This window comes from Scyliorhinus torazame, chromosome 3 (genome assembly GCF_047496885.1).
Source record: "Scyliorhinus torazame isolate Kashiwa2021f chromosome 3, sScyTor2.1, whole genome shotgun sequence".
In the NCBI taxonomy this organism is placed as follows: domain Eukaryota; kingdom Metazoa; phylum Chordata; class Chondrichthyes; order Carcharhiniformes; family Scyliorhinidae; genus Scyliorhinus; species Scyliorhinus torazame.
Genome location: NC_092709.1, coordinates 80,950,423 through 82,018,265, shown reverse-complemented (window position 1 = coordinate 82,018,265; position 1,067,843 = coordinate 80,950,423). Strand labels below are relative to the sequence as shown.

Genomic DNA, 1,067,843 nt, shown 5'->3' with positions numbered 1-1,067,843 from the left:
ATGTCTGGGAAGTAATTTCCCTTCCAAGATATTACAGATTTCAGGCTGTTTTTTCAAACTGTCTGACTCATAGTCAGAATGTGCTTGTTAGGAGCACTTGAATCAAGCATTGCAGTGGCTGCGTACAGCAATTACCCACCCTGCTTGCTTTTACCTACTTCACAAATGTTGCTTTTGCAGAAGCTGTTTAATCTAAGGAAGCTGAATAAACATCTACTTTATTTATTTCAAAAGCAACCACTATTGTTTGAATAATAAAAAGAGGAAAGGAGGCAATGTCCATCCCAAATGTTTTGAGATTAGTTTATACACATGACCTGATCGTTGCCAGTAATTTTTCTATTAGAAGAGGGATTATCAACTCATTGCCCCTCGGGGTGGCACAGTGGTTAGCACTGCTGCCTCACATGCCATGGACCTGGATTAAATTCCGGCCTCGAATGACTATGGAGTTTGCACTTTCTCCCCATGTCTGCATGGGGTTCCTCCCACAGTCCAAAGATGTGCAGGTTAGGTGGATTGGCTTTGCTAAATTGCCCCTTAGTGTGGAAAGGATAGGTGGGGTTACTGGGTTACAGATAACAGGGATAATAATAATAATCTTTATTAGTGTCACAAGGAGGCTTACATTAACACTGAAATTAAGTTACTGTGAAAAACCCCGAGTCGCCACACTCTGGCGCATGGGTACATGGAGGGAGAATTCGGAATGTCCAAATTACCGAAGAGAACGTCTTTCGGAACATGTGGGAGGAAACCGGAGCACCCGTTGGAAACACAGGCAGACACAGAGAAAACGTGTAGACTCCGCACAGACAGTGACCCAAACCGTATATCGAACCTGGGACCTGGCGCTGTGAAGCAACAGGATAGGGTGGGGGTGTGAGCCTAGGTAGGGTGCTCTTTCAGAGGGTCGGTGCAGACTCGATGGGCTGATTGGCCCCCTTCTGCACTGTAGGGATTCTAGGAAACACTCAATGAAAAAGTAATGGAAGCACAAGAGACTTGTCATCTGGTTCTGTGCCTGAAGTAAACACAGCCCTGCTGCACAAAAGTTAATTAAACCATGCTATTTACAGTCATGTTTCCTGGGAGTGGTCACTGGTCTAAATTACTCAGGACCCTGCCCCGTTGGAGGCGAACCCCCCTTATTTCCAACTTAGTTTCCCAACTTAATACTTACAATCATCCCTCAGTGGTCTTCTGTTGGTGTCTGTAGGCCTCGCAGTCGGATTGACCAAGCTCGAGCATCTTCCTTGACTGTCTGCAGGAACAGTAACGTAATTTCTGTTCATGTTTATACCACTCTTGCTACTGGCCTGCCCATCCCGCCACTAAATTTGGCAATGCTCCCAACCTTTAGTTGTGATTGGCAACTGCTGACCTTATCCTCAATTTAAAAATCTTTTGTGAAAGACACAAAATCACCTATTTTCTGCTGATAATCGATTTCAGGAAGGCCAGTCTTCCCACCTCTACCCCTGCGATTTGCACAGTACTTGAGCTGATCTCCCTCAGTGTTGATTTTTAAGGTCATTAGGTCTGAATTCCTTCCTCTATTGTGGTTGCAAGACATATATATGTATTACGCCTTTATTTCTCAACTGAGCCATGTGACTAGAATGGAGTCAGAGTAATAAGCCCATACCTTTCTGATTTACATTATCCCAATCAGACATAAACTATGATGTGGAAATGCCGGCGTTGGACTGGGGTGAGCACAGTAAGAAGTCTTACAACACCAGGTTAAAGTCCAACAGGTTTGTTTCGATGTCACTAGCTTTCGGAGCGCTGCTCCTTGCTCAGGTGAATGAAGAGGTATGTTCCAGAAACACGTATATAGACAAATTCAAAGATGCCAAACAATGCTAGGAATGCGAGCATTAGCAGGTGATTAAATCTTCACAGATCCAGAGATGGGGTAACCCCAGGTTAAAGAGGTGTGAATTGTCTCAAGCCAGGACAGTTGGTAGGATTTCGCAGGCCAGATGGTGGGGGATGAATGTAATGTGACATGAATCCCAGGTCCCGGTTGAGGCCGCACTCATGTGTGCGGAACTTGGCTATAAGTTTCTGCTCGGCGATTCTGCGTTGTCGCGGGTCCTGAAGGCCGCCTTGGAGAACGCTATTGTCCATAGGGGATGGCTTCTTTAATGTGTTTAGGGTGGAAGCTGGAGAAGTGGAGCATCATGAGGTTATCCGTGGGTTTGCGGTAAAGCGAAGTGCTGAGGTGACCGTCCTTGATGGAGACGAGTGTGTCCATCATAAACTAGTTAGTGGGAATACACAGGATGCCCAGCCCTATTGTCCTTTGGGACACTCTTATCTGACCAGCCATTAGCCCATTGAAGAGTCTGATGCCTTCTTTGCCCGTCAATGGGAGATTAATTGCATATCAATAGCATGGCTCTGTTCTTTTGTATAAATGGGAGTGGCCCATCAAACAGCCAAGATAACGATGATAGGTTCAAGTCTGGAAACCCCAGAGAATATTTGTTTGAGGGGCTAGTCGGAGATTAGAGCGAGAGAGAGAAAAATAAATCTGTTTTGAACAGGGAGAGGAGAAGGCTTTAGAAATCAACCGAGTGGCCATGAAAGTTGCCACTGAGGCAGACTTGGTAAAGGGTTCTAAACGAGTATCCCCCAGAGGAGAACAATTGCTTTGTAAATGTAAGTATCGCCTTTGCCTTCCTGTGTAGTGGTATGAGAGCTGCATGTCTGGTAAAGTGCTATTAAATGGGAACTACGGTTAAGATTAAGAAACTACATGTAATCTGTTATTGTTAGGGTTGAAGTTTAAAAATGTAAATAATATTTTATTTTCTTTTGTGTTAATAAAGTTTCTTCATAAAATAACCAATCTTATATTATCACTCCTGAAACGAATCAATCTTTCTGCCATCTTAAAACCTAAAAATGTTATGGGGCGGGATTCTCCCCTACCCAGCGGGGCGGGGGTTCCGGCATGACCCCGGCATGTCCCGGCAAGTCTCCGCACCTTTAGGGACCAAGTCCTCACCTTGAGGGGCTAGGCTCGCGCCGGAGTGGTTTCCGCTTCATCGGCTGGCGTGGAAGGCCTTTGGCGCCATGCCAGACAGGGCCGAAAGGACTTCGCCGGCCTGCGTAAGTCCACGCATGCGCGGGAGCGTCAGCGGCTGCTGTTTCGCGCCGTTTTTGGCGCCGGTCGGCGGACATCGTGCCGATTGCGGAGAATCCCGCCCCTTGTGTCCAACAGTCTATTTTTGCCCTGCAAAGATACCATACCAACCAATATCACTGGAGCCACAAGATGGCCCATTGGACGAGTGACCAACTTCTGCTGCACTGCTCGCAAGTTCCACTGAACGGCAAAGTGCTGCAGTGGAAGCTGAGACAGCTGGCATGGTGGTTATGATTTTCTCAGTTGAAAAGGCCTTGCAGAGTTCAAGCTGCCCAGATATCTGTCCTCCAGCAGACCACTCGACTGGCTGAAGACTGTGCTGAGGGATGTCCTAAGGGATATCCTCATGGAGTAGGAACTACTAGCCTCATTCTGGATGGCAAGATTCCTGCTCTCTCCCTGCCACTCCACCATTGCCCTTGTTATTGCCTGTCAGCCAGGTGGCCCAGAGTGCTGAAGCCCATGTTGAGATGCTACCATCTAAGGCACGGGCATCATGGCATAGAATCTCTAAGAAGAGATACAAGAGGACATCTGAACTATCTTCTTCAGTTTCTCAGCAAGCAGTGACCTTACATGCTGTTGTTACTTGGATGACAGTCATAGAAGCGCTTCTAGGATAGCCACTGAGGTTAAGCATCAGGTGAATAGATTAATAATTGAAAGTATTGTTGACTTGTTTATATTATTTATTTTTTCCCTAGATAAAGGCTGATGGATGGGAGTGAAATTGACTTTTCTTACAGTGTGTTCTTCATCGAGATAGGATTGGAGAGATTGAATGCAGATGAGAGGATGGACTTCCTGTTGGTTCCTCAGTCATGGAAGGTAAGGAATGTGGCCGCATGTGCTGAAATCTGATAGTGGCATAAGTTCTCTCCGGTTAGATTGTAGGGAGGTCCTCTCTCAGGCACAAATCCTCTGGTACTCACCCCATGTCTTCTACTTCCTCCTCAACTTTATCCTCCTGAACTCCTGCCTTCTCCTTTTCTACAACTCTTCTTCCTCCTGCCTCTCCTGACCATCTGCCATAATTTCTGTAAATACAGATTGACTCTCATAGTCGCCAGTTTATGGATTGTTAGGACACCCTGGGCTATGATGCGTTCAATTTAACCCCCTTAACCTGGAGTCACAACACAATTGAATTAACAAATAATTCTTAGAAAAATACCTGAGGTCTTTGGCCCATGACTGCCCAATGGTTACAGTCCCCAGGTCTGTAAGTTTATAAAAAGAGATAGAGGGAGAGGAGAGAGAGGTCTTTGTCCCTGTGTGTCCAGATGTCAACTCTGCTTTCCTTAAGTCTCTGGAAATTATTCAACTCAGGCAGGATCCAATCACCAACTGTTACCAGGCAGAATACAGTATTTTGACCAAATCATTGGCTACCAGCCAACCAATTGAATCAAATCCCATCCTATCTCTCGAGTGCCACAGAGTCTGGGTTTTGCTGTCCAAAGCTAGCAGCACAATATATTATGTTGCAACTTCTTGAATTCCTCATTCGCTCCACTGCTTGACTTAAAGATATCTGCCCATTAAGCATCCATGGAGTAAAAATAGTAACGGCAAAAATAAAGAAAGAGGAAATAAGGAAAGGACCCTTGTAAGATCATGCAGCACAAATCTGGAACCCTCCTCACCCTCCTGTCCCTCTCTCGTTCTCTCACCTCCAGCTTCTGGTGTTCTGTATGACCTCATCTCCTCATTTCCTCTTCCAGACCATGGTGGACCCCTGGAAAGATCCCTATAACCAACCATCTCATCATCTCCTGGCGACTTTCATAAGATCCCCAATAAGTTACAATAACACAGCACTTATCCTCTTCAAGTGAATTTATCAGGGAATTTGCAGAATCAATGTTGATAAAATGTTAGGGAAGCAGATTGATAACGTATGCCAGAAAATCTTCAGATGTGTCTCAGCTGTCTTCTTCACTGTATAGTCAGTCAACCTCAATCAGAAAGTGAACAGTGAAACTTGCCAATGGATTTAAATACCATTCACAACCTTCAGTAATGATCTCTTTACTTCTGTTTGTCTGGTGGGTCTTGGGAGGGGTCAGTAATCACAGTGCTAGTCGGCAAAATTATGTGCAGCCTCTTTAATGAGCACTTGGTTGCAACTTAATTGGTGATCAGAGGTTTAATCACCCCCTGATCAGTGTGACTGAATCTCTTTAGTAAGATAATGACTAACGGTAGGCTAACTTGGCATTGTTGCCCAAGGCCCTATATTGGTCACCTCGGAGATTCTGTCATGTTACAGTGGGAAAGGTAGCTCCAATGTTTTTTCACATTCACTGATATTAAACAAAGCAATAGTAACCAACACTTAATCATTGTATATATGGAAGACGGCTGAATTAAAATGTCAAAATGAAAATCACAAATGTATTTCAATGATTATTTGCTGCAAACAGTGCTTCACCCCAACATTCAGAGCATTGCTATTTATATTTTATCTAATCACTACTTCTATTCATCAACCCAGTTTATGCTGTCACTTACTTTAAGTGGGAAACATGACTCGTTTCAAACATTTCTAAAGGTCACAGTCTTGTTGCTAATAGATTGCAGCAGTGAGAGAAAACACCACTGCGGCGCGGAGAATGAACTCTGGTGCATATTATTATCTTATGTTTTGGTGCTCTCCATGTTTACAGTGGTGATCAAAATCATTGCTGAGCAAATTATAGATTTAACTCTACTTATTAGTAGCTCACCCATTTGTCTTTAAATAAAATAGGCAAATAACAGAGTCATGCAGAGTTGATTATAGCCCTAAAGGGATATCTCCTTCTGCCTATTAATTTATAGATAAAGTAAATATGAGAAAATGGGTAGGCAAGTGATAGTAGATTTTATGGTATTTATATTTTTGTAATAGATAAAAAATGCTCGTGGGAAACCTTTAAGGCTTCATTAATGGTCAATCAAGAAAAATCTCATGGGCAGTTACGAGAAGTTTGAAATGAAATGTTATTCCCAAACTCACCTGCACTCCAGTTGTCTCTCAGATATTCTCTCTGTGCCATTCCATTCTTGAATGGAAGGATTTCCTCTATGGACTGCGGCATAGTGGCACAGTGGTTATCAGTGTTGCCTCTCAGCACCAGGGACCTGGGTTCAATTCCGACCTTGGGTTACTGTCTATGTGAAGTTTGCACTTTCTCTCCGTGTCTGCGTGGGTTTCCTCCGGGTGCTCTGGTTTCCTCCCACAGTCCAACGATGTGCAGGTTAGGTGGCTTAGCCATGCTAAAATTGCCCCTTTGTGTCCAGAGATATGCAGATTAGGTGGGGTTACGGGGATAGGACGGGGGAGTAGGCTGAGTGGGTGCTCTTTCAGAGGGTCGGTGCAAACTCGATTGGCTGAATGGGCTCCTTTTGCACTATAGGGATTCTATGACAGACTGCTCCTGGACACTCTTTACTCTATTGCTCTGATCATCTTTCATCCAATCATGCCCTGATATTCCATCTTGTTGTCCAGCAATGTCAGGGATCCCCAGTGATGGGCTCTTCAAATGGAAGTCCTTCCCTATTCCATTGATATGTTGTAGAATTTTACAAATTCCGGACATTGAAGAAGGAGGCCATTCTTACCATCGAGTCTGCACCGGCCCTCTGATAAAGCATCCTTACCTCGGCCCACTACCCCGCCCTATCACCGTAACCCTATCTAACCCGCACATTTTTGGACTGAGGAATTGGTATGGACTGTCTTACACAGAGTAGTGTCATCCAATGGTCTTCAAGCAGAGTCACAGACTCTCAGGCTGTCTCGCCGTTCTGGCCTGGATAATCACGTATCTCTTGAGTATGAGAGGATCAGTCCCTCTTCCAACTTTTTTCTCTTCAATTTCTGGCTGCAACTTAAACATTTTGGTCATTCAATGCCGAAGCTAAAGGATAATTCAGAAATCTGGAGTGCATAGTTGACACAATCATAAGAATATTAGTGTGTGAAGGAAACTGGCTATTTCTAATAGATAAAAGGGTAATTGATTTAGCCATTTAAATGTAAACACTAAAGCCCAGTTTAAAATCCATTTTTAAATCGATTTCATCATATAACTTCAAGCATAATTTAGATTACAAATACACACACAGCTTGCAGAATTTGCAGTGGCAAAACACAGGGCCTGAAACATTCAAAGAAACTAGCTAGAGTGTATGCAACATTTTTACTGATATAAACTGACCATTGTTTTAAATAGCAAAAGCTATGCAGCATACCCAAAGTCGCCATGACTACATGAACACACCATTGTTCAGAATTCAGATAGAAGCACAGTCAGCAATAAACCAGCAAAAACTAGAATTGATTAAGAGGATATATCACATTCCAACACACACAAACATCTACAAATGCAACATATCCGAATATATGTTGCACATTGATGATTGACAACTAACCATCCAACCAAATGTATTTGAAACCCATCCAAGGCAATCAGCACATTGCATGGGTCGGGACAGATGGACTGATGACATTCTCCTTAACCATAGAGGTCTGGGCAGCCATTTCTCATCCAGGATCATTCTATACCTTTCACTAACTACTCGCTATCCTTATTTAGTATTTTCATATTTCCACTCTAACTCTTGAAGTTCGCGCAAGCTGTTTTGCTTTTAGCAAAGAACCATTACTGTATTTTGACAGTTAAAATCTGCTGTAAACCATTAAGCCAATTATTTCTCTTAAAGTCTTTTGCGGGCAAGGGCTTTTGGAAACATTTGATTTGTAACCACAAGAAGATCTTAGTCTCTCAATTATAATCGATAGACACAATAAAAGATTTCTATTTCGCATCCGAGAAGTGTAACTTAAATTCTACTGAGTTTTGAAGTGTATACGAGACTACACTTAAACAGCATGGTAGATTCCTACAATTGGCGCAGTCGGCAGAAGGGGAGGAGTGCTGAGTCGGAGGAAATCGGAAGACCGAAGTAAGATCAGAAGGACTGAAGACCCAAAGACATCTATCTGAAGAATGGCTAGACTGGGGTAAGAAAATCGTTTTTCACCCATTAAATGTCTTAAAGCCGCTGGATAATCACGTATCTCATGAGTATGAGAGGATCAGTCCCTCTTCCAACTTTGTTCTCTTCAATTCCTGGCTGCAACTTAAAATCTTTGGTCATTCTTCGACCCTTTAAGAAAGAGTTATTCAATCGGGTGCAGGCCGTACAACTAAATAAAACTCAACTGACTGAATAGTTGTGGACGTGTAATCTTCAAATTACACAAATTGTTTGCGACCAAAAAATTAGGTGTAAGGCTAGATTTATGACAGACAAAAATCCTAAAATAGATTCAGTTCCTTCAAAAGGTAGAGAACAACTTCCCACAACTTCAGGGGGAGGTCACGCTGTACCAGGTGTCTCTGTTGACGATATATTGGGAGACCTCAGATCTTCAATTAATAGATATTTTGGATTGTCTAAAGTAGCTACAAAAATTGAATCAAAATATGACACTCCTAAAGGACTCCCTTGATGACATCAAAAAAGTTTTGTGAAAAACCACACGATTGACCAAAAAGAAACGTATGAAATGGTCTTTTACAGTTATGACACAGCTCCATAAGCAGCAAGAAACAGTCACAAACACAAAACACAATTGCGAACTTAAAACTGCCAAAGAAAAACTAGTGGCAGTCATTGACCAATTGCAAGCTGCAAAATCTAAGCTCGAAAAATCTGATCAAACTGAAACACTATTGGCAGACTCAAAATGCAGAACTTAGCTTTTACTATTACAAATTGATGAACTCCAAAAGAGAAATACTGACTCAGAATCCAAACTTCAACAGTTAATATCAGAAAATTATGGTCTCAAAAGTCAAAATTGCCAGTTATTTGAGGAAAAATGTATTTTGGAAAGTGACATGGACACCATGAAATGTCATAACAAATTACTGACAGACAAATTAAGGGCTCAAAAGCCTTCAAATCTGTCTTTAAAAGCTCAGCTCAACTCTCCAAAACAAACAGCCCCACCAACGGCAAGAGTTCAAATGATTTTGGCTAAGGCCCGAGCTGCACCGTCAAGATCAGCTGCACTGTCTAGATCAGATCCTGCATTATTGCAAGCTGCTACTGACATGAAAACAATGAATACACTGATCGGAGTTCCACAGGGGGCATCTGGCCAAATGGAGTATCTGTCCGATCTGGGTTCAAGGACCCTCTTTTCCCAGAACAAACCGTTATCTCACTCTGAACCCGACCAAGAAATGCTGCTGGCCCCGATCCAAAAGCCTCTCATGGCAGCTTTAATAGACTCTGAGATTGTTAAACAAGAAAAGCCTGTTCAGTTGAACAACGAGCCTAGTGGAAAACAAAGTGTAATACAACTTAACCCATTAGGCACCAAAGAGCTTGGAGTTGAAGTGATAAAGACAACAGCCTGGGTTTTAAACCATTTAAAAGATCTCAAAAACTATGATGAAATATTTGAAACAGTTTGGAAGGAGTTTTCTGAAAAGCAACTCCAGCCAAAAGAGGAAAACTGTGAAATGAGTGCATTAAGATCATTTTAAACCCATTTTGTCACTGGTTTAAAACCAGAACTGTCTGCAGCTTTAAACTTGATCCTACCCAGACCTCAGTCCCAGTCCGAAACAGCAACTGCTAAAAATAGCACATCAATCGTTGCTTCTCCTCCTCCGTTAACAATAGATCCGACCCCTGTACTCACTCCGAAAAATAATTCCAGAAAAGATATGAAATTCCTTTCTCGTGTTGAAGACGGCCATTTTGCGAATTTTAGATTTCATGATTACAAAATGGACTCCTATGATGAAGACCCGCCTCCTGGCTACAGGGATACATCCCAAGTCACGTATCACCAAAAAGTTGCCAAGAACTGTTAACTTGAGAAAGAAAAACTGTCATTATTTTGAATGATGCTTATTAATTATTGTAAAAAAATGAACAAATCTTGTTAGATGTGTCTTTTTTTAAACAGATTAACAGCTGGCGAATTCATCTACGGAAAACCAAGTTCATTCAGCGCAAGATTGATTCAGTCATATATTCACTAAATTGTTGTGTTTGATATTTTAAAATAAATGTTTAAAATTAGCTTGGAAATTAAAACTTCAGACAACGTGGAAGCTGTTTTTAAAAAAAAAACTCTGATTAAAAGAAAATCCATGAAGAGAACACACCGTTCGAAGACAGTTGAGAAGAGGAATTTGGCAGCAATCCAACTTTTACTCCCAGTCCATTTGAGTGACATACATAAAAAAAACATTTGAGAAAGGTGAAAATGGCATCATTCCAAGCTATACGGCCCTTTGTTTCTGCAGGGAAATTAACCCTTTCAACAGACTTTTGTGTATAATCCAGAAGATGTCAAAGACTTGGCAATACACATCCAATACGAAGTTTTTAAAAAACTTGACCAACCCTTTGATTACTCTTTGGGGTTGGCTTTCTGGATGGTTGGGTGGCACAGGAATTAACATCATTCAGGGACTTTTCCTATTTTGCATATTTGGACTTATCATTTACGTACTAATGTTGCTGATCAGATACTTTGACTAATGCCAAAGTATTGGTGTCCCACCAATCCACATGGTTCATATTAATTCATATACTACTAGCCAATAACATCAAAATGGAAAGTTTCTGTTGAACTATTATTTACTGCATTATTATTCATTTATAGGTAATTATTATTCATAATTTTATTACTGAATTACATAATCAATTTTGATAATCATTTTACCAATTATTACTAAATCCTATACTCAACTTCAGTTATTTTGCTGAATAATCATTTTATTTGTATACATGAAATTATTATTATTAATCATTTATTACTGAATTATGTAATCATGATATCAATTTTTAATCAGTATATCAATGTTTTAAGCAATTAATCAATTTTTACTAAGTATTTCCCTCATTTCTCTTCTGTATCAGGACTACCCGCTCAAAGTAATAAACGTGCCCTCAGTGCACGAGACACAATCTATGCTAAAATTATTTCTTTTTATTGGGAAATAAGGGTGGCCAACGAATTAAATAAAATAAAAACCAGCATACAAGATGTAGCTGATTATACCGCCACTGCCCAAGATAAAATCTCTGATGAAATGCAAGCAATTCGAACCGTGGCACTACAAAATTGAATGGCACTTGATTATGTGCTAGCCAACAACAGTGGCACCTGCGCCCTGATTGGTGCGGAGTGTTGCACTTTTATTCCAGATAATGCAAAGGATGTTAAAGATCTAGCAGCACACATTCAAAAAGAAGTCAGAAAGCTTGGCAGCCCCTCAGATACCTCTGTCTGGGAGAAACTTTGCAGGTGGTTGCGACCCACAGGAATGTCCACAGTAAGGATAATCTTTTTCTTCTGTGTAGCAGGATTCATCATTTACATGACATTCCTGGTGATTAAATTTGTTAGCCAACTATTCACTAAACGCAAGGGCCCAACAATCAGAATGATTCACACTAACCTCACTGCATCACCATTAGATGAAATAGAACTTCAATATTACTGTTGAACAGTTACTAACCTATCAATTATTTAACTGTATTACTAACAAATTGCTAAAGAATTAATACTGAATCAGGAGAATCTAATTCAATTAATTGATTAATTGTTATATAATATTAATTTGTTAAGAATTTTAATAATTTTTGCTGTAATGCTTGAAATGCAATGCTTGCCTGCTCTATTGTTGAAGATTGTTTTCATACTAAGAAATCATCAAAGACAATGTTAACGAGTTCCTCTTCGCGCTTTTACCTAGCCTATCGCATTTCTCCTTTTTGTTTTATTATGATATATCTCACCTAATCTTTCAATTTATCAAAGGGTGGATTGAAGGAAATTGGCTATTTCTAATAGGTAAAAGGGTAATTGATTTAGCCATTTAAATGCAAATACTAAAGCCCAGTTTAAAATCCATTTTAAAATGGATTTCATCATATAACTTCAAGCATAATTTAGATTACAAATACACACCCAGCTTGCAGAATTAGCAGTGGCAAAACACAGAATCTGAAACATTCAAAGAAACTAGCTAGAGCTTATGCAACATTTTTACTGATATCATAAACTGACCATTGTATTAAATAGCAAAAGCTATGCAGCATACCCAAGGTCGCCATGACTACATGAGCACACCATTGTTCATAATTCAGATAGAAGCACAGTCAGCAATAAACCAGCAAAAACTAGAATTGATTAAGAAGATATATCACATTCCAACACACACAAACATCTACAAATGCAACATATCTGAATATATGTTGCACATTAATGATTGACAACTAACCATCCAACTAAATGTATTTGAAACCCATCCAAGCCAATCAGCACATTGCAGGGGTAGGGACAGATGGAGTTAGACTGATAACATTCTCCTTAAACATAGAGGTTCGGGAAGCCATTTTCCATCCAAGATCATTCTAGATCTAACTACTCACTATCTTTATTTCGTATTTTCATATTTCCACTCTAACTCTTGAAGTTCACGCAAGCTGTTTTGCTTTAATCAAAGAACCATTACTGTATTTTGAAAGTTAAAATCTGTTGTAAACTATTAAGCCAATTATTTCTCTTAAAGTCTTTTGCGGGCAAGGGCTTTTTGGGAACATTTGATTTGTAACCACAAGAAGATCTTAGTCTCTCATTTATAATCAATAGACACCATAAAAGATTTTTATTTCACATCCGAGAAGTGTAACTTAAATTCTACTGAGTTTTGAAATGTATACGAGACTACACTTAAACCACACGGTAGATTCCTACAGTGTGATAAGAACAGGAGCATGCCATTCAGTTCTTTGAACCTGCTGTGCCATTCAATATGATCATTGTTAATCTTCAGGTTTAACTCTACTCTCCCATTTGTTTCCTATACCCCAATAGCCCTTAGTATCCAAAGTATTTCGACATCTGGCTTGAATATATTCAATGACTCAACATTGGGGTAGAGAATTCTAATGATCCGCACCTTCTGAGTGAAGAAATTTGTCCTCATGCATGTCCTAAAAGACTAAAATTCTGAAACGAGGACCTTTGGCTTTAGTTTCCCCAGCCAGCGGAAAATTTCACCCTGTTTCTATCCTGTCAAATCCCACTGAAAAAGGTAAATGCTTTTATGAGATCACCTCTCATTCTTCTAAGAGGACATTGGGCTAATCTCATTAATATTTCCTCATTCAACTATCCTTTCAGCTCAGGACAGAGTCCGGTGAGCTTTCATTGCACTGTTTCGAAGGCAAGTATATCCATTCTCAGGTAAGGAGACCAAAACTCTTCATTAAAGTTTCACCAAGAACTTTGCAGTAAAACATCTTGATTGTTCTACTCAAACCCCTATGCAATAAAGCCGAACATGGCATTTTCCTTCATCTTGATATGAAAGTCATGATGTGGCGATGCCGGCATTGGACTGGGGTGAGCACAGTAAGAAGTCTTACAACACCAGGTTAAAGTCCAACAGGTTTGTTTTTATTCACTAGCTTTCGGAGCACTGCTCCATTCACCTGAGAAAGGAGCAGTGCTCCGAAAGCTAGTGATTCGAAACAAACCTGTTGGACTTTAACCTGGTGTTGTAAGTCTTCTTGATATGAAAGGTTAACCCTGGGCTGGAATCTCCCAAAATGGGGCTGTGTCCCCACGCCGGCGTGAAAATGCTGGCATTGCACTCCCAGTTTCCTGAGAAAAACAAAAGTCGATTCACTTACCCGCAGGGGGCAAGCAGGGACCTGGGGAGCTTCACGCAACTTTGGCAGCGGAAACGGGCCCCCGCACTTCCGGTTCAGGGTCCGCGCATGCGCACGGCGGTAGCCACGCTGAGCACCATGGTGGACTCGGACCGCGGAGGCAGCTCCGCAATATAGGTGCCCCCATCAGTCGCGCGCTGCTGCATCGGACTGGCCCGATCTGTGTCCCGGCTGCCCACAAGGCTCCCCCAGTGCCCAATCCTCCTGCCCACCACCCGGGCGGCCATGGACTGAGTCTGCAGCCACCACGCGAGAGTCCCGACCGGCCAGACCATGTTAGTTCCACGGGAACTCGGCCGGTTGGGAGTGGAGGATCACTGGGAGGACCTCTGGCAATGGCCCAGAGAATCGCTGAAGCGGCGCCGGACCCGATTCCGTCGAGAAAGTTGATTCTCCGCCCCCGTGCCAAACGCAATTTCGGTGCGGGACTGCGGAGAATCTAGCCCCCTGTTTTTCTCCACAGTTGTTGCTTGACCCGCTGACTACTTCCAGCACTTTTTGTTCTTATTCCCTTTCATGACTCTGCCTAATCATATTATGATTCTTCATGTGTTCTCTTACTACATTAGCAATTTAGCATTTTCCCTACTACTGATGTCAGACTGTCTGGTCTATCGTTCCCTGTTCATCTCTCTCTCTCTCCCCCCCTTTCTAAAAAAGCAGATACACATTACCTTCCACTCCATGATCCAGAATATAGGGTATTTGGGAAAATCAAAACAAATCCTAGAATTCGCTATCTGGAAAATTACTACTTTTAAAACATGGGACAGGGTTTTTCGGGCAGTGGTGTTTCGTGCCCTGCCACCCAAAGATTTGGAAGAGAACACATTCCTGTCAATACTGGCTGCTTTGCAGCCTTTTAACATTCTAAAGAGCATTAATCGGCTGGGGATGGGACTTCGCCTCTCACTTGGAAGGAAGTCTTACCTCAAACAGCTGCTGGCCAAACTGATTGGCTGGCAGCTCTGTAGTCACAACAGTTTCAGTGGCTGCAGTGACCAGGAATGGACTACAAACTGTCCCTAGATTCAAAGTTCCAGAGTCCAAGAGCAGATGAGTGCAGCTGCTCTCCGTGGGTGGGGGGGGGGGGCGGCTGCATAGGTGGCGGTGTGGGAAGGTGAGGCCCAAAGTGGTGAGGAAAGAATGGTGGGGACTGAATTGAGAGGCTGGGGTAGAATGCGGGGAGCAAACTGTGTGTTTGTGGGGCTGGGGGGGGGTGGGGGGGTGGATGTGAAAAGGAGTTTGTTGAGGGATTGCCCCCACTTCTCACCGAAGGCCCCAGCAGGGAAACTTGCCAGGCAACCCTCCACCCACGCTCCTGAACACCGCCTGCCAGCCTCAAAATCCAGGCCGGAGAGGAAATGGTCCTTAAGTGATCATTAGTTATCCATTTAAGGACCTCAATTGGAGTGAAGGCGGCCATAGATCTTGGCCAAATCCCATACAATTGGGAACAGGTTAGGACAGGTGGGGTGGCGGTAGGGAGACCATTTGGGGAATTTTACGGCTCTCCTGCCTGCAAACCACGTCCCCGTCCCCCAACCAGGAGACTGTAAAATTCTGCCTGGACAACAACCTTTTGATTTGATAAGTTTCTTTTTATTTTATTTAAAGTTTGGAGTTTACTATTTGCTATTTGTACTCCTTTTTAAAGTTAGCATTCTCTTAAGCTAATTTTGATTGATAACAGTATCATTCTAATTGCCGTTTTAAAGATGAGCCCAGCATTACCTTTTAACAGCAACTTAGAATGGACAGTAAATGTGGCTGTGCAATCACCACCCACTTCTGAACAAAAACCAATTTAGCTATTGAAGTCGCCTCTACCCAATATCTCAGTTCATCCTGTCTAACATCCATGTGCGTTTCGAATTTCACCCAAATATTTTTTTACCTGGGCAATGATTTAAACCATTCTTGCACTCACAATATTTTAAACATTTGCTGCAATTTCGATCCCTCAAAGCTCAATCCCTTCACAATTAGGTTCATCCATGTCACCCTTCTCTGCACCCATTCCAAATACCCTTTGCAAGTGTAGTGCCTCAAATTCTACAGAATTTTCCAAATTTAGCTACCTGCATCCCCTGTGTTAGCTGTGCAGGCCGAGTGGCCACGTGATGATGCGGCTACTAAATGGGTCATGTGACAGGAGTGCCGGAGTTCTCCCCAGGGCATGACCATGACCATTCTCCCCTGACCATGCAGAGCACAAGCATGGACTAGCTGCTCAGCTAGAGAATAAAGTATTGTTTGTTATAAGTCCTTGATCGCCAATCTTTGGAAAAGCAGAGCTTCCATATGGTGTCAGGAGTTGACAGTGTGGCACAAGAACTTCGCTGCATGGACCCGCTCATGTTCAACAGAAACATTGCGGACAGTTGGGCAAAGTTTCAAAAGAAGTTGCATATTTACTGTGGTGCCAGATTATCTGACAAATCAAAAAGGTACAAGCTTACATTTTGCTAAACGTAACAGTCCCTGAGACCATCGAGAAGTTTGTTTTGCAAATGGTGGAAGAGAAAGAGGACCCCAAAGTAATTCTAAAAAAGTTTGAAAACATTTGCCTTATGTGTTTAACTCAGTAAACTTAAGGGCAGATGAATCAATCCTATATGGCATCCTTGAAAATCTTAACGAAATACGTGCATTTGGCACACTTATTGATGAGTTTGTCAGGCATTGAACAGCATTCTTGTCCAGAAGCAACTTCTGCGAGAGAAAGGTTTAATGCTACAAACAGCCATCAGCATCGGCATGCTAAATGAAAAAAGCAGCAAATATTTTAGCTGGAGTTAGAAGGTTTTGCGATACAGGACACACCCTGCCGCAACTGCGGTGGCCATCACCCCCAGAACAGCATGTTCGGCGTACGGTAAACGCTGCAATAAATGTGGCAAGTGGAATCATTTTGCAAAGTGTTGCAAATCAAAATCACAGCAGCTTCCCTTTGCCACCAGCTGCATTGCAGCCAGTCAGTCCTCCAAGATTAGCAGCGTCAGCATGGTGAATGAACTGGAGCTCAGCCAAAGCAGCGAAACCACCGAGTCTCCAACAACACTCTACTGTGAGACTGTTGACACTGTTGTAGCGCTGCACCGTTCAGGTGCTCAGGATATCGCACGGCAGTGTGTGAACCCTGACCAATGGAGAAGAAACATGGAACCCTGGGAGCAGGGAATTGGGCTGTGTTAACCCCGGAGCTGGAGACTCAAGATGATGCCAGCGTTGCTCTGTGTCTGAATATAGTTGTCCTTGCCTACTGTTAATAAACCCCTTTTGCTGTCACTGGGCGTCTCCAGTGTATTGTCTCGAGATGATGAGGTAAACGGTTCGATTGTGAGTCTTCAGCAGTTCAGGATTTGAGGGGGGTGGGGGAGGTGGAAGAGGCCTCCAAAGACAGACTCAGGAACCACCGATGGTAGCACTCAAAATGTGAATGAAAATGTCGGTCAAAGCTAGAACCGTTCGACCAGTGCCTGAAGACTGGAGCCAGAACATTGAGAGGCTCCGCTATTTCTTCACAGTGAATGAATAGCAGGTGACAAGCAGAAGGTAATACCTTTGACAGTTTGTGGGCCTCAAACCTACAACCTGATAAGAACGTTTAGTGGTCCGGGCCTCTGACATCATGAATCTTGTGACGTAAAGCTTTGGAAGCGATTGCGCATGCGCATATTGCCGTTCCTGTACTTGGGGCCTTTTTCGCAATAGCCGCTCATGTGCAAACGGACCTTCCCGTTCTGTGCACTCTTCGCGCAACTACGCATGTGCAGCACTTTTCCCAAGATGGCTGCAATTCAAAACTGCCGTTCGTTGCTGCAAGCCCACCTCGCGGTGAGTTTTGGCGCCTCTTTTACCTTTTCTTCTTGTATGTTCCTTGCAGAATTCTTGGAATTTGTCCAGGACTGCCTGGAAGTCACTCTTGTTTTGCCCCTTAGAGTATTTGAAGGTCTGGAAGATTTCAGTTGCTTCTGGACCCGGGATGGTAAGTAGAAGCTTTATTTTTTCTGCATCTGCCACGCCATCTAAGTCGCATGCTACCAGATAGATCTCGAATCTCTGCCGGAACCAACGCCAGTTTGCACTGAGATTGCCTTGGTACTATAGCTGCTGTGGAATCGGAATCCCGAACATCATCTTGCCTGGCTTTTGTTACGGGTTGTCACTGTTCGCTGAGTTGAAACTATATGGATTTAACAGTCCACTTCTGGAACCACGTTTTGTTATGCTCTTGTCGTAGCATAAGCTGCTTCCTTGATGTGCACTCTGACAAAGGAAGGTTCAGACTTGGAGATAGCTTCAACACGTTTATTGAACTATTAACAATTCTCCGACTTGGATTCGACGCTACTGTTAATCTTGCAATAGCTACTCAGACTGACTAACCAGTCTGCTACAATCCACATGGTGGGAGTGATGTGTTTCAATCAACCCTGTGTCTGTGCTCACTGAGAGTCTCCACTGGAAAGAGGAAGATCTTGTGTGCAGTGTCCTTATATATGGGTTGGTGTAATGCCCCCCTGTGGCAGTGTCACCTCTGTGTGTATCGTGAATGCCCATTGGTCATGTCCTATCTTACTGACCTATTGGTTGACTGTCTGTGTGTCATGTCTCTGGTGTTCCCTCTAGTGTCTAGCTAGGTGTAGTGTATGTACATTAACCCTTTGTGTACTTACAGTGATGTATATCACCACAGGTAATACCTTTGACAGTTTGTGGACCTCAAACCTACAACCTGATAAGAACATTTACATTCCCCAGAGGCTCCCAACTCAAAAAATTTCAAGTTTGTCAAAGAACATTTTAACCCAGGCCCTCGATCATCCTGCAATGGTACAGATTCAACTCTGCTGTTGGGGACCCAGAAGAGTCCATCTTCGCCTTCGTAGCCAGGTGCTGTCAAATGGCCGAGTAACTTCCATCCAGCGATGTGCTGCGTGACTGTCAAGTGTGCTGGATTACCAACCTCAGCATCCAGAAAAAACTCTGGCCAAAACTAAAAGTACATTAAACAAAGCGATTGAGATAGCTCAGGCACTGAATAAAGGCGCATCTGAGCTCCAAAGCGTGCCAAAAGGGGAAGTGAATCAGTTGCGGGATGGTGATTAGCAATGTTTTTGGGCATATCCAAAACTCGAAGGTCATGAAATTAAAATGAAAGTGGATATGTGTGCTGATGTATCGTTAATATTTGATACAATTTATCAGCAAAAGCTGAGGCATCTGCCTTTTAAATTGTGATCCTAAGGGTATGCACGGAAGAGGCTGTGCCATTAAAAGGATGCATTATGGTGAAAGTAGAAGGACAGACAGCCTCTTTACGTTGTCCGTGGAAATGTTTCTGCTCCATTTGGCAAAGGATGGCTGGCAAAGATTAGGCTGAACTGGGAAGCAGTAAATCTACTAATGGATTCAAAGAGCAACTTGCAACAACTTGTGATAAAGTACGAGATGGTGTTCGAAGATTCTCTAGGTTCTCTGACAAGTTGAGGTTCACCTAAAAATCAAGCCAGACAGCATACCCAAATGTCTCAAAGCTAGAAGCATGCCATACACCATCGGGCCTAAAGTTGAAGAAGAACGAGAAAAACTAACACAAACCTGTCGCCACAAGTGATTAGGCAACACCAATACTTCCTGTGTTGAAACTGATCGAGGTGTTAAGATTCAAAACAGGTAAAAAAGCCAACATAAGTGTACTTTACCTGCATGCTCGTAGTATTCGGAATAAGGTAAATGAGTTGATGGCGCAAATCATCGTGAATGACAATGATTTAGTAGCCATTACTGAAACATGGTTAAAGGATGGTCACGACTGGGAGTTAAATATCCAAGGGTATCAAACTATTCGGAAGGACAGAGTGGATGGTAAGGGAGGTGGTGTAGCTCTGTTATTTAAGGATGACATCCGGGCAATAGTAAGGGATGACACGGTGCTATGGAGGATAAGGTTGAATCCATTTGGGTGGAAATCAGGAATAGTAAGATGAAAAAGTCACTGATAGGAGTAGTCGAGAGGCCACCAAATAGTAACATTATGGTGGGGCAGGCAACAAACAAAGAAAGAACAGATGCATGTAGAAATGGTACAGCAGTTATCATGGGGGATTTTAATCTACATGTCGATTGGTTTAAACAGGTTGAACAAGGCAGCCTTGAGGAGGAGTTTATAGAATGTATCCGCGATAGTTTGTAATGGAACCTACGAGGGAACAAGCGGTCCTCGATCTGGTCCTGTGTAATGAGACAGGATTGATTCATGATCTCACAGTTAGGGATCCTCTCGGAAGGAGCGATCACAATATGGTGGAATTTAAAATACAGATGGAGGGTGAGAAGGTAAAATCAAACACTAGTGTTTTGTGCTTAAACAAAGGAGACTACAATGGGGTGAGAGAAGAACGAGCTAAGCTAGACTGGGAGCAAAGACTTTATGGTGAAACAGTTGAGGAACAGTGGAGAACCTTCCAAGCGATTTTTCATAGTGCTCAGCAAAGGTTTATACCAACAAAAAGGAAGGACGGTAGAAAGAGGGAAAACCGACCATGGATATCTAAGGAAATAAGGGAGAGTATCAAATTGGAGGAAAAAGCATACAAAGTGGCAAAGATTAGTGGGAGACTAGAGGACTGGGAAATCTTTAGGAGCAACAGGAAGCTACTAAAAAAGCTATAAAGAAGAGTAACATAGATTATGAGAGTAAACTTGCTCAGAATATAAAAAGAGATAGTAAAACTTTCTACAAATATATGAAACAAAAAAGAGTGGCTAAAGTAAATATTGGTCCTTTAGAGGACGAGAACGGAGATTTAATAATGGGAGATGAGGAAATGGCTGAGGAATTGAACAGGTTTTTTGGGTCAGTCTTCACAGTGGAAGACACAAATAACATGCCAGCGGCTAATAGAAATGAGGCTATGACAGGTGAGGACCTTGAGAGGATTGTTATCACTAAGGAGGTAGTGATGGGCAAGCTAATGGGGCTAAAGGTAGACAAGTCTCCTGGCCCTAATGGAATGCATCCCAGAGTGCTAAAAGAGATGGCTAGGGAAATTGCAAATGCACTAGTGATAATTTACCAAAATTCACTAGACTTTGGGGTGGTCCCGGCGGATTGCAAATTAGCAAATGTGACACCACTGTTTAAAAAAGTGGGTAGGCAGAAAGCGGGCAATTATAGGCCAGTGAGCTTAACTTCGGTAGTAGGGAAGATGCTGGAATCTATCATCAAGGAAGAAATAGTGAGGCATCTGGATGGAAATTGTCCCATTGGGCAGACGCAGCATGGGTTTATAAAGGGCAGGTCGTGCCTAACTAATTTAGTGGAATTTTTTGAGGACATTACCAGTGCAGTAGATAACGGGAAGCCAATGGATGTGGTATATCTGGATTTCCAGAAAGCCTTTGACAAGGTGCCACACAAAAGGTTGCTGCATAAGATAAAGATGCATGGCATTAAGGGTAAAGTAGTAACATGGATAGAGGATTGGTTAATTAATAGAAAGCAAAGAGTGGGGATTAATGGGTGTTTCTCTGGTTGGCAATCAGTAGCTAGTGGTGTCCCTCAGGGATCAGAGTTGGGCCCACAATTGTTCACAATTTACATAGATGATTTGGAGTTGGGGACCAAGGGCAATGTGTCCAAGTTTGCAGACACTAAGATGAGTGGTAAAGCAAAAAGTGCAGAGGATACTGGAAGTCTGCAGAGTGATTTGGATAGGCGAAGTGAATGGGCTAGGGTCTGGCAGATGGAATACAATGTTGACAAATGTGAGGTCATCCATTTTGGTAGAAATAACAGCAAAAGGGATTATTATTTAAATATTAAAACATGCTGCTGTGCAGAGAGACCTGGGTGTGCTAGTGCATGAGTCGCAAACAGTTGGTTTGCAGGTGCAATTGGGGATTAAGAAGGCAAATGGAATGTTGTCCTTCATTGCTAGAGGGATGGAGTTTAAGACGAGGGAGGTTATGCTGCAATTGAATAAGGTGTTAGTGAGGCCACACCTGGAGTATTGTGTTCAGTTTTGGTCTCCTTACTTGAGAAAGGACGTACTGACACTGGCAGTGTGCAGAGGAGATTCACTAGGTTAATCCCAGATCTGAAGGGGTTGGATTACGAGGAGAGGTTGAGTAGACTGGGACTGTACTCATTGGAATTTAGAAGGATGAGGGGGGATCTTATAGAAACATATAAAATTATGATGGGAATAGATAGGATAGATGCGGGCAGGTTGTTTCCACTGGCGGGTGAAAGAAGAACTAGGGGGCATAGCCTCAAAATAAGGGGAAGTAGATTTAGGACTGAGTTTAGGAGGAACTTCTTCACCCAAAGGGTTGTGAATCTATTGAATTCCTTGCCCAGTGAAGCAGTCGAGGCTCCTTCATTAAATTTTTTTAAGATAAAGATAGATAGTTTTTTGAAGAATAAAGGGATTAAGGGTTATGGTGTTCGGACAAGAAAGTGGAGCTGAGTCCACTAAAGATCAGCCATGATCTCATTGAATGGTGGAGCAGGCTCGAGGGGCCAGATGGCCTACTCCTGCACCTAGTTCTTATGAAACATGATGGTTCATTGAGCATTTGTGGAGATTGTAAAGCAACTAATACACAGTATTGTGGGAACTTACGGTAGCTGACATGGAGTGAGTGGTCGCACACAGGGCAGCTCGTGCTCGAAGGCATTGGTTTTGGCACTTTGTTACCTGTTAGCGGGGTAGTTTCAGTAGAAAAGTGGAGCAGAAAGTGTTGGAGAAGAAGTTATCCCTTGGATTGGCATGTCTACTGGGTATCAGATCTGGCAGAAGACAGTGAAGGACCTGGCTAAAGAGTTGGGGAGACCTGTGGTGCAGCACCAATTGTGATAATGGCAGTGGAGAAAGGGTCTTTCATCGTTTGGAAAGCCTCTGATGGAGCAATTGATGAGCTTCAGCAAGGAGGAATTTCACCAGCAAAGGAAGGAGATGCACAGCGACAGGTTGAGGGCAATTGAGGGAGCAATGGCACCTCTTCGGAAGTCATTGGATCGGATGGAAAAGTGTCTCAAGACGCATGGGTTGACGATCCGTGAGGTGAAAAAAGTGATGTCCGGCCAGAGTGACCTTATTGTGTCATTGGAGGCAGAGGTAGGGATCCTGGGGACCTTTGCAAGTCACTGCGGTTGAAGGTGGACGAGCAGGAGGACAGGTCCAGACGACAGAACTTGTGGATTGTGGGTCTGCCAGACGGTGTGGAGGGAACAAGTGCCACAAAATACGTTTCGAGGATGCTGCCAGGTTGTTGGAGGAGAAGGTACTGGACAAGGCCCCAGAGGTGGATCATGCACACAGGTCCTTGAAGCAGAAGCCGAGAGCAGGGGAACTACCTCAGGAGGTGATTTTGCTATTGCACAAGTTTGTGGACAAGGAGAAGGTCCTGAGGTAGGCCAGGGCTAAGTGAGTCTGTGAATGGGACGGCAATCGAGTCCCGTTTACCAGGACATTGGTGCGGAGCTGGTAAAGAGGCGAGTGGGATTCAACAAAGCCAAGGCGGTGATGTACAGACAGATTTGTTTTGAGGTGCTGTGCTCGGCCAGACTCTGGATAACCTATGACGGCCGGGGAGTATTACTTTGAGATACCAGAGAAGGCAAATGACTTTATGAGGGACCATAAGTTGGGGGAGAACTGAGAGGCGGTGTGGGATGGAGAAGTTAAGTCTGCAAAAGGTGGGTGTTACTGCTGTTCAATATTCCCGAAAGGGGGGATTTTTAGAAGCTGTATGTTCGTCCGGGGGTGTGATCGCTCCTCCCCCTCCCATCTTTTGTTTTTTGGGAAGAGGTTGTTTGTGCATATTGGTGTTTTTTCCATGTTAGAGGTGTTCTTGATGGGCCCTTGGGTGGTGTCAATGGTTTTGTCATTATTCAGGGGGGCAGGGGCCGGTTACATGAGCTAAGGAGGGACTTCTCTGGGGAGGGGTGGGAGGGTGTGCAAGGGGTGCTTTCTAGCAGGAGTTGCCACACAAGCAAGCAATGCTAGTGAATGGAAGTGAGGTGGGGGAGGGGATTGTAAGGGATGGTCAGGTGGGGAGAATAGGGCGAGGGAGGGTGTTGTCAATCGGCACCAGAGTAATGTTGCCAATTAATAATGATGCTCTTTAGAGTCGCCAGGTATCAAATGATACCACCGGATCCAAGAGAGGCTGGCACAGGCCGGGTCCAAGAGAGACAGAAATCATGGCTGCATTGTCTTTTACCTGGCTTGAGTTTTCCCCGCCCCTTTTGTGGGCAGTTTCTGGGTCACTGTCAATCAATTCCTCAGGGCTCCACCCTCTGATTGGTCACATCCAATCAGGGGCTGCCACATCACTTCTGGGGTGGGCATCAGTGGCCAATCCTGGGAGGGCTCCGAGCAGGACCTCGGTGCCACCTAGTCTGGAAGATGATGCGATGGACCTGATGATGCCATTGTTATTTTAATCGCCTTGAATGGCCCATTTGCAGGTGTGAATTCCTGCATACTTCTGGGCTGCCGTTTGCAAAGATACAAGCTGCAGCTTGTCTGTGTCCCAAACCTGGCCATATTTCCCATCATTCTTTGCAGGTGGCCATCTCAGATGGCCAGAAGGGGAAGGAATGCGACATGGCAGGTTTGGAGGTTGAGCATGGTCATGGGCAGGGACGGTGGCCATCTTGGATGGGCACTGTTCAGAGTGGGATTAGGCGAGGCAGAACTGATGGGGACCATGGCGGATGATGGAGGGGCATGGAGGTTCCAGCCTCCAGTAAGAGTCATGACATGGAACATCCGGGGGTTAAATGAACCTGTCAAGAGGTCCTGGGTTTTACACACCTGAGGGATGTGAGAGGGGAGGTGATTTTCTTGCAGGAGATACATCTCCAGGTGAAGGATCTGGTTAGGCTGAGGAAGGGATGGGTGGGGCAAATGTTTCACTTGGGCTTTGATTCAAAGTTGAGGAGGGTGGCCATTTTGTTGAGCAAGAGAATGGGGTTTGTGGGGGCCAGAGAGGTGCAGGATCCGAGCTGGGCGGAGGTATGTGATAGTGAGTGGGGTGCTAGAAGGGACGCCGATAGTGTTAGGCAACATATACGCACCTAATTGGAACGATGTGGGGTTTGTAAAAAGGTCACAGGGGTACTCTGGGACTTAGATTTGCACTAGCTGATTATGGGCAGGGGAGTCAGCTGTGTAATGGAACAAAGGTGGACAGGTCAAGCTCCAAGCCAATGGGAAGGTCGAGGATGGCGAAGGAGCTGGGAGGGTTTTTTGAGCATGTGGGACTGGTGGATCAGTGGAGGTTCAGGAACCCGGGAGAGAGAGAATACTTCTTTTTACACTCGTATAAGGTCTATCTAGAATCAATTTGTTTTTGTGGTGAGTCGGGGAGCTGTTGGGGGTGGAATATATGGGAATGGTGATTTTGGACCATGCGCCACATTGGCTGGAGGTTAGGCTCAGTTCTGGGCAGGTGCAGCGGCCGGGGTGGAGGTTGGGGGCGGGATTCTCTGATCTGAGGCTAAGTGTTGACGCCGTCGTAAACGCCGTCGCGTATCCGGCGGCGTCAACATGGCCTCACAATCAGCAATTCTGGCCCCTGCAGGGGGCCAGCACGGCACTGGAGCGACCCACGCCGCTCCAGCTGCTGATCCCGGCGTCGACTGGGCACCGCGGCTTCCGCGCATGCGCAATGGCACCAGCACCAACGCGCTCATGCGCAGTGGCTCCCTTCTCCACGCCGGCCCCGACGCAACATGGCGTAGGGCTACAGAGGCCGGTGCGGAAGAAAGGAGGCCCCCAGCCCGAGAGGCTGGCCCGCCAATCGGTGGGCCCCGGTCACGGGCCAGGTCACAGCGGAGGCCCCCCCTCCCCCCCCTTCACTCCCCACAGGCCGCCCCCGGACCCTTCCACGCCGAGGTCCCGCCGGCTAAGAGCAGTTTAGAATGGCGCCGGCGGGACTCTGGTTTCTCGGTACGGCCATTCAGCCCACCCCGGGCGGAAAATTGCCGGGGGAGCCTCTGCAGAGAATCGCGTCGGGGTGATGTAGCGCAATTCGCGCCGGTCGCGGCGAATCTCCGGCATGGCCCCGGGCTGAGAGAATCCCACCCTGGATCTGCGACTTTTGGCAGATAAGGCGTTTTGTGAAAAGGCGAAACTGGCAATTGGGAATTATGTGGAGCTTAATCAGAATGGGGAGGTGTCGACGGCCACGTTTTGGGAAGCATTGACGATGGTGGTCTATGGTAAGATTATTTTGTTTAAGGCTCACAGGGATTGGAGGAGGAGGGAGGAGCACAGGCGGCTGTTAGACGAGATAGTTGAGGTAAATAGAAGATACTCAGTGGCCCCCATGAAGAATTGTTGGCGGAGAAGAAGAGGCTGCAGGGGCAGTTCGACAGGTTGACAAGGGCAAGGTCGTGAAGCAGCTGCGGAGGCCGAGGAGGGTGCAGTATGCCTATGGAGAAAAGGTGAGTCGTATATTGGACCACCGATTGTAGTGGCAGAAGGCAGCTAGGTAGATTTTAAAGGTGACGGCGGAAAAGGGGGAGATTGTGTCAGAGCCGGAAAAGATAAATAAGGTGCTCAGGGGGTATTACGAGAAGTTGTATAAGGCCAAACTTGGTGGAGAGGCAAAGGTTATGGGATGGTTTCTGAATGGGTTGGAGTTCCCAGAGCTGGAGGAGGGGAAGAGGCAGGCACTGGAGGAGCCGCTGCGGCTGGGGGAGGTGATAGATAGGTGTTAGGCTTTCGGGCAGAGTTTTACAAGCTGTTGGCGGAAGAGATGGCCCCCCTACCTGTTGGGGGTGTTCAGTGAGGTTGTGGTGAGGGGGGAGTTGCTAGCTGTCACAGGCGTCGATTTTGTTGATCCTGAGGAAGGGGAAGGATCCACTGGAGTGTGAGCCCCACCTCTTTATTAAAAACGTATGTGAAAGTACTGGCGAAGGTGTCGGCGGGTAAAATGGAGGGGTGAGTGCCAGAGGTGGTCTCTGAGGGTCAAATGGGCTTTGCAAAGGGTAGGCAGCTCTCTAGCAACATCAGGACACTGTTAAAAGTAGTTATGACTCCATGGGGGGGGGGGGTTATTGTAGATATAGATGGGGAAAAGGCCTTTGACTGGGTAGAGTGGAGGTACCTGTTCACAATTCTGGGTAGATTTGGGTTTGGGCCGAAGTTTGTGGCGTGGGTGCGTCTTTTGTATGCATTCTCGGTGGCAAGCGTGCGTACGGAACGAGATGAGTTCAGCATATTTCACGTTGCACAGGGGAATGAGGTAGGGGTGCCCGCAATCCACATTGCTATTTGCGATGGCAATCGAGTCCTTGGCGATGGCACTTTGGGGGTCGGCTGAGTGGTGAGGGATTGTGACGGGGGGGGTGGGGTGCAGGGATCACCAGGTGTCATTGTACTCAGACGACCTGCTGTTATTTGTGTCGGACCTGCTGGAGAGTATGGGCAGAATCATGGGCCTGCTGGAGAGGTTTGGGGCCTTCTCTGGGTATGAGCTGAATATAGGGAAGAGCAAGGAGTTTCCGGTGATTGCGACAGGGGGGGCGGACCAGTTTGTGGACACTACTGTTTAAGTGGCTAGAGAGAGGTTTAGGTATTTGGGGATTCAGGTAACTCATGAGTGGGCTGTGATGCACAGGTGGAACTTGACAGCGTAAGTGGAGGAGGTGAAGGGGGATCTCAAGAGGTGAGATACTTTACACTTGATGTTAGCAGGGAGGGTTCAGGTGGTAAAGATGAATGCGCTGCCAAGGATTTGGGTTTATTGTCACATGTACTGAGGTACAGTGAAAAGTATTGTTCTGCAAAAAGTCCAGACAGATTGTCCCATACATGAAAACACATAGGAGTACGATAGATACACAATGTAAATACATAGACACAGACACCGGGTGAAGCATACAGAGTGCAGTGCTACAACAGTAGAGACGCTGCATGGAGAGTACAGTTCAGTCCACAAGAGGGTCTTTCAGGAGTCTGGTAACAATGGGGACGAAGTTGTTTTTGAATCTATTAGTGCATGTCCTCAGACTTTTGTATTTCCTGCCCGATGGAAGAGGTTGGAAGAGAGGATAACTTGGGTGGGATGGATCTTTGATTATGTTGCCCGCTATCCCAAGGCAGCAGGAGGTGTAGACAGAGTCAATGGATGGGAGACGGGTTTGCGTGATGGGCTGGGCTGTGTTCACGACTCTCTCTAGTCTCTTATGGTTTTGGGCCGAGCAGTTACATACCAGACAGTGATGCAGCCAGATAGGATGCTTTCTATGGTGTATCTGTAAAAATTGGACATGTGGACATGCTGAATTTCTTTAGTTTCCTGAGAAAGTATAGGCGCTGTTGTGCTTTCTTGATTGTAGCTTCGACGTGGGTGGACCAGGCAGATTTTTGGTGATGTGCATACCTCGGAATTTGAAGTCGTCAACCATCTCCACCTCGGTACATTGATGCAGACAGGGGCGTGTATGATACTTCGCTTCCTGAAGTCAATGATCAGCTCTTTAGTTTTGCTGACATTGAGGGAGAGATTGTTGTTGTTACGCCACGCCACTCGGTTCTCTATCTCCCTCCTGTACCCTGACTCATCGTTGTTTGAGATCCCACCCACTACATTCGTGTCATCGGCAAACCTGCATATGGAGTTGGAACCAAATCTTTGCACACAGTCGTGTGTGTACAGGGAGTATAGTAGGGCGCTAAGTATGCAGCCTTGGGGGCCCTGGTATTGAGGACTATTTGGGGGAGGCGTTGTTGATTATCCTTACTGATTGTGGTTCCAGCCTGTCTTTCAGACACTCCAGATCCTTAAAACATTCAGGGTGACGGCACTGATCTCGGAGTTTATATGGGTGGGAAAGGTACTGAGGGTGAAGAGGGCTCTGAGGCAGAAACAGAAAGGGGTTGGTGCTCCCGAACCTGTTGTATTATTACTAGGCTGTGAATGTGGAGAAGGAGAGGTGATGGTGGGAGAGGGGTGGGTGGGTGCTGAGTGGATCAGGTTGGAGTCCTGTAGGGGGTCTAGTCTGAGGGCCCTGGTGGTGGCTCTGTTGCCGTTAGCCCCGGGGAAGTACACGGGGAGTCCGGTGGTGCAATCGACAATCAGGATATGGTACCAGTTAAGGAGGCATTTCAAGCTGGGAAGAATATCAGTGTTGACATCACTGTGTCAGAACCACAGGTTTCGGCTGGGGGAGGGGGGATGGATGCGATGTATGGGAAGTGGAATGGGATGGGGCTGGAGCGGGTTAGGGACATGGTCTTGGAGGGGAAGTTTGCCGGACTGGACGAGCTGCGGGATGGGTTTGAGTTACCAAGGAGAAGTGAGTTTAGGTATATGCAGGTATGGGACGTGGCGGACGTTCCCCCAGCTACCGGAGTACACGCTGTTGGTGTAACTCCTGCTTCCTTACGACTTGGGGGAGGGCAGGATTGAGGATATATATATGGGTGGTTGGGGGAGCAGGGTGGGACATAGCTAGAGAGGATAAGTCACAAGTGGGAGGAGGAATTGGGGAAGGAAATAGGTTGGGGTCTATGGAGGGAGGCAATGCTGTGGGTGAACTCAACCTCCTCCTGCCCGAGGGATGACCGATGGGTGTGAGAAGTGCGGGAGAGGGCTGTGAATTATGCTCATATGTTCTGGTGCTGCGAGAAGTTAGGGAGATTTTGTGAAGTGGTGTTTGGGACGCTATCCAGGATAGTGGGAGTGGAGGTTAAACCGGACCCTATGGTGGCAATCTTTGAGGTCTCAAGGAGCCGGGACTGCTGGAGGAGAAGGGGGCCGATGTTGAGGCCTTTGCCTCGCTGATTGCCCGGTGAAGGAGCCTGTTGAATTGGAGGCCAGGGGTGGTGGCCTAGCTGGGCGACCTGTATGACTTTCTCTGGCTGGAGAAGATTAAGTTTGAGTTGAGTTGAGGGGGGGTCACAGGAGGGTTTTGAGGTGCAGTGGAGGCTGTTCATGATGTTATTTGAGGAGTTGTTTAACGTGGGGGAGAGGGAATTAAATTAAATTTGATTATGCTTTGATGGACTGTGTATTTTGTTGATGTTTGTATGTTTGGAATAGAATGGGGCCGATTCTCCAAAATGGAGTCCAAGTGTTCGTGCCGTCGTGAACGCCGTCGCGTTTCATGACGGTGCAAACAGGGCCCGGGTACGACCGATTCTGGCCCCCACAAGGGGCTAGCACGGCGCTGGAGCGGTTCACGCCGCTCCAGCCTCTTTTCGCTGTGCCAAATGGGCGCCGCGCCAACCCCCGCATGCGCAGTTGGGACGCGCCAACCTGCGCATGTGCGGGGTTTTCTTCTGCGCGCCAGCTCCGACTCAACATGGGGTCGGTGTTCAGGGGCCGTCCGCGGCAGGAAGTAGGCCCGGGGGGCGGGGAGAGGCCAGCCCACTGATCGGTTGGCCCTGATCCCGGGCCAGATCCCATCGGAGGCCCCCCCGGTGAAGGAGGCCCACTCCCCCCCTACCGGCCGCCCCCCCCCGACCGTTCCCACAGAGTTCCCGCCGGCAGAGGTGAACGGCGCCAGCTGACTCTGTCGTATCGGCGCGGCCGCTCGGGCTGGAGAATCGGAGGCCCCGCCGGTTCCAGCGGCCCATGGCCGCGCCAAATGCGCAGGCGTAAATGGCGCCGATTCACCGCACCTCGGAGAATCGTGCGCCGGCGTCGGGGCATCGTGGCGCAGTCACGTCGATTCTCCGGGCTGGCGCGGGGCTCGGTGAATCGCCCCCAATATCTTTTTAAAGAAACACAGCATTGTGCGCAGATCATTATCGACAGCCTTTGATTGAAGACTCGTTTGCTGGACTTTCTGGAGGGCAGAAGTTTATTAAAATTGATTTTTCACATGTTGACCTGCAGATGAATATGGTTGCTGAATCACAGCCATTACTCACCATCGTGATACACAAAGGTCTGTTTCAGAATAGAAGACTTCCATTTAGAATACCATTTGCCTCTCCTTTTTCAAAGATCATTGGATCAAATTCAAAGTGGGTTGAATGGAGTGCAATGTTATTTAGATGGCATACTCGTCACCGGTTCAAGTGAACAGGATCACTTAGAAAATTTGGAACCTACCTTGAAGCGTTTATAGAGCCACAAACTGAGAGTTAAAAAGAAAAAGCGTGACTTTTTCAAGTCAATCTTAAATTAATTAGGTCATGTCATCGACAAAGATGGTTTACACAAGTAGCCAAGGTAAATGTCAGCAATCTTAGAAGCATCATGTCCTGAAAATATGGCACAATTAAGGTCGATTTTAGAATTGATCAATTATTATGGTAAATTCATGCCGAATTAAGCAAACCAATTGAAGCCTTTACACGCGTAGTTATGTGTCAAGTAGGCATAGCACTGGTTAGAAGAATGTGAAAATACATACAATGAGGTCAAAGAAGTTTTACAAAAGTCAGAGATGTTGCTTCATTATCATCCCAAGCTGAAGTTGTAACTTTTTTGCGATGCCTCACCCTCTGGGGTTGGTGCAGTCATCTCGCACATAATGGCTTCAGGAGAGGAACGGCCAATGGCATTTGCTTCATACACTCTTACTAGCACAAAAATGAGTTACATTCAGCTAGAAAAAGAAGTTTTAAGCATCATTTTCCGTGTCAGAAGGTACCACCATTACCTTTATGGATGTAATTTCACTCTTTTGATGGATCGTCAACCCTTGACAATAATCTTTGGGTTGTACAAAGGTATATCTTCTTTGGGAGCTAGTAGATTACAAAGATGCTCAATGATATTGTCGGCACACCTTGATGATATCCAATATCGGAAGTCAGAGCAGCATGCAAATGCTGATGCTTTGTATTGATTGATGTTACAAGTCAAACACAAGCCTGAAGAACATTTCGTCAGCATCATATATTTCTCGCGTGTGGATAATGTACCTGTGACTTATTGTCAAATTGAAAGATTAACAGAAACCAATCCAGTGATGAGGAAAGTGATGGACTTGATCCAAAAAGGAACACTGTCAGACATTCATGAGAAAAAGCCAGATCTCCTGCCCCCCATCTCATGAAGACTTGAGTTGACAGTGCAGAATTGAGTTCTATTATGGGGAATCCATGTGATTATTCCTCCGTGCTCGCCAGGAGTGATTCCACTGGCTAATAGCTATCTTTTATATTAAAACAAACTGTATTCTTAATTGAGGATTAAACACATCACAGAAAGTAGCTTTTCATGAATTAACAGTTAAACAATTCTGAAAATAAAAGAAAACCCCTTTTTACTCCTAACTTATACCTTCTCTATCTCCAACAAAGCTAAACCCATCACAGGTCACAAACCACCTATAAATAAAGTTAGTAAACACAGGGTTACTTGCTGTATACTTGTACAGAGATTTATCGGAAAGGCTGCTTGAAGAGAGAGACCCTTTCAAGAAACAGCTTGAAGATCCTTCAGTCTTTGTCAGACTACTGCTCAACCTGACCGCATTTGGTAAAACACTGCTACTCAACTTAAAACCCCTTGCAGACTCCTAAACCTAGATCAAACTGCAAAACTGCATGTTACAGATTTGGCTTCTCACATTAATTATATCATCTTTATCCCATTCAGATTCCATGACCTGCTTACCTAAATCTAAACACAATGAGTGTGATTTACTGGCCTCATTTCGCCTGACTCAAGGTGCTCATTAAATCTCTCAAGAGGCCCCTGATGAGATCTTGCGAGCACTCAATGGGTGGGATCCAGATTTGCATAATCAAGTAAGTAGTAGTCTCATTTAAATATGTCTAAGCCAGAGTCACCCAAGGCCTGGGATTGAACGGTTTCTTCTTGGAGATCTCCACAAATGTAGATCAGGTATAATAGCACTTGGGGGGTCTCCCAGATGATCAGGGCCTCCGGGTGGTTGGGTCCTGGGAAGGGTGGTATCCTGGCATCCCTGATGCCACCCAGGCACTATGGCCCTGCCAGACTGGCAGCTTGGCAGTGCCACCCAGGCACTCTGGCAGTGCCACCCTGGCAATGAGATGGGATGTGGGAGGCTCGAGGACCCCCTAACTGGTAAGTTGGGGCATTGGGGGTTCCAGAGGCCGTGGTGGAGGGGGTCGAGAGATTTAAATGGTGCCCCGATTTTTTTCCTGCATTGATGAGCTGAGCTCATTAGTGCAGGAAATGAGTCTAAATACAGCCTTGGTGGGGGGTTCCTCGCCGAGACCTGAAAAAGAAGACCTGTTTGATCACGGGGTCACCGAGAAACATCCCATTAAACACACCCAAAGCGAGACTCTGTTTTACATTAAACTGCACCCAATCTCTCAAATTATCTACTCTCAGGGAATCTCCAGTAATAATAACAAAATTCCATTAGGCCACTCCTTTTAAACAACCACCTGGTTGGAATGAATAATGATTTCACTTTTAAGACATCTTATTTGCACCTTTTGCAGGTACATTGCCTGCCTGTAGGTTAAACCAAGATTTGTTTTTAAATTACTGCAACAAATATATATATTTTAATCCAAGCTTTTAAGAACATTACTGAAACATATGTATATATATATAATACAATCTAGAGGGCCATCTGTTCTTAGTGAATGTGGATGCATACTCTAAATGATGATAATGAAGTCAATGGTGACTGAGCAGACCATTGAGAAACTAGACAAAATATTCACAAGATTTGGAACACTGCAGCAGATTGTTAGTAACAATGGTACTCAGTTTACTTTGAAGGAGTTTGACAATATTTGAAGGGAAATGATATGCGCCACATCAAGTCAGTTCCTTTTCATCCTGCAGTGAATAGATTGGCCGAATATTTTGTGAAAGCATTAAAGCATTCTGTCAAAGCATCGAAGAGGAGACATTTGCAAGTAGAGTAAAGAAATTCCTAATGTCTTACAGGAACACTGTACATGCTGCACACAAAGGCCACCGGCAATTCTGTTGTTCAAAAGGACACATCAAATACAATTTGATTTGTTACAAGTCCTTGTTCACCAGTCTTTGGGAACCAAACACATCTATAAACATCATCCGCTGTGTTAACTGCATCTGGTCCGCTGTGTTTTTTAAAAATAAATTTAGAGTACCCAATTACCTTTTTTTTTCAATTAAGGGGCAATTTAGCGTGTTCTTTGGGTTGTGGGGGCGAAACCCACGCAAACACAGAGAGAATGTGCAAACTCCACACTGACAGTGACCCAGAGCCGAGATCGAACCTGGGACCTCGGTGCCATGAGACTGCAGTGCTACCACTGCGCCACCGTGCTTCCCTTGGTCCGCTGTGTTAGCCATGTCCAATGTGTTAGCCACATCCCTTGTGTTAGCTGAAATAAAGGCAAAAAATGCTGGAAAATCTCAGCAGGTCTGGCAGTATCTGTGGAGAGAGAAACAGTTCACATTTTGAGTCCGTATAACTCTTCTCCAGAGCAGCCAGACACTGAATCCTGGATATCTTAATTAAATAACGCCTCCCACCCCCCAACACTATCATCCAGGAATTCTGCTCATGCACCATACTTAACTACCTACTTCTGTTTACTGATGTTTGAGTGCCCCAGGCTGAAATGCATCTGGCACCTGACAGGTGCAGTCATCCAACAGCTTCTTCATGGATCTTCTAATAAAATACTGCCCAGTCTATGTTCAAATCCTGTAAATAGCCCAGGCAATGGGCTTCGCAATGACCTGGGGCGGAATTTTCTGTTGGTTGACAGCAAAACCGTAAAACACGGTTGTGACGATTTGACGGCAAATCACAATTCTCCGTCGCCTTGACCTGGCATTAGTGCAGTCCGGAACACACGTACAATAAGCACCATTTGCATATCATTAGCAGGCCTGACCCGGTATTCTCCGGGGTCTCTGCGATGCTCAGCCTCCAATGGGCCCTTCTCGATGTCGCAGTACACTTGTGCTATTAAAAATCGTGAAACCGACATTGTGGTTGATGAGGGAGAGAGAGAGGGACCGGAAAGTGTCCAACATAGTTTGCTGACAGTTGTGCCGCTATCTGGGGGTGGGGGGGCTTCTGCGAGAGCTGGAGGGAGTAGCGGGGGTGGCCAGGAGGTGGGCTGTGGGGTCGGGGTGGCACGGAACACCATTGCCGCAGCCGGAATGGCAGCCATCCAACTGTGCAGGCTGCTGACAGCCCACTGTGCACTTCGGGCCGCGGGTCGTATACGAACCCCTCTGCCTACGCCCCTAGGTACCCTCTGGTCCCAGCCAACCCAACAGCTGTATGGGCGTTCTCCAACACAATCAGTGCCATTTTGTTAGCTGGGATGAGTGTGTGCAGGGATTGTAATGTGTATATGCGGCTGTAGCTTGTTAGTCTCCCGAGTCAATCACGGACCCGGCAAATCTCGCACCGTTTTTCATTGGAATTGATTGTGTTCCACGTGGCGCCGGTGCTAGCCCCTCCACAGTCACTGAATCTGTCCCGGTTCAGCGCCAATTTTGCTGTCGTGAAAGTCCACGAATCGTGTCCTGGTGTCAACACTTATTCTCAGGAACAGAGAACTCAGCCCCAAATGTTTTACCTGTGAAAATGAAATAATTATTTGGAGTTACTACTATTAATACCTCTTCCGCTTCCTCATGTTCTTTTTACTCTCACCAGGCTCACCTCCTCTCTGACCCCTTTTATAAGAGATTAGCAAACAACATTAGAACAATGGGATTGGGTAATATACTGTCCTAGATTGAGAGTTGGTTAAGAGACAGAAAACAGAGGGTAGAACAAAATGAGTCATTCTCATGTTGACAGGCTGTGACTTGTGGTGTCTGCAAGTGCTTAGGCCCCAGCTATTCACAATCTGTGCCAATGATTTGAATCTGGGGACCAAATATTGTATTTCCAAGGTTGCTGATGACACACAACTTGATGGGAATGTGAGTTGTGAAGAGATTGCAAAGAGACTGCAAACCGATGTGAGTCGGCAAGAACATGGCAGGTGCAACATAATGAAGAAAAATGTGAAATTATTGAATTTTGGAAGAAAAACAGAAATGCAGAGCATTTTTTAAATGGTGCAAGTTGGGAAGTGTTGTTCTCCAAAGGGACCTCGGTGCCCTTGTTCATGAGTCACTGAAAGCTAGCATGCAGGTGCCGCAAGCAGTTCGGAGGGCAAATGGTATATTGCAAGAGGATTTGAGTGCAGGAGTAAAGACATCTTACTGCAATTATATATTGTACATAGTTCTGGTCTTCTTATTTAATGAAGGATATACTTGCCAGCGACGACAGGTAATGGAAGTTCACCAGACTGACCCATGGGGTGGAAGGATTGTGTTAAGGGGAGAGATTGAGGAATCGGGCATATATTTTCCACAGATTAAAAAAATGAGAGGTAATCCCATTGAAGTGTACAAAATTCTTCCAGGGCTCGACAGGTTGATGCAGGAAGGATGTTTCCCTTGGCAAGGGGGGTCTGGAACCAGGGAATATAGCCTCAGAATACGAGGTAGGCCATTTAGGACTGAGATGAGGAAGAATTGCTCTGACTTAGAATGTGGTGAATCTTTGGAATTCTCAACCGCAGAGGATTGTGGATGTTCAGTCATTATATTCAAGACACAGTTCAGTAGATTTTTTATATATTAAAGGGACATTATATATTGAAGGGATATGGAGATAATTTGAGAAAATGGCATTGAGGTAGAAGATCAGCCATGGTCTAACTGAATGGTGTAGTAGGCTTTAAGGGGTAAATGTTCAACTCCTGCTCCTATTTCCTATGTTCCTCTGTTTCTACCATTTATCTCTCTCCATTCAACTCCTCACAACTGAATTAATTTCCTTTACTCTATTGCTCATGAATATTCTGAATAGCCATTTTCATTGTAGTATTCCCAGCCATTTTGCATTATCCCCCTCTTTTTTCTTTGATCTTTGCATGGTAGTTTACATGGTCGCCCACTCCAGCCCCCCTCTGTAATGAATCTCCATGGGGATGCTGATATGTTGATCCATTCCTACTTGTCCACAGAATTGGCTCTACCAAGAGATTTAAGAACAAAATAGATTTAACAATAAGATTTATTTCTTCCTAATGCTGCATAATTAGCACAAACTTGACAATCATCTGTACTTCAGTGAAGAACATTGTTTGCAGGGGGGGCTGCACTTCTGCAGTGATGTGCCCAGAACATAACAAACATCACATGTTACTTTTATATTAAGGGTAAGACCTAAGCAGGAGTAGAAAATTGAGTACTGCTGGTGCCGGGAAGGATCCAGTGTCCATGATATTACCTGTACTGTTCATTTTCCTTTCCATTGATAATGCCACTTGGATGATGTGACTCACTTGGCAGTTTAGCTGCCACCTTGCATCATTAATTTGACTCAGCATCCATTAACATTGTTGCTCATTGGTTGCCTGGTAGCAGCTAAATCTGTTGTCCATCCCCTATGCTCCCAAATCAAGGTCACTTTTTTTCTGCAGTTCCTCCTCTTCCGCCTCAATGCATTTTCCTTTACCAGACACTTCATTACAGCAAGTAAAAGGAGGTGGTAGGGCAATTAAAATGCTTAAATTTGAATATGCAATTGAATAATGATATTTAATTATATAAGATGAACATTCAGCATTTCAGATTGTTTGAAAATCTATTCTATTTAGCAAAATTTAAAATTCCGTGGGAAGAATTGCTAGCATTTTAAAGGCAACATTTGATTGACAGTATGGGCTGAATTTCCCAGGCGGAGGAGAGGATGTTGTTTGGGTGGAGTGGAGGGGAGAGTGGACAAGGGGCTAGTACTCTGGGGCAGCTGACCAGTTAACGGCTGGCAAATAGAGGAGGCATTCATTCAGTAGGGCACTGGTGGTGGCGTGAGGTCACAATGCATGGAGTGCTAGCACCATCTTTAAAGGGCTGCCAGTCCTTTGAGTCAATCTAGCAGCAATTGCTGGGAGGAACGGCAATGAAGGCAGGCCTTTCCAACAATGTCAGAGGCAAGACCCGAGATGGTCCCATGGTTTAGCAATGTCATCCTGCAGATTCTCACTGATAATAGTTATCTGTGTACTTGTAGGCAAAGACATCCTACAACATTTCGGATAGGATGAAGACTGGTAAAGGTGTCCCATATCTATAAATTACGATCCCCATGGAACTGGAGGCATTGCAACTTGGGTGGACAGCATGGGGCTATTCCTTTGCTGATGGTGAGGTGGGAATGGAGACACAAGACAGTGCATGGCCTAATGGATAGGCAAGCAAGTTTCTATCCGTCACAAGTCACATGGAGCTCTACTAAATACTCCATTAAGTATTTCTACTCGAAGGAAAGCAGTTTCTCTAGCCTCTCCACATAACTGAAGTTTTGCATCCCTGGTACACTTTGAGTGAATTTCCTCTGCAACCACTCTGAGGCCTATGCATTATTACTAAAGTGTGTCTCCCAGAATTGTACAAAGCCTTCCACAACAATAATTTATGGAGTTTACCACAACATCCTTATTTTTTTAACTTCATGCTTCCGTTTATAAAGTCACAGATTATTTAATTAGCCCAAACTACCAGTCCTGCCATCTGCTAAAATTTGTATCCATGTTCTCACAGGTCATTCTGTTGCTGCATCTGTTTTAAAATTGTGCAATTTAATTTATATTGCCTCTCTCTGCCTTGCTACCAAAATGCAAGCTGCACAGTTCTCTGCATTAAGATGCATCGGCCATGTATCTGCTCTTTTCAACAGCCTAAGTCCTCCTATGGTTTGCACGATCCTACATTTCCAATGGCATGCTGTCATCTTTTAATCCAAAACTTTCCAAGTGACAATTTTGTCACAGGTTATTACTTTGAGTGCTGGCAATCTTTTAAATACCTTCTCTTTATCTCTTTTTATTTTATTCAATTTCTCTACAAGCTCCACTTTTAACGTGATGTTGGCAGCACCTTCTTAATTCGTGACAGATGTGAAATATTTATAATCATCCTCCAGAAGATTTTCTTTTTCATCCCTAATCTGTCCAATATTTCCTTTGTCTACCTTTTCACTATGTTTAGAAAAAGGCCTTTGGATTCTGTGTTATATTACTCACTGATCTCTTTCCATAATCCACTAATTCTTTTCTTTTCATTTTTTCTCGCGTCTTTCTATTCAGGGTGGTTTTCGACTGAATTCTAAACCTGACATTTATCATAAGCCTCCTTTTATTTTTTTCATTTTAATTATTTAGTAATCGAGAGAGCTCTCGGTTTGGATCCCTTCCTCTCCCCCCCCCCCCCCCCCCCCCCCACCCTCCCGGCCTCCCACCACCCATATAAGAATATGTCTGCTCTCTATCATAAGTATCTCTTCTTTGGTATTGCTTGAAATGGAAGAGGCACACTGCTGAAGCTTTCCATCCTCCACTCATCAGACCAGTATTGCAAGAATGCCAGATCTCAAAGAGAACAACAATTTATACTTTGCTGAAAAGAAAAGACATGCTGTCAAAGCTTTTCAATTTGTACTCATCAGGACAGAATTGCAAGAATATTTCATTATTCAACCTGCCCCCACCACCCCTCACCCCACAGTGCTTGATCAATATTTTACTTGCCAATTAGTGCTCTAACATATAACTGAAGTGATAACATGGGTATTTCAAACCCATGACCTCTACCGCCTCTACGACAAGGGCAGCAAATGCATGGGGGCACCAAATTCCCCTCCAAGCCAAACATTATCCTGACTTGGAAATAAACTGTTGTTCCTGGGTCAGAATCCTGGAACTGCCTCCCTAACAGCACTGTGGATGTACCTATACTACATGGACTGCAGCACGGTAGCATAGTGGTTATCACAATTTCTTCACAGCTCCAGGGTCCCAGGTTCGATTCCCGGCTTGGGTCACTGTCTGCGCGGAGTCTGCACGTTCTCCCCATGTGTGCGTGGGTTTCCTCCGGGCGCTCCGGTTTCCTCCCACAGTCCAAAGATGTGCAGGTTAGGTGGATTGGCCATGCTAAATTGCCCTTAGTGTCCAAATTACCCTTAGTGTTGGGTGGGGTTACTGGGTTATGGGGATAGGGTGGAGGTGTTGACCTTGGGTAGGGTGGTACAGACTCGATGGGCCGAATGGCCTCCTTCTGCACTGTAAATTGGAATCAGGGATAGGTAATAAATGTTGGCCTAGCCAGCAGCGCCTACATTCCATGAAATAATTAATTTAAAAATGTCAATGTGTTTGTTCAGATAAAGAATTGTCAGTGAAATTATAATAAACAATAAATTTGAATTTAAAGTTCACCTGCAGCAATTAAGTTTGAACCATTCAGCAGGAACACCTGCACCTACACATGCTACAGTATATTTAAAGAATAACAATCCGGCATTAGAGTTTCTGAATCATCAAGGTCAATGATTCATTACAGGCTTTGCACAGCGCTGGAGGATTGAAGTTGTTCTTCAACAGGAGTGCCAAGTGGCCTCGTATTGAACCAGCAGCGCCTTTCTGCATTGTTAGAAAACTGGCCATTGAGTGACAACTTTTTGGACCTTTCGGAAGCAAGGGATATTTAGATCAGCCAAGAAAGTGGTGTTGAGGTTAAAGATGAATCATGATCCGATTAAATGGTGGCAGAGGCTTGAGAGGCCTGCTCCTGTTTCATGTTTTCTTGCAATGTAACAGCAGCTGTCAATTGGCTGAACCTATTTCATAACTGAAGTAGACTAATTTTACCCTTTTAACATTCTTGGAAAGCAATAGTGGCAAAGCCAAGACAAGAATTAACAATCCATTGTTGGGATAATTTATGTGGTAAGTAATTGTTGGCCGAATGTTTCATATTGTCAACTGTTTCTAAAAGAAGAGCACCCGCACTTGACGGGGCTGAATTTTCCCAGCCCATTGGAGGTGGACTGGGAGGTCAGAGGGATCACAATATTGGGCAAGAAAACATCAGTATGGAAACCCAAAGATATCATGGGTGATTTTGAGCCCGCATTAGTCGTCAGTGAGAACGTTGACGCTGAAGAATCATATGGACTCGAAACGTTAACTCTGTTTTTCTCTCCACAGATGTTGCCAGACCTGCTGAGAATTTTCTGTTTGTATTATTATGTGAGTACTAACTTGCCTTGACCAAGTACCATCAATCATATTAGGCTATGGGAGGAGACAAACAAGACCGAATGGTCCTCCAAATCAAAAGGCGAAAGTGGAATTGGATACGCCATACTTTGAGGAAGCCACAGACCAACATTACATGTCAAGCTCTTACATGGTTCCCGCAAGGAAAGGGAAAGCAAGGCAGGTCAAGAATCATATCGAGACAGGGTACAGAAAAGGAGATGAGAGCTGAAGGCTATACATATACAGCAATAACTGGAGAGTTTGGCCCAAGCCAAGATTAAATGGAGAGAATTTGTCCACGACCAATGCTCCGTTAAGGAGTAAAAATGCTCAGAAGAAGAACTTGCCTCGGCAGTGAGGATAGAACAACCTGGACATCAGGCTGGTCAGTCAGGAGATGGGAAAAAGGTGGCAGAGATACACGGGCATACCATAGTTGTGTACTTTCGAAGCTGGCAGTTCTATGGGTAAAGGAAAGGTAGAAAGAGGCCTCGGAGACTGAATGAATTTATATGTCTCGAGCATCAATCACCCAGGCTTCGGTTCCTCCAGTGAGGAGAAGCAATATACAGGGGTAGAGCTGTAGCAACAGGAAGTGGGGCAGCAGCAAGGAGAGGGGCAGTAGGAGCCTCAGGGGTGTGTTGGGTGATTTAGGGGAAAGGCACAGGAAGTGCATGCAACCAGAGCCACGTGTGGAGTCAAAATTTCTCACCAGATAGGCTCGACAGGCCATAGCTCAGTTACTCTATGAACCTATGAGTCCTCTGAAGCTTCCTCCTCCTCAGAGTTTGTTAGTTGTCTCCCGGCTTCTTGATCTATATGTTTTTCTCTTTGACCTGGATGAGAGGGAAAATGAATTTAGATGATAACGCACATTACATCGCATTCACTAGTCTTCAAAACCAGCGCAAATAAGGAGAAACTGGCCAGAATTCTCCGGCCGTTGCGATTCACTTTTTCTGCCGGCAGCGCACCCTGCCTGCAGGTTTTCTCGTGGTGTCGGGTCGATCCAATGGGAAATCCCATTGACAAGCAGCAGGAAGAGAGAATCCCACCGCCAGTGAATGGTGCGCCACCAAGAAACACGCGGCTGGGGAATCGGAGAACCCAGCCCACTGTTCCTAGTGGCAGAAGGGTGGTAACCTTTAAGGTGAAGCCGAGAAGAACCAGAGACAAAATGAGGATTTTGTTTTTATGCTGTGACTCATTGTGATGTGGAATGCACTACCTGAAAGGCTGTTGGTGGCAGATTGGATCATTACTTTCAAAGGGCAAGTGAATAAATACTTGAAAAGGGAAAGACTTGCAAGCCTCAAGGGGAGAGGAGTGGGACGCGTTTGAAATTTCTTTCAAAGAGATGACAGAGGCATAATGAACAACGTCTTCTTTCCAGACTGCATCATTCTGATTATTGTATTTCAAATCTATCTCACAGCATTTTATTCTATTGTAAATATTACAAATTGCTGTCAATATGAGAATACAAACACATAATGCATCTGCCTAACATTCTTCAATTCTGTATTTCATTGAAACACTAACCCTTTTTTGAAGATTGGAATAGTTACTGTCGCTGCTAAAATAATCAGCAGAGGAATGTCACAGTAAATTCATGGCTGATATCGTTAGGGTTAAGTGTAGTTTTCTGATTAATCATAGCTGGTGCCCTTACTGTACAAATACTTCTGATCATTACAAGTTACTTTCAGCCATGTTTTTGTTTCAAAGACCATGAATTATTGCTATTCTTGCTTGGAGGGGAACTAATGTGCGATTTCCATTGACACACTTATTTTTGGTATTAATATTAATTTTGGAAACTTGACAATTCAAAGTTTCCTGCGTGAATGCTGATTTCAAACTTTTCAAGCACTTTAGTTAACCCAGCTGTGGAAAGCTTAATTCCCTGACTGGTACATCTCAGCCATGTAATTGAAAAGCTTTCTGCAGATGGCTGTGTCTGAACTTTTGTATGAAAAGCTGAAATGCAGAGATAGCCTCTTTCTAATCTGTGGAAACTTGTCGCCACTGAAACCAGGGAGGAAGTTGCTGTGAAGGTAACTGTTCTGTGCATGAAAACCCTCCTCCTTCGCCCCCAGATCAGCGATACGTATGAGCCGAAGTTCAATGACCAGTGCAAAATTATGAATGTAAGTCAATTCAAATGCACAAATTAAGACAGCTGAATGGATGGTCTTTATCTTGATGACAGAAAAGATAAAGTCCTTGAACTTGCACTTGTTCAAGGTCCAAAGATGTGCAGGTTAGGTGGATTGGCCACGCTAAATCTCCCCTTCGTGTCAAAAGATGTGCAGGTTAGGTGGGGTTATGGGGTTACGGAGATAGGGCGGGTGAGTGCGTATAGGTCGGGTGCTCTTTCAGAGGGTTGATGCAGATTCAATGGGCCAAATGGCCTCCTTCTATACTGGAGGGTTTCTATGGATCTATACATGAGAGCGAAGGAGGTAATTTGTAACAAAAGTTTTCCTTTGCTGTCTTGGAATTATCCTAAAGGAGTAGACAGTTTAACGGAAGAGAAGGATGCCCACCAGAGTTTGCTGTGGTAAAGTGAAATAGTAATTATTTGCCGAAACAAGTTGTGCTCTACAAATGTCCATGTCTTGCATAGTGGACTTGAGAGAGCAAAGATGGATGTCAGTAGGGCGGGAATGTCTGAGATTGAAGACGATGAAGCACAAATGACTAGGGGCATGATCTAAACAAATTGCAACAGAGTCATCTGCTGGATCCGTTTAGCCAGGTGTTTCCCAGTGCTCGCAGCGCCAAGTGTAGCTACCTGGGATGGCCACTTCCAGAACACAAAATGGACGCACACAAAGAATGTAGGGAAATGTGGACAATGCTAGACAGCAAGCAGGCACAGTGCCTGAATGTATATTTGGGAAGCAGTCAGCAGACGGAATCGAAACTCTGGGTCGATTAGCATATTGATGGCCCATCTCCGAGAAACAAAGGACTAACACTCAGATAGTTGATACTGTACAGACATTCCAGCGTCAGAAAGACACAAACAAAGCAAGGCCAACGGCCACCTAGGACACGCCCAGCCATCAGGGCACCCACCCCTTTATTGGTCAAGATCGATAACAATGATCGAGAAGCTGCCCAATTAATTGGGACCAAGTTTAAGGCCCACCTAAAAGCGCACAAAGCCCCTCCAAGTATAAAAAGGAACCCCCACGAGAGATTCGCTCTCTTGGATTTGGCTCTCAAGTGGAGAGACCCATCCACCAGCATCACCAAAAGCAAGTAAGTTCAAGGTCAACGCTCGCTACCAGACGGACGACCTTAGTTGTTCTCCTATATCTCTTCGAACCCAACAGCCTCAGATTCGAACAACGGCCATTGTTCCTCTGACTAAGTGGGCACCCGAAGTTAAGTTTAGGCGTTAGCGTTAGAGATAGTTTAGTTTGTAGTGCTGTTGTGCATGAGTAGATCTGACTGTGTGTGTAAATAAATAGTATTGACTTTGAACTAACTAACTGGTGTATTGGCTCTTTGATCGGTATTCGGCAACTCTGAAAGTAGAAACATAATTAGGATTAAGGAAGGCGACCATATTGACCGTCATATTTATAACCAGATAAACAGAGCAACATTACTGGCGACATCTGACGGGGCTCGACCTAGAAGTGGCTTTGTCAATCCGAGAGAACCAAAATTTGAATTAGAAATCCAATTGGAAAAAGAAAAACCACAAGCGTAAGACCAATACCGATCAAACCTCCAAGATTCGGAAGTGTGTTACTGCATGCATACTAACAGGGATATAAGGTAAACCTGAGAGATTTTGTTGCGTAAAACTGTCGGGAGTTTTGTAGGCCGGAAAATAGTGTAAGCCGTGCCCGTGTTTACATCACCACTTTATTTCCCCCTGTTCCAAATTCGGTAGAAACCCCAGAGATAGCGATAGAAATGGCAATGAAGGCAATGAAACGCCTTATGAACCCCCAGGAATTCGAGGTCGCAGCGACCAGTAGAGTAGGACAGTGTCCCGTGTGGGAAGAGGAACAAAGAACAAAGAAAAGTACAGCACAGGAACAGGCCCTTCGGCCCTCCAAGCCCGTGCCAACCATGCTGCCCGTCCAAACTAAAACATGAAATCAGAAAATATCTCAAAGGGAAAGGATGGCCCCTTTGGAGTGAATTTTTGCGAACAATGAAACAGGTCCCGGAAGTATAGGGCATACTTGGTGGGAGAACCTGACAGAGATCCATAAGAAGAGCTTAGGGAAAGCTCGTAAGCCGATGGCAATCGTGTCCTGTTTGGCACAATTGCGAGGTACAGAGGAGGTTGTGAGGATGCTCCGCAGAGAGATTGAAGCGATAGAGAAGAATAGTGAGGGAGACGTGAGTGAGTACGAGAAAGTTAATAGGGAACTGAGAGAGCAAGGACAAGGAGATGGCGGATGTCAAACGGGCACACCAATCTTGTCTCGCCCATTTAAGCAGCTTTCAGACGCAATATGATAAGGCCTACCAAGACACGCAACGCGCGGTGTTGGTAAGAGAAGACACAGAACACCAAGTTGAGCAGTTACAGAAACAATGTAACGATTTAAAAGCAGTCCGACGAGCACTCCACAGTTCCACGACGGAACAAAGGCAGAGCTCGGTAGATCACGCCAAATGCCAAAAGCAAATTGCAGACCTGCAATCTCTGCTTTCTGTACAAAATGGATTCCAGAACACGTTTGGACCCCAATTCGACCAAGAAAATGGCCCCGATTGGCAGGAGTTAAATGAGACTGCCCATAGATATGTACATGGCTCATGTACTCAGGACAAACCACAGAAAATAAAAGCACCCCCACCCCCGACTGCTTAGGCAGAACTCGATGAACCCTGTCACCACACAGCTCAGGGCCACAACAGACGGAGACCCAGACTTTCTGTACACAACCCCATTAACCGTCACTCAATTAAGAGACGCGTGCGATAAAATAACACTGTTCCTATCCACATCGGACCCACAACATTATTTGGCAAGAGTAAAACAACCGGCGACCATGTACGGCCTGGATGAAAAAGAGCAAGTGACGCTCACAGTTTTGAGCCTCGACCGCTCAGTCATGGCAGCCCTTCCCGACCCACAAAATGTAGGAGGAGGCACCCTCCAAGAAATGCATGCAGCAATCCTAGATGCGATCGGCTACAACAAAGGAGACCGTAGAAGGCCTAAACAAATGTAGGCAGAAAAAGACAGAGCACCCCACAGCGTTTGCTGGACGCCTGTGGATTCATTTCACAGCGGTATTTGGAGAGTTAGCCAGCGGCCATTTGACCCCAGACAATATGGCCAAATGGACTTGAATCCTAGTCTCTCATGCGACAGAAGCAGGACAGAGAGCTTGCGCAAATTACGACCCTTCAGACGAGGCCCACAATGAGAAATGGGTACTAAAGAGATTGTCCCGAGCTTGGGAAGAGTCCATTCAGGGGAAGTCAGATTACGGAAAAGCAGATGAAGAGCAGGCAGATGCTAACATGCATCCAGTTAGGACACATCAGAACCCCGCATGGGTAAATGAGGGTAGAAAGAGCCCACAGCAGCCTAAATCCCAAGAATGTTACAATTGCGGACAATTAGGACATTACGCATGAGAATGTCAAGCTCCCCAGAAGGAGCAGTGCAACTAGCAGGCGGACACCCTGAATAAGAATAGGGCCAGGCCAATCCATCGTGTTAGCGCCCGTTCCGATAACGCAGATATGAACGGCACTTATTGACAGTGTTCAGACTCCCCAGCTTGGGTCTGCGACACCCTTTTGGACAAGTCCGGAAGACCGGTAGCGGCAGGCACAGTCCAGGGACACCCCGTAGAATTTCTTTGGGACACAGGAGGGTTCCGCACCACGCTCAACTCCTCCACAATGTTTCAACGAGACACATGGCCCACCACAGACACCATTACTCACAGCGGTTTTACAGGGCACTTGCAGCAGGGACACATCACAGCCCCTGTAGCGATTCAGATAGGGAACATTAAAACTAAACACCCCGTAGTTCTAGTCGATCTACCCCAGACAGCCGAACACATTTGAGGTATAGATTTTATGAGCTTCCACAATCTATCGTTCGACCCCGTAAACAAACGTGTGTGGAGAATGGCAAAGGCAGCACGAGCCCCCGCCACGCTCACAGTTGGAGACTACAAAAACAGAATTAGTGCAGTAGGAGACTTCTGGTTCGACCCTCGATCCATTAGTCAGGACAGAGAGGTTAGAGACGTTTTGCAGCGACACAAAGCAGCTTTTGCCCAACACAAGCACGACTGTGGCAAGATCGTTGGCTTAGTGAACATTACAGGTCCTGACCCCAAACCCCAAAAGCAGTACGGTTTTCCCCAAGAAGCAGAGGGAGAAATCTCAAAAGTTATCCAGAGTCTGCTTGACCAAGGCGTACTCCATTCAGTAGCCTCAACGAACAATGCCTCAATTTGGCTCGTCAGGAAACCCGATGGATCATGGCGACTGACCATCGATTACCGGGAACTAAACAAAGTAACCCCAGTAGCAGCCCCCACCGTAGCCACGGGTCCCGAGACAATGCTAAAACAGGGACTCCAGTCAAAAGTTTTTTCGATTTTGGACATTAGCAATGGCTTTTGGTCCATCCCATTGGATAAAGCGTGCCAATATAAATTTGCTTTCACCCTCCAGGGACATCAATACACGTGGACGTGCCTTCCACAAGGCTTCCACAACTCCCCCTCCATTTTCCACCGACAGCTGGCGAATGGTTTAGCCAAATTCTCCCGACCCGATTACCTTGTCCAGTATGTAGACGACTTGCTACTGCAGACGGACACTAAGGGAGAGCACATTTAGCTTCTTGCCGAACTATTAGGACTCCTTCAACAAACTGGATGTAAAGTGAACCCCAAAAAGGCCCAGATTCTACAAGAAAAGTAATTTATTGAGGAACAGTAATCACCCATGGCAAACGCGAGATCGAGCAGAAACGTATCGACTCCATTGTCAAATTACCCCGCCCCATAATGTCATAGCCCTCCTGTCATTTCTAGGATTAGTTGGTTACTGTAGGAATCACATCAATGGTTTTGCCACAAAGGCAGCGCCCCTCTCTGAACTCCTAAAGAAGCAAGCACCATGGGAATGGCTTCCACAGCAGACAGATGCATTAAAAAGAGCTCTCAGCACAGCCCCCACGTTACAGGTCCCAGATCCACTCTCCCCATATGCAATTGAGGTTGCAACCACCGAACGAACCCTTTCGGCTGTGCTCCTCCAAGAAAGAAACGATCGTTTAGGCCCCGTAGCATACGCCTCACAAGTACTTGATCCAGTTGAGCAAGGATTTTCTGCCTGCGAAAGGCACCGCTCGCAGTTTTTTGGGCAGTTCAATACTTCGCCTACATAACAGGACTCAACCCCATCACCATTTTAACTGAGCACAACCCACCCCAACTTCTCCTGGATGGTAGACTAAAGGACGGCACAGTCAACCAAATTCGCACCGCCTGATGGATCCTTCTCTTACAGGGACGGGACATAACAGTGAAGAGGACAAAAACACACACTTTCCTCGCAGACAATTTACACTACGCTGGCACCCCACATGAATGTGAAATCATCTCCACCAAACACAACACAGGACCCTTTGTACCAAAGTCAGCTCCCCCAAAACCAGGTACTCCACCCCAGATACCCCAGCCCACAGACATAGGCGCACCCCTAAAGATTTATGTGATGACTCCTCCACAGTTTTGAACGGTAAAAGGATTACCGGTTGGGTATATATGTAGAGGACGCGCAGGGACGCGCGTTTCGAGGAGATATCTTTGAAATTGCCCAGACATTTAGGCTCACAGGCAGCAGAACTGGCAGCCATAGCGTATATTGTACAGCACCCCGACTCGTCCCTGACCCCAGCCGACATATATTCCGCCAGTCTATATGTCTGTAATTGTTTAACAGAATTCCTGCCCCTGTGGGAATCTAGAGGTTTCGTTTCCACAGATGGAAAACCCCTGCCCTCAGCTCCATTACTCCAGCATATTCTAAGGACAGCTAAAGATCGGAAATATGGTATTATTAAAGTTCGTAGCCACCATTATTCTTCCCCCCCATGTAACGTTAAGGCAGACGCCCTAGCAAAGGCAGGTCCCAGACATTTGTAGCCAACTGGGTTGGCCAACTCCCGACATAAAATGGAGGATAGCAAAGGCTGAAGGGAAATTCAGCCAACACAGGCAGAAACTAGCAGGTGCAAGTTTACTGTGTATTAAACTCTGGAAAAGCCCAGACAGCATCGATACAAACAGCCATCTGCATAATAATGTAGCAGCCATCTACATACTAATGTGCGATTCCCGGGAACAATCAAAACATTTGGGATAAACAAGGCCAAGCCAGACTCCTCAGCGCCAGCGGGAGCCAACACAAAAGAGGTTAACGGACACCTCAAGACCGCCCATCGATCAGGGAACCGCTCCAGTATTGGAGAAATCGAACCAAGCGATTGGAACGAAGTACAGGGTCCGCCCCGAAAGACGGGAAGCCCCTGGGGACTATAAAGTTAAGCCCCCAAGTTCAAATCGTTCTTCTTGACCGGGTCACTCAGCAACGCAAACCAACCCTCGACAGTGACCGGTTCAGCTGCCACCAAAAGACCGTAAGTCTTAAGTCAACGCTCGCTCCGAGATAGGCGCTCTTAGCTACCAGTCAATACCAGCTTTTGAATCCCGCAGACTCAGAACCCGAACGAAAGGCCATTTGTTCCCCTGACCTGGTGGGCCAGTCCAAAGCTAAGTATAGGCCTGTTAGTTGTAGAAGTAGCTTAGACGTAGAATTTATGCATGAGTAGCGATTACTGTGTATAATAAATGTGGAGATGCCGGCGTTGGACTGGGGTGAGCACAGTACGAAGTCTTACAACACCAGGTTAAAGTCCAACAGGTTTGTTTCGATGTCACTAGCTTTCGGAGCGCTGCTCCTTCCTCAGGTGAATGAAGAGGTCTGTTCCAGAAACACATATATAGACAAATTCAAAGATGCCAAACAATGCTAGGAATGCGAGCATTAGCAGGTGATTAAATCTTTACAGATCCAGAGATGGGGTAACCCCAGGTTAAAGAGGTGTGAATTGTCTCAAGCCAGGACAGTTGGTAGGATTTCGCAGGCCAGAGGGTGGGGGATGAATGTAATGTGACATGAATCCCAGGTCCCGGTTGAGGCCGCACTCATGTGTGCGGAACTTGGCTATAAGCTTCTGCTCGGCGATTCTGCGTTGTCGCGGGTCCTGAAGGCCGCCTTGGAGAACGCTTACCCGGAGATCAGAGGCTGAATGCCCTTGACTGCTGAAGTGTTCCCCGACTGGAAGGGAACATTCCTGCCTGGTGATTGTTGCGCGATGTCCGTTCATTCGTTGTCGTAGCATCTGCATGGTCTCGCCAATGTACCACGCTTTGGGACATCTGCAGGAAAGGATGTCCCGAACGCAGAATCGCCGAGCAGAAACTTATAGCCAAGTTCCGCATACATGAGTGCGGCCTCAACCGGGACCTGGGATTCATGTCACATTCCATTCATCCCACACCATCTGGCCTGCGAAATCCTACCAACTGTCCTGGCTTGAGACAATTCACGCCTCTTTAACCTGGGGTTACCCCATCTCTGGATCTGTAAAGATTTAATCATCTGCTAATGCTCGCATTCCTAGCATTGTTTGGCATCTTTGAATTTGTCTATATATGTGTTTCTGGAATAGACCTCTTCATTCACCTGAGGAAGGAGCAGCGCTCCGAAAGCTAGTGACATCGAAACAAACCTGTTGGACTTTAACCTGGTGTTGTAAGACTTCGTACTATAATAAATGTGCTTTGATTTGAATCTTACTAATTGGTGCATTGAGTTATTGATCATTACTTGAACTTGAACCTCGTGGCGGTATCATCATAGAATTTTATCATAGAATTTACAGTGCAGAAGGAGGCCATTTGGCCCATCGAGTCTGCACCGGCTCTTGGAAAGAGCACCCTACCCAAGGTCAACACCGCCACCCTATCCCCATACCCAGTAACCCCACCCAACACTAAGGGCAATTTTGGACACTAAGGGCAATTTATCATGGCCAATCCGCCTAACCTGCACATTTTTGGACTGTGGGAGGAAACCGGAGCACCCGGAGGAAACCCACGCACACACGGAGAGGATGTGCAGACTCCACACAGACAGTGACCCAAGCCAGAATCGAACCTGGGACCCTGGAGCTGTGAAGCAATTGTGCTATCCACAAGGCTACCGTGCTGCCCATAAAGATACCTGGCGACTCGAGAGCAAAGGTTATAAAACAGAGCCAATTGAACCAACCAAAAGTTAGCAACATATTACTGGCGTCATCCTGACGGGATCCGATTTAGAAGTGGCTTAACAACTCAGGGGAACCAAAAAATTTGAATTAGAGATCCACTTGGGAACAGAAAACCACAAGTGTTCAAGCAGTTCTGATCAATCCTCCTAATTCGGAAGTGTGTTAAATGCATGCGTAACTAACAATTCTATAAGGTAAACTGATAGATTTTTTGTTGCGACAAAACTGTCGGGAGTTTGTATTCCAGAAAATAGCGAAAGCCGTACCCGTAATTACAGCACTGCCTTAGTACCCCTTGTTCCAAATTTTAAGGAAGCATTCAGATAGGAAAGGTGGCAATGCAGACAATGCAACGCCTCATGAACCCAGAAGAATTTGCGGTTGCAGCGACCAGCAGCAGTAGAGTAGGACAGTGTCCCGTTTGGGAAGAGGAAATCAGGAGGTACCTCAAAGGGAAAGGATGGCCCCTTTGGAGCGAATTCTGTAACAATGAGGAAACAGGTCCCGGGAGTATAGGACATACTTGGTGGGAGAACCTGAGCGAGATTCACAAGAAGAGCTTACGAAAAGCTCGCAAGCCGATGGCAATCGTGTCCTGCTTGGCACAATTGCGAGGCACAGAGGAGGTCGTTAGGATGCTCCAGAAAGAGATAGAAGGCATACACGAATGAGCATGGTCGATGTCAGCGAGGTAGAAAGAGAGAACGTAGAGTTAAGGAGGAAGTTGGCAGCATAGGACGGAGAGGTGGATGATACCAAGTGGGCAAACCAGTCTTGTCTGGCGCACTTAAGCAGCTTCCAGTCCCAGTACGAAAAGGCCTATCAGGACACGCAACGTGCAGTCCTGGTACGAGAGGAAACCGAGAAGCAGGTAGAGGCAGTGTAGTGACCTGAAGGCAGCGTTATGAGCACTCCATGCTGCCACCACGGAGCAAAGACAAAGCTCACTAGACCACGCAATGTGCCGGAAGCAGATTGCAGAACTGCAATCTCTGCTTTCAGTTCAAAAAGGATTCCAGGAAACCTTTGGATCCCAGTTAGATGAGGAAGACGGCCCTGATTGGGAAGAGTTAAATGAGACAGCGCAGAGATATGTTCAGGGAACATGTGCGCAGGGAAAGCCCCAAAAGCGAAAAGTGCCCCAACCCCCCACAGAGCAGATAGTTCAGGCTCCAATGAACCCTGTAACCGCTCACCGCACAGCCACATCGGACGACACGGAATTTCTGTACACCACCCCCTTAACAGTGACCCAATTACGGGACGCGTGCGAGAAAATCACACCGTTCCTCCCCACCTCAGACCCACACCACTTCTTTGCCAGAGTAAAGCAGCAGGTGACCATGTACGGCCTGGATGAGCGAGAGCATGTAAAGCTCACAGTTTTGGGTCGTAGCAGCCTTTCCCGACCCACAGAATGTAGGAGGAGGCAACCTTGCAGTACTGCATACCACGGTCCTAGACGCGATCGGGTATAACCGGGGTAACCCCGTAGATGACCTCAATAAGTGCAGGCAAAAGAAAACCGAGAACCCCACAGCGTTTGCTGGACGCCTGTGGATCCATTTTGCAGCAGTTTTTGGAGACTTAGACAGTGCCCATTTGTCCCCAGACAACATGGCCAAATGGACCCGCACCCTTATGTCCCATTCCACAGAAACAGGACAAAAAGCTTGCGCGAATTATAATCCCTCAGAGTAGGCTCATAATGAGAAATGGGTCATAAAAAGATTGTCCCGCGCCTGAGAGCAGTCTATACAAAACAAACCCGCAGTTAAAAATCCCAAAGAAAAGCAGGCAGAAGCAGGCATACAAGCGGTTAAAACATGCCAGAACCCCGCATGGGTAAATGAAGGCAAGAACAGCCCCCCACAAAAGTCACAGGAATGTTACAACTGTGGACAGTTGGGACACTTTGCAAGAGAATGCAATGCCCCACGAAAGCCACAGAGAGCCCAGCAGGCAGGCACCCTGAATAAGAGTAAGACAGAGCCCATACATAGTGTGAGCACCCATTCAGGTCAGACGGACCTGAACGGAACAGACTGACGGTGTTCAGGCTCCCCCATTTGGGTCTGCGACACCCTTTGGGATAGGTCCGGCCGACCGGTAGTTGCAGCAAAGATACGGGGACAGCCCATCGAGTTTCTCTGGGACACAGGAGGGTCCCGCACCACAATAAATTCCTCTACCATGTTTCAAAAGGACACGTGGCCCACTACAGCCACCATCACCCTCAGCGGCTTTACAGGCCACTCACAGCAGGGACACATCACAGCCCCTGTACCCATTCAAATCAGCAACATCACCACCAAGCATCCCATAGTTTTAGTCGATCTACCCCACACAACAGAACACATTTTGAGCATAGACTTTATGAATTCCCACAATCTATCCTTTGATCCAGTCAACCAATGTGTCTGGAAAATGGCAAAATCCGCAAGAGCCCCCGCAACGCTCACAATAGGTGAATACGCCAACAAAATTAGCGCAGTAGGCAAATTTTGGTTTAACCCGACTACAATTAGCACAGGTTAGGGCAGTGTTATAAAAGAACAGGACAGCAATTGCGACCCACAAACACGACTGTAGCCGGGTGACTGGTTCAGTACAAATCACAGGACCTGACCTGTAATTGATAATATGGAAAAATGTGTCATTTGAAACATGGAAGTCTGGCAATATCTGGTCTGAGAGAAACATGATAGGATACAGGGAAAGATCCCACAAAGGGTTAACAGCAGCTGCCAGGGAAGGATTGTAAAATGCAGATATCCTTGGTCAAGCAGGCTCAGCAAACAAGACAAGCAGAATTTTGAATGAAGCCAAAAACAATGGCTCACACCTTCATTGAAAGTAACTAACTTAGTAAGGATCTGGAAAAGAATGGATGAGGTTCTAGGTGTGAAAATTTGCCAATACCAAGGTTATCAGTCTACGAGAAACATAATTCAAAGCCAAAATCAAAGTCAAAATTGAGCTGAGGACACAATTGGAAAATAAAACTATAGAAATGACAGGAATTAAAAGTAACACCTATTGAAACCAAAGCATTTTGAACATCACAAAGGAAACAATGTAATCAGATCTATGAGATGAAGTCATGTCAAAATGTATACCTAGTTGGATTAAAAGGTTTAGATCAAAAGATACTTTTTACAATCAAAGAAAATAAGAGTTACTTTACAATAACATCAAAAACGTAATTGTTAGAAAGTAAATATAAACCTCGAGACCAGGGCAGGAACTGTCAGAATCAGAACCAGAACAACAACCTGAACTCAGAGAGAGACAGAGAGAGAGAGGGGAGAAGCAGCTAGAGACAGATTATAATCAGCTCGACCATGGGAAATGGACAGGGCATAGCAGCCGAGCTAAAATAGCTGATACATCTAAAGAAGACCAGACTTTAAAGAAGATTGATTGTCAAGTTGGGCCTGAAGGTCCCTTCAACCAACCAGAAGGATCCAGAAGCAAGATCTTTTTACTTTTCTGTAAAGACAGTGATTGCATCTTTTAAAAAGAGAAAAAATATAATAATAAAATAACTTAAAAGTTTTAACCTGAAACGGTGGTTATTAGTCTACTTTACTTACTTAGCAATGCGGGACCCAGGATCGATGCTACTAAGTGGTAAGTAGATGAAATCTTCGGTGAAGGTATGGATTATACCAGGGGATAACTTGAAAATATAGTTTGACCTGAATAGCACCCACTGAAGCTTGCATCGGAGTCGGGGAGTGAGAATCCCCGATCACCATTTAGAATGTCGGCCCTTTTTGGTATACATGATGTGGAGATGCCGGCGTTGGACTGGGGTGAGCACAGTATGAAGTCTTACAACACCAGGTTAAAGTCCAACAGGTTTGTTGGACATCGTGACATCGAAACAAACCTGTTGGACTTTAACCTGGTGCTGTAAGACTTCGTACTTTTTGGTATAGGGGGACTTCTAAGAATAGTGGTGAGTTTTCAAAAACAGACCCTAGACCCCAAAAGCAATATGGATTTCCCCAAGAGGCAGAGGGAGAAATCTCAAAGGTAATCAACAGCTTATTAGAGCAGGGCGTACTTAGATCAGTAGCCTCCACTAATAATGCCCCGATTTGGCCAGTGAGAAAGCCCGATGGATCATGGCGACTGACCATCGATTGCCGGGACAAAATCACCCCCGCAGCAGCCCCCACAGTAGCCACAAGTCCCGAGACCATGCTCAAGCAGGGACACAATTCCCGATACTTTCCGGTTTTGGATATCAGTAATGGATTCTGGTCCATTCCATTGGCAAAGGCGTGCCAGTATAAATTTGCCTTCACCTTTAAAAATCAACAGTACACGTGGACATGCCTTCCACAAGGATTCCACAACTCCCCCTCCATTTTCCACCGACAGCTGGCAAATGGTTTAGCCAAATTCTCTCGCCCCGAATGTCTGGTACGGTATGTAGACGACCTACTACTGCAGACAGACACCAAGGAAGAGCACATCGAGCTTCTGTCCGAACTCCTGGAACTCCTACAGAAAATTGGATGTAAAGTCAACCCCAAAAAGGCCCAGATTTTGGAAAACAAAGTGATATATTTGGGTACAATTATCACGCACGGTAAACGCGAGATCGAGCACTAAAGGATTGACTCGATTGCGAAATTGCCCCTTCCCCAGAATGTTTCAGCCCTCCGGTCATTTTTCGGACTGGTTGGCTACTGCCGAAACCACATTGACGGTTTCGCCAGCAAGGCAGTGCCCCTCTCAGACCTCCAAAAGAAAGGAGCCCCCTGGGAATGGCTTCCGCAGCATACGGATGCTGTGGACTCTTTGAAACAAGCACTCATAGCAGCCCCCGCACTACAAGTTGCAGACCCCCTTTCCCCCTGTACGGGAATTTTGGGCAAGAGATGCAGGAAGGTTTGAGGAAGATCTTTCTTCCGCAGCATGTGGTAATGATCTAGAACTCATTGCATACAAGGATGTGTTGTAAGCGGGGACAATCAATGATTTTGAAGGTAAATTGGATGAGCACGTGAGAGAAGTTAACTTGCAGGACCACATGGGCAGGGTGGGGAATGGAACTGACTGGATTGCTCTACAGTCGACATAGATGTGTTGAATGGCCTTCTTCTGTGCCATTATGGCTCTATGACTGTCAGGAATTGCTGACAAGTAGAGATGTTTATTGTTCTTTTAAAAGTGAAATGCATAGCAATTGTGGTGATGTGCATCACTGTAAATACACAAGGGTTAATGTGAATTGAGTCAAACTCAAGTAGGAGAATCGTTAACTGTTCAATAAATGTGTTAAACCTATCTCCAAGTCTGAATTTTCTTTTGTCAGAGTATACATCAAGGAAGCAGCTTATGCTACATGAAGAAGCATAACACAACATGGTACCAGTTAGTGCTTGTTAAATCTACATAGTTCAACTCAAAATCTGTGACTACCAGCAACAGCACCCAGGCAAGATATTCAAGATTTTGGTTCCACAGCAGCTCAGGTACCATGGCAATCTCAGTGCGTTCAGGCAGAGATTTGAGATCTACCTGGTAGTGTCCGACCTAGATGGCGTGGCGGATGCAGAGAAAATAAAGCTTCTGCTCACCATTGCAGGTGAAACTGCAGCAGAAATCTTCCAGACCTTCAAGTACGCCAAAGGACAAGACAAGAGAGACTGCCAGACAGTCCTGGACAAGTTTCAAAAATTCTGCGAGGAAAACACAAAAGAGAACGGTAAAAGAGGCGCCAATACTCACCACGAGGCGAAGGTAGGCCTGCAAATGCATTGATTAGCAGCCATCTTGGGAAAGGATCTGCGCATGCGCAGTTCCCCAAAAGAAGAGTACTGGCAAAACAGTGTTTTGCGCATGCGCAGCTTGCAAAGAGCGCACAGAGAAGGAAGGTCCGTTTACACATGCGCGAGAAACCGCGCACGCGCAGTTGCGAAAATGGCACAAAGTGAAGGAACAGTGATCTGCGCATGCGCAATCCATTCCTACGCTCTACGTCACAAGAGTCATGATGTCAGAGGCCCCAGACCACGCCCACTTAAAGGGGAAATGCCCGAAAATAAGAAAAAAATGTTTTAAAGCCGTAAAACACAATTCTTTCACCTGGAACGACAGCACAATGCCTGAACTTCGACCAGTAGCTGAAAGTAACCTCCGCAGAACCCTGCAACAAGCAGTTAGCACCGCCCTAAGAGATGATTGAAGACTACAACTCAGACGTTGATTACTTCTTTGGACATCGCGAGCACAATGACAGCTCCGACACAAAAAGTGATGATATGATCCTTGAAGACTACAACTCGGAAGATGATTTCATCATTGGACGTGGCGACCTCAGTACCAAGTCCGAACCGCAATGAGATGTGTTGTACAGTGAAGAATCCGACACAGGCATGGATGAGTTCTTTGGATTTGAGGATTCTCAGCCCAGCACAGACAACATCCTAACCCAGAAGTACAGGATTCTGCTGCAGCCTGACGCCAAGAGACAGAGAGCGGTACAAGCCCACAGAGAGCGGCCTGACGCCAAGAGACAGAGAGCGGCACAAGCCCACAGAGAGCGGCCTGACGCCAAGAGACAGAGAGCGGTACAAGCCCACAGAGAGCGGCCTGACACCAAGAGACACCTGACACCAAGAGACAGAGAGCGGTACAAGCCCACAGTGAGCGGCCTGGCGCCAAGAGGCAGAGAGAGGTCCAAGCCCACAGAGAGCGGCCTGACGCCACACCAGTGGTCCACGCACCACAAAGAGTCCCCGACTCCACACAGAGAGTGGTCCACGCACCACGAATAGTCCCCGACTCCGCACAGAAAGTGATGACAGACTCCCCAGCGAGACCACTACTCGTCTCCACACAGAGAACACAGAATGATTCCGCAGCAAGATCACTGCATGACTCCGTTGAGAGCGCACAGGTCAACTCCACAGCGAGACCACTGCATGACTCCACACAGGGAACGATGCCAGACTCCACAGAGAGAGTGATATAAGCCTCCACAGCGAGCTCGTTGACAGACTCCACGATGGAAGCAACGCAAGACTCCAGAGCGCAGTCCTTGCATGAACAAGACCTTGAAGGTCTAGCAACCTTAACTGAGCAACCAGCAGCAGTCGATACAAGTCTGCCACGCTCAAGTGAACAGCAAGAAGACTATGACAGTCTACCACGCTCACGTGAACAACAAAGTGACTATGACAGTCCACCCAGATTATTTGAGCCACCAGAAGAAGACTCTGACAGTCTACCCAGCTCAATTAACCAACAAGAAGACACAGAGGTTCTTCCCACTGTATGTGCAACAAGTGACAAAGGCTTCACAATTCCCATGCAAGATGTGCAACATGACAGCGAGACTGACTGTTCTCCGCTAGTATATACAGAGGCACTCGACGATCAAAGTGAGGTTACTAGTGACTCCAGTGACACCACGTTAATTCAAACCTCATCCACTTGTGCCTCTCCACAAGAAAATGCATTCTGAACATTTTGACTCCGGACGGGGAGCATCAAGACACCTCAGATGGTTCAAGTGACACCTCAGATGTTTCAAGTGAACCTGAAATGACTCCAGACGGGGAGTGTCGACAAGCCAAAGATGATTCCAGTGAACCGGACATGACTCCAGACGGGGAGCGCCGAGGAATCAGAGACGGCGCGCTCAGTGAAACAGCAGATGCCACAAAGGACACTGACACAAGTAACTTTGTGAGGGACTCGGATTCTCCACTCGGTGTGGTCATTGAGCGCAACAAACACAACATCACAACCTATGAAAACCACATCAAAGACAGTAATAAGAAGCGTACCATCGGCACCAACGTCAACAACAAGCATGACAAAGACAGCAACACTGGAACGACGACTGGTACGACATGATACAACTCTGCGCATGCAGGACAATGTAACAGCACAGCCCCTAGCACTGGCAAGAGTACAGCCATACCATGGCATGACAGCAAATCTCACCGATCCAAGTTTGCTCTACGACAAACAAGCAAACCAGCTTTCAAGGCAGATGAGTTTGCTCCACTATGAACAAGCAAACCAGCTTTCAAGGCAGCTGACATACTGCATCAATATCGCAATCACAAGAAACAGTCCAGGCCGGGTGACACAGATTACATACTACATCGCTACCACAAGCATAGAAAAAAAAATAGTCCAAATCAGACACAAAGTGATTTGACCACTTCTTGGTTCCTTAAGCACAGGGACACTGACAGCGTTCACAAAGCAATGACAACGTCGCCATCACCGCTTCAACAACAAAACAAGAAAGCTACTCAACCATATTAATTCATGAACTTTGGACTCATACATATTATTTGCTATTGTATAATCATCACTGTCATCATGACTTGTACATGTCATCACTTATCTACCGATTTTGTTCAATTTTCTTTAACACGGTGCAGAAAATATGTAACACGAAAAAAGGGGGATGTGGTGATATGCATCACTGTAAATACACAAGGTGTTAATGTGAATACACTAAGTCCAAGTAAACACTAGAGGGAACACCAGAGACATCATGACACACAGACATTCAACCAATAGGTCAGTAAGATAGGACACGACCAATGGGCAGTCAAGACACACCCAGAGGTGACACTACCACAAGGGGGCTACCCATATAAAAGGACAGGGCACACATGCTCTTTCTCTTTCCATAGGTGACACTCAGAGACACAGGGGCAGATCAGGAAGCATCACACCCACCGCATGGATTAGGGCAGACTGGTTAGTTAGATTGAGTTACTATAGTAAGATCAGCAGGAGAGTCAAACTCAAGTAGGAGAATTGTTAACTGTTCAATAAATGTGTTAAACCTATCTCCAAGTCTGAACCTTCCTTTGTCAGAGTATACATCAAGGAAGCAGCTTATGCTACATGAAGAAGCATAACATAACAGCAATAAACTGAATTATTATTGTCAAAGGTCAGTTTTCCCTCTCTCCCCTGCTCCTTGCTAAAGGATAGCTACATGTGGTGTGTCTAAAAATACAAGATTTACAATGAAGAGTTGTGGCCATTATGACACATACTGGCAGATCATATTAGGTGTATGCCTGCAGTTTACAGTAAAGTCAGCTACAAAAATAGCACTGCAGTGTTTGCAGGAGCTCAGAGTCTTGTCTAACCCACAATGCACCCATAAATAACGAGTGTATCCGTGATAGTATTGATGTTACAAAACTTTTTAATTTATTTTCTTGGTATTTGAGGTGTATATAGTCTGGCCAAATTTCTTCTGCTTGGCAGCCTTACACAGCCAGTTCCTGGGACTGAGGTGGATCTTGACCTCTGTAAGTATGGCCCATGGTGGATCTGCTCCAGGCTGCAACATTCTCATTAGTACTGGAGCCGTATTCTGGATGGTCAGGAATGAGTGACTAAATGCCAACAGCCAATGAAATAATTTTGAAGTGGAGTCACTTGTGAGATAAGAAATGGAGACTGTAATGGAGAGTAGAATATGAATATGGAAGAGTCACGTCTTGAAGTAACACAGGCATGCAGGTGGTTTCAGCTGTAGATGAACTGAGGCAAGAGTAAAGTCGAGTGATTTAAAAATAAAAAGGGATGTGGACTTCTCTGGCTAGGCCTACAGGCAATGGGTGACCTCCCAGTTCATGTGGTGCCAAATCTTGCATTCCCTGGGACAGACGTAGCCTTCTCCTTCACTGGACCTCTCACATTTAGAGGTGGGATGCTTTCCAACGGTAGCCCCGTGTCCAGTAGCGTCTCCTCAGAGCCCCCTCCACCTGTGGCCCTGCACCCGATAGATCAGTAGGCCCTGCTTCCCCATCCTCTGCAGGGCATTGGTCTCCCTATGTACAGCCACATGTTGATGTTGCTTTTGCTGAACCACAGCTATCAATAGAACTGCCAGCTCAACTGATTCCATTACTTCCTCGAGCCACAAACTGAAAGAAAGAGAACATAGATGTAAGCAAAGAAAAATTCTACCAATGCTGTGAGTCACAGCCCTCTCAGGGTCTGGGACATGCACCCACGTACATTCCCCTATGTGAGCACCTTTCCAAGACACCTCAATCCCTCCCCTCTTACACAATGGCCACTTCCCCACAGTTACCCCTGTCCACAGTTACTCCACCTGAATGAAACACCTCAACCCTTGAGAATCTCAGCAGTCCGTGTGACCACCCCCCCCCCCCCTCCCCCCCTAAGATGATGACTGAAGACAGTTGAGTGTAATCGATTGATCTGCATTCTAACCTCATGGGGAAAAGAGACACTGCCACCTGTGATGTCCTGAACAAGGTGACTAATGAGTTCTGGTACCTTTGGTTCTTGTATTGGGTATAACATCTGTATCACCTCTCTGTTATGGAGAGGTGAGTATAGGCCTTGGAGTTCAATGCTTGGGGGCTAAACTCCCAAGTGTAACCACTGGGTGACAATCAGTGGCACATTAATGCATTGCAATACTGACAAAATTGGCACAATTGACTTGTCAAGGAAGGGTCAGGAAGATGATTACACAACTGGCTTCTCCCTGTGGCAGGCAATGCACGTCTGAATCATGTTAAGTCCACAATTTGCAGTCAGCCTCATCCTTAGAGGGCGCCCTCATTCCCCTAACTCTCATGGGCTGTGGATTAAATGAGTCTCCTACCTGAATAGCCATAACTCATTATTGCATCCCTGATAGCCTAGCCTCCACAACATGTGCCTTTACATGTACAGCCAGCTCATGTCCTCAGGCTGCACCATGCAGTCTGAGGATGGTGATTCATTCTGACTGCACTCGCCCTCCCCCCATGTGATGGTCTTCTGCCCTCATAAAATTAGTAACCACTCCTTGCCAGAGACCACCACTCTGCCATGCAGCTTCATATTTCATGGGACCCTACCCAAGGACCTCACAGTGGCACCCTGTGAATTCAACTGCTCCCACCCACCCACTTTCAGCTGCCACTCCAGAAGGGCAATACCTCAGCAGACATATCACCACAAGTCCAGCATGGGTGACCCGAGAAGCACTATCTGCAGACCAGCCATTCGACCCCATGAGACATAGAACATACAGTGCAGAAGGAGTCCATTCGGCCCATCGAGTCTGCACCGACCCACCCAAGCCCTCACTTCCACTCCACCTCTGCAACCCCAACAACCCCCCCTTAACCTTCCTGGACACTAAAGGCAATTTACCATGGCCAATCCACCTAACCTGCACGTCTTTGGACTGTGGGAGGAAACCGGAGCACCCGGAGGAGACCCACGCAGACACAGGGAGAACGTGCAGACTCCACACAGACCGTGACCCAGCGGGGAATCGAATCTGGGACCCTGGCGCTGTGAAGCCACAGCACTAACCACTGTGCTACCGTGCTGCCTGTGGACCAAGAGGTCCACAGCAATGAAGGGCCACTATGGCCTGCAAGCGACCTCATCCCCCTCAAAATGCAGAGCCTGAAACCCCCCGACTCTGAATCTTACTGATCTGGGTCCCCTGCATGCTCCCCATGTCCCCCTCTCCATTTGACACCCTGGCGGATGAGAGAAACCTGAGCGCTCAACTCCGATATCCTCTTCAGAGGTGAGGTTGCCAGGTTCTCGTTTTTATATTGCTGTTATAAATCACACTCTCAGTGGCAGCATAGTGGTGCTGTGGTTAGCACTGTTGCTTCATGGCACCGAGGACCTCGGTTTGATCGCGGCCCTGGGTCACTGTCCGTGTCAAGTTTGCACATTCTCCCTGTGTCTGCGTGGGTCTCACCCCCACAACCCAAAAACACCACGCATCCCCTGTCGAGGGCGTCACAAAGGTGCAAAACAGCTTCAGGGCTAGGGTCCCAGGTTCGATTCCCCGCTGGGTCACAGTCTGTGCGGAGTCTGCACGTTCTCCCCGTGTCTGCGTGGGTTTCCTCCGGGTGCTCCGGTTTCCTCCCACAGTCCAAAGACGTGCAGGTTAGGTGGATTGACCATGATAAATCGCCCTTAGTGATCAAAAAAGGTTAGGAGGGGTTACTGGGTTACGGGGATAGGGTGGAAGTGAGTGCTTAAGTGGGTCGGTGCATACTCGATGGGCCGAATGGCCTCCTTCTGCACTGTGTGTTCTATGTAAAAAAAACACCTGTTCATGGTCAAAAGGCAGTCAAATCTTTGTGGGTGATTTTGTGTGAGGTGAATGGCAAAATCACTGATGGCAAAATCAAAGCCATTACCCTATCAAATATATGTGTAACCCTGGAACACTTACACCAATGATCACAGCAAACTGTGTCATCAGACTCTGTGTCTGGAGGAAGCCAACTGCAAATCTGCCATTGATTTGTGTTCGACATCTTTTCTTCCCATTATACACTTTAAAAGATAAAATAATTCCCCTTGAAGATCATTTAATTTGACAGCCTTTCAATCTGTGGATGCATACTGCTTTGTAATGTCACCGACCCTATCCCATTTTATGAGATTCTAGGATTAAGATGAATGTAAACCATTAACAATTCACTGTGAAACTGATTTTCCCTCGAATGCTCAAAGTCCGTTAGCAGGCCTAAAAAAAGACGTTCAACCTGCCAGGTGCAATGACGGATTTCCAGACCATTGTGCATTTCAAGCATTACTAAATATTCAACTATGGGAACATGCCACTTCACTGGCATGTGGCATCTGGTTCACCCACCCTGTCATGACAGCAACACTCCCTACCTTCAGCGCCAGATTTACTCAGCACCTCTGCACAGCATTCACATTCTTTTGAGCTTCGGACTTCTCCACAGAAGACCTGGCTCCCAAAGGCATGAAGCATGCGGTGCCCGAATTCAGCGACGCCTCACTGGAGAACCTGTTAGATGCAGTTGAGGCCCATCACAATGTTTTTTACCCCCCATTCTGCTCACAAGCGTTCCACAAAGGAAACCAATCTGGCTTGGGATGTGGTTCCAGTGGTGATCAGTGCAAACGTACTGCAGAAAAGGTTATCCACCAAGTGCAGGAAGAGGATCAATGGTCTCCTCCATTCCACCGGGGTAAATCAACCATCTCATCACTCTCAATTCACGCACTCACAAATGCGTCACACATTCATAAGGATATCCCTCGCTGCCACCGCAAGAGATATCACCACTCAATCTCACACATCCTCACATCTGCATCTGGCTTCATCTTCTCTGGAACTTGCATCCTTATACTGTCCAAGGTTTCACTCACGACCCCTGCATGTTAGGCATCCTTATCACCTACCCTTGCAAGAATCTTACGCACACTATGTCCTTCAGTCATCACACAGGACAAGCTGGCTCACGAGAAGGAGAGGTCCCGGGCCGATGGCAGAGCTCTTGAGATTAAAGTTCTCTGGGACTTTGAGAACAGAGCCATACAGCTGGCTGGAGAGGACAACAACTGTGCCGATGCTGATGGTGAAGTCAGCAGCACACATCCAAGTGAGGATCCTGTACTATAACATCCATTATATAAGAGTCACCTGCCATGCATTAATTGCCTCTCCTTTCTTTCTCAGGCATATCTGGGAAGCTGCCAAGGGTATCCATGAGCCATGCCCTCAACACCAGCCTCAATGACACCTTGGATGAGGATCCTGAGGACAGCACCTATGACGACCCATCATAGCGCTCACGCACACAGTCTCCACCAGCACAGAGACACACAGATCTAGACAATGTTCTGACTAGGATCTAGAGCAATCATGGGTCACAATCTGGTGAGTACATCACACAGTCTGATCCACAGCAGGCAGAGGCAGGGGCATCCAAAGTCACCAGCATCCGGAAGTTTGCTGGAATCCAGGAAACTGATGAGTCCAAGTCAGCTGATGAACCTTCGGGAGTCCATCTTCAATTATATGCTGGAACTGCAGAAGCAATCACTGGAACATCAGGAAAGGGCAGATAAAGAGAGATCGAGATGCTCCACAGCCCTTTCGTCCTGACACTGATGGATAGCACCAATGCCTGCAACAATGGAGTGTGGCCCCTGCAGCACTGAAGGACCCATGACCTGGACCAAGGTCTCCATGACAGCTGTCACCCTACCAGTGTTGGCATGCTGGCGCTATCACCTCAGACCGAAGGTGGACAGGCTAAATTGTGCCTGGGAATCTGAGGAGTGCAGCGGACATCCCTTCCAGATGTTCCCATGAATCTGAGGAGTGCAGCTGACATCCCTTCCAGATGTTCCCATGAATCTGAGGAGTGCAGCTGACATCCCTTCCCGATGTTCCCGTGAATCTGAGGAGTGCAGCTGACATCCCTTCCAGATGTTCCCGTGAGTGTTTACAGTGCAGGATCCCGGTTGATAGGTTAAAATTCAGGTTGTTTGGTCAGCAAGGCAGCACAGTGGCTAGGGAAGTTTTCTATTGCCCCAAAATCACCCAGAGCATATATTTGTTCTGAAATGTATTTTTACTGACTTTTCACATTTTAATAATTATCGCATCAAAAGAGAAGAATGTCATTGGCATCAATGCAAAATTGGTACAGGACATAACAGAAGTCATAAGGAGCACAGGAATAAATAAGATCGGATCACTTGTGGGCAAAATCCCCAACATGTCTCTCCACGGAACCAAGATCTGACTGCACCAAAGCATGATACAGTCATCGGCACAGAGCTACACCATACCCATAGCTTCAAAGAAAAATAACAGAGGTAAAAGAATACCCGAGAACCCCAGACATAAGGAGGAATTACTGATATCCACAAGGGTATCATCAGATCAAAGCCAGAAAGGGGGGGGGGAGACTCCATCTCAGAGAAGAGGGAGCCGTCAGGGTACCCCCCTGACGTTGAAGGGGGGTGGTTCAGCCCGTCTCTCCCCCAGCACCAGGAAACCCATGTTTAAGAGTAAGGTTAACTATGAGAAAAAAAAACATGGATGCTCTGATCCAAATTAAAAGAATAAAAGTAAGAAAAAAACTAAAACAGATTAGCTCTAACTGGGGATCCTTCCTCAATCACAGCGGGGACAAACTAACCTTACCAACTCCAACCCTTCACTTTTCACCCTGCTCCGACTCCACTCATTTTCCTTCAAAGCGAGACAGTGGGGAGACAATGAAAAGCACCCCCTCCCTCCACCACAAGGATTGTCAGACAATATAAGGGCCAAAAACATTTAGGATAAAGACTGTGCACAAATCACACATTTAACATTTGGCTGAACATGATATGAACTTTTAAATAAGGATAGCCAATGGTAAAGGCTGTCACAACTGACATAATTTACTTTGCTGTAAAAAGAAACAATTGACAACATCAAGCAGACAATATGATCAACAGAGAGCAAAGTCCAAGGTGTAGAACTGCAAGGCAGTCCTCAGGATAAAGAATTCTTCAGATGGCAAAAGCCAAAATCACGGATGAGGTATCATCAGGATCAATAAACACTCTTCAGGATCTCTCAAAGATTCCAACGATTGAAGCACGAGGCACCATTACTTCCATCAGCCGTATCACCAGAAGAAGGCGGTCAGCAACCCAGGCTCTGGCCGGGGGCTGACTCTACCGCTTCGGTCACCCCAACCACTCAAGACCAACATCTGGAACAGGATAACACAGGACCAGTGGTCAGAAGGCCACACCAACCAACAGCCTTGAAGATAGGATTCAATGTACTTCATCGAATTTCTCGAAAGCAAGACCCTCCTCATGTGCCTCCATAAAACACGATGCAACTGTTGGAATTGAGCCTTGACAACCTCTACCTCCGAGCCACGATCCTCAGACAAAACAGCATCTTCCTTGGAAGCCATCATCTGTCGATGCACTCCCAACCATCAGGATGGAAACGATGCCACTAAAGGCGGGGTCCCGCCCCAACTCCTTCCAGCCACCACAAGCAAGCAAGGACTTAAACATTCTAATTCAGCTCAAGCATGCAGAAACACTGACTAAGAATTCTCAGGATGTACTATAAACCATGCAAACCAAGAAAAGACAAAAATGAAGGGGGCGATTCTCCAATATTGAGGCCAAGTGTTCGCGCCGTCGTGAACGCCGTCGCATTTCATGATGGCGCAAACAGGGCCCGGGCATGACCTATTCTGGCCCCTATAGGGGGCCAGCACGGTGCTGGAGCGGTTCAGGCCGCTTCAGCGTCTTTACGGGGCATCAAATGGGCGCCACGCCAACCCGCGCATGCGCAGTTGGGGCAGCCCAATCCTGTACATGCGCAGTTGGGCCGCACCATCCTGCGCACGCGCGGGGAACGTCTTACGCACGCCGGCCCCTCACCAACATGGAGCCGGTGTTCTGGGGCTGTGCGCGGAAGGAGGTAGGCCCGGGGGGGGGGGGGGAGGGGAGAGAAGCCGGCCCACCGATCGGTGGGCCCCGATCGCGGGCCAGACCCCATCGGAGGCCACCCCGGTGAAGGAGCCCCCCTCCCTCCCCCGCAGACCGCCCCCCCCCCCCCCCCCCAGCGTTCCCGCAGAGTTCCCGCCGGCAGCGACCAGGGGTGGACGGCGCCAGCGGGAACCTTTCGTGTCGTAGCGGCCGCTTAGCCCATCCGGCCGGAGAATCGCCGCTCGCCGGTTCTCCGAGCGGCCCGGTGCGAATCGCGCGCCGCTGGTTTCTGGGGGGGTGGGAGAATCACGTGCGGGGGTCGGGGCGGCGTGGCGCGATTCGCGCGGCGCCCCGGCGATTCTCCCACCCGGCGTGGGGTGGGAGAATAGCACCCAAAATGTGCACAAAGACAAAGAGACATATTAAAAGTTGAGCAGAGCTGGAGTTCACGAAAACGCAGCCGCTCCCGTGCTCACATCACGTGACCCCCACCATACTCTTGAGATTAGTGTTGTGAGATATTGGAGGCAATTTTAACCTGCTCCTGCCTGGGCAGTAAATAATCAGGCCGAGCAGACAACCAGGCCATTGTAAAAGCTGTTTTCATTTTCATTCCAGAGATGAAAACTTGGTTTTCTACAATGGACAGGTGGTCGGCTGCCTACGTTTTCTGCCCAATGGGTAGAAGATGAAATTCACCCCGGTTATTCCAGCAGATTTCAAGAGCTTGCTTTTGCATCTTGCGAAAATATGCCTGCCATTCCTTTCGGCTGATACAGAAGCAAAATACTGCAAATGCTGGAAATCTGTCCAGAACTTTAAGATGTTCGGGCGGGCACCTGGCCAACCCAGAAGCACATGAAATTATGCAAGAGGTCATGAGCATGCGCACGATATTTCAGTTGGCTGGCACGTGTGAGAGACAGAAGTGCACCTGCAATAACTGAACAGGCAATTAATCCCATTAATGAGTCAATTTAAATTGATTTTACATGGCCACTCTACTTTTAGGGTTGGTGGGTGGGCCAATTGGCCAGGTGGCCTTAACTTTTTAGCTACAATCTCGATCCGGGGTAGGATGAAAGGTCTGGGGTGAAGTAAAATTTTTTTAATGTATCTGGGGACTGAGGCTTTCTGAGTTCTGGGGCGAAATTCTCCCGAAACGGCGCGATGTCCGCCGACTGGCGCCCAAAACGGCGCCAATCAGACGGGCATTGTGCCGCCCCAAAGGTGCGGAATGCTCCGCATCTTTGGGGGCCGCGCCCCAACATTGAGGGGCTAGGCCGGCGACGGAGGAATTTCCGCCCCGCCAGCTGGCGGAAACGGCCTTTGTTGCCCCACCAGCTGGCGCGGAAATGACATCCCCGGGCGGCGCATGCGCGGGAGCGTCAGCGGCCGCTGACAGTTTCCCACGCATGGCAGTGGAGGGAGTCTCTTCCGCCTCCGCCATGGTGGAGACCGTGGCGGAGGCGGAAGGGAAAGAGTGCCCCCACGGCACAGGCCCGCCCGCGAATCGGTGGGCCCGATCGCGGGCCAGGCCACCGTGGGGGCACCCCCCCAGGGCCAGATCGCCCCGCACCCCCCTCAGGACCCCAGAGCCCGCCCACGCCGCCTTGTCCCGCCGTTCAAAAGGTGGTTTAATCCACGCCGGCGGGACAGGCAATTTATCGGCGGGACTTCGGCCCATCCGGCCCGGAGAATCGAGCGGGGGGGCCCGCCAACCCGGCGGGGGGTCGGAGAATGATGGCCCTGTTGTCAGCCTAGACAAAGTTTGCTGCGCTTTTTTGTTGGGATTTAATTTGCCGAGGTCTGCAGCCCCCGGAGACAGCTAACACAGCAGTTGCCTGCCTTGAGAGCGCCCACTGGAAGCGCCAGCCCCCGCCTTCCCTTTTCTCCGTGCCTGCTCTCTTCCTGCGTTTCACACTAGCTGCCCATTATTTGGCGTTCCGGGGCCGATCCGCCTGGGAGTGCATTCCGTATCCATTTCTGAGCTCGCCGTGTACGAGCAAAACTCAGGTCTTGATTCTCCGATTTTAAGGCTATGTCCAGAGCATGTGTCTAGTTTGACAATGGAAAAGTCGGCGCCGCCCCTGCACCGATGCTCCGTCCGGTGGGGGGCTAGCAGCCGTGCCACATAAAACCCCCAGCGTTCCTGACAGAAACGACCGGTGAATTGCCGAGTCTGCGGCCATGCTTGTGCGCGGCGGCGACCTGCAACAGTAGCGCCGTACAACATGCGCCGGCCGCAGGCAGACCCGGCCTGTCAGATAGTTCCCCTCTTTAACCCCCCTCGCCACCCCCGGACACCCCCTACCAGTACCCCAAGCCCCCGCCGAAGCCCCCCCCGGCCAGCGGAACAGCACCCCCCCCCCCCCACCCCCAACTGTGGTGGCGCTGGACACAATCCGCAGCCACCCAGTGAGGTTGACGAAACCTCATACCACAAGTGATCCACGCCGTCTGGAAGTCGGCCCATCGGGGACGGGACATTGGCGGACGGCCTTCAGGTGATGTCCTGAGGCTGTCCCAACGGCGTGCTCACTGATGATGCTGTTTTGGAGGGGCGGAGCAGCCGAAGACAGGTATCGCCCCTGATTTCGGCGTGAAAAGGGATTCTTTGCCCAATTGCCGAATGCGATTTCGGAGTCGACAATCGGAGAATCCCGCCCTCAGGCTCTGAAATCAGGACTGAAGAAACAGCAAAGTACTCAGCGACATAGGCAGAATCTGGGGAGTGGGAAACAGAGTTAATGCTTCAGGAAGGTGACCAGTCGGCACCATTTTAATCGAGTTAACAACAGGATCACCTGTGAGCTCTGTCCCTCTTTCCACAGATGCTCCCTCACCTGCAGAGTCATTCCACTAGTCTTTGTTTTTATTCCTTTCGGCTGATACTGAATTGGATGCCAGAAGCTTGAAGGAGACAGAACAATCAGTGAATATATGAGTTCAAAATGAAATAAAACTATAATATCCAGGTCAATGTGAAATACGGTGACTGGCTTTCTGAGAGGAACAATTGCGACGATGTGACAGAATGAAAATATCTGTGAAGAATGATCGTCAGTACAGAGCCTTATATCAATGCTGCTACAGTTCAGCTCCAAATCTTTCTTCAGTTGTAACATTAGGGCAGAAATTGAAATCACAGGCACCCATTTTGGACATTTTTTCAGAAAATTGTACTCTGGTTTCCCACATGGTGTTTTGTGTCCAAACGAGTTGGATTTCTGTTGCCTGGTGACTAATCCCACAGCAAATGGGATTCCAAAACTGGAATAATTGCAACAAATCCTTTCTTGGCAGCCAGCTGAACAGAAATTAAACAGTTGTTGTTTCGTTTGCAATTTTATTTAATTTTAACATTGACATCCATGACATTCCTTTGAAAATAGCTTTTGATTGTTAAAAGGCTTGTGGCTTGTCCCAGGTACTGAGTGATTTTTAATCCAGCGTAATTAGGTACAATTCTGATTACATGATTATTTAGCATGGATGCAAATGGAATATCAAGTAAATTTAAATATATATATGTATATATAGACCGAAATGTTGCTTTTGAAGCTTAAAGCAGTTTAGACTTCCGGACCTGAAAATAGATTGTGCAAAACAACATGAATAATAAAAATAGGAGGTAATTGTTGGTGGAGTCCCATTAGGATAGTTACAATATTCAATGGACTGTCAGAAATTAATGTTAGGGAACCCGATACATTCCAATTTACATGATCCAGATTTCAGAAATCCAATGTAATTCCAGTTGTGACGATTCCAGTTGATGTTAGAACGGGATGGGAAGATCCCAGAATGGAATGCTGGCTCAAAACTTTTTTTTTAAATAAACCGTGGAGGAACAGAAGCACAATATCGCTAATTAGTCTTAACAACAAGGAAAAAAACATTTATTAAACGTGAAAAAATTGGATTATGATACATTACGCCTTTTCTCGCCCCTCAATTTAAAAATTACACATAGGTTTTAGGATTAACACGGATTACAAAGTACATCTTAATCTACAATGGTCTCAGTAAAATGACACTTTTACACAATGAATCCAGTCCAGGATTTTACACCAACCCTATTAGGATTGCTTTGTCTTGACGACTGTGCAAACTGCTCGCAATTGTTTAACTCTTGGTTCTAGATTGTATTATATTAAAATGGCATCAGGAATTTGTTTTACCTTTGGATACTGCTTCCCACTTTAAATCTGGTTACTGCAAGTATCTCTTCAGCTCAGAGCACTTTGATTACTCTTGAATTCTTCTGAACAATTCCTTGGTCTCTGGTCACTTAACTTCAGACTTCTTGGAAACAGCCCTTCATTTCTCTAGTTTTCTTCACAAGATAGACTTCAGACTACCGGCAAAGCTTTGACAAAGAGTCATTTGACTCGAAACGTTAGCTCTTTTCTCTCCCTGCAGATGCTGCCAGACCTGCTGAGATTTTCCAGCATTTTCTCTTTCTCTTCATAGTATGTTCCATCTTTAGCCTTCAAAACCCAACAGCTTTTAGAAGAGCTGCCTTCTCTCTCACAAGCTATCTCCAACTACAATCAAATTAGCTCCACTAAAACTTAAAAGCTTCCCCTCCTTATAAGACCTCAGTTGCTAAGCAACCACCAATTTGTTCTTCATGCTGTCGCCCTCACTAAACACAATAGAAACACAGGTGGAACTTCCACCACCACACATACAGATGCCTTTGTCCAGCGTGAATCTAACTATAGGGGTGCAATCTGTCATGTGAGAGTACTTTTAAGACATGGATGTTTAAGCAATGTACCTTTAAGAAAACAGTGATGACAGAGAGTGGGTGGGGCTGAGGTCAGGTCAGCCATTTTGCAGTTTAGTTTTATAGGTTTTTAGTTTCAGCTGGTTGAAAACAGCTGGTGTGTGTCTGTGTTTTGCAGTGAGCTGTGATGTCTGCCATAAAAGACCATCTCTGGATCATTTGGGTGATTTAAACTCATAATTGTAAAGCCTTTAACCTGATGTGATTTTGTTTAAAGGTGTTAAGTCTCTTGGAAGTTTGAAGGAACATTTTAAGGAATTATTTACTGTTACAATATTTTCTGAGTTATCTTTGAAGTACGGGGTATTAAGAGATCCAATGTTTATTTAAGATGTTAAGTTGAGTTCATGGAAGAAACAGTGTTTTGTGTTTAAAAACCCACATGTCCATAATTGAAATACCACACCGAGGGAACAAGCCTTGTGCAAGGAAAAGCAACAAATCCATTAAAGGGAGAGGTTGGTTCAACTCCATGATACATTTTGGGGTTCTGAAAAGCCTCGCCCATAACAATTGGGGGCTCGTCCAGGATAAAAGTCTATCTATTGGATTGGCTCTTGTGAACTTAAAGACAGTGAAGGATTGTTGCTTTTCCGGTGTGGTATTTTAGTTTAAGTGGGGAGAGTGGTGTGAACAATGGCTCTTTCAGAGGCTCAGAAGTTTTTGGGGGTGGAGAATGTCACATGTAGTACTTTACGGACAGAAACGTAAAGCAGTCTGTTAGATTTGGCAAGAACATTGCAGTTAACATTACCTGACAAAATGCGAAAAGGTGAGGTAATTATGGCGGTGGTTAAGCATTTAAAGTTGCCTGAGATAGAGTTTGACTCATTGGAAATGGCAAAAATTCAGTTGCTAATTAAACAAATGGAACATGAGAAAGAATTAAAGCAGTTGGCAAACGAGAGTGAGAGAGAGGAGAAAGAAAGAGAGAGGAAAAAGAAAGAGAAAGAGAGAGAGAGGAACTAGAAAGAGAAAGAGAGAGATGAAAAAGAAAAGGGGCGAGAAGAAAGGAGAAAAGAAAGAATAGCCCTAGCAGAACAAAAAGAAAAAGAAAGGGCGATACAGATCAGGGAACAAGATAAAGAGAGGGAGTTTGAACTTCAGAAAATGGCCATGAAACATGACAATCAGTTAAAATTGGCAGATGTAAAGGGAAACGTACAGTTGGATGATAGTGATGAGGATAGTGAGAAAGAGCGTCATAGTCGAAGGGTTGGTGGGAATCTATTTAAATATGTCCAAGCATTGCCAAGGTTTGACGAGAAGGAAGTGGAAGCCTTTTTCATTTCATTTAGAAGGTAGCTAAACAAATGAAATGGCCACAGGACATGTGGGTGTAACTGATTCAAACAAAGATGGTAGGTAGAGCTAGTGAAGTGTTTGCATCACTACCGGAGGAGGTATCTGGAACGTATGAGGAGGTGAAAAAATCCATCTTAAGTGCATATGAGCTCGTGCCTGAAGCTTACAGACAAAGGTTTAGACATTTCAGGAAATAATTTGGTCAAACATACATGGAGTTTGAAAGGCTCAAACAGAGTAATTTTGATAGGTGGATAAGGGCTTTGAAAATAGACCAAACGTATGAAGCTTTCAGAGAAAGTCTACTTTTGGAGGAGTTTAAAAATTCAATTCCTGATGTAGTGAGAACTCATGTGGAAGAACAGAGGGTTAAAACTGCGAGATTAGAAGCGGAAATGGCAGATGATTATGAATTAGTTCATAAATCAAAGATTGGTTTCCGACATCAGTTTCAGCCGGTGAGGGATAGAAACTGGGGACATGAGAAATACTCAAGTGGTAAAGGTAAAGGTGATCTGATGGGAGACAATAAAGAGAGTGTACCTCAGATTAAAAAAGAAATCCAGGATTATGGAAAATAAATGAAAAGTTTCGGATATTTCCACTGTAATAAACTAGGCCATGTAAAGTCACAGTGTTGATGGTTGAAGAAAAGCACTGGGAAGGCTGATGTGGTAAAACTGGATAAGACAGTGGGGTTTGTTAGAGTGGTAAAGGAAAGCCAAATGAAAGCGAAGGAGGTGCAAACGATTGTACAGCCTGTTCAAAAAGTAATTGTTAAGAAGGTGCTAGGTGTTTTTAAAGAATTTACTTGTGTGGGTAAAATTGGATTGGATTGGATTTGTTTATTGTCACGTGTACCGAGGTACAGTGAAAAGTATTTTTCTGCAAGCAGCTCAACAGATCATTAAGTACATGAGAAGAAAAGGGAATAAAAGAAAATACATAACAGGGCAACACAACATATACAATGTAACTACATAAGCACTGGCATCGGATGAAGCATACAGGGTGTAGTGTTAATGAAATCAGTCCATAAGAGGGTCATTTAGGAGTCTGGTGACAGTGGGGAAGAAGTTGTTTCTGAGTCTGTTCGTGTGTGTTTTCAGACTTCTGTATCTCCTGCCCGATGGAAGAAGTTGGAAAAGTGAGTAAGCCGGGTGGGAGGGATCTTTGATTATACTGCCCGCTTTCCCGAGGCAGCGGGAGGTGTAGATGGAGTCAATGGATGGGAGGCAGGTTCGTGTGATGGACTGGGCGGTGTTCACGACTCTCTGAAGTTTCTTGCGGTCCTGGGCCGAGCAGTTGCTATACCAGGCTGTGACGCAGCCTGATAGGATGCTTTCTGTGGTGCATCTGTAAAAGTTGGTAAGAGTCAATGTGGACATGCCGAATTTCCTTAGTTTCCTGAGGAAGTATAGGCGCTGTTGTGCTTTCTTGGTGGTAGCGTTGACGTGGGTGGACCAGGACAGATTTTTGGAGATGTGCACCCCTAGGAATTTGAAACTGCTAACCATCTCCACCTCGGCCCCGTTGATGCTGACACATGTGTATCAGGAAGAGCAGGTAAAGAAGTCACAATTTTAAGAGATACAGGGGATAGTCAATCTTTAATGGTAAGAGATGAGGAATTATGTAGTTTGGGAAGAATGTTGCCAGAAAATGTGGTGATATGTGGAATTCAGGGTGAGAGGAGTAGCATTCCATTATATAAGGTAAGGTTGGAAAGTCCAGTGAAGAGTGGTGAAGTGGTGGTAGGAGTAATAGATAAACTATCTTGTCCAGGAATACAGTTTATCTTGGGTAATGATATAGCTGGATCGCAGGTGGGAGTGATGCCTACTGTGGTTGATAAGCCATTGGAAAATCAGTCAACTGAAGTGTTGAAGGACGAATATCCTCGGATATTTCCGGATTGTGTCGTAATAAGGTTGCAAAGTCACAGGTTAAGACAAGAGGAGAAATCAAAGCGTGAAGATGAAGTTGAAGTGCAATTATCAGAAACGATTTTTGATCAGATGGTTGAAAAAGAACAAGAACAGGCGAAGGATGAGGTGGATATTTTTAGTTCAGGAAAATTGGCGGAGTTCCAACAGAAAGATGTAGAAATAAAACGGATATATCAGAAAGCATATACGGAAGAGGAATCTGAGAGTATACTAGAGTGTTATTACTGTAAAAATATGTCTTGATGAGAAAATGGAGACCTGTACATATGCAGGCGGATGAAAAGTGGGCAGAAGTTCATCAAGTAGTATTGCCGGTAGGGTATAGACAGGAGGTGTTGCAAGTTGCACATGAGGTACCAGTGCGAGGTCATTTGGGAATAAGGAAAACTCAAGCTAAAATCCAGAAACATTTTTATTGGCCTGGACTCCATAAAGATGTAGTTAAATTTTGTCAATCATGTCACACATGTCAAGTGATAGGGAAACCTCAAGCAGTGATAAAACCAGCCCCCTTAATACCCATTCCAGCAATGAGGAACCTTTTACAAGGGTCCTAATCGATTGTGTAGGACCGCTTCCTAAAACAAAAAGTGGGAATCAATATCTTTTGACTGTAATGGATATGTCTACTAGGGTTCCAGAGTCCATTCCAGTACGTAATATTGCAGCTAAAAGGATTGTGGAGGAGTTACTTAAATTCTTTAGTAGACATGGACTACCCACAGAAATTCAATCGGATCAAGGAACAAATTTTACTTCAAAGTTATTCAAAGAAGTTATGGATAGGTTAGGAATAAAACAATTTAAATCAACTGCATACCATCCAGAATCACAGGGAGTGTTAGAAAGGTAGCATCAGACCATTAAAGAGACTGTTGAGGGCGTATTGTCAAGATTATCTGGAGGATTGGGATAAAGGAATCCCATTCGTATTGTTTACAATTAGGGATGCATCTAATGAGTCAACCAAGTTCAGTCCTTTTGAACTAATTTTGGGTCATGAGGTAAGAGGACCACTTAAATTGATTAAGGAAAAATTGGTGGGTGAGAAATCGGAAATTACACTATTGGATTACGTGTCAAATTTTAGGGAACGATTAAATAGAGCAGGTGAATTGGCTAGACAACATTTGAAAGTTGCACAAAATGTGTTGAAACGGGTAGCGGACAAGAAATCCAAAGTTCGTAGTTTTGTCAATGGGGATAAAGTTTTAGTGTTGTTACCAGTGGTAGGGGAGCCTTTAAAAGCTAGGTTTTGTGGACCATATCGGATTGAAAGGAAATTAAGTGAGGTCAATTATGTGGTTAAAAACTCCAGATAGAAGGAACACTCACCGAGTGTGTCATGCGAATATGCTTAAAAGGTACTTTGAAAGGGAAGAAGGTTTTAAAAATTTTTTAAAGGAGGTTTTAATGATTCTAACTCAAAGTGATGAACCAAATCCAGATGACTGTGAATTTGACAGACCTCAAATTAAATTGGAAAATGAGGATGTTCTTAAAAATTGGGATGAATTGTTAAGTTACCTTCCAGAGGAAAAACGAACTGACCTGAAAGAGTTATTGATATCACATGGGCAAGTTTGTAGAGATAAATTGGGAAGTACTAAAATGGCTATACATGATGTACATGTGGGAAATGCTGTTCCTATCAAACAATATCCATATAGACTTAATCCATTAAAATTGGCACAGGTTAACAAAGAGATTGAGAGTATGCTTAAAAATGGCATAATTGAAGTGGGTTGCAGCCAATGGAGCTCACCCATAGTGACAGTACCTAGACCAGATGGTACCCAACGGTTGTGTGTGGCCCATAGAAAGGTGACTGCAGTTAGAAGAACGGACTCTTATCCTGTCTCACCATTGAAGGATTTCATGGAGAAAGTGGGACAATGTGCTTTTATTTCCAACTTCCAGACATGGAAAGAACTTTTAAACCATCGTATGGAGTTCTTCGATCGACTTCAGGTGGCGGGTTTGGTGATGAACCTAGCCGAAAGTGAATTTGGAGAAGCCTGAATCACTTTCCTTGAGGAGTTTCCGATACCCTCAAGACGAAGGGAGGCAATGCGATCTCTTAACATGAATGAATTTGATCGAACCTTTGTGCAAAGGTTTTGTGGCGTGATTACTCCCCTGATGGACTTGCTAAAGAAACCTAAAACATGTCAATGGACAGCGGACTTTCAACAGGCATTTGACTGCCTGAAAGCTGTGATCACCAATGTTCCTGTATTGGAGAATTGCAAGGGACTCTGTGGTCAGATTGAACTAAAGTATCTGATTCTAAAGAGAAATGCCGAGGAGTAGAAGAATTGATGGATCGTGCAGAGACTTTGTTCAAAGAGACTGTCAATCGAGAAGGATTTCGATTGGAGGAAGAAGAACAAAGAAAATGGACTATATTATTATACCTGTTTGCATGTGTTGTTTTTTAAAAAAACGAAAAGGTATATTTGCTGTGTACATTTCTTAGTGGACGGTGCAAAAGTGAAAAATGAAACCATCTTGAAGTTAATGGTTTATTTTTTTTTCTTGGGGGGAGGTATCATGTGAGAGTACTTTTAAGACATGGCTGTTTCAGCAATGTACCTTTAAGAAAAGTGTGATGTCAGAGAGTGGGTGGGGATGAGGTCAGATCAGCCATTTTGCGGTTTAGTTTTGCAGGCTTTTAATTTTCAGTTTTGAAAAGAGCTAGGGCGCGATTCTCCGACCCCCCACCAGGTCGGAGAATCGCTGGGGTGTGGCGTAAATCTCATCCCTGCCGCCCGCCGAATTCTCCGAAGGGTGAAAAGTCGGGGCGCCGTCAATCGCGCCGCCCGCCTCGGAGAATGGCAGGGGCGGGAGCGAGACAATGGACTCCGGGGCTGCCCATTTTCTCCCGTCCGGATGGGCCGAAGTAAATCAAAACACCTTTTGAACGGCGTCAACCAGTGCTGATGGTTGACGCCATCCAGCGTGGAGGTAGGTCACAGCCTAGGGGGTGGCCGCAGGAGAGGTGATGGCATGGCCACAGTCTGTGTGTGGGGGAGACGTGTGTGTGGCTGTGTGTGCGGCGGGGGGGTGGGCTTCGGGGGAGTGCCGGGGAGGGGGGTGAGTGCCGGGGATGGAGGTTGAGTGCCGGGGACGGTGGGGGTGCGTGCCGGGGGATGAGTGCCGGGGATGGTGGGGGTAGTACAAAAGATGAAGTCACACGGGATCAGGGGTGAGCTGGCAAGGTGGATACAGAACTGGCTAGGCCATAGAAGGCAGAGAGTAGCAATGGAGGGATGCTTTTCTAATTGGAGGGCTGTGACCAGTGGTGTTCCACAGGGATCAGTGCTGGGACCTTTGCTCTTTGTAGTATATATAAATGATTTGGAGGAAAATGTAACTGGTCTGATTAGTAAGTTTGCAGACGACACAAAGGTTGGTGGAATTGCGGATAGCGATGAGGACTGTCGGAGGATACAGCAGGATTTAGATTGTCTGGAGACTTGGGCGGAGAGATGGCGATGGAGTTTAATCCGGACAAATGTGAGATAATGCATTTTGGAAGGTCTAATGCAGGTAGGGAATATACAGTGAATGGTAGAACCCTCAAGAGTATTGAAAGTCAAAGAGATCTAGGAGTACAGGTCCACAGGTCATTGAAAGGGGCAACACAGGGGGAGAAGGTAGTCAAGAAGGCATACGGCATGCTTGCCTTCATTGGCCGGGGCATTGAGTATAAGAATTGGCAAGTCATGTTGCAGCTGTATAGAACCTTAGTTAGGCCACACTTGGAGTATAGTGTTCAATTCTCGTCGCCACACTACCAGAAGGATGTGGAGGCTTTAGAGAGGGTGCAGAAGAGATTTACCAGAATGTTGCCTGGTATGGAGGGCATTAGCTATGAGGAGCGATTGAATAAACTCGGTTTGTTCTCACTGGAACGAAGGAGGTTGAGGGGAGACCTGATAGAGGTATATAAAATTATGAGGGGCATAGACAGAGTGGATAGTCAGAGGCTTTTCCCCAGGGTAGAGGGGTCAATTACTAGGGGGCATAGGTTTAAGGTGAGAGGGGCAAGGTTTAGAGTAGATGTACGAGGCAAGTTTTTTACGCAGAGGGTAGTGGGTGCCTGGAACTCGCTACCGGAGGAGGTAGTGGAAGCAGGGACGATAGGGACATTTAAGGGGCATCTTCACAAATATATGAATAGGATGGGAATAGAAGGATACGGACCCAGGAAGTGTAGAAGATTGTAGTTTAGTCGGGCAGCATGGTCGGCACGGGCTTGGAGGGCTGAAGGGCCTGTTCCTGTGCTGTACATTTCTTTGTTCTTTGTTGTTCTTGGGTGCGTGCCGGGGATGGTGGGGGTGCATGCCGGGGAGGGGGACGGGGGGATGAGTGCTGGCGAGGGAGACGGGGTGGTGAGTGCTGGGGACGGTGGGGGTGAGTGTCGGGGGGGGGGGATGAGTGCCGGGGACGGGAGGGGGGGGGGGGGGGTGAGTGCTGGGGGGGAGGGGAGTGAGTGCCGGGAGAGGGGGTGAGTGCCGGGGATGGTGGGGGTGCATGCCAGGTAGGGGGACGGGGGGGGTGAGTGCCGGGGAGAGGGACGGGGGATGAGTGCCGGCGAGGGGGGGGTGAGTGTCGTGGATGGGAGGTGCGAGGGCAAGGGGGTTTGTCCGCCTGGACTGGTGCCATCCTCCAACAGTTGCGCCCATGTGGTCCATGCCACCTGGCTGGGGGGAGGGGGGGTACGGGCAATGATGACATGTCGTCATTTCCCCCCCCCCATCCGCAGGCCGTCATGTTTTCTGATCAGCCAGTGATGTTGGCCGCCATGGCGGCAGCCGCTATTCTCCATGTTGCCCTGGAGGAGGAGGAGGAGCGTGCCAGAGAGGCGGCGCAGGCTGCCGCAGAGGGGCAGGCGGCAGCCGCCCAGGCTGGAGGGACACCCGCCCGACAGGACAAGGAGGAGGAGGAGCACGTAGTGGAGGAGGAACACGAGGAGGGGGAGGAGAACGTCGCGGCACCACGGCAACGGGGGCACCCAAGGAGGCGCCGTCTGTACCGGCCCTGGCTATCGTACCAGGACCTCATGGACCGGGAATGCAGGAGGAGACTCCGGATGAGCCGGGAAACCGTGGCACACATCTGCCACCTGCTGGCACACCTGGCACCACATGGCACTGGGGGGTATGGGGATGGGCTGTCGGTGGCTCACCCTCTCCCCGTGTCCGTCAAGGTTACGGTGGCCCTGAACCTTTATGCCACAGGGTCATTCCAGGCGCCAGGTGGGGACCTGTGCGGCATCTCGCAGACATTGGTGCACCGGTGCATCCGGGCAGTGACAGATGCCCTATATGCCATGGCGCACCGCTACATCCGCTTCCCCGTGGACCGGGCCAGCCACGCTGCCCGGGCCGTGGGCTTCTCTGCCATGGCCGGATTTCCCATGGCCCAGGGTGCGATCGATGGGATGCACGTCGCTGTGTGGCCACCTGCAGATAACAGGGCCGTGATCAACAATAGGAAGGGGACCTATTCCATGAACATCCAGGTGGTCTGCGATCACCGCATGATTATCCTGCATGTCTGCACCCGGTACCCGGGAAGTGTACATCACTCATACATGTTGTCGCGGTCTTACATCCCCGGCATGTACAAGGGATGCCAACCCTGTCTGAGGGGCTGGTTGCTGGGCGACAGGGGTTACCCATTGCGGTCGTGGCTGATGACGCCTATACGGAGGCCACAGAATGACGCGGAGAACCGCTACAATGATGCCCATGCAGCGACAAGGGGAGTGATAGAGAGGCTTTGACGTGCTCAAAATGTGTTTCAGGTGCCTGGACCTCTCAGGGGGCGCCCTCCAGTTTCCGTCAGATAGGGTCGGCCGCATCATTGTGGTGTGCTGCGTCCTACACAACATAGCCCAGCAGAGGGGCCATGTTCCGCTGGCAGAGGAGGGCGGAGTGGAGGAGCAGCAGAAAGAGGCGCAGTCCTCCCCAGATGAGGGGGATGGGGGCAATGGTCAGGGCAGACGGGCTAGACATGGGCGGGTGGCTGTCCACCATTACCGGCTGGGCCAGCGGGCACAGGACAGACTGATAGCCGCCCGCTTCACTGACTAGGGGGCGTGGGAATCGGCAAGTATGGCCACATACCGCACACCATGGCAACACCCAAACACCCTCAACCCCCCACCCATCCACCCAGCACCCTCACCCCCCCCCACGCCCCCCCCACCCCCCAACCACACCCACCCGACCCGCATGCACACCACCCCTCCATTGCAGGTCCACCTGCGGCATAACAGCCGGGCTCACACAGTTGCCGGTGGACGCGTGTCTATTGCAGGCCATGGAGGATGATGACAACCCGCTCTGCGATGAGCTCTTGGCTCCACATCGTTGGACGATGTCTGACCTATGGCCACAGTACCACCATCCACCCGGACCATCCCTGCATGCGGCTGTGACACTGCAGCGCACGGTCCCGTCCTCTGCCCGGGGGGCTGGTGAGGGAGGCTCGGGGAAGACCACCCCTCACACACACACTTGCGCTCAACGTACATGACACCCCCGCACGCTTCGGACAGAGAACAAAGGCAGCTTCTGTAGGTGTAAAATTGATTTTAATAACAAAAACAATGCATCCACATGCCCTAGCCTCTAAAACTCATCTGTGCCCTGCACCCATGCCAACTTACTCAGTGTCTAATTGTTTGGCCTTACGGGCCCTTTGACTATGCCTAGGTGGTTCCCCAGATGGTACAGCAGAACTAGAGGTGGACTCCTGCGATTCCTGCCCTCAGACTCGGGATCCCTTTGGCGGCAGTTTCCTGGGGCGTCTTGGCCTAGATGGGCCAGGCTGCGGCCCGGGCGACTGGGATGGCGAGCTGCCAGCCTGTCCTGCCCATTGCCCACCCGATGCACCTGGGACGGATGCGGGGGGAGTCCGAGGTGTCGCGGTGTTCCGGGACCTCCCCTACAGGGGGACCCGGGATGGGCCCCAGAACCTTCTCCTCCCTTGGGGTGCCCGATTGCCCCTGGGCCTCTACATGGGTAGGGGATGCGAACGGACTGGCCATCCGACACCCCTCCGACACCTGGCGCTGCCAGTCCTGGAGGCCCGTGCTGGTCTCGACAAGGGTCTGCAGGTTTGCAGCCATGGAGCTCAGGGAGTTGCCCATCCCTGTCTGCGACTGTGCAACGCCGGCTAGAACATGGTCAATGACGCCGATGCCCTCAGCGATGGCCTGCTGAGACAGGGCCACGGCGTTGAGCGCCTCTGCCATCTGCCGCTGGGTCTGGCTCATGGCCTCCTGTGAGAGGGCAGCCATGTCCTGGGCCACACACACCGCCTTCACGGAAAGCCCCAGGCCTCGCAAACTGTTTCCCATGTCTGACACCATCGCACCCATTACCTCCACCGCGGACGCCACCCGTGCGGTGTCGGCCTGGGTGGCACGCATGACCGGCACCACTGCCAGCTCCTGGACGCGGGTGCACTCCTCCACCTGCGACTGCAAGCCGGCCGTCACCCTCTTCGCTCGTCCCAGGTTCGGTGGTTGCATCGGACCTATGGGTGGGTGTGGTAACTCCAGGAACCCGGGATCCATCTGCCCGGCCCCTCTGCTGCTCCTCCCTCCACCTGCTGTACCGGGACGGCTGTGTTGTGCGCACTAGTGAATGTTACATACGCCTCATCACTAAAGTGCCCAACCGAGGTGAGTGTCTCTGCGATGGCGGAAGGTGTTGGAGAAAGCAGTGGCATTGTGTCGTGTGCATCGTCCGACTCTGAGTCCATGGTACTTTGGGGTGGCGGTTCGTCTCCACCCATCCACTCTGAGTCACTGTCCGGTATTTCAGTTTCCTGGGTAGGGGTGTCCTGTGTAGGGGTCTCCTGGGTAGGGGTTTCCTGGGTCGGGCTGTCCTGGGTAGGGCTGTCCTGGGTTGTGGTTTCGTGGCACGGCTGCGATGGCCTGTGGCTGCTCCCCTCGTCGCTGGGTGGCACATGCCTGCGTCGCCGCACCCGCACGAGACGGGTGCGTCGTCTCCCTGTTGCTCCAGGTCTCTCCGTCTCCCGTGGTCGCTGTGGGGCATCCTGTGGGCGTTGCATGCCAGAGGGTCTGGGTCTCTCCGTCTCCCGTGGTCGCCGTGGGGAATCCTGCGGGCAGTCGGCATCTGCGGGGATGGGTGCCTCGACATTTGCTCCTGCGATACACAATGAAGCATGCATGGTTAGACACACAGGCGGTGATCAGGTGATATGGGGGAGGGGGATATGGGGGAGGGGTGATATGGGGGGTATGGGGGAGGGGGGATATGGGGAGGGGGGATATGGGGATATGGGGATGGGCTGTCGGTGGCTCACTTGCTGGTGGGCCCCCGACCTCTGCATCGGCAACCTCCCGGCCTTCAGGTCCGCCAGCCAGTTCCAGGGCACTTTCCTCATGAACGGTGAGTGGCCCCTCATCAGCGGGCCCTCCTCCAGTCCTCTCATGCTCCCTATTGTTGTGTGCGCGCTTCTCCTGTGGGGGGGGGGGGGGGGGCGGGTGGCAGGGGTAAAAGGCAATAGTGTTGGCCAGGTATATGAATGCACGCCATCGGTTGCGCGTATATTGCAGAGGTTAGGGTTAGGGTTGGTTTCACCTGGGGGATATGGGGGATGTGGGGATATGGGGAGGGGGGATATGGGGGAGGGGGATATGGGGGAGGGGGATATGGGGAAGGGGGGATATGGGGGAGGGGGGATATGGGGGAGGGGGGATATGGGGGAGGGGGATATGGGGGAGGGGGATATGGGGAAGGGGGGATATGGGGAAGGGGGGATATGGGGGAGGGGGGGATATGGGGGAGGGGGGGATATGGGGGAGGGGGGATATGGGGGAGGGGGGATATGGGGGAGGGGGGATATGGGGGAGGGGGGATATGGGGGAGGGGGGATATGGGGGAGGGGGGATATGGGGGAGGGGGGATATGGGGGAGGGGGGATATGGGGGAGGGGGGATATGGGGGATATGGGAGGGGGAAATGGGGGAGGGGATATGGGGAAGGGGGATAAGGGGGAGGGGGATATGGGGGAGGGGGATATGGGGAGGGGATATGGGGAGGGGGATATAGGGAGGGGGATATCGGGGAGGGGGATATGGGGGAGGGGGGTATGGGTGATATGGGGGAGGGGGATATGGGGGAGGGGGGATATGGGGGAGGGGGGATATAGGGGATCTGTGGGAGGGGGATATGGGGGAGGGAGATATGGGGAGGGGGATATGAAGGAGGGGGGATATGGGGAGGGGGGATATGGGGAGGGGGATATGGGGGATATGGGGAGGGGGGATATGGGGAGGGGGATATGGGGAGGGGGATATGGGGAGGGGGATATGGGGGAGGGGGATATGGGGGAGGGGGATGTGGGGAGGGGGATATGAGGGATATGGGGACGGGGGAAAAGGGGGAGGGGGGATATGGGGGAGGGGGGATATGGGGAGGGGGATATGGGGGATATGGATATCGGCCGGGGGGGGACTCACCCTGGCTGCCCTGACGAGATCGTTCACCTTCTTGTGGCACTGGGTGCCTGTCCGTGGTGTCAGAGCCACAGCGCTGACAGCCTCTGCCACGTCCCTCCACAGACCCCGGCTGAGGCATGGGCCGACCCTGCGGTCGTGTCCGGGGTACAGGGCCTCCCGTTTCTGCTCCACTGCGACCAGGAGCGCCTCGATGTCGCGATCCTGGAGCCTCGGGGCTGCGCGGCGGGTGGCCATCCAGTCGGGTCTTCTGGTCGGGTGGGGGAGCAGCGTGTGTTTTGAGCCATCACGCCATGCGGCGTGAATAACGCCGCAAGGCGTGACCGTCACGTCGGGTGAGCCATCGCGAATGGCGTCACGCCGCTGCTAGCCCATTTTTGGTGCCGGGTAACGGACATCGCGCCAGTTTGCGGAGAATCCCGCCCCGGTGTGTCTGTGTTTTGCAGCGAGCTGTGATGTCTGCCATAAAAGGCCATCTCTGGATAATTTGGGTGATGTAAACTCATAATTGTAAAGCCTTTAACCTGATGTGATTTTGTTTAAAAGTGTTAAGTCCCTTGGAAGTTTGAAGGAACATTTTAAGGAATTATTTACTGTTGCAATATTTTCTGAGTTATCTTTGAAGTAAGAGGTGTTAAGAGATCCAATGTTTATTTAAGATGTTAAGTTGAGTTCATGGAATAAACATTGTTTTGTGTTTAAAAACCCACGTGTCCATAATCGAAATCCCACACCTAGGGAACAAGCCGGGTGCTAGGAAAAGCAACAAATACATTAAAGGGAGAGGTTGGTTCAACTCCATGATACATTTTGGGGTTCTAAAAAGCCACGCCCATAACAAATCTAACAGCCCTGATGCACCCGACACGGATCCATGTGAGCCTGTTAGATTGTGGGAGAGTCAAAATTGGCATCCATGTTGGGTGCCAACCTGTTTCTGATCAAAGCCCGCTCTGTTTGCGGGTTCTGGATCCTGCCTAGATAGGGCGAGAAACTAATTAACACAAATTGAGGCCAATATCCATATCGTTAACGGGACAGACCCCCTTCTAACAGCCTCCCAGGGGTGGGTGGGACAGGCATGATCGGGTACGGATGGGCATCATTGTTGGGGGTTCGTCCTTGCCCTGTGGGGTGAGGGGCTCAGTACCTGTGGGTCCAACAGCCCATCCCCTGGATTCTGCATACCCATAGCAGGGGAAACCCCAGCTGCTGCCTGTCCATCCCACTGAACACCTCCAGGACAGAGCCCTGTCCGTGTTAATATGGTGAAAGTCACTTTAACTCCCCCTGAGATTGGCGGTCTCTGGCTGCACAGCTGAAGGCTATCACTAATAATGAATAGGCATGCCCGGAGGACCAGGGAGATCCACATCCTCGCTAGCTTCTCATAGGATGTGACTTTGTCTGTCATCTCACCTCCTCTCCGCTTCTTATCCATCCCCCCTCCAGACCGACCTCCTAACCCCCATGCACCTCCTTGAACAATCCCCCACCCGCCCATGCATTTCCCCCCCAACCAACCACCACCCTGTTCCACCCTTCCAGGTCTGTGCAATATTACTCCAGGGTGATGGGCCTGTGTCGGCAGTGTTAGCGGGTCAATGTACAAGGCTGGAGGGTGATGATAACCCGCTGGAAGGAAAGCTCTGATGCACCTCAATCTATGCCATAGTCTAGGCACTCATACCCATCACCTGTACGTGGTGTGCCTTAGGGGGGCCCCAGGTCCCGTCCCACTGAGCTGTTGACATAGACATAGAACATACTGTGCAGAAGGAGGCCATTCGGCCCATCGAGTCTGCACCGACCCACTTAAACCCTCACTTCCACCTTATCCCCGTAACCCAATAACCCCTCCTAACCTTTTTGGTCACTAAGGGCAATTTGCCATGGCCAATCCACCTAACCTGCACGTCTTTGGACTGTGGGAGGAAACCGGAGCACCCGGAGGAAACCCACGCAGACACGGAAACGTGCAGACTCCGCACAGACAGTGACCCAGCGGGGAATCGAACCTGGGACCCTGGCGCTGTGAAGCCACAATGCTATGCACTTGTGCTACCATGCTGCCCATGCTGTTGGGACAGCCATTTCCACCGTGGAGCATTACTACCGGCCCTAATTGACGTTAGATACCTGTCATGATCTCGCCGGGTCTGCTGTCGGGAAGCACTCAGCAAGTCTCGCCAGCTATCTCACGTAGTGCTTCTCCCGTTGGATTGTGCCCTAGGTTTTACCCTTCCAGTCACAGAAACATTAAATTAAACCCACTTAAAACCACTTGACCAATACAAATTTAAATCCCTTAAAACTACCGTTGTTTTCCTAACATTGTAAAATTTACAGCACCTTCCAAACTCATGACACCTACCACCTAAAAACACATCAGATATAAGGGAATGCCACTACATACAAGTTCCCCTCCAAGCCACACACCATTTTGACATGGAAGTATTTTGCTGTTCCATCACCGTCACGGGGTCGAACTCCGAGAGCCCTTCCCAACAGCACTGTGGGTGTATCTCCATCCCATGGACTGCAACTGTTCAAGAAGGCAGCTCACCACCACCTTCTCGGGGCAATTAGGGATGGGCAACAAATGATGGCCTAGCCAGTGACGCCCAAATCCTAAAAATAAATAATTAGGAAAAAATAATTATTATGAATGAATTATGGTGCAACTATAATGTTTGGATTGCATCTTTGGGAAACTGGAGTCTGCGTATACGTTCACGGACGGCTTGTCTGGGGCCTTCCCTTCTTTCTCTGGCTACTCCAAATAGAATCCCCACAGTAATTCCATTACCGTTGTACCAGCAAAAAAAAATTTCAATCGCCTGGAATTTGGAAGATTATCCATTTACATGTTGCTAGTGAAGGAGTCCCTCATGTGGGAGTGTCTAAAATAGGATATTAACAGAATCTGCTTGATCAAAAATGGGAGTTCATGCATCAGGTCAGTAATAGGGACTGGCTCTGCACACTTCTGTCACACACATGACATGACCTCTGCTCCTCATGGTCACTCATGCCACACCAGAGATGGCCAAAAGCATTCTCCCCACCATTGTTTCACTTCCAGACTACAGAGCCCAATTGCATGGCCATGTTGTTCCAATGATAACCTATGGAAAATTTCTCCGTGCCAGAAACTAAGTGCTGACACCGGGACTGAATCGGTGGTGTTTTATGGCAGCAAAATTGGTGCCGTTCCCTGATCAATCCACCGACCATTAATGGGCTAGCACTGGCGCCATGTGGAACACAACCGATTCCAATGAAAAATGGTGTCTGATTTGCCAGATTTGGGATGCAGCTGCAGCTGCAGAGAAGCATGCCACTCCCCACGCACGCTCATCTCAGCCAACAAGATGGCAGCAAGACAGGCGCCACCACGATTCACTGAAGCTGAAGTGGAGACCCTACAAGACGCAGTGGAGGAGAAGCAGGTCACCCTGTACCCCCCCCCACCCACCCCCAGGGTGGGGAGGCGGTTGGCACCCGCCGCCATGCACTGGGCCTGGGTGCATGTGGGAGCGGTCATGAACGTCATGGGCAACATCGCTGGGACCGGTCAGCAGTGTCGCAAAAAACTGCACAACATCCTTCAAGCGGCGAGGGTGAGTAGGCAGCACTGTGCCCCTGGTACAACTGTCATGGGAGTGGCCCTTTAAGAAATGTTTTTGTCTTATTACATGGCTTCAGTGATGTCATTGTGTGGGTGGAGCTGGGCTGTGGCTCTGTGAGTTTTTACTTTCGCTTTGAGTTTGAACTATTTTTGAACTGAACAGGTTGAAAGAAGGGTCTCTCTATGTTCATTTTAAAGCTGTTTCCAGACTGCTTGATAACTTAAAAGAGATAATTGCTTTCTGGAAGGAATTGCTGTTTGAAAAAGGGAACAGAGGATCAATAACAGGTCTTATAACAATAAGAATGCTGTGTTGGGCCAGGCCTTTGTAAAGGGGTTTCTTGTTTTACTTGGATTTTGTTATTGAATTGGATCAGTTAAGGGAGAATTCATTAAGGGGTATACATAGATTACTATAGCTGTGTGGGGTATTTATGGTTGTAGTTGATAAAAATTCTTCTGTGTGTTTTTATACAAATGTTAACTAAGTTCTTAGAATAAAGCTCGTTTTTTTGATTAAAAGTACCTAAGGCCTCTGTTGAATAACATCTGAATGGTAGGCCCTTGTGCTCATCGTAACCAAAATTAATGAACAGTTATAGGCCAGGTGAACTCCATAATATACTCTGGAGTTTTTAAAAACTCTGGCCATAACACTACTCCCGAACCCCCCCATCCCCAGATGGTGACCGAACCCCCACCCTGAATCACCTGTCAGCAACCATACCGGCCGCCACGGCCGGGTCCCCTTGCCACGAAGGCCATCAGCTACCTACCCCCGTGCTGCAAGCGTCTGACTGTCTAACACTGTGCTTGTTCTGTCTCCCCCCTCCCCAACCGCCAGATGAAGGCGGCGCACAACCGCCGGGAGCTGGGGAAGACCGGAGGGGGATCCCTCACTGCAGCAGAGCAATCGGCCCTGGACTTGATTAGCGGGCCCCGGGAGTGGGCAGTCGCTGAGGCGGAGATCATATCGGGGGAGAAAGTGAGACCCTGCTGAGTTGCGGTTCCCCATGGCATGTGTGTCACCACTCCCACAACCCCTACGCTGCCTCGCCCATCACCACCCGTCACCCCAACCCACGGTCCAATCATGCATCTTGTCTTGTGTCTTGCTGGATGACATGGGTGCCCCCCGACTTATGGTGCCCTCCGCCCCCGAACACAACCCCAACCCCAGGAGGAGAGCAGAGAGGAGGAGGACACGGACATGGAATGAAGCCCTTGACCCACAGCCGGAGACAAGCTAGAGCACTAGTCCGGGACGACACTGAGTTCCCTGCACAGCTGTATCCAACACTCACCACCATCCCAGACACTCACCTCGGTTGGGCAATTTAGCAAAGAGCCTCCTGGGACACTATCTGGTGCTCACCACACACGTGTCATGATGCATCAGGTGAGGGTAGGAACCCTCGAGGGGTGGACAGTCAGAGGGCGTCCCAACCCCAGGGACGAACTGGCGTCCAGATGGGTTTCGGGCTTCTGGAAAGGACAGTCCCATCTATTGTGTAGATGCAGTCACAGAACCAGGGACAACTTGAGGGGATGTCGGCAACCATCCAGTACCTGCAGGTGCAATTGGAGGTTTCAATCCACCTACAGGAGCAGGAGGTGGTGCCGGCCATTCGTGCCACCCAGGCCAAGACCACATGGGTAGCGTCCGCCGTGGAAGCCTTGGGGATGAAGGTGTCGGCCATGGGTCAAGATGTCCATGGCCTGGGGCAGTCTGTGCAGGCAGTGGCTGAGGCCCAGGACTGGGCTGCCCTCTCACAGCCAGCCATGTGTCAGGGCCACCTGGATATTGCAGCGGCACTCCTGAATGTGGCCAAGTCACAGTGGACCATAGGTGAGGGTGGCGGCAGCATTGCCCAGGCATTGGCCTATATGGCACAGACCCAGAAGGTGGTAGCACAGTCGCAGCATGATGTGGCATAGTCCTAGAGAGTGGTGGTCCACCCCTGGTGCACCATGGCCACGAGCATTGAAACCCTGGTCGGTATGGGTGTGGGCCTCCAGGATTATCAGCATCAGGTGGCACGGAGCCTCAGGGGCACTATCTGGTGCAACCACATCCTGTGGAGTAGTCCGGGGGCCACCGGGCACCCCGAGGGAAGATGAGGTGATGGAGCCCATGCCGGTGACTCCCGCAGGGGAGGTGCCGGGACAGCACCTCAAATTCCCCCCTCTTATCCCTGGCGCATCTGGTGGCAGCGGGAAGAAGAGGGCAGCACAATACCACCTGGGACACCAAAGCAGCAACCGGACCCACCCAGGCCCAGTCGCCCAGACGACGGTCTCCAAAGGGGACCCAGGTCACAGGGTGGGAATCGCAGCAGGCCGCCTGCTCTGCTGATGTACCACCTGGGGATTCCCCTAGATGGAACGTTAGGGTCCCTAAGGCCAGAAAAATAGACACCAGCTAAGTTGGCAGGGGTGCAGGGCACAGTATAGCATATGGGCCTAGGGTGCAAACCTTAATTTATTTGTTCACATTAAGCACCTGTCCACAATGTTAGAATCTACCTTGATGCTCTGTTCGAAGGATATGAGGGATGGGCTTGTCTGGGCTGGCTGCAGAGGGTGGGGGGGTGGGGGGGGGGGGGGGGGTAGGGAGGGGGCGATGGGAAGGAGCTGTGGGTGGACTTGGTCCACTGACTCCGGTTCAGACAGTGCTCTGGGGTTCCATCCCATCCCACACCCCTCGCAGCCCCCTCCACCATCCCCACCTCTGCCACCCCACGGATTAGATGAGACCGTAGATGGGATGGCCAGCTCGCCTGCAGGGATCACTCAATCCTGATGTAGGAAGGTGCTACCTTGGACAGGAGTCAGACGTTGTCAAACATTACAGAGCACCAGACTCATCTAAGAGCGGGTTGTCATTATCCTCCATCCCATGGACTAGACCCGCTATTACTGCCAACTCAGGACCAGCACCCCGTAGTGAGGAGGGGAGGGGGAGGTGGGGGTGGGATGGGATGTCTGTGCCACTGGCCAGTCCCCCTAGTCAGTGAAACTGGAGGCAATTAGAGCGTCCCATGTGTATCAGCCCTGGTGCACACATTGTGCCGCCTCCCGTGCCTGCCCAAGCCCCATGTCTTGTCCGTCCTCACCCTTCCCCGTATCCTCCTCGTCGGAGAGGACTGGTGTTCATCCTCCTCCTCCAGCATGTTGCCCCTCTGCTGCGCGTTGTTGTGGAGGACGCAGCAGGGCAACACGATGTGGGAGACCCTCCTAGCGCTATATTGGAGGGCTCCTCCAGAGCAGTTCAGGAACCTGAACCACATCTTCAAGATGCCAAATTACTGCTGGAACACTGTAACACACTGCTGTAGTGGGTCTCTGCGTCGGTCTGTGGCCCCCGGATAGGCCTCATCAGCCATGACCGCAGTGGATAACCCCTGGCCCAGGAGCCAACCCCTCAGCCGACGCTGGGGGGAGGGGGGGGGGGGCCTCGAAGAGGTTAGGAACTATCGTTGAGTGTGCCAGGATGAAGGCGTCGTGCACACTGCCCGGACATCAGACGTGCATGGAGTCTTCATCGGCATGCCTGGTCCGGCAGGTCCTCGGATGATAGGTGCTTCCGGTACACACAAGGTCTCACATGGCGCCTCCTTTGCACCTCCTCCTCCTTAGCCTGTTGGGCGGCCGGCTTGCCATTCCCACCGTTTGGCTGCTGTTCCTCTTGTGCAGGCTCCGCTGATTCAGCGTCCTCCTGGAGCAGCTTCAGCTCGAACAGCCTCAGTGCATCTCCGAGGGCTGCGGCGATTAGGATGAAGGCCACCATTCCTGGTTGAATTCTGAAGTCCATTGTCTGTCGGGGGTGAAAGGCAGACATGTTTGCAAGGGGCGTACCCCCCTGCCCAACCAGGTCCACCGGGCTACACAGTGGTCCCTGTCTCCACTGCAGCCCCTGCCCCCGCATGTCCCCCTCCCTCCCCCATCACCACACCCACCCCCAGCCTTTCCCTCTGACACTGCCCATCCCACACCTGGCACTGTTGGTGACTGACACCTTAGGGGCCTCTGGCTCTGGCGCCCATCCCTACTGCTCAGTGTTCCCTGTCCGGCACCCTCCTGTAGGGGCTACTGTGGGCGTTGCTCTTAGTGGTGACACCCATACGGCCGGTGACCCCCTGATGACCAGGGGCCACAGAGGGCAGTCAGAGGGGTGCGCAGCAAGGTGGCTGCCTTGGAGCCCACATCAATAGCGGTCCGTGCCTGGATGTCCCGGTCCCATGGGTGGTCACACTGACTCCACAACCCATCCCCTGGTCACCCTAGTCACCCCCCACTACCCACCCCGGGCTTGGCGGGGCCCTCCAGCACCACAACCCCGCCCCCCCCCCCAACCCCACCAGCCTTGCCAACAGCAAGACCAGCAACCAGTGCGTGTCCTACCTCCTTTCTCTCTCACGGCAGCCACGACGCTTGTTTCCCAATTTTTAAAAACACTAGTGACGCTTGCCGTCAGGAGTTAACCCCCGGCGGTGGCGGAGAGCATGGAGTCCCTAGAGAATACCGGATCAGGCCTGCTAATGATATGCAAATGCCGTTCCCTGTACATACGGAGTAGAACACATTGATGCTACTGTTAAGGCACTGGAAAATGAAACATTGGCGTGCGCCCACCGCCCTCCACGATTTCGGCTTCACAGCCGATTCTCCGCCCAATCACCTTTCCTGATTTTGGCCCACAATGAATCCTGCTGCTGGAGTTTACGAATTTGCTAATCAGTAGAAAGAAACTTTCATCAATTCCCCTTGAAAATTTTGAACACATATATTACCATCTATGTTCCAATTAAAGAAAACCCTAATTTTTCAAACGTTTGTTTAGAATTATTGAACTCACACTTCCTGATGCCATCCCAGTGAATCTTCACTGTACGTATTTTGAGAGTTCTCATATCCTTTCAAGAATAGCACGAAATATCCTGGCCTTAAGAAAATTATGTACACATTTAACATCCACTTTCTTGGAATATACATGAATCGCAGAATCATGTTTGCCTTTTTATTACCTTCTCTGCGTGTACTATCACGTTTCAATGCTATCTCTTTGATAGCCTGATTTCTGTGACTGTCATTATTATCAATGGTATACACTCTTCATCCATTTATTTTCCCACAAATAATTGATTTAATATTTCCCTGCTATTGATTTCCTACTCTACTGACCTGTATTCTTTTCTCAGTTTAATATGGCCCCCTCATTTGTTATCACCAGAAAGTTTCACGGTCATTCCTCTTCCGTTTCATAGAATTAACAGTGCAGAAGGAGGCCATTCGGCCCATCGAGTCTGCACCGGCTCTTGGAAAGAGCACCCTACCCAAGGTCCACACCTCCACCCTATCCCCGTAATCCAGTAACCCCACCCAACACTAAGGGCAATTTTAGACACTAAAGGCAATTTAGCATGGCCAATCTACCTAACCAGCAGATCTTTGGACTGTGGGAGGAAACCAGAGCACCCGGAATAAACCCACGCACACACGGGGAGAATGTGCAGACTCCGCACAGACAGTGACCCAAGCCGGGAATTGAACCTGGGACCCTGGAGCTGTGAAGCAATTGTGCTATCCACAATGCTACCGTGCTGCCCATGATACTGTTTATATCATGTCTGTGTGGATCTTGAGAGCTTGTGTTACAGTAAACCTTGTGTTATCTGGCACTGTACCAAGCAGAATTCTCTACCAATTGGAATTTTTGATATTCGCCTAATGTGAATTATCACTTTACCAACCAGAAACAATTCTGAAGTTATCCGTAACTCGTATCAGTTTTCTGTATTGTTTTATAGTTTACGTTTTAATGCACTGTTGGAGAATATTTTTTATTTGCTATTCCTTGTTGGTGAGGATTATTGTCTCCCAAGTGTCAAAAGGTGACTGATGAGACTGATTTGGGATCTGCAGACTTTATGGCATGGAGGATATTTATTGGCCTGGTTGTGTATTATTAGCTTGGGTCAAGGCATGTTCTTTTCACCAGTCTAACTTTTCCTCTGCATTTTGTTGTTGAAGTTGGCTCTCAAAATGCTGGGACGCCTCCCACAGACTGTTGCATCTGGTTCGCTCCAGGGTGACCATCTCCCTGGAGTTGATGTCAATTTTATATCCCTGTCGTGCTGATTCTGTCCTCCTCTGGTGTGTCTGCCCTGGCTGAGCTGAGAGAAGAAGACCTGACTGAAATCTGACATCTGACCCATGCGACCAACCCAATGAAGCTGATGGCAGATGATCACAGCCTCGAAGATTGTGGTGCCTGCCTGTGGGAGGACACTGATGTTGGAGCATCAGTCTTCCCACTTCATATGTAACATTTTCTACAGGCAGTATTCATGAGCACTCCAGGTGCTCCCTATATGTTGTCCATATTTCAGCCCCAGACAGTAAAGGAGGGTCCACATGGCAGAGCAAGAACCTGGGGCGAGATTCTCCGACCCCCCGCCGGGTCGGAGAATCGCCGGGGGCTGGCGTGAATCCCGCCCCCGCCGGTTGCCAAAGTCTCCGGCGCGATGCCCAACTGAATGGCGAAATTCTCCGGAAACAGCGCGATGTCCGCCGACTGGCGCCTAAAACGGCGCAAATCAGTCGGGCATCGCGCCGCCCCAAAGGTTCGGAATGCTCCGCATCTTTGGGGGCCGAGCCCCAACCTTAAGGGGCTAGGCCGGCGCCGGACGAATTTCCGCCCCGCCAGCTGGCGGAAAAGGCCTTTGGTGCCCCGCCAGCTGGCGCAGAAATGACATCTCCGGGCGGCGCATGCGTGGGAGCGTTAGCGGGCACTGACGGCATCCCCGCGCATGCGCTGTGGAGGGAGTTTCTTCCGCCTCCGCCATGGTGGAGACCATGGCGAAGGCGGAAGGGAAACAGTGCCCCCACGGCACAGGCCCGCCCGCGGATCGGTGGGTCCCGATCGCGGGCCAAGCCACCGTGGGGGCACCCCCCGGGGCCAGATTGCCCCGCGCCCCCCCCCCCAGGACCCCGGAGCCTGCCCGCGCCACCTTGTCCCGCCGGTAAGGTAGATGGTTTAATCCACGCCGGCGGGACAGGCATTTTAGCGGCGGGACTTCGGCCCATCCGGGCCGGAGAATCGCGGGGGGTGGCCCGCCAACTGGCGTGGCGCGATTCCCGCCCCCGCCGAATATCCGTTGGTGGAGAATTTGGCAACCGGCGGGGGCGGGATTCACGCCAGGCCCCGGCGATTCTCCGACCCGACGGGGGGTCGGAGAATCTCGCCCGATTTGCGCCGTTTTGGGCGCCAGTCGGCGGACATCACGCCGTTTCTGGAGAATTTCGCCCCAGGTTTAAGTTTTGGTGTCACAATCTTCAAACGCTCGCTTCCTTAGGTGACCCAAGGCTGCAAGCAGCAGATTTCAGGTGGCGCTGGATTTCCTTGTCAATCTCAACCTTCTGTGAAAGATAACTTCTGATGTACTGGAAATGTTCCACAGTTTCCAGGCACTCATCATGAATCCTAATTGATGGGGCGGGGACTGGGGCATTTCGGGCTTGCTGATGGAGGACTTTGATCTTCTGAATGTTGAGCGTAAGTCCCATTTTCTCATCTGCCTCAGTAAATATATCAACAATTTTCAGGAGATCAGTTTCTGACACAGTGCTTACTGCAGCATCTTCAGCCTATTGGAGCTCAGTGACTCAGGTCAGAGTGGACTTAGTTTTTGATTGGTGTCATCTGAGATGAAATAGTTTAACTGCAGAGGAGCATTACAGCTGAGCTCGATCCTGTTATCATCTGATATTTACATACTTGCAGCAGGGGTGAGAAAATAAATATGGAGCAAAGGCAGGGAAATGAAGTTGAAGTGTGGATCAGCTATGATCTAATTAAATGATAAGGCATGAAGCGCTTATGCGCCTACTCCTCTTACAATGTCAGTTGGATAGTGAGAGGGAACCCTTGTTTTCTTTTTGGTATTCCACCCCAAGAACATTGAGGCCACCATAGTGATCCTGGCGGTAGTTAACTTGATACAGATTTAAATCTGATGTCTTGCTGAGATCTGGGTGTGGTTCACTTACTCATTGGGTCAACTTGCAAAGCCATTGTTTGGTGATGGAACTTAGGCCATCAACACAAGATACCCCAAATTTGGAAAAAGGTAGGAAGAGAGATTCAATAAATCAAGAAGCTGAGTTTATGAGGTGGAGTTTTCTGTCCCAAATCGGGACATAACAGAGATGAGCCGGAGAAGAGAAATGGTTGGTGAGGAGCAGAAACAGTTTCGTTTGATTTCCACTTTGGCAAAGGGACAGATTGGCGTCCAATGCGAGGCCAATTCATATCATTCAGGCTTTAATTAAAGGTCTGACTTCAGGCCTGATAGAATTTTGTGATGGCAGCTGTGATTCTGGACCCCTCAGCTTCGTGCATGAACCTATGTGGTGCCCTCTCCAGACAGTCCTGCAATATGCCACAGAAGAGGTGGAGGGAGAGAGATCGTAGGCTGGATTCTCCGCCGTAGGCATGTTCCATTTTGCCGCCAGCCCGGGGGTTTCCCGACGGTGTGGGATTGCCCCACAATGGGAAACCCCATTGACCAGCCGGCGAAACGGAGCATCCCGCCGGCATGCTGAACCAGAATTGTGGCAAGGCGGGATGGAGAGTCCAGCCCTACATCTCTGCCTTTGCAATTGTGATGACTTGGCTTGTCTTCCTCATCTCAGAGGAACTCTTTAGGAGGTCTGCTAGGACATCCCTGCCAGAATTTCTGCAGTGTCAGCCCATATCACTGGGCTCTGCTCCACAGATTCTCTTCTCAGCGGAGCTGTGGAAGCTGAGGAGGATGAAGGTGCTGCGAGAGGTGTAGTCGCCTCATCCTCTTCAGGCACATCCTCAACCCTTGGTTGGCATTCTATGTGCTTTGAGGGAGGCTGGCTGTTGGTACTTAGCTGGTGTCCTTTCCATCCATCTCTGGGCCACCTGCACGACTAATCTATCTGGACTGTAGCTCACTTCCTGTATTCCCGGACGGCAGAACTCAGGTGCTGACCTGACTGGTCCAGGCTGCACCTGAGTTCTTTGCAAGATAGTGCATGGCTTCTTCTTGCATTCCAGGTGTTCCACATATGTCTATACATGAGATTTACAACCCTCCCATTGGTGGAGTTTATGTGCTCTGAGACATGGTTGAGCTGATTTGCTGCAAGGACTCCTCCATTCGCAGTCATTGAACCCGCACACCCTCAGTGAACTCCGACAGATGGCAACACCTCTGCGCCTGGTTCTCCAAGTATTGACCCCCAACCTGTGACTCGTGAGAGCCCTCACAATTGCTGAGCGGAGCTACACAGTGACTGTGTAGACCATCATGCATTGGTTGCCTGTGACCTGTGCTGATAGGTTGACCTCACTTTGCTCCTCACTCCCAAGGGATGGTGTGGAATCAGGAATGCGCAGGCATTGTTCATTCGGCGGCCTCACATCTTTAGGATGATCACATAGGGCTAATGGGCGAGGTTCATTTATTCAGGATCAAAGTGGCTGGTCTGCTCAATTGCACCACTTTGCTGGCACCTCATTCCAACCTGCACACATAGATAGCAGAGAAGAGAGAATGCTCAGGGTTTTGTATGTGTAAAAGGGGACCTGAGCCAGAAAAGTGAAGGTTCAAATAAATGGGCTTTTCAAAATCTTTAACAAATGATTTTCTGCTCTTTATGCAGAGGGTTTTATAAAAGGAGATCACAGAGAGAGGCTTTAGAACACATTTTTTGTCTTACCTGACGGTCCTTTGTCAGTACTGAAAGATTTGTGTGATAATTCAAGTGTAAAACTGGCGGTCAAGGTAGGCCTATTACGCTGTCCACTCTTGAGCCAGTCTGCCTTTATTTCCACGCAGTGCCAGCCTAATGGGATGGTAAAGCCATCCTGTACTTCATTAAGGCCCAACTAAGGGAAAATCACTGCAAACGAGGTGGGTTCACGACTTGGAATCGAGCACAACTTCCGATCTCCCATATCCCACCTCCTAGGGAACCTTCAGCTCCAGTGTTGCCAAGCCTAACATTTCAAAGTTTTCCATTCTTTTCACGTGGTCATCAATATGACAAACATCAGATCCAAAAGGTAACATTTCTACTTGGGCACTCATTGTCATCTTTGGTTCTATCAAAGAAAGTAAATCGCATGTCTGCTTCAAAAATCTGCCTCAAGCTCAAATTCAAAACACCAATTCACCAGGGTGTATTCTTGAACTTCACGCATCAGCTGTTCTAGGCACAAAATACAAATGTCAAACACCTTTCATTTAAAAAAAAATTGCTCATCCCTTCAGCAACATCAAGTTCAAGAAATTCAATGCTTCCTGAGGCCCACTTATCTTTTATGTTTTAACCTCACTTTCTCTGCTGTTGAAAAAATAGGTAAACTCCCAGAATTCCCTTTGGGGTTTTGGTGAAAAATGGGGACATTTTTGATTACTTTTCATGTAATCATTTTCATGTTACCTTTTGAAAAGAATAACCTGTCATTCCAAGTAATGTGCAAAATTACAGTTAGAAAGTGATCATTTTAATCAACATCCAGTTAAGTCGAAGCAGCTGTGTTTTATTTCTCCTTACATTGGGTTAAGAGATTCCACATGGATGAGAGTGCAACTCTTTTGATCTTGTAATCTGTGTTGGAAGCTTCCCGGATGGATGGCTAATCCTGTGAGTCATGTGTTCTGTAGCAGCCATCGTTTGGGTCAGCAAAAGTCCATTTGACAAGAGCAAAGAAAAATAATGTTTTGATGTACGCGGTTTTAATTTATTTTCATGTGTTATTGGCATGACATTTTGAATACCCATAGATTGTAGGGGGAAGTAAAAAATCGTTAAGACATGGACGGGGGTGCAGTGTGTATATTTTCATCCTCACCGCTCAGGCAGCAATCTGACAGTGCAGATGCCCACCAGTTACAGTTTTTTTAATGTGAAATCCATAGGATGCTACCTAGGAAGCACGGTAGCATTGTGGATAACACAACTGCTTCACAGCTCCAGGGTCCCAGGTTCGATTCCGGCTTGGGTCATTGTCTGTGCGGAGTCTGCACATCCTCCCAGTGTGTGTGTGGGTTTCCTTCGGGTGCTCCGGTTTCCTCCCACGGTCCAAAAATGTGCAGGTTAGGTGGATTGGCCATGCTAAATTGCCCTTAGTGTCCAAAATTGCCCTTAGTGTTGGGTGGGGTTACTGGGTTATGGGATAGGGTGGAGGTGTTGACCTTGGGTAGGGTGCTGTTTCCAAGAGCTGGTGCAGATTCGATGGGCCGAATGGCCTCCTTCTGCACTGTAAATTCTATGACTCTATGACTCTAGGCAAGTTCTACATCGGGAAGGAAATCTGACAAATTACTGCTCATGCATTGAAGATGGAAATTTATCCCAAGGAGCTCCATAGTAATAAAGAGTAAGTTAATAAAGGAGATATAGCAATAAACGTTTATTTCAGTGCAGTGAAAAGTGAGCAGAAAAAGGTTGAACATTTAAATATGTATCGATCTGTCAAGAGACCCCACTAATAGTACAAAAAACAATGAATAATATTACCAAAATCTATCAATCTCTTGATTCCAACCACATGAGGAATGATACATTTTTTTATATCGTTAATTAATAAATCAAAAAGATAAAATTCGAATACCTTTAAACACTTGTTTGAGCCAAACAAAAGGACTTGTAATAAAAATGTAGCAGCTAGCCCTTTAAGGGGCAATCTTCTGAAGGGGCATGTGACCCACTTGTCCAGTTGGTAGTTCGCACGTGGAATCTGCATGCAGAGTGTGGGTTTTAGCTCAATTCAATCCAGGAGGTAGACTGGCAGCATTGTGGTTGCATTACTTTGTACATTGTTGTGTAAATAAACGTTCATTGTTTGTACCTAACTGCTGGAGCCAAGTTATTAATTTTGGCGACGAGGTCAAAGAAAGCAGCAAGTGGGCTTCTAAGATAATCATAGAACATAGAACATAGAACATTACAGCGCAGTACAGGCCCTTCGGCCCTCGATGTTGCGCCGACCTGTGAAACCACTCTAAAGCCCATCTACACTATTCCCTTATCGTCCATATGTCTATCCAATGACCATTTGAATACCCTTAGTGTTGGCGAGTCCACTACTGTTGCAGGCAGGACATTCCACACCCTTACTACTCTCTGAGTAAAGAACCTAACTCTGACATCTGACTTATATCTATCACCCCTCAATTTAAAGCTATGTCCCCTCATGCTAGGCATCACCATCCGAGGAATAAGGCTCTCACTGTCCACCCTATCCAATCCTCTGATCATTTTGTATGCCTCAATTAAGTCACCTCTTAACCTTCTTCTCTCTAACGAAAACAGCCTCAAGTCCCTCAGCCTTTCCTCATAAGATCTTCCCTCCATACCAGGCAACATTCTGGTACATCTCCTCTGCACCCTTTCCAATGCTTCCACATCCTTCCTATAATGCAGCGACCAGAATTGCACGCAATACTCCAAATGCAGCCGCACCAGAGTGTTGTATAGCTGCAACATGACCTCATGGCTCCTAAACTCAATCCCTCTACCAATAAAAGCTAACACACCGTACGCCTTCTTAACAACCCTCTCAACCTGAGTGGCAACTTTCAGGGATCTATGTACATGGACACTGAGATCTCTCTGCTCATCCACACTGCCGAGAATCTTACCATTAGCCCAGTACTCTGTCTTCCTGCTGTTCCTTCCAAAATGAATCACCTTACTTTTCTGCATTAAACTCCATTTTCCACCTCTCAGCCCAGTGCTGCAGCTTTTCTATGTCCCTCTGTAACTTGTAACATCCTTCCGCACTGTCAGCTCAGAATCTGGTCCATTTGAAGTCAAAGTTGTGAAGTAGAAGATAGCTGCAGATGTACCTGTCTTCAGTAATGGATTCCTTTGATGCCGCTGTTGAAGATTCATAACAGTGTGTTGAGCGACTACAGTTTTTCTTCAAAGCAAATTGAATTGAGGTGGAGGGGAAGCAGGTGATATTGTTAAGCACATCCGGGATCCAAACAATTTAATTCATAACCTCACGTCCCCAAACATGCCTGATGCCGGCTCACTTATAGAGATCCTGAATTTAGTAAAAGGACACAACCACCAAAATCCTTCTGTGATTTTGCACTGATTCAAATTCAATTCCACGGGGAAAGCCCCATGGCAGACCATTGAAACCTACAGAGCTGGGCTTAGGAAAATTCCAGAAGACTGCGACTTTGGGACAACATTAAATGATATGCTGAGAGATCGCTTGGTTTGTGGAGTCAATGATGAGACCGTACAGAGGAGGTTGCTGGGAGAAATTGAGATTCATTTGAAATAAGTGTTGGAAATAGGGTTAGCAATGGAGATTGCTATGAAAGGTGCCCAAGAACTTCAAAGTGTGCAGAATGATGAGGTCCACCAGTTAGGGCAGGAATCTGCAAACAGCAGTGGCACCAAAAGCAAAGAGACCAGTTTAAATTGGGAAGCAAATAGCCGGTAGAGCTAGAAGATTCAGGAGAATGAATCAACAACTTTGGATCGGTACAGAGTGTTACAGATTTGGGGAAAATCATTCACCGGAGATTTTCAGATTCAAAGAAGCAGAATGCTTCGCGTGAGACTGGATGGGCCAGTTGAGGCACAGATGGAAGAGTAAGTGGAACATTCCTAATCATTACTTGGTGCCTGGAAAGACCGTAAAGGTTCAGGGCGACCGTCACCTTGGCAGGCACTGGGAGTGGGTGTCTTCCCCCATATCCCCGCACTTCCAGGTACGCCATGATCCAGAAGATATGTCATATGGTCCTCCTGCTCTGCCAGAGACGTTAACAGCATGCCCGGTTGCCAGGGCAGACCATTGAAAACTACAGAGCTAGGCTGAGGAGAATTGCAGAAAATGGCAGGTCCTCGAATGACAGGTGCAGCTGCTACACATAAGGCCTTATGCACCCCCTCCTTCACACCTCCTTCTCCTCAGCCTGCTGAGCTCTCCATCCTCACTGGCTGCCTCCTGTTCCTCTGGGACAGTCTCCACCGCTGCAGGGTCCTCCTCGAGCAGCTCCTGCTCGTAGTGCCTCAGTGCATCCCGGAGGGCTGCAACAGCCAGGATGAAGGCCACAATTCCTGGTCGGATTCCAAAGTCCATTGTCTTCAGGGGGTTTCTACTGTAGGCAGGCGCTCACTCAAAATGGTTCGAAGTACTTGAGATTGGTTCCACAAACAATCTGGGGCTGGTTTAGCACACTGGGCTAAATCGCTGGCTTTTAAAGACGACCCAGGCAGGCCAGCAACACGGTTCAATTCCCGTACCAGCCTCCCCGAACAGGCGCTGGAATGTGGCGACTGGGGGCTTTTCACAGTAACTTCATTGAAGCCTACTTGTGACAATAAGCGATTTTCATTTCATTTCATTTCAACTGCACATGCCACAGTCAAGAAGCGTTGCCAGTGCTTCGCGCTCCATGGATTATCAGAAGTACTCATGTCAGATTACAGAACAGCTTTTACAAGCATCGAATTTCAAAGTTTAATGACTTCCAATGGGTTAAAACACGCCAGAACTGCAATATGTCATCCCTCGTCTAATGGACTCACTGAGTGGGCAGTCCAAACTTTCAAGGCCAACTTAAAGAAATAGCCAGCTGCATCTTTGGAAAAGATGTTCTTCTTAGCATTCAGGACCACCCTGCATTCGACCACAGATTTATCTCCAGCAGAACTATTAATGAGTCGACATTTAAGGACCAGTCTAAGCCGCTCCGAATCGCTGGAAATCTTGGCGTCAACTGGAAGCTGTTTAAACAGCGCTTCCAACTCTTCCTAGAAGCCACAGACAGGGAGAATGCATCGGACACCAGGAAGATCGCCCTCCTCCTCTCCACGGCGGGGCAACACGCCATCCCCATCTACAACTCCCTGGCATTCGAGGAAGGCGAGGACAAGACGGTGCTTCTAAAATTAGCAGGGAGGGTGGAGGCAAGACTGTACAACCAAAAGAGAAACCATGATTCAACTAAAAATGCAAGATCTTTTGAAATAGATGGTCCAGTTTATATGAGAAATTTTGGGAGTTGTCCATCTGGGTTCGAGGATTTGTTGTAGCCAATATAGGACTGCTGTCTAACAGACTAAGTGTACAGGACAGGATTTTAAGAGGCAATCCAGGAGCCAGTGATATAGCCTGATTCATTCTTGCTAGCTGGAGATGCTGTTAGCTGCCCGAGAAGTGAAATGTCCAATCAGCCTGTGATAGGCGAGAGTATTGTTTTGACTGAAAAAGAGGAGGTTAAAGCCTCAGTTACAGAAGTGAGATCTAGTGTGACAGTGTCTACAGGAAATACCCCGACAGAAGTGTCATGATATCCACACCAGCATATCATGGTGCAATCACACACACACTGATGGACAGGTAATTGGACCAACCAACACACACACAACATCGCAGCCAATCACCAGTGAGAGCACACGCACTATAAAACAGGGAACACCACAGTTCCCGCTCATTCTACCAGGAGATAGCTCAGAGCACAGAGCTCACAGCGCGCCACTCAAACATAGACCATGTGCTGAGTGTCTCATCAAGATAGTGAAAGGGCTGGGTCCACAGGTTAGCTGGTGAAGCACGGACCTCAGCCAGCAGTTAGTAGTTGTTATTGTTTAAGATAATGAAACAGAGTTGTACCATCCACAGCCGTGTTGGATCATTTGTGCATCGGAACACCCAACACGACATGATACCAGTAGTGGAAGCTAACCAGCGACTGTGATACCTACCTGCACCCTTTCAGAAATCCGCCATCCTGCTCCATGGAAAACATCAGCCCGCCGCAGCCGCTCCGAATCGCTGGAAATCTTGGAGTCAACTGGAAGCTGTTTAAACAGCGCTTCCAGCTCTTCCTAGAAGCCACAGACAGGGAGAATGCATCGGACACCAGGAAAATCGCCCTCCTCCTCTCCACGGCGGGGCAACACGCCATCCACATCTACAACTCCCTGGCATTCGAGGAAGGCGAGGACAAGACAAAATACAAGACGGTGCTTCCAAAATTCGAGGAAGTCAATGAGAGCTTTGAGAGGTCCCTCTTCCAGCAGCGCCTGCAGGGTAAGGATGAGCCTTTCCAATCTTACTTGACACACCTCCGTATCCTCGCGCAGTCCTGCGGCTATGAGGCCACCTCCGATTCCATGATACGGGATCAGATAGTTTTTGGGGTTATCTCGGACACCCTGCGCCAGCAGCTCCACAAAATTAGGCGCCTCACCCTAGCGACTGCCATCGAGACCTGCGTCCTCCACAAGAACGCGACCAGCCGGTACTCCCAAATCCAGGTGGCCGAAATGGCACGGCATGGGTCCTACGAGGCGGAGGGGGTCCAGTTGATCGAGTTCCTCCCGGCCCGCGGCCCGGACTAGGGCAGCCATTTTGCGCGATTTCCGAGGCCTCCCGCGCTTGTACGCGCCAAAAGAGGGGACGTTGACGCAGAGGGAAGCGATGTGCAGGCACGCTCTACGCAAGACCGCACCGCGCATGCGCAATGGTGCAATGAACGCCATGACGTCACGACGTGCGGCAACTGTGGCTCCACCCACTTAAAGCGGCAATATTCGGCCAAAGCGCGACAATGCCTCCGCTGTGGCAGGATGGGCCACTACGCTGCCTGCTGTTGAGCAGCTCAACCTGCCAACTCTCAACAATTCCGCCAGCCTCGCAGGGACGTGCGGGCTATTCAGCCCCCATACACTGAGTCATATCCTGACAACATGCAGACCAATGATACTGAAGACAGGGAACCCTTCTGCGTTGCGGTAATCCACAAGAACCGGATGTCCCCAAGTCGGAACCACCAGTCGCTGCCAGTGCACAGCATTGATCCGAGCGATGAGTGGTGTGCCACTCTAACGGTCAACCCGAATTCGTCGCCCACCTGAGAGACTTGACTTATGAGCTTGTTAGAACATTGGACTCACTGAATTATTTTACAGCACTGCTAACGTGTTTCTTTCTTGTCATTTCAGAAGTTCTCTCTCGTCGTTTGCTGATTGCATTTGTTTTGTTATTGGTACAACCTTGTTGCTCTGTTGCACCTGACACCTTCCTCTGTATATAGTTTAGCCTCATGTACATGTTGTAAATATTGCACACACATACTCAGATGCACTCAGTACACATTTCTATTTATTAGCATGTAGGCACATATCCTTGTGAAAAGAGCAGCTGGCGTAGGGTGCCCGAGGTGACCCCAAAAACAATCTGGTCCCGAATCATTGAATCGGAGGTGGTGTTGTAACCGCAGGACTACGCGAGGATACGAAGGTGTGTAAAGAAAGATTGAAAGGGCCCATCCTTACTCTGCAGGCGCTGCTGGAAGAGATACCTCTCGAAACTCTAATTTACCTCGACGTTGAAGTGTTGGTCGAGTTTGAGAAGGACCGTCTTGTACTTGGTCTTGTCCTCACCTTCCGCGAACACCAGGGAGTTGTAGACATGGATGGCGTGTTGCCCTGCCGTGGAGAGGAGGAGGGCGATTTTTCTGGTGGCCGAGGCGCTCTCCCTTTCGGTGGCTTCCAGGAAGAACTGGAAGTGCTGTTTGAACAGCTCCAATTGACGCCGAGGTTTCCAGCGATTTGTAACGGCTACGGCGTGCTGACGGTGTCCATGGCACAGGATGGCGGATTTCTGAGGATTCGTAGGTAGGTCTCACAGTTACCGGGTTCCAATCCTGGTACTATGTCATGTTGGGTGCTCTGCTACACAGACAAATCAACACGGTTGCGGATGGTACAACTCAGTTTTATTACTAACAATATTTACAATGGTAAACTGGTTACTGTGGTTCGTTCATTACCCTTGAATCTGTGGACCTATCCCGAACACTATCTTGGAGTGGCACTCAGCACATGGTGGATGTCTGAGTGGCTTGCTGTGAGCTCTGTGCCCTGAGCTGTCTCCTGCTGGAATCCGCGGGAAGTGTCGTGTTCCCCGTTTTATAGTGTGTCTGCTCTTGCCTGTGATTGGCTGTGGTGTTGTGTGTGTATTGATTGGTCCATTGATCTGTCCATCAGTATGTATGTATGTTTTCACCATGATGTTTACCTGAATATCATGACAACATGTACCGCGGGACAGGGCATCAGGGGGCTCGTTGAGCTTCCCCGGTCGATACAAGATCTCATAATTATAGTGGAGAGCTCGATCCTCCACCTCAAGATCTTGTCATTTTTGATCGTGCCCCGCTGTGAATTATTAAACATGAAGGCAACCGACCATTGGTCAGTGAGGAGAGTGAATCTCCTGCCGGCCAGGTAATGCCTCCATTGTCGCACAGCTTCCACAATGGCTTGGGCCTCCTTTTCGACAGAGGAGTGGCGAATTTAGGAGGCAAGGAGGGTGCAGGAAAATAAGGCCACGGGTCTGCCCGCCTGGTTGAGGGTGGCGGCCAGAGCCACGTCCGATGCATCGCTCTCCACCTGAAAGGGGAAGGACTCGTCGACCGCGTGCATTGTGGCCTTGGCGATGTCCGCCTTGATGTGGTTGAAGGCCTGGCGGCCTCAGCCGTCAGGGGAAAAACTGTGGACTTGATGAGTGGGCGGGCCTTGTCCGCATAATTAGGGACCCACTGGGCGTAATACGAGAAAAACCCCAGGCATCGTTTCAGGGCCTTGGGGCTGTGGGGGAGAGGGAGTTCCAGGAGGGGGCGCATGCGGTCGGAGTCAGGCCCTAGGACTCCATTTTCCACTATGTAGCCAAGGATGGCTAAGCGGTTGGTGCGGAACACGCATTTCTCCTTATTGTATGTGAGGTTAAGGAGTTTGGCTGTGTGGAGGAATTTTTGGAGGCTTGCGTCGTGGTCCTGCTGATCGGGGGCGCAGATGTTGACATTATCTTGGTTCAGGAAGGAGGCCCGCAGCCCGTACTGGTCAACCATTTGGTCCATCTCGTGCTGGAAGACCGAGACCCAATTGGTGACGCTGAAGGGAACCCTAAGGAAGTGATAGATGTGGCTATCTGCTTCGAACGCAGTGTATTGGCGGTCCTCCGGGCGGATGGGGAGCTGGTGCTAGGCGGACTTCAAGTCAACTGTAGAGGAGACTTGATACTGCACTATCTGATTGACCATGTCAGAAATGAGTGGGAGGGGGTACGCATCGAGCTGCGTGTACTGGTTGACGATCTGATTGTAGACACTGACCATCCTGTGCTTCTCCCCAGTCTTCACTACCACTACTTGAGCTCTCCCGGGGCTGTTGCTGGCCTCAATGAACCCCTCCCGCAGAAGCCGTTGGACCTCCGACCTGATGAAGGTCCTGGCCTGGGCACTGTACCGTCTGCTCCTAGTGGCGACGGGTTTGCAGTCCGGGGTGAGGTTCGCAAACAGTGAAGGTGGATCGACCTTAAGGGTTGTGAGGCCACAGACTGGTGGGGCCCACGATGCCCACGAGGATGCTGCGCAGTCAGGGGTGTAGGACTCCAGGTTACGGGAAGCCACTTCTACTGAATTTGCAAGCTGCCTAGTCTCCGCAAGATCGATCTTACCCCCTTCCAGTAGTCGCTGGCGAACGTATGCCCGTGACATAAGCATCTCTGATTAAAGGTTTGGTGTGCTGGACTGCCGAAACTGCCTAGAGTCACAGTTCCTACCGAGGATCTGTAGGGCCCACAAGAAATCATCCAGAGTCTCCCCGGGGAGTTGCCGTCTCATGGCCAGGAGGTGCCTGGCGTACACTTGGTTCACCGGTTTAACGTAATGTCCCTTTAGGAGCGTCATCGCTTCTGAGTAGGTGGGCGCAACCCGGATGAGGGGGAAAATTTCAGGGCTCACAAACGAGTAGAAGACTTGGAGCTTCTGTGAGTCCGAGGGTTCTTCAGTGGCTGCTCTGAAGTAGCCTTTGAAGCAGGTTCGCCAGTGGTTGAAGGTGGACATGGCGTTGGCTGCGTGAGAGCTCAGCTGCAGGCGATCAGGCTTGATTAGGAAATCCATCTTTTAAAATCTTGTGCAATAAATTGATGCACCGTCAATTACCACGAGACGAGAATGGTGAAACAATCGAGGCTTTATTGCACAAGATGTTGTGCCTCCTGCAGCTGGAACCAGAATGGAATCAGCGCAGGAGAGCAGACACTTTTATACGCCAGGCAGGGATTTACCGTTGTACCTGTAATATACGGGCAGTGCCGGATTACATACAATATACCACTAGTGGTGTCTACCACACCTACCTGATTCCCAAGCTGCACTCCGGCTCCCTCTCTCTCTCCCGCTCCCAGAAATGAAGGCCGCTGGAACCTGGGGGTAAGTTTAAGCATCTATCTGATTCCCAAGCTGCACTCCGGCTCCCTATCTCTCTCCCGCTCCCGGAAAAATGCTACAGGAGGAGGAGGAGGTGGGACATGCGGCCTCATCTGAGGAGGTGGATCAGGAGGGGATGGTGGATGAGCCCAGGGAGGACCCACAGGAGAAGCCGGAGGATGGTGGTCAGGTAGTGGTGTGGGTTCGCCTTGGCCGGAGGCCCTCATCCTCACCCGATTCTCATGGGATGAGACTTTTTCTGCAGCTCCCCCCTCCCGCCCCCATTTACCTCCTCTCCTATCCTATTCCCCAACCCTATCAACCCCCCACCCCCTCCCGACTACCCTGTTCTACCCTCCTGAGGTCTGTGTAACGTTACCCCAGGGTGATGGGCCTCTGTTGGCACGGTCAACAATATAGAAAGCAGATGATCACTCGCTGTGAGATTAGCTCTGGTGCTCCTCAGTTTATACCAAAGCCTGACTCCTGTTTATCTGCTGACGGCATGTTCACACCCATCCTCTGATGGGGTCTGCATCGGGGCATTTGATCTTGAAGCACTCTGCCCGGGGAGGGGTGGGGGGAGTAGGGGAAATGGAGGGCAATGGGGTGTGGAGTTGCAGGCAGGCCCGCTGTGATGATTAACGTGACAGAGGCTTCATATGTATCAGGTATAACATGTTTTAAGAGTGAACATTAGATATTGCCATTTCCCCTAGCTACACATAGTTACGGCCCCTCCAGTGCCCACTCAGTGCTCCCAATCTTCTTGATCTTACGTTGTCCAGTGTTAAGTCCAGGTGTGTCCCCAGGATGCACATCAGAGGTGGAGGCAACCTGCTGATTTTCCCGCCCTGTGGCCTTTGATGCCCTTGCTGGATATCCTATGGAGGGCCTGGAGCTGGAGGCCCCAGCTGACGCACCCACTGGCTTCATTGTGCCACCCTGATCTGCCCCCTGCCCTTGGGATGCATTAGTGTCAGGAGGGGGGGGATTCGGAAGAACTAGAGACAGCCATTGTCTCCTTGGTGGCAGGCACCGGGTTGGACTTCAGTGCTTCCTCCTCCCTGATGGTGCCCGTCGGGGCTTGGGGTTCTCCATGGGACGGAGGGGCAGTTGGAATGACGCCAGTGCCCACTGCAACATCTGGCTCTGCCAGCCCTTGCACCTCCCCATTGTCTGCCCCATGGTGTTGATGTCCTCAGCAATGATCCTCAATAACTGCACCACACTCTGCAGTGCCCCAGCAATGTCCACCTGCGTCTGGGACACATCCCTCAGCGACTGGGACATACTCTTCAGTGCCTTGGTAATGTCCACCTGCGTATGGGACATGTCCCTCAGCAACTGGGACATGATGTCGAGGCTCTCAGCCATGATCATCACGGAGTGAGCCATGCCTTGGACACCACCACACAAGACGCTGACCCCCTACTGCATACTTTTTATGACAGTCGCCACTCTAGCTGTGTTGGCCTAGGTGCCACGCATTGTCGGCATCATCTCCCGTGACCATAGCATTGGGAACTCCTCCAATTAGATATGTTTCGCTGGAATGCCATTGACATCCCCTCTTGAATCTGCCGTGTCCTAGCAGCTGCATCAGCTCTGGAATGATCTTTCCAAAGGTTCAGCATCTGACTGGGACTCAGCAGATTCCTGGGATCCAACAGACCTCCAATTGCTGAATCCTTTTCTGCGTCCACTTGAAGTGCATCAGCAGCTGTGTGGTGCTCACCAGAATGTGTCCCAGAAGTCTGCCCCGAATTTCGTCCACTGAGGTGTGTCTCTGCACTGGTGGGAGGTGGGGAGGACAGTTGTGACACCTCAATGGTGTCTCTTTGGAGCTTTCCTCTGAGGTGGTCTCTTGTGTGCGGGGGGGGGGGGGGGGGGGGGGGGGGGGGGCTGCCACACAACCCCGCGATTTTCAGGACCTGTTCCTCATAGGGGGTGAGGACACTGATCTCTGGTGCGCCTCCCTCTTCACTAACCCCCCCCCGCTCCGTCTTGGCCCGTCTTGGGGGTTATGCTGGTGGGTGCCAGGGAGTGCTGAGGAAAAAGCAAGAAGATCGGATGTGGGGAGGGTAAGAGGTGTCAGCCAGTGATTTCTGGCCTGGGGGCGGGTTGGGAATTTGAGGGGTGGCAGGTGGAACTGATACCAGGAGAGAGATGGTAACTTACCCTTGCAGCTCGGTGGAGCTCATTGGTCTTCTTTCGTCATTGGAGACTGGTCCTCCTGGTTATGCTGCCTGCACCACAGCCGCTGCCACTGCCTCCCAGGCAGTATTGGTGACACTGCTGCTGGTCCTCCCAGCTCCTCATGGGAACAAGACCTCCCCTCTCACATCCACAGCATCGAGAAGCCTGTCCAGGTCAGCATCCTCAAAGCAAGGAGCAGGGCTGCGCGCAGCCATGTTTGTGTGTTGACTGGGAGTGAGTGGTGAGGTGGGTGAATATTTAAAAGCAGCTCCACTTTGTGTGGCGGCACTGAGGCGTGAGCCTGGTGAATGATGGCGAGACAGCCAGTGATGATGAGACGCTCATGGGGGTTCATTTTCAACACTAAGTGTCTTTGAATCCTGGCCGCGATCTTGCCAATGTGGCTGTTGAGAAATACCCTGTCGATTGCGCCCATAATGACACTTAGAAATGTGTCTGTTAAATTGCATCCAGTGGTTCTGACAGTCACTGAATGACTCTGCTTCCTCACTTAAGGCAATGTTCCAACCAAATAGCTCTTGCGACATCTCCTATAAACAAAATCAAGTCAAAGTGAAATATTCATTAAAATTCTGTGGTACCTGTGCAGCATAGTCACTGTGTATGTACATGTGAGAGTCTGTGTGCTTTGTATGGATAGATAATGTTCTTATACAACAGTGAATTTGCCTTATTTTCTCCTTTGCTGTGATGGAAGCTTCTCCTGATGCAAGAAACTGAAGTGTGAATTTCTGTCTGGATCCAAAATTATTATTTTCTACTCAGGCACAGTCACCCAAATTTAACAAGATGCAAATTAGCATTTGACACTGAAGCAGCATGTCACCAATGCTTGAAATATCTGACAGCTAATTGTTTCGTTTCATAGCAGGATGGAAATAGAATCCTTCAGCACTGTTTCCAGCTTCAAATGGAGGCCAATCCGTTCAATATAGAATCATAGAATCCCTACAGTGCAGAAGGAGGAGGCCATTCGGCCCATCATTTCACCGACCCTTCGAATGAGCACTCTACCCATATCCACCCTGCCCTATTCCCATAACCCCGTAACCTAACCTGCACATCCCTGGACATTAAGGGACAATTTATCATGGCCAATTCACCTAAGTTGCATATCTTTAGACAGTGGGAAAAAAATCAGAGCACCCGGAGGAAACCCATGCAGACATGGGAGAATGTACAAACTCCACACAGACAGTGAATATTGGGAAAGCGACAATACCATCAATGTATTGAAAGGAAACATACACTCATTAAATGGTAGAAAATAGTCCTAAGTCCAATGCAGGCAGCAAGGAATGCCAATATGGTTAATTTAGTCACTGATCATCTAATCAAGAGGAAGGTACAACATTAATCCAGGCTATTGTAGGTGCCAAGGCAATTCATGCATACAATTTATTTTCCTGCTATTAGAAGCATCTGTACTCACATAGTCGTCGCGAGATTCCTACAGATACAATAGAGGAAAATCATAAAGGGAAACAGTGCAAAGTTGACCATGGACTGTATTTCTCATAACTACATTCAGAGGGAGCTTACTAAATATTTAAATTTGGATAGTCCACTAAAAGTCAGGAAAAGCAAATTGACTTTGAAAGCAATTCTTCTTATTCAGTAACAGTTGGCACAGCAACCCCAAAATATCCATAATTCAATTGTTGCTCTTTTGAGCCACAATCCCAATGATCTTCTAATTCTCATTTGTTCAGCTGAAAAGTGACATATTTGGCCATAAAGAACATTGAGACTTGGAAGTTCCTGCAGTATGCACGGCCTGGTTATGTTCAATGAAACTTCATGGATGTTTAGAGATTCCAAATTACATGCGTAAGATGCAACGACCCCAACTTTTGCCAATGCCAACCTTTGTTGGAGATTTAAAGATCAACAATCAAATTGCCTTCAAAGCAAAATAGAAGAAATCAGCAGGATGTCTCAGCATGGGAATAATTGACTGGGGCAACATCATACAAGAGTGACTAAAGTATAACTTTAATGACTAAGATAATAAATATAGGTAGAGATGGCAATTAAACTGTACTGTAGGTGGATGTTTATGAAGATAAATTGGTTAATAAAATTACTCCTCAAAAGATCCAAGAACAGATGGGTCAGGAAGTCTTGTTTGAAGGACGTTTTCTTTGAAGAAGGCAACAAAGACTATTTATGAATGTAGACCGCTCTCAAAGGATTCAAGAGCAGATGAATCATGGCGTTCTCCCATTTTAGATGTTGGCAAACTGAATTTTCTTGCGTGTAATAATGTCGTTGGACGAGTACTCCAGAGGTCGAGCTGGGAACATGGGTTCAAATCCATTAGAAGAGACCAAAGCTGGAAACATTATAGCTGAGGCCTAACCAAGGTCTTGTGCAATGACTTACTGCTGTTCCTTGTTTCATACAGCGTTTTCCTCTAAATAACACCTAGAATTCTTGGGCGGGATTCTCCGGCGGCGGGATTCTCCATTTTGCCGGTGCCCAGGGGCTTCCCGACGGTGTGGGGCCACAATGGGAAATCCCATTGGCCGGCCGGTGTAACGGAGAATCCCGCCGGTGGGTCGAGGCAGAAAAGTGGCGCGGCGGGGCGGAGAATCTAGACCCTTCTTTTTAGCTTTAGCCTATGGCCTGTGACCTCTTTCCTGCATTTACTTGGTCTCTCCTCAAATATTTTTCCATGGACAATCAATTCATTTCACCCTATGTTTTCTGTTGCACTATTAATTTTGATCACAATTTTTAAGGCTTCTATTCATGAATATTCAATAACAGAATCATCTTTTACATCCAATTTAAATAATAGTTATCTATTAATGTAACTATCGCAAAAAATGATGTAACATTTTTCAATTCGTTTAGTCATGTTTCATATTTGAGTTTTAAATTTTCAATTTATGAATAATTATACATTTATAAATGTAGTTACTTTTTTATTCATGAATAGGATGTGGGCATCTTTGGGAAGGCCAGGATTTATTGCCTATTCCTAATTGCCCTGAGAAGGTGCTGGTAAGCTACCCTTTTGAACCACTAAATTCCATGTGGTGTAGATACACCCACACTGTTATTCGGGAGGGAGTTCCAAGATTTTGACCCAACGGCAAAGAAGGAACAGCGACATATTTCCAAATCAGGATGGCATGTTCCTGTTCTATCAAGTATGCTGCCCTTGCCTCCAAAGTGATAGCGATTATGGGTTTTGAAGGTGTCACGGAAACCTTGGTCAGCTGCTTAGGCACATAAACCATCATATGCACCAGTGATGGAGGGGGATTATAGTCGTGCATGAAGGACAACATGAGACCATCAGATGGCAAGCAAAGCAATGGAAACCAATGCCTCCTTAACTGCAACAGGAGACCAACTAAAAATGAATGATAAACTGTAGCCCCTGACTCTCTGTGACCAACACCCCAGAAGATGAACCAATATCTATAAAGTATATGAAGTAGGCAACTGTAGTTCCCTGTAGTTGGTGGCTTCATATTTGTTTGCCTGTGGAGATATGGGGCTTGGGAAATGTGACTTGGAGAGACAATAGTGCCAGCTAATGATGGGTGTACTGAAAAGCACTCATACTAATAAATCGAGACAGTTTAGTGTTTATATTACTTATACTAAGGGCAGAATTTTCCCTTTCAGGCTAAATCGTGTGACAGAGGCAGACCTCCACAGAGGATGGTGGGAATTCGCACAACCCTGACATAATTCATTATGCAGTCGGGGGTTTCCCAACTTTTTCACGACAGGGCCGGCTAGATGGCGCCATCGTTTCTGGATTGCATTTTTAACAGGTGCCCAGCCAGCAGCCTACACAATGCTGCTTGAGGACATGGCCAGAGGAGGACAGGGAGCCCTGGCACCTAAATTCAGGGATGCCTCTTTGGGCATCCTGCTCAACCAAGTGGAGGCCAGGAAGAACGTCCACTATCCACCAATACGGCTGAGGAGGCCAAGCAGGGAGACAAACTCTGAAAGGGAGCAAGTCTTCAGGGCAGTCAGTGTCCAGGGCATTCAGCAGAGGACTGCCCTGCAATGCTGAAAAAGATAAATGACCTCATCCGCACTGCCAGTGTAAGTGAATCCTCAATTTCTCACACTTCCCTCAATGAATGGTTCAGGGGCATGGGCCTCAGTGGCAATGTGACAAGGTGATGCCTTGTAGTGCCACTGCAGTCCATCCACTCTGCAGGTGGTGAGGCCATTGTGGGTCCCTTACCCTTCCACAGAGAAGCTCACATGCTGTCTGGGAGGGGGACGGGTGGAAGGGGATCAAGCGTTAAGGGCAAGAGTAAGCACTGCCAAAGACATGTCTCTCTGAGCCTTAGCCTTCAATCTGCATGGGCTCACTGCTCTGGAGGGCTCTGGCCCAGAGCCCTTCTGGACAACCTGCAGCGCATCAATCAGATGGCACACAATCCTGAGGGTTATTGGTAAGACTGGAGGCATGGCATAGATGCATGAAACCAATAGCTCTCAACCCCATCTTCTTTCTTGAGCTGGAGAAGTTATTCCATAACAGAAGAGAGAGGGAGAAGATGGGAGGGACTGGCCACATCTAAAAAACTGACTGACTTCAAGGGGTGGGCAGCCCAGTTGACGGGAATGGAATGGGACTGATCCATTAGAGGTGGAAAGATTACCTTGCGGCCTCCATACATAAGGATACATGCATGTCATAGAAACAAAAGGGTCAAGGATGCCCCGATGTTGGAGGCAGTTCATGCAGTCACTTGCACTCTCCTCTCTCACTTACAGGCGTCACTAGGTAGAGGGCAAGGACAGAAAAAGATAAGCCCCATCTAGCATGCATACAAGCCCGGAGAGGATTGAAGACGTCACGTATGAAAAAGGTGCACCTGTAGAGGTGACAACGCAGCCGCCAACACCCCCCTTCGGCCCAGATACACAAACCTTGGTTCCCATTAGTTATTTCCCCATAATCCTGTGTTTCTTTTCCCTTCAAGTATTTATCCAGTTCCTTTTTGAAAATTACTGGTAAATCTGCTTCCAGCGTCTTAGAATGGTAACATAATTGTCATTGTATTGGAATCCAGAGGCACGTACAAGCGCGGGAGGCCTCGGAAAGCACGCAAAATGGCTGCCCTCGTCCGGGCCGGGGGCCGGAAGGAACTCGATCAACTGGACTCGCTCCGCCTCGTGGGGCCCGTGCCTTGTCGTTTCGGCCGCCTGGATTTGGGAGTACCGGCTGGTCGCGTTCTCATGGAGGACGCAGGTCTCGATGGCAGTCGCTCGGGTGAGTCGCTTTAATTTAAGGAGCTGCTGGCGTAGGGTGTCCAAGATGACCCTAAAAACTATCTGATCCCGTATCATGGAGTCGGAGGTGGCCTCATAGCCGCAGGACTGCGCGAGGATACAGAGGTGTGTCAAGTAAGATTGGAAAGGCCCATCCTTACCCTGCAGGCGCTGCTGGAACAGGTACCTCTCGAAGCTCTCATTGACTTCCACGCTGAAGTGTTCCTCGAACTTCAGAAGCACCGTCTTATATTTTGTTTTGTCCTCGCCTTCCGCAAATGCCAGGGAGTTGTAGATGTGGATGGCGTGTTGCCCCGCCGTGGAGAGGAGGAGGGCGATTTTCCTGGTGTCTGATGCATTCTCCCTGTCTGTGGCTTCTAGGAAGAGCTGGAAGCGCTGTTTAAACAGCTTCCAGTTTATGCCAAGATTTCCAGCGATTCGGAGCAGTTGCGGTGGGCTGATGCTTTCCATGGAGCAGGATGGCGGATTTCTGAAAGGGTGCAGGTAGGTCTCACAGTCACTGGTTAGCTTCCACTACTGGTATCATGTCGTGTTGAGTGTTCTGATGCACAAATGATCCAACACGGCTGTGGATGGTACAACTCTGTTTTATTGTCTAAACAATAGTAACAACTAAATGGGTAGGGTGCTCTTTCCAAGAGCCGGTGCGGACTCGATGGGCCAAATGGCCTCCTTCTGCACTGTACATTCAATGATAATCTATGATTTCCTGGATGCAGACTTTAGGGCGCAGCTCCACTCACTCCTCGCGCACAACTAGGAGGTTTTCGAGGGCATGGGCACACTGCCCTACACGTACAAAATACGGCTCAAACTGGTGCCACCCCAGTCATTCGCGCACCTCGTAGGGTCCCAGCACCATTCAAGGACCGCCTCAAGCAGCAGCTGCAGGACCTGCAGGACCAAGGAGTGCTTTCCCGGGTCACGGAGCCAACGCCATGGGTCAGCTCCATGGTGTGCGTCAAGAAGCACTCCGGCGAGCTCCGGATCTGTATCGACCCAAAAGATTTGAATCACAACATTATGAGGGAACACTACCCCATACCCAAACGAGAAGAAATCACGAGCGAAATGGCTCGGGCAAAAATATTCACCATGCTTGATGCCTCAAAGGGCTTTTGGCAGATTCAATTGAATCAGTCCAGCAGGAAGCTGTGCACTTTCAACACTCCATTTGGCAGATACTGCTACAAATGGATGCCATTCGGCATCATCTCGGCCTCCGATGTGTTCCATCGCATCATGGAACAGATGATGGAGGGTATCGAAGGGGTACGTGTCTATGTATACGATGTTATCATCTGGTCCACCACACCACAGGAGCACATCAGTCGTCTCCAGCGTGTCTTTGCACGGATACGAGATAAGGGCCTGCGCCTTAACTGAGCCAAGTCTTTTGGCCAGTCTGAGCTGAAGTTTTTGGGGGACCACATCTCCCGGTCGGGTGTGCGGCCGGATGCCGACAAAGTGACAGCCATCGCAGCCATGCAGCAGCCGTCAGACAAGAAGGCAGTGCTGCGCTTTCTCGGGATGGTCAACTTCCTGGGGAAGTTCATTCCTAACATTGCTTCGCACACAACTGCTCTTCGCCACCTGGTCAAAAAGACAACGGAATTCCAGTGGCTGCCCGCACACAGGAGTGAATGGGAGGAGCTCAAGGTCAAGCTCACCACCGCCCCGGTACTGGCATTTTTCGATACCACACGGGAAACAAAGATCGCAACTGACGCCAGCCAGTCTGGTATTGGGGCGGTACTCTTGCAACGGGACGACACCGCATCATGGGCCCCGGTTGCCTATGCGTCGCGGGCAATGACCCCCACAGAACAGCGCTATGCGCAGATTGAAAAGGAGTGCCTAGGCCTGTTGACTGGCATCGACAAGTTTCATGATTATGTATATGGCCTTCCGCAGTTCACTGTGGAGACCGACCATCGCCCCCTGGCCGGCATCATTCAGAAGGACCTCAACGACATGACCCCTCGCCTCCAGCGCATTCTGCTCAAGCTCCAGAGGTACGACTTCCAACTTGTCTACACCCCAGGGAAGGATCTCATCCTCGCAGATGCTCTGTCCAGGGCGGTCAACACACCGCCCGACTCGGAGGGGTTCGTTTATCAGGTCGACGCACAAGTAGCCTTCACATCGGCCAATCTGCTGGCCACTGATGCACATCTGGCCCACATTCGCCGTGAGACTGCGGCTGACCCCCTTCTACAGCATGTGATGCGCCACATGATGGAAGGGTGGCTTAAGGGGCAGTGCCCACAATTTTACAACATCCGGGACGACTTGGCCGTCATTGATGGTGTCCTCTTGAAGTTGGACCGGATCGTGATCCCACACAGCATGCACCGGCTTGTCCTCGAACAACTGCACGAAGGCCATCTCGGAGTTGAAAAGTGCAGGCGGAGGGCCCGAGAGGCTGTGTACTGGCCGGGCATCAGCGACGACATCGCCAACATGGTGCTCAACTGCCCCACCTGCCAAAGGTTTCAGCCGGCGCAACCCCCTGAGACCCTTCAGCCCCATGAGTTGGTCACGTCCCCCTGCGCGAAGGTGGGCGTGAACCTCTTTCATGCGCTCGGCAGGGACTACATTATTCTGATTGACTACTTCTCATGTTGTCCGGAGGGCATACGCCTGCACGACACAACATCATCAGCTGTCATCCGGGCATACAAAGAAACCTTTGCTCGCCATGGAATTCTGCACACCGTCATGTCTGACAACAGGCCTTGCTTTGCGAGCCAAGAATGGTCTTCCTTTGCCACTTCATACAACTTCACACACGTGACGTCCAGTCCCTTGCATCCTCAGTCGAATGGCAAGGCGGAAAAGGGCGTCCACATTTGAAGCGGCTCCTCTGCAAGGCTGCTGATGCCGGATCTGACTTCTGTTTAGCCCTGCTGGCCTATCGCTCGGCCCCACTGTCCAGGGGCCTCTCGCCAGGCCAGCTGTTGATGGGTCGCACCCTCAGGACCATTGTGCCGTCCATTCATGTTCCGGACCTCGACCATGCTCCAGTGTTGCGAAGGATGCAACAACAGCGTACTCAGCAGAAGGTGGCACATGACTCTCGGGCGACTGATCTTCCTGCCCTGGCGCCTGGAGACAACGTCCGCATACACCTACCGGAGGGTGGCTGGTCGGCAACTGCCGAGGTTCTCCGCCACTTGGCTCCCCGCTCATTCCTGGTTCGCATGCCTGATGGCTCCATTCGCCGCCATAATCGGCGGGCCCATTGTCTGGTTCCGCGCTCGCTTCGAGATCATGCACCGGTGCCACGCCCTCCTGTTGTCCCTGATGCCGACTTTGTTGAGCTTCCTGCCACTCTGCCTCTTCCTCTCCCGCCCGTGGCCAGGCCCATTCCTCAGCCGGTGGATCCTGACCCACCCTTGAGGCGGTCAACCCGAATTCGTCGCCCACCTGAGAGACTTGACTTAAGAGCCTGTTAGCACATAGGACTCACTGAATTGTTTTACAGTACTGTTAACGAGTTTCTTTTTTTTGTCGTTCATTGTTCCAGAAGTTTTCTCTCGTCGTTTGTTGATTGCATTTGTTCTGTTATTGGTACAACCTCATTGTTCTGTTGCACCTGACACCTTCCTCTGTATATAGTTTAGCCTCATGTACATGTTGTAAATATTGGACACACATACTCAGATGCACTCAGTACACATTTCTATTTATTAGCATGTGGGCACATATCCTTTGTGAAAGGGGGGATGTCATGATATCCACATCAGCATATCATGGTGCAATCACACACACACTGATGGACAGGTAGTTGGACCAACCAGCACACACATAACATCGCAGCCAATCACCAGTGAGAGCACATGCACTATAAAGCAGGGAACACCACAGTTCCCGCTCATTCTACCAGGAGATAGCTCAGAGCACATAGCTCACAGCGCGCCACTCAGACATACACCATGTGCTGAGTGCCTCACTAAGATAGCGATAGGGCTGGGACCACAGGTTAGCTGGTGAAGCACGTACCCAAGCCAGCAGTTAGTTGTTACTATTGTTTAGAGAATAAAACAGATTTGTACCATCTACAGCCGTGTTGGATCATTTGTGCATCAGAACACCCAACAAGACATGGTTCATTATTGACCTTAAAGGACGGGAATCTGTTTTCCTTATCAATAATAAGGTAAATTCCAAGTTCAATAATGTATGTCACCACTATCTTCTTAAGGGATGAGCAATACCTTGCCATGTCCGTATCCCAGGACTGAATACAATACCTCAGTCCCAGGATATCTTTGCAGGAGATCCCTCAGGGCTGCATCCAAGACCCAGCCATCTACAGTTGCTTCAACAATTCCCTCCATCATAAGGTCAGAAGTGGGAATATTGGCTGATAATTTCAGAATCTAATTCATTCACACCTCCTTCGGCATGGAAGCAGTCATTGCCTACCCTACATGCAGCAAGACCTATACAACTTTCAGGCTTGAGCTGATAAGTGGCAAGCAGCATTTGTGCCACACAAGTGCCAGTTAATGAAATCATCAGTAAAAGAGTCCAAGCAGTTTCCCTTGAGAATAAATGGGATTAACCCTGCCAAATTCCACACTCACCAACATCCTAAGGGTCACCATTGACCAGAAACTTAACTGACCAGCCATATTGCTATTATGGCTACAAGAGAAGCTAAGAGGCCAGAAATAAATTCTGGGGTGAGTAACTCAAATGTTGATCTCCAAATCTTGTGCAAATAGTCAGCTTCCAAGCAGATCTAACTTATCGATGGCATGTGATCTTAAGGACGACAGAGAAAATGTTATGAGGAGAATTTGAAGGCCTTACTGAAAAATGGACAAATTTACATTGGTGCATCGGATGACCTTGCCGCACACCATGCCCTATGCCTAAGCTTCATCCAACAAGCCACAACGCGGTCAGAAACTGATTGGATGAACTCTGCTTCAGAGAACCGATGAAGGAGGAAAGAGAGAGAGATTAACCCTGGCTCGAGACCCCACCCTCTTCCCTCGGGAGAACTCTTCTCCTCTCTGCTCCTGGATTGGCCTGCTGGGTTCCCTGAAGAAACACAAATCATGGAGCCTGGCAGATGTCATTCTCGTTGAGGATGGCACAGCAATAACCTGCTCACTGATGCTGAGTTTGGGTTCCACTTGGGCCATTCAGTTTTAGACTCTTTTAGACTTCAATACAGCCATTGTGCAAACATGGACACAGAAAGTCAAAAGAGGATGTGAGAGTGATAGCACATCACATCAAGGCAGCATTTGTCTTGATGTGGCATCAAGGAGCCCTAGCAAAATTGAGCTCAATGGAAGTCAGAGGGAAAACTCCACTAGTTGGATTCATACCTGGCATGAAAGAAAATGATCATGTTGATGGAGGCCATTCATCTCAGCCCCAGGACATCACTGAAGGAGTTCCTCAGGGTAGTGCAATAGGCTCAACCACCTTCAACTTCTTTATCAATAACTTTCCTTACATCTTAAGGTTGGAAGTGGGGATGTCTGCTGATGACTTCACAGTGTTCAGCACCCTTTGCTACTCCTCAGATACTGAAACAGCTCATGTCCATATGCAGTAAGAGATGGGCGACATTCAGGCTTGGGTTGATAAGTAGCAAGCAACATTTATGCCACACAAGTGCCAGGCAATGAACATCTCCAACAAGAGAGAATATGACCATCTCCCCATGACATTCAGTGGCATTACTATCACTGAATCCCTCACGAGCAACACCGTGGGGGTCACCATTAACCAGAAACTGAACTGGACCAGCCATGTCAATGTTCTGGCTACAAGAGCAGGTTGGAACATAGAACATAGAACATACAGTGCAGAAGGAGGCTATTTGGCCCATCGAGTCTGCACCGACCCACTTAAGTCCTCACTTCCACCCTATCCCCCTAACCCAATAACTCCATCTAAACCTTTTGGTCACTAAGGGCAATTTAGCAAGACCAATCCACCTAACCTGCACGTCTTTGGACTGTGGGAGGAAACCGGAGCACCCGGAGGAAACCCACGCAGACACGGGGAGAACGTGCAGACTCCGCGCAGACAGTGACCCAGCGGGGAATCGAACCTGGGACCCTGGCGTTGTGAAGCCACAGTGCTATCCACTTGTGCTACTGTGCTGCCCACGGTAGTTGGGAACCCCTCCCCCTTCAACCCTCCAACTCTCGCTCCACCCCCCTCCCCCTTCAACACCACCCCCCCCCCCCCAACAACCTTCCCTCCACCCCCCCACCCCCCTCCTACGACTGTGAACCACACATGTGGCTAATGATACCCCCTCTGTGTCTCCTCAGGAAAAGCTGTCCCATAATTGTTGGAAGTGGAGCATGACTCACCTTCTGACTCCTCAAAACCTGTCCATGAATAAGGCACAAGTCAGGAGTATGATTGAATACTCTCCACTTGCTTGAATCTGTGCAGCTCCAACAATATTCAATAAGGTTAACACCATCCAGAACAAAGTAGCCTGATTAATTGTTACTCCGCTACATCGATTATATATGAATTCCCTCCAACACTGAAGGACAGTGGCAGCAGTGTGTACCAGCTACAAGATGCACTACAGCAACTCACCAAGGCTTCTTTGAAACCCTCAGCCTGACCACTTGAAAAAACAAGAGCAGCAAGTGCATGGGGACATCACTATGTTCAAGTTTCCCTCCATGTTGCACACTGAGCCGACTCGGAAATATATCCTCATTCCTTCACCATTGCTGAGTCAAAATCCTGCAACATACTCCCCAACAGCACTGTGAGAATACCTCCCCATTTGGATTAACAAACACTGACCTGTCAGTGCTGCCTCTATCCTGTGATGACTGTAAAAAAACAACATGCTTTCACGGAAGCAGAAACTTGGGGCGCGATTCACCGGAAACAATTCTAAGTGTGGTAGCGAGCAGGAATTGCCGCAAGCATCCCGGCGCTTGGTCCAGCAAGGCTGGCAACACTATTCAACATTAATTGATCCACTTAACGAGGCCTCACGGGCCTCTCGCCACAAACGAAGGCTCGCCAGCTGATTCGCGGGACCGTGCTCACCGGTCCCCAGCTAACAAGTCGAGTAGCTCTCTTGCTGCACTTGCTCAGCCAACCCCAGCCAGCTCGCAACAATGGCACCGAGGGGACCAGCCCCAAGGTTCGGGGATGCTGACCTGGGAGACTCGTAGATGAGGTGGAGGCCAGGAGGGATGTCCTGTTCCCCCCGAGGGTCCCAGAGGGTGAGCCATAGGGCAGCCTGTGCTTCCTGGGATGAGGTGGCGGTAGCTGTGAGCTCGGGGAGTGTGACCAGGAGAACTGGCCTCCAGTGCCAAAAAAAGGTCAGCGACCGGGCACCACAAGTGGACACTCCAAGGGGACACCCACCCCCCCATTCTCCCTCCAGCCCCTCCCCCTTCAGCTCTCCAACCCTCGCTCCATCCCCCTCCCCTTCAATACCCCCCCCCCCCGAAACCGTCCCTCCACACACACCCCTCCCACTACTGTGAACCACAGATGTGGCAAACGGTACTCCCTCTGTGTCTCCTTTGAAAAGCTCTCCCATAATCATTGGAAGAGGGCCCAGACTGGTGGAGGGGTGCTGGACTTAAAAATCCTCACCTCCTTCGAGGAGTATGCCCTGGGGATGACTGCTGTTGCCAAAGTCAAAGCGGTCACCCACGCGGAAGATGGCAGAAGCCGCAGAGGTGAGGAACCACCAGGCTCCACCTGGGGGACCTGTCAAATGTGAGTTGTTATTGCCTTACTGACTAACCCATCCCTTCACTGACCACATGTCCATTCTCCCACAGGTCCTCCAGCTAATGGTGCTGGTCCATCCTGGATGGCACCCTCTCCTGACTGCCACGAGACCACCTCGGAGGAGAGCTCCGAGGATGCAACCGTTCTAATCGCGGTACAGCTGTCATCCCCACCCTCCCCCAGTGCAGATACACACACCTTGGTGGGAAATGTTAGTGTATATTGGCTTCGGGTACAATCTGGTGATGTCATTGGGATGCTAGCCAATGATGCCCACATACTAAATGGCCCGCCCATCCACGGGAATCCACTTGGGATGTGTGAAGTGCTCACTTAACCATAATTGCCAATTCCCTGTCAGCAATAGCCTTCAGCCGCAAGGCGGGGGTTATGGCTGGTCGTTGGGGCAGATGGGCAGTGGCAAGGGTTGCCCCCGGAACGGGTACACACGATCCAGGGGTTGGCTTGCCGCAAGCGCCTCCCCCACCCTCCTATGGCGGCCCACCTCCGCAGAAGGTCCCCCACCCCCACAGCCAAAGTCCTCCAACCACCCACTGAGCACAGGGGCAGCAAGCCAAGCACCCCCGGGCTCTTTGCCTGTGCGCAAAGGTGGCTACTCACCTCCTCAGCTCACCACAGAAGCCCTTCCGCTAGGTTCACATTTTTAAAATGGAATACTAATCGGTGACCATTTGCTCGGGAGGCGGCTGAATGACAGGAGGCCCTTCGATGTGGGGTGGCTCTAGTTAATTGTATGGAAATGGGGCTTAAGTGGTGATAATTGGTTTCTCACCACGTTTCGATGAGATCCCGATTTCGCCTACAGGAGCGGGCCAGTTGCACCGCAAACTGTTTGGTGCCTTGCGCAGTTCTCGTTTTTGCCCTCTCCCACTATTCACCGGCCCCGTTTCGCTTGAGCGGGAGCACAACGAGGCCGGAGAATCACGCCCTAGTTCTTCCTATTTACTCTGACAAAACCATTCATGATTGTGAGTGCCTCTATCAAATTTCCTGTTAGCCTTCTTGATCTAAGGAAAACAATTCCTGCTTCTCTAGGTTTTCCACATTTCTAAAGTCGCTCAGCCCATGGTGCTATTCTAGTAAATTACTTCTGCATCAACTGTAACGCATTGACATCCTTCCTAAAGCATGGTGCCCAGTACTGAATTTCAAACTGAATGCCTGACTGGTGTTTTATAAAGATTTAGCATAACCTCATTGGGTGTGTAATTAATGCCTCTATTTATAAAGTCCAGGATCCTATGTGTTTTTTGAATAACTTTCTTAACTTGTCCTGCCACCTTCAATGATTTAAGTGTCTAAGTCGCAGCTCTCTCTATTCCTAGGTCACCTTTAAAATGAGAACCACAGAAAGGTTACGACACAGAAAGAAGTCATTCAGGCCACATTGTCAAATCAGAGAGAAAACAAAAGAAACTAACTGCTCATTTTAATCCCACTTTTCCAGCAGCTGGTCCATGTACTTGTAGGTTGCAGCTTCAGATGAAGGTCCAGGTACCTTTTAAATGAGTTGAGCCTTTCAGCCTTAACCTCCAATTCGGGCAGTGAATTCCAGACTGCCACCATCTCTGGGTGAAAATGTTTTTCCTCATTTCCCCCCTAATCCTTCTACCAATCTCCTTAAATCAATGCCCCCTGGTAATTGATCTCTCAGCTAGGGGAAACAAAATGTTTATATCGCCTCACCTCATTTCTCCTACGAAAATAGAAAAATTCACACTTCTCTACATGATATATTTTACCTCCTGTGTCTACTTATTTCAGTCTATGTCATCCTGAACCAAAACAGAGAATGATGGAAAAACTCAGCAGCTTTGGCAGCACCAGTAGAGAGAGAAAAGAGTTAACCTTTCAAGATGACTCTTCGTCGGATCTGAGAAAGAGGGAAAATGTGTGGGATATTAGACACCGTGTAAGAGGGGTAGGACAGCTGGAACAGTGATTAGTAGGGGCTGGGAGCGATTGCAACAAATATTTAACATAACCTAAGAAAAAGTGGCAGATGGTCCGGTGGGGGAGGTTGGGAAGGGAGGGTTTTTGCAATAAGACAAAAAATGTATGGAATAATTTTTTTAATGGTTAAGATGGAGGAGAAAGGCCAGTCTGAAGTTGTTGAGTTCAATGTTGGGTCCTGAGAGCTGAAATATGCCTAATCGGATTAGATGCTGCTCCTCCAGTTTGTGTTCGGCTTCACTGGAGCATTGCAGCAGGCCAAGGACGGATATGTGAGCATGTGAGCAAGATGCTGAGTTAAAATGGCAAGCAACAGGGAGGTTCGGGTCATGCTTGTGGGCTAAGCGAAGGTGTTCTGTAAAATGGTCGCCTAGTCTATGTTTAGACTCCCCCCAATGTGGAGAAGACCACATTTGGAACAGCGGATACAGTAGATCAAATTGAAGGAGTTGCAAGTGAAATGTTACTTCAACTGAAAGGAGTGTTTGAGGCCTTGAACAGTGAGGATGTAAGGGGTAAATGGTGTTACGTCTTCTGTGACTGCAAGGTAAGGGCCAGAGTTCCACAGAGGGACCGGTCCCTGTGGAATGCTGATGTGGGGTGAGGGGAAAATGTGTTTTGTGGTGGCATCATGCTGGAGTTGGCTCAAATGGTGGAACATGATCCTTTCAATGCGGAAGCTGGTCTAGTGGAAAGTGAGGACCAGGGCAACCCAATCATGGTTCTGGGAGGGAGGGGAAGGGGTGAGGGTAGAGATGCAGGTCGAAGCCACTCGATCACGGGGTAGGGGAACCTCAATTAAGGAAAAAGGCAGACATGTCGAAAGCACCATTTTCCAAGGTGTCACCATCAGAACCGATGTGTCAGAGGTGGAGAAACTGGGAGAATGGGACAGAGTCCTTACAGGAAGAAAGGTGTGAGGCGTTGTAGTCCACAAGACAATAAGATATTTGGGCAGAAGTAGGCAATTCGACCCATTATGTTTGCTCCGCCATTCAATGAGATCATGACTGCTCGGATGTGATAAACCTTCAACTGCACTTTCCTGCCTGATCCCCATAACACTTTGATTCCCTTACTGATTGGAAATCTGTCTAGCTCAGCATTGAACATAGTTAATGACAAGCCTCTACAGCCCTCTGCGGTAAAGTGTTCCACAGATTCACTATCCTCTGAAAGAAGAAATTACTCTTCTTCCCTGTCTTAAATGGGCGACCTCTTACTCTGTAATTTTGCCCTCCGATCCCAGACTCTCCCTCAAGGGGAAACAACCTTTCAGCATCACCCTGTTAAGCCCCCTGAGAATCCAATATGTCTCAATAGGTCAGCTCTCATTCTTCTAATTTTCAAAGAGTTCAATCCCGCCCTACTCAACCTCTCCTCATAAGAAGATCCCTCCATGCACATGATCGACATTAGTGAACTTTCACTAGCCTGCCCCCAATGCCAAGGTAGCTGTAGAAGTCAATGGGCTTGTAATATCATCCTAATATCTGTTACTATCCTCCTCTTTGTTTACTATGTGGTAGATTCTACGCTGCCCACCACCATTAGCGGACTTCTTTATCCAGCGGAGAATCGAGCATCAGCGGGAGCACCGGGCATCGATCCTGTTCTGATGCTCTGCATGAAAATGGGTGCAAATGACTCATTTTCATCTTCCCATCTGCGCAGGGCATCTAGTTTGCCGCCACTGATAGGAAATTCAAAAGGGTCATTTGCACCCATTTTCATCCAATTAACAAGCTGGAAGTCCAATTCTCCAGCCCCCCCTCCATGATGCTCCAGGTCTCTTAGCCAGGATTCATATGAGTGTGAATTGGTGCAGGTATTTTCAAGCATGGCTCGGACGTGGTGGACCCTGTGGTGGGTCAAGCGGGTCAGTGTATAATGGAGGTGCAAAAGCCGCTCCGTGTTTCCTGCTGTGGAAAAGAGGGAGTCAAAGCACTTAGCTGCTTTTGATCTGGTGAGGAGCTGTCAATCATAGCAAGAGTGTTTATAAACATTGTGGTTAGCATCAAAGCAGGGTAATGGAGATGCATTCAAGCGTGAACTGATAGATAAACAATCCTCCAAGCAGCTGTCCCTGGAGTAATAAAACTGTTAATCACTGGCTAATACAAAGTATTACTGTGAGAAATTGAATGGAAAGTTTGTATTTCAAGGGAATTCAAGCTCTTTGAAGTGTACTTGGCTTTAGAGGAACCTTTGACTCTTGTAACTGCTGCTGCTTTAAACACTTTTGTTTAAGGCAGCAGATGTTTTGAAAGAGTAAGTGAAAATGTAGTGATTTTTCACCCTACTGCTTGGATTATTCTTCAGCTATCATCAGCGGTCTCTGATGGGGATCTCTGTTGGGAGTCTGAAGGGAGATCTCTGTTGGTGGTCTCTGTTGGGAGGTCTGATGGGGGGGATCTGATGGTGGGATCTCTGTTTTCGGTGTGATGGGGGTCTCGTTGGGGGTTTCTGATGGGAGTCTGATGGGGGAGCTTCTGTTGGGTCTCTGTCGCGGTTCTGTTGGGGGGTCTGATTGTGGGGGTCTGACATGGGGTCAGTTGTGGGGTATTGGCTGACTCTCATGCATGCTGTAGGGGTTGACCCATTATTCCTGTGATGGGGGGGTGGGGGGGAGATGTCTCTACTCGTCAGTGGAGGGGGAGCAGGGTTTGTATTGTAGGTGGAGGGGGCCCGTTACTGGGATTCCGACAGTATATTTGCATGGAAAAGGAGAGGGAATCACATCTTTACACTGTTCCTAGCGCCAATGGAAACCAAGAGCGAGTCTGCCCTGGCGGGAGCACTTATCATCTGTAAACTTTGAAATTATGCCTTCTATATGCCTAAGTCCAGGCCATTAATATATATCAAAAAGTGCAGCGGTCCTAATATTGCTCCATGGGGAACATGACTGTATACTTCCCTGTAATCTGAAAAAACAACCATTCATCACAACTCTACTCTCTGTCCTTGAGCCAATTTTGTTATCTATGATGACTGTCCCTTTAGTCCTGTGGGTTTTAATTTTGCTAATGAGTCTATAATGTGGTACATTATTAAACACCTTTTGAAAGCCCATATAAATTTTTGACTTCCAGTAACTATGGCAACATGAATGTCTTCAAATAATAATCAGACCAATAATAGTCTGCTGTCAGAGTTCGGCAAATAAAAGTAAAGACATGGCCTGGTTTAGTCATAGGAAGCGACATTCATATTAATTCAGGTTCTGCGTTATTATGTGTTAAAAGGTGGAAAACTGGCTGATGTTGAAAAGTAGAAGTATTTGAGATTCAAACTCACACTCCATTAAAGGCATCACCTCAAATGGAAAAGACTATTCAAGACGGCTAATGGAATACGGTGTTCTGTGGCAAGAAACGTGTAATGCAGATATTGGGCTGTAATGATGAGCTGAAATAAAAGTTGAATAAGACCACAGTCAGAGTATTGTGTGCAGTTTGAGGCTCAGTATATGTAGGACATTGAGGCAGTGGTTGAAGCAAGGATGCTGCCTAATATGCGGAGATACAAATGTCAAAGAAGAAGCTGTTGTTATTAGAAAAGAGAAGTCTACAGCGTGGTTTGATAGAAGAGGTATAAGAATAAATGGAACAGATTAAGAATAGACAACCTTTGGCAAATGACAACCGCGCTTCACTCCACATGCACATACATGTACACACAGGTGCACACATGCACATATACGCACACAATCACCCACACCACACACACATATACACACATGCACACACACATGCCACACACATACACACCACACATACAGCACACACACACATGCATGTCACACACATGCATATCACACACACACCACACACACACCACGATTATACACACCACACAGCACATACACAAGTGCATACCACACACACACACCTACCATATACACACATACCACCTCTGCCCCCACAGCACCAATACAGGCCTTTAAACAGCTGGTCTCTGCACCCGCCAGTCCCCGTGACTATCTCTGAACTTTATCCCTGATGGCCTGGCCCGGCTTCAGCCAACATGTGCCTGTCACAGGATAAATCCTGAACTTGTAGCACGTTCTCCTGAGGCAGGTGTGCCAAACTCTGCTGCCCGTTTCAGGATGAAAATCCAGTCCATTTTCCCAGTGAATTTTCAGCATGGCTCTTTCTACAGGCTTGTTGGGCGGAATTCTTCGACCCCCCGCCGGGCCGGAGAATCGCTGGCGGGCCGCGCGAATCGCGCCATGCTGCCCCCATGCCAGGACACAATTCTCCGCAGAGCGGAGAATCGGTGCCACTGGAGCTGGCGTGGTTGGCACGGCGCCGGTCGGGGTATGCGGCGACTCTCCGGCCTGGGCCGGCACGGGCCGGCGGCCGCTTCTCTGGCCCGGAGGGGCCGAGCGGCCGTCAACAAAAAGCCGAGTCCTACCGGCGCCGTTCTAACATCCTCTGAGCCGGCGGGATCATGACGTTGAAGGGTCCGGGGCGGCCTGTGAGGGGGGGGGGAGAGGGTATCCGACCCCAGGGGGGGCCTCCGTAGTGGCCTGGCCCACGATCGGGGCCCATCGATCGGCGGGCCGGCCTCTCTGTTGGGGGGCCTCTTTTCCTCCGCGCCGGCTCCTGTAGCCCTGCGCCACTTGGCGTTGGGGCCTGCATGGCGCCGGGCCAACTGAGCTTGCACGGACCCCGCAGTGCCGGGTTCACACAGGGATCGGCAGTTGGAGCGGCGTGGGCCGCTCCAGTGCTGTGCTACCCCACTGTGGCCCGGAGAATCGGGTCTCCGAACAGGCGCCGACACCGGAGTTAAACACTCCTGTTCTTACAGCGGCGGCGGCACTTAGCCGCCCGAAGGGAGAATCCCGTCCGTTATATCTGCTACAGTAAGTCAATGGTCACAGGTAACTTCTGAACTAACCCAATCATTTAACTAAAATAGTACAGTCAGCATGATAAATGTCCTGATCTTAACATTTATTCTAGTCATTAACCTACTTCATAATGTGATACCACGAAAAGTGATTGATATCCTTCATATTTCTTTCTGATGGCATCACTAAATCAAAAGATCATGTCCATTAAAGAGACAGATCAAATTCGGGGAGGAATTCCAGAGCCTCCATTGACCATTGTCTTGCAGGATCTTCAACTGGTGAGATTCGGCCATTGGGAGTCGTACACCCCTGACACCCAAGAGAACACCTCAGAGGAGAGGTCCAAGCAGAACACCAGAGAGGAACCACAGCTATCACCCCCACTTTCCAACAACGCAGAGACACATATCCCGGTGGGTGACTTTAGTGGATGGCTTTTAGGACACAATCTGGTGAGCGCCACACAGTTGCTGATGCATATTAGGTGGAGGCAGGAACATCCAAAGGAGACAGCAGTTGGAGATGTGCTGGATCCCAGGACTCAGCTGGGTCCCAGTCAGATGACAAGTCTTTGGACAAGGTTCTCCCAAAGCTGATGCAGATGATAGGCCAGAGCCGTGACCTTCAGGAAGGGGTGTCAGGTACATTCCAGCGACTGCCCAACCGATTGGAGGAGTCTCAAAGGATTTAGTCGCAGGAGATGTTGTCGACCATGCGTGGCACCGAAGTCAACACTGATATGGTGGCGACCGCAGTGGAAAGCCTGGAGCATGAAGTCAGCACCTTGAGTGGTGGTATCCACGGCATGGCTCAGTCTGTGATGGTCATGGCTGAGGGCCTCAACATCAGGTCCCAGTCACTGATGGATGAATCCCTTTTACCGAGGCACTGCAGAGCATGGCCCAGTCGCTGAGAGATGTGTCCCAGATGCAGGTGGACATTCCTGAGGCACTCCAGATACTGTCACTGAGGAGCATCGCTGAAGGATGCCATGGTGCAAACAATGGTGAGCTCTCTGGGCTGGCAAACAGGATGACTCAGAAGCCTCTGGAGGGAAATGGAGGGAGGGATAGGGAGAAGGAGGCGAATGGGGGGAGGGTATGAGCTGATGGACATAACCTCATCCTATGTGAATCTGGTGTTGACGAGGGCCTCGCTGGTCCTCTGGGCTTGCCGGACCTTTGCTGCCATCTGTGCTCCATCCGCCGGCACCTGCTGGCCTGGACTCATCCTCCAGATCCTCTTGGTTCATCTCCTCCTCAAACAAGGACACATGTCCGTCTTCCTCCTTCTCCTCTTCCTCCAGCATGTTATCCTGCTGCTGTGCCAGGTTGTGGAGGGCAAAGCAGACCCCACAAAGCAGGAGACCCTTTGGGCACCACCAGAGCGGTCTAGGCATCAGAACAGCATTTTGAGGAGTCGGATGTACCGCTCAATGATAGCAATGGTGGCAACATGGGCCTTATTACATCGGTTCGCCCGCTTGCTCTCAGGCATCCACACTGGCATCAAGTGCCAGGACCTCAGCTGGTACCTCTTGTACGCCAAGAGGCAACCCGTCATCCTGGGGTGGTCCTCGAAGATGCCAGGGACCTCCGAGTGTCCCAAGATGTAACTGTCATGCACGCTCCCCAGGTAGCATGCAAATACCTGCATGATACAGAGGTGGTGGTCACACACAATCTGAACATTCAGGGAGCGGAACCCCTTGCTGTTAATGTAGGGCACTCCCTGATGCCCGGTGAGTGCAAGGCGACATGCGTGCCATGTATTGCCCCCTGGACCTGGGGTATCCTGGCGATGGTAGAGAATTCTGTAGCCCAGGCGTCTTGGTGGGTTTGGTCCAGGTTGAATGTTATATAGTTGGACGCCCGGGCATACAGAGCATTCGTGGCCGCTCAAATGTGGGCTGCAGCTTGAGAAATGTTGCACAGGTCCCTGATGAGCCCTCGAATGAGCCGGTTGTAGTGACCTTCATGGCCACCGGGAGCGGGGTGTCCTCCTTCTCCATGGGGTGCCAGGTCCACAAGGGCGTGGCACAGGTGCCACAATGTGTCTTTGTTGAAACTGAGTCTCCTGCGGCACATGCTGTCCGGTATCTGCTCAAAAGAACAAAGGCGCCTGTACACCTTGGGCTGTTGCTGGCCTCTCCCTCTGGGCTCCTCCATGGTCTGATAGGTAGTCGGGTATTCAGGGTGTGTGGTGGACCCCTTCCACCTCTCTAGCTTCTGCTTTCCTGGGTTGCCACCAGCAACACGAGGGCAGCCACTGCGGGATCCACAACAGCAAATATTTTTCAATCTGGAAGTAATTGGAGAAGGAGAAAGACCGAAAATCTGTTAGGCTTTCCATCCCAGGACATTCAAATCACTTAAGTCCCCCCTTCCCGTCCCCACCCTCCCACTGCCATCCTTACTATTACTCTCGTCCTGTCTCTCAGAGTTCCATCCACATATTCCACTGCCGCTCAAGGTGCTGTTGAACATCCTTGACTTCCAGCGTGTTTAACCGGGGGTGATGTGCCGCTCTCCCTGTGTCTGCATGGGTTTCCTTCAGGTGCTCCGGTTTTCTCCCACAAGTCCCGAAAGACTTGCTTGTTCGGTGAATTCCATTTGCCTTCCTTATTACCTGCTGAACCTGCATGTCAGTATCCTGCAATTCATGCACGAGGACACCCAGATCCCTCTGCATAGGGGTTTTGTGTGTCTTGCACAGCGGGTCACCATCAGCGAGACCTGAAGATCCTGCTGGCAGGAAGGGCTTCAAAATTCCACCCTGCATTTCATATAAAAGATCAACTGCGTGCAGCTTATGGAGAAACATTTGACAGTTGCGATGTGTCCTCACTGTTTGATTTTTCTTTCTCCGGAGTATCAAGACAACGCCTTACGTTCAAGTCAAAGGGAAATTAGCACTAAATTTTATGTCAAATTAGCAAATGACAAATACGGGGCGAAATTCTCCGGAAACGGCGCGATGTCCGGCGACTGGCCCCCAAAACGACGCAAATCAGTCAGGCATCGCGCCGCCCCAAAGGTGCGGAATGCTCCGCATCTTTGGGGCCCGAGCCCCAACCTTAAGGGGCTAGGCCCGCGCCGGACGAATTTCCGCCCCGCCAGCTGGCGGAAAAGGCCTTTGGTGCCCCGCCAGCTGGCGCGGAAATTACATCTCCAGGCGGCGCATGCGCGGGAGCGTCAGTGGCCGCTGACAGTATTCCCGCGCATGCGCAGTGGAGGGAGTCTCTTCCGCCTCCGCCATGGTGGAGACTGTGGCGGAGGCGGAAGGGAAAGAGTGCCCCCACGGCACAGGCCCGCCCGCGGATCGGTGGGCCCCGATCGCGGGCCAGGCCACCGTGGGGGCACCCCCCAGGGCCAGATCGCCCCCCCCCCCCCCAGGACCCCGGAGCCCGCCCATGCAGCCTTGTCCCGCCGGTAAGGTAGGTGGTTTAATCTACGCTGGCGGGACAGGCATTTTAGCGGCGTGACTTCGGCCCATCCGTGCCGGAGAATCGCGGGGGGGGGCCCGCCAACCGGCGCGGCACGATTCCCACCCCCGCCGAATATCCGGTGGTGGAGAACTCGGCAACCGGCGGGGGCGGGATTCACACCAGCTGACCCGCAAGTCCCGCGCGCGGTTGACGCGGCGCCGGTCGGGGACCGTTGGAACAGGCCCCCGCGGCGATTCTCCGTGTTCGACCGGCCGAACGTCCGCCGGCGTGGTTTACATGTGGTACCACCCGGCAGGAGCTGTGACCCACGACTGCGGTGGCGGTCCTGGTGGGGGGCGGGGGGAATCTGACTCCAGGGGGGCCTCAGCGGTGGCCAGGCCCGCGATCGGTGGCCACCAATCAGCGGGCCATCGCGATCTGGGAGGGACCTACCTTCCTCCGCCCGGGCCCGCTGTGTGGCTCCGCCATGTCGGTGGCGCCTGCGCTGAGGTGGGCCGCTGCGCGCATGCTCGGAACCGCCTGTGGCCGCACGGTCTGGCTTGCAGGGCCCTGCCGGCAGCCAGTGCTGTAGGACGCACGCCGGGGCTTTGCTTGCTCCCTGGAAAACGGAGAATCACCCCAGACCTTCGAGGAAACAGTCCGGAGTGATTCTCGACCGTTTTCCGGCAGGCGTGGGGACTTAGTCCCCAAAAAAGAGAATCCCGGCCCAGATCTCTAGTAAATAAAACTGAGTGTGCTTCAAAGGAAGGCATCGTGAAAGAAATGTTTGTCAGCTGGAAAGCCTGAGCATGGGTTCACTGCGACCTTAATAAGTATTATAGTGAAACAGAGACATGAATTAAACCATTGTTACAAATAATCTTAAAAACTGCAAATCCTGGAATCGTGAAACAAAGACAGAAAACACTAGAAACACAAAATAGATCAATCAATGCAATGTGACAAAATACATGGGCTACATTTTGGGATCACGTCTTCAAACGTGATTTAAATGGCTGCAGGTGTTTCTTAAAGGGTGTTGTTTAATGAAAATCGAGTTTATCCCAATATTATATACATCAATGGTAAGACCAATGAGATCATGGGTGCGACCACCACGTTGCGCCCGGCGTGAATTTGGGCGTGCTGGTTAAATAGCGGGCAAGGGCAAATTGAGATTTGCGCCGAGCACAAACCATTTTGCGATTCACCCAGCCCGCTCCCGATGGCAACTTCTGGATCTCATCCAAAAATGGCAAGCATATGATTAAGTCCAATTTGCATTAATTTCAATTTTGTTAGTGAGATTGAAGTCGAATGTAGCGTCCTCCCAGGAATTAACCGACTCCCCAGTGACAAATCACGCGGGCGTCATTCAATACTTCTTTTTAAAAAGGTGAAACTGGCGCAATGGCTACCGAGGGGAACTGAGGAGGTGAGCAGTAATTTCCATTTCTACCAGAGCTGCTGCCCCAGTTCTCGGGAAGGGATGGGTGGAGGACCACTCAGGGGGGTCAAGCTTGGTCAGGGGTGTCATGATATTCAAACACACATCACAACACACACATCATGATAGACAGACCAACAGACCAATTAGCACACATAACACGACAGCCTATCACAGACAAGAGCAGACACAGTATAAGACAAGAAACACGACACCTGGTGGCCAGTCCATCTGGAGACAGGACAAGGCCAGGACCTCATTAACAAGACACTCACACAGTCACCACGTGCTGAGTACCAAGACAGAAGTGTAAATAACTAGTTGGAATAAAACTGCGTTGTACCAATCGCAACTGTGTTGGTTCGTCTGTACCTCAGAGCACCCAACACCACATGGTACCAGTGAGTAAATCGATACTTACGGCAAATCTGCCATCCTGAGCCATGGACACCCACAACAAACCGCAGCCGTTGCAAGTCGCTGGGAACCTGGGCACAAATTGGAAGCTCTTCAAGCAGCGATTCGAGCTGTTCATGTGAGCCAACGTAAAACTGGGCGCCTCGGACGAAACAAAGATTGCCATGCTCCTCACCACCGCAGGTCAGCACGCCATCGATGTATACAACTCCTTGGTGTTCGCGGAAGGCGAGAACAAATCCAAATATGACACGGTCCTCCTCAAGCTCGACTAGCACTTCAACGTTGAGGTCAATGAAAGCTTTGAGAGGTATATCTTTCAGCAACGCCTACAAGGTAAGGATGAGCTCTTTCAGCCCTTCCTGACGCATCTCCGCATACTCGCGCAGTCCTGCGGTTACGGCACCACCTCAGAGTCCATGATCCGGGACCAGATCGTTTTTGCCGTTGCCTCCAGTGGCCTACGCCAGCAGCTTCTAAAAATTAAAGGCCTGACCTTAGCATCTGCAGTGGAAGCCTGTGTCCTGCATGAAAATGCGACCAGCCGCTTTGCCCAATTTTAGGCGGCCGAATCGGCATGGAGGGGGTCCCAAGCGATCGAATCGGCAAGCCAGGCCGCCCACGAGGCCGAACGAATCCAGGCAATCGAGTTTCTTCCGGCCCGCAGCCCGGACGAGGGCGGCCGTTTCGTGCGCTTTTTGAGGCCTCCCGCGTTTGTGCGCGCCAAAACCAACGGCAACATTGAGGGACGCACTGCGCAGGCCCGCCCGACGCAAGACCGAACTGCGCATGCGCAGTGGCGTAACGAACGCCATGACGTCATGACGTGCGGCAACTGTGGGACTGCACATTTAAAAGGGCAATGTCCTGCAAAAACCTGACAATGCCTACGCTGTGGCAAGATGGGCCACTACGCTGCCTACTGTCGAGCGGCTCAACCTGTGGATCTTCCACATCTCCGCCAACCTCGCAGACACGTGCGGACCATCCAGCCTCCACATCAGGACATCCAAACCAACGACACAGATGACCAAGATGCCTTCCGGGTTGCGGTCATTGATGTGAACCGGGTCAACACCATCAATCTGGCCGATGAATGGAGTGCCACCCTGACGGTCAACCGATCGCTGATCACTTTCCGCCTGGACACTGGCGCATCCGCCAACCTCATAACATGGTCAGCATTCTATGCCATGAAGGTCAGACCACCAATCCAGCCATCCCGGTGCAAGATGGTTGACTACAACGGGAACGTTATCCCGGCCATGGGATCCTGCCAGCTCCAGGTGACACACAAAACACACACGGCCACACTCTCGTTCGAGATAGTTGGCTCATCGAAGGACTCCCTGCTGGGCGCACAGGCATGTAAGGCTCTCCACCTTGTGCGACAAATTCTTTCTCTCTCTCCAGGCGGCACGTCTGACTTCCCGGATGCTGAGTTCAACGCACAGCTCCAATCGCTCCTCACCCACAACCAGGAGGCATTCGAAGGCATGGGAACACTGCCATACACCTACCAAATTTGCCTCAAACCGGACGCCATCCCGGTCATTCACGTTCCTTGCAGGGTTCCTGCACCACTTAAAGACCGCCTCAAGCTGCAGCTGCAGGATCTCCAGGACCAAGGCGTCCTATCCAGGGTCACGGAGCCCACGCCATGGGTCAGCTCCATGGTGTGTGTCAAGAAGCCCTCTGGCGAGCTCCGCATCTGTATAGACCCCAAAGACCTCAATAATAACATTATGCGGGAACATTATCCCATACCCAAACGGGAGGAGATCACCAGTGAAATGGCCCAAGCGAAGATATTCACGAAACTGGATGCTTCTAAAGGATTTTGGCAGATCCAACTGGACCCGCCCAGCCGAAAGCTATGTACCTTCAACACCCCTTTCGGCAGATTCTGCTACAACCGGATGCCATTTGGCATCATCTCGGCATCCGAGGTCTTCCACAGAATCATGGAGCAGATGATGGAAGGCATCGAAGGGGTGCGCGTATATGCGGACGGTGTCATCATCTGGTCCACCACACCGCAGGAGCACATATATCGTCTCCAACGCGTTTTTGCCCGCATACGGGAAAATGGCCTGCGCCTCAACCGAGCCAAGTGCGCCTTTGGCCAGACCGAATTGAAGTTCCTGGGGGACCACATCTCCCGGTCAGGTGTCCGTCCGGAAGCAGACAAGGTGAGCGCCATCACAGCCATGCCGCAGCCGGCCGACAAGAAGGCTGTCCTACGATTCCTTGGCATGGTCAACTTCCTAGGGAAATTCATTCCCAACCTTACCTCCCACACAACGGCTCTGCGCCACCTCGTCAAAAATTCTACAGAGTTCCAGTGGCAACACACACACCAGCTGGAATGAGAGGAGCTCAAACGCAAACTCACCACGGCACCCGTGTTGGCGTTCTTCGACACGTCTCGTCCCACCAAAATCTCAACTGATGCCAGCCAATCCGGCATTGGAGCAGTGCTCCTGCAGAGGGATGACACGTCGTCATGGGCCCCGGTTGCCTATGCATCACGGGCTATGACCCCCACAGAGCAGCGCTATGCGCAAATCGAAAAAGAATGCCTGGACTTGCTAACCGGTTTAGACAAGTTCCACGATTATGTCTATGGTCGTCCACGGTTCACGGTCGAAACTGACCACCGCCCCCTGGTCAGCATAACAAACAAGGACCTGAACGAGATGACCCCTCGCCTCCAGCGCATCCTACTTAAACTCAGGAGGTATGACTTCCAACTGGTCTACACTCCAGGGAAGGACCTCATCGTGGCGGATGCCCTATCCAGAGCAGTGAGCACGCCGCCAGATGCGACGGGTTTGTATGTCAGGTCGAGGCACAGGTGGCCTTGACAGCGGCAAATCTGCCGGCTGACGACTCCAGTCTGGCCCGCATACGCCGAGAGACAGCGGCCGACCCCCTTTTACAGCGCGTGATGCGCCACATGACGGGAGGATGGCTCAAAGGGAAGTGCCCGCAGTACTATAATGTACGAGACGACCGAGCCATCATTGATGGGATCCTTCTGAAACTGGACAGGATTGTCATTCCGCACAGTATGCGCCAGCTGGTTCTCGATCAAATACACAAAGGCAACTTGGGGGTCGAGAAGTGCAGACGGAGGGCTCGAGAGGCGGTATACTGGCCGGGTATCAGTGACGATATTGCCAACATGGTGATCAACTGTACAACCTGCCAAAGGTTTCAGCCGGCGCAACCTCCTGAGACGCTTCTGCCCCATGAGCTGGTGACATCCCCCTGGGCGAAGGTGGGTGTCGACCTATTTCACGCGCTTGGCATGGACTTTGTTATCATCATGGACTACTTCTCCAATTACCCAGAAGTCATACGCCTACACGATCTGACATTGTCTGCTGTCATCAGGGCCTGCAAAGACACCTTAGCTCGCCACGGCATTCCGATGACTGTCATGTCGGACAATGGGCCCTGTTTTGCCAGCCATGAATGGTCATCCTTTGCAGCCTCGTATGGCTTCACACACATGACGTCCAGCCCTCTGCATCCCCAGTCCAATGGAAAGGCGGAGAAGGGCGTTCACATTGCCAAGCGGCTCCTCTGCAAGGCTGCTGCTGCCGGATCGGACTTTCACCTCGCCCTGCTGGCCTATCGCTCGGCCCCACGAGCCACGGGTCTCTCGCCAGCACAGCTGCTGATGGGTCGCACCCTCAGAACCACTGTGCCTTCCATCCTGGCACCAACAATAGACCATGCTCAGGTACTGCATAGGATGCAACTGCAGCGCGATCGCAAGAAGAGATCGTACGACACAAGGGCAACTGATCTTCCCTCTCTGGCCCCTGGAGACAACGTTTGCATTCATCTACCAGACGGTGGCTGGTCAGCACCTGCCGAAGTTCTCCGACGCGTGCCTCCCCGCTCGTTCCTGGTACGCATGCCAGATGGATCCGTGCGTAGGCGAAATCGCTGAGCCCTTCGCCTACTTCCACGCTCGCAACGGAACCATACACAGACGCCGTGTCCTCCACTGGTTCCTGATAGCGACTTTGTGGAGCTGCCATATACCATGCCCCTTCCGTCGCCGCCCGTGGCCAGGCTCGCACCTCAGCCGGTGGTTCTCGACCCACCCTTGAGGCGGTCAACCCGAATTCGTCGCCCACCTACTAGACTGGACTTATGAGACTGTTCACACGTCAAGTTTTAGCAACTACTGTATTGTAACATGTCACTGTTTTATCGTTCCAGGTCTCATTTGATCGGACCACATTTCAACGTTCTTCTTCTTTTGTTATGGTACAACCTCGTTAGCATGACACACCTGACATCGCCCCTTGTATATAGTTACGCCACATGTACATGCTGTAAATATCACGCACACACACCTTTAGGTGCACTCAGGACACATTCATATTTATAACCACGTAGACACATAATCTTGTAAAAAAAGGGGGATGTCATGATATTCAAACACACATCACAACACACACATCATGATAGACAGACCAACAGACCAATTAGCACACATAACACGACAGCCAATCACAGACAAGAGCAGACACAGTATAAGACAAGAAACACGGCACCTGGTGGCCAGTCCATCTGGAGACAGGACAAGGCCAGGACCTCATTAACAAGATACTCACACAGTCACCACGTGCTGAGTACCAAGACAGAAGTGTAGTTGGAATAAAACTGCGTTGTACCAATCGCAACCATGTTGGTTCGTCTGTACCTCAGAGCACCCAACACCACAAGGGGGATGAAGCATTCCAGGTCGGGGGTCACCCCTGGGCCAGGAAGAGGGGGGTGAGGGGTTTTGAGTCTGTGAGGCCTTTAAGCCATCTTAAAATAATGTGGAGACCCATAAAGGGCAAGCTGCAGCTTCAGCCTGTCTGTCCTACTAAACACTTCCAGGCCAGAACCTTGCTGTGCCTTAGATGCTGAAATTCAATTTCACTGTGACCAGCCTCAAGCTTCACTGATGAAGGCTATCACAGATGATGAATTAGCCTTGTTAGTTGTGAGACCAGGTCACAGCTGCAGGCCGTGTTTGCAGCTTGTTCCTGCTGGTGGCTGCAGATGCCTAGAGGCCGCTGTTGCTGTTTCCTTCCTTTTCTGTAGCCAGAAAGAAGGACAATTCTTTCTAAGATACCTTGATCCTGGAACACCAGGCTCAGGGGAATGTTTGAGCCCAGAAGGCAATTCTATCTGAAGCAAGAAGATGTTGCAGGACCTGATGTGTGACATTGTTCCAAATGGGCCACCTGCTAATGACGTTGAAGAAATGCTTTTGCAGAGTGCTGATGCTTTTGTTGCTGGTGTGGTGAGTGCTTCATGTAATAATAATAATAATCCTTCACAAGTAGGCTTAAATTAACACTGCATTAAGTTATTGTGAAAAGCCCCTAGTTGCCACATTCCGGCACCTGTTCGGGCACACAGAGGGAAAATTCTGCATGTCCACATTACCTAACAACACGTCTTTCGGGATTTTGGGAGGAAACCGGATCACCCGGAGGAAACCCACACAGATATAGGGAGCACCTGCAGACTCCGCACAGACAGTGACCCAAGCCAAGAATCGAACCTGGGACCCTGGCGCTGTGAAGCCATAGTGTTAACCACTATGCTACTGTGCTGCCGGATTAATAAGTATGTAGAAGGTCACATGCCAAAGAAGGTAGTACATGCATTTCCCACCGGAAACTATGGTTTAATCATGAGATCCACTCTCTACTGAAGATCAGGTTTGAAGGGTGCAAGACAGGTGACACTGGTACGACATCCACAAAGCCACCAGAGATGCCAAGAGACAATACCAGACTAAGCTAACAACACGGATTCTTATGGTTGTGGTAAGGCTTAAACAATATAACAGGTTACAAAGCAAACCCAAGTACAATCTCTGACAACAGAGCACACTCCCTGATGAACTCAATGAATTCAATGCTCATTGCGGGCAGGAAAAAACAAACCGTTGTCAACTGCCCAACAGCCTCGGACACACCCATAACTATCGTCACAGCCTCCAAAGTGTTGGATCGGCCTTCCTGAAAGTGAACCCTCGGAAAGCAATGGATCCTGACAGAGTCCCTGGCCATGAACTCAGATCCTGGTGGGTGTGTTTGTGGACATCTTCAACCTCTCCCTATCCCATGCCGAGGTTCTCACCTGCTTTAAGAAGACCACCATCATACCGGTGCCAAAGAAGAACCAGGCAACGTGCCTCAATGACGACCGTCCGGTGGCCTTGACATCTATCATTATGAAGTGCTTCGAGAGGTTGGTCATGAGGCACATCAACGCCATACTCCCAGAATGCCTTGATCCACTGCAATTTGCACACCGCCACAACCGGTCCACAGCAGACGCTACCTCCCTGGTCCTACACTCATCCATGGAGCATCTTGACAGTGAGGAATCTTATGTCAGACTCCTATCCGTTGACTACAGCTCTGCCTTCAACCCCATAATCCCAGCCAATCTCATATCAAAGCTCCAAAACTTAGGACTTGGCTCCTCCCTCTGTAACTGGACCCTCGACTCCCTAACCAAAGACCACAATCAAAAGGATAAACAACAACACCTCCTCCACAATAGTCCTCAAAACTGGGGCCCTGCAAGTCTGCATCCTTAGCCCCCTACTATACTCCCTATACACACACGACTGTGTGCTGCAATGCAGCCTTATACTGTGCTATAATTCTGGGTCCAGAAAATGGTACAATTCTCTTGCAGTGTTTCCAGCGAAGTACATCCTCCTTCACAGTACTCTGAAATCAAATTGAGTTTGCTCTATTGTCAACAGCAGACATTTTGCTTTGGGCGGTATGTAGCACAATGGTTAGCACTGTTGCTTCACAGCTCCAGGGTCCAGGTTCGATTCCCAGCTTGGGTTACTGTCTGCGTGGAATCTGCATGTTCTCCTCGTGTCTTCGTGGGTTTCTTCCGGGTGCTCTGGTTTCCTCCCACAGTCCAAAGATGTGTAGGTTAGGTGGATTGGTCACGCTAAAATTGACTTTAGTGTCTAAAAAGGTTAGGTGGAGTTTCTGGGTTACGGGGATAGGGTGGAGGTGTGGGCTTAATTAGGGTGATCTTTCCCAGGGCTGTTGCAGACTCAATGGGCCGAATGGCCTCCCTCTGCACTGTAAATTTTATGATTCATGTCCTGGTGGTTGTATTTCTATGGGTAAAGTCATTTGCTACTTGTCGCAGGGAACTTAATGAGTTGCCCACTTAGAAGCATGCTGGGAAATGCTTGACTATAGTTTAACACTGCTTTTGAATGAAAATAAGTAGGACCGGTAACGTAAACAAAATACTGGTTAATTTTTTGAACTCAACCTTATTATGATAAGAAGTTGTTCTTCTGAAGGACAACAAAATGCATACTCGAGTTATTTTTAAACCAAGGGCAAAACATTTGTATTTCTTCTTGTGTATGTTCTAAGGTTTTATCTCTTCAAAGTTGTTTATTTCACACTATAAATATAATAGTTTTCAAGTGTATTACTCAGAGTACTGTGGAATGGCCACTAAGCCAGACTATGGGCCTCTCCGCAAATATTTGTGTCAAATAAATTCCCTGAATCGAAGCCTCGAAGAATTTGTCTTTATTATAATTTCCACGACACTACTTAACTTGCTTCTTCCAACATATTCAGAAGATTGGATTTCTAATGTTTAATGCTCAATACTTAATGTGCTGAAACCATTGATTAGATCCATTCTTGACTCGAGCCAGTTTCCTCCATTACTCGAAGACTAAGTTATATTGTAACATCATTGCATGATGTGCAGGCTAGGCTAAAATAATTTGCAGTGCATCTTACTAAGGAAGAAAAGGAATGCTAACACTGGCTCTGCCTATGACCAAGCATTAGATCTCTTTATTTCCAGGAGCAATGTGCAAAGCATGGTCAAGTGTCAACAATCACTTCATTAGCATGAACATGTAGAATTACTTGATAATGAAAATATGCTCCAATTCTAAAGCACAAGGCTATTTCAACATCTTGGAATAGTGTGTTCAGTACTGTACTGGAGCTGGTATTGGGGAATGAGCCCAGCCAGGTGGTAGAAGTTTCAGTAGGGGAGCATTTCGGGAACAGTGACCACAATTCAGTAAGTTTAAAAGTGCTGGTGGACAAGGATAAGAGTGGTCCTAGGGTGAATGTGCTAAATTGGGGGAAGGCTAATTATAACAATATTAGCCTTCAGGCGGGAACTGAAGAACCTAGATTGGGGCGGATGTTTGAGGGTAAATCAACATCTGACATGTGGGAGGCTTTCAAATGTCAGGTGAAAGGAATTCAGGACTGGCATGTTCCTGTGCAGAAGAAGGATAAATACGGCAAATTTCGGGAACCTTGGATAACGAGAGATATTGTAGGCCTCGTCAAAAAGAAAAATGAGGCATTTGTCAGGGCTAAAAGGCTGGGAACTGACGACGCCTGTGTGGAATATCAAGAAAGTAGGAAGGAACTTAAGCAAGGAGTCAGGAGGGCTAAAAGAGGTCACAAAAAGTCACTGGCAAATAGGGTTAAGGAAAATCCCAAGGCTTTTTACCCATACATAAAAAGCAAGAGGGTAGCCAGGGAAAGTGTTGGCCCACTGAAGGATAGGCAAGGAAATCTATGTGTGGAGCCAGAGGAAATGGGCGAGGTACTAAATGAATACTTTGCATCAGTATTCACCAAAGAGAAGGAATTAGTCAGCTTTAAAACCATCACCAAGACCTGTTACATTGACCCCCAGAATATCACAGGAATCTGCACCTTTTTCAATGCATCTGCTGTTGAAATCTTCATGCAAACTTTTGTTAACCTCGTACTCACCAATTCCAATGCTTCCCAATCACAACTATGCACAACTTTGAAGAAACATGCCATTTTCTTCAACGGTGATCTGGGAATCGTGAAGGATATTTCAGTCAAGCTGAAGATCAATGAAGAAAGTCAGATGAGATGCTTAAAGACTAGGTCAGTGCCTTATACAATCAGACTTAAGGTAGAGGCAAAATTAGAATGGCTGGTCAGAACAGGAGTCCCTGAACTTGTTAACATGAGTGATTTGGTATGACCACCTGTGATGAAAAAAGATGGATCTGTTCGGATTTGTGCTGATTTTAAACTGCTATTTATTCTGTTTTACTGTTGTAAAAAGGAAAACCTTTGTATTGTTTTGTTTGGCCAAATAAATTTTGAATAAAATATATATATATTTTTTTTAATGTTCCTTCAAACTTCCAAGGGACTTAACACCTTTAAACAAAATCACATCAGGTTAAAGGTTTTACAATTATAAGTTGAAATCACCCAAATGATCCAGAGATGGTCTTTTATGGCAGAGATCCAGCTCACTGCAAAACACAGACACACACCCAGCCACCCAGCTCTTTTCCTCCAAACTGCAAAACCAAACTGCAAAATAGCTGACGTGAGCTCAGCCCGACCCACTCTCTGACATCACTGTTTTCTTAAAGGTACATTGCTTAAACATCCATGTCTTAAAGGTACTCTCACATGACACCTCCCCTCAAGAAAAATAAATAAACCATCAACTTCAAGATGGTTTCATTTTTCACTTTTGCACCATCCACTAAGAAATGTACACAGTAAATATACATTTTCGTTTTTTTAAAAAAAACAACACACGCAAACAGGTATAATAATATAGTCCATTTTTCTTTGTTCTTCTTCCGTCAACAGAAATCCTTCTCGATTGACAGTCCCTTTGAATCTCTGCATGATCCATCCATTCCTCTACTCCTCGGTTTTTCTCTTTAGAATCAGGGGCGAAATCCTCCGGTATCGGCGCGATGTCCACCGACTGGCGCCCAAAATGGCGCAAATCAGTCGGGCATCGCGCCGCCCCAAAGGTGCGGAATGCTCCGCATCTTTAGGGGCCGAGCCCCAACCTTAAGGGGCTAGGCCCGCGCTGGATGAATTTCCGCCCCGCCAGCTGGCATAAAAGGCCTTTGGTGCCCCGCCAGCTGGCGCAGAAATGACATCTCAGGGCGGCGCATGCGCGGGAGCGTCAGCGGCCGCTAACGGCATTCCCGCGCATGTGCAGTGGATGGAGTCTCTTCCGCCTCCGCCATGGTGGAGACCATGGCGAAGGCGGAAGGGAAAGAGTGCCCGCACAGCACAGGCCCGCCCACGGATCGGTGGGCCCTGATCGCGGGCCAGGCCACCGTGGGGGCACCCCCTGGGGCCAGATTGCCCCGCGCCACCCCAGGACCCCGGAGCCCGCCCGCGCCACCTTGGCCCGCCGGTAAGGTAGGTGGTTTAATCTACGCCGGCGGGACAGGCATTTTAGCAGCGGGACTTCAGCCCATCCGGGCTGGAGAATCGCGGGGGGGGCCCGCCAACCAGCGCGGCGCGATTCCCGCCCCCGCCGAATATCCGGTGGTGGAGAATTCGGCAACCGGCGGGGGTGGGATTCACGCCAGCCCCCGGCGATTCTCCGACCCGGCGGGGGGTCGCAGAATCTCGCCCCAGATACTTTGGGCGAAATTCTCCGTTATCGGCGGAAAGTCCGCCGATCGGCGCAAAAAACGGCGCAAATCCGACTTGCGTCACGTCGGAAAAATGGGTCGATAGTCTCCGGCCCGAAATGGGCTAGCAGCGACGTAACGGGATTCGCGCTTGCGCAGTGGTTCACGCCGTGCAGCGTCATACGCGCTGCACGGCGTGACGGCTCATAAGGCGGCGCTGCTGCCCCCCACCCGACCGGTACACCCGACTGCAACACCCGACTGGATGGCTGGCCGTCGCTCAGCCCCGAGGTTCGAGTCACGCGATGTGGAGGCGCTCCTGGACGCGGTGGAGCAGAGGAGGGACACCCTGTATCCTGGGCACGGCCGCAGAGTTGCCCCACGCCACAGCCGGCGTCTGTGGAGGGAAGTGGCAGAGGCCGTCACCACTGTGGACCTGACACCACGGACAGGCACCCAGTGCCACAAGAAGGTGAACGACCTCGTCAGAGCAGGCAGGGTGAGCCCCCCCTCCCCCATATCCCCCCTCCCCCATATCCCCCCTCCCCCATATCCCCCATATCCCCCCTCCCCCATATCCCCCATATCCCCCCTCCCCCATATCCCCCCCTCCCCCATATCCCCCCTCCCCCATATCCCCCCCTCCCCCATATCCCCCATATCCCCAAGTGAATCCAGCCCTAACCTTAACCTCTGCAATGCACGCGCAACCGATGGCGTGCATTCATATACCTGCCTAACACTGTTGCCTTTTACCCCTGCCCCCCCACCCACAGGAGAAGCGCGCACACAACAATAGGGAGCATGTGAGGACTGGAGGAGGGCCCGCTGATGAGAGGCCACTGACCGTACACGAGGAAAGGGCCCTGGAACTGGCTGGTGGACCTGAGGACCGGGAGGTTGCTGATGCAGAGGTCGGGGGCGTACTAGCGAGTGAGCCACCGACAGCCCGTCCCCATATCCCCCCTCCCCTATATCCCCCTCCCCGTATCACCTGATCACTGCCTGATGTCTAACCATGCATGCTTCATTGTGTATCGCAGGACCAAACGTCCAGGCACCCATCCCCGCAGATGCAGACCGCCCGCAGGATGCCCCTCGGAGACCACGGGAGACGGAGAGACCCGCACCCTCCAGCATGCTACGCCCGCAGGATGCCCCTCGCACACCACAGGAGACAGAGAGACCCGCACCCTCCAGCATGCGACGCCCGCAGGATGCCCCTCGCACACCACGGGAGACGGAGAGACCCGGACCCTCCAGCATGCGACGCCCGCAGGATGCCCCTTGGAGACCACGGGAGACGGAGAGACCCGGACCCTCCAGCATGCGAAGCCCGCAGGATGCCCCTCGGAGACCACGGGAGACGGAGAGACCCGGACCCTCCAGCATGCGACGCCCGCAGGATGCCCCTCGCACACCACGGGAGACGGAGAGACCCGCACCCTCCAGCATGCGACGCCCGCAGGATGCCCCTCTGAAACCACGGGAGACGGAGAGACCCGCACCCTCCAGCATGCGATGCCCGCAGGATGCCCCTCAGAGACCACGGGAGACAGAGAGACCTGGAGCAACAGGGAGACGACACCCCCGTCACGTGCGGGAGCGACCACCCAGCGACGAGGGGGGCAGCCACAGGCCCCCGTCACATCCGAGCCAGGACACCACTACCCAGGACACCACTACCCAGGACACCACTACCCAGGACACCCCTACCCAGGACACCCCTCCTCGGGACACCCCTACCCGGGACAGTACTACCCAGGACACCCCTACCCGGGACAGCACTACCCAGGAAGACGAAATACCGGACAGTGACTCAGAGTGGATGGGTGGAGACGAACCCCCACCCCAAAGTGCCATGGACTCAGAGTGGGACGAAGAGCACGACACAACGTCACTGCTGTCACCAACACCCTCCACCATCGCAGAAACACTCACCACGGTTGGGCACTTTAGTGATGAGGCGTCTGGTACACTCACTGGTGCGCACAACACAGCCGTCCCGGTACAGCAGGTGGAGGTAGGAGCAGCAGAGGGACCGGGCGGTCGGAGGGCAGCCCAGGCCAAGCGAACATCTGCCGCCCAGATGGATCCCGGGTTCCTGCAGTTACCACACCCACACATAGATCCGATGCAACCACCGACCCGGAGACGAGCGAAGAGGGTGATGGGCGGCTTGCGGCGGCTGCGGTCGCAGGTGGAGGAGTCCACCCGCGTCCAGGAGCTGGGAGTGGTGCCGATCATGCGTGCCACCCAGGCCGACACCGCACGGGTGGCGTCCACGGTGGAGGCAATGGGTGCGACGGTGTCAGACATGGGGAACGGTTTGCGAGGCCTGGGGCCTTCCGTGCAGGTGGCGTCTGTGGCCCAGAAAATGGCTGCCCTCTCACAGGAGGCCATGAGCCAGTGCCAGCGCCAGATGGCAGAGGCGCTCAACGCCATAGCCCAGTCTCAGCAGGCCATGGCCCAGTCTCTGCAGGCCATGGCCCAGTCTCAGCAGGCCATGGCCCAGTCTCAGCAGGCCATGGCCCAGTCTCAGCAGGCCATGGCCCAGTCTCTGCAGGCCATCGCTGAGGGCATCGGCGCCAGTGGCCATGTGCGAGCCGGCGTCGCACTGTCACAAACAGGGTTTGCCAACCCCCTGGGCTCCATGGCTGCAAACCTGCAGACCCCTGTCGATACCAGCACGGGCCTCCAGGACTGGCAGCGCCAGATGTCGGGGGGCTTCGGATGGCCAGTCCGTTCGCATCCCCCACCCATGTAGAGGCCTGGGGGCCATCGGGCACCCCGAGGGAGGAGGAGGTGGTGTGGTCCGTCCCGGCTCCCTCTGTAGGGGAGGTCCCGGTACACCGCGACACCTCGGACTCCCCCCCTTCCGTCCCAGGTGCATCGGGTGGGCAACGGGCAGGACAGGCTGGCAGCTCGCCATCCCAGTCGCCCGGGCCGCAGCCTGGCCCATCTAGGCCAGGACGCCCCAGGAAACGGCCGCCAAAGGGATCCAGTGTCAGAGGGCAGGAATCACAGGAGTCAACCTCCAGTTCTACTGTACCGTCTGGGGAACCACGTAGACGTAGTCAAAGGGCCCGTAAGGCCAAACAATTAGACACTGAGTAAGTTGGCACGGGTGCAGGGCACAGATGGGTTTTAGGGGCTAGGGCACGTGCATGAACTCCTTTGGTTATTAAAGTCAATGTTACACCTACAGAAGCTGCCTTTGTGCTCTGTCCAAAGTGTGCGGGGGTGTCATGTACGGTGAGCGCAAGTGTGTGTGTGAGGGGTGGTCTTACCTCAGCCCCAGGTGAGTCTGCCCCCTTCCCCCTGGGCCGCCATCAACATCCCCCGGGCAGAGGACGGGACCGTGCGCTGCAGTGTCACAGCCGCATGCAGGGATGGTCCGGGTGGATGGTGGGACTGTGGCCATGGGTCAGACATAGTCCAACGATGTAGAGCCAGGAGCTCATCGCAGGACGGGTTGTCATCATCCTCCATGGCCTGCGATAGACACGCGTCCACCCGCAACTGTGTGAGCCCGGCCCGTTGTGCCGCAGGTGGATCGGCAATGGGGGGGGGTGTTGTGCATGCGGGTGGGGTGGGTGGGGTTGGGGAGGGGGGTGAGGGTGCTGGGTGGGTGGATGGGTGGGGGGTGTGGGTGGTCGGCTGTTGCCATGGTGTGCGGTCTGTGGCCATACTACCCGATTCCCACGCCCATCTAGTCAATGAAGCGGGCGTCTATCAGTCTGTCCCGTGCCCGCTGGGCCAGCCGGTAACGGTGGACAGCCACCCGCCTGTGTCTACCCCGTCTGCCCTGACCATTGTCCCCATCCCCCTCATCTGGGGAGGACTGGGCCTCTTCCTGCTGCTCCTCCACTCCGCCCTCCTCTGCCTGCGGCACATCGCCCCTCTGCTGGGCTATGTTGTGCAGGACGCAGCACACCACTATGACGCGGCCGACCCTATCTGACCGATACTGGAGGGCGCCCCCAGAGAGGTCCAGGCACCTGAAACGCATCTTCAGCACGCCAAAGCACCTCCCGATCACTCCCCTTGTCGCTACATGGGCATCATTGTAGCGGTTCTCCGCCTCATTGCGTGGCCTCCGTATAGGCGTCATCAGCCATGATCGCAATGGGTAGCCCCTGTCGCCCAGCAACCAGCCCCTCCTCCGGGGTTGGCGTCCCTCGTACATGCCCGGGATGGATGACCGCAACAACACGAATGAGTCGTGTACACTGCCTGGGTGACGGGCGCAGACGAGCAGGATCATCAGGCGGTGGTCGCAGACCACCTGTACGTTCATCGAATAGGTCCCCTTCCTATTAGTGAACACGGCCCTGTTATCTGCAGGTGGCCGCACGGCGACGTGCATCCCATCGATCGCGCCCTGGACCATGGGGAACCCGGCCACGGCAGAGAAGCCCACGGCCCGGGCATCTTGGCTGGCCCGGTCCACGGGGAAGCGGATGTAGCGGTGCGCCATGGCATATAGGGCATCTGTCACTGCCCGGATGCACCGGTGCACCGATGTCTGCGATATGCCGGACAGGTCCCCACTCGGTGCCTGGAATGACCCCGTTGCATAAACGTTCAGGGCCACCGTAACCTTGACGGACACGGGGAGAGGGTGTCCCCCGCCAGTGCCACGCGGTGACAGGTGTGCCAGCAGGTGGCAGATGTGTGCCATGGTTTCCTGGCTCATCCGGAGTCTCCTCCTGCATTCCCGGTCCGTGAGGTCCTGGTATGACTGCCGGGGCCGGTACACATGGGGCGCCCTCGGGTGCCTCCGTTGCCGTGGGGCCGCGACGTCCTCCTCTCCCTCCTCGTCCTGTCGGTCAGGTGTCCCTCCAGCCTGGGCGGCTGCCGCCTGCCCCTCTGCGGCAGCCTGCGCCGCCTCTCTGGCACGCTCCTCCTCCTCCTCCTCCTCCTCCTCCTCCTCCTCCTCATCCAGGGCAACATAGACATGAGCGGCTGCCACCACGGCGGCCAACATCGCTGGATGATCTGAAAACATGACGGCCTGGTGGGGGGGAGGGGAATGACAACATGTCATCATTGCCCATATCCGCTCCTCCCCCAGCCAGGTGGCATGGACCGCATGGGTCCAACTGTTGGACGCTGGCACCTGGCCAGGTGGACCAACTCACTTGCCCTCCCATCCCCCTCCTCGGCACAGACCCCCCCCCTAACCCCCAACCTCCACCCCGCACGGACCCCCCCCCCAACCTCCACCCCAGCACGGAACCCCCCCCCAACCTCCACCCCAGCACGGACCCCCCCCCCCAACCTCCACCCCACACGGACCCCCCCCAACCTCCACCCCAGCACGGACCCCCCCCCCAACCTCCACCCCGGCACGGACCCCCCCCAACCTCCACCCCAGCACGGACCCCCCCCCCAACCTCCACCCGGCACGGCACGGACCCCCCCCAACCTCCACCCCAGCACGGACCCCCCCCCAACCTCCACCCCAGCACGGACCCCCCCCAACTCCACCCCGGCACGTCACGGACCCCCCCCCCAACCTCCACCCCAGCACGGACCCCCCCCAACCTCCACCCCGGCACGGACCCCCCCCAACCTCCACCCCAGCACGGACCCCCACCCCCAACCTCCACCCGTCACGGCACGGACCCCCCCCCAACCTCCACCCCAGCACGGACCCCCCCCCAACCTCCACCCCAGCACGGACCCCCCCCAACCTCCACCCCGGCACGGCACGGACCCCCCCCCAACCTCCACCCCAGAACGGACCCCCCCCCAACCTCCACCCCAGCACGGCACGGACCCCCCCCCCAACCTCCACCCCAGCACGGACCCCCCCCCCAACCTCCACCCCAGCACGGACCCCCCCCAACCTCCACCCCAGCACGGACCCCCCCCAACCTCCACCCCGGCACGGCACGGACCCCCCCCAACCTCCACCCCAGCACGGACCCCCCCCCAACCTCCACCCCGGCACGGACCCCCCCCCCCAACCTCCACCCCGGCACGGACCCCCTCCCGGCACTCCCGGAGCCCAGCCTACTCTAACCACCCCCCCCCCCCGCCGCACACACACACACACTCAACCCGAGACACACCTCTCCTCACGCATTCAGACTGCCGCCACGCCATCGCCTGCCCAGAGCCAACCCCCCAGGCCGTCACTCTCCTCTACGCTGGTCGGCGTGACCCTGGAGCACCGGGTCACGCCGATGAAAAGGAGGTTTGATTCACGTCGACGTGAACGGTCATCACGTCGACGGGACATCGGCCCATCCGGAAGGGAGAATATCGGCAGGCCGAAAATCGTCTGCCTTGCGCAGACCCGTGACATTCTCCGCGGCAGCGGCGCCATTAACGCCCCGCCGACTTTTCTCCCTTCGGAGACTTCGGCAACCGGCGGGGGCGGGATTCGCGGCGGCCAATGGCCATTCTCCGAGCCTCTGGGGGGTCGGAGAATGACGCCCTTTAGTTCAATTTGACCACAGAGTCCCTTGCAATTCTCCAGTACAGGAACATTGGTGATCACGGGCGGGATTCTCCTACACCCCGCCGGGTCGGAGAATCGCCGGGGGCTGGTGTGAATCCCGCCCCCGCCGCGGTGTTGCCGAATTCTCCAGCACCGGATATTCGGCGGGGGAGGGAATCGCGCCGCGCCGGTTGGCGGACCCCACCCGGTGATTCTCCGGCCCGGATGGGCCGAAGTCCCGCTGCTGGAATGCCTGTCCCACCAGAGCGGGTGGGCTCCGGGGTCCTGGGTGGGGGTGCACGGGGCGATCTGGCCGCGGGGGGTGTCCCCACGGAGGCCTGGCACACGATCGGGGCCACCGATCGGCGGGCGAGCCTGTGCCGTGGGGGCACTCTTTTACTTCCGCCTTTGCCACGGTCTCCACCATGGCGGAGGCGGAAGAGACCCCCTCCACTGCGCATGCGTGGTGGTGCTGTGAACGGCCGCTGACGCTCCCGCGCATGCGCCGCCCGGAAAATCATTTCCGCGCCAGCTGGCGGGGCACCAAAGGCTTTTCCCACCAGCTGGCGGGGCGGAAATCAGTCCGGCGCGGGCCTAGCCCCTCAAGGTTAGGGCTCGGCCGCTCAAGGTGCCGAATGCCGGACTGATTTACGGCGTTTTTGGCGCCGGTCGGCGGACATGGCGCCGATTGCGGAGAATTCCGCCCCTGAACTTTCAGGCAGTCAAATGCCTGTTGAAAGTCTGCTGTCCATTGACATTTTTTAGGTTGCTTTAGAAAGTCCATCAGTGGAGTAATCACGCCACAAAACGTTTGCCCAAATGTTCGATCAAATCCATTCATGCTAAGAAATCGCCTTATTTCCCTTCGTCGTGAGGGTATCGGAAACATCTCAAGGAATGTGATTCAGGCTTCTCCAAATTCACTTTCGACGAGGTTCATCACCAAGCCCGCCTCCCGAAGTCGATCGAAGAACTCCATATGTTTTAAATGCTCTTTCCATGTCTGGAAGTTGGAAATAAAAGCAGATTGTCCCACTTGCTCAATGCAATCCTTCAAATGTAGGATAGGATAAGAGTCCGTTTTGTAACTGCATTCACCTTTCGATAGTCCACGCACAACTGTTGGGTACCATCTTGTTTAGGTACCATCACTATGGGTGAGCTCCATTGGCTGCAACCCACTTCAATTATGCCATTCTTCAGCATACTCTCAATCTCTCTGTTAACCTGTGCCAATTTTAAAGGATTAAGTCTCTATGGATGTTGTTTGATTGGAACAGCATTTCCCACATCTACATCATGCATAGCAATTTTAGTACTTCCCAATTTATCTCTACAAACTTGCCCATGTGATATCAATAACTCTTTCAGGTCAATTCGTTTTTTCTCTGGAAGGTAACTTAACAATTCATCCCAATTTTTACGAACATCCTCATTTTCCAATTTCATTTGAGGTATGTCAAATTCACAGTCATCTGGATTTGGGTCATCACTTTGAGTTAGAATCATTAAAACCTCCTTTTTCTCTCCTTCCCTTTCAAAGTACCTTTTAAGCAGATTCACATGACACACTCTGTGAGTCTTCCTTCTGTCTGGTGTTTTTACCACATAATTCACCTCACTTAATTTCCTTTCAATCTGATATGGTCCACAAAACCTTGCTTTTAAAGGCTCCCTTACCATTGGTAACAACACTAAAACTTTATCCCCACTGGCAAAACTACAAACTTTGGATTCCTTGTCCGCTACCCGTTTCATCACATTTTGTGCAACTTTCAAATGTTGTCGAGCCAATTCACCTGCTCTATTTAATCGTTCCCTAAAATTTGACACGTAATCCAATAGTGTAATTTCCGATTTCTCACCCACCAATTTTTCCTTAATCAATTTAAGTGGTCCTCTTACCTCATGACTAAAAGTTAGTTCAAAAGGACTAATTTGGTAGATTCATTAGGTGCATCCCTCATTGCAAACAATACGAATGGGATTCCTTTATCCCAATCCTCTGGATAATCTTGACAATACGCCCTCAACAGTGTCTTTAATGTCTGATGCCACCTTTCTAATGCTCCCTGCGATTCTGGATGGTACGCAGTTGATTTAAATTGTTTTATTCCTAAGCTATCCATAACTTCTTTGAATAACTTTAAAGTAAAATTCGTTCCTTGATCTGATTGAATTTCTGTGGGTAGTCCATATCTAGTAAAGAATTTAAGTAATTCCTCCACAATCCTTTTCACTGTAATCTTATGTACTGGAATGGTCTCTGGAAACCTCGTAGACACATCCATTATAGTCAAAAGATATTCATTCCCACTTTTTGTTTTAGGAAGCGGTCCTATACAATCAATTAGGACCCTTGTAAAAGGTTCCTCAAATGTTGGAATGGGTATTAAGGGCGCTGGTTTTATCACTACTTGAGGTTTCCCTATCACTTGACTTGTGTGACATGATTGACAAAATTTAACTACATCTTTGTGTAGTCCAGGCCAATAAAAATGTTTCTGGATTTTAGCTGGAGTTTTCCTTATTCCCAAATGACCTCCCATTGGTACCTCATGTGTAACTCGCAACACCTCCTTTCTACACCCTACTGACAATACTACTTGATGAAATTCTGCCCACTTTTCATCCGCCTGCATATGTACAGGTCTCCATTTTCTCATCAAGACATAATTTTTACGGTGATAACACTCTGGTATACTCTCAGATTCCTCTTCCGTATATGCTTTCTGATATATCCATTTTATTTCTCCATCTTTCTGTTGTAACTCTGCCAATTTTCCTGAACTAAAAATACCCGCCTCATCCTCCACCTGTTCTTGCTCTTTTTCAACCATCTGATCAAAAATCGTTTCTGATAGTTGTACTTCAACTTAATCTTCACTCTTTGATTTCTCCTCTTGTCTTAACCTGTGACTTTGCGACCTTATTACTACATAATCCGGAAAAATCCCAGGATATTCATCCTTCAACACATCAGTTGTCTGATTTTCCACTGGCTTATCAACCACAGTAGGCATCACTCCCACTTGAGATTACCCAAGATAAACTGTATTCCTGGACAAGATAGGTTATCTATTACTCCTACTACTGCTTCACCACTCTTCACTGGACTTTCCAACCTTACCTTATATAATGGAACGCTACTCCTCTCACCCTGAATTCCACATATCACCACCTTTTCTGGCAACATTCTTCCCAAACTACATAATTCCTCATCTCTTACCATTGAAGATTGACTAGCCCCTGTATCTCTTAAAATTGTGACTTCTTTATCTGCTCCTCCTGATACACATAAGTAAACTTTACCTACACAAGTAAATTCTTTAAATACATCTGGCACCTTCTTAACAATTACTTCTTGAACAGGCTGCACAATCGTTTTGCACCTCCTTCCCTTCCCTTGGGCTTTCCTTCAACCACCAACACTGTGACTTTACATGGCCTAGTTTATTACAGTGAAAACATTTGAAACGTTTCATTTCTTTTCCACCCGCCTGTATTTCTTTTTTATCTGAGGTACACTCTCTTTATTGTCTCCCATCAGATCACCTTTACCTTTATCACTTGAGTATTTCTCATGTCCCCAGTTTCTATCCCTCACCGGCTGAAACTGATGTCGGAAACCAATCTTTGATTTATGCACTAATTCATAATCATCTGCCATTTCTGCTGCTAATCTCGCAGTTTTAACCGTCTGTTCTTCCACATGAGTTCTCACTACATCAGGAATTGAATTTTTATACTCCTCCAAAAGTAGAATTTCTGTGAGAGCATCATACGTTTGGTTTATTTTCAAAGCCCTTATCCACCTATCAAAGTTAATCTGTTTGAGCCTTTCAAACTCCATGTCTGTTTGACCAAATTCTTTCCTTAAATTTCTAACCCTTTGTCTGTAAGCTTCAGGCACTAGCTCATATGCACTTAAGATGGATTTCTTCACCTCATCATACGTTCCAGATACCTCCTCTGGTAGTGATGTAAACACTTCACTAGCTCTACCTGCCAGCTTTACGTCTGCCAATTTTAACTGATTGTCATGTTTCATGGCCATTTTCTGAAGTTCAAACTCCCTCTCTTTATCTTTTTCCCTGATCTGTATCTCCCTTTCTTTTTCTTTTTGTTCTGCTAGGGCTATCCTTTCTTTTCTTCTTTCTTCTCTCTCCTTTTCTTTCTCCTCTCTCTCTCTTTCTCTTTCTTTTTCCTCTCTCTATCTTTCTCTTTCTTTTTCCTCTCTCTCTCTTTCTCTTTCTTTTTCCTCTCTCTCACTCTCGGATGCCAGCCTCTTTAATCCTTTCTCATGTTCCATTTCTTTAATTTGCAACTGAATTTTTGCCATTTCCTGTGAGTCAAACTCTATCTCAGGCAACATTAAATGCTTAACCACCGCCATAATTACCTCATCTTTTCGCATTTTGTCAGGTAATGTTAACTGCAATGTTCTTGCCAAATCTAACAGTCTGCTTTTCGTTTCTGTCCGTAAAGTACTACATGTGACATTCTCCACCCCCAAAAACTTCTGAGCCTCTGAAAGAGCCATTATTCACACCACTCTCCCCACTTAAACTAAAATACCACACCGGAAAAGCAACAATCATTCACTGTCTTTAAGTTCACAAAAGCCAATCCAATAGATAGACTTTTATCCCCCTCGAGCCCCCAATTGTTATGGGCGAGGCTTTTCAGAACCCCAAAATGTATCATAGAGTTCAACCAACCTCTCCCTTTAATGGATTTGTTGATTTTCTTAGAACGTTGCTTTTTTCCGAGGTGTGGGATTACAATTATGGACACGTGGGTTTTTAAACACAAACCATTGTTTATTCCATGAACTCAACTGAACATCTTAAATAAACATTGGATCTCAAAACACCCCTTACTTCAAAGATAACTCTGAAAATATTGCAACAGTAAATAATTCCTTATAATGTTCCTTCAAACTTCCAAGAGACTTAACACCTTTAAACAAAATCACATCAGGTTAAAGGTTTTACTGTTATAAGTTTAAATCACCCAAATGATCCAGAGATGGACTTTTATGGCAGAGATCCAGCTCACTGCAAAATACAGACACACACCCAGCCACCCAGCTCTTTTCCTCCAAACTGCAAAAGAAAACTGCAAAATGGCTGGCCTGAGCTCAGCCCCACCCACTCTCTGCCATTACTGTTTTCTTAAAGGTACATTGCTTAAACATCCATGTCTTAAAGGTACTCTCACATGACACAGTGTAGAAGCAGAAATATGGCATTCTCAAGTTGGCAGTCTGTGACTTGTGGAGTGCTGTAAGGATCAGTATTGGAGCCTCAGCTATTTACAAACTATGCTAATGATTTAGACAAATTGACAGAGAGAAATGTATCTAAATCCGCTGGCGATTCATAATTAAGTGGAAATGTGAAAATATAAATGTCGCCCTGAGGACCATAGGCTGCTCTCCCCTTTTGAGAGAGAGAGCTGAATTGGTGGTGATTTAATCTGAGGATCACTACCTCAGGAAAGGGGCAGGCTTAAGAAGGGAGGGCCTTCGTCAATAACCTCAATCTGTACAGGAATTGAACCCACGATGTTGGCGTCGCTCCGTATCGTGACTTGTTGATACATCTCTTGTTGTTCACTAATGAGGGGCGCGATTCTCCGACCCCCCCACCGGGTCGGAGAATCGCCGGGGGCTGGCGTGAATCCCGCCCCCGCTGTGTCCCGAATTCTCCGCCACCAGAGATTCGGCGGGGGCGGGAATCGCGCCACGCCGGTCGGCGGGAATCGCGCCGGTCGGCGGGCCCACCCCTGGCGATTCTCCGGCCCGCGATGGGCCGAAGTCCCGCCGCTGTCGACCCTCTCCAGCCGGCATGGATTAAACCACCTTGTGAACGGCGGGCAACGCGGTGCGGGCGGGCACCGGGGTCCTGGGGGGGGCGCGGGGTGATCTGGCCCCGGGTGGTGCCCCCGCGGTGGCCTGGCCCACGATCGGGGCCCACCAAACCGCGGGCGGGCCTGTGCCGTGGGCGCACTCTTTTTCTTCTGCCTTCGCCATGGTCTTCACTATGGCGGAGGCGGAAGAGACCCCCTCTCCTGCGCATGAGCGTAGATGCCGTGAGCGGCTGCTGACGCTCCCGCGCATGCGTCGCCCGGCGAAGACCTTTCGGCACCGGCTGGCGTTAGCCCAAAGGCCTATCCCGCCAGCCGGCCTTTCGTTCCATGACATCTTTGGTGCTTAATCCCCCCAATTCTCTCACCTATCCCTGGCCTTTCTCTTTGTCCCATCTAACTTCCCTACCCGCCCCCCCCCCCCCGCCCCCACCCCCGCAACCCCAGCACACAAACACACACTTTTGTAGCAGCATATGGTCCATCACATTTGTACCTCTCTGCAGTCAGAACCCGATTGGACTTGAAAAGTTTTTTTTTTTCTCTTTCCACAGATGCTGCCCAATCTGGTGAACTTTTCTAGCATTTTCAAAATTTATTTCTGATCACCACCTGCGGTATTTTGATTTTATATTACTATGCATAATCTATCCTATATTTCTGCTGCTGAAACTCCACATGACTTTGACACTTCCAGATTCCAATGCTCTCTTTGCGTGCACTTTGAACCCTTTTTGAGCTTGAGCTCATCCAGGTCGGCTGCTCATAACCGAACTTCCACCAAGCTCTGTCCATCCCTCGCTTGTGTTTTCTCAATACTACTTGGGACCCCAGCTGGCAATGTTTAGATTTAACCATTTTCATTCACCCATTGATGACCTTGGCCATCTCATCTCGGTAATGTCCTCCAGCCCGACAACTCTCTGAGAATTCTATGGTGCTACGATTTTAGCCTCTTGCTCATCTTGGTTTTCATTGCTCTCCCATTGGCAGCTACACCTTCTGCCGTGTGGACCCAAAGCCCGGAATTTCCTCTCTGAACCTCACTGCCTCTCTATTCTCCCTTGACATGCTCCTTGACCCTCGTGGCCAAATTTTGGATCATTTGTCCTAACTTCTCCTTGTGCTGTTTGAGAACACTCCCGTTTAAATTTTAGCATTACATAAGGATTGAGTTACCTAAAATCTATTTCCATAATATCAGAGAATTGAAGACTATAATTGAACATTGTACTTGAAGTTGGGTTTTACCTCTCGGGAACAGCATTAAACACAGATAATGATGTTTCAAGAAGTGAATAAGTCTATTTACAGCAATCTTTCTCCAAGCTGTCAAACCTGTTCGATTTGCCAGCAGTAATTTCTCATTGTGAAGAAGTCAGTCGGAAAATGTCAGGAATTCACTGGGGCCCATACCTGTCTTGTTATTCACCTGTGAAATAGTAATGGGATTCATCCCTGCTTATAATAGCTCTTTTTGACAAACAGAGCAACACGAAAAGGCTAAATTTACTTGTGACAATTTTGATGAAGGAATGAAGCAACACTGAAAGATAATCTAATGAATTGTATGGTGATAAATAGTTTAATATGCACTTCTTTGTTTCTTCCTGGCAGAATAATCAATTTCTTCTGGTGAGTATGATTATTTTTACCAAAACATGCCAAATTTTTGCTGCAACCTCAATCCAAATGGTAAGCTAGTACTTAACAACATGGCAATCAATTTGTTAAGTTCACTTCACCCAATTAGTCAGAACTAATAACAATATCTCAGACTCTGAGCAGCTGATAGAGGCAAATACTGCACCCTCTACCTGAAATAGTCATCTGTTTTTTGAGGGAAGCCCTGACAAACAGAATGCAGTGGGTCAAGTGATAATGGGAGTAAACATGATACACATAATAGAAATATCATATCAACAGGACAATTACCACAGAGTATGTGACATATATCCCAGAGGGTTCTAATGAATGGAGGGATTCAACAATTGTCGGACATGGACGAAAAACTACTGGCAAGTTTAAATATTGGTCGAATGTTCACGATGATGGCCAGAAAGTGAGGCCTGTGGACTGGCAGAATAGCAGGAAAGAGTGGAAAGTGCAGAGCAAGTACTGATAGTGGGCACAGAAGTGATTTGTTTGTCACAAGCTGTAGAATGTCCAATGGATAGTACAAGAGGAAGGGTTTAAAGTCTTATCATCCCCACAGTCATAAAAGTGAAAGTAGAGGTTGTAGCATGAATGCATTAACCAACAAAAAAATAAAGTCCATGGAACAGCGAAGAAACTTAACTCGAAGCAGATGTCCTTCTAACCGTCAGGTTTTAATGAATGCCAATAAACTTGAGGATAAACTAATAAGGGAGGCAAAACAAAAAGAGGTAAGTAGTTGGGGATAGTTTGGAGTTTGTTCTGACTATCAGATAAGAGTCAACATACTTTATCACATGGGTAGAGTTGTACTGAAAAAGTTGTTTCAGATTGGACTTACAAGGTTAAAGAAATATTAGTGTCTCGGGGTACTGAAGAGTGGTTGGACAATGCAGACATTAGAGTAGATGGTAAAGCAAGGGGCACCCCAAAATGAAGGGAAGGTAAAGCCTGCAAGCGACCCGTCTCCCTGAGATTTAGAGACTAACCCTAGTTGAATTTATCTGTGCCCCACCTTTCTCTCCTGTGCACCCTGAGCATTGAACACCCTAGGGATTCATGGATACCTGAGCGCTCACCTCCAATATCCATCTCGGAGGTGAGGCCACCAGGTTCACCTTTGTGTAAACCTGTTGTAAATGGTGCCTGCTGAATATTCAGTGAGAGGGGAAGACTCAGAGTGAGTGCTCGCTAATGACATGCTAATATATTAAAATGAGATTCCCGGGCTCCTGCAGTATGATTCGAGTTAGTCCATCGGTGAAGGGGGCAGTGAAAATCGCAAATCTCAATCACGCCCGAGGGAACTGCATCTTCCAATTCTCCCCATTGATGGCATTGACGGCTGGTGCAAACTCAAAACCACTGCCAACGATTTAGATATTAATTGAAGCATGCCTGGAATAGCTTTAAATCAGCAATTCTATTTAGCAAGTCTTGTACCACCCAAGTTACTCACATTGGTTATCACAGAAGAGTGATCTTACATCTAAAGAGAGGGAGCAATTGCAAAGCTTAATTGCTTTGTTAAACCAACTGTGCGCACAGATTAGGCAAGCACTAGTTTGGAATTAAGTACTGGAATGCAACACTCAAGTATGGGATATTTTAAGAGCAAATAAACATTGCAAATATTACATCTGGGAAAAATTAACAAATAAGTTCCCATCTGTAAAAAATATGAAGCTATATAGTCATTTTTTGGTGATGCTTCACATGATAGATTTCTTGATAGCAATAGGCTAGTTTCATAATATTTCTAATGGGTGAGAATGGGTATAGCTTGGGAAGTTGAGAAATTAAAAAAGGATGGTTCAAAGTACTCTGGCCAGGAAAACATTGGCTCTTGTGAAAGCAGTGGATGTGTGATTCAATTTGCCACATATTTTCAGTGAGTTTCTGTACAATGGATCTACTGACGAGAATATACCAATTGAATGTTGCGTAAATTATTGTTCATGGGGGGATAATGAACATTCAATGAAAAGGTGAGGAAAGGTTAAACATTGACCTTGCTGGCTAGAAACAAATGCTGGAGAGAAAGGAAATCTCTAAAATTAAGTGGATGGATTCAAGCCACAAATTATCTAACCAAAGGAAATGCACAGACAAAGAAATTGTTCGAGGACAGGCATCTCACAATGTAATGTTTGGAAGGAAAATTGAAGTCTTTTATTTATTTGGGGGGAAATGCGGTTGCGCACAGAGAGTGTAATTTTTAGTTGAAGGGAGACATAATAATAATAATAATCACTTATTGTCACAAGTAGGCTTCAAGGAAGATACTGTGAAAAGCCCCTAGTCCCCACATTCCAGCACCTGTTCGGGAGGCTGGTATGGGAGTTGAACCCGCTCTGCTGGTCTTGTTCTGCATTACAAGTCGGCTGTTTAGCCCACTGTGCTAAACCAACCCCTAAATAATCACTTATTCTCACAAGTACGCTTCAATGAAGTTACTGTGAAAAGCCCCTAGTCGCCACATTCCGGCGCCTGTTCGGGGAGACCGGTATGGGAATTGAACCCGCGCTGCTGGTCTTGTTCTGTTCAAAGTAAAGGCCACAACGTGGCTTCCAGCTCACAGATTCCAATCAAGACTATTGGAAGTGCCGGTCCCAATCTGGGCCACATTTACAAGCCTCAGCTGGGCGTGCCTCCACCCACTAGCGGGGGAGATCAAATTCTATGAGCCCATGACACTATAAAATGCAGGAGCAGAATTAGGCCATTCGGCCCATCAAGTGTTCTCCACCATTCGACCAAGGCCGATATGTTCTCATCCCCATTCCCCTGATTTCATCCTGTAACCTCTGATCCCCTTATTAATCAAGAACCTATCTATCTCTGTGTTAAAGACACCAAGTGACTTGGCCTCTACAGCCTTCTGCGACTATGAGTTCCATAGATTCACCACCCTCTGGCTGAATAAATTCCTCCTCATCTCATTTTTAAGAGATTGTCCCTTCAGTGTGAGGCTTTTCCTTCGGGTTCGAGTTTCTCCCACTAATGGAAACATCCTCTCGACATCCACTCTATCTAGGCCACTCAGTACATCCTTCCTTAGATACGGGGCACAAAACCGCTTACAGTACTCCAAATGTAATTTGACCAAAACCTCGTACAGCCTCAGAAGTACATCCTGCTCTTGTATTCTAGCCCTCTGGAAATGAATGCTAACATTGCATTTGCCTTCCTAACTCCAACTGAACCTGTAACCTTAAGAGAATCCTGAACTAAGACTCCTAAATCCATTTATACTTCAGATTATCGAAGCTTTTCCCCATTTAGAAAATAGTCTATGTCTCTATTCTTCCTACCAATGTGCATAACCTCACACTTTTGCACATTGTCTTCCATCTGCCACTTCTTTGCCGACTCTCATAGCCTGTCCAAGTCTGTCTGCAGCCTCGCCGCTTCCTCAACAGTACCGCTACATATCTTTGTATCACCTGCAAACTTAGCAACAATGCCCTCAGTTCCTTCTTCCAGATCATTAATGTATATTGTGAATAGTTGGGGTCCCAACACTTACCCCTGCAGAACACCACTGGTCACTTCCTGCCATCCTGAAAAAGATCCCTTTATCCCCAATCTCTGCCTTCTGCCAGTCAGCCAATCCTCTATTCGTGCCAGTACCTTGCCTCCCACATCATGGGCTCTTATCTTATTTAGCAGCCTCCTGAACCGCATCTTGTCAAAGGCCATCTGGAAATCCAAATAGATCATGTCCACGGGCTCTCCTTTGTCTAACTTCCTTATACCTCCTCAAAATATTCTAACAGATTTATCAAGCATTACCTCCCCTTGACAAAGCCATGCTGACTCAGTCCTATTTTACCATGCACTCCCAAGTTCTCCACATTCTCATCCTTCATTTTTAAAAATACATTAAGAGTACTGTGGTAGTATGTATTAGGGGTCATGTGGGACTGGAAGCCCTAATGTCATTGGCTGACAGATCCCGGGTCCTGGTTGGCCGTTGACCTCTAGCTCCGCCCTGAAGGCGGCGTATAAGAAGCCGGAGTCCTCCCCCGCAGGCCAGTCTACTACCGAGCTGCGGGGGAACAGACACGCTTAATAAAGCCTCATCGACTTCACTCTATTCGTCTCTCGGAGTCTTTGTGCGCTACAATTTATTAAGCATGCCTAAAAAGGACTATGGAGCTCAGGATCTGTAGTGCACAAAGACACCACTGGTCACTTCCTGCCATCCTGAAAAAGATCCCTTTATCCCCAATCTCTGCCTTCTGCCAGTCAGCCAATCCTCTATTCGTGCCAGTACCTTGCCTCCCACATCATGGGCTCTTATCTTATTTAGCAGCCTCCTGAACCGCATCTTGTCAAAGGCCATCTGGAAATCCAAATAGATCATGTCCACGGGCTCTCCTTTGTCTAACTTCCTTATACCTCCTCAAAATATTCTAACAGATTTATCAAGCATTACCTCCCCTTGACAAAGCCATGCTGACTCAGTCCTATTTTACCATGCACTCCCAAGTTCTCCACATTCTCATCCTTCATTTTTAAAAATACATTGAGAGTACTGTGGTAGTATGTATTAGGGGTCATGTGGGACTGGAAGCCCTAATGTCATTGGCTGACAGATCCCGGGTCCTGGTTGGCCGTTGACCTCTAGCTCCGCCCTGAAGGCGGCGTATAAGAAGCCGGAGTCCTCCCCCGCAGGCCAGTCTACTACCGAGCTGCAGGGGAACAGACACGCTTAATAAAGCCTCATCGACTTCACTCTATTCGTCTCTCGGAGTCTTTGTGCGCTACAAGCACCCAATCATTTTTTTCCAATTAAGGGACAATTTAGCTTGGCCAATCCACCTAACCTGCACATCTTTGGGTTGTGGGGGTGAAATCCACACAGACACTGGGAGAATATGCAAACTCCACACGGACAGTGGCCCAGGGCCGGGATCGAACCCGGGTCCTCAGCGTCGTAGGAAGCAGTGCTAACCACTGTGCCACCATGCCGCCTAATCTCATCCTTAATAATGGAGTTTAAAATCTTACCAACAACCAAAGTCAGGCTAACCAGCCTATAATTCCCCATCTACTGCCTCCCTCCCTTCTTCTAAAAAAAAATAATTTAGAGTATCCAATTTATTTTTTCCAATTAAGGGGCAATTTACCTTGGCCAATCCACTTACACTGCACATCTTTTGGATTGTGGGGGCGAAACCCATGCAAACACGGGGAGAATGTGCAAACTCCACACAGTCAGTGACCCAGAGCCGAGATGGAACCTGGGACCTCGGCGTCGTGAGGCAACTGTGCTAACCACTTGCGCCACCGTGCTGCCCTCTCCCTCCCTTCTTAAACAGGGGTGTTACATTAGCCATTTCCAGTCCTCTGGGACCCTCGCTGACTCCAGTGATTCCTGAAAGATCACCATCAATGTCTCCACTATCTCTTCAGCTATCTCCTTCAGAACCCTGGGGTGTAGTCCATCCGGTCCGGGTGATTTATCCACCTTAAGACCTGTCAACTTCCCCAGCACGTTCTCCTTAGTGATGACCACTGCACTCACCTCTGCCTCGTGACTCCTACGGGGAGATCAATCGACGTGTCCCAATGGGTCTTGTGAGGGTTATTATAGTTACCTTTTGAAAGTCAATGAATCTGAAGCTTTAACTTTGTTTCTTTCTCCACAGATGCTGCCTGGCCTGCTGAGTATTCCAGCATGGTTTGTTTTGTTACCGCTATACATGTCCTGGACAAGAGTGAACAGGAAATACAGAGTAAGTTACAGTACATATGGAGGAAAAAAACGTTTTTCATTGCTTTAAAGCAGTTGTCAAGCTTTATTCATTCATCATAGAAACTTCCACAGAATCCGTACAGGGCAGAACAAGGCCTTTTGGCCCACTGTGTCTACACTGTCCCTCTGAAAGTGCACCCCACCCAGGCCCACTCACCCAACCCAACCCACGCCCCTACCCAACAATGCACATCTTTTGACACTAAGAGACAATTTAACATGGTCAATCCACCCAACCTGCACATCTTTGGACTGTGGGAGGAAACCATAGCACCTGGACAAAATTCACCCCATCATTTGGGTGCCATCATTATAAGGACTTTAATGCTTCAAGAAGACCTACCACTATCTTCGCTGGGGAATTCAGAATGGATATAAAATTCATCCTTGATATTATTGGCCATTCTGAGGGATTATTTTTTTTAACAACAGCAAAGGATTCCAGTTTGGAACTCAACAATGTCGCAGTTCGCCTGTTGGTACAGATAGGAACATATTAGACAAGCCAGGTAACAACCATGGAAACCGAAGAGTGTTTAAGTTGAATGCTATTGTCCTCAAAATAATTAGCTTCAACAAGCAAGCTACATCTTTCCAACCGTAATCGGGCAGTGTGAGATAGGAGGATATGATAATTAGGGGTTAAATGTTCATCCTGTTCATGCCCGATATTTTTGTGATCTAACCTACAAATAGCACAGGCATTCATTGTAATACCAGCAGTCATTTCCAGCCTGCTGTGCTTATTATTTGTATAATGAAATTATGGAAGTAATTTGTTGACCTTATGCTCCCAGTGAGGAGCCTCCCCTGTTGAGATCCCATACTGGATGACCAGAAAATTGTGGGCAGTGCATGCTCACACTTACAATATATATCTTCACTGGGTGAGGCCTCCCATTGAGAGAATTAAGTTGCAAAATCTCCCCTAATAGGTTCACCCTGACAACTCAGTGGGGAAGAAGAGCCGAATTACGGTCAATTATGTTATGTGAACTGCAGAATTGCTGCACATATGACTTATTAAGTTATGAGTTGTGTTGTATCTTTTAGATAAAATTGTTAAGTACAAATATGATTGACCAAAGAGCTGAAAACCTGGCACTGAATCAAGTCATCTATAATAATTTACACAGGTTTTTGGATCTAGCGTGTGTTGAAAATGTTTATTTAGTAAAATAAGAATTAATGGAAACATTTAATTGAGGCATTAATAGTCCAGTTGTGGAAAAAGAATCTCCCTGCTATAACATGACACCAGAAGTAAACATGACAACTAACTTTGCCATTGCATGTTACCTAATTTTGTACATTTAAAATTACATGTTTAAATTTCTGGATGGGAATTTGCAGAAATTGTGACAAGGAAACAGGGAACAAGATTTTTAATGTGTGGTTAAGGACCCAATACCAGCTAGCTTAGTTGGCTGGACAGCCTCACACGCATCCGCACCTATGATGGACTTGTGTTCCGTGTCCACAATGGAAAATGGTATGATATGTCTTCTGTTGTGTACCCATGCTTCAAGTTCACATGCACCCAGTGTCACCATCTCAGTCTCATTGTAGTCTTTCAGTAGTATCGTTTGATTGATGGCTTTCAGTTTAACTCGCAGCCTGTTCAAATCAGACAAACTGAGAAGGTTAGACCTCGCTCCCTGGTCGAGTTTGCATTTGATCAATGTGTCATTCGGCATCACTGTATTTGCCCATCTGTCTTTGATGGTAACAGCATCACCATCAATATTGCAACTGGTCAGTAAGACTTCTTTACTCTGCATATTCGGACTCATCGTGTCCTTAATTGAAATGAGATCAACGAGAAACAGGTCTTCAATAGACATCTCTTCAATATCATTGACTGATCCCATTTGGTCCACTGCTGGACGCGAAAAACATTGCTTCACAAAATGATTTGTTCGGCCACACTTGAAACACACCTTCCCAAATGCTGGACATTGCCGTGGCCCTTGTCGATAGCCACATTGTTGGCATAAAATGGCAGATCCGATCGGCCCCTTAAAATGGCCGCCCACATTAAGACGTTTCATATTCAACTGTGTCACAGTGCTGATGGCGTTGGCGTCTTCTTCTAGATGTTGAGCGTACTGATCTGCTGTGCAGCTAATTCACTTGCATGGCAAATATTGATAGTTTTCTAATTTCAGCTCTTCTTCCCTCAATAACTTCTCACGCACCTTATCATTTGATATCCCGAACACTATCTGATCGTGGATCATCGATAACTTCAAAGTATTAAATTGCATGACTGTGCCTTCAACCGCAAGTCAGTTAAAAAGCAATCAAAAGATTTGCCTGCTTTTTGGGTACGCGTACAAAATATATAACGTTCAAACGTTTAATTTCTCTTCGGAGAATAAGCCGATCAAAGTACTTTATTACTTCATGGAAATTCTTGCTGCCCTCTTCGCAGTCAAACGCAAAGGTGTTGTATATTTCTATTGCTTGAGGACCTGCTCCTGTGAGCAGCAATGCAATAAACCTCTCGTCAGGCTGTGCCTGCAGGCCAAGGGCTGCAACGTAGAGTCTGAATTGCTGCTTGAAAACACACCAATTTTCATCTACATTGCCTATGACTTGAAATAGGTGCAGTGCCTTCAAACCTTCCATCTCTAACTTCACAGTCTTTCCGTGCGTTGAGTTCCAGTTGCCTGTAGTTTACCAGGTATGTGGAAGAATTTTCTTTTTTCGTTCATCAGCCTGTTTCGTCCGTCGTCCCGTTGCTATCTTTAATTGTTCAACACTCTTGGTACCCTGTAATGTTCTGTGTTGTGGCTGTAGTACAGGTGCACACAGGATATCTAGTTCTTTAACTAGTAGAATGATTTATTAACAAACAGGTGGAAAGATAACTAATGAACTATAATACAGATAGTAACAAAATAGATGAATTCAGTGAATTCTCCTGGAGCTACTCTTAGTGTGACTACCCTCTTGTGCAACTACAACTTACTACCGACTGGCGGGTGTCTCGAGTCACATAATAGATCTCTGCCACCGCCAGCAGGTTGGAGGTCGCATCACTAACTATATACAAAACTGTGCACAGGCATATCACCACAAGATGGACAGGAAGTCCAAATGTAGTAGATAATTGCCATGAGCGACAAGGTTAGGAGCAGCACCTGAGCTGGTGCTAGCAGTCTCCTTTGCTTTATTCTCAAGAAAAGCAACTTAATTGGGCCTCATGGCAAACCCGACTGCTGCACACTAACTTGAACAGATAGACCTCATAACAAACTCATTAAGAAGCTCAAGGTGTTGTTAATGGTGGTGAATGGGGTTTCCTGGGGCGTCATTCTCCGACCCCCCAGCGGGTCGGAGAATGGCCGTTGGCCGCCGTGAATCCCGCCCCCGCCGGTTGCCGAAGTCTCCGGTACCGGAGGTGTAAATTAAAGTAGGTATTTACCGGTGGGACAAGGCGGCGTGGGAGGGATCCGGGGTCCTGGGTGCGGCGCGGGGTGATCTGACCCCGGGGGGTGCCCCCACGGTGGCCTGGCCCGCGATCGGGGCCCACCGATCCGCGGGCGGGCCTGTGCCATGGGGGCACTCTTTCCCTTCCGCCTCCGCCACGGCCTCCACCATGGCGGAGGCGGAAGAGACTCTCCCCACTGCGCATGCGCGGGAAACTGTCAGCGGCCGCTGACACTCCCGCACATGCGCCGGCCGGGGATGTCATTTCCGCGCCAGCTGGCGGGGCAACAAAGGCCGTTTCCGCCAGCTGGCGGGGCGGAAATTCCTCCAGCGTCGGCCTAGCCCCTCAATGTTGGGGCTCGTCCCCCAAAGATGCGGAGCATTCCGCACCTCTGGGGCGGCGCGATGCTAACTCTGATTGGCGCCATTATGGGCGCCAGTCGGCGGACATCGCGCCGTTGGGGGAGAATTTCGCCCCTGCTTCCTCATCCTGCCAACCCTTAGAAAATTTAAAACTATCCTGGAGGTGTTGGGACCTCAAGACAATTTCTGGGACCACGGGTGGGATTCTCCGCAATCGGCGCGATGTCTGCCGACCGGCGCCAAAAAACGGCGCGAATAAATCCGGCATCGCACCGCCCCAAAGGTGCGGAATTCTCTGCATCTTGAGGGGCTGAGCCCTCACCTTGAGGGGCTAGGCCTGGCCGGACTGATTTCCGCCCCGCCAGCTGGCGGGAAAGGCCTTTGCTGCCCCGCTAGCTGGCGCGGAAATGACTTTGCCGTGCGGCGCAGGCGCGGGAGCGTCAGCGGCCGCTCACGGCATCCCCGCGCATGCACAGTGGAAGGGGTCTCTTCCCCCTCCGCCATAGTGGAGACCATGGCGAAGGCGGAAGGAAAAAAGTGCCCCCACGGCACAGGCCCGCCTGCGGATCGGTGGGCCCCGATTGCGGGCCAGGCCACCGTGGGGGCACCCCCCCGGGGCCAGATCGCCCTGCACCCCCCCAGGACCCCAGAGCCTGCCAGCGCCGCCTTGTCCCGCCGGTAAGAGAGGTGGTTTGATTCTCGCCAGCGGGACAGGCATTCCAGCGGGACTTCGGATGGAGAATCGCCGGGGGGGGGGGGGGGCGCCAACCGGCGTAGCGCGATTCCCACCCCCGCCGAATATCCGGTGCCGGAGAATTCGGCAACCGGCGGGGGCGGGATTCACGCCAGCCCCCGGCGATTCTCCGACCCGGCGGGGGGTCGGAGAATCCCACCCCACAATTTTGAATTCTGGCCCACACTTGGTCGCAATCCTGAAAAGGAAACCCAAGGTATCTGGGACCAGAGCAAACAGGACAAGCAAATGTGTTATCCCCTTAACCAATCAGGTTAATGGATTGTGAAATAAACAATGTAAGGACTGAGAAGGAAGGGTAAATTAAAGTGGCTGAATTCAATTTTAAGTCAGGTACAGAGAAAGAAATTGAAAGGAAAAAAAGGGATAGGAAGGAAAAATAAATGCTTACTTTTAGAACAGTTAGTCATTTAATACTTAAAAAATGAAACTGCACATTTGCAATGGTTAATTTTCAATGTCAGGGAAGTTTGTCAATAATCAACACATCATGTTGTGAAAAGCAAACTTTAACATGCTTTGAAATGGCAAACATTCCCCATCCAGCACCACCTGCCTTATCCAGTCGAACAATTTCTCCTTTAACTTGTCGCCCTGCATCCAAATAATAGGTCTGGCTTTGGGGACATGCCTGTCTTTTTGGATATGTGGAATATTCCTTCTTCCCGTCTTACTCAGGCTGCCCTCCCACAATTCTTTTTCCAGTACATTAATGACCACTTCCTGCTCTCATCCAGAACTGGAAAAATTAATAAATTTTGCTTCCAATTTCCACTCTTCTTCCACTTCCTATGGTCCAACTGTAGCCATCTGGGATGGCCACTTCCAGAATACAAAATGGATGCTCGCAATGAATGTGGGGACCTATGGACAATGTTAGGAAAGCAAGCAGGCACAGAGCCTGTATGCGTATTGGGAAGGCAGCTCCCAGGCGGGACTGAAACTGTAGGTCAATTAACATATTGACGGCCCATCTCCGGGAACAAAGGAAAGACACTCAAGCAACCGATCTCGCTCCAGGCATCCCGGCGCCAGTTCCCCAAACCGAAAGCGTAAACAAAGCAAGGCCAACGGCCACCTAGACACGCCCAGCCATCAGGACACCCACCCCTTTATTGGTCAAGGTCAATACGAGTGATCAAGATGCAGCCCAATTGATTGGGGCCAAGTTCAAGGCCCGCCCAAAAGCGCGAAGCCCCTCCGGGTATAAGAAGAAACCCCCGAGAGAGAATCACTCTCTTGGACTTGGCTCGCAAAGCAGAGAGACCCGTCCACCAGCTGCACCAGAGGCAAGTAAGTCCAAGGTCAACACTCGCTACCAGACGGGCGACCTTAGCTTTTCTCCTGTACCTCTTCGAACCCAACAACCTCAGATCCGAACAACGGCCATTGTTCCTCTGACTGAGTGGGCACCCAAAGCTAAGTATAGGCGTTAGCGTTAGAGATAGTTTAATTTGTAGTACTTTGTGCATGAGTAGATATTACTGTGTGTGTAAATAAACAGTATTGACTGTGAACTGACTAACTGGTGTATTGGCTCTTTGATCAGTATTCGGGTTTGAAACTTGTGGCGGTATCGCAAGATACCTGGCGACTCTAAGGCATAAACATAATTGGCATTAAGGAAGGCGACCATATTGACCACCATATTCATAACCAGAGAAACCGAGCAACATTCCTGGCGACCTCTGACGGGACTCGGCCTAGAAGTGGCCTAATCACTCCGAAAGAACCCAAAATTTGTATTAGAATCCAATTGGAAAAAGAAAAAAACCACAAGCGTAAGACCAATACTGATCAAACCTCCAAGATTCGGAAGTGTGTTATTTGCATGCGAACTGATAGGGATATAAGGTAAACCTGAGAGATTTTGTTGTGTAAAACTGTCAGGAATTTTGTAGAACGGAACATAGCGTAAGCCGTATCCATGTTTACATCACCACTTTTTCACCCCCTGTTCCAAATTCGGTAGAAACCCCAGAAATAGCGAGAGAAATGGCAATGAAGGCAATGGAACGCCTTATGAACCCCCAGGAATTTGAGGTCGTAGCGACCAGTAGAGTAGGATAGTGTCCCGTATGGGAAGAGGAGATCAGAAAATATCTCAAAGGGAAAGGATGGCCCCTTTGGAGCGAATTTTGTGCGAATGATGAAACAGGTCCCGGAAGTATAGGGCATACTTGGTGGGAGAACCTGACAGAGATCCATAGGAAGGGCTCAGGGAAAGCTCGCAAGCCAATGGCAATCGTGTCCTGCTTGGCACAATTGCGAGGCACAGAGGAGGCCGTGGGGACGCTCCATAGAGAGATTGAGGAGAGAGACAAGCATAGTGAAGGAGACGTGAGTGAATATGAGAAAGAGAACAGGGAACTGAGACAGCAGTTAGCGGCGAGGGACAAGGAGATGGCTGATGCCAAGCGGGCACACCAATCTTGTCTCGCCCATTTAAGCAGCTTTCAGTCGCAATACGACAAAGCCTACCAAGGCATGCAACGCCCGGTGTTAGTGAGAGAGGAAACAGAACACCAAGTTGAGCAGTTACAGAAACAGTGTAATGATTTAAAAGCAGCCCTACGAGCACTCCACACTTCCACGACGGAACAAAGGCAGAGCTCGGTAGATCATGCCAAATGCCGGAAGCAAATTGCAGAACTGCAATCTCTGCTTTCTGTCCAAAATGGGTTTCCTGGACACGTTTGGACCCCAATTAGACCAAGAAAATGGCCCCGATTGGCAGGAGTTAAACAAGACTGCCCACAGATATGTACATGGCACATGTACACAGGACAAACCAGAAAAGAGAAAAGCACCCCAACCCCCGACTTCAAGACCCAGATTTCCTATACACCACCCCATTAACCGCCACTCAATTAAGGGATGCATGCGACAAGATAACAACACCGTTCCTACCCACATCGGACCCCCACCATTACTTTGCAAGAGTAAAACAACAGGCGACCATGTACGGCCTGGATGAAAAAGAGCAAGTGACGCTCACTGTTCTGAGCCTCAACCCCTCAGTCGTGGAAGCCCTTCCCGACCCCACAAAATGTAGGAGGACGCACCCTCCAAGAAATGCACACAGCGATCCTCGATGCGATCGGCTATAACAAAGGAGACCGTAGAAGGCCTAAACACGTGTAGGCAGAAAAAGACTGAGCACCCCACAGCGTTTGCTGGACACTTGTGGATAAATTTTACAGCGGTGTTTGGAGAGTTAGCCCGCGCACATTTGACCTCAGACAATATGGCCAAATGGACCCGAATCCTAGCCTCTCATGCAACAGAGGCAGGACAGAGAGCTTGCGCATATTACGACCCCTCAGACGAGGCCCACAACGCGAAATGGGTTTTAAAGAGAGTGTCCCGCGTTTGGGAACAGTCCGTTCAAGGTAAAACAGCTTATGGTAAAGCAGAGGAAGAGCAGGCAGATGTGAACATGCATCGGGTTAGGACGCACCGGAACCCCGCATTGGTAAACAAGGGAAGAAACAGCCCACAGCAAACTAAATCCCAGGAGTGTTATAATTGCGGCCAATTAGGATATTACGCACGAGAATGTCAAGCGCCTCCGAAACAGCAACGGAATCAGCCCACCAATGCCCCCCCCCCCGAACCAGCAACGTCACCAACAGCCCCGACCCCCCACCCAGGGAACCATATCCAAGGAAGCAATACCCCAGAGAGCCTGCTTCACCTTACGTGCCCCAGGGGTCATGTTACAACTGTGGGGAGTCAGGACACTTCAGCCGAGATTGCAAGAGACCCCCACCACCAGCTAGACTAGCCCCCAGATATGAAACAGAACACCACCCACAGCAGCAGCAAGGTCCCAGCTGCCCCATGCAAACTGTGAGCGCTTACCCACCACTTCTCATGGCAGGGACACCTCAGCAATGTCACTTCATTTTTGTTTCTCTCCTCCTTCCTCTCTTCTTTGGTCACACTACACTGACTCCATATGCTAGTTACACCCCAAGCCAAATGTGATTTATGGTATTTACTCTGATGGAACCTGCACGATTTTTGTTATGTTTGTGTGTTACGTTAAATGTATGTTATTGTGAATGTTGAATGTTGTTTGTTCATTTGAAGTTTTTCATGGACCCATGTCACCACTCTTTTAACGCCTACTGACAGTTAAAGGAACAAGTTTGTCCGCAGACAACCGATCATAGCTACTCTTCTGCTTTGAAGGTAGAAGATAGCAACAATAGGCAACCCCCACGACGACCACAAATTCTTACCGTTCTTGCCGGTCGCTCAGGCAGTGGAGAAACGTCACTAATCCCCGCCGAGCCTGAGGACCCCCATCTGGTCAGCTACGCTCGGATAGAGCACATACGGCACTGGTCACCATCCTACCCAGGGATTCCACCCATTCTTACCCGCCGTGGCCCATACGCACCCCATTTGGAACTTTTGGTTCAAAACTCTTTTGTTTGTTTCATGGCGACCCTTAGGTTGCTTTCCATATGCTATTTACATCCTCAAGCACTGGGATGGTACACTCACCGCATCGCCCACACAGGCTGTGAGGCAGCTTGTGCTGTGTCAGTATTTTTTTCTCGGCTGTCTTGTCCCAAATATTTGGTTTTAAAAAAAAATGGGGGAGTCACAGATGGTGACCAATTATAATGGGTAATTGGCAATAAAAGAACAGACAGACATACGAGATCTTAAACAAGATAATAACAGAAATTATGCTTGTGTCCACAGAACTCCGGAACCACAGAAGCCACAGGAAGATTACGTAAGAAAGAAGAAGAACATGAAGACAACCATCATGCTCTACATTTGGATCTTCGCGGGATCACTACAGTTGCGCATGGACGCGACCCCCCTGACCCCTACCACACAGGCTGTGAATGTTTCCCATCCCTGCCATACACTGTACCCAGAGATAGAAACTGATACACTGACCTGGTGTGACAAGTTCATTACTTGGTATTCCCTGTCCTACGTTGTAGAAACACTATTAGTACTTGCAATACTCTGCAGTGTCGTTCAGACACTAAGGCTTAGGAAATGGCAGAGGAAAGCCTCCCACACTCCGGTATACACATTCAGATCCCCTATTTTCAGACTGCAACAAACCCCCCACCCCTTTTAAGTGAATTAAAGTGCATCAGTTTTTTTGTGTTTGTTTGTTCTAATAAAATAAATATAAACGTCTGTGCTTGACTGACAAGCCAGAGAGACCTGGGTTGCTGCTACTGTATAGTTTAAAATGTTGTACATGTTTCCATTGATTAAGGATAGTTTAGTTAAGGACAGTTAGAGGTTCAAGTTTTGTATTTTACTTTGTAATGCATGCCTGAATGTCATAGCTCCCCATAGAATTTTATAATGATGTGTGTACATAAAGTAATTTAGGTAAAAGCTCCAATCCATAAGACAGAGTAGCGTAGGGCCTATCCTTGCTTATGGGTGCCCAACTTAGGAGGAGAACGAAGAAAATGCAGTAATTTGATCCTTCACTCTTCGCGTTGAGGATCACAAGGAAGGAGTGTAGCCATCTGGGGTGGCCACTTTCAGAATACAAAATGGATGCTCGCAATGAATGTAGGGAACTATGGACAATGTTAGGAAAGCAAGCAGGCACAGAGCCTGTATGCGTATTGGGAAGGCAGCTCCCAGGCGGGACTGAAACTGTAGGTCAATTAACATATTGATGGCCCATCTCCGGGAACAAAGGAAAGACACTCAAGCAACCGATCTCGCTCCAGGCATCCCGACGCCAGTTCCCCAAACCGAAAGCGTAAACAAAGCAAGGCCAACGGCCACCTAAGACACGCCCAGCCATCAGGACACCCACCCCTTTATTGGTCAAGGTCAATACGAGTGATCAAGATGCAGCCCAATTAATTGGGGCCAAGTTTAAGGCCCACTCAAAAGCGCACGAAGCCCCTCTGGGTATAAGAAGAAACCCCCGAGAGAGAATCGCTCTCTTGGTCTTGGCTCTCAAAGCGGAGAGACCCGTCCACCAGCTGCACCAGAAGCAAGTAAGTCCAAGGTCAACACTCGCTACCAGACGGACGACCTTAGCTGTTCTCCTGTATACCTTAGAACCCAACAGCCTCAGATCCGAACAACGGCCATTGTTCCTCTGACTGAGTGGGCACCCAAAGCTAAGTATAGGCGTTAGCGTTAGAGATAGTTTAGTTTGTAGTACTTTGTGCATGAGTAGATTTACTGTGTGTGTAAATAAATAGTATTGACTTTGAACTAACTAACTGGTGTATTGGCTCTTTGATCAGTATTCGGGATTGACCCTAGTGGCGGTATCGAAAGATACCTGGCGACTCTAAGGCATAAACATAATTAGGATTAAGGAAGGCGACCATATTGAGCAACACAACGCCAACATTTCTCTCCACTTTCTTGACTTATCTGACTCCCTTTCTGGTGATAGACTGTCTACTAATACTCATTACAAGTATACCAACTCTCATAGCTACCTTAGCTACACCTCCTCACCCCCTACTACCTGTAAGGATGCCATACCATTCTCCCAGTTTCTCCATCTCCACTGCACCTATTCTGATGATGCTACTTTCACAATGGCACTTCCAACATGTCTTCCTCTTTCCTCTACTGAGGATTTCTCCCCTTTGTGGTTGACATGGCCCTCATCCATGTCCCACCCAATGCCTGAAAATCTTCCCTCACCCTTTCTCCTCCCCCGCAGAAGCATGAGAAGGTTCCCCTTGTTTCACCCCACCAACCTTTGTATTCAAAGGATCTCCCTCTGCTGTTTCCACCAAATCCAGCACGATGTCACCACCAAATATATCTTCTCCTCATCTCCCCTGTCAGCATATTGGATTCCTTTGCTGCTCAACCGGACCATCCTTGGGCAGGCTTGCTGCATTAACCGCGTGGTCAATAGAATAAATTCACCCTATTTGCAGAGGCTTATCGATTATCCAATATCTGACCGACTATGCCAAATTGACAACTATGACATATTCCAACTAACCACAGGAGACTCAGGGACATGTTACAATAGTTTATTTATGATTCAAGTATGGAGGGAACTACCACTGCGAAATCACTGGAGGAGCACCCTCCTCTGATACACCTCTAAAACATCTCGAACACAGCTCTTTAACACAGCAATCACAGGGACAGCATTCTAATACAACTCTCAGCTCCAATTCAAGTCCTTGAGGTATAAGCATTTGACTAGCATGTGCTCTTTACTCTAATGCAGAGTGTTAGATCTATCTTCATTTTTCTAAACCTATTTATTCACTCTTACAATTCCAGTACATTGTGCCACTGCATATGTTCCCATTAAGGTGCTCAATTACCTGAAGACAGCATATTGAAAGAAATTAGATCAAAAGGATTGTGTACCTCTAATGGAACCCAATGAGGCCAGAATTTTACTCCTGAGAGTAGTCTGGGAGTTTTGGGGAGGGGGTTAGGGAAGTGTAAAATTGTGCGATATGCCAGCAGTGCTGTGATATTTACTACTACCATGTAAATGGATGATAAGATTAATGCACTAAGTAATAACCACTCTTCATTTCCTAGACTGCTATTCTCTCATACATTTTTCTGGTGCATTTATCATTTCTACAACAGACACTTCATAGATTAAAGCAACAATCTAAAATGTTACAGTGTTTTTGTGGATTGTAAGTGTAGACTACCCCAGTGTGGGTGGCAATCATCAAAAGACATCTGAACCTTAACTGAAAATGTCTGTGTTAGGCTACAGTGATGTGATGCTGATATAGATTTTGCAGCAGAAGGATAATGAGCAGAATGTTTAAGCCTGTACAGGGCAGAGATACAAGAGAAATGTCAGCACAAAATGTTTGCTTTTTAGTTGTTACAGAATAGGTGCAAAAATTATATTTCTTCCTATCATACACTGTAGAATCACTGAGATTAGCCTGGAATTCTTATTAGGTTGTGCTGTTTAATGTCACCGCAATTCCCTTGACGTTTATCAATCCTGTGCAAAAGGTGGACAAATTTAATGCACGAATTCTATCCAGTGCAACTCAAGTTTCTGCGATTTTTGAACATTGACCAAGAAGCTGGTCCTGCCCAAAAAAGGCAGGACACTGACTCAGATTTATGACAGATCCGAATGTCTGTTAATTGAATTAATTTGCGCACCTTTGAAGAAGCTCTTAAAGATCTCGGTCCAAGTTTTCACAGTGATATAAGGGGTCCATGTCTTAGCAAAAGTGCTGTCTGAGCCTCGAATCCAGAAGTTTCTCTCATTCACGTTTCCAGCATCCACCATTTTTACTGTGGGGGCGGAGGGTGGGAGGAGATTGTGATTGGGATATATTTAGCACACACGTGATTCACAGAGTAAGCGGCATATTTCAAAATGCAGCTGCCTTCGCTCAACAACTATCAGCAGCGAGGTTTCTGAGACAAGTCTCATGAAAGTTATGAATTTGAGGAAAAAGTATGAACCTACCTGAGTTATTTGGAGAGGTCAGGTATCCTTTTGGGAGTTTTAAGAATAGATATTAATGTGTGTAAAATGTGGATAAATTCTCTGGAACTGTCATTCTGTTACATTATTTAAATCGCCTGCCTTTTAAATTTTGATAAAGATCAGCCTGCTGTGTTTTTCAGGTTATAAATACAATTTCAGGACTGTGTGCTGACATCAGTCTGAGAACTATCATTATAGTATGAGGACTGCTTGACTGTTTCCACAGCCTACCATTATCACAGTGGGGGAACCTGTATGCTCATTATTTGACTGATAACTGAGAGAACTTCTTAAAGGCTAAGCTGTCTTTGATTTGATCTAGGAATACAAATACTAATTTTTATAAGAAATTAATTACCTGAAATGTACTGAATGGACTTTATGAATGAGAGTGTTGTGCATACTGAAGCCTGTAATCGGATACTTTGAGCTTTATTTTATTTAATCTCAGCATGGCTCCTGAGGTCTGACCAAGATGGGTGAGTTAGCCTGTCAGGTGTAAGGGAAAAGGGTGATGAGTGGTGATCATGGGCTGGCATAAATTGGCACAAAGTTGATGGAGGAGCCTCTGTTTCCTGGGGCGGCAGGCAAGGTTCCAGTGCACACCCATTCACCCTGGAATGATAGCTGGCTGCTCAGGCAGGTTTCTCCTGAGTTGGGTTTGGAGCATCCGGAAAGTTCTTGATTCTGTGCACACCCGACTCGAGAGTGAAAATTTGAGTCATACTTTCTATGTGCAAGGGCACTAACAGCAGGTTTTAGAACTTTTAAATATTTAAAACTACTTAATTAAATTACTGAGAAGCTTACAAAAGTACATCAGTGAAACTTGTAATCGTTTATGTATAGTTTAGTAAAGTCACTTTCAGTTGTTTAAAGTTGGGTTACTCAAGATTGGGTGGACTAAATAATCTGATTAATGCCACTTATTTTTTTTGTTATTCTCATGAAATCAAGATCTTGACTAGAGTCAGAGGGGTCTAATTTGGCCGTCGTCATTGTGACAATCTTTGAGGTGCCTGCATTCTCAACCAAAGAAGGTTGTGCGCAGCCCATACTGCTCCTTCATTCTGATTCTAAACTTCTTTCTCCTTCCTTTTCTGACCACTGGTTGCAGACCCCTTGCTACTGAGGACTAACTCTCTGGATATCCATCTCTAATATTTCTGCCTTGGCACCACATTCCCCACCTTTGAAAACCTTCCCATGACCAAGCGTTTGCTCACAGTTCCTAATTCCTCCCTTTTGCCCTGTTTCTCCAATTTCTTTACATCTTGGCTGGAATTCACAGGTCGCCGGGATTCACATTTGTTGCTGGCAGCGTACCCCTGCCAATGAATTTCGCAGCGATGTGCAGTGGTTTCGATGGGAAATCCCATTGACAAGCGGCGGGAAGTTAGAACTTCGCCATCAGCAAATGCCGCGCGACCAAGAAACACATGACTGGGGGACCGAAGATTCCCGCCCTTTATCTGTGAAGCACCTCAGGATGTTTTCTTATATTAAAGATACCATGGGCGAAATTCTCCGTTATCGGCGGAAAGTCCGCCGATCGGCACAAAAAACGGCGCAAATCCGACTTGCGTCACGTCGGAAAAATGGGTCGAAAGTCTCCGGCCCGAAATGGGCTAGCAGCGATGTAACGGGATCCGCGTTTGCGCAGTGGTTCACGCCGTGCAGCGTCATACGCGCCGCACAGCGTGACGGCTCATAAGGCCGCACTGCTCCCCCCCACCCGACCGGAACACCCGACCGGAACACCCGACTGGATGGCTGGCTGCCGCTCAGCCCCGAGGTTCGAGTCACGGGATGTGGAGGCGCTCCTGGACGCGGTGGAGCAGAGGAGGGACGCCCTGTATCCCGGGCTCGGCCGCAGAGTTGCCCCACGCCACAGCCGGCGTCTGTGGAGGGAAGTGGCAGAGGCCGTCACCGCTGCGGCCCTGACACCACGGACAGGCACCCAGTGCCACAAGAAGGTGAACAACCTCGTCAGAGCAGGCAGGGTGAGCCTCCCCATATCCCTCCCCTCCCCCATATCCCCCTTCCCCATATCCCCCCTCCCCCATATCCCCCCTTCCCCCATATCCCCCCTTCCCCCATATCCCCCCTCCCCATATCCCCCCTTCCCCCATATCCCCCATATCCCCCTTCCCCCATATCCCCCCTCCACCATATCCCCCTTCCCCCATATCCCCCCTCCCCCATATCCCCCTCCCCCATATCCCCCCTCCCCCATATCCCCCCCCCATATCCCCACTTACCCCATATCCCCCCTCCCCCCTATCCCCTCTCCCCCATATCCCCCCTCCCCCAGATCCCCCCTTCCCCCATATCCCCCCTCCCCCATATCCCCCCTTCCCCCATATCCCCCCTCCCCATATCCCCCCTTCCCCATATCCCCCCCTCCCCCATATCCCCCATATCCCCAAGTGAATCCAGCCCTAACCTTAACCTCTGCAATGCACGCGCAACCAATGGCGTGCATTCATATACCTGCCTAACAGTGTTGCCTTTTACCCCTGCCACCCCCCCCTCCCCCACAGGATCAGCGTGCACACAACAATAGGGAGCATGTGAGGACTGGAGGAGGCCCCGCTGATGAGAGGCCACTGACCGAACACGAGGAAAGGGCCCCGGAACTGGCTGGCGGACCTGAGGACCGGGAGGTTGCTGATGCAGAGGTCGGGGGCGTACTAGCAAGTGAGCCACTGACAGCCCGTCCCCATATCCCCCCTCCCCTATATCCCCCTCCCCCATATCACCTGATCACTGCCTGATGTCTCACCATGCATGCTTCATTGTGTATCGCAGGACCAAACGTCCAGGCACCCATCCCCGCAGATGGAGACCGCCCGCAGGATGCCCCTCGGAGGCCACGGGAGACGGAGAGACCCGCACCCTCCAGCATGCGACGCCCGCAGGATGCCCCTCGCACACCACGGGAGACGGAGAGACCCGCACCCTCCAGCATGCGACGCCCGCAGGATGCCCCTCGGAGGCCACGGGAGACGGAGAGACCCGGACCCTCCAGCATGCGACGCCCGCAGGATGCCCCTCGCACACCACGGGAGACGGAGAGACCTGGAGCAGCAGGGAGACGACACCCCCATCAGGTGCGTGAGCGACCACCCAGCGACGAGGGGGGCAGCCACAGGCCCCCGTCACATCCGAGCCAGGACACCACTACCCAGGACACCACTACCCAGGACACCACTACCCAGGACACCACTACCCGGGACACCACTACCCGGGACAGCACTGCCCAGGACACCCCTACCCGGGACAGCACTGCCCAGGAAGACGAAATACCGGACAGTGACTCCGAGTGGATGGGTGGAGACGAACCCCCACCCCAAAGTGCCATGGACTCAGAGTGGGACGAAGAGCACGACACAACGCCACTGCTGTCACCAACACCCTCCACCATCGCAGAAACACTCACCTCGGTTGGGCACTTTAGTGATAAGGCGTCTGGTACACTCACTGGTGCGCACAACACAGCCGTCCCGGTACAGCAGGTGGAGGTAGGAGCAGCAGAGGGGCCGGGCGGTTGGAGGGCAGCCCAGCCCAAGCGAACATCTGCCGCCCAGATGGATCCCGGGTTCCTGGAGTTACCACACCCACACATAGATCCGATGCAACCACCGACCCGGAGACGAGCGAAGAGGGTGACGGCCGGCTTGCGGCGGCTGCAGTCGCAGGTGGAGGAGTCCACCAGTGTCCAGGAGCTGGGAGTGTTCCCGGTCATGCGTGCCACCCAGGCCGCCACCGCACGGGTGGCGTCCGCGGTGGAGGCAATGGGTGCGACGGTGTCAGACATGGGGAACGGTTTGCGAGGCCTGGGGCTTTCCGTGCAGGCGGCGTCTGTGGCCCAGGACAAGACTGCCCTCTCACAGGAGGCCATGAGCCAGTGCCAGCGCCAGATGGCAGAGGCGCTCAACGTCATAGCCCAGTCTCTGCAGGCCATGGCCCAGTCTCAGCAGGCCATGGCCCAGTCTCTGCAGGCCATCGCTGAGGGCATCGGCGCCAGTGGCCATGTGCGAGCCGGCATCGCACTGTCTCAGACAGGGTTTGCCAACCCCCTGGGCTCCATGGCTGCAAACCTGCAGACCCCTGTCGATACCAGCACGGGCCTCCAGGACTGGCAGCGCCAGATGTCGGGGGGGCGTCGGATGGCCAGTCCGTTCGCATCCCCCACCCATGTAGAGGCCTGGGGGCCATTGGGCACCCCGAGGGAGGAGGAGGTGGTGTGGTCCGTCCCGGCTCCCCCTGTAGGGGAGGTCCCGGTACACCGCGACACCTCGGACTCCCCCCACTTCGGTCCCAGGTGCATCGGGTGGGCAACGGGCAGGACAGGCTGGCAGCTCGCCATCCCAGTCGCCTGGGCCGCAGCCTGGCCCATCTAGGCCAGGACGCCCCAGGAAACGGCCGCCAAAGGGATCCAGTGTCAGAGGGCAGGAATCACAGGAGTCCACCTCCAGTTCTGCTGTACCGTCTGGGGAACCACGTAGACGTAGTCAAAGGGCCCGTAAGGCCAAACAATTAGACACTGAGTAAGTTGGCACGGGTGCAGGGCACAGATGAGTTTTAGGGGCTAGGGCACGTGCATGAACACCTTTGGTTATTAAAGTCAATGTTCCACCTACAGAAGCTGCCTTTGTGCTCTGTCCAAAGCGTGCGGGGGGTGTCATGTACATTGAGCGCAAGTGTGTGTGTGAGGGGTGGTCTTACCTCAGCCCCAGGTGAGTCTGCCCCCTTCCCCCTGGGCCGCCATCAACATCCCCCTGGCAGAGGACGGGACCGTGCGCTGCAGTGTCACAGCCGCATGCAGGGATGGTCCGGGTGGATGGTGGTACTGTGGCCATGGGTCAGACATAGTCCAACGATGTAGAGCCAGGAGCTCACCGCAGGGCGGGTTGTCATCATCCTCCATGGCCTGCAATAGACACGCGTCCACCCGCAACTGTGTGAGCCCGGCCCGTTGTGCCGCAGGTGGATCGGCAATGGGGGGGGGGGGGTGGTGTGCATGTGGGTGGGGTGGGTGGGGTTGGGGAGGGGGGTGAGGGTGCTGGGTGGGTGGGTGGATGGGTGGGGGGTATGGGTGGTCGGCTGTTGCCATGGTGTGCGGTCTGTGGCCATACTACCCGATTCCCACGCCCATCTAGTCAGTGAAGCGGGCGGCTATCAATCTATCCCGTGCCCGCTGGGCCAGCCGGTAACGGTGGACAGCCACCCGCCTGTGTCTACCCGGTCTGCCCTGACCATTACCCCCATCCCGCTCATCTGGGGAGGACTGCGCCTCTTCCTGCTGCTCCTCCACTCCGCCCTCCTCTGCCTGCGGCACATCGCCCCTCTGCTGGGCTATGTTGTGCAGGACGCAGCACACCACAATGATGCGGCCGACCCTATCTGACCGATACTGGAGGGCGCCCCCAGAGAGGTCCAGGCACCTGAACCGCATCTTCAGCACGCCAAAGCACCTCTCTATCACTCCCCTTGTCGCTACATGGGCATCATTGTAGCGGTTCTCCGCCTCATTGCGTGGCCTCCGTATAGGCGTCATCAGCCACGATCGCAATGGGTAGCCCCTGTCGCCCAGCAACCAGCCCCTCAGCCGGGGATGGCGTCCCTCGTACATGCCGGGGATGGATGATCGCGACAACACGTATGAGTCGTGTACACTGCCTGGGTAACGGGCACAGACGTGCAGGATCATCATGCGGTGGTCGCAGACCACCTGTATGTTCATCGAATAGGTCCCCTTCCTATTGGTGAACACGGCCCTGTTATCTGCAGGTGGCCGCACGGCGACGTGCATCCCATCGATCGCGCCCTGGACCATGGGGAACCCGGCCACGGCAGAGAAGCCCACGGCCCGGGCATCTTGGCTGGCCCGGTCCACGGGGAAGTGGATGTAGCGGTGCGCCATTGCATATAGGGCATCTGTCACTGCCCGGATGCACCGATGCACCGATGTCTGCGATATGCCGGACAGGTCCCCACTCGGTGCCTGGAATGACCCCGTTGCATACAAGTTCAGGGCCACCGTAACCTTGACGGACACGGGGAGAGGGTGTCCCCCGCCAGTGCCACGCGGTGACAGGTGTGCCAGCAGGTGGCAGATGTGTGCCACGGTTTCCCGCCTCATCCGGAGTCTCCTCCTGCATTCCCGGTCCGTGAGGTCCTGGTATGACTGCCGGGGCCGGTACACACGGGGCGCCCTCGGGTGCCTCCGTTGCCGTGGGGCCGCGACGTCCTCCTCCCCCTCCTCGTCCTGTCGGTCAGGTGTCCCTCCAGCCTGGGCGGCTGCCGCCTGTCCCTCTGCGACAGTCTGCGCCGCCTCTCTGGCACGCTCCTCCTCCTCCTCCTCCTCCTCCTCATCCAGGGCAACATAGACATTAGCGGCTGCCGCCACGGCGGCCAACATCGCTGTATGATCGGAAAACATGACGGCCTGGTGGGGGGAGGGGAACGACGACATGTCATCATTGCCCAAATCCCCTCCTCCCCCCAGCCAGGTGGCATGGACCGCATGGGTCCAACTGTTGGAGGCTGGCACCTGGCCAGGTGGACCAACTCACTTGCCCTCGCATCCCCCTCCCCGGCACGGACACCCCCCCAACCTCCACCCCGGCACGGACCCCCCCCCCCAACCTCCACCCCGACACGGACCACCCCCAACCTCCACCCCGGCACGGACCCCAACCTCCATCACGGCACGGACCCCCCATCCTCCTCCCCGGCACGGACCCCCCCCATCCTCCTCCCCGGCATGGACCCCCCCCCCATCCCCCACCCTGGCACGGACCCCCCCATCCCCCTCCCCGGCACGGACACCCCCCATTCCCCTCCCCGGCACGGACACCCCCCATTCCCCTCCCCGGCACGGACCCCCCGCATCCCCCTCCCCGGCACGGACCCCCCCATCCCCCTCCCCGGCACGGACCCCCCCATCCCCCTCCCCGGCACAGACACCCCCCCGTCCACCTCCCCGGCACGGACCCCCCATCCCCCTCCCCGGCACTGACCCCCTCCCCCATCCCCCTCCCCGGCACGGACCCACCCCAACCTCCACCCCGGCACGCCCCCCCCCAACCTCCACCCCAGCACGGACCCCCCCCCCCAACCTCCACCCCGGCACGGACCCCAACCTCCACCCCGGCACGGACCCCCCATCCCCCTCCCCGGCACGGACCCCCCCCACCCCCCTCCCCGGCACGGACCCCCCCCCAACCTCCACCCCGGCACGGACCCCACCCCAACCTCCACCCCGGCACGGACCCCAACCTCCACCCCAGCACGGACCCCCCATCCCCCTCCCCGGCACAGACCCCCCCCATCCCCCTCCCTGGCATGGACCCCCCACCCCCCTCCCCGGCACGGACCCCCCCCAACCTCCACCGCGGCACGGACCCCCCCCATCCCCCTCCCCGGCACAGACCCCCTCCCGGCACTCCCCCGGAGCCCAGCCCACTCTAACCACCCCCCCCCCCCGCCGCACACACACACACAACCCGAGACACACCTCTCCTCACGCATTCAGACTGCGGCCACGCCATCGCCTGCCCAGAGCCAACCCCCCAGGCCGTCACTCACCTCCACGCTGGTCGGCGTGAGCCTGGAGCACCGGGTCACGCCGATGAAAAGGAGGTTTAATTTACGTCGACCTGAACGGTTATCACGTTGACGGGACTTCGGCCCATCCGGAAGGGGGAATATCGGCAGGCCGAAAATCGGCTGCCTTGCGCAGACCCGTGCCATTCTCCGACGGCAGCGGCGACATTAACGCCCTGCCGACTTTTCTCCCTTCGGAGACTTCGGCAACCAGCGGGGGCGGGCTTCACGGCAGCCAACAGCCATTTTCCGACCCTCTGGGGGGTCGGAGAATGACGCCCCTGATCAGTGCAAGTTCTTTGTTTTTATTGTCCCCTCAACTGTCTCCATCACTCTTTACTAGGGCTTTGTTCTTCACCTTGTGCATCCTCAAACGCATCACCAACGTTTGGAAAATTCTTATATCTGACTTGGTGCCTCTCCCAGATAAGATTGTTGAATCCAATTGCTGTGGTGCACTTGATTTCCATCATGTAATAAACTGTATTCCCCCTGCGAAGAGAGGAGATGAAACACTATAGGGACCAAAGTTCTTCTGGTGGTTGTTGAAGGCAAATCATCTCAGCCTCATGACCTCACTGCAGGAGATCCTCAGGATGGTACCCTAGGCCCAACTATCTTCAACTGCTTGATCGATGACCTTCCTTCTGTCATTGAGGTCAAAAGTGGTGAAGTTCTCTGATTATTGTACAGTATTCAGTATTATTTGTGGCACCTCAGATACTGAAGCAGTCTGTGTCTGTACACAGCCACACATGATTAACATTTAGGCTTGATCTAATAAATGACAAGCAACATTTGCATCATGTGGGTTCCAAGCAATGACCATCTCCAACTGGAGTGAATCCAGCAATCTCCCTTTGATGTTCAATGCCTATATCCCAGAAACCCCCAACATCATCATCCTGTGCGTGTTAACATTGTGAGAAACTTAATTGGACCAGCGATATAAATACTGTGGCCACAAGAGCAGGTCAGAGATTGGGAATTCTGCAGTAACTGTCTCACTTCCTGACTCCCCTTGACATAGAAATGTAGGAACATAGAAAATAGGAGCAGGAGGAGGCCCTTCGGACCTTCGAGCCTGCTCCACCATTCATTGTGATCATGGCTGATTATCCAACTCAGTAGTCAAATCCGTTTTCCCCCATATCTTTTGATCCCTTTCACCCTATGTGCTATATCTAACTGCTTCTTGAACATTTGCAATGTTTTGGCCTCAACTTCCTGTGGTAACAAATTCCACAAGCCAACCACTCTCTGGGTGAAGAAATGTTTCCTCATCTCTGTCCTAAATGGTCTACCCCATATCCTCAGACTGTGACCCCTGGTTCTGGACACACCCACCATCGAGAACATCCTGCCTGCATCTACTCTGTCCAGTCCTGTTATGAGATCCCCCCCCTCAATCTTCTGAATTTGAGTGAAAACAATCATAACCAACTCAATCTCTCCTCATACATCAGTCTAGGAATCAGTCTGGTAAACCTTCCCTGAACTCCTTCTGAAGCAAGAACATCCATAAGGAGGCCAAAACTGCAAAGAATATTCCAGGTGTGGCCTCACCAAGGCCTTGTGTAATTGCAGCAAACAACCCTGCTTCTGAACTTGAATCCTCTCACAATGAAGGCCAACTTACCATTTGCCTTCTTTACCGCCTGAGGTACCTGCATGCTTACCTTCAGTGACTGGTGTATGAGGACACCCAGGTCTCATTGCACATTCCCCTCTCCTAATTTACGGCCATTCAGATATTAGTCTACCTTCTCGTTTTTGCGACTAAAGTGGATAACCTCGCATTTCTCCAAATTATACTGCATCTGCCATTCATTGTCCCACTCACTCAACTTGTCCAAATCACACTGAAGGATCTCTGTATCCTCCTCACAGCTCACCCTCCCACAAAACTTGGTGTCATCTGCAAATATGGAGACATTACATTTTGTTCCCTAATCTAAATCATTAATATATATTGCGAATAGCTGGGGTCCCCAGCACCGATCCCTGCGGTACCCCACTAGTCACTGCCTGTCAATTTGAAAAAGACCCGTTACTTCCTATCTTTTGTTTCCTGTCTGCCAACCAGCTTTCTACCCATCTTGATACACTACCCCTAATTCCATGTGCTTTAATTTTCTACACTACTCACATGTGGGACTTTGTCAAAAGCCTTCTGAAAGTCCAAATATACCACATCCACTGATTCCCCCTTATCAACTCCACTAGTTACATCCTCGAAGAATTCCAGTAGATTTGTCAAGCATGATTTCCCCTTCATGAAGCCATGCTGACTCTGTCCGATCCTGCCATTATTTTCTCAGTGGTCTGCTATAAAATCTTTAATAATGAATTCAAGAATTTTCCCCAGTACTGACATCAGGCTTATTGGTCTATAATTTCCTGTTTTCTCTCTGCCTCCCTTTTTAAATAGTGGAGTTACATTAGCTGCCTTCCAATCTGCAGGAATTGTTCCAGAGTCTATAGAATCTGGGAAGATGCCCACCAATGCATCCATTATTTCTAGAGTCACTTCCAAAGATTTGCTGGGATGTAGATTATCAGGCCCTGGGGATTTATCAGCCTTCAATCCCATCAATTTCACCAATATCGTTTCTCTACGAATATTGATCTCCTTCAGTTCCTCCCTCTCACTAAACCTAACATTTTGCGTGTCTGATTTGTGTCCTCATTTATGAAAACAGAACCAAAATATGTGTTTAGTTGCTCAGCCATTTCTTTGTCCCCTATTATACATTCCCCTGTTTCTGATGATAAGAGACCTACATTTGTCCTCACCAATCTTTTACGGTTCACATACCTATATGCTCCTTTTATGAGCATCTCAAAGACTTACCAGTGTTATTATAAGGCTTGTAATTTCTGTACATATTGGATAGTGGAGGAGTGGCTATGGGATGGGTACGGAGAGAATATGACAGTGAGGGGGTGGGTAGGACGTGAGGGTTCATGGAGGAGGTAATGTGCTGGAGGGGTATAGGTTAGAAGACCTCATGTTGATCTGTCAAACCGGGCTGATATCGATTGCGAATGAAACCGTGCCTTTTAACCGATACATCTTGGCATTCATCTGCCTCCATTTCTGCCTCGGGCCTCCTCCGAATGATAGGAGCACCAATGTCAGTCTGCCTCTGCCATTCCACCACAAAGATAGTGTGAACAGGATGGAGTTGGGGTCATGACGTCATTAAATGGCTCAACTCGTGATGAACACCTCTGAGATGAAAATTGAGCCCCTTATCTCTTACCACAGTCTCCAACAGCACACTATTGTTTCAGGGTACAATCAGGGCCACTGTTCTGTCAGAATGTCCTTAATTATGGATGTAATGGATAGAAATTACTGTCTGAAATGCTACAATAATCACACATAATATGCTCATGTCAAATGCTTATATTAAAATAGCATAGATTGATATGATTGCATAAAGTCTTCTATTCAGTTATCAATGGTGGGTAATAATTAGTCTATTCCTGTGCTATTCCAGGGAGAGTTAACTGACTTAAACAAAACCAGCTGGGTAATGTTAAAGGTAATTTGCTGGGATATAACTGCTTGCTGATGTTTGACACATCACTTTGGGGTCGTGAGGGTTAATTCCCTTTGTTCAGCACTCAGAATTATTTTATTCTCTCTAGAAACAAAACCACTTAATTTTATTTGATGGGAAATGTCAGAGTAGAGCGCCAAGGTGGCATGGCTGTGAAAGTACTGGTGTGCTTAATGGAGCATGCGATAAGCGGCCTGACTGTTCCTCCCACTGGAGACTGTGCGTGGGCGGACGTGGGCAGAGTGAGTGACAGATCGACCTTACAGCTGTCTCCCATGAGCAATGCTAATGTTTTGTCTGTAATCGCATCCGAAAAGAACAAGTGACTTAATTCAATTTTTTAAAGCTGCGCTGAATCTTTTGTCTCGCGGTGTCTTTGAGTTGTAAAACTGAGGTGATCTCCAGTGCTTGAGAGCTGTGGTCCTGGCTATACTTGTTTCCAATCAAGAAATGAAAATTGAATCCTAACTTATTTAAAGAAAACGCCAGCAATTCATTTTAACACGTTAAATGAATGAAGGAATCGTTCTGAGATTTTTGAGGTAGATGAGCTATATCACGTCGGCCACTTGTTCAGGTTAGCCTGATATTGGCTAGAATTCTCTTGTCGTTAGGATTCACTTTTACCGCTGACAACGCACCCCCGCATATGGGTTTCCAGGTGGCATGGATGGCTTCAATGAGAAATCCCATTGACATGTGGTGGGACTATAGAATGTCGCTGCCAGGGAACCGTGCGCCTCCGCGAAACACGCAGCTAGGGAACCGAGGAATCCAGACCATTGTGTACAGTTGTCCCGGTTTCAGCGTGCTGTCTGTGCATCATTAGCTGAAAATGGACCACAAAAAATTCTTACACCAGAATTTCTCTTTGCCCATATAAGAAAACATTGGCCTGGTAATTCCAACAGCCCTGCTCCAGTCGCATAAGTCTGACAGAGCAGGATTTATGCCCGAAGAAGTTAAGGAGCCTGATGCCATCAGAAATTCCAGAGACGGCCAGTTTAAATAAGATTGGGTGTCCCAGCAGAAGGAAGCTAGATATTCTCCTGGGAAATTCGAGAAGAGCTTAGAACTAGAACACATTTTTCCTATTCAAAGGGCTCCGCACAGCTAAAGGGTCAAGCAGACTCCAAGACTCTAGAAAGAAGGATTGAAATAGTTGAAGCTAATAAAGGAAAAAAGGAATCCTTCTAGTTTTCGGAGGCGGATGCAGGAATGCTGTTGGCCCACGTTGGAGAGTTGAGGGATGTCATTCATGAAGTGCCAGCTAAAAGCAGTTGCCAGCGCCATGTGGGAAGGGACATTTATGTTTGTGACTGGCTCTTCAAAAAAACCTAACAGCCTAGTCCCTTGCAAGGTCAATTAATTTAATGACCTCACTAGAATAGCAAAGATCCTTTCAAGTGAATAACGGAGTAGGAAACTGAATCACAGAGAAGCACATGGATATTTGCTGGAAACATTGACCTTTAGAATACCACCGGCCAGATTCACCATTCCTGAGACTAAGCTTTGATGCCGGGACACGATTCATGGAGTTCTACGACAGCAAAACTGGAGCCATACCTGGACCAATTCACCAACTGTTGAGGGGCTAGCACCAGCACCACGTGGAACACGATCAATTCCAATGAAAAACTGTGTTGGATTCACCGAGGTTGGAATGGCATTCGAGGGGCTGACAAGTTGCAGCCGCATATTCGCACTCCACTCCACACACACACTTATCCCAGCCAACGAGATGGCACTGGTTGCACTGGAGCACACCCATCCCTTTGATGGGTCGGCTAGGGACGGAGGGTATCTAGGGTTGCGGCCTAGGGGGGAGCACCCATACAACCTGTTGCAATAAGTTCACAGTGGGCAGTCAGCAGCGTGTGCAGATGCATGGTTGTCTAGGGGCTGAGGCAATGGTGTTTCATGCCTGTCCACCCCAACCCGACAGCCCACCTCCTGGCCACACCCAGATACTCCACCAGGCCCTGGCAGAAACCACCCCGGCCAGCAGCAGAACTGTCAGCAAACTACGGCGATGTTGGCCACTTTCCGTATCCCTTCTGTCCCCCTCGTCAGCCATGGTGCCTGTTCCACGATTTTTTGAAGCACAAGTGAACCTCACCGTCGGAATTCTGCCCGGTAGAGGCAGAGGATCGCGGAAGTCCCAGAGAGTACTGAGTCAGGCCTGATAATGATATGCTAATGGTGTTTACTGTACATGCGGAGTGGAACACATTGCCGCCGCTGTCAAGGCACAGGAGAATTGCGATTTAGCATGAACCCGGCACCCCACGATTTCGGCATCAAAACTGATTCTCTGCCTAATCGCGTTTCACGATTCCAGCATCGGCTGACAGAGAATCCCGCCCCGCATGTTTCTCATGAGGTAAAAGCATTTGCCAATGTTTTCATTCGATGTTTCACATTTTGTAATGCATTGCCAGCTCACCAAAATCTCACATCGTAAGTCCTTGGTCGTTGAATTGGACCTTGCTATCGATCCTTGGTCCTTGCCATCCAATCCTTGAACCTGGATTGATTATGACTGGAGGATGTGGAGAACAAAGCAATGCATGAATACTGTATGTTCCCCCTTGAGGAGAAGGCTGTACTCAAGGTTAAAGAACTTTGGGTACCTAACGAAGAAATGGAAAAATACATAGAAATATTAAAAACTACTTTCAGTGGGCAAGTGTGACAAAATCTTCAGGCCCAGACTAAGCTTTGCACAAGCTCTTATGCCCAAACAGAGAAACCTGAAGTTGTCCTGAAACTGGATTATAGGGTGATGCCAATTGGACCTCCACAAGCAGCTCCCACGTGAGAGAAATGAGTATCATGCAGCCAGCAGTAGCCCTCAGGTAAGACCCTCAAAGGGCTTGGGATGAAAGGGGTGAATGGGGTAGAGTGTGTGTGAGGGGGGTTGTGGGAGGGGGGCATTGACCTCTCGGACTGTGTAGTCTGTGTTGGATTCACCGAGGTTGGGATTGGCATTCGAGAGGCTGACAAGTTGCAGCCGCATATTCGCACTCCACTCTACACACACACTTATCCCAGCTAACGAGATGGAGCACACCCATCCCTTTGATGGGTCGGCTCCTCATGGCTCTATAGAAAGGTTACATATATTATTTTGTTGGTGACCACTGAAAAATACTTAGTAAGGCAGGTCTAACTGCCCAATTTCTGTCCCTCTTTGTAGTTGATTGTGATAGAATGCCATCTGAAGTTAACAGGGTTGATATCTTCCGGCAGAGGCCTGCAGGCCAGGAGCCAATGAAAACCATTTCTGAAAAGGAAGACCTTGTAGTCCGTGTTCCTGACAAGAGTTGACTGCTGCATCATTCACCCACATCTCCCTCGTACACTACAACCCAAGGTTGGGGAAATGACAACAATATTGTTGGAGCCCAGTGCCCTTCTGGAGTCTAACTCATTACAGGGCAGCCTGGAGAACGTGACAACTGCTGTGACATCTGCAAACCTAATCCCTCTTTATGAGAGATCTAGCCAAGTCACGTTAGCCAACTTATTCAATGAAGAATTGCAGTTCTCGAGGAGCCCATCCAGAGAGTTCATTGTTACGCTGGATCACAAACTGCACAGGTTTGAGACATGTTGTGTGAAATTGAAAATGTCAGCAGTGCAAAATAAGCTGATAGTGAATTGGCTGCAAGCTTTACATCCTTCCTGAATTATTTTCCATTGTGGAAAATGTCTTTCCAAATTATTTTTATGCAACACCCCAGGAAGCACTGACTCACCATGAGCACCGCCACAGAAGAACTGCTAGTTGTAATTAACATTCATTCAGTAGCTGAGAGCATTTAAATTGATTTCAAAATGAATAATCTTATCAGTGGGTGGCCAATCATTCTTTTGTGCCCTGAATATTTCAGGAGACTGGCTGTTTGATGGGTGTTTCCATTTCATTTTCTAAATGAGCTGAGTTTAAATATAGGACAGTAAAATATGCAGGGCAGCATTTTTAATCATCCTATTGGCATTTGCACTAATAGCTGTACATGGAAGATTTGCAGCTGAATTTTGTTTCGTTTATGGAATTGGGATCAAAGCATAAAGATGGGCATTTCTTAAATCTAATGTACATAACTTGTAATATTGAGGCAACAAAATATGGCTCTGCAGTGCCCATAGTTTTGGCATTATAGGGTACCATTGTGGTGTGGCCCATGTCGCATGCCATTTTGCTGAAGGCATTGCGTGGGCATTAAGAAAGAGCACCATAAATATGTGGAGTTGGCACACCATAAAATGCTGACTTAAGAGTAACCCTGCCATTATCTGCTCCAGTTAACAGCTTACCATGGGCCTCCCAACTCTCCTCCTCTGCTGCTATTGAAGCAGATCATCAACTACTCTTAGGTTAGTTGCTGATTGATTTCCACTGGCTCTTGCTGGGTTTGCAGAAGTACTGTAGATTTCCTGCTGCCCTCTAAAGATGGTGAAGTCTACAGGGAGTGGTGCTGGTCAGGGCCTTAGTTTGACAGCAATTGCTGTGGTCAGACCACTTGCTCAGCTGCAGGTGAGAGCAAAGGCAAAACAGGGGAGCACAAACTGTTCACAGGAGGAGTGGGAGAGGGAGAAAGACTTTTTGCAGGGGTCCTCCTGCACCCAGGGTCTTCGATCATGTGAACCCTGTGCACCACCATAAATTAAATAGTAAGAAGTCTTACAACACCAGGTTAAAGTCCAACAGGTTTGTTTGTAATCGCCAGCGTTCGGAGTGCATCTCCCTCCACACTCTGGCCCCCAACGCCCCTCCCAACCCCTCTTCCCACTTGAGTCTGATCTTCTCCCTCTTTATCAGCTCCCCATACATGTCCGCAACCCTGCGCTCCCCAGTTTCATCCTCAGAGAGAATCATAGTCTGCAGCACCAGAAGTGTCAGCGTCACAAATGATGGCACCTCCTTTCTTATAAAGCCCCGAACCTGCAGATAACCGAACCTATTCCCCTTTGGTAACTGGTACATCCCCTCCAACTCCTTCAGGTCATCCTTAAGCCCACGCCTCCACCCCATCCCCGTAACTTATTAACCCCACGTAACCTTTCGAACACTAAGGGACAATTTAGGATGGCCAACCACCTAACCTGCACATCTTTGGTCTGTGGGAGGAAACCGGAGTATCCAGAGGAAACCCACGCAGACACGGGGAGAAAGTGCAAATGCCACACAGTCACCCGAGGCCGGAATTGAACCCGGGTCCCTGAGATTGTGAGACAGCAGTGCTAACCACGATGCCACCGTGCCGCCCCAGTACAGTAGTAATTCAACAAGCTCGGCAATATTCACCCCACCACCGCCCCCCGCATGAACCCTCTCCAACAATTACCTCCAAACCCATGGAGTTTTCCCTGACCACACAAACCTCAAAATCATCCCACTAACCTTCCGAAAAAAAGGGCTTAGGAACAAAAATCGGGAGATTTTGGAATACAAACAAAATCTTCGGCAGCACCGTCAACTTCACCATCTGTAGTCGACCCAAAAAAGACAATGGCAGCATATCCCATCTCTTAAAATCCGCCTTCATTCCCTCCACCAACTGTGCCAATTTCAGTTTATACAGCTGGGCCCAACTCTGCGCCACCTGTATCCCAAGGTAGCAAAAACCCGCCCCACCAACCGAAGCGGGAATTCTCCCAGCCTCCTCTCCTGTCCCCATGCATCAATTGAGAAAACCTCACTTTTCCCCATATTTAGCTTGCACCTCGAAAAATGGGCAAACTCCCCATGATTCTATCGAAACATCCAACTGGGTGCGAAATATACAACACAAGGTCTTCTGTGTACAAGAAACTCGGTGCTCAACCTTTCACGCCCCCCCCCCACCCCGCTCAATCCCCCTCCACCCCCTAAGCACCATTGCCAATGACTCAATCGCTCAGACAAAGATGAGCGGAGAGAGCGGACACCTCTGCTCGTCACCCGGTGTAAACCAAAATAATTTGAGCTGACCTTATTCATCCGAACACTCGCCTTAGGCACCTTATACTGCAGCCACACCCAATCCACAAACTCCTACCCAAACCCGACCTAACACCTTGAACAGTTACGCCCATTCAACCCGACCAAACACCTTCTTCGAGTCCATTGCCACAACTACTTCCAATTCTCGGCCCTCCAACGGCATCATAATAACATTAAGCAGCCTCCGTACTTTCACCGACAACTGCCATCCCTTCCCAACCCAGTCTGGTCTTCACCTATCATCCCCGGCACACAATCGTCTATCCGCGTCACTAGCACCTTCTCCAATAACTTTGCATCTACGTTCAACAGCGAGATAGGGGAATACGATCCGCACTGCTCTGGGTCTTTGTCCTTCTTTATGATGAGCGATATCGAGTCCTGAGCTAACGTGAGGGGGAGCTCACCCCTCACCATTGGGAACCTATCTGCCCCGGGGCCTTCCCCACCTGCATCGACCCCTCACAGCCCATCACCTCCCTCAGCCCAATCAGGGCCCCCAGCTCTTGCACCTTTGCCTCCTCAACCCCTGGGAATACCAATCGATCTGAAAAACCGTCTCATCCCTTCTTTCCCCACTGAAGGCTCCGAGTTATACGGCCTGTGATAAAAGGCCTCAAAAACCACGTTCACCTGCTTCAGCTCCAGTACCACCGTGCCCCTCTCGTCACTCACTGACCTGATTAATATTACACTCCTGTATGCTTCATCCGATGCCGGTGTTTATGTATTTGCATTGTGTACCTTGTTTTGCCCTATTATGTATTTTCTTTTCTTTTCATGTACTAAATGATCTGTTTGAGCTGCACGCAGAAAAATACTTTTCACTGTACCTCGGTACACGTGACAATAAACAAATCCAATTCAATCCAATCTCTCTTGCCGCTGCCTGCTTCCTCAACTTCTCGCTCGCTTTGTTCCTGTACACAGATAGCGCCCTCTGGCTCTATGCAATTGTCCCACCACCTTTCTTGTGGCCACAAGCCCAAACTCCATCTGAAGCCTCACCTCTCCTTTAGTAATGCCTCCTCAGTCGCCACCGAATCTCTCCGGTCCACCCTCAGAATGTCCTCCACCAATCTCAGCCTCTTAGTCTGTTGTCTCCCTGTGCGCTGGAATCGATATAAATTGCCCCCTTACCACCGCTTTCAGCGCCTCCCACAGCGTGGACACAGAAGCCATCCCCGTATTATTCAGCTCTGTATAATTTTGGAATGCCGCCCTACCGAGGTGGTAGGACAAGCAGAGGCACGACCGTTGACAGCTGGTCATGCCACTGGCAGGGTGGGCTTTGGGGCGGGGTAGCTCTGTCAGGAGGAGCAGCAGGGGGTGACGGGGGTGACCAGTGGATGGGTGACAGGATCAGGGCATGTCGGCATGGGCTGCCATTGCCGCGGCACCCCTCTCCGTGATTCCGACCTGACTCTGCCCCAAGGAGTAGCCTGGGGACCATCGGGCACCCCGAGGGAGGAGAAGGTGATGGGGCCTGTGCCGGTGACTCCCGCAGGGGTGGTGCTGGAACACCACAGCAACTCAGACTCCCCCATGCCCTGCCACCATCTCTGGTGCATCTAATGGGCAGTGGGCAGAAAAGGGTGCCGCCTGGGACACCCGAGCAGCAGCCGGGTCCATCCAGGCCCGGCTGCCCCAGAAGAAGGCCACAAAAGGGGACCCATGTCACAGGGCGGGAATCACAGAAGGCCGCCTCCACTCCTGATATACCACCTAGGGATCCACTTAGACAAAGCGTTAGGGATGTAAGGCCAGAAAGGTAAACACCAGTTAAATTGGCATGGGTGTAACACACAACATAGAGTTTGGGGCTAGGGCACAAACCTGTATATATATGTTCACCGTTTCACAATAAACACCTGTTCACAATGTTCCAACCTACCTCGGTGCTCTGTCAGCAGGGTATGAGGGATGGGTTAGCCTGTCTGCAGAGGGGGGCACTGGGGGCACCGATAAGCCATGACCCCTCTTTAGCCAGCTCCTCCAGGCCCACGTCTCGCTCCTCCTCGGGCTCTCCTCAAGATGACCGCCGCCATCTCCTCTTCACCAAATGCGCCACATCAACTCCACCCATGTCAGCATCCCTCCCCTCCCTCCTCCCTCTCCCCCATAAACAAAGATGAAGAAAACCCAACCATCCCCCCCTCACCCCACCCACTCCCTCCACAGGTCGACCCCCACTTCACTCCCGTCAACTAACCAACCAGCTAGTTAACTCAAAGCCTTTGTCTATCCCCCTTCCCCCCAGCTGCCCTTCACTCAAAATTCCTCAAAAACAGTAAAAAAAGAACACACTCACCCTCTCTGCACCCATATTCATTAAATACAACATCGTGTAAACCCACTTTCCCCACTTCAGCATCTCCAAAGTTCAATGTCCTCACACACCTCCCACTCCATGGGCTCTCATAAATTCATTCGCCTCCTCCGGCATATCAAAATAAAACTCTTTGATTCAGACACACAGACGAACAGGACGACCAGAACACCCCAAACATCACCCCTTTCTTGTAGAGAGCAGCCTTGATTTGATTATAACCAGCCAGCCTCTTGGCCAACCCCACACCCAGGTCCTGGTAGATCCTCAGCATGTTTCCTTCCCAGGCACACTTTCTTGTTTGCTTCGCCCACCTCAGTTCCTTCTCTTTATCGAGAAAACTACCCCTTCGTACCACCATCGCCTTCGGCGGCTCCTCCTCCTCAGCACCCTGTGCACTCGATCCACCTCGGGAAGCCGATGAAAGACCCACTCCCCCACCAACTTCTCAACTTCCCGTACCAGCCTCCCCGAACAGGCGCCGGAATGTGGCGACTAGGGGCTTTTCACAGTAACTTCATTGAAGCCTACTCGTGACAATAAGCGATTTTCGTTTCATTTCATTTCAAACATGCTCACCACATACTTTGCGGCCTGCGTTCCCTCGGTCCCTTCAGGCAGTCCCACGATCCGGAAATTCTGCTTCCCAGAATGGATCGCGAGGTTCTCCACCTTCTCCCTCAACCTTTTATGGCTCTCCGCCATGAGCACCATCTCCACCTCCAGCGAGGCAGCTGGTCCTCATGCTCTCCCACCGACTCATCCACCTTCTGGAGTGCCAGACCCTGCACCTCCAGCCTCTGCTCCACTCTCTCGATAGTCACCCTTAGTGGCTTTAGTGGCTCCACCACCTTTGCCAGGTCTTCTGAGGCTTCCTGCCTCCGCTGCTGAAACTTTGCGTTCAAAAAGTCCACAAGTTGCTCAGTAGACCACTGGGCTGGCAATGACATCGCAGCCCCCACCGCCATCTTTTCCTGTGTCGCACCTTGAATAAACTCTCGCCCAGGCTGCTGCCTCTTACTCATTATACTCCTCGTCTGGTAAGCCATAAACCGGTCACAGTGATGGAGCACTTCTATTCCTCAGTGCTCATGCACCTTTCACAAGCAAACACCCCTTAAATCGGGTGAAAAAGGACATAGAAATTCCACCTCGAGAGGGTGCCACCAAATGTGAAACCATTCACTCCATTGCTGCCACCGGAAGTTGACAGGAGTTAGGCTTAATCAGAGCATGAGGAGCACCAGAGCATTCCTCACAGTAAGTGGTCATCACTCTTCTCTCTTGTATATTGACCCGCTGACAGTGCCAACGCAGGTCCATCATCCTGGAGTAATGTAACACAGACACTTGGAGGGGGGAGCAGGATGGTGGTGGAGGTGGCAGTGTGATTGGGGGGAGGGTGGGGATGAGAAGGGGGGATGTTGAACTGACGAACACAGCCTCGCCTCAAGAGAATCTGGAGATGCTGAGGGCCTTCGGACACTTGCCACTGCCTCCATCCTCTGGCTCCACCTCAGGCTCGTCCTCGGGCTCGTCCTCCAGCCCTTCATGTTCCACCTCCTCCTCCTCCTCAGACGAGGTCGCATGTTCCTCCTCTTCTTCCTCATCATCCAGCATGTCACCCCACTGCTGTGCCAAATTGTGGAGGGCACAGCCGACCACCACAAAGCAGGAGCCCCTCTGGGGCTGTGCTGTAGAACCCCGCCAGTGCCGTCCAGGCGGCGGAGCCGCACCCAGTGAACCAGTAGTGCTGGCAAACCTCGTTCTGCCCCCTCACTCCTGGTCAGATCAGCAATCCCTAGACTCCAACCTCTGCCAGCACCATTAGGGAGCTTGTGTTCAGCTGTCCTCTGCTTATCCAGACACTTACCCTTTGGCTACAAGAGGGTTTTCAGTGATGAGGCAGTGCTCTTTCGTGTTTGATTGTTGGCAGCTGCCTCTATGGTGCTGACCCCCCCTGGAGTACAGGCGCATTGTTCAGGCATCCAAGTCCGCTAATCATCCTCTCAGACAGGGCACGTGTTCCTTCAAGGAGGCACTTGAAAGTTCAGGAGCGTGAAGTGCTCTCGCAACTAACCCTTCCTTTGAAATAGTTTCAGCTGTGAAGCTAGAGGCTGCCCACAGTCATGAGAGAAGCTGCAGCATAGCTGGATTGGATTGGATGGTATTTATTTTAATGCAAGGAGTCTGACGAACAAGGCAGATGAGTTGAGGGTACAAATTTAAAAATGGGGGTATGATGTCCTTGCTGTCACTGAAACATGGTTGAGAGGGGCAAGATTTGTAATTTGTACGTGGAGCTGGAGGATATAGGTGGGGTTCTAAATGAATACTTTGTGTCGGTGTTCACCAGTGAAAAGGCCAGTATAGGTATAGAAATCAGGGAGAAGGATTGTGATAAAATTAAAGAAATTAACATAGACAGAGAGGAGGTTCTGAGTGGTCTGGCAGGCTTAAAAGTAGAAATATCTCCAGGGCCAGATGAAATGTATCCCAGGCTGCTGAGTGAGGCAAGTGAAGAAATAGGGGCACTGGCAATAATTTTCAATCCCTCTCTGGCCACAGGGGTGGTGCCGGAGGACTGGAGGATAGCCACGTGGTACTATTATTCAAGAAGGGAAGAAGGGATAAAACAGGAAACTACAGGCCAGTCAGTCTAACCTCAGTGGTGGGGAAACCATTGGAAGCAATTCTGAGAGACTGAATTAATCTGCATTTGGAGGGGTAGGGATTAATCAAGAACAGTCAGCATGGTTTTGTTAAGGGCAGGTCAGGTCTGAGTAACTTGACTGAATTTTTCAAAGATGTGACCAGGTTTGTAGATGAGGGAAATGCATTTATCGTCGTCTACCTGGACTTCAGCTAGGTTTTTGATAAGGTCCCACATGGGAGACTGATAGTGAAGGTAGAGCCCATGGGGTCCAAGGAAATTTGGTAAATTGAATCCAGAATTGGCTGAGTGGCAGGAAGCAGAGGGTAGAGGGGTGTTTTTCTGACTGGATGCCTGAGTCCAGTGGGGTCCGGGAGGGATCAGCGTTGGGCCCTTGCTGTTTGTTGTTTATATAAATGATTTAGATATGAATGAAGGAGGATTGATCTGTAACTTTGCAGATGTTATGAAAAATGGTGGGGTGGTAAATAATGAGGAGGATAGCCTTAGATTACAGGAGGATATAGACGGGCTGGTCAGGTGGCTGATCAGTGGCAAATGGAATTCAATCCGGATAAGTGTGACGTGATGCACCTGGGCGGAACAAACAAGGCAAGGGAATACAAATAAACGCAGGACCCTGGGAAACACTGAGGACCAGAGGGACATTGGTGTGCATGCACGTCGGCCCCTTAAGGCAGTAGAGCAGGTGGATACAGTGATTAAGAAGGCAAATGGCATACTTGGCTTCACTAGCCGAGGCATAGATTGAAGAGCAGGGATATTATGCTGGAACTGTATAAAACATTGGTTAGGCCACAGCTAGAGTATTGTGTGCAGTTCTGGAATCGACATGATAGGAGGGATGCAATAGCACTGGAAAGGATGCAGACAAGATTTACCAGGATGTTGCCTGGGCTGGAGAGTTTTAGCTGTGAAGAGAGAGTGGATAGACTGGAGTTGTATCCTTGGAGCAGAGGAGACTTAGGGGGACATGATTGAGATCGATAAAATTATGACGGGCATCGATAAAGTAGACAGGAAGAAACATTTTCCCTTATTGGCGGGATCCATGACTGGGGGCATAGATTTAAGGTAAGGAACAGGAGGCTTGGAGGGGATGTGAGGGAAAACATTTTACCTAGAGGGTGGTGGGAGTCTGGAACTTACTGCCTGAAAGGGTGGAGGAGGCAGAGACCCTCATTACATTTATAAAGTTGTTAGATGTGCACTTGCAATGCCAAGGCATACAATGGACCAAGTGCTGGAAAAAGGATCAGAATATTTAGGTGGCTGTTTTTAACCAGCTCTGTCGCTTTTGGATGAAAAGCCTTTTCTGTGCTGTGGACCTCTATGACTATGGCTATGTCCTGGAAGAGGTTGGTATGTAGCGGGTTCCTCCCTTGTTTTACTCCACTACTGGGCCGATATCTGGGGTTTGTATATCTGTGTGTGTCTCTCTCCAGCTGGCACTGAAACTTCAGAGACCAGGGGATGCCGCACTGGGACACCTCCACGGAAGAGAGCACTGAATCAAGCCTGCCGTTTATCCCTAACCGGAAGCCTGAGGCTTATATCGCACAGATATCCAGACCCCCACCAATGCCCAGGTGATTCTCTCTCTTGCCGGTGATAAAACACCCACCCGGCTCCTACTTCGCTGGAGTAGCTTTCCCAAGAGAGAGAATAGGACACTGCTGTTTATCACCTAACCAGCAGCCTGTCCTGAGTGAACGGATTCGAATCGTTCCAAGATTACCCTAGGTTCTCGACCCTGGAATTAGGGTGAGGAGCGTTTAAATGTGACTTGGTCAGAGATCGCTGGTGAGAGATTGAAGAATTGAAACGGACTCCAATTACAAACAAATCGAGGTTTATTGAAAAACCCAGGTCAAAATCACCAAACAGAAGAAAATACAATAAAAACCTTAAGCTCTAACAAAACTATGTCTATCAAGAAATTGCTATAACGGACACAACGTAAAATCTTATTGTTACACAATTTAACAATGGTACAAACAGAGTAAAAGAACACACAAAACAAGCCCCCTGTCCCAAAGCCTCAACCACTATCAAAGTCCCGGGAGTTTCGCACGCTGCTGCAGGGTACTTACAGTCCAAGGCTGCGGCTGGAGCAGGAGGTCAAGTTGAAGTTGGAGTGGTTAAGCTAAGAGCAGTCAGTCGAAAAAGAGCCCTCGATGACCGTTTGACCACCCCTTTTATACCCGTTTACCTGGTTTTTTTCCTGTGTCAGGCCAGCCCCTTTTGCATTGAATAGGCACAAGTTTAAAGTTCCCGCTGGTCCCGCCCCCTTTGAGCCAGGCAGTCTATTCTTTTAGATAACGAGGTTAAGCTCCATTATGAAGACTTTTCAAGGGCTTCCATCTGCTTCGGAGATCGCTGCTATCCTCACCTCGTTATGTTGATGGGACGTTGATGGGATTCCGCTCTGGTGGAGACAAAGTCATTTACATCTACATGGGGCTATGACCATCACATTGTCCTGCTTGCAGGCAGGCCCCTTACAGCATTATCATGCCCTTTGTCTCTGTTTTTAATCCCATTTAGTTGTCTGGCTTCTTCTTCCTTGTAGCTCCGTGGGGGGGGGGGGGGGGGGGGGGGGGGGGGGTTGTAAATACCCATGCACATACTCAGCTCAGCGGGCCAAGCCTGCTGGGAAATTTGGTTATGTTCCTTTGGCTGAAAAGTGTCCATTTTTACAGTCTCTGGATTTTATTCTTGAACACAGTCCAAAAAGGACCGAATTGCCCGAAAACCTTACAGGTAGGACAGAGATGCAGCTATAATTGTCCCTGTCATTGGTGTCCACAATATTTAAAGATGGTTTGAAGGCCTCACGGACCGCGCCCCCCACCTCCCGCCGGCTCAGGATCAACCCAGCGACCTGGACTCCTCCAGCCTCCCAAACAACCCAAAACCCCCTGAAGGGCCTCAGCAGCCCCCCCGCCCCCTATCCCACTACCCCCTCCCCCCCCTTATCCCCCCTCCCCCCCAACCCCTCCCCAGCACTGGGGCAGCGGCTCCAGTGGTAAATGGAAAGGGCTACTCACCTCCTCACTTCCCCTCGGTCGCCATTGCACCAGCTTCTCCTTTTTGAAGACGAGAACTAAATGGCGCCACCGCGACATCTCGCTGGGGAGTCGGATGACTCATGAGATTGAAATGAATGCAAATTAGGCTTAATGAGCTTCCCGTCATTTTGGGTCGAGATCCGGATCTCAGCATTGGGAGCGGGCCAGGTGAATTGCAAAATCGATCACGCCCGGCTCAAATCTCGATTTGGGCCTTTCCCGCAATTTATCTGGTCCGACCGGATCAGCGTCAGGTGCAACGCGGTGGGAAAATGACGCACTCCGAGTGCATGTTTTATCGGTTTTCTAAAGAGGTTCATAAAAGAAATAGCGAGTTGGAGAAAGCCCGGAATACTCCTTGGGATGGGGATGTGAGCGACCCTATCCCTTGGGGCTCCCCTCCATCTGCCGCTGCCAGTCCTGGAGGCCCACTCTCATCTCTACCAGGGTCTCAATTCTCACGGTCATGGGGCACAGGGACTGTGCCACATCCCTCAGTGACTGTCCAATGACCCTCTGCACCTGGCTCAGGTCAGCCAGCAGCAGGCCAATGCTCTCATCGCCCGCAGAAAGGTCCATGTGGCCCTAGTACATGGCTACTTTTGACATGGCTGCCCTATCCTAAGGCTCAGCAACCACCCACACACTGTGCCCAGGCCTTGGGCATCCTGACCCATGGCCGTGACCTTCGCTCATAAGGCATCAACACCGTGTTGTTGGCCTGGGTAACACGCATTGTCGGCAGATCCTCCTGCACCTGCATCTGGCACCCCCTCATCTAGTGCCCTGCTCTGCGCCTGACTCTCCAACATTGATGGAACTGCACTTTCCAGAATCGCAAGATGTGTCTGGATGACAACTAGTCCCTGGGGGCGGGCTGCCTTCAGACCATCTGCCCACTCAGGGATTCCTATCTCCACCTGATGTACTACTGCATGTGTGTGGTGCACACCGGATAATGTCCCTGGAGCCTCTTCACTAAAGTGCCTAACCAAGGTGAGTGTCTCTGGGATGATGGACTTTGCCGATGACAGCAGTGACAAGAAGTCGGTGTCGTCTGCGGACATGTACTCTGGGGTGTTGCAGGGTTGCAACTGGAGGAGAGAACCCCGGACAGGCCTTCGCCATGGCTACTTGTGACATGGCTGCCCTGTCCTGAGCCTCAGCCACCACCCACACACTGTGCCACAGGTGTTAGACATCCTGATCCATGGCCATGACTCTCGCACCCAAGGCTTCCACCGTGGATGCCACCTGTGCGGTGTTTGCTTATGTGGCATGCATTGTCGGCAGTGCCTGAATGACTGGGATGCACTTCCTGCATGGAATGCACTTACCTCTCTTTGATGTGGGCAATGTTTCCAAACATCCGGGTTTCACCCCTTAGGCCACTGAACCTTGAAGGGAGATGAATGAATCAAAGCTGCAGATGGTTTGTAGAAGCACTTTGTAGAAGTTTGTGGTTAGCACTGTTGTTTCACAGCGCCAGGGACCCAGGTTCAATTCCCGGCTTGGGTCACTGTCTGTATGAAGTCTGCATATTCTTCCCGTGTCTGCGTGGGTTCCCTCTGGGTGCTCCAGTTTCCCCTCACAAGTCCTGGAAGACGTGCTTGTTAGGTGAATTGGACATTCTGAATTCTCCCTCAGTGTACCCGACCAGGCGCCGGAGTTTGGCGACTAGGGGCTTTTCACAGTAACTTCATTGCAGTGTCAAAGTCAGCCTACTTGTGACACTAATAAAAATTATTATTGTTATGTATGGTTATTTGTAATGCAACTGATTTAAAACTTCTCTTCCTTGTTGTTAAATCTGCCCATGGCTTTGCCCCGTCTGTATCTGTAACCTCCTCCAGCCCAAAAGACCACTGAGGTCTTTACACTCCTATAATCTTGGTCTCTTGTACATTTCCAATGTTATTTGCTCCACTGTTAGCGCCATGCCTTCAATAGCAAAGCCCTGGTGTTCCCTCACTAACTCTACTTTTCTTTCCTCCTTGAAGACGCATCTTAGAATTTCCTTGTCCAAATGTCCCCTTATGCGGCCCAGCGACAAGTTGAGTTGCATTTCTGTAAAGCACGATGGGATGATTAACTCTGTTAAAAGTGCTGTACAAATTCAAGGAATGGTTGTCTGTTAGACTTAGGATAATAGTCAGACTGCTTTGTCTATGATTGATTGGGAGCCAGCACTTTTTGTGAGTCAGTAAATAGTATTTTACTGATTAAATGGATCAGAATGACATTCAGGAGCACAGCAGTTGCATAATATGCTAATATAGACCGGAATGGTAGAAGTGTAAAGGGAGGAGAGGGGAAAATGTTTCTGAAGCGTGTTCAGGAGAATTTTCTTGATTAGTGTGCCAGTGGCCCAATGAGGAAGGATGCATTGCTGGAGCTGGCATGGGGACTGAGGGGATTAAATTATTGTTATGAAATATACTTATGCACTTATACGCAGTAAGGGTAATTTTTCCACTTGTGTGGGGACCTAATTCACTGGAAGCATAAAGTGAAAGTTCAGGCTAATAAGATACACAATCTAACAACAGTTCGAAGGTCAACAGAGCAGAACAACCCTGCTTTCTTTTGGAGAGGGCACAGTGTGTGATTTGTGAATAATGGAACTCCAGGAGAACACAAAAGGTAAGGGGTTGAAAAATACATGTTTCAGTCAAAAATAAGCAGTTATATATTGCTGGCAAATTTTGAAACACCTACACAACTGTGCACTTGGCACTTTTGTTAAAAATAAAAAATATTGTCAGGAAAAATTCTGTCCGCATTCTGACACTCGCTCCGAACATGTACATCCAGGTGGCTTGTGTTGTAAAATGGAAGTACTGCAAATACTGGAAATCCATTTAAATATGCAACATGTCAGCTAGCATTTATAAATGGATAAGACAAACTATGCACATTGGGTGTACACACATGAATGAGTAACAACCGATACGTCAACATATCTTTTTTCATTTTATGATTTAGTGATAATGTGCATCAGGCAATAGCAGATATGCTACTTGTTTAAACACTTTCAACAATTTTAATGGATGCTAGTTAGGAAATGTTTTTAACAGGTGACAAAGCCAATATCTCAAGTTTTGCACTATCATCAAATTCCCCGACTGTGCATAAGCCTCACAACCAGAGTATTTACTTACGACAATTCACATGCAGAAGTTCAAATGTTTCCTATTTCGTGTAAAAGTACAAAGCTGCATGGACCATGCACAATCAAGTTAAATTTTTACAAATAGCTGAAGGCTATTTCATGTGCAATTCAAACTGGAGTGAGCAATACAACCAAGAAACATTAATATTTTAAATCTGTGCACCAACTCCATGTCAAGTTTAGAAATGCCTGAAATTATAGGAAATCACATAAGTGCTCAAGCACCAACCCACGCACTCAGCCCTCATTTGAAATGAAAAGTTCCAAGGATGCCATGTAAAATAAATAGTCAAACAGATTTGGTGGGAGGCCTTCCCCACCACAAGGGGACAATTTTATTGCAAGACCCACTGCATTGGTTCTGTAGACTTTTTTTTAATTATGCAAAATAAATACAGATTTTAGGGCGACCACTTTAACAGCTGGCACCATTGGCTAACCCACTCACAGCCCTGTTGTGTTGGGTGCTCTGGATCCGTGGAACATACAGGTAACCAACACTTGAAATAGTGCAACACTATTTTATTGAGTCATTAACTGTTTAACATACTCTCACTCTGGGTCAACACGGTACTAGCTTTAACTAAAGACCTTTGCCTTGTCCTAACCAGTCGATGCACTCAGCACATGGTGAATGTCTGTGCTGCAGGCTGTGAGCTCTGTCCTAGCAAGCTGCAGCTCGAATGAGCGGGAACTCTGATGCCCCCTGTCTTTATAGTGCGTGTGCTCTAACTGGTGATTGGCTGCAGTGTTGTGTGTGTTGATTGGTCCCACTGTGTGTCCATCAGTGTGTGTGTCTGCACCATGATATACTGGTGTATAGTATGACATCCCCCCTTTCATAAAAGAATGTACATGTGTGGCAATAAATAGTGTATGGTGAGAATGTCTCTAACTACTTGTGTGCGAAAGACATATTTACAGGACTATGAACATGAGAAGTAAACTATTTACATGGGAAGGTGCCCGGTGCAGAAAAGCAGTATGCATCAAGAATAACGAGATGAACACTATATACAAACCATGTAAACGATCAAACGGAAGAACAGAACAATTCAGAAAGTCTATAAGTCCACAAAGTTCACAAATTAAGTCTCTGAGGTGGGTGGCGAATTCTGGTTGACCGCCTCAAGGGTGGGTCGGGAGCCGCAGGCTGAGGAGCGGGCTGGACTGTGTCAGAATGGGGAGGATGCAGAGTGACAGGGATCTCTGCATGGTCCATGGCAGGGTCAGCAGGAGGACGAGGCGACAGTGGAGGATCACTGTGGACGAAGCGAGCGTGGAACAAGACGAAGGGCGTGTCGATTGCGGCGCAGATCCGTTAGACGAACCAGGAACGAGCGGGGGGCCACCTGCCGAAGGACAACAGCGGTTGCAGACCAGCCACCATCCGGAAGATGGATGCGGACGTTGTCATCTGGAGCCAGAGCAGGGAGATCAGCTGCACAGGGGTCATCATGAGCCGCCTTGTGCTGTGCACAAGATAGCTGCATCTGTCGAAGGACCGGAACGTGGTCGAGGTCTGGGACATGAATGGACGGCACCGTCGTCCTAAGGGTACGACCAATGAACAATTGGGCTGGCGACAGGCCAGTGGACAGTGGGGCGGAGCGATAGGCCAGCAAGGCGAGGTAGAAATCGTACCCAGCATCGGCAGCCTTGCAGAAGGGCCGTTTGATTATATGGACTCCCATCTCCGCTTTGCCGTTGGATTGGGGGTACAGGGGACTGGATGTCACATGGGCAAAATTGTACCGCGGGGCAAAGTTGGACCATTCCTGGCTTGCGAAGCAGGGGCCATTGTCCGACATAACCGTGAGTGGGATGCCGTGTCGAGCAAAGGTGTCCTTCCAGGCACTGATGACTGCAGACGATATGATATCGTGCAACCGTATCAGCTCTGGGTAATTTTAAAAGTAGTCCACGATTAGGACATAGTCTCTACCCAGGTGACGTGACCAACTCATGGGGCTGCAGGGTCTCACGTGGTTGGGCGGCTGGAAGAGCTGACAAGTGGGGCAGTTGAGCACTGTGTTGGCTATGTCTTCATTGATGCCGGGCCAGTACACTGCCTCTCGGGCCCGTCGGCGGCACTTTTCCACTCCAAGGTGGCCCTCGTGTAGCTGTTCCAGGACGAGCTGGCGCATGCTATGCGGGATGGCAATGTGGTCTAGTTTCAGAAGAAGCCCGTGTACTACCGCTAGATCATCTCTGACATTATAGAACTGAGGACATTGGCCCTTGAGCCACCTGTCTGTTAGGTGGCGCATGACACGCTGTAGCAAAGGGTCAGCCGCCATCTCGCGGTGAGTTTGGACGAGGTGTTCATCCGTGGCAGGTAGATTGGAGGCCACGAAGGCCACATGGGCGTCAACCTGGCAGATGAATCCCGCAGGGTCACATGGAGTGTTGACTGCCCTGGACAGAGCGCCGGCAATGATGAGGTCCTTGCCTGGGGTGTGTACCAGCTGGAAGTCATATCGCCGGAGCTTGAGAAGAATAGGCTGGAGGCAAGGCGTCATGTCGTTCATGTCTTTCTGTATTATATTGACCAGTGGGCGATGGTCGGTCTCGCCGGTGAATTGAGGAAGTCCGTACACATAATCGTGAAACTTAACCACACAGGTCAGAAGGCCCAGACACTCCTTTTCTATCTGCGCGTAGCGCTGCTCCGTAAGGGTCATGGCACGTGATGCATATGCAACGGGGGCTCATGATGAGGCCTCATCGCGTTGCAGGAGCACTGCCCCAATGCCGGATTGGCTGGCATCGGTCGAAATTTTGGTCTCTTTTGCTGGATCAAAGAAAGCTAAGACCGGGGCTGTGGTGAGTTTGGTTTTGAGTTCTCTCCATTTGCGCTCGTGGGCAGGGAGCCATTGGAAGTCTGTTGTCTTTCTGACCAGATTCCTGAGAGCTGTGGTATGAGAGGCGAGGTTAGGGATGAACTTCCCTAAAAAGTTGACCATGCCCAGAAATCGGAGGACCGCCTTCTTGTCCTCTGACGTTTTCATGGCTGTGTTGGCAGCTACCTTGTCCGCATCCGGCCGCACACCCAACTGGGAGATGTGGTCCCCGAGGAACTTGAGTTCCGTCTGACCAAAAGAGCATTTGGCCCTATTGAGGCTGAGGCCCTGCTCACGTATATGTTTGAATACGCGCTGGAGGCGTCTGACATGCTCCTGCGGGGTGGTGGACCAATTGATTATGTCGTTGACATAGACGCAAACACCTTCAATGCCTTCTATCATTTGTTCCATAATCCTATGAAACACTTGTGAAGCAAACCAAACAACATCTTGTTGTAACAATATCTGCCAAAGGGGGTATTAAATGTACAGGATTTCCTGCTGGATTTATCAAGCTGGATTTGCCAGAATCCTTTTGAGGCGTCGAGTTTGGTGAAGAGCTTGGCGCGAGCCATCTCGCATGTGATCTCTTCGCGCTTAGGAATTGGATAATGCTCCCTCATGATATTGCGATTTAGATCCTTGGGAACAATGCAAATTCTCAATTCGCCAGAAGGCTTTTTTACACACACCATGGAACTGACCCAGTTGGTTGGTTCCGTGACCCTGGAAATCACTCCTTGGTCCTGGAGCTCCTGCAGCTGCTGCTTGAGGCAGTCCTTAAGGGGAGCTGGGACCCTGCGAGGTGCGTGCACCACAGGTGTGGCATTCTGTTTCAATAAGATCTTGTAGGTATATGGGAGCGTGCCCATGCCTTCGAAGACGTTGTGGTGCTGGTTGATGATGGCGTCGGGTTGCGCCCTGAAGTCAGTGTCCTGGAAGGCAGACATGTCATCAGGAGAGAGAGTGAACTCTCTGAACTAGGTTCAACAGCTTGCATGTCTGCGTGCCAAGCAGGGAGGCTTTCAAGGAGCCCACGATTTCGAAAGGAAGGATGGCTTTGCGTGACCTGTGTGTCACTTCAAGTTGGCACGAGCCGCTGGCATCAATGGCATTGCCATTGTAATCCAATAGCTGGCAGGCTGAAGGAAGGATGGCTGGTTTGACATGAAGGCTTTGGAAGTCAGAGATCGGCGGAGGCACCAGTGTCCAGGCGGAATCGTATTTGGGACTGGTTGACCGTCAGGGTGGCACACCACTCATCGTCTGGATTGATGCTGTATAGCGACAGCGGCTGGTGTCTTTGCTTCAGGGACACCCTGTTTTTTGTCACGATACCGACTCGAAAAGGCGCCTTCGGGTCCTCGGTGTCACTGCTGAGTGGGAGGTCCTCATCGGACTCGGTGACCGTGGGTTGAATTGCCCGGACATTCCTGTGAGGCTGGCTGAAGCGATATGAATTGGCAGGCTGAGTTGCTCGGCATAAGGCAGCATAGTGGCCAAGTCTGCCACATCTTAGGCATTGTCGAGATTTGGCAGGGCATTGCCGTTTTAAATGGGCGGAACCATAGTCACCACACATCGTAGTGTCAGCACGTTCGCTGCGCCACTGCACATGCGTAGTGCGGTCATGCATGGCGCGGGCCTGCGCATTATGTTCTTCGATGTCGCCGTCCCCTCGTTTGGTGCGCATGAGCACGAGAGTCCGCGAAATGACCGCCCTCATCCAGGCTGAGGCCCTGGAGTTGCTCAATTGCTTGGACCCGTTCCGCCTCGTGGGGACCTTGCTGCGCCATTTCAGCCACTTGGATGTGGGAATACCGACTCGTGGCGTTTTCGTGGAGGACACAGGTCTCAATGGCGGTCGCTAGGGTGAGCTGCTTTACTTTAAGGAGCTGCTGTCGTAGGGGGTCCGACTGAACACCGAAAACGATCTGGTCGCGTATCATGGAGTCGGAGGTGGGCCCGTAGCTGCAAGACTGCGCAAGGATGCGGATGTGAGTGAGAAAGGATTGGAAAGGTTCAGCATTACCCTGCAAATGCTGTTGGAACACGTAGCGCTCGAAACTTTCATTCACCTCTACGCTGCAGTGAGTGTAAAACTTGAGGAGGAGAGACTTCCGGTGGCGATCGCGAACGGAGCGGCCGCAGCAAAGACGCTCCCGCACAGCCACGAAATCACGGCTTTTTTGGGGGGGTTTTCCCGGGAAATTTTCAAAAAAAAAAAAAATTCCTTAAGCCCTGCGAATTCGGCCCTGCCCAGGCACCAAAGCTCCGATCCACGGAGCTGGAGAGGGAGAGGGAAAAAAAAGGAGAGACTGGTCCCGGTGAGCTGCACGTGGAGGAGGAGTGGGGATCGCTCAGAAACGGCCTGAAAGTCGGAGCACCGAGAGGATCACAAGAACAAAATAAGAATTTTTTAATTCAACCTTCCTTGTTCCGCTCCTGCAAATTTAAAAAAAAGAGAAAAACTTTTTTTAAAAAAAAATCCCTTTTTATATTAAAAAAAATTGTTTTTAAAAGGAAGGCACAGACAGAAATATGCCTCCAAATAATAAATTGAGGGGACGGCGAGATGTAAGAAGGAACAGCAGCGAAGGTGAAGGAAAAAAGCAGGAGCTGCGGCTGCGCTGGCAGACAACCCCACGGGGCGAGGCGGAGGTTCAGGCGAATCAGGAAGCGGAAAAGCTGGCGAGCCGAGCAGCTGAGCAGGAACAGGACGCGGCGACCATCACCCCCCCCCCGCACAGGGGGAGGAATGGGGAAGCGTGCTGAAAACGGAAATAAACGCCATAACGGATGAGATAAAAACGGAGATAAACGCCATGAGGGAGGCACTCAGGACGGAGCTCCACACAATGATGAAGGAGATGCTGGCGGAGACAACAGAAAAAAATGCAGCGAACCATCAACGGCCTGGAAAGGAAGGTGGAGGTGCAGGAGAAAACTATTCAGGAGTTGGAGGGGGCCGCCTCGGACCAGAGCGACAGGATGGTAACTCAGGAAACCGAGGTGAAAAGGCTGGTAACGACCCAGGGGAGCCTAAGAGGGAAAGTGGAGGACCAGGAAAATAGGTCCAGATGGCAGAATGTTAAAATAGTGGGTCTGCCAGAGGGGATGGAGGGCAGAGATCCAACAGGCTACGTCACCCAAATGCTGGGCAAGGTACTGGGAAGGGAGAAGTTTCCAAACCCCTCTGAAATCGACAGGGCGCACAGGTCGCTCCGACCCAGGCCCAAAGCCGGGGAGCAGCCCAGAGCGATTATCGTGAAGCTGCACAGGTTCCAAGACAGGGAAAAAAATCCTAAAGTGGGCTCGGCAGACGAAAGCGAGCATGTGGGAAGGGAAGACCATAAGGGTGCACCAGGACATTGGGACGGACCTGGCCAAAAGAAGGGCTGAATTCAACAGGGCCAAATCAGCACTCGACAAAAGTAATGTGAAATTTGGGATGTTATTCCCGGCCAAACTCTGGGTAACATTTGAGGGGAAGGAGCTGTTTTTTAACACCCCAGCGGCAGCGGAGGAGTTCGTTAGAGCGAACAAACTGGGGGAGGGACAGCCACAACGGCCATCATGAAAGCGATGGGGATGGAAAAGAAAGGAAGAATCGGAACAAAGAGCAGCGGGCAGACCGCAAACAGAGACAATAAGATCACGAACTGTACACACGTGTTTGGTGCACTGTGCGGGACTGTGCTGACTCGTTCCCACGCTCGTACCATCTCTCAATGCAATGGGGGGAGCGAAGCAAGGTGAATGAGGGTGAAAAAGTCGGACAGGAGGGTGAGACAAGGGCTAGCAAAAGGAAGGTAAAACAGGACCAGAACAGGGCAAGTGCTGGCAGGGGGGCCACCGTGCTAGCGAGGAGGGCTAACACCGGAGGGCAGGAAGAAAGGAGGGCCGCGGCGCGCTTCTCAGGGGAGAGGGAGCGCCTGGCACAAAGAGAAGGGAGGGGCAGGGCAGAAGGGGGGGAAGAACACGGGGGGGGGGGGGAGGTGGGGGACAGAGGAACAGGGACTAAGAGGGGGGGGAGAGGAGTCGGGGGGAGAGCGCAGAACAAAAGAGAAGCAAAGAGAAGGATGAGGTAGATAAGCAGCACAAACACAGGCCTCGGCGGGCATGGAGCAGGGCGAGGAACCAAGACGGTACCACAAACAGCCACTCGGGAGGGCTTCAGGATGAAGGGAGACCCTGGAGTGCAGGGGCTAGGGACGCTAGGGAACCATCATTGGAGCAGGTGGATACAGTGGTGAAGAAGATATATGGTGCATTTCCCTTTCTTAGCTGAGGTTTAGAGTTTAAGACAAGGGAGATTATGCTGGTACTGTATAAATCGTTTGTTAGGCCACAACTAGAGTATTGTCTTCAGTTGTGCAATTCAGATTGCAGAAGAGATGTGATAGCACTGGAAAGGGTACAGAGGAGATTTACCAGAATGTTGCATGGACTGGAGAGTTTTAGTTATGAAGAGAGGTTGGATAAACTCTTGTTTTCCTTGGAGCAGAGGAGATTGAGGAGGACCATGATTGAAATGTATAAAATTATGAGGAGCATAGATAGAGTAGACAGGAAGAAACCTTTCCCCTTGGTAATGGAATCAATGACCGGGGACATAGATTTAAAATAAGAAGCAAGGGATTTAGAGGGGATCTGAGGAAAAGCTTTTTCACCCAGAGAGTGGGGGGAGTCTGGAACTCATTGTCTGAATGGGTGATGGAGGCAGAGACCCTCGTAACATTTAAGAATTATTTAAATGTGCACTTGCAATGCCAAGGCATACAAGGCTATGGCCAAGTGCTGTAAAATAGGATTAGAATAATGGGGTAGTTGTTTTTGACCGTTACGACATGATGGGCCGTGAGGCCTTTTCTGTGCTGTGGACCTCTATGACTCTATCTTTAACTGTGGCAATTTGATATCTCATCCATGTGCGGGGGCCAATGCAGCGGAGCCTTATCTCATTTTCAACTGACATCTAGATGCATGTATTTGCATCATGGGTTAATAAACAGTTGTTAGAGCACACCAACATGTTTCCTTCATTCCCGCACTTGAAATGTAATAAGTAGCTTTACTTCTATGTTGTCCTTGGGGCATGGGGCTTGACATAATATACACCAGTATATCATAGTGCAGACACACATACTGATGGACACACAGTGGGACCAATCAACACACACAACACCACAGCCAATCACCAGTTAGAGTACACGCACTATAAAGACAGGGGGCAGCAGAGTTCCCGCTCATTCAAGCTGCAGTTTGCTCGTAGTACAGAGCTCACAGCCTGCAGCACAGACATTCACCATGTGCTGAGTGCATCGACTGGTTAGGGCAAGTCAAAGGTCTTTAGTTGAAGCTATTATTGTGTTAACCCACAGTGAGAGTATGTTAAACAGTTAATGACTCAATAAAATAGTGTTGCACTACCCCCCCCCCCCCCCCCCCCCAATCCCCCCCGTCTTCGGCTGTGCTTTTATTTTATTTTCTGGACAGAGTGGAATCATCTCTCGTGGTTTCCCTGCATTCCTTCCGCCTCCCCCCCGGGTTGCGCAGTCTTTTGGTAACTCATCTATCTTGATGTTTTAGTAATTAGGTTACTCCTCGTTGTTGGCCTCGAACAGGTTTTGGAACAGACCGACAAACTGCCCCCAAGTATCCAGGAAGCCTTCCTCTGACCCTCGGGTGGCGTACTTAATCTTGTCCCGGTGGAGAAATTCCGAAAGGTCAGCGAGCCAGTCTGCAGCTGGAGGTGGTGCTGCCGATCGCCAGCCGAGCAGGATTCTCTGGCGTGCGATTAGGGAAGCGAAAGCGAGGGCGTTGGCCCCCTTCCCCATGTGTAACTCTGGCTGCTCCGATACCCCGAAGATTGCCACTGTTGGGCATGGCTTCACCCTCACCCCCACAACCTTGAACATTGCCTCGGAGAAGGCTGTCCAGAACCCAGCAAGCTTGGGGCAAGCCCAAAACATGAGGGTGTGGTTGGCCGGGCCCCTCTGGCACCGCTCACATTTGTCCTCCACCTCCGGGAAGAACCTGCTTCTTCGGGTCAGGTGCGCTCTGTGCACCACTTTGAGCTGCATTAGGCTTAGCCTTGTGCAGGAGGAGGTGGAGTTCACCCTGCTCAGTGCTTTGCTCCAGAGTCCCCATCCTACCTCTCTCCCCACTTCGTCCTCCCATTTTTGTCTGGTCCCGTCCAGTGGAGTCCGGGCTCTGTCCAGTAGCTGTCCGTATATTTTCCCACATAGCCCCCCTTCTCGTTGCTTGTGCCTATCAGGTCCTCTAGTAGTGTGCTTTCTGAGTATAAATATGTGTGCTCCCAGTACAGCAGCCATTTCGTAAGCTGTTGTAGGAGGCCACACATCTCAGTGTAATAAAGCCTCGATTACATCCTACTCTTGTCTTTGTGTAATTGATCGTGTATCAACCTGCTGAAAGTCCATCATTTTAAGAAAATCCTGAAATGACTTTGGTATCTGGCTGTGGCTATTGAATTCAGTTCAGAAGTGAAAATGTCTTCTTCATCAGACCTGCAATGTGTGTTTTCTAAACAAGACAGTCATGTGAATTATGAATTGTTATTTTGCTTACAACCTGCAAAATTGCACTATACTCTTCAACTCTACCTTCCTGGAGTGTTTTTGTGAGTGGGCTGTGTGAGTGAGTGACATAGCGTCAGATTTCAGGGTGGGTGTCAAAATAAACAATTCTCTTTATTTAATCTACGTTGGATGCACAAAAGACAAATCAGAATATTTTCTTCATGTTGAGGGATCAGGGACTGCGAAGGAGCATAGGGATTTAGGTGTCCATGTACACACATCACTAAAATGGTTAAATTATGAGGGTAGGTTACGATTGATAAAGGGATTTGTCGTACAGTCAAATTGTTCCCTTTGCTGAGGAGTCCAGAACAACAGAGCATTCAGAAGTGAGATCGGAAAGCACCTTTTCATAAAATGTATTGTGAAAATTTGGAACTCGCTCTCCCTAAGGGCTGTGGGTCATAGATTATCATAGAATTTACAGTGCTGTAGGAGGCCATTCGGCCCATCGAGTCTGCACCGGCTCTTGGAAAGAGCACCCTACCCAAGGTCAAAACCTCCACCCTATCCCCATAACCCAGTAACCCCACCCAACACTAAGGGTAATTTTGGACACTAAGGGCAATTTTAGCATGACCAATCCACCTAACCTGCACATCTTTGGAATGTGGGAGGAAACCGGAGCACACGGAGGAAACCCACGCACACACGGGGAGGATGTGCAGACTCCGCACAGACAGTGACCCAAGCCAGGAATCGAACCTGGGACCCTGGAGCTGTGAAGCAATTGTGCTATCCACAATGCTACCGTGCTGCCGATCCTTAGACCAATTAAAATTCCCAAGTTTGAGATCAATAGACTTTTGATTGGATAAGTGCATGAAGGAATATGGAACAAAGGTGGGAAATAGAGTTGTCTTGCACATCAGCTATGAACTAATTGAACAAGGAAACAAACTTGAGGGTCTAAATGGACTGAACTTCAACTTTTTTCCAATGTTCTAGCTCACGCTGTGAGCAATACCATGCTGAAAGGTTTCTCCTCAGAGTTTGAAATTGGGACAATTATATTCTAAAGAGCTCGTCATGGAGTGTGCTATTATCCAAAGAATACATTTTAATGCATGTTGTTAGCTGTGCTCAGTGAATCAAACAGATCTAAATAAATTCTGATCACATGGAAGGCTACTTTTAACCATGCTTGGCTTTATCTCAGAAAAATATAAAGCGTGGGTATTACTCAGACAAGAATATCCTCAGTTGGTAAAGGGAATTGAGAAAATGTAAATCCTAAATAAATTATTCCTTTAATTATCTTCCCCAGAGCTTGATTTCCCCCATTTCTCCTTTATTTTTCCTAAGCTATTTCATAATTTCCCTGTTCAAAAATGCCATTTAACTTTTAAGAGCCAATTTTAATCCACCTCCTGCCCATCATGAATAATTTGGATAAGGGAGATAAGATGGCATGAGTGGTGGGCCCTTGTGATGTGTTCTTACTGTCTCCCATCCCCCCACTACTGTTTTTATTGACTACTTCATAGAATTTACAGTGCAGAAGGAGGCCATTCGGGCCATCGAGTCTGCAACGGCCCTTGGAAAGAGCGCCCCATCCAAGCCCAGACCTCCAACCCATTCCTATAATCCAGCAACCCCACCTAAACTTTTTGGTCACTAAGGGCAATTTAGCATGGCAAATCCACCTAACCTGCACATCTTTGGACTGTGGGAGGAGGAAACCGGAGCACCCAGAGGAAACCCACGCAGACACGGAGAGAAAGTGCAAACTCCACACAGACAGTGACCCAAGCCGAGAATCGAACCGGGGTCCCTGGAGCTGTGAAGCAACTTTGCTAACCACTGTGCTACTGTGCCCCCCTTCAGGAATTAGGATACCACCTACCCCAAAGGAGCAGGACCGTAAATTAAATAGCTGTGCAATGTCCCATTGACATGATGAGGGTGCACATGTTATTTTAATGACAAGTCCAACATTGGTTCATGCAACCTTTGACCTGCATGGCCTGAAAACCAATCTGGTTGAAGGTTAGTGACCAGTAGCATGCTGAGGTTGATTTTATTTCAATACTTCAGGCAATTAAGAGCCTCCAAGGTGCCCAATGCTATTTTCACCCTCACTTAGCACAGGACGCCATTTTGGTAAAGGTGTTTGAACCAATGCTAGGAATGGCCTTCCAGAGGCTTAATGAACAACTGAATGTCACTTAAAAAGCCTGTCAGCACTCATTAAATAAGGCTGTGGGACATTCTATTGGCTTGTGCTTCAACTAACACCCTCTCCTCAAAGGGACCAGCTGTTGGAGAGTAATCATGGTGCTAATGTTGCCCACAATCTACTGTTCATTAACATTCTCTGAAGCAACATAGGAAATGTGGCAATCTCAGCAGAATTGTGAGGATATTTTTAAACTTCACCATCTGGTCAGTAACTTGGCGCAAAGGATTACCCATCCATTTCAGAACCTGTTTAATTGATATCCCATTGATACCGATGGAATGGAAAACAGGAAGGTTCTATAGATTATGCATTCCACCTTTATTTGAAGGGGAGGAGGAAGGGAAGGATGGTCTTGGGAAACCAAGGTTAATGACACTCTTATACCAGGCATGGAACTAAAACAGGACATTTATGCAGCAATACCCATGGTCAAACCAAACATGCCACTAAAATTTAAACAACATTTCAAAAGTGTCCACATGGCTGATGTTGCACATCTTAGTACGTCGCTAGGGATCCACAAATATCTGTCATTCTGTTGCGTGTGCCATCATTTTCTCCTGGAAAGAGGTCTATCTGCGGAAGCTAAAGAACAGAATGACAAATCCATGACTGAGCAAAAAGTGAAAATGATAAGGAGTCCAGAGCAGCAAGGAGGTGACAGAGCATTAAATCTTTCTCATCCCTTTAAAGCTGTCATCTTATCTTCAAGGTGTCAATATCCAAGCCATTGACATATTCCCTAATGATCCATAGAGTCATGGACTTTTATAGAAAGAGGCACTTCGGCCCATAGTGTCCATGTCAGCAATCAAGCACCTATCTCCTCTAATCTCGTTTTCCAGAACTTGGCCCGTACCCTTGTATTCTATGGCATGTCAAGTGTTCACCCAAATGCTTCTTAAATGTTGTGAGAGTTCCCGCCTCTACCACCCTTCCAGGCAGTGAGTTCCAGATTCCCACCACCCTCTGGGTGAAAGAATTGTTCCTCACATCCCCGCTAAATCTCTTGTCCCTTACCTTAGTCTGTGTCCCCTGGTGATTGACCCATCTGCTAAAGGGAAAAGTTCCTTCCTAACCGTCTTATCTATACTTCTCATAATTTTATACATCTCAATCAGGTCGCCCCTCAGCCTTCTCTGCTCCAAGGAAAACAACCCCAGCCTATCCAGTCTCTCTTGATAGTTGAAACACTCAAACTCAGGTGTCATCCTGGTGAATCTCCTCTGCATCCTCTATCGTGTAATTACTTCCTTCCTGTAGTTTGGCGACCAGAACTGTACACAGTACCCCAGCTGTGGCCTAATGAGCATTTTATACAGCTCCATCATAACCTCCCTGCTCTTACATTCTATCCCATATGCCTTCTTAATCACCTTCTCAACCTGTTCTGGTGTTTTCAAAGATCAATGGACATGCACACCAAGGTCCCTCTGATCCTCTGTACTTCCCAGGGTCCTCCTACACATTGCCTTGATAGTCCTCCTGAAATGCATTGCCTCAGACTTTTTAAGGGTTAAAGTCCATTTGCCACGGTTCTGTCCATTTAACCAGCCCATTTATATTGTCCTGTATTCTAAGTCCTTCCTCCTCACCATTTACCACACCACCAATTTCTGTTGCATCTGCAAACATACTGATCATACCTCCTACTTCCACATCCATATTATTAATATACACTACAAACAGAAAGGGGTGCAACACGACCGTACGGGCTTTCAGTCACAAAAACAACCTTTGACCATCACCCTCTGCCTCTTGCTACTAAGCCAATTTTGGATCCAATCTGCCAAATTGCCCAAGATCCCATGGCATCCTATTTTCTTGACCAGTCTCCCTTCGGAGATCTTGTCAAAAGCCTTGCTGAAGTCCATGTAGACTACATCAATTGCACTACACTCATCTACACAGCTAATCACCTCTTCGAAAATTTCAACCAAATTTGTAAGACATGGGGTGGGATTCTCCCATCCCCCAGCCATGTGTTTCTTGGCAGTGCGCCATTCGCTGGCAGCGGGATTCTACCTTCCTGCCACTTGTCAATGGGATTTCCCATTGAAACCATCCCATGCTGTCGGGGAAACCCACGGGCGGGGGTGCACTGCCAGCGGAATAGAGAATCCCAATGGGCAGAGAAATCCGACCATGATCTCCCTTTGACAAAGCCATGCTGACTGTCCCCAAGTGGAGATTAATTCTGTCCCTTAGAATTTTTTACAATAGTTTCCCTCCCACTGAAGTTAGACTCACTGGCCTGTAATTTCCTGGTTTATTCCTATCGTCCTTCTTGAATAATGGTAGCACATTAGCTGTCCCCCTGTCCTCTGGCACCTCTCCTGTGGCCAAAGAAGATTTTAAAATTATTGTCAGGTTCTCTGTAATCTCCTTCGTTGCCTCCTGCAGCAACCTGGGATACATCTCATCTGGGCCCTGGAATTTAGTCACTTTTAAGCCCGCTTAAACCATTAATAATAATAATAATCTTTATTAATGTCACAAGGAGGCTTACATTAACACTGCAATGAAGTTACTGTGAAAATCCCCAAGTCGCCACATTCTGGCACCTGTTCGGGTACACAGAGGGAGAATTCAGAATGTCCAATTCACCTAAAAGAACGTCTTTCAGGACTTGTGGGAGGAAACCAGAGCACCTGGAGGAAACCCACGCAGACACGAGAGAAGATGCAGAATCCACACAGAAAGTGACGCAAGCCAGTCACACAGTGCTACCATGCCGCCCTTAATACCTCCTCCCTCTCAATGTTAATTTGTTCAATACATAACAGTCTCCCTCCTGATTTCTATACCTTGGTCTCTAACAGACCCTACTTTTTTCCTGGTTATCCTCTTGCCCTTAATTTTTAAAAATAAATTTTGAGTACCCAATTATTTCTTCTCCAATTAAGGGGCAATTTCGAGTGGCCAATCCAACTAACCTGCACATCTTTGGGTTGTGGGGGTGAAACCCACGCAGACATGGGGAGAATGTGCAAACTCCACACGGACAGCGACCCAGGATCGGGATTCGAACCCGGGTCCTCAGCGCTGCAGTCCCAGCGCTAACCACTGCGCCACATGCCGCCCTTCTTTCCCTTAATACATTTACAAAACACCTTTGGATTTTCTTTTTTTTTTTACCTGAAGGTGTTTTTTCATACCAAAACCCAGAGCTCAAGTTGGTCAAACCAGTGTTGAGATCAGTTTATGAAAATTATAGGCCAAACTTGTCTTGAGCACATTATATTGCAGGGATATTGTAAATTTTCTGAACAGAAACCCTACCACACAGCAGTGTAATATCTAGGGCATACTGCATGCAACAAATAAAAAAGGCAGATTTGAGAGTTTTTGCTTTGCACAGAGATTGCTATCTGCACCACCAGTGTTGCAACCAGCGTGAACATTCCGGTAGCTCCACTTTGAAAAAGAACATTTCTTGCCAAGGCACCCTCATATTGTGTCCTTCTCTCACTCCCGAATGTGCCTGGTTCAGAGGCTTAAGTCCCTCTATCCACAATGTCCCATTCATCAATAATATTTAAGATAAGCATCTGCCTGGGTTCCCCTGCCCTAGTTCAAGGGTTAAGTATCTTATTATTGCAGCTCATAGTTGATAATCTGCTCGATCGATTTGGCTGCTTCATTAAAATTGGCCCTTAAATGTCTCCTTGTTTAATCTATTCTATCAACTACTGGCTTGTTCCTGAAGGCTTCCCTTCATGGCATTTATCATTTATTTTTCACTGTTTACCCACTTATATCAAGCGATAACAGCGTCATAAAAATGGTACTTAATTGCTCTTTACGTTATGAATAATTGAATAGCTGGGTCTAATCACTTGGAACTATCTAGACAGAATAAATGATTTCATTAAAAATACAGTACTCTATTAACCTATTGCATCCTTTCTTATCAAGGTTAACTCCCATGAGCACAAATTCACTTTTTAAAGTTCGATTTTTAATACACCATAACTGTATGGATGTATTTTTGGTAGAGTCTTTAAATTTATTTTGACTGCATTTGCAAAGTCCAGCTTGTCACTCAAAGTGCTCCACTCGCTGAGTGAAGAAAATTGTGCCGGTTTGTTAGGAAACCGGGCAGCCCTTTGTCAACAGATGCAGCTGCAAGAATGTGCCCCCTAACTGGACACTGAAGTAGGAGGTTACAAAGGCCAACTTCTAACCAGTTGCTGCACATCTCAGCACTCTCCATCCACACAAACTGGAAACTGGATAGTTAATTCTGTCACTACATGAACATGAAGCATATTCTTGTCACCTATTATGGCATCGAGAGATAACATCCAAATCGCTTAAAGAATAATACAAGGCATCGCAGAATGTTGCTGTGCACTGACCCACCCCCTCCAAAACAGTTAACTTACTGATTAATTTCTTGAATTTACTTTAGTGCATTCTTGCTAAGGTGTTCCTTGAAAGTCAGGCTATTGTGGAATGTAGTACAGATTTTGGGTCGTGCTCCATCATTTAGTAAGATATTGAGCTATCTCTTCGCCTTTGTGTGAATCTGAGCGAATCAGCTGGAGACTGTCTTTTTGACATTTGATTAAAGTCTCCCATCTTTAGCAATGTTGAAACATCAGAGGACTTCATCGAGGTGATTGAAATCCTGATTTACTGCCAGACTCGGGGGGGAGATTTTAATTCCCAAGATAGGGTGGTCTGAAAGAATGTTTGGGGGAGGGGGGGGGGGGGAGTGGGTGGTTTGGACCGGGAATGCAACCTGGGCCCAACATGCCCAGATTTAATGGAGGCAGTTCGGATGGCAGCAAGAAACCTATTTGTTGAAGTCATAAATGTAACCATTGCGAACCTGTAGGTGGCTATTTGTACAATTAAGATCATTAGGAGACATTAGTGAGGCTTTTGTAAATTGATTATAACTCTGCTCCAAATTTAGTATCTCCATCAGGGGTTTCCCGGGGCGAGAAAAACTGCGAGGGAAGCAGAGACAAGTTTGAACAGCAGTTCAGCTGGATATTTAAACTTGTCATCGCCCCATCAGAGTAAAACCTCATTTATTGCAGCTGGTGTCTCTTGACCTTCTGTTAAATGTTTATAGCGTAGTGCTCTTTATTTGAGAGTTTCTAAACGGCACTATCAGGAACGACAGTGATTATGTTATAGCACTAGTAATTCAAAGGTTTGAATAGATGATCGAAAAGGTATGAGTTCAAATCCCACTGTAACAGCTCAGAAATTCAAATCCAATTAATTAAATAAAATGAACTAAATCTGGGATATTGCTGAAAGGAGAGACATGTTGCTGAGGCTTTTCTTCTTGTACTCGTCAGGACAAATGCAAGAATGCCAAATTTCAAACAATCACAACAATTTACACTACAGGAGAAAAGGGTGCTGATTAGCTAGCAAGTCAACTATAATTGGCTAAAGCATTGCCATGGAGAAAGCAACAGAGAGCTAAACGCTCTCCAAGCCTACGGGGTTATTTAAAGGAGGCGCAAGGCCGGATCATATTTTTAGTAGTCATAGAAGGGTCAGGAAAGGGGAGTCTTAAAGATGGTTTATTTCCAAAAGGAAAGTATTTACAAGTAACAGTTCCACTCAGCACTTCTCAGCAGCTCGGCTCCTACCTGGACGGGCTTTAACGGTACTGAATTAACTCGCCCTCTGATCGGACTCTGTCCCTCAGTGGGGGAGCTCACACACCATGAGGTTCACTCTGAGATTAATCGGGTCATCCCCGTCGCCCTTGTGGGGTTAGAATATCCTTCATCCCCGAAGTTCCTAAGACCCCCGGAAGGGATGCGGCTGGAAGACGGTTCTTCTGATGGGGTGTGCCTTGCTCTGTCCTCCTGCTCCTGAGATGGTCAAGGTGTTTCCAAATCATCCGTTCACCTGGTATAAAACTGGTTCCGTCTAATGTACCACTGTCCCTGGAATCCAACAGGCACCATCCCCAAAGTTTCAGACGTGCATCATGTCATCATGTCCCCTGGTTTAGAAATCCTGGTCCATGTCCGCCTGCCTTGGCTTCACCTCTTCAGGTCCTGACCACATTGTACTCTCCCGGCAGTATCGGAGAACGTGAGGGTGAAGCGGGTCATGAGCCTCCGGCCCATCAACAATTCCGCCGGTGCTTTGCCGGTTACGGCATGGGGGGCGAAATTCTCCCGAAACGGCGCGATGTCCGCCGACTGGTGCCCCAAACGGCGCCAATCAGACGGGCATCGCGCCGCCCCAAAGGTGCGGAATGCTCCGCATCTTTGGGGGCCGAGCCCCAACATTGAGGAATGACGCCGACGCCGGAGGAATTTCCGCCCCGCCAGCTGGCGGAAACGGCCTTTGTTGCCCCGCCAGCTGGTGCGGAAATGACATCTCGGGGCGGCGCATGCGCGGGAGCGTCAGCGGCCGCTGTCAGTTTCCCACGCATGCGCAGTGGAGGGAGTCTCTTCCGCCTCCGCCATGGTGGAGACCGTGGCAGAGGCGGAAGGGAAAGAGTGCCTCCACGGCACAGGCCCGCCCGCGGATCGGTGGGCCCCGATCGCGGGCCAGGCCACCATGGGGGCACCCCCCGGGGCCAGATCGCCCCGCGCACCCCCCCCCCGAGGACACCGGAGCCCGCCCACGCCGCCTTGTCCCGCCGTTCAAAAGGTGGTTTAATCCACGCCGGCGGGACAGGCAATTTATCGGCGGGACTTCGGCCCATCCGGGCCGGAGAATCCAGCGGGGGGGCCCGCCAACCGGCGCCGCCCGATTCCCGCCCCCTCCGAATATCCGGTGCTGGAGACTTCGGCAACTGGCGGGGGCGGGATTCACGCCAGCCCCCGGCGATTCTCTGACCCGGCGGGGGGTCGGTGAATGACGCCCGTGGTGTGGTCCGAGAGCCAGACAAAAATCGTGCCAATTGCGTTTCCATGGACCCCATAGTCTGTTTCTCCATCTATCTCTTGAAGGTCTGCACTGCCAGCCCATTCAAAGGATGCTGCTATTCAGCCATGCAGATGTACCGCATCAGTACTGAAGGAGCGCTGCACTGTCAGAGGGTCAGTACTGAGGGAGTGACACATTGTCAGAGGGTCAGTACTGAGGGAATGCAGCACTGTCAGAGGGAGTGCTGCACTGTCAGAGGGTCAGTACTGAGGGAGTGCCGCACTGTCAGAGGGTCAGTACTGAGGGAGTGACGCATTGTCAGAGGGTCAGTACTGAGGGAGTGCTGTACTGTCAGACGGTCAGTACTGAGGGAGCGCCGCACTGTCAGAGGGTCAGTACTGAGGTAGGCATGGCTCATGTCAAGTTTGGAAAAGGAATGACCCTCAGCTAACTTTGCGTAAAGGTCTTCTATCTTTGACCCCTATATACAACAACCATCACACATCAAACCTCAAACATCCCCCCTACCCTCACAAACCCTCAGTTAGAGTCCAACTTTTCGGCTTGTACAAAGGTCCACGCCTCTTCAGGCGTTTCGAAGTAATAGTGTTGGCCCTTGAATGCGACCCACAGTCGCGCTGGCTGCAGCATTCCGAATTTCACTTCTTTCCGGTACAACGCCGCTTTGGCCCGGTTGAAACCCGCTCTCCGCTTTGCAATCTCCGTGCTCCAGTCCGGGTATATTCGGATCTCTGCATTGTCCCACTTACTGCTCCGCTCCTTCTTGGCCCATCTCAGGATCCACTGTCTGTCCGTGAACCGGTGAAACCTCACCACCATCGCCCTTGGCGGCTCATTTGCCTGGGGCTTCTTCGCCAGCACCCGATGTGCCCCGTCCAACTCCAGCGGCCTCGAAGGGGCCTTCGTGCCCATCATCGCCTCGAGCATCGTGCTCGCATATGCCCCGGCATCAGCCCCCTCCACTCCCTCAGGGAGACCCAGGATTTGCAGATTCTTTCTCCTCGACCTGTTCTCCAGGTCTTCGAGTCTTCCCGCCCACCTCTTGTGTAGCGCCTCGTTCTGCTCCACTCTCACCGCCAGGCCCACGAGCTCGTCCTCGTTCTGACTGACTCTTTTCTGTACCTCCTGGGTCTTAGCTTTGTGGGCCTTCTGGGTGATCCCGAGTCCTTCAATTGCCGAAAGCATAGGCGCCAACATCTCCTTGAGCAGCTCCTCGCGCTGCTCCTCGAAACAGCGCTTGGTGAACTCCTGCAGCTCCCCTTTGTCCCTGGCCGCCGCCATCGCCGCAACCGGAAGTCGAGAGGGAATCCTTTTGGCAGTGTTCGCTTCACCAGTCTACCCCAAAAAGTCTATGGAAACTCCTGAAAAAGGTCTGAGAGTCCGTTCCAGACGGGAGCTGCCGAATGCGCGACCTACTCCTCCATGGCCGCCACCGGAAGCCTCGTCCCTGCTTCTTCAATGGCCTTGGTAGATCTTTTCACAGTTATTCCCTCTGCTGCTAGAATTCACCTTTGATAGAGTCAAGTCAGATTGCAGCTTTAAGCTTGCCCTTCCCCCGCCTGCATGCTGGAAGAGGCCTTTGTCTATTCCTGCAGCTCAAGCCAAATCTTTTACTGTTTCTGCCGGGTCTGGTAGCCAAAAGACATAACATTCCTGGGGGACACTGTCAGGGGAATGCTGCAGTCTTCTTCCCACACCAGGAAATGTCAAACAAATGCTGTGGGGGCCCTGTAAAAGAGCCCAAAAGTCCGTTCCAAGCGGGAGCTTCCAAATATGCGACCTAGCTCTGCATAGCCACACCCGGAGGTCTGCGATGTTAAAGTTGTGCTTCAGGTGCTTTGATCGTATATTATCTTTTTTTTATTCACTTCCGGGATGTGGGCATCACTGGTTAGGCCAGCTTTTACTGCCCATCTCTAGTTGCCCTTCAGAAGGTGGTGGTGAGTTGCCTTCTTGATCCGCTGCAGTCCCTGCAGTAGGCGCATAACCTCCAGGTTCCCGAGCCTCACAATTAGGGGCTACCCCAAAGATGCACTGGGGAATCCCTCCAGGGGAGTCCCTGGTAAGGGTTTACCCAACAAGTACACAAAAGTGTTAACTTCCTCTGGGCACTTACGCAGGGCTGGGAATAACCGGCAACGCGATTTAAATCACAAACTTCAGATGGTTCTGCCTGTTTTACTCAGACTCAGCCTTGCACAGAACACCCGGCAACACACAATCACCCACCCCACTGCACTCCCTCCCCCCCCCCCACAAACATCCCGGCCTTTGCCGGCCTTACACCGGAACCCCTCAGACCTCCTCCTCCTTCTCCCTGCACGACCTTCCAGCCGCCACTATCTCCTGGTCTGGATCCCAAACCCTGCTCCCAGCCCTCCAACCAATCCAACATCCCCTCCCTCCCAGTCGGACCTCCTGTTTTGAATTCTCCCTCCGTTCAGACCTCCCCTGTTCCTGCCATGGCCCCTCCAGTCCGACCCTACACCCCGTTTCCTGGTCCAACCACCAGTCTCTCACCAGGTCTGACCCCTTCCTCATTTTCCCTGTCCGTCCTATCCCCCGTCTTCCTTTCCCGGTCCGACTAATTCCCCATTCTCCTTGTCTGTCACCAAGACCCCCTCTCCACAACGAGTCTTTCCCCATCATACTTGGGGTCTCCCACTCCTCCCAACCCCCCCCCCCCTCACCCCCTGGCTCCCCCACTATTTTGACTCCCCCACTGGGCCTCCCTTTCTCTACCAGGTTCTTACCCTGTAGCATTGTGGATAGCACAATTGCTTCACAGCTCCAGGGTCCCAGGTTTGATTCCGGACTTGGGTCACTGTCTGTGCGTGGGTTTCCTCCGGGTGCTCTGGTTTCCTCCCACAGTCCAAAGATGTGCAGGTTAGGTGGATTGGCCATGATAAATTGCCCTTAGTGTCCAAAATTTCCCTTAGTGTTGGGTGGGGTTACTGGGTTATGGGGTTAGGGTGGAGGTGTTGACCTTGGGTAGGGTGCTCTTTCCAAGAGCCAGTGCAGACTCGATGGGCCGAATGGCCTCCTTCTGCACTGTAAATTCTATGATAATCTATGATGCTTCAGCGCAAATCCCGTTATGGTCAGAAACTCTTACGAGTGCCATTCTGGGATTTGTGACTGGGGATCTCAGAATGAGATATTCCCGCCTCCCATCAGCGACTCAATCAGGTTCACGCCCAGCGACATTTTAATATACTTAAATATTAAAAATCGGCTTAACACTGAATCTTCCGGGAAGGTCAGATGTTCCCAATCACCGTCATGATGCAATGCCGATGGGAATCACTCCTGGTCTCCCAAAACAGAGACCACACGTGTTGACCATGTCGGTGGCTTGGCGACCAGTGTAGCCCCTGGGTGGTCAGGGAAATGGCAGGGCAGAGCCCTGGCACTGCCTCTTGGCACCCTGGCAGTGCTAACCTGGCAGTTGGCAGTGCCAACAGGCAGGTCCTAATGGGAGCAGTTTCTTTCCAAGCAGTTCAGAATTGTGTAGTTGGAAGGTGAGCTGAAACAAGCTGAGAAGCAGCTTCTGAAGAAATACAGCCGCAGTTTCTGCATGGTTCTGACAGGATTCCGTCTTTTCTTTAACGTAGTGTCAAAAGATCTCTCTTTCCAAAAGTAGAGTATCCGGACATCTCTGTACAGCAGGTATTCCTGAGTGCTGACTGTATTTAAAGATAGATTGGGATCTGAGATGTGTTTGTTGTTTGAATGGGAATAAAGATAGCAGTTAAGGGTTATGGTGTCACTGTATTGATTAGCATTCTTTAAGGGGTAATTGTAAGCTATTTTTCTTGTGTAATGTTAAAGATATTTTAATGCTGTGTTCATAATAAAGTTTGTCCTAATCTACCATATCTCTATTTTGTATGAAATCACTCCTGGAAGAAGGTATCCTTTCCTCCGTTTCACAAAAACAAAATGAAATATTGGGATTTCTGTCCAGTACCCTAGCCACTGTTGGGGGCTGGTCCGGTATCGAAATACAAGTCCCTCTATGATATCACAGGCTATTAAAGTTAACCCTTTGTGAGACTTAGTCCAACATATTCCATTATACTACATCTCCGCAAAGTCATGTACAAACATCAATGTTCTCTGATGTGCTTGAAAACACACTATATCAGTCTCCTGGTCATTCTGAACATTTCAGTGTTTGCAAGTCTCAGAGGAAATGTGGTTTATTTTTCTCTCTCAGGTAAATGTCATTTTTCTTTCCCTCTCCTTCCTCTGCCTTTTATGCTATTCTCCTTCTCTTACACTGTAAAGCTGTGTGGTGTTTTCATTAGTCTACCTTACCTGGTTTCTACTTTCATTTGTGTTGTCTACAGCTTTCTCATTCTGCTGTTGGTCCTTTGGACGCTGTTCAATATCTTCTTTTATTTCTGCAGATTGCGCGCTCTCAGGCTTCTGATTTTTGCTCTGTTTCTCAATCTCAATCAATGTCCTTACTGTGCCCTGTTCCATCCGGACAATGTAAGATCTCAGTTGTGGTGAATTCTCCTCCATTTCTCTAAATTAGTCTCTGATCCAAGCCTGTTCTCCCTATCAGGATCTACGATGGCTACCTTAGTGTTTCATCGGTTTACTTCAATACGTTTTCTCTCTTTCTTGTACTTACTCTAAGTCTGTGTCTTTGACCTGCGGCATCAATGTATATGGAAGGTAGGGGTCCGTATCTGCAACGTCCTCCCATGAGTAACTCGCATGGAGCGATGGATGAGGATCCATATTACCAGAGTGCTGAGAAAATCCTCATTCTTTTTCAGCAACACCTTCGCAGTTCCAATACCCCTCTCTACTTCTCTATTCGCCCGAGAAAACCTCAGTGAGCTTGTTGTGTGAGCAAATCTAAATTATTCTGTGAACTCTTGGTCGGGAGTCTCCATTGGCTGATGCCAAAATCGCGAAACGAGATTGGGCGGAGAATAGGTTCCAACACCAAAATCGCAGCGTGCGCCGATGCCGATTTGACGCCAAATCGCAATTCTCCATCACGTCGACAGCGGCATCAATGTGGTCCGGAATGCACGTACAGTAAACACTGTTTGCATGTCATTGGCGGGCCTGACTTGGTATTCTCGGGGGGCTTCATGATGCCCCGCCTCTGATAAACCGAGTTCCCGATGGCACGGTTCACTTGCGCACACCGCTGACAGTCCACTGTGAACTTAGGGCTACAGGTCATACAGATGTCTCTCCAGGCCACTCCCCGAGGTGCCCTCTGGCCCCAGCCGACCCATCAGCTGTATGGACATGCTCCAGCACAGCCAGTGCCATCTTGTTGGCTGAGATGAGTATGTGTGGGGACTATAATATATAAATGTGGCTGCAGCTTGTCAGCCTCCCGAGTGTCAATCACGGACCTGACAAATCCTGCACTGTTTTTCATTGGAATCGATTGTGTTCCATGTGGCGCCGGTGCTAGGCCCTCCACTGGCGCTGAAATGGCCCAGGTCCGGCGCCAGTTTTGCTGTCGTGAAAATCCACGAAGCCTGCGCCGGCATCAGCAATTGGGAATCCTGCCTCTTATGTTTGCGAATTGTGAACCATTACCTGATATCAGGAAACTGTTCACCAAACTAAATACCGTGCTCTGGTTCTGCACTTGGTTGTAGCTCAGTGACCTTGATGAAGGCATTTCTGGATCTCAATGCTCTTGGAATTACTATTCCATCACCGTATGCCAGTAAACCATTGATCACTATCAACTGTGCATTCTGCTTAAAATATGGTCTCACTTTAGGACTTTGTTTGTATGTATGTTGACCATCCTCTCATGCAAAATCCTCTCCACTGCTTACATTCCTCATTTGATTTTTGAATTGCTTTGATTTTAGTCAATCTTTGTGTGATTGTCAAATGTATGGACTCATTACAGCCAACTCCCCGATCTCTTCCACAAATACAATATCACATTTTCTGGATTCTCTGTTTCAATGCATTATAATGTGTCTGCTGTGCTGTTATTTCCCATGAACATACAATGTGTAAAAATCTAACCTCAACAATCTTAATTTGAACCTTTGAACTCTTGATGAGATCGCTGCAAGCTCTTTCGAATTCAATAGCCAGGCTAAAGGTTTATGGTCTGTTTCTATCCAAATATGAAGACCTGAGACTTAATCAGAACATTTCTCTCATGCCCATGGAGTTACTATTGCTTCCTTTTTGATTTCTGTGTTTTTACTCTCTGTATCTGTCAATGGATAGACTGGTTTTCGTCTTCCATCATTTTGTACCTGAAAATGTACTGCACCCACTTCTGTCGAGGATGTGTCCGCTACTATTATTAAAGGTAATTCCAGATTGTCTCATAACATCAACCTCTGCTTGATTTTTTCGAATTATTTCTGAGGTACTTCTTCCCAATACCATCCATTGTTGCCTTGGTTCAGCAACTGCGTTGCGGCGATGTGGGAGCTCAGGGACACGTCCACTGTCCCTGGCTCCTTCACGTGCAAGAAGTGTGTCCAGTTGCAGCTCCTGTTAGACCGCTTGACGGCTCTGGAGCTGCGGATGGACTCACTTTGGAGCATCCGCGATGCTGAGGACGTCGTGGATAGCACGTTTAGCGAGTTGGTCACACCGCAGGTGAAAGGTACTGAGGGAGATAGAAAATGGGTGACCAAAAGACAGAGCAAGAGTAGGAAGGCAGTGCAGGTGTCCCCTGTGATCATCTCCCTGCAAAACAGATATACCGCTTTGGATACTGTTGAGGGAGATGGCTCACCAGGGGAAGGCAGCAGCAGCCAGGTTCATGGCACCGTGGCTGGCTCTGCTGCGCAGCTGGGCAGGAAGAAGAATGGCAGGGCTATAGTGATAGGGGACTCAATTGTAAGAGGAATAGACAGGCGGTTCTGCGGACACAATCGAGACTCCGGGATGGTATGTTGCCTCCCTGGTACAAGGGTCAAGGATGTCTCGGAGCGGCTGCAGGACATTCTGGGGGGGGAGAGGGTGAACAGCCAGCTGTCGTGGTGCACATAGGCACCAACGATATAGGTAAAAAACAGGACGAGGTCCTACAAGCTGAATTTAGGGAGCTAGGAGTTAAACTAAAAAGTAGGACCTCAAAGGTAGTAATCTCAGGATTGCTACCAGTGCCTCGAGCTAGTCAGAGTAGGAATGTCAGGATATAGAGGATGAATACATGGCTCGAGAGATGGTGCAAGAGGGAGGGATTCAAATTCCTGGGACATTGGAACCGGTTCTGGGGGAGGTGGGACCAGTACAAACCGGACGGTCTGCACCTGGGCAGGACTGGAACCGATGTCCTAGAGCTGTTGGGGAGAGTTTAAACTAATGTGGCAGGGGGATGGGTGTTTGCTAGAGCTGTTGGGATGAGTTTAAACTAATGTGGCAGGGGGATGGGAACCGATGCAGGAAGTTGGAAGGTAGTAAAACAGGGACAGAAATAAAAGGCAGTAAGGGGGAAAGTGTAAGGCAGAGAAGCCATAGTCAAAAATCAAAAAGGGCGACAGTACAAGGTACAGTGACTGAGGGGAGCTCAGTGAATAGGACCAGGAATATTAAAAGAAATAAAACGGGAAGTGAAAACATGAATGGTAAGCGACGCGGCAGGTTGTTACATGAAGATATGGGTTCGACGACAAGGAAAATTAGGAGAAAGGTTAAGAGGAAATATAACTTAGGAGAGGTTACTGATCGAGTTGTTAAGATTCAGAACAGAGGTAAAAAAGCCAACATAAGTGTACTTTACCTGAATGCTCATAGTATTCGGAATAAGGTAAATGAGTTGATGGCGCAAATCATCGTGAATGACTATGATTTAGTGGCCATTACTGAAACATGGTTAAAGGATGGTCACGACTGGGAGTTAAATATCGGAGGGTATCAAACTTTTTGGAAGGACAGAGTGGATGGTAAGGGAGGTGGTGTAGCTCTGTTATTTAAGGATGACATCCGGGCAACAGTAAGGGATGACATCAGTGCTACGGAGGATAAGGTTGAATCCATTTGGGTGGAAATCAGGAATAGTCACTGATAGGAGTAATCTATAGGCCACCAAATAGTAACATTATGATGGGGCAGGCAATAAACAAAGAAATAACAGATGCATGTGGAAATGGTACAGCAGTTACCATGGGGAATTTTAATCTACATGTTGATTGGTTTAACCAGGTCGGTCAAGGCAGCCTTGAGGAGGAGTTTATAGAATGTATCCGCGATAGTTTCCTCGAACAGTATGTAATGGAACCTACGAGGGAACAAGCGGTCCTAGATCTGGTCCTGTGTAATGAGACAGGATTGATTCAGGATCTCATAGTTAGGGATATTCTCGGAAGGAGCGATCACAATATGGTGGAATTTAAAATACAGATGGAGGGTGAGAAGGTAAAATCAAGCACTAGTGTTTTGTGCTTAAACAAAGGAGATTACAATGGGATGAGAGAAGAACTAGCTAAGGTAGACTGGGAGCAAAGACTTTATGGCGAAACAGTTGAGGAACAGTGGAGAACCTTCCAAGTGATTTTTCACAGTGCTCAGCAAAGGTTTATACCAACAAAAAGGAAGGACGGTAAAAAGAGGGACAATCGACCCTGGATATCTAAGGAAATAAGGGAGAGTATCAAATTGAAGGAAAAAACATACAAAGTAGCAAAGATCAGTGGGAGACTAGAGGACTGGGAAATCTTTAGGGGACAACAGAAAGCTACTAAAAAAGCTATAAAGATGAGTAAGATAGATTATGAGAGTAAACTTGCTCAGAATATAAAAACAGATAGTAAAAGTTTCTACAAATACATAAAACAAAAAAGAGTGGCTAAGGTAAATATTGGTCCTTTAGAGGATGAGAAGGGAGATTTAATAATGGGAGATGAGGAAATGGCTGAGGAACTGAACAGGTTTTTTGGGTCGGTCTTCACAGTGGAAGACACAAATAACATGCCAGTGACTGATGGAAATGAGGCTATGACAGGTGAGGACCTTGAGAGGATTGTTATCACCAAGGAGGTAGTGATGGGCAAGCTAATGGGGCTAAAGGTAGACAAGTCAATTGTTCACAATGTACATCGATGATTTGGAGTTGGGGACCAAGGGCAGTGTGTCCAAGTTTGCAGACGACACTAAGATAAGTGGTAAAGCAAAAAGTGCAGAGGATACTGGAAGTCTGCAGAGGGATTTGGATAGGCTAAGTGAATGGGCTAGGGTCTGGCAGATGGAATACAATGTTGACAAATGTGAGGTTATCCATTTTGGTAGGAATAACAGCAAAAGGGATTATTATTTAAATGATAAAATATTAAAACATGCTGCTGTGCAGAGAGACCTGGGTGTGCTAGTGCATGAGTCGCAAAACGTTGGTTTTCAGGTGCAACAGGTGATTAAGAAGGCAAATGGAATTTTGTCCTTCATTGCTAGAGGAATGGAGTTTAAGACTAGGGAGGTTCTGCTGCAATTGTATAAGGTGTTAGTGAGGCCACACCTGGAGTATTGTGTTCAGTTTTGGTCTCCTTACTTGAGAAAGGACGTACTGGCACTGGAGGGTGTGCAGAGGAGATTCACTAGGTTAATCCCAGAGCTGAAGGGGTTGGATTACGAGGAGAGGTTGAGTAGACTGGGACTGTACTTGTTAGAATTTAGAAGGATGAGGGGGGATCTTATAGAAACATATCAGATTATGAAGGGAATAGATAGGATAGATGCGGGCAGGTTGTTTCCACTGGCAGGTGAAAGCAGAACTAGGGGGCATAGCCTCAAAATAAGGAGAAGTAGATTTAGGACTGAGTTTAGGAGGAACTTCTTCACCCAAAGGGTTGTGAATCTATGGAATTCCTTGCCCAGTGAAGCAGTAGAGGCTCCTTCATTAAATGTTTTTAAGATAAAGATAGATAGTTTTTTGAAGAGTAAAGGGATTAAGGGTTATGGTATTTGGGTCGGAAAGTGGAGCTGAGTCCACAAAAGATCAGCCATGATCTCATTGAATGGTGGAGCAGGCTCGAGGGGCCAGATGGCCTACTCCTGCTCCTAGTTCTTATGTTCTTATGTTCTTGCTGAACTCTGGTATATATTTTAGAAATTTCGCCACTTGATCCACCAATCGCATGAACCTTTACAACTCCATGATGCTCCTTGGAGCTGGAAATCTTCGGTGTATCAACCTTTATTCCAGATGCACTCACTGCATAACTGAGAAATCTCATTGATGACTGTGAAAATTGTACTTGCTCTTCAATGTCAATCCTGCCTCTTGTAGTCTTCTCAACACTGGTCACTCTCATGTTACACCCAGCTTGAGTGGCCCCATGCATCAACACAACATCCATGTGGAAAACAACTCTAGGTGCACCCTGTAAAATAGTTGACATTGTTCTTTGAAATATCTCTGGGACTGATGTTAGCCCAAAGGATAACCTGTTGAAACAGAATCTTGCAAACAGTGTTATAAAAATTATGAGATGCTTGTAATTTTTCATGGTATTTGTCAGAATCCTAGGTCTAACTCTTTCCTAATTTAGCCGAACTCTCACCTACTGACACCATTGGATGGACTTCTTTTTTCACAGCTTTATTGAGTTGTGTGAGATCAATACATATTCTTATGGAACCGTTTGGCTTTGGAAGGGATGCCATCCCTAAGTGCCAAAACTTTGGCACTTGAAATGATTCCTTTTCTCACCATTGAGACCATCTTTTTGTTACCTTTGAAAGAAGAGGGTATGGAATATTTCAGGGTGTGTATAAGCATATTGATTTCACCTCTGGGCTTAGTGTTATACAGTACGCTGCTTTAGCTCTCCCACTCCTGTAAATAACTTCATAAATTCTGCTTTTGAGCCTTCTGATTGACCTTCAGCATTCTATACTTCTATTCTGAGCATTTGATTAAATTCCATTCAAGTCTTTCTGTTTGACGGTGAACAACTCTGATCTTGAGTTACAAGTAGCTGTTAATTATCCCAGAACCACCAACTCTGTTCCTCCTGATCTGTGAAGCTTTTTGTAAGGTGGTTGAAGAGCTGTCTTGTTTAACCATGGTTCAGCGTCTGAAAGAGGTACAGCTGCTAATCCAGTATCCAATTCAAAGTGTGCCATGTGTCCTTCTACCAGGATTTCTGCACTCCAATAACTTTTACTTCATTGTATAATTTCTCCTCAGAAGGACATCTCAATGTCTTGCGATTCTTCAACTTCATGAATTCTATTTCCTCATAAACCCTTTACTTTTTTGAGTGTTCTGGCATTATTTTCCACTGTGACGTATTGTCTGAAAATGCCCCATGGTTTTGCACCAATTGCATTGTATGTCGTTGGCAGGACAATCACCGTCCCTATGTCTTTCTCTGCCAGACCACAACAGCTAATCTGGGCTGTCGCCATTAATTACTTTTCCTGCTGCACAACTCTCCTCCTCTCTATTTTTCCTTTTTTATGTCTGATGCATTCAACTGTACCTTCTACTTCAGGATTGAGGCTGTCTCTCTCCCCTCTGACTACCGATTGGTTTTTGACTCCTGATCTTGGCTTGTCTACTTAATTGAATTGTCTTCATCAGCATCAAGTCAACTTGGGGACTACACATTACCTGATCATAGATCATAGAATTTACAGTGCAGAAGGAGGCCATTCGGCCCATCGAGTCTGCACCGGCCCTTTCAAAGAGCACCCGACTCAAGCCCACGCATCTACCCTGTCCCCGTAACCCAGTAACCCCCACTTAACTTTTTTGGACACTAAGGACAATTTAGCTTGGCCAATCTACCTAACCCACACATCTTTGGACTGTGGGAGGAAACCGGAGCACCCGGAGGAAACCCACGCAGATATGGGGAGAACGTGCAGACTCCGCACAGACAGTGACCCAGCTGGGAATCGAACCTGGGACCCTGGAGCAACTGTGAAGCAACTATGCTAACCACTATGCTACCGTGCTGATAATACGTCATCCACCACTCCAACAACTCTTTAGCCACAAATCAGCTCCTCTTTCAGATGACCATATTCACAATCTTCTGCTCATCAATATAAAAAATAAATACATGGATTCTTTCCCCATGTCTCTGGGTACATTTATTTAATTTTGCTCATTCCATGATGGTATTCTTACAGAAATTGAAATATGTCTCCAATGTATCAATGACTTTGGCTTATTTGGCTTTACCCTCATCGATCCCCAGGGTAACCAGGATGCCATCTGCATAGTTACCCATTACGGATAAAATTGTACTCACCTGCTCAATGTCTGGCTTAACTTCGAAACCCATTGCGGTGTGAAACCGAGCGAATTTCACATCATTTTGGCCACTTTAAGCCTGATTTAGGCCTGCAACTTTCTCACAGCACCCTGGTAGAGGGGGAGATTTTTCTAGCACCACCCCTTTAATGCTTACCACCATATATTATTGTGTTATTGGGTTTGCGTAGTTTCAATAATTCCTGAAGATTGCCAGCAGCAAACACTGTAAATTGATTGAAACATTTTACAGTTATGGGAACACTCCACTACAATTTGGCTTTCTCCTAGACTCTCAGGTTACATAAAAATGTCCTTTCCTTCTATGATGTCACAGACTATGCGGCGGCACAGTAGCATAGTGGTTAGCACTGTTGTTTCACAGCGCCAGGGACCCAGGTTCGCTTCCCGGCTTGTGTCACTGTCTGTGCAGAGTCTGCACGTTCTCCCTGTGTATGCCTGGGTTTCATCCGGGCACTCCTGTTCCTTCCCATAAGTCATGAAAGATGTGCTTGTTAGGTAAATTGGGCATTCTAAATTCTCCCTCTGTGTACCCGAACAGGCGCCGTAGTGTGGCGACTGGGTCTTTTCAGTCACCTCATTGCAGTGTTAATGTAAGCCTACTTGTGACACTAATAAAGATTATTATTATACAGTTAACCCTTAGTGGAACTTAGTTTAACAGACTCCATTATACTACATGAAGGTTCCCTAATTATTCACCAGCTTGGGTGTCCAGAATAACAATGTTGTGCTGCATACTGCACAGTATTACAAGGACTGAAGTTGAAGGAGGAAGAAAGGATTCATCACACATCTTTGGATGAGGAGGAAATAGAGGAGACCACCCACTTACATTGTTGCCCAATCTTCCAGGGAACGTCCAGTATTGCGATGGTTCATCTAACATGAAAGGTAAGAAATTAAATTTGCTCCCACCACCAGGACTACCCCCCACCCATTTTGCATCCTGCCTTCTGCATCCTGTTGATTCCCATCATGTATTGACATTAATCATGGAACAAGTGAAATGACAAGTTGACCCTCAAGATTCAATAATGGACACACTATGCAAGTGGTTATTTTATATACTATTGCAAAAGAAACTAAATATCACAACATATCATTTTTATCAAACACCCGTCTGGATACCCTTGGTGGTTACAATTGGCTGGACGAAAATATATAAAAGAAGGATTAGCAGGTGGCTTATTTTAAAAAGCTGGGTTAAATATTATTTGGGCTGTGCCACTATTATTATTGCTTCTGAAACACGTATATAATGTCTGATCATTTCAATAAGCAATTGTACTTTATCTCAATTACTTTCTATAATGTAGCTTAACGGTCACTAACATGAAACTATCCTTCACTATAAGCTATACCATTTGTTTTGTTCATTTTCATTTGATATTAGCTACACAAATCTCTCTGTTACAAGTCCATGCTTGCAACCATTAATATATTCCCATCTCGAATGCATGATGATTAAATTTCCTTTCCTAATTCTATCAGAGATTATGTAAATGCTGATTGTAATATGAAGAGAATACAAATAATATTCAGAACGGTTTTAGTGCCAGATTACTGAGGTGTTCTGGCAAAGATTTGCAAGCTGGTCTGCAACTCATATTTTCATCTAGGAGTGATATGTTGTACTGGAGATTGTTACTTTTCAGGATTCATGTTTCTAAAGTGGATGGATTTAACATTTAAGCAGCAATTTGATTTTAATGTGAAGTTGAATTCAAGATTCTCAGAGGACTAAATTGAACAGCCTCTGAAAATGGAGCTCACGATGAACAATTAACTGGCACCTTACTTTAATTGACACGTTACTTTGTGCTGCATTCTCACTGTCATGATTGTAGAAACCAGTCAGCACTAACTGCACCGATGAGTGGTGCACAGTTCAGCAGGGAGTCTAAGATCATGAAAGGACTAGTACAAGTTAAAGCTGCACTGCTTAAAAACTGCCTGTTCTTAAACAGACGGTGCATAATGGCTAGAGCAGGCGATGGAAATCATTGTGGAAGCCAGTCTGACATGGTAAATCACTTAACAGTGGCACAACACAGGAGAGAGCCTTCTCAAAGACTCTGGAATGCTTCACTGGAGGCCTTGTTAAAGGAGGTGCAAAGGACTCTTACCTAACATTCATAGCTGGTGGCATGTCCTTCCTGCTGTTATAGACATGTCCCTTAATCAGCCACTGCAGCAGCAGCAAAAAGGATCCTTCACCGTGCTATTTAAAGGGTTCACACACCACTCACAGATTAGTTGCTGATCGATAGCTACTGGCTCTTGCAATGATTATATAAAGTGTGTGTTGCTTTCTACTGTTCATTGTAATTATCAAAGTCGAAAGGGAATGGTGTCGCCACTGCTGAAAGATTTTGCCCAGATTTCAAGAGTCCAGAACAAGCCAGTTTCTCCTGGACATGAAAACAGGAATAGACATTCCCTCTGGAATACAGAATGACTTGGAGAATGATCACAGAGCAGGTTGCTATTAGGGCCGGAGGGGAGAAGACCTCCTAGCAGGAACCCATATCTGCACAGGGTGTTCAGAGAGCAATTCTCATGTCTGAACTCAACAAGGGACAATGCTTGAGACGTCAATGTTTCAAGAACTTTCTCACTGAAATCTGCCGCAGCCATAACGAACCTCAGAGAAGGACAAGGATCACATTCCCAGTAGCTGCAAAGATGGTCATATCAAACATTTTTATACATCTGGCTTCTTCCGGCTTGGAGCTGGAGATTTTTTCAATATTTATCTATTCAGGGAATGTGGGCAAGGTCAGCATTTATAGCCCACCCCCGATTTCTCGAGAGAAGATGGTGGTGAACTGCCTTCCTAAACCACTATGACGAAGACTCTGCCCACTGTTAGGATGAGAGTCACAGGATTTTGACCCAGTGATCTCAATACAATTTCATTAATATTTGTATTTACAATATATATATTCCTTGTCTGGAATACAACTGAGGGGTCCTGCACAGTTTCTAGCCCCTTGGTGTACAAAAGCCTTCGACAGCGAGCTTTCCTGATTGTGCCACTGCTGAGCTGCCTCCAGCTTTTGTGTATCACGCAGCATGTAGCCCCAGACCTGGGAATGTCTGTAACACTTGGTCAAGGACATTTTAGTTTGCAGTGGAAAACGAGCAAATAAAAGGAAGTCCAAAGAACATTTTTCACCGGGTTGATGGTTCTCCAGCTGAATTTGATGCTTATCTCAATGTTCGTCCCTGGCAGCAGCCCACCAGAGTACAGAGAGTCCTGCATCACAATGCTGCCCATGATGAACCTCAACAAAAAGAGCTGCATCTCTCTCCAGGCCTTCTTTGCAAAGGCCCAAAAAGAGGTGGATAATGGTGCCTCCCTCACCACAACCACCTTGAGGGAAATGTGCAGAGATGGTGAGACTTTGGATTTGGACAAAGGATCTGACAGGGAGGGCCTTTCTCAACATGCGCCAAGCTGCTTCTTAATGCTTGTTTGAATATTCTGGCACTGAGGCATTTTGATGAATTATTTTGACAGACTGCACTGGGAACCATCCAGCAGGAACTACTATCTCCTTTTTCTGGGACACTATTGTCAGACCACTGCCTGATGGACTTGTTGTCAAAGGTGTTTTTCTGCATAAACGTTCCATTAGGCATAGGTGATACCATGATCCAACTACTTGGAGTGTTCTGCAACACATAGCCAGAAGGAAGGTCCCTGATGAAAGACCTGAAGATGGTTAGGCCAAGGACATCACCCTGAGGAACTCAGGACAGCCTGTGATTAGAACAAATGGCAAAGCAGATGATAAGCTTGCCTGCTTTCTGGGTATGCTGAGTAGACCTCTGTAAGCACTTGAGGACACGAGCTGCACAGGATGTGTGTGTATGAGAGAATCAGTGGTGATGTCCATGTCATGATATTCAAACACACACATCATGATGGACACACTAACAGGCAAATCAGAGTACACAACACCACAACCAATCACAGACAAGAACACCAACCACATAAAAAGCACGAGCACGACACCTGGTGGTCAGTAGGTCTGGGGAGAAGGGAACAAGAAAGAGCTGTTAAAACATCACAAGCAGGGAACCCCCACGTGCAGAGTGCAAAGACCAAACTGTAAATAGTAAGTTTAAATAAAATAGCGTTGTACCATATGCAACCGTGTTGGCTCATCTGTGTGTCAGAACACCCAACACCACATGGTACAGGAGTGGATCGATACCTGCCTACTAACCTGCCATTCTGGACATGGACCACACCGACAAACCGCAGCCGATGCAAGTCGCGGGGAACCTAGGTACCAACTGGAAGCTCTACAGGCAGCGATTTGACCTGTACATCCGTGCCACCGAAAAACAGAATGCCTCGGATGACACGAAGATTGCAATGCTCCTCTTCTACGCAGGTCGGCACACCACCGACGTCTTCAACTCACTGGTGTTCGAAGAAGGCGAAAACCAAGCCAAATATGACACGGTCATCCTCAAACTGGACCAGCACTTTCAAGTTGAAGTAAATGAAAGTTTTGAAAGATACCTCTTTCAGCAACGCCTGCAAGGTAAGGAGGAGCTTTTTCAACCCTTCTTGACGCACCTCCGGATTCTAGTGCAGTCCTGCGGTTACGGCACCACCACAGAGTCCATGATCAGGGACCAGATTGTTTTTGGCGTTGCCTCTAGTGGCCTACGCCAGCAGCTTCTTAAAATGAAAAGCCTCACCTTAGCGTCTGCTGTGGAAGCCTGTGTCCTCCACGAAAATGCTACCTGCCGTTTTGCCCGATTTCAGGCGTCCGAGTTGGCACGGAGGGGGTCCCCAGCCGTCGAATCGGCAAGCCAGGCCGCCCACGACGTCGAACGCATCCAGGCCGTCGATTACTTCCCGACCCACGGCCCGGACGACAGCGGCCGCTTCCTGCGCTTTTCGCGGTCTCCCGCGCAGGTGCGCGCCAAAAATAACGGCCACAACGAGGGACGCACTGCGCAGGCGCGCCCACCGCAAGATCGCACTGCGCATGCGCAGTGGCGCAACGAACGCCGTGACGTCATGACGTGCGGCAATTGTGGAGCTCTACATTTAAAAGGGCAATGTCCTGCAAAAAACCGACAGTGCCTCAGATGTGGCAAGATGGGCACTACGCAGCCCACTGTCGTTCGGCTCAACCCATGGATCCGGCGCATCCTCGACAATCTCGCAGACAAGTCAGGACCGTCCAGCCCACGCATCAAGACTTCCAGTTAAGTGATGCAGATGACCAGGATGCCTTCCGCGTTTCCGTCATTGATGTCAACAAGGTCAATGCCATCAATCCAGCCGATGAGTGGTGTGCCACCCTGACGGTCAACCCGAACTCGTCGCAAGCCCATTAGACTGGACTTATAATACCGTTCATATGTTTAACAAGTTGCACAATTTTACATGATAACCTGTTGTTGTTTATCGTTCCAGATGTCGTCTGACTGGACAACTGTTCAAGTTTTTTTTTCTTCTTCTCTCGTTCGCATTTATGTTATGTTATGGTACAACTTGGTTCATGTGACGCACCCGACATCGCCCCATGTACATAGTTCCGTCATATGCACATGCTGCACACGACACACACACACTCTTAGATGCACTCACGACACGATCATATTTATTACCACGTAGGCACATATCTTTGTAAAAAGGGGGGATGTCATGATATTCAAACACACACATCATGATGGACACACTAACAGGCAAATCAGAGTACACAACACCACAACCAATCACAGACAAGAACACCAACCACATAAAAAGCACGAGCACGACACCTGGTGGTCAGTAGGTCTGGGGAGAAGGGAACAAGAAAGAGCTGTTAAAACATCACAAGCAGGGAACCCCCACGTGCAGAGTGCAAAGACCAAACTGTAAATAGTAAGTTTAAATAAAATAGCGTTGTACCATATGCAACCGTGTTGGCTCATCTGTGTGTCAGAACACCCAACACCACAGTCCATTGTGCTGACAGTATGTGGCATCCCCATGGACTGTAACCCTATGAATACCTGATAGCCTTGTGAGAATGAGAGTTGAGATTGAGGAGAGGGTTGACTTACCCTGGCAGAGCAGATGAGATCATTCATCCTTTAACTGCACTGGATGGTGGTCCTTGTCTACATTGCATTGACACTGACCACAGCGGTGACCTCCAGCCAAGCCTTGTTGGTGAGGTTGGTGGGCCCTCAGCTCCCAACGCTGGGGGAAACATATCCCTTGCCAGTCCTCGACTGCCTCAAGGAGTGCCACCAGTGCGTTGTCGCTGAATTTCGGGGAAATCGGCTTCTTGCTTTTGGGGGCCAGCCAGGGCCAGGTGGACAAGTCCTGGGCAGCAGATATTGAACGTGTGCATGGCTCTTTTTAAATACGGCACTTGAAATATGATCTGTTGAGATCACGGTGGGAACCCATCCCGCTACGAAATATGAAGTGTTGCAAGTTTATGCATATATAGTGAGCTGAGACGCAAATGCTATGACGCAGAAACTCAACATGACAGTCAATGAGAAATGTGGCGCCTTTCCTGTCTGCTTCCACACTTAGCCTCTGAAGCAGAAAACTCTGCTGTCAGCTTTACAGTGAAGAGTCTTGGGACATTTCATTTCATTCAAGGTGTTATCTGAATATAAATTGTTGTTGTGCTCCTCCAAGCCCCAAATCAAGCCTTCCCCACTCTAGACTCCACCTCCTTTCCCACACTTACCTGAGTCCAGGCACTGGGCAAGCACTGACCAGTTGCCCGGGGGACTCACAGACACTTCCTATTTGGGGATTGTGACATGTTAATAATTGTTATAATCACCATGGTCTCATACTGCTACCTGCCGGCAGGAAACAAACTGAAAGTGGCTCCCTTCTGGTGCCCTAAAATGAGAGCACATTAGGTAAATAGAGCTCTAATTGGAACTCTTATGAGATATTTCTAATACATCTAAGGCCTGTGAACAGTGCATTTAAAAGTGAAGTGAACAGTACAGATCATGTAACCAACCGATCAGCAAGATCAGTAAATCCACTAATCTGAACCAACCATGGTAAGAAATCTACAGCCAATCAGCTGTTTTTATTTAGCAAACTTGTGCCCACATTAATGGGGATGAGCACTAATCTAAGGTAGCAATTTAAATTCAATGAAACCTGATCAGTTCAACTCATATTTCTTGTAAGATGAGAAAATACCTCATTGCATGAAATCCATACTGAAATCAACAAAACATTGGCACGGATCCATGGTTTAATTTGGGCTAGAGAAGCAAGCTAGCACATTGGTTAAAGTTACCGATATTGTACTGAAGTTCAGTACGAATTTCTTATAGAATCCACACCCAGGTATCTCATAATTTCCCATTTAGTTTTGGGAGTGGGAAAGTCCAACATGCATTGTATTTCAGTCTCTAACTGAACCAGTCTCCTTGGTTTTAATCAAGACGGATGTGGCTTTATTGGTTCAGAGTTTCTTGTGTCTACATCATGGTTAGCTAACAAAGTGCCCCCTGGCATTTCCCGACAACTTAATTCATCATCTTTCAGTATCTTTATTATATCTTCTCTCTGTTCTTCTTCCGTTGATAGGTTTGCATCTTTGGTTTTAGAACTCCCTATGATATCTTCAAACAGTGCCTTGTTTTCACTCTCATCTACAAAATCAGACAACATGCTCCCCTTTGTCAGGTTTATGACTGTCCAACTTCGAGAGAACCCCTGAAGGGTTTCTTCTGCATTTTTGTCTCTTTCTATCTCTCTAATATTGTCCAATGAACGCTTATCCAAATTTTGAAGAGCTTCTGCAGCCAAACTACAAGCTGAGGGAAATATTTAAAATGGGTCCCAGCACTGAATCCTGCAGTACCCCACTAGTCACTGCCTGCCACTCTGAATAGGACCTATTTATTTCCACTTTCTGTCTGCCAACCAGTTCTCTATCCATGTCAATACATTATCCCTAATACCATGAGCTTTAATTTTGTTCACTAATCTCTTGAGTGGGATCTTGTCAAAAGCCTTTCCAAAGTCCAGATACACAACATCCACTGTTTCACCCTTGTCCATTTTACTGGTCACATCCTCAAAAAAATTCCAGAAGATTTGTCAAGCATGATTTCCCTTTAGTGAATCCATGCTGACTTGGACCGATCCTGTCCCCACTTTCCAAATGCTCAACTATTTCATCCTTAATAATTGACTCCAGCATTTTCCCCAACACCAATGTCACGCTAACCAGTCTATAATTCCCCTTTTTCTCTCTCCCTCCATTTTTAAAAGGTGGGGTTACATTAGCTACCTTCCAATCCATTGGAACTCTTCAAGAGTCTTTAGAATGGTGGAAAATGATCACCAATGCATCCACTATTTCTAGAGCCACTTCCTTATGTACTCTGGGATGCAGAGCATCAGGCCCTGAGGACTTATTGGGTTTTAATTCCATTAATTCCATTAATTTCCCCAATACAATTTCCTGACTAATAAGGATTTCCTTCAGTTCCTCCTTCATGCTATACCCATTGTCTACTAGTATTTCTGGAAGGTTATTGTGTCCTCCTTAGTGAAGACAGATCTAAAGTAATTGTTCAACTGGCCTGCCATCTTTTTGTTGCCCATTATGAACTTGCCTGATTCTAACTGTAAGGGACCTACATTTGTCTTCACAAGTCTTTTTCTCTTCACATATCGATAGAAGCTTTTGCAGTCAGTTTTTATGTTTTCTGCAAGATTATTCTCGTATTCTATGTTCCGAATTTGTCCTCCTCTGCTGAATTTTAAATTTCTCCCAGTTCACAGGCTTGTTGCCTTTGCTTGCCAATTTATATGCCTCCTCTTTGACTTTAACTTTATCCCTTATTTCCCTTGTTAGCCATAGTTGAGTCACCTTCCCCGTCTTGCTCTTGTACCAGACAGGGATGTACAATTGTTGAAGTCCATCCATGTGTTCTTTAAATGTCTGCCATTGCCTATCCACCTTTAACCCCTTAAGTATCCGTTGCCAGCTTATCCTAGTCAATGCACGTCTCATACCATCAAAACATTTCTAATTTCTAACTTTGCAGGGTGGGTGACAGTTTGTGCCATGAGGAGGATGCAAGGACGCTCCAGGTTGACGTGGACAGGCTGGCTGAGTGAGCAAATATTTGACAAATGCAATATAATGTGGGGAAAGGTGAGGTTGTCCACTTTGGTTGCAAAAACAGGAAGCAGATTATTATCTGAATGGTGGCAGTTTAGGAAAAGGGGAAGTGTAATGAGACCTTGGTGTCATGGTGGAACAGTCACTGAAAGTTAGCATTGAAGGTACAGTAGGCAGTGAGGAAAACTGATGGTGATTGATTGACGATGATTGATATTTATTGTCACATGTACCGAGGTACAATGAAAAGTATTTTTCTACGGCCAAGGGAACGTATACAGTACATACATAGTAGACAAAAGAATAATCAACAGAGTACATTGACAAATGGTACATCAACAAATGGTGATTGGAGAGCAGCATAGGATATCGTGAATAGTGTTCTTACAGGGAACAGATCAGTCTGAGGGAGAGTCGTTGAGGAGTCTTGTGGCTGTGGGGAAGAAGCTGTTCCTATGTCTGGATGTGCGGGTCTTCAGACTTCTATATCTTCTGCCTGATGAAAGGGTCTGGAAGAGGTCAAAACCTGTGTGTGAGGGGTCTCTGACAATGCTGTCTGCCTTCCTGAGGCAGCGGGATGGGAGGCAGAATCAATGGGAGGGTGGCAAGCTTGTGTGATGCGTTGGGCTGAGTTCACCATATCTGCAGTTTCTTGCGATCTTGGACCGAGCAGTTGCCATACCAAGCTGTAATGCAGCTGGATAGGATGCTCTCTATGGCACATCTGTAGATGTTTGTGCGAGTCGATTCAAACATGCCAAATTTCTTTAGCTTCCGTAGGAAGCAGAGACGTTGTTGGGCTTTCTTGACTGCTACATCAACGCGAGTGGATCAAGACAGACTGTTGGTGATGGTGAACTTAAAGCTATCGGCCATCTCTACATCGGAGCCATTGATGTAGATAGGGGTGTGTGGCATGCTAGGCTTCTTGAAGTCGATAATCAGTACCTTGGTCTTTCCAACATTTATAAAAAGGCTGTTTTCGGTACACCAGGCAACCAAGTGATCTATCTCCCTTTTGTAGTCTGATTCTTCGTTGTTTCAAATACGACGCAAATGTATAGATCGAATTGGAGTTAAATCATGTCACACAGTCGTGAGTGTATAACGAGTACAGTAGAGGACTGAGCATGCAGCTGGCTTTTCACAACGAGAGGATTTGAGTAAAGGAGTAAGGATGGCTTGCTGCAGTTATACAGGGCCTTGGTGAGACCACACCTTGAGTATTGTATGCAGTTCTGGTCTCCTAGTTTGAGGAAGGACATTCTTGCTATTGAGGGTGTCCAGCGAAGGTTCACCAGACTACTTCCCGGGATGGCAGGACTGACATATGAAGAAAGACTTGATCGACTGGGCTTGTACTGGAGTTTAGAAGAATGAGAGGGGATCTTATAGAAACATATAAAATCCTGATGGGACTGGACAGGTTAAATGTGCAAAGAATGTTCCCCATGTTCGAAACGTTCAGAACGAGGGGTCACAGCCTAAGAATAAGGAGTAAGCCATTCAGGACTGAGATGAGGAAGAACATCTTCTCTCAGAGTTGTGAACTTGTGGAATTCTCTACCATAGAACGGTGTTGGGGCCAGTTCGTTGGAAATATTCAAGAGGGAGCTGGATGTGGTCTAATTAACACACAAAGTCCCTTTTAAGCACACAAGATGATTGTGGCGAGATGCACTCCAGTTTGAAGCAAGTGAATGTCTGTGAATTTCTCTCAAAATCCCCCCAGATGATTCTTGTACTGTGAGACACCTTGGGCTGGATTCTCCGTTTTGGGGAATATGTCCCCATGCCGTCATGAAAACTGTGGTCTTTTACGCCAGGAAAACTTGGGTCAAAAGCCCACAGATTCACTGTCTTGCAGGGGGCTAGCAGGCAGCTATCGTGGAGCTCACAGCTCCACCTGCCGATACGGCCCCCCCGCACTTCCGGGTCAGAGGCCGCACATGCGCACGGTGGCGGCGTCCAGCGGCCACGCCGTGTTCCATGGTGGATTCAGCCTGTGGACCTGGACTGCCGAAATAGTGCCCCCGATCAGCCGCTCGGCCTCCCCAGACCACCCACACACATAGCCCCCAGTCCCAAATGAAGCGCCCTCTGCCTTCCGATCGCCCCCCCCCCCCCCAACTGTGGCGGCCCCAGACTGAGTCTGCAGCCGCCACGCGAGGTTCCCGAACGGCAGGACCAGATTAAAACCATGCCATCAGGAATTCGGCCGGTCGGGGACGGAGAATAACAGGGTGGACTTCAGGCAATGGCCTGAGGCAGTGGATACTCGACGGGGCGAACTCCTTGAGTACGTCACTTTTCGGGGTGTAGAGAATAGTTGAACCGGTGCCAACGCGTCAGAGGGCGCCACGTGCTGGAAAACAGATTCTCTGCCCCGTCGCCGAACACAATTTCGGTGTCGGGGTGCGGAGAATCCAGCCCCTTGTCTCACTGAACTCCAGCTCCAACAGAATTAATTTCAGATTCTGCTTTCAAAAGTCACGCTTTCAAATCATCTTTCAAATTATGCTTCCCTCAGCTACTTCCGTCAGGTTTTCTTTAATATCTCACACTGGACCTATGGGGCAGGAATGATTATCATCGCTGTGGTCTGCGCAGAGTACGAGCTCCCCCGTAAGGGGCGGGAGAATTTAATGTATAAAAGGTTGGCCATTAAGACACTGATCAGACTGAGGCCCGGTAGGGTTCTCGAACTGTGTATACCTCATTGTGAATAAATCGAGTTCTTTACTTTACTCGGTATGGAGTCTCTCAAACATGTAATAATTTCTCACAAGCCTTAGCACTACTGCAGATAGCTTTCTGGCCTCTCATGATTCAATGCCTATTCAACTCTGTGTGACTTTACTGAACAATAACCCGTTCTAGTTTCCACTTTCCTCTGTTCCAATATCTCCAGACCTCTTGGGAACTTCTCTTCATTCTTCTAGTTTCTTTAACTGGCTGAACTTTAGGTTTCCGGCGCATGTTGTCTTGGCCATTACTCTATAGTATGGCTTTTCTACTAACAGGCCTGAGAAAGACGTTCCCTCTTTAGCCTTCTCAAACTAACTGCTTCTAGCAGAGCTGTGAGGGCTGCCATCTCTCTCACTACCTATCTCCAACTGCAATCAAATTAGTTAAAGTAAAACTTAAAAGCTTCTTGCCTTCAAGGCCCCAGTTAATAAGCAATGCCCACATAGCTCTGCTGGCCTATTTTTTCTTCATGCCATAACCCTCTCTAAGCACAGTAGGAAAACAGTCAGAATTGAAACCAACCCCTCACATTCAAACACCTTTGTCCAGCATGAATCTAACTATAGGTTTCACTCTTCCAGGCATAGAAACATTAAATTACATTGTCTAAAAGGTATACCTTATTTCTCATGTTTACCAATACAAATATAACCTTTTAAACCTACCTTTATATTTCTAACACCCTCTTGAATGCGTCGATTGAACCTACCTCCATCATACTTCCAGACAGTGCATTCCAGATCCGAACCACTCACATGAAAACGTTTTCTCTCACATCACATTTACTTTTTTTGTCTATCACTTTAAATCTGTATCCTCTCTTTCTTGCTACTTTTTGTGCCTACGTTGATTGTGTGGTTTTGTGAGGGTTTCTGTCGATTGAGCACAAGGGAGGCAATAAAACTGTGAGAGGCGAGGAAGGGTCAGTGTGGGACATTTGGCAGAAGCTGGACAGCAATTTGTTTGAAACTAATTTCTGATCTGTGAGAGCCTTTTGAGCATGTTTATTATGATCCAGTTGAAACTGTGCAATTTGCATGATATGCGAGTTTATATGGAGTGTGAACTGTAATTGTAACATATCGTCCCAGGCAAACCCACGTGTGCTTAGGAGCAAAGAGAAAGGTAGGAAACAATCTTAATAAGAGAAGCTACACTTGGAATATTCTGGGGAAGCAAATGGAGATGAGTTTGTCATGTATCCATACTCAAACCATAAAAATGTTCAGATTTGTTTTCAATATCTCAGCAAAACTGTTGAAAATGTCAGAAAAACTTGCATACTGTTAAAGTAAATCTAAAGTAACCATGTATGAGTTAGTGATGGCCCATGAAAGGTCTGCACCTCCGGGTGGCACAGTGGCGCAGTGGTTAGCATTGCTTCCTCATGGTGCTGAGGACCCGGGTTCGACCCCAGCTCCAAGTCACTGTCCGTGTGGAATTTGCGCATTCTCCCCGTGTCTGCGTGGGTCTGACCCCCACAACCCAAAGATGTGCAGGATAGGTGGATTGGCCCTTAATTTGAAACATTTTGAAAAAAGAATGATCTACATCAGCCAATTGTGCTTAATAATATAGTATTTTGGACTGTATTATATACTTTTACATATCAATTAGGAGCAGGACTAGGCTCTGCCATTCAATAAGATTATGACGGGTCCATGCCATCATGATATCAGCACAGACTCCCTGAGTCTGTCATGACACCTAAAAATTATATTTAATTGTCAGCTGGATGTGACACAAAACCAGTATTTCAGTTGCAGGAAAACATTTGGCAAACTTTTTAATGTACAAATGTATTCATGGGATGTGGACATCATTGCAGGGCCAGCATTTATTGCCCATCCCCGAGGGCATTAAAGAGTCATCCACGTTGCTGCTGAGTTACTGCAATGTGATTGATCTGGAGTCACATCCAGGCCAGACCAGGTAAGGATCACAGATTTCCTTCCCTAAAAGGCATCAGTGAAGAAGATGGGTTTTTACGGCAATGGTTTCATTAGACTTTTAATTCCAGATTTTTATTTCGCCATCTGCCACGGTGGGATTGAAACTCAGGTCCCTGGAGAATTACCCTGACTCCCTGGATTACTCGTTCAGTGACAATATCACTATGCCATGGCCTCACTTGTGTACAGCATAAGACATAAATTGCAGTCAAAAATTAAAAGTTGAAAAAGATTTTATAAAATCTCTCAATTAAAACTGTGCATTTCTCACAGGACCATGTGCTAAACTTAACAAAAAAGCTTGCAAAGTTAGTTGATTGCATACAAATTGATTCACATCCACCACCTCTCATGCTTCATCCATGAACTGTGAATCAGCTTTCTTTGATCACTATCTGCAGAGCTTATGGTGTGTATAGATTATGCTGGAAATTAGGTGCGGTTAGTCATTAAGAAAGTGGTTAATAAACTGTCCCTATCTTGGTGATTTACCAGAGGTGAGTAAGAAGGAAGCAGAGGAGGAGATTTAACAGTGGAGTAAAGAAGCTTTCCATGATTATCCTCAAGTAGAGTAAGAAGTCTTACAACACCAGGTTAAAGTCCAACAGGTTTGTTTGGAATCACTAGCTTTCGGAGCATTGCTCCTTCATCAGGTGAGTGAGCCTAAAGTGGTGAGCAGTTTTGGCTGGGAGATTGAGTCCAAGCAGGAACTTGTATGATCTAGCCAGATGTGGTGATCGGGGGCTAACTCAGTGATTTGTCAGGTATGCTGTAGTCCATGTCCTGTGGACCTGAGAGCACAGAAAAAGGGGCAAAACTGGGAAAACGATTCTGCTGGGAGACAAGAAAGTTTTGCTTGGGGCCAGAGATAACAAGATTTTTCTTTCTCCTGCAATAAGGAACAGGAAAAGTGAAACTAAGACAAACTCACATGACAAATTTCCCTTCGAGTGATGTCACGCAGCTGTCACTTAGAGACATATTACAACATCCCTCTTTCTTTTCCCTCTTCCTATACTAGTATAACTATTTACAATACGTTCCTATTTAATTACCATTACATAATTGCATAGAACTGATGAATCTATGAGTCTCTAAAATATTATGGGCCAGGGTTTAGAGAACCCCAAAATGTATCATGGAGTTCACCTGACCCACAACTTTTAATAGATTGTGGTTATTGGGAACACATGGGCCCACTCTGCAGGTGTGATGCAAACAGAAATCTACAGTACTTTTAAATAAAACAATGTTTATTTATGAAACCAGTTAACACTTTATAAACCCACAGTAAACATCTTAACAACTATGAACGCCAATAAATTCCCCAAAGAATACAGTACTCTCTCAGTAACTCTTAATATCTTTCCTTGCAACATCCATAAGACATAAGGAACCCTTTTTACAGAAAGACATCAGGTTTAATTTCACTACTGAGAACAGTTACAACTCTCACATGACAAAAAGTATAAAGGTAATCTGCTGGTATGCCCAGATTTTGTAATGGTGACCTTGTCTGGAGGTTTCTTTAATTGCTCACAGTAATCAGTGATATTGGCATTGTTGGGTGTGCTCCTGGTTGCATTTGGGATATTTTGTTAGAAGCAATAGAACTGTACAGTTGTTGAGGAACTGGAGTGGATCTGATTTTTCCTTGGTGGTGCCTCACCCTTATGCTTTACATGCAAAAGCATCTTAGGATCTTTGTTCCGAACAAATCCTTGTCCTCCTGACTGATTGCCACTGTTGTACCCTCAATGCAAACTTGTTGTCCTAACGGTAAACTTGGCAATACTGTACCTATTTTTCTATTGTGCACATTGGTCACTTTCTCTTGTAGTTTTAAAAGTTGTTCTCTATTCTGAGAGAATGGATAAGAGTGGGTAAATTGGTATACACTGCTCTGCCAAACAATGAGCTCTGCCAGCGATGGAATAGTTGCACTTAAAGGTGTCACCCTCAGGTGTAACACTGCAATGTGTAGATCTTACTTGTTTAGATTTGAGTATGAAGGGCGGTCCAGTGGTGCAGTGATTAGCACTGCTGCCCCATGGCGCCAAGGACCCGGGTTCGATCCCGGCTCTGGGTCACTGTCTGTTTGGAGTTTGCATGTTTTCCCCATGCCTGCGTGGGTCTCACCCCCACAACCCAAAAATGTGCAGGGTACATGGATTGGCCATGCTAAATTGCCCCTTAAATTGCTTCTCGGCCTTTTGGCTAAGATGAGTGTGAGGTCAGGTGTAATGCCTGGATCGGGTATGTCTGTCTTGTGGGGAACATGAATTGGATTCAATTTGAATTGGTTTTTGGAGCAAACATGGAGCTGAATTAGGGGTTTGCCCCTGCCCACACTCTGAGCTCTGGTTTTGTAACTTCGATAAAGTAATACAAAATAAATAAATTGCCCCTTAATTGGAAGTATTTTTATTAAAGATTTGAAAATTAGAGATTTCATTGTGTGGATAATTCTTTCAGCTGGACCATTACATCTAGGGTAATAATAATAAGAAATCAATATTGCACTTCACACACCAATCTTGAAATGCCAATAAATTGTAGACCGCTATCTGTAATGATCTCTCTTGGCACACCAAATAAACTGAAAATGAGTCAATTCATTCTGGAATGCACGTACAGTAAACACCATTTGCATGTCATTAGTGGGCCTGTCTCGGCACTCTCTGGAACTTTCACCATTCTCTGCCTCCGATGAGCCAAGTTCCCGATGACGCGATTCACTTGTGCTTTTAAAAATCGTGAAACCAGTGTCATGGCTGATGAGGGAGAGAGAGGAGGCGCGACTGTGGGCTGCCCGGCTGGACACTGGCTGGCTGGGGTAGGGGGGGTTTCCCTGCCAGGGCCGGGGGAGAGGGGTGTTGGGAGAACGGGCCGAATGAACGTGGCCTGCAAGACAGCCATCTTGCTATGCACCCCACTGACCACCGACCTTGGCCCCTGGTTCTGCAGAGTGACACCGACTGTATACGTGCCCCCACCACCCCCCCATCCTCAAACCCAACCCTCCGCCATATCCAGCTCATAACCTTGAATCTTCATGAAGAAACATTGCAATCTTGGCAGTGCACTTGTCGATGTTTTTTGCCAAATCATTTACAGTGGCTTGTGGTCAGTCTTTACCACAAACCTTTTGCAAAATAGATAAGTATGAAAACGCACAATTCCAAACACTGAAACTTAGATGCTTCCTACTCAATGTTGGAGTAGTTAGATTACATTACGGACAGAGACATTGAAATTTACCTTTTTGTAGTATGCATGCTTCCAAGATTTTTTGTGAGGCACCTATCTGCAGGGTACTTGTCTCCTTCGGATCATAAAGTTGCAATGTTGATAGTTCTGCTAATGAATGTTTCTGTACTTCAAAGAGCTATTGGTGGTTTTCGTGCCATAGGACAATTCGCTTAACAATGAATATTTTTGAGTGAAATTGGGAAGGTATGGAAACAAGGAATTAAAGAGACCTAGACAGCTTCAAATTCAAATTCTCTTCCTGCACCTAGTGGTGTGCTAAGGCAGACTTTCATCTGTTTCCATAGCGAGTAATTCCCGGAACAGGCTGCTCATCGGTCACAAGGGCTTATAGCTTGAGGGGCACCTTTTGTCATGGGAGTGTCCCTTTCAGAAATGTTTTTGTCTTATCACATGGCTTCAGTGATGTCATTGTGTGGGTGAAGCTGAGCTGTAGCTCTGTGAGTTTTTTACTTTCGCTTTGAGCTTGGACTGGTTTTGAACTGCACAGATTAAAATAAGTGTTTCTCTATCTTCATTTTAAAAGCTGTTTCCAGACTATTTGGTAACTTAAAAAAGATAATTGCTTTCTGGAAGGAATTCAAACCTGCTGTTTGAAAAGGGGAACAGAATATCAATAGCAAGTATAAACCAGTAAGAATGCCGTGTGCTGGGCCACACCTTTGAAAAGGTATTTCTGGTTTTACTTGGATTTTGTTATTGAATTGGAACAGTTAAGGGGGAATTCCTTAAGGTTTATACATAGATTACTGTAGCTGTGTGGGCTCTTTATGTTTGTAGTTGATAAAAATTCTTACTGTGTGTGCTTATACAAATGTTAACTAAATTCGTAGAATAAAGCTTGTTTTCATTTGATCAAAAGTGCCTAAGAACTCTGTTGCATAACACCTGAAAGGCAGGCTCTTGTGCTCATCTCAACCAAATTACATAAAAAGTTATAGGTCAGGTGGGCTCCAGAATATACTTTGGAGTTTTCTAAACTCTGGCCCATAACACTTTCCATATCAAACCATGGCTGACCATGAGTCCCTATCAATCTTACCGCCAGCCATTGGTTTGTTGGAAGGATTTGCAGTTTGACACATTCAGTCTGTTTGACCATGTTATGAACACATCTTCCATGGTCAAGTCCTGGGGTGGGACTCAAACCCAGATTTTCGGGCTCAGAGTCAGGGATGCTGCCCGCTGCACCAGAAGACCCCCACGGACATCTTCAAAGATCGTCTTTATCTTTGACGAGTTGGCATGGTTTAATATCCTCTATTTTACAAAGATCAGGACATATGACAGCACTGAAATCAGGGGAACATGGCATGGATTCTCCTCTGTTGAACAGATGGTAGCAAGGGCCCCGATGCGGCAGAGAATTGGGCGTTGGTGGGCGCCGATCCGATTGTGACACTCCAACCCCCACTGGTGGCGGAATCAGGATTTGGGATCACATGCCTGCGGAAGGATGTAATTGAATGCAAATAGGTCTTAATGATCCATTTGCATCCAATTAGCGGGCTGGGCACCCGATTTTCCGGCCTTCTGTGATTCTCCAATTCCCTAAGAACTCGCGGTGGGCCAAGGGGATAACCTCCTTTAGGGAGTTGCCCCCAAAGACCATCCAAGGTGTAAGGTTTTCGGGCAATTCACCCCTTTTTGGACTGCCCAAGAATAAAACCCAGAGACTGTAAACTGGACACTTTTCAGCCAAAGGAACGTAACCAAATTTCCCAGCAGGCTTGGTCCGCTGAGCTGAGTAGGGGCATAGGTATTTACAAACCCCCCCCCAGGAGCTACAAGGAAGAAGGAGCCAGACAACTAGATAAGATTAAACACAGAGACAAAGGGGCATGGTAATGCTGTAAGGGGCCTGCCTGCAAGCAGGACAATGGGATGGTCATAGCCCCATGCAGATGTAAATGACTTGGCCTCCACCAGAGCAGAATCCAATCAACACCCCATCAACATAGCAGCGATCTCCAGAGCAGATGGAAGACTTTGAAAATCTTCACAAGGGAGCTCAACCTCGTAATCTCAAAAAGCAGACTGGAGGCGGACCTAGGGGAGGTACTCCCATCTTGACAGGTCTGACCGGCTCAAAGGGGGCAGGACCAGCGGGAACTTTAAACCTTATGGATTCAATGCAAAAGGGGCTGGCCGAACACAGGAAAAAGCCAGGTAAAACGGATATAAAAGGGGCTGTGTTTCGATTGAGGGTCTCTTGGCTTGACCTCTCCACCTTTGACTTGACCTCCTGCAGCCTGTGACTGTAAGTACCCTGCAGCAGCTTGCGAAACTCCCTTGACTTTGATAGTGGTTGAGGCTTTGGGGAAGGGGACTTGATTTGTGTTCTGTGTCATTGCTAAAACTGTGTAACAATAAGATTTTACGTTGTGTCCGTTATAGTACTTTCTGAATAGACTTAGTTTGTGTTAGAGTTTAAGATTTTATTATAATTTCTTCTGTTTGATGATTTTGACCTGGGTTTTGCAATAAACCTTGATTTGCTGATAATTGGAGTCGTTTCAATTCTTCAATCTCTCACCAGCGATCTCTGACCAAGTCATTATTAAGATATTCCTCACCTTAATTCCGGGGTCGAGAATCTAGGGTCATCTTGAACGATTCACTCAGGACAGGCTGCTGGTTAGGTAATAAACAGCAGTGTCCTATTCTCTCTCTTGGGAAAGCTACTCCAGCGAAGTAGGAACCGGGTGGGTGTTGCACCACCGGCAAGAGAGAGAATCACCTGGGCATTGGTGGGGGTCTGGATATCTGTGTGATATAAGCCTCAGGCTTCCGGTTAGGGATAAACGGCAGGCTTGATTCAGTGCTCTCTTCCGTGGAGGTGTCCCAGTGCGGCATCCCCTGGCCTCTGAGGTTTCAGTGCCAGCTGGAGAGAGACACACACAGATACTCAAACCCCAGATATCGGCCCAGTAGTGGAGTAGCAGAGATGGAACCCTCTACAAAGGGTCACCCCCCCCCCCCCTCCCCGATGTGCACGACCTGCCCACCCCTCTTCTACCAGGTCCCCCCACAGCCTCCCAGAGACCCCTAAAAGGGGAGTACTCCCCAAGAGACTCATTAATAAGACCTCCCCCAGGGACTCCATAACTGAAGGAACCCCTCGCAGAGCACCCTAACTAGAGGGACCCCCCCCACTGAGACCCCCTAACTAGAGGGATCCCCCCATAGAGACCTCCTAACTAGAGGGACTCTCCGTAGGGTCCCCCAAAATAGATCGACCCCAGACCTGACCCCCCAGAAAAAAGACTCTTGTTTGGAAGCTAGAGAGCAATCCAGACAGGGGCAGTGATAAAAATGGCAATTGTAACTCTTACATTGGAAGCATGTCCATTCCTGGAAAGAGAACAGCTGTGGCCTGTAATTAAACCCTCAGATCTTGTATCTACAACCCATTCATTCATTTCTAATAGTGGCTGTGACTGACGGCTTCCACAAAGCAGCTGCAGCCTTGATTCATCTCCCTTCATGGGTGAGCGAATCTTAAGTGCAGAAACCCCAATGTTTACAAACATCAACCACATCAAAGAGTGATAGGTGCATTGCAATCACACGCTTGAGTGACTTGAATACACTTAGAGCTTGGGATGCACTTACCTCTCTTTGATGTGGTCAATGTTTACAAACATTGGGTTTCACCACTAAGGCCCTGAATTGTGAAGGGACTTGAATGAATCAAAGCTGCAGGTGGTTTGTAGAAGCTGTCAATCACAGACGACCACTAGAAAGCTATGAATGGTTTGCAGCTAATGGATCTGTCAGAACCAGGCGCAGGTCGCAGCTATGTTCCTTCCAGAAATGGACACATGGAGCTGCAAGGTAAGTATTACAGCTGTAACTCTTCTTACTGCCCCTGCCTGACTGCTCTGACCACCCTTCCGACACCCCGCCCCACCACCTCCCCACCACTTCCACAACGCCCTTCCACCACTTCCAGCCACCATCCAACCATGCGTCATGTCACCTGGTGACACTCATCTGGTGTCCCCCACTCTCAGCCACAATCCCAGGACACGTTGAGTGACGAGGTGGGATCGGACAGTGACGCGATCCCCCAAACGCCAGCCCGTGACACCCCAGAGTACCAGACACCCCAACCCCATGGTCAACCCCTGTGACTTCCCTCAGTCCCACCGGTCGCCCCAGGCCCCTCCCCAGCCAGCCCTGCCAGCAGCAGGACTGGCAGCCTATGGCGAGATCACCCTACCTCTGATCTCTCCCTCAGTTCTGAGGCTATGTCTGAAGCATAGGTCTATTATTATGACCAGAAAGTCGGGCCGCCCCCGCATCGATGCTCCGCCCAGTGGGGGGAACGCAGCTGCGCCACGTAAAGCCCCAGCTTGCCCTACAGATATGGATGGAGAATTGCCGTGTCCATGGCCGTGCAACGTACAACATGGCGCCGGCCACGCGTGCACCCGGCCTGCCAGATAGTGCTCCCCTGTCTCTCGCCACCCCCCACTAGCCCCCCAGCCTCCACCGAAACCTCCCTGGCCAGCGGAGCAGCTCATCCCCGACTGTGGCAGCGCTGAACACAGTCCGCAGCTGCCAAGCGAGGTTGACGAAACCTCAGACCACAAGTGATCCACACTGTCGGGAAGTCAGCACATTGGGGGGGAGCATCGGGGGAGGGCCTTCAGGTAACGTCCTGAGGGCGTCCCAACGGCGTACGGTGTACTCAGCGATGACGCCGGTTTGGAGGGGGCAGAGTATCCAAAAACAGGCGCCGCCCCCGATTTCGGCATCGGAAGGGATTCTCTGCCAATCACCGAATGCGGTTTTGGCGTCGGCACTTGGAGAATCCCGCCCTAAGTGTTGACGCCAGCGCAAGATTCGTGGACTTCCACGACAGCAAAACTGGCGGCGCACCTGGACCGATTCAGCGACCGTTGAGGGGCTAGCAAGGGGAAACGGTGTGGGATTCGCTGGACTCGCGATTGACACTCAGGAGGCTGACAAGCTGCAGCCACATATGCACACTGCGCTCCCCACACACATCATCCCAGCCAACAAGATGGCAGCAAGGAGAGCGGCCCCAAGATTCACGGACGCCGAGATGGAGACCCTCCTGGACACCATGGAGGAGAGGTGGGTGACCGTCCACCCCGGCCCAGGAAGGAGGCTGCCAGCTGCCACTATTCACTGTGCCTGGGAGCAGGTGGCAGAGGCAGTAAGCGCCGTCAGCAACACCATCTGGACCAGCCTGCTGTGCACGACCTCCTCAGGGCGGCCAGGGTGTGTAGGCAGCGCTGTGCCCCGAACACCAACCACTGTCTCACACACCTGTAATCTTAACACCCCCCCAATCAGGAGGTCAGCTGAACCCCCACCCTGCACCATATGCTGGCACCCATACCAGCCGCCATGGCCAGGTGCCCTGGCCACTGAAGCCACGAGCTACCCACCCGCTGGGCCGCATGCGTCGTACTTTCTAACACTGGCGTTTTCTGTTTCCCTCCACCAGGAGAAGACCGCCAATAACTGCCGGGAGCGGAAGAAGACTGGAGGGGGACCTCTGGACCTGCGCTGCGACCCCTCAATGTGGCAGAACAATGGACCCTGGAAATGGTCAGCGGGCCCGAGGAAAGGGCAATCGTCGGGGTGGAGATCGGCCTTGGTCGAGGAAGTGAGACCCTGTTGAGTTGCAGTTCCCTGTGGCACATGTGTCAACCTCCCAACACCACCCCCAGACCACCCTCACACCACCCTCAACCCCCTCACCACCCCCAAACCCATGCCACCCCCTCCCCACACCACATCAAAAACCATGCCACCCCCTCCCAACACACCCCCACCATCCCCCACTCTCCCCCGGACCGCGGTCTAATCATACGTCTTGTTTTGTGTCTTGCAGGAGTTGCTGGTGATGCGACAGCCCCTTCTGGTGTCCCCCGCCCCAGCCACTTCCAGAGCCAAAGTCCCGTGTGCCGAGCAGCGATGCGGATACCAACACGGACAGGAACCAGAGACCTAGGACATCCCGGAGCTGGAGTCCGAGGATGACACGGTTTTCCCATCCAACACTCTCCACCATCCCAGAGACACTCACTTCAGTTGGGCATGTTAGTTAAGAGACTCCTGGGGCACTATCTGGTGCTCAACACACACATGCTCCAGTACATCAGGAACTTCCGGGGGGTTGACGGTCGGAAGTTGAGCCGACCCCAGGGAGCAGCTGCCTTCTAGATGAGTTTTGGGCTTCTTAATCGGTCATGGAGATACAGTCCCAGAGCCAAGAACTACATGAGGGATTATCGGCGTAGGTCCAGCACCTGCAGGCACAGGTGGAAAAGTCTAACCACGTACAAGAGCAGGAGGTGGTGTCAGCCATGCATGGTCCCCAGCCAACGCCACACGGGTGACATCTGTAGTGGAGGCCTTTGGGGCGAGGATATCGGGGGTGGTGGAGTGGAGGGTGGGAGCTGAGGTGTGGGAGTGATGATGGGGTGGGGGGCACCCATACGGCCGGTATGACTCTGCTGTACTAGAGGCCAGGATGGGTGGTTTGTGGGGTGCGCAGCAAGATGGCTGTCTTGCAGGATGCGGCAATGGTGGTCCATGCCTGGACACACCGGTCCCGTAAGTGTCACCATGGCCCCAAGGCCATTTCTCCAATCACTGCCTCCCCTCCGCCCGTTGGGAATTCGGCCCAGTGGAGGCGGGAATGGCGGAAGCCCCGGAGAATACTGGGTCAGGCCCGCTAATGATATGCCAACGTCGTTTACTATACGCGCGGAGTGGAATACATTGACGCCGCTGTCAAGGAACCGGACAATTGCGATTTGGCGTAAAATCGGCTCCCCGCCACGAATTCAGTGTCAAAACTGATTCTCCGTCCAATTTCCTTTCCCGATTCCGGCATTGGCCGACGGAGAATTCCGCCCAGAGTATCTTCTGATTTGCTATGAGGAGGGTGACAGGAAATTTGACTCGTCTCAAAATAGTTTTAGGGCTATTCCGGTTTTTTTCTCTCAGGCCTATTTCCAAATCCGGGGCGAAATTCTCTATTATCGGCGGAAACTCCGCCGATCGGCGCAAAAAACGGCGCAAATCCCACTTGCGTCACGTCATAAAAATGGGCCGATAGTCTGCGGCCCGAAATGGGCTAGCAGCGACGTAACGGGATCCGCGCTTGCGCAGTGGTTCACGCCGTGCAGCGTCATACGCGCTGCACGGCGTGACGGCTCATAAGGCCGCGCTGCTCCCCCCCACCCGACTGGAACACCCGACCGCAACACCCGACTGGATGGCTGGCCGTCGCTCAGCCCCGAGGTTCGAGTCACGCGATGTGGAGGCGCTCCTGGACGCGGTGGAGCAGAGGAGGGACGCCCTGTATCCCGGGCACGGCCGCAGAGTTGCCCCACGCCACAGCCGGCGTCTGTGGAGGGAGGTGGCAGAGGCCGTCACCGCTGTGGCCCTAACACCACGGACAGGCACCCAGTGCCACAAGAAGGTGAACGACCTCGTCAGAGCAGGCAGGGTGAGCCTCCCCATATCCCCCATATCCCCCCCTCCACATATCCCCCATATCCCCCCTCCCCCATATCCCCCATATCCCCCCTCCCCATATCCCCCATATCCCCCCTCCCCATATCCCCCCTCCCCCATATCCCCCATATCCCCCCTCCCCCATATCCCCCCTCCCCCATATCCCCCCTCCCCCATATCCCCCCTCCCCCATATCCCCCATATCCCCCCTCCCCCATATCCCCCCTCCCCCATATCCCCCCTCCCCCATATCCCCCATATTCCCCCCTCCCCCATATTCCCCCCTCCCCCATATCCCCCATATTCCCCCCTCCCCCATATTCCCCCCTCCCCCATATCCCCCATATCCCCCCTCCCCATATCCCCCCTCCCCCATATCCCCCCTCCCCCATATCCCCCCTCCCCCATATCCCCCCTATCCCCCCTCCCCATATCCCCCCTCCCCCATATCCCCCATATCCACCCTCCCCATATCCCCCCTCCCCATATCCCCCATATCCCCCCTCCCCCATATCCCCCCTCCCCCATATCCCCCCTCCCCCATATCCCCCTCCCCATATCCCCCCTCCCCCATATCCCCCATATCCCACCTCCCCATATCCCCCCTCCCCCATATCCCCATATCCCACCTCCCCCATATCCCCCATACCCCCCTCCCCATATCCCCCCTCCCCATATCCCCATATCCCCCCTCCCCCATATCCCCCCTCCCCCATATCCCCCCTCCCCCATATCCCCCCTCCCCCATATCCCCCCTCCCCCATATCCCCCCTCCCCCATATCCCCAAGTGAATCCAGCCCTAACCTTAACCTCTGCAATGCACGCGCAACCGATGGCGTGCATTCATATACCTGCCTAACACTGTTGCCTTTTACCCCTGCCACCACCCTCCCCCCCACAGGAGAAGCGCGCACACAACAATAGGGAGCATGTGAGGACTGGAGGAGGGCCCGCTGATGAGAGGCCACTGACCGTACACGAGGAAAGGGCCCAGGAAATGGCTGGCGGACCTGAGGACCGGGAGGTTGCTGATGCAGAGGTCGGGGCCCCACGAGCAAGTGAGCCACCAACAGCCCGTCCCCATATCCCCCCTCCCCTATATCCCCCTCCCCCGTATCACCTGATCACTGCCTGATGTCTAACCATGCATGCTTCATTGTGTATCGCAGGACCAAACGTCCAGGCACCCATCCCCGCAGATGCAGACCGCCCGCAGGATGCCCCTCGGAGACCACAGGAGACGGAGAGACCCGCACCCTCCAGCATGCGACGCCCGCAGGATGCCCCTCGCACACCACGGGAGACGGAGAGACCTGGAGCAACAGGGAGACGACACCCCCGTCACTTGCGGGAGCGACCACCCAGCGATGAGGGGGGCAGCCACAGGCCCCCGTCACATCCGAGCCAGGACACCACTACCCAGGACACCACTATCCAGGACACCCCTACCCGGGACACCACTACCCAGGACACCCGTACCCGGGACAGCACTACCCGGGACAGCACTACCCGGGACAGCACTACCCAGGACAGCACTACACAGGACACCCCTACCCGGGAAGACGAAATACCGGACAGTGACTCAGAGTGGATGGGTGGAGACGAACCCCCCACCCCAAAGTGCCATGGACTCAGAGTGGGACGAAGAGCACGACACAACGCCACTGCTGTCACCAACACCCTCCACCATCGCAGAAACACTCACCACGGTTGGGCACTTTAGTGATGAGGCGTCTGGTACACTCACTGGTGTGCACAACACAGCCGTCCCGGTACAGCAGGTGGAGGTAGGAGCAGCAGAGGGACCGGGCGGTCGGAGAGCAGCCCAGGCCAAGCGAACATCTGCCGCCCAGATGGATCCCGGGTTCCTGCAGTTACCACACCCACACATAGATCCGATGCAACCACCGACACGGAGACGAGCGAATAGGGTGACGGGTGGCTTGCGGCGGCTGCGGTCGCAGGTGGAGGAGTCCACCCGCGTCCAGGAGCTGGGAGTGGTCCCGGTCATGCGTGCCACCCAGGCTGACATCGCACGGGTGGCGTCCGCGGTGGAGGCAATGGGTGCGACGGTGTCAGACATGGGGAACGGTTTGCGAGGCCTGGGGCCTTCCGTGCAGGCGGCGTCTGTGGCCCAGGAAATGGCTGCCCTCTCACAGGAGGCCATGAGCCAGTGCCAGCGCCAGATGGCAGAGGCGCTCAACGCCATAGCCCAGTCTCAGCAGGCCATGGCCCAGTCTCAGCAGGCCACGGCCCAGTCTCAGCAGGCCATAGCCCAGTCTCTGCAGGCCATGGCCCAGTCTCTGCAGGCCATGGCCCAGTCTCAGCAGGCCATCGCTGAGGGCATCGGCGCCAGTGGCCATGTGCGAGCTGGCGTCGCACTGTCGCAGACAGGGTTCGACAACCCCCTGGGCTCCATGGCTGCAAACCTGCAGACCCCTGTCGATACCAGCACGGGCCTCCAGAACTGGCAGCGCCAGATGTCGGGGGCGCGTCGGATGGCCAGTCCGTTCGCATCCCCCACCCATGTAGAGGCCTGGGGGCCATCGGGCACCCCGAGGGAGGAGGAGGTGGTGTGGTCCGTCCCGGCTCCCTCTGTAGGGGAGGTCCCGGTACACCGCGACACCTCGGACTCCCCCCCTTCCGTCCCAGGTGCATCGGGTGGGCAACGGGCAGGACAGGCTGGCAGCTCGCCATCCCAGTCGCCCGGGCCGCAGCCTGGCCCATCTAGGCCAGGACGCCCCAGGACACGGCCGCCAAAGGGATCCAGTGTCAGAGGGCAGGAATCACAGGAGTCCACCTCCAGTTCTGCTGTACCGTCTGGGGAACCACGTAGACGTAGTCAAAGGGCCCGTAAGGCCAAACAATTAGACACTGAGTAAGTTGGCACGGGTGCAGGGCACAGATGAGTTTTAGGGGCTAGGGCACGTGCATGAACTCCTTTGGTTATAAAAGTCAATGTTACACCTACCGAAGCTGCCTTTGTGCTCTGTCCAAAGTGTGCGGGCGTGTCATGTACGTTGAGCGCAAGTGTGTGTGTGACGGGTGGTCTTACCTCAGCCCCAGGTGAGTCTGCCTCCTTCCCCCTGGGCCGCCATCAACATCCCCCGGGCAGAGGACGGGACCGTGCGCTGCAGTGTCACAGCCGCATGCAGGGATGGTCCGGGTGGATGGTGGTCAGACATAGTCCAACGATGTAGAGCCAGGAACTCATCGGAGGCGGGTTGTCATCATCCTCCATGGCCTGCGATAGACACGCGTCCACCCGCAACTGGGTGAGCCCGGCCCGTTGTGCCGCCGGTGGATCGGCAATTGGGGGTGGGGGGGTGGTGTGCATGCGGGTGGGGTGTGTGGGGTTGGGGAGGGGGGTGAGGGTGCTGGGTGGGTGGATGGGTGGGGGGTGTGGGTGGTCGGCTGTTGTCATGGTGTGCGGTCTGTGGCCATACTACCCGATTCCCACGCCCATCTAGTCAGTGAGGCGGGCGTCTATCAGTCTGTCCCGTGCCCGCTGGGCCAGCCGGTAACGGTGGACAGCCACCCGCCTGTGTCTACCCCGTCTGCCCTGACCATTGCCCCCATCCCCCTCATCTGGGGAGGACTGGGCCTCTTCCTGCTGCTCCTCCACTCCGCCCTCCTCTGCCTGCGGCACATCGCCCCTCTGCTGGGCTATGTTGTGCAGGACGCAGCACACCACAATGATGCGGCCGACCCTATCTGACCGATACTGGAGGGCGCCCCCAGAGAGGTCCAGGCACCTGAAACGCATCTTCAGCACGCCAAAGCACCTCTCGATCACTCCCCTTGTCGCTACATGGGCATCATTGTAGCGGTTCTCCGCCTCATTGCGTGGCCTCCGTATAGGCGTCATCAGCCACGATCGCAATGGGTAGCCCCTGTCGCCCAGCAACCAGCCCCTCAGCCGGGGATGGCGTCCCTCGTACATGCCGGGGATGGATGACCGCGACAACACGAATGAGTCGTGTACACTGCCTGGGTGACGGGCGCAGACGTGCAGGATCATCATGCGGTGGTCGCAGACCACCTGTACGTTCATTGAATAGGTCCCCTTCCTATTAGTGAACACGGCCCTGTTCTCTGCAGGTGGCCGCACGGCGACGTGCATCCCATCGATCGCGCCCTGGACCATGGGGAACCCGGCAACGGCAGAGAAGCCCACGGCCCGGGCATCTTGGCTGGCCCGGTCCACGGGGAAGCGGATGTAGCGGTGCGCCATGGCATAAAGGGCATCTGTCACTGCCCGGATGCACCGATGCACCGATGTCTGCGATATGCCGGACAGGTCCCCACTCGGTGCCTGGAATGACCCCGTTGCATAAAAGTTCAGGGCCACCGTAACCTTGACGGACACGGGGAGAGGGTGTCCCCCGCCAGTGCCACGCGGTGACAGGTGTGCCAGCAGGTGGCAGATGTGTGCCACGGTTTCCCGGCTCATCCGGAGTCTCCTCCTGCATTCCCGGTCCGTGAGGTCCTGGTATGACTGCCGGGGCCGGTACACACGGGGCGCCCTCAGGTGCCTCCGTTGCCGTGGGGCCACGACGTCCTCCTCCCCCTCCTCGTCCTGTCGGTCAGGTGTCCCTCCAGCCTGGGCGGCTGCCGCCTGCCCCTCTGCGGCAGCCTGCGCCGCCTCACTGGCACGCTCCTCCTCCTCCTCCTCCTCCTCATCCAGGGCAACATAGACATGAGCGGCTGCCACCACGGCGGCCAACATCGCTGGATGGTCTGAAAACATGACGGCCTGGTGGCGGGGAGGGGAACGACGACATGTCATCATTGCCCATATCCCCTCCTCCCCCCAGCCAGGTGGCATGGACCGCATGGGTCCAACTGTTGGAGGCTGGCACCTGGCCAGGTGGACCAACTCATTTGCCCTCCCATCACCCACCCCGGCACGGACCCCCTCCCCAACCCCCAACCTCCACCCCAGCACGGACCCCCCCCCCAACCTCCACCCCGGCACGGACCCCCTCCCCAACCCCCAACCTCCACCCCAGCACGGACCCCCCCCAACCTCCACCCCGGCACGGACCCCCTCCCCAACCCCCAACCTCCACCCCGACACGGACCCCCTCCCCAACCTCCACCTCGGCACGGACCCCCTCCCCAACCCCGAACCTCCACCCCAGCACGGACCCCCCCCCCAACCTCCACCCCGGCACGGACCCCCTCCCCAACCCCCAACCTCCACCCCGACACGGACCCCCTCCCCAACCTCCACCTCGGCACGGACCCCCTCCCCAACCCCGAACCTCCACCCCAGCACGGACCCCCCCCAACCTCCACCCCGGCACGGACCCCCTCCACAACCCCCAACCTCCACCCCGGTACGGACCCCCTCCCGGCACTCCCCCGGAGCCCAGCCTACTCTAGCCACCCCCCCCCCCCCGCCGCACACACACACAAGCCGAGACACACCTCTCCTCACGCAATCAGTCTGCGGCCACGCCATTTCCTGCCCAGAGCCAACCCCCCAGGCCGTCACTCACCTCCTCGCTGGTCGGCGTGAGTCTGGAGCACCGGGTCACGCCGATGAAAAGGAGGTTTGATTGACGTCGACGTGAACGGTCATCACGTCGACGGGACTTCGGCCCATCCGGAAGGGAGAATATCGGCAGGCCGAAAATCGGCTGCCTTGCGCAGACCCGTGACATTCTCCGCGGCAGCGGCGCCATTAACGCCCCGCCGACTTTTCTCCCTTCGGCGACTTCGGCGGGGGCGGGGGCGGGATTCACGGCGGCAACGGCCATTCTCCGACCCGGCGGGGGGTCGGAGAATGACGCCCCCTGTCTCTCATTCAATTCTTATGCAGGCTCTATTCATGCTTCTGAGGCTTTGTTTTACCAGGCCTATATTTGCTTCTGGATAAACAACAGAAGTATCTGTCCATCTTTAGATTGAACCTGCGATGGAATATCCTGGAATTGAAATGTACCCTTCCTGAGTGATTTATCGGGTGGAAATGAGGAAAGATTTGTCAATCGTGATGCCAGTCAGACGGTAGGAATTTCAAAGTTTGTTCATCTAACTGTGAGCTCCGGTTTTTTGTTCAAAAATAACTGAAGAAGCTAACAGACGTTTCCACCATCCTGTAAAAGCTGTCAGCTGCAAATGTTTCGAGATCCATCTCTGTTAACGAAGTACTCTGCCTAACTCCCACAAATGAACTCATCTAACAGCCAGAAAGATATCTGTGCTGAGAACCACTTTTGTTCTTGCGTAATGTGCATTTTGTTTCTTTATTCTCCGAATGTAGGTGCCAGAGTCAAAGCTGGGTTTTCTATTAGCTATTCTTTGTTCTTTGTATTCCAGACTGTCAGCACCACCTCCTTCAAAGAATCAGACAGCAGTGAAAGTAGAGACCATCAGTCCATTGTGTCTGTGCCAGCCGCTCTGTGAAAGAGCTATCCAATTAGTCCCATTCCCCTGCTTCTTCCTCATGTACAGCCCTACAACATCTTTTTTTCTTTTTGAGTGATCTTTTATAAAAGTATTTTTCAAACTTTTTTGCCCGGGACCCATTTTTACCAACTGCCCATCCTTCGGGACCCACACCAGCCGACCTTCGCGACCCACAGCGGTCGACCTTTTCGACCCACGCCGCCAACTTTGCGACCCACCATTTCCACTTACCTTTAATGTGACAGGTGAGCCTGCTTGGTCCTCACAATCTCACTTGCTTTGTTATTCAATGTTAAATTTCTGATCATGACGTCAGCTGATAGAACATAGAACATAGAACATTACAGCGCAGTACAGGCCCTTCGGCCCTCGATGTTGCGCCAACCTGTGAAACCACTCTAAAGCCCATCTACACTCTTCCCTTATTGTCCATATGTCTATCCAATGACCATTTGAATGTCCTTAGTGTTGGCGAGTCCACTACTGTTGCAGGCAGGGCATTCCACGCCCTTACTACTCTCTGAGTAAAGAACCTCCCTCTGACATCTGTCTTATATCTATCTCCCCTCAATTTAAAGATATGTCCCCTCATGTTAGACATCACTATCTGAGGAAAAAGTCACTCACTGTCCACCCTATTCAATCCTTTGATCATCTTGTAATGATTTAAGTTCTCACTGCATCCGTTGAAAAAAATAGAGGTTTGTCCTCAAACTCGCCATGCTTAGTCTTCAAATGTCTTTCAAGTTTTGAGGGTTTTAAACTTTCATTTGCCAGTGCCTCTCTGCATATAACACACATGAACTTTGAATCCTGATTTGCAATGGCACAATTAATAAACCACGGTTCAAGTAATCATCTTTATGCTGCTTTGTTCCTGTTTTCAGCTTCTTCTTCATGGGTTGTTCACCAGAGGCCCAGAAGTTCACACCACCACTACAAGCTGCAAATGGAAGAATCTCTCTCACGCCCAGAACACGTGCCGTCAGCGTACTTGCGCTGCATGGCCTGCTCTCTGCCGCCGCTTCTGGTGGGAGGACTCCAATTGCTGAAAAAAACTGGCCCCGGAGAGCACGCTGATATCAGGAGGAGGCAGTCCTCCCCGCTAGTCTCCGGGCCTGCGCACTGTTTGATCCATCACACATGCGCAGCATTGCCGACAATCGTAAAGGTTCTTCGAGGCCGGCATTTTTAAAAGCCGGTCACGGCCGTTGGATGTCCTTGCCGCGTGGCCATGTCCAACACTAGACTGACCCCAGGTCATATGTTCTCTTACGTCACTGTGCTGGCAGTATTACACTCAATCCCATGTCAACGCTATATGTGCCAGACCCTTTCTTACACCTCTTCCCAAGTCTTTAACAAATGTATTTCAAGTTATTCTAATTTACCCCATGTACATAATTATTATTGCCCCATCTCCACCCTTCAAGGGCAAGGTTCTTAGGCCTCCCCATGGTATGTTTCTTGGTGGCGAGTGGCCGCCTGCCATTGTCTAACAGCAGGGCCTTCTGGTCCTGCCGCTGTCAATGGGATTTCTCATTGAATCCATCCCATGCTGCCGGGAAACCTGTGGTGGGGGTGCACTGTCAGCAGGACCGGAAGATCCCACTGGCGTGGGATCAACAGTTCATAGGTTCAGGTCATCGTGAAGCCTTATAAACCTTCTATATCTTGTTTGCACTACTGTCGGAGGAGTGGTAGGCTCTGCCATTGGAGGTGAATGCTGTTGATTTGGAGGTTACTCAGGTATCTGGGTATCTTCTATGATCTCTCTCACTGCATTGTGGGATTGGGAAGTTCAGGGATAAGGTGGAGATTCCTGTTTCTCCTGACTGTACCCTCTGGGGTGCCAACCAGATAGGACCAAGGTTGGCCATCATCCTTCCTGATAATAGTACCCTCTGTCTTTCAAGGTCCTTAATCCAGACCTTGTCGTCCTTTTGTGTTTGTGGCAAGTGTCTGGTGTTGTAGGCGGACGTCAGTGTCTGTTTGACGGATTGCTCTCTTTACCTTAGTTACCAACCCTAATATTAGTTTTTTCAGCAGGATTGGAGGTTGCATGCAGAGATTTCTTTCCATCGGGAAGCCGGATGGGGCCAGGCCGCACTGTAACCGGGCGAACCTGTAGGAGCATTGCTGTGAATAGGCCCTCGTTCTTTTTAGGGGAGGCTTTTACAATACGGGCGTCTCTTTTAGCCTAACTATTTGACAGTGGCTTTTGTAGGGAAATGGTGTGGTGGTGAAAGCCAGATGTGGTGATTAAGTGCTCTTTTGAAAATTGCGGACGTTATTTGGACACAATCTCGTCTGGAATTCCGTGACACATGAAGATCTCTTCCAGTGCCTTAATTATTGTCTTAGTGCTAATTGGATATAATTGCTTCACCTCCACCCATCTGGATAAGTAATCCACCACTGACGGGAACAATTAGCTGTTGAAGACAAGCAGGTTAGCGGCCAGCCTCTTCCAGAATTTGCAGGGAGGAGCTGTGTGAGGATGAGGGCCTGTCTTTGGTCCTGCCTATGCAGCACACACACTTGGCAGTTTGCTATGGTCTTCAATTGCCTCGGAAATGCCTGTCACCGGACAGCAGACTGGGCCTATGCCCTGCACTCAACGATACCCAGGTGGCTTTTTTTGAATGGTCACTTGCCGAAGAGAAAGTGGGATGACCAGCTGCTCATTGTAGACCAGGAGATCGTCAATGACAGCAAAGTGCTTTTATTCTTCGAACTGAGCTTTCATGGTACCACCGCTTGGTCTCGGTTGTGGTTTCCCTTATTGGCAGTAATGGCGGGTGGGGCATATTCCACATCACACATTTGTTTCTGGCAAATCTGCTGGAGTTTACTTGTGGCCACCAGAAGGTGTCTGTCAGCTGAGTGTGTGCTTCCAGCTCCCAATGAGATTGGTGTCCTGTTCTGTCACATGGTCTGTTGCGGCCCTGGAAAGTGAGACTGCAGTTGTTTTTTTAAGGTGGAGTTGGAACCTCTGGATGTTGGGAGGCACCTTCACTACCTCCTTCTCATCCAGTAGTGAGACTAATGGCTTATGGTCTGTTTCGAATGTGACCTTGAGGTTGATGGCATAATCTGAAAATGTCTTGCCTGCCCAGGTGACTGCGAGGGGTTCCTTTTAAATGATGCCATTTCTCATCTACATGTCCGGCAGCCCTGTGGACTTTTTGTACACCAGTCGGCACCCTCCATCCAATTGTTCCTGGAACAGGACTGCTCCAATGAAAGCCTGTTGATGAAGCGAATGCTGCCAAGGTGGTGGGAGAGGGTGTGTTATAGTGAGCCAGAATGTCAGTGAAGAGCAGCATTGTCTTGATGCAAGTGAGCACTTGCTCTTTAATTGATTCCCAGCACCATACCTGGTCTTTCTTTAGGGTTCTGTGACCTCAGCCAAATTGGGTAAACATTTAGCAAGCTGGGTCACCAACCCCAAGAATCACTGGAGGTTTGAAATTGAGGATGAGGATGGGAACTTGCTAATGGCTTTAATTTTCTGTGAGTCCGTCATGATGTCTTTATTGTTGCCGATGTGGTCCAGAATCCAATTGATGTTTGGGAGAACTTACGTTTCTCATTCAGTGTCAGCCCTGGTTCCTGCAGGCACTTTAAGACTGCTGCGAGTCTCCTGTTCTGTTTCTCCACTGTTGTACCATAAACCAAAGCATCATACATGTGGCAAATTACCCCCTTAATGCCCTGGAAAATGGCCTACGCAGTACATTGAAATAATTTTGGCACTGAAGTGATTCCAAACGGCAGATGGTTAAAGTCGGATCTGCTAAAGGTGGTAATAAATGCAATCAGTGGCCTGGACATTTCGCCAAGGGGAAGTTGCCAAAAGCCGCTGTTGGAGTCCACCTTTGAAAATACAGACGGATCCGTTCAGTTTTGGAACTGGGGCCATCCTGGAACATCATACGGTTGGTTGTGTGACTGGGGAGATAACTCCCATGTTTGTCGTCTCATCCAGCTGCTGCTGCACTTGTTTCCTGAGTGGGTGGGGAAGCTTTTGTGGTGTGAACAGGCACACGGGTTTGGCACGCTCCCTTCGTGTGATGTTGTAAGTGTTTTTCAGTCAAATCGGTCCTGGAAGGAGCTTCAGGAACTCACTTCTATACTTGGAGCCTGGCCTTTGTTGGTTGGCCTCCTCAACTTTTAAAGAAGGTTAAGTTCGACACAAGCTTTGCAGCTTCGTAGTGTAAAGTCCTGATTGTGGACCACAAATAGGGTCCCTGGGATTCTTTTATCTTTGTACATCAGTGTCGCCTGCAGAGTTCCTTTCACCTGGAGCTTTGTGCCTCCTGCTCCTCATAAGAGTGTGGTGTGTTGCATCATTAGCCATGGTTCTTTATTCAACAGGACTGTAACTCTGGCTCCCGTGTCCAAGTTAAAGTTTGTGAGATGGCTGTTAACTATCAGCATTCCAATAGGAAAATCCAAGATCTTGGATCTCAGACAAGAAGCATGGCTGTGTGTCCTCTTGGTGTGCAGTCTCAATCTCATGAATCATCTTTGGATCTTCTATGCATTTAGATGGTCTTGTGCAGTTTGTGTAAATGTCCAATTCTGTTACATTGAAAGCACTGGGGTGAAATTGCAGAACATTGATCTCATCTGTGGGGGCACTTTTTCTGCACAGCACTGGCATAATCACTCTACTGATTGGTTAGGGTATTGCTTCCCTTGGCCTGGAGTGTCCCTGGGCAAAATTCTCACACCCCCTATGGGCAGGAGTGGAGGATCCAGGAGGAGCCAAAGCGTCGGAAACCTACCAGCATAAAATCGCGTTGTGATTCTCCCAAAGGAGAGTTAATGACAGGTCGGTTTTCCTGTCGGCTAGTGCCATGAACACCATCTGCATTAATTTGCAATCTCATGAATGTTCAGTAAAATTGCTGCCCGCTGGTGTCCCATCAGGCCTTCCCACTTGCATCACACCAGTGGGAAACCACATTGGCATCAAACCCAATTGCTGAAGAGTGGCGAGCACATAGCGATCCTCGGTTGGCAAGAGGCTTCAAGGTGCGTGCAAGAAAACATTCTACCACAGTGTTGATGTAATGCTTACCACTCTGCCAGGACAGACCACTTGCTGCCCTCTCCGCACCGAGCTCGTCTTCATGAACAACACTTTGCTGCTGGACCCATGGATTCCGCTGCATCACTGAGCCTGGGGTTGGAGGGTAAAGGAGTCTCCTTCTCACCTGGTTCCACACACCAGTGTCTATCTTGACAAAGCTGTGCTGGGGGACTCGTGCAGCCATTGCAACAAAAGTCCAAAGTTCAACCTGGAATGGAGTGCAAGGTGAGGCCAGGGATGAGGGGGGGGGGGTGGCTTAATGAAGCCAAAGGAGGAAATGTGGAAGAAAGAGGGCTGTGCTAGGAGGGGAGTGGGGGGAAAGCTGAGGGCTCACGAGAGAATGCAGAGGGGAAAAGAGGTGGATAAGGAAGACGAACAATGGAAGACAGAGGGAAGACCAAAGGGAGGGAAGCTCGGCAGGGTTGCTGAAAGATCGCAAACAAGAGGATCAAAGGGATACCACATTGTTTACTGGAAGCAGATGGATGGAGATGCTGCATGCGGTGGGTAGAGGACCACGTGGTGCACGAGCGCCTCGCAGGTGTTGGGCTGACCGGGAGAGGGGGGGGAAGGTGACTGACTCGAGGAACAAACTTCTTCTTGAGGCTACTAGCCTTTTTCCTCGGGTTTGCTGTCATCCTGTATGGTCTTGTGAAAAGTGGGCTGGAGAGAGTGATATAAGTGAGCTGGACTGGTATTTAAATATGGTGCTGTGACCTTCAAACCCATCAGCATGAGGGGGGCAGACGAATCCGCTGCTGGCCCACCAGGAGAATCAGAGGGGAACTCGCCTATGCATAATTATTGAAGTTCCAGGGGGACAGGCACCGCCGGACTCAACCTCCATTACACTTTGTCTCAAAATGAGAGAATTCCATCCCCTGTTTCTGTGCTGTGTAACTAACTGGACTGCGGGGCTTCCTTTGATTCATGCTTTACATTCTACTCTTAAAATGGACCTGTGCTGCACATGGAGTTCCAACTTCCTAACAATCTGGATAGCTTCCTTGCGGGTTAGATCTTCCAACTCAGCATAATTCAGTTCTTCTGCAGTTGAATTATAAATCAGGGGCCAGCCCTCTTAGGGAACACCGCTGCAGCCACATGGATACTGTAGCAGCTTCACACTTCTCATTTCCTCTCTACGTTGCCATAACCGGAGGCGAGATCCCACTGGGTACTGTTAATAATGATAGGAGTCTGCCTTCATTCTGAAAATGAGATTTACCTCACAAAATTTGGCAGGATCACTCCACTGGGTGGAAGTTCTGTCTCAAAGCACTTTTGGCAAGAACTCGGCAAATTAGAAAATTCAGCCACTCGCTGTAATGAAGAATGAAGGAGACAGCAATAATCAGGTGCAATGTGGATACCTTTTCAATTGAAAGTCAGTGTTAATGTGCAGAGATGTATCACCCACTGACAATTTAGAACCAGTTTGAATGTTTTTCTATTCTCTTTATGGTGACGAGCATGAAAGGTACTCAGCCAATAAAGTGTAAAGCGTTATCCTTATACACATGCCAAATACCTCCCCAGGTCCTTTCAAAACACCGTGGAGTTATAACCTTAGTACCTTTCCAGAGCAGAATCACATTGTTTTCAATAACTACAAACAGTATTTTTCTGAATAAAAATACAAGTTGCAAAGTTTTGTGAAATGAATGGTGTATTTTTTGGAACCGTAATATTAAAAACACAGATCCGGCAGTGCTGGACTGTGATAAATTTAATTAAGTCGATTTTAAAAAGAGCTGTTGTTCATGCCTCACCTGGACATCAAATTGCTGATGTTTTGGCTGAATTAATTACAGCTTCCAGATCCTTTGATGTGATCAGCGTAAATTTTCTTTTCCACATGTTAACTATATTATTTGCATACAGAGATAAAGACAAGCGGCCAAAAATACATCAATGCATTATTGATAATTGCAATGCAAGTGTGAATTAAATTAGAATTGGTGTTATTCCTCAGTGCAGTCATTTGTGTCCTTTTTATGGAACAGTAATGAGCAGTGCACCCATTTTAAACGGTCTCGTTTAGTTTAAAAGAAAACTGTGCTGTGATTTCTGCTCTAGCTGTATCCAGGCATTGAATTTGCTAGCAATAATCTGAATGTATATTTAGCAAGAGCAGTGAGCCCATGTTTTCAGCAGACATTCTACCTGCCTGTCATTAGAAGTGCTGATGGGAAGGCGATAACACTGGAGCTCAGGAAAAGGGACAGGATAAGAAGGCATGTACTGGGAAAATATCTGATTCACTTACTTTGCAGTATCACTGATAGTTATCAAGTTAATGCACGTCAATTTAACACAAACACATGAGCATGCATAAATGGTGATTACCTATAACTCCCAGTTCATCCCCAATCATGGTAATGGCCTAGCATCCAGTGCCTGACAACAAAAGACCTTTTGTGTAATGAATATGTATCAATATAAAATAAAAGCTACTGGGAAGGATTTTGCGCCCCATTCACTTCCACAGAAACACTGAATTAAACCCACTTAAATCTATACCTTATTTCTAATATTTAATAATGCAAATATAGATCACTTAAAATCATCTCTGTTTTCCTGAAATCATTAATAATAATAACCTTTATTACTGTCACAAGTAGGCTTACATTAACACTGCAATGAAGTTCCCTTAGTCGCCACACTCGGGCGCCTGTTAGGGTACACGGAGGAAGAATTCAGAATGTCCAAATTACCATATAGGCAGGTGTAAGCGCATCGCCTGCATTTGCCCAATCATGTGGAAAAAAGACTAACCGGATGTCACACACAGCCCAATCAAGATGTGACACCAAGATACCAAAATTAGACAATACAGGTCCTGTCAATGCCTGCAAGTGTGAAACAAAAAGATGCACCCTGTGCTAACATTCTTTAAATGATCAGACACGAATGACAGGTAAATATGATTTGTGGAGTCTTTTCTAATGTAAAGTGTTTGGAAGTAGTTGCAGTGTATTTGGAAGTGTTTTTGTGAGCATGTGACTTTGTCAAAATGCTGGCCCATGCTCACTGGAATGACAGTTGCACATAAATGCTTCACCTAATATATGTGTGGTGTTGGGTGCTCTGGTGCACAGATGAGCCAACACAGTTGTATGTGGTACAACTCTATTTTATTATAACTCTTATAATACAGTTCGTTCTGGATACTCTGCACGTGCTGTCTCCCTGAGTGTCCCCGGCTATAGCCGTGTCCTGGTTCTCCTCTCCCGCTCTTACTGACCACCAGGGGTTGTGTCTGTGCTTTTATATCTTTCTGTCATTGGTTGTGGTGTTGTGTGTTCTGATTTGTCTGTTGGTGTGTCTATCATGATGTGTGTGTTTGAATATCATGACATCCCCCTTTTTTACAAAGACAAGTGCCTACGTGGTTATAAATACAATTGTGTCGTGAGTGCATCTAAGAGTGTGCGTTTGTGTTGTGTACAGCGTGTGTTCATGACGTAACTATTTACATGGGGCGATGTCGGGTGCGTCACACTAACAAGGTTGTACCATAACAAAACTTGGATACGAGAGAGAAAAAAAAAAACTTGAACATTGGTCCGGTCAGACGATATCTGGAACAATAAACAACAACAGGTTATAATACAGAAGTGTTTGACTTTTTTGAACGTATTAACAGCGTTAGAAGTCCAGTCTAATGGGTGACCGCCTCAAGAATGGGCTGGTCCTCAAGCCGGTTCAGCTGTGGAGATTTGGGGTCACACTGGTTCACCTTGGACTGTTGGAGGTGATGCTGTTGCCGAAGTCTCTACTTTACCATTTGTTGTACTTCCTGCAGTGCTTGGTCTTTTTCATTCTTGCAAATATAACATTCAACATCTTTGTTAGTGGTGCCCTGGCTGTGGTTTGGTTCTGGTGGCGATGGAAGGGGCATGATCCGTGGCATCTCCACGAAGTCATCCTTGGGAACCAGTGGAGGATCCGGCGTGTGCGTACGGTGCAGTTGCGAGCGTGGAAGGCGGCACAGAGCCCGCTGATTGCGCCTACGCACCAATCCATCCGCCCTGCATGCCAGGAACAAGGTGGAGTCTGTTTTCTTTTTATGTTTGTGGTGGACGGCATCTTGTAGCCGATGGGTCGTTGCCATTGAAGTAGCACCATCACTAATATCATGCAAGGCGATGACTGTGCCAGATGTGGAAGTTGGCCAAGACCGTGTACGCTGGTTCCGGCCACCTGCTGTGCCGGAAGGGCGACTCCGCAGAGAAACGTCGAAGCATGTCGCCTTGGATAGAGAATTGTTGCTCGCATCAACGTCTGGCGATGGCGCGAGTTGGTGTGTCCATCTTGGACCGCCGGTGCTGGTTGCCACTGCCGACCCAGTGGGACTGCCACGCGATCCATTCCCTGTTGCCGTGGCATCTGCCGTCACCCTGAGCGTGCCATCACCGAGGCCGCGACACCGCCCGTCCGGAGCAAGGTCTGGCGTGCGCAGATCAGAGTCGGCGCTTGGCTGCTCCCCATCTGGAGTCCGGTCTGCCTTCCTTCGATGCCCCCCGTCCGGAGTCCCAACAGGTTCACTGGAGGCAGCCGAGATTCCCTGAAGCTGCACTTCTGGAGTCGGAACATGCAGGAATGCACCAACCAGTGGAGAGGCTCGAGCCATCGAGGGTGGAAGCGGTGCGCCGCCACCGCAGTCGTCAGTGGTCCCACCGTGATCGTTGAGTGCCTTGGTACGCACTAGGCGAGGTCTGTCACCTTGCACCTTTTGCATGGGAAGTGGGATGCTGTCGTCACTCGTCTCACATCCCGTGGATAGATCGTCCTTAGCAGCTTGCTGTTCACTAGGGTTGGGTAAATTGTCAGAGTTTTCATCTGGTGGTGCACACCATGTCGGTGGACTGTCATTGTCTTGCCATTGTCCTTCATTTGGGCTTTTCTTCTTTGGAACTTTAAAATTTTCCCCAGACATTGCAGAACCTTGTTTATTACCCCCAAATTCTCCCATATGTATGGTCTCGAATATAGTATCCACTGTTTCTATCGACATTGTACCATTTTCCAAAGAACATTCCGTTTCACTTTTCTTCTCAGGTACCTCATATGTAACTTTGTTTGATGTACATGCCTTCATGGTCTCTGGGTCTGATTTTGCTGGGACTGGCATGGTCACAGTCTCCTTTTTACTGTTCTCAATTGCCCACATTATACTCCCCATACATAACTGCTTGAGCACTGGGGTTAGTGTGGTACAATGGATAATCGGTTCGACCTTATCTGCATCTTCATCATTAGTGGAAAGCACACTTGGTTCACTTGAAACTGCTGTGGGTGTTAAATTCGTTATCTGGCTACTCGATGTCGGTGTCCTCAGGATTCTTGCTCCAATGTTCTGCTCAATAATCAGTGGAGTGTGTATAGGTTCAATGCAATTAATGTTCCCCTCCAGGTTTGAAGAGTCATTACTGACTAACTGCTGGTCTCCGAAGTTGGGATTTTGCGGCATTGTGTTGAAGGGAGACATTTGTCCCTGCTGTAGATATGAGTCAGGTTGTGTTATTTCCATTACCTGAGGATCAATGTCTTGTCCTTGCACCGGCGACGATGAGGAGAAATTCAATTTTTTCCTTATCATCCAGGTCTTGGAGTTGAGCTGCCGCCAGGAACAATTCGAAATTTTGCCGGAATCGGCGCCAGTTTTCGTGGAGGTCGCCGTCGCACTGGAGCGCCTGCGGAACCGGGAGCTCGTACATCATTTTGCCTGGGCACTGCTGGTTGTCTGTGTACACTGATGTATGCCGGCAGGTATCGATCCACTCCTGTACCATGTGGTGTTGGGTGCTCTGGTGCACAGATGAGCCAACACAGTTGTATGTGGTACAACTCTATTTTATTATAACTCTTATAATACAGTTCGTTCTGGATACTCTGCACGTGCTGTCTCCCTGAGTGTCCCCGGCTATAGCCGTGTCCTGGTTCTCCTCTCCCGCTCTTACTGACCACCAGGGGTTGTGTCTGTGCTTTTATATCTTTCTGTCATTGGTTGTGGTGTTGTGTGTTCTGATTTGTCTGTTGGTGTGTCTATCATGATGTGTGTGTTTGAATATCATGACAATATGGACTGAGCGTGTCAATGCCTCCAGGTATGCTTCATGACAGAGGCTGCAGAGAAGTAAGTTCAGGCACCCCTACCTGCTGATTTATTGAGGCCCTCAACTGAATCCTCTGAAATGATGGTACTGATCTGCACCTCACTTCGGATGAGTGATGAATGAATCCTCATTTACCTGTGACCTGCTTGCAGCCTACTCACTTTCACTGATACCTCTAATTTCTCTTTGTTGTGTGCAATTGTTTGTTCCACTGCATGGTTGCTTTAAGATTGCTGCACATCCCTGCATGCATGCATCAGAAAGGAAATGTTGGTTTCGTTCAGCCTGTTTGTTTCATATTGCTGCATGGCCATACCTCCACAAAGATAAGAGTTAACTGCTGGTCATGTGCTGATGCCAAAAGGGCGGCACAGTGGCACAGTGATCAGCACTATTGCTTCACAGCGCCAGGGACATAGGTTCGATTCTCGGCCTGGGTCACTGTCTATGCGGAGTCTGCACGTTCTCTCCGTGTCTGTGTGGGTTTTTTCCTTGTGCTTTGGTTTCCTCCCGCAAGTCCCAAAGACGTGCTTGTTAGGTGAATTGGACATTCTGAATTCTCCCTCTGTGTACCCGAACAGGTGCCAGAGTGTGGCGACGAGGGGATTTTCACAGTAACTTCATTGCAGTGTTAATGTAAGTCTACTTGTGACACTAATAAAGATTATTATTAATACTATATTTATTAGCTTCTAAGATACACACAGCAGCAGTGCCTGAGCAGGTAGCTGCAATGTTATGGGGCCTTTTTATCAATGCTGTACTGTTGCTCTTTCCTGGGCTCCCATTGCTATGAAAACAGAATTTCTAGACAACCACATGTGCAGGAAGTTCTGCCAGCTGCAGAAACTTGAGCACAGTGTTTCAGTGATCAAGCAGCGGGTGGATTCGTTGTGGTGCATCCACAGGGTTAGGAGCTACATGAACATTCAGACATGTAGTCACACCGCAGCTTAAGGGCCTGGAGGCAAAGTGCGAATGGGTAACTCCAGGCAGTCCAAAAGAACTAGACAGGAAGTGCAAGAGTCCCCTGGGGTCCCGCTCAGAAATGGGTTTTACATTTTGGAAGCTGGTGAGGGTGCCATTTCTTCAGAGGAGTGCAATAAGAGCCAGGTTTGTTGCACCACGTGCGCTCAGTTGTACAGGAGGGGCGGAAGAAGAAGGGAAGAGCAATAGTGATTGAGGTTCATTATTTAGGGGAACAGATGGGTATTTCTGTGGCCATAGATGTGACTCCAGGATGATATGTTGCCTCCCTGATGCCAGCAGGAAGGGTGTCACAGAGCGGCTGCAGGACATTCTTCTGGGAAAGGGTGAATAGCCAGAGATCATGGTCAACATGGGTACCAATAACTTAGGTAGAATTTAGGGAGCTAGGTACAAAATTAGCAAACATGACCTCAAATGTAGTAATCTCTAAATTACACCCAATTCCTCATGAATGTGAGTGTGGAAATAGGAGGATTAGGCAGATGAATGCGTGACTGGAAAGATGGTGCAGGAGGGAGGGATTTCGATTCCTGGGACACTAGGTATGCTCTGGGGTGGAGGGCAGCAACACAAGCCAGATGGTTTGCACCTGAACAGAGTTGGGATTGAGTTCCTTCTGGGCATTTTGCTTGTGTTGAGGAGGGCCTCATACTAACTCGGTAAGCTGTGGAACCAAGAGGAAATATTAGAGAGGAATACCAGGGTGCACAAAATACTGGGAGGGACAGATAGAACTAGTTAGAGAATAGTAAGTGAATAGGTGAAGTTGGAGTAAGGGTAATTATGCCTAAATGAGGGTTACTGTCCATGTATGTGAATGCACTAAGCATAGTAAAGAACAAAGAACAAAGAACAAAGAAATGTACAGCACAGGAACAGGCCCTTCGGCCCTCAAAGATTGGAGATTTACAGGCACAGATTGCAATGTGGAAATATGGTGTTGTGGCAATAATACAGACCTGACTCAAAGAAGGGCAAGTCCTGGTGTGAAATATTCCTGGTTACAAAGTGTTCAGAAAAGATAGGAATGGAAGGAAAGGAGAAGGGGTGGTGATATTGGTCAAGGAGGGCACAGCAGTCCTGGAGAAAGAGGATGTTTCAGAAGGTTCAAGGGTAGAATCAATTTGATTAGAGTTAAGGAGCAGAAAGGCTGCAATTACATTGCTCGGTGTGGTTTAGAGACCACCCACGAGTGAGAAGGATGCAGAAGAACAAATTTGCCAGGAAATTATAGAACGATGCAAACATTATTCACTAATTATAATGGAGAACTATAATTACCCGAATGTAGACTGAGACAGTGGTAAAGGGTGGAGAGGGGCAAAGTTCCGAGATTGTTTTCAGGAACATTTTCCACAGCAGTATGTGTCGAGAAAGGATTTACTGTTGGACCTAGTTCTCCAGGTGGGACAAGTAAATCAAGTATCAGTGGAAGACATTTAGGAGATAGTGATCATTGTATTGTGAGGTTTAAGATGATGTTGGAAACGGGCAATGGAAAATCCAGAGTAAGAATAATTAACCGGGGGAGAGCCGACTTCAATGGGGCAAGAATGGAGCTGGGCCAGGCCAACTAGAACAAAAGGGTGGCGGGAAAAACTGTAGCTGCACAATGGGCTACCTTCAAAAAAGAAATGGTTTGGACACGGTCAAGGTGTATTCCCTCAGAAGGGAAAAGGTGAGACAAACAAATCAATCCAGAGCTCCCTAGATAAAAAAAGGAGATAGAAATTGAGATAAGGAAGAGAAAATGTGCTTTTAAAGGTGTCAGGTAGAAAATACAATTGAGAACCAAGAGGAATACAGAAGGATCAGAGTGTAGGTGAGAGAGCAATTCTCCAGTCCACTGGCACATCCCATGAGTCTAGCCAAAACTGAAAGGTTATGGTCAGCACCCTGCAATTTCCACTCTCACCTCTGGGAAACGAAGAGGGATTATGCGAAAAGACTGCAAGCCAACATAAAGGGGAATCCCAAAGCCTTCTACAGGCTTATAAATAGTAAAAGGGTGCTCAAAGGAGAAGTAAGGCTGATTAGAGCCTAAAAGGGAATTTACACATGAAGGCAGGGGGCATAGTTGAGGTACAAAATGAGTCCTTTGCATCCGTCTTTACCAAGGAGGTAGATGCTATTCATGCCATAGCAACAGACGAAAAAACTCTGACCCTAGAAAGATTCAAAATGATTAAGACTGTCAATATTTCAAGTTGTTAAGGCACCAGGACTGGGTGAGGTGCGTCCAAGGATACTGAAGGAAGTGAGAGTGGAAATTGCAGGGTGCTGACCATAACCTTTCAGTTTTGCCTTGACTCATGGGATGTGCCAGTGGACTGGAGAATTGCAAATATTATGCCCTGGTTCAAAAAAGGTTGTAAGGATAGTGCCAGCAATTACAGACAAGTCAGTTTAACATCAGTGTTGGGCAAGCACCCAGAAACAATTATTCAGGGTAGAAATAATAGTCATGTGGAAAAATGAAAGTCGATTTGGAAGAGCCAGCATGGATTTCTAATGGGGAAATCACATTTACTTAACTTGCTGGAGTTTATTGAGGAGGTAACAGAAAGGGTAAATGAGGATAATGCTGTTGATGTGGTGTACATGGACTTTCAAAAGGTAATCGATACAATGCCACAAACTTGAGAGAGAAGCTAAGATAATACATTTTGGTCAGAAGAACATGGAGAGACAATATAAAATAAGGGGTAAAATTCTTATGGGGCTGCAGGAACAGAGGGACCTGGGTGTATGCATGCACAGATCATTGAAGGTAGCAGGACACGTGGAGAGAGCACTAAAGCAGATAGTATTCTGGGCGTTATTAATAGGGGAATAGAGTATAAGAGCAAGGAAGTTAGGCAGGACCTATGCAAGTCACTAGTTAGACCTCAGCTGGAATACTGTGTTCAATTCTGGGCACCACGCTATAGGAAGGATGTGAACGCATTGGAGAGAGTACAGAAGAGGTTTACAAGAATGCTCCCAATGATGAGAAACATCAGTTGTGAGGATTTATTGGAGAAGTTGGGGCTTTTATCCTTGGAGAGAAGAAGGCTGAGAGAAAATTTGATGGAGATGTTCGAAATCATGAGGAGGCTGGTCAGAGTAGATAGGAAGAAATTGTTCCTGCTCATAAAAGGATCAAGGACAAGAGGGCACAGATTTTAAATGATTTGCAAAAGAAGTAAATGTGATGTGAGCCAAACTTCATCACACAACCAATGGTTTGGGTCTGGAATTCAGTGCCTGCGAATGTGGTGGAGGCAAGTTCAATTGAGGCATTCAAGAGGGCATTATATGTTCATTTGAATAGAAACAATGTGCAAGGATACAGGGATAAGGCAGGGGAATGGGGCTAAGCCATAACGTTTATTTGGAGAGCCAGTGCCGACACAATGGCTGAATGGCCTCCTTCTGTGCCTTATCAATTCTGTGATACCTCTTTCCAGCATCCATTACCGTTTCACCTGTCAACCTGCTTGCAGTTCCAGCAGCGTCCACTACTAAATTCTGGCACCATAATAAAATGCGTACCCATATTATTGCTGCGGGCTGGCCTTGTTCAATATGGGTCGGTTGACATTTCATCCAGGGATGTGAGCTATACGCATGCCCCCCCCCCCTTTAAAAATACATAATTGGATGAGACTTGCCCAGCAACAGGTGGACATCTGCCTAGCAACAGCAGTAGCCAATATCCAAAAGGCTGGATGAAATACATCTTTCCCAGCAACGAGATTAGAAGGACCTAGCTAAACTATCTGGTACGCACTCCAGATAGAGGCAAATTACACAGAGTGTATGAACATGTTAAAGAGATATTGGGTTAGAGGAGATTAGAACAAGTATGAGGTCTTGCTAGTAATACAGCAGGGTCAAATTCTGACAGTGACCTCCCTATAATGAATTTGGACAATGAGGAAGTACTGGAAAACTTAAACTATAGTTAACTCATCTCCCAGATAAGAGCCGGAGTGAACTGACAGAATTACTGCACTCCTATAACTGTATTTGCAGGAATAAACTAGGTAGAATGGGGTTAGCGACACTTGACATTGATGTAAGGGACACTGTTCCAATCAAACACCATCCACATAGGTTAAAGCCAGTTAAGTTATTGCAGGTACAGAAGGAAATTGAATATATTCCTGAGAATGAATTATTGAATTCAGTTCCAGTAATTGGAGCTCACCTATCGTCATGGTACCCAAACCAGATCGAACCCAGAGACTATGCATGGAATCCAAGAGGGTGAATGCCATAGCCAAGAGGGATTTGTTTCTTATCCCACCTTTGGAAGAGTGCATAAAAAGTGTTGGACGGTCAAAATGCATCACCAAAATATTAAAATAAAGGGCTATTGGCAAGTGCCTTTTACTGAAAGGACAAAGGAGATCTCTGCCCCAAGGACTCTATCAATTCAAAATTATGCTGTTTGGGATGAAGAGCGCCCCCTCCATTTTTCAGAGGCTCATAACAGAGTGAATAAAGGATTGAGTCATTGTTAATTTCTGGAGTTAAGGAATGTGAATGCGGAAGAGGTACAAATACACAGAAGGCAGAATCAAAGGAGAACAATGGTATAATTGCTAGCACCCTCAGAAGCATGTAAGGCCAGTTGACATCTAGCAGCCTCAGGAGCAGACAAGCCAGTTTCCAGCTGGCAGCCTGGAGGCCAAGTCTCACATCTAACAGCCTCCAAGTCTTAGAGCCAAGGCAGTGCACAAAACGTTTGTAAAGGCAGTTTAAATATCTTTGCTGGACCAGGATCAAGATATTTCCCAGACTTGATTATCGTCCCTGTATTGTGTGGTAACTATAAGCTAGTCTTTATTTTAAATATTTCTTTATTCTCCTTTTTCGCATTTTCTCCAAAAATTTACACCCACCAACAATAAACAATAATCAGTAACAAATATGACAATACACATATCGATAACAACGATCCCATCCTCCCACCAAACCCCAAACATTAGCCCGCATGTTCACATAAACAACTGACAAAAAGGAATCAGGAATCGCCCATAGCCACCATTAACACCCATCGCCCCCTCCCCCCCCAACCCTCCCACCCACACGCCCCAACTAATGTTCGATGTTATCCAGTTCTTGAAAGTGCATAATGAATAATGCCCATGAATTGTCGAACCCCTCCATCCTTCCCCTCAGTTCAAACTTAACCTTCTCAAGAGTCAAGACTTCCAACAGATCCTCCCGCCACGCCAGGGCACAGGGTGGAGAGGCTGCTCTCCAACCTATCAGGATCCGCCTTCGGGCGATCAATGAGGCGAAGGCTACAACATCTGTCTCCGCACCCGCTTCCAACCCTGGCTGGTCCGACACCCCGAATATGGCCTCCTGGGGGCCCGGGTCCAGTTTCACGTGCACCACTTTAGAAATTATCCTTAAAACCTCCTTCCAGTAATTCTCTAGCTTTGGACAGGACCAAAACATATGAACGTGGTTAGCGCCCCCCCCCCCCCCCAACGTTCACACACATCTTCTACTCCTTCAAAGAATCGGCTCATCCTCGCCCTCGTGAGCTGTGCTCTGTATACCTCCTTCAGTTGTATCAGCCCCAACCTCGTGCACGAGGTGGAGGCATTCATTCTCCGGAGCACCTCACACCAGAATCCCTCCTCCATAGCCTCTCCCAACTCTCCCTTCCACTTTGCTTTGATCCCTCCCAGCGGTGCCTTCTCCTCCTCCAAAATAGCTCCGTAGACCGCTGACACTACCCCCTTCTCCAGTCTCCCTGTCATCAGCACCTCCTCCAGCAATGTGGAGGCCTGCTCCTCAGGGAAGTTCTGTATCTCCTTTCTGGCAAAATCTCGAACCTGCATGAAACAAATCCGACCCCTAAGAAACAAATCCTTCAGTGTCTTAATCCCCTTCTGCTCCCATTTCCGAAAATTTCCATCCCACCTCCCTGGCTCAAATCTGTGGTTCCCCCGAATCGGCATTTCCCGTGACCCTGCCCCCAACCCGAAGTGTTGGCGAAACCGCCGCCAAATTCTCAATTAAGCTATTATTACCGGACTCCCTGAGTATTTCCCAGGGGCTATCGGGAGCGGCGCTGTTGCCAGTGCTTTCAATCCCGACCCCCTGCACTCTGATTCTGACCCACTGGGAATCAACCCCTCTTACCTAGCTCCGCACCTTCTCCACATTCATCGCCCAGTAGTAATACATCAGGTTCGGAAGACCCAAACCCCCTGCCTTCCCCTCTGTAGCAGCACCTTTCTAACTCTGTCCACCTTCCCTCCCCATATGAACAAAGTAATCCTTCCCTCAATCTCTCTGAAAAAAGCCTTTGGCAGGAAAATCGGCAGGCATTGAAAAATAAACAGAAATCGTGGCAGCACGTTCATTTTAACCGCCTGCACCCGACCCGCCAGTGACAGAGGGAGACCATCCCACCTTGCCAGATCAGCTTTCACTCTCCCCACCAAACTAAAAATGTTGGACCTGCGGAGCCCCCCCAATCCCGAGCAACCTGCATCCCCAGGTACCTAAAGTGAGTCCCTCCGCTACGGAATGGCAGGCCCCCCACCCCTGCCCCCACCCCCGGCCGAGATACCACAAAATTCTCACTCGTGTCTAGATTCAGCTTGTACCCCGAGAAAGACCCAAACACTCGAAGCAGCTCCAATATTCCCCCGATTGACACACTCGGTTCCGACACATATAACAGCAAGTCATCGACATACAAGGACACCCAATGCTCTATCCCACCCCGCACTATTCCTTTCCATACCCCCAAACTTCTTAATGTGATGGTCAACGGCTCAATCGCGAGTACAAACAGCAGGGGGGACATAGGACATCCCTGCCTAGTCCCACGGTGGAGAGAAAAGTATCTCGAGCTGATGTTGTTTGTGCGGACACTCGCCCTCAGCTCCTTATACAGTAGCTTAACCCAGTTCACAAATCTTGGTCCAATCCCAAACCGCTCCAGAACTGCCATCAAGTACCCCCATTCTACCCGGTCGGACGCCTTCTCAGCGTCCAATGCCACAACCACCTCTGTTTCCTTCCCCTCTGCCGGTGCCATAACGCCGTTCAATACCCGTCTAATGTTTGAAAAGAGCGGCCTCCCTCTCATGAACCCCGTCTGATCTTCACCTATCACCTTCGGGAGGCACTCCTCCAGCCTACCCGCCAGTACCTTCGCCAATACTTTTGCGTCCACATTCAGAAGTGATATGGGCCTATACGACCCACACTCCGTTGGATCCTTATCTTTTTTTAGCAACAAGGAAATCGATGCCTGCCCCAAGGTTTGTGGCAACATCCCTTTCCCTATCGCCTCTTCAAACACCCCCACCATCAGGGGTGCCAGCTTATCCTTGAATTTTTTATAATATTCCACCGGAAACCCATCCGGCCCTGCCACCTTCTCCGACTGCATCCTCCCAATCGCATCCTTTATCTCCTGCTCCACTATCGCTCCTTCTAATGTAGCCCTGTCCCCCTCCCCTAACCTCGGGTGCTCCAACCCATCCAGAAATTCCTGCATCTCACGATCTCCCCGGGTGGCTCTGACCTGTACAACCTCTCCTAAAATTCCTCAAAAACCTTGTTAATCAGATCCGGAGCCACTACCAACTTCCCTGCCCTTTCCCTCACCTGCACAATTTCCCTTACCGCTGCCTCCCTCCGGAGCTGGCCTGCTAACATACTTATCTCCATGTTCGTAAACTGCACCCCTTGCTCGTCTCAGTTGGCGCACCGCCTTCCTGGTAGATAGTCGGTCAAAGCTCGCCTGTAGTTCCTTCCTCTTTTCCAGCTTTGCTGAGTCCCCATCTTCTGCATAACTCCTATCTACATCCAACATCTCATCTATTACCCTCTGCCGCTCCAACCTCTCCTCTTTGTCCACCCTGGCCTTCAACGAGATCACCTCCCCCCTCACCACCGCCTTTAGAGCCTCCCAGACGACCGCCTTCGACACCTCATCCGTGCAGTTGAAACCTACATATTCCTTAATTACCTTTTCAATTTTGTCACAGAACACTTGGTCCCCCAAAAGCCCCACATCTAACTTGCACCCCGGCCTCTGCGCTACCCCCTTCTCCAGCACCATATCCACCCAATGCGGAGCATGATCTGACACTGCAATTGCCGAGTATTCCGACCCCTTAACCCCAGCCAACAAAGCCTTCCCCACCACAAAAAAGTTGACCCACGAATATACCTTATGGACAGCTGAGAAAAACGAATACTCACGCTCCCTCGGGTGCAGAAACCTCCAAAGGTCCACCCCCCCCGCCCCCCATTTCCACCATTAGACTATAAGCTAGTCTTAACTTATAAATCTATTTAATATAGATGTTGTTTGGGGAAAAGGGAAGTCTTAAGGAGTTCAGGGATCATATATACATTTTGGAATTGATGCACTATCAATTACAACAAAGACGAGAGTAGTGAATAATTGAGGCTTTATTGAGCAAAGATGTGTGGCCTCCTGTAGCTGCTACCAGAATGGGAGCAGCACCGGCGAGCACACACATTTATACGCCGCCTACTGGGCGGAGCCAGCAGGCAGGGATTTACCCATGTACCTCTAGTACAGAAGTCTTACCGTAATACATATAATATACAGTTAGTGGTGACTACCACATTCACCCCCTGTTAAAAAACGAGTCCGGCGGGGGTGGTGGAAAAATTTACAAGTTCAATCTGTCGGGGGCCTTGATCCTCCGCTGTGATCGCCTCGGTCCTGGTGGTGATGCCGCACCGACTTGGTCACCTGTGACTCTGGGAGCGTGTTGTCCTCGTCTTCATCGCCCCCGAGTGGAACCAGTGGGAGGACGCATCCTCCTGGGGCGGGGGCTGCAGCGAGGTGCGCTGGGGGGAGGGTGAATGGTGCAGGGGCAATCAGAGGGGGGGGGGTATCGGGTGGCGGGCTGTGGGTGGGAATCCAGCAGGTGCCAGGTTCCGGAGAGAGACTGTGTCCTGGTGCCCGTCGGGGTGTGCCACGTAGGCGTACTGCGGATCCGCGTGCAGTAGTTGGACTCTTTCAACCAACGGGTCTGATTTATGGGTCCGCACGTGTTTGCGAAGGAGGACGGGTCCAGGAGCTGCCAGCCAAGTTGGGAGTGAGACCCCGAAGGTGGACTTCCTGGGGAAGGCAAACAGACGTTCATGGGGGGTTTCGTTAGTTGCAGTGCAGAGGAGCGATCGGATGGAGTGGAGCGCGTCGGAGAGGACATCCTACCAGCGGGAGACCGGGAGATTCTTAGACCGTAGGGCCAGGACGGCCTTCCAGACCGTCCCGTTCTCCCTCTCCAACTGTCCGTTTCCCCAGGGGTTGTAGCTGGTCGTCCTGCTCGAGGCAATTCCCTTGCTGAGCAGGAACTGACGCAGCTCATCGCTCATAAAGGAGGATCCCCGATCGCTGTGGACGTAAGCGGGGAAACTGAACAGGGCGAAGATGCTGTGGAGGGCTTTAATGACCGTGGCAGAAGTCATACCGGGGCATGGAATGGCGAAGGGAAACCGGGAGTACTCGTCGACCACGTTCAGAAAGTACATGTTTCGGTCGGTGGAGAGGAGGGGCCCTTTGAAGTCCATGCTGAGGCGCTCAAAGGGGCGGGTGGCCTTCACCAGGTGCGCTCAATCTGGCCGGTAGAAGTGCGATTTGCACTCCGCACAGACCTGGCAGTCTCTGGTGACAGTCCTGACCTCCTCAATGGAGTAGGGCAAGTTGCGGGCCTTGATGAAGTGGAAGAACTGGGTGACCCCCAGGTGACAGAGGCCATCGTGGAGAGCCAGGAGTCAGTCCACTTGTGCGCTGGCACATGTACCTTGGGGTAGGGCATCGGGGGGCTCGCTGAGCTTACCGGGGCGATACAAAATCTCGTAATTATAGGTGGAGAGCTCGATCCTCCACCTCAAGATCTTATCGTTTTTGATCTTGCCCCGCTGTGTATTATTGAACATGAAGGCAACCGACCGTTGGTCAGTGAGGAGAGTGAATCTCCTGCCGGCAAGGTAATGCCACCAATGCCGCACAGCTTCCACGATGGATTGGGCCTCCTTTTCGACAGAGGAGTGCCGAATTTCGGAGGCATGGAGGGTGCGGGAAAAGAATGCCACAGGCCTGCCTGCCGGGTTGAGGATGGTGGCCAGAGCTACGTCCGATGCATCGCTCTTGACCTGAAAGGGGAGGGAATCGTCGACCGCGTGCATCGTGGCCTTGGTGATGTCTGCCTTGATGTGGTTATAGGCCTGGCGGGCCTCAGCCATCAGGGGAAAGACTGTGGACTGAATGAGTGGGCGGGCCTTGTCTGCATAACTGGGCATATTAGGAGGAGGACCCCATGAGGGGGCGCATGCGGTCGGGGTTGGGCCCTAGAACTCCATTTTCCACAACATAGCCAAGGATGGCGATACGGTTGGTGCGGAACACGCACTTTGTGTTCCCGACCGCATGCGCCCCTCATGGAACTCCCCCTCCCCCACTGCCCCAAGGCCCTGAAACGATGCCTGTGGTCCTCCTCCTATTATGCCCAGTTATGCAGCTGTTTTTGACCATCCTGTGTTTCTCCCCAGTCTTTACTACTACCACTTGGGCGCTCCAGGGGCTGTTGCTGGCCTCAATGATGCCTTCCCGCAGAAGCCGCTGGACCTCCAACCTGATGAAGGTCCTGTCATGGGCACTGTACCGTCTGCTCCTGGTGGCGATTGGGTTTGCAATCCGAGGTGAGGTTTGCAAACAAGGAAGGTGGGTCGACCTTAAGGGTCGTGAGGCCGCATATGGTGAGGGGGGGTAGGGGTCCGCCGAATTTTAAAGTTAAACTTTGGAGGTGGCACTGGAAGTCCAGGCCAAGTAACAGGGCAGCGCAGAGGTGGGGGAGGACGTAGAGCCGGAAGTTGCTAAACTCTACGCCCTGGACGGTGAGGGTCGCGATGCAGTACCCCGGATTTCCACGGAATGGGATCCGGAGGCCAGGGGGATTTTCTGGGTAACGGGGTGTACTGCGAGGGAGCAGCGTCTTACCGTAGTGGGGTGGATGAAGCTTTCCGTGCTCCCGGAGTCAAAAAGGCAGGAAGTCTTGTGCCCATCGATTTTCACCGTTGACATTGCGGTTGCGAGGTTGTGAGGCCGGGACTGGTCGAGGGTGATCGAGGCGAGCTGCGGCTGATGCTGGGAGGCCCCGGGCTGGTCAGCGGTGGTGGCAGGCGATGAGCGGCCAGACGAGCTTCCCGATGGGCAGGGGTCCTGAGGCGCCGTCCAAAATGGTGATGAAGGTGGCGACGCCCACGGGGCGCACATGGTGGGCGGCATTAAAGATGGCGGTGCCCACGGGCCGTACGTGGCCTGCAGAGAAGAAGATGGCGGCGCCCACAGGCTGCATATGGCCTGTGGAGAAGAAGATGGCGGCACTCACGGGCCGCACGTGGGGGGGTGTAGGAACGTTGGGCCTAGAAACAGCGGCGACCGACCGGGCCTGGCACACAGCAGCACTGCCAGGGGTGTTTGTTCTGCCCGCAGAAGTAGCATTTGGGCCCCCCGGGGTTGGCTGGCTGCCGTGCACGCAGGCTTGCAGTGGGCTGGGGATGGTAGCTGGTGAGGTCCACGAGGGTGCCGTGCGGTCGGGGGCGTACGGCTGGACGTTATGGGAGGCCACTGTTAGCAAGTTTGCGAGCTGCCTGGTCCCCACAAAGTCAAGCGTAACCCCTCCCAATAAGCGCTGGCGGATGTACCCCGACCCCATGCCCGTAACAAAAGCCGTCTCTGATTTAAAGTTCTGTATGCTCGACTGCCGAAACTGTCTGGCAGTCACAGTTCCTCGCCAAGATGTGCAGGGCAAGCCAGAAATCGTCTCGGGACTCACTGGGGAGTTGTTGTCTCATGGGCAGGGGGTGCCTGGCGTATAATTTGTTGACCGGCTGAACGTAATGTCCTTTCAGGAGCTCCATTGTTTCAGAGTAAGTGGACGCATCCCGGATGAGTGGAAAAATGTCAGGGCTCACCCGTGAATAAAGGACCTGGAGTTTCTGTGCGTCCGAGGGTTCTTCAGCGGATGTTCAGAGGTAGCTTTCGAAGCAGGCGTTGGCTGCTTGAGGACTCAGCTGTAGGCGATCAGGCTTGATGCGAAGTTCCATCGTTTTAAAATCTTTGCTCAATAAATTGATGCACTATCAATCACTACAAAGACGCTGCCTCACGGCGCTGAGGTCCCAGGTTCGATCCCGGCTCTGGGTCACTGTCCGTGTGGAGTTTGCACATTCTCCTCGTGTCTGCGTGGGTTTCTCCCCCACAACCCAAAAATGTACAGAGTAGGTGGATTGGCCACGCTAAATTGCCCCTTAATTGGAAAAAATAATTTTGTAATCTACATTTTTTTAAAAAGACTACAAAGATGAGAGTAGTGAATAATCGAGGGTTTATTGAGCAAAGATGTGTGGTCTCCTGTAGCTGCTAGCAGAATGGGAGCAGCACCGGCGATCACACACTTTTATACGCCGCCTACTGGGCGAGCCAGCAGGCAGGGATGTACCCATGTATCTCTAGTACAGGAGGCTTACCGTACTACATCTAATATACATCTGATACAGTTAGTGGTGACTACCACAGGAATATAAACTGTGCGTGTGTTTAGTAATTCATTTACTTAATTGTCTTAGAGTTGTATAGTCCTGTTCATGTGTATTTGCCTTGTCTTTAATTTATAAAATAGTCTTTAATAATTGTTACATGACTAGATTTCTTGGACGGGATTCTCCCAACGGGCGGCTAAGTGCCGACGCTGGAGTTCACTACCCTCTGGGAGAAGAAATTCCTCCTCATCTTTGTCTTAAATGGATGACCCCTTGCTCTGGGATTATGCCCTCTTGTACAAGGCACTCCGACAAGGGGAAACAATCTCACGCTAATACCATTTACCAGCACTTACCCCAAATCCTTGAATATGATGGTGTTTCAAGTTCTCATCCAAGTACATGTTGAAGGTTGTGAGGTTGCCAGTGTCCACTAGCTTCCCAGGCAGTGCATTCCGGACACTCACCACCCTCTGAGTGAATTTTCTTTATCTCAATTCCCTTCAGAATCTCCGGCCACTCATCCTAAAACTATGCCCCCTAGTGATTGACCCCCTCAACCAAGGTGCAGAAGGATTATTTCTGCTGGTTGGGGAGTATAGGACTTGGAGGCATGACCCAGATGTTAGAGCCAGAACTCTCACTAGTGAATTTAGGAAACATGACAACACTTTGGATCTCTTCTACAAATGGAAATTGATATGAGAATGATTCTTAATTTTGAATCCAGAATTGATAGATGTTTGTAACCAAAAGGTATTAAGAGTTATAGAAAGGTTTGTTGATGGAATTAAATCACAGACCAGCCATGATCTCATTGAATGGTGGAATAGGCTCATGGGCTAAATAGCCTCCTCTTGTTCTTACTTTCCTGTGTAACAAGCAATAGTGTAATGTAAAGAGAACAGAAGCAAATGCAATGAGCATAACAAAAGAGTGGGTGGTGAAAACACATCCTAAACTGTTAGAATAGAAAGGCATCCGCTGCAACAAGATGCCTTAGGTTACCACAAAAGCCTGCACAGAATATGACATGGACAAGCAAAATAACTAGGCCATAGAGAGGGTCAGACTTGTCATATTACACTAGATTACTGTTAATCACCAATTGATAGACCTCCCCATAGGAACAAATTTGAGGCCCCAAAATGTGCTCGAGCTAGAGCACATACATAAGATAACTCTGCATCTCTCAACAGGGAAATCAAGGTCACTGCCAGGCCAACTCCGGGATCAAAGTGTCAGAGAGACTGAAAGCAATTACAGTTGATTGTAGTTCATGGATAAAAGCAGGAGTTATCACTGAGTTCCTATTGTGTCAGCCATGGCTCAATCAGTAGCACTCTTGCCACTGAACAAAGGCAGTGGGTTCAAGTACCACTTCAGGACTTAAAGTAACATAATCTAGGCTAACACTGTCGTGCTGCCAGTGTTCGAAATGCCCTTCATCAGATAGGATGTTAAACTGAGGTACCCTCCACCTTTTCCGATAAACATAAAAGATCTAATGGTACCTACTTTAAAGAAGAGCAGGGTAGATATCTTTGGTTTTCCTGCCAATATTCATTTCTCAATTATTGTCACAAAAAACAGATTATTTGACATTATCACATTGACATATGTAGAGCTCCCTGTGGGCAAATTGGCGGCTGTGTTTTCTGTATTATAAAGGTGTCTTACACTTTAACAAACCTGTGAAACATTCAGCGATGTCCAGTGAGCCATGGAAGACTCTCTTTAAATGCATTTTTTTCTTTCAACCAAAAGTTAAGACGACCAATGAAAGGGGCACCTGAGATGCAATAAGAGATAAGATCAACGTTGTTGTACAGTGTGTGAGAAAGCAAGGCTGTTCATATCAATGTCTGTAAATTAACTTTTTTAGTTTCTGCAAGGTTTTGCACCCTTTCAAAGGTTTGAAAGAAATATACCAAACAACAGCACACGTGGTTGTAGCTTTTAATCTAACCCCAGTTATTAGTCAGCTTGCCACATCATCATCACTCATCTATTTTGTGAGCCCAATGTTTGAAAAGTCTAGGCTGCATTTTCAGTTTTTCTGATGTGAATTTCTTAAGAGAAAAAGCCTCAGGCCCCTTCAGAAAATGTCCTTTCAAATTTAAGCTTTATTCTAATCTGCGTGGAGAGGATGATATGTTCCTCTTTGTGCTTGGTGATTACATTTAAATAAAGAACTGAATTTGTGAAGAGTCTTAATATCAATAAATTTGCAGCAATAAAGAACAGCCCACTGTGAGTGCTTTACTAATTAGTACTTTGGGTAGCAGATACTCTGGAAATAACATGCAGAGAGGGCTAGAATACAAGACCAGGGATGTACGTCTGAGGCTATATAAGGCTCTGGTCAGACCCCATTTGGAGTATTGTGAGCACATTTGGGCCCTGTATCTAAGAAAGGATGTGCTGGCTTTGGAAAGGGTCCAGAGGAGGTTCACAAGAATGATTCTTGGAATGAAGAGCTTGTCGTATGAGGAATGGTTAAGGACTCTGGGTCTGTACTCATTGGAGTTTAGAAGGATGAGGGGGGATCTTATTGAAACATATAGGATACTGAGTGGCCTGGATAGAGTGGACGTGGAGAGAATGTTTCCACTTGTAGGAAAAACTAGAAGCAGAGGCCACAATCAAAGACTAAAGGGACGATCCTTTAAAACAGAGATGAGGAGGAATTTCTTCAGCCTGAGGGTGGTGAATCTGTGGAACTCTTTGCCGCAGAAGGCTGTGGAGGCCAAATCACTGAGTGTCTTTAAGACAGAGCTAGATAGGTTCTTGATGAATAAGGGGATCAGGGGTTATGGGGAGAAGACAGGAGAATGGAGATGAGAAAAATATCAGCCATGATTGAATGGCGGAGCAGACTCGATGGGCCGAGTGGCCTAATTCTGCTCCTATGCCTTATGGTCTTTTGGTCTTATAGCAAAAGGATCCCTTTTCCACAGTGTGGAATTTATTAAATGAGTTTTAAAACAGGATTGGTATCCCCTCTAGACAGCATCCCAAACGGGAGTCTTCATCTGAGGCAAGGCAGATTTGAACTCCCGGATCCTATTTAGGACCATGGGAACATGTAGGCCAATCAACCCCTCTAATCTGTTCATTAGATCAGGGTTTTTAAAGTGCGGGTCACGATCCGATGGTGAGTGGCGGGCAGGCGGTTGTCGGGAAGATCGCGGAGCAATCGGTCGCGAAGTTCCCACGGTGGTCCTGATCGCAGGAGAAGGGCCCAGCAGCAGCGACCGGCATTTTTATTGTGAATGACAGCTGCTGCTGCCTTTTAAATTAGAAGGAAATGAGTTTGTGTGAAGTCTTCCGGCCATAAGAGATGGCAGTGAGCAGATCACACACACTGCACGTACACTTGATGCCAAGTGCCCTCTATATACATGTTTTTGCCACCAAATCACGGAGGAGAGTTTCTTCCATTTTCTCACTCCTGGCAAGCAAGGAAAGAGGACTGTGAAGATGAATCGTTTTATTACAAGTAAGAGATAGACAGAGACAAAAATAGACAGTGTACCTACTGGCCAGGATATCACAACTGAATCTGCTGGAGAGAGTTGATCAAGAGAGTGCAGGGCAGGACAGAGCAGTGCTAGTGTTAATTCTGTACAGAACTCTGGGATCTCTGGTTAACAGCCTACAAAAAAGAAACTTAACTCGGGAACAAAGCAGGACAAAGATGATTTCTTGAGGTATGGTTTTGTGAATTGTGGCAATGCAAATAAGGATGCAAAGCCCATGTGTGTTATAGAATTTCGTAGGATTTACAGGCAGAAAGAGGCCATTCGGCCCATTGAGTCTGCACCCGCCCTTGGAAAGAGCACCCTACCCAAGCCCACAACTCCACCCTATCCCCATAACCCAGTAACCCCACCTAACCCTTTTGGACAATAAGGGCAATTTAGCATGACCAATCCACCTAACCTGCACATCTTTGGACTGTAGGAGGAAACCGGAGCAACCGGGGGAAACCCATGCAGACACGGAGAGAATGTACAGACTCCGCACAGACAGTGACCCAAGCTGGGAATCGAACCTGGAACCCTGGAGCTGTGAAGCAACTGTGCTAACCACTGTGCTACTGTCCTAAATGCAGGGAAGTATTGGTGGTCATTTTCCAAAATTCTTTGGACTCTGGAATGGTTCCTACAGATTGGAGGGTAGCGAATGTAACCCCATTATTCAAAAAGGGAGGTAGAGAGAAAGCAGGGAACTAAGATCAATGAATCTAATGTACCAGTTGCTGGAGTCAATTCTCAATGATTTCATTGCACAACATTTGGAAAGCAGTGGTGTAATCAGACAAAGTCAGCATTGATATACAATCGGAAAATCGTGCTTGACAAATCTACTAGAATTCTTTAAAGATGTAACTAGTAGAGCTGACTAGGGAGAACCAATGGACACAGCTTATTTAGAGTTTCAGAAGGCTTTCGACAAGGTCTCACATAGCAGATTAATATGTAAAGTTAAAGCGCTCGGGATTATGGCTAATAAATGGGTCTTTTTCTGATTGGCAAGCAGTGGGATACCACAGGTATCTGTGCTCAGACCCCAACTGTTCACATTATACATTAACGATTTGGATGAGGGAACTAAATGTATTATCTCCAAATTTGCAGATGATACAAAGTTGGGTGGGAGGGTGAGGTGGATGCAGAGATGCTTCAGCGGGATTTGGGCATGCTGAGTGAGTAGGCATATGCATGGCAGATACAGTATAATGCGGATAAGTATGATGTTATCCGCTTCGGTAAGAAAAAGAGGACGGCAGATTATTATTTGATTGGGTGTAAATTGAGGAAGGTGGATATTCAACGAGACCTTGGTGTCGTCGTGCATCAGTCGCTGAAAATAAGTGCACAGGTATAGCAGGCAGTAAAGAAGGAAAATGGTGTGTTGGCCTTCATAGTGAAAGGATTTGAATATCGGAATAGAGATATTTTACTGCAATTGTACAGGGCATTGGTGAGATCACACGTGGAGTATTGTGTGCAGTTTTGGTGTCCTTACCTGAGGAAGGATGTTCTTGCTGTGGAGGGAGTGCAGCGAAGGTTTACCAGGCCGATTCCGGGGATGACAGGACTGTCATATGAGGAGAGGCTAAATCGGTTAGGATTATATTCATTGGAGTTTAGAAGAGTGAGTGGATTTCATTATAACTTATAAAATTCAAACAGGATCAGACAGGATAGGTTCAGAAAGAATGTTCCCGATGGTGGGGGAGTCCAGAACTAGGGATCTTAGTTTGAGGATAGTTGTAAACCTTTTAGGACTGAGGTGAGGAGAACTTTCTTCACCCAGAGAGTGGTGTATCTGTGGAATTCGCTACCACAGAAAGTAGTTGAAGCCAAAATGTTGTATAATTTCAAGAAGGAATTAGATATAGCTCTCGGGGCTAAAGGGATCTAGGGATATGGAGGGAAGGCGGAATCAGGGTATTGAACTTAATGATCAGCCATGATCATAATGAATGGCGGAGCAGGCTCGAAGCACCAAATGGCCTCCTCCTACTTCTATTTTCTGTTTCTATGACTCTCCTTCGAACTGAACACTTTCAACTGCCTCCCTGAAAATCCTTTCTGTCCTGCTCAGATCAGACTGCCCTCCCCCGCAACTGTGAAACATTTTGGAATATTTTGCTGCATTAAAGGCATGATATAAATGTAATATGATGTTGAATTCTTGCAGTGAGTGGAATGGAATTGGAATGATTTTTTTACTCATTGAATGAATAAATTGAAAAGGAACAGCTGCCCTATTCCGTCCAAATCGCATTGATATTCTCCGCATCTCCAACCACAGGCCCTGTGCCTCTCTGAAATGAAACTACATACATACTGTTTTAATCCTTAACTTTTTAATACCCTCATGTTAACTGCAATATTGAAGCAGAGATAAGTGATTCATTCTAATCACACAATGGATGAAATTCTCCGCCTCACAACACCGCAAATGCGAACTGCGATCGGGCGGAGAATCGAGCGTCTGGCCAAAATTGAGGTCCGTGCCCAGTGCAGGCGCCATGCTCCAGTCTCTCGCTTGTGGCAACAATCAGGTTTGCACCCTGTGTTGGCGGTGGCACGCTAAACCGACATTTAAATTTGATTAGTGGGTTGGACACAGTGTGCTCCGCCCTTCCACGATGCTCCACTCCTCTCAAGCGGAGGTCTCGCGGGCCCGGTATTTACAAACGTGGACTGGGTGCCATGCCTGCGGAGGGGGAGCAGGAAGCTAAGAAAACACTGAAAAAACTATTGGGCTTGCTGAGAGATGGATGGCCGGGGGCAGTAGCGGGTAGTGACTGATGTGTTGGGTGTTCTGGATCACATACAGGTAACCAACACTTGAAATAGTGCAACACTATTTTATTGAACCATTAACTGTTTAAACATATTTAGACTGTGGGTTGATACGATACTAGCTTTAACTAAAGACCTTTGCCTTGTCCTAACCAGTTGATGCACTCAGCACATGGTGAATGTCTGTGTTGCAGGCTGTGAGCTCTGTCCTCCTAGCTAGCTGCTACTCGAATGAGCGGGCAGTCTGATGCCCCCTGTCTTTATAGTGTGTGTGCTCTCATTGGTGATTGGCTGCGGTGTTGTGTGTGTTGATTGGTCCCACTGTGTGTCCATCAGTGTGTGTCTGCACCATGATATACTGGTGTATATTATGACAGTGACTTGACGCCAAGGTGTCTTGGGGTGTCCCCTCGGGTGGCCTGGCTCAGACCACCATTGCTGCACTCTGTCTTTTAAATGAACCCCTTTGGTGCTATTTACAGGCTCCTGTCTGCTCACACTGCTGAGTGCTGCCTGGGTCCTTTAAATGCTCAGAAGGCCTCTGGTCATCTGGAGCCCACCCAGGCAGCCCCTCTGGATACCCCCATACACCAGCTGTATCATCAAGGGTCAAACTCAATCAGGAACACAGCAGGTGTTGGCACTCTTCAGAGTCGCTGCCCCATTGCAGAGAAAGCAGGGGAACAGCAGAACTCACCCCAACCAGAGGAAACCAACACCACAGCCTTTGGAACCCTCCCAGGTCGTCTGCCCCTCTCAGGGCAGATGCCTCACTCGTAAGCCTCACCCCTCTGGATCACCAGCTGTCTCCTCCTGGTGAGACTGGCAGTGTTGACTGCCTCTGCCACCACCTCCCAGGTCAGGTTTGAGTCTGCAGTCCACGCTGGGGAAGACGGTGACCCTCCACTCCTTCTGTGTCTCGGTGTCAAGCATTGTGAATCTTGGCACATATTGCCAGTTATGAGTGCAAGTTTTTGTTATTCTTTGAGAGAGACTTTTAAAGACAAAAAGCTTTAGGGTGGGAACACCAGAGCTTCGGTGGCTGATATCATGGCCAGCATCATTGGAAAGAGGAAACAAGTAGGCAGACTTGGAGAGGCCTGGAATATGCTGGTAGGGCTGCAGGAGGATACAGATAGGGGTTGGTGAAATCATGGAGGGAATGGACCACAATTTTAAAATGGAACCATTGGTGCAAATTAGCATACAGGCAGCAATTTTGGATGAGTTTATTTTCATGGAGGGTGTAAGATGGGAAATTGACATTAGAAATGGTGACCTAATGCCTTATAAAAGCAGATAATATCTAGCATTATAGAATAAAAACGATTTTTTTTCCTCCGGTCAAAGTCAGCAATCTGCTTCAGCTAACACAAGCCATGATGAATAGGGATTTTGCAATGAGAGCTTTATCTGAGCAAGGACATTGTGGAACTTAATGCCGCCCCCCCCCCCCCCCTCCCCCACCTACCCATCTTCCCTGGGCTGTAAAGTCTGGTGTGCCCATTGCCTACGTGCCAATGGGGGCGGAGCACGAATGAATCTCAGGGATATGGAGGCACCTCAGGGTCAATTAATGGCCAAATAAGGGTCTCTTCTTATCGCCTTCGGTATTTTACAGTGGCAGGAGATGGCCTTGTCACGTGGCAAGGCTACCAGGCCTTCGCAGGTTAAAGTTGAGGGGCGGGTGGGGTCCAGGGGCCCCTCCGCTTGGGTACTTTGTGCAGGAGGAGGCACCCCCACAGCACTCACTACCTATGTGTCCTCCACATCCAGGCGTTGACACTCTTCAGAGTCGCTGCCCCATTGCAGAGAAAGCAGGGGAACAGCAGAACTCACCCCAACCAGAGGAAACCAACACCGCAGCCTTGGGAACCCTCCCAGGTCGTCTGCCCCTCTCAGGACAGAAGCCTCACTAGTGAGCCCCACCCCTCCGGATCACCAGCTGTCCCCTCCTGGTGAGACTGGCAGTGCTCCACACCCCTTGATGGGGCCTGCCAGCCCGGCACCAATGTACCTTAGTATCGGGCTCCATGGCTCCTCTTCATTAGAAACTACCTATCGCCCCTAAAGCGGCCTTTGTTTCTGACGGTGCTGCTGGGAATGGAGATCTGTCAACCATTTTATCGTCCAGCAGTTGTCAGAGGTGAGACTTCCTCACTGATGCCATCAGAAGCTTCACCCTGAGCTGGCTAACATTTAGACCAACAGCCGTTAAATTGCTGCAGAGTGTTCTGGCCAAGCAGAGATAGGCTGAGGTACCCTCAATAACGACGCTCAGAGTATAAACGGTAAAGAAGGCTTTATTAGACTAAGAACTATGCTAGAGCTGAGACATGTGCTGACTGCTGCACAGCCCATGAGGCAGCCCTTTATATATGGCTCACAGATGGGTGGAGCCAGAGGCGGAGTCCCCAGGGTTCCAAGCCCGGTCTTAAATGGGACATCACCTTACATGATGATAAGGCAGTAACCGTTCATCACATACAGTTACCTGAGAATGCTGCAGTTCAAGTTCCCTCATACAGTGACTGGGGTAGCTCCCGCAGAACTCCTAATGGGCCGGAGACTTCGCACCCGCCTTAGTATGGTCTTCCCGGACATTGGCGCAAAAGTACGCCGCACACAAGAACGGCAGGGACCGGGATTGTCTCAGCATCGTCCGATTCGGCAGTTTGCGCCCGGTGACCCAGTATTCGTGCGGAATTTTGCTGGTAGTGCCCAATGGGTTCCTGGGGTAATCTTTCGCCAAACGGGCCCTATATCGTACCAAGTGCAAGCCCAGGGTCGTCTCCAGCGAAAACATGTAGACCACGTCCGGTCCAGAAGATCATCCCCGCAAAAGATTCCCCGCCCCCGGAGCTCAGTTCAACAGCGGCAAAGACCAGAAACAAGGGAAGGTAGTCCTCCAAATCTTCCACTGGTGCCTCACTCAAAGCCTGCGCAGGTCATGACGGGACCGAATGGGGACAGAGACGCTGACATGACGGAGGCAGCAGACTCTGACTCCGAGATGGAGACACAGGATGAATCAGAGGGGGAATCCTCGGGTCCACAGGCCGTGGATGTACAACCGCACCGTTCATCACGGAAGCGCCGGTCTCCGTCTCGTTATACGCCGCCTGATCCAGCGCCGCGTGCAAATGGCGTCCGGCCTGCGGCCAAACGAGTTCGACGCCTTCCTTCGCCAGGGCCTACGGTGGATTCCTTGGACTTTGGGGGGGAGGGATGTGATAACCTGCCTACTGACGATTGGCTGGGGACTAATGACTATCCCACAATCCTATGGGAGTATGAACTTCCCCAATGAGGGGGGCGGAGAAACTCCTACTATAAATAAGCTGGCCAGTCCAGGAACCAGGAGGAAGGAGAAGGTAGCAAGGGAAGTTACTGCTACTGCTATGTATATATTGTTATAGGAAATAAACTTTATTATTTTGTATCCTTAAAACTCGTGCTGGATTCTTCGGGGCCCTTACAAAAGGTACGTACCCCGCGGACTCTGCGAGCCCCCCCCCCGGACTTCCTCAGACTCAGCCATATTACAGGCCTGCGCCACGCGGTGACCCGCTCACCATGGGGGCACTTCTGCGGGCAGGGCCAGCACCCACACCCACGCTGCCCAGCCAGCTCCGCGATCTGCAGCGACTGCGGGAAGAAAGGGCATTTTGCGAGGATCTGCCTGGCCAGACCCAGGGGCCAGAAAAACAAAGAACAGCCGACCCAAAAATCAGGCTCTCAGGCCCGCAGGCCTCGCAATGCTGCTGCGCACCGACCTGACACGCCTCCTTCTAACGCGTCATCAGCCTCGTGCGAATCATGGGAGCGGCCATCTTGTCGGCGGTCATCTTCTCGACCCAACACGTGCGACCGACGGCGGCGGCCATTTTACGAGGCCGACTCGGCTGAGGACTCCGACTACCCACGAGTGGGTGCGATCACCCTCGACCAAACTCGGCCAAAACACCTGCAGAACTCTATGATGCAGGTCCAGGTCAACGGGCGCGACACTGCATGCCTCTTCGACTCCGGTTGCACAGAGAGCTTTATCCACCCTGAAACGGTAAGGCGCTGCTCCCTACGCACCCATCCCGCATCCCAAACCATAGCCTTCGCATCCGGGTCCCACTCGGTACAAATCAAGGGGTACTGTATTGCGGATCTCTCGATCCAGGGTGCCAAATACACCGGTTTCAAATTTTATATCCTCCCTCACCTCTGTGCCCCCCTGCTGCTCGGACTGGATTTCCAGTGCAGCCACCGAAGCCTGACACTGAAGTTCGGCGGACCCTTGCCCCTTCTCACGGTATGCTGCCTTGCGACACTGAAAGTCGTACCCCCCCTCGCTATTCGCGAACCTCACTCCCGACAGTAAGCCCGTCGCCACCAGGAGATTTGTTACAGTGCCCAAGATATGGCTTTTATCAAGTCAGAGGTCCAGCGCTTACTGGGAGAGGGGGTCATCGAGGCTAGCAACAGCCCTTGGAGAGCGCAAGTGGTGGTAGTCCAGTCCAGGGAGAAGAAACGGATGGTCGTGGATTCTAGCCAGACCATAAACCGATTCACGCAGCTTGATGCGTACCCCCTTCCTCGCATCGCGGAAATGGTAAATCGGATCGCCCAATACCGAGTCTTTTCCACGGTCGACCTCAAATCCGCTGACCACCAGCTCCCCATCCGACCAAAAGACCGCCTCTATACTGCCTTCGAAGCAGCCGGCCGGCTCTTCCACTTCCTCAGGTGTCACAAATGGGGTCTCCGTCTTTCAAAGGGCGATGGACCAAATGGTGGACCAGTACGGTTTGCGGGCTACATACCCGTACTTGGACAATGTCACCATCTGTGGCCATGACCAGCAGGACCTTGACGCAAACCTCGAAAAGTTCCTCCAGACCGCCCAAGCCCTTAACCTGACCTATAACGAGGACAAATGCATTTTCCACACCACCCGGCTAGCCATCCTCGGCTATGTCGTGGAAGACGGGGTCCTAGGTCCCGACCCCGACTGCATGCGCCCCCTTAAGGAACTCCCTCTCCCCCCAGCCTCAAGGCCCTCAAATGGTGCTTGGGGCTTTTCTCTTATTACGCCCAGTGGGTCCCCAAGCATGCAGACAAAGCCCGCCCACTCATAAATACCACCATTTTTCCCTGAGGCTCAATTGGCCTTCAACCGCATCAAGGCTGACATCATCAAGGAGGCTATGCACGCGGTGGACAAAACCATCCCTTTCCAGGTAGAGAGCGATGCATCAGACATCGCCCTGGCTGCTACCCTCAATCAAGGAGGCAGACCAGTAGCGTTCTTCTCCCGAACCCTCACAGCCTCCGAGGTTTGACACTCTGCAGTCGAAAAGGAGGCACAAGCCATTGTGGAGGCTGTGCGGCGCTGGAGACACTACCTCGCCGGTAGGAAGTTTACCCTCGTCACCGACCAACGGTCCGTCGCCTATATGTTCGATAACACGCAACGGGGCAAAATAAAAAACGATAAAATTTTGAGGTGGAGGATCGCACTCTCCACCTACACGTACGATATCAAGTATCGTCCAGGGGAGCTCAACGAGCCCCCAGATGCCCTGTCCCGCAGCACATGCGCCAACGCACAGGAGGACCGCCTGCAAGCCATCCACAATGACCTCTGCCACCCGGGGGTTACCCGGCTCATCCATTTTATCAAGTCCCGTAACCTACCTTACTCAACCAAGGAGGTCAAGGCCATGGTCAGGGCTTGCCAAGTCTGTGCGGAGTGCAAACCGCACTTCTACTGGCCAGACAAGGTTCGGCTCGTGAAGGCTTCGGGTCCCTTTGAGCGACTGAGCGTGGACTTCAAGGGCCCCTCCCGCCCACCAATCGTTATGCCTATTTCCTCACCGTGATCGATGAGTTCTCCCGTTACCCATTCGCCATTCCCTGCCCCGACATGACCTCAGCCACTGTGATTCAGGCACTGCACAGCATCTTCACCCTGTTCGGTTTCCCCGCTTATATCCACAGCGACCGGGGTACATCGTTCATGAGCGATGAACTGCGTCAGTATCTGCTCAGCAAAAGGCATCGCCTCGAGCAGAACGACCAGTTATAACCCGCGGGGAAACGGGCAGGTGGAGAGGGAGAATGCGACAGTGTGGAAGGCTGTCCTTCTGGCCCTGCGGTCAAGAAGTCTCCCAACCACCAGCTGGCAGGAGGTCCTACCCGATGCCCTACACTCCATTAGGTCACTCCTCTGCACGACCACGAATGAGACCCCTCACAACCGATTGTTTGTCTTCCCCAAGACGTCTACCTCCGGGGTCTCGCTTCCACCTTGGCTGATGGCTCCGGGACCTGTTCTTCTCCGGAGGCACGCAAGGAGCCATAAAACGGACCCCCTGGTCGAAAAGGTCCGACTGCTCCACGCCAACCCCAGTTACGCCTACGTTGAGTACCCTGACGGCAGGCAAGATACGGTTTCCCTCCGGGATCTGGCACCCGCTGGATCCCCCACCACAGACGCCCCTTCCCGCACCGCTTCCCTGCAGGACCCGGCGCCCCCTACAACACATCCCCTTCCGGCCCTACCCCCCGTTGGTGAGCACCTACCTACCCCTTGCGCCCCCCCTTTACACACCCCGCCGGCACCGGCACCGCAACGCCCGGCCCTGCCAAGTCCCCCTGCCCTGACCCGGACCGAAGCTCCGACCACTGTGCTCCCGGATGTGCCCTCAACAGGGACGTCCGTGCCCGCCGCACCATCGCCCGAATTGAGGAGGTCGATGAGGACGATCCGGCCACCGAGACGGATGGACCTATGATCGCACTTCACCCCCGCCGGACTCTTTTTAAACAGGGGGTGAATGTGATGAACGGTTACTGCCTTATCATCATGTAAGCTGATGTCCCCTTTAAGACCGGGCTTGGAACCCTGGGGACTCCGCCTCTGGCTCCGCCCATCTGTCATATAAAGGGCTGCCTCATGGGCTGTGCAGCAGTCAGCACATATCTCAGCTCGAGCATAGTTCTTAGTCTAATAAAGTCTTCTTTACTGTTTATACTCTAAGCGTCGTTATTGAGGGTACCTCACTGTAACTGTTGGATTATTTTGAATCTGCCACCCTTGATCAAATTGTACACTGGGCAGGAGGACATTGCAATAGTCCCTACTGTTTCATATTTAAAATAATTGCATATTAATTCAGCCTTTTAACCTGCCCATCTCCGTTTCACCTCAGGCCTGCTTCTGAAGGCAGCGACACAGACTCCTGACCATCTCCACTGCCCCACCGTGAGTGGCTGGACACAACTATGCAGGAGCAGGATTGTGACATCGAGAAATGATCCAATTCGCGATTCCCACCTCAAAATTAAAACTAAGTGTCGTGGGTACCTGCGGTGTCTTGCGCTATAATGTGAAGTTTGATTAGCTGCCTAATATTATGGTGCACGTGCTGCACCCAAAAAGTACCTTATCAACAAGCCCTAGGGGCTTTTCACAGTAACTTCATTGAAGCCTACTTGTGACAATAAGCGCTTACTATTATTATTATTTAATGAGGAGAATGGTTCATTCAAAGCTGAGGGTCACCTTCCATTCAGCAGCAGGGTTAGAGCAGCCTGAGTGGAGATGACAGAGAAATGCTCACAGTTGTGGGACCTGTTTTCTTAGCCATCGCTTTTCTCCAGCATTAGGTAGACATAATGCACCTAAAGTGAGCTACACCAGTCGAGGCCACACTGTGGCTGCAAATGTCAAATGGACCCTGTGACCTAGTCACAGTCTTGACACAGCAACCCCTTTACCAGAGAGTCAAACAGGGAAGGAAAAATAGGCACTGCTCCAAACCTCAAAGTCCTGCAGCAGCACCCGGGGCTGTTCATCTCAGAGCCTTCAACCAGAGAACATCATCAAAGACATGAAAATCACCTGGTTGCTGTAAAAGTAAATATTTGCAGCTACCTTGGGGTCTCTGCTTCAGCCAGGTCTGACCTTTCCTGGAAAATCCGGGGTTCTCCAATCCTGCGGCGAAGTTCTGATGCCGGCGTGAAAAGTGGCGCAAGCCACTCTGGCGTCAACGGGCCTCACCTGGCAGCTATCCACCCCTTCCGAGGGGGCTAGTACAGTGCCAGAGTGGACTCGGCAGCTCCGGCGACCGAAAGCCGGCGCACAACAGCCGGCGCGAGTCTGCGCAGACGCGCAATGGATGGCGCGACTTCGCGCATGCGCGCCACGAGTTAGCGCATGCGCGTGGGTTCCCGTCTCCGCATCGGCCCCCGGGCAATATGGCGGAGCCCTACAGGGGCCCGGCACGGAGGAACATAGGCCCCCACTGAAATAGCCCGCCCGCTGATCTGGAGGCCCCTCTCGCGGGCCAGGCCACCGTGGAGGCCCCCCCCAGGGTCGGGTCCCCCCACCAGGACGGCCCCGGAAGACAGAGCTCCGAGGTCCTGCCGTGTGGGACCATATGTAACCCATGCTGGCGGGACTTGACAAGCTGAGTGCCCGCCGAGGCCCGGAGAATCGCCGGGGGGGGGGGGCGCTTTTAACGGCCCCAACTGGCACGGCGGCAATCCCGCGGATGCCCGAAAATCGGCGATGGAGAATCAGTGAGCCGGCGTCGGGACGGCGTGGCACGATTTTCGCGCGGGGTCAGATAATCCCGACCATTGTCTCTGGGCCACCCTCGTTCACAGTGAGAGAAACTAAGGCAGGAGACTGAGGCACTCTGTGCTGTCACATTAACATCTCTGAACACTGGGCCTGTAGCTACACAAAGTGCAAAACCAGCTCTGCCTCACAATGTCCCAGATACGCCAACGGGAAGCAGTAGAGCCCCCTTTTTCCTATTCTTCCCAACAAGAGAATAAGAGCTCCCCATGGGGCAGGGGCCAGGAGGCTCCATCTCCTCGCCAAATTCTATAAATAACATCACTGAACTTGAATATTGATTGTTTCCCATTTTGTAGTGGAATCTGTAGCCACCTGGGTTGGCCAGTTCAAGACTTTAAAATGGAGATCCGCTAAGAATGCAGGGAAATTCAGTCAAACCAGGAAAAACAGCAGGTGCAAAGTTTCCTGTATATCAGAACTTGCAGGAGCCCAGACAGCACTGAAACTAACAACCATCTACATATTAATGAGCGATCCCCAGGAACAATTGGAAACAGTTAAGGTAAACAAGGCCAAGACAAAGGAAGGCCAACGGACACTTAGGAACCGCCCAGCGATCAGGGAACAGCTCCAGTATTGGAGAAATCGATCCAAGTGATCAGAACTTAGTCCAATCACTTGGAACCAGGTACAGGGTCTGCCCCAAATGGCGCGAAGCCCCTGGGGACTATAAAATAGAGTCCCCAAGTTCAATTTGTCCTTCTTGGCAGGATCTCTCAGCAACTTGAAACAACCCTTGACCGTGACCTGCCTAGTAGCTGCACCAACCAAGTAAGTCTCCAGTCAACGCACGCTACGAAATCGACGCTCCTAGCTACCAGTCCATACCAGCTTTGAAGCCTGCAGACTCAGAATCGAACAAAAGGCCATTTGTTCCCCTGACCTGGTGGGCCAGTTCCAAAGCTAAGTATAGGCCTTTTAGTGTTAGAGATAGTCTAGTAAGTAGAGTTTTATGCATGAGTAGTGATTGTCTGTGTATAATAAATGTGTTTTGATTTAAAACATACTAACTGGTGTATTGAGTTATTGATCAGCACTTGAACTTGAACCTCATGGTGGTATCATAAAGATACCTGGCGACTCTAGAGCAAAGGTTATAGAAACAGAGCAAGTTAAGTAAAGACACAACGAGCAACATTTAAGAGCCAACCAAAAGTTAGCAACATTTACTGGGGACATCTGACGGGACCAGACTTAGAAGTGGCCTAACCACTCCGGGAGAACCCAAAATTTGAATTGAGAGTCCAATTGGGAACAGAAACATTCACAAGTGTTCAAGCAGTTCTGATCAATCCTCATAATTCAGAAGCGTGTTAATGCATGCGTAACTGACAGGGCTATAAGGTAAAACTGATAGATTTTGTTGCAAAAAACTGTCGGGAGTTTGTATTCCGTAAAATAGCATACGCCATACCCGTGTTTACAGCACCGCCTTAGTACTCTCGTTCCAAATTTTAAAAGAGAGCATTCAGATAGGAAAAATGGCAATGAAGGCAATGGAACGCCTCAGGAACCCTCAAGAATTTGTGGTCGCAGCGACCAGCAGCAGAGTAGATCAGTGTCCCGTTTGGGAAGTTGAGATTAGAAGGTACCTCAAAGGGAAGGGATGGCCCCTTTGGAGTGACTTTTGTACAAATGAAGAAACAGGTCCCGGGAGTATAGGACATACTTGGTGGGAGAACCTGAGCGAAATCCATAAGAAGAGCTTCGGGAAAGCTCCCAAGCCGATGGTAATCATGTCCTGTCTGGCACAATTGCGAGGCACAGAGGAGGTTGTTTGGACACTCCGCAAAGAGATAGAAGAGAGACATCGAATGAGCAAGGTCGATGTTAGTGAGATTGAGAGAGAGAATGTAGAATTGAGAAGGAAGTTGGCAGCAAAGGACGGAGAGGTGGATGATGCCAAGTGGGCACGCCAGTCTTGTCCAGCGCATCTGAGCAGCTTGCAAACCCAATACGATAAGGCCTATCAGGACACGCAACGTGCAGTCCTGGTAAGAGAAGAGACAGAGAAACAGGTAGAGGCATTGTAAAGGCAGTGCAGCGATCTAAAAGCAGCGTTAAGAGCACTCCATGCTGCCACCACGGAGCACAGATAAAGCTCAGTGGATCATGCAAAATGCCGGAAGCAGGTTGCGGAACTGCAGTCTTTGCTTTCAGTGAAAAATGGGTTTCAAAGCACCTTTGGATCCCAATTAGATAAAGAAGACGGCCCTGATTGGCAAGGACTAAACAAAACCACGCATAGATATGTACAGGGAACATGTGCACAAGGAAAGCCCCAAAGGAGAAAAGCACCCCAACCCCCCACAGAGCAGATAGATCAGGCACCCATGAATCCAGTAGCTACCCACCGCACAGTCACATCGGACGGAGACACGGAATTCCTTTACACCACCCCCTTAACCGTGACCCAATTACGGGACGCGTGCGAAAAGATAACACCGTTCCTCCCACCTCAGACCCCCACTACTTCTTTGCTGGAGTGAAGCAGCAGGCGACCATGTACGGCCTGGATGAGCGTGAGCAAGTGAAGCTCACAGTTTTAAGCTTAGACCTTTCTGTTGTAGCAGCCCTTCCCGACCCACAGAATGTAGGAGGAGGCACCCTTGCAGAGCTGCACATGGCGATCCTAGACGCGATCGGTTTTAACAGAGGTGACCCAGTAGAAGGCCTGAATAAGTGCACGCAGAAGAAAACAGAACACCCCACAACGTTTGCTGGATGCCTGTGGATCCATTTTACAGCCGTTTTCGGAAATTTAGACCGTGCCCATTTGTCCCCAGACAACATGGCCAAATGGACCCGCACCCTTATCTCCCATGCCACAGAGGCAGGACAAAAAGCTTATACAAATTATGACCCCCTCGGAAGAAACACACAACGAAAAGTGGGTTTTAAAAATGTTGTCCCACTCCTGCGAGCAATCTGTCCACAACAAACCCACAATTAGAAAACCCGAAGAACAGCAGGCAGAGGCAGATATTCAAGCAGTTAAAGCGCACCAAAACCCCGCATGGGTGAATAAAGGCATGAACAGCCCCCCACAGAAGTGTTACAACTGTGGACAATTAGGTCACTTTGCACGAGAGTGCAATGCCCCACGAAAGCCACAGAGAGCCCAGCAGGCAGGCACTCTGAATAGAAACAGGACAAAGCCCATACATAGTGTAAGCACCCGTTCAGACCAGACAGACATGAACGGAACTGACTGACGGTGTTCGGGCTTCCCCACCTGGGTCTGCGATACCCTTTGGGATAGGTCCGGCCGACCAGTCGTTGCAGTGAAAATACGGGGACAGCCCATCGAATTTCTCTGGGACACAGGAGGGTCCCGCACCACAATTAATTCCTCCACCATGTTCCAAAAAGACACGTGGCCCACAACAGCCACAATCACCCTCAGCGGCTTCACAGGCCACTCACAACAGGGACACAACACAACCCCTGTACCCATTCAAATTGGCAACATTACAACAAAACACCCCATAGTTTTGGTCGATCTGCCCCACACAGCAGAACACATTTTGGGCGTCAATTTCATGAACTCCCACAACCTGTCATTTGACCCAGTAAATCAATGTGTCTGGAAAATGACAAAGTCAGCAAGAGCCCGCGCAATGCTCACAGTAGGTGAGTATGCTAATAAGATTAGCGCAGTCGGCGATTTTTGGTTTGACCCGACCACGATTAGCGCAGACAAACAGGTTAGGGCAGATATCCAGAAAAACAGGACCGCATTTGCAAGTCAGAAACATGACTGCGGCAGGATGGCTGGTTCGGTTCAAATAATAGGACCTGACCCTAGACCCCAGAAGCAATATGGATTTCCCCAACAGGCAGAGGGAGGAAGCTCAAAAGTTATTGATAGTTTATTAGAACAAGGCGTACTTAGATCAGTAGCCTCTACTAATAATGCCCCGATTTGGCCAGTGAGAAAGCCCGATGGATCATGGCGACAGACCATCGATTACCGAGAACTCAACAAAGTCACCCCCGCAGCAGCCCCCACGGTAGCCACAAGTCCCGAGACCATGCTCAAACAGGGACTCAACTCACGATATTTTACGGTTTTGGACATCAGTAATGGATTCTGGTCCATTCCATTGGCAAAAGCGTGCCAATACAAATTAGCCTTCACTTTTAAAGGTCAGCAGTACACGTGGACATGCCTTCCACAAAGATCCCACAACTCCCCCTCCATTTTTCACCGACAGCTGGCCAATGGTTTATCAAAATTTTCTCGCCCCGAATGTCTGGTCCAGTATGTAGATGACCTATTACTGCAGACAGGCACCAAGGCAGAGCACATCGCGCTTCTGTCTGAACCCCTGGAACTCCTACAGCGAATTGGATGTAAAGTGAACCCCAAGAAGGCCCAAATTTTGGAAAACAAAGTGGTATATTTGGGAACGATTATCACGCATTGTAAACGCGCGATCGAGCATAAAAGAATTGACTCGATTGTCAAATTGCCCCTTCCCCAGAATGTTTCCGCCCTCCGGTCGTTTTTAGGACTGGTTGGCTACTGCCAAAACCATATTGACGGGTTTGCCACCAAAGCAGCACCCCTCTCGGAACTCCTAAAGAAAGGAGCCCCTTGGGAATGGCTTCCACGGCACTAGGATGCTGTAGGTGCTTTAAAGCGCACACTCATTGCAGCCCCCGCACTACAGGTTCCAGACCCGCTTTCCCCCTATGCTATAGAGATAGCCAGCACAGATTCCCCCTATGCTATAGAGATAGCTAGCACAGATCGCACCGTTTCGGCCATGCTCCTCCAGGAACGGCACAAACAGTTAAGACCCATGGCTTACGCCGCCAGAGTTTTAGATCCTGTGGAGCAGGGAGTTTCGGCCTGTGAAAGGCACCTGCTCGTAGTTTTCAGGGCAGTCCAGTACTTTTCATATATCACCGGACTAAACCCCATCATAATCCTCACGGAACACACCCCCACCCAACTTTTACGAGACGGACGACTTAAGGACGGTACAGTAAGCCAGATCAGAGCTGCCAGATGAACCCTTCTTTTGCAGGGATGGTACATCACTGTTAAAAGGACCAAGACCCACACTTTCCTAGCCGACAACCTTCAGTACCCAGGCACCGCCCACGAATGTGAAATCAAATGGACATCTCACCGCACCACAACACAGGCCCCTTTTATCGCAAAAACACCCCCCAAAAAGAGATAGGTAGTTCACCCCAGAGCCCCCAGCACACAGACACGTGAGCACCCTTGAGAATATATGTGGATGGTTCTTCCACTATATTAAACGGGAAGCGCATTACAGGATGCGGCATCTATGTTGAGGACGCGCAGGGACGCGCCCTGGAAGAAATCTCGTTAAAACTGCCAGGACACTTAGGCGCACAGGCGGCAGAACCAGCAGCCATTGCATACATTATAGATCACCCAAATTCCTTCCCCAGCCCAGCAGACAAATACTCGGACAGCCTCTATGTCTGTAACAGCCTCACAGAATTCCTACCCATGTGGAAAGCAAGAGGATTTGTTTCTGCGGACGGAAAACCCGTCCCTTCAGCCCCATTGCTCCGGCACATTTTGGACAAAGCACAGGACAGGATATTTGCCACTTTTCAAGTATGAAGTCACCACCATTCCTCCCCACCTGGAAATGTAAAAACACTGGCTAAAGCAGGTTCCAGTCATGGATATTTTTGGAATCCCCCCGAAAGCGCCCCAGTGAATGCAGTCCAGGTCTCACAGACAAATATCGAAGATTTAGTGCAGGCCCAGAAGCAAGATAGTAATCTCAGGGAGATTTTAAAAGGAAAATTTCCAGCCCCATACGATAGGTTTAAAAATGCACTGACCACACATGGCGGTGTAGTCCTAAAAGACACCCTTTATGTGGTTCCTGAACAGGACAGCAATCAGCTTATTTGTTTGTTCCATGATAGTCATGGGCATCAGGGAATTGACCCCACTACAGCCCACCTCAGGCAGCTCTGTTGGTGGCCGGATTTAAAGGAAGACGTCACGCACTATGTAGAAAATTGCCTTATCTGTGCCCAAAACAATCCGGACAGATATGCAAAGAAAGCTCAGCTCAGCCACACCCGCCCCGTTAATGGCCCCTGGACTAACCTCCAGATTGATTTTATAGGACCATTGCCCCCTTGCAGGAATGGTCACAAGTATGTGTTAGTTGTTAGCGACACGTTTACAAAATGGGTAGAAGCATTCCCATCTAGAATAAACACGGCAAAGACTACAGCTCAGATTTTAACCCACCACATCCTTACGAGATGGGGACTCTCCCGCAGCATTGAATCCGACCAAGGTTCCCATTTTACGGGACGTGTCATGAAGAACGTCCTCACGATATTTGGCATTACCCAAAAATTCCACATCGCATACCACCCCCATTCAAGTGGTATCGTGGAACGAATGAATCAGACCCTAAAAGCAACCCTCAGAAAAATGGTCCAACAAAACAGCACCACTTGGGATTCAGTCCTCCCTTTTGCACTAATGTTTTTGCGTAACACTGTTATCCACAGGATACACCCCACACACTCTCATGACCGGACGCCCCATGAAAGGCACATTATTTTTATGAGGACTTGATTTGACCAGCCCCGAAGTGACGTCCCTCACACACGAGAACGCAGTGAAGCACTTAATTGAGAATGTAAAAACGGCTCAGCTAGCAGCCGCAGTAAAATTAGGCACCAGGAAGAAACAGAACAAGGCCTGTTTCGACAAGACAGCGCATGCGACTGAGTTTGATGTAGGACAGCAGGTCATGCTCTCCATTTACAACCCCAGCACGTTCCTGTCACCTAAGTATTCGGGTCCGTACTCCGTTGCGGACAAAGTAAACCCTCCGTTTATAAAATTAAGTACCCGTGGTTTCATATTAACCAGCTCAAGGCATATGACTCGCAGTTTTACCACGCACACCACGTCATGCTCGACCCAGCAGACCACGCCCCACCCACAGCCAATGTATCCCTACCCTCCCCCAACATGTCCACCCCATCCACGGACTCGACCCCACCCCCGAACTCTAGACTCCGCCCCGGAATGCCCACAGACAGCAGCAGCAGCGACAGCGACTGTGACACAGACGATAGCCACAGCACGCCTCCCCATGCAACAGGCCCCACACCCAACGAATCTGAACACGATTCGAGTGATCCCTTCCTGATCACATTCCTTAACAACCTCACCAAAGACCACCGTCCTACGATGACGACCCCGACTCCAACTCCACAGAATTAGACACGACTATTTGGCACCGTGACAATTCGTACAGGCTCGTCCGAAACGACGAGATGGACCCTAAGTCACACCATGCAGCTTTAGAAAGTTAAGTAAAGACACAACGAGCAACATTTAAGAGCCAACCAAAAGTTAGCAAAAAGTCCAATATTCCTGATGAGGTGTCATCCAGACTCGTAATGTCAGCTCTGTTCTCTCTCCACAGATGCTGTCAGACCAGCTGAGATTTTTCAGGGTTTCCTGTTTTTATTCCTGACACTTACCTGAACTGAGCTAATCTCCCTTCTTCCTCATGTCCGGCCTCGTGTTCTCGCGAGGTTGTGGTCTCCCTTCTGGTTGTGAAGTCAAATGCCACAAAAAGAACGAACAGACGATGCAAACTATTACGCTGTCAAAGTCAACTTGACATCTGACGAGCAAATTGAGACAATGTTATTTACCAGGCTCTCTTATGCAACCCGCTCACCTGAAATAGAGCAATGTCTTAGCTGAAGCTTTATGGCTCATTTGACAGCTTCTTCTCCCATCCCTCTGATTTCGGGAACCTAACATAGCCTCTAACAGTGTCATGATTATTTTAGTATATCAGAGAAGAATGATACATTTCTATACCTGACTCTTAAAATGTCGAACTTCAAGAATGTGGTAAAAGAGGTGCTGACTAATGACAAGTGGAGGACAGAAGATTCACTGTCAGCAGGCACACTTGATTTGCAATGTGCTTTCAACTGCTTGTGAAATATTACATTGATCTGCGTTTGTAACCCATTCTGTGCCTTCAGGCATGAGTAATGTGTGCCTTTCGATCATTTATCTTTCACAAAGGCCCAGGAACCAGCCAGTGAGTGATGTCGCTGGAAAGGAGGTGTTGAGTTGGCAGCTGCTGGATAGTGACACATTGAAAATAATTATACTGTCCCCGGCAGAGTCAGTTAATTAACTTCAGAATAAGTTGGTGCGCTTCATTCAAAACTGATTGAAAATAATCTCCCCTTCTCTCTGAAAAAGGGCCCGATTCTTTGACGGTGTTGTGCCCGGCGATAGAATGAGGTGAGCCAGGCGAAGAGCGGGAGAGGGCAAAATCGAGATTCGTGCTGGGCGGGGACCATTTTGCGATTCACCCCACCTGCTCCCGACGGCGAGTTCCAGGTCTCGCCCAAAAATGGTGAGGTAATGATTAACCCTCATTTGCATTCATTTCAATCTCATTAACTAGATTGAAGTCGAATGCAGTGGCCTCCCAGAAACTACTCGAGTCCCCAGAGGGAGGCATGCGGGTGTTGTTTAGTATTCCTTTTCAAAAACGTGAAGCTGGTGCAATAGCTTCTGAGATGAAGTGAGGAAGTGAGTAGTCATTTTCATTTTCCAATATGCAGGTCAAGGGCACAGAAGCTGTTGCCCCCAGTGCTCAGGAAGGAGGGATACCCTTCAGGGGTGTTGGGCTTGGTCGGGGGCCGAAGCGTTCCAGGTTGACCCTGGACCGGGGAGAAGTGAAGGGCTTTGCATCTATGAGACCTTCAAGCCATCTTTAAATATTGTGGAGACCCATAACAGGGGCAACCACAGTGCAGGCGGTATGTCCTACCAAACACTTCCAGGAGTGAGCCCTCCTACAGCTTCTCTCCTGAAAGTCAATTTCACTCCTTTTGACTGTGAGCAGCCTCTAGCTTCATAGCTGAAGGATACTTCAAATGAGGAATTAGCCTTGTTAGTTGTGAGAACACTTCACACTCCTTAACTCTTAAGTGCCTCCTCGAGTGCACAGATGCCATGTCTCAGTAGACGATTAGCGCACTGTATATATAGCAAACTTTGATGCCTGAACAGTGTGCCAGATCTCCAGGTGCATCAGCACTATAGAGGCAGCTGCCAACAATCAAACACTAAAGAGCTTCACCACCAAGGATCCTCTCGCAGCCAAAGTGTACTGTGTGGATGAGCGGAGGACAGCTGAGCACGGCCTCCCTAATGTTCCCGACAGAGGTCTGGGGTCTAGGGGCTCCTGATGTGGCCGGGGATGAGCGAGGTTTTCCAACACAACTGGTTCACTGGGTGGCACTCTGAGAGAAGGCGGGACATCATGCTATGGGTGAGAAGGCTTGGGGGAGCTGAGGCTCGCGGAATGGAAGACATAACTGATTCTCGGTCTCTTTCCTTCTCCAATTCCTTCCAGGTATAACAATGTTTGCTGGTGTTGATCCCAAGGAGGCTGCCCTCATGTTGCTGGTGGCAGCCTAGGCGGCCAGACGCCATAGAAGGCAGCAACATCAACTCAGGCTGGGAACAGCACCCATGTGCATGGGGCCACCGCGCACCCTGAAAACCTGCACCCATCAGGATGAGGAGAGACCCCAAAGGGGAGTCCAGAGACCGGCCAAGGTGTACAGGCATCGTTGATCATTCCATGAGTTAACATACGGTATGTGCCGCAGAAGACACCTTTTCAGCCGGGAGGCAGTTCAGTACCTGTGTCATGTCTTCGCAGACACTGCACCACATGGAGGAGGAGGAGATCCACTCCAAGTGGCTGTGAAGGTCACTGCTCTATGATTTTACGCCACCGGGTTATCCCAGGGCTCGAGTGCGGCATATCACAGACATACGCTGACATTTGCACCCATGAGATCGCTGATGCTCTGTATGCCCGGGCATCCGACTATATCACCTTCCAGCTGCACCAGGCACACCAATATATCTGGGTTGCAGAATTTTCCATCATCAGCGCGTTGCCACAGATCCAGGGGTCGATCAATGGCACGCATGTCACACTGCGAGCACTGGGGCGTCAGGGAGAGGCCTAAATTACTAGAAAAGGGTTCCACTCCCTGAATGTTCAGATGGTGTGTGACCACCACCTCAGAATCATGCACCTGTGTGCCAGCTACCCTGGATGTGTGCATGATAGCTACATCCTTGGACACTCAGAGATACCTGGTGTCTTCAAGAACCTCCCAGGATGACAGGTTGGCTTGTGGGGGACAAGAGATACCTGCTGAGGTCATGGCTGATGGTGCTAATGAGGAGGCCTGAGACTAAGGCGGCGACCATATACAATGAGGCCCACATTGACACCCGTGCTGTCATTGGGTGGTGCCTCAGGCTGCTCAAGACGCAATTCCAATGTGTGGACCGCTCTGGTGGTGCCCTCCACAACCTGGCACAGCAGCAGGGCGATGTGCTGGAGGAGGAGGAGGGACATGCAGCCTCATCTGAAGCAGAGGATGACGCACTCTGGGAGGGCCTGGAGGACGAGCCCACGGAGAGGTAGGAGAATGGAGGGCAGGAAGTGTCAAGGTTCCGACATGCCTGGTGGACCAGGTTCTCCAGATTCTCCTAGGATGAGGCTGTATCCCTCAACTCAAAGCCCCCTCCCATTTCCCTCCCCCAACTTCCCTGCCTCCTCCCATTCTCCTCCCCACCCACCCACTCATTTCCCCCCCCCCTAATTTCCCTCCCTGCCCCCATTGCCCCCACAGTTCACCCTCCCCCATTCCCCCCTCCATCTCTCCATCCCCAAGCATCCTGTTCCTCCCTCCAAGGGCCTGTGGTGCCACTGTCAGCGTGTCACCCTACAAGGCAGGAGAGTCATGATAACTCACTGTGAGGAAAGCTTTGGTGCTCCTCAGTTTTGGCCCAAGTCTGACCCGTCTTTCTGTTGATTGCGCGTTCACACACAGGAGCAGATGGCAACAGGAGGTGGGTGTGCGGGCAGGCCCATTGTGAAGTTTAAGATGACAGAGGCCTCACATGTATGAGGTGTGACAGACTGGAGTTGAGGGGCTGCAGCCAACTTACCAGTATCACTGGCGTCACCGTGCCACCCTGTTCTACCTGTGCCTTTGAGATGCAGCGGTGTGTGGCGGGGGATTCAGAAGAAATGGAGACAGTCTTAGTCTCCTTGGTGGCAGGTCCTGGGTTGGCCTCCAGCACTTCCTCCTCCCTGACGGTGCCCATAGGGGCCTGGGAGACTTCATGAAACAGAGAGATAACTGGAGTAAGCTCCACAGATCACTGAATAATCTGGCACTGCCAGTCCAGGAGACTCCCCATTGCCTGCATCATAGTGTCGACACTCTCAGCGATGCTTCTCAGTGACTGGGACATGCTCTGCAGTGCCTCAGAAATGTCTACCTGCTGCTGGGGCATGTCGCTCAGTAACTGCGACATGATGTCGAGGCCGTCAGCCATGGTCGTCACAGACTGAGCCATGCCTTGGACACCACCACAAGATGCGGACATTGTACTTCAGGGTTTCCACTGCGGTCACCACCCTAACAGTGTTGGCCTCAGTGCCACGCATTGTCGGCACCATCTCCTGCACCTGAAGCCTTTGGGACTCCCCCAATCGGCCGTGTAATCGCTGGAATATCGCTGATACCCTCTCCTGAATTTCACCGCTCTGGCCTATCATTTGCATAAGCTCAGGAAGAACTTTGTCCTGAGGCTTGGCATCTGGCTGGAACGCAGCTGTGTCCTGGGATCCAGCAGCACTCTGACTCCCTTGGATGTTCCTGCCTCCACCTGATGCATCAGCAACTGTGGGGTGCTCACCAGATTGTGCCTCAGAAGTCGGTCCACTAATTTCACCCACCGAGGTGTGTGTCTCTGTGCTGATGGAAGATGAGGGCGATAGCTGTGATGCCACGCCGGTGGTCTCCTCGCAGCTCTCGTCTGAGGTGTTCTCTTGGGTGGTGGGGGTTGGTGGAGTGCAGGGGTTTACAACTCCTGATGGGATCCTGGGAGACAATGGACATGTGGTCAGTGAGAGGGAAGGATCATTTTGTCTGACATAAATAACTCACTTGAGACTCAGCTGTCGTCTCCTGCGGGCACAAAGAGAGGGCATTGTGAGCCGCACGATTGATTGGTCAGGCGCGTCTATAACACGTGGCATTGTGGGCACTGCACCTGAATATGAAGGAGTTGTGCTGGTGGGTGTTAGGGGGCTCTAAGGAACAAGCACGAAGAAAGCAGAACTAGGGGGCATAGCCTCAAAATAAGGGGAAGTAGATTTAGGACCGAGTTTAGGAGGAACTTCTTCACCCAAAGGGTTGTGAATCTCTGGAATTCCTTGCCCAGTGAACCAGTTGAGGCTCCTTCTTTAAACGTTTTTAAGAAAAAGATAGATACCTTTCTAAAGAATAAAGGGATTCGGGGATATGGTGTACGGGCCGGAGAGTGGAGCTGAGTCCACAAAGATCAGCCATGATCTCATTGAATGGCGGAGCAGGCTCGAGGGGCCAGATGGCCTACTCCTGTTCCTAGTTCTTATGTTCTTATGAAGATCGGATGTGGGGAGGGTGCGAGTTGTCAGCCAGTGGATTGGGGGAGTTTGCGAGTTGGTAGGGGGGAAACCAATACCAGAAGACAGATGGTAACTTACCCTTGCAGCTCAGTGGAGGTTGCTGGTCATGCTACTCACAGACAGCCGTTCTTCCCAGGCGGCATTGCTGACCCTGCTGCTGGTCCTCCGACACCCTCGGGGGAACAGGGTGCCCTGCCTCCCATCCATAGCGTCGAGAATCCTGGTCAGGCCAGCATCCACAAAGCGAGGAGCAGGTCCGCGCACTGCCATGCTTGTTTGTTGACTGGGAGTGATTGTTGAGGGAGAGATAAAAGCAGTTTCTCCTTGTTGGCCGTGAGCAGCTGAGCACAAGGCAGGCAAATGAGATGGAGAGGGAGCCGGGAATGTCGGGAATCTCATGGGGGCTCATTTATGGAACTAAGCGCTGTTGAATATGGGCCACGATCTCGCCAATGAGGCCGACACAAAATTCCTTGCCAAATGTGTCCAAAACCAGACTTTAACTTTGGACCTGTGCAATCATTCGTCATAGTATCAGTAATCTATTCTGATACTTGTTCATTTTATTCAGGAGGAAAGCTGTTGAGCAACAATAAGAAACAGAGCAGCATTTGCATGAAAGTTGTTCTTGTGTCAGTCCCGAGAGTACATATTCACAGCTCGTATCCTTATAACAGGGTCTCTGCTCTTCATCTGACAGTTTCTACAAAGGTACAAACCCACAGTCAATGCCAAATGGCAATGACTTTGTTTGCAAAGGTGGTAAGAGGACATCATGGCAGGTGTGACCGATTGCTGGGCAATAATCATCCTAACATAACACATAAAACATGACAGGTATTGACTGGGGTATTTCTGAAGAACTCCCCAATATAATTGTTGTCAGGTCTTCACATTACAGACATCCAGGCCATGGTGACTGCTGCCACAATGCACGTTGGCACTTCCGGCCTCACTCCATACCAAGCATCTGCCAAAGTGATGTCTGCACTGCTCTGAGTGCACAGTTACCAGCAGATGGCCACAGATCACTCCCAGCCACCATGACCTGCCAGCACCACACATTAGGATCTCCCATATACTGAAAACCCATTGCTGTTGTCGGAAAAACAAATAAATGAAGTGCGGAACAGTTTCATAAGAATCCAAGTCCCACAAGAAAAAAAAGTTTCTGCGGTGCTTGCATTTAATTATTTACATTACTCATTTCCTGACAAACCCCAGGTCACCAGATATGATAGCACAATGGTTAGCACTGTTGCCTCACAGTGCAAGGACCCGGGTACAATTCCTGCCTTGGGTCACTGTCTGTGTGGAATTTGCATGTTCTTCTCTTGTCCGCGAGTGTTTCCTCTGGGTGCCCCGGTTTCCTCCCACAGTCCAACGATGTGCAGGTTAGTTGGATAGGCCATGCTAATTTGCCGCTTAGTGTCCAAAGGCGCGCTGAAGAAACCCCCGCGCATGCGTAGGTTGGTGCGGCCCAACTGCGCATGCGCAGGTTGGCACAGTGCCCATTTGGTGCCGGGAAGGGGGGCTGGAGCGGCGTGAACCACTCCAGAGCCATGCTGGCCCCCTGTGGGGGACAGAATCAATCATACCAGGGCCCGTTTCGTGCCGTCGTGAAATGCAACGTCGCTCACGATGGTGCAAACACTTTGTCTCCATTTTGGAGAATCGCCCCTAGTAAGTGAGATATTACCTCAAAGACACTCAGTGCCTGGTTGAGGAACTGAACATTGGGATGTGGGGGTGTGGGCACTGAGAGTCAGACCCCTGCCCTTGCTTCCAAATCTCCTGAATCCCTACTATTGTGACCCACACCCTGTGGATCCCCCCCTAGCACATTGTTTACTATTGTCCCGGTTCGCTCAGCAATCCTTTAAATATCAGGAAGGGTATTATTCTGGCAACACAGCAATGGTCTCCTCTGGGGCGCTACTGCGAACAGGAAGTGCAAGCCCTTGGATGGCCGGTGGCTCTCGCTAGGTGAGACTTGCGTCCCTTGGGACCTGATTCGAAGGGAAGGTTTCCACTGCCCTCACCACTGCCTGATTGGCATGCGGTTCGGTAGTCCATCCGGGAAAGAGGCAGCGTGGGTCTCACACTGGCTCTTCAGCTGGTAAGTGAGACCCCTCAATAAGATTTCACCCAACAATCAAAGTGGGTCGTGCTCAAAGGAGTGGTCAAAGCAATGAGTACAAAAATATTTTATTTGCTGATTATTTTAATCCACATTTGAGGGATTTAAGTGCATTACGTGCAAGGGTTACCTTTTATTTGAAATAATAAAATGCTATTCTAAATTATAGTCTGAAACATTGTAATTCTATTTCACTGTGTTATTTGCTTTTGTAATTATTTTAATTGAAATGTTTGTCGGAGTGCAGTAGCTCGCCTCATCAAACATTATAATATTACATAAATATGTTTTGTGCACCAAGAAAAGCTGCCATATTTTCCTGTGCTTCCTCCCAAAGCATAATTCTATGCACTCTTTCTGTTGACTTATAATCATCTTGAAACAAAGAACCTTCATTACATGCGCCAGATTCAGAGGTGACCCACAGTGCTATGGCAACAATGAGGGGTCACCATCTGGTACTGTGTGATGTGCATCTAAACAGCTGCAAAATTGTTTTTTGTTTTCAGAGCAGAGCTTTTATTCAAAGTCTCAGGTGGTGGTTCAAGGATGTTCTCAACTGAGCACCTTGACAAAGACCAATTATAACAAATTTGGATTCCTTACTATAAATAGTGTGCCTTGGTGTGATGAAACATTTAGAGAGGGAATAAGTGCATTGATTTTCAACTGGTGTGCCGTGAGAACTCTCCAAGTATGCGGTGAGGTTTTGACCTACGTCCTAGCAGTGCCCTCGGATTTATCCAATCAACTTTCACATAACTATTTCAAAATGTGCCTTTAAGAAAAAAATGTTGGAAAAGTATCCTCTCTGTGATTGGTCTGTTTTATCTCTTGCTTTAAAACACACACCCACACACACACACAAGCCTTTCGGCAGGTTGGTTTTGGAAAATAAAATCCTTGACTGGCAGCTTGAGCAGAGGATTATGTGTTCAGCAGTTTGTGTGTGATTTAAAACGGATTGTTGTGGGTTTATCCAGGGCAGCATGGTGGCACAGTGGTCAGCACTGCAGTCTCACAGATTTGATTTTGACCTTGGGTCACTGTCTGTGTGGAGGCTGCACGATCTCCCCGTTTCTGTGTGGGTTTCCTCCGGATTCTCCGGTTTCCTTCCACAGTCCAAAGATGTGCAGGTTAGGTGGATTGGTCATGTTAAATTGTCCCTTAGTGTCCAAAGATTAGACAGGGTTCTGGGAATAGGGCAGAGGAGTAGGCTTGGGTAGGGTTGTCTTTCGGAGGGCCGGTGCTACTGGATGGATTTGAATGGCTTCCTTCTGCAGTGTACGGATCCTATGATCCGATGACACTTTTTTTTTTTTTGTTTGTTTCATTTTTCCTCCTTCAGCATTTTGCCTCTTTGCCACTCAGTTCTTCCCTCGGTTTCGCTCTCAATTGCTAGTTCATCTCTTCTTCATCTTGCTGTCTGGCAGCCACATTATCTCCTGGCGCCGGCTCATTGCCCTCTTTCCGGACCCTCCCGCCAAGTCTCCGGACGCTGGTCGCTTCAGCACTTTCCCTCCGTCCACTGCCAACTCCATTCTTCCAAACGCTTCCTCCCAGCTTCTTTTTCTCCAGGCCGAGCTCCTCTTCATCCTCGCTCTGGGGCCAGCGGCCGCTCTCTGTTGCTGCCAGCTGCACCCTTCCTGGATAGAAACCCCTCATCCCTCCAAACCCCTCAACGTATGAACTGAATTGGTTGCTGGTTGAAGCTCGGAGCTAACAGCAGCCGAGTGATCGGAACGGCCCCACTCCATCATTGATCACTGGCACAGGAGAAGCTGGGCCGGTCCTGGAGAGCTCTGATTAGTAAGACTAGGCCGGTCCCCAAACATGCCCTGAGCTGTAGACACACCATCAGCTTCAGCTTGTCCCTGTTCTGCTGCGCTCACCCCACAGTCCTGTCTCAGGCAATAGGCCATTGGCTCTCTCAGCAAATTTATTTCACATCAGGATTATGGTCCGTCTGCTTCTGCGTGTTCAGATCTTCGCTCACCCCCGCGCGCGCGCGCCCCCCCCACCCACCCACACCGTATAAATATTTCTAATTTTCTCTGTCTTTTAGCTTTGACAAAGGGTCACCTGGACTCAAAACGTTAGCTCTTTTCTCTCCCTACAGAAGCTGGCAGACCTGCTGAGATTTTCCAGCAATTTCTCTTTGTTTTCAGATTCCAGCATCCGCAGTAATTTGCTTTGATCCCTTTTTGGAAATCCTCCTTTAAGGAATGTTGAATTTTCAATGCTTTGCACACGCGCCTCATTTCTCTTTGGAAATTACAGTTGATGATCATGCAATAAGCATATGACCGTAATTTGCAAACCTAAACAACATCACACATGTTCTGTGTTGGAGTCCGCATTGCCTACATAAAGTTGAACATTTGTGGAAATCAAGCAGCCGGCAGCTGAAGGTTTCCTCCATTGTCTTTATATTAAAAATCTGTCTGAAAGTCACCATAAAACTTGAAAAAGAAAATTTCATGAAACACCATTGAACATAAAAGGTCTGAAGGCTGTTAACAGACGTGCTATAAAACACATTTTACACTGAACCAAGATGTATTAGGAGAGATGGCTAAAAGCTTGGTAAAAGAGGTGGCTTTTAAGAAGCATCTCACAGAAGGAAAGGGAAGCAGAGTGGAGGATAGATTTCTGGAAAGGAGTTCTAGACCTCGATGCCTAAGCGGAGGCTGGAGCGGATTACAAACACATGGAACTATGGCCATGGAGTGATTTGAAAACAGGGTTGAGAATTGAACAAATTCAATAAAATAGATTATCCAATACGCATATTCAATAATCTCAAAGAAAGCCTTGGGTGGAATTCTCCCATTTTGAAGCTAAGTCCTGTTGTGGAGCGGGAACATGGTGTTATCCGCTGCGGAGGCTACTGGGAAAACCAAATCTTCCAGCCCCGACTTAACTAATTATGCACCAGTGTATTTCACGCTGTGTTCAGTGATGGAGAAGGCCTGGGTGGCACACAGTCCGCCATCGTGTTCGGATGCCATATTGAAAAGGCGCCCAACATCACTGGCCCACTATTGAAGAAAGAAGGTGGATCTCCTGAAAATGAAGATGGATAGCCGGTCGCGCTCAGAGACTGGAAAATGGACCTCCTGAGAAAGAAGATGGATCATAAGGAACATTCTGATTTTGGACGATGGACCCCCTTCAGCACACGGAATCTGGAAGGTCCACCTGCAATATACTCCCCCATCCTACTGCTGTGGCGTTCCAGGGTCCAGGGTTGAGGGTGGCCTCCATCGTAAACTCCGGAGGCAGCCCCAAGATGGGTCCTGACATCTGTTTGCCACATTGTATGAACGAATTTCAAGCCAGCGTGTTTTCTGCTGGCATCTTGGAGAATTTGGTGTGGTGGTTGGGAGCGGGGTGGGGAGGACGGGTGTTTGGGCCTTCATCGACATCCCATTTCTGAGATGTAAATGAGGTGGGTTTTCTGACCTGGCATGGTAGGCACTAGCAGAAGGTGCCAATGTAAATTCACGCTGATGTGAAACCACTTTCTGGCCGTCCCGCCATTCTCCCACTGTGATCGCCATCAAACACGCCGGAAGGGGCGCGGGAGAATTCCGCCCCATATAAAAATAAAACCTTCATTTTATCTATGAATTCTTCACGATTTTCTTATTTTAGCTGAAGGCAGATGTTCTCTCTTGAATATTACGTTACGTTAATCTGTGGAGTATCTCAATTTCCAATGTATTCCATGTTCTGTTTGACTCAGGGTTTTAATATCGCGTACGTTCCCAATGCTCAATCTTCACGTTTCCTTCACTGGATTTCCTATACCATATTTTAAAATAATTTTGTGTACAATCCGCACAGAGTGAACACATGTGGAACGAAAGGTAGGATGCAAAAATACTGGTTTATTGACAAATACACTTATTCTCTCCACTCCCCGAAGGGTCTCCCGCCCCGACCTACACTCGGGTCGGGGTTTTTATACTATGTGGGCTCCCCTTGTTAAAGGGGAAGCCCCGCCCTGTTACCAGGGAAGTCCGTGCTCTGTAGAGGTCACGGGGAACCGGATGAGCCACACCCTGTGACCTCCGTGGGGGTTGTAACAGTTCAGTTCTCTTATCTCTTCACAGAACTTCATAACTAATTAAATAGTATCCACGCTTTAACAAAGGAAATGGATTTGCACAAGTGTCAAGTTCGACTTACCAACCACCACTCTAAGTATATTGATAACATTAGAATACTTCCTGAAATAACAGCCATGGGCTTCCATCTGCCAAACCTGAGGAGAGGAAAAAGGAAATGTCTCATTATTTTATGTTGACAATGGAACATTTTTTAAAAATTGAAAATAAATTATTTATGCTCCAGAAACATTCATTCGCTGCTCAGAGAGGGCACTGAGGTAAAACATTTAATTTACACTTTGATTACTGCATGTTCAAATTTCTTTGCAGTTGGATTTTCCAGATCCTGCCCCATGCTGGGTTTTCCTGAGGCGGCTCAGCATTGGCTTCATGGGTTCCGCCAATGACTACGCTGTTGTGCGTGGCTCACTTATCCTGCCCCCAGCGAAATCGCCACGGGAGTCCCCTTCAGCAGGATCAGCAGATCCCGCCGGTGGGAAGAATCAGAAAATTCCACCCTTAGGGTTCATCTGGAAAGAAAGAAAATACTTGCATTTTTAAGGGAACTTTCACAAACTCAAGACATCCCATTCTGTTACAACCCCCATGGAGCTCACAGGGTGTGGACCATCCGATTCCCCGTGACTTCCACAGAATACAAACTTCCCCGGTAACAGGTCATGGCTTCCCCCTTAACGATGGGAGCCCTTCATAGTATACAAACCCTGGCCTGGGTGCAGGTCGGGAAGAGGGACCCTTTGAGGAGTGGAGAATATTTGTATATTGACAATTAACTAGTATGTGTTGTGTCCTACCTACCGTTCCAAGTGTGATCACTCTATCGGGCTTCGACAGCTTCATAAGCTGCTTGAGGACTAAATGTTGGTTTGAAAAACTTGGCTCTTCAAATAATGCTATGGAGTCCTTTACACCCACGTGAGACAACATATATGGCCTCAGTTTAACAGCACCTCAGAGTGTAGCACTGAAGTGGCAGGCTAGATATTGACTCAAATCTCCAGAACGGATTAGAATCCACAATTTCTGACTCAGAAGCAAGAGGGTGAGCAACCATCCAGACAAAGTTGTCATGGCTTCCAGAATCCTCGCTCAACTGCTTGGTAAAAAACTAATTTACGAGCATTGAATAGAAATTTTGTGTGGAAATCTTTTCATTCCTATCTGTTTGAAACAAAGCCTTCATTATTTCACTAATTATAGAGACAACTCTAGAATATTAGCTGTGCCGCTCTTGCCAGGCAGTCACCATATGTAAGATATATCACTAGAAATATTTATTGTCATTTTCCACCACATGTTTCTCTCTATCAAGGGGGAAAAATAGAATGAGAACCTACGGCTGTATATTGGCTTTCATGCCCTCATAACAATGCAAAGCACATCACAGCCAATGAAATACTATTGAAGTCCAGCAACTATTGAACTGTAGAGAAATGCAGCAACCAATTTACCGAGGTCCCATAAACAGCTCTGAGTTGGGGGACATGATACTTATCATTTCTATCATGGGAGAGTACCTTTAAGACATGGATGTTTAACCAATGTACCTTTAAGAAAACAGTGATGTCAGAGAGTGGGTGGAGCGGAGGTCAGGTCAGCCATTTTGCAGGTTTTTAGTTTCAGTTTGAAAAAGCAGCTTGTGTGTGTCTGTGTGTTTCCAGAGAGCTGCAGTTTCAGTTTTGAAAAGAGCTGATGTGTGTCTGTGTTTGCAGTGAGCTGGATCTCTGCCATAAAAGACCATCTCTGGATCATTTGGGTGATTTAAACTTATAATAGTGAAGCCTTTAACCTGATGTGATTTTGTTTAATGGTGTTAAGTATCTTGGAAGTTTGAAGGAACATTTTAGGGAATTATTTATTGTTGCAATATTTTCTGAGTTATCTTTGAAGTAAGGGGTGTTAAGAGACCAATGTTTATTTAAGATGTTAAGTTGAGTTCATGGAATAAGCAGTGTTTTGTGTTTAAAAACCCACGTGTCCATAATCGAAATACCACACCTAGGGAACAAGCTGGGTGCTAGGAAAAGCAACAAATACATTAAAGGGAGAGGTTGGTTGAACTCCATGATACATTTTGGGGTTCTGAAAATGCCTCGCCCATAACAATTTGGGGCTCGAGGGGGATAAAAGTACATCTATTGGATTGGCTTATGTGAACTTAGAGACAGTGAAGAATTGTTGCTGTTCCGGTGTGGTATTTTAGTTTAAGTGGGGAGAGTGTTGTGAACAATGGCTCTTTCAGAGGCTCAGAAGTTTGTGGGGGTGGAGAATGTCACACGTCGTACTTTACAGACAGAAACGAAAAGCGGACTGTTAGATTTGGCAAGAACATTGCAGTTAACATTACCAGACAAAATGCGAAAAGATGAGGTAATTATGGCGGTGGTTAAGCATTTAAAGTTGCCTGAGATAGAGTTTGACTCATTGGAAATGGCAAAAATTCAGTTGCAAATTAAACAAATGGAACATGAGAAAGAATTAAAGCGGCTGACATACGAGAGTGAGAGAGAGGAAAAAGAAAGAGAAAGAGAGAGAGAGGAAAAATAGAAAGAGAGAGAGAGGAAAATGAAAAGGAGAGAGAAGAAAGGAGAAAAAAAAGAATAGGCCTAGCAGAACAAAAAGAAAAAGAAAGGGAGATACAGATCAGGGAAAAAGATAAAGAGAGGGAGTTTGAACTTCAGAAAATGGCCGTGAAACATGACAATCAGTCAAAATTGGCAGACGTAAAGGGAAACGTCCAGTTGGATGATAGTGATGAGGATAGGGAGAAAGAGCGTCATAGTGGGAAGGCTTGGTGGGAATCTATTTAAATATGTCCAAGCATTGCCAAGGTTTGACGAGAAGGAAGTGGAAGCCTTTTTCATTTCATTTGAGAAGGTAGCTAAACAAATGAAATGGCCACAGGACATGTGGTTGTTACTGATTCAAACAAAGCTGGTAGGTAGAGCTAGTGAAATGTTTGCATCACTACCGGAGGAGGTATCTGGAATGTATGAGGAGGTGAAGAAATCCATCTTAAGTGCATATGAGCTAGTGCCTGAAGCTTACAGACAAAGGTTTAGAAATTTAAGGAAAGAATTTGGTCAAACATACATGGAGGACGAATATCCTGGGATTTTTCCGGATTGTGTAGTAACAAGGTCGCAAAGTCATAGGTTAAGACAAAAGGAGAAATCAAAGAGTGAAGATGAAGTTGAAGTGCAATTATCAGAAAAGATTTTTGATCAGATGGTTGAAAAAGATGGTGGACGATGAGGCAGATATTTTTAGTTCAGGAAAATTGGCAGAGTTACAACAGAAAGATGTAGAAATAAAACGGATATATCAGAAAGCATATACAGAAAAGGAATCTGAGCGTATACCAGAGTGTTATTATCGTAAAAATTATGTCTTGATGAGACAAGGAAGACCTGGACATATGCAGGCAAATGAAAAGTAGGCAGAAGTTTATCAAGTAGTATTGCCGGTAGGGTATAGAAAGGCGGTGCTGCGAGTTGCACATGAGGTACCAGTGGGAGGTCATTTGGGATTAAGGAAAACTCAAGCTAAAATCCAGAAACATTTTTATTGGCCTGGACTACATAAAGATGGAGTTAAATTTTGTCAATCATGTCACACATGTCAAGTGATAGTGAAACCTGAAGCAGTGATAAAACCAGCGCCCTTAATACCCATTCCAGCATTTGAGGAACCTTTTACAAGGGTCCTAATCGATTGTGTAGGACCGCTTCCTAAAACAAAAAGTGGGAATCAATATCTTATGACTGTAATGGATGTGTCTACTAGCTTTCCAGAGGCCATTCCAGTACGTAATATTACAGCTAAAAGGATTGTGGAGGAGTTACTTAAATTCTTTACTAGATATGGACTACCCACAGAATTCAATCGGGTCAAGGAACAAATTTTACTTCAAAGTTATTCAAAGAAGTTATGGATAGCTTAGGAATAAAACAATTTAAATCAACTGCGTACCATCCAGAATCGCAGGGAGCGTTAGAAAGGTGGCATCAGACATTAAAGACAATGTTGAGGGCGTATTGTCAAGATTATCCAGAGGATTGGGATAAAGGAATCCCATTCGTATTGTTTGCAATTAGGGATGCACCAAATGAGTCCACCAAATTTGGTCCTTTGGAACTAATTTTTGGTCATGAGGTAAGAGGACCACTTAAATTGATTAAGGAAAAACTGGTGGGTGAGAAATCGGAAATTACACTCTTGGATTACGTGTCAAATTTTAGGGAACAATTAAATAGAGCAGGTGAATTGGCTAGACAACATTTGAAAGTTGAACAAAATGTGGTGAAACGGGTAGCAGACAAGAAATCCAAAGTTCGTAGTTTTGCCAGTGGGGATAAAGTTTGAGTGTTGTTACCAGTGGTAGGGGAGCCTTTAAAAGCTAGGTTTTGTGGACCGTATCAGGTTGAAAGGAAATTAAGTGAGGTGAATTATGTGGTAAAAACACCAGATAGAAGGAAGAATCACCGAGTGTGTCATGTGAATATGCTTAAAAGGTACTTTGAAAGGGAAGGAGAGAAAAAGGAGGTTTTAATGATTCTAACTCAAAGTGACAAACCAAATCCAGATGACTGTGAATTTGACATACCTCAAATTAAATTGGAAAATGAGGATGTTCTTAAAAATTGGGATGAATTGTTAAGTTACCTTCCAGAGGAAAAACGAACTGACCTGAAAGAGTTATTGATATCACATGGACAAGTTTGTAGAGATAAATTGGGAAGTACTAAAATGGCTATACATGATGTTGATGTGGGAAATGCTGTTCCTATCAAACAACATCCATATAGACTTAATCCTTTAAAATTGACACAGGTTAACAGAGAGATTGAGAGTATGCTGAAGAATGGCATAATTGAAGTGGGTTGCAGCCAATGGGGCTCACCCATAATGATGGTACCTAAACCAGATGGTACCCAAAGGTTGTGTGTGGACTATCGAAAGTTGAATGCAGTTACAAGAACGGATTCTTATCCTATCCCACGTTTGAAGGATTGCATTGAGAAAGTGGGGCAATCTGCTTTTATTTCCAACTTCCAGACATGCAAAGAACATTTAAAACATCGTATGGAGTTCTTCGATCGACTACAGGAGGCGGGTTTGGTGATAAACGTAGCCAAAAGTGAATTTGGAGAAGCCCAAAATCACTTTCCTTGCGGAGTTGCCCTTATCCTCAAGACGAAGGGAAATAATGTGATTTCGTAGCATGAATGGCTTTGATCGAACAGTTGTGCAAACGTTTTATGGCGTGATTACTCCACTGATGGAATTGCTGAAGAAACGTAAAAAAATTCAATGGACAGCGGACTTTCAACAGGCATTTGACTGCCGAAAGCTGTGATCACCAATGTTCCTGTATTGGAGAATTGCAAGGGGCTCTGTGGTCAGATTGAACTAAAGTATCGGATTCTAAAGAAATCCGAGGAGTAGAGGAATGGATGGATCGTGCAGAGACTTTGTTCAAAGAGACTGTCAATCGAGAAGGATTTCGGTTGAAGGAAGAAGAGCAAAGAAAAATGGACTATATTATTATGCCTGTTTGCGTGTTTTTTTTTGTGAAAAGTCAAAGTATTTTTACTGTGTGCATTTCTTAGTGGATGGTGCAAAGTGAAAAATGAAACCATCTTGAAGTTGGTGGTTTATTTTTTTTCTTGGGGGGAGGTGTCATGGGAGAGTACCTTTAAGACATGGATGTTTAAGCATATGTACCTTTAAGAAAACAGTGATGTCAGAGAATGGGTGGAGCTGAGGTCAGGTCAGCCATTTTGCAGATTTTTAGTTTCAGTTTGAAAAAGCAGCTTGTGTGTGTCTGTGTGTTTCCAGAGAGCTGCAGTTTCAGTTTTGAAAAGAGCTGGTGTGTCTGTGTTTGCAGTGAGCTGGATCTCTGCCATAAAAGACCATCTCTGGATCATTTGGGTGATTTAAACTTATAATAGTGAAGCCTTTAACCTGATGTGATTTTATTTAAAAGTGTTAAATCTCTTGGAAGTTTGAAGGAACATTTTAGGGAATTATTTACTGTTGCAATATTTTCTGAGTTATCTTTGAAGTAAGGGGTGTTAAGAGATCCAATGTTTATTTAAGATGTTAAGTTGAGTTCATGGAATAAACAATGTTTTGTGTTTATAAACCCACGTGTCCATAATCGAAATACCACACCTCGGGAACAAGCCGTGTGCTAGGAAAAGCAACAAATACATTAAAGGGCGAGGTTAGTTGAACTCCATGATACATTTTGGGGTTCTGAAAATGCCTCGTCCATAACATTTCAGATCTAATGGGCTAGTCATGGGGCATGCATCCACTAAATAGAGAGATGTTACTGAATCTAATCAGCAAAGGGGTAAGTATCAGGTCTCTGCCAAGGGAGGGAGAAATAGAGGGTGGGGTGGGGATGAGTGTGAGGGGGAGGTGAGGGTGAAAAGAACCGTTTGTCTTTTCTATTCCAGAGGGTAGTTTTGCCAACCAAGAAAGCATAGACAAATTCACACATGTGATCACCACAATTTTCCAACCAATTTTTTTTTTTAATGGCTGGAAAGACCAAACAGTGCCCCTTCTCAAAGGTGTTCTCAGTGAATGAGATTTGCCAGCAATGGTATCAATTCAGAAAATGGCGCCACAATTTATTTTCCAAAACGAGCAACATTTGGCAAGTAGATGGTGTAATTAATTCTTATTGGTATGTAGTGTGCATCAGTTAACTGAAATGGAATGACCTACAATTTCCTGTCAGCTCTATTGATGTGGTCATTGGGATTGTCAGAGATGTATGCTGAATTCAAACAATTTCTCCCCTGTGGCAGAAAGATCTGGAAGAGGAAGTGATCAGCCATTTCCTACTTTTTAGGAACGTGCAGAGTTCCTTTCCCATTGGTTTTCCCCCTCAATTGTTTTGGAAACAGAAGCTAAATGAAAATCGTGCCCATGTGATATATGCATCCAGAATTGTGATGCAGTCAGTTTATACGCAATTCATTTAAACACCGTTATGATTTGAACCATCTTTCTCCATAGTACTTTTGTTTGTTTCTTTATGCCTTTTTGGCACCCGCATGGATGCACAGGTTCCTGCAAGACGAGTTGTCCTATTTTGGATTTGAGAGAGCAATGAAGGGTATTACACTATTCGTGTGGCACTGCGTAATGAGGCTCTGTATTATGTAAACCTGCTGGACCTGGCTATAAATGCACAAACAGACAACACACTTTAAGAAAGTGGCAAAGAAAGACTGCTCAATATGTATCTTGCAGACAGCGGAATATTGCATATCAAATGCATAACACCATAAGTCGTAGAAGCCGAGGTCAGCCATTTGCTCCATCTGAGTTTCCTTGGCTATTCAGTGAGATCATGACTGATCTGATGTGATAATCCTCAACTCCACTTTCCCGCCTTATCCCCATAACCCTTGATTCCCTCACTGATTCGAAATCTGTCTATCTCAGCCTTGAACATACTGATGCACTATCAATTATGACGAGATGAGAGTAGAATGTAATCAAGGCTTTATTACACAGAGATTTGTGGCCTCCTACAGCAGCTTACGAAATGGCTGCTGTTCGGAGGGCACACACATTTATACTCCACTTCCTGGGTGGAGCCAGCAGGCAGGGATCTACCCCCGTACCTGTAGTACAGGGGCCTTACCGTAATACCCATATATACAATATAATACAACAGTGGTGACAACCACACATACTAATGACCCAGCCTCTACAACTCTCTGCGGTAAATGGACGACGTCTTATTCTGAGATCATGTCCTCTGATTCTAGACCCTGCCACAAGGGGAAGCAGCATCGCAGCACCGACACTGTCAAGCCTACTGAAAATCCAATATGTCTTAATCAGGTCACCTCTCATTCTTTCAAACTCCAATGAGCACAGGCTCAACCTATTCAACCTCTCCTCACAATAAAACCCCTCCATATGCAGAATCAATTTAGTGAACCTTCTCTGGACTGCCTCCGATGCCAGCATATCTTTCCAAAGAAAAATACATGTTAACATCTTCTATGTGAAATGCTCACTCATCCCAAGCCCAGATACAACCTTCCAGCTGTTTAGTTGTACAATGCACATTATCCACATCTCATTCGGGCACTCCTCTAAAATGCAATATCTAATTGAAAATCTTGTCGTACTCACATTTTCCAGGGTTTTAACAGCTCAAACATTTGTAAAGCTGCATGATTCATTGTCTCTTAACAATAAAAAGCATTTCAAGTCCAATCTGACCAAAGATCATGCCACTAGTCTACTCTCAATCATCAGCAAAGTGATGGAATGTGTCATCGACAGTGCAATCAAATGACACTTACTCAGCAGTGCATCAGTGCTCAGTTAGGACCCACCAAGGTCCTGACCTCCTCATAGCCTTTCTCCTTACATGGACAAAAGAGCAGAATTTCATAGGTTAGGAGAGAGTGACAGACCTTGATATCAAGGCACCATTTGAGTGCGTGGCATCAAGGAACTGAACAAAGTTGAAGTCAATAGGAATTGGGGAAAATTCTTCATTGGTTGGAGGCCTACCTCGCCCAAAGGAGCTGGTTCAGATTGTTGGAGGCCAATCATCTAAGTCTCAGGTCATCATTGCAGGAGTTCCTCACAATAGTGTCCTGGACCTGCCCATCTTCAGTTGCTTCAATAATAGACGGGCTGCCTGCCTGATCCCTTCCCTGCCCAGCCTGAGAAGGTGGACTAGTTCGGGTGGGAATAAAGGTGGTAGTCTCACCAATCATTTTATTGTCTGAGAACCGTCCCCATCCTCTTCAAAAATGCTAGAGGAGCAGAAGGGGGTACATAAAATGCAAACCATAATGTTTCATCAGCCAGTGTCTCGAGGCCACTTTTCTGCCTCTACAACAAGATTGCATCTGGAGGACCCATCCAAAACTGGAGAAAGGCATATCTTTCAAAGGTCAGAAGAGTCCCCGACTCCACACAGAGAGTGGTCAGAACCAGATAGCAAAGGTACATCTGCTCTGACATGCCCTAATACACGTAAATCCCATTTTTACAAAATGTATCGGGATTGAGTTCATTCTGTAGATAAGGTTTTTCCTTAAAACAGGTATTGTGTTTCTGCGAGGGAACGCTTCAGCCTAATCGACTCAATCAGCAATCTGACCTATGTGGAAACTGTGCTGCAGGACTGATCAGCCCAGCACTGTCATGTTCAAACCTGCAGTTTCTCAGAAGAAATAGATTAGCACAAGTACTGCAGTGCTGACTGAGTTTGAAGATAATAAATAAGTGATGGAAAAGAGACAAAGAACCACAATCCAGTACACATCCGCAAGCCTGTCCCTGAAACCGGCATTTCGGGTAAATTGGCATCACATAAAAATGGGATTTACCTGTAGCTCTGGTCAAATATTTCGATAGAAAATGGCAGGTCTGTTTCTTGAGTACCCTGAGCACAAAAGGAATTGGAAGAGAATTGGCCATCTCACCTTTGCATGTTGCAGTGAAACTGAGAACTTTCCAGGAATTTCCACGGTGGCACTGTAGCACACAGGTTAGCTCTGTTGCTTCACAGCTCCAGGGTCCCAGGTTTGATTCCCGGCTTGGGTCACTGTCTGTGTGGAGTCTGCACACTTTCCTTGTGCCTGCGTGGGTTTCCTCCGGGTGCTCCCGTTTTCCCCCACAGCCCAAGGCTATGCAGGTTAGGTGGATTAGCCACGCTAAATTGCCCTTAGTGACTAGTGGGGTTGCAGGGATGGGATGGAGGTGTGGGCTAAAGTGGGGTGATCTTTTCAAGGGCCGGTGCGGACTCGATGGGTGGAATGGCCGCCTTCTGCACTGTAAATTCTATGTCTTGGCATGATGATGGACATGATTTATTCCTTAAAAATATAAGAGTTCACAGGTAATCTGGTTTCCCTTTAGACCACAAAGAAAGTATTTTGCTCTCTCAGTAGGCTTGTAAACAAAAAGGATTAATAGTATTTGAGCAATTTTTAAATTAAAAAAAAAATTTTGAGTACCCAATTATTTATTTTCCAATTAAGGGGCAATGGTGGTCAATTCACCTAGCCTGCACATCTTTGGGTTGTGGGGGTGAAACCCACGCAGACACGGGGAGAATGTGCAAACTCCACACAGACAGTGATCCAGAGCCGAGATTCGAACCCGGGTCCTCAATGCCGTAGGCAGCAATGCTAACCACTGTGCCACGTGCCACCTGGCCTCTTGCAAGATTCAATGGCCTCGCTGCTTCGTCAGGTCAGTCGCAATGAGGCCATTGAATCACACCCAGTACCTTTCACACAGTAAAATATCGAGAGTTGCTTCACAGAATCAGCATCAGGCAAACAGTGACCCTTAGCTAAAAAAGAAAATATTTGGACAGATGGACAAAACTTACTTGGTGAATAAGTTAGGTTTTTAAGTGTTTTATGGAGATAGAAGTATTCTGGCTGCTATTTCTCTATAACTTGGGCAAAATATAGGTACCCCTTAATTTACCTGACTAAGATTAACTAACTTAGCACACACCACAGGATGGTTAAACCTGGTACTTTCCCCAGACTGTCTGCCTCTGCGTTTCTCAATAAATTACCCTATCGGAGAAGTCAAGTACAATGATATTTTAAGAAAATCTAATCCTGTGGATGTAATCACTATGAAAAGGCAGCGTTCTTACATTTTCCAATTATAAGAACAAATAATGCATTCCACTCAAAGAGGTCATTTTAAACATAACCTTTCTTTGTGTTATCCTAGTAATACATGTACACGGAATTTAACATGGGAAGTATAATTATCCAGCTATCTGCCCAAATGTGACATTTATCATTAGCTAAGAAAGGATTAATGCTTATCTCAATGTAAGCACTTGCTACAATATTAAATTGAAAAATTAACATTTCCCCTTACTGCAATTTGATTTATTCAAAATAGTGCATAGTTTGTTCACGTAACATTGTTGTTACATTGCACAAATTCTCTTCAGTTTACTGCTTTCGAATGATAAACAGTGCGGCATAAATTTCAATCAGACCCAATAAAGAGAACTCCTCCCGTGCAGAACGAGGCCATTCGGGCCATTGAGTCCGCACCGACCCTCTGAAAGAGCACCATGCCCAAGTCCACTTCCGTGTCCTACCCTGCACATCTTGGACACTCAGGGGCAGTTTTACTATGGCCAATCCATCTAACCTGCACATCTTTGGACTGTAGGAGGAAACTGGAGCACCCGGAGGAAACCCACGCAGACAGAGGGAAAACGGGCAAACTCCACACAGTCGCCCAAAGCCGGAAATGAACCCGGGTCTTTGGCGCTGTGAGGCAGCAGTGCTAAACACTGTGCCACCCAAAAGGTGGAAGATGGGGAGGGCAGATTGTGATGTTCTATTAACCCGCAGCTTTGTTTAAGATGCAAGCAGGACACAAATCTTGTGCTGCCTGTTCATTTAAATGTTTGGAGCAAGCAGCCAGCACTCGGTACACTGTTGAGTGGAGGTGCTTTTTGGTAGAGCAGCTGCTGGAATTCACTTGGGAAAGCTCCATGATTGTTCAACATTACACTAATGCCTGGATGGGCTGAAGAGCTGTCAGCGAATCTGATTGGTTGACGGGTGTCCAAAATGGGGCTTCCTTCCAAGTGTAATCAGAAGCTCCACCTGCTGCCAATCAATGTTCATTAGAAATGGCACCGGGTCTGTCAGAGACACCGCCATCCAAAACGCTGAAATAAGATAATCTCTCATTCTTCTCAACTCCAAGAAATATAGGTGCAGCCTGCTCAACCTTTCCTCATAAAACAACCCCTTTGTCCCAGGAATCAACCTAGTGAACCTTCTCTCAACTGCTTCCAACGCAAGTATATCTCCTCTGAATGAAGAAGACCAAAACCTTCATCTTGACACACATAACACAATGCAAACCTCACTCTTACATCTCACATCTCACAGCATAATGAACTATTCAACTATGACAGCCAAATCAGCCACACACATTACATGACATTGAAAGACAAACTTGCCTCTGTCCTGCAGAACAAGAGGGTGTAGAACCAGAAGCAGCTAAAAGATGGGGAACGGACGAGCCTGCATGTCCTTGACCCCATGGAAGAAATGGCATTCACCATCATTGGGTAAGGCTGACTGTAAATCAGGAAGGATACAAAGGGTGTGGCTGAAGTGCCTATGGAAACAGAGTGCTGAAGGCAAACAGAGTGTATCTGAGTTTGGGTAAGGCTGAGTTCGGGTAAGAGGGGAGTGACAAAAAAAAAAAAAAAATCAAGTTAATTAAGTAAAGTAATTAACTAGTTAAGGGAATTTGGTGCTCACCTGAAGGAGGTGCAGAGAAGCAGACCTGTGAGGGAGTCTCTGGAGCAATTGCATCACAGCCAGCAGGTAAGTGATTGGCTTGTAACTGGTAAGTGATTTCTCTCTCTTTGACTTTCTCCTAGCTGTGTAGTGTAGTTCAAACTTAACTTCAGGTTTAAGTCATGGCAGGAGAGCTCAGACCCGTGTCATGCTCCTCTTGTGAGATGTGGCAAGTCAGGGACCCTTCTGGTGTCCCTGACTCCTTCATCTGCAAGAAGTGTGTCCAACTGCAGCTCCTGTTAGACCGCTTGACGGCTCTGGAGCTGCGGATGGACTCACTTTGGAGCATCCGCGATGCTGAGGAAGTTGTGGAAAGCACATTCAGTGAGTTGGTCACACCGCAGATTAAAATTACTGAGGCAGATAGGGAAAGGGTGACCAACAGACAGAGGAAGAGTAGGAAGGCAGTGCAGGGATCCCCTGCGGTCATCTCCCTCCAAAACAGATTTACCGTTTTGGAAACTGTTGGGGGAGATGGCTCACCAGGGGAAGGTGGCAGCAGCCAGGTTCATGGCACCGTGGCTGGCTCTGCTGCACAGAAGGGCGGGAAAAAGAGTGGCAGAGCTATAGTGATAGGGGATTCAATTGTAAGGGGAATAGACAGGCGTTTCTGCGGACGCAAACGAGAATCCAGGTTGGTATGTTGCCTCCCTGGTGCAAGGGTCAAGGATGTCTCGGAGCGGCTGCAGGGCATTCTGGAGGGGGAGGGTGAACAGCCAGCTGTCGTGGTGCATATAGGCACCAACGATATAGGTAAAAAACGGGATGAGGTCCTACAAGCTGAATTTAGGGAGTTAGGAGTTAAACTAAAAAGTAGGACCTCAAAGGTAGTAATCTCAGGATTGCTACCAGTGCCACGTGATAGTCAGAGTAGGAATGACAGGATAGCTAGGATGAATACGTGGCTTGAGAGATGGTGCAAGAGGGAGGGTTTCAAATTCCTGGGACATTGGGACCGGTTCTGGGGGAGGTGGGACCTGTACAAATCGGACGGTCTGCATCTGGGTGGGACCGGAACCAATGTTCTCGGGGGGGTGTTTGCTAGTGCAGTTGGGGAGGGTTTAAACTAATGTGCCAGGGGGATGGGAACCGATGTAGGAAGTCAGTGGGGACAGAAACAAAAGGCAGGAAGGGAGAGTGTGTAAAGCATGACCAGAGAAAGCAGGGCAGAGAGCAAGGAAGGTCTACATTAAACTGCATTTATTTCAATGCAAGGGGCCTGACGGGCAAAGCGGATGAACTCAGGGCATGGACGGGCACATGGGACTGGGATATTATAGCTATGACTGAAACATGGCTAAGGGAGGGGCAGGACTGGCAGCTCAATGTTCCGGGGTACAGATGCTATAGAAAGGATAGAACAGGAGGTAAGAGAGGAGGGGGAGTGGCGTTTTTGATTAGGGAGAACATCACGGCAGTACTTAGAGGGGATATATCCGAGGGTTCGCCCACTGAGTCTATATGGGTGGAACTGAAAAATAAGAAGGGAGAGATCACCTTGGTAGGACTGTACTACAGGCCCCCAAATAGTCAGCGGGAAATTGAGGAGCAAATATGTAAGGAGATTACAGATAGCTGCAAGAATAATAGGGTGGTAGTAGTAGGGGACTTTAACTTTCCCAACATTGACTGGGACAGCCATAGCATTAGGGGCTTGGATGGAGGGAAATTTGTTGAGTGTATTCAGGAGGAATTTCTCATTCAGTATGTGGATGGACCGACTAGAGAGGGGGCAAAACTTGACCTCGTCTTGGGAAATAAGGAAGGGCAAGTGACAGAAGTGCTAGTGAGGGATCACTTTGGGACAAGTGACCATAATTCCATTAGTTTTAAGATAGCTATGGAGAATGATAGGTCTGGCCCAAGAGTTAAAATTCTTAATTGGGGCAAGGCCAATTTTGATGGTATCAGACAGGAACTTGCAGAGGTAGATTGGGGGAGACTATTGGCAGACAAAGGGACGGCTGGTAAATGGGAGGCTTTTAAAAATGTGTTAACCAGGGTGCAGGGTAAGCACATTCCCTTTAGAGTGAAGGGCAAGGCTGGTAGAAGTAGGGAACCCTGGATGACTCGAGATATTGAGACTCTGGTCAAAAAGAAGAAGGAGGCATATGACGTACATAAGCAACTGGGATCAAGTGGATCCCTTGAAGAGTATAGAGATTGTCGAAATAGAGTTAAGAGGGAAATCAGGAGGGCAAAAAGGGGACATGAAATTGCTTTGGCAAATAATGCAAGGGAGAATCCAAAGAGATTCTACAGATACATAAAGGGGAAAAGAGTAACTAGGGACAGAGTAGGGCCTCTTAAGGATCAACAAGGGCATCTATGTGCAGAGCCACAAGAGTTGGGTGAGATCCTGAATGAATATTTCTCATCGGTATTCACGGTGGAGAAAGGCATGGATGTTAGGAAACTAAGGGAAATAAATAGTGATGTCTTGAGAAGTGTGCATATTACAGAGGAGGAGGTGCTGGAAGTCTTAAAGCGCATCAAGGTAGATAAATCCCCGGGACCTGATGAAATGTATCCCAGGATGTTGTGGGAGGCTAGGGAGGAAATTGCGGGTCCCCTAACCGAGATATTTGAATCATCGGCAGCCACAGGTGAGGTGCCTGAAGATTGGAGAGTGGCGAATGTTGTGCCCTTGTTTAAGAAGGGCAGCAGGGAAAAGCCTGGGAACTACAGACCGGTGAGCCTAACGTCTGTAGTAGGTAAGTTGCTAGAAGGTATTCTGATAGACAGGATCTACAAGCATTTAGAGAGGCAAGGACTGATTCGGGGCAGTCAGCATGGCTTTGTGCGTGGAAAATCATGTCTCACAAATTTGATTGAGTTTTTTGAGGGAGTGTCCAAGAAGGTAGATGAGGGTAGTGCAGTAGACGTTGTCTACATGGACTTTAGCAAAGCCTTTGACAAGGTACCGCATGGTAGGTTGTTGCAGAAGGTTAAAGCTCACGGGATCCAGGGTGAGGTTGCCAATTGGATTCAAAATTGGCTGGACGACAGAAGGCAGAGGGTGGTTGTAGAGGGTTGTTTTTCAAACTGGAGGCCTGTGACCAGTGGTGTGCCTCAGGGATCGGTGCTGGGTCCACTGTTATTTGTGATTTATATTAATGATTTGGATGAGAATTTAGGAGGCATGGTTAGTAAGTTTGCAGATGACACCAAGATTGGTGGCACAGTGGATAGTGAAGAAGGTTATCTAGGATTGCAACGGGATCTTGATCAATTAGGCCAGTGGGCCGACGAATGGCAGATGGAGTTTAATTTAGATAAATGTGAGGTGATGCATTTTGGCAGATCGAATCAGGCCAGGACCTACTCAGTTAATGGTATGGCGTTGGGGAGAGTTATAGAACAAAGAGATCTAGGAGTACAGGTTCATAGCTCCTTGAAGGTGGAGTCGCAGGTGGACAGGGTGGTGAAGAAGGCATTCGGCATGCTTGGTTTCATTGGTCAGAACATTGAATATAGGAGTTGGGACGTCTTGTTGAAGTTGTACAAGACATTGGTACGGCCACACTTGGAATACTGTGTGCAGTTCTGGTCACCCTATTATAGAAAGGATATTATTAAACTAGAAAGAGTGCAGAAAAGATTTACTAGGATGTTGCCGGGACTTGATGGTTTCAGTTATAAGGAGAGGCTGGATAGACTGGGACTTTTTTCCCTGGAGCGTAGGAGGCTTAGGGGTGATCTTATAGAGGTCTATAAAATAATGAGGGGCATAGATAAGGTAGATAGTCAACATCTTTTCCCAAAGGTAGGGGAGTCTAAAACTAGAGGGCATAGGTTTAAGGTGAGAGGGGAGAGATTCAGAAGGGCCCAGAGGGGCAATTTCTTCACTCAGAGGGTAGTGAGTGTCTGGAATGGGCTGCCAGAGGTAGTAGTAGAAGCGGGTACAATTGTGTCTTTCAAAAAGCATTTAGATGGTTACATGGGTAAGATGGGTATAGAGGGTTATGGGCCAAGTGCGGGCAACTGGGACTAGCTTAATGGTAAAAAACTGGGCGGCATGGACTGGTTGGGCCGAAGGGCCTGTTTCCATGCTGTAAACTTCTAGGATTCTATGATTACTGAGTCCCATGACCAGGAGCACAGCTGAAACCATTGAAATGATAGTTTGCTCATTTAAATTCTCACATCCCACTACTCCCACATCTCACAATCTCTTTTGATTGTCCAGCTGCAACTGATGTATACCTGCACCGCCATTACTCCTCCCCTCTAACCCCTCCCACCCTCACTCCCAGCAGTCCCCCAGCCCCACACAACCATGCTCATTCTCCTTTCTCTTTTCAGATTGCCGAGAGTGGCAATCCAACCAGACAGTGGTGGAAGAGAAAGGGGCAGAAAAATAGGAAGACAATGGGCTGGAATCTCCATCGGCCGATGTTGGTATCAGGGTCCATAAAGCGGCAGGAAATCGCAAAATCGGGATTGGCCCTGCGCATTGGCGAGAGCGGATCCGAACTCAATACACCCCTGCTGGCACCGGAATCGAGATTCTCGACCGTGCGCCAATGGGAGAATGTAAACAAATGCAAATGGTTCTTAATGACCTATTTGCATTCATTTAGCAGTCCCAGCACCCTGTGCTCCGGCCCTCCTTGGTGCTTCGATCACCGGGGCCGGCGTGGCATTGGTGTGGTGGACCTCATGGTGGGCCAAGGTATAACACCTGAGGGGAGTTGTTCCCAGAGTCCACCGAGGGCCAACCTTCCCCTGCCCACATCCCTACCCTATTAGACCCCACCCATGCCCCACTCCCCTACTCCCCCTGTGACCCCCCAGTGACCCCAGGAATAGAGAGACCCCGTCCCCCCATGAATAGGGAGACCCCCCCCCCAAGGGACTCGATGGATAAGGAGAAACCCCCCCCCCCTCCACCCCCCAAGGACCTCTGTAATACAGAGATCCCCCCAGGGACATCTGCTGCCCCACAGTTCCAGGGACCCAGGTTCAATTCTGGCCTCGGGTGACTGTGTGGAGTTTGCACTTTCTCTCCGTGTCTGCGTGGGTTTCCTCCGGGTGCTCCGGTTTCGTTCCGCAGTCCAAAGATGTGCAGGTTAGGTGGATTGGCCATGCTAAATTGAGGCACTGTAAGTTTCCTTACAAAGACTAGCACAACACTTTGTAAGGCGTTTGATAAGGTGCCCCATGGTCGGCTCATGCAGTAAGTAAGGAGGCATGGCATTTGGGAAATTTGGCCGATTGGATCAGTAACTGGCTATCACATAGAAGACAGAGGGTGGTGGTAGATGGTAAATTTTCATCCTGGAGCCCAGTCACCAGCGGTGTACCACAGGGATCAGTGCTGGGTCCTCTGCTATTTGTGATTTTTATCAATGACTTGGATAATGGAGTTGAAGGTTGGGTTAGTAAATTTGCTGATGACACCAAGATTGGTGGAGTAGTGGATAATGTGGAGGGCTGTTGTAGGCTGCAAAGCGACATTGATAGGATGCAGAGCTGGGCTGAAAAGTGGCAGAAGGCGTTTAACCCTGATAAGTGTGAGGTGATTCATTTTGGATGGACAAATTTGAATGCGGATTACAGGGTTAACGTCAAGGTTCTGAAGAATGTGGTGGAGCAGAGAGATCTCGGAGTTCATGTCCACAGATCTCTGAAAGTTGCCACCCAAGTGGATAGAGCCGTGAAGAAAGCCTATGTGGTAGTCGGTATTAGGGGTATTACGGTACCTCGGTTGAGGCTGTAAGATCATTGGTGTGGGAGGTACCTGAGACAGGAAGATCATTGGTGAAGCTTGCCTGCTGGTTCCACCCAGTAAGGCGGAGTATAAGAGCCTGTGTCTCCCTAGCAGCTGCATTCTGTACCTGCGCAGCTGGGGGAAACATCTAGTCCAATAAAGCCTTCAATTGTCGTATCTGCAACTCAGCCCCCACGCGGCAAACTCAGCGGCAACCTTCAAACACTGGCTGGCGTGCTTCAAAGGGTACCTCAGGATGGCCACGACTGCACCCACGGAGGACCAGAAACTGCAAGTTCTCCACTCAAGGGTGAGCCCAGAGATCTACACCCTCATCGAGGATGCGGACGACTTCGAGGTTGTGATGGCCCTGTTGAAAGGACACTACATTCACCCAGTAAACCAGGTTTATGCCCGACATCTGCTGGCAACAAGGCGACAAATCCCGGGGGAATCGCTGGATGAATTCTACCGCGCGCTCCTGGTACTGGGTAGGAACTGTGACTGCCCGCAAGTTTCAGCCAGCGACCACACAGAACTTTTAATCCGGGTCGCATTCGTTGCAGGTATGCTGTCCTCCCAAATCCGTCAGCGGCTGTTGGAGAAAGAGACACTAGGCCTCAAGGAGGCACAGGCCCTTGCTAGCTCCCTGGATGTGGCCTCCCGAAACGCCCGCGCGTACGTCCCCGATCACGCGGCAGCCCCTTGGGCAGCGTGGAACCGACCCGCAGCCGACCCCAATGCATCCCCCATTCCCCACAAGCTTGTGCCACGCGGCTACCAGGCAACCCCAGGGGGGCCTAGCTGTTATTTTTGCGGGCAAGCCAAGCAACCCCGTCAGCGCTGTCCGGCCCGTTCCTCCACCTGCAAAGGTTGTGGCAAAAAGGGCCATTTCATGGCGGTATGCCAGGCCCGGGCGGTCGCCGCTGTCTCCGGGGGCGAACCGGGGCCGCCACCACAACTCTCTCCACGGGCCACGTGCGGGCCACGGGCGCCGCCATCTTCATTTTACCTAGCCATGTGTGGGCCCTGGGCGCCGCCATCTTGTTCCCCAGGGGCCACGTGCGATGCGTGGGCGCCGCCATCTTGCCCACCCCCAGCCATGTGCGACCCGTGGGCGCCGCCATCTTGGCTGGAGTCTCAGGACCCCGATTCGGATGACCACACACCGCCCGAGGAAAATCTTCAACATTTTCCACGACTCGCCTCGGTGACCCTGGACCAGTCTCAGCCCCGAACGCTCTCGACCGCGACGATGACCGTGCTCATCAACGGGCGCAAAACACTCTGCCTGATCGACTCCGGGAGCACAGAGAGCTTCATACACTCCAACACGGTAAGGCACTGTTCTCTTCCCATACACCCAGTTAACCAAAGAATCTCCCTGGCCTCCGGGTCTCACTCTGTAGAGATCAAGAGTTCTGCATAGCGAACCTCACAGTCCAGGGAAGAGAATTTAAAAATTTCCGACTCTACGTCCTCCCTCACTTCTGCGCTGCCACGCTCCTGGGATTGTACTTCCAATGGAACCTCCAGAGCTTAACTTTTAAATACGGCGGCCCAATACCCCCCTCACTGTCTGCAGCCTCGCAACCTTCAAGGTCGACCCGCCTTCCCTTTTTGCGAACCTCACCCCGGATTGCAAACCCGTTGCCACCAGGAGCAGATGGTACAGTGCCCAGGACCAGACCTTCATGAGGTCGGAAGTCCAACGGCTACTAAAGGAAGGTATTATCGAGGCCCGTGGAGAACAGCCGCTGGAGAGCTCAAGTAGTGGTTGTAAAGATGGGGGAGAAGCACAGGATGGTCATCGATTATAGTCAGACCATCAACAGGTATACGCAGCTCGACGTGTACCCTCTCCCCCGCATATCTGTTTTGGTCAATCAGATGGCACAATACAAGGTCTTTTCCACGGTGGACCTCAAATCCGCCTACCAAGAGCTCCCCAGCCGCCTGGGCGACCGCAAGTACACTGCATTCGAAGCAGATGGGAGGCTCTACCACTTCCTAAGGGTTCCCTTCGGTGTCACAAATGGAGTCTCGGTCTTCCAACGGAAGATGGACCGAATGGTTGACCGGTACAGTTTGCGGACCACGTTTCCATACCTCGACAACGTCACCATTTGCGGCCACGACCAGCAGGACCATGACACCAACCTCCGCAAATTCCTCCATACCGCAAAAACCCTTAATGTAACCTACAAAAAGGACAAATGTGTGTTCAGCACCGACTGTCTAGCCATCCTCGGCTACGTAGTGCATGATGGAGTCATAGGCCCAGATCCCGAACGCATGCGCCCCCTCATGGAGTTTCCCCTCCTCCACTGCTCCAAGGCCCTGAAACGCTGCCTGGGATTTTTTTCATATTATACCCAGTGGGTCTCCAATTATGTGGACAAAGCCCACCCAGTAATCCAATCCTCGGTTTTCCCCCTGTCGGCAGAGGCCCGCCAGGCTTTCACCGCATAAAGGCGGACATCGCAAAGGTCACGATGCACGAAATCGATGAATCCCTTCCCTTCCAAGTCGAGAGCAACGCGTCCGACGTAGCTCTGGCGGTCACCCTCAACCAAACGGGCAGGCCCATGGTCTTCTTCTCACACACCCTCCATGCTTCATAAATCCGTCATTCCTCCGTTGAAAAGGAGGCCCAGGCCATTGTAGAAGCAGTGCGGCACTGGAGGCATTACCTGGCCGGCAGGAGATTCACGCTCCTCACTGACTAACGGTCGGTAGCTTTCATGTTCGATAATGCACAGCGGGGCAAGATAAAGAACGATACGATCTTACGGTGGAGGAACGAGCTCTCCACCTACAACTATGAGATCTTGTATCGTCCCGGGAAGCTAAATGAGCCTCCTGATGCCCTGTCCCGTGGCACATGTGCCAACGCACAAGTGGACCGACATGAGAACCTCTGCCACCCGGGGGTCACTCGATTTTTCCATGTCATCAAGACCTGCAACCTGCCCTACTCCCTCGAGGAGGTCAGGACCGCCACCAGGAACTGCCAAATCTGCGCGGAGTGCAAGCTGCACTTCTACAGGCCAGAGAAAGCGCACCTGATAAAGGCTTCCCGTCCCTTTGAACGCCGCAGTATGGACTTCAAAGGGCCCCTCCCCTCCACTGACTGCAACAAGTACTTCCTGAACCTGATCGACGAGTACTCCCGGTTCCCATTCGCCATCCCCTGCCCCGACATGACCGCAGCCACCGTCATAAAAGCTCTCCACAGTATCTTTACCCTGTTCGGTTTCCCCACCTACATCCACAGCGATAGGGGGTCCTCCTTCATGAGCGATGAACTGCGTCAATTCCTGCTCAGCAAGGGCATCGCCTCGAGCAGGACGACCAGTTATGACCCCCGGGGAAACGGACAGGTAGAGAGGGAGAACGGAACAGTCTGGAAGACCGTCCAACTGGCCCTACGGTCCAGGAATCTCCCAGTCTCCCACTGGCTGGAGGTCCTTCCCGATGCAGTCCACTCCATCCGATCACTGCTGTGTACCATGACAAATGAAACACCTCATGAACGTCTCCTTGTCTTCCCTAGGAAATCCACCTCCGGGACCTCGCTCCCAACCTGGCTTGCAGCTCCTGGACCCATTCTGCTCCGCAAACACGTGCGGGCGCACAAGTCGGACCCATTGGTAGAGAGGGTCCACCTCCTTCACGCTAACCCTCAGTACGCCTACGTGGAGTACCCCTATGGCCGGCAGGATACGGCCTCCCTACGGGACCTGGCGGTCGCTGGATCCCCACCCAAGGATGTGGAAGCATTGGAAAGGGTGCAAAGTAGATTTACCAGGATGCTGCCTGGATTGGAGGGTAGTTCTTATGAGGAAACGTTGAGGGAGCTAGGGCTTTTCTCATTTGAGCGAAGGAGGATGAGAGGTGACTTAATTGAGGTATATAAGATGATGAGAGAGCTAGATAGAGTGGACGTTCAGCGACTTTTGCCTCGGGTGGATGTAGCTGTTACAAGGGGGCATAACTATAAGGTTCATGGTGGAAGATATAGGAGGGTTGTCAGAGGTAGGTTCTTTACTCAGAGAGTGGTTGGGGCGTGGAACGCACTCCCAGCTATGGTAATGGAGTTGGACACTTTAGGAACTTTCAAGTGGTTATTGGATAGGCATATGGAGTGCGCTAGAATGATTGAGAGTAGGTTGATTTGATCTTAGTTTCAGACTAGTTCGGCATAACATCATGGGCCGAAGGGCCTGTACTGTGCTGTACAGTTCTATGTAACACTTATGCTGCTGGCAACCATTTGGCCCATGATGGTGGCTCTTGAATACCTCCTCCTTGCATCCGCTCTCCTGGGACGTGGTTGGGGTTGGGAGGGGGAGGGGAGCAAAGACACATGGCTGGTTGTCACCGAGGTGCCGACGTGCACCTGAAGGGATCTTCTCTGCCTCACCTCCTTGCCGTTACCTGGTTGGCCATACCCTCCCCTTGTTGTACACCAATGCACATTGCTGTATGAAAGTCCCAAAGAGGAGAACATAGACTCACTCTGACGGAGAAGGCTATTGACCCATTTATAGCACTACTCCCAGGATCAGGGGGTAGCCCCATGACTGCTGACCTGCTCTGTAATCTCCACCCAGGCTTGCTCAATCAGGCTGGCTCATCTTTTCTTCCCATCCGTTGGGAAGAAGACCTTCTCCCTTTCCCTTGTATTCTGGAAGAGAACTTGCAGGGAGGCATCACTAAACTTTGGGGCCGCCTGTTGTTTTTTTCCCCTCCAGCATCTTTGCTGCAGCCTCTGAGTGCCCTCCATATGTCTTTGATTGAGAGTGTAATGATCTTCAGGAATCTTGACTACAGCCACACAGCAATGAAAGAGGGCATACTGGAGGCAAATGGTCCTTCAGGACTGCTGCAGCGGCAGTCCAATTCAACAAGATAAGACTTCATGCAGGACTGTAGCACATTTACATTTTTACATGGTACAAAATGAAGCTTTGAGTCAGTTGAGGATAAAGGAAAAGGTGTTAGCAGATCATGAAACAGGATCCCTGACAAGATAACGCACACCAAAGGAATTTTTCCGAACATTCCTTTGGACAAGATTATTTAAGTGTAAGGCTTCAGACAATTTCAACCATTTCACTTTGTTATCAGTTGGGAAACAACCCGTCGACTGAATTCTTTGCTTCAATGGAAATTCCTGAACTCCTTTTTCGAAAGGAACTAAACACTACAAATAATCGAAGGGACGTTCTCCTGCCTCACCCCATTGCCTCTGCCTGGTGCCAAAAGATGTCTTAGCTGGTTGCAATCACGTATGTTGCTGTGAAACGTCCAGAGTCAGGAAATATTGCTTCTTGTGCAGTTAACCTGGGAAATTAATAATATTCAACAATTTTTGTCATGCTGACTTTTCTGAATGCGAATGACCATGAATGCTGTTTACAACTGATCCTTTGATTATGCTAACTCAATTGTGCCAGGTTTAAAATTAGGTCTTTTGTTCCAGGATAGGTTCCTTCCGCAAAGCTGCCAGAAATAATATGTTGTCTGTGCTTTGCACCACAACAGCGACCAGACTTCAAAAATGCTTCATTGGGACACCCTGAGGTTCGGAAAAGTATTTAAAGGCAAAGCTGTAGATTCTGGGTCACTTGAAATTTTTAACACTCAGAGCGATTGCTTTTTATTTGGTAACAGAGGGAAGGGTGATGGAACAAAGGCTGGATCAGCTAGAATCCAACTGAATGGCAGAACAGGCTCAAAGGGATGAATGGCGTACTCCTGTTCCAATGTAAAGAAAAACACATATGGCAACGTGTTCATTCCTTTTACCCTGTGCATTTCTGACAGAATTGTATGCAGGAAGATGTTGAATATACAGGAACATTTTGACCAACAAGGAGCTATAAGTCCTGTCCATTGAATGTTAATAATCATGTCACGTGATATCATGGGCTAGATTCTCTAATTAGGAGACTATGTCCCACGCCGGCGGAGGAACGGTGGGAAAACTGGCGCAAAACGGCCACCGATTCCCCATTTTGCTGGGGTTAGCAGGGAGGCGGCATAGAGCACTCAACACTAGCTGCTGATACAGCCTGGAGAATTTCTGGGACGCGGCCGCGCACGCGCACGGTGGCGTCCTGCAGCGGCTTCATGGCAGATGCCACTCGCGGACCGGACCCGCAAAATAGTCTCCCCCCTTCGGCCGGCTTATGCTCCCCGGACCGCCCCACCACAGTGCCCCAGCCCCGAATAATGTCCCCCTACCCGCGGATCGGCCCTCCCCCAACTGTGGCGGTGCTGGAGTGAGTCTGCAGCCACCACGCTGAGTTCCCGACGGGTGAGACCACATGTGACCCACGCCATTGGGAACTCAGCCGGTCAGGGCCGGAGCATCAGGGGGCAGGCCTCAGACAATGGCCTGTGGCCGTGGATACGTGGCGTGGCGTAATCTGCGAGTGCGCCGCTTTGGAGGGGGTGGAGCATCGCGGAAACGGCGCCGCCCCCAATTCTGTCGGGAATTTCGATTCTCGGCCCATCGCAGAACGCGAATTTGGCGTCGCCGACTGGAGAATCCAGCACCATGTCTCACCAACAATATAATTACTTAACAAAACAGCCAAACACATTTGGTTATGTATGAACGGACAATAATTGGCATCCTTCCACCTGTGACAGATGATGGGAATGCAGCCACAGAGGTTTGTTGAGGTTAAACCCTAGCTGCACTTCTTTGACAGCTGAACCAGCCGATTTTAGAATGGCAAAGTCTGCCACAAGGGCCTCATATGGTGGTGCAGGAATGATCGTTGCCGACACCTTGTTTGCAGTGTTGGCATCTGTTTTGGAGTTTCTGAAACCACCAGTCACCATAATGGCGATCTCCTGCCCACAACGGGTGTCACTATTTGCAGCAATCATTAGCTGGTTTCCCATTTGTTCTGATTGTTGTTGAGAGCTTTAGTGTCTCCTTTTACAGCATTGTTAAATCAGAGCTTTGGGCACCTAGCTCGCCTCTTGGCACATGCTACCTCCCAGTCGAGCTTATCCTTGAGGATTCAGCCATTCCATCCTGTGCACATTGCCAAGGCAGTGAAGCATTTTCCGCGCATCGGACAGAAGAAAATTTGGAAGTCATTTTGTGCTAGCTAAAATGAGATGGCACAAGGGCAAGGCCTGCCTTTAGGACTATGGTTGAATGTACCAGATTCTGCTGGGAAAGATGGCAGCAGCTGTATGATATTTTAATGACATTTTACAATCTTTATTTGCACATTCAATGAATAATAAAAACTGCATCTGAGAGCAGAACCCTGTTAGACGTTTAGCTGCTGTTGTATAACGAGTCAAAGGTTCTTCTCCTTTTCTCAAACACCTTTATTTCACTTTAACAGACTCTGCACAAAACTCTATCTTCACATCACCTGACACAAAGGCCACCTGAAGCCTCTTTGCATATCAGTGTCAATTATTGGATATTTCACATAAATGAGACAACTAATTAGAATGTCTCTTAACCCATTATTTAACAGTCTCCCTTTCCTTGGAGAAAAAAAAATAATAGGTGAAAACAAAATTACAAGAAACTCAAAAACACACACGCAATTTACCCCCGGCTCTTTTTTTTTCATTTTTGTTTTGGAAGTAAAAAAAACAGTCACAGAAACAGGCGCCCTTCATTAACAATATCCAAAAGTTTCTGTGAACTAGCCCCTCTTTTTGTAAAACAGTCTGACAATTGATAGCTACTGTCAACTCATTTAATTTTTGCTATTTCCCTTCTGTCCAACATCTGCTTCGAACTTGGGATGTCTATTCTTAGCCTTTTTTCATTAACACTTTTTGTAGGGTGTACATTTTCCCACAGGGATTTATAGTTAATGTGACATTAAATAAGTATATTACCCAAAACCCCTAATCCCCAAATGTCTGTCAATATCTGAGATATATAAAAGGCCATATCCACCGCCTCTACAAGGCTTAACGTCTCAGCAGCCAAAGTGCTTTTGACCACTCTCCTTAATTTCTTTGTTTCCCACACAAGAGGGCAACATTTACCATTGTTCCCCAAAAGGAAAATTATAAAACCTCCTGCGCTTGAAACCCCATCACATAAATTTGCATAGGACGCATCACTATAAACTATGAGTTTCAAGTGCCTACGGTCACCTAAAACCGGGAACCTCAATATACACTCCTGCATTTTTAGTTTGACCAACGCTTTATTTGCTCTTATTATGTCTTCCACTTTGGGATCATTCATTTTTGTACTCACCTCTAAGACATCAAAACTCAGTTCTGATCTAGTCTGTCTACCTAACCAATTCAGTTGCCCAATTCACAGTTGATGCTTTCCAAATAAGATTGCTGCCGTAAAGTTGCCCCTAACTTCATCTGTCCGATTTCCAGTTGCCCAATTAAACTTCACAGTTGCTCTTTTTCCATCTTTGAAACCATTGCGCCTTTTTGTGAAACCCGGCCACGACTAACTGCTATTGGGCTGATGCTTTCCAAATAAGATTGCTGACGTAAAGTTGCCCCTAACTTTGTCTGGCCGATTTCCAGTCCAATATATTTGAATGCACCGGAAGCCTGACTTCCAACCCTGAATTCTTTCCTCAAACCAGAGATTACAATAGCTTCAAAATCACTAGTCCCACCCCACAAAAAATCATCGACATGCATCATAAAGATACCAGAAAGATTTCCATTACAGTGCCAGTAAAACATTGCCAGACCTGCTTTCAACTGACAACAGCCTAACTACTGCTTGATCTATCCCTTCTGCTGTCGGATGTTCTTTCAATAGTTCTAGAACTTTTCCTGCGGACCTGTTCAATTTCCGATGTACTACCTGAACTGGCACTGCTTTTCTGTGCCCTACATTTTTGAATTTTGTGTTCCCAATCCATTGTCTTGACTCCCTCCTCTGAATGCTGTACATTCAACCAATGTTTATACTTTCCAGTGGCCTTCCCTGCTCTACTAATAATAGTTGCATCCTTCCATTGACTAGACCCTTCAGACAAGTATGTCACTTTTGTACCAACTTTTGGCAGTTGTCCTATCGGAAAAATGGTCTGTTCTAATTCATCAGAAGTGTTGCGTTCCTCTACAGAAACCCTGTCTATATCAGTTAACCGGTCCTCATAGTTCTGTAACATGTGCGTACCAGATGACTCTGGTTCCTCATCATGTATGTCTGCTCTGTCTAAATTTGAAAATTTGTCATCTGTACCCATTATCCTTGATGAATGTACCGTAACAGTTTGATTGCCATGTTGCAAAATAATTGTTTTGCCATCTATGCCCATGATCTTCCTTGGGCCTTTCCATTCATTAAAATTGTCTCTCTTGTAGTATACTATGTCTCCTTGCTGAAAAACGGTATCTGATGGCCGTACAATATGTCTTAAAGCTCTGCCAATTCTTTCAGAGACTTCTGCTTCCAAAAAAGCTTTTCTGCTGCTATGTAATACATTTAAATGCTCAGCAAAGGTAGAGCTAATTGTAGTCCCTTCCCAAGCTGGAGGCTGGTCATCGAAAATGGATGGAATTTTAGGATTTCTATCAACCACTAATTGATAGGGACTATAGCCCCCAACCATCTGCAATGAATTCTTTGCATGTACCGCCCATGCTAAAGCTGAATTTAGCTTGCAGTTTGGTCTATCTGCCAAAATGTTCCGGAGCATGTCATCTATTACCGCATGGTTTCGTTCACACACACCATTACTAAATGGGCTTTCAGCAGCCGTATTCATAACTGTGATATTCATGTTTTCACACATATCCCTAAACTCATCATTAGCAAATTCTCCCCCATTGTCCGTAAGGAATTTTGCCGGTGGGCCCATTCCTGTCCCTATCCATTTTTCCACGATTTGATCCAGAATTACTCTCTTTTCTTTACTTCGTACAATCGTTGATTGACTAAATCTGGTTGCTAAATCTACAAAATGCAAAATAAATATATTATTGGCTTTATCCCAGATCTTAAGGTCCATGGCCACAATGTTGTTAAAATCCCTGGCCAAAGGTAGGGTTGCTGTCGGTTGTGCTGGCGTCCATAAGACCATAAGACCATAAGACATAGGAGTGGAAGTAAGGCCATTCGGCCCATCGAGTCCACTCCACCATTCAATCATGGCTGATTTCAACTCCATTTACCCGCTCTCTCTCCATAGCCCTTAATTCCTCGAGAAATCAAGAATTTATCAACTTCTGTCTTAAAGACACTCAACGTCCCGGCCTCCACCGCCCTCTGTGGCAATGAATTCCACAGACCCACCACTCTCTGGCTGAAGAAATGTCTCCTCATCTCTGTTCTAAAGTGACTCCCTTTTCAGAAGGCATCCTTCTGTACTTCCTACAAACTTCACAGCGCTCACTAACCTGTTCTATCAGTTTAGTATAGTCTTCATCCCTTACCCCTGCATCCTTTAATATATCTTTCAGCCTCCGAGGAGACGGATGCACAAATTGCCTATGCAGTTTTAATACAACAAGCTTTTTATCAGCTAAAGTCCCATTTTCAACTGCCATTAACACATCCTTAACAACTTTACTTGAAATATTATTTGTCAGTAACGGAACACAATAGTGTCCCGACTGCGTAAATTGTAAGTCCACCGTTTTTCCCAAAACTGTTGACTTATCCTGTTTGATATCCAGTTTCATGTGTGCTTTCTTCATCGACGGTCTACTCAGAAGCAAAGGTATCTCACTTGATACAACAGCCGTGCTAATGAAATGATTCACTCCGGCAATATTGCAAGGGATCACCACTCTTTTCAGCGACTTCAGAGTATTGTCATCCCCAAACCTGAAACTTGTCGAACTTTCAAATTCCTTAACCTTGTTACGATTTTCAGCATTCAAGGAGTCCAGGTAACATTTTAACCAGTCAATTCCACACACAGTAGATGTGCAGCCACTGTCCAATACAGCACAATTGAAGGATTCTGCAACCAACACCCTCATTACCAGCGTAAAACTGGTTGTTAATAGGACAATGCCTTCTTTCTGGTCACTATCTTTTTCCTCTTCTGACTCTTCTGTGTCATGTGTCATTTCAAACACTCTATTATAAAGTGTTGGACAGTTGAAAGCATAATGGTATTGAGAGTCACATCGAAAACATCGATTTATCATACCCCGTGCATTTCTGGGGTTCATCTTCCTATTCTAACTGGGTTTCTGTCTTCATAATTCCCGGGTCCCGATCTCCTGCTATAGTCTTTGAACCTGTTTGTAGCCGTGCGATTTCGCCATCCTGTTAGTAGTGTATCTTCCATATTCTGCTTTATTGCAGACTGACCTATTTGGGTCATCAGAGCCATCGGAATCGAAAGTTTCCCCAGAAACTTTTTTAAAGCTTCTGTCACCTGATCGAATAAGGAGTCCTTATCCACAAACTGAACTCCTGTCAAAACCAGGAGCCTATCCATGTTTCTCACTCTAGCACAGTCAAGTAATTTAAAGGCCAACACAGACTGTGGAAATTCCAGGTTGAATTTCCACAGCTTTTTATATAGTCTGCCAAATTCCATTATGTAGTCTTCCATGGAGAATTCCTCTATTTTCCAGAACCTATCAAATTCCGACCGTGCTTCATACGCACTTAACAAGTCATCCTTTTTATAAATCTTATCCATATAACATAATAAAGTCTGCAGACCTTCTTCTCAGTCTAACTCTTCCAATTCCAGCTCAGAAAGCTCTTTGTTTTGGATTTTACTGCCATATGGTAGAGAAAGAGCCAATGCCATACCTTGTTTTCTCTTTCCCAAGGCAGTTACCTTAGTCCACATAAAAACTGCACTTCTCCATTGACCGTATGATCCCCTTTCAGAAAATAAGGGTGGGTAGTCATATCCGGCCATCTTTATCCTAGGTTCAGCCATATATCTTTTTTTTCTTCTCACTCACTCCTTGGTTTGGTCTGGAAAAGTTGTATCTTTCAACCTTTCACATTTGCACAGCAACCGTCCTCTGCCACCATTTGTTAGACATTTAGCTGCTGTTGCATAAAGAGTCAAAGGTTCTTCTCCTTTTCACAAACAGCTTTATTTCACTTTAACAGACTCTGCACGAAACTCTATCTTCACATCACCTGACACAAAGGCCACCTGAAGCAGCACGGTAGCATTGTGGATAGCACAATTGCTTCACAGCTCCAGGGTCCCAGGTTCGATTCCGGCTTGGGTCACTGTCTGTGCGGAGTCTGCACATCCTCCCCGTGTGTGCGTGGGTTTCATCCGGGTGCTCCGGTTTCCTCCCACAGTCCAAAGATGTGCAGGTTAGGTGGATTGGCCATGATAAATTGCCCTTAGTGTCCAAAATTGCCCTTAGTGTTGGGTGAGGTTACTGGGTTATGGGCATAGGGTGGAGGTGTTGACCTTGGGTGGGGTGCTCTTTCCGGGAGCCGGTGCATACTCGATGGGCCGAATGGCCTCCTTCTGCACTGTAAATTCTATGAAGCATCTTTCCATATTAGTGTCAATTATTGGATACTTAACATAGATGAGACAACTAATTGGAATGTCTCTTAACCCATTGCTTAACAAACCCCAAACATGATTGCAGCCTGATGTCCCAGCCTACACTGTTAATTCTCAGAACTCACAAGTTCTGTTTCCAAACCTAGGTGTGATCTATATTCCACTGTGAATTGCACTGCAACAAAAAATCAACACCATATTATTTTTTGTATTACTGCAAAGTCACAAGAGCTGGCTTCACTGTGACATCAAAAATAGGCATGAGAAATGGCCCTGATAATGACTACAAGGTTGGAAGGGAGAAAGGGAAGGGTTTGTGTTCAGGAAGCAAGCTTCCTATGCACCTACAATTGGGCTCCTTCCCACCAGAGGCCAACTAAATGCCCATCGACACTTGATTGGATGAGCAGAGACACTAGGGGCTAGAGTGAGAGGTCCCCTCAGATTCCATTCCACCTCACTCACCTTGCCGAGAAATGTAATATCCAACATGTTAACTCTGTTTCTCACTCCGCAGCTGCTGTCTGATCTGCTGAGTATTCGCAGCATTTCCGATTGCTATTTTAAATGTATTTTGCATATTTTCCCTGCAGCGTGTACCTCAGAAGCATACGATTGGTTGTATTAGTCCTCCATTCTGCTTGTCACATGAAAAGGTGGCAGTTGTAGGGCGGCACGGTGGAGCAGTAGTTAGCACTGCTGCCTCAAGACGCCGAAGACCTGTGTTCGATCCTGGCCCCAGGTCACTGTCCGTGTGGAGATTGCACATTCTCCCTGTATCTGAGTGGGTCTCACCCCACAACCCAAACATGTGCAGGGTAGGTGGATTGGCCACGCTAAATTGCCCCTTAATTGGAAACGTTAAAGGTTGGAGTTATATATCCCTAAAATTAGCAGGGAGAGTTCTTCATAAACCCACACGATAAAGAGCCTTCTACATCATCATCGTAGTGTAGGCTGTGTTACTATTACCCTTGACTGTTATTATTCCGTGAAATTAGGGGCAGTACGGTGGCAGGATGGTTAGCACTGCTGCCTCACTGCCTCGAGGACCCGGGTTCGATCTTGGCCCCGGGCCACTGTCCATGTGGAGTTTGCACATTCTCCCCGTGTCTGCTTGGGTCTCACCCCCACAACCCAAAAAGATGTACAGGGTATGCGGGTTGGCCACACTAGATTGTCCCTTAATTGGAAAAAAATGAATTGGGTACTTTACATTTATTTAATAAAAAGAAAAAAAAATATTATTCCATGCAATTAATACGTAAGGACTGAATTAGTTATTTTCCAGGGAAATACACTTCCTTCCTGAACAAGTGAAAATGAAAATCGCTTATTGTCACAAGTAGGCTTCAAATGAAGTTACTGTGAAAAGCCCCTAGTCGCCACATTCCGGTGCCTGTTCGGGGAGGCTGTTACGGGAAGTGGTGGTCATTTGTGACCCTCAGCATAAACACAAAATGAGACATAAAATACGGAGTGGTCAATGATAGTTCAGGCTGTTATTTCTTGGTGGACCCTCGGAGGTTCTTTCTGCTAGACAGACCAATTTCCAGTTGCCAGAGCAACTTGTGCTGGGCCATATTGTTCCCCTCCTTTATCAAAGCGATTACTGGGCCAGCTGCCTTGTGACAAACTTGCCTGCCAATTATTTCATAAAAAGCTATGCCTCTACTTACCCATAATCATGCATAGCAAAATCCGCGTGGCTTGTGCTGAAGTGGAAAGAAAAGTATAATAATTTTTCTGCAGGAGCCACCTGACGACACTGCAACAATGCTAGGACTAATGGAATTGGCCGTGTACTTATCAAGTTTCTGATGGCCCGCTGAGCTCGTAAGAAATGAAAGGTGCTGAATAGTACTGCTATAGAAAGAGAAAAGGTAAAAAATTAGTCCCATACTTGTATAAGATAGGCAATTATTTTCTTCTGGTGCTCAATCATGTGGTACGAAAATAATAACACGCTGTGGAAATAGTTTAAGGCATATGGGTTCGCTCGAACATTAAATCAAGGCTTGCCTTTCAGCAGGCAACCAACTAACAAATTGTACCAATTAAGTAGGACATCGCATTCATCTGTTTTCACGTTCAGTCAATAATCCTAGAAGCATTGGAGAAAATTCCTACAACAAGATGCATTTATGAAGTCTTAAGGAGACTCTTAAAGGAGAAGAAAGCGAAGAGGTGGGAGACCTTCCCATTCTACCCTCTCCTGCCATTAGTGGGATCACTGGCCATGCCCATCGTATGTAAAAAATGGGGCGAGGACAAAATCTGGGTTGCTGGTGGATTTCCCTACTGTCTGCCCCACTCACCACTCCTTCCTGGGCCTTGAGGTAAAGAGTGGCAGTAAGTTCTGAAAAGTGACCTTGATGGTCCTGAAGTCTCACCATAGGTTAAGAAGACCTTGTGGTGACCTTCTCGTCCTTCGTCCTAAATCTTACTTGCCTACTTGTCTATGCCTCAGTTTTTGAAGATCATCCCACCTCAGGAGATTTTGTCCCCTGCAGCAACCCACAGCATTTCAGTTTTGCTGCATCAGCACCTGGATTTCACAGTTGGAGAATGGTCAGAAACATTGAGTCATAGAGATCTACAGCACAGAATAAGCCCTTCGGCCCACCGCCTCTGTGCCTGTCAAAAACAAGCACCTAAGTATTTTAATCCCATTTTCCAACACTTGGCCCATAGCCTTGGTATCTCAAGTGCACATCTAAATACTTCTTAAGTGTTATGAGAGTCTCTGTCTCCATCCTTTCAGGCAGTGAGTTCCAGACTCCCAGCACTCTCTGCGTAAAATGGGTTTTCCTCATATCCCCTCTAAACCGGGTAAACAGCTGGCTTGTAATGCAGAACAATGCCAGCAGCGTGGGTTCAATTCCCGTAGCGGCCTCCCTGGACAGGCACCGAAATGTGGCGACTAGGGGCTTTTCACAGTAACTTCATTGAAGCCTACTTGTGACAATAAGCTATTATTATTATTATAAACCTCTTGCCCCTTATCTTAAATCTATGCGCTCCTGGTCATTGATCCCTCTACCCAGGGGAAAGGTTTCTTCCTGTCTACCCTATCTATGCCCTTCATAATTTTATACATCTCAATCATGACCCCCTCAGTCTCCTCTGCTCCAAGGAAATCAACTCCAGTCTCTCTGGTGAGCTCCCTTTTGGTGGCATGGACAACCTTCGTACCATGTGCAATTGAATAAGACCCTGAGTCAGTCAGAGGCCCTGCGCATATCTAATGAAAGGACACCTAGACAAAATGAATGGCTGGTGCCTGATTTATTTGTCCACTATTTTTATATTAACCATTGGAAAAATGCCTTTTCACAATCAAGCATGTGTAGATTTGACACCACCTATAGTGGGTAGTATCTAATAAAATGGAGGGGCTCCAAAACCAAACCTTTGCACTGGAGCCCCCACTGTACAAATGCCACCCCTGTTTGATGGTGGAAAATCCACTGGGGCCCGACCACTTGTTTATATGATGGGCCCTGACTGTGCTTTCTGCATTGGGCTCCGGGTAATGTGGGATGAATGTGTAGGAGATAGCACTACTGGGATAACAATCACAATTTTTGGCTGTCAGATCTTATGAGATACTTAGTGAAGCAAAATTGCCAAAGGACAACCATTTCCCCTCCGCAATTTTTCCAATTGAGGCTGCGTCACGAGTCTCCTCCAACTCTTTAGCCAGGGCTCATACTGTATTCTGTTGAGTTTTATACCCTGAGACATGCCCATCCATGGGAAAACTGATCTCTCTCCACTCTCCATACAACTTTTCCGCCAAAATTCCCCGAAATGCAGGTTAAAAAGGACCAAAACCAATGTCTCCAGGCAGGAGACACCCTTGTGCGACTACTCACTCCAAGGCTCGCATCAGAATGGCTTTATCATATTTACTGACATAACAACTGTGATGGCAGTTCACATTAATTCATTACATGAGGAAAACCTGGGGATATTTCTGAGTGGGGTTTTCAACTTTCTAGGGTTGGCCTGGAGTTTCAGGAAGCAACCCAGGAGAAAAGTCATGGGGACATCAAAAAACTGTTAGACACTTTTGTTGATTACTTATAAAAATGTTGGTGATGGGAAAGACAAGGCTGCTTAACTGGTAGTTAAAGATTGTCCAATCGGATAGTGCAACGTCAGCTTCTTTTTCCATTGGCATAAGAAGGTGTTGCTGAATAAATTAGAATAGACTGTTGAGCAGCCAATGGGAACTAGGGTGAGGACAGCGCAGTCAATGGAAGAGGTCATGTGATGAAGGTTCAGCAGATCTGGCAACCCTCTTTCTGAGCAATGTGATTCTTAAAAGTCGTAAATTTAAATCATTTATTTGCTAAAAGAAAGAAAGACTTGCATTTACATGGCACTTTTCCAGACCTCCAATGTCTTAAATTGCTTTACAGTGTCCCTTTGAAGTGTAGTCACTGTTGCAATGTAAGAAACACAACAGCTAATGTCTGCTCAGCAAGCTCCAACAAACAGCAGTTACACACAGTGCGGGGTGGAAGGTTTAGTTTAAACAGTCCTAATTTCTCCTCTAATCACCCATTATAATTATTATTATTAAAAAACAGAAAATTGTTTTTGATTGTTAATTTCTCCATTTTTAAGTGGTAGCATATTTTTCCCAACCCTTCACTTTTTGAGGCATCAAATCTTCTATTAATAACCTGTTACAACACCCTTGGCTAGTGCGCGGTCCATTCCAACCCCACAGACCCCAGAGTCCCAACACAAGTGAATTAACCAATAATTTGTATGAAATTTGCGGAATCTTTGGCCCCTTGACTGCTCAATAAGTTATATCCTCCAGGTTTGAAAGTTGAACACAATAACTTTATTTATAAAAGGAACAAAGTTGAAATATATAACTGTAACGAAATAGCGTCCAGCTAATTTATCGTCCCACCCTCTACTTAAACACACAAGACAGACACACACAGGGAAAGGGAAGGAGGTAAAATGTTGAGGATTAAATGGAAAAAGAGAGATGAGTGTCCTTGTTGCTGATATTGAAGTTGTTGTGGCCGGCTATCTTCCCAGGATGCGGACTGTTGAAACCACCAGTTGGATTGCAAATGAGGATCTTCTGGCAGCTGCATTCAGTGAAAACTCCCAGGCTGTAGGATTCCCTCTGGAAAGGCACGTTTATTTTTATTAATATGGGCCTTCACTCACAAGAACAGCCTCAGGCTTGTTTAATTCTTATTTGTTTCCAGTGGAATGACCAACAGCTTGTCTGAGATAGGAACAGAGTTCCCCACACGAGAGTTTAAAAGGGTTTTTTATGAACTGACCCAGCCTGCAGCTGATGGCTTGTCTGAATCTCCTTAAAATGTTCTTTGTCTCCCATCAAACACCATTCCCAGCCTGTACTTACTTGGCTTCCAGAATCACTAGAATGTCCTCAAGCTTTACTGAGGAGGACACAGAGTCTCCAAATGGGTGCCTGGAGAGATTTACCCACTCTGAGGAGAGAGAAACACAAAAAAAGCCTCCTTCAGCTCTGAGTGCAAAACTAAACTAAAAAGCCAGATGAAGCCTTCCTGCCCTTTGCAACATTCTGGTACAGTCAGCACCAATCAGAATAGACTATCAGCTAATAGCCTGGCAAAATAAACAATTCATTGGCCGACAGCCAAGTCCATCAAGATGAGTCATCACCGATGTCAGAATAAACATCACATTCAGCTGGATTCTTTTTTTAAAATTACAGGTGAAGTCAATCTTAAAGGGATAAGTGTCCATTAATTATCCAGATACAAAAATTATAAAAGCCAAAACAAAGGAAAATAAAAGGAATACACAGGGGAAACAGGCTTTAAAAGGAGAATCCTTACAAACCCCACAGCAAACTCGAGTAAGGGTAAAACCAGATGGTTGGTTAATTTTACACACTCAAAACACAGGAAGGGGGTGCACAATGTCCCCTCTTTTTACATTCATACAATAAAAAAGTGATTGAGGGAAAGAAAGATATTGGGCAAAGGGAAAGTGAGAATTATTGGTTCATGTGAGACCAGAGCCCAGAACCAAAAGTCGATTAGTGGTGAATTTCTTAAATGAGGTTAGCAGGCTGCAGCTGATACTGTGCGATCCCCAGTAACGTTGACATCCACGATGGGAGAAGCACATAGGAATGAACTAATCTTGTAGTAGGTGCTGATATAAAAGTGTAGATTAGGGTCAGGCAATTTAATCCTGAGCAAAGCTCTGGTTCTGCTGCTGTTTTGTTTGAAGGAAGATGGCAGACAATACAACACAATATTACAGGTTCTCGAAGCTTGTGGCGGGGAGGGGGGGCGGTACATTATAATGTGACATCACTTCCACTTCTTCCCCTTGGTTTGGACGAAGGATTCCTGGTCTGAAATCTTGAGATGTTTAATGTTTCAGCCATTAATAAATTTACCAAAGGGTTCAGGGTCCTTTGTCCTCACAGATGGTCCATCTTCATTGTCCAGGGCTTTGCCTCAGAAATGTAAAAGGACCTTTATGTATTCCCTTGGAATTTGATTTCCACAGTCACAGACGCAGATGTACATCTTTAGGGCTAGCGAGGTTGCCGTGGTTTTCTGAAAGCTCGAATTTCCTTTTATGTAAGTTGTAACCAGGTGTTGCTTGAATCATTGTAAAAGTGCTTATCCATTATAGTCTTTTAAAAATAATTTTAGAAAGTAGCCAGGATGATATTTTTTTTGATGTCTTCTGGGTATGATGCAGTCATGACCGGGTAAATTGTTTTTTTGGAAATTCGTAATTCTGGAATCAATTATTAGGGAGGCCTTAACAGTGCAATTAGTATTGCATGATTAGAACAAGTCAACACGGTTTTACCAAAGGAAGTCAAAGTTATTAGAGTTTTTTAGAGGATGTAACTAACAGGTCAGATAAAGGAGAACAGTAGATGTAATCTACCTGGATTTCCCGACGGCATTTGATAAAGTGGCACAGAAATGATAAAAAGGCAAAATAAGGGCTTACGGAGTTGGGGGCAAGATGGACAAAGGATTGGTTAGAATAGTAGTCAGAAACTGGGCATATGGAGAACATTTCCATGTTGGCAGACAGTAAATGTTCCATACCACAAGAATCAGTGCTAGGGTCTCGGCTATTTACATTTATATTATTACTTAGAAAAAGAGACAGAGTAACGTATGTGTGATAAACCTCACGAGGGCCACGGGGGGTCGCTGATTGATCATCCCGTGGGTTTCGTAGAATACAAGTTCCCATGGTGAGCGGGCGGAGGCCGGCCCCGCTGGGGATCGTTAGTGAGATCTTGTAACTGTAGCCCCCATACCCGGACTGACATTTCTTGATAATCCGGGTCTGGGACGATTGTTTTGTGCTGCGGTAGAGATTCTATTTTCAGTTTAAAATAAACCAGTTTGGCCTTGCATTCTTACTATCCTGGAATTATTACAATGTGCAAGTTTTCTGATGATACAAAGCTCAGTGGAAAGGTAAACTGTGAGGAGGGTATGGAAACTGTGCAAAGAGACATGGACAGGTTAATTGAGTGGGCAACAAGATAGCAGATGGAGTATCATTTGGAAAAGTGTCAAGTTATTTACTTCAGTTGTCAGAATAGAACAGTAATACATTTGTGAAGAGGTGAGGAACTTCTAAGTGTTGATTTTCATGGGGACTTGGGAGTGCTGGGGCAAGGACCACAGAAGGTTAGCATGGAAATGCAGCAAACAATTAGAAAGGCAAGAGGAATATTGGTCTTTGTTGCAAGGGAATTGGAGTCCAGGAATAAAAATTTGCAGGACTTTTATAGACCATGGGCTGGATTCTCCTCTGGCGGGGTGCTTCGTTCTGCTGACAGTCCGGGGGTTCACCGACGGCGTGGGGCTTCCCCACAATGGGAAACCCCATTGACCAGCCAGCGTAACGGAGCATCCCGTCGGCGGGGTGAAACAGAAGTGTGGCACGGCGGGCCGGAGAATCCAGCCCCACATCTGGAGTCCTGGGTGTAGTTCTAGATTGCACATTTAAGAAAGTGTGGAGACCGTATCACCCAAACACATCATTGTTACAATGCAGCAGACGTAGTCTACCTGGATTTCCAAATGGCATTTGATAAAGTGGCACAGAAATAGTAAAAACAAACAAGATTGTGGAGGGGCTCGATTTTGCGGATGCTGAGAAATTATCCAATATGAGCCATGATCGTATTGAATGGTGGAACAGAGTCAATGAGCCATGTGGAAAACGCCTGCTGTTATGTCCTGTGGAAGAGATGGATTTTTAAAAATTCATTCATGGGGCGTGGGCGTCACAGGCTGTGCCAGCATTTATTGCCCATCCCTAATTGCCCTTAAGGGGCAGTTAAGAGACAACCACGTTGCTGTGGGTCTGGAGTCACATATAGGCCAGGCGTGGTAAGGACGGCAGATTTTCTTCCCTTCCAAGCAAGAAGGCCATTTGGCCCATCATGTCTGCACAAGCTCTTGCAATGGGCATTTCAATTAATGCCATCCTCCTGCCCTCTCCCCATAACTGGCACATTGCTGCTTTTCAAATAACAATCCCTTTGATTGCCTCGTTTGAACCTGCATCACCACATTCTCAGACAATGCATTTCAGACCTTAACCACTCACTGCGGGGGAAAGGTTTTCTCATTATACTTGGATCTTGTAAAACTGTGAACCCTGTGCTATCTAAGTGAATTTTATTTGGATGTACTGAGGGTCTTGTGAATCCCTGGGATTTTCTCATCATACTTAGGTCACCAACAAAGTGTCAGTAAATTGGTCCTTGGGACGAGGGGATTGTTCTGTAATGCGAGTCTGAGTATATTGGGCCTGTATTCTCTGAGGTTTAGAAGCATGAGTGCAAAACATTGAAACAGCAGGCCATGTGGAAAACGCCTGCTGTTACGTTCTCTGGAAGAGATGGATTTTTAAAAATGTATTCATAGGACTTGTGCGTCGCAGGTTGTGCCTTAAGGGGCAGTAAAGGTACAACTACATTGCTGTGAGTCTGGAGTTACATGTAGGCTAGATGAGGTAAGGATGGCAGATTTGGTTCTTGGGATGAAGGGGCCCAATCAACAATGTTTTCATGGTCACCACTTGACTTTTAATTCCAGATATTTTTATTGAATTGAAATTTCACCATCTGCAGTGGCGGGATTTGAACCTGGGACACCAGAGTACGCTGGATCTCTGGATTACTAGTCCAGTGACAATATCACTAGGCCACCACCTCCCCTGAGAACCAAGGATACTGAGGGAAATAAAGGTGAAATTGCGGATGCACCGACCAAGTGTTTTCTATCCTCGGTCGATGTATGGATCACACCAAAGGGCTGGGGAATTGCAAATGGTCAACACACTTGTTCAGAAACGGTGCAGGATAAGACAAACTTTTTGGCCAATTGGGAAAGTCTGGAGGAAACTGAAGGGCCATGAGGAAAATCAGGAGGGGAGTGGGAGTCATTGGACAGGTAATTTCAAAGCGCTAGCACAGGCAGGGTGACCGAATGACTAACTTTTGTGTGGTAAAACTGTGAACCCTCTGCTATCCGAGTGAATTTGACTTGGATTCACCCAGGGTCTTGGCATTCCCAGGAAAATGACCTCATCCTTCCCTAACTCTGTAGCCTCACCCAGCCCTGGAGCTGTCGGAGATATCTGTGTGGAGTTTGCACGTTCTCCCCGTGTGTGCGTGGATTTCCTCCGGGTACTCTGGTTTCCACCCACAGTCAAAAGATGTGCAGGTTAGGTGGATTGGCCATGCTAAATTTCCCCTCAGTGTATAAAGATGTGCTGCTTGTGGAGGCAGGGTGGGGGAGTGGACCTAGTAGGGTGCTCTTTAGAACAGTTGGCGGAGACTCAGTGGATCGAATGGCCTCCTTCTGCACTGTAGGGGTTCCACATGTATGGATTTACATTCTGCCGCATTGGGGTCCTCGCGTGGGGTCTCTGCCGTTTTAGGGGTGTTTAGTCTGGGTTTGGGTCGCAGGCAGTCTTCCTGGGTCAGGTTGGGCCAGGTCACGTGTTCATTTCCAGCATTGGTGGTCTAGATGGGCGTTTCTGGAGTCGGGCTTTGGAATGGCAGCACCTGGTGGGCTGCTGATTGAGCTTGGCCATGCCCATCCCATTGATGGGTCAGCTGGGTTCTGAGGGTTTCCAGAGGGGCGGCCTGGGTAGGCTCCCAAATGACCAGAATCTCTGTGAACATTTACAGGACACAGTCAGCAGTCAACAGAGTGAGCAGCCAGGGGGCCTGTAACTTGTACAGAACAATTGTAATTAGAACAACTAACACAGCAATGGCTGTCTGTGCCCAGATACCCCAACCCCGAGGGGGAGACCCCAAATCCAAAAGGCCATCAGCATGTCGCTCCCCATTCCTCGCCTCTGGCCCTGGCAACAACCTCCAGCAAGCGCTACCTTTTTTTCCAGTGTGTAACAATTTTTAAAACTTGTCTTACCTCCTCTCGTTCCCTCCCTCCTGGCCAAGGAGCCCAGACTCTGCTTTTCAATACCTGCTGTTAATCACGCCTGCATCACATCCGCCTGAGAGAGGCGGAGAATCACGGATATTTAACCCCGTGCAAATGGCGGTTTTGCATGCCAATGCTGGTGCAGGGTGGAGGTCATGTTGCCGTCCCAGGCGAGGCCCTAGAGCACAGGGCTTGGGCCAGGCGCAGGCTTCGATTTTCACCGGATGCCTGATTCTCAGCCCGATCGCAGATAGCATTCCCAGGGCCGATGGGCGGGGAATTTAGGCCAGTGTTGTTTAAATGATTAATCAGCCCCGGCCTGCTCTCAGTGGGGATGGTTTGTAAGTGATCTCTGATTCCCCATGTGTATTGTCTCCCTGTTTCCTCTCTGTCATTCATGAGGTCGGACGTCCCTCTCACTGAGCCATTTATTTTCGAATTGATTTACTCATGTTGTCCTTCCAGCACCGCACTCGAACAGTGCTGCTCCCCACCTCCCTCTGACACACAGCCCCAGTTACCTTCTGATAAGTGGGGAAATTTCCTAACAATTTGTATTGAATTGTAACGATGGATGGACAACAAATGTTTGGTAGTCAGCAACACTATCATCCTGAGAGTGAATCACAAAAATAACGCAAAACCCAAGCATAAGGTGAGGAAAATCCCCATGGTGGCGAGCGTTTGAAACCACAGATCCAAAGGCACCTGTCACCTGTTACCACCCCCCGCCCCCCCCCCCAAGCACACTAGATCACAAGTGAGACCTTAAAGAACAAGCGGGATTCTCTGTCGGCCGACGCTGGAATCGTGAAACGCGATTGGGCGGAGAATCAGTCGTGATGCAGAAATCGTGGCCAACGTCGCCTCAATGCGGCGTCAATGCGTTCTACTCTTCACGTAAATTAAACGCTATTCGCATGTTATTAGCGGGCATGACCCAGTATTCTTTGTGCCCTGCGCAATGCTCCACCTCCACTGGTGGGAATTACCGATGGTGAGATGCACTTGTGGATTTTACGTTCATTGAGGGATAAATATTGGCCAGTACACTAGGCGTAACTTCTAAATAGTGCCATGGAATATTTCACATCCAACTGTGTTGACAGATGTGGCCATGGTTTAACATCCCAGCCAAAAAAACTATACCTCTGACAGTGCAGTGCTGCAATGCTCCCTCCGTGTTGCACAGGAGTGCCAGCATTGATTATTGTGCTCAAATCATAGAGGTTAAGTGTTATAAGGGTTAAATATTAAGGTATGCACTTGGCTCCAAACTTTACTTTTACTGCATTCCACATCTTGCTATAATTTATATTATTGAAACAAGATTCAGAAAGGTTCTCATCATGCTACCATGATCATGCTATCGGTTTTAGGCATTCAGACTGTCAATGAGACATGGACATGCTCCTTACAGTCTGCTCCATAACCAGTAAGTGGAAACATATGGATTTTATCATGCACTGTGTAGCAGCTGACTCTCTGCTAGCCTCATGCAACTTTAGAGAATAGCATTATAAATTTTCCAGCCATTCATTAATGACAAAGGGCAAAATTCTCCCGAAACGGCGTGATGTCCGCCGACTGGCGCCCAAAACGGTGCCAATCAGACGGGCATCGCGCTGCCCCAAAGGTGCGGAATGCTCCGCATCTTTGGGGGCCGAGCCCCGACATTGAGGGACTAGACCGGCGCCGGAGGGATTTCTGCCCCGCCAGCTGGCGGAAACAGTGTTTGTTGCCCCGCCAGCTGGCGCGGAAATGACATCCCCGGGCGGCGCATGCGCGGGCGTGTCAGCGGCCGCTGACAGTTTCCCGGCGCATGCGCGGGCGTGTCAGCGGCCGCTGAAGTTTCCCGCGCATGCGCAGTGGGGAGAGTCTCTTCCGCCTCCGCCATGGTGGAGGCCGTTGCGGAGGCGGAAGGGAAAGAGTGCCCCCACGGCACAGGCCTGCTCGCGGATCGGTGGGCCCCGATCGCGGGCCAGGCCACCATGGGGGCACCCCCCGGGGCCAGATCGCCCCACGCCCCCCCCAGGACCCCGGAGCCCGCCCACGCCGCCTTGTCCCGCCGGTAAATACCTACTTTAATTTACGCCGGCGGGACAGGCAATTTCTCGGCGGGACTTCGGCCCATCCGGGCCGGAGAATTGAGCGGGGGGCCCGCCAACCGGCACGGCCCGATTCCCGCCCCCGCCGAATATCCGGTACCGGAGACTTCGGCAACCGGCGGGGGCGGGATTCACGGCAGCCAACGGCCATTCTCCGACCAGCTGGGGGGTCGGAGAATGACGCCCAAAGTCTTTCGTGTTTGCTTCTTCAATCCTTTCATGATGTAAAAAAGTATTTTTGAAAGTCATCGAAGACTTGGTAGGAACTGAATTGTCTCAAGGTGGCAACTGATGACTTCCATAAAGTGCTCCAAAAATCAAAAATAGCAAGTGAGCAGCTGAAAACAAAGGATGAAGTTGGCATAAAACATGAACAGTTTGATCAGAAAGTGACTTTTAAATGGCAAACATAGGAGAGGAAGGCAGAAGATCCTGTAATATCGAGTATATTTTACTCTCAAAGAAATACATTTTGCTTTACAATTCTGCACATTATTTGTGGAAAGGTGGCTTCCAAACGGAAACATTTACATTTCAATACATGGTTAACTTCAGAAATGAAGTGGTGGGTTTTTCAGAGGATGTGAAGGCTTTAGAAAGAATGCAGAAAAGATTTACAAGAATGGTTCCAGGGATGAGGGTCTCAAGTTACATGGAGAGAGATTTGGGAAAACTGGGGTCGTATTCCTTAGAGAAGAGAAGGTTAAGAGGAGATTTGATAAAGAGCCATGAGGAGTCGAGGCAAAGAGAAACCATTCGTATTGGCAGAAGGGTCATGAACCAGACGACAACATGTTTTCTCTTAAAGTGTATCATGAGTTGAACCTTCTGACCTAATTGAATCTTGGCGCCCACCAGCGGGATGTCACGTTGGTGCGATTCACAACTAGTTCTCAAAAACAGGAACCAGTCGTGAAGAACTCACTGGGTGTGCAGAGGTGTCCGGAAGCCCAAGTTGGGGACCGAAGCCGGGCAGTGCCCCTGGGCACCTTGCCAGTGTCCCCGACACTGCCCAGGTCAGAGTGAGGAGCATTGAGGAGGGTACTGAGCAGGGGCAAACCTTTCTCCATTAAGTAAGGCGGGCTACTCATTATCTGTGGTGGGGGTGAAAGGATTGCGAGCTGAAGAACATGCAGGTTGGGTGAGAGGGATGAGAGTGCTCCCCAATACATCCGTATTGCTCGGGGATTCTCCATGTCTGTGGAGGAATGGGGGGGGGGGGGGGCAGCAGGGAAGTATATTTTTAGTTTAGAGCTCTGTGTAGCTGGGCTTTCCAAATCTACTTTGCATCGTCCTACCAGAGTGACAGCGCTAAACATGCCCACTGATTCTTTTTAAATTGTCAGAAGGTCTGGGGCTCGATTCTCCGATTCTGTGGCTATGACCCCACGCCAGCGTGGGAACGGTGGAAAAACTGGCGCAAAACGGCCACTGATTCCCCGTTTTGCTGGGGGCTAGCAGGACAGCACATAAAGCACCCGGCTCCAGCTGCCGATACGCCCTGGAGAATTTCCGTGGGCGCGCATGCGCACTGCGGTGGCCTGCAGCGGCCGCGCCATACTTCATGGCGGACGCAGCCCGCGGACCTGGCCCGTGAAATAGTCCCCCCCAATCGGCCAGCTCGTGCTCCCCGACCACTCCCTACAGTGCCCCCAGCCCAGAATAATTGCCCCGCCCACGGGTCGGCCCTCCCCCGACTGTGGCGCCGCTGGACTGAGTCTGCAGCCGCCATGCCGAGTTCTCGGTGGGTGAGACCACACATGACTCCCGCCGTCGGGAACTCGGCCAGTCGGGGGCGGAGCACGGGGGAGCGGGGCTCAGGTAATGTCCTGAGGCAGTTGATATGTGGCACGGCATACTCCTGGAGTACACCTAACTGTGTTTCTGGGGAGGAACACGTTGGGTTGGATTCTCCATCCCGCCACGCCAGATTTCTGGTTCAACACGCTGGCGGGATGCTTCGTTTCGCAAACTGGTCAATGGGGCTTCCCATTGTTGTGCAGCCCCACACCGTCGGGAACCCCCCCCGGGCTGCCGGCAAAATGGAGCGTCCCGATGGCGGAGAATCCAGCCCGTTGTTTTTCAGTCCAAACCTGACACTTTGGGTGAGATCCTCTGGCCTCCCCGCCGTGTGTTTCTCTGCAGCGGCCCAATTTTACATTGATCCACCAGGGCAGGCACCAACATGGACCATGACCGGCAGGCAATACATTCTTCAGTGATATCAATACAGAAGGTCACAGACCTGAAATGTGAACTCTGTTCCTATCTGAACAAGCTGCTTGACAACGCAATGTAAAGACAGATTTATTCTTAAAATTTGCAGTTCCAACAATGTGGAAACCTCTCATTGTGGGTCATTGAATATAATCAAACAAGCCCTTCTCTTCATTTCCAAAGCTTTCATACTGCAAACAGCGCACTGTGCCCACTCCCTATCTTTTTGGCTCCTGAGACACAATTACTCAATAACACAATCTGCTAAGCTATTTATAGTGTCACTTTCATTCTGGATTCCAGCTGGAATTTAAACAAAAAACACTCTTAGGGCGAGGTAACACTGGTAAGTCTGCATTGATTGACGTTTTCTCGTTGTCCTCAGAAGGTGAGGGTGGGCTAAACTGCTGCAGCTTCAATTCATGTCTTCACAATTCACCAACAAGCAACTGAAATGGCAAGTTAGCGTGCAGCAGCCGAGGACGGACGACACAGGGAAGGGGTGCAAAGTCATACGTTTCACGTGATTCCACTAAATAGTGGGCACTTAACAACATAACATTTTCTCATCCGCCGTTGTGCAATGACAAGCATTAATCTTCCTTTTGCTTCCACTCCTGTGGTTTCAAGCGAGATAGAGAGGTAGGATGTTCAGATCCTGCTCTGCTGAGATGTTCTTGGTCAATGGTCTCTGAGTACTAGGGCTTGTGAGGCTCCCCCCAAAGATTTACACTTGTGTGTAAGGGAAGACTTGACTTTCAGGACATAAGGAAGTGAGTCATGTTCTAGTTGGGGTGAACGGGTGGAGGGAAGCGATGCCAAAGAATGAGAAGTGGGAGCACTTACTTGAATGGAGTTCCCACTTCCCCATCATATCTCTCATGGGCCAGCGCCAGATCACTCCTACCACTCAGCTCAAGAATAGCTCAGTGCAGATCAGTGACACACTGTAAGACGAAAGTGTATATTTTATTTAAGGCACCTGGCATGTTGTCATTTAGAGCCTATATGGTCGTGATCAAGGCTTTGACAGTCGATGGCAATAGTAAAATATTATAGACTCTGGAAATCTACAATAAAAACAGAAAATGCTGCTAAAGCTCAATGGGTCAGGCAGCATATGTGGAGAGGGAAGCAAAGTCAATATTTCAGGTCAATGACCTTTCATCAGAACCGGGAAAAGTTAATTGAGTAACAGCTTTCAAACAATTAGAGGTGTGTGGTGGTATGTATTAGGGGTAATGTGGCACCTGTGAAGCCGAGAGGCTATTGGCTGACAGGTCCCGGGTCCTGGTTGGATCTGCTGACTTCTGGCTCCGCCCTGAAGGCGGAGTATAAGAGCTTGAGCTTCTCCCCGCAGCCTCATTCTGTTGCTGAGCTGCTGGGGACAAGTCTCGCTTAATAAAGCCTAGATAGACTTCATCGCTTCTCGTCTCGCGTAAGTCATTGTGCGCTACAATTTATTAAGCGAGCTTAAAAGACTATGGAGCTCCAAATCGCCCCGGAGTGCCTGCGGATCAGCCCCCATGCAGCGAACTTGGCGGCCGTATTCAAACACTGGCAAGCATGCTTCGAAGGCTACCTCCGAACGGCCCCCGGCCGGATCACGGAAGAGCAGAAAATGCAGGTCCTGCATTCGAGGGTAAGCCCGGAAATTTACTCACTAATAGAAGACGCAGAGGATTTCCCGACAGCGCTCGCATTGCTGAAGGGCATCTACGTTCGGCCCGTAAACCAGGTCTACGCGCGCCACCAACTCGCGAAGAGATGGCAAATTCCCGGAGAATCGCTCGGGGAATTCTACGGCGGGCTGCTGATTTTGGGACGAGGCTGCAACTGCCCGCCGGTGAACGCGATTGAACACACGGACCTGCTAATTCGTGATGCATTCGTGGCAGGTATGAACTCTCCCCAAATTCGTCAAAGACTTTTAGAAAGAGAGGCGCTAGGACTCTCAGAGGCACGGGCCCTTGCGGCCTCCCTTGATGTGGCCTCCCAAAACGCCCACACCTACGGCCCCGACCGCGCGGCAGCCCCTTGGGCTCCGTGGACCCCCGTCGCGAACAACTCCCCGGCACCCCACCCCCCCCCCCCCCCCGCAAGCTTGTGCGGTTAAAGCACCAGACCACCCCGGGGGGTCCGCTGCTATTTTTGCAGACAGGCGAAACACCCCAAACAGCGCTGCCCAGCCCGCAGCTACTTGTAAAAGCTGCGGCAAAAAGGGCCATTACGCGGCCGGTCCCGGGGGGTCGCCGCAATCCCCGAAGAAGAACGAGGATAGCACATCCCAAACACCCCCAAACCCCCCCCCCCCCAGCGCCCAATGTGCGACCCGCGGGTGCCGCCATTTTAGGTCCCGGGCACCACGAGGGGAGGATGGGCGCCGCCATTTTGTGACCCCCCCAGCCACGTGCGATTCATGGGGGTGGCCATTTTGTCCACCCCCGACCACGTGCGACCCATGGGGGTGGCCATTTTGTCCACCCCCGGCCGTGTCAGATTCATGGACGCCGCCATCTTGGTTGACAACAAAGGACCCCAGCATCGACGGCTCCACAGGGTCCGAAGAAGATGCCGCGACACTACTACCACGACTGGCTTCGGTGACACTGGATCAATCGCGGTCCCGGACGCTCCAGACGACGACAACAACGGTGCTGGTCAACGGATACGAGACGCCATGCCTAATCGACTCCGGGAGCACTGAAAGTTTTATTCACCCAGACACGGTAAGACGTTGTTTTCTGACCATCCATCCAAGCACGCAAAAGATTTCCCTCGCTGCAGGATCCCACTCAGTGGAGGTCAAAGGGTTCTGCATCGCCAACCTAACGGTGCAAGGGAGGGAGTTCAAGAACTACAGGCTCTACGTCCTGCCCCAACTCTGCGCGCCCACATTACTGGGATTAGACTTCCAGTGTAACCTTCAGAGCCTAACATTCCAATTCGGCGGCCCAATACCCCCACTCACTATCTGCGGCCTCGCAACCCTCAAGGTTGCAAACCCGTCGCCACTAGGAGCAGACGATACAGCGCCCATGACCGGACATTTATCCGGTCTGAAGTCCAACGGTTGCTGAAGGAAGGCATAATCCAGGCCAGCAATAGTCCCTGGAGAGCCCAGGTGGTAGTCGTAAAGGCCGGGGAGAAGCAAAGGATGGTCGTAGACTATAGTCAGACCATCAACAGGTACACGCAGCTAGATGCGTACCCTCTCCCCCGCATATCCAACATGGTCAATCGGATTGCTCAGTATAAGGTCTTGTCCACCGTGGACCTCAGGTCCGCCTACCACCAGCTCCCCACCCGCCCAGATGACCGCAGGTACACCGTCTTCGAGGCAGACGGGTGGCTATACCACTTCCTAAGGGTCCCATTTGGCATCACGAACGTGGTCTCGGTCTTCCAGCGGGAGATGGACCGAATGGTTTACCAGCACGGGTTGCAGGCCACGTTCCTGTACATCGACAACATAACCATCTGCGGCCACGATCAGCAGGATCACGACGCCAACCTCCAAAAGTTCCTTCAGACCGCAAACGCCCTGAACCTCACATATAACGAGGAAAAATGCGTTTTTAGCACAAACCATTTGGCCATCCTGGGATACGTAGTGCGCAATGGAGTAATAGGCCCCGACCCTGAACGCATGCGCCCCCTTATGGAATTTCCCCTCCCCCACTGCTCCAAAGCCCTGAAACGTTGCCTAGGCTTCTTTTCATATTACGCCCAGTGGGTCCCCCAGTACGCAGACAAGGCCGCCCGCTAATACAGTCCACTACCTTCCCCCTGTCGACAGAGGCTCGCCAGGCCTTCAGCTGCATCAAAGCGGATATCGCAAAGGCCACGATGCACGCCATCGACGAGTCCCTCCCCTTCCAGGTCGAGAGCGACGCATCCGATGTAGCTCTGGCGGCCACCCTTAACCAAGCGGGCAGACCCGTGGCCTTTTTCTCCTGGACCCTCCACGCCTCAGAAATCCGCCACTCCTCAGTGGAAAAGGAAGCCCAAGCCATAGTGGAAGCTGTGCGACATTGGAGGCATTACCTGGCCGGCAGGAGATTCACTCTCCTCACCGACCAACGGTCGGTAGCCTTTATGTTCAATAATGCACAGCGGGGCAAAATTAAGAATGACAAGATCTTAAGGTGGAGGATCGAGCTCTCCACCTTTAACTATGAGATCTTGTATCGTCCCGGAAAGCTGACTGAGCCGTCCGATGCCCTGACCCGCGGCACATGTGCCAACACACAACTAGACCGCCTCAAAGCCCTCCACGAAGACCTCTGCCATCCGGGGGTCACCCGATTCTACTATTTTATAAAGTGCCGCAACCTCCCCTACTCTGTGGAGGAGGTCCGTACAGTCACCAGGAACTGCCACATCTGCGCAGAGTGCAAACCGCAATTTTTCAGGCCGGATAGAGCGCACTTGATCAAGGCTTCCCGCCCCTTTGAACGCCTCAGTTTGGATTTCAAAGGGCCCCTCCCCTCCACCGACCGCAACGCATACTTCCTGAACGTGGTGGACGAGTACTCCCATTTCCCCTTCGCCATCCCCTGCCCCGACATGACAGCGGCCACAGTCATTAAAGCCCTTGACACCATATTCACACTGTTCGGTTTCCCCGCGTATATCCATAGCGACAGGGGGTCCTCCTTCATGAGCGACGAGCTGCGCCAGTTCCTGCTCAGCAAGGGCATAGCCTCGAGCAGGATGACCAGCTACAACCCCCGGGGGAACGGGCAAGTAGAGAGGGAGAACGGCACGGTCTGGAAGACCATCCTACTGGCCCTACGGTCCAGGGATCTCCCAGTTTCCCGGTGGCAGGAGGTCCTCCCGGACACTCTCCACTCCATCCGATCGCTGCTGCGTACCACCACTGACCAAACGCCCCATGAGCGCCTCCTTGTCTTCCCCAGGAAGTCCTCCTCCGGAACATCGCTGCCGACCTGGCTGGCGGCCCCAGGACCCAGCTCGCTCCGGAAACATGTGCGGGCACACAAATCGGACCCGTTGGTCGAGAGGGTCCACCTTCTCCACGCGAACCCGCAGTACGCCTATGTGGCGTACCCTGACGGCCGACAGGACACGGTCTCCCTGCGGGACCTGGCACCCGCCGGAAATACACACACACCCCCGACACCGATCACCCCCTCCCTGCCACCGGCGCACCCCGCGACCGTCCCCTTCCCGGGGGGATCGGTCCTCCTACCGGAGGTCCCAGGAGTAAAACAGGAACAAACAGCGAAATGTTCCTGGAGACGACAACGCCCGAGCAAGCACCTGCACCACCACCGGGGCTGAGGTGATCGACGAGGAAGACCAGACCGCCCGCTCGACTCGTGGAATCCGCGTGACACCAAGAAAAAGCAAGAATGGTATTGTAACAAAAAAAATGTTTTGCCCGTGTTGTAAATAGTTCTCACAAACTTGTACATAGCCCAGTGTCGGGCTAAAGCTGTATTAACACAGTCCGAAATTTGTTCCAGAGCCAGCCTTGTAAACCCCTACCACCATGCGAACCACCACCCGGCGGTTTCCTTTTTAACAAGGGGTGAATGTGGTGGTATGTATTAGGGGTAATGTGGTACCTGTGAAGCCAAGAGGCTATTGGCTGACAGGTCCCGGGTCCTGGTTGGATCTGCCGACTTCTGGCTCCACCCTGAAGGCGGAGTATAAGAGCTCGAGCTTCTCCCCGCAGCCTCATTCTGTTGCTGAGCTGCTGGGGACAAGTCTCGCTTAATAAAGCCTAGCTAGACTTCATCGCTTCTCGTCTCGCGTAAGTCATTGTGCGCTACAAGGTGCTGGTAAAGCATGGAGGAAAGTAACAAAATTGGAAGGCCTGTGATATGATGGAAGTCGAGAAAATAGCAAGAGAGATGATGCTGTAAAGTCAAGTGTGGGTGATAATGAGACAAGGAAAGAAACAACTGATTTGTCTCAAGAAGGTGTAAATGAAAAAAGTGTGAATCAATCATCAACAGCCATCCAAAATCAAGCATAAAACAAAAATGAAATCAGAGGTTCTGATCTGAATTTGTTGAGAGTTTGTAGTAATTATAAAGGGGTCAATTGAATTTTCTTGGATAATAAGAAATACTGGTCCATGTGATGTGGTGACCCTTGACCTGGAAGCAGTACAACGGTAAGAAAGTTGGCTGCAAAATCCATGTGGTTGGTAGACCCCAAAGTGAGCTGCAGACACAAAGGAAAGCGATAAGTAAAGAAACTGGAGGGCAAAGGTGACCAGCACATAGATGCAAACACAAAGGGAAAGCGGGCATAGTCAGAAAGACAAAGACAGAATTTGAATGAGGGGAAGCCATTAAACGTCTACAAACAGGTTGGTAAGAATGGCAATAAAATTCCAGAAGATCTTGGGGAGACGTATGTGAGTGAGCTAAAAGGACTGAACATTAAAATGTGGGGCAATAGTTCAGAGATGTGAAAGAGAATTTGTATCAGAGGACCAAACTGTGAACTGCAGCATTATTGTTGGTTAAAATGGAACTCTGGAAAACTACACCATCAGGACTGCCCATAACCTGAGGGAGGGAGGTTTCGTAGAAGTGAGTCTTGTCGATGGTAATTATACCTGTGAAACTCAACAGTGAAAGTTGAAGTTGGATAGGACTCCTCACCTCTCCTGTGTAACTAAAGCACAGAATATGGGCAACCGTGTAGCTACGTAGTGTCATGTCTACAGGGAGTGATGTGGGTGCTTATGGTGTATAAGACAAGCTTGTTCAGTCAACTGTTTAAAGTGAAATTTACCTATTTTGAAGGAAACATGTGTAATTTACATTGGTTCAGATTAATTTCAAAAAATTAGGAAAAGTTATACTTTATTGGTAATTTCTTCTGCTGGGAGGGCATCATACAGTAAATTTGGTTATTTTGGTGTGTGGTTTTCCCATGGAGATTGTAACAGCCACCAACAATGTTCATAACCATCTGACACTTTATTAAACAGGGTACATTCAATTTGAATCTGTAGTCTATTGTCTTAAAAGTACAGCAGAAGACCTCACGCAAGATAATAAGTGTGACAAACAAAAATGAGCCAGTCATTTATTTCCACCTCAGATGTGCCTTTGTTTGTGTTTTGTACAGAATAGTAATTGGTACATAAATCCCAAAGACCATTCAGCTCCGACTTGGCAAAAACATTGCAACAAACATACTAACATTCACAGCAAAGTAAACGGCATTAGGCACTGTAGAAGAAAATTATGTAAATTTATTAATAAACTCAGCAAATGTTTTTACAAGCTCAGTTTACTATTTGCAATCCGCACTATTCCAATGTCTACCCTGCAGTTAACATTTTTGCCATATACATATGCAAATTCATTTATAATCCAGTACAATGAGACAGTGCAACTAAACAGCTTTGTTTTTTTCCCTTTGGTCTCTAATAACATGTGCGCTTTGATGGTTTAAGAAAGGTAGCCTGACACATTAGTATGAATGCAGGTGGAAAAATAGTGCTTCAGCAAAAACAAGTATTTTTTTGATGTGGAGATGCTGGCGTTGGACTGGGGTGGGCACAGTTAGAAGTCTTACAACACCAGGTTATAGTCCAACAGGTTTGTTTGGAATCACTAGCTTTCAGAGCGCAGCTCCTTCATCAGGTGACTCACTAAGTGCTTTACGGTGTAACTCGCCCATGTTTAAAATGTCCCATCTTTCCTGTCAGTTCAGCCACCTCCACCCAGAATGCAATGGATTCTGACACAAGCTTGGCAGCAACCGGGAGACAGGGTGCCACCAAACCTGTGCGGGAGACACAGATGTAAATACAGTGGCCGGGATTCTCTAAAAACGCGGCTAAGTGTTGATGCCAGCGTAAACACCGGAGTGCTTCACTCCGGCATCAACGGGCCTCTTGGCCCAGTGATTCTGTAGCCCACAGGGGGCCAGCATGGCGCCAGAGTGCTCCGCGCTGCTCCAGCTGCCGTATGTGGCCCTGCACTGCTAGCCGCGGGTCCGCGCATGCGCGCGGAGGCTGGCTGCGGATCCGTGCATGCATGCGGCGGCCGCTTCTGCGCCGGTCACCACTCAACATGGCGGAGCCATACAGCGCGCCTGCGCGGAAGAAAGTAGGAGCCTCCAGATTGCGCGCCTGCCGATCAGTGGCCCACGATTGCAGGCCTGGCCGACGTGGAGGCCCCCCCACCTGGAGACTGATCTCCCCTGCCCCCCCACCAGGACGGCCACCGCAGCCGCGACGCAGAGCTGGGTGGAACCATACGTGAAACACGCTGGCGGGAACTCAGCCGGTCGACCACGGAGAATCGCCACAAGGGCCTCTTTCAACGGCGCATGACTGGCGCTGATTCCCCGGTCACCGGAGAATCGCGTCCCAGTGTCGGACCCGATCGCAGGTCTGAAGCTCCATTCTCCACCCCTGTGCCGAGCTCCATTTTGGTGCGAAGGCTCGGAGAATCCCGGCCAGCATGTCTGTCTGTAGCTTTTTAACTCAGCCACCTCACTGTCATCTTACTGCCAGGCTTTCCATTCAATTAATATAAGTGGAGGTGATGGACAATGCATATGATGACATTTCAACTCCGGTAATCAAAGGGACAATCTAAATATGCAAGTTGAAGGAGTTTGAATTTGCAATGGGGAGTGATGGACATCTTGCTCTGGAGTTGAAACAGATAAAAGCTGTTGCAGTAACGCTTCCCGATATGTACTTTTGGGAGTGGCAAGGATCCAAAGAGAGAAAACTTTTTGCCAGTGATGAAAGCAAGAAAGCTGCTGCTCACATAAAGGGCAATAACCTTGCTCACATTGTTTTTAAACAGGAGCCCGGTCCTAGTCCCACTGATGTCTGAGGCATTCACGCCTGTATGATTTTCCTGGCACCAAACATTATAATAATAATAGCCATTATTATTGTGACAAGTAGGCTTACATTAATACTGCAATGGAGTTACAGTGAAAATCCCCTAGTTGCCACATTCCAGCACCTGTTCGGGTACACTGAGGGAGAATTCAGAATGTCTAATTCACCTAACCAGCACGTCTTTCGAGAATTATGGGAGGAAAACGGAGCACCCGGAGGAAAACGGAGTCACCACGCAGACACGGGGAGAAGGTGCAGACTCCGCACAGACAGTGACCCAAGCCGGGAATTGAAACTGGGACCCTGCCGCTGTGAAGCAACAGTGCTAACCACTGCTACCATTCATGATTTAGGACAATGTGCCATTGCTCTCACTGTTCTTGACCTACTGAGGTCATTGAATTGTTGACAATTGTTACCAACCCACAACCAAGCATTATCAGCCACGTGGGGATGGCTTCAAAGGCAGAGGGAATGACATTTCTGAAAATTGTGCCTCAGGTTGTCTATCTGGACCTTTGCTAACACTGTGCAATCCTGCAGTGGGAGGGATCTGACTGGGGTAGGCTACCTTCCTAGCAATGCAAGGCAGCTAATTAGGGTCAATTATGTACGTATCTGGGTGGGTATTGGCGATTCCACCAGGATCTTCCTGGTGGCACATGGTCCTCCAGCTGAGCCTGAAGTCCAGAAGGTTCCTGGAGGCAGTGAACGGCCCGAATTCCATCATTCCTACTTAAAATCTTCCCATCCTGGAGCAGCAGAGGTTAGAGGGCTATAGCTGGGGCGGTCAGTCACCCTGTGGAAGGGTACCCCTACCACAGTGATAGTCAGGCAGTTGTGGCCACACGTATCTTTTTCATTCAGAAGCCTTCAGCAGATGCCTTCTGATGTGCCTTTGTGGTTACCCAACTTCATTGAGAGCATCAACCTCCCCTAGTTAAACTGTTGCCTGCGTACAGTCTCATATGCTGCATTTGCCCCCTCCTGCCTGGACAACCAGCACACCATCCTACATAGATTACATACCTGAATCGGACAGGACTAATGTGGTATCTGTCCAACCAACTCTGCCATTGACACTCACCCACATGTAACATCATGCCTTTCACTTATAGTTACCCTCAACAAAACGTTTTCATCCAATAATTGAACATATGCCATTAGTCTCAATCATAGGTTTCGTGAGGATAGGATGAGATATCACAATCGTAGCCCTCCTTGCAGAAGAGAGTGGCAGAACACCAGGGCAAGGCAGGGGACTTCCAGCTATCTCATGACAGAGGAGGAGGTGTGGGAGACCAACAGTCTTGACATAACTTGGCATCAGAGAAGGGAAGGGCAGGGTCTTCCAGTAACCAGTTACAAATAACAGGCAACCACATGGTATACAGCACTCAATCATGTTGACTTCATATCAGCAGTGACTAAAAAATGATCAGATGCATCATGATAGCCTCAAATATTCTTATCTTGATCGCACTCATTCAATACTTTTCTCTCCAAAGGGCCTTCATGTGTCCTGTAGAGTAAGATTCAGATCACCACAGCAATAACAACTCAATATCAATGATATTTTCTTCCATGGAAAGTGTAGCCAATTGCATGTAGCATTGTGTGCTGCAGTAGCATGAACATATGCAGGCCTTCACCGACGAGCTTACACATTATAAGTGTCACTGCAATTAGATGACAGATACCCTAGCCTCAGCCATTTATCATGCTCATAGTTCTGCAGTAAAGTGTTGTCCAGCACATTGCTAGCAAGGAAATGTACTTGAGCCATGAGAGGAATAATGGTGAAAGCTGACATGGAAGTAGGAACTTATTCAAAACGCTCCCACCTCTTGCTCATTGACCTCAACCTCAATTAGTACCCCACATCTGCCTCATGTCTTGATGGATGATCTGATCGGCACAGGTGCAGGTTGGGAAGTCTTTGGTTCCAAAAGTCAAATGTAGACCAAGAAAAACTCAACAGTCAGAGCAGATAACTTTTTTAAAATAATTTCCAGTTAAGAAGCAATTTAGCGTGGCCAATCTACCTACCCTGCACATCTTTGGGTTGTGGGGGTGAGACCCACGCAGACACAGGGAGAATGTGCAAACTCCACACGGACCGTGATCCGGGGCTGGGATCGAATCCGGGTCCTCGGCTCCGTGAGGCAGCAGTGCTAACCACTGCGCCGACCATGCCGCCCCGTCAGAGCAGAGATCTGGGCAGCCACCACCTCTATCTCTGCTGAAGGGATTGCATCACAAGGAAGTACATAGAACATGGAACATAGAACATACAGTGCAGAAGGAGGCCATTCGGCCCATCGAGTCTGCACCGACTCACTCAAGCCAGTGTTAGGAAAAGGAACGGTAAGGGTTTGTCGTTGCACAAAAATATGCATATAAGACCATAAGGCGTAAAAGCAGAAGTAGGCCACTCGGCCCATAAAGTCTGCTCCGACATTCAATGAGATCATGGCTGATCTGATATAGGCCTCAATTTCACTTTTCCGACTAATCCCCATAACCCCTGATTCCCTTACTGATTAAAAATCTGTCTTTCTCAGCCTTGAACAAACTTAACGACCCAGCCTCTACAGCTCCCTCTGTTAAAGAATTCCACTGATTCACTACCCTCTGAGTGAAGAAATTCCTCGTCATCTCTGTCTCAAATGGGAAACCCCTTACTCTGTGATAATGCTCTCTGGTCCAAGCCTCTCCCACAAGGGGAAACATCCTCTTAGCATCTACTCTGTCAAGCCCCCTGAGAACCTTTATATCTCTCAATGAGGTTGCCTCTAATTCTTCTAAACTCAAATGAGTACAGGCCCAATCTACTCAACCTCTCCTTCGTAAGAAAGTTCTTCCATACCCAGGATTAACCCAGTGAACCTTCTCTGGACTACCTCCAATGCCAGTATATCTTTCCTTTGATAAGGGGACCAAAACTATTCCAGATGTCGTCTGACTCGTGCTTTGTATCGTTTTAGCAGGACTTACCAATTTTTATACTCCTTTCCCTTTGAAATAAAGGCCATAATTCCAATTGCCTTCCCAATTACCTGCTGAACTTGCATGCTAGCTTTTTGTGATTTATGCATGAGGACCCTCAAATCCCTCTGTGCTACCAGTTTCTGCAGTTTTTCTCCATTTAAATAATAATCAGCTCCTTTATTCTTCCTACCAAGGGAGGGAGGCCTCCTCCCTCTGCGACTGGACCCTGAACTTCCTAACCCACAGACCACAATCAGTGAGGATAGACAGCACCTCCTCCACGATTATCCTCAACACCGGTACCCCACAAAGCTGTGTCCTCAGCCCCCTACAATACTCCTTGTACACCTATGATTGTGTGGCCAAATTCCCCTCCAACTCGATTTTCAAATTTGCTGATAACACCACCGTAGTGGATCGGATCTCAAACAATGACGAGACAGAGTACAGGGGTGACATAGAGAATCTGGTGATCTGGTGCGATGACAATAATCTCTCCCTCAATGTCAACAAAACGAAGGAGATTGTCAGCGACTTCAGGAAGCGTAGTGGAGAACATACCCCTGTCCACTTCAATGGGAACAAAGTAGGAAGGGTTGAGAGCTTCATGTTTTTAGGTGTCCAGATCATCAACAACCTGTCCTGGTCCCCCCATGCCGACACTATAGTTAAGAAAACCTACCAACGACGCTACTTTCTCAGAAGAATAAGGAAATTTGGCATGTCAGCTCTGACTCTCACAAACCTTTACAGATGCACCATAGAAAGCATTCCTTCTGGTTGTATCACAACTTGGTATGGATCCTGCTCTGCCCACGATCACAGGAAACTACAAAAGGTTGTGAATGTAGCCAGTCCATCACGCAAACCAGCCTCCCATCCATGACCTCTGTCTACAATTCCCGCTGCCTTGGAAAGGCAGCCAGCATAATTAAGGACCCCATGCACCCCGGACATACTCTCTTCCACCTTCTTCCGTCAGGAAAAGGATACAAAAGTTTGAGGTCACATGCCAACTGACTCAAGAACAGCTTCTTCCCTGCAGCCATCAGACTTTTGAATGGACCTACCTCGTATTAAGTTGATCTTTTCTCTACAACTTAGCTATGACTGTAACATTACATTCTGCAGTCTCTCCTTCCTTCCCTATGTACGGTGTGCATTGTTTGTACAGCATGCAAGAAACAATACTTTTCACTGTATACTAATACATGTGACAATAATAAATCAAATCAAATCAAAGTGCATAACTTCACATTTTCATGCATTATATTCCATCTGCTGAGGTTTTGCGCACTCACTTTACCTATCCATATTCCTCTGTAGACTCGGTGTTATCCTCATCACTTGCCTTCCCACCTATTTCTGTGTCATCTACAAACTTGCCAATAGTGCATTCACTTCCCTTGTCCAAGTCATTAATATATATTGTAAATAATTGTGGTCCCAGCACAAATGCCTGTGGCAATCCATTAGATACAGGTTCCCTTCCTGAAAAGACTCCTCTCATCCCAACCTTCTGTCTTCTATCTGTTAGCCAATCCTCTATCAATGCTAATATACTACCTCCAACACAATGGGCATAATTATACCGTATCTTTTCAGAGTGTCAGATTCTGAATGAAACCCGGCGTGTAGCTCTTCAGTTTCATAGCCATATCAATATTTCTCTAATTGAGTGATAAACGTTTGCTCACTCCTCTGAATAGGGATGCGCGCACAAAACAGAATTGCGAGAGCGGAATGTGGAATTTGCCAGATTGAAGCCAGTGTTTCCCCCCACAGTTGTCTTATCATCAGATTTAATCCTGCACCCGCACACTACTCCACATGTTCCTCCAGGTTAAAACTCCCCTTGATGAATACAGATAACGTACCAGAGGAACTCCAAATAAGTTATTCAACTGCAGCGCAATAATCTCTTGAAGGACAATTTTTCATATTTGGTTGTTTTTTTCAAATGCCTGGCAGCAAATGATTCCTTTTGAAGTATTTTGTGTCGAGAATTCTATCCATATTTGAGGTCATGTGCATGTGTGGGAAAGTATTTGATATTGTGAATATCAGTAAATCCAGACCACGTTCTTCACTTTATGACAGATGCCCAAACATATCCCTCAAGCTAGTTTCAGCCAGTAATTTGCTCCGAATGCAAAGGTTCAATCTAAGAGGTGTGAGGGATTGTGGCGCAGCAGCAGGAGTAAATAGAACTTTCTTGGTGCATATAATGCTTTTCATGACCCGAGGATATCACAGAAGACTCTATTAGCAATGAAATGCTCTTGCAATCGAAGGAAGACAAATACCAAATGTAACACGTACCAGCATGTTTTATCTTTATCTACTTCTATTTCACAACTTTTGTTGGACATGGCCAGTGCAAAGTGTTAGGATATCAGAGCAGGCTCACCACGTCAAATAAATTTGACACTGTTTCTTAGATCACCTGCTCCCTCCATATCCCAGGTATCAGTAAAGATCTCAAGTTTCTTCTCCCTTTTGATCCACTCAACGTGTCACCATGATACTTTTGTGGTGAACATGTGTCGTTAGTGTCACCAGATACTTCTCTCTGGGGGGTAGGGTGGGGGCAAACACTTTGGCGCATCACTTTAAGGGACTGCTACCCTGTCACAGGTGTTGTTTTTAGAGTGAGATGTTCACCTGAAATGTTGTCTGTTCCTTCAGCTGTGACAGATCCCACAGCGCTATTTGAAGAGGGGTGGAAGTCAGTAAAACAGATTATCTGGTCATTTATCTCCCTGAAACCTTGCTGTGAAATAATTGTGTTGTGTTTCCCATGCATTATAGCAGAGACAGTGGGCTGAATTTTCCCAAAAGCTAGATAGTCCTGTTATTTTTTTTTACACAGAGGGTGCCTGGAACTCGCTACCGGAGGAAGTGGTGGAAGCAGGGACGATAGTGACATTTAAGGGGCATCTTGACAAATACATGAATAGGATGGGAATAGAGGGATACGGACCCAGGAAGTGTAGAAGTGTAGAAGATTGTAGTTTAGTCAGGCAGCATGGTCGGCACGGGCTTGGAGGGCCGAAGGGCCTGTTTCTGTGCTGTACTTTTCTTTGTTCTTTGTTCTAAAAGCAAGTCCAAAGTTGCGGGGTCAGAAAGAGCAGGATTTTACAGATACCTGCCTCTTCATTGGCCGTCGCCAGGACTGCCATTCAATGAAGAACAGCTACTCCGATTTGCTATCCCACGCAGCGGACTGGCAGTTTGGTAGGCTTGGTAATATTGCCGATGCAGAAGGTCACTGCTGAGGCTGCAGGAAGTAGAGGAGAGCACCTCCATGTTGAAGCACCCTCGAAGGCCAGATAAGGCCTTTTTACTGTTCCACAGCCTTCAGAGGGGGGGACCCACAAGCGGCAGTGGCAGAACCACAGGTGTGCCCATTGTCACCAGCAGGGGGCATCTGTAGGAGCCATAAAAGAAGATATCCTCATTCCCACTGCAAGAACCCACTGGGGGTCCTCTTGAAATACACGGTCGTCTGCCGTACAGGTTGGGGGCCCATCCTAATGCTGGTAAAATGCCAGTGAGGTTGGGAAGTAGCCAATTGATTGCATTAATTGGCCACTATTTTAGGAGGTCTCCTGCCTCCCAGAACATCTGCAGAAGGCTGGTAAAATTCATCCCACTATTTCCTTCACAATAAAATTACTTTTCAATATCCCCTGGATGTGATAAGCGCGATATAAATGCAATTTCTTCTTCTTACTTTAAAAGGATATTTGTGGTTTGTGGAAAATGATATTAAAAATCTTTTTTTTATATAGAACATACAGTGCAGAAAGAGGCCATTCGGCCCATCAAGTCTACACTGACCCACTTAAGCCCTCACTTCCACCCTATCACTGCAACCCAATAATCCCTCCTAACCTTTTTGGTCACTCAGGGCAATTTACCATGGCCAATCCACCTAACCTGCATGTCTTTGGACTGTGGGAGGAAACCGGAGCACCCGGAGGAAACCCACGCAGACACAGGGAGAACTCCGCACAGCCAGTGACCCAGCGGGGAATCGATCCTGGGACTCTGGCGCTATGAAGCCACAGTGCTATCCACTTGTGCTACCGTGCTGTTTAAGAATATAAGGAATTGGAGCAGGAGAGGGTCATTCGGCCCTTCAAGCCTGCTCTACCATTCAACAAGATCATGGCTAGTCTTCTGATTCAAGTTCCTGTTGTGTTAGGTACACTGGTCTAACACTGGCTGCAACTAGATGCAGCTTAGATCAGAAAGATACTCAAGACCTTGAAGTTAGTTCAATCAGGTTTATTGAACTAATAGCACAGTTAGCACAGTTCTCTGTGAGTTCGACTCACTGCTAACTTAAGTGTGGTTACTCTGTCTAACTGAACCAGACTAGCTCTTAGCCACGTGGTGGAGGTGTGAGATTGTAACAACACCCTTGACTGACTGTCTCGATGTTCATCAGTGGAAAGAGGTGGAGTGTGAGTGCCTCGTGTCTTTTATAGTCAGATCCCACCCCTGAGTGTCCTGCCTGCTTATTGGCCATGTCCTGTTCTCTGTGTCCATTAGCTGCTTGTTTGTATATCATTATGTGTGTGTCTGCATATCATGACAGTTCCTTTCCGGCAATATCACCTTACCGTCTGATTTTATCCAAAATATACTATCATTGTCTTAAATAGATCTCAAAATCCTGACAAGGCGTGCTGTTAGGTGAATTGGACATTCTGAATTCTCCCACAGTGTACCTGAACAGGTGCCGGAAGGTGGCGACTAGGAGATTTTCACAGTAACTTCATTGCAGCGTTAATGTAAGCCCACTTGTCACAATAAAGATTATTATTATTATACCCAACGACTGAGCATTTCCAGCTCTCTAGGATAGAGAAATCCAAAGATTCACAACCATTTCAGTGAAGAAATTTATCCTCTTCACAGTCCTAAATGGCCAAACTCTTATTTTGCGACTGGACTCCCCAGGCAGGGGAAACAGCCTCCCAGCATCTATCCCTTTAAAATTGATGGGCACGATTTAGCGGACTGAAGTTAAAGTCCACTGTCGAGCGCATTTAGCGGGGCGTTTCTCAGTGGCTACAATGCCGAGAAACATCCTGCTATCCAACGGCACTTTGCCCTTTATTTTGTCCTCGGATAGTTTCTCTCCTCCGAACTTAGAGTGATTTCCTACTGGCGAAAGGCTGCTCGCAGATTGGGGTGCCATTTTGTCTGTCAGATCTTTCCCCCTGACCCCCAACCCTGGGGAGGACACCCTCACCCCCCCTCTACTTGGCAAGGCCCCGCCAGGCCAGGTGCCTGGCACTGCCAACCAGGCACATGGGCATCCTGGTGCTGCCAGCTTGGAACCCTGGCAATGCCCCTAGCACCTTGGTAGTGCCACCTGGGCACCATGGCAATGTCAGGATGGCACTGATAGGGTGCCTGGGTGGTACTGCCAGGATAGCAGGTTGACAGTGCCAAGGTACCAAGGTGCCCAGGTGCAAAGGGGAGTGCCAGTGTACCACTCAACCCTGTCTCTGACCATTTGGGCCTTGGAGACACCCCTCCCTAGTTTTCGTTACACCTGGCCCACATTTGTGTGGACCAGTATTAAACAGCGCCCTAGGTCTCCCAGGCATGACCGTTGAGTCCCGGGCACCAGGGGAATTTGGGGTCCGGGTATTTAAGTTAATAACAATCTTTATTGTCACAAGTAGGCTTACATTGCAATGAAGTTACTGTGAAAAGCCCCTAGTCGCCACATTCCGGCACCTGTTTGGGTACACGATGGAGAATTTAGAATGCCCAAATTACCTAACAGCGCATCTTTCGAGACTCGTGGTAGGAAACCAGAAGAAACCCATGCAGACATGAGGAGAACATGCAGACTCCCCACAGACAATGACCCAGCCGGGAACCGAACCTGGGACCCTGGCGCTGTGAAGCCACAGTGCTAACCGCTGTGCTACTGTGCTGCCCACGGTAAGTGAGCCATTAGGCTCATTTAAATATCCCGATCGCACCGGGTGGAGCAAGTCGACAGACTCGGCGCCCAGCGCAGAGCCCGATTTGGGTCTTGCGCACGATTCACCCATTGTGCCTGGATCCTTGTCGGGCACAATGGGGTCACTGAATCGCACCCAATATATTTCACCTTTCATTCTTCTAAACACTTGGGAATAAAGGCTTATTCTCGTCAATCCATACTCAAGAGGACAGTGCTCTCATCCCAGGAATCAGTCTGGTGAATACTTTTGGACTCTCTTGAAGGCAAGTATAGACCAAATCTATGGGCGGTATTCAGAAGCGCTCTCACCAAAGCCATGTATAATTGCAGTGACACTCCTTTTTTCTTGTACTCCAAACTCTTTGCAATTAAGGTAACATATAATTTGTTTTTCCAATTGTTTGCTGTACCAACATGTCAACATTTGAGAACAATGACACCCAGATCCCTCTGAACAGCAACATTTCCTTGTCTCTCACCATTTAAAAAATATTCTGCTTTTCTATTTTTCCTACTAAAGTGGATTACTTCACATTTTTCCACATTGCATTCCATCTGCTATGATCTTGCCCAATCCTTCAACTTTTTGCTAAATCGTCTAGATCTGCGTCATCAACAAATTTGGACACATTACATTGGGTCCCTTCACCCAAGTTATTGATAATAGATTGTATGTAACTGAGGCCCAAGGACTAATCCTGTAGTACCCCACTTGTCACAACCTGTCATGCTGAAAGTGATCTGGCTTATTCCTACTTTTCTGTTTGGTAACCAGTCCTTAATTCATGTTAATATATTTCTCAATCGTTAGCACCCCAATTTTGTGTGCCCTTATGTGTGTTACCTTAAAGATGATTTTGAATTCAAACTAAAATTTTAAAAGCCCAGGAACATAGAAACATCAGACGTAGGAACAAGAGTAGGCCATTCAGCTCTTTGAAACTGCTCTGCCAGGCAATAACATCATGGCTGATCTGACTGTGGTATCAATTCCACCTTCAGGCTTGCCCCACATCACAAACGTTACCATTGGGTTAACCACCACACCACAAATATCAACATCAGAGGCTCCGTCCATCCCCCCCCCCCCCCCCCCCCCTCACCACCCCCCCCCCCCCCACCCCCCCCTGCCAACCCCCAGCAAAGGAATCAGCATCAGGTTCCAAACCCCCCCCCCCACCCCCACCACAAGCATCAGCATTGGGGGCTCTACCCCCGACCCCCCCCTCCCCAACAATCCTTCCTTGACTTATTTGGCCATCAAAAATCTGTCTAACTCAGCTTTGAATAAATTCAATGGCTTAGCCCCCAACTGCTCTCTGGGGAAGAAAATGTCACAGAATAACAACACTCAGAGAATTTTGTTTTCCTCGTGTCCATCCTAGCAGGGAGATAACGGGGCTGATTTTCAACCTGCACTAGTCGTCAGCAAGAACAGCGACGGAGGCGGAAGAACCCATGAGAATCGGAAAACGAGATTCTTGCTGGCATTAGTTGATGGTGACTAACAAATAACTGCCAAGCACTGTTTGATTGGTCAAGGCATTGAACTGACAAATGAACCAGCCAATGGCTATTACTTATTTTATTTTGCTGAGAGGTACAATGTGTGCTCTTTCTGTCTGTTCTTTATACCTGTGTATAAATATATGTAGCTTCCAATACACTCAAATGCACCACACAGCGAGCCTGTCTGATAATCTTAACTTGATTGCATAATTATTAGCACACTAAGGATCACCATCAACCGGTGCATTCTCCATGGTAACGCCTCTACCAGAGTTGACTTGCCAACCAATCAGCATTCTCTTATTGTATAGTATAAATTGGTGTTTTTTCCCTTATACTGGTATTCTTGCAAAGTGTCCTGTTGGGGAGAAGATGAAAAGCTTCAACATGTCTTTTTCTTTAGCAATGCTCCAGTTCAGTACTACCAAATGACTATAAACAATTTACTTTATCCACGCAGTTTAGGAATACTTATTCATGAGGAAAAGTACCCTTTGGTGGCGATATTTGAGGTTCCAGAGAAGCCGGAGCTGATGGAGAGGAAGAAGGCTGATGTTGAGGCCTTCTCCTCCCTGATTGACGATGGCGAATTTTGCTGGAGTGGCGGTCGGCATCGCCACCGGGGGTAGTGGCTTGGTTGGGTGACCTGTACGACTTCCTGCGGTTGGAGAAGATAAAGTATGAGTTAAGGGGCTCAGCGGGGGAGTTTGAGAAAAGGTGGGAGATGTTTGTGACCGTGTTTGAGGAGCTGTTCGCCTCAGGGGAGTGGGGGGGGGGGGCTGGGTGATGGGGAGAGGGGGGGTGAAAAAGGGGAAAAATCTGTACAGACTGTATGGTTGATTGTTGGGAAGTATGTTTCCCGGGGTGTATGCTTGCTGTAGCCTGCTTTGATACATGTTTGTAATAAAATACGGTTTTTTTTTAGAAAGAAAAGGCGGATAGTTATAACACCCAGATAAATAAAGCCGACAGGACCACCTAAGAGGGAAATTAGCAAGGGGAAGTGGACTACCTCTCAACCCTTCCTCAAGCTTGGAAGAGTTGGGAGAGGGTATAGAGGAGGGGTTCTGATGAGAGGTGCTCCGGAGAGTGAATGCCTCCACCTCGTGCACGAGGTTGTGGCTGATACAACTGAAGGTGGTATATAGAGCACACCTCACAAGGGCGAGGATGAGCCGGCTCTTTGAGGGGGTAAAAGATGTGTGTGACCGTTACACGGGAGGGGGGGGCGTAAACCATGTTCATATGTATTGGTCCTGTCGAAAGCTGGAGGATTACTGAAGAGAGGTTTTCAGGGTCATCTCTAAGGTGGTGCACGTGAAACTTGACCTGGGCCCTCTGGAGGCCATAATCAGGGTGTTGGATCAGCCAGGGTTGGAAGCGGGTGCGGAGGCCTTCGCCTCGTTGATCGCCCGAAGGCGGATCCTGTTGGGGTGGAGGTCAACCTCTCCACCCTGTGCTCTGGCGTGGCGGGTGGACCTGCTGGAATTCTTAACTCTTGAGAAGGTGAAGTTTGAACTGAGGGGAAGGATGGAGGGGTTCTATAATTCATGGGCGTTATTCATTATACACTTTCAAGAACTGGATGACATCGAACATTAGGGGGGGGGGGTTTGGGGGTGGGGGGGACTGTGTATGTTGATGATGACTATGGATGATTCCTGATTCCTTTCGTTTATGATGTGTGTGTTGACATGTGTGTTGTTGTTTGGGGGTTGGTGGGAGGATGGGATTGTTGTTGTTGATAAGAGGATTGACATTGTATTTCTTACCGTTGATTGTTTGTTGGTGGGTGTAAACTTTGAAGAAAATGTGAAAAAGGAGAATAAAAATACTTCTTAAAAAAAAATTCATGAGGGAAAGTAAAAAGATCTCAACTAGTTATTTGTGAATATCAGATTATACTTCCAGCCAGTATGTGATGGTTCACATGTCGGTCTACCAAACAAAAGCTCTTTTGATTTTGATGGTCACGACAGGCATTGCTAACACTCAGGTTTGCCTTTATATCCAAATGGATGTGTTCATTCTGCTGGAAATGTATTGATTTTTTAAATTCTGTCAAAGTAGTTCTATCTCTATCAGACTGTGGGATGATTTTGAGCCCACACTAGCCATGCGCGGGATAGGCGTCATGCGTGCAAAATCCAGGGAGAATTGGAAAACACGAATCTCTGCGCGAATTTGCGATTTCTGATTTTCTACCCCTATCGTCAGCACAGTAACGTGAAACACGTCGCGGGAGCCCGGGAACCTTATTTTAATACATTAGCATGTTATTAGCTAGCATTCACTCCAGGTCTTCCCCGGTCACTGAATATTCATCGGGTGCTGGTGTGTCTTCACATTGGCACCTTTACAACAGCTTTACAAAAATGTGAACCAGGCGATATCACATCGAAGGGAGATTTCAGAGGTGAGCGCTCAAGCAGCCATCACCTTCCAGGGTGTTGAAAGCTCAGGGGGAACTGGAGAGGACACGGGGCACACAGTTAAGTTTAACTCAGGGCCGGGGTGGGTTTCAGATTTGCGAATTCAGGGGCAGGGGTCACTTGTAGGCCTTGCCCACCCTTCATGTTGGGGAGACCCTTGCTTTAAAGGGGTTTGAAGGCTGGCATGCAGGTAGTGCTTCCCTGGTCCTCTTTTCTGGGTTTGTGTCCAAATCGCCACTGAGGGAGTGCCATTCCATAGTGGGAGCAGGAAAATGTGTGGGAGGAGGTTGATTTAGAGGATCAGCTCAGGGGGCGATTGTGAGGTTCTTGGGTGGGGTTCCATGAGAGGCCTCGCTGCAAGGGCAGAGGGGGAGGATTCAGGAATGGGGTGCATCTCTGCTTCATGAGGCATAAAATCCCTCCCACTGGGGGGGTTGATGACTGCAGTGTGAGTTGAACCCCACACTCAGGCAGCACTGTGAGCACAAAGGGATTAAGCTGCATGGAAGTTCAAATCCACTTGTCAGGAAAGGTTGACTGTCAGGAATTAATGTTGGGCTGGATATTTGTGGCTGGTGGAAGGCTTGTGAACTCTGTAGCTCTACTGACCTGGGAGAATGAGGATGCCCTCAAGACATATGATTGTCATGCAAATTGCAAGCTTCCCTCGAATCATTTTCCTGAAATACTACCTCACCATTCCCTGGCCAGTCAATCATGCCAATGAAATCTGCACAGCGAAACATCAGTGCCACTGGTTGAAGCCAAGTTCTTAACACTTTGGAAGCATTGGCCCCATGCATTGAACTCTCATGCTCATACAAGCATTACATAGATGACAATGATGTGTACCCCGATTCACGGCACAATGGTGATGTAGGGACAGCATGGCTGCATAGTGGTTAGCACAATTGCTTCACAGCTCCAGGGTCCCAGGTTCGATTCCCGGCTTGGGTCACTGTCTGTGCGGAGTCTGCACGTTCTCCCCGTGTGTTCGTGGGTTTCCTTCGGGTGCTCCGGTTTCCTCCCACAGTCCAAAGATGTTCAGGTTAGGTGGATTGGCCATGCTAAATTGCTTTAGGCCTGGGCCTTGAGGATTCGGGCCTACATTCGGGCTGCATGTGTGTTGCAGTGCTGCCCTCAGCGTTGTGCAAGGCAGGAAGTGTTTCACTCACAGAGAGGGTGTTGTCAGATTAGCTGAACACCTCTACGGTTTCCTGGGTGGAAGGTCCCGGGCTATGCTCCTGCCGATCCTCTTCCATTTGGGTGTCCATGGGCCCCTGTGCTCCTCCATGGGATAGAGGGGCAGCTGGAGTAAGACCCAGAAACCTCGCTGTCCTCTGGTGAAGACACTCGTGGATTCACCCCAGTGCCTGCATCATCAGTTGAAGCCCTGAATCAGGGACTCATGCCCTCAGCCATGGAGTGCACGTCCTGCACCAAGGTCTCCACTGTAGATGCCACAGGATTTCTCTCGTTGCATCAGATGATGGCAGCAGCATCTCCTCAGACAGAAGATGATGGACTCCTCCAGTCGGCCTTGCAATCCAAGCAGGGATGGCTTCATCCATTCCTGGTGTTTGCGACTCTGCCTTTGCAGCTCCATCAACTCTGAGATGACCAGTTCCCCGGGACTGCTGTGGATCTTCCTCCGCCTGCTGTGGATCTTCAATTGTGAGGTACTCACCAGTGGGTGACCCAGAGGCTTGCCAACTACTTAATCCCACTGAGGTGTGAGTATGTGTGCTGGTGGAGGATGCGGTTGACAGATGTGACACATCTTTGATGGTGGTATACAAGTGGGCTCCCTCAGAGCTGCTCATGTCCATGCTCTCCAAGGAGCGTGAGGATGGTCCGAGATTGTCAACTGATTTCCCTGCAAGGGAAGGGAGATGGCATTAGTGCTTCACAGGGGATAAATGATGGAACAATGTGTACTCACGTGAGGCTTGAAGAATGACTGTGTGTCCTGAGGGTTCTCGCTTTTGTCTGCACCCTGCGCACAGGCGTAGTCTTGCTCTTCCCCAGCCAGCTCAAGGGTCCTTTCCTTAAAGGGCATGAGGCATCTGAGCTCCCACATGACTCCGGGTAACTGTGCCCGCTCACACCTGTTATGCTCAAGTTTGTCTTGCAATGAGGCAGATGGGGAGAGTGTAGGCGGGACTCCTGCCAGCTCAGATGATGATGAGACCATGGGGATTAGGGGTGAGGGGGGTTGAGGGCCTTGTGACAGGCGTTGACTGGGTGGCTGCATAAGAGATCACCTTGGAGGTGTGATTGGTGTGTGAGGGGGTGAAGCAAGAGACTGGAGGTGGCAGACTTACCCTGGCCATGTGAAGAAGGCACTGTGGCCCCATCCTCTTTTGCAGTGAGCTGACACTGACGAGGGCTTCCACTGCCTCCCAGACGGCGGTGGTCACCTTGCTGGATAGACAACTGTGTGACCATAGATAGAGGACATCCTGCCTCTGCTGCTCGCCATCCACGAGTCTGGTCAGGGCTCCCTCTGAGATACACAGTGCTAGCTTCCTGGAAGCTGTCCCCTTAAAATTACCTGGAACAAGTGCTGGGGAGGCGTTAATATGCAGCTCCCCACTGATTGCAAAAATTAAGCTGCGCAGAACGAGCGAATCAGCAGAAGGCTACCACGAGGGTGGGGTGATTCACATGGTAAAAACAAATCGATAAAGAGGCTCAGTGGAGGGGGGGGTCCGAAGGCCATGGTGGCGTGGCGGAGGGCGTTCGAAAATTCCGGCCTGCATTTAAAAATGGAGCTCTGATCCACGAGTCGTCTTCCAGCGCAAGAAATGAGGTAAGTGCTGCCTTGGCTGGACCAAAAAACCCGGGAAAGTCCAATTAAATAGTGCGATGTTCCTCGCGCTGCAGACGCTGAGAAACACCCTGCTAAATGTACCCGGACGGGACTTTGTTTTTGTCCCAGCAAATCTCCCCCATTGTTTAAAATGAATAAAGACATTGGTTTGAGCGAACTCACTGCCTTGGCTTAATTTGTTGGGGCACCCAGTACATTGCTGAGAGTATTTTAAAAATGTGAACACTTGTGTATTCAAACCAGGTGCTTCTCAACATAAAGTGGGTTCCTTTTTAAGCCACCTCTGACACTAATGCGACTTTGACAGCAGTGGTTGGCACTGCAGTGACTTTTGACAAGATGATTAAATAAAAGGTTGGAACCTAATTGTTTGGAGCTTTGTGTGACTATTTTAATTCTGTCTTTGTTCTTTAACGATTAGTCTGCCTTTCTGCTCTGCGCCTTAATACTTAGTATAGAACTTCCTTATAGTGCAGATTCACAATGCTCTCATGAATCAGAGAACTGTTGAACACTCAATTTGTTTGGAATATTTTAAAATGATTATTATCCTTAGTATCACATTGGGGGTAATTTTAACTTAAGTTGCCCAGCAGGAAATCGACGAGCTAGGACTGGTGGCTATTTTTATTCCCCACCAAATTTAATGTTCTATTTCCAGAAGAATACAATCATCTGCAACAAACGCATTATACAATGGGTTCACAGAGTCTTAGTGAATGCTACATTTGGTCTATTTTAGTGTTAGATATTAATAGTTGTTTGGTAGTGTGTTATTCACCCTGGGGTAACACGGACTGCAACGCGATGCAGTTAAATGATCAAGCATACACCAAACGTAGGCGTTTGTTCAATAAGATTTATTGAACTTCAGTAACGAAGCACACAGCTGCCTGTGGGTTGACTCTCTACTACTCTAAGTAAGCTAACATTAACTATCTAGACCAGGCTAGCTCTGATCCACGTGTAAAAGGTATTGAATGATTTGTACACCTTGACTGTCACTACAGTTGTCACCAGTGGAAAGAGGCAGAGTGCTGATGCCTCGTGTGTTTTATAGTTGGAAGCCCCTCTCTGGTGTTCTGTCTGGTGATTGGTCGTGTTCTGTTCTGTATGTTGATTGGCTCACCTGGGTGTCAGTCACTGTCTGCTTTTATCTCATGATGTGCATGGGTGCATATTATGACAGTCAGTGCAACATTTGAGTATCACTGGAAAAAGAGACATGCTGTTAAAACCTTTTACCTTACATTCATCAGCTCAGATGCAAGAATGCCGAATCTCAAAGGAGCAACAATTTCTCCTGCATGAAGAAAAGGTGGTTGGTTGGTAAGTCAACCGTGATTAGTCAAGGGGCTGCCATGGAGAATGCATCAGGGAATTATTTAGTTTAATTCAATATTAAACTTCTCGGCAGAGTGCATGACCCACATTGCGAGCCTGACTGATAATCTTACATTGGCTGCTAGTGTAACGCTGAGCACATTTGAGAATGTTCAGCAAGTGCTGCCAATTGCAGAATCACATCTAACATTAGACGTATGTTCTAAGTTTTACAAGCACAGGCTGGTTAAGGACAATCTGTGCTCTGCTGTTTGTTATATCCAACAATCATTGGAACATACAGCTGATGTACCACCGATCTCCACTGTGCAAAAAATGCTGGCACTCTGGAAGTGCCCCTGCCAGCTGCCCCTGTCACCTGGGCACCATGGCAGTGCCAGGCTGGCACCCAGATGGCAGTGCCAGGATGCCAGGCTGGCAGTGCCAGGATGCCAGGCTGGCAGTGCCAAGGAGTCCAGGTGGCACCAGCAGTGCCAGGTGCCACCCTGTCAAGGGGGTATGCACCTGGGGCCTACAATCCCCTGGGTGACCTCCACAAGTGCCATTCCGTCTGGTTCCCATTTGCAGTGACCTGCACTGAATGCCGCTCGCCCGAATTCTCCAAGGTGGAGATAAATCTCAATGCCTTGGTTACCTTGGGAACTGCAAATTAGAGTGAGACTAGCTGTCTCACTCTAATATTCAAATTTACCAAAAAGTGATCCCGTCTACAATTGCGGGCGGCGATCCGGGTGCACACTCGGGCCAACTTGCACAGGAGAACCTCATAACCTTCAGGTTCGCTGACTAAGAGTCCTGGCCACTGGCATCCCAGCCTCCCATGTGCCCCCACCCATAGCCACTCACCACCTCCCCTGTTCCCCCCCTTCCTACACTCCAACCGCCCCCCCCCCCGCCCCAGCACCTGCACAGCCTCCCTCCGAGCTTCCCACCAGCTTCTCTACAGGGTGTTGGTCCTGGGTTGGCAGTCCCATGAGATAGAGGATGATGACAACCCACTGTGTGATGAGCTCAGTGTCTGATCATGTTTGATTCCTGCCTTTGGTATCACATTCCACTGTCTGCCCGAGTGATCCCTGCTTACATAGATACATAGAAGATAGGAGCAGGAGGAGGCGCCTTTTGAGCCTGCTCCGCCATTTGAACCCGATCATGGCTGATCATCCAACTCAATAGCCTAATCCTGCTTTCTCTCCATAACCTTTGATCCCATTTGCCCCATGCTATATCCAGCCGCCTCTTGAATATATTCAATGTTTTAGCATCAACTGCTTCCTGTGCCAATGAATTCCACAGGCTCACCACTCTTTGGGTGAAGAAATTACTTCTCGGGCGAGATTCTCCGACCCCCCCGCCCCTGCCGGTTGCCAAATTCTCCGGCACTGGATATTCGGCGGGGGCGGGAATTGCGCCGCGCCGGTTGACGGGCCCACCCCCCGCGATTCTCCGGTCTGGATGGGCCAAAGTCCCGCTGCTAGAATGCCTGTCCCGCCGGCGTAGATTAAACCACCTACGTTACCGGCGGGACAAGGCGGTACGGGCGGGCTCCGGAATCCTGGGGGGGGGGGGGCGCAGGGCGATCTGGCCCTGGGGGGTGCCCCCACGGTGGCCTGGCCCGCGATCGGGGCCCACCGATCCACGGGCGGGCCTGTGCCGTGGGGGCACTCTTTTCCTTCTGCCTTCGCCACGGTCTCCACCATGGCGGAGGCGGAAGAGACTCCCTCCACAGCGCATGCGCGGGGATGCCGTGAGCGGCCCCTAACGCTCCCGCGCATGCGCCGCCCGGAGATGTCATCTCCGCGCCTGCTGGCGGGGCACCAAAGGCCTTTTCCGCCAGCTGGCGGGGCAGAAATTAGTCCGGCGCGGGCCTAGCCCCTTAAGGTTGGGGCTCGGCCCCCCAAGATGCGGAGGATTCCGCACCTTTGGGGCGGCGCGATGCCCGACTGATTTGCGCCGTTTTGGGCGCCGGTCGGCAGACATCGCGTCGATACCGGAGAATTTCGCCCCTCATCTCTGTCTGAAATAGTTTACCCTGAAACCTCAAACTGTGACCCGACACGCCCATCATTGGTAACATCTTCCCTGCATCTACCCTGTCTCGCCCTGTTAGAATTTTTATAAGTCTCTATGAGGTCCCGCCCCCCCCGCTCCTCATTCTTCTGACCTAACAATCCTAACCTCGTCAATCTCTCCTCATATGACAGTCCCACCATCCCTGGAATCAGTCTGATAAACCTTCGTTGCACTTCCTCGATCCTTCCTCAGAAAAGGAGACCATAACTACACACAATATTCCAGGTGTGGCCTCACCAAAGCCCTGAATAATTGCAACAACACATCCCTGCTCCTGTACTCAAAACCTCTCGCAATGAAGCCCAACATACCATGAGCCTTCTTTACCGCCTGCTGCACCTGCATGCTTACCTTCAGCGAATGGTGCACAAGGACACCCAGGTCCCGCTGCACAATCCCCTCTCCCAATTTATCATACGTGCTGGCCATTCCACCTCACTGGCCCAAAGATCTTCTGGGGAGGCGGGGATGGGGTTTGGGGGTGGGGGGGTGGTTATGGGGGTTGTGTGTGCTGATGGGTTACTCACTGGGCAGGCTCTACCACATGGTACCCCCACATCCTTGGCCCTGTCCCCTGCCTCCTCTGAGGGCGACCCCGGGAGAAATGACAGACTGTTGTGCGGGCCCTGCCCCATGCCTTCCTCCAACACCTCTATCCCACACCACCGGCCTCCCACCCTCACACCACATGACATACCCTCTGCACCCAGCCCAGCCCATCCCACACACCCTTCAGATAGTAGACTGAAGCAGTTCAGAACGTTGGTGAATAGGTATTTAATTGTAACAGTGCTATAGACAAATATTGTGCCCTGGCCCCTACGCTATCCTGTGTGCTGGACCCGTACCAACTGAACTGGTGTCTAACTTTCTAATCTTATGTGTCCTAATGTTCCTTTTTTTAAATTTAAAGTATCCAATTCTTTTTTTCCAATTAAGGGGCAATTTAGCGTGGCCATGCCACTTACCCTGCACAGCTTTGGGTTGTGGGGGTGAGACCCAAGCAGACATGGGGGAGAATGTGCAAACTCCACATGGACAGTGACCCAGGGCCGGGGTTCGAACCCGGGTCCTCAATACTGTGAAACAGCAGTGCTAACCACTGCGCCACCGTGCCACTGACCCCGAATGCTCCTTCTAGGTGGTACTCCAGGTGGTACATCAGATGTGGCGGCGGCCTGTTGCAGATCCCGCTCTGTGATTTGGGTCCCCTTTGGTGGCCGTCTTGTGGAACGACAGGGCCTGGATGGGTCCAACCAGCTGCCGGGTGTCATAGGTGATGTACTGCCACCCTGTTCTGCCCGCTGCTCATCAGATGTGCCAGGGACAGGTCGGAGGATTCAGAGGTGCTGCAATGTTCCAGGATCTCCCCTCGGGAGTCACCGGCATGGACCCCATCACTTCCTCCTCCCTTGGGGTATCTGATGGCCCTCGCACTGCTCCTCGGGAAGGGGGTGCGGCTGTAGTGAGCTCCAAGGGCTCCACCATCACCTGGCGCTGCCAGTCCTGGAGGCTCACCTTTATCTCGATCAGGGTCTCCATGTTCGCCGCCATGGAGCACGGGGACTGGGCCATGTCCCTCTGGGACTGGGCCACGACCCTCATGGACCATGCGACGTCCCTCTGGGTCTAGGCCACAACCCTCATGGACAATGGGACGTCCCTCGGTGACCATGCAGATGCCTCTGTGACTGGCTCAAGTCAGCCAGCGTCAGGCCAATGCTCTCGCCACCCGTAGCCAAGACCAGTTGTGACTGGGCCAAGCTCTGGAGAACCACAGCAGTATCCATGTGGCCTGATACATGGCTGCCTGTGACATGGCTTCCCTGTCCTGTGCCTCAGCCACCACCCGCCTCAGCCACCATCCTGTCCCATGTCATGACCCTCACACCAAGGCCTCCACCGTGGACGCCAACGAATGGTGGCTTGGGTAGCACGCATTGTCGGCACCACCTGCTGCATCTACAGGCAGTTGAACACGGCCAACTGCACCCGTAGCGCTGCAAGTTCACTGACATCCCCTCCTGTAGACCCCAACTCTGTACTTGTATCTCCAGTATTGATGGGACCCCCCTTTCCTGAAGCCCGAAACCCATCTAGAAGGCAGCTAATCCTGCAGGTCGGGCTGCCCGCTGACCGTCTGCCCCCTTGGGTTTTCCTACATCCACTTGATAGGCCACTGCGTGTGTGACACGCGCACCAGCGAGTACCCCAGGAGTCTCTTCACTATAATGGCCCACCAAGGTGAGAGTCTCTGGCATGATGGAATCTGCCGGTGGCAGCAGTGAGGAAAAGTCAGTGTTGTCCCTGGACAGATGCTTGGGGGTGTTGCGGGGTCGCGGCTGGGGGCAAGGGACCCCAGACGGTCTGGCCTCTTTGCCAGGTGACTTGCTGCATTGTGGCTGAGGTAAAGGGACCCTGGACGGCCCCGCCTTGTCGGAAGATAATCCTGCAAGACAAGGGGTGGGATTCTCCGATCGCCGACGCCGAAATCGCATTCGGTGATTGGCCGGAGAATCCTCGTTTGGTCGAAATCGGGGGCAGCGCTGCTTTTGCGATGCTCCGCCCCCTCAAAAACGGCGTACTTGCAGAGTATGCCATACGCCATCGGGACCGCCTTAGGATGTCACCTGAGGCCCTCCCCCGATGCTCTGTCCCCGATGGGCTGAGTGCCCGACGACATGGAACACTTATCCTTTTTTTTTGTGAACCCGGAGTGACGGCTGTGGACTGAGTCCAGCGCCGCCACAGTCCGGGGGTGGGGCGGGATCCGCAGGCAGGGGAGGCTTTGGCAAGGGCTGGGGTCACTGGTGGGGGGTGGTCCGGGGGTGCTGAGCCTGGTCAAAGGGAGGCTGTTTTTGGCAGGCCGGATCCATGCGCGCCGGCGCCATGTTGCTCGGCTCAGCCGCTGCAGGCCGCCGCCGTGTGCATGCGTGGCCATGGACCCGGCAATTCTCCGGCCGTATCCGCAGGTAAAGGCAGGGGCTTTACGCTGCCTGCTAGCCCCCCACCAAACGGAGGATCGGTGAAACTTTTGTGCCGTTTCTTCTGATGTAAAACGCCACTGTTCCCACACCGGCGTCAGCACTTAGTCTTCAAATCGGAGAATCCAGTCCAAGATGCCTGGTGAGATCGCGGGTAGGCGTGGTGTGGGGAGACGAGTGACTATCGTGACATACGGGCATTGCATCTGGTTGTCCCATGCTGACCTCTGCCACTGCAATTACCCACTCTCTCACCCCCACCAACCAAGTCCATCGCTCACTGCTCCGTCATGGTGAGGGCCCACCGGTCTGGCGGACCCCTCTCCTGGTGCCCTCCTGCTCCTGTCGGTTGTGGGCCGTCTTCTCCTGGGGGACAGATAATGCACAGCGTGAGACACTCTGACGTGGGCTGAACAGACGGTATACGGTTGGTGGCCTGTTGTGCAGTGCACCCAGCCATGGTGGGTGGCATAGGTGTTGGAGTGTGGAGCAGAGTGGGGTGCGAGGGGGCTGCCGACGGCTGAGGTTCGATCGCCCTCTGGGGGAGGGGAGGCGCAAGTGGGACAGGGGTAATGCCAGGGGCGCAGAGCTGGTGAGTCATCAGTACAGCAGCACTGCCTACCCGTACACCTAGTGGGGCCCACATGGGGATGGGGGGAAGGGAGAGCGGTGTGCGTGCATGAGGCGAGAGTGTTTTGAGGGGCATAGAAAAGTATATTGCATTTATAACAGGTTACATGCAGAGATACCCATGCTTTATTTTAAAACAACAAGAAGCTGTTCTGCAGACAGATTCCACCGACAGCCATCGACCAGCTGCCTACATTGAAGGAGTCAAGCTAATAAACAGCAGTACCTTGAAGGTTGGAGCACCTTAACAAAGAAAAGGACTTTCCCCAGCCTGTTTCAACTTGTTCACCTGAAAACAAGCCTCCTAGAAATTCAACCAAACGAAACCTTGCAGCTCACTAGAATTCTCTGCTTTACAAAACCTTCACTTCAACCAAAGCATCAACTCATCTAAGAAACTCTAGACCTGCCACAAAAGGGGCTGAGACAATCATAAATTGTACCTGCAATTTTTCCATTATCTATTTCAAATCTTTGTGTGAGTATTAATGTAGGTGAGTCGAGTGAATGGACACTTTTAAACATCTGGGACAAATGTGTGATAATAAACAACCTTACTTATTTTTAAATTCACAAAAATCTGGCTTATGTAATTATTTGAATTGTGACACTCATTCTGAGGGTAAGAAAACACATAGCTCTCACATACAAAACACACTGATCATGGGCAGTAAGGAAACACAGAAATTCTGGCTGTGACACCTACATGAAAGGTCTGACCATGCAGTTGTAAGTATAGAGACAGATATTTTTTACCATTAGATGACAGAATGTTGCAACCTTGGTGACAGATTACAGAGGAAACCTATCTCTCCCTCTGAGGCTCGGGAAAGTCCAACGTCATTCGGGCCAGTAAGCGTAATGAAGATGAGTGATTCCATGCCAGAGTTCCCACTCTATAATGTATAAGAGATTTATGCTTATGGCTCTCAGTTCTGTACAAGATTATGACTTGGATCAGTACATTTGAAGCTGGCCAAATTATCGGTGCAAGGCTGAATCACGGGGGCAATTTTAATTTCCTGACTGTCTTATTTGAGGTCAAAAATAGGACAGGAGTAGGTGGAAGGTAAAATGTCTGCTTGTTGCACCTATTTACCATTGCTTTTACAGCTGGTCAGAGTTTCCACAGAAACCAATTCTAACAGCCGGAGCTCCCATCTGAAAATGATTACATTTAAATTAGGGTCAAGTGAGGGCATTACATTGCTGATACCACTTCCTGCCTCGATCAACTGCATGGGCAATGATGTCCTGAGGTGCTGTTTAAAAGGACCCACACCAGTTTTTTATGCCCAGCTCCACTGAACTTCTGGAGATACTTTGTTTGCAGTAGTCTGTGAAAGAATTTTAAAATGCCTGTAACGGCTCTTCTAGGTTCTGAACTGTTGAGGGGTTGGCTTTGAAGTTGCTTTTATATTCTGCCCTGTCACGAGTAGAAAGAGGAGGAAGAACAGGAGGAAGATGTGATCAGAGCTATAGCAGGTAGGTGACTAAATAGGAGGAGGCGCACTTATAGGAATTCTTATTGTTCCAGGAGCATTGATAAACAGAGAATGACAGACCGAGAGATCTCCGAGGAGCAGTGCATAAGAAAGCTTCATTACACTAAAAAAGCAGTTGAATAGTTGGATTACATCATCCTGCAAGTAGACAGACGGTCAAATGCCAAGGCTAGCGCAGCTCTGCCTGTGCACACAAAGTAACTGCTGCATTCTCAACTTCTTTACCTTCGGTTCCTTCCAGTTTGACATAGAGGATAGCAGCCACATCAGTGACATGCAGTTCACAATTGCTTCAAGTAAGTGGTTGATGCTGTGTTTGCTGGATTCACCACTTGTTCATTGATATCGGGGTAATTTTCTAGATTACACACTGTTGACAGGATTCCCCCAAATCTGGGATATCCCATTTTTCTGCAAACAAGGCATTCATACATTTCAATAACATCCACTCCACTGATGTGGAATTGGTGCGTGGTTACCAGCAGTGTATTTTATGGGTCTGTGCTTGGTTTCGTGGAAACTGCTGTCCCACTTTCATATTGCATTCATTGTCCACCCCCATGCTGGTTACCTCAGGTAAAGGCTAGCTGCTTGGAAACGGGCTAATCTCTGTGCACGTGGCGCATGGATCTCTCAAAAAAATCAGATCCATGGGTCAACTAGAGCTCTCACTGAGCCGAGGCAGTGTTCTCCAAACAAGAATGTGGAGATCTGGATATGTCTGGTGGCTTCACAGCTATGAAAGAGTGTCCTGTATGAAACCGGTTTGCTGTATGCTACATAACCTTTCTCAGCAAAGGGGACAACACGGAGCCATCACTGGAAGAGGGTTAAGGAGACGACACTGACGGTGCAGATGATGGCAATAGGAAGGTACAAAAGCTTCTGGTGCTGAATATTTAATGGCCTCTGGGCCTTTATTTGGCTTGAGGCTGGTATTAGGCCCCCTTCCAAGAAGAAATTACATCTCAGAGAGTTGCTGGCCAATCTAATGGCTGTCAGCTCTCTTTTGTGAGCAATGCCACAGGGAGTGATGGCCACTGCTCAGGCTGCAGAAGGTGGGACTTCTCCTGAGAAAGGCATTCAGCGATGGAGCCTGCACCATGAGGTCAGTTTAGCATCTGGCTCACTCTGGTTTCTGGTTTCCCCACAGACACAAAACAGCCAGCTCACACTTTATTGAAATTAATTTGCCATTTGCATGCCCATTCTAGATGTTTGATAACGTGGTCTTTTATTTTGTACTTTACATGACCAGCAACTACCAGGATCAAAATGGTCGTGTTACATTTCTCTCCAACAACCTTTTTGTAGAAGTACCCCTCAGTGGTATGAGGTAGTCAAGATGGAAGCATATGCATTGCAATGTTTGAAGAAATATAGTGAAACCCTGTTCAATTATCGTTGGAGATCAGACAGAATGTATTACAGGTTACCTGTAACACTGCCCTCTGGAGATTAATTAAACTGTAACACATTTATCTCCTTACATATTCTACTTAAATGTTGGGAAACAAAAATGAATTTCAAAGGACAAATTTTCTGAAAGCCTTCTCTCCGTAGACATGATTGTTCAGCCAATGAAATAAACCAAGCATAAGCTTCCAACCATGAACTGCAGTAAGTAGGGCACCCCACTTTCACAAATTCAGCCCTCATGTACTCAATTCCTTCTTGTTCCAAGTCTATTTTTTAGATATAGGATTCTTAAGGACCAGTCTCTCCTTTTAACCTATCACCTCCTTTGGTCATCTGAAACACCTCGGGCGAAATTCTCCCGAAACGGCGTGATGTCCGCCGACTGTCGCCCAAAACGGCGCTAATCAGACGGGCATCGCGCCGCCAAAGGTGCGGAATGCTCCGCATCTTTGGGGGCCGAGCCCCAACATTGAGGGGCTAGGCCGGCGCCGGAGGAATTTCCGCCCCGCCAGCTGGCGGAAACGGCCTTTGTTGCCCCGCCAGCTGGTGCGGAAATGACATCCCCAGGCGCCACATGCGCGGGAGCGTCAGCGGCCGCTGACAGTTTCCCACGCATGCGAAGTGGAGGGAGTCTCTTCCGCCTCCGCCATGGTGGAGACCGTGGCGGAGGCGGGAGGGAAAGAGTGCCCCCACGGCACAGGCCCGCCCACGGATCGGTGGGCCCCGATCGCGGGCCAGGCCACCGTGGGGGCACCCCCCCCAGGCCCGCCCCCGCCGAATATCCGGTACCGGAGACTTCGGCAACCGGCGGGGGCGGTATTCACGGCAGCCCCCGGCGATTCTCCAACCCGGCGGGGGGTCGGAGAATGACTCCCCAATTCCCGCCCCCGCCGAATATCCGGTACCGGAGACTTCGGCAACCGGCAGGGGCGGTGTTCACGGCAGCCCCCGGCGCTTCTCCAACCCGGCGGGGGGTCGGAGAATGACGCCCCTCATCTCGATCACCCTTTGCATTTTTTATATTCAGGGGAATACAGGTCTTGCCATGAAACCTGTGCTCATAAAGTTACCTCTTCTTGGCCCTGGAGTCAAATTAGAGCCCTGCACATAAATCCCATGCCTTATAAGCCAGCCCTCTTGACAAAGAGGCCAATATACAATTAGTCTTTAATATTATGTTAGTGTCTATCGAGTAGCTTTTCATAATTTCTGTATTTGGACCCCTAAATGCCTCTATTGTGTAAGACCCTCTACATGGCCTACAGGTTCCTTTGTCTCTGCTCTGGTTAAAACTGTCACAACAACCTGGATAAAGTTTCATCAAAGGTGATACACGTTTATTAAACCACCAATCGAAAGTTCATGCTCATGACAATACCAATTGATTAGCTTCCCTCTGTACCGGCAACCTTCCCAGTGGTCAATTTGTTGATTAAATCCTCCATGTGCATCTTCTGAGCAATGGACCAAACCTCTATTTTTTTGCTATGTCCCTGTACCATATATGGTAAATCTTGTTTTTAACCCATTTAATTGGTTTTCAATTACTTCAGTGTCTTGTCCCTTGCTCTTATGTCGTGGGCCTCCCACAAACTCATACTTGAAGCAATAGACACAACCTGACCCCACTTTATTACCTCTTACACTGTTATCAATTCCTAGACTGTTTCCTTTATTAATTTTGGAATTCAAATTCAAATTTAACCTACTACATGTGACGAATGTGATATAAAATAGTTAGTTTAAATATATTAGTTACAGTAATGTAGATGTAGGCCAGTCTAATTCTAGTGAGTTCACAGACAAAGGATTTCAGAAAGCATGGCAAGGAAGGGGGGAGGGGTGTCTGTTGGAGGAGGAGAAAAGGATGCTGGGTAATAAGAGGCCCAGGTTTAAGGAATGAGAAGTGAGCCAATTAGGATGTATGGCCAGGTCAGGAGGGGTATACGATGACCTGTGGGAATCGTGTATGTGAAACTTGATGCCATTTGAATGTATTTGTAGAGATTCCTTTGTCTCCAATAGCACTCGATTCGGAAGACCCAGGAGGCAGCTTGTGTTCTGGGTTTTTGTGAACCGAGTCAGACTTTCAAGTTGGTTAAAAATAAATAATACTATGCCTACAAATCCATCTCGAGTTTTATTGAGGCCAGACTGACGGGTAAAGAATTCAACATTTGTCACATGGTGGGATTCGAGTTAAGAACCCCAGAACATTGCTGTAGTTTGTGGATTGCCAGTTAGTGACCTATACCACAGACCTATACTACAGAAAGACATATTGATGACTCCTACGAGCACAAAAGGGGTCTGGCAAGGTTTTTACTTGACAAAATTGGCCATCAGGCTTTGTGGTTCAACTGTGCAGTTCAACACAGTTCTTTACAGTCCTTTACATATCCATTGTCTGGGTCCTTTTATCTCAATATTCCATGTTACCACCATGAGACAACTTCACACACAGGATGCGGGATTCTTCAGTCTCCGACGGCGGAATCGCGTTCGCCGATCGGCCGGAGAATCCACATTGGCGCTGAATTCGGGGGCGGCACCACTTTTGCGATGCACCACCCCCTCCAAAACGGAGTACTCTAGGAGTACGTGGCACGCCTTATGGACGGCCGCAGGACGTTACTTGAGACCCTCCCCCTATGCTCCGGCCCCGACCGGCCGAGTTCCCGACGGCGTGGTCGCTCATGCGGTCCGGCGCCACCACAGTCGGGGGGAGAGCTGATCCACGGGCAGGGGGGGCTCTGGCAGGGGCTGAGGGCACTGATGGGGGGTGGTCCAGGGGTGGCAAGCCTGGCCAAAGTGGGGCACTCTTTGTGCATGCGGCCACGGACCCAGCAATTCTCTGGCCGTACCGGCAGCTAGAGCCGGGTGCTCTACACTGCATGCCTGCTAGCCCCCCACCAGACGGCGGATCGGTGCCCGTTTTGCGACGATTTTTTGGTCGTAATACGCCACCATTCCCACTCCGGCATCAGGACATAGTCTCCAAATCGGAGAATCCAGCCCAGGGTTACACCACAAGTGGTTCACATTGATTAATAAAAAATAAAGGAACAGTTACACAGTTAAAAAGTGATTGTATGTTAAAAGATAAATAATACGTTGGCTTACAGCTCTTCCACAATCCTTAGCTTTTCGCATTTAGAAAATATTATGATCTATCATTCTTAGGTCCAAATTGAATTGCCTCACATGTTTCCACACCTGTTACAGTTTTGCATATTCATTTAATATATCAATGTCCCTTTGCAATGTTCTCCTGTGGTAGGCCCTCATGCAATAAGGCGAGGTCAGTTCATATGCAGAGTAAGTGAACTTCCCACCCATCCCTCCATCTCAGGTTTGGTATAGATCTCACACCTCCATTTCTGACAATATGGGGCCCAGTCGTCTAATGTGCACTACAGGTGACACAGGTAATATAATCAATTCCTCTACCTTTTTTAATAAACAGAAATGATACAGCAGCACATTCAACTGTGCATCACTGATTGCAACTGATGCCACTTATTTGTTTTTATTTTGTATTAAGTAATATCAACCGTAACAACAAAAAATTGAAGAGTCCATGGTGGCGTTCATGCAGTCGCTGATTTTGATGTGGCAGCCAGCAGATTCCCCAGTGAGATGATGCCAACCCTTGAAATTATTTTCAGGGCAGCAGAACTGATGTGAAGCTGAGGAAACTTTGACTCCAATCTCTGTGTTTTCTTCCTCCCCCTCTCAGGTGCAGCCAAAGTATGCTGAAAGCACTTGTAGAATCAAGACAAAAATAGGGCTTTTTCTAAATTTACCATTATTGTGTTGGCATAATGGTATTATTCAAGCAGCAGGCTGTACATTTGAGTGCCTTGCTAGCAGTCACATTCCCTCCTCTGGTGTAACTTTCCTCAGACAGGTTCTTTGTATAGACCAAGCATAAAAGCATTCAGAATTGATAAAAACTATACTTCATGTGCAGCAAGATCAAACAATGCAAGGAAGTACGAAAGGCAGAAATGATGGTTTGTCTCATTAGCGTTTGCTTATTCTCACTTACATCAAAGAATCCCAAGTTGAATAAGGATTTACTCTCGTTTAATCTTAAGAACTCAGAAGAAAGTGAATTTTCTTCCTGACCCTCATCCCAACCTGGTAGAAAGCTCCAGAATATCAAACTGACATTTCCTTCTCATTATCGCAGCCGGTTGTTTTTCACCAGATATAGGGGGCGATGCTCCAATATGGAGCCCAAGTGTTTGCGCCGTTGTGAACGCCATTGCGTTTCACGACGGCGTGAACTGGGCCCGGGTACGACCGATTCTGTCCCCCACAGGGGACCAGCATTGCGCTGGAGCGGTTCACGCCGCTCCAGCCTCCTTTCCTGGCGCCAAATGGGTACCGTGCCAACCCGCGCATACGCAGTTGGGCCGCGCCAACCTGCGCATGCACAGGGGACTTCTTTAGGGCGCCGGCCCCGACTCAACATGGCGCCGGTATTCAGGGGCCGGCCGTGCCAGAAAGTAGGCCCGGGGGGGGAGAGGCCGGCTCGCCGATCGGTGGGCCCCGATCGCGGGCCAGACCTCATCGGAGGCCCCCCCACCGGTAAAGGAAGCCCCCCCCCCCCCCGCCCCCCACACAGGCCACCCCCCCGACCGTTCGTGCAGAGTTCCCGCCGGCAGTGACCAGGGGTGAACGGCGCCAACAGGACTCTGTCGGATCCGCGCGGCCGCTCGGACCATCCGGACCGGAGAATCGGTGGCCCCGCCGATTTCAGTGGCCGGCGCCGCGCCAAATGCGCCGATTCTCCGCACCTCGGAGAATCGGCGTCGGGGCGCGGTTGCGGCGATTCTCCGGCCCGGCGCGGGGCTCGGAAATCACCCCCATAGTTTAAATAAATATCCTGTCAACCAATCCTCCTAATTTTAAATTTGAAGATAGATGTCATAGATAGCAATGCATCTATCTATTGATCACAGGTACTTCTACAACCTAGCCATAAACTCATAGAACCATACACCACAGAAGGAAACATTTCAGCTCATCCGGCCTATGTTGGCTCTCTCAGAGCAGTCCACCTCATTCCACTTCCCTGCTCTTTCCACACAGCATTGCAATTCTTTTCCTTCTTAAGTATTTGTCCAATTTCCTTTTAAAAGCTACTTGTAAACCTGCTTCTACCATCCTTCCAAGGCAGTGCATTTCAGATCAAAACAACTTGCTGACTAAATAAGAACTTCCTCATCTCCTCGCTGGCTTTTTTGCCAAATAGCTTAAAACCGTGTCCTTTGGTTACTGACCCATCCGTTAGTAAAAACAGTTCCTCCCAATCGATACTGTCAAAACTCATCATACACAACTCATTTGAATTAAACATTGGATACAGAGCACTTCACTACTCCAGATAATAATCTTTATTGTCACAGGTAGGCTTACATTAACACTGCAATGAAATTACTGTGAAAAGCCCCTAGTCGCCACATTCCCGCGCCTGTTCTGGTATATGGAGGGAGAATTTGGAATGTCCAAATTACCTAACAGCACGTCTTACGAGACTTGTGGGAAGAAACCGAAGCACCCGGAGGAAACCCACGCTGACACGGGGAGAACGTGCAGACTCCGCACAGACAGTGAACCAAGCCGGGAATCGAACCTGGTACCCTGGTGTTGTGAAGCAACAGTGCTACCGTGCTGCCCACACTTAGACAGCCAAATGCAGTTTGTAATTCCTTATTTCACTGGCTCTCCCATGGTTCAGCCTTTCCACTCCAGGAGCTCAGTTTTGCTATATAATAATCTGAATGAAAACAGATCCCAGGTTTTGCATCCTTCATCATTAATCCTTAGGTAGGGGGTGTCAGATTATTTTTTTTATCTCTGAGGGAATCAAGCGATTATGGGGAGTGGGCAGGAAATTGAAGTGGAAGCCAAAGATCGGCCATGCTTGTATTCAATGGCGGAACAGGTTCGATGGATTGCAAGGTTCACTCTTGCTCCAATTTCTTTCCCATATGCCCTCCAGTTCTTCAGCAATTTCAATGTCATGCTAAGAAGCTGCTCAATCTGCCTATTGACTCTGCAGAACCCAGATGTCTCCCATCACAAGGGTCTAAAATGAGCAAAGACCATAAAATATAGGAGCAGAATTAGGCCAATTAGCCCATTGAGTCTGCTCCACCTTCAATCATGGCTGATATTTTTCTCATCCCCATTCTCCTGCTTTTTCCCCATAACCACTGTTCCCCTTATTAATCAAGAACCTATCTATCTCTGTCTTAAAGACACTCGGTAAAAGCAAGAAAAGTTTCACCTCTTCAAGTCAGCACCTTCTGTGTAGATCCTAGAAATTTAAATACGCTGTCGCCCAATCGTCTGATGTCCAGAGCAGTGAAATCTGGACTGATGTTTGTGCTGTGCGGGAGGATCCTGTGTAAGTCCTGGTGCACAAACGTGAGCTCGCATTATCTGGCTTATACTTCCGATGAGCTGAATTGCATTGCTTGGGGCCCTTCATGAATGTCTCTGACACTGAGCTCCAGCGGAGACTTGGCATTGACATATCTGGAAACTTACCCTGCAACTATTACTCTGCTTAATACCTGGACAAATTAGTCAGTGTAACTGAACCAACCTCCCCATCACTTCCCAACAACCCTCAACCCCCCCTTATCCCAACCCAACCACCCCCTCAAACTAACCCAACCACCCAATTACCCAACTCAACCAATCTCCCTAATCCAACCAAACCATCCTGACCCAACCCAACCAAACATAGCCCAACCACCCCTGACCCAACGCAACCAACTCCTGAGCCAACACAGCTGTCCCGCACCCAACACAATTACTTCCTTACTCAACCCAACCATCCCTGACCCCCCCAACCACCCTCACCTAAGGCAACCACCTCCCAACCCAACCCACCTGGCTCCTGACACAACCCAACCACATGCCAAACCAAATTAACCACCGACAGGCCCAGCCCATCCAACCCCCAAAACCAACCCGACCACACCCTGACCCAACCCAATGACACCTGACCCAACACAGCCATCCCTGACCCAAACCAACCACCCCTGATCCAAGACAGCCCTCCATGACCCAACCCAACCAACCCTGACCTAACAAAAGCACCCCTGACCCAACCCATTCACTATGACTCAACTCAGCCACCCCTCATCCAACCCAACCACCCCTAACCAAACCCAACTACCCTCTGACAAAGCCCAACCACCCCCTCACCTACCCCAACCCCCCCAATCCAACCCAACCACCCCTTGACCCAACCCAACCTCCCCACTGTCCCAACCCAACCATTCCTTGGCCCAACCCAACCACCCCCTGACCAAACCAAACCACCTCCTGATCCAACCACCCCATGACCCAACACCCATTGACCCAACCCAACTAACCCCTGACCCAACTCAACCAACCCTGCCCCAACCTGAACAGCGCCTGACCCAACCCAACTGTAATATCCTGCATGGGACTTATGGGGTTCAACTATTTATAAAATGAGGGCAGCATGTGGTGCAGTGGTTAGCACTGGGGCTGAGGACCTGGGCTCGAATCACGGCCCTGGATCACTGCCCGTGTGGAGTTTGCACATTCTCCCCGTGACTGCGTGGGTTTCACCCCACAACCCAAAGATGTGCAGGTTGGGTGGATTGGCCACGCTAAATTGCCCCTTAATTGGAAAAACATATATATAATTGGCCACTCTAAACTTATTTTAAAAAAGAAGAAAAATGGCAGCCAGTGAGGAACCAACTGAAGAGAGACCCGGTCGGGATCAATCGGGTGTTGTATATAACATAATTGTAAATAAACCCATGTTTGTTATTCTTACTTGATGTGGACTCACCGTGTCCTTATTAAACTGGCGACAAGGAGTAAACTGATTTGCACATGACACTACAACCTACTCAGCTGAGCCACCTCCCTGTTTATCTGGACCCAGGTTTGAACCAAATATTTAGCCATGCCTCTGCTTGGGTGATTGGATGCATTTTAAGCCGATGTTGAATACTGGAACTAATATGCAAGACTGCGTTACTTCTTCTGAGCCAACAACACTACAGAGAATGAGTGTCAGGCGGTCATACTGTTGGGGCCTGCGGGCTGTACTTGTTCGGAGTGACCAGGAGTCTTGCGTAGCTGGCAGCGCCAGATGCACGCTCATTTGACCAATCTGTGGTACTTGTGCAATATTTTAACCTGCTGCACCACTGATCGTCCAAAGGTATTGTTTTAATATGGCGGAGAGATCCCCTGGTGAGTCCGTCACCGAGTTCATATCACGTCTATGGAAGATAGCAGAGTTTTGTGAGTACGGAACTACTTTATCTGACATGCTCCGCGATCGTTTGATCTGCGATATAAATAATATGGAGACACAAATTAAACTTTTGGGCGAAACCTCCCTGACTTTGGCTACAAACCTCTTTGTCCTGGCATCCAAGAAATACAAGGGATGGAGGTGAACATTTTGGAGTGGACTGACAACTACAACTACTACGGCCTCTGGACGAAGGGCCAGCCGATGAGATGAGGGCCATCCCCGGACTCGGCTGAAACAGATTCCAGCCTGTGTGCAACTTCCGGGAACTGGTCTAGGCGTAACCGTAGACAACAGGAGGCCCAGCCCCAGGACCGGGCCTCATGTCTGGATAACCCATAAGAGGCAGGAGATGAGGCTGAGATGCAGTTAAACTCTTTGGCCACTATTTGAGTCCTGATACAGGTAAATGGCCACATGCTCCAAATGTAAATGGAATTGAATACAAGAGCTGCCATTTCTGAGGTGGCACAGAGCACCTTTGACCTGATTAGATGAGGTGTGCACACTTTGACTTTGGCTGACATGGCGGCTCGTTTGGGTACTTATACTGGAGAGTGACTGAATATTGTAGGGATGATGCTTACTCTGGTCGTGTATGGACACCATCCAACCTTTCCCTGAGCCACCCAATCACTCTTTGACCCAACCCACCCACCACTGTTCCCACCCTACCCATTCCCTGATCCAACCCAACCACAGCTGATCCAACCTATCCAACCCATGACCCAACCCATAAACTTCCTGAAGAAACCCAGCCACCCTCTGACCCAACCCAGCCCCCCCCCCCCCCCCCCCACCCGAACCAAACCAAACCACTCCCTGACCTAACCCATCCACCCTTGACTCAACCCAACCAACCATCCCCGAACCAGCCCAACCACACCCCTGGCTTGCAGAGCCGGGGAGGTTTTCGGAGCCAGAAGCTGAAATTGACCAGAGAAATGTGTTTTTCAATCTGGACGAAAGAATTGTGGTTTGACTGGAGACAACCCCTGGGGAGTTAATGTGCTTTCAGTCCCTGGAAAAATCATTAGTAGGTTAGTTCTAAAAAGAGTAATACTAGGTAAATCAGAGCTATCTTGTCTGAAGACAAGGAAGAGGCTAAAACAACCAAGTTGAGACAACATTTGAAGACATTCAGCCAGAGTCTGAACTGTTCTGTAAAGCAAGTATTACACTATGTCACGCTGATTTTAAGATGGATTGAGAGCTGTATGTTTCTTTTCTTGTTGTTTAAAGGGGAATTGAGTCAGATTCCTTAAGGGGTAATTGTAAGCTGTACTTTTTGATTGTGAAGTTAAAGAGCGTAATATTGTATTCATTGTAAAGTTTTATTTTAAAATATGACATCCCTACTTCTTCACACAATCATTCCTGGAGCGGATCATTTTTTCCGCACAGTCTTACAAAATAATCTAAAATATTGGGGTTTCAATCCTAGCCACTGTTGGGGTCTGGTCTGGGATCATAATACTATGGTGGAGGGTCTCTTTAAGGGAAGAAATCGTCCTGGTTAGAAACAGTGTACAATTGACTAGCTAGAAGCATGCACCTAACAAAGCAACCTTGTAAATAAAGTTTGTTTGTTCAGCTTAAGAAGCCCCCAGGAGGACATCTTCACAGGCAGCTAGTGTGATAAGAAGGGGGAGTGTCCTCTCCTCCGCTATCTTTTATTTGGCTTGCCGAATTTTCCCTGAAGAGACTGCGGTGACCCATTTCAGTTTCAGCCAAAAATGGGCAATTCACTCAGGGCGCAAAATGCTTTGCTGCAGTGGCATTGCACCCACCATTGCTTCTGACCAGCATATCTTGACTGTACTTTGTCTCCTTTGCTTGTGAAACATTCTAACCACAAGCACCTGGATATCTTTCATTGGTCATTGAGTTTCCCCTCCAGTTTTCACCTACCAAGAGAGAAATATGTTGCCTTACAGGGCTCCACTTGGGATTGTGGAAGTGAACAGGATAGATGCATCCAAGGAGAAGCCAAATAACTACATGAGGGAGAAAGGAATAGCAGGGTATGTTGATGGGCTGAGATGAGATCGGGTCGGAGGAGGCATGTGTGGAGCATAAAAAGCAGCCAAGACCTGTTAGGCTGAATGGGCAGTTTGTAAATTCGATATAACATTAACAATGGGCAAAATTCTCCACCTCGCAACGCTGCAAATGCGAATCGCGATTGGGCGGAGAACCGGGCGTCTGGCCACAATTGAGGTCCGTGCCTGCCGCCTATTCGGTCGCCATGCTCCAGTCCCTCGCTGGCGGTGATAAAGAGATTTGTGCCCCATGCCGGCGACTGCATGCAAAACCATCATTTGCATGCATTTAAATGTGATTAGCGGGTTGGACACAGTATGATGATCTGCCCTTCTGCAATGCTCTGCTCCTCTCAGGCAGACGTCTCACGGGCATGAATTACTACAAGTCTTTATAAACGTGGACTTGGCGCCATGGCTGCGGTGGAGGAGCGGGAGTCTAAAAAAACACTGAATAATCATTGAAAACTGTCAGGTTTGCTGGGGGCTGACAGCCTGGGCTGGGGACGAAGCGGGTAGTGCCTTGGTGCCAAGTCCATGGACTTCAGATGACCCCCTCGGGATCAGGGTGGCCTGGCTCAGACCGCCATTGCTGCAGTCTGTCTTTTAATCGCAGCCCTTTAGAGCTACTTACAGGCTCCTGGCTGCTCACACTGCTGGGTGCTGCCTGTGTCCTTTAAATGCTCAGGAGGGCTCTGTTCACCTGGGAGTCCATCCGGGCCGCCCCTCTGGACACCTTCATAGCCCAACCGTATCATCAAGGGCCAAGTTAGATGATAAAACCCAAAGTCCTGGTTTTCTGCCCCTCTCCAGGCAGAGGACTCACCAGTGGCTCCCACCCCTCTGGATCGCCAGGTGTCTCCTCCTGGTGAGACTGGCAGCACTGACTGCCTCTGCCACCTACTCCCAGGCAGTGTTCAGGAGGGCAGGATTGAGTCTGCGGCCCAATGCTGGGGAAAAAGGTGTCCCTCCACTCCTCACTGACATGGAGCTGTGGGACCACCTCAGACCCCCAACCGTGGGGCAGGGGGGCAGGTCTTCTCTGAGTCATTTTGTGGCTGCAATGAGTGTGTGGTAAATGGAGCGCTTAAAACATCTCCAGCTGTCAGACTCTTTGGTGCCAAATCCAGCCCAGCAATTAGAATGCCCGCTGGGCCGGGAATGCTCGGAATTTGCACCAGCAGAGTGCTGGCCCATTAGCATGTCCTCAATTGCTCAACAAATAGCGCCCCCAACGGGAATGCAAACCGCACGCAATTCAGTCCCAGCGTCAACCCCAAATGGATTTACCCCAATGGCCACATTGGATTTGGTTTTGGGTAATGAACCAGGCCAGGTGTTAAATTTGGAGGTAGGTGAGCACTTTGGGGACAGTGACCACAATTCGGTGACAATTACGTTCGTGATGGAAAGGGATAAGTATACCCCGCAGGGCAAGAGTTATAGCTGGGTGAAGGGCAATTATGATGCCATTAGACATGACTTGGGAGGGGTAGGTTGGAGAAGTAGGCTGCAAGTGTTGGGCACACTGGATATGTGGAGCTTGTTCAAGGAACAGCTACTGCGTGTTCTTGATAAGTACGTACCGGTCAGGTAGGGAGGAAGGTGTCGAGCGAGGGAACCGTGGTTTACTAAAGAAGTGGAATCTCTTGTTGAGAGGAAGAAGGAGGCCTATGTGAAGATGAGGTGTGAAGTTTCAGTTGGGGCGCGTGATAGTTACAAGGTAGCGAGGAAGGATCTAAAGAGAGAGCTAAGACGAGCAAGGAGGGGACATGAGAAGTATTTGGCAGGTAGGATCAAGGAAAACCCAAAAGCTTTCTATAGGTATGTCAGGAATAAAAGAATGACTAGGTTAAGAGTAGGCCAGTCAAGGACAGGGATGGGAAGTTGTGTGTGGAGTCTGAAGAGATAGGCGAGATACTAAATGAATATTTTTCGTCAGTATTCACTTAGGAAAAAGAGAATGTTGTGGAGGAGAATCCTGAGACCCAGGCTATTAGAATAGATAGCACTGAGGTACGTAGGGAAGAGGTGTTGGCAATTCTGGACAGGCTGAAAATAGATAAGTCCCCGGGGCCCGATGGGATTTATCCTAGGATTCTCTGGGAAGCCAGGGAAGAGATTGCTGAGCCTTTGGCTTTGATTTTTATGTCATCATTGGCTACAGGAATAGTGCCAGAGGACTGGAGCATAGCAAATGTGGTTCCTTTGTTCAAGAAGGGGAGTAGAGACATCCCCGGCAACTATAGACCGGTGAGCCTCACGTCTGTTGTGGGTAAAGTCTTGGAGGGGATTATAAGAGACAAGATTTATAATCATCTAGATAGGAATAATATGATTAGGGATAGTCAGCATGGCTTTGTGAAGGGTAGGTCATGCCTCACAAACCTTATCAAGTTCTTTGAGAAGGTGACTGAATAGGTAGACGAGGGTAGAGCAGTTGATGTGGTGTATATGGATTTCAGTAAAGCGTTTGATAAGGTTCCTCACGGTAGGCTATTGCAGAAAATACGGAGGCTGGGGATTGAGGGTGATTTGGAGATGTGGATCAGAAATTGGCTAGCTGAAAGAAGACAGAGGGTGGTGGTTGATGGGAAATGTTCAGAATGGAGTTCAGTTACAAGTGGCGTACCACAAGGATCTGTTCTGGGGCCGTTGCTGTTTGTCATTTTTAGAAATGACCTAGGGGTCAGAAGGGTGGGTGAGTAAATTTGCAGACGACACTAAAGTCGGTGGTGTTGTCGACAGTGCGGAAGGATGTTGCAGGTTACAGAGGGACATAGGTAAGCTGCAGAGCTGGGCTGAGAGGTGGCAAATGGAGTTTAATGTAGAGAAGTGTGAGGTGATTCACTTTGGAAGATATAACAGGAATGCGGAATATTTGGCTAATGGTAAAATTCTTGGAAGTGTGGATGAGCAGAGGGATCTCGGTGTCCATGTACATAGATCCCTGAAAGTTGCCACCCAGGTTGATAGGGTTGTGAAGAAGGCCTATGGAGTATTGGCCTTTATTGGTAGAGGGATTGAGTTCCGGAGTCATGAGGTCATGTTACAGCTGTACAAAACTCTGGTACGGCCGCATTTGGAGTATTGCGTACAGTTCTGGTCACCTCATTATAGGAAGGACGTGGAAGCTTTGGAACGGGTGCAGAGGAGATTTACCAGGATGTTGCCTGGTATGGAGGGAAAATCTTATGAGGAAAGGCTGATGGACTTGAGGTTGTTTTCGTTAGAGAGAAGAAGGTTAAGAGGAGACTTAATAGAGGCATACAAAATGATCAGGGGGTTAGATAGGGTGGACAGTGAGAGCTTCTCCCGCGGATGGAAATGGCGAGCACGAGGGGACATAGCCTTAAACTGAGGGGTAATAGATATAGGACAGAGGTCAGAGGTAGGTTCTTTACGCAAAGAGTGGTGAGGCCGTGGAATGCCCTACCTGCAACAGTAGTGAACTCGCCAACATTGAGGGCATTTAAAAGTTTATTGGATAAGCATATGGATGATAATGGCATAGTGTAGGTTAGATGGCTTTTGTTTTTTGACTTCCCATGTCGGTGCAACATCATGGGCCGAAGGGCCTGTACTGCACTGTATCGTTCTATGTTCTATGTTCTATGGAGAATTTTGCTCAATATAACTAGTTATCAGAAGAGTAACATAGTAAATAAAGGAAGTTTGTAGTGTAGTAAAGAGAGTTAACAGTTGCCTTCTTTCTTGCTCATGTCGAGAATGCTGTCGTTTGTAATGGCATACATCAATTTCCATCAGCACTCCCTTAATCAACACCACCATCAAAAACAAGATGGTTGCTGATTTGTAAAGGACTCGCATGATGTAAGCTGGACTAAATGGCCACAGTCTTGTGCTCTTCCAAAATCCATGTTTTTTATGCTTTGCCTGCGCTTACAGGGGACGTCTGTCCAGGGTCTTCATACAAGAATGTGCACTGCTGATGGAGCCCAACTTCATACACTGCAGTCAATTAAAGAAAGCACCAACAAAATCTTTGGTTTCACTGACCTAAGAACATTGTGGAAGCTGAGATTGATGATTTGGTACCAGGACACAGCAACTCTCCTCCTTATATGACTTTTATTGTTTCACTCACTCGCATACTCAGACATATTTTGCACTGCAGCATCATGGCTTTGTTCCGCTGATAAGACAGATTTCCTCACTGACGCCACAGTAGCATATATCCCTTTTCACCTTTTCCCAGGCTTTCAGTTCGACCAATCACAGTGGAAACCCAACCTTCTTACAAATAATGCATTCCGCAATCTTTTTAGAGAGAAACACCCTGGGATTTTTACGTCGGCGGGTTTAGGAAGGAACACCAGGTAAGTGTTTCTGCCCGACAAAGCTTCAAGATTCGGGTGGGACCTGGTCAAACCAACTCCAATGTCTCCTCTTTCTCATTTGGGCTCTTCAGCCCTTTCCCCTGAGAAGTGATTTCAATAGCTTCTTCCCTCAGCTGGATACCTGGTTATTCTGCTGGATTCTCCCAGTTACAGGTCACGGCTCTTCCTTCTAGTTTTGAAATGTACATTTATTAGTATCTTTTCATCTGCCTGACTGAGATCGTTTGTGAGCATTGTACATGCATTTACAACCTTTTCCAACATATTGAAAGTTATTTACGATTCGTACAACCTAGGGGGAGTCTCTACTTGAAACTGTTCAGCGTGGTTTTACTCTTGATCTCTATCTGTTTATCTCCCCCACTGTTCACACCCGCCCTTTAATTTAGTCAACTGCACAAGGAATACCTTCCTCCCAGATAATATTTTGGTGTTTTCTTTCTATTTCGACTTTCAAGTTGCCATGGCTATGGGCTAGATGGTTGTGGTGATATGAAAAGTTCAGAATAGAGGTCCTAGTACTGATGACTACTATATCCTCCAGCGTTGAAGTTGTGGGAGTATACAGAATTAAAGAGAGGACTGCTTGAGGCTAGCATTAATACCCACCCGCAGCTCAAAGGTTGCATGAAAATCACAACGGAATTTCGCCACAGCATGTCAAGCTCTGAATCCCAGGAATCCCTTGGATCCCTGCGTATCTCTAAAACCAAGGCAGGTTCTTTTGAGACTGAGGAAATATATCGCATTAGTCCTGAAAATGTAATGGTTCCACAATGTAACAGACATAAGAATAAGTGAGAAAAATAAATAAACAAACTTTATTGGGGCCTGGTTTAAATGTTAGAAACTTCCAGTCAAAGTGGGCTGACTAATAAAAAACAGACTTGCATTTAGACAGCATTTTTCATAACCAGCGGAAGTCTCAAAGCGTTTCACTTAAATCGTAAAAATCTTTAATATGGTGGAAAGATATAAATGTCTGTACACTGTGCAGAAACAATCTCACTAATGGGCAGAGTCCCGCCGAGCTGGGGCTCGTTACTGGACCGTACTAAAACCCGGCCCAGTTAGGGACCGGCGTTTTGTAGTCCTGACAGGAACTTATTGTGTACGCGCCGCCGTAGTAGTCATTTTCTATGTCTACAATATCCTTGCGTATATTCACTTACATAGGCCTCCTGGATCTTCATCGGTGGGAACTCTGAAATTTGGAAACATTTTGTTCAAAAACTGCTGGAAGTACTCAGCAGGGCATCTGGGAGCATCCAATATCAGATTTCCACACCTGCAGGTTATTCCCTCTGGAAAATGTTGCAAGTCTGCTTGGCCACAACAATGATTCGTTTAACCGGGCAATGTTTGTGAGCTCGATCAATGCTGGGAAGATTTTCACAGCACATGCATCACACTGCAGGCCTAGACTCTTTAGACCTGAGGCAGCTTCAAATCTTGGATTTCATTGTTCAATTAACAACACTCTATTAGTTAGACAAGACTTCTTTTCAATGTTAGCTTCAGGTGAGACAGGGTATGAATCATCAACAGCCTGATTTCCTGTGTTCCTCGGCTCCTTATAGAGAATAATCGACAGAGCTTAATCAATTTCAAATGGCAAATATACGTATGGATCATTGTGATGTTTCTAATATTTTTAGAGGTTCATCGAATAGTAGAAAAGCATTCATCAGTCCTATTTTTCATATTCTTTCTCCTGGCTTTCAGCATACTGTCATCTACCCTTCTCTTCTTTCCCTTTTAATCTTTTTGTTCCAAAGAAATGAGTGGCAAGAGAATGGGTGCGGTCAGTATCTTTATGTGGTAAACAACACTAGTGGTATATTGTACGTATTATGGCACTGCCCGTATATTACAGGTACGACGGTAAATCCCTGCCTGGCGTAGAAAAGTGTCTGCTCTCCTGCGCTGATTCCATTCTGGTTCCAGCTGCAGGAGGCACAACATCTTGTGCAATAAAGCCTCGATTGTTTCACCATTCTCGTCTCGTGGTAATTGACGGTGCATCAATTTATTGCACAAGATTTTAAAAGATGGATCTTCTAATCAAGCCTGATCGCCTGCAGCTGAGCCCTCGTGCAGCCAACGCCACGTCTACCTTCGACCACTGGCTAGCCTGCTTCGAAGGCTACCTCAGAGCAGCCACTGAACAACCCTTGGACCCACAGAAGCTCCAAGTTCTCTACTCACGGGTGAGCCCTGAAATTTTCCCCCTCATCCGGGTTGTGCCCACCTACTCAGAAGCGATGACGCTCCTAAAGGGACATTATATTAAGTCGGTGAATCAATTGTACGCCAGGCACCTCCTGGCCACGAAAACGGCAACTCCCCGGGGAGATTCTAGATGATTTCTTGCGGGCCCTACAGATCCTCGGTAGGAACTGTGACTGCCAGGCAGTTTCGGCAGTCCAAAACACCAACCTATTAGTTACAGACGCTTATGTCACGGACATCCGCCAGCGACTATTGGAAGGGGGTACGCTCGATCTTGCGGAGGCTAGGCAGCTTGCTAATTCACTAGAAGTGGCCTCCCGTAACCTGGAGTCCTACACCCCCGACCGCGCGGCACCCTCGTGGGCATCGTGTGCCCCACCAGCTGCCGATTCCAGCAAGCCTGCGCCGTACGGCAGCCAGCCAACTCTGGGGGGCTCAAGTGTTATTTTTGTGGACAAAGCAAACACCCAAGGCAGCGCTGCCTGGTGCGGAGCACGACCTGCAACGGGTGTGGGAAGAAAGGACACTTTGTTTCTGTTTGCCAGGCCCGGTCAGTCGCCGCTGTTTCCAGGCCCGGCATTTCTACACGCCCCATATGCGACCCAGGGGTGCCGCCATCTTCTCCTCTGCAAGCCACATGCGGCCCGTGGGCATCGCCATCTTCCCCACCACAAGCCACGTGCGCCCCATGGGCGCCGCCATCTTCGGCGCCATTTTGGACTGCGCCTCAGGACTCCTGCTCGTCTGGCCGTTCGCCACCTACTGCTACCTCCGCCACATCTGACCAGCCCGGGACCTCCCAGCATCTTCCGCAGCTCGCCTCCATCACCCTGGGTCAGTCTCGGCCCCGCAACCTCACGACCGCTACGACGACAGTGAAGGTCAACGGACACGAGACGATCTGCCTCTTCGGCTCCGGGAGCACAGAGAGTTTCATCCAACCCACTACGGAAAGGTGCTGCTCCCTTCCGGTACACCCCGTCACCCAGAAAGCCGGTGGGCTCCGGATCCCATTCCGTAGAAATCCGGGGATACTGCATCGCGACCCTCACCGTCCAGGGCGTAGAGTTCAGCAACTTCAGGCTCTACGTCCTCCCCCACCTCTGCGCTGCCCTGTTGCTCGGCCTGGATTTTCAATGCCATCTCCAAAGCCTTACTTTGAAATTCGGAGGAGCCCTGCCCCCCCCTCACCGTCTGCGGCCCCACGACCCTTAAGGTCGAGCCACCTTCGCTGTTTGCGAACCTCACCCTGGACTGCAAACCCGTCGCCACTAGAAGCAGACGGTACAGTGCCCAGGACAGGACCTTCTTCAAGTCGGAGGTCCAACGGCTTCTGCGGGAGGGGATCACTGAGGCCAGCAACAGCTCCTGGAGAACTCAAGTAGTGGTAGTGAAGACTGGGGAGAAGCACAGGATGGTCATTGACTACAGCCAGATCATCAACCGGTACACGCAGCTCGACGCGTACCCACTCCCACGCATATCTGACATGGTCAATCAGATTGTGCAGTATCGAGTCTTCTCCACAGTTGACTTGAAGCCTACCACCAGCTCCCTATCCGCCCGGAGGACCGCCAATACACTGCGTTCGAAGCAGATGGCCGCCTCTATCACTTCCTCAGAGTTCCCTTCGACGTCACCAATGGGGTCTCGGTCTTCCAGCAAGAGATGGACCGAATGGTTGACCAGTACGGGCTGCGGGCCACCTTCCCGAACCTAGATAGCATCACCATCTGCAGCCATGATCAGCAGGACCACGACGCAACCTCCAAATATTCCTCCATACCGCCAAACTCCTTAACCTCATATACAATAAGGAGAAATGCGTGTTCCGCACCACCCGCTTAGCCATCCTTGGCTACGTAGTGGAAAATGGAGTCCTAGGGCCTGATCCCGACCGCATGCGCCCCCTCCTGGAACTCACTCGCCCCCACTGCCCCAAGGCCCTGAAACGATGCCTGGGGTTTTTCTCGTATTACGCCCAGTGGGTCCCTAATTATGCGGACAAGCCCCGTCCACTCATCAAGTCCACAGTTTTTCCCCTGACGGCTGAGGCCCGCCAGGCCATCAACCACATCAAGGCGGACATCGCCAAGGCCACCGATGTACGCGGTCAACGAGTCCCTCCCCTTTCAGGTGGAGAGCGATGCATCGGACGTGGCTCTGGCCGCCACCCTGAACCACCCTGAACCAGGCAGGCAGACCCATGGCCTTCTTTTCCCGCACCCTCCATGCCTCCGAAATTCGGCACTCCTCTGTCAAAAAGGAGGCCCATGCCATTGTGGAAGCTGTGCGGCATTGGAGGCATTACCTAGCAGGCAGGAGATTCACTCTCCTCACTGACCAACGGTCGGTTGCCTTCATGTTTAATAATACACAGCGGGGCAAGATCAAAAATGACATGATCTTGAGGTGGAGGATCGAGCTCTCCACCTATAATTATGAGATCTTGTATCACCCGGGGAAGGTCAACGAGCCCCCTGATGCTCTACCACGCAGTACATGAGCCAGCGCACAAGTGGACCGCCTCCGAGCTCTCCACTATGACCTCTGCCACCCGGGGGTCACCCGGTTCTTCCATTTTGTCAAGGCCCGCAACCTGCCCTACACCATTGAGGAGGTCAGCACCGTCACCAGAGACGGCCAGGTCTGCGCAGAGTGCAAGCCGCACTTCTACCGGCCAGATAGAGCGCACCTAGTGAAGGCCTCCCGCCCCTTTGAACACCTCAGCGTGGACTTCAAAGGGCCCCTCCCCTCCACTGACCTCAACGTGTACTTCCTCAACGTAATTAACGAATACTCCCAGTTCCCTTTCGCCATCCCGTGCGCCAACATGACTTCTGCCACGGTAATCAAAGCTCTGCACAGCATTTTCACTCTTGTTCGGTTTCCCCACCTACATCCACAGCGATCAGGGATCCTCTTTCATGAGCGATGAGCTGCGTCAGTTCCTGCTCAGCAAGGGCATCGCCTCGAGCAGGACGACCAGTTACAACCCCCAGGGAAACGGGCAGGTGGAGAGGGAGAACGGGACGTCTGGAAGCCGTCCTGCTGGCCCTGCAGTCTAAAACCTCCCGGTCTCCCGCTGGCAGGAGGTCCTCCCCGACGTGCTCCAATCCATCCGGGGTCGCTCCTCTGCACCGCCACTAATGAGACCCCTCACGAATGTGTGTTTGCCTTCCCCAGGATGTCCACCTCCTGGGTCTCGCTCCCAACATGGCTGACAGTTCCTGGACCTGTCCTCCTCCGGAAGCATGTGCGGAGCCATAAATCGGACCCCTTGGTCGAGAAAGTACGCCTACGTGGCACAGCCCGACGGGCACCAGGACACAGTCTCCCTCCGGGACCTGGCACCCGCTGGGTCCCCACCCACGACCCCCTACCTGACACCGCTCCTTTCCCCCCCGGTTGCCTCATTCACCCCTGCGCCACCCACCCTCCCTTTGCAAAGAAAATTCTTGCTGTAAAAGATAAAAGCAGGTCAGCCAGAAATGGCTGGTAAATCTTGATTTCTTCAGCTGCAGGTTATTCAGGTAAGCAATTAAGCTTGTTATTTCCAGTAACTCGCCTGTTTCACTTTTGTCCCTCAAGTGCTCCTGATTCAGCTTTTCAGCTTAGAAAACTATGGGGCTGAGTGGGTCCATGATCAAAGTAGAACTGCTCCTTCAGGTCAAATGCCAACACTAGCATTAACTATATTGCTAGCCAGTTTGGACAGATTGTATGACACATTGTGCTTTGAATAAAATACTATTTTTCACCACATAACACATTCTAGTTCAAAGAATCTGGGGCGAAATTCTCCGTTGTCGGCGGAAAGTCCGCCGATCGGCGCAAAAAACGGCGCAAATCCGACTTGCGTCACGTCGGAAAAATGGGTCGATAGTCTCCGGCCCGAAATGGGCTAGCAGCGACGTAACGGGATCCGCGCTTGCGCAGTGGTTCACGCCGTGCAGCGTCATACGCGCCGCACGGCGTGACGGCTCATAAGGCCGCGCTGCTCCCTCCCACCCGACCGGAACACCCGACCGCAACACCCGACTGGATGGCTGGCCGCCGCTCAGCCCCGAGGTTCGAGTCACGGGATGTGGAGGCGCTCCTGGACTCAGTGGAGCAGAGGAGGGACGCCCTGTATCCCGGGCACGGCCGCAGAGTTGCCCCACGCCACAGCCGCCGTCTGTGGAGGGAAGTGGCAGAGGCCGTCACCGCTGTGGCCCTGACACCACGGACAGGCACCCAGTGCCACAAGAAGGTGAACGACCTCGTCAGAGCAGGCAGGGTGAGCCTCCCCCATATCCCCCCCTCCCCATATCCCCCCCTCCCCATATCCCCCATATCCCCCCTCCCCCGTATCCCCCATATCCCCACTCCCCCATATCCCCACTCCCCCATATCCCCACTCCCCCATATCCCCACTCCCCCATATCCCCCCTCCCCCATATCCCCCCCTCCCCCATATCCCCCCTCCCCATATCCCCCATATCCCCCCTCCCCCGTATCACCCATATCTCCCCTCCCCCATATCCCCACTCCCCCATATCCCCCCTCCCCCATATCCCCCATATCCCCCCTCCCCCATATCCCCCCCTCCCCCATATCCCCCCTCCCCATATCCCCCATATCCCCCCTCCCCCGTATCACCCATATCTCCCCTCCCCCATATCCCCACTCCCCCATATCCCCCCTCCCCCATATCCCCCCTCCCCCATATCCCCCCTCCCCCATATCCCCACTCCCCCATATCTCCACTCCCCCATATCCCCCCTCCCCCACATCCCCCCTCCCCCATATCCCCCATATACCCCCTCCCCCATATCCCCCATATCCCCCTCCCCATATACCCCCTCCCCATATACCCCCTCCCCCATATCCCCCCTCCCCCATATCCCCCCTCCCCCATATCCCCCCTCCCCCATATCCCCCCTCCCCCATATCCCCCCTCCCCCATATCCCCCCTCCCCCATATACCCCCTCCCCCATATCCCCCCTCCCCCATATCCCCCCTCCCCCATATCCCCCCTCCCCCATATCCCCCCTCCCCCATATCCCCCCTCCCCCATATACCCCCTCCCCCTATCCCCCCCTTCCCCACATCCCCCCACCCCCATATCCCCCATATCCCCCCTCCCCCATATCCCCTCCTCCCCCATATCCCCCCTCCCCCATATCCCCCCTCCCCCACATCCCCCATATCCCCCCTCTCCCATATCCCCAAGTGAATCCAGCCCTAACCTTAACCTCTGCAATGCACGCGCAACCGATGGCGTGCATTCATATACCTGCCTAACATTGTTGCCTTTTACCCCTGCCATTCCCCCCCCCCACAAGAGAAGCGCGCACACAACAATAGGGAGCATGTGAGGACTGGAGGAGGCCCCGCTGATGAGAGGCCACTGACCGAACACCAGGAAAGGGCCCTGGAACTGGCTGGCGGACCTGAGGACCGGGAGGTTGCTGATGCAGAGGTCGGGGGCGTAGTAGCAAGTGAGCCACCGACAGCCCGTCCCCATATCCCCCCTCCCCTATATCCCCCTCCCCCGTATCACCTGATCACTGCCTGATGTCTAACCATGCATGCTTCATTGTGTATCGCAGGACCAAACGTCCAGGCACCCATCCCCGCAGATGCAGACCTCCCGCAGGATGCCCCTCGGAGGCCACGGGAGACGGAGAGACCCGGACCCTCCAGCATGCGACGCCCGCAGGATGCCCCTCGGAGACAACGGGAGACGGAGAGACCCGCACCCTCCAGCATGCGACGCCCGCAGGATGCCCCTCGCACACCACGGGAGACGGAGAGACCTGGAGCAACAGGGAGACGACACCCCCGTCACGTGCGAGAGCGACCACCCAGCGATGAGGGGGGCAGCCACAGGCCCCCGTCACATCCGAGCCAGGACACCACTACCCAGGACACCACTACCCAGGACACCACTACCCAGGACACCACTGCCCGGGACAGCACTGCCCAGGACACCACTACCCGGGACAGCAGTACCCAGGAAGACGAAATACCGGACAGTGACTCAGAGTGGATGGGTGGAGACGAACCCCCACCCCAAAGTGCCATGGACTCAGAGTGGGACGAAGAGCATGACACAACGCCACTGCTGTCACCAACACCCTCCACCACCGCAGAAACACTCACCACGGATGGGCATTTTAGTGATGAGGCGTCTGGTACACTCACTGGTGCGCACAACACAGCCGTCCCGGTACAGCAGGTGGAGGTAGGAGCAGCAGAGGGGCCGGGCGGTCAGAGGGCAGCCCAGCCCAAGCGAACATCTGCCGCCCAGATGGATCCCGGGTTCCTGGAGTTACCACACCCACACATAGATCCGATGCAACCACCGACCCGGAGACGAGCGAAGAGGGTGACGGTCGGCTTGCGGCGGCTGCGGTCGCAGGTGGAGGAGTCCACCCGCGTCCAGGAGCTGGGAATGGTGCCGGTCATGCGTGCCACCCAGGCCGACACCGCACGGGTGGCGTCCGCGGTGGAGGCAATGGGTGCGACGGTGTCAGACATGGGGAACGGTTTGCGAGGCCTGGGGCTTTCCGTGCAGGCGGCGTCTGTGGCCCAGGAAATGGCTGCCCTCTCACAGGAGGCCATGAGCCAGTGCCAGCGCCAGATGGCAGAGGCGCTCAACGCCATAGCCCAGTCTCAGCAGGCCATGGCCCAGTCTCTGCAGGCCATGGCCCAGTCTCAGCAGGCCATGGCCCAGTCTCTGCAGGCCATCGCTGAGGGCATCGGCGCCAGTGGCCATGTGCGAGCCGGCGTCGCACTGTCACAGACAGGGTTTGCCAACCCCCTGGGCTCCATGGCTGCAAACCTGCAGACCCCTGTCGATACCAGCACGGGCCTCCAGGACTGGCAGCGCCAGATGTCTGGGGGGCGTCGGATGGCCAGTCCGTTCGCATCCCCCACCCATGTAGAGGCCTGGGGGCCATCGGGCACCCCGAGGGAGGTGGAGGTGGTGTGGTCCATCCCGGCTCCCTCTGTAGGGGAGGTCCCGGTACACCGCGACACCTCGGACTCCCTCCCCCTTCCGTCCCAGGTGCATCGGGTGGGCAATGGGCAGGACAGGCTGGCAGCTCGCCATCCCAGTCGCCCGGGCCGCAGCCTGGCCCATCTAGGCCAGGACGCCCCAGGAAACGGCCGCCAAAGGGATCCAGTGTCAGAGGGCAGGAATCACAGGAGTCCACCTCCAGTTCTGCTGTACCGTCTGGGGAACCACGTCGACGTAGTCAAAGGGCTCGTAAGGCCAAACAATTAGACACTGAGTAAGTTGGCACGGTTGCAGGGCACAGATGAGTTTTAGGGGCTAGGGCACGTGCATGAACTCCTTTGGTTATTAAAGTCAATGTTACACCTACAGAAGCTGCCTTTGTGCTCTGTCCAAAGTGTGCGGGGGTGTCATGTACGTTGAGCGCAAGTGTGTGTGTGAGGGGTGGTCTTACCTCAGCCCCAGGTGAGTCTGCCCCCTTCCCCCTGGGCCGCCATCAACATCCCCCGGGCAGAGGACGGGACTGTGCGCTGCAGTGTCACAGCCGCATGCAGGGATGGTCCGGGTGGATGGTGGTACTGTGGCCATGGGTCAGACATAGTCCAACGATGTAGAGCCAGGAGCTCACCGCAGGGCGGGTTGTCATCATCCTCCATGGCCTGCGATAGACACGTGTCCACCCGCAACTGTGTGAGCCCGGCCCGTTGTGCCGCAGGTGGATCGGCAATGGGGGGGGTGGTATTCATGCGGGTGGGGTGGGTGGGGTTGGGGAGGGGGGTGAGGGTGCTGGGTGGGTGGATGGGTGGGGGGTGTGGGTGGTTGGCTGTTGCCATGGTGTGCGGTCTGTGGCCATACTACCCGATTCCCACGCCCGTCTAGTCAGTGAAGCGGGCGTCTATCAGTCTGTCCCGTGCCCGCTGGGCCAGCCGGTAACGGTGGACAGCCACCCGCCTGTGTCTACCCCATCTGCCCTGACCATTACCCCCATCCCCCTCATCTGGGGAGGACTGCGCCTCTTCCTGCTGCTCCTCCACTCCGCCCTCCTCTGTCTGCGGCACATCGCCCCTCTGTTGGGCTATGTTGTGCAGGACGCAGCACACCACAATGATGCGGCCGACCCTATCTGACAGATACTGGAGGGCGCCAGAGAGGTCCAGGCACCTGAAACGCATCTTCAGCACGCCAAAACACCTCTCTATAACTCCCCTTGTCGCTACATGGGCATCATTGTAGCGGTTCTCCGCCTCATTGCGTGGCCTCCGTATAGGCGTCATCAGCCACGATCGCAATGGGTAGCCCCTGTCGCCCAGCAACCAGCCCCTCAGCCGGGGATGGCGTCCCTCGTACATGCCGGGGATGGATGACCACGACAACATGAATGAGTCGTGTACACTGCCTGGGTGACGGGCGCAGACGTGCAGGATCATCATGCGGTGGTACGTTCATCGAATAGGTCCCCTTCCTATTGGTGAACACGGCCCTGTTATCTGCAGGTGGCCGCACGGCGACGTGCATCCCATCGATCGCGCCCTCGACCATGGGGAACCCGGCCACGGCAGAGAAGCCCAAGGCCCGGGCATCTTGGCTGGCCCGGTCCACGGGGAAGCGGATGTAGCGATGCGCCATGGCATATCGGGCATCTGTCACTGCCCGGATGCACCGGTGCACCGATGTCTGCGATATGCCGGACAGGTCCCCACTCGGTGCCTGGAATGACCCCGTTGCATAAAAGTTCAGGGCCACCGTAACCTTGACGGACACGGGGAGAGGGTGTCCCCCGCCAGTGCCACGCAGTGACAGGTGTGCCAGCAGGTGGCAGATGTGTGCCACGGTTTCCCGCCTCATCCGGAGTCTCCTCCTGCATTCCCGGTCCGTGGGGTCCTGGTATGAGTGCCGGGGCCGGTACACACGGGGCGCCCTCGGGTGCCTCCGTTGCCGTGGGGCCGCGACGTCCTCCTCCCCGTCCTCGTCCTGTCGGTCGGGTGTCCCTCCAGCCTGGGCGGCTGTCGCCTGCCCCTCTGCAGCAGCCTGCGCCGCCTCTCTGGCACGCTCCTCCTCCTCCTCCTCCTCCTCCTCATCCAGGGCAACATAGACATGAGCGGCTGCCACCACGGCGGCCAACATCGCTGGATGATCGGAAAACATGACGGCCTGGTGGGGGGAGGGGAACGACGACATGTCATCATTGCCCATATCCCCTCCTCCCCCCAGCCAGGTGGCATGGACCGCATGGGTCCAACTGTTGGAGGCTGGCACCTGGACAGGTGGACCAACTCACTTGCCCTCCCATCCCCCTCCCCAGCACGGAACCCCCCCCCCCCCCATCCCCCTCCCCGGCACGGACCCCCCCCCCCCAACCTCCATCCCGGCACGGGCCCCCCCATCCCCCTCCCCGGCACGGACCCCCCCCCAACCTCCACCACGGCACGGACCCCCCATCCCCCTCCCCGGCACGGACACCCCCCCCCAACCTCCACCCCGGCACGGACCCCCCCATTCCCCTCCCCGGCACGGACCCCCCCCCCCAACCTCCACCCCGGCACGGACCCTCCCCCCAACCTCCACCCCGGCACGGACCCCCCATCCCCCTCCCCAGCACGGACCCCCCCCCCATCCCCCTCCCCGGCACGGACCCCCCCCCCAACCTCCACCCCGGCACGGACCCCCCATCCCCCTCCCCGGCACAGACCCCCCCCAACCTCCACCCCGGCACGGACCCCCTCCCGGCACTCCCCCGGAGCCCAGCCTATTCTTACCACCCCCCCCCCCCCCCCCCCCCCCCCGCCGCACACACACACACACAAGCCGAGACACACCTCTCCTCACGCATTCAGACTGCGGCCACGCCATCGCCTGCCCAGAGCCAACCCCCCAGGTCGTCACTCACCTCCACGCTGGTCGGCGTGAGCCTGGAGCACCGGGTCATGCCGATGAAAAGGAGGTTTAATTTACGTCGACGTGAACGGTCATCACGTCGACGGGACTTCGGCCCATCCGGAAGGGAGAATATCGGCAGGCCGAAAATCGGCTGCCTTGCGCAGACCCGTGACATTCTCCGACGGCAGCGGCGCCATTAACGCCCCGCCGACTTTTCTCCCTTCGGAGACTTCGGCAACCGGCGGGAGCGGGATTCACGGCGGCCAACGGCCATTCTCCGACCCTCTGGGGGGTCGGAGAATGACGCCCCTGATTGGACATTTTTTTGCTTTCCTAATTTTAACGTGCGTGTCATTATTATCTTTGTTCAGAATTGTGTCTCATACACCGTTGTTTAACAAAGGAGCACGGGATTTCCCAGGTAACTACAGACCTGTCAGCTTGACATCAATAGGGGGAAAACCGCTGAAGGCCATTGTATGGGATGAGATAAATGTACTCTTGGAAAAACATAAGCTAATATTAGCCAGTCAACATGGCTTTGTCAAGGGCAGGTAATGTCTGACACATTTAATTGATTTCTTTGATGAGGTGACACAGAAAATGGATGAAGGTAGTGCCATGGATGTTGTATATTGGGACTTTCAGAAAGCATTTGATATGGTGCCACATGGCAGGTTGGTTAACAAATTTAAAATGTTTGTGCTTTCAAAAATCATGAAACCGGCGTGGTGGCTGCTGAGGGAGACAGAGTGGAGGTAGGACATGGAGAGGAGTGACCCTGGACTGCTGGGTCAGACACTGGTCAGGCTGGGTGAGGTGGGGAGGCCCTGCCAGGGCCGGGGGTGACGGGGGAACAGGCCGAGTGGCTTGGGTGACTCCAGACACAGACCACCATTACCACGGCCTGAAGACAGCCATCTCGCTGCGCACCAACTGACCACCCATCCTGGCCCCTGGTTGTGCAGAGTGACACCGACCGTATGGGCAATGCACCATGCAAATATGTTGGCCTTTTACCCCCTGCAGACATTGGATGTTGGAATTCAACCAGCAATGGTGGCCTTCCTGCTAGTCTCCGCAGCCCTGGGGGATGCCCTGCAGCTGTACGAGCGGGCGCTGCTCGAGGAGGAGGAAGCTGCAGCAGCAGAGTGGGCAGCAGAGGGGCAGGTGGCAGCCACCCAGGTTGGAGAGCCGGCTGCCCAACAGGCTGAGGAGGAGGAAGTGCCAAGGAGGCGCCGCATGAGGCCTCGTGTGTACCGGTATCGACTGTCATTCGAGGACATGCCGGACCGGGCATTAATTGATTGATTGATTTATTGTCACATGTACCGAAGTACAGTGAAAAGTATTTTTCTGCAGCCAGGGGAACGTACACAGTAGACAAAAAGAATAATCGACCAAGTGCATCGACAAATGCCGTCGAAACATCGGCTGAGCAGAGAGACAGTGTGACATTTATGCCAGGTGATGGCACATCTGGTACCACGGGGGAATGGGGGAGGACACGCGCACATGGTGGCTGTCAAGGTGACAGTCACCCTGAGCATTAACGCAACGGGGTCCTTCCAGGCGCAAAGTGGGGTCTTGTCCGGGATCTCACAGACCTCGGTGCATGGGTGCATCCGCGCCGTCACGGAGGCCCTATATGCACAGGTGGCTGAATACATCCACTTTAATGTGGACTGAGCCCACCAGGATGACCGGGCAGCGGAGTTCACTGCCATCAATGGGATGTCATGGGTCCAGGGGGTGATTAACGATATGCAAGTCCCACTACAGGTACCAGCGGAGAACAGGCTGCTGTACACAAACGTTTTCGTAAGATGTGGAGCACCAGAGCTCATCGCAGGGTGGGTTGTCATCATCCTCCATCCCATGGACCAGACCCGCTGTTACTGCCAATCGAAAGCCCCCAGCTCGTAGCACTGCAGGAATGTATAACAGAGGGGTGTGCAAGCGGGCGGTTTGATGGGGTGGAGAGTGAGAGTGTGTGGGTTTAGGAAGTCATGTCCGTGCCCCTAGCCAGCACCCCGCCCCCCACCTCCTCACTCCTAGTCGGTGAACCTGGGGGCGATCAGAGCATCCCGTGCATGTTGGCCTTGGAGCTCACATTGTGTGGCCTCCCGTCCCTGCCAGGGCCCCATGTCCTGCTCATCGCCCCTCACCCGCATCCTCCTTGTCGGATGAGGCCTGTCCTTCCTCCTCATCCTCCTCCTCCAGCACATCGCCCTTCTGCTGCGTGATGTTGTGGAGGATGCAGCAGGCCACCACGATGTGGGTGACCCTCATCTTGGTCCAGGCACCTGAAGTGCACCTTCAGGAGGCCGAAGCGCTGCTCAACCACACTCCTGGTATCTGTATGGGCATCGCTGTAGCGTCGGTCTGAGGCCTCTGGTAGATGTCAACAGCCACGGCTGCAGCAGGTTGTTATATTACTTGTTTGTAATATGTTGTTACTCTTTGCTTTACTTCCAGAATGATCTGATGGTTAGATTTCGCAGAAACTACCAATCTTCAATTCAAATCAAAATAGGTTTAATGGATAACGAGTTAAATAATAATAAGTTCGTTCCCGCTTCAGAACTATCATTGATAATAAAGTAAATCAGAATAAGGATTAACTGTATTTAACAATAAGAATTAACTTAAGCTATATATCTCTCTAACTGATTCCAGTCACTCCTGGTTTGAAGAGAGGGAGCATCGTCCGGGGAACATATTTATACATGAATCTAGTGCTGCCATCTAGTGGTTGTCTTACTCTATGATGTAGTTGTTAAGCCTTCATATACCAGCCTATATAAATATCGCTACACAGGTAACCCCTGTCACCCAGGTGCCAACTCCTCAGCCGTAGGGGGAGTGGGGTGCCCTGGGGTGGGGGTGGGTGGGAGGAGGTGCCCCTCGAAAATGTCACTGACCGCCGAATGTGCCAGGATGTAGAAATCGTCCACACTGCCCGTGTATCGGGCACAGAGGTGTAATATGTGCATCTGATTGTCACAGACCACCTGGACGTTCATTGAGTGGTACCCCTTTCGGTTTGTGTACAGCGACCTGTTATCTGCAGGTGCCCGTGGGGCAACATGCATCCCATCGATGTCCCTGGACCTGGGACATCCTGGCGATGGCGGCGAAACCCACTGCCCGGGGATCCTGGTAGGCTCGGTCAAAAAAACAGAAAACTTCTGCTCTGTATTATCATCACAGTATGTGCCTAAGATTAGGTGTTTGTGGAATGGGGGTTGGGCATTATGCCCAAGTACTGATGTAAAATTTGGTATCATTTAAGCAAATCTAGTGGTATTATGCAAGAGAGGTCATCTATAATGATGCAAAAAGACTTCAGTCTATATCATTGCAAGGACTGGTTTATGATGGCTGTCACACTTCATGGGATTTGGATTTTGTACCAGTACTTTTGCAAATGGAATCTTGTAATTCTGTCCATTTTTCCCTACAAACTGCGAGTAAACTTGATCATCAGTGCCAGAAGCAATGATTAATTTATTCTAGCTCATTGCATTTAATAGGATTTTCATGAGAATTTTTAAAATGTTATCCCCAGAGCGTTATTATAAAGCGCAGTGAGTGTTACCGAACCTTGTTTTGCTGAGGTGCAATCATCCCTCAGTTCTCATGTGATGGATCACCTGAGTGAAACACAGCAACATTTTGTTTTGTAGCCATCTGGGATGGCCACTTCCCGAATACAAAATGGACATTTGCAAAGATTGCAGGGAAATATGGACAATGCGAAGAAAGCAGGCAGGCACAGAGGCTGTCTGCATATTGGAGAAACAGCTCCCAGACGAGACCGAAACTGTAGGTCCATTAGCATATGGATGGCCCATCTCCGGGAACAAAGGAAGATACTTAAGTAACCGATCTGGCCCCAGACCTCGCGGCGCCGGTTCCCCAAACCGAAAGCAGAAAACAAAGCAGGCCAACGGCCACCTAGGACACGCCCAGCCATCAGGGCACCCACCCCCTTATTGGTCAGGATCAATGCGAATGATCAAGAAATGGCCCAATTGATTGGGGCCAAGTTCAAGGCCCGCCCAAAAGCGTGCGAAGTCCCCTTCGGGTATCAGAAGAAACCCCCGAGAGAGAATCGCTCTCTTGGACTTGGCTCTCAAAGCGGAGAGACCCGTCCACCAGCTGTACCAGAAGCAAGTAAGTCCAAGGTCAACGCTCGCTACCAGACGGACGACCTTAGCTGTTCCCCTCGACCACTTCGACCCCAGAACCGAACAACTGCCATTGTTCCTCTGACTGAGTGGGTGCCCGAAGCTCAGTAGAGGCTTTAGCAGTAGTGATAGTTTAGTCTGTAGTATTTCGTGCATGAGTAGATATTGCTGTGTGTGTAAATAAATAGTATTGACTTTGAACTAACTAACTGGTGTACCGACTCTTTGATCAGTATTTGGGTTTGAACCTAGTGGCGGTATCGAAAGATACCTGGCGACTCTAAAGCAAACGTAATTAGAATTAAGGAAGGTGACCATATTGACCACCATATTTAGAAACAACCAAAGAGAGCAACAGTTTGCAAACTTACTCTGTTCATTTTTTTTTAATTTAGAATTTCTGAAGAAAGCCTTTCTATTTCATTAGTTAATATTTTATGGCTTATTGTTCTTTTCAAACGCCAGACCTAATCACATCAATGTACAGATTACAGCACAGTACAGCGAACATCAGTCACTTGGAGCTCCTACACGGATCATGCCAACAATAATCGGCAGGGTAAATGATTCAAGCGATGTCTGTTCTGATGGCATACGGAGGTTAGAAATTCAGCTCAGAAAATTTTGTTTAATCTAATTATATTACAATAAGAATACAAGTTTACAACCCATTTGCTTTGAAGGTTAAATTGTGCTCAACTATTCTGGTGATTTGTACCTCACCTCAAGGAGCAAGCAATTTACCTCAGACTGATAAATAACCAATATAAATGTCCTGCCATTTCCCAAAGCAATGCAGAATCACAGCCCACACAATAGATTTGTAGCTTTGTGGAAGTTGCATTATTATAATTCATTACTTTTTTAAAAAAATTCCAATTAAGGGGCAATTTAGCGTGGCCAATCCACCTACCCTACACATTTTTGTGTGGGGTGGGGGTGAGAACCACGCAGACACGGGGAGAATGTGCAAACTTCACAGGGACAGTGACCCAGGCCGTGATCGAACCCGGGTCCTCGCCACCGTGAGGCAGCAGTGCTATCCACTGCGCCACCATGCCGCCCAAGTTGCATTACTCTAATGATGCTTAAGGCAGTCGTCATTATTAAATAAGCAATTAAAGGTTGGGGGAATTTAACCGAGTCTCTGCCGCAGGCATGTCAGCATGTATTGGTGTCAGTCCAAGGCCGGATAAATGGGGAGGATTAGTGGCAGGAAGGACATCCAGCTGTAAAACTACCCTCTAAATCCAAATGATGGTTGCTATGAATGGAAATTACACCCACATTTACCCGGCAAGCAATGTGCAGAGTGCCTGCCCAAACCCTGTGAGGAATAGGCAAGTGTTACCACCCAATGGAGAAGGATGGCTAAAGAAGAAAGTCCGAAGCAGAGGAGAAAAAAATTATTAAACTTGAAACAGCAAGTCTAAGCCGGCGGTTTTGAGCTTGAGAGTTGCTATCAGCGATAACGGGGACATGGGCGCAAACTTCGGTGAGAATCAGGAGTCCGGATTCTCGCCAATGAGATCGCGCTTTCTGATTTTCCAGTCCCCTCACCGGCAACATAATGAGAATCCTACCGTGACACGTAAATTGATTAGTATCTTATTGGCAAGCCCTCCCAGGGATGGCACAGTGGCACAGTGGTTAGCACTGCTGCCTCATGGCACAGAGGACCCGGGTTCGATCCCGACCCTGGGTCATTGTCCATGTGGAGTTTGCACATTCTCCCCATGTCTGCGTGGGTCTCACCCCCACACCCAAAGATGTGCAGGGTAGGTGAATTGGCAACACTAAATTGCCCATATCAAAGAGATAACACAGATGTCACCCCCAATGTAAGGCATTTGGGTAAAATCACTCATCAGTCACCCTGTTCAGGAGATGACAGGAGCCAGTAACGCGTTACCCCATGAGGTTAGAAGGCAGATCCATTGAATGCACTCAACTGCCCTCACTCTTCACCCTTTTTGGGAGTTTTGCGGCCTGAAGAGGCTCTCGAATGTCAAGGTTCTTCATTCAGATGGAGTTGAGACGGGCAATGGTGGGGAAATGGCTATTGTGAGAAAAAAAAATGAAAATCGCTTATTGTCACAAGTAGGCTTCAAATGAAGTTACTGTGAAAAGCCCCTAGTCGCCACATTCTGGCGCCTGTTCGGGGAGGCTGGTACGGGAATGGAACTGTGCTGCTAGCCTACCTTGGTCTGCTTTAAAAGCCAGCGATTTAGCCCAGTGTGCTAAACCAGCCCCTAGACAGGGAGGGAGTGAGGCTCCTGACTGGTATCAGTTGAGAATGTGAAATGGCTCCTGACCAAGAGGAGGACCCAACCCTCAAGGTCTTGCACCTAGCATCCATTGTCTGTTTATCATACTATCAATTTACTTACTTAACTCTGATGTGTACTTCCAACACCATCACTAAAGATATTATGGTGCTATTCTCCACAGCACCACACACTTCTAGGTCTCTGACAAGACTGCTGCTTAAAGAAAAGGCCTGTGGCAGTTTTATGATTCTAACTGAGAAAAAGGCTTTTACTTCTTTAACAAGCATTTGCCTTTCTATTGAGCCCTTAACAGCGGCATGGCTGGTTGACCTGTACGACTTCCTGCGGTTAGAGAAGATAAAGTTTGAGCTAAGGGGCTCAGCAGGGGGTTTGAGGAAAGGTGGGGAATGTTTGTGACCATGTTTGAGGAGCTGTTCATCGCAGGGGGTGGGGAAGGGGGGAGGGTGAAAAAGGGGGAAAATCTGCATAGACTGTATAGTTGACTATTGGTAAGTATGTTTCCCAGGGTGTTTATTTGCTGTAACCTGTTTTGATAAATGTTTGTAATAAAATACATTTTTTTAAAAACATTGTAAAACAACCAAGTTGCTTCACTGGAGTGTAATTGGGCAGTAAAATGACTGAAAACCAAAAAAGAAGACATGCTTGATCAAAAACTTAAGGGTTGTTCTAAAAGGTGAGAGAATTGAGGAGAAGAGTTTTAGGGAGGGAATTCTGGAGCTTCGTGCCTAATCAGCTGAAGGACAGTCAAAATGTGCTTATTTTGTTTTTACTAAAATATATATTTTTTTAAACTGTATTTCTTGGCCATTGGTTGGGAACATGATTATTGGAATTTTTTTGAGGGTGGGTTTTTATAAATTAATTTCCTGACACTGATCCAGGACATGTAGTCAGGAATTTTACTATAAGCACACAACAGACTGGAAATGACTGAAACTGAGCCTTCCTGCTCAATGCTGAGAATATATTCTTCCAAAATCTCTGGGGGTTGGGGCTGTATTTCATGAAAATGTATGGCCTTCATTCTCCTTTGCCCTATCACATTCCAAGAATACTAAGCTTCCAGCCCCAGGAACGCTTTCACATCCCAAGTCCCTCAAATAATTCAGTCTCCACCTGCCTCAATTTTTCACAGGCTTCTCATCCCAACATTCCCTCCCAAACCAGCCCCAGTGTGTATTCATATACAATGATTGGTCCTAAAACCACTTATACCCTCTTCCTAACACTCACGGAGCCCAGAACACGAGTCCAAATTCCCATGGTATGGGTCAGATTTTTGTCTCGGGTTATAGGCGGGTTTCAGTGCATTGAATGGCCGCACTTAGGCCTATGTTTTATCTCCTGGTTTGAGTGCGCAAGTGGAGGAATTCCTGGCTTCATGAACCCAACCTTTAAAAATGGTTGCTCGAACTTCCAAGGGAGTGGTGGTGGACGAGCATAGAAGTCGGAGGGAGTGATCCCTAAAGTAGTGAGGGGCCTGAGGTGGATCAGTCATGGGTTAGGTAACTCGGGTACAGATAAAATGTGGTTGGTCGGTTGTCAATGGTGAAGTCCCTGTGCCTCAGATGACATCATCTTGCCATCACTACCTGATACAGATATTATGCAGTCAGATAGTTAGTTATCAAGGCTCAGTGGGTGGATGAATGATTTTCAGTGCCATGGTCAGTATACCCCCACTTTCCCTCTTGCTACCCATCTGTCAGTGTGCACCTGCACTGTCGACCCTTGACCAGGTCCCTCACATCTGCACACTGTCACAGAATGTATGACTAAGAGGGAGTAAACCACAGGTCTGTCAGTGGTTGGAAAGCACAGCACACTGCCTTGGAGTTAGAGCCACAGCATGCATGGCACCAAACATTTGCGCAGAACCATTTACTTCAGCAAACCTAAATGGGAAAAGGCTTAGGAAATCAGAAGCACAAAGGGAGTTAGGAGTCCTAGTTCAAGATTCTCTTCAGGTTAACATGCATGTTCAGTCGGCAGTTAGGAAGGCAAATGCAATGTTAGCATTCATGTTGAGAGGGATAGAATACAAGAGCAGAGATGTACTTCTGAGGCTGTATAACCCTCTGGGCAGACCCCAATTGGAGTATTGTGAGTAGTTTTGGGCCTCATATCTATGGAAGGATGTTCTGGCCTTGGAAAAGGTCCAGAGGAGGCTCACAAGGAAGATTCCTGGAATGAAGAGCTTGTCATATGAGGAGTGGTTGAGGACTCTGGGTCTGTACTCGTTGGAGTTTAAAAGGATGAGTATAGGTACTGAGAGGCTTAGATAGAGTGGACGTGGAGAGGATATTTCCACTGGTAGGAAAAACTAAAACCGAGGCCACAGCCTCAGACTGAAGGGATAATCCTTTAAAACAGAGATGAGGAGGAATTTCCTCAGCCAGAGGGTGGTGAATCTGTGGAAACCTTTACTGCAGAAGGCTGTGGAGGCCAAATCACTGAATGTGTTTAAGACAGAGATAGATAGGTTCTCGATTAATGAAAGGATCAGGGGTTATGGGAGAAGGCAGGAGAATGGGGATGAGAAACATATCAACCGTGATTGAATGACGGAGCAGACTCGATGGGCCGAATGGCCTAATTCTGCTCCTATGTCTTATGGTCTAACCATACCAGTAATCATTGATGATATGGTGAAAATAGTTAATGCATCTGAGCACACAAAAGTGAATGAGAGCATTGTAATTTGACAGCTCATGACCCTTCTCAGTTTTCATTTTTATTGATAGAATGTTACACAGAGGAACCGCGGGGGAAGGGGTAGGTCCAGCCACCTCCTGCCTTTCTGACCCTTCCCTCCCCGTATTGTTGGAAGAGGTCCAGGAGTGGAAGTCCTGTACTCTAATGTCCATGTAGCAAGCATGAAGATCGAGATACAAATTGAGGTGCAGTAAGTGCATCAGGAAACCACCATGCTCATGGATTCAGTGCCATAGAAGGTTCAATGTCCGGCTGTATTCCCATAAGGTGAGGAGGTTGAATCATCCACATAGAGCTCCAAGAGGAGAGCCACATCTGCATGCTGCAGTTAAGGTGTGGGACGTGATACATAGCTTTGTTTCAGCACGGGGGCTTGTATGTGTACACAGCTCATATAGGTACACACAGGACACATGTGAATGAGCACTGTGATGCACAGAGGCAGTGAAGAGAAATATCCCCCCATGCATTATATCTCAGGCTAACAAAAATGCATGTTGTTGATGAAGACGAAAAGGGCGAAGAAAGCCAGAGTTGGCCCAGATTGTAGATAGGTCAACCTGGTTGAGATGCATCCGTCCTGTAGAATAGGTAGTCATTTAGATTGCCAGGCTGCCTGAGCAGCTGTATGTTGGTGATAAAGGTGGTGTTGAAATCACCTTGGCACATGGTGATAATGGTGGAGTTCATGATGCCACTTCACTGAACACAAGGGGAAGTTGGTGTCAGAGGGAGTGCGAGGACAGGGTTGCATAATAAGGGAAGTGTTAATATGATTAAGGCAATGGTGTGCATCACGGAGCCCTTTCACAATGAGATGGATTATACCTAAATAATTCCTTTTGTGTTCACATCGGTCCCAGCTTGGGTCCCACATTTGCAGCAACACCCCCCCCACCACCACCACCACCACTACCAGATCATCCCTCAGGCACCAAGAGAAGAAAAAGATGTCCACAAGGATGCAACATCACATTATATTAACCCACATCCCACAAAATCAGATACCTGAGGGATGTAGCATGCGTGTAGAGTAAATGGCACAGGGTGAAACTCACTGCACCAGAGTGCAGGAAGCGGAGTCAAGATATCTGTGCACAGTCCCCCTCAGAAGAGGGGGGAAAGTCACAATGATGCTCCAATGGGTAAGAACTTGTCGCACATGTGTAGACAACTGACCAAGTTCTCTGAAGAAGTGAGAGGCCCAGGACTGTGAATGGAGGAGTCCATTGCCATGAGATTCACATTGTCCCACAGGCTCATGCACATGGGGCTGGATTCTCCAGTTTGAAGACTAAATGCTGACGGCTGCGTGGGAACAGTGGTGTTTTACGCCCCAGAAAATGCCGCAAAAGCTGCACCGATCCTTCGTCTGGTGAGGGGCTAGTAGGCACGCAGCATAAAGCCCCCGGCTTTACCGGCAGATACGGCCGGAGAATTGCCGGGTCCATGGCCGCGCCTGCGCACGGCGGCGGCCTACAGCGGCCGGGCCGTGCAATATGGTGCCGGCCACGCGCAGACCCAGCCTGCCAAAAACTGCCGCCCTGTAAGCAGCCTCACCACCCCAGAACAGCCCCCACCAGTGCCCCCAGCCCCCACCAAAGCCCCCCTGCCCGCAGAACGGCTCCCCTCGCAACTGCGGCGGCGCTGGACTCAGTCCGCAGCCGCCATGCCGGGCTCACAGAAATAAAAAGGGTAAGTGTTCCATGCTGTCGAGAACTCGGCCCATTGGGGGCAGAGCACCGGGGGAGGGCCTGAGGCCGTCCTGACAATGTGCAAAGTACTCTGCGAGTACGCCATTTTCGAGGAGGCGGAGCATTGCAAAAGCAGCACCGCCCCCAATTTCGCCGCAAACGGGGGTTCTCCGGTCGATCGCTGAACGCGAGTTTGGCATTGGCGACCGGAGAATCCCGCCCACGTGCTCTGACCATGAGAGATTGGTCAATCTCAGAGAGACAAATGCAGCAGCACTTGGAATGGATGCAAGATCAGAGTCTCAGCTAGGAAAGGAAGCAAACCTCCCTCAGTAATCTAGATCAGTCCACTCAGAGTATGAGCGCTGACATCCTTGAAATGCATGAGGAGCTGTGTACCCTGAACAGTACAGTCACACTGTAGTCCAAGATGCCAAGTATCGTGCAGGTAATATTGGTTGTCTGCTGTGCTCACTAAGTTGGCTGAATTTGCATTCCAGATGTCACAGGATGAGCTTTGTGCAGCAAGCATAGGTGTATGGAAGCCAGGAATGTTGCATGTGTCACCAACTTCCCCTATTGGCTGGAATAGACGGTGTACAAGTTGTTACGAGCCTAGAGCAGACCTCCAAATTTGTAGTACAATCCAGTAATCTTTTGCTTAAAGTAGCCAAAGTTTGAGATCCAAGGTACTTATGAGCAAAATAAAGCAACCAAATTCCATTGTTTTGAGCAAACAAAATATACAAGATCAGAAAAAAAATTTAAATTACAATATCTATCATGTACTCTAACATTCATGATTAACACGTAAATTAACTGGCAAACCAAGGTCGACACACAGTACACTGCAAAATAAATGGCAGATGTGACCAAAGTAGATCCCACGGATTTCTCAGCAACCCACCCAGACATCAGTATCCACTGTGAGTTACACAATCTCAATAAAGTTCTGTCTCACTCAGAAAGGATTCCAACCTTTTCACTCTTGAAGTTCAACAAGTATTTGAATTCCCTCACAGTCGTTCTGACTCGGATGGTGTCAACAACTGCTCACTTCCCATCATTTCAATCTTGTCTCCCGAGATTACATTCCCCTGGATTCATGAGTCTGCATTCCAGCACCATCTCACAAGCACAACTCTAGCTCTTCAGCAGGCCACCACTGATTCAAAGAGCTTCCTTTTCCCCAACGAACTGCAGCACGGAGTCACCAACTTTCTGCTGCCTTTTCAGCTCTCCTGACTTTTCACGAGCCCTTTCTACTTAAAGCCTGTGTTCCGCATGACTTTTACTGCTTGGAGCCTTTTTCTTTGCTCCTGTCAAAGAGTTATAGATGTTTACAGCATGAAAAGAGGCCCTTCAGACCAACTTGTTCATGCCGCCCAGTTTTTACCACAAAGCTAGTCCCATTTGTCTGCATTTGGCTCATATCCCTCTTTACCCAACTTTCCCATATAACTGTATAAATGCTTTTTAAAAGGCAAAGTTGTACGCGCCTCTACTACTGTCTGTGGCAGCTTGTTCCAGACACTCACCACCCTCTGTGTGAAAAAAGTGTTCCTCTGGGCCCTTTTGTATCTCTCCCCTCTTACCCTAAACTATGCCCTCTAGTTTCAGACTCCCCTAACTTTGGGACAAGGTGTTGACTTTTCTACTTTATCTACTCCCCTCATTATTTTATAGACTTCTGTAAGATCACCCCAAAGCCTCCTAAGCTCCAGGGAAAAAAGTCCCAGTCTATCCAACCTCTCCTTATAACACAAACCATCAAGTCCCGGTAGCATCCTAGTAAATCTTTTCTGCACTCTTTCTAGTTTAATAATATCCTTTCTATAATAGGGTGACCAGAACTGTACACAGTATTCCAAGTGTGGCCTTACCAATATCTTGTACAACTTCAGCAAGACGTCCCAACTCCTGTATTCAGTGTTCTGACCAATGAAACCAAGCATGCCGAATGCCTTCTTCACCACCCTGTCCACCTGTGACTCCACTTTCAAGGAGCTATGAGCCTGTGCTCCTGAATCTCTTTGGTCTATAACTCTCCCCAACTCCCTACCATTAACTGAGTATGTCCTGCCCCAATTCGATCTACCAAAATGCATCACCTCACATTTATCTAAATTAAACTCCATCTGCCATTCATCAGCCCATTGGCCCAATTGATCAAGATCCCATTGCAATCTTAGATAACCTTCTTCATTGTCCACTATGCCACCAATCTTGGTGTTATCTGCAAACTTACTAACCATGCAAATAACAGTGGACCCAGCACTGATCCCTGAGGCACACCGCTGGTCACAGGCCTCCAGTTTGAAAAACAACCCTCTACAACCACCCTTTGTCTTCTATCATCAAGCCAATTTTGTATCCAATTGGCTATCTTATCCTGGATCCCGTGAGATGTAACCTTTTGCAACAACCTACCATGCGGTACCTTGTCAAAGGCCTTGCTAAAGTCCATGTAGACAACGTCGACTGCACTGCCCTCATCTACCTTCTTGGTTACCCCTTCAAAAAACTCAATCAAATTCGTGAGACATGTCCCTAATCAGTCCTTGCCTCTCTAATAGCCTGTAGTTCCTGTCTCTCAAAATACCTTCTAACAGCTTACCCACCACAGACGTTAGGCTCACCGGTCTGTAGTTCCCAGGCTTTTCCTTACAGCCCTTCTTAAACAAGGGCACAACATTTGTTGCCCTCCAATCTTCAGGCACCTCACCTGTGGCTGTCCTAGTGGTTTCTCTCCCCGGTTGTTCCTATCAGCATTTCATCCTCCCAGTGGTCGCCTGTCCCTGATCCTCTCTCTGGGATCTCTCCCCGGGTTTTGAACAAATGCTCTTATTCATGGTGACAGGTTTATTTTCCCCCCGCAAGGAGTGTAAAATATTTTCCATTGATACTGCATAGAATCCCTACAGTGCTGAAGACGGCCATCTGGCCCATCATGTCTGCATAGACCCTCCAAAAGAGCACTCTACCCAGGCCCACTCCCCACCCCAGCCCTGTAACCCTGTGCATTGATCATGACCAATCCACCTAACCTGCATATCCTAGACACTAAGGGGCACTTTAGCATGGCCAATCCATCTAGCTTGCACATCCCTGGTCACTAAAGGGCACTTCAGCATGGCCAAACCATCTAACCTGCACATCTTTGTACAGTGGCAGGAAACCGGAGCACCCAGAGAAAACCCACACAGACACAGGGAGAATGTGCAAACTCCATAAAGACAGTCAATCAAGGCCAGAATTGAACCCAGGCCCCTGGTGCTGTGAGGCAGCAGTGCTAACCACTGTGCCACCGTGCCATCCCTAATCTGAGGACAGTGCATACTGGGTGAATGGCTATGGACATCAATGAGACGGGGGACATAGAAGTGGCATGAATGGCTTGGGGGTAGATGGGGGGATGAGGGAGGTTGGGGGCGAGGTCTAGGTTGCCTTTAAATATGGCTGGGAGCTGGGATACCGTGTTGGAGAACCGTGGTATTCCTTCTAACCAGCCTGCCTCTGCACCCCCACTTCTCCAGCACTGGTTCGTGGGGTCACAAACTACCTAAACCCAACCTCAGTGTGAAAATACAATGTTGCTGTATGAGTTTTAAAGCTGCAAAACCCAATTTTCTTACCTCGAAAGACAGAACAATGCCTGAACTTCAACCAGCAGTTGAAAATAACCTCCGCAGCACCCTGGAACAAGCAGTTTGCACCACCCAAAGTGAAGAGCACAATGACAAATCCGAAACCAAAGAAGATTTGTTCATTGAACATGAAGAGCACAATAACAAATCCGAAACAAAAAAAGATGATTTGTATATTGAAGAATGCTACTCAGACATGGCTGAGTTATTCAGATATGATAATCATAGCATCAGCAACACGGTTGAACAGCTCAATACGACTCTACTCATGGTAGATGAATCCAATGATGGAATGGCAGATCGTTGAGACATTGGATGACAGCAACCTGGCAATCGGGAAAGAAGAAAAGGACGCCACCCAGAGAGTACTGACCAACTCTGTTGAGAGAGTGCTGATCACCTCCACAGAGAGAACACTGCACGACTCCACACAGAGAGCGATGAAAGACTTCACAGAGAGAGCGATGGAAGCCTCCAAGAGATCGTTGACAGACTCCAGAATGGAAGCAATTAAAGACTCCAGAGTGGCAACCAGGCATGAAGAGGACTATGAAGGTCTATCCACGTTATTTGAGCCACCAGAAGAAGACTATGAAAGTATACCCAGCTCATTTAATCAACAAGAAGACAATGAATGTCTACCCACTGTATGTGAGCATAGTGACAATGTGACCACAATCAGCATACACAATGTGCAAGATCACAGCGAGACTGACAGATCTCAGCTCATCTGTACAGAAGCACTCAACAATCAAAGTAAAACTACTCCTGAGTCCAGTGAGACCACATCAATTAAAACCTCATCTACTCTAAACTACCCACAAGAAAATTAAATCTTGATGATTTTGACTCCAGAAGAGGAGCACTAAGAAACCAAAGATGATTCAAATGAACCTGAAATGACTCCAGAAGAGGAGCATCAAGAGATCAAAGATGCAACAGATCAACCAGAAATGACTCCAGAAGAGGAGCACAAAGGAAGCAAAGAGGAATCAGATCAACCACAAATGACTGATGTCACAAGGACCAATGCAACATCAGATCATTCTCACAAACCTCAATTCAAAAAGCTCAAGGAAATATCAGATACCACAAAGGACACTGATACCAATAACTTTGAGAATGACTCAAATTATCCACAAGGAACAGTAATTAAGCACAACAAGAACAACAACGAAAACAACGATGACAACAACAGAAACAACAAAAACAACAACAATGAAACAATAACCTGTCCAACATGGTACAACTCTGCGCATGAAGGACAATGTAACAGCACAGTCCAAAACAATGGCAAGAGTAGAAACATAACATGGCATAACAACGAATTTCACAAATTCGCATTTGCTCCAAGACAAAGAAGCAAAACAGTTGTTAAGGCAAATGTGACACAGAATCGCTACCACAAGCATAGAAAAAAAGTCAAAATCAGACAACGAAGTGATTCAACCATTTGAACATCCCATGATGACTTGTTGGGACTAAACCACAAGCAAACGGAAGAAAGAAAAAAAACCTAGGAGACTAAATGTATTAATATTTGACTGATTAACTCATTGATTTTATGTAATGCATTTGCAAACTGCATCCATTATGTTTGTTCAATTTTCTTTACAACATGCAGAAAATATGTAACACAAGAAAAAAAGGGGGATATAGTGATCTCTATGTGCATATACATAAGGGGTTAATGTGTAATCAGTAGCACCAGGTGATCACTGGAGGGACGGACCAACAGGGGTATAAAAGCAACCGCATTGTGCCTCTCTCACTCTCTTTCGGGTGGACTGTGACCAGGACAAGAATATAAGATTAGCTCAGATGGTTAGTGTAGTTAAGCATAGTTACTGTATTTAGATCTAGTTAACCTTATCACTCGTATCAATGTTAAAGTAAAGAACTCACACAATTATTGTTATAATTTATAGTTACACTATAAACCTTTTGTTACTACTGGAAGAGTTTGAGTCTTCTTCATCGAGATTCAGAAAACCTCATCAGCAACCAAGGTTTGAGTAACACATATTACACTCCATAGTATATCAAAACACACAAAGAAATGTAATCAAAGATGACACAGGAGTGTAATAAAAGAAATGTAACTTCTTGATAGTTTGCTGGTGGGTTATGTAACATATTAGTCACATAGTCCAAGCTTTGCTGTACTTTTTAGTGCTAATTAAGCATTTTTTTCATCTCTTAAAGAAGGAAGACATTGTTTTATAAAGCCTCACATGTCATCATAATGCCCCAAATCTTTCACAACCAATGGATTATTTTTGAAGGTAGTAAATATTGTAATGTAGGGAAATGTGAAAGCCAATCTATGTGCAACATAGATCTCAACACATCAATGAAATAAATAATTGGATAAACTAATTATGGTGTTGTCAGTTGAGTTATAAATGCTGGCAAGGACAGTGTGGAAACCCCTCTTCAAATTGTGCTATGGAATCTTTGATGTCTAAGATAGGGTTTCAGCTCAACAGTGCAGCAAAATGTGGAATTTGTGGCAGTGCAGCTCTTATGGCCATGGATTTTCAGCCTGGATTATGTACTGAAAATTTGCAATTTTACCTTGATTATGGTGAAGGCGTTGACACTTGCTGCCACTAACTGCCTTGGCTTGCATATTTATTAACTGCTGCTTGAAACTCAGGAAGAACCTGGAGCGATGTGGAAGCAAGTTGGAAAGGGACATAGATAAAAGATGTTTGAAGAATACTTAATTTATGCATTGCTCCTTGAAACAAGGGGAAACCATCTGTCAGTAACTGACTATTAAATTGCGATCTCTACACACTTAATATACTACAATGTTTTTTCGACTGCTTTACTGCAGAAAACCTCTGCAGGCAAGCCAGATAAACCCAACCAGAAAGCCACCTGCATCACCAGCACCCTCCCCTCCCACTGTCCTACCCTCCACACCCCTTCCCCACACCCTAACCACTCCCGCCCTTCTCTGACAACCCACTGCAGCATTTCCTGCTGGCATGGCGACTCCCACCTGGGGATCCAAAGCGTCCACCCAAACCTCCCCTCTGTATCCACCGCCTTACTCTTTCAAAATGTCTCTCCCCAGACCCCTCCTACCAGCCTCCCCTCTGTCATGATATTCAGGTAAACATCATAGCACATACATACTGATGGACAGATCAACGGACCAATCAACACACACACAACACCACATCCAATCACAGGCAAGAGCATACACAGTACAAAACAGGGAACACGACACTTCCTGAGCATTCCAGCAGGAGACAGCTCAGGGCACAGAGCTCATAGCAAGCCACTCAGACATCCACCATGTGCTGAGTGCCACTACAAGATAGTATTAGGAATAGGTCCACAGATTCTAGGGTTATGATCGAACCTCAGTAACCAGTTTACCACTGTAAATAAATGTTCGCAATAAAACTGAGTTGTACCATTCGCGACCGTGTTGGTTCGTCTGTGCAGCAGAGTACCCAACACATCACCCTCCCCTTTTGCTCCAGCAGGAGCACACAGCCCATAACTCTGTACCATCCCCTCATGGACCCAATCCAATGCAAAACCAACACGTGCAAAGAACAACCGAACACTTTCACACATTGTGTATGCATATCTCTCCATAAAATCAATACAAAACCAACATGTGCATGAAAAAACAACATATCAATTGCGAAACTAGTATGTAGATAAAAAGTAATGAAACAGAAACATCCCCAACATTAGCCCTCCCCCAACTCATACTCCTTGACAAAGGTCCGCCTCCTCCAGCCAATGTACCCTGTCCTTAAATGTCTCCCAAAGTTTGGCTGTGTACAACATCCCAAACCTGACCTTGCTGTGAAAGAGTGCCGCCTTGGCATTATTAAACCCCGCCCGCCATTTTGTCAGGTTGGCACCAATGTCTTAATAAATCTGGATACGATTCCCCTCCCAGCTACAGTCTCGAGTTGCCTTTGCCCACCTCAGCATCTTCTCATTCTCCTGGAACCTGTGCATACGCACAATTATTGCCCGTGACAGCTCCCAGCTCTCGGCCTCTGCCGTAGCGATCAATGGGCATGAACCACACCCAGGATTTCACGAAACCCCCACCTTGACCAACTTCTCAAACATCTTTGAAAGATAGCATGTGGCACTCATTCCTTCTACATCCTCTTGCAGACCTACGATTTGCAAATTCTGCTGTCTGGACCGATTCTCCTGGTCATCCACCTTCGCCCTCAGCATCTTGCAGGCCTCACCCAAAATCACTATCTCTGCTTCCAACGACACGATACAGTTTCTATGGTCCGACACTGCCTTTTCCGCCTCTTGAATCATTGCACCTTGCAATCCAAAGGGGCCACCACTCCCTCAATCGCCCTGGACCAGTCCTCCTGCATCTCTTTTTGCAGTTGTTGAAACTTCCCCGTGATAAAGTCCATCAACTGCTCCATAAGCAGTGTGGCAGACGACGATGACCCTTCCCCCTCCGCCATTTTCTCTGTTGGTGCTGCTCCATGCTTGTCCTCGAACTCCTGAGCTAGGACTCTCACCGACCTTTGCCAGGTATGATACCCCGCCAACATTCCAGTCTGGGGGAGAAACCAAAGACTTCCACTCACTTTGCACTTTCCCACAAAAATCCTCCATTGACTGGGTAGAAAGGGCCAAAATCAACTCCTCCAAACAGCAGCCACCTTGTGCTCAATCGATCAGCTCATGGCTGCCACCAGAAGTCTTCTCGCTAAGATTTGTCTTAAAGCAACATTGATTACCAGGAATTTTTTTGACACCAACAGTTGGGAATAAGGCCAATCCCAGTAACATTATTGCTGGAATCCAGATGAGTTTTTCTGGTGTCTCACCCATTTATGAAGGGAGATTGAAAGATCACTTCAGAAGTTCAGGACCCGGTGCTTTATTGATGCGTAGTACATTAGCTTGACATTGGTGGTGGGAAAAATGCTGGAGTCAATTATTAAGGAGGAAATAACGGAACATTTGGAAAGTGGGGATAGATCGGTCGAAGTCAGCATGGATTCACTAAAGGGAAATCATGCTTGACAAATCTTCTGGAATTTTTTGAGGATATGACCAGTAGAGTGGACAAGGCTGAACCCAGTGTGTATTGTGTATCTGGACTTTTGACAAGGTCCCACACAAGAGATTAGTGAGCAGATTTAAGGCTCATCGTATTGGAGGTAATACATTAACGTGGATAGAGAACTGGCAGACAGGAAGCAGAGAGTGGGAATAAACGGGTTCTTTTCAGAGTGGCAGGCAGTGACTAGCGGGGTTCAGTGCTGGGATCCCAGCTGTTCACAATATACATTAATGATTTGGAAGAAGGAATTGCATGCAATATCTCTAAATTTGCAGATGATATTAAGCTGGGTGTAGGTGTGTACTGTGAGGAGGATGCAAAGAGGCTGCAGGGTGACTTGGACAGGCTGGCTGAGTGGACAAATACAATATAATGTGGGCGAATGTGAGGATATCCACTTGATGGCAAAAACAGGAAGACAGATTATTATCTGAATCGCTTAGGAAAAGGGGAAGTGCAACGCGACTTGGGTGTGATGGTGGAACAGTCGCCGAAGGTTGGCATGCAGGTACAGTAGGTGGTGAGGAAAGCTAATGGTTTGCTGGCCTTCATAGCGAGAGGATTTGAGTATAGGAGTAGGGATGTCTTGCTGCAGTTATACAGGGCCTTGGTGAGGACACACCTTGAGCACTGTATGCAGTTTTGGTGTCCTATTTTGACGAAGGACATTCTTGCTATTGAGGGTGTCCAGAGAAGGTTCAGCAGACTAATTTCTGGGATGGCAGGACTGACATATGAAGAAAGATTGGATCGACTGGGCTTATACTCACTGGAGTTTAGAAGTATGAGAGGGGATCTCATAGAAACATATAAAACCCTGATGGGACTGGATTAGCTAGATTCGGGAAGAATGTTCCCAATGTTGGGGACGTCTAGAACTAGGGGTCACAGCCGAAGAATAAGGGGTAAGTCATTCAGGACTGAGATGAGGAACGTATTCTCTCAGAGAGTTGTGAACTTGTGGAATTCTCTAGCACAGAACCCTGTTGGGGCCAGTTCGTTGGGTATATTCAAGAGGGAGCTGGACGTGGCCCTTGTAGCTAAAGGGATCAAGGGGTATGGAGAGAAAGCAGGAGTGGGATACTGAATTTGAATGATCAGCCATGATCATATTGAATGGTGTGCAGGCTCGATGGGCCGAATGGCCTACTCCTGCACTTATTTTCTATGTTTCAAGGTTCACTCTGGATCATCCAGCATTTCGGTTTTATGTTACAACAACATTACAGTCAAAATCCCACGTTTTACATAACTAATTAAAATAAATGCATTGGTCAGTATTGATAGGAAAGCCCTGATGATTGCTGACTGGGACAGAACTTGCTTTGTTCATGTGAGTGGGTCCAATAAGCAGATTGAGTTAGAGAACTAAGCCAACCATAGCCATGGTGCCCAGTTCCCTGAAGTTACTGAGAGCAGCGTGTTTGACAATTAAGTCAGATATCCTTTACAATTAAGTCAGATATCCTAATTGATCTTAGCACTGTGCAAACCAAAATTTACAAATGTTGGCACAAAACTAAAAGCAGAGTTTACAAAATGACTTAACTTTGTATTGAACACCTCAAGTTTCCATTATGTGCATTTCTATAGCCATTTCAATTACCCTGCATGCAAACAGTGACGGCCTGTAGCGGTCGCGCCATACAACATGGCGCCAGCCACGCACAGTCTCGGCCTGCCAGATAGTGTCTCCCTGTACACCCCCTCACCACTCCCGGACCACCCCTCACTAGTCCACCCAGCCCCTGCCGAAGCCCTCATGGCCAGCAGAACGCCCCCCCCCACCCCCTCCGACTGTGGCGGTGCTGGACACAGCCCACAGCCGCCATACTCCCTGAAGACGCCGTTTTGTTGGGGGCGGAGCATCCTAAAACAGACCCTGCCCCCGATTTCAACGTCAAAACGGATTCTCCGCCCGATCGTCGATTACGGTATCGGTGTCGGGGAATGGAGAATCCCACACTTAGTCTCCCAAACGGAGAATTCTGCCCTATGACACTTATGTATAGGAATAACTAAACAAACTGGGCGGGATTATCTAATAATGGGGCTATGTCCCCACACCGGTGTGAAAACCGGCGCCACCGACTCTGGTGTCAATAGACCCGGAAGTGAGGAATTTTCACCTTTATAGGGGGCTAGGTTGCCGCTGTAGTGGTCCCCGCAACTCCAGCCGGCAGGGAACGGCCCACACGAGTCCACGCATGCGCGTTACGGCCGGCGTATTTCCCTTCTCCGCACCATCCCCAGGGCAATATGGCAGAGCCCTACAGGGGCCCGGCGAAGGATAAAGTAGGCCCCCACGGAACCAGCCCGCCCGCCGATCGGTAGGCACCGATCGCGGGCCAGGGCACTGTGAGGGCCCTGCCTAGGATCGGATCCCCCCGCCCCTCCCTCCAGGACTGCCACCCCACACTCACCTTCCAGGTCCCACCGTGTGGGAGGTGAGTAATCCACGCCGGCGGGACTCGGCCAAACTTGATGGCCACTCGGCCCATTGGACCCCGGAGAATCGCTGGGGGGGGGGCGCTGTCAACTGCCCCCGACCGGCGTGGCGGCACCGCCGGCGCCTGAAAAACGGCCCCAGAGAATGGGGAAGCTGGCGTCGAGGCGGCGGGACGCGATTCTCACGCCCCCCTCGGGCACTCTCCAACCCGGCACTGAGTCGGAGAATCCCGGCCGCTGTTTCATCTGAAGCTTCCTCTTGTTCCCAAAATATGCCAACGTTCCCTGAACTCAACTGATTTTTAGTAACTCTATAGGTTAAATCCAGTTAATAGGTAATAACAATAATCGCTTATTGTCACCACATTCCGGCGCCTGTTACCATACAATACCAAGTCTGAGAAAACATCACTTCCTGGTTCAGTGAAGGCACAAAACTTGCCTTTCAGGGGATAGTCTCTTAAATATGCTGTGGCTTTAAATGTTAGCCAGAACAAGCTTCTTTGGCTCAGATCACAGATGTAACTGGCCTGTCATGCTCTTGGATGGAAATTACCCTGCCTCTTCAATGAGGGGCTCAACAGTTATACAGTTCAAATCTCTACCTCATTCAAATTCTTGGCCTTTACAAGTTACCATCGTATAGCCTCACGGATCTCTGATAAACAATGGGTGGGATTCTCCGGTCCACCAGCTGTGTTTTCCTGTGTGCCACGCCCCCACCGGCAGCGGGATTCTCCGTCCCCACAGCTGGCCAATGGGGTTTCCCATTGTGACCACCCCAAGCCGTCGGGAAAGCCGTGAGCATGGGTGCGCTGCCAGCAGACCGGATGATCCCATCAACAGAGAATTCCGTTGAATGTTTCTGATATGGCCATTCACACCTCAATGTTTCTAGGCTCCTGCTAATCTTGTTACTGGTCAAATCGCATCTCATTGTTCCTCAATGCCTGCTAGTCTTGTTACTTGTTTATTATTTTATTTGATACCCACTCAAACAACAAAAGTATCTCAGCTCTCAATCCACTTTTAAATACAATTAGCAGACCCAGGCATAATTGCTTAAGGATGTTCTTTGAAACTATTTTAAGAGATAGACATGTATCCTGTCAGAATAATGCAGGATCTCTAACTGAAGTCTTCAGAAACTGTCTTCATGGTTTGACTTCCAGGAACGCAACTGCAAACTCCTGTCTGTATCAATTCACTGTTGAAACTGCCTATCCTGTTCACAGGGCAATATGGAGCTCACTGTCTTGAGATCAGCTGCTTCTGGTGTGACCCCAGCTAAATCTTTAACTGAACTGCATTGAGAGCAGATGCTTGATTTCCAATCACATCTCAATCTAACCCCAAACTGCTTTTCTGCAAAATGCCTGGTACTTTAGCTCCTCCCATTAGTTATGTCATCTTACCAACTGAACACAATGTATCTAATTAACTACTCAACAGGGAACCCTTCTGAATCCAAATAAAAATACATTAGCCCAAGCTTTTACAATGCTTTAATTGCACCTCTGGCTCCCAAAAACATAATTGCCTTGCAAACCAGGATTTTCAAACACTGCTGCAGCAGTCATACACACAGTAACCCAGGATTTAACCCTTACTGCACCAAATACATATAATGGGCAAAATTCTCCGTTATGGGCGCAAAGATCGGCGCAAAAAACGGCACAAATCCGACTTGCGTCACATCGGAAAAATGAGTCAAACGTCTCCGGCCCGAAATGGGCTAGCAGCGACGTGATGGGATCCGCGCTTGCGCACGTGGTTCACGCCGTGCAGCGTCATACACGCCGCACGGCGTGACGGCTAATAAGGCTGCGCTGCTCTCCCCCCACCCGACCGGAACACCCGACCGGAACACCCGACTGGATGGCTGGCCGCTGCTCAACCCCGAGGTTCGAGTCACGGGATGTGGAGGCGCTCCTGGACGCAGTGGAGCAGAGGAGGGATGCCCTGTATCCCGGGCACGGCCGCAGAGTTGCCCCACGCCACAGCCGGCGTCTGTGGAGGGAGGTGGCAGAGGTCATCACCGCTGCGGCCCTGACACCACGGACAGGCACCCAGTGCCACAAGAAGGTGAACGACCTCGTCAGAGCAGGCAGGGTGAGCCTCCCCATATCCCCCCTCCCCTATATCCCCCCTCCCCCATATCCCCCCTCCCCCATATCCCCCCTCCCCCATATCCCCCATATCCCCCCTCCCCCATAGCCCCCTTCCCCATATCCCCCCTCCCCCATATCCCCCTCCCCCATATATCCTCTCCCCCATATCCCCCTCCGCATATCCCCCCTCCCCATATCCCCCTCCCCATATCCCCCCTCCCCCATATCCCCCCTCCACCATATCCCCCCTCCACCATATCCCCCCTCCCCCATATCCCCCCTCCCCCATATCCCCCCTCCCCCATATCCCCCCTCCCCATATCCCCCCTCCCCATATCCCCCCTCCCCCATATCCCCCCTCCCCCATATCCCCCCTCCCCATATACCCCCCTCCCCATATCCCCCTCCCCCATATTCCCCCTCCCCCATATCCCCCCTCCCCCATATCCCCCATATCCCCCCTCCCCCATATCCCCCCTCCCCCATATCCCCCTCCCCCATATCCCGCATATCCCCCCTCCCCATATCCCCCCTCCCCCATATCCCCCCTCCCCCATATCCCCCCTCCCCCATATACCCCCTCCCCCATATACCCCCTCCCCATATCCCCCCTCCCCCATATCCCCCCTCCCCATATCCCCCATATCCCCCCTCCCCCATATCCCATATCCCCCATATCCCCCCTCCCCCATATCCCCAAGTGTATCCAGCCCTAACCTTAACCTCTGCAATGCACGCGCAACCGATGGCGTGCATTCATATACCTGCCTAACACTGTTGCCTTTTACCCCTGCCACCACCCCCACCCACCCCCCCGCCACAGGAGAAGCGCGCACACAACAAAACGGAGCATGTGAGGACTGGAGGAGGCCCCGCTGATGAGAGGCCACTGACCGAACACGAGGAAAGGGCCCTGGAACTGGCTGGCGGACCTGACGACCGGGAGGTTGCTGATGCAGAGGTCGGGGGCGTACTAGCAAGTGAGCCACCGACAGCCCGTCCCCATATCCCCCTCCCCCATATCCCCCCTCCCCCATATCACCTGATCACTGCCTGCGTGTCTAACCATGCATGCTTCATTGTGTATCGCAGGAACAAACGTCGAGGCACCCATCCCCGCAGATGCAGACCGCCTGCAGGATGCCCCTCGGAGGCCACGGGAGACGGAGAGACCCGGACGCTCCGGCATGCGACGCCCACAGGATGCCCCTCGCACTCCACGGGAGACGGAGAGACCCGGACCCTCCGGCATGCGATTCCCACAGGATGCCCCTCGGAGGCCATGGGAGACGGAGAGACCCGGACCCTCCGGCATGCGATGCCCGCAGGATGCCCCTCGCACACCACGGGAGACGGAGAGACCTGGAGCAACAGGGAGACGACACCCCCGTCACGTGCGGGAGCGACGAGGCAGGCGTGTGCCACCCAGCGACGAGGGGGGCAGCCACAGGCCCCCGTCACATCCGAGCCAGGACACCACTACCCAGGACACCACTACCCAGGACACCCCTACCCGGGACAGCACTGCCCAGGACACCCCTACCCGGGACAGCGCTACCCAGGAAGACGAAATTCCGGACAGTGACTCAGAGTGGATGGGTGGAGACGAACCCCCACCCCAAAGTGCCATGGACTCAGAGTGGGACGAAGAGCACGACACAACGCCACTGCTGTCACCAACACCCTCCACCATCGCAGAAACACTCACCTCGGTTGGGCACTTTAGTGATGAGGCGTCTGGTACACTCACTGGTGCACACAACACAGCCGTCCCGGTACAGCAGGTGGAGGTAGGGGCAGCAGAGGGGCCGGGCGGTCGGAAGCAGCCCAGCCCAAGCGAACATCTGCCGCCCAGATAGATCCCGGGTTCCTGGAGTTACCACACCCACCCATAGATCCGATGCAACCACTGACCCGGAGACGAGCGAAGAGAGTGACGGGCGGCTTGCGGCGGCTGCAGTCGCAGGTGGAGGAGTCCACCCGCGTCCAGGAGCTGGAAGTGGTGCCGGTCATGCGTGCCACCCAGGCCGACACCGCACGGGTGGCGTCCGCGGTGGAGGCAATGGGTGCGACAGCGTCAGACATGGGGAACGGTTTGCGAGGCCTGGGGCTTTCCGTTCAGGCGGCGTCTGTGGACCAGGACATGGCTGCCCTCTCACAGGAGGCCATGAGCCAGTGCCAGCGCCAGATGGCAGAGGCGCTCAACGCCATGGCCCAGTCTCAGCAGTCCATAGCCCAGTCTCAGCAGGCCATAGCCCAGTCTCTGCAGGCCATGGCCCAGTCTTCGCAGGCCATGGCCCAGTCTCTGCAGGCCATCGCTGAGGGCATCGGCGCCAGTGGCCATGTGGGAGCCGGCGTCGCACTGTCACAGACAGGGTTTGCCAACCCCCTGGGCTCCATGGCTGCAAACCTGCAGACCCCTGTCGATACCAGCACGGGCCTCCAGGACTGGCAGCGCCAGATGTCGAGGGGGCGTCGGATGGCCAGTCCATTCGCATCCCCCACCCATGTAGAGGCCTGGGGGCCATCGGGCACCCCGAGGGAGGAGGAGGTTGTGTGGTCCGTCCCGGCTCCCCCTGTAGGGGAGGTCCTGGAACACCGCGACACCTCGGACTCCCCCCCCCCCTTTACGGCCCAGGTGCATCGGGTGGGCAACGGGCAGGACACGCTGGCAGCTCGCCATCCCAATCACCCGGGCCGCAGCCTGGCCCATCTAGGCCAGGACGCCCCAGGAAACGGCCGCCAAAGGGATCCAGTGTCAGAGGGCAGGAATCACAGGAGTCCACCTCCAGTTCTGCTGTACCGTCTGGGGAACCACGTAGACGTAGTCAAAGGGCCCGTAAGGCCAAACAATTAGACACTGAGTAAGTTGGCACGGGTGCAGGGCACAGATGAGTTTTAGGGGCTAGGACACGTGCATGAACTCGTTTGGTCATTAAAGTCAATGTTACACCTACAGAAGCTGCCTTTGTGCTCTGTCCAAAGCGTGCGGGGGTGTCATGTACGTTGAGCGCAAGTGTGTGTGTGAGGGGTGGTCTTACCTCAGCCCCAGGTGAGTCTGCCCCGTTCCCCCTGGGCCGCCATCAACATCCCCCCGGGCAGAGGACGGGACCGTGCGCTGCAGTGTCACAGCCGCATGCAGGGATGGTCCGGGGGGATGGTGGTACTGTGGCCATGGGTCAGACATAGTCCAACGATGTAGAGCCAGGAGCTCACCGCAGGGCGGGTTGTCATCATCCTCCATGGCCTGCAATAGACACGCGTCCACCCAGCCGTTGTGCCGCAGGTGGATCGGCAATGGGGGGGTGGTGTGCATGCGGGTGGGGTGGGTGGGGTTGGGGAGGGGGGTGAGGGTGCTGGCTGGGTGGATGGGTGGGGGGTGTGGGTGATCGGCTGTTGCCATGGTGTGTGGTCTGTGGCCATACTACCCGATTCCCACGCCCATCTAGTCAGTGAAGCGGGTGGCTATCAGTCTGTCCCGTGCCCGCTGGGCCAGCCGGTAACGGTGGACAGCCACCCGCCTGTGTCTAGCCCGTGTGCCCTGACCATTGCCCCCATCCACCTCATCTGGGGAGGACTGCGCCTCTTCCTGCTGCTCCTTCACTCCGCCCTCCTCTGCCTGCGGCACATCGCCCCTCTGTTGGGCTATGTTGTGCAGGACGCAGCACACCACAATGATGCGGCCGACCCTATCTGACCGATACTGGAGGGCGCCCCCAGAGAGGTCCAGGCACCTGAAACACATCTTCAGCACGCCAAAGCACCTCTCTATCACTCCCCTTGTCGCTACATGGGCATCATTGTAGCGGTTCTCCGCCTCATTGCGTGGCCTCCATACAGGCGTCATCAGCCACGATCGCAATGGGTAGCCCCTGTCGCCCAGCAACCAGCCCCTCAGCCGGGGATGGCGTCCCTCGTACATGCTGGGGATGGATGACCGCGACAACACGTATGAGTCGTGTACACTGCCTGGGTAACGGGCGCAGACGTGCAGGATCATCATGCGGTGGTCGCAGACCACCTGTATGTTCATCGAATAGGTCCCCTTCCTATTGGTGAACACGGCCCTGTTATCTGCAGGTGGCCGCACGGCGACGTGCATCCCATCGATCGCGCCCTGGACCATGGGGAACCCGGCCACGGCAGAGAAGCCCACGGCCCGGGCATCTTGGCTGGCCCGGTCCACAGGGAAGCGGATGTAGCGGTGCGCCATGGCATATAGGGCATCTGTCACTGCCCGGATGCACCAATGCACCGATGTCTGCGATATGCCGGACAGGTCCCCACTCGGTGCCTGGAATGACCCCGTTGCATAAACGTTCAGGGCAACCGTAACCTTGAAGGACACGGGGAGAGGGTGTCCCCCGCCAGTGCCATGCAGTGACAGGTGTGCCAGCAGGTGGCAGATGTGTGCCACGGTTTCCCGCCTCATCCTGAGTCTCCTCCTGCATTCCCGGTCCGTGGGGTCCTGGTATGACTGCCGGGGCCGGTACACACGGGGCGCCCTCGGGTGCCTCCGTTGCCGTGGGGCCGCGACGTCCTCCTCCCCCTCCTCGTCCTGTCGGTCAGGTGTCCCTCCAGCCTGGGTGGCTGCCACCTGCCCCTCTGCAGCAGGCTGCGCCGCCTCTCTGGCACGCTCCTCCTCCTCATCCAGGGCAACATGGACATTAGCGGCTGCCGCCACGGCGGCCAACATCGCTGGATGATCGGAAAACATGACGGCCTGGTGGGGGGGGGATCGACGACATGTCATCATTGCCCATATCCCCTCCTTCCCCCCAGCCAGGTGGCATGGACCGCATGGGTCCAACTGTTGGAGGCTGGCACCTGGCCAGGTGGACCAACTCACTTGTTCCCCCCATCCTCCTCCCCGGCACGGACCCCAACCTCCTCCCCGGCATGGACCCCCCATCCCCCTCCCCGGTATTGACCTCCCATCCCCCTCCCTGGCACAGACCCCCCCCCATTCCCCTCCCCGGCAGGGGCCCCCTATCCCCCTCCCCGGCACGGACCCCCCCATCCTCCTCCCCGGCATGGACCCCAACCTCCTCCCCGGCATGGACCCCCCATCCCCCTCCCCGGTATTGACCTCCCATCCCCCTCCCTGGCACAGACCCCCCCCCATTCCCCTCCCCGGCACAGGCTCCCCCCCCATCCCCCTCCCCGGCAGGGGCCCCCTATCCCCCTCCCCGGCACGGACCCCCCCATCCTCCTCCCCGGCATGGACCCCAACCTCCTCCCCGGCACGGACCCCCCCCATCCCCCTCCCCGGCACGGACCCCCCATCCTCCTCCCCGGCACGGACCCCAACCTCCTCCCTGGCACGGACCCTCCATTCCCCTCCCCGGCACGGACCCCCCCCCATCCCCCTCCCCGGCACGGCCCCCCCCACCCCCCTGCCCGGCACGGACCCCCCATCCCCCTCCCCGGCACGGACCCCCCCCATCCTCCTCCCCGGCACGGACCCCAACCTCCTCCCCGGCACGGACCCTCCATTCCCCTCCCCGGCACGGACCCCCCCATCCTCCTCCCCGGCACGGACCCCAACCTCCTCCCCGGCACGGACCCCCCATCCCCCTCCCCGGCACGGACCCCAACTTCATCCCCGGCACGGACCCCCCATCCCCCTCCCCGGCACGGACCCCAACCTCCTCCCCGGCACGGACCCCCCATCCTCCTCCCCGGCACGGACCCCCCTCCCGGCACTCCCCCGGAGCCCAGCCCACTCTCACCACCCCCCCCCCCCCCCCGCCGCACACACACACACACAACCCGAGACACACCTCTCCCCACACATTCAGACTGCGGCCACGCCATCGCCTGCCCAGCGGCCAACCCCCCAGGCCGTCACTCACCTCCACGCTGGTCGGCGTGACCCTGGAGCACAGGGTCACGCCGATTAAAAGGAGGTTTGATTTACGCCAACGTGAACGGTCATCACGTCGTCGGGACTTCGGCCCATCCAGAAGGGAGAATATCTGCAGGCCGAAAATCGGCTGCCTTGCGCAGACCCGTGACATTCTCCGACGTCAGCGGCGCCATTAACGCCCCGCCGACTTTTCTCCCTTCGGAGACTTCGGCAACCGGCAGGGGGTCGGAGAATGACGCCCAATGTATCTGAAATTCCTACATTCATCACACGCCTGTAGAATGATACTGAGTGACCTTAAAGTTGATTTATATTGCATTAGATCTGAGCTAGTCCCACAGGACCTTTCAAATGTGAGACTGGGAATAGCCTTGCGAATCAAATGTAAAGTTGCTTACATTGCCAAAGCCTGAGCTGATTCAGTTACCCAGAATAACCCAGTTTTGCTTCGAGTCTTAATTGAGCCCAAGCAATTTTGTATTTATCTTTGCAGCTTGCTTTATGAGACTTGCATTTGGGTAACCTGGTGACACCACTCCAATATAATGGCCAATTGATTTGCTGGCAATCCTCAAGATTGATTCTATGGAGGGGCGGTAGTGTCAGAATTGGAAATACGTTTCTCCGAATTGAAGCTGATCAAGGAACATTAGGAAAAAATTGGATGTGCAACATGTCTAAGATTCTAAAAATCATTACTATATTATCTTTTCTGAATAGCAGCAGTTTCACATTTATGATTTGCATTCGCTCCCATTATTGAGCGGCATGCTAAAATGCTGCCAGATGTTAATTCGGTCATAATAGTTAATGATTCATGTGACATGTCTCCACTGCGATATTTCAGCTGCAACAGTGTAAAAACAGAGCCAGCTGCCACTTCATTCCATCTGAACACAAGCATACAAGCACGATGTGCAGTTCTGTTAACACAACACCTAATATTATTTATCAACCAGAAAAGGAGCTGTCACAATATTTGCTTTTACATATACAGGACCCTGGAACTTAATACCCATAGATTTTCAACCAGTTTATTCATTTAGATTCTTTGCAATATGTTGCACAATCATTTTTGAATGACACATCCTGCTGTGATTTTTTGAGTATAATTTGTGCCACATTTCAATCGCAAATCAAGAAACCTAATCCAATCATGCAGGAGCAAATATAACAAAGAAAATTTGCATGCATAAGATTCAATACAAAATACTGTACCAAAATGATAATGTAAAAGATCAATTAGGTATAAAGGTGAAAAGGCATAAATACAAGTAATTAGTGGAAAACCTAATATAGATTACTCAAGCAAAATGGCACAAACCTCGCCTTTTGGATTACCCGCGATTCTAAGCCTGATCCCGGTTCGTGGCCGAGATTCTCCGAGTCTCCAAGCCGAAATCATGCTCGGCGCGGGGGCGGAGAATGGGACGTCAGACCCGCGATCAGGTCTGACACCTTCCCGCGGACCGGAGAATCGCCACCGGTCGCGTGAGCGCGGTCGATGCAGCGCTGGTCGGGGGCCATTGAAAGAGGCCCCAACGGCAATTCTCCGCCCGCAGCTGGCCGAGTTCCTGGTGGCGTGGCTCTAACATGGTTCCACCCGGCGGGCACTCGGAGTGGCGGCTGCACCCTCCCAGCTAGTGACAACGGGAGCACGTCCCACCTCCTAAAATCGTCCTTCATTTGGTCTACTAGCCGGGCCAAATTTAATTTATACAGCCGGTCCCATTCCCGCGCCACCTGAATGCCTAGGTACCTAAAGCTTCCCCCTATTAATCTAAACGGTAGCTCCCCCAATCGCCTCACCTGTCCCCTCGTCTGGACAGCAAACATCTCACTTTTCCCCATATTTAGCTTATACCCCAAAAAATTCCCCGAGAATCCTCATGATTTCTTTCATCCCCTCTATTGGGTCCGATACATACAGAAGCAGGTCCTTTGCATAGAGCGAGTCTCTGTGCTCCACCCCCACCCCCCTCCACCACCCCCCCCCCCCCCCCACCCACACCCCAACCCGGACCAGCCCTTTCCAGCCCCTTGAGGCTCTCGGAGCAATTGCCAATGGCTCTATAGCTAGCGCGAACAACAGTGGGGAGAGGGGGCATCCCTGTCTCGTCCCCCGGTGCAGCCTAAAATAGTCCGATGTTGTCCTGTTCGTCCGCACGCTTGCCACAGGAGCCTGATACAGCAACCTGACCCAGTCAATAAAGTTCTGCACAAATCTGAATCATCCCAGCACCTCCCACAGATAATCCCATTCTACCCGGTCAAAAGCCTTCTCTGCGTCCATTGCGACCACTATCTCCACCTCCCTACCTTCCGGGAGCATTATGATCACGTTTAATAACCTTCTTACATTGGCCACCAACTGCCTACCCTTAACAAACCCGTCTGGTCCTCCCCAGTAACGTCCGGAACACAATCCTCAATCCTGGAGACAACATTTTGGCCAGCAGTTTGGCGTCCACATTCAACAGGGATATCGGCCTGTAGGACCCACACAGCTCCGGGTTCTTGTTCCGCTTCAGAATCAGTGAAATTGTGGCCTGTGACATCGTCTGGGGCAGCACCCCTCTTTCCCTTGCCTCATTGAATGTCCTCAACAACGCCGGCCCCAATATCCCAGAGAACCTTTTATAAAACTCCACTGGGTACCCGTCTGGCCCTGGGGCTTTACCTGACCTCATGGCCTTCAGACCCTCTACTATCTCTTCCAACCCGATCGGGGCCCCCAGCCCTCTACCAGCCCCCGTCCAACTTTGGGCCCTCCAAGAAGTGCCTCATCCCCTTCGACCCCGTTGGGGTTTCTGACCTACACAGCCTACTGTAGAAATCCCTAAATGCCTTATTCACCCCTGCTGAATCTCCAACCAGGTTCCCATCTCCGTCATTTACTTTACCTATCTCCCTGGCTCCCATTTGCGGCTTCCTCGCGAGTGCTCTGTGAGCCCTGTCCACCTCCAAGGGCCGGGAGAATGCCCCATCCCCCAGCAGCTTCACAAACATATCTGCGCTGTATGCCCCAGCGACCGCTCCTTCGGACCCCTCCGGGAGCCCAACGATCCTCAAGTTCTGCTGGCGGAACCTATTCTCTAGGTCCTCCACCTTCTCCAGGAGCTTCTTCTGCTGGCCTCTCAGCATCCCCACCTCCAACTCCACCGCAGTTTGATGTTCCTCCTGCTCAGCCAGCGCCTTCTCTACCTTCTGGATCGCCCGATCTTGGGCGTCTAATCTAAGCTCCAGCCGCTCAATTGACTCTTTTATCAGGTCCAAGCTGTCCAGTTTCTGCTTCGTAAAGCCTTCCTGAATAACTTGCACCAGCTGCTCCGTTGACCGCTGGGTCGACAAACCAGAGGTCCGGTCCTCCGACATGCTGTCTCTTGCTGCAGCTTCAGCCCAAGCCTTCTCTGTCTTTCTGTTTCTGCCTTTACAAGCACTTCTAGTCCTTCTCTCCATGCACCAATGTGGGAATTCAGTACAAAATTGCCTCTGTTATCGGTTTTACAATTCAAGTCCAGTAGAAAATTGGGGGAAAAGGTCCAAAAGTCCAACCCGAGCAGGAACCACCAAATGTGCGACTTACTCCTTCATACCCGCCACCGGAAGTCACTATGACCTGAATTTTAAGAGATTAAATAAATTCAGTTGAACAAATGGGTGAATTTTGTCTCAACTAGAGGGAGTACTGCTCCTTATTTTGAGCACACTTTCCTTACTCATGCAGTGAACAATGCTCGGTTGTTGCAATTCACCAGCTTTAGTAGACAACTAAACTATTTACTGGCTTCATTTAAAATTAAGTGCAATTTACTTTTAATTTTCAAATGAACTGAAATATATGGATCAGTTGTTCTGCCATCGAGCCAAATAATCTTTAATGGTGTGATAAAAATAATAAGAAATGTCCCCCAATTGATTCTCCTTCTTTTGGCTTTTCCCATTTTATTTGGGGTCATCGGAATGCTGGCTGACCACCCTTTTCCATCTCCTCCTGTCAGTCACCCATTCCTCTCCCACTCCCACTGTGTTTAAGTCTCTTGCCACTGCATCTTTCCATTTGGTCTTAGGCCTTTGCTAACCTTCTTCCTGACAGTCCAATCTCCATTATTCACCCTGACACATTCCCTCACTCTCTCCACAACAGGTGGCCACCATTTCGATCTTTGTTCACCTACTTTCTTGGCTGCTCCTCCAATCTTCACTGAGCCTCTGATGTGTTAACTCCTGATCTTGCCCTTTCGCGTTACTCCAAACAAGAATCCATATCTCATTCGTATCCAGTCAATGTTCGTCCCTTCTTGATGTTGCCCAGGTTTCTGCACTAGATAATAAGGCCATTCTCAAAGCTATCTTTTCAATTCTTCCTTTCAGTTTCAGTGATACTTTTCTATTACATAACCATCACTGCACTTCTTCCAATTGCTCCAACCAAAGCTAATCTGTTGCGTAATTTCTATTTCTGTATTTCCACCTTATGCCAAGACTGACCCCAGGTACTTGAAACTACTCACTTTCTCCAAGTCTTCTCCCAGAAATTGAGCTTTTGGCCTCAGGATCTTCATCCCCTTGTCTTGCAGTACTTGACTGCAGTTTTCCACACAGTCATGTTCTCATTATTCTCACCTAATAGCTCCACAAGGAAGTACATGCCTGAGATTTCTTTAAATGTTCACAATTAGAGACAATACACTGTCATTCCAATTTCTTCCACCTCTAATCTACTTAGATAAGGTGTTGTGGCTGTTATTGGACCCACTGGAGGATACAATACAGATGGACAGGAACATTGTTAGTAATGAGTCCCTTGAGGTTTAATTAATTAAGGAAAATTAGCTGTTCTCCTTCATTACTCTCCATGATATTTGCTTCTATTAAACTAATCAATTTTCATTGCCCTCATAAGTTGATGCTTACAACCCTGAAAATTGCCATTACCGAACTTTATCATGCTGATACCATTTGTTAAAATAAACTGCATATCATGCATTCTTCATAAGCTCCCAGATCTTCTAATTTATGACCTTGATTTTCCACAGGGCTTCTTTCCATCTCTGGTGAAAGTTCAAGACCTGTATCTTTTTGTGCTGTTAGTCTTGATAGCTAAATTTAAAATTTTGTTTTTTTACCCATCTGCTGAAAGTTGCTGATTGTTTGTGAAAGTACCTCTTGTATGTTCCCTGCTGCACATTCTCTGGCTGGTCAGTTAGGGCAGCGTCCCCAGAGACCTGTATAAATCCATGTGACAGGACAAAATGTGGAAGATCACGGGCGAAATTCACCATTATCGGCGGAAAGTCCGCCGATCGGCGCAAAAAACGGCGCAAATCCGACTTGCGTCACGTCGGAAAAATGGGTCGAAAGTCTCCGGCCCGAAATGGGCTAGCAGCGACGTAACGGGATCCGCGCTTGCGCAGTGGTTCACGCCGTGCAGCGTCATACGCGCCGCACGGCGTGACGGCTCATAAGGCCGCGCTGCTCCCCCCCCCACCCGACCGCAACACCCGACCGCAACACCCGACTGGATGGCTGGCCGCCGCTCAGCCCCGAGGTTCGAGTCACGGGATGTGGAGGCGCTCCTGGACTCGGTGGAGCAGATGAGGGGCGCCCTGTATCCCGGGCACGGCCGCAGAGTTGCCCCACACCACAGCCGGCGTCTGTGGAGAGAAGTGGCAGAGGCCGTCACCGCTGCGGCCCTGACACCATGGACAGGCACCCAGTGCCACAAGAAGGTGAACGACCTCGTCAGAGCAGGCAGGGTGAGCCTCCCCCATATCCCCCCTCCCTCATATCCCCCCTCCCCCATAACACCCCTCCCCCATTTCCCCCCCTCCCCCATATCCCCCCTCCCCCATATCCCCCATATCCCCCCTCCCCCATACCCCCCATATCCCCCCCTCCCCCATATCCCCCCTCCCCCATATCCCAAATATACCCCCTCCCCCATATCCCATAAAATCCCCCCTCCCCCATATCCCCCCTCCCCCATATCCCAAATATACCCCCTCCCCCATATCCCATAAAATCCCCCCTCCCCCATATCCGCCCCTCCCCCATATCCCCCCTCCCCCATATCCCCCTCTCCCCCATATCCTCCCTCCTCCATAACCCCCTCCCCATATCCTCCTCCCCCATAATCCCCCCTCCCCCATATCCCCCCTCCCCCATATCCCCCCTCCCCCATATCCCCCCTCCCCCATATCCCCCCTCCCCCATATCCCCCGTCCTCCATAACCCCCTCCACCATATCCCCCCTCCCCCATTTTCCCCTTCCCACATATCCCCCCTACCCCATATCCCCCTCCCCCATATCCCCCATATCCCCCCTCCCCCATATCCCCCATAATCCCCCCTCCCCCATATCCCCCCTCCTCCATATCCCCCCTCCACCATATCCCCCTCCCCATATCCCCCCTCCCTCACATCCCCCCTCCCCATATCCCCCCTCCCCCATATCCCCCTCCCCCATATCCCCCCTCCCCCATATCCCCCCTCCCCATATTCCCCATATCCCCCTCCCCCATATCCCCATATCCCCCTCCCCATATCCCCCATAATCACCCCTCCCCATATCCCCCATAATCCCCCCTCCCCCATATCCCCATATCCCCCTCCCCCATATCACCCCTCCCCATATCCCCCTCCCCCATATCCCCCCCCATATCCCCCTCCCCATATCCCCCCTCCCCCATATCCCCTCTCCCCCATATCCCCCCTCCCCCATATCCCCCCCCATATCCCCCCTCCCCCATATCCCCCCTCCCCCATATCCCCCATTTCCCCCCTCCCCCATATCCCCCTCCACCATATCCCCCTCCCCATATCCCCCCTCCCCCATATCCCCCTCCCCATGTCCCCCCTCCCCCATATCCCCCCTCCCCCATATCCCCCATATCCCCCCTCCCCCATGTCCCCCCTCCCCCATATCCCCCCTCCCCCATATCCCCCCTCCCCCATATCCCCAAGTGAATCCAGCCCTAACCTTAACCTCTGCAATGCACGCGCAACCGATGGCGTGCATTCATATGCCTGCCTAACAGTGTTGCCTTTTACCCCTGCCACCCCCCCCCCCCCCCACAGGATAAGCGAGCTCACAACAATAGGGAGCATGTGAGGACTGGAGGAGGCCCCGCTGATGAGAGGCCACTGACCGAACACGAGGAAAGGGCACTGGAACTGGCTGGCGGACCTGACGACCGGGAGGTTGCTGATGCAGAGGTCGGGGGCGTAGTAGCAAGTTAGCCACCGACAGCCCGTCCCCATATCCCCCCTCCCCTATATCCCCCTCCCCCATATCACCTGATCACTGCCTGATGTCTAACCATGCATGCTTTATTGTGTATCGCAGGACCAAACGTCCAGGCACCCATCCCCGCAGATGCAGAGCGCCCGCAGGATGCCCCTCGGAGGCCACGGAAGACGGAGAGACCCGGACCCTCCAGCATGCGACGCCCGCAGGATGCCCCTCGGAGGCCACGGGAGACGGAGAGACCCGGAGCCTCCAGCATGCGACGCCCGCAGGATGCCCCTCGGAGGCCACGGGAGACGGAGAGACCCGGACCCTCCAGCATGCGACGCCCGCAGGATGCCCCTCGCACACCACGGGAGACGGAGAGACCCGCACCCTCCAGCATGCGACGCCCGCAGGATGCCCCTCGTACACCACGGGAGACGGAGAGACCTGGAGCAACAGGGAGACGACATCCCCGTCACGTGCGGGAGCGACCACCCAGCGATGAGGGGGGCAGCCACAGGCCCCCGTCACATGCGAGCCACGACACCACTACCCAGGACACCACTACCCAGGACACCACTACCCGGGACACCACTACCCGGGACAGCACTGCCCAGGACACCCCTACCCGGGACGCCACTACCCGGGACAGCACTGCCCAGGACACCCCTACCCGGGACACCACTACCCAAGAAGACGAAATACCGGACAGTGACTCAGAGTGGATGGGTGGAGACGAACCCCCACCCCAAAGTGCCATGGACTCAGAGTGGGACGAAGAGCACGACACAACGCCACTGCTGTCACCAACACCCTCCACCATCGCAGAAACACTCACCTCGGTTGGGCACTTTAGTAATGAGGCGTCTGGTACACTCACTGGTGCGCACAACACAGCCGTTCCGGTACAGCTGGTGGAGGTAGGAGCAGCAGAGGGGCCGGGCGGTCGGAGGGAAGCCCAGCCCAAGCGAACATCAGCCGCCCAGATGGATCCCGGGTTCCTGGAGTTACCACACCCACACATAGATCCGATGCAACCACCGACCCGGAGACAAGCGAAGAGGGTGACGGGCGGCTTGCGGCGGCTGCAGTCGCAGGTGGAGGAGTCCACCCGCGTCCAGGAGCTGGGTGTGGTGCCGGTCATGCGTGCCACCCAAGCTGACACCGCACGGGTGGCGTCCGCCGTGGAGGCAATGGGTGCGACGGTGTCAGACATGGGGAACGGTTTGCGAGGCCTGGGGCTTTCCGTGCAGGCGGCGTCTGAGGCCCAGGAAATGGCTGCCCTCTCACAGGAGGCCATGAGCCAGTGCCAGTGCCAGATGGCAGAGGCGCTCAACGCCATACCCCAGTCTCTGCAGGCCATGGCCCAGTCTCTGCAGGCCATGGCCCAGTCTCAGCAGGCCATGGCCCAGTCTCAGCAGGCCATGGCCCAGTCTCTGCAGGCCATCGCTGAGGGCATCGGCGCCAGTGGCCATGTGCGAGCCGGCGTCGCACTGTCACAGACAGGGTTTGCCAACCCCCTGGGCTCCATGGCTGCAAACCTGCAGACCCCTGTCGATACCAGCACGGGCCTCCAGGACTGGCAGCGCCAGATGTCGGGGGGGCGTCGGATGGCCAGTCCGTTCGCATCCCCCACCCATGTAGAGGCCTGGGGGCCATCGGGCACCTCGAGGGAGGAGGAGGTGGTGTGGTCCGTCCCGGCTCCCCCTGTAGGGGAGGTCCCGGTGCACCGCGACACCTCGGACTCCCCCCCCTTCCGACCCAGGTGCATCGGGTGGGCAACGGGCAGGACAGTCTGGCAGCTTGCCATCCCAGTCGCCCGGGCCGCAGCCTGGCCCATCTAGGCCAGGACGCCCCAGGAAACGGCCACCAAAGGGATCCAGTGTCAGAGGGCAGGAATCACAGGAGTCCACCTCCAGTTCTGCTGTACCGTCTGGGGAACCACGTAGACGTAGTCAAAGGGCCCGTAAGGCCAAACAATTAGACACTGAGTAAGTTGGCACGGGTGAAGGGCACAGATGAGTTTTAGGGGCTAGGGCACGTGCATGAACTCGTTTGGTTATTAAAGTCAATGTTACACCTACAGAAGCTGCCTTTGTGCTCTGTCCAAAACGTGCGGGGGTGTCATGTAGGTTGAGCGCAAGTGTGTGTGTGAGGGGTGGTCTTACGTCAGCCCCAGGTGAGTCTGCCCCCTTCCCCCTGGGCCGCCATCAACATCCCCCGGGCAGAGGACGGGACCGTGCGCTGCAGTGCCACAGCCGCATGCAGGGATGGTCCGGGTGGATGGTGGTACTGTGGCCATGGGTCAGACATAGTCCAACGATGTAGAGCCAGGAGCTCACCGCAGGGCGGGTTGTCATCATCCTCCATGGCCTGCAATAGACACGCGTCCACCCGCAACTGTGTGAGCCCGGCCCGTTGTGCCGCAGGTGGATCGGCAATGGTGGGGGGTGGTGTGCATGCGGGTGGGGTGGGTGGGGTTGGGGAGGGGGGTGAGGGTGCTGGGTGGGTGGATGGGTGGGGGGTGGGGGTGGTCGGCTGTTGCCATGGTGTGCGGTCTGTGGCCATACTACCCGATTCCCACGCCCATCTAGTCAGTGAAGCGGGCGGCTATCAGTCTGTCCCATGCCCGCTGGGCCAGCCGGTAACGGTGGACAGCCACCCGCCTGTGTCTACCCCGTCTGCCCTGACCATTACCCCCATACCCATCATCTGGGGAGGACTGCGCCTCTTCCTGCTGCTCCTCCACTCCGCCCTCCTCTGCCTGCGGCACATCACCCCTCTGCTGGGCTATGTTGTGCAGGACGCAGCACACCACAATGATGCGGCCGACCCTATCTGACCGATACTGGATGGCGCCCCCAGAGAGGTCCAGGCACCTGAAACGCATCTTCAGCACGCCAAAGCACCTCTCTATCACTCCCCTTGTCGCTACATGGGCATCATTGTGGCGGTTCTCCGCCTCATTGCGTGGCCTCCGTATAGGCGTCATCAGCCACGATCGCAATGGGTAGCCCCTGTCGCCCAGCAACCAGCCCCTCAGCCGGGGATGGCGTCCCTCGTACATGCCGGGGATGGATGACCGCGACAACACGTATGAGTCGTGTACACTGCCTGGGTAACGGGCGCAGACGTTCACGATCATCATGCGGTGGTCGCAGACCACCTGTATGTTCATCGAATAGGTCCCCTTCCTATTGGTGAACACGGCCCTGTTATCTGCAGGTGGCCGCACGGCGACGTGCATCCCATCGATCGCGCCCTGGACCATGGGGAACCCGGCCACGGCAGAGAAGCCCACGGCACGGGCATCTTGGCTGGCCCGGTCCACGGGGAAGTGGATGTAGCGGTGCGCCATGGCATATAGGGCATCTGTCACTGCCCGGATGCACCGGTGCACCGATGTCTGCGATATGCCGGACAGGTCCCACTCGGTGCCTGGAATGACCCCGTTGCATAAAAGTTCAGGGCCACCGTATCCTTGACGGACACGGGGAGAGGGTGTCCCCGCCAGTGCCACGCGGTGACAGGTGTGCCATCAGGTGGCAGATGTGTGCCACGGTTTCCCGCCTCATCCGGAGTTACCTCCTGCATTCCCGGTCCGTGAGGTCCTGGTATGACTGCCGGGGCCGGTACACACGGGACGCCCTCGGGTGCCTCCGTTGCCGTGGGGCCGCGACGTCCTCCTCCCCCTCCTCGTCCTGTCGGTCAGGTGTCCCTCCAGCCTGGGCGGCTGCTGCCTGTCCCTCTGCGGCAGCCTGCGCCGCCTCTCTGGCACGCTCCTCCTCCTCCTCATCCAGGGCAACATAGACATTAGAGGCTGCCGCCACGGCAGCCAACATCGCTGGATGATCGGAAAACATGACGGCCTGGTGGGGGGAGGGGAACGACGACATGTCACCATTGCCCATATCCCCTCCTCCCCCCAGCCAGGTGGCATGGACCGCATGGGTCCAACTGTGGACCAACACACTTGCCCTCGCATCCCCCTCCCCGGCACGGACCCCCCCAACCTCCACCCCGGCACGGACCCCCCCCCAACCTCCACCCCGGCACGGACCCCCCCCCCCAACCTCCACCCCGGCACGGACCCCCCCCCAACCTCCACCCCGGCACGGACCCCACATCCCCCTCCCCGGCACGAACCCCCCCCCATCCCCCTCCCCGGCACGGACCCCCCCATCCCCCTCCCCGGCACGGACCCCACCCATCCCCCTCCCCGGCACGGACCCCCCCCATCCCCCTCCCCGGCACGGACCCCCCCCATCCCCCTCCCCGGCACGGTCATCAGCGAACCTGGAGCACAGGGTCACGCCGATGAAAAGGAGGTTTAATTTACGTTGACGTGAACGGTCATCACGTCGACAGGACTTCGGCCCATCCGGAAGGGAGAATATCGGCAGGCCGAAAATCGGCTGCCTTGCGCAGACCCGTGACATTCTCCGACGTCAGCGGCGACATTAACGCCCCGCCGACTTTTCTCCCTTCGGAGACTTCGGCAACTGGCGGGGGTGGGATTCACGGCGGCCAACGGCCATTCTCCGACCCTCTGGGGGGTCGGAGAATGACGCCCCACGTATCGCTTACGCTCTGTCGCGTTAATAATTCTTTTTAAGAAATGGCTTTGAATGTTGAAAATATGAAACAAAAGCAGATAGACTGCTGCAAATACACAAACAGGAAATTGTTATTTGTAAAAGATAAAAGACATGTTAATGAAATATGCTTATTGTCACAAGTAGGCTTCAAATGAAGTTACTGTGAAAAGCCCCTAGTCGCCACATTCCGGCGCCTGTTCGGGGAGGCTGGTACGGGAATTGAACCGTGCTGCTGGCCTGCCTTGGTCTACTTTCAAAGCCAGCGATTTAACCCAGTGCTAAACAGCCCAGTGCTAAACAATAATGTTCAATTCTTTTGAAGAAACAATAACTTGCGTTCTCTGTCAGGCTTGCTGCATGTTTCCAGTACTTTTTCATTGTAATCATTTGCACATTCAGGAAAGGTATTTCTGCGTTCCAAATAAGAATCTGGAAATAGGAATGGGTCGTTTCGGCCCTCAAGTCTGTATCTGTCTTTCAATAAGACCCTGGCTGGTTTGTTACCAAATTCCACATCCCTCAACTCCCCAGACCCCTCAATATTTTTGGTGAACAAAAATCTATCAATACCAGGCATGGTTTTAATTTTTAGACTATTGCTCCGAGTCCTGAACTCCCCAAAGAAATTATCTACCCTATCACCCTATTGCAATGGTGGGTTGGAAGGTGAGCTGTGAGGAGGACACAAAGAGGTTGAAGACGTGAAAATTGTAAATGTTGATGTTCATGGAAACTTGGGTGTATTTGTACAGGGAACACAAAGAGGTAGCATATAGGTACAGCAAGCAATAAAGAAAGCAAATGGCATATTGCCCTTCATTACAAGGGAACTGGAGTACATGAAAAAGAAGTCTTGCTGCAATTATAAATGGTTTTGGTGAGACGACACCTGGAATAGTGGCCAGAACTTTCGCTCCTCCAACAGCGGGTTTTTAGGTGTGGAGGGGGAGAGAATGAAATTGAAGGGATGTGATCCCCTCTGGGTTCCTGCCCGCCTTCACCACACAATGTTTTTACACTGGGGCGGGCAAGACCTCAGGCGGGAAGCCAATCCTTTCCACAATTGTGGCCAATTATTGGCTATTTAAGGGCCGTTTCCTGCCCAAAGTCAATTTTTAAGCTGGATGAAAGTTTGAATGCACGTGAGGAAAGGGTGAAATGAATCAATGAGATCCTGGGCAGGAAGAGGGATGGGGAATAGTGGGACCCTCAATGAGACGACCCCTCTTGAAGTTGAACTTAATATCTGGTGGCCTCCGACATTGCCCAGCCGCCACCTGCTGCCTCTCCACCACCCCCACCCCCCCCCCCCACCCCCACAGCATGGGCAGCACGGTAGCATTGTGGATAGCACAATTGCCTCACAGCTCCAGGGTCCCAGGTTCGATTCCGGCTTGGGTCACTGTCTGTGCGGAGTCTGCACATCCTCCCCGTGTGTGCGTGGGTTTCCTCCGGGTGCTCCGGTTTCCTCCCACAGTCCAAAAATGTGCAGGTTAGGTGGATTGGCCATGATAAATTGCCCTTAGTGTCCAAAATTGCCCTTAGTGTTGGGTGGGGTTACTGGGTTATGGGGATAGGGTGGAGGTGTTGACCTTGGGTAGGGTGCTCTTTCCAAGAGCCGGTCCTTCTGCACTGTAAATTCTATGATGTCACATCCTTCCCTCCCCCAAAGCAGCCTCTCCCCTGAGACCAGGATTATCCTCTTTGTCTACCCCCCCCCACCGCCCCCCCTGCTCCAACCTAGCCTTACTGTGAAGCCTTCCAGCATGAAATGGCTGAGGGGCACTCGAAGTCGCGCTGGGTTGTGTTCCCTGCCAACTCTCAGATAGCAGAAGCGAGACCTCACCGTCCGAAAAATTCAGGCTAGTGCATGCATGTTTGGTCTCCATATTTAAGGAAGGATGGACTTGCATTAACCTTTTTTCAATATTTTATGTACGAGACCAAGACGTTTGAACAATTTATGTATCTGGACCCCAAGTCTTTTTGGACCTCCAATGTTTCTATTTTCTCACCATTTAGAAAGAACTCTGTTCTGTCCTTTTTGGCTCAAAGTGAACCACCTCATACTTGCCCCTGAGAGGATTGGCAGCTGTCCCAACAATGCCACCTGGAGCAATGGCCACTCCTGGGAATGCAGTCAATCCCTGAGCACAAACGTCGCTGGAGGCTAGAGTTCAACCTCAGTGGGGAGGCCTCTATGGGCCCAGTCATGCAGCCAACATTGAGGGGAACAGTTTGTGATCAGAGGGTTCAAGCAGAGGCATATCGTTCTGCTGGGAAAAGTCAACCCCAGTTGGGACATGGGGTGTACTAACAGGAGGAATCCCAAAATCCACAGCTAGGCTAATCTTGGCGGCCTCAGCACCTCAGGGGCACACTCCTATCCCCATAACCCCACCTGAGCTACACATCTTTGGACACTAAGGTGCAATTTTATCATGGCCAATTCACCTAATCTGCACATCTTTGGACTGTGGAAGGAAACAAGAGCACCCGGGGGAAACCCACACAGACAAGCGTGCAGACTCCATACTTAATGGGAATCAGAAATTCCATAGAGTCCATAGAATTCTTACAGTGTTGATGGAGGCCATTTGGCCCATCGAGTCTACACTGACCCTCCAAAAGAGCACACTACCTAGCCCTAATTCCGCGCTATATCCTCGTAACCCCGCGCATTGATCATGCCAATCCACCTAACCTACACATCTTTAGACACTAAGGGGAAATTTAACATGGCCAAGCCACTTAACCTGCACACCTTCGGACTGTGGAAGGAAACCCACGCAGGCGTGGGGAGGGTGTGCAAACTCCACACAGATAGCAACCCAAGGCCACAATCGAACGCCCGTACCCTGCCATTGCGAAGCAACAGTGCTAACCACTGTTAAACATTGTTCAATACTCTTTTCTACTGATTCACTATCATTACCCAATACCAATTACACACCTTAGCAATCTTAGCACCATGGGACAAATGTGATAAGCACTAAACAAAAAATGCTGGAATAATTCAGCAGGTCTGGCAGTATCTGTGGAGAGAGAAACAGAATTAACGTTTCAGCTCGATGATCTTTCACTAGAACAAATTCTCTGCACTGTCAAGCATTGGTGTTGTTAGCTTGAGGCAACTTACAACACATGAGAGCCAATGTTAAATGATTCCTCTTGGCATAACAAGGATGGTAGTTGTGATCTGCCTAATGGTATGTCCTCGCCGTATTTTTCATTGACTCACAGTCTTGCACTTGCCTCGTCCGCTGTTCATAAGACCTTCAATTTTCTATTTCCATTTCAATTTCAACTTCCATGAACAATATGACTGAGGGATAGGATACACGAGGTGGTTTCCCGCCGTCTTCCACATACTCTTGAAGGAAACTCCGATCCTTTCTCCGAAGGATCCTCTGCCTGTAAGTAGCTGTTGCTGTTTCCTGAGATTAAGGGGTTATTTTATGAGGCATGTGTCCATTGGAGTTTAGAAGCATGAAAGGTAATCTTATTCAAATTTATAAGATCATGGGGAGAATTGACGAGTGGAGGCCGAGAGGATCTTTCCAAGTTGTGGGAGATACTTGAACGAACGGACACAGTTTAAAGTAAGGGGTCTTCCATTTAAGATGCTGATGAGGAAAATGTTTTTCTCTCAAAGAGTTATTAGCCTGTGAAATTCTCTTCCTCAGAGAGCAGTCAGGGCCTTTGAATTTTTTGAAGGCTGTTAGATAGATTCTTGATTTAAAAGGGTGTCAAAGGTTACAGGGGTATAAACAGGAAAGTAGAGGCCACAATCAGCCAGCCTTGGTCTCATTAAATAGCAGGGCAGCATCAACGGCTGAATGGCCTACCTCTGCTCCTAATTCGGATGTTTCTCTCCACGCATGTCCCTCAAGGTTCTAGCTTTTCCAACATCACCACCAAAAATTCACTGGTTTCACCACTGCCATGGTTTGTAACCTTGAGCCCCCTTACATTGGCCAAACTTGGATAGTAGCAGCCTGAAAATAGCATTTTTTCACTTAATGGCGCATGTGCGTTGGTGCTGCCATCACCAATTTCCTGAGATGGGCGGTTGAAGAGCCCACTTGTTTGAGGCAGAATTTGCAATTTTAAAGTATAAATAGCTAAACATACTCCACACATGTATTCCCATTTGTATGCAGTCAAAAATCAAAAATTTTGAAGTTTTGTAGCCAAGGGAATAGAAATATTTGCCTTGTAACCACATGCATATGATAATTATGTGTATCTTGTGCTCTAACTGTCGCTTCTATTTTAGTTCTCCAAGCCCTGCACACAACTTCTAACTAAAATCAATTCTGATAACCATGCAATGTTACAAGAGAACTATGCTGTTCTTCTTCAGCGATCACTCCTTAACGAGTATGATTGTCCACCTAAGAAAATCCATTGGGGCTTAGGCACTGAAGATCATTGCCTGCTAGTTCTTGGCAAGTTGCAAAAGGAGGGTAATAAGATGTTCGTTGATGCCGACAGGGAGCTCCGAGAGTCAGTTGACAAATTAGTTCTTGATGGCAAAGCCAATTCCATGTGTCCTGGTCTGATCCTTGGGTTTTCCTCTCCAGAAGAAGGTGTAACCACCGTCATCTCCACTAGCTGTACTTCGCCTGCTCTTCAGGTCTCTTGCAGGGCAGTCAGTATTGAAGTGCCTGAGTTCCCGGGCAACCAGGGCAGTTCTCCATTCCGGCGATTGTTTTGCTTATTATCCATACGGGTTCATACATTCCAGGTTCCGCAATTCATTTTAACCTTGATTTCCAGGGCAGCACGGTGGCACAGTGTTTAGCATTGCTGCCTACGGCGCTGAGGACCTGGGTTCGATCCCGGCCCTGGGTCACTATCCGTGTGGGGTTTGCACATTCTCCCCGTGTCTGCATGGGTTTCACTCCCACAACCGAAAGATGTGCAGGGTAGGTGGATTGGTTATGATAAATTGTCCCTTAAATTGGAAAAAAATAATAGGATATTCTAAATTTATTTTTAAAAACTTTGATTTCTGACCACAGGTAGATGAGCCTGCTGGATGTGGTTTTCAAGCTAGGTTTGGGACGGAACAGACCCTCTCCTGTTCCTATTCCAAGAGCGAGGCGACTGAATCAAATTCCCCCACTGACGTGCCATCCCAAAGTTAGGGATTTCCAGATCTCATGGTTCTGCTCCCATCACCTCTCACTGACAGGGCATTCGGAACAAAACGGCCACCGATTCTCCGTTTGGCTGGGGGCTAGCATGCCAGCAGTGTACAGCACCCAGCTCTAGCTGCTGATATGGCACGGAGAATTGCCAGATCCGTGGCCGGGCATGCGCACACCGGCGGCCTGCGTCGGCCGCTCCATGCAACATGGCGCCGGCCGCTCGCGGACCCGGCCCGCAAAATAGTGCCCCCCTTTGGCCGGCTCGCAAGACCCGGACCCCCCCCCCCAGTGCCCCTAGCCCCTGATAAAGTCCCCCCCTGCCCACGGATCGACCCTCCCCTGACTGTGGCGGCGCTGGACAGAGTCCGCAGTCGCCACGCCGAGTTCCCGAGGGGTGAGACCATGAGAGATGCACGCCGTCGGGAAATCAGCCGGTCGGGAGCGGAGCATCGGGGGGCGGGGGTGGGGCCTCGGGCAATGTCCTGAGGCCGTCGATACATCGCGCGGCATACTCGGACAGTACACCACTTTGGAGGCGGCGGAGCATCACAAAAGGGACGGCACCTCCGATTTGGTCGGGAATTTTGATTCTCCAGCCAAACGCAGTTTCTGTGTCGGTTACTCAAGAATCCAGCCCACGGTCCTTGACAGAGAATAGGTCCTATCAAGTTCTGCTATCAAATTGGTGACCATTGATACCAATAGCAAAATGGCCTGACCAGTATTTCCATATGTATGTTGTTCTCTCAGTTATCACCTTCCCCCAGTATTCCATCCTACATATTCTACATGCAATACCCTAATTAAATATAGTAACAAGCTGTTTTGTGGGATATCGTTTGATGCAATAAGGCAAAGAACAGCTGGTCTTGTAAAAAATGATGTATTATTTTATTTAGTTACAAAGTGTTCCAGTTAATCGTAGACTTGTTTATAAGTTCTAAGCTTTTAGTAAATATACAGTTATTTGCTGATACCCCATGTTTGTCCAGATGATTATAGACTAGAAAGTGCATGTTTTATATAACTGAGCAATGGAAAGTCCATCCCTAGATTATAACATGGCCAGCAAGGTATGTTTAGGAGTTCGGCACCATTTTCTGAGGGTGCTGAGGCTGTGATGTTTACAATTTGAGGTGCACATCAGTGGGGTCTGCATACATTCTCTTTTGCCCATGAACAGGGAAACAACTGATCTTGTCCATCAGGTGAATCTAGCTTCCAGCACCAGAAAAGGCACAAAGAGGTAAGTTTGTCAACTTTTACTTTTCTTTTGGAGTCAAAGAGGGGAAGACTGCAGCTCAAAGATATGTAAGAACATTATTGACCTCCCTATGTCCCCTAGCCCCCGCTTCCTTCATCAATTGCAGGACTCTCCCAATACCTCGTCCGGATGAACACTAATGCTGAGATCAACTGGTGACCATCTGCTCCTTGATATTCTGCTTCAGCCCACTGACCAGCTGATGCTTCCCACTGATTATGGATCACTTTAAGAGAATGGAAGTGGAGAATCGCTGAAGGAAGTTGGGTCTGTCTCACATGACCCTCGTGTTGTGGGTGAACTAACAGAGTTAGAGGTGTTTAACCGTGGTCCTCTATTCATGGTGTGTACATATATTTAAGCTCAAGTTGCAACAAAGAGCCCACGTGTTTGTCGTTCTGTGACTCCTGCATTAATCATACGCTCCAGGAGCAAATAGTTTTCAATCCAAAGAGAAAATGCTGGAAAATCTCAGCAGGTCTGTCAGCATCTGTAGGGAGAAAAAAGAGCTAACGTTCTGAGTCCAGATGACCTTTGCCAAAGCCCTTTCACAAAACTAAAGAATAGTTTTCAATCATTCATTGGGAACTTGGGAATTTGCGAATGTTGCTAAGGTGTGTGACCAGCTCAACATGCAACAGAGTTATCTCCAGATACCACTAGCAGAGCAAAGCCAATATCTTACGACTTTTCTTACCACAGAGTATCCTCTGGACTAAGTTCAGCACCCAGCATATTGATTCTTCGGTCTTGTCAGACTTTAAGGAGACATTCATCGTAGTTGACAATGCAATTTTCCATAGAAGGGACAAAGCAGAACATGATTAACAGTTGTCATGGTGCTCACTAGACACAGATCATGATTTGACGCTTAACAAGGACAAATGCATTTTCACAGTATGTGAGATTGACTCTCTCGGGTACAGAGTGACAGTAGTTGGAGTAACACCTACACAAAGCAGCATCAAAGCCATTCATGCATTTCTGGCCCCGTCTACCATGAGGGAGTTGGCATCATTCCTCAGTACTATTAATTTTAAACACAAATTCATTCCTAAGTACACAGAGCCTCTTCGAATGCTACTTTGCAAAGATGAGAATGGACAATCCCACAGCACACAGTATTTGACGCAGAAAAGGCGATGTTGGCATCTCTGCCAGTCTTCATTTCAATCTTCATGCATGTGTCACAACCGATGCATCAGGAAACCCGTCTGGAACATTATTCCCACAGCACATTGAAGCAAGTAATGACCAATCGCCTATGTGTTACACCCATTGTCAGAAATTGAAGGTTAATACTCCACTGGAGGGCGGGAAGTATGTAAACATTGGCACAGGTTTCTCTATTGATTCAATCTCCGCACCAATCGTCATGTGTTGACTACATTGTTATCTAATTCCAGGCCAAGTCATTGGCCTCTACACATCTACGAATGGTCAGATTGCCTTCATCAGTGAAGCTTCAGGCTGAATATCACCAATTCACGTATGTCAAGTCTATGCAGACAGAGTTAGCAATATTGAAACAACTTGTGAAATTGAAGGCCACATGATTGTGATGATTTTGCATGTGAGCATGAATCTTGTTATGTGAGGGGAGATGAAGGCAGAGTTGATAACGGATAGTATTCTGCAGAAAGTAAGCTAATACCAAAAAACTGTGTGAAACAGAAGATGAACTGATCCTGTCCAAAGGGTACACAATGAGCTCACATCATTAAAAGACAAACGACGCGCACATGGAAATCGAATAGTACTGCCAAATGTGCGACAGCAACGTTTACTGTATCTCGCCAATGAAGAACATCCAGGTGTGTTAAGATGAAACAACAAAGGAAAACATTTGAGCGATTCATTCATATCCTACAGTGACGTGAGAGTACCTTTAAGAAATGGGTGTTTATTACTGCAGTGATGTCAGAGAGTGGGTGGAGCGGGGCTGTCTGTCAGCTTTTTACTTTCGTTTTAGGCTGTTTGCTGCAGGGTGTGTTTTAGTTTTGTTCTGAGTTGGATAGCTGCAGTTACAGCCAGCAGGTGTATTAGAGTCTCTCTCTGTAACCTAAAGACTGTAAATCGATCCTGGTGATTTAAAACGAATAACTGCTCTCAGTCGTGACTTTAACCTGATGTGCATCTGTTGAAAGGTTTTGTTTCAAGTCTTATGGATGTTAAAAGGAAACTAAGAATTAGTTAGTATTGTATTCTTTGGGGGTTGTATTTGAATTAATGGTTGCTAAGATGTTCACTGTATGTTTTAAAAAGGTTAACTTGAGTTCATAGAATAAACATTGTTTTGCTTAAAAAAATACTTTTCCCTTTCTGCTGTACCACACCTGTAGAGTGGGCCGTGTGCTCCCCATACCACAATCTAGTAAAAGTTGTGGGTCAGGTGAACTCCATGATACACTTTGGGGTTCTCTAACCCTGGCCCATAACACTACTTCACACATATCGTGCCTAACTAATTTAGTGGAATTTTTTGAGGACATTAACAGTGCGGTAGATAACAGGGAGCCAATGGATGTGGTATATCTGGATTTCCAGAAAGCCTTTGACAAGGTGCCACACAAAAGGTTGTTGCATAAGATAAAGATGCATGGCATTAAGGGGAACGTAGTAGCATGGATAGAGGATTGGTTAATTAATAGAAAGCAAAGAGTGGGGATTAATGGGTGTTTCTCTGGTTGGCAATCAGTAGCTAGTGGTGTCCCTCAGGGATCAGTGTTGGGCCCACAACTGTTCACAATTTACATAGATGATTTGGAGTTGGGGACCAAGGATATGTGTCCAAGTTTGCAGACGACACTAAGATAAGTGGTAAAGCAAAAAGTGCAGAGGACACTGGAAGTCTGCAGAGGGATCTGGATAGGCTAAGTGAATGGGTTAGGGTCTGGCAGATGGAATACAATGTTGACAAATGTGAGGTTATCCATTTTGGTAGGAATAACAGCAAAAGGGATTATCATTTAAATGATAAAATATTAAAACATGCTGCTGTGCAGAGAGACCTGGGTGTGCGAGTGCATGAGTCGCAAAAGGTTGGTTTTCAGGTGCAACAGGTGATTAAGAAGGCAAATGGAATTTTGACCTTCATTGCTAGAGGGATGGAGTTTAAGACTAGGGAGGTTCTGCTGCAATTGTATAAGGTGTTAGTGAGGCCACACCTGGAATATTGTGTTCAGTTTTGGTCTCCTTACTTGAGAAAGGACGTACTGGCACTGGAGGGTGTGCAGAGGAGATTCACTAGGTTAATCCCAGATCTGAAGGGGTTGGATTACGAGGAGAGGTTGAGTAGACTGGGACTGTACTCGTTGGAATTTAGAAGGATGAGGGGGGATCTTATAGAAACATATAAGATTATGAAGGGAATAGATAGGATAGATGCGGACAGTTTGTTTCCACTGGCGGGTGAAAGCAGAACTAGGGGGCATAGCCTCAAAATAAGGGGAAGTAGATTTAGGACTGCGTTTAGGAGGAACTTCTTCACCCAAAGGGTTGTGAATCTATGGAATTCCTTGCCCAGTGAAGCAGTAGAGGCTCCTTCATTAAATGTTTTTAAGATAAAGATAGATCGTTTTTTGAAGAATAAAGGGATTAAGGGTTATGGTGTTCAGGCCGGAAAGTGGAGCTGAGTCCACAAAAGATCAGCCATGATCTCATTGAATGGTGGAGCAGGCTCGAGGGGCCAGATGGCCTACTCCTGCTCCTAGTTCTTATGTTCTTATTATGTTCTTATATCGATCTTCCCAACATCCTCTGTCTGAAGAATGACTGGCCGACATATTGATTAGTCATAACTTTCACATGCTGCTGACCAATCTTAAGCGATCAGATGAAATTGCAAAGTGACAAGATCAGGCTAAAACATCCTTGGACAAGTGAACCAGGAATTTAAGTTGAAGATTTGATTTACATCAAATGGCCTAGGCATGGCCACAAATTCACATCATGTCTATCAAAGCAAATCAAGCAGTTGCTCAGTACCAATAATATCTGTTCGATCACAACATTAAATGGAACACAAGATGCTTGATAGTGAGCAGTGATGAGAAACACAGACTTAAAAAAATTCTTTCATTGGGTGTGGATTGTGCTCTCAAGGCCAGGAGATGTGCTCCATTCCAAATTACCCTTAGAAGATGGTGGTGAGCTGCTTTCTTGAACCACTGCTGTCCATCTGGTGTAAGTACACCCACAGTGCTGTCAAGAATGGAGTACCCAGCAACAATGAAAGAACAGTAATATAGTTCCAAGTCAGGATGTTGAATGTAGCTTGGACGGGAACTTGCAGGTGGTGATGTTCCAGTGTATCAGCTGCCCTTGATCTCCGAGATGGTAGAGGTCACAGGTTTGGAAGAAACCTTGGTGAGTTGTTGCAGTGCATGTTGTATATAAGATACTCTGCTAGGGCGGCACAGTGGTGCAGTGGTTAGCACTGCTGCCTCACGGAACCAACGACCTGGGTTCGATCCAGGACCCAGGTCAAAGTCCGTGTAGAGTTTGCATATTCTCCCCATGTCTGCCGTCTGCATGGGTCTCACCCTCGAAACCCAAAGATGTACAGGGTACACAGATTGGCCACTCTAAATTGACCCATAATTGGAAAAAAAGAATTGGGGTCTTTAAATTTTAAAATAAATAAATAAATAAAATAATACATTCTGCTGCCGCTCTGTATCGGTGATGGTGGGAGTGAATGTTTAAGGATGGAGTGCCAATCAAGAGGGCTGTTTTGTCGTGGATGGCGTTGAGCTGTTTGTGTGATGTTGGAGCTGCATTCATCCAGCCATGATGTGGAGATGCCGGCGTTGGACTGGGGTGGGCACAGTAAGAAGTCTTACAACACCAGGTTAAAGTCCAACAGGTTTGTTTCAGATCACTAGCTTTTGAAGAGGAGCAGTGCTCCGAAAGCTAGTAATTCGAAACAAACCTGTTGGACTGTAACCTGGTGTTGTAAGACTTCTTACTGTGCTCATCCAGGCAAGTGGAGAGTATTCCATCGCCCTCAAATAAAAGCACATTTCTGTGGCTGCTGAAAATATGAAATAAAAGCAAAATTCTGGATAAACTCAACAGGTCTGGTGGCACCTGTGGAGAGAGAAACAGAGCTAACATTTCAAGTCCATATGACTCTTATTCTATGGACTTAAAGCATTCTGGGCACGACTCTCTGTCTGGAGATTATGTTCTCTCGCCGGAGTTGAAACGCTCCTGATTTACGCTCCCAGAATGATTCCCAATCCTCAGCCATGCAAATTTATGTATGGTGAGGGATTCCCGAGGGAGTCCCGCTATCAGGTCGCCATTTTGAGTGGGTTGGCCGATTGCGAGGTCCCACAGTTGGCCACAAACCCTGCCATCATTGCAAATCAGCCCCCCACCCTTGGATCTTTTGGGTCCCCCCTTCCCCCAAGTACAGGGGTGACCTGACCCAGGGCCCCATAAATACAGAAACCCCCTGAATAGGGAGACCCTGATAGAGCCCCTAAATAGGGAGATCCCCCCATAGAGATCCCATAATAGGGAGAGCCCCCTCAGAGACCCCTAAATAGAGAAAGCCCCACAGAGACCCCATTAATAGGGAGACTCCCACAGAGACCCTCCAAATAGGGAGGCCACCTACAGAGACCCTAAATAACAGGACCCCCTGAGCCCTCCTAAATAAGGAGACCACCCACAGACCCCCCAGAAAAGAGACCCCTGTCAGGCAGTTCCCCAGACAAGAGAAACCTGTCAAGAAGCTGAAGGGGATCTCTGGGGGCGGGGGGGGGGGGGGGGGGGAGGATTCTTCCTATTTTGAGGGTTTCGGGGGGGTCTCTTAATCTATGGGTATCTGTGGGGGGGTCTGTCTAGGGGTCCCGGGGGTCTCTTTATCCAGGGGTCTCTGCGGAGGTCTATTAATCCAGGGGGTTTCTGGGCGTTCTCTTTATCTTGAGGGTCCCTGGGGGTCTCTTTATTTTCGGAGTCTCTCTGGTGGGGGGGGGGGGGGGGGGTTACTGGTAAGGATGGGGTTGGTAAGTTTACTGTGCATTGTAGTGGGGAATGGTGGCCCTGAGATGGATTTTGGGGGCAATTCCCTTAAGGAGACCTCCTTGGCCCACGACGTCAGGGCCTCATGGGAAATACATGTAGTAAATCCTACCCACATGATTCCCGGCCCAGAGGATCAGAGAATCATGCGGGCCTAGCGATTATGATGAACTGTCGACTAAGTAGATGCAAATGGGTCATTAAGACCCATTTGCATACTCCCACTCGCGTGCGGGCGCACCCTCGAATTCGCCACCAGCGGATATGGAGCATCGGAAATGAAGGCACTGACCATGTTTCCTACATGACGCCCAATTTTACGCTGCATCGAGAACCCCACGGAGGCCGCGGAGAATCCACCCTCTGTTTCTCTCTCCACGGATGCTGCTAGATTTGCTGACTTTATCCAGCATTTTATATCTTTATTCCATTACACTCCCGACTTGTGCCTTGTAGATGGTGGATAGACTTTGGGAGTCAGACGGTGAATTAGTCACCACAGACTTCCCAATCTCTGACCTGTTCTAGTAGACACAATATTTATATGGATGGTTCAGTTCAGTTTCTAGTCAATGGTAACCACAGGATGTTAAAAGTCAAGGGGCTGGATTCTCCGAGCATTCCCGCCGAAATTGCGTTCGGCGCGGGTGCGGAGAATGTGCGTTCGCACCAAAATCATGCCCCGGAGAATCACTCGGGAACGTGCGCGGTCTATGCGGCGCGGGTAGGGGGCCATTGACAGAGCCCCCCCCCCGCGATTCTCCGCGTGCAACTGCCCGAGTTCCCGACGCCGTGGTTCTAACCACGAATCGGCCGTCGGGAACCTTGGGTGGCGACTGTAGACTCAGTCGGGGGGCTCAAGTACCAGGGGGGGCCTTATGGGCAGCCGGGGGAGCGAATGGGCAGGTAATATGGAGCGGTGCGGGGCCAATCGTTGGGACTTTCTTTCCTGGTCCAGGTCCGCCGGCTGAGACCACCATGTCGCACGGGGCGGCCGCCGCCGTGCGCATGCGCGGACCCCCGACCGAAAGTGCGGGACATGTATCCGCAGCCAGAGGTGCTAGAAGCACTCCGGGACCCTGCAACCTCCCTGCAGGTAGGAGAATCACTCTGGATTTTCTTAAGGAAAGTCGAGAATGAAACGCCAGCATTTTGACACTGGGGTGGGGACATAGCCCAATTTTGGAGAATCCAGCCCAGGGATTCAACAATGGTAATGCTATTGAATGTCAAAGGGAGACAGATTCTTTCTTGTCGATGATAGTAATTGGCTGGCACTTGTGTGGTGTGTGTCAATGTTACTTGTTGCTTATCAGTCCAAGCTTGAATGATGGTGGCACAGTGGTTAGCACTGCTGCCTTACAGCGCCAAGGACCCGAGTTCGCTTCCGGACTTGGGTGACTGTCTGCATGGAGTTTGCACGCTCTCCCCGTGTCTGCATGGATTTCCTCTGGGAACTACTGTTTCCTCCCACAGTCCAAAGGTGTACTGGCTAGGTGGATTGGCCATGCTAAAATTGTCCTACTCATATGCCAAGCTATGGCCCTTCACCCACCCCCATGGTCAATCCTGCCCTCATTCCAAGCTATGTTCCCCATCCATCCCCCATGACCCCTATGCCAAGCTGTAGCTCTCCACCCATCCCCTGTGGCACCTGTGCCAAACTATGACACTTTAATGCCAATTGACCCCTATACACTGTACAGAGCCAATTAACCCGAGAGTGACAATAGGATCTGCAAAGCAAATATTTAGAAAAACAGTCATTCATTCATTACTTTCCACTGTGATGTTTTAAAATGTCCTTTTACTACAGAGTAATAAAAGTGTCAATCATCCAGATCCTTTAAAGTACCAATAACAGAAACTGCAGGCATTTAAAACATCTTAATCCTGTGTAAATAAACATTGTGAAGTTTCCAGCAGAGATTGGAAAGCCAGAGCTGTCAATCAAGCAAAGCTTTCCCCAGGGCTCAGGTGCTTCAGCAGATTATGTGCTTTTGGCTGAGTCAGCCAGCGGTGTTAATTGGTTCCCTCTCCACAGGTGCAATCTGATTTTCTGAGTACCTACAGCATTTTTTGTTTTTATTTCAGATTTCTAGCATTCTCAATATTTAGCCTTTGTAAAAATATGTTTCAATCTTTTATGGCTCTGAAAAGCTCTACGAAATAACTACTTTGGTTGCAAGTAATAATGAGGACTGATGGAAAGGGCAAAACAAATCCAATTTGAGCTCCAGTTGAATATATTTTTTGTCATGCATCAACCTTGAACAGTAAAACCCGTGATCTTCATTTTTACAACAGTCAGCATCAAGCTTCCATCTCTGAATCATTTAGGCTTCAGTTTTGAAATGATTGAGTATAAATTGCTTTGATCAGTGATTTTCTTCTTTGATTATACAAGTGTTCAATATTTAACTACGGGCGCAAAGGCTACCTGTCTTGTCAATGGACTCAATCATAAAGAAGAACAAATTGGGGTAGTTTATTTCCTTCACCTCTGGGCAGATGATGAGTCCTTTACAAAGTTCATCAGTTTTAATTACATTGGGTCATATCAATGTTGTGTCATCTGCTCACTCTTTCCTGCATTTTATTTGAACTGTTTGGTGTAAGATGTTACCACTGTTAATCACGGCAAATAGTGAATTGACAAACCCATTTTACATGGCGTCCAATTCTCTTATCCACTGAAGTCAATATCATCCCCTTCCCTCTGATAATAAACAATGAGTTGCAATGGATTATCTATGATCTAGAAACTGGCTGTCATCATGCCCATTTCACGGGCATAAAACAGAGGCTAAAATATCCAGTTCGACAGTTAGCTGTCGTGCCACTTACCACAGTGGCAACAATAGAAAAAGAGGCATCCATGGCCCTTTTATTTAAGCAAATTCAGTGCTTAATACCTCTTTCAGGGCCTCCTATGGAGAGTTGGTTTGCGCTGAACATAAGAAGAGTTCTCCTTTTGGTTCTACTGCAAAGTTGAAGATCATTGTGCATTGCCCCAATCACAATCTTACCCTCAATCCCATTCACCCTCACAATTGCCTTCTTCACTTCCAGCAGTAGTGACTACAATTCAAAATACTTCACTGACTGGAAAGTACTTTGGGATATCCTGAGGTTGTTAAAGGCATAATATAACTACAAGTCTTCTTTTCTATCCTTTCCTTCCAATCATTTCTCTCCTTTCAATCACTTTTGTGACCAGCCAGTACACCACTGAAGGTCACAACCAGTAACATAATGGGTCAAAGTGCCATATCGCCAAAGTCATTCGTCCCATTGAGTTCATGCCAGCTCACTCTAGAACATTCCCATTCCCACATTCTATCCTCATAGTCTTGTGGGTGCTCGAAGTCAGTGAATGCATTTTCACATGATTTCTCCCACACATGACACAACAACCCCAACCTAATTCCATGCTGCTCAATGCAGCATACCCAATCACTCACTAAACAGCACTCCCTTGCATACAGGACCCCTGTTTAATAAATCTTTTAGCCTCAGGCTTACCTCCCTCTGTCTACAGATATCTCCAGCTATTCAGCTATGGTAGGTACATCACCCAAACACGTTCTTCTTTCTCTCTTGCACAGTAGAAGGGAGCAGTACAAAGCAAGCAGGAGAGCAGGAACTCCAGTATCTCCTGATCCCTACAGAAGTGATGGTTCCCTATATCATGGGACTGGACTTTAGGGGTGTATGGACATATTGCGTATGCCCCCCAAAGAAATGTTGGATGCCAGCCGACCCATGTTAAACAAGGCCACCCCACAGCAATAACATGGGTTATGAATGTTATTACAGTGCCAGAATACTGCTGGAACTGCAAGCACGATTGACCTTCAACTATACATTTAAAAATAGCACGTGAGCTGCTGATTTTGGCACCCTCCCACCTCCTGCATCTTGGGGGACAGTCTTCTCAACTCCGACCTCACCTTCATCCTGCTACCTGACATGATCAGCAAACTGCTGATGGTGTGAACATGGACCGCCTTCATCCTCACCTTAACCTAATCCCTCACCACTACCTCTCTGATGCGCGATCAATACACTCAAGACAAAATGATTTCATAACTGAAGGCTTTAATCTACTAGAACTTGTTCCCCAGCAGCTTCGGTGCAGAAAGTGAAGGCTGCTGGGACGGCACCATCTCTTATACTCCGCCTGTCAGGGCGGAGCTACGTAACAACAGCCAATGGTAGACTCCTGGGTCTAACCAATGGTCATCAGCCTCTTAGGTACCGCAATACCTGGCACTACCACATTCACCCCCTGTTAAAAAAGAGTCCGGCGGGGGTGGTGGCCAGTGGTAACAGTCGCCTTTAACATGGTATGATCAGGTATGGAGGTACCGTGCAGTCGAGGATATTTACAAAGTGTTCGTTCACAGTTAAAGTCACAGTGAAGCAATCAGTCGATCGGGTGGCCTGGTCGTCCTTCTGGAGCGTCTGGGCTTCGGTGGTCATTCTCGTGGGGGTCCTGGTGGTTGCGACTCCGGGAGCGTGGTTTCGGCCTCCCTGGCAGCTTTGTCACCCCTAGGCGGTGCTGTTGGGGCAAACGGTTGACACAGGTGGGTTGTGGTCGGTGGGTGGGCGGGCCTAGGCAGGAGCGGTGGGAGCCTGACCCCTCCCACTGCTGTAGGGGGGGTGGGGGGGTAATGGTTCGGGAGCGCATGGGGTTCCGGCGGGCGCCAGGTCCCGAAGGGAGACTGTATCTTCCCGGCCGTCAGGGAACGTCACGTAGGCGTACTGGGGGTTAGCTTGCAGCAGGTGGACCCTCTCGACCAACGGGTCCGACTTGTGCGCCCGCACGTGCTTCCGGAGCACGCCAGCGGGTGTCGCTAGCCAGGTTGGGAGCGAGGTCCCGGAGGAGGACTTCCTGGGAAAACAAGGAGACTTACATGAGGTGTCTGATTGGTGGTTGTACAGAGCAGCGACCGGATGGCGTGGAGGGCCATCAGGAGGACTTCTACCCAGCGTGAGACTGGGAGATTCCTAGACCGTAGGGCCAGTAGAACAGTCTTCCAGACCGTTCCGTTCTCCCTCTCCACCTGTCCGTTTCCCCGGGGGTTGTAACTGGTCGTCCTGCTCGAGGCGATGCCCTTGCTGAGCAGGAATTGACACAGTTCGTCGCTCATAAAGGAGGGCCCGCTATCACTGTGTATGTACGCGGGGAAACCGAACAGTGTAAAGATACCCTGGAGGACCTTGATGATGGTGGTTGTGGTCATATCTGGGCAGGGGATGGCGAATGGGAACCGGGAGTACTCGTCAATCACGTTCAGGAAATAGGTGTTGCGGTCGGTGGAGGGGAGGGGGCCTTTGAAATCCATGCTGAGGCGCTCAAAGGGACGGGAAGCCTTTATCAGGTGCACCCTCTCTGGCCGGTAGAAGTGCGGTTTGCACTCCACGCAGATTTGGCAGTCCCTGGTGACTGTCCTGACCCCCTCGATGGAGATGGGCAGGTTGCGGGTCTTGATGAAGTGGAAGAAACGAGTGAACCCCGGGTGGCAGAGGTCCTCGTGGAGGGCTCGGAGGCGGTCCACTTGTGCAGTGGCACAAGTGCCGCGGGACAGGGCATCAGGAGGCTCGTTTAGCTTCCCCAGACGGTACAAGGTCTCGTAGTTGAAGGTGGAGAGTTCTATCCTCCACCGCAAGATCTTGTCGTTTTTAATCTTGCCCCGCTGTGCATTATCGAACATGAAGGCAACCAACCGTTGGTCCGTGAGGAGAGTGAATCTCCTGCCGGCCAGGTAATGCCTTCAATGTCTCACAGCTTTTACTATGGCTTGTGCCTCTTTTTCGACCGAGGAATGGGAAGCATGGAGGGTACGGCAGAAGAAAGCCACGGGCCTGCCCGCTTGGTTGAGGGTGGCCGCCAGAGCTAATTTAGACGCATCGCTCTCGACCTGGAAAGGGAGGAACCCGTCGATGGCGCGCTTCGTGGCCTTTGCAATGTCTGCTTTGATGCGGCTGAAGGACTGGCGGGCCTCCATCGACAGGGGGAAGGTTGTGGACTGGATTTGGGGTCGGGCTTTGTCTGTGTAATTGGGGACCCACTGTGCATAATAGCTGAAGAACCCAAGGCAGCGCTTCAGGGCCTTGGGGCAGTGAGGGAGGGGGAACTCCATAAGGGGGCGCATGCGTCAGGGTCGGGTCCTATAACTCCATTTCGCACTACGTAGCTTAGAATGGCTAGACGGTCGGTTCTAAACACGCATTTATCCTTATTGTATGTCAGGATAAGGATTTTTGCGGTCTGGAGGAATTTGCGGAGGTTGGTGTCATGGTCCTGCTGGTCATGGCCGCAGATGGTGACGTTATCCAGATACTGGAATGTTGCGCGTAAGCCGTACCGGTCCATCATTCGGTCCATCTCTCGCTGGAAGACCGAGACCCCATTAGTGACACCAAAGGGAACCCTTAAAAATTGATAGAGCCGCCCATCTGCTTCGAAGGCAGTGTATTTGCGGTCACTATTACGGAGGGGTAGCTGGTGGTAAGTGGACTTGAGATCCACCATGGAGAAGACCTTGTATTGTGCGATCCTGTTTACCAGGTCGGCGATATGGGGGAGAGGGTAAGCGTCCAGCTGCGTAAACCTGTTGATGGTCTGGCTGTAGTCAATGGCCATCCTATGCTTCTTCCCGGTCTTTACCACCACTACTTGAGCTCTCCAGGGACTGTTGCTCGCTTCGATGACATCTTCCCCCAGCAACCTTTGGACCTCTGACCTGATGAAGGTCCGGTCCTGGGCACTGTACTGCCTGCTCCTGGTGGTGACGGGTTTGCAATCCGGGGTGAGGTTCGCAAACAGGGAAGGCGGGTCGACCTTAAGGGTCGTGAGGCCGCAGACGGTAAGGGGAGGTATAGGGCCGCCGAATTTAAAGGTCAGGCTTTGCAAGTGGCATTGGAAGTCCAGCCCCAGGAGGGTAGCCGCGCAGAGGTGCGGCAGGACATACAGGCGGAAATTGTCGAATTTCCTGCCTTGGACAGTGAGGTTCGCTAGGCAGAACCCCTTTATCTCCACCGAGTGTGACCCGGAGGCCAGGGAGATCCTTCGGTTTATAGGGTGGGTTACAAGTGAACAGCGCCTTACCGTGTCGGGGTGAACAAAGCTTTCCGTGCTCCCAGAGTCAATCAGGCAAGACGTCTTGTGGCCGTTGATGAAGACCATCATTGTAACTGTTGCGAGTGTCCGGGGTCGACTTTGGTCCAGTGTCACCGAGGCCAGATGAAGCAGTTGCGAGTTCTGATCGGGCACCGTGCAGTCGACCGTGATGGGGGCCTGGGGCCTCATCCAAGATGGCGTCACCCATGGGTCGCACATGATGTCCGGGGATGAACAAGATGGTGGCGGCGATGGACAAAATGGCGGCGCCCACCCGTCCAGCGTGGTGTCCGGGGGGCAAGATGGCCGTGCCTGTGGGTCGCACGTGGCCCTAGGATAGAAGGGTGGCGGTGACCGCTGGCCGGTCGGGGCCTGAAGGGGGGGTTGCCCTGAAGTTGCCGCGGCAGTCCGGAGTTGCTGGAGACCGCAGCCACGGCACGGGCCTGGCAGACCCCCACAAAGTGGCCCTTCTTGCCGCACCCTTTGCAGGTGGCAGTGCGGGCCGGGCAGCACGGGCGGGGATGATTTGCCTGCCCGCAGAAGAAACAGCGGGGCCCGGTGGCGTTAGCGGGCCGTCTCGTAGCACAGGCCTGCGGGGTCAGGGGGAAGGTCTGTGGGGCTGCTGCTGTGAGGTGCCACGCAGCCCAGGGGGCCGCCGCGCGGTCGGGCGCATAGGACTGCGCGTTTTTGTAGGCAACATCCATGGACCCTGCCAGGGCCCGTGCCTCTCTAAGTCCCAGGGTGTCCCTTTCTAGGAGTCTTCAGCGGATATCTGAGGAGCTCATACCTGCTACAAAAGCATCCCTGATTAAAAGTTCCGTGTGCTCACTCCCCAAAACTTGCGGGCAGCCACAGTTTCGGCCCAGCACCAGTAGCGCCCGGTAGAAATCTTCCAACAATTCCCCGGGGCTTTGCCATCTAGTAGCAAGCAGGTGACATGCGTAGACCTGATTTACAGGGCGGATATAATGTCCTTCCAACAGTTCGATCGCGGCATCATAGTTCTCCGCCTCCTCGATAAGGGTGTAGATCCTAGGGCTGACCCTTGAGCACAGGAGATGCATTTTCTGTCCTTCTGAGGGGTGCCTCCGGCCGTCTCGAGGTAGACGTTAAAGCACGCCAGCCAGTGTTTAAATATTGCAGCCGAGTTCTCCGCGTGGGGGCTGAGTTGAAGACACTCCGGTTTGATTCGGAGATCCATCCTCCCAGCTTAAGTCTAGTCGATTAAATTGATGCGCGATCAATTACACTCAAGACAAAGTGATTTCATAACTGAAGCTTTAATCTACTAGAACTTGTTCCCCAGCAGCTTCGATACAGAAAGTGAAGGCTGCTGGGACGGCACCATCTCTTATAGTCCACCTGTCAGGACGGAGCTACATAACAACAGCCAATGGTAGACTCCTGGGTCTAACCAATGGTCATCAGCCTCTTAGGTACCACAATACCTGGTACTACCACACTCTCCTTCTGAATTCTTGCTTCCAGGTACACAAGAACTTCTGCTTTCACAGCAATGGGAGCCCAGAAAAGGGCAGCAGCAGAGCATTGATTAAAAAGGCCCTGTAACACATGCAGCCACCAGCTCAGATACTGTCATCGTGTGTATGTTAGAAGCTAATATATAGTTTGGATCAGCACATGATGAGCAGTTAACGTTCGCTCTTATCTTCATGGGGGTGTAGCCGTGTAGCAATATGAAACCTATTATGCAGGGAATAAACACTGCCAATGTGTTTCCATTCCGATGAATGCATGCAGGGATATGTAGCAATCTGAAAGGAATCATGCAGTGGAACAAACAGATTGCACGCAACAAAGAGAAATTAGATGCAACAGTGAGCGTGAGTATCACAGAATCACAGAACATGTAAAGTGCAGAAGGAGGCCATTTAGCCCATTGAATCTGTCCCATCCCTCTGAATAGGCATTCTGCCTAGTCCCGCTCCACCGCCTTATCTCCGTAACCTGGCACATTTTTTTCAATCCAATTCCTTTTCGAATACCTCGATCGAACCTGCCTCCACTACCCTTTCAGGTTTGCTCCAGGTTCCAGCCAGCTTCTGGGTGAAAACATGTTTCCTCACTTTTACTCCTTTGCCAATTATTTTGAATCTGTGCCCTCTGATTCCTGGTGCTCTCTTGAGTGGAACAGTTTCTCACTATTGCCCTATCCATACCCCTCAGGATCCTGAATACCTCTATTAAGTCTCCCCTCAGCCCCCTTTTCTCCAAGGAAAACAATCCTGATCTCTCAAAACTATCCACATAGGGACAGTTCTTTATTCCTGGAATCATCTCCTCTGTATTCTCTCCAATGGCTTTGCATCCTTCCTCCAGTATGGCGGCCAGAACTGGTGCTGTCCAGATGAGGCCCACCCATGAGTTGTAATTTTGTTTGATAACCTCTTATGTGAAACCTTATTGAAAGCCTTCTGAAAATCCTAGGCACCACGTCCATTGGTTCCCCTTTTCTCTGCTAGTTACATCCTCAAAGAACTCCAGGCTGCAAGCAGATCACTGGTAAATGAAGATTCATTTGTCACTCATTTGAAGTGAGGTGGCAGATCAGTACCGTTTCAGAGGACTCAGATGAGGACCTCAATGAATCATTGGGTAGGAGAGCACTGAGTGGGCATGCATCATGTAGAATCATAGAATTTACAGTGCAGAAGGAGGCCATTCAGCCTTTGGAAAGAGCACGCTACTTCAGCCCACACCTTCACCCAATCACCGTAACCCAGTAACCCCCGTAACCCAGTAATCCCAGCTAACCTTTTTAGACACTAAGAGCTATTTAGCATGGCCAATCCACCTAACCTGCACGTCTTTGGACTGTGAGAGTAAACCAGAGCACCCGGAGGAAACCCACGCAGACACAGGGAGAACGCGTAAACTCCGCACAGTGACCCAAGCCGGGAATTGAACCTGGGACTCTGAAGCTGAGAAGCAACTGTGCTAACCACTGTGCTACCGTGCCACCCATATGGATAGGCACATTGGCTGGCTGGCCAGACAGCCAATCCTGCATTGTCAAGAAGAAAGAATGAGTTTAGCTCCAACTTACCTTCTCTGCAGCCTCTGTTCCATCTTCCCTTCATGAAGCAGACCTGGAGGCATTGACACTCTGTCTATATATTAGGTGGAGCATGTACGTGCATCTGTCATCCCAATGAGCATGGGTCAGCATTCTGATAAAGTCACATGCTCGCAAAACACTTTCGAATACACTACAGATTACTCCCAATCATTTTCCAATAGAAAAGGTTCTATAAATTTTACTTAACTGTCATTAATGTCTAATTATTTAAAGAATATTAATGCAGGGCCAATCTTGCTGTTTATGCTTCTTTGAGAGTGGACATTGCAGGCATTGACAGGACCTGCATTGTCTAATTTTGGTATCTTGGTGTCACATCAACTGGTTGCGCTGCGTGTGACAACAGGATAATGCTATTTCCACAGGATTGGACAGATGCAGGCGACGCACTTACACCAGCCCATATCAACGATAAATGCCGCATGGACTGCAGGATTAGCAGCGCTATGCAAATCAATTTCATACCAATACTTTTATTTTATATTGACACATATTTCATTTCACAGTAGGTCTTTTGTTGTCAGGCACTGGATGTTAGGCCACTACCATGATAGCGGATGAACTGGGAGTTATAGGTAACCATCACTTATGCATGCTCATGTGTTTGTGTTAAATTGATGTGCATTAATTTGATATCTCTCGGTTATACTGCAAAGTGAGAGAATCAGATACCATTTTCGCAGTACATGCCTTCTTATCCTGTCCCTTTTCCTGAGCTCCAGTGTTATCGCCTTCCCATCAGCACCCCTAATGACAGGCAGGTAGAATGTGCGCTGAAAACATGGGCTTACTACTCTTGCTAAATATACATTCAGATTATTGTTAGCAAGCGCAATGCCTGGATACAGCTAGAGCAGAAATCACAGCACAGTTTTCTTTTAAATTAAATGTGGCCATTTAAAATGGGTGCACTGCTCATTACTGTTCCATCAATGGACACAAATAACTGCACTGAGGAATAACACCAATTCTAATTTAATTCACACTTGCATTGCAATTATCAAAAATGCATTGAATTATCATTTTATTTTTTATTTTATGTATTTTTGGCTGTTTGTCTTTACCTCTGTATGTAAATAATATAGTTAACATGTGAAAAAGAAAATTTACTCTGGTCTCATCAAAGGATCTGGAAGCTGTAATTAATTCAGCCAAAACATCAGCAATTTGATGTCCAGGTGAGGCATGAACAACAGCCCTTTTTAAAATCTACTTAATTAAATTTATCACAGTCCAGCACTGCCGGATCTGTGTTTTTAATATTACGGTTCCAAAACGTACACCATTCATTTCACAAAACTTTGTAACTTGTCTTTTTATTTAGAAAAATACTGTTTGTAGTTATTGAAAACAATGTGATTCTGCTCCGGAAAGGTACTAAGGTTATAGCTCCACGGTGTTTTGAAAGGACCTGGGGAGGTATTTGGCATGTGTATAAGGATAACGCTTTACACTTTATTGGCTGAGTACCTTTCATGCTCGTCACCATAAAGAGAATAGAAAAACATTCAAACTGGTTCTAAATTGCCAGTGGGTGATACATCTCTGCACATTAACACTGACTTTCAATTGAAAAGGTATCCACATTGCACCTGATTATTGCTGTCTCCTTCATTCTTCATTACAGCGAGTGGCTGAATTTTCTAATTTGCCGAGTTCTTGCCAAAAGTGCTTTGAGACAGAACTTCCACCCAGTGGAGTGATCCTGCCAAATTTTGTGAGGTAAATCTCATTTTCAGAATGAAGGCAGACTCCTATCATTATTAACAGTACCCAGTGGGATCTCGCCTCCGGTTATGGCAACGTAGAGAGGAAATGAGAAATGTGAAGCTGCTACAGTATCCATGTGGCTGCAGCGGTGTTCCCTAAGAGGGCTGGCCACTGATTTATAATTCAACTGCAGAAGAACTGAATTATGCCGAGTTGGTGTCTGAACACCTGTCATCCGAGCTCGCTCCGAAGAGAAAAGAAAATTAATTAACCTGAAGGATTTGCTTTAAAGATCTGCAAAGACCAAGGTTAACCATTGAAACACAGAAAATAGGAGCAGGAGTAGGCCATTCGACCCATCGAGTTTGCTTTGTGATTCAATGTGATCATGACTGATTTTCTGGGTGCGATTCTCCCACTGCATTGCGCCCAACTCAGGAGAGGCCCAAATCGGGCTTCATTGCAGGTGCGAAACCTCGCATGAGTCACCCAACTCGTGGTGTCTGATGGGATCTGGATCACCCCCTCACTGAGCCGTAAGGTTTATTTAAATATAAATATGCCGGTACCGCATTCCCCTGGTGCCCAGGATTCAACCACCATGCTTGCGAGGCTTCAACTAGGTGCCGTTAATACTAATTTCCATAATCGTCGACCAGGGATGGTGGCACCTCAGGGGATCGCTCAGGCCATAACACACCCACCAGCACCCAGGCACCTTGGCACTGCCAGCCTGGAACCATGGCAGTGCCACTGAGGCACCGGGTACCTTTGCACTGTCAGGATGCTAGACTGGCAGTGCCAAGGTGCCCAGGTGCCAGTTGGCACGACGATGGGTGGGGGCCTGGAGGGTTCATACCCATGAAAGGGGGGGGAGTGAGGGGGGGTATGAAGCGGCCGCAGAAAGGTTGAGGCGGTGAAGCATGGGGGTCCTGAAAGCAGGGGATCTTTTCAAAATGGCACCCTGATCTCTGAGGAGCCTGTCCCGCTGGCGAGTTCGGTTCCCCATTGCTGGAAAGTGTAGCCTCGATGGGGAGAAATTCCCCAAGGCCCAAAAAACTGCCATTGAAATCTTAGCATTGCAGCAATAGCAAAACATCCCGTCAAACATGCCCGAAGTCGCACTTTGAAATTTCTTTGGTGAATCGCACCCTCTATCTCAAAACAAATTCCCCATATCCCTGCATGCCTTTAGCATCTAGAAATCCATCAGGCGGGATTCTCTGTCCAGTGACACCGTAATCAAAAAATGGCAGCTGGCAGGAAATCGCGCACCAGCCAAAAATCAAGGCCATGCACCGGTGCCTCGACCGCGGCATGAATGCGTTCCATGCCGCATGCCGATATGGTCATGCAAACTGTACAGCAAAGACCTATGACAAATCACTTATGGGCTCAACCCAGCATTCTCTGGGCCTCCCGCGATGCTCCACCTCCACCAGGCGGAAGTAATGATGGCGAGGTCCACTTGTGGTATTTAAAATCGGTTAACAGGCCCCGTGGCAGCTGAGGGGAAGAGAGGACGTAAGACATGTTCCCAAAGGCACTGCTGTGGGCCGCCAGTCCTGCTGCCGGCTGGGGAGCAGGGAGTAGGGAAGGGTGACCATCCAGGGACTCTCATCCCTCCCCAATGAACTCAATGCATTCTATTTCATTTCGAGCAGGAAGCTAACAAACCGTTGTCAACTGCCCCAACAGCGTTGGACACACCCATACCTACCGTCACAGCCTCAGAAGTCAGATTGGCCGCCTTGAAAGTGAACCCACAGAAAGGAATGGGTCCTGAAGGAGTCTTTAGTCATGCACTCAGATCCTGCACGGGCCAACTGGCGGGTGTGTTCACCGACATCTTCAATCTCTCCCAACTCCGTTCCGAGGTTCCCACCTGCTTTAAGAAGACCACCATTATACCGGTGCTAAAGAAGAGCCAGCCAACGTGCCTCAATGACTACCATCCGCTGGCCTTGATATATATCATTATGAAGTGCTTCGAGAGGTTGGTGATGAGACACATCAACTCCATACTTCCAGAATAACTTGATCCACTGTAATTCGCATATCAACACAATCGGTTCACAGCAGATGCTATCTCCCTGACCCTACAATCATACCTGGAGCATATCAACAACAAGGACTCCTTCGTCACACTCCTATTTATTGACCAAAGCTCCTCCTTCAATGCCATAATCCAAGCGAGGCTTATATCCAAACTCCAAAACCTAGGACTTGGCTCCTCCTCCTGCAACTGGATCCTCGACTTAATAAAAAGGATAAAAGATGAACATATAAGGAAATAACAGGATAACCGTCTACCAGACTAGCTTGAAGGGGGTGTCCAGAGATGAGACCTCTCAAAACTGAAAGCTAGGATAACACTAGAATAGTTTTACATAAGTTAGTTTTTTAAGGATTGAGATTAATCATAGAAAGTATACCCAGTAATCATTATTAACCATTAAACCTGCATTTTAGGACATAGCAGTAATAAGCATTTAAACCGTTGTTACAAGCATTGGCCACCATGCATGTTGGGATTTAAGCTAGCTAACTTGCACACATTTTTGAGACAAACAGGATTGTGTGGTCAGCAAATTACACAGTCAACTCAGTAAACAGTTTTTATCAGTGGATAAAACTATCCTGTCTCAAACAAAACTATCCCACTATCCTGTCTCAAACAACCCATGGAGTAAAGAGGAAACCAGCTTTGGCATCCTGCCCCTGGATGAACAATGAGGTGGACAGGAACTCACTGCGACATGTCGGATGGGAATGTCAGAAAAGCAACTTTAGAATGGACACAAGATCCTGGTAAACAACAGATGACAGGATGGGGTTAAATCAGGAGCTGATCACAAGTCATCATTTTGCTTAAAGTAAATTATACTGGATAATATAGAAGTGACAGCTCCAAGGATTGGATCAAGTCCAACTGGGGTGGGCTATTGATTTTTGGAAAATCCTATAATTAGTGTGTTTCTATCAGTGTTAGCCAGATTGATCATGGCATTTATCCACATCTCGCTCTTATATACATGAAACCAAGCTTGGAATAATAAAGACATCTCAACCAGGTTGATGTGTCTGCTGAGCTGTTTATTAAGCTAAGCCATAACTATGAGGGAGGAACCCCACGTAAAAGCAGGCTCAATATTCAAGCCTTGGAAACACTCCTACATACCTCATCCCAAGATCCGGTCCCACCCTATGCCCAGACATACACAAGACAAACACCAGGTAAGGGTCGGCGAGGAATAAAATAAAACAGGGATTAAAGGGGTAGGTCTAAAGATGAGTCTTCACTCTGTATTTGCAGTTTCTGGGAAATAGATTTACTCGAGAGGTTCAGGTTGGTGCAATTCCGTCCTTTGACCACCAGATGGTGCTTCACCTAAGAATTCGAGGTCAGGGCAGTTCTTGTCACCGGCCACCAGATGTTGCTATTCACAGGATGCTCAGGTTGGTGCACTTCGGCATTTCTATCAACAGGTGGAGCTTTTGGCGCCCTGTGAGAACAATACAGCTCTGTTCCTGGAAGTTAGCAGATTTGACTTGCCTGATTCCTGTACAAGACTCTGGCAGCTAGGGTGGCATGGTGGCACAGTGGCTAGCACTGCTGCCTCATAGCACCAGGGTCCGGGTTCAATTCCAGCCTCAGGTGACTGTGTGGAGTTTGCACTTTCTCCCCATGTATGCATGGGCTTCCTCCGGTGCTCCGGTTTCCGCCCACAGTCCAAAGATGTGCAGGTTAGGTGGATTGGTCATGAACAATCGCCCCCTCATGTCCAAAAGGTTAAGTGGGGTTACTGGAGGGCAGCACGGTGGCGCAAATGGTTAGCACGGTTGCCTCATGGCGCCGAGGTCCCAGGTTCGATCCAGGCTCTGGGTCACTGTCCGTGTGGAGTTTACATATTCTCCCCATGTTTGCGTGGGTTTCACCCCCACAACCCAAAAGATGTGCATGATAGGTGGATTGGTCACTCTAAATTGCCCCTTAATTGAAAAAAATGAATTGGATACTTTAAATTTATATTTAAATTAAAGTGGGGTTACTAGATTGTGGGGATAGGGTGTAGGAGTGGGCTTAAGTAGGGTTCTCTTTCCAAGGGCCGGTGCAGACTCGATGGGCCGAATGGCCTCTTTCTGCACTAAATTCTATGTTTTTCTGAGGTTTCACAAATTCTTCCACCTTAAGCTTTAATTCTTCAGCTCTTCCCAGCCCCTGACACACACCGTTCGAGGTTACTGACCTTTGGGGAAACTTATACTTTCACACTCAAGGTCTCTTTCCCAGATCTGTTGGTGTCCTTCAACCCAGGAAAGTCTTCACAGATTTGCTACAATGCTTCTTAAAATCATCCAGCACAGAGAGAGAGAAAGAGACTCCTGGGTCCTTTTTCGCTGGCTGCTTAACAGAACTGAACAAAAGATGGCACTCTCCAGAAGACCTGCCTTCTTCCCTGAGAGTTTCTGACTAGCTTCACCAACCATAGTCCCCGATAGGAGAAGAAGGAAAAGCTTATATGCACTGATTGGCTGCTTGCCAAGTCTATCAAACGATATCACAGATTCTGCCACAGAACCTATAGGGGATGTTCTTGGACCAGACCATCTGAAAGGGAGCTTGTCCCAGTGTCCAAAGATTCCAATTTAAAATGAAATGTATATCAAAACAGGCAGCAGGATGGGGATTAAAAGAGAACACAGGACAGAGAGACAATTTCCGAACAACATTACCCGACACCTTTGAGCGCTCCCCTGGGTGAGGAATTGGCTCCAGGGGGAATGGGTTATCGCTGCAGTCATGGCTAATGACACCTATCCAGAGGTCACAGACAAATACGGGGAAGCTCTATGATGCCAATACCACAACCAGGACCATAGTCAAGTGGTGCAAGTGTATCCTGAAGATGCGGTTCAGGTGTCTTGACCGGTCTGGGGGGGGGCTCTCCAATATAGCCCAGGGGAGCGTCCCACATCATGGTGGCCTGCTGAGTCCTCCACAACATTGCGCAGCAGAGGGGCAATATGTTGGAGGAGGAGGATGAACACCAGACCTCGTCCGACGAGGAGGTTGCGGAGGGCCAGGATAGAAAGGGCCTAGAGCCCGCGTAGCCACAGGAGGCCGCACAATGTGTGCGCCAGGCTGCATTGCATAGGCTGCTCTAATTGTCTCAAGGCTCACCGATCAGGGGGCCTGGCCTCCAGCAGCTCAAACGTGCCATCTCACCTTCACAAACCACCTGCCCCGCATCGGCCAGTCACCCCCCTCCCCTCACAATCAGCGGTTCTGTACTGGGGTGGTGTGCAAACATATTAAGAGCTTTATTCAGGAGATATTTGAATGATGTGCATAGTTGACATTTAACCATCAGCGACACTGCTAAAACTTGCATTGTTGAGTGCACAGTATTCCTGTATGTGAGCAGAAATTGGATCAAACGTTTAGACAATGAACCTTGTTGTCTAGTTACCTTCACCGAATGTTTCATCGTCTGTACAAGTCATTCAGCCAGCCCATTTGTGGCAGGATGATAAGGGACGGATTGGATGTGTTGAATTCCGTTCATCTTCAAGTAGTATATAAACTCTTGCGAAATGAACTGCGGCCCATTATGACTCACAAGTTGTGCAGGGTAACCGAATCTGCCCAAGATTTCACCCTACTGATCTGCTTATCTACTGATGTTGTCTTCATGATGGCAACCTCAGGCCATTTTGAGTGAGCACCGACTAGAATGGGAAACACACGCCCATCAAATGGTCCGGCATAATCAATATGTACCTGTTGCCAGGCTCTTCTTGCCATTCCCATGGGTGTAACGGAGTTAATGGCAGCAAGTTCTGCACTTTTGTGCACGACAAACACATTCCTGCCTTCTCCTCGATTTTGTCTTCTCGACCCAGCCACCAAAGTAGCTGCTGGCTATCTCCTTCACCCTTACAATCACGTGGCCTTTGTGCAATTGATTCAATACACATTTTCTTATTGGTGATGGAATGATGACTCTTATTCCCCAGAGGAGACAGCCTGCCTGTATGGATCATTCAAGTCTTTGAGTGCAATATGGCTTTGACTCAAGGTTTTCTCCTGAAGGCTTTCCTTGAAGCACCATTTCCATGACCTCTGACAGTACTGGATTATTTCTGGCATGCTTTGTAGCTTGTCCTGCGAATACAGGATTGTTATCGACTTGCTGTTATATTACACTTTGATGTAATATGTCGTTATTCTTTGTTTTGAGATCCAGAATGGTTTGATGAGTGGATGATAAAGAAACCAACAATCTTAAGATTGATGCAAAACTAATGTATTGAATAACAATTAAATTAAATAGAGTTTGCACACTCTACTAAGCTATTAATAATTTTTTTATTGTCACAAGTAGGCTTACATTAACACTGCAATGAAGTTTCTGTGAAAAGCCCCTAGTCACCATATTCCAGCGCCTGTTCGGGTACACGGAGGGAGAGTTCAGAATTCTCAGCTGGTACGGGAATTGAACCCGTGCTGCGGGCCTTGTTCTGCATCACAAACCAGCTGTCTAGCCCACTGAGCTAAACCAACCCCCAATATTATTAATACAGTAATCTATAATCTAATATTAACTAATAATGTACTCGTGCTACTTCTAACTCTCACCTAAACTATTCCTAGAGCTGTGATCAATTCCTCTGTTAACACTGAACTACCCAAGATTCCCTGGGATCTGATATTTATACTGGGAACTGGTGGGGCCCTCTAGTGTTTGAATTACACTGAGATGTAATAATTAACCCTTCACTGGTATACCTATATACATATCATTAAACTTGCTAGAAGTAGAAAATGTTTCCACACAAACTGCTTTTGAAGAGCTACTTGGGAAGGGTAATCGTGAAAGCCCATCTGCCTTTCCATGGAGGCTTGACTGATGATACTTGATCGTGTATGTGTGCGATGACAAGAGCAGTGGTAACCTCTGCATCCTGCTCACTGCCATTGATGAAATCCTGGTATGTGATCCAACAATCATTATTAGTGGATGATGGTCCAAAAATAAAGTGAATTTCCATCCATACAGGAATTGTAGAACCATTTTATGTCACAAATGATCCCAAAGTCTTCTTTCTCTATCTGCGCATAATTGCTTTCAACCGTATTCAAGGTCTTGAATGCAAAGGCTTTTAGCTTCTCTTCACCTATGGGCATTATGTGGGAAACCACCGCCCCAGCCCCATAAGGTGAGGTGCCACATGCCAGTTTCAGGGGAATATTTAGATCTAAATGTTGAAGATTGGAAAATTTCACATTTGTCTTTTCGGACTCTTAACCCATAATCTTCACATTTCTGGAGTGTGGCATCTAGGTTGCGTAGATGTTCTACTTCATTCTTTCCAGTAACCAAGATGTCATCTAAGTAACACCGGACTCCATCTAGTCCGCTTAAAATTTGGTCCATAGCTCGTTGGAACAATACTGGTGCAAAGGTGACGCCAAATGGTAGTCTAATATATATCGAAATAACTCTTTGTGTGCCAGAATCATCAAGAACTGTTGTGAATCCAGATCCATGTTCATTTGAAGATATGCTTGAATATAGTGTTGGCCTCCAACCAATCCAGCGAATAAGTCACCATTCAAGGGCAGAGGGTACTATTCTGTACTCAGTTTAGGATTAATGGTGACTGTAAAATCGTCACAAATGGGTACAGATCCATCATTTTCATCACGGGTACAATCAGCATGGCCCAATCACTCCTGTTAACGGGTTCAAGGACTTCCGTTTTGACCAGGCGTTCTAATTCTGCCTCTACCTTGGGTCTGATTGTGTACAGCACTTCTCTAACCTATAAGCATCTGACCTGACTTTCTTCCTTGATCTTCAGCTTTGCTATGATATCCTTCATGCTTCCCACATCAACTTTGAAGACAATGGCAGGGGGGGAGCACGGTGGCGCAGTGCTGCCTCACGGCGCCGAGGTCCCATGTTCGATCCCGGCTCTGGGTCACTGTCCGTGAGGAGTTTGCACTTCCTCCCCGTGTTTGCATGGGTTTCAGCCCCCACAACCCAAAGATGTGCAGGGTATGTGGATTGGCCATGCTAAATTGCCGCTTAATTGAAAAAAATAAATTTGGTACTCTAAAAGAAAAAGAAGATAATGGCATGTTTCTTCAAGATTTCGGATGGACCTGATTCGGAATCTGTTATTAAATTTAACTCGACTAAGTTTAATCTGATTTTCTCCAGCAAAGTTCTTCCCATTAGTGCTGGATAATTCCCTTTGACTATGTGCAAGGACAATTCTGCTGTCTATCCATTTAATGTACTGTTCCTTCAATACTGCCTCTCAATGGAACCACTTCACTAGAATAGAACTATCTTCGAGGGTTTCAGACCAATATGTCAGAGGAATTTCTGGTACCAATGAGGTGGCTGCCCCAGTGTCCACCTCCATCTTCCCCGGCTGACCGTCCAGGAATGAGTAACCCAGTAATGTTTCTTTTCACCAACAATAAATAGCCGTTACCTTTAACGATAGTTCATCTTGGGACTGTGAATCGAGTTCCTTCTCACGTTCTTTTTGTACCATGTGGATCTTTTTTCCTTTATTCAGTTCTTCATTTCATTTATTCAGTTCCTGCTTTTTGCAACTTTTGCTTGAAGCTTGTTTCTTTTCCCAACAAACGTATTCAATTTGGCCTTTCCTGCCACAATTCATGTACATGATGGGTGCAATTGTTCCACCGTTTTGTGGCTAGCAAAGATTCCTTTGCACTGGAAGCATCACGGGAGTGGCCCAAAATGGGCTTTGCGCCAGGTGCCGAATCCCACGTGTGTCAGCTGACCCGCAGCGCCCAATATGATCTGGATCACACCGTCACTGGGCGTGATCCACATAATCACATTTAAATGAGCCATTAAATATGCACAGTTGGTTTGAGGGCAGTGTATCCCAGCTCCTGGGAGTCACAGGCCACATCGACAATACCTCGCTTGGGCGCCGATTAGTACTGGTCTCCACAAGCAGAGACCAGGCATGAAGGTGACTCCGGGGATGTCAGTGGCCATTTATGTACCCCGGGTGGTCAGGGATAGGGCAGGACACTTGCCAGGTTGGCACTTCTAGGGTGTTGGGCTGAGCCTGGTTGCCAGGTTGGAAGTACCAGGGTGCCAAGAAGTCAAGTTGGCAATGCCAAGGGGTGGGGTCTGAGAGGAGCCATTCCCATGAAAGGGGGGGTGAAGAGGGGTTTCAAGGGTGGGAATATGTAGGGGTGCCATGAAGGTTGGTTGGTGAATGGGTTCCTGAAGGGGGAAGGCCTGAAAGGAGGTTCTGAAAGCGGAGGCCCAAAAGATGGGGGAGGCCCTCAACAAACCCCATGGCAGGGTATGCTCACTGAGGGGCGAGGGGTGGTGCCCCGATGCCCACAAGAAGGGATGGGTGTGAAGAGGGTCGCCACCATGCCTGGCTGGTGGGGATAGGGTTCACGATTAAATTTGTTGATGGTGGATTGGGGACGTTGCCCCTCGTGAGTCGAAGGTTGGGGGTGTTGCCCATGTCTGCAAGGGGGGTTTCATTGTCCGTGGGTGGAGGGTATGGGGAAATCTCAAGCCCACTGTGAGATCGAGGCACCCTTTCAAAATGGTGCCCCGATCTCTGAGGAGCCGGTTTGGCCAGCAAGTTTAGTTCTCAACAGCAAAAGAAATTGTAAATGCAGGCTAGACCTGGGAGAAACTTCCCAAGGCCAACAAAATGACTATGTATGGGTGAATACAGGTCTGGGTCACACCCAAAAAGCCAGCAGAAATCACCCCGCCAGACTCGCCCAAAATAACTTAGTCAGTTTTGGGATGAATTGCGCCCGACATCTTTGCAGCAACAATCTGCTGCTGGGTGCCTGGTTTTTGCACACCTAGGCAAGTGCGAGTCTGTGTCTGTATTTAGGTTTCGGCTGGCATCTTGTGAATTCTTCTGCTTGAACTCAACTGTTGAGCTTCTTTGGCTGCTAATTCCATAGATACAGCAAGTTCCAAAGCTTTCTTTAAGATCAGTTTGACTTTGGTTAGCAACCTTTTTCGAATAGCTTCACTCCTGAAACCATAGACTAATCTATCTCTGATAGTATCATTTAACACGTCCCCAGATTCGCAGTGTTCATCCAGTCTTTTCAGAGTAGCTACAGACTGTGTAATCGATTCACCTTCTTCTTTGTTGTGCTTATGAAACTTAAACCTTTCTGTGTTGGCTAAGGCTTTCAGTGAAAAGTGGCCCTGCAATATTTCCATTATTTCACTGTATGTTTTTGTACCTGGCTTTTCCGGCTGTACCATCCTCAGAAGGTTAAATGTTTTCCCCCCATTATACTCAGGAAAATTGGGATTGTATCTGCTACTGTCTTGTTCGTTTGAACAAAATAGTCAAATCTCTCTGTATACGAGCCCCATTGCTCTGTATTCTCATCAAATAGTCCGATAGCATCAGAAACTCTCATCATTTTAGTACATGGGAGGATCTGGCGTGTGCACAGTGTACCGTGAATTGTTAGCACTACCTTACTTCCGTCATCCGTAAAACAAGGCAAATCTGAGCTCAGGTTGGTTTCCTTTCGTATTTTACAACACCCCTGCCGCGAAATTTGTTGTTGCAGGGTCATTGTTACTCACAGCTACTAAGTGATCTTGAGTGGGACAGATGGAGATCTTCCTTCCAAAGTTTGTTTTTCAGATTCCTCAATTATTTTTTGGTTCCTCTGGTGGCTGCAACCGTTGTTTTGACTCCCCTGTCGCCCGGTTTTGTGTTGTGATGGTTTTAATTATTCATTTTTCTTTTCAGGCGCCTATAAATGCTGTTCAACTTTCCTTTAGGTGCCTACAAATGCTGTTCACCTACCTTGTCGCCAGTTTTTATGTGGTTTTAAAATTAAGTCTGTAGGCCTCAGAGGTTCAAACAAATGAAGAGCTTTATTCAGGAGATATTAACACTACAGGCTGCTATGTTACACTGCCCATTTTCCCGTGCAAACGGCCAATGGCATTGTGATCGGTCTCTCAAAGTTCCCCTGTTCCACTGCAAGGCTGCTAGAGAGGAAACACTAGAAATATAATGAATACACAACAAATGTATCTTCTAACTGACGCACATTCTGGAAAATATTACCTCAGCTTCCAAAGCCTTCATGTTATTGTGAAATTAAAATTTACCACAAGGCATCACAGATTGAAATTTATTTTGTACTTAACATGTGATTTTCATTACAACTCTGTTTTCTGCTAATACTCAATTGGTAATGTTTATCTCTTCTAACCCAAGCTAGCCATCTGTTAATGTGCACATTTTTGAATAATGTACATAATGTCTCGAGCATCGCCGTACCATTGCCAGACCACTTGGAGTATTTGTCCTCCCACTGCTCCAATTATACAAAACAAACAAGATAAACAATGAAATTGTTTTCAGTACATCGCAATTCATTGGTTTGGGACATTAGTATTTGACTGGATATAAATCATATATGCATGGCAAGTGACAACATGAGAACATGGAAGAGTTAGAACTTTGGAAGCAACAATGAGAGATTTAGTGCTGGGAAGACCCATGCCTGATATACATAGGAATCACTATGGAAATGCAGGCCTTGTACCCATTTCAGGACCTTTCCATGAAATACACTTTTCCCAGAGTAGAATAACAGTGGAGCTCGGCTGGGTCATTGGATTTATTCAAAGGAGAGTTACATTTTTGATAGAAAAGGGATCAAGGATTATGGGGGGGGGGGGGGGGGAAACGGTAAAGTGGTGTTGAGATCACAACCAGATCATCCATGATCTTATTGAATGGTGGAGGAGACTCAAAGGGTTGGATGGCCTACTCCTAATCCTAATTCCTATGTTTGGAAGAGGTAGCAGACCTGCCCCATTCAGCATTTCCTGTCTAGAAGTACCAGAGGCACTGATCCTTAAAGGTATTGGTCCACTAATACCAAGCTGAAGTGACAATTTAGAATCATAGAATCTCTACAGTGCAGAAGGAGGCCATTCGGCCCATCGAGTCTGAACTGACCCTCCAAAAGTGCACCCTACCGAGACCCACTCCCCATCCCCGTAACCCCACCTAACCTTTGGACACTATGGGACAATTTAGCACGGCCAATCCACCTAATTTGCACATCTTTGGACTGAGAGAGGAAGCCGGAGTACCTGGAGGAAACCCACGCAGACACGGGGAGAATGTGCAGACTCTGCACAGACACCCAAGGTCGGAATTGAACCCGGGTCCCTGAAGCTGTGAGGCAGCAGTGCTAACCACTGCACCACCGTGCCAGCCTGCACTACACGCAGCCAACAAAAAATGTAAGTAGTATTTTCATAATGACCAGGCGGAATATGAGGGCCCTTTCTGGCTGTACACCACTACTCCAGGTTGCTGCAGGTCCGTGCTCAACATTCCTCCCATTCGCCTCTTTCACATTCCCTCCAGGATAGCCGTCACCCAGGCCACTGTCTCCAAGGCAAGCATCCCAAAGTCCCATAGCCACATGTGTGAGAGTGACAGGCGTTGGCAGCTCACAAACGCATATTACAATGAGGTTTGAGTACTAATTCAGTTTGGCCATTGGCTTCCCATTCCGAGCACATGCAGGAGGTGTGAGGGATGCGTCTGAACAGAGATCATTCAAAACAATTAGCCCTCTGGAACTCTTTAAACACTTCAGATAGACAGAGGGTGCGATTCTCCAGAATGGAGACTAAGTGTTCGTGCCGTCGTGAACGCCGTCGCGTTTCATGACGCCGTGAAACGGGCGCGGGCAGTAGGGATTCTGCCCCCCACAGGAGGCCAGCACGGTGCTGGAGCGGTTCACGCCACTCCAGCCTTACATCCTGGTGTGGATTGGGGGTGGCGCCAACCCGCGCATGTGCAGTGGCGAAGCACCAACCGACACATGCGCGGTAGACTCATGGAACGCTCCGGCCCCAACGCAACATGGCGTGGGGGTTCTGGGGCTGGAAGCGGAACAAAGTAGACCCGGGGAGGGAGAGGCTGGCCCACCAATCGGTGAGTCCCGATCGCAGGCCAGACCCCATCGGAGGCGCCCTCCGGTGAAGGAGCGCTTTTCCCCACCCCACAGGCTGCCCCCCGACCCTTCGCGCAGAGTTCCCGCCGGCAGGGACCAGCGGTGAACGGCGCCGGCGGGAATCTGCCGTTTCCGCGCGGCAGCTTGGCCCATCCGGGCCGGAAAATCGGCGACCCGGCCGGGAACAGCGGCTCGCGACTGGTGCCGCACCAAACGCGCCGGCGCAAATGGCGGCGATTCTCCGCACCTCGGAGAATCGCGCGCCGGCGTAAGGGCGGCGTGGCGTGGTTGCGGCGATTCTCCGGCCCAGCGCGGGGTTGGGAGAATCACGCCCATAGTCTTCAAAGCAAAACATCTTAAAAAAAAGAGTGGGAACCACACATTCTTAAACCATGATTATGAATGTGACAGTGATGTCATTTGTCCAGCTATTCTTCCTTTTTCAAATTTTCCAAGGGCACAAAATTAGTACAGTTCCAATGGGATGCAGCCAATCCACTCTGAAACTATTGCCGATGTAGCAAATTTAACACAAATACCCAAAACCTCTGGCCAGCGGTGTTGCCACAGCAGTCACTGCTGACCACAATTAAAAGTGATCTCTGATCTTGTTCCTCCATTGCAGCCAGAATGTCCCGGAATACAACATCGTCAAAGAGATCCAGGGATCCAGCAACCGGACTGATGGGGTGAAGGAGCACTGAGGCCAGGCACCCTCTGATGGTACCAACTCAAGTAACTCCCCTTAAGGTCAGCACGCTTTTAATGTTCTGGTGAGGTTATTTTTGTTCAAGGTCTTAAGCCTTTTCAAATATTTCTAAATTTCAAAGACGTCTGATCTCTGTTATGTTTTTGTGGTGAGAGGTGGAGGGGCAGAAGTGGAGTGGTGGGGTGGGTTGTGGGCTGTGGGCCACCAGAAACGAACTGCCTCAGGACTGATTCCAGCTCCTTCCCGAGAATCTCACAGGCTAGCTTTGATGTCCTCTTCGACTCCAAGTTCAGCTCAAACTTGTACACACCCTATTGCCAAAACTACATTTCTACTTCCCTACCTCATATCTGCAGGTCGTACATACAATCATCGCTATAAGACTTGAGTTCCCTAACACCCTCCTCGCCCTGCCCAAGCTCCAACTTGTCCATAACGCATAACCAGTTCCGTAGGAGGGTCATGTTCACTTGAAATGTTAACTGTCCTTCTCTCTCCACAGATGCTGCCAGACCTGCTGAATTTATCCAGCATTAGATTGTAACACTCATGGCCCACCCGCTATCCTCCACAGAGCTTTACATGCCCATTACACAAGGCCTGATAGACCACCATTGACAATCTTCCTCACCACAATTTCATGTTCTTAGTGTTTATAATGAAACCTTTCTTCAATTTTGCCACACTTTAACTGTGCAATTTTCCCAGTCTCAAATACAGCACCTCCAACAGTGCAGCACTTTCTCTTTACTCCATTGGAGAGTCAGTCTGGATTATACACTCAATTTACTGCCAACAGACTTGAACTGGGGAGGCAGTGGTGTAGTGGTATTGTCACTGGACTCCTAATCTACAGTCCCAGAGTCATGCTCTGAGGACCCAGGTTTGAATCCTGCCATAGCAGGCGGTGAAATGTGAATTCAATAAAAATCTGGATTAAAAATATAAAGGTGACCATGAAATCATTGTCGATTGTCATGGACACCCATCTGGTTCACTAATGTCCTTTAGGGAAGGAAATCTGTCGCCCTGACCAGTCTGACCTATATGTGACTCCAGATCCACAGCAACGTGATTGCCTCTTAAATGCCCTCAGGGATGGGCAATAAATGCTGGCCACAGTGACGCCTCCATCCCAAGAATTAATAAAATAAAAGCCCACAACCTTATGACATCGCGATGAGAGTGCTGCCACTGCAATACAGCCGATAACCTTCTTCTTCTCTGTCATCTATTCCTCGTTCAGTAACTATTTAATGGCATTGTGAAAACCTCCATATGAGGAGCTCGGAATTAACTATTCTAGCCATTAAAGCTTTATTTATTATTTTAGTTGATTGCAGAATGTGAGCAACTTTTAGGGCCATTAGTGGCATTTCAAAAGCCTAAAGATTATTTCTCAAAGAATAGTTGAGTAATTAGTTTCAAAATACAGATGCCTTTAAATACCTTTGGCATTTATAGCATTTCACAATATGTCTGTAAATGAAGGCAAGGGCACCGTTGGCCCGAATGGCCTCCTTCTGTGCTTATAGAACATAGAACATTACAGCGCAGTACAGGCCCTTCGGCCCTCGATGTTGCGCCGACCGGTGAAAACACTCTAAAGCCCGTCTACACTATTCCCTTATTGTCCATATGTCTCTCCAATGACCATTTGAATGTCCTTAGTGTTGGCGAGTTCACTACTGTTGCAGGAAGGCCATTCCTTGCCCTTACTACTCTCTGAGTAAAGAACCTACCTCTGACACCTGTCTTATATCTATCTCCCCTCAATTTAAAGGTATGTCCCCTCGTGCTAGACATCACCATCCGAGGAAAAAGGCTCTCACTGTCCACCCTATCCAATCCTCTGCTCATCTTGGATGCCTCAATTAAGTCACCCCTTAACCTTCTTCTCTCTAACGATAACAGCCTCAAGTCCCTCAGCCTTTCCTCATACCAGGTCATACCAGATCTTTCCTCCAAACCAGGCAACATTCTGGTAAATCTCCTCTGCCCCCTTTCCAATGCTTCCACATCCTTCCTATAATGCGGCGACCAGAATTGCACGCAATACTCCAAATGCGGCCGCACCAGAGTGTTGTATAGCTGCAACATGACCTCATGGCTCTTAAACTCAATCCCTCTACCAATAAAAGCTAACACACCGTACGCCTTCTTAACAACCCTCTCAACCTGGGTGGCAACTTTCAGGGATCTATGTACATGGACACCGAGATCTCTCTGCTCATCCACACTGCCAAGAATCTTACCATTAGCCCAGTGCTCAGTCTTCCTGTTATTTCTTCCAAAATGAATCACCTCACACTTTTCTGCATTAAACTCCATTTGCCACCTCTCAGCCCAGCGCTGCAGCTTATCTGTGTCCCTCTGTAACTTGTAACATCCTTCCGCACTGTCCACAACTCCACCGACTTTAGTGTCATCTGCAAATTTACTCACCCATCCTTCTACGCCCTCCTCCAGGTCATTTATAAAATGACAAACAGCAGTGGTCCCAAAACAGATCCTTGTGGTACACCACCAGTAACTGGACTCCAGTCTGAACATTTCTCATCAACCACCACCCTTTGTCTTCTTCCAGCTAGCCAATTTCTGATCCAAACTGCTGAATCACCCTGAATCCCATGCCTCCGTATTTCTGCAGTAGCCGACCATGGGGAACCTTATCAAACGCTTTACTGAAATCCATATATACCACATCAACTGCTTTACCCTCATCCACCTGTTTGGTCACCTTCTCAAAGAACTCTATAAGATTTGTGAGGCACGACCTACCCTTCACAAAACTGTGTTGACTATCTCTAATCAAATTATTCCTTTCCAGATGATTATACATCCTATCTCTTATAAATCTTTCCAAGATTTTTCCCACAACAGAAGTAAGGCTCACTGGTCTATAGTTACCGGGGTTATCTCTACTCCCCTTCTTGAACAAGGGGACAACATTTGCTATCCCCCAGTCTTCTGGCACTATTCCTGTAGACAAAGATGACTTAAAGATCAAGGCCAAAGGCTCAGCAATCTCCTCCCTAGCTTCCCAGTGAATCCTAGGATAAATCCCATCCGGCCCAGGTGACTTATCTATTTTCACACTTTCCAGAATTGCTAACACCGCCTCCTTATGAACCTCAAGCCCTCCTAGTCTAGTAGCCTGAATCTCAGTATTCTCCTCAACAACATTGTCTTTTTCCTGTGTGAATACTGACGAAAAATATTAATTTAGCACCTCTCCTATCTCCTCGGACTCCAAGCACAACTTCCCACTACTGTCCTTGACTGGCCCTACTCTTACCCTAGTCATTCTTTTATTCCTGACGTATCTATAGAAAGATTTAGGTTTATCCTTGATCCTACCTGCCAAAGACTTCTCATGTCCCCTCCTAGCTCTCTCGTTAGGTCCTTCCTAGCTAACTTGTAACTCTCGAGCGCCCTAACTGAACCTTCATGTCTCATCTTTTCATAAGTCTCCTTCTTCCTCTGATTCTATGACGTGCCAAAATGGACTTTATTTAATTGTCTTGTGCAAAACCGATGAAAAACACTTTGATGCTCTAAAAGTGTAAGCAGTTTCAGTAAAATCTTCATTATGGGTCTTTCCAAGATGGCAGCCACTTCCCTCTGATCGTGGATAGCATGCTAACAATTGCTGAAATAAAAGTGATCAAAAGCATTTCATTTTAAAACAAGGTGCTCAATGCTTGTTTGCACATTTCCCCCATAATTCACCCAACAACCTTCCTTAGAAAGGAAGAAAAAGTGTGTCAGATTTACTGAGTGAATAATATATTTTTGATTGAATATTTCAATTGGTTTGGCTTTTAGAGCACTGATATTGTTGGATATAGATTCTACAGTCAAATACAAGATTACCCAACACTTGATCAAAAATATTCTTCACATATGGAAATTTCACCCTTCAGAAACACAGAAGTTTATAATGTGATGATTTAACATTCTGACCATGCTACAAAAAATATTCATTTACAATTGAAGATTATTGAAACTGCAGATGAAGAAACGGAGTCAATAATAACCACAAATTCCTCAGAGATGTTCCAGCATCATCTCCTTCTGCAAACTAAACTAGGGACAGCTGCTGTGTCAACTCCTATTGTTGAAAACAAACCAAACTGATCATAATTTATTCATGAAGTGAATGTACAAATAGGAACTGTTGAAAAAATAGACAAACAACAAGGATAAGAGATGCACTCATCAAAACTCATTCTTCTGATGTTCCCACATTGCATATAATTGTACTTTGAATAATACCAATGTTTCACCTCTATTACCTCAGTTACTACATTTGTCTAAACCTTTTAAATTGAGAGCAGAATTTTTATCGATTTCTGGTATAAACTTAATTTTCACTCATTTTTGCCCATATCTATTCATTTCCAATGTAAGGCCTTTCCTTGTACTGCCATTTCACCCCTTTACTACAATTTAATTTAATATTGTATTGTTACGACATCTGGGGCTAATGCACAGTCAATTCCAGCCACACTTGACCCGGAGTTGCAACGTAATTGAAATTAACAAATAAATTCTTAGAAAATACCCAAAGACTTTGGTCTCTGGCTGCCCAGTCACCAGGTTTGTAAATTTAAACATAATTATTTTTTATTCATAATTATGTTTTTATAATTATGAGTAAATAGGCAGCAAATACAACTGGTTAACTATTATCTAATTCCTAACCCCGCCCCCCCCCCCCACCACCACCACCACTCACACACACTAACACACTGAAGACAGACAAACACAGAGGGAAAAGAGGGGTGTGAAAAAAACAAAAAGGATAAGAGTCTTCAGAAAGGCATCTTCCAGTTCACCTTTCTTCAGTCTCAGCCTTCATTCAGTTGGAGGTTTTTGCCTTCAGTCTGTAATGGTTTTCACAATAGATTCATCAAGTTCTCGAAACTTCTTTGGAGGTTCAGAAAACAGTAGTGAAGCAGATCTTATGGACAAAGCAAGGGAGGGACAGTGAGAGACTCAGGCTAGCAACAAAGGTTAGACTCGCCGATTTGTAATCTTGATGTTGCATTTTACTCTGAGTTGAATTTCTGCTTACACATCCATTGCATCACCAAAATCTCCAACTTTCACTGACGTAAGTCTTATCAATTCTGCTCTGCCTCTGCTCCCTGCAGCTACAACCCTCAACTATGCTCTTGTTGTTTATAATCTTAACTTACTCCAATGATCTCCCTGACAGTCTATCATCGTTCCCTGACATAAACTTGAGCTCACTTGCAAATTTGCTACGCTTATCTGAATTTGCAATAAGCTCCATTCAGCCATCATCTCTGTGCTCGCTGACCGACACTAGCTTTCAGTCAGGGGCTGGTTTAGCACAGGGCTAAATTGCTGGCTTTGAATGCAGACCAAGGCAGGCCAGCAGCACGGTTCAATTCCCGTACCAGCCTCCCCGAACAGGCACTGGAATGTGGCGACTAGGGGCTTTTCACAGTAACTTCATTTGAAGCCTACTTGTGACAAATAAGCGATTTTCATTTTTCATTTCATTTCAATCTGGCTATGGTTTTTTTTTCCACTTAAGGGGCAATTTAGTGGTGTCTAATCCACCTACCCTGCATAGCTTTGGGTTGTGGGGGAGAAACCCACACAGACACAGGGAGAAGGTGCAAACTCCCCATGGACAGTGACTCGGGGCCGGGTTCGAACCTGGGTCCTCGGCGCCATGAGGCAGTAGTGCTAACCACTGCACCATCGTGCCGCCCCAGTCTGGTAATAGTTTGATGTTAACATTCTCACATTGTTTAAAAATCCTTCTGTAACCTTGCCCTCACTATCTCTGTACATCCTCCAGACCTCCTATCTCTGGAACTCTGCTGAGTGTGCAGATCTTTGCCCTTCTCCAATCCTGGACCCTAGGCCATCCATAACTGGCAGTTGTGTGTCCTGACTATTGTCTGGAAATTCCTCCCTACATCTTATTGCCTCTCTATTTCTTTCTCCTCCTATAAGACACTCCTTATCTGACTGTGTCACTTCCCAGAGTCATAATCCCGTAGACGATTTGTCTAGTAGCTGAAAGTTTCCCTCCAGAGATCTCAGTGCCATTGGAGTGAAGGGAGAGGCAGGGGAGAAGGTACAAACCATTCCCTCGATTTAATGATAACTCCCTCAGAGCCCTCCTTCGTGCAATGTTGAACCGATGTGAGGAACCTATGCCATCCGGTGGGAGCGGAGGCATGCGAACAAAACATGGGCTGCCGGGGAGGAGGTAGCTAAGGAAGCCAACAGTGTTGGGTTGGTGAGGAGAACCTGGTCTCAATGCCAGAAGAAGCTGAATGACCTCATTAATGTGTCCAGGGTGTGTAAGTCCTCAATTCATGCCGCTTTGTGCCAATGTGCTACAGGGTGTCATCAAAAATGCAAGAATAAAGTGAGTTTAACCAGAGTTCCAAGACAGCATGATACATTAAAGAGCAATGATGGTATCATGCTCTTATAGCTTTGGTTTAGTCGAAGAGTGGGGAACTTGGCAAACTATGCAGGTGAGAGAGGAGCATAGCATCTCGGCCGCCATGCAATTTGCTACATATGTGCCCAGTGGCATGCCATCAGATTTGAGAGTTTGGACAGACTGCCGAGGTGGGGGGTTACATCTCGTGGTCTCCCCTCCATTTGAAGAGGAGAATAGTGGCACTCACTGGCACAGAACCATCCAGAGACATTCACAGGATGAGATTTGAGGAAGGCCTGGGTCTGGTGAGATGGCAAATGGCAGAAACCAGTAGAAAAGGGGAGAGGGGCAAGTGGGAAGTGGATGGAGGTTTGGCATGAGGCAATGAAACTTGTTAATATTTTTCTGAGTCTAAAACCCTGGGAAGGTTCATAATCAGAATCAACCCCCTTACTTCTTCTCTGTCACAGGTGAAACCACTTCCGTGAACCCTCCTCCAGATTCCATGCTGCCTCTCCCCTCTGGGAAGGAGGAAGAAGCCTTGGAGGACGCAGCATCATATCCTCTCTCTGTCCCAAACACCAGAATAGGGTTAAGGAAAATCCCAAGGCTTTTTACACGTACATAAAAAGCAAGAGGGTAGCCAGGGAAAGGGTTGGCCCACTGAGGGATAGGCAAGGGAATCTATGTGTGGAGCCAGAGGAAATGGGAGAGGTACTAAATGAATACTTTGCTTCAGTATTCACCAAAGAGAAGGAATTGGTGTATGTTGAGTCTGGAGAAGGGTGTTTAGATAGCCTGGGTCACATTGAGATCCAAAAAGATGAGGTGTTGGGCGTCTTGAAAAATATTGCAGTAGATAAATCCCCAGGGCCTGATGAGATCAACCCCAGAATACTGAAGGAGGAAAGAGAGGAAATTGCTGAGGCCTTAACAGAAATCTTTGGATCCTCACTGTCTTCAGGTGATGTCCCGGAGGACTGGAGAATAGCCAATGTTGTTCCTCTGTTTAAGAAGCGTAGTAAGGATAATCCAGGGAACTACAGGCTGGTGAGCCTTACGTCAGTGGGAGGGAAATTACTGGAGAGAATTCTTCAAGGCAGGATCTACTCCCATTTGGAGACAAATGGACGTATTAGCGAGAGGCAGCATGGTTTTGTGAAATGGAGTTCGTGTCTCACTAACTTGATAAGAGTTTTTCGAGGAGGTCACAAAATTGATTGATGCAGGTAGGGCAGTGGATGTTGTCAATATGGACTTCAGTAAGGCCTTTGACAAGGTCCCTCATGGCAGACTGGTACAAAAAGTGAAGTCACACGGGATCAGAGGTGAACTGGCAAGATGGATACAGAACTGGCTTGGTCATAGCAGGCAGAGAGTAGCAATGGAAGGGTGCATTTCTGATTGGAGGGCTGTGACTAGTGGTGTTCCGCAGGGATCAGTGCTGGGACCTTTGCTGGTCATAGTATATATAAATGATTTGCAGGAAAATGTAACTAATCTGATGAGTAAGTTTGTGGACGACACAAGGTTGGTGGAATTGCGGATAGCGGTGAGGATGCAGCAGGATTTAGATAATCTGGAGACTTGGACAGAGAGATGGCAGATGGAGTTTAATCCGGACAAATGTGAGGTAATGCATTTTGGAAGGTCTAATACAGGTAGATAACATACAGTGAATGGTAGAACCCTCAAGAGTATTGACAGTCAGAGAGATCTTGGTGTACAGGTCCACAGGTCATTGAAAGGGGCAACACAGGTGGAGAAGGTAGTCAAGTAGGCATACAGCATGCTTGCCTTCATTGGCCAGGGCATTGAGTATAAAAATTGGCAAGTCATGTTGCAGCTGTATAGAACCTTAGTTAGGCCACACTTGGAGTATCGTGTTCAATTCTGGTCGCCACACTACCAGAAGGATGTGGAGGTTTTAGAGAGGGTGCAGAAGAGATTTGCCAGGATGTTGCCTGGTATGGAGGGCATTAGCTATGAGGAGAGGTTGAATTAACTCGGTTTGTTCTCACTGGAACGACAGAGGTTGAGGGGCGACCTGATAGAGGTCTACAAAATTATGAGGGGCATAGACACGGTGGATAGTCAGAGACTTTTTCCCAGGGTAGGAGGGTCAATTACTAGGGGGCATAGGTTTAAGGTGTGAGGGGCAAGGTATAGAGGAGATGTACGAGGTAAGTTTTTTACACCGAGGGTAGTGGGTGCCTGGAACTCGCTGCCGTAGGCGGTGATGGAAGCAGGGTCGATAGTGACACTTAAGGGACATCTTGACAAATACATGAATAGGATGGGAATAGAGGGATATGGACCCAGGGAGTGTAGAAGATTTTAGTTTAGACGGGCAGCATGGTCGGTGCAGACGTGGAGGACCGAAGGGCCTGTTCCTGTGCTGTACTTTTCTTTGTTTTTTTGTTGTGGGCCAGGGTTTAGAGAACCCCAAAGTGTATCATGGAGTTCACCTGACCCACAACTTGTAATAGGTTGTGGTATGGGGAGCACACGGCCCACTCTACAGGTGTGGTACAGCAGAAATGGAAAAGTATTTTTAAAGCAAAACAATGTTTATTCTATGAACTCAAGTTAACCTTTTTAAAACATACAGTGAACATCTTAGCAACCATTAATTCAAATACAATCCCCAAAGACTACAACACTAAGTAAACCTGTAAGCTTTCCTTTTTAACATCCATACGACTGAAAAACAAAACCTTTATCAGAAGCACATCAGGTTAAAGTCACTACTGAAAACATTTATAATTCTGAATTCATCAAATGATCAAGAGATAGTCTTTTGATGACAGAGAGAACACAGTACCCCTGCTTGGTCTGGCTTCAGCTCCAACACTGAAAACAAAACTAAAACACACCCTGCAGCCTGCTCAAAAACGAAAGTAAAAAGCTGACACACAGCCCAGCTCCACCAGCTCTCACATCACTGGAGTAGTAAACACCCATTTCTTAAAGGTACTCTCACATGACACTTTGTTCTTTGTTCTAGATACTAGCAGCTTGGCAAGAATTTGTGCGTCGGACCTGAAACATGCACAGATCATTGAGGGCACTTAACAGTCGCACGTACAGCTATTGGAGAGTATGATGGAGCAGGCCTCAGGCAATCGGAGGAGTGTCCAGGGTGATCCAGAGACTGAGGGCGCCATTCTCCGGCCTTGGTGTGCTCTCTCTCAAGCGAACCGAGGCCATTGAATAGTGGGAGAGGCCAAAAACGAGAACCGGGCCAGGCGACAAACAGTTTGCGATGAAACCGGCCTTCTCCCGCAGCCAAAATTCGGATCTCGCTGTAACGTGGCGAGAAACCAATTATCACCATTTAAGCCCTATTTCCATACAATTAACGGGAACCGCCACATATCCAACGGCCTCCCGTCATTCAGTGGCCTTCCCAGCAAGTAGTCACGCAGGCGCTGATGAGGACTCCTTTAAAAAACGTAAACATGGTGGAAGGGCTTCTGTGGGCACCCGAGGAGGTGAGCAGCCATCTTTGCTCACAGGCAAAGAGCCCGGGGGTGCTGGGCATGCAACTCCAATGCTCGACTGCGTGTGGGGGGAACCTCTGCAAGGGTGGGCCACCATGGGTGGTTGGGAGGGGAGTGTTGGGGGGCCAACCGAGGTGCAATTGCGCTCAGCACCAGCATGCCAACACCTGGATTGTGTGTACAAATTCTGGGGGCAACCCTTGTCCCTGCCGGTTTGCCCCACCGACCACCCATAAACCCCACTGACCTCCGTGGGCACAACCCCTACCTAACGCCCCCCCCCCGCATTGTTCCAGGTGCTGACTCAAGACGCGGCCTCATCAGGGGGGTGGAATGCAGGGGAGCTGGTGGCCACCATCGCCACTTCACGGGACGGGTCCGGGTTGGCACCCAGCGCCCCCTCCTCCCCCTCGGTGCCCATGGGTCCCTGGGGTTCACCTTGGGATGGGAGTGCAGCTGGTTCTAGCCCTGGCTGCCCCAGCATCATCTGGCTCTGCCAGCCTTGGCGGTTCCCCATGACCGCGCAATCGTGTTGATGCCCTCTGCGATGCTCCTCAGTGACTTGGACACGCTCTGCAGAGCCCCGGAAATGCTCCACTGTGACTGGGACAAGCTCTGCCGCGCCTTGGCCATTTCCATCTGATATCAGGATATGTCCCGCAGAACATCATCAAGGTCAGCCTGGTACTGGGTGATATCCCCCAGCGAGGTGCACATTCTGTTGAGACCCTCAGCCATGGCCGTCAGCTACTGCGTGATGCCTTGGACACCTTCAGTAATGGTGCTGATGTCGTGCACCAGGCTCTCCACTGCGACCGCCACCCGAGCAGTGTTGGCCTCGGTGCCACACATTGCGGCCACTATCTCCTGTGCCAATAGCCTCTGGGACTCCTCCAAGCAGCTATGAACCTGCTGGAGTGTTGCTGACATCTCCCTCTGGATGTCCCAGTCACTCCCTCAGATCTCCATCAGTTCCAGGATGGCCTCTTCTGCTGTGGGCTGGCTTAGCACACTGGGCTAAATAGCTGGTTTTTAAAGCAGAACAAGGCAGGCCAGCAGCACGGTTCAATTCCCATACCAGCCTCCCCGAACAGGTGCCGGAATGTGGCGACTAGGGGTTTTTCACACTAACTTCATTTGAAGCCTACTTGTGACAATAAGCGATTTTCATTTCTTCCGCAGGCTCAGCATCAGGCTGGGACCCAGCTGGGTCCTGGGATCCAGCAGACCTCTGACTGCTGTCTCGCCTGGGGGTTCTTGACAGTGCATCAGCAACTGTCTGGTGCTCACCAGCTTGTACCCCAGAAGCCTGACCACTAACGGTTCCCATCGAGGTTCGTGTTTCTGCGCTGGTGGAGGGTAGGGATGGCAGTTGTGAGGCCTCTATCGTAGCGTATTTGGAGCTCTTCTCTGAGGTATTCTCCTGGGAGGCAGGAGAGGGTGCCACCCAGGATGGGCCAGCGCAGTCGACTGGATGACCTGCGGGAGAATGTGGTCAGTGGGAGGGATGGGTCAGTCAGTCTGGAAGGCAATAACAACTCACGTTTGACAGGTCCTTTGGCTGGGGCCCCGGTGATTCCTCACCTCTGCGGTGTCCGCCAGCCTCCGCGTTGGTGACCGCTATGTCCTCAGCCAGCCCAGTCACCACCAGGGCCCACTCCTTGAAGTTGGTGAGGATTCGTATGTCCGACACACCATCGACAGTCTGGGCCCTCTCCCGGTGATTGTGGGAGAGCTCTTCCTGAGGCGAAACAAAGAGGGCAGAACAATACTTTACATAAATCAAATCAATCAATCAATCATTCATGGCTTTACGGCCACTAAGTAGGTCTGACACCTGTGAGCTATGAATAATGAAGAAGTCACGACTGCCACCAGGGTACATGATGCAAACTTGCATGATCCACTAACGATAATCAGAGACCAGCTGCAAGTTCACCGAGTGGAAGTCCTTCCTGTTGATGAAAGTGCAGAGTTATCCAGCTGGAGCCTTTATGACAACATGAATATAATCAATCACTCCCTGCACCCTGGGGAAGCCTGCACTCACCGAAAACCCTCTGGGTCTATCTAGTTAACTTTGCTTGTACAATGTGAAAGAGTCAAGGAGATGTAATTATCTGCCCTTTGAAACATGACATCAGTGAAGGCATTGCAGCATGCTCTGTTACACCTCTGAGGTCTCCACGTTCTACCTGAAGTGAGCCTGTAGCAAAGAAGTTAAGCATGACAGTGGCCTTCAGAGCTACAGTGGGAGGGATCAGGTGCCTCCCAACATAGTTGGAGGCGATCTACCCAGGGAGTATGTCACAGAGTGATGTGACTGTGGCTCTTGATAGCCTGAACCTTTTCTTGCATTGTGTCTCTGACACCTGCCGATAGAACATACATACAGTGCAGAAGGAGGCCATTCGGCACATCGGGGCTGCACCGACCCACTTAAGCCCTCACTTCCACACTATCTCCGTAACCCAATAACCCCCTCCTAACCTTTTTGGTCACTAAGGGCAATTTATCATGGCCAATCCACCGAAACTGCACGTCTTTGGACTGTGTGAGGAAACCAGAGCACCCGGAGGAAACCCACGCAGACACGGGAAGAACGTGCAGACTCCGCACAGACAGTGACCCAGCGGGGAATCGAACCTGGGACCCTGACGCTGTGAAGCCACAGTGCTATCCACTTGTGCTACCGTGCTGCCCCTGATAGCTGAGTCTCCGCCTGTGTACTCAAAGTGCTGCATATGCTCTTCTACGCCTCCATTGATATATGATGCCTTCATTACCCACTGAATCTGGAACAGCTCATGCACCCTCATGCTACAATAGTGCATCCTGGACCACCTGTTCTGCCCTGGAGGTTGTGTCTCCCATCAACACCACAATGCCCATTGTTCTCGGCTACTTTAATACCTTGAGTGATGGACAAGAAATAAATAGAGCACTCAGCAGAGCACTCAGCAAGCAGATAAAAGACCTTTAATTACCATGCGTTTTAAATGCAAACTGCTTCTTGAATGAAGCACTTCAGACTTCAGCAGTAACAGAACTCGGAATTATTAGGATGAGACTGAGGACTTAGCTGAACATTTTAAACCAGCCTTAACAAGGTTCCTCATAACAAAAATGGAAGCCCCACATGAACCCTGCAAAACAGGGCTGGATTCTCAATTCTGGAGACTAAGTGCTCCCGCCAGCAGAGACTCTCTGCAGGAGCCCAGCTGCAAGTCCCTCTCCTTTACCATGCTAATTTATGCATGGCAGCGGGTTCACTGGTTCTGTCAGAATCCCGGAATCAGGCTGTCATTTTGAGGTGGTGCCCCCTGCCCCCCCCCCCCCCAACCCCCGCTGTGAAAAAGAGGGAGTGGGAGCACTTAGCTGGTTCTGAGTGGTTGGGAACTATCAAAAGGGGCAAGTTAGCGAGGCCATTCCACCTACCCTGCACATCTTTGGGTTATGGGGTGAAACCCACACAAACACTGGGCAAATGTGAAAACTCCACATGGACAGTGACCCAGAGCCAGGATCGAACCTGGGGCAGCAAGAATGTTCATAAACATTGTGGTTCACATCAAAGCAGGGTAATTGAGATGCATTCAAGCATGAAGGAAAAGATAGATCTACAATCCACTAAGCACCTGTCTCTGAATTAATAAAACTGTCAACCACTGGTTAATGCAATGTATGCTGTGTAAAATTGAATGGAATATTTGCATTTCAATGACTGGCAAGGGATTTGTTGCCCTTTTAAGTGTACCTGGCAGTGAGGAAGCATCAGAAACTTGTAGCAGCTACTGCTTGAAACACTTTTGTCTAAGGCAGCAGATGGAAGGGAAGGGTAAATAAAAAATGTGGTAGGCTATATTAGGGGTATCGCGGTACGTGGGTGGGATGTACCTTATATTGTAGTATGAGTGGTAGAACCTGCCTGCTGGTTCCGCCCAGCAGGCGGAGCATAAGAGTCTGTGTTTCACCCACAGCAGTCATTCTGTACCGGAGCTGCTGGGGTAACTACTTGTTTATTAAGCCTTCAATTGGACGACAATCTCGCTTCAGTACTGATTGATCGTGCATCAATTTAATGAACAAAATTGAAGAATGGCTGCTCTCCGCATCAAGCCAGAGTGTCTACAAATCAACCCCCATGCGGCAAATGCAGCAGCAACTTTTAAACATTGGCTGGCATGTTTCAACGGGTACATCAGGACGGCCCCGACTACCCCCACGGAGGAACAGAAAATGCAAGTCCTCCACTCAAGGGTGAGCCCAGAAACCTACAAGCTTATCGAAGACGCGGACGGTTTCGAGGACGCAATGACTTTGTTAAAAGAGCACTACGTCCGCACTGTGAATCAGGTATACGCTCGGCATCTTTTAGCTACCAGACGGCAGATCCCAGGGGAATCACTGGACGATTTTTACCGTGCATTGTTAGTGTTAGGTAGAAACTGTAACTGTCCACAAGTCTCAGCCAATGACCACACCGAACTCTTAATACGGGATGCTTTAGTTGCGGGCATGCTGTCCTCTAAAATCCGCCAGCGACTGCTGGAAAACGACACGCTAGGGCTTAAAGAGTCACGGAAACTTGCGCACTCCCTAGATGTAGCCTCCCGCAATGCCCAGGCCTATGTTCCCGACCGGGCGGTATCCCCTGGACAGGATGGACCCCACCCGCGGCCGATTCCAAAGCACCCCTAAATTCCCCACAAGCTTGTGCAGTGCGGCATCCAGGAAACCCTGGTGGGGGGGGCGGGGCAATGCTATTTTTGCAGGCAAAACAAACACCCCCAGCAACGCTGCCCGGCCTGATCCGCAATCTGCAAGGGCTGCGGGAAGAAGGGGAACCTCGTGGCAGTATGCCAGGCCCGGTCGGCCGCCGCTGTCTCCCCAGGCGAACCGGGCCCACTGCCATTCCTCTCCTCACAGGCCATGTGTGATTCATGGAGGCTACCATCTTGGATGACGTCTCAGGACCCCGACTCGGCTGGCCATGTATCGCCTGATGAGATCTCCCAGCCGGCCATGTGCGATTCATGGGGGCAGCCATCTTGGATGACGTCTCAGGATCCCGACTCGGGTGGCCGTGTATAGCCCGACAAGACCTCTCAGCTTCTGCCACAACTTGCCTCAGTGACACTGGCCCATTCTCTGCCCCGAACGCTTTCAACCGCTACAACGTCGGTACTCATCAACGGGCACCAGACATCCTGCTTGATCGACTCTGGGAGCACGGAGAGTTTCATCCATCCCAATACGGTAAGACACTGCTCCCTCGCTGTACACCCGATTGAGCAAAAGATCTCCCTGGCCTCTGGGTCCCACTCTGTGGAGATCCGGGGGTACTGCATAGCTAACCTCACGGTCCAGGGCGTGGAGTTCATTAACTTCCGACTCTATGTCCTCCCCCATCTCTGCGCTGCCACACTCCTGGGACTGGACTCCCAGTGTAACCTGCTGTAGCACAATCAATCACTCACAAGGCGAGAAGAGATAAAAGTCAATCAATGGCTTTAATGCGCAGACTTGTTCCCCAGCAGCAGAGAATGCGGCTGCTGGGAGAACCCGGGTTCTTATACTCCGCCTTACTGGGTGGAGCCAGCAGGTGGCAGATCCAATCCGGATCCAGTGTCGGTCAACCAATAGCCTCTCGGCATCACTGGGTACCGTACTACCCCGAATACATACCACCACATTCATCCCTTGTTAAAAAAGAACCCGGCGGGGTGGTGGGTCGCATGGTGGTAGGGAATTACAAGGTCGGTACTGGGATTCCCTTAACACAGTGGCTATGCATCGATATCAACTGTTAACTATTTACAGATCTTGCTTTGTCACGCAAATTCGATGAGTCGAGTGGGTGCCCTGGTCGTCCTTGCCGATTGTCTCAGCCCCGGTGGTGGTGCAGGCGCTGGCTCGGGCACTGTCGTCTCTGGGAGCGTTGCGATGTTTGTTCCTGTTTCACTACTCTTGGGCGGGCACGGGAGGAGGACCGATCCACCCGGGAAGGGAGCGGCTGTGGGGTGCGCCGGCAGGAGAGAGGGGGTGATTGGTGTTGGGGGGTGTGGGAGCTCCGGCGGGCGCCAGGTCCCTCAGGGAGAACATGTCCTGTCGGCCGTCGGGGTACACCACGTAGGCGTATTGAGGGTTCGCATGGAGAAGATGAACCCTCGCGACCAACGGGTCCGATTTGTGCGCCCGCACATGCTTTCGGAGCAAGATGGGTCCTGGAGCTGCCAGCCAGGTCAGAAGTGACGTTCCAGAGGAGGACTTCCTAGGGGAGACAAGGAGGCGCTCGTGAGGCGTTTGATTAGGTGTGCTACACAGCAGCGACCGGATGGAGTGGAGGGCACCTGGGAGGACTTCCTGCCAACGGGAAACTGGGAGACCTCTGGACCGTCGGGCCAGTAGGACGGTCTTCCAGACCGTTCCGTTCTCCCTCTCTACCTGACCGTTCCCCCGGGGGTTGTAACTGGTCGTCCTGCTCGAGGCGATGCCCTTGCTGAGCAGGAATTGACGCAATTCGTCGCTCATGAAGGAGGACCCCCTATCGCTATGGACGTAGGCGGGGAAACCAAACAGTGTAAAGATGGCACAGAGGGCTTTAATGACTGTGGCCGCGGTCAAGTCGGGACAGGGGATGGCGAAAGGGAAACGGGAGTATTTGTCCACCACGTTTAGGAAGTACATGTTGCGATCGGTGGAGGGGAGGGGGCCTTTGAAGTCCAGACTGAGGCGTTCAAAGGGACGGGAAGCCTTTACCAGGTGCGCTCTATCTGGCCTGAAAAAGTGCGGCTTGCACTCTGCGCAAATTTGGCAGTTCCTGGTGGCTGTTCGGACCTCCTCGACGGAGTAGGGGATGTTGCGGGTCTTCACAAAGTGGTAGAACCGAGTGACCCCCGGGTGGCAGAGGTCCTCATGGAGGGCTTGGAGACGGTCCACTTGTGCGTTGGCACATGTGCCGCGGGATAGGGCATCGGACGGCTCGTTAAGCTTTCCGGGACGATACAAGATCTCATAATTATATGTGGAGAGTTCGATCCTCCACCGCAAGATCTTGTCATTCTTGATCTTGCCCCGCTGTGCATTATCGAACATAAACGCTACCAACCATTGGTCCGTGAGGAGAGTGAATCACTTGCCAGCCAGGTAATGCCTCCAGTGTCGCACAGCTTCCACTATGGCCAGGGCTTCCTTTTCAACTGAGGAGTGGCGGATCTCTGAAGCGTGGAGGGTACAGGAGAAAAAGGCCACAGGTCTGCCCGCTTGGTTGAGGGTGGCCGCCAGAGCTACGGCGGATGCGTCGCTCTCGACTTGGAAGGGGAGGGACTCGTCGATTGCGTGAATCGTGGTCTTTGCGATATCCGCTTTGATGCTGCTGAAGGACTGGCGGGCCTCTGTCGACAGGGCAAAAACGGTGGACTGAATTAGCGGGCGGGCCTTGTCCGCGTAGTTAGGGACCCACTGGACGTAATAAGAGAAAAAGCCCAGGCAGCGTTTCAGGGCTTTGGAACAGTGAGGAAGGGGGAACTCCATAAGGGGGCGCATGCGTTCGGGGTCTGGGCCTATCACTCCATTACGCACTACGTAGCCAAGGATGGCTAGACGGTCGGTGCGAAACACGCATTTTCCCTGTTGTAGGTGAGGTTCAGGGCGTTAGCGGTCTGGAGGAATTTGTGGAGATTGGCGTCATGGTCCTGCTAGTCATGGCCGCAGATGGTGATGTTGTCAAGGTACAGGAACGTGGCCCGCAAACCGTGCTGGTCAACCATTCGGTCCATCTCCCGCTGGAAGACCGAGACTCCGTTAGTGACGCCGAATGGAACCCTTAAAAAGTGGTAGAGCCGCTCGTCTGCTTCAAAGGCAGTGTACTTGCGGTCGCTCAGGCGGATGGAGAGATGATGATATGCGGACTTAAGGTCCACGGTGCAAAAGACCTTGTACTGTGCAATCCGATTGACCATGTCGGATATGCCGGGGAGAGGGTACGCACCTAGCCGCGTGTACCTATTGATGGTTTGACTATAGTCTACAACCATCCTCTGCTTCTCCCCGGTCTTTACAACTACCACCTGAGCTCTCCAGGGACTATTGCTGGCCTGGATAATGCCTTCCTTCAGCAGCCGCTGGACTTCTGACCGGATAAATGTTCGGTCCTGTGCGCTGTACCGTCTGCTCCTAGTGGCAACGGGTTTGCAATCCGGGGTGAGGTTCGCAAACAAGGGAGGCAGTTCAACCTTGAGGGTCGCGAGGCTACAGATAGTAAGTGGGGGTATAGGGCCGCCGAATTGGAACATTAAACTCTGAAGGTTACATTGAAAATCTAACCCTAGGAGAGTGGCAGCGCAGAGGTGGGGAAGGACATAAAGTCGGTAATTCTTAAACTCTCTCCCCTGCACCGTTAGGTTCGCGATGCAGAACCCTTTGATTTCTACGGAATGGGATCCCGCTGCCAGAAAAATCTTTTGGGTACTCGGGTGAATTGAAAGAAAACAGCGTCTTACCGTATCCGGATGGATAAAACGTTCCGTGCTCCCAGAGTCGATCAGACATGGTGTTTCTTACCCCTTAACCAGCACCGTCATCGTTGCCGTTTGGAGCGTCCGAGGCCGCGACTGGTCCAGGGTCACCGAAGCCAGTCGCGGTTGCTGCATCGAGGCATTTTCTTCAGGCCCCGTGGAGCCGTCCATACTGGGGTCCTTGGCTGTCAGCCAAGATGGCGGCGTCCACAGATCGCACGCGGTCGGGGGCGGACAAAATGGCCGCGCCCATGAGTCGCACGTAGCCGGGGGGTCACAAGATGGCGGTGCCCATCCCCCCCCGCATGGAGTCCAGGACCCAAAATGACGGCGCCCATTGGCCGCACATGGCTCATTGGTGGGGTTGAGTCTGTGGTCCCAGTTCTCCCCCGGACCCCCTGGGACTGGCACACCGCTGAATAGTGCCCCTCTTTACCGCAACTTTTACAGATGGCCGAGCGGGCCGGGTAGCATTGCCGGGGGTGTTTCGACTCCCGGCAAAAATAGCAGCGGGGCCCCCTCGGGCGGTCTGGTGCTCTGGCCGTGCATGGGGGGTGCCGGGGAGTCGGTCGCGGCGGGGGTCCAGGGAGCCCAAGGGGCTGCCGCGCGGTCGGGGCCGTAAGCGCGGGCATTCTGCGAGGCCACATCAAGGGAGGCCGCAAGGGCCCGTGCCTCCGTGAGCCCCAGTGAGTCTCTCTCCAGCAGTTGCTGGCGAATTTGGGATGAGGTCATATCCGCTACGAAAGCATCCCTGATTAGGAGTTCCGTATGTTCGTTAGCCGTCACCGGTGGGCAGTTGCAGCTTCTTCCCAATATTAGCAGCGTGCTGTAGAACTCGTCCAGCGATTCTCCGGGGATTTGCCGTCTCATCGCGAGTTGGTGGCGTGCGTAGACCTGGTTTACGGGCCGAATGTAGATCCCTCTCAGCATGGGGAGCGCCGTCGGGAAATCCTCCGCGTATTCAATGAGCGTGTAGATCTCCGGACTCACCCTGGCATGCAGGACCTGCATTTTCTGGTCTTCTGTAGGTCTGCCGGGGGCCGTTCGGAGGTATCCCTCAAAGCACACTAGCCAGTGTTTAAAAGTGGCCGCTGTGTTTGCTGCATGGGGGCTGATTCGCAGACACTCCGGGGCGATCCGGAGCTCCATAATCCTTTAAAGTGTGCATAATAAATTGTAGCACAATCAATCACTCACGAGGCGAGAAGAGATAAAGTCAATCAATGGCTTTATTACGCAGACTTGTTCCCCAGCAGCTCGGTTACAGAATGCGGCTGCTGGGAGAACCCGGGTTTTTATACTCCACCTTACTGGGTGGAGCCAGCAGGCGGCAGATCCAATCTGGATCCAGTGTCTGTCAACCAGTAGCCTCTTGGCATCACTGGGTACCGTACTACCCCTAATACATACCACCACACCTGCAAAGTTTAACGTTCAAATTCGGTGGCCCCATACCCCCCCTCACTGTCTGCGGCCTCGCGAGTCTCAAGGTCGACCCGCCTTCCCGGTTTGCAAACCTTACCCCCGATTGCAAACCCGTTGCCACCAGGAGCAGACAGTACAGTGCCCAGGACAGGAACTTCATTAGGTCGGAAGTCCAACGGTTACTAAAGGAAGGCATTACCAAAGCCAGCAACAGTCCCTGGAGAGCTCAAGGGGTGGTTGTAAAGACCGGGGAGAAACATAGGATGGTTATAGACTACAGTCAGACCATCAACAGGTATATGCAGCTTGACGCGTACCCTCTCCCCCGCATATCTGAAATGGTCAACTAGATAGCGCAATACAAGGTTTTCTCCACAGTAGACCTTAAATCAGCCTACCACCAGCTCCCCATTCGCCCGGACGACCGCAAGTACACTGCATTCGAAGCAGATGGGCGGCTCTACCACTTTCTAAGTGTTCCCTTTGGTGTCACAAATTGGGTCTCAGTCTTCCAACGGGAGATGGACCAAATGGTTGACCAGTACGGTCTGCGGGCCACGTTCCCGTACCTCAACAATGTCACCATCTGCGGCCACGTCAAGCAGGACCACGACACCAACCTCCGCAAGTTCCTCCATACAGCAAGAATCCTTAACTTAACCTATAACAAGGACAAATGCGTGTTTAGCACTGATCGCCTAGCCATCCTCGGCTGCGTAGTGCATGATGGAGTCATAGGCCCAGATCCCGAACGCATGCGCCCCCTCATGGAGTTTCCCCTCCCCCACTGCCCCAAGGCCCTGAAACGTTGCCTGGGCTTTTCTTATTACGCCCATTGGGTCCCCAATTATGTGGACATGGCCCGCCCACTAATCCAGTCCACGGTTTTTCCCCTATCAGCAGAGGCCTGCCAGGTTTTCAGTCACATCAAAGCAGACATCGCCAGGGCTACGATGCACGCAATCGATGAGTCCCTCTCCTTCCAGGTCGAGAGCGATGCATCAGACGTAGCTCTGGCTTCTACCCTCAATCAGGCGGGCAGACCCGTGGCCTTTTCACGCACCCTCCACGCCTCAGAAATCTGCCATTCCTCCATCGAGAAGGAAGCCCAAGCCATAGTGGAAGCTGTGTGGCATTGGAGGCATTACCTGGCCGGCAGGAGATTCACTCTCCTCACTGATCAACAGTTGGTAGCCTTCATGTTTGACAATGCACAGCGGGGCAAAATTAAGAATGATAAGATCCTACGGTGGAGGATCGAGCTCTCCACCTATAATTACGAGATTTTGTATAGTCCCGGGAAGCTCAACGAGCGTCATGATGCTCTGTCCCATGGCACTTATGCCAGTGTACAAGTAGACCGACTCCAGACCTTCCACGACAACCTCTGCCACCCGGGGGTCACCCGGGTCTTCCACTTTGTTAAAACCCACAATCTGCCCTACTCCATCGAGGAGGTCAGGGCCGTAACCACAAACTGCCAAATATGCGCGGAGTGCAAGCTGCACTTCTACAGGCCAGAGAAAGCGCACCTGGTGAAGGCGTCCCGCCCCTTTGAACGCCTCAGCATGGATTTCAAAGGGCCCATTCCCTCCACCGACCGCAACATGTATTTCTTAAACATGGTTGATGAGTACTCCCGGTTCCCTATTGCCATCCCCTGTCCCGACATGACGGCTACCGCCGTCATTAAAGCCCTCCACAGCATCTTTACCCTGTTCGGTTTCCCCGCCTACATCAATAGCGATAGAGGGTCTTCCTTCATGAGTGACGAGCTACGTCAATTCCTGCTCAGCAAGGGCATTGCGTCCAGCAGGACGACCAGTTACAACCCCCGTGGAAACGGGCAGGTAGAGAGGGAGAACGGGACGGTCTGAAAGGCCATCCTACTGGCCCTACGGTTCAAGAATCTCCCAGTGTCACGATGGCAGGTGGTCCTCCCCGATGCACTTCACTCTATCCGATCACTACTGTGCACTACTACCAACGAAACACCTCATGAACGTCTCCTTGCCTTCCCTAGGAAGTCCTCGTCGGGGACCTCGCTCCCAACATGGCTGACAGTCCCCGGACCCATCTACTCCGCAAACACGTACGGGCCCATAAGTCAGACCCACTGGTCGAGAGGGTACATCTCCTCCATGCTAACCCCCAGTACGCCTATGTGGCGCACCCCAACGACCGACAAGACACGGTCTCCCTCCGGGATTTGGCCCCCGCTGGATCCCCACCCTCACCCCCCCCACCCCCCCCCCCCCACCAACCCCAACCATTTCTTCACTGACGCACACCATTGCAGCCCCCTTCCCAGGGGGATCCGTCCTCCCACTGGCCCCATCCGGATGCGATGAAGCTGAAGACGACACGCTCCCAGAGCCACAGATGCCCGAGCTGACGCCAGCATCACCGCCGGGACTGCGACGATCGCAGAGGACGACCAGGGCCCCCGACCGGCTGGTAGTTTCATTGTAAATGAACTTGTAAATAATTGTCTGTAAATATGTGTATTGCATGTAAAGGCACCAAAGGATACCGCTATAACCTCTACCACTGTAAAAGCAAGGCCACCACCCCCACCGGACTCTTTTTTAAACAGGGGGTAAATGTGGTAGGCTATGGTAGGGGTATACGCGGTACCTATGTGGGATGTACCTTATACTGTAGTATGAGTGGTAGAACCTGCCTGCTGGTTCCACCCAGCAGGCGGAGCATAAGAGTCTGTGTTTCACCCACAGCAGTCATTCTGTACCGGAGCTGCTGGGGTAACTACTTGTTCATTAAAGCCATCAATTGGACTACAATCTCGCTTCAGTAGTGATTGATCGTGCATCAAAAATGTCGTGATTTTTCACTATTTTGCCAAGGCTGCTCTTGAACTTTCAGGCAGAGGTATCTGATGAGGTGCTCTTTGGGGGGTGACTGATGGGGGATCTCGGTTGGGGGACTCTGATGGATGTTCCTGATGGAGGTCTCTGTTGGGGAATCTAACGTGGCTGTCGATGAGAGGCTAGAGGTTGGGGTTGGGAGTTCGGGCAGGGGGTGCAGAATTTGCATTGGGGGGGAAGGGTGCCTTCCGATAGACATTGTGGGCCACCTCAGTTATGCACCGACCCCCTTTACCCGCAGTGGCCTCCATCGTCTCAGGGCAACACTTAGGCAAACTTGCATCAATTCCCATCGGGAGGATTTTCTGCTTTAGGGGTCAATGCATAACAGGAGGGAGTGAAGACCCGGGCTTCCAGCCCATTAACCAGGTGCAAATGGTGATAAATCACCTATTTGCATTCTCCTGCCAGCAGCTGCCACCGCCAGCAGGGTACCAGAGCATCAGAACGGGATTGGCACCTGGCACTGATCCCGTTTTTGGGCCAACTATCCATTCCCCGCCAGATCAGGAAACGCATTACCTGCAGCGGAAAATGGAGAATCCGGTCCACAGACTCTGCAAGAGTTTTATCGCTGACGCAACTGTTATGGGCCAGGGTTTAGAGAACCCCAAAGTGTATCATGGAGTTCACCTGACCCACAACTTTTAATAGATTGTGGTATGGGGAGCACACGGCCCACTCGACAGGTGTGGTACAGCAGAAATGGAAAAGTATTTTTTTAAAGCAAAACAATGTTTATTCTATGAACTCAAGTTAATCTTTTTTAAAACATACAGTGAACATCTTAGCAACCATTAATTCAAATACAACCACCAAAGAATACAACACTAAGTAATCCTTAAGCTGTCCTTTTAACATCCATAAGACTTAAAACAAACCTTTAAAAATAAGCACATCAGGTTAAAGTCACACTGAGAGCTGTAATTAGTTTTAAATCACCAAAGGATCGATTTACAGGTTTTAGATTACAGAGAGAGAGAGACTACTACCCCTTCTGGCTGTGACTGCAGCTATCCAGCTCTGAAAACGAAACTAAAACACACCCTGCAGCAAACAGCCTAAAACGAAATTAAAAAGCTGACACACAGCCCAGCTCCACCCACACTCTGACATCACTGATAAACACCCATTTCTGAAAGGTACATTTCTTAAACACCCATTTCTTAAAGGTGACCTCCCCCCAAGAAAAAAAATAAACCATCAACTTTAAGGTGGTTTCATTTATCACTTTTTCACTATCCTTTAAGAAATGCACACAGTAAATATACTTTTTTGTTTCAAAAAAACAACACACGCAAACAGGTATAATAACATTGTCCATTTTTTTTGTTCTTCTTCCTCCAACTGAAATCCTTCCCGATTGACAGTCCCTTTGAACAAGAAGGTCTTTGCACGATCCATCCATTTCTCTATGCCTTGGTATTTCTCTATAAAGTCATATACTTTAGTTCAATCTGATCACAGAGTCCCTTGTAATTCTCCAACACAGGAGCATTGGTTATCACAGCTTTCAGGCAGTCAAATGCCTGTTGAAAGTTCGCTGTCCAGTGAAATTTTCGATGTTTCTTCAGCAAGTCTATCAGTGGTGCTACCACGCTACAAATATTTTGCACAAATGTTCCATCAAATCCACTCATGCCAAGAAATCGCATTATTTCCCTTCGTCTCAATAACTGTTGGTTTCACATCCCGTGTGACCATTCGACCCTGTCCGATTGTATGGCCAAGGAAAGTGACTTGGGCTTTTCCAAATTCACTTTTGGCTAGGTTGATCACAAAATCCGCCTCCTGAAGTCGATCGAATAACTCCATAGGGGCTGGTTTCGCACAGGGCTAAATCGCTGGCTTTGAAAGCAGACCAAGGCAGGACAGCAGCACGGTTCAATTCCCGTACCAGCCTCCCCGAACAGCGCCGGAATGTGGCGACTAGGGGCTTTTCACAGTAACTTCATTTGAAGCCTACTTGTGACAATAAGCAATTTTCATCAGATGTTTTAAATGTTCTTTCCATGTCTGACTGAAAATTACCAGAACGTCGATGTTTCCCGCACAATTGGGTAATCCTGAAACAACTTTGTTAGTTAACCGTTGAAATGTAGCCATTTTAGTACTTCCCAATTTATCTCTACAAACTTGCCCACGTGATATCAATAACTCTTTCAGGTCAGTCTGTTTTTCCTCTGGAAGGTAACTCAACAATTTAGCCCAATTTTTAAGAACATCCTCATTTTCCAATTTAATTTGAGGTATATCAAATTCACAGTCATCTGGATTTGGTTCGTCACTTTGAGTGAGAATCATTAAAACCTCCTCCTTTTTCTCTCCTTCCCTTTCAAAGTACCTTTTAAGCATATTCACATGACACACTCGGTGAGTTTTCCTTCCATCTGGCATTCTTACCACATAATTCACCTCACTTAATTTCCTTTCAATCTGATACGGTCCACAAAACCTTGCTTTTAAAGGTTCACCTACGAACTTTGGATTTCTTGTCCGCTACCTGTTTCATCATATTTTGTCCAACTTTTAAATGTTGTCTAGCCAATTCACCGGCTCTATATAATCATTCCCTAAAATTTGACACGTAATCCAATAATGTAAGTTCCGATTTCTCACTCACCAATTGTTCCTTTATCAATTTAAGTGGTCCTCTTACCTCATGACCAAAAATGAGTTCAAAAGGACAGCCCAGCTCCACCCACACTCTGACATCACTGATAAACACCCATTTCTGAAAGGTACATTGCTTAAACACCCATTTCTTAAAGGTACTCTCACATGACACAACATATCATTGCTGTCAGTTAGGTCATTAATGAACTAAAAAGGGTCAGCATGTTGGCGCAGTGGGTTAGCCCTGCAGCCTCACGGCGCCGAGGTCCCAGGTTTGATCCCGGCTCTGGGTCACTGTCCGTGTAGAGTTTGCACATTCTCCCTGTGTTTGCGTGGGTTTCGCCCCCACAACCCAAAGATGTGCAGGCTAGGTGGATTGGCCACGCTAAATTGCCCCTTAATTGGAAAAAATGAATTGGATACTCTAAATTTTAAAAAAAATTAATGAACTAAAATACCTACATAAATAAAATTTAATTAATGCAAGCGGGCTCCTGAATTTTAAGCCTGTCTATATTGTATAAAACTGGTGGAATGAAGTGGGGAAGGCAAGCAATACAAAATCATTATGCCTGATAATACATCAACTGGGGCGGGGAACATTCCCAATTTGCAGTGTATTATTCAATCCATAGTTATTAACGTACAAATCATTGAACATCTTATGGTGAGGAACATAACCAATGAATTGCAAATCGACACAAGTTGTTGGATGATTTGTACATATACATTTTTTGAAAAGGTAATTCCTGGCTACTGGGCTTCTTCTATGGCAGAGAAAGATCAGAACTGGCCAACAAATTGGAAAACACCTGGTGGCTTTTGAGGGCCAAACAGGAGAGTCAGTTCACTCATGGCCAGAAACAAGTAGTAATCAGTGCTCTGACTTCCAACACAGCAACTATCTCTTGAGATAGTTCTTTGCTGTTCCAGAGGCAGTAACACTGTCCCTAAATTAGAGTTTCTCTCACAGCAGTGTTTAAGCGTAAAGGCGTCGTTAATCAAATTATTATAACCAGCTTTATCTTTCAAATATTAAGACTAATTATTGTACTGGCATGGAATAGTTATTACTTTTATCAACTAAAATTCACAAATAAACCTCCAGCCCCACCTAATAATGAACAAAAAATTCCTTTCATTGGCTAGTAACTGAAAGTCGGTGTACCTTAGTCAGTGAATGGCAGATTAAAATATTCCAAGTGCCGATTACTAGAATCCTGGCAATATATAAACAGCTTATTATGGGTTACCTGCTGTAGTAAGAAGTAATGTGAAATCTGTCTGACTGACGAGAATGGACGAAATTTCAGAAAGAGCAATTCCTTTGCCTATCATAGTTGAAAGATGTTTTCACACTCAGTTTTGATCCATCATCAATAACATTTAAAAAATTAGAAGTCCGGAAGACATTACAATAATTATTTTGCTCTTCACTCCATTCTATTTGGCTCTGCTCCTTCCTGTAGGCCAATACTCACATTACATGGGAATCATTATAACTTACTGCTACTTTTGACATAACAGGAAATGATAGATAAATTATTAAAAATTCACCAGTTTTTGTCAGGAAAGTTCTGGATAAATGTTTGTGATCCTCACCTTTCAACCATGAATAATTTTAAAGCACCCACAAGGTGATTGCTCCCACACCCCCCACCCCATTTTCCCTCTTCCCACGATATTTGAATCATGTTCCCAACCAAAGGTATTTAACTATTAGACCACAAGATTGGGAATTTGAGAGACCTCTTCAATGATTGTGCTTGAAATAAAAGTTATTTTGATTCTTAGTCTGTAGAAGGTTTATTAATTTTGAAATGATGCCCTTTGGTTCTCTGAACACAACTTCAAATTAAATATCCTGCTGAGATCTGTATCATCTATCCCTCTCAACATCAAATCTGGATGACATCGTCCCTCTTTCATCTTGTGAGTCTCTCCTCATAATCAATGTTGATAAGCCTTTGAAGTGTATCTTCATAATTTGTTTATGAAATGGCAATTTTGATTAGTTTTCTTCCTGGAACTTGCATTTATATAATGTCTTTAATGCGGAATAATACTCTAATCCACTTCACTGTTGACACTGAACCAAAGAAAATGTCAGAGGTGAATTTTAAGGGCTGTCTTAAGGGAGGAGAGAGCACTGAAGATGCAAAGTTGTTTAAGGAGGTGCTATATCCCCCACGGGACCCATGGGGATTACCTGCTTAATCTCCCCGTGAGCCTTGTGGAATACGAGGGGCGGAGGCCCGTCAGCGCGATAATTAACTCAGCACCTTAAAACCGGCCAGGTAGGAGCTGAGCGACAGAGCAGTGCCGACTGGGACTGGGACTGTTACTTGTAAATACTTTTCGTAATAAACCATTTACTTGACTCTCCTTTCAGGATTCCTCTGTGACTACCAAAGGAGGGAATTCCAAAATATTAGACCTAGGTGGCTGAAGGTACAGCAGCCAGTAGTGAAGTGAAGGGTAGGATGCTTAAGAGGCCAGAACTGGAGGAACAGAGGAAGGAGTCAGAAGCTTTGCGGGTGCGGATGGAGATGGGGTCCAGTAAGGGGTCAGGGTTGCAGGCGCTGGCAATGGCGCCGCTGCGGCTAGCCCCGGGGAAGTATTCAGGGAATTGGTTGTGGTAGACATGCTGAGGATCTGGGGGCAATTCCGACAGCACTTCAAGTTGAGGAAATCGTCGAGGGTGATGCCAATAAGAGGGAATCATGGGTTTGAGCCGATAAGGATGGATGTGAGATTCCGGGGATGGGATGAGAAAGAGGTGAAAGAAATGAAGGATCTGTTTCTGGAGGGGAAATTCGCAAGTTTAGAGGAGTTGGGGGTGAAGTATGGGCTGCAGCGTAAGGAAGGCTTTAGGTACATGCAGGTGCAAAACTTTTCCTAGTTTCCTGGTGGAGCCGCCTACCTCGTTGCTGGAGGAGGTTTCACCGGTTGGAGAGTAGGGTTTTTGTCGTAGGATTATGGGAGAGGATAAGGAATCTATTGAAGGGATTAAGGCTAAGTGGGAGGAAGAGTTGTGGATGGGGCTGGAAGAAGGACTCTGGTGGGAAGTGCTGCGAAGGATCAATGCCTCGACCTCGTGTGCGAGGCTGGGGTTAATTCAGCTAAAAGTGGTGTATAGGACGCACTTAACAAAGGTGTGGATGAGCCGGCTGTTTGAGGGGGTGGAAGATATTTGTGAGCGGTGCCGGGGGGGCCCAGCCAACCATGTCCATATGTTTTGGTCCTGCCCGAAGTTTGAGAAATATTGTGGGTCATTTTTCAGCACCATGTCCAAGGTTCTACATATGGAATTAGAGCTGGGTCCCCTAGAGGCCTTTTACGGGGTGTTGGACCTGCCAGAGTTGCAGATGGGAGCGGGAGCAGACGTCTTAGCCTTCGCCTTGTTGGTCGCTCACAGGCGAGTGGAGGTCAGCTTCCCCCTCAGTGCCTCAGCATGGCTGGGGGACCTTTTGGAGTTTTTGGCCTTTGAAAATGTAGAGTTTGCCCTGAGAGGGGCAGATGAGGGGTGTCACCAGAGATGGGGGGTTGTTCATTTTGCATTTTGGAGTCCTGTTTGCTGCCAAGGAGTGGGTGGGGTGGGGGGAGGGGGGAGTGTTGGGTACTGCTTGAGTAAAAATGTAAAAATGTTGAAAATGTTAAATAAAAATATTTTTTAAAATGAACTGGAGGAACAGATCATATGTGTTGGGATTGTAGGGCGAGATAAGATTACAGTGATAGGCAGGTACAGGATCATTTAAATATGAAGATGAACATTTTAAATCTGTAGCATTGGGGGAACCAGGAGTCAATGCAAATCAGAGAAAACAGATGATGGTTGAGTCGGTGTAATGTAGGACAGAATACAGGCAGCAGAACCTTGGGTGAGGTGCAGTTTATGCAGAGGAATACTTGTCAGACATTGAGGAATTCCAGAATTTGTGAACCAATTAACGTGAGATATTTCCTTTTGTTTATTACCTTGAAAAAGAAACCCAACCATTTTATCTTGTGATAAGACAAATGGTAAATGTTGAAAATCGTCCAAAAACAAATATGAAAAGCAAATTAGTCAGCATTAAAAGAGAAAAACAGTTTCAGGTGAAAGCCTGTCCTAGTTCTCATGATTCAGTATTTCCAAATTTTGAGCTTATATTAACCTATTTGTTTTTAACTGACACCATTGTTCTTCAATATGGTTTTCTTTCTCATTAATAAATGAAATCTTACTTACTCACTGACTAATAAATGAAATCTCATTTAATGGAAAAATTTGAGGAGGTTTGCCCAAATTTAGCTTTATATTAGTTGTGTGAATCGTAGAATTTACAGTGCAGAAGGAGGCCATTCGGCTCACTGAGTCTACACCAGCTCTTAGAAAGAGCACCCTATCCAATCCCACACTTCCACCCTATCCCCATAACCTAGTAACCCTGCCTAACCTTTTTGGACACTTAGGGCAATTTATCATGGCCAATCCGCCTAACCTGCACATCTTTAGACTGTGGGAGGAAACCGGAGCACCCGGAGGAAACCCACACAGACATGGGGAGAACGTGCAGTCTCCGCACAGACTGTGACCCAAGCCGGTAATCGAACCTGGGACCCTGGAGCTGTGAAGCTGTGCTACCCACTATGCTACCATGCCGCCCAAGCTCCCAAAAATAGACTAGAGAACAATACAACAAACTCTGTGGGCGGAATTTTCTGATAGCGCCCACACCGAAACTGGAAATTCCGTCCTGAGGTCAAAGGACTTTTAAATGGTCCCTGCAAATTTTCAGTCCCACCCTCGACGATTCCCATGACGGGCAGGCAATTTATCCCTGTGGTTCCGTATCCTGGAAATATGCCAAGGAGTCAGATGAACAATTAACCCATTCCACCCTCACCTTCATGCCTTAACTAAGAAACCATCGCTGTCTCCACACCTTGCGGCCACCTCCACCTCTCCATCAGCAACCAAGCTGTACAGGTGCCACCCTGTCAATCCCTGGGGCTTCTTCCTTCACTGCAGTCAGGGTAGCCATGGTTGCAGACCCACCCCCAATTTCTCTGGGATTTTGGGCTCTCTGCTCCTGCAATGAGAAAGGCAGAGAGGTGTGTGAGAACTAACCTGATTGCTGAGGATAGAGGGGCGAACATTGGGGAAGGGTGGCTGTGTGGACCGGGAGTGAAAGGGCAATAGGATGCGTGTGAGTGAGTGTTATCTGTTGAGATGCAGAATTCAGAAGGAGATTGGAGTGAAAGGAATTTATAAGGTGTGTTGGTCAGAGGGGTTCTGTGAAGGGGAAGGCCAGCGAGGTGAAAGAGTGATGACTGCTAGCTGAGAGTTGTAAGACACTCATCTTGCCAGACCTCATAAGATAAGTGAAGCCTTTCTGGCACTGTATCCAGGTGCTGGGCACCACACTTTTACTGCGAACATCTTCTGCGGCTTGAATCTACACAATGGCAAGTCGTACAAATCAGAGAGTCAGGTTTCCAACCAGAAAATGGTTCTGCCATTCTGGCAGGGACTAAGCTGAGAAGAGTCCATCCATTGATTCTCCATAGGTGTTGCCTGACCTCCTAAGTATTACCATTAATTTTCTTTTTATATTTCAGATTTCCAGCCTACATGGTATTTTGTTTGTGACTGAATAGAGCAGCTGCGAACCAGCTGGGCATCTGATGGATTAGTTGTTACAGAACAAACTAATTCTTCTGCAGAATAGTGCAGAGGCAATTTCCTAAATGGGATATTATTAATTTCTATTGCCAATTAGTGGCTTCAATTGAGGACAAATTGATTATTTGTTGACCCTCATAGATGGCTATGCAGCAAATAAGCTTGATTTAATAAATTACCTGTGTAGATTCCATCATGAAATTCAAAGGTGGCCACTCCAGTTTTAATTACACTGCGACTGCAGCATTTTATCAGTCTTAATAGAGAAAAATAAAATTACTTCGGCATATTACAACCTTCCAAATTTTTTGAGTTTGACTATTTCAGATCATAATCACCGCTCCCATTTTTCTGACAGCAGCTATTGGTAGCAGTTCTGCTTTATCTACTTACATCACCTCCAGACACATCTTTGGCTTCTTTATTTGATTCAATGCCATTCCTTTTAGCCATGCCCCATTATCCCCTTTTGCCAGTACATCTTCCTTGCCTTCAATCCTATCAGTCCTTTGCTTTTGTTTTTTCCTCCCCTTCCGCTCCACCTTTCCCACGCCACCATCATTCCCCTGTCTCCACAGAAGCTGCCATTTGTGGGTGCCTCTCCCCTCTCCCACCCTTCCCAGGATCCCCTCCCCCACCTGGACCCAACCCAAAATGACGGTTATTTCACTGGCTTGTTCACAGTCACGGAAATACTTCTGCAGAAGAACTTCAGTTCTCGTCATTCGACTGAAAAACCTAGTACCACTGACAAGATGATGCAACTTAAAACTCTGTATGCAAATGCTTCGCTCTCGTGGCACAATCAGTTAGAACGCGGTGCATCAATGGCAGGATTGACGCGTGTGCAATGCCGAGGTTGAGAGTTCAAGCCAAACCTAGAGGAACTTCTGTTGAAATCCATTTTTAAATACAGTTAGCAAACACAGGGCTGCCTGCTGTACACTTGAATAGAGTTCATTTTAAAAGACTGCTTGGAGATAGAAAGAAAACTGGTCAGGAAACAGCCTGTAGCTTATTGTCTGTGTCAGACTATTGTTTAACCTGGCAACCTTTGCCAAAAAGCTCTTGTCCTGTTTACAAGCAAATCTGTAACTCACAGGTTTCAGAGAAGCTGTTGGTCTGTTCATATCCCACTCTTTAATTGAACTCAATAACTGAGTACTTCAGCCCCTGGCTGCTCCCATTAACTGCATCATCTTACTAAGGCCAAATGTCTCTAACTGTCTATTCCCTAGGGAACCTTCTCCATATAAACAAAATTCCATTAGCCCAAATCCAGGTAAACAAGATTGGAATGAATGACAATTTCATTTTTTTATGATGCTTTAATTGCACCTCTGTAGCCAAAAAGCTGGCTGCCTTTCAAACCAGGATTTTTAAAAAACATGACTGCAGCAGTCGCATACAAACCTTAACTCAGGCTTTTAACCATTACTGCATTAACCATTACAGATACATATAATACAGTTGTTCTATGAAATTCCTACATTCATCACAAGTTATACTTCTGTTTGCTTGACTAACAACAGGGTTGATAAACACATTTTGTGGACATGGGGATCTTGGACTTAATAAGACCATAAGACGTAGGAGCTGAAATAGGCTATTTGGCCCATCAAGTCTGCTCCGTCATTCAACAAGATCATGGCTGATCTAATATAATCCTCACCTCCACTTTCCTGCCTTATCCCCTTAACCCTCGGTTCCCATATTGATAAAAATCAGTCTATGTCAGCCTTGAATATACTTGATGTGGAGATGGCGGCGTTGGACTGGGGTGAGCACAGTAAGAAGTTTTACAACACCAGGTTAAAGTCCAACAGGTTTGTTTCGATGTCACTAGCTTTCGGAGTGCTGCTCCTTCCTCAGATGAATGAAGAGGTATGTTCCAGAAACATATATATAGACAGATTCAAAGATGCCAGACAATGCTTGGAATGCGAGCATTAGCAGGTGATTAAAACTTTACAGATCCAGAGATGGGGTAACCCCAGGTTAAAGAGGTATGATTGTGTCAAGCCAGGACAGTTGGTAGGATTTTGCAGGCCAGATGGTGGGGGATGAATGTAATGTGACATGAATCCCAGGTCCCGGTTGAGGCCGCACTCATGTGTGCGGAACTTGGCTATAAGCTTCTGCTCGGCGATTCTGAACCTGAAGGCCGCCTTGGAGAACGCTTACATGGAGATCAGAGGCTGAATGCCCTTGACTGCTGAAGTGTTCCCCGACTGGAAGGGAACATTCCTGCCTGGTGATTGTCGCACGATGTCCGTTCATTCATTGTCGCAGCGTCTGCATGGTCTCGCCAATATACCACGCTTCGGGACATCCTTTCCTGCAGCGTATGAGGTAGACAACATTGGCCGAGTCGCACGAGTATGTACCGCGTACCTGGTGGGTGGTGTTCGCACGTGTAATGGTGGTATCCATGTCGATGATCTGGCACGTCTTGCAGAGATTGCCATGGCAGGGTTGTGTGGTGTCGTGGTCACTGTTCTGAAGGCTGGGTAGTTTGCTGCAAACAATGGTTTGTTTGAGGTTGCGCGGTTGTTTGAAGGCAAGTAGTGGCCCCACACCCCCACTACTTGCCTTCAAACAACCACGCAACCTCAAACAAACCATTGTTTGCAGCAAACTACTCAGCCTTCAAAACAGTGACCACGACACCACACAACCCTGCCATGGCAATCTCTGCAAGACATGCCAGATCATCGACATGGATACCACCATTACACATGAGGACACTACCCACCAGGTACGCGGTACATACTCGTGCGACTCGGCCAACGTTGTCTACCTCATACGCTGAAGGAAAGGATGTCCCGAAGCGTGGTACATTGGCGAGACCATGCAGACGCTGCGACAATGAATGAACGGACATCGTGCGACAATCACCAGGCAAGAATGTTCCCTTCCAGTCGGGGAACACTTCAGCAGTCAAGGGCATTCAGCCTCTGATCTCCGGGTAAGCGTTCTCCAAGGCGGCCTTCAGGGCGCGCGACAACGCAGAATCGCCGACCAGAAGCTTATAGCCAAGTTCCGCACACATGAGTGTGGCCTCAACCGGGACCTGGGATTCATGTTGCATTACATTCATCCCCCACCATCTGGCCTGCGAAATCCTACCAACTATCCTGGCTTGACACAATTGACACCTCTTTAACCTGGGGTTACCCCATCTCTGGATCTGTAAAGATTTAATCACCTGCTAATGCTCGCATTCCAAGCATTGTCTGGCATCTTCGAATCTGTTTATATATATGTTTCTGGAACATACCTCTTCATTCACCTGAGGAAGGAGCAGCGCTCTGAAAGCTAGTGACATCGAAACAAACCTGTTGGACTTTAACCTGGTGTTTTAAAATGTCTTACTGTGAATATACTTAACGACCCAGCCTCTGCAGCTATCTGCAGTAAAGAATTCCACAGATTCACTACCCTCTAAGAGAGGAAATTCTTCCTCATCTCTGTCATAAATGGGCAACCTCTTACTCAAAATTATGCCCTTTGGTCCCAGACTCCCACAAGGGAAAACAATCTTTCAGCATTTAGCCTGCCAAGAACCCCAAGAATCCAATATGTCTCAATAAGGCCTCCTCTCGTTCCTCTAAATGCCAATGAGTATAGGCCCCACCTACTTAACATCTCCTCGTAAAGAAATTCCTCCATAACCGGGATCATCCGAGTGAACCTCTTCTGGACTGCCTCCAATGCCAGTATATCTTTCCTCAGATAAGGGGACCAAAACAGCTCACAGTATTCCAGCTGTGGTCTAACTAATGCCTTGTATAGTTTTAGCAAAACTTCTCTATTTTTATACTCCATTCCCTTTGAAATAATGACCCATATGCCATTAGCCTTCCCTATTACCTTCTGAACTTGCATGCTAGATTTTTGTGATTTGTGCACAAGAACCCCCAAATCCGTCTGTGCTGCAGTTTTCTGCCGTCTTTCTCCATTTAAATAAAAATCAGCTCCTTCATTCTTCCTACCAAAGTGCGTAGCTTCACATTTTCCTACATTATATTCCATCTGCCAAGTTTTTACCCACTCACCTAACCTGTGTATATCCCTCGGTAGACTCTTTGTGTCGTACTCACCACTTGCATTCCCACCCATTTTTGTGTCATTCGCAAACTTGGCAATAGTGCATTCACTTTCCTTGTCCAAGTCATTAATATATATTGTCAATAACTGTGGCCCCAGCATAGATCCCTGGGGCACTACACTAGTTACAGCCTGCCACCCTGAAAATCCCCTCTTGTCCAAACTATTTCTCTTCTTTCTTAGGAGCATTAACGTACATACAGAGGGATCAGGGCGTGCAGGTCCATAGTTCCCTAAACGTGGTAACACAGGTGGCCAAGGTGATTAAGAAGGCATATGGCATGCCATTTATCAATGTATGTCATCATGGATGTGACCTCCTTGCCAGTGGGTGGCGCCAGATATGCATCATGTGACTGATGCAACTCAGCAGTTGATGGTAGCACGGATAGTAGGACAGTCACACTTAAAAAACTTTGTACAGAGATCTGTTAGTTATCTTCCCACGTGCTTGTAGCACCATCGATCACACACGAGGCGAGACGTAAAGAACTTCAATCGAGGCTTTATTGAGCAGACTTGTTCAGACTCGTTCCCCAGCAGCTCAGTCACAGAATGCAGCTGCGGGGATTAACCCAGGTTCTTATACCCCGCCTAACTGGGTGGAGCCCAGTAGGCGGCGGATCCAATCGGGATCCAGCATCTGTCCTCCAATGGCTCCTCGGCATTCATGATGTACCGTATTACCCTTAATACATACCACCACATTCTCCCCTTGTTAAAAAAGAACCCGGCGGGGTGCTGGGTGGTATGGTGGTAGGGGTTTACAGGGTCGGTGCCTTAACCATTGAACTATATACAATCATGCCGCTTTTACTGGGCCACCGAATTATTCACGTTTTACCCGATTTGCAGCGTTAACTATTTACAACAATGCCGCTTTACTGGGCCACTGAATTATATACATCTTAAGTCGATTCGATGAGTCGAGATGGTGCTCTGGTCGCCCTTTCCGATCATCTCAGCCCGGGTGGTGGTGGTGGTGCTGGCTCGGGTCCGGTCGACTCTGGGAGCATCGCGCTGTCCCCCTCTGTTTCCTTACCCCGGGATGGGCCTGGGAGGAGAACTAATCCCCCCGGGAAGGGGGTGGCTGTGGGGTGCACCGGCGGGAGGGGGAGGTGATTTGTGTTGGGGGGGGGGGTGGGGAGCTCCGGCGGGCGCCAGGCCCCGCAGAGAGACCGTGTCCTGTCGGCCGTCTGGGTATGCCACGTAGGCGTACTGCGGGTTTGCGTGGAGTAGGTGTACCTTCTCCACCAGTGGGTCTGATTTGTGCGCCCGCAAATGTTTCCGGAGCAGGATGGGTCCCGGGGCTGCCAGCCAGGTCGGAAGTGACGTTCCAGAAGCGGATCTCCAAGAGAAGACAAGGAGGCGCTCGTGAGGCGTTTGGTTAGTGGTGGTACACAGCAGGGACCGGATAGAATGAAGGGCATCCGGGAGTACTTCCTGCCAGCGGGAAGTTGGGAGACTCCTAGACCGTAGGGCCAGTAGGATGGTCTTCCAGACCGTTCCATTCTCCCTCTCTACCTGCCCGTTCCCCCGGGGGTTGTAGCTGGTCGTCCTGCTCGAGGCTATGCCCTTACTGAGCAGGAATTGACGCAGCTCGTCACTCATGAAGGAGGACCCCCTGTCGCTATGGATGTAGGCAGGGAAACCGATCAGGGTAAAGATGGTGCCGAGGGCTTTAATGACCATGGCCGCGGTCATGTCGGGGCAGGGGATGGCGAAGGGGAAGCGGGAGTATTCGTCAACGACGTTAAGAAAGTACGTGTTGCGATCGGTGGAGGGGAGGAGGCCTTTGGAGTCCAAACTGAGGCGTTCAAAGGGACGGGAGGCCTTTATCAGGTGCGCTCTATCTGGCCTGAAAAAATGCGGTTTGCATTCTGTGTAGATTTGGCAGTTCCTGGTGACTGTTCGGACGTCCTCAACGGAGTAAGGGAGGTTGCGGGCCTTTATGAAGTGGTAGAAACGAGTGACCCCCCGGGTGGCAGAGGTCCTCGTGGAGGGCTTAGAGACGGTCCACTTGTGCGTTGGCACAAGTGCCGCGAGATAGGGCATCGGACGGCTCGTTCAGCTTTCCGGGACGGGTCAAGATCTCATAATTGTAGGTGGAGAGTTCGATCCTCCACCGCAGGATCTTGTCATTTTTTAACTTGCCCCGCTGTGCATTGTCGAACATGAAGGCTACCGACCGTTGGTCAGTGAGGAGAGTGAATCTCCTACCGGCCAGGTAATGCCTCCAATGTCGCACAGCTTCCACTATGGCTTGGGCCTCCTTTTCTACTGAGGAGTGGCGAATTTCTGAAGCGTGTAGGGTCCGGGAGAAAAAGGCCATGGGTCTGCCCGCTTGGTTAAGCGTGGCCGTCAGAGCTACGTTGAACGCGTCGCTCTCGACGTGGAAGGGGAGGGACTCGTCGATGGCGTGCATCGTGGCCTTCGCGATATCCGCTTTGATGCGGCTGAAGGCCTGGCGGGCCTCTGTCGACAGGGGAAAAGTAGTGGACTGGATTAGTGGGCGGGCCTTGTCTGCGTACTGGGGGACCCACTGGGCGTAATAAGAAAAGAAGCCCAGGCAGCGTTTCAGGGCTTTGGTACAGTGGGGGAGAGGGAACTCCATGGGGGGGGCGCCTGCGTTCGGGGTCGGGGCCTATCACTCCATTACGCACTACGTAGCCAAGGATGGCTAGACGGTCGGTGCTAAACACGCATTTTTCCTCATTGTAGGTGAGGTTGAGGGCGTTAGCGGTCTGGAGGAATTTGCGGAGGTTGGCGTCGTGGTCCTGCTGGTCATGGCCGCAGATGGTGACGTTGTCGAGGTACGGGAACGTGGCCCGTAAACCGTGCTGGTCGACCATTCGGTCCATCTCCCATTGGAAGACCGAGACTCAGTTTGTGACGCCGAATGGAACCCTTAAGAAGTGGTATAGCCGCCCGTCTGCTTCGAAGGCAGTGTACTTGCGGTCACCGGGGCGAATGGAGAGCTGGTGGTAGGCGGACTTAAGGTCCACGGTGGAGAAGACCTTGTACTGTGCAATCCGATTGACCATGTCGGATATGTGGGGAAGAGGGTACGCATCTAGCTGCGTGTACCTGTTGATGGTCTGACTGTAGTCTACGACCATCCTTTGCTTCCCCCCTGTCTTCACTACTACCACCTGGGCTTTCCAGGGACTATTGCTGGCCTGGATTATGCCTTCCTTCAGCAGCCGCTGGACTTCGGACCTGATAAACGTCCGGTCCTGGGTGCTGTACCGTCTGCTCCTAGTGGCGACGGGTTTGCAATCCGGGGTGAGGTTCGCAAACAGGGAGGGCAGTTCGACCTTGAGTGTCGCGAGGCCGCAGATAGTCAGTGGGGGTATAGGGCCGCCAAATTTGAATGTTAAGCTCTGGAGGTTGCATTGGAAGTCCAACCCCAGGAGGGTGGAAGCGCAGAGGTGGGGAAGGACATACAGCCGGTAATTTTTGAACTCCCTCCCCTGCACCGTTAGGTTTGCGATGCAGAACCCTTTGATTTCAACAGAGTGGGACCCCGCCGCCAGGAAAATCTTTTGGGTGCTTGGCCGAATTACAAGGGAACAGCGTCTTACCATGTCCGGGTGAATAAAACTCTCCGTGCTCCCCGAGTCGATCAGACACGCCGTCTCGTGCCCGTTCACCAGCACCTTTGTCGTTGTCGTCTGGAGCGTCCGGGGCCGCGACTGGTCGAGGGTCACCAATGCCAAACGTGGTTGGTGTATCAGATCGTTGTCTTCAGGCAGTGTGGAGCCATCCACGCTGGGGTCCTTGCCTGTCAGCCAAGATGGCGGCGTCCATGGATCGCATGCGGCCGGGGGTGGACAAAATGGCCACTCCCATGGATCGCATGCGGCCCGTGGGTAGGAAGATGGCGGCGCCCGTCCCCCCCTCGTGGTGTCCGGGGTCCAAAATGGCGGCGCCCGTTGGCCGCACATGGGTCGCTGGGGGGGGATGAGCCCGTGGTCCCATTTGTTCCCCGGAGATAGCGGCGACCCCACGGGACTGGCACACCGCTGCGTAGTGCCCCATTTTACTGCAGCTTTTGCAGGTGGCCGAGCGGGCCGGGCAGCACTGGCGGGGGTGTTTTGGCTGCCCGCAGAAATAGCAGCTGGGCCCCCCGGGTGGTCTGGGATTCTGGCGGGGGTCCACGGAGCCCAAGGGGCTGCAGCGCGGTCGGGGGCATAGGCGCGGGCGTTCTGGGAGGCCACGTCGAGGGAGGCTGCAAGGGCCCGTACCTCTGTGAGTCCGAGAGAGTCTTTCTCTAAATGTCTCTGGTGAATTTGCGACGATGCCAAACCTGCTACGTAAGCGTCTCTGATCAGGAGGTCCGTATGTTCGTTCACCGTAACCGCTGGGCAGTTGCAGTTTAGTCCCAGGATCGTTAGAGCATTGAAGAAATCGTCTAGCGATTCCCCGGGGATTTGTCGTCTCGTCGCGAGCTGGTAGCATGTGTAGACCTGGTTGACGGGCTTAATGTAGATCTCCTTCAGCAAGTTGAGCGCCGCTGGGAATTCTTCCGCGTCCTCGATGAGTGAGTAGATTTCGGGACTCACCCTGGAATGCAGGACCTGCATCTTCTGGTTTTCTGTTAGTCTGCCGGGGACCGTTCGGAGGTATCCCTCAAAGCACGCCAGCCAGTGCTTAAACGCCGATTTTGCGTTAGCTGCTTGGGGGCCGATTCGCAGGCACTCCAGGGCGATCCGGAGCTCCATATTCCTTTTTAAGTCTGCTCAATAAATTGTAGCACCATCGATCACACACGAGGCGAGACGTAAAGAACTTCAATCGAGGCTTTATTGAGCAGACTTGTTCAGACTCGTTCCCCAGCAGCTCAGTCACAGAATGCAGCTGCGGGGATTAACCCAGGTTCTTATACCCCGCCTATCTGGGTGGAGCCCAGTAGGCGGCGGATCCAATCGGGATCCAGCATCTGTCCTCCAATGGCTCCTCGGCATTCATGGTGTACCGTTTTACCCTTAATACATACCACCACAGTGCTTAACAATAAATAATCGTTCTGGTTGCACACATGCACACATTCATGTTTTGTGTGTGTCTTCATCATCGGGGGAACCATGGAACACAACCCCCCCCCCCGCCCCCCCCCCCCCCCCCGCCATTCTTTTGTGTGTTTCATTGTAAATCCTCCCCTGGCTGGCGGAACATATCGGGAATTTTCTGTTTTTATTTCCGATTTGCAGCATTTGCCGGATCTTGATATTGATGATTGTACGGAGCTGGGAGAATTTGCTAAACAAAGCGACAAGGTTAATTTGATGAGAGTAGCAATTTAGTGTAGAGGGAGGAGGAGGTTATAAGTAATTTAAACTGAGATGCTATACTAAATATATAACTAATTGGAGTAAATAGTTAGATCTAATAGGATAAAATTAAGATCAACTAAGAGAAGGTTACCAATGTTAAGGGGAACTAAATTACAGTAAGCAATCATAATAGTATAATATGTTTAAGCTGACAAAAAGGTAATATGAGTGAATAGACTTTTAAGAAAAATATGGAACCCTTTGCCAACAATTCCTGTCCCGAGTGGGAATTTCTGCAACCATTGGTGTGGTTCCTACATGGCGTGTTGCCTGCATGTTGCCAGGGTAAAGGACATTACTGAGAGAATATTTTTTTTAATAATAGTCTTTATTAGTGTCAGAAGTAACTATGATGTTACTATGAAAATCTCCTAGTCGCAAACACTGCGGCGCCTGTTTGGGTACACAGAGGGAGAATTCAGAATGTCCAATTCACCTAACAAGCACGTCTTTCGGGACTTGTGGTGGAAGAATGAGAACAGCTAGAAATTGTGATCCATGTGAGGACCAAGGGCATAAGAAAAGAAAGGGTTATAGTCCTGCAGACAGAGCCCCAGGACCTAGGGAAGAAATGAAAGAACAGGGCTTCACAGATAGGAATCTCTGGATTAGTGGATAAAACAGGTTAATGTACGGCTGGAAAAACAGTACTCGAGGGAAAACTTCAGATTCCTGGGACATTCAAACCAGTTCTGTGGTAGGACAAATCTGTTCAAGGTGGTTGTTACACCTCAAAAGTGTTCGGACATACATGCTTTCAGGAAGGTTAGGTGCAAAGAGGACTGGGAAAGACAAATATCCCTAGAGTAAAGAATAGTTCAGAAATAGGAAGGGATTAGACAGAGATAAAAATGATGCAGAAGATGGTCTGGAGTGCATGTACATAAATGCACTTAACGGGGTAAAGAAGGATGGTTAGCTGAAACGCAAGTTGCCAAATGGAACTATGTTATTGTGTATTGAGGTAATAACAATGGCCTGACTGAAAGAAGGTGAAGTTTGGGAACTTAATTCTCCTGACTACAAGGTGTTCAGGAAAAATAAGAAAGAAAAAAAGAGCGGATGTGGCAGTATTGATCAAAGCAACTATTATAGCACTGGACAGAGATGCTGCAGTTGAGGGGTAAAAGGCAGAGTGTACTTGGTTAGAATTAAGGAACAATAAAGGAGCTATTATGCTACTGGGTGTTTATTATAAGCCACCAAATAGTGGGATGGAAAATCGAGGAGCAACATTGCAAGCATATTAGACACAAGAAATTTACAGTTGAGATATCCTGGGCGGGATTTTCCGGTCGCCGACGCGGAAATCGCGTTCAGCGATCGGCCGGAGAATCCCTGTTTGCACTGAAATCTGGGGCGGCGCCCCTTTTGCGATGATCCGCCCCTTCGGGCAGTACACCGCATGTCGTATGGACGGCCTCAGGATGCCACCTGAGGCCTGCCCGCGATGCTCCGTCCCCAATGGGCCTAGTTCCCGATGGCGCGGAACTCTTATGATATTTTTTTCCGTGGACCCCGCATGATGGCTGCCCCCATTATATTAGAGGTCAGTGCCGACCCATGCACCCACACCCACCACCCTTTTCCCTTACCCCTACCATGCCAAATCACCCCAGTATCCACATGGACAGATCTCAGGACCCATGCATAGATGAAATAAAATAAAGAGCTATAGAATAAAGTGTGATGTGTCACTGCAGACTTCACTTTATTGAACAGAAACTATAATTCATAAAAGATGTACTATATTTATATCTTTCAACTACATAAAGCTTTGTAACAATACATTTCATTCAAGTGTACATTCCCTTATCACAATGAACATTAAAATTCACTGTCCTTCTTCAAAAAGTCTATAACCTCCTGTGGCTGTCAATCAAACTGTGAAGTGACAGACACCTTACTGTGATAATGGACGATTGTGAAATCAATCATGCAGTTGAAATCCAGTAATGGAAACCCTCAGGCTTATTTCAGCAGGCAGAGTGAAACAGCAAGCATTTGTTTAAAAGAATCCAGACATTTTTTTCGAAGATATAAAGGGCAGGACTTTTATATATTTTGACAGTTTAATAGCTCCCTTTGAGAGGTGCTTTTGACAGTTGGTCTTGACACTTTTGACAGTTGATTTTGACAGGTCAGTTGACGGTTCCAATTATCTTGGCGGTAATGGGATTATGCACTTTTTACATACATTTATGATTACTTTTAGCAATTCCATGGCTCCAAAGGGCCCTGACCTCCACAAATGTGCACCTTACCTCCCCCAAAGATATCCCAACACCAGATCCAAAGGAGTACCCCAAAAGGGTACCCTGACAATCCAAATGAACCCACAAAATTCAGACGTGCTCTTACCAGATCTAAGCTGCACTCATCGAGTTTCACACTCTAAGGCTACAAGAATCTGGATTCAGTGGAGGTGGTTGATTATTTAAATGGCCAGCTGCCTCTGTAAACTGTGTATGCATAAAACATGAACCATCTCCACTCGCATCCCTGTGAAAATAGGAAGTGTCTTGTTCCAGGTGGAACTTTCGATTTTCAGGCATTTCCGATGTTTGCACCATAACGGAGAGGTTCTCCACTGTGGTGAAAATCAGGGCCACAGAGATTAAAATGTGATAGAAGAAATTTATGACAAATAGAATATTCCTAATACAGTAGAGAATCAAGTTGAATACAGAAAGCACACAGATTGGAAAAAAAGGAATATGAAGGGTAAAGGCAGAGTACGTGTCACGGTCGAGATGTGACAGAAAATGTATATATATTCACCAGCTGAACTACTTTATCAAGGCAATTTCTTTCTGTGCTGTTCAAAACAGACAATTGTTGAGCTGATAAAATGTCTCTAGTTGGTCACCTGATGCCTTGCAGCAGTTTCAAAGTAACAATGACCACGTGGACAGTGACTCTGCTGCAGCATAGTTTGAACAAAGGCAAGCCTTCGCAGATCTTAATCTCCCGTAATGGTGAATGGCCGAAGCATTATCAATTCTAACACAATGGTTTTGACAAAAGAAATTCAATTTACCAACTTTAAACCAGTGTCTCCTAGGACAAAGGAATCCTGACTCCAATTCAACACCCAGATTCCAGACATGGGAATATACATCCTTTGTCCAACATTGAGAAGGCATGGCGCATGATGTGCCCCAAGCTGCACTGTAATATTGTCCGGTGGCACTGAACTCAAGCAGTTCCTGTTTGACCTCCAACGTGACCAGAACTCCAGGCAACAGCCTGTGCTGTCTACTATCATTAAAAAACAAAATCAATTATGCCTGACTAAATTGATTCAGTTCTTTAATGAAGTAACAGAGAGAGTTGATGAAGGAAGTGTGGTTCCTGTTATGGTCTTTCAAAAAGTGCTTGACAGAGTACCACATAAAAGACTTGCTAGAGCTCATGGGATTAAGGGTACAAAGGCTGCAAAGATATAGGACTGGCTACGCAACAGAAAGCAAAGATTAATGAGTTGTTTTTCAGACTGGATGGATGTATACAACAGTGTTCCCAAGCCATCCATTTACTAGATGCAAGGCCTAACTTTCTTTACAGTAAAACATCAGGCAGCTTTGGGGTTATCAGGTCACACAGCCTGTGAGTATTCAACAGATAACCCTCTGGAATTTTTCCCTGATAAACCCTGGTTCTAAATTCCACATTGCACCTTCTGAAACAACAGAGTGTGGTATACAAGAAACTGAAACAGGGATGCAAACACAAGCAGGGCAGTTATGATTATATAACAACACATGAAAATATGAAATACATGTGGTATTATCAGGTATTACAGTATTACAGTACCCGAGAGGCTGAAGACCATTGGTTAAACCTAGGAGTTTACCATTGGCTGTTTGGTATGTAGCTCCGCCATGACAGGCGGGGTATAAGAACCGGTGGCGTCCCAGCAGCCCTCATTTCTGTACCGAAGCTGCTGGGGAACAGTTCTAGTCGATTAAAGCCTTCAGTTATGTTACTACTTCGTCTTTGATTGTAATTGATCGCGCATCAATTTAATCGACTAGACTTAAGCTGAAAGGATGGATCTCCGAATCAAGCTGGAGTGTCTACAACTCAGCCCCCACGCAGGGAGAACTTGGCGGTGATATTTAAGCACTGGCTGGCATGCTTTAAAGGCTACCTCGAGACGGCCGGAGGCACCACCTCAGGAGAACAGAAACTGCATCTCCTGCACTCAAGGGTAGGCCCTGGAATCTTCACCCTCATCGAGGAGGTGACTCATCATGGACTTCGACGCTGCGATCGAACTGTTAAAAGGACATTATATCCGCCCTGTAAATCAGGTGTACGCACGTCACCTGCTTGCAACTAGACGGCAAAGCCCCGGGGAATCGTTGGAGGAGTTCTACCATGAGCTACTGGCGCTGGGCAGAAACTGTGGCTGCCCGCAAGTTTCGGGGAGCGAGCACACGGAACTTCTAATCCGGGATGCCTTCGTAGCAAGTATGAGCTCCTCAGAGATCCGCCAAAGACTTTTAGAAAAAGGCACACTGGGACTTAGAGAGGCACGGGCCCTGGCAGGGTCCATGGACGTTGCCTCCAGAAACGCGCAGTCCTATGCGCCCGACCGCGCGGTGGCCCCTGGGCTGAGTGGCATCCCGCAGCGGCAGCCCCACAGACCTTCCCCGTGTCCCCGCAGGCCTGCGCTGTAAGATGGCCCGCTAACTCCATCGGGCCCCACTGTTTCTTCTGCGGGCAGGCGAAGCATCCCCGCCAGCGCTGCCCGGCCCGCACCTCCACCTGCAAAGGGTGCCGCAAGAAGGGCCATTTTGTAGGGGCCTGCCAGACACGAGCCGTGGCCGCGGTCTCCAGCGACTCCGGACCGCCACGGCAACCTTCCCTTCGGGCCCCAAGCGGCCAGCACTCACCGCCACCCCCCTATCCTCAGGCCACGTGCGACCCACAGGCACGGCCACCTTGCCCCTCGGACACCACGCCGGACAGATGGGCACCGCCATTCTGTCCACCCCGCCGCCATTTTGTCCATCCTCGACCACCATGGGCGACCCATGGGAGACACCATCTTGGATGGGGCCCCAGACCCCCAGCACAGCCGACTACCCGCTGCCCGATCAAAACCCGCAACTGCTTCATCTGGCCTCGGTGACTCTGGACCAAAATCGACCTCGGACACCCGCAACAGCAACGATGACGGTCTTCATCAACGGCCACGAGACGTCTTGCCTGATCGACTCTGGGAGCACGGAAAGCTTTATACACCCCGACACGGTAAGGTGCTGTCAATTGTAACCCACCCTGTAAACCAAAGGATCTCCCTGGCCTCCGGGTCACACTCGGCAGAGATAAAGGGGTTCTGCCTAGCGAACCTCACTGTCCAAGGCAGGAAATTTGACAATTTCCGCCTGTATGTCCTGCTGCACCTCTGCGCGGCTACCCTACTGGGGCTGGACTTCCAATGCCACCTGCAAAGCCTGACCTTTAAATTCGGCGGCCCTATACCTCCCCTTACTGTCTGCGGCCTCGCGACCCTTAAGGTCGACCCGCCTTCCCTGTTTGCGAACCTCATCCCGGATTGCAAACCCATCACCACCAGGAGCAGACGGTACAGTGCCCAGGACCGGACCTTCATCAGGTCAGAGGCCCAAAGGCTACTGAGGGAAGGGGTCATTGAAGCGAGCAACAGTCCCTGGAGAGCTCAAGTAGTGGTGGTAAAGACCGGGGAGAAACATAGGATGGTCATTGACTACAGTCAGACCAACAACAGGTTTACGCAGCTGGACGCATACCCTCTCCCCCGCATATCAGACCTGGTGAACAGGATCGCGCAATACAAGGTCTTCTCCACGGTGGATCTCAAGTCTGCCTACCATCAGCTACCCCTCCGTACTAGTGACCGCAAATACACTGCCTTCGAAGCAGATGGGCGGCTCTATCAATTTTTAAGGGTTCCCTTTGGTGTCACTAATGGAGTCTCGGTCTTCCAGCGAGAGATGGACCGAATGGTTCACCGGTGCAGCTTACGCGCAACATTCCCGTATCTTGATGACGTCACCATCTGCGGCCATGACCAGCAGGACCACGACACCAACCTCCGAAAATTTCTCCAGACCGCGAAAATCCTTAACTTAACGTATAATAAGGATAAATGCGCATTTAGCACCAACCGTCTAGCCATTCTAGGCTGCGTGGTGCGAAATGGAGTTCTAGGCCCCGACCCTGAACGCATGCGCCCCCTTATGGAATTCCCTATCCCTCACTGCTCCAAGGCCCTGAAGCGCTGCCTCGGGTTTTTCAGTTATTACGCAGACAAAGCCCGACCCCTAATCCAGTCCACAACCTTCCCCCTGTCGACGGAGGCCCGGCAGGCCTTCAGCCGCATCAAAGCAGACATTGCAAAGGCCCCAATGCGCGCCATCGACGAGTCCCTCCCCTTCCAGGTCGAGAGCGATGCATCCGACGTAGCTCTGGCCGCTACCCTCAACCAAGCGGGCAGACCCGTGGCCTTCTTCTCCCTTCCCTCCATGCTTCCGAAATTCGCCATTCCTCGGTCGAAAAAGAGGCACAAGCCATAGTAGAAGCTGTGCGACACTGGAGGCATTACCTGGCCGGCAGGAGATTCACTCTCCTCACTGACCAACGGTCGGTGGCGTTCATGTTCGATAATGCACAGCGGGGCAAGATAAAAAACGACAAGATGTTATGGTGGAGGATAGAACTCTCCACCGACAACTACGAGATCTTGTACCGTCCTGGGAAGTTAAACGAGCCTCCTGATGCCCTATCCCGCGGCACATGTGCCACTGCTCAAGTGGACCGCCTCCGAGCCCTCTACGAGGACCTCTGACACCGGGGGGGTCACTCGTTTTTTCAACTTCATTAAGACCCGCAACCTGCCCATCTCCATCGAGGAGAACAGGACAGTCACCAGGGACTGCCAAATCTGCGCGGAGTGCAAACCGCACTTCTACCGGCCAGAGAGGGCGCACCTGATAAAGGCTTCCCGTCCCTTTGAATGACTCAGCATGGACTTCAAAGGCCCCCTCCCCTCCACCGACCGCAACACGTATTTCCTGAACGTGATTGACGAGTACTCCCGGTTCCCATTCGCCATCCCCTGCCCAGACATGACGGCAACCACCGTCATCAAGGCCCTCCAGGGTATCTTTACACTGTTCGGTTTCCCCGCGTACATACACAGTGATAGGGGTTCCTCCTTTATGAACGACGAACTGTGTCAATTCCTGCTCAACAGGGGCATTGCCTCAAGCAGGACGACCAGTTACAACCCCCGGGGAAATGGGCAGGTAGAGAGGGAGAACGGAACGGTCTGGAAGACCGTTCTACTGGCCCTACGATCCAGGGATCTCCCAGTCTCCCGTTGGCAAGAAGTCCTCCCGGAGGCCCTCCACGCCATCCGGTCTCTGCTCTGTACAACTACCAACCAGACACCTCATGTATGTCTCCTTGTCTTCCCCAGGAGGTCCTCCTCCGGGACCTCGCTCCCAATCTGGCTAGCAGCACCCGGACCCATCCTGCTTCGGAAGCACGTGCGGGCGCACTAATCGGACCCGTTGGTCGAGAGGGTCCACCTGCTGCACGCTAACCCCCGGTATACCTACGTGGCGTTCCCTGACGGCCGGCAAGATACAGTCTCCCTTCGGGACCTGGCGCCCGCTGGAACCCCACGCGCACACGAACCATTACCCCCCCCCAGCACCTCACTGGAGGGTCAGTCCTCCCGCCGCTCCTGCCTAGGCCCTCCCACCCACCGATGACCCCTACAGGCGCCCCCCTCCCGGTCAACCGTTTGCCCCACCAGCGCCGTCTAGTGACGAAGCTGCCATGGAGGCCGAAGCCACGCTCCCGGAGTCGCAGACACCCGGACCCCCACCAGAATCACCACCAAAGCCCAGATGATCCAGGAAGACGACCAGGCCACCCGACCGACTGATTGCTTCACTCTAACTGTAACTGTAAACGAACACTGAATGTAGATATCTTCCACGCTTGTAAATATTCTCGACAACTCTGTAAGGAGGTATCACGGTACCTCCATATCTGATCATACCATGTTAGATGAAATTGTAACCACTGGCCACCACCCCCGCCGGACTTTTTTAACAGGGGGTGAATGTGGTATTATCAGGTATTACAGTACCCGAGAGGCTGAAGACCATTGGTTAAACCTAGGAGTTTACCATTGGCTGTTGGTACATAGCTCCGCCCTGACAGGCGGGGTATAAGAACCGGTGCCATCCCAGCAGCCCTCATTTCTGCACCAAAGCTGCTGGGGAACAGATCTAGTCGATTAGTGCCTTCAGTTATGTTACTACTTTGTCTTTGATTGTAATTGATCGTGCATCAATACATAAATTAAAATAAAAGAAGAAACTGCTGATAAGTACCTCGTTAGTCTACTTGAATCTGTTTTGGGCGGTTTTAGGATTGACACCAGATGAATGGACTTCACTTCCAGTTGAATAAAAATCCATAAGCACCATGAGACTGTAACTGAACACTGCATGGCTATCAATGGTATAATCCATTTTGCCTTCAGTAAAATTCCACTCTTAATGGTATTTTCCACATCTTTTGGAGTGCATAGGATCAAACATGATATAGACAAGGGGCGGGTTTCTCAATTTCTGAGACAAAGTTTGGCACCAACGCAGAATTCATAGACTGTCACGACAGAAAAACTGGCGAACACCTGCACCAATCCCGCTACTGCTCAGGGGCTAGGACCGGCGCCACGTGGAACACAATCCATTCTAATGAGAAAAGGTGCCGGATTTACCAGTTCCACAATTCACGCTCAAAGGCTGACAAGCCGCAGCCGCATATACATACTGCACTCCCCACACACTCCATCCCAGCCAACAAGATGGCAGTAAGGAGAGCGGCACCAAGGTTCACGGACGCAGAGCTCAAGACCCTCTTGGATGCCATGGAGGAGAGGGGGGTGACCCTGTACCCCGGCCCGGGAAGAGAAGAAGGCTGCCAGCCGTCGCCGTTCACTGTGCCTGGGTGCAGGTGGCAGATGCCGTGAGCACCGTGGGCAACGTCGCCCGGACAAGCCAGCAGTGCCGGAAAAAACTGCACAACCTCCTCAGGGCGGCCACGGTGAGTAGGCAACACTGTCCCCCGGCACTAACCCCGGTCCAGACACCCGTAACCCGACCCCCCACCCAACCCCCACTGAGGACAGCCGAACCCCCACCCTGCACCACATGCCGGTACCCATACCAGCCATCATGGCCGGGTGCCCTGGCCACTGAGGCCACCAGCTACCCACCGCCTGGGCTGCATGCCTGTCCAACACTGTTGTTTTCTGTTTCCCCCCGCCTCTCGATGAGAAGGCCACGTATAACCGCCGGGATCGGGAGAAGACAGGAGGGGGACCACAGGACCTACGGCCCCTCATCGTAGCCGAGCAAAGGGCCCTGGACATGACCGGTGGCCCAGAGGAACGGGAGGTCTCAGAGGTGGAGCACGGCCACGGGCGAGGAAGTGAGACCCCACTTTGTTGCGGTTCCCTGTGACACATGTCATCCCCCCCCCAACAATCCCCACCACCCACACACCACCCTCATGCCAGCACCACCACCCTCCGCACGCCCAATCCCACTGCCCACCCCCCGGCCCGCAGTCCACTCTTGCGCCTTGACTTGTGACTTCCAGGACCTGCTGGAGATGGGGTGGATCCATCAGGCATCCCCCCGCCCCCAGCCAGTGCCAGTGCCGGAGCTCCCCAGTGAGCCGAACAGTGACAAGGAGAGCAGCTCGGACACCAGCCCTCTGCCCGAGACTCAGGACACCCCGGAGCTCGGGTCGGAGGATGACAGTGATTTTCTGTCACAGCTGTCTCCAACACCCTCCACCATCCCTGAGACACTCACTGCGGATGGGCAGTTTAGCGAAGAGGCTCCTGGGACATATCTAGTGCGCACCACACAGTTGACCTGGTACATCAGGAGGAGGTTGGAGCACCCAAGGGAACAGATGGTCAGAGGATCTAACCATCGCCCCTTGACATTCACTGGCATTACCATCGCCGAATCCCCACAATCAACATCCTGGGGGTTACCATTGGTCAGAAACTGAACTGGACTAGCCACATTAATACTGTGGCTACCAGGACAGATCAAAGGCCATGAATTCTACCTCCTGACCCCCCAAACATTTCCACCATCTACAAGGCACAAGTCAGGAGTGTAATGTACTCTCCACTTGCCTGGATGAGTGCAGCTCCAACAACACTCAAGAAGCTCAACCCCATCCAGGACAATGCAGCCCGTTTGTTTGCTCCTCCTTCCACAAACATTCAAACCCTCCGCCACCAATGAACAGTGGCAGCCATGTGTACCATCTACAAGAGGCACTGCAATAACTCACCAAGGTTCCTTAGACAGCATCTTCTAAACCAACAGCCACTTCCATCCAGAAGAACAAGAGCAGCAGATAGCTGGGAGCCCAGCCACCTGGAGGTTCCCCTCCAAGCCACCCACCACCCTGACTTGGAAATATATCGCCGTTCCTTCACTGTCAAATGGGACAAAATCCTGGAACTCCCTCCCTAAGAGCACAGTGGGTGTACCTACACCTGAAGGACTGCAGCGGGTCAAGAAAGCAACTCACCACTACCTTCTGAAGGGCAACTAAGGATGGGCAATAAATGCTGGCCTAGTCAGTGACACCGACATCCCGTAAATGAATTTTAAAATATTTTAAAAGTCCAATCCCAGGGACTAGCTGCCATCTAGACGGGTCTCGAACTTCCGAAACAAACAATCCCATCCATAGTGGAGGTGTAGTCGCAGAGTCAGGGACTGCATGAAGGGTAGTCGCCAAGCATCCAGCACCTGCAGGTGCAGTTCGAGGAGTCCAACCGCATGCAGCAGCAGGAGGTGGTGCTGGCCATGGTTGTCACCCAGGCCAACACAGAATGGGTGGCATCCCTGGTGGAGGCATTGGAGGCGACGGTTTCGGCTATAGATCAGCATGTCCAAGGCCTGGGGCATTCTGTGCAGGCGCTGGCCGAGGCCCAGGACAGGGTTGCCATGCTCCATGGCGGCGAATGTGCGGACCTTGTTGAGATTAGAGCGGGCCTCCAGGACTGGAAGGGCCAGGTGTCAGTGGAGCCTCAGAGGACAGTTCCCCTCGCACCCCCATCCCATCGAGTAGCCCAGGGGCCATCGGGTACCCAGAAGGAGGTGATAGGGCCCGAGTCGGTGACTCCCGTAAGGGAGTTGCCGGAACACCGCAGCATCTCGGACACCCCCCTCCTGTCCCTGGTGCATCTTGTGGGCAATGGGCAGAATGGATCGGCACCACACTATCCGGGGCACCTGAGCAGCAGCCGGGTCCTTCCAGGCCCAGTCGCTCCAAAAGGCGCCCGACAAAAGGGACCCATGGTCGCAGGGGAGAAATCACAATAGGCTGCCTCCACTCCTGCTGTACTATCTGGAGAAATACATTGACATAACGTTAGGGCCCAGAAGGCCACGAAGTTAGATACCAGATAAGTTGGCACGGGTACAGGATACAGTTTAGTTATGGGGCTAAGGCACAAATCTGTATATATTCGTTCACATCAAACACCTGTCGCCACCGCTACAACCTGCCTCGATGCTCCGATGGTTGTCAGGGTTGGCCAATGGTCTGGGCTGGCCGGGGGAGGGGGGGTGCGAGGGGTAGGCAGGGTATGGGTGGACACCGTGGGTGGCCCAGGCTCCCCCCCCCCCCCCGACCGTTCCCACCACCGCCACCCCAGGGATTTAATGCAACCGTGTGATGGAATGCTCCCCTGGACCCGAGGCATCCTGTTGATGGTGGAGAATCCCACTGCCCGGGTATCCTGGTGGGCTTGGTCCACATTGAAGTGGATGTATTGAGCCGCCTGGGCATATAGGGCCTCCGTGATGGCACGGATGCATCTGTGCACCGAGGTTTGTGAGATCCCAGACAGGTCCCCACTCAGCGCCTGGAGGACCCCACCGCGTAAAGGTTCAAGGCGACCGTCACCTTGATGGCCACCAGGAGCGGGTGTCCGTCCCCATGCCGTCGCGATGCCACATGTGCCATCATCTGGCAGACATGTCGCACTGTCTCCATGCTCAGCTGGAATCTTTGACGTCATGTCCGGTCCGGCAGGTCCTCGAATGTCCTTGGCACCTCCTCCTCCTCAGCCTATTGGGAAGCTGGCTCTCCAACCTGGGTGGCTGCCACCTGCTCCTCCTCCCTCTCTCCCTCAGCAGCCACCATGCCGGTTTCACGGTTTTTGAAAGCACAGGTGAACCACGCCGTCGGGAACTCGGCCTATCGGAGGCGGAGAATCCCGGAGGCTCCGGAGAATACGGGTCAGGCATGCTAATGACATGCAAACGGTGTTTACTGTACGTGCGTTAAGGAAAGCATTGGCCCATGTCAAGGTGACGGAGAATTGCGATTTGGCATCAAATTGGCACCTGCTGCGATTTTGCCGTTGGAACCGATTCTCCGCCCAATCACCTTTCCCGATACCGGTGTCGGCAGACGAAGAATCCTGCCCAATATTTTTTTAAAAGGGGATCACCTAACTTTCCTTACATTACAATAATGACAACACATCAATAGTACTTAACTGACGGTAAAGCACTTCGGTGTGGCCTGAGGTCATGAACGATGCTATGTAAATGCAAGTATTTCTTTTCATCGTGCCAAATTTTGTCGTTTATTTCTGATATGCAGAAACAATACCTTTTCAAAAATCAGACCTACAATTGTTGATTTTCCTGCCAACTCCAATAATGACTGGTTACTGATTTTTGGCACTGGAGTCAAATTATATTAGAATGCCTCATTTTACTAAAAGGGGGTGGGGGGGGGAGGGGTGGGGTGGGGGGGGAGACGACATAGGGCCTAGTTTTGTACCCCTGGGCTGTTCGGCCTGTGAATGACAACAGGCATGCTTGGCCCTTTGGAATGGCTGGCTCTCATTTCCATGCTGCATACCCAGCCAACCATCTGGAGAGATGGTTTCCGCTAGACATGGGGTATGAAAATCAAGGTCATATCATCAAAGTCTGATGCAATGCCAGGTGGTGGAAAATACCACTATTTCTTCACAGGGTGATTAAAGTACCAGTTTGCATGTCTGATGTTCCTCGTTGCGAGGTTAGATCCCAGCAAAGACAACGGAAACCATGGGAAAAATGCCAAGAATAAGGAGCCATCTCCTCACAGGGTAGAATATTAAAGCAGAGGGGAAGTTAACCTGTGTTGTGCTCTTGCACCCTCTAGTGGCCAATTACAACTTTTCAGTTGGAGAATGATGCACAATACAAATCTGATAGAGAAGACGAGGCAGAATTTTTCCTTTTTTGCTGCAGAAGGCGGTAAAAGCAGCACCGTAGCCAGCAGCCCGAATGGCGGCTTTCACTGCCAAATTGCTCAGGACTTCGTCGAAAAGAATTGAAGATTGAAGGGGTTGACCCCACAACGTCACACTAGCAGGGGCCACCAACAGCTTAGTCTCTTAAAGATTGGGACACCCTTTTTAAAGGCCGCCCTGGTATTCAAGAGTAAAATTAGAACACCCACCTCTCACCACGCAGCTCCTCATCCCACCCCCCTCTCCAAACATGCAACATCCCCCCTCTGCCACATGCAACACCCCTGGCACTACCGCTAGGAACTGCGCCATGGGACTTCCCCTTGGCTGTTTGGGTAGTGCTAGGGGGCAGTGCTGAGGTACTGCCTGGGCGCGACCCTCTCACCTATGAGCGATGAACTCACCTGAGCTCCTCCAGCATGCCTTCATGCCGCCGTGAATGGATAATGTAATGGGGGGGGGTGCGGGGGAGAGGGGAGTATATCAGGCATATAATTACATTCAAATTTATTATAATGGGGTTTCAGGTGTTGAACGTTGAGATTCTCTTTATGGCCCTGGTGGGGATGGGGACAATCGCGACGAGACTTCCCCATGCTGTAAAACACTCTATGGGTCTCTTGCGAGGGATTTTGCGCCCCCGTCACCAGTCACACCCGATAAAAACAGGAGTGTAAAATCCGGCCTAGGCTAGTAATTTCCTGGAGTGCCCACTCCACCATCACAACATTGCTGGAAATGGGCTCCTGCTGCCCTTGCAGCAAAGTTGGAGCATCAAAGTAAATTTTCCGGTAGCCGCTAAAATGTTGCATTAGTTGATTTATTGCACCATTTCTTCAAAACTGACCAGATAAACAAATTTTCCTGATTGACGTAACTGCTTGCTGCAGAAACTGACAAACATCTTCCAGGAGACAACATTTTCCCAAAGAACTTCAATCAGCCACGTGCTTTTGTCCAAATCAATGCTGCATCGCATTACTAAATGTGAGCAATCAGCTAAGGGGACCCAGGTGTTTTCCGCCCGAAGAAAGAGTTAGAAATAATCAACAAAATAATTTTCAAATGCTCATTGCAAAATTGGAGACATCTGTATTTACTAAATGATATTTACTGATTTTGTGTCTGAAGAGCTTTGTTCAAGTGTGCACGGTAAGTGGAAACAGTATTTACATACAGCATCACAGCTTGAGAAAGTCATGACCATTCTTGCACAAACAGAACGATGGTAATGCTGAAGCCAAGGCCCCACAAGCCCATGATCCCAGTACACTATTTTGAAGAAATGTAGAGGAGTTCTCCCTGGTGTCCTGGCCAACATTCACACTCAACCACCTTCAATAAAATAGATGATCAATTCATTATCTCCCTGGGTTTGTGGGACCTCATATGTGCAAATTGACTGTTGCATTTCCTACAATAGAAATGATTTCAAACATTGTTGGCTGTAGAATGCTTTGAAACATTGTGCGGTGATGAGTGGCAAGAAAGAGAGGCATATGACAAATGTCAGCTTCATAATACAAAGGAGAATTATGCTGGATGTAAAAATGCAAAGAAGTGCAAAATGAAACAAGAGGGACAAAGAAACAGTACAAGAATAAATCGGCTGCTAACATAAAATGGGTAGCACAGTCGTTAGCACTGTTGCTTCACAACGACAGGCTCCTGGGTTACATTCCCGCTTGGGTCACTGTCTGTGCGGAGTGTGCACGTTCTCCCCGTGTCTGCGTAGGTTTTCAGTTTCCAGTTTCCTCCCACAAGTCCAGAAAGACGTGCTTGTTAGGTGAATTGGACATTCTGAATTCTCCCTCAGTGTACTCGAACAGGCGCTAGAATGTGGTGACCAGGAGCTTTTCACAGTAACTTCATTGCAGTGTTAATGTAAGCCTACTTGTGACACTAATAAAGATTAGATGATGAGGTTCCGGTGTCAACCATGGAGTGGACAGTTGCACATTTAGCAACTCCCGCTCTTAGTGGCCTTTTAACGGCTTTTAAGCTGGATTTCCGTGGGAAATTTTCAACATGAGTGGATAAAAGCAAGATAAGAAGATGACCCCTAGTTTATGGAGCTACGCCCAAGAAACAATCGTAAAAGAAGAAATCAGAAGTTGGTTGGGAGTGAAGTTCAGAGTTTGGTGGATGAATGGCAGAGAAGCAAAGTTCGACCACGCCAGCTCAATGGATGATGGATTAGTGGGTTAAATACTTGGATGAGAAGTTCGCCCGGCATCGTAAGGAGTGTGCGGAGGACCTGACCCGGGTGGTGGCCTCGATTAAGGAGGTGGTCGACCGGGTGGAGGCGAAAGTGACGACTCAGGGACAGGTGATCCAAAAGTTGCAGGAGCTGGTGGTGGAACAAGAGGAGCAGTCCACTGCGATGGAGCAGGTGGAGGTCTTGCATAAACGTTCTCGCAGGCAGAATATCCAGATCGTCAGTCTGCCAGATGGGAAGGAGGGATCAGATGCCGGTGCTCATGTGGCAAAGATGCTGGAGAAGATGCTCAGGGAAGATGCGTTCAAAAGGCTGTTAGAGGTGCACCGGGCTCACAGGGTGCTCATACGTATGCCCCAGGGTCGTGAGCCCCCGAGGGCGATGGTGGTGAGGCTGCATCGGTTCCTGGACAAGGAACGCATTATGAGGCGGGCCAGGCAGACAAAACGATTCATGTGGGAAGAGGCTGAGATCAGGGTGTATTAAGACTTGGGAGCAGAACTCGCAAAGAGGAGGGCGAGTTTTAATAAGGTTAAGGCGAAGGGAATAAAATTTGGACTGTTCTACGCGGCCCGTCTTTAGGTGACCTATGAGAACTGGGAACTATAGTTTGGCTCACCAGAAGAAGTGGCGGTCTTCATAAAGGACAACCATCTGGTAGAGGTGTAATGACTTTAAAATCTAGACGGTAGTGGTCTGAGTTAAAAGTTTTGTGTTGCTTTATATTTTAAAAATCTCAGCTTTTCACCGTAACTTAAGTTGCGGTGACCAGGGAAAGAAGGATCTCTCGGATTGATTTCAGTTTTGATCCGTTGGCTGTATGTACCGAGGTACAGTAAAAAACGTTTTTAAGTTGCGATGTTCTGGGGGGGGGGGGGGGGGAAGAGGGGACTGCTGATGACAAGGGGACTTTTAGGAGGTTGGAGATGAAGACCAGATGGCGGTGGCTGCCGAGGGGCAGGCCAGGGGAGGTGCGGGACATGGGCTAAGGGCTGGCCTAGGAAAGGTCATGGTTGATCAACAGGGGAGGGGGGGAAAGAGCCCCCCCTGACCAGACTGGTTATGTGGAATGTTTGTGGACTGAATGGGCAGGTCAAAAGAGCCCGTGTGTTCGCACACTTGAGACAGCTAAAAGTGGACGTGGCCATGCTGCTGGAGACACACTTGAAGCTGGGAGACCAGGTTAGACTGAAGAAGGGATGGGTCGGACAGGTATTCCATTCGAGGCTGGACTTTAAAACAAGGGGGTGGCCATACTGATTAGAAAAGGGTGGCATTTGAGGTAGGGAAGATAGAGGCAGACCTGGGAGGCAGATTTATTATGGTTAGCGGGAAACTGGAGGGAATGGCAGTGGTGTTGGTAAATATATATCCCCCAAACTGGGATGATGTCGCGTTTGTCAGGAAGGTGCTGGGAAAGATCCCGGACCTTGACTCGCACCGGTTGGTTATGCGGGGTGAGTTCAACACGGTCCTAGATCCGAGAGTGGACTGGTCGAGTTCTAGGTCAGGGAAGGTATCAGCAATGGCAAAAGAACTGCAGGGGGTCATGGAGCGCATGGGAGGAGATTCGAGAAGCCACGGAGCAAGGAATATTCATTCTATTCTCATGTGCACAAGGCATACTCCAGGATAGGTTTCTTTGTACTGGATAAAACACTGTTGGCGGGGGTGGAGGACACTGAATACTCAACAATTACGGTGTCAGACCACACGCCACATTGGATAGACCTGCGGGTAAGCATGGTAAAGTCCCAGCGCTGGCAGTGGAGATTAGATGCAGGGCTATTAGCGGACGACGAGATCTGTGAGCGAGTGAGGGAGGCCATTCGGGGGTATACAAAGAACAACGACACGGGAGAGACCGCGGCTGGGGTGGTGTGGGAGGCATTGAAGGCAGTTATCAGAGGGGAATTTATTTTGATTCGGGGCCCATAGGGAGAAGACTGAACGGGCGGTGCTGGACAGGTTGGGAGGAGAAATCTTACAGGTGGACAGGAGATATGCGGAGTCTCTGGATGAGGAGCTCCTAAAGGAGCGTCAGAGACTCCAAATGGAATTTGGGCTCCTCTCCGCAGGTAAGGCAGAGGGACAACTGAGGAGAGTAAAAGGTGCAATATATGAATATAGGGAGAAGGCTAGCAGGATGCTGGCACATCAGCTGAGGAAGCAGGAGGCAGCGAGAGAAATAGGGAAAATAAAGGATATGAGGGGTCAGTTAACGACGTGTCCCGTGAATTCTATAGTCGACTATATGAGTCGGAACCCCCGGTCGGGGAGGAGGGTATGAATCAATTCCTGGAGAGGCTAGAGTTCCCGAAGGTAGATGAAGAGCTGGTGGAGTCCTGGGGGGCCCAATTGGGCTCGGGGAAGTGATAGACGGATTGGGGGTGATGCAATCGGGCAAGGCCCAAGGACCTGATGGATTCCCAGTGGAATTTTGTGAAAAGTTTTCTGGGCTACTGGGTGGCTTCTGGTCAAGGCTTTTAACAAGTCCAAGGAGCTGGTAGTGCTTCCTGGCACCGCAGGATTATGGGGGAGGACACATGTTCCCGGTGGCCGTCAAGGTAATGGTTGCCCTGAACCTCTATACCTAGGGGTCCTTCCAGGCGCCGAGTGGGGATCTATCTGGGTTCTCACAAACCTCAGTGCACAGGTGTATCTGTGCCGTCACGGAGACCCAGGTGCCCAGGCGGCTCAATACATCCATTTCAGTGTGGACCGAGCCCACCAGGATGCCTGGGCAGCGGGGTGTGCCGCCATCGCAGGGATGCCCCGGGTCCAGGGGGTGATCGACGGGATGCATGTCCCCCTATGGGCACCTGCAGATAACAGGACGCTGTACACAAACTGAAAGGAGTTCCACTCAATGAACGTGCAGCTGATATGTGCCCATCAGATGAGCATCATACACGTTTGTGCTTGATACCCAGGCAGTGTGCATGACTCCTTCATCCTGGCACACTCAACGATTCCTGACATGTTTGAGGCAGCCCCTGGCTGGGGGTTGGCTCCTGGGCGACAGGAATTATCCACTGCGGTCGTGGCTGATGACGCCTATCCGGACGCCACAGACCAACACGCAGATACACTACAACGGCGCCTGTACAACGTCAAGGCTAGTGATCGAGCGGTGCATCAGCCTCCTGAGATGTGTTTCAGGGGCCTGGACCACTCTGGAGCTGCTCTCCAGTATGATGCTGTGAAGGTCGCCTGCATCGTGGCGGCCTGCTGCTTCCTTCACAACATCGCGCAACAGTGGGGGAACAGTGCTGGAGGAGGAGGTGGAACACCAGGCCAACGAGGAGGATGCGGGGAGGGCGAGGGTGAGCAGGACATGGGGCCCAGGCAGGCATGGTGAGGCCACAAGACATGTGTATCAGGGCTAACGCTTACGGGACGCTCTGATCGCCTGTAGAAGCCAGCTATTTTCTATAGGTAAAAGATAGCTATTTAGCATTAAGCCCCTAGTCTAGTAAATACCATTTGAAAACTCATTCATAACCTCAGGTCATTTCAAAACACACATTCAGCATTTCAAAACATAGCTCCAACGGAACACAGAAGCAGATAGATCAAAACAGCATTCTTCTTCAGCTAACAAATACAGTTGCAAGATAAAGTGACCAAGGACAGGGCAGGCTCCGTGACAACGGCACAGTAACCTAAAGGCGCTATTGTCCTCAGCAAGAATCCAGTTCAAGCAGCTTGCGATAAGAAAGCCGAATCGCATTCCATAGCTTATACAAGAATACATTTTAGGTTAATGTTGCCTATAAATGAGTGACAACTAACCCTCAAATCAAACTCATTTGATGTTAATCCAAACCAATTAGAATTACATTGGGGTGTAGATAGATGGTTAAAGTCTGATATGATTTGGTCTAACCGTGATGGATTTTCGGCCATCTCTCTCTCTCTCTTTCATGAATCATCTATACTTTGACTACTATTCGTTGTCTTCCTGTCTTTCATATTTCATTTTCAGACTTTGACTTTTGAAGTTATTGCGAGCTGTTTGCCTAAGCAAGAAAATCATTTCTGTGATTGTTTGAAAGTTGAATTGTCTACAGATTGCCTCTCTGTGAGTCCTATGTTAGCTGGACTTATTAGAGAATAATACTTTAAATGATTCTCAATTGTAATCAATAGAGACAAATAAAGCAGATTCTTATTTGCACCCGAGAAGTTTTCACTTAAATTTCTACTGAGTTTTAGTAATCGCAAAGTACTGCTAAAACCACATGGTAGATCTAACAACTTGGCGTAGTTCGGAAAAAGGGGAGGGGCTATGAGGCGAGATTGGATTAAATCGGAGAGGTTCAGGAACCTTCGGGAATAATCGGAGGAGGCCCAGGAGGACCGAAGATTCAAGGCCAATTGGCTAGGCTAGGGTAAGAAATATCTTTTTCACCCATTAATATTCTTAAAAGCCGCATCAATCAGTGCTTCAACCCCTGGAAAGGACATTTTTATAGACTGTGTTAAATCAATCAGGTGCCGGTCGTTGAGACTAACATAAAACGTGACTGAAAGAATAGTCACGGCAGTGTACACAGATTACACACAGTCAGCGACCAAGAAAAAGTTAGGTGAAAGGTTGAATTTATGGCTGAAACAGATCCTAAGATAGATTCAGAGCCTTTAGTCGGCAGAAAACTACTCCCCACGACATCCAAGGGGGGTAGTGGGGTACCAGATGTCTCTATTGATGATATATTGGGTGACTTTGGGTCTTTCATTCGTAGACAATTTGATCTCTGTGAAATCTCAAGAATAATTGAATCAAAATATGATATCCCCAGAGGACAGTGGTCCCTCAATAATATCAAGAGGGCATGGGGAAAATACACACGATTGAACGGTGCAGAACGTGCAAAATGGTCCCTGGCGATTATGAGACAAATACGCAGACAGCAAGAAATAACTATTTAAAATAAAAGTGATCATGAGCTTAAGTCCACTAAAGATCAACTAATTGCAGTTGTTGAGGAATTATTAGATGTAAAATCCAAACTTGAGCATTATGATGAAATTAGAACAGGATTGGAAAACGAAACCTTTAAAGTCCAGCAGCTACCTTTTCAAATTACGGAATTGCAACATAAAGTTCTTGAATGGAGTCAAAATACCAACAGTTGCAATCAAAAACTGAGCGAATTGAAATTGAAATTTGCAGGTTAATTGAAGAAAGATGTGTTTTAGAAGGAGAAATGAACAAAATCCTGACAGACAGTCTTGCAACTCATAATTTAAACCAAAGCACAATACAGACTTAACAAGCAGCTGAACAAACAGTTCAAATTCAGCAAGCAGCCCCAGTGGCACAATCGGCAATTGCACAGCCGAGATCAAGTGTCAGGACTAAATTAAAATCTAAAATTCATTTGCCAGTTGAATCAGATGAAGATAGTGATGCAATAAGTTTTCGTACAATGCAAAATACTAAATTAATTTGACTAGCCCCTTAAAAACGCAAACGGATTAGAGTTGGAAGCAAGAAAGTAGAAGAGGAAGGTGAAACTGTCACTAAAAACATATTAGACCATCATTGGATTCATGAACCAGCGGACCCTGAAAAAAGTGACGAATGGTCCAAAGATCTTCCACACCCTAAAAGAGGTGGTATGACCACATGGGATGGAATTCACAGATTACAATCCATTTATCATCTCCACCCATGGATGGAGTTCAAATTCTGACTATCATGTTAGGCACTCGTGTCATTTCAACTCTTAGAACAGAGGTAGAAGTTGCCCTTGGAAACGATTTGCAAAATTTAGAAGCTGGTTGGTTAGCAGTCAAGATTTGACTATTAAAATTTTGCCCCCCGAGGACCGATTGGTCTAAGATCACATCTTGCATTCAAAAATATAATGAAGATATTCAAGATTTCGAGGAAAGATTTTTACATACTTGGATGGAATATTCAGGAATGACACTCGAACAGGAAACTGACATGTGGGACGCAAGCACTTTAAGTCCATTTAAAACGGCTTTTATAGCCGGTGTTAAACCTGAAGTTTCTGCTGCCTTGAATTTGGTTTTACCAGCTTGGGCCACAGCTGGCACATATCGGGGCATAGTTGACCGATGCACTGCAGCTGCTCAAATGCAGCCCATGGTACCTGCTCAAATGCAGCCTATTGCTCAAATCCAGCCCATGTTACCCGTTGCTCAATTTCAGCCTATGTTACCTGCTGCTGGAGCAGCAGGTGTTGCTCTTCCCGCTGCTCCAGTGGCGGCTGTTGCAGTGCCTGCAGGAATATCAGCAGTAACTACAATTTCACCACAAGCGTCAGGGCAAACAGGTACCCTTGCTCCATTAAAATCACGTAAGGAAATACCAGAATGTCTTTTCTGCGGTAGAGTAGGACACTGGATGGCAACATGCTATCACAAACAACGGATGGATTCAAGAGATGACAATGAAGTAGGCAGTGATCACTACAATACGTATTCACCTCGTGGACAATCACGTAACGCGCACAGACAAGAAGCACCTAGGGTTACGTTCCAACAAGACACACCCAGACTTGCGTACAGGGATTCTAGACCCTCCCAGCCGTTTCCACGTAGGGAGGAGCCTTACCCACATAGGGACGAGCCATACCCACATAGGGACGAGCCGTGCACACGTAGGGACGTACAAGATGACAACAATGCTATGAATGAAATGTTAAACAGCTGTCCTCCAGCTCAAAGATGTTCTCTGTATGATAATTCAAAAAACTACTAAACGCCACTCTTTATGATTCTCTCCATTTTTCTCTTCATGCACTTTTGGAACAGAAAAATGATGGACTATATATTTCACTAAGAGTGGGAGGTATACATATTGATTCCTTATTTGACACTGGAGCTGAACTTACCTGTGTTACTGAACAGAATGCTGCTTTCTTCCCCTAACTGCAGGAAAAATTAACGCTTTTGTTGCAGGAGGAGATTCTATTACTCTTCGGAAGACTAAACCACTGCTTTTAGAATTTTTACCACATCAACTGATGGCATCAATATGGGTAGGTCTGGTAACACAAGCACTTCTAGGTATGGACATCTTATCACAACTAAATTCTTCACTCAATTTCAATAGAGGCTTGTTTAGCACAGGGCTAAATCGCTGGCTTTTAAAGCAGACCAAGGCAGGCCAGCAGCACGGTTCAATTCCCGTACCAGCCTCCCCGAACGGGCACTGGAATGTGGCGACTAGGGGCTTTTCACAGTAACTTCATTTGAAGCCTACTTGTGACAATAAGCGATTTTCATTTCATTTTCATTTCAATAATGGAAAAATCACCTGGTCCATTAGACACATTTAAAAAAGATGAAATACAAAATCATCCAATTTGGGCAATTGACAAAAATGATTGTGGTCTTTTGAAAATGGAACCAGTCACTTTCACGGGATCCGCTCCACCTTGTACCAAACAATACTCTATTAATAGAACTTCAATTCAAGGCATTCTACCTATAATGGAACAACTTGAAGAAAGGGGTATTTTAGTGCGCATTCACAGTTCATCAAACAGCCCAATATGGCCTGTAAAAAAGGCTAATGGCACATGGCGCCTTACTATTGACTACAGAAAAGCAAATCAATTCATTGTCAGAAAAGCTCCTTTAGTGGCAGACCCATCTACAATCTTTAACTCTTTAACTCCTGACCTTCAATGGTTTTCAGTCATTGATATGTCAAATGGCTTCTGGTCAGTACCACTAGCTAAACAAGTACAACCATGGTTTGCTTTTACAGTTAATCAGCAACAGTACACATGGACTAGACTACCGCAAGGTTTTCACAATAGCCCAACTGTTTACCACATGGCTCTACAGAATTACCTCAGGCAACTGCCTGATCTGCCTTCCACATTATCCAGTATGTAGATGATGTTCTGATAGCCTCCATCAATAAAGATAATCATGACAAAGACTTACGGGTGGTCTTGAACCGCCTCAGTACTAATGGTCACAAAGCTAGCTTTGCCAAAGCACAAATTGCCCAGGAAGAAGTTGTTTACTTGGGTCAGAAAATTTCCAAAGAAAAAAGGGAACTTACTCAGGACAGAACGGCTGCCATCAAAACAGCTAAAGAACCCTCAACTGTACAGGAAGTAAGATCCTTTTTGGGACTCTGTAATTTTAACAGAAATTGGATTGATTCTTACACTCAGGTATCCCAGCCATTGAATGATCTTTTAAAAGGAAACAGAAAATCAAAGGATCCAGTTAATCTCAACTTAGAACAGAAGCAATCATTTGTAAATTTGAAAAAGGTCCTGTGTTCAGCTCCAGCCTTAGGTATTCCAAACAACGGAAAACTTTTTATCATGTTTGTTCATGAAAAAGATGGTTACGTGACTGCAGTATTAGCTCAGGAACATGGTGATCGATAAGACCAGTTGGATGCTATTCTCTTAAACTTGACAATGTGGCACTAGCATTTGGCAGTTGTTTACGAGCCATGGAAGTCACATGTCGAGCTGTAATGACGACATCAGGCCTTGTTCTAGATCAAAAGTTAACCATTAAATGTCCACACTCAGTCCATTCTCTACTATCCATGAACAGAGTGTCACAAGTTACATCAGCCAGATGGACTAGATGGACAGCAGTTTTGGAAGCTCCCAACCTATATTTTCAGAAAGCCAGTCCTGTAAACCCATCATCTTTGCTCCCGCTTCCCGAGGAACAAAAGGGAGGGGAGGGAGAAGGGCATGACTGTGTGAAAATAATACAGGAAATGGAAGAAGTACGCTTAGTAGATGAAGAGCCACTACAGAACCCAGATTTAATCCTATTTACTGATGGTTCCTCTTTTATTGACAAGGGTATCAGAAAAGCTGGGTGGGCAGTCACAAGCCCATACGAAGTATTAGCTGAAGGAAGTTTGCCCCCAGGAAATCAGCTCAGCAGGCCGAATTAAAGGCACTAACAGAAGCATGTCATGTGGCAAGAGATAAAACTGCTAACATCTATACTGACTCCAGATATGGTTTTGGAGTAGCACATGATTTTGGCCATCTGTGGAGAAAAAGAGGATTTTGCACAACAGCAGGTACACCTATCGAAATGGAAAGGAAGTACGAGATCTTCTAGAAGCTATGGCCTTACCAAAAGAAGTATCAGTTTTAAAATGTAAAGCCCATACTCATGAGGACACTATGGAAGCAAGAGGAAATGCTCTTGCAGACCAAGCAGCAAGGGAAGCTGCCTCCCAATGGCATCAGGAATTCAGTCACATTTACAAATTTGGAGTAACCACCTTATTAATTGATTTATGTGAAATGCAGGATGTTTGTACAATGGAAGAAAAATGGACATGGTTAGAATCAGATATTCAACCGTATGATAATGAAATTTGGAGAGAAGTTCAAACTTGTAAACCCCAGAACAAACCATTATCTTACTCTGAGACTGACCATGAAATGCTGCTGGCCCCGATCCAAAAGCCTCTCATGGCAGTTTTAATAGACTGAGAGATTTTTAAACAAGAAAAGCCAGTTCAGTTAAGCGACGCGCCTAATGGCAAACAAAGTGTCATACAACTTAACCCATTAAGCACCAAACAGCTTGGAGTTGTTTTTGTCACTGGTTTAAAACCAGAACTGTCTGCAGCTTCAAACTTGATCCTACCCAGATCTCAGTCTAAGACCTCAACTGCTAACAAGGCACATTAAGCATTGCCTCTCCTCCTCCGTTAATGCCAAAACCAACCCTTGCACTCACTTCCAGCATAGGGCAATAGAGTGGAGCTGCTGATTGGCTGTTGCGGGGGAAATTTGCATACGTGCATTGTGGTCACCCGAACTTGAAGGTGGTTTGTGGAGGAGCGTTGTCAAGTGACACTTAAATTTTTTTTAAACTTACTGTAGGGAGTTTCCAGCTAAATCCGGTCGGAGTGAGCACAGAGTGACTGCTGGGTAAGTAGTAAAGATGTAAATTGTTTGCACAGGTCAATAACAGCTGATTGCTGTTTTCGTGTAGGGCGCAGTGGTTGCTGGTTAAGTATTTTATTTTTACCTGTATTTAGGTTGGGCAGTTTCTAAACCCTAGACCCTACACTTGTAGTGTCCCCCACCCTTCCACCTCCTTTAACCTAAGGGGTAGAGTGAATAACAGGCAAGCTCTTTCTTTCTTTTTCTTTTTTTATCAATAGGGGATGGCAGTGAAGGTAGTGCAATGTTCCTCCTGCAGAATGTTTGAGGTGAGGGACGCCATCAGTGTCCCTGCTGATTTAATCTGTGGGAAGTGAATCCATCTCCAGCTCCTCAGAAACCGCGTTAGGGAACTGGAGCTGGAGCTGTATGAACTTCGGATCATTCGGGAGGCAGAGGTGGTCATAGATAGAAGCTTCAGGAATATAGTTACTCCGAAGAATGAAGATAGATGGGTGACGGTGAGAGGGGTTGGGAGGAAGCAGTCAGTACAGGGATCCCCTGTCGCCGTTTCCCTTAGTAACAAGTATACTGCTTCGGGTACTGTTGGGGGGAACGACTTACCAGGGGTAAGCCATGGGGTACAGGTCTCTGGCACAGAGCCTGTCCCTGTGCTCAGAAGGGAAGGAGGGAGAGGAGTAGAGCATTAGTCATTGGAGACTCCATTGTTAGGGGGACAGATAGGAGATTCTGTGGGAACGAGAGAGACTCGCAGTTGGTGAGTTGCCTCCCAGGTGCCAGGGTCCGTGATGTCTCGGATCGTGTTTTCCCGATCCTTAAGGGGGAGGGGGAGCAGCTCCAAGTCGTGTTCCACATAGGTATCAACGACATAGGTAGGGATAGGGATGTAAGGCAGGAATTCAGGGAGCTAGTGTGGAAACTTAGATCTAGGACAAACAGAGTTATTATCTCTGGGTTGTTACCCTTGCCACGTGATAGCGAGATGAGGAATAGGGAGAGAGAGGAGTTGAACACGTGGCTACAGGGATGATGCAGGAGGGAGGGTTTCAGATTCCTGGATAATTGGGGCTCATTCTGGGGTAGGTGGGAACTCTACAAACGGGATGGTCTACACCTGGACCAGTGGGGTACAAATATCCTGGGGGGGAAATTTGCTAATGCTCTTTGGGAGGGTTTAAACTAGTTAGGCAAGGGATTGGGAACCTGAATTGTAGCTCCAGTATACAGGAGGTTGAGAGTAGTGAGGTCATGAGTAAAGTTTCAAGGTTGCAGGAGTGTACCGGCAGGCAGGAAGGTGGTTTAAAGTGTGTCTTCTTCAATGCCAGGAGCATCCGGAATAAGGTGGGTGAACTTGCGGCATGGGATGGTACCTGCGACTTCGATGTTGTGGCCATTTCGGAGACATGGATAGAGCATGGACAGGAATGGTTGTTGCAGGTGCTGGGGTTCAGATATTTCAGTAAGCTCAGGGAAGGTGGTAAAAGAGGGGGAGGGGTGGCATTGTTAGTCAAGGACAGTATTACGGTGGCAGAAAGGACGTTTGATGAGGACTCATCTACTGAGATAGTATGGGCTGAGGTTAGAAACAGGAAAGGAGAGGTCACCCTGTTGGGGGTTTTCTATAGACCTCCGAAAAGTTCCAGAGATGTAGAGGAAAGGATTGCAAAGCTGATTCTGGATAGGAGCGAAAGCAACAGGGTAGTTGTTATGGGGGACTTTAACTTTCCAAATATTGACTGGAAACGCTATAGTTCGAGTACTTTAGATGGGTCCGTTTTTGTCTAATGTGTGCAGGAGGGTTTCCTGACACAGTATGTAGATAGGCCAACGAGAGGCGAGGCCATATTGGATTTGGTACTGGGTAATGAACCAGGACAGGTGTTAGATTTGGAGGTAGGTGAGCACTTTGGTGACCACAATTCGATTACGTTTACTTTAGTGATGGAAAGGGATAGGTATATACCGCAGGGCAAGAGTTATATCTGGGGGAAAGGCAATTATGATGCGATGAGGCAAGACTTAGGATGCATCGGATGGAGAGGAAAACTGCAGGGGATGGGCACAATGGAAATGTGGAGCTTGTTCAAGGAACAGCTACTGCATGTCCTTGATAAGTATGTACATGTCAGGCAGGGAGGAGGTGGTCGAGCGAGGGAACCGTGGTTTACTAAAGCAGTCGAAACACTTGTCAAGAGGAAGAAGGATGCTTATGTAAAGATGAGATATGAAGGTTCAGTTAGGGCGCTCGAGAGTTACAAGTTAGCTAGGAAGGACCTAAAGAGAGAGCTAAGAAAAGCCAGGAGGGGACATGAGACGTCTTTGGCAGGTAGGATCAAGGATAACCCTAAAGCTTTCTATAGATATGTCAGGAATCAAAAGAATGAGTAGGGTAAGAGTAGGGCCAGTCAAGGACAGTAGTAGGAAGTTGTGCGTGGAGTCCGAGGAGATAGGAGAGGTGCCAAATGAATATTCACACAGTATTCACACAGGAAAAAGACAATGTTGTCGAGGAGAATACTGAGATTCAGGCTACTAGACTAGAAGGGCTTGAGGTTCATAAGGAGGAAGTGTTAGCAATTCTGGAAAGTGTGAAAATAGATAAGTCCCCTGGGCCAGATGGGATTTATCCTAGGATTCTCTGGGAAGCTAGGGAGGAGATTGCTGAGGCTTTGGTTTGATCTTTAAGTCATCTTTGTCCACAGGAATTGTGCCAGAAGACTGGAGGATAGCAAATGTTGTCCCCTTGTTCAAGAAGGGGAGTAGAGACAACCCTGGTAACTATAGACCAGTGAGCCTTGCTTCTGTTGTGGGCAAAGTCTTGGAAAGTTTTATAAGAGATAGGATGTATAATCATCTGGAAAGGAATAATTTGATTAGCGATAGTCAACACAGTTTTGTGAAGGGTAGGTTGTTGCTCCCAAACCTTATTGAGTTTTTTGAGAAGGTGACCAAACATGTGGATGATGCTCAGGCAGTTATGTGGTGTATATGGATTTCAGTAAAGCGTTTGATAAGGTTCCCCACGGTATGCTATTGCAGAAAATACAGAGGCATGGGATTCAGGGTGATTTAGCAGTTTGGATCAGAAATTGGCTAGCTGGAAGAAGACAAAGGGTGGTGGTTGATGGGAAATGTTCAGACTGGAATCCAGTTACTAGTGGTGTACCACAAGGATCTGTTTTGGGGCCACTGCTGTTTGTCATTTTTATAAATGACCTGGAGGAGGGCGTAGAAGGATGGGTGAGTAAATTTGCAGATGACACTAAAGTCGGTGGAGCGTGGAAGGATGTTACAGGTTACAGAGGGACATAGATAAGCTGCAGAGCTGGGCTGAGAGGTGGCAAATGGAGTTTAATGCAGCAAAGTGTGAGGTGATTCATTTTGGAAGGAATAACAGGAAGACAGAGTACTGGGCTAATGGTAAGATTCTTGGTAGTGTGGATGAGCAGAGAGATCTCGGTGACCATGTACATAGATCCCTGAAAGTTGCCACCCAGGTTGAGAGGGCTGTTAAGAAGGCGTACTGTCAGTTAGCTTTTATTGGTAGAGGGATTGAGTTTTGGAGCCATGAGGTCATGTTGCAGCTGTACAAACTCTGTTGCGGCCGCATTTGGAGTATTGCGTGCAATTCTGGTCGCCGCATTATAGGAAGGATGTGGAAGCATTGGAAAAGTTGCAGAGGACATTTACCAGAATGTTGCCTGGTACAGAGGGAAGATCTTGTGAGGGAAGGCTGAGGGACTTGAGGCTGTTTTCGTTAGAGAGAAGGTTAAGAGGTGACTTAATTGAGGCATACAAGATGATCAGAGGATTAGATAGGGTTGAGAGTGAGAGCCTTTTTCCTTGGATGGTGATGTCTAGCACGAGGGGACATAGCTTTAAATTGAGGGGAGATAGATATCGGACAGATGTCAGAGGTAGGTTCTTTACTCAGAGAATAGTAAGGCCGTGGAATGCCCTTCCTGCAACAGTAGTGGACTCGCCAACACTAAGGGCATTAAAATGCTCATTGGATAGACATATGGATGATAAGGGAATAGTGTAGATGGGCTTTAGATGGTTTCATAGGTCGGCGCAACATCAAGGGCCAAAGGGCCTGGACTGCGCTGTAATGTTCTATGTTCTATGTTCTATGTTCAAAAAAAATTACAGAAGATTCCTTTCTCGTGTTGAAGACGACCATTTTGCGAGTTTCAGATTTCATGATTACACATTGGACTCTTACGATGAAGGCCCATCTTCTGGCTACAGGGATATGGGTTAAGTCACGTATTGCTAAAAGGTTGCCAAGAACTGTCAACTTGAGAAAACTTATTATTTTGAATGTTGCTTTATTAATTTTAAGAAATTAACATATCTTGTTAGCTGTGCTTCCTTTAACAGAATCGACAAATTCATCTACAGAAACCCAAGATTCAGCGCAAGATTGGTTCAGTCATATATTCAATAAGCTTTTGTGTTTGAAATTTTAAAATAAATGTTTAAAATTAGCCTGGAAATTCAAACTTTAGACAACGTGGAAGCTGTTTTAAAAAAAAAAACACAACTCTGATTAAAAGCAAATCTATATTCCAAGAGAACACATCGTTCAAAGACATTTGATAACGGGAATTTGGCACCAACCTTTACTCCCAGTACATTTGAGTGACATATATGAAAAACGCTTAGAGATGCAAATGGCATCATTCCAATTTATCCACCCATTATACGCCCTTTTGTCTCTGCAGGAAAATTAACCCTTTCAACAAGCTTTTGTGTATAATCCAGAAGATGTCAAAGACTGAGCAATTCACATCCAATACAAAGTTTAAAAAAAAAACTTGACCACCCCTTTGATTACACTTATTGGGGTTGACTTTCCAATTGGTTGGGTGGCACAGGAATTAACATCATTAAAGGACTTTTCCTATTTTGCGTATTTGGACTTATCATTTATGTACTAATGCTGCTGATCAGATACTTTGGCTAATGCATGCCTACCCATTGTGCCCCACCAATCCACATGGTTCATATTTATTCATATGCACCACTAGCCAATAACATCAAAATGGAAAGGTTTTGTTGAACTATTATTTACTGCATTAATAGTCATTTATTATTGAATTATTATTAATAATTTATTACTAAATCACATAATCAACTTTGATAATCATTTTACCATTTATTACTAAATCATATACTCAACTTTTTACTATATAATCATTTTATTTGTGTATATGAAATTATTATTTGACTATATTAATGTATTGCATAATTCATCAGTAGTATCAAATTTGATTAATTAATTAATTGTTATTCTTTAAGAATTATAATAATTATTGCTGAAATGCTTGTAATGCAATGCTTATCCACTCTATTGTTTAAAACGGTAATGACAATATGAATGAGTTATTCTTTGCGTTTTTACCTATCCTATCGCATTAATGTCTTTTATTTTATTGTGATAATATCTCACTTATTCTTTCGATTTATCAAAAGGGCCGACTGTAGAAGCCAGCTGTTTTCTATAGGTAAAAGATAGCTATTTAGCATTAAGCCCCTAGTCTATTAATTACCATTTGAAAACTCACTCATAACCTCAGGTCATTTCAAAACACACATTCAGCATTTCAAAACATAGCTTCAACAGAACACAGAAGCAGATAGATCAAAACAGCATTCTTCTTCAGCTAACAAATACAGTTGCAAGATAAAGTGACCAAGGACAGGGCAGGCTCCGTGACAACGGCACAGTAACCTAAAGGCGCTATTGTCCTCAGCAAGAATCCAGTTCAAGCAGCTTGCGATAAGAAAGCCGAATCGCATTCCATAGCTTATACAAGAATACATTTTAGGTTAATGTTGCCTATAAATGAGTGACAACTAACCCTCAAATCAAACTCATGTGATGTTAATCCAAACCAATTAGAATTACATTGGGGTGTAGATAGATGGTTAAAGTCTGATATGATTTGGTCTAACCGTGATGGATTTTCAGCCATCTCTCTCTCTCTCTTTCATGAATTATCTATACTTTGACTACTATTCGTTGTCTCCCTGTCTTTCATATTTCACTTTCTGACTTTGACTTTTGAAGTTATTGCGAGCTGTTTGCCTAAGCAAGAAAATCATTTCTGTGATTATTTGAAAGTTCAATTGTCTACAAATTGCCTCTCTGTGAGTCCTATGTTAGCTGGACGTATTAGAGAATAAGACTTTTAAATGATTCTCAATTGTAATCAATAGAGACAAATAAAGCAGATTCTTATTTGCACCTGAGAAGTTTTCACTTAAATTTCTAATGAGTTTGAGTAATCGCAAAGTGCTGCTAAAACCACACGGTAGATCTATCTTCGCCTCCAGGTTCCCCGACTGAGGGGGATGATCGTGGTGGTGGTGAGGGGGGTGACTGGCCAGGCGCATGGACACCGCAACCCAACCCCACACCTCCTCAATCCCCCACCACCACCCGCCTGCAACTCCCTCTGTGATACATACCTGCCGCATTACGGGATTGGCAGTAACAGCGGGTCTGGTACATGGGATGGAGGATGATGACAACCCACTCTGCAATGAGCTCTGGTGCTCTGCATTGTTTGCCAACATCTGGCTACTACCCACGGTACCACTTTCCACCATCCACCTGGGTGATTCCTGTATGCGAGCTGGCCATTCTACCACATGGTCCCATCAAATCCCCTGGGGTGGCGCTGATGGGGACGGTCAGGGAGTGGGGGGGGGGGGGTGGGGGGTTGGTGGCGTGTGTGGAGCCTGTGCCACCAACAACGCCCGCCCATTCGCATCCCCCCTCAACCCCCCCACTTCTGGCCAGCCCAGACCAGCCCACCCTACACACCCATCTGACAGAGCACCGAGGCAGGTTGTAACAGTGGTAACAGGTCTTTAATGGGAACAAATATTCACAGATTTGTGCCCTAGCCCCTATAACTAAACTGTGCCCTGCACCCTTGAATTTAACTAGTATCTAACTTGCTGGCCTGAAGGGCGCTAATGCTATGCCTAGGTGGTTCCCCAGATGATACAGTAGGCGTGGAGGCAGCCTGTGGTGCCTGCCCTGCAACTGGCGGGTGTCTTCTGGGGCAACTGGGCCTGGATGGGCCCGGCCGCTGCTCGGGTGGCACGGGAGGCACGGTGCTGCCCCGTTCTGCCCTCTGCTCACCAGATGCACTAGTACCAGGAGATGGGGGGGGGGGGGGGGGGGGGAGGAGAAACAGAAGACAACAGTGTTAGACAGTCCGACGCATGCAGCCCAGGGGCTGGGCAGCTGGTGGCCTCAGTGCCCAGGGCACCCAGCCATGGCGGCCAGTATGGCTTCCCACATGTGGTGCCAGGTGGGGGTTCAGCCACCCTCTGGGTTGGGAGAAGTCGGGTCACGGGTGTGTGGGGCGGGGGTTGGTGCCAGGGGCACAGTGCTGCCTACTCATCCTGGCCGCCCGGAGGAGGTCGTGCAGTTTCTTTCGGCACTACTGGCCGGTCCGGATGGTGTTGCTGGTGGCGCTGACCACCTCTGCCACCTGTGCCCAGGCACGACGAATGGCAGGCTCCTTTTTGGGACGGGGTACAGGGTCAGCCTCCTCTCCTCCACGGCATCCAGGAGGGTCTCAAGCTTGGTGTCGGTGAAGCATGGAGCTGTTCTCCTTGCTGCCATCTTGTTGGCTGGGATGGTGTGTGTGGGGAGTAAAATGTGTATGTGCAGCTGCAGCCTCCAGAGTGTCAATCACAAAACCACGAATCCAGCACCGTTTCTCATTAGAATCGATTTTGTGCTCCACGTGGTGCCGGTGCTAGTCTCTTAACAGTAGCGGAATCGGTCCAGGTGTGGCGCCAAAACGTAGTCTCAAATACGGAGAATCCTGTCCCCTATGCTTTCGGTATTACACTGATGCAAACTTACATTCCAATCTGTAAAAATACAGGGAACATTGCTATTCACTACAAATTAATTTAGAGGGGGCGATTTTGAGCCCGCAATAGCCATCCTCAGGATCGGCGGCGGCACAGGCAGAAAATCCTGCAAAAATTGGGAAATGCGATCCTCACCAGATAGTTACCCAATTATCCCTGCCCCTCGCTGGCAACATCACACGGTTCACGCCCACAAAGGGCATCAATCTCATTTGAATTAATTTCCATCGATGTACATATTATTAGCAACCTCCACCCCTCGCCACATGACCTGCCCTCACAAAATATTCACATCTTGCCGATGTCACATTGGCGAGGTTCCCAGCAGGTTTGGCCAGATGTGAAGCTGTCGAGGGGATCCCTTTGGGGGTGCAGAAGTGTAATCCCCGGGGGGGTGGGGGGGGAAGGGGGTGGTTGAGGGATATGCCTGGGCAGAGGCTTGACACAGCCCCCTGGCCGAGGGGGTGGGGGGGGGGGACAGGGGGTGTTCGAGGGATATGCCTGGGCAGAGGCCTGACACTGCCCCATGGCAGAGGTTGGCACTGCCAGGTTGACGCAGTGGGCCCTAATAATGGGAACCCCATTGGGGAGGCAGAGTTGCATTGATGGGTGTTGGGTGGAAAAGAGTACAGGCTATACTTCCACGGTGCTGGTGGGGGTGATATACCAGTGATGAAAGCGAGGGGTGTGGTATAAGGAAACGTGCAGAATGCTGCCGATGATTGTCAGAGGTGGGGGTAGGGTGGGGAGCTCAATATCTTCCTGATGAGCATTTGAGGCTGTTAGCCAGCAGCGCTGATGAGGGCATCTCAATGTCTTTGAATTGATCTTATGCTTTTCAAACTTTGCATGAGAACATACTTCATCTGAATTAGCTTGAATTTATATGGCCCCACCAGGTGTAAACAATGTAATGCCTTTGACATGGTGACCTAAGACCCAGCTGCTACCATTTTGTAGCCATATCAATGCACCCTTGGATTTACCGTTAGGTGGCTTGAATGCCACGGAGTTAAGCAGTAAGCCTATTCAAAATGCTAATTCACAGAACATATAAGTTTCAGACAGCCATTTTTGATTTGAACTGGGTGGTGTTTGCATCTTGCATGTATGTTTTATCTTTGTGATAAACCTAGGGCAGCATGGTAGCACAGTAGTTAGCACTGTTGCTTCACAGCGCCAGGGTCCCAGGTTCGATTCCCGCTTGGGTCACTGACTGTGAGGACTCTGCATGTCCGGGTGCTCCGGTTTCCTCCCACAAGACCAAAAGATGTGCTTGTTAGGTGAATTGGACATTCTGAATTCCCCTTCAGTATACCCAAACAGGCACCACGCGTGTGGCGACTAGAGGATTTTCACAGTAACTTCATTGCAGTGTTAATGTAAGCCTACTTGTGACAATATTAAAGATTATTATTAATAAAACTGCACCAAAAACATTTTTGAAGATATCAAAAAATATGTTTTGAATGGATTTTTAAAAAAAAATTAAAAATACAAAGATGTTGCCCAATTACAGTGGTCAATGGTAGATGGTATGTTTGGTGATATGCAAATGAGATTGAGTAGAAACTTTGTGAAAAACATCTCAAAACTAGAGTTCAATATGCACCCAGGTCATTTAATGCACCAAAGGCAAAAACTACAGACCCAGATTCTGCTATTCAGGTACAACTGGTCCACCTGATCTATTTAGTCAATGCTGGATAATTCCAAATATTTTTGCATTTCAAATTGTAATTAATCTAATTACTTGAATTAAGCAATATAAACATTAGCAAACTAGAAATTATTGAGATTCGAATTATATGATTTTAAGAACTGAATTAAGAGGAATATATTATTAGTTTTAAAATTACAAACTGCCTTTCCCCCCTTCTCAGCCTGAAATAAGAATTATTCACTCCTGTTGTCAATTTAGTCATTCAAATTAAATCAAAAGGTCATAGATCCAAATACTGTCGTAAAGAATGGAGCAAAATTATCCATTGCCAACGCATTAAAAAAAATTTTAAAACAATTTTGCCAGGTCTATGGATTACTGTTCTGGACAGTAAACACTGTTCGAGCAGCTTCGATTTTCTAAGTGACATTTTCAAAGGGTATCAGCCTTGGGTATCAATAGGAAAACAGTGTAGCTCACTGACAGGACACCCCATTCCCGTTGCTCAGAATTATTTATGGCTATAACATTTCAATCAAAGAGAATGAAAAAGTGAGAATCTTCTCTTAACCCTCTTCATATCAACAGGGAGGAATCTTTAATTGGAAGAGACGTTCATGCTAGTGCATTGCCTGCAGTGAGGAAGGGTAGGAAGCAGCATTTAGAAAAACTTGTGGCACACATCACAGGATGGTGGCTGCGTGGGGGACCGGAAAACAAAGACACCCGAGGGACGCTTGCAAATTCTTATCTAATTCATTGTATGCATCAAGAGAATAACACACAATACACTGAAAGGTGCTTTTGTCCCATCCTTTTACGGTTGCAAAAACTGTCTAACCTCTCTTCAGTTATCTAGAAGTACAGAATATAACACCTCCAATATTTCAGTGAGGCTTTCTGAGAGATCCAGTCCAATCGATTGCGATAGGAGCCAAGTCCTTTCAAATGAGAAGTTTCATAATCACTGTACTTCTTGCAAATGTTAATCGTTTTTAGTATTTATTTTTTCAGAAAGTAAATAAAAATTGAATATAACCAGGCAGTCATCAGTTTACAGGATGATCAAACCTATACTCAACTGCAAAGCCATCTTAATCTTTCTTTGAAAGACAAACAGAACACCCAGTGCAACTCCTTCTGAACTGTACTTGTACTGTAACTAGAGCATATGTCATGGTTTTTAGGTGGCATTGTGCCAGGTAAATCGATCAGTTTAATTGTGTGTAGCCTTCTGCACCACATCAAAGGCAATGGGGCGCCATTGTTTTCACTTTACCTGCATAAAGAGGAATGCAGAGCACACACGGATCTTCTACCTGATGAATATTCCATTTTTTCTTTTTCAGACTAAACTACAAGCATTCCAACTCAATATGAAACCACTTTATTTGGCCGTACCAATAAACATTAAATTTATTAAACACAGCAACTGCTCAACAGGTTAACCAACAGCAAGTTTAACATTACCTTTTGGTGGAAGCCCTTTCCCATCTGCACCTTCTGCTTCAAAACCATCTTGTGTTGAATTTCATTTAAAAATTACAGTAAAATTAACGATGCCCAGTTGCAGTTACGTAAAACAGCAACATATTTAGATTCTCATAGAAATCTGCCACTGACTTCAGTGTAATCGTTCTTTTAGGGGGTGGAGTGATTAAATGTGGGATGCTCAAGAGGCCAGAATTGGAAGAGCGCAGATATCTCAGAGGCAAGTTGGAATGGGGAAGAAGGCAACAGAGATGGGTGAGGCCATGGGAAGAATTTCAAAACAAAGATAGAGTTTAAAATAAGATCGTTCAAGATACAGGCACCTGGCAATTTTTCAGTTTCTCTTGATCTCATGGGGCCACTTAGCCTCAAGGTTGGAACAGCCCTTCAGAAATTCTACCATGTTTGTTTCAAGGGCACAGCATAGTTAATATTAATTATATAAACAATTTATCATTTTGACCGTTGTCTGATTTACAATGTGTCATAATAAGAGTCATTAATCACTTTTAAATTTAAAAAAATTGCACAATCAAATTTCAATCTTATTAAAAAGGAGAATTAAAGTGCTGGATATCCTGGGGTAGAATTTCCACTTAGTGCACAATAAAGAAATTGCTCACAAAGTCTGCTTGAAATTAGCCTGGTTAGGTTACACTTCAGGTTTCTGCCGAAATCAATTTGCATAATCAGAAACATAAAATCATCCATGGACTAGCAAAATCAGGCAATGTAATAGAGGCAATTGTTTCCATTTCTTGCTTTCCATTAAATAGTGGTCCTTGGAGAATTTAAGAGTGATAACCAAGTGCAGTTTTATTAATATAACTGAAAAGGGACTCACCAAAAATAGATATTTTAGTAAGGGTATCTAATCCTTCATCGAGTTACCTCATTTAAAATCACTGAAATTACATTCGAAAACCATATCGCACCCTATATTTTTATTGATATACAGTTTCTTAGTAGATTAAATATTTTTGATATACAAGAACTTCTAAAACATGCCTACTATAGACTGTATGTAACTTCATGAAAATTGGCACAATTTGAAGAGCCTTCCCTAACCAGGGCAATCTTGACCTGGGGATGTGGCCAGTTTTGTGGTCAGAACTGGACTTAGATTTTTGAACCTTGAACCAATGCAAAATATCATAGAAAATATGAGCATAACTGATTTGGGCCTTAATGACTTAACAGTTAGTTTGTTGGTCTTTTGCACAGGTTTGGCCAAAACGGTTCAGATTTGCAATATAACTGGTGGAAACACAACCTCCACTCCATCCCCTTTGTAGCATTGGTCTGGTACTAACTCAACTGGCAAAATAGAGTAGGTATGCATTGTAAATACCGCCATGCCACCGCTGCTACCAACTGCTGATGAACCAACATAGTGATAATATAAAGAACAAAGTACAGCACAGGAACAGGCCCTTTGGCCCTCCAAGCCTGCGCCGACAATGCTACCCATCTAAACTAAAATCTTCTACACTTCCGGGTCCGTATCCCTCTATTCCCATCCGATTCATGTATGTCAAGATGCCCCTTAAACGTCACTAGCGTTCCTGCTTCCACCACTTCCTCCGGCAGCGGGTTCCAGGCACCCACTACCCTTTGTGTAAAAAACTTGCCTCGCACATCTCCTCCAAACCTTGCCCCTTAAACCTATGCCCCCTAGTAATTGACCCCTCTACCCTGGGAAAAGGTCTCTGACTATCCACTCTGTCTATGCCCCTCATAATTTTGTAGATCTCGATCAGGTCGCCCCTCAACCTTCTTCATTCCAGTGAGAACAAACCAAGTTTATTCAACCTCCCCTCACAGCTAATGCCCTCCATACTAGGCAACATCCTGGTAAATCTCTTCTGCACCCTCTAAAGCCTCCACATCCTTCTGGTAGTGTGGCGACCAGAATTGAACACTATATTCCAAGTGTGGCCTAACTAAGGTTCTATACAGCTGCAACATGACTTGCCAATTTTTATACTCAATGCCCCGGCCAATGAAGGCAAGCATGCCGTATGCCTTCTTGACTATCTTCTCCACCTGTGTTGCCCTCTTCAGTGACCCGTGGACCTGTACACGAAGATCTGACTGTCAATACTCTTGAGGGTTCTACCATTCACTGTATATTCCAAAATGCATCACCTCACACTTGTATCATCACAAGATACAAATACAAATTAAAATTCACAACGCCATCTGGGGTGGTGGTGCAGTGGTATTGTCACTGGACTCGTAAACCAGAGACCCAGAGTAATGCTCTGGGGACCCAAGTTCAAATCCCGCTACCGCAGATGTGAAATTTGAATTCAGTAAAAATAAATAAATAATCTGGAATTAAAAGTCTAATGATCACCATCAAACCATTGTCGAAAAAAATCACCTTGTTCACTAATGTCCTTTAGGGAAAGAAATCTGGCGCCCATACCTGGTCTGGCCTACATGTGACTCCAGACCCACAGCAGTGTGATTGACTCTTAACTGCCCCCTCAAGGGCAATTAGGGATGGGCAATAAATGCTGGCACAGCCTCCGACACCCACATCCCCTGAACGAATACGAATAAAAAAAGAAATTCACCTCCAAAAGGTTGTGTAGATATCATGCATATGACAACTCGGCTTTCAATTTGTTCTTTGCACAGAATTACAATGCATTTAAAGTCTGTCCCAGAGTTTCAGGTTGGCGTGCAAGGTAATTCAACTTAAACAGTGACAATGCTTCAGGTTTTATTTTGTACTTTTTTGATTGAGATGTCACAATCAAAATCCACTTAATCCTGGCAACACTTTCACTGAATATAAAAATGGCCATCCTGGTTAAACTGAGGGCAGTAGGAAAATCTCATGAGGTGAGAGAGTTTGAAATCTGAGAAGCAACCATTCAATGCAAATCAGTTTGGTATTTTTTAAATAAAAGGAAAAACACTTGGGGTGAATGTTCCCATTTCTCAAGGGAAAGTCCATGTTGCGGGAAGTGGCTGTGCTACCCATTTAAAGGTGACGATTGCAATCTGAGGACTAAGCGTATCCTTGTAGATAACTTTTAAATGCAAACAGGGGTGATTTTCAATAGCTGGCCACTCGTCACCCCACTGACTGCCAAGGCCCCCCTGATCTTATTTTCAGACGGGCATACAATTGCAAGCAGCCTGCTCACTAGAAACATGTAAGAGGCTGCAAGCTAAAATATCAGCGTGCTACACAGGGTTGTTTTTAAAATTCTGGCAATAATCTCTATCAATTGATCTGCAACAGACCCATTCATGAGGTTAAGAAAGGTGGCAGAAACCTTTGGGAATAATGGATCCAAACTTACCCATTCCTCCCAAGCATGCTAAACGTACAACGTAGCATTGATCAAATTGCTCATATACTGTCTACCTAAATAGTAGACAGTACCTCTACTATGACTAATTTTGATCACAAGGGCAGAAAGAAGAGATTTAAGTTCTGAAGACAATGTGGAGAAAATCCACATGACTCATATTTGGCATCAGGTATTGAGCTGCAAGTATGTGAGTCCTTTAACTTTGAAAGGAGACAACTAAGAGATATCAAGTATAGCAACTGGTGCAGAAAAGGTAAATCTGAGACAGGTTCAAGTTATACTATTACAGTGTGGCAAGGAGACATAGGTTCAAACTGGCAGGGGCAGCACGGTAGCATTGTGGATAGCACAATTGCTTCACAGCTCCAGGGTCCCAGGTTCGATTCCGGCTTGGGTCACTGTCTGTGCGGAGTCTGCACATCCTCCCCGTGTGTGCGTGGGTTTCTTCCGGGTGCTCCGGTTTCCTCCCACAGTCCAAAGATGTGCAGGTTAGGTGGATTGGCCATGATAAATTGCCTTTAGTGCCCAAAATTGCCCTTAGTGTTGGGTGGGGTTACTGGGGTTAATGTCTAGAATTTCTTTACAGGCAGGATGAAGTTCATGGAAGGGCAGTCGAGACAAAGATAAAACTTGAATAGTTTAACAGCTAGATGCTGAACAGGAGACCAGATGATTTTTTTTTGATATACAAGCGGATTTCTGTCTGAAACCTCTGTACAAGCTCTGATGATCATGATGTTGTACCCCAAAATTCAGCATTATCTAAAAGTTAAGCTTCTTTTATGTAAATATGGTGCAAATGGTCCAGGACTGTGCTGCACCTACTCAGTACTTAATGTTTACTTTTCCGTTAGCATATAGCTGCCAAATTATCTTTAAATGTAGAGTTTATCAGTTACAAACTGATGACATGTTGTTTTTCTTAACAAGCAGCATTCCTTCACACGATCTCCAGGATTGTTCAGCAGCTAAGCTTTGTCACTTAATACAACAAATTGCAACTTAGTGAATCAACTGAGTGGCACAAAGCTGCATTTGCTGTTTGTTGGTAAAATACTAACAAAAAGCATCCAATATATCTTTAAGGTGTTTAAATATTTCTAAAAGGTGAAAAGTTTCATACATGGTGCCTCAGTGGATAGCATTGCTGCCTCACAGTTCCAGAAACTTGGTCTCAGGTGACTGTCTGTGTGGAGTTTGCACTTTCTCCCCGTGTCTTCGATGGTTTGCTCCGGTTTCCCCCCACAAGTCCCCAAAGACATGCGGTTAGGTGAATTGGACATTCTGAGTTCTCCCTCCGTGTACCCGAACAGGCGCCGGAATGTGGCGACTAGGGGCTTTTCACAGTAACTTCATTGCAGTGTTAATGTAAGCCTACTTGTGACAATAAAGATTATTATAACTTCAGACAATGGACAGATGAATGTTTAAACACATATGTCCAAAGATTGGTATCAGTTCCACCACTCCGCTGTTAGCAGACCTGCATTTAATGGCAGAGGTTGCTGTGATAGATAAAACCTAAACTCACCGCAGCAAGTTGATTCTTGTCTCTTTAGGATTAAATATCCTTTTAATGACACAATATGCATTAATCACTGTAAATCAATCTCATTTGTGTTACAAATTTAAAGTTTGGAGTCTTATTCGTTTCAGAGATTTTAAAGAGTAAAATTGTATATTTTTTTATTTTCCTTTGTTTCTTTTTGGTCCTTCGCTTAATCCAATATTATTTCTCTATTTCTGTTCTAGTATCTGACTCTACATTGAATTCACAAACTCTAATTTATAATTCCATTTTAGTCCTAGTGCTGGTTATTATACAGTTCTTCAATCTGATTGTTTAAGAAGATACTGTTTACTTAGGCCCCATTTCCCTCACTGCATCATTATCAGCTCGCACTTTCAGCAACTGACCACACGAAAAGAATTAAAAACCAAATTTGCAAGGGGTACATTAACTAATGACAAACACGATTAAACACCCTGCTACAGCAACATTTTGCAGCACCATTAGTAATTAGGAATGAACAGGAAGCAGTTCATATAAAAACAGTATATTTTATTCCTGAACACTGCATTTCATCCTAAATATCCAGGAATGTAACTCAAAAGGCACTAAATATTTTTTTTTCCATTTGCACGAGGTCGCACTTCTGCTATTCCATGTGCAAATGGGCACTTTTCTGCAGCTCGGGGACATCCATCAGGATGATTTACAAAGAACCAGCAGAGACGTGTCTTAAAAGCTTCAGAAGGTGATTTTCTTTTTGTATCTGATGACATTGTTTTTGTTTGCTTTTCCTTTGACCAGTCACGAATCTGAACGTTTCCATGGACAACTACATGCGGAAGGGAGAATAAACATTAATTACTTTTTTCTCTATTTTTAACTTTTTACTTATGCATTTTGTGATCCAATTGTACATGGTGTTTACATGGTGCATATAAAGGATTACACAACAAATTAAAGATTTGTTAGATGATCTTACCTGTAGCTACAACAGCTAATACAGTTATAGTACCTTTAATGTAATCAGTACAAAGGTTCTCCACAGGAGCATTATAAAACCAAGTATGATGCAAAACCACATACAAAGATACTGGATTAGAAGGCTGGTCAGGAGCGTCTTAGAGGAGGACAGGGATTGATAAGGCAGGGGGGTACGTAGGGTATTCCAGAGCTTAGGGCCCAGCCAACTGAAGTCACAGCCAATCAATTAAACTCAAAATTCAATATTTATGCAGATCCAGTCATCATTTTGTATCATGAGATTTGCTATTCTAAAACGACTTCAGAAAGCAGCTCTGTAACATGAAATTAGCATTGGAGGTTTTAATAATTCGATCAGTTACTAACCCACATTGTCAGAAATTAAATAATGACACTAAAACTGCAATGGAATGAGAACGCTTCAACACTTTTTAAGCTGATAGTTATGTGAAAATCTTACAATTTCAACATATTTCAAAAACATTTTGTCCTACCCTTAGCCATTGCAGTTGGTAGGGTTAGCAGAACAGGATTTTACTACTAATGATGTAATAATCTAGTAAGAAATATCTCATTTCTAAATAAATTTGAATGTGGAGGCAGAGAGGGAGAGCAAAACACAAATAGAGAGAAAGATAGAAAAAGCTATAATTACTAGACTTTTGCCTACTGAAACGTACAAATATACAGTATAGATGTTAACTCCAGAATATCAATGGTTTGGTTGAGTGTGCAGAGAAGTGGCAAATGGAATTCAATCCAGAAAAGTGTGAGGTAATGAATCTGGGGACAGCAAAGAAAGCAAGGGAATACTCAATAAACGGGAAGATATTGAGAGAGGCTGAGGAAGCAAGAGACCTTGGGGCATGTCCATAGATCCTTGAAGGTGGCAGGACAAGTGGACAAGGTGGTCAAAAAACATTTGGAATGCTCTCCTTTATTGGGCGAGGTATTGAATACAAAAACAGGGATGTAATTACATAAAACGCTGGTTAGCTCACAGCTGGAGTTTTGTGTACAGTTCTGGTCACCACATTACAGGGAGGATTTAATTCGCTGGAGAGAGTACAGAGGAGATTTACAAGAATGGTGTCAGAGCTTGAAAATTGCAGCTATGAGGAGAGATTAGGTAGGTTAAGGTTATTTTCCATAGACCAGAGGAGGTTAAGGGTTGACCTAATTAAGGTGTGCCGAATTATGAGAGGCCTAGATAGGGTAGACAGGAAAAATTTGTTTCCCCTAGCTGAGGGGTCAATTTCCAGGGGGCATAGATTTAAGGTGATTAGTAGAAGGATTAGAGGGGACATGAGGAAAAGCTTTTTCACTCAGAGGGTGGTGGGCATCTGGAATTCACCGCCTAAGTTGGTGGTTGAGGTTGAAATGTTCAACTTATTTAAAGGGTACCTGGATCTACTTCTGAAATGCTGTAACCTGCTAGGCTACAGGCCAGGTGCTGCAAAGTGGGATTAAAATGGGAGACTAGTTTATTTTTTCTCTTTTTTTGGCCGGCAAAGACATGATGGGCTGCATCGTCTCTCACGTGCCATAGGTTCTCTATGCTTCCAATTCAACTCTCAAACGTTATCTTCAAAAAGAATCATTAACTTGCAGCCTGAATTTCCACAGTGCACCTGGTTCATTCGAGAAATTACAAAAATGTTGTTTTTGGATACAAATTGCCAAAATGTTAGAATTATTAATTCTAGATATGACCAATTAGCACCACTAATTAGATCATCAGCACATGTAGAAATTTGTGTTGGCTTGTAAGAAATCCACAGAACTATAGATGTATTATATGGAAAACTGAATAGTAGATAGAAAAAAAGACAACTGTAACATTTATTTATTTTTATAAATTCACATCTCTAGAATTGGTATTAATAGAAAAGCAAAATTCAAGTCCACAGAGAGAAAACAAATCATTGCTAAGCCTAGTCAAAAAAAGCTTTTGTCTGGTTACTTCCATAAAAGAATGTGCTTATGTGCATTAAATACAAACATAGAAACAACAAATACAAAGCTGCTGAGAGTGTATGTAAATCTGAGGGAGAAATCAGAGGGGTGGGGAGGTAGCAAGATTTTCATAAAAGAAGCCTATACCTTCAAACACTTGATAATTGTTTCTTAACAGAGTCTTCAAACCTCCACATTCTTTTTTTAATTTTTGTAACATGTCGCAGTCCAGAAGATCTGCTACATTCTTCAGAGGCAGGCTTCCTGAGGAAAAAAAATATTGGGAATGGAGATTCAAAGCATGATAAGACAGAACTTGATTTATGTAATCATACAGGAATCCATTCGTCCCTTCGAGTCTACATGGATCCTCTGAAAGAACATCCCACCTCGGCCCACTCCCCCGTCCTATCCCCGTAAACCCACTTAACCTTCAGACACTAAGGGGCAATTTTAGTATGGCCAATTGACCTAATCTGCACATTTTTGGACTGTGGGAGGAAACCGGAGCACCCAGAGGAAACCCCCGCAGACACAGGAAGAACGTGCAAACTCCACACAGACAGTTTCCCAAGGTCTGAATTGAACCCAGGTTCGTGGCACCGTGAAGCAACAATGATAATCACTGTGCCACCCCTATGCCTTGGGACATCCTAAAGTGCTTGGGACATCCTAAAGAAAATGAAGAATTTGAGAACTGTAGTCACTGCTGTAACGTAGGAAACAAGTCACCCAACTTGTGTAGAGATAACTCCCACAAATACCACCAAATAAATGATCAGGTCATCTATCTTGGTTCCATTTGACACTTCTTCATTGCTCACTCCCACCTGACTGCCCACGCCAGCCGTTTTATGGAACAGGTAATGTATTTTCTGGGTCAACTGGCTTGCTAACAAGTCTAATTGACCCTTGATTATCTATTTAAATATGGCGGGCTGACTGCTGATCTCAGCATATTATGGGGTGAGCTCAGGGTGTGGGAAGGTGGTGGGGTGGGCACCCAATATTTTATGTGTCTGCTGCAGAAAACACACCTGGATGGGGCAAGTAAAATGCAGCCCAAAAATAACAGTTGAAAAATGTTCTCTTGTAACATTTCACCAAGATCGTAATATGTACCCACTCCCAAACCACCAGCATTCATCACATTGATTCAGATCATATCATTTAATATCAGGCAGCTAGTTCAATTAATTTAATATTTCAAAATGCATTAAGGCAAATATAAATTATTTTTTTCAAAAAACATTGGTGATAATTTCACCGTACTTGCATCCCACTGATATGGCAGCAAGGTGCTGGTTTCACAGCTCTGCAACCATTAGCTTGAGACTTGGGACTATAAGCAAAATGTCATTCTTTTTCTCAGCTCTTAAGTAGGCTGATTGATGAATAGCAACAGAGAAACTATTAATAGGAAGCTGGATAAGCCATAGTAAAGTTTGTTCGGCAGTCATACACACAATAAATTCTTCCTTGCTGTCCCAGCCATGAGTTACAAAATTGAACTCAACTGTTTAGGTAAAACACATATTTCAAAAATAAATGTCAAAGCTACAATTTCAATGGCAAGTTTATCTTTGTTCATTTCTGCAAAACCACTGTCATAAGCAGTTAAGGCAAACAGCATTTATACAATTAAAGGGGATAAACATATGAGAGAAGGAACAGAAGGATATGGCAATATGGTTAGATGGCAGAAAGTAGGAGGGGGTTTTTGTTAGTATAAATTTTGGTATAGACCAGTTAGGCTGAAAGGCCTATTACTATGCTGTAGACTTGATGCATGACCATAATGAAGCCTGGTGGAGGTCTTCAAAATTATGCAGACGTTCTGTACAGGGGATTCTGAGGAATTGTATCAGATTAAGGCCTAGTCCAGAGCATGGAGTCGTAAATATGATTACCATAAACAGTTAAATAATGCTGATGAGAGACATGATGCTGAAGCTTTTCGTCTTGTACTTATCAGGATAAACACAAACATTTCAAATGATCACAGCATTTTATACTACAGGAGAAAGTGGGTGCTGATTGGTTGGCAAGTCGACTCTGATTTGCCATGTACAAAGCAGTCGGAAGCTTTAGGCTCCCCAAATCTCTGGGTAATTCAAACGTGTGCAAAGCTTCAATATGTTCCTTTTGTTGACATGGGACAGGTCTTTGCTTATAAATGTATGGAATTTCTAGCAAGAATAAATAGGCCATGCTATGAGCTCAACTCATTATCTTAAATTGGTTGTTTTTCTGGCTATTAGCACACTTAGGGCTGTTCAGAAAGCATTGCGCAAATGCGGAATCATATTTAACAGTAGACTCTTTGTTTTGGGTTTTCAAAGTGCGGATTGGTCGAGTACGGTCTTATTTTGACTTGATCATCCAATCATCAGGACGCACAATTTGAGCGCACAATGGAGTGCATTCAGGTGTGTAAAGAAATTTTTTATAGTAGCTGAACAAAGAGCTCAAACGCAACATCTATGTAGCTGAAATATGTATGGGGTAGCAGGTTATGGCTTACTCCATTGATTCTCGTGGAAACCAACAAAAAGCAAGCGCTGGTTATAGAAACAATCTGATGGCTATTCCATCTATTTGGGCATACGCAGTCTCATGAAAACTGAGCTCAACTGCATGAGCTGTTAGGTTCAATGAGTACAGGTTCAGTAAATGGTAGCGCATAGAGATTGCCATGGTATAGCGAAGCAGTGTGAATGTTGATGAATTCCATCAGCAGCATGTTTAAATAAGCTTATGTTAAATAAGGGGTGACCTGATAGAGGTTTATAAAATTATGAGTGGCATGGACAAAGTGGATAGTCAGATGTTTTTTCCCCAGGGTGGAAAAGTCAATTACTAGGGGACATAGGTTTAATGTGCGAGGGGGAAAGTTCAGATGTGCAAGGCAAGTTTTATTTTACACAGAGGGTGGTGAGTGTCTAGAACGTGCTGCCAGGGAGGTGGTGGAAGCAGATACGATAGCGACGTTTAAGAGGCATTTTGACAAATATGAATTTTGTATGAAATTATCATTCTGTGCTTTAGATCTGGGGTCTACCAATTCCTTGGGACTTAAAGATTTTCTGGGGGTCCACAAAATTAGATTACTGATCAGGGCCGACCTTATCAGACATGTGGCAGCTTCATTCTGCTCATGCCTTCTAGCTCACCCCAAGCTTGCCTCTGGTCAATACAGTATTTGAGTGCTGTATACAAAATTAACCTTTTTTGTGACATCAGGTCATAACAAGTAGTGATAACAGGCAGCTTGATTAATCACACATTTTAAAGTAAGTTGTTTTGAACAATTTGATTTATACCTTATGTAGTATTGATATATCTGCCTTTGTGATTGCAGACCAAATTTTCATGGGGCAATCCTTACATGAGACATCAAAAATATATGTTTCCTAATTTGTATTGTGCTTGGCTTTATTTTCCTGTAAACAGGATTGATTTATCCTTGTAAGACTGCAACATAGTGATTCGACACTCTGCCAATTTGCAATTGTGAACATACAATGAAAGTTTCACTAGATGTAGGAATATAATACAGGAAGTTTTCCTCACAATTTGTGTAAATTAAGTATGTGGTATAAAATCAACACTTGTGTTAGTGTTATGGGCCAGCGTTTAGAGAAGCCTAAAGTGTATCATGGAGTTCACCTGACCCACAACTTTTTTTTTCTTTCTTTTTAAAAATAAATTTAGAGTACCCAATTCATTTTTCCAATTAAGGAGCAATTTAGCGTGTTCAATCCACCTACCTTGCACATCTTTGGGTTGTGGGGGCGAAACCCACGCAAACACGGGGAGAATGTGCAAACTCCACACGGACAGTGCACAGAGCCGGGATCGAACCTGGGACCTCGGCGCCGTGAGACTGCAGTGCTACCACTGCGCCACCGTGCTGGCCTCTGACCCATAACTTTTAATAGGTTGTGGTATGCGGAGCACACGGACCACTCTACAGATGTGGTACAGCAGAAATGGAAAAGTATTTTTTAAAGCAAAACAATGTTTATTCTATGAACTCAAGTTAACCTTTTTAAAACATAGAGTGAACATCTTAGCAACCATTAATTCAAATACAACCCCCAAAGACTACAACACTAAGTAATCCTTTAAGCTTTCCTTTTAACATCCATAAGACTTAAAAAAACAAAACCTTTAACAGAAGCACCTCAGGTTTAACTTCACTACTGAGACCAGTTACGTTTAAATCAGCAAATGGACATTCATAAGCTTGCAGAGATTCACACACATCCTGCTGTGATTGCAGCTTCTCCAAAACTAAAATGAAACCAAACCCACCCTGCAGCAAAAAACCTAAAGCAAAAGTAAAAAGCTGACAGACAGCCCAGCTCTTCCCACTCTCTGATATCACTGTGGTAATAAACACCCATTTCCTAAAGGTACACCCACTACAGATATTTATATACACACCAATTTATAAACACCCATTTCTTAAAGGTACTCTCACATGACATTAGGCTAGCCGTATAGGCATTTTTACAATTATGTGCATCAATTCAAATGCTTATTTAGTGAAGGAACACTTTAACATTAATGAGTCCATTGTTTACTAAGTATAGAAATGTGCCTTCTGGCCCTAATAACTGTAAAAATTGTGGTTGAACAAACTGTCTTAGCCATCATGCAACAATTATAATAATAATCTTTATTATTGTCACAAGTAGGCTTACATTAACACTGCAATGAAGTTACTGTGAAAAGCACCTAGTCGCCACACTCTGGCACCTGTTTGGGTACACAGAGGGAGAATTCAGAATGCCCAATTCACCTAACAAGCACGTCTTTCGGGACTTGTGGGAGAAAACCGGAGCGCCCGGAGGAAACCCACGCAGACACGGGAAGAATGTGCAGACTCCGCAGAGAGTGACCCAAGCAGGAATCGAACCTGGGACCCTGGAGCTGTGAAGCAACAGCGCTAAACACTGTGCTACCGTGCCGCTCCTCGGCACCGTGCCGCCCCAGACAGCAAGTACAGTGACTAAACCATGGTGTACAGCAATGAATACAGATAACTTGTTTGTGATGTTATGGGCCAGGGCTTAGAAACTCCAAAGTATATTATGAAGTCTACCTGACCTACAACCTTTGTGTTGAATTTGGCTACGATGAGCACAAGAGCCTTCCCTTCAGGCGTGATTCATTAGTCTTCCCAGACACTTTAATCAAAACAAGCTTTATTCTAAGAACTTAGTTAACATATATAAATAAAAACACGTAGCAGGAATTTTTATCAGTTACAAACATAAAGACTCTCCCTTAACTGTTCCAATTCAAAAACAAAATCCCATAAACCAAAAACCCCTTTTCAAGGGCATGGCCCAGAACTCTGCATTCTCACTTGACTGAGACTGGCTTTCCCCAAGATTCTGACCCCTTCTCACCAGCAGGTTTAAACCCTTCCAGAAAGCAAACTATATCCTTTAAGTTACCAAAGCAGGTAGCTATAATCTGTTTACTTCTAAAACAGTTTTTAAAATGAAAAGAGAGACTGGCCAAAACACTTCTTTTTCCTGTATGTAGTCCACAGCAGTCAAACTGAAAGCAGAACCAAAACACCTCACACAGCCACAACCCAGCACCACCCACACAATGACATCACTAAAGCCATGTGATAATACAAAATCCGTTCTTAAAGGGACACTTCCATGACAGTGAAAAACAAATCCTAGAAATGTGTTCTAAAATTTAAATAAGTCCTCAGCAATATTACAATTTAGATTATGGGAACAGGCCTGATTACTAATGCATTTGAAAATGGGCCATTCAATGAAAAATGTTTGAGAACCACTCCTGCAGCTAATGTGTATTTTTGTATTAATGCACTATATCCTGAAAAATCTCAGTGATCTAAAGACTGGAGCATTTCCCTGAAGCTATGATTCCACAGCACCTGAACATACGATAATAATAATCTTTATTGCCACAAGTAGGCTTACATTAACACTGCAATGAAGTTATCGTGAAAATCTCCTAGTCGCCACATTCCGCCACCTGTTCGGGTACACCGAGAGAGAATTCAGAATGTCCAAATTACCTAAGCGCACGGCTTTGGGAAGTGTACATTAGCTTGTTATATGGTAACTAACCAGTACTAAATGTCATCATCGGTGATATTTCTCAAGTAGTGAAGCTCTTTGTTCTTAGAGCAGAAAAGGACTCGGAGAATCAATCGCCATAAAATATATTATTTTTAAAAGGAAAACTGATGGTACTTAAATGTCTTAAATGTATAAATAAATTGCTTTTTAAAATGTTACATTAATTAAAAGTGCTTCTCCTTCACACACACCCCACTCCCCAACATGACTGACAAATTTAATTTTAGACTGTATGGAAGGTAAAATTATCATAATAGCCTCAAACACCAGTGCAATCAACACAATGGCCAAATGGATGAATTAGGACAATAAAGCATGGCATTAGAAATGGACTTTTGGTTTATTTGATTATCAAGAAAGCATTAAGAGGTTTACAAAGTGCTATTTTGATAATGTAACGAACGTTGCATTCCTGTTAACTTTATAAACAAACATTGTCCCTCCAGTCAAGAAATCAGTAATAAATGTTAAAATTATGTTCTTACAGATCACCATAAGTCAAAACAGAATAGCAAAGGGCGTAGTGTTTTATAATGCAAAATCTTACCTCCTTTGTTCCAGTATCCTGTGCTGTCTTCACAGTTGTCCTGATTTGTTTTCAAAAGTGCTTTAGCTACCTGCAGCACAATGTCATCAATAAAGTCCCGAGGTAAAGCAGCACAGTTTCTAACTTTCTCCACTTTCTCTCTAGGTATGAATCCAGCAACCCACTTATTGAACACAGAAAAATCTGCTTCACCAGAAGTATCTTGCACCATGCCATCATCAACATTTGAACAATCCATAATGTTATGAGCAAATAGTGAAGCAGTGTCTTTCACTTCAATACAATTGGTATTGGCTCCTGTACAAGAATATCTCTCCCTAATATAATGTGCTCGTTCTTCATCCAATCTTTCTTCGCCAGAAGCAGAATATGTCCTTTGATTACCAATCAAGCAAACCTATATCAAAAAGTGGGGGAAAAAATGAAAATCAATTCTGTCTGTCTTATTATTCTACTTATTACTCACCATTGAAAGGCACAAAGAATAAGAATCAGTGGTATCTCGGCTTACGGGTAGCACAAATGGATAGCACTGTGGCTTCACAGCGCCAGGATCCCAAGTTCGATTCCCCGCTGGGTCATTGTCTGTGTGGAATCTGCACATTCTCCCTGGGTCTGCGTGGGTTTTCTCCGGGTGCTCCGGTTTCCTCCCCACAGACCAAAGACGTGCAGGTTAGGTGGATTGGCCATGCTAAATTGCCCTTCGTGACCAAAAAGGTTAGGAGGGGTTATTGGGTTCCAGGGATAGTTGGAAGTGAGGGCTTAAGTTTCAGCACTGAGTGCTGAATTTGGTGCTTTTTGAGTGCGATAGTGAGAATTTGGTGACCGAGGGAGTGCTGAATTTGGTGCATTTGAGTGTGATAGTGAGAGTTTGGTGACCGAGGGAGTGCTGAATTTGGTGCATTTGAGTGCGATAGTGAGAGTTTGGTGACCGAGGGAGTTAGGTGAGGAGGGAGTAAGGTGCTCCTTTCATTTTGTTTCCGACATTTCCGCAAAGAGTGCGAAGAGAGCCAGGAGTTTACAGGAAGTGTAGCTGACTGGGAGCAGAGTCGGAGGGCGGAGATCTAGTTAGTCCACACAGCAGATATATTCTGTAAGGTAAGAGGGGATGGAGGCTAGGCCAGTTACATGCTCCTCCTGTAGGATGTGGGTGGTGAGGGATACCACCGGTGTCCCCACTGATTATACCTGCGGGAAGTGCACCCAACTTCAGCTCCTCAAAGACCGTGTTAGGGAACTGGAGCTGAAGCTGGATGAACTTCGGATCATCCGGGAGGCAGAGGGGGTGATTGAGAAGAGTTACAGGGAGGTAACCACACCCAAGGTACAGGACAAGAATAGCTGGGTTACAGTCAGGGGGAAAAAAACAAACAGGCAGACAGTGCAGGGATCCCTCGTGGCCGTTCCCCTTCAAAACAAGTATACCGTTTTGGATGCTGTTGGGGGGGGATGACCTACCGGGGGAAGGCCCTAGCGGCCAGGTCTCTGGCACTGAGTCTGGCTCTGGGGCTCAGAAGGGAAGGGGGGAGAATAGAAAAGCAATAGTTGTAGGAGATTCAATGGTTAGGGGAATAGATAGGAGATTCTGTGGTCGCGAGCGAGACTCCCGGAAGGTATGTTGCCTCCCGGGTGCCAGGGCCAGGGATGTCTCGGATCGTGTCTTCAGGATCCTTAAGGGGGAGGGGGAGCAGCCAGAAGTCGTGGTGCACATTGGTACCAACGACATAGGTAGGAAAAGGGGTGTGGAGGTAATAAACAAGTTTAGGGAGTTAGGCTGGAAGTTGAAAGCCAGGACAGACAGAGTTGTCATCTCTGGTTTGTTGCCGGTGCCACGTGATAGCGAGGCTAGGAATAGGGAGAGAGTGCAGTTGAACACGTGGCTGCAGGAATGGTGTAGGAGGGAGGGCTTCAGGTATTTGGATAATTGGAGCGCATTCTGGGGAAGGTGGGACCTGTACAAGCAGGACGGGTTGCATCTGAACCAGAGGGGCACCAATATCCTGGGAGGGAGGTTTGCTAGTACTCTTCGGGAGGGTTTAAACTAATTTGGCAGGGGAATGGGAACCGGATTTGTAGTCCAGCAACTAAGGTAGCCGATATTCAGGACGCCAAAGCATGTAATGAGGCAGTGGGGAAGGGAACACTGACAAAGGAGAGTATTTGCAGGCACGGAGATGGGTTGAAGTGTGTATACTTCAACGCAAGAAGCATCAGGAATAAGGTGGGTGAACTTAAGGCATGGATCGGTACTTGGGACTACGATGTGGTGGCCATCACGGAAACTTGGATAGAAGAGGGGCAGAAATGGTTGTTGGAGGTCCCTGGTTATAGATGTTTCAATAAGATTAGGGAGGGTGGTAAAAGAGGTGGGGGGGTGGCATTATTAATTAGAGATAGTATAACAGCTGCAGAAAGGCAGTTCGAGGAGTATCACCCTATTGAGGTAGTATGGGTTGAAGTCAGAAATAGGAAAGGAGCAGTCACCTTGTTAGGAGTTTTCTATAGGCCCCCCAATAGTAGCAGAGATGTGGAGGAACAGATTGGGAAACAGATTTTGGAAAGGTGCAGATGTCATAGGGTAGTAGTCATGGGTGACTTTAACTTCCCAAATATTGAGTGGAAACTCTTTAGATCAAATAGTTTGGATGGGGTGGTGTTTGTGCAGTGTGTCCAGGAAGCTTTTCTAACACAGTATGTAGATTGTCCAACCAGAGGAGGGGCAATATTGGATTTAGTACTGGGTAATGAACCAGGGCAAGTGATAGATTTGTTAGTGGGGGAGCATTTTGGAGATAGTGACCACAATTCTGTGACTTTCACTTTAGTAATGGAGAGGGATAGGTACGTGCAACAGGGCAAGGTTTACAATTGGGGGAAGGGTAAATACGATGTTGTCAGACAAGAATTGAAGTGCATAAGTTGGGAACATAGGCTGGCAGGGAAGGACACAAGTGAAATGTGGAACTTGTTCAAGGAACAGGTGCTACGTGTCCTTGATATGTATGTCCCTGTCAGGCAGGGAAGAGATGGTCGAGTGAGGGAACCATGGTTGACAAGAGAGGTTGAATGTCTTGTTAAGAGGAAAAAGGTGACTTATGTAAGGCTGAGGAAACAAGGTTCAGACAGGGCATTGGAGGGATACAAGATAGCCAGGAGGGAACTGAAGAAAGGGATTAGGAGAGCTAAGAGAGGGCATGAACAATCTTTGGCGGGTAGGATCAAGGAAAACCCCAAGGCCTTTTACACATATGTGAGAAATATGAGAATGACTAGAGCGAGGGTAGGTCCGATCAAGGACAGTAGCGGGAGATTGTGTATTGAGTCTGAAGAGATAGGCGAGGTCTTGAATGAGTACTTTTCTTCTGTATTTACAAATGAGAGGGGCGATATTGTTGGAGAGGACAGTGTGAAACAGATTGGTAAGCTCGAGGAAATACTTGTTAGAAAGGAAGATGTGTTGGGCATTTTGAAAAACTTGAGGATAGACAAGTCCCCCGGGCCTGACGGGATATATCCAAGGATTCTATGGGAAGCAAGAGATGAAATTGCAGAGCCGTTGGCAATGATCTTTTCGTCCTCACTGTCAACAGGGGTGGTACCAGGGGATTGGAGAGTGGCGAATGTCGTGCCCCTGTTCAAAAAAGGAACTAGGGATAACCCTGGGAATTACAGGCCAGTTAGTCTTACTTCGGTGGTAGGCAAAGTAATGGAAAGGGTACTGAAGGATAGGATTTCTGAGCATCTGGAAAGACACTGCTTGATTAGGGATAGTCAGCATGGATTTATGAGGGGTAGGTCTTGCCTTACAAATCTTATTGAATTCTTTGAGGAGGTGACCAAGCATGTGGATGAAGGTAAAGCAGTGGATGTAGTGTACATGGATTTTAGTAAGGCATTTGATAAAGTTCCCCATGGTAGGCTTATGCAGAAAGTAAGGAGGCATGGGATAGTGGGAAATTTGGCCAGTTGGATAACGAACTGGCTAACCGATAGAAGTCAGAGAGTGGTGGTGGATGGCAAATATTCAGCCTGGATCCCAGTTACCAGTGGTGTACCGCAGGGATCAGTTCTGGGTCCTCTGCTGTTTGTGATTTTCATTAATGACTTGGATGAGGGAGTTGAAGGGTGGGTCAGTAAATTTGCAGACGATACGAAGATTGGTGGAGTTGTGGATAGTAAGGAGGGCTGTTGTCGGCTGCAAAGAGACATAGATAGGATGCAGAGCTGGGCTGAGAAGTGGCAGATGGAGTTTAACCCTGAAAAGTGTGAGGTTGTCCATTTTGGAAGGACAAATATGAATGCGGAATACAGGGTTAACGGTAGAGTTCTTGGCATTGTGGAGGAGCAGAGAGACCTTGGGGTCTATGTTCATACATCTTTGAAAGTTGCCACTCAAGTGGATAGAGCTGTGAAGAAGGCCTATGGTGTGCTCGCGTTCATTAACAGAGGGATTGAATTTAAGAGCCGTGAGGTGATGATGCAGCTGTACAAAACTTTGGTAAGGCCACATTTGGAGTACTGTGTACAGTTCTGGTCGCCTCATTTTAGGAAGGATGTGGAAGCTCTGGAAAAGGTGCAAAGAAGATTTACCAGGATGTTGCCTGGAATGGAGAGTAGGTCTTACGAGGAAAGGTTGAGGGTGCTAGGCCTTTTCTCATTAGAGCGGAGAAGGATGAGGGGCGACTTGATAGAGGTTTATAAGATGATCAGGGGAATAGATAGAGTAGACAGTCAGAGACTTTTTCCCCAGGTGGAACACACCATTACAAGGGGACATAAATTTAAGGTGAAAGGTGGAAGATATAGGAGGGATATCAGAGGTAGGTTCTTTACCCAGAGAGTAGTGGGGGCATGGAATGCACTGCCTGTGGAAGTAGTTGAGTCGGAAACATTAGTGACCTTCAAGCAGCTGTTGGATAGGTACATGGATTACGGGAAAATGATATAGTGTAGATTTATTTGTTCTTAAGGGCAGCACGGTAGCATTGTGGATAGCACAATTGCTTCACAGATCCATGGTCCCAGGTTCGATTTCGGCTTGGGCCATTGTCTGTGCGGAGTCTGCACGTCCTCCCCGTGTCTGCGTGGGTTTCCTCCGGGTGCTCCGGTTTCCTCCCACAGTCCAAAGATGTGCGGGTTAGGTGAATTGGCCAATGATAAATTGCCCTTAATGACCAAATTGCCCTTGGTGTTGGGTGGAGGTGTTGAGTTTGGGTAGGGTGCTCTTTCCAAGAGCTGGTGCAGACTCAGGGGGCCGAATGGCCTCCTTCTGCACTGTAGATTCAATGATAATCTATGATTAATCTAGGACAAAGGTTCGGCACAACATCGTGGGCCGAAGGGCCTGTTCTGTGCTGTATTTTCTATGTTCTATGTTCTATGTTAAGTGTGTCGGTGCAGACTCGATGGGCTGCATGGCCTCCTTCTGCGCTGTATGTTCTATGTTCTATTTACATTTCTTTCCACAGTATGTAGATATCTGGTGCAAATCCATTGGTTGCACTTGTATCAAAGTCCTTAAAAAATGTCAGGGCAACAGCTTTGTCTTAATTTTAAAGTTTCAATGTACATCTCATTCCAACATTTTACTTGGCATCGCTATATATCCCAACAGGTTTCCTATCTCTAAATCTGCACTAGAGTTCTGATAAATTAGTAAGAAAACGGAGTTAAAAACTGAAAATCTGCACAATATAAATAGAAAACATCCCCAAGAACTAGTAGTTTATAAGAGTAGAAAGCACTAATGTAGTGGTCAGCATGCTCCTGTTTGATAGTATATAAAAAAATAAACCACCAATCCTCAAAATGCAAACTTCATCAGATATGAGATATACTAACTATAATAAATGTCCTAAGATACAGCAACACTCTTAATTGACAAAACTTCTCTTCTTCCATTTTTTTTTTGTTCAACCACTATTTCTGCTGAGGCAGGTCAATATGACAGTACTGTATATTATAATTTAACACTGACTCTTTGTTTTATTAAAAAACATTCTGCAAAATACTGCTGCAAACATATATAGACCAAAGAATGCATCAATAGCATTTAAATCTCAAATATGTGGTTATTAATCTTTCATGTGAAAGGTTTCCAATTAAACTAAAAAGTACTGCATATCGAATGTCTTGGATTCACCAAAGCCTGCCCACTATCTACAAGGCATAAGACAGGAGTATGATGGAATTCTCTCCATTTGCTTGGATGAGTGCAGCTCCAGCAACACTCAAGAAGCTCGACACCAGCCAGGACAAAACAGCACGCTTGATTGGCACCAACAAATTTTCACTCCCTCCACTACCGACACACAATAGCAGCAAGTGTTGTCCCACTGACAAGATGCACTGCTACAAGCCTCCTCAGACAGCACCTTCCAAACCACGACCACTATCATCTAGAAGGGCAAGGGCAGCAGACACATGGGAACAACCACCACCTGGAAGTTCCCTTCCAGGTCACCCACCATTCTGACTTAGGAATATATTGCTGTTTCTTCACTGTCACTGGGTCAAATCCTAGAACACCCTCCCCAACACCTACACCACATGGACTATTGTGGTTTAAGGCAGTAGCTTACCACCATCTTCTCAAGGGTAATGAGGGATGGGCAATAAATGCTGGCCTAGCCTTCGACACCCACATCCTAAGAATGAATTTTAAAAAGTATAAAAGGCCTGAAAAAAAGAAACAATTCACACAAGTAACCCTATAATTTTCTTCAGAATAACATAATAGATATTTTGTTTCAAAAACCCATGAAGATTTTAGCCAAGGAGTTCAATGGATATGTAAAAACGATTATCTGGACAATGAAAAAATGTTCCACTAGGCTTCTACAAGTAATCACTAAAATATAGTATGCTTAACCCATAAAACCTGACTGGAACTATTTTGGAAATGGATTTTCGAAAGAACTGGACATCCTACACATAGATATTGAAATATTTAACTTTCAATATTACAGAAAATCCATAAAGAAAGCCTACTATTCACCCCTGCAAACTTTTGTCATTGTAGTGTTTATTTAAATCAAGTAGTTTAAAAACAAATATCATTTGGGAATTGAAGAAAACAATTAAAATCCACCCCCATCATCTTAGCAAATTTCATGTATACAATATGAAAAAAAAAAAATTTTCAAACAAAGAAAGAAAATGCTGCAGAATGAAAATCCTTCACACTAACCCGCTTTGTGGATGGGATCCGAAGGCAGTCTTCCTCGACTTTAAAACCACAAATAGAACCCACTTCAGTAATGAAATCCAGGTATGCTCTGTATTGCGTGCTTTTGGTCTGTCTTCGACAGTACTTCCCATAGAAATCAAAGAAACAACAAGGCAGGACAAAGTAGCGGCATGAATAAGATGACCTGTAGCATAAAACAAAATAAACTCCTGAGTATGTACTAGAAATGTTTCTTAGTCACATTCAGTTGGAGGGACCGACTACATAGCATTTAATTCATCACAGCTGGGGCAGCACATTGGCGCAGTGATTAGCACTGCTGCCTCACGGCGCTGAGGACCCAAGTTCGATCCCAGCCCTGGGTCACTGTCCATGTGCAGTTTGCACATTCTCCCGGTGTCTGCGTGGGTCTCACCTCCCACAACCCAAAAAGTTATGGAGGGTAGGTAGAAGGGCCATGCGAAATTGCCCCTTAATTTAAAAAAATCATCACAGAGATCCCAAACTCATTTAAATTTGCTTTAAACCTTTCTCAATAATTTATTCTGTTTCAGAACACACAGCTATTAAAACAATGGTTCTGTTTACAGGTATAAACCAACGCAGCTGGAAAAAGGATGTTGAATCAATGCACATGCAGGCTACTTCTGTCGCAATAAGAGGAGAGAAAAGAAAGGAGTTGGCCAGAGACATTTATAAATAATATTGTACATTTCAAGTATGTCTGTTTTTAACTGTCTTTATTAAACATTTATTTGTATTTACATCATGAGCCAATTGCAACTGTGAAGTTACAAGCACTTACTAATATATGGAAGGGTAGTCAGCATTGCGACACAAACACGCTATACATTTACACATTGAGTTGAAATAACTTTCGGAAAAATATGAAAATTACCTTGCTGCAACAACAGGGATCCATGGTGTTAGCTCATCTGAATGGTTGCCAATTATCCAGTCCACATCCGGAAAAAGAAAGTCATCACTTGGTGTAATGGCACATTCCTAGTAAAACAGAAGCAGCTTACTATTTTTATCTTCCTACAGTCTGTGCTGTATATTCTATGTTCTATGTACAGAGAGGTATGTATTGTCTACTATTGCAAATGTTCAACAGTACGTTGACAGCATTGGAGCCCTGCCCATCAGAAGGATGCATCTCTGACCTCTGCTGGTTTTCCAAGATCAAGGTCATTTGTAATTATTAGGCAGCCTCCACCCCATAGCCTTTGTTGCAAATCTGCCTGCGTTGGGTAGAGTTCGGCCACAGTAGGTGCCTTGTTTTTGTTGATCAAAGAACGTTGAAATTTTATCTTAAAAAGCACCATGACTAGATAATCAAATCATGCTGACACGGACTGCATATATTTGCCAACCCTTTAAAATTTAAGCAGCCCTCCGTCATCAATGGCACTGGTGATTACCAGGCATAAACGGGTGTTCTTAATGTCCAGCTTTATTACGGCACAGATGAGTTAAAATATTCCCATCTGTGACAAGTGAGATGACAGCATGTGTTACCACAGGAGTACCATATTAAACGTATTGTATGTCCCATGTTACTTTCAACAGGAAATGCTTGAAGTGGTGAGGGAGTAGGGGGGTGGGCAGCTCCTGAAGAATTGTCTGCCGAAGCCTTCTTCCACCTTCGAGATCAAATAGCTGGAAAGGAAAATCTAGGCCATATTCAAATCATAATTTCTGACATAAAACAGACAATGCCAGAAATTCAGTGGGTCTGGCAGCATCCGTGGAGAAACAAGGAGTCCATATGACTCTTTATGGCATTATTTTGCATTTATCATAATTTCTGACAGTTGCCTCTTTGGGACTAGGTATTCCACATTGGTTACTAAATTTGGTACTCACAAGTACAGTACACCTACTCCGTAAACAAGCTGGAAACCACCATTCTTGCCTTGAATGGCGCATAAGTGTTTTTAGTTCCACACCAACTCGGTTGATTCTTAATTAACTGCCTTCTGAAGCCTATGAAAACAGGGCAACTAAGAATTGGCAATAAATGCCCGCAATGACATATGGACAATAAGGGAATAGTGTAGATGGGCTTTAGAGTGGTTTCACAGGTCGGCGTAACATCGAGGGCCGAAGGGCCTGTACTGCGCTGTAATGTTCTATGTTCTATGCCACACGTCAAGGATTCATCTTTATAAAACTATAACATTTAATTTGACTTTTGTTCTTTTTCAGTGCAGTTAGGAACCCTTTTTTAAAGAAAATGCATACTCATGAGGTTGAGGAAAGCTGTGGAACATTTTCAGGCGCTATGCATTAGCTTCAAGACCTCTCCACTAAAACAGAGCTACAGAGTGAAGCTCCCTTCAATTTTCCTCAGTTTTATACTTCAGCAGACAATTTTCCATTTCTCACAGTGAAATTGTCACTTAAGTGCCAATTTTGAGAGTGGCAACTAAACCTAAACAAAAACCAAGCTGATTTACAAAGAGTCCTTACAATCGAGTGAGATTAGATCTGAACCCTAGTCTTGTAGGTGAAAGGCCAGTCAGAAGGGTGAGTGACTTGGAGGGGAACTTCCAGGTGGTGTCCCCATGTATCTGCTGCCTTTGTCCTTTTAAATGGTAGTATTGTGGGTTTGGAAGGTGCTGCCTAAGGAGCCTTGGGGAGTTTCTGCAGTGCATCTTGTAGATGGTACACCCTGTTGCTACTGTACGTTGGTGGTGGAGGAAGTGAATGTTTGTGGAAGGGGTGCCAATCAAGTGGGCTGCTTTGACCTGGATGGTGTTGAGTGTCTGGAGTGTTGTTGGAGCTGCACTCATTCAGGCAAGTGGGAAGTATTCCATCATACGCCTGACTTGTGCCTTGTAGGTGGTGGACAGGCTTTGGGGTACTTGCCACAGGATTCCTAGCCTCTGACCTGCTCTTGTAGTCATAGTATTTATAAGGCCAGTCCAGTTCTGGTCAATGGTAATTTCGCAAGATATTGACAGTGGGGGATTAAGTGATGGTAATGCCATTTAATGTCATGGGGTGATGGTTTGATTTTCTCTTATTGGAGATGGTCATTGGCTGGCACGGGTGTTAATTGCCACTTGTCATCTCAAACCTAGATATTGTCCACGTTTTGCTGCATTTGCACCTGAACTGCTTCAGAGTCTAAGGATTCACGAATGGTGCCAAACATGAAATCATCAATAAACATCCCCACATCTGACCTTATGTTGAAAGGAAGGTCATTGATGAGGTAGCTGAAGATGGTTGGGCCCAGGACACTACCCTGAGGAACTCCTACAGTGATGGCCCAGAGATAACTGACCTCCAAAATGGTTGAGATAACTGACCTCCAAAAACCACAATCACCTCCCTTTGTGTTAGGTATGACTCCAACCAGTGGAGCGTTCTCCCTGACTCCAGTTTTGCTAGGGCTACTTGATGGCATACTCGCTCAAATGCAACCTTGATGTCAAGGGCAATCACTCTCACCTCACCTCTGGAGTTCAGCTCTTTTGTCTATGTTTGAACCAAGGCTGGAATAAGGTCAGGAGCTGAGTGATCTTTGCAGAACCCAAACTGAGGGTCAGTGAGCAGGTTATTTGCTAAGTAAGTGCCGTTTGATAGCACTGTAAATGATCCCTTCCGTCACTTTACTGATGACTGAAAATAGACAGTTAGGGTGGTAATTGATTGGGTTGGATTTGTCCTGCTTTTTGTGCACAGGACATACCTGGGCAATTTTCCACATTGTCAGGTAGATGTCAGTGCTGTAGCTGTACAGGAAAAGCTTTGCTAGGGATGCGGCAAGTTCTGGAGAATGATACATTTGTACAGTTTTATACCGTGGACTTGTGGCAAAAAGATGATTGGATGAAAATTGTGCATGCCTTTTTTTGCAGAACTCTCAAAGGTAGATTTTACAAATTCATACCTCCCACCTCCCCCATGATTTGTGCTTTGTAAATCCATATTGGGAAAGTTTTGCTTGGCATGCTGACCTCTGCAACCAAATTCCTCTATTCTTATTTTTTCAAAGAATACTGGTATAGACACTAGAATGATTTTTAAGGACAAATTATAAATACAGTACACCAAATCTAAAATAAGCGTACTACTTTTGCCATAAATCCAACTGGACCTGGCTTGAAGTTCACATCACTACACTAGAAAGTAAGCACTACAGCTTTGAGTTTAATGTGTAAGCAAATGTATGAAGTATGAACATATACAATACATATCCTACTTACCTTGAGACACGTCTGTGGACCATACATATCCCAAATTCTCCTCTTCCTCACATCTATGCCTCTACCAGGGTGCTAAAAGATAAGTTGAAACATGATTCAACCATTGTATTTTTTTAGATACTCAACACAACTTAATTAGCAATGTCTTATTGCACAATTTAATAGTTCCTGTTTCTTTTTTGTGAGATAGAATCATGTGGTAACATTATTCAAGAAGGGTGGTAGGAACAAACCAGGAAATTACAGGCTACTGAGTCTAATTTCAGTGGTAGGGAAACTATTGGAAAAAGTTCTGAGGGACAGAATTATTCTCCATTTGGGGAGGCAAGGATTAATCAAGGATAGTCAGCATGGCTTTGTCAAAGGGAGATCATGGCGTACAAATTTGATTTAATTTCTCGAGATGACGACTAGGTGTGGAGATGAGGGTAGTGCAGTTGATAAAGAGTCTACGTGGACTTCAGTAAGGCTTTCGACAAAGTCTCGCATGGGAGACTGGACAAGAAGGTAAGAGCGCATGAGATCCAGGACAATTTGGCAAATTGGATCCAAAATTGGTTAAGTGGTAGGAGGCAGAGGGTGATGATCTACGGTTATTTTTGTGACTGTAAGCCTGTCCAGAGGTGTTCTGCAGAAATCGCCGTTGGTCCTTTGCTGTTTGTAGTGTCTCTCAATGATCTGGATGTGAAAGTAGGAGGTATGATCTGTAAGTTCGCAGAGGACACAAAAATTTGTGGTGTGGTAAATAGGGAGGAGGAAAGTCTTTGATTACAGGACAGGCTGATTAGATGGGTAGAACAGTGGCAAATGGAATTTAACACCGAAAAGTGTGAGGTAATGTATTTTGGGAGGACTAAGAAGGCAAGGGAATATACAATGAGTGGTAGGACCCAAAGAAGTACAGACGTCAGGGGGACCTTCCTGTGCATACCCTTAGATTCCTGAAGACAGCAGGAAAGGTAGATAAAGTGGTTAAGAAGGCATAATGGGGTTTTTGCCTTTATTAGCCAAAGCATAGATTATAAGAGCAAGAAGGTTATGATGGAGCGGTATAAAACGCTGGTTGTGTGCAGTTCTGGTCGCCACACTATAGGATAGAAGTGATTGCACTAGAGAGGGTGCAGAGGAGATTCACCAGGATGTTGCCTGGGCTGGAGTGTTTCAGCTATCAAGAGAGACTGGGGTTGGTTTCTTTGGAGCAGAGAAGGCTGAGGAGCGACCTGATTGAGGTGCATAAAATTATGTGGAGTATTGATAGGATGGATAGGAAGGAACCTTTCCCCTTAACAGAGGGGTCAATAACCAGAGGGCATAGATTTAAGGTAAGGGACAGGAGGTTTAGAGGGGATGAGTGAAAAAATCTCTTTAGCCAGAGGTTGATTGAAATCTGGAATTCACTGCCTGAAAGGATGGTAGAGGTGGAAAGCCTCACAACATGTAAATATTTAGATGAGCACTTGTAATGCCATAGCACAGACGGTTACGGGGCAAGTGCTGGAAAATGGGATTAGAGTAGATAGATGCTTGATGGCCGGCGCGGATATCATGGGCCGAAGGGCCTCTTTCCATCCTGTAAAAACTCTGACTCTCTAGGATATAATTCCAAGCTTTCAAAAACATATTTTTGCCTTTCAGACTGCACAGGTTTGCAATTCATAGTTAAATGGTATGGAAAAGCATTTATTGTGCTTAGGAATATGTGAATTCACCATGTAATATTTTCAGTAAGAGGCTGGATCACAGACTCTAAAGTGTAGTATGATCCATTTCCTATCGTAAGATATGAAACTGTACTATGGCAAGAGGCCTTTCTCATTCAGTCAAATAATGTTTTGCTCAACCTACAGCCTCATCAGACCATAGCATCATGCCACTTTCAATAAATATATCTTCGCAGGCCTCTACCACTGTACCACAGAGGTACAGGGGCAGACCAGATGACTTTTGCTTAGTTCATCCTTCCCCATCTACTATTCTAGCAAATTTCAGGCAGGCATCAGTTTGCTATATTTGCATGGCAAATGTTGGAGCTTCAATATCACGTTGTCCACTACTCTTGCATGCAATGGGAGAGCTTTTGCAAACATATTGCCCCAAAGATTTGTGCAAAGTTTGACATAACCTCAGCGCAAGTAGAGGCGAATTCTGTTTTTTGTCCCAAGGAACTTTGCACTTATGGATTTATGTGGAAAAATACAAAATATTCTGAATGGGCGTAACTTTGACTCTCAATGTAGGAACAGCAAGAGCCAAACTTATGATTTTTGTTGTTGTATACTCTTATTTTATTCTTTCTCCTTGACACCTGGACTGTATTATCCATGCAATTGATTTTTTTTAATGGTATCAAATCTGTTACATTAAGAGAAAAGCTTCCATAATTGCATTGTGAATACATTTGGATGGCGTCAAACTTTCTAGAACATCAATTAACTTAAGGAGAGAAGGAAGTAAAGAAGGAAAATGGTGTATATTTTGAACTTTCTTGGGCACTAATTGTTTACACCAATTTCTGCTTATTTTTGCTGTTTCTGTTGTGTTATGTACTCTGGGATAACACATGCTGCAACTGAATGCAGCTTTAACCAAAAGATACTCCAGACCTTGAAGTTAGTTCAATCTGATTTATTGAACCAGTAGCACAGTTCTCTATGAGTTCGACTCTCTGCTAATCCAAGTGTGGTTACGCTGTCTGACTGAACCAGACTAGCTCTTACCCATGTGCTGGAGGTGTGATACTGTACATACACCCTGACTCACTCTGTAGATGTTCATCAGTGGAAAGAGGCGGAGTGTGAGTGCCTCGTGCCTTTTATGGTGAGATATCACCCGAGTCTCCTGCCTGCTCAATGGTCATGTCCTGTTCTCGGTGTTCATTAGCTGCCCGTCTGTATATCATTATCTGCATGTCTGCATATCATGACATCTCCCCGTTTTTTTAATGCTTTGTTGGCACAGGGTAACATACTTACATGTGGTGGCATATATTAACATATTTACAAGCGGTGGTGTATGTGACCGTATTTACATGTGAAGACAGCTGTCTAATGAGAGAAAACAGAACATAGCAAACAAAACAAATGTTCATAAGTCCAGTCTCTGGGGCTTGCGTCTGATCCTTGTCGACCGCCGGAGGTGGTGGTGGTGGGGGCGACGGCGCCTTTACAGGCGGAATGGAAGCCTGACTGGTGGCCTTGTAGTTCGAGGTATCTGGAGATGGCAAAACGGATGGAAATGGAGAAGAAAGCGGTTGCGGGCAGGCAGCTTTGCGCGGTGCCCGTCTATTTCGTCGCACAACAGCCATACGTACAACATACGAGCAGGGCGCAGCCTGTCGAACGACAGCTGGAGCAGACCAGCCACCTTCTGGTATCTTGATCCTGACAGTGGCTGCCGGGGATAACACGGGCAAGTTGGTGGCATGAGCATCATAGTCCTGCTTTCGCTGTTTTCGGAGCTGCTGCACCTTCTGCAGCACCGGGAGGTGATCCAGGTTGGGCAAGTGTATGGTTGGAAGTGTCGCCCGCAGGTCCCTGTTCATCAGAAGTTGAGCCGGCGACATGCCAGTGGACAATGGGGTCGCCCTATACGCAAGCAGCGCGAGGTAGATGTCAGAAGCAGAATCCGCGGCCTTGCAGATGAGCTGTTTCACAATGTGCACCCCTTTTTCAACCTTCCTATTGGACTGCAGATAGTGTGGGCTGGAAGTGACATGTTTGAAATGGTTTGACTTGGCAAACATAGATCACTCGTAGCTGTTGAAGCACGGGCCATTGTCACTCATGACAGTGAGTGGGATACCATGCCTGGAGAACGTCTCCTTACGGGCCTTGATGACGGTCCGAGATGTGAGGTCTGAGAGCTTCCCGACTTCAGGGTAATCGGAGAAATAGTCAATAATCAACACGTAGTCACGACCATTCGCACGAAAGAGGTCGATGCCAACCTTGGACCACGGGGAGGACTCAATTTCATGCTGCTGGAGCGTCTCCTTGCTCTGCGCTGGCTGGAAGCGTTGACAGGTCGCACAGTTGAGGACCATGTTCGAGATGTCCTGGCTAATACCGGGACAGTAGACCACCTGCCTGGTTCTCCGTCTGCACTTCTCGACGCCCAGGTGTCCCTCATGGATTTGACGGAGCACCAAGCTCTGGAGACTGAGTGGAATGACAATCCGGTCCAGCTTGAAGAGGATACCATCAATCACCGTCAGGTTGTCCTTTACATTGTAAAATTGAGGGCACTGCCCTTCCTGCCAGCCATTGGCGAGGTGGTGCCTGACACGCTGCAAGAGGGGGTCTTTGGCTGTCTCCTCGCGGATACGAACCACTTTCTCATCAGACCGGTACCGGGAGGGTGCTAGCACACAGCTGAACCTGTGATTCAATCTGCCGGGTGATTTCCAGTGGTTCACTGGGCAATGTGATGGAGCGATGATGAGCTCCTTGCCAGGCGTGTACACTAAGTCAAAGTCGTACCTTCTGAGTTTGAGGAGGATGCGCTGCAGCTGAGGCGTCATGTCGATCAGGTCCTTGTGGATAATATGGACCAGAGGCCTATGATCCGTCTCGACAGTGAATGTCGGCAGGCCGTAGACATAGTCGTGAAACTTGAGAAAACCAGTGAGAAGACCCAGGCATTCCTTCTCTGTTTGCGCAGACCTTGTTTCGGTGGGCATCATGGCCCTCGATGCGTAGGCTACCGGTGCCCAGGATGAAGTGTCATCGCGTTGAAGCAGCACCGCACCGATGCTATCCTGGCTCACATCTGTCGAGATCTTCATCTCCCTGTCTGGATCGAAAAATGTCAAGACGGGTGCAGTGGTGAGCTTAGCTTTCAGCTCCAACCACGCTGCCTGATGTGCTGTCTTCCACCCAAAGGCAGTGGACTTTTTTACCAGGTTTCGTAGGGCCGTGGTGTGTGAGGGCAGGTTTGGGATGAACTTGCCCAGAAAATTGATCCTGCCCAGGAAGCGCAGCACCGCCTTCTTCTCTTCAGGGACCTTCATGGCTTCGATGGCCTTGACCGTGTCTGTGTCCGGGCGCACGCCCTGCTGAGAGATCTGGTCACCGAGGAACTTGCGTGTCGACATGCCAAAGCAACATTTGGACCTGTTCAGCTTCAGGCCATTAGCATGGACACGGCGGAATACCTGCTGGAGGCGGGAAACATGCTCTTCAGGGGTCGTGGACCATATGATGTCGTCTACGTACACACAAACCCCTTCAATGCCCTCCATCATCTGCTCCATGATGCGATGGAAGATCTTCGATGCCGAGACAATGCCAAATGGCATGCGATTATAGCAGTATCTGCCAAACGGTGTGTTGAAGGTGCAGAGCCTTCTGCTGGACTCATCCAGCTGGATTTGCCAAAATCCATGTGACGCATCCAACTTGGTGAAAAAACGTGCGTGTGCCATCTCACTGGTGAGTTCCTCCCGCTTCAGGATGGGGTAGTATTCTTATTGAGGTCCTTGGGATCAATGCAGATGCGCAGGTCTCCCGAAGGCTTTCTAACACATACCACTGAGCTGACCCAGTCAGTCGGTTCGGTTACCTTGGAAATGATGCCCTGTTGCTGAAGATCCTGGAGCTGTGCTTTCAGGCGCTCCCTCAGTGGAGCTGGGACCCGGCGTGATGCGTGGACCACTGGCTTGGCATCGGGTCGTAGCAGAATCTTGTATCGATATGTCAGCGTGCCAATCCCGCGAACACATCCGGATGCTGAGCGAGGATGTCGTCAATGCCAGCCTGAAGATCCCCATTGGAGGATGTCGTGTAAACTCGCTACACGAGGTTCAGCTGCTTGCAGGCCTGCGCGCCAAGTAGGGATGCCCTGTCTGGTTTGACAATTTCAAAACCTAACTGTTCATGGGTGCTCCGGTTGGAGACGAGTAGATGGCAGGATCCCAGTGCAGTGATGGCATTTCCGTTGTAGTCCAGAAGCCTGCAGGCTGCTGGAAGGACCTTGGGGGGCTTCTTGATGCATTTGAAATCTGCCTGTGAAAGAAGGTTGGCAGAGGCACCTGTGTCCAGCTTATACTGGATGGAGCAGTGGTTGATCTGCATCACCGCACGCCATTCGTCCGCAGAATCCACAGCGAGGATGGATTGAATTTGTGATGAGTTGGATGTGGCATATTCACATTTGGTAATGATGCCAACACAGTAGGCGGAGTCCAGGCATTCTTCCTCTGGATCCGTTGTGCTGCCAAGATCAGAATCCTGTAATCGTTGTTGCACACTCTGAACGCACCGTCGTCGGAATTGGGAGCACTGGCCCCATACTGGTGGTGCAGGCCTGCACAAGGCTGCATAGTGTCCAGACTTCCCGCAGTTCAAACATCGCCTGCCTCTTGCAGGGCAGTGTCCCTTTAAGTGGGTATTGCCGCAGTTCGAGCACGTCCTGACGCCCCGCGCGTCGTCGCACATGCGCAGTGCGGGTGTCGCCCACTTCGTTATCCCGTTCGCATCGTGCATGCGTGGGGCCCGGGAAAAGCGAGGGAAATGGCCGCTTTCATCAATGCTGAGACGCTGCATCCGGGAGATGGCCTGCACACTCTGCCTCGTGGGAGGCATGTTTCTCATTTTCAGCCGATTTGTCCTGGGCATAGCGATTTTTGGCATGCTCATGCACTGTGCATGTTTCAATCGTGGCTGGCAGGGTTATATGCTTGATTTTCAGTAGCTGCTCTCTCAGAGGATCAGTGAACTCCAAAAACGATTTGGTCTCTGATCATGGAGTCAGCAATATTACCAAAGTTGCAGAACAGCGCCAGCAGGCGGAGGTTAGTTAAGAAGGAGTTGAAAGATTCATCTTTACCTTGTAGACACTGTTTGAATATGTAGCGCTCGAAGAATTCATTGGTGTCCACTTCACAGTGACTGTCAAACTTGTCCAGGGTGGTCTGAAACTTTGTCTTGTCCTGGCCTTCGGTGAAGTGAAAAGAGTTGAAGAGTTTGATGGCTTGATCACCCGCTGTTGAGAGAAGCGCGATCTTCCTTGCATCAGACGCACCCACGAGGTCTGAAGCTTCGATGTACAGCAGAAACTTTTGCTTGAATGTCCGCACTGAGATTGCCGGAGGTCCTGAGTTGGTAAGGGGCCTGAATCTTCTCCATGGTGCAGGGATACATTCGCTGGTCGTCACGGAACGGACAGAGGTAAACCACCTAGATTAAGCAGTCTCCTGGTAGCACGTCTTGTTATGTACTCTGGAATAACACAGGCTGCAACTGGATGCAGCTTTAACCAAAAGATACTCCAGACCTTGAAGTTAGTTCAACCTGATTTATTGAACCAGCAGCACAGTTCTCTATGAGTTCGCCTCTCTGCTAACCTAAGTGTGGTTACTGTCTGACTGAATCAGACTAGCTCTCAGCCATGTGCTGAAGGTGTGATACTGTACATACACCCTGACTCACTCTGTAGACGTTCATCAGTGGAAAGAGGCGGAGTGTGAGTGCCTTTTATAGTTAGATACCACCCGAGTGTCCTGCCTGCTCATTGGTCATGTCCTGTACTCTGTGTTCATTAGCTGCCTGTCTGTATATCATTATCTGCATGTCTGCATATCATGACAATTTCCAGTGTAAGTTTGTGTCAGCAAGACCAATGTGGAAACTAGTGGAAACAAAATAGGTTGTTTGTAGTCAGCAGTGCTATCCAGAGCAATCAAATTTTAAAAAGATCTACTACAATATTAGCAGTTTACCACCGTCATTCTGAAAATATACCAAATTTATCATTTTAATTAGAATGCTGTTGGGCCAGATTTTGCTCCGCGCAGCGAACAAATGACTGGCTTACACTTGTCCATTGGCTATGGAGTTTCGCACGCCAAGTTGCAATAAAAAAAGCAGCTCAGGCACCTTGAACCCGAGTGGACAGAGCAAATACCTCAATAACTCCTTAACCAAAAAATTGAAGAAGTTTTAATGAGCAGCACTGTCTGAATGAGGAAGTGCAACTTATAATTGTGAATACAATGCCACATCAAATACAGAAAGCAAAAGAGAGCAAGGAAAATATCAAATTGAGAAAGATAAGTTGAAATAAAACAGAAAACTTAAAGAAAATTATACACTTTTAAAAATAATTCTCTAATAATTCAAATCTGCAGGGGTGAACTTTCATATTTATTAAAGTTGATTTTCAGTGCTAGAGTGGTTATTTGGCAGTGATTAAGACTTACTATGCTGTTAAAAGAATAGTTAGAATGGAATAGGTCTAATTTATTTTTAATATGGATCAAACTCAGTGCAATGTTGTTAGTACAAGTACTTCACACTGTTCAGCACATTTAAATGGTAAACCAGACGGTGCAATTCCATTTTTGGGCACCATATCTTGGACTGCAAATTCTGGATTTTTACATTTAACTGTGCATCTCCACTTGTGACAAGTTGCTGATAAATAATGGTTGAGCACCATTTGTGTCACCTCCCCATTATAATTACTGAATTCAGCTATTGCAAATATTACTGTTTTCTCAATGTGCGTGACTTCATTTATTAAATCTAGATATCTATATTTGGGCCTATGTGCATAGATGAACCTCAAGTTTAATGACTTATTCTCTAATACTAAAACATTCCTTGACTGAAACAAGGAGAGTTACAAATTGTACAATCATAAATGTTATAGCACAGAAGACAGCTATTCGGCCCATTGTGTCTGTTCTGGTTCTCCTGAAGCGCAAAGCGTGTACTGCCACTCTCTCCATGTCACTGCACATTCCTCCTTTTCAGATGAAAAATGTAGAAAATTTGTGACACAGGTCACTTTGCTGATCGTATCTGTACCTGGAAGTTACAGGATTTCAGGTGCATACCCAGACAACTTTTAAATGAGTTGAGGGTATCTGCCGCTATTACACTTTTAGGCAGTGAGTTCCAGACCTCTATAACCCCGAGTGAAAATAATTTTCCTCATCTCCCCACTAAGGTCGTTCAGGGAGGGAAATCTACCTCCCTTACCTGGTATGGCCTACATGTGACTCCAGACCCACAGTAATGTGGTTGACTCTTAAAAGCCACTCAGTTCAAGGGTAATTAAGGATGGGCAATAAATGCTGGCTCAGCCAGCAATGCCATCCCCTGAATGAATAAAAATCCTTCTACCAAACACTTTAAATCTATGCCTCCTAATCACTGACCTCCCTAAGGGAAATCACTATATTTCTGGATACTAATAAAATCAAGGCATATGGGGAAAGGGAAAATATGAGGTAGACGATCAACCATAATCTATTTGAATGGCGGAGCAGGCTCGATGGGTCAAATAGCCTACTCCTGCTCCTATTTCCTGTGTTTCCATGTCCATACGACCCACTCTGCCCAGATGCCTCACAACCTTGTACATCTCAATCAAATCTCACTTCCGCCTCCGGTGTTCCAAAGAAAACAACCTAGTCTATCCAATCTTGCTACAATTTCCCAGTGCAATTTTAGATATCCTTCAAAATAAAATCAGGAGAAACAGTCTTTATCTACTATATTTTCATGAGAGATTTCATTAATTAAATGACTACAAGTTGTGCATTGCATTTAGTATAAAATAACATCCAACAAATATCATAGTTATTACAGACAGCACGAAGGCTACTACATCAGTTCAAATTTCACTTACCCCTTCATTGATCAAGATATGAACCAGTAATCCATTACCACATCCCAAATCAATAAAAGACTGTTTGGCAGTCAGGCCTTTTTCTGCACGCTCATCTTCCCAAAGTACCTGAAATATGATCAGAAGCAACATTAAAACAATTTCATGTGCTATAGGAAATGGGAACCATTAGAATCATAGAATAGAAGTTTACAGCATGGAAACAGGCCCTTCGGCCCAACCAGTCCATGCCGCCCAGTTTTTTACCATTAAGCTAGTCCCAGTTGCCCGCACTTGGCCCATAACCCTCTATACCCATCTTACCCATGTAACCATCTAAATGCTTTTTGAAAGACACAATTGTACCCGCTTCTACTACTACCTCTGGCAGCCCACTCCAGACACTCACTACCCTCTGAGTGAAGAAATTGCCCCTCTGGGCCCTTCTGAATCTCTCCCCTCTCACCTTAAACCTATGCCCTCTAGTTTTAGACTCCCCTACCTTTGGGAAAAGATGTTGACTATCTACCTTATCTATGCCCCTCATTATTTTATAGACCTCTATAAGATCACCCCTAAGCCTCCTACGCTCCAGGGAAAAAAGTCCCAGTCTATCCAGCCTCTCCTTATAACTCAAACCATCAAGTCCCGGCAACATCCTAGTAAATCTTTTCTGCACTCTTTCTAGTTTAATAATATCCTTTCTATAATAGGGTGACCAGAACTGCACACAGTATTCCAAGTGTGGCTGTACCAATGTCTTGTACAACTTCAACAAGACGTCCCAACTCCTATATTCAATGTTCTGACCAATGAAACCAAGCATGCCGAATGCCTTCTTCACCACCCTGTCCACCTGCGACTCCACCTTCAAGGAGCTATGAACCTGTACTCCTAGATCTCTTTGTTCTATAACTCTCCCCAACGCCATACCATTAACTGAGTAGGTCCTGGCCTGATTCGATCTGCCAAAATGCATCACCTCACATTTATCTAAATTAAACTCCATCTGCCATTCGTCGGCCCACTGGCCTAATTGATCAAGATCCCGTTGCAATCCTAGATAACCTTCTTCACTATCCACTGTGCCACCAATCTTGGTGTCATCTGCAAACTTACTAACCATGCCTCCTAAATTCTCATCCAAATCATTAATATAAATCACAAATAACAGTGGACCCAGCACCGATCCCTGAGGCACACCACTGGTCACAGGCCTCCAGTTTGAAAAACAACCCTCTACAACCACCCTCTGCCTTCTGTCGTCCAGCCAATTTTGAATCCAATTGGCAACCTCACCCTGGATCCCGTGAGCTTTAACCTTCTGCAACAACCTACCATGCGGTACCTTGTCAAAGGCTTTGCTAAAGTCCATTCTTCTATTAGGAAGAAATCAAAATACAAGCAATTTTATTTTTGTTACCACCATATTACATAAGCAAGCATATACTGAATAAAGATGTTTCTTCTTTCCACAAACTGTTTTCAACCCACTCTCTATTATATATACTACTCAATTTTCTCAATATCCCTCATAAAAGGTAGAGCAAAGTCTCTCTATGCCCACTCCAAAAAGGTGATAAAGGTCAACAATGATAAATCAAGCAAAACTCCAGCAACTAGTGAGTTCCTTTATCATCTTAAACATCCTGTAAAGTCAAGAGAATACAAACAAAGTTTATACAACCTGCCCTCATAATTTAACCCTACCAAGCTCTGTTATTAGCCTGGTAAAACTGCAGTTCCTCCAAGATTAATATATCGTTAGGAAACCAAAGGTCGTTTTAAGGGATTTATTTATATGTGCATGGGCAAACATTAGACATAAGGGTGTGATTTAATACGCAAAAAAAAAAGTGTTCCGTTATGGACAAGTATAGCGGGGTCTTTCTTGGTGCCTAAAACAGCCTTTCTATCAAACGGGACTCATGTTAATTATGGCCACGGTCTGGAACGCCCTGCCTCCAAACCCCCCCCTCCCCCCCCCCCCATTGCCCAACTTATATGTTAGGGGGTACTCAAGACCTCATTATCCCACTTCGTAAAGGTAGGACACCCCCGGGCACGATCCCTGGCATGGGCAACCTGGCAGTGCCAATGTGCCCGGATGCCAGAGGGAGAGCCAGGATACCACCCTGCCAAAGCCCGACTACTCAGGGACCTCCGATAGAATGGGAGACACCCCGAGGTGTCATTACGTCTGGTCCACGTTTGTGTGGACCAATGCTAAACGTGGCCATGGTGAGTCTCCCAGGTGCAGGGGTTAATTCCCTGGCCTCGGGCGCCGACATATTTAAATGAGCATAATGGCTCACTTAAATATGTTAATCTGGGTCTCGCTCAGCAGGGGCAAGATTCAGATCACCTTGTCTCTTGAGATCTTGTTCCAAGCGCCGCAAATAGAACAAAGAACAATACAGCACAGGAACAGGCCTTTCGGCCCTCCAAGCCTGTACCGGTCATGATACAAACCTTTGCCAAACCCGCAGCACTTCCTTGTGCCGTATCCCTCTAAACCCATCCTATCCACGTATTTGTCAAGATGCCTTTTGAATGCCGTTAATATATCTGCTTCCACAACCTCCCCTGGCAACGCGTTCCAGGCACTCACCACCCTCTGCGTAAAAACCTCACAAGAGGTCTCGTTGCATCACCGAGTCGGGCGCGACAAGGCCATTCGATCGTGCCCCAGATTGTGGTTTTGGGTAGGTTTACTTTAATGCTTGTGTGTCTGGAAAGGACCTGTAGTTGGATTCATGCTGGACAAAGGTGTTTTTATGTATGGGGGTTGGCTTCATTCCAACTGGGATTCTGCTGTGACAGAGCTACTGCATGAAAAATCAATAGGCCAGCAATGGCCTTAACAACTTAGAGGCCCTTGTAAGGTCAAACAAAAGCTTTCCTTTGTTCTTAGTTTTTTATACTGAAAAGCCAGGACAATTGTAGACAGACAGCCAGAGAGGGAACATCACTCACAGCTCTGCTAAATGCGGTGGTTTTATAAAGCTAGCGAGGGAACATCTCTCTTAAGAAAAACCGTACAATGGACCAATGGTCATCGAAAGAGCAGCAAACAAGAGAAATGAAGAGATTTCCAGGTGATTTGAGGTTGAAAGTATGAGAACAGAGGACTGCTCAGTAAAGACAGACAGAGCTCAGATAAATGCTGAGATTCCAGAAAGACACATGAAGTGATTTTGAGGTTTATGAGATTTTACTAAAGCATGTGGAACCTGAATTGAAATATAAGAATTGGTGACTGGATCTCAAGGTTCATAAAAGCAGACAAGACAGAGAAAACCTGAAAAGGGCTGGTGTAAAACCTGGAGTAGATTCACTAGTAGAAGTGAAGCGGATGCTTTGTTCAAAAGAGTCCTTTGGAAAACGTGGAGTTGATTATGCAATGCAGCCTACGAATTGAAACCCTTTTTATGAGAATAGATTTGAAAGTGTGTTTTGGGAGTGGAAATTGGAAACTCAGTGACAATCATCTGGGGGGGTATTCTTTTTTAAAATAAATTTAGAGTACCCAATTCATTTTTTCCAATTAAGAGGCAATTTAGCATGTTCAATCCACCTACCTTGCACATCTTTGGGTTGCGGGGGCGAAACCCACGCAAACACGGGGAGAATGTGCAAACTCCACACGGACAGTGACCCTGAGCCGGGATCGAACCTGGGACCTCGGCGCCGTGGGGGGGGGGGGGGGGGGAAAGAGTAAAGGAATATTGCATTATAATCCAATTTTTTCATGATTCACAAATTAAGTAGGTTTAGCCTAATTAGCTGTCCTGTAACTCTGTTTCTTCACGTTTGATAAAAATAAAAGTTACAGGTCTTTTGAGCCAGGGTTCCATTCTAGAATCTTCCCATCCATTTATAACATCAGTTGGGATCATAACATCTTTCCTGAGTAGTGGTGTCCAAAACCGAGCACAGTATACCAGATGGGGCCTGGCCAAGACTCTGTACAACTAGAAGATCATTCCCTCACATTTGCACACATTATTATGAAAATGCTTTCAAAATGCATTCTTCTGCCGAATGGAATTATATTATTGCTTATTTTAAATGTTGTGTTGTAACATTGAACCATTATAGAAAGTAGTTAAAACAAATAAATAAATTTGGAGTACCCAATTGTTTTTTTCCAATTAAGGGGCAATTTAGCATGGCCAATCTATCTACCCTGCACATCTTTTGGTTGTGGGGGTGAGACCCACACAGACACGGGGAGAATATGCAAACTCCACATGGACAGCGACCCGGGGCAGGGATCGAACCCACGTCCTTGGCGCTGTGAGGCAGCATTGATAACCACTGCGCCACCATGTCGCCCTTATAACAAGTTATTTTAATCAAACTTGCGCCATAGTAAATTGACACTATCAGATTGGCCATCTATTTTATACACCACCTGATTTTACTTTTCACTAACACCAAAAAAAATTAAAATCAAGCAACACGTAAAATGAGAGCGATCTGATCATACAAGTTATCCCTTGGATGAGTTAGGCTATAATAACCTGCCATAAATTGCATGGCTTTTCACAAAAAAGGTATGCGCAGGAAATGGCCATTTGATGACACAAGTACAATATAACTGCAGGTGTTGGAAAGCTTGCATTCCTCTAAATTATTGCTGTTAGAGTAAAGGCATATTTATACAGTGAAACCGATTTCTTTAAAATACAAAGAAGTCCAGCATGCATATAATTTAATGGATGCAGCTCATGTAACTTACATTCCATACTGCAAACAGGTTTATGAATAAGCCAAATTATTTTTTCCTTTTCAGTCATGACGAGATTATGGCAGTTCAGCAAAGCACAACGGAAGTGAACATTTAAAAGCAGCGCAGAAAACAGGCAGCATCATTGCTGCAAAGCAGAGTTGACAGTACGGGAGGAAGAATTAAAAAAGTCACAACATATCTAAATCAATACATGGCGTAGCAGCAGAACACAGGGGTTATTAAAACAACTATATACAAATTACGGATCTGTATGTTTGTATATACGATACTTGAGTTTAGTATTTTTAGCAATTGGTCAACTAGTTCAAAAATCAGACACCCATGGTAAGGGAGTGTGAGCATCGGGCAAAAGAACCTAAAGCGATGTCATCACAGTGGCAGGCTGTGCCTGAACTGCAGAATGAGGCTGTGTGGACAGCAAGGCTGGGCCGAGCAAACACATCTTCAATAGACCTCCGTGTCTCAAATCTTTCCGGCTCAAAGTCATTGAGCTCGAGTGTGAGTACGTAAGTGTTATGTTTTATACTGCCTGCTGGTTTATTAAGAGATGTTGCTTCTACAGGGTAAGATGGTGAGCTGAAAACCCGTGCAAATACTCCGCTGGTGTCACTACAGATCACATGGAGACCAGCAGGCAGTATAAAACATAATACTTACGTACTCACACTCGAGCTCAATCACTATTCTCCCCATCGATAACGCGACCACATTTTGTGTCTTCTGCAAATTTTGAAATTGTGCACTGTACGCCCAAGCAGTGGTCCTAGTACCGACCCTTCGGCACTGCATTCTTTCCTCTGGTCCAAAGAACCATCCACCACAACTTAATTTTCAGTAGGGTTATTGTTCCATCCCTTTTTGAACAAGGGAGTAAAATCTACAATTCTCCAGTCTGCTGAACCACCCCGTACCTAGAGGATTGAAAGACTGTGGCCAGGAACTCTGCAATTTCTACTTTTATTTCTCTTTGACTTCTCTCTGCAACAAAGAAGCACAGATTTATGGCACAGAAAGAGGCCACTTAGCCCATTGTCTTTGCGCTGGCTGAAAAACGAGCCACCCAGCCTAATCCCACTTTGGTCCGTCGCACGTCAGGCTACAGCATTTCGGGGGCATACCCAGACACTGTTTAAATGAGTTGAGGGTTTCTACCTCTAGTTACTTTTCAGGCAGTGAATTCTGGACTCCTATAACCACCCGAGTGAAAAAGTGATCTCATCTTCCCTCTAATCCTACCGATCATTGTAAATCTATGCTCCTTAGATAAGGTTAATTTATGAGATTACACAACAACTAGGTTTGCAGTGCCTGAAACGTAGAAGGTTAAGGAAGTGAATTGATCAAGGTTTTCAAGATACTGAGGGAAACAAAATAAACTATTTCTGCTGATTGAGAAATCTAAAAATTGTAGCCAGACTTTCAGGAGTGAAATTAGGGAATACTTTACACAAAGGCAGAAGTATGGAGCTCTCTTCTGAAAGTGGCAACTGATGCCAGGTCAACTGTATATTTTATTTCTGAGAATATCCAAAGGTATTAGGGGATATAGAGCAAAGGCGGCTATATGAAGTTAGGTTGCAGATTGGCCATGATCTCAGTGACTGACGGAACCGACTAGTGAAACTAAATGCCTTACTTTCCTGCTCTTAGGCTCCGAGGGTGAAACTGTAAAAAAAACTTTGAAGAATGTTTAAATCAGATATTGCTTGTTACTAAATTTCATGCTCATAGCAGTTTTATATATATTGGAGCTAGTAGAGTTATGTTCTGGAACAGAGGTGAAAGCTTCGAGTAAGATTCTGCTCATACATATGTAGTGTCTGTTGCAATATTTGGACATGGTTCGAGAAATGGTAAATAGCAAGAATGTGATTGATACACTGCAAATTATCGACTACTTTTCACACTTGACCAAAAGCTATTGTTTATGCCAGATGCTCATGGTAAAATGTTGAAACGTATGGGCAATGTAGTATAAACTACTGTGAAAAAAACTGGAGAACAAGATTACAAAATGAAGCAAACCTAAAGATCAGAAAATGTCTTCACATCAGTGAAGTATTGGCCATATGAAATAGCCATGGCAGTGGTTATGTGGAATAGCTTATTATCAAATATAGCTGAAACACAAATAACCTCCTTCCTAGAAAGTGTGACGTAAATGTCTGATCAGAAGATCACTGAAAATTCAATAAACAGATATAAATGATTCAACACTCAGAACAAAGGTTTCTGTGCTAGGCAGCCCATAGAAAGATCCTCTGTGGGAAGTCCTCTAGAAATAAATATCTTGGTGCTGCATGAGAAGATTTGAGGAAAATCTACATAATTTTATTTTCAGTTTTGCTGAAAAAAATACATTTTTGTCAAAGCTTTCCGTCTTGCATACATCAGGACATTCACAAGAATATAATGCATGGGGAATCAACAGATTTATACAGTATGAGAAGAGTGTGCAGATTGATTGGTAGGTAAATTCTGACCCGAACTCTGACTTTACCTGTTTGACAATTGTGCATGCGCTCATTCACTTCTTTCAGGGATTAAATAAATCGATGGGTAAAGTGCACAAGAAATTAACAGCAGGGCCAAATCTAGAAATTTGCCCCCCTCTAAAATTATCTGAGAATTTCCTCATGAATACATGTTGTTTTCATCTGAAGTCTGCCAGTAAGTTGAAGATAGAGATTTATTGAAGTGTTCCTGGTTGATTCAATGATTATTATTTCCCTGGATCACACTACAAATAATTGCATAAGGGGAGGCAGTGGCATAGTGGTATTGTCACTCATCCAGTAATCCAGAGACAGAGAGGCTTGCTCTGGGAACCCGGGTTCGAATCTCGCCATGGCAGATGGTGAAATTTGCATTCAGTAAAAATAAATCTGGAATTAAAAGTCTAAAAGGCAACCTTGAAACCACTGTCGATTGTCATAAAACCCATCTGGTTCACTAATGTCCTTTAGGGAAGGAAATCTGTCATCCTTACCTGGTCTGGCCTACATGTGACTCCAGACCCACAAAAATATGGTTGACTCTTAAATGCCTTGAGGGCAATAATTCTGGCCCAGCCAGCAGCAACACGCACATGAACGAATAAAAAAAAATTGCATAAATACGTAAACCAAAAACCACAACTAAGCCAGCGTATCAAAGTTTATGAAATCCAAACAAGTTACCAGTAGGTATGTTGCAATGGCGACATCTTCATATACAAATTTTTCAGGATTCGTAACTTCAGGCCAAATCTAATTAAAATTGAATCACAAAAAATATATTAAGGAAGGGGAGAAATGGGCATAAGTCAATGACATTGCAAAGCAGCTTTTAATTGTTTGACGGACAGGGGCATGGAGTTTCCTCTAGGGACCCAATTTGCAAAATGAAAGTAATCTGGGTTAGGCTTCAATGAAGTTCTGGTCATTGTGGGTACAGAGGATTAACACTGCATTCATGAAGTAGGAGGTGCCTGTGCACTTGACTTTTTATGCAACATGATGAAAGGCCTCAATGGGCAGACACCCTCCATCTGATTTGGGGGCATGGCTAGATTTGTGGGCATGCACTTCTTTGGGTGAATTGCCTTTTCAATCTATGTAAAACACTGCAGATAATCTAGCATAAAATAGTTATGGGCACAACATTGACAAGTTCAAAATGTTAATAATAATAATCTTTATTATCACAAGTAGGCTTACATTAACACTGCAATGAAGTTGCTGTGAAAAGCCCCTAGTCACCTGTTCGGGTACACAGAGGGAGAATTCAGAATGTCCAATTTACCCAACAGCATGTCTTTCGGGACTTGTGGGAGGAAACCGGAACACCCAGAGGAAACCACAGACATAAGGAGAACGTGCAGACTCTGCACAAACACTGACCCAAGCCGGGAATCGAACCTGGGACACTGGCGCTGTGAAGCAACAGTGCTAACCACTGTGCTACCGTGCCGCCCGGTACAGAATATACAGTGGAGAATATACAGTGGGTATAGATCATAAAACTAAAATCACTGCTTTGTGATATTCACCCCTTAAATTTATCGAAGTTTATTTCTACCAAATTACATGGAAATGTTTTAAATGATCAGAACCTACAGGAGGAAAGTAAACATTAAGACAGGCAGTTTGTGCTATTTCGTTTTACTCCATCTGGATCTCCCAGATATCTACGTGGAAATCATGCAGAAACTTCAAAATACTTTAGGTCCAAGTAAGTTCTGTGATTTTAAGGATTACAATAAAGATTGAAAAACATTTCAAAACAATCATGCTGGGATTTTAATATAAAATGTCATGCTACACTCTTAATAAATTGCAACCATGACTTTGCTTCAATCAACTATGAAGCTCTTTAAGGCATAGCAAGGTTATGAATGGTGGTAATTTGGTTAGCAAAACTGACAGTCATAAGGATAGTGATAGCTTAAAAAAAATCATCCCTGCTTCACTCAAATCTGCAACCCTTGTGGCTCACAAAGCGGAAAGGTTAGAAATTAGGCTAAATCCTGACCATCTCTTCCATTTCCACAGGGCTGTGCTGATGGTAAACATCCATCTGCCCTAAATACTTTCATCTGCATCAGATGAGCTGTGAACCAGGAAGAGTCTCTACGATTAAAAGATTTCTTGATTCCAATCTGTGAATTCCCCAGCAGGTCAGTATATCCAACAGGTGGGGGCTTACCAACCAGTAGAAACAAGGCCCATCTGGGTTCAAGTCAGGGACTTGTCTTGGATCCCTTAAGATGTTTTACAATTGTATTCTTTAGCTCCTTTTTAAAGGGCACAATTAACCAGGATTTCTGGGGGTTCATAATTGAAGGCTGTGGTGGCTCGAAATGAATTTACAGTCCTTGCTTATGTGCCATTTTTGCACATCTAATAGAGGCCACGTGAAACCAAGCATTGGTATATATATTGCATTATTAAGTCATTTGTAAAAAAAACTTGGGGGAAGATAACCCTAGTATCAATCCAGGAAAATGTTACATCCACAATAACCCACAGAAAAATCCATAATTTTGGCTGGACTACAAGGAAATTTGCAAATCTGAATGAGGCATTACTGTTGTTTACACCATCTCTTAACAGGGTGCCAGAGGTCTTGGCGCACACTGTTCGTAATCTCTAGATGAACATATTATAATGTGTGCAAGGAAAAAGGACAGAATTTGAATGAAAACAGAATTGGTTATGTTCAGTTATTTTTCTCAGAATTGTACCTTGACCATTTCTTTGTATTTTGCTTTTAGACGCTGGTAACATTTGCTATATTTTTCCACAGAAATGAGAGACAGTGTGCTCTTAAAATAACTCTTCTTGTTCTCGGTAGACCATTTCACAATCTTTGTAAGCAATACATCTGTAAGCCATGCTGTTTTGGGATACAAAATCCCATCTGCGACCCATTCTTCAGGACACAATATGGAAACAGAAATAACCCTTTAAGACAGAAAGAAACCAATAAAACATCACAGAAATATTAGTAAATAAATGGCAATTTCTAGATTAAAGTTAGTTTATTACAAACGGATGGTTATCTAAATAATTTTCGTAGAAAACAATGGCTTCTGCCAATCTTTCACCAAATGTTTAGCAGGGGACTTTGAAAAGTTTACTCTGGAAACTGAAATGGACGACATGATGAGTCATAACAGATTGCTGAAATGTCAGTGTCGGGTTCAATGGCCCTTGTCCCCAAGAACGCTCAACCTCAGCTAGCCCCACACCCGCCTGCAATGCGAGTGAGGTCGGCCAAAACACCCAGCTAACCCCGATTCAAGGGCCTCCCGGACAGCTTCATCAGGCTCCGAGACTGTTATCACTACAAGAGGCACCGAACAAAGGAAACCAGTTAACTTGGACAATGGTAGTGACGCAACAAGCAAACCTAGTGGCAAGACTGGAACATTACGACTCGTCCATTACGCACCAAACGGGTTAAGGTTGAAGCGACCAAAACAACCGAAAACAATATACCAATCACTAAATCGGACTTGGGAACCCTCATGGAACTCTACCACTTTCAATTCCATAATTTTAATTTAATTTAAATTCCACCAGTTTCCATGGTTGGATTTGAATACTTGTCCACAAAGCCGAGGCCAGTGGATTATTAGTCCAGTGACATTACCACTACATATCCATCTCTCCCTTCTTTCAATATTAATAGTCATTTAGTACAAAATTTGGGTATTACTGAAAAAAAGACATGCTATTGAAGCTTTGTCTTGCACTCATTAGGAAAGCTCACGAGATAAACCAACAGTAAAGGGAACAGCAATTTATACTGCAGGAGGAGTGGTAATTGGTTGGCAAGTGGACACTGATTGGTGAATGCACTGTCATGGAGAATGCAGAAGGGAATAGTTAATTGTTAAGCTGTTGTTTCAAATTCAAATCAGGCAGGATGACTCTGATTAGTCAAGGCATTGATTGGGAATGAATCAGGGAATGGCTTTGCCCCTAGTTTATGTTCAGTTCAAAAAGGTGCAATATGTACCACGAACGGGATGCTGCCATCAAGTCAAAAATACATTCTGTCTATCACACAAACGAGTAATGTGGTACATGAATTTCATTGCAGGTGTGATGCCAGGTATGTAGGCCATGCATCCCAATGACTGGTGGATCTGTGGGGCAGCATGGAGGCACAGTGGCTGGCACTTCTGCCTCACAGCGCCAGGGACCTGGGTTCAATTCCGACCTTGGGTGAGTGTGGAGTTTACACTTTCTCCCCGTGTCCGTGTGGGTTTCCTCCTACAGTCCAAATATGTGCAGGTTAGGTGGATTGGCCATGCTAAATTACACCTTAGTGTCCAAAGGTTGGATGGGGTTACAGGAATGGGGCGGGGGAAGGGCTTATGTAGGATGCTCTTTCAGAGGGTTGTTCAGACTCGACGGGCAGAATAGCTTCCTTCTGTACTGTAGGGATTCTATGATTATCAAACAGCATGTTCATTTGGCCATTCGCAACAGGCAAAGTACTGACCATTCCCAGCCAACCCATTTGCAAAACTGAAGACAGTGTCCAACATTAGATGTGATTCCACAATTGGTCAACATTTGCTAAACAATCTTGATTGTGCTAAGAATTACACTGAAAACCTATTTAAGATCATCAGTTGGGCTCGCAGTGTGGCTCACGTACACATACTAGAAACTCATTCACAAGGTCCTGTCCTTTGCAGACGGAAAGGGCATGTCTACACATTGCACCTTTTCAAACTAAAGAAAAGTTGGTGGACAGTCATTAATCATAGAATTTACAGTGCAGAAGGCCATTTGGCCCATCGAGTCTGCACCGGCTCTTACCAATTTTCTTTTTAAGAAAGTCGCAACTCACAGCCATCCTGTTTTTTCTGCAGCACAGAATTTGCTGTCTGGTTGAAGACTCACCATAACTCATCTCCTTCAATTTGTCGAAGTTTAAAACTGTAAATATTGCTCTTCTTGAATGTGCAACTTGTTGCAATATGCCCTTCTACTGGTATAAATGTTGCTGTGTTGTTTTTGAAATCTGCAAAGGATGTAGAAGCATTAATGTAAAAGCTAATTACTGCGAATGCTGGAATCTGAAACAAGAACAGAAAATATTGGACAACCTCAGCAGATCTGAGAGCATCTGTGGAGAGAAAACGGAACTAATGTTTTGATTCTGGATGATTCTAAGTCAAGCGTGAGGTAATGCATTTTGGAAGGTCTAATACAGGTGTGAAGTATACAGTAAATGACAGCAGAACCCTTAGGAGCATTGACAGGCAGAGAGATCTGGGCGTCGAGGCCCACAGATCACAAACTGGCAACGCAGGTGGATAACGTAGTCAAGAAGGCATACAGCATGTTTGCATTCATTGGTCGGGGCACCGCGTATAAGAATTGGCAAGTCATGTCATGCTGCAACTGTAGAGAACCTTAGTTAGGCAGAATTTGGAATATTGTGTACAATTCTGGTCGGCAAACTACCAGAAGAATGTGGAGGCTTTGGAGAGAGTACAGAAGAGGTTTACCAGGACGTTGCCTGGTCTGGAGGTTATTAAGTATGAGCAGGTTGGATAAACCCGGATTGTTTTCACTGGAACGATGGAGGTTGAGGGGCGACCTGACAGAAGTTTACAAAATTATGAGTGGCATGGACAGAGTGGATAGTCAGCTTTTTCCCAGGGTGGAATAGTCAATTACTAGGGGACATAGGTTCAAGGTGCGAGGTTCAGAGGAGATATGAGAGGCAAGTTTTGTTTTACGCACAGGATGGTGAGTGCCTGGAGTTCGCTGCTGGGGGAGGTGGTGGAAGCAGGTACGATAGCGATGTTTAAGAGGCATGTTGACAAATACATTAGTAGGATGGGAATAGAGGGATACAGACCCCAGATGTGCTAGATAGACATCAAGATCGGCGCAGGCTTTGGGGGCTGAAGGGACTGTTCCTCTGCTGTTCTTTGCAAGAGTTCTTGCTTCAGATGATGGGGTCTTCAGTGCACCTTCTTCACAGTAGGAGTGTGGTTTCAATTCTCTGGCCTACAGCCCATAATGATCTTCTTTGCAGTTCAGCAGTATATCTTACACTCAACTTTTCCAGGAAGCGCCTTTGGTTTCACAACAGCCTGTTCTTAGATGATAAGATTCTAGTCTCTGCTTGCAAATCTTTTCTAGAGAGAATTATCGGATTTTGAACATTTCCTGCACAGCCTGTGATGTTTCTTCTGTAAACAGATTAGTACAGGTTTTCCGCCAGTTCAGAAAACACCAACTTTCTGAAGAAAAACAGAGTGGGAAAAAGAGATTGTCTCTCTTAGCTGCCAAAGTGAAATTGAAACATCCTCCGGTTCCTAAACCATTTCAGTGTGAAGAGATCCAATCACTGCCTGTTATCGGGCACGGCCCTGCCTCCTGGGCCCATTCATTGGCCACCATGCCAGTCAATAAAAGAGTCATCACTGGTGCCTTTCGGATTCTTCCTGCTTGATTCAAAGATACTGGTCGTTGCTTCTGCTTGAGTAAAAGGTATAGGTTGCATTAAAGTTACAGGCACAGGTCCAGGAGTAGTGCTCCGAAAGCTAGTGATTTGAAACCTGTTGGACTTTAACCTGGTGTTGTAAGACTTCTTACCCCGAATTATTTTGAGAGTAAATATGAAACTATTTCCAGTGGCAAAGGCATTGGTAACTGGAGGACACAGATTTAAGATAATTTGTATAAGAACCAGAGGCAATAGGAGGGGAAACAAAATACAGAACGTGATGGTGGTCTGTAATGCCTTAAATAATGGCAGAGATTCAAAATGTATACTAAAGGGGAAAAATTTGTATAGCTGTCGTGAAGGACCAGTGTTGTGGAACTAAGAGGCAGCAAATATTGCTTCTCAGCCTTTCGGCTAAGATCAAGCCCGAGATTAGGTGCAATGCCTGTCCTTGTCAGCTTGGATCTAGTATGACTCTTTTGTGGAGACCACCAATTGGATTCAATTTGAATTGATTTTTGGAGCAAGCAAGGAGATGGATTAAGGGCTTGCCCTGCCCACTCTGCACATTGACTTTGTAATTCTGAGAAAGAAAGAAAATGTAAAAGAGACAGCACAGGTATTACTGGCCACAAGGCCTCCTTTTGTGTTGTATAAAAAAGTCACTTATTGTCACAAGTCGGCTTCAAATGAAGTTACTGTGAAAAACCCCTAGTCGCCACACTCCGGCACCTGTTCGGGGAGGCTGGTACGGGTATAATTTTATGATTCGGTGACAAGATTATGGGAATTTTGCACACAAGTTGTTATTTGAAGAACAATGCATCAAATCGTCATCCTCAGACATGAAACTGGTCCATCCGGATCGTTGGACCCCTGCAATCGTGCTTGCTCAGAGAATCTGCTCAATTAAGACCAGGTGGAGTGACAGTATGAAACAAAATAATTTTACTGGCTTTGTCAGTCATTCAGACTCAAAACATTAGCTCCCTTCTCTCTCCAGAGATGCTTTCAGACCTGCTGAGATTGTCCATTATTTTCTGTTTTTGCTTCATTTTACTGGCGTTTTATTAACATATTCTTGAAGTGAACACCGAGACCTAGGCTATACTTTGTTTCTCAGAATCCGTTTTTGTCATAAGCAGCGTTAAAAATTGGCTTTGTTTTTGAGATTGCAGTTTCTTGAACATGCTGTGCCAAAAGTGCATTAATGAATGGTGGTTGACTGAGTTGATATATTTTTTCTATATAAAACTTGAAGGAAAATGTTTCCTGGCGCCCTGGTTGTTCAAACAAGCGGCACGGTGACATAGTGGTGAGCACTGCTGCCTCACAGCACCAGCGACCCAGGTACAATTCCGGCCTTGGGTGACTGTCTGTGTGGAGTTTGCACTTTCTCATCATGTCTGTTTGGGTTTCGCCTGGGTGCTCCAGTTTCCTCCCACAATCCAAAGATGGGCAGGTTAGGTGGGGTTGCAGGGGTTTCAGGTGGGGGAGGGGGTGCTCTTTCAGAGGGTCAGTGCAGACTCAATGGACCAAATGGCCGCCTTCCGCACTGTAGGGATTCTATGGTTAAACACATTGGTCTGGATTCTCCGCAGCCCCGTGCCAAAATCCTGTTTGGCGCCGGGGCGGAGAATCAACTTTCGCCCCAAAATCTGGCCCGCGCCAGTCCAGCGATTCTCCGGGATCCGAGAATCAGCGTTCTTTGGAGCACTCTGCGCAGCTGGGGGCCCATTGCCAGAGGCCCGCACAGCGATCCTCTGCTCCCAACCCGCCAAGTTCCTGACTGCGTGGCTCTAACCGCCTGTTGCCGTTCGGGAACCTCGTGTGGCAGCTGCGGACTCAGTCTGTGGCTACCCTAGTGGGAGGCGGGGGGGGGCCTTATGGGCACTGGGGGACAGATCGAGCGGGTCAGATATTAGAGCCCGCGGCCGATCCGGGGGGGGGGGGGGAGCCTACACCTTGCAGCTGCCTCCGCAGTCCGAATCTGCCACGGCGCTCAGCGGGCCGCTGGAGGCCACCGCTGTGCGCATGCGCGGACTCGAAACCGATAGTGCAGGGGCTAGTAATCGCAGCTGAAGCTTAGTGAATCACCCTGGGTTTCATAGAATTTACAGTGCAGAAGGAGGCCATTCGGCCTATCGAGTCTGCACCGGCTCCTTTGAAAGAGCACCCTACCTAAGCCCACACCTCCACCCTATCCCCATAACCCAGTAACCCCACCCAACACTAAGGGCAATTTTGGACAATAAGGGCAATTTAGCATGTCCAATCCGCCTAACCCGCACATCTTTGGACTGTGGGAGGAAACCGGAGCACCCGGAGGAAACCACGCACACGGGGAGAACGTGCAGACTCCGCACAGACAGCGACCCAAGCCGGGAATCGAACCTGGGACCCTGGAGCTGTGAAGCAATTGTGCTAACCACTATGCTACCGTGCTGCCCGAACTCAGCTCAAACTTTTCTTCAGGAATCTTTGGCGTGAAATGTCAGCGTTTTTACGCCAGCGTGGGGACATAGCCACATTTTGGGAGCGTCAAGCCCATTGTGTTTTGAGGAATATCCCAATCCGATTAGCAGGAAATCTGACCCATCAATTGGTATAGCCGGAGTGGAATGATTTTCGTGTCTAATATGCGCCCATGGGGGGGGGGGGGGGGGAGGTATCAGCAGCTGCATTTAGCCCCGATTCACACTACCTTGGAAAACTAATTCCTTGCAACTCTCCGCCTGTGTTTTGGGAATCACGGTCCGTAACATCACCTTGAGCCTGCCGCTGGCCCGCTCCCCCACCACTGCGGGGAGAATCTCGTCCAGCTCCCCGCCGGACTCACGCCTCAGGCCTGGCAGCAGCTCCGCCAAGACCGGCCTCAGGCCGGCGGCGGAGCAGTGCGCCTCCCTCTCGGCCTCCAGGCGGCAGCCGCTCAGCCGCCGGTTCGCCACCTGCGGCTTCAGCGTCCACACGTCGAGCGCGGCCCAGAAGCCGGCCTCGGCCGCGCCAGCCTCCAGCCGCTTCTCCAGCGCCGCGGCGGCCCCCGACATCATCACCGCCCGCGCGGTCACCACGGAAACCGGCTCCTCCCCGCTTCCGCTTCCGCCACCTGCTCCTCCCCGCTTCCGCCTCCTGCTCGGTCGCTCACGCGCCATCAGTGCGCGTGTGTCGGCAGTTGAAAGGGGCGGGGTATGTCCACTCTGCCAGGCTGAAGTGGCAGCGGGAGGAGGAGGGGTTGGATTTTGGAGGAAAGGCGAGAAATACTTTGTTTAGAGATCTGGCAAAGAGTTAAGTCGCACAGAGAAAGCTCCAGGTTCTCGGCTGGAGGGAGATCAGAGCGAACTGGACTGGCCAGACTGGATTCAGTGACTGAGAAATCGAGGGAGAGGAACTGGAGAGACATTGCAGATAACTGAGACACAACACGGGAAAGTTGGGATCTTCAGTCTCGAATGAAGGTGACCAAGATGTTTATAGATCTATAAACTTAGAGATGTGTGTAACAACAATATAAAGAAAGAAAGCCCTATGCTGAAATAACACATTTATTAACCTCAGGACTTCCCAAAATGTTTTATAACCAGTGATATTTTTAACTTTAGTAGCTTTTGCACAAACGCAGCAGCCAATTTGCAGATAGCAAGCCCCCAGTCATAAGACCATAAGACATAGGAGTGGATGTAAGGCCATTCGGCCCACCGAGTCCACTCCACCATTCAATCATGGCTGATTTCAACTCCATTTACCCGCTCTCTCTCCATAGCCCTTAATTCCTCGAGAAATCAAGAATTTATCAACTTCTGTCTTAAAGACACTCAACGTCCCGGCCTCCACCGCCCTCTGTGGCAATGAATTCCACAGACCCACCACTCTCTGGCTGAAGAAATTTCTCCTCATCTCTGTTCTAAAGTGACTCCCTTTTATTCTAAGGCTGTGCCCCAAGTCTTCCCTGCTAATGGAAACAACTTCCCTACGTCCCCCCTATCTAAGCCATTCATTATCGTGTAAGTTTCTATTAGATCTCCCCTCAACCTCCTAAACTCCAATGAATATAATCCCAGGATCCTCAGACGTTCATCGTATGTTAGGCCTACCATTCCTGGGATCATCCGTGTGAATCTCCGCTGGACCCGCTCCAGTGCCAGTATGTCCTTCCTGAGGTGTGGTACCCAAAATTGCTCACAGTATTCTAAATGGGGCCTAACTAATACTTTATAAAGCTTCAGAAGTACATCCCTGCTTTTATATTCCAAGCCTCTTAAGATAAATGATAACATTGCATTTGCTTTCTTAATTACGGACTCAACCTGCAAGTTTACCTTTAGAGAATCCTGAACTAGGACTCCCAAGTCCCTTTGCACTTCAGCATTATGAATTTTGTCACCGTTTAGAAAATAGTCCATGCCTCTATTCTTTTTTCCAAAGTGCAAGACCTCGCACTTGCCCACGTTGAATTTCATCAGCCATTTCTTGGACCACTCTCCTAAACTGTCTAAATCTTTCTGCAGCCTCCCCACCTCCTCCATACTACCTGCCCCTCCACTTATCTTTGTATCATCAGCAAACTTAGCCAGAATGCCCCCAGTCCTGTCATCTAGATCGTTAATATATAAAGAGAACAGCTGTGGCCCCAACACTGAACCCTGCGGGACACCACTCGTCACCGGTTGCCATTCTGAAAAAGAACCTTTTATCCCAACTTTCTGCCTGACAGCCAATCGTCAATCCATATTAGTACCTTGCCCCGAATACCATGGGCCCTTATTTTACTCAGCAGTCTCCCATGAGGCACCTTATCAAAGGCCTTTTGGAAGTCGAGATAGATAACATCCATTGGCTCTCCTTGGTCTAACCTATTTGTTACCTCTTCAAAGAACTCTAACAGGTTTGTCAGGCACGACCTCCCCTTACTAAATCCATGCTGACTTGTCCTAATCCGACCCTGCGCTTCCAAGAATTTAGAAATCTCATCCTTAACAATGGATTCTAGAATCTTGCCAACAACCGAGATTAGGCTAATTGCCTATAATTCTCCATCTTTTTCCTTGTTCCCTTCTTGAACAGGGGAGTTACAACAGCGATTTTCCAATCCTCTGGGACTTTCCCTGACTCCAGTGACTTTTGAAAGATCATAACTAACGCCTCCACCATTTCTTCAGCTATCTCCTTTAGAACTCTTGGATGTAGCCCATCTGGGCCTGGAGATTTATCAATTTTTAGACCTCTTAGTTTCTCTAGCACTTTCTCCTTTGTGATCGCTACCATATTCAACTCTGCCCCCTGACTCTCCTGAATTGTTGGGATATTACTCATGTCTTCTACTGTGACGACTGACACAAAGTACTTATTTAGTTCCTCAGCTACTTCCTTGTCTCCCATCACTAGATTACCAGCGTCATTTTGGAGCGGCCCAATGTCTACTTTTGCCTCCCGTTTGTTTTTAATGTATTTAAAGAAACTTTTACTATTGCTAGCCTACCTTCATCATTGCTCCTCTCTTTCCTTATTTCTCTGTTTGTTATCCTCTGTTTGTTTTTGTAGCCTTCCCAATCTTCTGACTTCCCACTACTCTTTGCCACATTGTCGGCTTTCTCTTTTGCTTTGATGCATTCCCTAACTTCCTTTGTCAGCCATGGCTGCCTAATCCCCCCTCTGATAACCTTTATTTTCTTTGGGATGAACCTCTGTACTGTGTCCTCAATTACTCCCAGAAACTCCTGCCATTGCTGTTCTACTGTCTTTCCCACTAGGCTCTGCTCCCAGTCGATTTTCGTCAGTTCCTCCCTCATGCCCCTGTAGTTACCTTTATTTAACTGTAACACCTTTACATCTGATTCTACCTTTCTTTCAAATTGGAGATTGAATTCTACCATATTATGATCACTGCCTCCTAAGTGTTCCCTTACTTTAAGATCTTTAAACAAGTCTGGCTCATTACATAACACGAAGTCCAGAATGGCCTGTTCCCTTGTGGGCTCCATCACAAGCTGTTCCAAAAAGCCCTCTTGTAAACATTCAATGAATTCCCTTTCCTTGGGTCCACTGGCAGCATTATTTACCCAGCCCACTGACATGCACTTTCTATTTTGTGGTGCATTTTGTGCCCCTGGTCCTGACCACTGTTAGGAGGCCTGTACATAACTCCCATTATGGTTTTTTTTGCCTTTGTGGTTCCTCAACTTTACCCACACAGACTCCACATCATCTGACCCAATGTCGTTTAGTGCTATTGATTTAATTTCATTCCTAATTAACAAGGCAACCCCACCCCCTCTGCCCACCTCTCTGTCTTTTCGATAGGTTGTGAATCCCTGGATGTTTAAATGCCAGTCCTGAACCCCCTGCAACCACGTCTCTGTGATGCCTACCACATCATACCTGCCAGTCACAATCTGGGCCACAAGCTCATCTACCTTGTTCCGTACACTGCGCGCATTTAAATATAGCACCGTTAATTCTCTATTGACCGTCCCTTTTTGTTTTCTTAGTGTGGTGGACCTTGGTTTACTGAGCCTTTCCATACACTGTGTCATATTTTGTGGGATGGGGACTATCGTAACCTCTCCTGAGTTCTGTCTTTTCGTGCTTTTTTGTATTCCTAAGCAGCTGCGCTTCCCACTGATTACTTCACCTCTTGGTTCCCTGACTTTCCCTTCCCCCCCCCAATCTCTAGTTTAAAGTCCTATTGACCACCCTATTTACTCTTTTCGCCAGAACACTGGTCCCAGCTCGGTTCAGGTGGAGACCATCCCAACGGTATAGGTATCCCCTGTCCCAAAACTGATGCCAGTGTCCCATGAAAAGGAACCCCTCTTTCCCACACCACTCTTTCAGCCACGTGTTAACTTCCCTTATTCTTGTCTCCCTGTGCCAATTTGCATGTGGCTCGGGCAGTAATCCGGAGATTATGACCCTTGAGGACCTGTTTTTTAATTTGAATCCTAGCTCTTTATAATCTCTAAACAGGTCCTATTTTCTAGACTTGCCTATGTTGTTGGTACTGACATGGACCACAACAACTGGATCCTCCCCCTCCCTCTCCAGTATCCTCCCCCCTCCCTCTCCAGTATCCTCTCAAGCCGATCAGAGATGTCCCGCACCCTAGCACCGGGCAGGCAACATACCATGCGGGACTCTTTATCCTGCTCACAAAGGATACTATCTATCCCCCTGATAATAGAATCCCCTACAACTACAACTTGCCTATTTACTCCCTCCCCTTGAATGGCCTGCTGAACCATGGTGCCTTGGTCAGCTGACTCATCCTTCCTGCAGCCCTGTTCGCCATCCACACGGAGCAAGTGCCTCATACCTGTTGGACAGGGTCAAGGGCTGAGGCTCCTGAGTTCCTGACTGCTGGTTCCCTTTACCTGCCTGACTTGCAGTCACACCCTGCTGTCCCTGGCCACTGGCAGGATTTAAACTACTTACTCTGACAGGTGTGACTGCCTCCTGAAACAGTGTCCAGGTAAGTCTCCCCCTCCCGGATGTGCCTCAGTGTTTGAAGCTTAGACTCCAGCTCATCAACTCTGAGCCAGAGCTCTTCGAGCAGCCAACACTTACTGCAGATGTGGTCGCTGCAGCTTGCAATGGGATCTGCCAGCTCCCACATCAAGCAGCTCAAGCACATCACCTGACCAGCCATCACTAATTAATTAATTAGTTTAATTTAAGTTTACGAGTTTAGCTGTATTTTTAAAAAAATTTGGGGCAGATTTGCTATCAACCAATCAGATCACAGCTTCCCTCTGACGTCACTTTTGGAAGAAAAAAACTGGAAAACAGGAAGTTACCGTTAGGTTTTTATACTCACAGAGACTGCTCCTCCTCCTTGAACGGCTCCCAAAATTAGGCCCGAAGAAAGAGAGAGAACAAAACAGTCGGGAAAAAGTACCTTCTCCCACTCTTCACCGAATTACCTCACTGCACCAAATTACCAAATTCTCACTCTGACTGTGTCTCACTCACTCAGGCTGTGTCTCCTTGACCAGCGCAGTGTCAATGTGATAATGATCAACTAATATAGAGTACGCACAAATGGATCTTTTTCAGGTTGGCAATATGTAAACGAGTGGTGTGACACGGGGATCAGTGCTGGGATGTCAACTGTTTACAATTTATATAAGTGACTTTAATGATGGGATGGAGGGCTGATTGCCACATTTGCTGAAGTCACAGAGATAGGTAGGAAAGTAAGTTGTAACGAGGCTACAAAAAGATAGGTTAAGTGAGTGAGCAGAGATCTGGCAAATGGAGTACAATGTGGGAAAATGTGATGTGTCCATTTTGGCAGGAAGAATAAAAAATAAACATATCTAAATGGTAAGAGATTGCTGAGTTCTGAAGTGCTGACATGAGTGTCCGAGTGCATGAATCATTTAAGACTAGTATGCAGGTACAGTGGAATTCTTGTGGCACAGTGGGTAGAGTCCCGGCCTCTGGGCCAGAAGCTTCAAGACCCACCCCGAGGTGATGGCCATGGAAATTGTGTTCATAATGTGGTCAAACCTTTCAACACGCTAATTGCTAGCGATAAGACTTCTGGTCAGCCACACTTGATCTGGAGTGGCACCCTCTGCCCCTGGCAACAGGCTTGGAACCTGTTCTGGGAAATAATAGCTGTGGAAACAGATGAAAGTCTGCCTTAGCACCCCTTGGTGCGAGAAGTGAATTGGAGTGTACAACAAGTAATTAGGAAAGCTAATAGAATGTTATCAGTTATTGCGAAAGGAATAGATTTAAGGGATTTGAGGATTTTCTTTCACCCAGAGGAATCTAAAACTCACTGCCTGAAAGCGTGGTGAACCCTCATGACATTTAAGAAGCATTTGGATGAGCACTTGAAATGCCATTGCACACAAGTACAGACCAAGTGCTGGAAAAAGGGATGAGAATAGATCATAGCATCCCTACAGTGCAGAATAATAATAATCTTTATTAATGTCACAAGTAGGCTTACATTAACATTGCAATGAAGTCACTGTGAAAAGCCCCTAGTCGCCACACTCCGGCGCCTGTTTGGGTACACAGAGGGAGAATTCAAAATGTCCAATTCACCTAACAAGCGTGTCTTTCGGGACTTGTGGGAGGAAACCAGAGCACCTGGAGGAAGCTCACGCGGACAACATACAAACTCCACACAGTTACCAAAGGCTGTAATTGAACCCAGGTCCCTGGCGCTGTGAGGTAGCAGCGCTAACCACCGTGCCGCCTGTAATAGGTGTAGGTAGGTGCTTGATGGCTGGTGCAGCCACAATGGGCCAAAGGGCCTCTTTTTGTGATATAAAACTATGACTCAATGAATTGAACACAAAAGTACAGAGGTTATACTTCTGTTATACAGAGCAATAGTGAGGCCACATCCAGAGTACTGAGTACAGTATTGATCACCTTATTTAAGGAAGGATGTCAATATGTTGGAAGCAGTTCAACAGCTGACAATACCTGGAATTTGCTGACACTTTAGTACAGAACTGAGGGAGTGTTCATTATCACACGTGTAAACTTTCAGATGAGATGTTAAATAATGCCCATTTGCCTCCTCTGGTGTTGTAAAAAATCCCCTGCCATTATGTTGAAGAAGGGTCGGGGAGTTATCCCTGGTGTCCTGCCTAATATTTATCCCTCCGTGCACATCGCAATAACACATTATCTGGTCATTGTCAAATTTATTGTTTGTGAGTTCTTGCTGTGTGAAATTTGCCAACATTGCCTATGTTGCAATCGTGACTGCACTTCTACGACCTCACTGGTTCTAAGGCACATTGGGACATGAAAAGTGCTATATAAATGCAAATTTTTATTTCTACCTTCTTTAGGTTAACTTCTTTGGGTAAAAATGTTTATCTTTGTTTGACGCATTCACATAATGACTGGATATTTGGGGGCAGGTAGGGACCAAGTCAGAAATTCTGATTTATACAGTTTTGACTTTCACAGTTCTATATCTTGATTCTCAGGGTGCAAAGCTTGACCTATAAATGTGATCCTGACAAGCTCCCCAAATCTACTGTAAAAGTGGCTTTTTGTTTTTGTTTTATTTTGGTGTTTATTGGATGCTTTTGAGACCTTCAGTGTAAACAGAAAGAAACAGGACAAGTTCTTTGCTTGCATGGAATCTGATGACATGCAGGTTTCTAAAGATCTACCATTACACTGAATGATGTTCGTGTTGGTGATGTGAAGGCTAAGGCTGTGATTCTCTGGAAAGCTTTCAAAGTGTTCTCTGGAAAGCTTTCCCGTACCAGCCTCCCCGAACAGGCGCCGGAATGTGGCGACTAGGGGCTTTTCACAGTAACTTCATTTTGAAGCTACTTGTGACAATAAGCGATTTTCATTTCATTTCATTTTCATTTCATTGTTGTAGTGAGCGAGAACTGCCACGAGCTTCCCGGCACTCAGCCTAGCGAGGCAAGCAATGCTATTCATTGTTAATTGGTCCACTTACTGAGGCCTCACAGGCTTCTCGCCGCACTGAAGGCTCACCCCTGATTCGCCGGCACCGAGCTCGCCAGCCCCCCGCGAACAAGGTGAGTAGCCCTTAAGCTGTACTTGCTCAGCCAACTCGCATCAATAATGCCGAAGAGACCAGCCCCAACATTCGGGGATGCAGATCTGGGAGGCTTCTTGACGCAGTAGAGGCCAGGAGGGATGTCCTGTTCCCCCGAGGGTCCCGGAGGGTCAACTATCGGGCAGCCAATGCCGACTGGAACAAGGTGGCTGTGAGCGCCGGTAGTATGACCAAGAAGACTGGCATCCAGTGCCGGAAAAAGGTTAATGACCTAAACCGGGCAGCACGACTGAGTAGACCCCAACTGGGGGATGTCAACCAGTACCAGGCTGACCTTGAGGCTCTGCAGGACATGTCCCGCTCTCAGATGTGAATGGCCGAGACGCTGCAGAGCTTGGCCCACACGCAGGTGGCCATTGCCGAGGGTGCGGGGTGCCAACCCGGACCCGTCCCATGGAATGCCGACGGTGGCCACCAGCTTCCTCGAGTTCCACCCCTCCGATGAGGCTGTGTCTCGAAGTCAGCACATAGGACAGGGCGGTACAGCTGTGCATGTGACGTCGCCAAGTGAGCCAAAGCCCTCCTGTTACCACCGTTACAACCTGCCTCCGTGCTCTGTCTGATGAGTGAGGGGTGAGCTGGCCAACTGTCCCCACCACCCCCACCCCAGGGATTCGGTGCGACCTTGAGATGGAATGGCCAGCCCATGCAGGAATCACCCAGGTGGACGGTGCAACCATGGGCAGGGGTCAGATGTTGTCACATGAAGCGGAGCACCAGAGCTCATCACAGAGCGGGTTGTCATCATCATCCATCCCATGGACCAGACCCGCTGTTACTTCCAACCCAGGGCCCCCACCCTGTAGCACTGCAGGGATGTATAATGGAGGGGTGTGCAAGTGGGGGGTTTGGTAGGGAGGGACGTGAGGGGGTGTGGGGTTGGGATGTTGTGTCGGTGCCACTTGCCAGCCCCCCCTCCACCTCCCCCTCCCCCTCTTAGTCGATGATCCTGGAGGTGAGCAGACCATCCCGTGCACGTTGGCCCTGGCGCATACGTCATGCAGCCTCCTGTGCCTGCCCGGGCCCCATGCCCGGGACACTTTCACTCACTGTCACGCGTATGTCCCCCTCTGTCACGTGTATCCTCCCCCTCTGTCACGCGTGCTCTCCCCCCTCTGTCACGCGAGCTCTCCCCCCTCTGTCACGCGAGCTCTCCCCCCTCTGTCACGCGAGCTCTCCCCCCTCTGTCACGCGAGCTCTCCCCCCTCTGTCACGCGAGCTCTCCCCCCTCTGTCACGCGAGCTCTCCCCCCTCTGTCACGCGAGCTCTCCCCCCTCTGTCACGCGAGCTCTCCCCCCTCTGTCACGCGAGCTCTCCCCCCTCTGTCACGCGAGCTCTCCCCCCTCTGTCACGCGAGCTCTCCCCCCTCTGTCACGCGAGCTCTCCCCCCTCTGTCACGCGAGCTCTCCCCCCTCTGTCACGCGAGCTCTCCCCCCTCTGTCACGCGAGCTCTCCCCCCTCTGTCACGCGAGCTCTCCCCCCTCTGTCACGCGAGCTCTCCCCCCTCTGTCACGCGAGCTCTCCCCCCTCTGTCACGCGAGCTCTCCCCCCTCTGTCACGCGAGCTCTCCCCCCTCTGTCACGCGAGCTCTCCCCCCTCTGTCACGCGAGCTCTCCCCCCTCTGTCACGCCAGCTCTCCCCCCTCTGTCACGCCAGCTCTCCCCCCTCTGTCACGCCAGCTCTCCCCCCTCTGTCACGCCAGCTCTCCCCCCTCTGTCACGCCAGCTCTCCCCCCTCTGTCACGCCAGCTCTCCCCCCTCTGTCACGCCAGCTCTCCCCCCTCTGTCACGCCAGCTCTCCCCCCTCTGTCACGCCAGCTCTCCCCCCTCTGTCACGCCAGCTCTCCCCCCTCTGTCACGCCAGCTCTCCCCCCTCTGTCACGCCAGCTCTCCCCCCTCTGTCACGCCAGCTCTCCCCCCTCTGTCACGCCAGCTCTCCCCCCTCTGTCACGCCAGCTCTCCCCCCTCTGTCACGCCAGCTCTCCCCCCTCTGTCACGCCAGCTCTCCCCCCTCTGTCACGCCAGCTCTCCCCCCTCTGTCACGCCAGCTCTCCCCCCTCTGTCACGCCAGCTCTCCCCCCTCTGTCACGCCAGCTCTCCCCCCTCTGTCACGCCAGCTCTCCCCCCTCTGTCACGCCAGCTCTCCCCCCTCTGTCACGCCAGCTCTCCCCCCTCTGTCACGCCAGCTCTCCCCCCTCTGTCACGCCAGCTCTCCCCCCTCTGTCACGCCAGCTCTCCCCCCTCTGTCACGCCAGCTCTCCCCCCTCTGTCACGCCAGCTCTCCCCCCTCTGTCACGCCAGCTCTCCCCCCTCTGTCACGCCAGCTCTCCCCCCTCTGTCACGCCAGCTCTCCCCCCTCTGTCACGCCAGCTCTCCCCCCTCTGTCACGCCAGCTCTCCCCCCTCTGTCACGCCAGCTCTCCCCCCTCTGTCACGCCAGCTCTCCCCCTCTGTCACGCCAGCTCTCCCCCCTCTGTCACGCCAGCTCTCCCCCCTCTGTCACGCCAGCTCTCCCCCCTCTGTCACGCCAGCTCTCCCCCCTCTGTCACGCCAGCTCTCCCCCCTCTGTCACGCCAGCTCTCCCCCCTCTGTCACGCCAGCTCTCCCCCCTCTGTCACGCCAGCTCTCCCCCCTCTGTCACGCCAGCTCTCCCCCCTCTGTCACGCCAGCTCTCCCCCCTCTGTCACGCCAGCTCTCCCCCCTCTGTCACGCCAGCTCTCCCCCCTCTGTCACGCCAGCTCTCCCCCCTCTGTCACGCCAGCTCTCCCCCCTCTGTCACGCCAGCTCTCCCCCCTCTGTCACGCCAGCTCTCCCCCCTCTGTCACGCCAGCTCTCCCCCCTCTGTCACGCCAGCTCTCCCCCCTCTGTCACGCCAGCTCTCCCCCTCTGTCACGCCAGCTCTCCCCCCTCTGTCACGCCAGCTCTCCCCCCTCTGTCACGCCAGCTCTCCCCCCTCTGTCACGCCAGCTCTCCCCCCTCTGTCACGCCAGCTCTCCCCCCTCTGTCACGCCAGCTCTCCCCCCTCTGTCACGCCAGCTCTCCCCCCTCTGTCACGCCAGCTCTCCCCCCTCTGTCACGCCAGCTCTCCCCCCTCTGTCACGCCAGCTCTCCCCCCTCTGTCACGCCAGCTCTCCCCCCTCTGTCACGCCAGCTCTCCCCCCTCTGTCACGCCAGCTCTCCCCCCTCTGTCACGCCAGCTCTCCCCCCTCTGTCACGCCAGCTCTCCCCCCTCTGTCACGCCAGCTCTCCCCCCTCTGTCACGCCAGCTCTCCCCCCTCTGTCACGCCAGCTCTCCCCCCTCTGTCACGCCAGCTCTCCCCCCTCTGTCACGCCAGCTCTCCCCCCTCTGTCACGCCAGCTCTCCCCCCTCTGTCACGCCAGCTCTCCCCCCTCTGTCACGCCAGCTCTCCCCCCTCTGTCACGCCAGCTCTCCCCCCTCTGTCACGCCAGCTCTCCCCCCTCTGTCACGCCAGCTCTCCCCCCTCTGTCACGCCAGCTCTCCCCCCTCTGTCACGCCAGCTCTCCCCCCTCTGTCAGGTGTACCCTCACCCCACTGTCAGGTGTGTCCTCTGTCATAATATACACATCAGTATATGATGGTGCTGAGACACACACTGACTGACACACTGCAAGACCAATCAACACACGCAACACAGCAGCCAATCACCAGTTAGGGCACGGTCACTATAAAGACAGAGGGCACTAGTTTTCCTGCTCATTCGGGATGCAGCCTCTGAGACAGACAGAGCCCGCAGTCAGTAGCACAAACATCCACCATGTGCTAGGAGTATAGGCTGGTCAGGTTAGGCACAGATTTTCAGTCAATCAAACATAGTGTCGACCCACAGTGCAAGTATGTTTAACAGCTCTTAGTTAAATAAAATAGAGTTGTACTATTACAAGTGTTGGTAGCCTGTCTATGTTACTGCTAAGGTAAACGCAGTCTCCACAAATCCAGAGTACCCAACACATCATGGTACCAGTAGGTGATGGTAGAGTTGAATAGACCTACCTTCAAGTGATCTGCCTTCGACCAGCAATCAGCCATCCGGTAGTATGGACAACGTCCGCCCTCCCCCGCCGCTCCGCATCACCGGCAACCTCGGTGCGAACTGGAAAATCATTAAACAACGATTCCAGCTGTACCTCGAAGCTACAGACCTGGAAACTGCTTCAGACGGCAGGAAGATTGCTCTCTTCCTTTCCACGGCTGGGGTCCACGCCATCCATATCTTCAACTCTCTCACTTTCGCTGAAGGTGAAGACAAGTCCAAGCTCAAGACTGTCCTGCTCAAATTCGACAGTCACTGACATCGAGGTAAATGAAAGTTTTGAGCGCTATGTCTTTCAACAGCGTCTGCAGGGTAAGGATGAACCTTTTCAATCTTTCCTCACCCACCTTTGCATCCTCGCGCAGTCCTGCAATTACAGCTCCACCTCCGACTCGACAAACCGTGACCAGATCGTTATCGGAACCCCTACGCCAGCAGCTCCTCAAGGTTAAACAGCTCACCCTTGCGATAGCCACCGAGACCTGCGTTCTGCATCAACACGCCACTAACCGATACTCGCACATGCAAGCGGCTGAAACGGCGCGGCAAGGTCCCCATGAGGCAGAGAGGGTGCAAGCCATTAAACAACTCCAGGGCCTAAGCCTGGATGAGGGCAGCCATTTCGCACGCTTTTCGCGGGCTCCCGCTCATGCGCGCACTGACCGAGGGGACGGCGAGGCCGAAGACCGCACTGTGCAGGCGCGCACTATGTACGACCGCAACGCGCATGCGCGGTGGCGTACTGAACATTCTGACGTCACGACGTGCGGCAACTGTGGCTCTGCCCACTTAAAGCGGCAATGTCCTGCAAAATCCCGACGCTGTCTCCAATGTGGCAAGCTTGGCCACTATGCAGCCCTATGCAGGTCTGCTCAACCTACGACCTCTCGTCGCTCCAACCAGCCATGCAGGGATGTCCGAACCATCCAGCCACCGATTCCGACTCTTACTTGATTCCGGACCTTGACACCGAGGACACCATTTCGGGTGGGCATCATCACCAAACACAAGATGCTCCAGAAGACAAAAGCCAAGTCTCTCCCAATATTCAGCATTGACCCGGATGATGAGTGGTGTGCCACCCTCACGGTCAACCAATCCCGCATCCGATTCCGCCTGGACACCGGCGCTTCAGCCAACCTCGTTGCGTGGTCTGATCTCGAAAGCCTCCATGTCAAGCCTACCATCCTGCCATCCGCCTGCCAGCTTCTGGACTATAATGGTAATGCCATTGCTGGCAGTGTCTCCAGCCAGCTTGAAGTGTCGCACCGGTCATTAAAGGCTAACCTGCCATTTGAAATAGTGGGATCCACTAAAGCCTCCCTGCTTGGTGCTCAGGCGTGCAAACTTCAAAACCTTGTCCAAAGGGTTCACTCCCTGTCACCCGCTGATGCTTCCGCATCTCCGGACGCTGACTTTCGGACACAGCTGAACGCCATCATCACCCGATAGCACAGTGTATTCGAGGGCATGGGCACACTCCCATACACTTAGAAAATCTTGTTAAAACCAAATGCCACGCCTGTGGTGCACGCACCTCCGCAGGGTACCAGCACCCCTCAAGGACGGCCTCAAGCAGCAGCTGCAGGACCTCCAGGACCAGGGCGTAATTTCAAAAGTTACAGAACCGACTGACTAGGTCAGCTCTATGGCTTGCGTGAAAAAACCATCCGGTGAATTATGCATATCTATTGATCCCAAGGACCTCAACCGCAATATTATGAGAGAACACTATCCCATTCCAAAGCGCAAAGAACTCACCTGCGAGATGGCTCGCGCCAAATTTTTCACCAAGCTAGACACATCCAAGGGGTTCTGGCAGATCCAACTCGACGCAACCAGTCGGAAGCTCTGCACCTTTAACACCCGATTTGGACGGTATTGCTACAACCGGATGCCGTTTGGCATCATCCCTGCGTCGGAAGTGTTCCACAGAATAATGGAGCAGATGATGGAAGGTATCGAAGGGGTTCGCGTATATGTGGCCGATATCATCGTCTGGTCTACCACCCCGCAGGAGCACATTGATCGCCGCAAACGCATCTTCTGACAAATCCATGAGCATGGCCTCCACTTCAACAGGGCCAAATGCTCCTTTGGTCAAACAGAACTTAAAGTCCTCGGAGACCACATTTCACAGTTTGGCGTGCAGCCGGATGCTGACGAGGTATCTGCCATTAAGGCCATGAAGACACCGGAGGACAAGAAGGCGGTCCTCCGCTTCCTGGGCATGATCAATTTCCTGGGAAATTCATCCCGAACCTCGCCTCCCACACCACGGCTCTCAGGAACCTGGTTAAGAAGACGACCGAGTTCTAATGGCTCCCCGCCCATGAACCAGAATGGTGGGAACTCAGGGCGAAGCTGACCAAAGCCCCGGTGTTGGCATTTTTTGATCTGGCCAAAGAAACAAAGATCTCCACGGCTGCCAGTCAGTCCGGCATTGGAGCAGTGCTCCTTCAACGTGACAACGCCTCCTCATGGGCTCCTGTCGCATACCCGTCACTTGCAATGACGCCCACCGAACAGCGCTATGCGCAAATTGAAAAGGAGTGCTTGGGCCTTCTTACCAGAGTCGTCAAATTCCATGACTATGTCTATGGACTCCCAAAGTTCACAGTCGAGACAGGCCACTGGTCAATATCATTCAAAAAGTCCTTAACGACATGACGCCGTGCCTGCAGCGCATTCTCCTTAAACTCAGGCAGTACGACTTCTAACTCATCTACACCCCGGGTAAGGAGCTCATCGTCACCGATGCACTCTCCCGATCTGTCACTACGCCCTGCGACCCAGCGGGCTTCGTGTGCCAAATTTATGCTCAGTTGGCATTCGCCGCATCCAATCTGCCCGCCAAGGACGAACAACTCATCCAGATTCATCGTGAGGCGGCCAACGATCCCCTGCTCCAACGTGTCATGCGCCACGTGGCAGATGGGTGGCTCAAGGGCCAATGCCTTCAATTCTATAACATTAAAGATGACCTGGCGGTGGTAGATGGAATTCTACCAAAGCTGGACAGGATCGTCATTCCGCACAGCATGCGGAACCTCGTCCTTGAGCAGCTCCATGAGAGCCACCTGGGAGTGGAGAAATGCCACCGACGGGCCCGTGAGGCAGTGTACTGGCCTGGAATCAACGAAGACATTGCCAACGCCGTTCTTAACTGCCCAACATGCCAGCGTTTCCAGCCTGCTCAGCCAAGGGAGACCTTGCAACCCCATGAGTTGGTCACGTCCCCCTGGACCAAAGTGGACATCGACTGTCACATGCACTTGGCCGGGACTACGTCCTCATAGTGGACTATTTCTCAAACTACGTGGAGGTAGTTAGGCTACACTGCCTCACCTCCACTGCCGTCATCTGTGCGTGCAAGTAAACCTTCGCTCGCCATGGCATCCCGCTCATGGTCATGTTCAACAATGGCCCGTGTTTTGCCAGTCAGGAGTGGTCCAATTTTGCCAAACGATACAACTTCACACATGTCACGTCCAGTCTCCATTACCCCCAATCCAATAGCAAAGCTGAAAAGGAGGTGCGCATTGTCAAATGACTCCTGTGCAAGGTGGCCGATGCAGCATCCGATTTTTACCTCGCCCTGCTTGCTTTCAGATCAGCTCCATTGTCCACCGGCATGTCACCGGCTCAATTGTTGATGAATTGCACGCTGCGGACGACGGTGCCGGCCATTCATGTCCCGGACTTGGACAACCTTCCGGTCCTTCGTCAAATGCAGTTGTCTCGGGCCCAACACAAATCGGCGTACGACGCCCGCGCCACGGAGCTCCCTGCTCTGGCTCCTGATGACGAGGTCCGTGTCCAACTTCCCGATGGTGGTTGGTTCGCCACCGCTGTGGTGCTCAGACAAGTGGCCCCCAGATCATTTTTGGTTCGTCTATAAGACGGCTCTCTTCGCCGAAATAGGCAGGCACTACGACTCCTTCCTCGCTCACCACCAGATCATCATGTCCTGCCTCGCCGTCACGACGAACCCGTCACGGACTTTGCAGATCTCCCTTTCGCTCTGTCACCCTCTGAGTCTGACACAGTCCCGCCCATTGCAGAACAGTCGGCCCCTGACCCACCCTTGAGGCGGTCAACCAGAATTTGTCACCCACCTCAGAGACTGAATTTATGAACTGCCTGAATTTATGAACTGCCTGAATTCATGGACTCTTTGAACTCATGAACTGATTGTTTTGTTACCCTGTTTGATTAACTCACTGGTTTGTACATACTGTTGTTCTAGTTATATTTTGTGTTACATACTGTCCATCTGCACTAGAGACCTTCCAATGTAAATATCTTAAGAGTTTCTGTACATAGTCCTGTAAATATGCTCACATGTGCCACACATAGTTAGGAACATTCGCATACTACATTATTTATTGACACCAACACATTTTTTTTAAAAAAGGGGGGGATGTCATAATATGCACATCAGTATATGATGGTGCAGAGACACACAACTGGCTGACACTGCAAGACCAATCAACACACACAACACAGCAGCCAATCACCAGTTAGGGCACGGTCACTATAAAGACAGAGGGCACTAGTTTTCCCGCTCATTCGGGATGCAGCCTCTTAGACAGACAGAGCCCGCAGTCAGTAGCACAAACATCCACCATGTGCTGGCAGTATAGGCTGGTCAGGTTAGGCATAGGTCTTCAGTCAATCTAACATAGTGTCGACCCACAGTGCAAGTATGTTTAACAGCTCTTAGTTAAATAAAATAGAGTTGTACTATTACAAGTGTTGGTAGCCTGTCTATGTTACTGCTAAGGTAAACGCAGTCTCCACAGATCCAGAGTACCCAACACATCATCCTCCCCTCTCTGTTACACATTCTCTCCCCCCTCTGTCACATGTTCTCTTTCCCCTCCCGTCATGCGTACTCACCCCCCCCCCCCCCCCCCCCCCCCGTTCATGCGTTCTCTCTCCCTGCCCCCCCCCCCCCAGTCATGAGTTCTCTGCCCGCCCCCTCTGGCACGTGTGTCCTCCCCCTCTGGCACGCATGCCCTCTCCTGTCTCACGCGTGACCTCTCCCTCTGTCAAGTGTGCTCTTCCCCCTCCATCACGCATGCTCTTCCCCCTCCATCACATGTGCTCTTCCGCCTCCGTCACGTGTGCTTTTCCTCCTCTGTCACGTGTTCTTCACCCTCCCATCGTCACGCGTGCTCTTCCACCCCTCCTCCACGCGTGCTCTTCCACCCTCTGACGCTCTCTCTCGTGTTCCCTCTCTCGCACAAGCGTGCTCTCTCGCTCTCTTTATCTCCAGCAATTCGATGTACCATATGTCACTAAGCTCTTTGCACGTGGCTAAATGTAGTATGTTCCTCCAGAAAGAAAATCGTCATTTTATATTAGATAAAGAATGGTACTGGTTTGTAGATTATTAAAAAAGCTTCTCTTGTGATCTTTGGATCATCTTATGGGTGAGAATTTTCAATTGCCAGGCAACTAATGTTTGATTTATTGCCATAATTTATGAGTTACTCACAATGAAATAAATTAAACATATATGGTGCTTTCCGTATTCTCGGGATGCTCTGGATTTTTTTGTAGTGCAGTCGCAAAGAATAGTGAGAAATTACTTGTTAATTTGTTTTTGGTCCTATTGGTTGAAGGAAGAAACATTAATTAGGACACCAAGAAAATCCCCCTGCTTCTCCTTAAATATTGCCATCATATCTATTCACTTAAACTGATGTGCTGTCTTATTTTCAACAAAAGATTACTTATGGCGATGTAGCATTCTCTCAATGTCAGCCCTGGTTTGTGCTTAAATCCTGGAATAGGGCTTTAACCGTGACCTTCTGATTCCACTTTGTCAAGTTGATAAAATAGTACATAAAATCTTAAGAATTTGACATGTTAAGCTTCTGTTCATGCTGAGTTTGCACTCTGTTTCCCTGAGCCCACAAAGTTTTATTATCTTATTTCATTCCAGTTCTCTTTATTTTAGTTGTACTTTTGTCTAGTACGAGGGATTCTGAAACAGTATTAATGATAAATTAATCACAGAATTGGACACAATACTCCTGACTTCCTTGCTTTTATACTCTGTCTTTGTCTGAGGGGCTCGGTAGCACAGTGGTTAGCACAGTTGCTTCACAGCTTGAACCAGGGTCCCAGGTTCGATTTCCACTTGGGTCACTCTGTGCGGAGTCTGCACGTTCTCCCCGCGTCTGCGTGGGTTTCCTCCGAATGCTCTGGTTTCCTCACACAGTCCAAAAATGTGCAGGTTAGGTGGATTGGCCATGATAATTTGCCCTTAGCGTCCAAAAAAGGTTAGGTGGGGTTACTGGGTTACAGGGATTGGGTGGAAGTATGGACTTGGGTATGGTTCTCTTTCCAAAGGCCAGTGCAGACTGGATGGGCCGAATGGCCTCCTCCTACACTGTAAATTCTATGATAAGGCCCTTGATCCCATATGCCTTTTTAACTACTTTCTCAATCTACCCTGTCCCTTTAATGAATTGTGTGCATAGACCCTCGGGTTCTCTGGTGCATTTCCTTTAGAAATGTATCTTTTATTAAAGTATTCTGATGAAAAGTTAACAACCTGAAACATTAAAACTATTTTTCCTCTCACCAGATGTTGTCAGACTTGCTGAGCATATCCAGCATTTTCTGTTTTTAATTTCAGATTTTCAGTCTACACTATTTTGCTCTTTTTAAATTTTTGAACTTCATTTCTCTCTGAATGGAAAGCTGGCTGAATGGGAAGATAGCCATGGGGCGCGAATCTCCGGCCGCGTGGGCTGTTGCTTGAGCGCAATGTGGCTAGAGAATGCCAGGAGAGGCCTCCAGCGAGCCTCCCGACAGGCTCTGCAAGTCCCAGGATTCTCCGAAGCCCCACGAGACGTCGGAGTCGGAACCCCGCCACAAATGGGCAGGACTGAGTGACGTTCATGGACGTAGGTCGTAAACCTGCGTGGGATTCAGCGGCCTCCCTCTATTCTTCGGCCTCCCAGGGAGGCTGCAGATGGGCGCCAATCAGTGCTGGTCCAAACCAACGTGGTCTCCCATCGGTCTCCTGGGCTACCAGAAACCGCTGGGTGGTCAGGGTAAGTGCAGGGTGGCTCCCTGGCCCTCCCCCTGGAACGCGGGCACCATGGCACTTTCCAGCTGGAACCTTGGCACTGCCACCCTGGCACTGCCAAGGTGCCCAGGTGACATTGACAAGCGAGCAGGAGCCAGTGCAAGAGTTCCCGAGTGCCAGGGTGGCACTGCCAAGGGCCAGGATGCAAGAGGGGCCATGCCCATAAATGAGGGTGGAAGGGGGGTTTGAAGGGTGAGGGAGTGCACGGCAGGCAAATAGGGGCCACTGGGAGGTTGGGTGGGTGAGGGTGGGGGTCTGAGAAGGAAAGGAGTGCTGTAAGGGGATTTGGGGTGGCCTCAAAAGGTTGGACCCCCAGGGACCCAATAGCGGGGCGTTCTCACTTGGGGGTGTGGGGTAGTGTCCATGTTTGTGTGGAGTGACATTGCCCATGGGTGGGGGCTGTGGGGGGCCCACAAGCTCACTTCGAGATTGGCGCACCCTTTCAAAATGGCGGCCGGATCTCTGAGTTCAGCTCCCCAGTACAAAAAAAAAATTCTAAGTGTGGGCTAAACCGGTGAGAAACTCCCCAGGGCCCAAAATAGTGACGAAGTGTCATTGAATAACAACGGGGAACTCGCTGGCAGAGCTGGCGGGAAACTCCCTGAAAAACCCGCCACAAATTAACTTAGAAAGTTTTTGGGAGAATCAGGGCCATGGAATCCCTACAAAGCAGAAGGAGACCATTTGGCCCATCTGGTCTGCGCTGTCCTTCCGAAAGGGCAGCTCATCCAGGCCCACGCCCCCACCCTGTCCCCGCAACTGCGTAATTCCACATAACTGGGTCACTAAGGGACAATTTAGCATGGCCTAACACGCACATCTTTGGACTGTGGGAGGAAACCAGAGTTCTCGGAGGAAACTCACGCAAACACTGGAAAATGTGCAAACTCCACACAGGCCAAACTCCACCCAAGGCCGGAATTGAACCTGGGTCACTGGCGCTGTGATGCAGCAGTGCTATCCACTGTGCCACCCTCCTGCCCAGGTGAGGAGTGGAGAGGTTTGGGTGAGGGGGCTCTGGAGAGATTGGTTGATTCGGAAATCACAGGTTGTTCGCCTTCCCCACCTTATCTCTAAACCCACCTCTGTTAATACAACAAGTGGCTGGTTGGGTTCCCATTTTTGACATTTTAAACTGTCGCCCCTGTTAAAGTTGCCTCCAATGTTGAGCACTCCTAGGGCCACTCCAAGTAATTCCCTCGCAACTATATGATGAGTCTGCCTACCTGTGAACAGGAACATGTTTAGTAACAATACTGGAGGAGTTTGAGATGTTTTTTGAAAGGTATGGGGCGGGATCCTCCATAGACTGGTGCCAAAATTGAGAATGGCGATCAGGTGGAGAATGGCCCCCAACGCCGAAATCGTTTTCGACACATTCTGTGGGTGTTTGACCCTCACTGGTACCGGAAGCGGTGAGGGCTTTGCACTAATTTTCCCATCGTGAAACACCACAAATCCTCTATTGGCGCTGGCACGTAGCCTCAGGAATGGAGAATCCAGCCCATGGTTCTGCAGGACAGCTCTTTAAACTTAGGACTAAACCTCAAAATGGTAGTGAGCAGAAGTCTGCAAAATCAACTGGGTTTGAAATTGCCTTTGTTTTACGTTGATATACATAGGTCGTTGAAAATAGGTCGGTGCAATTTGTTTGTAACAACATGGATTGGTTAAAAGCAAAACGTGTCTGACAATCTTGATTGAGTTCTTTGATTAAATAATGGGGGGTTCAATGGGAGTAGCACTGTTGATTTGGAATTGATTTATTTGGATTTGATTTATTGTCACGTGTACCGAGGTACAGTGAATAGTATTGTTCTATGTACATTCCAAACAGATTGTTCCACACATGAATAAACATAGGACATGCATAAATACACAATGTAAATACATAGACATAGGTATTGGGTGAAGCATACGGAGTGTAGTGCTACTCAGTCGAGAAGATGTGTAGATGTTGAAGAGATCAGTTCAGTCCATAAGAGGATCATTCAGGAGTCTGGTAACAGCGGGGAAGAAGCTGTTTTATGAAACTGTTTGGGCGTGTTCTCGAGACGTTTGTACCTCCTGCCCGATGCAAGAGGTTGGAAGAGCGAATAACCCGGGTGGGAGGATTCTTTGATTATGCTGCCCGCTTTCCCAAGGCAGCGGAATGTGTAGACAGATTTAATGGATGGAAGTGGTTTTGCATGATAGACTGGGCTATGTCCATGACTCTCAGTAGTTTCTAAAGGCCTTGGGCCAAGCAGTAGCCATATCAGCCTGTGATGCAGCCAGTTAGAATGCTTTCTATGGTGCATCTGTAAAAATGAGTAAGAGTCAATGTAGACGTACCGAATTTCCTTAATTTCCTGAAAGTGTACACGCTTTCTTGGTCGTAGCGTCGACATGGATGGACCAGTACGGATTATTGGTGACGTGCACACCTAGGAATTTGATGCTGTCTTCGATGTGCACATCTTGTGCTGTGCTTATGGACCAACAATCAATTTTGTGCATATGGACTTTCAAAGGTCATTTAAACTATCACATAATAAACCACAAAATTGAAACCTATGAGGCAGGATTCTTCGGTCTCCGACGCCGAAATCCCGTTCGGCGATCAACTGGGGAATCCCCGTTTGCGATGAAATTGGTGATTCCTGATTCCTTTTTGTCATTTGTTTATGTGAACATGTGGGCTAATGTTAGGGGTTTGGTGGGAGGATGGGATCGTTGTTATTGATATGAGGATTGACGTTATGTTCGTTCCTGATTATGGGTGTAAATTTGGGAGAAAATGTGAAAGGAGAATAAAAATATTTAAAAAAAACTATGGATGTAAAATTGGCTCAGAGAATAATGAACAACTGTTTTGCAGACTAGAGAAAAGTGTCCAGGGTCAGGATTATAATCAATATTCTTTATTTACATTAATGACCTGGATGAAGGGCAAATTTGCAGATGGCGCTCTGAAATTTAGTAAACAGTGGGTGGGATAGTGCAAAGGTGCACTTTCACAGATTTCATTAATGAACACAAAAGGTATTAATAAATAAGAATTGTACTGCAGCCTCATGGCTGTAGCTAACTCACAAAATGTCTGCCTATTGGAGCCTCTCACACCATGGGGTGATTCCACACTGAATCCCGATTGGTTGCAAAGGCCAAGTGACCTTTACTGTGCTGTTTTACCCAGAAAGGGACAATCACCACAAAAAGTCGCAGAGAAGGACTTGAAAATTAAGGTGAAATGGACAGATACATGGCAGTTAAATCTAATGCAGAAAAGTGAAGGGATGCATATGAGAGACAAATAAACTCCATTGCACAATTTTGAAAGGGGTACAGGATAGAAAGATCTATGTACACCAATCTTTCCAAGTGCTAGGACAGGTTCATAAGGTTGCTTTTTTAAAAATAAAGAAAAGTATGCAGGATCCTTGACTTATGAATATAGGTGCAGAGTACAAAGGAAATTATACTAAATCTTTATAAATCATCACTTGGCCCTCAGCTGGAGTATTGCGTTGAATCTAGGAACCGCAGTTTAGGAAGGACATAGATTTAAGTAATGGAGAAGGACCAGAGGGGAGATGAGAAAATATTTGATACAAGTTGTCATGATCTGGAATTCACATGCTGAAATAGCCAGCACAAACACGACCGGCCTTCCAAATGTAGTGCATGACTTGCTAGCAGGTTCCTCCTCATCTTTGTCCTGCCTGACAATATCTTAATTAGCTGATCTCGTGGTTTCAGATAAGATCAGCATCAGGGCAAAAGGATAAACAAAAGACGTACCCTGCTGTACTTCCAATGGCAGGACTTCAAATCTGAAAAACCAACATGCAATTTATTAGTTATAGGGTATCATTGTGAATATTCTTCATTCTTTCCCCATCAGCTAAACGTCAAAGCATTGGATTGGAATGTAGCATGTGCACCTGAGGTTTATAAATGACTAAATTCGCTGGCTGCAGACTGTTCCACTAAATAAACTCAAGTTGTATCAATACCACCCTCCTACCCGGAGGATGGCACTACATCTCTGAGATGCAATTAACTCCTGTTTGGCAGGTATTAGTGCAGATATAGTTCAATACTCATTTTTTAACAACAACCATGAACTCAGAATTAGATAATTCACAGCGTCAAGCATTGAGGATTGCAGAATGTAATAGAAGCATAAATCATCATAGATATTATTGTACTTTATATAAATAATGGCTGGAAACTTGCAGTCCAACCAGCAGCCGGAATTGTGGCAAGTGGAGGCATTGAATTTGATGGAAGGCAGTAATTCTGTTCCCTGAGGGCAGAGTTGTTCTCCTGACCTTTCAGACAGGTTAAAGGCGGGTCAAATCTCCCCATAAAAATTGTTGGAGATTCCATTTACATGCAATAGCATGTCATACATGCGCATTAAAATGCCACCTCGCTGGAATTAAGTTCACTCTCCAAATTAAGTTCACCACCAGTGAGAATTTAGAACATTCAAGTTACTTGACTGAATACAAGTGGCATGCACTTAATAGGCGAGCTTCGTCTATTCCATGGGTGGGATTCTCCGACCCCCGGCTCGGAGAATCCACGGGGGGCGGTGGGAATCCCACCCCGCCGCCCCGATGCCGGCTGCCGTATTCTCCGCCGCCGGTTTTTGGGCGGGGTTCATGCCACGCTGGTCGGGGGCCGTTGACAGCGGCCCCCGGCAATTCTCCGGGCCCCGATGGGCCAAGCGGCCGGCCGTTTTTGGCCAGTCCCGCTGGCGTAGGTTACGCATGGTCCCACACGGCGGGACTTGGTAGGTAAGTCAGCTGGGGCGGTCCTCTGGGTGCGGAGGGATCCAGCTCTGGGGGAGGCCCCCACAGTGGATGGCCTGCGATCGGGGCCCACCGATTTACGGGCGGGCCTGTGCCGTGGGGGCAGTCCTTCCTTCCGTGCCGGCCCCTGTAGGGCTCCGCCATGGCCGGCGTGGAGAAGAGAACCCCCCGCACATGCGCCAAAATACGCTGGCCTTTCCGCACATGCGCAAAATCAAGCTGCCCCTTCAGCATGCGTGAACTTGCGCAGTCCCTTCGCCGCCGGCTGGAGTGGCGCCAACCTCTCCGGCGTCCACCTAGCCCCCGGAGTGGTTGGCGCCAGTTCTCCCGCCTGCCTGTGGACTTAGTCCCCAGAAGGGAGAATCCCGTTGCATGACTTTGAAGTTCGCAGATGATGCCTTCACCTTTTTGGGGTCCTTGCTTTACTTCACTGATGTAGAGCGCTGTGAGCAACAGCTGATGGGAGGCAAGCTATGGGGGAAGAGGGGAGAGGAATTTCTTGGAGAATGGAGTCGCTGGTCTCGATGGTGGAGTCCTGCAGGATGAACTTGGGGTGCTGGTAAACTTGGGCGGTATGTCCAGGTGAGAGTTTGGTAGGTGAAGGTCTTGTGGGATAATAGGGTCCAGGGTAAATGGGAGGATTCAAGGGTGAGTGAGAGAGGAATTGTGATATTTGGGGGGGGGGGGAGTTGGTGGGTGAAGGGGAGGATAGAAAGTGATGGACCAATTTTGGAAGGTGAGATGCACCATTGTTGGAATCTGACGTTGATCATGCAGTTAGTGATGCATTAGCATCTCATACGTCCTCTTGTATGCCCTGAGGTGTGGTTGCTCACATCTGCCAACTTCTCCAGTACAAGTGCCGCTGAGACTCTGGAGGAATAATGCGGAGCTCCTGCCCTTCATTGATTGAATGGCTATCTGGGTGCCCTTTAAATATGGTGCCAGGAATCTGAACCACATGAAGTAATGGCGGCTTCCAGCCCTCCCCACCACGATATTTGCCAAACTCCTCGTGGATGCGTAATTAATGGGCTGATCCGTGGAAGACGGGTGTGTTCTGTACCCAACAGGAATCACACCGACTTTCCTGGACACCATTGATTCCACCCAATTCTCAATAGTAACTGTATTTTGCTCAATAATATCATAATTTCCAAAAGGCATTTACTAAGGTAATACACCAGTTGAGGGCACAAAGAGTTGGGGGTAATATATTAGCATGGATAGATGATTATAAACAGACAAGAAGCAAAGAGCTTGCATAAATGGGGCATTTTCAAGTTGGCAGGCTGTGATTAGTGGAGTATTGCAAGGATCAGTGCTGGAGTCTCAGCTATTTTTACATCTACATTGATGAGTTAGATGTAGAGTCAGACGGTAATGTATCTTAAGTTCACTGACAATATAAAGCTACGTGGAAGTGCAAACTGTGAGGAGCCCTGAAAATGCTATAGACAGGTTAAGTAAGTGGGCAGCAAGGTGGCAGATGGAGTATAATGTGGGAAAGTGTGAAATGACTTAGTTTGGCTGTAAGAAAGAAAAGAAAAATATATTTAAAGGGTGTGAAACTTGTTTATGTTCAGACACACTTGGGTATACTTATACAAGGAACACAGAAATTTAGCTTGCGGGTACAGCAAACAATTAGGAAAGTAAATGCCATGGTCATTATTGCAAGGGGATTGGAGCACAAGAATAAGAAAGTCTTACTATTGTACAGGGCTTTGATAAGCCCACACCTGGAATGTTGTACGCAATTTTGTTCTCCATGTTTAAAGAAGGATATACTTGACTTGGAGGCAGTACAGTGAAGGTTCACGAGATTGGTCCCTCGGGTGAGAGGATTTAATCTTTATTATTGTCACAAGTAGGCTTACACTAACAATGCAATGAAGTCACTGAAAATCCCTTAGTTGCCACACACCAGCGCCTGTTCGGGTACACAGAGGGAGAATTCAGAATGTCCAATTCACCTAACAAGCACGTCTTTTAGGACTTGTGGGAGGAAACCGGAGCACCCGGAAGAAACCCACGCAGACATGGGGAGAACATGCAGACTCCGCACAGACAGTGACCCACGCGGGAATCATACCCGGGACCCTGGCGCTGTGAAGCACCGGTGCTAACCACTGTGCTACCGTGCCATGGGTTGTTCTGTGATGAGAGCTGAGTAAATTGGGTCTATGTTCTCTGGGGTTTAGAAAAATAAGAAACATTCAAGGTTATGAATACGCTTGACTGAGTAGATACTGAGCCATTTCGCCTGGCTGGGGAACCAAAAACAGGGGTGCACCGTTTCAGGATGACAGACAATTATTTAGGACTTTTTAAAAAATAATTTTTTGTTATGGGATGTGGGCATCACTGGCAAGGCCAGTTTTTATTGCCCATCCCTAATTGCCTTTGAAAAGGTGGTGGTGAGCTGCTCCCTTTCACCGCTGCACCTCATGTGGTGTAGGTATACCCACTGTGCCGTTAGGGAGGGAGTTCCAGGATTTTGACCCAGTAACAGTTAAGGGATGGCGATATATTTCCAAGGCAGGATGGTGAATGACTTGGAGGGGGACCTCCAGGTGGTGTTGGTCCCATGTGTCTGCTCCCCTTGTTCTTCTAGGTGGTAGTGGTCGTGGGTTTGAAAGGTGCTGCCTAAGGAGCCTTGGTGAGTTCTTACAGTGCAACCTGTAGATGGTATAACACTCCACTGTTCGTTGATGGTGGAGGGGGTGAATGTTTGTGGAAGGGGTGCCAATCAAGCGGACTGCTTGATGAAGACTTGAGATTAGGATACATTTATTCACGCAAAGGTTTGTGAGACTTTGAATTCTCTACTCCAAAGGACTATGGATGCTGTATTATTGAATGCATTTAAGCCTGCTGGAGGAATCGGTGTAGTCTTGTATACACTTCAAAATCAGTAGAATTGAAGTTACACTTTTCGGATGCAAAATAAAAATCTTTTATTGTGTCTATTGATTATAATTGAGAGACTAAGATCTTCTTGTGGTTACAAATCAAATGTTCCCAAAAAGCCCTTGCCAACAAAAGACTTTAAGAGAAATAATTGGCTTAATGGTTTACAATAGATTTAACTTTCAAAAATACAGTAACGGTTCTTTGCTTAAAGCAAAACAGCTTGCGGAACTTCAAGAGTGAGTGGAAAAATGAAAATACGAAGTAAAGATAGCGAGTAGTTAGATCTAGAGTGATCCTGGATGGAAAATGGCTTCCCAAACCTCTATGTTTAAGGAGAATGTTATCAGTCTGACTCCATCTGTCCCTACCTCTGCAATGTGCTGATTGGCTTGGATGCGTTTCAAATACATTTGGTTGGATGGTTGTTGTCAATAATCAACCATCTCTTCAGATATGTTGCATTTGTAGATGTTTGTGTGTGTTGGAATGTGATATATCCTCTTAATCAATTCTAGTTTTCGCTGGTTTATTGCTGACTGTGCCTCTATCTGAATTCTGAACAATGGTGTGTTCATGTAGTCATGGCGACCTTGGGTATGGCAGCATAACCTTTGCTATTGAAACAATGGCCAGTTTATGATATCAGTAAAAATGTTGCATAAGCTCTAGCTAGTTTCTTTGAATGTTTCAGATTCTGTGATTTGCCACTGCTAATTCTGAAAGCTGTGTGTGTATTTGTAATCTAAATTATGCTTGAAGTTATATGATGAAATCCATTTTAAAATGGATTTTAAACTGGGCTTTAGTATTTACATTAAAATGGCTAAATCAATTATCATAGATTATCATAGAATTTACAGTGCAGAAGGAGGCCATTCGGCCCATCGGGTCTGCACCGGCTCTTGGAAAGAGCACCCTACCCAAGGTCAACACCTCCACCCTACCCCCATAACCCAGTAACCCCACCCAACACAAACGGCAATTTTGGACACTAAAGACAATTTATCATGGCCAATCCACCTAACCAGCACATCTTTGGACTGTGGGAGGAAACCGGAGCACCCGGAGGAAACCCACGCACACACGGGGAGGATGTGCAGACTCCGCACAGACAGTGACCCAAGCCGGAATCGAACCTGGGACCCTGGAGCTGTGAAGCAATTGTGCTATCCACAATGCTACCGTGCTGCCCCTTTTACCTATCAGAAATAGCCAGTTTCCTTCAACTTCCATTGACATATTTTCCGCCTGTTAGAGAATCCAGCTTTAATTTTTCAGGCAACGGACGTTTAATTAGTTATGACATGGAACTTCTGTCCATCTCCAGGAGGAAGTCCTGCGTCATAGAGTTGCCAGCACTCTGAGCCACCGGGACTGGTGGCCACTGCTGGTATTGCAGGTGGCCACAGGGGAAAAGAAAAAATGGTAATTCCAGGATCACGCTGGGGCTGGCCTGGCCTTGAGGGCAGTTTAGTTTGGATAGGGCAGGCTGGGTGCAGGGAGGAAAAACATTGGGGGGAGCCTCTGATTGAGGTATTTGATCAGATGACTAAAAGTTTGGTCAAATAGGTGGGTTTTAAGTTGTGTCTAAAAGAGGAAAGGAATATAGAGACATGAAGAGGTGTAGCGTATCCCGAACTAGACAACTGAAGGCAGGGCCACCAGTAATGGGGCAATTAAAATTGGAGATGCACATGAAATTGAATTTGAGGAACGTAGCTATCTTTGCAGATTGTGTGCGATTGGAGGAGATTGGACGTATATTTGACATACAATGGCTTATTTTGAATATTTGTGCAATAGCTTCTCCAAGTTATTTTTATTTAATATATTAGTGTTAGTTTTAGTTGACTAGCCATATTTTGTGGAATACAGAGCACTTAAAAGGAAAAAGCCAAGCACTGATTGGCTTTGAGGTAGTTGCTGGCTCTTAATAGTAACTTCTTATTTGCCCAGTGAAAATTGGTTATTTGTACAAATATGATGGTTGACAAAGTCATTGAAGACAGCATACTGCCTGATGAATATAAGCATTATCCTTACTGTAAATATAAAATCTCACTTTCTGTTATATCGAGCTGTATAGAATTGCTTTCAGTGTACATTATAAGTTGTGGATCCAGTGTTTATACTTCCTGGAATGTCATGATATAAGCTCTTTTATGCTATTATTTACGGGTCAAAATATTTGTAGTTGTAGATTAACACACGTTAGGAACAAAGATGAGTGCAACAAATCCTGGAGAAGACCGCACTGAGGAAAATACCTTGGATTCTCTGCTGCTGGATTTTCCCAGTGGTCCATTGGATTTATATCGGAAAAAAACTTCTTTTAATTGGAAGGAATTGGCCCTGTTTTGGGATGGAGAAGAGATTATCAGAGTAAAGGTAAGATGTCAGAAAATAATGATCTGAGCCATTGGTTCACTTGGCATGGTGCAAAACCTGGGGACAGAAATTCTGCTATCCTAATTGCGGGAATTGAATTGGGGAGGGAGGATGATTTCTGTCCATTCCTGATCCCATTCCAGTATTTTTGTAGGATTTGATTGCAATGAAACATATTGTCCTTTATAATTATTTTGATCTCCCTTCTGTAACCATGGAACAATTTGAATAAGGTAATCAAACTCTCTGGAATTGATTACTGTTCATTTCTCCTCTTGATCATTTGTTGTTAAGGTCCACAATTGCACCAATGTCTATTCTCGGTTTGCATAAAATCAACTGGGTTATTTGGCACCGTAGACGGATTCCTGCAGAAGGCCAGAAATACCTTCTCTCCCAAAATGATCCACAATATCTGGAGGAAATTAATGAATGTACGCAGAGAAGTGCTCATTTCTTACCCCTCCCACACCCTCAGGACAATTTCTGTTTTGTTTTAATCACTGGACAAGAAATCTGAAAGGCCCAGTTTCTGCCTTTAACTATTTTTCTCCCTCACCTTCCATCCTGGCCAATATTTTGAACCCCCCCCCCCCCTTTTTGTACCAAAATCAGCAGGAAATGCTCCCTCTGAAATTGTTATACTACATGTTTGATGTAAGTCACTCTTGATGATTTTGCAAATGTGTTTAAGTTGGTGAATAAGGTGCTGTTTTTTTTTTAACTTTAAATAATTTGATAAATCTCAGTTGACATTCAATTTCTGTCAGTTCTTCTCGATGATTTAATTGACGGTCTGAAATTCAACATTGACAGTTTAATTTTGTGCACGTATGGTACTTGGGCAATTGCAAAAATAAGATAAATTATTTCCCTTTTTCCTATTAATAGCAAGATGTATTCAGAACTTTGGAAAATGATCCACTTTTTGCTCATCAACCTGGAGAAGATCTGTCTGTGGAGAAATATCGTGAGCTGACCTTCATTCGCTGTAAACGACTGTTTGAGTATGACTACTTGACATTGGCAGAAACAGTACAAAGTCCTCTAAAGTCCATTGCAGTTGCTAATTGTTTATGCATGTATGACAGCTCACTAGCTAGTGTGTACAGTCTAAATAAACAGGTAAGTGCCTTGTAAAAATTCATAACTCTATTTTGCTGCCTGACAAATTAAATATAATCTCTAGTTCTTTTGAGACAGATTGAATATAGAAGTGACAAAAGTATGAAAGAGAGTTTCAGCAGCAATGGGCTCTGGATGGGGCAGAAATGGTCAATGTTATGGAGAACAAAGTAAGTGGTCTTTGTAATAGAGAACATAATGAGACAGAAATTGAACTTGGTGTCAAATGAGAGAACGTTGCGGCTCATTTAGACTGGATATCGGACAAGCAGTCTGACAAAGAGGCAACAAAGGAGTTGAGCGCGGTAGTGGAGGAGTACAACTGTGTGTTACCAACGTGCAGGTGGAAGCTGATTTAATGGGGGGGTTTCTCCAAAATGGAAACAGTGTGTTCGGGCTGTCGTGAACGCCATCGCATATTACGATGGCGCGTAACTGGCACGAGGACGACTGATTCTGTCCCCCACAGGGGGCCAGCACAGCGCTGGAGCCGTTCACGCCGCTCCAGCCTCCCTTCCCGGCGCCAAATGGGCGCCGCGCCAACCTGTACATGCGCAGTAGGACTGCGCCAGCATGCGCGGGGGACTTCTTCAGCACGACGGCCCCGACGCAACATGGCGTAGGGGTTCAGGGGCCGGCTGCGCAACAAAGTAGGCAAGACCCCATCGGAGGCCCCCCCCCCCCCCCCCCCCCCCCCCCACCGGTGAAGGAGCGCTTTTCCCCGCCGCACAGGCTGCCCCTCGACCCTTCGCGCAGAGTCCCCGCCGGCAGCGACCAGGGGTAAACGGTGCCGGCGGGACTCTGCCATTGCCGCTCGGCCCATGCAGGCCGGAGAATCAGCGACCCCGCTGATTCCAGTGGCCCGCGGCCGGCGCTGCGTCAAACGCGCCGCCGAAAATGGCACCGTTTCTCCGCACCTCAGAGGATCGTGCGCTGGCGTCGGGGTGTCGTGGCGTGGTTACGGTGATTCTCCGGCCCGGCGCGGGGCTCGGAGAATCGCGCCCTATATCTATGGATGATGTTGTCAAAGGGAAACATGAGGAAGAGACCAAGCTTAGATTAATGGGGAATTCTATGAGTACAGTGTGGGGGTGGGAAGAGAAGACATAGCTGCTTGAGATGCCCTGGCTGATTGAATAAGTAAGAGTGGAACCAAATAAGGCTAGTGCCATGGACTTTATTCATGGTGTGGTTGGATTATCTGTTGTACGATATAGCCACTCTGGCTAATCTTATCAATCAATAGGTTCGAGAGTGTAGTTTCACAAGCTTTAGTACTTTATTATCTTGATATATATCAATTATGGGAGGGATACAAGTTCCATATGGCCATGTACTTAACATAAATCAGCCTGCTGGATGGAATCTTGGATGCCCAGAGATTGAATTTGAGTGTCCCAAGTCCAGCCCACTACCCCCAACTTACCTATTTTTGACACAAGTTATGATGTGACCGACAAAGAGGTCACATCATAGAAACTAATTTGCCCAGTTCTGTTGCAGTGTCGACTTTACCTCTTTATTTGCCTATCATGCTAACCTTGTTTAAGTATTTTAAACTTGTATCATGTGTTATTTAAGGATCTATTGTTTACAGCGGAACAGCTAATTGTGTACAAGTTGTTTATATTTCTTAGGCTTATTCTGCAAAGAGGGGTTTTGGACAGATGCGGTACCTTCCATACTAAACTGCTGATGCTTTTTTGGCCTTGTCAAGTTAAAAGCCATTGTCTGCTATTACCGCACAATTGTCTCAAAGGTTGCAGAGAGCTCGAGGAGGAGTAATACAACAAGGTTACAGTCAATGAAAATACTATCTGTAACTTTGGTGAGGGCTGTTTCAATACTGTGGCAGAGTCACAACCTGATTGGAGAGATATTCAAACAGAATTACACAAAAGATGGTCACAGAATTGGGAGTGATAGCACTAGGGAGCATGGAGATGTAATACTAGTTTGCAAAGACAAACTGACCAATGCTGGGAATTTTGAGGGACAGCAGTGTTGATGATGGTTTTTTAAGTATGTTCATTAAGGTTTTACATTTTTTTTGCAAACAACACAACAAAACAACAAAAATGATACATCGCAGCAGGTAAAGAAAAACTGATCAACATACATTAATACAGAGGGAGACAGGAGAACAGCAACATAGCTGGCTCGATACAATCATTAGACATAAGTAGATGCCTCTGTAAGCCCCACTAGAGAACAAGGAAGATTTAGGATGAATCCATGAAAACATGGTAAAATGGTGCACGCCTTCCCATGCAGCAATTACTTGCAGTCACCATGAGAGTTCAGGATACATTTTCCACGCCATGTTCGGGCATGCAACAATAATGTTTCCCTCAACTCCAGCTGCGTCAGATGCACCAATGACACACCACAACCTCCTCTCCTCAGATACCAGACCCATTTGCACCCATGCCGGAACCAATCACGGATTCATTATATCCACCTTTAACAAAAAAGGAAAAAAACAAAGAAAATACCTTAAAACCCCAGTTCTAAAGGGGACTTTTATGATCACGGACCACACCCCAACAGTTGCTAGGATACCGGACAGAAACCCCACTATTTTACTTTATTTGTAAGACTGTGAAGAAGGGATATTTCTCTGTAGGAGTGACTCCATGTACAAATAGGGATATGGTATGTTAAAATAAATATTATTACTAACACAGGATTAAACTAACTTTAACATCATACCAGGGATATCTTTCAATTACCACTTAAACAATGTTTAACAATAAAATGAAACACTTCAACTCCTATTACGATCCCAGACCAGGCCCCATCAGTGGCTAGGATAATGCACAGAAAGCCCAATATTTAATTTTAATTTTTTAAGACTGTGAGGAAAGGATACCTCGCTCCAGGAGTGATTTCACCCAAAATGGGGGTATGGTATATTAAAACAAACTTTATTACTAACACAGTATCTTCAACATCACATAAGAAAATAGCTTTCAATTACTCCTTGAAGAATGCTAATCAATACATTGACACAATAACCCTTAACTGCTATCTTTATTCCCACTCAAACAACAAAACCATCTCCGCACTCAATTCACTTTTACATAGTAAGCAGACTCAGATATATTTGCTGAAGAGATGTTCTTTGAGACCGTTTTAAGAGATAGACCTGAATCCCGTCAGAACAATGCAGGATCTCACCGGCCCTTGGAAAGAGCACTCTACCCAAGCCCAAACCTCCACCCTATCCCTGTAACCCAGGAACCCTACCCAACCTTTTTGGACACTAAGGGCAATTTAGCATGGCCAATCTACCTAACCTGCACATGGACTGTGGGAGGAAACCGGAGCACCCGGAGGAAACCCACGCATACACAGGGAGAACATGCAGACTCCGCACAAACAGTGACCCAAGCTGGGAATCGAACCTGCGACCCTGGAACTGTGAAGCAACAATGCTAACCACTGTGCTACCATGGCGCCTTAGCTGAAGTCTTCAGAATCTGTGTTCGTGGTTTGACTTTCAGGAAAAACTGAACATTCTCTGCTAAAATATCTGATACTCTAGCTCTTCCCATTGGTTACGTCATCTTATAAAGCTGAAACACAATGGGCGTAATTATCCATTCCAGCAGCTAAGTGCCAGTGCCAACAGAGAATCCGCGGGGTGGTTCACGACAGGAAAACCGGCGCGAATGCCTCACCGTTCCCGGTACCTGTGAGGGGCTAGCACCGGCGCCTCATGAACCACCCGCGGATCGTGTGGAGAATGGCCGGGTCCCAGGCCGCGCATGCGCAGAGCTGGTGGCCTGCACCGGTCACGCCGCAAACATGGCGCCGGCCGTGCTGGAACACTAACCCGCCCACTCCGACCCCACAGCCCACCCCCTGGCCACCCCCCACCAGTCCCCCCAGCCCTAGCAGAAGCCCTCTGGCCAGGGGCACGGATCCCGGATGAGTGTGGCGGCGCTGGACACTGTCCGCAGATGGCACGCTGGTTTACTGACCACTGGGACCACACGTGACCCGCGTTGGTGGGAACTCGGCCCATTGGGGGCAGAGCATCATGAGTGGGCCGGCTGATGATGTGCAAGCGGTCTTGCGACTGCGCGCGGCACGTGTCCCAATGTCGCCGGTTTGGAGGGGCAGAGCATCGCAAACTGGCGACAAACCAGCGTATGCCCCGATTCCGGGGTCGGAATCCATTCTCCGCCCGATCGCCGATCCCTAGTCCGGAGTCGGGCTACAAAGAATCCTGCCCAATGTATCTAATTAACTACTCCTCAGGGAACCTTCTTCACCCAAACAAAAATCCATTAGCACAAGCTTTTACATTGCTTTAATCGTACTTCTGGTTCCCAAAAACATACTTTTAAACCAGGATTTTTAAAGACACTATTGCAGCAGTCAAACATGCATTAAACCAGGCTTTTAACCCTTACTGCAGCAAATACATATAATACAATATATCTGAAATTCCTATATTCATCACATTGCTAACTGATATCTTTTTTATCTCCAACCAAGCAAACCCACCTCCGGTCAAAACCCACTTTTAAGTTCAGTTAGCAAACCCAGGAATACTTGCTGTATGGAGATATCTTGGATAAACTGATTTGAGAGAGAGAAATCCTACAGGAAACAGCCTGCAGATTCTTGCCTGTGCGAAACTATTGTTTAACTCCCCAGCATTTCGCAAAAAGCTTCTATTTTGTTCAAAGCAAGTTATTTAACTGAAAACTCAACATCTGACTGCTTCATCCCTTGGATCCTCCCATTAATTACATCATCTCTAGCCCACTAACTTGGCTATGACCATCTTACTAAGGCTAAACACAATGGCCGGAATTTTACCAAAACATTTCTAAGTGTCATTTTGGGTGCATTTGGTGGGGTGTTTCACATCAGATTTTTGGGTGAGATCCAAACCGCTATTCAACCACACAGTGATTTTTCTTTGACCCCCCCCAAGTGAGGACACCCTGCTGTGGAATCACTAAGGGACCCCCTTTTCATGTTTCTCCACCCCCCCCCCCCCCCACTTATCCCCCCTCAACCTTTCTTAGGCTCCCTCATACCTGCCCTTAACCCCCACCCTTCATAACCTCCTTGATCCCCCCTTTCATGGACATGGTCCTGACCCTTGGCAGTGTCACCATGGCACTGCCACTCCAGCACCCTGGCAGTGCCAGGCTGGCATTTCCCAGGTGCCAGAGGGAGAGCCAGGGGGCCACTCTGCCCTGTCTCCACCTACGCAGGGTCTTCAATGGCCTGGTACCATTATGCCTGGTCCACCTTTGTGTGGACCAGTACTAAATGGCATCTGTTCGCGGCCTCGCTGGGGAGGCCGTTAGTTCCCAGGTGCTGGCAGACATATTCAAATGAGGCGTGTGGTTGAACCTTGCGAGAAGTTTCAAACATTACGAGTCTCGCGAGAGTCCTCTTGCGAGATTCAATGGCCTCATGGCATCACCAAGTCGGGTGTGACAAGGCCGGTAAATCGTGCCCAATGTCTCTAATTATCTACTCTCCAGGGAACCTTCTTTCTACAAACAAAATTCCATTAGTCTATTAAGGTAAACAATATACATAGTTGGAATGAATTATGGGGCGAAATTCTCCGTTATCGGCGCAAAGTCCGCCAATCGGCGCAAAAAATGGCGCAAATCCGACTTGCGTCACGTCGGAAAAATGGGTCAAAAGTCTCCGGCCCGAAATGGGCTAGCAGCGACGTGACGGGATCCGCGCTTGCGCACGTGGTTCACGCCGTGCAGCGTCATACACGCCGCACGGCGTGACGGCTCATAAGGCCGTGCTGCTCCCCCCCACCCGACCGGAACACCCGACTGGATGGCTGGCCGCCGCTCAGCCCCGAGGTTCCAGTCACGGGATGTGGAGGCGCTCCTGGACGCAGTGGAGCAGAGGAGGGACGCCCTGTATCCCGGGCACGGCCGCAGAGTTGCCCCACGCCTCAGCCGGCGTCTGTGGAGGGAGGTGGCAGAGGCCGTCACCGCTGCGGCCCTGACACCACGGACAGGCACCCAGTGCCACAAGAAGGTGAACGGACCTCGTCAGAGCAGCCAGGGTGAGTCTCCCCCCCCCCCTGCCCGATATCCATATCCCTCCTCCCCCATATCCCCTCCTCCCCCATATCCCCCCCTCCCCCATATCCCCAAGTGAATCCAGCCCTAACCTTAACCTCTGCAATGCACGCGCAACCGATGGCGTGCATTCATATACCTGCCTAACACTGTTGCCTTTTACCCCTGCCACCACCCCCACACACCCCCCCGCCACAGGAGAAGCGCGCACACAACAATAGGGAGCATGTGAGGACTGGAGAAGGCCCCGCTGATGAGAGGCCACTGACCGAACACGAGGAAAGGGCCCTGGAACTGGCTGGCGGACCTGAGGACCGGGAGGTTGCTGATGCAGAGGTCGGGGGCGTACTAGCAAGTGAGCCACCGACAGCCCGTCCCCATATCCCCCCCTCCCCCATATCCCCCCTCCCCCATATCACCTGATCACTGCCTGCGTGTCTAACCATGCATGCTTCATTGTGTATCGCAGGAGCAAACGTCGAGGCACCCATCCCCGCAGATGCAGACCGCCCGCAGGATGCCCCTCGGAGGCCACGGGAGACGGAGAGACCCGGACCCTCCGGCATGCGACGCCCGCAGGATGCCCCTCGCACACCACGGGAGACGGAGAGACCCGGACCCTCCGGCATGCGACGCCCGCAGGATGCCCCTCGCACACCACGGGAGACGGAGAGACCCGGACCCTCCGGCATGCGACGCCCGCAGGATGCCCCTCGCACACCACGGGAGACAGAGAGACCTGGAGCAACAGGGAGACGACACCCCCGTCACGTGCGGGAGCGACGAGGCAGGCGTGTGCCACCCAGCGACGAGAGGGGCAGCCACAGGCCCCCGTCACATCCGAGCCAGGGCACCACTACCCAGGACACCCCTACCCGGGACAGCACTACCCGGAACACCCCTACCCGGGACAGCACTACCCAGGAAGACGAAATACCGGACAGTGACTCAGAGTGGATGGGTGGAGACGAACCCCCACCGGGACGAAGAGCATGACACAACGCCACTGCTGTCACCAACACCCTCCACCATCGCAGAAACACTCACCTCGGTTGGGCACTTTAGTGATGAGGCGTCTGGTACACTCACTGGTGCGCACAACACAGCTGTCCCAGTACAGCAGGTGGAGGTAGGAGCAGCAGAGGGTCCAGGCGGTCGGAGGGCAGCCCAGCCCAAGCGAACATCTGCCGCCCAGATGGATCCCTGGTTCCTGGAGTTTCCACATCCACACATAGATCCGATGCAACCACCGACCAGGAGACGAGCGAAGAGGGTGACGGCCGGCTTGCGGCGGCTGCAGTCGCAGGTGGAGGAGTCCACCCGCGTCCAGGAGCTGGATGTGGTGCCGGTCATGCGTGCCACCTAGGCCGACACCGCACGGGTGGCGTCCGGGGTGGAGACAATGGGTGCGACGGTGTCAGACATGGGGAACGGTTTGCGAGGCCTGGGGCTTTCCGTGCAGGCGGCGTCTGTGGCCCAGGACATGGCTGCCCTCTCACAGGAGGCCATGAGCCAGTGCCAGCGCCAGATGGCAGAGGCGCTCAACACCATAGCCCAGTCTCAGCAGGCCATGGCCCAGTCTCAGCAGGCCATGGCCCAGTCTCAGCAGGCCATGGCCCAGTCTCAGCAGGCCATGGCCCAGTCTCAGCAGGCCATGGCCCAGTCTCAGCAGGCCATGGCCCAGTCTCAGCAGGCCATGGCCCAGTCTCAGCAGGCCATGGCCCAGTCTCAGCAGGCCATGGCCCAGTCTCAGCAGGCCATGGCCCAGTCTCAGCAGGCCATGGCCCAGTCTCAGCAGGCCATGGCCCAGTCTCAGCAGGCCATGGCCCAGTCTCAGCAGGCCATGGCCCAGTCTCAGCAGGCCATGGCCCAGTCTCAGCAGGCCATGGCCCAGTCTCAGCAGGCCATGGCCCAGTCTCAGCAGGCCATGGCCCAGTCTCAGCAGGCCATGGCCCAGTCTCAGCAGGCCATGGCCCAGTCTCAGCAGGCCATGGCCCAGTCTCAGCAGGCCATGGCCCAGTCTCAGCAGGCCAAGGCCCAGTCTCAGCAGGCCATGGCCCAGTCTCTGCAGGCCATGGCCCAGTCTCTGCAGGCCATGGCCCAGTCTCTGCAGGCCATGGCCCAGTCTCTGCAGGCCATGGCCCAGTCTCTGCAGGCCATGGCCCAGTCTCTGCAGGCCATGGCCCAGTCTCTGCAGGCCATGGCCCAGTCTCTGCAGGCCATGGCCCAGTCTCTGCAGGCCATGGCCCAGTCTCTGCAGGCCATGGCCCAGTCTCTGCAGGCCATCGCTAAGGGCATCGGCGCCAGTGGCCATGTGCGAGCCGGCGTCGCACTGTCACAGACAGGGTTTGCCAACCCCCTGGGCTCCATGGCTGCAAACCTGCAGACCCCTGTCGATACCAGCACGGGCCTCCAGGACTGGCAGCGCCAGATGTCGGGGGGGGCGTCGGATGGCCAGTCTGTTCACATCCCCCACCCATGTAGAGGCCTGGTGGCCATCGGGCACCCCGAGGGAGGAGGCGGTGGTGTGGTCCGTCCTGGCTCCCCCTGTCGGGGAGGTCCCAGAACACTGCGACACCTCGGACTCTTCCCCCCCCCCCCCCCCCCCCCCCTTCCGTCCCAGGTGCATCGGGTGGGCAACGGGCAGGACAGGCTGGCAGCTCGCCATCCCAGTCGCCCGGGCCGCAGCCTGGCCCATCTAGGCCAGGACGCCCCAGGAAACGGCCGCCAAAGGGATCCAGTGTCAGAGGGCAGGAATCACAGGAGTCCACCTCCAGTTCTGCTGTACCGTCTGGAGAACCACGTAGACGTAGTCCAAGGGCCCGTAAGGCCAAACAATTAGACACTGAGTAAGTTGGCACGGGTGCAGGGCACAGATGAGTTTTAGGGGCTAGGGCACATGCATGAACTCCTTTGGTTATTAAAGTCAATGTTACACCTACAGAAGCTGCCTTTGTGCTCTGTCCAAAGCGTGCGGGGGTGTCATGTACGTTGAGCGCAAGTGTGTGTGTGAGGGGGGGTCTTACCTCAGCCCCAGGTGAGTCTGCCCCCTTCCCCCTGGGCCGCCATCAACATCCCCCCCCGGGCAGAGGACTGGACCGTGCGCTGCAGTGTCACAGCCGCATGCAGGGATGGTCCGGGTGGATGGTGGTACTGTGGCCATGGGTCAGACATAGTCCAACGATGTGGAGCCAGGAGCTCACCGCAGGGCGGGTTGTCATCATCCTCCATGGCCTGCAATAGACACGCGTCCACCCGCAACTGTGTGAGCCCGGCCGTTGTGCCGCAGGTGGATCGGCAATGGGGGGGGGGTGGTGTGCATGTGGGTGGGGCTGGGCGGGTGGATGGGTGGGGGGTGTGGGTGGTCGGCTGTTGCCATGGTGTGCGGTCTGTGGCCATACTACCCGATTCCCACGCCAATCTAGTCAGTGAAGCGGGTGGCTATCAGTCTGTCCCGTGCCCGCTGGGCCAGCCGGTAACGGTGGACAGCCACCCGCCTGTGTCTAGCCCGTCTGCCCTGACCATTGCCCCCATCCCCCTCATCTGGGGAGGACTGCGCCTCTTCCTGCTGCTCCTCCACTCCGCCCTCCTCTGCCTGCGGCACATCGCCCCTCTGTTGGGCTATGTTGTGCAGGACGCAGCACACCACAATGATGCGGCCGACCCTATCTGACCGATACTGGAGGGCGCCCCCAGAGAGGTCCAGGCACCTGAAACGCATCTTCAGCACGCCAAAGCACCTCTCTATCACTCCCCTTGTCGCTACATGGGCATCATTGTAGCGGTTCTCCGCCTCATTGCATGGCCTCCGTACAGGCGTCATCAGCCACGATCGCAATGGGTAGCCCCTGTCGCCCAGCAACCAGCCCCTCAGCCGGGGATGGCGTCCCTCGTACATGCCGGGGATGGATGACCGTACAACACGTATGAGTCATGTACACTGCCTGGGTAACGGGCGCAGACTTGCAGGATCATCATGCGGTGGTCGCAGACCACCTGTATGTTCATCGAATAGGTCCCCTTCCTATTGGTGAACACGGCTCTGTTATCTGCAGGTGGCCGCACGGCGACGTGCATCCCATCAATCGCGCCCTGGACCATGGGGAACCCGGCCACGGCAGAGAAGCCCACGGGCATCTTGGCTGACCCGGTCCACGGGGAAACGGATGTAGCGGTGCGCCATGGCATATAGGGCATCTGTCACTGCCCGGATGCACCGATGTCTGCGATATGCCGGACAGGTCCCCACTCGGTGCCTGGAATGACCCCGTTGCATAAAAGTTCAGGGCAAACGTAACCTTGACGGACACGGTGAGAGGGTGTCCCCCGCCAGTGCCACGCGGTGACAGGTGTGCCAGCAGGTGGCAGATGTGTGCCACGGTTTCCCGCCTCATCCGGAGTCTCCTCCTGCATTCCCGGTCCGTGAGGTCCTGGTATGACTGCCGGGGCCGGTACACACGGGGCGCCATCGGGTGCCTCCGTTGCCGTGCGGCCGCGACGTCCTCCTCCCCCTCCTCGTCCTGTCGGTCAGGTGTCCCTCCAGCCTGGGTGGCTGCCGCCTGCCCCTCTGCGGCAGCCTGCGCCGCCTCTCTGGCACGCTCCTCCTCCTCATCCAGGGCAACATGGACATTAGCGGCTGCCGCCACGGCGGCCAACACCGCTGGATGATCGGAAAACATGACGGCCTGGTTTGGGGGGGGGGGTGAACGACGACATGTCATCATTGCCCATATCCCCTCCTTCCCCCCAGCCAGGTGGCATGGACCGCATGGGTCCAACTGTTGGAGGCTGGCACGTGGCCAGGTGGACCAACTCACTTGCCCCCCCATCCTCCTCCCCGGCACGGACCCACCCAACCTCCTCCCCGGCACGGGCCTCCCCCCCCCCCCCCCCCCCCCCCCCCCCCATCCCCCTCCCCGGCACGGGCCTCCCCCCCCCCCCCCCCATCACCCTCCCCGGCACGGACCCCCCCCCATCCTCCTCCCCGGCACGGACTCCCCCATCCTCCTCCCCGGCACGGGCCCCCCCCCCCCAATCCTACTCCCCGGCACGGACCCCCCCCCCATCCCCCTCCCCAGCACGGACCCCCCCATCCTCCTCCCCGGCATGGACCCCCCCCCCATCCTTCTCTCCGGCACGGGCCCCCCCCATCCTCCTCCCCGGCACGGACCCCCCCATCCCCCTCCCCAGCACGGACAATCCCCCCATCCCCAGCACGGACAACCCCTCCCATCCCCGGCACGGGCCCCCCTCCCCATCCTCCTCCCCGGCACGGACCCCCCCTCCCCGGCACGGATCCCCCCCCGCCCATCCTCCTCCCCGGCACGGACCCCCATCCCCGGCACGGACCCCCCATCCTCCTCCCCGGCACGGACCCCCCCAACCTCCTCCCCGGCACGGACCCCCCCATCCTCCTCCCCGGCACGGGCCCCCCCCCCCCAGCCTCCTCCCCGGCACGGACCCCTCCATCCTCCTCCCCGGCACGGGCCCCCCATCCTCCTCCCCGGCACGGACCCCCCTCCCGGCACTCCCCCGGAGCCCAGCCCACTCTAACCACCCCCCCCGCCGCGCGCACACACACACACAACCCGAGACACACCTCTCCCCACACATTCAGACTGCGGCCACGCCATCGCCTGCCCAGCGGCCAACTCCCCAGGCCGTCACTCACCTCCACGCTGGCCAGGTTCACGCCGATGAAAAGGAGGTTTGATTTACGTCGACGTGAACGATCATCACGTCGACGGGACTTCGGCCCATCCGGAAGGGAGAATATCGGCAGGCCGAAAATCGGCTGCCTTGCGCAGACCCGTGTCTTTCTCCGACGTCAGCGGCGCCATTAACGCTCCGCCGACTTTTCTCCCTTCGGAGACTTCGGCAACCGGCGGGGGCGGGATTCACAGCGGCCAACGGGCGGGTCGGAGAATGACGCCCATGATCTTTTAAGACATCAAATTGCATGTTCTGCGGCCAAAGAGTCTTTTAGAGCAAGATTTTTTAAAACATTACTGCAGCAGTCACATACACAGACTAACCCAGATTTTAACCATTACTACACGAGGTACGTATAATACAATATATATCTGAACTTCCTACATTCATCACAAGGAGTTAAATGTACAGAACTAACATCATTCCATATTTGTGTGCAGAGAGGACCGGCAACAACATGTTCAGATTATGATCAATGCCTCCAGGACCTCCCAAGGAAAACAAAGGAAGGAGAACAAGAACTACTAGAAACAAAACAAAAAAGGATCCAACCATGATTCAATACTCCCATATGGGGGAAGGGCTCCAACAACATAGAAACATGGCAAACAGTCTGGGCGAGATTCTCCATTTGGGAGACTAGGGGCTGGATTCTCCGTTTGGGAGACTGTCCCCACGCCGGCGTGAAAACGGTGGCGTTTTACGCCAGGAGAAGTGGCGCAAAACGGCCACCGATTCCCTACTTGGGGGGGGCGGCTAGCAGCCAGGCAGCGTAGAGCTCCCAGCTCTAGCTGCTGATACGGCCTGGAGCATTGCCATGGGCGCGTATACTTCATGGCGGACACAGCCCCCGGACCACAAAAATAGTCTCCCCCCCCCCCCCCTTCGGCCACTCACGCGCCCCAGACTGCCCCCACACAGTGCCCCCAGCCCAGAATGAAGCCCCCCCCCCCCCACCCGCGAATCGGTCCTCCCCCGACCGTGGCGGCGCTGGACTGAGTCCACAGCCGCAACGCTGAGTTCACGACGGGTGAGACCACACGTGTCCCACGCTGTCGGGAACTCGGCCAGTCGGAGACGGAGCATCGCGGGGCGGGCCTCAGGCAATGTCATGAGGCCGTGGATACGTGGAGCGGTGTACTCCTAGAGTACGCCGCTTTTCATGAGGGCGGAGCATTGCGAAAGTGGTGCTGCCCCACATTTTGGCGCCATAGGCGTTTCTCCGCAACCTCGCTGAACGCGATTTCTGCATCGGGGATCGGAGAATCCAGTCCTATATTCTCCCACCGGAACTAAATTGCAACTGCTTTGATTAGGAAGCACTTCCTAATCCTTACCCATGCAAATTTATGCATGACAGGAATTGCGAGGGAATCCTGCTATCAACCCGCCAGTTTGAGTGTGCGGCCCATTAGCAAGGTCGCACAGCTGGCCCCCCAGCATTGTATGTCACACCTCACCTCTCCCCACATCGCACTTCAGCCCTCCGCCCTACAGGTGGGTTTTCTGTGTCCTTCCCCCGAGTACGGGGGTGACCCGACAGGCTCCCACCCCCAGAGACCCCCTAAATAAGGAGACATCCCCAGAGACCACCTAAATGACTGGGACCCCCCAGAGACCCCCTGAATAAAAGGCCCCCAAGAGAGTCCTAAATAAAGGGACCCCCCCCCCCAGAGACCCCCTAAATAAAGGGGACCTGAGAGACCCCTGAAATAAATGGGTCCCCCCACAGAACCCCTAAATAAAGGGGACGCCCAGAGACCTCAAAATAATGAGACCCCCAGAAACACCCGAAATAGATCCCTCTCAGAGACACCTATCAGGCAGCCCCCCAGAAATGACACCCTGAGAGCAGTCCAGACAGAGGCAGCGAAAAAAATTACTGCTGTAACACTCGCCATATACCTGCTGGCTCAGACCGAGGAAGCACCAAGTGTAAATTTCTGGAAAGAGAAACCAGTCAGCTGTGTTTAAACCCCTCAAATCCTTTAGCTGCAAGCCATTCATTCATTTCCCTTAATAGGTTGTGATTAACAACTTCCCCATATCTACAGCGGTCAGTCAGCTTTACTCCATTCACTTACTTCACGATTGAGTAACTCAAGTGCTCTAACCACAATGTTTCTAAACATCAACCACTTCAATTTCCAACTGACTACTTCAAAATCACTCAAGCGTGACGTGAGAGTTGAAATTGTTAGACTCAGCCGGGATCTGAGTTTGCGACCCATCAAGGGCTCCGCAGGGGTGATTCCTGTTGTCAAATGCAGCGTGTGCGATAGTTAAAAAGGAACCACGCCAGCTACGTGTCCATAGACCCATGGATTGTTCTCTGTCATGCCCTGGACGTTGTAGAGGCCATCTTGCACACCTCCAGCCACTGAGAGTAGGCTTTCACAATCACAAGGAACATGTAACCTATCAACAGTCCTGCAAAACCTGCGTGTAAGCGCACCCATGGACGTCCCGGCTGTTCCCATGGATGCAGTGAGGTCGTCTGCGGGTATTTCTGATGTTCCTGTCATGATGGGCAACTGCGCACGACCTTCTCAATGTTCCCATCGATACAGGGGGCCACCAGTTATTTTATTTTTGATGCACCTGGATGACCACTGTGAAGGTCCTGCAGTAGGGTTTCCTGGCCTCCGGTATTGATGAGGACATCGAGAAGGTTGTGCGCAGTTGCCAGTATCAGGGGGGATGACCACCTGAGCTCCTCACAAAATGGTGCCGTCTTCTATACTGAGCTCAAAAGGGCTTCCTTCTTCCCGCCCCTCAACAGCATGAGGCGAAGCTTCACCAATCGCAGCTCCCGCTGTGGCCATGCATGTACCTGAGCAGCAGTCACCGGCAAGGCGTCCGTGAAATTGAGGGTCGCAATCACCTCATCCGCTACTGGTGGTAACGGGGGTCTCAAAAATGTGCACCAGGATAAAGTAATATATTACAAGGTGAACAAAGCCAGAGCTTGCGAAAATGCAGCAGCTCCTGTGCTCACATCACGTGACCCCTGCTTTTAGCAGTTTTAAAATGAAAGAGCACCTGTAGAGAAGCAAGATTTAGAATATCAGCTCGTATGGATGTCAAGAAAGAAAATCCTGTGGTCAATGTTTTAATGAATGTAAGTTCAAAGAAATGGTTCTCATGCACAAGATACATTTTTAGAGGGCATGAGGAAAGCTGGGAGAAGAGCTATAAAGAAAGAGACAAAAATCTGAGTTTGGATAGAATCATAGAATTTAATGTGCAGAAGGAGGGCATTCAGCCCATCGAGTCTGGACCGGCCCTTGGAAACAGCACCCTAATTAACTCTCCACTCTGTCCCCGTAACCCAGTAACCCCATCTAACCTTTTTGGACACTAAGGGCAATTTAGCATGGCCAATCCACCTAACCTGCACATATTTGGTGTAAAATAGGGACAGATTTGGCTTAATAGGTGAAAGGGCGACTTCAGCAGAGGCAACTGAATGGATAGTATTGATTTTAATAATAGAAAAGTACTCACTTATTTTTGGAGGTGAAGGTAAAGGTGGAAATGAGAAAGGGATTTAAGTAGATAGTTGATAGTGGAGAAAATAGCCGAGGATCACCTATGCTCTTCAGGATAATCTTGCAGTAATGGAAGGTTTTGCAAGAGGAGCATGAGCTTGATGGTACAACTAGATTTGATTATGAATGGTTTAACCAATTGTGCACCAGATACTCTGAAGTCTGAGCTTGTTGGTAAAGCGGGAGAAAAAATAATGTTATGACGTTTCATAGAACATAAAACATACAGTGCAGAAGGAGGCCATTCGGCCCATCGAGTCTGCACCGACCCACTTAAGCCCTCACTTCCACCCTATCCCCGTAACCCAATAACTCCTCCTAATCTTTTTGGTCGCAAAGGGCAATTTATCATGGCCAATCCACCTAACCTGCACGTCTTTGGACAGTGGGAGGAAACCGGAGCGCCCGGAGGAAACCCACGCAGACACTGGGAGAACGTGCAGACTCCGCACAGACAGTGACCCAGCGGGGAATCGAACCTGGGACCCTGGCGCTGTGAAGCCACAGTGCTATCCACTTGTGCTGCCGTAATTTCATTAGAATGTTGTTCTGAAACCCTAGATACAATATGGAATTCTTACGTATTTGGGACTGTTGTGGATCTCTTGACTTCCGTCACTTCTTTAAGCAAGTCACTTCTTTAAGCAAACGCACATTCTCGTGTTGGCTTACACTACCTAATATCTACTTACAAAGACATGTACAATGTGTATCTCTCAGCATACAAACTGGTAATTGTGTATTTTGCATGTGCTATTAGGTATAATTTTCCAGTTTTCAGTAGGTGGATTGGTCATACTTTTATGAGACCATACTTCAAAAATAATTCAGTGTCTTTGAAACACTCTGAGAACACAATGATATGTAAATATAAGTAATTTCCTAATGTGTCATGACTTCCAAAAGGCTTTTTAAAAGAAGGAATTAGCTTGCTTTTATACAGCACCATTCATGTCCTGAGGACACCCCAAATCACTTCATGACTAATGGAGTACTTTTAAAATATTGTCACTGTTGTAGGAAATATAGTTATGAGAGCAGGTATGTCATAATGGCCGGGGTATTATTGGGAAGCCCGGAGATTTGTACTAGAATTCCTCCTGTTATACGTAAATTGCAGTTTCAACGCAAAGTAGCTTAAGTTAATTTTTGGATAGCATGGATAGTTGTGACATTTTGATACTTCAAAATTATTATTAGGATCCCGGGCAAGAACCCAACTATTTGCAATTTGTAAAATTGTGAGGAAATATTACTGCACCACATGCGTGATAACACTGACCCATGGGTATCTTTTATGTTAAAGAAAACTTTAATTTCAACATAGAATAAACTACATAAATAATAGATAAATAGCTTTACAGTTTATAATGGTTCTTAAGTGACAGAAGAAACAAACCTGAACTTGCTTACTAAACCTACCTCTGTATTTCAATTAAGCAAACCAATATAGTTCAAATATCACTCCAGAATAAAGTTAGCAACCAAGTTCTTACTTGCTTTTCTCTGCAGAATCTTTGGAGAGAGAACTCTTCAGGACCAAAATTGAAACATCTCTGTTCAGATTAAAATTCTTGGAAGAACTAACTTTTTTGGACAGACCTGGCACCTCCCCTTAATTACATATTCTGTACCCAAAACATAAGGTATTCTTTTGTCTCCTCCTACAAGATGCCCCATGACTTGGTTAGCCAGGACCAAACACAATACCCTTCATAAATTATCTAGACCCCAGTTGTCCTTCAAACTTAAACAATATTATATTAGCAGAACACTTCACCTGCAAAAACAATGATCACCTCACTTTTATGACTTGTTAATCACAGCTTTAGCAGACATACTGTCTGTGTGCATCTTAACCCAGGTTTTAATAACACTGCAAAAAATATGACAATTTTTTAGATTCGTCAAACTAATTTCTTACTTTTCTAGCCATGAACTAAATAAAACCAAATGAATAATGAATAATGATTTTTCTGATCAGTGAAAACGGCATTCATCAGAATTTGAGCTGTATTTCTATCAATTTCAGATGTTTGGAGGGACCGTTGTCAATTCCGGATCTAATAGGCATCATCAATTTGTAGAGAAGTTGATCAATATGGAGGTATGTTTTTTGATCATTTGTTAAGTCAGTGGTTTCAAATTTCTTGTGTTTGGTATGCATTGTAAATAACATACGAATTAGGAGCAGGAGTAGGCATGTCGGCCCCTCGAACCTGCTCCGCCATTTCATAAGATCATGGCTGATCGGATTGTAATCTCAACTCCACATACCTGCCTACTCCTGTTAACTGTTCATCCCCTTGCTTATCAATAATCTATCTATCTCTGCTTTAAGAATATTCAAAGACTCTGCTTCCACCACCTTTTCAGAAAGAGAGTTCCAAAGACCCGTGATCCTCAAACAATTCTCCTCATCTCTGTCCTAAATGGGTGACCCTTTATTTTCAAACAGTGACCCTTTCTCCCACAATCCTCTCCACATCCACCCTGTCAAGACCACTCAGGATTTGTATGTTTCAGTCATCTTACTCTCCTAAACTCAAGCAGATCTTACTCTCCTAAACTCAAGCAGATTCAACCTTTCCTCATAAGACAACCCTCCTATTCCAGTTATCAGTCTGGTAAATCTTCTCTGATCTGCTTCTAACACATTTACGTCTTTCCTTAAATAAGGAGACCAATAGTGGACTCAATGCTCCAGGTGTGGTTTCAACAATGCTATGTGTGGTGTTCTTTGTGTTGCTTATTTCAGGATGGTTGGCGTAGTGTTCATAGAGACCACAAAAAGCTATAAATTTATTAACACTACTCATTTGGATTTGACACGTACTCCTAAAGAATACACAGTTGATTATTACCATTTAAACTACACTCATCTACAGATAATCTTAATACTGATATAAACTATGATCTTCTCTCACTCACACTATTTGTACTCCTGACTCTCTCTAGTTAACTCCTGCACACACTCTCCCACAAGGCTTAGCATCACTGCCTTATATACCTGTAACTGTAGCTGCCTCTAGTGGCTACATTAAACACTTCATTAACCCTTGCAGTTCTCACAGTTATGATAATACCACCCTATGTACAACTGAAGTATAACCTCCCTACTTTTCTATTCAGTTCCCCTCACGATACACAATAACATTCTACTAGCTTTCCTAATTACTGACTGTACATGCATACTAACCTTTTGTGATTCGTACACTAGACACCCAGATTCCCCTGCATCTCAGGACCCTGCAAACTCTCACTGTTTAGATAACATGCTTCTTTTTTTTATTCTTAGTGCTAAAATGGACAATTTCACATTTTTTCACATTATACTCCATTTGTCAGATCTTTGCCCACTCACTTAACCTATCTATACCTCCTTATGTCCACTTCATAACATACTTTCCTGCCAATTTTTCTGTCATTAACCTTGTGTCAAGAACCTGTTGTGCCTAATAATCCATTGATCTTAGTATCGAATACACTCAATAATTTGAGCATGTGTAGCCCCTGGAAATCTAAATTTAAAAACACTGGAATTTTCTACTTCAGAAAATTAAAAAATGCTGAGCAAACATTTCTCACCATCTCAATCCTAAATGGCTGACCTCTTATTTTGAGTTTGTTAGCTCTAGTCCTGGACTCTCCAGCCATAGGAAACAGTTTCTTAGGATCTACTCTGTCAAGTCCTCTCGAATCTTGGGCCAATTTTCCAAAAAATATAATTTTGGGCGAATTTGGTGGGGTGTTTCCCGCCAGCTTTTTGGGTGAAGTCCAGATCTGGATTCACCCACACCTAGGGTGCGAACTACCAACTATGGCCCACCAGAATTGGGGCGGGATGCGGCCGGTAGATCCCGGAGAGGCCTCCCACGGAATTCCTGACGGGCATTATGCCTTGCGAGATGTAACCAGATCTCGCAAGACATCGTGATCTTGGTCCTGCCCATTCGGGACCCAGTCTCGCACGGCTAAGTGAGCTTAAGAACCCACGTAGCTGTGCTGACGCCAGGTCGATTGGCCACCTGGCATCTGTCGGCCTCGCCGAGGAGATCGCAGCCAGGCACCGTTTTGTACTGATTGCCACAAACGGGGACGGTACCTGGAGGGTACCCAGGTGATCAGAGGCCATCAGGTGGTCTGCCTCCGGGCAGGCTGGCACCCTGGGACTGCCTGCCTGGGCATCCTGGCAGTACCGCAGGGTGCCAGACTGGCAGTGCCGAGCCGGGATTGTGCCCATGGCAGGGATTGGGCCTGAGGGTAGCCTGCCCGTATGAGGTGGGGTGTGAGGGGGCCTTTGGACTCCCCAACAGGTGAGTTGGGGGGTTTGCATCGGGGGGGGGAGGGGTGGGGGGTCAAGTGATCGGTGTGCCATTTAAAAACGGCGTCCCGATCTCTTCCTACACTGAGGAGCTCTGCTCATCAGAAATCCTCCGAGCAGGAAATTACGCTAAATGCGGCCTTGGGGGATGTTCCCCACTGGGACACGAAAACAAGACAATGCCTTTAGATAGTGGGGTCAGTGCCTGGAACGACCCCTCTAACCCTGCCCAGAACGGACTCTGTTTTAATTTGTTTAGATCGCGCTCTTAGTTTTTTTGGGGCCTTTGGGAGTTTCTCCCTGGTCTAGCCCAAGTTTTTTCATCAGTGGGGAGCTGAACCCACCGGTGACACCAGCTCCTCTGGGATCAGGGCGCCATTTTGAAAGGGTGCCCTGATCTGCAAGTGAACCTATGGATATTGCCACCCCCCACAGACATGGACATTACCCACCACCCTAAGTGTGAGTACACCCTGTCATGGGCTTGCTGAGGGCCCCCCTTTCAGACTCCACTCCACTCTTTTTTAAACACCCCCCTTCACCTCCACAAACTTTATGAAGCCCTTTCATACCCCACCTTCACCCGTGTTCTTCATAACCCCCTTCACCCACCCTTTCATGGGCATGGCCCACCTCAGGCCCTGACCCTGGAAGTGCCAACCAGGCACCCTGGCACTGCCATCCAGGCAGTGGCCCTGGCATTGCCAACAGGGCACCCCAACAGTGCAAAGTTGGCACTGCCAGATGCCGATGTGCCAGAGCACTGCCCTGTCCCCGATCGCTTAGGGGGGTCCAATGGCCTCCGAGACCCCTGGAGTGGCCATCACGCCTGGTCACTGCTTGTGGAGACCAGTACTAATCGGTGTGCAGTTGACGCCTGGCTGGTGCAGCCGGTGACGCCTGAGCGCCAGGAGAATGTGACCTCAAATAGTCTGTGACCTCAAATAGTCTGTGTACATTTAAAAATATCATTACCTGGGACTTCTGGTGGCGACCATGGAGTAAACGGTCGCACATTTAGCAGCTCCTGCTCATGGTGGTCTTTTAACGGCTTTTAAGCTGGATTCCCGTGGGAATTTTTCAACGTAAATGGATAAAAGCCAAAGGAGAAGAGGACGACCCCTAGTATATGGAGCTACGCCCAAGAAACAATCGTAAAAGAAGAAATCAGAAGTAGGTTGGGAGTGAAGTTCGGAGTTTGGTGGATGAATGGCAGAGAAGCAAAGTTCGACCACGCCAGCTCAATGGATGATGGATCAGTGGGTTAAATACTTGGATGAGAAGTTCGCCCGGCATCGTAAGGAGTGTGCGGAGGACCTGACCCAGGCGGTGGCCTCGATTAAGGAGGCGGTCGACCGGGTGGAGGCGAAAGTGACGACTCAGGGACAGGCGATCCAAAAGTTGCAGGCGCTGGAGGCGGAACAAGAGGAGCAGTCCACTGCGATGATAATGGAAATTAATATCCTACTGGATATTGGCAGAAACGGTTGTCGGAGAAGGTGGAGGACCTGGAGAATTGTTCTTGCAGGCAGAATATCCGGAATGTCGGTTTGCCAGAGGGAAAGGAGGGATCAGATGCCGGTGCTTATGTGGGGAAGATGCTGGAGAAAATGCTTGGGCAGATGCGTTCAACAGGTCATTAGAGGTGCACCGTGCTCACAGGGTGCTCATGCGTAAGCCCCAGGGGCATGAGCCCCCGAGGGCAATGGTGGTGAGGCTGCATCGGTTCCTGGACAAGGAACGCATTATGAGGTGGACCAGGCAGACAAAATGGTTCAATGGATGATGGATTAGTGGGTTAAATACTTGGATGAGAAGTTCGCCCGGCATCGTAAGGAGTGTGCGGAGGACCTGACCCGGGTGGTGGCCTCGATTAAGGAGGTGGTCGACTGGGTGGAGGCGAAATTGAAGACCCAGGGACAGGCGATCCAAAAGTTGCAGGAGCTGGTGGTGGAACAAGAGGAGCAGTCCACTGCGATGGAGCAGGTGGAGGTCTTGGATAAACGTTCTCGCAGGCAGAATATCCAGATCGTTGGTCTGCCAGAGGGAAAGGAGGGATCAGATGCCGGTGCTCATGTGGCAAAGATGCTGGAGAAGATGCTCAGGGAAGATGCGTTCAAAAGGCTGTTAGAGGTGGACCGGGCTCACAGGGTGCTCATACGTATGCCCCAGGGTCGTGAGCCCCCGAGGGCGATGGTGGTGAGGCTGCATCGGTTCCTGGACAAGGAACGCATTATGAGGCGGGCCAGGCAGACAAAACGATTCATGTGGGAAGAGGCTGAGATCAGGGTGTATTAAGACTTGGAGCAGAACTCGCAAAGAGGAGGGCGAGTTTTAATAAGGTTAAGGCGGCCCTGTACACAAAGGGAATAAAATTTGGACTACTCTACCCGGCCCGTCTTTGGGTGACCTACGAGAACCGGGAACTGTATTTTGGCTCGCCGGAAGAAGTGGTGGTCTTCATGAAGGACAATAATCTGGGAGAGGCATAATGACTTTAAAATCTAGATGGTAGTGGGCTGAGTTTAAAAAGTTTTGTGTTGCTTTATATTTAAAGAAATCTCAGCCTTTCACTGTAACTTAAGCTGCGGGAACCAGGAAAAAAAGGATATCTCGGATTGATTTGATTTTGATCTGCTGCTGGATGTACCGAGGTACGGTAAAAGAGTTCTTAAGTTGCGATGTTCTCGGTGGGGGGAAAGAAAAAAGTCAAGATGTTTGAGTTTTTATAGAATCATAGAATTTACAGTGCAGAAGGAGGCCATTCGGCCCACCGAGTCTGCATCGGCTCTTGGAAAGAGCACCCTACTTAAGCCCACACCTCCATCCTATCCCCGTAACCCAGCAATCCCATCTAACCTAAGGGCAATTTAGCATGGTCAATCCACCTAACCTGCACATCTTTGGACTGTGGGAGGAAACCGGAGCACCCGGAGGAAACCCACGCAGACACGGGGAGAACGTGCAGACTCCGCACAGAAAGTGACCCAAGCGGGAATCAAACTTGGGGCCCTGGCGCTGTGAAGCCATAGTGCTAACCACTATACTACCGCGCATGCAAAGAAAAAAAAATTCTTAACCTGCTTGATGTTTCTTCTATTGTTCTCGGCTCTGTTTGAAGGTGATGGGACTGATGAGATGTTGTTGTAAAGGGAGGGCAGCACGGTGGTGCAGTGGTAGCACTGCAGTCTCACGGCGCCGAGGTCCCAGGTTCGATCCTGGCTCTGGGTCACTGTCCGTGTAGAGTTTGCACATTCTCCCCGTGTTTGCGTGGATTTCGCCCCCACAACCCAAAAGATGTGCAAGGTAGGTGGATTGAACATGCTAAATTGCCCCTTAATTGGAAAAATGAATTGGGTATACTAAATTTTTTTTTAAAAAGATGTTGTAAAGGGAGGAGGGGTGGGCCTCTGCTCCTGCACCTTGGGGGATTGTTTGTGTGCTTTCTGTGTTTGTTGCTATTGTTTTAAGAACTTATGCGAAGAGTGGGGCGGGGTGAGGATCCAGCAGGTGGTAGGATGCTAGGCGCCTGGGGCGGGAGTTGCTAGGCCAACTGGGAGAGCTGGTTCACGGGAGCAAAGTGGGGGGAGAGCTGAAGAGAGGCGGGGGAGGGGGGAGGGGACTGCTGATGACGAGATGACTTTTAGGATATTGGAGATGGAGACCAGATGGTGGTGGCTGCCGAGGGGCAGGCCAGGGGAGGTGCGGGACATAGGCTAAGGGCTGGCCTAGGAAAGGTCATGGCTGATCGACAGGCGAAGGGGGCAGAAGCCCACCCGACCAGACTGGCTACGTGGAATGTTCGTGGACTGAATGGGCCGGTCAAAAGGGCCCGTGTGTTCGCACACTTGAGACAGCTAAACGCGGACGTGGCCATGCTGCAGGAGACACACGTGAAGCTGGGAGACCAGGTTAGACTGAAGAAGGGATGGGTCGGACAGATATTCCATTCAGGACTGGACTTTAAAACAAGGTGGGTGGCCATCCTGATTAACAAAAGGGTGGCATTCGAGGTGCGGAAGGTAGAGGCAGACCCGGGAGGCAGATTTATTATGGTAACCGGGAAACTGGAGGGAATGGCAGTGGTGTTGGTAAATATATATGCCCCAAACTGGGATGATGTCGCGTTTGTCAGGAAGGAGCTGGGAACGATCCCGGACCTTGACTCGCACCGGTTGGTTATGGGGGGTGACTTCAACATGCTTCATGGAGCGCATGGGAGGGGTTGACCTGTGGAGATTCGAGAGGCCACGGAGCAAGGAATAGTCATTCTACTCTCATATGCACAAGGCATACTCCAGGATAGATTTCTTTGTACTGGATAAAACACTGTTGGCGGGGGTGGAGGACACTGAATACACAACAATTGTGGTGTCAGACCACGCGTCACATTGAATAGACCTGCGGGTAAGCACAGGAAAGTCCCAGCGCTGGCAGTGGAGATTAGTTGCAGGGCTGTTAGCGGACGACGCGATCTGTGAGGGAGGCCATTCGGGGGTATATAAAGAACAACAACACAGGAGAGACCGCGGCTGGGGTGGTGTGGGAGGCATTGAAGGCGGTTATTAGAGGGGAATGTATTTTGATTCGGGCCCATAGATAGAAGACTGAACGGGCGGTGCTGGACAGTTTGGTGGGAGAAATCATACAGGTAGACAGGAGATATGTGGAGTCTCTGAACGAGGAGCTCCTAAAGGAGCGTCAGAGACTCCAAGTAGAATTTGGGCTCCTTTCCGCAAGTAAGGCAGAGGGACAGCTGAGGAGGGTAAAATTGGCAAAATATGAATATGGGGAGAAGGCTAGCAGGGTGCTGGTGCATCAGCTGAGGAAGCAGGAGGCGGCGAGAGAAATAGGGAAAATAAAGGATATGAGGGGGAAGGTAGTGATGGATCCGGGGGCAGTTAACGACGTGTTCCGTGAATTCTACAGTCGACTATATGAGTCGGAATTCCTGGTCGGCGGGGAGGGTATGAATCAATTGCTGGAACGGTTAGAGTTCCCTAAGGTAGATGAGGGGCTGGTGGAAATCCTGGGGGGCCCAATTGGGCTTGGGGAAGTGATAGAAGGATTGGGGGCGATGCAATCGGGCAAGGCCCTGGGATCTGATGGATTCCCAGTGGAATTTTATAAAATGTTTTCTGGGCTACTGGGGCCATTTCTGGTCAAGGCTTTTAACAAGTCCAAGGAGTTGGGAGTGGTTCCCCCAACGCTATCACAGGCATCAATCTCTGTCATCCTGAAGCGAGACAAGGACCTGGAGAGCTGTGGATCGTACCGGCCGATTTCCCTTTTGAATGTGGATGCTAAATTGCTGGCAAAGATCTTGGCCACCCGAATAGAGGATTGTGTCCCGGAGGTAATCGGGGAGGATCAGACGGGATTTGTGAAGGGCAGGCACCTGACGTCCTATATTAGACGGCTTCTTAATGTTATAATGGTGTCAGCGGAGGGGCGCGACGTTGAGGCGGCAGTACCCATGGACGCGGAGAAGACTTTCGACTGGGTGGAGTGGAAGTACCTATGGGATATTTTAGGCAGGCTTGGGTTCGGGCAGGGATTTGCGGATTGGGTCCGGCTGTTTTCTCAGGCTCCGGTGGGAAATGTAAGAACCAACCAACAGAATACTTTAGTCTCTGTAGGGGGCAAGGCAGTGATGGCCTCTCTCCCCATTACTGTTTGCCCTGGCCATAGAGCCCTTAGCAATGGCCGTTAGATCATTAAGTGCCTGGCGGCGGATAGTTGGGGGGGGGCGGGGGGAGCACAGGGTCTATCTCTATGCGGACAAGGGGGGGGACGGGGGGAGTGGAGCACAGGGTCTCTCTCTGTGCGGACGACTCACTGCTCTGGGGTTGGCCGAAATCCTGGAGATACTAGGAGAATTTTGACGATTTTCGGGTTGCAAGTTAAGGGAAAGAGCAGGATGTTTGTGATCCAGGCACCGGGACAGGAAGGGAGACTGAAAGAGTTACCTTTTAAAGTGGCTGAGAGGAGTTTTAGATATCTGGGGATTCAAGTGGCTAAGGATTGGGGCAGCTTCATCAGTTAAATCTGGGCAAAGCAATCGATTAAATGAAAAGGGACTTCCGCAGATGGGACATGCTCCCGCTGACACTGGCGGGGAGGGTCCAGACCGTGAAGATGATGGTCCTTCCGAGTCTGCTCTTTTTTCAATTATCTTCCGATTTTTGTCCCAAAGGCTTTTTTCAGGAAACTGAACGCGGCGATGTCGGTTTTTGTGTGGGCGGGTAAAACCCCGAGAGTAAAGAAGGCACTCCTGGAACGGAGTCGCGGAGACTTGGCCCTCCCGAGCTTTATTAACTATTACTGGGCGGCCAACATATCGATGGTCAGGACGTGGGTAGTGGGGGAGGGGGGGTCGGTTTGGGAGCGAGTGGAAGCGGCATCCTGCAAGGGTACGGGTTTGGAGGCTTTATTAACGGCGCCTCTGCCATTCTCGCCGGCCCGGTACTCTACAAGCCCTGTGGTGGTGGCAGTCCTGAGGGTGTGAGGGCAATGGAGACAGCACATGAGATTGGAGGGGGCGTCAGTGTGGTCACCGATTTGTGACAACCATCGGCTTGCCCCGGTGGGGGGGCGGGGGGGGCGGGCTGCTGGATGGGGGCTTTAAGAGATGACAGCGGGTAGGGGTTGAGAGATTTGGGGACTTATTCATGCGGGAGGGCTTTCCGACCTTGGAGGCGCTAGAGGAGGTGTTTGAGTTGCCAGGTGGCAACCGGTTCCGGTACCATCAGGTGAGGGACTTTGTACGGAGGCAGTTCCAAGCTTTCCTCGCCTCCCCTGAGGGGACTACAGGACAAGGTGATATCAAAAACAGGGGTTGGAGAGGGGAGGGTTTCAGAGATATACACAAAGAGTTGATGGAGTGGGATGGGGCCCCTGTCAGAGAGGTGAAGAGGGAGCTGGGAGGAGAACTGGAAATTGAACTGTGGGGAAAAAGCTTTGAAGAGAGTCAATTCATCCTCGTCGTGTGTCAGACTTGGCTTGATCAAGTTCAAAGTGGTCCACAGGGCCCACATGACGGCAGCCCGGATGAGCAGGTTCTTTGAGGAGGAGGAGGACAGATGTGGGCGATGTGTGGGTCGCCCGGCGAACCATGTCCATATGTTTTGGGCATGTCTGCAATTGAGGGGATTCTGGGAGGGATTTGCGGACGTTATGTCAGAAGTCCTGGAAGGGAGGGTATCCCTGAGTCCAGAACTGGCAATATTTGGGGTATCGGAAGATTCGGGGACCAAGAGGGGGGAGGGAGGCCGATGTCCTGGCCTTCTCTTCCCGTGTGGCCTGGAGATGAATTTTGCTGGGATGGAGGGACCTGGAGCCCCCGAAGGCACAAGTGTGGGTTAGTGATATGGCAGGGTTTCTCAGTCTGGAAAAAATCAAGTTCGCCTTGAGAGGATCAGTTCAGGGATTCGCCCAGAGATGGCAACTGTTCATCGATGTCTTCAAGAATTTTTTTATTTTTTTAACAAACGATTTTTAATGAGGTATTTTTGGCATAACAAACAAGCACAGTACAAAAACAATAGAGTACAAAGAACAGTAATCAAAAAGCAACCGCCGACATCTGTCCCTCCAAGGCCCATTTAACCCCCTACTCTATACTATCCTAAGATACCTCCCCCCACCCCCCTTGCTGGCGATTAATTCTCCATAAAGAAGTCAATGAATGGTTGCCACCTCCGGGCGAACCCTGACACCGACCCTCTCAAGGCGAACTTGATCTTTTCCAGGCCGAGAAAGCTCGCCATGTCAGTTAACCAGGCCTCTGACTTCGGAGGCCTAGACTCCCTCCAAGCCAGTACTCTCCGTCGCCGGGCAACCAAGGAGGAAAAGGCCTGAAAAGGCCTCTCTTTCCTCCTGGACACCCGGGTCTTCCAATATCCCCAAAGATTGCTACCCCTGGACTCATTTCCACCCTTGTCTTCAATACCCTGAACATAACATCCGCAAACCCCTGCCAATATCCCCTAATTTTTGGGCATGCCCAGAACATGTGGACATTGTTCGCTGGTCCACCCGCACACCTGACACACTTGTCTTCCACCCTAAAAAATCTACTCATCTGGGCCGCTGTCATCTGCACCCGGTGCACTACCTTAAACTGGATCAAGCTGAGCCTTGCGCATGTAGCGGTCGCGTTGACCCTGCTCAGCGCCTCCGCCTATAGGCCGTCTTCCTTCTCACCCCCCCAGTTCCTCCTTCCACTTACGCTTCAGCTCTTCTATATGCGTCTCCTCCACCCCCATTAATTCTTTGTAGATGTCCGAGATGCTCCCTTCCCCCACCCATTCCCTAGACACTACCCTATCTTGAATCCCTCTTAGTGGCAGGAGTGGGAAGGATGATACCTGCCTGCGCAGAAAGTCCCGCACCTGAAGATATCTAAAATCATTCCCTGCTGCCAACCCGAACTTCTCCTCCAGCGCCCTCAAGCTGGGGAAGCTCCCTTCCAGAAACAGGTCCCCCATCTTTTCAATTCCTGCCCTTTGCCATACCTGAAATCCCCCATCTAGTCTCCCAGGAGCGAACCGATGGTTGTCACATATTGGGGACCAAACCGATGCACCCACTGCACCAAAGTACCTCCTCCACTGAGCCCAGATCCTCAGGGCCACCACCACCACGGGACTGGTAGAATATCTCGCCGGCGGGAACGGCAATGGTGCCGTTATCAGCACCTCCAAGCTGGTGCCTCTGCATGAGTCTGCCTCCATCCGCTCCCAAGCCGCCCCCGTCCCCACTACCCACTTCCTTATCATCACAATATTGGCCACCCTGTAATAATTACTAAAATTTGGCAGGGCCAGGCCCCCCCCCCCCCCCCCCCCCCTCCCGATTCCTCTCGAGCATCACTTTTTTCACCCGTGGGGACTTACCCGCCCAAACAAAGCCCAAAATAATTTTGTTGATCCTCTTAAAAAAGGACCGTGGGATGAAAATCGGGAGGCATTGGAACACAAATAAAAATCTCGGCAATATCGTCATCATAACCGACTGCACCCTCCCCGCCAGTGACAGCGGGAGCGCATCCCATCTCCGAAACTCGCCCCTTATCTGCTCAACCAGCCGGCACAGGTTCAACTTGTGTAACCGGCCCAAGTCGCACGCCACTTGTATCCACAGATATCTAAAATTGGCTCCCACTAACCTGAATGGTGACTCCCCCAGCTGGCCCTCCTGACATCTTGCCTGACTACAAACATCTCACTCTTCGTCATATTCAATTTGTATCCCGAAAGCCGACCGAATTCCCCCAGAATCGCCATAATCTCCCTCATCCCTGCCTCTGGATCTGCTACATATAGGAGTAAGTCTTGTCCCCCGGTGCAGCCTAAAATAGTCCGAGGTCATCTTATTCGTCCTTACACTGGCTTCCGGGGCCTGGTACAACAGCCTGACCCACTCGATAAAGTCTCTACCAAACCCAAACCGTCCCAGCACCTCCCATAAATAGTCCCACTCTACCCGGTCAAACGCCTTCTCCGCGTCCATGGCCACAACTACCTCAACTTCCCTTCTCTCCAGGGGCATCATAATCACATTAAGCAGCCTTCTTATATTGGCTACCAACTGCCTACCCTTGACAAATCCGGTTTGGTCCTCCATAATCGCCTCCGGCACACAATCTTCACTCCTGGAGACCAACACTTTGGCCAGCAACTTAGCGTCCACATTAAGCAACGAGATCGACCTATAGGACCCACATAGCTCTGGGTTCTTGTCCCGTTTCAATATTAACGAGATGGTGGCCTGTGACATCGTCGGGGGCATCACCCCTCTATCCCTCGCCTCGTTAAAAACCTGAACCAGCAACGGCCCTAATATCTCCAAAAATGTCTTGTAAAATTCCACCGGGAACCTGTCTGGCCCCGGAGCTTTACCCGACTGAATCGACTTCAAGCCATTAGATATTTCTTCGGCCCTAATCGGAGCCCCCAACTCGCCCACCAGCTCCCTACCCACCCTTGGGAAAGTCAACCCGTTCAGAAAGCGTTTAATCTCCTCTGGCCACGTGGGGGGTTCCGAGCGATAGAGTCCGCTATAAAAGTCCCTAAACGCCCTGTTTAGCCCAGCAGAGTCCCCTATCAGGTTCCCATCTCCGTCGACCACCTTATCAATTCCCCTGGCCGCCTCCCTCTTCCTCAACTGCTGTGCCAGCATTCTGCTGGCCTTATCTCCATATTCATACAGCGCCCCCCTCGCCTTCTAAGCTGCTCCACTGCCTTGCCCGTGGACAGTACCCCAAACTCAGCCTGCACCCTCCGGCGCTGCCTCAACAGTTCCACCCCTGGGGTCACCGCATACCTCCTGTCTACCCGTAGGATCGCCTTGATCAGTCGGTCCGCCTCTGACCTGTCCGTCCTGTCCCTATGAGCTTAATTAAGATCGCCACCCCTCTCGTCTTGGTATCCAGCCCCGAATGGAAGACCTGACTGACCGAGCCCTTCCTCAGCCTAGCTTGATCCGCCACTCTCAGGTGTGTCTCCTGCAACATCACCACGTCCGTCTTCAGAGCCCTCAGGTGCGTGAACACACGGGCCCTCTTGACCGGCCCATTCAGCCCTCTAACGTTCCAGGTGATCAGCCTGGTTTTGCCCCCCCCCCCCCCCCCCCCCCCCCCCCGCCAATCAGCCATCCCCCTTTCTGGGCCCGCCCATGCGCCGCGCTGCCATCTGTCCGCCTCCAGGTAGCCCTCTCTTCAAGGATAATTGAACGTCAGCAGTACGGGGGGAGGGAGGGGAAAAGGGAGGGGGAGGAAAGCAGAAGGCATGGCAATGTTCAATAAGGACAGGGAAATTAGTATATGGGTAATTAAGGAATAGGGCGGGGGTAGTAGGGGAGGTTGTTTCCAGTTTTTTGTTCGTTTAGGTGTTTTGCGTGTGCCGGCCCGCGTGGTTGTTTAAGAAATGTTAATGTGTTAAACTGAAAACTACAAATGCTTCAATAAAATATTTTCTAAAAAAAAAAAATATCATTACCTGGATCATGCTGGATGCCGTGGATTGGGTGACTTGTGTGTGGTTGCTCCCTGCGCGAAGCCCAATTTGGGCCTCTCCCCCAATGCTCCCCGCATGCCCAGATCAGTGCTGTGCGCAAGGTGGTGGGAAAATCGCGACCCGTATACATTTTAATGAGACCACCACCCATTTTTCTAAACTCCTGAGAATATAGGCCCAGTCTACTCCATCACTCCATCTCTCCTCATGGAACAGCTCTCCTCCGAAGAATCGATGTAGTGAACCTTCTAAGGCAAGTATATCTTTCCTTAGGTAAGAAAACAAAAACTGCACAGAGTACTGCAGATGTGGTCTCACCAAAGCCCGATGTGCAGCAATACTTCCTTACACTTGTATTCCAACCCTCTTTCAATTAAGATCAACAAACCGTTTGCTATCTACATTGCTTGCTGCACATGCATTTTAACTTCCTGTGATTTTTTTTTTTATTCGTTCATGGGATGAGGGATTCGCTGGCTGGGCCAGCATTTGTTGCCCATCCCTGAGGGCATTTAGAATCAACCACATTATTGTGGATCTGGAGTCACATATAGGCCAGACCAGGTAGGGTTGGCAGATTTCCTTCCCGAAAGGACATTAGTGAACCAGATGGGTTTTTAACGATAATCAACAATTGTCTCATGGTCATCATTCGACTTTTAATTCCAACTTTACCTACTCTGCAATAGGTGACGCACTTGAGGCCGTCCCAACAGTGTTTCGGAGGCGGCGGAGCATATGATTTCAGCGTAAAAAGGGATTCTCCACCCGATCGCCGATTACGAGAATCCTGCCCCCTGTGTTTATAATGCACAGTATACCTGTCTGATGTAGCAAAACCTGGGGACTAATGAAAGTAGCCTTGGAATCTTGCTCTCTGTTCTCTTTGTCTCTGATTTTTCTGTCACTTTTTTCTCCCATTACTCTAACTTCATTTCGGTTCCTCCGCCCCTTTTAAGAGTTCCCTCGAATGCCTTTTTGTGCATTTTTGGAAATACTTTTTGCTTGCTGCTTGATGCGTTCTTGTTGCATTTATTTCTTGATTTAGATCTTCGGATGTTTTGCTTTGACTGAGTTGAGCCATGGCAGCAACGCTAGAGCTATGAGGACAACGGCAAAATATGATCCCAGAACTCAGGTTTGTACCCTGCATTCAGAGAAAAATAATTGACTGCCTGTTTAGAGTATTTTATTTTTGTTCTCATTGGGAGAAGAAATAATGGGCCATAACGTCTGAGCTACCAGGGTCTGATTGGGTGGGTACCCCAATTATGCTCTGGGGAAACCCCTCTCAAAAGTTCACAGGAAAGGTTTGTAAGGCCCAGAGTGCAAACCTTCCCTCCAAACCATCCAAAAATTTGATTTAAATCATGAACTTTGGATGGTAGAGACAGGGCAATGGCAGAGAAGCAAAGTTCGGCTACACCAATAGTTATAGAACTGCCCCAATCTAGAACATATTTTTAAAAAACATTTTTTTTGCTGTTCTGGGTGCAGATGAACAATGGTATAATAACATACTGAGGTATTTGTCAGGAAGAGACATTCTGCATTGTTAGCATGTTCTTTTGTGATCTTTTTGGAACCCATCTGAGAATGTATAGCATATATTTTACAAATATTTTGTCTATATTTTTGCTCTAATTTTAAGAAAAATTAAAATGAACAGCAACAGCAAATAGCATTTATATAGCACATTTTAATGTAATAAAATGTCCCATGATACTTCATAGGAGTGCTATTGGGCGCTGCGCCAACCTGCCCCGACTCATCATGGTGTCGGTGTTCAGGGGCCGGCCAAGCAGGAAAGTAGGCCCAGGGGGAAGAGGCCGACCAGCCGATCGGTGGGCCCCGATCGTGGGCCAGACCCCATCGGAGGACCCCCCACCCCCCCAGTGAAGGATTGCTTTTCCCCACCCCACAGGGCCCCCCCCCCGACCCTTTGCGCAGAGTTCCCGCCAGCAGCGACCAGGGGTGAACGGCGCCGGCGGGACTCTGTCGTTATACAGAAATTAGCAATAAATGTTCTTATATGTTTGGATATGGAAACCAACAATAATATCAGTGGTTTTCACATGGGTCATAATTTTTCTGGAATATTAGGAATTTATCATCAATTCTCCTGACTTTGAAGCAGCCAAGTTCTGGGTTGGAAACATGGGGAAAACTGCCACACATGCTGTCGTATTTGCACAACTCCACACCCCTGATGGAGCCTATCAAGGCCTTCATTCTTTTATTATCCAGGTAAGACTTTTTTGTAAATGAAGCCCCTATTAGCGACTGCTTGCTTTTACACAAAATATACAAGCAGCATTTATTAAAGCATGGCAGAAATTTACTTTAAAGATTGTTAAAAAATAGATGGGTGAAGTCTAACAACGATAGAAACACTGAAGGAAGTATTTGAAATGAAATGAAAATCGGTTATTGTCACAATTGGGCTTCAAATGAAGTTAGTGAAAAGCCCCTAGTCGCCACATTCCGGCGCCTGTTCGGGGAGGCTGATACGGGAATTGAACCGTGCTGCTGGCCTGCCTTGGTCTGCTTTCAAAGCCAGCGATTTAGCCCTGTGCTAAACAGCCCCAGATTTGCGAGACAACAAACTATTTTGAACCTTATGTGTGCCTGATTTTCTGACTTTCTATAGATATGTAAACAGGAAGATATTAGTAAAAGTTATTTGAGACAATTAGCGGCAGTAATAGATGAAATTATAATGAGATTAAAGAAATGGCAGAGATATTAAACAAATATTTTGTACCTGACTTCAGGAGGTAGAAGACACAAAAAGCATTCCAGATTAGGGAGCTAAGAGTCTAGCAAGAATGAAAAATTTAAAAGAAATCAATAAAAATAGAGAAATAGTACTGGTGAAATTAACACAACTAAGGAGCAACTAAACCCCTATACTTGACAACCTGCAAACTATGGTTTCATAATAGGTTGCTGCAGAGATATTGGAAGCAATGGTTTTGACTTCCAGATTTGAGAACAGTTTACAAGGAATCAAACAAAGCAACATAATCTCACTATTTAAGAAAGGAGGAAGAGAAAAAATGGGGATCTATAACCCAGTTAGAACATACAGTGCAGAAGGAGGCCATTCGGCCCATCGTGTCTGCAGCGACCCACTTAAGCCCTCACTTCCAACCTATCCCCGTAACCCAATAACCCCTCCTAACCTTTTTGGTCACTAAGGGCAATATATCATGGCCAATCCACCTAACCTGTACGTCTTTGGACTGTGGGAGGAAACTGGAGCACCCAGAGGAAACCCACGCAGACACGGGGAGAACATGCAGACTCCGCACAGACAGTGACCCAGCGGGGAATCGAACCTGGGAGCCTGGCGCTGTGAAGCCACAGTGCTATCCACTTGTGCTACCGCGATGTTAGATAGCCTAACATCAGTTGCAGGTAAAATGCTAGAATCATCAGAACACTTAGAAACTCATAATTCGGCAGAGTCAACAAGAGTTTTTGAAAGGTAAATCGTGTTTGATGAATCTTGATTTGTGAGGATGTAATGAGTAAAACAAATAAGGGGACCCAATGAATGTAGTGTATTTATTTACAAAATACTTGCAACAAGGTGTCACAGAAAGGGATGTTACAAATAAATAGGATTCATGGGATTGTAGGTAGCGTATTAGTAGAGATCGAGGATTGGTTATTGGACAGAAAACAGAGTAGGAATAAATGGGACATTTTTGGGTTGGCAGGCTGTAACTAGTAGGGTATCACAAGGACTTGGGCCTCAGCTGTTTACAATCTGTGTTAATGAATTAAATAAGGGAACTAAGTGTAACTTAGCTAGATTAGCTGATTCAAAGTGGGAAAGTAAGTGGTGCAGGCACCAAAGAGACTGCAGAGGGATATCAGCAGGTTGAGCGATTGGGCAAGAACATGGCAAATGGACTGCAATGGTGCAAATTGTGAATGTATCCACTTTGGTGCAAACATTTTTTTAAATAGTATTTTTGGGATGATGAGAGATTGGGAAATGTTTGCACTGTTCTTGTAGATGAATCACCAGGTATAGCAAGCAATTAAGAAGGAAAATGGTAAGTTAGCTTTTATTGCAAAGGAATTGGAGTATTAGAATAAATAAATTCTCCAATTATATATGGTATTGGTGAGGCTACATTTGGGGTGTTGTGTGCGGTTTAGTCTCCTTAAGTAAGAAAGGATACACTTGCCCTAGGGAGGATGCAATAAATATTCATTAAACTGAATACGGGGATGGGGGAATTGTCCCATGAGGCGAGATTGTGTTGACTAGGCCTGTATTTCCCTGGTGTTCAGAAGAATGAGAGGTGATCTAATCGAACCATATGAAAATTCTTAAGGGACTTGACAGGGTAGATACAGAGGAAATGGCTGTGGAATCTAGTATATGTGGTCATTGTCTCAAAATAAGGTGTCGGCAATTTAGGACTGAGATGGGAGAAAGTTCTTCACTCAAGAGGAAGTGAGTCTTTGTAATTCTCAGTCCTAAAGAGTTGTGAATGATCAGTCATTGAGTATATTCAAGCGGGAGGTTGGTATTTTTTTTGGGTACTAAGGGAATTAAGAGATATGGGGATAGTATGGGAAAGTGGAGTTGAGGCTAAAGATCGGCCATGATCTCGCTGAATGGTAGAGCAAGCTCAAAGCCAAATAGCCTGCTCTATTTCTACTGTTGACCTCCCTAGTGGTACCTAACATATATGCTGGGCACCTCAGTACATTGGCTTGGCTATGCTAATGACATTACTGGGAACTCAGCAGCCCAGTGTGCTAAACCAGCACCTCAGTACATTGGCTTGGATATGCAAACAACATTACTGGGAACTCAGCAGCCTGGGGAACTCAACAACTTTACAGCACTGCATGGAAACATCATATTGAATAAATTTGTTTCAATTAAGTCATGTTCTCCAATTACGTAGTTTTTAAATGCTTGGGATACTAAATATGATGTAGCCAGTTGTGTATTTTATAAATGCAATTACTGCTGTTAAATATGTGCATTCATTAAGCAGTTTTATTGTTTTGATTTAGATTGACTTTCTAAATTGATGGTTAAATTGTACAACAAAGAAAGCAATTTGTTAGTTTTCATCTAAGGCCCGGATCTTCAGAGCAGCAGCAACAATGGCCGGATTGCCACTGTGCTCAAATATTCCCCTGACTCAACGCTGCTCTGCACTTCACAGAAATCTGAAGCGCAGAGACTCTCGGTGAACTCCATCAGAGCAGAATAGGCAACAAGTTGTCGGCATCGAGGGCAGCCAGGTGGAACAGTGGCTAGCACTGTTGCTTCACTGCGCTGAAGTCCCAGGTTCGATCCCGGCTCTGGGTCACTGTCCGTGTGGAGTTTGCACATTCTCCCCGTGTTTGCGTGGGTTTCGTCCCCACAACCCAAAAGATGTGCAGGGTAGGTGGATTGGCCATGCTAAATTACCCCTTAATTGGAAAAAATGAATTGGATACTCTAAATTTACTTTTAAAAAGTGTGTTGGCATCCAGCACTTCTAGATCAGATGTAGGATGGATGGACTGAGAGTAAGACTTTGTCCCAATAACATGCCTCTGCTCCAATCTCATAGTAAAAGTGAGAAATGCCATTGATTTCCCAGCCATCCTTGACATTTAACAAATTAGGGATAATAGGCCAATGCACATTGGAATATTAAATTAATGAAACGTAGGACATTTACAGTTAGCATCTGCAGAAACCTTTCTGTTCGTCGGTCTTGGTTTGAACTTTGGTTTCAAATGCGAAAGACCAATTTCTAATCCACTGTCTTATTTTTAACTTTGATTTCCTTGTAAATCAAAATGTATTTAGATCAGAGATCCGAAGACCCTACTTCCAATGCCTGGAGTAATGCTTGGAGATATTGGAAAGAAACTGGGATTAAATGGGATAGACAATGGGTAAGAATGATTTCTTTGCTGTGACGCCTGATTTTCATGTTCCTTGTTGGTTTTCTTAATCCTTTTTTGTGTTAATCTCTGTTTCTTGTTTCCTACATTTGATATGCAATGATTTGACATAGCAAACTTTTTACGTGGTATATGCATAGCACATCACCAATTCAAAATTAGGCCAACGTTTTGCAATGGGAAACATTGTTAGTGCTTTAACATTCTAATTCCAAGATGCTTTCGAGTGCCAAAATCAGACAAAAATGGATGTCATACTGAGAGGAGACAAATGGGGAGAAAGCAAGAACAAGCATTTATATAATGCTTATCACAATTACAGGAAGTCGAAAATTACCTGCTAATTTGAAATATTACCAGTGCTTATGTAGTTACATTGTATATGTTGTGTTGCCCTATTATGTATTTTCTTTTATTCCCTTTTCTTCTCATGTACTTAATGATCTGTTGAGCTGCTCGCAGAAAAATACTTTTCACTGTACCTCGGTACACGTGACAATAAACAAACCCAATCCAATCCAAAAGAAGTTTCTCTCTCACTGCGATTTGCATGTCTTACATACCACTTTCTTATTGTTTTATGTCTTTTTTTTTCTATATTTATCTCTTACTCTTCCTACTCTGGCTGTCAGACATTTTTTTTCTTGTTGTGATGTCAACATACATGTCTCTGAATCTTCTCCTCACTCCGTCTTACCTTTTTCCCTCTGTCACTTCTAATCTGCCTGTAGCTTTGCACATTTTTTTTTTAGCTTTTTTAAAGCATGTAGCAAGATGGTAAACACCTTTAAAGCTGAAGCTGTGCAATGGAATCAGGAAGTAACACATTGCTGGTCCTATTTTATTCAGTTGGTCCTATTTTATGAACACATTGCTGGTAGGTGTTGGGACGCTTGCAAATGAGAGAGAAAGTGAGAGTGAAGCGGAAGCAAGATGGTGGTGTGATTTGGCTTTAGCATGTAGGAGGTGTTAGATGTGGGAGTAGGAACTAGGAGGAATTCTAGAATGGTTACTACATAGAAGGATGCTATTCAGTATGCCATATCTACTCTGGCTCTTTACAAGAGGAAATTGGCAAGTCGCACTCTGCTGCCTTTTCTCTTCCCGTACCAGCCTCCCCGAACAGGCGCCGGAATGTGGCGACTAGGGGCTTTTCACAGTAACTTCATTGAAGCCTACTCGTGACAATAAGCGATTTTCATTTTAATTTCATTTCATTTTCATTTCATTTCATTTCTTACCCTGCAATTTCTTTCATTTCAAATAATTATCCAATTCTGCTTTAAAAGCCATAATTGAATTTACCTCCACCACGCTCTCACGCATTGTATTCCAGATCCTAAACATTTGCTGCTTAAAAAGAGGTTTTTCTTCATGCCACCTTGGTTCTTTTGCCATTCCCCTTTAATTTTGTGTTTTCTATCACTATCTTCCTCACAGTTCACTAGACTTCCAACTTTGTCATCCAGAAGTTTTGAAATATTGCCTTGCACATCCAAGTCTCGCTCATTAACATCTGTCCAGAAACGGAGGTCTAACATAGAGGGGAAATAAACCGTAAATGGCAAAACTCTTAGGAAAATAGAAAGTCAGAGACATATGGGCGTGCAGGTCCATAGATCTTTGAAGGCGGCAACACAAGTGGACAAGGTAGTTCAGAAAGCATACGGAATGCTTGCCTTCATTGGACGGGGCACCGAGTATAAAAACTGGGAAGTCATGCTACAGTTGCATAGAACCTTTGTAAGGCCGCACTTGGAATACTGCGCACAATTCTGGTCGCCACACAACCAGAAGAATGTGGAGGCTTTGGAGAGGGTGCAGAGGAGGTTTACCAGGATGTTGCCTGGTCTGGAGGGTGTTGGCTATATGGAGACGCTGAATAGACTTGGACTGTTTTCATTAGAAAGACGGAGGTTAAGGGGTGACCTGATAGAGGTCTACAAGATTATGAGGGGCATGGCTAGAGTGGATGGGCCAGCATTCTTTCCCAGGGTGGAGGGTCAGTCACCAGGTTTAAGGTCCGTGGGGCAAATGTGTGAGGCAGGTTTTCTACGCAGAGGGTGGCGAGTGCCTGGAACGCGTTGCCAGCAGAGGTGGACGCAGATACATTGACGGCATTCAAAAGGCATCTTGACAAACACGTGGATAGGATGAGTATAGAGGGGTATGGTACAAGGGTTTTGGCAAAGATTGGTATCATGACCGGTACAGGCTTGGAGGGCCGAATGGCTTGTTCCTGTGCTGTATTGTTCTTTGTTCTTTGACCCTGATGCCAACCCCTGGGGAGCTGTGCTATATAACTTCCTCCAGTCCAAAAAACAACCACTGTTCTCCATTTCCTCAGCAAACGTCGTATCAATGCGGCCTCTGTCTCTTTTATTCCATAAAATGTCGCTTTGAAATAATTCTATGATGTGACACTTTTTGGAAGTTCATGTACACTATTGAACTGCATTACCGTCATCAACCTTCTCTACTATCTCATCAAAAACCTTAATTAAGTTCGTTAAACAGGATTTGGCCATAACAAATACATGCTGGGTTTCCTTAATTAATACACATCTGTCCAAGTGACTGTAAATTTTATCCTAGGTTAATGTTTCTAAACGTTTGCCAATACGAGATTAAGCTGACTGGACAGTAGTTGCTGAACTTATCCTTGCACACTTTTTTCAACTTAAAATGATTCTACCTCCAAATGAAAATGAATGAGGCAGTTCAGGAATGAACCACTTGAGGGCATTGGGGGTGATCAGAGGGCATGGAATCTGAAACCCATTAAAGAGTGAAGGATGGTGGATATTGGCGACTATTGGGTGAACTGGAGTGTCGGCACACTTGTTAGTAGGCTAGAAGTTTGCATGGTTGTAGGCCTCCAAGAATTCTGAGGAAAAATGGGTGAGGACTGAAGTTCGGCAAAACTCAGGAAGTTGTGGAATAATGAGAGAGCACTAAGAACACTGTTGAGCAGTAATTTATAGGCCTCTTCCTTGTGATTCGGAAGACTGGGATTTGGGATACTTTATGCTTTTGATAGGTCTGATGAATGGGCTAAGGGAGTGGGATAGATTTAAGGCTGACAACATTTGGAGGGAGGGTTTGGGAGAACTGTAGGACTGCAATTCTGAGGGAGCATTGATATTATTTTTGTATAGTGTCTAAAAAAATAAATTGTGGGGTGTGTTTCAGCTCATGTCGTTTTAAGGGAATCTGTTGTCCTTATCTGGTCTGGCCTACCGACTCATAGAAATGTGGTTGCCCTCTGAAATGGCCTAGCAAGCCACACAGTTTACAGGCATTAAGAAGTAGCCAACAAATACTAACCTTGCCAGTGACACCCTAATCTTATGAAAGAATAAAGAAAAAAAGCTGGAAGATTGAGGGAAGAAGTAAAAATTAAGGGTCTGGATTCTCCGTAGCACGAGGCTGAAATCGTGTTCGGTGATCGGGTGGAGAATGGATTTCCACGGCGAAATTGTGGCTGACGCTGGTTTGCCATGTTCCCCCTCCCCCTCCAAACTGACCTCATCGTGACGCACGTCGCGCGCCGTTTCAATAGCGTTGCCGCATCATTGGCTGGCCCACCCACGATGCTCCGCCCCTCTGCACGTTCTCCTCGTGTCTGCATGGGTTTCCTCCGGGTGCTCTGGTTTCCTCCCACAAGACCCGAAAGACATGCTGTTAGGTAATTTGGAATTTTTGAATTCTCCTGTGTACCCGAACAGATGCCGGAATGTGGCGACTAGGGGCTTTTCACAGTAACTTCATTGCAGTGTTAATTGTGAGAATAAAGAGCATTGTGGCAACTGTGAATGATCGAGAACAAGAGGATTTAAGCTAATTGGCAAATGATGCAATGGTGACATGAGGAGAAGGTTTTTCATGCATGGAGTGGTTAGGATCTGGAATGCACTTCCCGAGTGTGCAGAGGAGGCAGAGTCAATTGAGGCCTTCAAGAAGAAATTGAATAATTATCTGAAAATAAATAATGTGCAGGGCTATAGAGAGAAGGTGAGGGAGTGGCACCAGATAATTGCTCCTTTAGTGAGCTAGCACAGACACAATGAGGGAACATTCAAAGTAAGAGCAGAAGTAAGCCTCCAATACCACACTCATCTCCCTTTGTGCTAGCAATGACTCCAGCCACTGGAGAGTTTTCCTCCCCTTCCCCATTGATTTCAGGTTTATTCAGTGCGGGCTTAAACTGAGAATTCATCGGCGTTTTACGATGCTACAATCGGCGCCGAACCCGCACCGATTCTGAAACCGTGCGGTCGGGAATTTGGCCCATTGGGGGCGGAGCATCGCCGTGCGGCGCGCAACGCGATTATGCCACTCCTGAGAGGTCGGAGCATAGCTGACTGGCATCAAACTGCCGCCGGCCCTGATTTGGGCGTCAGAGTGGATTCTCCGCCTGATCGGCGATTACGATATTGGCAACGGAGAATCCTGCTCAACATGTTTGCTAAAGGTGTGACATTTTGCAGGGGAAGTGTTTTGATAATAGATATTAAAAGCCATTTTACCTGTTTGCAGATAAATAGCAAATGAAATGTAACAATTTGAGCCTGGCTAACCAAATCAAGGTAAATCTTGTAACAAGAGACAAAATATTGGTGTGTGCTTTCAGTGCAGCTGGTGTAGCTAATGAGAGGGGCCAGGTCTGTCTGGACAAAATCGATGCTTCCAGTGCTCCAAGCTGAGCTGAAGGTTTTCAGCTTGGCCTTAAATGTCCTGTCTAAGGGCTCTGCACCAAGATAAGGAAGTAAAACCTCATCTTCAATTGTATACACAAGTGGTATCTAAATATATGGGTTTGCTTAATTGAAATGTAGAGTCAGGTTTCAGGAAGCAAGTTAAGATGTCATAACTGTTAATTGTTGAGCTATTTTTTTTGTTAATGTGCTTAATTCTGTGTTCAAATTAAAGTTTGTTTTAATATAAAAAGCTGTCTATTGGTCAGTATGATTATTCCTGTGGTGCAATAACATTTTCCCACAGATTTAGCAAATGCAATTAGTTGGGCTCTAATCCGGGATCTTAATCAAAATTGGGGCTCTGGTCCGGACTCATAACACTCTACTAAACTTTGGTGAAAACAAGCCCAGCCTTTCCAACCTATCCTCATACGACAACCTGTTCATTCCAGTTATCAATCTAGTTAATCTCCTCTGAACTGCCTCAAACACATTTATATCCTTCCTTCAATACAGAGACCAGAACTGCACACAATATTCACTACGTGGTCTCACCAATGCCCTATAATATGATTGATAATATCCTTATTTTTATGTTCAATTCCTCTCGTAATAAAGGATAGCATTCCATTATCCTCCTTGATCACATGCTGCACCTGCATACTCACATTTTGTGATAAGAACACCTGCACTTCGAAATTCTATAGTTGTTTTCGATTCAGGCAAAACTCTGTTTTGTTATTCTTCCTGCCAAAGTGAACAATTTCACACTTCCACTTTATACTCCATGTGCCAGATTTTTTGCCCACTCACTCAACCTATCTATATAGGGCAGCACGGTAGCATTGTGGATAGCACAATTGCTTCACAGCTCCAGGGTCCCAGGTTCAATTCCCCGCTGGGTCACTGTCTGTGCGGAGTCTGCACATCCTCCCCGTGTGTGCGTGGGTTTCCACCGGGTGCTCCGGTTTCCTCCCACATTCCAAAGATGTGCAGGTTAGGTGGATTGGCCATGATAAATTGCCCTTAGTGTCCAAAATTGCCCTTAGTGTTGGGTGGGGTTCCTGGGTTATGGGGATAGGGATAGGGTGGAGGTGTTGACCTTGGGTAGGGTGCTCTTTCCAAGAGCCGGTGCAGACTCGATGGGCCGAATGGCCTCCTTCTGCACTGTAAATTCTATGATAATCTATGATATCCACCTACAAACACCGTATGTCTTCTTCACAACATACTTTCCTCCTCATCTTTGTGCTATCTGCAATTTTAACTACCATGCCTTTGCTCCCGCCATCTATGTCATTGGTGTAAATTGTAAAAGGTTGAGGCTCCAGCACAGACATCTGCGAGACTCCACTCACCACAACCTGCCAATCAGACAAAAAACCATTTTAAACAGTGCCCAGGTAGCACTGACTGCTAGAGTGAGGCTGGCAGTACCAGGATGCCAAGTGGCACTCCAGGGGCCAGGCCCAGGGAGGCCTTGCCATGTAGAGGGGAGGTTCCGGGGCCTCCCCAAGGTTGGGGGTTGTGCAGGGGGTCACGAAAGCAGGGGGGGATTGGGAGAAGATCAGGGCAGCCGTTCAAAATGGCGCCCCAATCTGAGCGAAGCTCCCCGAGGCCAAAATAATGGCAAAGTGCCATTGACAACCCGTTAAACATGCTGTTCAGCGGACTTTAACGCAAATCTGCTGAATTGCGCCTAGTATGTCTACAGGCACCCCTCTATCCACAGCATGTGTTACTCCTTCAAATAACTCTACAAAGCTGTTTAAACATGATCTCCCTTTCTCATAAAACCACGCTGGACTCTTCCCAATTTCCTTGAGTTTTTCATAGTGTCCAAGTGTAACTCTCACACCAACCCCTGCCTCCCTCCCTTCTTGAATAGAGGAATCGCATTTGCTACTGTCCAGTCTGATGGAGACTTTCCAGAATCTAATGAATTTTGTAAAATTAACATCAACGCATCTACTACTTCTTAGCCACCTCTTTTAAACCCAGAATGAAGTCCATCGGGACCTGGAAACTTTTTGTAAAATATATTTTTATTGACATTTTCCAACTTTAACAGCATAACAGTTTAACATATAAAGCACATGGGGCGGGATTCTCCACTCCCGCGCCGTCGTGAACGCCGTCGAGGTTCACGACAGCGCGAAAAGGCCCCGATCCCGACCGATTCAGGCCCTGACAATGGGCCAGGATCGGGGCTGCGTCATCTACACGCGCCAGGCCTTGTCGCCCGTGTAAAGGCGGCGCCGCATAGATGACGCGGCCGTCGCCGCATCACGGAAGTCATCCGCGCATGCGTGGTTGCCGTCCTCTCTAAGTCCGCCCCGCAAGAAGGTGTCTGACGGATCTTGTGGGGCCGCGGAAGGAAGGAGGTCCTCCTTCAGAGAGGTCCACCCCACATTTGAGGTACCCCCCCGGTGCAGGATCCCCCCTCGCCCTCCCCCGCAGGCGCCCCCCCCCCCCCAGCGTTCACGCACCGCTCACGATGGCAGCGACCAGGTGTGGACGGCGCCGGGGGGAAACCCGCCGTTTTGGCCTGGCCGCTCTGCCCATCCAGGCCTGAGAATAGCGGGGGTGCCCGAGAATCACCATTTTGGGTGTCTCCGGTAATTCTCCGGCCTGCGGCCCGCGAAACTCGACCAGGCCGTTCCCGCCGCTTGGGAGAATCGCGGGAGGGCGTCGGACCGGCGTCCCGGGAAAAATTTGGCGGCCCAGGCGATTCTCCCAACCGGCGCGGGAGTGAAGAATCGCGCCCATGATATTTACAAAGTAGCAGCTCAATGTGTCTGCATTTACAATCCAGTTTGTGTCTTCTGTGCAACGGTTTTTGCAAACAGTTTCCCCAATTCCCCCCGTTTCCCCTTCCCCTGTTGGAGGCATGTTCCACTATTTCCGTTTTTTTCCCCGCTGGGGGTTTTATTCTTTGTTGTTGTGTTGGGAGGGGGCGGGCTCTTTGGCCCTGCCTCTCCTCCCCCTCCCCTTTCCCCCCCATGCTTCGTTTTATGCCTTCATTGGGATCCCTTCCCTCCCCTCCGCCCCGTCTCTTGTGCGTGCTCTCCCTTGTCTTTCTCTCTTTCTACCCCCCACCCCCACCTTCCTCGATGCTGTTTGTCTTGAACAGGACTTGGAACAGGCTGATGAATGGGCCCCATTCTTTGTGGAAGTCCTCGTCCGACCCTTGGATGGTGTACTTGAACTTCTCCAGGTGGAGAAATTCCACCAGGTCTCCCAACCCGTCTGCAGGTGTGGGTGGTGCTGCCCATCGCCAGCCGAGAAAGATTCTCCAGCGTACGATTAGGGACGCAAAAGCCAGGGTTTTGGCCCTCTTCCCTATATGAAGGTCTGGCTGGTCATATACCCCGAAGACTGCCACTTTGGGGCACGGCTCCACCCTCACCCCCACAACCTTGGACATCACCTCGAAGAAAGCTGTCCAGAATCCGACAAGTCTGGGGCAGGCCCAGACCATGTGGGCTTGGTTGACCGGGCCTTCCTGATGCCATTCACATTTGTCTTCCACCTCTGGGAAGAATCTGCTCATTCAGGTTCTAGTCAGGTGTGCTCTGTGCACTACTTAAAATTGCATAAGGCTTAGCCTAGCGCAGGAGGAGGTGGAGTTGGCCCTGCTCAGTGCTTCGCTCCAAAGTCCCCAACCTACTTCCGTCCCCAATTCATCCTCCCATTTCTGTCTAGTTTCATCCAGTGGTAGTTTTGCCCTGTCTAACAACCGTCCGTATATGTTCCCACAGTTCTCCCCTTCTTATTGTCCGTGTTGATTAGCTCCTCTAGGAGAGTGTCTCTCGGGGCCCTGGGGTACTTTGACGTCTCCTTTCAGGGAAAGTGTTTAATTTGGGGGTGCCTGCGCTCCTGTCCCATCGGTAGGTCCAGGTCCTCTGTTAGTTCGTCTAAGGTTGCAAGTCTGTCCCCTATGTAGAGGTTCCTAACCACTAGCATTCCCCATTCTGTGTCCAATCTTTAAACGTGGCGCGAGCATCGCTGGTGGGAATTTGTGGTTGCCGCAGATGGGGGCCAAGAGGACATCTCGGTTAAACCGAAATGTTGCCTCATTTGATTACGGTCCCCGCTCTTGTTTGCCCTGGCAATTGAACCACTGGCGATCGCTCTGCGAGACGCGAAAAGCTGGAATGGTTTACAAAAAAGAGCAGTGAGCACAGAGTGTCACTCTATGCAGATGACCTACTACTCTACGCCTCAGGCCCACAGAGCGGCCTGAAAGTAATCATGCAGCTTCTGAGAGAATTCGGAGCCTTCTCGTACTACAATCTCAACCTGGGCAAGAGCAAGGAATTCCTGGTGAACCTGAACGGGAAAGGGACCGAGCTGGAGGGACTACCATTCAAATTAGCCCAAAGCAATTCCACTACCTGAGGACACAGATAGCCCATGACTGCACAAGTGGAACCTGACCAGTCTGGCGGAGGAAGTATAAAAGGACCCGCAGCGATGGGGTGCACACCCGCTTTCCCTGGCGGGGCAATCAAAACGAATATACTGCCAAGGTTCCTCTTCCTGTTGGGATCCATACTGACCTTCATCCCCAAGGCCTATTTCCGCAAAGTGGACAAAATGATTATGCTGTTTGTGTGTGTGGGCGGGGGGGGAGGGGGGGGTAAGAACCAGAGGATCCCCACTGCAAAGGAGGAAAAACATGGACGGTCTAGCCTTGTCAAATCTACAGTACTACCACTGGGCAGCCACAGCCAAGAGGGTGAGGGGATGGTTACGAGAGCCAAACACGAAATGGGTGAGGCTGGAGGAGTTCTCCTGCAGAGGGACGACCCTCTGAGCACTTGCCACGGCAGCGCTCCTATCCCCTCCCATCAAGGTACTCATCCAGCCCAGTGGTGGTCGCCACATTGAAGACGTGGGATCAAATGAGGCAACATTTTGGTTTAACCCAGAGGACCTGGAAACCTGTCAGTCTGCAGCTCCATCAGTTTACTTAGCATTGCTTCCCTAGTGATTGTTATTTCACCAAGGCCCTCTCTCCCCTCCACCTCCCTTACAGGAATATTTCTTGTACCCTCTTTCGTGAATACAGAAGTATACTGTTCATTTCATCTGCTATTTCCTTATTATCTACTATTAACTCCCCATTCTCACTCTAGGACCAACACTCACTTTACTTCCTCTTTCCCTGTTTAAATACCTGTCGAAACTCAGTATCCATTTTTACACCAAGCTAGCTTTCTCTCAGTCTAATTTCTTTCTTCTGATAAACCTTTTATTCAGTCTCTGCTGTTCTTATATTCTGACCAATCATCTGACCTGCCATTCACCTTTCCACAGTTATATGCATTTTCCTTGTTTGATGCTTTCCTTAACTTCTTTAGTTAACCATGGGATGGTGGCTCCTCCCTTTAGAATTTTCCTTTACCGCAAGAATATACTTATTCTGCGTATTCTGAAATAGCCCTTAAATGTTTGCCACTGCTTCCCTATTGATCTATCCCGTAGTCTAGTATCCCCATTCACTTCACCTAGCTCAAGTTTCATGCCCACATAGTTGCTCTTTCTGCGAATCGTTTCTGCACTCTCTCTAATACTTCCACATGTTTCCGAAAGTGTGGTGTCTAGAGCTAGACATAGTACTGAAGTTGAGGCCGAACCAGTTTAACATAACTTCCGTGTTTTTATACTCAATGTCCATATTAGGTACTGAGGCGGAGGCAGCCAGCTGCCTACCTAGTCCCGTGGCCCTCGATGCCCCTTGCAGGTGTCCTCTGGGGCCAGAGGGCCCCGGTTCTCTTGTCGGCTGCACATTCACAGCTGTGCCACTTTGCCCCATGTACTGACCTCGAGACGCAGCCTCATCAGAGGGGTGGAACTCGGGGGAGCTGGTGGTAACCATCGGCAGTCGGTGCGATGGGTTGGCACTTGGCGCCCCCCCCTGCCGATTGGTGCCCATAGGGCTCTGGGGTTCACCTTGGGATGAGGGGGGGGGGGCAGCTGGTTCGAGCACTGACTGTCCCTGCATCAAATGGTTCTGCCAGCCCTGGCGTCCCCTGATGTCTGCACCATCGTGTCGACACCCTCGTCGATGCTCCTCAGCGACTAGGGCATGCTCTGCAGTGCGTCGGCCATGCCCAGCTGAGAGCGGGACATGTCCCGCAGAACCTCATCAAGGTCAGCATGGTACTGGGTGACATCCCCCAGCAAGGCGGTTATTCTGACGAGACATTCAGCCATGGCTATCACTGATTGCGCGACGCCTTGGACACCTTCACTCATGGTGCCGACATCGTGCACCAGGCTTTGCACTGCGGTCACCAGTCTAGCAGTGTTGGTCTTGGTGCCACTCATTTCCAGTGCTATCTTCTGCACCCATAGCTTCTGGGACTCCTCCAAGCGGCTATTGATCTGTTGGAGCGACGCTGACATATCCCTCTGAATGTCCCGGCCCTCACTATCACCTCCATTAACCCACTTCCAGAGGCTCAGCATCAGGCTGAGGCCCAGCAGCACTCCGACTGTTGTCTCGCCTAGGGGTTCCTGCCTCCACCAGATGTACATAATCAGCAGTGTGATGCTCACTAGATTCTGCCCCAAACGCCTGACTGCTAATATTTCCCACCGAGGTATCTGCGCTGGTGGAGGGTGGGGATGACAGCTGTATCGCGACTATAACAGTTGCATCCTCGGAGTTCCCCTACGAGGTGTTCTCCTCCGAGTCAGGAGAGGGTACCACCCAGGATGGGCCGTCTCTGTCGGCTGGAGGACCTGCGGGAGAATGGACATGTGGTCAGTGGGAGAGATGGGTCAGTCAGTAAGGCAATCGCAGGACTCGGGTTTGACAGGTCCTGTGGGTGGATCCCGGTGGTTCCTCACCTCTGTGGCATCCACCAGCCTCCACATTGTTGACAGCCCTGTCCTCGGCTGACCAGTCACCTCCAGGGCCTGCTCCTTGAAGGAAGTGAGGATTCTGATGTCTGACACCCCACCGCCAGTCTCGGCACCTCTCCCGCCGATTGTGGGAGACATGGAGAGGGCATCGTTAGCCCCACGTGTGGGTCAAAGTGGCAGAAAAAGGAGTGTGAAGGCATGGTTGGGTGGGAGCGATTGGATGGTTGGGGGTCGTTTGGGGGGGGGGGGGGTGGATGCACCCTTTGTGGAGGGGGGTGGGCATTGGTGTCTGCTCACTCGAGCTGCCCAGTGTAGGTCATTGACTTTTTTCCGGCCAGTTCTCCTGGTCACACTCCCTGAGCTGACGGCTGCCGCCACCTCATCCCAGGCAGCACTGGCTGCTTTGGGGATCACCCTCTAGGGAACAGGACATCCCTCCTGGCCTCCACCACGTGCAGGGGCCTCCCGAGGTCAGCATACTCGAATCTTGGGGCTGGTCTCCTCGGTGCCATTATTGTAAGCTAGCTGGGGTTGGCTGAGCAAGTGCAGCTTAAGTGCTGCTCGAACTTGTTAGCGGGGGGGGGGCTGGCGAGCGCAGACCTGGCGAATCAGCTGGCGAGCTATCAATTGCAGCAAGAAGCCGTGAGGCCTTGTTAAGTGGACCAATTAATGTTGAATAGCGTTCCCGGCTGAGCACCGGGAAACTCACAGTTGCTTCCCACTCGCTACCGCACTTAGAAATTTTCCGGAGAATCGCGCCTGATGTTTCCTCTTGTGCGAGAATCTAGAACCATGGGAACCATGGATTAGCCATGCTGCAGGAGTTCCTCAGGGCAGTGACCCATGTGCAACCATCTTCAGTTGCTTCATCAATGACCTTTTTTTCATCATAAAGTCACAAATGGATGTCACTGATGGGTGCACAGTTCTATTCACAATTTCTCAGACAATGAAATAACCCATACCCTAATGCAGAAAGACATGGGGCTAGATTCTCCAATTCTAGGGCTATGAACAGTGGCGTTTTACGCCAGAAAAATGATCAATACGGCCACCGATTCCTCGTTTTGCTGGGGGCTCGCACAACGGCAGCGTAGAGCACCCGCCTCTAGCTGCTGAGCCGGTTGGAGAATTGCCGGGTCCGTGGCTGCACATGCGCACGGCGACGGCCTGCAGCGACTGCGCCATGCTACATGGCTGACGCAGCCTGCAGACCCGGCCTGCAATATAGTGCCCCCGCTTTGGCCAGCTCGCACGCCCGGATCATCCCCTCCAGAGTGCCCTCAGCCCCGAATAATGTTCCCCCTGCCCACTAATCGGCCCTCTCACGATTGTGCCACCATGCTGAGTTCCCGACGGATGAGACCATGAGAGACCCATGCCGTTGGGTACTTGGCCGGTCGGGGGCGGAGCATTGGGGGGGGGGCAGGCCTCAGGAAATGTCCTGAGGCCGTCGATACGTGGCGCGGCGTGCTCTCTGATTTGGTCGGGAACTTGGATTTTCCAGCTGTTCGCCGAACTCGATTTCGGCGTCGGTGACCGGTGAATCCAGCCCAAGGTCTACAGCTAGCCTTGGGCCTATAACTCAAAAGTTATTCATTCTCATCACTTAACTGCCAAGCAATGATTATCTCTGACAAGAGTCAAATTATCTCCCTTTGACATAAAACGGGATAACTAAGATCTAATCTCCCAGCACCCTATTATAGAAAGGATATTATTAAACTAGAAAGAGTGCAGAAAAGATTTGCTAGGATGTTACCGGGACTTGATGGTTCGAGTTATAAGGAGAGGCTGGATAGACTGGGACCTTTTTTCCCTGGAGCGTAGGAGGCTTAGGGGTGATCTTATAGAGGTCTATAAAATAATGAGGGGCATAGATAAGGTAGATAAGATAGTCAACATCTTTTCCCAAAGGTAGGGGAGTCTAAAACTAGAGGGCATAGGTTTAAGGTGAGAGGGGAGAGATTCAGAAGGGCCCAGAGGGGCAATTTCTTCACTCAGAGGGTAGTGAGTGTCTGGAATGTGCTGCCAGAGGTAGTAGTAGAGGCGGGTACAATTGTGTCTTTTAAAAAGCATTTAGATAGTTACATGGGTAAGATGGGTATAGAGGGTTATGGGCCAAGTGCGGGCAACTGGGACTAGCTTAATGGTAAAAACTGGGCAGCATGGACTGGTTGGGCCGAAGGGCCTGTTTCCATGCTGTAAACTTCTATGATTCTATGATTAATACTGTAGGTTGCCTTTCACCAGAAACGTAATTGGATCAACTGCACAAATATTATGACCACAAAAGCAGGTCAGAATCCAGGTATTATGTGGTACCGGTAGCACAGTGGTTAGCACTGTTACTTCACAGCACCAGGGTCCCAGGTTCGATTCCCAGCTTGGGTCACTGTCTATGCGGAGTCTGCACGTTCTCCCCGTGTCTGCGTGGGTTTCCTCCCCCAAGTCCCGAAAGACATGCTGTTAGGTAATTTGGGCATTCTGAATTCTCCCTCTGTGTACCCGAACAGGCGCCGGAATGTGGTAACTAGGGGTTTTTCACAGTAACGTCATTGCAGTGTTAATGTAAGTCTACTTGTGACAATAAAGATTATTATTAAATTATTAGTAATCCATCTCCTGACTCTCCAGCTTTTCCACCACAACAAAGCTCAAGTCAGAAGTGTGATAGGATACTATTCTGACCTGGATGAGTGTAACTCCCACAACACTCTAGAGTCAACACTATCCAAAAAAGCAGTCTGCTTGATTGGCACTCCATCCACCACCTTAACATTTACTTCCTCTACAACTGGTGTAAATGATGCAACAGTGTGTACTGTGTATCAAATGCACTGCAGCACTGAACCAAGAATTTGACAGAATCTTAACCTATAACCTCTACCAGCTAAACAAACCAGTGCAGCAGGTGCATGGAAACACCACACAACATTTTCACTTGGTCCTTTATCACAATTTACTCATCCTGCCAAGTCAAAACCTTGGAATTCTCAACATAGCCTAAAGAGCACACAAGTAGCAGGTGGAATTTAATGCAAAGCCGAATGAGATGATGCATTTTGACAGAAGAAATAGGGAGAGTTGATATAGACTTAAAGGCACTCTTCTACAGAGTGTACAGAAACAGGGACCCGGAGGAAAGACTATTGAGAGTGGTTAGCAAAACATATGAGATCTTGGGCTTCATGATTGAGGTATTTAGTACGAAAACAGGGAAGCAATGTTGAACCTTTATAAAGTAATCATCTGGCCACAAGAGCAGCGAATTTAGTTCTGGTCATGACTCTTTAGGAAGATGTAAAGTCCAAAAATGTGCAGGTTAGGTGGATTAGCCATGCTAAATTGTCCTTGGTGTCCAGAAAGATTAGGTGGGATTGCGGGGATAGGGTGGAGGTGTGGGCTTAGATAGGCCGCTCGTTCCAAGGGCCGGTGCAGACTCGATGGGCTGAACGAGCTCCTTCTGCAAAAAAAAATTATATGTGTATTTTGAGAAGTTGAAGAGACAATTTACAGAAGGGTTTCCGAGATGAGGGAATTTAGCTACAAAATTAGGTTGGAGAATCTGGGAATCTTGGAACAAAAGAGGTTGAGGAGAGATTTGATAGAGGTGTACAAGATTATGGGCGGGATTCTCCATCCAGCGACGCCAGAATCGTGAAACTTGGCAAATCAAGTGTGAGCCGAAAATCATGGCCGGCGCCAGAATGCCGTGCTCCAGTGCCTCGACAGCAGCGTTGATGCATTCTACTCCACACGTACAGTAAACGCTGCAGGCACATCGTTAACAGGTCCGACCTGGTATTCTGGGCTTCCATGATCCTCCAACTGGAGGAATCACCGACAGAGGGTTTTATAAATCGGGAAACAGGTGCCTTGGCTGCTGAGGGAGAGTGAAGGCAGGGCATGTTCCCAGAGTTGCGACTGTGGGTTGCTGGTCCCGCCTCTGGCATGGCTGGCTGGGGAGGGGGTCGGTGCATCTACCAGGGCTAGGGGGGTGCAGCGCTGGGGTGACCCCCGGGACTGGGGTGGTGTCCAGCATGGGCCACCTTTGCCGTGGCCTGCAAGGCAGCCACCTTGCTGCCAGTGAGCGGCCACCATGGCCCGTGTAGAGCGACACAGGCTACATGGATTCAACCACGTCCTCACCCACAACCGGACACTACCTACCGGCGGGTCATCAAGCAGCCCATCCAAGGGGAATGTGCATCGTAGCCCCTACAAGAGAGAGCTGGACGGAGGCCACATGGCGGACGCAGGCATGGGTAGTGCCAGCCACCAGTACCCCGTCATAGGGGATGGGTGCTGGATGGAGAAGCAACGTGTTGTGAGCACACCTAGTTATTAAAGCTCCGTTAGTTTTTGACCCTCCTTGCTTCCTAATGTCAGTTCTCCACAATGCACAATAATAGTACAATACTCCTTTACTCCCCACCTCCCCTTAGCTAATACACATAGATTTAAAGATTAACATGGATTACAACATATACCTTAACCTACGATGGTCTCATTAACTCAAAAAGTCACTTTTAAGCACATAAGATGACTATTGTCAAATACATGCACTCCACTCTGAACCCAAGTTAGTATCTGTGAATTATTCTTCAGAATCCCCCAGATAATGTGTTTCCAAACTCCATTTCCAAAAAACACGCTTTAAAATCTTCTCATAATAATGCTTTCCCTTTGCGGTTTGCATTCCGAAATCCAGACCAGGTTTACAAATTAGTCTTAAATAAAGCTTCCGCTTCACCTTTCACAGAAAATCCAGTCCAGGGTTTTACAACAATCACTGGGATTTTTTTTCTTAACCTCTGTGCAAGCTGTCACAATTACTTTAACTCGAGATTCCCAGACTACTAAAATTACATCAAACGTTTCAGCTGCTGTCTCCTGTCCCACTTTATGTTTTAAAATAAATTTAGAGTACCCAATTCATTTTTTCCAATTAAGGGGAACTTTAGAGTGACCAATCCACCTACCCTGCACATCTTTGTGTTGTGGGGCGAAACCCACGCAAACACGGGGCGAATGTGCAAACTCCACACGTGCAGTGACCCAGAGCCGGGATCGAACCTGGGACCTCGGTGTCGTGAGGCAGGAGTGCTGACCACTGCGCTACCGTACTGCCCTTTCTGTCCCACTTTAAATCTTGTTACTGCAATTGCAACTCAGAACACTTTGTTTACTCTTCCGTGAATTCTTTTGAACAATGCCTTGGTCTCTGTTCACTTAACTCCTGACTTCGTGGACACTTCTCTGCATTTCTCTAGTTTACTTAACTAGCTGGAACTTAGATTTCCGGCATCTATTTTCTTAACCATTACTCCATAGTATGGCTTTTCTTCCAGCAAAGCTGAGAGTGATGTTCCCTCTCTAGCCTTCTAAACCAACTGCTCCTAGAAGATCTGAGAACTGGGTTCTCTCTGACTACCTTTCTCCAACTGCCCACAAATTAGATAAACTAAAACTTAAAAGCTTCTCTACCATTCAAGGCCCCAGTCTCTAAGCACAATAGAAACACATTTGGAACTTAACCAACCCCCAGCATGAATCTAACTATATGTTTTACTCTTCTAGGGACAGAAACATTAAATTAAACCCACTTAAATCTATACTTTATTTCTAATGTTTACCAATTCAAATATAAATCCCTTACAAATTCCTTTATATTCCTAACAGTGCTGAGTGGCCTCCTTCTGTGCAATTATGACCGTGGTAGTGCCTTCACCATGTGTACGGTCACTGATTCACCATTATCTTTTTGAGGTTAACTAGTGATGGACAATAAAGCTGGCTTGCCAGTGACGCTGACACTGTAAATTAATTATTTAAAAAGAAAATCAATTCTTTATGGATGGGAGCCAGGAGAGTACTGGGATAGAAGAACAAGACTTAGAGTGGGAGATAGAAAGAGAATAGTGGAACTGTGGATAATGGGGAGTTTATGTACCAGCCTCCCCGAACAGGCGCCGGAATGTGGCGACTAGGGTATTTTCACAGTAACTTCATTGAAGCCTACTCGTGACAATAAGCGATTTTCATTTCATTTCATTTCATTTTCATTATGTACAGAGATTAACAGGAAAAGAATTGGAGAAGATGGACTAGATTTTAATTCATTCAAAACTTATCCACATGCGTGGGTAAAATTAATACTAGAATGAGCTTGACGATTATATTTCTGGGGTTGAGAATATCCATGGAATTGTGGATAAAGGCAGAGAGGCAAACAATATTACGAAGACAGTATTAGCATGGAGGAGATCAAGTGGATCTCAGGTTCATATAAGGCGCCGTGGTTTGCACAGTTGGGAAATATATTTTAACTAAGTTTTGTTGTTGTCTATGGAGAAAGTTGCTGTGAAATCCAGCAGTAATGTGAGCCACAATCATTAAATATTTGACAGCCACATACTTGATGAGGGTGAAGAAAGAAAGTCAGACTGTGGAAGATAAAAATGAGCATATACTTTTTATTTACTTTAGTTTTGCTTTCTTGGTGCCATTTCCTTGATTTGTTGTGTACACAAATTAAATAAATAAACTTTATTCAAAAATATTCTTACACCTTCAAAAATGTCTGAAAATGTTTTTTGATATTTCCTGTCTTAATATTCTTGTTTTCTTAAAATTACTTTCCAAAATAAGTGTAACTTTACTAAATATAATTACCGTTGGTACTTTCTATTCTGCATGACTCAATTTCCAAATAAGCAGGTTCAGCAAGAATATTAGGCTTAACATTTTAATGAACAATTTAATGCTGAGGTAATGTTTTGACTGATGTACCCACTATCTTGTTACGTAGTAATGGACCACATGTTACTTTACACACATGGATAAGTTAAGCGGAAGCCTGTGACTTCACCACAAGGTGGCAACATTTATCTTAACTCAGAGTTTGTACTTTCTAATGAAAATGCTCAGCCTCCTTTCATCAGTTATCACTGCAGGCACAACTGTGGCTGTGAACTCACCATGCAAGGAATTAAAGGCATGAATACTGCTCCTACTACTCCTTACCCAGTAAATTGTAACACCAGTTGTGGCCATCTAAAATGGCCGCCTGCAAAGGGTAATGGGAGTTGTGGTCAAGCTGGGACACAGACAGTGCACAGCCCCTGTGTATTGTGCAAAGGAAAAACCAGACCGAACTGAAACCTGCACCTGTTAAAGGTCAATCATCGATTTCCCCAGGACAATAGACTCAAATCAAGAAATAGCAACAGTAGCAGACCGCCCGCGCCACCTCCCCTTATTTGGAAAGGCATATGCACTTGGAACAATAACGACTAGGACCCGTCCAGCCATCAAGGTACCGGCCCCTAATTGGCCGGTATCGATCCGAATGATTGAGACTCTATCGATCCATTGGACCCTGAGTTAACCCCGCCCAAAAGGGCGCAAAAGAGAGGAAGGATAAGAAGCCCTGCGCACGAGGGATCGGTCTCTTTTGGGATCGGCCTGTGCCCACACCAACTGCAGCATAACGACCAGCCAAGTTCAAGACCCGCGATCGCTACCTGAGAGAGAGACGAGCCGCAGCCGAGACGAGCCTGACGATTTCCAGCCGACACACTGGGGACTCAGATCTACCCGCACAGAGCCGGTCATCCAGAAGTTAAGTAAAGGTCATCTTAATGCGTAGCCGCGTGTATCATTGCACAGAGAGATAAGTCTTGTGTTCAATAATAAACTGTTCTTTGAACTAATATACTGGTCATTTCGTCAATACAAGAAACATACTCGCTGCTTGTGGTTATTATTAGCAACACAGTGTATACATGCAATCTCCTTGATTTATTTGTGTTTGAGTAGACTAATATGGGGCATGCTTTGAACATGATGTTGAGAATGCATTGCATAATTATTGATGGATTTACCCTGGCAACATTCACTGCTGAAATTAATTAATTAATAACACTTGATACTTCATTGGACTTGGCCTAAAGCTAAATTCTGTTGTGTTATACACGCCATCTAGGTCGGACGCATGCCAGTTTGCACTGAGATTGCCGTGGTACCTGAGTGTGGTGAACCACGTTCCACTGTTACTCACTGCTGTATATATCACTGTTATTGTTTGTTCCATTGTTAATTACTGTTGTTGTTGTTGCTTCTGTTGGCTCTGTCTGTGGCTCCGCCCCTCGGGCTTTGTATATAGTTGGCTGATCTGTGGCCCTGCCCCCAGTGAGGGATCAGCAGCAGGCAGGCACACATCTCAGTGTATTAAAGTCACAATTAGTTTATAACTCGCTTCGTCTATTATTGATGGTCCATCACTGAGCTGCTACGGAACTGGAATCTCGAACATCATGCCTGGGTGCTGTTGCTGGAAGTCACGGATATGTTGAGTTGAACTATGCAGATTTAACAGGTTACTAACTGGTACCATGTTGTGTTATGCTTCTTCATGTAGCATAAGCTGCTTCCTTGATCTATACTCTGACAAAGGAGGGTTCAGACTTGGAGATAGGTTTAACACATTTATTGAACAGTTAACAATTCTCCTACTTGAGTTCAATTCTCCTGCTAATTTTACTATAGTAACTCAATCTAACTAACCAGTCTGCTCTAATCCATGCGGTGGGTGTGATGCTTCCTGATCTGCCCCTGTGTCTCTTGTGTGTCGCCTGTGGAAAGAGGAAGAGCATGTGTGCCCTGTACTTTTATATGGGTAGCCCCCTTGTGGTAGTGTTACCTCTGGGTGTGTCTTGACTGCCCATTGGTCGTGTCCTATCTTACTGACCCATTGGTTGAATGTCTGTGTGTCATGATGTCTCTAGTGCTTTCTCTAGTGTTTATTTAGTCCCAGTGTATTTACATTAACCCCTTGTGTATTTACAGTGTCCTAGTGTATCTACATTAACCCCTTGTGTATTTACAGTGATGCATATCACCACAAATTCTGCAGGTATAGTATCCAAGATGCCGTTACATTGTGTATATATAGAGGTAAATTTTGAAGCACAGAAAGTAAAATTTAGAAGAGAGGAGCACATGCTTAATTTAGGGCCTGGATAATTTTCCTTCCCTTGACTTAATTAAATTAAAATTGGTCAGGCTGTGCTGTAGGCTTTGCTCTGCTCCTTTCTCTGCTGTACACAGGTGATGGATTATACACAGACAATAACACCAAAAGATTACCCCATGGTATCCTTATTCTTGGTGAGAATTAGTCAATGGAACACAACAGTGAAATGTCTGAACATCTGAGAAATGAAAATGGATAACAGCAAAATGGTTCAAGACTTGGCACTAAGAAGAAATTGTCCATATTAGGGTAAATTGTACTGGGTGAGTGCAAAGTCTGAATGGACAAATTACATTTCTTGTTGCATGCGTCCTTTTCTGACAACGTATTGGACTTTATCAGCTGTTCATTACTGAAATCTACAGTCTTGTGGATCGAGACTTCCCTCCAGATGGGCCAGGTAGGCACACTTTCTGAGTGGTCATCAAGATAACCATAGCCCTGAATTTCAACAGTTCGACGCTTTGATTCAGTTTTCTAAACGTGGAATAGGAAACAAATCCCACTTGGCTGTGACATTCGCCCACCTGTAGTCCATGCACAGCCTCTGGGCTCAATTCAAATAAATTGGAACAAAGACCCATAGCGAGCGCGTTTAGCTGCATGTTTCCCGGCGCATGCAACGCCGAGGAACACATGGCTATACAAGCAACTCGCATTGTATAAGGGGCCTCAGCGGGGAATGCGCGACTGAGGGCGGACATAGCCCTGTTTTGTATACTGGGGAGTTCCGCAGTGTAGCAAGAGATCATGGCATCCCGATCTCTGAGGCCCCCGAAGCGATCCACGACACCCCACAGCTCAAACACATTATGGGAAGCACCCCTGGCCCGATCGCGGCCTGCTCAAATGCCAGCTTGGCAGTGCCAACCTGGCACGCTGCAGTACCCATGCCAGCTGGCAATGTCACCTTGGCAGTGCCAGGCTGGCACACAGGTGACACAGCCAGGGTCCCATGCTGGCACTTTCAAGGTGCCCAGGTGGCACCAGCAGTGCCAGGGCACCACCCTGCCCATGGGTCATGCAGCTGGGAACCTCCGATTCCCTGGGAGACCCCATGAGTTCCGTTCCGTCTGGTTCCCGTTTGTGGGGTCCAGTGCTGAATGGCACTCACCTGAGATTTCCAAGGCGAAGGGGATGAATCCCAAAGCCTCAGGTACCTTGGGAATCTGCACATTAGAGTGAGACTAATTGTCTTGCTCTAATATGCAGATTTGCCAAAAAATGATCCTACCCACAATGGGTGGAATTTACATCACAACATCTCGTGAGAATGCGTGGACCTCACAAGGCATTGTGAGCCAGGTATCCCGGAAGCGCAGACTCCCTTCTTTTATTGGCCAAATTGCACCACAGCGAACTGACTTTCAGGCATAGCGTGGCATTGGATCTCGCCCTCTGTGTTCCATCCGGTTCAGGCACCATGATGATAGGGGAGCTTCAAACACTAGAACTCACCTCTTAAGGTCATTATGAGTGACACAGTGGTTAGCACAGCTGCCTCACAGCCCCAGGGGCCCAGGTTTGATTCCTACCTCAGGTAACTGGAATTTGCACATCTTCCTGTGCTTACGTGGGTTTCTTCCAGATGCTCCGGTTTCCTCCCACAGTCCAAAGATGTGCATGTTAGGTGGATTGGCCATGCTAAATTTCCCCTTAGTGTCCTACGGTTAGGTGAGTTTGCAGGGAATTGCGCTTAGGTGGGGTGCTCTTTCGGAGGGTCGATGCAGACTCAAGGGGCCGAATGGCCTCCTGCTCTGTGACGATTCTATGAAATTCTGGAGTTAAATACTTAATTTCCTCTATTCCTGTAACAACTTAAGCTGGACTTAAGCTATATGGATGCTGTTCGATTGGAATGATGTCCCCCCACACATACATCATGTGTTGCTATCTGCATTCTACCTAATTTATTTCCGCAAATACATTTATAGATATGCAGTAACTCTCAGTTCGCATCAGCTCTTATCTGGGAGATCCCTTAACCACTGGTGAAAATTTTCCAGTACTTTCTCATTGCCCAAATAAATTATAGGGAAATCAGTGTCAGAATTTGACCCCTAATCTTCCCCTGGCCTTTTTACTAATAAGACCTCATGCTTGTTCTCATCTCCTCTAAACCATACTTCTTTAACACGTTCACATGACACATTCTGTGTGATTGATGTCTATCTGGGATGCATAGTTTACCTCATTCAATTTCCTTTCAATGTGATATGGCCCACTGAATCTAGCTTTCAGGGGTTCCCCTGACACAGGTAATAACATGAGCATTCTTTCTCCTGTTGTAAAAGTACGAGTCTGGGGCCTTCGCAACAGCCATTGGTTTCATTTCCTGTCGGGCTGTCTTTGCATGTTTTCTCGCCACCTCACAGGCCCCACTCAGTTGTTCCCTGAAATTTGAGACGTAGTCTAATGTATTTATATTTAGTGACTTTTCACAAATTAATTTCAATGGTTCCCTACCCATGCCCGTAGACCAATTTGAAAGGACTAAATTTGGTAGACTCATTTGGTGTATCCCTAATCGCATATAATAAAAATGGAATCCCTTTGTCCCAATCATGAGGGTAATCTTGGCTATAAGCTCTCATCATGGTTTTCAAGGTTTGGTGCCGCCTCCACCTCTTTAGTCCTTCCTGGGACTCTCAAAGAAAAGCTGGTTATTTGTACTGTTTGATCTCCAGGCTATTCAGGATCTCTTTGAATATTCCTGACATAAAATTTGATCCTTGGTAAGCAATATCTGATAAATAATTTGATTGGATCCCGACTCCTTTCCTAGTGGTAATGGTTCTGAAGGGTATGGCTTCAGGGAATCGGATGGATATATCCGTGATAGTTAGCAAACATTGATTCCCACTTTGTGTTCTCGGCAACGGCCCTATGGAGTCGATGAGGACCCTTGTAAAAGGTTCTTCAAATGCTGGGATAGGGATCAGAGGTGCTGGCTTGATTCCAGCTTGCAGTTTCCCTATTACCTGACAGAGGTGACAGGTTTGAGAAAAGGTGACTACATCCTTGTATAGCCCTGGCCAATAAAACTGTCTTTGAATTTTGCCTGTGGTTTTCTTTATTCCAAGGTGTCCTCCCTAATGGAATCTCATGAACTATCCTCAAAATCTCTTTCCTATACTCGGAAGGTAATACAATTTGGTGTACTTCTGCCCGTTTGTCCTCTGCGTTAATATGTGGTGGTCGGCATTTTCTCATTAATACGTTCTACTGTACATAGTAACACTCAAGAATGCATTGAGCTTCCAAAGCTGAATACGCTGTCTGCTAGAGTTGTTTTAATTTTGAGTCACTCTGCAACCTCTTTGAATTGAACACATTGGGCTATTCTCAGTGTCTGTCTCATTCTCATTTAGATTGCCCTCATGAGTGGGACAAAAGGATTCTATTTTTATTATATGCAATTCGGGATGTACCAAATGAATCTACCAAATTTAGTCCTTTCAAATTGGTCTACGGGCATGGGGTCAGGAGACCATTGAAATCATGCCGCCCCTCATCCCACCTCTTAAGGGAAAGGCAATCCAGGCCAGACCCCTGGCATGGGTCATCTGGCAACTGGACAATTTGGCACTGCCAGCCTGGCACCCTGGCAGTGCCAAGGTGGCAGTGGGAGTGTGAGGATACCACCCTGTTCAGAGCCTGACCATGCAGGGGTCTCCAGTGGCCTGGGAGACTGGGAGGATTTCAGTATTTTACTTACCGCCAACATTTCATAGAACAACTTTATATATTGGATGGCAAGGTAGCGCAGAAGTTAGCACTGCTGCTTGATGGTGCCAAGGACCCGGGTTCGATCCCGGCCCCAGGTCACTGTCCATGTAGAGTTCGCACATTCTCTCCGTGTCTGCGTGGGTCTCACCCCCACAACCCAAAGATGTGCAGAGTAGGTGGCTTGGCCACACTAAATTGCCCCATAATTGGAAAAGTACAAAAAGGGGAAAAAATGATTCTGTATGTTAGTATAATTAGTTCAGTCTGTATTTTTTCATTGGTAGATTTGCCTCAGTAGTTTCAAATTTATTTCCATTATAAGGATATTTAAGTTTCAGCTATTAAAATGTTAAGTGTGAAGTTCAAGTGTGTTGCTTGGATTGTGTCACATAAACATATACACGATTAACATTTATATGATATATTCATTAATTAGTTGACATTGCTCGCAGCAAACGTATGATGCACTGTTTTGTAAGGACAGGAACATATTGTATTCTGCTGCTAAGGTGAAGAATGCATTAGCCCATTGATCTGAATTTTATAAGCCACCATAGGCTGGAAAGCAAGCAGTTCAATGTGTAAATTTGGGCGCTGTGTTATCTGCTGCTTTACTTGTATTCGCCTACTCCTGCCCCAACATGATTTTACAAGCAGTGAGACAGAAGTTGTGTGCGCATCTGTGGCCCAATTGAGGCTCCAAGTGGGCTATTAATGCCCAATTAAGGGTCTCATTCTGCCATCCCTCTGATTTAACGGATGGCGGGAGAGGCTTTAACCCTCTGGCTGCCGGCCAGTTAAGAGGTGGTGGGGTGCCTCTCGCTGGGTCTCCAGTGCCTCTGCTCCGACTCCCACTGCAAGCCTTTAGTTGGCTGCCAGTTCTATGAGGTGGAAGTAACTCCTGGAGCTGGATGAACGTCCAGCCCAATATACTATTTAAAGGGCTGTCACCTGAAAAGTTAAAGCGGGCGAGACAACTAAGCGGAGGCAGGCACGCTCCTGCCATTTACAGTGCCATTTACATTGGAGTGTGGAAAGCCCACCCTCAGCGAATATCCAGGCTATAAAATCTAATTTCTGTGGAGTAACTTCAGCTGAGTCAGATCTTAATTTTTCAGATTATAGATCAAAACTTTGCTTTTTAAAAAAAATATGATTGGTATTAATTAAGTTTCTTAACAACTAGAAAATAGTAGTGTATTTATATTGGAGCCCTTCCCTAATAACTCTGAAATAGTGGTTGACTAAGTCATACAGTGTGTGGTGTTTGGAAGAACATCCAGTTATTACTCAGGCAGATCAGTGAACCATATTTTGTTGTTTTAACCCTTGCACTAATGTACAAACAGGAACTCTTATACTGTTGACACAAATGTGGTAACTGGCACCATGGACTAATCCACATATTCACTGCAATGCTAAACCACAAGTCTGAAGTTATTTTAATAAAACAGTTCTTTCATTCAGACTAAATTACAAATTTGAGTTTTTCTTTAAATTTCAATCTTTTTAGCTTACTCAGATATTTACCTTTACACTGTTACTCTAATTCACAGATAGTTTCAAATTCTGTTTACAGTAAGTCTAGAAATAGGATCCACAAACAGAAAAAAATGAAGAGGAAAGCAGGCTCCTGCACCCACATTAATACAAGTTATATTTACAAGAACTGTTGCCACATGCTGAGTGGGGATGGAGGATAGGATGCAGCGAGTCTTGTTACTTTTGTATTGTTACTACTTATTAATATTCTAAAATAGGACATTATTATTTGAAGTCATGTGCTTTGCTGCCGTCTTGTCCAATGCAATAATGTATAAGTTGGAGTGTACAGTTTGTGCTTGCTCAATACATTTTCAATCTCAGCCAAGCCAACATCATGTGAATAATATCAAAACGAAGCCAAGCTGGTCAAAGATTGAATCAATCTGCATTGCTGTTCCATTCACCCTTGTTGCTATTAATCTTCAAACTCTATAATATGTGGATAATTTATTTTGGGTGAAAAATACTTTCTCTAATAAATAGCAAATATGAAAATCTGTGATCTAAATAAATTTGGTTGTTTTTGGAATGTATAAAAGTAGTGGTAGAAGAAAATTACCAACAGACTGAGGCATTATGAAGTGATAGCTCTGGGTTATTTTTCTCCCTCTCTTAGCCTGCTTCTTTGAACTTTTATCAGGTGGTTTAAGTGCAGCTCTACGTATGGCTGTTTAAATTTTGCAAGGCGACTGTTTTCACAACCAGCAAGTCATCTGTAGTCAGTGCAGCAATTATGTAACATTACTGAATCCTAGTTATTGGTTATTAGACTCATACATTGGACATAGGTATAAACAACAGCTTTTTTTGCACTTAATAAACATTTAGTAGTAGCATCACAATCATTAATTACTATCTCCTGTGCAAACTATATTGAGGGCATCAAGAGAAATGATGGTTAGTACACACACTGTTATGGACCCTGTAGGTGTACCAGGCAGCAAAAACGGATAGGCAAATATACACATAAATACAGGCCCAAAACTAGATCAATAAAGGACACAATATTGAAATAATAAACTTAACTCTATGAAATAAAGGGGAGGATTCAGTAATATGTGAGACAACATCTACAAGGATCACATTTTGAGGGAATTCGTATTACATTCACATGTCCATGAATTTCCAAGATGTACTTCCTGTGCCTCTGCTTAGATAATCAAATAACTCCTAATATACTATTTAAACATTACTTTGAGTTATCTTTTAGTATATTGTTAAATAAATTCCTATTAATTATTTTAAGGATACAGTTTAATATTAGGAACCTTGCAATGGATTCTAATCCTTCGATTGTGTTTATGATCATTCCAAGATTCCATTCTTTGTGTTACTTCAAAATTGCATAATTCAGAGAAGAAAAGGAGGAGAAACAGGAAAAAAATAGGAAGTTTTCATTGAACAACCAGAAGTTGGGATTCATAGCAAATAAAAGCTCAGTTTTACTGAAAATATGAAAAGTTATATGCAGAAAATGAATCTGAAATACCAATACTTTGAAAATGGCCTAATACCTCCTTTGACACAGAGGAAATGAGCAATTTTCCAAATAATTGGGAGATGACGTCTCTCATGACTTCTGACTTTATTCCAAATTGTCATAGTGCAACTACAGTCTGGGTCTTGTTTGCCTACTGTCTTGTGTATTTCTGTCCAGTAATCTTCATTTAACTAAAAGGTATATGCAACTTCCTTTTTCTCCCATTTGCAGAATAACTATATGTAAAATTTTGAGTTCTAACCAGCATAACAGTTTGTTTTGGGGAATATGCAATAGCTGTTTCCAGATGGTCTGCTTCAGTCACCATTAGAGTGAACAAATTGTTTTTTGGTTTTTTAAAAATAATTTTAATTCAAATTTTCACAAAATATCAACAACAAAATACAGAAAGAAAAGACCCCCCCCCCCCGATACATAAATAATAAATTAACAGCCTTCATCAACACAAAAGCAAATATACACGCCCACTCAAGAAAAACAAACACCCCCCCCCCCCCCCCCCCCCCCCCCTCCCCGGGTTGCCGCTGCTGCTGACCATCTTCTAACACTCTGCCAGGATGTCTAGGAACGGTTGCCACCGCCTGACGAACCCTTGCACCGATCCCCTTAAGGCAAATTTCACCCTCTCCAATTTAATAAACCCCGCCATATCGTTGAGTGAACAAATTGTTAAAATGCTGTTTGTGAGAGGATATGTCAAAAGATTTTTGACAACGTTCAGCTCAATCTTCTGCATATAGTCGTACAATCCTTGAGGGAAACATTTTTGCCCGTCGTATTTAAATATCATCCACATGTTTTTTCTCTGCCAGAAGGAATTGGTGTTTTCTCAAATGCATCCAAATTCCTGTGGATTTTAATTTATCAGAATAAATAAACTTTTCAGAAAAACATATGTGCCTAGAAATAATAAATTTAGATTTGACAGGAGAAACATAATTTCAATGAAATGAATTGAAATGAAAATCGTTTATTGTCACAAGTAGGCTTCAAATGAAGTTACTGTGAAAAGCCCCTAGTCGCCACATTCCGGTGCCTGTTCGGGGAGGCTGTTACGGGAATTGAACCGTGCTGCTGGCCTGCTTTCAAAGCCAGCGATTTAGCCCTGTGCTAAACAGATCCTAAACAATCGAAAGTAATCTCCCAGAAATATTGTAATTTGATGTTTTTTATTCCAAAAAACACATGCCATCTAGTTCCACTGGAAAGGATCTATTTTAATTGTGCAGGTAACAGAGCCTCAAACCTGCCAGTGCACTGAGTAGGGATTAGCATCTTTCCCAGTGTTGGATTCAATCCTGACACTGAATACAGTTTAATAAATTGCCAGTGGATTTCAAAGTCGCAAGTATAGTTCAATTGTTAGTCATCCAAGTAGGCCTTTTTTGGTTCAAGCAATCAATATGGCGAATTTTAGGCAGACTGTTCACTCAATTTGAAAAGTTGCACTTTCTCCAGTAGACTGAGAAAAAATAATTGGTGGGATTCTCCGTTTCAGAAGTGTTGACGCCGGGTCTGAATTGGTAGACTTCTACTACAACTAAATTAGTGCCGGTCCCAGAGCAATTCATTATCAGTTAATGGGCGAGCACCGGCGGCACGTGGAACTCGAACGATTCCAATGAAAAATGGTGCCGGATTCGATGGAGTCAGGATTGCCACTCAAGAGGCTGGCAAGGTGCAGCCGCATATCAGCACTCCACTCTCTACACACACTCATCCCAGCCAGTAAGATGGCAACACAAAGAGTGGCACCCCAGTTTGTGGACATATAGATCTCAAGATCCTGCTGGATGACATGAGGGAGAAGCGGGCCACCCTGTTCCCCGGGGTGGGAACGAGGTTGCCACCTGCTGCCGTATACCAGGCCTCGGCGCAGATGGCAGAGGCAGTGAGTGCTGTGGGCCCCACCGCCAGGACCGGATAGCAGTGCCGGAAGAGGTTGCACAACCTCCTCAGAGCAGCCAGGGTGAGTAAGCAGCACTGTGCTCCTGGCACCCATACCGCTTGCCATGGCTGGGTGTCGTGACCAGAAAGGCCTACAGCTACCCAGTCATTGTGCTGCACGCGTCCAACTGCCCAACATACCCCTTCTGTCTCCCCCGCGCCCCCCCCCCCCCCCCCCCCCCCCCCCCCCGCGCCCCCTCCCTCCCCTAGCCTGCCCCCAGGAGAAGGCTGCGCAGAGAGAACGAGAAGACTGAAGGGGGACTGCCGAAACAGCGGCCCCTCACCATATCGAAGCAGCAGGCACTGATCGGTGGGCCTGTAGAGAGGGCAGTCACCAAGGTGGAGGTTGGCTTCGGGCAACCAAGTGAGAGCCCGCTGTGTTGCGTTAACCCTCTGGCAAACATGGCATGGCCCCCACCCCACCTCCCCCCACACCACTCACCACCCCAACCCGCAACCCAATTATGCGTCATGTCATGTGTCTTGCAGCATCACCTGACAATGAGGAGGGTCCTTGTGGTGTTCCCTGCCCCGGACCCCAACCCCAAGCAGATTCCAATAACGAGGCAGCAAGAGATAGCGAAGGGAGCCCCTGAACGCCAGCCCGAGATACTCTGGCACTCAGGCCGGGCACGACCCCGACTTTCCATCACAGCTGTTTCCACCATCCAAGAGATACTCACCTCGGGCATTGGTGAAGAGAGGCTGTTGGGACACTATTTGGTGTGCACCACACACGTGCAGCGGTACATCGAGTGGAGGTCGGAACCCCTGAGGGGGAGGACAGTCAGAGGGCAGCCTGACCCCAGGGTCCCTGTCCAACAGGTCTCGGGCTTCTGCAAAAGGCGGTCCCATCGATAATGAAGATGCAGACACTGAGCAAGGGACCACATGAGGGGCTGTCAACAACTATCCAGCACCTGCAGATGCAATTGGAAGAGTCCAACCGCCTGCACGGGCAGGAGGCGGTGCCGACAATGCATGCTACCCAGGCCAACAACACACGGGTAGCACCTGTGGTGGAAGCCATGAGTCAGGATGTCCAAGACCTGGGGTATGCTGTGCGGGAAATGGCCGAGGCACAGGACAGGGCTGCCCTGTCACAGGCAGCTCTGTACCAGGGCCACCTGGACATTGCCGTGGCGCTCCAGAGCTTTGCCCAGTTACAACAGGTTATGGCTGAGGGCGTCAACGGCATTGCCTGGTTGCTGGCTGACCTGAGCCAGTCCCAGAGGGAGGGGACGTAGTCACTGAGTAATGTGACACTGTCGAGGTGAGAGCAGGCCTCCAGGACTGGCAAGGCCAGGTAGCGGGAGAGCCACAGGTGTTCGCTCTGGTCGCACTCCCGTCCCACCGAGAAGTCCAGGGGACATCCAACAATCCGAGGGAGGAGGAGGTGATGGAGCCCATGCCAGTCATCCCGAAGGAGGTGCCGGAACACTGCAGCGCCTCAGACTACCCCCCCCCCCCCCCATCCCTGGCGCATCGATGGACAGCAGGCACAGGGTGGCACCATGCCCTCTGGGACACTCGAGCAACTGCTGAGCCCATGCAGGTCCTCGAATAACCAAACCTGATGCAACGCCTCCTTCCCACCTCTTCCTCAGCCTGTTGGGCAGCCGGCTCTCCATCCTCATTGGCTACCTCCTGTTCCTCTGGGGCAGGCTCCATGGCTGCAGGGTTCATCCTGAACAGCTCCTGCTCGTACAACCTCGGTGTATTTCCCAGAGCTGCGGCGGCAAGGATGAAGGCAACCATTCTGAGTGCGCCCCCATCCGGTGCGCTCCTGTAGGAGCTACTGTGGGCATCCGCCTTGGGTGGATCACGTGATGCCCTGCTGGCAGGTGGGGCACGCTTGTGGTCAGGATACTGGGATGGAGTGGAGGTGTGGGCTTAAATAAGGTGCTCTTCCGAGAGCCGGTGCAGACTCGATGTGCCAAATGACCGCCCTCTGCACTGTAGACTCTATGATTTCTGTCTTGCAAGCTGGGGCAATGGCAGTCAGTGCCTGGACACCCCAGTCCGGGGGGGTTGGGTCACCACGACCCCATGGCCCAGCCCCTGGTCAACCCCCGGCTACTCCCTTCGGTCCTGGCAGATGCCCCCCCCCCCACACCACCCAGCCGACCCTGCCAGCGGCAGGACGGACAGCCCACGTCCGCGCCTCTGAGAACATGACCTACCTCCTCTCCCTCAGCAGACACAGCACCTGTTTCCTGATTTTTGAAACCACAAGTGAACCATTCCTCCTGGCGGAGGCGGAGCATCGTGGAGGTCCCGGAGAATACTGGGTCAGGCTCTATAATGATATGACAATGGCGTGTACATACGGAATAGAATGCATTGATGCTGCTGTCGAGGTACTGGAGCATGTCATTCCATCGAGCGCCCTGCGCCGGCCACGGTCTTTGACTCACACGCACTTCTCCACCCAATCGTGTTTCTAGAATCCGACATCACTGGACAGAGAATCCCGCCCCATGTCGGGACCTTATGTTATGCCAGTAGGGGCTGGTTTAGTACACTGGGCTAAATAGCTGGCTTTTAAAGCAGACCAAGGCAGGCCAGCAGCACGGTTCAATTCCCGTACCAGCCTCCCCGAACTGGCACCGGAATGTGGCGACGAGGAGCTTTTCACAGTAACTTCATTTGAAGCCTACTTGTGACAATAAGCAATTTTCATTCATTTTTCATTTTAGTAAAGTACATCGCTTGCTCCGGAACAAAGAACTGATTTGATGTCTGGGTGCTTTCAACAAAGAGTGATTCTCAATTGGAGCTTTCATATATCCAGCCATCCCTCATTTTTTGTAGTTTGTCCTGGAGTCATGTTGAGTCCCTGTTAATTACTAATATAAATAAGGGTCAATTCTGGTTATTGCACTTGGTTACCTTATGGTATGCCACTAGCATAATATCTCCAGTTTTTATGGAGCACACAATGGCACAGTGGTTAGCACTGTTACCTCACAGTACCAGGGACCCGGGTTTGATTCCTACCTCGGGTAACTGTGTGGAGATTGCACATTCTCCTCGTGTCTGCTTGGGTTTCCTCCCGGGTGCTCCGGTTTCCTCCCACAGCCCAAAGATGCGCAGGTAGGTGAATTGGCATGCTAAAATTTCCCCTGTGGGGTTACAGGGTCTAGGTACGGTGGTCTTTTGAAGTGTCAGTGCAGACTCAATGGGCCAAACGGCCTCTTCACTGCAGGGATTCTATGATTGTAAATGCGGGAGCACTTTGCCCAATCATGCAACAAATTTCCAATTGATGTCAGTTACATGCAAGGTGCTGCCAGTGGGACTTTACAAACTGTAATTCAATGTAATTCTCTGTTTTAACAGATTTGCTGTGTTCCACAATGTTAGAATACCACGAGAAAATCTACTAAATAGAACTGGAGATGTGATGCCCGAAGGAACTTATGTAACTTCATTCAAGGTGTAATATAATAGCCAAAACTATCCTTTAAAATTTATAATTGTCCTTTGCTTTGTGGCAGCATTTAAATATTTCCTCCTGTCATATAGGGGCTGATAAAGAAATAGTGGTTGCCATAGCACTTATGTACATCACACAAAAGTTCCCATTTTATCAGGTGTGGGGAACTGCTGTGCCCACTGATTATACATAGCCCATCAAAATACTTTTTACAGCCTAGAATGTCATACATGTGATCAGGAAAGGTGAATCGGTTGAGTGCCTGTATGGAAAAAGCCATTGACAAATAGACTAATCCTTTCAATTAGTTCTATGCTGTTGAAGGTGCACTGCTGCATTTCTTAGCAACTGATCTTGTTTCTGCTTGTTTTAAAGAACAATACAGCACAGGAACATGCCCTTCGGCCCTCCAAGCCTGTACCGGTCATGATACCACCCTTGGCCAAAGCCCTTAGCTCTTCCGAGTGCCATATCCCTCTAAACTCATCCTATCCATGTATTTGTCGAGATGCCTTTTGAACACCATTAATGTATCTGCTTCCACAACCTCCCCTGGCATTCACCACCCTCTTTGTAATAAAACTTGACTCGCAAATCTCCTCTAAATTATGCCCCACGGACCTTAAACCACCCCTCCACCCTAAGAAGGAGTGCCTGCCCATCCACTCTATCCATGCCTCTCATAATCTTGTAGACCTCTATCAGGCCACCCCCCCAATCTCCGTTCTAATGAAAACATTTGAATGTTGAATGTGTCAGTGACTGTAAGGCTGTAGCCACTATAGATTGTTAATTTCCAGCTGGAGGTATTCCTCTGAAAACCACTTTTCAGTACCTTCTGAAGAATAAAGGGGTCATCATAGGCATTTGAGATTGTGCTTTAGAAAGACATTTTAGTTAGAACCATGCTTGCTGCACTCACAAAGAGCTATCAAGGGCAATTTTCAATTCTTACAGTGCGGAAAATGGTACTTGTCGCTGTTACAATTATATATTTTTATTCCCTGTTAGGACCCTAATCGTCGATTTGGTGCTTCTCTTGGAGCTCTATCGATTGGTAGAGTGACAATCACAGGAATAGCAATCGTGTATCTTAAGTTATGCTTGACAATTGCTATTCGCTATTCTGCAGTACGTCGTCAATTTGGACCAACAGATCATGAGGAAATACCAGTGCTTGAATATCAATTGCAGGTACATACAAATGTTAAGTATGATGAGGAACACCCATCTACTGTACTAGGAATAAATGGAATTAAAAACTAATCTTTATTGTCTTGTTCTAGAGGGGCATTTTTCTTATCTAAAATCAAGTTAGCAATGTCATTGTTGTCTATACAAAGAATGCAGTATTGAAAGCATTTGGTTTGTATATTTTGATGGCTTTTTCTTAAATCCACATTTAAACAGTATTTCAGTTTGTTTTTAAAATATCATTGAGACCAATAATAAAGGAGTCACAGCAATTTCCAGGTAAATCGGAACTTTTGTATGTAATTCACAGTGGGTAGCATTGTTGCTTCACATCTCCAGGGTCCCAGGTTCGATTCCCGGCTTGGGTCACTGTCTGTGTGGAGTCTGCACGTTCTCCCTGTGTCTTCATGAGTTTCCTCCGCGTGCTCCGGTTTCCTCCCACAAGTCCCGAAAGATGTGCTGTTAGGTGAATTGGATATTCTGAATTCTCTCTCTGTGTACCGGAACAGGTGCCGGAATGTGGTGACTAGGGGATTTTCACAGTAATTTCATTGCAGTGTTAATGTAAGCCTACTTGTGACAATAAAGATTATTATTATTAATTCTGTTAAATCTGCATACTCATCCCTTTCTTATGCAAGAGAATGTCTTTGAGTGGGGGAGTCTGTATGGCTATGAGGATAATGAATAATTCCCTGCACTTTGGGGATTACTGCTACATGAGCTGCACATGCGGTAGCTGTACCTCACTTCCACTTTCTGGCTGACACTATCACATTTTGTGGATGCCATGGAAAGTTTGTACGGAGCCCTCAAAAGTCAGTTTGAGAAACGACTGCACGAAAGAAACCGAAAATTGCTCCCCGTTCTGAAACCCAGTCCTGTAGCTTGTCACTTTTGTCCAATTAGAATAAATGATTGCTATAAATGTAGCATTTCCACAGAGCTTCTTTGTTCTCCACCATAGCTTCAACAGAAACCTTAGAGAAATGGCAAAAACACCTGTTTACCCTGTTTCTTCAAGCCGCCTTCTAGAGTTACAGCAAAAACTCAGGCAACTCTGCATGGAATTTATTTTTTAAAATCGGTTATTTTTCTGACATCATACAATTTAAGTGAAATATTTTCCTTTATTTTAGCAATGGCGTCTTATTCCCTATTTGGCAGTCACATATGCACTAGACTACTTTTCCAGGTCACTGTTTGTGAACTTTATTGAATATCAAATGGGAATGTTGATGAAGGACAAGAGTGAGAGACAGGTAGGTATTATTACAAATTGGTACACAAATATCATGTGGAACTGGATCTGAGTTGAAAATTTGCTAAAACATTGAAGCAATACGTATTAACAATTATTTTCCCTGTCTAAGAGAGCAACTAACTGATTTGGGCAAGCAAATGATTGAAATTTATTGCCAGATTCAGTGAGATGACAATATCTAGGGCGCAATCATTTCAAGGTGGGTTTGGCTTTAAATTTCTCCACGGCTCTGTTGGTGAGTTTCCCACCACTATCTAACCACACTTAGCCAATTTTGTGGGCCCTAGGGATTTTCTCTCTGGGCTAGCCCACATTTACAATTATTTTCATCACTGGGAGCTGAAAGTGCTGGCCAGATTGGTTCCTCAGAGATCGGGCCACCATTTTGAAAGGTTGTCCCGATCTCTAAGTGAGCTTGAGGGTCCCCCACACCCCCACCCATGGGCACATGGGATCCCGCTATGGGGTTGCTGACGGCCCTTTTTGTAGGTCTTCCCCCCACCCCCTCCCCGCACCGTTCAGGACCCCCACCTTTCATCCATCCCCAACCTTCCACAGGCCCCTTCAATACCACCCTCCCCACCCATTATGCCGCCCTCATCCTTCCTTTCATGGGCATGGCTCCACTCAGGCCCCGGCCCTTGGCAGTGCCACGCTGGCATTTGAGCATCATGGCAGTGTCACCTTGGTAGTGCCACCCTGGTACATTGGCAGTATCAGTGCCAAGGTGCCAACCTGGCAGTGCCAAGGTGCCAACCTGGCAGAGCCAAGGTGCCTGAATGCCAGAGGGAAAGCCAGGGTGCCACCCTGCCCTGTTCCTGACCACCGAACGGTCTCCAGTGCCCTGGGAGACACCTCCCAGGTGCTGTGACGACGGTAATTAATTGGCGCCTGCGCAATCTCACACTAGGGAGCCGGTTACATCATAGGAGGTTATTAGATCGGCCAGTTAGATTGTCTCCCGCAATCTAACTGGCTGTTAAATTGCGCCTCTGGATTTTGTTACCAGCGTGCAAGAGCATCATTGCAACATTAGAATCAACAATAGAAAATTGTTCCAATGCTGAATCTGCAATTTTCTTCTTATCTGATGACATTACGGACAGGATTTTCCAGTCCCCAGCCGCATTTTTCTCGGCGTGCCGTTTGCTGGCGGTGGGATTCTCTTTTCCCGCACTTTTCAATGGGATCTCCCATTGAAGGCACCCCATGCCGCCAGGAAACTCGCAGGCGGGGATGCGCTGCCAACGGAAAAAGAGAATCCCAGTGGCCGTAGAATTACAGCCTACCAGTCTCTTTATAAGAGATGACGGAGCTCTTTGAAATTAGCATCTAGGATTTGTTACTGCTGATTGCAAATTTTGTGTTTTTTTTTAAGCCTTATTAGAAACCTTGGGCTGGATTCTCCGTTTGGGAGACTAAGTTCCCACGCTGGCGTGAAAACGGTGGTGTTTTACGCCAGGAAAACAGGCGCAAAACAATCACCGATTTCCTGCTCTTGGGGGGCTAGCAGGGGGCAGGTAGAACTCCCAGATCTAGCTGCCGATACAGCCCGGAGCATTGCTGGATCTGTGGCCGCGCATGAGCACGGCGGCGGCCTGCAGCGGCCGCGCCGTGCTTCATGGTGAACTCAGTCGCGGAACCGGACCGCAAACATATTACCCCCCATCGGCCACTCGCGCACCATGACCACCCCCCCCCCCCCCCCACAGTGCCCCCAGCCCCGAATTAAGCCCCCCTGCCCGCGGATCGGCCCTCCCCTGACTGTGGTGATGCCAGACTGAGTCCGCAGCCGCCACGCTAAGTTCGCGACGGGTCAGACCAAATGAGTCACATGCCACCTGGAACTCAGCCGGTCGGGGACGGAGCATCGCGGTACAATGGCCTGAGGCCGTGGATAAGGCGTGCGGTGTACTCCTCGAGTATGATGCTTTTCAGGGGGCGAAGCATCACAAAAGCCCCCTGACTTTGACACCATCGGGGATTCTCCACCCCCTCACCATTTCGGCTTCGGGGATCGAAGAATCCAGCCCCCAAACTTTGGACATTCCATTTGTTCATGTCTGATTTTATTGCTTTCTAAATCTTTTATCCCACACATTGCTTTTTATACAATACTCTAGCTCTCATTTCCATCGACAAAATGGTCAACTTGGGAATCCTTGGAGATTCCCATGACATTCCAAAATTTGTTTGAGGAGAAACAGTTTCCGTGGAGATGGGCAAGATATTTCCAATTACCAGGATATCAATTTGCCGTCAGCCTAAGAGTGTTAGATATAACTGCCTGAGAAGAAAACTGGTCCTCTGTAGCTCACCTTGAAGACAGTCATTCAATTTATGATGTATTCTCTAGATTGACTTCCAGGAAACTTTCACCACATGGCCAAGTCTGTCCATGGCTGTGGAAGTTACCATGGCTCTAAATTTTTTCTCTGGATTCCTTCCAAGCCATCACTGAGGACATTTGCCAACGAGTCAGTCATCATTGTGTCCAAAAAAAAAAACCAAAACGCTTGTTTACCAGAGGAAAACAAAATACATTCTTTCTGAATAGGATGCAGCAGCATAAGATGATTCAGCCATTTCCTCCACAGGCCGGGCCTCATGGATAGCACATATGACAAGTCATTCTTCATGTTCTTCATTCTTCATGAGGGGCTGGTTTAGCACAGGACTAAATCGCTGGCTTTGAAAGCAGACCAAGGCAGGCCAGCAGCACGGTTCAATTCCCGTACCAGCCTCCCCGAACAGGTGCCGGAATGTGGCGACTAGGGGCTTTTCACAGTAACTTCATTTGAAGCCTACTTGTGACAATAAGCAATTTTCATTTTTTTCATGCGAAATGAATGAAGAAGATTTCTGTTCCATTGTTGTCCATATACTCTTGATTCATACCAACTTAATCATACAAATGAATGCTGGGAATATCAAGGATGCCTTCATTTTATTAAGATGAATCAATCGTGATTTCTGGGAACTGAGGTTACCCTTTAAAATACAGTATTCTGGTGGAATATGTCATTATATTCGAGCAGAATCCCACTATTTGTACAGATTGAGAGTTGGGGAAGGCTTGCTAGATACATAACCTCAAAAACCAAAGCCATTTAGTACATCTTGCACAGTTTGGCCATCGAGAGAGAAACTAGAATATTTGGTAGAGACGGATAATGAGTAAGTGAAACAGTGTATATCCTTTTTTCTCCTGCCACCCAAAGATCAGATGGACTAAGACAGAAAATCCAGACCTAAGCGAAGGTGTATGGCAGATTTTCTACTTGTACACCCCGAGCGTGGAGCTTCGACTACTAGGAATGCTTGACAGAAATATTCTTTTGAAATTAACTGCATTGCTCTTGAAAAATATATCTCACAACTGCAAACTATTCTCACGTTTTTTAAATTTTTTTAATATAGACAGAGCTTAGGAAAGAAATACATGCACTGTCTAGTGCAAGTAAATCTCTTGCTTCATGGACAGCACAGCAAGGCATTCAAGAGTGTCGTGAAGCTTGCGGTGGTCATGGCTATCTTGCAAGTAAGTGCTAATGTATGTAATAGAATCTCAGAAATAATGATCATTGATTGGGTCTGTATTGAATTCATTAAATCATGAGGAGACAGTCGTCATTCAAAAAAGCTGTTTTGGCAACTAGCCCTGATTAGCAGCTCAACGTCAACAGTATTGCAGTTTGAGGAATTGTACTGCAGTAATAAAATGGTAATTTTGTTGAACGAAATCATCCAGTAAATCCAGCTAGAACCATACAAATTTGTACAACAACAGCTTATATTAATGTAAGAACATAGTAAAATATTGCATAGTGCTGTCACAAGAGTGTATACCAAGCCACATAAAGGGCTGTGAGGGACGAGGACCAAAAGCTTTGTCAAAGGGGTGGTTTTTAAAGAGAATCTTAAAGGAGGAAAGGGAAGAATGGAAGCAGAGAGGTGTAGGAAGGGAATTCCTGAGCATGACACCTTAACAACTGAATGCAAGTTACCAATGGTGGAGTGATTGAAGGCGGAGATGCTAAAGAAGCCAGAGTTGGAGGAGTGCAAATACCTCGTGATGGTTGTAAGGCTGGAAAAATTACAGATGGAAAGTGGCGCAATCTGGTGGGAATGAGGAACTTAAAATGGGTGTAAGTAAGAAATGGTAAGAAATTAATAGACCTAAGTGACAAATCTCCTGGACATGACAACCAGCATCCCAGGGTTTTAAAAGGGGTCTCTGCAAAGACAGGAGATGCATTTTTGGGATCCTTAAGGGGGAGAGGGAGCAGCCCCAAGTCATGGTCCACAAAGGTACCAACGACATGGGTAGGAAAAGGGATAGGGATGTAAGGCAGGAATTCAGGGAGCTAGGGTGGAAACTTAGATCTAGGACAAACAGAGTTATTATCTCTGGGTTGTTACCCGTGCCACGTGCTAGCGATCCGAGGAATAGGGAGAGAGAGGAGTTGGAACACGTGGCTACAGGGATGGTGCAGGGGGAAGGTTTAAGATTTCTGGATAATTGGGGCTCATTCTGGGGTCGGTGGGACCTCTACAAACGGGATGGTCTACACTGGACCAGAGGGGTACCAATATCCTGGGGGGGAAATTTGCTAATGCTCTTCGGGAGGGTTTAAACTAGTTCAGCAGGGGCTTGGGAACCTGAATTGTAGCTCCAGTATACATGGGGTTGAGAGTAGTGAGGTCATGAGTAAGGTTCCAAAGTTGCATGGCAGGCAGGAAGGTGGTTTAAAGTGTGTCTTCTTCAATGCCAGGAGCATCCGGAATAAGGTGGGTGAACTTGTGGCATGGGTTGGTATTTGGGACTTTGATGTTGTGGCCATTTCGGAGACATGGATAGAACAGGGACAGGAATGGTTGTTGCAGGTGCCGGGGTTTAGATATCTCAGTAAGCTCAGGGAAGATGGTAAAAGAGGGGGAAGGGTGGCATTGTTAGTCAAGGACAGTATTACGGTGGCAGAAAGGACGTTTGATGTGGACTCATCAACTGAGGTAGTATGGGCTGTGGTTAGAAACAGGGAAGGAGAGGTCACCCTGTTAGGGGTTTTCTCTAGGCCTCCGAAAAGTTCCAGAGATGTAGAGGAAAGGATTGCAAAGATGATTCTGGATAGGAGCGAAAGCAACAGGTTAGTTGTTATGGGGGACTTTAACTTTCCAAATATTGACTGGAAACGCTATAGTTCTAGTACTTTAGATGGGTCCGTTTTTGTCCAATGTGTGCAGGAGGGTTTCCTGACACAGTATGTAGATAGGCCAACGAGAGGCGAGGCCATATTGGATTTGGTACTGGGTAATGAACCAGGACTGGTGTTAGATTTGGAGGTAGGTGAGCACTTTGGTGATAGTGACCACAATTCGATTACATTTACTTTAGTGATGGAAAGGGATAGATATATACCGCAGGGCAAGAGTTATATCTGGGGGAAAGAGAATTACGATGCGATGAGGCAAGATTAGGATGCATCGGATAGAGAGGAAAACTACAGGGGATGGGCACAATGGAAATGTGGAGCTTGTTCAAGGAACAGCTACTGCGTGTCCTTGATAAGTATGTACCTGTCAGGCAGGGAGGAAGTGGTCGAGCAAGGGAACCATGGTTTACTAAAGCAGTCGAAACACTTGTCAAGAGGAAGAAGGAGGCTTATGTAAAGATGAGACATGAAGGTTCAGTTCGGGCACTCGAGAGTTACAAGTTAGCTAGGAAGGACCTAGAGAGAGAGCTAAGAAGAGCCAGGAGGGGACATGAGAAGTCTTTGGCAGGTAGGATCGAGGATAACCCTAAAGCTTTCTATAGATATGTCAGGAATAAAAGAATGATGAGGGTAAGAGTAGGGCCAGTCAAGGACAGTCGTGGGAAGTTGTGCGTGGAGTCCGAGGAGATAGGAGAGGTGCTAAATGAATATTTTTTGTCTGTATTCACACAGGAAAAACAATGTTGTCGAGAATACTGAGAATAAGGCTACTAGACCATAAGGGCTTGAGGTTAATAAGGAGGAGGTGTTAGCAATTCTTGAAAGTGTGAAAATAGATAGGTCCCCTGGGCCGGATGGGATTTATCCTAGGATTCTCTGGGAAGCTAGGGAGAAGATTGCTGAGCCTTTGGCTTTGATCTTTAAGTCACCTTTGTCTACAGGAATACTGCCAGAAGACTGGAGGAGAGCAAATGTTGTCCCCTTGTTCAAGAAGGGGAGTAGAGACAACCCCGGTTCCTTTTGACCAATGAGCCTTACTTCTGTTGTGGGCAAAATCTTGGAAAGGTTTATAAGAGATAGGATGTATAATCATCTGGAAAGGAATAATTTGATTAGAGATAGTCAACACGGTTTTGTGAAGGGTAGGTCGTGTCTCACAAACCTTATTGAGTTCTTTGAGAAGATGACCGAACAGGTGGATGAGGGTAAAGCAGTTGATGTGGTGTATATGGATTTCAGTAAAGCTTTTGATAAGGTTCCCCATGGTAGGCTACTGCAGAAAATACAGAGGCATGGGATTCAGGGTGATTTAGCAGTTTGGATCAGAAATTGGCTAGCTGGAAGAAGACAAAGGGTGTTGGATGATGGGAAATGTTCAGACTGGAGTCCAGTTACTAGTGGTGTACCACAAGGATCTGTTTTGGGGCCACTGCTGTTTGTCATTTTTATAAATGACCTGGAGGAGGGCGTAGAAGGATGGATGAGTAAATTTGCAGATGACACTAAAGTCGGTGGAGTTGTGGACAGTGCGGAAGGATATTACAAGTTACAGAGGGACATAGATAAGCTCCAGCGCTGGGCTGAGAGGTGGCAAATGGAGTTTAATGCAGAAAAGTGTGAGGTGATTCATTTTGGAAGGAATAACAGGAAGACAGAGTACTGGGCTAATGGTAAGATTCTTGGTAGTGTGGATGGGCAGAGAGATCTCGGTGTCCATGTACATAGATCCCTGAAAGTTGCCACCGAGGTTGAGAGGGTTGTTAAGAAGGCGTGCTGTGTGTTAGCTTTTATTGGTAGAGGGATTGAGTTTCGGAGCCATGAGGTCAAGTTGCAGCTGTACAAAACTCTGGTGCGGCCGCATTTGGAGTATTGCGTGCAATTCTGGTCGCCGCATTATAGGAAGGATTTGGACGCATTGGAATGGGTGCAGAGGAGATTTACCAGAATGTTGCCTGGTATGGAGGAAAGATCTTATGAGGAAAGGCTGAGGGACTTGAGGCTGTTTTCGTTAGAGAGAAGAAGGTTAAGAGGTGACTGAATTGAGGCCTACAAGATGATCAGAGGATTGGATAGGGTGGACAGTGAGAGCCTTTTTCTTCAGATGGTGATGCCGAGCACGAGGGGACATAGCTTTAAATTGAGGGGAGATAGATATAGGACAGATGTCAGAGGTAGGTTCTTTACTCAGAGAGTAGTAAGGGCGTGGAATGCCCTGCCTGCAACAGTAGTGGACTCGCCAACACGAAGGACATTCAAATGGTCATTGGATAGACATATGGACGATAAGGGAATAATGTAGATGGGTTTTACAGTAGTTTCACAGGTCGGCGCAACATCGAGGGCCGAAGGGCCTGTACTGCGCTGTAATGTTCTAAGTTCTATTGCCTTTAATCTTCTAGAATTCCCTAGATTCCAAATCAGACTTCAGAAATTGGAAGGTAGCAAATGTAACACCACTTTCAAGAAAGGACATGAGAGAGAAAACCGGGAACCAGAGGCCAGTTAGCCCTGATGGCAATAGTACAGAAAATCCTAGAATTTATTACTAGAGACATGGTAACGGAACACATCGAGAATCATAATATGATTAGGCAGAGTCCGTACAGATTTATGAAAGGGAAATCATGTTGAACAAATCTATTAAGAGTATTTTGAGGTTGCAAGTAGCAGGATCAGAGAAGGGGGAATCCATGGATCTAGTATATGCGGATTTTTAAAAAATCATTCAGTAAGGTAGCACAAGGCAGATTATTGTACAAAATCAGAGCACATCACATTCTCCACATGTTTGTGTGGGTCTCACCCCACAACTCAAAGATGTGCAGGGGAGGTGAATTGGCCATGCTAAATTGCCCCTTAATTGGAAAACAAATAATTGGGCACTCTAAAAAAAATGTTTTTAAATATTCAGAGCTCATGGAGTTGGAAGTAAGATATATGCATTTAGGATTGGTCAACAGACATTTTTGAGTCAGTAGGCTACAACCAACAGGATACAGCAAGGATCAGTGCTTGAGCCTCCATTTCTTAAAATCTATATCAGTGACTTATATCAGGCAACAGTGTACTGCAACTAGACCTGAGTGTCTTCGTACACCGGTCACTGAAGGCAAACATGCAGGTGTAGCAGGGGATAAAGAAGGCAAATGGTATGTTGGTCTTCATAGTGAGAGGATTCAAGTACAGGAGCAGGGATGTCTTGCTGCATTCATTCAGGGCCTTGGTGAGGCCACACCTGGAATATTGTGTGCAGTTTTGGTCTCCTTATCTGAAGATGGATGGTCTTGCTCTAGAGGGAGTGCAGCGAAGGTTTAACAGACTGATTCCTGGGATGGCAGGACTGACGTACAAGGAGAGATTGAGTCAGTTTGGATTGCATTTGCTGGAGTTCAGAGGAATGAGGGGGGAATCTCATAGAAGCCTAGAAACTTCTAACAGGACTAGACAGGTTAGATGCAGGAATGATGTTCCTGATGGTGGGTGTGTCCAGAACCAGGGGTCATAGTCTGAGGATACGCCATTTAGGGCTGAGATGAGGAGAAATTTCTTCACTCTTGAGAGTGGTCAGCCTGTGGAATTTGTTAGTAGTTGAGGCCAAAACATTGCATGATTTCAAGAAGCAGTTAGATACAGCATTTAGGGCAAAGGGGATCAAAGGATGTGGGGGAAAAGCGGGATTAGACTATTGGATTGGATGATCAGTCACGATCATAATGAATGGCGGAGCAGGCTCGAAGGGCCAATTGGCCTCCTTCTGCTCCTATTTTGTACGTTTCTATGAACAAAGAACAAAACAGCACAGGAACAGGCCCTTCGGCGCTCCAAGCCTGTACCCCTGATATCACCCAATGTATGTGTCAAATTTTTGATTTCAATGTCAAGACATGGGCCGGAATTCTCCATGCTCCACCTCTATGATTGGGAAGCCCGATCAGGCGGAGAGTAGAGCACCGGCTGAAAACTGGTTCGACGCCGGGTGTCTGACCCGTAAGACCATAAGACATAGGAGCAGAATTAGGCCACTTGCCCATCGAGTCTGCCTCGTCATTCAATCATGGCTGATATTTTTCTCCTCCCCATTCTCCTGCCTTCCCCCCATATCCCCTGATCCCCATATTAATCAAGACCCATTTACATTCTCTGTTCCCCAGCTATCTTTAGTGCGCTCCCTGCCCTGCACTGCTGGGACGATGAAATTCATGATGAGCACAATTAACGTGCTGGAAGCCTGATTCTCGCCTCTCCCACGGTGATGTCCGACCCAACAGCAGGAAGCGGGGGAGCTCGAGTGGTTTCAAGATGTTCAGGGAATTGATAATGTGCCCCTTTGCCAATGTCGGGCTGCAGAGGGTGGGTCTCCCAACAGTTCTGGGGGTTGGGTGGGCTTGGGCTATGGGTGAGGGGTTGATCCTGGGACCCCCTGCCTCCCCTCAACCAGGATGGGAGCCTACTGTCTTGACTGCCCATTCCAACAGGGCAACCTGAAGATCACCCTTGGCATGGTGGTCTCAGGCTGCCCTCTGCTCAACGGCATCCTCCTGGTCTGACTTTTTTAATTCTGAAGTGTCCTCATCCTGAACTCCTCTGCCTGACAGCTGAAGAGCAGAACCAGTGAAGAATCAAAGCAGAAACACTTTCCCTTTCCTAATATCTGCTCCCTCCGACAAAAGCCTTTTTAACAGCAGATGTTACAAGCGTCAGAGGCTTCCTTGAAAGCGCACAGCACTTGAAAAGGCTTCATATCCCGCACACCCTTTGAAATGCAAAGCGTTCATTCAATTTCACATAGCAACACCTATCACTAGCCTGTGATTGATAGTTTAATGGTTCAGACACAGCTGCTTTGTTATTTATTTATCTTTCCCTTCATGCTTGAATGCATTTCCAGTACCCTAACCCAATGTTTATAAGCATTCTTGTTATGATTGACAGCTCCTCACCACACCAAAGGAAAGGGTCAAGATTTGGGTTGTGGAGGGAAGGAGGACCTACCGGTGGACTTTGTGATCGGGCGGCCTGTTAAAATGATGGCCCGATACAGGAATTTTGATGGAATCCGGCGAGCTCTCCGCCATGTGTACATTTGCATGGTTGAAGTGTCAGACTCGCACCTAGGCGCTGCTCCCAGCATACTTGCCATGATTCTCCAATAGCAGTAGCAATTAAACTCCCAAACAGAGAATCCCGGCGAACCCCAGCCATGGGGCTGGATACTCCGTTCCTGTGGCTATGTCCACAGGATCGGTCTGGTCTTACGACCAGAAAGTAGGTGCTACCCCAACACTGATCCTCCATCTGGTGGGGGGGGGGCTAGCAGACGAGCAGTGTAAAGTGGCTTTACCTGTGGATATGGCTGGAGAATGGCCGGGTCCTTGGCCGCACATGCGCACGGCGGCCGTGCCATACAGTGTGGCGCACGGCGGCCGTGCCGTACAGTGTGGCACCGGCCATGTGCGGACCCAGCCTGCCAAAAACTGCCATCCTGTAGCCAACCTCGCCACCCCGGACCACTCTCCACCAGTCTCCTCAGCCTCCGCCGAAGCCCTCCCTGCCAGCAGAACGCCCCCCCCCGACTGTGGCAGGGCTGGACTCAATCTGCAGCCACCACGCGAGGTTCCCGAACAGTGTTAGCACATGCAAGCCACGCTGTCGGTGACTCGGCCCATCGGGGGAGGGCCTAAGGTGACGTCCTGAGGCCGTCCATACGGTATGCAGCATACTCCATGAGAACGGCGTTTTTGCAAAAATGGCGGCGCCCCCGATTCTGGTGTAAATGGGGATTCTCTGGCCCTTCACTGATCGGAGAATCCTGCCCACGATCTTTACTGCACAACAAATCCAAGAAAAATGCAAGGGACACCAATCACTGTACGTGGCCCTTTTCAATGTCTTGAAAGCCTTTAACTCAGTCAGCCATGAAGGCTAATGGAATGTCTCACTCAAATTTGGCTGTCCTCGGAAATTTGTTACCACCCTCCATGTCTCTAAGACATGCAAGCCATGATCCTTAACAATAGAACTACTACCGATCTATCTTCATTAAGACTGAGGTCAGAAAAAGCTGTGCCATTGCATCAATTCTCTTCTCCATTTTTCGTGCTGAAATACTGCACCTCATCTCCAGAAAACTACCCACAAGTGTGGAGTTGCTTTATAGAACAGGCAGGAAACTGTTCAACCGAGGCTGCCTTCAACCTAAAATCAAAATCACTCTAGTATGCAAGTGACACACATGTGAACTCACTCAGAAACTGAATTCCAAGTCATTGGCGATTCCTTCTCTGAAGCATATGAAAAAAATGGGCCCTTACCTAAACACCCAGAAAACGAAGGGTCTCTTCCAACCAACTTCCACTCCAACATCTCCCCTCATTGAATAAGACTAACAGCGAGATCCTAGAAAATGTGGATCATTTTCTGTATCTTGGGGCCTCCTCTTGCCCAAGGCAGACATAGACGATTAAATTCATCATCACCTTCAATGTCCAGCAGGGCCTCTGACCAACTGAAGAAAAGAGTATTTGAGGACCAGGATTTCAAACCCAAGAGCAAGGTCATGGTTTACACTTCACTGCTCTACTATAGACAACCTACAGCAGGCACCTCAAAGCATTTGAGAAGTACCACCAGCCATGCCTTTGCACGCTTCTCCAAATCCAGTGATAAAAAGGTAGTCCAACAAAAATGTTCTCTTCCCAAGCCAACATGATTGGTGGCACAATGGTTAGCACTGCTGCTTCACAACGCCAGGGAACTGTGTTCAATTCCAGCCCTGGGCAGTTTGCATTTTCTCCCCGTGACCGTGGGTTTCCTCTGGGTGCTCCAATTTCCTCCCACAGTCCAAAGGTTAGGTTGATTGACCATGCTAAATTGTCCCTTAGTGTGCAAAGATTAGGTGGGGTTATAGGATTGTAGGGGGACGGGTCTAAGTAGAGTGCTCTTTTTAGAGGGTCGGTGCAGACTATATGGGTCAAATGGCCTCCTTCTGCACTGTAGAGATTCTATGCCCACCCTCACTCAGAAACTGAGCTCCAAGTCATTGTTGATTCCTTCTCCGAATCATACCAAAAAATGAGCCTTTACCTAAACACCCGGAACACCCGGAAAACTAAGGGTCTCTTCCAGCCAAAGCACACACCACAATAATAAATAAATAATAATAATTGTTTATTGTCACAAGTAGGCTTCAATTAAGTTACTGTGAAAAGCCCCTAGTCATCACATTCTGGTGCCTGTTTGGGGAGGCCGGTACAGGAATTGAACCCGCGCTGCTGACCTTGTTCTGCATTACAAGCCAGCTGTTTAGCCCACTGCTAAACCAACAGCTCCCCTCATCCAATAAGGCCAACAGCGAAAACCTACTACGCTGTGTAGGACATGTCGTTCATGTGCCTGACACCAGACAACCAAAGCAACTGCTTTACTTGGAACACGGTCATGACGGGTATTCCCAGGAGGCCAACGGAAGTGCTTTAGGAATGTTCTTGAAACATCCCTGAAAAGGGAAAACATCCCTGCTGACTCACGGGAGTCTTTGGCATGGGACCACGCAAATTGGAGAAGATTTGTTTGGGAAGGGACCAAACAGATCAAGACACTTTATTCGGAGCACATAGAGGTTAAGCCTAGGTGTTGGAACTAAGGCTTATGGACATGCAAAAAGGCGATCTTCGTGATGGTGCAGATATGTGATCCAAAAGCTCATCTTGGAGTTGAATATGACACTAAGGTTGTAAACAGTCTTGTTCAGCCTCAGATAGTAGCCAGGGAGCGGAATGGAGTCAGTGGCTAAGTAACAAAATTTGTGGCGTGGACTAAACACGATGGCTTCAATCTTTCCAATATTTAATTGGAGGAAATTTCAGCTCAACCTGTATTGAGCGACAGCAAGCATTCTGCCAATTTATAGACAATGGAGGGGCAGAGCTCTGTGCCATCCGCATACATGTAGGGTGAGATCTTCCAGCTGTTTAGGCCAGCTGGATCTTCCATCCCGCTGATGGTGCACTCCACCGCCAGAAGATCCCGCCACCAGTCAACGGCGGGCCACCTCCCGCCACAACGAAACACCCCGGGATGCCAGAGAATTTCTCCTGTGGAAACCGATACTATGTTTTTGCATGATGTCGCCAAGTGGTGGCATGTAGATGAGAATAGGAGGTAACTATGTTTAGACCCTTGGGGTGCACCAGAGGAAATAGTGAAGAAACCAGAAGACAAACCATTGGCAGATGATCCTCTGGCTATCACTGGATGGTAAGAATGTAACCAGGCTGGTGCAGCCCAAGCAGGTGGATGATGCTGGAGAGGCATTGGGAAAGATGGTTTGGCCAACTGTGCCAAAGCTTGCAGATCGATCAAGAAGAATGAAAAGTGGCAGTTCACCATGATTAGAATCACTTAGAACGTCATTTGTGATTTTGATGAGAACTGTTTTGTTACTGTGGCGCAGAAGAAACCTGATCGGAGATTCAAACATTGAGTTCTGGGAGAGAGAAGTACAGATTTGGGAACAACTGCACACTCGAGGGAGCGGGAACTGCCACGAGCTTCTCGGCGGTCATCATTAATTGATCCACTTAACGAGACCCCACTCAGCTTCACTCAGCAAATGATTGTCCTGCTGGCTGATTTGGCGAGACTATGCCCGCCAGCTCCCCACAAACAATGGGGAGCAGCAAAACCCACACAGCACGCAGCCATGCCACTGAGGAGACCAGCCCCACGATTCGGGGATGCCGACCTGGCCAGACTGTTGGAAGTGGTCGAGTCCAGACTGAGCACCCTGTTCCCCCAAGGGGCTCAGAGGATCAGCCACAGCACAGCCAGTGTCGCCTGGGAGGAAGTGGCAGCTGCCATCCATTCGGGGAGCATCACCAGGTGGACCGGCACCGGGTGCCATAAGAAGATCCCCCCATCCCCCCCTACCGATGACCAGGCTCCTGCCACAATACTGTACCCCTGCCCACCTATGTCGATCAGTGCTGCCCACACCTTCACCCCCCAAACCCCCAATCCATTCCCTCCCCACAATACACAAAGCGATGCCCTCTCTGTGTCCACACAAGAGAGGTTGGCCCACACCAGACAGGAAAGGGCCCAGACAGGCGGCGGGGAACAGACACCAGTGTCCTCACTCCCTACCAGGAATGGGCCCTGGAGGTCGCCAACGCTGTTCCGGTGGTGACCGCAGTGGAAAGCCTGGTACATGACGTCAGCAGCATGAGGGGAGTTGTCTAAGCCGTAGCTCAGCCAGTGACGGCCATGCGTGAGGGCCTCGGCACCATGTCCAAGTTGCTGGAGGACATGTCCCAATCCCAGCTGGATCTTTTTGAGGCACTGCAGAGCATGACACAGTCTCAGGTGGGCATTGCCGAGGCACTCCAGAGCATGGTTACACAGATGATTTGTAGTTGAGGACCAAGTGCAATGTGTCCAAGTTTGCAGATGACACTAAGATGAGTGGTAAAGCAAAAAGTGCAGAGGATACTTCAAGTCTGCAAAGGGATTTGGATAGTTTAAGTGAATGGGCTCGGGTCTGGCAGATGAGATACAAATGTGAGGTTATCCATTTTGGTAGGAATAACAGCAAATGGGATTATTAGTTAAATGATAAAATATTAAAACATGCTGCTGTGTAGAGGGACCTGGGTGTCCTCGTGCATGAGTCACAGAAAGTTGGTTTACAGGTGTAACAGGTGATTAAGAAGGCAAATGGAGTTTTGTCCTTCATTGCTAGAGGGATGGAGTTTAAGACTAGGGAGGTTATGCTGCAACTGTATAAGTGTTAGTGAGGCCACACCTGGAGTATTGTGTTCATTTTTGGTCTCTTTACCTGAGCAAGGGCGTACTGGCGCTGGAAGATGTGCAGAGGAACATAGAACAGTACAGCACAGAACAGGCCCTTCGGCCCTCGATGTTGTGCCGAGCATTGTCCAAAACCAAGATCAAGCTATCCCACTCCCTGTCATTCTGGTGTGCTCCATGTGCCTATCCAATAACCGCTTGAAAGTTCCTAAAGTGTCCGACTCCACTATCACAGCAGGCAGTCCATTCCACACCCTAACCACTCTCTGAGTAAAGAACCTACCTCGGACATCTCCCCTATATCTCCCACCCTGAACCTTATAGTTATGCCTCCTTGTAACAGCTACATCCACCTGAGGAAATAGTCTCTGAACGTCCACACTATCTATCCCCCTCATTATCTTATAAAACTCTATTAAGTCGCCTCTCATCCTCCTCCGCTCCAAAGAGAAAAGCCCTAGCTCCCTCAACCTTTCCTCATAAGACCTATCCTGCAAACCAGGCAGCATCCTGGTAAATCTCCTTTGCACCCTTTCCAATGCTTTCACATCCTTCCTATAATGAGGTGACCAGAACTGCACACAGTACTCCAAATGTGGTCTCACCAGGGTCATGTATAGTTGCAGCATAACCCTGCGGCTCTTATACTCAAGCCCCCTGTTAAGAAACGCTAACACACTATAAGCCTTCTTCACGGCTCTATCCACTTGAGCGGCAACCTTCAGAGATGTGTGGACATGAACCCCAAGATCTCTCTGTTCCTCCACATTCCTCAGAACCCTGCCGTTGACCCTTTAATCCACATTCAAATTTTTTCTACCAAAATGAATCACCTCGCACTTATCAGGGTTAAACTCCATCTGCCATTTTTCGGCCCAGCTCTGCATCCTATCAACAGCCTACAACAGCCCTCCACCTCATCCGCTACTCCACCAATCTTGGTGTCATCAGCAAATTTACTGACCCACCCTTCAGCCCCCTCTTCCAAGTCATTGATAAAAATCACAAATCGCAGAGACCCAGCACTGATCCCTGTGGTACACCGCTGGTAACTGGTCTCCAGTCTGAAAATTTTCCATCCACCAACACCCTCTGTCTTCTATGTGATAGCCAGTTACTTATCCAATTGGCCAAATTTCCCTCTATCCCACACTTCCTTACTTTCTTCATTAGCCGATCATGGGGAACCTTATCAAACGTCTTACTAAAATCCATGTATACGACATCAACTGCTCTACCTTCATCTACACACTTAGTTACCGCCTCAAAAAATGCAATCAAATTTGTGAGGCAAGACCTACCCTTCACAAATCCGTGTTGACTATCCCGGATTAAGCTGCATCTTTCCAAATGGTCATAAATCCTATCCTTCAGGACCTTTTCCATTATCTTCCCGACCACCGAAGTAAGACTAACTGGCCTATAATTACCAGGGTCATTCCTATTCCCTTTCTTGAACAGAGGAACAACATTCGCCACTCTCCAGTCCTCTGGCACTATCCCCGTGGACAGCGAGGACCCAAAGATCAAAGCCAAAGGCTCTGCAATCTCATCCCTTGCCTCCCAAAGAATCCTTGGGTATATCCCATCTGGACCAGGGGACTTGTCGACCCTCCGGTTTTCAAAATTGCTAATACATCCTTCCTCAGAAGATGGAATCAGGAAATTCACTAGGTTAATCCCAGAGTTGATGGGGTTGGATTATGAGGAGAGGTTGAGTAGACTGGGGACTGTACTCGTTGGAATTTAGAAGGATGCGGGGGATCTTCTAGAAACATATAAAATTATTAAAGGAATAGATAGGATAGATGCAGGCAAGTTGTTTCCACTGGCGGGTGAAAGCAGAACTAGGGGCCATAGCCTCAAATTAAGGGAAAGTAGATTTAGGACTGAGCTTTGGAGGAACGTCTTCACCCAAAGGGTTGTGAATCTATGGAATTCCCAGTTGAGCAGTTGAGGCTCCTTCATTAAATGTTTTCAAGCTGAAGATAGATAGTTTTTTGAAGAATAAATGAATAAAGGGTTATGGTGTTCGGGCGGGAAAGTGGAGCTAAGTCCACAAAAGATCAGCCACGACCTCATTGAATGGCGGAGCGGGCTCAAAGGGCCAGATGGGCTACTCCTGCTCCTAGTTCTTATGTTCTTTATGTCTCAGTCGCTGGGGGTCGTGTCCAGGTCTCAGGTGGACTTTGCCAGGGCACTCCAGAGCATGTCCCAGACACTGAGGAGCATCGCTGAAAGCAGCGACACCATGGTGCAGACATTGGGGAGCCGCCAGTGCTGGCTGAGTCAGATGATGCAGGGGCTTCCAGAGCTCAATTCACCTGCCCCTCTGTCCCGAGGTGGCCCCCAAGACACTACGGGCACTGACTGGAGGAAGGGGTGCTAGGTGCCAACCCGGAACCTCACTACAGGGTGGCGACGGCGACCACCAGCTCCCTCAGGTTCCCCTCCTGACAACGGCGCGTCTCGGAGTCAGCCTCCGAAATAGGGTGGCACGGCGAGACAAGTGCCGCCATCAAGTGGGCCAGGGCCCAGAACCCCCAGAGGACGACTGCCAGGGCACCGAAGGCCACGGGACACGGTAAACAGCAAGCTGCCTCCACCTCTGATGTGTATCCCAGGGACACTCCTAGATGCAGCGGAGAGCACAGAAGGCCAGCTTCAAGGCACGGCAGAAGAATGAGTGGACACCTATTTCCGGACTCCCGCCTCAGACAAAAGGGGCTTTGGTAACAAATACATGGCCTCCAGACATCGAACAATAAACAGTCAATCGTGTAACAAAGCTACCAGCAATTGAGCCAATTCGCCCTCTCTCCCCTTCCTGCAGCGCCTAGCTGCAAAGCATGGAGGAAGAACGAGTGAACATCCCTTTCTGAATTTCCACCTCAGACAAAAGGGGCTGCAGCTAATAAATACACGGCTTCCAAACATCAAACAATAAACAGTCAATAGTGCAACAAAGCTACCAGCATCCAAGCCAACTCGCCCTCCCCTTCCCACAGCTGCCAGTCGCAAGGCATGGCGGAAGAGCGAGTGAACGCCCCTTTCCGGATTCAAGACCGGCAACAAAAGGGGCTGCAGCTAACAGACCCACGGCCTCCAGATATCAACCAACAATACAAAACTCCTCGCAGCCCCCCGCAGTCAGAGAGCGGGGTGGGAGAGTGAGAGCACCCCCACCCAAGCACTGGCAATACGTCATCTTACTCCCTCCCTTTCCTTGCTCCAGGCCTCAGAAGCAAAAAGGGGCTGCAGCGAACAAGCCCCAGGTATTAAACAAGAAGCAGCAATAATGGGAGCTGCAAGGTGGTACTGTGGTTAGCACTTCTGCCTCACAGTGCTAAGGACCCGGGTTTGATCCCGGGTCACTGTCCCTAAAGAATTCGCACATTCTCCCTGTGTTTGCATGGGTCTCATCCCCACAATCCAAAGATGTTCAGGGTGAGTGGATTGGCCAAATTGCCCCTATAAGCAAAAGAACCAGCAAAAATACAGTAGCTAGCATATGACTTCCGAACATTAAACAACATGCAATAGTATAAAAGGCACCAGCAGTTTACATGGCCTCCAAACCGGAAACAGAAAACAGTCATCATCACATTAAAGCTGCCAACGTCCTTCAAAGGCATGTCTTCATGATCTCCAAGGCATCCAATTGAGGTGAGCCACCACCCTCCTCCACCTGCAGTCCTGGCATCTGGTCACCTGCTCCAGTACTTGGACCAGGCCACAGAAGCAGACGAGGCAGGAAAAACACACAGCTTCCAGACATAAAACATTGAGCAGTCAGCAGTCCAAATAAAAGCACCAGCAAATGGCAAACCTTTCAAACCTCCAGCAAGTTGTGAAGTTGCTTCGGGCCGCCACCCTTCCTTCCAAAGCACCAGCAGCAGGGCACCTGACGTCCCCCTGCACCTTGCCCCAGGCCACAGAGAAAGAGGCAGTAACAGCAATGCATGGCTTCCAGACATGAAACATTGAATAGGCAGCAGTACAGACTCACTGCCTGGGATCGAAGATAGCTACTCACCTCCTCGGATCCCCACAGCAGCCATCCCGCCAGTTTCACTTTTTTAAAAGGTATACTAATCGGCGCCCTCATGACCGCTTGCTGGGGAGGCGGTTAGATCATGGGAGCCATTAGATAGGGGGTTGTTCCCATTAATGGTATGGAGATTGGCTTTAATTGGTGATTATTGGTTCTTGGGGATGGGCTGGGCCTATTAAATCGCAAACCGATCGGCGCCTAGCACGGATCCCGATTTTGGCCTCCCTCGATCTAACGGCCACGTCGCACTCTCGCTCAAGCGCAACGTGGTCGTTAAATCGCACCCATGGACTTTGGAGAGAAAAGGGAGACTGGAGATGGGGTAGTAATTTGAATGGAGCGGTCTTGGGTTTTTTATGAGGAGGTTGATGACAGCAAATTTAAAAGAGAGGGGTTTGGGTATTAGTCAGGAAGGGAAGTTGGATGGTTAGCAATTTAGTGGACATAGGGTCAAAGGATCAGAGGTGGGTCTCATTGGCAAGATGAGCTCCGATAGGGCATGAGAGGAAATGAGAATTGACAATTCAGGGCTAGGGCAAGGCTGTTTAGGCCGGTGGATTAGCTGATGTTCTCAAATTTACTGACATTTACTGGAGGTGGGCGTGTAGGAGTTGGAAGAGGAGATTAAGAAGATGGTTTACAGTGGAAAAAAGAAGTCAGATAATGTTTGCATTCCAGGATGATTTTGGAATAGTGAGAAATTTGGGCCGAAGAGAGCAGGGCCAGATAGTACTTGCAGTGTTCAACCAGTAGTATTGAGGGGGGAAGGCATATGGATGGTGATTGATACAAGGAAATGGTCAGAGATAGCCTCATCTGAGATTGACACAATGGGAGTAACGAGGCCACTTGCGATGTGAACATCAAGGGGATCGCTGTGAATATGGGTTGGGGAGTTTATATGGAAGAATTGAATAGGGATGTTTAGGAGGGTAGTGAGCTCTGAGGCAAGAGACACAATGAGGCCAGTCAAACCACTGAGTCATGATCCCATCGGCCATTTTGGAGATGTATGCAGCATCCCAAACATTGGCTAAAAATTGGCTCAAAATATGTTGAAACCGAATCATAATTATTCATTTACAGAACCACAGAGATGTTAAGACCCATTCTGTATGGGTAGCTGCTAATATATCCAAAATTAATCTTCCTGCCCTACTCTCTCCCCATGATCCAATTTCTCCATTTGCTGCAAATATATATCTAATATTCTCTTGAGCGGTTCCCAACCACATCCTTCTGCACCCATTCCCTGCTCCAACCATAATTTGTATAAATAAATTTCCGACTCTTTCCACTATTATTGACATTTATAAACCAATAACCCCAGGACTTGCCTCTGATACAACAGTATGACTTTTTCCAATTTCTCTGCATCAGCCATTCTGTAGCCACTCCAAATTGGCAGTTTTAAGCTATGGAACATAGCCTACTCAGAACTGAATTAAAATCACTTGAAGCGGCACCTACAAACATAAACCCATTACTTGCTGGAACTGTCCTGAACTTTTTCAGGGGCAAGTATAATTTTGTACATAAAAAGCAAGAGGGTAGCCAGGGAAAGGGTTGGCCCACTTAAGGACAAGGGAGGGAATCTATGTGTGGAGCCAGAGGAAATGGGCGAGGAACTAAATGAATACTTTGCATCAGTATTCACCAAAGAGAAGGAATTGGTGGATGTTGAGTCTGGAGAAGGGTGTGTAGATAGCCTGGACCACATTGAGATCCAAAAGGATGAGGTGTTGGGCGTCTTGAAAAATATTAAGGTGGATAAGTCCCCAGGGCCTGATGGGATCTACCCCAGAATACTGAAGGAGGCAAGAGAGGAAATTGCTGAGGCCTTGACAGAAATCTTTGGATCCTCACTGTCTTCAGGTGATGTCAGAATACAGAATAGCCAATGTTGTTCCTTTGTTTAAGAAGGGTAGCAAGGATAATCCAGGGAACTACAGGCCGGTGAGCCTTACGTCAGTGGTAGGGAAATTACTGGAGAGAATTCATCGAGACAGGATCTACTCCCATTTGGAAGCAAGTGGTCGTATTAGCGAGAGGCAGCACGGTTTTGTGAAGGGGAGACCGTGTCTCACTAACTTGATAGAGTTTTTCGATGAAGTTCCAAAGATGATTGATGCAGGTAGGGCAGTGGATGTTGTCTATACGGACTTCAGTAAGGCCTTTGGCAAGGTCCCTCATGACAGAGGGTAACAAAAGGTGAAGTCACACGGGATCAGAGGTGAGTTGGCAAGATGGATACAGAACTGGCTAGGTCATAAAAGGCAGAGAGTAGCAATGGAAGGGTGCTTTTCTGATTGGAGGGCTGTGACTGGTGAGTTCCGCAGGGATCAATGCTGTGACCTTTGCTGTTCGTAGTATATATAAATGATTTGGAGGAAAATGTAACTGATCTGATTAGTAAGTTTGCGGACGACACAAAAGTTGGTGGAATTGCGGATAGCGATGAGGACTGTCAGAGGATACAGCAGGATTTAGATTGTTTGGAGACTTGGGCGGCGAGATGGCAGATGAAGTTTAATCCGGACAAATGTGAGGTAATGCATTTTGGAAGGTCTAAAACAGGTAGGGAATATACAGTGAATGGTAGAACCCTCGAGTATTGACGGTCAGAGAGATCTTGGTGTACAGGTCCACAGGTCACTGAAAGGGGCAACACAGGTGGAGAAGGTAGTCAAGAAGGCACACGGCATGCTTGCCTTCATTGGCCGGGGCATTGAGTATAAAAATTGGCAAGCCATGTTGCAGCTTTATAGAGCCATAGTTAGGCCACACTTGGAGTATAGTGTTCAATTCTGGTTGCCACACTACCAGAAGGATGTGGAGGCTTTAGAGAGGGTGCAGAAGAGATTTGCCAGGATGTTGCCTGGTATGGAGGGCATTAGCTCCAAGGAGAGGTTGAATAAACTTGGTTTGTTCTCATTGGAACAAAGGAGGTTGAGGGGCGACCTGATGGAGGTCTACAAAATTATGAGGGGCATAGGCATAGTCAGAGACTTCTTCCCAGGGTGGAGGGGTCAATTACTAGGGGGCATAGGTTTAGAGGAGATGTACGAGGTAAGTTTTTAACACAGAGGGTAGTGGGTGCCTGGAACTCGCTGCTGGAGGAGGTGGTGGAAGCAGGGACGATAGTGACGTTTAAGGGGCATCTTGACAAATACATGAATAGGATGGGAATAGAGGGATTCGGACCCCGGAAGTGTAGATGATTTTAGTTTAGACGGGCAGCATGGTTGGCGCAGGCTTGGAGTGTCGAAGGGCCTGTTCCTGTACTGTACTTTTCTTTGTTCTTTGTTCTTGTGCCAAAATACGTCCTAAATTCCTTATTTGCAGCTTCCACATAGAGCAGGCAAATTGTATTGACATCATAATGCTCACAATGAACGATGAGTATTGGACCAATCTAGATGCCCATTTCCACCAGAATATAGTAAGTATTTATTTATAGACTCTATGCTGCGACGCATTGCTAATTGAGCATTGGTGTCTAACTCATGGATCAGAACTTTACACTTTCCCACTGGCAGGTTTCGAGGCAGGGGTTAGGGTGCGTGAAATTAAAGGGACGGGATTCTTTCCGGGTTCTGCCCACCCAACGTCACAGCGATTTTACGCTGGTGTGTGAAAGCCCTTCCATCGGAAGCTCGCCCTTGCCCCAATTGAGGCCCTTGGCCTCTTAAGCACTATTTTCCTCCCAGCCTCAATTCCGATAGGAGTATTGAACTTCCGTGGTAGGAGCCCAAAAATCAAGAGTTAAGGTGTAGGCAGTGTTGGGGGGTGGACACCTCCGTCAGAAGCCCCCTTCTGAAGTCGGGAGCCGTCCTCCCCATCCCCTTAAGCTCAGTGGCCTCCAGACCTCCCTTCCTGCACCCCACATGCTCCAGCATCTCCTCTGCAACCTCCGCATTCCTTCCCTCCCCTCCACACCCTGGGATCCTTGGTCTCCGGTGTCCAGACTGAGGTTTCAGGCACCCTCATGTACTTCCTCTTCAGTCCGCTGCAGTTCTTCAGGTACTGGAGAGCCACCGGCCAATCTGATTGGCTGGTAACTGTCTAAGGCAGTACTGCCTCCTGAGTGAGGGACAGAAGTCCTGCTTGTAGCCACTTAATACTTATTCGAGCAAGAAATGGGCACTTGGAGTTGGTCGGGATGTGTTCCCTGCCAACTCTTCGGATTATGGGAAGGGACACCTCGCCAACTGAAAAATGAAGGCAACAACATTACTCCTTTGGGTTAACATTTGACATCTTGTGAATAATACAGCTTCTTCAGACATCCCTATATGTACTTGATTTACGCAGAAGTGGTGCAGGTGTTCAGAGACCTATGTCTGTCTTGTAATAGAACAATTTACAAGTCTGAATGACAATTATCTTGCATGCTTTTGACAAAAAATGATGGACAAATATGTACAAATATTAAAGAGGGTTTACACGGTTCCTCCATCCTCTTCAAGAATGGTGTGCAAATAAAGTCAAAAAACAATAATTTTCTGTACTTGCCTCCGATGTCATGATTCTTGGACCCCAGTCATTAAACTGTGACTTGTTGCCCTGAAGTGAAATTTGCTAACCTTGTGCTTACAAAGAAAGGCCAAGTGTTTATTTTCTCCTTGAAGGCTGCAGTCATGATCATCAGAAAATCTTCCATGATTAAGATATATAATGCAAAGTAAACACTTTGGTAGTCGAGATATCTGCATCTACACCATGTGAGGTCCCTTCATATCTTTCAATATTTCTTTCAATATTTTCTCAACTGATATTTGAAGCCAAGTCCTATTAGGCTTCATATTGCAGCTGTTGCAATCTTTTGTCTTTCTTTAAAATTATCCCCTTGAAGTTCATCCTTTTATTTTATGTTTTATGACAGCATAAACCACTTCTCTCCAACACTTGCATGGAGTCCAAACTTGGTATTCTTGCAAACTTGTATACTCTCCAAACTGCATTCCAGACCCTGCACTTTCTATACTTCACTAAGGCTTCCGCTTATTTGCTCGCTTTGTACCTGCTAAAAGCCTCTCTTTCTTATCCAGTCCTGAATATTCCTAGACATCCAGGGCTTGTTGCTCATATGTTTTACTCTAAAGGAAACATGTTGGGCCTGTACTGTCCCTGTTTCCTTTTTGAAAGCCCCCTCCCCACCCGCCACTGCTCGGCTGTAGATATTTCCACAAGAAGCTGATCCCAGTCTACTTTGGCCAGATTCTACCTTATTCTGATAAAATCAAGCCCCCCCCCCCCGCCACTGCACGGGCAGCAGCTACACTGTATGGCTGCGCCAAGAGTAGCGTCCATCCCGATCTCCCGGCGGATTAATGAACACCCAACCTGCATGGAACTCGACACTGGGGCAGAAGTGTCGGTAGTCAGCCACCGTACGTTCAACCGCATTCGATCTGACCTTCTATCGCTGATCCTGTCGGACACCAATGCGAGGCTGGCCACTTACAAGGGGTTACCGCTGGCAATAGCAGGCACTTCAACGATTCCAGTCAAGTATGGTCAACAGTCTGCAAACATTCCTCTGGTGGTGGTCCACGGGAGCGGTCTGAGCTTGTTGGGGCGTGACTGGCTACTTGCGGTTAGATTGGCAGCGGCTGGGCTGCATGCACCCACATGGACCTGAGGGTGTTCTGACGAAGTTTCCATGGAAGAAGTACAAGCAGTTCGGCAGGCTTTTGTACCAGGTTGCCCATTGGAGCTCCATTCGTTCCTGGGAATGGTAAACTACTATTGCAAGTTCCTCCCAAATCTGGCCACCACTTTAGCCCCCCCCCCCCCACTGTTTGTTGACAAACGACTTTCGTTGAGGTGAAACAACAACTCCTCTGCTAACCCATTTCGACCCATGCCAGCCAATCCTGTTGACCTGCGACGCTTCTCTGCATGGCTTTGGGGCCATGTTGGCCCATGAACGTTGGCCAATGCAGAGAAGCGGTATGTGCAGATCAAGAAGGAAGGTTTGGCTGTCGCGTTCGAGGTCCCCCCCCCCCCCCCATTGCTTCCACCCACAAACAGCGATGGGCATTGCTGATCGCAGCGTATGACTGTGTATTGAGCACCACTCCAGGACCAAGATTCTCCACGCCGACGCATTAAGCCGACGGCCTGGACCACCATAGTGAAACTCCACCACATTTTCAGCATGCACGGCATACACGAGGTGCTGGTATCGGGCAATGGTACGCCGTTTACGAGGGTCTGCCAATGGGATCCGTCACATGAGGACCGCCCCATACCATCCAGCTTCGAATGGTTGGCCGAGCGAGCAGTGCAAACTTTTAGGCTTGGCATGAAAATACAAACATCGGGATCCTGGGAGGCTCGCTTAGCAAGGTTATCATCCTACTACCGGACAACCCCGCATGCCACAACGGGCATCGACCCAGCTGAGATGTTGATGGGTTGCCGCCTCCGCAAAATGTTTGAGTTTCGTCCTTTGGCGGAAAAGTCCGCCATGCTCAGGACCAATCCGAGGCAGACACGGGTCGCTGCAGGCCACTGCGGGAGTTCACACCGGGAGATGCAGTAAACGTCCAGAACTACGGCGGAAGCGCCGCTTGGATCTCGGGCGAAATGTTTTAACAAAAAGAGGTTCAGTTTCTTACCAAAAACGGTCACTGGGTCGTGGGTCTAATCGCCATGTGGACCATCTCCAAAGCCGCGTGCCGGATACATCTGCCCTTCCGGCTGTTGATTCAGATGTCCCATTTTCACTGCTGCCCCAACCTCCCCTGTTTGCACCAACGCCCCAGCTCTGCCAGTTGCCGAGGAATCAGCGGTATTTTTGAGGACACCGAGATGCCGGGCAAGGAACCGCTTAGCTCCGACTTTGAAACCGAGATGGACATTCTGCCATCGCTGGAGGTGCCCCTCCCGGCTCTCATGGTCATACCGGCATTGCCGCTGCCGCCCAGACACTCATCTCGTAAACGCCATTTGTGACGCCGTGAGGTCGGCGTCCGCACGCCATCCAAGGCCCGGCGCACTTACCCATTGGATGTGGACATTCCTCCGGACATAGATGAGGAGGAGTGTTATAACCCCAATGGAGGTCCCAGGATCAGGACTATACGATATCCTATGACATGCTGGAATATGAGCTTCCTGTTTAAAGCAGGCAGGCCTTCTCCTTTAAGGAGGCGGAGTTTCTCCTTTGCAAGGAGAGCCCCAGTTGTATAAAAACCCCGGCCTAGCTGCAGGTTGGGGTAGGAGACCCTTGGGGGAGTGGGGGGAGTATTGTAATTGTATCAAAATATGTTCTGTAATGTCTACATTTGTCTATGCATTCTGCCCACCATGGATTCAACAGTCTCAGTTGCTAACTTTTCAAATGACTTAAACTTAAAACATATTCCTCTCACCATAACTTAGTCTCCTTGTCTAATTCTAAATTGGCCTACTTATCTTTGTATTACTTATAATTACTTATCACTTTACTTTATTCTGCTGGCTCTGATTTATACTCATCCCTGGTGCTTCTCCGTTAATTTGTTTTAATTGGAGCTGACTGCAGGACACAGTTCACAGACTGCTTCACTGCGATGCCGACTGCAGGACCCAATTCCCAGACTGCTTCACTGCGATGCCGACTGCAGGACACAGTTCCCAGACTGCTTCACTGCGATGCTGAGCAAGACACCATTCCCAGACTGCTTCACTGCGATGCTGACTGCAGGACACCATTCCTAGACTGCTTCACTGCGATGCTGACTGCAGGACACCGTTCCCAGACTGCTTCACTGCGATGCTGACTGCAGGACGCCGTTGCTGGACTGCTTCTCTGAGATGCTGACTGCAGGACACCGTTCTCAGACTGCTGCACTGCGATGCTGACTGCAGGACACCGTTCCCATACTGCTTCACTGCGATTCAGACTGCAGAAACACTGGGCGGGATTCTCCTTCTCGCCAGCTGGCCAATGGGGTTTCCCATTGTGGGCAGCAGCACGCAGTCGGGAAACCTCCAGGCTGCCGGTGCAACGGAGATCCCGACAGCGGAGAATCCAACCCACTGTTCCCAGATTGCTTCACTGCGATGCTGACTGCAGGACACCGTTCCCATACTGCTTCACTGCGATTCAGACTGCAGAAACACTGGGCGGGATTCTCCTTCTCGCCAGCTGGCCAATGGGGTTTCCCATTGTGGGCAGCAGCACGCAGTCGGGAAACCTCCAGGCTGCCGGTGCAACGGAGATCCCGACAGCGGAGAATCCAACCCACTGTTCCCAGATTGCTTCACTGCGATGCTGACTGCAGGACACCGTTCCCAGACTGCTTCACTGCGATTCTGACTGTAGGACACCGGTCCCGGACTGCTTCACTACGATGCTGCCTGCAGAACTCTTCAGTTGGTGGACAACTTAGAAGAAATAATGGAGGATGAAATAGGAGATGCATTTCTAAAGGTAAATCCCCCATTCAGGGCCAGAAAGAATGGCCTAGGCAATCTGTCAATCAACTCTGGGGAGTGTAAGATGAAATGTTACTAGGGGGAAGGGAAGAGGTGACGAAGAGTGAGAGAGTGAAGCGACCAGGCATTAAATCATTGGTTAAGGAGCCTAATCAGCCATAGTCTGTCTCATATAAGAGCGACTAAGGAGAACTAATTTGATCCCAGTGACGAGGGATAAAATGCTACGGGAATCATTATTTGAATCTCATCAGGATGAGGATAACATTTTACATTCTAAGTGTGTGTGCATGTGCCCAACCCAGAAGTGTGTGAAATCATGCAAGAAGACATTGGGTGCGCATCCCAATGTCATTGTGCACTCGTGGAAAATTTTGGTCGGTGGATAAACGTGAGGGTCAAAAGCACACCTGCTGACAATTAAGCAGGCACGTTAGCCCATTAAGGAGTCAGTTGAAAGCTATTTAAGTGGCCCATCTTCCTTTATGGTTGGTGGGTGGGTCAATTGGCCAGGCAACCTTCACGTTTCAACTGCAACCTCGAACCAGCATCAGATGAAATGTCATGGCCGATTAAAATTCAAAATGTGCCTGGGGAGGACTGAGGTCTGTATTTAAATGTGGTGCCTAGATACTGCTGTGGTTTTTCATTGGGATTTAATTTGTAAAAGACTGCAGCTCCCTGAGACAGCTCTGCAGTGGCCCTCCCCTTTGGGGAGCCCATTGGAAGCACCAGCCCGCACCCTCCCTTTTCTCAGCCCCTGTCCTCTTCCTGCCCACCCCTGTGCGCTTAGCTTTTCTCAGCAAGTGTTTCATGCTGGCTGACCGTTTATTGGCCAGCCAATGTGTAATCATGTGTCCATTGGGAGCAAAATTCAAGCCAAGGTGTGCTAAATTAAAGGAAGATCTCCTTGAAAATGGCAGCGTGAAGGTAAACCCTTCTAGCCAGTCTCAAGGACAGTTAAACAGGTTTGTTATAATTGTAGAGAAAAGGTCATTTACAAGGGCTGTTTGAAATCTGAGAAAAGGTGGATAGAAACAAGTAAAGAGGTTCACACCCCAAAAGTAAGTGCCCTTCGTTATAGGGAACTATTGGGATAAAGGAACACAAGATCTGACAAGAAGATAGGGTCCACGCACCTCAGCATCATGAAGAACCATTCTATGAACAAATCTGACAGTGCCCTGTCCAACCCACGTACCTGCACCCACTCCGATATATCATAAAATCATAGAATTTACAGTGCCGAAGGAGGACATTTGGCCCATCGAGTCTGCACCAGTCCTTACAAAGAGCACCCTACTGAAGCCCACGTATCTACCCTTTCCCAGTAACCCCCACTTAACATTTTTTGGACACTAAGGCAATTTAGCATGGCCAATCCACCTAACCCGCACATCTTTGGACTGTGGGAGGAAACCGGAGCACCCAGAGGAAACCCACGCAGACATGGGAAGAACGTGCAGACTCCGCACAGACAGTGACCCAGCCGGGAATCGAACATGGGACCCTGGATCTGTGAATCAACTGTGCTAACCACTATGGTACCGTGCTGCCCATGGGTGTGGGCAGACTATGCATAAACAATAGGAAAGAAAAATAATTATCTAATCAACACCGAATGACTAACACAAGAATTTAAATAAAAACACTTTAAGTCTCCATGGTCCAGTTCAAAGTCTTACGAACTCGGGATCTTCAGGCAAGTCAATGGCTGGGGCAGCATGTAAAAACATAAATTTCAAGGTGGGACCTGCAAATGAAGTCAACTTGTATTTGAACACAATGGGATCAACCTGGAATGGGATAATGGCACATAACATAGTTGTGGACATGCACAACAGCTATGGATGGAAGTGGACAAAACCAATCAGGTTTTGCTTATTCTACCATGTCCTGCGGAGGCCTGGATTGTGACTTCAGCAGGACTCCATGATCTGGAAACCCGAAAGACCAGGATCCCAAAGTTACAAGCACATAGTGGCAGGTAATAGGGAAATTTTCAACACCCATAAACAGGATTGTGGAAAGGTGACAGGAGTGTACGTTAGAGTAGGAAGGGATACTGTGGGCGGAATCTTATCCGAATTTGACAAAGAGTCAGTCTCAGGCTGAAAACTGGCTTGTAACTCTCCAGTTGCACGGAGCAGTTTCTCTTCGAGCCTAATGAATGGACAGGGTTTATGCCATCACCCTTTCAGGGTGGGGCCTGATAGAGCTGGCACCCGGCTCCACAGATTGAGGCGCCATCTTTAAAGGACGCGGCAGTCAGCGATTTAACCTAACAGCCCCCACCATGGAAGCATGACCCCCCACATGGCATTTCACAAGGGCCCACCCCTGGCACAGGTTGGCAGTCCAAGCCTGTTGCCCCCAGGGGCTATACTTAGCATTGTGCGCCCGGACAGATCCCTTTGGCTGCTTCTCGTTTTGCCACAGCTGTTGTAAACTTCACGTTAGCGGGGTATGACTATTTAGTGAGGGGGGGATCATGTGGCAAGGGAGGCCTGTTAATATTTAAGTGTTTTACAATACATTTGTGGGCATGAACCTCATGATGTCGCCGCCACGGGGCAGAGAAAATCGAGAAACATGGGGCTGAATTCTCCGTTTTGGAGACTAATTCCCCACGCCGGTGTGAAAACGGTGGTATTTTATGCCAGGAAAACTGCCGTAAAATGGCCACCGATTCCCCGTTTTGCTGGGGGCTCAGCAGGGCGGCAGCGTAGAGCTCGCAGCTGTAGCTGCCGATACGGCCCTGAGCACTTCTGATTCCATGGCCGCACATGCGCACGGCGGCAGCCTGCAGCGGCTGCGCCGTGCTCCATGGCGGACTCAGCCCGCGGTCCCGGACTGCAAAGGTAGTGCCCCCTTCAGCCGCTGGTGTGCCCCGGACTGCCCGCCCACAGTGCCTCCAGCCTCGAATGAAGTCCTCCCCTGCCCGCCCGCGGATCGGCTCTTCCCCAACTGAGTCCGTAGCCGACACGCGAGGTTCCTGGTCGGTGTGAGCACATGTAACCCATGCCATCAGGAACTCGGCCGGTCGGGGACAGAGCACCACGGGGCGGGCCTCAGGCAATGGCCTGAGGCCATTGATAATCGCCGCAGCGTACTCCTAGAGTATGCCGCTTTTCAGGGGGCGGTGAATACAAAAAATGGTGCCGCTCTCGATATGGGCGACAAAACGGATTCTTTGCCCTGTCGCCAAACGCGATTTTGGCGTTGGGAAGCGGAGAATCCAGCCCATGATTTCTCTGGAGAGAATCGTATTTCCGGAGTGTCTCCGGACTTTCCGCCCATATCACCATTCTCTCTGATGATAATCGGGGGCTGAAAATCGTCCCCTTTGTCCCAAGCTCAGAAACAATATTCCTTTCCAAGTGAGACAGAAAAGGATCTGGACAGGACCGTATCATTGTTGTAGATCAGGGAGTCTTGAGATATTGGGTCGCTCGTCAATTCAGCTATATGGCTTGTTAGAAAACCAGGAAGAATATGGCGAATTATCATTAATCACAGAATCCTTCTCAAAAACTTCCCGCCTTTGCATCCATTGTGGCTGCAGTTGGGGAACTAATTGACATAAAACCAAAATCAGCAACAATCTTTACCATGTTAGATATTTCAAATAGATTCCGATCAAACCTCCTGCATCCAGAGGACCAGTACAAGTTTGCCTACGGTTTCTGTCAGTTGCTGTTTTAACCTGCACAATGGCTCTTGTAGGGGTCCTATTTCATTCATTTTGTCAGTATTGTTTTTGGTCTATGGACCATTAATGGAGGCATACCTTTAATTCAAGCAGAGGAAGTAAGGAACTCAAAGTGTCAGAATAGTACACTGTTATGAAGTTTTGTATTTTGGGGCAGAAGAACCCAGACTTTATGGCACACAGACTCAAGAGATTGGAGGGGTTTGTTTCAATTGTTTGGATGGTGGCCAGTGGATTGGCCAGGGACAGTATTCTGCCTGACAACTGACAGCAGTTAGTCCCTGTCAGGTTTTTTATTTTTTGGAAAGAACCCAGGAGAAGTCACTGGGGCCTCAAGGTGGAAGTGGCTTTCTCTCTCTCTGATCTGCTGCCTACTGGCTAAAGGCAGAAGCTTCTAGACTTCTTGACCTGAAAGAAGAATCTCTCTCTCTCTCTCTCTCTCGCTTTCGAATGCTGGCTGCCTACAATTTCTGTGAGTCTTTAGTGAAAACAATTAGAAGCTGAAAGAAAAGATAACATCCATCTGAAAGTTTACACTGAGAAAGAAACTAACTGGAAGATGTCCATCTGAAGAACAAACTATTATCCTTTTACTTTCATCATTATTTTACACCCCTCTTTTCCCTCTCTGTGTTTGTCTGTGTGTGCAGAGGATGGGGGTTAGAGATTAACCAGTGTATTTGTAGTCTATTTAATTATAGTTACTATTTATAATAAAAGTTAACTGTGTAAAATAAAAGTTTGTAAAAAAATTTACAAACCTGGTAACTAATTATTGGACAGCCAAAGACCTCGGGTGTTAACTTCAACCGTTTTGCGACTCCGAGTTAAGTGGGACTGGAAGCAACCAGTGGAGCTGCACTTCGTCTGTGAACTTGAGATAATATCAACATTTTAATTAAAGTAGAAACTATTATTTTTATACCTTTTTCCTTACAGATCACTGTCGGGTTCATATTATGGAATCAAAGGGCTTCAGTATTTTATAAATAATACACATTAAACCGTTCCCATCAATTATAGCCCTTTATTAATTGTTCCATGAAACTTGATGCTATGGATTAAACAAAACAAATGTCTAGGCAAATAATGTACAATGTCAAAAGTGTTGTGCTTGGTTATGGTTGAAAGACTTTTTGTTTTAAACTTCTCATCAACCCATGTTTTCCATTTCCAGTGCTGGTGTCATTCATATTGATTAGTTGTACTCAAAAACAAAAATAAACTACCACCAAGAACTGACTTCAGTTCAAACATGCTTTGTCATATTAATTTGTACAAGTCTTAGAACAACACAGGTAGCATGTTGGCACAGTAGGTAACACTGCTGCCTCACAGCGCCAGGGACCCAGGTTCAATTCCGGCCTTGGGTGACTGTGTGGAGTTTGCACTTCCTCCCCGTATCTGCGTGGGTTTCCTCCGGGTGCTCCGGTTTCCTCCCACAATTCAAAGGTGTGCAGGTTAGGTGGATTGGTATATTGCCCCTTAGTGTCCAGGAATATGTAGTTTAGGTTACAGGGATAGGGTGGGCCTCGGTAGGATCTCTTTCAGAGGATCGGTGCAGAATCGATAGGCTGAATGGCCTCCTCCCGCGCTGTAGGAATTCGTGATTCTAACAAAATTGCAAGCTATTGAAGCAGCTAGGAGTAATATTATTCATCATCAAATATAATTTGCATTACAGTGAATCGTATTGGGGACATGAGAAATGACAATGATCCTAACTGTACGTATGAAGGTGACAATAATGTCCTACTCCAACAAACCAGCAACTTTCTTCTCGGTTGGATAAAAGCAAAACAGCAAGGTTAGTTCAGCATCATGTCACCACTCATTCATTTTCTTCAACAGTAACAGACTTGCTGGACCTGTGTTAGAATCATGTAAAATATTAAAATCTCTATATATCTAGAAGGATTATTATGATTGCCTTTTGATCAGCAGAAAATATACCTGTGAGAAAGATTTTTTTATTGATGCTCTGGATGTGGGCATTATTGGCAGTCATTGCTGTCTAAGGGGTCATGATGCCTTCTCAAACTGCTGCACCTTATTTTTTGTTGTGCTTTGATATAGCTGGCTAGCCTGCTGAAACACTTCAAAGGGCAGTTAAGAGATATCCACGTTGATGTGGAACTGAAATCCCAATAGGCCAGGCTACGTGAAGAAGGTAGATTTTCTTCCCTAAAATGAACATGTTACAACATGATCACTTTTACTGATGTTAGCTTTTTACTTTCAGATATTTTTCAAATTATAATCAAATTTTCAAACTATCTTGGTGAGATTAGTCTGTGGATTATTAGTTCAGGCCTCTGGATTATTAATCCAGCAACTACTGAGCAATTGTACCCCGAAAAGAACTTTGCTGTACTAGTTTTATGCCTGATTATGTTAAAATTAAAGTTATGTACACTTACTCAAAAAGCTGCTGGTAAGTTTATGGGTTTTGCATGATGATATCCCCCTTTCAGAATGGTAAATATACTTGTCAAGAATGACTAAGAACTAGCCAGCTTTGATGAGCAGTACATTACCACAGAACTGGTTAATACCTTAGAAGACATGACGGGTTCATTTTTAAATTTTAAGATGGACCCTAATTGCTGAATTGATTCATCCTTTGTGAATATACTACATATCTCTTAAATTGATTAACTATATTTAACATTTTATATAAATGTTATGCTACATTTGAAAATGGAGGGAAGAATATTGTAAAGATATTCCGTAATAATGCAACAAGGATATCAATGAAATAATATGTGGCCAAGCAACATCAAAATTCAGAATTATTGCACTTCTGGCCTTGTAATATTATCTGTATTGCTTCCCAATTTTAGAATAAACTTCAGTGCAGTCCCACAGAATCACAAACCACTTAATATGCGAGTGAAGCAGGTTCAAAATAAATAGTGGCATGATGACATGTTTCACAATTTTTTCTGGTTATAGTCAGTTTCAGAATTCTCTGAATATTGTTATTCTTGTGTGATATTGGGAATGTTCCCAGAAATTTATTTCTGAAAGATTTTTTCCAAATTTAACTTATTCAAGATGTAAGCTTTTATGTTACTAAGGAATAAGTAGGGTTTAAATTCAACATTGTGGGCTACTTTAGTCAGGCAATGTGCATGGCATTTTGAGCTAATGCTAGGTTGGTCAGGGCCCTTTGTTGTGGGCAGCTCTGGCAGGCACCTCAAATGAGCACAGGCGTTTTCTCAATGTTCAGGTTCCTATGTCTGTTTCCAACTTGGATACCTAAATTTGCAAGTGCCAGCCAATATATCCAGAACTTCATTTGCTTCATTAGCTGTTCTAAAATGTGCTTTTTAGTGGGGTGATCCTCCTGATGCAAGGCAACAACTGCAGATTGCTGCCTCCTCACCTCTCACTCCATCCCTCTGAATTTACTTTGCCACTTGTCAAAATTGGTTAAGCTCTGAAAGGTAAATTGTGTCAGAGCATCCGGTGCCCAAACCCCCACCAGAATTGTGATGATAAGGCTCAAGTACAAATTTAGGAGGTTCATAGGCCTCTGCATTCTAGCACATTATCGCTGCACACTGTTAGAATTGCACATGGCTTTGGGTGCTAACTAGTTTCGGCCACTGTCCATTGGTTAAATGAATTTTTTTTTAAATTTTCTTATTATTAGATGGTGTTGCTATCAAGTCCCCATTGCACTCAGTTGACTTTCTGGAAGATTTTAATTCTATTCTCAACCAAAGATTCACAGCGACCACTGATGAATATATGGATTGTTCAGGTATGATGTTAATTCACTTTCTTGCACATCCAACCATTTTAAAACAATAACTTGCTTTTACATAGTTCATTAGTGTAGAAAAGCACAGAGTACAAGGGAAATTTGACATCAAACTGCCAAACAGAGAAAGATTAGGAAGTGGTGACCAAATGAGAGCAATCTGGGAAGCAGATCTTAAGGTGGATCTTGAAGGACATGGAATATCAAAGGGGTGTATGGAGGAAATTCCAGAGTATGAAGCCCAGGTGGCTGAAGTTATATTCTCCAGTGACAGGTTGAGGAGAGTAATGTTGGATGCAGTTGAATAGAGATTATGGTAGCGGGGCTGTTGGGGTTTGGGGAAAGTACGAAAAGTCTGTGTAAGTGATGGTGGCTATTGGGAAAGATGAACTTGGTAATTAATAGGATATCGGCAGCAGGGTTTGGATGCACTGGCCATTGACGCTGGAGTTGGCCAAGAAAATGTTGGAATAAACAAGGTTGAAGAGTAACTACAGTATGAATTTATTTAATCAGCAGTTGAATTGATGTAGTGCATAAGTAGATAATATTATGAAGGTGCCAAGAGTGAATCTGGGGTTGGAACTCAGTCTTGGGACAAATGGAATGCCAAGATTGCAAACAGTTGCTTTTGGTCTCCGATAACATCCACCGACTAAAATTGGTGGCAAACGTATGGTGACCTAAATTGGAAAAGCTCCAAAAATAGGCTCAGGGATCACAATATGTAGTTAACCTCTGCCTATTGAATTAAATGGAGGCAGAACTACAGCTTTGTGCATGAGTTAGTCTGCAACACATTGCGGCTGTATCAGGTGCCGACAGCTGTACAGGAAGTGAGCCTGGTCTGGGAAGCAGTGAAGAATGACGTAATGTGGGAAAGAGCATGTTCTCTCTGTATTAATTTCAAAAGTTAGTATATGAGGGAGAAATAATCCTGCAGCTTGCCTTTTACCTTCAGCAAGTTTATTCTGCATCCAGTTCAGCAGAGATACAAACTCTTTATGGTCTCCCCACTACAGCTGTTCTAACTGTACCCATTTATACTCTTTGGAGGTTGAACTAATAACTATCACCTATCTTTAATAAGGCAATCAACAAAGAGCGGCATGGTGGCTCAATGGTTAGCACTGCTGCCTCATGGCACCGAGGTTTCGGGTTCAATCCTGGCCCCGGGTCACTGTCCGTGTGGAGTTTGCACATTCATCCGTTTCTTCGTGGGTCTCACCCCCACAACCTAAAGATGTGCAGGGTAGGTGGATTGGCCGTGCTAAATTGCCCCTTAATTGGAAAAATTTTAAATAAATAAATAAATAAATTAGCATAACAATGTAATTGCCAAAGTATGAACCTGCTGATATATTGACACATTAGCACACTGGCCTAGATAGATGAGATGACCTGTGGATTAGATTTAGATTTATTGTAACGTGTACCGAGGTACAGTGAAAAGTATTGTTCTGTGTACAGTCCAGGCAGATTGTTCCATACATGAAAACCTAGGACATACGATAAATACACAATGTAAATACATAGACATAGACATTGGGTGTAGTGCTACACAGTAGGCAAGATGTGTGAAGAGATCAGTTCAGTCCATAAAACGGTCATTCAGGAGTCTGGTTACAGCAGGGAAGAAGCTGTTTTTGAATCTGTAAGTAGTGCGTGTTCTCAGACTTTTGTATCTCCTGCTCGATGGAACGGGTTGGAAGAGAGAATAACCCGGGTGGGAGGAGTCTTTGTTTATGCTGCCTGCTTTCCCAAGGCACCGGGAGGCGTAGACAGAGTCGATGGATGGGAGGCGAGTTCACGTGGTGGACTCTGTAGTTTCTTACGGTCTTGGGACGAGCAGTTGCCATACCAGGCTGTAATGCAGCCAGATAGGATGCTTTCTATGATGCATCTGTAAAAATTGGCAAGAGTCAATGTGGACATGCTGAATTTCCTTAGTTTCCTGAGGAAGTATAGGCGCTGTTGTGCTTTCTTGGTCGTAGCGTCGAAGTGCGTGAACCAAGACAGGTTTTTGGTGATGTGCAAACCTAGGAATTTGAAGCTGTATCCAAAGATGTCCCAGAGACTCTCCAAACACACGAAGAGCAGTGGGAACAACAATTACTCAAACCCTATGGACCCTGATGCTGTGTCAGAAGAAGTTCAACGGCCTCACACGAGTCATCTAGGTCAGTGAATGCGCTTTCAAATGCCATATCCTACCAACTGCATCACTAGCCTCCCAATCCTTATTTCACATATCACTCACCTACTGACAATTGTAGGGCAGCACGGTAGCATAATGGTTAGCACAGTCACTTCACAGCTCCAGGGTCCCAGGTTCGATTCCCGGCTTGGGTCACTGTCTGTGTGGAGTCTGCACGTTCTCCCCGTGTGTGTGTGGGTTTCCTCCGGGTGCTCTGGTTTCTCGCACAGTCCAGAGATGTGCAGGGTAGGTGGATTGGCCTTAGTGTCCAAAAAGGTTAGGTGGTGTTACTGGGTTACGGAGATGAAGCGGATAGGGTGGAGGCATGGGGCTTAAGTAGGGTGCTCTTTCCAAAGGCCGGGAAACACACGATAGGCTGAATGGCCTCCTTCTGCACTGTAAATTCTATGAATTCTGTCAGTCACTTACCAATGTTCTTCATCAGTCAAGACTGATCGCACTCTCATGCATTTAACACTGCTACAAGCTTCAGACTCACATCACAAAGCTTGTTCAGCTGCTGGCTAGCGAATTGGGAGAGCCACATCAGCCAAACATTGCATAACACTCACTGACATTCATCCCTCTCTCTTACAGGACAAAATGTTGCGCATCCATAGGCAACAGGAGCTAATCAGAGGGGTACATTTGTGCCCTAATTCCAGTCGGGGAGACAGCGCTGGCCACTACTGGATAATAATCTTTATCTTTATTGTCACAAGTAGGCTTACGTTGCAATGAAGTTACTGTGAAAAGCCCCTAGTCGCCACATTCCGGCACCTGTTCGGGTACGCGGAGGGAGAATTCAGAATGTCCAAATTACCTAACAGCGCGTCTTTCGGGAATAGAGGGAGGAAACCGGAGCACCCGGAGGAAATCCACGCAGACACTGGGAGAACATGCAGACTCCGCACAGACAAGCCGGGAATCGAACCTGGGACCCTGGTGCTGTGAAGCCACAGTGCTAACCACTGTGCTACCGTGCTGCTGAGATTCTGACCAGCAGCAGAGCTGAATCAATGATGATGGTATCCTCATTTATAATGCCCCTTCTAGTAATCCACTTCAACCTCATCTCACATTTCTTCTGACTTACAAACTATAGATGGTGTAGGCATGCATTTCTTGATTTCCCCTTCTTCCCTCAGCACAGGCGTGGCCTTCTGCCTTACTGCATTCCAATAAGGCAGCCTGCACAGGTAATGGAGAAGCAGGAAGAGATGGTGATGATAACACACAATCATTCGATTTCACAATTCAGATACTGACAAATTTAGAACATAGAATTCAATGTGATCTGTATGTGGTGAAAGACCAGACACAGGCTACCTGCAGCCAGGATTGGGGCAAGGATATCACAAGTGCAAGCTTACCAAAAGGTAAAGTCTTACACTAATTCTGCTGGAGAGGACTCGGATGAAGACTTTGATGGGGGTATGGTGTAAATGGATGATAGCTGTGCACAATGCTTGGTGCATTGGGAAGCCTACAAACAACATCAAGCAGCTTGAGGGGGTCTGCCACCAGTTTAACACATTTGCACAGAGCTTGGAACCCAACTGTCCAGCAACTCCTTGAGCACACTTGTGCTTCCATCCATGATGCAGCCTCCCTTGGCTGATGTCTCAGCTTTCATTGGAACTTCCACAAGAAATTTAGTACAGTGCAAACTTGCACTGCTTCCTTGCAAACTGAGTTTACCACCATGAAGGCTCAGCCTCATCTGATGAGCGACACGGTAGCACAATAGTTCGAACTGTTGCTTCGCAGCGCCAGGGACCCGGGTTCAATTCTCAGCTTGGGTCACTGTTTGTGCGGAGTCTGCATGTTCTCCCCGTGTCTGCATGGGTTTCCTCCAGGTGCTCCGGTTTCCTCCCACAAGTCCTGAAAAACACGCTTGTTAGGTGAATTGAACATTATGAAATCTCCCTCTGTGTACCCGAACAGGCTGTCAGTGTGGCGACTGGGGGATTTTCACACTAACTTCATTGCAGTGTTAATGTAAGCCTATTTGTGACACTAATAAAGATTATTATTATTATTGGTTGCTGATAGCAGTTTTCAAATGGGCTTGTAGAATATCACAGCAGTCCAGCAATTTATTCTCCATCATATTTCTGGGACACCACCTCAAGGAACCCCCTCAGGAAGGCAACATTAGTGCTCCCACCTCAGCTACTCCATCAGTGTCCCTGCTGTTGCCTGGCGACCAGCTAGCCCATTCTGCTGCCGCTATTGCTATAATGGTATAGTCTGAAACTGGGTCTTATCGTTGAACAGTTAGTGAAGATTGTGCTCCAAAACCCTCTGCAGTCTCTTGTACTGAAATTCAGCAGCTTTCCGCCACCTATGCTGCATGCAGGGGAGAGTGCTGTGTTGGTAGGCAAAGACTACATAAATTGAATTCACAACACCAGCACATATTATGACCTTCGCATTTAAGGCATTTAGTCCCTTGAGCTTGTTCTGCAATTCAATGAGATCATGGCTGATCTGTGAGTTAACTCCACATAATTGGTCTTTGCCCCATATCCTTTGATGCCTTTGGTTAACAAAAATCTATCAATCTCCAATTTAAAATTAACAATTAATCTAGCATCAATTGTCTTTGCAGAAGAGAATTCCAAACTTTTAACACTTTGGGCAGAATTTTCCGTCCTATCATGCCAGCGCAACCTTGCAGTCCCACCGAAATCAAGCAGGATTTGAATGCCTTGTCGAATCCACCATGGGGAAACATGCCACAGAGGGGTCAGAAAGTCCCGCCGTTTATGTATAGATAAGTTACCTCATTTCATTTCTGAAAAGTTTGGCTTAATTTTAGATGATGCCCCTGGTGAATCAGTGAATAAAGCACCTCTCTCTAACCTATCTGTTCCCCCTAATATCTTGAAAACTTCTTTCAAATCATTCCTTAACTTTCTCGATCCCAGGAAATATAATAATTCATGTAATCGCTCCTTGTAATTTAACCCTTGAAGTCCAGTTAACATTCTGGTAAATCGACGTGCACTCCTTCCCAGGCCAACCTCTCCTTCCTAAGATATGGTGGTCAGATCTGCTCATGGTGCCCCAGTGTAGTCTAACCACGGTATTCCATAGCTGTGGCAGATAGAAAAACCAGCATATCTTTGTGATTATTTTCTGTACCTGTTTATGACATACCTGAGTCCTCAAGTCCCCTTGGATCTCCATTGTTTCCACCTGTTCACCACTGATAAAGTACAGAACAGAGTACTCTCTAGACCCAAAATGGATGACTTTACACCTTCTTACATTGAAAGCCATTTGCATAATTTTTCTTCAAGATGCAAACTATCTGTTCCTGGAGATTTGTCGCTGTTTAGTTATTTTCTTCACTATTATTTATAGTGAGTACTTACCTGTCCCTCCTTCAGTATTAATTTTCTTAAGCTATCCAGATGCGAGCCTCTTTACTTTAAATACAGGGTGATAACTTTATATTTGTGTTCAATGTGCCATGATTTCACTTATACATTTATTTTGGAACGTTATTTTGTGGTGGCTATCATTTTGGCATTTTGGCTAAGATGATACTGTGATAGTCAGTGACAGGGAAGGGAAGAATTTAGAACTGTTGATGAATGGGAAATTGAGATTTTGGTTACTGGTATCACGCGTGAAGTAGTTTTAACCTATTCTAGACAGAAAGCAGTTTTCTTCATTGGTGCCAACCCTCCTGTTTGCTTTTGTTTCCTCATTCTCGAAAACATGGATGCAGGTATTTTTAGTAGAAGAGACGATATGTGATTAGAAGCTCATCTCAGCCAAATCAGATACTAAGGGTGGGAATGGCCATGTTCATCTTCAGACACTGACCAGTAAGAGGGCTGGAGACAGTGGGTGCGATTAATGGGACAATATCAGTGGGCATGATTCTCCAGAAAGTTTTCTTTTTTTAATAAATTTCGTCTACCCAATTCATTTTTTTCAATTAAGGGCCAGTTTAGTGTGGCCAATCCACCTACCCTGCACATCTTTCGGTTGTGGGGGCGAAACCCACGCAAACATGGGGAGAATGTGCAAACGCCGCATGGACAGTGACCTAGAGCCGTAATCGAACCTGGGACCTCAACGCCGTGAGACAGCAGTTCGGAAATATTTCGAAGTGCGGTAGTGAGCGGGAACTGCTGCGAGATTCCCGGCAATCGGACTGGTGAGGCTGGTAACGTTATTCAGTGTTAATTGGTCCACTTAACGAGGCCCCAGGGCTTCACGCCGCAAATGAAGGCTTGCCAGCAGATTCCCCAGGACCGCAATTGCCAGCACCCTGCTAACAAGGTCGAGCAGCACTTAAACAGCACTTGCACAGCCAACCCCACTAAGCTCACAGCCAGGGCGCCGAGACGACCGGCCCCAAGGTTTGGAGACGTGGACCTGGGGAGGCTCCTCGATCCGGTGGAGGCCAGGAAGGATTTCCTATTCCCCCTTGGGTCACTGAGGGTGAGCCACATGGCAGCAAGTGCCGCCTGGGATAATATTGTTTCAGGTAGGCTTACATTAACACTGCAATAAAGTTACTGTGAAACGCCCCTAGTTGCGACATTCTGGCGCCTGTTTGGTTACACAGATGGAGAATTCAGAATGTCCAATTCACCTAACCGCATGTCTTTCGGGACTTGTGGGAGAAAACCGGAGTACCCGGAGAAAACCCATGCAGACATGGGGAGAACATGCAGACTCCTCACAGACAGTGACCCAAGCCAAGAATCGAACCTGGCACTGTGAAGCAACAGTGCTAACTACTGTGCTCCCGTGCCGCCCACATGATGTTGCAGGATGAAGTTGTGGCCTCCAGCGCCGCAAAAAGGTCACCGACCGACACCAGGCTGCACAGGTGAGTTGACCCCCGCCTCCTACGTGACCAGCGCCCCCCTCCCCAACCCTCTCTTTGCCCTCAGAACCCACTCTTCTCTCCCAACCCTCGATTTGACCCCCAACCCATCCTTCACCCCTTTCCCACCACTATTCACCCAAACCCCCCCTCCCACCACCAATGTGAGCCGAATGTGTGGCTAACGATGCCCTCTCTGCACCTCCGCAGGAGAAGTTCTCCCACAATCGTTAGGAGAGGGCCCTGACTGGCGGAGGGCTGCCGGACATAAGAATCCTCACGACCTTCGAGGAACGGGCCCTGAAGGTTACAGGAATGGCCGAGGACAGAGCGGTCACCAACGCAGAGGTGAAGATCCACCGCCCAGCTGAGACCCAGCCAGATGCTGAGTCTCTGGGACAGATTTACCCGGAGTTGTTGGGATGCGGGACATCCAAATGAAGATGTCAGCGACACTCCAGCAGGTCCATAGCCGATTGGAGGAGTCCCAGAGGCTACAGGCGCAGGAGATGTCGTCGGCAATGCCTGGCACCCACCGAGGCCAACACTGCTAGGGTGACGACTACAGTGGAGAACCTGGTGCATGAAGTCGGCAGCATGAATGAAGGTGTCCAAGGCGTGTGTGACGGCCATGGCTGAGGGGTTTGGTAGACAGTCCGACTCGATGGAGGACATGTCCTAGTACCAGGCTGACCTTGATAAGGTGCCGCTGGACATGTCCCGGTCTCAGATGGAAATGGCCGAGGTGCTGCAGAGCTTTTCCCAGTCGCAGGTGGGCATTGCCAAGTCACTTCAGAGCATGGCCCAATCATTGAGGAGCATTGCCGAGGGTGTCGACACCATGGCGTAGACATTGGGGAGCCACCAGGGCTGGCAGAGCCAGATAATGCTGGGGCAGCCGGGGCTCAATCCCAGCTGTCCCGCCATCCCGAGATGAACACCAGGGCCCTATGGGCATCGGGAGGAGCGCGCGCTGGGTGCCAACCCGGACCTGTCCTATGAACTGGCGAAGGTAGCCACCAGCTCCCCCAGGTTCCACCCCTCTGATGAGGCTGCGTCTCGCAGCCAGCACCTGGAACAGGGCAGCACAGCTATGCATGTGGAGCCCCCAGAGGATGTCCGCCAGGGGCATCGAAAGTCACTGGACGAGGTAAGCAGCTGGCTACCTCCACCTCTTGATGTGCATTCTGGGGATGCACTTAGACGTAGCGGTAGAGCTAGGATGGCCAAGCTCATTGAGGGGCACTGGGGGGGGGGGGGGGGGGGGGGGGGAAGGTGGTGGGTAAAAGAGTGGAGTGCTCATTTGGGGGGAAGGGGGCATTGTGGGGAGTTTAGGGGGACGAGGACGGAAGGATGGGCAAAGTGGGGCAGCACCCGTCGGGATAGTGGGACAGTGGTGTATGCTTGTACGAGGAACAATAAAATATCCTCACCACAACCAGTATGATGAATCTGGCTCTGTTCCACGATGCGAGCCAACCACAAATCCCCTGCCCCATCCCCCCCAGACATGCCCCCACCCTGGACAGCCTGCCCATGCACACCCGGCCGTGGACATGTGCCAGGGGCTGGGGCCCTTGCCTTGAGTGATTGAAGGTTGGCCGCTGGGTCTGAGGTGCCGCCTCCCACAGTGTTCAAGCACAGTGTCCATGCATCAACGTGTGACTGGGATGCAATGAGCCCCACATGCTACATGGCCCACCCACACATGAGGATCCACTTGGGATGCGTGAAGTGCTCACTGAACAATGATTGCCAATTCCATTTAGCAATAGCCTTCATTCGCAAGGCCAGAGGCCTTCACGGTCAGTCGGAATTATGCGTGGTCGGTGGGGCAGTCGGGAAGGGGCTAGGGTTACCCCTGGTAGGGGAACACATGGTCCAGGGGTTGGCATGGTGGTCCAGCGCACGTCTGCAACCCCACGCCCCTCCATGCAGAGCCCCTCCCCAACCCTGGTAACCCCAGCTCCCATGGTGGCCCATAACAACTGGGACTGCACCACCCCTCCCCCCGAACACTGAGGTGACATGCCTAGTGCCCCTGGACTCGCTGCCTGTGAGCAAAGATAGCTGCTCATCTCCTTGGCTCCCCGCAGCAGCCCATCTGCCCAGTTCGCGCTTTTCAAAAAGAGTACTAATCGGCGCCAGCGTGACCACTTGCTGGGGACGCTACTGAATCAAGGGAGACCGACACCATGGTGTCGCTCAAGCGCAAGGATGCCAGAGAATCGTGCCCAGAGTCGTGTTTCAGGCACATTTAGCAGGGTGTTTCTCGGCGCCCGCAGCACCAAGGACGACACCGCTATATAACGGCATTTGCTGATTTTTTGGGCCTCGGAATGCCCCATCAAGGCTGCACTCACATAATTTCCTATACTGACGAGCTCAGATTGCCAGTGCAGGAAGAGTAATTGCTAATCGGGTTGCCAATTTAAATACCGCCTGATCTTTCGACCCCCTGAGCCACCCCACCACAGCTGCCTGACCCCCCCCACTGCACCCAACTTGCCTCTTTCAGGGTCCTCGAGGCTCCCCACATCCCACCTCTGAAGGGCAAGGCACCCCTGTTCCCGATGCTGGCATGGTCAACATGGCACCTGGGCACATTCACACTGCCCTACTGGCACCCTGTCAGTGCCCCTGCCATCCTGATAGTGCCAGGGTGGCACTGCTGGGGTGCCCAGGTGGCGGTGCTAAGGTGCCAGGCTGGTAGTGCCAAGGTTCCAATGGGAAATCCAAGATACCACCGTGCCCACTGCCCAACCACTCGGGAGTCTCTAATGACCTGGGAGACTCCTTCCAGATGCCGTTTGTGTGGGCCAGTACTAAACAGTGCCCTGACGAGGTCTCGCACGTGCAGCTTTTGGGTCCTATGTGCCCGGAGAATACAGTCAAGACCTATTTGAATGAGCCAAATGGCTCGCTTATATATACTAATCTGGATCACGCCCAGTGAGGGTGAGATCCTGATTTCAAAGTTTTTTGAGTGTCGCAAATCTCGCAAGATTCAATGACCTTGTTGCGTCACCAAGTCGGCTGTGATGAGGCTGTTAAATCATGCCCATTGTCTAAGGAATAGAATTTATTGCAAGGGCCAAAGACAAAATGGCTTTGATCTTCTCAGTGTTCAGTTGGAAGAAATTCAGAACTCGATATTTAACAAGCAGCATGACAAATCAGAAATGTGCAGGTTTGAGAGAAGTAGTGGCAAGGTGCAGCTGAATTAAGTCAACGCGCATGTTATATTTAGGCATTGTTTTCTGCCTATATTATCTGGAAGTTGCACAAGTAGTCTAGAATAATTCACCTGTGAATGTCCCTTCAGTGAAATTTGTCAGGTACCTTAGTAATACTTAGCAAAGTTAGGCTTTCATAGAAATGATTCGGATCACTGATGGAAGGATGCGCAAATCAGTACTCCCAGAAGAAATTATTTTCATTTATCCCTCTCTCCCTTTCACCCATCACGTTCCCCAATGGCAAACTTCAGATCCAAAATTTGCTGTGGCATGTCTTATCATTCCATAGCATTGCTTTTCCAGGTTATTTTCTTTTTAGAAATATCGGCATTTTTCCACAATGTTGCTTTTAGGTATGCAGATATTAAAACAGAAAAATAAATAATTTCCAGATAGCTTTCCCACAGCCTTCTGCCATTATTATTATTGAAATAGGTTGATGAATCACTTTCTGGCTTTTTTGCATCCTGTTTGCAAGCAGTTCAGGGTTTTTTTTTTCCAGACAGCTGGAACCAGCTGAGACAGCCATGCTGTTCCCTTTCCTGATGCATACGTATCTAATTAACTTAATCAGAGCCTCTTAACATTTGGCTTAAATTAAGTTTGAAATGTGAATGTGCTGAATGGCAATTGTTCGGTGACGTTTTGTATATTAGCTCTTCTAAATTGAATATTTTCTTATTGCAGCACTTGGCTTTCAGGAGGATTATAATATTGTATATTTTCTGCCCTTGAGTATGAATGGTGTCAAAGACAGGCTCAAGTTTTTTTGGGGGGTGAAGGTGGAACAAAGCGCAACTTGGTCTGTTTAGTGAGTAAATTTTTATGACACGATGACTATATCTGCATTTTTTAAGCTGTTTTCAGTTTGTTGTTTTTACTCCCGTGTTGCCAGGGATTGGGAATTCACCACCAAGTTACAAATGTTGAGCTTTCCATTCTGGAAGCACGTACGGTTGTTTAAAGAAATCAAAAATAACCAAATTCAAACCACAAATGACTAGATCACTGGAAAGTAAGTCATATTTTTCCTGGATATGGGGAGTAGTTGGAAGAAGCTGAATTGAATAGATAAATATATATTTTAAGATTTCCGCCAACATCTCAAAATTTTCTTTCCTATTTCACATGGACTTCCTATATTGGGGATGTCCAAATTTTGGAGCTTTGCTAATGCAGACAATCAGATTCACCAAGTCCAAGCAAGTAGTTTTGATTTTGTGCAATAGTGCAAAACGGGTGATAAATCAGCAGCCCATATTGTATCTCTTCTGATTTTTATCTCTGTTGACTTCACATCTGTACTCTATATAAGCTTGAAAACATGAAATAAAATCAACGCATCCTATTCCTGCAAAGGGACATACTGAAATAGATTTCATAGAATTTACAGTGCAGAAGGAGGCCAATTGGCCTATCGTGTCTGCACCGGCCCTTGGAACGTGTACCTGACTCAAGCCCACACCTCCACCCTATCCCAGTAACCCCACCTAACCTTTCTTTTTGGACACTTAAGGGCAATTTAGCATGGTCAGTCCACCTAACCCTCAGGTCTTTGGACTGTGGAAGGAAACCGGAGCACCCGGAGGAAACCCACGAAGACACTGGGAGAATGTGCAGACTCCGCACAGACACTGACCCAAGCCGGGAATCAAACCTGGGACCCTGGAGCTGTGAAGCAACTGTGATAACCACTGTGCTACAGTGTCGCCCTAATGGGCAGGATTTTCTGGGCAACCCATGCAGGTTTTTCGATGGCGGAGGCGGCCTGCCAGCGGGATCTCCTGGTCCTGCCATTGTCAACAGGATTTCCCATTGAATGGACCCCTTGGTGCCGGGAAACCCAAAGCGTGGGGTGTGCCGCAGGTAGGAGAGGAATATCCTGCTGGTGTGAACAGCCGGTAAATTCCACCCAATGGCATTCATTATCTTGAATACTGAAGTTAGGGCTCCCTTAAACTGAACTATTAGCTAAAAATAAACTTGTTAAAATTGTATAGTATGCTTCCATTGAATAACTTACCAAATTCTTCATGTTATACAAAGTATAAAAAGATTTTCCAATGGAAGAGCTATGTGCTGATGTGATATCAGTATACAGTCACCTCCGATCTGAAATTTAGAGTGCTAAATATGGGGCTGGATTCTCCGTTTCTGCGGCTAAGTGCCAACTCCTGGCTCCCGCGCCACAAACGGCCAGAGAATGGCCAGGTCCGTGGTTGAGCATGCGCCCGGCGACGACCTGCAGTGGTCGTGCCGTACAACATGGCGCCGGCCGTGCGCGGTCCCGACTTGACAAATACCGCCCCACAGGACACCCCCCGACCACCCCCCAACAGCCTCCCCAGCCCTTGTGGAAGCCCAAAGGATAAGAGAATGGGAAGATTAAAAACTAAAGTTCTCAAACTTGCTCACTTCAAGTTTTAGGAGAGGCAGTTCAGAAAAGTGAGCGACCAGTCCAGTTTCAGGAGGTGTCCAGTTTCAGGAGGTGCTTTGCCACTGTAATTTCTTAAGATGGCTATGTGGCACCATTTTAACACATGGAGGCACTGGCAAGTAAAAGGAAATGAGCAGGGCTGATTCATGAGATAACTATCTTTATTACACTGCATATAGATCAGGACGAGTACGAGTATCTCCCATGGTCTAACGAGCTTGTCTTGTAGATGATCAGATCCAGTAAACTGAGAGGCTTACCATATGCCCCAACTCCCCACCAAAGTCTATTCCATTCCAGCCTCCAAACCACACACGCTCTTCCTCCACTCGGCAATGTCAGGCTTAGCTGGCCATCTGGCTGTTGACCTGTCTGGTTGTCAGGTGGGAAACCTCTTTAAAGAAATTTAAAGACATTCTGCAGTTGATTTCTACAATACATCTAATAAGTCATTCTTCTAGATCCAAAAATCCTCCATCACAATGCCTGTCCAGACCTGCACAAATCTTGAGCCCATGTCTGAGCATGGAAATTGACTAATTGCTGTGCTGTCCCAATAGTAATTCACCATCTGCTTTCCCGTGTATCCAACATAATTGCATGTAAAATAACCAACGTTTGCAACTATCAGGGAGTATTTGAGAGTTATGTATGCCCTATGTCAGATTAATTGGAGGATTTGTCATCTCACAATTCTAGCTCCTATTTTAATGTTTCTGAGCTTGCCAGGTGATCCATTTCTGAGAGCTAAGGATAATTGAGTGATCAGTTCTCAAGCCTTTGCCTATGCTGCTGCCATCAAAAGGCGGTTTCTTTTTGAAGAATTCTCATACTGCTTCCTCACTTGATCATCTCATTCCCAGTTGCAATAGTATGACCAAGGTCAGCAGGAGATGAGCCAGATTACCACTACTTTATGGTGCTACATATTGATACTTATCCAACTGGAATGTATAGTTATGATTCAAGGTGCATCCTTTTGAGTAGCCATCAAGACCCAAACTCATTCTTTTTAAATCCCAGATTATCAGAAATTTTCAAATAAATAACAAATATCATAGCAGCAGTAGGTAATAGGGCTGTTGCTAGAAAATCCTTTGTGATGTGATTCTAATATTGTTTTTACAGCTGTTTTACAGCAAGGGAAAGTACTCTTCACAATAGTATGAGATAATTTCATTTGGACAGCTGGAATTGGGTGTAACAGTGGTTTTTCAACCTCATTAATTCCATTTGCAATTTTTATTTCTGTATGCTTCGAACCCACTGATGTTCATATTTCAAAAAGGTTGTTATTGGATGTTACCATTTACTGAAATTTCTGAACATCAATAAATGTATGTTACAATCCTAAGCAGTTTCTGCACAGTATTTTCTGTTTTGGGGCCACTTCAGTTAGTTGCAATGTGAACAAAACAATAGCTTTGTTTTTCAGACATCGTCATTCTTTCCTTGACCCATGACCATTCCAGTTACCCTCTCCAATTTTTCTCCCTTCTTGTGCACAATCCCCTTTCTCTCTTCTGCCTTTTCTCATTGTTCCTATTTGTTTCCAAGGATTTTTAACACTTCTGTCATTTTTTGGGAAGCTTCACCTTCCTGCTGATTCCCAACTACTATTTTTACCTCTCGCCAACCTTTTCTGTATTGATCTATTTTTGAATGCATCGCTCCCTTATTTTCAATTTTGTGTTCTATTTGGTTTCTTCGCAATTATACCTCATATCCAAGGGCAGGATTTTCTGTTCTGGGCTGGGAGTTCGATGTCAGGTTCAAATATGGGTCCTGACTCCTCAGTGTCAGGAGCCGTAACCCCAAATAGATTATTTGCCAATTATTGACCAGAGGGTGAACTTGCAATCCAACTAGGGGCTTTTCGCAGTAACTTCATTGAAGCCTACTTGTGACAATAAGTGATTGTTATTATTAAGGAATAGCGGTTAGTGTCTGAGGCTGAAGGGCTAGTGATGATTCATGGCAATCCAGCCGCTTAAGATGGAAGCTGTCAAGAGAGAAAGAATGGGTGCCTCACAGTCGAGACTAGATGAAGAAATTCAATTTTAAAATAAACTGCAGCTGACTCACCATGATTGTGGAGGGGCAGAACCCCTGTTAATTTATCAATTGAGGTTAAATATATCGAGGTGGAGAGCTTTGATTAAATGGTTACATAAGCACATATGAAGAAACACTTATTGACAATGGCTACAACATCTGCCTCCGCACCTGTTTCAAACCCCAGCTGGTCTACAGGCAGAAATTATGAGGGTAAAATCATCTTTAGTAGATCTGGATATCACCGCAGAAGACAAAATTGAAACAGCAATAATAGGCAAACGAGCCCCAGCCCCGGAAAACTTCTAACAGGTACTTCAGGTGTGATGCTGAATATCATTTTGCGATTAACTATCCAAAGTAGAAAAGCAGGGGGCTAGATTCTCCGTCGGCGGGATCCTCCGTTTCGCCGACAGCGCACACGCCCGTGAATTTCCTGATGACGTTGGGGTGCCCACAATGGGAAACCCCATTGGCCGGCTGGTGGGACAGAGGATCCCGCTGCCAGCGAGGGCGCGCCACACCAGAAAACGGGACAGAGACTCCCGCCCAGGGTCGATGAAGTGCCACATGAAACAAAATTTTGAGGATGAAGTAGATGATGTTCAATTTCAAGGAATTGCAATAGTCACACGGAGCTTTTAGTCCAGTGATGTGTATGTTCATCACTGGACTGAAAGAGGGCAGCACGGTAGCATTGTGGATAGCACAATTGCTTCACAGCTCCAGGGTCCCAGGTTCGATTCTGGCTTGGGTCACTGTCTGTCCGGAGTCTGCACATCCTCCCCGTGTGTGCGTGGGTTTCCTCCGGGTGCTCCGGTTTCCTCCCACAGTCCAAAGATGTGCAGGTTAGGTGGATTTGCCATGATAAATTGCCCTTAGTATCCAAAATTGCCCTTAGTGTTGGGTGGAGTTACTGGGTTATGGGGATAGGGTGGAGGTGTTGACCTTGGGTAGGGTGCTCTTTCCAAGAGCCGGTGCAGACTCGATGGGCTGAATGGCCTCCTTCTGCACTGTAAATTCTATGATAATGTTCGTTGCTGACTTATTCAACTCTGCTGTGTTAGAAAGTGGTTGCCCCTCAACAGTGTGTGGAACATATTGGTTAAAATGTTACCTAGATTCACTCAGTACTGAGAATCAGTGCAAGATATGAAAGTTCTATTGTTTTAGGTTTGGCAATAACAACACTTTGAGATCACTAAAAAGATCGGTGATTGCATGCAAGAAGCTGGAGGGGGCAATTTTCAGTCTGTGTTAGTCATCAGCAAGGGCGTGGGCGCAAAATATAGTGAGAATCAGGAAGCATGATTCTCACCGGCGAGGTCACGTTTCCCGATTTTCCAAACGTCTTGCCGGTGACGAAACGAGGTTTCTGCCACAGAAATTCGAGAAACTCATTTGGATGAGTAAACAGGTAATTATTGAGCCTTCCTACCAGTACTTTCCCCCGATCACTGAATAGTAATCGGGTAGCAGCATGATGTCAGGCCAGCTATATAAAAACGAGAACCTGGCAACCTCCTCACCTCCGAAAGGGATATCATAGGTGAGCACTTGGGTCACTAGAACCCTCCAACAGTGCCAATTGCAAAGGGGGCACCGGAGATGACGCAGGGGGACCCAGATAAGTGCAACTCGGGGCAGTGGGCTGGCTTCAGTTTCGGCATCTCTGGGGTAGGGTTGGTCTCGGGCCTTACTGACCTTTCATGGCTGTGAGCCTCTATGTTTAAAGGGGTGCAGCAGCTGGTTTGCTGTGTCCTCCTTGCTGGGCTTGTGCTGATATCACAGCTGAGGGATTACCAGTCTAGAAAGCAGCTGGAAAGTGGGCGTGAGCAGGTGAATTCACAGGGTCAGCACTGGGGATGATTGTGAGATTCATGTGTGTGGTTGCTCGAAATGCCTGGCTGGATGGGAAGAGTGGGGTCTCTGAAAAGGGATGGTTCCCAGTCTCAGGAGAACTGAAGGGCCCTTGCCCAGGGGCAAGGACGAATGTAGTCAGAATGAACTTCCACACTCAGGTTGATTCATGAAGTCTGAGCACATGCCACTGGTTATGGAGGCCAAGCTGTCAGGTTGTCACCATGGGTGACTGGATGTTCAAGCTGAAAGACTTGTTTAATTCGCAGCCCATGAGAGCTTGGGAATGAGGGTGTCATCCAAGTATGACGCTGACTGGAAATTGTTCAAGAAGGGGAGTAGAGACAACCCCGGTATAGACCAGTGAGCCTTACTTCTGTTGTGGGCAAAAAATTGGAAAGGTTTATAAGAGATAGGATGTATAATCATCTGGAAAGGAATAATTTGATTAGAGATGGCCAACACGGTTTTATGAAGGGTAGGCCGTGCCTCACAAACCTTATTGAGTTCTTTGAGAAGGTGACCAAACAGGTGGATGAGGTTAAAGCAGTTTATGTGGTGTATATGGATTTCAGTAAAGCGTTTGATAAGGTTCCCCACGGTAGGCTACTGCAGAAAATACGGAGGCATGGGATTCAGGGTGATTTAGCAGTTTGGATCAGAAATTGGCTAGCTGGAAGAAGACAAAGGGTGGTGGATGATGGGAAATGTTCAGACTGGAGTCCGGTTACTAGTGGTGTACCACAAGGATCTGTTTTGGGGCCACTGCTGTTTGTCATTTTTATAAATGACCTGGAGGAGGGCGTAGAAGGATGGGTGAGTAAATTTGCAGATGACACTAAAGTCGGTGGAGTTGTGGACAGTGCGGAACGGATGTTACAAGTTACAGAGGGACATAGATATGCTGCAGCGCTGGACTGAGAGGTGGCAAATGGAGTTTAATGCAGAAAAGTGTGAGGTGATTCATTTTGGAAGGAATAACAGGAAGACAGAGTACTGGGCTAATGGTAAGATTCTTGGCAGTGTGGATGAGCAGAGAGATCTCGGTGTCCATGTACATAGATCCCTGAAAGTTGCCACCCAGGTTGAGAGGGTTGTTAAGAAGGCGTACGGTGTGTTAGCTTTTATTGGTAGAGGGATTGAGTTTCGGAGCCATGAGGTCATGTTGCAGCTGTACAAAACTCTGGTGCGGCCGCATTTGGAGTATTGCGTGCAATTCTGGTCGCCACATTATAGGAAGGATGTGGAAGCATTGGAAAGGGTGCAGAGGAGATTTACCAGAATGTTGCCTGGTATGGAGGGAAGATCTTATGAGGAAAGGCTGAGGGACTTGAGGCTGTTTTCGTTAGAGAGAAGAAGGCCAAGAGGTGACTTAATTGAGGCATACAAGATGATCAGAGGATTGGATAGGGTGGACAGTGAGAGCCTCCTTCCTCGGATGGTGATGGCTAGCATGAGGAGATATAGCTTTAAATTGAGGGGAGATAGATATAAGACAGATGTCAGAGGTAAGTTCTTTACTCAGAGAGTAGTAAGGGCGTGGAATGCCCTGCCTGCAACAGTAGTGGACTCGCCAACACTAAGGGCATTCAAATGGTCATTGGATAGACATATGGACGATAAGGGAATAGTGTAGATGGGCTTTAGAGTGGTTTAACGGGTTGGCACAACATCGAGGGCCGAAGGGCCTGTACTGCACTGTAATGTTCTTTGTTCTAATTGCAGTCTTCACATGCACAAGGTGTGCCTCGCCTGGAAAAAGGAGAGGCCAGTTGCCTAATTACCACTTGACCCTTGGAGAGTCAATTCTGCCACTTTAATCATTATTGCAACACTTATTGGCGCCCAATAGTTACATCTTTAGAAGCCTAAGCCCCTGGTGCAGAGAAGGGAGTGTAAGGAGGAGGACCTCTTTGTGTACTTGTACCTGCTCCTGGGCCTGGCCAAACTTGCCAACAACAGGTCCAGGCAGCGGGCCATCGAGGGGATATACGGCCCAACCGTCTGTCCGTGTACCGCAGTTACATTCGCGGCCAGGTTTGCACAGGCACCCTCAAGCCCTTCCGTGCCCATTGGGTGCCACAGATGCTGGAGTGCCATATTGACCCCCTTTAATCACATTTTGACTTTTTTGTGAGGGCCACGAAGAATCCAGCACAAGTTTTAAGGATACAAAGATATAACATTTATTTACAATAACATATATGTATATACAACAGCAGCAGCAACTTCGCTTGCTGCTCACTCCTTCCTGCTGGTTCAAAACTGGACAACTTTATTTATACAGGGAGTCTGCTAATGATTTCTCCGCCCCCCTCATTGGGGAAGCTCATACTCCCACAGGATTGTGGGATTGTCATTAGTCCCCAGCCAATGGTAAGCAGGCAGGTTATAACATCCCTTCCCCCCCCAAAGTCCAAGGAATCCACCGAAGACCCTGGCGAAGGAGGGCGTTGGATTAGTTTTGCCGCAGGCCGGACACCATTTGCACGAGGTGCTGGATCGGGCGGCGTGTAACGAGACAGAGAACGGCGCTTCCGTGATGAACGGCGTAACGGTTGTACATCCACGGCCCGTGGGCACGAGGATTCCCCCTCTGATGCGTCCTGTGTCTCCATCTCTGACTCAGAGTCTGCTACCTCCGTCATCTTGGCGTCTCTATCTCCATGCGGTTCTGTAACGACCTGCGCAGGCTTTGAGTGAGGCACCAGGGGAAGATTGTGAGGACTACTTTCCATTGTCTCTGGTCTCTGTGGCTGTAGAAATTAGCTCCGGGGGCGGGGAATCTTTGGAGGGGATAGTCTTCTGGACCAAACGTGATCTACATGCTTGCACCTGGTAAGATATAGGGCCCATTTGGCGAAAGGTTACGCCAGGGACCCACTGGGCACCACCAGCAAAATTCCGAACGAACACTAGGTCACTGGGCACAAACTGCCGAATCGGCCGATGCCGAGAAAAACCATGGCCCTGCCGTTCTTGTGTGCAGCGTACTTTTGCACCAATGTCCGGGAAAACCATGCTAAGGCAGGTGCAAAGTCTGCAGCCCATTAGGAGTTCTGCGGGAGCTACCCCAGTCATCGCATAGGGGGTGGTCCTGTACAAAAACAAAAAGTGAGCCAATCCCGTTTCCATTGACCCAGAAGACTGCTTCTTTAGGCCTCGTTTGAATGTCTGCACTGCGTGCTCCGCCAACCCATTTGAAGCCGGGTGGTAAGGGGCAGTGCGGATATGGCGTATGCCGTTCATCTTGGTGAACCTTGCAAACTCCTCACTTGTGAATGGAGTGCCGTTATCTGTGACCAGCACCTCGGGGACGCCATGCGTACTAAAAGACAAAAGCATCTTCTCAATTGTTGCGCAGGATGTTGTGCCTAGCATCTTGTGCACCTCTAGCCATTTAGACTGGGCGTCGATTAATAAAATGAACATGGATCCTTGAAAAGGGCCGGCAAAATCCACATGCAAGCGCACCCAAGGCCGCCCTGGCCATTCCCAGTGATGTAGGGGCTCGGCCGGCGGAAGCTTCTGATGCTCCTGGCAAATGGAGCAGTTTTGGGCCACCTTCTCAATGTCGGTGTCGAGGCCTGGCCACCAGACATAACTCCGGGCCAGCATTTTCATTTTGGTCACACCTGGATGCCCATTGTGCAAGTCTCTTAGTATCAGCTCCTGTCCTTTTTCCGGGACAATCACACGCGTCCCCCTCAAGAGGATGCCGTCTTCCACGCTGAATTCTGACAGCTTGGAGGAAAATGCCCGCAACTCGCCTGGGAGCTGTCTATGCTGCCCACCATACAGGACTATGTGCCGAACCTTTGACAGGACTGGCTCTGTCTGGGTCCACTCACGGATCTGTGATGCCGTGACAGGCAAGGTGTCCATAAAATTTAGGGTTGCAACCACCTCACCGATCGTGGGGGTCGACATGGGGCTGGTCGATAAAGGCAATCGGCTCAGTGCATCGGCATTCGCTATCTGCGTTCCTGGTTTGTGCTGCAGAGAATACTCGTATACAGCGAGCAACAAAGTCCAGCGCTGGATCCGTGCAGAAGCAATGGGCGGTATTGGCTTCTCCTCTCTGAAAAGTCCCAGCAGAGGTTTATGATCAGTCACGATAGTGAAGTGGCGGCCATACACGTACTGGTGGAAACGTTTCACTGCAAAGACCACTGCCAGGCCCTCCTTCTCGATCTGCGCGTACTTTTATTCCGCTGCAGTCAATGTGCGGGAGGCGAAAGCTATCGGCCGCTCGGCCCCGTTCTCCATCTTGTGGGACAGGACGGCCCCAATACCATACGGGGATGCATCACATGTGACGAGCAAAGGCTTACCAGGATCATAGTGGGTTAGTAACCCAGACAACGACAATTGTTATTTTACCCGCCGGAAAGCGGCTGACCCCAAACCCAGGTGTGATTTTTCTTTAGCAGAAGGTGCAGCGTAGTTGCCAGATTGGGGAGGAACTTCCCGTAATAGTTTAAGAGGCCGAGAAAAGAACGAAGATGCGAAGTGTCAGTCGGGGCAGGGGCCTATTGAATCGCGCGCACCTTCTCTGCGACGGGGTGCAAACCTTTGCTATCCACCCGATAAACCAGGTAGACTACTCCCTTTGCCTGAAAGACGCACTTTGTGCGACGTAAACGGACTCCAGCCTCCGAAAAGCGTCTAAGGACAACCTCCAGATTTTCCAAATGTTCCTGCTCCGACGTCACTGTGATCAAAACGTCATGTAAGTAGACAGCGACACGCGGTAAACCTCTCAAAATGCCCTCCATAACGCGTTGAACAATAGCGCAGGCTGAGGATACTCCAAAGGGCAAACGTGTATATCCATACAGGCCCCGGTGTGTATTAATCGTTACATATGGTCGAGAGGCAGGGTCCAGCTCCAACTGTAGGTCAGCGTGACTCATATCTAATTTTGTGAACGAGAGTCCACCTGCAAGCTTCGCGTAGAGATCCTCCATGCGAGGCATTGGATATCGGTCGAGTCGGGAAGCCGTATTCACTAAGTTTATAGTCGCCGCACAAGCGAACCTTGGCATCTGGCTTCATTACAGGTACAATTGGTGCTGCCCAGTCAGCAAAACGGACGGGCCTGATAACATCCAAAGTCTCCAAACGAGTGAGCTCCCCTTCTACCTTCTCGAGCAAGGCGTAAGGCACCGGGCGTGCCCGGAAGTAGCGCGGCGTGGCTCTTGGTTCGACTTGGATACGGGCTACGGCCCCTTTTATTTTCCCCAAACCGGGCTGGAATACATCTGGGTATCGTCCTGGCACCTCAGTCAACCCTCCAGAAACTGTTTGGAGGATGTGCTGCCACTGCAAGCGCAAATGGCGCAACCAGTCCCGACCCAACAGGCTGGGCCCATGGCCGCGCACCACGATAAGTGGGAAACGCCCCTCCTGGCGTCCATAAACCGGGGTCATCGTAGTTCCTGCAATGTCCAATGGTTCCCCCGTGTAGGTGGCGAACCTGGCCTGTGTGTCGGTTAATGTAAGGGTCTGTATACCCCGCTTGATGCGGTCGAATGTCCTCTGGGTGATCATGGAGACTGCTGCGCAGTGTCCAACTCCATCTCAAGCGGGTGACCATTGACCCGTACTGTCACCTTAATGGGGGCTACACGGGGAGCTGCCACACGATGCAGCTGCAGGCAGTCGTCCTCCATCTCCACGATCTAAGGAGTAGTCGCCGCAGGTTCATCCACATGGAAAGTACGGCCCCTGGGCTGGTCCCAGTTTCGGTCGGAACGACGGCGCCCCCAGGGCCGGCGTCCACGATGTGGTTGGCGCCTAAAAGTCTGACACGGACATGGCTCCTCATCCATTAGTTCTGGAGAAGGCCCCCTTCGGGGAGGAATGTCCGACGGCCACTGGCGTCGATCCAGACGTCGCCCAAGGTACCGCAGGAGTGCGGGGGGACGTTTTCGGACGGAAGGGGTTGCGCCCCAAGGCATGCACTTCCATTCCCTATAGCTCCTGCACTCTCGTTCTGCGCGCTCTCGGGACAATACTATTTGAATAGCCTGTTGAAAAGTCAATGTTGGCTCAGCTAACAACTTTCTCTGGGTGGCCGCATTGTTAATACCGCAAACCAAACAGTTGCGTAACACCATTTCTGACAAGGTCTCACCATAGTCACAGTACTCCGCAATCCTGCGTAGCCTGGAAATAAAGTCGGCAAGGGATTCTCCTGGGGTCCTCTCAGCGGTATTAAACCGGTAACGTTGGACTATCGTGGACGGGGTTGGATTAAAATGTTGCCCCACTAAATTCATAAGTTCGTCAAACGTTTTGGTGTCCGGCGCAGCTGGATACGTAAGGCTCCTAATCACCCCAAACGTATGCGGGCTGCAGGCGGTGAGCAATATGACCACCTGGCGCTCGTTTTCGGTGATGTTATTTGCCCGGAAATAGTAACGCATCCGTTGTGCGAACTGGTTCCAGCTTTTCAGCGCAGCATCAAAAACATCCAAACGTCCGTACAGAGGCATGGTGTAATAGAAAACAACTTTCAACCTGTATCCAACAAAAATCCAGGGAGGTGGCTTCGGCAGTGTAGACAGCTATTCACTTTAACCCTCGCGCCAGTTTTGTGAGGGCCACGAAGAATCCAGCACGAGTTTTAAGGATACAAACAAATAACATTTATTTACAATAACACACATATATTTATATATATATACAACAGCAGCAGCCACTTCGCTTGCTGCTCACTCCTTCCTGCTGGTTCCAAACTGGCCAGCTTTATTTATACAGGGAGTCTGCTAATGATTTCTCCGCCCCCCCCCATTGGGGGAAGCTCATATTTCCCAGGATTGTGGGATTGTCATTAGTCCCCAGCCAATGGTAAGCAGGCAGGTTATAACAGACTTGCTATTTTAAGTCTCATTTGTGATTCGCTTTTTGTTTAAACCAGTTTCCGTTTAAGGGGCTTCCCCTTTTACTTTGTCCCTCAGTTTATTTGTTTCAGTTTTATTCGTTTATACAAAACAGCTGGAAGCCTAGCCCCCAAGCATTGAACTCCAAGACTAATACTCGCGATTCCATAGCAAAGTGGTGATACATATGTTGCCCCCGATGCAAGGCATTATGCTCGTCAGTCATCCCATTCAGGACATGGCAGGTGGAAGCATCTCATTCCCCTATGAGGTTAGAAAGCGGATCCATTGAATGCACTTAACTGCCCTCTCTCCTTACCCTTTTAGGAGTTTTAGGACTGCTGAGGCTCTCATGGGCCGAAGCGCCTAATTCAGGTGGAGGTGAGGAGGGTAACAGGGGCGAAATAGCTACTGTATTGCATGGGAGGGAGTGAGGCTTAATGGAAACGCATGGGTGGCTGTCCCAAATCCTGAGACGGCTGTGGGTCAGAGTATTGTCAAGACTCCTCATCGCTCACTTTGTTGCTCTCTTCCTTCCAGATTTTGATTCGGGAGAGTCATGGAGCCAGTCGAGCTGACAATTCTTTTGATTACAATCGAGCAGCAACAATAACATTGACGTGCTGCTGCACGTGGCCAGGACCATCGCCCTGAAGAGGAGGGGGACGCTGGTCTCACTGATCTTCAGTAGCAGGGCCACAAAGGGTGAAGCCTCAGAGGAGATACTGCCAGCCATGGGTATAGCATTGTAGAACTCCATACCTCCAAATGTCAGAGGCCCTGTGCCAAAGACGTCTGTGTCTGACCCAGACGACAGTGGACCACCTGTGCCATACGATGCAAGAGTTGGCACCACAATGACTGGGAGGTCACTCTTTGCCTCTAGCCCTGAAACTCACTGCCGCTCTGAACCTCTGAGCAGCTCCTTTCAGGGCTGCATGGGTGACCTGCCTGTGCAGCATTTTCTAGTCTGTCACGCATAAGTGCATAAGGAGATCACATGTCCGCTATTTACGAGGGCCCGCTTGGAGGGCTCAACTTGCTCGGGACCAGTCGAGCCAGCACACCAGGGCCATAGGCTTTGTCCGCATAGCAGGCATGCCCCAGGTGCAGGCCCCTGATGTCCACAATTCTGCCTTTATAGCACCAGCTGCTCTGGGATGATCGTGGGCATGTCATCGGTATGGGGCTCAGCAGAGTTCCGGGCTATGGCATCCCTCCGAATGCCGGATCCCTGGGACATTCCTTCCACTGCCTGCTGTGGATCTTCAGCTGTGAGGTGCTCACCAGTGAGTAATGCAGAGGCCTGCCTACTACTTATTCCGAACCAAGGTTGGAGTATCTGCTCTGGTGGAGGGTGTGGATGACAGCTGTGACGCCTCCTTGATGCTTGACTCCCTTGGAGCTGCTCGGTTAGTGGTTTCCAGACGGCACGAGGATGGTCTGGGTTGGTCGACTGATTGAACTGCAAGGGAAGTAGGATGGCATTAGCGCATCACAGGTCAGACTGATGGAGGAATATGAGGCTTACACCATGACTGCATATATACTTTTGTCTTTTGCCCCTGTCGTGTTGGGTGTTCTGGTGTACAAGTGATCCAACATGGCTGGAGATGGTGTAACTCAATTTTATTTACTACTTAACTATAACAGCACACTGCTAACTTGGGTACGTGCATTACCAGCTAATATGTGGACCCTGTCCTATTACTATCTGGGTGAGGCACTCAGCACATGGTGAATGTCTGAGTGGCAGGCTCTGAGCTCCGTGCTCTGAGCTGGCTGCTGTTGGAATGAGCGAGAACTGTAGTGTCCCCTGTTTTAATAGTGCGTGTCCTCTCACTGGTGATTGGCTGCGATGTGTGTGTGTTGGTTGGTCCTAGTGCATGTCCATCAGTGTGTGTTTGTTTGCACCATGATATGCTGATCTAAATATCATGACAGCCCCCACCTCGCCGTATGCACAGGTGAGGTCAGGCTCCTTGCTGGCCAGTTCAAGGGCTCTCTCCTCAAAGGGTGGCACGGTGGCACAGTGCTGCCTCACAGTGCCAGTGACCCGGGTTTAATTCCGTCCTTGGGTGACTGTGTGGCATTTGTACATTAGACTAAGATTTTTTTGTCATGTGTACTGAGATACAGTGAAAAGTATTGTCCTGTGTACAGTCCAGGCAGATCGTTCCATGCATGAAAAGCATAGGATATATGTTGAATACACAATGTAAATACATGGACAAAGACATCAGGTGAAGCATACAGAGTATAGTGCTACAACAGTGGAGAAGAAGCTGTTTTTAATCTGTTGGTGCGTGATCTCAGACTTTTGTTCTCCCCGTGCCTGCGTGGGTTTCATCCCACAGTCCAAAGATGTGGAGGTTAGGTGGATTGCCCAAGCTAAAATTGCCTCTTAGTGTCCAGGGAAGTGCAGGTTAGGAGGGGTTATGGGGATAGGGCATGTGATTGGACCTAGGTAGGGTCAGTGCAGACTCGATGGGTCAAATGGCCTCCTACGCTGTAGGGATTCTTTGATTCTGTGGTTAGCATTTTCAATTTGGGCATGACTCCCGGAGGCTGTGCCCTCTCATGCCAGTTGTGCTCAACAGGTGGGTGTCCTGGAAGGTAAGATGGTGATGAAGTCTGGCATGTGTGGGAGGTGAGAGGGAGCGGGAATATAAAGCACAGATTATCCACTGGGGGGACCATGGGAGTTGGTGGGGACGGTCGGGGGAGGGGGAGGCGGCATGACAAATGGTGGGACCCGTGAGGTGCCTGGGAGAGAGATTGCCATGGAGATGCGATGGATGTGTTATGGGGTGCAACGGGAGACACGAGGAGGCAGACTTAACCTGGCTGCACAAAGAAGGTCATTCATCTTCTTTCGGCACTGTAGCCCAAGGCTCTTATGGAGCGACCTGGCAGTCACTACCAGGGCCACAACCTCTCCAGTTGCTTGCTGGACGTCTTGCTAATCGCAGGGCAGGATGTCATACCTCTGCGCGACACCAATATTCAGCGACTTTTCCCACCGGATTCTCCCCGGTTTTCTCACTGGTACCGACATTTTGAAAAAATATTGGAAAATGTTGCCCTTAGTTTCTAGTGAGATACACTTGCAATTGAGTCAACCTTCCATGAGAAAAGCATATGAAACTCGACAATGGAGTACAATAAGACAATTGTTTTTGCAAAGTCAGTGGTCTGCAGTTCACTCACTCTGGGCATTATTGCTTCCCCTAACAGTACCTGATGTTGCAAAAACAGAAAATACTGGACAATCTCAGCAAGTCTGACAGCATCTGTGGAGAGAGAACGGAGCTAACGTTTCGAATCTGGAAAACTCTTTGTTTAATTCAGTGTTTCTTTTCAGACTGTTGGAAAAGTATTGGTGGCATCAGGTGATAAGAATTAAAAGAGATTAAGGCAAATGGTCTTAAAGTTACAGAGACAATTTGCTCAATCCCTTGTCAGAGATTTAAAATCTTGTTAAAATACACAGATATGGCTTATAATAGAGAGAAAAGGTAGTTGTCATGGATCTAAAGATATGGAACAAAGACAAATATTTTTTGTCTTTATAAACTTGCCAACCAGATTTAGTCTTTCTACAATTCTATATGGCAAAGATAAAAGGGTGATTATAGACAATTTAATAATCTGCAGTGGACACATGTGACTGGATTGATTGTTTTCCTTGTGTGGCTCAAAGAGTACGAGTTCCCCCACTAACTACGGAACTGATACCATGTTTTATGTAAGTTCGGCCAGATAGAAAACAACCGACAGAGAGAGGACCCGTTGATATTCAGCCGGGCCCCTTTGTAAATAGTACATATTATAAATAAACATCTGACTTCCTTTGCCTTTATTAATGACAAAGCCATAGAGAAATGGACAATGATGATACCTGAGGCACCAGCTAAGTTTCTGACTGATAACGGAGTGAGCTTAAGAGACGTGTAAAAACATTAACATTATAATCATGAAAACTGCAGCTGAAAGTCCAATCAGCAAAGGGCTCTGTAAAGAACCACACAGTGATTGAAGAAATGCTGCTTAAAATTCTAACAGATCAACTGAACTGCAGGTTGACAACTGTATTGGCATGTGTGGTTCATACAAATAATTCACTTTTGATGGTTGGAGGGTTTAATGCCAATCAATTGGCCTAATGAAGAAACCCCAAATTATCATCTGTGCTAGGCAATTAGACCTCCTGCTGTTACTGGTACTGTTAGTTCAATCTTTCTGTACTTTTGAATGCTTTACATGCTGGCAGAAAGACTTTCATCAAGACTGAAGTCTTGGGGGGGAAAAAAGACCACTTGAGGTAGACTTTAACTCAGGAGTTACAAAAGAGAGGATCAAAGAAAATAGAAAGGCCGTGATAAGGTAATAGGTTGTGATGGTTATCCAACATGGCAATCAAATCATGGGCGGCATGGTGGCACAGTGGTTAACACTGCAGCCTCTCCGCACCAGGGACCCGGGTTCAATTCTGGCCTCGGTGACAATGTGTGGAGTTTGCACTTTTTCCCATGTCTATGTGGGTTTCCTCCAATTGCTCCAGTTTCCCCCACAGTCCAAAGATGTGCAGTTTAGGCGATTGGCCAGGATAAGATTGTCCCTTAATGTCCAGGGATGCGCAGGTTAGGTGGGGTTACGGGGATAGGGTGGGTGCGTGAGCCTAGGTGGAGTGCTCTTTCAGAGGGTCGGTGCAGACTCGATGGGCCAAATGGCCTCCTGTACTGTAGGGATTCTATGATTCTAAACTGTATAAGTTTGACTCCTCATGGTTCATCAGGATTGATTACAAAATCTCAGAATCTAAGTAGATGATAGAAGACAATGAGTTACTCTGTACCATACATACTCATTTGAACAGAATACTTTAGATCAAGCACTTGATGGAAGTAAGGCACGTGCCGATAATGGAACTCTGGGCAGCACGGTAGCATAGCACTGTTGCTTCACAGCTCCAGGTCCCCAGGTTCGATTCCCGGCTTGGGTCATTGTCTGCGCGGAGTCTGCACGTTCTCCTCATGTCTGCGTGGGTTTCCTCCGGGTGCTCCGGTTTTATCCCAAAAGACGGGCTATTAGGTGAATTGGACATCCTGAATTCTCCCTCAGTGTACCCGGACAGGCGCCGGAGTGTGGTGACTAGGGGGTTTCACAGTGACTTCATTGCAGTGTTAATGTAAGCCTACTTGTGACACGAATAACAATTATTATAGAGGGATAGAGGGATATAACAATTGTGGGACATGCAGAAAAAACTACTGGTATGTTTAAATATTGACTGAATGTTCAGAATGATGAACAAGGAACTGAGGATCATGCACAGCCAGAATGGGATAAAAGGATGGAAAGTAAAAAAGTGCAAATGAGTTTTAACAGGTAATCTGAGAGTGACTTTTGTTGGAACACAATCATGTGAGAGAGAGATCTTGCTGTATTGGTCCTGAAAAGATATTGAAGTACAAGTAGAGGCCATAGTTTGAATAGATTGTACAATGAAATGAGAATAGTGTTGAAACAGAACAGTAAGCAGAATTCCTCATGATTGATGAAGGCTGCTAATAAACGTGAGAATAAATTAATAAGAGAGTCAAATCAAAATAAATTAGATAGTTGGAAAGAATTTGAAGTTTATTTTTCACAGTAACTTCATAGCAGTGTTAATGTAATCCTACTTGTGACAATAATAAAGATTATTATTAGTAGTAGTAGTAGTAGTCGTATTACCAGATAGGGGCCAGCCAGCCTTATTACATAGATGGATTTGTACTGAATAGGTGCTTGCAGATGGGATTTATGCAAGGCTAGTTGCTTGGGGTTTTGAAAAGCAGATGTTAGAGCGAACTCTCCGATGACAGAAAAGGTAATCCTAAAAGTCCTTTTGGCCATATAATTCATGAAAAATGTCTTATTAATAAGATTAAAGTGGAAGTTAAGATTGGGTGTCAGGCTTCAGGGGCTTTTAAATACAGGCAGTTTAGATATTAAACAGAATAGGTCTGGAACAACTTTAAATCAGCAATCCTAGTTAGAGAGTGTTACTCCCAGCCTGATCATCACAGAAAGATGTTACACCAAAAGAGGAGACAAAGCAGTTGCAAAGTTTGATTGCTCAGTTGAGTTGGTTATGCATTCAGCCAAGACCGAATACTAGTTTTGATGTATTAGAATTAAGTATTATGATGAAACACCCTCATGTCACACTAATCTTGCTGATATTCTAGTGTGGCTTGTTTCAGATTTTTGGGTGACAATGAGAAATGTTGTCCTTAAGCCTGGGAAGCTAAGAAAATAAAAATGGTTGTTAAAGGTGCTGCAGCTGTGTAAACACTGGCTCTTGTGGAACCTGTAGATTTGGCATTCTATTTGTCAAATATTTCAAGGGGATTCCATACAATGAGCAGACTGAAGTAAATTTGCTCATTGAATCTTACATACTCTGCAAAAGGTGTGTGAAAAAGATTAAGGATTCATCTTGCTGCCTTCAAATAGAAAGAAAGGGGCCTGGATTCTCCGCAGCCCCGCGCCAAAATCGCGTTTGACGCTGGGGCGGAGAATTAACTTTTACCCCCGAATTGGGCCCGATGCTGGTCCCTGGAGAATTGCTCGCCCGCAAATCACGCCGCGCAGCTGGGGAGCCATTGCCAGAGGCCCTCCCAGCGATATTCCGATCCCGACCGGCTGAGTTCCCAACGACGTGGTTCTAACCACATCTGGCCAGTCGTGACTCACGCGCGGCGGCTGCGGACTCACTCCACGGCCATCCTGTTCGGGGGCGGGGGGGATCCAACACCGGGGAGAGCCTTATGGGTGGCCGGGGCAGCAATTGGGCGGGTTGGATGAAGTGGTATGGGGCCGATAGGGGGGACCTAGTTTCTTAGTGCTGGTCCGCCGTCCGGGACCGCCATGGGGCTCGGCACAGCCACTGAAGTCCGCCGCCATGCGCGGACCCGGAACCGTAAGTGTGGCTGCCCGTATCTGCAGCCAAAGCTGCGGTAAGCTCCCTGGGTCCCTGCTAGCCCCCTGCAGGGAAGTGAATTGCTCTTTATTTTTTGCAGGAAATTGGGGAGCGAATCGCCAGCGATTTTACGCCGGCATGGGGACATAGCCACATTTTTGGAGAATCCAGCCCAGGAAATCTAGATCAAATGGGTTGATGCAAGTGATCAATTAACTATTTGTTTTACACAAATAAGTACTTTGTATAAAGAAATTGTTGGAGATCTTGGCAGAAGGGTGTCTCATAATGACTCATATTCTGCATTGCACTGAAAATCAAAAACGTTCTTCTGAGTTGTTTTGAAATATGGGGCTGAATTTTCTGCCTGTCGACATCGGCAGCTAGAATTGTGATTGGAATTGAATTGGATTTGTTTATTGTCACGCGTACTGAGGTACAGTGAAAAGTATTGTTCTGCGTACAGTCCAGACAGATGATTCCAAACAAAAAACAACATATGGTATCCATAAATACACAATGTAAATGCATAGACACAGGCATCGGGTGAAGCATGACAGGAGTGCGGTACTACTTAGTAGAAAAGATCACATCGGCCCATGAGGGAGTCATTTAAGAGTCTCGTGACAGCAGGAAAGAAGCTGTTTTTGAATCTGTTAGTGCGAGCTGTTATGGGCCAGGGTTTAGGGAACCCCAAAGTGTATCATGGAGTTCACCTGACGCACAACCTTTAATAGATTGTGGTATGGGGAGCACACTGCCCACTCTACAGGTGTGGTACAGCAGAAATGGAAAAGTATTTTTTAAAACAAAACAATGTTAATTCTATGAACTCAAGTTAACCTTTTTAAAACATACAGTGAACATCTTACCAATTCAAATACATCCCCCAAAGAATACAACATTAAGTAATCTGTAAGCTGTCCTTTTAACATCCAGAAGACTTAAGAAACCCCTTTTAACAGAAGCACATTAGGTTTACATTCACCACTGAGAACATTTATAATTCTCAATTCACCAAATGATCAAGAGATAGTCTTTTCATGGCAAAGAGATCAACAGTACGCCTGCTCTGTCTGGCTTCAACTCCAACACTGAAAACAAAACTACAAACACCCTGCAGCAAACAGACTAATCCGAAAGTAAAAAGCTGACAGACAGCCCAGCTCCACCCACAATCTGACATCACTGCAGTAGTAAAAACCCATTTCTTAAAGGTACTCTCACTACAGATATTTATATACACACCCATTTATAAACACCCATTTCTTAAAGGTACCCTCACATGACACCTCCCCCCAAGAAAAAAAAAACCCCCATCAACTTCAAGATGGTTTCATTTTTCACCTTTTCACTATCCTTTAAGAAATGCACACCCTTTAAGAAATGCACACAGTAAATATACTTTTTCATTTCAAAAAACAACACACGCAAACAGGTATAATAATATAGCCCATTTTTTTTCGTTCTTCCTCCAGTGGCTGCAACCCACTTTAATTATGCCATTTTTAAGCATACTCTCAATCTCTTTGTTAACCTGTGCCAATTTTAAAGGGTTAAGTCTATATGGATGTTGTTTGATTAGAACAGCATTTCCCACATCTACATCATGTATAGCCATTTTAGTACTTCCCAATTTATCTCCCCAAATGTGCCCATGTGATATCAATAGCCCTTTCAGGTCAGTCCGTTTTTCCTCTGGAAGGTAACTCAACAATTTATCCCAATTTTTAAGAACATCCTCATTTTCCAATTTAATTTGAGCTATGTCAAATTCACAGTCATCTGGATTTGGTTCGTCACTTTGAGTTAGAATCATTAAAACCTCCTCCTTTTTCTCTCCTTCCCTTTCAAAGTACCTTATAAGCATATTCACATGACACACTCGGTGAGTCTTCCTTCTATCTGGTGTTTTTACCACATAATTCACCTCACTTAATTTCCTTTCAATCTGATACGGTCCACAAAACCTTGCATTTGAATGTTCACCTACCACTTGTAACAATACTAAAACATTATCTCGTCTGGCAAAACTACGAACTTTGGATTTTTTGACCGCTACAAGTTTCATCACATTTTGTGCAACTTTTAAATGTTGTCTAGCCAATTCACCTGCTCTACTTAATCGTTCCCTAAAATTTGACACGTAATCCAATAATGTAATTTCCGATTTCTCACTCACCAATTTTTCCTTAATCAATTTAAGTGGTCCTCTTACCTCATGACCAAAAATTACTTCAAAAGGACTGAATTTGGTTGACTCATTAGGTGCATCCCTAATTGCAAACCGTATGAATGAAATTCCTTTATCCCAATCCTCTGGATAATCGTGACAATAAGCCTTCAACATTGTCTTTAATGTCTGATGCCACCTTTCTAATGCTCCCTGCAATTCTGGATGGTACGCAGTTGATTTAAATTGTTTTATTCCTAAGCTATCCATAACTTCTTTGAATAATCTTGATGTAAAATGTGATCCTTGATCCGATTGTATTTCTGTGGGTAGTCCATATATAGTAAAGAACTTAAGTAGCTCCTCCACAATCTTTTTAGCTGTAATATTACATACTGGAATGGCCGCTGGAAACCTAGTAGACACATCCATTATCGTCAAAAGATATTGATTCCCACTTATTGTTTTCGGAAGTGGTCCTACGCAATCAATTAGGACCCTTATAAAAGGTTCCTCAAATGCTGGAATGGGTATTGAGGGCGCTGGTTTTATCACTGCTTGAGATTTCCCTATCACTTGACATGTGTGACATGATTGACAAAATTTAACTACATCTTTACGTAGTCCAGGCCAATAAAAATGTTTCTGGATTTTAGCTTGAGTTTTCCTTATTTCCAAATGACCTCCCACTGGTACCTCATGTGTAACTCGCAACACCCGCTTTCTATACCCTACCGGCAATACTACTTGATGAACTTCTGCCCACTTTTCATCCGCCTGCCTATGTAAAGGTCTCTATTTTCTCATCAAGACATCACTTTTACGGTAATAACACTCTGGTATACTCTCAGATTCCTCTTCCATATATGCTTTCTGATATATCCGTTTCATTTCTACATCTTTCTATTGTAACTCCGCCAATTTTCCTGAACTAAAAATATACGCCTCATCCTCCACCTGTTCTTGTTCTTTTTCAACCATCTGATCAAAAATCGTTTCTGGACTTCCGGGTGCGCCGATGACCAGCTAAGTTGCACGTTTCGGCAGCTCCCGGTGGAACGGACTTTTGGGCTCTTAAAAGGAGCCCCAACGGCAATTTAAACGGCCAAAAACACTGTGCGGTAAACTAGAAGGGAATCCCCCCCCCCCGGACACGCATGGATAAAGGAGAGGATAGCAGCCGGATTGTGGAGGATCCTCTGGAGCAGCGGCAAGGAAGGCAAGCTCAAAGCAAGATGACGTCGGAAGGTGGCCGTTTGTTATGGGGCCCAGACCAACAAGAGTTCCTGCGGCGCTGTGTGGAAGAGCTGAAAAAGGAATTGAAGAAGGAGTTGTTGGCCCCGATATTACAGGCGATTGAAGGGCTAAAGGAGGAGCAGAAGACTCAAGAGCAGGAGCTTCGGGTCGTGAAGGCAAAGGCTGCTGAAAACGAAGATGAAATACAGGGCCTGGTGGTGAAGACAGACGCACGAGGCGCAGCACAAAAGGTGTGTGGAAAGGCTGGAAGTACTGGAGAATAATTCGAGGAGGAAGAATTTAAGGGTTCTGGGTCTTCCCGAAGGCGTAGAAGGGGCGGACGTCGGGGCATATGTGAGCACGATGCTTCACTCGCTAATGGGATCGGAGGCCCCGACGGGCCCTTTGGAGGTGGATGGAGCTTATCGAGTTATGGCGCGAAGACCAAGGGCAGGAGAAATACCTCGAGCCATAGTGGTGAGGTTTCACCGCTATAATGACAGAGAGATGGTCCTAAGATGGGCGAAGAAAACTCGGAGCTGCAGGTGGGAGAACGCGGTGATCCGCGTATACCAGGATTGGAGTGTGGAGGTGGCGAGAAGGAGGGCAAGTTTTAATCGGGCTAAGGCGGTGCTTCACAAAAAGAAGATCCAGTTTGGAATGTTACAACCGGCGAGATTGTGGGTCACACACCAAGGGAAGCACCACTACTTTGAGACGGCAGAAGAGGCGTGGACATTCATTGTGGACGAGAAGCTGGAATAGTATGGCGAGAGAAAGAACTTTTGGGACAAAGTGGTGGGGTGATTATGTGGGGCGAGGAAAAAGGAGGGGGGGGGATGATTTTTCAGTTTGTTAATCTTGCGATCCTGTAACTTTTCTCTCTTCCCCATGGTGGGGGGGGGGGGGGGAGAGTATGAGGAACTGTGTGCGCCGGTCATTAGGGGCGGGGCCGAGTGGGAAACGCGGGCTTTGTTCCCGCGCTATGGTAATTATGGTGGGAACAGGGACGCAGGAAGGAGGGGGCCTCGCACAGTGGGGGCCGAGGACAAGGGGGGAAGCCGAGGTCAGCCAGAGTTCGCTGACTTCTGGGAGCAACATGGGGGGTGCAATTACACTAGGAAGGGATCTAGCGGAGGGGGGGGTTAACTGGGTTGCTGCTGCTAAGGAGAAGGGGGAGCTGTTATGGGATGGGGTGGTCGAGGCGGGAGGGCGCCGTCGGGGGGATACACGGGTACGTGGGAACCGGGTGAGGAGCTGGGTTAAAAAAGGGGATGGCTAGTCGACAAGGGAGGGGGGGGTAAAGAGTCCCCCAACCCGGCTGATCACGTGGAACGTGAGAGGGCTGAACGGGCCGATTAAAAGGGCACGGGTATTCGCACACCTAAAGAAATTAAAGGCAGATGTGGTTATGTTGCAGGAGACGCATCTGAAACTGATAGACCAGGTCAGACTGCGTAAAGGATGGGTGGGGCAGGTGTTTCATTCGGGTTTGGATGCGAAGAACAGGGGGGTGGCTATCTTGGTGGGGAAACGGGTACTGTTTGAGGCAAAGACCATAGTGGCGGATAATGGGGGTAGATATGTGATGGTGAGTGGCAGATTGCAAGAGGAGGCGGTGGTTCTGGTGAACGTATATGCCCCGAACTGGGATGGTGCAAATTTTATGAGGCGTATGTTGGGACGTATCCCGGACCTGGAGGCGGGAAAGTTGGTAATGGGGGGAGATTTCAATACGGTGCTTGATCCAGGGCTGGACCGATCGAGGTCCAGGACCGGGAGGAGGCCGGCAGCGGCCAGGGTGCTCAAGGACTTCATGGAGCAGATGGGAGGGGTAGACCCCTGGAGATTTAGTAGGCCTAGGAGTAAGGAGTTCTCATTTTTCTCCCATGTCCACAAAGTATATTCACGGATAGACTTTTTTGTCTTGGGAAGGGCACTGATTCCGAAGGTGACAGGGACAGAATATACGGCCATAGCTATCTCGGACCACGCTCCACATTGGGTAGACCTGGAGGTAGGAGAGGAAAAAGAACAGCACCCACTCTGGAGAATGGATATGGCCTTATTGGCGGATGAGGGGATATGTTTAAGGGTGAGGGGGTGCATCGAAAGGTACTTGGAGCTTAATGACAATGGAGAGGTTCGGGTGGGAGTGGTTTGGGAGGCGTTGAAGGCGGTGGTTAGAGGGGAACTGATATCCATAAGGGCACATAAAGGGAAACAAGAGGGTAAAGGAAGGGAGCGATTGCTGAAAGAACTTTTGAGGGTGGACAGGCAATATGCGGAGGCACCGGAGGAGGGACTGTACAGGGAAAGACAAAGGCTAAATGTGGAGTTTGACCTGCTGACCACGGGTAAGGCGGAGGCACAGTGGAGGAGGGCACAGGGTGTACAGTATGAGTATGGAGAGAAGGCGAGTCGGCTACTGGCCCACCAATTGAGGAAGAGGGGAGCAGCGAGGGAGATAGGTGGGGTGAGAGATGAGGAGGGAGAGATGGAACGGGGAGCGGAGAGAGTGAACGGGGTGTTCAAGGCATTTTATGAGAGGTTATATAAGGCTCAGCCCCCGGAAGGGAAGGAGGGAATGATGTGTTTTTTGGATCAGCTGGAATTCCCTAAGGTGGAGGAACAGGAGAGGGTGGGACTGGGAGCACAGATTGAGATGGAGGAGGTGGTAAAAGGGATTGGGAGCATGCAGGCGGGGAAGGCCCCGGGACCGGACGGATTCCCGGTGGAATTTTATAGGAAGTGTATGGACTTATTGGCCCCGCTTCTGACGAGAACCTTTAATGAGGCTAGGGAAAGGGGGCAGCTGCCCCCGACTATGTCGGAGGCAACGATATCGCTCCTTTTGAAGAAGGAAAATGACCCGCTGCAGTGTGGGTCCTACAGGCCCATTTCCCTTTTAAATGTAGATGCTAAGCTCTTGGCCAGGTGATGGCGACGAGGATAGAGGACTGTGTCCTTGGGGTGGTCCACGAGGATCAAACTGGGTTCGTTAAGGGGAGACAGCTGAACACGAACATACGGAGGTTGCTAGGGGTAATGATGATGCCCCCACCAGAGGGGGAGGCAGAGATAGTGGTGGCGATGGACGCCGAGAAAGCATTCGACAGAGTGGAGTGGGATTATCTGTGGGAGGTGCTGAGGAGATTTGGTTTTGGAGAAGGGTATATCGGATGGGTACAGCTGCTGTATAGGGCCCCGGTGGCGGGCGTGGTCACGAACAGACAGAGGTCTGATTACTTCCGTCTTCATAGAGGGATGAGGCAGGGGTGTCCCCTGTCTCCGTTACTGTTTGCATTGGCGATTGAGCACCTGGCCATAGCACTGAGGGGCTCCAGGAAGTGGGGGGGAGTGCTCAGGGGAGGAGAAGAACACCGGGTATCCTTGTATGCAGATGATTTATTGCTGTATGTTGCGGACCCAGTGGAGGGGATGCCTGAGATAATGCAGACACTCAGGGAGTTTGGGGAATTCTCGGGGTACAAATTGAATATGGGTAAGAGTGAGCTGTTTGTGGTGCATCCGGGGGAGCAGAGCAGGGCAATAGATGACTTACCGCTGAGGAAGGTGACAAGAGATTTCCGGTACTTAGGGATTCAGATAGCCAGGAGTTGGGGAACGTTATACCGGCTTAATCTAACAAGATTGGTGGAACAGATGGAGGAGGATTTTAAGAGATGGGACATGGTGCCCCTGTCACTGGTGGGTAGGGTGCAGGCGGTTAAAATGGTAGTCCTCCCGAGATTCCTCTTTGTGTTTCAGTGCCTTCCGATGATGGTCACGAAGGCTTTTTTCAAGAGAATTGAGAAAAGTGTCATGAGTTTTGTGTGGGCCGGGAAGACCCCGAGAGTGAGGAGGAGGTTCTTGCAGCGTAGCAGGGATGGGGGGGGGCTGGCACTACCGAGCCTAAGTGAATACTACTGGGCCGCCAATATCTCAATGGTGTGTAAGTGGATGGGAGAAGGGGAAGGAGCGGCGTGAAAGAGATTGGAGATGGCGTCCTGCAAGGGAACCAGCCTACAAGCAATGGTGACGGCGCCGTTGCCGTTCTCCCTGAAGAAATACACCACAAGTCCAGTGGTGGTGGCAACACTAAAAATTTGGGGGCAGTGGAGATGACATAGGGGAAGGACGGGAGCCTCGGTGCGGTCCCCGATAAGAAATAACCATAGGTTTGTCCCGGGGAGAATGGATGGGGGATTTGGAGCATGGCAAAGAGCTGGGGTTGTGCAACTGAGAGATCTGTTCGTAGACGGGACGTTTGCGAGTCTGGGAGCGCTGACGGAAAAATATGGGTTGCCCCAAGGGAATGCATTTCGGTACATGCAACTGAGGGCTTTCGCGAGGCAACAGGTGAGGGAATTCCCGCAGCTCCCGACACAGGAGGTTCAGGATAGAGTGATCTCGGGGACATGGGTGGGGGATGGTAGGATGTCGGATATATACAGGGAAATGAGGGACGAGAGGAAGATCATGGTGGATGAGCTGAAGGGGAAATGGGAAGAAGAGCTGGGGGAAGAGATTGAGGAGGGGCTGTGGGCCGATGCCCTACGTAGGGTAAACTCGTCGTCCTCGTGCGCCAGCCTGATACAATTCAAGGTTTTACACAGGGTGCATATGACCGGAGCACGGCTCAGTAAATTTTTTGGGGTAGAGGATAGGTGTGGGAGATGCTCGAGACGCCCAGCAAACCACACACACATGTTTTGGTCATGTCCGGCACTACAGGGGTTCTGGGTGGGGGTGGCAAAGGTGCTTTCGAAGGTGGTGAGGGTCTGGGTCGAGCCAAGCTGGGGGTTGGCTATATTCGGGGTTGTAGAAGAGCCGGGAGTGCAGGAGGCGAGAGAGGCTGATGTCTTGGCCTTTGCGTCCCTAGTAGCCCGGCAAAGGATATTGCTTATGTGGAAGGAAGCCAAACACCCGGGCGTGGAGACCTGGATAAATGACATGGCAGGGTTTATAAAACTAGAACGGATAAAGTTTGCACTAAGGGGTTCGGCTCAAGGGTTCACCAGGCGGTGGCAACCGTTCATTGACTACCTCGCAGAACGATAAAAGAAATGGGAAGGTAACAGCAGCAACCCAGGGGGGGCGGGGGGGGGGGGTGGCGGGTGGGTCCTCAGGGGTGTTTTTGATAAATATTTGTACTAGGCTATGTATATTGGATTGTTTGATTTTATTTTGGAGAGTTATTATTTTTGATAGGGCAGTTGCCATTTAGTTTATATATTATTTATTTATTTGTTAAAAAAGGCCACTGTTATTTTTGCTGTTGTAAAAAGGAAAACCTTTGTATTTTGTTTGGCAAAAAAATCTGAATAAAATATATATATTTTTTTAAATCATTTCTGATAATTGCACTTCAACTTCATCTTCACTCTTTGATTCTCCTCTTGTCTTAACCTGTGACTTTGCGACCTTGTTCCTACGCAATCTGGAAAAATCCCAGGATTTTCGTCCTTCAACACTTCAGTTGTCTAATTTTCCACTGGCTTATCAACCACAGTAGGCATCACTCCCACCTGCGATCCAGCTATATCATTGCCCAAGATAAACTGTGTTCCTGGACAAGATAGTTTCTCTATTACTCCTACTACCACTTCACCACTCTTCACTGGACTTTTGAACCTTACCTTATATAATGGAACACTACTCCTCTCACCCTGAATTCCACATATTACCACCTTTTCTGGCAACATTCTTCCCAAACTACATAACTCCTCATCTCTTACCATAAAGATTGACTAGCTCCCGTATCTCTTAAAATTGTGACTTCTTTACCTGCTCCTCCTGCTACACATGAGTAAACTTTACCCACACAAGTAAATTCTTTAAAGAGATCTGGCACCTTCTTATCAATCACCTCTTGATCAGGCTGTACAATCTTTTCCACCTCCTTTGCTTCATTTGGGCTTTCCTTTACCACTTTAACAAACCCTACTGTCTTATCCTGTTTTACCACATCAGCCTTCCCAGTGCTTTTCTTCAACCACCAACACTGTGACTTTCTATGGCCTAGTTTATTACAGTGAAAACATTTGAAATTTTTCATTTCTTTCCATCCTCCTGGATTTCTTTTATAATCTGAGGCACACTCTCCTTATTATCTCCCGTCAGATCACCTTTATCTTTACCACTTGAATATTTCTCATGCCCCCAGTTTCTATCCCTCACAGGCTAAAACTGATGTCGGAAACCAAGCTTTGATTTATGAATTAATTCATAATCATCTGCCATTTCTGCTGCTAATCTCGCAGTTTTAACCCTCTGTTCTTCCACATGAGTTCTCACTACATCATGAATTGAATTTTTAAACACCTTCAAAAGTATAATTTCTCTGAGAGCTTCATACGTTTGGTTTATTTTCAAAGCCCTTATCCACCTATCAAAATTACTCTGTTTGATCCTTTCAAATTCCATGTATGTTTGACCAGGTTCTTTCCTTAAATTTCTAAACCTTTGTCTGTAGGCTTCAGGCACTAGTTCATATGCACCTAAGATGGATTTTTTCACCTCATACGTCCCAGATACTTCCTCCGATAGTGATGCAAACACTTCACTAGCTCTACCTACCAGCTTTGTTTGAATCAGTAATACCCACATGTCCTGTGCCCATTTCATTTGTTTCGCCACCTTCTCAAATAAAATTAGAAAGGCTTCTACCTCCTTCTCGTCAAACCTTGGCAATTTTTGGACATATTTAAATAGATTCCCACCAAGCCTTCGACTTTGACGCTCTTTCTCACTATCCTCATCACTATCATCCAACTGTACGTTTCCCTTTAGTCTGCCAATTTTAACTGATTGTCATATTTCATGGCCATTTTCTGAAGTTCAAATTCTCTTTATCTTTTTCCCTGATCTGTATCTCCCTTTCTCTTTCTTTTCGTTCTGCTAGGGCTATTCTTTCTTTTCTCCTTTCTTCTCCTTTTCTTTTTCCTCTCTCTCTCTTTCTTTTTCCTCTCTCTGTCTTTCTCTCTCTCTTTCTTTTTACTCTCTCTCTCTTTCTTTTTCCTCGCTCTCTCTTTTTCCTCTCTATCTCTTTCTCTCTCCCTTTCTTTTTCCTCTCTTTCGTATTTAAGCTGCTTTAATTCTTACTCATGTTCCATTTGTTTAATTTGTAACTGAATTTTTGCCATTTCCAATGAGTCAAACTGTATCTCAGGCAGCTTTAAATGCTTAGCCACCGCCATAATTACCTCACCTTTCCGCATTTTGTCAGGTCATGTTAACTGCAATGTTTTTGCCAAATCTAACAGGCTGCTTTTAGTCTCTGTCCTTAAGGTACTGCGTGTGACCGTCTCCACCCCCAAAAATTTCAGAGCCTCTGAAAGAGCCATTGTCCGTCACACACTCCCCACCTAAACTCACCCCTCACTGTCTAAGTTCACGGAGCAAATCCAATAGATAGACTTTTATCCCGGACGAGCCCGCAATTTGTTATGGGCCAGGGTTTAGAGAACCCCAAAGTGTATCATGGAGTTCACCTGACCCACAACTTTTAATAGATTGTGGTATGGGGAGCACATGGCCCACTCTACAGGTGTGGTACAGCAGAAATGGAAAAGTTTTTTAAAGCAAAACAATGTTAATTCTATGAACTCAAGTTAACCTTTTTAAAAACATACAGTGAACATCTTAGCAACCATCAATTCAAATACAACCCCCAAAGAATACAACACTAAGTAATCTGTAAGCTGTCCTTTTAACATCCAGAAGACTTAAGAAACCCCTTTTAACAGAAGCACATTAGGTTTACATTCACTACTGAGAACATTTACAAATCCGAATTCACCAAATGATCAAGAGATAGTCTTTTCATGGCAGAGAGATCAACAGTACACCTGCTCTGTCTGGCTTCAGCTCCAACACTGAAAACAAAACTAAAACACACCCTGCAGCACACAGCCTAAAACGAAAGTATAAAGCTGACAGACAGCCCAGCTCCACCCTTACTCTGACATCACTGCAGTAGTAAAAACCCATTTCTTAAAGGTACTCTCACGACAGATATTTATATACACACCCATTTCTTAAAGGTACTGTCACATGACAGAGCTCTCAGACTTTTTGATCTCCTGTCCAATGGAAGAAGGTGGAAAAATGAATAAGCCAGGTGGGAGGGTCTTTCCCAAGGCAGCGGGAGGTGTAGGCAGAGTCCATGGATGGGAGGCAGGTTCGCATGATGGACTGGGCTGTGTTCATGACTCTCTGCAGTTTCTTACGGTCTTGGGCCAAGCAGTTGCCATTTCACGCTATGATGCAGCTTGACAGGATGCTTGTTGGACGGCACGGTAGTACAGTGGTTAGCACTGTTGCTTCACAGCGTGAGGGTCCCAGGTTCGCTTCCCGGCTTGGGTCCCTGTCTGTGTGGAGTCTGCACATTCTCCCTGTGTCTGCGTGGATTTCCTCTGGGTGTTCCGGTTTCTTCCCCAAGTCCCAAAAGACGTGCTATTAGGTAATTTGGACATTCTGAATTCTCCCTCTGTGTACCTGAACAGGCACCAGAGTGTAGCAACTAGGGGATTTTCACAGTGACTTCATTGTTGTGTTAATGTAAGCCTACTTGTGACAATAATAAAGATTATTATTATTTCAATGGTGCATCTGCAAAAGTTGTTGAGAGTCAATGTGAACATGCCAAATTTCCTAGAATAACGGGTAATGGAAAAATTGCGATTTGTGCCTATTACCGATTCCGAGGCCATGTTCCATGCTGACGGCATAAGTAAAGTTCGCACCCCACACCGGTAGGCCCACACAAATCCTCATTTGCATGGATTTAAATCTCATTAGCAGGTTGGACATAGGGGCAGCACAGAGCATAGCACTGCTGCCTCATAATGCCAGGCACCCGGGTTCAATTCCGGCCTTGGGTCACTGTCTGTGAGTTTGTACATTCTCCCCGTGATTGCGTGAGTTTCCTCCGGGTGCTCCAGTTCCCTTCCACAGTCCAAAGATGTGCGGGTTAGGTGGATTACATAGAACATAGAAAATACAGCACAGAACAGGCCCTTCGGCCCACGATGTTGTGCCGAACCTTTGTCCTAGATATTAGCTATGCTAAATTGCCCCTTTGTAGCCAGGGTTAGATTATGGGGATGGGGCGGGGTGGACATGGGTAGAGTGCTCATTCGAACGGCCAGTGTAGGCTCAATGAGCCCAATGGCCTCCTTCTGCATTTTAGGGATTCTATGACTGGACAAAGGTATGCTCCACCCCTCTCAGGCAGAAGTCACGGGTGCATTAATTGGTGCAAGTATTTACAAACGAAGCCTGGGCGCCATGGCTGTTGAGGGGGAGCGGAAGGGTAAGAGAACTCTCAAAAACATGTCGGGCTTGCTGGCGGGGTGGCTGCCTGGGCCGGGGGAGGGGGGAGTAGCAGGAAATAACTTGGTGCCAAGTCCGTGAACTTGTGGTGTCCCCCTCGGGATTGGGATGACCTGGCTTAGATCGCCATTGCTGCAGTATGTGATTTAAACGCACCCCACTGGTGCTACTTATAGGCTCTTGGCTGTTCACTCTGCTGACTGCTTACTGTGTCCTGTAAATGGTCCAAGAGCCTCTGGTCATGCGGGAGCCCCCTCTGGAAACCATCATAACCCAACTGTATCATCAAGGGGTTAGGCACGGCCATACTCAATTACGTGTCCGTCAGGAGTTGGCAGTCCTCTGCACTCCTCAGAAGCACAGCCCCACTGCAGAGGAAGCAGGGGATTAGCAGAGCTCACCCCAACCAAACAAAACCTGCACAGTGGCCTTTGGAACCCTCTCTAGCACACTGCCCCTCTCAGAATAGAGACCTTGCCACCGACACCCACCCATCAGGATCAGATCAGGACCTGTCTAATCCTGGTGAGGCTGGCACCACTGACTGCCTCTGCCACCTCCCCTTTTTTATTCGTTCATGGGATGTGGGCATCGCTGGCTGGGCCGGCATTTATTGCCCATCCCTGAGAGCAATTAAGAGTCAACCACACTTGTGGATCTGGAGTCACATGTAGATCAGATCAGGTAAGGACGACTGATTTCCTTCCCCCAAAGGATGTTCGTGAACCAGATGGTTCAGGAGGGCAGGTTTGAGTCTGCGGTCCATCCCAGGGAAGAGAGTGTTCCTCCTATCCTCACTGGCACACAACAGTTGGTCTACTTCAGATCCTGAAATCAGGGGGCAGGTCTTCTCTCAGCCATCTTTGTGGTTGCAATGAATGTGTGGTGAGTGGCGCGTTTATAAGCAGCTCCTGCTTGTCAGGCTCTTTAGTGCATATTCTGGCGCCAGCCATCCCGCCACCAGTGGTGATGGGAATTGCTTGCAATTCACACCAACAGAGTGCTGGTCTATATGCATATCCTGATTTTTGGAACAAATAGCTCATCCAAAAGGAACACGAATTGCATGCTATTAAGTTCCAGGGTGAATACATTGTGTCGTTTTTACATATTGACTCTTAAGTTTTAGTTAAAGAAATAGGGAATAAGTTAATATCAATTGAGATTAAGTATATACAGGTGGAGGGCATAGATTAGGTTGTTACTTCAGCAGATGTAAAAAGAGACACTGACACTGTTGGTTGCGTGTGGACATATAAACTTGTAATGTTTCTCTCTGTCAATAATAAAGTAAACACTAGCCCTGTTTTCTTTCTTCACCTATTGGCTATCATTGTTATAACAACACTCCACTGGCCAGCTAGTGGCCATAGCTGTAACCCTTGTGGCTATGGCAGGTGCAGCGGGTGTGTCCCTAACTGGATTAAATGTAACTTCCCCAACTCCACCCCCTTGTTTAACTAGCCATGTTTCGGTGCAGTGTGGTGCCTTCTTGCGGACTGGAAAACTTCTAAGAGGCCCTTTAATTACCTCTGTTAGCTACTTACCACCAGCAGACAGGTATCCAATTCTAGAATGGAACCTCGCCCAGTGTAAGTGCATATTAGGATTTCAAACATATGCTTTCCATGATTTTACATCCATAATTGGAATATTGGTGTGGTGCCTCACCACTAGGACACATTCTGGGAATATACTCGCACACTAATGGTTGTCTGTCCATAAATGTAAAATGTCCCAAAGAATTACAGAGAACAGACACTCAAATAGCTAATTTGCATTATCTGGTGAAGAAGGCTCTATGCCAGGAGAACCATTTCATCAAAACGGTCTTCAAATGTTTGAACGTTGTTTCAAATAAAAATGAGCATTTCTCTCTCATTTCTGCTCACACAGAATGATCTTATCATGTCGCAGGAAAATTAACATGTAAAAACACCATCTCTTTGTAGAGATTTCTATTTTACAATGGTGTTCTGAAAATTGTCTAAAATTATTTATTTTAGCAAATATTACATAGAATGTATGGTACAGGAACAAGCTAATTGGCCCAGTTGGCCTAAGCCGGTATATTTTTTTTCCCTGTTCTTTCATGGTATCATAGTCCAAGCGCAATTAGGGATGGGCAACAAATACTGGTCCAGCCAGCAATGCCCACATCCCAAGAATTAATTTTTTTAATGCAGGTGTTGCTGGCATTTGTTGCCCATCCTAATTGCCTTTGAACTGAGTGACTTGCCAGGTCATTTAAAAAGGCAGTTAAGAAGCAACCATATTGCTGTGTCACTTTCTGAGCCCTGACGCCACCTCAGGAGCTCCGGCATTGGATTCAATGAGGGTGCGCTGCACTGCTCCTTGTGAAGTTTCGCTCCGATGCTCCGTCCTCCAAGTCCGCTGCCTGGAGACTTACTCTGTGTCTCTGCCGCTATCCTTGCGCTCTATTACCCTGTGACTCTGCAGGTCTCTTTGTGCTCTTTTACCCTGTGTCTCTGCCATTCTCCTCACACTCTATTACCCTGTGTCTCTGCCGCTCTCTTTGTGCTCTTTTACCCTGTGTCTCCACCGCTATCCTCACACTTTATTACCCTGTGACTCTGCCGGTCTCTTCGTGCTCTTTTATCCTGTGTCTCTGCCGTTCTCCCAGCGCTCTATTACCCTGTGTCTCCACCGCTCTCTTTGTGCTCTTTTACCCTTGTCTCTGACGCTCTCCTTTACTCTGTGTCTCTCTGCCGCTCTCCTCGCGTTCTTTTACCCTGTGCCTCTGCCATTCTCCTCGTGCGCTATTACCCTGTGTCTCTGCCGCTCTCTCATGCTCTTTTACTCTGTGTCTCTGCCGCTCTCGCATGCTTTTACACTTTGTGTCTCCACTGCTCTCCTTGTACTCTTTTATCCTGGTCGAGGAGCATTCTCGCGATTACCTTTCACGTAGCGGTGAGTAAAGAAATCCCTCTATAATTTCCTCAGACAGACCTTTCTCCTTTCTTGAAGATGGTCACAATTAAGGCATCTCTGAGATCATCCGGCACTCTCTCTTCCTTCAGACAAGGGTGATGAGATTGTGGATTCTTGTCAAGGGTGCATCTCCACTGCATTTTAGTACTTCTGCAAGGTTTCCATCTGCGCCAGAGGCCTTGTGACCTCACGGCTAACAGGGGTTGCGCTGAGATGTTGGCGAGTAGTGTGTTGCTATGGTGAATGGTGTCAATCCTGGATCTTCTGATTATTGTCGTCGAACCAGTCTTGGTTTTTCCTGGTTGAGAGCCGGAGTGTCTCCTTGCAGGTGCTGACTATGGTGGCTTTTTAGGCAGATTGGCGCTGTGGGCGTTCTGCGGCTCTCGCTCGTGGTTGTCGCCAGGTTAGCTGTGAGGTGCCGAGTGAGTAGCTCTTTCTTTTTGGGGTCTTTGAGTCCTGCGACATTGAATCTTCTGCGGCAGAGTTTCTTCTGCCTGTGCCAGTTTGGGGCCAGGATGGTGGAGATGGTAGATCAGATTAATCGGTGGTCAGTCCAGCAGTCGTCGGTTCCGGTCGTGCCGTGGGTGATGCGGACATCTTTGCGGTCCCTTGCCCGGGTGATGATATAGTCGATTAGGTGCCAGTGCTTGGAGCGGGGGTGTTGCCATGAGGTCTTCTGCTTGCCCCTTTGGTGGAACAGGGTGTTTGTGATGACCAGGTCATGTTTTGAACATTTTGTCAGGAGGGGGACTCCATTGGCGGTTGTTTTCCCCACGCCTTCCCTGCCTTTCCAAAGGTTTGCGTCCTTCCTGACTCTAGTATTGAAGTCACTGAGGAGGATCAGCTTGTCTCCCTTTGGGATGCGGGACAGTAATTGGCCGAGGTTGGAGTAGAATACCTCTTTTGTCTCGTCTGTTGCATCTAAGTTTGGGTCGTTGGGACGTCCGAACAACTTGTTTTTAACGTCGAAGCCGACCCCGTAGAGACAACATTCTTCTGTTTTGCCTTTCTCGAAGAGTATATCTCTGTGATCTAGTCCTTTAAGCTCACCATCTCCTGCCAGTCGTGTCTTGCTCAGTACAGTGATGTCAATCTTGTGGCGTCATTGTTAGTGCGATGTTCAGGTTTGTTGCTGTTGGGGTTGTCCAAGAGAGTCCCGAAATTCATTTGGGGGATGGGGTGGGGTTGGAAGATGCTTGTGTGTGGATTCTTTAAACATGGTGTGGTCTTTGCACACCAACCACAACAAGGTACCAGCAGAGCAAGGTCTTGACCCAGTGGTAGGGAAATCCGAGACGGTAACACACACTCATCAGCCTCCGCCCATCTGCCTGTCAGTACCATCATATTTAGAGCATGATGTCATTTCATTTTCACTCCCCCTCACGCCTTTCAGTTTGCTCCTGTTTGCACTTCCCCTTTCGCTCCCCTGCTGCTCCTCTCGCCCCGCTGCTGCTCCTCTCGCCCCGCTGTTGCTCCTCTCGCCCCGCTGCTGCTGCTCCTCGCCCCGCTGCTGCTCCTCTCGCCCCGCTGCTGCTCCTCTCGCCCCGCTGCTGCTCCTCTCGCCCCGCTGCTGCTCCTCTCGCCCCGTTGCTGCTCCTCTCGCCCCCGCTGCTGCTCCTCTCGCCCCCGCTGCTGCTCCTCTCGCCCCCGCTGCTGCTCCTCTCGCCCCCGCTGCTGCTCCTCTCGCCCCCGCTGCTGCTCCTCTCGCCCCCGCTGCTGCTCCTCTCGCCCCCGCTGCTGCTCCTCTCGCCCCCGCTGCTGCTCCTCTCGCCCCCGCTGCTGCTCCTCTCGCCCCCGCTGCTGCCCCTCTCGCCCCCGCTGCTGCTCCTCTCGCCCCCGCTGCTGCTCCTCTCGCCCCCGCTGCTGCTCCTCTCGCCCCCGCTGCTGCTCCTCTCGCCCCCGCTGCTGCTCCTCTCGCCCCCGCTGCTGCTCCTCTCGCCCCCGCTGCTGCTCCTCTCGCCCCCGCTGCTGCTCCTCTCGCCCCCGCTGCTGCTCCTCTCGCCCCCGCTGCTGCTCCTCTCGCCCCCGCTGCTGCTCCTCTCGCCCCCGCTGCTGCTCCTCTCGCCCCCGCTGCTGCTCCTCTCGCCCCCGCTGCTGCTCCTCTCGCCCCCGCTGCTGCTCCTCTCGCCCCCGCTGCTGCTCCTCTCGCCCCCGCTGCTGCTCCTCTCGCCCCCGCTGCTGCTCCTCTCGCCCCCGCTGATGCTCCTCTCGCCCCCGCTGATGCACCTCTCGCCCCCGCTGATGCTCCTCTCGCCCCCGCTGATGCTCCTCTCGCCCCCGCTGATGCTCCTCTCGCCCCCGCTGATGCTCCTCTCGCCCCCGCTGATGCTCCTCTCGCCCCCGCTGATGCTCCTCTCGCCCCCGCTGATGCTCCTCTCGCCCCCGCTGATGCTCCTCTCGCCCCCGCTGATGCTCCTCTCGCCCCCGCTGATGCTCCTCTCGCCCCCGCTGATGCTCCTCTCACCCCGCTGCTGCTCCTCTCACCCCCGATAAGGTTGATGACGGTAATGCAGTTCAATAGTGTACATGTGAGCTCGCCAACATTAAGGGCATTTAAAAGTTTATTGGATAAACATATGGATGATAATGGTATAGTGTAGGTTAGATGGCTTTTGTTTCGGTGCAACATCGTGGGCCGAAGGGCCTGTACTGCGCTGTATTGTTCTATCTATGTTCTATGAACTTCCAAAAAGTGTCACATCATAGAATTATTCCAAAGCTACAGTATATGGAATAAAAAAGACAGAGGCCGCATTGATACGACGTTTGCTGAGGAAATGAGAACAGTGGCGAATGGTTGTTTTTTGGACTGGAGGAAGTTATATAGCACAGCTCCCCAGGGGTTGGCATCAGGGTCAAAGAACAAAGAACAATACAGCACAGGAACAGGCCATTCGGCCCTCCAAGCCTGTACCGGTCATGATACCAATCTTTGCCAAAACCCGTGTACCATACCCCTCAACTCATCCTATCCACGTGTTTGTCAAGATGCCTTTTGAACGCCGTTAATGTATCTGCGTCAACAACTTCTGCTGGCAACGCGTTCCAGGCACTCGCCACCCTCTGCGTAAAAAACCTGCCTCACACATTTGCCCCACGGACCTTAAACCTGGTGACTGACCCCTCCACCCTGGGAAAGAATGCTGGCCCATCCACTCTATCCATGCCCCTCATAATCTTGTAGACCTCTATCAGGTCACCCCTTAACCTCCGTCTTTCTAATGAAAACAGTCCAAGTCTATTCAGCGTCCCCATATAGCCAACACCCTCCAGACCAGGCAACATCCTGGTAAACCTCCTCTGCACCCTCTCCAAAGCCTCCACTTTCTTCTGGTAGTGTGGCGACCAGAAATGTGCGCAGTATTCCAAGTGCGGCCTTACAAATGTTCTATGCAACTGTAGCATGACTTCCCAGTTTTTATACTCGATGCCCCGTCCAATGAAGGCAAGCATTCCGTATGCTTTCTTAACTACCTTGTCCACTTGTATTGCCGCCTTCAAAGATCTATGGACCTGCACGCCCAGATCTCTCTGACTTTCTCTTTTCCTAAGAGTTTTGCCATTTACGGTCTATTTCCCCTCTATGTTAGACCTCCGTTTCTTGACAGATGTTAATGAGCGAGACTTGGATGTGCAAGGCAATATTTCAAAACTTCTGGATGACAAAGTTGGAAGTCTAGTGAACTGTGAGGAAGATAGTGATAGAAAACACAAAATTAAAGGGGAATGGCAAAAGAACCAAGGTGGCATGAGGAAAAACCTCTTTTTAAGCAGCAAATGTTTAGGATCTGGAATACAATGCGTGAGAGCGTGGTGGAGGTAAATTCAATCATGGCTTTTAAAGCAGAATTGGATAATTATTTGAAATGAAAGAAATTGCAGGGTAAGAGAAAAGGCAGCAGAGTGCGACTTGCCAATTTCCTCTTGTAAAGAGCCAGAGTGGATATGGCATACTGAATAGCATCCTTCTGTGTAGTAACCATTCTAGAATTCCTCCTAGTTCCTACTCCCACATCTAACACCTCCTACGTGCTAAAGCCAAATCACACCACTATCTTGCTTCCGCCTCACTCTCACTTTCTCTCTCATTTGCAAGCGTCCCAACACGTACCTGCAATGTGTTATAAAATGGGACCAACTGAATAAAATAGGACCAGCAATGTGTTACTTCCTGATTCCATTACACAGCTTCAGCTTTAAAGGTGTTTACCATCTTGCTACCTGCTTTAAAAAAGCTAAATATACGTGCAAAGCTACATGCAGTTTAGAAGTGACAGAGGGAAAAAGGTAAGACGGAGTGTGGAGAAGATTCAGAGACATCTATGTTGACATTCCAACAAGAAAAAAAATGTCAGACAGCCAGAGTAGGAAGAGTAAGAGATAAATATAGAAAAAAGAAAAGACATAAAACAAGAAGAAAGTGGTATGTAAGACATGCAAATCGCAGTGAGAGAGAAACTTCTTTTGGATTGGATTGGATTTGATTATTGTCACGTGTACCGAGGTACAGTGAAAAATATTTTTCTGCGAGCAGCTCAACAGATCATTAAGTACATGAGAAGAAAAGGGAATAAAAGAATATACATAATAGGGCAACGCAACATATACAATGTAACTACATAAGCACTGGTAATATTTCAAATTAGCAGGTAATTTTCGACTTCCTGCAATTGTGAAAAGCATTATATAAATGCTTGTTCTTGCTTTCTCCCTATTTGTCTCCTCTCAGTATGACATCCATTTTTGTCTGATTTTGGCACTCGAAAGCATCTTGGAATTTGTATGTTAAAGCACTAACAATGTTTCCCATTGCAAAACGTTGGCCTAATTTTGAATTGGTGATGTGCTATGCATATACCACGTAAAAAGTTTGCTATGTCAAATCATTGCATATCAAATGTAGGAAACAAGAAACAGAGATTAACACAAAAAAGGATTAAGAAAACCAACAAGGAACATGAAAATCAGGCGTCACAGCAAAGAAATCATTCTTACCCATTGTCTATCCCATTTAATCCCAGTTTCTTTCCAATATCTCCAAGCATTACTTCAGGCGTTGGAAGTAGGGTCTTCGGATCTCTGATCTAAATACATTTTGATTTACAAGGAAATCAAAGTTAAAAATAAGACAGTGGATTAGAAATTGGTCTTTTGCATTTGAAACCAAAGTTCAAACCAAGACCGACAAACAGAAAGGTTTCTGCAGATGCTAACTGTAAATGTCCTACGTTTCATTAATTTAATATTCCAATGTGCATTGGCCTATTATCCCTAATTTGTTAAATGTCAAGGATGGCTGGGAAATCAATGGCATTTCTCACTTTTACTATGAGATTGGAGCAGAGGCATGTTATTGGGACAAAGTCTTACTCTCAGTCCATCCATCCTACATCTGATCTAGAAGTGCTGGATGCCAACACACTTTTTAAAAACAAATTTAGAGTATCCAATTCATTCAGCGAGATCATGGCCAATCTTTAGCCTCAACTCCACTTTCCCACACTATCCCCATATCTCTTAATTCCCTTAGTATCCAAAAAAAAACCAACCTCCAGCTTGAATATACTCAATGACTGATCATTCACAACTCTTTAGGACTGAGAATTACAAAGACTCACTTCCTCTTGAGTGAAGAACTTTCTCCCATCTCAGTCCTAAATTGCCGACACCTTATTTTGAGACAATGACCACATATACTAGATTCCACAGCCATTTCCTCTGTATCTACCCTGTCAAGTCCCTTAAGAATTTTCATATGGTTCGATTAGATCACCTCTCATTCTTCTGAACACCAGGGAATACAGGCCTAGTCAACACAATCTCGCCTCATAGGACAATTCCCCTATCCCCGTATTCAGTTTAATGAATATTTATTGCATCCTCCCTAGGGCAAGTGTATCCTTTCTTAAGGAGACAAAACCGCACACAACACCCCAAACGTAGCCTCACCAATACCATATATAATTGTAGAATTTATTTATCCTAATACTCCAATTCCTTTGCAATAAAAGCTAACTTACCATTTTCCTTCTTAATTGCTTGCTATACCTGGTGATTCATCTACAAGAACAGTGCAAACATTTCCCAATATCTCATCATCCCAAAAATACTATTTTAAAAAATGTTTGCACCAAAGTGGATACATTCACAATTTGCACCATTGCAGTCCATTTGCCATGTTCTTGCCCAATCGCTCAACCTGCTGATATCCCTCTGCAGTCTCTTTGGTGCCTGCACCACTTACTTTCCCACTTTGAATCAGCTAAACTAGCTAAGTTACACTTAGTTCCCTTATTTAATTCATTAACACAGATTGTAAACAGCTGAGGCCCAAGTCCTTGTGCTACCCTACTAGTTATAGCCTGCCAACCCAAAAGTGTCCCATTTATTCCTACTCTGTGTTTTCTGTCCAATAACCAATCCTCGATCTCTACTAATACGCTACCTACAATCCCATGAATCCTATTTATTTGTAACATCCCTTTCTGTGGCACCTTGTTGCAAGTATTTTGTAAATAAATACACTACATTCATTGGGTCCCCTTATTTGTTTTACTCATTACATCCTCACAAATCAAGATTCATCAAACACGATTTACCTTTCAAAAACTCTTGTTGACTCTGCCGAATTATATTATTATATTGTGAGTTTCTAAGTGTTCTGATGATTCTAGCATTTTACCTGCAACTGATGTTAGGCTAACTAACATCGCGGTAGCACAAGTGGATAGCAGTGTGGCTTCACAGCGGCAGGCTCCCAGGTTCGATTCCCGGCTTGGGTCACTATCTGTGCGGAGTCTGCACGTTCTCCCCGTGTCTGCGTGGGTTTCCTCTGGCTGCAACAGTTTCCTCCCACAGTCCAAAGACGTGCAGGTTAGGTGGATTGGCCATGATATATTGCCCTTAGTGACCAAAAAGGTTAGATGGGGTTATTGGGTTACGGGGATAGGTTGGAAGTAAGGGCGTAAGTGGGACGGTGCGGACTCGATGGGCTGAATGGCCTCCTTCTGCACTGTATGTTCTAACTGGGTTATAGATCCCCATTTTTTCTCTTCCTCCATTCTTAAATAATGAGATTATGTTGCTTCGTTTGATTCCTTGTAAACTGTTCTCGAATCTGGAAGTCAAAACCATTGCTTCCAATATCTCCGCAGCAACCTTTTATGAAACCATAGTTTGCAGGTTGTCAAGTATAGGGGTTTAGTTGCTCCTTCGTTGTGTTAATTTCACCATACTATTTCTTTATGTTTATTGATTTCTTTTAAATTTTTCATTCGTGCGAGACTCTTGGCTCCCTACTTCTGGAATGCTTTTTGTGTCTTCTATCTCCTGAAGTCAGGTACAAAATATTTGTTTAATATCTATGCCATTTCTTTAATCTCATTATAATTTCATCTATTACTGCCGCTAATTGTCTCAAATAACTTTTACTAATATCTTCCTGTTTACATATCTATAGAAAGTCAGAAAATCAGGCACACATAAGGTTCAAAATAGTTTGTTGTCAAGCACATCTGGGGCTGTCTAGCACAGGGCTAAATCGCTGGCTTTGAAAGCAGACCAAGGCAGGCCAGCAGCACGGTTCGATTCCCGTAACAGCCTCCCCGAACAGATGCCGGAATGTGGCGACTAGGGGCTTTTCACAGTAACTTCATTTGAAGCCTACTTGTGACAATAAGCGATTTTCATTTCAGACTGTTTATATTTGTTCACAATAAACACCTGTTACCATGTTACAACCTGTGCCGGTACTCTGTCTGATGGGGGTGGGGTAGCCAGGGGAGGTGAACGGTGCAGGCCCTGTGGGGGCCCGTGCTCCCCACCCTCCTACCCACCAGCCTCTACACCACCATCACCCCAGGAATTCGGTGTGACCATGCGATGGAATGGCCAGCCCACGTGCAGGGATCACCCAAGTGGAAAGTGCTACTGTGGGCAGGAGTCAGACGATGCATAGCACCATCACCCTCCATCCCATGGACCAGACCCACTGTTACTGCCAACCCAGGGCCCCTCACCCCGGAGTGCTGGAGTTATGTATCACAGAGCAGGGGAATGTGAGGGGATGTGGATTTGGGATGTGGTGGCCGCCATGATGCGGGTGGATCTCTCAGCATCATACTGGAGGGCCCCTCCAGAGTGGTCCAGGCACCTGAACCATGGCGTAAAGGAAAATGCTGAAACACAACAGCGAAAGCTTGTTTATGAATCCTTCAAACCTGGAAAATGAGACCCATAAATCCCTACAATGCAGAAGGAGGCCATTCAGCCCATTGAGCCTGTTCTGACCCTCTGAAAGAGCACTCCACCCAGGCCCACTCCCCTGCCCTTTCCCCGTAACCCCACCTAACCGGCACATCTTTGGACTGTGGGAGGAAACCAGAGCAGCCGGAGGAAAACTACGCAGACACGGGGAGAACATGCAAACTTCACACAGTATCCAAAGGCTGGATTCCATCCCAAGCCTCTGGCACTTTGAGACATAGTGCTAACCACTGTGCTACCACGCTGTCCAGACAGGCAGGCTTGTTAATATAGTCAGGAAAAAGAAGAGGAAGATATCTGAAATATAAAACAGAAAATGCTGGAAAAACCCAAGTATGCAAGTGTAAACTACTAACTTGGATATTAAATTAGTGGACTTTTAGGCTTTGAAAAAGGTAACATGGGGCAGAATTTTACAATCCTCCCAAGGTGGGTGCTGAGGCGTAGGGGTGTATAAGACTGAATGGATGGGATTTCCCCCGGAACCCACCCTCCCAAAGCCAGATCCAATTTCACACTTGGGCAGGCAGGGCCTTTGGTGGGATTCCTGCCTCTTCACCTATTAAGGCCCTTAAGTGGCCAGTTAAGGGCCTTATCCCGCTCAGTCACGATTTTTAGACCGGTAGGAACAGGTAGGGTGGGAAAGTGACAATTAAACTTTTCTTCATCTCTGGCAGGAAGGGAGGGGGGACCGCCTCTTCTAAAGGTTCCTCCAGTGGCTCCGGGCCAATTCCCCGCCCCACCCCACTCCCTGCCCGTGTACCCCCCTGACACCATGATTGCCCCTCTCCCAACCACCCAGTCTTCGTCCCATTATCTGCACTGCAGTACAGCTTCTGGCCACTGCAAAGCTGTGCCAGGCTGGGTTGAAGGGATGTCGGCCAGTCTGCTTGAGCATTAAATAGCAGTGGAACTTCAAGAGTCGGCAGCTCCGCGTCACGTGCCAACTCTCAGGATGGCTTGCGCCGATCGCCCGCCATCTTTAAAATACTACCCATATTAGCTTTTCTGTGTTTGTGCTTTTAGTAATTGATATCTCAGTATGGCAACCATGATCTAGATTTGCGAATCAAGTTCCTCTTTGAGATGTTTTGTCGTCTACTTTTTGTTTATCCAAGGATTGATGAGATGAAGAGTAATAGGGTAAATTTGAATGATTGGTGTGTCTTCAGTCAAGTTAAATGCTACACTTAGGCCCTATGCTTCTTTCCAACCTGATGGGAAAAATCTATCTTTGGAATCACTTCGAGCCACTCTTGATGATGAACATGAAGCCCCCCACCCAGATTATATTCTGTAACTGTGCCATCCTCAGTACTTCTTCCAAGTAGTATTCAACATGGAGGAGTACTGAGAAATGGCAGTAATTGGTAATCAGCAAATTTCCTTGCCTAGGTTTGACCAGATGCCATGAGACATGTAATCTGGAGTCAGTGTTGAGAACTCCCAGGGCAACTATCTCCCCACTGTGCCAACACCTCTGGTGGGCATCCTTTTGACAGGGTAAACCAGAGATGCTTATGGTGGCAACTGGGGCATTGGCTGTAAGGTATGCTTCAGTGAGTATGACCACATCAGGATGCTGTTTGACAAGTCTTTGGAACAACTGTTCAAAGTTTGGCATAAGCCCCTAAATGTTCTGGAGGACTTTGCAGGGTCAAAGGGCTGGGTGTGTTGTTCTGTACATTCTGTATTTTTGGCCATTTAATACATTTCTCTGAGCTGAGCTGAGGATTAAACCTTGAATGGAATTTGTGAAGATATTTTCAAAGTTCTGATGCATATCCAAATTGCCAAGCCATTCCTATCTACAGTGATTACTATTTTTCAGGTCAAAGGCTATATTGCACACATCAAATACTAAGAGAATACTGTAATTTTACTTTTGCAATGAAGCATCTTTCAAACACCATTGTGTGAGCTGACACTTGGTTACAGTTTAGTGAGAAAAATCAAGCATTTTATAATGTTACAAAAGTCTATTCCACTGCTGAAGCAGTTTAACAGAACCTATGTTGCCATTCCTAAGTATCCATTTGTTTGAGGGCGACATGGTAGCACCAGGGTCCCAGGTTCGATTCCCGGCTTGGGTCATGGTCTGTGCGGAGTCTGCACATTCTCCCCATGTCTGCGTGGCTCCCACAAATCCCGAAAGAAGTGTTGTTAGGTGAATTGGTCATTCCGAATTCTCCCTCCGTGTGCCTGAACAGGCGCCGAAGTGTGGCAACATGGGGATTTTCACAGTGACTTCATTGCAGTGTTAATGTAAGCCTACTTGTGGCACTAATAAAGATTATTATTATAGCAATAGGCATCTTAAAAAACAGTTATTTATTTTCATTAATTGCAAGGCCTGATGGGATGACTGTACAGATCGGGCTGAGTGTTAGACGAATGAAGAATTTATAAGTTATCTAATCTGTTTACATATCCCAACTTCTGTACAATGCTGGTGACATTCAATTTCTTTATTGCCAGCTCAGGTCAATTATTATTCATTCACTCGTCGAGACTATAAAAATAAGGACTTAACATCCGTTTTTGTTTTCCAAATTGAACATAATTTATTGTTAAATGACTCAGTCATCATTCACATTGTGGTTGAATTAGCATAGGTGTGGAGTTACTAGCATTCAGGGTTGGGACTAAGACATATGTGTTCAATAATATACTTGAGAGTTTTTCCTGGCAGATGTTTGCTCATAATGTAATATATTAAAGCATATGTGAGGTCATAATTATTCAACCACAGGGACTGAGGCTAACAGAAATGTTTCAGTCCTGCTCCACCTAACAACACAGGTCATAATTTTAACCTGGAGCCTTTGTGATTTGTACAGATCACAAACATACTGCAGAATACATTTACTACTGGGCCCCGGAGGAGCAATCTGAATATTTGCAACTTAAATCATATATCTTTCAAATCTCCAAAACCAACTGCAATAAAAGTACAGTTCTGGTAGTTAACATGATGGTATATTATTTTTCTCTTTTACTTCAGAGTTATTCATAACCAAATATTACTGGGGTGAATCTGCCTGGGTGACACTGCTTTGGTGCCAGGCTGGCAGTGCCTGGATACCAGGGGAAGTGCCATGGTACTTGAATCGGAGAATAAAAAGTGTCTTCACTACAGTTTTGATTCAAGTCTGTGGGTCAATGGTGACAGCTATGGTACAAACATCAAACTTTGGCCGGAGTTCTCCAGCCGTTCGCTAGCGGCGCGTTTCTCTAATCCCACTGGCAGTGCAACCTGCCCGCAGGTTTCCCAGTGGTGTGGGTGGCATCAGTGGAGATTCCCATTGACAGCAACGGGAGCAAAGAATCTCACTGTCAGCGAGACGTGCACTGCCGAGAAACACGTGGCTGGGAGGCTTGAGAATCCCGACCATCGTGTTTAGAATATGGACAGGATTCTCAGTTTGGGCGACTAAGTTCTCTCCCCGGGGTAGGATCGTTTCCGGTCTGCGCTGGCGCTGGGAGCAGTGCCCAGGAGCGATTGAACCTTACCATGCAAATGTATGCACGGTGGGAGTTTGCGGGATTCTGTTCAGAGGTCTGGCGGAAGACACCCCCTTCGCCCCCCCCCTCCCCCCCACAATGCAAATCTTGCCCCCCCCCTCCCCCCGCTGACAAGTAGGGGCATCCTCTCGCCCACCACCACAGGAATTACGGGTCACCCTGCCACACACACACAGCATGCACGTATGAGGGTGACCCGACCCCCAACAGAGACCCTCCCATCAGAAACCCCCATTTCTGAGACCCCCGATCAGAGAATCCCTCCATCAGAAACTCCTTTTTTCAGAGGAAACCACTGCTTTTTCACTTGCAAGCCCCTCACACCTGCTGCCTCAGACAGAAGTGTTGAAAGTAGCAGCTGAGGCTTCATAGAAAGCCAAAGCACATCACAAGGCTTTACACCCCCTCAGATTCTTTAATCTGTGAGGCTTCTTTGCACTTTCAAAGAGTAATACCTTTTAGTAGGCTGTAACTGACAGCTTCCAGACAGCCAGGTATCTGGGTTGTTTATTTTCATTTCCATTCACGCATGAATGCATCTTAAGTATCCAACTGTGAAGCTAACTACAATGTTTATCAGCATCTAGGAGATAAGAGCTTTCACTTCCCCTTTTACTCAGCAGAATGCATTTAACTTATTTTGATGTGGTGAGAACCTGTCAATCATAGCTAGATGTTTATAAATATTGTGGTTAGCTTCAAAGTAAGGGTACTTGATAGACTTTGTGGGCACCAACATTACATACATACCCCCTTGACCCCCATGGGGTCCACTGTGTCAGGGCCACGCTTGGAAATACTTGCTCTAATCCACTCCCGCGTGAATACTGGCTGAGAGGCCTGGAGCATCATGGGGGCAAGGGGAACTGGGCTTCCAGCCCATTAATTGAATGCAAATGGTTTCAAATGACCTAATTTGCATCCTCCAACCAGCGCGTGGGTGTAGCTTTCTGCCCTGCCGGCGGGTACGGGAGCATCAGAAGCGGCGTTGATCCCATTTTTTGCCTGATACTCGATTCTCTGTCAGATCGGGAGCCCCTCTACAGGCAGCGGAGAATTCACTCCATATGTGTTTGGTATTTTCTATATTTGTTTGAAGTTGTAAATATCTACGAGTGGTGTGGCAGCTGCTGAAGCAATTTTTGCTGATTTTCAAGGCTTCTGCACAAACCATTTGGTCCCAAAAATGATAAACGAGTAACCATTCTCCGTGGAATTCAGCACGATTTGGAGAGCGAACAGAGTCCACATAGAGCGTGGCAATCAGCAGGAAGGGGAGGACAAGGGCTTTCAGCAGGTGATCATATCCAATTGGGAGTTCAGGGAGCATTTCAGTTACCTGAGTCACACCGAGCAACATGCTGTGAGACAGCTGTGCTTCACGAATGATATCTCCCTGAAGTCTGCCAGTTGCTACAGCCACAGAGGATCACATTGTCTAAAACTGTGAAAATGGAAAAGGCTATGAACTTTAATGCTCCAGGCTAGAACATGCGATAGTTTCGAAATCTTGTAGTTTTCCATCCACTGTTGCATATTCGGAGGTCTAACTACATGTTGTTATTTCTTGCCAGAGAGAAACTAGCAAAACAAACACAATTTTGGGGTTCCCTATAGTGGAGGCTGCCATTGACCTATCGCTTTGTGGGTGCTGAATATCAACTTTTCCCTATACTGAAACAGAAAGGAATTCCACTCTCTCAAAGTCCAATTGATGTGTGACCATATGCAGAGAACCATGTGGGTCAATGACCTGTATCCTAAATCAGTCATGATTCCGGGTGCTCCAGTTTCCTCCCACAGTCCAAAGATGTGCAGTTTAGGTGGATTGGCCATGCTAAATTGCCCTTAGTGTCCAAAAGGTGGGGTGGGGTTATGGGAATTGGGTGGAGGTATGGGCTTAGGTAGGGTACTCTTTCCAGGGGCCGGTGCAGACTCGATGGGCGGAATGGCATCCTTCTGCACTGTAAATTGTATGAAATTTGAGCAAACCAAGAGATGGCTAGTGGGCAACAAGGGCTAGCCACTGACAATGTGACTGATGATTCTTGTATGCAGCATACATTCAACAAAAGCCACTCTGCCACAAGAAATGTGATAGAACAAACCATTGAAACAATGCTTCCACCAGAGCTTCAACTGCTCAAAAGGAGCTTTCCATTACCAGGGAGAGTTGGTATCAAGATTTGTAATGATCTGCTGCAAGCTGCACTACACTACCTCACCATCATAAGGGGGCAGCCCTTGCTTGCAGCTGTGTGGTGAACAGCTCAGGTGGAAGTGTATGAGGAAGAGTGGAAGAGAAGAGACAACTTCAAACTTATTTTCTGGCCAGGGCAGACTGTCCAGAAACGCTCTGTTCTATGTGACACCAGTAACTGCAATCCTGATGCCCCAATCACCAACGGCTGCATTTGGTACCCTCCCTCTCTTGACCTGAGTGCCAAATTAATGCCACCATAAAATAAACATTCCAAACTAAATTTATTAATAAAATCATTCAGCATTGCACTCACACTTCAGCTAAACATCCTTGTGCATTCCCTTCGTATCCACTTTCTATTTACCTTCCCTGTCTTGATTCTCTTATAAAGTGATATTCCCATGGCTGGGAGAAAGTTGCTGACGTTCAATGGTATATGGCCTTCGAGAATGGCCTTCAATTCTAAACCTAGAAGGCCTGATTGTGGATTGCATCACCTCAACATGGGCGACAGCAAGGGCACTGACAAAGCAGTACGATTTGGAAGACCATGATGTTGTCTGCCTGAGAGAGGACAGCGGGTTTGTGCCCAATGAAATCACTGTCACTCCCCTGGGATGATGCCTCGGCAATCCTAGTAATCTGTCGCAAGACATTGTGCACCCCTGACATCCTGTTTGGATACTGTCATTTATAGCCATGGTGGCAGCAGTCTGAGTCTGCTGCATGACAACAAGCTGACCTTGCATGATTTCAGTCAGAACTTCCACTGCAGTATACAGGCATCTGATGAAAGCTGCTTGTACTACAGTGGAAGCTGTGACATTGGCCAGCAGACTCCACACTGTTGTTTGGTTCACAGTGTTAATTAAGTTGGCCTCAGTGCTGGGAAGGATGGATTCCAAGCTCTGTGGAAAGCCCTGTGCCAAATTGATGCTGAATTCTTACAATATCCTTGATGTTGACTGCAGACTTGTCAATGCGCCAAACGTATTCCTTTGGGTCCTCTTGTTTGTGACTTCAATCTCTGCTGAGATGGAAACTGCTCTATCCTTGCCCTGGCTGCAGTTCATTCATGCCCAGTATCTTCCTGCTGGATTCTCCATTTAAGTGGCTAAATGCCGGCGCCAGCGGAGCATGTGTGCTCTTTTATGACCACAAAATTGTCGTGAAACCCTCACTGATTCCGGGACCAGTGAAGTGCTAGCACTGGTGCTGGGTGAAATTCCTGCCTCCCGTGCCAAAAACGGAAGGAAAATGGGCAGGCCTCAGGCCGCGCATGCACAAGGCTGATGATCTGCAGCAGTCGCGCTGTAAAACATGGCCCCGGCCGTGCACGAACCATCCACCATCCCCAACCCTACTGGCAACCCCCCACCAATCCACCCAGCCCTCGCAGAACCCTCCTCGGCCAGCGCTACGGATCCCAGCTGAACACGCCGGGATCCCGCAAGGCTGAGACCACACATGTCCCGCGCCATCTGGAACTCGGCCCATCGGGTGCAGAGCATCGCGGGTGGGCTAGCTAATGATGCGCCAACGGCGTTGCAACGGCACACATCATGGTAACGCCAGTTTGGAGGGGCGGAGCATGGCTGACCGGCGCCGGCCCCGATTTCAGCGTCAGAGCCCATTCTCTGCCCGATCTCCGAACACGGTTTCAGCGTCGGGCAACGGAGACTCCTGCTCCAGAAGACAGTGTGGGATGAGGGGAAGGTTGGAAATGAAAAGCAGGATTAGGAATGAGGATACTGTCACCAGCCCTTCCACTAGCCACAGCTTCAGCACTGGACATCTCAATAAAGGTTAGCACCGTCCCTCCATGGTGGTTAGGAAATGTATGCATGCCTGTTCTCCTATCTGTTATCTCCTGCTGCTTCCAGTTATGTGCCAGATTGAACTGCAAGAGGGAGGTAAGTGCATTGGTGACTCATGGATTTGCATCCAGACTTAGCATATTTCCTGAATGATAGACATTGTTGGTAGGTGAATGATGGGGGTGTGGTGACCTTGTAGTGGTCCATTTGATAGAGTATAACATTTCAAGATGCATTCCCTGACCTTGACCATTCGAGTGAGGTCATTGAGCTTCTTGCACCACTGATTTATGGTCCTCAGAGTTTCTGGCATTAACCTCCACCCAACTGTCTGCTCCCTACTTTCTTTCTATCTCCTCCACCTAGACCTCCAATGCTGTGTCTGAAATCCTTGCACTCCCTGTTTCAATGTTTTCTAGATCAGATTAATTTCCTCCATTACTGCCAGTACCTGCTCCATTCACAATTTACTCCCATCGCCCGCCCCCCCTTCCCCTCCTTCCCCCTCCCTCTCCCTCCTTCCCCCTCCCACTCCCTCCCTCCTTCCCCCTCCCTCCCTCCCTCCTTCCCCTCCCTCCCCCCTCCCTCCCCCCTCCCTCCCCCCTCCTTCCCCCTCCCTCCCCCTCCCTCCTCCTTCCCCCTCCTTCCCCCCTCCTCCCCCCTCCTTCCCCTCCCTCCCCCTCCTTCCCCCTCCCTCCCCCCTCCTTCCCCCTCCCTCCCCCCTCCCTTCCCCCTCCCTCCCCCCTCCTTCCCCCTCCCTCCCCCCTCCCTTCCCCCTCCCTCCCCCCTCCCCCCTCCCTCCCCCCTCCCCTCCCCCTCCTCCCCCCCCTTCCTTCCCCCTCCCTCCCCCTTCCTTCCCCCTCCCTCCTGCCCCCTCCCTGCCTCCCCCTCCTTCCCCCCTCCCTCCCCCCTCCTTCTCACTCCCTCACCCCCCTCCTTCCCCCTCCCTCTCCCCCTCCTTCTCCCCCTCCCTCCTTCCAACTCCTTCCCCCTCCCTCCCCCCTCCTTCCCCCTCCCTCCCCCCCTCCTTCCCCCTCCCTCCCCCCCTCCTTCCCCCTCCCTCCCCCTTCCCCGCCCTCTCCCCCTTCCTTCCCCCTCCCTCCTGCCCCTCCCTGCCTCCCCCCTCCTTCCCCCCTCCCTCCCCCCTCCTTCTCACTCCCTCACCCCCTCCTTCCCCCTCCCTCTCCCCCTCCCTCCTTCCAACTCCTTCCCCCTCCCTCCCCCTCCCTCCCCCTCCTTTCCCCTCCCTCTCCCCTTCCTTCACCCTCCCTGCCTACCCCCTCCCTCCCCCTCCTTCCCCACCCTCCCCCCTCCTTCTCTCTCCCTCACCCCTCCTTCCCTCACCCCCTCCTTCTCCCTCCCTCACCCCCTCCTTCCCCCTCCCTCCCCATCTTCCCCCTCCCTCCCCATCTTCCCCTCCCTCCCCCCTCGTTCCACCTCCTTCCCCCCTCCCTCCCCCTCCTTCCCCCCTCCCTCCCCCCTCCTTCCCCCTCCCTCCCCCCTCCTTCCCCCCCCTCCTCCCCCACCTTCCCCCCCCTTCCCCCCACCTTCCACCTCCTTCCCCTTCCCTCCCTCCCTCCTTCCCTCCCTCCCTCCTTCCCTCCCTCATTATCATCATAGAATTTACAGTGCAGAAGGAGGCCATTCGGCCCATCGAGTCTGCACCGGCTCTTGGAAAGAGCAGCCTACCCAAGGTTAACACCTCAACCCTATCCCCATAACCCAGTAACCCCCACCCAACATTAAGGGCAATTTTGGACAGTAAGGGGCAATTTATCATGGCCAATCCACCTAACCTGCACATCTTTGGACTGTGGGAGGAAACCGGAGCACCCGGTGGAAATCCACGCACACACTGGGAGGATGTGTAGACTCCGCACAGACAGTGACCCAAGCAGGAATTGAACCTGGGACCCTGGAGCTGTGAAGCAATTGTGCTATCCACAATGCTACCGTGCTGCCCTTCCCCCCCCTCCTTCCCCCTCCCTCCCCCTCCCCCCTCACTCCCCCTCCATCCCACCCCCTCCCCCCTTCTTCCCCTCCCCTTCCCCCTCCCTCCCCCCTCCATCCTCCCTCCCCCCGCTCCCTTCCCCCTCCCTCCCTCCCTTCCCCTCGTCCTTCCCCCCCTCCCTCCCCCCTTCCCCCTCTCCCTCCCCCCGTCCTTCCCCTCCCTCCCTCTCCCCCCTGCTCCCCTCCCCTCCCTCCTCCCCTCCCACCCCCCCTTCCTTCCCTCCCCTCCCTCCCTCCCCCCATCCCTCTATTCCCCCGTCCCTCCCTCCTCCCGTCCCTCCCGCCCCCCCATCCCTCCCTCCCCCCCCATCCCTCCCTCCCCCCCCCCATCCCTCCCTCCCCCCGTCCCTCCCTCCCCCGTCCCTCACGTCCCTCCCCTCCCCCCGCCCCCCTCCCTCCACCCCCCTCCCCTCCCTCCTCCCCCTCCCCTCCCTCCCTCCCTCCCCCTCCCCCTCTCCCTCCCCCCGTCCTTCCCCTCCCTCCCTCTCCCCCCTGCTCCCCGCCCTCCTCCCCTCCCTCCTCCCTCCCACCCCCCCTTCCTTCCCTCCCTCCCTCCCCCCGTCCCTCCCTCTCCCCCGTCCCTCACGCCCCCCCATCCCTCCCTCCCCCTGGCCCCTCCCCTCCCTCCTCCCCTCCCCCTCCCTCCTCCCTCCCCAAACCCCCCTTCCCTCCATCCTCCCTTCCCTCCCCCCTCTCCCTCCCTCCCCCCTCCCTCCCCCCTCCCTCCCTCCCTCCCCCCCTCCCCCCCCCCCCGTCCCCCCCGACCCTCCCTTCCCCCCCCCTCCGTCCTTCCCTTCCCCCCCCCTCCCGTCCGTCCCCCCCGTCCTTCCCTCCCGTTTCCCCCCGTCCCATCCCTCTCTCCCGTCCCCCCCTCCGTCCCTCCCTCCACCCCCCTCCCCCCGGTCCCTCCCCCCCCCCCCCCCGTCCCTCTCCCCCCCCCCCCCCCGTCACTCTCTCCCGTCCCCCCCCTCCCCATCGGTCCCTCCCCCCCCCTCCTTCCCTCCCTCCCCCCTCCCTCCTTCACTCCATCACCCCCTCCCTCCTTCCCTCCCTCCCCCCTCCCTCCTTCCCTCCCTCCCCCCTCCCTCCTTCCCTCCCTCCCTCCTCCCCTCCCCCTCCCTTCCTCCCTCCTTCCTCCCTCCCTCCCCCTCCCTCCCCCCTTCCTCCCTCCCCCTTCCCTCCCCTTCCTCCCTCCCCCTCCCTCCCCCTTCCCCCCCCTCCCTCCCTCCTTCCCCCCTTCCTCCCTCCCCCCTTCCTCCCTTCCTCCCTCCCCCCTTCCTCCCTCCCCCCTCCCTCCCTTCCTCCCTCCCCCCTTCCTCCCTCCCCCCTCCCAGCCTCCCCTCCTTCCCTCCCTCCCTCCCCTCCTTCCCCCCTCCCTCCCTCCCTCCCCTCCTTCCCCCCTCCCCCTCCTTCCCCCCTCCCCTCCTTCCCCCCTCCCCTCCTTCCCCCCTCCCTCCTTCCCCCCCTCCCCTCCTTCCCCCCCTCCCCTCCTTCCCCCCCTCCCCTCCTTCCCCCCCTCCCCTCCTTCCACCCCTCCCCTCCTTCCCCCCCCTCCCCTCCTTCCCCCCCTCCCCTCCTTCCCCCCCTCCCCTTCTTCCCCTCCTTCCCCCCTCCCCTCCTTCCCCCCTCCCTCCTTCCCCCCCTCCCCTCCTTCCCCTCCTTCCCCTCCTCCCTCCTCCCCCTTCCCCCTCCCTCCCTCCTTCCCCCCCCCTCTCCTCCCTCCCTCCTCCCCCCTTCCCCCTCCCCCCCTCCCTCCTCCCCCCCTCTCCCCCTCCCCCCTCCCTCCCTCCTCCCCCCCTTCCCCCTCCCTCCTCCCTCCTCCCCCCTCCTTCCCTCCCTCCTCCCCCCCTTCCTCCCTCCTCCCCTCCTCCCTCCCCTCCTTCCCTCCCTCCCTCCCTCCCTCCCTCCCTCCCCTCCTTCCCCCCTCCCCCCCCTCCTTCCCTCTCCCTCCCTCCTTCCCCCCCTCCCTCCCTCCTTCCCCCCTCTCCCTCCCTCCTTCCCCCTCCCTCCCCCCTCCCTCCTCCCCCCTCCCTCCCTCCCCCCTCCCTCCCCCTCCCTCTCCCCTCCTCCCTCCCTCCTTCCCCCCCTCCCTCCTCCCTCCTTCCCCCCCTCCCTCCTCCCTCCTTCCCCCCCTCCCTCCCTCCCTCCTTCCCCCCCTCCCTCCTCCCTCCCTCCTTCCCCCCTCCCTCCCTCCCTCCTCCCCCCTCCCTCCCTCCCCTCCCTCCCTCCCTCCCTCCTCCCTCCCTCCCTCCCCCCCCTCCCCCCCTCTCCTCCCCCCTCTCCTCCCCCCCTCCTCCCTCCTTCACCCCCCCCTCCCTCCCTCCCTCCTTCACCCCCCCTCCCTCCCTCCTTCCCCCCTCCCCCTCCCTTCACCCCCCCTCCCTCCCTCCTTCCCCCCCCCCCTCCCTCCCTCCTTCCCCCCCTCCCTCCCTCCCTCCCCCCCTCCCTCCCTCCCTCCTTCCCCCCTCCCTCCCTCCCCCCTCCCTCCCTCCTTCCCCCCTCCCTCCCTCCCTCCTTCCCCCCCTCCCTCCCTCCCTCCTTCCCCCCCTCCCTCCCTCCCTCCTTCCCCCCCTCCCTCCCTCCCTCCCTCCTTCCCCCCCTCCCTCCCCCCTCCCTCCCTCCTTCCCCCCTCCCTCCTTCCCCCTCCCTCCCTCCTTCCCCCCTCCCTCCCTCCTTCCCCCCCTCCTCCCTCCCCCCCTCCCTCCCTCCCTCCTTCCCCCCTCCCTCCCTCCCTCCTTCCCCCCCTCCCCCCTCCCTCCTTCCCCCCCTCCCTCCCTCCCTCCCTCCTTCCCCCCTCCCTCCCTCCCTCCTTCCCCCCTCCCTCCCTCCCTCCTTCCCCCCTCCCTCCCTCCCTCCTTCCCCCCCCTCCCTCCCTCCCTCCTTCCCCCCCTCCCTCCCTCCTTCCCCCCCTCCCTCCCTCCCCTCCTTCCCCCCCTCCCTCCCTCCTTCCACCCCTCCCTCCCTCCTTCCACCCCTCCCTCCCTCCTTCCCCCCCTCCCTCCCTCCCCCCCTCCCTCCCTCCCTCCTTCCCCCCCTCCCTCCCTCCCTCCTTCCCCCCCCTCCCTCCCTCCCTCCTTCCCCCCCTCCCTCCCTCCTTCCCCCCCCTCCCTCCCTCCCTCCCTCCTTCCCCCCCTCCCTCCTTCCCCCCCTCCCTCCTTCCCCCCTCTCCCTCCCCCCCTCCCTCCTTCCCCCCCTCCCTCCCTCCCTCCTTCCCCCCTCCTCCTTCCCCCCTCCCTCCTTCCCCCTCCTCCTTCCCCCCTCCCTCCTTCCCCCTCCCTCCTCCTCCCCCCTCCCTCCTTCCCTCCCCTCCCTCCTTCCCTCCCTCCCTCCTTCCCTCCCTCCCTCCTTCCCTCCCTCCCTCCTTCCCCTCCCTCCCTCCCTCCTCCCCTCCCTCCCTCCCTCCTTCCCCTCCCTCCCTCCCTCCTTCCCTCCCTCCCTCCCTCCTTCCCTCCCTCCCTCCCTCCTTCCCTCCCTCCCTCCCTCCTTCCCTCCCTCCCTCCCTCCTTCCCCCCCTCCCTCCCTCCTTCCCCCCCTCCCTCCCTCCTTCCCCCCCTCCCTCCCTCCTTACCCCCCCTCCCTCCCTCCTTACCCCCCCCCCCCTTACCCCTCCCTCCCATGTTGAAGCATTAACCAATCAACAATGTGGTTTTGTACCAGCTGAACATTGAAATCAATTAAAACAGGAGCCAGCATAAAGTTGTCACATTGCCTGCATTACATTGAATGGGCACAGGTTAATCATGCATCATGGTGCTTGTGGCTATTTTTGGGGCTTTCGAATTTAGCCCACAAGATGTCTAATTGCTTTCACAAAATGGTGGATTAGATACAAAGCTGGAATAGACAAAGCTAGGAGTGTCAACCAAAGGGAGAACGTTTAGGAAGAAAACTGCAGTGTTATGATGCTGAAAGCTCTGTCTCTAATGGAAAATATTGTTTCAGAATTTATTTTCACTTGTCTTTCAGTTGCTTTGGCTGCATACAAATGGCTAGTTTGCTACCTGTTGCGTGAAAGCTTCATGAAGTTGAATGATGAGAAAAATTCAGGAAAATCAGATTTTGAATGCAGAAACAACAGTCAGGTAAATGGTTTGTGGTGAGAAATCGTGGAAGTGGCTATATCTTTGCCGTCACTTTATTACCCAATAATTTAACCGTTTAGTAATTATTTGATCAAAGTTATGTTTTGCAGATGAGGGAGGAAATCAAATATGAATAGGCTTGTGTTATGAATGCACTGGGAAGAGGAAGTCCAGAAATGGTACCCAATTTCTCATCAAGGAGTAAACAGATGTTATTGCACAGCTTTGTTGAAGAGAGAATAACCAGATATATTTAGAACGTGTTAACATAATTACATTACTTCAGGAACACTTAACAACACATATAAAAGTTATACACACTGGAGCCCCTTAGAGAGTTTTTCATTTCGGCTAGCTGAGGCTAGCATAAATAGTAAAGAAAACACACTTTTCATCTCTTGAAGGAGTCCCTGGTGTGTGATTTGCAGGCCAGAGGTTTAAGCTCCTACCCCCGCCCCCCAATGGGTTTGGAGTGTAAAATTGAATGGTTGGGATTCCTTCTGGAATCCTGCCTGCTCTGACCTGCACGCAATTTAACGCCAAGGTGGGCAGGGCCTCGGATGGGAAGTCCACCCTTTCCCCAATTCAGACCCTTAAAACTCAAATTCCAGGCTGGCGGCTGGATGATAGATCTGGGGTGGGGGGAGCCCTAAATTAAACGAAGTTTGATCTTGGGCGGGAATGTGGGGTGTGTCTTAATTATAAGCCAGCCCCCTTAGGGCCCAGTGACCTCCAGAACCCCCCACCCAACCTGTGCCATGAGGCCCTGATCTTCCCCCTCTTCATCCCCCATGCTTTCCATATCAAGATTAGTCCATATTCAGAATCACCGAATTGTTACAGCACAGGAATAGGCTCTTTGGCCTGTTGTGTCTACACTGGCTTTCTGATGGAGCAATTTCCTAGTGCCACTCTTACCTTCTCTCCATAGTCATACATATTCTTCTTTTTCAGCTCATAATTCAATTGCCTCCTGAATAGATCGATTGACCTTGCCTCCGCCACACACTCAGCAGGCCTGAGATGTTTTGAAGTTGAGGTGTTACATTGTCTGAAGAACCTCTTGAGGTTGCAGAGTTGCCTCTGCATCTGCAATGGCTTCCACTGTTGAATTGTCAGAGGTTGCTTTAAAAGATGAGCATAGTATGTGGAATCAGGGTTTACACAAAGGAGAGAAGATTGCTTACTTCTTTCTGCAGTCTGGCACTTTTATCAGCCTGATTTCTTTACAGCAGACCAGTAGCTGTTTTTGAATCCTGTCTGACTTTCCCTGGATGAAGCCTTTTTTCCAAATGGTTCCTTGTGGATTGACCTTCTTCCTGTCTTTCAGTGATTTTTTTTCAGGTAAAGCAAGATGGCCATCTTTATCATGTGACCTGCACAATAATGCCAATTTACTTTCCATATAAGACAGGTAGTAATTCCAGTACAGTTATCCAAAGTCTCCTTACCCCATGTATTGATGAAAAGGATCACGGTTATTCCCATCTTACAGTTGCTTATCAGTCTTTGTGTTTGGAGGAAACCCATCAACTCTTTTGGAACACTCATTGAGTTTGAAATGTGTACGTATAAGGAAGCCATCCTGGTCTCCTCGGGAAGTAGGAGAAAGATGATTGAAAATCACACTTCTCTCTGGTAGCCTGGAGCCATTTTGAGAACAGATTTTCTACTCATTCAAACGTTTTTTTAAATGTGACCGTTAGAAGTTTTTTTTAAACGTTGTAGTGTCGTAACTGCACAACGTGACAATCTTTCCCTTTTGGCTAAGATCATTGTTCGTCCTTCAGTTTTGGCAAAGCCCATCTTCATTTGTCATCCTGGCATTGAGCTGTGTGGCTGATAAGCCCTATCATAGCACAAAAGCTTCTAGAGCAATGGGGACAGGACAATGAAGCTGGTAGGTAGTTGGGGGCACTGTTCTCATGGTTTTTACATGTGTTGTGCTTGTTTGGAGCTGACACTATCCATTGCTCCTCGTATGCTGATGTGGCATTGGCATCTGCATTTCTCCAGCCTGAGCTGTCCTGGGCAAGGGTCTCCCATGGTGCAGTGTTAATTTTGAAGTCCTTGAGGGAGGATTTCAGGGTATCCTTGGAACATGTCTTCTGGATGCCACGGAAGCGTGCTGTGTTCTGCAGTTCACCGCAGAAGATTTGCTTAGGGAGTCGGTTGTCAGGCATTCTAGTGACATGTCCAGCCCAACTGAGCAGTTTTTGTCATAACAAGATGCTGACCTTGCCGGTTCTCCCGATGACCTCTGTGTCTTCAACTTTGTCTTGTCACTTGATGTTGAGGACCTTGCAGAGGCAGCAAAGATAGAAGCTATTGATTTTCTTTGCATGTCGCTGGTAGGGCAGTCCAGATCTCACTCGCATAGAGAAGAGTGCAGTGGGTGACTGCTCGGTAGACTTTGAACTTGGTTTTTAGGCTCACCCCTCTACGTCCCCATACTGAATGGTAACGTCTTCCGAAAGACACACTCGGCAATTCTGGCATTGGTCTTGTCATCAGTATGAACACAGCGTAGAGAATGCTGCCTAGGTAGGTGAACTTATCCACAGCGGTCAGCTGTTCAACGTTGACTCTCCCTGTCGGCTCTTGATAGAGCTTTCCTGGGGCAGGTTGGAGCATGACTTACATAGAACATACAGTGCAGAAGGAGAACATTCGGCCCATTGAGTCTGCACCGACCCACATAAGCCCTCACTTCCACCCGATCCCCCAAACCCAGTAACCCCTCCTAACCTTTGTTTTGATCACTAAGGGCAATTTTGGACACTAAGGGCAATTTATCATGGCCAATCCACCTAACCCGCACGTCTTTGGACTGTGGGAGGAAACCGGAGCACCCGGAGGAAACCCACGCAGACACGGGGAGAACGTGCAGACTCCGCACAGACAGTGACCCAGCGGGGAATCGAACCTGGGACCCTGGCGCTGTGAAGCCACAGTGCTAATCACTTGTGCTACCGTGCTGCCCCTCAAATGAAGTTACTGTGAAACGCCCCTAGTCGCCACATTCCGGCGCCTGTTCGGGGAGGCTGGTACGGGAATTGAACCATGCTGCTGGCCTGCTTTGGTCTGCTTTAAAAGTCAGCTATTTAGCCCAGTGTGCTAAACCAGCCCTTTAAACAGAAGGACTTCTACCTTCTTTGTGCTGATGGTGAGTCTGATGTTATCACAAGATGTGGAAAACAGGTCCATAATGTTCTGCATATTTACCTCACTTCCAGCGTTCAGTGCACAGTTATCAACAAATAGAAAATCACGCAGTCTATCAACGAGGACCTTGGTCTTGGCCTGGAGGCATCACATGTTGAAAAACTTGCCGTCTATTTGGTAGTTGATGTCTATGCCTGGGTCCTCATCCTAGAAGGTGTCAGTGAACATGGCTGAGAACATGATGCTGAAGAGAGCCGACGGCAATATGCAGCCTGTTTCACACTATTGGTGACAGGAGAGGGGCCAAAGTCACATTGTCATCAAGGATGCAGGCTTACATGCCATCATGGAACTGTCGAACTATCTGGATGAATTTGTCTGGGCGTCAAACTTGCTCATAATCTTCCATAAGCTTTGGTTGTCGATAAAGGTGATGTATAGGTCAGCATTTTGTTCTTGGCATTTCTCCTGCAATTGGCAAGCAGCAAACACCATGTCGCTGGTTCCCCTATCTTTACTTAAACCACACTGGCTTTCCGGAAGTAAATCTTGCTCAGGATGTAATATGAGCCGGTTTAAAAAGATTCTGGCAAGAATTTTCCCAGCAATAGTCAGGAGAGATATTCCTCTGTAATTGTCACAGGACTGGTGGTTGCTCTTGTATTTGTAGATGTGAACAATGAAGGCTTTTTAAAAATCCTGTAGAAAGACGCCTTGCTCACATGTGACCTGGAAGAGCTGGGTGAGCTTTCTGAGCAACTGTGATCCACTGTATTTATAGATCTCATTTGAAATTCGATCAGCTCCAGGGGCTTTGCCTCTTGATACTTGGTGTAAAGCTTTCTCTGTTTCCAGCAGTGCGGGTGGAGTGCCGAAAGCAGTGTTGGTGTTTACCTGGGACAGCTTATTTATAGCTTCATCATTGATATGGGATGGTCAGTTGAGGACGTTATTGAAATGTTCGGCCCATCTTTCCAGGATCCAGGATTCTCTGTGAATAGCATGGTCTCACCAGCACTGAATAACTGAGAAGAGCTGGCTTACTGATGACCAAAGACCATCCTCACAGATTCATAGAAGCGCTTCATGTCATTTTTGTCAGCATAGGTTTGTATTTCGTCTGCCTTTTGACTCAGCCACTTGTCCTGCGTCTCATGAAGTCTGCGTTGGACAGTGTTGCAGATGTTGTTATATGCAGTTTTTTTGTCTGTGGACTTATCATTTAGATACGCTTTATGTAATTTATATTTTTCTTCAATAAGATGCTCGATCTCAGCGTAATTTTCATCAAACCAATCCCAGTGTTTGCACCTAGTGGGATCGAGTGTCTCGTAAGCTGTGGCATACACAGTATCCCGAAGAGAAGCCCAGATGTCCTCGGATGTTGGCTGAAGATCATTTAACCTCTTGTCAGGATCATAAGGGAGCTGCTGTTCGTTATAGTCAATCTTAAGTCTTGAGATGTTCAGGCGCTTGGGAATCTTCTTCCCGAGAGGGTGTCGCTTTGGCTGAACATTTTAGAGATGGCAGGTCTGTGGTCAGTCCAGCAGTCAGTGCCATACATGGCCTTAGTCACCCTTACGTCCTGTCTGCCATTCTTCCTGACAATGACATAGTCGATGAGATACCAGTGCCCAGAGTGAGGGTGCTTCCAGGACTACTTATTTCCGTTTGGGAGACAGAAAACTGCGTTGATGAGAAGAAGCTCATGCTCAGCGCAGAATTTCAGGAATAGAAAACCATTGCTGTTGCCTTTCCCAATTACAGTTTTGCCGATAACCCCTCCCCAAGTTTGGTGACCTGTGCCGACTCTGCCGTTAAAGTCACCTAGTATGATCAGCTTGTCTGACATTGATGTCGCTGTAGTCAGGAAGTGGAGGTTTTCATAGGATTTTTTCTTGAAGACTTCAGGATTGGTCACTGTGGGAACATATGCGCTAATGGTAGCTTGCTTCGTGCCTGCCAGTAGGATCTTAAGTGACATGTGGCGGTTATTTAGCCCCTTTGGGAGGATGGTCAGCTTGTTCACCAGTTCATTTTTGACTGCAAAGCCTGCGCCAGACTTGCGCCAGTCCTCTATGGCATGACCACTGCAGAAAGCATATCCTGGCCCTATTTTCCTGAGTTGACCTTCCTCTGCATGGCGCGTTTCGCTGATTGCGGCATTATCAACTTTGTATCGGACTAACACTCTGCCCATTAGAGGAGTTCTCTGTTCTGGTCTATCAGTTGTCCATGAGAGTGCACACATTCCATGCACCAAAAGTGGATGTGTCATATGTGCTTTCTTTCTCTTTTTGATATTGCTACTGTTAAAGTGAGAAACATGCCAGCTGTGGTAAGCTGGCCAGGTTTTGGTAAAGATAGCAATTTTTGGGGCACTTTTCTAGCCCCTTCATCAAATTAGAGAGATGAGCAGTGCGGTCAAGAAAAGAGCTGCTCAGTCACTCAGGTGGCTGCTGGGTTTCATCCCCACTTTGGTTCAGTGAAGGACGACCCTGTGGACTGTGCCACCTGTGTGCAGGTTTGCAGCTAAAGCTCCCGGTTAATCACACCTGCTGCTTCGTCACCCACCAATCTCAACAGGACTTGAGGTTCAATGGGTGTATGAAGATGACTTACGTGTGAATTTGATTTCGGTGAGGAAGAGTTGTGCACCATCAGCCTCAATCTCCACTCCCATGTCTGCCTGTATCTAATGGCAGGACAGAGTCCAAACGGCTAGAGGTAGAACGGGGCGCAGTGGATGACCAGGACATCTTCAGAGATTTATCTTGCTCTTCATGTTCCACAACACGTTGCTGATTCTGCCTTCCAGCCTTCTGAATCTATTAGTGGTTCTCTCTGCGTTGTCTGCTAGGAATAGACTTCACATGCTCAGTTAGACCAGCCCTGTCTCACCAAAGGCTTAGGCCTGTCAGCTATCCTCACCTGGTTTACCCGCCTGTCGAGACTGTTTTCCAGGATGTGAACAGTTAAGAGCTGAGTGTCAGGTGATGTCCAATGCAGGCAATCTGCTCTGAAAAGACCACAATGTGCTCCCCTGTCAGTGATTCTAGCCCCAACTGTGACACCCCTTACACCCCTCCAGCATCAAGAATCAGATCAAGCCCAAGACCAAGTACAATGCCTTTTCTTGACAGCTTGGATCTTGTATGTCTCTCTTGTGGGAACCATCAATTGATGCAATTTGAATTTGAATTGTTTTTTGGAGCAAGCAAGGGGATGGATTAAGGACTTGTCCAGTCCAGGCATTGCATTTGTAACATCAAGAAATGAATAACATATGGCAACAAAAGCCCTGACATTCTTCCTTCTCTCTTGCAAGAAAAGGTGGCTCACAACGGGAGGGAACAAAGTAGAACTGAAGGGATACAGACACATCTGTGTCACCCGAGCCCTCCGGAGGAGATTTGTGAAAGCTGAAGAGGTAGTGGAGGGTGAGCGAGTGCTGTGCCCTCATAATAGTGGGCTAGTGGAGGCCCCAACAAGTCAAACGTGAACACACACTCCAATGAGCAGTGGAGGACTTCCCCTCCATTGGGCAAGTAAAAAGGCCAAAAGGTGGAACTATTGCTTCAGGACACAAGTGGTCTGCTCCATAATGCTGCTTAACTCTTGTTATAGATTACCTATCTTGCACATATGAGTGGCTGAGGGGAGTCATGAGTCAGATGCACACACAGTCATCGCACTGAAGCATTGGGCTGAATTTTCCTAACCCTTTCGACATAAACTGGGAAGGGAGGAGGGCTGGCAATATGGCAGGGAAGGTGTCGAGAGGGGAGCCCAATGTCTTCCTGACGAGGTATATTGACAGCAATGGGAGCCTCAGCAATGCAGGCCCCTACTGGGCTGTCAATTGAGGCAATTCATTATTCAATTAATGACCACTTCATGCCCACACTGGCAGTTACCCACCTTATGAGGGCCTGCTGCCACGTTTCAGATCACCAGCTGAATCTTACTGGCCATCTTCCACTTGAGAATGGAGCAGGCTACAATCTTTCAAACCAGTGGCACCTTACCAGAATCAGTCAGTGCATCATAAGGCAGAACACAGACTCCGTACAATAAAGAGCACAGGGGTTAGTTTCAGCAGAGTGGCCACTCATAACCTGGCCCCTTCTCCAGTCAGTGCTGACACCAGAACCTCCACCAGAGAGCGAGCATGGGGCCCAGCATTCTACCACAGCACCTGGCCTGGGAACATTCCATTCCACAGGAGAAGTCACTGCCACTGACAACATAATGCATCATCTTGGAAATATTGTTCTGGAAAGGCAGCACCTTATTCGGAAAACAGGGAATAAGCCTGTTCATTGTGACTCTTTTTTTCAAAGCACTCACCCCATTGCCTCAATGAATGACGTCCCTCTCAGTTGGAATCTTTTTTCTTCCTGGCATCAAGCAAAGCACTGAGGTTGCAGGCCTCACACATTTGCACATGCAACATCAGCTACCTACATTCAAGATGACGCAGAACAAACAAAGACAGAAACAAACTTCCCCCCCCCCCTCTTTCCCTGGTTCCTTTGCTACTGATATTGTGGTGCATGATGACATGCACGTACACATATACAGACTAGATACTAGCAAAGAAAGAAGAATTGCGTTCTAATCCCCTGGATTACTTTCTTTGGCCACTGGGAGATTGATGTCGATTCTGATAGATTCCCAGCCATTTCAGGAGGGTTAGCAACTGGGTGCACAAGTGAGAGCTGGGATGGGTTTAGGTCAGGTGGTGATATGGCATAGGATGAATACGGGGGCGGGGGGGGGGGTGAATATTAAAGTTTTGGTTTGGACGAGGGGAGATGATGTTGAGAGTACTCACTAAACATAGCTTCCAATCCATTGATAAAGTACTCTGTAGATGCAATATAAGAACTAGGAGCAGGAGTAGGCCATCTGGCCCCTCGAGCCTGCTCCACTATTCAATGAGATCATGGCTGATCTTTTGTGGACTCAGCTCCACTTTCCGGCCCGAACACCATAACTCTTAATCCCTTTTATTCTTCAAAAAACTATCTATCTTTATCTTAAAAACATTTAATGAAGGAGCCTCTACTTCTTCACTGGCAGGAATTCCATAGATTCACAACCCTTTGGGTGAAGAAGTTCCTCCTAAACTCTGTCCTAAATCTACTTCCCCTTATTTTGAGGCTATGCCCTCTAGTTCTGCTTTCACCCGCCAGTGGAAACAACCTGCCCGCATCTATCCTATCTATTCCCTTCATAATCTTATACGTTTCTATAAGATGCCCCCTCATCCTTCTAAATTCCAACAAGTACAGTCCCAGTCTGCTCAACCTGTCCTCGTAATCCAACCCCTTCAGCTAGAGGATTAACCTAGTGAATCTCCTCTGCACACCCTCCAGTGCCAGCACTTCCTTTCTCAAGTAAGGAGACCAAAACTGAACACACTACTCCAGGTGTGGCCTCACTAACACCTTATACAATTGCAGCATAACCTCCCTAGTCTTAAACTCCATCCCTCTAGCAATGAAGGACAAAGTTCTATTTGCCTTCTTAATCACCTGTTGCACCTGTAAACCAACTTTTTGCGACTCATGCACGAGCACACCCAGGTCTCTCTGCACAGCAGCATGTTTTAATATTTTATCATTTAAATAATAATCCCTTTTGCTGTTATTCCTACCAAAATGGATAACCTCACATTTGTCAACATTGTATTCCATCTGCCAGACCCTAGCCCATTCACTTAGCCTATCAAAATCCCTCTGCAGACTTCCAGTATCCTCTGCACTTTTTGCTTTACCACTTATCTTAGTGTCGTCTGCAAACTTGGACACATTGCCCTTGGTCCCCAACTCCAAATCGTCTATGTAAATTGTGATCAATTGTGGGCCCAACACTGATCCCTGAGGGACACCACTAGCTACTGATTGCCAACCAGAGAAACACCCATTAATCCCCACTCTTTGCTTTCTATTAATTAACCAATCCCCTATCCATGCTACTACTTTCCCCTTAATGCCATGCATCTTGATCTTATGCAGCAACCTTTTGTGTGGCATCTTGTTAAAGGCTTTCTGGAAATCCAGATATACCACATCCATTGGCTCCCCGTTATCTACTGCACTGTTAATGTCCTCAAAAAATTCCACTAAATTAGTTTGGCACGACCTGCCCTTTATGAACCCATGCTGCGTCTGCCCAATGGGACAATTTCCATCCAGATGCCTCGCTATTTCTTCCTTGATGATAGATTCCAGCATCTTCCCTACTACCGAAGTTAAGCTCACTAGCCTATAATTACCCGCTTTCTGCCTACCTCCTTTTTTAAATAGTGGTGTCACGTTTGCTAATTTCCAATCCGCCGGGACCACCCCAGAGTCTAGTGAATTTTGGTAAATTATTACTAGTGCATTTGCAATTTCCCTCGCCATCTCTTTTAGCACTCTGGGATGCATTCCATCCGGTCCAGGAGACTTGTCTACCTTTAGTCCCATTAGCTTGCCCATCACTACCTCCTTGGTGATAACAATCCTCTCAAGGTCCTCACCTGACATAGCCTCATTTCCATCAGTCACTGGCATGTTATTTGTGAAGACCGACCCAAAAAACCTGTTCAGTTCCTCAGCCATTTCCTCATCTCCCATTATTAAATCTCCCTTCTCATCCTCTAAAGAACCAATATTTACCCTCGCTACTCTTTTTTGTTTTATATATTTGTAGAAAATTGTTGCTTTTATTTTATTCATTTACGGGATGTGGACATTGCTGGCTGGGCCAGTATTTATTGCCCATCTCTAATTGCCCCTGAGAAGGTGGTGGTGAGCTGACTTCTTGAACCGCTGCAGTCCCTGTGGTGTAGGTACACCCACAGTGCTGTTAGGGAGTAAGTTTGATCCATCAGAAGTGAAGGAACAATGATATATTTCCAAGTCAGGGTGGTAAGTGACTTGGAAGGAAACCTCCCGGCGGTCGTGTTTTCATAGAAACCCTACAGTGCAGAAGCAGGCCATTCGGCCCATCGAGTCACCACCGACCCTCTGAAAGAGTACTTTACTCAAGCTCACTCCCCACCCTATCTCATTAACCCATTACTCTAACCTACACACCTTTTTGGACACTAAGGGGAAATTTAGCAAGGCCAATCCACCTAACCTGCACATCTTAGGACTGTGGGAGGAAACCAAAGCACCCGGAGGAAACCCACACAGACATGGGGAGACAGTGCAAACTCCACACAGACAGTGTCTGACGGCTGGAATTGAAACGGGTGCCTGGCGCTGTGAGGCAGCAGTGCTAACCATTGTGCCACCATGCTACCATGCTGCTCTTGTCCGACTGTGCTATTGACTTATCCATTAACTGTAATTTTTCAAGACAATGGAATGCAGAGTCTTAAACCTGAAGTTGCAGAATAGGAAAAAACAGTGACATAGCTCAAATCCATGCCGAATAAATACAAATTTGGTGGTACAAAAGCTGCGATTATACTCCGATATCAAAATTAGGATTATTTTTAATAAATTGTAACTTTGAACAATGCCAAAAGTTGGATGGACATATAACTTTAAATTGCAAGATCATTGTGTTGCACTATCTTCAGAGACCCAAAGCAACAGCTGAATTCACTCAATCTTTTACTTCTGATCTCACAAGGAAAACATTTTCTGAAGGGGATGTTGTCTGATGTTTCATTCTGTCGGAAAGGGCAAAAAGCGTGTCTTGTGTTGCGTAGCAGCAAATATCACAGTGAAAACAGACATTAAATCCATAGGAAATTCTGCTTTCGGCAGATGTTGAGCTAACACTAAAGAAACAAGTTTGTTATTCACATCTTTTTTGTGAGTTATTTAAACATGTAATCAATAATCAATCCTATATTTCGATTTCTAATTTGCCAAGTATCTCTGGTTTGATTTGCATTGTAAAGCTTAGCAGTAATAATTTTATCTTTGTCAGTCAGTGATTATTTCACTGTTTTTTTTTTTAAATATATTTTATTCAAGTTTTTTGGCCAAACATAACAATACGTAGTGTTTCTTTTACACAACAGTAAAGCAATATAAATAACCGTGGCCAGTTTTAAACAAATAAATAAGTAATATGTAAACAAAAACAAAAAACAAAACTAAATGGCAACTGCCTTGTCCAAAATAAATACTCTCCAAAAATACAATCCAACAATCCAATATACAATTACATATACCAAATACCTATACATATACAATAACATCCCTGAGAGTCCGTCCGATTCCTCCCCCCCCCCTCCCCCCTGGGTTGCTGCTGTTATCTACTTCTTTTCCATTCCCTCTATCTTTCTGTGAGGTAGTCGACGAACGGTTGCCACCGCCTGGTGAACCCCTGAGCCGAACCCCTTAACACGAACTTAATCCGTTCTAACTTTATGAACCCTGCCATATCATTTATCCAGGTCTCCACACCCGGGGGTTTGGCTTCCTTCCACATTAACAATATCCTGCGCCGGGCTACAAGGGATGCAAAGGACAACACGTCAGCCTCTCTCGCCTCCTGCACTCCTGGCTCTTCTGCAACCCCAAATATAGCCAACCCCCAGCTTGGTTCGACCCGGACCCCCACCACCTTCGAAAGCACCTTTGCCACCCCCACCCAGAACCCCTGTAGTGCCGGGCATGACCAGAACATGTGGGTGTGATTCGCTGGACCTCTCGAGCATCTCGCACACCTATCCTCTACCCAAAAAAATTTACTAAGCCGTGCTCCAGTCATATGCGCCCTGTGTAGCACCTTAAATTGTATCAGGCTTAGCCTGGCACACTAGGACGATGAGTTTACCCTACGTTGGGCATCAGCCCACAGCCCCTCCTCAATCTCCTCCCCCAGTTCTTCTTCCCATTTCCCTTTCAGCTCATCTACCATGATCTCCCCCTCGTCCCTCATCTCCCTGTATAGGTCCGCCGCCTTACCGTCCCCCACCCATGTCTCTGAGATCACTCTATCCTGCACTTCCTGCGTCGGGAGCTGCGGGAATTCCCTCACCTGTTGCCTCGCAAAAGCCCTCAATTGCATATACCGAAATGCATTCCCTTGGGGCAACCCATATTTCTCCGTCAGCGCTCCCAGACTCGCAATCGTCCCATCTACAAATAGATCTCTTAATTGTACTACCCCAGCTCTTTGCAATGCTCCAAATCCCCCATCCATTCTCCCCGGAACGAACCTATGATTGTTTCTTATCGGGGACCGCACCGAAGCTCCCGTCCCTCCCCTATGCCGTCTCCACTGCCCCCAAATTTTCAATGTAGCCACCACCACCGGGCTTGTGGTGTATTTCTTTGGCGAGAACTGCAACGGCGCCGTCACCATTGCTTGCAGGCTAGTCCCCCTGCAGGACGCCCTCTCCAATTTCTTCCACGCCGCTCCCTCCCCTTCTCCCATACACACCATTGAAACATTGGCGGCCCAGTAGTACTCACTTAGGCTCGGTAGTGCCAGCCCCCCCCTGTCCCTACTACGCTGCAAGAATCCCCGCCTCACTCTCGGGGTCTTCCCAGCCCACACAAAACTCATAGTGCTCTTCTCAATTCTTTTGAAAAAAGCCTTCGTGATCACCACCAGGAGGCACTGGAACACAAAAAGGAATCTCGGGAGGACCACCATTTTAACTGCCTGCACCCTACCTGCCAATGACAGGGACACCATGTCCCATCTCTTGAAATCCTCCTCCACCTGTTCCACCAACTGTGTTAAATTAAGCCTATGTAATGTACCCCAATTCTTGGCTATCTGGATCCCCAGGTACCGGAAGTCCCTTGTTACTTTCCTCAACGGCAAATCCTCTATCTCTCTGCTCTGCTCCCCTGGATGCACCACAAATAACTCACTTTTCCCCATGTTCAGTTTATACCCTGAAAAATCCCCAAACTCCCCAAGTATCTGCATTATCTCTGGCATCCCCTCTGCCGGGTCCGCCACATATAGCAACAAATCATCTGCGTACAGAGATACCCGGTGTTCTTCCCCCCCACCCCCCCGAAGTACTCCCCTCCACTTCCTGGAACCGCTCAGTGCCATGGCCAGGGGTTCAATCGCCAATGCAAACAATAACGGGGACAGAGGACATCCCTGCCTCGTCCCTCTATGGAGCCGAAAATAGTCAGACCCCCGTCCATTCGTGACCACGCTCGCCATCGGGGCCCTACACAGCAACTGTACCCACCTGATATACCCGTCCCCAAAGCCAAATCTCCTCAACACCTCCCACAGATAATCCCACTCCACCCTATCAAATGCTTTCTCGGCATCCATCGCCACCACTATCTCCGCTTCCCCCTCTGGTGGGGGCATCATCATTACCCCTAGCAGCCTCCGTATATTTGTATTTAGCTGTCTCCCCTTCACAAACCCAGTTTGGTCCTCATGGACCACCCCCGGGACACAATCCTCTATCCTCATTGCCATTACCTTGGCCAGAATCTTAGCATCCACATTCAGGAGGGAAATGGGCCTGTATGACCCGCATTGCAGCGGGTCTTTTTCCTTCTTTAGGAGGAGCGATATCGTTGCCTCTGACATAGTCGGGGGCAGCTGCCCCCTTTCCCTCGCCTCATTAAAGGTTCTCATCAGTAGCGGGGCCAGCAAGTCCAAATATTTCTTATAAATTCAACTGGGAATCCGTCTGGTCCCGGGGCCTTCCCCGCCTGCATGCTTCCAATCCCTTTCACTACTTCCTCCGTCTCAATCTGTGCTCCCAGCCCCACTCTCTCCTGTTCCTCCACCTTAGGAAATTCCAGCTGATCCAGAAAGCACATCATTCTCTCCTTCCCGTCCGGGGACTGCGCTTCATATAATCTTTCATAAAATGCCTTGAACACTCCATTCACTCTCTCCGCTCCCCGCTCCACCTCTCCCTCCTCACCTCTCACCCCCCCAATCTCCCTCGCTGCTCCCCTTTTCCTCAGTTGGTGGGCCAACAACCTACTCGCCTTCTCCCCATATTCGTACTGTACACCCTGTGCCTTCCTCCATTGTGCCTCTGCCTTACCCGTAGTCAACAAGTCAAATTCTACATGTAGCCTTTGCCTTTCCCTGTATAGTCCCTCCTCCGGTGCCTCCGCGTGTTGTCTGTCCACCCTCAGAAGTTCTTTCAACAACCGCTCCCTTTCCCTACCCTCCTGCTTTCCTTTATGTGCCCTAATAGATATCAGCTCCCCTCTAACCACTGCCTTCAGTGCCTCCCAGACCACTCCCACCTGTACCTCCCCATTATCATTAAGTTCCAAGTACCTTTCAATACACCCCCTCACCCTTAAACACACACCCTCATCTGCCAATAATCCCATGTCCATTCTCCAGGGTGGAAGCTGTTGTTTTTCTTCCCCTATCTCCAGGTCCACCCAGTGTGGAGCATGATCCGAGATGGCTATAGCCGTGTACTCCGTCCCCGTCACCTTTGGGATCAGTGCCCTTCCCAAAACAAAAAAATCTATACGTGAAAATACTTTATGTACATAGGAGAAAAACAAAAACTCCTTACTCCTAGGTCTACTAAATCTCCAGGGATCTACTCCTCCCATCTGCACCATAAAATCCTTAAGCACCCTAGCTGCAGCCGGCCTCCTTCCAGTCCTGGACCTCGATCTGTCCAGCCCTGGGTCCAGCACCATATTAAAGTCTCCACCCATTACCAACTTCCCCACTTCTAGGTCCGGGATTCGTCCTAACATACGCCTTATAAAATTGGCATCATCCCAGTTCGGGGCATACACGTTCACTAATACCACCGCCTCCCCTTGCAGTTTGCCACTCACCATCGCGTATCTGCTCCCACTATCCGCCACTATAGTCTTTGCCTCAAACATTACCCGCTTCCCCACTAGTATGGCCACCCCCCTGTTTTTTGCATCTAGCCCCGAATTAAACACCTGCCCCACCCATCCTTTGCGAAGTCTAACCTGGTCTGCCAGCTTCAGATGCATCTCCTGAAGCATAACCACATCTGCCTTAAGTTTCTTTAGGTGTGCGAGTAACCATGCCCTCTTAATCGGCCCGTTCAGCCCTCTCACATTCCACGTGATCAACCGGGTTGGAGGGCTCTTTACCACCACCATCACCCCCCCCCCCCCCCCCCCCCCTCCTTGACGACTAGCCATTTCCTTTTTCAATCCAGTTCCTCACCCGGTTCCCACGTAGCTGTATCCCCCCAAGGCGGCGCCGCCCCGACCCCCCCCTCCCATACCAGCTCCCCCTTCTCCCCAGCAGCAGCAACCCAGTTAACCCACCCCCCCCCCCCCGCTAGATCCCAAGCTAGCGTAATTGCACCCCCCATGTTGCTCCCAGAAGTCAGCAAACTCTGGCCGACCTCGGCTTCCCCCCGTGACCTCGGCTCACACTGTGCGAGGCCCCCTCCTTCCTGCTTCCCTGTTCCCGCCATGATTACCATAGCGCGGGAACAAAGCCCGCGTTTCCCCTTTTGGCCCCGCCCCCAATGGCCGGCGCCCTCAGCTCCTCATCCTCCCTCACCCCCTCCCCCACGACATGGGGAAGAGAGAGACGTTACAAGGTCGCAGGTTTAACAACCTGGGAAGTCCTCTCTTCCCCCTTTTCCCCCCTTCATCCCACAAATTCACCCCCCCACTTTTGTCCCAAACGTTCTTTTTCTGGCCCGCTCACTCCAGCTTCTCCTCGACAATAAATGTCCACGCCTCGTCTGCCGTTTCGAAATAGTGGTGTTTCCCTATATGTGTGACCCACAGTCTTGCCGGTTGCAACATTCCGAATTTGACCTTCCTTTTATGCAACACCGCCTTGGCCCGATTAAAGCTTGCCCTCCTTCTCGCCACCTCCGCACTCCAATCTTGATATACGCGGATCACCGCATTCTCCCACCTACTGTTCCGAGTTTTCTTGGCCCATCTGAGGACCATCTCTCTGTCCTTGTATTGGAGAAATCTCACAACTATTGCTCGAGGAATTTCTCCAGCCCTCGGTCTTCGCGCCATAGCCCGATAGGCTCCCTCCACCTCCAGCTGACCCGTCGGGGCCTCCGATCTCATTAACAAATGCAGCATCGTGCTCACATATGCCCCGACGTCCGCCCCTTCTGCACCTTCGGGAAGACCAAGAATCCTTAAGTTCTTCCTCCTCGCATTGTTCTCCAGCACCTCCAGCCTTTCCACACATCTTTTGTGTTGTGCCTCGTGGATCTCCGTTTTCACCACCAGGCCCTGTATGTCGTCCTCATTCTCAGCAGCCTTTGCCTTCACGACCCGAAGCTCCTGTTCCTGGGTCTTTTGCTCCTCCTTTAGCCCCTCAATCGCTTGTAATATCGGGGCCAACAGCTCCTTCTTCATCTCCTTTTTGAGTTCATCTACGCAACGCCGCAGGAACTCTTGTTGGTCAGGGCCCCATATTAAACTGCCTCCTTCTGACGCCATCTTGCTTTGTGCCTGCCTTCCTGGCCGCTGCTCTTGAGGATCCACCGCAATCCGGCTACTTTCCTCTCTTTTTTCCATCCGTGTCCAGGGGGATTCCCTTCTGGATTACCGCAGTGTTATTTGCCGTTAAAATTGCCGATGGGGCTCCTATTAAGAGCCCAAAAGTCCGTTCCACCGGGAGCTGCCGAAACGTGCGACTTAGCTGGTCATCGCCGCACCCGGAAGTGATTATTTCACTGTTGATATCCAACAATATCACCACCAGGGGGTTGGGCCTGAGACTTAAGAAAAGTTGTTTTTGTACTTTTTTTGCCAAAAATAAAGCCACATGGCTAATTAAGTACAGATGAAGATGACAAACTCAATTGACATTAAAATGATTTCAGGAATGCATAAGGAATATGGAGTCAAAAGTAACTTATTCCAACATATCTATAAATCTGTGCAGTGCAAAATCTGGAATGTGTTATGGGTGAATAAAATACTCCAATACAACAATATTTCTTACATTAATTGGGTTGAAACATTAATATTTTGTCATCCGTCACTATCCAGGACAAAGCAGTTCTGCTTGATTGGTACTCCATCCCTGTCTTAAACATTCATTTCTTAAACTATGTGGTACTGTGGCTGCAGTCAGTAATATCTACAAGATGCACTACAGCAACTCACCAAGGTTTCTTCGACAGCACCTCACATACCAATGATCTCTGTCATCTAGAAGGACATGGGAAGCAGGTCCATGATGAACCATCCCCTCCAAGGCCTAATTGATTCTTCTTTGTCACCTATTACAATATGGGAGCACCTTGACAATTAGACTTGGGCAATAAACATTAACCTTGACAATAGCACCTGAGATTGAATTCAAAAAATTGATCCCTACAGAAATAAGTCTAGTTTATTTTTTTCTTATAACATTGCTGTCAAAGTGCATGCACATGCAGTGAATGCCCATAACACAATACACATTACACTCCTTTTCAGATCGTGGTCCAATTTATTTTTGAAGGCCTCAGTTGACCCTGCCTCAACCACACTCCGTGCATTCCAGATCCCTATCCACCTGCTGCGTGAAAATGCTTTTCCTCATGTTGTCATTGTTTCCCTTGCCAACTACTGTAAATCTGTGCCGTCTGGTTCTCTGTTCTTCCACAATGGGAACAGTTTCTCCCTACCTACTCTGTCCAGACCCCTCATGATTTTGAATACCTCCATCAAATCTCTCAAATTTCTCCAAGGAATAGCCCCAACTTCTGTAATCTTTCTCCATAACTGAAGTTCTTTGTCCCTGGAATCATTCTCATGAATCCTTTCTCTAATTCATTCACGTCCTTTCTAAAGTGCGGTAGTCAGAACTGGGTGCAGTACTGCAGACAAGGCTGAACTAGTGATTTGTACAGGTTTAACACAACTTCCTTGTTTTGGTACTCTGTGCTCCTATTGACGAAGCTCAAGGGCTTTGTATCAGCAGGCTAACCTTGCACAACATCAGACTGAGCTTCCACTGCAGCACCCAGATTTTCAATGACTCTTATTTGTGCTGTAATGGAAGTTGCTGCATCATTGTTTAGTCTGCAAGTGAAATGGACCGGGGTGGGGACATGGCAGGGAGGGTGTTCATGGGAGGGGGTGGTCGGCCGGGTGGGGGTGGGATGGGGTATCCGTGCCCCTGGCCAGGTCCCCTAGCCGGTGAACCTGGAGGTGATTAGAATGTCCCATGCGCACCTGCCCAAGCAAACACGTTGTGCAGCCTCCTGTGCCGGCCCGGGCCCCATGTCCTGCCCATCCTCCTCGTCGGACTAGGCCTGACATTCATCCTCCTCCTCTAGCATGTCGCCCTTCTGCTGCACAATGTTGTGGAGGATACAGCTGGCCACCACGATGTTGGAGACTCTCCTCGCACTCTACTGGAGGGATGCCAAAGCATCGTTCGATCACACCCCTGGTCGCAGCATGGGCGACGTTGTAGCAGGTCTCTGGATGGGTCTGTGCCTCCGGAGAGGCATTATCAGCCACAACCACAGCGGATAACCCCCATCACCCAGGAGCCAAACCCTCAGCCAGGGGTGCACCTCGAAGAGGTCGGGAACCGTCAAGTGTGCCAGGATGAAGGCGTTGTGCACACTGCCCAAGTATTGGGAACAGATGTGCATGATTTCAGCTGCACGTTCATCAAGTGGAACCCCTTTTGGTTTCTGAAAATGGGTGCGTCATGGGCCAGTAAAACATAGAACATTACAGCGCAGTACAGGCCCTTCGGCCCTCGATGTTGCGCCGACCTGTGAAACCACTCTAAAGCCCATCTACACTATCCCCTTATCGTCCATATGTCTATCCAATGACCATTTGAATGCCCTTATTGTTGGTGAGTCTACTACTGTTGCAGGCAGGGCATTCCACGCCCTTACTACTCTCTGAGTAAAGAACCTACCTCTGACATCTGTCTTATATCTATCTCCCTTCAATTTAAAGCTATGTCCCCTCGTGCTAGACATCACCATCCGAGGAAGAAGGCTCTGTCCACCCTATCCAATCCTCTGATCATCTTGTATGCCTCAATTAAGTCACCTCTTATCTTGTAACTTGTAACATCCTTCCACACTGTCCACAACTCCACCGACTTTAGTGTCATCTGCACATTTACTCACCCATCCTTCTACGCCCTCCTCCAGGTCATTTATAAAAATGACAAACGGCAGTGGCCCCAAAACAGATCCTTGTGGTACACCACTAGTAACTGGACGCCAGTCTGAACAGTTCCCATCAACCACCACCCTTTGTCTTCTTCCAGCTAGCCAATTTCTGATCCAAACTGCTAAATCGCCCTGAATCCCATGCCTCCGTATTTTCTGCAGTAGCCTACCGTGGGGAACCTTATCAAATGCTTTACTGCAATCCATATTCACCACATCGTAGAGCGACATGCATCACGTCGCTCACCCCTGGACCCGGGAACTCGGCGATAGCAGCAATCCCGCTGCCTGGGCTCTATTCACATTGAAATTGATATATTGTGCCAACCGGGTATATAGGAGCTCCATGACGGCGCGGATACACCTGTGCACCGAGGTCCGTGCGATTCCAGACAGTACCCCACTCGGCACCTGGAAGGACCCCGTGGCGTAAATGTTCAGGGTGACCATCGCCTTGATGGCCACCGGGAGCGGATGTCCTCCCCCATTCCCCCACAGTGCCAGGTGCACCATGATCTGTCAGATATGTCTCAGATATGGGCTGCACGGTAGCACAGTGGTTAGCACTGTTGCTTCACAGCGCCAGGGATCAAGGTTCCATTCCTGGCTAGGGTCACTGTCTGTGCGGAGTCTGCACGTTCTCCCCGTGTCTGCATGTGTTTCTTCCGGCTGCTCCGGTTTCCTCCCACAAGTCCTGAAAGACGTGCTGTTAGGTCATTTGGACATTCTGAATTGTGGCGACTAGGGGATTTTCACAGTAACTTCATTGCAGTGTTAATGGAAGCCTACTTGGGACAATAAAAGATTATTATTAACTCCAACTAACCGCGCAGGCCTCTGGCTGTGTGGCTGAAGGCCATTGCTAATCGGGAATTGGCAATTGTTAAGTGACAGCTTCACACATCCCAAGTGGATCCCCATGGGTAGGCGGGCCATGTAGCATGTGCGGCTCATTGCCCAGCATCCCAATCACACCTTCATGCATGGACACTGCTTGAACACAGCGGGAGGCAGCACCACAGACACAGCGGCCAATCTTCGATCACCCAGGGGATGGGATCCAGCCCCTGGCACATGTCCGCGGCCAGGTGTGCGTGAGCAGGGCGTGTTGGGTGGGGGCAAGGGGGGCATGTCTTGGGGAATGTGGCATGGGATTGGTGGTTGTCCCGCATAGTGGAACAAAGAGCCAGAGGCGTCATACTGGTTGTGGTGAGGGTATTTTAATGCTCCTCGTACATGTCTACATCACTGCCCTACTATTCCAATGGTTCTGCCCCACCATTCCCACCCTCCCTCCATCCCCCTACGATGTCCCCTTCCACTCCGCCCCAACGCACACTCCAATCCTTACCCCACATCCCAGTGCCCTGAGTGATCCCCGATGTGCTTGGCCTTCCTTGCTCTACCACTATGTCTAGGTGTATCCCCAGGATGCACAACAGAGGTGGAGGCAGCCAGCTGCTTACCACGTCCTATGGCCTTCGATGCCCCTGGTGGGCGTCCTTTGGGGGCTCTGGGGTTGGAGGGCCCCGAAGCACTTGTCGTTGGCACATGCATAGTCGTGCCGCCCTGTTCCAAGTGCTGGCTGTGAGACTCGGCCTCAATCCCACCAGAGCAGACGGTGAAATTTGAATTCAATAAAAACAAATCTGGAATTTAAAGCAATGTCTCATGGTGACCATGAAACCATTGACGATTGTCCTTTAGGGAAGATGATCTGCCGTTCTCACCTGGTCTGGCCTACATGTGACTCCAGCCCCACAGCAATGTGTGTCATAATATACACCAGTATATCGTGGTGCAGACACACACTGATGGACATACAGTGGGACCAATCAACACACGCAACACCGCAGCCAATCACCAGTGAGAGCACACGCACTATAAAGACAGGGAACATCAGAATTCCCGCTCATTCGAGTAGCAGCTAGCTAGGAGCACAGAGCTCACAACCTGCAACACAGACATTCACCATGTGCTGAGTGCATCAACTGGTTAGGACAAGGCAAAAGTCTTTATTTACCCACAGTTCAAGTGTGTTTAATAGTTAACCTTTTAATAAATTAGTGTTGCACTACTTTAAGTGTTGGTGACCTGTATGTGATCCAGAACACCCAACACATCAATGTGGTTGACTATTAAAAGGCCATTCAGTTCGAGGGACATTAGGAATGGGCAATAAATGCTGGCATTGCCTGCGCACCCACATCCTGAGAACGAATAAAGAAGAAAGAAATGCTGCTGACGTCATACACCACTGCGGTCACCACCCTAGCAGTGTTGGCCTCGGTCCCAATCATTGCCGGCAACATCTCCTGCGCCTGTAGCCTCTGGGACCCCTCCAATTGGCTATGGATCTGCTGGAGTGTCACTGACATCTCCCTCTGAATGTCCCAGCTGCTCCCTAACATGTCCATCAGCTCCGGGTAAATATGTTCCAGAGGCTCAGTATCTGACTGGGACCTATTGGGTCCTGGGACCCAACAGCCCTCCAACTGCTGTCTCGCCTGGGGGTTTCTGTCTCCACCTGATGTGCATCAGCAACTGTGTGGTGCTCACCAGATTGTGCCCCAGAAGACTGTCCACTAACATTTCCCAATTAGGTGCTTGGCTCTGCGCTGCTGGATGGTAGGGATGACAGCTGTGACTCATCGACTGTTCCATCCTCGGAACTCCCCTCTGAGGTGTGCTCATGGGAGGCAGGGGATAGGGCCACCCCAGATGGGCCTTTGCCATCGACTGGAGGACCTATGGGAGAATGAACACGTGGTTAGTGGGAGGGATGGATCAATCTGTATGGCATTAACAACCCACGTGTGACAGTCCATCCGGGTGGGGCCCAGTGGATCCACTGGTGTGAAGAGTGGGTTGAGGTGGCAAATAGAGGGTTGGGGGGTGGGAGGGTGGGTGGTCTGGTCACGTTGGGGGGCGGAAAGGGCCCGGGAGGGGGGGGGGGGGCGGGGTGTCAACTCACCGGTGTTGCCTGATGTAGGTCGTTTGACCTTCATGTGGCACTGGAGGCCAGTCCTCCTGGTTACGCTGCCCAAGCTTACGTCCACTCCCATTTCGTTCCAGATGGCACTGGCTGTCCTGTGGCTCACCCTCTGGGACCCTCAAGGGAACAAGACATCCCTCCTGGCCTCCACCGCATCTAGGAGCCTTCCCCGGTCCTCCTCCCGAAACCCTGGGGCTGGTCCTCTCGGCGCCATGGCTGCGAGCTGAGCGGGGTTGATTATACAAGTGCTACTCGACCTTGTTAGCGGGGGGGGGGGGGCTGGCGAACACGGTCCCAACAAATCGGCTGCCGAGCCTCATTTGCAGCGTGAAGCTAATGAGGCCTCGTTAAGTGGACCAATTGACATGAATAGTGGGCAGCCTCGTCAGGTCGAGTGCTGGGAAGCTCGTGGCAGTTCCTGCTCGCTACCACACGTAGAAGTCCATCTGGAAAATTGTGCTGGACTACCCAAGAGTGCGGTGGATGCCAGGACATTGATTACATTTAAGGAGGAGATAGACAGATTTTTAATTGGTAAAGAATTGCAGGGTTATGGAGAACAGACAGGAAATTGGAGTTGAGGCCAAGTGAGTTGAAGTTAAGAGATCAGCCATGATCGTATTGAATGGCAGTGCGGCTTGAGGGGCTGAATTGCTTACTCCTGTTCCTTGCTCTTATATTCTTGAATTTGGCTTCTTGTAATTGTGGTCCCCATATTCTAGCGCAGCATCCAGAGGTAGCGCTGTTTCCATTTTCTGTATAATGTCATAAGCTTTAGTATTGGTAAATGGTCCAAACGTCACATTATTTTCTCCTCCATCAAGTCTTGATTTTTTTTTTCTAATTTTAATAGCGCAGCTCATAATTCTCCAGAAATGTATCTTTTCATCTCCCTTCCCTGCAGCAAAGGCAAGAAATTCATATCACTTTATCATCCAGCTGACCATTTGTTCTTCATAAGAATAATTTCCAAATAGATCATTAGCTTTTAATCCGACTGTAAAAGACATTGGGTTCCTGGAACACTGGGAGGTACATGTCCATGTGAGTATCACGCAGCTAACTAGATTTAAATCACATTTTGGAAGGGTTTCCTTTTAATCTGCTATTTTCCTTTTAAAAATTAGTTTTGTGGGATGAATTGGTGTGTGCTTGTTTCCATCTGCTCTTCAACACTGGTGTTTAGTTAAGCAAAAGATATTATCTTGATTTCTCGAGGAATTAAGGGCTATGGAGAGAGAGTGGGTAAATGGAGTTGAAATCAGCCATGATTGAATGGTGGAGTGGACTCGATGGGCCGAATGGCCTCACTTCCGCTCCTATGTCTTATGGTCTTATTATTGTTATGTTTTCATAATTAATATCCTCTTATCGCATACTGAAGTCCTTACAAAGGTGTACACACTGGAGATTGTACTTGGTTTTCTGTATTTGCAAGCACTAATATACTCTCAGCACCTAAAGAAATCTCCTTGGTTTCTTTAAAATACTGTAATTGGCACGCTTTCAGCAGACACTGAATGTCTTTCAAAATCAAACAGTGTCAGAACCTGTGGGCTGGAAATTAGCTGTGTTTTTGGGGCTATTTGTGACCTGCCAGCACTCGTTCAGATCAAGGTGGGCAACATGCAAAGTTTGTGTATCCACCTCATCTGTATGCTGGCTCTAGATGGTGTGCCTCCACCACTGCTGTCTGCTCTTTAACGCTGCCAATAAGCTCTGCACACAGCATTGTTTGCACATCATGTGGTGCAGTCAGCTTGCTCTCTTAAAAGCAGGCTGTATTTTAAAGGGAAACTGCAAAAAAAGTTACTGGAATTTAAGTTTTTGAAAATTGAATATTAGAGCAGACAGAGGGATGTAAAGTGACAAATGTAATGCTGAAAGCATGGGACGTGCAACTGGGCAGCAAGAAAGGGGCCATTGTGCTGCGGAGGGTAGGGGGGGTCACTCAAGGACCACCCTCAGAATGGCGTAGGACCTCATGGCCAGGAAGACAACTGCAGGAATCTGGACCAGAGGACCTGACAACAGTACCACAAGAGGTCTTAATGACCTCACATGTACTCAAGGTCAATAAATGCAACTGCATATGACATCTCCTACCCACAGCTCCATTAGCACCTCATGCTGTTCAATGCACCATATGCCTGTCACTCCCTCGTACTCACAACTTATGCCTAACAGCAGTTACTCTACCTTACCTTGCAGGGAAGGACACAAGTGAAACGTGGAACTTGTTCAAGGAACAGATACTACGTGTCCTTGATATGTATGTCCCTGTCAGGCAGGGAAGAGATGGTCGAGTGAGGGAACCATGGTTGACAAGAGAGGTTGAATGTCTTGTTACGAGGAAGAAGGAGACTTATGTAAGGCTGAGGACACAAGGTTCAGACAGGGCGCTGGAGGGATACAAGATAGCCAGGAGGGAACTGAAGAAAGGGATTAGGAGAGCTAAGAGAGGGCATGAACAATCTTTGGCGGGTAGGATCAAGGAAAACCCCAAGGCCTTTTACACATATGTGAGAAATATGAGAATGACTAGAGCGAGGGTAGGTCTGATCAAGGACAGTAGCGGGAGATTGTGTATTGAGTCTGAAGAGATAGGAGAGGTCTTGAACGAGTACTTTTCTTCTGTATTTACAAATGAGAGGGGCCATATTGTTGGAGAGGACAGTGTGAAACAGACTGGTAAGCTCGAGGAAATACTTGTTAGGAAGGAAGATGTGTTGGGCATTTTGAAAAACTTGAGGATAGACAAGTCCCCCGGGCCTGACGGGATATATCCAAGGATTCTATGGGAAGCAAGAGATGTAATTGCAGAGCCGTTGGCAATGATCTTTTCGTCCTCACTGTCAACAGGGGTGGTACCAGGGGATTGGAGAGTGGTGAATGTCGTGCCCCTGTTCAAAAAAGGGACTAGGGATAACCCTGGGAATTACAGGCCAGTTAGTCTTACTTCGGTGGTAGGAAAAGTAATGGAAAGGGTACTGAAGGATAGGATTTCTGAGCATCTGGAAAGACACTGCTTGATTAGGGATAATCAGCACGGATTTGTGAGGGGTAGGTCTTGCCTTACAAGTCTTATTGAATTCTTTGAGGAGGTGACCAAGCGTGTGGATGAAGGTAAAGCAGTGGTTGTAGTGTACATGGATTTTAGTAAGGCATTTGATAAGGTTCCCCATGGTAGGCTTCTGCAGAAAGTAAGGAGGCATGGGATAGTGGGACATTTGGCCAGTTGGATAACGAACTGGCTAACCGATAGAAGTCAGAGAGTGGTGGTGGATGGCAAATATTCAGCCTGGAGCCCAGTGGCGTACCGCAGGGATCAGTTCTGGGTCCTCTGCTGTTTGTGATTTTCATTCATGACTTGGATGAGGGAGTTGAAGGGTGGGTCAGTAAATTTGCAGACGATACGAAGATTGGTGGAGTTGTGGATATTGAGGAGGGCTGTTGTCGGTTGTCCATTTTGGAAGGACAAATATGCGGAATACAGGGTTAACGGTAGAGTTCTTGGCAATGTGGAGGAGCAGAGAGATCTTGCGGTCTATGTTCATACATCTTTGAAAGTTGCCACTCAAGTGGATAGAGCTGTGAAGGAGGCCTATGGTGTGCTAGCATTCATTAACAGAGGGATTGAATTTAAGAGCCGTGAGGTGATGATGCAGCTGTACAAAACTTTGGTAAGGCCACATTTGGAGTATCGTGTACAGTTCTGGTCGCCTCATTTTAGGAAGGATGTGGAAGCTTTGGAAAAGGTGCAAAGGAGATTTACCAGGATGTTGCCTGGAATGGAGAGTAGGTCTTACGAGGAAAGGTTGAGGGTGCTAGGCCTTTTCTCATTAGAACGGAGAAGGATAAGGGGTGACTTGATAGAGGTTTATAAGATGACCAGGGGAATAGATAGAGTAGACAGTCAGAGACTTTTTCCCCGGGTGGAACAAACCATTACAAGGGGACATAAATTTAAGGTGAATGGTGGAAGATATAGCGGGATGTCAGAGGTAGATTCTTTACCCAGAGAGTAGTGGGGGTATGGACTGCACTGCCTGTGGAAGTAGTTGAGTCGGAAACATTAGGGACCTTCAAGCAGCTATTGGATAGGTACATGGATTACAGAAGAATGATATAGTGTCGATTAATTTGTTCTTAAGGGCAGCACGGTAGCATTGTGGATAGCACAATTGCTTCACAGCTCCAGGGTCCCAGGTTCGATTCCGGCTTGGGTCACTGTCTGTGCGGAGTCTGCACGTCCTCCCCGTGTGTGCGTGGGTTTCCTCCGGGTGCTCCGGTTTCCTCCCACAGTCCAAAGATGTGCAGGTTAGGTGGATTGGCCATGATAAATTGCCCTTAGTGTCCAAAATTGCCCTTAGTGTTGGGTGGGGTTTCTGGGTTGTGGGGATAGGGTGGAGGTGTTGACCTTGGGTAGGGTGCTCTTTCCAGGGGCCGGTGCAGACTCGATGGGCCGGGTGGCCTCCTTCTGCACTGTAAATTCTATGATAATCTATGATTAATCTAGGACAAAGGTTCGGCACAACATCGTGGGCCAAAGGGCCTGTTCTGTGCTGTATTATTCTATGTTCTATACCTACCAATGCTTCCAGCCTCACAGCCACCTCTCAGTGCTTCCAGATATTCTTCCAGATATTCACCCATGGCAGGCACTTCACCCAAAACAGTGTTACACAACCATTGACATTTTGCCCATCTCCTGTAGGACTTGGTGACACACAATAACAGGGAGCAGAAGAGAACTGATAGGAAACAAGATTGCCTACATTTTCTGATCCCCAAGGAGGAGATGATCCTCTGCTGATGCTGCAACCATGTACCACTTGCTTGCCACTCCAGCCACCTTCCCTCACAGAAATCTTCCTCTTCTGAATTCCTGCTTTCAGACACCCAAGAACTGCTGCCTTCCAAGTCATAGGAGCACCAGAATTAGGAAGGAGAGCAACACCAAAACACTATCGAACAGGCTTTGTCACTTCATCTGACATTCACAGCCACCAGCTCATGTACTGTACACATAACTTGGATGGTGGCACAAAGTTGTGATCAGCACATGGTGACTTACCAAGCAAGCAGGCTAAAATTCACAAATGGTTTATCTGCCAGTTCAGTGAAGGGCAATGTGTCTGCTGCAGATGAGGACCTCAATGCAGAAATGTACGCTGAAATGCATTAGCTGGCCTGCCCACGGTCCTCTGTCACAGTCAGGGAGTCCAGCTCCAATTTGACAGTGGAAATAACACAGTGCTTTTCCTCTCCACTGCCTCTGCTCTATCTCCTTGGCATCCTGCAGATCCAGAGGCACCGCCACTGCTGCCCCCAAACCTGGCTTATCTGATGAAAAAACGTTGAACAGATTGAACCTATACCCATTGGAGTTTAGAAGATCCTGAGGGGACTTGATTGGGTTGATACCAAGAGGATGTTTTCAGTTGTGGCAGAGACTAGAACTAGGGAACATAGTTTCAAAATGAGAGGTCTCCCTTTTAAGACTGAGAAAAGGAAACTTTGTTTTTTCTTGAGAGTGGTTAATCTATGGAATTTTCTTCCAGTGAAAGCTGGGTTATTGAATTTATTCAAGGCAGTGTTAGATTTTTGATAGACGAGGGGTCAAACGATATGTGGTGCGGACAGGAAAGTGGAGTTCAAACCACAACCAGATCAACCATGATCTTATTGAATGGCGGAGCAGGAACGAAGGGCCAAATGGCCTACTCCTGCTCCTAAGTCCTATGTTGCTGTGTTGCAGCCTTTGTGTAGACGAGTCACCGAGTCCTGTGCCATCCCTGTGAGGATGAGAAAACACTCTTTGACAAATGCAGGAACTCGCCTCCAAAAACACTTCAGAGTACTTCTGGAAACTTTAGATCATTGATCATCATAGAATTTACGGTACAGAAGGAATTTACACTGGAAAAAGTTCCAAAAATACCACACCTGCAATCAAGGTGCCTGACTCTTCAAATATAGCTACTCAAGGCCCCATTGTGCAGCTTCAGGCTTCTTTTCTCATGATCCTGGCATTACAGCAGCCGATTGGGTGTGATGTTTGGACCAAATCAACATCTCCCCATGCGTACAGGGTCACCCCATATTCTTGCCGAACACTGTGTAGCAAGAGGCCGACAGGAAATGCAGGTAAGTTACTATAGTGGTGTCCCTAATGGTCAAAGGTTACAAATAACTACTTGACACACAATTACAAGGGATTTTGTTTGGCTGTCAAAACTTTACCTTGTTCCTGAAATGGCTAAGTCACCTCTAAGCTTAATCACATTGCCTTTTGATTAATTTATCTTTCTTTTAATGTTTATATTTCAGTATATTTATTTTCTTGCACTTTAAGTTCAGTGCCCTCCCCACCACCACCTCTTCGTCACCCCCGTCACCCAATTCCATATACAACTCCCGAATTAGAAGATTGGGGAGACAACTTATTTATAGACCTGAGGTGGGATTCTCCCGCAATCAACGGGTCAGGCAGTACTGGCGCCAAAGAGTGGCGTAAACCACTCTGGCGTCGGGCCGCCCGGAAGGTGCGGAATCCTCCACACTTCCGGGGGCTAGGCCGGCGCTGGAGTGGTTGGTGCCACGCCATCCGGCGTCGAAGGGCCTCCGCCGGCCTATGCGCAGGAGCGGCAGCGTGTTGTGGCGCATGCGCAGAATCGCTGCCGTGATTTCTGCGCATGCGCAGGGGGTTTCTTCGCCAGGCCAGCGCGGAGGGAAAGAGTGCTCCCACGGCACAGACCCGCCCGCAGATCGGTGGGCCCCGATCGCGGGCCAGGCCACCGTGGGGTCCTCCCCCTGGGTCGGATCCCCCCGCGCCCCCCCGAGGACACCTCAAGCCGCCCTCCAAGCCAGGTCCCGCCGGTATGGACCTTGTCTAATCCACGCCAGCGGGACTGGCTGAAAACGGGCGGCTGCTCGGCCCATCGGGGCTCGGAGAATCGCCGGGGGAGCCACTGCCAACAGCCCCCGACCGGCGCAGCACGATCCCCGCCCCGCCCAAAAACCAGCGCAGGAGAATTCGGCAGCTGGATTTGGAGCGGCGGGGCGGGATTCACGCTGCCCCCGGCGATTCTCCGACCCAGCGGGGGATCGGAGAATCCCACCCCTGAATTTCAAAACGCCTAGTAAACGTCAAATAAGGTGACCATATATGTAATATTTCAACCAATAGTAATTCTGAGATTGTGTATTACTGAAAGGTTAGAATGTAATGAAGCTGCATTTTCTCAATTGCTGGGAGCAACAACCTGCTACCTGATTTTTATTTTTATTCATTTTTTACCCTGTAATCCTGCCTTCGTCTTGGTGTGCCACAGTCCTCGTCAGCTTAGAGGACATGATGATGGTTATTCACAGGCTATTGCCAATATACAGGTACAAGAAGTGTGCAAGAGCATTGCAAAGAGAGTGATTCATGCGTGTTTGTTTCCCCCATAAGAAAATGATCTATGTTTGTAGAACACCACAATGTGACAATTTAAATAGAAAACAATTGAGAACCTTTGCCCGACCCTACCATGGTGGATTAGTTCCTACACACTGCACCTAGCCAGCTAATTCAAGTTTTGCATTTTATCCTTTGTGAAATTTATGATCGAATCAAAATACAACAATCTGATTTAACATGTTACAGTTGCTACCGTAGCCACAATCAGTGTTCATTGAGCAAAACTACCTCATTAGCGAGTAACCAGGGATCATCTTGGTTGGAACTACATAAGAGAAAATAGATTTACGAGGCATCGAGTGAAGTAATATTGGTGGCAGGAGACCAGCTATCAGCAGTGAAATTAGCTGTAGGGAACACAACGATCATTATCAACAACTTTCTGTCCCCTGTTTTAATCTAGAAGACCAGCCAATAGGGGGAATTTAATGCCCTCCCCCATGGTGAGGTTGGTAGTAGCAGAGGGCATTTAATTGGACAGGATGGTGGCAGCTGGTGACCCTTTCTGCCTCTGCCAGAATTAAGTCAATTAAGGGCCTCATCCTGCCGCGAAGTGACAGGTGGGGGACCTTGCATACCGGGTGTGGTGAACGTATTGCTACCGCAATTCACCACTGTATTGTACTGTACTATGTTGATGCCCCTGTGGGCTCCGCCTGTGGTTCCGCCCCCTCAGGGGTGGTATATAAACCTGCAGCCTGTAGGCGGCACTCAGTACAGAGCAGTCGCAGGCAAGCACAGATCTAGCTTATTAAAACCATTGTTCACTTCTACTAATCGTCTCGTGTGAATTGATGGTCGCATCACCAGGGAGCCCAAAAAGCCAACCCTGCCGGGTTGCTTGCAGGCTTTCTGCACAGTATCCCTCGTTCAAAGGCACTTGGTGCCTGATTGAGGGACCCAGCATCAGGAAGGGGAGATTGACTGAGAGCCAAACCCCCACCAATGTTGATGAATCCTCTCCGCCAATATCCCCACTCTGTGATCACCCTCCCCCCATCACATACCTGAGGCCTGGATCCCTTAGCAATTTGGGCCCTCAGGTGGGTGTCTTACTGTAAGCAACCACTGCCTCTCATTGACGCTGCCGAGCAATGAAGGACTGCTGGCTTTTAATTGGCTGGCAGCTGTAAGCAGGCAGGCCTTCTGTAACGTGACACTTGATCCAAGAGAGGGCCCACCTTGGCCCAGTTAAGTGCCTGATTTGCACTTGGTTCTGTGCATCTTCCCAAAAAGAGCCAGCACAAGGTTCTTGCCGGCTGGTGAGGCATCATCACCTAAACTAAATTCCACCAAAAATTGCCATATCAGGAAAATATTTCTAGTAATTTTCATCATCATCAGCAGGTCAAGTATTGGAGAGTTGACTACAGTCTTGCTACTGGTTGCTACCATTGAAAAAAATTAATACAGGTTAACAAAATTAAATTATAGATTTACAATTAGTTTCTACTGTTGTATGAAATTATTATTTTTTCCCCTCTAGGTGTATTATTGCAGATCTCTAGCAATTGCATTCATTGAGTACAATGTGTTGCAAAGATTTCACGATTTTATTCATAATTCTGACACACCAATCAAATTGCTGCCTGTGTTAGAGCGGCTCAGTTCCTTATATGGTCTCTGGTCTCTTACTAAACAGACAGCAGTGTTGTACCAAGGTGAGTATGATTTGAATTGCTATCATTTGCCTTATTTTAATTTCCTATGTCCACAGTTAATACAGGATTTGACTATGTAAATTTGGTAGGCTGTAATATACTGTCTGGTTGTGGGATGCCTTTATGTTCAGTCTGTGTTTATACTCAGGAAGGACCATCATCTTGGACTGTCAACAGCTATAATTTTCTCCAAGGTTTTAGCCTTCTTATCATCGTCATTTTTTATCTTTAGTCATTACAATTGGATTTCACTTTCTTCCTGAGCACTCATGTCTCACTTCCGAACCAATGTCTCCTGCCTAAAGTATGATGAACTTAGAAACACTTCCCAAACAATGTTTGATGGAAAAGAAATCAAGCTGAAGTAAGCGAATCATTATTGCATTATGGCAGGCCAATTGCAGATCATGACACACTTAGTTAGATGAATCATTTATTGGCAAACTCATTTGCTACATTCTGGATCTGACCATGGGAGCATGCAGTGGAATTAAAGATTAAGATAGATTCTGCTGCCTAAACTACCAGTGAAATGAAGATCACCTCCACCAACAAGAACTGATCTTCCTGCACTCGGCATAAGTTTGGAAATCTCACCATTAAGCTTGAATTTGGAGGTTGGAGGGATATCTTCTGAAGGTGATTGGGGAGGATCAGGCGGAGTTTGTGAAGGGAAGGCAACTGTTCACGAACGTGAGGAGGTTGCTGAATGTGATCCTGTCTCCGGCGAAGGGAAAGGAGATGGAGGTGGTGGTAGCACTGGATGCAGAGAAGGCATTGATGCACTATCAATTACCACAAAGACGAGAGTAGTAGAATAATCGAGGCTTTATTGCGCAAAGATGTGCCTCCTGTAGCTGGAACCAGAATGGCTACAGCACGGCGAGCACACACATTTATACCCCGCCTTCTGGGCGGAGCCAGCAGGCAGGGATTTACCCATATACCTCTATTATACGGGCAGTGCCGTAATATATGTAATACAACTCGTGGTGACTACCACATTCACCCCCTGCTTTAAAAAAAAGAGTCTGGCGGGGGAGGTGGAAAACATTACAAGTTACGTCTGTCGGTGCTTAAGTGATGTGGGTGCCGACTTGGTCACCTGCGACTCCGGGAGCGTGTTGTCCTCGTCTTCGTCACCCCTGCGTGGAACCAGTGGGAGGACGGATTCTACTGGGGCTGCGGTGAGGTTCGCTGGAGGGAGGGTGAGTGGCGCAGGGGTGAATGAGGCAACCGGGGGAGGGGGGGGGGCGGTGTCAGGTCAGGGGTAGTGGAGGGGGGGGTCCAGGGGGTGCCAGGTCCCGGAGGGAGACTGTCCTGGCGCCCGTCGGGGTGTACCACGTAAGCGTACTGCGGGTTTGCATGTAGGAGGTGGACTTTTCCGACCAAAGGGTCCGACTTATGGATCCGCACATGCTTCTGAAGGAGGACGGGTCCAGGAACTGTCAGCCATGTTGGGAGCGAGACCCCGGAGGTGGACTTCCTGGCGAAGGCAAACACACGTTCGTGAGGGGTCTCGTTGGTCGCGGTGCAAAGGAGCGATCAGATGGAGTGGAGCGCGTCGGGGAGGACCTCCTGCCAGTGGGAGACCGGGAGATTTTTAGACCGCAGGGCCAGCAGCACGGCCTTCCAGACCGTCCCGTTCTCCCTCTCCACCTGCCCGTTTCCTTAGCGGTTGTAGCTGGTCGTCCTGCTCGAGGCAATGCCCTTGCTGAGCAGGAACTGACGCAGCTCATCGCTCATAAAAGCGGATCCCCGATCGCTGTGGATGTAGGTGGGGAAACCGAACAGAGTGAAGATGCTGTGGAGGGCTTTAAGTCATATCGGGGCATGGGATGGCGAAAGGGAACCGGGAGTACTCATCAATCACGTTCAGAAAGTACGTGTTGCGGTCGGTGGAGGGGCGGGGCCCTTTGAAGTCCATGCTGAGGCGTTCAAAGGGACGGGAGGCCTTCACCAGGTCCGCTTGATCTGTCCGGTAGAAGTTTGGCTTGCACTCTGCGCAGACCTGGCAGTCTCTGGTGACGGTCCTGACCTCCTCAATGGAGTAGGGCTGGTTGCGGGCCTTGATGAAATGGAAGAACCGGGTGACCCCCGGGTAGCAGAGGTCATAGTGGAGAGCCCGGAGTCGGTCCACTTGTGCGCTGGCACATGTACCACGATAGGGCATCAGGGGGGCTCATTGAGTTTCCCCGGACGATACAAAATCTCATAGTTATAGGTGGAGAGCTCGATCCTCCACCTCAAGATCTTGTCATTTTTGATCTTGCCCCGGTGTGTATTATTAAACATAAAGGCAACTGACCATTTGTCAGTGAGGAGAGTGAATCTCCTGCCGGCCAGGTAATGCCTCCAATGTCGCACAGCTTCCACAATGGCTTGGGCCTCCTTTTCGACAGAGGAGTGCCGAATTTCGGAGGCACGGAGGGTGCGGGAAAAAAAGGCCACGGGCCTGCCCGCCTGGTTGAGGGTGGTGGCCAGAGCTTCGTCCGATGCATCACTCTCCACCTGGAAGGGGAGGGACTCGTCGACCGCGTGCATTGTGTCCTTGACGATGTCTGCCTTGATACGGTTGAAGGTCTGGCGGGCCTCAGCCGTCAGGGCAAAAACTGTCGACTGAATGAGTGGGCGGGCCTTGTCCGCATAATTAGGGACCCACTGGACATAGTAGGAGAAAAACCCCAGGCATCGTTTCAGGGCCTTGGGGCAGTGAGGGAGTGGGAATTCCATGAGGGGGCGCATGCGGTCGGGGTCGGGCCCTGGGACTCCATTTTCCATGACATAGCCAAGGATGGCTAAGCGGTTGGTGCGGAACACGCATTTCTCCTTATTGTATGTGAGATTAAGGAGTTTGGCAGTCTGGAGGAATTTTTGGAGGTTTGTGTCGTGGTCCTGCTGATCATGGCCGCAGATGGTGATGTTATCTAGGTACGGGAAGGTGGCCCGCAGTCCGTACCGGTCAACCATTCGGTCCATCTCTCGCTGGAAGACCGAGACCCCATTAGTGATGCCGAAAGCAACCCTAAGGAAGTGATAGAGGCGGCCATCTGCTTCGAACGCAGTGCATTGGCGGTCCTCCGGGCGGATGGGGAGCTGGTGGCAGGCGGACTTCAGGTCCACTGTGGAAAAGACTCGATACTGCGCAATCTGATTGACCATGTCAGATATGCGTGGGAGGAGGTACGCGTCGAGCCCCCTCGATGGTCTGACTGTAGTCAATGACCATCCTGTGTTTCTCCCCAGTCTTTACTACTACCACTTGAGCTCTCCAGGGGCTGTTGGTGGCCTCAATGACCCCTTCCTGCAGAAGCCGTTGGACCTCCGACCTGATGAAGGTCCTGTCCTGGGCACTGTACCGTCTGCACCTAGTGGCGACGGGTTTGCAATCCGGGGTGAGGTTCGCAAACAGGGAAGATGGATCGACCTTGAGGGTCGTGAGGCCGCATATGGGGAGGGGGTGTAGGGGTCCCCCGAATTTTAAGGTTAGGCTTTGGAGATGGCACTGAAAGTCCAGGCCGCGTAACAGCAGCGCAGAGGTGGGGGAGGACGTAGAGTCGGAAGTTGCTGAACTCTACACCCTGGACGGTGAGGGTCGTGATGCGTACATTTCTGCATTGGGATCCGGAGGCCACAGAGGATTTTCTGGGTGACAAAGAACAAAGAAATGTACAGCACAGGAACAGGCCCTTCGGCCATCCAAGCCCGTGCCGACCATGCTGCCCGACTAAACTACAATCTTCTACACTTCCTGGGTCCGTATCCCTCTATTCCCATCCTATTCATGTATTTGTCAAGATGCCCCTTAAATGTCACTATCGTCCCTGCTTCCACCACCTCCTCCGGTACATAAGAACATAAGAACTAGGAACAGGAGTTGGCCATCTGGCCCCTCGAGCCTGCTCCGCCATTTAATGAGATCATGGCTGATCTTTGTGGACTCAGCTCCACTCTCCGGCCCGTACACCATATCCCCGAATCCCTTTATTCTTTAGAAAGGCATCTATCTTTTTCATAAAAACGTTTAAAGAAGGAGCCTCAACTGCTTCACTGGGCAAGGAATTCCAGAGATTCACAACCCTTTGGGTGAAGAAGTTCCTCCTACACTCCGTCCTAAATCTACCTCCCCTTATTTTGAGACTATGCCCCCTAGTTCTGCTTTCCCCGTGGAAACAACCTGCCCGCATCTATCCTATCTATTCCCTTCATAATTTTATATGTCTCAGTAAGATCCCCCCGCATCCTTCTAAACTCCAATGAGTACAGTCCCAGTCTACTCAACCTCTCGTCATAATCTAATCCCCTCAACTCTGGGATCAACCTAGTGTATCTCCTCTGCACTCCCTCCAGTGCCAATATGTCGGTAGCGAGTTCCAGGCACCCACTACCCTCTGTGTAAAAAACTTGCCTCGTACGTCTACTCTAAACCTTGCCCCTCTCACCTTAAACCTATGCTTGCTAGTAATTGACCCCTCTACCCTAAGCCTCTGACTATCCACTCTGTCTATGCCCCTCATAATGTTGTAGACCTCTATCAGGTCGCCCTCAACCTCCGTCGTTCCAGTGAGAACAAACCGAGTTTATTCAACCGCTCCTCATAGCTAATGCCCTCCATACCAGGCAACATTTTGGTAAATCTCTTCTGCACCCTCTCTAAAGCCTCCACATCCTTCTGGTAGTGTGGCGACCAGAATTGAACACTATACTCCAAGTGACAGGGTGTACCGGGAGGGAGCAGCGCCTTACCAGAGTGGAGTGGATGAAGCTCTCTGTGCTCCCAGAGTCAAAAAGGCAGGTCGTCTCGTGCCCATCGATCTTCACTGTCGTCGTCGCGGCTGCAACATTGCAGGGCCGGGACTGATCCAGGGTGATGGAGGCGAGCTGCGGTAGATGCTGGGAGGTCCCGGGCTGGACAGCGGTGGTGGAGGTAGCGGCAGGCGATGAACGGCCAGATGAGCAGAGGTCCTGAGACGCCGTCCACAATGGGGCCGAAGGTGGCGCCCGCGGGGCGCAAATGGCGGGTGACATCAAAGATGGCGGCGCCCACGGGCTGCACATGGCTTGCGGTGAAGAAGATGGCTGCGCCCACGGGCCGCACGTGGTTTGCGAAGGGGAAAATGGCGGCACACGTGGGGGGTATAGGAACCCCGGGCCTGGAAACAGCAGCAACCAACCAGGCCTGGCAAACGGAAACAAAGTGTCCCTTCTTCCCACAGCCGTTGCAGGTCGCGCTCCGCGCCGGGCAGCGCTGCCTGGGGTGTTTGTTTTGCCCGTAAAAATAGCACCTGGGTCCCCCAGAGTTGGCTGGCTCCCGCAGGCTTGCGGTGAGCTGGAGTCGGAAGCTGGTGGGGCCCACAAGGGTGCCGCGCGGTCGGTGACGTAGGACTGGACGTTACGGGAGGCCACTTCTAACAAATTAGCGAGCTGCCTAGTTCCCGCAAGATCAAGCGTACTCCCTTCCAGTATCCGCTGGCGGACGTACGCAGACTTCATGCCCGTAACGTAAGCGTCTCGAATTAAACGTTTGGTGTGCTGGACTGCCGAAACTGCCTGGCAGTCACAGTTCCTACCTAGGCTGTGCATGGCACGCCAGAAATCGTCCAAAGACTCCCCGGGGAGTTTCTGTCTCGTGGACAGGAGTGCCTCGCATATACTTGATTGACTGGTCGAACGTAATGTCCCTTCAGGAGCTCCATCACTTCGGACTAAGTGGGCGCATCCCGGATGAGAGGAAAAATGTTAGGGCTCACCCGTGAATAGAGGACTTGGAGGTTCTGCGAGTCGAGGGTTCCTCAGCGGATGTTCGGAGGTAGCTTTCGAAGCAGGCTAGCCAGTGGTCAAAGGCGGATGTAGCGTTGGCTACTTGAGGGCTCAGCTGCAGGCGATCAGGCTTGATGCGGAGGTACATCGTTTAAAAAAATCTTTGCTCAATAAATTGATGTACTATCAATTACCACAAAGACGAGAGTAGTGGAATAATCGAGGCTTTATTGAGCAAAGATGTTGTGCCTCCTGTAGCTGGAACAAGAACAGCACCGGCGGGCACACACATTTATACGCCGCCTACTGGGCGGAGCTAGCAGGCAGGGATTTACCCATATACCTCTACTATACAGACAGTACCGTAATACATGTAATACAACTAGTGGTGACTACCACAGGCATTTGATCGAGTAGAGTAGGGTTACTTGATGGCGGTATTGGAGAGATTTGGAATTGGGCCAAGGTTTGTGCCGTGGGTGCGGCTGTTGTACAAGGAGCTAATAGCGAGTGTTTGCACTAACAGCATAAACTTGGGGTACTTTGTACTGCCCCGGGGTACAAGGCATGGGTGCCCTATACCCCCCGTGTTTGCATTGACTATAGAGCCCTTGGCCAATGTGCTAAGGAGCTCGGGGCTGTGGAAGGGGATAGTGAGAGGGGTTGGTGGAGCATAGGGTGTTCCTTACACACCGATGATCTGCTATTGTATATCAGAACTGAGCACGTCGGTGGGGAATATAATGGAGCTGCTCCAAAGATTCGGGACGTACTTGGGGTATAAATTGAATTTAGGCAAAAGTGAGTATTTTATGATCGGGAGTAGGGGCGGGGGTGGTGGGCTGCCATTCCGTTTGGTGACAACCTATTTTGGGTACTTGGGGGTGGCAGGTGGCCCAGGATTGGGGAGAGCGCCAAAAATATAATTTTTCTGATTTGGTGGGGAGCGCGAATCATAGAATTTACAGTGCAGAAGGAGGCCATTCGGCCCACCGGCAATTGGAAAGAGCACCCTACCTACGCCCACACCTCCACCCTATCCCTGTAACCCAGTAACTCCTCCTAACCTTTTTGGACACTAAGGGCAATTTAGTATGCCCAATCCACCTAACCTGCACATCTTTGGACTGTGGGCAGAAACCGGAGAACCTGGAGGAATCCCACGTAGACACGGGGAGAAGGTGCAGACTCCACACAGACAGTAACCCAAGCCAGGAATCAAATCTGGGACCATGGAGCTGTGAAACAATAGTGCTAACCACTAGGCTACCATGCCGCCCCCGAAAAGAAACTACTCATCCTAACCTTTGTCAGGTGAGCCCTCTGTACCACATTAAACTGGGTCAGGCTGGGCCTCACACAGGAGGACATGGAGTTTACCCTGCAAAGGACCTCACTCCACACTGCTCGTCCAAATTAGATCCCAATTCCCCCTCCAAATTTGCCTTCACTTCATCTCCGCCGACTCTGTTGACAAGATCTGACCATAGATACCCAAACTACTCCCTCCACCTGACCAGGCTAAAAACAGAATCATCCTCAACAGGGAGGATGGTGGAGACAAGGGAAATGAGGGAAAACCTTTCGCTGGGGCAGCAATTGGCACGGGGATAACGAGGATAGGATGGAGGCGTGGAGCTTAAGTAGGGTGCTCTTTCCAAGGGCTGGTGCAGACTTGATGGGCCGAATGACCTCCTTCTGCACTCTAAATTCTATGATTCTATGATAATAAGTTCCAAATCTGGAAGTATTGGAACAAGTTTGCCCAGAGAGTTGAAACTTTACCTATAGCTCCTCAAAACTGGCAAACCGGCACTCCATTAACAAGTCCCCTAACCTCTCAAGACCTTTCCGCTCCCACGACCTAAACATTGAGTCTAAACTCAACGGCATAAAAATATGGTTACTAAAGATAGGGGCCAACAACGACATGGAACCAAGCTTAAAATGTTGTGTAAATTACTTCCATATCCTCAGGGTGGACACCACCACCGGGTTCGAAGAAAACCTCGCAGGGAAGAACGGAAATAAGGCAATTACCAAGGCACCCAAGCTAGAGCCCCTACAAGAACGCGCCTCCATCCATCCCCATATGGAACTCGGATCACTAACCTACCCCAATACCTTCTCAATGTTGGCCGTACAATAATAGAATAGCCATGGCGACACGGTAGCACAGTGGTTAGCACTGTTGCTTCACAGCGGCAGGGTCCCAGGTTTGATTCCCGCGTGGGTCACTGTCTATGCGGAGTCTGCACGTTCTCCCCGTGTCTGCTTTGGTTTCCTCCAGGTGCTCCGGTTTCCTCCCACAAGTCCTGAAAGACATGCTTGGTCGGTGAATTGGACATTCTGAATTCTCCCTCTGTGTACCCGACCAGGCACCGGAGTGTGGCGACTCGGGGATTTTCACAGTAACTTCATTTCAGTGTTAATGTAAGCCTACTTGTGACAATAATAAAGATTATTATTAGATTATTAATTGGGTAATGCTAAACCCCCCAACTCTCTGTCCCTCTGGAGAAATGTCTTACCTATCCTTGGTGGCTTGCCCGCCCAAATAAATGATGACACCAACTTGTTACCCGAACAGAAAAGGACTTAAGGAGAAAAATGGGGAGACATTGACTGCTCCCTACATGCCACCATCGGAAGTGCCCAGATCATGGCTGATCTTAACTTCACTTTCCTGCTTGCTTCCAGTAAACTTTGTCTCACTTGTAGATCGAAAATCTGTCTGTCAGCCTTAGGTTATGGATAGGAGGGGAATTAATTTAAAACAGGCCTGAATTCCCCTCTCACCTCCTGTCAGGAAATTGTTTTCTGCCTATATAAGTATTTTCCCCACTCCTCAATTTTGGAGTGTTCCAACCTTCTATTAATCATGTGATATGACTCCGTCTTCTCCACCCTGGTTTTGACAAAATGTATAATCCTTTGTCTCGATGATTGAGATAATTTTTGTTTCAAACATGAATAATTTCAAAGCATATTTCAAGGACCTTTGCCCTATCAGACAGGTAATGGTCATTGGCTGGTTCTTACCCTGGAATGGCTTTGTGCAATCCCTTTGGAATTAGTGCTTCTTCAGAGGGAATGAGTTTTTAGCTACTCTGAATGCCAGGAGGGTCCTGGTGGTTGAGTAGTAGGGCGAGATCTTCCAGCCCTTCCTGCCGGCAGTTCCCCAGTGGCAGGACTGGTGAGCCATGCAAGTTGCCATTTAGTGGGACCTGAAGATACCACCAATGGTGAGCATCCTATTCAATGATCCAGACTCTGCTGCTCACTGGACAAGAGAATTCCAAAGACTAGTAATTCTCTGAGAGAAGAAATACCTCCTCATCTCCGTCTTAAATGGGAGACCTTTTATTTTTAATCTGCGCCTCCTAGTTCTGAACTTCCCAGTGAGGGGAAACATTGGCCAGGATTCTCCGGCCGTTGGGATTCTGTGTTCCCGTCGAAAGTGCACCCCAGCCCACAGGTTTCCTGGCTGTGTGGTATGGCTTCAATCAGAAATATCATTGACAAGGGTAAGGAATAGAGAATCTCGCCACCAGCGAACAGTGCATCGCCGAGAAACACGCAGCTGGGGACAGGAGAATCCAGCCCATTGTCTAAGCATCTACCCTTTCAAGCCCCCTGAGTCTTGAATTTTTCACTAAGATCTCCTCTCATTTGTCGAAACTCCAATGAGTATGAGCCCAACCTGCTCAAGCTTTTCTCTTAAGATAACCCGTTGAGGTACCCTCAATAATGATGCTTAGAGATTAAACTGTAAAGAAGGCTTTATTAGGCTAATAACTGTGCTACAGATATGGACGAGAGCTGACTGCTATACAGACCATGAGGCAGGCCTTTATGTATGGCTCCCAGATGGGTGGAGCCAGAGGCAGAGTCCCCAGGGTTCCAAGCCTGGTCTTAAAGGAGACATCACCTTACATGATGATAAGGCAGTAACCGTTCCTCACATTCACCCTCTGTTTAAAAAGGAGTCCGGCGGGGGTGAAGTGCCATCATAGGTCCATCCGTCTCGGCGGCCGGATCGTCCTCCTCGATCTCCTCAATTCGGGCGGTGGTGCGGAGGGCACGGACGTCCTGGTTGAGGGCATATCCGGGAGCACCGGGGTCGGAGCTTCGGTCCAGGTCGGGGCAGAGGAACTAGGCAGGGCCGGGGGTAGCGGAGCCGGCGCCGGCGGGGTGTGTAAAGGGGGGGCGCAAGGGGGGGGCGCACGGTAGGAGCTCACCAACGGGTGGTAGGGCCGGAAGGGGGTGTGTTGTAGGGGGCGACGGGTCCTGCAGGGGAGCGGCGCGGGAAGGGGCGTCTGTGGTGGAGGATCCAGCGGGTGCCAGATCCCGGAGGGAAACCGTATCTTGCCTGCCGTTGGGGTACTCCACGTAGGCGTAACTGGGGTTGGCGTGGAGCAGTCGGACCTTTACAACTAGGGGGTCCGTTTTATGGCTCCTCGCGTGCCTCCGGAGAAGAACAGGTCCCGGAGCCGTCAGCCAAGGTGGAAGCGAGACCCCGGAGGTAGACTTCCTGGGGAAGAGAAACAATCGGTCATGCGGGGTCTCATTTGTGGCCGTGCAGAGGAGTGACCTAATGGAGTATAGGGCATCGGGTAGGACCTCCTGCCAGCAGGTGGTTGGGAGATTTCTCGACCGCAGGGCCAGAAGGACAGCCTTCCACACGGTCGCGTTCTCCCTCTCCACCTGCCCGTTTCCCCGTGGGTTTTAGCTGGTCGTTCTGCTCGAGGCGATGCCTTTGCTGAGCAGATACTGACGCAGTTCATCGCTCATGAATGATGTACCCCGGTCGCTGTGGATATAAGCAGGGAAACCGAACAGGGTGAAGATGCTGTGCAGTGCCTTAATCACCGTGGCTGAGGTCATGTCGGTGCAGGGAATGGCGAATGGGAAACGGGAGAACTCATCGATGACGGTGAGGAAATAGGCATAACGGTTGGTGGACGGGAGGGGCCCCTTGAAGTCCATGCTCAGTCGCTCAAAGGGGCCCGAGTTTTTCACGAGCCGAACCTTGTCTGGCCGATAGAAGTGCGGTTTGCACTCCGCACAGACCTGGCAGGCCCTGACCATGGCCTTGACCTCCTTGGTTGAGTAAGGTAGGTTGCGGGACTTGATGAAATGGACGAGCCGGGTAACCCCCGGGTGGCAGAGGTCATTGTGGATGGCTTGCAGGCGGTCCTCCTGCACGTTGGCGCATGTGCCGCGGGACAGGGCATCTGGGGGCTCGTTGAGCTCCCCTGGACAATACTTGATATCGTACGAGTAGGTGGAGAGTTCGATCCTCCACCTCAAAATTTTATCGTTTTTTATTTTGCCCCGTTGCGTGTTATCGAACATATAGGCGATCGACCGTTGGTCGGTGACGAGGGTAAACCTCCTACCGGCGAGGTAGTGTCTCCAGCACCGCACAGCCTCCACAATGGCTTGTGCCTCCTTTTCGACTGCAGAGTGTCGAATCTCGGAGGCGGTGAGGGTTCGGGAGAAGAACGCTACTGGTCTGCCTCCTTGATTGAGGGTAGCAGCCAGGGCGATGTCTGATGCATCGCTCTCTACCTGGAAAGGGATGGTTTCGTCCACCGCGTGCATGGCGGCCTTGATGATGTCGGCCTTGATGCGGTTAAAGGCCAATTGAGCCTCAGCCGAGAGGGGAAAAGTGGTGGTCTTTAGGAGCGGGCAGGCTTTGTCCGCATACTTGGGGACCCACTGGGCGTAATAGGAGAAAAGCCCCAAGCACCGTTTGAGGGCCTTGAGGCCGCGGGGGAGAGGGAGTTCCTTAAGGGGGCGCATGCGGTCGGGGTCGGGACCTAGGACCCCGTCTTCCACGACATAGCCGAGGATGGCCAGCCGGGTGGTGTGGAAAACGCATTTGCCCTCGTTATAGGTCAGGTTAAGGGCTCGGGCGGTCTGGAGGAACTTTTTGAGGTTAGCGTCATGGTCCTGCTGATCATGGCCGCAGATGGTGACATTGTCCAAGTACGGGTATGTAGCCCGCAAACCGTACTGGTCCACCATTTGGTCCATCGCCCTTTGAAAGACGGAGACCCCATTTGTGACACCAAAGGGGACCCTGAGGAAGTGGAAGAGCCGGCCGGCTGCTTCAAAGGCAGTATAGGGGCGGTCTTTTGGTCGGATGGGGAGCTGGCGGTAGGCAGATTTGAGGTCGACCGTGGAAAAGACTCGGCATTGTCGATCCGATTTACCATTTCAGCGATGCGAGGAAGGGGGTACGCATCAAGCTGCGTGAATCGGTTTATGGTCTGGCTATAATCCACGACCATCCGTTTCTTCTCCCCGGACCGGACTACCACCACTTGCGCTCTCCAAGGGCTGTTGCTAGCCTCGATGACCCCCTCTCCCAGTAAACGCTGGACCTCTGACTTGATAAAATCCATATCTTGGGCACTGTAGCGCCGGCTCCTGGTGGCGACGGGCTTACAGTCGGGAGTGAGGTTAGCGAATAGCGAGGGGGGTGCGACTTTCAGTGTCGCAAGGCAGCACACCGTGAGGGGGGGCAAGGGTCCGCCGAACTTCAGTGTCAGGCTTCGGTGGCTGCACTGGAAATCCAGTCCGAGCAGCAGGGGGGCACAGAGGTGAGGGAGGATATAAAATTTGAAACGGGTGTATTTGGCACCCTGGATCGAGAGATCCGCAATACAGTACCCCGTGATTTGTACCGAGTGGGACCCAGATGCGAGGGCTATGATTTGGGATGTGGGATGGGTGCGTAGGGAGCAGCGCCTTACCGTTTCAGGGTGGATAAAGCTCTCCGTGCTCCCGGAGTCGAAGAGGCATGCAGTGTCGTGCCCGTTGACCTGGACCTGCATCATGGAGTTCTGCAGGTGTTTTGGCCGAGTTTGATCGAGGGTGATCGCACCCAGTCGCGGGTAGTCGGAGTCGTAAAATGGCCGCTGCCGTTGGTCGCACGTGTCGGGTCGAGAAGATGGCCGCCGACCAGATGGCCGCTCCCATGATTCGCACGAAGCTGATGACGCGTCAGAAGAGGACGTGCCGGGTCGGTGCGCAGCAGCATTGCGAGGCCTGCGGGCCTGAGAGCCTGATTTTCGGGCCGGCTGCTCTTTGTTTATCTGGCCCCTGGGTCTGGCCAGGCAGACCCTCGCAAAGTGCCCTTTCTTCCCTCAGTCGCTGCAGATCGCTGAGCGGGCTGGGCAGCGTGGGCGTGGGTGCTGGCCCTGCCCGCAGAAGTAGCAAGGTGTGCCCCCATGGTGAGCGGGTCGCCGCGTGGCGCAGGCCTGTAATACGGGCGAGTCTGAGGAAGTCCGGGGGGGGCTGGCAGAGTCCGCGGGGTACGTACCCAAGTTATGTCGGGCCACCTCCAGCGAGGAGGCGAGCGTTAGCGTCTCCTGGAGGTCTTTTGCCCTGTTTTCGAGCAGTCGCTGCCGGATGTAGGTCGAGCGGATGCCGGACACGAAAGAATCTCTGATGTGCAGGTTCATATGGACTTCCCCTGTCACATCCTGATGGTCACAGTCCCTGGCCAGCGCGGTGAGTTTCTCAACAAACCCGTCGAGCGATTCCCCCGAGCGCTGCCGGCAGGTAGAGAGCAGATGCCGGGCGTGCACCTCATTGACGGGTTTGACAAACCGCTTGCGGAGCAACTCAATCGCTTCCTCATAAGTCGTTGCCTTTTCGAGCGTGGCGGAGATTCTGTGACTCACCCGGGCGTGGAGTAGACGCAGCTTGCGTGGCCCCAGGATGGGAGTCTCTGCGGAGTCCAGGTAGGCCTCGAAGCACCGCAGCCAGTATTTTAAAATTTCCTTTGCCTCCGGCGTTCGTGCTTCCAGATTGAGCTTCTCTGGTTTTAGGCCTGCGTCCATCCTGAATCTAGTTTAGCCTAATAAATTGAGGTACCCTCAATAATGATGCTTAGAGATTAAACTGTAAAGAAGGCTTTATTAGGCTAATAACTGTGCTACAGATATGGACGAGAGCTGACTGCTATACAGACCATGAGGCAGGCCTTTATGTATGGCTCCCAGATGGGCGGAGCCAGAGGCAGAGTCCCCAGGGTTCCAAGCCTGGTCTTAAAGGGGACATCACCTTACATGATGATAAGGCAGTAACCGTTCATCACACCCGTCATCCCAAAAACACATGAGTTCCCAATGGCAAGACTGGGCCCCACCCAGGAACCAGCCTAGTGAACTTTCTCTGAACTGGTTCCAAAGCAAGTGTGTATGACCTTGAGTAAAGTGATTAGAACTTTAAACAGCCATCAGCTGTCCCTCAGTTCAAGGATTCCGCCTACTCAGGACCACAGGTTTCAGCCATGGGTCCTCATATGACTGAACAGGCCAATTCTTGCCCTGAAGATCTTTAGGCACACAGGGCACGACATCCCAAGGAGTAGTGGGATCCAGAATGTATTATTTGCTTCTTTTCTTCCCTTCTCTGCTGTCTCTCTGTATCGGATTTAAGGCATTTGGACTCGAAGGATGTTGCAGCTCAATTCACAAGATGTCGCCATTTTGAACGGTAGCAAGCCCTCCCAGTCATTAATGTCGGCTGTGCTTCAAGGACAGCTTCAGAGTGTCTTTGAAGCATTATGTTGTCCTTCCCTGGCACACTCGACATTTGAGAGTTGAGAAAACAAGAGCTGGTGAGGGAGACACTTGTCAGCCATCCAGAGATAGTGCCCAGTGCATTGCACTTAGTTTTTCAGGAGTTTTGCCTGAATGCTTGTGGGGCTAGTTTAAAGAAAGACACAAGGGGCGGGATTCTCTCACCCCCCCCCGCCGGGTCAGAGAATCGCCGGGCGGGGGGGGCGGCGTGAATCCCGCTCCGACGCCGGCTGCCGAATTCTCCGGGAGCGGGGATTACGTCGCGCCAGTCGGGGGCCGTTGGCAGTGCCCCCCCCCCCCCCGGCGATTCTCCAGGCCCCGATGGGCCGAGCGGCCACCCGTTTTTGGCCAGTCCCGCTTAGACAAGGTCCATACTGGAAGACCTGTCTTTGAGGGTGGCTTGCAGAGTCCTCAGGGGGGCGTGGGAATCCGGCCCCGGGGGGGGGGGGGGGCCACGGTGGCCTGACCCACGATCGGGGCCCACCAATCTGCGGGCGGGCCTGTGCCATGGGGGCACTCTTTCCCTCAGCGCCAGACTGTGTAAAGCTCCGCGATGGCCGGCACGGAGAAGAAACCCCCTGCGCATGTGCAGGAAACACGGCAGCGGTTCTGCGCATGCGCCAGAACACGCTGGCACTCCTGCGCATGCGCCAACTCGCGGCGGTTGGCGGAGGCCCTTCGCCACCTGTTGGCATGGCGCCAACCACTCCAGCGCCAGCCTAGGCCCCGGAAGTGCGGAGGATTCCGCACCTTCCGGGCGGCCCGACGCCGGAGTGGTTCATGCCCTGCCGGTTGCGGGAGAATCCCAGCCAAGATGTGTTTCACAGTCCTATTGAATCCGGAGCATGTGGCAGTGCCCAACAAAAATTGAATTTTAGTCCTGAAATAATGTAGGATTTTTCTTTGATCAACAAGTAACTATACCTTATAATCTGCAAAAAACTAATCACGTTAATTCACTGTTTATTTACAGGAGGGTATTTCACCGGCAACCAACCTGCAAGAAGATTGCAAAATACTGTTCTGAATCTCTGTGCACAGGTTGTTATATACTATTAATATGCTAATCAGTCACAATTTGTGTTAAATAAATACAATCTGGGGAAAGAAAATAGCTTAATAACTATATAACTAGTTCTGGAAAGTTTTGATATATCTATTCATATATTTAAAATATTAAATGGAAAACATGTTTCAGAGGAAATTATGCAGTTGTTTCGATAGAATTCCTCCTCTAGATTTATGGTTTGATTCCTGCATAGACTGACAAAAGGAAAGTCTCTTCTCTTTGCTGCCCATTAGGCCCCCATGTGAAATATGTTTGCACAAACTAAACTCAGTTCCAAGTAGACATCGGCTGACAGCACAAAACAGCCCCAAACTTGGCACTAATCTCACTAGGATAGACCAACAGATCGAAAAATGTCACATTGGTGTAATAAGAGAAGTTATTCTAAACTTGAAACTGCAGCATATTTTTGGAGCAAAGAAGTGGGAACTATATTTTGTATCATAACTAAAATGCACCTGCTTTACCATTGCTTATTGCTGAAGTTGCTACTAGATAGCCAAAATGGAAAGCCATTTCCCTGCCCGAGAATCTTGAGTACAAAAGGCAGCAGTGCCTATTTCTGTTGTTATTTTATTGTAAATATTTGAAATAACTTCAGTCTTTCAAGATCAAATAATTGTCCATTATTATTAACTGTACTGTTTCAGCCCAAACCTCACTGGTTACAATGTTCAGTTAATACTCTGTATAATGAACAATTGCTATTAAAAGACCATTCAAATGAAAGGTCAAAACACAACTTTAGTTCACTTTCTAGTTTAAAAAGCAGATCCAGTACGATTGTTTTACAGTAAAATTAACATTTGCAGCATGACTACTAAGCACAATATTTATTTGTGTTAAATAGCTGAAGGATGATTCAGTGGCTTTAGTGGATGTCCTCGCTCCTCCTGACTTCATTTTGAATTCACCAATTGGGAAAGCTGATGGAGAGGTAAAGCAATTTTGTTTTCCCTTAGTACAGTAGGCTGTGCCTTTTTCACCTTACACTCCTGATTATGCTATGTGAAGAAAGAGTCCAAAGATTTATGACATAACAAGGTGGTCACCAATGTGTTAATCACTAAGGAATTTCAAATTTATGAGCAACGTTATTCGCAACTCCATTAGGAATGTCATAGCCTGTCAAAACAAGTTGGAAAATGAGCAATGAAGAAGTACGATTATTGAATATTCTGGGCTGCGATCTTAACATCAGTTCAGAAACAGTAAAGGTCAGTAGGAAATTGATAGTTGAAGAATGCAAAAAAGATTTCCTTAGCTTTTAGTATGCTTTTAGAAAGAAATGCTTATTTTATATTTATCGTAAAAGTTCCTATGTTGATTGTTGGTCAATGAGACAAATATTCGAATCTAAGCCATGAATAATTGCCTTAAGCTTTTTTAAAATGCATTTTATTACAAACATGTATCAAAGCAGGTTACAGCGAACAAACACCCCAGGAAACATACTTCCCAACAATCAACGATACTGTCTGTACAGATTTTTCCTCTTTTTCACCCCCCCCCCCTCCCCCGCGACGAACAGCGCCTCAAACACGGTCACAAACATCGCCTACCTTTCCACAAACCCCCCTGAACTCAAACTTTATCTTCTCTAATCGCACAGGTCACCCAACCAAGCCGCTACCCCCGGTGGCGATGCCGATTGCCACTCCAGCAAAATTCGCCGGCGTGCAATCAGAGAGGCGAAGGTCAAGACACCGTCCTGCCTCCTCTCCATGAGCTCCGGCTTCTCTGAAACCCCAAATATCGCCACCAAAGGGTCTGGTTCCACTCCCTCCTCCACTATCCTGGCTAAGACTGTGAACACTCCTACCCAGAAACTTCCCAATTTTTCGCAACCCCAAAACATGTGCGCGTGATTCTCTGGCCCCCGTCCACACCTCTGACACTCAACTGCTACCCACTGAAAGAATGCCTTGAGCTTTCATATCAGTAAAGCAGTTTTTTTAACTTATTGTCAGTGACCAGGCAAGTTAAGGAAGGTGAGTGTGTGGCAGAAAGGCTCTGGCACAGCAAGCCACCATCATTGCAACACTAAAGAGGGAAAGCATCAATAAATAGGCCAGCCACAACGTGAGGCAGGCGAGAACAACTCCGTGAAGAAATAATTTTAGAGAGGGACTTAGTGCCATTATACTGAGGTCATTTGGCGAGATAAAGGACGGCATTAACCTTTTAAAATGTTCCCATTTGGTTTGGGAGGTTTCCTGCTTGAATCAAGCATAGAATGCATTGAGTTCATTGGGGAGGGGTGTGCTGCTGCCGGAGATTCTACTTGGCTTTGCTTTGTAGTCCGTTATGACGAGAGTCCATGTCGTAACTCTAGCTAAGTCTGGTATTGTCTCTTGGCATCCCTGATGGCTTTGCGGACATAGTACCTGGATTTCTTGTATAGTTCAGGGTTGCCTGTCTTGAATGCCTCAGACCTGGCCTTCAGTAGGAAGTGAATCTCCCAATTAAACCATGGTTTCTGGTTGGTGAACATACTACATTCTTTGGCAAATAATCTTCTATACACTTGCTGATGAAGTCTGTGACGGTTGACTGCTGAGTTCTTGAATATGGACCAGTCCACTGACTCCAAGCAGTCACGTAGGAGCTCTTCTGTTGCCCCCTCGGACCAGCATTGCACGACCTTCTTAACCGGATATTATGCTTGTATGCCGGGAGAAGGAGCACTGTCTTATGGTCCGATTTTCCGAAGTGCGGTCGGGGGATGGATCGGTAGGCGCCCTTGATGTTTGTGTACTGTGGTCAGGGATGTTGGGGCCCTGATGTACCATCAATGACCACGAGACGAAATGGTGAAACTATTGAGGCTTTATTGCACTAGATGTTGAGCCTCCTGCAGCTGGAACCAGAATGGAAGCAGCGCAGGAGAGCATACACCTTTATACAGCACCTGCTGGGAGGAGCCAGCAGGCTGGGATTACTGTGGTACCTGTAATACAGTGGCAGTACTGTAATACACGTATTGTGTGACCAGTGTTGTTTACCACATTCATCCCTGTTTAAAAAAAGTCCAACAGGGGTGAAAAATAACGTCATAGATTGAGTCTGTCGGGGGCTGTGACCCTCCGCCGCGATCGCCTCAGTCCTGGTTGTGGTGTGGGCGCCGATGTGGGTACCTGCGACTCCGGGAGCGTGTTGTCCTCTCCTTCTTCACCCAGTAGTGGATCCGGTGAGGGGACGGATGCTGCTGGGGTGGGGGATGCGGTGAGAGTCGCTGGTGGGAGGGTGAACGGCGCAGGAGCAGGGGAGGCAACCGGAGGGGGAAGGGACGGTACCGGGTCAGGGGCGGTGGTGGTTGTGGGTGGGGACCCAGCGGGTGCCAGGTCCCGGAGGGAGACTGTGTCCTGTCGCCCGTCATGGTGTGCCACGTAGGCGTATTGTGGATTTGCATGGAGGAGGAGGACTTTTTCGACAAGGGGATCCGATTTATGACTCTTCGCATGCTTCCGGAGGAGGACAGGCCCAGGAACTGTCAGCCAGGTTGGGAGCGAGACCCCGGAGGTAGACTTCTTAGGGAAGGCAAACACACGTTCGTGAGGGGTCTCATTAGTAGCAGTGCACAGGAGCGACTGGATGGAGTGGAGCGCATCGGGGAGGACCGCCTACCAGCGGGAGACCGGGAGATTCCTAAACCGAAGGGCCAGCAGGACGGCCTTCCAGACCGTCGCGTTTTCCCTCTCCACCTGCCCGTTTCCCCAGGGGTTGCAGCTGGTCGTCCTGCTTGAGGCGATGCCCTTGCTGAGCAGGAACTGAAAAAGCTCATCACTCATGAAGGAGGATCCCCGATCGCTATGGATGTAGGTGGGGAAACCGAACAAGGTGAAGATGCTGTGTAGGGCCTTGATGACCGTGGTAGACGACATGTCAGGGCACGGGATGGCGAATAGGAAACGGGAGTACTCATCAATTATATTGAGAAAGTACATGTTGCGGTTAGTGAAGGGGAGGGGCCCTTTGAAGTCCATGCTGAGGCGCTCAAAGGGGCAGGAGGTCTTCACCAGGTGCGCTCGGTCCGGCCGGTAGAAGTGCGGCTTGCACTCCGCGCAGACTTGGCAGTCCTTGGTCACGGTCCTGACCTCCTCGATGGAGTAGGGCAGTTTGCGGGCCTTGATAAAATGGAAGAACCGGGCGAGCCCTGGGTGGCAGAGGTCATTGTGGAGAGCCCGGAGTCGGTTCACTTGTGCGCTGGCACGTGTACTGCGACATAGGGCATCTGTGGGCTCATTGAGCTTCCCCCAGTGATACAAGATCTCGTAGTTATAGGTGGAGAGCTCGATCCTCCACCTCAAGATCTTGTCGTTCTTGATCTTGCCCCGCTGTGTATTGCTAAACCTGAAGGCAACCGACCTTTGGTCAGTGAGGAGAGTGAATCTCCTGCCGGCCAGGTAATGCCGCCAGTGTCGCACAGCTTGAAACAATGGCTTGGGCCTCCTTTTCAACAGAGGAGTGCCGAATTTCAGAGGCATGAAGGGTGCGGGAGAAGAAAGCCACGGGTCTGCCCGCCTGGTTGAGGGTGGCGGCTGTCATGATATTCAAGTGAACATCACAGCACATACACACATACATAGTGATGGACAGATCAACGGACCAATTAGCACACACAACACGACAGCCAATCACAGACAAGAGCATACACAGTACAAAACAAGGAACACAACACCTCCTGGGGAGTCCAGCAGGAGACGGCTCAGGGCAAGGACTTCCAAGCCTGTCACTCAGACAGTCACCATGTGCTGAGTACCAGAGTTTGTTATATAAATAGTTAAAAGAAATAAAACTGCGTTGTACCAATCGCATCCGTGTTGGTTCGTCTGTGTCTCAGAGTACCCAACACTTCATGGTACCAGAAGTGAATTAAAACCTACCCACAAATCTGCCATCCTGCGCCAAGGACACCGTCAACACGCCGCAGCCGTTGCAAGTCGCTGGGAACCTTGGCGTAAATTGGACACTGTTCAAACAGCGCTTCGAACTCTTTTTGGAAGCCAACGAAAAACAGTGCGCCTCGGACAAAAGAAAGATCGCCATCCTCCTCACCACCGCAGGTCAGCACGCCATCCATGTCTACAACTCCCTGGTGTTCGCGGGAGGCGAGGACAAATCTAAATATGACACGGTCCTCCTCAAGCTCGACCAACACTTCAACATTGAGGTCAACGAGAGCTTTGAGAGGTATGCCTTCCAGCAGCGCCTGCAAGGTAAGGATGAGCTCTTTCAGTCATTCCTGATGCATCTCCGCGCAGTCCTGCGGTTACGACACCACCTCAGAGTCCATGACCCGGGACCAGATCGTTTTTGGGGTTGCCTCGGGCAGTCTACGCCAGCAGCTTTTAAAAATAAAAGGCCTAACCTTAGCATCTGCAGTTGAAGCCTGTGTCCTGCACGAGAACGCGACTAACCGCTATGCCCAATTTCAGGCGACCGAATCGGCGCGGGGGGGGTCCTACGCGACCGGATCAGCGAGCCAGGTGCCCCACGAGGCCGAACGGGTCCAGGCGATCGAGTTTCTCGCGGCCCGGACGAGGGCGGCTGTTTCGCGCGCTTTTCGAGGCCTTGTGCGCGCCAAAACCTACGGCAACACTGAGGGACGTGATGCGCAGGCGCGCTCGACGCAAGACCAAACTGCGCATGCGCAGTGGCGCAACGAACGCCATGACGTCACGCCGTGCGGCAACTGTGGAGCTGCACATTTAAAAGGGCAATGTCCTGCAAAAACCTGACAATGTCTACGCTGTGGCAAGGTGGGCCACTACACTGCTTACTGTCGAGCAGCTCAACCTGTCAATCTTCCACATCTCCGACAACCTCGCAGGAACGTGCGGACCATTCAGCCTCCACATTACGATATCCAGACCGGTGACACAGATGACCGAGACGCCTTCCGGGTTGCGATCACTGATGGGAACTGAGTCAACACAATCAATCCGGGTGATAAATGGAGTGCCACCCTGACGGTGAACTGATCGCTGATCACCTTCTGCCTGGTTACTGTCGCCTCCGCCAACCTCATAGCATGGTCAGCCCTCTACGCCACGAAGGTCAGACCACCAATCCGGCCGTCCCGGTGCAGAATGGTCGACTACAACGGGAACGTAATCCCGGCTATGGGATCCTGCCAGCTCCAGGTGACGCACAACACACACACTGCCACACTCTCGTTCAAGATAGTCGGTTCATCGAAGGACCCCCTGCTAGGCGCACAGGCATGCAAGGCTCTCCACCTCGTGCAACGAGTCCACTCTCTCTCTCCAGACGGCACATCTGACTTCCCGGATGCAGAGTTCAACGCACAGCTTCAATCGCTCCTCGCCCACAACCAGGAGGCATTCGAGGGCATGGGAACACTGCCATACACCTACAGAATTCGCCTCAAACCAGACGCCATCCCGGTCATTCACGCACCTCGCAGAGTCCCTGCGCCACTCAAAGACTGCCTCAAGCAGCAGCTGCAGGATCTCCAGGACCAAAGGGTCCTATCCAGGGTCACGGAGCCCACGCCGTGGGTCAGCTCCATGGCGTGTTTCCAGAGGCCCTCCGGCGAGCTCCGCATATATATTGACCCAAAAGACCTCAATACCAATATCATGAGGAGGGAACATTATCCCATACCCAAACGGGAGGAGATCACGAGTGAAATGGCCCAGGCGAAAATATTTACGAAACTGGATGCCTCTAAGGGGTTTTGGCAGATCCAACTCGATCCGTCCAGCCGAAAGCTATGCACCTTCAATACCCCTTTCGGCAGGTTCTGCTACAACCGGATGCCATTTGGCATCATCTCGGCATCCGAGGTTTTTCATAGGATCATGGAGCAGATGATGGAAGGCATCGAAGGGGTGCGCGTATACGTGGACGACGTCATCATCTGGTCCACCACACCACAGGAGCACATCCATCGTCTCCAGCGCGCCTTTGCGCGCATACGCAAAAACGGCCTGCGCCTCAAACGAGCCAAGTGTTCCTTTGGCCAAACCGAGCTGAAGTTCCTGGGGGACCATATCTCCCGGTCAGGGGTCCGTCCGGATGCAGACAAGGTGAGCGCCATCACAGCCATGCCGCAGCCGTCAGACAAGAAAGCAGTGCTACGCTTCCGTGGCATGGTCAACTTCCTGGGGAAGTTCATTCCCAACCTTGGCTCCCACACAACGGCTCTGCGCCACCTCGTCAAAAAGTCCACAGAGTTCCAGTGGCAACACACACACCAGCTGGAATGGGAGGAGCTCAAACTCAAACTCATCGCTGCACCGGTATTGGCGTTCTTTGACACGTCTCGTGCCACCAAAATCTCGACTGATGCCAGCCAATCTGGCATTGGAGCAGTGCTCCTGCAGCGGGATGACACTGCGTCATGGGCCCCAGTTGCCTATGCATCGCGAGCCATGACCCCCACAGAGCAGCGCTACGCGCAGATCAAAAAGGAGTGCCTGGGCTTGCTAACCGGTTTAGACAAGTTTCATGATTATGTATATGGTCTTCCCCGGTTCACTGTCGAAACTGACCACCGCCCCCTGGTCAGCATCATAAACAAGTACCTGAACGAGATGACCCCTCGCCTCCAGCGCATCCTACTTAAACTCAGGAGGTACGACTTCCAATTGGTCTACACCCCAGGGAAGGAACTCATCGTTGCGGATGCCCTATCCAGAGCAGTGAGCATGCCGCCAGATTCGGAGGGGTTCGTATGTCAGGTCGAGGCGCAGGTGGCCTTCACATCGGCAAATCTGCCAGCTGACGACTCCAGTCTGGCCCGTATTCGCCGAGAGACTGCGGCCGACCCCCTTCTACAATGTGTGACGCGCCACATGACGGGAGGGTGGCTCAAAGGGCAGTGCCCGCAGTTCTACAATGTCCGAGACGACCTGGCCATCATTGATGGTGTCCTTCTGAAGCTGGACCGGATTGTGATTCCGCACAGCATGCACAAGCTGGTTCTCGACCAACTACACAAAGGCCACTTGGGGGTCGAGAAGTGCAGACGGAGGGCCCGAGAGGCGGTATACTGGCCGGGCATCAGTGACGATATTGCCAACATGGTGCTCAACTGTCCCACCTGCCAAAGGTTTCAGCCGGCGCAACCTCCTGAAACGCTTCAGCCCCATGAGCTGGTGACGTCCCCCTGGGCGAAGATGGGTGTGGACCTATTTCACGCGCTCGGCAAGGACTATGTCATCATCATTGACTACTTTTCCAACTACCCAGAAGTCATACGCCTGCACGATTTGACGTCGTCTGCTGTCATCAGGGCTTGCAAAGACACCTTTGCTCGCCATGGCATTCCGATGACTGTCATGTCGGACAATGAGCACTGTTTCGCCAGCCAGGAATGGTCATCATTTGCTGCCTCGTATGGCTTCGCACACGTGATGTCTAGCCCTCTGCACCCCCAGTCAAATGGAAAGGCGGAGAAGGACGTTCACATTGTCAAGCGGCTCCTCTGCAAGGCTGCTGCTGCCGGGTCGGACTTCTGCCTCGCCCTGCTGGCCTATCGCTCGGCCCCACTAGCCACTGGTCTCTCACCAGCCCAGCTGCTGATGGGTCGCGCCCTCAGGACCATTGTGCCTTCCATCCTGGCACCCACAATAGACCATGCACCGGTACTGCACAGAATGCAACTGCAGCGCGGTCGCCAGAAGACGTCATATGACACACGGGCAACTGATCTTCCCGCCCTGGCCCCTGGAGACGACGTCCGCATCCACCTACCAGAAGGTGGCTGGTCAGCACCTGCCGAAGTTCTCCGACGCGTGGCTCCCCGCTCGTTCCTGGTTCGCATGCCTGATGGATCCGTGCGTAGGCGCATTCGCCAGGCTCTTCGCCTACTTCCACGCTCGCAACGAGACCTTATACTGACACCGTGTCCTCCTGTGGTCCCTGATAGCGACTTCGTGGAGCTGCCTGCTACCATGCCCATTCCGTCGCCGCCCGTGGCCAGGCCCACACCTCAGCCGGTGGTTCCAGACCCACGTTTGAGGCGGTCAACCCGAATTCGTCGCCCACCGACTAGACTGGACTTATGAGACTGTTTACACGTTGAACTCATGCAACTACTGTTTTAACATGTTTATGTTCTTATCGTTACAGGAATTCATTTTATCGTTCCATATTTCCACGTTCTTTGTTATGGTACAACCTCGTTATTATGTCACACCCGACATCGCCCCTTGTATATAGTTAAGCCCCATGTACATGCTGTAAATATTACACACACACACATTTAGCTGCACTCAGTACACATATCTATCTCTCCACGTAGGCACATAATCTTGTAAAAAAGGGGGATCTCATGATATTCAAGTGAACATCACAGCACATACACACATACATAGTGATGGACAGATCAACGGACCAATTAGCACACACAACACGACAGCCGATCACAGACAGGCGCATACACAGTACAAAACAAGGAACACAACACTTCCTGGGGAGTCCAGCAGGAGACGGCTCAGGGCAAGGACCTCCAAGCCAGACACTCAGACAGTCACCATGTGCTGAGTACCAGAGTTTGTTATATAAATAGTTAAAAGAAATAAAACTGCGTTGTACCAATCGCAACCGTGTTGGTTCGTCTGTGTCTCAGAGTACCCAACACTTCAGCGGCCAGAGCCACGACCGATGCATCGCTCTCCACCTGAAAGGGGAGGGTCTCGTCGACCGCGTGCATCGTGGCTTTGGCGATGTCCTCCTTGATGTGGTTGAAGGCCCGGCGGGCCTCAGCCGCCAGGGGAAAAACTGTGGACTTGATGAGTGGGCGGGCCTTGTCCGCATAATTAGGGACCCACTGGGCGTAATATGAGAAAAACCCCAGGCAACGTTTCAGGGACTTGGGGCAGTGGGGGAGGGGGAGTTCCAGGAGGGGGCGCATGCGGTCGGGGTCAGGCCCTAGGACTCCATTTTCCATAACGTAGCCAAGAATGGCTAAGCGGTTGGTGTGGAAAATGCATTTTTCCTCATTGTAGGTGAGGTTAAGGAGTCTGGCGGTATGGAGGAATTTCTGGAGATTCACGTTGTGGTCCTGTTGGTCATGCCTGCAGATGGTGACATTATCTAGCTACGGGTACGTGGTCCGCAGCCTGTACTGGTCAACCATTCGGTCCATCTCTCGCTGGAAGACTGAGACCCCATTGGTGACACTGAAGGAAACCCTGAGGAAGTGATAGAGGCGGCCATCTGCTTCGAATGCAGTGTATTGGTGGACTTCAAGTCAACTGTGGAGAAGACTCGATACTGCGCAATCTGATTGACCATGTCAGATATGCGTGGGAGGGGGTACGCATCGAGCTGCGTGTACCGGTTGATGGTCTGACTGTAGTCAATGACCATCCGGTGTTTCTCCCAAGCCTTAATTACCACCACTTGAGCTCTCCAGGGGCTGTTACTGACCTCAGTGACCCCCTCCCACAGATGCCGTTGGACGTCTGACCTGATAAAGGTCCTGTCCTGTTCACTGTACCGTCTGCTCCTCGTGGCGACGGGCTTACAGTCCGCGGTGAGGTTTGCGAAAAGTGAGGGCGGATCGACCTTAAGGTTCGTGAGGCCACAGACGCTGAGGGGGGGCAGGGGTCTGCCGAACTTCAGAGTAAGGCTTTGGAGGTGGCACTGAAAATCGAGACCTAGTAACAGGGCAGCGCAGAGGTGGGGGAGGACGTAGAGTCTGAAGTTGCTGAACTCTACACCCTGTACGGAGAGCGTCGCGACGCAGTACCCCCGGATTTGTACGTAATGGGATCCGGAGGCCAGGGAGATTTTCTGGGTGACGGGGAGGACCGGGAGGGAGCAGCGCCTTACCGTAACGGTGGATGAAACGCTCTGTGCTCCCGGAGTCGAAGAGGCAAGTCGTCTCATGCCCGTTGATCCTTACAGTCGTCGTTGCAGTCGCGAGTTTGTGCGGCCGAGACTGATCGAGGGTGATGGAGGCGAGGTGCAGAAGATGGTGGGAGTTGTTGGGCTGATCCACGGTGGCGGAGGGATCGGCAGGCCGCGAATGGCCAGGCGAGCAGGGGTCCTGAGGCGCGGTGTAAGATGGCGCCGAAGATGGCGGCGCCCACGGGGCGCACATGGCGGACAACGTCCAAGATGACGGCGCCCATGGGCCGCACGTGGTGGGCTCGGCGAAGATGGCGCGCCCCTGGATCGCACGTGGGGGGTGTAGCGATGCAGGGCCTGGAAACTTCAGCGACCAATCAGGCCTGGCAAACAGAGACGAAGTGGCCCTTTTTGCCACACCCGTTGCAGGTCGCGCTCCACGCTGGGCAGCGTTGTCTGGGGTGCTTGTTCTGGCCACAAAAATAGCATTTGGGGCCTCCGGAGTTGGCTGGCTGCCACGTGGCACAGGCTTGCGGCGTACCTGGGTCGGAAGATGGTGGGGCCCATGATGCCCACGAGGGTACCGCGCGGTCGGCGGTGTAGGACTCTAGATTGCGGGAGGCCACTTCTAGGGAGTTAGCGAGCTGCACAGAGCGTACCCCCTTCCAATAACCGCTGGCGAACGTAATTGGACTTAATGCCCGTGAAATAGGCGTCTCTGATCAGCAGTTCTGTGTGTTGGACTGCCGACACTGCCTGGCAATTACAGTTCCTACCAAGTATCCGCAGAGCACGCAAGAAATCGTCCTGAGACTCCCCCGGGAGTTGCCGTCTCGTGGCCAGGAGGTGCCTGGTGAACACCTGATTCACAGTCCTGATGTACTGTCCTTTTAGTAGCGCCATCGCTTGTGTAGGTGGGCGCGTCCCGAATGAGGGGGAAAACTTGTGGGCTCACCCGTGAGTAGAGGATCTGGAGCTTCTGCGGGTCTGAGAGGGCTTCTGTGGATGTTCCGAGATATCCTTCAAAGCAGGCTAGCCAGTGCTCGAAGGTGGCTGTGGCGTCGGCTGCTTGAGGGTTCAGCTCCAGGCGATCAGGCTTGATTTAAGACGTTCATCTCTAAAATTCTAGTGCAATAAATTGATGTACCATCAATGACCACGAGACGAAATGGTGAAACTATTGAGGCTTTATTGCACTAGATGTTGAGCCTCCTGCAGCTGGAACCAGAATGGAAGCAGCGCAGGAGAGCATACACTTTTATACTGCGCCTGCTGGGAGGAGCCAGCAGGCAGGGATTTACTGTATTAACTGTAGTACAGTGGCATTACCGTAATACACGTAGTGTGTGACCAGTGGGGAGAAGGAGCACTGTCTTATGGTCCGATTTTCCGAAGTGCGGTCGGGGGATGGATCGGTAGGCGCCCTTGATGTTTGTGTACTGTGGTCAGGGATGTTGGGGCCCCTGATGGGACAGGGGATGTGTTGGTGGAACTTTGGCAGTACACTCTTGAGGTTGGTCTGGTTTAAGTCCCCGTCCACAATGAACAATGCCTCCAGTAATTCTGTTTCTCTGTTATTTATAGCGGTGTACAATTCATCAAGTGCCTTTTTCACTTCTGCCTGGGGTGGGATGTAGACTGTTGTGGTGATGGCAGAAATTAACTCCCGTGGAAGGTAGTATGGGCGGCACTTCACAGTCAGGTATTCCAGGTTCGGGGAGTAGTAGTTCACCAGAGTCGCCACGTCTGAGCACCAGGAGGAGTTGATGAGGAGGCAAACCCCTCCACCCTTCGCTTTGCCGGATGGTGCCATGCGGTCCATCCGGTGTATTGAGAAGCTGTCAGGTTGTATGGCACAGTCCGGTGAGGCATGAGTGAGCCATGTCTCCATAGAACAGAGCACACAGCAGTCTCTTGCTTCCCTCTGAGAGGTAAGTCTAACATTAAGCTCCTCCAACGTGATTGATTGCAGCCTGATTGATTGGCACCCCATTCTCAATCTTTCACTTGCTCTACCACCAATATACAGTGGCAGCAGTGTGCACCATCTACTAAGATGCACTGCAGGAACTCAACAAGGCTCCTTAGATATCACCTTCCAAACCCAAGACCACTACCATCGAGAAGTACAAGGGCAGCAGATACATGAGAACACCACTACCTGGAAGTTCCCCTCCAAGCCACTTACCATCCCAACTTGGAAGTATAATACCAATCCTTCACTGTCACTGGTCAAAATCCTGAAACTCCCTCCCTTGCAGCACTGTAGGTATATCGACTACCTAGGGACTGCAGTGGTTCAAGAAAGCAGCTCGCCACCATTGTCTCAAGGGCAATTAGGGATGGGCAATAAATGCTGGCCCAGCCAGTGACCCCAACATCCAATTAATGGATTGTTAAAAATCTTCCACTTGGCATTCAGGCAGAAAATGGTTTGTTATGGATCAGAGACTTTTACACGTGTTGTGGACTCTGTCATCATTGATTAATGGAGCCTTCTTCTCCCTTTAGTTGTCCAACTGTGAATCACCATGCATGACTGCATATAACAGAGTTGCAGAGCTTTATCGTCTACTGAAGTGTTGTTGAACAAACTTCTCTCAATCCATTTGTTTTAGTTATACCTCATTTCATTCAAAGTTACAGAACTAACTTCTGGTATGAGGTATTTCAAAATCCAAGGGCAGATCGTATTAAACGTGATTATTCTGTGGTCACTTTCCCCAGGAGTGCTATGACTTCAAAAATATAGTAAACTTATTCTTCATTCAAAATTTGTTGTCCATCCTGTAGCCAAGTGCCATCTGAGAAATAAGCAAAATATGTTTATATTTTCTTTAAATTGCTTTTGCGCTTATTGAAAGAGTCATTCAAAATTTGGCTGGAATGGCTTCTTTATTAAAAACATATCAAATTAACCAACAATAATTGCTTCACGCAATATATAAAACAATTCTGGAGAACTGTTTTGTCAGGTTCTTTGGTAACTATTTCAGCTATTTTGTTAATTCTCTCTGGAGTTTTTAATCTTGAGAAATCATGGATTTGTTGCTTTTCTGTCTCTGCAGATTTACAAAAACCTGTGGGCTGCAGTTCTTCAGGGCAAGAATGTACTTGAGAGGCCATCGTGGTGGCTTGAATTTTGTGCCAACAAGCCTTCGATTGGGAGCATGAAGTCAAAGCTCTAATTTATCTTCCATTTAAATACACAATTCTAAGCCAAAATATAATTAGGGATTAATGAGTCAGCGTTGCACACAATTAGACTGTAATTAATTCTTTACAAAGGTTTGCAGAAACATACAGTCCCAAGGGTAAATTTTGCACCAAGTGCACCCAACAAGAAAAAGATTGCAGGGCTGTGGGTATAAATTGGGCAAAAGAAAAGACTTGCATTTATATAGATCCTTTCACAGCCACTGGCCATCCCAAAGAGCTGTGCAGCCAATGAAGTGCTTATTAAGTGGTGTCACTATTGCAATGTGGGAAACACACAGCAAATTTGTGCAAAGCAAGCTCCCACAAACAGCATTGTGTTTATGCCCAGATAATAATTTTTTTGTGTGATGTCAGCTGAGGGATAAAGGTTATTGACCAGGACACAGGTACAACTCCCCTACTGTTCTTCAAAATAAGATCGGAGAGGGCAGATGGGACGGCCAAAAGATGGGCACTATACCAGTGCAATAATCACTCAGTGCTGGAATGTCAGCCTGGACAATTGTACTCAAGTTCTGGAGCAGGACTTCTGCTCACAACCTTCAAAGGCTGGAGTGCCACCACCTGAGCCACAGCTAATGCTTAACAAATTTTTATTGTGAAATGTATGGTACTGTAATTTAAAAATGAAAAGCAAGATCCTATTTTAAATATTTCTGAGCCTCCGTTTGGCTCAATTAGGAAATGTTTCACAAGAGTCAGAAGATTATGGATTCAAACCCCCACCTCAAAACTTCAGTAAATTGCCTAGGCTGATAAAGGGCAGCTACATTGTTAGGGTGTCATCCTTCAGTTGAGATGTGAAACCAAAGTCCAATGCTCATGCAGGTGTAAAGCATCCCATGGTATTATTTAAAGAACAATGGAGGTTTTGCTGCATTCAGTTTGTCAGTTGCAGTTGCCTACATAACAGTGACAGGACTTCAAAAATAATTAATTTCAAAGATGTGAAGCATTTTAGAACTTCACATAAAATTGCAAGATCATTCTTCTGCTCTCTTCATTGATTTAAAATATTGCAATTATTGCGAACTTCAAAATCTAAACTAATAAACTTTACTTCCACTTGCCTTAGTGTGAAGAATTTGGATTTTTTTCCAATTAACTCTTTAATTAATATGACAGCCTTTGCTCTGAAATAGCAATAATGAAAATTGAATGTGATTGCCAACCATTAAACTATTTGATTTTATGTCAGATGCATACCATTTAAAATGCAGGGAAAATGCAATACATACATGCTTAAGTAGGTTGCTGTTTCCAAGGGCCAGTGCAGACTCGATGGGCTGAATGGCCTCCTGCAAGCTAGGTATTTTATGATTTATTGATACTGCAAACTACTCACAAAGTATCAGGGAGCAATGAGTAAAATGAAATCTTATTTCAGTTATGGACAGTAATGTTATAATTGTCACGTTTAGTTAATCACGCACTATGTGCTGGATTCTCCGATTGTGAGGCTATGTCCTCACGCCGGCTTGGGAACGGTGGTGATTTACGCCCAAACATTCGGCACAAAACGACCACCAATCCTCCGTGTAGCTGGGTGCTACCATGCTGGCAGCCGGCCGCTCACGGACCTGCCCTGCGAAATAGTGCCCCCCTTTGGCAGGCTTACGCGCCCCGGACCACCCCCCAACAGTGCCCCCCAGCCCCTGATAAAGTCTCCCCTGCCCACAGATTAGCCCTCCCCCAACTGTGGCGGCGCTGGGCTGAGTCCGCAGCGGTCACGCCTAGTTCCCAACGGATGAGACCACACGCGACCTATGCCGTTGAGAACTTGGCCGGTCGGGGGTGGAGCATCGGGGGGTTAGGCCTCAGGCAAACTCCGAGTATGCCGCATTGGGGGGGGCGGAGCATCGCTAAAGCGGCACCGCCCCTGATTTTGTTGTGAATGGGGATTCTCCGGCCGATTGCCGAACACGATTTCGCCGTCGGCGACCAGAGAATCCTGCCCCATGTTTACAATGCATTTTTGTTAAACTACCAGTACATGAGGTCTGTGTGAAAGTTAAAAATAATTGTGAAATGTTAAGATTTCTTTAAAAAGAGATGTTATTATTACATGACTTGTAACGTTTGTTGTGATTGTTAAAATTAACCTGCTTTGGCAACTCTGATTGTATAATTAAATTATTTCACAAACGCAAGTGATAGGGTTACCGCTTTTGAAATATGGTTCTGATTTATTGAGCATGAAGGTTACCCTCATGAGATACTATAGCCTGTGACAAGCATTGAAAATTTACCCTTTACGAATATTAGTGTTAGTGCCAGGCTTTTTGATGCTCTTTGAGCTGGAATAGAGAGTTTTATATTTGTTAAAGCTGAAAAATATCAGAACATGGTAGTGATTCGGACAAGTGCAAAAAATATGGTCTGAATATTGACAAGTGCAGATTTTGTAAGCGGGGTGAGTGGAGCATTGAGAAACCTAGCTCATGGAGTTTTAATTCCACAGAAATAAAAGCAGAAAGTGCTGGAAAAACTCAGCAGGCCTGGCAACATCTTTGGAGAGGGAAACAGAGTTTATGGGCACGATTCTCCCCCTACGTTGCACCTCCCGGTATTCCCAGAGATTAGCAAGAGAGCCCCTAAATGCTGTTTGTGCTTGGAATAAAAATTTGAGCAACAGTTTAGCAACCTTCCTGAGAACAAAACATTTCACCTTCACCTGTTCCTAGGTGTGATGTGCAAACGCAACCTCCATTTGAGTATCAAAACCAAAAAATAAAATCCTGCCCTAAAGATCTGTTAATGATTATCAAAGACCAAACGTCATGGTGGCGCAGTGGTTAGCACTGCTGTGTCATGGCACCGAGGATCCAGGTTCGATCCCATGCCCAAGTTACTGTCCGTGTGGAGTTTGCACATCCTCTCCACATTAATTGTGGGTCTGACCCTCACAACCCAAAAAGATGTGCAGAGTAGGTTGATTGGCCACGCTAAATTGGCCCTCAATTGGGAAAAAAAAAGAATAGGGCACTTTAAATTTTTTTTTAAATGATTTTCAAAGACCTGGGGCGGGATTCTCCGACCCCCCGCTGGGTCGGAGAATCGCCGGGGGCTGGCGTGAATCCCGCCCCCGCTGGTTGCCGAATTCTCCGGCACCGGATATTCAGCAGGGGTGGGAATCGCGCTGGTTGACGCCCCCCACCCCCCGGCGATTCTCCGGCCCGAATGGGCCGAAGTCCCGCTGCTGGAATGCCTGTCCCGCTGGCGTGGATTAAACCACCTATCTTACCGGCGGGACAAGGCGGCGCGGGCGGGCTCCGGGGTCCTGGGGGGGACGCGGGGCGATCTGGCCCCGGGGGGTGCCCCCACGGTGGCCTGGCCCGCGATCGGGGCCCACCGATCCGCGGGCGGGCCTGTGCTGTGGGGGCACTCTTTTCCTTCCGCCTTCGCCATGGTCTCCACCATGGCGGAGGCGGAAGAGAGCCCCTCCACTGCGCCTGCGCGGGGATGCCGTGTCCGGCCGCTGACGCTCCCGCGCATGCACTGCCAGGCAAAGTCAGTTTCGCGCCAGCTGGCGGGGCACCAAAGGCCTTTCCCGCCAGCTGGCGGGGCGGAAATCAGTCAGGCGCGGGCCTAGCCCCTCAAGGTTAGGGCTCGGCCGCTCAAGATGCGGAGGATTCCGCACCTTTGGGGCGGCGCGATGCCGGACTGATTTGCACCATTTTTGGCGCCAGTCGGCGGACATCGCGCCGATTGCGGAGAATTCCCCCCCAGATACCCAACCAATGGTCCCTGCGAGTCCTCCTCCTCACAGTGAGTGGTCAACCACTGTGAGTGCAGAAATATTCAAAAATGTTGATTTGGAAATGTCACCACGGACACAGAATCATAAATGTTGTCCATTCACAATAAAAATGTACAGCAGGCAATGATAGTGGTTATATAATTATATTCATACTAAACTTTATCTATTTTCTTAATTTAATAAAAAGGTTACTATTGCTGAATTTGCATTCTTGGACTTGCACAAATATCTGACTAAAATTAAAAGAAGCACATTGCTTATGTGATGTCAGGAAATGGACTAAAAGGATGCTCTGTATAGAATGTGGCTGAATTTCTCTCATGAAGGTACCTACTGTGGAATTAGTGAATGGCAGATTGCCAGGGACATTTGCCATCCTGGCATTGGCATAAACTCTGTATGAGGGAATATTTTGGAGATGAAACAAAGAACTCAATTTAACGAGTTTCTGAAACTATGTCAGGAATGTTGGTCAGTGTGAATGTAATAGAAAGTGTATATTAATGTGGCAGCAACAGTCCGAAAAAACTCTTGGAGACTTGGTTTAAAAGGTTCAGTATTGTCCAACGATAGCATAATGAGACCTGTGGGGAAGCGACTACTTCATAAACTCAACATACAAAAAATTCCTTGTGCTGGTTGACAGCTATTTTAACCCCACTGGTAACTGCTTAAATGGGCAAATTAAATCTCATGAGATTTAAATGGACTATTACACTGATTGGGATCAGGCCAATTTTACTGTCTCATTTGGTTGGGTGTACTACACATTTCCATAAGAAAAGCTAAACAATCTTAAGATTACCCATAATGAGAGTAACTTTTACAGCAGTAACTTTTACAGCAGGGATCAGATTGTATAATCAAATATTGACCTATTATTGACCTCCAGCATAGACATTGATCCTTGACACCGCAGATGCCATGTGCCGGGATTCTCCGATTCCGCGCCGGGTCGGAGAATCGCCAGGGGGGTCGGAGAATCTACGCCAATCACGCCCGCGCGATCGCCGCCCTGCCGGTCGGGGGCTGTTGAAACCGGCCCCCATGGCGATTTTCCGCGCTTGACGGTTACGTATGGTCCCACCCAGCGGGACCTCGGAGTTCTGGCTGTGGGGCTGTCCTGGTGGGAGGGGCGGGGGGATCTGACTCTGGGAGGGGGCCTCTATGGTGGGCAGGCCCGCGATCGGGGCCCACCGATCGGCGGGCGGGGCCTAAGTTCCTCTGCACCGGGTCCCTGTAGGGCTCCGCCATATTGCCTGGGGGCCGGCGCGGTGACTGCAACCCACGCATATGCGTGGACCCGCACCGGCCGTGGCGCACATGCGTGGACCGCGCCGGCCATGTCGCACTGGCTTTCGAACGCACAGCACTCCGCCGCTGTACTAGCCCCCTAGGAAGGTGTGAATGCCTGGGCCTGGAGGCCTGTTGATGCTGGTGTCGCTCGCGCCGGTTTTGACGCTGGTGTCAACACTTGGCCGGGATTTTGGAGAATCACGGCCATGGTATTTTGAGCAAAGGCAGTATAGGTACTATAACTGAGGAAGGAGCCATGAGCCTCATTTATGCCACGTTTAAAATGTTATTTGTTAGTGAATTGTAGTGCGGTTTTGCACACAGTTTGCCGAATTATCAGGGCAATGAGAAAAAGCAAAAAGGGGTGAAGGTTCAAGGCCCTCGTATTGAAAGAACGGAGCTTCAATTCCAAAAAATCCTTTCCATCCCTGGGTGTGCAGCAAGACAGCACTTTTGGTTTCCAACCTGCTACAGCCCAAAAGTATGTAGGAGCAGAAGTAGGCCATTCGGCTCATTGGATCTGCTCCACCATTCAATGAGGTCATGGCTGATGTGATGTGATAATCCTCAATTCCACTTTCCCACCTTATCCCTATAACCGTTGATTCCCTCACTGATTAAAAATCTGTTTGTCTCAGCCTTGAACATACATAAGGACCCAGCCTCTACAGCTCTCTGAAGTAAGAATTCCATAGATTCACTATCCTCTGAGAACAAATTCCTCTTCATCTCTGTCTTAGATGGACAACCCCTGACCCTGAGATTATGCCCTCTGGTCCTAGACTCTCCCACAAGAGGAAACATCCTCTCAGCATCTACTCTGTCAAGCTTCATGAGAATACTTCATGTATCTATAAGGTCATCTCTCATTCTTCTAAGTTCGAGTGAGTACAGGCCCAACCTACTCAACCTCTCATAAGAAAATCCCTCCATACCCTGGATCAACCTGGTGAACCTTCTCTGGACTGCCCCCAATGCCAGTATATCTTTACTTAGGTAAGGGGACCAAAACTCGTCACAATATTCCAGGTGTGGTCTAACATGCCTTGTATAGTTTTAGCTACACTTCCCTATTTCTATACTCCATTCCCTGTGAAATAAAGTCCACCATTCCACTTGCCTTCCCTATTACCTGCTGAACTTGCATGCTAGCTGTTTGTGATTTATGCATGGGGAGCACCACATCTCACTGTGCTGCAGCTTTATGCAGTCTTTCTCCATTTAAATAATATTCAGCTCCTTTATTCTTCCTACCAAACTGCATAACCTTTCCGACAATATATTCCATCTGCCAAGTTTTTGCCCACTCATTTAACCTGCCTATATCCCTCTGTAGACTCTTTGTGTCATCCCCACCACTTGAATTCCCACCTTTTTTTGTGTCATCCACAAACTTGGTAATAGTGCATTCACTTTCCTCGTCCAAGTCATTAATATATATTGTAAATAATTGTGGACCAAGCGTGGATCCCTGTGGTACCTCACTAGTTACAGGTTGTCATTCTGAAACTACCCCTCTTGGGGAAAGTAACCTTTGTGTGGTACCTTCTCATCAAACACTTTTTGGAAATCCAAGTATATTACATCTACTGGTTCCCTTTTATCTATCCTGCCATTACCACCTCAAAGAATTCTAATAAAATTGTCAGGCATGATTTCCCCCTTCATGAAGCCATGTTGACTCTGCTTGATTATATTGTGTACTTTGAAATGCTCTGCTATTACATCCTTTATAATGGACTCTTAACATTTTCCCAATGACAAATGTTAAGCTAACTGCCCTATAGTTACCTGTTTTATTTTATCTCCCTTTTTGAATAAGGGTGTTACTTTGGCAATTTTTCAATCCTCTGGGACCTTTCCTGAATTTAAGGATTACTACAACTGCATCCTCTGCATCTCTGTAGAGACTTTCTTTAATATACTGGGATGCAACACCATAGGCCCCGGGGACCTATCGGCCTTTAGCCCCATTAATTTCCTTAATACTCTTTCTCTAGTCATAGTTATTGTATTTATCTCCTCCCCTTTGCCCCTAGATTATTTATTATTTTTGGAATGTTGTTGGTGTCTTCCAATGCAATGTATTTATTTAACTCCTCTGCCATTTCCTGGTTCCCCATTTTTATTCCCCTGATCTCATTCTCTAAGTGGCAAATACTGCACCTATCCCAATTCCTGTGAAAGGGAATATTGATATAAAGCGACATGGGTACTCAGTCCTGAGGGATCTGGGAATTTCAAAGTAGCAGCTTGCTGTTCCATCGGTGGGAGGGGGTGGAAATTAAAGTTCTCCTTTTTTCAAAGTGACTGTAGAGGAGTCAAGAGGCCCAGTGTTGTCTGTCCTAATTCGACCAGGATAATAACTCAGGTTTGCCAGCATTATACAGGTAAAGATGTGGAGCTGTTGGAACCTCAATAATCTTTATTATTGTCACAAGTAGGCTTACACTAACATTGCAATGAAGTTACTGTGAATTTATACCATCCCTTAAGTCCCTCTACTCCCTCTAGCATTGCATGTTGGGGAGAGGGCTGGTGCTAGAAGTACCTGTCCCCCACCCCTCCTAGTCAGAATTTTCAATGTTTATAGAAGGTGCAGGGACAAGTGGAACTGGATCCTGATCCAAATCCTGACCTGCGCTTCAGGATCAGTTATTGTACTCCTTGACCCAATGACTGGGATTTTCCAGTCCTTCCCGTCAGTGGGATCGGAAGCTGAACCCCTTGTGACAAGTTCCCTGGCGCCAGACCGGGCGAGCCATGCAAAACGACAAAGACATCGGCAGGAGTGGGCGATCATGGTGGCAGCCAAGGGTGGGCCACATCCACCACGAGAAAACAAACGTTGGGTGGTGGGGGGGGGGGCAGAAAATTTCATCCAAGATATTTTGAAGCCCAAATATTTTGATTCACCAGCAAAGAATGATATTTCTTCATAATAAGTTGAATAACTTCCTGCTAAGATCATGGAAAATTCCATTTTAATATTACTAATGCAAAATAGTTGCTTTCTTTGCCCTTTTTGGAAATGAGAGCTTTTGAGTCACTATTTTAATAATAAATAAGACCAATTGACAGTTAAGAACTGCTAAGTTCTCACTTGAGGGTGAAGGGCCAGGTGGGACTTAAAAAGGGCTGGGTTAGTCAGATGTTCCACTCTGGATTTGACGGAAGGGCTTGAGGGGTAGCGGTAATGGGTCAGCAAAAGAGTACGCTTCCAGATGGAGAAGGTGGTGGCAGATCAGGGGGGCAGATATGTGATTGTGGCAGGGGCGCTGGAGGGGAGGTTAGTGGTGCTGTTAAGTGTATACTGTCCCAATTGGAACGATGTGGGATTCGCAAATGTGTTTGGGGCCATCCCCGACTTGGACACACACAAACTGATAGTTGGGGGGGACTGGAACTTGGTTCAGGAGCCAAAGTTAGACCGGTCACGGCCGCGCTCGCTGGTCCCATCAGTGTGGGGGGACGAAGGCGCTGGCTGGGCTAATGGTGGAAATGGGAGGGGTGGACCCTTGGAGGTTTCTGCACCGAGGGAACGGGAGTACTCGTTTTTCTCAGCAGTCCATAAGGTATACTCGCGGATCAACTTTTTTGTGGTGGGGAAGGCTTTGCTGGCTGGGGTTAAGGGGTCGGAATACTCAGCAGTTGCAGTGTCAGATCATGCTCCGCATTGGGTGGAAATGGTAATGGAGAAGGGGGTAGTGTAAGCTTTTCGGGCAATTCGGCCCTTTTTGGACTGTTCAAGAATAAAACCCAGAGACTGTAAACTGGACACTTTTCAGCCAAAGGAACATAACCAAATTTCCCAGCAGGCTTGGTCCGCTGAGCTGAGTAGGTGCATAGGTATTTACAACCCCCCCCCGCCCCCCCCCCCCCCCCCGGAGCTACAAGGAAGAAGAAGCCAGACAACTAAATAGGATTAAAAACAGAGACAAAGGGCATGGTAATGCTGTAAGGGGCCTGCCTGCAAGCAGGACAATGTGATGGTCATAGCCCCATGCAGATGTAAATGACTTTGTCTCCACCAGAGCGGAATCCCATCAACGTCCCCAATGTGATGGTCATAGCCCCATGCAGATGTAAATGACTTTGTCTCCACCAGAGCGGAATCCCATCAACATAACGAGGTGAGGATAGCAGCGATCTCCGAAGCAGATGGAAGCCCTTGTAAAATCTTCACAATGGAGCCTAACCTTGTTATCTAAAAGAATAGACTGTCTGGAACTAGTGTATTGTGCTGGGACAGGCCCTGCAAGATAACCGGTGGAAAAAACCAAGTTGGAGGCGGACCTAGGGGAGGTACTCCAACCTTGACAGGAGCCGCCGGCAGGAACTCACTGGGTGGAGGGGGCGGAGTTGGTGCCAAATTCAAATCTGGACAGGTCTGCCTGGCTCAAAGGGGCGGACCTGCGAGGAGAACCCAGAATTCGACAGGTCTGCCTGGCTCAAAGGGGGCGGGACCAGCAGGAACTCACTGGTGGGAGGGGGCGGAGTCAGCGCCAAATTCAAATCGGGACAGGTCTGCCTGGCTGGAAGGGGCGGACCTGCGAGGAGAACCCAAAATTCGACAGGTCTGTCTGGCTCAAAGGGGGCGGGACCAGCGGGAACTTTAAACTTGTACCGATTCAATGCAAAAGGGGCTGGCCGGACACAAGAAAACCCCAGGTAAACAGGTATAAAAGGGGTGGTCAAACGGTCATCGAGGCTTCTGTTTTTGGACTGACTGCTCTTAACTTGACCTCTCAAACTTCAACTTGACCTCCTGCTCCAGCCGCAGCCTTGGACTGTAAGTACCCTGCAGCAGCGTGCGAAACTCCCGGGACTTTGATAGTGGTTGAGGCTTTGGGACGGGGGGGCTTATTCTGTGTGTTCTTTTACTCTGTTTTTACCATTGCTAAATCGTGTAACAATAAGATTTTACGTTGTGTCCTTTATAGCACTTTCCTGATAGACATAGCGTTGGTAGAGTTTAAGGTTTTATTGTATTTTCTTCTGTTTGGTGATTTTGACGGGTTTTTCAATAAACCTCGATTTGAATTGTAATTGGAGTCCGTTTCAATTCTTCGATCTCTCACCAGCGATCTCTGACCAAGTCATATTTAAAAACTCCTCACCCTAATTCCGGGGTCGGGAACCAAGGGTTGGAACAATTCGAAACCGTTCACTCAGGACAGGCTGCTGGTTAGGTGATAAACAGCAGTGTCCTATTCTCTCTCTTGGGAAAGCTACTCCAGCGAAGTAGGAACCGGGTGGGTGTTTTACCACCGGCAAGAGAGAGAATCACCTGGGCATTGGTGGGGGTCTGGATATCTGCGATATAAGCCTCAGGCTTCCGGTTAGGAATAAACGGCAGGCTTGATTCAGTGCTCTGTCCCGCGGAGGTGTCCCAGTGCGGCATCCCCTGGTCTCTGAAGTTTCAGTGCCAGCTGGAGAGAGACACACACAGATATACAAACCCCAGATATCGGCCCAGTAGTGGAGTAAAACAAGAAGGAACCCGCTACAGTAGCACAGAGGCCAGGGTGGAAATTAGATGTGGGACTTTTGGGGGACCAAGGGTTCTGTGACAAAATTGAAAAGGTAATTGAGGAATATGTAGGTTTCAACTGTATGGGTGAGGTGTCGAAGACAGTTGTTTGGGAGTCACTAAAGGCAGTGATGAGGGGTGAGGTGATTTTGTTTAAGGCCAGGGTGGAAAAAGAGGAGAGATTGGAGCGGCAGAGGGTAATAGATGAGATGTTGGAGGTAGATAGGAGTTATTCAGAAGATGGGGACCCAGCGATGCTGGAAAAGAGGAAGGAACTACAGGTGAGCTTTGACCGACAATCTACCAGGAAGGCGGTGCACCAACTGAGACGAGCAAGGGTGCAGTTTACAAACATGGAGATAAGTATGTTAGCAGGCCAGCTCCGGAGGGAGGCAACGGTAAGGGAAATTGTTCAGATGAGGGACAGGGCAGGGAAGTTGGTGGTGGCTCCGGATCTGATTAACAAGGTTTTTGAGGAATTTTATGAGAGGTTGTACAGGTCAGAGCCACCTGGGGGAGACTGTGAGATGCAGGAATTTCTAGATGGGTTGGAGTACCCGAGGCTAGGGGAGGGGGACAGGGCTACATTAGAAGGAGCGATAGTGGAGCAGGAGATAAAGGATGAGATTGGGAGGATGTAGTTTCCGGTGGAATATTATAAAAAATTCTAGGATAAGCTGGCATCCCTGATGGTGGGGGTGTTTGAAGAGGCGATAGGGAAGGGGATGTTGCCACAAACTTTGAGGCAGGCATCGATTTCCCTGTTGCTAAAAAAAGATAAGGATCCAACGGAGTGTGGGTCGTATAGGCCCATATCACTTCTGAATGTGGACGCAAATGTATTGGCGAAGGTACTGGCGGGTAGGCTGGAGGAGTGCCTCCCGAAGGTGATAGGTGAGGATCAGACCAGGTTCATGAGAGGGAGGCCGCTCTTTTCAAACGTTAGACGGGTATTGAACGTCGTTATGGCACCGGCAGAGGGGAAGGAAACAGAGGTGGTTGTGGCATTGGACGCTGAGAAGGTGTTTGGCCGGGTAGAATGGGGGTACTTGATGGCAGTTCTGGAGCGGTTTGGGATCGGACCAAGATTTGTGAACTGGGTTAAGCTACTGTATAAGGAGCTGAGGGCGAGTGTCCGCACAAACAACATCAGCTCGAGATACTTTTCTCTCCACCGTGGGACTAGGCAGGGATGTCCTATGTCCCCCCCCTGCTGTTTGCACTCGCGATTGAGTCATTGACCATCGCATTAAAAAGTTCAGGGGTATGGAAAGGAATAGTGCGGGGGGGGTTTAGAGCATAGGGTGTCCTTATATGCCGATGACTTGCTGTTATACATGTCGGAACCGAGTGTGTCGATAGGGGTAATATTGAAGCTGCTTCGAGTGTTTGGGTCTTTCTCGGGGTACAAACTAAATCTAGACAAGAGTGAGTATTTTGTGGTGTCTCGGCCAGGGGTGGGGGAGGCTGCCATTCCGTAGGGAAGGGACTCACTTTAGGTACCTGGGGGGGTGCAGGTTGCCCGGGAGTGGGGGTGTCTCCGCAGGTACAACATTTCTAGTTTGGTGGGGAGAGTGAAAGCTGATCTGGCAAGGTGGGATGGTCTCCCTCTGTCACTGGCAGGTCGGGTACAGGCGGTTAAAATGAACGAGTTGCCGCAATTTCTGTTTATTTTTCAATGCCTGACGATTTTCCTGCCAAAGGCTTTTATCAGAGAGATTGAGGGAATTATTACTTCGTTCATATGGGGAGGGTAGATGGACAGAGTTAGAAAGGTGCTGCTACAGAGGGGAAGGTAGGCAGGGTAGACTTTGGGTCTTCCGAAACTGATGTATTACTACTGGGCGGAGAAGGTGCGGAGCTGGGTCAGAGGGGTTGATTTCCAGTGGGTCAGAATGGAGGAGAGTTTGTGCAGGGGGCCGGGATTGAAAGCACTAGCAACAGTGCCGTACCCGATAGCCTCGGGTCAATACTCAGGGAATCCGGTAATAATAGCTTCATTGAGAATTTGGAGGCAGTTTCGCCAACACTTTGGGTTGGGGACAGGGTCAAGAGAAATGCCGATTCGAGGGAACCACCGATTTGAGCCAGGGAGGTGGGATGGAAATTTTCGGAAATGGGAGGAGAAGGGGATTAAGACACTAAAAGATTTGTTTCTTAAGGAGCTGGAAACGAAGTATGGGCTGGAGCAGGGGGAAATGTTTTGATACATGCAGGTTCGAGATTTTGCCAGAAAGGAGATACAGAGCTTCCCGGTGGAGCCGGCCTCCACATTGCTGGAGGAAGTGCTGACGACAGGGGGACTGGAGAAACTGTCAGCGGTTTACGGAGCTATTTTGGAAGAGAAGGCACCACTGGAAGGGATCAAAGCAAAGTGGGAGGAAGAATTGGGAGAGGATATGGAGGAGGGGTTCTGGTGTGAGGTGGTCCGGAGAGTGAATGCCTCCACCTCGTGCGCGAGGTTGGGGCTGATACAGCTGAAGGTGGTATACAGAGCACACCTCACGAGGGCGAGGATGAGCCGATTCTTTGAAGGAGTAGAAGATGTGTGTGAACGTTGCGGGAGGGGGGGCCCGCTAATCACGTTCATATGTTTTGGTCCTGTCCAAATGTAGAGGATTACTGGAAGGAGGTTTTTAGGGTAATTTCTAAAGTGGTGCACGTGAAACTGGACCCGGGCCCCCGAGAGGCCATATTTGGGGTGTCGGACCAGCCGGGGTTGGAAACGGGTGCGGAGGCAGATGTTGTAGCCTTCGCCTCGTTGATCGCCCGAAGGTGGATCCTGAGAGGTTGGAGAGCAACATCAGAAGATACAGATCCTGTACTCAAGATTGAGCTCCAACGTGTTTCCGCTGATCCAGGACGCCCCGAACTACACGGACGCCATGGCGCTCCTCAAAGAAAACTACGCACAGAAAGCGAACACATTCTTCGCCAGGCATTACTCGCCACTCGCTCTCAACTCCCTGGTAAGTCCATAGAAGACTTCTGGTGGGCCCTAATCCCATTCATCCGGGACTGGGACTGTCAGGCCGTTACGGCCACCGAACATTCTAACCTTCTTATACGCGATGCTTTTGTAACGGGGATTGGGTCGGACCTCATTCGCCAAAGACTGCTTGAAGTGGCCACACTTGACCTAGCGGGGACTAAGAAGCTAGCACTCTCCATGACGGTCACCTCACGTAATGCTCAGGCCTACCCCCTCTGGCTGCGCGGCCCACCCCTCCTATCCCTCGTGGACCCCACAAACGACATCCCAGCCAGGGCTTTACCCAGCCAATACGCTTGCGCCACACGCCAATTCGCGCACCCCGGGGGTCCCCGATGTTACTTCTGCGGCCAGCAGAAGCACCCTCGCCAATGCTGCCCGCCCCGCGCTACCATTTGCAAGGCTGGCAGCAAAAAGGGCCACTTCGCCGCGGTATGCCAGGCCTGCGCAGTCACCGCAATCGCCCCCTCCCCCTGACCCACACACAATGGGTGCCGCCATCTTTGTCCCGGACCACGTGTGGCCAGTGGGCGCCGCCATCTTCACCTCCCCGGACCACGCGCAGCCAGTGGGCGCCGCCATCTTCATCTCCCGGGGCCACGCATGGCCAGTGGGCGCCGCCATCTTCCCCCCCCTCAGTCCACGTACGGCCCATGGGCGCCGCCATCTTGTCCAGTCCCCGCAACATGTGACCCATGGGTGCTGCCATTTTGTCCCCCGCAGGATCTTCAGGGGCCACCATCTTGTCTTCCCCACGGGGCATGGACGCCGACAACATTCCATAACCTGGGCCCCCCACGCTCTCCATCTTCGGACATCAACGACGGCCAACCGCAGTTCGCCTCAATGACGCTCGACCAGTCTCGTCCACACAACCTTCGACTACGGTGAAAATCAACGGCCACATGACCTCTTGCCTGCTGGACTCCGGGAGCACCGAAAGCTTCATCCACCCGGATATGGTAAGGCGCTGCTCCCTCGCGGTCCACCCGTCAATCAAAGAATCTCCCTGGCCTCCGGATCCCATTCCGTCCCGATCCAGCTGTTCTGCACGGTCACGCTCACGGTCCAGGGTGTAGAATTCAGCGGCTTCCGCCTCTACGTCCTTCCTAATCTCTGCGCTGCACTACTACTAGGCCTGGACTTCCCGTGCAATCTCCAGAGCCTCGCCCTCAAATTCGGCGGGCCCCTTCCACCCCTCAGTGTGTGCGGCCTCGCGACCCTAAAGGTCGACCCACCTTCCCTTTTCGCCAATCTAACTTCGGATTGCAAACCAGGAGCATCATCGAGGCCAGTAACAGCCCCTGGAGAGCTCAAGTGGTAGTCATTAAAACTGGGGAGAAGCACAGAATGGTCGTGGACTACAGTCAGACCATCAATCGGTACATGCAGCTCGACGCGTACTCCCTCCCACGCATATCTTATATGGTCAATCAGATTGCGCAGTACCTGGTCTTCTCAACGATAGACCTAAAATCCGCCTACCACCAGCTCGCCATTCGTAAATCGGACCGTCCATACACTGCCTTCGAGGCGGAAGGTCAGCTTTATCACTTCCTCAGGGTTCCCTCTCGGTCTTCCAAAGGGAGATGGACCGAATGGTCGGCCGGTACGGTTTGCGGGCCACCTTTCCGTACCTAGACAATGTCACCATCTGCGGCCATGACCAGCAGGACCACGATGCCAGCCTTGCTCAATTCCTCTACATCGCCACTCTCCTCAACCTCACCTACAACAAGGAGAAGTGCATGTTCAGCACAACCCGCTTAGGCATCCTCGGCTATGTGGGCCAGAACGGAGTTCTGGGGCCCGATCCCGACCGCATGCGCCCTCTCATGGAGCTTCCCATCCCCCCTGCCCCAAGGCCCTCAAACACTGCCTGGGGTTCTTTTCCTACTATGCCCAGTGGGTCCCAAACTACGCGGACAAGGCCCGCCCACTCATTCAGTCCACCCACTTTCCCCTTCCGGCCGAGGCACAACAGGCCTTCGCCCGTATCAGAGCTGATATAGCCAAGGCTGGGATGCACGCATTAGATGAGACACTGCCCTTTCAAGTTGTAAGTGACGCATCAGACGTCCCACTGGCCGCCACCCTCAACCAGGCAGGCAGACCCGTGGCATTCTTTTCCCGCACCCTTCATGCCTCAGAAATTCAGCACTCATCCGTCGAAAAAGAGGCCCAAGCTATTGTTGAAGCGTACGGCATTGGAGGCATTACCTGGCTGGCAGGAGATTCACTCTCCTCACTGATCAACGGTCGGTAGCCGTTCAACAACACACAGCGGGGCAAGATCAAAAATGACAAAACTTTGCGGTGGAGAATCGAGCTCTCCACCTATAATTACGAGATTCTGCATCGCCCCGGCAAACTCAACGAGTCCCCGGACCCTCTATCCCGAGGTACATGTGCCAGCGCACAGGTAGACCGACTCCGGGCCCTACACGACAGCCTTTGTCACCCGGGGGTCACTCGATTGTACCACCTTGTCAAGGCTCGCAATCTACCCTACTCTGTCGAGGAAGTACAGACAGTCACCAGGGACTGCCAGGTCTGTGCGGAGTCCAAGCCGCACTTCTACCGGCCGGACCGTGCGCCTGGTGAAAGCCTCCCGCCCCTTTGAATTTCAAAGGGCCCCTCCCCTACACCGACCGTAACACGTACATTCTCAGTGTGGTCGATGAGTACTCCAGGTTCCTCTTCGCCATCCCCTGCCCCGATATGATGTCTGCCACCGTCATCAAGGCACTCAACACAATCTTCGCTCTGTTCAGCTTCCCCGCCTACATCCACAGTGACAGGGGATCCTCATTCATGAGTGATGAGCTGTGTCAGTTCCTGCTCAGCAGGGGTATCGCCTCCAGCAGGACGACCAGCTATAACCCCCGGGCAAACGGGCAGGTAGAGAGGGAGAACGGGAAACTGGCCCTATGGTCCAGGAACCTCCCAGCCTCTCGCTGGCAGGAGGTCCTCCCTATGCGCTCCACTCCATTCGGTCACTATTGTGCACCGTTATGAATAACACACCCCATGAACGCCTTTTTGCCTTCCCAAGGAAGTCCACATCCGGGGTGTCGCTCCCGACTTGGCTCGCAGCTCCAGGACCGGTCCTGCTCCGTAGGCACGTCCGACTCCACAAGGCGGGCCCATTGGTGGATAGGGTGCACTTGCTCCACGCCAAACCCCAGTGTGCCTATGCGGCGTTCCCCGACTGCCGCCAAGATACTGTCTCCCTCAGGGACCTGGCACCAGCAGGTTCCACTCATACACACTTCTACGGCCCGGCGCCACCCTCCCCTCCCCCGGCGCTCCCACCATTAACCCCACCAGGACCATCCCTCCTTCCCCTGCCCACGCAAGAGGATGAAGAGGATTTCGGCACGCTCCCTGGGTCACCCGACATCAGGCTAGCACCGACGTCGCCAGCATCAACATTGCCACCACCGCTACGGCGCTCCCGGCGGAATGTCAAGGCACCAGACCGGTTGAATCTCTAACTCGCACCGGACTTTTAAAAGACACTTTTTTGTCTCCTAATAAAACACTGCACATAAATTCACTACTGTATATAGTTCTCCACCATCCCCGCCGGACTCATTTTTAACAGGTGGTGAATGTGGTAAATCACTGTTGCACCTATATTAGGTGATGTAAGGTAGGACCTGTACTACAGGTTCGCCGGTAGCCCCTGCCTGCTGGCTCTGCCCAGTAGGAGGAGTATAAATATGCGTGTCCTCTATTCAGCGGCCATTTTGCCAGCTGCTGTGGGAGGCCACACATCTTACTGCAATAAAGCCACAGTTGTATCCAACCTGAGTCTTTGCACAACTGATCGTGCATCAGGCAACAAAGGCTAGCCTTGCCAGTGACCCTCACATCTCACCAAAGAATAAAAACAGATTAAATGTAATGCACTTTTAACAAAATATATAAAAATCATTTTTAGTCATATTGGAGTACATTATTTAGCTTCTTTGTGAATTAAAACAAAAATTACATTTAAAAGTTTTTAAAAATGTCTTATGATATTGTTAGGCCCAAAAGAATCAGCTAACCAGTAAGTTTAATATCCTCCATGAAAGCCTGCAAATGAGCTTAATTACGGAAACTTAATGAATGAGGATTAATTTACCTGAAACTATGGCCAGTTTAGTTCACAGCATCAAATTAGCACAAAGGGTCACAGAAACTGAAATTGTGTTGTTGTGCCAGTAGCACTGATTTCAGCCAAATTGGGCTGGAACACCCATCCTAACCAAATAGAAATTCCTGATCACATTGTTTTGTAACCTGAAAAACCGATGCTTGAAAAAGGCAAATGCTTTTCTTGCCATTTTTTATTTGCTATTGAAATTCTGATTGTACCCGCCAATGTCGGATTATCTTGCAGGTAGCCCTTGAATAAATATCATAGGGCTGAACTATATCTTAAAGGGAATTGTGGTTGTGCACACCAGTATCTTCCCTGCACATTATAAATTGCTTTGCAGAGTCCACCCCCACAGATCAGAGAGAATATTACCTCCCAAGGCTCTCTACCACTTCATGTTGCCCCTTGGAGACATCATTTGAAAACACATTAGTTTTCACATGTACTCTGAAGAAGAGTTATAGGGACTCAAAACTCTGTCACTCTCCACAGATGCCGCCTGACCTGTTGAGTCTTTCCAGCATTTTATGTTTTTATTTTATATTAGTTTTCACATGTACACTGACAACACTAGCTCCACCTCACCACGGGCGTTAGGTCGCATTATGTACTGTCCAGATGATAGCATAAAATTATGAGGAGATAAGGACAGATTGGGTGAATGGGCAAAATTATGGCAGATGGAATTCAATGTCAGCAAGTGTGAGGATATCCATTTCGGAATGAAAAAGGATAGAGCAGGGTACTTTCTAAATGGGAAGAGGCTACGTACAGAGGATGTCCAAAGCGTTACAATCCCTTGGGCTACTGGTCTGGTCAATTCCAGCCCCACTTGACCTGGAGTCGCAACACAATTGAAATTAACAAATCATTCTGAGAAAAACACCCAAAGTCGCCCTTGGCTGCCCAATAACTACAGTCAACAGGTTTGTAAATTTAAACACAATTAATTTAATTAAAACAATACTTAAATACGCAGCAAATACAACTAGCTAACTATCATCTAATTCCTACCCCACCCTTTTTAATTCACCCCCCTCTACATACACACACACACACACACACAAGATAGACAGACAAACACTGAGGGGAAAAGAGGAATGTCAAGATAATGATGAAAGTAAAAGTGTCTTTGTTTCAGATGGTTGTCTTCTCGCATACTTTCCTTCAGTCGAGGCTTTCACTTTGAGGTTTCTGCTTTCCGTCTGTAATGATTTTCGCTGCAGATTCATCCAGGTTCTCTGTCGGTTCAGAAATACAGCTTTTCCGAAAGAGAGAGAGTAAGACTCACAGCTTCTTCTCTGAGCGTCCAAGACCCGACCGTCCTTTCCTTGGTTCTATAAATGTGATGGTAGGGGCAGTTGATTACCTTTTGTCGAGAGGCAAATTGAGTCCCTGCTGAGATGAAGATTGTAGCTGCACATAAATAGAAAACTCTGGGAATGCTCAGCTAGTCAGGCAGAATCTGTGCAGAGAGAAAAAGTACCACCGATTCAGCTCCGTGACCTTTACTTTAGCGTAAGCTCCTAATGACACTTCCTCCTTATGAAGATAATCAGTACGGGCACTGATGAATGGGCTTTGCGGGTGCCTGCAGCCTTTCCCTTTAATGCACAAGACCCTGCTCCACGTAGGCAGACAGACATTCTGCCCTCCTGCACTTGTTGGGAATTCAGACCTCCATTTCAAAACGGTTTTTTTCTGCTTACATTGCCATCTTTTGTAAGTTGTGGTTTTCAAAGTTCAAGTTTTTGATAAATCTTCGTCATCAGCAAAGAAACGAAAAACAACTCAAACCACGATCCCTCGTGTTAATAAATGTTGTATTTGGCAAGAGATGCAAGCTCTGTTGGCAGCATTGTCATGACATGCGTGCAATTTGCTTGCTCACTCTTCCAGTTAACCAAAGAACAGTGCACATGTGATCCAGAATGAAAGGGAGAACCGCAACAGGATGAAAAGCTGAACATCTAATGAAAGCTCTGAACTTCCAATATGGAGCCATGTTCAAAAAGGGTGCAGATATCATGGCCGTTATTCTCCGAGCCCGCGCCGTGTTAGAGAATCGGCGGAGGGGGGGGTGCGAGAATCCTGCCACGCCGCGCCGACGCCGAGCCAGCGATTCTCCGGCGACCGGAGAATCGGCACCAATCGCGCCCGCGCGGTCACCGCGGCGCCAATCGGGGGCCATTGAAAGCGGCCCCCGCGGCGATTCTCCACACTCGACGGGCCGAGTGCCCGCCAGGTCCCGCCGGCATGGATGGCATATGGTCCCACCCAGCGGGAACTCAACATTCTGGCTGCGGGGGCCGTCCTGGTTGGGGGGGGGGGGGGGCAGGGGGATCCGACTCAGGGGGGCCTCCACGATGGCCAGGCCCGCAATCGGGGGCTACTGATCGGCGGGTGTGCTCATTCCAGGGGGGGCCAATGTTCCTCCGTGCTGGGCCCCTGTATGGCATCTCCATGTTGCGTGGGGGCAGGCGCGAAGACTGCAACCACGCGCATGTGCCAGCGCGGAGACGGTTGTCGAGCGCATGCACGGATCCGCGCCGGCCGTGCAGGGCTGGCTTTCGGCACCGGAGCAGCGCACAGCCCTCCGGTGCCGTTCTAGCCCCCGAAGAACAAGAGAATTACTGGGCCCGGAGGCCCCTTGACGCCGGCGTCGCTCGCGCCGGTTTTGACGCCGGCGTCAACACTTGGCTGCGATATCGGAGAATCCCGGCCATTGTCTTTCAAGCATGGCTTTCACAGTGCTTGGAAACAGTGAGTTTGTCAGTACGTCTGATGTGACAGATTCAAATAGTCTCATGATATGATTGAGCACCCTTAGCTGGAGAGTTGCCAAAACCGGCCATTTTCAAATAAGCAGAGCTGGAATACCCTATGCCATCTATCATTCAACCCTCTTCACAGAGAGAATCCAATTATGTTACTGACAAGGAGGGAATGGGAATAGAATAGCTTTTGAAGTAGATCAGGCAATCTCTGCTGGCTGGGTTTTCTTTTCATTTCGTCCAAAGATTAAGTGATAACATAAATATACAAAGCAAATTTTCAATCACCACTAAATTGGATGGTCCTGAAATCAGGTATATGTATTATGATGCACAGTTAACCCATTCCTGTTCAAAGTAATGCAGGAAGCATGATTAAACTTCATGCTGCCAACTTCTTATAATGATTGCGGTGCAAACTTTAACTTTGCACCTTAAAGTTAGACCAAACGCAAATTGCATTTTGGTTTAAATAGGCATGGATGTTTTGAGAGAGGCAATAGAGACCAGGGAGAACTTTGAGAACAAACAAACAAAGAACAAAGAAATGTACAGCACAGGAACAGGCCCTTCGGCCCTCCAAGCCCGTGCCGACCATGCTGCCCGACTAAACTACAATCTTCTACACTTCCTGGGTCCGTATCCTTCTATTCCCATCCTATTCATATATTTGTCAAGATGCCCCTTAAATGTCCCTATCGTCCCTGCTTCCACTACCTCCTCCGGTAGCGAGTTCCAGGCACCCACTACCCTCTGCGTAAAAAACTTGCCTCGTACATCTACTCTAAACCTTGCCCCTCTCACCTTAAACCTGTGCCCCCTAGTAATTGACCCCTCTACCCTGGGGAAAAGCCTCTGATTATCCACTCTGTCTATGCCCCTCATAATTTTGTATACCTCTATCAGGTCTCCCCTCAACCTCCTTCGTTCCAGTGAGAACAAACCGAGTTTATTCAACCGCTCCTCATAGCTAATGCCCTCCATACCAGGTAACATTCTGGTAAATCTCTTCTGCACCCTCTCTAAAGCCTCCACATCCTTCTGGTAGTGTGGCAACCAGAATTGAACACTATACTCCAAGTGTGGCCTAACTAAGGTTCTATACAGCTGCAACATGACTTGCCAATTCTTATACTCAATGCCCCGGCCAATGAAGGCAAGCATGCCGTATGCCTTCTTGACTACTTTCTCCACCTGTGTTGCCCCTTTCAATGACCTGTGGACCTGTACTCCTAGATCTCTTTGACTTTCAATACTCTTGAGGGTTCTACCATTCACTGTATATTCCCTACCTGCATTAGACCTTCCAAAATTCATTACCTCACATTTGTCCGGATTAAACTCCATCTGCCATCTCTCCGCCCAAGTCTCCAGACAATCTAAATCCTGCTGTATCCTCCGACAGTCCTCATCGCTATCCGCAATTCCACCAACCTTTGTGTCGTCTGCAAACTTACTAATCAGACCAGTTACATTTTCCTCCAAATCATTTATATATACTACAAAGAGCAAAGGTCCCAGCACTGATCCCTGTGGAACACCACTGGTCACAGCCCTCCAATTAGGAAAGCATCCCTCCATTGCTACTCTCTGCCTTCTATGGTCTAGCCAGTTCTGTATCCACCTTGCCAGCTCACCCCTGATCCCGTGTGACTTCACCTTTTGTAATAGTCTACCATGAGGAACCTTGTCAAAGGCCTTACTGAAGTCCATGTAGACAACATCTACTGCCCTACCTGCATCAATCATCTTAGTGGCCTCCTCGAAAAACTCTATCAAGTTAGTGAGACACGACCTCCCCTTCACAAAACCGTGCTGCCTCTCACTAATACGTCCATTTGCTTCCAAATGGGAGTAGATCCTGTCTCGAAGAATTCTCTCCAGTAATTTCCCTACCACTGAAGTAAGGCTCACCGGCCTGTAGTTCCCGGGATTATCCTTGCTACCCTTCTTAAACAGAGGAACAACATTGGCTATTCTCCAGTCCTCCGGGACATCCCCTGAAGACAGCGAGGATCCAAAGATTTCTGTCAAGGCCTCAGCAATTTCCTCTCCAGCCTCCTTCAGTATTCTGGGGTAGATCCCATCAGGCCCTGGGGACTTATCTACCTTAATATTTTTTAAGACACCCAACACCTCGTCTTTTTGGATCACAATGTGGCCCAGGCTATCTACACCCCCTTCTCCAGACTCAACATCTACCAATTCCTTCTCTTTGGTGAATACTGAGGCAAAGTATTCATTTAGTACCTCGCCCATTTCCTCTGGCTCCACACATAGATTCCCTTGCCTATCCTTCAGTGGGCCAACCCTTTCCCTGGCTACCCTCTTGCTTTTTATGTACGTGTAAAAAGCCTTGGGATTTTCCTTAACCCTATTTGCCAATGACTTTTCGTGACCCCTTCTAGCCCTCCTGACTCCTTGCTTAAGTTCCTTCCTCCTTTCCTTATATTCCACGCAGGCTTCGTCTGTTCCCAGCCTTTTAGCCCTGACAAATGCCTCCTTTTTCTTTTTGACGTGGCCTACAATATCACTCGTCATCCAAGGTTCCCGAAAATTGCCGTATTTATCTTTCTTCCTCACAGGAACATGCCGGTACTGTATTCCTTTCAACTGCCACTTGAAAGCCTCCCACATGTCAGATGTTGATTTGCCCTCAAACATCCGCCCCCAATCTATGTTCTTCAGTTCCCGCCTAATATTGTTATAATTAGCCTTCCCCCAATTTAGCACATTCATCCTCGGACCACTCTTATCCTTGTCCACCAGTACTTTAAAACTTACTGAATTGTGGTCACTGTTACCGAAATGCTCCCCTACTGAAACATCTACCACCTGGCCGGGCTCATTCCCCAATACCAGGTCCAGTACCGCCCCTTCCCTAGTTGGACTGTCTACATATTGTTTTAAGACGCCCTCCTGGATGCTCCTTACAAACTCCGCCCTGTCTAAGCCCCTGGCACTAAGTGAGTCCCAGTCAATATTGGGGAAGTTGAAGTCTCCCATCACCACAACCCTGTTGTTTTTACTCTTTTCCAAAATCTGTCTACCTATCTGCTCCTCTATCTCCCGCTGGCTGTTGGGAGGCCTGTAGTATACCCCCAACATTGTGACTGCACCCTTCTTATTCCTGATCTCTACCCATATAGCCTCACTGCCCTCTGAGGTGTCCTCTCGCAGTACAGCTGTGATATTATCCCGAACAAGTAGCGCAACTCCATCTCCCCTTTTACATCCCCCTCTATCCCGCCTGAAACATCTAAATCCTGGAACGTTTAGCTGCCAATCCTGCCCTTCCCTCAACCAGGTCTCTGTAATGGCAACAACATCATAGTTCCAAGTACTAATCCAAGCTCTAAGTTCATCTGCCTTACCCGTAATGCTCCTTGCATTAAAACATATGCACTTCAGGCCACCAGACCCGCTGTGTTCAGCAACTTCTTCCTGTCTGCTCTGCCTCAGAGCCACACTGTCCCTATTCCCTAGTTCTCCCTCAATGCTCTCACCTTCTGACCTATTGCTCCCGTGCCCACCCCCCTGCCATACTAGTTTAAACCCTCCCGTATGACACTAGCAAACCTCGCGTCCAGGATATTTATGCCTCTCCGGTTTAGATGCAACCCGTCCTTCTTATACAGGTCACACCTGCCCCAGAAGAGCTCCCAGTGGTCCAGATAATGGAAACCCTCCCTCCTACACCAGCTGTTTAGCCACGTGTTTAGCTGCTCTATCTTCCTATTTCTAGCCTCACTGGCACGTGACACAGGGAGTAATCCCGAGATTACAACCCTCGAGGTCCTGTCTTTTAACTTTCTGCCTAGCTCCCTGAACTCCTGCTGCAGGACCTCATGCCCCTTCCTGCCTATGTCGTTAGTACCAATATGTACAACGACCTCTGCCTGTTTGCCCTCCCCCTTCAGGATGCCCTCTACCCGTTCGGAGACATCCTGGACCCTGGCACCAGGGAGGCAACATACCATCCTGGAGTCTCTTTCACGTCCACAGAAGCGCCACAGAGAACTGGCGCATCAGGCCAGAATCTGTACCCCAAGGTTCTTTGATGCCCCCATGGATGCCTTATTGCAGGGCTAGTGGCCATCCAGGCAGGTTCTGTGAGAGCAGGTGGCTATTTCAGTCAATGCAAGCAATGTAGCCCCAAGGACCTCGGTACAGTGCAGAAAGACATTACCGAATGAACCTTCTCACATCCCACTCCCCTTCCCAGCCCACACTCTCTTCTGATTGACAAACTACAGATAGTGTAAGTATGGAACACCTGTTTCCTCCAACCCCAAACTTGCCATCCTTAATCTAAGACTGCTATTCAGTCTTGATGCTTTCAGGTACTCTTGGATTGCTGCCTAGGCAGACAATGGGACATTAGACTGAAGCCCTCAAAGAGCAAGAGAAAAGAAATACCTTCATTTAATCTCACACTCACAGCTCAGATGCTGGCACTGGGCAAAATGAGATGGTTGTATAAAGGCAGGATCCGCACATAGTGAATCACCGGGGAAGAGTGTGCTATGCCAGGGGAAAGGACAGCCCAGGTACCAGCTTCCTGGAGGGGCTGCAGTGGACTCAGATGAGGACTTCAATGTGAGATGTATAGAAAAAGGCTGATTAGGTGCTACATACTTTGGCAGGCCTGCCAAAAATCCCGTTATCACCATCAAACAGCATGACTGCCTGGGTGCCACTTGGCACACGGTTTCCCATGGAGCCTGGAGCCTACCTTTCCAGCAGGGAAGTGATGAACAACTCCAGGACTCATTGTGGAAACATGCAGAGTCTGCTGGCCAATGTCTCAGCTTCCATTGCAGCAGACAAAGTGATGTAGTGGAGGCGCTGGCTAAGGTCGTGAAATCTCAGAGGGCAGCACGGTAGCACAAGTGGATAGCACGGTGGCTTCACAGCGCCAGAATCACAGGTTCGATTCCCCGCTGGGTCACTGTCTGTGCGGAGTCTACACGTTCTCCCCGTGTCTGCGTGGGTTTCCTCCGGGTGCTCCGGTTTCCTCCCACAGTCCAAATATGTGCAGGTTGGGTGGATTGGCCATGGCAAATTGCCCTTAGTGACCAAAAAGGTTAGGAGGAGTTATTGGGTTATGGGGCTAGGATGGAAGTGAGGGCTTAAGTGGGTCGGTGCAGACTCGATGGGCCAAATGGCCTCCTTCTGCACTGTATGTTCTATGTTCTATTGCTGCCATGCAGAGTCAGACTTACTGCTACCATCATGTATGAAGATGTTGTGCCCAACAGGGTATGCAGCCTCTCACGGCAGTCCTTCACTCGGTATTTGGACAGATTATTCGATCACTGGGGTGCTGTCCTGAGGCAGTGGTGCCGACTCTGTGGAACACAAATGTGCTGTCCCCTCTCAGGGTGGCAGCATTCCTACTCCAATCACAGCCACTTCACCATCAACCTCGCTGATGCCAGGCAGCCCAGATTGCTGCCTCCCCTGCAGGGGTATTGCATTCCATGCCTTTGAGGCCCAGAGCAGTCTCCCTAGCAGAAAGTCAACAGCTTCTGCTAGCTATGCTGTGGTTGCTAGGGGGGTGCTGGTTTAGCTCACTTGGCTAGACAGCTGGTTCATGATGCACAGGCCAGGAGCGGCGGTTCAATTCCCATATTGGCTGAGGATATTCATGAAGGTCTAAATTCTCAATCTTGCTTCTCGTGATCCTCAGGTTAAATCACCACCAATCAGCTCTCCCTCTCAAAGGAGAAAGCAGCCTGTAGTCATCTGGGACTGCAGCAACTTTATTTATTTCTAGGGGTAGAAGCTCTAAGGCTGACAAAGATGCCCACAGCTCAACACTGAAGGGAACCAGCTATAGGTAAAAGGGTCATTGCTTTAGCCATTTTGATGTAAATACTAAAGCCGAGTTTGAAATCCATTTTAAAATGGATTTCATCATAAGACTTCAAGCATAACTTTAGATTACAAAAATACACAGCTTGCAGTAACAAAAGGCACAGAATTTGAAACATCCACAGGCTGGCTAGAAGCTAATGCAACATTTTTACTGAAAAGTTAAATTGACACTATAAACTGTCCATTATTCTAATGAACAGAATTCAGAAGTTCAAATTAGTTTCATTAAAAGTATTAAACAGTACCACAATCTGATCAAAATAAGCACCATGACAACATGAATCCACCATTGTTCAAAATATGAATAGTATAGCAGTCAGCAGAAAAAACAGTAGAAACCACAGCTGATTAAAAGTGTAGATCATATTCCAATACACAACAAACATCTAAAAATGCAACATATCCAGAGCTATGTTGCATATTGATCATTGACAACGAACCATCCAACCAAATGCATTTGAGACTCATCCAAGCCAATCAGCACATTACAGGGGTAGGGACAGATGGAGTCAGACTGATAACATTTTCCTTAAAGATAGAGGTCCGGGCAGCCATTTTCCATCCAGGATCACTCTATACCTTTTACCTAACTACTCGCTATCCTTATTTCGTATTTTCATATTTCCACTCTCATTCTTAAAGTCTGCGCAAGCTATTTTTGCTTTGAGCAAGAAACCATTACTGTATTTTGAAAGTTAAATCGATTTGTATACTACTAAGTCGATTATATCTCTTAAAATCATCTGCTGGCAGGGGCTGTATTGAGAACATTTGATTTGTAACCACAAGAAGATCTCAAACTCTCAATTATAATCAATAGACACAATAAAAGATTTCATTTCGCATCCGAGACGTGTAGCTTAAATTTCTACTGAGTTCAAAGTGTATCCGAGACTACATTTAAACCGCATGGTAGATTTCAACAGGCACTAAGGAAATGTACAGAGGTAAGTGCCAGATATGATATTGGATGTGTTTTTGGATAGAATTGGCAGAAAAAGGCTCTTATTTCAACAGTGTAGCCAACAGGATATTGTGATGGTCCATAACGGGATTGGTAAAATATGGACTGTGGCTCAAAGTGATTTGGGATTAAACTCACAGTTAAATGATGCACTCAGAAAGCCCGTTAAGGACCTCAATGTGTTGAATGCCTCCTCCCCTTCACCTGCTCTTCCTCCTGAAGTGAAAATCTTTGATGGCAAGGCCAGTGCTGTCATGATGGCCAGGCCATCATAAAGTGGGACTCCTGCTCCAGCGAGTGAGTAATAGAGGACTCCATCTGCTGGTTGAGGCAGAGTAGCCATTGCTTCAGTTGCTCAATCGCCTGCTCGATGATGATCCTCCTATCATAGATATCACAGAATTTGCAGTGCTGAAGCTTTTCCCCAGGGTAGAGGCTTTTCCCCAGGGTAGAGGGGTCAATTACTAGGGGGCAAGGTGAGAGGGGCAAGGTGAGAGGGGCAAGGTTTAGAGTAGATGTACGAGGCAAGTTTTTTACTCAGAGGGTAGTGGGTGCCTGGAACTCGCTACCGGAGGAGGTGGTGGAAGCAGGGGACGATAGTGACATTTAAGGGGCATCTTGACAAATACATGAATAGGATGGGAATAGAGGGATACGGACCCAGGAAGTGTAGAAGATTGTAGTTTAGTCGGGCAGCATGGTCGGCACGGGCTTGGAGGGCCGAAGGGCCTGTTCCTGTGCTGTGCATTTCTTTGTTCTTTGTTTGTTTGAAGGAGGCCATTCAGCCCAGCGAGTCTGCACCGGCCCTTGGAAAGGGCATCCTTATTAAACCCAGAGCTCCACCCTATCCCCATAACCCAGTAACCCCATCTAACCTTTTTATTTGGACACTAAGGGCAATTTAACATGGCGAATACACCTAACCTGCACATCTTTGGCTGGGTTCTCATTGCATGATTGCAGGTTGGGTTGCTGAGGGGAGTCATCAACCAGGTGCAGAGCGGGTAGCCCTGGCTGCCAAGAGGACATCCTCAAGTTTGACCTGGTAGCTGGAAGATTACTGGAATAACAGACAGGAGCAGAATTAAGACATCATGATGGCTTCCAACGTAATAGATATTCACCAGCATGATGCGGTGTATGTGGCGATACAGGAACTGCACATAGTAAGTGATAACCTTTCTGGATTTGTTACATCTCGCTGTTGTGATGTGGCACCCACAAAACTTCATGTATTAAAAGATTGCTGCCTGCACCATGAAGAAACCCATTACCCAGGAAAAACCATGGGTGTCCTTCATCTGTCTAGTCAGGGAGAAGGCAATGAAATCCCCTCTCCATCACCTCAATGATATAGCAATGGATGGTTGTTAGATATTATCGCCTGTCCCAACATGGATGGATCCTGATGCAAAGAAGTTGAGAGCCACACCTTCATGATCACTGACAGTGCCATCCTTGCCCTGCTCTGAGGCTGCAAGTTCAGTTCCAAGACATGGCAGAATCCACTGGGCATCTACCTGAATCATAGATGCCAAGAGCACTGCTTCTGGGTTAGGTGTCAGTGATAGAAGTGCTCCTGGACAATAATAGATGGATCAACCCCCTGATGAGAAGTTTGTCCAAACTCCTCCCATCGCCCCACCGCTCCAGCTCCTCCTCACTCTGGGAGCAGCTTGACTTCTTATTTGCTTCCTCTGCCCCATCTCTGTCTGACGCTGCAGCGGATGGGGGATTGTAAGTACAGCATTCTGGACAGGAAGCAAGTGGTGTGCTCAAAGTCCTTGCAATGTAACCAACAGCACTGAAAGGATCCTTTGTGCTGCTGAACACATTTTCATCTGTGTGTGTTTAAGAGAGGGCATAAGCTCCAGCAGTGATTAGCACTGTTGCTTTATGGCACCAAGAACCCGGGTTCGATCCCGGTCCCGGGTCACTGTCCTGTGAAGTTTGCACATTCCCCCGTGTCTGCATGGGTTTTGCCCTCACAACCCAAAGATGTGCAGGGTAGGTGGATTGGCCACACTAAATTGCCTCTTAATTGGAAAATGAAAAAAAAACTTTTAAATCAAAATGTTGCTTAAACAGAAGGAAGCAGGAGTCGACAAGCACGTGTGTGAGTAGGATTTAGTGTCAGGGTATGGGCAGTAGAATTTTCAATAAAAACAAGTTTATGAAGGGTAGAATGTGAGAGGCTGCATTGAAAGAGTTGATACTTGAGTTAACAAAGGCATAGATGAGGGTTTCAGCAGCAGAGATGCTGAGGCAGGGGCAGATTCAGGTGATGTTACAGATGTTGAGATGGGCTGCCTCAGTAATGGATAGATATGCGGTCAGAAGATCACTTCTGGGTCAAACATGACACTAAGGTGGTAAACAGATTAGTTTAATCTCAGATGGAGTCAGTAGCTCAGGGACCGATATGATCACAGGCACTGAATACAAGATATTATCTGAGGGAGTTTGGGTGTATGCAGGGAGTTAAATTCCTGAAAAGTGAAGTGAGGTTGGCAACCCAACATCTTCACACCTTCTTCCAGGTTTTACCAGATGGGTTTGAAGGCGAGCAGGGAACCCCCATGGATCTGTCGTATAAATAATTTAAACATTATGATAGGCAATTAAGTTCTGTTTGAACCGATTCTCAAACAGTCAGGGTTACTAAGGTAAGAAAATAGCAGAGAGTGTTTCTTCAATGAAACTGACAGGCTGGGAAGCCTGTAAAACAGAAGAGCTGCAACCATGGGCAGGTGAGAGGCTATTGCTTATAGTATTCCTTCTCAGAGAGTGCGTTCAGTTCTTGATGGCCAACATTTTGTTCATTTTTTCATGGGATGGGAGCTTGTATTTATTGTCCATCCTTAAATGGCCTTGAGAGCGAAGTGATGAATCATTTTACTGAACTACTGCATTCTATGTGGAGACTAGCACCTATTTTGCACTTCACGGGCGAAATTCTCTGTTATCGGCGGAAAGTCCGCCGATCGGCGCAAAAAACGGCGCAAATCCGACTTGCGTCACGTCGGAAAAATGGGTCGAAAGCCTCCGGCCCTAAATGGGCTAGCAGCGACGTAACGGGATCCACGCTTGCGCAGTGGTTCACGCCGTGCAGCGTCATACGCGCTGCACGGCGTGACGGCTCATAAGGCCGCGCTGCTCCCCCCCACTCGACCGCAACACCCGACCGCAACACCCGACTGGATGGCTGGCCGCCGCTCAGCCCCGAGGTTCGAGTCACGGGATGTGGAGGCGCTCCTGGACGCGGTGGAGCAGAGGAGGGACGCCCTGTATCCCGGGCACGGCCGCAGAGTTGCCCCACGCCACAGCCGGCGTCTGTGGAGGGAAGTGGCAGAGGCCGTCACCGCTGCGGCCCTGACACCACGGACAGGCACCCAGTGCCACAAGAAGGTGAACAACCTCGTCAGAGCAGGCAGGGTGAGCCTCCCCATATCCCCCCCTCCCCCATATCCCCCCTCCCCCATATCCCCCCTCCCCCATATCCCCCCTCCCCCATATCCCCCCTCCCCCATATCCCCCATATCCCTCCACCCCGATATCCCCCCGGCCCCATATCCCCCATATCCCCCCTCACCCATATCCCCCTCCCCATATCCCCCTTCCCCATATCCCCCCTGCCCCATATCCCCCCTCCCCCATATCCCTTCTCCCCATATCCCCCCTCCCCCATATCCCCCCTCCCCATATCCCCCTCCCCCAAATCCCCCATCCCCCATATCCCCCCTCCCCCATATCCCCCATATCCCGCCTCCCCCAAATCCCCCCTCCCCCATATCCCCCCTCCCCATATCCCCCTCCCCCATATACCCCTCCCCCATATCCCTCCTCCCCCATATCCCCCCTCCCCCATATCCCCCTTCCCCCAAATCCCCCCTCCCCCATATCCCCCATATCCCCCCCTCCCCCATATCCCCCTCCCCCATATCCCCCATATCCCCCCTCCCCCATATCCCCAAGTGAATCCAGCCCTAACCTTAACCTCTGCAATGCACGCGCAACCGATGGCGTGCATTCATATACCTGCCTAACAGTGTTGCCTTTTACCCCTGCCACCCCCCCCCCCCCACAGGATAAGCGCGCACACAACAATAGGGTGCATGTGAGGACTGGAGGAGGCCCCGCTGATGAGAGGCCACTGACCGAACACGAGGAAAGGGCCCTGGAACTGGCTGGCGGTCCCGACGACCGGGAGGTTGCTGATGCAGAGGTCGGGGCCCCACGAGCAAGTGAGCCACCAACAGCCCGCCCCCATATCCCCCCTCCCCTATATCCCCCTCCCCCATATCACCTGATCACTGCCTGCGTGTCTAACCATGCATGCTTCATTGTGTATCGCAGGACCAAACGTCCAGGCACCCATCCCCGCAGATGCAGACCGCCCGCAGGATGCCCCTCGGAGGCCACGGGAGACGGAGAGACCCGGACCCTCCAGCATGCGACGCCCGCACGATGCCCCTCGGAGGCCACGGGAGACGGAGAGACCCGCACCCTCCAGCATGCGACGCCCGCAGGATACCCCTCGCACACCACGGGAGACGGAGAGACCCGCACCCTCCAGCATGCGACACCCGCAGGATGCCCCTCGGAGGCCACGGGAGACGGAGAGACCTGGAGCAACAGGGAGACGACACCCCCGTCACGTGCGGGAGCGACCACCCAGCGACGAGGGGGGCAGCCACAGGCCCCCGTCACATCCGAGCCAGGACACCACTACCCAGGACACCACTACCCAGGACACCACTACCCAGGACACCACTACTCAGGACACCACTACCCGGGACACCACTACCCGGGACACCACTACCTGGGACACCACTACCCGGGACAGCACTGCCCAGGACACCCCTACCCGGGACAGCACTACCCAGGAAGACGAAATACCGGACAGTGACTCAGAGTGGATGGGTGGAGACGAACCCCCACCCCAAAGTGCCATGGACTCAGAGTGGGACGAAGAGCACGACACAACGCCACTGCTGTCACCAACACCCTCCACCATCGCAGAAACACTCACCTCGGTTGGGCACTTTAGTGATGAGGCGTCTGCTACACTCACTGGTGCGCACAACACAGCCGTCCCGGTACAGCAGGTGGAGGTAGGAGCAGCTGAGGGGCCGGGCGGTCGGAGGGCAGCCCAGCCCAAGCGAACATCTGCCGCTCAGATGGATCCCGGGTTCCTGGAGTTACCACACCCACACATAGATCCGATGCAACCACCGACCCGGAGACGAGCGAAGAGGGTGACGGGCGGCTTGCGGCGGCTGCAGTCGCAAGTGGAGGAGTCCACCCGCGTCCAGGAGCTGGGAGTGGTGCCGGTCATGCGTGCCACCCAAGCTGACACCGCACGGGTGGCGTCCGCCGTGGCGGCAATGGGTGCGACGGTGTCAGACATGGGGAACAGTTTGCGAGGCCTGGGGCTTTCCGTGCAGGCGGCGTCTGTGGCCCAGGAAATGGCTGCCCTCTCACAAGAGGCCATGAGCCAGTGCCAGCGCCAGATGGCAGAGGCGCTCAACGCCATAGCCCAGTCTCTGCAGACCATGGCCCAGTCTCAGCAGGCCATGGCCCAGTCTCTGCAGGCCATCGCTGAGGGCATCGGCGCCAGTGGCCATGTGCGAGCCGGCGTCGCACTGTCACAGACAGGGTTTGCCAACCCCCTGGGCTCCATGGCTGCAAACCTGCAGACCCCTGTCGATACCAGCACGGGCCTCCAGGATTGGCAGCGGCAGATGTCGGGGGGGCGTCGGATGGCCAGTCCGTTCACATCCCCCACCCATGTAGAGGCCTGGGGGCCATCGGGCACCCCAAGGGAGGAGGAGGTGGTGTGGTCCGTCCCGGCTCCCCCTGTAGGGGAGGTCCCGGTACACCGCGACACCTCGGACTCCCCCCCTTCCGTCCCAGGTGCATCGGGTGGGCAACGGGCAGGACAGGCTGGCAGCTCGCCATCCCAGTCACCCGGGCCGCAGCCTGACCCATCTAGGCTAGGACGCCCCAGGAAACGGCTGCCAAAGGGATCCAGTGTCAGAGGGCAGGAATCACAGGAGTCCACCTCCAGTTCTGCTGTACCGTCTGGGGAACCACGTAGACGTAGTCAAAGGGCCCGTAAGGCCAAACAATTAGACACTGAGTAAGTTGGCACGGGTGCAGGGCACAGATGAGTTTTAGGGGCTAGGGCACGTGCATGAACTCCTTTGGTTATTAAAGTCAATGTTACACCTACAGAAGCTGCCTTTGTGCTCTGTCCAAAGCGTGCGGGGGTGTCATGTACGTTGAGCGCAAGTGTGTGTATGAGGGGTGGTCTTACCTCAGCCCCAGGTGAGTCTGCCCCCTTCCCCCTGGGCCGCCATCAACATCCCCCGGGCAGAGGACGGGACCGTGCGCTGCAGTGTCACAGCCGCATGCAGGGATGGTCCGGGTGGATGGTGGTACTGTGGCCATGGGTCAGACATAGTCCAACGATGTAGAGCCAGGAGCTCACCGCAGGGCGGGTTGTCATCATCCTCCATGGCCTGCAATAGACACGCGTCCACCCGCAACTGTGTGAGCCCGGCCCGTTGTGCCGCAGGTGGATCGGCAATGGGGGGGGTGGTGTGCATGCGGGTGGGGTGGGTGCGGTTGGGGAGGGGGATGAGGGTGCTGGGTGGGTGGATGGGTGGGGGGTGTGGGTGGTCGGCTGTTGCCATGGTGTGCGGTCTGTGGCCATACTACCCGATTCCCACGCCCATCTAGTCAGTGAAGCGGGCGTCTATCAGTCTGTCCCGTGCCCGCTGGGCCAGCCGGTAACGGTGGACAGCCACCCGCCTGTGTCTACCCCATCTGCCCTGACCATTACCCCCATCCCCCTCATCTGGGGAGGACTGCGCCTCTTCCTGCTGCTCCTCCACTGCGCCCTCCTCTGCCTGCGGCACATCGCCCCTCTGCTGGGCTATGTTGTGCAGGACGCCACAATGATGCGGCCGACCCTATCTGACCGATACTGGAGGGCGCCCCCAGAGAGGTCCAGGCACCTGAAACGCATCTTCAGCACGCCAAAGCACCTCTCTATCACTCCCCTTGTCGCTACATGGGCATCATTGTAGCGGTTCTCCGCCTCATTGCGTGGCCTCCGTATAGGCGTCATCAGCCACGATCGCAATGAGCCCCTGTCGCCCAGCAACCAGCTCCTCAGCCGGGGATGACGTCCCTCGTACATGCCGGGGATGGATGACCGCGACAACACGTATGAGTCGTGTACACTGCCTGGGTAACGGGCGCAGACGTGCAGGATCATCATGCGGTGGTCGCAGACCACCTGTATGTTCATCGAATAGGTCCCCTTCCTATTGGTGAACACGGCCCTGTTATCTGCAGGTGGCCGCACAGCGACGTGCATCCCATCGATCGCGCCCTGGACCATGGGGAACCCGGCCACGGCAGAGAAGCCCATGGCCCGGGCATCTTGGCTGGCCCGGTCCACGGGGAAGCGGATGTAGCGGTGCGCCATGGCATAAAGGGCATCTGTCACTGCCCGGATGCACCGATGTCTGCGATATGCCGGACAGGTCCCCACTCGGTGCCTGGAATGACCCCGTTGCATAAAAGTTCAGGGCCACCGTAACCTTGACGGACACGGGGAGAGGGTGTCCCCCGCCAGTGCCACGCGGTGACAGGTGTGCCAGCAGGTGGCAGATGTGTGCCACGGTTTCCCGCCTCATCCGGAGTCTCCTCCTGCATTCCCGGTCCGAGAGGTCCTGGTATGACTGCCGGGGCCGGTACACACGGGGCGCCCTCGGGTGCCTCCGTTGCCGTGGGGCCGCGACGTCCTCCTCCCCCTCCTCGTCCTGTCGGTCAGGTGTCCCTCCAGCCTGGGCGGCTGCGGCCTGTCCCTCTGCGGCAGCCTGCGCCGCCTCTCTGGCACGCTCCTCCTCCTCCTCATCCAGGGCAACATAGACATGAGCGGCTGCCGCCACGGCGGCCAACATCGCTGGATGATCGGAAAACATGACGGCCTGGTGGGGGGGGGAGGGGAACAACGACATGTCATCATTGCCCATATCCCCTCCTCCCCCGAGCCAGGTGGCATGGACCGCATGGGTCCAACTGTTGGAGGCTGGCACCTGGCCAGGTGGACCAGCTCACTTGCCCTCGCATCCCCCTCCCCGACACGGACCCCCCAACCTCCACCCCGGCACGGACTCCCCCCCAACCTCCACCCCGGCACGGACCCCCCATCCCCCTCCCCGGCACGGATCCCCCCCCAACCTCTACCCCGGCACGGACCACCCCCCAACCTCCACCCCGGCACGGACCCCCCCCCAACCTCCACCCCGGCACAGACCCCCCCCAACCTCCACCCCGGCACGGACCCCCCCCCAACCTCCACCCCGGCACGGACCCCCTCCTGGCACTCCCCCGGAGCCCAGCCTACTCTAACCCCCCCCACCCCCCGCCCCCCACCGCACACACACAACCCGAGACACACCTCTCCTCACGCATTCAGACTGCGGCCACGCCATCGCCTGCCCAGAGCCAACCCCCCAGGCCATCACTCACCTCCACGCTGGTCGGCGTGAGCCTGGAGCACCGGGTCACGCCGATGAAAAGGATGTTTAATTTACGTCGACGTGAACGGTCATCACCTCGACGGGACTTCGGCCCATCCGGAAGGGAGAATATCGGCAGGCCGAAAATCGGCTGCCTTGCGCAAACCCGTGACATTCTCCGACGGCAGCGGCGACATTAACGCCCCGCCGACTTTTCTCCCTTCGGAGACTTCGGCAACCGGCAGGGGCGGGATTCATGGCGGCCAACGGCCATTCTCCGACCCTCTGGGGGGTCGGAGAATGACGCCCCACATATTTGCATTGGAGGCAGTTCTGAGCAGGTTCATCCGGTTGATTCTTGGGATGAAGTTGTTTTATAAGAAAAGGGTGAACAGGTTAGGCCAGTGCTCATTGAAGGTTGGAAGAATGAAAGTGAATCTGCTGAAAATATAACATTCTGAGGGGTTTGACAAGGTACGTGCTGAGATTGAAGTTTCCCCTCGTTGTGTAATCTCGAAATAGGGGGCAGTTTCAGAATACGGAGGTTCCCATTTAAGAAGATGAGAAGTGACCCAGCCTCCACTGCTAGGGAAGAGGACTCGCAACCCTCTGAGAGAAATGTTTCCTCACCTTAATCTTAAGTGGGAGACTTTTTAAACTGTTTCTCCTGATTCTAGGCTCCCGCTCAAGGGGTAATATCCTCTCAGCATTCACCCTGTTAAGTATCCTCAGAACCGTATATATTTCAATAAGATTGCCTCTCATTCTTCTAAATTTCAAAGGGTATAGGCCCAACCTGCTCAGCAAAATGAGTGAAGCTTCAAGGTTGGCTAGTCTGAGGAGTACGGTGCAGGAGAATTCTGAGGAAATCAGGTTGTCTGGGTTGGCATTCTGACGCTCACCTTTCCTACCTCCCGAGACCCTGGATCCTCTTGCTGCACTGTCTCCAGGTTGGAGGGAACAATATTCCTGCTGCTCACTTCCTCAGCCTCTTTCATCTACGCCTGCTGGGTTTGAGGTTTTCTCCTCTTCCTCCTGTGCATGGCAAATGGCGCCTCATTTCAGTCTCTCAGGTCCTGCTACAGAAAGCTCGAGTTTAAGATACAGGAAGGCCGCCTTCCCAGGTTTCCTCTCCATTCCTACAGCTGTTGCAGCCTCAGGATCTCAGTTAAACTCTCTGACCCATTCCAGTATCCCTTTGACTATAAATCCTTTGACGGATTTGGCATGTCATCCTGTCTTCCCTTTCAAATTGGTCAGGACACTCAGTAATGGGATATTGGGGCCCAGTTAAAGAACCTCAACAAAGCCTGCTTCTTTGACAGATGAGCTCCCGGTCAGCTATGAGTCTCCTCACTGTCTGTGGGTCAGTGGGATTGAAATTCCATTTGATAACTTTGGTCTTCTCATTAGTTATTTGGAGGAAATGTCTGTTAATTCAGATGTAACGATAGCGGAAGAGTCCAGGGAAGTGGTTATGAGGTAGAGCTGAAGCTACCAACAGTATAGAGCCAAATTTGATGGCCCAAGTTGCGCTTTATGGATAATGATTTCACAATACAGCTTTAATCATGTGGCAGTTTAATGGCCCAAAGTATGTTACTTCAGAACAACATAAACCTGTCATGTTATCTGATTACAGCATAGCATCACTTCAGAAAGTATACCTGCACTATTCATCATAGCATTTCTATTGTTACTCCAAACTTCTATTGATTATGAATGGCTCGATTCTTTACATGCTTTCTCCAAATGCCATTCTTTTGTGTGCAAAATTGTCTCCATGAAAAGGTTTGTTCGCATGTTCAATATAAAATACTGTATATTTATCATTTTAAAGGACATTCAACAAAATGTATTTTCCAAATCTATGATTTGACTGAGGAAGTTTAACCCTTTGCAGCCTGCATGAGTTTAGTGCACCACTAGCATTCCAAAATTAACAGAACAGATTTCTAATGCCATAACGGTTCGGTGCAGCGCTTTGCGTTTGCTAAGATAGGCCTGGATTCCAGATGGAGTCAATATGCGTGAGCCGTAAAGAAGGCAGCATACCCAGCATGTCCAGGGTAAGAGTGGCCCAGCCCTTTATAGCTATAACTGTTCCCAGAAAGTCCCAATCAAACCCAGCCAGAACCACGACCTGGCCAGGCAAGAGTGGGCATTTGGCAACAGGAGGCACACAACCCCTGGACAATGGTTCAGTCAGTGAAGTGGGTGGTGGTGGAGGAAGGGGAGGGGGTGCTTTGTTTGGAGGTCATTAGCTGGGGTTGTTCGGGAGGTGATTATGGTGTGGCAGGGAGAGGACTGGGGGAGTGCTCGTGGTGGGGCCTCCTCATGACGAGTGAATATGGGCGAGCCGGGCCAAAGGAGAGCAAAGTTTAATTGTGAAGCCTGCTCCTCTGGTCCACAGGGGAATGTCTAATAAAATGTTAAGACATGGTGTCCCTTTGTTCTCTTCTGGCAGGTACGCTTGAGGGGGAGGCCTGTTCAGGTGTTCAGCTAAACCTGCTGGTCATGTCCTGATGATGTTATAGGGCTCAGTCTGCATATGTACAGAAGGACCCCACTGCCATTCAGTGGATATTCTCTTCAGAGGAACAAGTTAAGATTAGGAAGTCAGCGGAATCAGACGGGATTAATGCCTGCTCTCATTTTAAAGGCTCTCTATCCCTACCTACCTAATTTTAGTGGTGGACAGAGAGTGGGCCTGAGGCATTACAATGTGCTCCAGCATGAAAATCTGGATATTTTTCTGCACTGGGTAACTTTGGTTTGCTCTGCACATTCAACTTACGGGGTATATTTAGGGAGGTTGGATCAGGATAAAGAACCTGAATAAAATGTTTTGTCTTCATTTCACACCGCAGTCGGCCAGATTGAGAGGCTCTAAGAGCAAAATAAGTGTTGATGTTGTAAATCTGACATATAAACAGAAAAGGCTGGAAATACTCAGCAGGTCTGGCAGCATCTGTACAGAGAGAAACAGATTGAGTTTTCATCTGAACTTCTGATGATGGGTCATTGACCTGAAATACTGGGCCGGGGTTTTTCTGACCCACTGTGGTGGGACCTGCCGCTGTGGATGCAGCAGTCGAACCAAAGTCCATTGACTTTCGACGGAACCGGACAACCCTGGCAGTGGGCGTGGCTGGAAACGTCCCACCCATTAACACTGAATCGCTCTCCAGTGTGCTGCCATGTCTGTTGGACATTTCCACATTAAGAGGCTGGCTGCCAGGAAGGTAGAGCTTTCAGGCTGTAGTCACGGGTGGTAAGAGGGATATAGTGGGATCAGAGGTTGGGCTGGAGGGGGTTGCAGAGTGGAGGCCTGAGGGATTGGAAGCTGGAGTGGGATCAAAGTGGGTCAAAGGCCTCATGGGGGAAGGTTGGTTGGAGAGATCAGAAGTATTGTGCATGAGGATTTAGTGAGATAGATATGCTGGATCCAGCAGCTGAAGGTAAAGACACTTATCTCCTGGATTCAGTGTTCCTCGCTTTCCTTGAGCTGCCGGGTTTCCCAAGGCCCAGGAAATCCAGCCGTTCAGAGTTAAATCTGAAACCATGGATCGACATGTCCTGCCAGCCTCATTATAATATTTAAATTGCTAACCTTCCGCCTGGGAGCAAGGTGTTCCCCAACCCCCCCTCCACAAACCACAACTTGCCCCATTAAAACTGGAAGTGGACAAGTGGGGGCTGAAAGTCATATCTTGAACTCTTTAACCTCCTGCTTCATCCAATCCAGCCCAACCTTTGGGGTTAAAAGTCCCCCCATGCCTCTCAAAACTCAAACGCAAAGATTTACACCCACCAACGACATGGCAGAGGATAATAGTATTTATCAGTTGTAAGTGCTAAACATTTCAACATGGGTGGTGTGGTGGGGAGGTGGCATTTAACTATCCGCTGGCAAGTTAAGCGGGATGAAATCTGGAAAGATGGCAATGTCCGAAGGTGACTAGCAGCATTGTAAACAACGGTCTTACTCCACTTTGCCATCTGTTCCAGCAGCTTAATTGGTCCTTAATAGAGAAAACAGCAATGGGGAATATTCCAGGCTGGAAAGGGTTAATTATGCTGGCTGTGTTTCAATCACTAATGAGATCGGGTTCGATGTTGAAAAGTATGTCATCATTTCCCCGATGAACTTCGAGGAGCAGAGGGAACTCATTCTTCACGGCTTCCTGCAAATCATTTGTCGTCTTCAGGGGGATTCCATTCACTTTGACAATGACATCCCCATTCTGGATTCCCCCCCTGGAGATAAAGGAAATGGATATACATTAAAATGAGACAACAAGCTGATGTTAAGATAATTACTTCAACAGGTACAAAAGGTTTCACTGTGTAAAGTATTCACTAAACACGAGCAGTGGATGGTGCCCCTCGTGCCGACGGCATCTTCCGCTCCTGCCGAAGTTAATGGACTTTTGAACGTCTCGCCCCATTTTCCGGCCCCTTCCTCCGCTATGACGAGGCTGTAGAATTCGCCCTGGGGGGGGGGGGGGAGGGTCACTGGTTAAAAATAAGGGGCTCGTCCATTTAATGCAGAGATGAGGAGAAATTTGTTTCCCTCAGAGGGTCGTGAGTCTCTGGAACGCTCTTCCTCGAAAGGGGGTGGAGACAGAATCTTTTGAATATTTTTAAAGCAGAGCTAGATAGGCTCTTGATAAGCAAGGGGCTGAAAGGTTATCGGGGGTAGGCAGGAATGTAGGGCCGAGGTTACGATCAAATCAGCCATGATTTTATTGAATGGCGGAGCAGGCTCGAAGGGCCGAGTGGCCTACTCCTGCTCCTAATCCCTATATTAGAGTATTTTTCTCCCAGTTTGAACAGGGCTGGAGTTCCAACTGGTTCAGTGGGCAGTAGGGGTTCCTTTGGTGTCTCTTGCTGCAACTCTGTGACAATTAGAAGGCCTCCAGAATCAGCGGTACACCCAAAAGAACAAACAGACTCCATGGCCTTGATTTTAACACCACCACCCGGACAGGTTGGGGGTTAATATATTGGGATTGTTATGGTGTCCATGAAGGAGACAGGGGATCATCAATAGAACTGCCCGTGTTCTTTGTGTTGTATGAACATTCCTACTGAGTGGGAGGGAGGGAGCCGAATGGGAAACGAACAGCGTGAGTTTAAAGCGCGCTGCTTCAACCTGGGCGAATATTCTGTCGGCCCACAGGCTTGGACTTGTGCGCTCTATGCCGTGGCTGCGGCATTTTCCGTTCTGTAAATCAAAGGGAATGGTGTCGGAAGACTGGCGTTGGCCAGTTTATTTCTGCGGATGAGGAACCTGACCCAATTTCTGCCTGTTTAAAATTTAAACAAACACAAATCAGCCTATCCCAAAAGAAGCATGGCCTTGTTAATATTCAACATTCAATAGTAGACAGAAATCAGGTCCACACTGTGGGATTCCCAGCAGTACATCTGGTATACACGCGATGGGCTGTATGGCCACCTTCTGTGCCATAATGACTCACTGACATCCGAAGCAAGAGGCATCGACGGGCAAATGTAAGCACTGAACATCTACTCATTTTATCATTCATAATGGTGAATGAGAAGCAGGAGTGCTCCTCACAGGGAAGCCTTAGGCCTCGGCCAGCCCCGATCGATACAATGTCCTAGCTTCCACCACACTTCCCATTGGTGGTCCTGAGCCATTAGCCCCTACTAACAGCTGGGAAATATTCTCACGCCTCCCAGCTGTGTCCTCCTGCCATTCAATTGTCCTCATTCCAACCAACCATGCTCTCCACATGGCCAGTTGTCAAATGGGAGCCTAAGATTGTTTAAATGAGTCCCTACCAATCAAAGCCTCCATGTCCCAGACCTTCAGATCTTTTCCACCCATTATGATCGTTCTTCGCTGACTCACTCTCAGTAATATTGAATCCATTAAATCTTTAAAATGAGTTGCTTGCAATGACTCAAGTCTTCACTGTAGACGCAGCAACAGCATTGAGGATTGGAATACATGACAGGTGGATTACTGGAATTTATTCTTCCTGAGACTTCAAGGTATAAGTTTCATGAGAATGTCGCTTAAGAAATGTTTCACTGCTCATGTTTCTACAGTGATGTCAGAGTGTGGGTGGAGCTGAGCTCCGGGGCTGCTTTTTAGTTTCACTTTGAGGAAAGCTTGGGCGTGTCTGTGTCTTTTTGGTTTCGTTTTGCAGTGTGTTACAGCTGATGTCAGACAAAGCAGCTGTACTGTTGAGCTCTCTGCCATGAAAGACTATCTCTGGATCATTTGGTGAATTCAGAATTGTAAATGTTCTCAGTAGTGATTGTAAACCCTGATGTGCTTCTGTTTAAAGGTTTGTTAAGTCTTCTGGGTGTTAAAAGGACAGCTTACAGATTACATAATGTTGTATTCTTTGGGGGATGTATTTGAATTACTGGTTGCTAAGATGTGCACTGTTTGTTTTAGAAAGGTTAACTTGAGTTCATAGAATAAACATTGTTTTGCTGTTTTAAAAAATACTTGTCAGCACGGTAGCATTGTGGATAGCACAATTGCTTCACAGCTCCAGGGTCCCAGGTTCGATTCCGGCTTGGGTCACTGTCTGTGCGGAGTCTGCACATCCTCCCCGTCTGTGCGTGGGTTTCCTCCGGGTGCTCCGGTTTCCTCACACAGTCCAAAGATGTGCAGATTAGGTGGATTGGCCATGATAAATTGCCCTTAGTGTCCAAAATTGCCCTTAGTGTTGGCTGCGGTTACTGGGTTATGGGGATAGGGTGTAGGTGTTGACCTGGGATAGGGTGTAGGTGTTGACCTTGGGTAGGGTGCTCTTTCCAAGAGCTGGTGCAGACTTGATGGGCCGAATGGCCTCCTTCCGCACTGTAAATTCTATGATGATGATTGTCCATTTCTGAAGTACCACTCTTGTAGAGTGGGCCCTGTGTTCCCCATACCACAATCTATTAAAAGTTGTGGGTCAGGTGAACTCCATGATACACTTTGGGATTCTCTAAACCCTGGCCCATGACAATTGGGGGCTCGAGGGGGATAAAAGTCTATCTATTGGATTGGCTTAGTGAACTTAAAGACAGTGAGGGGTGAGCATATTGTGGTTGCTTTTCAGGTGTGGTATTCTAGTCAGTAGGGAGTGTGTTGTGGACAATGGCTCTTTCAGAGGCTCTGAAGTTTTTGGGGATGGAGACGGTCACATGCAGTACCTTACGGACAGAGACTAAAAGCAGACTGTTAGATTTGGCAAAACATTGCAGTTAACATTACCTGACAAAATCCGAAAAGGTGAGGTAATTATGGCAGTGGCTAAGCATGTAAAGTTGCCTGAGATACAGTTTGACTCATTGGAAATGGCTAAAATTCAATTACAAATTAAACAAATGGAACATGAGAAAGAATTAAAGCAGTTTGAATACAAAAGAGAGGAAAAAGAGAGAGAAGAAAGGAGAAAAGAAAGAATAGCCCCAGCAGAACAAAAAGAAAGAGAAAGGGAGATACGGATCAGGGAAAAAGATAAAGAGAGAGAATTTGAACTTCAGAAAATGGCCATGAAACATGACAGTCAATTAAAATTGGCAGACGTAAAGGGAAACATACAGTTGGATGATAGTGATGAGGATAGTGAGAAAGAGCATCAAAGTCGAAGGCGTGGGGGGATCTATTTAAATATGTCCAAGCATTGCCAAGGTTTGATGAGAAGGAGAGGTAGAAGCCTTTTTCATTTCATTTGAGAAGGTGGCTAAACAAATAAAATGGCCACAGGACATGTGGGTATTATTGATTCAAACAAAGCTGATAGGTACGGCTAGTGAAGTGTTTACATCACTACCGGAGGAGGTAGCTGGGACGTATGAGGAGGTGAAAAAATCCATCTTAGGTGCATATGAACAAGTGCCTGAAGCTTACAGACAAAGGTTTAGAAATTTAAGGAAAGAATTTGGTCAAACATACATGGAGTTTGAAGGCTCAAACAGAGTAATTTTGATAGATGGATAAGGGCTTTGAAAATAAACCAAACATATGAAGCTCTCAGAGAAATTATACTTTTGGAGGAGTTTAAAAATTCAATTCCTGATGTAGTGAGAACTCATTTGGAAGAGCAGTGGGTTAAAACTGTGAGATTAGCAGCAGAAATGGCAAATGATTATGAATTAGTTCATAAATCAAAGCTTGGTTTCCGACATCAGTTTCAGCCTGTGAGGGATAGAAATTGGGGACATGAGAAATACTCGAGTGGTAAAGGTAAAAGTGATCTGATGGGAGATAATAAAGAGAGTGTACCTCAGATTTAAAAATAAATCCAGGCGTGTGGAAAAGAAATGAAAAGTTTCAAATGTTTTCACTGTAATAAACTAAGCCATGTAAAGTCATAGTGTTGGTGGTTGAAGAAAAGTCCTGGGAAGGCTGATGTGGTAAAACAGGATAAGACAGTGGGGTTTGTTAAAGAGGTAAAGGAAAGCCCAAGTGAAGCGAAGGAGGTGGAAAAGATTGTACAGCCTGATCAAGAGGTGATTGATCAGAAGGTGTCAGATGTCTTTAAAGAATTTACTTGTGTGGGTAAAGGCTACTCATGTGTATCAGGAGGAGCAGATAAAGAAGTCACAATTTTAAGAGATAAGGGAGCTAGTGAATCTTTAATGGTAAGAGATGAGGAGTTATGTAGTTAGTGAAGAATGTTGCCAGAAAAGGTGGTAATATATGGAATTCAGGGTGAGAGGACTAGCGTTCCATTATATAAGGTAAGGTTGGAAAGTCCAGTGAAGAGTGGTGAAGTGGTGGTAGGAGTAATAGAGAAACTATCTTGTCCAGGAATACAGTTTATCTTGGATAATGATATAGCTGGATCGCAGGTGGGAGTGATGCCTACTGTGGTTGATAAGTCAGTGGAAAATCAGACAACTGATGTGTTGAAGGACGGATATCCTGGGATTTTTCCAGATTGTGTAGTAACAAGGTTGCAAAGTCACAGGTTAAGACAAGAGAAGAAATCAAAGAGTGAAGATAAAGTTGCAGTGCATTTATCAGAAACAATTTTTGCTTAGATGGTTGAAAAAGAACAATAACAGGTGGAGGATGAGGCGGATATTTTTAGTTCAGGAAAATTGGCGGAGTTACAACAGAAAGATATAGAAATAAAACGGATGTATCAGAAAGCATACACGGAAGAGGAATCTGAGTGTATACCAGAGTGTTATTCCCATAAAAATGATGTCTTGATGAGAAAATGGAGATCTTTACATATGCAGACGGATGAAAAGTGGGCGGAAGTTCATCAAGTAGTATTGCTGGTAGGGTCTCGAAAGGAGGTGTTACGAGTTGCACATGAGGTACCAGTGGGAGGTCATTTGGGAATAAGGAAAACTCAAGCTAAAATCCTGAAACACTTTTATTGGCCTGGACTACATAAAGATGTAGTTAAATTTTGTCAATCATGTCACACATGTCAAGTGATAGGGAAACCTCAAGCAGTGATAAAACCAGCGCCCATAATACCCATTCCAGCATTTGAGGAACCTTTTACAAGGGTCCTATTTGATTGCATAGGACCGCTTCCTAAAACGAAAAGTGGGAATCAATATCTTTTGACTATAATGGATGTGTCTGCTAGGTTTCCAGAGGCCATTCCAGTACGTAATATTACAGCTAAAAAGATTGTGGAGGAGTTACTTAAATTCTTTACTAGATTTGGACTACCCACAGAAATACAATCGGATCAGGGATCAAATTTTACCTCAAGGTTATTCAAAGAAGTTATGGATAGTTTAGGAATAAAACAATTTAAATCAACTGCGTACCATCCAGAATCGCAGGGAGCATTAGAAAGGTGGCATCAGACATTAAAGATAATGCTGAGGGCTTATTGTCAAGATTTATCCAGAGGTTTGGGGTAAAGGAATTCCATTCGTACTGTTTGCAATTAGGGATGCACCTAATGAGTCAACCAAATTTAGTCCTTTTGAATTAATTTTTGGTCATGAGGGAAGAGGACCACTGAAATTGATTAAGGAAAAATTGGTGAGTGAGAAATGGGAAATTACATTATTAGATTACGTGTCAAATTTTAGGGAACGATTAAATAGAGCAGGTGAATTGGCGAGACAGCATTAAAAAGGTGCACAGCATGTGATGAAACGGGTAGCGGCAAGAAATCCAAAGTTCGTAGTTTTGCCAGTGGAGATAAAGTTTTAGTATTGTTACCAGTGGTAGGTGAACCTTTAAAAGCAAGGTTTTGTGGACCTTATCAAATTGAAAGGAAATTAAGTGAGGTGAATTATGTGGTAAAAGCACCAGATAGAAGGAAGACTCACCGAGTGTGTCCTGTGAATATGCTGAAAAGGTACTTTGAAAGGGAAGGAGAGAAAAAGGAGGAGATTTTAATGATTCTAACTCAAAGTAACAAACCAAATCCAGATGACTTTGAATTTGACATACCTCAAATTAAATTGGAAAATGAGAATGTTCTTAAAAATTGGGATAAGTTGTTGAGTTATCTTCCAGAGGAAAAACAAACTGACCTGAAAGAGTTATTGATATCACATGGGCAAGTTTGTGGTGATAAATTGGGAAGTACTAAAATGGCTATTCATGATGTAGATGTGGCAAATGATGTTCCAATCAAACAACATCCATACAGACTTAACCCTTTAAAATTGGCACAGGTGAACAAAGAGATTGAGAGTATGCTTCAAAATGGCACAATTGAAGTGGGTTGCAGCCAATGGAGCTCACCCGTAGTGATGGTGCCTAAACCAGACGGTATCCAACGGTTGTGTGTGGACTATAGAAAGATTAATGCAGTTACAAGAACGGACTCTTGTCCTATCCCACGTTTGGAGGATTGCATTGGGAAAGTGGGACAATCAGCTTTTATTTCCAAACTAGATTTACTTAAAGGTTACTGGCAGGTACCTTTATCCGAAAGGGCAAAGGAGATTTCAGCTATTGTGACTCCAGATGGTATATACCAATTCAGTTATGCCACTGGGCATGAAAAACGCCCCAGCCACATTTCAACGGTTAACTAACAAAGTTGTTTCAGGATTGCTCAATTGTGCGGTATACATCGACGATCTGATAATTTTCAGCCCGACATGGAAAGAACAGTTAAAACATCTGATGGAGTTATTTGATCGACTTCAGGAGGCGGGTTTGGTGATAAACCTAGCCAAAAGTGAATTTGGAAAAGCCCAAGTCACTTTTCTTGAGGAGTTTCCGATACCCTCAAGACGAAGGGGAATAATGCAATTTCTTGGCATGAGTGGATTTGATCGAACATTTGTGCAAAAGTTTTGTAGCGTGATTGCTCCACTGATGGACTTGCTGAAGAAACGTCGAAAATGTCAATGGATAGCGGAGTTTCGACAGGCATTTGACTGCCTGAAAGCTGTGATAACCAATGCTCCTATGTTGGAGAATTACAAGGGACTCTGTGATAAGATTGAACTAAAGTATCTGACTTTAAAGAGAAATGCCGAGGCGCAGAGAAATGGACGGATCATGCAGAGACCTTCTTGTTCAAAGAGACTGTCAATCATGAAGGATTTCAGTTGGAGGAAGAAGAACAAAAAAAAATGGACTATATTATACCTGTTTGCGTGTGTTGTTTTTTTGAAATGATAAACTATATTTACTGTGTGCATTTCTTAAAGGATGGTGAAAAGGTGAAAAATGAAACCATGTTGAAGTTAATGGTTTATTTATTTTTTCTTGGGGGGAGGTGTCATGAGAATGTCGATTTAAGAAATGTTTGGCTGCTCACGTTACTGCAGTGATGTCAGAGTGTGGGTGGAGCTGAGCTCTTGTCCTGCTTTTTACTTTCACTTTGCGAAAAGCTTGGGCGTGTCTGTGTCTTTTTGGTTTCGTTTTACAGTATGTTGCTGCTGATGTCAGAAGAAGCAGCTGTACTGTTGAGCTATTTGCCATGAAAGACTATCTTTGGTGAATTCAGAATTATAAATGTTCTCAGTAGTGAATGTAAACCCTGATGTGCTTCTGTTTAAAGGTTTGTTAAGTCTTCTGGGTGTTAAAAGGACAGCTTACAGATTACTTAGTGTTGTATTCTTTGGGCGGTGTATTTGATTTACTAGTTGCTAAGACGTTCACTGTTTGTTTTAGAAAGGTTAACTTGAGTTCATAGCATAAACATTGTTTTGCTGTTTTAAAAATTCTTGTCCATTTCTGAAGTACCACTCTTGTAGAGTGGGCCCTGTGCTCCTCATACCACAATCTATTAAAGGTTGTTGGTCAGGTGAATTCCATGATACACTTTGAGGTTCTCTAAACTCTGGCCCATAACAAAGTTGGATCAGAATCTCACTCTCCGCCATCGGCAGGCTTTTAGGCAGCGTTGGCAGGGCGGGGTCGGGAGTGCAAAATAAAGGGACGAGCTTCCTGCATTTGTGATTTTACGCTGCCCGCCATTGTCCCAGCTGGCCATTTAAGGGCCTTTTACACCCAGCCTCAATTTTTAGAGTGCAGGAAAGGCATCGGGCGGGAGGAGGAGTGGGGAGAGGGCTGGGTGGGGCGTCTCTATCAAAAACCTCCTAACTTGGGGCATCTCACCCCTCCCCTCCCCTTCTTTAAGGTCTGCTAGCCGCTGAACCTCCTTCCCTCTACAGCCACTACCCCAAAACTCAATCACCCACATTCCAATTGCCGAAGCCTTACCAACCTTCCCCACCCTGACCTTTCCATTCATGCACTTCCATTTGCTGCAAGGACTAGAAAGCAGCCAACTACCAATCAGATTAGCTGCCAGCCAATCAGATTAGCTGCCAGCCAATCAGATTGGCTGACAGCTCCCGGCCAATCAGATTGGCTGACAGCTTCCAGTCAATCAAATTAGCTGACAGCTTCCAGCCAATCATATTGGTTGACAGGTCTCTAAGCGGGGCTTCCTCCCATATGATGAGTGCAAGTCCTGTCTGCAGCCAATTGACACTCATTGGAGAGCGAAATGGTCACAAGGCAGACAGAGCCTTTGGATGGCATGTTATAGAGCCAATCAACTGATTAGAAGAACTGAAACTGACCAAGGGGTAAATCAAAGGGAGCCGCTCTGACAAAAAACAACCGGAGCGGAGGCCAAAAAATAACAAAGAGGAACAGAAACTTAAAACCATCAAACCAGAATGCGAAAATTGAGGTCGATCAATCAGTCCAACACCTGCGGTGCCCACCGAGCACGGAAGGCCTCGATTGTGCCTGTGGAAGGGACTTTGGATGGCAGGGAGGGAAACACCGCCACCAAAGATGACCCGAACCTGAGCAATCTCCTTCTTTCACTTATTGATATAATTAGTCTACAAAGTACCTAAAATAATTAACGCCGCATTTGTCATTCTCATCCACTTGAAGAATCTGTTTACAAAGCTGATTCGTAATTGGGTGGAGATTGATTAATGGTACAATCAATTTTATAGCTTCAATATATATCTGTCACTAATTAAAGAAGCAGCATTAATCTAATTTACACTTGTAGAAATCCAAAAGATTCTTCCATCTAAGATTTGGGAAATATGATCCCAAATAAAAGGCTGAAAAAAATGTGTAAGCAACTTGACCGTAACACCGCATTCCTTGGCCAAATCTTCCTTGGAATGGTAATCACAGTGAGGTTGTCACTCAGCTCCATTTTACTTATCAAAGATTGGAGTTGTACATTTCGTGTCCAGACTCCCAACCTGGGCCTGCTGAGAAATGTGCAGCGCGGCTGCTTCTGGAGTCCCTTTCAGCACAATTGAAGCCACTCCCCCTTTTTACAGCACTAGCTGCCGTAAACCAGTAAGTTTAAAGATCCCAGCCACTTTGACAAAAGAATAGATACGTGTGCAAGGTAAGAGGTAGGATGGATTCAGGTGGTCGGGGCAGGGTATGTCATGTAGACAGGGGAAAGGAGGGGTGGGTCAAGACCACAGTTATTAAGGAGTTAGAAGTGGTTTTAATCCTTCTAATTTTTCCTGGATAACTATTCTGCTAAGAGAGAGATGGAACTATCCAAAGTCTCCAATTTAAGTTGGAGTATTGGATGTTTCCAGCGCAAGGTAATTGTCCATCTGGAGTTCAAACTTCTTGGGTAATTCCCACGCAGTCCTTGCGTGGGGACTTCAGTGCATCTTTTGGGATACCTCCAGGTAGATCTGAGCCCTTATTTCAGGTTAACTTGTGGTCAGAAACCACATGATACCAACTCCCTCTCGCCTCGTCCCATCAACCAAGATGATTGATGTTTTGTGAGTTTCGACTCCTGGTTATTTCAATGTCCATGACATTCTCAGTTTCCTGTGCAAACTTTCAGGCATTCAGCGCATTCTTCAAATTCCACATGATAGTGCACATCGAGCATCCATCGTCTATTCGTTGCTTTAACAACTTCTCACTGCTGTGTATTTTCCCTCTCCTATACGCTAAGATGTCAGGCATCACCTTAGCTGCTGTGTGTAAGCTGGAAAAGATAATGTTGTCCCTCGCCTCCATTATCCAGCTCTTTAATACTGGAATTACACTTACTCGTGGACCAAATGGCTATCTCGCGTTCATGTTACTAAATCAAAAGTCAAATTCTGCAGCTTGGCACTGGGGAAGATATAAAGCTTGCTGCCAAAGTGACAACCAGGCACCATCAATCTTACAGCTGGGTAGCAAATTGGAAAATTGGAAGCCTGGGAATATCCACCATCCATCGGCATACCTCCAACTGGGAGCATAAATCTTTACGTCTAGAAATTCCTTTGCTGGGTGATGGAATTCTGACAAAAGTTGTGATGGAGGTTGGAGTTGAAGGGAGATTTACCCTGCAGAAAATAACAGCAGCATATCGATCCAATAGGAATCGGTGCTTCTTTTGTTGGCCCCATCTATGTTCAAGAGGTTATTTGAGGGTCATCTAGTCACACTCCACTTAAATCTATCATCAAACTCCACTTAATTCTAATTGACGGAATACCTGAGATGCAGACTGCATCTGCAGATATAGGACCATATTCCTGAATGCATTTTACCAGCAAGGAGCTTTGTCCAGTCATAACATATCTTAGGGAATTAAAGGTGCGCTATTTCCTGACATTCCATACAACTTTTAACCAAAAAAACAGGACCTTCAGTCCGACTGGCATTTATGTTCCATACATGTGTCTTCCCAACCCTCTTCATCTAACCTTATCAGCATACCTTTCTATTCCATTCTCTTTCACGTACCTAGTTAAATTCTCCTTAAATACGACTATGCTTACTTGAGGTAGCACACTCCACATCCTCAGCACTCCTTGGATGAAGCAGCTTCTCTTGAATTTCCCATTGAATTTATTATTGACTACCTTATATTCATGAAGCCTTATTTTGATCATCCCCACAAGTGGAAACATTTTCTCCACATTTCCCCTGTCTAACCTCTTCATAATTTAAAGGCCTCTATTAGTGCTGTGCCCTCTCCCTTAAGTATAGTCCAACAAAGTGCATGCAACAATAACACATGGTTGAAAATCAAACCCTGGAATAACAACAATAACTTGAATTTATATAACACCTTTAAAGTAACAAATTATCCCAAGGCACCTCACAGAGGTATTAAAAATAAACAAAATGACAATAAGCCACATGAGGAAATATTAACTCGGTGGAAATGGTGATTACATCGAACATACAGTGCAGAAGGAGGCGATTCGGCCCATCGAGTCTGCACTGACCCACTTAAGCCCTCACTTCCACCCTATCCCCGTAACCCAATAACCCCTCCTAACCTTTTTGGACACTAAGGGCAATTTAATATGTCCAATCCACCTAACCTGCACGTCTTTGGACTGTGGGAGGAAACCGGAGCACCTGGAGGAAACCCATGCAGACACGGGGAGAATGTGCAGACTCCGAAAAAACAGTGACCCAGTGGGGAATAGAAACTGGGACCCTGGCGCTGTGAAGCCACAGTGCTAACCACTGTGCTACTGTGCTGCCCTTAACAGTAGATTTGAAGGGCAGAGAGAGACTGAACTCAAGGAGAGAGAAACCATAACAATGTCAATTAACATGGGAGCTAGGAAGGGGATGGGGTGCGATTAATGTAATAGAAATAAGGTGACGTGAACAGGAGGTGGGATAAATGCTCAGCTCGGATATGGCAGGTCATCCTGGAATAGTCAGGTGAAGAGAGGACCGGTTAATGCTTTGTGTGATCCAACCAAATCTGACAATGGAAGGTTATGCCAGTATTTTAACCATATGAAAAGAAAATCACTTATTGTCACAAGTAGGCTTCAAATGAAGTTACTGTGAAAAGCCCCTAGTCACCACATTCCAGCACCTGTTCCGGGAGGCTGGTACAGGAATCGAACCGTGCTGCTGGCCTGCCTTGGTCTGCTTTAAAAGCCAGCAATTTGGCTCAGTGAGCTAAACCAGCCCCTGCTAAACCAGCCCCTATTCATTCAAACCTGTATCCCTTGGCTTAAGGAGGTAGATATGAGAGCTATACACCTATTGGATATGATGGAACAACCAGGGTGAGAGGAAGCAGAGGTTTTAATGGGAATCGAGTTAAAGGTAGATTTAAGGGTGTGGTTGCACAGTTTGGTAGCTGTAGAAATGTCATGGCGAATGAGAGGACCAAAGTCTAGACAATTAGAACTTCAACATAGTGCAAAGCGGAACTATATGCAACAACACGGTGAATGAATGGACCTTAACAATCAATTACAACCATTCACAGATATATCTGATGATATAAATATTAGCTTATTTCTTCCAGGCTGTTGGACTGCTAACAACCAGCTAACAAGTCTGATTTTTCCTTTGTGAGATATTCGAATACATTCATTAAATCATTTACTTTAAACAGATTAACAACTTAATTGTGACACAATATGAAATGATACTGTACATTAACTGTTCTTCTTCTTAGGCATTCCCTCGAACAAGAATGGCTTTCTTCCACTCTGGGATTGTGGTTCCTGAGGTAAATAAAAAGTCCAATGCTGGATCCACATGCTCTGCCACAGGTGGGGCAGGTGGTATTTGAAGAGACGGGATGGGTGGGATTCTCGAAATCTGGTACACTCCTTCCGCTGTTTGCGCTTGGCCACCACTTGGGCGTGTCAGAGATGTTTGAAAAGACTTGCATCTTTGTGGATCCTTCTTCTCCAGTCTGAGTGGTCTCAAGCAAGAGATTCCGACAATATGGTGGGAATGTTGCATATTTTTCAGCGAGGCTTTGAGGACGTTCTCTGCGCCCATGGTAACCACTGTCCTGACGAATCTCAGAGTAGAGAGCTCATTTTGGCAGTCATGTTTCAGGCATGAGCATGATGTGGCCTGTCCAACATAACTGATTAAGCATAACCATTCCGATACTGGGGATGTTAGCCTGAGAGAGGACACTGAAATTATACCGGGGGCAGTGCTGGGGTTGTTGGGGTGTGTGAGGGGGGGTGGGCTCTTGCATTGTGGGGGTGGGGGGGGGGGGCGGGTGCTGGTTGGGGATGGGGATGGGGGCGCTTATTTAAAAACAAATTTCTATTGGTGGCTTTTTAAAATGTTTTCGACTATCAGCTGAACGATACGGCGGAGAAAGCTGCCGTTGGACCCGACGGCTTCCACACCGTTTTTCCTACCCGCTGCAACATTCTACCAAAAAATGGGAAAAAGACGGCCATTGTTCCTCTGGAGATTCTGTCGTTTCCTTCAGGAGATGACCGGTGGAATTTTCAGGTGTTCACCATCATGGGAAGACTTGTGACATAGTGCATGGCATCCCTATCCGTGAACCAAAAACTCTGGGTTTGACTCCCACCCCAGGAGTTGATGGCCATGGAAGGTGCGTTCATAATGGGGCCGAACAGGTTATGTGTCAACCTGCAAATCCATGGTAGCACAGTGGTTACCACTGTTGCTTCATAGCGCCAGGGACCTGGGTTCGATTCCCAGCTTGGGTCACTGTCTGTGCGGAGTCTGCGTGTTCTACCCGTGTCTGCGTGGGTTTCCTCCGGGTGCTCCGGTTCCTCCCACAAGTCCCAAAAGATGTGCTTGTTAGGTAGTTTGGACATTCTGAATTCTCCCTCTGAATTGTATCTGTAGTGTGGCAACTAGGGGATTTTTACAGTAACTTCATTGCAGTGTTAATGTAAGCATACTTGTGACACTAGCAAAGATTATTATTGTTATAAAATCATTCCAACATGCCAACGACTGGTGGGAGAGACTACTGGTCAGCTACACTTGATGTGGAGTGGCGCCCCTCCAGTGATAAGTCCCTGGCGGCAGACTTAGATCATAGAACTTACAGTGCAGAAGGAGGCCATTCAGACCATCGAGCCTGCACTGGCCCTTGGAAAGAGCACCCTACTTAAGCCCACACCTCCGCCCTATCCCCGTAACCCAGTAACTCGACCTACCCTTTTTTTGGACACTAAGGGCAATTTAGCATGGCCAATCCACCTAACCTGCACATCTTTGGACTGTGGGAGGAAACTGGAGCACCCGGAGGAAACCCACGTAGACATGGGGACAACGTGCAGACTCCGCACAGACAATGACTCAAGCCGGGAATCGAACCTGGGACCCTGGAGCTGTGAAGCCACAGTGCTAACCATTGTGCTACCCTGCCACTTGTGACTTGTTCTGCAAATTATTGGCTATGGAAACAGAGGAAAGTCTGCCTTAACGCAACACTAGGTATGGGAAGAGAACTGGAATTGGAAATTCAAAACCACAAATGATCTAGTCAGAGTAAATAGAAAGAAAGTGTTCCTATTTGTGGAAGGATCAAGAACCAGAGGGCACTGATGAAAATTAACGAAAAATGATTTAAGGTGATTAGCAAAAGAAGCAATGGTGGCATGTGATAAAGCTTTTTTATGCAGCGAGGGTGTGGTGGAGACAGACTCAATTGTGGACTTCAGAAGAGAATTAATGATTTACCTGAAGAGGAAAAGTTACAGGACTATAGGGAAAAGGCAGGGAGGTGAGAGCCGGGACAGACACAATGGGCTGAACGGCCTTCTTCGGAGCTGCAGCTATTCTATGATTTAGCACAGGAACGTACTGATAACACAAGCTTGGATCATGCTGCAATGTAGGTAATATATAACTGAGCAGCCAATGTGATAAAAGCAAAATACTGAAAGTGCTGGAAAAACTCAATGAGTCTGGCTTCATCTGTGAGGCGAGAAATAGAGTTAACAGAATCCAATATGACTCTTCTTCAGAACAGGTCATAGATTGGTTGAGTTTTTCCTAGCACTTGCAGTTTTTAACCAGATAATGTTATTAATTCCTCAAATAGACACTTTAAATCTCCAGCATCCACAGTATTTTATTTTTGTTTTAAATGCTATATAGATTGATCAAAGTGTGAGACCAATCATGCAGTTTATTGATCCAGGTTCTCATGAAGGGCAAGCAAACTCTGTCGGTCATGATAAGGCACGCATGTCAATGGCATGAGAGCCTTCCATTGAAATAACAAGGGTCTCAACAGACTTGGAAATCTGCAGACAGGAGATAAACCTGAGCCAAATGACTTCACATAAATTTGTCACACTTGCGACAGAACTTGAGGAAGATGATGCCTGGTTTGGAGAAAGGTGACAGGGTAAGCAAAGGGCATCATTCTCAATTGTATTGTTCGATATCACCCGTCAAACATTTTAAGCTGTGCTGTGTTGTAGATGGGCATTCTATTGTGCCGCGATGTTTTGATGGAGATGCTGAATTGAAGTTTGATCATCACATTGTACAGACAGCAGGAGGTTTGCAGATTATTTAGATTATTTTGCCAGTAGTTTCCTCGGGTACTCCTGAACATCTGTCATAATAATGGTTGAAGCCCCGGAGGAAGAGCAGAAATGGCTGCGTTTGTGCATTGCTAACGAATCTGCAGCCTCTCTTCCACTGATTTATTTTGTTATTCTTTGCTGGAGATATTTTTGCGAATTACTCAAAGCTTACCTGTATGCTGGTGAATCTGGAATGACTTCATGTACGAAGATGCCAGCGTCAATATTAGGAAAATCAGGGTTTCTTTGTTTCAGTTCTTCGATAAGGCTGAAGAAAAGATAAGAGCAAACCGTCAAGGCAAAGTTAGAGAAGTAGTAAACCATTTTTTCTGTCCAATGTCAAGATAATTTAAGCCATGATGTGGAGATGCCGGCGTTGGACTGGGGTGAGCACAGTACGAAGTCTTACAACACCAGGTTAAAGTCCAACAGGTTTGTTTCGATGTCACTAGCTTTCAGAGCGCTGCTCCTTCCTCAGGTGAATGAAGAGGTCTGTTCCAGAAACACATATATAGACAAATTCAAAGATGCCAAACAATGCTTGGAATACGAGCATTAGCAGGTGATTAAATCTTTACAGATCCAGAGATGGGGTAACCCCAGGTTAAAGAGGTGTGAATTGTACCAAGCCAGGACAGTTGGTAGGATTTCGCAGGCCAGATGGTGGGGGATGAATGTAATGCGACATGAATCCCAGGTCCCGGTTGAGGCCGCACTCATGTGTGCGGAACTTGGCTATAAGTTTCTGCTCGGCGATTCTGCGTTGTCGCGGGTCCTGAAGGCCGCCTTGGAGAACGCTTACCCGGAGATCAGAGGCTGAATGCCCTTGACTGCTGAAGTGTTCCCCGACTGGAAGGGAACATTCCTGCCTGGTGATTGTTGCGCGATGTCCGTTCATTCGTTGTCGCAGCGTCTGCATGGTCTCGCCAATGTACCACGCTTCGGGACATCCTTTCCTGCAGCGTATGAGGTAGACAACGTTGGCCGAGTCGCACGAGTATGTACCGCGTACCTGGTGGGTGGTGTTCTCACGTGTAATAGTGGTATCCATGTCGATGATCTGGCACGTCTTGCAGAGATTGCCATGACAGGGTTGTGTGGTGTCGTGGTCACTGTTCTGAAGACTGGGTAGTTTGCTGCAAACAATGGTTCGTTTGAGGTTGCGCGGTTATTTGAAGGCAAGTAGTGGGGGTGTGGGGATGACCTTGGCAAGATGTTCACCGTCATCAATGACGTGTTGAAGGCTGTGAAGAAGATGACATAGTTTCTCCGCTCCGGGGACGTACCGGACGACGAAGGGTATTCTGTCGGTTGTGTCCCATGTTTGTCTTCTGAGGAGGTCGTCCGGTTTTTCGCTGTGGCGCGTTGGAACTGTCGATCGATGAGTCGAGTGCCATATCCCGTTCGTACGAGGGCATCTTTCAACGTCTGTAGATGTCTGTTACGCTCCTCCTCGTCTGAGCAGATCCTGTGTATACGGAGAGCTTGTCCATAGGGGATGGCTTCTTTAATGTGTTTAGGGTGGAAGCTGGAGAAGTGGAGCATCGTGAGGTTATCCGTGGGTTTGTGGTAAAGCGAAGTGCTGAGGTGACTGTCCTTGATGGAGACGAGTGTGTCCAAGAATGCAACTGATTTTGGAGAGTAGTCCATGGTGAGTCTGATGGTTGGATGGAACTTATTAATGTCATCGTGTAGTCGTTTCAGTGATTCTTCGCCGTGGGTCCAAAGGAAAAAAATGTCATCGGTGTATCTGGTGTATAACATCGGTTGAAGGTCCTGTGCGGTGAGTAGGTCCCGCGAGTAGGACCCGCGACAACGCAGAATCGCCGAGCAGAAACTTATAGCCAAGTTCCGCACACATGAGTGCGGCCTCAACCGGGACCTGGGATTCATGTCGCATTACATTCATCCCCCACCATCTGGCCTGCAAAATCCTACCAACTGTCCAGGCTTGGTACAATTCACACCTCTTTAACCTGGGGTTACCCCATCTCTGGATCTGTAAAGATTTAATCACCTGCTAATGCTCGCATTCCAAGCATTGTTTGGCATCTTTGAATTTGTCTATATATGTGTTTCTGGAACAGACCTCTTCATTCACCTGAGGAAGGAGCAGCGCTCCGAAAGCTAGTGACATCGAAACAAACCTGTTGGACTTTAACCTGGTGTTGTAAGACTTCGTACTAAGATAATTTAAGAGAGAATGTCAATGAAATAAATCCAAAATTGCTGCGGGTGAAATCCCTTCAGCGCAATTTAATATTAAAACACTGAGCGTAAACAGCCTCAGATTCACGTTTACAAATAAGTTGCAGCATATTACCACCATCTAATGGTTGCGTCCTGAAAGAAAAACATTACAGGATGGAATTCCTGGTGGTGTCTCGACTTGACCCTGCGAGCTGCAACTTTAACCTGCGCCTCCAAGCAGGCTAGAAAGGAACAACAGATTTTAGGGAAACTGATGTTGTTTTTCCATCAGGTTAATATAACAGGATTGATGGGCTAACTTCAGATGTGGCTGAAAATGGTAAATCTTTTCACTTTGTTTGAGCTAGTAGAAGCAGGAACACTCCCATACAATCCATAGAACCCCTACAGTGCAGGAGGCCATTCTGCCCATCCAGTCTGCGCCGACCCTCTGAAAGAGCACTTTACCTAGGCCCACTACCCTACCCTATCCCCATAACCACACCCAACCTGCACATCCTTGGATGCTAAGGGGCAATTTAGCATGGCCAATCTACCTAACCTGCACATCTTTGGACTGTGGGAGGAAACCGGAGCACCTGGCGGAAATCCACGGGGAGAATGTGCAAACTCTGCACAGACAGTCATCCAAGGCCTCTGGGCCCTCAAAATAAGGCCACCCCTCGCCCAAGCTTCTGCCCTGCACCACCCCTTCCCACCAGCCCCATTGCTGGACCTTCTCAAACCTTTGAAGCACAAAATGCTAGTATGCAGGCACAACAAGTGATTAGGCAAATGGAATGTTGTTTATTGCAATGGGTATGGAATATCAAAATAGAGAAGTTTTGTTACAGTTATACAGGGCATTGGTGAGACCACATCTGTAGTACAGTATACAGACTGATTTGGTCTCCTTAAGGAAGGATATAATTGCATTGGAAACAGTTCAGAGAAGGTTCACTTGACTGATTCCTGGAATGGAGGGCTTATGAGGAAAGGTTGGACAAGTTGGCTCTGTATGAAGAAGAATGAGAAGTAATGTGAACTGAAACATTTAAGATGCTGAGGGGACTTGACAGGGTGGATATTGAGCGATGTTTCCCCTTATGGGAGAGATTAAAACTCGGGGGCACAGTTTGAAAGTAAGGGGTCTCCCATCTAAAACTGAGATGAGGAGAATGTATTTCTTCATGAGGATCCTCAATCTGTGGAATTCTCTTTCTCAGAGAGCAGTGGAGACTGGGTCATTTAATATAGGTTGAATTAGATCGATTCTTGATTGGAAAGGGAGTCAAAGTATTTAAGGGGCAAGCAGGAAATACAGTTGAAACCACAGTCAGGTCGGCCATTTTAATAAATATTGGAGCAGGCTTGAGGGGCCGATTGGTTACTCCTGCTCCTGATTTGGATATTTGTGTGTCTGTAAATATGAAACTCCCTCCCTGCAACCTCTTGCTGGTCAACATTGAATCATAGAATTTACAGTGCAGAAGGAGGCCATTCGGCCCATCGAGTCTGCACCGGCCTGGGAAAGAGCATCCTACCCAAGCCTGCCGTAACCCAGTAAGTCCACCTAACCTTTTTGGACACTGAGGGCAATTTAGCATGGCCAATCCACCTAACCTGCACATCTTTGTGAAAAGTCGAAACAAAACTACAAAATAGTGACAAAAGAAAGTTAGGTTTGTAGAAATAAAATGTGTGTGAAAGGAATAGTTTTAATATATTACTGATAAATTTCAAATTAGTGCAATTAATCCAGATCCAATCTGAGCCAGAAGTGGCTCCATGGCTACTGAAGTAGATTCACATCTATTGGGCGGGATTCTCTGACCCTGAGGCTATGTTGACGCCGTTGGAAACTCCATCGCGTTTCCCGATGCCGTCAACATGGCCCCAGGAACAGCAATTCTGGCCCCGACAGGCGGCCAGCAGGGTGCTGGAGCGGTTCACGCCATTTCAGCTGCTGATCCGGCCGTGGAATGGGTGCCGGGGTCCAGCGCGAACCCGCGCATGCACAGTCCCACCGGTGCGATTTCCGTGCATGCGCGGTGTCTCCCTTGTCCGGCCCCGACCCAACATGGTTCAGGAGTACAGGCGCCAGCGCGGAAGAAAGGAGGCTGGGAGACAGCAAGGCCAGCCCGCCGATCGGTGTGCCCCAATCGCGGACGTGGCCACATCGGAGACCCTCCCGGGGTCGGATCCCCCCTCCCCCCCACAGGCCGTCCCCGGACCCTTCAACGTCGAGGTCCCGCCGGCTCAGAGCAGGTTAGAACAGCGCCGGCGGGACTCAGTTTTTTTTTCGCGGCCGCTCGGCCCATCTGGGCCGGGGAATCGCGGGGGTGCCGCGTAGAGCGGCCCCCGACTGGCGCCGTGCTGACCATGCTGGCCCCAATAGCGCCGATTCTCCACTCTGCGGAGAATCACGTCCCGGCGTCGGGGCGGCGTGGCGCGATTCGCGCAGCCTGCTGACGATTCTCCGACCCGGCACGGGGTCGGAGAATGCCGCCCATTGATTATAACACAGCAGCATCATTGGATAGAAGTGTTTGGAAATTCAACAGAGAGGTTCCTTAGGCAGCACCTTCCAAACCCACGACCACTATCATCTAGAAGGACAAGAGCAGCAGATACCTGGGAACCCCTTCACCTGGAGGTTCCCCTCACCATTGTGACTTGGAAATATATCGCCGTTCCTTCACTGTTGATGGGTCAAAATCCTGGAACCCTCTCCCTAGTAGCACAATTGGTATACCTACACCTCAAGGACTGCAGCGGTTTAAGAAGGCAACTCACCACTCTATCTGAAGGGCAACTAGGGATGGGTAATAAATGCTGGCCTAACCAGCAACGCCCACATCCCGCAAAATGAATTAAAAATAGGTAATGTTTGTTGAAAAGGAGTCCAATTCATAATTAAAGACAAATATTAATAGTTTTCTCAACAGCACAGTTCTCTGCCAACTGCTTAATTACGATGACAAAGAAATCCTATTTCTGTTTGAGTTTTCTGGAGAAATAATCAATATTATGCTTGTGATTGGATATGGGAAACGTGCTATCTGGAGTGAGATAGCATTAAGTATGAGAACAAAACGCACGGGCTGTAATTTTCAAGTCACAACTGCACCCATTCCCCCCCCACACACTCCTCCACTCTCTCTCTCTCTCCCCCCACCCCCACCCCCAACCATGTTCATTTAGAAGTAGGGCAGTAATGGAACTAAAATTGGATGGGAAGCAAACTGCCAAAATACCATTGATTATCCGCCCGTTCAAATTTACAGCAGCGCTCACACCAGAACCAAGTGCGAGACTACTGGATAAATGCAGATCAGGGTCAGATTATGTAGACAGGGTCCATAACCACTTTCACCTCTGTCCCCACTGCTTTGCTATGGGCGGCACGGTAGCACAGTGCTTAGCATGTTGCTTCACAGCTCCAAGGTCCCAGGTTCAATTCCCGGCTTGGGTCACTGTCTGTGCGGAGTCTGCATGTTCTCCCCGTGTCTGCGTGGGCTTCCTATGGGTGCTCCAGTTTCCTCCCACAAGTCTCGAAAGATGTGCTGTTGAGTTAATTTGGACATTCTGAATTCTCCCTCTGTGTACCCAAACAGGAGCCGGAGTGTGGCGACTAGGGGCTTTTCACAGTAATGGCATGCAATGTAAATGGAAGCCTACTTGTGATACTAATAAAGATTATTATTGTTACTTCCTGATTCCACACTGCAAGTTGAAAGGCAGATGTTGCTATCATTAAAGGGGATCATCAACCGCTCTCAGCTTGCAACTTTCTTCATGTTTTAAGTGTGATTTTGAGTGGAAAGTACAGTTTTGAAAAGATAAGGAGCAGAGTAAAGCTTATTAACTTACGCAGGAGTTATGGTCAGCATTCTCACACCAATGAAACGCTTTTTCATGCTTGTGACATCTTTATTAAGCAGGAGGAAAAAAAACAATTACAGTAAATTGCATAATAAATTCTCAATTTATTTTTTAAAATATATATCTTTGAAAATAAAACTCATGTGGTTATCAACATCTACATCATCTGCATCAAGTCAGCACATCAATTTCATTCCGAAAGTCTTGAGTGTTAAGTCACCCAGCTTCTTGAGTCAAACAACCAAGTGGAGAGTATCCCATCAAAGTCCTGACTTGTGCCTTGTAAGTTGTCAACAAGCTTTTGGGAATAAGGTGGTGAGTTACTCACTTCAGAATTCTAACCCTCTGATCTGCTATGATGATCACTGCCTGACGCTTGTGCATTACAAATGTTCCTTGCCACTTGCCAGCCAAGGGTGTCCAGGTCTCACTGTATACGCACATGGACTGTTTCAGTCTCTGAGGAGTTGTGAATGGTGCTGAACATTGTGCAATCATCAGTGAGCACCCCACCTCTATGATGGAGGAAAGGTCATTGGTGAAGCAGCCGAAGATGAAAATGAATGAAATGAAAATTGCTTATTGTCACAAGTAGGCTTCAATGAAGTTACTGTGAAAAGCCGCTAGTCGCCACATTCCACCGCCTGTTCGGGGAGGCTGGTATGGGAATTGAACCGCGCTGCTGGCCTGCTTGGTCTGCTTTAAAAGCCAGCGATTTAGCCCAGTGTGCTAAACCAGCCCCTGGCTGGTCAGACCTAGGACACTACCCTGAGGAACACCTGCTGCAATTACCTGGGACTAAGATGATTGACCTCCAACAACCACAACCATCTTCCTTTGTCAACTCGTGGAGAATTTTTCCCCTGATTCCCATTGATTTCAGTTTTGCTAAGAGACCCTGGTGGAACCCAAACTGATCATTAATGAGCAGGTTTATTGTTGAGCAAGTGCGCACTTGGAAGGACCGTTAACGATCTCTTCCATCACTTTGTACCAAATAAACATTTACATGTGATTTTGTTTTCAAAGAGAGAGGTTATTTGTATCAGCACTTTTTATTTTTTTATGTCAGGATTGCACACTTTTGTTTCAGAATGCAACTGATCTAGGGATCCAAATACCTGCTTTTATTGAGACATGTTGGGCGAAATTCTCCGACCCCCCGCCGGGTCAGAGGATCGCCGGGGGCTGGCGTGAATCCCGCCCCCGCCAGTTGCCGAAGTCTCCGGCACCGGATATTCGGCGGGGGCGGGAATCACGTCGCGCCGGTTGGCGGGCCCCCCCGCGCGATTCTCCGGCCCGGATGGGCCGACGTCCCGCCGCTAAAATGCCTGTCCCACTGGCGTAAATTAAACCACCTACCTTACCGGCGGGACAAGGCGGCGCGGGCGGGCTCAGGGGTCCTGGGGGGGGGGGTGCGGGGCGATCTGGCCCCGGGGGGTGCCCCCACGGTGGCCTGGCCCGCGATCGGGGCCCACCGATCCGCGGGCGGGCCTGTGCCGTGGGGGCACTCTTTCCCTTCCGCCTCCGCCACGGTCTCCACCATGGTGGAGGCAGAAGAGACCCCCTCCACTGCGCATGCGCAGGAATGCCGTCAGCGGCCGCTGACGCTCCCGCGCATGGGCCGCCCGGAGATGTCATTTCCGCGCCAGCTCGGCGGGGCACCAAATGCCTTTTCCGCCAGGTGGCGGGGCGGAAATTCGTCCAGCGCCGACCTAGCCCCTTAAGGTTGGGGCTCGGCCCCCAAAGATGCGGAGCATTCCGCACCTTTGGGGCGGCGCAATGCCCGTCTGATTTGCGCCGTTTTGGGCGCCAGTCGACGGACATCGCGCCGTTTCCGGAGAATTTCGCCCGTTATTCTTCAGAGTTTCTGGGAACGTTACAATGAAGTAAAAAGAGGTTGGCTGGTTCAATTAGGTCTTTCTGCAACTGAACTAGGCACCGCACATTTCTAAAAATACAGTTTGTTGAACATTATGGACAATGAAATGATCTGCAGATTTTGGGGTTGATTTGTTTCACATTGCCTTTCAAATGTTTGAGGCAGGAACTCAATTTTTAGGGTGCAGAGTTGATTTGCCTGGCTCGGTCCTTAAGTTAGGTTTTCTTTCTCCCTTCCATCTTCCTACTTTTTGTTTATGGAAATGCATATCAGAATGTGAATTTTTGGTGGTGTTACATCTCATCTGGCATTCTTCAGACCACACTTTTATAAAGTGGGCACTTATGGTTTTGCATTTTTGACAACATTTCAAGAATTATTTCTAAGTTTACATCCAATCTTCTAATTGCAGAATATTTCTGCCCCGAGCCTTTTCCTACACTACTGTCCAGAACATCTGTTTCCTATTATTAGTCTGGCCTGTCAGGTTTCACACATTATAGTACATATTGCACGTTGCTATTTGCTTCTTATTCTTGTAGTAGTCAAATCATACATTCAAACTGTAGTATGTTCCACCCTAGAAAATAAATCAGCTTAATTCATGAACTCAAAATTCTTACCTTTGGTTTGTTTATCCTGAGAATCAGTAAGAAACATGGCAATGCGATCTGATGGAATTGCAAAGGAAATTCCTGCCGTGACTTTCAGTGTATTTATTCCTATAACCTCGCCATCCTGTAGGATTATAATTTTTTTTAAAGATTTAAAGAAAACTCCAGGGTGTATTCTAAATATCACTCATTGTATTTGCTGCCGTTAGATTCAGAAGATAGTATGTGCTTTGAAGTTTTGCATCGCATATTTATTTTTGCAACAAATAAAACCGTGCTAACTCTTAAAGCGAAACAATTTGCCAACTTCCGGATGTTCGTATCTAATCTGTTTCTGAAGAGCTTAGTAAATAGCGAACACACCCAAAACACAATGCAGTAAAATATATTGCGTTTTTTTTTTCAAATAAATGTTACACATTGTAGATTGGCATGTGAAAGATAATGAAATGACACATAATTGGGCTTACCAAATTCACCAAAGGCCCTCCAGAGTTTCCATACTTCAATGATGTGTAATATGCAGAAAAGAGCAAAGACAATAAGTACACATAAAGTACATAAACATGTATTGAATGTTTGACTTTAGTTCTTGCAGCTTTATGTAGATCACTAGTAACTCCCAATTTAACCATGCAAACAATCAGTCAGTTAAGTTGCACTTCACTAAAAACAAAGTACTAAAAACTTGGCTCTCTTTCAGTTATGTTTTATCCTTCAATTTATGTATTCTTACTATCTTTTTCCCAGTAGGTCGTGATAGTGGCTTGAATCCAGTCATGGTGGCATATAGATCCACAGGAGGTGACTCTCTGGGTGTTCCATTCTACTGGCTATTTTATATTGACAAGTCCTGACAATGAGTTACACTGACTAACCTTGGGCCATCGCATTTGACATCAAACCTGCCCTCATCTGGGGGCGAGATTCTCCAACCCCCCCGCCGGGTCGGAGAATCGCCGGGGACTGGCGTGAATCCCGCCACCGCCGGTTGCCGAAGTCTCCAGCACCAGAGATTCGGCGGGGGCGGGAATCGCGCCTGTTGGCGGGCCCCCCGCTCGATTCTCCGGCCCGGATGGGCCGAAGTCCTGCCGCTAAAATGCCTGGCCCGCCGGCGTAAATTAAACCACCTACCTTACCGGCTGGACAAGGCGGCGCGGGCAGGGGCGCGGGGCGATCTGGCCCCGGGGGGTGCCCCCACGGTGGCCTGGCCCGCGATCGGGGCCCACCGATCCGCGGGCGGGCCTGTGCCGTGGGGACACTCTTTCCCTTCTGCCTCTGCCACGGTCTCCACCATGGCGGAGGCAGAAGAGACTCCCTCCACTACGCATGCGTGGGAAGCTGTCAGCAGCCGCTGACGCTCTCGCGCATGCGCCGCCCGGAGATGTCATTTCTGCGCCAGCTGGCGGGGCACCAAAGGCCTTTTCCGCCAGCTGGCGGGGCGGAAATTCGTCCGGCGCCGACCTAGCCCCTCAAGGTTGGGGCTCGGCTCCCAAAGATGCGGAGCATTCCGCACCTTTGGGGCAGCGCGATGCCTGTCTGATTTGCGCCGTTTTGGGCGCCAGTCGGCGGACATCGCGCCGTTTCCGGAGAATTTCGCCCTACTGATGTTTATTAAAATGAGCAGATTTCCTCCCAGTTACAGGCTAAACGATAAAACAGTGAACGCCATTTCTGGATGTCTAATTTCAAGTCACATGAGGTAAAACAAGATGGAAAAATATAACTGGTCTTACTTTGGTTCAAATTCAATGCACTGCCACCTTCTGCAAAAATTCCACGGTTATTTAGTAAATCATGCTTAATGCAGTGGATGGATTCAGAACGAAACATTGAATTTGTGTGAACACCTGCTGACTGCATCAGTCAACTTTATTTTTTTGTCTTCAAAATATATTAAGCAGTTATAATGCCAGCCGTCACTACTTTGTCCAGTGATTTTAAAAAGCAAATGCAGAAACACGTCATGCTTTTGAACAGGTTTGTTCTCCAAAATCCATATACTAAGTGGTGTGTTTTAGATTTAAATTTGCCAACTTTGGATTGCTATCGCTATTGTTTTAAAATCTACTCTGGTTCATGCAAGGCAAAAAGAAAATGTTTCTTTAATTGTCATCATAATTATTGATAACTTCCTAAGACAGTAATTTTATTCCCATCCAGCTTATTCCAGAACTGGTTTCATTACATCATACAGAACTATTCAGTGTTTGAAAAGGAATAATGTCCTCTTCAATGGTTCAACCGTCACCGAATCCATTGATTTCCATGTCCATGCAAAGTTAGATCAAGAGCTTTATAAAAAAATACAAGCATATCAAAAGATAATGAAATATCGCTCCCTCCTTTTTGGAACTCATTGAGTTTAAACTTTATTGCAAACAAGCTGCTATATAACATCAGCTTTGAATCACTCGCAAAAGCCCACATAAACATTTGATTAAACATGCAACATTAAAATGTGTATTATAAATGTGTTAATGTTTTGGCTGCCAGAGTGCATACGTTTTGGCAACTTTTTGGTAAAGATATAACTTAGAGCATGAGGAATGCTCTTCTGTCTACCTACTATAACATTGCTGGTTCTTGGACCGTTTAGCCAAAGTTAAATCAATGTGGAAATGAACTGGTCAACATTGAATAGCGGGCATGCAGAATGGGATAGAAAGTCTGGAATTTGATTACTACTGGGAGTCTGGAAGCATTTATGTATAACTTGTGCTGAAGATTAAATAAGTGCCGTAAGAGTCCAAGATAGGGGGCGGGATTCTCCGAACCCCGCTGGCTGCCGAATTCTCCGTTGCCGAGCATTAGGCGGGGGTGGAATCGCGCCGCGCTGGTCGGCGGCCGCTGGCAGCGCCCTCCCCCGGTGATTCTCCGGCACTCGATGGGCCGATTGGCCGCCCGTTTTCCGCCGGTCCCGCCGGCGTAAGTTAGAGTAGGTCCTTACCGGCGGAACCTGGCGGCGCGGGTGGCCTCCAGGGTCCTCAGGAGGGCCCGGGGGGATCTGGCCCCGAGAGGTGCCCCCACGGTGGCCTGGCCCGCGATCGGGCCTGTGCCATGGGGGCACTCTATTCCTCCGCGTCGGCTGCTGTGGTCCTCCGCCATGGCCGACGCGGAGATGATCCCCCTGCGCATGCGCTGGGATGACGCCTGCACACACTGGGGCTCCCACACATGCGCCAACTCGCGCCGGCCGGCGGAGGTCCTTTGGCACCTTTGGGGCATTCCGCACCTTTGGGGCGGCCCGACGTTGGAGTGGTTCATGCCACTCCTCGGCGCCGGGAGCCCCCGCCCCGCCGGGTAGGGGGGAATCCCGCCCAGGCTGCTCTGAACAAGTTGCATGGACTGAGCGACCCTTTCTCACTCTGTTTTATTATCTTAAGTCCTTGCTGGTAAATCCAGGAACTGTATTGCCAATGTCTCTGGGGCAGAAATGATTGTGGTCTGCAACTAAAGCTGCAAAAGCAGCACAAAAAGGGACTGCTAAACCAGATGGATATCTCAGGTTATATCATCACACTTGGAAAATATCTTGGTACATTGCACCTACATTGATTATGGCATCTGTCTGAATGTAGTCCATGTCTGAGTCTCTTAGACCCAACTCTCGTCCATCCCTCTGAGCAGAGCTGACAATTCCGGTAGTCACGGTATTTTGCAAAGCAAAAGGACTCCCAATAGCAACTACAAATTCTCCTGGCCTGAGGTCAACAGACTGACCTAGAGATAGTACTGGTAGCCTTCTCTGCAAAATATTAAATGAAATCAAAGTTCATAATATAATTTTATCAAATAACATCCTATTTCCCATAGTCTCAAAAATAAATTGTCTTTGATTTGCAAAGTCGTATAAATAGTAGCTTTCCTTCCCTTATGATATAGCAGCCACTAGACTTCAAAATTACTACATTGGTCGTGAACCACTTTGGGAGGTTAAGAAAATATAACTTGCTGAATAAAGTGGTCTTTCATCTTTGTGATATCACAAAATGTTCTGTAACTTTAAATATAGTGCATTTATGGATTTAAACATTGAGAAGTGTTACAATTTGAACATGCAGACATGTGTTATGTCCATTTGATTCCAGTTGTGAGGAATACCTTTCTAATTTACTTAGACCTGATAATTGTAAAGTCAGAGGTCTTCCTCACTTGTGGAATAAAATGGAAAAGATACTACCATTCATCTCTATCCTTTAGCACATTTTTGCATGTACAATGAAGAAATTCATTTCTGCTTGTTGCAGCATTTTGATTGTGGAAGTAAGGGGCGGGATTCTGTAATCCTGAGACTAAGTGTTGACGCCGTCGGAAACGCCGTCGCGTTTCCCGACGGCCTCAACATGGCCTCAGGATCAGCAAGTATGGCCCCTACAGGGGGCCAGCATGACACTGGAGCGACCCACGCTGATCCAGCTGCTGATCCCGGCATCAACTGGGCGCCGTGGGGTCCGCGCATGCGCAGTGGCACCGGCGCCAACCCGCGCATGCGCAGTGGCTCCCTTCTCCACGCCGGCCCCGACGCAACATGGCGTAGGGCTACAGGGGCCAGCACGGAAGAAAGGAGGCGCCCAGCACGAGAGGCCGGCCCGCCAATCGGTGGGCCCCGATCACGAGCTACGCCACAACGGAGGGCCCCCCCCCCCGGTTGGACCCCACCTCCCCCCCCACAGGCCGTCCCTGGACCCTTCCACGCCGAGGTCCCGCCGGCTAAGAGCAGGTTAGAACGGCGCCGGCGGGACTCGGGTGTTCTGTTGCGGCCGCTCGGCCCATCCCGGGCTGAGAATTGCTGGGGATGGGCCCCGTAGAGCAGCCCCCGGCCGGCGCCTTGATGACCACACCGGCGTCAATTCTCCGCTCTGCGGAGAATCGCATCCCGGCGTCGGGGCGGCGTGGGGCGATTCGCGCCAGTCGTGTCGATTCTCCGGCCCGGCCCCGGGCTGAGAGAATCCCGCCCAAGATTTCAGTTTGCCATTGCCTATTCGAATTACACAATGAGACACTTTATTGGAATTTCTGTCTGAATGTTAAAAAGAAAATGCTACTTTCTCCAAGTTGCTCACATGCTACAATGTTCATAGAACATAGAACATTACAGCGCAGTACAGGCCCTTCGGCCCTTGATGTTGCGCCAACCTGTGAAACCACTCTAAAGCCCATCTACACTATTCCCTTATCGTCCATTTGTCTATCCAATGACCATTTAAATGCCCTTAGTGTTGGCGAGTCCACTACTGTTGCAGGCAGGGCATTCCACGCCCTTACTACTCTCTGAGTAAAGAACTTACCTCTGACATCTGTCTTATATCTATCTCCCCTCAATTTAAAGCTTTGTCCCCTCGTGCTAGACATCACCATCTGAGGAAAAAGGCTCTCACCCTATCCAATCCTCTGATCATCTTGTATGCCTCAATTAAGTCACCTCTTAACCTTCTTCTCTCAAACGAAAACAGCCTCAAGTCCCTCAGCCTTTCCTCATAAGATCTTCCCTCCATACCAGGCAACATTCTGGTAAATCTCCTCTGCACCCTTTCCAATGCTTCCACATCCTTCCTATAATGCGGCGACCAGAATTGCACGCAATACTCCAAATGCGGCCGCACCAGAGTTTTGTACAACTGCAACATGACCTCATGGCTCCGAAACTCAATCCCTCTCCCAATAAAACCTAATACACCGTACGCCTTCTTAACAACCCTCTCAACCTGGGTGGCAACTTTCAGGGATCTATGTACATGGTCACCGAGATCTCTCTGCTCATCCACACTACCAAGAATCTTACCATTAGCCCAGTACTCTGTCTTCCTGTTATTCCTTCCAAAATGAATCACCTCACACTTTTCTGCATTAAACTCCATTTGCCACCTATCAGCCCAGCGCTGCAGCTTATCTATGTCCCTCTGTAACTTGTAACATCCATCCGCACTGTCCACAACACCACCGACTTCAGTGTCATCTGCAAATGTACTCACCCATCCTTCTATGCCCTCCTCCAGGTCATTTATAAAAATGACAAACAGCAGTGGCCCCAAAACAGGGGCGGGATTCTCCGCAATCGGCGCGATGTCCGCCGGCCAGCGCCAAAGACGGCGCGAATCAGTCTGGCATCGCGCCGCCCCAAAGGTGCCGAAGTCTCTGCATCTTGAGGGGCCGAGCCCTACGCCCACGCCGGACTGATTTCCGCCCCGCCAGCTGGCGGGAAAGGCCTTTGGTGCCCCGCCAGCTGGCACGAAACTGACTTGCCGGGCGGCGCATGCACGGGAGCGTCAGTGGCCACTCACGGCATCCCCGCGCATACGCAGTGGAAGGGGTCTCTTCCGCCTCCGCCATGGTGGAGACCATGGCTAAGGCGGAAGGAAAAGAGTACCCCCACGGTACAGGCCCGCCCGCGGATTGGTGGGCCGCGATCACGGGCCAGGCCACCGTGGGGGCAACCCCCCGGGGCCAGATCGCCCCGCGCCCCCCCCAGGACCCCGGAGCCCGCCCGCGCCGCCTTGTCCCGCCGGCGGGACAGGCATTCCAGCAGCGGGACTTCGGCCCATCCGGGCCGGAGAATCGCCGGGGGGGGCCCTCCAACCGGCGCAGCGCGATTCCCGCCCCCGCCTAATATCCGGTGCCGGAGAATTCGGCAACCGGCGGGGGCGGGATTCACGGCAGCCCCGGCGATTCTCCGACCCAGCGGGGGGGGTCGGAGAATCCCGCCCCAGATCCTTGTGGTACACCACTAGTAACTGGACTCCAGTCTGAACATTTCCCATCAACCACCACCCTTTGTCTTCTTCCAGCTAGCCAATTTCTGATCCAAACTGCTAAATCACCCTGAATCCCATGCCTCCGTATTTTCTGCAGTAGCCCACCCCACCGCTGGTTCATGATACCGAGTGACGCCAATAGCACGGGTTTAATTCCCGTACCAGCTGAGGTTATTTATGAAGGCCCCACCTTCTCAACCTCGCTCCTCGTCTGAGGAGTGGTGACCCTCAGGTTAAATCGCAACCAGCCAGCACTTAAAGGAGAGAGCAGCCTATGGTTCTCTGGGACTGTGGTGACAGTTATATTTACATTGATATAAGCTGATCTCATGAGATAATGCAAGGTCATCTGATTAATTTAGCATCACAGTTTTTACGGCATACTGTATAATGTACAGCATCTCCTGACAGATTGTCGATCATCTTAAAGCTCAGAGATAGAAATGGCCGCAACAATACCGAGATAGTGGATGGCACCCTTCCAACGTGCAACTTAATGAGATCGGCTGCCATGTGTGCCGCAGAAAGGGGCTTGTCCCCTTTGCAAAGTAGTGCAAAAGCAGCCTCAACACGGGTAGAGAAAAACAGAATTCTGTCTTATCTATAACCAGTTCCTGCAAGCAGCTGAGTGAGAAATTTGTTAAGTCTTAGAGAATATTATAGGGTCTGGTTTAGCACAGTGGGCTAAGACAGCTGGCTTATAATGCAGAACAAGACCAGCATTGCGGGTTCAATTCCCGTTCCAGCCTCCCCGAACAGGCGCCGGAATGTGACGATTCGGGGCTTTTCACAGTAACTTCACTGAAGCCTACTTGTGACAATAAGTGATTAGCATAATATTATACAGTAAACACATTTATAATAATAATAAACTTAATTGTCACACGGAGGCTTACATTAACAATGCAATGAGGTTACTATGAAAATCCCCTAGTTGCCACACTCTGGCACCTGTTCGGGTACACTGAGGGAGAATTCAGAATGTCCAATTCACCTAATAAGTATGTCTTTCGGAACTTGTGGGAGGAAACCCAGTCACAGGGAGAACGTGTAGACTCCGCACAGGCAATGACCCAAGCTGGGAATCAAACCCGGGACCCTGGCATTGTGAAGCAACAGTGCTAACCACTGTGCTACAATTTTTCCATATTTTTAAGCACTAAACAACCATAGCACTGCCCGATGCACTGTCCTTCAATGCCACCTACACTTCCATGTCACACTACCTTGTATTATTTGCAATGGGCACACAGCAAGTCGCAGCCCTTAGTACTAAAGATCACCCTGTGCACAATATACATGAGCACTATGGCATTTCAGTAATAGCCACTTAGACTTCAACCATAACACGGAATTTTGGCAGGAGTTGTCTTTCCACAAATAATCCGTTTATTTTGGAATTGGATGTCCAGCGGTTTAGAAAATGGGTGTGATGTTGATCTTGACAGCTCGGACAAATCATACAATAACTAATCAGTAGCCGGTTTTACACATTGTTCTATTCTCTTTCCCTGGAAGTCATTAGAAAAAAAAATCGGACGAGTGTAAAGCACACTGCTGATTTGCTTTTGCCTGCTTCATGCTATTACTGAAAAGCAATTTCATCCCTATTGCTTTTTTAGTTCAGGGTTTTAATCCAGAATAGTAGATGGGAATGAAAGTCTCTTTTCTCAGGTACATAGAAGCTGTAAAACTCCTGGGTAAGATGCGGTTAGACTTCCTCTATAGGGTATGTTTCAGCAGTGGTTAGCAGAGAATTTGCAATCTTACACGAACCTCTCAACATAGAATCTTTACAGTGCAGAGGCCATTCAGCCCATCGAGTCTGCACCAACCCTCTGAAAGAGCACACTACCTAGGCCCATTCCCCACTCTATCCCCTTAATCCTACCTAACTGAACATCCTTGGACACTAAGGGGCAATTTATCATGGTCAATCCACATAACCTGCACATCTTTGGACTGTGAGAGGAACCCAGAGCATCCAGAAGAAACTCATGCACACATGGGGAGAAAGTGCAAATTCCACAGACAGTTATCAAATGAATCTGGGTCCCTAGTGCTGTGAGGCAGCAGTGCTAACCATGAGCTTATTGGGAAATGGATAAATCACACTGACGAGGTGGGAATTTATTGCGGAGGGGGGATTCTCTGCTGAGTTTGCTAGTTAAGATGTTTCAGGTAACGGCATAGAGCCTGCATCTGGCCTAGTGAGCACCTGACCTGCAAATACTTGATATTGTCATTTGGTGTACAGGTTTTTGTTCACAGTTACTTCAAGTATTGACACTTTTCATGTTAATAAGGACAAAATATGTCAAAAGAAGAATGAAGAAACAATGTAAATAATAAGACATAATTTCCTGGCGTTCAAAGTTTCACCAAAAGATGGTTTGCTTACCTTTGGATTAATCTTTATTGTTGCTATGTCTGATTTCCTATCCATATCTTTTATTGTTGCTTCATAGTTTTTTCCATCATGTACCTGCACCTTCAGCTGTTGTTGACCTGACGTTATAGTATTGCTAGACACTACTACATGGGCGTTGGTCACAATTAGCCCACTATCTGATATTATAAATCCAGAGCCACTGGATAATGGGATATTTCGTCTCAATAGAGGATGCCTGTGTTTGTGGGTAAAATTGAAACAAGACTGACAGATCTTCTACATTCTTTAGAGTGTGGAAAGAACATTTTTCATTGCCAATGCTCAAATTGTATGAAATCTGTATTCTTACTAACATTTTTGTACTATTTATTAAGAAAACAGCTGCAGAAGCAATTTTCTACAAATTGAATATTCTATTAGAATTATTGTAATTTCTAAGTATTTAAATTTCATAAAAGATAGGTGTTATTTTAAGCAAAGTATTCATCGCTATTGCCACTATTAAATTACATTCTGCCATTGTTAATCTTAATAACCTTTCGCTTCTTGTCACTATGAAATGGGACAGCCAAAATGACAATTGTTAGCAAGTAAAACTAAAACTCACAATGGTAACAGTCTGTAATGGGGAAACCTGTTTGGTAACGCTCACTGAATCAGAAGACTTTGCAACAGGATAAAATAAACTAGGTGAGAGTAAATTCAAGTGCATTGCATAACCTCCTCTCCTGCCTCTAGTCTCAATCGGGGATAGCTCGCTCTTCCCATATTCAACTTGTACCCCGAAAGCCGTCCTGATTCCTCTAAAAGCACCATTTTGCCTCCGATACTGCCAAACGGGTCTGAAATATACAGCAACAGGTCGTCTGCATATAATGAGACCCTCTGCTCAGCGCCCCCCTCGCTCAATCCCACTCCAGTCTCTCGTTGCTATAAGCGCCATTGCCAGCGGCTCTATCACCAAGGCAAAGAGCAACGAGGAGAGCGGCTACCCCTGCCTCATTCCCCGGTGCAGCCCAAAATACCCCGAACTCACTCAGTTCGTCCGGACATTCGCGACTGACACTTTCTACAGCAAGTGGACCCAATCTACAAACCCTTGCCTGAACCCGAACTGCCCAACACCTCCAGCAGGTACTCCCACTCCATCTGATCAAACGCCTTCTCCACGTCCATCGCCACCACTAACTCTACCTCCTGCCCCTCCGATGGCATCATGATTACATTAAACAGCCTCCTCACGTTTGTCGTCAACTGACTCCCCTTCACTATTCCGGGACGCAATCCTCGATTGGAGAGGTGAACGCCTTCGGCAACAGCTTGGATTCTACATTCAGTAATGATATCCGGCGGTGTGACCCACATTGCGCAGGATCCTTAGCCTTCTTTAATATCAGAGAGGTGGAAGCCTGCAACAATGTAGGAGGCAGGTCCCCTCCTCTCCCTTGCTTCATTATACACCCTCACCAGCAGTGGCCCCAGTTCCACCCCAAACATTTTGTAGAGCTCCACTGGGAACCCGTCCTACAGCCTATAGCCTTCTATAAAATGCCTCAAACATTCCATTTACCCCCTCCAGGTCCATCACCACCTTCCCCTTATCATCCCTCACTCTGCCAATCTACCTCACCGCCTCTTGCTTCCTCAACTGACAAGCCAATATCCTGCTCGCTTTCTCTCCGTACTCATACACTGCCCCTCTGGCCCTCCATAACTTTCCCACCACCTTCCCCGTAGACACTAGCCCAAACTCCATCTGGAACCTCTGCCTCTCCTTCAACAGCCCTGCCTCTGGCGCCTCCGCGTATCTCCTATCCACCCTCAAAATCTTGTCCACCAGTTTTACCATCTCTGCCCGCTCTGCTTTCTCCCTGTGCACCCAAATTGAAATGAACTCCCCTCTAACCACCGCCGTGTGCCCCCCACAGCATGGGGGCCGTGAAATCCCCCATATCGTTTAGCTCCACATAGCCTCGAATGGTTGCCTGCACCCGCTCACACACCTCCTCATCCGCCAACAACTCCACATCCAGCCTCCACTGCAGGCGTTGTACCAAACTACCCCTCCCCGCCAGGCCACGTGCAAATCCACCCAGTGCGACACGTGGTCCAAGTTCACAATCGCTGAATACTCCGAGTCAGCCACTCCGTCAGCAATGTCTTATCTAGCACAAATTAAACCAATCTGGGAGTACACCAATGCACATGGGAGAAGTATGAAAACTTCTTCACCCTCAGCCTCCTAAACCCCCACGGGTCAACCCCCCTACCCCCATGTGTTCCATAAATCCCCTCAGCTCCTTTGCGACTGCCGACACCCTCGATGACTTGGGACAAGACAGGTCCAAGCTGGGTTCTATAACCATATTAAAATCCCCCCCCCCCCATAATCCACCCCAAACATTTTGTAGAGCTCCACTGGGAACCCGTCCTACAGCCTATAGCCTTCTATAAAATGCCTCAAACATTCCATTTACCCCCTCCAGGTCCATCACCACCTTCCCCTTATCATCCCTCACTCTGCCAATCTACCTCACCGCCTCTTGCTTCCTCAACTGACAAGCCAATATCCTGCTCGCTTTCTCTCCGTACTCATACACTGCCCCTCTGGCCCTCCATAACTTTCCCACCACCTTCCCCGTAGACACTAGTCCAAACTCCATCTGGAACCTCTGCCTCTCCTTCAACAGCCCTGCCTCTGGCGCCTCCGCGTATCTCCTATCCACCCTCAAAATCTTGTCCACCAGTTTTACCATCTCTGCCCGCTCTGCTTTCTCCCTGTGCACCCAAATTGAAATGAACTCCCCTCTAACCACCGCCGTGTGCCCCCCACAGCATGGGGGCCGTGAAATCCCCCATATCGTTTAGCTCCACATAGCCTCGAATGGTTGCCTGCACCCGCTCACACACCTCCTCATCCGCCAACAACTCCACATCCAGCCTCCACTGCAGGCGTTGTACCAAACTACCCCTCCCCGCCAGGCCACGTGCAAATCCACCCAGTGCGACACGTGGTCCAAGTTCACAATCGCTGAATACTCCGAGTCAGCTACTCCGTCAGCAATGTCTTATCTAGCACAAATTAAACCAATCTGGGAGTACACCAATGCACATGGGAGAAGTATGAAAACTTCTTCACCCTCAGCCTCCTAAACCCCCACGGGTCAACCCCCCTACCCCCATGTGTTCCATAAATCCCCTCAGCTCCTTTGCGACTGCCGACACCCTCGATGACTTGGGACAAGACAGGTCCAAGCTGGGTTCTATAACCATATTAAAATCCCCCCCCCCCCATAATCAACCGGTTCCAGTCCAAGTCAGGAATCATCCCTAAAATGTACATCATCCCATTTTGAGGCATAAACGTTTACCAGAACCACTGGCATCCCCTCCAACTTTCCACTAACCATCACATATCTCCCCACCACGGTGGCCACAATGCTCCCCACCTCCAATGCCACCCGCTTATTAACCAACACCACCACACCCTTCGTCTTCATATCCAGCCCCGAATGAAACGGCTGCTCCACCCATCCCTTCCTCAACCTCATCTGGTCCCCTATCCTTAAGTGTGTCTCCTGCAAAAATGCCACATCCGCCTTCAGACTTCTCAGGTGCACGAGAACACCCGACCGTTTGACCGACCCATTCAGCCCTCTCACGTTTCATGTGTCCAGCCTGATTGGGTGGCTTCCCGCCCCATTTCCCTGCTGATCAGCTATTTCTGGGCCAGCCCCCGTCACGTGACCCTCCAGACCTGCCCTCGGATGTCAGTGATGAGCATGTCCCAAGATAGATATTTTTAAAATATACAATATGGTGCCTTAAATTTCTAATACACATTATTCTTGACCAATGTACCTTAAGAACAGCTCTATGTGAACAACTGCAGGTGCGATTTTCTCCACCACATCGGCGATAAAATTGAATTTATATCTTGGGCTGTTTGGATGTGAATGACCTATACTACGCAGAAAAATGTTGCATATTATTTATAAAATTTATATCATTGCTCACATTTAAAATCAGATACCTGTGAACAAAAAAAAACAGTAAATCCCTTGAGGAAGATAGGACAGAACTGAATTCAATGATTTTGTTGAAATATTCTCAAATATTCATTACGAATTGTCATAAAATATCACTTTTACAGTTCAAAACACCAACATCAACTCGTGATGGAGTAATGAGGCATCAGATTTATTGTTTATTCATCTAAGAAACTATCCCGATGAAGAAAATACACCTAGTGGCATAAAACAGCTCACAGTTACAGTGCACAACTCTGGGGTGACCACCATAATTAGAGGACAGAAGTACATTGGTAGGCCTCAAGAATGATCAAAATGTAGAAAAAATATTCTTTCTTTCCATGAATTAGTGGGTGTGTGGAACATACTCTCAGAAAAACTGTTAAAATGTCAATTATCTCCTTTTAAAAAGACCTAAATATCTGGTTTAGAATTAGAATTTGAGGTTTAAAGGATAAGTATAGCCACTGATAATCAAATATGTTACAGAGTATCACAATTCCAATGGTAGTATAGAAATGTTGCAACACAAATGGTCTGTGGTGATTATGGGTTGGAATATTGGATTAATGTCCTTGAGTTTTAGTCAGTTAACCTTCGGGCCAGTGAAACATGCCAGAGAATTTATCTTTGAAATTTAGTTAGTTGAGGTAATGCTGCTTAATATATTTGCATAAAGTGTCTTTGTGCACCGTCTTAAAATAATGTATAAAGAAATGTTATGCAAACTGAAGTGAAATTAAACCATTTTAATTTTGTTTGTTCTCAACCAAATCCTTCAGGAGATCACATGGGGTTGACAGCCTTATGCAATGTAAATTATACAGATGCCATAGGATTGTTATGTCATGGAAGGAGTCCTTGCCAGCTCTCTTAATCTCCCTCACCATCAATGGAGCCCTGGCTTTGGGTTTCAACCTTTCATCCTTGTTGCAATGTTCTTACCCTGAAACAGCTCATCCTTAAAAAGACCACCAGTGTCCCATCACAGTTTTTCCTGTCAGTCTTTGGTTTTATTTAACCCTGGCTAGATCATCCTACTGAACTTAACCCTCTTCCAATTTAGAGGTTCTACGGTAGATTGTTGTAAAAACCCAATTGGTTCACTAAAGTCCTTTAGGGTAGAAAACCTCCAGCCCGTATATGTGACTCCATTGCTACATCAATAATTTAATTTTCCTGGTAAGTGGTGTAACGGAACCACTACCGGCAGTTCAAGAAGATCCACCATCACCTTTTCAGGGCAACTGCAGATATTGCAGAATATTGCTCACCTAAACCTTATGATATAATGATCACTCTTACCCAAGTGCTTCCCTTAGACTCTTCATCCACTTGGTACAGCTCATTCCCTAGCACCAGATCTAGGAATGCCTCCATCTTTTTCGAACCAACAACCTACTAGCCAAAGCAGTTAAGTTCTCCTGAATACATTTTAGAAATTGCTCCTTTTTATCTGTTATCCTAACATGATCCTCACATTATCTCAATTGATATTTTGGTAGAGGTCCCCAATATCACCATTTTGTAGTTCTTATACATCTCAAATTTTGTTACACTTTTTCTCACCTATTACTCTTTTATTATTTGGAAGCCAAAGAATACTACCCCCCCCCCCTCCCCTGGTGTGCCCTAATCTCCCCCACCCCCCACTTCACAACATCCACAGCATGATCATACCTTTCTGGCTTCTCAGCACTAACCAATTGGGTTTTGTTCATGCCTCCTCACAGACATCTCCCTTTTCAACACGACAAAATGTTCAAGGCTTTTTCTCATATAATATTCTCCTAATTTTTATGGATTTCTAGACCTCTGCTCTGAACCATAATGTCATCTGTAGAAGCCATAGAAAAAGTTTGTATTTGGGCAAGACACTTTTTTAATGGGTTTCTTATGAGTTTTCAAACATGAAGTACATACTTCCGAAACCATGAAATAGTACATCAGATTGTTAGTGTGTTTTGAAAGGGCTGTCCGTGAGTCCAGGTTTCTCTTCCTTACAGACAGCAGGTATTTTCAAAAAGCATCAATTAACCCAAGAAAGATTAAGTGTATCAGTTTTTTCAAATGATACTAAATAGGGATAGTGGCCATCAGAAAGGTTGATTAAAATTAAAATGTAATTAACCAAGCCAACACAAGATGAAATACTGCACTGAACATTTTACTGCTCACCTTATGTACCAGGACTGTATAATATGACTATTTTTATGGAAAGTATTTTTTTTTTCTTCTTTTTTTTAATAAAATATTTTATTGAAAATTTTTGGTCAACCAACACAGTATATTGTGCATCCTTTACACAATATTATAACAACACAAATAACAATGACCTATTTTATAAACAGAAAATGAATAAAAAATAAATAACAAAAATGAAAACTAACCCTAATTGGCACTTGCCTTATCACAAGTAACACGCTCCAAAAATATAATTTAACAGTCCAATATATAATTATCTGTAGCAACGACCTATACATATTATACAGTATATATTAACAACCCTGAGAGTCCTTCTGGTTCCTCCTCACCACCCCCCTCCCCCCCCCCCCCCCAATCCTGGGCTGCTGCTGCTGCCTTCTTTTTTCCATTCCATCTATCTTTCTGCGAGGTATTCGACGAACGGTTGCCACCGCCTGGTGAACCCTTGAGCCGATCCCCTTAGAACGAACTTAATCCGCTCTAGCTTTATAAACCCTGCCATGTCATTTATTCAGGTCTCCACCCCCGGGGGCTTGGCTTCTTTCCACATTATCAATATGTTGCGCCGGGCTACTAGGGACGCAAAGGCCAAAACATCGGCCTCTCTCGCCTCCTGCACTCCCGGCTCTTGTGCAACCCCAAATATAGCCAACCCCCAGCTTGGTTCGACCCGGACTCCCACTACTTTTGAAAGCACCTTTGTCACCCCCATCCAAAACCCCTGTAGTGCCGGGCATGACCAAAACATATGGGTATGATTCGCTGGGCTTCTCGAGCACCTCGCACACCTATCCTCCACCCCAAAAAATTTACTGAGCCGTGCTCCAGTCATATGCGCCCTGTGTAATACCTTAAACTGAATCAGGCTTAGCCTGGCACATGAGGACGACGAGTTTACCCTGCTTAGGGCATCTGCCCACAGCCCCTCCTCGATCTCCTCCCCCAGCTCTTCTTCCCATTTCCCTTTTAGTTCATCTACCATAGTCTCCCCTTCATCCCTCATTTCCCTATATATATCTGACACCTTACCATCCCCCACCCATGTCTTTGAGATCACTCTGTCCTGCACATCTTGTGTCGGGAGCTGCGGGAATTCCCTCACCTGTTGCCTCGCAAAAGCCCTCAGTTGCATATACCTGAATGCATTCCCTTGGGGCAACCCATATTTCTCGGTCAGCGCTCCCAGACTCGCGAACTTCCCATCCACAAACAGATCTTTCAGTTGTGTTATTCCTGCTCTTTGCCGCATTCCATATCCCCCATCCATTCCCCCCGGGGCAAACCTATGGTTGTTTCTTATTGGGGACCCCCCCCCAAGGCTCCGGTCTTTCCCCTATGCCGTCTCCACTGTCCCCAAATCTTCAGTGTAGCCACCACCACCGGGCTTGTGGTGTAGTTCCTCGGTGAGAACGGCAATGGGGCTGTCACCATAGCCTGTAGGCTAGTCCCCCTACAGGACGCCCTCTCTAATCTCTTCCACGCCGCTCCCTCTTCCTCTCCCATCCACTTACTCACCATTGAAATATTAGCGGCCCAATAATACTCACTTAGGCTCGGTAGTGCCAGCACCCCCCTAACCCTGCTACGCTGTAAGAATCCCTTCCTCACTCTCGGGGTCTTCCCGACCCACACAAAACCCATGATGCTCTTTTCAATCCTTTTAAAAAAAGCCTTCGTGATCACCACCGGGAGGCACTGTAACACAAAGAGGAATCTCGGGAGGACCACCATCTTAGGAGCCTGCACCCTCCCTGCCAGTGACAGGGATACCATATCCCATCTCTTGAAATCCTCCTCCATTTGTTCCACCGTAAATTTAACCTATGCAATGTGCCCCAATTCTTGGCTATCTGGATCCCCAGGTAACGAAAGTCCCTTGTTACCTTCCTCAACGGTAGGTCCTCTATTTCTCTACTCTGCTCCCCTGGATGCACCACAAACAACTCACTTTTCCCCATGTTCAATTTATACCCTGAAAAATCCCCAAACTCCCCAAGTATCCGCATTATTTCTGGCATCCCCTCCGCCGGGTCTGCCACATATAGTAACAAATCGTCCGCATACAAAGATACCCGGTGTTCTTCTCCTCCTCTAAGTACTCCCCTCCACTTCTTGGAACCCCTCAACGCTATCGCCAGGGGCTCAATTGCCAGTGCAAACAATAATGGGGACAGAGGGCATCCCTGCCTTGTCCCTCTATGGAGCCGAAAATATGCAGATCCCCGTCCATTCGTGACCACGCTCGCCATCGGGGCCCTATACAACAGCTGCACCCATCTAACATACCCCTCTCCAAAACCAAATCTCCTCAACACCTCCCACAAATAATCCCACTCCACTCTATCAAATGCTTTCTCGGCATCCATCGCCACTACTATCTCCGTTTCCCCCTCTGGTGGGGGCATCATCATTACCCCTAACAGCCTCCGTATATTCGTGTTCAGCTGTCTCCCCTTCACAAACCCAGTTTGGTCCTCGTGGACCACCCCCGGGACACATTCCTCTATTCTCATTGCCATTACCTTGGCCAGGATCTTGGCATCTACATTTAGGAGGGAAATAGGTCTATAGGACCCGCATTGTAGCGGGTCCTTTTCCTTCTTTAAGAGAAACGATATTGTTGCTTCAGACATAGTCGGGGGCAGTTGTCCCCTTTCCTTTGCCTCATTAAAGGTCCTCGACAATACCGGGGCGAGCAAGTCCACATATTTTCTATAGAATTCGACTGGGAATCCATCCGGTCCCGGGGCCTTTCCCGCCTGCATGCTCCTAATTCCTTTCACCACTTCTTCTACCTCGATTTGTGCTCCCAGTCCCACCCTTTCCTGCTCTTCCACCTTGGGAAATTCCAGCCGATCCAAAAAGCCCATCATTCTCTCCCTCCCATCCGGGGGTTGAGCTTCATATAATTTTTTATAAAATGTCTTGAACACTCCATTCACTCTCTCCGCTCCCCGCTCCATCTCTCCTTCCTCATCCCTCACTCCCCCTATTTCCCTCGCTGCTCCCCTTTTCCTCAATTGGTGTGCCAGCAACCTGCTCGCCTTCTCCCCATATTCGTACTGTACACCCTGTGCCTTCCTCCATTGTGCCTCTGCAGTGCCCGTAGTCAGCAAGTCAAATTCTACATGTAGCCTTTGCCTTTCCCTGTACAGTCCCTCCTCCGGTGCTTCCGCATATTGTCTGTCCACCCTCAAAAGTTCTTGCAGCAACCGCTCCCGTTCCTTACTCTCCTGCTTCCCTTTATGTGCCCTTATTGATATCAGCTCCCCTCTAACCACCGCCTTCAGCGCCTCCCAGACCACTCCCACCTGGACCTCCCCATTATCATTGAGTTCCAAGTACTTTTCAATGCACCCCCTCACCCTTAGACACACCCCCTCATCTGCCATTAGTCCCATGTCCATTCTCCAGGGTGGGCGCCCTCCTGTTTCCTCCCCTATCTCCAAGTCTACCCAGTGTGGAGCGTGATCCGAAATGGCTATAGCCGTATACTCCGTTCCCCTCACCTTCGGGATCAACGCCCTTCCCAGCACAAGAAAGTCTATTCGCGAGTAGACTTTATGGACCTAGGAGAAAAACGAGAACTCCTTACTCCTAGGTCTGCTAAATCTCCACGGGTCTACACCTCCCATCTGCTCCATAAAATCTTTAAGTACCTTGGCTGCTGCCGGCCTCCTTCCAGTCCTGGACTTCGACCTATCCAGCCCTGGTTCCAACACCGTATTAAAATCTCCCCCCATTATCAGCTTTCCCAGCTCTAGGTCCGGAATGCGTCCTAGCATCCGCCTCATAAAATTGGCATCATCCCAGTTCGGGGCATATACGTTTACCAAAACCACCGTCTCCCCCTGTAGTTTGCCACTCACCATCACGTATCTGCCCCCGTTATCCGCCACTATAGTCTTTGCCTCGAACATTACCCGCTTCCCCACTAATATAGCCACCCCCCTGTTTTTCGCATCTAGCCCCGAATGGAACACCTGCCCCACCCATCCTTTGCATAGCCTAACCTGGTCTATCAGTTTCAGGTGCGTTTCCTGTAACATAACCACATCTGCCTTAAGTTTCTTAAGGTGTGCGAGTACCCGTGCCCTCTTTATCGGCCCGTTCAGCCCTCTCACGTTCCACGTGATCAGCCGGGTTGGGGGGCTTCATACCCCCCCCCCCTTGTCGATTAGCCATCCCCTTTTTCCAGCTCCTCACCCGGTTCCCACGCAGCTGTATCTCCCCCAGGCGGTGCCCACCCGCCCATCCCCTCCCATACCAGCTCCCCCCTCTCCCCAGCAGCAGCAACCCACCCCCCCCCGCTAGATCCCCCGCTAGCGTAATTACTCCCCCCATGTTGCTCCCAGAAGTCAGCAAACTCTGGCCGACCTCGGCTTCCCCCCGTGACCTCGGCTCGCACCGTGCGACGCCCCCTCCTTCCTGCTTCTCTATTCCCGCCATGATTATCATAGCGCGGGAACCAAACCCGCGCTTCTCCCTTGGTCCCGCCCCCAATGGCCAACGCCCCATCTCCTCCACCTCCCCTCCTCCCCCCATCACCACCTGTGGAAGAGAGAAAAGTTACCACATCGCAGGATTAGTACATAAAACTCCTCTTTCCCCCCTTTTTAACCCCCCTCTTCGCCCCCCACATTCGCCCCACCACTTTGTTCAAACGTTCTTTTTAATAACCCGCTCATTCCAGTTTTTCTTCCACAATAAAAGTCCACGCTTCATCCGCCGTCTCAAAGTAGTGGTGCCTCCCTCGATATGTGACCCACAGTCTTGCCGGTTGCAGCATTCCAAATTTTATCTTCTTTTTATGAAGCACCGCCTTGGCCCGATTAAAGCTCGTCCTCCTTCTCGCCACCTCCGCACTCCAGTCTTGATAAACGCGGATCACCGCGTTCTCCCATTTACTGCTCCGAGTTTTCTTTGCCCATCTAAGGACCATTTCTCTATCCTTAAAACGGAGGAATCTCACCACTATGGCTCTGGGAATTTCTCCTGCTCTCGGTCCTCGCGCCATCACTCGGTATGCTCCCTCCACCTCCAACGGACCCGCCGGGGCCTCCGCTCCCATTAACGAGTGCAGCATCGTGTTCACATATGCCCCGACGTCCGCTCCCTCCGCACCTTCAGAAAGACCAAGAATCCTCAAGTTGTTCCTCCTTGCGTTGTTCTCCAGTGCCTCCAACCTTTCCACACATCATTTCTGATGTGCCTCATGCATCTCCGTCTTCACCACCAGGCCCTGTATGTCGTCCTCATTCTCGGCTGCCTTTGCCTTCACGACCCGATGCTCCCGCTCCTGGGTCTTTTGTTCCTCCTTTAGCCCTTCGATCGCCTGTAGTATCGGGGCCAACAGCTCTTTCTTCATTTCCTTTTTGAGCTCTTCCACACAGCATTTCAAGAACTCTTGTTGTTCAGGGCCCCATGTTAAACTGCCACCTTCCGACGCCATCTTGGTTTTTGCTTGCCTTCCTTGCCGCTGTTCTAAAGGATCCACTGCAATCCGGCCACTTTCTCCTCCTTTTTTCATCCGTATCCAGGGGGGATTCCCTTCTGGTTTACCGCACAGTGTTTTTAGCCGTCAAAATTGCCGTTGGGGCTCCTATCAAGAGCCCAAAAGTCCGTTTCACCGGGAGCTGCCGAAACGTGCGACTCAGCTGGTCATCGCCGCACCCGGAAGTCATGGAAAGTATTTTTAATAGCATGTTTCAAAACCTGCCCATTTGTTGACAAAGTTGGGAAGAAAACTGTTTTCAGATGATACTCACTACTTAAAAATGGAACTACAGGTAGTGAAAGTTCCTTTGAATGGTTACTGTGCTAAGGAAGTAGTGATGTAGATGGAAATACTCTGTGTTCTCTATATTTATTTGCATTTGGTTACTGTACAAAGTAGTTATAAAGGTAAGACAGACAACAAAAATATAATGGTATTTGAGGGTTTGTACATGGTGGCATTAAATATAAAAGCAAGGAAATAATGTTGAATTAAAATATATTAGTTAAGCTACAGCACAGGCAGATCTTGTCACCCTTGTATAGCAGGATGTTATAAAAAATGTTATCATTGGCGAGATTGAAGTACAAGTAGTTTAAATGTGAAATATTATTTCTAACCACTTATTAATAAAATCTCCCTACTTATGCTTCACCCTATTGGGATTTTTGTAAATTGCTGGAGCTTGTAAAAGACCAACCATTTTGCCTTAGCTACCTGAAAGGGAATTGCTGTGCTGCTCCAAATCACACACGGGAACTATATCAACGTTACTTCACTGTTGCTGGGTCAAAAGTCTGAAAGCCCCTTCCTAACAGCCCAGTTCCTGTACCTGCACCACAGGGACTGCAGCAGTTGAAGAATACGGTTCACCACCACGTCTCAGCGACAATTAGATATGGACAATAAGTTACAGCTTTGGCAATGATTCCTCATCTCACATGGATGAATAAAAAAGGAGAATGTTATGGCTCCATTATTGTGGGAACAGGAATTAGGATCCTTTTTGTTTCTAGATGCCAATGCTCGGGCATTGGGAAAAAAATACATCAGTATTAGTCAGGTGAAGGATTTTTAAAAATATACCTTCTGTGCTATTACACAAATGTTGCATTTTAAATAATACTTTTCAAGATTTTTTCAACTTTAATCTGTGGGGTGTGAGCATCATAGGCAACGACAGTACTTATGACACAGTCTAATTGCCTCTGAGAAGGTGGTGATGAGCTGCCTTCATAAACTGCTGCAGTCGATATGGTGTAGGTACACCCACAGTGCCGTTTGGGAGGGAGTTCCAGATTTTTGATCCAGGGACAGTGAAGGAACACTGATGAAGTTCCAAGTCAGGAAGTTACGTGACCTGGGAAGTTGCAGGTGGCGGTATTTCCATGTATCTGCTGCCCTTGCCCATTTAAGGAGGCAATGGTGTAGTGGGATATGTTTAAGGGGAGGCAACAGTGTAGTGGTATAGTCACTGGACTAGTAATCCAGAGTCTAAAGTTCAAATCCCACCATGGCAGATGTTCACATTTTATTTCAATAAAAATCTAATATTAAAATTCTAGTGATGATTACTTCCTTCAGGGAAGGAAATCTGGCATCCTTACCTAGTCTGGCCTACATGTGACTCCAATTTAATAACTGTCCCAAAGGCTCTGCGCCAGACCATTTTGATGTGTTATTAATTTGATAGTGATGTGCCTATCCTATTTGTCTATCTATTTGTAATGTTCCCTAGCCCTACAATCCTCTAATTTCACACAGCCGCGTATTCCTGGTTTTATTCATTCCACCATTTGTTGCCATGACTCCAGTTGCCTGTTCCCCAAGCTCTGGAACTCGTTCCTTAAACAAATTAGCTTTTAGGTTTCCTACAATAATAATCTTTAATATTGTCACAAGTAGGCTTACATAACACCGCATTGAGGTTACTGTGCAAATTCCCTAATCACCACCCTCTGGCAACTGTTCGGGTACACAGAGGGAGAATTCAGAATGTCCAATTCACCTAACAGCACTTCTTTTGGGACTTGTGAGAGGAATCCGGAGCACCCGGAGGAAACCCACGTAGACATGGGAAGAACGTGCAGAATCCGTACAGTGACCCAAGCCAGGAATCGAACCTCGGAACCTGGCGCTGTGAAGCAACAGTGCTAACCATTGTGCTACCGTGCCGTCCGAATACAGCAGTGGGGGAAATGGTGGTGTCACGGGACTAATAATCCAGAGGACAGGCTCATGCTTTTTGGGGCATGGCTTCAAATCCCACTGAGGCAGCTGGTTGAACTTAAATTTATTTATTAATTTAGAAAAAATCTGGGTGTGAAAGCTAGCCCATGAAACCATCATTGATTCTCATAAAAATCCATCTGGTTCACTGATGTCTTTTAGGAAAGGAAATCTTCTGTCTTTATCTGGTCTACTTGCGGCTCCTGATCCAAAGCAATGGGTTGACTCTGAACTACCCCCTAAAATGGCTGAGCAAGCCATTCTGCCCAAGGGCGATTAGGGATGGGCAAAAGGCAGTGACACCTACAACCCATGAAAGAACAAACTGAAGAAACTAACAGTGACTCCACTTCAAAAGTACAGTACTTCATTGGTTGGAAACCATTCTGAAAGATCATGACCACTTTGTGATCAAAGACCACGCAAACACAAGTCTTTCTTTTAAACCACTGGACTGCACTTTCCTCCTTTTGGACATTGTAAAACCTGCCTCTTTGACCAGGTTTTCCTGACTTGTCGAGGTGGCATGTTTAGTTTTATCGAATGCCTCCATGTGGCACCTTGGGAATTATTAAAGGCGCTTTTTAAATGCAAGTTTTTGGTCAAGTTGTTGTTGATAATGAAAGGTTACCCATTGTAATGTTCTTGTTACAAATTGATGAAATAAGACCCAGCTGTCTACTGGGATATAAGGATCTGTAACAATACTTGCCAATAACTTCTTTAAAAGTTGCCATCGAGACCAACTGTTAGACATTATTAAAGGATTTGTTTACCTGCTCTGCATGCGCCCTTGTGAACTTGAACGATCGGCGGCAGCCTCAGCTGCAGGGCTCTCCTGCTGACCATCTTGAGTTTGCACTGGTTGTCATAGGTGTTGGTGTCGCTGGCGCACACCTTGTAGTTGAGTTTGCACCGGCAGACGCCGGGTCCCTTGGCCAGGCGCTTGCCGCCGAGCAGGGCCTTGCACTGCATCCCTTCCCCGCAGCTGACATCGCTCGGCCGCCCGCAGGCGCGTCCCTCCCCGGCCGCGCACACCAGGCAGCAGTGACAGGCATCCTGCACATAGCCATTCAGACAGCTGGGGCTCGGGCACTTGGAGACATCGCAGCGCTGTGAACACGGCGGCTGCTCCGGGGAGGAGGACACGGCGGCCGCCCCGCGGCTCAGAGTCGGCAGCAAGAAGCCCAGGAGGAGACTGGCAGCAAAACTCGCCATTGCTTGTCGCACAGACACGAAACTCAATTCATGTACTGAACAGATAAAACAGATTTAAAACAATAACAAAACAAAGCTTGTTCAGAGCAAATTCCCTGAAAAAAAAAGAATTAATCGAACTGACTTAACGAACTGACTTTTGTAATGTGCAGAAGTCTAAAAGTATTCTATTTTGAGTGCCTGGAAAGTTTTTTTAAAGTTTTACAGCATCAAAACCAAGCACGATAAAAGATGAGCAAAAGGCCGATCGGCGCTGCATTCAGGACTTTTGTTTTTCTAATTCTGAGCTGTTAACCTCGCCGCAGTAAAACAAACAAGAAGCAAGCAAATCCAACCCACTGAATAGCGGAGAGCCAGACTCTGCAAAGGCTGCCCAGTGAGAATGGTGTGCAAGGCTGGAAAGCAAATGGTCATAAAGAGAAACCACGCTGAGATTTTCCTCTGACTCACCAAACTGCAGCCAATGTTTATGAATTTGGGAGGGTTGCTGCAGATCCCCGCAGTTGTTACTTTGACCCAACCCACACTGACCCAGACTGAGAGGTTCCACATCTTTGAAAACAACTATTCTGTTTAGGCGCTTTACTCTTCCGCACCGCCAGCCCGATAAGCGAATAAGTAGCTTCCCCAAAATAAATGGGCACTTACTTATAGAAGTCAACATCAAAATGAGCACTTTTAAAGAAAATCTAATCTGCGGGAGGGAGTTTACACACACACACTAATACACACATATGAAGGACTTATAGCACGACGTAAACAATTTGCTTGCATATTGGTTACATTTTTGTAAGCAAATTTGCATCAAGTTGACCCCAAACATATCTGTAATGCATTTAATCGAACGCAAAAGAAAGGGACCATGTTTTGCCTTCAGTTCCCACCCTGAAGGCAAATCCTTGACCATTTATTTATTCACTGGACCACGGCTGAAGTGCCAAGGATGGGGCAAGAATGTAGGGGCCGAGTCTACCTCAGCGGAATAGGGGACCGAACCCCATCCTATTACTCTGTCCCAAACGCTAGCCTTCTGGCCAACGGAGCTAAACCCTATCAGTTATTCCTGTTAGATCCAGCAGCCAATTCACAACATTTGAAGCTGAAGTAAAATGTGTATTAAGTCCGCGGCGGTGGGCTTGGTAAAAGAGCGGGAAACAGACCGGAGCAGAGGACGGTACGTCCACGCTACTAGACACCCTTTTCCAGAGATGGTCGGGCATCGGATCGCCCTAACGGTGGAGGGCAGGCGATTGCGGCTGTCAAGCAGCAGGTTGACGGCACTCTTGAGCTGATTATTGTTTTTAAAAAATAATTTTACCAGGGAAGGGAGGGCTCAGCAACAGGTGGAGTGGAGCTGGAGAGCATTGAATGTTGCAGCTTCAAAGACATGTAGGCTGACTGCAGTTCACTGAGCGGAAACCCATCTCACAACTTATTGGGAGGACCTCTCCCAGATCCACTTCATCTAGAGCAGGCAACGCTAGGAGACATCCAGGGTTCTAACTGTCACTGGGCGGTGTGCAAGTCTGAGTTTCAGTCCTGTAGTGAGGCGGAGTATGGGAGTGAGAGGCAGGTTCTGTCACATGGAACTGGGACTGCAACAGTCAGAAGAGCAACAGCTTCATGAGGCTGCCAGGGGACATGGGCGAGGGCACTCAGAGGGCCGATAATGTAGGCTCATAGTCACACACTAGTTTACAGACAGAGACTTTGTGGAGATGCTGGAGCAATAATGTCTCTGAAGGCTGTATCTGCCCAGGCAGTTGGTGGCAGTTCTAAGCAGAATGCTGGGGGAAGAGTTGAATAATAATAATAATAATTGCTTAGTTGAATAATAATAATAAGTAGGCTTCAATGAAGTTACTGTTAAAAGCCCCTAGTCGCCACATTCTGGCACCATGCTGTACTGTTCTATGTTCAGAGGCCAGTATGGGAATTGAACCTACGCTGCTGGCATTGTCCTGTACTGCAAGGCAGCTATTTAGCCCACTGTGCTGAACCAGCCCCAAGCCATTGGGATGCTGTTAGGCACCCATTGCCAGCTCCTGTGAAGGTGACTGTGGCGCTCAACATTTATGTCTCAGCATCAATCCAGGAATCCTCTGGAGACATTTGTGGAATTTCCCAGTCAGCAGCATTCCCTGCATCAAAAGCAGATAGCGGATACCTTGCAGGGTAGGGAAATGCATCAGGTATCTGACCAATCAGTCTGAGAGGGCTATCGGATTCGGGAACAATGTTGGATTCCCTCAGGTGCAGTGCATAATCAACTGAATGGCTGTGACCACCAAGGCTCCTGCAGAGCCAGGACAGGTGCCTTCCAGAAAAGAAAGGGGTTCTACTGACTGAATTTATCTCCAACCACTACAAGTGGGCCTGGAGTTTTGTGCATGGTTCCTGGGAGGCTGCTAAAGCTCTTACATCCTGAGACAGTCCTGAGTGACTCAGCATTTCAAGCAACCCAAGAGCCTTCAAGGATGGAAACTCGGTGACAAGATATGCACTAAAGACACAGCTCCTTACACCAGTATGCAGCCCGACCACAGAGGCAGAGGATTCGCACAATTGCTGCCTTTGACTACCAAGGCAACCATTGAACAGGCAGTTGGTCTTCTGAAAACGATGTTCAGATGCCTGGATAGATCTGGGGGAGCCCAAAAATGTGCCCTTTTTAAGGGTCTCTTGGATTGTGGTGATATGCTGTGCCATGCACACTCTGGTGTTCTAGAGGGGAGTGACATTGCAGAATGCTGGTCAAATTAAGCACCATGCCATTTCCTCCACTGACAATGAGTTTGAGGAGGGTTGGAAAAATGCAGACATTGGAAATGCACCCACAGAATTGATGCCAAGAGGCAATAACATGTGTCAGGGAGACACACAATTTATTCATAAGTACATGTTTCCCCTAGATACCATTAAATGCTCCTGAAAACAATTCACCTCTCATCCCTGACACAGCCATGGTGGTCTTTCATTTAGCACCCTAACTTGTGCTGGCCTTGTCATTATACTAATCTAAGGTATAAATTCACATTTCCCTCATCATGTGCACACATTTTATATTTGAATTCAAGAGCTCATATGTGTTGACAGACAATTGGTGCAGAAAAAAACAGATGAACCTTACATACTGCATTGCAAGATCTTTAAAGTGGTAGACATATCTAATACTTTGGCATTCAGCAATATATCTATCACCAAGTGATACCACAAATGCTAATGAGGTGGATTTACGGAAGGGCTTCTGGACTCCTATGTTTTGCTCTTATGTTGCCTGCAGTTGCGATGGCTGTTCACCTGTCCTGCTCCAATGCATGAGATGACAATGATGCATGGTTTCTGGGTGCCTCAGTCCTAGTAAGTTTGGCATATGCAAAAGGCTGCCTGCCTCTGTTATCAAGGCTTCACGGAGGATTGTTGCCATCATCAAAGGAGCCGGGAAGCTGCTGTCAACATTTGACAAGAGAAGAGTTCCCAGTAGCTTCAGGCAGACACACTTCCACCCTTAAAAGCGCATCTTCTAATTCCGCGGTACCTGGAGTGTTGAACAAATTACAGAAACCATAGGACTTGGAGTCATCTCGCCTACCCATCACTCAACATGACTAATGGATGAAGCCATAATATGGAGCTTGTTGTAATCCTACTACATATAATCAATGGGATGCTGCATGTGTATGCACATGAGCGAACATCCTCTGGGAACATTGACACATCTCCATACATTTCACTCTATCTGCGTGAAGCTAAGCATCGCTGAGCCCTTCCTCAGTCCTTTGATGGAGTGTGGCTGCAGCTATCATTGTCTTTGCCATCTGTTCCTGCATGAGCATTTGTGCCATTCCTTCTAACTGCATGTCAATGCTCACTGATGTGGGAGTATCTGTACTGGTGAAGTGCACAAGACAGATATGATGCTGTATCTTTAGATGGCGGGAGTTGTAAAATGATTTCATTGAAAACAGCTCTCAACGCATCTCCATAAACATTTCTTTCTCCCCCTCGTTCTCCACATCTTTCCCTCAACATCTCTCTCTTCCTTCTCCCTTCTCTCTTTGCATCTCTCTGCCCTTCTGTCTCTCTGCCCCACCTGTCCTTACTCTAAACGGCTTCTCTAGATTCCTTTCTTATACCGTAAAATATTAAAAGCCCGTCTTAGCCAGTTGTTAGAAAAATGGTTTTGGTCTATAATTTTCCAACCCTCCTCAAACTCATTGTCAGCGGAGGAAGCGGCATGGTGCTTAATTTGACCAGCATTCTGCAACCTCCCTTGAGGTCTCATTTGATTCTAGAGACATAATTGGTCCCTCGTCCTTGATGCGGAACTTGATCGTAGTTTGAAAATTACTAGTTTTAGTGTCACTATCATTTTGTAGTTTGAATTGATATGTTCCTAAGCATTTTCTGCTAAAATTGATGGAAGCCATTTTAATAAAAACTAAACCAGTATCATTGGAGACCAGTCAGATTAGTTAAGTAGACAGCATTAATTGTGAGACAATTAAAGAATAAATAGGTTAGGAAGACTGGAAATGTAATTTTGTACACAGAAGTTTATAACTTTGATAATTATAAACATATTATTAACTCTTGATTATTAATACAGAGTCTTAAAGTGCTGTGGGAATAAGAATTTAGTGTACTTCTCAGGCCACAGAATAAAAGAGGCAACATGACTAACCTTGACCAGGAGGACTGAATAGGTCCTTGTCGAAGGGGTCTCAACTCCAAATGACAGACAGCTATGTACCCATTCTAGGTCAAGACCCAGCCTACCTCACGATAAGAGAACTTTGAGAAGAAGCATTGTCTTAAAGCTGAGACAATGTGCATAATTAGCTGAAAACTAGTGGGTTAATTCTTATTTCATTATTGACAAGCTATAGACCAAAGCCATTTTTCTAACAACTGGCTAAGACGGGCTTTTAATATTTTACGGTATAAGAAAGGAATCTAGAGAAGCCATTTAGAGTAAGGGGCAGAGAGATGCAAAGAGAGAAGGGAGAAGGAAGAGAGAGATGTTGAGGGAAAGATGTGGAGAACGATGGGGAGAGAGAAATGTTTATGGAGTTGCGTTGAGAGCTGTTTTCAATGACATCACTTTACAACTTGGTCTGAGAAGCGTGGTGAGAAGTCTGTTTAATTGTTAAAGTTAAGCGTTCTCCTCTTACTTTTAATTACTGTTATTTGATGCTTTCCAAGGGTGGCATGTGGCACAGTGGATAGCATTGGGACTGCAGCACTGAAGACCTGGGTTCAAATCCCAGTCCTGGGTCACTGTCTGTGTGGCATTTGCACATTCTCCCCATGTCTGCATGGGTTTCACCCCCACAACCCAAAGGTGTGCACGTTAGGTGGATTGGACACACTAAATTGCCACGGGGTTGTAGAAAAAAAAGTAATTGGGTATTCTAAATTAAAAATAAATTTGATGATTTCCTTTTTACCTTTCTGGCTCGATACGTTTTTATTGGTTAATAGATTCTCTGCAGTGCAGAAGGAAGCCTTTCGGTCCACCAGGTCTGCACCGATCATTTGAAAGAGCACTCTATCCATGTCCACTCCACCCTATCCCCGTAACCTAACCTGCACATCCCTGGACACTAAGGGGTAATTTAGCATGGCCAATCCAGCTACCCTGCACATTTTTGGACTGTGGGAGGGCACCCGGAGGAAACTCACACAGACAAGGAGTGAAAGTGCAAACTTCACACAGTCACCCGAGGCCAGAATTGAACCCGGGTCCCTGGCGCTGCAAGGCAGCAGTGCTAACTACTGTGCCACCCTGCTGCCCACAATAAATTTTCTGAATTCATTGTTGAAAGTATTCTTTCTTGCCATATGATAAAGTCTCTAGAATCTTACATTATTTAGGATTGTGGGGTTATTGCAAACAAATGAACCCGTAAATATTAGTTCATATGAATCAAAGCACCTTATGAACTTCATGGCCAGGATTCTCCGCTATCCGGCGGGGCGGGCCGTACCGGCGCCGAGGAGTGGCATGAACCACTCCGGCGGCGGACCTCCCAGAAGGTGAGGATTCCTTCAGGGGCTAGGCTGGCGCCGGCGGGGTTGGCGCCATGCCAACTGGTTCCAAAGGGCCTCTGCCGGCCGGCGCGAGTTGGCTCATGCGTGGGAGCACCAGCGTGTTCTGGCATGATCCCAGCGCATGCGCAGGGGGGTTCTTCTCCGCGCCGGCCATGGTGGACCGTTACAACTGCCGGCGCGGAGGGAGAGAGTGCCCCCACGGCACAGGCCCGCCTGCAGATCGGTGGGCCCCGATCGCAGGCCAGGCCACCGTGCCCCACCCCCACCCCAGCCCCGGGGCCAGATCCCCCCACGCCCCCCGAGGACTCCACAGGCCTCCCGCAGAGCCAGGTCCCGCTGGTAAGGACCTTGTTTGATTTATGCCGGCAGGACTGGCCGAAAACAGGCGGCCACTCGGCCCATCGCGGAGCGGAGAATCGCTGGGGGGGGCATTGCCAACGGTCCCCGACCGGTGGGACGCGCCCGTCCCCACCGGAAAACCGCCGCCGGACAATCCGGCGTCAGGGCGGCGGGGTGGGATTCATGCCGCCCCCCGGCGATTCTCCGGCCCGGCGGGGGGGGGCCGGAGAATCCCGCCCCATGTGTTCATCACGATTCAGAGGGCATCATTGTTGGTGCTCCTAAAAATTTTTGAATCCTGCACACATTGCTGTATTCTCTGCCGCTAAAACCCACCTATTTCCATTGCCTTCTCCTCCATTCAGCACACTCCAGCTATGAATGACACACCGCCTCCAGTTCTCCTCTGAGCCCTGGCATTGTGAGTTTGCTTGTCCTACAATCACATACATACCAAATGCCACTAATCTCTCATATTTCCATAGAGTTTGTCTGTCAATGCCAGCTTCCTTGGCCAGTATCATGTGAGTGGGAGACCTGCTGTAAGCAGCCATTCAGTGTAGGCAACTCTGACTGGTCACAGGCCTTCTGTGTGAGGCTGCTCTGCATCTCACTGTAGATGCTGGTACCTGGTTATGGCCAAATCGTGAACTTACCACATGGGTTAACATCTCACGGGTGCCATTGATGACTTGCTGGGATGCATGCTTGCTATAATGAATACCGCTCACCTTGTCAGACTGCATTGATTCATTGAAATGCTTACAGCACTGCACTCATATTCGTATAACCACACAATGTCTGCTTCTTCAGCCACCTCCAGCCATGCTTTCCTGGTGAGGCTGGCTGGCCTCCTCCTGCCCCCTGAGAAGAGCAATTTTCTCTGTTCCCTCATACCACTGGTGAGGTGTCAATGCACATTGGTGCAACCCTTCCTCTGACCTCAGGCGTTCATGTACATCCTCCCTTCTTCAGCAATGCTTGCAATATCCTCTTTCGGATCAGGAACGCAACCAACTGAATTATGCAGTGTTCCAGATCAAATTAAACCCAGTTCCAGGCTAGTCAACTAATCATGGAGGGTAATGGGATAACTCTGTTATGGGCCAGGGTTCAGAGAACCCCAAAGTGTATCATGGAGTTCACCTGACCCACAACTTTTAATAGATTGTGGGCTCTGTCCTCCTAGCTAGCTGCAACTCGAATGAACGGGAACTCTGATGCCCCCTGTCTTTATAGTGTGTGTGCTCTCACTGGTGATTGGCTGCGGTGTTGTGCGTGTTGATTGGTCCCACTGTGTGTCCATCAGTGTGTGTCTGCACCATGATATACTGGTGTATATTATGACATCCCCCCTTTTATAAAAAAATGTACCTGCGTGGCAATAAATAGTGTATGGTGAATGTTCCTGACTACGTGTTTGCGAAATATTTACAGGACTATGTACATGAAAACTAAGCTATTTACATGGGAAGGTGCCTGGTGCAGAAGAATAACGAGATGAACACTATATACAAACCACTTGAACGATTAAACTGAAGAACAGAACAAATCAGAAAGTCCATAAGTCCTCAAAGTTCACAAATTAAGTCTCTGAGGTGGGCGACGAATTCTGGTTGACCGCCTCAAGGGTGGTTGTGGAGCCGCCGGCTGAGGAGCGGGCTGGACTGCATCAGAGTGAGGAGGATGCAGAGTGACCGGAATCTCTGCATAGTCCAGGTCAGGGTCAACAGGAGAGCGTGGCAATGGCGGAGGATCACGTAGCAAGCGTGGAACGAGACGAAGGGCACGTCGATTGCGGTGCAGAATGGAGCCATCCGGTAGACGAACCAGGAACGAGCCACCTGCCGAAGGACAACAGCGGTTGCAGACCAGCCACCATCCGGAAGATGGATGCGGACCTTGTCATCTGGAGCCAGAGCAGGGAGATCAGCTGCACTGGAGTCATGAGCCACCTTGTGTTGTGCACGAGACAGCTGCATTCGTTGAAGGACCGGAACGTGGTTGAGATCTGGGACATGAATGGACGGCACCATCGTCCTCAGGGTTCGACCCATGAGCAGCTGGGCTGGCGACAGGCCAGTGGACAGTGGGGCCGAGCAATAGGCCAGCAAGGTGAGGTAGAAATTGGACCCAGCATTGGCAGCCTTACAAAGGAGCTGTTTGACTATGTGGACGCCCTTCTCCGCTTTGCATTGGATTGGGGGTACAGGGGGCTGGATGTCACATGCACAAAGTTGTACCTCCTGGCAAAGTTGGACCATTCCTGGCTTGCGAAGCAGGGGCCATTGTCCGACATCACAGTGAGTGGGATGCTGTGACGAGCAAAGGTGTCCTTACAGGCACGTATGACTACAGACGATGTGATGTCGTGTAAACGTACCACCTCCGGGTAGTTAGAAAAGTAGTCTACAAATAGGACATAGTCCCTGCCCAGCGCCTGGAACAGGTCGATGCCCACCTTGGTCCAAGGGGATGTGACCAACTCATGGGGCTGTAGGGTCTCACGTGGTTGGGCCGGCTGGAAGCGCTGATGGGTGGGCCAGTTAAGCACTGTGTTGGCGATATCGTCATTGATGCCGGGCCAGTACACTGCCTCTCGGGCCCGTCGGCGGCACTTTTCCACGCCAAGATGGCCCTCGTGTAGCTGTTCCAAGACGAGCTGGTGCATGCTATGCGGGATGACAATGCGGTCCAGTTTCAGGAAAACACCATCTACTACCGCCAGATCATCTCTGACGTTATAGAACTGCGGGCATTGGCCCTTGAGCCACCCCTCTGTTAGCTGGCGCATGACACGCTGTAGCAAAGGGTCAGCCGCCGTCTCGCGGCGAGTTTGGACGAGGCATTCATCCATGGCAGGTAGATTGGAGGCCACGAAGGCCACATGGGCGTCAACCTGGAAGGCGAATCCCGCTGCGTCACACGGAGTGTTGACTGCCCTGGAGAGAGCGCCGGCAATGATGAGGTCTTTGCCTGGGGTGTATACCAGCTGGAAGTCGTATCGCCGGAGCTTGAGAAGAATACGCTGGAGGCGAAGCGTCATGTCGTTCAAGTCTTTCTGTATTATATTGACCAGCGGGCGATGGTCGGTCTCGACGGTGAATTGAGGAAGGGCGTACACATAATCGTTAAACCTGACGACACCGATCAGAAGGCCCAGGCACTCCTTTTCTATCTGCGCGTAGTGCTGTTCCATGGGGGTCATGGCGCGGGACGCATATGCAACGGGGGCCCATGATGAGGCCACATCGCGTTGCAGGAGCACTGCCTCAATGACGGATTGGCTGGCACGGTCGAAATTTTTGTCTCTTTCGCTGGATCGAAGAAAGCTAAGACCGGGGCCGTGGTGAGTTTGGTTTTGAGTTCTCTCCATTCGCGCTTGTGGGCAGGAAGCCATTGGAAGTCTGTTGTCTTCCTGACCAGGTTCCTGAGAGCCGTGGTATTAGAGGCGAGGTTAGGGATGAACTTCTCTAAAAAGTTGACCATGCCCAGAAATCGGAGGACCGCCTTCTTGTCCTCTGGCGTTTTCATGGCTGTGATAGCAGCCACCTTGTCCGCATCCGGCCGCACTCCCAACTGGGAGATGTGGTCCCCTGGGAACTTGAGTTCCGTCTGACCAAAGGAGCATTTGGCTCTGTTGAGGCGTAGGCCCTGCTCACGTATGCGTTTGAACACGCTCTGGAGGCGACTGACATGCTCCTGTGGGGTGGTGGACCAAATGATTATGTCGTCGACATAGACGCGAACACCTTCAATGCCTTCCATCATTTGTTGCATGATCCTGTGGAACACTTCTGAAGCCGATATGATCCCAAACGGCATCCTGTTATAACAATATCTGCCAAAGGGGGTATTAAATGTGCAAAGTTTCCTCCTGGATTTATCAAGCTGGATTTGCCAGAATCCTTTTGAGGCGTCGAGTTTGGTGAAGAGTTTGGCGTGAGCCATCTTGCATGTAATCTCTTCGCGCTTGGGAATTGGATAATGCTCCCTCATGATATTGCGATTCAGATCCTTGGGATCAATGCAAATTCTCAGCTCGCCAGAAGGCTTTTTTACACACACCATGGAACTGACCCAGTCGGTTGGTTCCGTAGTTCCGTAACTCTGGAGATCACTTCTTGGTCCTGGAGGTCCTGCAGCTGCTGCTTGAGGCGGTCCTTAAGGGGTGCTGGGACCCTGCGAGGTGCATGCACCACAGGTGTGGCGTTCTGTTTGAGTAGGATCTTGTAAGTGGGAGCGTGCCCATGCCTTCGAAGACGTGGTGGTGCTGGTCGGTGATGGCGTCGAGTTGCACCCTGAAATCAGCGTCCTGGAAGGTAGACGTGTCATCAGGAGAGAGAGAGAGCACTCTCTGAACGAAGTTCAACAGCCTGCATGCCTGTGTGCCAAACAGGGAGTCTTTCGAGGAGCCCATGATCTCGAAAGGAAGGATGGCTTTGCGTGACCTGTGCGTCACTTCAAGTTGGCACGAGCCGCTAGCAGGAATGACGTTGCCTATATAATCCAATAGCTGGCAGGCTGATGGAAGGATGGCTGGTTTGACACGAAGGCTTTGGAAGTCAGACCACGCCATGAGATTGGCGGAGGCACCAGTATCCAGGCGGAATCGTATTTGGGACCGGTTGACCGTCAGGGTGGCACACCACTCATCGTCTGGATCGATGCTGGAAACCGACAGCGACTGGTGTCTTTGCTTCGGGGACAGCCTGTTTTTCGTTACGTCACCGACTCGAAAGGCACCTTCGGGTCCTCGGTGTCACCGCTGTGTGGGACTCGGTGACCGTGGGTTCAATTGCCTGAACATTCCTGTGAGGCTGGCTGAAGCGATATGAATTGGCAGGCTGAGCTGCTCGACAGAAGGCAGCATAGTGGCCAAGTCTGCCACATCGTAGGCATTGTCGAGATTTTGCGGGGCATTGCCGCTTTAAATGGGCGGAGCCACAGTTGCCGCACGTTGTGATGCCAGCACGTTCGCTGCTCCACCGCGCATGCGCGGTGCGGTCGTGCGTGGTGCGCGCCTGCGTATTACGTTCCTCAACGTCGCCGTCCCCTTGTTTGGTGCATACAAGCGCAGGAGTCCACGAAAAGCACGCAAAATAGCCGCCCTCATCCAGGCTGAGGCCCTGGAGGTGCTCAATCACTTGGCCCCGTTCTGCCTCGTGGGGAGCTTGCCGTGCCGTTTCAGCCGCTTGTATATGGGAATACCGACTTATGGCGTTTTCATGTAAGACACAGGTCTCGATGGCGGTCGCTAGGCTGAGTTGCTTTACTTTGAGGAGCTGCTGGTGTAGGGGGTCCGACTGAACACCGCAAACGATCTGGTCGCGTATCATGGAGTCGGAGGTGGGCCCGTAGCTACAAGACTGCGCAAGGATGCGGAAGTGCGTGAGAAAGGATTGGAAAGGTTCGTCCTTACCCTGCAAACGCTGCAGGAACACGTAGCGCTCAAAGCTTTCATTCACCTCTACGCCGCAGTGAATGTCAAACTTGAGGAGGACCGTCTTGAACTTCGTTTTATCTTCATCATCTGCAAAGGTGAGAGAGTTGAATATGTGGATGGCATGGTCCCCGGCCGTGGAGAGGAGAAGAGCAATCTTTCTGGTATCCGAGACGCCCTCTCTGTCTATGGCTTCGAGGAAGAGCTGGAAGCGCTGTTTGAAAATCTTCCAATTGGCCCCGAGGTTGCCGGCGATGCGGAGCGGCGGCGGCGGGCTGATGTTGTCCATGTTGCAGAATGACGGAATGCTGGCGGAAGGCAGATCACTTGCAGATAGGTCTAAGATGTGCTAGTATCCCACCACTACTGGTATCATGATGTGTTGGGTGTTCTGGATCACGTACAGGTCACCAACACTTGAAATAGTGCAACACTATTTTATTGAATCTTTAGCTGTTTAAACATGCTCAGACTGTGGGTTAATACAATACTAGCTTCAACTAAAGACCCCTGCCTTGTCCTAACCAGTCGATGCACTCAGCACATGGTGAATGTCTGTGTTACAGGCTGTGAGCTCTGTCCTCCTAGCTAGCTGCAACTCGAATGAGCGGGAACTCTGATGCCCCCTGACTTTATAGTGTGTGTGCTCTCACTGGTGACTGGCTGCGGTGTTGTGTGTGTTGATTGGTCCCACTGTGTGTCCATGAGTGTGTGGCTGCACCATGATATACTGGTGTATATTATGACAACAATAAACACCCACTTCTTAAGGGTACACCCACTACAGTTATTCGATAAAAAACACCCATTTCTTAAAGGTACTCTCACATGACACCTCCCCCCAAGAAAAAAATATAAACCATCAACTTCAAGATGGTTTCATTTTTCAACTTTTCACTATCCTTTAAGAAATGCACAAAGTAAATATACTTTTTTTTTTAAAAAGCACACGCAAACAGGTATAATAATATAGTCCATTTTTTTTCTTCTTCTACCTCCAACTGGAATCCCTCTAGATTGACAGCCTCTTTGAACAACAGGGTCTCTGCACGATCCATCCATTTCTCTACGCCTCGGCATGTCTCTTTAAAGTCAGATACTTTAGTTCAATCTGATCACAGAGTCCCTTGTAATTCTCCAACACAGGAGCATTGGTTATCACAGCTTTCAGGCAGTCAAATGCCTGTTGAAACTCCGCTGTCTACTGAAATTTTCGACGTTTCTTCAGCAAGTCCACCAGTGGAGCAACGACGCTCCAAAAATTTTGCACAAATGTTCGATCAAATCCACTCATACCAAGAAATTGCATTATTTCCCTTCGTGCCGAGGGTATTGGAAACTCCCCAATAACTTTTGGTTTCACATCCCATGGGACCATTCGACCCTGTCCGATTGTAAGGCCAAGGAAAGTGACTTGGGCTTTTCCAAATTCACTTCTGGCTAGATTTATCACCAAACCCGCCTCTTGAAGTCGATCGAATAACTCCATCAAATGTTTTAAATGTTCTGTCCCTGTCTGGCCGAAAATTACCAGATCGTCGATGTATACTGCACAATTGGGTAATCCTGAAACGGCTTTGTTAGTTAACCGTTGAAATGTGGCTGGGGCGTTTTTCATGCCAAATGGCATAACTTTGAAGTGGTATATACCATCTGGAGTCACAAAAGCTGAAATCTCCTTTGCCCTTTCGGATAAAGGTACCTGCCAGTAACCTTTACATAAATCCTGTTTAGAAATAAAAGCTGATTGGCCCACTTTCTCAATGCAATCCTCCAAACGTGGGGGAGGATAAGAGTCCACACACAACCGTTGGGTACCGTCTGGTTTAGGTGCCATCACTATGGGTGAGCTCCATTGGCTGCAACCCACTTCAATGATGCCATTTTTAAGCATACTCTCAATCTCTTTGTGAACCGTGCCAATTTTAAAGGGTTAAGTCTATATGGATGTTGTTTGATTGGAACAGCATCTCCCACATCTACATCATGTATAGCCATTTTAGTATTTCCCAATTTATCTCTACAAACTTGCCCATGTGTGATCAATAACTGTTTCAGGTCAATCCGTTTTTCCTCTGGAAGGTAACTCAACAATTTATCCCAATTTTTAAGAACTTCCTCATTTTCCAATTTAATTTGAGGTTTGTCAAATTCAAAGTCATCTGGATTTGGTTCATTTCTTTGAGTTTGAATCATTAAAACACCCTCCTTTTTCTCTCCTTCCCTTTCAAAGTACCTTTTAAGTATATTCACATGATACACTCGATGAGTCTTCCTTCTATCTGGTGATTTTACCACATAATTCACCTCACTTAATTTCCTTTCAATCTTGGGAGTAAGGAAAACTCAAGGTAAAATCCAAAAACATTTTTAATGGCCTGGACTACATAACGATGTACACAAAACATTGCTTTTAATGGCTCACCTACCACTGGTAACAACACTAAAACTCTATCTCCACTGGCAAAACTATGAACTTTGGATTTCTTGTCCGCTACCTGTTTCATCACATTTTGTGCAACTTTTAAATGCTGTCTAGCCAATTCACCTGCTCTATTTAATCGTTCCTTAAAATTTGACACGTAATCCAATAATGTAAGTTCTGATTTCTCACTCACCAATTTTTCCTTAATCAATTTAAGTGGTCCTCTTACCTCATGACCAAAAATTAGTTCAAAAGACTGAACTTGGTTGACTCATTAGGTACATCCCTAATTGCAAAGAGTACGAATGGAATTCCTTTATCCCAATCCTCTGGATAATTGTGACAATAAGCCCTCAACATTGTCTTTAATGTCTGATGCCACCTTTCTAACGCTTCCTGCGATTTTGGATGGTACGCAGTTGATTTAAATTGTTTTATTCCTAAGCTATCCATAACTTCTTTGAATAACCTTGAGGTAAAATTTGATCCTTGATCCAATGGTATTTCTGTGGGTAGTCCATATCTAGTAAAGAATTTAAGTAACTCCTCCACAATATTTTTAGCTGTAATATTACGTACTGGAATGGCCTCAGGACACATCCATTATAGTCAAAAGATATTGATTCCCACTTTTCGTTTTAGGAAGCGGTTCTACGCAATCAATTAGGACCCTTGTAAAAGGTTCCTCAAATGCTGGAATGGGTATTAAGGGTGCTGGTTTCATCACTGCTTGAGGTTTCCCTATCACTTGACATGTGTGACATGATTGACAAAATTTAACTACATCTTTATGTAGTCCAGGCCAATAAAAGTGTTTCAGGATTTTAGCTTGAGTTTTCCTTATTCCCAAATGACCTCCCACTGGTACCTCATGTGCAACACGCAACACCCTCTTTCTATACCCTACCGGCAACACTACTTGATGAACCTCTGCCCACTTTCCATCCACCTGCATATGTAAAGGTCTCCATTTTCTCATCAAGGCATCACTTTTACAGTAATAACACTCTGGTATACACTCAGAGTCCTCTTCTGTATATGCTTTCTGATACATCCGTTTTATTTCTACATCTTTCTGTCATAACTCCGCCAATTTTCCTGAACTAAAAATATCCACCTCATCCTCCACCTGTTCTTGTTCTTTTTCAACCATCTGATCAAAGATCGTTTCTGATAATTGCACTTCAACTTTATCTTCACTCTTTGATTTCTCCTCTTGTCTTAACCTGTGGCTTTGCGGCCTTGTTACTACATAATCCAGAAAAATCCCAAGATATTCGTCCTTCAACACTTCAGTTGTCTGATTTTCCACTGGCTTATCAACCACAGTAGGCATCACTCCCACTTGCGATCCAGCTATATCATTACCCAAGATAAACTGTATTCCTGGACAAGATAGTTTCTCTATTACTCCTACTATCACTTCACCACTCTTCACTGGACTTTCCAACCTTACCTTATATGATGGAACACTACTCCTTTCACCGTGAATTCCACATATTACCAACTTTTCTGGCAATATTCTTCCCAAACTACATAACTCCTCATCTCTTACCATTAAAGATTGACTAGCTCCCTTATCTCATAAAATTGTGACTTCTTTACCTGCTCCTCCTGATACACATGAGTAAATTATACCCACACGAGTAAATTCTTTAAAGAGACATGGCTCCTTCTTATCAATCACCTCTTGATCAGGCTGTACAATCTTTTGCACCTCCTTCGCTTCACTTGGGCTTTCCTTCACCACTTTAACAAACGCCACTGTCTTATCCTGTTTTACCATATCAGCCTTCCCAGTGTTTTTCTTTAACCACCAACACTGTGGTTTTACATGGCCTAGTTTATTACAGTGAAATCATTTGAAACTTTTCATTTCTCTTCCATCCTCCTGGATTTCTTTTTTAATCTGAGGTACACTCTCCTTATTATCTCCCATCAGATCACCTTTACCTTTACCACTTGAGTATTTCTCATGTCCCCAGTTTCTATCCCTCACAGGCTGAAACTGATGTTGGAAACCAAGCTTTGATTTATGAACTAATTCGTAACCATCTGCCATTTCTGCTGCCAATCTCACAGTTTTAACCCTCTGCTCTTCCACATGAGTTCTCACTACATCAGGAATTGAATTTTTAAACTCCTCCAAAAGTATAATTTCTCTGAGAGCTTCATAGGTTTGGTCTATTTTCAAAGCCCTTATCCACCTATCAAAATTACTCTGTTTGATCCTTTCAAACTCCATGTATGTTTGACCAATTTCTTTCCTTAAAGTTCTAAACCTTTGTAGGCTTCAGGCACTAGTTTATATGCACCTAAGATGGATTTTTTTCACCTCCTCATATGTCCCAGATGCCTCCTCTGGTAGTGATGCAAACACTTCACTGGACCTACCTATCAGCTTTGTTTGAATCAGTAATACCCACATGTCCTGTGGCCATTTCATTTTTTTTGCCACTTTCTCAAATGAAATGAAAAAGGCTTCTACCTCCTTCTCGTCAAACCTTGGTAATGCTTGGACATATTTAAATAGATCCCCACCAAGCCTTCGACTGTGACACTCTTTCTCACTATCCTCATCACTATCCTCAAACTGTACATTTCCCTTTAAATCCAATTTTAACTGACTGTCATGTTTCATTGCCATTTTCGGAACTTCAAACCCTCTCTCTCTTTCTTTTTCCTCTCTCTCCCTTTCTTTTTCCTCTCACTCTCTTTCTTTTCCCTCTCTATCTCTTTCGTATTCAAGTATTTCGTCAAACAGTATCTCAGGCAACTTTAAATGCTTAGCCACCGCCATAATTACCTCATCTTTTTGCATTTTGTTAGGTAATGTTAACTGCAATGTTTTTACCAAATCTAACAGTCTGCTTTTAGTCTCTGTCCGTAAGGTACTGCGTGTGACCGTCTCCACCCCAAAAAACTTCAGAGCCTCTGAAAGAGCCATTGTCTTAAAGGTACACCCACTACAGATATTCTGTAAAAAAAACACCCATTTCTTAGAGGTACTCTCACATGACACTCACCTAATGCAGAAATTAAGAACCTCTATTTAAAGGGACTCTGGCAGTACCCACAATGACAGTAGCGATTGCAGCATACACTCTAATGTGGCGGAGCAAAGACCTACAGAATGGATGAACATGTCTAAAGGTTATCCCCCCAAACCCTCCACGCCCAGTCACAGATTGTTCCCTTGAGGTGATGACTGATGCAGAAAGAAGCTCTCTTCCCTGAAGATAACAGGATGTGGCCAGGCAGCCTCACCAAGCAAGTGTGGCTGCAAGTTGAGGCTATCAGCAGTACTGAAGTGTGGAGCCGAGGACCTGAGTTGAGTGAAGGAAAGGTTATAAAAAAAATTTAAAGTGCCCAATTCATTTTTTCCTTATTAAGGGGCAATTTAGCGTACCCTGCACAACTTTGTGTTGCTGGGGTGAGGCCCATGCAGACACGGGAAGAATGTGTTAACTCCACATGAACAGTAACATGGGGCGGGAAGAGTGCAGGAAAGGTGTGATGGCCTTCTGACTCCAACAGGTTTAATGTCCTACAACTATCATCTGGCATCATCGCTCTGTCAATTCCCTAGCATTCTCCTGCACAGTACTCCTTTGACTTTCATAGAATCATAGAATTCCTACAGTGCAGAAGGAGGCTATTCGGCCTATCGAGTCAGCACTGACATTCCAAAAATGTACTCTAACCTAGGACCACTCCCCCGCCCAACTTCATAACCCCACCATTGGACCTGAAGGGGCAATTTATCATGGCCAATCCATCAAACCTGCACATCTTTGGACTGTGGGAGAAAACCAGAGCACCCGGAGGAAATCCACGCAAACACCGGGAGAACATGCAAACTCCACAGAGTTACCCAAGGCCGGATTGAACCCGGGTGCCTGGCGCAGTGAGGCAGCAGTGTTATTCACTATTGTACCCGGGGCTGGATTCTCTGAAATCGCGTTTGGCGCGGGGCGGAGAATCCAATTTCACGCCGAAATCGGGTCCGCCGCCAGTCCACCAATTATCCGGGACCCAAGAATTGGCGTGTTAGCGGAGTACTCGGCGAAGCTGGGGGCCCATTGCCAGAGGCCCACCCAGCGATCCTTCGCTCCCAACCGGCCGAGTTCCCGACAGCATGGTTCTAACCACCTATTGCCGTTCGGGAAGCTCCCGTGTCAGCTGCGGACTCAGTCCACGGCTGCCCTGGTGGGGGGCGGTGTGATCGGACACCGGGGAGGGCCTTATGGGCGGCCGGGGGCCAGATTGGGCCGGTCGGATCTTTGGGCGCGCAGCTGATTGGGGGGGGGCCTACATTTTGCAGCTGCCTCTGCGGTCGGAGTCCGCACTGGCACTCGGCGCAGCTGCTGGAGGCCATTGCGTGCGCATGCGCAGACCCAAAACCAGAAGTGCAGGGGCCCGTATCCGCAGTTAATGCTGCGTGAATTATTCTGGGTCCCTGCTACCCCCTGCAGGTGAGTGAATTGGCTTTTCTTTTTTTTAGGAAACTCCGGAGTGAAACGGCAGCATTTTTACGCCAGCATGGGGACAATCCGATTTTGAGAGAATCCAGCCCCTTGTTTTTAAACATGTTGCTTCCCATACAGTCTCCTCCTAAAATCTCCTTTGCAACAGACAACACTCACACTCAACAGCCTCCTATCGCGACTTCCGGCGGCGGCCATGGAAGAGTAGGTCGCTCATTTGATAGCTCCCGCCTGTGATGGACCTTTGGACCTTTTTCTCCCGTTTTTGTCCGGAGTGAATTGGTGGAGAGTGAGACAGTGAGAAGGAATCTCCCTCCAGTGTATGGAGAATTGGACCAGAAGTGGCCGTGTAAGAAGACAAAGTTCACAAGAAAGACGCAAGCAGAGCTGGCAACGTGGGAAAGCATGGCGGAGAAGCAGGGCCGCGGGGAGATGGCACAGTGGACGACGGAGCAGCTGGTGAATTTTTTTGAAGATTGAAGATTGCTTTGCCAAGCTTAAGAAGGACACACTGGACCCGATCATGGCTTCGATTGATCAGGTGGTGCAGAATCAAGAATTCCATGGACATGCGATCCAGGAGGTGGAAAAAATGGTGTTCGGGCACGAGGAATACCTAACCGTGCTGGAGACCAAGGTGGAGATGATGAATGACCACCAGACAAGAATGCAGGAGAAGCTGGAGGACTTGGAGAACAGGTCCAGGAGGCACAACCTGAGAATCCTCGGCCTCCCTGAGGGCAGTGAGGGATCGGATGCGAGGGCCTATGTGACGAACATGCTGGAGTAGTTGATGGGGGCTGAGGCGTTCCCTCGGCCCCTGGAAGTGGATAGAGCGCACAGAGCCCTCGCAATGAAGCCCCGAGCGAACGAGCCGCCGAGGGCGATGTTGGTACGTATGCACCGGTTCCAGGACAAGGAACACGTTCTGCGGTGGGCCAAGAAAGAACAGAGCAGCAGGTGGGAGAATTGCGAGCTGCGCATTTATCAAGACCTGGGCGGGGAATTGACCTAGTTTAATCAGCTCTCTTTTAAGAAGGGGGTGAAGTTCGGGATGTTGTACCCAGAGCATCTGTGGGTCACATATGAGGACCGGGAATTTTATTTCGAAACACCAGACGATGCATTTCATTAGGGAAAAAAGACTGGATGTGAACTATAGACACTGGCCGGGATTCTCCGACCCTGTGCCGGGTCGGAGAATCCCCGGGGAGAGGCGCGAATCCTGCCCCGCCGTCGGCTTCCCTATTCTCCGCCGCCGTCTTTCGGGCACCGGCGGGATTCCCGCCGCACTGGTTGGGGGCCATTGACAGCGGCCCTCCTGGCGATTCTCCGGGCCCCGAGTGGCCACGGGTTTGGCCCAGTCCCACAGGCGTGGATTATTCACCTCACACTCATAATTTTGCGGGGGCCGTCCTGGGGGGTGGTGCGGGGATCAGACCCCAGGGGGGCCCCCCATGGTGGCCTGGCCCGCGATCGTGGCCAACCGATTGGAAGGCGCACTGCTTCCGTGGGGGCCTACTTTACTCCACGGCGGGCCCCTGTAGGGCTCCGCCATTTTGCCCGGGGGCCGGCGCGGAGAACAGAATCCCCGCGCATGCGCGGAAATACGCCGATCGTTCTGCGCATGCACGGGAATACGCCAGCCATCCTGCGCATGCGCGAACTCGCTCCAGCCATTCGGCGCCGGCTGGAGCTGCGGGAAACACTACAGTGTTAACCTAGCCCCCTGAAAGGGGAGTATTCCTCCCTTTCAGGGGCTGTTGACACTGGAGTGGTTGGTGCCAGTTTTCACTCCAACGTGGCGACATAGCCCCATTATTGGAGAAACCCGCACACTGAATCCTTGGGGAGAGTATTGCAATGGCGATTTGTTGACAATCACTTTTGTGCTGGTTTGAATAAGTAATGTTATGTGCAATAAGGGGCTGTTTCGATGGCTGCAGTTAACTTTGTCTTACTGGGAGCTGCGTGTAGGGTCGGGGGGGGGGTGGGGGGGGGGGTTTGTGGTTGTTTTTTCTGTGGTTGTTTTTCCACTGTTTTTTTCTGCTGTTTGTTTACTGGGGAATGTGATGCTTTGAATATGTATGTCCAAGTCGGGGGAGAGGTGAGAGAACAATGGGGAGACAGTCTGTTTGGTGCCATGGGGCTATCAGGCCAGCTAGGTCAGCTGACTCACGGAAGCACAGTGGGGGGCAAGCAGGTGATATGCTTGAGCTTGATATGGGGGGTTAGGTTCCTCGTGCTGTTACCAGGGGGGAAGGAGGGTGGGGGGGGAGCTGCTTTGCTGACGGGAGGAACTGTTACTGGGGGACAAATGGGAGGTCGGGGATGGCGGATGCCCGAGGACGGGCATGAGGAGGCCGGGGAGGCGAGCTGGAGGCTGGCCTAAAAAGGGTGATGGCTAGTCGGCAAAGGGAGGGAGGCAGGGGGGGCGTGGGAATTCCTCCGACCATGCTGATTACATGGAATGTGAGAGGGCTGAATGGGCCGGTCAAGAGGGTTCGCATGTTCGCGCATTTGAGGGGGCTGAAGGCGGACATGGCGATGTTAAGAGAGACACACCTAAAGGTCACAGACCAGACTAGACTAGATTGAGAAAGGGGTGGTTTGGCCAAGTATTCCACTCAGGGCTGGACTCAAAGACCACGGAGGCAGCGATTTTGATTAATGAGCAGGTGGCATTCGAGGCAGGGAGAATCGTGTCAGACACGTGGGTGAGTGGGAAGCTGGAGGGGCTATTCCGGTATGGGTGGTACTCGTGAACGTACATGCTCCGAATTGGGACGATGTGGAATTTATGAGGTGGGTGTGAGGTAAGATCACAGACTTACAATCACATAACCTGATCATGGGGGGAGATTTTAACACAGTCATTGATCTGGAATTGGACCGGTCAAAATCCAGGACAGGGAGGGTGCCAGCAGCGGCAAAGGAATTCAAGGGGTTTATGGAACAGATGGGGGAGTAGACCCATGGAGGTTTGCACGGCCAAGGGCGATGGAGTTTTCTTTTTTCTCACATGTCCACAAGGTATACTCTCGGATCGACTTTTTTGTTCTGAGCAGGGCGCTAATACCGGGGGTGGTGGACACTGAGTACTCGTCAATCGCAGTGTCGGATCATGCCCCACATTGGGTGGATCTACAGGTTAGTTTGGAGAGAGGACAAACGCCCGCTTTGGAGGCTGGATGTGGGGTTGATAGCAGGCGAAGTGATCTGTGGGCGGGTGAACAAGTCCATCCAGACCTACCTGGAAACAATTGATACAGGGGAGGTGTCTGCAGCAACGGTCTGGGAAGCTCTGAAGGCAGTGGTCAGAGGTGAATTAATCTCGATACGGGCCCACAGAGAAAAAGTGGAACGGGCTGAGAGGGATAGGTTAGATGAGGAGATACTCCAGGTGGACAGGAAATACTCGGAGGCCCCGGACGTGGGGCTACTGAGGGAGCGGCGGCGGTTACAGCTGGAGTTTAGGCTGTTGACTACAGGGAAAGAAGTAGAACAGCTGAGGAAGGCAAGGGAGGCGATTTTTGAGTTTGGGGAAAAGGCAAGCAGAATGTTAGCGCACCAGCTCAGGAAAAGGGTGGCAGCCAGGGAGATTGGGAGAGTAAAGGGTTGAGGTGGGATCACGTTCCTGGACCCAGTGGGGGTGAATGAGGTGTTTAAGGACTTTTGCAGCAAATTATATGAGTCGGAACCCCCGGCGGGGGTGGAGGGGATGAGGCAGTTTTTGGGTCAGTTGAGGTTCCCGAGGGTGGATGAGGATCTGGTGGAAGGGCTGGGAACCCCAATTGAAATTGAGGAAATAATGGAGGGGCTGGAGGGCACGCAGTTGGGCAAGGCCCCAGGGCCGGACGGCTACCCGGTGGAAATCTATAAGAAGTTTACGGAGATATTGAGCCCCTGCTGGTGAGGACATTTAATGAAGAAAGAGAGAAGGGAGTCCTGCCCCCAACAATGTCGCAGGCCTCAATTGAATTGATCCTGAAACGGAAGAAGGATCCCGAGCAATGCGGGCCATACAGGCCAATTTCTCTACTGAATGTGGACGGCAAACTGCTGGCTAAGATATTGGCCACAAGGATAGAAGATTGTGCCCCGGGGGTGATAGGGGAAGACCAGATGGGATTCGTAAAGGGAAGGGCATGCAACTCACAGCCAATGTTCGAAGGCTTTTAAATGTTATTACGATGTCCTCAGAAGGAGGGGAGATGGAGGTGTTGGTCGCGATCGATGCAGAGAAGGCTTTTGATCGGGTGGAGTGGGGATTACCTGTGGGAGGTGCTGGGAAGGTTTGAGTTTGGTGAGGGTGTCATTGACTGGGTGTGGTTGCTCTATCAGGCACCAGTGGCGAGTGTGCGTAAGAACCGGTTGAGGTCGGGGTATTTTAAAGTACACAGAGGGATAAGACAAGGGTGTCCCCTCTCCCCTCTTGTTTGCTCTGGCCATAGAGCCACTGGCCATGGCGTTAAGAGCCTCCAGGAACTGGAAAGGGTTGGTTCGGGGGGGGGGGGGGGGGGGGGGGGGGGGTAGAACACTGGGTCTTGCTTTACGCAGATGACCTGCTCTTGTATATTTCAGACCCGTTGGAGGGGATGGAGGAAGTTATGCGGATCCCAGGGGAATTTGGTAATTTTTCGAGGTATAAATTGAACATGGGGAAAAGCGAGATGTTCGCGATACATGCGAGAGGGCAGGAGAAGAGACTGGGAGCGCTGCCGCTTAGAATGGTAGGAAAGAGCTTTCGGTATCTGGGAATCCAGGTGGCCCGGGAATGGGAAGCACTGCACAAGTTAAACCTATCCCGGCTCGTAGAACAAATGAAAGAGGACTTTAAAAGATGGGACATGATCCCGTTATCACTGGCGGAGGGGGGGGTTACAGACCGTGAAACTAACAGTTCACCCCAGATTTCTGTTTGTCTTTCAGTGCCTCCCCATCTTCATCCCGAGGGCCTTTTTAAATATGTAAATAAGGTTATTTTGGGCTTTGTGTGGGCGGGTAGAACCCTGCGAGTGAAGGAAGTGTTGCTGGAGGGCAGTTGGGGGGAGGGTGGGTTGGTGCTGCCGAACTTTTGTAATTACTACTGGGTGGCTAATATAGCCATGATCAGGAAGTGGGTAGTTGGGGAGGGGTCAGTGTGGGAGCGAATGGAGGTGGCATCATGTAAAGACACAGGTTTGGGAGCACTGATAACGGCACCTCTTCCGTTCTCGCCGGCCCGATACTCCACAAGTCCGGTGGTGGTGGCGGCTCTGAGAATCTGGGGGCAGTGGAGGAGATATAAGAGAGTGGAGGGAGCATTGGTTTGGACCCCGATTTATAATAATCATCGGTTTGTACTGGGTAGGCTGGATAGTGGGTTCCGAAGATGGCAAAGGGCAGGAATTAGGAGGATGTGGGATTTATTTATAGACGGGAGCTTCCCCAGCTTGAATGCCTTGGAGGATAAATTTGAATTGACAGCAGGGAATGGGTTTAGGTATCTGTAGATACGAGACTTCTTGAGAAGGCAGGTTCCGGCCTTCCCGCTGTTGCCGCCACGGGGGATACAGGACAGAGTAGTGTCCAGTACCTGGGTGGGAAAGGGGAAGGTATCAGATATCTACCAGGAACTTTTGGAATCAGAGGAAACTCCGGTGGAGGAGCTCAAGGGCAAGTGGGAAGACGAGCTAGGGGGAGAGATAGAGGCAGGTCTGTGGGCGGATGCCCTAAGCAGGGTTAACACGTCCTCATCATGTGCCAGGCTTAGCCTGATACAGTTCAAGATAGTCCACAGGGCACACATGACGGTGGCCCGGATGAGCACGTTTTTCGGGGTAGAGGACAGGTGTGCGAGGTGCGTGGGAAGCCCAGCAAATCATGTCCACATGTTTTGGGCATGCTCGAAGCTGAGAGGGTTTTGGCAGAGTTTCATTAAGGCGATGTCTACGGTACTAAAAACACGGGTGGTGCCGAGTCCAGAGGTGGCAATCTTTGGAGTCTCGGGAAGAACCGGGAGTGCGGGGGCAAAAGAGGCCGACATCTTGGCCTTTGCCTCCCTGGTAGCCTGGAGACGGATCTTATTAATGTGGAGGGACTCGAAGCCCCTGAGTGTAGAGACCTGGGTTAGTGACATGGCTGGGTTTCTCAGTCTCGAGAAAATAAAGTTCGCCTTAAGAGGGTCAATGTTACGGTTCACCCGGAGGTGGCAGCCGTTCGTCGACTTTCTCGGGGAAAATTAAAATGTCAGCAGAAGCAGAACTCCAAAGGGGTGGGGGGGAGGTGTGAGGGCCAGACTGTTGTTTTATGGTTGGGGTGTGTGAAGATTGTGATGGGAGTGGAAATGTTTATTGTACCATGTTTATGTCTCTGTTATTGTTATTATTATAAAAATTGCAAATACCCTAATCAAAATATATATTTTTAAAAACCATCCTCCTATCGCCGTCTCGCTCCATTCCTCACAGTCACACTCCTCAAATGTTCAGCCAACATCCTCAGTAATCAGTTCATTTCACATCCCTCTCTGGGCGGTACAGTAGCGCAGTGGTTAGCATGTCGCTTCACAGTACCAGGGTCCCAGGTTCGATTCCCGGCTTGGGTCACTGTCTGTGTGGAGTCTGCACATTCTCCCTGTGTCTGCGTGGGTTTCCTCCGGGTGCTCCGGTTTCCTCCCACAAGTCGAGAAAGACGTGCTGTTAGGTAATTTGGATATTCTGAATACTTTCTCCGTGACCTGAACAGGTGCCGGAATGTGGCGACTAGGGGCTTTTGCACAGTAACTTCATTGCCGTGTTAATGGAAGCCTACTTGTGACAATAAAGATTATATATAACTCTCTGTGCTGGATTTTGCGATTGCAATAGCAGCAGAACAGCACAGCAACTTCTACTGTGCACACATGCAAACAGAAGGTTATTGGGCGGAATTCTCTGTCGGCGGGATTCTCCATTTTGCTGGCGGCCGGGGGTTTCTTGATGGCACGGGGCTGCCCCACAATGGGAAACACCATTGATGGACTGACAATATTGAATTCTTTACCCGTCAGTCTGGCCTCAATAAAACTCGAGATAGATTTGTAGGTATAGTATTATTTATTTTTAACCAACTTGCAAGGCTGACTCGCTCCACAGAGATTCAGAACACACAAGCGGTCTCCTGGAGCTCCAGAACCGAGTGCTATCAGAGACAAAGAAATCTTTACAAATCTCATTCAAATGGCATCAAGTTTCACATACAAGATTCCCACAGGTCATCCTATACACCTCCTGACCTGGCCATATATCCTGATTGGCTCACTTTGCATTCCTTAACCCTGGGCCTCTTGTTACCCAGCATCCTTTTCCCCATTCTTGCCATGCTTTATGAATCCCTTTGTCCTTTGTTTGTGAACTCACTACTATCAGACTGGCTCACATCTACATTATTGTAACTAATATTTGAACTCACTATTTTATATCACATTCGTTTGTTAAATTCCTCAGGACTTCCGGTTGCGGCTATGCCGAGGTAGGTCGCACGTTCAGCAGCTCCCGCCGGGAACGGACTTTTGGGCTCTTCAGAGGCGCCCCCAACGGCAATTGTTCGACGGCTTCCAGTGTGGGACGGTGACAGCAAGGTCCCCCGACATTATATGGATTGCACCAGGAGTGGAGCAGTTAAAAATGTGATCCTGGTGCAGCGGAAAGTGCGAGGGAGAAAAAGCAAGATGGCGGCGGGTGGAGACCAAGCAGCGTGGGCACAGTGGTCGCAGGAGCAGCAGGAGCTTCTTAAACGCTGCTTTGAGGAGCTGAGGACAGAAATGCTGGCGCCAATGAAGGCGGCAATTGAGAAGCTTGTGGAGACCCAGAAGGCCCGAGGGGCGGCGATCTGGAAGGTGCGGCAAAAAGCCTCGGAGAACGAGGACAAGATCTTGGGCCTGGCGGTGAAGGTGGAGGCGCACAGGGTGCTGCACAAGAGGTGGGCGGAAACATTTGAGGACCTGGAGAATAGGTCGAGGAGGAAGAATCTTAGGATTCTGGGTCTCCCTGAAGGAGTGGAGGGGCCAGATGCCGGGGCACATATGAGCACGATGCTCAATTCGCTGATGGGCGCGGGAGCTTTCCCGAGGCCCCTGGAGCTGGATGGGACTCATCGGGTCCAGGCAAGAAGACCCAAAGACAACGAGTCGCCAAGGGCTGTAGTGGTGAGGTTCCACCGCTTTATGGACAGAGAGTGTGTCCTGAGATGGGCCAAAAAAGAGCGGAGCAGCAGGTGGGAGAACACGGAGGTCCGAATTTACCAGGACTGGAGTGCGGAGGTGGCTAAGAAGAGAGCTGGTTTTAACCGGGCTAAGGCGGTGCTCCATCGGAAGGGGGTGAAGTTCGGGATGCTGCAGCCAGCGCGATTGTGGGTCACGTTCCAAGATCGGCACCAGTATTTTGAAATGCCTGATGAGGCATGGAACTGTATACAGACTGAAAAGTTGGACTCAAACTGAGGGTTTGTCGTGGGGGGATGTTTACTGTATTTACTGCGTTTGGGGAATGTTCTTTTGTTTTGGTGCTGGGTGGGGATGGATGAATGGATTTGATGTGGGAGCTGTGGGAGAGTGTGGGCGGCGCTGTTGGAGGGGCAGGGCCCCGCAGAGGAAGAGGGGGGTGGAGGCCCGGGGATGGGGAGTTGGGGTAAGGCCGCAAAAAGGAGCTGCGACAGAGGGAGCGGGGCCGGCTCAGGAAAGCGCGGGCTTTTTCCCGTGTTAGGGAAGGATAGGGGTGGGGCTGGGGGGGAGGGGCGGTGCTGGAGAGGAGCGCACACTGACTGCCAAGGGGTGGGGGGATTCTCACACTGGGGGGTCGATGGAATGGCGGGGGAGGCCGGAGTCAGCTGACTTACGGGAGTGTCATGGGGGGAGCAAAATGGCTAGATGAGGATCTAGCGGGGTGGGGGGGGGGGGGGGCTGAGGGGTGGGGGGGGGGGGGACTGGATTGCTTCTGCATTGGCCAAAGGGGAGCTGGAAGTAGGCGAGGTAGTCGGGGCGGGAGTCCACCGCCTGGGGGACTGGAGGGTGCGGGAGGCGCGGGCACGTGCCTGGCCTAGAAAAGGAGATGGCTAGTCGGCGGAGGGGGGCGGGGGTGGGGGGCGAGTAGCCCCCGATCCAGCTAATAACATGGAATGTGAGGGGCCTGAACGGGCTGGTCAAGAGGGCCCAGGTGTTCCCGCACTTAAAGGGACTGAAGGCAGACGTGGTTATGCTCCAGGAGACACATCTGAAGGTGGCAGATCAGGTTAGGCTGAGAAAGGGATGGGTAGGGCAGGTCTTTCATTCAGGGCTGGATGCGAAGAACAGAGGATACTGGTGGGGAAGTGGGTGTCGTTTGAGGCACTGAATATTGTAGTGGATAATGGAGGTCGATATGTGATGGTGAGTGGTAGGTTGTAGGGGGTGCGGGTGATACTGGTGAACGTATATGCCCCGAATTGGGATGATGCCGGATTTATGAAACGCATGCTGGGTCGGATTCCGGATCTGGAGGTAGAAAGCTTGATAATGGGGGGGGGCGGGGGGACTTCAACACGGTGCTGGACCCAGCACTGGACCATTCTAGGTCCAGGACGGGTAAGAGGCCGGCTGCGGCCAAGGTGCTCAGGGGGTTTATGGACCAGATGGGGGGAATGGTTCCATGCATGTTTGCCGGGCCGCTGGCCAGGGAATTTTCCTTCTTTTCCCACGTCCATAGAGCCTACTCCTGGATAGATTTTTTCATTTTGAGTAGGGCGCTAATCCCGAATGTGGAGGGAACGGAATATTCGGCCATTGCCATCTCGGACCACGCCCCGCATTGGGTGGAGCTGGAGTTGGGGGAGGAGAGGGACCAGCGCCCGCTGTGGCGCCTTGATGTGGGACTGCTGGCGGATGAGGGGGTGTGCGGGCGGGTGCGGGGGTGTATTGAAAGATACTTGGAGGCCAACGACAATGGGGAGGTGCAGGTGGGGTTAGTCTGGGAGGCGTTGAAGGCGGTGGTCAGGGGAGAGCTAATCTCCATTAGGGCTCACAGGGAGAAGAGAGAGGGGAGGGAGAGGGAGAGGCTGGTGGGTGAGATTTTAAAGGTGGACAGGAAGTATGCAGAGGCCCCCGAGGAGGGGCTACTTAGGGAGCGACGGAACCTCCAGATGGAATTCGACCTGTTGACCACGGGGAAAGCAGAGGCACAGTGGAGGAAAGCGCAGGGGGTGACGTATGAGTATGGGGAGAAGGCGAGCCGGATCCTGGCACACCAGCTTCGTAAGAGGGAGACAGCGAGGGAGATTGGTGGAGTCAAGGATAGAGGGGGGAATACGGTGCGGAGTACGGTGAGAATAAACAAGGTATTTAGGGACTTCTATGGGGATCTGTACAGGTCTGAGCCCCTAGCGGGGGAGGAGGGGAATCGACGATTCCTGGATCAGCTGAGGTTCCCGAGGATGGAGGAGGAGGTGGCTGGTTTGGGGGCGCCGATTGGGCTGGAGGAGCTGGTTAAAGGATTGGGGAGCATGCAGGCAGGGAAGACCCCGGGGCCGGATGGGTTCCCGGTTGAATTTTACAGGAAATACGTGGACCTGCTGGGCCCGTTGCTAGTGAGGACTTTTAATAAGGCGAGGGAGGGGGGGACCTTGCCCCCGACAATGTCCAGGGCGCTAATTTCCTTGATCTTGAAGCGGGACAAGGATCCATTGCAATGTGGGTCGTATAGACCGATCTCGCTCCTCAATGTTGACGCTAAATTGCTGGTGAAGGTGCTGGCTACGAGAATTGAGGACTGTGTCCCGGGGGTGATTCATGAGGACCAGACGGGATTTGTGAAGGGTAGGCAGCTAAATACAAATGTGCGGAGGCTCCTCAATGTGATTATGATGCCCTCGGTGGAGGGGGAAGCGGAGGTAGTGGCAGCTCTGGGCGCGGAGAAGGTCTTTGATCGGGTGGAGTGGGAGTACCTTTGGGAAGTGTTGCGGAGGTTTGGGTTCGGGGAGGGGTTCATCAGGTCAGGCTGCTATATAGAGCCCCGGTGGCTAGTGTGGCTACGAACCGGCGGAGATCGGAGTACTTTCGGCTGTACCGGGGGACGAGGCAGGGGTGCCCCTTATCCCCTTGTTGTTTGCACTGGCAATTGAACCGCTGGCCATGGCATTGAGGGAGTCCAGGAAATGGAGGGGATTGGTCCGGGGGGAGAGGATCACCGGGTGTCGTTGTATGCCGATGACCTGTTGTTGTATGTTGCGGATCCAGTGGAGTGGATGGCGGAGGTCATGCGGATCCTTAGGGAGTTTGGGGACTTTTCGGGGTATAAACTCAACGTAGGGAAGAGTGAGCTCTTTGTGGTGCATCCCGGGGACCAGGGAAGGGGGATAGACGAGCTACCGCTGAAGAGGGCGGAAAGGAGCTTTCGGTACCTAGAGATCCAAGTAGCTAGGAGTTGGGGGGCCCTGTACAAGCTCAATTTGATGCGGTTGGTGGAGCAGATGGAGGAGGATTTTAAAAGATGGGACATGGTGCCACTCTCACTAGCGGGTAGGGTGCAGTCGGTCAAAATGACGATCCTCCCGAGGTTTCTCTTTGTGTTCCAGTGCCTTCCCATTTTGATCCCCAAGGCCTTTTTCAAACGGGTAAGCAGGAGCATCATGGGACTTGTGTGGGCGAATAAGACCCCGAGGGTGAAGAGAGTGTTTCTGGAGTGTAGCAGGGACAGGGGGGGAGGGGGGGGGGGGCTGCCGCTGCCAAATTTGTGCGGCTATTATTGGGCAGCCAATGTGGCGATGATCCGTAAGTGGGTAATGTAGGGAGAGGGGGCGGCATGGAAGAGGCTAGAGATGGCGTCCTGTGTGGGCATGAGCCTGAGGGCACTGGTGACGGCACCGCTGCCGCTCTCGCCGACAAGGTACACCACGAGTCCGGTGGTGACACTGAAGATCTGGGGGCAGTGGAGGCGACACAGGGGCGAGGTGGGAGCCTCAGTTTGGTCCCCGATTCAGGAGAACCATCGGTTCATCCCAGGATGGATGGATGGGGGTTTTCAGAGCTGGCATCGGGCAGGGATTAGAAGAATGGGGGACCTGTTCATCGATGGGACGTTTGCGAGCCTGGGGGCGCTGGAGGAGAAGTTTGGGCTACCCCCGGGAAACGCTTTCAGGTACATGCAAGTGAGGGCGTTTGTGAGGCGGCAGGTGAGGGAATTCCCACTGCTTCCAGCATGTGGGATTCAGGATAGGGTGATTTCGGGCGTATGGGTTGGAGAAGGCAAGGTTTCGGCGATCTACCAGGAGCTGAAGGAAGAGGAGGAGGCCTCGGTGGAGGAGTTAAAGGGCAAGTGGGAGGAGGAGCTTGGGGAGGAGATAGGTGAGGGTCTGTGGGCTGATGCCCTGAGTAGGGTTAATTCTTCCTCCTCTTGCGCCAGGCTCAGCCTAATACAGTTCAAAGTTACTCACAGAGCGCATATGACAGGGGCGAGCTGGAGTAGGTTCTTTGGGGTGGAGGACAGATGTGGGAGGTGCTCGGGGAGCCCGGCAAATCACGTCCATATGTTCTGGTCGTGCCCGGCGCTGGATGGGTTTTGGAGGGGTTTTGCGAGGACTATGTCCAAGGTGGTGAACGCCCGGGTCAAGCCGAGCTGGGGATTGGCATTCTTTGGGGCATCGGACGAGCCGGGAGTGCAGGAGGCGAATGAGGCCGGTATTCTGGCCTTTGTGTCCCAGGTAGCCCGGCGGAGGATTTTGCTACTCTGGAAAGATGCGAAGCCCCTTCGTGTGGAAACTTGGATCAATGACATAGCAGGGCTCATTAAGCTGGAGAGGACAAAATTTGCCTTGCGAGGGTCTGTGCAAGGGTTCCTCAGGTGGTGGCAACCGTTCTGAGACTGTCTCGCAGATCGTTTGGGTGAAGGTGTGATTTTTTTTCCCTATTTGTGTTTTTAAATGTTATATGGGGGGGTTATTGTATATGGGGGAAATCCAATGTATAATTTCTGATTGTTGTGTTCTTGTTTCTTTCTTTTTGTTGGGGGGGACTTGTGGTAATACCAGGTGTTGCAGTACCTGAGAGGTGGATGACCATTGGCTAGACCTAGGAGTCTACCATTGGCTAACGTACATAGCTCCACCCTGAGAGGTGGGGTATGTGGCTTAATAAATTGTGGCGCACAAAGACTCCGTGAGACGAAAAGAGTGAAGTCGATGAGGCTTTATTAAGCGTGTCTGTTCCCCAGCAGCCCGATAGTAAACTGGCCTACGGGGGAAGGCACCGGCTTCTTATACTTCGCCTTCAGGGCGGAGTATGAGGTCAACGGCCAACCAGGACCCGGGATCTGTCAGCCAATGACATTAGGGCTTCCAGTCCCACATGACCCCCAATACATGCTACCACAGGGTATAAGAACCAATGCCGTCCCAGCAGCCTTCACTTTCTGTATCAAAGCTGCTGGGTACAGTTCTAGCTGATTAAAGCCTATTAGTTATGACTCACCTTGTCTCGAGAGTAATTGATTGTGCATCAATTTAATCAGCTATTACTTCTGAAAGGATGGATCTCCGCATCAAGCCGGAGTGCCTTCAGCTCAGCCCCCACGCAAACAACTCCGCTGCTATCTTCAAGCACTGGCTGGCATGTTTTAAGAGCTTCGTCGACACGGCCGCCGACACCCCCACGGAGAGGCAGAAAATGCACCTTCTACGCTCCCGGGTCAGCCCTGGGATCTACCCTCTGATCGAGGAGGCGGAGAATTATGCTGCAGCTATCGAGCTGCTAGAAGGACATTATATCCGTCCTGTGAACCAGGTCTACGCCCGTCACTTGCTGGCAACTAGAAGGCAAAGCCCTGAAGAAACACTGGAAGACTTCTATCAGGCACTGCTAGTGCTGGGCCGGAACTGTGGATGCCCACCAGTTTCGGGGAACGAGCACACGGAACTTTTGATTAGGGTGTTTTTGTGGCAGGTATGACTTCTCCCGATATCTGCCGAAGGCTCCTAGAAATGGATACACTGGGACTTACTGAGGCACGGGCCCTGGTGGGGTCTATGGACGTTGCGTATATAAACGCGCTGGCTTTTGCCCCCAGACGCGCGGTGCCCCCCTGGGCTGCGTGGCACCCCATAACGGCAGCCCCTCAGACCTATCCCCTAACCCCGCAAACCGGCGTGACGAGACGGCCCACTATCGCTACCGGCCAACGCTGCTTTTTCTGCAGGCAGGCGAATCATCCCTGCCCGCGCTGCCCGGCCCGCCAGCTGCAAAGGGCGCGGCAAGAAGGGCCACTATGTCAGGGTCTGCCAGGCCCGCGCCGTGGCCGCAGTCTCCAGCGACTATCAGCAGCCTTTAGTTCAGGTCCCGGCCGTCCAATGCCCACCGCCGCCCTCCTATCCCCTGGCCGCGTGCAATCCACGGGCGTGGCCATTTTGCCTCCCGGCCACCACGCCGGATGGGTGGCCGCCACCATTTTGTCCCTCGCCACTGCCATCTTCGGCATCCCCGGACTCCATGTGTGACCCGTGGCAGACGCCATCTTGGATGGGGCCTCAAGCCCCCAGCACAGCCGACACCACGCTGCCTGACCAGAACTTCCCCTTGCTGCAGCTGGCCTCCGTTACCCTGGACCGGCCTCAAGCCCCCAGCACAGCCGACTCCACGCTGCCTGACCAAAACTTCCCCTTGCTGCAGCTGGCCTCAGTTACCCTGTACCAGAGTCAGCCCGGACGCTAGCGAAAGCCACCACAACGATCACCATCAACGGCCACATGACGTTGTGCCTGATCGACTCCGGGAGCAAGGAAAGCTTTGTCCACCCCGACACGGTAAGGCGCTGTTCTCTTCTCACCCATCCCGTAAACCAAAGCATCTCCCTGACCTCCGGGTCGCACGCAGTGGAGATAAAGGGGTTCTGCCTAGCGAACCTCACTGTCCAAGGCAGGGAATTCTGCAATTTCTGCCTGTACGTTCTGCTGCACCTCTGCGCAGCCAACCTTCTTGGGCTGGATTTCCAGTGCCACCTACAAAGCCTGACCTTTAAATTTGGCGGCGCTATACCCCCCCTTACTGTCTACGGCCTCGCGACCATGAAGGTCGACCTGCCTTCCCTGTTTGCAAACCTCACCCCGGATTGCAAACCCATCGCCACCAGGAGCAGACGGTACCGTGCCCAGGACCGGACCTTCATGAGGTCCGAGGTCCAAAGGATGCTGAAGGAAGGGGTCATTGAAGCAAGCAACAGCCCCTGGAGGGCTCAAGTCGTGGTGGCAAAGACCGGGGAGAAACATAGGATGGTCATCGACTATAGCCAGACCATCAACAGGTTTACGCAACTGGACGCGTACCGTCTCCCCCGTATAGCCGACCTGGTAAACAGGATCGCGCAATACAAGGTCTTCTCCACGGTGGATCTCAAGTCTGCCTACCACCAACTGCCCCTCCGTCATGGTGACCGCCAGTACACTGGCTTCAAAGCAGATGGGCGGCTCTATCACTTTTTAAGGGTTCCCTACGGTGTCACGAACGGAGTCTTGGTCTTCCAACGTGAGATGGACCGAATGGTTGACCGGTACGGCTTACGCGCAACGTTCCCGTATCTTGATAACGTCACCATCTGCGGCCATGACCAGCAGGACCACGACACCAACCTCCGAACATTTCTCCAGACCGCGAATATCTTCAATCTGACCTTAATCTGAAATTTGCGAATGCTCTTCGGGAGGGTTTAAACTAGTTCTGCAGGGGCTTGGGAACCTGAATTGTAGCTCCAGTATACAGGAGGTTGAGAGTAGTGAGGTCATGAGTAGGGTTTCAAAGTTTGCAGGAGTGTACCGGCAGGCAGGAAGGTGGTTTAAAGTGTGTCTTCTTCAATGCCAGGAGCATCCGAAATAAGGTGGGTGAACTTGCGGCATGGGTTGGTATTTGGGACTTCGATGTTATGACCATTTCGGAGACATGGATAGAGCAGGGACAGGAATGGTTGTTGCAAGTGCCAGGATTTAGATATTTCAGTAAGCTCAGGGAAGGTGGTAAAAGAGGGGGAGGGGTGGCATTGTTAGTTAAGGACAGTATTACGGTGGCAGAAAGGACGTTTGATGAGGACTCGTCTACTGAGGTAGTATGGGCTGAGATTAGAAACAGTAAAGGAGAGGTCACCCTGTTAGGGGTTTTCTATAGGCCTCCGAAAAGTTCCAGAGATGTAGAGGAGAGGATTGCAAAGATGATTCTGGATAGGAGTGAAAGCATCAGGGTAGTTGTTATGGGAGACTTTAACTTTCCAAATATTGATTGGAAACTCTATAGTTCGAGTACATTAGATGGGTCCGTTTTTGTCCAATGTGTGCAGGAGGGTTTCCTGACACAGTATGTAGATAGGCCAACGAGAGGCGAGGCCATATTGGATTTGGTACTGGGTAATGAACCAGGACAGGTGTTAGATTTAGAGGTAGGTGAGCACTTTGGTGATAGTGACCACAATTCGATTACGTTTACTTTAGTGATGGAAAGGGATAGGCATATACTGCAGGGCAAGAGTTATATCTGGGGGAAGGCAGTTATGATGCGATGAGGCAAGACTTAGGATACATCGGATGGAGAGGAAAACTGCAGGGGATGGGCACAATGGAAATGTGGAGCTTGTTCAAGGGACAGCTACTGCGTGTCCTTGATAAGTATGTACCTGTCAGGCAGGGAGGAAGTGGTCGAGTGAGGGAACCGTGGTTTACTAAAGCAGTCAAAACACTTGTCAAGAGGAAGAAGGAGACTTATGTAAAGATGAGACATGAAGGTTCGGTTAGGGTGCTCGAGAGTTACAAGTTAGCTAGGAAGGACCTAAAGAGAGAGCTAAGAAGAGCCAGGATGGGACATGAGAAGTCTTTGGCAGGTAGGATCAAGGATAACCCTAAAGCTTTCTATAGATATGTCAGGAATAAAAGAATGACTAGGGTAAGAGTAGGGCCAGTCAAAGACAGTAGTGGGAAGTTGTGCTTGGAGTCCGAGGAGATAGGAGAGGTGCTAAATGAATATTTATCGTCAGTATTCACACAGCAAAAAGACAGGAAACAGTTGTCGAGGAGAATACTGAGATTCAGGCTACTAGACTAGAAGGGGTTGAGGTTCATAAAGAGGAGGTGTTAGCAATTCTGGAAAGTGTGAAAATAGATAAGTCACCTGGGCCGGATGGGATTTATCCTAGGATTCTCTGGGAAGCTAGGGAGGAGATTGCTGAGCCTTTGGCCTTGATCTTTAAGTCATCTTTGTCTACAGGAATAGTGCCAGAAGACTGGAGGATAGCAAATGTTGTCCCCTTGTTCAAGAAGGGGAGTAGAGATAACGCCGGTAACTATAGACCAGTGAGCCTTACTTCTGTTGTGGGAAAAATCTTGGAAATGTTTATAAGTGATAGGGTGTATAATCATCTGGAAACAAATAATTTGATTAGAGATAGTCAACACAGTTTTGTGAAGGGTAGGTCGTGCCTCACAAACCTTATAGAGTTCTTTGAAAAGGTGACCAAACAGGTGGATGAGGATAAAGCAGTTGATGTGGCGTATATGGGTTTCAGTAAAGCGTTTGATAAGGTTCCCCATGGTAGGCTACTGCAGAAAATACGGAGGCATGGGATTCAGGGTGATTTAGCAGTTTGATCAGAAATTGGCTAGCTGGAAGAAGACAAAGGGTGGTGGTTGATGAGAAATGTTCAGACTGGAGTCCAGTTACTAGTGGTGTACCACAAGGATCTGTTTTGGGGCCACTGCTGTTTGTCATTTTTATAAATGACCTGGAGGAGGACGTAGAAGGATGGGTGAGTAAATTTGCAGATGACACTAAAGTCGGTGGAGTTGTGGACAGTGCGGATGGATGTTACAAGTTACAGAGGGGCATAGATAAGCTGCAGCGCTGGGCTGAGAGGTGGCAAATAGAGTTTAATGCAGAAAAGTGTGAGGTGATTCATTTTGGAAGGAATAACAGGAAGACTGAGTACTGGGCTAATGGTAAGATTCTTGGCAGTGTGGATGAGCAGAGAGATCTCGGTGTCCATGTACATAGATCCCTGAAAGTTGCCACCCAGGTTGAGAGGGTTGTTAAGAAGGCGTACGGTGTGTTAGCTTTTATTGGTAGAGGGATTGAGTTTAGGAGCCATGAGGTCATGTTGCAGCTATACAACACTCTGGTGCGGCCGCATTTGGAGTATTGCGTGCAATTCTGGTCGCCGCATTATAGGAAGGATGTGGAAGCATTGCAGAGGAGATTTACCAAAATGTTGCCTGGTATGGAGGGAAGATCTTATGAGGAAAGGCTGAGGGACTTGAGGCTGTTTTCGGTAGAGAGAAGAAGATTAAGAGGTGACTTAATTGGGGCATACAAGATGATCAGAGGATTGGATAGGGTGGACAGTGAGAGACATTTTCCTCGGATGGTGATGTCTAGCACAAGGGGACATAGCTTTAAATTGAGGGGAGATAGATATAAGACAGATGTCAGAGGTAGGTTCTTTACTCAGAGAGTAGTAAGGGCGTGGAATGCCCTGCCTGCAACAGTAGTGGACTCGCCAACACTAAGGACATTCAAATGGTCATTGGTTAGACATATGGACAATAAGGGAATAGTGTAGATGGGCTTTAGAGTGGTTTCACAGGTCGGCGCAACATCGAGGGCCAAAGGGCCTGTACTGCGCTGTAATGTTCTATTTTCTATCTATAATAAGGATAAATGCGTGTTTAGCACCGACCGTCTAGCCATCCTAGGCTACTTAGTGCGAAATGGAGTCATAGGCCCCGACCCTGAATGCATGCGCCCCCTCATGGAGTGCCCCCTCCCTCACTGCCCCAAGGCCCTAAAGCGCTGCCTCGGCTTCTTTAGCTATTATGCACAATGGGTCCCTAATTACGCAGACAAGGCTCGACCCCTGATCCGTCCACAACCTTCCCCCTGTCGACGGAGGCCCGCCAGGCCTTCTGCTGCATCAAAGCGGACATCGCAAAAGCCAGGATGCGCGCCATCGACGAGTCCCTCCACTTCCAGGTCGAGAGCGACGCGTCCGACGTAGCTCTGGCGGCCACCCCCAACCAGGCGGGCAGACCCGTTGCTTTCTTCTCCCGCACTCTCCATGCTTCCAAAATTCGCCACTCCTCGGTCGAAAAGGAGGCCCAGGCCATAGTAGAAGCTGTGTGACACTGGAGGCATTACCTGGCCGGCAGGAGATTCACCCTCCTCACGGACCAACGGTCGGTGGCCTTCATGTTCGATAATGTGCAGCGGGGCAAGATTAAAAACAACAAGATCTTACAGTGGAGGATAGAACTCTCCACCTACAATTACGAGACCTTGTACCGTCCCGGGAAGCTGAACGAGCCTCCTGATGCCCTGTCCCGCAGCACTTGTGCCACCTCTCAAGTGGACCACCCCAGAGCCCTCCAGGAGAACCTCTGCCACCCGGGGGTCACTCGTTTCTTTCATTTCATTAAGACCCGCAACCTGCCCTACTCCATCGAGGAGGTCAGGACAGTCACCAGGAACTGCCGAATCTGCGCAGAGTGCAAACCGCACTTCTACCGGCCAGAGAGAGTGCATCTGATAAAGGCTTCCCGTCCCTTTGAACGCCTCAGCATGGATTTCAAGGGCCCCCTCCCCTCCACCGACCGCAACACGTACTTCCTGAACGTGATTGACGAGTACTCCCGGTTCCCATTCGCCATCCCCTGCCCGGACATGACCACGACCACCGTCATCAAGGCCCTCCAGGGTATTTTTACACTGTTTGGTTTCCCCGCATACATTCACAGTGATAGGGGGTCCTCCTTTATGAGCGACGAACTGCGTCAATTCCTGCTCAGCAAAGGCCGTCTAGCCATCCTAGGCTACTTAGTGCGAAATGGAGTCATAGGCCCCGACCCTGAACGCATGCGCCCCCTCATGGAGTGCCCCCTCCCTCACTGCCCCAAGGTCCAGCAGGACGACCAGTTACAACCCCCGGGGAAACGGGCAGGTAGAAAGGGAGAACGGAACGGTCTGGAAGACCGTCCTGCTGACCCTTCGGTCCAGGAATCTCCCAGTCTCCCGCTGGCAAGAAGTCCTCCCAGTGGCCCTGCACTCCATCCGGTCGCTGCTCTGTACTACCACAAACCAGACACCTCACGAACGTCTCCTTGTTTTCCCCAGGATGTCCTCCTCCGGGACCTCGCTCCCAACCTGGCTAGCGACACCCGGACCCGTCCTGCTGCGGAAACATGTGAGGGCGCACAAGTCGGACCCGTTGGTTGAGAGGGTCCACCTGCTGCATGCCAACCCCCAGTACGCCTACGTAGCGTTCCCCGACGGCCGCCAAGACATGGTCTCCCTTCGGGCGCCCACCGGAGCCCCACGTGCGCCCGCACCATTGCCCCCACCATCCCCGCAGCACCTGACCGGAGGGTCAGTACTGCCGCCGTCCCTACCCAGCGCCGAACAGGCACCGACGCCCCCTACAGGCGCCCCTCCCCCTGCCCATGTTTCGCCCCAACAGCGCTGCCTCGGGGTGACGAAGCTGCCTGGGAGGAAGACACCACGTTCCTGGAGCCACAACCGCCGGGACCCCCACCAGGATCATCGCTGAAGCCCAGACTCTCCAGAAGGACGACCAGGCCACCCGATCGTCTGATTGCTGCACCATAAAAAAATACCTTTTCTGTTACCCTCGACATCACGGTACCTCCATACCTGGTCCTACCATGCAAAAAGGCGACAGTAACGCTGGCCATCACCCCGCTGGGTTCTTTTTTTAACAGGGGGTGAATGTGGTAATACCAGGTATTGCAGTACCTGAGAGGTGGATGACCATTGGCTAGACCTAGGAGTCTACCATTGGCTAACGTACATATCTCCGCCCTGAGAGGCGGTGTATAAGAACCAATGCCGTCCCAGCAGCATTCACTTTCTGTATCGAAGCTGCTGGGTACAGTTCTAGCTGATTAAAGCCTATTAGTTATGACTCACCTTGTCTCGAGAGTAGTTGATTGTGTATCAGGGGTTTGTTGAAAATCTGTTGAAAAATTTGAATAAATATATATTTTTTAAAAAGGAAACACCATTGACCGCGCGGCGTAACGGAGAATCCCGCCGGCGGATCGAGGCAGAAAAGTGGCGCGGCGGGGCAGAAGATCTTGCCCGTGATGTTTGACAACATACTCCGGAGCAGCATGAACTGATGGTGCCACCAACCAGCTCTTTAAAGCAGCGCGGACTTGATTGTCTACATATTACACTGGATTTCACGTGGATTTGTTTTAGAGCAGACACTGCGCCTGCTCAGGAGTGATCCACCATTCCAGAAAGGCATTGAAACAGCAGAGGAGGGAAACGTTTCTGAGGTCACAGTGCAGATATTTTAAATGTTGATTTTTATTCATTAAATGTAAATTATTAGCAAGGCTTATCAGGCTAGTTAAAGGGATTTTAATTATTTTGCTTTTTTTTTTAACAAGACTGAAGACTGAAGTGACTGTTAGAAGATCTTTGAAGTATACAATGTTTTAATCAAGTTATTTGACTTTTTGATGTTTCAAAGTAAAAGACTCTTTAGCAAGATTAATGTGACTCATAGGAGACCTTTAGATGTCTGATTTTTGAATAAATATTTATCTGACTTCTTTGATGTGTCAGTGTAAAGCTCTCTTTAGTACGATTGAAGTGACTTTTAAAAATCTATTAGATCTTGTAAATCCTGCTCACATGCCTGTGACATGCCAAGTGGTGGAGAGGGCAATCGGGGCACTGAAATCAAGTTTCTGGTGCCTGTGCATGTCATGGGGCACTTTACAGTACTGTTTTGGAGTTAGTGTTGAGAAACAGTGGTTAGCACTGTTGCTTCACAGAGGTAGGGTCCCATGTTCGATTCCCGGCTTGGGTCACTGTGCAGAGTGTGCATGTTCTCCCGTGTCTGTGTGGGTTTCCTCCAGGTGCTCCGGTTTCCTCCCACAAGTCCTGAAAGATGTATTGTGAGGTGAATTGGACATTCTGAATTTTCCCTCAATGTACCCGAACAGGTGCTGGAGTGTGGTGACTAGGGGCTTTTCACGGTAACTTCATTGCAGTGTTAATGTAAGCCTACTTGTGACACTAATAAATATTCTTCTTATTATTATTATGTGGTGGCCTGTTTGCACGCCCCACATTTTTGTCCAGCAGGACCTTCCATCACACAGCCAAGATTGCTCCAGACAACGATGCAAAGGAGGATTCCAGCATAGGTGATGTCGGAGCCATGCCTCATGGACCACCAAGGAAGCCCTGACTGCGCATTTGGGCTTTGAGAGTGATAATATTACACCTCCTCCCCCAGGAAATCAGGCAAAAAGAACAGTACAGATGAAAGTTGAAACAAATGCTGATTTATTTCAGCAACAAAGGTTCGTTGCAAGACATTTGGGGTAGTTATCGCTGAACAATGTTAATCTTCAGCTGCTTAGTGGAAGACTTTCAATACAATTTGTGTTAATGAGCTATTTCCTGAAGTCACCTTAAATGTTTCATGTTCATAAAATTATATTGAACAGTTTAGAAGCATTGCAGGAAAGAACAACAACAAACACTAATGAAACACAAACAGAAAATGATAACACTCAATAAATAATGCAACATAAACATTTTCTCAAAACACCCAAAAAAATCATCCTGTCATCTTTGCCATATGGTCACCACCACAAAGGGGAGGTGAGAAAAATAAGTCTACTTTGCAATGGATGATACCTTAATTCTCCCGTGTCTTCCCTGCACCCTTGACCTGACCCCTCTTGTGACAAAGCCATGCCCGGCTGCCAATAGCTCATTGCTGGGGTACTGCTGCCCAGAAGATGCATCCATTAAAAGTGCTGCTGCCAGCTGGCGGGACTGCATTATTCCTGGAGCTGTCAGGAACAGTTCTATTGGAGCTATTTGTAATACTGCTGGATCAGATGCTTACAGCTCATGTGTTTGTGTTAGCGTCTGGTTAAGGTCACGAGCAACATCCTGAATCAGATGAATCTGCCTTGTAGCAGTCAATGCATCAGTACGTTTTTGAATAGAAATCGCCAGTTGCCGACAAAGAGTTGTCTTCAACTTCCTCAACTCCTGACCATGACTTGCCACCTCCTGTCTAATGTCCAGAGAGTCAAGATGCCTATCATGTTGAGCTACCAGTACATCCTTCAACCCTGCAGTGAGCACATCATCATTGGGATTTCCCAACATGCCACCTCTCAGTAACCCCAGGGAATTAGCTCCATGGAGGGCATTTATCCATGACTCACTGCGAGTAGAACCAGTCAAGGGTTTCCTCTGGGTGCTCCGGTTTCCTCCCACAGTTCAAAGCCGTTCAGGTTAGGTGGATTGGCCATGATAAATTTGCCCCTTAGTGTCCATGGGTTAGGGGGATAGGGCAGGGAAGTGGGCCTCTTTCTTTCATAGGGTCGGTGCAGATTTGATGGGCCGAATGGCCTCCTTCTGCACTGTAGAGATTCTATGATTGCGAGGTGGTGACCTGAGTATTATCGTTGTTTCGCAGCCTGCCGGCTTCACCATCCTGAAGGTGCAACATGAAGACTGGAGTACCAACATCAATGTTCCTCCCTCACATCCAGCGTGTGTACCCTCCTGCTTGTCTGGATGCCACTCCTCTGCCTTGCTCAGTTACCGTTACACTTTCCTCTGTGACCCACGTATCAGTGTCTTTTTCTGGACACCGTCAGCTACAACTTCTGACTCACCACATGTCCAATGTGTCCAAAGACAACCATGCATTTGACAGAAGAAACATTCGTCATGATGATGTATGTTCATTTGTCATATTACACCTATGTTCATACAGGATTTAAATATTCAACTGGGGACACTTACCTTTCCTCACTCCAGTTTCTGCTTAGCTACCAGTCAGTAAAATAGAACCAATTCCCACCAGCTGACTGACCCTCTCTTCAGACTTGGTACGAACCTTTAGAAAGACCATCCAACCCTGGTCAGTGACTGGCCCTGGGCATTATGCGCTATCTCACTCTAAACAGACATGCAAAATTTATCTTTGTTGATTTGTTTGACTGGTTGTGGGATTTGGAGACAGTCATTCACTTAAGTCAATTGCACACCTCTCCTCTTTGGGCGGCAAATAAGAGATATTTCAAGCAATTAGTGAGTCTTCTTTCCAAAGGCACTTATATTTTTTTAATTCATTAAATCTTGGGACATCAGTGCTGCTGGCAAGGTCAGCATTTATTGTCCACCCCTAATTTCCCTTGAGATGGTGGTGGTGAGCTTGACTAATTTGCCAGTGTTCTTCGAAGATGTAACAAGCCAAGTGGATAATGGGGATCCTGTCGATTTAGTATATCTGGACTTCCAGAAGGCATTTCATAAGGTGTTGCCCAAAAGGTTAATGCACAAGGTTCGATCACATGGGATTAGGTGTCATTTATTAGCTTGGGCAAAAGACTGGCTAACTGACGGAAGGCAAGAGAGTCGGGATAAATGGGTCTTTTTCTGATTGGTAAGATGTAACTAGTGGGTTGGCACAGGGTTCAGTCCTCAGACCCCAACTATTTACAATCTAAAGTAATGACTTGGATGTCGGATTAGAAGGTTCTATAGCCAAATTTGGAAATGGCACTACAATAGGTCTACAAGCCATGGCAGAACGCCTAACATCATAAAGTTTTTGCAACATTACCCGGCAGTCCATGGAACTGTGATGCTAACCATCATAGTCTCGTTGACCTCCTTCTACACCAAGATACCAACTTTTCTTTTTAAAAAAATATATTTATTAAAGTTTTTTAACACAATTTTTCACTCTTACAAACAATAACCCCCCCCCCTCGTAACAAAATAACAAGAAATCGCACAGAGCAAGATATATACATGGTAAAACAATATGATACATAGCTTTGTACACTGGCTCTCTCCCGCACGTGCCAGTTTCCCCAATCCTTCATGTTATCTCTTGCTCATCCACCCTCCCAAGTAAGCCCCCATCCCTCCCCCGCCCCCCCCCCCCCCACGCCCCCCCACCTCCCAGGACGTCCCCCCCCCCCTTTAGGTTGCTGCTGCTGCTGACCGACCTTCCTCTAACGCTCCGCGAGATAGTCTAGGAACGGTTGCCACTGCCTGTAGAACCCCTGCGCAGACCCTCTCAAGGCAAACTTAATCCTCTCCAGCTTTATGAACCCAGCCATGTCGTTTATCCAGGCCTCCATGCTGGGGGGCTTAGCCTCCTTCCACATTAGCAAGATCCGTCGCCGGGCTACTAGAGACGCAAAGGCCAGAATGCCGGCCTCTTTCGCCTCCTGCACTCCCGGCTCGTCCACTACTCCAAATATTGCTAGCCCCCAGCTTGGCTTGACCCAGACTTTCACCACCTGAGATATTGCAACGCCACTCCTCTCCAGAACCCCTCCAGTGCCGGGCATGACCAAAACATATGGACATGGTTCGCCGGGCTCTCTGAGCACCTTCCACATCTGTCCCCTACCCCAAAGAACCTACTCAACCTCGCCCCGTCAAGTGCGCTCTGTGAACCACCTTAAATTGTATCAGGCTGAGCCTGGCACACGAGGAGGAGGAATTAACCCTACCTAGGGCATCAGCCCACAGACCTTCCTCAATCTCCTCCCCCAGCTCCTCCTCCCATTTACCCTCCAGCTCCTCTGCCAGCGCATCCCCCTCTTCTTTCATCTCCTGGTATATTGCCGACACCTTGCCCTCCCCGACCCATACACCCGAGATCACCCTGTCTTGAATTTCTTGTGCCGGGAGCAATGGGAATTCCCTCACCTGTCGCCTCACAAACGCTCTCACCTGCACATATCTAAAAGCATTTCCCGGGGGTATCTCAAACTTCTCCTCCAGTGCCCCTAGGCTCGCAAATGTCCCGTCAATGAACAGGTCCCCCATTCTTCTAATCCTCGCCCGATGCCAGCTCTGAAACCCCCCGTCCATCCTCCCCGGGACAAACCGGTGGTTCCCCCTAATCGGGGACCACACTGAGGTTCCCATTGCACCCCTGTGCCGTCTCCACTGGCCCCAGATCCTTAGCGTTGCCTCGACCACTGGGCTCGTGGTGTACCTTGTCGGCGAGAGCGGCAGCGGTGCCGTCACCAACTCCCCCAGACTCGTTCCTTTGCAGGACGCCATCTCCATCCTCTTCCATTCCGCCCCCTCTCCCTCCATCACCCACTTGCGGATCATCGCCACATTTGCTGCCCAGTAGTAGCTCCCTAGGTTTGGCAGCGCCAACCCTCCTCGGTCCCTACTGCGTTCCAGGAACCCTCTCCTTACCCTCGGGGTCCTATTCGCCCACACAAACCCCATAATACTCCTACCTACTCTCTTGAAAAAGGCCTTGGTGATCACGATAGGAAGGCACTGAAACACAAACAGAAACCTCGGAAGGACCACCATTTTGACCGACTGCACTCTACCCGCTAGCGAGAGCGGTAACATGTCCCATCTTTTGAAGTCCTCCTCCATTTGCTCCACCAACCTCGTCAGATTCAGTTTATGTAGGGTCCCCCAACTCCTGGCTATCTGGATCCCCAGATACCGAAAGCTCCCCTCCGCCATCCTCAGTGGTAGATCCCCTATTCCCCTTTCTTGGTCCCCTGCCTGTAGTACAAAAAGCTTACTCTTCCCTACATTGAGCTTATAGCCCGAAAACTCCCCAAACTCCCTTGGAGTCTGCATGACCTCCACCATCCCCTCCACTGGATCCGCCACATACAGCAACAAGTCATCCGCATAAAGCGACACCCGATGCTCTTCTCCCCCTCGGACCACCCCCCTCCATTTCCTAGACTCCCTCAATGACATGGCCTAGGGTTCAATCGCCAATGCAAACAACAGGGGGGACAGAGGGCACCCCTGCCTCGTCCCTCGGTACAGCCGAAAGTACTCCGACCTCCGCCGGTTCGTCACTACACTCGCCACCGGGGCTCTGTAAAGGAGCTTAACCCAACTGATAAACCCTCCCCCGAACCCAAACCTACGCAGCACCTCCCAGAGGTACTCCCACTCTACTCGGTCAAAGGCCTTCTCCGCGTCCATAGCTGCCACTATCACCTCCTCTCCCTCCTCCGATGGCATCATTATCACGTTTAAGAGCCGCCGCACATTGGTGTTTAGTTGCCTGCCCTTTACAAATCCCGTCTGGTCCTCGTGGATCACCCCCGGGACACAGTCCTCGATCCTCGTGGCCAGCACTTTTGCCAGCAACTTAGCATCCACATTGAGGAGCGAGATCGGCCTGTACGATCCACATTGCAGTGGGTCCTTGTCCCGCTTTAGGATCAAAGAAATTGTCGCTTCCGACATTGTCGGGGGCAGGGTCCCCTCCTCTCTTGCCTCATTAAAGGTCCTCACTAGTAGCGGGGCCAACAGGTCTACGTACTTCCTGTAGAACTCCACCGGGAACCCGTCCGGTCCCGGGGCCTTCCCCGCCTGCATGCTCCCCAAAACCTTGCTCAGCTCCTCCAACCCAATTGGTGCCCCCAAACCAGCCACCTCTTGCTCCTCCACCCTCGGGAATCTCAGTTGGTCTAGGAATCGTCTCATCCCCTCTTCCCCCGCTGGGGGCTGGGATCTGTACAGCTCTTCATAAAAGGCCTTGAATACCTTGTTTATTTTCGTCGCACTCCGCACCGTGGCTCCCCTTCCATCCTTGACTCCCCCTATTTCCCTCACTGCCCTCCTCTTACGGAGCTGGTGTGCCAGCATCCGACTAGCCTTTTCCCCATACTCGTAGGTCGCCCCCTGCGCCTTCCTCCACTGTGCCTCTGCCTTCCCTGTGGTCAACAGATCAAACTCCGTCTGGCGCCGTCGTCTTTCCCCAAGTAATCTCTCCTCAGGGGCCTCTGCGTATCTCCTGCCCACTCTTAAAATCTCCCCCACTAACCTCTCCCTTTCCATGCCCTTTGTCTTCTCCCTATGCGCCCTGATGGAGATTAGCTCTCCCCTGATCACCACCTTCAACGCCTCCCATACCACCCCCACCCGCACATCCCTGTTGTCGTTGGCCTCCAAGTACCTTTCGATGCACCCCCTCACCTTCCCACACACCACCTCATCTGCCAGCAGTCCCACATTCAGCCGCCACAGCGGGCGTTGGTCCCTCTCCTCTCCCAGCTCCAGTTCCACCCAGTGTGGGGCGTGATCCGAAACGGCTATGGCCGAATACTCTGTCCCCTCAACCCTCGGGATGAGCGCCCTGCCCAGGACAAAGAAATCTATCCGGGAGTAGGCTTTGTGCACGTGGGAGCCTGACCTGGTCCGCCACCTTCAGGTGTGTCTCTTGGAGCATGGCCACGTCCGCCTTCAGTCCCTTTAAGTGCGCGAACACTCGAGCCCTCTTCACCGGCCCATTCAGGCCCCTCACGTTCCACGTTATCAGCCGGATTTGAGGGGCTCTCACCCCCCCCACACCCCGCCGACTAGCCATCTCCTTTTCTGGGCCAATCCCGTGTCCACGCCTCCCTCACCCTCCAGTTCCCCAGAGGGGGGACACCCGTCCCGACCACCTCTTCTGTGTCCCATTCCCTTTCGGCCAGTGCAGCAGCAACCCTTTCCCCCCCACCTTGCCCCCCTCCCCCCGCTAGACCCCTGTCTAGCTTTTTTGCTCCCCCCATGTCACTCCCGTAAGTCAGCTGACGCCTGCTGACCCCGGCTTCCCCCGCCGTCCCATTGACCTCCCCGTGTGGGAGTGTCCCAATCAGTATGCGTTCCTCCATTCCCCTTCCCGCCTTTCTTCCCTAGCGCGGGAAAAAACCCGCGCTTTCCAAGGCCTGCCCCACCCCCTCTGGCGCAGCTCCTGTCGCGGCCTTGTCTCTCTCCCCAGCCCATGTAACATTTCCTGCGTGTGATTGACCCCCTATATACAACAACCATCACACATCAAACCTCAAACATCCCCCCCACCCTCACAAACCCTCAGTTTGAGACCAACTTTTCGGTTTGTATGAAGGACCATGCCTCTTCAGGCGTTTCGAAGTAATCGTGTTGATCCTTGTGTGTGACCCACAGTCGCGCTGGCTGCAGCATTCCAAATCTCACTCCTTTCCGGTGCAACACCGCCTTGGCCCGGTTGAAACCCGCTCTCCGCTTTGCAACCTCCGTGCTCCAGTCCGGGTATATTCGGATCTCTGCATTGTCCCACTTGCTGCTCCGCTCCTTCTTGGCCCATTTCAGGACCCTCTCTCTGTCCGTGAACCGGTGAAATCTCACCACCATCGCCCTTGGCGGCTAATCTGCCTTGGGCCTCCTCGCCAGCACCCGGTGTGCCCCATCCAGCTCCAGCAGCCTCGAAGGGGCCTCCGCGCCCATCATCGCCCCGAGCATCGTGCTCGCGTATGCCCCGGCATCGGCCCCCTCCACTCCTTCAGGGAGACCCAGGATCCGCAGGTTCTTTCTCCTCGACCTGTCCTCCAGGTCTTCGAGTCTTCCCGCCCACCTCTTGTGCAGTGCCTCGTGCTCCTCCACTCTCACCGCCAGGCCCAAGATCTCGTCCTCATTCTCACTGACTCTTTTCTGTACCTCCTGGATCTTTACCTCGTGGGCCTTCTGGGTCATCCCTAGTCCTTCAATTGCCGACAACATAGGCGCCAGCATCTCCTTCCGCAGCTCCTCGAAGCAGCGCTTGATGAACTCCTGCAGCTCCGGCTCGCACTCCGCTTTGTCCCCGGCTGCCGCCATTTTGTTTTTCTTCCCTCGCTTCTCCCGCTGCTCCAATGCCGCTTTTTTGCCCATTTCACTTCTGGTCCGGTCCATAAAAGTTGAAGGGGGACCTCTCTCTTCCCTTCCCCACGGGTTGTCTTCGAAAAAAATTCCGTTGGGGCTCCTCTAACGAGCCCGAAAGTCCGTGATAGCGGGAGCTGCCGAGTCGTGCGGCTTAGCTCCGCATAGCCGCAACCGGAAGTCGAGATACCAACTTTTCAAGACACCTTTTACTTAGAGGTGCTAATAAGCCTCCACCTCATTGAGAAGTGTGTGAGGTTTTCATCACTAAAATTATGACATTTCTCCCTCCAGTGTCTCCTGCCAATGCAATATTGTCATTTGCACATGCACACTGGTCTGTGTAGGCGTCGCTCTTCCGCACCCAAAACATGGGTTTTGTCGGCAGAAGATTTATGCAAGTCTTTACATCTTAAGTTTTTAAATATTTTGTTGCTGCAAATTATTAAATAATTAAATTCCCACTGACAATTTTCAAACAGCACCTGCACCAAACAATAGCTGCACTCTCACCATGATTGACTCCCCTTCCTAGTATATTTCTAATGCTACAACTTGGAAACAGAAAATTCTGGAGGCATTCAATACAAGATGCTGCCTAAGTGTCTCCAAGGTTTTCTGTTTGTTGGTTTTGCTGCTTTAAAATATCTACTTTACGTCTGCATTAAAATGGTGCAAAAGGTTTTATTTTGACACTGAATGAATTTCAGTCTAGCAGTGTCATGTCTATGAAATCCCGTTCTGTTGCCAGTCTGGCACAATGTGCTCATGGTTGCGTTGAGTCTGTAAAACAATAAACATGGTGGATAAACAGTACAACAGCGCATTCGCGGTGTTGGCAGCAAACATAATCTTCATCCTTCCCTCATTTGCCTTTTGGGCTGCCACCTTTCTTTCAAGAAGCAAATAAATGAATACTTTTCAAATAACTGTTTATTTTCCTTAGCATATCTTTTGCCAGAATGCCCAAAGCATTTTTAAAAGTGTTTAAGAGTTTTAACAGGTTTATTAAATTATATGAAAGTGTTCGCAAGCTTAAAGCATTTAAAAACACTATGAAGCATTCACCTTCCTTTCAGTATTTGAGCGATTTGCACAGAATTGCAAAGCCTCAGAGATTTCTTCTAGAGGGCAAAGTGGAGAGCAACAGAAAAAAGGGTCGACCTAGGGATAGTTGGATGATTGACCCTTTTAATCCTAACCATCCACTCTTCACCTCACTCCAGAAGGTTGCCAACAAGCTACAGTGAATGTGTGAGGATGGAGTAAGACAGTTGAGTGATAAATACCATGAGAACAGATCTCCTGGTAGAAGTTGCAAGCAGTAGCGGCAGCCTTTCAACTGATGATTGACCTCAGTGTCTTCAGCTCATGATATCAGGGGCAATCCTAAATGAGTTCATCACAGACTTCCCTAGCAAGCAGGCCTGCAGCTAAAGGCACACATGATAGGTTCGGCACAACATCGTGGGCCGAAGGGCCTGTTCTGTGTTGTATTTTTCTATGTTCTATGATACAGCTGGATGCCTCTTATCCTCCTCCTACTTCTCCTCCTCTGAGGATGAGGGGCATTCTCTGCTTGCCTTTGGCTCCAGTCCTCTCTGAAACATGGTGCTGTGCAGGTCACTGCATACCACTACAATCCTGGGGACCTATGCTGGGACATAGGGAAGAGCACCTCCAGTTCAGTCAAGGCAGTGGAGCCTCATTTGAGCAAGCCAATGGCTTGTACCTCTCCACTGCCTCTTTGATGGGGTTCTTCACTGGGAACATCAGGCCTTTAGTGGGTATCGTTTGTCCCACTGGGGCCAACCGCTGAGGTTCCCAGTGGAGAGAAAATCTGCAGAATTTGAGATTACTGAAGTACAAAAGAGTCAGCACTTTTGGCTTCTTGGTGCACGCTTGCATTATCCTTGCATGCAGTGGTCATATGCCAGCTGTACATTGTGAGAGTGGAAGTCCTTTCAATTGTTCCGATGACACCTTGATTGTCACATAAGTCTACAACCCACTGGACCTGTGGACATCCTGCGAGGAAAGCAAAACTGACTGTCCTCTGGGTTGACTGACCTCATCTGGCTCAAAGTTGAAACAGCTGGAAGCCCTCACAAATGAGGCCTCAGTGACCTGGCTGATGCAGCTTTGGGCTGTAGATTTAGAGATCATGCATGTCACCAGCAGATCCTACACTGGTTCTGAGGTGAAGGAAATTGAAGTCGTGGTGACCTTGGTAAATAGAGTTGTGCCAGCAACCAAAGAAAGTGGCTTTAGGCTTCCCAATAATTATTAGGAGGAAATCTCTTCTTATCTAATACTAGATACACGATAAGCAGTTGACCAATCTAAGACAGAGGAGAGGTCAAGAGAAATAGTGTTGCAATCGAGTTTGGCATTTTCTGCGTTTCTTTGAACGCTGATGTGTGTCCGGTTGCTAATATTGTGGGGCATGATATGAGAAATAGAGACAAAAAGATAGTTTAATAAAGGCGAAGGAGTCAGATGAGTAACACAAAGAAGACTTTTATTTATACTACATTCTATTTACAAAGGCGCCCGGTTGAACCTCACTGGATCTTCTCTCTCTGTCGGTCAGTTTCTATCTGGCTGGCCTTATGTGCAACATGATATCAACTCATAGTTTGCGGGGGAGCTCTTACTTCTCGAGCCACACAGGGAAAACAATAACCCAGTCCTGTGCAGTTATTACAGATAGATCCTTGGGAGACTCCAAGATATAATGGTGCGGGAGCAGAAAAAAAAACCCATTGCAGTGGATTAGGGTAATGGCTTAATAAAAACTCTGTTTTTGTACTATTGTTTACAAGGTACATGGTTCCAAGTGCTGGTGTCTGGCAGAATTCCACATGCAAAAATATTGAAATTCAAATGCAATTACCACAGGCAAGATGCCGCAGTTTAACTCACGCTGGCCTAATTGGTATAACCCCAAGGAAAGACTCCATGTTGATGATTTGCAGAAACACGTTTGCCTGGTGTTGAGTAACATAGCTACGGATACATAGCTGCATGTGTTAAGACTTGGAGATTGAATAGAGAGAGCGAGAGTGTTTGGTAAACACGTGCTTAAGTTACCTTTTTGAAGGTACATTTCCAGCAAGTGAAACTACACAGCCAGCAACAGTCCCTTGGAAATGGTTTTACTGTATAATGAAAAAAGAACCATTTAGATTTAAGCATAAGGACTGCTTTCACCACTCCTAACTCGAGAGGAAGCTAATATAGTTCAGTTTTCCTGTTTCTTCCTGCATACTTGAATATTGTAAATATTCTTCTTCTTCAAATGTAATAGTCAGTAAGACTCAGTAATAGAATTTTTAAAAATCACTCCACTGCCCTCATCCCCTTTTTTTCTCCTCTTATTGGTCACTTTTGATCTCCATCTTTCTATGATACCTCCCCATTTAAATAATTGAAAATACATTATAATTGAAACGCATGAAAAAATACATTTTCCTTACATTTTGAGGATGAAATTCTTCCTACCGCAATTCCAATCATTAATTGCCTTGCTAACATCATTGGTAGGAGAAATTTTACCACAACTTCATGTTGAATGAGTTCAGATATTTTAATATTATGGGCTAATTTTTTTTTCATTTGTACTCCCGGAAGATAATAGTTATTCTGTGTTTCCTAATGCAAATATATTTTCCTATGTCGAAAGTTTCAGCTGGTAGCCCGCTGGAGGCTATACTATTGTAGAATTTGAAATGACATGGAGCCTGACACATTTTAGATGGGTCTCCCCTCCGGCGGTAAAATCCCAGCAGTGGGGGAAATGAGACCATTAAGTGACCATTAACTGGTCACTTGTGAGCCTCAATTGCCTCTCCTACAGCTGGCAAAATTGAGGCCAGGATGGGGGTGGGTGCTTGGAATGGCAGCGGTGGTATGGTGCCCAATTTTACAACCCTCGCTGTCTGGGTGGGTGGAGCGGGGGGGGTTCTAAAATCGTTAATTTCATTAAGTTATTCTTTACTTTAAAATTTTTCTAATTAAGGGACAATTTAGCATGGCCAATCCACTTACCCTGCACATTTTTGGGTTGTGGGGATGAGCCCCGCAGACAAGGAGAGAATGTGTAAATTCCACTCGTACAGTTACCCGAGACCGGGCTCGAACCCGGATCCTCAGCGCCGTGAGGCAGCAGTTCTAACAACTGCGCCACTGTGCCATCCTCATTAAGTTATTCAATCATGCAACAAATCGATGCACTTAAAAATATTGAATCTGGTGATGTTTAATTGAGTGATTGTGAAGATTTATCGATTTAATTTTGGAAATTCATAGGAACATTGGAAATTTTGGCAGGAATAGGCCATTCGATCCATCGAGCCTATTCTCTATTCAAACATATCATGGCTGATTATCTAACTCTACAATTTTTCTCATACTTTTTCCCCAATACCCCAATATTCCTTCATGTTATTAGGATCCAGAAATCCTTCAGTTTCCTTCTTGATCATGATCACTGATTGAACTTCCAGCCACCTGGGATAGAGAATTCCAAAGATTCATCATCTTCTGAGTGAAGAAATTCCTCCCTGTCTCAGTCTTAAATGACCTGCTGCTTATTCTGAGACTGTTTCTAGACTCAGCAGCCAGAGGAAACACCCACATCCACCCTGTTACATGGGGCAGCACGGTAGCACAGTGGTTAGCACAGTTACCTCACAGCCCCAGGTCCAGGTTCGATTCCCAGCTTGGGTCACTGTCTGTGCGGAGGGATCGGAGGCCTCCTAGGAGTCACCCAGGTGATCGTTGCCCCCCGACTGGTCGGGCTCTCACCAAGGTGGTGACCTGGCACTCCTGATGCCATCCGAGGACAGCCAGGGTGCCCAGGTGGCCCGGCCAAGTTGGCAGTGGCTGGCAGGGTGTTCGCCGCAGAGGCCCCCCCCTCCCAAAAAAAACAAAGTCCCGTTTGATAGCGGGGTCATTCTCGGTGCTGCAGGCTCTGAGAATACCCCACTATTCGCGCCCAAAACGGGACTCTTTGTTTTTCAGAAATCGTGCCCAAAAAGGGAATCAGGTGAGAGCTATTACCAGATAGCTGGATGACAATGGACTGGCATTTGAGGAGGATGGTGTTGTCAACTGCATCAAAGGCTGCAAAGAGGTTGAGAATGATGAGGGGGGATAGTTTACCATTGTCGCTGTCACATAGGATGTGAATTGTGATTTTGATATGAGTCCTTTTGGTACTGTGGCAGGGATGGAAACCTCAATTAGAGGGATTCAAACACATGACAAAATTTAACGAGTGGCTGTGGACATGCGATACTGCCGCTGTGCCACGAAATAGAGCGTGATGGCATTGGGAGAATTCCTGAAGTCATCACGCCACATCACCATATTTCGGTGGGTGGCAAGGCCAAATATCAGCAGCCTGCCCAACGTCAATTAAAGGGACAGTTTACCCAATTAAAAAGGCAATGCAAATTTAAGCAGTATTTCAACGGTTGATGTATGGGCTGGCGGGCTATAACGTTGAAGATGGAGAAAAGAACGTGAAGGTAGAAGTAAACATTTCTTCTTCTTGGACTTTCTGTGACCCATATTGCTCATTTTTCTTTCTGGGATAAGGAGGCTTCCGTCCTTAAAGAGCTACTTACAGACTGGCCACAGCATCATTACATTTGAATATCAGCAAACCAATAGTTTAAAAATGGGGATTGTTGTGTCAGGTTGAGGCTCTCCTCAGACGAGGAAGAAAGGAGAAGGAGAGAGAGCAGGCCAGCTGGCTGGAGGCATCATCAGTGTGTCTGCCCACAACAGAGGGTAGCACACCCTTGTGGTGTTGGGTGTTCTGACACACAGATGAGCCAACACGGTTGCATATGGTACAACGCTATTTTATTTAAACTTACTATTTACAGTTTGGTCTTTGCACTCTGCACGTGGGGGTTCCCTGCTTGTGATGTTTTAACAGCTCTTTCTTGTTCCCTTCTCCCCAGACTTACTGACCACCAGGTGTCGTGCTCGTGCTTTTTATGTGGTTGGTGTTCTTGTCTGTGATTGGTTGTGGTGTTGTGTACTCTGATTTGCCTGTTAGTGTGTCCATCATGATGTGTGTGTTTGAATATCATGACATCCCCCCTTTTTACAAAGATATGTGCCTACGTGGTAATAAATATGATCGTGTCGTGAGTGCATCTAAGAGTGTGTGTGTGTCGTGTGCAGCATGTGCATATGACGGAACTATGTACATGGGGCGATGTCGGGTGCGTCACATGAACCAAGTTGTACCATAACATAACATAAATGCGAACGAGAGAAGAAGAAAAAAAAACTTGAACAGTTGTCCAGTCAGACGACATCTGGAACGATAAACAACAACAGGTTATCATGTAAAATTGTGCAACTTGTCAAACATATGAACGGTATTATAAGTCCAGTCTAATGGGCTTGCGACGAGTTCGGGTTGACCGCCTCAAGGGTGGATCAAGAACCACCGGCTGCTGTGCAGGCATGGCCATGGGTGGCGATGGAAAGGGCGTGATGTGCGGCAGCTCCACAAAGTCATCCTCGGAAGCCTGTTGAGGATCTGGCGTGTGCGTACTGTGTGGCTGTGAGCGTGGAAGTCGGCGAAGGGCGCGCCGATTGTGGCGACGCACGGAACCATCCGGCATGCGAACCAGGAACGAGCGGGGAGCCACTTGTCGGAGGACTTCGGCCGGTGCTGACCAGCCACCATACGGTTGATGGACGCGTACTTTGTCTCCGGAGGACAGGGGGGGCAGGTCCGTCGCTCGTGTGTCGTACCGACTTTTCTGGCTATCACGCTGCAGTTGCATGTTCCGAAGAACCGCCTCATGGTCTGTTGTTGGTGCCAGGATGGAAGGTACCGTCGTCCTGAGGGAGCGACCCATTAGTAGCTGCGCTGGCGAGAGACCCGTGGATAGCGGGGCCGATCGATAGGCCAGCAAGGCAAGGTTAAAGTCCGATCCGGCAGCAGCCGCCTTGCACAGGAGCCGCTTTGCGATGTGGACACCCTTTTCAGCCTTCCCGTTCGATTGTGGATGCAGAGGGCTGGATGTCACATGAGTGAAACCATATGCTGCGGCAAAGGACGACCATTCACGGCTGGCGAAACAGGGTCCATTGTCTGACATGACAGTCCTTGGAATGCCATAGCGAGCAAATGTTTCCTTGCAGGCCCCAATGACTGCGGACGACGTCAGATCATGGAGAGGCATGACTTCCGGGTAGTTTGAGAAGTAGTCTATAATAACGATGTAATCTCTGCCGAGCGCGTGAAATAGGTCAACACCCACCTTCGCCCAGGGGGACGTCACCATCTCGTGTGGTAGAAGTGTTTCCGGAGGTTGCGCCGGCTGAAACCTCTGACAGGTTGTGCAGTTGAGCACCATGTTGGCTATGTCTTCATTAATACCCGGCCAATATACCGCCTCCCGGGCCCTTCGTCTGCATTTTTCGACGCCCAAGTGGCCTTCGTGTAGTTGATGAAGAATCATCTGGCGCACGCTATGCGGAATAACGATCCTGTGTGATTTCATAAGGACCCCGTCTATGTTGGTGAGATCATCTCGCACATTATAAAACTGGGGGCACTGCCCTTTTAGCCACCCTTCCGTCATGTGGCGCATCACTCGCTGCAGAAGGGGGTCAGTCGCCGTCTCTGCGCGTATGTGGGCCAGACTAGGATCATCAGCTGGCAGATTTGCTGCTGTCAGAGTTACGTGTGCCTCAATTTGACGCACGAACCCCTCCGCATCTGGTGGTGTGCTCACTGCTCGGGAAAGAGTGTCCGCCACGATGAGCTCCTTCCCCGGAGTGTAGATCAGTTCGAAATCGTACCTCCTGAGTTTAAGTAAGATGCGCTGGAGGCGAGGAGTCATGTCGTTCAGGTCTTTGTTAATGATGTTGACCAGGGGGCGGTGGTCAGTTTCGACCGTAAATCGTGGCAGGCCATACACATAGTCGTGGAACTTGTCCAGTCCAGTTAACAAGCCCAGGCATTCTTTTTCGATTTGCGCGTAGCGCTGTTCGGTAGGGGTCATGGCTCGTGAGGCATATGCAACCGGGGCCCATGACGACGTGCTGTCTTTTTGCAGGAGTACCGCTCCAATACCAGATTGGCTGGCGTCTGTTGAGATCTTTGTAGGGCGAGTCGTGTCAAAGAAGGCCAGCACTGGTGCCGTGACCAGTTTGTGCTTGAGCTCCTCCCATTCCCGCTGATGCGATTGGTGCCAGTTGAATTCTGTCGATTTTTTTACGAGATGGCGCATATTTGTTGTATGAGAAGCCAGGTTGGGAATGAACTTCCCAAGGAAGTTGACCATGCCCAGGAATCTTAAGACAGCCTTCTTGTCAGCCGGTCGTGGCATGGCTGTGATGGCGCTAACCTTGTCTGCATCGGGACGGACCCCTGACCTTGAGATGTGGTCCCCGAGGAATTTCAGCTCCGTCTGGCCGAAGGCACACTTCGCACGGTTGAGACGCAGGCCATTTTGTCGTATGCGGGTAAAGACACGTCGTAGACGATGCATGTGTTCCTGCGGAGTGGTGGACCAAATGATGATATCGTCCACATATACACGTACCCCTTCGATGCCTTCCATCATCTGCTCCATAATGCGGTGGAAAACTTCAGATGCTGAAATGATGCCGAATGGCATCCGGTTGTAGCAGAATCTGCCAAAAGGGGTGTTGAATGTGCATAGTCTTCGGCTGGCCGGGTCCAGTTGGATCTGCCAGAATCCTTTGGACGCATCCAATTTAGTGAATATTTTGGCTCGCGCCATCTCGCTGGTGAGGTCTTCTCGTTTCGGGATGGGATAGTGTTCCCGCATGATGTTGTTATTCAGATCTTTAGGATCTATACATATACGGAGCTCGCCAGAGGGCTTCTTTACACAGACCATGGAGCTGACCCATGGCGTGGGCTCCGTGACCCTGGATAGGACCCCTTGGTCCTGAAGAATCTGCAGTTGTGCCTTGAGGCGGTCTTTGAGTGGCGCAGGAACCCTGCGAGGTGCGTGAACGACAGGGATGGCGTCCGGTCTGAGTCGAATCTCGTACGTGTATGGCAATGTCCCCATGCCTTCAAAAACCTCCTGGTTGTGAGCAAGGAGGGAATGGAGATTTGCGTGGAACTCAGCATCCGGGAAGTCGGATGTCTCATCTGGAGAGAGAGACATAATGCGCTGTACCAGGTGAAGGACCTTACACGCCTGTGCGCCCAGTAACGAGTCCTTTGATGAGCCGACAACTTCGAAGGGGAGTGTGGCCGTGTACATCTTGTGAGTCACCTGTAGCTGGCAAGATCCTATGGACGGGATGACGTTCCCGTTATAGTCAACCATCTTGAGCCGGGATGGCGTGATGGGTGGTTTGACCTTCATGGCCTGGACTGCAGAGTAAGCAATCAGGTTGGCGGATGCGCCGGTGTCCAGACGGAAGGCGACGCGCGATCGGTTGACCGTCAGGGTGGCACACCACTCATCGGCTGGATTGATGGCATTGACCTTGTTGACATCAATGACGGAAACGCGGAAGGCGTCCTGGTCATCTGCATCACTTAACTGGAAGTCTTGATGCGTGGGCTGGACGGTCCTGACTTGTCTGCGAGATTGTCGAGGATGCGCCGGATCCATGGGTTGAGCCGAACGACAGTGGGCTGCGTAGTGGCCCATCTTGCCACATCTGAGGCACTGTCGTTTTTTTGCAGGACATTGCCCTTTTAAATGTAGAGCTCCACAATTGCCGCACGTCATGACGTCACGGCGTTCGTTGCGCCACTGCGCATGCGCAGTGCGATCTTGCGGTGGGCGCGCCTGCGCAGTGCGTCCCTCGTTGTGGCCGTTATTTTTGGCGCGCACCTGCGCGGGAGACCGCGAAAAGCGCGGGAAGCGGCCGCTGTCGTCCGGGCCGTGGGTCGGGAAGTAATCGACGGCCTGGATGCGTTCGACGTCGTGGGCGGCCTGGCTTGCCGATTCGACGGCTGGGGACCCCCTCCGTGCCAACTCGGACGCCTGAAATCGGGCAAAACGGCAGGTAGCATTTTCGTGGAGGACACAGGCTTCTACAGCAGACACTAAGGTGAGGCTTTTCATTTTAAGAAGCTGCTGGCGTAGGCCACTAGAGGCAACGCCAAAAACAATCTGGTCCCTGATCATGGACTCTGTGGTGGTGCCGTAACCGCAGGACTGCGCTAGAATCCGGAGGTGCGTCAAGAAGGGTTGAAAAAGCTCCTCCTTACCTTGCAGGCGTTGCTGAAAGAGGTATCTTTCAAAACTTTCATTTACTTCAACTTGAAAGTGCTGGTCCAGTTTGAGGATGACCGTGTCATATTTGGCTTGGTTTTCGCCTTCTTCGAACACCAGTGAGTTGAAGACGTCGGTGGCGTGCCGACCTGCGTAGAAGAGGAGCATTGCAATCTTCGTGTCATCCGAGGCATTCTGTTTTTCGGTGGCACGGATGTACAGGTCAAATCGCTGCCTGTAGAGCTTCCAGTTGGTACCTAGGTTCCCCGCGACTTGCATCGGCTGCGGTTTGTCGGTGTGGTCCATGTCCAGAATGGCAGGTTAGTAGGCAGGTATCGATCCACTCCTGTACCATGTGGTGTTGGGTGTTCTGACACACAGATGAGCCAACACGGTTGCATATGGTACAACGCTATTTCATTTAAACTTACTATTCACAGTTTGGTCTTTGCACTCTGCACGTGGGGGTTCCCTGCTTGTGATGTTTTAACAGCTCTTTCTTGTTCCCTTCTCCCCAGACCTACTGACCACCAGGTGTCGTGCTCGTGCTTTTTATGTGGTTGGTGTTCTTGTCTGTGATTGGTTGTGGTGTTGTGTACTCTGATTTGCCTGTTAGTGTGTCCATCATGATGTGTGTGTTTGAATATCATGACAACCCTGAAGTGATTGAAGGCCAGCGAGGCCTGCAGGGCAGAAGGGGCCAGCAGAGGCACCATTGCTCTGATGGGAGAGTATTCCGAGTTAGATTCAACAAGCTGGACATGACAGAGAGGCAATGCAGAAGAAGGATCTGTCCCTGAAAGAAGACAGTGATTTCCATCTGTGAAATGATTGGGCCTGAGATCGCATTCAACTATGCTGGGTGGGCACCGTATACAGCGTCCTGTCGGGGATCTCTGCGGTGTGTCACAATCTGCAGCACACAACTGCATAAATCTTATGATGCACTCACTCCAGACGAGTGAATACCTTCATACATTTCAGGACAAGATAACCAGACAGAGTATACAAGAGGATTTGCAGCTATTGCAGGCTTCCCAAAGATTCAGTGTGCCACTGATTGCACCCTTGTGATGATCAAGGAAATTACTGGAGAGCCGAGGCATTTGTGAATCATGAAGACAATTACTCGCTCAGCATCCAGCTAGTGTGCAGTCATCAGCAGCGGATCCTCTGGGTTTGTGCAAGGTGTCCTGGGCATTGCCAGTACTCTTACATACTCCAGTATTCCTGGGTTCCAAGGTGCCTTGAACGATTGGATGTCCAGCTGGCTGGTGGGAGATAAAGGATGCCCACTGAAAAGGTGGCTAATACTACCTATATAAGAGATTCTCAAATCCCTGCTGAAGAGAGGAGCAACTGAAGCCAGGCTGGCCACAAGGGTCATCATTAAAAGGATGATTGTTCTGCTTGAAATGATGTTGCATTGCCTTGACTGAGCTGGGCCTCTCTTCAATGTGCACTGGATCGTGTGTTGTTCATTTTTGTGTGCTGTGTCCTGCCCAATCTGGCTCTATCGTGGGGAGATCAGATGGAGGAGATAGACAGGGATGTACAGCTGCAAATGTTTCAGGATCAACCAAACACTGACTCCAAGGATGAACCTGCACAGCCACACGGACATGTTGAGGAGCCAGCAGGGCAAAAACATTTGGCAGCCAGGAAGACCAGCACTCATTCAAAGGAGCTTCCAGTAGGCTCCCAAAGTCCTCATTCCATATCCTGAAAAACTGCAGTTACGTAAGTGCTCAGACCTCATGAACCCCTTCTGACACCCGTTTTGGTCTGTGTCTCCTTTGGTAAAGAGCAATGATGCACAATTACTTTTTGGGATTGAGTTTCAGGCCTCCAATCTTAATGGCATTCACAGCGCAAGAAGAACATGTGGTATGAATAACAATTTAATGAAGTGAAGTGGAACAACAATACACGAGTCACACAGCTAAAGAATTCATCCGTGATTGTCCTTCTGTTTTCAGAGACTTCTTGAACCGTTTATGAAGGCTTCTCTGTTGGTGCTGTCCCATTACTGGCAGCTGTATTGGAGGCAGGCTACTGACTCAGACACCCCATCGACCTGAATGACCTCCCTTTTGTTGTTGGAGATTGTGAGGCCCCCAACTTGACAGAAGAGCCTTGCACAGTGGCAGAACACTCCTCAGTCATTGTGGATTCTATAGGCAATTCTGTCACATGGTAGAGGGGCGATGGAGCTGTTGTCATCATCAGGAGGGGCCTAAGACAAGCCCCTGGATGCAGTTAACTGCCCCTCACCCACCACTGTGAGGTTTGTCTGGATCTCCCTGATCATCATAGATGGCTGATCAGCAAGCAGATACACCAGGTGTCTCATCCATCTCTCACATCGACAATGCCCTGCTGAAGTCTGAAACCTACAGCACAAAAACTCTTGATTGAGCTGCTGGTGTTGGCTCTCCGTGAGAGTCACCAATCTCTCGAAGGAGGATCTGTGTGTTCCAAGCAGAGGATGATCGCAGTGCTCATACCCTGCATGTGCTCCTCCATTGTGAGGACCAGGGTACGTATACCTTTTCGAAGCTATGCCAGATCTCTACGTACCTCCTGCTGGATAGCAAGAATTGACTGTCTCTGAAGAGAGTCCTGCCACGGCACAAAGCCCCAAATTTGTTCCCCTGGCCTTCCCAGTGTCCTTACTGGTGACCTTTTAAACCTCCCACCCACAGGTAGCTTCATGGAGGTGTCGCCCCTGACCCCGCCCTTCAACCGCGTTGGCCCTCTCAGCGAGCAGCTTTCATGCTGCTAGCTGTTAACTGGCCAGACAATACAGCGGCATGGTGGCACAGTGGTTAGCACTGCGGCCTCACAGCATAAGGGACCTGGGTTCGATTACTGGCTTAGGTCACTGTCTGTGTGGAGTGTGCACATTCTCCTTGTGTCTGCGTGGGTTTCTTCCGGGTGCTCCGGTTTCCTCCCACAATCCAACAATGTGCAGGTTAGATGGATTGGCCATGCAAAATTAACCCTTAGTGTTCAAAAGGATAGGGGCATTATTGGGTTACAGGGATAAAGTGGGTCATGGGCGTAGATAGGGTGTTCTTTGAGATGATCGGTGCAAACTCAATGGGCCGAATGGCCTCCTTCTGCACTGTAGTGATTCTATGATTCAGACAACATGTGATTGCCTTGGCTGTCGGCGTTCGGGGATGTGGACTTTACGAGTGTGGTCTATCCAATCGGAAAAGGAGTCCCATATCGAGCAAGTTTAGCCAGGTGCTTCCCGGCACTCAGAACACCAGAACCACCACGCCATTGAACGGAAACCTGTTCCCATTCGGTAGATTGGGCCGCAGTGGGGAACTCCCCGACGAGATTGCACTTAGACCCGTTTTCTGCACTGAGAAGCTCCGCTCGCTGGAACTCCTCAGTGCAGGAGATCAGGACACCATTTAAAAATGGCGTCCTGATCACTTGAACCCCGTGACATGACCCCCTAACTCCCCCAAAGCCCCAACTCACCTATAAGGGGGTCTTCAGCCCCCCCGCACCTCCCTGCACCTGCACAGGGCACCCCGGACCCGATCCCCGTCAGGAGAAAAAGGCCAGCTTGGCACCTCAGTACTGCCAGCCTGGTACCCTGGCTGTGCCCCTGCCAGGTGGCAGTGCCAACTGGATACGTTGACAGTGCCAGGATGGCAGCCAGGCTGGCAGTCCCAAGGTGTCTTCATGGTACCAGCAGTGCCAGGGTGCCACCCTGCCCAGTAGAGAAGCACCTGGGGGCCTCCAATTCCCTGGAAATCCTCCATAAGTGGTGGTCCATCTGGTCCCCATTTGCACTGAATGTTACTCGTCTGAGATCTCCAAGGCAAAGGGGACATATCCTAACGCCTTGGTTCGATCATGGGAATGCACATTAGAGTGAGACTATCTTTCTCACTCTAATATACAGATTTGCTAAAAAGTGATACACAATAGGCGGGATTCACATCATGCCATCTCATGAGATCACATTAGATCTCACAAGGCATGGCAAGCTGGGTAGATCCTGGAGGAGGGATCTCCCGGCATCTGCCAGCCGCATCATGCCACGCTGCCTTTCAGGCGTAACAAGGCCGGTAGAGAGCGCCCTACATCCGTTTTCCAGGCCTTCCGATCTGATCCGGTACACGTGCCAACAGGAAAATAATTCAGGCCATGGAGTTCCAAAAAAGATGAGCACGGATTCGGCAAGTGACAGCACTTTCAATACTTAAAAAAATGGAGGTTGGCAATAGTTTGCAAGGATGAAGGAGTCAAACGTTTTTTTTTGCGGAGCGTGTTGATGGTGACAGATTTGAAGGTGAGAGAAACAATATTTGAGGAACGAGAACAATAAAAATATCAGTTAACATGGGAGCCAGGTAGGGAAATTGATTAGAGAGCAGTTTGGTGGGAATTTTATACAGTCGAATGTGATTGACCTGGTTTCCATAAGATGGCTTATCCATCAATGAATGCAAAATGTTAAAACATTTCAAATTTTGTCCTAATTTAATTAAGTTTCAGAAGGAGTCTACAAAACACTGAAAAGATAGTGTCGCTGCAATTGTACCTCATTTCCAAGAAAAGCCATTGATTGCTTAGTAACACTGCAGAATGGTAAGGCTTTTGAGGGGCATTTAACCACTGAGAAACCTAGTTTAAGGGCATCAGAAGAATGCCGCCAAGGTTAGAAAATGTAAAAGAAATGAAACAAGGTAAACCAAGAAATATTGAGCAGGAACTGCTTGACTATAGGAGAAGAGAAAGACTGAGGGTTGCAAGATAGTTTTCAGAACCTGCGAAAAATGAATTGGAATATGAAACTAAGCTGAATCTTGACTGTCAAGTTTCCAAGCATAAACTGCAATGTCACCTGCCACCAATCCGCTTTGGAAATAAATCTCTGTTTGTGCTGTTCAGTATATTGCAGTCATAAAAGAAATAAAGTGAAAATATTGGGCAACATGTCACAATTTTACAATGTGCGCTTATAACTACTAAGGTTACTTTTATGTAGGGACAAGGAGAATATATAAATATGCATGTTTGAAACCTGAAAGCAAGAAAGAGATGAAAGCTCAAAAGGACATTGACTTTAGGAGAATGAGCAAAATACTGCGGAGGCTGGGATCCGAAACCAGAACAGAGAATGCTGGAAAAGAAAACTCAGTAGGTCTGGCAGCATCTGTAGGGGAGAGAGAAAACAGATCGTAGCATTGGTAAAATAAAGGTTGCAACTGAGAGAAAGGCTTGTGGTTGAGGGAGGCTTTCTGAAAATAACCTTCTACTTGTATTCTGTACATGGCTGCAAGAAAAGTCGAAGTAACTCCTAAATATATGAGGCGGCCCGGTGGTGTAGTGGTTAGTAATGCTGCTTCACGGCGCTGAGGACCCGGGTTTGATCCCGGCCCTGGGCCACTGTCCGTGTGGAGTTTGCACATTCTACCCATGTCTGCATGGGGCTCACCCCCACAAACCAAAGGTATGTAGGGTAGGTGGATTGGCCACTCTAAATTGTCCCTTAATTGGAAAAAATAATTGGATACTCTAATTTTATTTTTTTAATTTTTCAAATTAAGGGGCAATTAATGTGGCCAATCCACCTACCCTGCACATCTTTGGGTTGTGGGGGTGAGACCCCCACAAACACAGGGAGAATATGCAAACTCCAAACGGGCAGTGATCTGGGGCCGGGATCAAACTCAGGTCCTCGACGCCATGAGGCAGTAGTGCTAACAATTGCACTACCGTGCCGCCCAGGAACTCCTAAATATAGGAGCAATGTTTAACTATGACTTTCCATGGACTTAAAGGTGAAAGAAGGGCAAAGAAGGTTTTAGCATGAAAGAAACAATTGAATTCTTGAAGGCAGCTTTAGAGATGAAGATTGTTATCGAATTGGTTTAATCAATACCGATTGCTGTATTTATCAGTGTGAGTTATTAATTTTAAACTAGTAATTAACCATAAATTCAGCATCTGAACGACACGGTAAATCAGATCAGAATTGTTTTAGCCCTTTCATTCTATTTCTAATCTTGCAAAAAAATGTCCCACACAGTGCTGAGCGAGAACTAGTTATATATGTGGAATTTTCCCTTGTTTATAATGCAGGGATTGTGGAATTCTGCTCTGAAACCTTCAGTCAGTATCAGGTCAGGATGTTGTGGTTAGCATCAATATAGACAGTTACTGGTGAACCACATAATATACCAGCAATAGAAAATAGTGGTTTCAGTGAATGGAGGGCATTCATTATCTCCTATCATTAAGAATCACATTTAGTTCATTTTCGTCAATTTTGTCATATTGACTGTGGATAGCACAGTTCAGTTAAACCTGTTCCTCATGGTTGTTAGTGCTATAAAAAGAATATTGATCAGGATTTTCTTTTTTAAAGGTCGTCTACCAGGGAGAAATATTTCCTGCCTTTGCTTCATGCAGCTAAAAAATGTTTCCCAAAATGTTTATGATTTTGCTGTGCATAATTCCCCAAACTGTTTTACAGAGAAATTAGATAAGGCAAAGTATGGGCATAAATCCAAGATGTGATTATTTTTATTTTACATGCTCATTTTTATTCCCCTCCCCTCTCTCCATTTTTAGCTCTGCTTGCGTTGCAAAGCCTTAACCGAACCCAAATGATTATCTCCGTCCAAATGGCTACCAATGACACGACCCAGCTAGAAGTGGATAAGAATGAATGGAAGTCAGCACTGTGGAAGGGAACATGTCTTTCATTCAATGTTTTCCCCTGATTGCAAGAATAACATTGAACTTAATTACAGCTATGTCCAATCAGCTCTGGGTACTGAGCCGAACTTGCAAATTAACAGGTTGTCATGCTATAGCAAACATATGGTTTTGTTGGGGAGTTTAATAGCTTCCTTTTAATGTTGCTCTTGGGAAATGGAATGTGATCTATAGAGATCCTCTGAGCTAAGTTAAAGAAGTAAGAAGCATGTACTTTAGACATTCCAGCTTTCAACTCATATTTCAGGAACATACTGTCAGAGCTATCATTACTGCTACCACTGCTGTTCAAAATGCTCCACCCATGAATGTATTCAAAATTTATGTATACGTGAGACAAAATTTTATTGGTAAAGATATGTCACTTTTATTCTACAACCAGTTCAGTTTACAGATAGATTAAGAAAATAGAAGGCAATCATAGAAGTAAAATCTATTGGGTCACTGGGAAGTTTCTGGTAGCAAATTATGATGGACTCCCAATAGCAGCTACATCCTGTTCTGGAATGCTACCCCACTCCTGAATGGGGGCCTGAGGGTGGTATTTAATAGAGATGATTAGGTCTCTCTTGATGAGCCTCGCATTGCCTCTTTTCAGAAAGACCTGCCATGTTGTGCTACACAGGCATTTAACTGGGCAGCAGTGGGCCTTTCCTGGGATCAAGGATCGCGGGAGCGGAAGTCCTACCCCGAGAGCTGCTGGCCAATCAGAGTCACACCACCGGACAGAGAGTGGTTGCTGCCACCCAACGCCCAGGATTATTGCTGGATCCGAGGTTAGAGGCAAGTGATGGTGAGAGGGGTTGTGGGCGAGGGGTGTGATTCTCAGCGGGCTTCTCCTTTCTCTACATTGGGTCAATTTACCAGACACTGAGTGCCTTTGGACGAGGGAGCCCACAAGCAAACCTGCATGGGTTTACTTGTTGTGCTCCTCGCATGGCAAGCGCCCTGCCCGCTGCTGTGTTAATGCCAGTGGCAATGGGGGTTCAGACCCTTAACTGGGTGTTACTTGCCCACTTAGGGGCCTCAATTGGTGGTACTCAACGTGGTGGTGGGATAGTGGTAGAATCCCCATACAACACCCTCCTGCATGATTAAAAGCCCTGACACCAAAATTGCCATGAGGGAATTCTGCCCTGACATCCGGGTGAGGATCCTGGTGGGTAGATTTCCTGGCAAAAGAGAAGGGTGCACACTCTGTGAAGAGGTGTAAACTACTAGCCTAGATCTTAAGACAGGATGCAAAGTTAAGAATCCCAGTCTATTAACACAAAAACACAAGGAAACTCTCTACTCATACCTGCCGCCCAACTCCAAACAACATTAACCCAACCCTCCGGCCGCACAATTCACTGTGCCGTACTTCAATGTACCTGCAGCCTATAGGGATGGCACTATCAGCTAGAGTACGTCATCAGTGGTGTCAGATGATGCAAGACCATGTGCACGATTTTCCCACCGTATTGCACCAATCCGGGAGCGCCGGGTGAATCGCGAGAAAGCCCCAAGTCGAAATTCACGTCAGGCGCAAACTATTTTGAAATTCACCTGGCCTGCTCCTGATGGCGAGTTCCAGATCTCACTCAGAAAAGTCATTAAGCCAAATTTGCATTCATTTCAATCTCATGACGAGATTGAAGTCGAATGCAGTGGCCTCCCGGGAGTCAACCCACTCCGCAGCAAGAGGTCATGTGGGCGTTGTTTAGTACTCCTTTATACAAACGGAAGCAATGCACATGTGTAACCGCTACCCTGGGAGTGTGCTTGATAGTTACATCCTGGGGCACTCTGAGATCCCTGGGATCTTCGAGGATCACCCCAGGATGCCGGTTTGGCTCGTGAGGGAGAAGTGATACCCGCTGAGGTCATGGCTGATGACACCAGTGCAGAGACCCGTTACAACGAGGCCCACGCTGTCACCGTGTGTCATTGAACGATGCATCAGGCTGCTTAAAATGCAGCTCCGGTGCCTGGACTGCTTTGGTGGGGCCCTACAGTACACTTCCCAAAGGGTCTCCTGCTTGGTGATGGTCTGGTGTGCCTTCCGTAATCAGGCACAGCAGTGGGGCGAGATGCTGAAGGAGGATGGGGAGGAGGCAGAGGGACATGCAGCGTCATCTGAGGAGGAGGAGGGCCAGGAGGAGTTGGAGGAAAAGCCCAAGGAGGAGCCTGAGGAAGACAGGTGACGACAGAGGTCCAACATGCCAGGAGGACCAAGGAGGCCCTCATTGTATCCCGATTCTCCCAGGACAAGGCTGTATCTGTAAGCTCAGCACTCCACCCCTTCCTAACCACCTAAAAGTGTCTCTATGACATCACTCCAGGATGATGGGCCTGTGTTGGCACTGTCAGTGGGTCATTATATAAGGCAGGCGAGTGAAGACCATTTACTGTGAGGAAAACTCTGGTGCTCCTCAGGATCCAATTAAGTCTGACTCCTATCTTTCTGCTGACAGTGCACTCACACCCATCCTCATGACGGAGTGTGCATTGGGGGCTTTTGATCTTCGACCAGTGCTGGTGGGGGTGGGGATAGGGGGAACAGGGGTGGGGGGGGCAGTGCAGTCAGGCCTGCTGTGAATACTAAAGTGGCAGCCGCTTCACATGTAATAGATATGAAATATTTTAATGGCGAACATTGTAATGTGACAGAGTTCCATTCTCCCTACAGATACAGATAGTGACTTCACCAGTGCCTACTCTTTGTCCTCACTCTTCTTGATCTCCTATGATCTAGTGCTACACCTAGGTGTGTCTCAGGATGCAGGTCAGAGGTGGAGGCAGCTTGCTGCTTTCCACGCCCTGTGGCCTTTGATGCCCTTGGCGGGCGTCCTCTGGAGGGTCTGGAGTGGGAGTGCCCCAGCCAATTTATCAGTGTCACAGGTGTCGCATGCCACCCTGTTCTGCCGTTGCCCTTGAGATGCACCAATGTCAGGAGGAGTGGATTCAGAAGACCGCAGTACTCTCCTTGCTGGAAGGTCCCGGGATGCGCTCCAACGCTTCCTCCTCCCTGATGGTGCCCATACAGCCCTGGGTGATTCCATTGGATGGAGGGGCAGCTGAATTGAGCTCCAGAAGCCTCTGAGTCATTTGGCGCTGCCAGTCCTGGAGGCTCCCCATTGTCTGTGCCATGGTGTCAATGCCCTCAGCGATGGTCCTCAGTGAGGCCATGCTCTGGAGTGCCTCGGCAATGTCCACCTGCATTTGGGACATGTCCCTCATCAACTGGGACATGCTGTCGAGGCTTTTAGCCATGGTCGTCACAGACTGAGCAATGCCTTGGGCACCACCGCTCATGACCTCATGCTCCAGGTTTTCCACTGCGGTTGCAACCCTAGCAGTGTTGCCTCCTGAACTTGACTCTTCCAATCAGCCTTGCAGTCACTGAAATGTCGCTGACATCCCCCTCTTGAATGTCACAGCTCTGGCCTATCATCTGCATCAGCTCTGGGAGAACCTTGTTCAGAAGCTCAACATCTAGCTGGAATGCAGCGGAGTCCTGGGATCCAGCAGGCCTCCAACTGCTGTCTCCTTTGGATGTTTCTGCCCCCACCTGGTG

At 48.8% G+C, this 1,067,843-nt stretch overlaps 3 protein-coding genes and 1 pseudogene across 7 annotated transcripts; 2 read left to right on the top strand and 2 right to left on the bottom strand.

Annotated features, from left to right (window-relative positions):
- Positions 1–364,092: 364,092 nt before the first annotated feature.
- Positions 364,093–644,630, bottom strand: trmt44 (tRNA methyltransferase 44 homolog). Of its 3 annotated transcripts, none has more exons than XM_072495916.1 (11): positions 644,268–644,630; positions 640,003–640,123; positions 637,827–638,046; positions 635,782–635,850; positions 627,868–627,975; positions 618,235–618,306; positions 614,913–615,019; positions 614,015–614,198; positions 606,826–607,222; positions 364,457–364,544; positions 364,093–364,210 (listed from the first exon to the last, which is right to left on the bottom strand). In XM_072495916.1, the coding sequence occupies exons 1-11, from the start codon at positions 644,611–644,613 to the stop codon at positions 364,108–364,110; spliced, it is 1,815 nt and encodes a 604-aa protein (XP_072352017.1). In that variant the 5' UTR covers positions 644,614–644,630; the 3' UTR covers positions 364,093–364,107. The 3 variants fall into 3 exon arrangements, with proteins under 3 accessions (XP_072352017.1, XP_072352018.1, XP_072352019.1); XM_072495917.1 differs by lacking the exons at positions 364,093–364,210; positions 364,457–364,544 and adding exons at positions 597,733–598,033; positions 600,289–600,405 and having other exon boundaries at positions 606,826–606,895; XM_072495918.1 differs by lacking the exons at positions 364,093–364,210; positions 364,457–364,544 and adding exons at positions 597,733–598,033; positions 600,289–600,405 and having other exon boundaries at positions 644,268–644,628.
- LOC140409683 (U2 spliceosomal RNA) lies at positions 641,958–642,173 on the top strand (annotated as a pseudogene).
- An 82-nt stretch (positions 644,631–644,712) lies between the features above and the next one.
- acox3 (acyl-CoA oxidase 3, pristanoyl) lies at positions 644,713–912,467 on the top strand. Of its 2 annotated transcripts, none has more exons than XM_072495914.1 (18): positions 644,713–645,018; positions 673,201–673,394; positions 674,286–674,519; positions 691,895–691,969; positions 706,253–706,342; positions 707,308–707,451; positions 711,041–711,129; positions 743,819–743,915; positions 744,927–745,109; positions 746,249–746,371; positions 749,794–749,914; positions 779,274–779,396; positions 781,248–781,358; positions 849,348–849,463; positions 880,668–880,842; positions 896,176–896,243; positions 897,122–897,208; positions 910,167–912,467. In XM_072495914.1, the coding sequence occupies exons 2-18, from the start codon at positions 673,230–673,232 to the stop codon at positions 910,284–910,286; spliced, it is 2,121 nt and encodes a 706-aa protein (XP_072352015.1). In that variant the 5' UTR covers positions 644,713–645,018; positions 673,201–673,229; the 3' UTR covers positions 910,287–912,467. The 2 variants fall into 2 exon arrangements, with proteins under 2 accessions (XP_072352015.1, XP_072352016.1); XM_072495915.1 differs by lacking the exon at positions 644,713–645,018 and adding an exon at positions 652,002–652,089.
- A 35,300-nt stretch (positions 912,468–947,767) lies between these two features.
- LOC140408542 (serine protease HTRA3-like) lies at positions 947,768–999,429 on the bottom strand. Of its 2 annotated transcripts, XM_072495911.1 has the most exons (10): positions 999,295–999,429; positions 998,403–998,879; positions 987,526–987,625; positions 983,674–983,899; positions 978,071–978,265; positions 974,988–975,020; positions 974,527–974,641; positions 972,010–972,067; positions 966,119–966,214; positions 947,768–950,463 (listed from the first exon to the last, which is right to left on the bottom strand). In XM_072495911.1, the coding sequence occupies exons 2-10, from the start codon at positions 998,842–998,844 to the stop codon at positions 950,295–950,297; spliced, it is 1,434 nt and encodes a 477-aa protein (XP_072352012.1). In that variant the 5' UTR covers positions 998,845–998,879; positions 999,295–999,429; the 3' UTR covers positions 947,768–950,294. The 2 variants fall into 2 exon arrangements, with proteins under 2 accessions (XP_072352012.1, XP_072352014.1); XM_072495913.1 differs by lacking the exon at positions 999,295–999,429 and having other exon boundaries at positions 987,526–987,630; positions 998,403–998,530.
- Positions 999,430–1,067,843: the final 68,414 nt, after the last annotated feature.

Excerpts from the sequence above, each read along its gene's own strand:
- trmt44 (XM_072495918.1), bottom strand. The coding sequence starts at position 644,613 with ATGATGTCGGGGGCCGCCGCGGCGCTGGAGAAGCGGCTGGAGGCTGGC. Across the intron at positions 638,047-640,002 it reads ATTGAAGGAGATGAGTTATG|GGTTATTTCTGTTTCCATAT; the intron begins GTGAGTCTTCAA and ends TCTGTCTTAAAG. Across the intron at positions 618,307-627,867 it reads ATATCTTGATCAATGAAGGG|CACCCTGGTAGAGGCATAGA; the intron begins GTAAGTGAAATT and ends CTTATCTTTTAG.
- acox3 (XM_072495914.1), top strand. The coding sequence starts at position 673,230 with ATGAGTGCAACAAATCCTGGAGAAGACCGCACTGAGGAAAATACCTTG. Across the intron at positions 849,464-880,667 it reads AATGCAGAAACAACAGTCAG|GTGTATTATTGCAGATCTCT; the intron begins GTAAATGGTTTG and ends TTTCCCCTCTAG. Across the intron at positions 896,244-897,121 it reads TTCTGAATCTCTGTGCACAG|CTGAAGGATGATTCAGTGGC; the intron begins GTTGTTATATAC and ends TGTGTTAAATAG.
- LOC140408542 (XM_072495911.1), bottom strand. The coding sequence starts at position 998,844 with ATGGCGAGTTTTGCTGCCAGTCTCCTCCTGGGCTTCTTGCTGCCGACT. Across the intron at positions 966,215-972,009 it reads ATGCTGACCATAACTCCTGC|CCTTATCGAAGAACTGAAAC; the intron begins GTAAGTTAATAA and ends TCTTTTCTTCAG. Across the intron at positions 950,464-966,118 it reads CCAGATTCACCAGCATACAG|GGGGGGAATCCAGAATGGGG; the intron begins GTAAGCTTTGAG and ends CTTTATCTCCAG.